Source organism: Scyliorhinus torazame, chromosome 10 (assembly GCF_047496885.1).
Source record: "Scyliorhinus torazame isolate Kashiwa2021f chromosome 10, sScyTor2.1, whole genome shotgun sequence".
Lineage (NCBI taxonomy): Eukaryota > Metazoa > Chordata > Chondrichthyes > Carcharhiniformes > Scyliorhinidae > Scyliorhinus > Scyliorhinus torazame.
The window spans coordinates 111202634-112082321 of NC_092716.1; the positions used below are offsets into that span (position 1 = coordinate 111202634).

The window sequence follows — 879688 nt, forward strand, 5'->3', positions numbered from 1 at the left end:
TCCTAAAAATAAATGATATGTGTGATCTTGCGGTGTGCATATTGGCCGTCACGTTTGCTGCATTACAACAATGACCACACTTCAAATAGTGCTTCATTGGCTGCAAAGCACTTTGCGATGTTTGGTGGTTGTAAAAAGCACTCTAGAATTGGAAGTCTTCTTTTCTTTTTCACAGAGGAATAATCTTCCAGGTGAGATATGACAGGCTGCAGCTGCCAACATTAGGCCTAGAGTATCTCCAGTAAAACATTTGAAAGACAAAAAGACTTGCATTTATATTGTTTCATTCAACATACCCCAAAGCACTTTCCAGCCAATGAAGTACTTATGAAGTGCAGTCACTGTATCGTCAGAAATGTGTTGAAATGTTCCTGTGATTTCTTTTCTTTCCTCAATGGCTGTGGAATTTGGCAGACCTGCTGGAGAGTGAGACTAAGCCGTAGAATGTGATGCGGATAATGCTATCCAGCAGTAATGAAAGTCATGTCTCCCCTTGGGCCTGCTGGTTTACACACTCAGATATTCCTGCTTTTTCTCTCTCCTGCGAGACTGGCACAATTTGAACAAGAATCTACTGCTGGTTCGTTCTTGTAGCAACAAGTCTTTTGGAACAACAAAGAATCACATGGATTTCTGTCGTGTCTTTTGTGACCTCAAGTTGTCCCAAATGCTTTACAGCTAATAAAATACCACCAAGGTGCAGTCTCTTGCAATGTGGAGAAGATGGCAGCTAATTTGCACACAGTAAAACAAACAGCAATTAAAGAGATTACTACATAATGGCGGGGTATATATTGGCTAGGACACAGGAAGAATGTTGTTTTACATTTCAACTGAAAGATGGCATTCCTGACAGTTCTGCCATCCCGGTTATATACTGCACTGTAATGCCAGCCTTGACTTTTGTACTCTAGTCTCCAGAGTGTGTCTTGAACCCACCACCTTCTGTCATCGAGTCGAGAGTTCTATTCACTGAGCCATGATTGACATATAACCTCATTTTATTTATTCTTTTATGGGAGCTGGATGTCGCTGACAAAGCCAACATTTGTAGCCCATCTCCAATTGCCAGGCTATTAGGCTATTTCAGAGGGAAGATATGATCTGAAGTCACATGTAGACCAGACCAGGCAGCGAAGGCAGATTTCCTTCCCTACTGGAGACATGAGTGAACCAGATGGGTTTTTAGAATAATCGGCAGTGGTTCCATGGTCCAATACTGTGATTAGCTTAATTTATTAATTGAATTTAAATTTCACCAACTGCCGTGATGGGATTTGAACCCCGTACCCCCAGAACATCAGTGTCGGCCTCTGGATTACAGTCCAGTGATATTACTACCACTTGTTATACCAATCACTGCAGTGTGACATTGAGTCAGTTGTAATTAACTGCATGTCGGAGACATCACAGATGAAATCCAACACAGATTTGTCAACTAACATTACTTAATTTAACATTGTCTGGATCATACTAATGCAATGTTATGCATTGAACAGTGCCTGAAATATTTGTATATATATTACATGACAGTTAAAATTATTGCAGGCACAAATGTAAAGCAACTTGGCATTAACTAGAATAAGAACAGACAATGCTGGATACACAGCTGGTCGGGAAGTATCTCTGGAGTGAAGAACAGAGTTAATATTTCAGGTCAATGAGCTTTTATCAGGTTGTCATTGACCTGAACTGTTGTATCAAAATTCGCTGTCAAAGGATTTTCTGAGGTGAATTGCAGAATCTGCAATAACTTAAAGTGAGGCTGATGGGCAGTTGAGTAGGGAAACTGATTAGTTGTTGTCAGAGATGCTCTTGTTTTTAGTTATCTTATCGAGAATAGCATTTTGCTGTCTGGCACCATACATGAAACATGTAGTTCCTATACTTTTACAGTAGATACAAAGGAAGTTGCTACAGGAAGTTGTAAAGTCATTTGAATCAAAGTACTCTTTCAATGATGAGAGTTATTTATTGCGAGCCAACCTCTCTGGCACTGAAACTTAAGTGTGGAGTCTCATTCCTTCAGTTTAAAGATTTTTTTGCCTTATCTCTTTCTAATCTTTTATTTCTCACTGTCCCTGATTTGACACTAAATTCACCCACTCTGATTTGCACTTCTTTCTCAGTCTTTGTGGTGTTATTTTGCTGATCCTTCTATGTGGTTAAGGAGATATGCCACTGCTTCCCAATACAGCCCATTTTAACACTTGAAATAATAATGCTAACATTCCAACTAACAAATTTTCTTTCCCTACTTTTCTTCGCTATGCTTTCTTCCTTCCTCTTTTCCTACTGGGCTTTATATTGAATTATACTCGTGTGTGTGTCATTTACTTCTCGCAATGCCTTGATTCCTTTAAAGAGGTTAAGAAACATTAAGGACTTCTGCCCATTTATAATTTGTGCATTGTGACCCAGCAGAGTTAGGGTCACAAGTATTTTTGGGTTTGGAACTTGTTCCATTTATGGAGCTGTTGGAATGACCAGTTCAAATTCAGGGGTAGGGAATTGACTGCAATAGCCTGCCGTAATTCAACTGCATCCAGTGATACCAACACAGCAAAAACAAAGGTTTAGTTTCGTCCAGGTGTCCAGTTCATGATCTGTAGCTTTTAATTTAAATTGACATCCCTTCTTTGCCCTCCCCGCTTCCACCTCAGGCACTTAGCAACACAGGGCACCTGAGACTTACAGATCTTTATTGATACCTTTGCTAAACTGGTAGGTGAGGGCCAACAATCCAGGACTATTCAGGCTCCAATTTTTCTCCTCCTCCTCTTGGGGAGTGTTTCTACTCAGAGCTTCAACTGAGTGCTATGAATCATGGAAGTGAACGGCACCTCTGCCCATCCTTCAGACTTGCGTTTACAGGCCGATGTGTGAATTTTAAATAGTCCAATGGGGAGAGCGAGAGAATGATTTCTACAGCTGTGTAGCAATTGGTGCCCTGGGGAAACCAAAAATTTGACTTTTTAAAGGCTATTAACGATTTGTTCCTCCTCGTTTCTACATTACAACAGTCTGTATGCAATAATATTTTCTCTCACTCAAGTTTGAATCGCGAGCCCCAGTTTGGGCACCCATGAGATGCACAGTTGCTTGCCCTGTTCACTTGACTCCAGATGCCCTGTGGCTCTTCTGTTGCTATCTTGCACAAAATATCATGGAGGTTAATCTGATAAGGACAATGCAATTCTATCTAATGACAAGCACTGTTCATTGACTTTTTACAGCAATTTCTGGGTCATTCATTCTCTTATCTTTTCCCCAGACATGTTGAAAGTTTCCAATGCTTTCTATTTTAATTTCAGATTTCCAGCATCTGATGGATTTTGTAGTTATTTAACTGGGTTTGTTTTGTAATCATATAAACTAACCAAATCAATGTACAGGATTGCAGTACGGCTTATAGTGTATTGTGTCATTAACAACTTCCAATATTGTTATTTCTCTGAGTATTAAACACACAACCTCTTTGTGCTCTGTAATTAATGTTTAGTTGAGTGATTTACCTTTCTCTGGGATGATGCCTTCAGCAAATCATTTAGTCATTGTTCTCCTGACCTAGTTAATAAACTTTGCACATATTCAATCTCTCTTTAGTGTCACTGTGATTTACATTGGATTCAGCGACATGATTAACTGCAATACGAGTTTTGCTCCTGTTCAATTGAACTCTTGACATGCATTAATCTGTCAACACTGATTCTTAGCAATAACTGTTAACAATAATTATAAAGAATCAGTGTTGACAAATTAATGCATGTCAAGAGTTAAATTGAACAGGAGCAAAACTTGTATTGCAGTTGTTAATCATGTCGTTGAAACCAAAACTGTTTCAGAAGTTCTTTATGAATTCCATAAGCTTGCTGTTCTCTCAAGATAGCTTCCCAACACTAACCTTGAAACTGTTGGTCTTGAAAACTTTGAAACAGAGCTCAGGTAAAACATGGCTTTCCATGTAAATTTTTACCAGAGGACTTAGGTATGGGAGCGAAACCAAATGAGGAGCATTAATTCTGCCAAGTCTTTTCTAAAATGTAATCAAACTGGACGGCATTTGCCAGAGGTTGAGTGCATGTCATTTTATTGTGTTGCTTCGGAGTTTCTTTACTACTCATCAGATCCACCAAGCCCATATATTGAAAGGCATTGTCAAGACCATGCTGACCCATAAATCTAATTGAGAGGATTTATTCATGGAGGCCGAGGCAGTGAATGAATACTTTGCATCTGTCTTTACTGAGGAAAATGATGTTCTCAGTCATAGTGGAAGAGGTAGTAGTTGAGACATTGGTTGGGCTACCAATTGATAAAGAGGGAATGTTAGGCTGGCTATACTTGGAGTTGATAAATCATCCTAACATTTTGTGATTCATGTACAGGACAGCCAGATCCCGTTGTATCATATAGTTCTGCAATCTCTTGCCTTTTAAATAGTATATACTGCTTTTCTATTTTTCCTGCCAAAGTGGACAAGTTCACATTTCCCCCCATTATACTCCATCTGCCAAGTTTTTGCACATTCACTTAATCCATCTATTTAAAAAAAAAGTATTTTTATTCAAATTTTTTACATATTTTCAACAAACCTTACAGAAATAAGTAAAAACAAAGAACACATAAATAAACATCTTATAGCTATGTCACGTATTCCCCCAATATACAAGCCCCCCATTAAACGATAATAAACACAGTAGTAAACACAAAGTACCCCACCCCCCCTGGATTGCTGCTGCTGCTGAACGGTTGCCACCGCCTGAAGAACGCTTGCACAGATCCTCTTAAGGCAAATTTTACCCTCTCCAATTTAATGAACCCTGCCATGTCGCTGATCCAGGCTTCCACGCTTGGGGGCCTCGCATCCTTCCAGTGTCGCAGAATCCTCTGCTGGGCTACCTGGGACGCAAAGGCCAGAATACCGGCCTCTTTCGCCTCCTGCACTCTCGGCTCGTCCGATACCCCAAATAGTGCGAGCCCCCAACTCTGCTTAACCCGGGTGTTTACCACCTCAGACACCGTCCTCGCAACGCCCCTCCAGAACTCACCCAGCGCTGGGCACGCCCAGAACATGTGGGCATGATTTGCTGAGCTCCCTGAACACCTCACACACCTGTCCTCCACTCAGCCTTGCCCCGTCATGTGCGCCCTGTGCAGAACCTTAAATTGTATCAGGCTAAGCCTGGCGCAAGAGGAGGAAGAATTTACCTTACCCTGGGCGTCCTCCCACGTACCCTCGTCTATCTCCTCCCCCAGCTCCTCCTCCCATTTACCTTTCAGCTCCTCCACCGAGGCCTCCTTTTCCTCCTGCATCTCCTGGTAGATCGCCGAGACCTTGCCTTCTCCAACCCACACCCCCGACAGCACCCTATCCTGGATCCTACGTGCTGGCAGCAGCGGAAATTCCCTCACCTGCCGTCTTACAAACGGCCTTACCTGCATGTACCTGAAGGCACTTCCAGGAGGGAGCCCACATTTTTTCTCCAACGCCCTAAGGCTCACAAACGTCCCATCGAAAACAGGTCCCCCATCCTTCTAATACCTGCCCTGTGCCAGCTCAGGAACCCCCCATCCATTCTCCCCGGGACAAACCGATGGTTCTCTCGGATTGGGGACCACACCAAAACCTCTGCCTCCCCCCTGTGGCGTCTCCACTGCCCCCAAATATTGACGGTCGTCGCCACCACTGGTCTTGTGGTGTACCTTGTCGGCGGGAGCGGCAGCGATGCCGTCACCAGCGTTCTCAGGCTCGTGCGCACACAGGACGCCATCTCCAGCCTCTCCCACACCGCCCCCTCCATTACCCACTTGCGTATCATCGCCACATTGGCAGCCCAGTAGTACCCACACAGATTAGGCAACGCTGACTTCCGGTGGCGTGGGCGAGCAGGGCGACCATAGCAACAAGAGCTGAGCCGATTCGCGGCAATTTCGGGGAAATCCCCGAGTCTTCACGTACCCCCCGACTATCGCCGGCCTTTGGGGCTGTCACGAGCAGCCAGCGGGGCCGGTTTAAAAACCAGCGAAGAACCCCGCGCGGGTGTCAGGGCTGAGGCGCTGGGCCCAGCGCAGCGTTGAGGTCAGAGCAGCAGGGGCGGAGCTACGAGGAGGTCGAGGCGGCAGGCCCGAGGCCAGGGCACTATGTAGGGAGGGTGCTCCATGTCGGATGGCTTCCACCTAGGAGGAAGAAAGAAAGCTGAAGCCTGGTCCCAGGGGAGCTCTGGGTGAATGCAGAGGAGAAAGAAAGAAGATTTAAGGGAGTTTGGTAAAAGTTATTTTTCTCTCCCCCTTTTTTGTTTTTTCAAAAAAAGAATAAGTCAGATTGATGAAGGACTGGAGGGCGAAGGGGGAGAGAGGAGAAAAGAAGATAAAAAACAATAAGCCGCTAAAGAATGCGAAGAGCAGCGTCGAAGAAAGGAGGAAACGCGGGTTCGCCGCTGAAGGAGACGATGAGCAAAAGTGTTGACAGGATGGCGGAAGCCGAACCGCATGATGGGGCCGCACTACTTACGGTGGAGAAGTTGACCGAGGTGATGGCGGTGGAGCTGGAAAAACGGTTTGCGAGGCACATGGAGGCCTTGAGGAAGGAGACGGCGGTCGCATTGAAGTCATTGGTGGAGGAGGCAATCGGCCCGATCAGGGTGGAGGTGGCAAAGGCATCGGCCGAGGTGAGAGAGCAGGGCAAGAAGATGAAGGAAGTGGAGGAGTTCATGTCATGACACAGCGACCAGGTCACCTCGATGGGGGACGAGCTGCGGAGGATGGTGGAGGTTAACAGAGGACTCCGAAAGCTGGAAGACTTGGAAAACCGCTCAAGGCAGCACAATTTGAGAATTGTGGGCTTGCCCGAAGGGACAGAGGGCACAAGGCCAACTCAATACTTCGCTAAGGTGTTGGCGGAGCTGATGGGAGAGGGTGAGAGCCCCACCCTGTACGAGCTAGACCGAGCTCATCGGTCATTAATGCCGAAGCTCAAAGTGAACGAGCAGCCAAGGGCAGTAATTATCTGCTTCCATAAGTTTTGCATGAAGGAGAAGTTATTAAGCTGGGTGAAGCAGAAGCGCGAGGTGCTGTGGGATGGTACTGCGGTTCAGATCTACCAGGACTTGACGGTGGAGTTGGCAAAAAGACGAGCGGCGTTTGGGCGAGTGAAGGCGGCTTTGTACAAGAAGGGGCTGCGATTTGGTGTGGTGTACCCGGCGAAGTTGAGAGTAACATATAACGCCAAAGACTTTTATTTTGAGACAGCGGAGGCGGCTGAGGCGTTCATGAGGGCAGAAGGCTTGGGACAGACGTGAAGAGCGGAACTGGAAGAGAGACTGTGGACTGTGTTTGAGCGGCTGGAAAATGTATAAATGTTACAACTTTCTTTTTACTGATTTGTATTACAATTTATTTCTCTTTGCATTGTTACAGAGTTCAAGTTAATGGTGTTCTGTGTTGCAATGGTTAAATGTTATGTTAGTGAATTGTAGGGGTTGGATTATTGGGTTTGTTTTGGTATTTCTTTCTCTGGGACTGGGTGGAAGGGGGCGAGAGGTCTTGGCAGGGGAGCCTCCCGCGCTAGCTAACTAAAGTCAGCTATTGAACGGGGGTGAGGTAAGAGGAGGGCTGCGGATGTTGGAGCCTGGATAGCAGGCTTCAATGGGCCTACGAGGCGAGTGAGAGGGGGGGGGAAGGGCTGGATGTTGGGGGATGTTTTTGTAGGGGGGGTTTCTTGGGAGTTCGATGTTAACAATGGACAGGGGCGGGTCAGGCTTATGGGGCAGGGCCCGGTGGTATGGTGATGGTGGATAAGAAAGGTGGGGGGGGGGGGGGGGGGGGGGTGAGACCCCCAGTAAGGATAGTCACGTGGAACGTGAGAGGGCTAGGAGGTCCGGTCAAGAGGTCAAGGGTGCTTGCGCATCTTAAAAGTTTGAAAGCCGATGTAGCAATGCTGCAGGAGACTCACTTGAGGGTGAAGAACCAGGTGAGACTTAAAAATGGCTGGGTTAGCCAGGTGTTTCACTCCGGATTTGATGGAAGGGCTCGAGGGGTCAGCAAAAGGGTACGCTTCCAGATGGAGAAGTTGGTGGCAGATCAGGGGGATAGATATGTGATTGTGGCAGGGGCGCTGGAGGGGAGATTAGTGGCGCTGTTAAGTGTATCCGGTCCCAATTGGGACGATGTGGGATTCGCGTGGAAGGTGTTTGGGGCCATTCCTGACTTGGACACGCATGAGCTGATTGTGGGGGGGGACTGGAACTTGGTGCAAGAGCCAGGGTTGGACAGATCACGGCCGCGCTCGCTGGTCCCATCAGGGGGGGCGAAGGCGCTGGCTGGGCTAATGGTGGAAATGGGAGGGGTGGACCCTTGGAGGTTCCTGCACCCGAGAGAGCGGGAGTACTCGTTTTTCTCAGCGGTCCATAAGGTCTACTCACGGATCGACTTTTTTGTGGTGGGGAAGGCTTTGCTGGCTGGAGTCAAGCAGCCGGAATACTCTGCAATTGCAGTGTCAGATCACGCTCCACATTGGGTGGATATGGTGCTGGAGAGGGGGGTAGCACAGAGACCGGGGTGGAAACTGGATGTGGGGCTTTTGGGGAACCAGGTGTTCTGTGAGAAAATTGAAAAGGTAATTAAGGAATATGTAGGTTTCAATTGTACGGGTGAGGTGTCGAAGGCAGTCGTCTGGGAGGCTCTAAAGGCGGTGGTGAGGTAATTTCGTTTAAGGCCAGGGTGGACAAAGACGAGAGGTTGGAGCGGCAGAGGGTAATAGATGAGATGTTGGAGGTAGATAGGAGGTATGCAGAAGATGGGGACCCAGCGAAGCTGGAAAAGAGGAAGGAACTACAGGCGAGCTTCGACCAACTGTCCACCAGGAAGGCGGTGCGCCAACTGAGACGAGCAAGGGGTGCAGTTTATGAAGATGGAGATAAGGTCAGCTCCGGAGGGAGGCAGCGGCAAGGGAAATTTTTCAGGTGAGGGATAGGGCAGGGAAGTTGGTGGTGGCTCCAGTGCTGATTAACAAGGTTTTTGAGGCGTTTAATGAGAGGTTGTACAAGTCAGAGCCACCCGGGGGAGACCGTGAGATGCAGGAATTTCTAGATGGGTTGGAGTACCCGGGGCTAGGGGAGGGGGACAGGGCTACATTAGAAGGAGCAATAGTGGAGTAGGAGGTAAAGGATGCGATTGGGAGGATGCAGTCGGGGAAGGTGGCAGGGCCGGATGGGTTTCCGGTGGAATATTATAAAAAATTCAAGGATAGGTTGGCACCCCTGATGGTGGGGATGTTTGAGAAGGCGATAGGGAAGGGGGTGTTGCCGCAAACCTTGGGGCAGGCATCGATTTCCCTGTTGCTAAAAAAAGATAAGGATCCGATGGAGTGTTGGTCGTATCGGCCCATATCACTTCTGAATGTGGACGCAAAAGTATTGGCGAAGGTACTGGCGGGTAGGCTGGAGGAGTGCCTCCCGAAGGTGATCGGGGAGGATCAGACGGGGTTCGTGAAAGGGAGGCAGCTGTTTTTGAACATTAGGGGGGTTTTGAACGTCGTTATGGCACCGGCGGAAGGGAAGGAAACAGAGGTAGTTGTGGCATTGGATGCAAGAAAGCGTTTGATCGGGTAGAATGGGGGTACCTGATGGCAGTGCTGGAGCGGTTTGGGATTGGACCAAGATTTGTGAACTGGGTAAAGCTATTATATAAGGAGCCGCACAAAGAATATCAGTTCGAGATACTTTTCTCTCCACCGTGGGACGAGACAGGGATGTCCTATGTCCCCCCTGCTGTTTGCACTCGCGATTGAGCCGTTGGCCATTGTTGCTCTTATTAGCCTTAGTTTATTACCTCTGATTATGTCACCTTTGCTCATGAGTCGCCAGGTATCTTTCTGATACCGCCACGTGGTTCAAGCTCGAGTTATGATTAATAAGTCAGCACACCGCTTAGTAAGATTGAAATCAACGGTCATTTATTATATACAAGTAATGCTTACACAATAATGCTACTCTCTATATAGGAACCTACCACTACTGGCCAATACTTAACTTTAGGAAGGGCCCACCAGGTCAGGGAAACGAATGGCTTATCGAATCGGATCTGGCCCGCGGGATTCAAAAGGCTGATACGGGTCGATGGCTAGGAGTCTCTATCGGGTAGCGATCGCTGGAGTCAAACTTACGCTTTCTGGTCGATGTTCTTGCGAAGGTCGCGAGCAGGCGAAGAAGGGAGAGAGAGAGAGCGATCTGAACTTTGCCCCTCACTTTATAGGGTCCCGGGGCTTCCCGCCTCTCGGGGGCGGCCCTTGACCCTGAGTTCCAAGTGACTGGACTTGTTCCCAATCACTGGGTTCGATATATCCAATAACGGGGCGATTCCTCGATCGGGGGGTGGTGGTTCACCTGTCTTTGTTTCGGCCACTGCAGGTGCCGACAGGTCTGGCCCGGCATTCAATGGCTAATATGTTGCAATTGTTCCCGGGGATAGCCGATTAAACTGCAGATGTCTGGGTTGATGTGCTGCTAATAGTCTTGAATATCGATCTGGGCCGACTTCCCCAGAGCCGAATACGCTATTCTGTCTGCAGCTGTCCGTTTGTGTCCTGTTGCCTGCTTTTCCCATCAGCCTTTTCGGTTAGCCATTTTAAATCGGGTTTTGGCCAAATTAATAGGGAATCAGCCATTTTAGGTGGCTACACCATCGCATTGAGAAGTTCGGGAGCATGGAAAGGAATAGTGCGGGGGGGGGGGGGGGGGGATAGAGCATAGGGTGTCCTTATATGCCGACGACTTGCTGCTGTATGTGTCGGAACCGAGTGCGTCGATAGGAGGAATATTGGAGGTACTGCGGGTATTTGGGTCTTTCTCGGGGTACAAGCTGAACCTGGACAAGAGTGAGTATTTTGTGGTGTCTCGGCCGGGGGTGAGGGAAGGGGTGGGGGGCTGCCATTCCATAGAGCAGGGACTCATTTTAGGTATCTGGGGGTGCAGGTTGCCCGGGAGTGGGGGAGGCTTCGCAGGTACAACATCACTAGTTTGGTGGGGAGAGTGAAAGCCGATCTGGCAAGGTGGGATGGCCTTCCTCTGTCACTGGCGGGTCGGGTACAGGCGGTTAAAATGAATGTGTTGCCGCGATTTGTTTATTTTTCAATGCCTACCGATTTTCCTGCCAAAGTCTTTTTTCAGGGAGATTGAGGGAAGGATGACCTCATTCATATGGGGAGGGAAGGTGGCCAGAGTTAGAATTGTGCTGCTACAGAGGGGAAGGCAGGCAGGGGGTTTGGGTCTCCCGAACTTGTTGTACTACTACTGGGCGGCGAATGTGGAGAAGGTGCGGAGCTGGGTCAGAGGGGTGGATTCTCAGTGGGTCAGAATGGAGGAGAGTTTGTGCAGGGGGTCGGGGCTGAAGGCACTAACAACAGCGCCACTCCCGATAGCTCCGGGGAAATACTCAGGGAGTCCGGTAATAATAGCTTCATTGAAAATCTGGAGGCAGTTTCGCCAACACTTCGGGTTGGGGGTAGGGTCAAGGGAAATGCCGATTCGGGGGAACCACAGATTTGAGCCAGGGAGGTGGGATGGAAGTTTTCGGAAATGGGAAGAGAGGGGGATTAAGACGCTAAAAGATTTGTTGCTTCGGGGTCGGTTTGCAGGATTGAGGGAGCTGGAAGCGAAGTATGGGCTGGAGCAGGGAGAAGTGTTTAGGTACATGCAGGTTCGGGATTTTGCCAGGAAGGAGATACAGAGGAACCGACCTCCACATTGCTGGAGGAGGTGCTGACGACAAGAGGACTGGAGAAGGGGGCAGTGTCAGCGGTGTACAGAGCTATTTTGGAAGAGGATAAGGCACCACTGGAAGGGGTCAAAGCAAAGTGGGAGGAAGAACTGGGAGAGGTTATAGAGGAGGGGGTGAGGGGGTCTGGTGTGAGGAGCGCCAGAGAGTGAATGCCACCACCTCATGTGCGAGGTTGGGACTGATACAGCTGAAGATGGTATATAGAGTGCACCTCACGAGGGCGAGGATGAGCCGATTTTTTGAAGGAGTAGAGGATGTGTGTGAGCGTTGTGGAGGGGGGGGGGGGGGCGCTAATCACGTTCATATGTTTTGGTCCTGTCCAAAGCTCGGGGAGTATTGGAAGGAGGTGTTTATGGTAGCTTCCAAGGTGGTGCGTGTGAAACTGGACCCGGGTCCCTGGGAGGCCATATTATTCGGGGTGTCGGACCAGCCACGGTTGGGAACGGGTGCGGAGGCAGATATCATAGCCTTCACCTCGTTGATCGCCCGAAGGCGGATCCTGCTGGGATGGAGAGCAGCCCCTCCACCCTGTGCCCTGGTGTGGCGGGGGGTCCTGTTGGAATACTTGACCTGTGAGAAGGTTAAGTTCGAACTGAGGGGTAGCTCGGAGGGGTTCTACAAGTCATGGGCACTATTTATTATGCACTTTCAAGAACTGGATAACATCGAACATTAGTTTGGGGGGTGGGGGGTGGGGGAGCTGTGTATATTAAGGGTGACTGTGGGTAATCCCGGATTCCTTTTTGTCATTTGTTTATGTAAACTTGCGGGCTGATGTTTGGGGGTTGGTGGGAGGATGGGATCGTTGTTATTATGGGGATTGACATATCTGTTGCTGATTATTGTTTATTGTTGATGGGTGTAAATGCGGGAGAAAATGTGAAAAAGGAGAATAAAAATATTTATGAAAAAAGATTAGGCAACGCTAACCCTCCTCTGTCCCTGCTCCGTTCCAGAAACACCCTTCTCACCCTCGGGGTCTTTTTCGCCAATACAAATCCTGTGATGCGCCTGCTGACCCGCTTAAAAAAGGCCTTAGGGATCAGGATGGGGAGGCACTGGAATATAAAAAGGAACCTCGGGAGCACCGCCATCTTCACCAACTGTACCATACCCGCCAGGGAGAGTGGCACCATATCCCACCTTTTAAACTCCTCCTCCATCTGCTCCACCAGCCTCGTCAAGTTGAGCTTGTGTAGGGCCCCCCAGCTCCTGGCCACCTGGATCCCTAGGTACCGAAAACTCCTTTCCGCCCTCTTCAGTGGAAGCTCGTCTATCCCCCTTCCCTGGTCCCCTGGGTGTATCACGAAGAGCTCACTCTTCCCCATGTTGAGCTTATACCCTGAAAAGTCTCCAAACTCCCTGAGGATCCGCATCACCTCCGGCATCCCCCCCACCGAGTCCGCCACATACAGTAACAGGTCGTCTGCATTCAGTGATACCCGGTGTTCCTCCAAAAGTATTCCGACCTCCTCCGATTTGTGGCCACACTCGCCACCGGGGCTTCGTACAGTAACCTAACCCAACTAACGAACCCCTCCCCGAACCCAAACCTCCTCAACACTTCCCACAGGTACCCCCACTCCACCCTATCGAAGGCCTTCTCCACATCCATAGCCGCCACTATCTCCACTTCCCCCTCCACTGCAGGCATCATAATTACATTTAGGAGCCTCCGCGCATTGGTGTTTAGCTGCCTTCCCTTCACGAAACCCGTCTGGTCCTCTTGGGTCACCCCCGGAACACAGTCCTCAATTCTGGTAGCCAACACCTTCGCTAACAGCTTTGCATCCACGTTGAGGAGCGAGATTGGCCTATACGACTCACACTGTAAAGGGTCCTTGTCCCGCTTCAAGATCAGCGCCCTGGACATCGTCGGGGTAGGGCCCCCCCTCCCTCGCCTCATTGAAAGTCCTCACCAGTAGTGGGCCCAACAGGTCCATACACTTCCCGTAAAATTCCACCGGGAACCCATCTGGCCCCGGTGCCTTCCCCGCTTGCATACTCCCCAGCCCCTTAGTCAGCTCCTGCAGCCCTACCGGTGCCCCGAGCCCAGCCACCTGCCCCTCCTCTACCCTCTGGAACCTCAGCCGGTCCAGAAAACAACGCATTCCCCGCCCCACCTCCGTCGGGGGCTCAGACCTATACAGCCCCTCATAGAAGTCTCTAAATACCCCATTTACTCCCAACGCACTCCGCATCGTCTTCCCCCCTTTATCCCTAACTCCCCCAATCTCCCTCGCCGCCTCCCGCTTCCGCAGCTGGTGTGCCAGCATCCGGCTAGCCTTCTCCCCATCCTCATACACCGCCCCTTGCGCCATCCTCCACTGCACAGCCGCCTTCTTGGTAGTCAACAGGTCGAACACAGCCTGGAGGCTTCGTCGCTCCTTGAGTAGTCCCTCCTCGGGGAGCTCTGCATACCTCCTATCTACCCTTAAAATCTCCCCCACAACATCTCCCTCTCTCTCCTCTCCTTCCCCTCCTTGTGGACCCTAGTGGAGATTAGCTCTCCCCTAATCACCGCCTTCAGCGCCTCCCAGACCACCCCTACCTGCACCTCCCCATTATCGTTCACCTCTAGGTATCTTTCAATGCACCCCCGGATCCGCCCGCTCACCTCCTCGTCCGTCAGCAAACTCACCTCCAGGTGCCACAGCGGGCGCTGGTCCCTCTCCTCCCCGAGCTCGAGCTCCACCCAGTGCGGGGCATGATCTGAGATGGCTATGGCCGGATACTCTGTGTCCTCCACCCTCGGGATCAGCGCCCTGCTCAAACCGAAGAAGTCAATCCGGGAGAAGGCTTTATGGACGTGGAAAAATAAAGAGAATTCCCTGGCCCCCGGCCTAACAAACCTCCATGGGTCCACTCCTTCCATCTGGTCCATAAACCCCTTCAACACCTTGGCCGCCGCCGGCCTCTTACCCGTCCTGGATCTAGAGCGGTCCAATGCTGGATCCAATACCGTATTAAAGTCCCCCCCCCATTATCAAGCTCCCTGCCTCCAGGTCTGGAATCCGGCCCAACATGCGCTGCATAAATCCGGCATTGTCCCAATTCGGGGCATATACATTCACCAAGACCACACGCACCCACTACAGCTTACCATTCACCATCACGTACCTACCTCCATTGTCTGGCACGATGCTCAGCGCCTCAAACGACACCACTTCCCCACCAAAATCGCCACCACTCGATTCTTTATGTCCAACCCAGAGTGGAAAACATGCCCTACCCACCCCTTTCTCAGCCTAACCTGTTCTGCCACCCTCTAATGAGTCTCCTGGAGCATGACCACATCTGCCTTCAGTCCCTTTAGGTACGCGAACACACGGGCCCTCTTGACCGGCCCGTTCAGGCCTCTCACATTCCAAGTTATCAGCTGGATCAGGGGGCTGCCCGCCGCTCCGCCCCCCCCCCCACCTCCCCGGCCAATTAGCCATCTCCCTTTCTAGGCCAGCCGCGTGCCCGCGCCTCCCGCACTCTCCATTCCCCTCAGTGGCAGCCCCAGCCCCGACTCTCTCTTCAGGCTCCAGCTCCCCTTTGGCCAATGCAGCAGCAACCCCCCCCCCCACAGGTCTCCCCTAGCAGCTTTGCTCCCCCCATAGCACTCCCGTAAGTCAGCTGACTCCTGCTGACCCCGGCCGCTCCCGCCACTCCATCGACCCCCCCAGTGTGAGAATCCTCCCCCCCTCCAGTCCATCAGCGGGCGCTCCTCTCCAGCACCACCCCTCCCCCCTGACCCCGTCCCCTTCCTTCCCTAGCGTGGGAAAAAAAAATCCGCGCTTTCCACCAAGCCGGCCCCGTCCCCTCAGGCGCAGCTCCCTTTCGCGGCCTGATCTCAGCTCCCCACCTCGGGCCTCCCCTCTCCCCTCCCCCCCCAATTGGGTCCCCTCTTCCAACAACCGACGCCCACACTCTCACCAAACCCCCACTACGAACCATTTCCCCCTACCCCACCCAGCACCCAAAAAAAACCCCAGTACCAAACAGAACAGAACATCCCCCCAAAACAATCACATCAATCCCCTCGCAACCGACCCTCAATCTGAGTCCAGCTTTTCGGCCTGGATAAAGGTCCACGCCTCCTCCGGCGTCTCGAAGAAGTGGTGGCGGTCCTTGAAAGTGACCCACAGTCGCGCCGGCTGCAGCATTCCAAATTTTACCCCCTTCCGATGCAGAGCCGCCTTAGCCCGATTGTACCCGGCCCTCTTCTTGGCCACCTCCGCGCTCCAGACCTGGTATATCCGGGCCTCTGCATTCTCCCACCTGCTGCTCCGCTCCTTCTTTGCCCACCTTAGGACACACTCCCTGTCCACAAAGCGGTGGAACCGCACCAGCACCGTCCTCGGCGGCTCGTTGGACTTGGGCCTCCTCGCCAGGACTCGGTGGGCCCCCTCCAGCTCCAGGGGCCCCGGGAAGGCCCCCGCGCCCATCAACGTGTTCAGCATCGTGACCACGTATGCTCCAACATCCGACCCCTCCACTCCCTTCGGGAGACCCAGAATCTGCAGGTTCTTCCTCCTCGACCGGTTCTCCATGTCCTCGTACTTTCTTATGCATCGCCTTGTGCGCCTCTACCTTCACCGCCAGGCCCAAGATCTCGTCCTCGTTCTCTGAGGCCTTTTGCCGCACCTCCCGGATCGCCGCCCCTTGGGCCTTCTGGGTCTTGAGCAGCTTGTCTATTGAAGCCTTCATCGGCTCCAACAGCTCTGCCTTCAATTGCGTGAAGCAGCGCTGGAGAAACTCCTGCTGTTCGTGCGACCACTGCGCCCACGCTGCCTGGTCTCCACCTGCCGCCATATTGATTTTCCTCCCTCGCACTTTTCGCTGCTCCAAAACTATTTTTTTCACCGCTCCACTCCTGGTCCAATCCATACAGTGCCGGGGAAATGTTACTATCACCTTCCCACACTGGGAACCGTCGAACAAATGCCGCTGGGGCCCTAAAAAGAGCCCAGAAGCCCGTTTCTGACGGGAGCTGCTGAACGTGCAACTTAGCTCCGCATAGCCGCAACCGGAAGTCTCCCTTAACCCATCTATAACCCATGCAGATTCCATGTCCTCTTCACAACGTTTTCTGGTCCTAATCTTCATGTCATCAGCAAATTCAGCGACCTTACATTCGGTCCCTTCATCCAAAGAATTGATATGGATTGTAAATTGTTGAGGCCCCAGCACTGATCGCTGTGGCATTCCACTAGTTACATTTTGCTAACCTGAAATTGACCCATCTATTGCTACTTTCTGGCCGTTCACACCAGCGGATCGTCTGGTCCCGTCAATGGCGCACTCCCGCCACGGGTTTCCTGATGGCAAGGGGTGCATTCACCAGGAACCCCCATTGACAATGGTGCTTGTGCTGCTGCGAAACACACGGTGGGTTGCGTGGAAAATGCTGCCCTAGGTTTCCTGTTACCTCACCAATTATTCATTGTAATATCTTACCCCCCCGCCGTGAGATCTCCTTTTGTGTAGTAACTTTAATGAGGTACCTGTTCATGATGTCAAGTACTTCTTTTTTTAAACTTATATTTTTATTATAGAGTTTCTCCATTTTAACAAATAACTCAATAAACCCTCAAAACTGGTACAGTACAGACAAAATGCTTCAGCATACACGAAGACAGGAGAACACTAACTCAGTTGGTTCAGTTCAATTATTAAACTTGGTGCCTCTGTTTATGCAAGGAAAGACGGTGAACAGATTAACTAGAGAATGAGGGAGAAGAGGTAAAAGCCGTAGAAACATGGTAAAATGGTGCACACCTTCACATGTAGTGATTTTTCATACAGCCAAACTAAACATAGGATAAGATTTTTGTGCCACGTTGGGACACGCACTGAAACGCAGCTCCCCAACTCCAATTATTCCAGAGGCACAGTGACATATTATAATGTCTTTTTCTTAGATGTGATAATTGCCTCTGTCTTTGCCAGTTAAGGATTCTTTAACCCCAAAATAAAGAAAGGAAACACTGTAAAAAATCCACAAAAACATTAGTTCACATCTTTACACAGCGAAGACCAGCAAATATTCATACAATTGGTTAAGATTCTAATCATTGTAGTCGGCGTCTCACTTCACACAATGACAGGATAAAAAGATACCACAAAGAGCAGGGGGTCTGAGGATAACAGGATAAAGCCATGAGCACAAGACCCTGTGGGGGCACGTGTCCCATCCCCTCTCGCCAGTAAGAAAAAGCTACACATTTGAAACCTAGCTCAGCCTCCCAAGGCCTCCAAGCAATAAAAAGATACTCCAAGCGAAGGAGAACAACAGGATACCGTCCTCAGTGCAAGACATGGTTTGGTAGTGTACATTCTCGTATACAGGAGCCAGAAAACCAAGGATTCTTACATCATGCCAAAACCCAACAGACCTCACTCCTCTCCAGGCAAATCAGAGGCACAACTCAAGCCCTACCGACTCTGGAAGACTTGAATCATCCTCCACTGAGGAAACCCCACCAACAAGGAGATGAAGAATTGTCAGAACACCCATCAACAAGGTGTCTGGGGAAGGGATACAACTCTCTCTCTCTCTTCCTCTCCTCTTCCCCCCCCCTCCCCCCCACCAGACACAATAAGAGAATCCCTCTGAAATTAAAAATGACAAAATCAGGAATTCTGTGGTGAGTAATATCACTTCCCAACTCCCCAAAGCCTGCCCACCATCTACAAGTTACAATTTAGAATGATGAATTACTTCACTTAGCTGGATGACTATAGCTCCAACAACATTCAAGAAGCTTGGTGCTGTACAGGACAAAGGAGTTCACTTGATTGGCAACCCAACATTCACTCCCCCATCGCCGATGCACAGTAGCAGCAATGTGTACCATATACAAGATGAACTGCAGCAATTTGTCAAGGCTCCTTCGACAGAACCTTCCAAACCCAGAAGCTCCAGCACCTCGAAAGACAGGAGAAACAGACGCATGGGGACATCACCAACTGCAAGTTCTCCTCCAAGACACACACCATCCTGACTTGGAACTATATCGCTGTCTCTGGGTCAAAATCCTGGAAATTCCCTATCAGCACTGTGGGTGTAACCCCACATGGATTGCAATGGTTCAAGAAGGCAGTTAGTTCACCACCACCTTCTCAAGAGTAATTAGGGATGGAAAACAAATGCTGGTCTTGCCAATGATGGTCACATCCCATGAAATAAAAATAATCCTACAAAAGACTGAGAACGAGCGCATCTCAAACCTTGGTTTAGTCATAATTTGATGGGGACCAGAATCAACCTCAATACCTTAACCCTTTCACAGTATCAAAATACAATGTTGACAAGAAAAACAGGACAAAAAGCAACAGAAAGGATGAGCTAATCAGAATGGCAGGCCCCAGTGAAGGAAAAGCCCATGGAATGAGGATTAAAAGAGAAGAGAAGGGCACACCACCCTCATGTCCCCATCCCAGAATCGAACTACTAATCATTAATCCAAAATCTAAACTCCAAAACTAAATAATGTAGTGCAGGGTGAACAGTCATTGTGACATGGCCAAGAAAGCTGGCTGGCTGTGTTACTCACAGAATCTTTACAGCGCAGAAGGAGGCCATTCGGCCAATTGTGTCTGCACCGGCTCTCCAAATGAGCATCATGACTAAGTGCCAATTGTCCGTAACGACTGTACCTATCTGTCAACTGTTGCTCTGTGAAATTTGGTGCATTATAATTGAAGTGACATTGATAGTATTAACACGATATGGATTTTTCCGTGTTGCAAAATTATTGATGTTATAACACTGAAGACAAGCATCATTTTATGATTCTCGTAACACGAGTGCTTTGCCAAGATTCTATTTGTGTGAATACAGTGTTACTGGGAAGAGCTTATAGATTTTCCTAAAAAAGGAACTAGCTTTTGTACTAATAAAAAAAGGCAGTTTTAAATTATTGTTTAGACAGTATGAGGGCTAACATCGTATTAAGCTCTGCTCTGTTAACAGTACCAGCTCACTATCGAGAGAAATCTTCAGCCAACAGATGATCGAACCACTTTATTTAGTTATTTAAATTATGCCACAGTTATCACAGTCTCAGCAGAGAATCATCAAATCCTCAGAACAATAGGAGGAGGCCACAGACCATTATGTTTGTGTTGGCTCTTCTGTAAGAACAAAGAACAAAGGAAAGTACAGCACAGGAACAGGCCATTCAGCCCTCCAAGCCTGCACTGACCATGCTGTCCGTCTAATCTAAAACCTATACTTCTGGGGTCCGTATCCCTCTATTCCCATCCTATTCATGTATTTGTCAAGATATCAGCAGTGCAATATTAATCCCAGTGCCCTTCATAGCAGCTAATGAAATAAGAAAAACTTGCATTTGTATAGAGCCTTTTACGATCAGCGGACATCTCAAAGCGCTTTGCAGCCAATGAAGTAGAAGTGTAGCCACTGCAGTAATGTGGGAAACGCAGCAGACAATTTTCACACAGTAAGGTCCCACACACAGTGATTTGATAATAAACAGATCATCTGTGTTTTTGTATGATCGATGGGAGTCCAGTCCCATATCAATGTGGATGACTCTGAACTTCCCTCTGACGCAAACCATAATAAATGCTGGCCCAGCCAATGATGCCCAAATGCCGAGATGAATAATAGTTATGAAAAAGGTCTAATTTCCCACACGCTTCCAAAGAAAAGCAACTGACTAAAGAAATCTCCCAAGTGCCACTAAATGCAATAACAAATCCTGGAGTGTGAATCAAGTGCTCAGACAGACATCATTTTGCCAGTTGCACTATCGCCGAGTTCTCATGGAATTTATTATTTCGATACCAATTCTATCCGATGCCTGTAGCACATCCTGGATTGATTCTGATTCTCGTGACTTCGCAACAGTAAACTTTACTATCAAAACAGTTAATACCTCCAATGATTTGCAATTTTCTTGCATGTTATCATTATACCCAGTGATTTTTCTGATTCATCTGCAATAGTCCAAAGTTTGTTCATGATTCTTGCTTCATCCAAGTGTTATTCCATCAGGCAGGAGCTGGTGCATTGAATAATCCATGTAGGATTCATTCTTCCTCTGTTTCCCTCAGACACACCGTGATGCCAGTCTCATCTACTTCCACCTCATGGACATTGAAGTTCCCCAGGCCCTGTAAGATCAGAATTCAGATCCGTTATAATCTTGCCCGCACCTAAGCAACACCAGACTAATAGCTTCCTGGAGAGAGACGGGATTCTGGTCAGGAGATGGGAAACTTGATACAAAGTCTGGTGTTACTATTGCCGATTATAAACATTTATTGAGACCCTTCTTAACCTATATGACAATTGGCTGGACAGCAGCAGGAGGTGGAGAAACACAGTTATTTGACAAAGACAGGTTTTTGTATTTACGTAACGTTTTAGAAATTTCTGAGAAACTATTTAAACAACTCCGTACGAAAGGGTTAGGAGTAGACATTACTGGAAATGAGGTGTCTCTAAATAACTGAGAACGGGTCCAGTGTCTGAGGGTCAAGAGAGCTGATAAAAGATGGAAGATGACCCTTTCCGTTAACTACATGGGAGATGCTCCCTCTGTCCTTACCTTCCAGCTCTACCCGCAATGCCCGTATGAATTCCTTTTTTAAAAATAAATTTAGAGAACCCAATTATTTTTTCCCCAATTAGGGGGCAATTTAGCATGACCAATCCTCCTACCCTGCCCATCTTTGGGTTGTGGGGGTGAGACCCACGCAGTGCTAACATCCCACATGCATTCATAGGATTCTGAGGAGGCCATTCAGCCCTTCAAGCCTGTTCCACCATTCTTAATAATAATGATCTTTATTATTGTCACAAGAAGGCTTACATTAACACTGCAATGAAATTACTGTGAAAATCCCCCAGTTGCCACACTCCGGCGCCTGTTCGGGTACACAGAGGGAGAATTCAGAATGTCCAATTCACTTAACAGCACGTCTTTCGTGACTTGAGGGAGGAAACCGGAGCACCCGGAGGAAACCCACGCAGACTCAGGGAAATCATGCCGACTCTGCACATTGACCCGAGCTGGGAATCGAACCTGGGACCCTGGAGCTGTGAAGCAACAGTCTAACCACTGTGCTATCGGGTAGCCATGTCTGTATCTTAACCATGTCTTGGTTCCATGACCATTAATTCTCTGGCTAAAGATAAAATCTATCAATCTCAGTTTTGAAATTTTAAATCGATTCTCAGTCTCGCCAGCTTTTAGGGAGAATGAAAACAGGGAATGCTGGAGTTAATACTCAGTAGGACTGGCAACATCTGTGGTAAGAGAAACAGAATTTTGAGTTCAATAAGACTGAAGAAGGATCAGTTCTGAAGAAGAGTCATATTGTGCAAACGTACATAAGACATTGAAGGCTGCAGGGCAGGTTAAGAAATAAGTTAATAAAGCACATGGTATCCGAAGTTTTATTAATAAGGGCAATGGATACAAGAGTAAGGAGGTCATGGTGAACTTCTATAAGACACTAGTTCGGCCTCACCTGGAGCACTATGTCCAGTTCTGGGCCCCATACTTGAGCGAGGATGTGAAGGCATTGGAGAGAGTACAGAGGAGATTCACAAGAATGATTTCAGGGATAAACAACTGTAGCTATTAGGATACGTAGGAGAGGGTAGGTCTTTTTCCTTGGAGAAAAGACTGACAGGGGGCTTAATAGATTGATTCAAGATTCTAAGGCACACAGACAGGGTAAACAGTGAGAAACTGTTACCACTTGGGAGTACATCAAGAACTAGAGGGCACAGATTCTTTCTGTACTGTAAACAAAAATAAAGAAATGTACAGCACAGGAACAGGCCCTTCGGCCCTCCAAGCCCATGCCGACCATGCTGCCCGACTAAACTACAATCTTCTACACTTCCTGGGTCCGTATCCCTCTATTCTCATCCTATTCATGTATTTGTCAAGATGCCCCTTAAATGTCACTATCGTCCCTGCTTCCACCACCTCCTCCGGTAGCGAGTTCCAGGCACCCACTACCCTCTGTGTAAAAAACTTGCCTCGTACATCTACTCTAAACCTTGCCCCTCTCACCTTAAACCTATGCCCCCTAGTAATTGACCCCTCTACCCCGGGGAAAATCCTCTGACTATCCACTCTGTCTATGCCCCTCATAATTTTGTAGACCTCTATCAGGTCGCCCCTCAACCTCCTTTGTTCCAGTGAGAACAAACCGAGTTTATTCAACCGCTCCTCATAGCTAATGCCCTCCATACCAGGCAACATTCTGGTAAATCTCTTCTGCACCCTCTCTAAAGCCTCCACATCCTTCTGGTAGTGTGGCGACCAGAATTGAACACTATACTCCAAGTGTGGCCTAACTAAGGTTCTATACAGCTGCAACATGACTTGCCAATTCTTATACTCAATGCCCCAGCCAATGAAGGCAAGCATGCCGTATGCCTTTTTGACTACCTTCTCCACCTGTGTTGCCCCTTTCAGTGACCTGTGGACCTGTACTCCTAGATCTCTTTGACTTTCAATACTCTTGAGGGTTCTACCATTCACTGTATATTCCCTACCTGCATTAGACCTTCCAAAATGCACTACCTCACATTTGTCCGGATTAAACTCCATCTGCCATCTCTCCACCCAAGTCTCCAAACAATCTAAATCCTGCTGTATCCTCTGACAGTCCTCATCGCTATCCGCAATTCCACCAATCTTTGTGTCGTCTGCAAACTTACTAATCAGACCAGTTACATTTTCCTCCAAATCATTTATATATACTACAAACAGCAAAGGTCCCAGCGCTGATCCCTGTGGAACACCACTGGTCACAGCCCTCCAATTAGAAAAGCATCCTTCCATTGCTACTCTCTGCCTTCTATGACCTAGCCAGTTCTGTATCCACCTTGCCAGCTCACCCCTGATCCCGTGTGACTTCACCTTTTGTACTAGTCTACCATGAGGGACCTTGTCAAAGGCCTTACTGATTCTGTGATTCTGTGATTCTATTACTGTAAAAGGTTCCGGTATTTTGGATTGTCTCAATAGCTCAGTGGGTAAAAGCATGACTGATGTGGTTCTGCACCACACAATGCCGACTATCCCAGACTATATTATGTGATCATGTCAGGATAGCAGCAGGGAGTTTGACCCCGGCTCTGGGTCACTGTCCGTGTGGAGTTTGCACATTCTCCTCGTGTTTGCGTGGGCTTCGCCCCCACAACCCAAAGATATGCAGGGTAGGTGAATTGGCAGCACTAAATTGCCCCTAATTGGAAAAAATGAATTGGGTACTCTAAATTTATAAACAAAAGGATAGCAGCAGGGACACTTGGGAAAAGGAAAAGTTGTCCAGGATTCCGTTCTTGTCACTATTTAGTACTGGAAAGTGCAACATTTCTGAATGGTCAGTTGGGGACAAGTTCAGGCTCAACTGTGATGCCACTCACAGTTGTAGAGCCTGCCAACTTGCATATGACTTGGACAAGGTGCTCGAGGGTTGTTCACATCTGTGAGCTATCCCCAGCCAGGGATGGTGCAGCCAGGAGAGGTGGCAAAAAGAAACAAAAAATGTTCTCTGTTGGGACAGTTGGGAATCTGTACGGACAGAAACGGTCACCACTCCAAGCATTCAGCAAACCAAGTTACAGAGAAATCTCCATGGGTTGGTTGTTTAGTATGGATGGTCCAGACTCTCTCTTTAGGGACATGCCCACCTTATTAAAGCTGCAGACTGAGTAGATGCCGAGGGTTTATGGAATCCTGGTTCGCACAGAGGCATTGCTGGAGTTTAACCAGTTGAAGTTTATTAGAACATGGCATTAACAAGCTTGCTCGTGCTTGGCTAGTTATCACAAGCCAAATGGGAAAATTGCTACTCCGCTGAAGTGACAGGTCTGCCACCAGGTCTCATCAGCGTGGCAGACTGACTCAGCAGTGTCCTGGCCTGACTTGGGGTATGGGATGTCACAGGGGAGAAGAGAAAAACCTACACATTAAAAGAAAATTATTAGCCAACACGGTGAATGTATCTTTATCAATGGCATTCCCCCTTAGGCGGAACGGTGGCGCAGTGGTTAGCACTGCTGCCTCATGGCGCTGAGGACCCAGGTTCGATCCTGGCCCTGGGTTACTGTCTGTGTGGAGTTTGCACATTCTCCCTGTGTCTGCGTGGATCTCACCCCCACAACCCAAAGATGTGCAGGGTAGGTGGATTGGCCACGATAAATTGTCCCTTAATTGGAAAAAAAAATGAATTGTGTACTCTAAGTTAAAAAGAAACCTGGCATTCCCAACACTGGTCACCTTGGGGTGAAATTGGTGGACTACAATGGAAAATATGGCGGGAGAGTTAATCAGGCTCTGATTTACTTGAAGCCATTTTGCACAATTGGGAAAGATTAATTACACCCTCTCCCTTATATCACACAATATCTACTACAATCATCCTGCTCAAAGTATGTGAGGGTTTAGATCACATCATGTAAACAGTCATATCAAAGTTCCTGCATTTCCAAATCCCAAGATCATAGTGTTGGGAATATATACGAACAAACGAATTAGGAGCAGGAGTAGGAAACTGGGCTGCCGAACCTGCTCCGCCATTCAATACGATCATGGCTGATCAGATTGTAACCTCAACCCCACATTCCTGCAACCCCCGATAACCTTTCACCCCTTGTTAATCAATCCAGCTCGGCCTCAAAAATATTCAAAGACTCTGCTTCCACTCACTGCCTTTTGAGGAAGAGAGTTCCAGAGACTCACAACCCTCTCGAGAAAAAATTACCCTCATCGCCATCTTAAATGAGTGACTCCTTCGGCAGGATTCTCGGTCGGTGGGATCCTCCGCTTCGCCGGCAGCGCACTCACGCCTGCGGATCCCCCGACGGCGTGAGGGTGACCACACTGGGAAACCCCATTGGCTGGCTGCCGGGACGGAGGATCCGGCTGCCGGCGGGGGCGAGCCATGCCAGAAAATGGGTGTGGCAGGATGGAGAATCCTGTCCCTTATATTTAAACATTGACCTGCAGTTCAAGATTCTTCCACAAGAGGAGACATCCTCTCCACATCCCCCCTGTCAACACCCCTCAGGATCTTAGTGGTTTTGACCAAGTTGCCTCTTACTCTTCTAAACTCTAGTGGATAAAAATGGAACCTCTCCAACCTTTCCTATTAAGACAACCCACCCTAAGAGGTCTAAAAATTGATAAATCTCCGGGCCCAGATGGACTACATCCTAGAGTTTTAAAGGAGATAGCTGAAGAAATAGTGGAGGCGTTAGTTATGATCTTTCAAAAGTCACTGGAGTCAGGGAAAGTCCCAGAGGATTGGAATATCGCTGTTGTAACCCCCCTGCTCAAGAAGGGAACAAGGAAAAAGATGGAAAATTATAGGCCAATTAGCCTAACCTCGGTTGTTGGCAAGATTCTAGAATCCATTGTTAAGGATGAGATTTCTAAATTCTTGGAAGTGCAGGGTCGGAGTAGGACAAGTCAGCATGGATTTAGTAAGGGGAGGTCGTGCCTGACAAACCTGTTAGAGTTCTTTGAAGAGATAACAAATAGGTTAGACCAAGGAGAGCCAATGGATGTTATCTATCTTGACTTCCAAAAGGCCTTTGATAAGGTGCCTCACGGGAGACTGCTGAGTAAAATAAGGGCCCATGGTATTCGAGGCAAGGTACTAACATGGATTGACGATTGGCTGTCAGGCAGAAGGCAGAGAGTTGGGATAAAAGGTTCTTTTTCGGAATGGCAACCAATGACGAGTGGTGTCCCGCAGGGTTCAGTGTTGGGGCCACAGCTGTTCTCTTTATATATTAACGATCTAGATGACGGGACTGGGGGCATTCTGGCTAAGTTTGCCGATGATACAAAGATAGGTGGAGGGGCAGGTAGTATGGAGGAGGTGGGGAGGCTGCAGAAAGATTTAGACAGTTTAGGAGAGTGGTCCAAGAAATGGCTGATGAAATTCAACGTGGGCAAGTGCAAGGTCTTGCACTTTGGAAAAAGGAATGGAGGCATGGACTATTTTATAAACGGTGACAAAATTCATAATGCTGAAGTGCAAAGGGACTTGGGAGTCCTAGTCCAGGATTCTCTAAAGGTAAACTTGCAGGTTGAGTCCGTAATTAAGAAAGCAAATGCAATGTTGCCATTCATCTCAAGAGGCTTGGAATATAAAAGCAGGGATGTACTTCTGAAGCTTTATAAAGCATTAGTTAGGCCCCATTTAGAATACCACACCATTTTGGGCCCCACACCTCAGGAAGGACATACTGGCACTGGAGCGGGTCCAGCGGAGATTCACACGGATGATCCCAGGAATGGTAGGCCTAACATACGATGAACGTCTGAGGATCCTGGGATTATATTCATTGGAGTTTAGGAGGTTGAGGGGAGATCTAATAGAAACTTACAAGATAATGAATGGCTTAGATAGGGTGGATGTAGGGAAGTTGTTTCCATTAGCAGGGGAGACTAGGACCCGGGGGCGCAGCCTTAGAATAAAAGGGAGTCACTTTAGAACAGAGATGAGGAGAAATTTCTTCAGCCAGAGAGTGGTGGGACTGTGGAATTCATTGCCACAGAGGGCGGTGGAGGCCGGGACGTTGAGTGTCTTTAAGACAGAAGTTGATAAATTCTTGATTTCTCAAGGAATTAAGGGCTATGGAGAGAGAGCGGGTAAATGGAGTTGAAATCAGCCATGATTGAATGGTGGAGTGGACTTGATGGGCCGAATGGCCTTACTTCCGCTCCTATGTCTTATGGTCTTATTCCTGGTATTACTCTAGTAAACCTTCTCTGAACTGTTTCTAACGCATTTACACCTTTCTTTCAATAAGGAGACCAATACCATACACAAGACTCCAGATGTCGTCTCAGCAGTGCCCATACAACTGAAGCATAACCTCCCTACTTTTGTAATCAATTCCCTCACAATAAATGATAACATAAGCTGTGACTGAATTCTCAAGAGGTTGAAGCAGTTTGGAGCCCTGTGGGAACAGATACAGCAACGATGCAATGTGGGAGGGACTCAGTGACAGCTGACCGTCGTACCTTACTCGCTCTCAGTATCCTCTCGATTGCCTCCTTCTGTCGAGGTTTCTTGGTCAGGAGATAAAGGAAGCCACCGCCACCCGCCCCAGCCAAACTCTGCCCGTGCACGTGGGGGCGTAGGACTGCCATTATGTGTCGGACGGCAGACGGCTCACATCCAGGAGCCATGCACTTCTTCTGCTGCCAATAGGTGTTCAGGCACTGGCCGATCCCAGAGAGGTCACCTGTCAAATACACAGATTATCCACTTTAAAGTACACACCTTCTCTCCCTCTTTGACAGGCATGCAAATAGTGAAAAGCTAGTGAAGGAAAGGTGGGGCCAATTAGGGAATTTACGTATGGAGCTGAGGGACTAAATGAATACTTTAGGGCGGGGGGGGGGGGGGGGGGTGTAAGCAGGGGAGGAGGGGGGGGGGGGGGAGTGGGGGGGGATGGCGGTCTGGGACGGGCGACGACAAGGCCAACAAGGATGGGTTGTGTGAGGGAGTGCACGGAAGGGGAAAATGGGGTTGGGGAGGGTGGCAGTGTTGTGGTCCTGGGAAGGGGAACGGAGGGCGGAGCGGGGAAATTATCCCACCATCCTGCCGGGTTGGGGGGGTGGGGCAACTAACGGTTGGCCGCGGGACGGAGAACCCCCGATGGAGTGCGGCCGCAGGAGGGTGGCAAAGACATCGTACCAAACCGGCGCCATGGTGAAGGGGTCTGTCTGCTGGCCGAGCGATGCGGAGGCACGTGTTGAGCTTAGCGGGAAACGGATACCGTGGCGGGTGGGACGGTGGATGTCTGATTGAACAGTGTGCAGGCTGCCTGGGCACCCATTCATCCAAAGAGCCCTGGCTGCCGCTTGTCAAAGCGCCCTACTAACAACCGTTCTTGCCTCTCCCTCCCATGCCAACCCCCCCCCCCCCGCCCCCCTCCCCCCGTCTTCAAGTGCATGATGTTTTCGCAGCAGCCGTCGATGTTCATGGCGGTAGCGGCAGCCATGCAGATGGCAAACCGTCGCGTGCGAGGAGGGAGGCTGATGGAGGGTGCGGCAGAGGGAGTGGCAGCGGAGGGCCCCGTGCCAGGCGCTGCTGCTACAGGCCACCATGCCCGACCAGTCCACGAGGAGGCGGAGGGTGCAGACTATCCCCACGTCGTCAGCTGGGAACAGGGCGACGACACAGATCCTGAAGCGTCACCTGGGGACGAGGACGATCAGGTGGTCGTTCCAAGGCGGCGGAGGCGTGCCATGCGTGACCGAGTGTACCAGGACCGCATCTCGTGCAAGGACATGACGGAGGTGGCATGCAGGAGCAGACTCCGGATGAGCCGTGGGACGGTTGCACATATAGACACCATCTACGCAGGATACGGCCGAGAGGCCGCACGACGGAACCGATTGAGGCAGCGGGCACGCGATGCGCTGATCAGCGCACGGTTCGCTCACTAGGGGGAGGGCATCGTTCTTCAGGGCACTGGCACCGTTGACCGCGCGCGTTGGCACCACGCAGCACCCCCCTCACACACGTCCCGCACCAACACCCAACCCTACCAGACACGGCACCACCAGCACGCCGCACCTGTGGCACCTCGTCACTGTCGGTAGGCTGATACCTCCGTAAGCGGGTGTGAACACTGCCACGCTGGATGATGACAACCCGCTCTGCGATGAGCTGTAAGCCACAAATCGCTACTGACCGTCTGGCTCATGGCCATTTCTGAACACCGCCACCTTGGTGTCCCCTCTATGCGTCAAGGACACTCCATCACATGTCCATGTGGGGCCACGGGCGTTGTCGCATGGAGGACAAGGCGTGTTTGGTGTCGGGGTGGGTTCCACTCCCGGCCTCACCCTTGCGATGATCCTCGGCCAGAACTGTCAGTGGGCACCCCCACTTCCCCCCCCACACCTCCACCCTCCCTTCCCCCCCTAACCCCCCCCACACCGCCACCCTCCCTTCCCCCCTAACCCCCCCACACCGCCACCCTCCCTTCCCCCCCTAACCCCCCCATACCGCCACCACCGCTTCCCCCCCAATCCTTCCACGCCGCCACCCCCGCTTTTCCCCCCCAAACCGCCACCCCCGCTTCCCCCAACACCGCCGCCCCCACTTCCCCCCCAACCCCCCCACACCGCCACCCCCGCTTCCCCCAACACCGCCGCCCCCACTTCCCCCCCAACCCCCCCACACCGCCACCCCCGCTTCCCCCAACCCTCCCACACCACCACCCCGCTTCCCCCCTAACACCCCCACCCTCCCTTCCCCCTAACCCCCCCACACCACCACCCTCCCTTCCCCCCTAACCCCCCCACACCACCACCCTCCCTTCCCCCCCCAACCCACCACCCTCCCTTCCCCCCAACCTCCCCACACCACCACCCTCCCTTCCCCCCCCCAACCCCCCCACACCGCCACCCCCGCTTCCCCCCCCAACACCGCCACCCCCGCTTCCCCCCCAACCCCCCACGCCCAGAAAAAGGGCAGATGCATGGAGGTTTGGAGTAGCAACATTTATTGTGACAATGCAACACACGTGCCCTAGCCCCTATAACTAATCTGTGCCCTGCACCTGTGCCAACTTACTACGTGCCTAACATTTTTGCCTTACGGGCCCTACCACTATGTCTAGGTGTTCCCCGAGATGGTACAGCAGGAGTGGATGCGGACTGCTGAGAGTCCTGCCCTTCGACTTGGCTTCCCGTCGGCGCGCGCTTCCTGGGGCGGCCCGGCCTGGATGGGCCAGGCTGCTTGGCAGGCGTGCAGGATGGCGTGGTGACACCCTCCTCTGCCCGCTGCTCACCAGATGCACCAGGGACATGACGGGGGGAGTGCCCCGGTTCCTCCCTTGCTGTGGCTACAGGGACAGGCACCGGGACCTCCTCCTCCCCCGGGGAGCCAATTGGCCCCCGGGCCTCTCTAAGGGACGGCGGTGTGTGGGGAGGCACGCCCCGTTGCACCACCGACACCTAGCGTTGCCAGTCCTGGAGGCCCGCTGTGTAATCGACCAGGCTCTGAACGTTGCCGGCTATGGAGCTGAGGGAGTGCGACATCCCTGTCAGGGCCATTGCTACCTCCCGCTGGGTCATTTCGTTTGGGTGACGCCGATGCTCTCAGCGATGGCCTGCTGAGACTGGGCCGGAGCCCGGCGCTAATGTCCATGTGGCTCTGGAGCATGGCTGCCTGTGAGAGGGCAGTCCTGTCATGAGCCACGGATGACGCGTGCGCACTAAGCCCCACGCCCTGAAGAACCTGACCCATGGCCGAAGCCGTTTCCCCCATTGCCTCCATCGCGGACGCCACCCATGTGGTGTCAGCCTGGGTTGCAGCCATGACTGGCAACACTCCTTGCTCCTGGACTCCTTCAGCTGCGTCTGCAGTTGCCGGAAGACAGCTGTCATCCCGTCGTCTGGTCCCTGGGATGCCAATTGCATCGGGTCAGTGGGTGGGCCTGGGATGGCCAGGAAAGCGGGAGCCATCTGGGCAGCAGCTGGGTGCTGGGCCTGGCCTGCCCTCCGACCATCCAGGCCCTCGGCTTCGCCTACCCTGACTTGCTGTACCGGTTTGACTGTGTGGTGCGCACCAGAAGCCTCGCCACTAACTTGCCCAACTGACGTGAGTGTATCTGTGTTGGGGGGTGTGGTCACACCTAGCAGTGCCGCGGCCGCTAGGTCTTCGTCTGTCCCCAGCTCTGTCTCCTGTGTGGAGCCGTGGCCCGCTGGGTTTCGACCACGGCCGGTGCGAGGTTCCTTCCCACCGTGCCTCGAGTGCCGCGACTTCCTCTGTGCGTCACTGTCCGGACTAGCTGTCCCCTACCCGTCCGTCAAACTTTCATATGAGTCATTGACGTCTGTCCTGACGTCTTTGACTGTCCTCTGTGCGTCAGGCCTCGGTGTGCCAGCCTCAGAGGATGGCTCTCCTGCCCGTTGTCGTCCCCGTCTGTCAGGTTGGACACTGCAGCCGGAAGAGGTTGGTGCTGCACGCCGGCCTGGTGAACGGTCGGTCCCACGGCGGTGCTCGTGTGGCCCTGGATAACACATTAAGGCAGGTCTCGTTAGTCTTGCGTCGTCGTTTGTTAGGGGTTGAGGGGTGCGTAGTGAGGGCGTTGACTGTGGGATGGTGCAGTGTTAGGTGGTGGGGTGTGAGGGGCGGGTGGGGACAGAGATGGGATGAGGGACTGCATGCATACAGTGGATTCTCACTTGGAGCTTCGCCTCCGACCTGGCACGGCGTTCCCTCCCGGCTGGTGGCTCCCCCGGCAAGGTCCAGTGCCCTCTGCTCGTATGGGGTCAGGGGGTGCAGCTGGGGAGATCCACCTCCGGTTCTTGCACGCTCCTGGAAATTGCGCGCTGTCTTGCCCTGGGGGGAGGGGGGGGGGGGGTGGAGCACGTGGTTAGACGCACATTTGCAGGACGCACGTATGAACGCAACTTTATCACACGCAAGGGACACTCCGACGCACGCCATGGCACCTGCCCACGGGGGGAGGGGGGGGTGGGGATCCACATGTGTCCCGGGTGCAGTCAGCCCCCCTGCCCCCCCCCTTCCCCCGGCGCACCCCTCTGCCCCCCCCCCCCCTCCCCCCAGGTCGCGCAGCTTCTTCCTGCACTATTCCCCCGTGCGGGGGATGTGCCCCCCAGCGCTGACTGAGGCCCCCACCTCTTGCCATCCACGCCTCACGGTGCTGCTTGACTGCCGTTTTCCTCGTCGGGGGTAGAGGATGGCCCTGCGCTCCTCCACTGCATCCAACAGTGACTCCAGGTCACTGTCCCTGAAGCGGGGTGCAGCGCGACGGGGCTCCTCCATGTTGTCCCCCGGTGTTTCCGTGGCGCGGCGTCATCGTGGTGTCACGCGATGACGGCGCCGCTCCAGCGCTCTGCACACTGCGTTCCTCACGTCGCCGTTCACAACGGCGCGGGCACTTGGTCTCCATATCGGAGAATCGCTCCCAGAGAGTGTTGATTACGGTAATACTGTTGATGTGGTATACGTGAACTTCCAAAAGGTGTTTGATAAAGTGCCACATAACAGACTTGTCAGCAAAGTTAAAGCCCATGAAATAAAAGCGATAGTTGTATGGATACAAAGTTGGCTAGTTAACAGGAATCAGAGTGTTTAGATGACACGGTTTAAGTGTGTTTGAATAGTGTTTTTTGCTTTAGCGCAGATAACGGAAGTTACCCGAATAACACTTGTCTCCATTTTCATTTTAGCTTCTGCACGTGCACCGAAAAGTCTAAGGGAATTGCACGTGCCCAGTATGTTATTTTTAAACACACCACCACATCAGTTGTTAACTCTCCAGACCCTCTCGCTCCCTCATGTCCGCCGCATCACTCGCTCCTTCTCAGCATTCCCCTCACTGCCTCGCTCGCTTCTTCTCACTTGTCACCTCTTTTCTGAAACTCTTACTCCCGACCACTCGCTGCCCCACTCCTGACCCCCTCACACCTGACCACTCGCTGCCCCACTCCTGATTCCCTCACCCCCGACCACTCGCTGCCCCACTCCTGATTCCCTCACTCCCGACCACTCGCCGCCCCACTCCTGATTCCCTCACTCCCGACCACTCACTGCCCCACTCCAACCCCCTCACTCCCGACCACTCGCTGCCCCACTCCTGATTCCCTCACCCTCGACCACTCGCTGCCCCACTCCTGACCCCCTCACCCCCGACCACTCGCTGCCCCACTCCTGACCCCCTCACACCTGCCCACTCGCTGCCCCACTCCTGATCCCCTCACAGCTGACCACTCGCTGCCCCACACCTGACCCCCTCACTCCCGACCACTCGCTGCTCCACTCCTGACCCCCTCACTCCAGACCACTCGCTGCCCCTCTCCTGACTCCTTCGCTCCCGCTCACTGCCCTTTGACCGATCCACGCCCTCCCACTCGCTGCCCCTTTCCTGACCCCCACCGGCTCATACCGGACCCCCTTGTTCGCCAGCGGACTCCTGACCTCCTGACTCCTTCCTGCTCGCCAACCCTCTCCAGCACATACCAGTCCCCCTCGCTCGCCGGCTGACTCCTGACCCCCTGGCTCCCTTGACCTCGCCGCCCCTCACTCTACCCCAGGACTTCCCAAACCCCCGGGGGTTCGTGAAGGTTCTCCAGGGGGTCCGCAGAACTGGCGGCCGCCACATGACCGACAAACGCAGGTTCGCAAGTTACTCAAAAACAATTACTGCAATAAAATAGGCTAATCTGAGCAAGGCTTCTTGAAGCACTGCCAGCCTATCAGCAACCAGTGATCCGTGAGGTTTTTCTCTGATTGTCCCATTTGATTTATACCATCTTGCTATTGGTGGGCAAAAGTTCCCGTGGGCAGCAGCGAGGATTTGTGCTGCGAATGGAGCTGGCAGCAAAAAGAGGCGACGGGAAGCAGTGAGAGGCCATGGACAGGTGTGTGAGAGAGGGCAGATATGTGGGCCTCGAAGAGGTGTGCATAGGGAGCGGGGGTGGGGTGGGGGGGAAAAGAATTCGGACCTCGCAGATGCATGCATGAGAGAAAGGGGTTCAATCCTCGGAGAAGCATGCATGAGGGGGGGGCTTTCAGCTTGGTAAGAGGAGGATGTGAGTGTGTGCAAGAGAGAGGGATGAGTGTGTTTGTGAGAGAGGGTGGTGAGTGCATGTGTGAGAGAGGGGTGAGTGTGTGTGAAAGAGAGGGGTGAATGTGTGTGTGGGAGAGGGGCAAGTGTGTGTGAGAGAGGGGCAAGTGTGTGTGAGAGAGGGGGGTGAGTGTGTGTGATGTCATGTGAGAGTACTTTTAAGAAATGGGTGTTTAAGAAATGTACCTTTAAGAAATGGGTGTTTATCAGTGATGTCAGAGTGCGGGTGGAGCTGGGCTGTCTGTCAGCTTTTTATTTCCGTTTTAGGCTGTTTGCTGCAGGGTGTGTTTTAGTTTCATTTTCAGAGCCGGATAGCTGCAGTCACAGCCAGAAGGGGTATTAGAATCTCTCTCTGTAATCTAAAAACTGCAAATCGATCCTTTGGTGATTTAAAACTAATAACTGCTCTCAGTAGTGACTTTAGCCTGATGTGTTTCTGTTAAAAGTTCTTTTTTAAGTCTTATGGATGTTAAAAGGACAGCTTAAGGATTACATGGTGTTGTAATCTTTGGGGTTGAATTAATGGTTGCTAAGATGTTCACTATGTTTTAAAAAGATTAACTTGAGTTCATAGAATAAACATTGTTTTGCTTTAAAAAATACTTTTCCATTTCTGCTGTACCACACCTGTAGAGTGGGCCGTGTGCTCCCCATCCCACAATCTATTAAAAGTTGTGGGTCAGGTGAACTCCATGAAACACTTTGAGGTTCTCTAAACCCTGGCCCATAACAGTGAGAGGGGCAAGTGTGTGTAAGAGAGGGGTGAGTATGTGAGCGAGAGAGGGGCGACTGTGTGAGTATGTGTGAGAAGGGTGTGTGTTTGTGTGAGAAGGGTATGTGTTTGTGTGAGAAGGGTGTGTGTTTGTGTGAGAAGGGTGTGTGTTTGTGTGAGAAGGGTGTGTGTTTGTGTGAGAGGTGTGTGTTTGTATGAGAGGGTGTGTGTTTGTGTGAGAGGGTGTGTGTTTGTGTGAGAAGGGTGTGTGTTTGTGTGAGAGGGTGTGTGTTTGTGTGAGAGGGTGTGTGTGTTTGTGTGAGAGGAATGTGTGTGAGTGAGGTGTGTGTGTGTTTGTATTTGTAAGAGAGAGATGTGAGTGTGTGGGTGAGGGAACAAGGTGAGAGTGTGTTTATGTGTGTGAAGGAGCGAGAAATGTGCATGTCCGATAAGAGAATCAACTTGCCAGCATCATTGCCCCCATTAAATATGATAAAAGGTAAGAATTAAGTATTTTTCTAAATAAGAGAACTTTTAAATTATTACCATGTCAAGTGGTTAATGTTAAGGGGCCATGGGAAAGTGGTTAGGCCAGGGGTTAATGTGAGGGAGCTATGTGGCTGGCAAATATATTTGGAACTGTGTGCCTCTTCCTAATTCCCAATAGATGCATAGATTGTGATGAATGTAGAAATTGTTATAAATTACATTTACTATTTGTGGCAGTAATGTTACTAAAAATTCTAGTTTAAAATATATACAGGCAGTGTGTCTACGAAAGCTGTAATATAGGAGTCATAAAAGGTGAGGTGATGATTGATTTTAACCATTTACTTGTTTACATATAAATGTCTAATGGGATATTGTTGTGATTGCTCAACATTCCTTGGAGAGGGATTGTATTTAGTCCTTGCTAAGCAGATGATGAGACATCTTAGTGGGATACAAATGATGCAATTAATGGTAGGAGCCAGTTTTGAAGTTTGCAGTTTTGTCAAATGCTATTAGGTTGAGCAGAAGAGTCTGACAAGACACAAGGATTTTCAGGTTGTTCCTGAAAAGGTCACTCTCTCCAAAGGACTGCACAGATTAGCAAGTAACTGTTTTGTTAACTTTATTTATAAGTAGCTTTTGAACTGTATTGGGTTGCTTAATTGCAATTAGTGGCAGGTGTAATTAGTAATTTTCCTTATATTTAAGAACTGTTTAACTGATACTTGCAAAGCTATTTCTTTGATGTTAATTTTGTGTTTAAATTAAAGTTTGTTTTAACATAAAAGATACCAATTGGTCAGAATCATCACTCCTGGGGTGAAGTATCCTTTCCTCATCGTTTTACACATTAAAAAAATTGTTTGGAGTTCTTGTCGGGTACCCTAACAAAACTTGGAGTCTGGTCCGGCGTCCCAATAAAATATAGGTAGAAAAGACTTGTTTACATTTGCCTTGTGTTCGCACCTATTTCACGGCAGAAACATGGCATTGAGATTATGAGATATTTGGGTTTTCTGATGCTCTTGGGAGGTCATTAGGGGTTCCGCGACTGAAAGATTTGGGAAACCCTGCTATATCCTGTTCACCTCTTTGCTCTTCTGACCCCCTCGCTCACTGCTCCTTCAATTGAGCCCCTTACTCCTTCTCGCTTGGCGCTTCCCTCTCCTTATCCCCCTGCTTGCTGCTTCCCTCTCTGTCGATTCCCTTACGCTCTCCTACCTGCTCTCCCCCTCGCTCGATTCTTCCAACTCGCTGTTTCCGCATCTCAGTTCCCTCGCTCTCTGCTCCCTTCAACTGACCTCCTCGCTCCAGTCCACTCACTATACCTCTAGCTCCTTTGCTTGCTCCTTTCCTTCTGTTTTCCGATCCCCTCTTGACTACCTCACTCATAGAACATACAGTGCAGAAGGAGGCCATTCGGCCCATCAAGTCTGCACCGACCCACTTTAACCCTCACTTCCACCCTATACCCATAACCCAAAAACCCCTCCTAACCTTTTTGGTCACTAAGGGCAAATTATCATGGTCAATCCACCTAACCTGCATGTCTTTGGACTGTGGGAGAAAACCGGAGCACCCGGAGGAAACCCACGCACACACGGGGAGAACGTGCAGATTCCACACAGACAGTGACCCAGCGGGGAATCGAACCTAGGACCCTGGCACTGTGAAGCTACAGTGCTATCCACTTGTGCTACCGTGCTGCCCCACCCCCTCCCATTTACTGCCTTTCCTGACCCTTCCAATCCATCCCGCTTAATGTTCCTTCTCCTGACCCTGTCCCAGCCCTAGCTTGCAAAACTCAAAACAAAATGTCTACTTTTAGATGTGCTTTGCGATTGGCGGCACCTGCTGAACAATCCTGAGTGCACTAATATCTACACAAGCAAAGAATTCAAGATAATCGGTGGAATCCGTAAAGTGGCTGCCTTTGTGCTGCCCCTCTCTCCCCTCACTGAGAATGCTGAGGAGAGGGGATAGTACAGTGATGCAGCGAGGTGTTTGGGAGAGGGAGTGAGGAGGCGGTGAGCAAGAGTTGGGAAGCAGCGAGTGGCTGTTAAAGCTAGAGTTAGTAAGAGGATGTTTGGGCCAGTTGGATTCAAGGCAGCCAATAGGTTTTTAATGTAAATATTATAGGTCAGGAACGTAACCCACCCTTATTACATGATTTCTTATGGGAAAGTGATTTTTGTTTAGCACTAAGCTTTGAAGGAGCACATTAGGAGCGCTAAATGAGGGATAGTTGTAGTGGTAACCGGTTGTTTGTTAGACTGGAGAAAGGTATATTCTGAAGTTCCCCAGCGTGTCGTACTAAGTCCAAAACTTTTCTTTATTCAAATTGTCCTCAAATTTGGAAGTGTTGTGAACTGTGAGAGGATAGAAATATACTTCAAGAGGATATTGACAGTCTGGTGGAGTGAGAGGACATGTGACAGATGAAATTTAATGCAGAGACATATGGAGTAATGCATATTGATGTAAGAACGTGGAGAGGCAATATAAAATAAAGGGTACAGTTCTAAAGGTGAGCAAGAGCAGAGGGATCCTGGGGGTTTATTTTACAAGTTGTGGAAGGTAGAAGGACAGGGTTAAAAAGTGGATAATAAAACATACAGGATCCTGGGTTTTATAAATAGAAGCAGAGAGCACAAAAGCAAGGAGGTGCTGGTGAACCTTTAGAAAACACTGATCAGCCTCAATGCAGTATTGTCTAGTTCTGGCCATTGCACGTTAGGAAGGCTATGAACGCATTAGAGCGGGTGCAGAAAAGATTTATGAAAAGCTTCCATGGATGAGGAACGCCAGTTTCCTGGACAGATTGGAGAAGCTGGGGTTTACCTTAGAGAGCAGTAGGTTGAGAGGATATTTACTTGAGATGTTCAAAATCATGAGAGATCTGGACAGAGTAGAGAGGGAAATATTATTCCCATTGGTAGAAGCGTCAAGCACCAAAGGACACACTGCTCCTACTGTGTGTCGGTGGTAGAGGGATGGAATGTTTGTGGACCTGGTGCCAATCAAGTGGGCTGCTTTGTCCTGGATGGTGTCAAGGTTGTTGAGTGTTGTTGGAGCTGCACTCATCCAGGCAAGTGGGAAGTATTCCATCACACTCCTGAATTGAGCATCATAGAAGGTAGACAGGCTTGGTAGACAGGCTTTGGGGAATCAGAAGTTGAGATTCAGTCTCTGGCTTGGGCGAATAACTAAGAATTACTCACCTAAGCCAGAGACTGAATCTAACCCAGTCCAGGTCAGAGATTAAAAGAGACATCCTGGCCTCTGTAACGTAGTAACACTGTGGGAAGCAACTTTATCTGCAATCTTACCTGGAACTTTCTGGTAGTACTACACAAAGTGATGCCTTTTCCACAGGGAGAGTTTGAGATAGTGCAGATGGCAGTTGGGCCTTCTACTGCAGCCTTGCTTACCTTTGATAAAAGCTTGTGCGCATTCCTCTGTGTTCCTGACCAATGCGTCAACATTCTCCACTATACTGGGCAGCCTGGCGTACCAATTCCTCAGCACATCCTACAAAACACCAAAAACAATCTCAGGAACTGGGATCAATACCAACTGTCTTAGGCCTAGAGCTGCTTACTGGCTCCTGCTGATACCACTCTCTCACATGTGATTGGAAGCTATTGGTATTCAGCCAACCTGCTTTCCAACTTCCTCTGTCTGAGAAGAATGTTCTAGTGGAACTTTCTAAGCAATATGTTTTTATTTATTCATCAGATATGGCTGACGCACACAAGCCCGGCATTTATTGCCTATCCCTAATTGCCCTTGAGAAGGTGGTGGTGAGCTGCCTTCTTGAACCATGGCAGTCCATGTTCTCTAGGTACACCCACAATGCCGTTCGGGTGGGAGTTACAAGATTTTGACCTAGTGACAGTGAAGGAACGGCGATATCTTTCCAAATAAGGGTGGTGTGTGGTTTGGAGGGGAACTTGCACGTAGTGGTGTTCTCAGGTGTCGGCAGCCCTTGTTCTTTGGGGTGACGGAGGTCAGGGAATTGGAAGGTGCTGTCAAAGGAGCCTAGGCAGTCTGATCACTCAGCTCTGTTTATAGCACACTGCTTTTGTTGTTTAGCATGCATGTTGTCCTGTGTTGTAAGCTTCATCAGGTTGGCACTATATTATTTCGTATGTCCTAATAAAGCTCGTAGTCTTCCAGTTGAAGCAAATGCTCTATTGAGTAAATTAATTCTCTCTCCAGAGCTTACACTAGATGTTACATGTGAGCTGTCTGTCTGAGTCCTGCTCACTAGCTGCAGTTCCTGTGAAGAATGAGATCCTGGATCCCGTCTATCTATTTAATACCTCTCTAGTGCTCCCTCTAGTGATTACTTAGTTCTAGTGTATTTACATTAACCCTTGAATATATATAGATGTGCAGATCACTACAGGCAGCTCATTTTTTGGTATGCCTGGTGGCATGAGGTTATATATTCTGGTTGGATACAATTCTACTGCTGATGGCCCACAGTGTCTCATGGATGCCCAGCTTTGAGCTGTTAAATCTTTTCTGAATCTATTCCAGTTAGCATGGTGTTAGTGACACACAAAACAATATAAGGCAGGCATTCCCAAACAGGGGGCCGTGCACATGCGGTGACCATGAAGGGTCTCCAGGGGGCTCCACGGCGCTGGCAGCTGCCACATGACCAGCATACACCAGTTCCAATGATCAGAGTTTAAAAATAATTAGGGAAAACAAATAGGCAATCAGAGCAAGGCCTTTCGGAGCACTGGATCCCGATAGGCTGACCCCAGCAGCGGCTGGCAAGGCAGCCCTATCAGCAGGCGAGATGGAGAGGCGGTGGCTACGAGGAGAGGCAACGAGGTGAGGACCAGAGGAGTGGTGGTGTTTGCAGTGGAGGAGTAGTGCAGGTGAGTACTATTTCGGAGTAGAGGTGTAACTGTTAAGAGGCTTGGCCAGAGTGGTTAATGTGGAGGAAGGGGGGGGGGGGGTGTCTATGGCCAGAGTGGTTAATGTGAGGGGTCTATGTATCTGACGAATGTATTTGTGATTGCGTGCCTCTTCCTAATTCCAGAGGTCACCGGCTCTGAGAGTTTCACTGTGTCTAATAGTATTGCATCACTCGCTAGTGCTAATCTAGGTGTGCTAATCACCAATGGATCGGTGGCTAAGAGGGCGACTCAAAGAAGCAGAAAGCAAGATAGATCACTGGCAAACAATCAGGGATGTACTGCTCACCGCCCACATCAACTGAAACGGTGGCAGGAAATAAGTGTCCGGAACCTAGTTTGATGCTGGGTGGTCTGTCTGGTTTATTCTTATTGTTTTTCAAAGCTATTTTGATACAATTGAATGATTTGCTGGGTCATTTCAGAGGCAGTTAAGAATTAAGCACATTACTGTGCATCTGGAGTCACATCTAGGTCAGACTGGGTAAAGATGGCAGATTTCTTTTGTGGAATCATAGAATCCCTGCAGTGCAGAAGGAGGCCATTCCACCCATCGAGTCTGCACCAGCCCTTTGGAAAGAGCACCCGACCTAGGCCCACGCCTCCACCCTACCCCATAACCCAGTAACCCCGGCCTAACCTTTTGGACACGAAGGAGCAATCTATCATAGCTAATCCACCTAACCTGCACATCTTTGGACTGTGGGAGGAAACCGGAGCACCCGGAGGAAACCCACGCAGACACGGGGAGAAGGTGCAGACTCAACACAGTGACCCAAGCCGGGAATTGAATCCGTGTCCCTGGCTACTGTGTACCTTTGGGGTTTTTCACAGGAACTTCATTGAGTGTTAATGTGACAATAATAAAGATTATTATTATACGACCAACCATGATCGTATTAAATGGCGGGGTAAGCTTGAAGAGCCTGCTGGCTCACTCTTGTTTCTATTTCTTGTATTCTTGAATACTAGTTACTAGTCTAGTATAGATTATTAGTTCAGTAACATAAGCATTATGGTACCATACCTACTGGGACAGTAGGAGGTCATTCAGCCCCTCGAGCCTATCTGTAATTCACTGGACCATACCTGATCAATATTTGAAATATGTTTACCAGTCTTGTTCCATATCCCTTGATGCTCTTACCTAATAACGAACTATCAAGAGTGTTGAATATTTCAATTCCGCCCCAGCATTCACAGCCTTTTTGGGGAAGAATATTCCACAAATAAAACAGAAACTGTCGTGTTGGGTGTTCCGATACACAAACGAACCAACACGGTTGTAGATGGTACAACTCTGTTTTATTATTCTGTGCAATAATAACTATTAACTTCTGGCTGTGGTTCGTACTTCACCAGCTAACCTGTGGACCCAGCCTTTGCACTATCTTAGTGAGGCACTCAGCACATGGTGTATGTCTGAGTGGCACGCTGTGAGCTCTGTGCTCTGAGCTATCTCCTGGTAGAATGAGCGGGAACTGTGGTGGTCCCTGTTTTATAGTGCGTGTGCTCTCACTGGTGATTGGCTGCGATGTTGTGTGTGTGTTGGTTGGTCCAACTACCTGTCCATCAGTGTGTGTGTGTGATTGCACCATGATATGTTAATGTGGATATCATGACAGAAACTGCTGGAAAATTCAGGTCCGGCAGCACTTGTGGAGGGAGAGAAGCCGAGTTAATGTTTCAAGTCTGTTTAACTCTTCTCCTGAGCTATAATGTGTTCAGTTGAAACCAACAAATATGAGCCATGGAATAAATGGAGTTTTTTTTCTGCCATACAAGTAGAATTGCTCTTGCTGTGTTGGCATCCCAGAGCCATAACACCCACATTTTCCCCCACTGGTGCAGAAAGAAAAGCTCTGAAGGAGAGTCATACAGACTGGAGACATTAACTCTGTTTATCTCCCACAGATGTTCCAGACCTGCTGTGTGTACCCAGCATTGTCTGTTAGTAGTTCAGACTTCCAGCAGCATTATTTTGCTTTCACTTTTATGGGAGCGTATTCTACAGTTTCATAGGCTTTTGTGTGGAAAAGTGCTTCCTGATTTTGGCCTACTTGGTCTGGCTCTAATTTGGGTGATGGGGGCAGCTCCCTTTTAATGATCTGCTCAGGAAGGAACCTCACCGAGTGACTCACAGGTGGTAGTTTTCCTTTCACACATATCTGACACATGGTAAGATTTGCTACCATCGCTCAAGTTCACTTACCTCAGTGTAACGGCACGGTGGCACAGTGGTTAGCACTGCTGTCTCCCAGCAGCAGGGACCAAGGGTTTAATCCCGATGTTGGGTGACTGTCTGTGTGGAGATTGCACTTTCTCTCCTTGTCTGCTTGGGTTTCCTCCGGGTGCTCTGGTTTCCTCCCACAGTCCAAAGATGTGCAGGTTAGGTGGAGTGGCCATGCTAAATTGCCCTTAGGATGGGATTTCAGGAATAGGATTGGGGATTGGGCCTATGTAGTGTGACTGTTCAAAGGGTCGGTGCAGACTCGATGGGCTGAATGGCCTCCTCCCACACTGTAGGTATTCTACGATTCTATGGTGACGTTCAACTACTGGGAGCCAGGATGACGGATGGAGGGTCACTTGAGAATTAGCTTTTTTGTAAGGAAGAGAAAAATCAGCAAAGGTACGAATCGCTGTAGGCAATTCAACGCCTTGCGCCTGTTCCTTAATTTATTCAGATCATGGCTGATCTACAACTCAACTCCACTTATCCACCTTTGTTCCCTTACTAAAGAAATCCATCGGCCTCGAGTCTTGAATTTTCATTTGACCCAGTATCCAGAACATCAATACATCATAGAATGTTTACAGCACAGGTGGCTGATGCTAGCTCTGCAAGAACAACTCACCTCGTGCCACTCTTCCACTTTTTCCCTGTAGCCCTAGCCTGCAAATACTTTCTCTTCGATAATTGTCCAATTTTTTTCCAATTAAGGGGCAATTTCGCGTGGCCAATCTATCTACTTGCGCATCTTTGAGTTTGTGAGGGTGAGACCCACGCAGATATGGGGAGAATGTGCAAACTCCACACGGACAGTGACCCGGGGCCGGGATCGAACCCGGGTCTTAGCGCCATGGGCCGCAGTGCTAACCACTGTGCCACCATGCCGTCCCATCCAATTGCCTTTTGACTGAATCTGCCTCCACCACACTCTCAGGCACTGCATTCCAGAGTCAAATCTCTTGCTTGGTAAAAGGATTTTTGTCATGTTGTCATCGCTCCTTTTGCCAATCGCCTTAAATCTGTGCCCTCTGGTTCTGCGTTCTTCCGCTAATTGAACAGTTATATCCAGACATCTCATGATTTTGAATATCTCTATCAAATCTCCTCTTAATCTTCTCTTCTCCAAGATGAAATGCCTCAGCTTCATACATCTATCCACATAACTACAGTTCTTCATCTCTGGAACCATTCTCTTGAATCTTTTCTGCACCTTCACATCTTTCTTGAACTATGACGTCCAAAACTGGACACAATGCTCCAGTTGAGGCTGAACCAGCGTTTTATGCAGGTTTATGAAACTATTTTGTTTTTGTATTTCATGCCCCTATTTATAAAGTGCATGTATTTTACACTTTTGGGAAGCATTCTCAGCTTTGAGATCTGAGTTTGAGTTCAGCCAGGATTGGGAAGAAAGTCTCTTTCTATAAGCTCTCAGAGTCCTACCAGAGTAGGTTTGGGTTGTCTCAATGTAGTTTCTAGAATATCCTCCAGAAAGGCTTTAACATTCCCTACTGAAGATCAACTAACTCAAAGAATCTTTGCTATCCATCTAAGAGAGTCTCAATTTAGTATTTCATGTGAAAGAAGGTACCTCCAACGGTGCAGTGCGAAGAGAGTAGATGATGTGCCCAAGTCTTGGGATAGGACCATCACCTTCTGATTCAAAGATGACAATGCTATCAAATGCACTCACTCAGCACAGTGTGAGGATCGTACCTGGGCCCACTGGTCTCATGGTTTAGCTCAACTTCACCAATGGGAGAGCCTTTCTCTGTGATTTTAGTTAATCCCCGAATAATAATTTTATGATTTGTATATTTCTCTGCCGGGAGTTCCCTCAGGGCAGAAGCATATTGTGCCACACCTGTTATAGCACTTGGGACCTGATAAAGTCACTTCAGGCTGCTCCTGAGGCACTAATGTTGTGTGACGAGTGGCTAACCTGTAGAAGATTACGTGCAAGGCGTGTTTTCCCCGTGTACACCAGCAGAAGGTGGTCATTCAGAGTCTTCACAAACTCTTCCGTCACTGTAATGCGCTCAACGTCTACTCGCAGGGGCAACTGGGGCTCGGACCGACCAATCTTGATACCAGGCACCAGACCTCCGACCTGATCCTGCCAGCCTCCACCTAGAAGATTACAGAATTTTAATAAGGAGAAAGACAGACGTACATGTACACAGAAACCTTTCATTTTAAAAAAATTTAGTGTACCCAATTCGTTTTTTCCAATTAAGGGGCAATTTAGCGTGGCCAATCCACCTAGCCTGCATATCTTTGGGTTGTGGGAGCGAAACCCACGCAAACACGGGGAGAATGTGCAAACTCCACACGGACAGTGACCCAGAGCCGGGATCGAACCTGGGACCTCGGCGCCGTGAGGCAGCAGTGCTATCCACTGTGCCACCGTGCTGCCTAGAAACCTTTCATAACCACAGGACATCATAGGAGTAAAGAATCCCTGCAGTGCAGAAGGAGGCCATTCGGCCCATTGGGTTCTGCACTGACCTTCTGAAAGAGCACCCTACTAGGCCCACGTGCCCACCCTATCCCCGTAACCCCACCTAACCTTTTGGACACCAAGGGACAATTTAGCATGGCCAATTCACCTACATCAGTACATCTTTGGACTGTGGGAGGAAACTGGAGCACTGGTGGAGACTCACGCAGACACTGGGAGAAGATAGACAGTCACCCAAGGCCGGCATTGAGCCCGGGTCCCTGGCACTGTGAGGCAACAGTGCCACGATGCCGCCCATCCCACCCAGCCGCAACATCCCAAAGAGCTTTACAGCTAGTGTACTATTTTTAAAGTATGGTTACTGTTCTAAAACAGGAAACCCAGGAGCTTATTTGCGCAAAGATTTCCCTCCACGACACCCTGGTCCACTTCCCTATGATTGCCCCAACATCCCCTGCACTAGCTGCAGTCAGGAGAGTGCCCCTGTTCCACTTCCTGTGGCGTCACAGGATCTTTTACAGGATTTGAGAGGGTGACCTCGGTTTAACATCTCATCTGAAAGACAATGCAGCATTTTCTCAGAACCGTACTGAGTTGTCAGCCAAATGAAGGATTCATGAGTCTTGAGTGGGGCTTTTGACTCGGGATGAGAGTGCTACCTACTGTGCCACAGCTAATAAGCTAATAAGGCCATCGGAGACTTCAATCTTCATGTTGACAGGGCATTCTCTAACATCCACATTCAATTCAACCATCTTCACAGTGAGAATCTGCTTTACCTGCCTTGGGGGAATGGTTTACTACAAGATTTATTTCTTAATTGAGAGACCTTGGTAAAGATCCAAAATGCAGGATAATATCCAGATTGAACAGGTGCAACTGGTAAGATTGCACCAAGCTTGGGTTTGAAAAGCCTGCAGATCGAGAGAGGAGGGAGTGGTTGGGAGTCCCTCAGCTTTCAGCTGCTCTGCACTGAAACAGAACACTCCTTCTAAGGCAACGGAAACGTTGACTGCCCCTATACCCCCCACCCCCCCCCAACTTCACAACAAGAACATTTCATTTGGTTAATTGCACAGTAACAATAATGGCCTGTTTTGAAAAGTCCTTCAGATATCCTGATTATATTTAAAATTATTGACCAACTCAGTAAAATACAGTTCCCTCTGACAGATATGTACACCAGAGGCTGTGCATATAGGGCACTGGCCAGTCTATTATCAAGCTGCATAGACAAGAAGATGCCTGATTTTAACTCTACTTTGTACTTATGTAAATGGTCTCTGCTCAGACAGCAAGTGAAATTACACAACTTGCCTCAGTACCCCTGGGTTAGAATGTGACGCAGGTCTGGCCCATTTCTCACTCCTGCACTGTGGCATTTCAACTGCGGGTCAAAAATGGACCACGTTCGAAGGGATGCAATGTGCAAACATCTAAATAAAGGGAAAAAAACATGCCCAACATCGCCCCAATCCTGATGGCCACCTTTGTGTGCAGTTGCATCAAGCTGAGAGTAGATCTTCGGTACGCAAAAAACAAGTGTCACTATGTGCTGAAGTTCTACCTGTCCCCCGTGTTCGAAGGATGGTCTGGCCACGTTGCCGCGAATGCTCTAAGTAGTTGGACCGTGCCGTGCCACCTCTATGCAGAGAAACACCTCTCACAACAAGTCCATCAGGCAATGGTCTGCACGTAATGTCCTAGAGGCCCTATGGGAAAAGGAGATGGCCTCCTCTCCACCCCCTCCAAAGGAGATGGCTAAACCACCTCCCCTGCCCGCCAGAAACCTGTTGGTCTTCCAGTGCAAAGAGTTGTCCTCAACTGAGTTTTGCAGACTGGCACATTCCAAAGCCCAGGACTACATGCTGAGAGATATACTAATGTTTGGAACAGCCATTGCAGAGGAGCAATGGGGGAAGGTCGCTGTCTAAGATGTTTCGGCCATAGTAAACTGAGGGGAGAGGAAATGTATAGACTCCCTCAGGCTGTATGACTTACAATGAGTGTATAGAGTGAATATTACATGTATCACAATTGTACTGAAGCACCTCAGAGTAGAACTTGATCTATGCAGACAACTTAAGTATCTTTGTAATGGCCATTTTGAAATGTCTGTAATGTTTCTTTGACTGTATTGAAGTACCTCAGAGTGCAACATGATGTATGTAGAAGACCTGAATATTATTGCACTTTGTGTGACGGCCCCTTTCAAATGTTTGTAATGTTCTTGCAGATGTTTTATGAATAAAGAATATTTTTGCAAAAACAATACCCCTTGGTTAGCATGGGATAAGATGTGCTATCCAATGCCTCCTGCTGGTTGAGAACTATATCCAATGAAGGGATTTCTAGGACTATATTACCATGGATTCAGTATTACTAATGGACAGGAAGCAGAGAATGGGAATTTAAAATTTTATTTTTTATTTTTTTTTTATAAAGAGTACCCAATTATTCTTTTCCTATTAAGGGGCAATTTAGCGTGGCCAATCCACCTACCTGCACATCTTTGGGTTATGGGGGTGAAACCCATGGAGACACGGGGAGAATGTGCAAACTCCACACAGACAGTGACCTGGGGCTGGGATCAAATCTAGGTCCTCAGTGCCTTAGGCAGCAGTGCTAACCACTGGGCCCTACAGAGAATGGGAATAAACGGACCATTATCGGGATTCCAATATTTGCTTATGATACAAAACGAGGTGGGAGAGTAAACTGTGAGGAGGACAGAAAGCCTGCCAAGCAATTTAAATCCATTAACTTCCCTTCACAACTAACTGTTCCACAACTCTCTGGATGGGTATATTCTCTAAATGATCTCCCTTTTCCTAATTGTCAACTTGTGTCTCCTGGAATTAGATTTCATCATCACTTTAAACGGCTTGCCCAGAGCAATTCCCTTGATAATCTTATTTCTGGGATGGTGCTTAGTTACCTGTCGTCAGCATTTGCTCCAGGTGAAGAACAGCATGAATCAGGGAAGAGGTGTCGCAGGATTTCCCGGCAGCTGTAGTCAGTGCTGCCATCACGGCCCCTGCCAGGATGCTGCTTGTACCTAAAATAACACCAATAAACAATCCTGAATACCACAGCAACGCTTTTGATAAGGCCTTCAAACATTAGTTATCTGCCTCATAGCAGTGTATGTTTGTAATTTACTACAAATGAGCTACAAGTACTCATATCCCTTCAGGACAAGATTCAATCTCTGCTCTGTGCCAAGTAGTGTGACTAAAGTTGGGGCAGTGGATAGACAGCACTTCAGGGCACAGCAGTTAAAGTGGTCCAAACATCAGTCAGAGTTCCAGCACTTACCAATTGACACTGATTGGAAGTGTGTTTGTGTGTGTATGTGCAAGAGTCTATGTGCATGTGTGTGAATGTGAAAGTGTATTTGTAAGTGTGTGAATGTGAATGTATATGTGACTATGTATAAGAGTGTGTGCGTTTGTGTGAGCATGTGTGCCCACAAGCATCTCTGTGCACATGTGCGTGCACAAGAGTCTGTGTGAAAGTGGTTGTGTGTGTAAGCATATGTTCATGTGTAATAGTGTGCTAGCATGTGTGTGCAAGTGTGTGCATCCACGCACATGCATGTGTGGGTGTCATTTTAATTGACAATCTCAGGTGAAGAGCCAAATTCATAGAGCAAGACATCACCAGAGTGAAAGTGAAGAAGACGAGATTAATCCCAGGAAGGAGTGATTAGACAAGCTTGGGTTTAATTTCCGTTGTAAGTCTGACAGTTAGAAGAAGGAGGGAGGTAACAGGTTGTTGCGAAAGAAGGAACGAAGAATGAGAGATGGTACGATGAGTCGCGATTTCCACAAGCAGAATTTTAAAGATGGGAGGGTGATAGTAATAATAGAGTGTAATAGAATAACTGTGGCAGAAGTGTGCCTGCTGGAGAATCAGCAGTGACTGTGTGGAAAGATGGGAATTTGGAAAGGGCAGGAACAAATTGGAATGCAAATGGTGAAGGAAGCAGAATTTATCTTTTTTAAAACCATTTCCCAATTAAGGGGCAATTTAGCGTGGCCAATCCACCTAACCTGCACATCTTTGGGTTGTGGAGTTGAAACCCACGCAGACAATGTGCAAACTCCACACAGACAGTGACCCGGGGCCGGGGCCGAACCCGGGTTCTTGGCGCCGTGAGGCAGCAGTGCTAACCACTGTGCCACCGTGCCGCCCAAGAATTAATCTTTTGACAGTAGCAGATGCTGTTATTCCCAGGTTTATCCCGTGGTTACTCACCCAGGCCAGATCCATGTGGGAGACTGGACCAAGTGTGAAGCTCAAAGCCACCATCAAACCTCGCCATTAATTGGTCCTGTAGCGATGTCTGGGAAGGATATTGGATAATTTCCGTGCAGATAAAGGCTGCTTTCAACAAGGCTCCTGTCAACAGACAGTACATTTATTAACAAATAGAACAAGACAACCAATATTATGTTCTATAACAATATACTCACTGATAGGCTTGTTTCACAAAATCTCAGAATTTTTACAGTACAGAAGGAGGCCATTCTGCCCATTGTGTCTGTACCAGCACTCCGAATGGGAAATCTACTTTGTGTCCCTCTCCTGCCTCCTCCCCACAACCCAGAACACTGTTCCGTTTCATATGAAAGTAATTTTACATACAAAGAAATCTATGTAAATCCCACTGGCTTTCAGACTCTTTCTTTCCAGCCCATTTACAGAGCAGAAATAGGCCACTGGGCCATTCTCCACCTCACATCCAGTTACCACACTGGCCCTTTTTCCTAAAGGAAGCTGCTATCAACATGCAATCTTACAGCACAGAAAGAGGCCATTCGGCCCATCACACCTGCACTGGTTCTTTGATAATTACTCTCACTCCCCTGTTCTCTCCACCATAGGGCTGAAAATATTACCTTTTTATGCACATATTCTATATCTGTGGTACAGGCTCTCTAGAGAGCAGTGAGAAACATTTTTATTGATTCAAATGTAAATTAGATTTATTTATTTCACAAAATATCATTTTAAATTACCGCGTATGATTAATTTGAAACATGGGGTGTGGCAAGTGTAGCATGTTTGGAATGGAGAGAGCAATTTGGACCTATGGTTCCCAAAGCTCTCTACCACTGGGGTTTACCATCCCTGCTTGTTGTCAATGAACCGAGGGTGGGAGGTGGTGAACCCGCTAGACCATGACCTTTCTTTCATGAGCAATCTGTAAGGAAATTTTCTTCCCTTAATCAGAGGCCGGTTTATATTCTGCTTTCTTCCACCTCACCTGTCATTAAACCAACTCAGTATGGAGTGGGGATAGACCCTGTGACCAGCCAGATCTCTGTGCAATAGGCACTCTAATGACCACCCTCGCTGTCAAAGGTACCTGGTGCACGTGGCTGCGAGTAGTCCTGCAGATCCTCCAGACTATGGCACACTATTTCCATGGCCATTCTCTGCTCTCTGCCTCCACTGTTCAGGACCAAGTGCAGTTTAGCTTCTGCGATGCGACGCACCTTTGCGCCAATTGGTTTGCGTTTGTCCACTAGAACGGCGATATCCAGTACTGCTCCCCCATGTTCGTATGTTATTGGAGGTGTGTCACTCCAGCCGCCTGTCAGGGGGAGATATATATCTTAGGCTTGTGCACTGAGTTGAGAGAGGGGTCAAGGGAAATATTTTTTTTCAAGCTTTAGAAAGGATTCCTGCAGCAAACTTGCAGGATCAGCCAACTCATAGAATCCCTACAGTGCAGAAGGAGACCATTCAGCCCATCGAGTCTGCAACTACCCTCCAAAAGAGCACTCTCCCCAGCCCTATCCCCGTAACCCCACCTAACCTATATTGGACACTAAGGGACAATTTAGCATGGCCAATCCACCTAACCTGCACGTCTTTGGACCGTGGGAGAAAACCGGAACACCCGGAGTAAACCCACGCAGACACGGGGAGAACATACAAACTCCACACAGTCACCCAAGGGGGAATTGAACGCAGATCCCTGGCATTGTGAGATAGCAGTTCTAACCACTGTGTACCTTGCCGCAGACAGATTTACTAGAAAATGTCACACTTCACCAAGCACAGTTACTCTTACAGGTTTAGAGATAGAGCGACAATGCTAGAGCCTTAAATCTCTAATCTGTGCTCCTTACAGTACGGTTCCCCACAGCAAGTGGAAATTTATTCTTCGAGCTAAATTTCTTCTGTTCTTTCCCCATATATAGGACGAGAATCCAATCTACTTGTATTGAGGGGTTGGAAAACCTTAATTGGCCAGTTGAGCAGAAAATCTGTAACTTCTGAAATCTAACATCTTAATTTCTGATGAGGGTTCTGTGTCAAATACTGACAGGGGCTATGACAAGTTAGAATTCTGCCCAACCAGTGTTAGTACTTACCCTTCACATTAACTAAAAGTCCTAATCAAATTTACTCACCCTGATCCCATATCCCTTCAATACTTTTTGCTTCATCCTTCCCCCCGAACTATTACAGAATGTTCATAGTTTCTGCCTCAGGCACTAATTGACTCAGAGTAAATCCCGCAGCCTCATAACTCTCTGCACGCAAAGTGGTTTTCCCAGCCTGTTCAGAATCTCCTAACACTCAGGGTGGGATTCTCCGCCGGCGGGATTCTCTGTTTTGCCAGCGCCCAGGGGTTTCCCAACGGCATGGGGCTGCCCCACAATGGGAACTCCACTGACTGTAACGGAGAATCCCGCCGGCGGGTCGGGGCAGAAATGTGGCGTGGCGGGGCGGAGAATCCAGCCCTCAGTCTTGTATCTATATTCTCTCATTCCTGACTCTTTAGAACCGGTAACAGTTTGCTTCTCTTTACCCTATGTTCATAATGAACATTTTTATTATAATGTTTTGTAATCCAACAAAAAAAGTTTTTTTTTCCATTTGTATTTCTTCATACCTTGACATAATCCTAGTGAGTCTGTAGCCTCTTTAATCACTCAATATTCTTCCTGTATTGGGGTTGGGTTAACAATGTAATCAATCTTAAGAGAATCCCGCTGCACAGGAAAGTTCGAACTTTACAGATTGTCCAGCTCAGTTGGCTGGTTCGTACTACCCTGTACTGGCTGAGGTTTTTCATGAAGGCCCCGCCTTTTCAGCCTTGCCTCTTGCCTGAGGTGTGCTGACCCTCAGGTTAAATCACCACCAGTCAGCTCTCTCTCAAAGGGGAGAGCAGCCTATGGTCCTCTGAGAGTGGCGACCGTTACATTTACTATTTTTCCTGGTGCTTAGAGTTCACTACCACACACGGTATTGTAACAGGTCTATTTAAGATTTTAATAGAGGTTCTCCAGTACCTCTTTCATTTTCAATACCTCAGGAAGTAAGACCTACAATTCCATGAGCGTTTTACATCCCGTTCAATCTCAGGTGCTTTCCTCATATCCTGTGATCCTATAACCTAAGCGTATCCACAGCACTGAGTCTACTGCCATTCAGGCCAAATTTCTTTAACCAAGTGCCTTTTGGAGGTTTAGGTGGAACATGATATGGTCTTTCACACAAGTGGTAGAAGGTACAGCACCAAACGTATGTGTTCATCACTCTCATCCTTGTTTTCAAATTCCTTCACGGTCTTGACTTTCCCTGTCTCTGTAACCTTTTCAAGCTCCACAACCCTCCAAGATCTCTGCATTCCTCCAATTCTGGCCTCCTGAACATTCCCGATTTCCATTGTTCCACCACTGGTGGCTTCAGTTGCCTTGGCCCTGAACCCTGGAATTCCCTCCCTAAGCCACTCTGCTTCTCTTTCCTCCTTTAAATTGCCCCTCAAAACTTCTTTTACCAAGATTTTACAGGGCTAAAGAGCTGGCTTTGAAAGCAGACCAAGGCAGGCCAGCAGCACGGTTCAATTCCCGTACCAGCCTCCCCGAACAGGTGCCGGAATGTTGCGACTAGGGGCTTTTCACAGTAACTTCATTTGAAGTCTACTTGTGACAATAAGCGATTTTCTTTTCATTTCATTTCATATTGATTAACCGTCCTATTATCTGTTAATATGACGCAGAATCTAAACATTGTCTGCTGACAGCCCCGTGAAGCACCCTGGGATGTGTTACTGCAATAAAGTGATCTTTTGGATCTTCATTGGAGAGTCAGTCTCAATTCCAAGTTTCTGGAGAGAGACTTAAATCCACAACCTTTGGAAGTGCTACCAACCAAGCTGTGCTCATGTATCCTCTCAAGCTTCTGATTAGATCGTAGCCTGACCGTAACAAATTCAGATGGAGTACAGGCAGTAAGTTCCAAAGGCGAGAGCTGCGCAATTACCTGAGATATCGATACGGGCAGGGCACTCGGCCACCACCCAGTGATTCATGGGAGGGAGCTCCACCTGTTCCATGGAGATGAACTCTCGCGCTGATGTCACGGCCCGTCGGATCAGAATCTGCTCCGCCCCCTCATAGTGACGGGCAGCCCTCACCAGAAAGTCTGGTCTGTGATACACAAGACAGAAAGTTGTATCAAAGGCTTGGCAGGTCTAAAATGAACGCATGACATTCTGCTTCAAGGTGGTTTAGTCCAGAGGATTTTGTGAGGCCCCTCAGATTTCTACCCCTCTGCAGCTCTGTACGGCATCTCCAGAGTTCTACATGAAATATTGCTTTCTATTTTGTTGCTACAAACGTATAAAACTGTAAGATTTTTAAAAAATGGCACCAGTTTTTCTGGTAGTAGCTGACACTTGGTTGGCCGTTAGGACATAGAGTCCTGAGCAGTAATTTAATATTGGCCCGCACATTGATTTAACTCACCTTTGTCAATCTTTACTTGAGCTGAAAACAGGACAATCGTTCATTAGAATAACCTCATTCCTTTATTCAACCGTCCCCTTTTTACTAGGCTAAGTCCATGTGCAGTTACAGTCTGCTGATATGTCACTCGTTTTTATGTGTGAGCCCAAGCATCAAGTACCGCCACGATATTCAAACATAGGGGCATCACAGTAAATCCAGAGTCTGTTATAATCCAGCGTGTGCACACAGACACGTACAGGCTCAGTGATACACAGACACGCACACAGGCGTGCACACAAAGATACACAACACACAGAAACACAGAGGCACATCCACAGATGCACATACAGACTCATACAAGCACACAGAGATATACACACAGAAATACAAGGCCATTCACACAGAGAATCACACATACAGGGACATATACAAACACACCCAGGCACAGTGACACACACACAGAAGGATGGACAAACACACACAGATACACACAAGGATATATGTATAACACCCCCCCGCCCCCCAGACCGACCAACTGACATACACACAGATACACACACAGACACATAGAGGCACACATCCACAGACAGACACACACATTGGGATGAATGTATGAATTTCAGATATCTATCGTATTATATGTATCTGGTGCAGTAATGGTTAAAAGCCTGGGTTCGTGAGTGTGTATCTTTTGCAGTAAGGGTTTTAAAAATCATGGTTTAGAAGACAGTCAGACACTGTGGCTACAGAAGGGGTAACTAAAGCACCGTAAAAGTAAGATCATCGTTCATTCCAATCAAGTAGTGTTTGCCTAAATAGGGCATATGGACTTTTGATTACAGAAAGGCAATTCCCTGGGATTTAGATAATTGAGGGGTTGTGGTTAGTCTTAGTAAGATGGTCATAACTCAATTAAGTGGGATAGGGATGATGTAGCTAATGGGGAGGAGCTGAGGCCGAAGCAGTCAGATTTTGAGTTTCAATTTAGATGTGGCTGCAAACAGAACAGATGCTTTAGCCAAATGCTGCAAAGTTAAACAGTTGTCTGACACAACAAGAATCTGCAGGTTGTGTCCTGAAGGGTCTCTCCAAGACATCTCTAGACAGCAAGTGTTTTCTAACTGTATTTAAAAGTGAATTTTGATTTGAGATAGGTGTTGCTTGATTTGAGATTAAAAAGGTGGCAGTTAGGAGTTAAAGTGGTTCATTTTATTGTTAAACATTGCATAACTAGTAATTTTAAGCTTTTTCCTGCATTATATTAAAGTTAGTTTAATACTGTGTTAAAAATTAAGATTGTTTTAATATACCATATCCATATTTGTGTGTGGGATCATTCTTGGGAGTGAAGTATCCTTATCTCACAGCCTTACAAATTAAATAAGATATTGGTGTTTCTGTCCGGTATTGGGGTCTGATCTGGGATCGTAATCCCACACACCCAGACAGACAGACCCCCCCCCCCACCACACACACACTCAGATGCACACACCCAGACAGGCATAGAGAGAGACACACCAAGACACGCACACACACAGATACACGCATACAGAAACACAAAGATACGCACAGAGACATGCACACACACACACATGCACAGAGAGACACACACACAGAAATATGAAAACACACACAGGTACACACAAGGATAGATAGATACACACACACCAACATATGACATGCACACAAACACACACACATATAAAGACACACACAGGCACAGACAAACACACACACACACACACACACAGATAGACATACACCCAGGCAAACAGACATCCAGACACACATATCTACCCATACAGACACAGAGCTAGACAATTAAACATCCACAGCCTGACAGACACACAGCCAGAAAGACTGACACACACACCCACCCAGACAGACACCCACACTCAGACAGGCACACGCACACCTAGACAGACATCCACTCCAGCCAACTCCACACAGAGACAGACAGATGCACACACAGCTTGACAGACAGATGCACACAGCTAAACTGCCAGTGGCATGCACACCAAGACAGACAGACAGATACACCCAGACTGACAGACACACTCAGACAGACAGACAAAGAACCCCACACACCCAGACAAACACCCAGACAGACAAAGACCCCCTCCAAGACACACAAAGACACACGCAGGCAGGCACAAAGGCACACACCCAGGCACACACACCCAGGCAGGCACACCCAAACAGGCACACCCAGGCACACACACCCAGGCACGCACACCCAGGCAGGCACACCCAAACAGGCACACCCAAACAGGCACACCCAGGCAGGCACACCCAGGCAGGCACACCCAGGCGCACACACACCCAGGCACACACACCCAGGCACACACACCCAGGCACACATACCCAGGCACACACACCCAGGCACACACACCCAGGCACACACACCCAGGCACACACACCCAGGCACACACACCCAGGCACACACACCCAGGCACACACACCCAAACAGGCACACCCAGGCAGGCACATCCAGGCAGGCACACCCAGGCAGGCACACCCAGGCAGGCACACCCAGGCAGGCACACCCAGGCAGGCACACCCAGGCAGGCACACCCAGGCAGGCACACCCAGGCAGGCACACCCAAACAGGCACATCCAGGCAGGCACAGCCAGGCAGGCAAACCCAAACAGGCACACCCAAACAGGCACACCCAAACAGGCACATCCAGGCAGGCACACCCAGGCAGGCAAACCCAAACAGGCAAACCGAAACAGGCACACCCAAACAGGCACACCCAAACAGGCACACCCAGGCAGGCACATCCAGGCAGGCACATCCAGGCAGGCACATCCAGGCAGGCACATCCAGGCAGGCACACCCAAACAGGCACACCCAGGCAGGCACACCCAGGCAGGCACACCCAGGCAGGCACACCCAAACAGGCACATCCAGGCAGGCACACCCAGGCAGGCACACCCAGGCAGGCACACCCAGGCAGGCAAACCCAAACAGGCAAACCCAAACAGGCACACCCAGGCAGGCACATCCAGGCAGGCACACCCAGGCAGGCACACCCAGGCAGGCACACCCTGGCAGGCACACCCAGGCAGGCACATCCAGGCAGGCACATCCAGGCAGGCACATCCAGGCAGGCACATCCAGGCAGGCACATCCAGGCAGGCACACCCAGACAGGCACACCCAGGCTGGCACATCCAGGCAGGCACACCCAGGCAGGCACACCCAGGCAGGCACACCCAGGCAGGCACACCCAGGCAGACACACCCAGGCAGGCACACTCAGGCAGGCACACCCAGGCAGGCACACCCAGGCAGGCACACCCAGGCAGGCACACCCAGGCAGGCACACCCAAACAGGCACATCCAGGCAGGCACACCCAGGCAGGCACACCCAGGCAGGCACATCCAGGCAGGCACATCCAGGCAGGCACATCCAGGCAGGCACATCCAGGCAGGCACACCCAGGCAGGCACACCCAGGCAGGCACACCCAGGCAGGCACACCCAGGCAGGCACATCCAGGCAGGCACATCCAGGCAGGCACACCCAGGCAGGCACACCCAGGCAGGCACACCCAGGCAGGCACACACACCCAGACAGACACATACACACACACACCCAGAGAGGCACACACATCCAGACAGATGGACTTAGACAGACGGACGCACACACACCCACACAGGTGCCCAGACACACACATCCAAACAGACTGACACACGCAGATGCATGCACACGGGCAGACAGACAGACACACACACACAGACAGAAAGAAACATAACCAGACAGGCACACCAAGACAGAGAAACACAAACTCAGACAGTCATGCAGAAATACACACACACACCCAGACAGACATAAACACACCCAGACACACGCGCGCGCACACAGCCAAACAGACACAGACACACCACGCACACTCAAGCAGACACACAGATTCGGGACAGGCAGACACTCGGGACAGAGACACATCCAGCCAGACATGCTCACACAAAAAAACCCACAAACACCCAGAAACATATCCAGGCAGGCATGCCAAGGCAGACAAACACAAACTCAGAAAGACACACACACACACACATGCATGCATGCATGCACACATAACCAGTCACACACTCTGAAGCACATAGAGACACAGATACACACACCCACAAACATGTAGACTGACATAAACATGCATGCAGGCACACAGAGGCGCACACAGACACACAAACATGCATGCACAGACACAAACTGGCAATCACTTACAGACACACACAAATAAACGGGCAGGCAGACAGTCACAGGTATCCTGGCCTATTTACTATTCCTGAGACCAAAAGCTTCCAATACTTGACCATACCCTTATCCCTGTGCCAATCTGTATTGAAGGAGCTTGTTAAACAAATTCTTACCATTGAGGTTCACATCTCAATCATTTATTTCTCTAACACTTGACAGTTTGTTATTCTCTCTCATGACTGTCCCTCCTTAAACTCTAATCTCCACTCTCATTCAGTTCCCTGTGGATAGGGGGGTTTCACTGGATCTTGGGCATTTTTGCAATGGATGAATTCGCCACATGGTAAGTCTTGTGCTGAGGTCTGAGGTAACCTATTGGGCCTAGTTTTTAGCGTGACATCCAAAATCAAAGAATTGGACACTTTAAATGAAACTACTGTCAGTTCCAGCTGTCATAATATACATCTATGTATACAATGGAGTGCAGACAGGCAGTGATTGACACACAGGATGACCAGTAAGCACACAGAACAGAGCAGCCAATCACCAGTCAGGACACAACCACGATAAAGCCAGAGGGCACCAGTTTTCCTGCTCTCTCGGGACCCAGCCTCTGAGACAGTCAGAGCTCGTGAGCTAGCCAGTGCCTACACCATGTGGTAGCTAAGTTAGTCTGGTCAGGCTGTCAGGTCTCCAGTCAAGTCAGCATAGTGTCGACCCACAGTTGAACATGTATAATAGTTTGGATGTTGATAAAACCGTGTTGCATTTTATCAAGTGTTGGAGGTCTGTCTCTCGCTACACTGCATCAAGTGCAGTTCATCTCGACCCAGCCTACCCAACACATCACCAGCAATGGTCTGCCGGGGATTTGAACTTGGCCAAGTTCAAATATATAAAGTCAGGTGAGTTGCCTGGGCATGTCTGGACCTGCCCTGTCAATCGCCCATCAGGAGATCATCACACCCTATTGATATGCACCAGTCAACTGTCCGCAGCCCAGATGGAGCCAGACTCTCGGGCACCCAGAGCTTCTGCTGTTACCTTATAAGGGAACAGATTATGTGGAAACCACACCATCAGGGAATGGACACCTGAGGTGGGCTCAGGTGTCCTGCCTGTCAAATGTTCATCAACTGGACCATTGGGTGCTGAGACTCCCTCCCGAGGTCTCATTGGCAGAAAGCCAGGGGAAATAGCAGAAGGGCGCGAAGGGAGGGGGTATAAAAAGAGGCACCCGAGGCACATCAGCAGCGAAGACACCAGGCAGAGGCAATCGAGATATCTGAGAAGGAAGAAAGAAGTTGCCAGCGAGACTCACCTTCGTGACAAAGGACCAAACGCACTCAAGAAGCGCACTCACAGTTCAATCAACCAACTTGGGTATCGCTGAATCTTGGGCGTTTCTAATATTATATATTTTGGGTTAATTTATGGGTTAATTGTGGCTTTAATAAAGATCGTTGAATTTATACTTGTGTTTGTCCTTCGTTATGAAAAGACACCGAGGTGTATGAATAGGTGAACTGGTCGGAAGTATCTGAATTAGACAGATGCAACACGTCTTATCCCACAGACACCAATATTCATGTTGTGTGTCAAAATTTAGAAGAATGTTCTAATTAGGGTGGCAGCGGGCTCATGTGGAGCATAAACATTTAACGGTTGGGGCGAGTGGACATTTTCTGCATTGTAAATTCAATGCAAATTAGCAGATTATTCAACTGTGCTGGCATCACAACAGAGCTCACAGCCCTACACTCTGGGAATGGTCAGGTACAGTGCACAGAAGCAGAAAACTCGAATGAGAGATAGCAGACAGCTGTTGACAATCATCCAGTAATTTATTAATCCAAGAAGAAGCTCTGTTCTCACCTGGTCAGCCATTTATCCCGCTCCTCCCTCAGCCTCTTCACTCCGAGCACCACATCCCCCTTTTCCAGTAACTGGAAGGCATCAGTCCATGCTGGATTGGCAGCAGGTCCACTCCGGAGCCCTCCCTGTCCTCCAGCCATGCAACCCAAGACATCAGCAACACATGCAAGGGTGCGGGCTGCAACCCCCATGTCCTCAGTGGCGGTAGCGACTGTAAACAAAGAAAACAGGTAAGCTTCAACTCGACGAAAACCCCTAGTGACTCTTCACCAGGGCTGACTTCAATTAGATGATGATGTGAAAACCGAATGAGCTGCCCAGTATACATTCACCCATTACACATCCAGCTGTCAAAGATTCACCTGTTACACAGCCCGTCACAGGTACTCACCAGTTACACACTCAGCCCCTTCCTTACATACTGGCCCCTCACACACCTCTGCCCATGCTCCTTACTGCCAGTGAAACCCCCACTTGTTATACATATCTGCCCGAAATAGGGAGATGGTAGCACTGTGGTAATGTCAGTGGACTAGGAAGCCATAGGGCCAGGCTAATGCTCTGGGGCATGGGTTGAAGTCCCACCATGGCAGCTAGAGGAATTTAAATTCAATGAATTAATCTGGAATTAAAAGCTAGCTTCAGTAAAAATGCATCTGGTTCACCAATGCCCTCCAGGGGGGGAATTCTGCCATCCTCCCATGGTCTGGCCTATATGTGACTCCAGGCCCACAGCCATCGTTAACTCTTAACTTCCCTCTGAAATGGGAAAACGTTGCTCAGTTTAAGGGCAATTAGGGGTGGGCAAGCAATGCCCACATTGCATGAAAGAATAAATAAAGCCCACCCACAGGGTCACACACACTGCCCAGCAGCGCATGTAACAGGCCTCGAATACCCTTGTTGCTCAGCCTACTGAATCGGAACAATAGTCAAAAGGCTGGCAAAAGTAATTTCTCTCACACACATGCTGATCCAGTCACATAGGTGGAGTATGGGGGCAAGGGTAGGATTGGCATCAATCCTTTCTGGTCACCCACTTGCTGTCTGGGCTCACATTATGTGGAAGAGTCACTTTAGCGGATGGTGTCTACTCCTGCACCCCTTCCCTGTGGGAGTCAGCACTTTCTGAACGGGAGGGGAAAAAAACATATACTTCTATATTTTAAAAATGAGTAGTTGTTTTGATTGATGTTTCTCCAAATTATTCCTTTATCATAACTGTGAACAATCTCTGAATAAAACAAAAAAAAATCATTGCATTGATCTGGCATCTTAATACATAACTTCAGAACATCCCAAAGAGCTTTTGATGTGCGCTGCTGTGATGTGGGAGACGCATCATCCAATTTGTACACAGAAAGATCACACAAACAGCATTGAGATAAATGACCAGATAAGCTATTCTTAGTGGTAGCGGTTGAGGGATAAGATGTTGTTCAGTCAGCAGGAAGAATACCCCTGCTTTTCTTTGGAAAGTACCATGGGATCTTTTACATCTATTTGAGAGGACAGACTGGGCTTGTCATCTAAAAGACAATACCTCTGAGAGTACAGCAATCCTTCAGCACTGTAAAGTGCCAGCCTAAATTATGGGCTCAAGTAGGGGCTGGTTTAGCACTGTGGGCTAAACAGCTGGCTTGTAAAGCAGAACAAGGCCAGCAGCACGGGTTCAATTCCCGTACCAGCCTCCCCGAACAGGTGCCGGAATGTGGCGACTAGGGGCTTTTCACAGTAACTTAATTTGAAGCCTACTCGTGACAATAAGCGATTTTCATTTCATTTCATTTTTCATTTCAAGTTCCTGTGATGGGACTTGAACCCATGACTTACCGAAAAATCAACAAGCTGCAAATCAGTTCTCAGTTATGCTGCCACTATGAAGATGGCTCTCACCTCCATCAAGTGTGTTGAGTATCTGTTGCTCATTCCCCTCACAGACAGCTGCCCTGATCAGAGGCCAGAGGCTGTTGTCTTTGTGAGCCAGCAGTGTACTCTTTACTTTACGTTGAGCCTGGCTGAGGAAGAGCTGCTGTCGCCAGGCGAGCTCGGCCTGCTGGTCCAGGCAGCTCAGGATTTCCCTTATCGACAGGCGCCAGGCCGACTGCCACTTCATCAGAAACTGTCCTCGCCCTGCTCTCAGGAACCACAGCACGTCCTCCATCCCGATGGGTTCTGTCACGTGGAAGACTGGGAAGAGCTGAGCATTGAGCAGGCACTGGTCGTCTTCAAGAATGCCAGGACCCCACACCGCCTCTTTCCTATGAAAAACAGAGGCCACTGGGTCACTGTCTTGCATTTCTCCCTTACACCCCCTTTCACATTGGCTTAGGGGAGGGGACAGTGGACACATGGCTTGGCCACTACCCTGGCTGTGAAGAAGTGGTTCCTAACATCACCCCCGAGGGGCCCAGCTCTATCTGTTCTGGAATCCCTATCTGCCCCATTGCAATACCTCAGCAAGGGATTGCACTGGTCTTAAGGCACAGTGAAATAACAGGTACCTTTCTCCAATTTTTAAAATTGAGGATAAATTACTTTAAAAAACCATTTTAGTCTCAATTGTTCATTTATCCAATAACCAGACTGGCTTCCCTCCCCCAACACCAGGCTTCCACCAAAGTCTGGCAGAATGAACCACCAGGATCTGCAGATGGGAAGCTGTAAAAATCTCTCTGATCTTTCCTCCTGCCTTGGAGAACATGCTGGACCTTCACTTTGCACTTCAGCAAGACAGCATGGTCAAGATAGGGAACTCAGTGAGGTGAAGGATTGAACCCACATTTCCATAATAGACAACCTCTCTGGAATTGAGAGGATCAAGGATATATTTAAATCAGCAAAGCAAACTGAGAATGCAAATCTGATAGATTAATACCCATCTTCTAGCCAATGCAAAGAAAATATTTTACACTAAATCAAATACATCTCCAGTCTCAATGGTTCACTTTATCAACGGGTAGCTGAGCCATAAAGAGAAGGAATGTTCGAGCCCCAGTCTGTACTCTTCTCAGCCAAGAAGCAAGAAGGGATGGACAATGGCTTCAGTGCCCCATGGTCAGTGCCTCCGTTAATCGATACCCAGTAGTTCCCAGTGGGATGAGTGTATATGTGGTGAGGGCAAGGACCAACATTGATGCCCACTATGGCCTTGGACCAAAATGGTTACTTGTGTAAAGTACCAGTGGGCACCTTCAACAGGGAAGCAATTAGTTTTCAGAATGGGAGTGGGAGAACTAAATGAAAATAAATATTTTGCCAGTGATCAGTGAATGCCTTTCCTGGCTCCTGCCAATTGGTGTCAAATTTAGACGGCAGTCTCTCTCAACGGTGGCACCTAGCTTCTTCCTTGATCGGGAATGATGGCTTCCGTAGTCAAGTCCAGTACTGAACGGGAAGGGAATAACTCAGAAATTGGGGTGTCAATCTCAGGCCTCTGACAAACCTGCAACTTATACTAACAGCACTGCATGCAGTTCTGGTCGGAATATTATAGGAAGGATGTGATTGCACTGGAGCGGGTGCAGAGGCGCTTCACCAGATATTGCCTGGAATGGAACATTTAAGTTATGAAGAGAGGTTGGATAGGCTTGGGTTGTTTTCACTGGAGCAGAGAAGACTGAGGGATGACCTGATTGAGGTGTACAAGATTATGAGGGACATGGACAGGGTGGATAGGGAACAGCTGTTCCCCTTAGTTGAAAGGTCGGTTACGAGGGCACCCAACTTCAAGGTGAGGGGTGTGAGGTTCAGGGGGGATTTGAGGAAAAGCTTTTTTACCCAGAGGATGGTAACGGTCTGAAACACGCAGCCTGGGAGGGTGGTGGAGGCGGGTTGCCTCACATCCTTTAAAAATTACCAGTATCAGCACTTGGCATTGCTTGACATTCGAGGCAATGGGCCAAACGCTGTCAAATGGGATTAGGATTAGCAGATCAGGTGCCTTTCATGCGGTCGTGCAGACTCGATGGACTGAAGGGTGTTTTCTGCACTGTATTTTTCTGTGATTTTGTAAAAGGACTAGTAGCAGGTTCTCGTGAACACCACCACCTACCAGTTCCCTTCCAATTCACACACCATCCCGACCTGAACAGATTTGACCTTTCTTTCATTGTCACTGGGACAAATCCTTGAACTCCCTCCCTCACAGCAGAGTAGAAGTACCTTCAGCTCACGGATTGTTGTGGTTCACTATGGCCTTCTCAGGGGCAGCTAGGGCAGACAATTAGCAGTGGCCTTGTTAATCAATTCCCACACACGGAGAATTAATTACACAATTAGTAGCTCTTTATCCCAATTTCTTTGATCACCGATTGTTGATTAGTTTAGGGAAAGGGAGGGCAGCATGGTGGCGCAGTGGGTTAGCCCTGCAGCCTCACAGCGCCGAGGTCCCAGGTTCGATCCCGGCTCTGGGTCACTGTCTGTGTGGAGTTTGCACATTCTCCCCGTGTTTGCGTGGGTTTCGCCCCCACAACCCAAAAATGTGCAGGGTAGGTGGATTGGCCACGCTAAATTGCCCCTTAATTGGAAAAAATGAATTGGGTACTCTAAATTTATATTTTAAAAAAGTTTAGGGAAAGGATTGTCAACAATTTCCAGCTGAAGAACCTTTTAAAAAATAGTTGTCTAAAATAAAAATAATTTGGGGCGGAAGGGGGGAGGTGAGAAACAAATGTTCAGCATTTCGAAACCAAATACTCATCAAATTGCCAAGTGTCTCAGGTAAAATGTATAATTTGCATACATAATACATGTATTCAATACACTAGAAAAAAAATTCAAATTCAAATAGACCTAACGGTGAATTACCACATTTGTTGACTTTTAAATAACTATAATTTTGTCAGTAAAGACCAACTTTCACCTACAAATTGTGGAATTAAGACAATTTTTTGGGACATAGATTCTCGTGATAAATAAATGGTCTCTAAATAGTATATTTAGAATCATTTACCATCAGTTATATTAGGAATAATAATATGGTTTACTACCATAATACCTGTTCCTTGAACAAAAGGCAACATCTATAACCATGGTGTAAATCTATCACGAACAGATTTATTTAGAGCACAATTTTTGTTAGAATAACCAGCTGAAACTGTAAAGTGTGATAAAATGATTAATCTTTTATCCCGCGATAAAAACAGACTTTTCATAACTTTTTGCTTTAGGTTTTTCTCATGTTAATGCAAAATAACTGGAACAGGTTTGGGAACTGCAAATGTGATGTGAAAGCGTGCGTGTGGCTCCGGACCAGCAGGTTGCACATCCCTGACATAAGGAGACAGATGAAGAGAGACATTTACGGGTAAGTTGAGGAACCGCTTGCGTCACTGAGGAGCACTGCACTCAGAACCCATAACCAGAAATTACGAGCGGATTGCTGAAGGTTTTCCAATGTGATCTGGTAGATCATAAGAACCCTGCCTCAACAAATCACCCCTTTATGGTAACTGGCAAAAGAACAACATGGTGGTGGTGGAGGGGGAGCGGCAGATGTGGACAAGGAGATTTTTTTGTTAAACAGTGTTCTGGAATGCATTGCTCGAGAGCCTGGAAAATTCAAATTAAACAGTAACGTTTTTAATAGAATTGGATAAATACTTGAACAGGAAATGTTAGAAGCAACATAGAGAAAGAGCAAGGCAGTGAGATTCTGTTAAAGAGAATGCAAGATGGGCCAATTGATCTCCTTCTGTGCTGAATGATTCTTAGCTTCTTTTTCTGAAACTTCATGGGCTGGATTCTCCACCCACCGACACCGAAATCGCGCCCGGCGATGGGGTGGAAAATCCGTTTTGGCGCCAAAATCGGGAGCGGCAGCGGTTTTTAAATTCTCCACCCCCCAAAAATCGGGGTACATGTGGAGTACGCAGCGCCGAGTATCCACCGCCTCAGGCCAGTGCCTCAGGCCAGCCCCGCGATGCTCTGTCCCCGACCGGACGAATTCCCGACGGCGTGGGACTCTCATGGTCCCAGCCGTATGGGAATCTCGCGAGGCGGCTGCGGACTCAATCCGGGGCTGTCACAGTCGGGGGAGGGCCGATCGGCGGGCATGGGGGGGGGGGGGGGGGGGGGGGGGACTTCATTCAGGGCTGGGGGCAATGTGAGCGGGCGGTCCGGGGAGGGCGAGCGGCCGATGCGGGGCACTACTTTGCTGGTCCAGGTCCGCGGGCTGAGTCCGCCATGGAGCACAGTTTTCCTGGCGTAAAAGAGCACGGCGTGGGAACATAGTCTCCAAAACAGAGAATCCAGCCCCATATCTTTTTTAAAAAGTGCACAGGAAGCAAGGGGTTGCAGGGGGCAGCCTTACTTTATTCCTGTCCTTCCAAAGAATTCAGCCCATGGAATGTTCAGGAAGGTCGAGGAATCATTGGCACAAGGTACCTGTTAGGAAAGAACACAAAAGGCAGTCAGCTTTGTGTCAGAAAAGGCACAATAAAGGTTTATGATGCGTCCAAAAAGTGTTAGACATGTATTGAGCAGGTTGAGTTCATACAGATGTAAAGGTGAAATATTAACAGGCACTGTGATAATTAAAGGTACAGGTCAGGACTTCCCAAACTGGGTGCCGCAAGCTCCGAGGCAACAATGGCTACCGTGGAGCTCAGATTGAATTTCAACAATTGTGAGGCTCCTTTAAAACGTCGCTTTTCTTTCTATTGGTGGGCACAGCCTAAGTGATTGATGTTTGAGGCCTGATTCCTGCTCCAATGCACCGCTCAATGACAGCCCGGGTGGCCACATAGTCTGATGGGGCGGTAATTGGTCGGGTTGGATTTGTCCTGTTTTTTGTTTACAGGACATACCTGGGGTATTTTCCACATGGCCAGATAGATACCAGTGTTGTAACTGCACTGGCACAGCTTGGCTAGGAGCGTAGCAAGTTCTGAAGCACAAGTCTTCAGTACTATTGCCAGGGCCCATAGCATTTGCTATGTCTTAATCCATTTCCTGCTTTCACGTGGAGTGAATCGAATTGGCTGAAGACTGGCATCTGTGATGCTGGAGATCTCCAGAGGAGGCCGAGATGGGTCATCAACTTGATACTTCTGGCTGATGATTGCTGCAAATGCTTCAGCTTTATATTTTGCACTGATATGCTGGGTTCCTCCATCATTGATGATGGGGATATTTGCAGCGTCTCCTCCTCATGTCAGTTGTTTAATTGTTCACCACCATTCACGGCTTGAGGTGGCAGAACTGCAGAGCTTAGATTTGATCATTTGGTTGTGAAATTGCTTAGCTCTGTTACTTGCAGTTTATGCTGTTTGGCATGCAAGTAGTCCTGCATTGAAGCTTCACCAGGCAGACACTTCATTTTTAGACATGCCTGGTTATGCTCCTAGCATGCTCTCCTGCACTCTTCACCAACAATGCGACATTTGCTGCAGCAGGGAGCAATTTCCTGAGATCGGGGATATGGCAGATTGTTAGATAGAGCAGAAGAAACTTTGCTCTGCTTCCACACGCTCTATGAAAATGGATATTATTTATAAATTCTGACATCTTTCATCCCTAAACACTGCAGAATTCTTCAAGATCCAGTTAACTGAGTAGCACATATTACACCTGCAAATCATCCTGCCGTCCTGTGATGCTGAAAATCTTCAGTTTCAGGTCCCTCAGTCTGATGTGGTGTCCCTGGACGATAACATCATGGAGCTGGTACTGGCAGAGTGCAGCTGATGACATCAAATCTACTCCCGAAAGAAGGCAACCAGAGCTCACATGAATGGATCCCTGACAAAAAAAAGAGCAAGAGCAAGGAATATCATAACTTCGACAGCAGTCTCAAACAGTATGTTTAATGCATTTGTTTCATGATTTTTGTTTTTTATTCCCCCAGTTCTTCTCCTTTAATGAAAATGAAATGAAAACCGCTTATTGTCACAAGTAGGCTTCAAATGAAGTTACTGTGAAAAGCCCCTAGTCGCCACATTCCGGCGCCTGTTCGGGGAGGCTGGTACGGGAATTGAACTGTGCTGCTTTCCCTGATGTTTTGAACCACACTATGATACTGTTCTATCTATTCTACCAGCATCCCAGCACTTCATCAACATCGTCATTCTCCATGTACAGGCTTGAGCACTGAGAGTTTCTGAAGTTTTCCAATTAAGGGGCAAGTTAGTGTGGCCAATCCACCTACCCTGCGCGTCTTTGCGTTGTGAGGGTGAGACCCACGCAGACACGGGGAGAATATGCAAACTCCAAATGGATAATGGCCCGGAGCCGGGATCGAACCCGGGTCCTTGGCGCCGGGAGGCAGCAGTGAGAGTTAACCAGCTTCCTGATCACGAGGAGAGAGGACAGAGAAGCGTGCAATTATACCTCATCCTGTCTTCACATCCTGTACCTTTAGCAGCAGTCAATAGGCAGCAGTGAGGTAAAAGGAGCCAATTGTGACACCTTTAGAAAAATTGTGGGTTCAAGCCCTGATCCAAAAATCTGAACATAAAATCTAGGCCGGCAAGTGATGCCGTCTTTCAGATGAGATGTTAAACTAAGATTCCCTTCTCATTTCGGCGTTTTGAAGATTTTGAAGAATTTCAGGGGAGTTCTCCCTGGTATGCTGACCAATGATCAGCTCTCCCACAACATCACTAAAATAGAATACCTGGTCATTATCACAACACTGTTTGTGGGAGTTTATGGTGTGAAAATTACCTGCTGCGTATCCTACATTACAACAGCATTTACATTTCAAAAGCAATTCTTTGGCTGTGAAATGCTCTGAGACATCCAGAGGTTGGGAAAGGTGCTACATAAATGCAAGTCATACGGTGCAGAAGAGACCCCTTGGCCCATCGAGCCTCCACTGACAAAACCACACTAAATCTCACTTTCCAGCACTTGGGCCATAGCCTTCAATGTTGTGGCATTTTAAGCACTCATCCAGGTACTTTTTAAATAGTTGAGGTTACCCGCCTCGACTACCCTCCCAGGCAGTGCTTTCCAGACTCCCACCACCTGCTGGGTGGAAAAGAAATCCCCTCTAAACCTCTTGCCCATCACCTTAAAATTATGCCCCCTTGTTATTGACCTTAAGGGTGCGAATTAATGGAAAGGTTTCTAAGTGCGGTAGTGACTGGGAACTGCCGCGAGGTTCCCGACGCTCGACATAGCGAGGCCGTCACCAGTGTCAAACATTAACTGGCCCATTTAACGAGGCCACACGGGCTTCACGCTGCAAATGATGGACCGTCGGCTGATTCGCTGCGACTGCGCCCGCCAGCTCCTCGCTAATAAGGGGGAGCTGCACTTAAACCGTCCTGCAGAGCAAACCCCACACAGCTCGCAGCCATGCCACCGAGGAGACCAGCCCCATGATTCGAGGATGTCAACCTGGGCCAGATTTCTGGACGTGGTCGAGTCCTGATGGGCTTCCCTATTTCCCCGATGGGCTTGGTGGGTCAGCCACAGGGCAGCCAGTGTCACCTGGAGGATGTGGCAGCGGCCATCAGCACAGGGGGTGTCACCAGGAAGACTGGAACCCAGTGCTGTAAGAAGATCAACAACCTCCACCAGGCAGCACAGGTGGGTTGGTATCGGCCCCTTGGCCTACCCCACCCAGCACCATACCGTGCCCTGGTCCACCGATGTCCAGCTAGGGTGAGATCGTGAGATTCAGATGGGGCTGTCAGCAACACTCCAGCAGGCCTATAGTCAATTGGAGGAGTTCCAGCTATGGCCATAGGTTATGACGCCGGCAATGTGAGGCCAACACTGCGAGGGTGGCGACAGCAGTGAAGAGCCCGGTGCACCACTTCAGCAGCATAATTATAATAATAATAATAATAATAATAATAATCACTTATTGTCACAAGTAGGCTTCAATGAAGTTACTGTAAAAAGCCCCTAGTCGCCACATTCCGGCGCCTGTTCGGGGAGGCCGGTACGGGAATTGAACCCGTGCTGCTGGCCTTGTTCTGTATTACAAGTCAGCTGTTTATCCCACTGTGCTAAACCAGCCCCACAGCAATTGCAGGTGATGGGTGTGAGCGAGCACTCAGCAAGCAGGCAGGAATCAGATTATGGCATAGATTGAGGAGCACCAGCGATCAGCTCACAGCGGCTTCTCAATAGTTGACAGTGCTGACACAGCCCCATCACTCTGGAGTGATGTTACACAGAGCCTGGGAGGGTGAAACAGGGCCGGGGGGGGTATGGCGGATGAAGCCACATCCAATGAAAAGCGGGCGAGGAGCATAGAACATAGAACATTACAGCGCAGTACAGGCCCTTCGGCCCTCGATGTTGCACCGACCTGTGAAACCAATCTAAAGCCCATCTACACTATTCCCTTATCATCCATATGTTTATCCAATGACCATTTGAATGCCCTTAGTGTTGGCGAATCCACTACTGTTGCAGGCAGGGCATTCCACGCCCTTACTACTCTCCCGGGTTCTCTGGGCTTGCAGCTGCCGCCTGCTCTCCATCATCTGGCTGGCCCTGTGGGCCCTTCCCAGCTCCTCCTGGTCCAGCACTTCCTTGGAGGTGGCCGCATATTCCTCCCCCTCCACCACATCTCCCCACTGCTGTGCCAGGTTGTGGAGGGCACAGCAGACCACCACAAAGCAGGCGACCCTCTGCAGTGCATCACCAGAGCAGTCTAGGCATCGAAACCGCATTTTTGGCATTCCGATGTACCGCTCAACAAAAGCCCGGGTGGCCACATGGGGTTGGTGTATCGTATCTCCACATCGGTCACCGGCCTCCGTATTGGCGTCATTAGCCAGGTCCTCAGCGGGTATCCCTTATCCCTCAAGAGTCAACAGCCCATCCTGCGGTGGTCCTCGAAGAGGCCGGAGTTGTCTGTGAGCAAAGATGGCTACTCCTCTCCTCGGCTCCCCAAAGAAGCCCTTCCGCCAGGTTCACGTTTTTCAAAAGGAGTACTAATCGGCGCCAGCGTGACCACTTGCTGGGGAGGCCGGTGAATGACGGGAAGCCATTGGATAAGATGTGGCTCCCATTAATTGTATAGAAATAGGGCTTAAGTGGAGATAACTGGTTTCTCGCCACGCTATAGCGAGATCCCGATTTCCCCAACGGGAGCAGGCCGGTTGCATGGCAAACTTTTTGGCGCCTGGCGTGGCTCTAGATTTCTGCCTCTCCCGCTATTCACCAGCCTTGTTTCGCTCGAGTGAGAACGCAACGATGCCAGAGAATCGACCTCTACGTGTGGGCTAAACCAGTGAGAAACTCCCCAAGGCCCCAAAAAAGTGACTAAGTATCATTGAATAGCGGTGGGCAACTCGCCGAAAAAACCGCCACAAATTAACTTAAAAGGAGCTTTGTGTGGAGCAGAAACATGTTAGGCCAAATGGCCTGTTGCTATGTTGTAAATTCCATGTTATTTAAATCCATACATCTAGTTCGAAAGGGAGAAGAGTAGGTCTAAGACTAGTATTTTAAACTTAAATAAAGGCAACTATATGGTCATGAAAGCTGAGCTATCTGAAGTGAACTGGGATACTAGGCTAAGGGATAGATCATTGGCAGAAACTTAAGGAATATTTTAGATTAAGTATATGCATGCTATTAAAAAAAATCTAGAGGGATTAGCCACCATCTGTGGTTAACTAAAGACGTTAAGGAAAGCTTCAAACTTAAGGAAAAAGCACATAACTGCCAAAGATGAGTGATAGGTCAGATAATTGGTGAGAATATAAAGAATGGCAGAGAATGACTAAAAGATTAATCAGGAGAAAGAAAATAGAGTATGAGTGAAAGCTAGCTAGAAATGTAAAAATGGATAGCAAGGGTTTCTACAGGTATATTTAAAAAGACAAAGAGTACGCAAAGTGAGTGTTGGTCCTCTGAGGAGTGACAATGAGGAGTCTACAAAATTATGAGGGACATGGAAGAGTGGATAGTCAGAAACTATTTCCCAGGGCGAAAACGTCAATCACTAGGGAACATAGGTTTAAGGTGGAAGGGGCAAAGTTTAGAGGAGATGTGCGAGGGAAGTTTTTTTCACAGATGGTAGTGGGTGACTGGAACTCGCTGCCCGAGGAGATGGTGGAAGCAGGTACGATAGTGATGTTTAAGGGGCGTCTTGACAAATACACGAGTAGAATGAGAATAGAGGGATACGGACCCCGGAAGTATAGAAGCTTATAGGTTAGATGGGCAGCATGGTTGGCGCAGGCTTGGAGGGCCGAAGGGCCTTTCCCATGCTGTACGTTTCCTTTGTTCTTTAATAATATATAATGAAGAAATGGCAGAATAAATTAACAAATACTTTACTTCAGCCTTCACTATAGAGGATACAAAATCATTCCAGTTATAGCTGTAAATCAAGAGGTGGAAGGGAGAGGGAACCTGGTGCAATTACAATCGCTAAGGAAGCTGTACTGATGGAGCTATGGGCTGAAAAGTCTCCAGGTCCTGATGGATTTCACCCTAGGGTTTCAAAAGAGGTGACTAATGAGGTAATAGATGTGTTGTGTTGGTTTTTCAAAATTCACCAGATTTTGGAAAGGTTCCATCAGACTGGAAAGTAGCAAATATAACCTTCTATTTAAGAAAGGAGAGAGGCAGAAAACAGGAAATTATAGGCCAGTTAGCTTGAAGTCTATCCTGGGGAAGGTGTTAGAATCGATCATTAAGGAGGTAATAGCTCGGCACTTAGAGAAATTCAAGGTAACTGGGAGGAGTCAGCACGGTTTTGTGAAATAAATCATGTTTAACCAATTTATTGGAGTTCGTTGAAGGAGTAACATGAGCTGTGGCTAAAGGGGAGCCTGTAGATGTGCTGTACCTGGATTTCCAGACAGCAATTGATATGACGCTACATCAAAGGTTATTGTGGAAAATAAAAGCTCATAGTGTAGAGGATAACACATTAGCCTGGATTGAAGATTGGTTGGTTGGCAGAAAACAGAGTATGAATAAATGGGTATTTTTCTGATTGGCTGGATGTGACAAATAGAGTCTGTGATAGGGCCTCAACCTTTTACAAATTATATCAATGACTTAGATGTGGGGGACAAAGGCATGATAGCCAAATTTTCAGATTGCACAAAGATAGGTAGGAAAGTATGTTGTGAAGATGACATAAGGAGATTGCTAAGATCCTGAATGGTATTGACAAGGTGGACGTGGGAGGATGTTTCCTCTTGTGCAGGAGTCTAGAAGTCGGGGGCATTGTTTTAAAATTAGGGGTCACCCTTTTAGGACAGAGATGAGGACATTTTGTTCTCTCAGAGGGTTATGTAACATTGGAACTCTGCCTCAGAAGGAAGTGGAGACAGGGTCATTGAATATTTTTAAGGCAGAGGTAGATAGATGGTTGCTCGGCAAGGGAGTAATTGGGAATGTGGAAATTGAAACACAAACAGATGAGCCATGAGCTAATCAAATAACGGAGCAGACTCGAGGGGCCGAATGGTCTACTGCTCCTATTTTATATTGTATATTTAAATATTTGTGAGTAAATACAGAGTGAAATCAATGGTGAGTTATAAGAGGAACATGTTTCTCTGATGGCCAAGTGAAGCCACTCAGTCACAGCCAGAGTTTTACCTGTAGGTGGCAGTGTTGGACAACACTATTTGGCTCGATTCGTATCTCCCCATCCAGCAGGCTATTGATCACAGAACAGTCCTCGTTCAACATATCGTGATGCTTAAACAAAAACCAAAGAGATCATGCAAGGTCATAAATTTCTTATATTTTTTTTGCATCAAATTGAACATGCCAGCTTTAAAGCATACAATGAATCCCAAATACAGCTTAAATTTTAGACGCACAATCAGCATCATCAACAATAAAAATTTGCATTTATACAGTGCCTTTAATAATGGAGTGAAGCATCCCAAGGCACTTCACAATAGTGTAATCCACAGGTGGAGATATTAAGTCAAATGACCAAAAGTAGAAGAGGTGATTTAAAGGGAACGTCTTCGAGGGGAAGAGAGAAGTGAAGAGGTTTTGAGAGAATTCCTGAGTTTAGGGTTTTGAAAGATGATGGCACAGCCACCAGCTGTGCTGCAGCATCAGGCCAACAATGGGGAAGTGGGGTGGGGGGGAGACTATTTGCTGCTATCTGAATGTGGAATAGCCTGGTCTCCACGGTTTCTCCCTCCTTTCTGGTGACCAGAAGAGAGAGTGAAACTGTGCCCATGAGATCCTGTCCCTGAGGTCAGCAGCCTCCAACCCAAACGGAGGGGAGGTTTTGGATTTGGATTTTGAAGCTGATACAAAAATTAAAACAAGAAGTGCTCAATTTTTTGGCTACTTAATTTCAATTTGAGGAATAAATCAGATTTTGCCATCTGTCTGAAATAACAATACTGATGTGGGACTTGTCCCCATTGGGAGCAAGAGATGATTGTGAGATTGATCACTTTAGGCTTCCTGTCAGACCACACTATCAGAGGTGCTCAGTCTATGCTTTATGTCATGGATGGCACAGCACAAACAGACTGACAGTAACATTTTGGGCTCTTGTACTCTCTAAGCGTCAGATTTTCACAGAATTGGAAAGGGTCTGCAGACTTAAAAATGGGCACGGGACCCAGATGCGGATGTTTTGTCCCCATTTCCAACAGATCCTATTTTTGTTGATAAGGGAAAGGGGCCGGAGCATTAATCAAACAGGAGGGAGACCGGGATCAGCAGGGCTTCCAGTGCTGCATTCAAATAAACCCTATTTTGGCTTTTGTATGGGCCTCAACCCACAAACGCGGGAGTCACAAGCTGAGCGAGCAGTCAGAAATGCTCTTGAAAGGTGGATCAGGTTTGTTTAACTGTCATAATCTGAAGTTTAAAAAAAAAAATCCCATGCTTGTTGAATGAAAAATGCTGGATGCAGCTGTAAGTGATTGTTCAAAAAATATTGCTGGAGTACCTTGATTGACAAGCTGGTATATCAATAAAAAAGCTAAAGTGGAAAAGATATCCAATAGATTCACATCACGCATGGAGAAGACGGAATAGTACTTCACTTAGTTAATATCTGGAACATGGTGCCTTCGAGTATGGTGATGGATGATTCAGTTGTGGTTTTGAAAAGGGAATTGGATAAGCATTCGAAAGGGAAAATTTGCAGGTCTGCGGGGTAAGGGCAGGGGAGTGGGTCTAGCTGGGTTGCTCTTGCAGAGAGCCACGTGGACACAGCAGGCTAAATGGCCTCCATTTGTGCTCTAACCATTTTATGATTCAATAAAACTTATAAAGCACTCACACAATATATATAGCACTCGCTCTTTATACTGTGGTAATTATCAATAAACTCTTCCTCCTTTATCAAATTTTCTTAAAACTATTCATTATGAATGCTTGGCTGAGTTTCAAAAGGTACAATTATGTCAGCATGGGGTTCTGAGTTCACAGTTTGATTGATAGCTTAAAAAGCTATTAAAGGATCAGGGGTATGAAAAGAGGTAAGAATTAAACAATTGAGAGGTAAAAGCTTTGATGCTTTCGTGAATGGGAATCTTTTTCCACCATCAAGTCTCTTTGGTATGCATTTGATTTTTAGAAGTTTATTTCTTTTTTTTTAACATGGCTACATCCTTACATGGCTCCTAAGGTCTGCACAAGGTGGATACTGGATGAGTTGGCACTGAGTTAGAATGGGGGTTATGAAGGACCATTAGGGGTGGGTGTAGTGCATGGAAGGTGTGAATGGTGGGTGGAGGGTGAAGACTAGAGCGCTAATGTCCAGAGAACATAGGCAGGCCTTCGATCCTGCTTCTTGGTTTAGTGGACACAACTGCATTTCGCACCTCCTCCCAACTCCAGCCCCAGGACCTAAAATCTCACAATTCTGGGCACATTTTACCATGCCGGGGGTAGGGCAAGTGAGGAAATTTCCTGATTCGTGTCACTCACCTCAGAAGCCAAAATCCGGTCCTAAATGCTCCTCCATTCATTAAGAGAGTGAGAGAGAAACAAGAAAATCACAGACATATCTGTTTAACATCAGTTGTGGGGGAATTACTGGAACGGACCATGATGTCGAGACTTGAATTTTGCGAAGGAAACGGGAGGGTTGGATATTTGTGAAAGAGAGGGGAAGCGTGACTCAGGAATGTTCCAGACCGCATGAATCCACCTGCCATATTTTATTTCCTGGAACATGGGAGCTGGATGGAGTCAGTCCACTTCCAGTGGCAACAGAGTCAGGCAGATGGTAAGGCTGGATGGTCTGCTTCAGTTTGCTGGGATGTCAGCCCAACTGTAATCAAGACTATCAGGCCCTCAAGCCCTCATCCCACTCCACACCACATGTCTCCTCCATGCCCCCTCATATCTCCCATACAAGATAAGAGGGACAATGTATGTCAAAGTGAATTTTGAATGGCTGATTTTTGTGGTTCCCCGCTCGGGACTACTGCACCCCCCTGGTTCATGACTCTTTTGAGGTGCTCGACTCCATCAAAATTGGTTTGTGGGGGAAGGGGGGGGGGGGGTTGAAATGTTCACCTCCGTAACGGAGCTGGAAAGGGCATGAGTGCTGCATGTGGGCTTGCTATCCGCACGCTAACTCTGCGCCAGCAAAAGGAAAAACAGAAATTGTGCAGGAATCTTGGAATTGGGTCCCATCCACCATTTTAAAGGTCTCCTGGCTTGGCAAACATTCTCGGCATCAGCAATTGATTAAAGAGAGTCACCATGGCTTTGTGAAGATTGCTTCTAATTAACCTTGTTGAATTATTTGAAAAGGCCATAAACATGGTGGACAGAGGCTTATGGAAAACAATCAATAAGGTTATGTACAAGAGATTATTGATCAAAAATGAAAGTGCATAAAATTGAAAGTTACCTGATGACTCGGATGGTAATTGGCGGAGAGATAGGAAACAGAAGGATATAGGGAGTTTGTCTGGCTGGTGGAATGTGGCGGTGCTCCTCTGCAATGGGGTCTCAGTTTTTCACTAGATACATTAATGACTTAGATCAAGGAATAGAGCTATATATCCAAGATCACAGATGACACAAAATTAGGAGGCACAGTTGGTGATGCAGACAGGAACAGGAAGTTACAATGGGACAAAGGCAAGATTAAGTGAGTGGGCAAAACTGTGGCAGATAGGGATCAATGCGGGAAAGGGTGTGATCACTTTGAATCCAAAAATGGCAAATCAAAATATTTTCTTAATACTGAGAGACTAGGAGCTGTGGAGGAGTAAAGCTATTTAGGGGGCTACAAAGATTAATGAATAAAAGTTAATGCACAGATACAAGTAAAGATTTAGTGGAATGTTGAAAGGGGGTGGAATGATGCTTTATTGGATCCTTGGTCAGACCTTCTGTCGGAGTAATGCATTGAGTTGTGGCACAATATTTCATAATAAATATAGATATATTGGCCTTTGAGGGATCAGAACCTCAATTCATCAGAATGCTACTGAGACTTGAAGACAGGTTACAGAAGCTTGGTTTGTATTCATAGAATCCCTACAGTGCAGAAGGAGGCCATTTGGCCCATCAAATCTGCACCGATCCTCTGAAAGAGCACCCTACCTAGGCCCACACCCCCGCCTCATTCCTGTAACCCAGTAACCCCACCTAATCGGTTTTCTTTGGACACTAAGGGGCAATTTAGCCTGGCCAATTCACCTAACCTGCACAACGTTGGATTGTTGGAGGAGACCGGAGCATCCAGAGGAAACCCATGCAGACACAGGGAGAAGGTATAAACTCCACACAGATAGTGACCCAAGGCAGGAATTGAACCTGGGTCCCTGGCGCTGTGAGACAGCAGTGCTAACCACTGTGGCACCATGCCGCCAAAAACGCATTTTCACACAAAGGGAAATGAAATGGTGAAATTGTGGATTCTAGGTCAATTTGAATTTTCATAATTAAGGTGAACAGATTTGTGTTGGTTCAAGGTATTAAGGGATATGGATCAAAATGGGGGAAGGAGAGAGTAAATGGAATTGATTTACATCAGCCATGATTTGACCGAAAGGCCTACTCCTCTTCCTGTAGCCCAGTACCACACATGGAAAGCTACTCACTAACCTGTGAAGGGGAAGAAGGATCATTGGGTTGTGTGGTTGGACAATTTACTCTATTAGAAGATACCTGCGCTGCTGCCAAAGGGTTAATTGGAAGGAGGGAAGGATATGTAGTTGTCAGGTTCTGTAGTATAAAGGCAGGTGTTACGTACAGTCAGCTCAGAATGAACAATGTGACGGGCCATTAAACAGCTCGACACGCTTCCCCTCCGTGTCAGGTTCCGTATGTGATCATCTGCCGACAAGGTCATGTAGTCATAGCAACCATCAGCTACGTAGGCTGCAAAGTACAACAAACATTACCATGTCAGCTTTAGCTCAGTTGGTTGAACCCTTGCCTCTTGAATCAGAAAGCACCAAGTTCAAGTTCTATTCAAGAAGGCTTGAGTAAATGTAGAGCTGAGCCATACAGACAAGGAGAGGTCCAGAGTGGAGCTGAACTATATACACTAAGGGAAGCCCAGAGTGGAGCTGAACCATACAGACTAGGAGGAGTCCAGAGTGGAGCTGAACCATACAGGCTAGGGAAAGCCCAGAGTGGAGCTGAACCGCACAGACGAGAAAAGACCCAAAGTGGAGCTGAACCATACAGACTAGGAGAAGCCCAGAGTGGAGCTGAGCTATACAGTCTAGGAGGTGTCCAGAGTGGAGTTGAACCACACAGGCTAGGGAAAGCCCAGAGTGGAGCTGAACCGTACAGACGAGGAAAGACCCAAAGTGGAGCTGAACCATACAGACTAGGGGAAGCCCAAAGTGGAGCCGAACTATACAGCCTAGGAGAGACCCAGAATGGAGTTGAACCATACAGGCCAGGAGAGATTCAATGTTGAGCTGAGCCGTACAGGCCAGGAGAGATACAAGGTTGAGTTGAACCATACAGACCAGGGGAGATCCAGGGTTGAGCTGAACCAAAAAGACCAGGAGAGATCCGGGGTTAAGTTGAACCTCACAGACAAGGACAGACCCAGGGTTGAGTTAAACCATACAGATCCGGAAAGACCCAGAGTGGAGTTGAACCATAGAGATATTTTTGTATTTTCGTATGTAGCTATGGAGAAGCAATACCTGAAAAGTCAAACTGTAGTGGAGCAATTATACAGTCAAATTCAAACACAAGAGGTACGAGTATAAGTGTTACTCACCCACAGAGATGGGAATCCCTCGGAGCTCCTGCCACAGCACAGCTCTGGCACTCCTCATGACGGCCATGTCACTGCTGTCAGCTCTGGTGGGCTTAGTAATGTCGTGGCTCTGCAGAACTCTACTTGCTCTATTTACAAAGACGTCTTCACGAGTGTGGCGTGCCATGCACAGCAAGATGTCAAAGAAAATGGACAGCTGTTGGGAAGAAGGATTGTATATACAAGCAATAGAGGTACAATCCATAGCTGTGCTTGCAACAAAAACCCTTTCACATTTTATGCCATGGCCCGATATGTCTGACATTTCCTCTCCTCAAAGCGCAGAGTCATGTTGGGATACAAACCTCCTGGTCATCCTCTGTCATAGTGTCCATTCTTCAACTGAGTCTAGACCCTGCAACACCGCACTGTTAACTCCCTGCAGCAATCTCAGCTATGTCTCAGTGGGCAGCACTCACACGTCTGAGGCTGAGGGACCAAATTCCACTTCAGAGACTCAAGCATGTAATCTAGGCGGGCTCTCCAGCGCAGTCTGAGGGAGTGCTGCATTATCAAAGGTGCCGACTTTCAGATGAGATACAAGTTCAGTTCACCTCGTGTATTCTAGCTTGGTGAGTCAACACTTTCACAGTGCCAAATGTGGCTGAAAGGCACTCTTCTCATTTAGTTGTTTGTAGGATGTGGGTAACATTGGCAATGCCAGCATGTATTGTCCATTTCCTGATGCCCTGAGAAGATGGTGGTGGGTTTTAATCTTGAACTGCTCCAGCTCCTGTGTTGAAAAAAGACTCACTAGGGTCCCAGGGTGTTAACAGTACCTGAACGGGGCGAGTTCCCGAATCCAAACCCATGTAGGTGCAAGAGTCCAGAGGAGGGGTGACATGTGTAGCCAGGAGTTTCTCAGCAGTCTCCCATGAGAAGAACACTATACCCGACACCTGGAGGAACATGAAGCAACCATTGACGGAGATGAGACTTTATTTTTTTCTAAATTGCAGCATCTCACAATCTGAGCAATTTATGAATGATTTAAATGTGGGGGCAGATTCCCTTCATTCTCCTGATGAGGCCTTTACTCATTCTAATGTCTGGTTCCTTAGCCACTGGTTGCTCTTCCTGCTGGTCCCAAGTGTCTCAAGGGGGAAGGCGGCCTATAGTCACCTGGGTCTATGGCGACTTTACTTTACTTACCAGAGTAAAAGGTAGGCAACAGAATACATAAATGCTGCTTCATCTCTGGCTCAAACTTGGGAACAGATTGTGAGGAAGACATTTCCAAGCTATAAAATGCAATGCAAGTGGGCAAATGTCCCTGAATAGTATATTTATTGATGGTGCACTGGTCTGCCTCCATCAGAACAAGGAGAATGCTTCAGTCTCAGTCTTGCAAGTTTCAGTTAGCCCCCACCTGCCACAGCCTTTTAGTGGGTTGATTCCAGATACCCACGACGACCCTGTACTACTTATAAAAGTATTTCTTAATTTCACTCCTAAATGACCCCATGTTTTGGATTCTCCCACCAGTGGAAACAGGAGTATGCTGTTAGAAAACAGAAGGAAACACACCACACACTTCCACTAAGGGTGTAAACATATTGTGCATACTTGTATTTCGCTGAACTGTCAAAATAAGCAGAGCTATAATGAGCTTTGTTCCCAGTAGGTACAGAATCCAAGTGCTTCAGGTTGCATCAATTTATCTTAAAAATTACTTTGGGCACATCCAATATTGGTTTTTTGATATTCACACGTCCTCTCTTCAGCAAAGACCATGGATACTAATCAGAGCAAATGCCATGCTGATTTTTCCCATTACTAATCCCAATGGTGTGCAACATCATGTCAACTGTCACTGTCAACATCATTGTCTTACCAAAAAGAGAATCTTAAATATATATATTTAAATAATTAAATCCCTAACTATCTAATAGCTCTCCCTTACTTGCATTGTATTATACTTTAACATTAAGGTGCAAAATAGGACATTTATTTGTTATACATAAGACTTAGGAGAAGTAGGCCATTCGGCCCATTGAGTCTGCTCTGCCATGCCTGATCTGATATGATAATCCTCAACTCCACTTTCCCGCCATAACCCTTGATTCCTTTACTGATTAAAAATCTGTCTATCGCAACCTTGAACATACTTAACAACCCAGCCTCCACAGTCCTCTGCGGTAAATCATTATACAGATTCACCACCCTCAGAGAAGTAATTCCTCCTCATTGTGGTGTTGGGTGCTCTGGTGCACAGATGAGCCAACACAGTTGTATGTGGTACAACTCTATTTTATTATAACTCTTATAATACAGTTCGTACTGGACACTCTGCACGTGCTGTCTCCCTGAGTGTCCCCGGCAATAGCTGTGTCCTGGTTCTCCTCTGCCGCTCTTACTGACCACACCGGGGTCGTGTCTGTGCTTTTATATCTTTCTGTCATTGATTGTGGTGTTGTGTGTTCTGATTTGTCTGTTGGTGTGTCTATCATGATGTGTGTGTTTGAATATCATGACATCCCCCCTTTTTACAAAGACAAGTGCCTACGTGGTTATAAATATAATTGTGTCATGAGTGCATCTAAGAGTGTGCGTTTGTGTTGTGTACAGCGTGTGTTTATGACGTAACTATTTACATGGGGCGATGTCGGGTGCGTCACACTAACAAGGTTGTACCATAACAAAACTTGGATGGGAGAGAAAAAAAAAACTTGAACATTGGTCCGGTCAGACGATATCTGGAACAATAAACAACAACAGGTTATAATACAGAAGTGTTTGACTTTTTGAACGTATTAACAGCGTTATAAGTCCAGTCTAATGGGTGACCGCCTCAAGAATGGGCTGGTCCTCAAGCCGGTTCAGCTGTGGAGATTTGGGGTCACACTGGTTCACCTTGGACTGTTGTGGGTGATGCTGTTGCCGAAGTCTCTACTTTACCATTTGTTGTACTTCATGCAGTGCTTGGTTTTTTTCATTCTTACAAATATAACATTCAACATCTTTGTTAGTGGTGCCCTGGCTGTGGTTTGGTTCTGGTGGCGATGGAAGGGGCATGATCCGTGGCATCTCCACGAAGTCATCCTTGGGAACCAGTGGAGGATCCGGCGTGTGCGTACGGTGCAGTTGCGAGCGTGGAAGGCGGCACAAAGCCCGCTGATTGCGCCTACGCACCAATCCATCCGCCCTGCATGCCAGGAACAAGGTGGAGTCTGTTTTCTTTTTATGTTTGTGGTGGACGGCATCTTGTAGCCGATGGATCGTTGCCATCGAAGTAGCACCATCACTAATATCATGCAAGGCGATGACTGTGCCAGATGTGGAAGTTGGCCAAGACCGTGTACGCTGGTTCCGGCCACCTGCTGTGCCGGAAGGGCGACTCCGCAGAGAAACGTCGAAGCATGTCGCCTTGGATAGAGAATTGTTGCTCGCATCAACGTCTGGCGATGGCGCGAGTTGGTGTGTCCATCTTGGACCGCCGGTGCTGGTTGCCACTGCCGACCCAGTGGGACTGCCACGCGATCCATTCCCTGTCGCCGTGGCATCTGCCGTCACCCTGAGCGTGCCATCACCGAGGTCGCGACACCGCCCGTCCGGAGCAAGGTCTGGCGTGCGCAGATCAGAGTCGGCGCTTGGCTGCTCCCCATCTGGAGTCCGGTCTGCCTTCCGTCGATGCCCCCCGTCCGGAGTCCCAACAGGTTCACTGGAGGCAGCCGAGGTTCCCTGAAGCTGCACTTCTGGAGTCGGAACATGCAGGAATGCACCAACCAGTGGAGAGGCTCGAGCCATCGAGGGTGGAGGCGGTGCGCCGCCACCGCAGCCGTCAGTGGTCCCACCGTGATCGTTGAGTGCCTCGGTACGCACTAGGCGAGGTCTGTCACCTTGCACCTTTTGCATGGGAAGTGGGATGCTGTCGTCACTCGTCTCACATCCCGTGGATAGATCGTCATTAGCAGCTTGCTGTTCACTAGGGTTGGGTAAATTGTCAGAGTTTTCATCTGGTGGTGCACACCATGTCGGTGGACTGTCATTGTCTTGCCATTGTCCTTCATTTGGGCTTTTCTTCTTTGGAACTTTAAATCTTCCCCCAGACATTGCAGAACCTTGTTTATTACCCCCAAATTCTCCCATATGTATGGTCTCGAATATAGTATCCACTGTTTCTATCGACATTGTACCATTTTCCAAAGAACATTCCGTTTCACTTTTCTTCTCAGACCATGCCTTCATGGTCTCTGGGTCTGATTTTGCTGGGACTGGCATGGTCACAGTCTCTCTTTTACTGTTCTCAATTGCCCACATTATACTCCCCATACATAACTGCTTAATCACTGGGGTTAGTGTGGTACAATGGATAATCGGGTCGACCTTATCTGCATCTTCATCATTAGTGGAAAGCACACTTGGTTCACTTGAAACTGCTGTGGGTGTTAAATTCGTTATCTGGCTACTCGATGTCGGTGTCCTCAGGATTCTTGCTCCAATGTTCTGCTCAATAATCAGTGGAGTGTGTATAGGTTCAATGCAATTAATGTTCCCCTCCAGGTTTGAAGAGTCATTACTGACTAACTGCTGGTCTCCGAAGTTGGGATTTTGCGGCATTGTGTTGAAGGGAGACATTTGTCCCTGCTGTAGATATGAGTCAGGTTGTGTTATTTCCATTACCTGAGGATCAATGTCTTGTCCATTTTTTCGATCCGTACTAAAACACTGGCAATTCTCAGTCTGCTCCTTGCAAGTTAAACATACAATTAATTTTGTTAGCAAATCCTCAGCATCCTTCTGTGGCCGTGCTGCATTATTAATCTCTGTTCGGCTATAATGATCCTGAAGGTCAGCGCATAAACCTTTTTTCTTCGGGCTTGGACGAGGCGATTCCTTTGGCTTGTCTTCAGTTGGGCTTGAACAGTCTTCAGCGCTGTGCCCTTTATTGTAGCATGAGAGACCGTCATGGTCATGCTGCTGTGTAGTGGAGCATGGTAGGCTGTTATAGCCTTCTTGCTGTTCACGGGAGCATGGCAGACTTGCATCGTCTGCCGCTGGTTGGTCAGGAGAGGTTGCTAGACCCTCATGGTCTTGTTCCTGCAAGGACTGCGCTCTGGAGTCTTGCGTTCCTTCCATCGTGGAGTCCGTCCACGAGCTCTCTGTGGAGGCTTGTGACACTGGAGTCACTTCTTGTTCGTGCAAGGACTGCGCTCTGGAGTCTTGCGTTGCTTCTATCGTGGAGGCTGTCCACGAGCTCTCTGTGGAGACTTGTGACACTGGAGTCACTTCTTGTTCGTGCAAGGACTGCGCTCTGGAGTCTTGCGTTACTTCTATCGTGGAGGCTGTCCACGAGCTTGCTGTGGAAGCTTGTGACACTGGAGTCACTTCTGGTTCATGCGAGGACTGCACTCTGGAGTCTTGCATGTCTTCTTTCATAGAGTCGGGAACGTTGAGCGGGACGTGGACCACGCTCTGTGTGGCAGCAGGGCACTCTCCGTGTGCTTGCACCGCTCCCTGTCTGGTAATGTCAGGCTGCAGCATCATCCGGTACTGATAAGTTGGAACGTCATATCTGCTGGGTTGAAGATCCTCAAATCCGAAAAATGAATCCGCATCTGCGTCGGATTCAATATGGGGGCCGCCAATGTGCAACACGAAAGGTTCGTCCGAGTCATAGTCATATAGGACCACGGAGCTATCATTGGGCTCGCGAGGTCCGGAAACACTGTAAAAATCGTCATCGAAGTATTCAAGGTCGGAATCATCGGCTTGTGCGTAGGTAACTGCTTGTCGGAGGGTTCTTCGGAGGTAAAATTCATCTCCTGGGTCAATTTGCGGCACTGCGCTGTCATTCCAGGTGAGGGAAGGTTGTTTTGCAGCTTTAACAGATTTTTGTTTTTTTGATTTGGGACGTTTCCCTTTTAAATTGGATTTGGGACATTTCCCTTTTAAATTGGTGCAGTCTTGGGCCTCTGACATCCTGACGCTCGGTATGTAGCACGTAGGAAGCGACTGCGCATGCTCAGATCGCTGTTCCTTTACCGATGGCCGTTTTCTTAACTGCGCATGCGCACCATATTGCGCATGCGCAAACGAAACTTCCGGTTCTGCGCACTTCTCGCGCAACTGTGCTAGCGTTATACCTTTAGCAAGATGGCCGCCGACCTCGACCCAGCCTTTTCTCAGGCCCGGGATTTCGGGCTCCGGGATCCCAGCCACGAGGTGAGTACTGCAGCTTTTCTTACCTTTAAGTCCCCATTGGATTGCGTATTCTTCACAGTACTTGGCGAATTTGCCCATGACTGCCTGGTAATCGTGCCTTTGCTGCCTCCTGAAGAACCTGAACCTTCTGAACATTGCTCTTGCCCTTGCACCGGCGACGATGAGGAGAAATTCAATTTTTTCCTTATCATCCAGGTCTTGGAGTTCAGCTGCTGCCAGGAACAACTCGAACATTTGCCGGAATCGCCGCCAGTTTTCGTGGAGGTCGCCGTCGCACTGGAGCGCCTGCGGAACCGGGAGCTCTTGCATTATGCCTGGGCACTGCTGGTTGTCTGTGTACACTGAGGTATGCCGGCAGGTATCGATCCACTCCTGTACCATGTGGTGTTGGGTGCTCTGGTGCACAGATGAGCCAACACAGTTGTATGTGGTACAACTCTATTTTATTATAACTCTTATAATACAGTTCGTACTGGACACTCTGCACGTGCTGTCTCCCTGAGTGTCCCCGGCAATAGCTGTGTCCTGGTTCTCCTCTGCCGCTCTTACTGACCACACTGGGGTCGTGTCTGTGCTTTTATATCTTTCTGTCATTGGTTGTGGTGTTGTGTGTTCTGATTTGTCTGTTGGTGTGTCTATCATGATGTGTGTGTTTGAATATCATGACACTCATCTCTGTTTTAAATGGCTGACTCCTTACTCTGAGATCATGCCCTCTGGTCCTAGAGAAGAGAAAACATTCTCTCAGCATTAACCTTGTCACCTGAGAATCCTATATGACTCAATAAGGTCTCCTCTCATTCTTCTAAAGTCCAAAGAGTACAGGCCCCAACCTACTCAATCTCTCCTCATAAGAAAATCCCTCCATACCTAGGATCAATCTGGTGAACCCTCTCTGCATGCCTCCAAGTATATCTTTTCTTATTTAAGGGGAGCAAAACTGTTCACTGTATTCCAGGTGTGGTCTAACAAGTGCCTTGTATAACTTTACCTAGACTTGGTTATTTTTATACTCCTCAATGTGCTAAACAACTGGCTTGTAAAGCAGAACCAGGCCAGCAGCGCGGGTTCAATTCCCGTACCAGCCTCCCCGAACTGGCGCCGGAATGTGGCGACTAGGGGCTTTTCACATTAACTTAATTTGAAGCCTACTTGCGACAATAAGCGATTTTCATTTTCATTTCATTTTTCATTCTCTTTGAAATAAAGGCCAATATTTCATTTTTGTGATTTAAGCAGGAGGACCCCCAAATCCCTCTGTACTGCAGTGCTGTTTTCTCCAGTTTTTCCCCATTGAAATAATATTCAGCTCCATTATTCTTCTGACCAAAGTGCAGAACTTCACATTTTCCTACATTATATTGCATCTGCCAAGCTTTTGCCCACTCACTTAACCGGTCTGTACCCCTCTGTAGACTTTTTGTGTATCCTCTCCACATGCTTTCCCAGCTATTTTTGTGTCATCCACACGGACAGTGACCCAGGGCTGGGATTGAACCCGGGTCCTCGACGCTGTGAGGCAGCAGTGCTAACCATTGTGCCACTGTGCCTTCCTTTCTTTCTGTGAAGTTAATGCAGCCATTTATTTCATACAGAGCCATGATCAGGCCCCACCTGGATTACAGAATTCAGTTCTCGGTACTGCACCTGAAGAAAAGATATAGTGACCTTGATGCGGCTGCAATGGAGATTCACCAAAATGATTCTGGGGTTCATAGGGTTAAATTATAAGGACAGGTTGCGTAGAGTTGGTTTCCAGTCCTCTGAGTTTAGAAGATTGAGGAGTCATCTAATCTAGTCATCTAAAGGATTCAACAAAGTAGATAGAGATAAATGATGTCCTGAGGTGAGGGAATACACAACAAGAGGTATAATCTTAACATTAGAGCTATGCTGTTTCAGAGAGGAGTGATCTAATCTCTCTCTCAAACGTCTGTTATTGCTGGGAGTCAATTGTAGCTTTTCAGATGGAGATTGATAGATATTTATTATTAAGGATATTAAAGGATCGGAGTTAAGGTGGCTAAATGCAGTTAAGGTACATATCAGCCACAATCTAACTAATGGTGGAGAAGGCTCAAGGGACTCATTGACCTGATCCTGTTCCTAATGCTCTTATTCTTTTAAACAAATGGATTTAGCCAATGATTCCCCATGACAAGTGGCTGAAGTGTGTCTACAGGCTCAGTCTTAACTAAAATCCCAGCCTGACACGTGAGGAAACATGATATTTTCTTAGCCCATTTCCACATTGACAGTTTTTTAACATAGCTATTTAATGAGGACAGACACATACCAGAAGCAAGAGTGGGGGATATGTAAGATGAAGACTTGACTAGGTCTTAAATCTATACTCTTCTTGTAAAGCTCATTGATGTAGAGATGGTAGTGCATTAAGTTGGTCCTTCCAAAACTGGAGATATCTCATTTTTATTTCTCTACCGTGCTGGGTTTTGGTGGAGACTGGAGATGATATACAGAATAATTTAGTTGTATATCAATATTTCCTCTGCAACGACCCCTAACAGATAAAGGCCACCAGTATACCGTGATGCCTATACAAATGAAAGAGCAAAGATATTGTCATGTGAGTGTACCTTTAAGAAATGGATGTTTAAGCAATGTACCTTTAAGAAAATAGTGTCAGAGTGTGGGTGGAGCTGGGCTTCAGCTCAGCCATTTTGAAGTTTTTAGTTTCAGTTTTGAGGAAAAGAGCTTGGGTGTGTCTGTGTTTGCAATGAGGTACTTTGAAAGGGAAGGAGAGAAAAAGGAGAAGACTTTAATGATTCTAACTCAAAGTGACGAACCAAATCCAGATGACTGTGAATTTGACATAAGTCAAATTAAATTGGAAAATGAGGATGTTATTAAAAAGTGGGATAAATTGTCGAGTTACCTTCCAGAGGAAAAACAAACTGACCTGAAAGAGTTATTGATATCACGTGGGCAAGTTTGTAGCGATAAACTGGGACGTACTAAAATGGCAATACATGATGTAGATGTGGGAAATGCTGTTCCAATCAAACAACATCTATACAGACAACCCTTTAAAATTGGCACAGGTTAACAAAGAGATTGAGAGTATGCTTAAGAATGGCATAATTGAAGTGCGTTGCAGCCAATGGAGCTCACCCATAGTGATGGTACCTAAACCAGACGGTACCCAACGATTGTGTGTGGACTATAGAAAGGTTAATGCAGTTACAAGATCGGACTCTTATCCTATCCCACGTTTGGAGGATTGCATTGAGAAAGTGGGACAATCAGCTTTTATTTCCAAAGTGGATTTACTTAAAGGTTACTGGCAGGTACCTTTATCCGAAAGGGCGAAGGAGATTTCAGCTTTTGTGACTCGAGAAGTATATACCAATTCAAAGTTATGCCATTTGGCATGAAAAACGCCCCAGCCACATTTCAACGGTTAACTAACAAAGTTGTTTCAGGATTACTCAATTGAGCGGTATACATCGACGATCTGGTAATTTTCAGCCAGACATGGAAAGAACGTTTGAAACATCTGATGGAGTTATTCGATTGATTTCAGGAGGCGGGTTTGGTGATAAACCTAGCCAAAAGTGAATTTGGAAAAGCCAAGTCACCTTCTTGGCCATACAATCGGCCAGGTCGAATGGTCCCTTGGGATGTGAAAACAAAGGTTATTGGGGAGTTTCCAATACCCTCGACACCACGGGAGATAATGCGGTTTCTTGGTATGAGTGGATTTTACTGGAAATTTGTGCCAAATTTTAGCAGTGTGGTCGCTCCACTGACGGAGTTGCTCAAGAAGCGTAACAAATTCCAGTGGACAGCGAAGTGTCAACAGGCATTTGACGGCCTGAAGGCTGTGTTAACCATTGCTCCTGTGTTAGCCATCCCAAATTACACAAAACCATTCAAAGTGGCGGTTGATGCGAGTGATGTGGGCGTAGGTGCGGTGCTTCTACAAGACGACGACGAAGGGCTAGAGCGGCCTGTTGGTTATTTTTCAAAGAAATTGAATTCTCACCAGAAAAAGTATTCGACGATTGAGAAGGAGAGTTTGGTGCTGGCTTTGCAACATTTTCACATTTATGTGACCAGCAATCCATCTGACACCATTATATATACTGATCATAATGCTTTGACGTTTTTGGAGCGATTCCGGAATAACAATGCAAGGCTGTTTCGCCGGAGTTTATTGTTACAGCCATTTCATTTAAAAATAGTACATGTGGCAGGACGGGAAAAGGTGATAGCCGATGCTTTGTCACGAATGTGATGAATGGAAGGATTTCGGTTTGAGGAAGAAGAACGGGAAAACTGGACTATATTATTATGCCTGATTGTGTGTGGGGTTTTTTGTGAAACAAGAAAGTATTTTTACTGTGTGCATTTCTTAGTGGATGGTGCAAAAGTGAAAAATGAAACCATCTTGATTATGATGGTTTATTTTTTTTCTTGGGGGGAGCTGTCATGTGAGAGTACCTTTAAGAAATGGATGTTTAAGCAATGTACCTTTAAGAAAATAGTGATGTCAGAGTGTGGGTGGAGCTGGGCTTCAGCTCGGCCATTTTGAAGTTTTTAGTTTCAGTTTTGAAAAATGAAATGAAATGAAAAATGAAATGAAATGAAAATCGCTTATTGTCACAAGTAGGCTTCAATGAAGTTACTGTGAAAAGCCCCTAGTCGCCACATTCCGGCGCCTGTTTGGGAGGCTGGTACGGGAATTGAACTGTGCTACTGGCCTGCCTTGGTCTGCTTTAAAAGCCAGCGATTTAGTCCAGTGTGCTATTGGGTGTGTCTGTGTTTGCAGTGAGCTGGATCTACTGCGATCTCTGCCATGAAAGACTATCTCTGGATCATTTGGGTGATTTAAACTCATAATAGTGGCCTTTAACCTGATGTGTTTCTGTTTAAAGGTGTTAAGTCTCGGATGTTTGAAGGAACAATTTGAAGGATTATTTAGTGTTGTAGTCTTTGGGGATTATCTTTGAAGTAATGGGTGTTAAGATATTCAATGTTTGTTTTTAAAAGGTTAACTTGAGTTCATAGAATAAACATTGTTTTGTTTCAAAAACCACGTGTCCATAATTGTAATACCACACCTGGGGAACAAGTCGTGTGCTTCAAAACAACAAATACATTAAAGGGGAGGTTGGTTGGACTCCAGGATACATATTAGGGTTCTGAAAACACCTCTCCCATAACAATATGCAGAGTTGGAGTATTGGCACCATTGACACCACCACTAGTTTCCTAACAAGGGAAACTAAATGCAATCCTTGCTACGATGATGGTGGGTCAGTGACGTTTCACTGCAAAATTCACTGTTGAATTTGAGCACTGGACAATTCCATAAAAAGGTGTTCAGGCTTTTATTACTGAAATTAAAAGTCTGCACCATTTCTTTGTGAATTAGGTTTCAAGATGTCTCTTTTTTTAAATGGGTCTCAATTTCCCCAGAACTTTGCATTTAGCAACTTATGTGACTCTTTCAAAGTACTACCTTGATGAGCAAGGCATACGATCACAATACCAAGTACTTATATTGCGCCTTTAATGAGGTAAAATGGCCTAAGACATTTCACAGGAGTGTAATTTGGACACTGAGCCACATAAAGAGGCATTAGGAGTGGAGACCAAAGAAGTTGGTTTTGAATAGTGCTTTAAAGCAGCAGAGAGAGGCATCCCCTCTAAACCTCCTGCCCCTTACCTTAAATCTATGCCGCCTGGTCATTGACCCGTCCACCAAGGGTAAACAATTCTTCCTGTCTAATCTATCTACGCCCTTCATAATTTTATACATCTCAATCCTGTCCCCCCTCGGTCTCCTCTACTCCAAGGAAAACAATCCAAGTCTATCCAGTCACTTTTCATGACTAAAGCTCTCCAGCCCAGGCAACATCTTGGTAAATTTCCAGTTCTATCACATACCTCACAAAATGTGGATTCCAGAACTGCACACAATACAATAGCAGTGGCCTGACCAATGTTTTATAGAGTTCCAGCATAATCTCCCTGCTCTTAAAATCTATGCCTCGGCTAATAAAGGCAAGTATACCATATGTCTTCTTAACCACTGTATTCACCTGCTCTGCTACCTTAAGGGAAGGGTGTACATGCACACCAAAGTCCCTCTGATTCTTGGTGCTTCCCAGGGTCCTGCCATTTATCATGTATTTCCTTGCCTTGTTTACCCTGTCCAGGTGCATCACCTCACACTTATCCAGATTGAATTCCATTTGCCACTGATCATCCCATCTGACCAGCCCATCTATATCCTCCTGTAATCGAAGGCGATCCTTCTTGCTGTGTACCACCCCACCAATTTTCGTATCATCCGCAAACTTACTGATCAACCCTCCTATATTCACATCCAAATCATTTATATAAGCCACAAACAGCAAGGGTCCCAACACTTATCCCTGCGGGACCCCATTGGACACTGGCCTCCAGTCAGAAAAACACCCTTCGACCATCACCTTCAGCTTCCTGTCACCTCAGCCAATTCTGGATCCAATTTGCCAAATTTCATGTGGGATCTTATCAAAAGCCTTGCTGAAATCCAAGTAGACTATGCCAAATGCATTTCCCTTATCTACACATCAGGTCACCCCTTCAAAAAACTCAATCAAGTTGGTCAGATAGGTAGGCCACTGGAATTGGCATCAGCACCCCTCCTGGAAAGAACCCAGTGTGATCAGGTGAGGATACAAGATGCAGTTTTGATGCTCTCCTAAGTTAAATATCTTGCTAACCATAGATGCCATAATTGAAGGACGGCCACTTGGCCAAGACCTGAAGGGTCATGTGTTCCCCTGGAACCACAAGCAAAGAAAAAGTCATCATTTTGCAGGAAGGAAGGCAAAAAATGTAATGCAAAAGAAAAAATCCACAATCGGAATGAGAACTATGGAGACAATATTATAGCTTTCAAAACATGACTGTATCTTTTCATTTGTTGCTTAGCCTTGTGTGTGAGGAAACTGTCCATTGCTGATGTTGTTCTTTTAGTGATGCTATTTGTCAACACGGTGACAGGTTATTCCAGGAAACTCTCAACAAAACGTGACAGAACAGCATATTGGAGTCTCATCTCTGTGACACGCTGTGTGATTTAAGAAACTGTTAATATTATAGCCTCGGTTGGGTTGTATATCTGAAAGCCTTCCACATTCCAGTTCGTATGTTTGTTCTGCAATCAGTTTGAAAATCTGTCGCTGAGTTATGGGCACAATTCAGATTGCTGAATCTCTGCGGCACCAGCTCACATTGTGGACTATAGATTAAAAAAAACAAGCATGCCTTTTAACAGAACAAAGCATAACCCCGATGTACAGCCCGTGTGAGATTAATGGAATTCTGTTTTAAGTTATTAAGTGCTAATCTTCCTTTAAGAACAATCTAAAGGAATTTACCTGCCATCTCTGCATCTTTATTAATAATAAAAATATACGAGGACCTGTAATTGAAAAATGCAAATGATCTAAAATTTTGCCCATTTTCCTTTGCTGTCTGGTATCTTGGCAATGTTCTTCATGCACCTCATCATTCTTTTTCTAGTGTGCTAGTCCTTAAACCTGTCTATGGTGTGGTTCAAAAGTGGGAAATCTTATACCTGGCAGAATCGCTAGGTTCTGTGGCTGTTTGAAGTGCTTCAGGTACATAATCATAGTGCAGTTAAACTCAGCTGTCACAACAACTTCAAATGATGAGCGTGTTACCTTTGTTATTTTCAAATCGGCAAATTAATATATGGCACGGAGTAATCTTCCACAGCTTCCCTTTGCTGTTCCCTCTTATCGTAATCACACGGAGTCCCAAAAAGGTTTGAAGCAGAATACTTTATTCCTAAGTAAAATAAAGCCACAAAGCGGCAGAGGGTACAACTATTCCCAGCCAGGACCATCCGAAGATGCTGGTTCCCTTCTGGGCCGGATTTTATTTGTGGAGATTAATGAGCCCTGCTATTAGGCCGCCGCCCCTCAGCAGGGGCGCTCTTATCCCACGAGCCCCATGGGAAGATCAATCGGGTTGTCCCGGTGGGTCTCGAGGGAGTTCCAACATCCCTCTAAACCCCGGGTGGCTACAACACTCTACTTTTTTGTCTTCCTTTTCTCTTGCCCATCTTTTTTGTTTGCTCTTTCTATTCCTCTGCTTCTGCTGCACTTCCATCTTTTAGACTTGTGAAGCCAACCGCCAACCTTTTTTTAAACGTACACTTCTCGCTAACTTTTGAGTTGAGCAACGTGAAGAGTCATCAGTGTTGTGGGAGAACACAGGTTTTCCCTCTGGCACACAGATTGAGGTGTACATTCAAAATACTGCTGTAATGCTAGGCAATGGGAGGGGGACTTGAAGTGCGATCGAAGAGAACAGTTTGTGGGAGACTTGAAATTGGGGAGAGGGTGGCAAATTGGTGGGATTTGGGGAGGAAGTTTCACAGGGCAGTGACACAAGTGGAAACTTTATAGGCAATGTGTGGATAGAATTTGCAATGCACAGCCTGATCAGGTGGTGGATACACATTCAAAAGTAACTTTCAACACAGAATTGAATAAATATTTAAAGGAGAAAATGCTGGGGAAAGGACCCATGGATTGCTCTTCAGAAGAGCTACTACAGACTTGATGAGCCAAATGGTCTCCATCTGCACTGTGCTAATCCATCCTTCCATCATGCCATTCAATCAAGATAACAAGGAGAATAAGAAGTTCTTCCCACATACCAGTGGAACTCTGCCATCCTGTAGCGCACATTCCTTTATCCTCTCTTCTGTCCCTTTGTAGATAATATCACTGACGTAACCCTGGAGAGAGAAGTGGAATCCATTACTACATATCACAGACCCAGTCACAGTCACTCATATATGGGAATTTCTCGTACCAGCACTATTTTACTTCAGATAACAGGAGATTGTGGATTAACTCTCCCACGGAGGACTGACCCTACGATCCTGAGGCAGAGAAAAGGGCGTAATGCCATGAATCAGCTCCCAGTACTGATTTTCCAGTGCAAAACCTTATTCTCTCTGACCTTGAACCTCAGGAAAGGCCACAGCGTCATCCCTTCATTGTGCTCAGCACAATGTTGAGCTCTTCTCCCTTGCCTCCTTCTGCTCCCAGGTTTGGCCAGGAATATTACTTCACACAGTGGATCATCCTGGTGTGATATCAGGCACCTCAATTTCTCTGCTCCCCTCACTCATTCTAGCCTGTTTCTGTCTGAACTTGCAGCACTCTGATTTCTCAGGTGCAACGCTAACATTGTCATTAAACGTGCTGACAAGGTTGCTGTTTGGGGAACTGACCTCTGCCTCGTGGAGGTTGAACACCAACACCCTGATACCTCCATTCAACTCTCTGGACAATGACCGCACCACCAAGCATCAAGCCATTGTATCCCACACTGTCACTGACCCGTGTTGGGTGTTCTGCTCTACAAACAGGTCAACACGGCTGGAGATGGTGTAACTCTATTTTATTTACAACTCAAATGTAATAACATATTGTAAACTTGGGTATGTGCATTACCAGCTTATCTGTGGACCCTGTCCTATCGCTATCTAGGTGAGGCACTCAGCACATGGTGAATGTCTGAGAGGCAGGCTGTGAGCTCTGTGCTCTGAGCTGGCTGCTGCTAGAAGGGCCGGGAACTCTGGTGTTCCCTGTCTTTATAGTGCGTGTGCTCTCACTGGTGATGCTAAACTGATTTCTTCCCATCTCCACTCTATTTTTTCTTCCCTTGTCCAACCTACATCTGTGACCCTGTCAATGTCCTCCGCCACTTTAACCATTGCCAGTTTCCTGACCCTACCTGTCTCCTTCTCACTGGGATGGGGGGGGGGGATAGTTAATTGGCAGTGATTAAGGGTCGGGTTTAGTCTCATTTGTGGGGTGGGTCGGGAACCATTTGGGGAAGACGGTGGGCCGAAGATGTTGGGGGGGGGGGGGGGTAGGATTGCCCTGCGAGGTGGACATGGCTGATGGTGGGGTGAGAGACCCCCCAGTCAGCATGGTAATGTGGAACGTGCGGGTGTTGGGTGGACCGATGAAGAGGGCAAGTCTTTCGCATTTAAAGAGCTTGAAAGCCAATGTGGTGCTGCTGCAGGAGACCCATCTGAGGACAAAGAACCGGTAGGCTTCGGAAGGGTTGGGTGAGTCAGTTGTTTCACTCGAGATTCGATAGCAGGGCCCGGCGGAGTAGCTGTACTGGTAGGCAAGAGAGTTTGGTTCCAAATGGAGAAGGTGGTGGCAGATCAGGGGGACAGATATGCTATAGTGTAGGATGTTTTGGAGGGGAAGCTGGTGGTGTTGGTTAGCGTGTATACCCCAAATTGGGATGATGTAGGGTTTATGAAGAGGATGTTGGTGGCCATCCCGAGCCTGGGCACGCATCAGTTAATTTTAGGGGGGGATTTAAACACGGCGTTGCATCCGAAGATGGATCAATCAAAGCCATGCTCATTGACCTCTTCGGCGGGGGGGGTTTCAATAAAAATGTGGAGGTCTCACCATCGGTGGTGAGGGAGGCGCTGAAGATGGTGGTAAAGGGCGCAATCATCTCGTTTAAGTGCATGTGGGTAGGGACGCAAGAGAGGAGTAGCAGGGGCTAGTAGACCAATTTTGGAAGTGGATGGAAAGTATGTGGAATATCCCACTCGGAAACCTTTGGCCAGTAGAAAGGAACGACAGGCTCAGTTTGACTTTTTGTCGACAAGGAAAGCGGTGTGCCTGGAGAGGCGGGTGACGGGTGTGGTGTATGATTATGGGGAGAAGAACTGGAGCATCCAAGGAGCGAGGGATCGGATGAAGTAGTCCTCACCACTGCCTGGTTTCCTGAAGCATGGTAAATCTCGCTGCCTGGAGTTAAATTTAAAATGAGGCATGCAGTCTCTTTATAACATTTAAATTGCCAATCCACCTCATGGGAGTGGTTTTAGGCTCCCGCCACCCTGCGTTCCATCCTCCCCGTCCCATCTCTGTTAAAACCGAAAATGGGGATATTGAAGCTGGGGTGGGGTCTGGATTCAGGTTTTTAACACTTCATCCTTTTGCTTGATCCAAACCAGCCCATTTTTTAGTGTTAAAATCCCCCATGTTAACTCTTGACTTGCTGAGTATTTCCAGCATCTTTTGTTTTTATTTCAGGTTTCCAGAATCTTTATTTATAAAGTGCTTTTACCGTGATAAAACATCCCAGGGCACTTCAAAGGAACATAATTAGTCAAAATTTAACACTGGTCCCATTTCCTTGATGGCATACAGATCTATAGTAACCTGCAGATCTCCAATGGGACCACAACTTTTAGCAATATACATTAATGATCTGGAAGAAGGTACTGAAGGCACTGTTGCTAAGTTTGCCGATGATACAAAGATCTGTAGCGGGACAGGTAGTATTCAAGAAGCAAGGGGGCTGCAGAAGGACTTGGACAGAGTAGATGGGTGGGCAAAGAAGTGGCAAATGGAATACAATGTGGGAAAATGTGAGGTTATGCACTTTGGAAGGAGGAATGGAGGCATAGACTATTTTCTAAATGGGGAAATGCTTAGGAAATCAGAAGCACAAAGGGACTTGGGAGTCCTTGTTCACAATTATCTTAAGGTTAACGTGCAGGTTCAATCGGCAGTTAGGAAGGCAAATGTTAGCATTCATGTCGATAGGGCTAGAAAACAAGAGCATGGATGTACTTCTGAGGCTGTATAAAGCTCTGGTCAAACCCCATTTGGCGTATTGTGAGCAGTTTTGGGCCCCGTATCTAAGGCAGGGTCTGCTGGCCTTGGAAAGGGTCCAGGAGAGGTTCACAAGAATGATCCCTGGAATGAAGAGCTTGTCTTATGAGGAACGGTTGAGGACTCTGGGTCTGTACTCGTTGGAGTTTAGAAGGATGAGGGGGGATCTTATTGAAACTTACAGGATACTGCGAGGCCTGGATAGAGTGGACATGGAGAGGATGTTTCCACTTGTAGGAAAAATTAGAACCAGAGGACACAATTTCAGACTAAAGAGACAATCCTTTAAAACAGAGATGAGGAGGAATTTCTTCCGCCAGAGGGTGGTGAATCTGTGGAACTCTTTGCCGCAGAAGTCTGTGGAGGACAAATCACTGCGTGTCTTTAAGACAGAGATAGCTAGGTTCTTAAGGGGATCAGGGGTTATGGGGAGAAGGCAGGAGAATGGGGATGATTGAATGGTGGAGCAAACTCGATGGGCCGAGTGGCCTAATTCTGATCCTATGTCTTATGGTCAATATGTCACCCAAGTAATTGTTCGTCATATGTTAAGACTTTGACATTGCTGCACAGTGGCTAGCACTGCTGACTCATAACACCAGGGACCCGGGTTCAATTCCAGCCTTGGGCGACTGTCTGTGTGGAGTTTATATGTTCTCCCCGAATTGCGTGGATTTCCTCCGGAAGCTCCGGGTTCCTCCAATAGCCCAAAGATGTGCAGGTTAGGTGGGTTAGTCATGTTGAATTGCCCCTTTGTGCCCAAAAGGTTAGGTGGGGTTACGGGATAGGTTGGGGGCATGGACCTAGGTAGGGTGCTCGTTTAGAGGGGCAATGCAAATGGCCTCCTTCTGCACTGTAAGGATTCTATGACAGTGATGGTTGGCTAGCCATTCACCATGAGGATATCATAACCATGTTTGATTCTGTCCCAAAACAGTATTGCACTTTTTTGAAGACATCACTGAATAGCATGCAGGATCACTGGCTGAGTTTGCCCCTTTACCCCTTAGCACAGTGGTTAGCACTGTTGCTTCACAGCGCCAGGGTCCCAGGTTCGATTCCCTGCTTGGGTCATTGTGCGGAGTCTGCACATTCTCCCTGAGTCTGCGTGGGTTTCCTCCGGGTGCTCCCACAAGTCCCAAAAGAGTTGCTGTTGGGTAATTTGGACATTCTGAATTCTCCCTCTGTGTACCCGAACAGGCGCCGGAATGTGGCGACAAGGGGCTTTTCACAGTAACTTCATTGCAGCGTTAATGTAAGCCTACTTGTGACAATAAAGATTAAGATTATTATTATTTATCTGGGTATACGGAGTCTGATTATATTGTTACTGAAGTCAATTTTGCTGAGATGGGTTCACTGAGCACATATGTATGGATCAAGAACTCAATAGGTTAACTCCCTAAGCATCAGGCAATTAATTTGAAATTCTTTAAAAAATATATCTTTATAAATAAAATATTTGGAGGGGACCAAGATGAAACATCAGAGAGAAGAAACAAGATGGTACAGGACTGGGAGAGAGAAACAGCATAAGAATAAAGAGTAATCCAGAAAGGAGGGATCAGGCAGGATAGAAATGAAAAATCAAAGCAGCATTTCGAATGCCTGTATGTCAGTGAGTAGAGCATAATGAAGAAGGTTGGTGAGCTGCAGGCACTCATTTAGATGTGGGATTATGATATAGTTATAATGACAGAACCATGGCTTAAACAATGGCAGGAATAGAAAATAAACATTCCCCACAACAATGTAGGAGAAATAGGGATGGACACAAAGGGAGAATGACAATATGATTAAAGATCTGCTGCAGCTTCAGAAAAGGACTAAGTGCTTGAGGGTTAAAAGACAGGGGGGTAATTAGATAAGGCTGGCAATTGGGTGAAAGAATCATGATTAATCCATGTCTATTTGTAGCGATGCAAGGAGCACGCAAACTTCATGCTGCTTGCTAATTAAAATGACAGTGGCGTGCAGCCCAGCGCTAAGAGAGTTGCTGAGTAGCTGCATACATCAGCAGGGGACCCAAATTTGTGCAAGGCTAATGCCACTTAAAGCCAGCCTGCACCGCTGAATGGTGAGATACAAGTCTTGGAGCAGAAGGAGGAGTGGGAATGTTGTATCAGGCCTTGAGATTCTCCAATGCAGCACTGGATGAGGCCTTGATGGTGCAGGAGCTGGATAGGAGTTAAATGGTCCACTCCCCTCAGGGCAGACAGACATTATGAAGACTGTGGAACACGATAGCAGTTGTGGTTGATGACTGCAGTGTTGCCCCAAAGACCTGGAGGCAGTGTGTGCTCCACTTGCTTCTCTCTATTCAGAGAGAACACAATGAACTCCCCTGTCCTGACCCAAGTTGTGCCTGTCACCTCTATGATACGATGATGTGGAGATGCCGGCGTTGGACTGGGGTGAGCACAGTACGAAGTCTTACAACATCAGGTTAAAGTCCAACAGGTTTGTTTCGATGTCACTAGCTTTCGGAGCGCTGCTCCTTCCTCAGGTGAATGAAGAGGTATGTTCCAGAAACACATATATAGCCAGATTCAAAGATGCCAAACAATGCTTGGAATGCGACCATTAGCAGGTGATTAAATCTTTACAGATCCAGATACCTCTATGATACAGCAGTGAACAGTAAAATGAGAGATCATAGAATCATATAGTTCAGCCGAGGCACCTCGGACCATAAAACGGCACTGACAATAAACTACTCTAAATCTATGCTAATACCACTTCCCAGCAATTGGCCCATAGCCTTGAATGTTATGGTGTTTCAAGTGTTCATCCAAGTACTTTATATTACATCTGTCACTTGCTCCAGCCTGTGAGGTTCCTGATATGAAGAAATTCCTTCATATCACTGGGCAGCAGGGTTCTTATCCTGCTCTAGGGCAGCAGGACTTGCTGCAAGAGGTGACAGATATCTGTGGGCGCAGACAAATACACTGCTCGTGTCTTAGATGGAGTGGTGCTGGAAGACCTTAGGTGGATAAGGCCTCCGGGCAGCCAGAAGCAGACTGACACTTTTGGGGGCCTCGCACTCACCCTCTTTGCAGGGGCCCCATGTCACGCCCCTGCTCGTGATGTGGCGGCCTGTCCCCAATGACATTGAGCCCCGCCCCCATGAAGGCTCAGGTGGCCGGGCCTCAATGATTGCGTGTGCTCCTGGCTGGCTGGCTATCTGGCCGACCTCTGCTCTCTCTCGACCTTGCCGCCCGGTCCGGTTGCTGCCAGTCCAGCTCTCTCACTCTCAGCCCTGCCTGGCTGGTCTGACTCTAGTCAAGTCGCCCCACTCCTGTTGGCCTCTTCTCCACGACTCCCCGAGACACTATGCTGGCACTTGCCTGGCCTTCTTTGCACCTACCGACTGCTGCTCTGCTCACCTCTTGCTCGGGTGGTTGGACCTCAAGCTCAACGACTGCATGTGCTTCTGGCCAGCTGCTGCAGCTGGGTATCCGGGCTGGTGGCCTCTGTTCTTTTAGGTTGGTTGTCTGCCCACCCGCTCTCCTCAGCCCTGACCTGGAGGCTGACAGTCACTGTGCTGCACCCCGTGATGGCCGTTAGCCAGCCATTGGCCAGCCTTGTGGCATTAGCCAGCCTTGCTGTAGGCTTCACAGGCTCTCACCCTGACGTTAGGTTGGCGACCTCACTTTTGCCTCAGGCTGACGGCCAGACCGAATGCCAGAGGCCTGGCTGCTGCTTTGCACCTTTAGCAATGAAAGCTCAGAAACGTCACACCAATTCAGGAGATCCGTGTCTGAATTTAGTCTTCACCACCTCTCAATGTCTGGCAAACTGTTTTCGCTCTCTAAAGGGGAATCCACCAATCAGAGCCCGATGTTGTTCTGTATTGCCTGCTGCCTATCAGCAAATTTGGAGCTACCAAGGCTCTGATTAGTGTTCCCACCACAACAAGCACCTCTCCATGTGGAGCCATCCCCCCCCCCGCCCCCCGCCAAAACCCGCATTGGCCAGGGCCCTGGGCAGCAGCTATGTGTTTCATATTGACATTCCTCCTGTGCTGCGAGCCCATCTCTTTTATCTGTGAACAGCTTCTCGGCTTCATTGTTTCTATTGCTTTATCTGTCTCCCATGTTGCAGCCCAAGCAAAATTGCAACACTGGCACCGGTGAATGGAGTAAATGGTCCGGCCAGAATGCTTGCTGTCACAACCAAGGTCGTTTCCATGTCCACCACACTCTCTGTTGACTTCACCAGCTTTAGCCAACTCTTCAAAACACCATGCGCTTTGATAAACTCAAACAGAGCCATTTGAGATTAATCAGCAGCCGACCTACAAGTTGTGGGTGAGCTTTTTAAATAACACTGGTTCCGGTGGGGTGGGGTGTTGAATTCATAGTAAGAGGGCATTCGTTGGAACATTGAGGTCGGAAAATGACAGCAATAGCATCAAATCACTGTTACTTCCTGAATGGTGCCACAGTCTGCCTACACTGCAGACTTCCAGCACATATGCCAAAGTGGCAAATGGCCTGTACGCTCCAGGGCTGGGATTTCCGATCACCAGTAGGAGGGTGAGAACATTTCTTTGAAAATAGTGCTCCTGGATGGCATGTCAGTATTCCAGTGCCTCTGCCTCCTGGCAATGCTTGACGCCACTAACATGGCATCAAGTTCACTGCCCAATTAGGGCAACTATTCCGAGCATTGTGTCAGGTAAGCAATTCAGTTGCAGCGTGGTCAGGACACTATTATTAACAGTGGGTCAGGTTCTTGACTTTGTACTGAAAATCCAACCCAGGGATGTGCGCGAGCAACATGGGTGCCATTTTTGTACTAAAGTAACACACAACGTTGAATGGGGCATTACGGAGATCAAATCTGCTGCCAGATCTTTAAATCTGTAAGTATTTAACTCAGTGATTAATAGAGTTCAGGATAGATTCCTTTATAAAATGAAAACAAGCCAGTCAGTGGTGATACACCACAGAAGAATAAAAAGATAAAGGTAATTTAAAACTAAGTCAGAAGGTATACACTGAACATATAGATAATAAAGGAGAGGGTGATAAAAGGAATACAGAGGTTAGGAAAGAACAAAAAAATTAAGAAAACAAAGCAGAACTATGGAACTAAAATCTGGATACAATAGGGCCAAATAAACCACAGGCAAGAACAGTCAAATGGCAGAAATATGAACTAATTATTTTAACTTGGTATTTACTTGGGAGGCTAACAAATTGAATACAAAATTATGAGAAGAGACTCAGAAAAGACACGAAAACATTTAAGATAAATTAACCAAATGTAGGGAGGATAACGCCTATAGTCCGAATGGATTGCACCTGCGCATATTAAAATAATTTATGGAAGAGATACCTGGGGCCTTATTACATAGACAGGTACAGTGCCTCAAATCTGGCTATCTGAAAACCGGGATTGTTTGATTGTCTGGGCATTTTTATAAGTGGGCCATACACGAATTATCAGTGCTATTAAAGGAGTGAAAAGATTTACTGGTTCTTTGGGAGGTTGATGCATCAGCGTGGTGCTGTATCGAGGCTTCACGCACCAGTCATTTCCCACCCTCTGAGTGGTTGGAGCTACCTTTGAGCCCACCCGTCCCAGCTCGGAAAGATTCGGGGAGTTGCACTTCGATCTTGAGCGCTCCAATGACCCAGAGTAAGTTTTGGCCTCATCAAAGCTTCAGTGTGGTTGCCTTAGACTTGATCGCTGTCAATCTTTACCTAATTACACGACAAGGACTGTGAAATACCTTCGGACTTTTATTCTGAAAACCAGCAAGATCCAAAATCAGGCATGGACTTGGTCCCGAGATTTCTGGTTTTGAAACAACTCACCTGTATATCAAAATTCATTCGAAAGTGGAATACTGCAGACAACTGGTTAACTGCTAATGTGTATTTAAAAAGAGAAATAGAATGAGTCCAGGGAGCTAAAGACCGGTTATCTTATCAGTAGAAGTAAAGATAATGGAAGCTTTACTTAAATATCAATAGAAAAACATTGGTATGAATACTGGACAGTACAAATCTGTTATGTTTTAAACTGTCTCCTTTAATTGAAGGCAAAATAGAGTAGTTTGAAAAGAAGAATGTGACCGATGAAATCTGTCCCGAGACAAGTCCATATGATATGATCGCCATGGGGACAGGAGCCCAGGTCATGACCTATTAAGTAAGGTGCCTGTTTTAACACCTGAACACAAAGGAGGGACACAGCTGTCTTGCAGCATACCGATTCATGGGGGTATTTTCCGGCTGTTCTCTCCAGCGGGATCTTCCAGTCCTGCTGACGGCGAACCCCCACTGCGGGTTTCCCAGTGGCGCTGCCTCCCACCACCGAGAAATACGCGTTGAGGGCACTGAAAATCCCCCTCATAGACTCTAAGCATCAGTCAGCCATAGAGCCTTGGAGAAGAAGACGCACAACAGGTGCTGCTATGCCAGGTAGAGAAAAACAGGACAGGCTAATCACCAAGCTGGTGAGGATGACGAAATTAAGCTTGTGGAGAGAGTAAGGATCATAAGGCCACAACATGTAGGAGAAGAAACAGGCCTTTTCTCCCATCGAGTCTACTCCGCCATTCAATGTGAACATGACTGATCTGTATGAAAATCCTGAACTCCACTTTCCCGCCTTATCCTCAGAACCCTTGATTCCCTTACTGATTAAAATTCTGACTATCAACCTTGAACATACTGAACAACCGAGCCTTCACAGCCCTCTGTGGTAAAGAATTCCTCAGATACAATACCCTCAGAGAAAAAATTCCTCCTCATCTGTCTTAAATGGGCGACCACTTACTCTGAGATTATGCCCGCTGGTCCTTGACTCCCCCTCCCAAGGGGAAACAACTCTAGGCCTCTACCATGTCAAGCCCCTGAGACTCCTATAAGTCTCAATAAGGTCTACTCTCTATCTTCTAAACTCCAATGAGTACAGGCCCAATCTACTCAACCTCCTCGCCTCATAAGAAATCCCTCCATACCTGAGATCAACCTAGTGAACCTGCTCTGGACTGCCTTCAATGCCAGTATATCTTTCCTTAGGTAAGGGAATCAAAACTCTGTGTTCCAGGTGTGGTCTAGCTAGTGCCGTATATAGGTTTTAGCAAGACTTTCCTATTTTTATACTCCATTCCCTTTGAAATAAAGGCCAACATTCCATTTGCTTGCATGAACTTGCATGCTAGCTTTTTGTGATTTATGCACAAGGACCTCCGAATCCCTCCGTGCTGCAGTTTTCTGCAGTCTTTCTCCATTTAAATAATATTCAGCTCCTCTATTCTTTCTACCAAAGTGCATAACTGCACATTTTCCTATATTATATTCCATCTGCCAAGATTTTGCCCACCCTCACTTAATCTGTCTGTATCCCTCTGTAGACTTTGTTCATCCTCACCACTTGCCTTCCCGTCTATCCTTCTGTCATCTGCGAATTTAGCAATAGTACCTTCACTTCCTTTGTCTAAGTCATGAATATATGTTGTAAGTAATTGTGGCCCCAGCACGGATCCCTGTGGCACTTCACTAGTTACAGATTGCTATGGTGAAAATGTCCCGTGTTGTGTATTGTGGAGTACTGACGCTAGGAAGCATTGGAGGGTCAAAATCTAACAGAGCTTTATTTACAAGGTTTGTTCATTACAGGCTGTTTCTTCACTCTGGCAGTTTCCCCACGCTGGTGACCTGCAACGTCACTTCCGGTGATGACATGCATATATTAGTACACAGTATTAATATTCTAACAGTATAGACAGATCCAATCTTTTAGTAAAGTATGGTTTCAATTCAGGTTTTAGTTCTGAGGTCTTGCTTCATAGTATCATATCCATTACTTCGGACAGCAGCAGATCACTCCGAATGTACTTCTTCACTTGTTCTGAAGTCACAGGTGTACTGTTTATCTGTTCAAAGTAGAAGATACTTCCTCTCAAGTAGTTTGACAAACTATTTGCTGATAAACTTCTTGGTAGTGGTAATTGTGAAAGTCCATCTGCATTACAATGGAGACTTGATTGTTGATACTTGATGGTATAAGTATGTGCAGACAAAAGCAATGCCCATCTCTGTATTAGAACATAGAACATAGAACAATACAGCGCAGTACAGGCCCTTCGGCCCACGATGTTGCACCGAAACAAAAGCCATCTAACCTACACTATGCCATTATCATCCATATGTTTATCCAATAAACTTTTAAATGCCCTCAATGTTGGCGAGTTCACTACTGTAGCAGGTAGGGCATTCCACGGCCTCACTACTCTTTGCGTAAAGAACCTACCTCTGACCTCTGTCCTATATCTATTACCCCTCAGTTTAAAGTTATGTCCCCTCGTGCCAGCCATATCCATCCGCGGGAGAAGGCTCTCACTGTCCACCCTATCCAACCCCCTGATCATTTTGTATGCCTCTATTAAGTCTCCTCTTAACCTTCTTCTCTCCAACGAAAAACAACCTCAAGTCCATCAGCCTTTCCTCATAAGATTTTCCCTCCATACCAGGCAACATCCTGGTAAATCTCCTCTGCACCCGCTCCAAAGCCTCCACGTCCTTCCTATAATGCGGTGACCAGAACTGTACGCAATACCCCAAATGCGGCCGTACCAGAGTTCTGGACAGCTGCAACATGACCTCCCGACTCCGGAACTCAATCCCTCTACCAATAAAGGCCAACACTCCATAGGCCTTCTTCACAACCCTATCAACCTGGGTGGCAACTTTCAGGGATCTATGTACATGGACACCTAGATCCCTCTGCTCATCCACACTTTCAAGAACTTTACCATTAGCCAAATATTCCGCATTCCTGTTATTCCTTCCAAAGTGAATCACCTCACACTTCTCTACATTAAACTCCATTTGCCACCTCTCAGCCCAGCTCTGCAGCTTATCTATATCCCTCTGTAACCTGCTACATCCTTCCACACTATCAACAACACCACCAACTTTAGTATCGTCTGCAAATTTACTCACCCACCCTTCTGCGCCTTCCTCTAGGTCATTGATAAAAATGACAAACAGCAACGGCCCCAGAACAGATCCTTGTGGTACTCCACTTGTGACTGTACTCCATTCTGAACATTTCCCATCAACCACCACCCTCTGTCTTCTTTCAGCTAGCCAATTTCTGATCCACATCTCTAAATCACCCTCAATCCCCAGCCTCCGTATTTTTGCAATAGCCTACCGTGGTAGCCTACTGCTTGCAACAAGTGACAGAATACCTGTGTGTGGCTCAATAATTGTGGTTAGTAGATGATGGTCCGTCAACATTGTGAACTTTCTTCCATTAAGGAATTGGTGGAATCTCTTTACTCCGCAGATAATCCCTAAGGTTTCTCTTTTGATTTGTGCATACTTTCAGCGTTGCTCAATGCTCAAGACGCAAAGGCAATGGGCCTTTCTTCATGATGAGGCTTACCACCGCTTCAACATCATAGGACATGCATCACACGGCAATATGTAAGGATAGAGTAGGATCGAAATGAGTAAGGACTTCAGATTTGAGCAATGCTTCTTTGGCTTTCACAGAAGCATTATTGCACTGATATGACCACTTCCACTTCTTCTTTTGGCACAACAGGCCATGCAATGGTTGTAAAATGCTTGCCAAGTTTGGAACAAATCTTCCACAGTAGTTCAACAATCCTATTTTTGAAGACACGTGGCATCGATCACATGTCCCAAATACTCAACGGAAGACTGGAAGAACTCTTCTTTGTCCTTGTGGACTCTCAATCCATAGTCTTCCAATCATTGAAGAGCGGAATCCAAATTCTGAAGATGTTCATCTTTGTCTTTTCCAGTGACTAGGATGTCATCCGGATAACACTGGACCCTGCTTAGTCCACTCAGGATCTGAACCATTGCTCTTTGAAACGATACTGGAGCTGATGTGATACCAAACGGCAATCTTTGGTACCGAAACAAACCTTTATGTGCCAAAATTGTCAGAAGCTCCCGTGACATCTGGTCTACACTCATCTGTAAGTATGCCTGGCTCAGGTTAATTTTACTAAAATGTTGGCCTCCTGCCAATCCCGCAAACAGGTCATCAATGTGGGATTGTGGGTATTGTTCCACACACAACACTGGATTAAGGGTGACTTTGAAGACCCCGCAAATCTGTACAGATTTGTCATTTTCAATGACTGGTACTATTGTGTAGCCCATTCACTAAGACTGACAAGTTCCAAGACTCCCGTCTACACCAGTCATTCCACGTCAGCCTCCAGTTTTGGCCTGATAGCATAGAGCACCGACCTTGCCATCAGGTTGACTTCGCCTCAGTTCAGTCAATTTTGTTTTAAAATTTTTTTTCCAATTAAGGGGCAATTTAGCATGGCCAACCCACCTACCCTGCATATCTTTGGGTTGTGGTGGTGAGACCCATGCAGACACGGGGAGAATGTACAAACTCCACATGGATAGTGACCTGGGGCCGGGATCGAATCCGGGTCCTTGGTGCTGTGAGGCAGCAGTGCTAATCACTGCGCCACCATGCCGCCCCCATATTCTTTCCTAACCATATTCGACCCATCAATGCTGGTTAATTGCCCTCTACTATATGTAAAGACAAATCTGCTGTTTGCCTGTTAAGTTGCACAGTTACGTCAATGCAGCCCTTCAATAGACCCACTTCACCAGTGTCTTCAACACTATTTTTGAAGGTTTCAAGGGAATGTGTCTGAGATTTACCTCATACCTCTGGCACCAGCAAGACTTCTATCCTTACTGACTGTTCACCCAGCAATGGAGTGACCCAGTATCTATTCATAGCACCAGCAATGGCTAGCACATTCAGTGATAATTTGTCTTTAGACTGAGTTGCCTTGTTTCCCTTGACCCTTTTGCATAGCATTTCTTCTTTTGTTCTGTTTACATGTTGTTTTGGTTTGCGCATGCTTATTATTTTTGTTCGTAGCTTGTTTTTTCTTCCAGCAGGCACGGTCTAGATGACCTTTTGTTCCCACAGCTTCTGCATATTATATCCTTGCACCAGCATTCCACAAATGAATGCTCTTGCTTCGCACATAGGTGACATTTATGAGTTTCTAAAGCCTTAGGTGTCAATTCAGCTGACATTTTGTGTATCTGAATATTCAAGCGCAGTTGTTGAGCTTCTTTCACAGCCAGCTCCATCGAAACAGCAATTTACGTGGCCTTTTTCAGAGTAAGGTTACTCTCAGTTCGCAACCGATTCTGTACTGCCTCACTTTGCAGACCACAGACCAATCTGTCCCAAATTGTATCATTTAGCACATCACTGAACTCTCAGTACTCTGCAAGTCTTTTTAATACAGCCATAAATTGTGCAATTGATTCCCCCTCTTTTTGATGTGTTTTGCGGAATCTGAGGCATTCTACAACCACGAATAGTTGCTTGCAGGATCTCTACAATCTTTTCATATATTTTAGTGCCTGGCTTCTCCAGTTGCACGAAACATCTGGGGCGAGATTCTCCGACCCCCCCGCCGGGTCGGAGAATCGCCGGGGGCTGGCGTGAATCCAGCCCCCGCCAGTTGCCGAATTCTCCGGCACCGGAGATACAGCGGGGGCGGGAATCGCGCCGCGCCGGTTGGCGCCCCCCCCCCCCCCCCCCCGGCGAGTCTCCGGATGGACCGAAGTCCCGCTGCTAGAATGCCTGCCCCACCAGCGTGGATTAAACCACCTACCTTACCGGCGGGACAAGGCAGCGCAGGCGGGCTCCGGTGTCCTGGGGGGGGGGGGGGGTGGGCGCGGGGCGATCGGGGCCCACCGATCCGCGGGTGGGCCTGTGCCGTGGGGGCACTCTTTTCCTTCCGCCTTCACCACGGTCTCCACCATGGCCGAGGCGGAAGAGACTCTCGCCACAGCGCATGCGCGGGGATGCCGTGAGCGGCCGCTTACGCTCCCGCACATGTGCCGCCCGGCAATGTCATTTCCGCGCCAGCTGGCGGGGCACCAAAGGCCTTTTCCGCCAGCTGGCGGGGCAGAAATCAGTCCGGCGCGGGCCTAGCCCCTCAAGGTTAGGGCTGGGCCCCCTAAGATGCAGAGGATTCCGCACCTTTGGGGCGGCGCGATGCCCGACTGATTTGCGCCGTTTTTGGCGCTGGTCGGCAGACATCGCGCCGATACCGGAGAATTTCGCCCCTGAAATTGAACGATTTTTAGGAACGTGGGGACGATAATATCTTCTGCTATTTTGTTTGTGTAATAACTTATACATGACACATCCAATTGAGGATGATTATTTCCCTGTGCTCCTTGGGAGTGCAAGCTCTGGGATAAAAGGTCAGTCAGTGTGAGGCTGACTAGAAAGGAGCGAGGACCCGGTAAGCTGTAGCCGAGCCTCACAAAATACTACAGTGCAGAAGAGGCCCTTCAGCCCATTGAGTCTGCACTGATGCATGAAAGTCCCTGACCTACCCACCTAATCCCATTTGCCAGCACCTGGCCCATAGCATGCCAAGTACTCATCCAAGTACTTTTTAAAGAATGTGAGGCATCCCGCCTCTCCCACCCTCCCAGGTAGTGCACTCCAGACTGTCGCCACTCTCTGGTAAAAAGGGTTTTCCTCAAATCACTCCTAAACCTTCCATCCCTCACTTTGCACTTGTGTCTCCTCGTAATTGACCCTTCAACTAAGGGGAACAGCTGCTCCCTACCCACCCTCTCCATGTCCCTCATAATTTTGTATACTTCAATCAGGTCACTCCTCCATCTCCTCTGCTCCAGAGAAAACACCCAAAGCCTATCCAACCTCTCTTCATAACTTAAACGTTCCATCCCAGGCAACGTTCTGGTGAATATTCTCTGCACCCCGTCCAGTGCAATTAAATCCTTTCTATAATGTGGCGACCAGAACTGCACACAGTGCTCCAGCTGTGGCCTCACCAAGTTCTATACAACTCCATCATGACCTCCCTGCTTTTGTAATCTATGCCCCGATTGATAAAAGCGAGTGTCCCATATCCTTTTGTCACCACCTTATTAACCTGCTCTTCTACCTTCAGAGCTCTATGGATAACCACGCCAAAGTCCCTTTGTTCTTCGGAACTTGCCAGTGTCAGACCTTTCATTGTAAAGTTCCTTGTTAAATTACTCCTTCCAAAGTGTATCACCGTACACCTGTCACAGTTAAATTCCATCTGCCACTTGTCCGCCCATTTGACCTTCCCATCAATATCTTCCAGTAACCCAAGACACCCAACCTCACTGTTAACCACCCGGCCAATCTTTGTGTCATCCGCAAACTTACTGATCCTATCCCATAGTCATCGATGTCATTTATATAAATGACAAACAATCGGGGGGCCAGCACGGATCCCTGTGGTACACCACTGGACACTGGCTTCCAGTCACTAAAGCAGCCGTCTATTATCGTCCTCTGTCTCCTACCGCTAAGCCAATTATGACTCCAACTTATCAAATCACCCTACATACCATGTGCATTTGTCGTCTTAATAAGTCTCCCATGTAGGACCTTGTCAAAGGCTTTGCTGAAATCCATGTAAACTACATCAACTGCACTATCCTTTTCTATACACTCAGTTACATGCTCACAAAACTCAAATTTGTCAGGCATGACCGCCCTCTGACAATGCCATGCTGACTATCCCTGATCAAACGTTGCCTCTCCAAGTGGAGATAGATTCTCTCCTTCAGAATCTTCTCCAGTAGTTTCCCAACTACTGACGTGAGTCTCACTGGTCTGCAATTCCCTGGGTTATCTCTACAATCCTTCTTAAATAGTGGGACCACATTACCTGTTCTCCAGTCCTCTGGCACCTCCCCTGTGGCTAGAGAGGAATTAAAAATTTGAGTCAGAGCCCAGGCATTCTTCTTCCACAGAGGCCTGGGACACAATTCATCTGGACCTGGAGATTTGTCCACTTTTAAGCCCACCAATACCTCCAATACCTTGTCACTCCCTGTGACAATTTGTTCAAGAGCCTCACAATCTCTCTCCTCGAGTTCTATATCCACCTCCTCATTCTCTTGGGTGAAGACAGCTGTGAAATATTTGGTCAACACCCTACCAATGTCCTCTGGCTCCACCCACAGATTTCCCCCTTGGTCTTTAATGGGCCTTTCCCTGGTCCTCTTCCCATTGATATACTTTTGAATATCTTGGGATTTCCCCAACTTTTACCAGCCAGATCTTTCTTATATCCCCTCTTTGCTCTCCTAATTGATTTCTTAAATTCCATCCTGCATTTTCTGTACTCCACTAATGCCTCTGCAGACTTGCTCCCCTTATACTTGTTAAAAGCCGCTCTTTTCCTTCTCATCGTATCCTGAATGTCTCTGGTCATCCATGCTTCTCTGGGTTTGTTAAACCTTCCTATTACCCTAGAGGGAACAGATTGGGTCTGTACCCTCCCCATTTCATCTTTAACGCCCCCCCCCCACCGCTCTTCTGTAGGATTCCCCACAAGTAACTGTTTACAGTCGACCATAGCCAGATCATTCTTTATTTTGTTAAAATCTACTCTTCCCCCAAGCCAAAACCTTTTTTTGCAACTGGTCTATTTCTTTGTCCATAACAAATTTAAATTGAACCACGTTGTGGTTGCTATCGCCAAAATGCTTCCCCACCAACACATCATGTCTGGCCTCATGAACATAATGTTGTTAATAAATGTCTCTGCAGCTCGCCTTGGACTTCTTGTGCCTTTAAGTTTATCTGCGCAAAATAAATAACGCTCAGCATAGGAGCCACATGCTTCACATTTTCATAAGTATCCCCCGGTGCCAAAAATGCCCACCATTTTCTTCCAAATGGAGGTTTCCTGTATGCACACTTTGCAACGTGTTTTCAGCAGCTACCTTGCTTTTCCCATTTAAACCCGAGCTTCAGCCTCCTTTTTAAACACCCCCAACTCTAAATTATTCTGCAGATGATCGCTACTCGCATTCACCTTGCTTATTATGTCCAAAGCACATGCGAGAGCTTTTCTTCGAACACTTCTTTCCCGACTTTCGTTAATATTCTTTCCCCTCCAGGGTAGCTACCAAGCTCCGCCGTTCAAAGTCATTGTCGCCAGTTCTTGTATTGTGTATTATGTAGAACTAATGCGAGGAAGCATGAATTGTCAAGAACAGTGCTTTATTTAAAAAGTTGCTGTTTCCCCGTGCTAGCGACCTGCGCGACCTCACTTCAGACGGCGACATACATATAGATATATTTTTTAAGTATTTTCATTCAAAATGTTTATAATTTTAACATTTAAAGCACACAACAGTACAAAGTAAAACCAACAGAAAACCCCAAACCTGCCCCTCCACCCTGACCAACCACCCCCATCTTACCCCATGCCGCCCTCCTCCCTAGCAGTTGAAGGTAACCAGCTCCTTGAAATGTAGTATAAACAAATCCCATTCCTTATGGAACACCTCACTCGCATCCCCCCCGCCCCCAGAGCAAATTTTACCTTTTCCAAGTGCAAGAATTTTAATAAATCCCCCAGCCACACCGAGTCATAGGTGGAGAGACTGACCTCGTAGGACCTGCCTGTGAGCAACCAACGAGGCAAAGGCATCATAAGACATCTGCCCCCGCTCCTGTCTGTAACTCCACAGGTCCGGTACCCCAACTATGGCCCCAGGGACTGAGCTTTAAATCTACATGCATGATCGCTGACATGATGCTGAAGAATGACCTCCAAACTTCCTCCAGCTTCAGACAGGACCAGAGCATATGTACGTGATTGGCTGGGCCCCTTCCACTTCGCTCACAAATATCTTTCATCCCCTCATACAAACAACTCACCTCGATGTCATCAGAGGCGCTCCATTTACTACCTTTAGTTGTATCAACCCCAGCCTCGCGCATGAGGTTGAAGAATTCACCCTCTGCCGCAACTAACACCACAATACCTCCTCCAGTGCCATCCCCAACCCCTCCTCCAACATGGCCTTAACCCCCTCCAGAGATGCCATATCTTCCCCAAAATCCTCCCATAGAGCGCAAGATGATCAACCCTCCAGCCCCATCACCGACAGCACCCCTTCCAACAAAAACCTCTTTTGCGAAATCCTGCACCTGCATGTACCTGGAAACCTCCCCCCCGGATCCCAAATTTCTCCCCCTGCTCCTCCAAACTTGCAAACCGCCCTTCTAAAAACAAGTCCTTCATTCCCACCACCCCTTGCTCCTCCCATCCCCGAAACCACGTATCCATCCTCGCTCGCTCAAACCCATGGTTCCCTTGGATCAGCATCAACTTCGACCTTGCCCCCAACCTAAAGTGCTGCCGAAATTCCCTCCATGTTTTCAGTGTGGCCACCACCACTGGACTCCCCAAATACTTCCCTGGGGCAAACTGGAGCAGCGCCATTGCCAGCGCCTGCAATTCCGACCCCTTACAAGAGCCTGCCCCCATCCTCACCCACATTGCCTCCATCTCCCTACTCCAGCCCCGAACCTTCTCAGTGTTCGCCGCCCAGTAATAGTATAACAGGTTTGGAAGGGCCAGGTGCCGCACTGTTACCCTGTCTGAAGTACCGCCCCCTTAATCATTGCCATCTTACCAGCCCACACAAATGATAAGACTAACCTATCCACCCCCATAATAGATGATTTTGGCAAAAGGATTCGTAGGCTCCGAAATAAAAATAAAATCCACGGCACACTGTTCACCTTAACTGCCTGCACCTGGCCTGCCAATGATAGTGGAAGGCTACCCCATGTCAGTAAATCCGCTTTGACCCTATCCACCAGACTTGTAAAGTTGAACTTACGGAGCCGAGCCCAGTCCCAAGCCACCTGCACTCCCAGATACCTAAAATGGGTAGTTGCCACTCGAAATGGTAACCACCCCCTGCCCTGGCCCGTGCCTGGAGAAGACGTGTGTGTATATTTTTTAAAAAAATAAATATATTTTATTCAAGATTTTTTGGCCAAACATAACAGTACGTAGTGTTTCTTTTAAACAACAATAAAGCAATATAAATAACAGTGGCCAGTTTTAAACAAATAAATAAATAATATATGAACAGAAACAAAAACCAAACTAAATGGCAACTGCCTGGTCAAGAATAAATACTCTCCAAAGATACAATCCAACAGTCCAATATACATTACCTAAAACAAGTGCCTATACATATACAATAACATCCCTGAGAGTCCGTCCGATTCCTCCCTCTCCCCCCCTCCCCCTCCCCCCCTCCCCCTCCCCCCCCTCTCTCCCCCCCCCCCCCCTGGGTTGCTGCTGTTGTCTTCTTCTTTTCCATTCCCTCTATCTTTCTGTGAGGTAGTCGACGAACGGTTACCACCGCCTGGTGAACCCTTGAGCCAAACCCCTTAATACGAACTTAATTCGTTCTAACTTTATAAACCCTGCCATGTCGTTTATCCAGGTCTCCACACCCGGGGGTTTGGCTTCCTTCCACATTAACAATATCCTGCGCCGGGCTACTAGGGACGCAAAGGCCAAAACATCAGCCTCTCTCGTCTCCTGCACTCCCGGCTCTTCTGCAACCCCAAATATAGCCAACCCCCAGCTTGGTTCGACCTGGACCCCCACCACCTTCGAAAGCACCTTTGCCACCCCCACCCAAAACCCCTGTAGTGCCGGGCATGACCAGAACATGTGGGTATGATTCGCTGGGCCTCTCGAGCATCTCGCACACCTATCCTCTACCACAGAAAATTTACTGAGCCGTGCTCCAGTCATATGCGCCCTGTGTAACACCTTAAATTGTATCAAGCTTAGCCTGGCACATAAGGACGATAAGTTTACCCTACGTAGGGCATCAGCCCACAGCCCCTCCTCAATCTCCTCCCCCAGCTCTTCTTCCCATTTCCCTTTCAGCTGATCTACCATGATCTCCCCCTCGTCCCTCATTTCCCTATATATGTCCGACACCTTACCATCCCCCACTCATGTCTCTGAGATCACTCTATCCTGCACCTCCTGCGTCGGGAGCTGCGGGAATTCCCTCACCTGTTGCCTCGCAAAAGCCCTCAGTTGCATATACCAAAATGCATTCCCTTGGGGCAACTCATATTTTTCCGTCAGCGCTCCCAGACTCGCAAACGTCCCATCTACGAACAGATCTCTCAATTGTGCTACCCCTGCTCTTTGCCATGCTCCAAATCCTCCATCCATTCTCCCCGGAACAAACCTATGGTTATTTCTTATCGGGGACCGCACCGAGGCTCCCGTCTTTCCCCTATGCCGTCTCCACTGCCCCCAAATTTTCAATGTAGCAACCACCACCGGGCTTGTGGTGTATTTCTTCGGTGAGAACGGCAGCGGCGCCGTCACCATAGCTTGTAGGCTAGTCCCACTGCAGGACGCCCTCTCCAATCTCTTCCACGCCGCTCCCTCCTCTTCTCCCATCCACTTACACACCATTGAAATATTGGCGGCCCAGTAGTACTCACTTAGGCTCGGTAGTGCCATCCCCCCCCTGTCCCTACTACGCTGCAAAAATCCCCTCCTCACTCTCGGGGTCTTCCCGGCCCACACAAAACTCATAATACTCTTCTCGATTCTTTTGAAAAAAGCCTTCGTGACCACCACCGGGAGGCACTGAAACACAAAAAGGAATCTCGGGAGGACCACCATTTTAACCGCCTGCACCCTCCCTGCCAGTGACAGGGACACCATGTCCCATCTCTTAAAGTCCTCCTCCATCTGTTCCACCAACCGCATTAAATTAAGCCTATGTAATGTACCCCAATTCTTGGCTATCTGGATGACGTGCGTGTATATTAATACACAGTGCTTACTACAGTGACTAAGACTCAATATAAATACATAACACCCCTCTTGTCCCAATTTTCTGTCTTCTATTAATTAGCCAATACTTTATCCATGCTAATATACTATAACCAACACCATGGGCTTGTATTGTGTTAAGTAGCCTTTTGTGCGATGCCTTATCGAACACTTCTTGAAAATCTATTATTACATCTACTAGTTCGCCTTTAGGGGCGGCACCGTGGCACAGTGGTTAGCACTGCTGCCTATGGCGCTAAGGACCCGGGTTTAATCCCAGCTCTGGGTCATTGTCCGTGTGGAGTTTGCACATTCTCCCCATGTTTGCGTGGGTCTCACACCCACAACCCAAAGATGTGCAGGGTAGGTGGATTGGCCACGCTAAATTGCCCCGTAATTGGAAAAAAAAAAAGAATTGGGCACTTTAAATTTTAAAAATACTCATTTCCCTTTATCTATGCTGATCATGAACACCTCAAAGAATTTTTTTTTTTAATAAATCAAAAAAAAAATTTAGAGTAGCCAATTCCTTTTTTCCAATTAAGGGGCAAGTTAGCATGGCCAATCCATCTAACCTGCACATCTTTGGGTTGTGGGGGCGAAACCCACGCAAACACGGGGAGAAAGTGCAAACTCCACACGGACAGTGACCCAGGGCCGGGATCGAACATGGGACCTCAGCGCCATGAAGCTGTAGTGCTACCCACTGTGCCACCATGCTGCCCTACTCAAAGAATTCTAATAAATTTGCCATGATTTCCCTTTATGAAGGCATGCTGACTCCGCTTGATTATATTACATATGTCTAAATGCTCTGCTATTACATCCTTTACAATGGACTCAGACATTTTCCCAATGACAGATGCTATGCTAACTGGTCTGTAGTTACCGGTTTCTTTTCTCTCCCTTTTTCTGAATAAGTGTGTTACATTGGCATTTTTCCAGTCCTCAGGGACATTTCCCGAATTCAATGACTCTTGAAAGATTACTACCAGTGCATCCACCATCTCTGTAGCTACTTCCTTTAATATCCTAGGATGCAACCATCAGGTCCAGGGGAACTATCGGCCTTTAGCCCCATTAGTTTCCCTAGTACTTTTTCTCTGGTGAAAATTATTCTATTTATTCCCTTCCCCCACTTTTGTCTCTTGATTATTTAGTATTTTTGGAATGCTCATCAACTGACTTTTCTAAGAAACACCTTTCCCTGTCCACTCCAGCCAACTCTGCCCCCATTTCTTTAAATTTACCCTTATTTAAGGTGAGTACAATTGTTTCTGACCAAAGTTTTTCACTCTTAAACTGAATGCTAAATTCCACCATGTTGCAGTCGCGGTTTCCTCTGAAATTACTTATTAAAACTGCCTCATTACACATTACTAGATCAAAATAGCCTGTTCCCTGGTTGGATCCACAACATCTTGTTCTCGGAAATGATCCCAAATACACTCTATGAATTCTTCCTCATGGCTACCACTTCCAATTTGATTTTCCCAATCCACATGAAGATTAAAGTGACGCATGATTTGTGTGCTGCCGTTTTTACATGTCCTCATTGTCTCCTGATTTATTCTCTGTCCTACAATATTGCTACTGTTAGGGAGCTCATAGATTACTCCCACCACTCTCTTCTTCCCCATGTAATTTCTTTCCTCCATCCATATGGATTCCACATCATCCGATCCAAGATCATTCCTTGCTATCGTACTTATTCCTTCCAGTACTAACAAAGTTACCCCACCACCCTTTCCTTCCTGCCTGCCCTTACGAAAATTGACATCCTCCTGAATATTTAGTTCCCAGCTTTGATCTCCCTGTAACCATGTTTCTGAAATTGCTATAAGATCATACCCATTAACCTCAATTTATGCCATCAATTTGTTTATTTTATGGCGCATCCTACATGCTTTTAGGTAAAGATTGATTTTGCCTTTTTACAATTTTTTCTCCTTTGACCTTATTTGCTGATGTTTTTTACATTTGCACACTCTGTACCTTCCTGTTACACTCTGGGTATCATTATCTAAATAACTGCCTTGCAATGCTGCTACATTTGTTGGCTTTTTAAGACTATGCTTCCCCTTTTCAGAACCACCCCTTCCCTGATTTAGTTTAAAGACCTTTCTTCTTCCCTACTATTGAAGTTTGTAAGAACACTGGTCCCAGCATGGTTCAGATACAGGCCGTCTCAATAATAAAGCCACCACTTGTCCCAGTACTGATGCCATGTGGACCAAAACGCAATTCTCCCACACCAGTCTTTGAGCCACATACTCATCCCTCCAAATTTATGTGTCTTCTGCCAATTTGCACACAGCTCAGGTGATAATCCAGATATTATAACCTTGGAGGTTCTGTTGTTTAATTTAGTGCCTAACTCCTTTATTAAAGACCAAGGATTGCTGAGTGTGCCTTGGCACTATAAGTCCATTCAACTATGTTCAGAAGATTGAGTGAAGAAGATTTTGTTCAAATGGACATTAGCAGATTCAACCTGACCCCAGCTGAGAAAGCAGGCAGCCACCAGAGAAATTGTACAAATCAGGGATACCAGAGGCACATTAGAAACAGAATCAGAAAAGACCAACAAAACCTTCAAGGCCTTCTACCAAGGGCTGTACACCTCAGAGCCCCCAACGGAGGAGTCCGGGATGAAATGGTTCCTTGATGGATTGGTCATACCAGTCGTGGGGGAGGGCAAAAAACGTACCTGGAAGCACCACTAGCACTGGGAGAGATCATGGACAGCATTAGCTCCATGCAGGCGGGGAAGGCGCCGGGACCAGGCGGGTTCCCAGCGGACTTCTACAAAAAATTTGCAACAGAACCTGCGGGAAATGTTCACAGACTCACCAGCTAGGGGCACACTGCCACCCACACTAGCACAGGCCTCAATCTCATTGATACCTAAGAAAGATAAAGACCCAACGGAATGTGGGTCATAAAGACCCATCTCACTGCTGAACGCAGATGCCAAAATACTGGCCAGAATCCTAGCCAAAAGACAAGAAGACTGCGTGCCAGTGGTAGTCGCAGAGGACCAGACGGGCTTTGTCAAAGGTAGGCAGCTAACCTCGAACATCAGGCGCCTGCTGAACGTGATAATGACCCCAACCGGGGAGAGATTACCAGAGGTGATCGTCTCCCTGGACGCAGAAAAGGCCTTCGACAGGGTAGAAGGGAAGTACCTCATAGAACATACAGTGCAGAAGGAGGCCATTCGACCCACTTAAGCCCTCACTTCCACCCTATCCCCGTAGCCCAATAACCCCTCCTAACCTTTTTGGTCACTAAGGGCAATTTATCATGGCCAATCCACCTAACCTGCATGTCTTTGGGCTGTGGAAGGAAACCGGAGAACCCGGAGCAAACCCACGCGGACACGGGGAGAACGTGCAGACTCCGCACAGACAGTGACCCAGCGGGGAATCGAACCTGGGACCCTGGCGCTGTGAAGCCACAGTGCTATCTACTTGTGCTACTGTGCTGCCCTAGAGGTACTGGAGCGGTTCGGGCTTGGAACAGGGTTCACCCCCTGGGAAAAGCTCCTATACAACGCTTCCATGGTGAGCATACGGGCCACCAACACCAACCCCCGATACTTCCAGCTGCACAGGGGCACCAGACAAGGATACCCACTGTCCCCGCTGCTGTTCGCTCTAGCGATCGAGCCATTAGCAATGGCTCTCAGAGCAGCAAAATGCTGGAGGGGGATCCGAAGGGGCGGCAGAGAGCACAGAGTCTCACTCTATGCAGATGACCTGCTCCTCTACATTTCGGACCCACAAAGCAGCATGGACGGAATCATTGCGCTCCTGAAAAAGTTTGGCGCCTTCTCATGCTACAAACTCAACATGAGCAAAAGCAAGATCTTCCCAGTACACCCACTGGTAGGGGGGGCAGCACTAATGGAACTGCTGTTTAAACAAGCCCGACACAAATTCCGCTACCTGGGGATCCAAATAGCCCACGACTGGAAAGGGATCCACAAATGGAACCTCACCAGTCTGACAGAGGAAGTCAAAAAGGACCTGCAAAGATGGAACACACTCCCACTCTCCCTCGCGGGGAGAGTCCAGACGATCAAAATGAACGTACTGCCCAGGTATCTCTTCCTACTTAGATCTATCCCGATTTACATCCCAAGGCCTTTTTCAAAGCACTAGACAAACTAATCATGGAGTTCATATGGGTGGGGAGGGGGGGAAGAATGCTAGGATCCCAAAGAAGGTCTTACAAAAACTAAAATCCAGGGAGGGGCTAGCCCTCCCAAACCTACAATTCTACCACAGGGCGGCGACAGCCGAGCGAATAAAGGGATGGATCAAGGAGCCAGAAGCCGAGTGGGTGCGCACGGAGGAGGCCTCCTGCAACCTCCCTCCGGGCCCTCGCCACGGCAGCACTCCCATCCCCACCCAAAGAACATTCCAGCAGCCCGGTGGTGATAACCACTCTCCAGTCCTGGAATCAACTATGGCAGCAATTTTCCTGACCAAAATGTCAGACAAAGCTCCTATCTGCAACAACCATAGGTTCACACCAGCGCTGACTGACGCCACCTTTAAAAAGTGGGGACAGGACGGAGGGACACTGACAGTTAGGGACCTATATACGGACGGCAGGATCGCAACACTGGACGAATTGACGGAGAAATTCCAGCTAGCCAGGGGAACGAGCTAAGGTACCTGCAACCCAAAAACTTCCTACGAAAGGAGACACGGATGTACCCACAACCACCATGACAGACATTACTGGAAGAGTTACTGGACGCAAACATCCTAGATAAAAGGAACTGTAGCGACATGTATGATCAACTGGTACAAGAACTCGAATGAGTAGGTTCTTCCCGGAGGTGGAGGATGTATGTGAACGGTGCCAAGGAGGCCCGGCCAACCACGCCCACATGTTCTGATCTTGCCACAGACTTGTGGGGTACTGGGCAGCCTTCTTCGAGGCAATGTCCAAAGTGGTGAGGATGAGGATGGAGCCATGCCCGAAAGTGGCAGTCTTCGGGGTACCAGACCAGCCAGATCTATTCCTGGGGAGGAGGGTGGACGCCCTTGCCTTTGCCTCCCTGATTGCCTGCCGTAGAATCCTGTTCGGCTGGTGGTCAGCAGCACCACCCAAAGCTGCAGACTGGCTGTCCAACCTCTCGGAATCTCTCCAAATGGAGAAAATCAAATTCGCCAACCGAGGGTCAGACAACGGCTTCCACAGAACATGGGTGCCATTCACCGGGCAGCACGGTAGCATTGTGGATAACACAATTACTTCACAGCTCCAGGGTCCCAGGTTCGATTCCGGCTTGGGTCACTGTCTGTGCGGAGTCTGCACATCCTCCCCATGTGTGCGTGGGTTTCCTCCGGGTGCTCCGGTTTCCTCCCACAGTCCAAAGATGTGCAGGTTAGGTGGATTGGCCATGATAAATTGCCCTTAGTGTCCAAAATTGCCCTTAGTGTTGGGTGGGGTTACTGGGTTATGGGGATAGGGTGGAGGTGTTGACCTTGGGTAGGGTGCTCTTTCCAAGAGCCGGTGCAGACTCGATGGGCCGAATGGCTTCCTTCTGCACTGTAAATTCTATGATACACCCAATTGTTCCGGGTGGGGGTTGGGGGGGGGGGGAGTGAGGGGAGGAGAACAGCTAAACCTAAGAGAAAAGAAAGGCGAACCAAAGGAGAAGGAGAAGAGGGAGGAGACAGGGAACAATAGAGGGGAACCAGATAGGGGAGGGGTGGCAAGGGAATGATAGCCGGAAGGAAAGCACGGGAAACGACAACAAACTTGCCAAATTCAGTAACAGACAGCAAGGAACATACGGGCGAAAGACGGGACGAACGGCTGAAGCAGAGGGGAACGCGTGACGACAACGACAGCGAAAACCATCCGGGAGAAGCAAGTAACAACACCAACACCAGATCTATTCTCGTATTGCCCTCTCTGTATTGGACATAACTAATGTAATTGTTTCTCCAGCACCCAAATGTATATGTACCTCCCCAGTACCCCCCCACCTAAACAGGTGCCTACTTATTTGTTAAACATAATATTGCTAACTGTACAGAGTTGCTGTTGTTGAGCTAGTGCACAATATCATATCAGTCTTTTTATTGTAATTTTTAAATGTTCTCTTCTATATATACATATATTTTATTGTGTGTGCATAACTGTAAATATACTTTGTTCAAAAACCCAATAAAAAACATTTATAAAAAAGAAGATTCAACCTGGTGGGGCAATGAGCAGAAATCCTGTTAAAACCTGGAAGAGATCGAGACTTTAAACAGAAGACAACATTTCTCTGAAAGTGGGTGAAATGCATGAACATAGCATGAGGTTTTGATTGTGCCAGTTAGTTAATGGGAAATGTCTTTGTTTCTAGCTAAAGGTATTACTTGCCTACTAAGTAATGTTGAGTCAATGTTGATTTTAGTTTGTTTGTGCAGTAAAAGTCATAACATATGAAATCTTCGTGTGTGTGATCCTTTGCGTTAATCACTGGGAAATTCACATCACTTTTAATAGAGGCACTGGAGAAGGCATGAAAAAGGTTGAAAAGGATGGTACCAGAACTATCAGGAAAGATCGAACAGGCTGGAGCTCTTCAATCTAGAAAAAAGACAGGAGGGTGACTTGATAGAGGTGTTTGAAGATAATACAAAGGTTAGATCGGGTAGATGTGGAGGAACCGTTTCTACGCGCTGTGGAGACAAAGCCTGAAGGCCATCAATATAAGATGGTTACTAATAAATCCAATAGGAATGTCAGGGGAAACTTCTTTATTCAAAGAGTAGTAAGAATGTGGAACTCTATTCCACATGAAGGGAAGCATAGATGTATTTATCGGGAAGTTAATAAATGCAAGAGTGGAAAGAATAGAAAGGTTTGCTGATGGGGTGAGCTGAAGAAGGATGGGAGAAGACTCATGTGAAGCATAAGTGCCTGCACAGACCAGTTGGGCTGAATGCCTTGTTTCTGCAGACTTGATATTTGGTTGGAGTTAAGAGTTCGGTTGTAAAATGTTATTATTCTTACAGCAGTATGCAGTGAGGATTCTTACCTCCTCGTCGATGAGGTAGACACCATGATTTCTGGCATAACTGACTGTGCCGGGGACAGACACCACTTTGACACCACTGAATCCTTCCCAGCAAATATCTAGAAAAAGAACCAGAACATTTAAGGACCATTACAATAACACACTACTGCACAAGCAATCTAAATCAAACATATTTCATCAAATGTATGCAAAACTGCCATTAAGTTTCTGCCTCAAACATTTATGATGCAGCAGCATCATAGGACATGGTACAAGCTTGGCAGGATTTAGGCCTTTACATGTCATGCACCAAGTGAGATGATCTCGGACAGGGCAGTACATGGCCAGTACAGGCCTTAGTACACCCTTGGCAGGGAGGAAATGAGACTGATGTTCACACTCCAGGGGGTGGGGGATTCTTCATTTGTTACTCAGACTCATACAACACAGAAGAAGGCCATTTTCAGGCTAACTTGCCTGTGCCAGTTCTTCTATCAGCAGAAACAGTTTCTTCCTATACACTGTTAATCCCTCAATTTTGATGGTCCAATCCGCCCTAATTTTCTCTATTCTAAGAACAATCCTAGCTTCTCCAGATAATTAAAACCTGCCATCATTCTGGTAAATTTCCACTGCATCCTCTCCACGGTCTTGACATCTTTTTTAAAACATGATGCTCAGAATTGCAATATTCAGGCTGCAAATGTGAAAGGAGATTTTGTTTTATAATACAAGGGAAATACTGCGGATGCTGGAAATCTGAAATAAACTCAGAAAATGCTGCATAGACGCAGCAGGTCTGAGCAACTGTGGAGACACAAAATTAACGTTCCAAGTCTACATAACGTATCTCACTTCCTGTAAATAATAAGATGTGACTCTGGGTAGCCTCACGGGCCTCAGTTATATCTGTCTTTTTGTGCGTTATGTGGAACATTCCTTGTTCCAGTACTCCTCAGGCCCTCTCCCACATCTTTTCTGTGTTACATCAACGACTATATTGGTGCCACTTTATTGCTCTCATCTGGGCCTGGAAACATTGATCAGTTTTGCTGAAATTTCCACCCCTCACTCATCTTCACGTGGTCTATCTCCGACACTTTCCTTCGCTTCCTTGACCTCTTTGCCTCCACTTCTGGCGATAGAAAGACCATGAACTCAAGTTAACCTTTTTAAAACATACAGTGAACATCTTAGCAACCATTAATTCAATTACAACCCACAAAGACTACAACACTAAGTAATCCTTAATAACTTCCCAAACAACATCCAGAAGACATAATAAACACCTTTTAACAGAAGCACATTAGGCTTACATTCACTACTGAGAACATTTATAATTCTGAATTCACCAAATGATCAAGAGATAGTCTTTTGATGGCAGCGAGACAGCAGTACACCTGCTTTGTCTGGCTTCAGCTCCAACACTGAAAACGAAACTAAAACACAACCTGCAGCAAACAGTCTAAAATTAAAGTAAAAAGCTGACAGACAGCCCAGCTCCACCCACACGCGACATCACTGATAAACACCCATTTCTTAAAGATACATTTCTTAAACACCCATTTCTTAAAGGTACTCTCACATGACAATATTCATTACAAACCTATCAGCTCCCCACAGCTACTGCGACTACAGCTCCTCACATTCCGCTCCCTGTAAGGACTCCAGTTTCTCTGCCTCTGCTGCATCTGTTCCAATTATGTCATTTTTGAAACAGCGCTTCTGACATGCCTGACTTTTCCATCAACCAAGATTCCACCTCCTGCACCTCTGCCCTCATACCCTTTCCTCCCAGATCCATGACAGGGTCCCTCTTTTCCTCATTTTCACCCCTCCAGCTTCCGTATTCAAAGGATTACCCTCCACCACTTCCACCAATTCCAGCATGATGCCACCACTAAACACATCTTTTCCTCAACCTCCCCAGTTAGGACGGCCGAGGCGGAGGCAAACAAACAACAGCGAAAACTAACCAGGAGAAGCAAGTAACATCAGGGTCGCCGGCCAGGCGCCCCGCCCACCTAGTTTTGTTTTGTTTGTTCTGTATGTATTTTCTTCTTTAAAAAAAACAGAAAAGAAGGGCCCCCCCATGACATGCATAACGTAATTGTCTCTCCGTTGCTTCTATGTAAATACACTTCCCCAGTTTTTATTTTCCCACCCCTTGGTTTTTTAGGCACGGAGTGTGTTCGTTATCTCTTTTTGGTTTCTCTATGTGTACATCTGTAAATATACCATGCATAAAAATCCCAATAAAAAACATTCTTTAAAAAAAATAATAAAAACCTCTTAGCATTCTGCAGGGACCACTCCCTCCATGACACCCTGACCCACTCCTCCATCACCCCCAACCCTTCAACCCCCTCTCACGGCACCTTCGCTTGCAATCACAGAAGGTGCAACCATTGCCCCTTTACCTCCTCCCTCCTCACTGTCCAAGGGCACAAACACTCCTTTCAGGTGAAGCAGCGATTCACTTGCACCTCCTTCAATTTGGTCTATCGTATTCACTGCTTCCAATACAGTCTCCTCTACATTCAGGAGGCTAAACGTGGACTGGTGACTGCTTTGAGGAAAATCTTCACTCTGTCCTCAAGTCTGACGCCAACCATCTGGTCGCTAGCCATTTCAAACTTAGACCTTGTTCTCATGCCCACATGTCCATCCATGATCTGCTACAAAGCTCCAGTGAAGCTGAAAATACAGCACCTCATCTTCTGATTAAGCAGGAATTCCGGTGGCGACATGTAAGAGGAGGTCGCACGTTGGGTAGACCCCGCCAAAGTCCTCGCTTTTTGTCTCTCTTCAACCATATTTTGGGGAGAATATGATTGGAAATTTTCCCAATTGAACGTTAGTTATGAAAAGATGTCTAAAAATCAAAGAAAGAATACGTTGAAGAAAGGTGCGAGTGCTAGTCCGCTGGCAGGGTTGAGTCCATTGAGGAGTGCGGTGGGAGGAAAGATGGCGGAGGTGAGCTCTCCAGATGGGGCCGCTCTGGTAACAACGGAAATGCTGGCGGAGGTGATGGCGACTTAGTTTGAGAAGCAATTCAGCAAGCATTTCGAGCAGCGTGGGAGGGCAATGCTGGAGAGTCTTAAGCAGTCAGTGGAAAACCCGTTGGCCCCAATGAGGGAGGCGATTGGAAGACATTAGAGATGGTGCGGGAGTATGGTGAGGTGTTGAAAGGGGTGAAGGCAGCGCTCTCGAGGCAAAGTGACCGGATCGCTTCTTTGGAAGATGAGCTCTTGAAGGTGGAGGACAGTATTGAGGGCCTGAGAGCAAAGGTTGAAGACCTGGAAAACAGGTGGCAGAACCTGCGGATCGTGGTGCTGCTTGAGGGTCCGAGGCTGATGAAGTGCTTTTCTGCAGTGGGGTGGGAGGGTGGGGGGGGAGGGAGGAGAGAGAGAGATACCTTGCTAGCAAACTGTAGTTCGCATGTAAATAGGAGTGGGAGTTGTGCGATGAGAGATGATTACATATAAGGGGTGGAGGTCGTATGGGATCGGGTTCGGCTTCCTAAGTTAAATTTTACGAGTCTGGTTGGTAGGGTTAAGGCAGACCTACAGAGGTGGGATAGCCTCCTCTGTCCTTGGTAGGCCAAGTGCCGTCAGTAAAGATGAACATTTTGCCATGTTTTCTGTTCTTATGCCAATGCTTGGGTTTTTTTTGCCAAAGAAGTTAATTGTGGGTGTGGAGAGGCTGATTCGTCCCTTATTTTGTCAGGTAAGGTTGCTAGGATTTGTCAAACGGGTCCTGCAAAGGGACTGGCTTTCGGGGGTTTGGTGTTGCCGAGCTTCATCTAATACTATTGGGCGGCGAACGCGGAGAAGGTGTTGAGTTGGTGTGGGTATCAGGAGGCAGTGTGGGTGAGGATGGAGTCGGGCTCATATAAGGGCACTGGCGCTGCTGTTCTCTCAGGGAAGCATTCGGGTAATCTGGTGGTGGTTGCGATGTGGAAAATCTGGCGTCAATTTCAGCAGCATTTTAAATTAGGTGGGATGTCAGAGCAGGTGCCGATTTGTGATAATCATATGTGTGAACTGGCAAGACTGGATGCCAGGTTTTGGGGCTGGGTGGATATGGGGGTGGATGGCATGGGGGACTTGTTTCTGGAGGAGCGGTTGTATGCCTGGAAGTTTGGGTTTTCGCGGGTGGAAAGCTTTAGATATCTGCAGGTGAGGGACTTTGCAAGGAAGGATTTCCGTTGTTTACGGTAGTGCCACCATCCTCACTGTTGGAACAGGTTCAGACGCTCGCGGGACTAGAAGAGGGGAATGCCTTGAGAATTTACAGGAGGATACTGCAACCCTGGTGGGAAGAGGAGGTGGGGGATGCGATAGAGGAGGGGTAATGCCACTGCATCGTGCGTGAGACTGGGGTAGATACAGTTGAAGGTGGTACACCAGGCGTACCGGGGCTAGGTTGAGTCGGTTGTTTGAGGGGGTGCAAGGTTAAGTGTGAACACTGTGGGAGGGGCCAGGCAAACCATGTGCTTATGTTCTGACCATGTCCTGAGCTGGTGAGATTTAGGATCTCCTTCAGCATCATATTGGAGATTTTACAGATGAATTTGGAGCCCAGTCCCCGAGCAGCCATATTTGGGTTGTCAGACGTGCCGGAGTTGTGGACGGGTGCAGGGCAGATGTCGAAGCCTTCGCCACATTGATCACTCGCAGGCGGGTTGTGTTGGAGTGGTGGTCAGCTGTTCCACCCAGTACCTCAGTGTGGCTAGGGGCTCTCATGGAGTTCTTGCATCTTGAGAAAGTTGAATACACGTTAAGGGGTGCAATTGAGGGGTTCTACAAAAGATGGCGATCTTTTATTTGTTCTTTAAAGAGCTAGTTACCGTCAGGTGTTCAGGGGAGGTTGATGCTGCTGTGTTTGGTTGCTTGTTTTGTATTATGGTTTTGTATTTATTATAAAATGCTTAATAAAAAAAACACATTTTAAAATATTCCGATTAACCACATCACCATTGAGTTCAACAACTTTAGACTGCGATTTAAACCCCTTTTATTTGATTTTAGTTTTCTTTTGCTACTCCAATACAATCCCCTGCCCTCCCCCATAGGACCATCTGTCTTTTGTTTTTCAGTTTTGCTGCCACTGAGCACTGACCTTTTTTCGCTATTAATACTTCTACTATCTTACCTTTATGCAACTATTATCACTTCTTCAGTCCTTAATGCCACCATTAACACCCCCGCCCCGCCTCGTCTTATGCCCATCTCTCCTCAGCTCCAACAAATCCCTGACCTTCTATTCGGCACTACCCTCTGTAGTGATCTGTACATCTGTACATACATGTGCACATACACCAGGCACTACAGACAGATGTAACAAGCACAGCATCACTAGAGGGCAGCATCAGAGACGGGTATAAAGGGTCCAGCCCAAGGGAGGATCCGCCTCTTTCAGAAGCGCAAGGCTGGTGAGCAGCAGCAGACAGTGACAGCTCAGCATAGGCAGTTTACCTTAGCTTCACTGGTCATACCTCTTGACTGTATTATATCTAGTTAAGCTCTGGAAACAGAACAAACCCACTGAATAAAGTATTTGTGTTAACTGGAAGTCTACAATCTTTATTCAGACTTAGAGAATAACATATGGTACCAGGTGTGATTTCAGAAAGCTAGCTAGACACCAGCAAGAGAAGAAAAACTTAAACCGGATATTCGACTGTGGAAGACTTCGCAGCAAATGGATCCTCGCGACTAACTGATTCAATGGAACTTGTTGGAAGTCCATGGCAGCTGGAAACAACCGGTAATTTAAGTTATAACTGGAAAATGTTTGAACAGCTGTTCCAAATATTTATCACAGCTAATGATTTAAGCACTGCCTCTGACGCAATGAAAATAGCCCTACTACATTCAATAGAAGGGCATGAAGCTAGAGAAATCTGCGATTACTTAGATGGTGAGGACAACACCAAACTAGAAGTAATAATCAAAAAAAAATTTGATGAACGCTGTAACAGTCAGTCTGGTGAGATGCTGGCAAGATTTAACTCTTGTCAGAGAAACGGAGGGCCAATCACTGATTTTATTACAAATCTAAAGTTAATACCACAAGGCTGTAATTATGCTGATTTCAGAGACACTATGTTAAAGGATCAATACATTTTTGGACTGTCTGATAAAAATTTGAGGGAAGAGCTTTCACAAAATAAGTATCTAATTCTAGAATTCGCTATACAAAAATGCCTTGCTTATGAACAAAAACAAAATCAATACTTTGAGTCTCTACAAACACAGAATCATCATTTAGAAAACAAAAACGGTAAAAATGGCACAAACACTCATCACGAGGTGGAGGCAGGGTTGAATCAGAGGAAGATGGAGGTTCTGAGCGGCATCCATCTAGAGAAAGGAGCCGCACATGCGCAGTTGCGAAAAGAGCGCACAGCACAGGAAACTCGGAGTGCGCATGGGCAATCGAGTCCTATGCATGAAGTCACGAGCGTCACGACGTCAGAGAACCAGGGCCATGCCCACTTAAAAGGGAAATGCGCAAAAATGAACAAAAAGAAATTTAAAGCTGCAAAACCCAATTTTCTTGCCTCAAAAGACAGAACAATGCCTGAACTTGCACCAGCAGTTGAAGATAACTTTTGCAACACCCTGGAACAAGCAGTTAGCACCGCCCTAGAAGATGATATGGTCCTTGTAGAATACGACTCAGACGAAGATTTCATCTTGGGAGATGGCTACCCCAGGACCAAATCCGAACCTTAACTAGAGGTGTTGTACTGTGAAGACCTCGATGATGAGTTCTTCGGAATGGGGAATCTTCAGCCCAGCATATATGACATCCCAACTCGTGAGTGCAGGATTATGCTGCGGCCTGACGCCAAGAAACAGAGAGCGGTCCATGCACCACGAAGGGTCCCAGCCTCCACACAAGAAGATGATTTGTTCATTGAACATGAAGAGAATGATCACAACTCCGAAACAAAAAGCGATGATTTGTCCATTGAACAATACACACAATACTCCTCAGACATGGCTGAGTTATTCGGAGATCCTGATCCACAGCATCAGCAACACGGTTGAAAAGCTCAATACGACTCTTCTCATGATAGATGAATCCAATACCATGGTGCCATGGCAGATCGCCGATACACTGGATGACAGCAATACCCAAGACGAAGACGACGCCACACAGAGAGCACTGAACGACTCCGTTGAGAGAGCACAGATCAACTCTACAGCGTGAACACTGCACGACTCCACAAAGAGAACAATGACAGACTCCACAGAGAGAGTGATGACAAACTCCACAGAGAGAGCGATGAAGGACTCCACAAAGAGAGCGACGCAAGCCTCCACAAAGAGAGCAACGCAAGCCTCCACAAACAGCTTGGTGACAGACTCAAAAATGGAAGCAAGTAAACACTCCATAGCGAATGCCATGCATGAACAAGACCATGACAGTCTACCCAGCTTATTTGAGCCACCAGGAGAAGACTATGAAAGGCTACCCAGCTCATTTAACTAACAAGAAGACACAGAATGTCTACCCACTGTATGTGAGACAAGTGACAAAGAAATCACAATTCCCATACAGGCTGTGCAGGATCACAGCGAGACTGATATATCTCAGCTAGTTTGCACAGAAGCACTCAATAATCAGACGACAGCTACTCATGAGTCCAGAGGGACCACGTCAAATGAAATCTTGAAGATTTTGACTCCAGAAGAGGAGCACCAAGAGTCCAGAGAGACCAGGTCAATAGAAATCTCGAAGATTTTGACTCCAGAAAAGGAGCACAAAGAGATCAATGATGATTCAAATTAACCTGAAATGACTCCAAAAGAGGAGCACCAAGAAATCAGTGATGATTCAAGTGAACCAGAAATGACTCTAGAAGAGGAGAATCAAGTAAGCAAAGAAGAGGAATCGAATCCACCACAAATGACTGATGTCACCAACATCAATGCAACATCAGATCATTCTCACAATTCTCAAGAAGAAACGCTCAATGTAGCAGATTCCACAAAGGACACTGACACCAATAACTGTGATAATGACTCAAATCATCCACATGGCACACTCATTGAGCGCAACAAGAACAACAAAAACCACAAGAAGCACAGCAGAAACAAGAACAACAACAGCAACAACAAAAACAACATGCAGTGCAACAAGAACGACAAAAGCAACAAGAAGCATCCCAGAAACAACAAGCACGACAAGAAAAAGAACAAGAATAAAAGCGAAAACAACGTAAACAGAATCAACAAGCGCGACAAAAAGAACAAGAATGACAACAAGAGCACCAACGAAAACAACCAAGACAGAAACGACAAAAGCAACAACAAGAACGACAATGAAAACAACAAAGAGAGAAACGACCAAAACAACAACAATGAAACAACGACCTATACAACATGGTACAACTCTGCACATGAAGGACAATGCCACAGTACACTGCGAAACAATGACAAGATTACAAACATGCCATGGCATGATAAAGAATCTCACAAATTCACATCTGCTCCAGAACAAACAAGCAAAACAGCTTTCACGAACGATGACATACTGAGTCAATACCACAAACACAGGAAAAAGCCGAGATCAGACAATGGTGCACCACAGAATCGCTACCCACAATCAAATGGAACAGGGGAAAAGGTGTCCACATCATTAAACAACTCATCAGCAAGGCAACCGAGTCACGTTCCGACATCAACCTAGCTCTGTTATCGTACCGAGCAACCCCATTAAGCTCAGGACTGTCGCCAGCGCAAATGCTCTTCGGCAGAGACATCCGGACATGCCTACCGGCAATGCAGTTCCGAGACCCCGGCAATGCACCGGTTCTCAACAAAATGCAGACACTCCACTCCAAACAAAAACGATACTACGATCAACATGCAATCCCACTTAAGCCACTGACAATAGGTGACATCGTCAGAATCAGGGATCCAGAAGGCGGATGGTCTGAGCTAGCCACGGTGATCAGACAGGAGCCACCGCGGTCCTACATTGTCAAATCATCAGCGGGAGTACTTTTGCGCCGTAACCGCAGGGATCTATTAGAGATTCGACCTATAACGCCAGTATTTCCCACACTGGACCGAGTCCATTTGTCCACAGGACGTTCCTCGCCACACAACGCCAGACAGTACTCTTGATGACATCAAACCATCATCCCTACTACCACCGTTAAGACGCTGCAGCAGAAGCCGTAAGGCACCCGACCGGCTAGATTTGTAATGACACTTCGACACACGCGCAAGACGAATATGGACATTTCTCACGATGGACTCATAACACAGTTAATTGTTTCTGTACTTTTATCATTTTCACAGTGTGCAGATTTGCATATTCTCACCACTTGTTACGTACAGTTTTCTTGAGGCCAGTCTAGAAAACATGTCAAATAAAAGGGGGGGGGGGATGTAGTGATCTGTACATCTGTACATACATCTGCACATACACCAGGCACGACAGTACAGATGTAACAGCCACAGCATCACTAGAGGGCAGCATCAGAGACGGGTATAAAGGGTCCAGCCCAAGGGAGGATCCGCCTCTTTCAGAAGCACAGGGTTAGTGAGCAGCAGCAGACAGAGACAGCTCAGCATAGGCAGTTTACCTTAGCTTCACTGGTCATACCTCTTGACTGTATTACATCTAGTTAAGCTCTGGAAACAGAACAAACCCATTTGTGTTAATTGGAAGTCTACAATCTTTATTCAGATTTAGAGAATAACATGCCCGCCTCTCCAAATATATAACTCATTACATTTCTATCCCCCTTTAGTTCTTTGCAGGGTCACATGGACTCGAAATGTTAACTCCGTTTCTCTATCCACAGATGCTGCCAGACCTGCTGAGTTTATCCAGCATTTTTTGTTTTGATTTTGTTTTATAACAGGTCTTCCCAAACTGGGGTCCACGAAGGCTCCCAGGGGTCTGTGAAGCTGGCGGCCGACACGTGACTGGCAAACATCAGTTTGAATGCGCAAAGTTTGAAAATATTTAGAGAAATCAAATAGGCCAATCAGAGCAAGGCCTCTTGGGCCACTGGATGCTGATAGACTGACAAGTGGTGGCGGGCCTCCGAACGAGTGTTGTGGCTGCAGGAGGATTGGACAGACTTTGTGAGGGGGCAAGAACATGGCAGATGGAATATAATGTGGAAAAATGTGAGGTAACCCATTTTAGTAGAAGGAACTTTCTTAAATGGGAATAAATTATAAAGTGTAGATATACAAAGGCACCTGGGTGTCCTTATCCACGAGTCACTGAAGGCTAACATGCAGGTGCAGCAAGTTATTATCAAGGCTAATGGAATATTAGCCTTTATCAGAAGAGGATTTGAGTGCAAGAGTAGTGAAGTCATAGAATTTCCAGTGCAGAAGGAGGCCATTTGGCCAATTGAGTCTGCACCGGCTGTTGGAAAGAGCACCCTACTTAACCACGCCTCCACCCAATCCCCGTAACCCAGTAACCCCACCTAAACTTTTTTGGACACTAAGAGCAATTTATCATGGCCAATCCACCTAACCTGCACATCTTTGGACTGTGGGAGGAAACCAGAGCACCCGGAGGAAACCCACGCACACACGGGCAGAACGTGCAGACTCCGCATAGACAGTGAGCAAAGCCGGGAATCGACCCTGGAGCTGTGAAGCAACTGTGCTAACCACTGTGCTACCGTGCTGCCCTAAAGTCTTGCTTCAATTGAAATGGAGCTTGATTACACTGCACCTGGAGTACAGTGTGCCATTTTAGTCCCCTTACCTCAGAAAGAATATTATTTCCATAGAGGGGATGCAATGTAGGTTTAACAGACTTGTTCCAGGATGGCAGTACTGCCTTATGATGACAGATTGTGCAAACTGGGCATGTATTTGTTGAAATTTTAAAGAATGAGAGTTGATCTCATTGAAACCTACAAAATACTTCAAGGAATAGACGGGGTAAGTGCAGCTAAAACATTTCCCTTAGTTGGGGAGTCTAGAACCAGGGAGCACAATTTCAAAATAAGGGGGATGCCACTTAGAATTGAGATGAGGAGTGATTGCTTTACACAGAGAGTTGTGAATCTTTGGAATTCTCTAGCTCAGGGGGCCATTGAAGTTCAGCCATTAAGTATGTTTAAGGTAGATTTCTGATTAACAATAATGTAAAGGGTTATGGGGATAGCGTGGGAAAAAGACATTGAAGTGTCTAATCAGCCATAATCATCTTCAATGGCCGATAAAGCTTGACAGGCTGAATGGCCTACTCCAGTTACAATGTTCCTTGCTCAAGCTTGCTAAAATGTCATATATTCATATGCAGAGACCCTCATAATAGAAATGCTATTATTTCTCCTGTAGTATAAATTGTGATCATTTAAAATTTGGCATTCTTGCCTTTGTCCTGATGAGTACAACATGAAGGGCTTCAACAGCATGTCTCGCTTTTCAGCAATTTTCAAGTATAATCAACTGGCCTTGTTGGGATAAAGTGCTAATAGTCGATTAGCATTACCATGTTAACTGTACTCCGGACAAAGTATTGTCTCAAAGAATTCAGCTTGCTCACATGATCGCTTATCACAGAGTGGCTTTATTTCTCCTCCAATCTTAACCTATCAAGCTGAAAATAACCATTCAACTTTATCTTCCTGAATTTGTTACATTGAAAAAAGCCTTGAACCTCCAGGTGCAAGGTGAGCATGGATTTCAGACCACTGTAAGTACAGGTGATTGTAAGAGGTCAGTAGTAGGAGGGCTGATGTTCCAGAGGAAAAAATGCCAGTCAGGTTACAACCCTGCTCAAGCAGGAGTTGGTTATTTTAACTATTGGTCAAGCATTGCAATTACCATAATTTGTTCTTGGTTTGATTACCTCAATAAATAATTGACATCGCCACACAGTAGGTGTCAGGGTCAGATTTATCGAACAGTGTTTCGGTGATGTCAGAGCAGGAGCATGGTGGTCACATGGGTGTCAGTCAGATGGCAAGTTCCTCCTCCTCCTCTGGTATCATCATGTTATTTATTGGCCCTTAATTGGCCCAAATTATTGCTTTGGCTTAACGATTTTCATTAACTGGACAAACACTTTGCACAAGTGTTTATTTTCGATTCAACTTTCTCCTAGATTGAGTATATGCAAATAGATGGAAAGTTTTAACCTTAAGCTTGATCAATGGTTCTCTAGATATGTTTGGAAGCAATGCATCTTTGTCTTTCAGCCTAATGATGCTGCCGTTTTGCAAGATGAATGCTGAAGCCCTTTGTCTAACTCAAAGACGAATTTCCAAGTTAAAAAGCTTGCTGACTGATCAGAAAGTATTGTAGGTGATAAACAGGCTGAAGTGTATTCTCCATTGAACAGGAGGCCAGTCATCCATCTCTCGAGGGAGCTAAGACAGACTACACTGAAACTTTCGGAGACGGCCAGATTATCACTCAGCACCTTTCATTGGATGAAACGCATCAATCTTGGTAAAGGCAAAGCAGAGCTGATTAAACAGTGGGCTGCTCTCCAGAGGATTAGACAGGAAATGGACATCATCAGAATCCTGAAACAGCTTACTGAGCTGAATGTGATCAGGGGCTTTCAATTCAGTTACAGGAAACATTCAAGCTGAGGGAGATTAAAGAGCAGAATTTGATTAGAAGGGCACCTTTATCAAATTACTGCCTGCCGTGGAAAAGCCGATAATGTACACAACTCAAACTGCTTTGTATCAAATGTCTGGTTGAGAAGATTTACTGAAGGAAAAAAAACCAATGACAGTTTGTGCCTTTGATTCCACTTTACTCTTCAGATTAGAGAGCTGTACGTCTGTGTTACTGTGATTGGAATCAAGCAGACAATGTGGATGGTTGGGAAACATGGCTTCCTCCAGGATGAGCTCAAGTGCAACTGAGGGAGCACCCCACTGTCAGTGGTGCCGTCTTTCGGATGAGATGTTAACCCAAGGCTCAGATGGAAGTGAAAGAACCCCTAGCGTTGTTTCAAAGAATCATGGACAATCTTTATCTCTTCACCAACATCTCCAAAACTGATGATTTCATTGCTGCTCATGGGATCTTACTGTGACTGGAGTGTTTCTTACATTATAATAGCGATTTAAAAAAATCCGTACACAGGGTGTAAGCATCACTGGCTGGGGCCAGCGGATTTATGGCCCATCTCTGATTAACCTTGAGAAGGTGGTGGTGAGCTGTCTTCTTGAACTGACCATGTGGTGTAGGTACACCCACAGTGCTGCTTGGGAGGGAGTTCCAGGATTTGGGGCAGCAACAGTGGAAAAAAAGTAGATATATTTCCAAGTTAGGATGGTGAGTGACTTGGAGGCTAACTACACTGAAAAACTACTTTAAAAAAATAAATTAGCAGTACCCAATTCATTTTTTTTCCAATTAAGGGGCAATTTAGTGTGGCCAATCCACCTAACCTGCACAACTTTGGGTTGTGGGGGCAAAATCCACGCAAACACGGGGAGAATGTGCAAACTCCACATGGGCAGTGACCCAGAGCCAGTATTGAACTCGAATTCTCAGTGCCGTGAGGCAGCAGGGCTAACCCACCGCGCCACCGTGCTGCCGTAGGCTTGCTACCTTTTAACACCATAGAACTCCTACAGAATGAAGCCATTGGGGCCCATCAAGTCTGCACCGACCCTCTGAAAGAGCACCCTACCTAGGCCCACTCCCCTGCCCTATCCCCGTAATCCTGTAACCCCTACCCAATCTGCACATCTTTGAACACCAAGGGGAAATTTGAAAAAAAACCTATTTATATTGAATTTTTAACATATTATAACAACAAAGTAGAAATTATTGCATAGTGCAACAAAACCCACACATAAATCATAAAGAACAAGCAGCAACAGTAATATGAACTCCAACATCTATAATATTACTCAGAATAATCACTCCCCTCACTGACCTCCCCTCTCCCGTACCCCTCCACTAACAGCTAACAGTGACCAGTTCTTTAAAGTGCAAAATGAATGGCCGGCATCTTTGATGCAACCTATCAATCGACCCTCTTATCGTAAACGTGACTTTCTCGAAGTACAGGAATTCCATTCAATCACTCAGCCACACAGCGGCAGTGGGGTGGCGTCCCCTGCCTCCAGCTCAGCAGTATTCAACGCCATGCCAACAGCATAGAAAATGCCAGAGCATCCACACCCAACCTGTCCTCAGTTCTGGTTGATGTGACACTCCAAAAATAGCGTCTAATGGGTGGGGTTCTCAGTCAAGCTTTAGGACCGCCGATATGGTGCAGAAAAAGGACCTCCAATTGCCCACAAGTTTGGGGCAGGAGCAGAACATGTGTGCATAGTGAGCAGGTCCCATTGAGCACCACTCACACTTATTCTCGACCTCCACGAAGAATCTACTCATCCTGGCCTTGGTGAGATGTGTCCTAAACACAATCAAGTTCTAACAAGCTTAGCCTCGCGCAGGATGAATGTAGCATTTATCCTAAGGAGGGACTCACTCCATAACTCTTCCTCTAAAATGAGTTGTAGCTCCTCCTCCCTTGAACTCCACTCCCCCCTTCGGAAGACTAATTACAAAATTAGATATAAATTCAGTTAATAAATTTGGAAAATAAAGCTAGTCTCAGTAGCGGTGAACAGTAATAGCAGCTATTTTTGATTGTTGTAAAAACCTATCTGGTTCGCTAATGCTCTTCAGGGAAGGAAATCGGCTATCCTTACCTGGTCTGGCCTACGAGTGACCCCAGACCCACAGCAATGCGGTTGATTCTCAACTGCTTCCTGAAATGGTCTAGCAAGCCGCACAGTTCAAGGGAACTAGGAATGGGCAACAAATGCCGGCCTTGCTGGTGGTACCCACATCCCATGAAATAAAACGAGACAAATACATTTCAACTCTTGCCTCACTATATATATTTTTTACTTTAAAAAACTTTTTAAAAATTGTTTTTTCATTTTCATACATAGCAAGGTTGATCAAGACAGTCTGAGTCTCACACAGGTGTCTCTGGGAGCGTCCAAACTTCCCAATCCCCTCTGCCTGTGACTGCGTCTACTGTAGCTCCACAAAGTGAGGAAGGAGCACCTGTCCCGTAGCAGGAGACCCGAAGCAGGCCCAAGCCCTGTAGGTTTCGGTCCTCCACAGAGCACCTGCCAAAGTGAACACAGATAACAGGATGTAGCAGGCAGCAGACTGCCTCCACCTGCTACTTGAATGAGCAGGAACATCTACCCTGCACATCTTTGGGTTGTGGGGCCGAAACCCACGCACGGGGAGAATGTGCAAACTCCACACGGACAGTGACCCAGAGCCGGGATCGAACCTGGGACCTCGGCGCAGTGAGGCCGTGCTGCCCGAGCTCCCCAATATTTGTGCGCACCATCCCACCTCAATGTTCCTGAGCTCTGACCCTTGTTGATACGTTATTTCCTGGTTCTCAAAGCTATATTGTTTATCATTAGTGACTTTGGTGTTGTCTGCATTGCACCCACAAGACTGGCATGGATATGCAGGGATGCAGTGCTGGGCTATAAGTTGTGGTCTGTGCCCCCTCACCTAAACATTCAGCAAGCTCTGTGAGGCTAATTTCATATGGTGATATGTTGGGGATCACTTGAACTATTGAGCCTGGTCTTAATATGTATACGTGAGCGACATGGGGTGACTATGCTGAAGGTGGAAATGGGATAGGAGTGAGGATGGAATTCAGCTGATCCGTGTTCTCTGTTATCAACAAAGCTGAACCTTGAGGGCTCCCTAGACCCTCTGCACTTTGGGCTAGCTAGGACCATAGCTGGCCATCAGGGGAAAATGATTGTGTCGGCGAGGAAGCATGGTCCTGTGTGGCAGGCAGGTATCTGAGGATTGTCCTCCATGCCCAGTGAAAGGTCAGGCTGACTGCAGTGTTCACCCTTGCTGAGAGTGCTGGATGTCAATGTTACAAGGACTGAATTAACACCGAGGGCTTAGTGTGATTAGCAGGTTTGAGCACTTCTGGAATGTCCTGGCCCAATTCTTGTCTCGCTTTCTCACCACTGAAGACACACAGAAGGCTTGTTCCATAGCTGGATATTGCTCTCCCTCAGTTGCCTTGTCAGACTGTATGCACACAGCTATGATCGCACTGAGGATTGTATTCCAACTCATGTCTCTTGAAGGCTACCTTAGCGACTGAGACACTGGAGAGGTGCTTGAAGAGGTTGTAACATCTGATGTGTGATACTGGGAGGCCCTCTGGCAGTTGGTACCTTATTCCAGCAAGGCAACATGCTCCTAAGGGTTCATCACCCTTCAAAGCATGAGGGCATGGTGACTCTAATGTGTAACTACTCAGTCTCAGATTGAAGTGGATGGTTGAAATAAGGAGGATAGCAATGTGGACCCAGCATGGAAGCCAGTGACCTGAAAACTTAATCACTGCATCTTGTCATTATCCTCCTGGACTCTGGTGGCTCGTGCTATTGCCTCTTCTCCTGCAGCCTCAGATTCTTCACCCTCAGCCTTCTCAATAAGCTCATTCTCAGTGGAGATGTACAGTGCCTCCATCCCATCATCTGGGAAATCCTCCCCCTTTGTAGTGCCAGGTTATGCAGGGCACAGCAAACCACAATGATCCATGAGTCATTCTGGGGAGTGTACTGGAATATGCTGCCAGACCTGCTGAGACATGGGAACAGGCCAATGGTTTGATCTCCCGTGTTCATATAGTGACACGAGCACTGCTGTACTTTTCCTCAGATGGAGTTTGTGGCCGCCTGACATATGCCATCAGCCATGTACTTTGTGGAAAGCCTTTGTCGCCCAGCAGCCAAACCTGGGTGTGGTTTGAGCTTGCAAAGAGTTTGGGAATCTGCGATTTACTCAAGATGTAGGAGTTGTGGGAGCTTCATTTATCCTGCACATAACTATACTTACAAAATACATAAAGTTCTTAATGACAGGTCTAATCTTATCCATTGGACACGCCACCAAGCACGACCTCACAACTCCGCTCAAAAGCATGTTACAAAAACGTTTGTTAATAACCTGTGGAAGAAATAAGCTACCTTGTGGCGTAAATTATAGGATTCATTCTCGTGGTTCACTCTGTCCATGCAAGTATGGGCTGCCAAAGACAACCAAAAACGATGTCCCATTTCACACTGTCTCATCTGTGACTGGTTCTGCACAATCCGAATTGGCCAAATGGTTGAGCAAATTGGCACACGCAGTTCTGAGTATTCCACATAGCAGTGATGGATTGCTTCACTTTTTTGAAGACTATGTGCGGTCTACATATCAATGAGAATGTTGTGTCCATGTGCTCGTTCGACATTGTGAACCTATTGACTATAGTATTGTTCAAGGAAGCATTAGACATTTGTGCAGTGTCACTATTTCATGGCAATATAGATGTGCTAAACTGGTATTCATTGAACTGATGAACTTAGCAACTTGCACAGTTCAATTCAGCTTTAATGACACTACATATGTCCAAATAGACGGTGTTGCCATGAGATTCCTCTCGGGCCAGCCCCCGCTAACACTTTTGTCAGTTTCCAAGAGAAATGCACTTTCCATGGAATGACCCCTGACCTCCTACCCTTGTGTATTTTCGACACGTGGATGATATGTTTGCAATATTTGAATCTACAGCTGCATAGAAGAATTTCTTTACATAACTGAATGAGCTTCAGCCCACACTCAAATTCACCTTTGAAACAAAGCAGGTTCCTCGACGTGCCAGTTGAGAAATCCGCTAACAGGTTATCTACTACCCCTACCTTCACTGGTCAATATACACGTTGGGATTTTTACAGCTTCCAGCACTACAAGATTGATCATCTCGTAAATAGGACTCTAGCAATTTGCTCACCATGCAAGCTTGGCAACAAATCAGAGTGCATCAAAGCTGTCCTGAGGGATAATGGTTACCTCGATCAGATCATTGCTCGTTTTCTATCACGCACACTGATGAATGGACCAAAGGCCACCACTTCCAGACCTCGCGACCCAGACTTCCTCATAGAATTTACAGTGCAGAGGGAGGCAATTTGGCCCATCGAATCTGTACCGACCCTTGCAAAGTGCACCCTACATAATCCCATGCCTCCACCCTATCCCCATAACCCAGTAACCCCACCTAACCTTTTTGGGCACTAAGGGGCAGTTTATGGCCAATCCACCTAACCTGCACATCTTTGAAATGTGGGAGGAAACCGGAGCACCCGGAGGAAACCCACGCAGCGTTTCCCACAGGGAAAAAGTGCAAACTCCACACAGTCACCTGAGGCCGGAATTGAACCCAGGTCCCTGGAGCTGTGAAGCAGCAGTGCGAACCACTTTGCCACCCCTGGAAAGTTAAGGTATCTTAAAAGAATTGCATAACAGTTACAGTTAGCAGTTTCATGCTGCTAACATGCAATGCAGCACAAGGGGTGTTTTCTACTAACAGGGTGCTACTGTTAAGCCAAAAGGATATTCTGCCTAACTCACAAATGACTAATGTGGTTTATGAATTTCAGTGTTGGGTGTGATGTGAACCATATGTCCCAAAGGCTGGCGGATCATATCAAAAAGCACATCTCTTCGGCTGATCACAATATTGACTGGGCCCTGTACCCAGATAGAAATGATAATTAGCTACCCTCTACACACACATTCTATCCTAGAATTAAACCTTCCCATAGCAACCAAACAACTAGGTTCGTTGTCAGGCTGAATTTGGAGTAGGGCACATGACCCCTTTTTCTATTCCATTTTACCACAAATTGAAGAGTCAATCCTAAAAGATAACAATCTTATAAAATTTGTTACCGTAACATTATGCACTGTAACCTACAATAATAACTTTATTGTCACAAGTAAGCTTACATTAACACTGCAATGAAGTCACTCGTGAAAAGCCCCTAGTCGCCACATTCCGGCGCCTGTTCGGGTACACAGAGGGAGAATTCAGAATATCCAAATCATCTAACAGCACGTCTTTCGGGACTTGTGGGAGGAAACTGGAGCACCCGGAGGATACCCACGCAGACACAGGGAGAACGTGCAGATTCTACACAGACAGTGACCCAAGCCGGGAATCGAACATGGGACCTTGGAGCTGTGAAGCCGCAGTGCTACCCACTGTGCTATCGTGCCGCACAGACCAAGAGCTGCAAAGTAGAATTAAGCTGGATGGCTACTTGCCAGTACTGTGAACTTGATGGGCCAAATGGCCTCCTTCCATGCTGTAAATTTCTATGATGCTTTCCTATCATTGATATCAAATTGACTGGCCTATAACTCCCATGTTTTGTTCATCTCCGTTTTTGCATGAAGAATAATATGGAAATTCTGACCAATATACTTCCTGAACATTTTTAAACTGGGAGAAATACAGGACACTTTTCACTGCAACATGAGGGCATAAGTAAGAAAATTAAGGTGCGGAATACTGGTGGAGATGCAATTAGACAAACGGAAAATAGGGACAACACAGCAAATGGGGCAATGCAGCTTCAAGGAAACATTTGCTCTGTATTGTTTGATAACATTTATGATGTACTTGTAAGTTGGATGTAGAAGCAATATTTTTACTCCCTCTCCTCCGAAAACAAAACTCCTCTTTCAACCACGACTGAAAGGACAGATTGTTGCTTTTCATGTTTCCTCAGGTAGCAGCAGCACAGTTGTCGCCCACAAAAATGTCTATTCTTCAGCATATGCATTATGTTCAAGAATCCAGCTTCGCTATTGTCAAATGGCCTGCCAACAAAATCCACACTCACATATGAATGACCTCACGTTGGGAGAGGTACTAGGGCAGGTGCAACAGGAGCCTGTGCCACCTCATACCTGTGGTATCTCTGTAACTTCACCATTCTCATAACTCTCCTAGAAGTCTCTGTTTTTCCAATTCTGCATCATGCCCATGCCCCACTCCTTTCATCCCACCATCGGTGGCTGTGTCTTTAGTTGGTTGGACCCCAAGCTCTGGAATTCCTTCCCTAAACTTCACAGCCTCTCTGACTTGACGACACTCCTTAAAACTATCCTAATGTCATGTCCTTTGATTCAGTGTTAGTTTCTGTCTGATTGGACTCCTTGTAAAGTGCCTTCTGATATTTTACTCGATAAAGGCACTGTATAAATGCAAACAGTTGTTAATATCGGGTAAAATACCTTAGTAAGTGCAATTAAAAACACTGAGGAGTGAGTATTTTCTGTGTAAGCGTTCCAAACACAGAAATACATGAATTAATCCTATTTGTACACAGAGTCGAATCTACTTTTAATAATTTCATCGGCTACGAAGTACAGCCCGCAACGTCCTCAGATTGGCAATCACTGTCGGATTGCCACTCTTGAAGGGTTACCCTCGCTGGAATTCTGAAGCCCCATCTTGCCCAATCTTCCTCACTCAGGCTGGGCGAGACAGGAGCAGTGAAGCGTGTCCCGGCTGTATCGGCGTCCATAGCTGTTTTTTCTGTGAAGTAGAGCTTTTCCCTCTCGGGTATAAACTGGTTTTTGTATTGCATTAAATGTTTCCTTCAACATCTTCCACTGTACTAAAGTTGGTTTACCCATTAGCATATTTTCCCAGTTTACTGTGGAAAGTCTCCATCTCATCTCAAAGTTGGCCGTACCTAAATCTAAAAGTCTAGTAGCCGATTTGTGTTTTTCACTTTCAAACGTTACATTGAACACAATCATGTTATGATCACTATTTGATAAATATTCAGGCATATTAATTAAATCCAGCTCATACAGCACCGCTCCCGACGGCCCCGGGGAGATACTCAGGGAGTCCGGTAGTAATAGCTTTGTTGAGAATTTAGAGGCAGTTTCGACAGCACTTAGGGTTGGGGGCAGGGTCAAGGGAAATACCGATCCGGGGAAACCATAGATTTGAGTCAGGGAAGTGGGATGGAAATTTTCGGAGATGGGAGGAGAAAGGAATTAGGACACTAAAAGATTTGTTTCTTGAGGGTCGTTTTGCGGGATTGAAGGAGCTGGGAGCGAAGTATGGGTTGGAGCAGGGGGAAATATTTAGATACACGCAGGTTCGAGACTTTGCCAGAAAGGAGATACAGAGTTTCCCAGTAGAACCGGCTTCCACGTTGCTGGAGGAGGTGCTGATGACAGGGGGACTGGAGAAGGGGGTAGTATCGGCGGTTTACGGGGCTATTTTGGAGGAGGAGGCGCCGCTAGAAGGGATCAAGGCAAAGTGGGAGGAAGCGTTGGGGGAGGGTATGGAGGAGGGGTTCTGGTGTGAGGTGTTCCGGAGGGTGAACGCCCCCACCTCGTGTGCGAGGTGGGGGCTGATACAGCTGAAGGTGGTGTATAAAGGTGAGGATGAGGTGGCTCTTTGATGGAGTAGAAAATGTGTGTGAACGTTGCTGGGGGGGGGGCGCAAACCACGTTCATATGTTTTGGTCCTGTCCAAAACTGGAGGATTACTGGAAGGAGGTGTTATGGGTAATCTCTAAAGTGGTGTCCGTGAAACTGGACCCGAGCCCTCGGGAGGCCATATTCACGTGTCGGATCATCCGGGGTTGGAAACGGGTGTGGAGCCAGATGTTGTAGCCTTCGCCTTGTTGATCTCCCGAGGGTGGATCCTGTTAGGGTGGAGATCAACTTCTCCACCCTGTGCCCTGGCGTGCGGGGGAACCTGCTGAAATTCTTGACGCTTGAAAAGGTCAAATTTAAACTGAGGGGAAGGATGGAGAGGTTCTACAATTCATGGGCGTTATTCCTTATGCACTTTTGAGAATTGGATCACACTGAACATTAGCGGCATTAGCGGGGGGGGGGGGGGGGAGCTGGGAGTGAGAGGGACTGTATGTGTTAATGGTGACTACGGGTGATTCCTGATTCCTTTTTGTCATTTGTTTCTGTTAACATGCGGGCTAATGTTTGGGGTTTGGTGGGAGGATGGGATCGTTGTTATTGATATGGGGATTGACATTACATTCATTATTGATTATTGTTGGGTGCAAATTTGGGAGAAAATAGAACAAAGAACTAAGAAAAGTACAACACAGGAACAGGCCCTTCGGCCCTCCAACCCGTGCCGACCATGCTGCCCGACTAAACTACAATCTTCTACACTTCCTGGGTCCGTATCCCTCTATTCCCATCCTATTCATGTATTTGTCAAGATGCCCCTTAAATGTCACTATCGTCCCTGCTTCCACCACCTCCTCCGGCAGCGAGTCCCAGGCACCCACTACCCTCTGTGTAAAAAAACTTGCCTCGTACATCTACTCTAAACATTGCCCCTCGCACCTTAAACCTATGCCCCCTAGTAATTGACCCCTCTACCCTGGGGAAAAGCCTCTGACTATCCACTCTGTCTATGCCCCTCATAATTTTGTAGACCTCTATCAGGTCGCCCCTCAACCTCTGTCGTTCCAGTGAGAACAAACTGAGTTTATTCAATCGCTCCTCATAGCTAATGCCCTCCATACTAGGCAACATCCTGGTAAATCTCTTCTGCACCCTCTCTAAAGCCTCTACATCCTTCTGGTAGTGTGGCAACCAGAATTGAACACTATACTCCAAGTATGGCCTAACTAAGGTTTTACACAGCTGCAACATGACTTGCCCACCGATAGCCCCTCAAGGTTAGGGCTCGGCCGCTCAAGATGCGGAGGATTCCGCACCTTTGGGGCGGCGCGATGCCGGACTGATTCGCGCCGTTTTTAGCGCCGGTCGACGGATATCGCGCCGATTGCAGAGAATTCCGCCCAGGAAGTCAGATATCTTGGCGTAGAACAGAACCTGCTCTACTGTCGAGGGAACAGAGAAGGTATATTTTACAAGGACCTGTGTGTGTAATAGAATTAAGAAGACAGAAAGATGAATAGAGGGAGTGCAGGGATTGAATACTGGACAAGACTGCTGCCGTATTTTCAGTTTTGACAGAAGCCAGACCACTTAAATGTGCAGGGGAACTGAATCTCTGGGGCTTCTGTGCCTCAAGGTTGTTGTGAAACTACTGAAGGAGGTTCTGCAAATATTGACCATATCGGGGGCTTTGGATAGATTAAGGCTGTTGCCAAAAGCAATTTGAGGGAATAATTTATTGAGTGGGAAAGCGAGAGGCACTCTGAACCCAAGGCAGGAGAATGTTGGGGTAGCACATGGTGCTGCACGTGAAGGGATTGGCAGGAACTTGTGGTGTGTTGTGTCGACTATTTCAAGTGCAATGCATCTTTCGATTTAAAGTATCTGTTAATTAAAGTTTGAATTATGTCGGTTTTGGTCTGTTTGCTACTGTAAATGTTTTTTAAAAGTTGTAAAAATCTTGTCCTTCGGTATTTTCTGCTGGTGTGTTGGGGATTCCTTTCTTTCAAACAATTATCGGTCTCTACATGGATCATAACAGTGGCCTGTCAAGACTGTTAAATTAGCTGGGCGGCACGGTAGCACAGTGGTTAGCACTGTTGCCTCACAGCGCCAGGGTCCTAGGTTCGATTTCCGGCTTGGGTCACTGTCTGTGTGGAGTCTGCACGTTCTCCCCTTGTCTGCGTGGGTTTCCTCCGGGTGCTCCGGTTTCCTCCCACAAGTCCCGAAAGCCGTGCTATTAGGTGAATTGGACATTCTGAATTTTCCCTCAGTGTACCCGAACAGGCACCGGACTGTGGCGACTAGGGGCTTTTCACAGTAACTTCATTGCAGTGTTAATGTAAGCCTACTTGTGACAGGAAAGATTATTATTATTTGGAAAATCCTTCCTCTAGTTTACACAATCCTCCAAAATGTGCTATAAAAACAAAATGATTAAATATCATTATTTCCTACGTTCCAGTGCTAGGTTTTGCTGAGGTTAGATGAAGTCAGTTGGTGTTGTGAGCATCCTTATGTTGGAGAATGAAAATTTAACCAGCATTTCCATTCTCACTGAGCCCTGCATGCTATGTGACAACGGCAGCTGGTGTACACTCCAGATCAAATGTACAGGCAACATGTACTGTTTAAGCTCACAGGCAGAGAATACATTGGGTGAGTGCCATTAATGTGTACAAAGTCACACCCATGTGATGCCTTATACTATAAAATGCTGCAATTACTTGTGATTCCTTTCCACAGAATCCTTGGGGTACATTACCTGGGTAGGAAGGGATAGTCAGGATCATATCGGTGCTGCAGACCCACACACCTGGTGTACAGCCTGGTCCCAACTGTAAAAGTCAAAAACAGAAAAGACTTATCAGTGATGCATCCCATACTCTACCTCACAACCTCCTTTGCACATGACCTGGACAATTGTGGTGTAACATAATCCCTTGCAGCAAACATCTTCCATTCCATCACCTCTGAACTCACTGACCTACGCTAGCTATCCAGCAACACCACAAATTTAAAATTCTCGTGCTTGTTTTCAAATCTTTCCATGTGGCCTCACCTCTTTCCATCTCTGTAACCTTCTCCTGTCCCACAACCTCTTTGCACTCCTCCAATTCTGGCCTTTTCTGCATTCTCAATTTTAATTGGACCACTATCGGCACCCGTGATTCCAGTTCCCCAGGCCTAAAGCTTGGAATTCCCTCTATAAACCTCCTCACCTCTCTCTCCTCCTCTATCTTGCTCCTTAAAATCTATCTCTTTGGCCAAGCTTTTTGTCATCTATCTAATACCCCATTTATGTTGCTCTGGATCAAATTTTCCCTAATCGCGCTCCTTGGGATGTTTTACATCAAAGGTGCTCTATAAATATAAGATGTTGTCAATTTCTTGTAGTCAATTCTTTTATCTCGAGATAAAAGTCAACGTTCCATTTGCCTTCTTAAATTATTTTGTGTATCTGTCCACTAGTCTTTCGTAATTTCTGTACAAAGGCCACATGATCTCTTTGCTCTTCCATAGTTCCTAACCTTTCAACATTTAGAAAAAACTCTAGTCTATCTTTCTTTAGTCCTTACTCTTCCCCACAACTCCCTGAGCTCACTCGTGAATAACTGACCTTGTATGTCATGGTGTGCAGCAGAACATCGATGTTACAAACAAGGGCTTCCGCTTTGCTGTCGGGGTTTTCCATTGGCAGGCAAGTAAATGAACGGCCACAGTCATCAAAGGGAAAGTCTCGGCCCTAGCCATGACAACAGAGAAGAAACAAAACTTTTTTAGCATTTATATTTTATCGCCTCTTGGAAAGCACTGTCTGTGGGCACAGCCTCCACAGATGCAGGAACCTTCATTTGTGACTCTTGACAAGGGCAGAGGCAGTGATAGGAAGTAGGGCATGAGTAGGGTGCAGGAGCGAAACAAGGGCAGAGGCAAAGGCAGGGTAAAGATGCAGGAGTGGGGCATAGATGGGAGCGTGCAGGGCAGAAGCAGGAGTAGGGTAAAAGCAGAGACATAAATGGGGACAGAAGCAGAAGGCAGCGGTAGGAGCAGGGGCTTGGACAAGGGCATGTGTCATGCACGAACAACGGCATGGAAGAGTAGGGGTATGAACGAGGGTAGAGCCAGGGACGATGCTAGCGACAGGCGCAGGGTGATATCAGTGGCAAGGGCAGGGGCAGGGCATGGATGAGTACAGATGTCGGACAGGGACAGAAGTCAATGAAATGGGCAGAAGCAACGTGGGATAGAGTCAGGGCAAGGATGAGGCCTGCAGTTAGGGAAGGGAGCACCAGAGGCTGGTTTGGTTTTCCACTTTTCACTAGTCATTCCAGGATAATCATTAGAACAGGAATTCTGGTTGACCCTTCCCCTTCCCTCAGGGTTTGGGTGGTGAAACCAATTGTGAAACCTTGGTCCCAAAGAGCATCAGCCAGTTCAGCAGAAGCTGAATCTAGAACCTTCTGTGCTGATGGTATAAGTTGTAGTTGAATGGTAGCATTTCCAAATCCGAGTCACATCACAGATTCAAATCCCATCCAAGAAACAGGAGCACAAAATCTAGGCCAACACCTCAGTGTTGTACTGAGGGAGTGCTGCACTGTCAAAGGTGTAGCCTTTCAGATGCAAAGTTAGACTGAAGCTCTGCCCGCTCAGGTAGACATTAAAAAAAATCCAATGGCACTATTTGAAAAACAGGGACATTTTCTTGATGTCCAGGCGACATTTATGTCTCAATCGACATCACTGAAACAGTTTCATTTATCTCACAGCTGTTTATGGAAGCTTGCAGCGCGCCAAATGGTTTCCATATTTTCCTACATTACAAAAATGACTACACTTCAAGTGTATTTTTTTGACTGTAATGCGCTTTGGGACATCCTGAGATTGTGAAAGGCCTGATATAAAAGCATGTTCTTTCTTTTGGTCCAGTACACTGGATAGTGGTGTCTTTATCCACTCAGCCATCAGCAAAGTTGAATTTAAATGTAATTTAAATGGCTCTAATGAGTTTTCAGAGCTAAACGATTCCGCAATGGTGAAGAGAACTGGTCACGTGGAACGTGGAGCACTCATCGTGGGGAGTGGTTGGGCTGCTTCTGATTCATTGAGCCAATAACTGACTCGAGCTGTCGGTGCAGGAGTTTGCTGACTCTCACAAGGCGTACATTTTACAGAGCCACTTTATTAAACTGGGTAACTGCCAAAAAGAAACAGCCATCGCTCAGCTTTAACGAGACGTGTACTCGACATTTACTGCATAGTGGCCAATGTGAAATATCGGTTTCTCAAATGGGTTTATAGAAATGTTTTCAAAAGTCTGTCCTAAAGGAGCAAGACAACTGTCAAATGAATAAGAGGAAGCTTATTAGCAAGCTACATTTCTTGGCTTCTTCCAATATCTCTGCGGTTAAGTATACCGTGTGTTGTGACACTGAATCATACAGACCAGGGTACACCCCAATTTCTATCCATGCCACAGAGCATGGCAGTAGGAGGGTGCTCCAATCGGCCTCAGCATTTGATGTGTTAAGTAAGTTGGTTCAACGTTGACTGCAACTGGATGCAGTGAAACTAGAAACAGGCTTCTGACACAGGAGATGGTCCAACACTGTTTTATTGAACTTCCTGATTGCCTCCTACTGGCTTGACCAGACTAACTCTCTACCTCATGGTGATAGTGCTCACTGGCTTGTGCACTCTTACTATCTCAGTAGCTGTGTCCTGTAGAGAGAGGGAGAGTCTTAATGCCCTGTGTGCTTTATAGTGGTGGTGTCCTGTGTGGTGATTGGTTGTTATGTGTCGTGTGTGTTCATTGGTTATCCTGTGTGTCAATTACTGCCTGTCTGCATCTCATTATATACATGAGTGGATATTATGACAGCATTCAGAAGCAGAGAGAAGGAAAAGGCAGTGTTTGCTGCCAATGCCATGTGCGCGCAGTTGTACCATCTTTACAGGGGACAATGTGTGACATGAACCCAGCTTATTTACTTTAAAGAACTATGGACCATGCATCAAAATAAAATGGTTTTCGGTACTTTGCGAAATAATATTTAGTTATGCAATGTCATTAATCTTTCTTAAACTGAAGAGATTTGATAATGCGACAGAATAGGCAGACATTTTAAGGCAGGATTTTGCCCCTTCACTGGACCTCTAGAATTTGTGAGCTCAGTGCAACATTATAATGGTTTTCTCTCCTGTCTTGACTGAATCTGTTGGATCACTGAATATTTAGCAACATATGTTCACAGTGTTTATAAATTGCGAGAGGACAGAAATCATTGAAGTGAGTTGAAGATTCTGGATTACCCTCGTCACTCCTCTTACAGTACTGTAACAATTTCACCAAGTGTCAATAAGATGCTTGTGAGGTAAATATTTCGAGCAACCTGCCAACTAAGTGATATGTGGGATCCATGGAATCCACAAACTACGAGTATAATGGCTGGTTTAGCACAGTGGACTAAACAGCTGGCTTGTAATGCAGAACAATGCCAGCAGCACGGGTTTAATTCCCGTACCGGCCTCCCCGGACAGGTGTCGGAATGTGGCGACTCGGGGCTTTTCACAGTAACTTCATTTGAAGTCTACTTGTGATAATAATCAATTATTATTATTATATTATTAAGTCGGCGGTGTGCTGGATAAACTGATGTATGCACATAATTGGATTTCTGCACATGTGCAGACGGGTTTTCATAGAATTTACAGTGCAGAAGGAGGCCATTCGGCCCATCGAGTCTGCACCGGCTCTTGGAAAGAGCACTCTACCCAAGGTCAACACCTCCATTCTGTCCCCATAATCCAGTAACCTCACCCAACACTAAGGCCAATTTTGGACACGAAGGGCAATTTATCATGGCCAATCAACCTAACCTGCACATCTTTGGACTGTGGGAGGAAACCGGAGCACCCGGAGGAAACCCACGCACACACGGGGAGGATGTACAGACTCCACACAGACAGTGACCCAAGCCAAAATCGAACCTGGGACACTGGAGCTGTGAAGCAATTGTGCTATTCACAATGCTACCGTGCTGCCCCTGATAGAATTGACAGTGCAGAAGGAGGTCATTCGGCCCATTGAGTCTGCACTGGCTCTTGGAAAGAGCACCCTACCCAAGCCCACCCCCCCCCACCCTATCCCCATAACCCAGTAACCCCACCCAACACTAAGGGCAATTTTGGACACTAAGGGCAATTTAGCATGGCCAATCCACCTAACCTGCACATCTTTGGATTGTGGGAGGAAACCAGAGCACCGAGGAAACCCACGCACACACGGGGAGAATGTGCAGACTCCGCACAGACAGTGACCCAAGCCGGGAATCGAACCTGGGACCCTGGAGCTGTGAAGCAATTGTGCTAACCACCATGCTACCTGGGTGTCGGTCACATGGTCATATTGCATTGGCAGGAGACACAGCGGAGGAGAAAACATCAGCCTGGAGTCCCAATGTTAATTGATCCACTACTGGAAGGTACATACAAGGTGTGAAGTTTCCCGAAGGTGAAAAGCCTGTTAACATCAGCACATAATCGAGATTGACACTCCAGTAAAGTACTGAGGGAGCACTACTGTATCTGAGGTCCCCTCTTTTGGATGAGGCAGTAATCTAAGGCCCTGCCTACCCTCTCAGGTGGCCATCAAAGATCCCTTTGCACTATTCATCAGTGCTCGTGCTTTTTATGTGGTTGGTGTTCTTGTCTGTGATTGGTTGTGGTGTTGTGTACTCTGATTTGCCTGTTAGTGTGTCCATCATGATGTGTGTGTTTGAATATCATGACATCCCCCCTTTTTACAAAGATATGTGCCTACGTGGTAATAAATATGATCGTGTCGTGAGTGCATCTAAGAGTGTGTGTGTGTCGTGTGCAGCATGTGCATATGACGGAACTATGTACATGGGGCGATGTCGGGTGCGTCACATGAACCAAGTTGTACCATAACATAACATAAATGTGAACGAGAGAAGAAGAAAAAAAAACTTGAACAGTTGTCCAGTCAGACGACATCTGGAACGATAAACAACAACAGGTTATCATGTAAAATTGTGCAACTTGTTAGACATATGAACGGTATTATAAGTCCAGTCTAATGGGCTTGCGACGAGTTCGGGTTGACCGCCTCAAGGGTGGATCAAGAACCACCGGCTGCTGTGCAGGCATGGCCATGGGTGGCGATGGAAAGGGCGTGATGTGCGGCAGCTCCACAAAGTCATCCTCGGAAGCCTGTTGAGGATCTGGCGTGTGCGTACTGTGTGGCTGTGAGCGTGGAAGTCGGCGAAGGGCGCGCCGATTGCGGCGACGCACGGAACCATCCGGCATGCGAACCAGGAACGAGCGGGGAGCCACTTGTCGGAGGACTTCGGCCGGTGCTGACCAGCCACCATACGGTTGATGGACGCGTACTTTGTCCCCGGAGGACAGGGGGGGCAGGTCCGTCGCTCGTGTGTCGTACCGACTTTTCTGGCGATCACGCTGCAGTTGCATGTTCCGAAGAACCGCCTCATGGTCTGTTGTTGGTGCCAGGATGGAAGGTACCGTCGTCCTGAGGGAGCGACCCATTAGTAGCTGCGCTGGCGAGAGACCCGTGGATAGCGGGGCCGATCGATAGGCCAGCAAGGCAAGGTTAAAGTCCGATCCGGCAGCAGCCGCCTTGCACAGGAGCCGCTTGGCGATGTGGACACCCTTTTCAGCCTTCCCGTTCGATTGTGGATGCAGAGGGCTGGATGTCACATGAGTGAAACCATATGCTGCGGCAAAGGACGACCATTCACGGCTGGCGAAACAGGGTCCATTGTCTGACATGACAGTCCTTGGAATGCCATAGCGAGCAAATGTTTCCTTGCAGGCCCCAATGACTGCGGACGACGTCAGATCATGGAGAGGCATGACTTCCGGGTAGTTTGAGAAGTAGTCTATAATAACGATGTAATCTCTGCCGAGCGCGTGAAATAGGTCAACACCCACCTTCGCCCAGGGGGACGTCACCATCTCGTGTGGTAGAAGTGTTTCCGGAGGTTGCGCCGGCTGAAACCTCTGACAGGTTGTGCAGTTGAGCACCATGTTGGCTATGTCTTCATTAATACCCTGCCAATATACCGACTCCCGGGCCCTTCGTCTGCATTTTTCGACGCCCAAGTGGCCTTCGTGTAGTTGATGAAGAATCATCTGGCGCACGCTGTGCGGAATAACGATCCTGTGTGATTTCATAAGGACCCCGTCTATGTTGGTGAGATCATCTCGCACATTATAAAACTGGGGGCACTGCCCTTTTAGCCACCCTTCCGTCATGTGGCGCATCACTCGCTGCAGAAGGGGGTCAGTCGCCGTCTCTGCGCGTATGTGGGCCAGACTAGGATCATCAGCTGGCAGATTTGCTGCTGTCAGAGTCACGTGTGCCTCAATTTGACGCACGAACCCCTCCGCATCTGGTGGTGTGCTCACTGCTCGGGAAAGAGTGTCCGCCACGATGAGCTCCTTCCCCGGAGTGTAGATCAGTTCAAAATCGTACCTCCTGAGTTTAAGTAAGATGCGCTGGAGGCGAGGAGTCATGTCGTTCAGGTCTTTGTTAATGATGTTGACCAGGGGGCGGTGGTCAGTTTCGACCGTAAATCGTGGCAGGCCATACACATAGTCGTGGAACTTGTCCAGTCCAGTTAACAAGCCCAGGCATTCTTTTTCGATTTGCGCGTAGCGCTGTTCGGTAGGGGTCATGGCTCGTGAGGCATATGCAACCGGGGCCCATGACGACGTGCTGTCTTTTTGCAGGAGTACCGCTCCAATACCAGATTGGCTGGCGTCTGTTGAGATCTTTGTAGGGCGAGTCGTGTCAAAGAAGGCCAGCACTGGTGCCGTGACCAGTTTGTGCTTGAGCTCCTCCCATTCCCGCTGATGCGATTGGTGCCAGTTGAATTCTGTCGATTTTTTTACGAGATGGCGCATATTTGTTGTATGAGAAGCCAGGTTGGGAATGAACTTCCCAAGGAAGTTGACCATGCCCAGGAATCTTAAAACAGCCTTCTTGTCAGCCGGTCGTGGCATGGCTGTGATGGCGCTAACCTTGTCTGCATCGGGACGGACCCCTGACCTTGAGATGTGGTCCCCGAGGAATTTCAGCTCCGTCTGGCCGAAGGCACACTTCGCACGGTTGAGACGCAGGCCATTTTGTCGTATGCGGGTAAAGACACGTCGTAGACGATGCATGTGTTCCTGCGGAGTGGTGGACCAAATGATGATATCGTCCACATATACACGTACCCCTTCGATGCCTTCCATCATCTGCTCCATAATGCGGTGGAAAACTTCAGATGCTGAAATGATGCCGAATGGCATCCGGTTGTAGCAGAATCTGCCAAAAGGGGTGTTGAATGTGCATAGTCTTCGGCTGGCCGGGTCCAGTTGGATCTGCCAGAATCCTTTGGACGCATCCAATTTAGTGAATATTTTGGCTCGCGCCATCTCGCTGGTGAGGTCTTCTCGTTTCGGGATGGGATAGTGTTCCCGCATGATGTTGTTATTCAGATCTTTAGGATCTATACATATACGGAGCTCGCCAGAGGGCTTCTTTACACAGACCATGGAGCTGACCCATGGCGTGGGCTCCGTGACCCTAGATAGGACCCCTTGGTCCTGAAGAATCTGCAGTTGTGCCTTGAGGCGGTCTTTGAGTGGCGCAGGAACCCTGCGAGGTGCGTGAACGACAGGGATGGCGTCCGGTCTGAGTCGAATCTTGTACGTGTATGGCAATGTCCCCATGCCTTCAAAAACCTCCTGGTTGTGAGCAAGGAGGGAATGGAGATTTGCGTGGAACTCAGCATCCGGGAAGTCGGATATCTCATCTGGAGAGAGAGACATAATGCGCTGTACCAGGTGAAGGACCTTACACGCCTGTGCGCCCAGTAACGAGTCCTTTGATGAGCCGACAACTTCGAAGGGGAGTGTGGCCGTGTACATCTTGTGAGTCACCTGTAGCTGGCAAGATCCTATGGACGGGATGACGTTCCCGTTATAGTCAACCATCTTGAGCCGGGATGGCGTGATGGGTGGTTTGACCTTCATGGCCTGGACTGCAGAGTAAGCAATCAGGTTGGCGGATGCGCTGGTGTCCAGACGGAAGGCGACGCGCGATCGGTTGACCGTCAGGGTGGCACACCACTCATCGGCTGGATTGATGGCATTGACCTTGTTGACATCAATGACGGAAACGCGGAAGGCATCCTGGTCATCTGCATCACTTAACTGGAAGTCTTGATGCGTGGGCTGGACGGTCCTGACTTGTCTGCGAGATTGTCGAGGATGCGCCGGATCCATGGGTTGAGCCGAACGACAGTGGGCTGCGTAGTGGCCCATCTTGCCACATCTGAGGCACTGTCGGTTTTTTTGCAGGACATTGCCCTTTTAAATGTAGAGCTCCACAATTGCCGCACGTCATGACGTCACGGCGTTCGTTGCGCCACTGCGCATGCGCAGTGCGATCTTGCGGTGGGCGCGCCTGCGCAGTGCGTCCCTCGTTGTGGCCGTTATTTTTGGCGCGCACCTGCGCGGGAGACCGCGAAAAGCGCGGGAAGCGGCCGCTGTCGTCCGGGCCGTGGGTCGGGAAGTAATCGACGGCCTGGATGCGTTCGACGTCGTGGGCGGCCTGGCTTGCCGATTCGACGGCTGGGGACCCCCTCCGTGCCAACTCGGACGCCTGAAATCGGGCAAAACGGCAGGTAGCATTTTCGTGGAGGACACAGGCTTCCACAGCAGACGCTAAGGTGAGGCTTTTCATTTTAAGAAGCTGCTGGCGTAGGCCACTAGAGGCAACGCCAAAAACAATCTGGTCCCTGATCATGGACTCTGTGGTGGTGCCGTAACCGCAGGACTGCACTAGAATCCGGAGGTGCGTCAAGAAGGGTTGAAAAAGCTCCTCCTTACCTTGCAGGCGTTGCTGAAAGAGGTATCTTTCAAAACTTTCATTTACTTCAACTTGAAAGTGCTGGTCCAGTTTGAGGATGACCGTGTCATATTTGGCTTGGTTTTCGCCTTCTTCGAACACCAGTGAGTTGAAGACGTCGGTGGCGTGCCGACCTGCGTAGAAGAGGAGCATTGCAATCTTCGTGTCATCCGAGGCATTCTGTTTTTCGGTGGCACGGATGTACAGGTCAAATCGCTGCCTGTAGAGCTTCCAGTTGGTACCTAGGTTCCCCGCGACTTGCATCGGCTGCGGTTTGTCGGTGTGGTCCATGTCCAGAATGGCAGGTTAGTAGGCAGGTATCGATCCACTCCTGTACCATGTGGTGTTGGGTGTTCTGACACACAGATGAGCCAACACGGTTGCATATGGTACAACGCTATTTTATTTAAACTTACTATTTACAGTTTGGTCTTTGCACTCTGCACGTGGGGGTTCCCTGCTTGTGATGTTTTAACAGCTCTTTCTTGTTCCCTTCTCCCCAGACCTACTGACCACCAGGTGTCGTGCTCGTGCTTTTTATGTGGTTGGTGTTCTTGTCTGTGATTGGTTGTGGTGTTGTGTACTCTGATTTGCCTGTTAGTGTGTCCATCATGATGTGTGTGTTTGAATATCATGACACATCAGTGTCATTATTATGGCACAGAAGAATGCCATTCAGCCCATTAAGTCTCTGATGGCTCTCTGTAGAGCAATCGAATCAGTCCCATTCCCCTATTCAATACACATAGAACTGCATGTTTATTTCTGTCCAATATTTGTGTGAAATCATTGATTCTCTCCACTTCCACCATATTCAAAGATGAGCTGGGATGTGCTCTCCAGTGTTGCGCCCAATATGGAGACATCAATCAACTTCAACAAAAGGATTATCTGGTCATTTTAACATTGTTGTTTGTGGGACATATTGGCTGCCATGTTTTTGATTTAACACACTTCAAGAGTACTTCACTGACTGTAAAGGAATTTGGGATATCTTGAAATTAGTAAAAGTAAGATCTTTCTTTCTGTCTTTAAACATTCAATGCTTGGTGCCCACAATCTCAGGATATTGACTTAAATGAACTCCCACATGTATCTCAGTTCTTGTGCAACTATATTGCACCCATGAGTCTCAAATTACATTGGATGGTTCAATGGTGACTGGATCTCAAACCTTGCGGCCTGCATGGTTCAGTGTCACACCAGCTGCTGCACTTACTCACTGAGGCATCGGAGCGGTTTAACAACCGGTTCTTTACATGCAATAACTCACATCTGTCTATTATTTAATCAGGAAGCTTTGGATGGAATGACAATTTACTCAAGCCTGAACAGCAAAAGGCCAATTCCAATGTCAAATTAGCTAAAGAACAAGGAGAGATGGCGAGAATTCTTTTTTACGCAGCAACTTGCTATGATCAAGAAAGGACGGTGGGGAGCAATTTCAACGGTAACTTTCAAAAGGGAACTGGATAAATACTTGAAAAGGAAATATTTGCCGGGAAAGAACAGGGGAGTATAAAAGAGCTATTCCAATTATTCAAAGAGCAGGCAGAGGTACAATGGGCCGAACAGCCTCCTTTTGTTGTTAAGGTTCTGTGATTCTAAATCACAGCAACCACACTTTGAGAACTTTGTGGGAATATCTGGGTAAGCAGTCTGGAATTTTAAAACGAATGGATGGAAAGTCAGTCTGCTTGGTCATGAATTTCCTGTAAAACACTCGCTTGTAAGTGTTGGTCTTCAAAGATAGCCTGTTCTTTGTAATTACAGAACTGTTTCCAGATTTAGATAATGCACTGTCAACTCGTCAACTATTATTTTAATGGCTCAAATAAGGTTTGCAACATGATATATTTAGCTGAGTGAGTTATCGGTGTGTGGCTCATTAATCTTTGTACTTAAAGGCCTCAGCCTTTCCCAGAAGCAGATCTTGAAAAATGCTTTTGTGGTCTGTTAATTGAAATCTGAGCATGTTCAATGCTCGCAATATTGTGGGTTGCAGCAGCATCATTTAATCATTCAACTTAGGGCAGCACGGTAGCACAAATGGCTAGCACTGTGGCTTCACAGCACCAGGGTCCCAGGTTTGATTCCCTGCTGGGTCACTGTCTGTGCAGAGTCTGCACGTTCTCCTCGTGACTGCGTGGGTTTCCCGGATCCGGGTGCTCCGGTTTCCTCCCACAGTCCAAAGACGTGCAGGTTAGGTGGATTCGCCATGCTAAATTGCACTTAGTGTCCAAAAAAGGTTAGGAGGGGTTACGGGGATAGGATGGAAGTGAGGGCTTAAGTGGGTCGGTGCAGACTCGATAGGCCGAATGGCCTCCTTCTGCACTGTATGTTCTGTGTGTTCTGATATTAGGGCTGGATTTTACAGTCAGTGGCAAACAAAGTTTTTAAAAAATATATATTTTATTCAAAATTTTTGGCCAACCACAACAGTACATTGTGTATCTTTTACACAGTAATATAACAATATAAATAACAATGGCCAGTTTTTTAAACAAGAAATAAATAATATATAAACAACATCAAAATTAAAAAACAAAACTAAATGGCAACTGCCTTGTCCCAAATAAATACTCTCCAAAAATACAATTCAGCGGTCCAGTATACAATTACCTATAACAACAACCTATACATATTATACTTATACACTAACATCCCTGAGAGTCCTTCTGGTTCCCCCCCCCCTCCCCACCCTGGGTTGCTGCTGCTGTCTTCTTCTTTTCCATTCACTCTATCTTTCTGTGAGGTATTCGACGAACGGTTGCCACCGCCTGGTGAACCCTTGAGCCGATCCCCTTAGGACGAACTTAATCCGTTCCAGCTTTATAAACCCTGCCATGTCATTTATCCAGGTCTCCACATCCGGGGACTTGGCTTCCTTCCACATCAACAGTATCCTGCGCCGGGCTACTAGGGACGCAAAGGCCAATACATCAGCCTCTTTCGCCTCCTGCACTCCCGGCTCTTCTGCAACCCCGAATATAGCCAACCCCCAGCTTGGTTCGACCTGGACCCCCACCACCTTCGAAAGCACCTTTGTCACCCCCACCCAAAACCCCTGTAGTGCCGGACATGACCAGAACATGTGGGTGTGATTCGCTGGGCTTCTCGAGCATCTCGCACACCTATCCTCTACTCCAAAAAATTTACTGAGCCGTGCTCCAGTCATATGCGCCCTGTGTAACACCTTAAATTGTATCAGGCTTAGCCTGGCACACGAGGACGATGAGTTTACCCTACTTAGGGCATCCGCCCACATCCCCTCCTCAATCTCCTCCCCCAGCTCATCTTCCCATTTCCCTTTCAGCTCATCTACCATAATCTCCCCCTCGTCCATCATTTCCCTATATATGTCTGATACCTTACCGTCCCCCACCCATGTCTTTGAGATCACTCTGTCCTGCACCTCCTGCGTCGGGAGCTGCGGGAATTCCCTCACCTGTTGCCTCGCAAAAGCCCTCAGTTGCATATACCGGAATGCATTCCCTTGGGGCAACCCATATTTTTCGGTCAGCGCTCCCAAACTTGCAAACGTCCCATCTACAAACAGGTCTCTCAATTGTGTTACTCCTGCTCTTTGCCATGTTCCAAATCCCCCATCCATTCTCCCCGGAGCAAACCTATGGTTATTTCTTATCGGGGACCACACCGAGGCTCCCGTCTTTCCCCTATGCCGTCTCCACTGCCCCCAAATTTTCAGAGTAGCCACCACCACCGGGCTTGTGGTGTATTTCTTCGGTGAGAACGGCAATGGCGCCGTCGCCATAGCTTGTAGGCTAGTCCCCCTGCAAGACGCCCTCTCCAATCTCTTCCACGCCGCTCCCTCCTCTTCTCCCATCCACTTACATACCATTGAGATATTGGCGGCCCAGTAGTACTCACTTAGGCTCGGTAGTGCCAGCCCCCCCCTATCTCTACTACGCTGCAAAAATCCCTTCCTCACTCTCGGGGTCTTACCGGCCCACACAAAACTCATGATACTCTTCTCAATCCTTTTGAAAAAAGCCTTCGTGATCACCACCGGGAGGCACTGAAACACAAAGAGGAATCTCGGGAGGACCACCATTTTAACCGCCTGCACCCTCCCTGCCAGTGACAGGGATACCATGTCCCATCTCTTGAAGTCCTCCTCCATCTGTTCCACCAACCGCGTTAAATTTAACCTATGCAATGTACCCCAATTCTTGGCTATCTGGATCCCCAAGTAGCGAAAGTCCCTTGTTACCTTCCTCAGTGGTAAGTCCTCTATTTCTCTGCTCTGCTCCCCTGGATGCACCACAAACAACTCACTTTTCCCCATGTTCAGTTTATATCCTGAAAATTCTCCAAACTCCCCAAGTATCCGCATTATCTCTGGCATCCCCTCCGCCGGGTCCGCCACATACAACAACAAATCGTCCGCATACAGAGATACCCGGTGTTCTTCTCCTCCCCTGAGTACTCCCCTCCACTTCCTGGAACCCCTCAATTCTATTGCCAGGGGCTCAATCGCCAGTGCAAACAATAATGGGGACAGAGGACATCCCTGCCTCGTCCCTCTATGGAGCCGAAAATACGCAGACCCCCGTCCATTCGTGACCACGCTTGCCATTGGGGCCCTCTACAGCAGCTGTACCCATCTAATATACTCATCTCCAAAGCCAAATCTCCTCAACACCTCCCACAAATAATCCCACTCCACTCTATCAAATGCTTTCTCGGCATCCATCGCCACCACTATCTCCGCTTCCCCCTCTGGTGGGGGCATCATCATTACCCCTAGCAGCCTCCGTATACTCGTATTCAGCTGTCTCCCCTTCACAAACCCAGTTTGGTCCTCATGGACCACCCCCGGGACACAATCCTCTATCCTCATTGCCATTACCTTGGCCAGAATCTTAGCGTCTACGTTCAGGAGGGAAATAGGCCTATAGGACCCGCATTGCAGCGGGTCTTTTTCCTTCTTTAGGAGAAGCGATATCGTTGCCTCTGACATAGTCGGGGGCAGCTGTCCCCTTTCCCTCGCCTCGTTAAAGGTTCTCTTCAGTAGCGGGGCGAGCAAGTCCACATATTTCCTGTAAAATTCAACTGGGAATCCATCCGGTCCCGGGGTCTTCCCCGCCTGCATGCTCCTAATTCCTTTCACTACTTCCTTCATTTCGATCTGTGCTCCCAGTCCCACCTTCTCCTGCTCCTCCACCTTAGGAAATTCCAGCTGGTCCAGAAAACACATCATTCTCTCCTTCCCATCCGGGGGCTGAGCTTCATATAATCTTTCATAGAATGCCTTGAACACTCCATTCACTCTCTCCGCTCCCCGCTCCATCTCTCCCTCCTCATCCCTCACTCCCCCTATTTCCCTCGCTGCTCCCCTTTTCCTCAATTGGTGGGCCAGCAACCTGCTCGCCTTCTCCCCATATTCGTACTGTACACCCTGTGCCTTCCTCCACTGTGCCTCTGCAGTACCCATTGTCAGCAAATCAAATTCTACGTGTAGCCTTTGCCTTTCCCTGTACAGTCCCTCCTCCGGCGCCTCCGCATATTGCCTGTCCACCCTCAGAAGTTCTTGCAGCAACCGCTCCCGTTCCCTACTCTCCTGCTTTCCTTTATGTGCCCTGATTGATATCAGCACCCCTCTAACCACTGCCTTCAGCGCCTCCCAGACCACTCCCACCTGGACCTCCCATTATCATTGAGTTCCAAGTACTTTTCAATACACCCCCTCACCCTTAGACACACCCCCTCACCCGCCATTAGTCCCATGTCCATTCTCCAGGGTGGACGCCGTTCTTTTTCCTCCCCTATCTCCAAGTCCACCCAGTGTGGAGCGTGATCCGAAATAGCTATAGCCGTATACTCCGTCCCCCTCACCTTCGGGATCAACGCCCTTCCCAAAACAAAAAAGTCTATTCGCGAATAAACTTTGTGGACATAGGAGAAAAACGAAAACTCCTTACTCCTAGGTCTGCTAAATCTCCATGGGTCTACTCCTCCCATCTGCTCCATAAAGTCTTTAAGCACCTTGGCTGCTGCCGGCCTCTTTCCAGTCCTGGACCTCGATCTGTCCAGCCCTGGTTCCAGCACCGTGTTAAAATCTCCACCCATTACCAACTTCCCCACCTCTACGTCCGGGATACGTCCTAACATGCGCCTCATAAAGTTGGCATCATCCCAGTTCGGGGCATATACGTTCACGAAGACCACCGCCTCCCCCTGTAATTTGCCACTCACCATCACGTATCTGCCCCCACTATCCGCCACTATGGTCTTTGCCTCAAACATTACCCGCTTCCCCACTAATATAGCCACCCCCCTGTTTTTCGCATCTAGCCCCGAATGAAACACCTGCCCCACCCATCCTTTGCGTAGTCTAACCTGGTCTATCAGTTTCAAATGCGTCTCCTGTAACATAACCACATCTGCCTTAAGTTTCTTAAGGTGTGCGAGTACCCGTGCCCTCTTTATCGGCCCGTTCAGCCCTCTCACATTCCACGTGATCAGCCGGGTTGGGGGGTTCTTTACCCCCCCCCCCTTGTCGATTAGCCATCCCCTTTTATTCAGCTCCTCGCCCGGTTCCCACGCAGCTGTGTCCACCCCAGGCGGTGCCCTCCCGCCCCGCCCACCCCATACCAGCTCCCCCTTCTCCCCAGCAGCAGCAACCCAGTAAATCCCCCCTCCCATCCACCCCCGCTAGATCCCCCACTAGCGTAGTTACACCCCCCATGTTGCTCCCAGAAGTCAGCAAACTCTGGCCGACCTCGGCTTCCCCCCGTGACCTCGGCTCGCACCGTGCGACGCCCCCTCCTTCCTGCTTCCCTATTCCCGCCATAATTATCATAGCGCGGGAACAAAGCCCGCGCTTCCCTTTTGGCCCCGCTCCCAATGGCCAACGCCCCCAGCTCCTCCACCTCCCTTCCTCCCTCCCCCACAACCTGTGGAAGAGAGAAAAGTTACCGGGTCGCAGGATTAACAAGATAAAAATCATCTCTCCCCCCTTTTTCCCCCCTCTTCGCCCCCCATATTCGCCCCCCATATTCGCCCCACCACTTTGTCTCAAATGTTCTTTTTTAATAACCCGCTTATTCCAATTTCTCTTCAACAATAAATGTCAACGCCTCATCCGCCGTTTCAAAGTAGTGGTGCTTCCCTTGATATGTGACCCACAGTCTTGCCGGCTGCAGCATTCCAAATTTAATCTTCTTTTTATGAAGCACCGCCTTGGCCCGATTAAAGCTCGCCCTCCTTCTCGCCACCTCCGCACTCCAGTCTTGATATACGCGGATCACCGCGTTCTCCCACCTACTGCTCCGAGTTTTCTTTGCCCATCTGAGGACCATCTCTCTGTCCTTAAAACGGAGGAATCTCACCACTATGGCTCTGGGAATTTCTCCTGCTCTCGGTCCTCGCGCCATCACTCGGTATGCTCCCTCCACCTCCAACGGACCCGTCGGGGCTTCCGCTCCCATTAACGAGTGCAGCATCGTGCTCACATATGCCCCGACGTCCGCCCCTTCTGCACCTTCAGGAAGACCAAGAATCCTTAAATTCTTCCTCCTCGCATTATTCTCCAGCACCTCCAGCCTTTCCACACATCGTTTATGGTGTGCCTCGTGCATCTCCGTCTTCACCACCAGGCCCTGTATATCGCCCTCGTTCTCGGCAGCCTTTGCCTTCACGACCCGAAGCTCCCGCTCCTGGGTCTTTTGCTCATCTTTTAGCCCTTCAATCGCCTGTAATATCGGGGCCAACAGCTCCTTCTTCATCTCCTTTTTAAGCTCTTCCACGCAGCGTTTCAAAAACTCGTGTTGTTCAGGGCCCCATATTAAACTGCCACCTTCCGACGCCATCTTGGTTTTTGCTTGCCTTCCTTGCCGCTGCTCTAAAGGATCCACCGCAATCCGGCCACTTTCCTCTCCTTTTTCCATCCGTATCCAGGGGGGATTCCCTTCTGGTTTACCGCACAGTGCTTTCAGCAGTTAAAATTGCCGTTGGGGCTCTTATTAAGAGCCCAAAAGTCCGTTCCACCGGGAGTTGCCGAAACGTGCGACCTAGCTGGTCATCGCCGCACCCGGAAGTCTCAGTGGCAAACAAAGTTGTTGTACATTAAAAAAAATTACACTTAACCAGAGACTTTCAAAGATGTGCAAAAATAGTGGCGTGCCATGATCAATTGCCCCTTACTGTCCAAAGACGTGCAGGTTAGGTGGATTGACCATGATCAATGCGCAGGATTACAGGGATAGGGCAGAGAGTGGGCCTAGGTGGAGTGCTCTTTCAGAGGGTAGGTGCAGACTCGATGGGCCCGATGGCCTCTTTCTGCACTATAGGGATTCTATGGATTTCTTTGGGATTTTGCACAGCAAATTCCTGTCAGCCACTTAAACCACAGCATTTTCTACAGTACATCTATGACCTGCGTAAAGAGAACAAGTAACTGTGCATCTTCCTAGCCAATCACACTGAAGAACTGTTAATGGGGAGCTCAGAGTTTGAACCAGAAGATGTCAGTTGTTTAATAAGGTCGCTGGAGTCCAAACCGAGTAAAAATAAGTTTTATTTACAAACAGTATATTTACACTCCCCGGTAGACCCCTATCTGGTACTTCTCTGTTTGGTGCCTCACGGGCCGACCTTATATACTCTAGGTAATTGAGATACCCCGCCCCTCATGGGGAGTTTGTACTCTGCAAAGAGCACAGGGAAAACAAGCGTTCCCACCCCGTAGGCCCCAGTTACAAGTTGGAAAAAAGACTTGCATTTAAGTAGCGCATTCCAGTACCAACGAACATCTCAAAGCATTTTACTCAATGAAGCACTTTTTGAAATGTAGTTATTGTTGTAATATAAAAATGTAGCACCAAATCTATGCACAGCAAGATCCCACAAACAGCAATGTGATAATGACTAGATCTGCTTTTGCAATGTCGACTGAGGGATATCCATTAGCCAAGGCACTGGAGATAAATTCTTCACTCTGAAGTAGTACCATGGGATATTTTATGTCCTGAGAGAACAGACAGAACTTTGGTATAATGTCTCATCCAAAAGACGGTACCTCTAACAGTACAGCACTCCCTCAGTGCTGCACTGGAGCGTCAGTATTGATCTTTGTTCTCTAGTTCAAGAGTGGGACTAGAACCCAGAACCTGTGACTCAGAGGCGAGATCACTACAGAATGTAAAATCAAGTACAGAGCATGAAATGAAGAGAAGGAAGGAATCATGAGATTAAAGCTTAGATGAGAGACAAAGGAAAAAATAATTAAACTTTTTAATTTTGAAAATCTCCAACAATAATTAAAATCTGAAGAAATGAGACTCCACATATATAAAAAAATTCAGTGCCAGGAAGGTGGTTTGGCAGTAAATAAGACATGCAGATCATTAAAGGGTGGCACGGTAGCATAGTGGTTAGCACTGTTGCTTCACAGCTCCAGGGTCCCAGGTTCGATTCCCGGCTTGTGTCTGTGCGTAGTCTGCACGTTCTCCCAGTGTGTGCGTTCCACCCTGGGAAAAAGTCGCCAACTGTTCACCCTATCTATACCCCTCATAATTTTATAAACATCTATCAGGTCACCCCTCAGCCTTCGTCTTTCTAGGGAGAACAATCCAGTTTATTCGATCTCTCCTTAGAGCTAATACCCTCCATACCAGGCAACATCCTGGTAAACCATTTCTGTACTCTCTGGTGCCCAATACCCTACCAGTTATTCTATTTTATTTTTTATTATTACTTTTTTTTTTGGGCATGTTTGAGTGTGCCCTTCTCTTCTATATATATATATATATATATATATATATATTTCTTATTCTGTGTACATAACGATAAATATACTTTATTCAAAAACCCAATAAAAATCTCTCCAAAGCCTCCACATCCTTCTAGTAGTGTGGTGACCAGGATTGGACACAGTATTCCAAATGTGGCCTAACCAACGTTCTATATAACTGTAACATACTTTGTGAGCTTTAATACTCGATACCCCGTCCTATGAAGGCAAGCATGCCATATGCTTTCTTTTTTTTTGTAAAATATTTTTATTCTCCATTTTCACATTTTCTTCAAAATTTGCACCCCACCAACAAGCAGTAAACGGTAACAAATACAAAGTCAATCCCCTTATCAACAACAACGATCTCATCCTCCCACCACCCCAAACAACGCCACACCTGACAATATAAGCATCAAATAAAACAAACCCTCCCACAGTGGGAAAAAGCAAAGGAAAGAAAAAAGAAAAAGGACTCAGGAATTGCCTATGGTCACCATTGACCTATAGAGTCCACCCCCCCTTCCCCTAACATTCAATGCCATCCAATCCCCGAAAGAGTACCGTAAATGACACCCATGAATTGTAAAAGAAAACCCTCCCCGACTCCTCCCCCCCACTTCCTCTTATAAAACTCCTCCCCCCAACCTCTGTTCCTTCCCCCCAACTTTCCCCCCCGGCTAGACACATCGGAACCTGTCCTGCCAGGCTCCGATGGCCGCAGCCCCTCCCCCCACCTCACTTCCGTTCACTGGCTGGCTTAAACCAGCCAGCGTGGAGGCCCCTGCCCGGGTCGCTTTCCCCCTTGCCTGGTCCCAGGAAAACCAAGAAATCCCCTTTAGCACACAAACCCCGCATACACACCCGAGCCCCAAAGAACCATCATTGCAAGTGAAAGTCCCATCTCTTCACTTGTCTAAATATATACAACATTGGCTCATTTAGCACATACACCAGCACGCAGTGAAAAAATACAGTTCATGAGGCTACATCGGTACATGACCATTTCTCAATTCAGCCACAGTCCTTCTGCCTTCGCAAACTACTCCGCTGCTTCCGCCGTCTCAAAATAAAAGTCCTTGGATTTGTAGGTCACCCTCAACTTAGCTGGGTATACTATGCCACACTGCACCTTGCTGATGTACAGTGCCTTCTTCACCCGGCTGAAGGCAGCCCGCCTCCTCGCCAGTTCCACTGTAAAGTCCTGATATATGCGTATACCAGCTCCAGCCCACTGCACCACCCGCTTCTGCTTTGCCCAGCACAAGACCTTCTCCTTCACACTGTACCTACGAAAACACAGTCACTACTCTTGGCGGCTCACTCTTCTTTGGTACAGGCCTCCACGGCCGATGAGCCCGATCCAGTTCATATCGGGAGGGATCATCTCCTCCCCCAATAGCTTGGTGGCAAAATACTCAGTCAGCCTCGGGCCTTCCACTCCTTCGAGGGTTCGGAAATGTACACCCCTCAGTAGAAGATTGCGAAGGTTTCATGATCTTTTCTGGCGCAGCGACTTGCCTACCACGTCTGTCTTTAACTAGAGCCATTTCCCTCGTGGCTGCCTGCTTTCTCAGCTGGTGAGCCAGCAAGCGGCTGGCTTTGTCTCCGAGTTCGCAAAACGTCCCCCGTGCCTGGTGGAGCTGGTGCACTGATTTCCCAGTGGAGAACAGGTCAAATTCCATCTGTAGCTTTTTCCTCTCCGCCAGTCGTTCCACGGTCGGGGTTGAGGAGTACCGCTGATCCACCTCCAGTATGGAGTTGACCCGCTGTTGACTTGCCACCTTGTCTTTCCTGTCTTTGTGCGCCTTGAACGCAATCATTTTCCCCCTTATCACTGCCTTCAACACCTCCCAGAACGTGGAGGGTGAGGCCTCCCCATTCTGGTTGTTGGTAACGTACCCGTCTATCGCCTGTAATATCCATTCGCAGAATACCTTATCAGCCTGGAGGGCTGTGTCCAGCCTCCATGGGGGGGGGGGAGGGGGGGGGGGGGAGGGGGGGCTGTGTGCCCAGCCTGTCTCCAGCCTCACATCCACGTACTGTCGAACGTGGTCAGAGATTATGATTGTGGAGTACTCCACTCCTACTATCCCTGGAAGCAGTCCCTTCCTCACTAGTCGATCCTGGTATAATCTGTGTACCTGAGTGAAGAACTTCTTCTCCCCTGGGTGCGTGAACCTCCATGAGTCCGCTGCCCCCATCTGTTCCATGAAAGCGTTCAATTCCTTTGCCATGTTTGATCTTTTCCCCGACTTGGGCTTTGATCTGTCAGTCCATGGGTCCTGTACGCAGTTACTGTCACCCCCGATGATGAGTCGGTGGGAGACTATGTCGGGGATTTCTGCCATGGCTACCGCTAACCATGGCGTACCGTCCCCCTTGGTCCGTAACTGTCCTCGTCACTGTAAATGCTGTCCACTTGTTGAGCAGTATGGCCATCCTCCCAGCCCTCATCCCAAAGCACGATTTGTACGTCTGTCCCACCCAGCTCTTTCTTACCATAGTTGGCCCGTCTCCCTCAGACGGGTCTCCTGGAGGAAGACTATGTCGGCTCTCCGACTTTTCAGATGGGCGAAGCCTCTGGATATTTTCACCGGGCCATTGAATCACTTGATGTTCCAGGTGACAATCCGGATGGGGGAGTTTCTGTTCCCCCCACTCCCGTGGGGTCAGCCATACGTACCTTGTGGATGTGCCCCTGCACTCCAGGGTTTCCCATTGTTTTGGGAGCCCTCCAAGAAGGATTTTTGCGGTTCTCTTGTTTCTGTTGTCGCCATGTATGATTTGTCGTAGCCAGCGTTCTACCTCGGCCCCCTCCAACCCTTGACTTTCCCTCTTGGCCCAATCCCCACTTCACATCCCTGCGGGCAGTCCTTCCCAGCTTTTCCCAGGCTGTTTTCCACCCTACTTTCCTCCCATCCAGATTCTGTCCCCCTGCCCCTGCTGCCAGGAATTCTCTCTCCATTGGGAGTTATGCCACGGCCCTCACCCCGCGAGGTCCTTGAGCTAGCTCACCTGCCAGTGTGGTGCCCCCCCCCCCAACGGAGCGATCTTTACCTTCCCCTGCCTGTTGCATTTTTCCCCCCCCCTTTTCCCCCTCCTCACCCCTCTCTGTACCTTACCATTCTCATCTCCTCCTTCCTGAGACTGATAGTCAGATCGAAGACGAGGCAGATATATCCCGCACAATTAGTCTCTTCTTTTTAAACAGATGAAACAAGAGTTTGTGTTCACTGTTGGTGTTGCTGCCTTCCCAGGACTTGCTTGCGTACAAATTAATCTGCTTCTGCCGGTGCGGTGAAATAGTCCTCCCCATCCTGGAAAGTCACCCAGAGTTTGGCGGGGTACAGCATCACAAACCGAACCTGACTTTGTCTAGGACCGCCTTGGCTGTGTTAAATTCTGCCCGGCGCTTGACCAGGTCTGCCCCAATGTTCTGGTATACACGGATCCTCCCACTTAGGAGGTCCATCCATTCATTTATCAGGGGGTAGCCCGTCGTATATCCTGGTGGCCCATCCCGTTCGGGTGCGGCCGATTCCTCATTGTGCCCTGTGATTGTCATTGCCTCAATCTTCCTCTCCAGGCTTTTGCTCATTCTACCGTCCTTCCAGCTGGGTCAATTTGTTGCCTGACATGTCGAATCATTGTGGTGGTTGGTGTTGGAAGGGGATGGAATTTCTTTTCTGGGTTTAGAGGAATATTTTTGGGCCGAAAGTTCCTAATTTCAAGTTTCCAGTAGGACAGCCACCTTTCACGTGCCCCCTCAGCGCATCTCATCACCAGAACCCGACCTCACAAGAGTATTAAAGGAACCCTGAGAAACATTCTTATTGGGCTGAAGAGCCAAACTACAAAAAAAGATTGCTTCAGTGCAAGAGGTTAAAATATACAAAAAACGAATTTATAGAAGTCTTTTCCATTTCTTTTATCAATACATTTACCATAATTAAAAAGTTATCTTGTTAAAAATGCACTCAGATTTTTTTTGGTGTCATTTTTAATGGGAGGAGTAATGCTGCTTCTTTGTTTCAATTGGGTAGTGTGCTTCTGAAATGCTGGATCTCATATTGGACACAGGCTTATCTCTCTCACCACACACCCTCATCTCTCACACACACACACCCTCATCTCTCACACACACACACCCTCATCTCTCACACACACACCCTCACCTCTCAAACACACCCTCATCTCTCAGGCACACCCACCCTCATCTCTCATGCACACACACCCTCATGTCTCACATCCACACTCATCTCTCACACACACACACTCATCTCTCACACATACACACTCATCTCTCACACACACACCCTCATCTCACACACACACACCCTCATCTCTCACACACACACCCTCACCTGTCAGACACACACATCTTCATCTCTCACACACACACTCATCTCTCACACACACCCTCATCTCTCACACACACCCTCATCTCTCACACACACCCTCATCTCTCACACACCCTCATCTCTCACACGCCCTCATCTCTCTCACACACACACACCCACCCTCATCTCTCACACACACCCTCATCTCTCACACACCCTCATCTCTCACACACCCTCATCTCTCACACGCCCTCATCTCTCTCACACACACACACCCACCCTCATCTCTCACACACCCTCATCTCTCACACACATAGACCATCATCTCTCACACTCACACACACCCTCATAAGAACTAGGAGCAGGAGTAGGCCATCTGGCCCCTCGAGCCTGCTCCATGGACCATTCAATGAGATCATGGCTGATCTTTTGTGGACTCAGCTCCACTTTCCGGCCCGAACACCATAACCCTTAATCCCTTTATTCTCCAAAAAACTATCTATCTTTGTTAAAAACATTTAATGAAGGAGCCTCTACTGCTTCACTGGGCAAGGAATTCCATAGATTCACAACCCTTTGGGTGAAGAGGTTCCTCCTAAACTCAGTCCTAAATCTACTTCCCCTTATTTTGAGGCTATGCCCCCAAGTTCTGCTTTCACCCGCCAGTGGAAACAACCTGCCCGCATTTATCCTATCTATCCCCTTCATAATTTAATATGTTCCTATAAGATCCCCCCTCATCCTTCTAAATTCCAACAAGTACAGTCCCAGTCTACTCAACCTCTTCTCGTAATCCAATCCCTTCAGCTCTGGGATTAACCTAGTGAATCTCCTCTGCACACCCTCCTGCGCCAGTACGTCCTTTCTCAAGTAAGGAGACCAAAACTGAACACAATACTCCAGATGTGGCGTCACTAACACGTTATACAATTGCAGCAAAACCTCCCTAGTCTTAAACTCCATCCCTCTAGCAATGAAGGACAAAATTCCATTTGCCTTCTTAATCACCTGTTGCACCTGTAAACCAACTTTTTGTGACTCATGCACTAGCACACCCAGGTCTCTCTGCACAGCAGCGTGTTTTAATATTTTATCATTTAAATAATAATCCCTTTTGCTGTTATTTTTACCAAAATGGTAACCTCACATTTGTCAACATTGTATTCCATCTGCCAGACCCTAGCCCATTCACTTAGCCTATCCAAATCCCTCTGCAGACTTCCAGTATCCTCTGCACTTTTTGCTTTACCACTCATCTTAGTGTCGTCTGCAAACTTGGACATATTGCCTTTGGTCCCCAACTCCAAATCATCTGTGTAAATTGTGAACAATTGTGGGCCCAACACTGATCCCTGAGGGACACAACTAGCTACTGATTGCCAACCAGAGAAACACCCAGTAATCCCCACTCTTTGCTTTCTATTAATTAACCAATCCTCTATCCATGCTACTACATTCCCCTTAATGCCATGCATCTTTGTCTTATGCAGCAACCTTTTGTGTGGCACCTTGTCAAAGGCTTTCTGGAAATCCAGATATACCACATCCATTGGCTCCCCGTTATCTACCGCACTGGTAATGTCCTCAAAATATTCCACTAAATTAGTTCGGCATGACCTGCCCTTTATGAACCCATGCTGCGTCTGCCCGATGGGATAATTTCCATCCAGATGCCTCGCTATTTCTTCCTTGATGATAAGATTCCAGCATCTTCCCTACTACCGAAGTTAAGCTCACTGGCCTATAAATACCCGCTTTCTGCCTACCTCCTTTTGCAAACAGTGGTGTCACGTTTGCCTATTTCCAATCCGCCGGGACCACCCCAGAGTCCAGTGAATTTTGGAAAATTATCACTAGTGCATTTGCAATTTCCTTAGCCATCTCTTTTAGCACTCTGGGATGCATTCCATCAGGGCCAGGAGACTTGTCTACCTTTAGCCCCATTAGCTTGCCCATCACTACCTCCTTAGTGATAACAATCCTCTCAAGGTCCTCACCTGTCATAGCCTAATTTCCATCATAAGAACATAAGAACTAGGAACAGGAGTAGGCCATCTGGCCCCTCGAGCCTGCTCCGCCATTTAATGAGATCATGGCTGATCTTTGTGGACTCAGCTCCACTCTCCGGCCCGTATCCCCGAATCCCTTTATTCTTTAGAAAGGCATCTATCTTTTTCTTAAAAACATTTAAAGAAGGAGCCTCAACTGCTTCACTGGGCAAGGAATTCCAGAGATTCACAACCCTTTGGGTGAAGAAGTTCCTCCTACACTCCATCCTAAATCTACCTCCCCTTATTTTGAGGCTATGCCCCCTAGTTCTGCTTTCCCCGACCAGTGGAAACAACCTGCCCGCATCTATCCTATATATTCCCTACATAATTTTATATGTCTCAATAACATCCCCCCACATCCTTCTAAACTCCAATGAGTACAGTCCCAGTCTACTCAACCTCTCGTCATAATCTAATCCCCTCAGCTCTGGGATCAACCTAGTGAATCTCCTCTGCACTCCCTCCAGTGCCAATATGTCCTTTCTCAGGTAAGGAGACCTCTAGCAATGAAAGACAAAACTCGATTAGCCTTCTTAATCACCTGTTGCACCTGCACACCAACTTTTTGCGACTCGTGCACCAGCACACCCAGGTCCCTCTGCATAGCAGCATGTTTTAACATCTTACTGTTTAAATAATAATCACTTGCATGTTATTTGTGTCTTTCTTGCACTGTGAAGACCGACCCAAAAAACCTGTTCTATTCCTCAGCCATTTCCTCATCCTCCATTATTAAATCTCCCTTCTCATCCTCTAAAGGACCAATATTTACCTTAGCCACTCTTTTTTGTTTTATATATTTGGAGAAACTTTTACCATCTGTTTTTATACTCTAAGCAAGTTTACTCTCATAATCTATCTTACTCTTCTTTATAGATTTTTTAGTAGCTTTCTGTTGCCCCATAAAGATTTCCCAGTCCTCTAGTCTCCCACTAATCTTTGCTACTTTGTATGCTTTTTCCTTCAATTTGATACTCTCCTTTATTTCCTTAGATATCCACGGTCGATTTTCCCTCCTTCTACCATCCTTCCTTTTTGTTGGTGTAAACCTTTGCTGCGCACTGTGAAAAATCGATTGGAAAGTTCTCCACTCTTCCTCAACTGTTTCACCATAAAGTCTTTGCTCCCAGTTTACCTTAGCTAGTTCTTCTCTCATCCCATTGTAATCTCCTTTGTTGAAGGACAAAACACTAGTGTTTGATTTTACCTTCTCACCCTCCATCTGTATTTTAAATTCCACCATATTGTGATCGCTCCTTCTGAGAGGATCCCTAACGATGAGATCCTGAATAAATCCTGTCTCATTACACAGGACCAGATCTAGGACCGCTTGTTCTCTCGTAGGTTCCATTACATACTGTTCTAGGAAACTATCGCGGATACATTCTATAAACTCCTCCTCAAGGCTGCCTTGACCGACCTGGTTAAACCAATCGACATGTAGATTAAAAACCCCCATGATAACTGCTGTACCATTTCTAATGCATCAGTTATTTCTTTGTTTATTGCCTGCCCCACCATAATGTTACTATTTGGTGGCTTATAGACTACTCCTATCAGTGACTTTTTCGCCTTACTATTCCTGATTTCCACCCAAATGGATTCAACCTTATCCTCCATAGCACCCATGTCATCCCTTACTATTGCCCGGATGTCATCCTTAATTAACAGAGCGACACCACCTCCCTTACCATCCACTCTGTCCTTCCGAATAGATTAATACCCTCGGATATTTAACTTCCAGTCGTGACCATCCTTTAACCATGTTTCAGTAATGGCCACTAAATTATAGTCATTCACGATGATTTACGCCATCAACTCATTTACCTTATTCTGCGTGGGTTTCCTCGGGGTGCTCCGGTTTCCTCCCACAGTCCAAAGACGTGCAGGGTAGGTGGATTGGCCATGATAAATTGCCCTTCGTGTCCAAAATTGCCCTTGGTGTTGGGTGGAGGTGTTGAGTTTGGGTAGGGTGCTCTTTCCAAGAGCCGGTGCAGACTCAGGGGGCCGAATGGCCTCCTTCTGCACTGTAAATTCAATGGTAATCTATGATTAATCTAGGACAAAGGTTCAGCACAACATCGTGGGCCGAAGGGCCTGTTCTGTGCTGTATTTTCTATGTTATTCCGAATACTACGAGCATTCAGGTAAAGTAAATTCTGCACTGTAAATTCTATGAAAGTACACTTATGTTGTTTTTTTTTTTACCTCTGTTCTGAATCTTAACACCTCGATCAGTAACCTCTCCTAAATTATATTTCCTCTTAACTTTTCTCCTAATTTTCCTTGTCGTTGAACCCATATCTTCATGTAACAACCTGCTGCATCGCTTACATTAATGTTTTTACTTCCAGTTTTATTCCTTTTAGTATTCCTGGTCCAACTAACTGAGCTCCCCATAGTCACTGTACCTTGTACTGTTGCCCTTTTTGATTTTTGACGATGGCTTCTCTGCCTTACACTTTCCTCCTTACTGCCTTTTGTTTCTGTCCCTGTTTTACTACCTTCCAACTTCCTGCATCGGTTCCCATCCCCCTCTCACATTAGTTTAAACTCTCCGCAACAGCTCCAGCAAACACCCCTCCTCTCACATCTCTCACACACACACACCTCATATCTCACACACACCCTCATATCTCACACACACACCCTCATATCTCACACACACTCTAATCTCTCACACACACTCTAATCTCTCACACACACACCCTCATATCTCACATAGACCCTCATCTCTCACACACACCCTCATCTCTCTCACACACAAACCCCTCATCTCACACACACACACCCTCATCTCTCTCACACACACCCTCATCATCACACAGACCCTCATCTCACACACCCTCATCTCACACACCCTCATATACACACAGACCCTCATCTCACACACATCCTCATCTCTCACACACCCTCATCTCTCACACACACACCCTCATATCTCTCACACACACACCCTCATATCTCACACACACACACCCTCATATCTCACACACACACCACCTCTCACACACACACCACCTCTCACACACACCCTCATCTCTCACACACACACCCTCAGCTCTCTCACACACACCCTCAGCTCTGACACACACACCCTCAGCTCTGACACACACCGTCATCTCTCACACACACCCTCATCTCTCTCACACCCTCATCTCTCTCACACCCTCATCTCTCTCACACACGCACACACCCTCATCTCTCACACACCCCTCATCTCACACACACACACAGAATCTCTCACACACACCTTCATCTCTCACACTCACACACCCTCATCTCACACTCACACCCTCATCTCTCAAATACACACACCCTCATCTCTCTCACACACGCACACACCCTCATCTCTCACACACCCCTCATCTCACACACACAATCTCTCTCACACACACAATCTCTCTCACACACACAATCTCTCTCACACACACAATCTCTCTCACACACACAATCTCTCTCACACACACAATCTCTCTCACACACACAATCTCTCTCACACACACAATCTCTCTCACACACACAATCTCTCTCACACACAGTCTCTCACACTCACATTCCCTCATCTCTCTCACACAAACACACCTTCATATCTCAAACACACAACCTCATCACTCACACGCCCTCATCTCTCAAACACACACAACCTCATCTCACAAACACACATAACCTCATCACTCACACGCCCTCATCTCTCAAACACACACAACCTCATCTCACAAACACACATAACCTCATCACTCACACGCCCTCATCTCTCAAACACACACAACCTCATCTCTCAAACACACAGCCTCATCTCTCTCACACACACACCCTCATATCTCACACACACACCCTCATATCTCACACACACACCCTCATCTCTCACACACCATCATCTCTCACACACACCATCATCTCTCACACACACCCTCATCTCTCACACTCACACACCCTCATCTCTCACACTCACACATCCTCATCTCTCACACTCACATACCCTCATCTCTCACACTCACACCCTCATCACTCAAATACACACACCCTCATTTCTCACACACAAACCCATCATCTCACACACACACCCTCATATCTCACACACACCCTCATCTCTCTCACACACACCCTCATCTCTCCCACACACTCATATCTCACACACACCCTCATATCTCACACACCCTCATATCTCACACGCACACCCTCATCTCTCACACGCACACCCTCATCTCTCACACGCACACCCTCATCTCTCACACGCACACCCTCATCTCTCACACGCACACCCTCATATCTCACACACACCCTCATCTTTCACCCCCCCATCTCTCACACACAGACCCTCATCTCTCACACACACACCCTCATCTCTCACACACACACCCTCATCTCTCACACACACACAGACCTTCATCTCTCACACACACTCATCTCTCACACACACAGACCTTCATCTCTCACACACACACCCTTATCACTCACACACACACCCTTATCACTCACACACACACACCCTCATCTCTCACACACACACACCTTCATCTCTCACACAGACCCTCATATATCTCACACAGACCCTCATCTCTCACACAGACCCTCATCTATCTCACACAGACCCTCATCTCTCACACACACACTCTCATCTCTCTCACACACCCCTCATCTCTCACACACACACCCTCATCTCTCACCCCCCCCTCATCTCTCACACGCACACCCTCATATCTCACACACACCCTCATCTTTCACCCCCCCATCTCTCACACACACACCCTCATCTCTCACCCCCCCCTCATCTCTCACACGCACACCCTCATATCTCACACACACCCTCATCTTTCACCCCCCCATCTCTCACACACAGACCCTCATCTCTCACACACACACACCCTCATCTCTCACACACGCACTCATCTCCCACACACACACAGACCTTCATCTCTCACACACACTCATCTCTCACACACACAGACCTTCATCTCTCACACACACACCCTTATCACTCACACACACACCCTTATCACTCACACACACACACACCCTCATCTCTCACACACACACACCCTCATCTATCTCACACAGACCCTCATCTCTCACACACAGACCCTCATATCTCACACACACCCTCATATCTCACGCACACCCTCATATCTCACGCACACCCTCATCTCTCTCACACACACACCCTCAGCTCTCACACACACTCTCATCTCTCACACACACACCCTCATCACTCTCACACACACACCCTCAGCTCTCACACCCCCCCCTCATATCTCACACACACACCCTCATATCTCACACACACACCCTCATATCTCACACACACATCCTCATCTCTCACACACACACCCTCATATCTCACACACACACCCTCATATCTCACACACACCCTCATCTTTCACCCCTCCCATCTCTCACACACAGACCCTCATCTCTCACACACAGACCTTCATCTCTCACACACACAGGCCTTCATCTCTCACACACACACCCTTATCACTCACACACACACACACACCCTTATCACTCACACACACACCCTTATCACTCACACACGCACACCCTCATCTCTCACACACAGACCCTCACCTCTCACACACAGACCCTCACCTCTCACACACAGACCCTCACCTCTCACACATCGACCCTCATCTCTCACGCACAGACCCTCATCTCTCACACACCCTCATCTCTCTCACACAGACCCTCATATCTCTCACAGACCTTCATCGCTCACACACACGCTCATTTCACACCCACAGACACCCTCATCTCTCACACAGACCCTCATCTCTCACACAAAGACCCTCATCTCACACACACTCATCTCTCACAAACACACCCTCAGCTCTGACACACACACACTGTCATCTCTCACACACACACCCTCATCTCTCACACACACACCCTCATCTCTCACACACCCTCATCTCTCACACACACACTCATCTCTCTCACACACACTCATCTCTCTCACACACACTCATCTCTCTCACACACACTCATCTCTCACCCAGACACCCTCATCTCTCACACATAGACCCTAATCTCTCTCTCACACACACACACACTCATCTCTCACACACACACACCCTCATCTCTCACACACACCCTCACCTGTCAGACACACAGATCTTCATCTCTCACACACACACTTTCATCTCTCACACACCCTCATCTCTCACACACACACTCATCTCTCACACACACACTCATCTCTCACACACACACTCATCTCTCACACACACTCATCTCTCACACACACTCATCTCTCTCACACACTCTCTCATCTCTCTCACACACTCTCATCTCTCTCACACACACTCTCATCTCTCTCACACAGACCCTCATATCTCTCACAGACCTTCATCGCTCACACACACGCTCATTTCACACCCACAGACACCCTCATCTCTCACACAGACCCTCATCTCTCACACAAAGACCCTCATCTCACACACACTCATCTCTCACAAACACACCCTCAGCTCTGACACACACACACTGTCATCTCTCACACACACACCCTCATCTCTCACACACACACCCTCATCTCTCACACACCCTCATCTCTCACACACACACTCATCTCTCTCACACACACTCATCTCTCTCACACACACTCATCTCTCTCACACACACTCATCTCTCACCCAGACACCCTCATCTCTCACACATAGACCCTAATCTCTCTCTCACACACACACACACTCATCTCTCACACACACACACCCTCATCTCTCACACACACCCTCACCTGTCAGACACACAGATCTTCATCTCTCACACACACACTTTCATCTCTCACACACCCTCATCTCTCACACACACACTCATCTCTCACACACACACTCATCTCTCACACACACTCATCTCTCACACACACTCATCTCTCTCACACACTCTCTCATCTCTCTCACACACTCTCATCTCTCTCACACACACTCTCATCTCTCTCACACACACTCATCTCTCACCCAGACACCCTCATCTCTCACACATAGACCCTCATCTCTCTCACACACACTCATCTCACACACACTCATCTCTCACACACACGCTCATCTCTCACCCACAGACACCCTCATCTCTCACACAAAGACCCTCATCTCTCACACATAGACCCTCATCTCTCACACACACACCCTTATCTCTCACACCCCCCCCCTCATATCTCACATGCACACCCTCATCTCTCACATGCACACCCTCATATCTCACACACACACCCTCATATCTCACACACACCCTCATCTTTCACCCCCCCCATCTCTCACACACAGACCCTCATCTCTCACACACACACCCTCATCTCTAACACACGCACTCATCTCCCACACACACACAGACCTTCATCTCTCACACACACTCATCTCTCACACACACAGGCCTTCATCTCTCACACACACACCCTTATCACTCACACACACACCCACCCTTATCACTCACACACACACACCCTCATCTCTCACACAGTCCCTCATCTATCTCACACAGACCCTCATCTCTCACACACAGACCCTCATATCTCACACACAGACCCTCATATCTCTCACCCACACCCTAATCTCTCTCACACACACACCTTCAGCTCTCACACACACACTCTCATCTCTCACACACACACCCTCATCTCTCACACACAGACCCTCATCTCTCTCACGCACACACACTCATTTCTCACACAAACACATACCCTCATCTCTCTCACACACACTAATCTCTCTCACACACACTCATCTCTCACACACAGACCCTCATCTCTCACACACAGACCCCCATCTCTCACACACAGACCCTCATCTGTAACACACAGACCCTCATCTCTCACACACACACCCTCATCTCTCACACACACCCTCATCTCTCACACACACATCCTCATCTCTCATACACACACTCATTTCTCACACACACACACAGACCCTCATCTCTCTCACACACACTCATCTCTCATACACACACCCTCATCTCTCTCACACACACACACTCATCTCTCTCACACACCAACTCTCATCTCACACACACACCCTCATCTCTCACACACGCACTCATCTCACACACACTCATTTATCACACTCATTTCTCACACACTCATCTCCCACACACGCACTCATTTCTCACACACACACTCATTTCTCACACACACACACACTCATCTCTCTCACACACTCATCTCTCATACACACACCCTCATCTCTCTCTCTCACACACACTCATTTCTCACACACAGACCCTCATCTCACACACACACACTCTCATCTCTCACACACACACACCCTCATCTCTCACACACAGACCCTAATCTCTCTCACACACACCCTCATCTCTCACACACAGACCATCATCTCTCACACACACAGCCTCATATCTCTCTCACACAGACCCTCATATCTCTCACCCACAGACACCCACATCTCTCACACACAGACACCCTCAGCTCTCACACACACACTCATCTCCCACACACACACAGACCTTCATCTCTCACACACACTCATCTATGACACACACAGGCCATCATCTCTCACACACACACCCTTATCACTCACACACACACACCCTCATCTCTCACACAGTCCCTCATCTATCTCACACAGACCCTCATCTCTCACACACAGACCCTCATATCTCTCACCCACACCCTCATCTCTCTCACACACACACCCTCAGCTCTCACACACACACTCTCATCTCTCACACACACACTCTCATCTCTCACATACACACCCTCATCTCTCACACACACACCCTCATCTCTCTCACGCACACACACTCATTTCTCACACAAACACATACCCTCATCTCTCTCACACACACTAATCTCTCTCACACACACTCATCTCTCACACACAGACCCTCATCTCTCACACACAGACCCTCATCTGTAACACACAGACCCTCATCTCTCACACACACACCCTCATCTCTCACACACACACCCTCATCTCTCACACACACATCCTCATCTCTCATACACACACTCATTTCTCACACACACACACAGACCCTCATCTCTCTCACACACACTCATCTCTCATACACACACCCTCATCTCTCTCACACACACAAACTCTCATCTCTCACACACACAAACTCTCATCTCTCACACACGCACTCATCTCACACTCATTTCTCACACACTCATCTCCCACACACGCACTCATTTCTCACACACACACTCATCTCTCACACAAACACACCCTCAGCTCTGACACACACACACCGTCATCTCTCACACACACACCCTCATCTCTCACACACCCTCATCTCTCACACACCCTCATCTCTCACACACAGACTCTCATCTCTCACACACACACTCATCTCTCTCACACACACTCATCTCTCTCACACACACTCATCTCTCTCACACACACTCATCTCTCACCCAGACACCCTCATCTCTCACACACACGCTCATTTCTCACCCACAGACACCCTCATCTCTCACACATAGACCCTCATCTCACACACACTCATCTCTCACACAAACACACCCATCTCTCACACACACACCCTCATCTCTAACACACCCTCATCTCTCACACACACTCATCTCTCACACACACTCATCTCTCACACACACACTCATCTCTCTCACACACACTCATCTCTCTCACAAACACTCATCTCTCTCACACACACTCATCTCTCTCACACACACTCATCTCTCTCACACACACTCATCTCTCACCCAGACACCCTCATCTCTCACACATAGACCCTCATCTCTCTCACACACACACTCATCTCTCACACACACTCATCTCTCACACACACGCTCATCTCTCACCCACAGACACCCTCATCTCTCACACAAAGACCCTCATCTCTCACACATAGACCCTCATCTCTCTCACACACACACACACACACACACACACACTCATCTCTCACACACTCTCATCTCTCTCACACACACTCATCTCTCACACAGACACCCTCATCTCTCACACAAAGACCCTCAACTCTCACACATAGACCCTCATCTCTCACACACACTCATCTCTCACACATAGACTCTCATCTCTCACACACAGACTCTCATCTCTCACACACAGACTCTCATCTCTCACACACACACTCATCTCTCACATACACGCTCATTTCTCACCCAGACACCCTCATCTCTCACACACAGACCCTCATCTCTCACACACAGACCCTCATCTCTCTCACACAGACCCTCATCTCTCACACACAGACCTTCATCTCACACACACACTCATCTCTCACACAAACACACCCTCAGCTCTGACACACACACACCGTCATCTCTCACACACACCCTCTTCTCTCTCACACACACACCCTCATCTCTCACACACAGACCCTCATCTCTCACACACACGCTCATCTCTCATCCACAGACACCCTCATCTCTCACACAGACCCTCATCTCTCACACATAGACCCTCATCTCACACACACACTCATTTCTCACACACACTCACCACTCTCCGAAGTCTGGCTCTCGCGTTCTGCCTCTCGCTCTTTTCCCGAGGCACAGCTCTTCTCTTTCCCTCACACGGCCCTGCTCTTCCTCATTTCCTCTCACGTCCGCAATCTGGCCCGCCCCCTCTCGCAGGCCCCCCTCTTCCCCGCTCCCAGTCACAGGCCCTGATCTTAACCATCACTCCGCTATCCATGCTCACCATGATCTCGTAATTGCCGTTTCATGCTGTAATCAGCTCGTCCAATCAGAGGCTGCATTCTGCAGATCAGCCTGGCCTGCACTGCGAGCCTCGCCCTGGAACCCATGGGAGCCTCGCCCTGGAACCCCTGGGAGCCTCGCCCTGGAACCCCTGGGAGCCTCGCCCTGGAACCCCTGGGAGCCTCGCTCTGGAGCCCCTGGGAGCCTCGCCCTGGAACCTCTGGGAGCCTCGCCCTGGAACCCCTGGGAGCCTCGCCCTGGAACCCCTGGGAGCCTCGCCCTGGAACCCCTGGGAGCCTCGCCCTGGAACCTCTGGGAGCCTCGCCCTGGAACCCCTGGGAGCCTCACCCTGGAACCCCTGGGAGCCTCGCCCTGGAACCCCTCGGAGCCTCGCCCTGGAATCCCTGAGAGCCTCGTGCTGGAACTCCTGGGAGCCTCGCCTTGGAACCCATGGGAGCCTCGCGTTGAACCCCTCGGAGCCTCGCCCTGGAATCCCTGAGAGCCTCGTGCTGGAACTCCTGGGAGCCTCGCCATGGAACACCTGGGAGCCTCGCCCTGGAACCCATGGGAGCCTCGCGTTGAACCCCTCGGAGCCTCGCCCTGGAATCCCTGAGAGCCTCGCCCTGGGACCACTGGGTGCCTCACCCTGGAATCCCTGGGAGCCTCGCCCTGCAACCCCTGGGAGCCTCGCCCTGGAACCCTTGGGAGCCTAGCCCTGGAACCCCTGGGAGCCTTGCCCTGGAATCCCTGAGAGCCTCGCCCTGGAACCATTGGGAGCCTCGCCCTGGAACCTCTGGGAGCCTCGCCCTGGAACCCCTGGGAGCCTCGCCCGGGAATCCCTGGGAGCCTCACCCTGGAACCCCTGGGAGCCTCGCCCTGGAACCATTGGGAGCCTCGCCCTGGAACCATTGGGAGCCTCGCCCTGGAACCTCTGGGAGCCTCGCCCTGGAACCCCTGGGAGCCTCGCCCTGGAATCCTCACCCTGGAACCCCTGGGAGCCTCGCCCTGGAACCCCTGGGAGCCTCGCCCTGGAACCCCTGGGAGCCTCGCCCTGGAACCCCTGGGAGCCTCGCCCTGGAACCCCCGGGGAGCCTCGCCCTGGAACCCCTGGGAGCCTCACCCTGGAACCTCTGGGAGCCTCACCCTGGAACCTCTGGGAGCCTCGCCCTGGAACTCCTGGGGGCCTCGCCCTGGAACTCCTGGGAGCCTCGCGTTGACCCCCTCGGAGCCTCGCCCTGGAATCCCTGAGAGCCTCGCCCTGGAACCACTGGGTGCCTCACCCTGGAATCCCTGGGAGCCTCGCCCTGCAACCCCTGGAGCCTCGCCCTGGAACCCTTGGGAGCCTAGCCCTGGAACCCCTGGGAGCCTCGCCCTGGAATCCCTGAGAGCCTCGCCCTGGAACCATTGGGAGCCTCGCCCTGGAACCCCTGGGAGCCTCGCCCGGGAACACCTGGGAGCCTCGCCCTGGAATCCCTGAGAGCCTCGCCCTGGAACCATTGGGAGCCTTGCCCTGGAACCTCTGGGAGCCTCGCCCTGGAATCCCTGGGAGCCTCGCCCTGGAACCCCTGGGAGCCTCGCCCTGGAATCCTCACCCAGGAACCTCTGGGAGCCTCGCCCTGGAACCCCTGGGAGCCTCGCCCTGGAGCCCTTGGGAGCCTCGCCCTGGAACCCCTGGGAGCCTCGCCCTGGAACCCCTGAGAGCCTCACCCAGGAACCCCTGGGACCCTTGCCCTGGAACCCCTGGGGGCCTCGCCCTGGAACCCCTGGGAGCCTCGCCCTGGAACCCCTGGGAGCCTCGCCCTGGAACCCCTGGGAGCCTCGCCCTGGAACCCCATGGAGCCTCGCCCTGGAACCCCTGGGAGCCTCGCCCTGGAACCCCTGGGAGCCTCGCCCTGGAACCCCTAGGAGCCTCACCCTGGAACCCTTGGGAGCCTCACCCTGGAACCCCTGGGGGCCTCGCCCTGGAAGCCTCACCCTGGAACCCCTGTGAGCCTCACCCTGGAACCCCTGTGAGCCTCACCCTGGAACCCTTGGGCGCCTCACCCTGGAACCCCTGGGGGCCTCGCCCTGGAAGCCTCACCCTGGAACCCCTGTGAGCCTCACCCTGGAACCCCTGTGAGCCTCGCCCTGGAACCTCTGAGAACCTCACCCTGGAACCCCTGGGAGGCTCGCCCTAGAACCCCTGGGAGTCCCGCCCTGGAACCTCTGAGACCCTCGCCCTGGAACCCCTGAGAGCTTCACCCTGGAACCTCTGGGAGCCTCGCCCTGGAACCCCTGGGAGCCTCGCCCTGGAACCCCTGGGAGGCCCCTGTGGAACTCCTGAGTTCCATGGGACCTAGATTGGGAACACTTGCTCTGGAATCTTGTACTTTCATTTTTGCCACGAATCCTTCGAACAGAGAATAATAATACAAAATCACACACAAGCATCTCTTTTAATAAAATAAAGCCCTAATGTAAGACTATAAAATGAGGGCTGAGTTTCATCAGAACTACCTGGTCTAATTGTTCCCCTATCTTCTAACCCCACTTCACCCGACGATTACATTGCTCTTTCTCTTGTTATGCGGCATCATGGAGGATTGACTGTACTGTATAATTGTAGAAAGTGAGGTGAAGAGAAAGAAAGGTTTCCTTTAACTTTTGAAAAGTTTTGTTCTCACCTTGGTGAGGTTTGTTAGCATTGGGAACTGGAACATTCTACTTTTAGCACACAAGAGCAGCACCAAGCACTCCAGCTCAGATTCATCAGAGCCTTCCAGTGTGATATCTCCGAAGCAAAGCATCCCTGCAGCTTTGTTTAATAAGATTGTCAATTGGCGCAAAGCAATACACTGCACTATGTTGATAACTTGCTCAAGTATATTGAGACTAACCCAGACTCATTTCCGTTCTGATCTCTGCGGTTAGCAGAGTTAAAACTTTCATTCATTAGTCTGGCTGGATCCTAGTCTAAGCACCAGAAACAAAAGTCTAATTTTCCAGAGACACATTAAAGTAGAATTAGAATTTAACATGTGTATGAACATTCCCCTGTATATATTGAATACTGCCATCATTCCTTGATAAAGCTTACGAGTAACAGGCAAGTGGAGACGGAGAGCAAATTACAGCATCCAGAAAATCACAGCTCGACAATGCTACCAAAGTTGAAGGATAAATGTTCACCATGACACTGGGGAGAACGTCATGAGATCTTTTACATTCATCAGAGAGGGCAGACAGGGCCTCGGTTTATCATCTCAGCGAAAGGGAGCATACAGTGCAGCACTTCCTCAGTTTTGCACTGAAGTGTTAACCTTGGTCATCACAGAATCATAAAATCCCTATAGTGCAGAAGGAGGCCATTCGCCATCGAGTCTGCACCAACCCTCCGAAAGAGCCCCCTACCTAGGCCCACTCCCCCGCACCATCCCCGTAACCCCACCTAACCTGCACATTCCTGGACACTTATGGGCAATTGATCATGGCCAATCTACCTAACGTACACAACTATGAACTGTGGGAGGAAACTCCAACGTCGGAATTGAACTCGGGTCCCTGGAGCTGTGACAGCATTGCCTAACCACTGTGCCGCCAGGGTGAGACTTGAACCCACAGCCTTCAGACTCAGAGGTACCAGAACTACTCACCAAACTATGGCTAGCACAGGAAAGTCAGTCAACATTGTCAGTCCAAACTGTACTCAGAGGGACAAATCAGTGGGTCTGCAGGCATTTGAATAGGATTGCAATGTACAGTGAAGAGCAGGCCTATGGGGAACATGCAAAATAAAACTGCATCAAAGTCAAAGGCATTTTGTTCAAAGCATTTACGGAATTCGATCATGGCTGGTTCTGAAACTTTGGTATCGTCAGCCAGCCGATCATTTATTTCACAGGGTACTTTCTAAGGACTCATACTGTGTATGAATCTCAATAAGGTTGGCGAGTGTCCAGGATTGTCCCTGAGCTTTCAGGAATTAAAGATTAGTTTCCAGGACTGCGCTGCAAACATCCAGGATGAAAAAAATCTAAGGGGCATTAAAGAAGTTATGCTTCTTTGATTTTCTTTGAACACTTGCATTTACTTGTTACAATAGCTGGAGATAAAAGGCCATTTGACTGGGTGGAGCATTGGGAGGCAGGAAAACATGTGACAAAACCTCCAGGAGTATGACCAAATGGAGGCCGCAACCCAAGGCCTTGCCCACAGCCAACAGATATCTGTGCACATCTGATTTTTCCATACCTACTGGCTGCATGCAGAACATGCATCTCATAGTTAAAAATGAAAGCACAATCACAGGCCATTGGGATTTACAGACTTTTGCGACATCTAATTGAAAATATGAAAGCAGGTAGATAGTTTTCACCAGAGGGTGGCTATATGCAATAGTGTCAACTATAATTCTTCAGCAATATTATTCCACAGAATGTGAAACCATGCAACACAGGACTAATTACAACTCCACTGATAGAAGGAACGGACAATAGGCGAAGAATAAATGTGAAATTCTCTGCCCAGTGAAGCAGTTGAGGCTCCTTCATTAAATGTTTTCAAGATAAAGTTAGATAGTTTTTTGACGAATAAAGGAATATTATGGGCCAGGGTTTAGAGAACACCAAAGTATATCATGGAGTTTACCTGACCCACTTTTAATAGATTTTGGTTATGGGGAGCACAAGGGCCCACTTTACAGGTGTGATGCAACAGAGATTTAAAGTATTTTTAAAACCAAACAGTGTTTCTTCTATGAATCCAGTAAACATTTTTTAAACCCACAGTAAACATCTTACCAACTACCAACACTGATAACCCTCAAAAAAGATACAGTACTCTATAGGTAACCCTTAATAACTTTCCTAACAACGTCCATAAGCCAAAACACTTTTTAGCAAAGACAGTAGGTTTGAATTCTCTACAGAGAACAGTTATCACTTTTAAATGATCAAGTGATCTAAACACCTTGTTTAACATACAGAGAGAGAGACCAGTATACATCTGCTTGGTTTGAATGCAGCTCTCCAACTGAAAGTGAAATTAAAACACAGAGCCGAAAACAGCTTCCAGCTCAAAACAAAATTAAAAAGCAGAATCACATTCCAGCTCCACCCACACAATGACATCACTGCAGCCATTTGTTAAAACGCACTTTTCTTAAAGGGACTCTCACATGACAGGAATAAAGGGTTGGTGTTCGGGCCGGAAAGTGGAGCTGAGTCCACAAAAGATCAGCCATGATCTCATTGAATGGCGGAGCAGGCTCGAGGGGCCAGATGGCCTACTCCTGCTCCTAGTTCTTATGGTCTTATGAAACGATCCAAGCCATTAGTGTGCAGTTCTAATGCCTTCCCACACCACTGATTGGGTTTTTACAATCTTAACAGTTCTCTCAAAGGAAAGAAAGAATGAACAAACTTTAATTTATTTCAGAACTTTCACATCCTCAGGGTGTCTCAGTGCACTTCTGTTATGTATTGTAACCAATGCGCTTCTGTATAGTATGTCATGTGATACATGGTGACATCACCAGAGGCACTTGGGAGATTTCCCCCCTCTTTCACCTAGGACTGTAAGCTCGCAATAAAGTCTGTAATAAAGTCTGACAACTGGTTAAGCAACCTAGGTGGCAACCGGGTTAGCCTTTATCCCCACTGTGAAGTAAATGTAAAACCCCTCAAAACATAGCAGTAAAGACAAAGCTGGCCACGAGGATGGTTTTCCAATAAAAATAGCCAGAAGAAAAAACTCAGACCTGGACCTCGTCAAGGATCGATTTTCAGGACACCACTCCACCATTGAGTGAAGTGCAGTAAATCTGGCTATTGCAAATGGGTTTTTAGCCTTTTGTCAAGGGTGTTCATTAATTTTTAAATTAACAGGAAGCACTCTGGGCAGTTTCTTAATTTGCTTTTGTACTCGACTGCGACCCAGGAGCATTCGGAGAGTTTGGAGGTGGGAAATGAAACAAACGTTTCTTCAGCCAGTGCATCAATGGTAATAAACGTTTGATTAAAGCAATCAATGGGCTCAAAACCTTCTAGAAAATGAGCAAAGTAAAGTAATAAAGATGTTGGCTGTAAAAAAATGAGTTACTTATCGAAGCCGAGTCTTTTTGAGCTGGACATGGCAGGCTGCAGCATTAGATCCTCGATCTCAGTGATAGAGGCCTGAAAGCAACCGCTCAGAAAGGAAAAATAACGTGACAGTAATCAAGATTAAGCAGACTTACAGTTGAAATCTTTTGATTTTAAAACAAAAAAAATTGGGGAAAAAAATTCTTAAAGCCACAGTCCAATCAAGAAAATAACATTTTTAAAGAAACAGCAAAAGAAATAATACAAATTAAATTGAAAGAGAAAGACATCAAAGGGGAGGAAAAGGTAAAGAAAGTATTACAACCTAAGAACAGGTAACTGCAATGGCGGAAAAGGTTACGCCATGGAACCATTCGATGAGAATGCAGAAGCTTGGAGCACCTACGAAGACTGATCTCAATATTACCTTGTTGCAAACAGATACCAGATGAAATTAATGTAGCAACTTTCTTGAGTGTAATAGGGCGGAAAACCTTCACCCTGTTACAAAGTCTTGTTCATCCTACAAAGCTTCACCCTGTTACAAAGTCTTGTTCATCCTACAAAGCCTGGTATAAAAACTTAGGAGAAACTAATGAAGACCCTTGAAGAACACTTCTTGTCCAGAACCATTAAACGTAGCAGAGAGATTCAGTCTATGCAGTCAATGCAGTCTAGAAGAGTGAAAATATTCCATAATTTGTAGCTGTATTATGGAGACTAGCCAAGAATTGTGACTTCGATCGATTCTTGAGGACACTGCGAGACAGAGTTTTTTGCGGATTGAGAAATGAGACTTTCCAGAGATGATTGGTGACAAAAGCTCTCTAATACTCAAACTTGTTGAAATAGCAGTGTTTATAGAATTGGCAGCAAATGAACCTTCCCAAATGGGAGTTGCCATCTAAATAAACAAGATTCGTTCTGAGAAAAGAAGATCTCTCAACACGCAAGCATGCCATTGGTGCACCCAGGTGGGGCATTCTCCAAAGGAACGTTGGCATCGCAAAAACAAATGTCGTAATTATGGCAAGAAAGGTCACTTATCAAAGGTGTTCTGGACCAAGCAAAATCCTCACACATCAAAGATGGGTAAACGCAAGAAAGCATCCCAAATCCACTGTCTACAGTATCACCAAAGGCAAGGAACATTCTGAGGAAGACACAATGGGTGGGATTCTCCCAACGGGCGGCTAAGTGCCGACGCCGGAGTAAAAACGGGAGTGTTTTACTCCGGCATCGGCCCCCTTTCCGGGACACCATTCTGCGGCCCACAGGGGGCTAGGACGGCGCTGGAGCGGCCTCTGCCGCCCAAGCTGCCGATCCCGGCCTGAACCCGGCACCGCGGGGTCCGCGCAGGCGCAATTGGGCCGGTGCCAACTAGCACATGCGCAGTGGCCTTCTTCCCCGTGGCGGCCCCGATGCCAAATGGCGCAGTGCTACAGGATCCAGCGCGGTGGAAAGGAGGCCCGGAGGGCAGAGAGGCCGTACCGCCGATTGGTGGGCCGCGATCGCCGGCCAGGCCACTAAGGAGGCCCCCCCCCCCGGGGCTGCGTCGATTCTCCGACCCGGCGGGGTGTTGGAGAATTCCGCCCAATGTCTTTGGAGATCGAAGAACTAAAACCCGGTGCAAGATGCAACACGGATGATGTCTCCAGTCCCAGGTGGATCTTTCTGAGGGACTGCGGAGCACATCCCAGTCTCAGGTGGGCATTGCTGAGGCACTCTAGAGCATGTCACAGTCACGGAGGAGCACTGCCGAGGGCATCAACATCATGGTGCAGACATTGGGGAACCGCCAGATGACGGAGGTGCGGCTGGGGCTCAATTCAGCTGCTATCCGTCCCGAGGTGAACTCCAGGGCCATGGGGCACTGACCGGGGAAACCAGAGCCACCCTACGGAGTGGAGGCCTCCCCCCCCCCCAACGGAGACAACCCCCGGAACAGCGAGGCATGTGCCGCTCAGAATACAGGCAGGAATCAGACTATAGCATAGATTGAGGAGCAGCAGCACTCAGCTCTCAAGGGGTTATCATCACCCCGTCTTGGACACTGACCCGCTGACAATGCCGCCACAGTCCCGTCATCCCTGAAGTGGTGTTACGCAAAGCTTGGGAAGGTGGAACAGGGTGGTTGGGGAACAAGGGGCTGAGATTATGGACGCAGCCACATCCTATGAGAAGCGGCAGGGATGAGAGCTTCCCTGGCACTCCGGGTATGGCGTACCCACGCCACTGTCGCCTGTCCTCCATCCTCTGGCTGGCCCTGCGGGTACTCCCCGGGCTCGTCCTCCTGCCTGTCCTGGTCCGGCGCTGGTAGCCACAGTATTTATATGGCTTGTCCAGTTCAGTTTCCTGTCAAAGGTAACCCCCACGATAATGCCGTTCAATGACAAGGGGCAATGGTTCATTGCCTGACATTTGTGTAGCACGAATGTTACTTGTCACTTGTCAGCCCAAGCCTGGATATTGTCCAGGTCTTGCTGCATTTGGATAAGAACTGCTTCAGTATCTGAGGAGTCGCGCATGATGCTGAACATTGTGCAATCATCAGCAAACATTCCTACTTTTGACCTTATGTAGGAAGGAAGGTCACTGATGAAGCAGCTGAAGATGGTTGGGCCGAGGACATTGCCCTAGGTGTGCAGGAGCTGAAATGATTGACCTCCAACAACCAAAACCATCTTCTCTCAAGCTTGCTCTCTGTGTCCCTCCTTTGCATGACGACTGTCTTGTATGCCATGCAACAGAGATTTATGCTTGAATCAGCTAAACATTTATCCTATGTTAATTATTTATGCTGATTTGAAGTGTAGACACATCTGCTAGCTGAAAGCTTTCACTCTTTTCTCTTCTGCAGTACTTCATTGAAGAGTGAGCCCAAACTCTTGACATTGAGAGTCAACAGGTTGGTCGACATTGGATGTCATTTCAGGTGACACCAATCTTGCCTTAGCCTTTGGGCATGCAGTGTGTTGGCAGGGCATCACTGGAGCCCTGACAGGTATATTTTACCTTTATCCTCCAGAGGGACTCAGGCCTATAGTAGTGGATGTGTGCTGGCACACCAGAGGAGCTAAATTTGATAATTACAGGCCATTTAGCTTACTCTTGACATGTTTGAATAAGGATAGAATTACCACAGATTACATTACATAGAATTATATGGTATTTCTAGCTCAGAAACAGGCCAATCAGCCTAACTGTTAATGTCAGTGTTTATGCTCCACATGAGACTCTGCCAATCTCTCTTCCTCTCACCCCCAATAGCATCTTCATATGTTCCCTCCCCTTGATACAGTTATCTGACTTCCCCTTAAGGAATCAACTCTCTGCGGAAGTGAGTTCCACATTGCAAGCCCTCTCCGAGTCAATTGGATTCCTATTGCATTTATTGGTGCCTATCTTATTTTCATTGTCCTTAGTTCTGGTGTGCCCTGTGAAGCATCTCCATTCTGTCTACACCAGGGTTTCCCAAACCTTTAGAGCCACGGAGCCCTTAGTAACTTCCCAAGAGCATCAGGGAACCCCAAACATTCTCATAATCTCAACATCCTTTTTTTTTTGCTACAAAATAGGTACGAACACAGATATATAAAAACAAATCTTTTCTCGCTATATCTATGCATCAATTTGAAATTAGGCACACAGTCACAAATACATTCCCCAGCTATGTGGCCCCTTCACATTAACCCCTGGAAGTAGTACCCATTTTAGGAGTGACTAACCTGGTAATAATTAAAAAGTTCTCTTGTTAAAAAGAATACTTCTTACCTTTTGTCATTTTAATAGGAGGAGTGATGCTGCAAAGTTGATTCTCATATCGGACACGCGCATCTCTCATTCACTCACCTCTCTCTCTCTATCTCCCACATACACTCATCCCTCTCTCCCATACACACTCACCCCTCTCTCCCATGCACACTCTCAACACTCTCTCCCATACACACACCCCTCTCTCCCATACACACTCTCAACCCTCTCTCCCATACACACTCACCCCTCTGTCCCATACACACTCACCCCTCTGTCCCATACACATTCACCCATATACACTCACCCCTCTCTCCCATACACACTCACTCCTATCAAATTGTACCAAATTACACATATCTGTTTAGAAGTGTATTTGCTAATTAAATGCCCATTCTACAAGACATGCTATAATGTCTTCCTGTATTTTGTCATAGTCCTCCACAGAATTTAAGACATTCAGCAACTTTGCAGTCATTGGCTAATTTAGAAATTGGACTGTCGATTCCCCTAGGTCAAATTGTTTATGTACATGGTGAACATCAGTGGTCCCAATTCCAGTCCTTGTGGAATACCACTTCTCACCTTTTGCCAGCCCAAGTCACTATCTTGAACTCCCACTCTTTGTTTACTGTTTTGTAGCCAATTTGCTACCCATTCTGCTACGGGTCCTCTGACTCCTTTTGTTCTGACCTCAGTAATGAGTCCTCCATACAGTCCTTTAGCAAATGTAGTTAAAGATAAAGGGATGCCTCAGTGAACATTGTTTCAGAATGGCCAAATACAATTGACAAACCTCTCAGAACTCTTTGAAGAGGTAACAGGCCTAGGAGGTGTAGGACATTAAGTGAGCACAGGTACCATGTGGGCTGACTCATACTGTTTTAGGTCATGACATCCAATCATTACTTTAATGATTCATGGATTTTTACCAATTCACTCAAATTGTCATGAAGAAGCACTTTTAACAGTTTGAAAATGTGACTCTTGTCCTTTGATCTGAACCACTTGAGATTACAGCTTTACTTTTTTCATCTATTGCTTTGACCAATATCCAATGTCGAATGTCCTTCAGGGAAGGAAATCTTCCGACCTTACCCGGTCTGACTTATATGTTACTCCAGATCCACACAGCAAAGTGTTTGACTCTTTTTTAAAAAAAAAAATGTTTATTCTCCTCCTTTATCACATTTTCTCCCAAATTTACACCCAACAATAAACAAATATAATGTCAATCCCCATATCAATAACAACGATCCCATCCTCCCACCAAACATTAGCCCACATGTTAAATTAAACAAATGACAGAAAGGAATCAGGAATCACCCATAGTCACCATTAACACATACAATGCGGTTGACTCTTAACTGGCCCCCACTGAAGTAGCCTAGCACGCCACTCAGTTCCAGGGCAATTAGGTATGGGCAACAAATGGTGACCCAACCCAACGGCCACATACCAAGAATGAATTTTTTTTTAAAATGCAAAGCTCGGTTTCCTGCCCTTGGAACCACATCTCAGTACCTTCAGGAAAAGTAGCGTTGAAAGTGGAGAATAAAAAAACCTGGAAAAAATTTAGATGGCTTCTTTCTGTTTGCCGTTAAAGTGATTCATTTTTCAACTGACAATTTCTTCCCAACTATAAGTCTCCTGTGAAAGCTGTGCCTGAAGCTGAGATATATAATACCAAGGGCATTAATGCCCACTATAACCTCGGGTACATCCGGAAAGTAAATTGGGACAGTTTGGTCAGCCCCCGAGTCTTGGTTGGCTATGATTTGCTGTCTTTATTTTGCTGGAAGCACTTGAGTTGCACTGCAATGATTTTCTCTGACCCCAGATATCCAGACTGCCTAGTGGTGCTGCTGACAGTATAATATTGGCATATCACTTTCCCAGTTGTTGTTTCCTAGCTGCCAATGTTTATCTTATTTTCAGTCTGTTCAAAATTTATTTTTCATAATATTCTCCCTTCCTCTCCTGGAGTTTTATATCAGTACAGCTCAACTGGCATAGCTCTGCCAGAAATACTGACGCAACCCTAATCCACCCAACTACACCCATTCTGGTCAAGATCAAATAACACAGCATAGATCAGAGAACAGGCTCCTTGCAATGAACGGATCAACATAACCCAAGACAATGTATTCTATGGTTGGATACGCTGCTTTGGGTTATGGGTCTACAGGGAAAGGTCTGTTTCTTATTTTGTCCATGTTGTCACTTACCGGCCAGGAGAGAGGATTAAGAGCAGTCCTGAGGAATCACCCATGACTCAGGGGCAACATTCTGGCCCCTGAGGCAGAAGATTGTAGATTCAAGTTTCACTTGAACACATAATTAAGGCTGACACACCAGTGCAGCGGTGATAGAATGCTGCACTGTAGGATGTGCCATATTCCAGGTGAGATGTCAAACCGAAGCCCCGTCTGCCCTCTCAGCTGGACATTAAGAATCCTAAAGCACTATTTCAAAGAAGAGCATGGAATTTTCCTCATTCCCTGGCCAATACTCAGTCAGCACCAATAAACCAGGTTATCAGCTCATTATTACACTGCAGTTTGTGGGATCTTGCTGTGCACAAATCAGCTGCTGCATTTCCCACATTACAACAGTGACTGCTCTTCAGTCGTACTTCATTGGCTGAAAAGCTCTTGAGGACATCCTCAGGTTGAGAAAGCTTTATATAATTGCAAATTATTTTTTCCCTTTCACTCTTAAAACCAATCCAAATAATTTCAACGTTAAGCCATTGTCTCATTTAATCCTCTTTCATCCATGCACCCTGCCAGTCCCATTTTTCAAAATGCTGACTATTAAGGACATTCCAGGAGAAATCATTTTTCCAGCAAGTTTATTTCTTCCAATTTATTTTCCAGTATTATTTCATTTAACTTTATTTTTCCATAAAAAGCAAATAGAGCAGAAAATAGTTTTATACTTAAATGGCCTCCAGAGTCCCTCTGGTATGCAAGGTACATGTTTTCTTTCTTTCTTTATTCATGGGATGTGGACTTTGCTGCCATAACCAGTATTCATTGCCCATCTCTAATTGCCCTTAGAAGGTGACGGTGAATCCCTTTCTTGAACCACTGCAATCCATCTGTTGTTGGTATGCCTCCAGTGTTAAGAAACAAGTTCCACTATTATGACGTTATGAAAGAACTACAATATATTTCCAAGTCGGGAAGGTGTGTGAATTGGAAGGGAACTTCAAGATGGTGGCGTTTGCAAGCAGCTGCTGCCCTGGTCCTTCTGGGTGGTAGAGGTTATTGGAGTTGTCCAGGCAAGTGGAGAGTATTTTGTCACCAACCTGCCTTGTGCCTTGCAGATAGTGGGCAGGTTTTAGGGAGTCAGAAGGTGAATTACTAACCACAAAATACTCAGCCTCTGACCTATTGCTGCAGCCACAGTATTTATTTTGCTGACCCAGTCCAGTTTCTGGTCAATGGTGATTCCCAGGATACTGGTAATGGGGGAGATTCGGCATTGATAATGCTGCTGAATGTCAAGGAGGGGTGCTTTAGCTCTGGTTGGAGATGGTCACTGTCTGACACTTGTGTGGCACAGATGTTATTTGTCATTCATCAGCCTAAGCCTCAACTGGATATGCTTCATTCAATATCTTTCTGCAAATTTGTCCTCCTTTTTTGAGCAAACACACAAACTGAGTGCACAGCAAAAGATCCAGCTTATATTATCCAGTTACAATGCCCTGCACACTCTTTAGCCACCCTGACGCTTGCGATCTCGGAGGAAAGAGAAAAGCAGATAAAAATATAGGCCAATTCAAGAGAAAGAAAACTGGAATATTCCTCTCCAATCCCCTCAGGCGATCAAATTGAGTCTAGGTCACTATGGGGTGATCTCTCCGCAGCCATAAACAGCTCCAACTCTTGTTCAGCAGATCAGCTTTCACCGCATGAGTCAGAAACCTATTCCACTGGTCCACCAGTCCCCAGTTTACTGAGCATTTACACCGGCCAATCTGAAGCAGGTTTATTTGGAGGGTAGAATCCCAGGGCACTAGCTTCCCCAGTGGTCGGTGACATCAGGTGATTGGGCTGTTGGGGTTGGGAATGGGGGTTATTATAGCAAATTGGATCCTGTCCCCACCCAACATATACTTCCCAGTAGAGAGCACTGGATATCAAACAGGTAATTTATCCCCCAGCACCCATGACTGTTAGCCCCTACAGTTGCGCCAGTTAAGATCAGCAAATTGAGTGCAGACTCCAGCCTAAGTTTGGGACCATCCCAGTCTGTGGAACATTGGGCAGTAAAACGTCTACAGCAAGCCATCAAGGCACTCTGTCCCCAGTGCTTTTATTATCAATGCTTCATTCCCGCTTAGGTGTCACTGTGGTTTAGTGCAGGGATTTTCAAGTGTGGGTCACGGGCGGGTGTCGGGAGGGTCGCAGTGCAGTTGGTTGCGCCATGTCCGCAGTGGGCCTGATTGTGGGAGAAGCGCCCAATGACAGTCACCAGATTTTACATTGAGAATGGCGGCCGTTGCCGCCTTTTAAATGAAAATAAATGAGGCTGCATGGAATCTTCTGGAAGAAGCGTCAGCACAGAGCAGCATGTACACTTGTCAAGCACCTTGTACGTGCTTTTGGCTCCAAATCACGCAACAGAGTTGCTTCCATTTTCCAGCTGCTGGCAAGCGGACTGTGACGATGGATCGTTTTCTTACAAGTAAGAGACGGCCAGAGACTCAAATAGGCAGTGTACCTATTGGACAGGATCTTACAACAGAATCTGCTGGAGAGAGATGCTCAGAAGGGACCAGGGCAGGACAGAGCAGTGCTAGTGTTAGAGCCAAGAGCAAACATTTTGTGGTCGGCATGTTGGGGAGGGGAGCCAGATTGGAGGGGTTGCCGATTCGGTTAGTGGGGACTAGTTTTCGATACTTAGGGATCCAGGTGGCTGGGGTTTGGGGACGGCTCCAGAGGTTGAATTATATGAGCTTGGTGAGTAGAGTTAAGGCAGACCTACAGGGGTGGGATAGTCTCCAATTATCTTTAGCGGGTCAGGTCCAATCAGTTAAGATGAACATCTTGCCGAGATTTTTGTTATTATTTGTGTCGACTGCCGTTCCTGTCCAAGTTTTTTTCCCGAAGGGTCGAACAGCCCATCTCAGGCTTGGGGCAGCACAGTGGTTAGCACTGCTGCCTCACAGCTCCAGGGTCCCGGGTTCAATTCCGGCCTCGGGTGACTGTCTGTGTGGTGTTTGCACTTTGTCCCCACGTCTGCATGAGTTTCCTCCAGGTGCCCGGTTTCCTCCCACAGTCCAAAGATGTGCAGGTTAGGCCATGCTAAATTGCCCCTTAGTGTCCAAAAGGTGAGGTCGGGTTACGGGGATAGGGTGGAAGCCTGGGCTTCAGTAGGGAGCTCTTTCCAAGGGCCGGTGCAGGCTAATTGGGCCAAATGGCCTCCTTCTGCACCGTAAATTCAATGGTTTATTTGGGCGGGTAAAGTCCTGAGGATTCGGAGGGGTGTCATTCAGAGGGACAGAAGGCAAGGGGTCTTGCGCTGCCAAACATGCTATTTTATTAATGGGTAGCTAATGTAGAGAAGGTGTTTGGATGGTGCGGGGATCCGGGGGCTCTCTGTGTTCAGATGGAGTCTGGATCATGAAGAGGGACAAGCTTGGGGGAATTGGTAACAGCACCACTTCCATTGTTAAAAATATGGAGGCAATTCCACCAGCATTTTGAATTGGGCCAGCTTCAAGGCTGGCACCCATTGGCGCAGCACAGTAGCATTGTGGATAGCACAATTGCTTCACAGCTCCAGGGTCCCAGGTTCGATTCCGGCTTGGGTCACTGTCTGTGCGGAGTCTGCACATCCTCCCTGTGTGTGCGAGGGTTTCCTCCGGGTGCTCCGGTTTCCTCCCACAGTCCAAAGATGTGCAGGTTAGGTGGATTGGCCATGATAAATTGCCCTTAGTGTCCAAAATTGCCCTTAGTGTTGGGTGGGGTTGCTGGGTTATGGGGATAGGGTGGAGGTGTTGACCTTGGGTAGGGTGCTCTTTCCAAGAGCCGGTGCAGACTCGATGGGCTGAATGGCCTCCTTCTGCACTGTAAATTCTATGATCTAACCGCCTGTTTGAGCCGGCAAGGCTGGATGCCACATTTGGTGCATTGAAAAAGGAAGGGCTCGTGAGAGTAAGCAATCTATTCCTGGAAGGTCGGTTTACCAGCCTGGATAAAATTGAAGGACAAATTTGGGCTGTCCCGCTTGGACATGTTTAGATAACTCTAGGTACCGAGCTTTGTTAAGAGGATGTTCCCGGAGTTCCTAGTGGTGGCGCTGTTCAGGATCGGAGGGCTGTATGTCCTGCATGTATGAATGGATCGTCGGAGAAGAGTTGAGTTCTGTGGAAGGGGTAAAGGTTAAATGGGGAGGAACTGGGGCCAATACTGGAGGAGGAGGTATGGAGTGAGGCTTTACGGAGGGTGAACATCACATCATGTGCAAGACTGAGCCGGATCCAGCTGATCGAGCTGACTAAGGTGAGCATGAGTTGGGTTTTTGAGGGGGTGGAGGATAGGTGCGAGCGCTCTTTGAGGGGGTCCACGCAATACACACACGCATACTCTGGTCCTGTTCCAAGCTGGTGGGTTTTTGAGGTCCTTTTTTAGCATCATGTTGGCGATTCTAAATATTAAGATGGAGATCTGTCCTTTGGCAGCTGTACTTGGAGTTTCAGGTGTGCAGGAGCTGCAGGCGGGGACAGATGTTCTTGCCTTCACCTCGTTGGTGGCGTGCACCTTGCAGGGCTGAAGGTTGGCGACACCACTGAGCATGTCTGCGTGGCTAAGGGATTTGATGGAGTTTTTGCACCTTGGCAAGGTCAATTACACCGTGAGGAGTTTCATTGAAGGGTTCTACTGGAGATGGCGGCCGTTTATTTTGTATTTCAAAGAGTCGGTCACGGTTAGCTGTTAGAGGGGGATAAGGGGGGTGGGGCTGGTAAGTAGGGGGCTGTTCTTGTTTCTTGGATGAAGCATAGATTTTGGGGTGTTTGAGTCTGGTTAAGGATTATACTTTGTATTTTTTGTAATTTTGTAAAACATGTTAATAAAAACATTTTTTTTAAAGAGCTCTGTACAGAGCCCCACAGTCTCTGATTAACAGCCTACAAAGGAGAAACTTAACTCGGGAACAAAAGCAGTATAAAGATGATTTCTTGAGGTATGGCTTTGTCAATTGCACCAAGCAAATAAGGAGGCAAAGTCCTTGCATGTTATATGCAAAGAAGTACTGACAAATGAGAGGAGACGTTTCAGATTTGTGATGGGTGAAAAAGTCCTTTCGACGTCGAGACCCCAGAGTCTTGTTATTAACTTAGAGCTGACTCCAAATTAAAAGACCACAATACTGTATCTGATCTGTGATAACACATTCAAAATACACCAAAAACCCATGAGACTGTCAGCATTCTGGAGTAGCATCTCCCAGAAGTATCCAGTATAGAGTAAAACAAGCATCTTGTTGCTATTGCCCTTCACAACAACCTACAAGTGCGAGATTGGATTTTCCGTTTTGATAAAGGTGAAGACGGCACAAAGTAACTGGCTGAAGTCTGCACCTGATATGCGTATTGCCCTCTCCTCCTTTGAACCTGATTGGAGTGAGATCAGGGGGACCAAGCATGCTCCCCTTTCGCATTAAAGGTAGGTGAACGTATCTTGTGTCGCAGAGGCCGGCTGGCATGGGTTGCGAAAGCCGGAGGCCGGCGTGGGTCGCCAGGCCAGATGCCGTCATGGGTCGAGAAGGTCAGCCGGCGTGGCTCTCGAAGGTCGGCCGGCGAGGGTCTCAAAGGTCGGCCGACATGGGTTGCAAAGGTCAGCCAGTGTGGGTCGCGAAAGCTGGAGGCCGGCGTGGGTCGCCAATGCCGGAGTGGGTTGCGAAGGTCAGCCGGCGTGGCTCTTGAAGGCCGGCCGGTGAGAGTTGCAAAGGTCAGCTGGCATGAGTCGCAAAGGGCGGCCGGCATGGGTTGCGAACATCGTCCGGCATGGGTTGCAAACGTCGGCCGGCGTGAGTCGCGTAGGTCGGCCGGCATGGGTTGCAAAGGTAGGCCAGTTGATAAAAGTGGGTCCCAGGAAAACAAGTTTGAAAAACACTGGTTTAATGGTAGCACTCACTGCTAAATCAGGAAGTTCTATGTTCACAGACCACTCAATAGGTCTGAGCCTATAAACCCAGGATGAAACTCTAGCGCTGAGGAGGTGAACTGGTGGAGGTACCATCTTGGCATAACACATTAAACCAAAGCCCCACATTCGCTCGAAGGTTAATGTAAAAGATCCCATGACACTATTTTAATAAGAGCAGGGGAGGTTTTCCAGTGTCGTGGCCAATATTCTTCAACCAATGCTATTAAAAGACAGATTATCTGCTCACTAACACTAACTCTTCATGGCAACTTGCTGTACTCAAATTCACTGAAGCGTTTCCCATATTATAACACTGGCTACACTTGACTGAAATTGACTGATAAACACCTTGGGTTGTTCCAAGGTTATGAAAGGTGATAAATAAATACTAAATTGGATTTTTTTTAATTGATGAGATTATGAAAGCTACAAGGAGACAGCCTTACTCAATCGGTCTCAGGGAGCTGTCACACTAATTACAGGAAGAACTGTGGGAAGCATGGAGTGAACTCAGCAAGACAGAAATATGTTCATCCTGGAGAAAGGAAGAGTGTACCTAATGACCTTCACTGAAATGTGCAGAGAGAATCTAAATGAAAGGGTTAGGGAGAGATGCATTTGGTGTTCATTTCTGCTTCCAGCCTCTAATCACAGCGAGATGTGCCTTTGTGACCCACCTCCCTCATTATGGTTATCACATTAGCTAAAGGTTGGACTCTTGGTGACTCACCATGTGCAGGATCAGTATTCTCGCTGTCTGCAGTACATCAGAGGTGACAACCTGGATAAAAGAGGGGAGACAATGTTAGGATACACGCTGCAAATGATCAGTCTCAACTTTGTTTCCTACGTTCCCTCCATCTCTCCTGAAAATGCTGGCTAATATTGTGGTGCGGTTTCCCAGCTAACTTTTCCCCCCCAGAATTCCTGTAAATTGCCATTTCTTGTGCGAGACCGGGCCGCAAGTGTTACAAGAATCCACAGTGGCGGAGCATCACATTAAAGTTTGAACCGGTCCTCATTTGACATCTACAGAATGAAATGCTGGCAAGCTTCATTGTGATTAGTAGTGGGAACATGGGCTAATTTTTCAGGATAAGGAATTAGCAATTATATTTCAAATTGTTAACAAAGCACAGGCCGGTTAGACTAATTCAGTTCTGAGGAGGAGTGGACCAGTGTATCCCCTTACTCCCCGTCAGCATTTCGTAGGGACAGTTCCCTCCGGGATACACTGGTCCACTCCTCCATCACCCCCAACACCTCACCCTCTTCCCACAGCACCTTCCCATGCAATTGCAGAAGGTGTAACACCTGCGCCTTTACCTCCTCCCTGCTCACCATCCCAAGGCCTAAACACTCTTTTCAAATGAGGCAGCGCTTCATGTGAACCTCCTTCAATTTGGTTGGATTTGCTGCTCCCAATGCGGGCTACTCGACATTTGAGAGTCTAAGCGTTTGCAGAACACGTTCAGTCCATCTGTAAGCAGGACCCATACCTTCCTGTCGCTCTCCAGTTCAACTCACCGTCCTGCTCTCATGTCCACATGTCCGTCCTTGGCCTGCTGCAAAGTTCCAGTGAAGCCCAGCACAAACTGGAGGAACAGCACCTCATCTTCTGATGAGGTACATTAGAGCCTTCCGGACTTTGTGAATTTTCTCCCCCACCTTCACCCCATCTTTATTTCTATCAATTTATTTTTATTTCTTCCACTGATCTGTTTTTCCCTCACCATTGTTCCCCGCTTCCCCCCACTCTACTTGGGCCAACTATTCCAGTTGCCCTTTAACACAGTGCTCAACTTTGTTCTGCCATTAACACATTCTGATAGATACATATATACATAGAAAATAGGAGCAGGAGGAGGCCTTTTGGCCCTTCGAACCTGCTCCGCCATTCATCACGATCAAGGCTGATCATCCAACTCAATAGCCTAATCCTGTTTCTCCCCATGGCCTTTGATCCCATTCTCCCCAAGGGCTACATCCAGCCGCCTCTTGAATATATTCAATGTTTTAGCATCAACTACTTTCTGTGGTAATGAATTCCACAGGCTCACCACTCTTTGAGTGAAGAAATGTCTCCTTATCTCTGTCCGAAATGGTTTACCCTGAATCCTCAGGCTATGATCGGTTCTGGACACACACACCATTGGTAACATCTTCCCTGCATCTACCCTGTCCAGTCCGTTAAAATTTTATAAGTCTCTATCAGATCCCCCCTCATTCTTCTGAACTTCAGCGAGAACAATCCTAACCCCGTCAATCTCTCCTCATATGACAGTCCCACCATCCTGGAATCAGTCTGGTAAACCTTCGCTGCACTCCCTCGAGAGCAAGAACATCCTTCCTCAGAGAAGGAGACCAAAACTGCACACAATACTCCAGGTGTGGCCTCAGCAAGGCCCTGTATAATTGCAGCAACGCATCCCTGCTTCTATACTCAAATTCTCTCGCAATGAAGGCCAACATACCATTAGCCTTCTTTACCGCCTGCTGCACCTGCATGCTTACCTTCAGCGACTGGTGCACAAGGACACCCAGGTCCCACTGCACACTCCCCTCTCCCAATTTACAACCATTCAGGTAGTAATCTGCCTTCCTGTTTTTGCTTCCAAAGTGAATAACCACCACACTTATCCAAATTATATTGCATCTGCCATTGATTTGCACACTCGCCCAACCTGTCAAGATCATGCTGTAGGATTCCTACATCCTCGTCACAATTCACCCTCCCACCTAACTTGGTATCATCTGCAAATGTTGAGATGTTACATTTTGTTCTCTCATCCAAATCATTAATATATATTGTGAATAGCTGGGGTCCCAGCACCGATCCCTGTGGTACCCCACTAGTTACTGCCTGCCAATTTGAAAAGGACCCATTAATCCCTACTCAGTTTCTTCTCTGCCAACCAGTTTTCTATCTACCTCAATACATTTCCCCCAATACCATGCGCTTTAATTTTGCACAATATTTCTTTATGTGCCACCATCAGCACCCTTCTTAGCCTTAATCATTCCTTGTTCTCTGTCCTCGACGTCTTTGTCAATCTCCACCTATCGCTGGCCCCCTATCCAGACCCACCGCTCTACGCCCCCCACTACGATATAAATCTGATCCCATTTCCAGTTCTCTCCAGCTTTGACAAAGAGTCACCCAGACTCGAAACGTTAGCTCCCTTCTCTCTCCACAGATGCCGTCAGACCTGCTGAGATTGTCCAGAATTTTTGTTTTTCTGTTTCAGATTCCAGTATCCGCAGTAATTTGCTTTTAATAACAAACCAGCTGAGTTTCTAATGACAATCCAAAGATTCCATGATCGATTTTGCTGGTACCAGTTATTTATTTCCAGATTTCGGTTTCTTCAAATCAAATTCAAAAAATCAGATTTGAATTCAAGGGGCGGAATGAGCGTCCCGCGATTCTCCGGTCTAGGGACAATCGGTGCCAATCGCGCGAGCGCGGCCGACGCGGCGCCCGTCGGGGGCCATTGAAAGAGGTCCCCGCGACGATTCACCAAGTGCAGCTGGCCGAGGCCACCCTGGTGGAGGGCGGGGAGATCATTCACAGGGGGAGGGGGGGGGGGGGCCTCCAGGACGGCCAGGCTATCGATCAGTGGCCACCGATCCGCGGACGTGCGCGATCTGGGGGGGGGGGGCTATCTACTTGGTGCCAGTCCGCGGTGTGGGTCGGCCATGCCTCGTGGGGCGGCTGCCGCAGGCCGCCACCGTGCGCATGTGCGGACCCCTAACCGGAAGTGCAGGTCCCTGTATCGGAGCCCTGCAAGCCCCTGCAAATCGGAGAATCACTCTGGACTTACTCCAGGCAAGTCCAGAGTGATTCACACGCAATTTTCCGCAGGCGTGGGGACAAAGCCCCATTATTGGAGAATCCCGCCCCTGGTGTCTGGTAAATTCATCCGAACTTCTGATTGACAAATTGACCAACAACCATTGCAGTATCATCAATCAAATACAAAATTCTGCAGATGCTGGAAATTGAAAATAAAACCAGGAAATGTGTTAATGATTCAGGTTCAGTTCTGATGAAAGGTCATTGGCCTGAAAAGTTAATTCTGTTTCTCTAATACAACAGGACCTGCTGAATGTTCTCAGTATTTCCTGAATTTCCAGTTGTGCCTATCTTCTATTTAAGGCTCCAGCTTAAGACCCCCGAACAAGTAGAAACGTCCTCTTCATGTTGACACTGTCATACCCCTTCAGAATTTTAAAGGCCTTTGTTAGGCCATCTCTCAGACTCTTATTTGGACAAAAGAGCTCCTGCTGGTTCTAACCTCTCAGTACTTTTCTTGTAAATTTAGAGGACCAAATTATTTATTTTCCAATTAAGGAGCAATTTAGCGTGGCCAATCCACATAACCAGCACATCTTTCGGATTGAGGGGGTGGAACCTAAACAGACACGGGGAGAAAGTGCAAACTCCACACGGACAGTGACCCAGGGCCGGGATTCGAACCTGGGACCTCAGCACCGTATGCTCAGTGCTAACCACTGCGCCACCGTGCTGCCCTTTTAACCTCTCAGTTCTTGCATTATCCTTGCAAATCATTTTTGCACCTTCTCCAGTGCTTCTACATCCCATTGATGTTAAAAAGCAGGACATTGAGGAGGATCAGTCATGGAGACTGGAGATAATGGGTTTCCTGAAAAAGTGGAGTTCAATGCAAGACAGAACATCATGAATGGATTATGGAGGAGGAGGAGGTTTGGTTGGGAGTGAGTAGCGGCACGGTAGCTGTGGTTAGCACTGTTGCTTCACAGCGCCAGTGACCTGGGTTCAATACGTGGCTTGGGTCATTGTCTGTGCGGCGTCTGCATATTCTCCCCGTGTGTGCGTGGGTTTCCTCCGTGTGCTCCGGTTTCCTCACACAAGTCCCGAAAGACGTGAAAGCTAGGTGGATTGGCCATGCTAAATTTCCCTTTAGTGTCCAAAAAGGTTAGGTGGGGTTACTGGGTTATGGGGATAGGGTAGAGGTGTCGGCTTAAGTAGAGTGCTCTTTCCAAGGGCCAGTGCAGACTCGATGGGCCGAATGGCCTCATTCTGCACTGTAAATTCTATGATTCTATGAATCTGTATGTACGCTTTCCTTAATTTTCCATCCATTAATTAATGCAGTAAGGAACATGCATTCGTAAAATTTACAAGTCAATGTCCAAGTTGAGGGGTAGCTTTGAGGTGAGGAAGGGTTTGGTGCTGTCTCTAATTTCAAGAATCATCCTTCAAAACCAATGAAGAAGAACTGACAGTGAAAAAGGGAGCTGGAGATGGGCAAGTCAGATCTCAATAGCCAAGTTGGTAGCTCACCAGGGGAATGAAGTCTCTGCTATTTATAACCATAACCCAACTGTGAGGTGGGATCAATCTGTTAGCAATTTACTTCTTGGCATCAATTACTCTATTTTCTGATTTGTTAAACTCAGTAGCTTATGTTCATTTCCTTTAATCCTTTACTTTATTAAAAATAAATTACAATTGATTAAACTCAAGACTGTGTTTGGTGCTGAATCTCAATGTAATATGTTGAACCATATCTGCATCCAATTTTGTTTGATTACCGCTATTATTTATCACCAGCCTGGATTAACATGCTGCAAGCATGAAATGGATGTGCTTAACTGTTATGAATAACCAGAATTATGATTATAACACTGGAGTGGGTTTGACTTTGCTGGTAATGGAATTTCTTGCTGACCATAAAATTCTAATGGTCACATTTAACAGCAGCTTTAATGAATGCAAAAAAGACTAAAAGTTAATAAGGCACAGTTGTGTCCAAAATACAAATGCAGAGAAAAGTTAATGTATACTGTCCACATATGTGGAGACCATCTCTGAAAAAACATCAATATTTTTATCTACATCTCTCTCCTTTGCTGAAGGTGCTGCCTCTTCAGGGACTGGACAGTGCTCCATTGCTTCACCCAAGCAGCTATTCTTTATGGTCCCAATCTAATTGAATGGCAGAGCAGGTGAATTTAGTATTACAATCCCGGACCAGATCCCAACAGTTGCTCGGATACCGGACAGAACCCGGAATATTTAATTTAATTTGTAAGACTTTGAGGAAAGAATACTTCGCTCCAGAAGTGATTCTACACACAAATAGGGATATGGTACTATAAAACAAACTTTATGACTAACACAATATTACTAACTTGAATATGATAAACACAATAGCTTACAAGTACCAGTGAAACAATACTTAATAATACAATGAAACAATGACTCCTAACTGCTACCTTTATCTCCACTCAAACACTCATCTTGGGTCAAAATCCACTTTTATATACAGTTAGCTGACTCAGGAATACTTGCTTAAAAGAGATACATTGGATACCCTTGCTTTGAGAAAGAGATTTTTGCTCTACTACTGTTTAACTTGCCAGCTTTTGAGAAACTGCTCCTGTCCTGTTCACAGGCACATCATTAACTCACTGTTTTGAGAGAAATTGCTTCTGTTCACAGATAGATCAAAACTCATGGGACGGGATTCTCCGAAATGTAGGCAGAGTGTTCGCGCCGTCGAGGTTCACGACGGCGCGAAACGGCCCCTATCCTGACCGATTCAGGGCCCGATAATGGGTTAGGAGCGGCGCCGCGTCATTTACGCGCGCCAGGCCTTGGCGCCACGTCAAGGCGGCGGCGCATACATGACGCGGCCGGCGCCGCATAACTGGCGTCACCCACGCATGCGTGGTTGCCGTCCTCTCCGAGTCCGCCCCGCAAGACGTTGTCAGACGGATCTTGCGGGGCTGCGGAAGAAAGGAGGTCCTCCTTCAGAGAGGACTGCCCGACGATCGGTGGGCACCAATCGCGGGCCACATCCCATTTGAGGCCCCCCCGGTGCAGGCCCCCCCCCCCCCTCCCCCCCCCCCCCCTCCCCCCCCCCCCTCCCACCGCAGACCGCCCCCCCCCCCCCAGCGTTCCCGCGCTGTTCCTGCCGGCAGCAACCAGGTGTGGACGGCGCCGGGGGGAACCCGCCGTTTTGGGTTGGCCGCTCGGCCCATCCGGCCTGAGAATAGCAGGGGTGCCAGAGAATTGCCATTTTGGGTGTCTCGGGTGATTCTCCAGCCTGCGCCGCGCGGAACTCGACGGGGCCGTTTCGCGACGCTTGGGAGAATCGTGGGAAGGCGTCGGACCGGCGTCGCGGGAAAATTTGGCGACCCAGGCGATTCTCCCAACCGGCGCGGGAGCGGAGAATCACGCCCACGGTCTTTAGAGGAATTGCATGTCTGTTCGCATCCCAATCTCAAATTGAATTTTAAAACTGAAAACGCATCACCCACTTCAGCCCCTGGCTCCTCCCTTACCAAACTAAACACAATGGATCGGATTCTCCGTCGGCCGATGCCAAAATCGGGAAATACGATTGGGCAGAGATTCATGCCTCAGCCGAAAATCCTGGTCAGTTCCGGTCGCCAAATGGAAAGTCATACTCCGGCCCCTCGACAGTGACGTGAATGCTCTCTACACCACATGTCGCTGTGGCCATGCAAATTCTGCAGTAAACGCCATTGGCACATCATTAATTGTCCCTCTGCAGTATTCTCTGGGCCTCCAGCAATGCTCCGCCTCCAACATGAGGAATTATCAATGGCGAAATTTACTTGTGATATATAAAATGGTGAAGCAGGCGCCGTGGCTGCTGAGGGAGAAGGTGGAGGTAGGACATGTTCCCAAAGGCTCAACCGTGGACTGCCAGTGCTGTCACTGGCTGGGGGGTGCGGCAGGGGGTCATCCGCCAGGGCTTGGGGGTGGGGGTGGGGGTACCTAGGAGTGACCAAGAGATGGGCAGTGGGGTTGAGGTGACTCCCTAGGATCGAGGTGTCCAGGCACAGACCGCCATTGCCACGGCTCACAAGGCAGCCATCTTGTTGCGCAGCCACTGATTGCCCACCGTGACCACGATTGCGAAGAGCGACACCGGCCGCATAGGTGCCCCCACCCGTCCCGCCCCCACACACACACAAAGATGCCTACCTACTGGTGGGGCATCATGCGACCCACCCAAGGAAGACTGTTGATCCCCCAGGAGGGCGCTGGCCAGGGGCTGCAGAGTGTAGGGCCAGTCCGTGGTAATCCTGCTGGCAGGGACGGGTGCCGGGGCCAGAGACTGTTCCCTTTCGGAGGAAGTTCCTTATTTGTATATACTGTAGCTCATTCCCTTTTGGGTGCTGGAGCTTGTCCGTGAGTTCCCCCAGGGTCTCCACTCATCCATCTACGTGCAAGTCCCCTACCGCCAGTACCCCTTCATCCTGTCTTCACCTTTTAAAGGAGGCGCCCATAGTCACAGGGGGGGAATCCATGGTTCTTGCAGCTGGGGGCCATTGTGGACATTGTGATTAGACCAAAGTGGTGTCTCAGTTGTTTCCATCTCCTCAACATGGTCACTACCACCGGGCTTCGTGAGTATCCGGCTGGGGTGATTGGGAGTGGGGCTGGGCCAATGCTCGGAGGAATCCCCCCGCAACACCCACAAACACCATGATTAATTTGTCTATCTTAGTGAAGAAGGCCTTGGGGATGAAGATCGGGAGGGGTCTGAACAGGAAGAGGAACCTAGGCAGTAAGTTCAATTTGATCGTCTGTACTTCCCTGGCAGGGAGAGTGGGAGCTAGTCCCACCTCCGCAGGTTCCTCTTTACCTCCTCCATTAGACTTGACAGGTTCCCCTGTGGATCCATGTCCAGTCGTGGGCTATTTGAATCCCCAGGTATCGGAGTTTGGCTTTGGCCTGTTGAATGGCAACTTCCCCAGCTCTGATACCACCTCCTGCGGGTTCAAGAGGAAGATTTTGCTCTTGCTCGGGTTAAGTTTGTAACCTGAGAATGCTCCGAGCACCCTCAGGAGTTCCATTATTCCAGCATGCTGGCTACGAGACGTAGAGGAACAAGTCATCCACGTAGAGTGAAACTCTGTGCGCCCTGCCTCTCTCTCCCCTTTGGATGCCTCTACACCCTTCACCGATCTGAGAACGATAGCCAGTGGCTCGATTGCCAGCGCAAAAAACAGCTGGGACAAAGGGCATCCCTGCCTCATGCCTCCGTGCAGCCAGAAGTATTCAGAGCTGGTGGTGTTTGTCCGTATGTTCATAGTAATTTCATGCACGAGGTGAACCCCGGCCCAAACCCAAAGCTTTCTAGTACCTCTCTTCGACTCAGTCGAAGGGCTTCTCTGCGTCCAGGGGGACGATCACGTCTGGTGTCTCCACCCCGGCTGGGGTCATAATCACGTTTAGCAGGTGTCTGATGTCCGCCATTCGCTGTTTGCCCTCGACAAAGACTGCCTGGTCCTCTGTGACTACCTCTGGCACACAACACACCAGCCGCCTTACCAGGGTCTTTGCCAGAACGTTGGCGCAGTGTTTAGGAGTGAGCTGGGTCTGTAGGACCTGCACTCTGTCAGGTCTTTGTCCTTTTTAGGGGTTAGCAATATCGAGGACTGTGCCAGTGTGGGTGGCAGGGTCCCTCTCGATAGTGAGTTGTTGAATATCTCCCGCAGGTCCCACAAAAGATCTCATGCACTATTTGAAGAAGAGCAAGGGCATTCTCCCTGTCCCATATTTATGACACAAAAAAAACCTAAGAACAGATTGTCTGATCATTGTCACATTTCTGGGAGCTTGTCGATGCTTTCTGGATTATCAAGGAGAACTCCTCTGAACTACCAAATCTCCGTAACTTTGAAAGATAATCAAAGGATAATCACCTGGAATATGAAAAGCAGTAATTCAGGGTCAAGAGTCAGAGGAATGCTTGGCCTCATCGGAACTAAATATGAGAGACCTGCCAAGATAACAAGAGACTACAACGAAATATACCCAAATCCCATTGCTACTCACTCCATCTTTTTCTGGAGGTTCCTGATTCCTGTTAGGGCACAGCTCCATGGGCAGACTTCTAGTTGTTGACCCAAGTGGCTGCCAGTGAGAGAACAGCAGGATGAGTGATGCTGTTGCTACTGGCTCCAATTAGGGAGACATCCCTGCAGCAGTCTCCTGTCAGCATTCAGACTGACACTAATGACCTGAATATAGAGCTCTGCTCGCAAACATCACTAAACAAATCCAGAATATAGCCAGTGCCATGATACATTCACTGTCTGACAGGGTCACAAACACAGAAATTAAATTTGGTACATTTTGTGGTATTTTATTCAAATTACGGATTTTGTTTGAAAGCAAAATGCAGCCAACAAGTTGGGAGAGGAATCCTCCGATACTCTGCAGCCTCCTTCCTAAATCTCACACCGCCTTCCCCTTCCCACCCCCGACAGTATCTCAAACTGTAATGGGGAGGAGGAAATTCCAGTACCGTGAGCCCCAACTTTAAATACAACTCCTCTCCACAGATCCTCACACTCAGTACCTATAATAATAATAGTCGCTTATTGTCACAAGTAGGCTTCAATGAAGTTACTGTGAAAAGCCCCTAGTCGCCACATTCCGGCACCTGTTCGAGGAGGCCAGTACGGGAATTGAACCCGCGCTGCTGGTCTTGTTCTGCATTATAAGCCAGCTGTTTAGCCCACTATGCTAAACCAGCCCCGAGGCCCAGATTTTCAGCTTAACTCCACTTTCCTGCCCGTCTCCCATAACCCTTGGCTTCCTTGTCAATCAAAAATCTATCTAACTCAGCCTTGAATAAACAGTCAATGACCCAACCTCTACTGCTCTTTGGGGAAGAGAATTCAACAAACTAATGACCCTCAGAGAAGAAATTCCTCCTCATCTTTGTATTAAATAATTGTCCTCTTACTAATAAACTGTGGCCCCCTCAAGTTCGAGACTCGCCCATGAAGGATAACAACCTCTCAGCATCTACACTGTCAAACCTCCCCAAAATCTTATGTTTCAAAAAGGTCACTTCTCATTCTTCTAAACTCCAATAAATATAGACCCAACCTGCTCAAACATTCCTCACAAGATAACTCTTTCATTCTGTTTAACCAATGTAAAGACGTTCTTTGAAGGTGTAACATGTGCTGTGCATAATGGGAACCAGTGGGTGTACTGTGTCAATAAGGGCCAACGTTACATCTGCCTTCCTAATGGCTGTACCTGCTTTTTGTGACTTGTGTACAGATTCCTCCAAACGATAGAACAGAATTCTGCAGTGTTCCGCCACTTAAATAATATTTCTATTCCTCCTGTCAAAGTGGACAAAGTCAAATTTTCCCACATTATACGCCATCTGCCAAATTATTTGCCCAGTCATTAAACCTAAGAGAAAACCAGTCAACTGGGTTTAAACCCCCACAGATCTTTGATCTGCAAGCCTTTTCTTCATATCAATGTGAAATTGAGTTTACTAGGCTGTGATTGACAGCTCCCACACACAGCCAGCTCTCTGGATTGTTTAATCTCAGGTTAAGATTCTCCTGAAAATGATTAAGTGTCATTTTGGGTGAACCGGCCAGGGTGGGGGAGGAAGATTCCCAAATGTTTTTTTGGCCACACCTGTACTCACCCACACATAAGCATTTTTGGGGGGCTTGGGGAGATTCTCACCAGCCAATCCCATATTTTGATTTTTTTTTTCTGCAGTGGGGAACTAAACTCGCTGGCCAGTACAGCTCCTCAGATGTCGGAATGCCATTTTTAAAAAGTGCCCTGTTCTCAAAGTGAGCTTCAGGGTCCCCTACCCCATCCCACCCCACCCACGGACAGTGCGACCCGCTGCAGAGGGCATCACTGCCAATGCCCCCCCTCCCCTCCTCTCTATGGGGTCGCTGAGGGCCGGCACAATGAGATCGGCGCCCCGTGGGAAAATCCTGCCCGTCATTTCCCTTCAGGCTTGAGTGGATTGCAAGTAGCCTGCAGTGAAACTATCCGCTATGTTTATAAACATAGAGTTTTAATTTTCAGCTCTTGGACCACATCCGAGACAGTTAAGTGTTTTCTGAAGAGCAATAGAGGAAGTGAGAGCACTTAACTGTCTTTGATGTTGTGAAGAGCTGTCAATCAGAGCTGGATGTTTATAAACATTGCGGTTAGCTTCACAGCTGACTACCTGAAACCCAGTTAAGTGTGAAGGGAAATGAGACCAAACAATTCAGACAGCTGGCTATGTTTGGAAGCTGTCAATAACTGCCTAGTAAACTCAATTTCACATTGATATGAATGAAAGCATTGCAGATCATAGATCTGTGGCGGTTTAAACCCAGCTGATGTAGTTTTCTTTCTAGGAATTTACAAGTGCCTTTTCCTCTGCCTGAACCAGCAGCTGTATGGCACAGGTGAGTTTTAAAGCAGTGATTGTTTTTCACGGTCTCTGACTGGACTACTCTCTAGCTTCCAGAAAGGATTCTCTGTAAGAGGGGTGGGGGAGGGTCCCTGGAGGGGGTGTGGGGGGAAGGGGTAGGGCACTCTTGTACTGTGTGGGGGTGACCCAGAAAATACCTTGGTTGGTGGGGCGCAGGGGAGAGGCATCCAGCCCGCCAGACCTCGCTATCGGTCCACCTGCTCAAAATGGCAGCCTAATAACAGGATTCATGAGGGGATCCCTCACAATCCCCGCCATGCATAAATTTGCATCGCAAGGAATAGGGAATCACCTTTGGATTTGCGCTCCCAGCGGCAATTCATCACCAGCAAGAGCACAGTCTCCCAAAGGGAGAATTCCAGCCCTGGTCTTTTCAATTATAGTTTGTCAGCTCTTGCGATGCAAAAATCTTGAAATGCAGAAAATATGGCAGCCAATGTCCAAGAGAAACAATGTCCAAGACAAAGCTTTGATAAAGAGTCTTACAAACTCAAAACGTTAGCTCCCTTCTCTCTCCACCGATGCTGTCAGACCTGCTGCGATTGTCCAGTATTTCCTGTTTTTGTAACAGATTTAAAACCAGCACTTTGGAATGTGCTGGAAATGTTGGAAGTGTGAAATGCTGCAATTGCTATGTTATACAGCAGTGTTCAAACTGAACATTGAATAATGAGTCCAGCACAGCAACACAGACATGACAAAATGGCAGCCAAAAGCTGCACTCGCATCTGCTGATGGTAGTTAAGTGGAACTCTCATTATAGCAGTCACTCATTAGAAAACATTATTTAGCAGGGTCTCAATTAGCATCTTCTAATGAGGGTGAGCTACACTGTTATGACAGGTCTGTTCTAATTGCATCTGCTACCCAAAACTTATACACAGATACCAGCGGAGCCACTAAAGGATATTTCATATCATTGGATGAATGGGTCTAATAGGACAATAATATCGATTTAGAAGCCAGTCGGCAACTTCAGCCAACTAGCACAGTTGACGATGGACTGGAATTCAGGTGGTACAAGTCACGTTGCAGAGAGTTGAACACATAATCTGCGCTGAAACTCCACTGAAGTGCTGAGAAAGTGCTGCACTGTCAAAGGTGCTGCCCAAAGGTGCTGGTTTAGCACAGTGGGCTAAATAGCTGGCTTGTAAAGCAGACCAAGGCCAGCAGCATGGGTTCAATTCCCGTACCAGCCTCCCAAAACAGGCGCCGGAATGTGGCGACTAGGGGCTTTTCACAGTAACTTCATTTGAAGCCTACTTGTGACAATAATCGATTTTCATTTCATTTCATTTCATTTTGAATGAGGTGTTAAACTAAGGCCACCTCTCCTCTCTCAGGTAGACGTACAAGATTCCAGGGCATTCATTGAAAGAAGTGTCGCGTTGGGTGTTTCGATACACAAAGAACCAACACGGTTGTAGATGGTACAACTCTGTTTTATTGTTATGTACAATAATAACTATTAACTTCTGGCTGTGGTTCGTACTTCACCAGCTAACCTGTGGACCCAGCCTTTGCACTATCTTGGTGAGGCACTCAGCACATGGTGTATGTCTGAGTGGCGCGCTGTGAGCTCTGTGCTCCGAGCTATTTCCTGGTAGAATGAGCGGGAACTGTGGTGTTCCCTGTTTTATAGTGCGTGTGCTCTCACTGGTGATTGGCTGTGATGTGTGTGTGTTGGTTGGTCCAACTACCTGTCCATCAGTGTGTGTGTGATTGCACCATGATATGTTAATGTGGATATCATGACAAGAAGGCCAGATGGGTCCTCCCCAATGGAGTGGGATTGGTGATTAGAATAAGTGAGATAACATCTAAATCCTTTTAAACATGTATTATTTATAAGGATAAGGTACATCAAAATTGGAGATGCTTTTATGCCAAAATGAATCTCACACTTCAAACAAGTGAGAATCGGTAGTTCTGAGCTGCACCAATCAATACCTCCCAGCCAGACAGAGCTCAGAACCTTCTTTGCTTGAACCCCAGTCTGAGGACAGCAGTGCCACTGCTGTGCATCTCATCATTCCAATGACTCAAATTAAATGACCTAATAATTATGGAACAGCTCTCAACTATTAGCATTTTCCCCAGAAGGACTATAGGGCAGCATGGTAACAAAGTGGTTAGCACTGTTGCTTCACAGGGCCAGGGTCCCAGGTTCGATTCCCGCTTGAGTCACTGTCTGTGCGGCGTCTGTCCGTTCTCCCCGTGTCTGCGTGGATTTCCTCCGGGTGCTCCGGTTTCCTCCCACAAGTCCCAAAAGACGTGCTGTTAGGTGAATTGGGCATTCTGAATTCTCCCTCTGTGTACCCGAACAGGCGCCCGAATGTGGCGACTAGGGGATTTTCACATTAACTCCATTGCAATGTTTGTCATAATATACACCAGTATATCATGGTGCAGACACACACACTGATGGACACACAGCAAGACCAATCAACACACACAATACCGCAGCCAATCACCAGTTAGAGCACACTCACTATAAAGACAGAGGGCATCAGTTTTCCCGCTCATTCGGGATGCAGCCTCTCAGAAGGACAGAGCTTACAGCTTAGAGCACAGATCTTCACCATGTGCTGAGTGCATAGACTGGTTAGGACAGGCATAGGTCTTTAGTTTAATCTAACATCGTGTTAACCCACAGTGAAAGTATGTTCAACAGTTTCTAGCTTAATAAAATAGTGTTGCACTATTTTAAGTGTTGGTGGCCTGTATGTGTTCCACGGACCCAGAGCACCCAACACATCAGTGTTAATAGAATCTACAGTGCAGAAGGAGGCCATTCGGCCCATCGAGTCTGCACCGGTTCTTGGAAAGAGCACCCTACCAAACCGCACACCTCCACCCTGTCCCCATAACCCAGCAACCCCGCCCAACACTAAGGGCAATTTTGAACACTAAGGGCAATTTAGCATGGCCAATCCACCTAACCGGCACATCTTTGGACTGTGGGAGGAAACCGGAGCACCCGGAGGAAACCCAAGCAGACACGGGGAGAACGTGCAGACTCTTCACAGACAGTGACCCAAGCCGGGAATCGAACCTGGGACCCTGGAGCTGTGAAGCAATTGTGCTAATCACCATGCTACCGTGCTGCCCTCCGTAAAGTTAATGTAAGCCTACTTGTGACAATAAAGATTATTTATTTATTAATGGTAGGTGTGTAGCTCTCCGATTGTTAACAGCACTCTCCAACATTCAAGAAGCATCTAATGGATTACCAATGGTCTTGCAATCTGCTGCTGGGTTAAACGCAACTGTGTATTTGTGTTACACTACTGCTTGTATTGCTCAATCATACCCTGAACTCTTGCACTCATGGTGTTGGTTCAACAGGAAAACAGCACACAGGGGTCAGTTAACCATTGTCCACCTGGCACCCTGCTAGTAAGATAACGGTGTTTTATTAAAAGGCATGAGACATGGCTTAGCTGTCGCATTCTTGGAGCGGGGACAGATTAATGGAAGGAATGCCAGAGCTACTGTAGGGACAGCTACCAATCGTGGGGTGAAGGAAATGGGGGACATGCAAGAGGCCAGAATTGGAAGATCACATAGATCTTGTGAGGGTTACAGGGCTTGAGGAGAATACAGGGAAAGCAAGGTCATGTTGGGATTTAAACACAAGTATGGGCATTTTAAAATTTAAGGTTCTTCAGGCAATTAAATAGAACTGAAATGAAGGACCCAGATCATCCCAACTGATTGCCCCAAAGACAAAAAAAGCACCGCCTTCAAAATGCGATTGCTTTGTGTACGGGTTGGTTTCTGACTGAATACTGATATTGTTTTGTGTAAGAACAGAAGTTCAAAAGGAGAAATAATATGGTGATGCAAAAGGGGAAAGATAACATTGTCTGGAACAGAAAATACTACTGTATAACCTAATATATAAGGGGGTTGGTGTGTGTGTGTGTGGGGGGGGGGGGGGTGGCAAATCAAGATCTTGAGATTAAAAGTGTGAGTACTTATATAGGCACAGACTCACAAATGTTTATTTCTTCACCCCTTGGGATAACTAACCAGGGGGAACAGCTGTAGTGTGATGGTTCATATTTTGAGCGAACATGTTTATCAAGCCTAATATGAAAGTCAACTCCCGTAGGCAAGCAGTGGTCCGAAGTATTATTTCATGCAGAGAATAATCTGGGACGGTGTGCCCCAGTTGAACAACAGATATCTGCTAATTTATACATAGGGTACAAATCGTTTCCGAGAATGATTTCAATCACAGTCATCAGGCCCACTGGTAAAAGTCTAATTTACCAAACTTGCATATTCACATGTAGGTATTTACAATTCGAGCTGTTAAAGTCAATTATCAAACAATACAACAGCTTTCCACGCATGAACAAATTAAACAGACAAACTAAAGAAGGTTCATTTCTTTCCAGTGACCAGGTGGCAGGGGCGGAGCAGGCACCTGCACCACCCCGTCCCACTGGCCCGGGATCCCGGGAGGAGCCTGAGGTGATCCCGCCCATCGATGATCCCGGTGGCAGGATCAAGACGGCCCTGGGTTGGTTGGTGGGCCGATGTCGCCCACCGCACTCAGTGTGGTCGAGGATTCGGGCCTGGAGGGTGACTGTCCGAAGGCTGTCAGCCACCCAGTGTCGGGAGCGGAGGGTGCACATGAGGCTCTCTGCAGTGGGGTGCAGAGCTCACTCGTGCCTGACACTGTGTCGCCCCTCATCCCTCTGGGGGACATCCGGAATCTGGCACATCGTAATTGAAGGTTCTTTTGTTTTTCTTGATGTAGAAAATGTTACAATTAGTCCGAGGTTTCAGTTCACTGTTTTCTGCTTTCTGTAATTGGATTCTCAAACTGAACGATGCTCTTATTCCAAGAGAGCAGGTGAGAGAACAACCTCTGTCAGTCTGTGGCAGCCATTGTTTCAATATCCAGAACTTTGCATTTTAATCACCCTTCCTTAGACAGTTATGGGTTTCGCTGGGTGTTTACATTATAGGAAATGTTTCTCTCTTAACAGTCCCCTGAACGGTGATTTGTTTGTTCCTCACCTTCACCTTGGCATGTGGTCTTACATTTTTGAGCAGTTTGTCCCAGTTCAAACTGCAAACTTTCCACTCATTTTAAAGTTGAAAAATCATATTTTCAAAAATAAAGAGCAAAAGCCTCGCTGGAGAATTGAAAATCTATTTAAAAGACAATGAAACATATACCTTACGGTGGGTTTTTGGTTTGTGTTAAAAGTTCTGTTCTGTAGTTTAAAGTAATTGTCTACAAAAATACTGCTAAGTCTGTTTGTTACAACAAATATCTTAAAATTGTGAATCTTGTGCTTCCCTTTCAGTTATGAACTGGTAGTTTGAATTTATTTTTAAATGTTATTGCTTCTACCCACCTGCCCAGGTGCTGCCCAGCACCAACCTGGACTACAAGAGGATAAGTGATGGTATCTATATCATCAATCTGAGAAGACATGGGAGAAATTGCTGTTTGCCACCCGTGCCATTGTCCTTATCGATAACCTGGCGGACATTTGCGTCATCTTCTCTAGACCGTTTCGGCAGCGGGCTGTCCTGAAGTTCGCCGCTGCACAGGCTCCAGAATGGGGCGGTGCTACTGCTGATTTGGACATTCTGAAATCTCAGTCCGTGTACCCGAACGGGCACCGGAATGTGGCGACTAGGGGATTTTTACAGCAACTTCATTGCAGTGTCAATGTAAGTCTACTTGTGACAATAAAGATTAGTATTATTACTGGTCTCCAAGGGGATTGTACCAATGGACAGAGATGGCGAAGAGTCAGGAAATTCTCAAAAGTGAGAATTTCCTGAATGACTGAAGAGATAGAGATGAAGATGAAGATGAAAAGGGAGGCATATGATAGATGTTAGGTTGATAATACATGTGAGAATTAGAGGAGAGGTGGAAAAAGGAATAAGAGAGGCAGAGAGAGTATGAGAAGAGACCAGCAGCTAATATAAAAGAGAGTTCAAAAGTCTTCCATAGGTAGAAAAGGGTGGTAATAGGAGGGATGGGGTCAAATAGGGACAAAAGGGAGCTATGCAGGAGGCAAAGGGAAAGGCTGATGCACCAAATGAGTACTTGGCATCTGTCTGTCTTCGCCAAGGAAGAAGATGCTGCCAAAGTCTTGATAAAGATGAGGGGCAGGATTTTCCACTCCCACGCCGAAGTGCACACGCCGTCGTGAATGCCGCTGAGGTTCACGACGGCGCGAAACGGCCCCTATCCCGACCGATTCAGGGCCCGATAATGGGCTAGGAGCGGGGCCGCGTCATCTACACGCGCCAGGCCTTGTCCCGCGGCGCCGCATACATGACGCGGCCAGCGTCGCATAACTGGCATCACCTGCGCATGCGCGGGTTGGCGCCGTGGTTGCCGTCCTCTCCGAGTCCGCCCCGCAAGAAGATGGCGGACGGATCTTGCAGGGCCGCGGAAGGAAGGAGGTCCTTCAGAGAGGACGGCCCGACGATCGGTGGGCACCGATCGCGGGCCATCCCACATTTGAGGTTCCCGCGCTGTTCCCGACGGCAGCGACCAGGTGTGGACGGCGCAGGGGGGAACCCGCCGTTTTGGCCTGGCCGCTCGGTCCATCCGGGCCTGAGAATAGCGGGGGTGCCGGAGAATCGCCATTTTGGGTGTCTCCGGCCTGCGGCCCGCGGAACTCGACAGGGCCGTTCCCGCCGCTTGGGAGAATCATGGGAGGGGGCGGACCGGCGGACCGGGAAATTTTGGCGGCCCAGGCGATTCTCCCAACCTGCGCCGGAGTGGAGAATCTCGCCCCAGGTGTTAGAAAGGCAGGATATTCTTAAAGTTGATAAGTCACCGAGTCCAGATAGATGCAATCAAAGGATACTGAGAGATTTAAGGATGAATTGCAGAGGCACTGGCTATAAACCTCCAATCATCCGTAGATACAGGGATAGTGCCAGAGAACTGGAGAATTGCAAATATCGCACTCTTGTTCAAAAAATGGTGGAAGGACCTCCGGTGGCGGCGATGTGCTGAGCGGACGCACGTCAGGCGGCTCTCCTCCCAAACGATCCCAATAGAGGCAATTTACCGGAAATTCCCGCTTCAAAAACCCACCAAAATCCATCCAAAGACGCAAGAAAGGAACATGCCTGGCAATAACAAACTGCGGGGCAGCGAGATATTAGGAGCAGCAGCGAAGGAAAGGGGCAGGAACTGCGGGCGTGCAGACAGGTGACCACACGAGGAGAGGTTCAGGCGAACCAGGAGGGGGAAAAGCTGGCGAACCGAACAACAGAGCAGAAGCAGGACGCGGTGCCCCCCACCTACCCCCCACCCCGGCACAGGGGAAAGAATGGAGAAGCGTGCTGAAAAAGGAGCTAAATGCCATAAAGGATGCTATCAGGATGGAGCTCCACACGATGATGAAGGAGGTGATGTCGGAGGCGACAAACACAATGCAGCGCACCATAGAAGGCCTGGGAAGGAAGGTGGAGGCACAGGAGAAAACAATCCTGGAGTTGGAGAAAGCTGCCTCGGGCCAGAGCGACAGGATCGCCGCTCTGGAAACCGAGGTGAGAAGGTTGGTGATGGCCCAGGGGAGCCCAAGAGGGAAAGTGGAGGACCAGGAAAATGGGTCCAGGTGGCAGAACGCCAGAATAGTGGGCCTGCCATAGGCGAAAGAGGGTAGGGACCCAACGGGCTACATCTCCCAAATGCTGGGCAAGCTAGTGGGGAGGGAGGACTTTCCAAACCCCCCCCGAAATGGACAGGGCACACAGGTCGCTTCGACCCAGGCCCAAAGACGGGGAGCAGCCCAGAGCAATTATCGCAAAGCTGCACCGATTCCAGGACCAAGAAAAAATCTTAAGATGGGCCCGTCAGACGAAATCATGCTCGTGAGAAGGGCATAAGATAAGGGTGTACCAGGACATTTGGGCGGACCTGGCGAAAAAGTGGGCCGAGTTCAATAGAGCAACATCAGCGCTCTATAAAAGTGGGGTACGATTTGGCCAGACTCTGGGTGACATTCAAGGGCAAGGAACTGTACTTTAACACCCCAGCAGAGGGTGTTAACAATATAATAATCTCTTATTGTCACAAGTAGGCTTCAATAAAATTACTGTGAAAAGCCCCTAGTCGTCACATTCCGGCTCCTGTTCGGGGAGGCCGGTGCGGGAATTTAACCTGTGCTGCTGGCCTTGTTCTGCATTACAAGCCAGCTATTTAGCCCACTGTGCTAAGGCAGCCTCCAAATTGGAAGAAGGGTAATCGCGACAACGATGAAAGCTGCAGGGGTGGAAAAAAAGGATTGAAACAGAGGACAGATCGCAAACAGAGACAATAATACCATGAACTCTATGCATATGTTTTTTTAAGTGGGACCGTGCTACCTTGTTTTCGGGCTTGTCTCTTCCCTCAATGTGATGGACATTAAATGCTGGCCTAGCCAACGATACCCACATCGTGTAAATAGGATTGGATTGGATTTGTTTATTGTCACGTGTACCGAGGTACAGTGAAAAGTATTTTTCAGCGAGCAGCTCAACAGATCATTAAGTACATGAGAAGAAAAGGGAATAAACGAAAATACATAATAGGGCACACAACATATACAATGTAACTACATAAGAAATAAGCATTGAGGGAACTGTGCGTTGGCAGAGATGCTTCCTTTGGATGATATATTGAATCGAGGCCCTGCCTCCACCCTTGGTTAAATGTGGAAGATTCCATGGCATTTCTTTGTATAAGACTAAAAGAGTTCTCCTGGATATCTGACAACCAGAATCACTGCCACAAATTATCTGGTCATTTTGACATTGGGATTTGTGGGATCTTGCCGTGTGCAAATTAATATAAATAATAATAATCGCTTATTGTCACAAGTAAGCTTCAATGAAGTTACTGTGAGAAGCCCCTAGTTGCCACATTCTAGCGCCTGTTCGGGAAGGCCGGTACGGGAATTGAACCCGCGCTGCTGGCCTTGTTCTGCATTACAAGCCAGCTATTTAGCCCACTGTGCTAAACCAGTCCCTAATTGGGTGCTGTGTTTCCCACAACACTGGCTACACTTGGCTATAACACATTTTGGGATGTCCTGTGGTCATGAATGGAGCTAGAAAAATTCAAGTTGTTGTTTCGTTCCAAAATGTCATTTTTTTGATAATTAGGGTGAGGTTTATTGACAGCAAAAATCACATGGGATGTATGTTCCGTCATTTCTGGAGTGGGGTGAGGAGATGAATGGGCCAATGCTTGGGATCTAAACCATTTCAACCTGCCTCACCTCCACTACCTTCCTTCTGCTGATCAAATATTCTCAATGCCTAATTGTCTTTAATTGCTCCGATGTCTCTCATTATACCTCTGTGATGAACGGTTACTGCCTTATCATCATGTAAGGTGATGTCCCCTTTAAGACCAGGCTTGGAACCTTGGGGACTCCGCCTCTGGCTCCGCCCATCTGGGAGCCATACATAAAGGCCTGCCTCATGGTCTGTATAGCAGTCAGCTCTCGTCCAAATCTGTAGCATAGTTATTAGCCTAATAAAGCCTTCTTTACTGTTTAATCTCTAAGCATCATTATTGAGGGTACCTCAATTTATTAGGCTAAACTAGATTCAGGATGGTCGCAGGCCTAAAACCAGAGAAGCTCAATCTGGAAGCACCAACGCCGGAGGCAAAGGAAATTTTTAAATACTGGCTGCGGTGCTTCGAGGCCTACCTGGACTCCGCAGAGACTCCCATCCTGGGGCCACGCAAGCTGCGTCTACTCCACGCCCGGGTGAGTCACAGAATCTCCGCCACGCTCGAAAAGGCGACGATTTATGAGGAAGCGATTGAGTTGCTCCGCAAGCGGTTTGTCAAACCCGTCAATGAGGTGCACGCCCGGCATCTGCTCTCTACCTGCCGGCAGCGCTCGGGGGAAATCGCTCGACGAGTTTGTTGAGAAACTCACCGCGCTGGCCAGGGACTGTGACCATCAGGATGTGACAGGGGAAGTCCATATGAACCTGCACATCAGAGATTCTTTTGTGTCCGGCATCCGCTCGACCTACATCCGGCAGCGACTGCTCGAAAACGGGGCAAAAGACCTCCAGGAGACGCTAATGCTCGCCTCCTCGCTGGAGGTGGCCCGACATAACTTGGGTACGTACCCCGCGGACTCTCCCAGCCCCCCCCCGGACTTCCTCAGACTCACCCGTATTACAGGCCTGTGCCACGCGGCGACCCGCTCACCATGGGGGCACACCTTGCTACTTCTGCGGGCAGGGCCAGCACCCACGCCCACGCTGCCCAGCCCGCTCCGCGATCTGCAGCGATTGCGGGAAGAAAGGGCACTTTGCGAGGGTCTGCCTGGCCAGACCCAGGGGCCAGAAAAACAAAGAACAGCCGGCCCGAAAATCAGGCTCTCAGGCCCGCAGGCCTCGCAATGCTGCTGCGCACCGACCCGACACGTCCTCTACTGACGCGTCATCAGCCTCGTGCGAATCATGGGAGCGGCCATCTGGTCGGCGGCCATCTTCTCGACCCGACACGTGCGACCAACGGCAGCGGCCATTTTACGACTCCGACTACCCGCGACTGGGTGCGATCACCCTCGATCAAACTCGGCCAAAACACCTGCAGAACTCCATGATGCAGGTCCAGGTCAACGGGCACGACACTGCATGCCTCTTCGACTCCGGGAGCACGGAGAGCGTTATCCACCCTGAAACGGTGAGGCGCTGCTCCCTACGCACCCATCCCACATCCCAAACCACAGCCCTCGCATCTGGGTCCCACTCGGTACAAATCACGGGGTACTGTATTGCGGATCTCTCGATCCAGGGTGCCAAATACACCCGTTTCAAATTTTATATCCTCCCTCACCTCTGTGCCCCCCTGCTGCTCGGACTGGATTTCCAGTGCAGCCACCGAAGCCTGACACTGAAGTTCGGCGGACCCTTGCCCCCCCCTCACGGTGTGCTGCCTTGCGACACTGAAAGTCGCACCCCCCTCGCTATTCGCTAACCTCACTCCCGACTGTAAGCCCGTCGCCACCAGGAGCCGGCGCTACAGTGCCCAAGATATGGCTTTTATCAAGTCAGAGGTCCAGCGTTTACTGGGAGAGGGGGTCATCGAGGCTAGCAACAGCCTTTGGAGAGCGCAAGTGGTGGTAGTCCGGTCTGGGGAGAAGAAACGGATGGTCGTGGATTATAGCCAGACCATAAACCGATTCACGCAGCTTGATGCGTACCCCCTTCCTCGCATCGCGGAAATGGTAAATCGGATCGCCCAATACCGAGTCTTTTCCACGGTCGACCTCAAATCTGCCTACCACCAGCTCCCCATCCGACCAAAAGACCGCCTCTATACTGCCTTCAAAGCAGCCGGCCGGCTCTTCCACTTCCTCAGGGTCCCCTTTGGTGTCACAAATGGGGTCTCCGTCTTTCAAAGGGCGATGGACCAAATGGTGGACCAGTACGGTTTGCGGGCTACATACCCGTACTTGGACAATGTCACCATCTGCGGCCATGATCAGCAGGGCCATGACACTAACCTCAAAAAGTTCCTCCAGACCGCCCGAGCCCTTAACCTGACCTATAACGAGGGCAAATGCGTTTTCCACACCACCCGGCTGGCCATCCTCGGCTATGTCGTGGAAGACGGAGTCCTAGGTCCCGACCCCGACCGCATGCGCCCCCTTAAGGAACTCCCTCTCCCCCGCAGCCTCAAGGCCCTCAAACGGTGCTTGGGGCTTTTCTCCTATTACGCCCAGTGGGTCCCCAAGTATGCGGACAAAGCCCGCCCACTCCTAAAGACCACCACTTTTCCCCTCTCGGCTGAGGCTCAATTGGCCTTCAACCGCATCAAGGCCGACATCATCAAGGCTGCCATGCACGCAGTGGACAAAACCATCCCTTTCCAGGTAGAGAGCGATGCATCAGACATCGCCCTGGCTGCTACCCTCAATCAAGGAGGCAGACCAGTAGCGTTCTTCTCCCGAACCCTCACCGCCTCCGAGATTCGACACTCTGCAGTCGAAAAGGAGGCACAAGCCATTGTGGAGGCTGTGCGGTGCTGGAGACACTACCTCGCCGGCAGGAGGTTTACCCTCGTCACCGACCAACGGTCGGTCGCCTATATGTTTGATAACACGCAACGGGGCAAAATAAAAAACGATAAAATTTTGAGGTGGAGGATCGAACTCTCCACCTACTCGTACGATATCAAGTATCGTCCAGGGGAGCTCAACGAGCCCCCAGATGCCCTGTCCCGCGGCACATGCGCCAACGCGCAGGAGGACCGCCTGCAAGCCATCCACAATGACCTCTGCCACCCGGGGGTTACCCGGCTCGTCCATTTCATCAAGTCTCGCAACCTACCTTACTCAACCAAGGAGGTCAAGGCCATGGTCAGGGCCTGCCAGGTCTGTGCGGAGTGCAAACCGCACTTCTATCGGCCAGACAAGGTTCGGCTCGTGAAGGCCTCGGGCCCCTTTGAGCGACTGAGCGTGGACTTCAAGGGGCCCCTCCCGTCCACCAACCGTTATGCCTATTTCCTCACCGTGATCGATGAGTTCTCCCGTTTCCCATTCGCCATTCCCTGCACCGACATGACCGCAGCCACGGTGATTAAGGCACTGCACAGCATCTTCACCCTGTTCGGTTTCCCTGCTTATATCCACAGCGACCGGGGTACATTGTTCATGAGCGATGAACTGCGTCAGTATCTGCTCAGCAAAGGCATCGCCTCGAGCAGAACGACCAGCTATAACCCACGGGGAAACGGGCAGGTGGAGAGGGAGAACGCGACCGTGTGGAAGGCTGTCCTTCTGGCCCTGCGGTCGAGAAATCTCCCAACCACCCGCTGGCAGGAGGTCCTACCCGATGCCCTACACTCCATTAGGTCACTCCTCTGCACGGCCACAAATGAGACCCCTCATGAGCGATTGTTTCTCTTCCCCAGGAAGTCTACCTCCGGGGTCTCGCTTCCACCTTGGCTGACGGCTCCGGGACCTGTTCCTCTCCGGAGGCACGCGAGGAGCCATAAAACGGACCCCCTAGTTGAAAAGGTCCGACTGCTCCACGCCAACCCCAGTTACGCCTACGTGGAGTACTCCAGCAGGCAAGATACGGTTTCCCTCCGGGATCTGGCACCCGCTGGATCCTCCACCACAGGCGCCCCTTCCCGCGCCGCTCCCCTGCAGGACCCGTCGCCCCCTACAACACACCCCCTTCCGGCCCTACCACCCGTTGGTGAGCTCCTACCGTGCGCCCCCCCTTTACACACCCCGCCGGCGCCGGCTCCGCTACCCCCGGCCCTGCCTAGTTCCTCTGCCCCGACCCGGACCGAAGCTCCGACCGCTGTGCTCCCGGATGTGCCCTCAACCGGGACGTCCGTGCCCGCCGCACCACCGCCCGAACTGAGGAGATCGAGGAGGACGATCCGGCCACCGAGACGGATGGACCTATGATGGCACTTCACCCCTGCCGGACTCCTTTTTAAACAGGGGGTGAATGTGATGAACGGGTATTGCCTTATCATCATGTAAGGTGATGTCCCCTTTAAGACCAGGCTTGGAACCCTGGGGACTCCGCCTCTGGCTCCGCCCATCTGGGAGCCATACATAAAGGCCTGCCTCATGGTCTGTATAGCAGTCAGCTCTCGTCCAAATCTGTATCATAGTTATTAGCCTAATAAAGCCTTCTTTACAGTTTAATCTCTAAGCATCATTATTGAGGGTACCTCAACCTCATGTTTAAATCTGACATCATTTCCACTATTTAACCATCACTTGTTTTCCATTAGCGCATTTTATTGTATTTCTCGATCAGCATTCCCTCCCCCTTCCCTTTTCTATTTCATTTGAAATGTTACCCATCTTTAAAAACCTCCATTTTCTGCAAAATGCACTTACCCAAAACATTACCTTAGCTGTTCTTTCCACAGATTCTGACCTGTGTGTATATCCAGGATTTTAAGTCTTTGAGGGACCAATGTTGGGGAATAAATAATTTCCCTATTTTTTGACACTCAATATCAGTTAACAAGCATTCACAGGATAAGACTAGCAAAGGCGATGGGTATATTTCCTCAATTTTGTCCAAAGTGCCCCACCTGGGTGGGGTTTAACCAGCAGTTAAAATGTAAGTACGCTGTAGTGGCTATAAAAACACCAGGGAGAAAACACATTTTGGAAGAATCTTCTTTTGGTGGTGACTTGTGAATTATAAATAAACTGAATTCAAGTAGACTCAGTTTAAAATTTAAGGAGATTAACTCTGTCTCAGTTTTAGCTTCACCTCTGCCAGCTTGGCGATTGAACGTGTGTGTTTGTGGAGAGTAGAACACCAACGATGATCAAATTTCTATACCCAACTGCCCAATTCATTCTCTTCTACTGGAGATACTGACTGACTATTGTTGGTGGATGGTTATACCTGTAATCACCATTACCCATGTTCACGTACAGTCTCATTGCTATTACATATATTTCCAAATCATTACTCTCCATATGTTCAGTATATAATCTCCTTCTCCTTTATAAATCATATTACTAATGTGAAATAGAAACAGAAAACACTGATCAGACAGCTACAGTGGAGAGAGTTAATGTTTCAGATAAATGACCTTTCATCAGAACCGGTATTCATAACCAGCTTCTTCAGAACCAGTATATTTCCAGCACTTTCTGTTTTTATTCCAGATTTCCAGCATCCAAAGTATTTTGCTTTTGCTACAAATGTGGCCTGATAAACACCACTAACGAGTAAATTAATAACCAAGAATAGCTCATGTCCCACACTTTGATTTATCATCCATCTATTGCTCAGACCTGGCATCTAATTAATGACCGTGTCAACCCTTTCTGGAAAGCTAAGCTCTAACTGTAAACTTTGCAGATGATTCACTATATCAATGAGCTCATTAATTCACTTTTAATTTTAGTTAAGCCCTGATTTTCAAGATTTACATTTAATGAAAGATTAATTACAGTTTGCTGAAGGATAAAGGGAACAGTATTCCTCATCGCAAACATGGCAAGTTTCAGATTGGAGACCTGAGTGAACCATTTCTTCCTCTTGATATCCGTGGGCATGATTTAACCCAAAAGTTTCTAAGTGTGATAGCGAGCGGAAGCTGCCACGAGTGTGATAGGGCGCAGGAGATGGCGTCGGCAATCCGTGGCACCGAGGCCAACACTGTTAGGGTGGCGACTGCGTTGGAGAGCCTGCACGATGTTGGCAGCAGGAGTGGAGGTGACCAAGGCGTGGCGCAGTCGGTGACGGCCATGGCTGAGGGCCTCGGCAACATGTTCGAGTCACTGGGGGATATGACCCAATACCAGGTGGACCGTGATGAGGTGCCGCACAGCGTATCGCAATCTCAGGCGGGCATTGCCGAGGTACTCCAGAGCACGTCCCAGTCGCTAGGTGTGGTCTCACAGTCCCATGTGGACACAACCGAGATGCTGTGGGACATGTCCCAGTCTCAGGTGAGCATAGCCGAGGCACTGCAGAGCATGTCTCGGTCGCTGGGGGAACGTGTCCCAGTCACAGGTGGATATTGGCGGGGTGCTTCAGAGCAAGTCCCAGTCACTGAGGAGTATTGCCAAAGGCTTTGGCACTATGCTGCAGACATTTGGGACCTGCCAGGGCTGGCAGAGCCAGAAGACGCATGGGCAGCTGGGGCTCAATCCTATTGCCCCTCCGTTCCGAGGTGAACCCCAGGGCCCAATTGGCAATAACCAGGAGGAGGTTGCGGTGTGTGCCAACCCAGAGCCACCCTATGGAGTGACGACGGCGGCCACTCGCTCCCCCGACACTCACCCCACTGACAATGGCTCCTCCCCATTGTTCCTTCGCCTCCCCACTCCCATTCACCCCCCCCCCGCCCCCCCCACCAACCACCACCACCACACTTCCCCTGCCATACGACATGCCCTGCCCACGCACCCCTGGCCCTCCGGTTGCCGAAACGTCCTCGGTGCTGGGGCCCAGCCCTTGGGTGCTCGAATGTTGGCTACTGCCTTCTGCACAGTGTCCAGGCATCACGGTCTGATTGGGATGCTAGGCAATAACTCCCGCATGCTACATGGCATGCGTACCCACGGGGGCCACTCGGGAGGTGTGAAGTGCTCACTTAACTACGATTACCAATTCCTACTGACCAATAGTTTTCAGCTGCAAGGCCAGAAGCCTCTGCGGTCAGTGGGTGTTATGGTCGGTGGGGCTGGCAGGCTGGAGTTACCCCAGTAACGGGAACACACGATCCAGGGAGTGACATGGCGGACTCACAGGCGCTGAGACATCAATCTCCCCAGCGATCTAACGGCCTCATCACGCTCTCGCTTAAATGCAACATGGCCATTAAATCGCACCCCTTGTGTGGTATCCTTAAGAATGGCTTCAGACAATGACCAAGGCGGTCAAATAGTTCTAGTAATGAAAGGCTTTTTTAGAATTATACTATTATAAGATCAATTAATTATTCAGGATGAAAGTCCAGAAATTGCTGCCAATAATATTAGGAAAGCAGAGTGGCGCAGTGGGTAGCACTACTGCCTCACAGTGCCAAGGACCAGGGTTCAATTCTGGCCTTGGGTGACTGTCTGTGTGAAGTTTGCACTTTCTCCCAGTGTGTGCGTAGGTTTCCTCCAGGTGCTCCGGTTTTCTCCCACAGTCAAAAGATGTGCAGGTTCAGTTATGGGATTACAGGGATAGGACAGGGGAAGTGGGCCTGGGTTGGGTCGGTGCAAACCGATGGGCCGAATGGTCTCCTTCTGCATTGTAGCAATTCTATGGAGATAAATACTTATGAAAATTGCTTATTGTCACATGTAGGCCTCAAATGAAGTTACTGTGAAAAGCCCCTAGTCGCCATATTCTGACGCCTGTTCGGGAAGGCTGGTACGGGAATTGAACCCGCGCTGCTAGACTTGGTCTGCTTTACAAGCCAGCTATTTAGCCCACTGTGCTAAACCAGCCCCTAATGTTATCCATGGGCCTATTTTAATGGAAGAGTTAACTCAATTAACCAGCTGACATCCATGGAAGAGCAGATTAAGTGAATTTCCTCAAAATGTAATTGTATTCAAGTCAAATATAATCAAACCAAATCTTGCTGGAGTGGGGTATCTCATGACATGCACCAGTAGACTTTTTCAAGCACCCTTCAGTTCAGAAATAAGCTGATAACAGTACAGCGGGGGCAGCCGGGTATCTGGGACCTCAGTGAATGAGGGTGCCAACAGGGTATCTATCACCTTAATAAGAATGGAGGATTGAGAAAGAAAGGCGAATGTCAACAAAGCAAGGTAAATATGAGTCAAATCGTACACATAGGATTACATAGAATTTACAGCACAGTAACAGGCCATTTACCCAATTAATCATGCTTATGCTCCACAGGAGCCTTCTCCCAACTTTCTCTTCTCACACAATCAGCAGAACCCTCTCTATTCCCTTCTTCCCCAAATATTTATCTAACATTCTTCTAAATAGAATCATAGAATCCCTGCAGTGCAGAAGGAGGCCACTTGGCCCACCGAGTCTGCACCAACTCTCTGAAAGGGCACCCTACCTAGGCCCTTTTTACCTGACATTTTACTTCTGTAATTTCTGTATACAAATACATCAAAGCAAAACTTGCATTTATATAGTGCCTTTAACATTGTAAAATATCCCAAGTTGCTTCAAAGAAACATAATCAGACAAAATATGATACTGAGTCAAAGAAAGGGACATTAGGACAGACAGCAAAAAACTTTAAGCGCTGTTTTAAAGGAGCAGCGACAGAGAGAGCGATAGAGGCTGTGGGCTTAGGAGGGGAATTCCAGGGCTTAGGGCCTAGGCAGCTGAAGGTAAAGTTCTCAATGGTGGAGCAAAGGACATCGGAGGGTGCAGAGAGACTAGACTGAGAGGGACATGGAATTCTCAGGGAGGGGGAAGGCCATGAAGCAATTTGAACACAAAAAAATTCAAGAAATAACCATAGTCTGTATTTAGTGCAGGCGACGGAGATCCCACCCGCCAGCTGGACAGCCAGTGAGATCTCCGCGCCACCTACTTTTTAAGGACCGCTGAATTAAGTGCCAACACTTGGCAGAGTGTGCCTTCTCTGCTCGCCAAGAGCTGCCAGTCAGTTAGAGGTCGACAGCCGTGCATTGTTCAGCAGCATTACCAGGTAGGAAATGGCTGCTGCCAGTATTGCCCCCCACCCAAAGTTAAGGATTGTCAGTGGATCCAGGCAACAGGGTATTGACAGGATTGAGGTCGCAGTGGTGGATCAGGGGTGTTGGCAGCAAGGGTAGGGTGTACGGCTTCTCGTGGGCCCCCTTCTCCTTCCTGATGCTGGGTCCCTCGATCAGACACCGAGTGCCTTTTAATGAGGGCTGCCTCCGGGAGCCTGCAAGCAACAGCAACAGGATTTGCTTTTTGGGTTTCCTGCACGGAGAGTCCCCCGCTGACCACTGCATGTTTACCAGTGCTGGCAGTATTAATTTTCCACAGTGGGCCTTCAATTGGCGGGTGGCTGGAAAGGCCACCCCATGATCGTTCCTTCCCCAGCCTTAATCGCACTGGATTCAATCACACTTGGCCAAACTCACCACAGGGGAAGAGCATTAAATTCCACCCGACTTTTCAACAGAAGGTGATTACATTTAACTATCCAACTATCCTTTGTATCTTTTAAATCTTATATAAAGTTTTTATTTGAAGACCTTATCCTCTCCCACATGCTTATATTAGTTGGGCTCTGCAGTGAATTTGGATCTGGCAGTATGCTTTGGGAGTGGAGGATGTGAAGACAGAGAGAGAGTAGGAAGGAAAGGTAATGGGAAGACAGAGGAGAGGAAAGGTACGGTAGCACAGTGGTTAGCACTGTTGTTTCACAGAGTCAAGGTCCCAGATTAGATTCTGGCTTGGGTCACTGTCTGTGTGGAGTCTGCACGTTCGCCCCGTGTCTGCATGGGTTTCCTCTGGGTGCTCCGGTTTCCTCCCACAAATCCCGAAAGACGTGCTTGTTAGGTAACTTGGACATTCTGAATTCTCCCTCCGTATATCTGAACAGGTGCCGCTATGTGGCGACTAGGGGCTTTTCACAATAACTTCATTGCAGTGTTAATGTAAGCCTACGTGTGACAATAAAGATTATCATTAAATGAGGAAGCAGGACGAGGGAGATAGGTCAGCAGAAAACAGGGAAGGAAGGGGAGGATAATGAAAGCATAGAGAAAGACAGATAAAAAGGAGAGAGAGGCATGGAAGCCAAGAGTTGCAACAACAGAAATCTATGTTTCAGTAAATTGGTTTTGCTTCAATAAAAAAAAAAACAGCCATTTCTGAATAGTTTAAAAAATATATAGAGGAGGGAGCTGAGGGATATCAGCAGGTGGTGAATGTGAGATATCAGTGGGAAACAGCAGGCTAGTGAATACCAAGGGCTGGTTTAACACAGTGGGCTAAACAGCTGGCTTGTAATGCAGAACAAGGCCAGCAGCGCGGGTTCAATTCCTGTACCAGCCTCCCCGAATAGGCGCCGGAATGTGGCGACTAGGGGCTTTTCAAACTTCATTGAAGCCTACTTGTGACAATAAGCTATTATTACTAGGTAGGTCCAGAGGTGCTGTCTCTGAGCTACGTGAAGATGTTGATAGACTGATGGCTTCAAGCTTACAGTTCTTTTGAATCAAAAGAACTGGGTTTATCTTTCACTTAAACAGCTCATGGAGTCACACATACATATTTTAGGAAGGGAAGACAGCCCCACAACTTTTCTATGGGGGTAGTGGGGGTTATATATATAACAGTTTAAAAATGAAGTGTAGGGGTGTGGCACTATTTTCAAACCAACTTGCTGATGCTCAGGCAGGGGAACTCACTGTGAATCACTGAGCGAGGAATGGGGGGAGAGGGGGAGGGTGTTGGAGGCAATTAAAATATCTTTTGGTTCCCATGTTTGTCCGTTACATTTTAATCTTCTTCAGGAGCTGAAGAGGATTACTTCAGCTGTCGTGGCAGGATCTCCATTAACTCTCAGAGAGGAGAAATCAAAACATTAAAAGGAGCAAGACCCTTAAAAATGGCAAAAAGATCAATTTAAAATTAAGCTTGTGCAAAAAGAAAACCTATAAAAGATGAAATAAAACTTTAAAGAAAATCCTGCCTGGAAACTGGAGAGATGGGAGTATTGGGATTTAGTCTTGAGGGGTAAAACAAAACAGTGACAGCCCCTTTCATGTCCGATCCCACTTTCTTTTCATAATAAACATTGTTAATAATCGATGACCACCAACATCCCTTCTAATTGTTTCAGTTGTGCTTGACCAGTTTGTTTAACTGTGCAGTAACTTTTAACTTTCTTGCGGTGCGTGTCCAACACGTGAGTAGACTGCAGTTGGGCCACCCTGTATGCATGCACCTTACTGGAATGATTACAACATTCAGAATTCACTAGTATTGTTATCAGTCCAGCTGATAATTTTCCTCTAACACCAGAAAATACTTGCACAAAGTTTACTGTTAAATGCATCAAATGCAACAAAGTGTCACAAATCTAAATTTCTGAGTGCACCCATCTCCCATCAAACTGCCCGAGACAAAAATTGTTGTGTGTAGTTCACACCTCTACACTGCCACTTTCCCATTGCCTCCTTCACGTCTCTTTATCTCTAGTCTTTCACTTCTTTTCCTCTCTTTAATCCACTTGTTCTTCTTCCTCCCCTTCTTCATGTCTGTTCCATTCTCTGATGTACACGAATCACTGAAATAAATGGTATGTTGGCCTACATTGGAAGAGGATTTGAGTACAGGAGCAGGGATGTCTTATTGCAGCTGTACATGGCCTAGGTGAGGCCACACTTGGAGTATTGTGTGCAGCTTTGGTCTCCTGATGGAAGAAAGGAAATACCTAATGCAGAGGGAGTGCATCGAAGTTTCATCAGACCAATTCCTGGGATGGCAGAATTGTTTTAGGAGGAGAGATTGAGTCATCTGGGTCTGTATTCACTAGAATTTGGAAGAATTTGGGCTGGAAAGACTGGATGCAGAATTGACGTTTCCTCTAGCTGGGGGTTTATAACAAAGGGGCCACAGTCTCAGGATACAGGGTAGGCCATTAAGGACCGAGATGGGGAGAAATTATTCACTCAGAGGATGATGAAACTGAAATCCTCTACCACAGGAGGCTGTGGAGGCCAAGTCACTGAATATATTTAAGAAGGAAATGGATAGATTTCTAGACTCTAAGAGTGTCAAATGGTGTGGGGAGAGCATGGGAGTATGACATTGAGATAGAGGACCAGCCATGGTCATATTGAATGGAGGAGCAGGCTCGAAGAGCGAAATTACCTACTCCTGGTTCTATTTTCTATGTTTCAACTCTTTCACCTCTTGCTCTCTTCCCCTTCTAGTTTCCTGTTACCTGTTCTGTTCTCTTCCACTTTATTTCTCACTGTAGTTCACTTTTTTTCTCTCCGCGACTCGTTTCTCACTTTCCATATCTGTTTCTCACACTCTCTCTTCACCTACTTTTTTCTCCATCTCCTCTATTCCCGTGTTCCTCCTCCTTCTAGACTTGTATTTCTCTCTCTCTCTCGTCTCCACTTCTATTTTACGTTGTCCTTTCGCTCTTTCATCCCTCCCTTCTGCTTCTCTAATCACTGTTCATCACCTTCCTCACTTCTGTCTCCTCTTTCTTCTCATTTTCCTTTATTCTTTCTGTCTTCCTTTTCCCTCTTTAAAGTGAATGGACAGTTTATCCCTCAATCAGTTGGCAAATGTAACTTTAAATGGAGCTGGGAAGCATGATATTAAAACAGATAAAGAGAAAGCTGCTGAAATACAAACCGATAAGCCGCTTGTGCTAAATCTTGGGACTTTCTCACTGAACCAAAAAAATGTTGCACCACTGCCTATTTTCCTCTGTTGCTTTCCCAAATCAACCTTCAAAGGAGGTCCAGGCTTGAAGCTTAAGATGCTTTGCTAAGGGAGTAAATAGAGAGCATGAATGCTCTCAGCTGGACATGGCTATGCCTAAGTAAAACATCCCCCTGTTCTGTTTCACCATTGGCTCTGTCCTCTGTAACATATCTGAAGAGCTGATGAATATATTTGCTTAAAAGCCCCAGGCTTAATGCAGAAAAGCCTAGATGAGCATTCTTAGGTTTACATTAATGGATCTATCAATTTCAAACTCACTAACTGCATACTTAAAATCTTTCAGAAATACATGTCTATTACTCAGAGCTTCTAAATCTCATTACATAAAAAGATGCCAGAACATAATGGACCCTGCCGTCTCAGTCAGAATTCTGGCAGCTAAAACAGAAAACCTTTCTTCCCTCCCTCTGGTCTTTGTTATTTCATCCAGTCCTCATCTTCTGGGTGGCATAGTGGCACAGTTAGCACTGCTGCCTCACAGCGCCAGGGACCCGGGTTCAATTCCGGCCTCGGTTGACTGTGTGGAGTTTGCATGTTCCCTCTGTGTCTGCGTGGATTCCTCCAGGTGCTCTGGTTTCCTTCCACAGACTAAAGATCTGCAGGTTAGGTGGAATGGCCATGCTAAATTGTCCCTGGGTGTCCAAACATATGCAGATTAGGTAGGGCAATGGGATCGAGCGGGGGAAGTGAGCCTAGAAAAGGTGCTCTTTCAGAGGGTCGGTGCAGACTTGATGGGCTGAATGGCCTGCTCCTGCACTGTAGGAATCATATGGTTCTGCTCTTGAGAGATCGGAGTTTTGCTAGGACCTGCATCCTCAATGGGTGGAAACTCTTGGACACCACATCAGAATGGTCGCTCTTTGGGAGTCTAGTCAATGGATGTTAACAGACTACTTAACACTACAGCAGGCATCACAGAACAATGCAATTCAATTTGCCATAGTGACACAGTTATGCAGTGTTATGGTGTGGTGTCAGCTGGACAGGTCTGCCCTGTCAATTTGTACTGTAGGTCAGTACTGCATTGTTGGCTGTATCACCATTTGGACTCTGCCCCTGAAATGGATCAATGTTAACCAGCATACCCGTAGCTTTTCCTTGATTCATGTGCCAGTACTGCATATCCCTCAAATGTTCCCAGTGTGTTTTTCCAAGACAGCCATCAAATCAGATTTCATTCCCCAGCTTAACCCCCATACCTTTCCATAATATGCCTCTGCAACTGAGTGTTCACTGCCCTTTGGAAAGAATTGATGGACCCTGCTTCAACAACACTCAACTTTCAAAACACCCCGGGCGCGATTCTCCACTCCCGCGCCAGTTGGGTGAATTTCCCGCCAAAATTTCCCGCGACGCCGGTCCGACGCCCTCCCGCGATTCTCCCAAGCGGCGGGAATGGCCCCGTCGAGTTCCGCGGGCCTTAGGCCGGAGAATCGCCTGAGACACCCAAAATGGCGATTCTCCGGCACCCCTGCTATTCTCAGGCCCGAATGGGCCAAGCGGCCAGCCCAAAACGGCGGGTTCCCCCCGGCGTCGTCCACACCTGGTCGCTGCCGTCAGGAACAGCGCGGGAACGCTGGGGGGGGGCGGGGGGGGGCGGCCTGCGGGGGGGGGGGGGGCTGGGGAATCCTGCACCGGGGGGTACCTCAAATGTGGGGTGGCTCGCGATCGGTGCCCACCGATTGTTGGGCCGACCTCTCTGAAGGAGGACCTCCTTTCTTCCTCAGCCCCGCAGGATCTGTCTGCCATCTTCTTGAGGGGTGGACTCGGGGAGGACGTCAACCACGCATGCACGGGTGACGCCAGTTACGCGGCGCCGGCCGCGTCATGTATGCAGCGGCGCCTTTACGCGGCGACAAGGCCTGGCACGTGTAAATGATGCGACCCCACTCCTAGCCCATTATCAGGCCCTGAATCGGTCGGGGTAGGGGCCGTTTTGCGCCGTCGTGAACCTCGACGGCGTTCACGACGGCGTGGGCACTTCGGCGCGGGAGTGGAGAATCCCGCCCTCCATCTTCCAACCACCGTGTAAAGGCATTTTTACTTACTCTTTAATAATTTTTTTTGAAGGTTAATAAATACCCTTGCAATTGTTCACTCAAGCACAGAGACTCACAACAAGGAACAATGTAGCAGGGTGGGGTCCACTCTATTTTAGGAACGTAAATATCTTACAATGACTCCATTTAGTTTTTAGCTTTCCAGCGCGACTTCATAGAGTTTTAGCTCTGACACAGTAATGTGATTTTTAAAAATGTATTCTTTCGCAGGATATGGATTAAGAATAAATAAATAAAATTCACAGATTACTCGGAGTACATCGATAGTATTGGAATCCCAGATAGAAGGTCCAGTTTTTAAACCAGCCTTGATTGGTCATGATAACTATGTACTTGAGTACGTAATAAGGAATATCTGGTCATGAAATCATAACAGCATTGGTTGAGGCCATTCAGCCCATCAAGTTCATGCCTGCTCGCTGTAGAGCAAAGCAATCAGTCCCATTTCCCCATTCTATCTCTGTAGCCCTAAGAGTTTAATTTCCCTCAAGAGCTCATCCAGTTTCCTTTTGAAATCATTCTCTCATCTCTACTCCCACCATCCTCATAGACAGCAAATTCCAGGTCATTGTCAGTCACTGTGTAAAAAACGTCTTCCGTGCATTCCCTCTTAAATCTATTTGATGGGCATCCATGGTAATTGTGACAAAGGTACACAGTAATGAAGATGGTTAACTTGTAGCCATAGAGGAAAAACCTCAAAGAGAGAAATATCTGTGTTGCCTTCAATATAAGGTTTGGCCTGAAAATCCTCTTTCACCGTTAAAACATTCACATGAGCGCTCATCAAGTTGAAACATTAACTTTATTTCTCTTTCCACAGATGCTGTCAGGCTTGCTGAGCATTTTCTGTTTTTATGATCCGAATACTCTAGCAGTTTGACTGCAACACTGTCAATGGCCAAGAGCAGGAGATGCTTCCAAGATCATAAGACCATAAGCCATAGGAGCAGAATTGGGCCATTCGGCCCATCGTGTCTACTCCGCCATTCAATCATGGCTGATATGTTTTGCATCCCCATTCTCCTGCATACTCCCCATCCTCCTAGATCACAGCAGCCACCTCTCTTCACTGATTGCATTTCAAACTGCCAGTGATTGATAGGCCCAACTCTCATTACAGACTGGATGATTTTACCCCCAGGCTTCTCCGAAGTGGACAGCATGCTCAGCAGGCCAGCAAATCACTTGTCTGCAAGCACCATGCAAAGCTTCCAGATGTCAGAAAGAATGCATGTAGCAGATGTTTCTGGACTGGTTTAAAAAACAGATGTTACCTACAATGCCTGGTTTGAATGACGCACCCGAGTTGAATGATTGGAAGAGTAGTTAGTGAGAAGGACAAATTAATTCCACTGGAAGAGGAAAGATAGAAAGAAAGGACAGAAAGACAGACTTAGATTTTTTAATGTCCGTCATGACCCCAGGACATTCCAAAAAACTTCACAGCTTTGTAGTCAGTGGCATAATATACGGAACACACAGCATGGCTTCACAAAAAATAATGAAATAGATAATCAATCTTTTTAAAATCATGTTGGGCAAGGCATAAATAGCAGACAAGACATGGAGATGAACTTTCCGGTCTCTATCAAAATAATTGATCTTTAATGTTCAACTGAGAAGGCAAATGGGGCCTCTGTTAAATTCCTTGTCAGAAGACAACACTTCAAACAGTGCATCAGCCCCTGAGAATTACAGTGGAGTATCAGCCTGGATTATAGGCTCAAGTCCCTGAAAGTGAACATTTTGTTTTCTTGTAAAAATAAATTTAGAGTACCAATTCATTTTTTTCAATTAAGGGGCAATTTAGTGTAGCCAATCCACCTAGCCTGCACATCTTTGGGTTGTGGGGTGAGACCCACGCAAACATTGGCGGGGAATGTGCAAACTCCACACAGACAGTGACCCAGGGTTAGGATCGAACCCGGGTCCTCAACGCTGTGAGGCAACAGTGCTAACCAGTGCGCCACCGTGCTGCCCTCCTGAAAGTGAACTTGACCCCACACCCTTCTGACTCGAGACGAGAGTGCTCTCAACTGAGCCACTATTGACTGCACTGAACCACATTCTGGAAAATCCTGGCACTCCCTCCCGAACAGCACTATGGGTGCACCTACAACACATGGATTGCAGCGGCTAAAAAGGTGGATCGGGGGCAGCACGGTGACTTATTGGTGAGCATTGCTGCCTCACAGCGCCGAGGTCCCAGGTTCGATCCTGGCCCTGGGTCACTGTCCGTGTGGAGTTTGCACAATCTTCCCCTGTTTGCGTGGGTTTCGTCCCCACAACCCAAAGATGTGCAGGGTAGGTAGATTGGCCACACTAAACTGCCCTATTAAAAAAAAGGTGGATCAACACCACCATCTCAAGGGCAACAAATGCTGACATTGCCTACAATGCTCAAATCCCAAGAACGAATCGCTCTAATTCAGGGTGGCAAACAGATCTAAGGGAAAGTTAATGTTTATGAGGCCTGCTTTCCAACGACATTAATTAACAGCAAAACAGATAATGTTCAGGCTTAGCCGGAGCATCTCTCTCCTTAAACAGTTCTTGTTCACCTCAGATATAAAAACATCAGCATGCTTTACAGGGAAACCGCTGAATCAATCAGTACCTTCCTCGTCAGAAACGTTTATTTACTGCAATGAAAATGAATGTAAAGAGCAGCATGTGGCACAGTGATTAACACTGGGACTGCGGCGCTGAGGACCCGGTTCGAATCCCGGCCCTGGCTCATTGTCAGTGTGGAGTTTCCACATTCTCCCCATGTCTGCGTGGGTTTCACCCCCATAAATCAAAGATGTGCAGATTAGGTGGGGTGGCCATGCTAAATTGCCCCGTAATTGGAAAAAGATAATAATTGGGTACTTTAAATTTATTTAAAAAAATAAAATGAATCCAAGCAATTGAGAGAAAACAAATCAACAGAACAGTTTATCACCATGTCACAGGCTGGTCAGTTCAGTCTCTCAACATAGGAATATGGAATTAGGAGCAGAAGTCGGCAATTCAGCCCCTCGAGCCTGCTCGACCATTCAATCAGATCATGGCTGATCTCTTCCTGGACTCAAATCCACCTCCCTACCTGTTCCCCATATCCCTTTAAGCCTATTTTAAAACCAGAAATATATCTATCTCCATCTTGAAACCAGTCAATGACTCAGATCCCTCTCAAGGGAAGCAACATTCACTGGCAATGTTTGAACTGTTGAGCTAGGATGCTTTTGGCATCAGTGGGTAGCACATAAACGAAGTAGTGGTTGAAAATGGGAGAATATACAAACTCCACACAGACAGTGACCCAAGCCAGGAAGCGAACCTGGGATCCTGGTGCTGTGAAGCTACAGTGCTAACCACTGTGCTACCATACTGCCTTGTGTGGGAACTTCCAAGAGGGATTCACTAGGACTGCTTTGGGCTACCCGCATCCCCCCCCCCCCCCCGCCCCCCGCCCCCCACCCCGAAATGCAACACCGGGGAGCTATGGCCCAAATTTGTATTCCAGCCTGGCAAGTTATCAACTGATGGGCAAAATAGAAGTAAAAAAATTATAATGAAGTCCTGCCATTAAATTCAGCAGGACCTCCACTTCATTGGTTTCGCTCTCCTCTGCGCTGACCCAGATCCTCTTCTCCTCCCTGTAAATAGGTGTCTACTCACAATATAGCCTTCTCTTTTCATTCTCACTTCCATTACTGCTGTCTCTACTTGAATTTAATGAAGTGAAACAGTCTGAATATTTATGGTGACAGCATAACAGTTCAAGATTTGTTTTGGATGGAAATTCATTCTTGCAGATTCTTCATATTTACATTTCCCATGCAATTCTTGGCATCTCATATAACAGTGATTTGTTTAATGCCAAACATGGAAAAATAAAAATTTCAGTATGGGGAGGTCATTCCACCCATTATACAAATGTCAGCTCTAACTCTTTAAGTGGAGCTATCTACTCTAATCCCATTTCCGTGCTTTTTTTTTCAAATACTGATCCAATTTTCTTTTAAACAATGTTATTGTATCTATGTTCACTATCACTTGTGGCAAGTATTCTAATAAATGTGTGAAAACATCAGATATCATTTCCTCTGTGATTATCCTCAGTCTATGTTCCCTTGTCATTCATTCACAAACCAGTAGAAACAATTTATCACTATTTACCCTCTAAAAAACCTTTTGTAATTTTGTGAACTTCTACTGGATACTCCCCTCAACCACAGCAAAAGGTTCAATTTTTACAAGCCTTTGTTCATAGCAATAATCTTATTCCTCGGTATCATTCTTGTGAACCTCCATGGAGACTCTTGCCATTTAGGTTAGTCTAGAGTGTACTACACATTTCCCAGCATTGAACTGCAAATTACCATAGCCATAGCCATAGAATTTACATTGCAGAAGGAGGCCATTCGGCCCATCGAGTCTGCACCGGCTCTTTGAAAGAGCACCCTCCACCTCCACCCTATCCCCATAACCCAGTAACCTGACCCAGCACTAAGGGCAACTGTCATAGAATCATAGATATCATAGAATTTACAGTGCAGAAGGAGGCCATTCGGCCCATCGAGTTGCACCGGTTCTTGGAAAGAGCACCCTACTCAAGGTCAACACCTCCACCCTATCCCCATAACCCAGTAACCCCACCCAACACCAAGGTCAATTTTGGACACAAATGGCAATTTAGCATGACCAATCCACCTAACCTACACATCTTTGGACTGTGGGAGGAAACCGGAGCACCCGGTGGAAACCCACGCACACACGGGGAGAACGTGCAGACTCTGCACAGACAGTGAACCAAGCTGGGAATCGAACCTGGGACCCCGGAGCTGTGAAGCAATTGTGCTAACCACCGTGCTACCGTACTGCCCAATAATAATCGCTTATTGTCACAAGTAGGCTTCAATGGAGTTACTGTGAAAAGCCCCTAGTCACCACATTCCAGCACCTGTTCAGGAAGGCTGGTACGGGAATTGAACCTACGCTGCTGACATTGTTCGGCATTACAAGCCAGCTATTTAGCCCACTGTGCTAAACCAGCCCCTAACTGGGGTATTGTTGGGTATAACTGGGTATTGTTGCTGGACTAACGATGTCACCTATCAACCCGTAATCTGCTCAACTATCAACTTCCTACATTCTCTTTATCTATAACTTCCTCAAAACATTTGTGAAATTGCAGCTAGTGCCAACTGTCCCTAATTAGCCCATACATCTCCAGGTTCTAATTTCATTCTGTATTATGAACACTAGGCATGAACCCAGACTGAGCTGAAACTAACTGGCCTATAATTTCAATGTATATTGTTTAATTTTTCCTTGGTGCCAATCTTGGCTCAGTAAGTAGCACTTTGTACGAGTCAGTAGGTGACACGTACTGTAGGCTGATACTCCAGTGTTGTACAAGGGAAGAACTGTTTTTTTGGATGAGATGTTAAGCTGAGGCGTTATCTGCCCTCTCAAGTGGATATGAAAGATCCCATGGCACTATTAGCAAGCCAGTAAGTGGGAGAGGGGGGGTTATCACCCGTGTCCGGGCCTTCAAACAACATTGGTAAGACATGATCTGGTCATAATCACTTGCTGTTCTGGGAGCTTGCAGTGTGCAAACTGGCTGCCTTGTTTGTATTATAACAGTGATGATCTCAAAAGTATTTAACTGTCTGTAAAGTGCTTTAAGATCATAAGACCATAGGTCCATAAGATATAGGAGCAGAATTAGGCCACTCGGCCCATCGAGTCTGCTCCGCCATTCAATCAAGGCTGATATTTTCTCATCCCCATTCTCCTGCCTTCTCCCCATAACCCCTGATCCCCTTATTAATCAAGAACCTATCTATCTCTGTCTTAAAGACACTGTGATTTGGCCTCCACAGACTTCTGCGGCAATGAGTTCCACAGATTCACCACCCTCTGGCTGAAGAAATTCCTCCTCATCTCTGTTTTAAAGGATTGTCCCTTTAGTCTGAGATGGTGTCCTCTGGTTCTAGTTTTTCCTACGAGTGGAAACAGCCTCTCCACGTCCATTCTATCCAGGCCTCGCAGTATCCTGTAAGTTTCAATAAAATTCCCCCTCATCCTTCTAAACTCCATCGAGTACAGACCCAGAGTCCTCAATCGTTCCTCATATGACAAGTTCTTCATTCCAGGGATCATTCTTGTGAACCTCCTCTGGACCCTTTCCAAGGCCAGCACATCATTGTTTAGATATGGGGCCCAAAACAGCTCACAATACTCCAAATACAGCCTCAGAAGTACATCCCTAGTCTTGTATTCTAGCCGTCTTGACATGAATGCTAACATTGCATTTGCCTTGAAATTCTTGAATTTGTGAAAGGTGCTATATAAATGCAAATATTTTTCTTTCTTTGTTACACAATAAATTGGCCCACATTAACTTAGTTCATACTATTTGTCAATTTAAATACTTAGACCATTTGACTGTGGGAAAGATAACCTTCAAAAATCATAGGCAGGTGCTTCTTCAAATGTTTCCCATGAAGTGTCATTCCCCTTTGTAACCATTATTGGACCTTTGGTAGCAAAATACTGTAGCCATCTGGGATGGCCATGTCCAGATTACAAAATGGACCTTTGAATTACAAAGAATGCAGGGAAAATTGGACAATGCTAAGAAACAAGCAGGTGCAAGTTCGGTCTGTTGATTAGAACCTTAAACGCTCAAAAGGGAAACATTTAGTGTCGTGGAAATCATAATAAAGACAAATTCCTTGAGGTTCGATTTAAGGAAATTTATTTACACAAATATACTTGTGGAGAGAGAGTGTTTCAGCTGCAAAGCCAAAGCACTGCACTCTGAGTTATGCAGTCAAAAACGATTATATTTATAGATTGAAATAAACAACTTTGAAGTGATAAAGCTTGGGAACATATGCAAGAGGACATATGAATGTTTTGCCCTTGGTTTAAAAACAATTCGAGTACGCATTTTGTTGTCCTTCGGAAGAACTTATCATAATAAGGCCAGTACTACATACGAAGCAGTATTTGGTTTACATTACTTGACCTCCTTATTTTCGCTCAAAAGCAGTGTTAAAATATAGTTAATATTCCCAGCATGCTTCTAAATTGGTAACTCATTAACTTCCCTTCCACATTTAGATACACAATGTTAGGACAGACTCCCCGGCGCCAGAAGAAGCTAAGACAAAGCAGACTGACAGTCATCAAGACACGCCCAGCGATCAGGGAAGCACCCCTCTATTGGAAGAAAATCGATACAGATGATTGGGAAAGACCCAATTAGTTGAGGCCAAGGTCAAGGCCCGCCCAAAAGAGCGCAAAGCCCTTTGCAGTGTAAGAGGTATCACCCAAGGGAGAAACACCCTCCTTTGGCTTTGGCTTTCACCGGAGAGACCAGCCGAGCAGCTGCATCAGACCAAGTAAGTCCCAAGTCAATGCACGCTACGAGATATACGCTCCTAGTTGCTACCCTGTAACAGCTCAACCCAGCAGCTTCAGAACCGAGCAACGGCCATTGTTCCTCTGACTGAGTGGGCGCCCAAAGCTAAGTATAGGCTTTAGTAATAGTGGTAGTTTAGTTTGTAGAGGTTATGCATGAGTAGATTTGACTGTGTGTAAATAAATGAGCATTGCTTTTGAACTTACTAACTGATGTATCTAGTCATTGATCAGTATTCGATTCTGAACCTTGTGGCAGTGTTGAAAGATACCTGGCGACTCTTGAGCAAACACGATTAAATAGAGCCAAATTAAGAACCAACCAAAAGTTAGCAACATTTACTGGCGACTCTGGTGGGACTCGACTTAGAAGTGGCCTAACCACTCCGAGAGAACCCCAAATTTGAATTGAGAATCCAATTGGGAACAGAAAAACCACAAGCGTCAAAACAGTACTGATCAAGCCTCTGAGATCCAGAAGTGTGTTAATGCATGCGTACTAACAGGGATATAAGGTAAACCTGAGAGATTTTGTTGCGTAAAACTGTCGGGAGTTTTGTAGGCCGGAAATTAGCGTAAGCCGTACCCGTGTTTACATCACCGCTTTATCACCCCCTGTTCCAAATTCGGTAGAGATCCTAGTAGAGAAAATGGCAATGAAGGCAATGGAACGCCTTATGAACCCCCAGGAATTCGAGGTCGCAACGACCAGCAGTAGAGTAGGACAATGTCCCGTTTGGGAAGAAGAGATCAGGAAATACCTCAAAGGGAAAGGATGGCCCCTTTGGAGTCAATTCTGCGATAATGAGGAAACAGGACAGAGAGTATAGGACATACTTGGCGGGAGAACCTGTCAGAGATCCACAAGAAGAGCTTGGGAAAAGCTCGCAAGCCAATGGCAATCGTGTCCTGTTTGGCACAATTGCGAGGCACAGAGGAGGTCATTAGGACGCTCCATAGAGAGATAGAGGACAGAGACAGAACCAGTGAGGTAGACGTGAGTGAGGTAGAGAAAGAGAATCGAGATCTGAAAGAGCAGTTAGCAGCAAGGGACAGAGAGGAGGATGATGCCAAGTGGCCACATCAATCTTGTCTCGCGCATTTGAACAGTTTTCAGACACAATACAAGAAGGCCTACCAGGACACGCAACGTGTGGTCTTGTTAAGACAAGAAACAGAACAGCAAGTTGAGAAATTGCAGAAACAGTGCAACGATTTAAAAGCAGCCCTACGAGCATTCCATACTTCCACAACGGAACAAAGGCAGAGCTCCGTAGACCATGCAAAGTGCCGGAAGCAAATTGCAGAATTGCAATCTCTGCTGTCCGAGCAAAATGGATTCCAGAGTACATTCGGACCCAATTAGATCAAGAAAACGGCCCCGATTGGCAGGAGTTGAACGAGACTGCCCATAGATACGTACATGGGACATGTACGCAGGAAAAAAAACAGAAAAGGAAAGCGCCCCAACCCCCAACCGAACAGGCAGAACACCCCCCCATGAATCCTGTGACCACACACCGCAGGGCCGCAGGAGAAGGAGAAGCAGATTTCCTTTACACAACCCCGTTAACCGTGACCCAATTACGGGACGCGTGTGGAAAAATTACACCGTTCCTTCCCACTTCAGACCCCCACCAATTTTTCGCGAAAGTCAAACAACAGGCTACCATGTACGGCCTGGACGAAAAGGAGCAAGTGAAACTCAGTTTTAAGCCTCGACCCTTCAGTTGCAGCAGCCCTTCCCGACCCACAGAATGTAGGAGGAGGCACACTCCAAGAGATGCACACAGCGATCCTTGATGCGATCGGCTTTAACAGAGGAGACCCCGTAGAAGGCCTAAGTAAGTGTAGGCAAAAGAAGACAATGCACCCCATTAGCGTTTGCTGGACGTTTGTGGGTTCACTTTACCGCAGTTTTTGGAGAGTTAGCCAGTGCCCATTTGTCCCCAGATAATATGTCCAAATGGACCCGAATTCTAGACTCCCACGCCACAGACGCAGGATGAAAAGCTTGTGCAAATTATGACCCCTCAGATGAGGCCCACAATGGAAAATGGGTTGTGAAGAGATCGTCCCGCGCTTGGGAGCAATCAATTGCAGGCAAAACCGCATTTATAACACCCGATGAAGAGCAGGCAGAAATTAACCCAGTTAAAGCACAGCAGAACCCCGCATGGGTAAATGAAGGCAGGAACAGCCAACGCCAGCCAAAACCTCCAGAATGTTATAATTGTGGACAGCTAGGACACTTTGCACGAGAGTGCAACGCGCCCCAGAAGCAGCAGAGAAACGAACAGACAGGCACCCTAAACAAGAATAGGGCAAAGCCGATCCATAGCGTTAGCGCCCGTTCAGAGAGTACAGACATGAACGGCACCGACGGACGGTGTTCGGGCTCCCCAACTTGGGTCTGCGACAGCCTTTGGGACACATCCGGTAGACCGGTAGTAGCAGGCAAAGTCCGGGGACAACCCATGAAATTTCGTTGGGACATAGGAGGGTCCCGCACCACACTCAATTCCTCCACGATGTTCCAGCGAGACACATGGCCCACAACAGACACCATTACACTCAGCGGCTTTACAGGCCATTTACAACATGGACACATCACAGCCCCTATAGCAATACAGATAGGGAACATCACAACCAAGCACCCCATAGGTTTAGTTGATCTGCCCCAGACAGCAGAACATATCCTTGAGATCGATTTCATGAACTCCCATAACCTTCCTTTTGATCCAGTTAATAAGTGTGTATGGAAAATGGCAAAGGCAGCACGAGCCCCTGCCACGCTCACAGTAGGAGAATACGTAAATAGGATTAGCTCAGTAGGAGACTTCTGGTTCGACCCTCAAGCCATTAGTGCAGACAAACAGGTTAGGGCAGTCCTGCAGGAACATAAAGCAGCATTTGCACAACACAAGCACGACTGTGGCAATTTGGCTGGCTTTGTGAACGTCACAGGTCCCGACCCTAAACCCCAGAAGCAGGCTGGATTTCCCCAGGAAGCAGAGGGAGAAATCTCCAAAGTAGTAGAGAGTTTGTTGGATCAAGGCGTACTCAGATCAGTAGCCTCCACAAACAACGCACCGAAATCGGATGGATCATGGCGACTGACCATTGATTACCGGGAACTGAACAAAGTAACCTCAGCAGCAGCCCCCACCATAGCCACGAGTCCTGAGACCATGCTCAAACAGGGACTCCAGTCAACATTTTTTTCAGTTTTGCACATGAGTAATGGCTTCTGGTCCATTCCATTGGCTAAAGCGTGCCAGTACAAATTCGCCTTTACATTCCAAGGGCAACAGTACACGTGGACGTGCCTTCCACAAGGCTTCCACAACTCCCCCTCCATTTTCCACCGACAGCTGGCAAATGGATTAGCAAGATTTTCCCCCCCCGATTGTCTGGTCCAGTATGTAGATGTCTTGTTACTACAGACAGACACAAAGGGAGAGCACATTTTGCTTTTCGCCGAACTCCTAAAAGAAATTGGTTGTAAAGTCAACCCCAAGAAGGCCCAGATCCTGAAAGAAAAAGTGATTTTCGTGGGAACAGTGATCACTCATGGTAAATGCGAGATCGAGCAGAAGAGAATTGACTCGATCGTCAAATTGCCCCTTCCCCACAATGTCTCAGCCCTCCGGTCATTTTTAGGACTAGTTGGTTACTGCCGAAACCATATTGACGATTTTGCCAGTAAAGCAGCGCCCCTTTCCGAACTTCTCAAGCAGCAGGCACCTTGGGAATGGCTTCCACAGCATACAGATGTCGTGGTGCATTAAAAGAGCACTCAGCACAACCCCCGCACTACAGGTCCCAGATCCACTTTCCCTATACACTATCGAGGTAGCAAGCACCGACCGAACCCTTTCGGCCGTGCTTCTCCAGGAACGCCACGACCAGTTACGCCCCGTAGCATACGCCTCACGCATGTTGGACCCCGTAGAGCAAGGATTTTCTGCCTGTGAAAGGCTCCTGCTCGCAGGTTTTTGGGCAGTACAATACTTCGCCTACATTACAGGACTCAACCCCATCACCATCCTCACAGAGCACACACCAACACAGCTATTGTTAGACGGTCGACTTAAAGATGGCACAGTCAGCCAAATTCTCGCAGCCTGTTGGACCTTCTTTTACAGGGACGGGACATCACTGTAAAGAGAACCAAACCCCACACATTCCTTGGCGATAATTTGCAGTATGCAGGCACCCCTCACGAATGTGAGATCATCACCACTAAACACAACACAGACCCATTTATTCCCAAAACACCAGGTAGTACACCCCAGGGACCCCAGCCCACAGACACGTGCGCACCCCTACGGATTTATGTGGATGGCTCATCCACAGTGTTACATGGAAAGAGAATTACCGGTTGCAGTATATATGTAGAGAAGGTGCAGGGATGCGCCCTAGATGAAATTTCCTTGAAGTTGCCAGGACACTTCGGCTCGCAGGCAGCAGAGCAAGCAGCAATTGCATATATTGTAGACCACCCAGACTCGTTCCCGACCCCAGCAGACATCTACTCAGACAGCTTGTATGTCTGTAATAGTTTGACAGCATAATTAAGGTTCGCAGCCATCACCGTTCTTCTCCCCCCCCCCCCCCCCCCCCCCCCCCCCGGGTAACGTTCCAGGCATGGTTATTTTTGGAACCCCCCCCGAAAGCACCCCAGTACACGCAGTTCAGGTCTCACCGACCAACATTCAGGATTTAGAGAAGGCCCAGAAAGAGGACGGGAAACTCAGGGAAGTTTTAAAGGGAACCTTCCCAGCACCGTACGACAAGTTTAAAAACGCAATCACCACACACGACGGTGTGATTTTAAAGGATGGCATTTATATCTTGCCCAGCCAGGACAGGAACCAGATCATTTGTCAGTTCCATGACAATCATGGACACCAAGGAATTGAACCCACCCTAGCCCACCTCAGACCGCTTTGCTGGTGGCCTGATTTAAAAATCGATGTCACACACTACGTAGAGAATTGTTTAATCTGTGCACAGAACAATCCGGACAGATATGCAAAAAAGGCTCAACTTAGCCATACTCACTCCGTTTATGGACCCTGGACAAATCTCCTGATAGATTATATAGGATCCCTACCCCCCGAGCAGAAAGGGTTACAAGTATGTGTTGGTGGTCATAGACACCTTCACAAAATGGGTGGAAGCATTTCCATCACGAATTGATACAGCCAAGACGACGGCTAAAATATTAACACACCACATCTTTACAAGATGGGGCCTCCCACGCAGTATAGAGTCCGACCAAGGCTCCCATTTCACCGGACGTGTAATGTAAAACGTCCTCACGATTTTCAGAATTAGGCAGAAGTTCCATATCGTATACCACCTCCAGTCAAGTGGTATGGTAGAACGAATGAATAAGACATTGAATGCCACCCTCAGGAAAATGGTGCAACAAAATAATAGCACCTGGGATTCAGTACTCCCATTTGCTTTGATGTTTTTAAGAAACACAGTACCTACATCCACAGGATACCCCCCCACACACCCTCATAACCGGATGCCCCATGAAAGGCACTGAGTATTTACTAGGACTGGATTTGGCCAGCCCCACAGTTACAGCCCTCATGCATGAAAATGTGGTTAAACAACTAGTACAGAACATAAAGGCAGCCCAACTCGTCGCAGCAGTGAGTCTTGGGACCAGGAAGAAACAGAGCAAGGCTTGTTTCGACAAAACAGTACACGCCACTGAGTTTACAGTAGGGCAACAAGTTATGCTTTCCCTTTACAACCCCAGTTCATTCCTCTCCCCAAATTTTCAGGACCGTACTCCATTTCGGACAAACTCAGCCCCTCAGTATACAAAATAAGCTATCCCAATGGTAAGTCTGCGTGGTTTCATATAAACCAGCTCCATGCTTACGGCTCACAGAATAACCACACACATCACATCCTGCTTGCAGCAGCAGACGAGCACGCCCAGCCCACAGATGACGAATTCCTACCCTCCCCCAACCACTCCAGCCCGTCCTCAGACACAACTTCAACTCCGCCCCCCAGAGGCACGACTCCGCCTCTCCCTTCCCTCAACCAGCAGCGACAGTGATAGCGATCAAGATGACGACAGCCACAGCACACCACATTACGACTACACCCCTGCACCAGGGTCCACTCCCAGCGAATCTGAGCACGATTCTACTGACCCATTCGCGATCACTTGTATCAAAACCCCTGATGCAGACCCACCGACCGACGATTACGGATTGAAGCATAGTAGCTCCAACCTCGACACACGATTCTGGCACCGAGACAATTCGTTCAGGCTCATCCGGAATGATGAGATGGACCCGAATTCGCCCCAAGCAGCTTTAGCACGGTTACTACAGACAAGGGTTTGGCAACTGGGAGAAGATGATGACTTAGAGTCTGACTCCCACCAAACGAATCTCTTTGCGACCCTGTTCGCTATTGAGCAGTGAGGTGCCCAGATGATGGAGAAAAAAAGGAACCGATATGAGAGATATGGTGTCCTTTCTGATGGAACCTGCACCATGTTTGTTGAATGTTTGTTCGTTAGTGTTATCGTTAAATGTTGTGTGTAAACTCGGAAAGTTTTTCGCGGCCCCATGCCACCACTCCTTTAATGCCCCCCCGGCTGTTAAAGGAACTAGTTTGTCACCAAAACCTTGTTAAAGGTACAAGTTTGTCCCAGACAATAATTCAGAGGAACTAGTCTGTCGACAGAACCCGACTCATAGTTGCTCTCCTAATTCGAGACACAGCCCCCCACGATGACCACATTCTTACCCGTTCTTGCCGGTTGCTCAGGCAGTGGAGAAACGGCATTGATCCCCGCCCTGCCTGAGGACCCCCCCTCTGGTCAGCTACGCTCGGGTAGAGCACAGACGGCATTGATCACCGTCCTATCCGGGGATTCCACCCATTTCTTACCCACCTCGGCCCATGCGCAGCCCATTTTGGCTCGTTACGTTCAAAATTCTTTTGTTTGGTTTTGGCAACTCATAGGTTGCTTCCCTTTCTATTTACGTCCTCAAACATTTGGATGGTAAATCACTCAGGCTACGAGACGGCTCGCAGTACGGTAGTATTTTTCTTAGATGTCTTGTCCAAATATTCGGTTTTTAAAAAAATGAGGGAGTCACAGATGGTGACCAATTATAAAGGGAAATTGGCAGTAAAGGACAGACAGACAGACATACGAGATCTTAAACAAGATAATAACAGAAATTATGCTTGTGTTCACAGAACTCTGGAACCCCAGCGGAAGACAAAGAAGTCCGACAAAGATGAAGACAGCCTTCGTGTTCACATGGATCTTAGCGGGATCCCTTCAGTTGTGCGCGGACACTACCCCCCTGACCCCTACCACACAAACCATAAATTACTCTCACCCCTGTAATACATGGAACCCCGAGATAACTAGCCCCGGGGCAGCTAGCAATACTCCGACCTGGTGTGATAAGTTTATCACCTGGTACACACTCTCATATGTAGTCAAAGCACTCTTAGTGCTGGCAATACTTTGCAGTGTCGTGCAAACGTTTTGAGTCAGGAAATGGCGAAACAGAGCATATCGCTCTCGCACCCTGTTATACAGATTTAGATCCCCCATTTTCGGATTTCACCAGACCCCCGAACCCATTGGGACGGATTAAATAGCATTAATTTTGTTTAATGTATTCTATGGAATAAAGAGATGTACACCTGTGTCTGACTGCCAGGCCAGAGAAATTTGTGTGCTGCTATTTTGTACAGTTTAAGATGTATAGATTATTTTTGGATTGTTTGTATTATTGGACTGTTTAAATGAGGATAGTTTATTGAGAATAGTTAGAGGTTACAGTTTTTTATTTTTCTGTAAGGCATGTATTAATGTCATAGCGCCCCATAGAATTGTATGATAATGAATGTATTTAAAATGGTTCAGGTAAAATTGTGTTGCAAAGGGTAGGACAGCGTGGAGCCTAAGCATGGGTGCCCGGGGCTCAGAGGATGAAGACACCATCGTAATGTGATCCTTCACGTTTCGCGTTGAAGATCATAAGGAGGGAATGTAGCCATCTGGGATGGCCATGTCCCGATTACAAAATGGACACCCGCAAAGAATGCAGGGAAAATTGGACAATGCTAAGAAACAAGCAGGTGCAAGCTCTGTCTGTTGATTAGAACCTTAAACGCTCAGACAGGACAGAAACTACCAAACGATTTACATACTAATGAGCCATCTCCGGGGACAAAAGGGAAACATTTAGATACACAATGTTAGGACAGGCTCCCCGGCTCCAGAAGAAGCTAAGACAAAGCAGACTGACAGTCACCAGGACACGCCAAGCGATCAGGGAACCACCCCTCTATTGGAGGAAAATCGATACAGATGATTGGGAAAGACCCAATTAGTTGAGGCCAAGTTCAAGGCCCGCCCAAAAGAGCGCAAAGCCCTTTGCAGTATAAGAGGTATCACCCAAGGAAGAAACGCCCTCCTTTGGCTTTGGCTCTCACCGGAGAGATCTGCCTAGCAGCTGCATCAGACCAAGTAAGTCCCAAGTCAACGCACGCTACGAGATAGACGCTCCTAGTTGCTACCCTGTAAACAGCTCAACCCAGCAGCCTCAGAACCGAGCAACGGCCATTGTTCCTCTGACTGAGTGGGCGCCCAAAGCTAAGTATAGGCTTTAGTAATAGTGGTAGTTTAGTTTGTAGAGTTTATGCATGAGTAGATTTGACTGTGTGTAAATAAATGAGCATTGCTTTTGAACTTACTAACTGGTGTATCGAGTCATTGATCAGTATTCGATTCTGAACCTTGTGGCGGTGTTGAAAGATACCTGGCGACTCTTGAGCAAACGCGATTAAATAGAGCCAAATTAAGAACCAACCAAAAGTTAGCAACAATGCATTACTAATTGGCGAATTGGAAGAGGGTTTGGAGCAAAGTTGCTTGCATTTATTGCAATCATATTCACTGCCAGTGCAAATTTAGAGTCGTGATTCTCAAACGCTTTCAGACTAGGCAACAAACACAATTCTCAGCCCCTCATCATCCAGTATGCCAGTAAAGAAATCTCTGAATTTTTACATTGTCAGCAGTCCAACTATAGTTTATTGCTCCTCCCTTTCCATTTCTGGTTCTCTTTCTCCCTCTCCACCTTTACTTCAATATTTTCTCTCTCCATTTCATAAGACCATAAGACATAGGAGCGGAAGAAAGGCCATTCGGCCCATCGAGTCCACTCCACCATTCAATCATGGCTGATTTCAACTCCATTTACCCGCTCTCTCTCCATAGCCCTTAATTCCTCGAGAAATCAAGAATTTATCAACTTCTGTCTTAAAGACACTCAACGTCCCGGCCTCCACCGCCCTCTGTGGCAATGAATTCCACAGACCCACCACTCTCTGGCTGAAGAAATTTCTCCTCATCTCTGTTCTAAAGTGACTCCCTTTTATTCTAAGGCTGCGCCCCCGGGTCCTAGTCTCCCCTGCTAATGGAAGCAACTTCCCTACATCCACCCTATCTAAGCCATTCATTATCTTGTAAGTTTCTATTAGATCTCCCCTCAACCTCCTAAACTCCAATGAATATAATCCCAGGATCCTCAGACGTTCATCATATGTTAGGCCTACCATTCCTGGGATCATCCGTGTGAATCTCCGCTGGACCCGCTCCAGTGCCAGTATGTCCTTCCTGAGGTGTGGGGCCCAAAATTGCTCACAGTATTCTAAATGGGGCCTAACTAATGCTTTATAAAGCTTAAGAAGTACATCCCTGCTTTTATATTCCAAGCCTCTTGAGATAAATGACAACATTGCATTTGCTTTCTTAATTACGGACTCAACCTGCAAGTTTACCTTTAGAGAATCCTGGACTAGGACTCCCAAGTCCCTTTGCACTTCAGCATTATGAATTTTGTCACCATTTAGAAAATAGTCCATGCCTCTATTCTTTTTTCCAAAGTGCAAGACCTCGCACTTGCCCACGTTGAATTTCATCAGCCATTTCTTGGACCACTCTCCTAAACTGTCTAAATCTTTCTGCAGCCTCCCCACCTCCTCCATACTACCTGCCCCTCCACCTATCTTTGTATCATCGGCAAACTTAGCCAGAATGCCCCCAGTCCCGTCATCTAGATCGTTAATATATAAAGAGAACAGCTGTGGCCCCAACACTGAATCCTGCGGGACACCACTCGTCACCGGTTGCCATTCCGAAAAATAACCTTTTATCCCAACTCTCTGCCTTCTGCCTGACAGCAAATCGTCAATCCATGTTAGTACCTTGCCTCGAATACCATGGGCCCTTATTTTACTCAGCAGTCTCCCATGAGGCACCTTATCAAAGGCCTTTTGGAAGTCAAGATAGATAACATCCATTGGCTCTCTTTGGTCTAGCCTATTTGTTATCTATTCAAAGAACTCTAAACAGGTTTGTCAGGCAAGACCTCCCCTTACTAAATCCATGCTGACTTGTCCTAATCCGACCCTGCACTTCCAAGAATTTAGAAATCTCATCCTTAACAATGGATTCTAGAATCTTGCCAACAACCGAGGTTAGGCTAATTGGCCTATAATTTTCCACCTTTTCAGCTCTGTTCTGCCTCTTCCCCATTCTATCTCTCCTTTCCATCACTGTCTCACCATACCATCTATTTGTTTCTACCTCCTCCCCTTTTCACTTGTGTTGCACTTTTCTTTGCTCCTCTGTATTACTCTTCAGTTTCTTTGAACTGTTTTTATTCCGCTATTTCATAGAGTAATCGCCACTCAGATTATAATACAAAGGCAACACAAGTCAATACACAAGCTGTCCAGTTGCTCCCTTTCTTCTATTTTACAGAATTCAAATCAAAGTGACATTACTCGAGAAGGACGCTCATTTATCCAGTCAAAATAAAAAAATAATTGCAATCATTCTCATCCCTGGATAGGGGAGAATATTCTGATTTCGATGGGTAAAAGCCACTTCTATTCTAATGAATTAATATAAAACTTATTTCAGCCCAATGGTTCTTGGAATTCAAATTATACCTACCATGTGTTGAGCCACTACGTTTTTTGGCCATTAGGTTTAGCCCATAAATGTTACCCATCAAGGAAGATATTCCAATCATTTGCAAGTAACAACTGGCTGGGAAAGTGGGATAAGAGCTGATTCTTAATAACAAATCCATCTCGAGGTAAGAGGGATTATAGGGGGTGGAGTGGTGGTTCGCAGTCAGGCCCCATGTCACAACCCACCAGAGCAGGCTACACATCCTACCAGTGGGACACAGAATATGGTTTGAGAACTAACGCCTAGAGAAGGAAGAATCTAAACCACTTCTATGATATTATTACAATAGCGAATTTATTTTATTAGGAATTTTGAGTAACAAAATACTGACTTTTCCCCCAGAAAAGGTGAAGAAGCTTTCTTATATTAAAAATTATAGGAGCGAGCATTTGGGATGGGTTAGGTACAGGGTGGAATTACGGGGGCGGGAGTTAAGTGGAGAAGATGACGTACGGTAGAGGGGATTGGAGACGTAAATCTCCGGTAAGGCTGGCAACGTGGAACGCCCAGGGACTGAATGGGCTGGTTAAAAGGTTACATGTGTTTGCGCACCTAGGGAGCTTGAAAGCGGGGGTGGTCTTTCTGCTGGAGAAGCACCTCTGTGTGAAGGACCAAGTTAGGTGGGTCGGGCAGGTTTTCCACTCGGGGTTTGATTTGAAACCAAGAGGAGTGGCGATTATAATGAGCAAAAAAAAAAAATGGGATTTGTAAGTGCGAAGGAGGTGAAGGATCCGGGTGGGAGATATGTGATTGTGAGTGGGGTATTCGAAAGGGTACCAGTGGTGTAGGTAAATATGTATGACCCAAATTGGGACGATGTGGGTTTTACGAGGGTGTTGCTGGCAGCGATCGCGGATTTGGCCACTGAGAAACTCCTCGCCAAACGTGCCCCAAAGCAAGCTGAATCGCAATCTTCATCTCACTGAGGAGGCTTCAGGTTAATCCACATTCAACAATCTGCTCTGAAAGCTCTACCCACATTTTGCCAGCTGTAACAACATTCTAAGAGTCAATTTGCCCTATTTCTCAATGTTAATGGATAATTTTTTTAAAATTCCACGATTCCAATCTATATCTTCGTCAGAAACGAGCCATTTTTTCCTTGGATTAAATCTTATCAGTGTACCAAGTTTGATTAAAATTTGTCGACCGGCTTTTGAGATATATTGTTTACAAGCAGACAAAACAACGAACAGTGACTGATTTCAGAGCTGACTCCATTAAGCCACACTGACCAGAAAAAGAAATTGTGCACATGCATGTCAAATGGCCTCGGAGAGGATCCCAGGAATGTTCGTTCTGAGTTTCTGCTTCAAGGTCACCATTTGGGGGCAGCACGGTAGCACAGTGGTTAGCACATTTGCTTCACAGCTCCAGGGTCCCAGGTTCGATTCCTGGCTTGGGCCACTGTCTGTGCGGAGTCTGCACGCCCTCCCCGTGTCTGCGTGGGTATCCTCCGGGTGCTCCGGTTTCCTCCCACAGCCCAAAGATGTGCAGGTTAGGTGGATTGGCCATGCTAAATTACCCTTAGTATCCAAAAAAGGTTAGGTGGGGTTACTGGGTTACAGGGATAGAGTGGAAGTGTGGGATTAAATAGGGTGCTCTTTCCAAGGGCTGGTGCAGACTCGATGGGCCCTCCTTCTGTACTGTAAAATTCTATGGTATTGCTGTCACAGAGAAGAGGGAGCTTATGACCCCAATTGCTGATCCCACGACCCCATTGGGGATTGGAACCCATAGTTTACAAACCCCTACTGTACACTGTGGATGATTCCTTTGACAGCAGCTTCCAAATCTGCAACCTTTGCCACCTAGAGGGACAAGGGCAGCAGATGCATTGGAACAGCACCAAGTGCAAGTAGTCCTCCAAATTACAAACCACCCTGACTTGGAAATATTTTGCTGTTTATTCACTGTTGCTGGGTGAAAATCCTGGAGCTCCCTTCCTAACAGCATTGCGGGTGTACCTACAGCACATGAACTGCAGAGGTTCGAGAAAGCAGCTCACCACCACCTTCTCAAGGGCAATTAGGGAAGCAACCCACACAGCCTATGAACAAATTTAAAAAATGATAAAACTGGTACTTCTAAAAATATATATTTTCTGTCCTTCCAATTTAGGGTGCATGTAAAAGTTCCGCAGCACTGTTCTGAGGTAGAGTAATGTAGATCCCCTTTGATGTGTTGGCTAATTTTTATTTATTCCTCAATCCACATATTTGTAACACCTCTTCAAAGTCGGAAGTTAAATGCAGGTATATTATGATGCATTTGCTCAAAGGTTTGCTTTTCAGAGTTTTTGAAATGCAAAGAACACGGGATGAAGGTGACTACACTTCAATGAATTGATTTAGAGCACGTACAACACATAGAAGTAGAGATACCAAATGGCACAACACTTAAGTTAGTCAAAGTAGGATCTGTTCTCAAGGAGTCAAAATAGTTTTTTTTTCAGAATGAAGTTTCTAGAGACTCTGGAAAACGGAACTTTTGAAGGAATGAATCAAATCTGTCCTGTTAGTAAGCCTTCAAACATGTAACAATGTAAGTGGACGGAATGAGTTCTAATTTTGCTAATTCCTCTCATTGCTTGTATGCTAGAATCAAAAATGCAGTAAAATCCTTAAATTCTTGTATAGTTTAAGAGCCTCTGAACCCAGTGCTGTCAATCACTTACGATCAAAGACACACTAGGTGTGGATTACTGTACAGAATGCTAATGACCAATTTCATGTCACCTGGGTCCTGAATACCTGCTAATGGTCCAACTGCACACATTTCAATTTGTACTAAGATCACAGTCCCTTCAACTTGATTAATCTTCCAATCAATCAATCTTGCCTGGCTCTCGCAGACAACCTGTCCCTCGTTCTCCATTTTAAACTTTAGTGAGGGAGGTTAGCTTCCATTAAAACTCGCGACAATTTAACGGATAGAAAACGTGTGCAAAATAAAAGTCCTGTTCGTCAGACTGTGGTTAATTGTCTGCTTGAACTTTCCACATTAAGTGATAGAGGTGACTGTGTTTTTTGAGAAGAGCATATTTCCCATTAGAAGTGGTTTAATATAAATAATATACCATCTGCCAATAGGCTAGATATGTAAGATCGAAAACTGGAAGGCAAGCCTGTCAACCATTATTCAATTCACAGCCAGTCAGACGAGCCATAATGCAGTTACTAAGTGCACACACACCTAGCACAAATGACATGTCCATCAGTCTCATTGCCTTCTAAATGTTGGACGGTAAGAGTGTGGGACGATATTCCACTGTGTCGCATCCCTGCAAAAAACAGAGCCTCTCTCTCGCACACACTCAAAGCAAGGGCACTTACCATAGAGCCTGAGGCAAGAACTTGCGTGTGTGAATGTGTGGGGTTGCTGTTGCCCTGCAGCTACCACATGGTTCTAGCTGACCATTCTTACTGCATGCTGTCAGCGAGATTAGGGCAAACTCAATACAGAAACAACAACTTGCATTTGCATAATACCTGTAACATAATAAACTATTCTTACTGGATTGTTATCCGACAATATCGGAAGCCAAGCCATTTAAGGGGGTCACATAGAATCATAGAAGTTACAGTGCAGAAGGAGGCCATTCGGCCCATTCGGCTCTTGGAAAGAGCACCCTACCCAAGTCCACACCTCCACCCTATCCCCATAACCCAGTAACCCCACCCAAAGCTAAGGGCAATTTTGGACACTAAGGGCAATTTAGCATGGCCAATCCACCTAACCTGCACATCTTTGGACTGTGGGAGGAAACCGGAGCACCCGGAGGAAACCCATGCACACACGGGGAGAACGTGCAGACTCCGTACAGACAGTGATCCAAGCCGGGAATCGAACCTGGGACCCTGGAGCTGTGAAGCAATTGTGCTAGTCACTATGCTACAGTGCTGGGTAGGTGACCAAAAATCCAATCGAAATGGCAGGTTTTAAGGAATTAATCTTTATTAATGTCACAAGTAGGCTTACATTAACACTGCAATAAAGTCACTGTGAAAAGCCCCTACTCACCACACTCCGGCGCCTGTTCGGGTACACCGAGGAAGAATTCAGAATGTCCAATTCACATAACAAGCATTCTTTCGGGAATTGCACGGGTCCCGCCATGGGAGGGGAGGAGAGGAGGAGGGCAGGGCAGGAGGAGGAAATATCCCCCTGGGGGTGAATGAATCTCATGGATTGGGAAGTTCCTGCCCAGGGGGTCAGAAAGTAGTCTGGGAAAGTGGGGGGCAGACAGAGTCCCATTTGGGGTCACAGGGGCCGTGGGAAGACCAGTAAGAAAACTGTGTTGGGTTTGCTAGCAGTCTTCTGCGGCAGGTTCCTCGTTCAACAGCACCCATTGCCTTTCTTCCAACCCCTTTCCCCCACCCAGCTGGCAATCCCAGTCCCGACCATGAAGAAAACGAGGAACTCCCCTCCCCCTTTGCCAGATTAAACTCCACCCCTGGTGTCAGAAGATGAATAAGTGGGGCCTTACTGAAAGATGCAAGATATTAGTAAATGGCAATCTGGAACAGTTGGGCAGCATCTCTTCGCAGTCAGGACCTGGAATGGTAAGCTATTGGAGGCGAAAGAGTCTGGAATCCAATGTAGTAAGTAGATGGATTGGGTGGAAATGGGATGGTTGCCATGTGATACCATGGACAGAGGAGTTAGTTAGGTTACATGGCCTCCCTCATTCAAACGTGGTGTTCTTGGAGCTTCTCTACTGGATCACTGGTAGTGCTGGGAATGCATTTAATGGCCTCACATGTTTGACTGGGCTACCTGGACAAAGGTCCTGTTGTCCTGTACATTAGACTACCTCTGCTCAGTGGCTGATAACTTAATTAGAAAGATCAGTAAGTTCAAGGTTTATTTGCCAGTCTAGAATTTAAAACGAATGGGACATAATCTTAGGATTATAGATTCAGCAAGATGAGGGAAAATTGAAATATGGAGCAGGCTCGAGGGGCCGGATGGTCTACTCCTGCTCCTATTTCTTATGTTCTTAGCTGATTACAAGATCTGGATGTTAAATGAGGATAGGACTCAGCTGTGGTACTTGCCCCCATCCTACGAAGGAATAGACTAACACTCGCCGCCCATTCACATACATGAAGAATTGCCATCTGAATGAAGTTTCAGAAAGCATTGGCATTGTTTGAACTCTACCCCAGCAAGACTCAACGTCTTCAATAAGGGAAGGGGAATGGAAAAGATATGTAAAACATAGGTAACAAAATGGAGCATCAGTCACACACCCCCACACCCACCACTCGTTTCGAACACCATATTCTGTTACGGATGCAAGACAATCTTTAAACGCTGGGTGATCCTGAGCTGTAGATTGAAACCGACAATAAAATTTAAATCTGCAAATTTGCCTGATGAAACAACAATGAAACTCCAAGTGACATAAGCCTGCCTTTTAAGTCTTTTTTGCAGCATTAACGCACCGGCGTAGATGCAGGAATAGTGTAGCAGCACAATAATACATTGGCTACAATCATAAGACATATCTTCTGATTTACTGTGTGTCATGTCACAGGAAATATCTACACATAAACAGAAAGATATACACACATACACAAACAAACAAACACTGTATACAAATGCAGATATACACAGCTGTTTCTATCAAGAGGCATAAGGGAGGGATGACTTAAAACAATCACAATCACGACAGAAAAAATACTTGAAAACCTGATGGGACTAAAGTTTGACAAACAGGAATGCCCTGCCTGCAACAGTAGTGGACTCGCCAACATTAAGGACATTTAAATGGTCATTGGATAAACATATGGATGATAAGGGAATAGTGTAGATGGGCTTTAGATTGGTTTCACAGGTCGGTGCTAAATCGAGGGCCTAGCCTAGCCTGCATCCTCGGGTCTTAAAAGAAGTGGCTGTCGAGATGGCAGATGCACTGATTGTAATCTGGCAACAATTGTCAGATTTTGCTAGGTACCAATTTTGCTAGATTGCCAATGCAACACCTCTGTTTAAGAAAGGACAAAGGCAGAAAGCAGGAAACTATTGGCCAGTTAGCCTAACATTTGTCATAGAAAAGAAAAATACCACAGATGCTGGAAATCTGAAATAAAAACATTTGGCATTTGGGTAAATGGTAGAGTCTGTTATTAAGGGGGTAGGGGGGAAAGCATTTAGAAAATCAACTATTAGGCAGAATCAACTTGGTTTTGTGAAAGGTAAATCGCATTTGACACATCTATTAGGATTCTTTGAAGGTGTAACAAGCATGGTGGGTAAAGAGGAACCAGAAGTTGTATTCTATTTGGATTTTCAAAAGGGGTTCAATCAGATGCCATGTAAAACGGTACTACACAAAGAGCTCATGGTGTTGCAGTTGGCATACTGGATAGAGTATTGGTTAACCAATAGGAAACAGAAAGTCAGGATAAATGGATCATTCTCAAGTTGGCAAAATGCAACTAGCGGAGTATCAAAGAGGTCGGTGTTAGGGCCATAATTATTTTCGATCATTACTTGGGTGTAGCCAATTTTGCCGATGATACAAAGATAGATAGGAAAGCAAGTTGTGAGGAGGTCACAGAGTCTGCAGCGGGATAGTTAAGTGAAACATTGGTGGATGGGTATAATGTGGGAAAATGTAAGGTTGTTTACTTTGGCAGAAAAACTTGAAAAGGTGAGTATTATTTAAATAATTAATGACTACAGAATGCTGTAGTACAGAGGGATCTGGGTCCTTGTACATGAATAACAAAGAGTTAGCATGCAGGTACAGGAAGTATTTAGAAGGCAAATGAATGTTGGCCATTATTGCAAGGGGGTGGTGTATAAAAGTAGGGAAATCTTGCTACAGCTGGACAGGGCATTAGTAAGACCACGCCTAGAGTACCACATACCTTTTTGGTCTCCTTATCGAAGGACGTATGTACTTGCATTGAAACCAGTTTACAGAAGGTTCACTTCCTGAGGTGAAGGAGCTGTTTTATGAAACTATATTCATTGGAGTTTAGCAGAATACGAGGTGAACTTGTCAAAACATACAAGATTCTGAGGGGGATTGACAGATGCTGAGTGGATGTTCTAAAAACTAGGAGAGACAATTTAAAAATAAAAGGCTGTTCATTTAAGATTGAGATGAGAAGGAATTTCCTCTCTCCTAGGGTAACTAGTCTTTGGAATTCGCTTCCCGAAAGACAATGGAGGTTGGTTCATTGAATATATTCAAGGTTGAGTTGGATAGAGTTTTGAGCGACAAGAGGGTGGAGAGTTATGGAAGGCAGGCCGGAAAGTGGAGCTAACAATCAGATCAGCTAAGTGGTGTTGATGGGCAGGGGGGATGGGTCAGAGGGAACAATAGGTGGGAGACTTGTTGGCGCCGGCGTCGAGAGTCACCAGGCTAGCTGGGTGAGCTGGTCTACGGAAGCCAGCAAAACTAAAGAGCTGGTAATTGACTTCAGGAAGCAAAGTACTGTACACACCCCTGTCAGCATCAACGGGGCCGAGGTGGAGATGGTTAGCAGTTTCAAATTCCTAGGGGTGCACATCTCCACGTCGACGTTACCACCAAGAAAGCACAACAGCGCCTATACTTCCTCAGGAAACTAAGGAAATTCGGCATGTCCACATTGCCTCTTACCAACTTTTACAGATGCACCATAGAAAGCATCCTATCGGGCTGCATCACAGCCTGGTATGGCAACTGCTCGGCCCAGACCGCAAGAAACTTCAGAGAGTCGTGAACACCGCTCAGTCCATCACATGAACCTGCCTCCCATCCACTGACTCCATCTACACCTCCCGCTGCCTGGGGAAAGCGGGCAGTATAATCAAAGATCCCTCCCACCCGGCTTACTCACTCTTCAAACTTCTTCCATCGGGCAGGAGATACAGAAGTCTGAGAACACGCACGAACAGACTCAAAAACAGCTTCTTCCCCACTGTCACCAGACTCCTAAATGACCCTCTTATGGACTGACTTCATTAACACTACACCCTGTATGCTTCATCCGATGCCAGTGCTTATGTAGTTACATTGTATATGTTGTGTTGCCCTATTATGTATGGTTGGTGGGCGGGCTGGGGGCCTCGATTAGGACCGAAGAAATATTGGGGGGCTTGAGGGCCATGCAATCTGGTAAAGCCCCGGGGCCGGGTGGGTATCCGGTGGAGTATTATAAAAAGTTCTCTGAGATAGTGGGGTCGGTGCTGGTTAGGGTTTTATGAGGCAAGAGACAGAGGGGTTTTACCCCCGACGATGTCACAGGCCACCATCTCCCTGATATTGAAACGGGACAAAGACCCGGAGGCATGTGGGTCATAGAATTTTCATAGAATTTACAGTGCAGAAGGAGGCCATTCGGCCCATCGAGTCTGCACCAGCTCTTGGAGGTCGATCTCTCTGCTCAATGTAGATGCTAAAATACTGGCCAAGCTCTTAGCTGCTAGGATTGAGGATTGTGTGCCGGACATTATTATGGAAGACCAAACCGGGTTTGTCAAGGGCAGGCAGCTGGTGGCCAACCTAAGAAGGTTGCTAAATGTGATCATGATGCCCCCGGAGAGTAGGGAGGCAGAGGTAGTTGTGGCAATGGATGCCGAGAAGGCTTTCGACCGGGTTGAGTGGGACTACTTATCGGAGGTGCTGGGATGATTTGGGTTCGGGTTAGACTGCTGCACCAGGCTCCGGAGGCTAGTGTTAGCACGAATAGGACAACGTCTGACTATTTTAGACTGTACCGAGGGACGAGGCAAGGATGCCCCCTCTCCCCACTGCTGTTTGCGCTCGCAATATAGCCGCTGGCAATTGCCTAAGAGCTTCTAGGGGTTGGAACGGGCCGGTGGGGAGGTGGTGGTGGTGGTGGGACACAGAGTTTTGTTGTACGCCGACAACCAGCCACGAATCCAGTGGCTGGGATGGATGAAATCATGGGAATCCTGAGGGAATCCGGCCGGTTCTCGGGGTATAAATTGAACATGGCAAAAAGTGAGTTGTTTGTAGTCCAGGCGAGGGGCCAGAAAGGTCGGCTGAGGGGGCTGCCGTTTAGGTTAGTAGGGGACAGTTTTAGATACTTAGGGTTACAGGTGGCGAGGGACTGTGGCCGGTTGCACAAGTTGAACTTATCTCGGTTGGTGGAACAAATGAGGGTTGAGTTCCAGAGGTGGGATGCGCTCCCACTGACACTAGCGGGGAGAGGGCAGACGGTTAAAATGACGATCCTCCCGAGATTCCTGTTCGTATTCCAGTGTCTCCCCATTTTCATTCCGCGGCCTTTTTTCAAGGTCAATAAAATGATTATGGGATTTGTGTGGGTGGGAAAGTCCCCACAGGTGAGGAGATTGATGCTCGAGAGGAACCGAAGGGAAGGGGGGCTGGCGCTGCCAAACTTTAGTAATTACTACTGGGCGGCCAACATAGCTATGATAAGGAAGTGGATAGTGGGTGCGGTGTCGGTTTGGGGGTGGATGGAGGCCGCTTCATGCAGGGGCACCAGTTTGGCAGCCCTGGTTATGGCGCCCCTGCTGCTCCCGCCGGCAGGGTACTCCACCAGCCCTATAGTGGTGGCGACCTTGCGGATCTGGGGCCAATGGAGAAGGCACATGGGGGGAGTGGGAGCATCAGTTTGGTCCCCAATTTGCGACAATCACCGGTTTGCCCCGGGGAATATGGACGGTGTGTTCCGAGCATGGCGGAGAGCTGGGATTGAGAGGATGGGGGATCGGTTCTTGGAAGGGAGCTTCCTGAGCATTAGGGCGCTAGAGGAGAAATTTGGGCTGGCGAGAGGGAATGATTTCAGGTACTTGCAGATGCGGGACTTTCTACACAGGCAGATTCCATCCTTCCCACGCCTGCCACTTAGGGGGATCCAGGACAGGGTAGGGTCCAGTGGATGGGTGGGGGAGGGAAGGGTCTCAGATAGAAACAAAGAACTTATGGGGGCAGAGGCGCTGAAGCTTAAGTGGGAAGAGGAGCTCGGAGGAGAGATAGAAGAGGGCTTATGGGCGGAGGCGTTGAGCAGGGTAAATGCGACCGGAACATGCGCGAGGCTCAGCCTGATTCAATTTAAGGTCGTCCACCGGGCCCACATGACAGTGGCCCGGATGAGTAAATTCTTTGGATTAGAGGACAGGTGCACCAGATGTTCGGGAGGACCAGCAAACCATGTCCACATGTTCTGGGAATGTCCAAAACTCAGGGGGTTATGGCAGGAATTCGCGGACGTTGTGTCCCGGGTACTGAAAACAAGGGTGGTGATGAGTCCAGAGGTGCCAATTTTGGGGGTTTCGGAGGACCCGGGAGTCCAGGAGGAGAGCGAGGCCGACATTCTGGCCTTTGCTTCCCTGGTAGCCCGGCGACGAATTCTGCTGGCATGGAGGGACTCAAAGCCCCCAAAGCCGGAGGTCTGGTTATCGGATATGGCGAGCTTTCTCGGTCTGGAGAAAATTAAGTTCGCTCTGAGAGGGTCACTGTCAGGGTTCGCCTTTTTGTCGACTTCTTCGCGGAAAATTAATCGTCAGCAGGGGGGGGGGGGGGGGGGGGGGGGTTGTTTATCAAAAAAAAACCAATCAGGTCAGCCATGGTATGGTAGAGCAGGCTTGAGGGGCCAAATGGCCTACTCTTGCCCCTATTTCTTATATTATATCCATGTAGACCCTTATGAACTATATTATCGTCAAATTATATAGAAATGCATCCTTCCAATTGGCCATGTTGGAGGATGGTTAATTAGACAGGGCAGCATTGAGTAGTCAAGTCTGTAGTTGGCAACAACAGGTATAAGAGTTTTAGTGGTGAGATAAATGTGTTCTGCAGCTAAAGTAAGCAACCTCAATTGTAGGGAGAGTACAAGGCATGAGTCTCAGCTCAAAGTCAAATAAAACATGGAGTATCTACTTACCCTTAGTGCTGAAAGAGTTAAACTTTCTTCCTATTTTGTCTCCCTCCTGAATTGCCTTTCAATTTATAATTGGGTTCCTTCAAAAATCCAGCTTTCCTGTGTAGGCTGACTACTAAGCTTGAAGCAACTAAGACGATCGCAAAAGTGGTTCTCTCTATATTTCTGTGCTGTCGTCTCGCCCCATTGATGTGCAGATGTCTCAAGCCTATAAGCACTAACTGAACACTGTCAGCATTTGATTGACAGAAAATAAATCTCCCAAACTGTCCAATGGCTCATGTGGCTGCAGACTAATATCACAACAGAAATCTGGTTGTAATCTTCTGCTTGGACCAATATCTTTGTCAATCATTTTGACAGGGCTGGCAGCCACAGCCTGCTGCCTTCATTAATATTGAATGGCCCACACACTGATGGAAAAAGAGGCAGCTCAAGACAGTCAATCATGCCTGCTACTGATTTATGACCAAAGGGTTATCTTGATAAGAGACCCAGAATAAGCACTTGTCTTGTTGGTACAGGGGGGGGAAAAAAAAGATTTTTTCCCTCTGCTAATTGCCGTCCCTGTTATCTCCTGAAGGTATTTTTAACACTGTGGCAGGATTCGACATTCTACAGCTCTCTGTACCCTATCTGAGTGGACCTTCTTCAAAGGAGCATTAGCAGATAGCGTTGGTAAGCTATTCAACTATGGATAACATCACAGTTCAGCATGGTCTTTTTTTCCCCAGATGCCCATACGCATTACCTTTTGGCAGAGATCGCTGAATAGCGATCAGTACAGGGAACCCTGGTGATTTTTCATCTCCTTAGGTCATAGGATATGGAGGTCAATTGTTGCTTGCCAATTCTTCCTGAAATAAGCTCCATCAATACACTACAAATACTTCAAGACAAATACTGATGAGGGAAATTTAAGCTAAGCAGTTCCCATAACTACCTCAGACACTCGGACTGGACCATGAATCATTCTAGAGTATTCAACTTGAAACTGTTGGTTAATTCAATTAGCCTTTTCAAAAGATCTCCCTTTTCATTTGCTTTCATGTTCTTTCTTAAGATGCTGTACTTCAATGCTGATTGATGAACAGTGCGCTAAAGCAACTTACACATTTTCCCCAGATTTTCTTTTGAGCTACAGACCCTTCTGTTGGAATTTCTGTGCTTGGCGTTCAGTTTTGTATTCCTAATGTTGCCTTTCAGATACTCTGAATGCATTTTCAGACTTGTTCAGCTGTATTTAATTTATGGTTATATTTGTAATAATCTTCCTTGGTTTTTTTCCTTTGTCTGTGCTGTGACCATCTTGGTTTAGCTCTACTCCTGTTCGACCACTTTGTGGCTGTCTTCCAAAATCTGCCATGGATAGTGTGAAGTCTGGGTCCAAGCATGGCATTCATGAAGGTTCCAATAGTTTTGCAGTTTGTTTAGTCTGGTTAATCTTATCAAGAACATGCCGATTCGGGGGAACCACAGATTTGAGCCAGGGTGGTGGGATGGAAATTGTCGAAAATGGGAGGAGAAGTGGATTAAGACACAAAGATTTGTTTCTTAGGGGTCGGTTTGCAGGATTGAAGGAGCTGGAAGCGAAGTATGGGCTGGAGCAGGGGGAAATGTTTAGATACATGCAGGTTCGAGATTTTGCCAGAAAGAAGATACAGAGTTTCCCGGTGGAGCCGGCCTCCACATTGCTGGAGGAGGTGCTGACGACGGGGGGACTGGAGAAGGGGGTAGTGTCAGCGGTTTACGGAGCTATTTTGGAAGAGGAGAAGGCACCACTGGAAGGGGTCAAAGCAAAGTGGGATGAAGAGTTGGGAGAGGATATGGAGGAGGGGTTCTGGTGTGAGGTGCTCCAGAGAGTGAATGACTCCACCTCGTGCACGAGGTTGGGGCTGATACAGCTGAAGGTGGTACACAGAGCACACCTCACGAGCCCAATTCTTTGAAGGAGTAGAAGATGTATGTGAACGTTGCCAGGGCGGGGGGCGCTAATCACAGCCATATGTTTTGGTCCTGTCCAAAGCTAGAGGATTACTGGAAGGAGGTTTTTAGGGTAATTTCTAAAGTGGTGCACGTGAAACTGGACCCGGGCCCCCGGGAGGCCATATTCTGGGTGTCGGACCAGCCAGGGTTGGAAACTGGTGCGGAGGCAGATGCTGTAGTCTTCGCCTCGTTGATCGCCTGAAGACGGATCCTGATAGGTTGGAGAGCAACCTCTCCACCCTGTGCCCTGGCGTGGCGGGGGGACCTGTTGGAATTCTTGACTCTTGAGAAGGTTAAGTTTGAACTTAGGGGAAGGATGGAGGGGTTCTACAATTCATGGGCATTATTCATTATGCACTTTCAAGAACTGGATAACATCTAACATTAGTTGGGGGGGATGGGTGGGAGGGCTGGGGGGGAGGGGGGCTGTGTGTAGTAAAGGTGACTATGGGTGATCCCTAATTCCTTTTTGTCATTTATTTGTGTGAACAAGCGGGCTAATGTTTGGGGTTTGGTGGGAGGATGGGATGGGATGGGATCGTTGTTATTTATATGGGGATTGACATATTTGTTACTGATTATTGTTTATTGTTGGTGGGTGTAAATTTGGCAGAAAATGTGAAAAAGGAGGAGAATAAAAAATATTTTTTTAAAAATCTTATCAAGACCAACTTTGCTGATTGCTGGGAGTCCACCTGGCTTCTGAGTACTGGCTGCTTTGAATTGAAACCTAAGTAGAAATTGTCAGTCATCTTGTTCTACAGTTTTAACACTGGGCTCAGCTTTCTTAACTTCGCTCAAAGCACATTTCTTTCGTTTTCATCATTTGCTTTGAGTACTGCTGCTGTCTGCTTTGCCACATCCTGTCCACCATCCACAAGGCACAAGTCAGGAGTGTGATGGAATACTCTCCACGTGCCTGGATGAGTGCATCTCAAACAACACTCAAGAAGCTCAACACCATCCAGGACAAAGCAGCCCGCTTGATTGCTCCCCCTTCCACAAACATTCAAACCCTCCTCCACCGGTGAACAGTGGCAGCCCTGTGTACCATCTACAAGATGCACTGCAGTAACTCGCCATTCAACCCACGACCACTACCATCTATAAGGACATGAACAACAGATACCTGGGAACCCCACCAGCTGGAGGTTCTCCTTCAAGTCACTCACCGCCCTGGAAATATATCGCCGTTCCTTCACTGTTCCTGGGGCAAAATCCTGGAACTCCCTAACAGCCCAGTGGGTGTACCTACACATCAGAGATAGCAGCAGTTCAAGAAGGCAACTCACCACCACCTTTTGAAGGGCAACTAGGGATGGGCAATAAATTCTGGCCTAACCAGCGAAGCCCATATCCCTTAAAAATTCCTGTCCATGCTTTATCTGCAGTTTTAGTACAAGTTGTTGTAAGCCCTCTCCAACTACCATTACTTTTTCCTCCTAAGTTTGATGGTTCACTTTTTTAAGTGAGCAAGCTGAGTGTTTAACTCTTCTGACACATTTTTAATAAGAAGATCATTCTTAGCACCTGATTGATGAAGAGTAATTTATTCCTTCAGCCTCGGCTAATGGACCGTGGTTTGACTGGGGAAGTCCCTGGAGAGTTAATGTGCTTTTGCAGCCTGCAGAGATAATTTGTTTTTTAGCTTGGGGAGAGGAGGTCATTGCTGGGTGGAGTCCAGAAAGGCGGAGAGGAGTGAGTTTGGAGAAGCTTTGAGAGAGAGAGGATCTGAGTTCTGAGCTGCCTGATTGAGTCTACAATTTATTGCAAGTCGGATAGTTTAAAACATATATATATTTTAAATCAGAGCAGTCGTGTCTGAAGACAAGGAAGAGGCCAAAACAACCCAGTTGAAGATATTCAGCCAGAGTCTGAAAGGGTTCCAACCGGAGCCAAATCTTTTTTATAAAGCAAATATTACTCTATGCCCTGCCAATTTTAAGATGGATTAAGAGCTGTATGTTTATTTTCTTGTTATTTAATGGGAAATTGAATCGTCATATTAAGTGGCAATTGTAAGCTTTTTCTTTCAGATGTGAAGTTTAAAAGATCAATATTGTATTTATAATAAAAGTTTTGTTTTAGAAATACCCAAGTCCTATTTATTTCATACAATCACTCCTAGGGAGACATTCTTTCCACACAAGTCTTAAAATAAACTAAAACATTGGGGTTTTGGTCCAGTATCCTCGCCACTGTTGGGGTCTGGTCTGGGATCCTAAAAAGATTAGAGATTCTTTACCATGAATTTAAGCATAATTCCTTGTTTGGCTTGGGGTTACTAATTTAACGACAGTCAATGTGTGTAGAACGATTGTATTCTTTCAGGTTTTGAAATTTAAATAATGAGTGACTGGAGATGGCTCTTTCAATTGCAGAAGTGTTCCTGGGTATGAAAGTGATTACTTGGGATAGTTTACAAAGGGAGACCAAAGCCAATCTTTTGGGTTTGGTGGAGAAGCTGCAGTTAACCTTATCAAAAGGGGGAGGGAGGGAGGGATATTGCAAGCCATAGCTCAATATTTAAATTTGCCAGAGACACAGCCCGAATCAATAGAATTAGCTAGAATTCAATTACAAATAAAACAATTAGAAATGGAGGAAAACGATAAACAGAACAAAATAGAAATGTCGAAATTGGAAATGAAGGAATAGGAGAGATTGACAATGGCAGAAGCAAAATAAAAAGACAGTGCAGAAAAGGAAAAAGAGAGGACTTTTCAAATGCATTAGGAGAAAATAGAGCCCTTTACATTTTCAAGCAGCAGGGAAATGGGAAGAAGTTCATGAAGTGGTATTACTGGTGGGTTATAGAAATGAGGTTTTGCGGGAAGCGCATGAGGTTCCATATAGGAGTAAGGAAAACTCAAGCAAAAATACAAAAATATTTTTATTGGCCTGGACTGCATAAGGATGAAGTTGAATTTTGCTATACTTACTCAAAATCAAGTGAGAAGATAATAAATAGAACCCGGCATCCTCAACAAAGCTAATTCCTCCTAGCATCGTAAGCATGACCATGCGGAATCAGCTCTGCTCGTCTGGACAATGTATCCGCATGCCACATAATCGGCTTCTGAATCAGATTCTCTTTTCGCAACTTAAAGATGGCGCCGGATCTCAAGGAGGACAGATAGAACGTTTTAAGGACACTCTGAAGGCCTTGTTGAAAATAGGACAAATTGACATTCGTGCAGGAGAGGAACTGGCCCTAAACCATGCCCTTTGGTCAGTACCTCATCCAACAAACCACAATAGTTGGAGGTTGGTGGCATAAAATCGGCCAAAGCGAAGCGATGAGAGCAGAATTTGGCTCGAGAACCCGGCTTCCTCGGACAACTCTTGTCCTGTCTTTCCAAACCCTGTGACTCCAGGATTGATCTGTTGAGTCACCTGAGGACACACAAATCATGAAGCCTAGCCTATGTCATCCTCATTTAGGAGGACGGACGCCAATAACAATTAATAACCTCTGGTTCCAGTTTTGTTTACCCAGCAATAAATTCTCTTGTCATGCCAGGCAGAATTCGAATTGCGTATGTTCCAGGTCACAATCATCTGCCTCCTGGGGTCTTGCAGCCATACTCTGGGCAATTAAATATTGGGGTTGGCTTCCGGTTGCGGCTATGCGGAGCTAAGTCGCACATTCGGCAGCTCCTGCAGAAACTGACTTTTGGGCTCTTTTCAGGGCTCCCAACGGAATTTTTCCGACGTTTCCCACTGTGGGAAGGAGAGTACAATAGTTCCCCGACAGTATATGGCTTTTACCAGGAGCGGGGCGACTAAAAAAGTGGTGGTGGATCCGAACAAGGTGCGAGGGAAGAAGAACAAAATGGCGGCGGGCAGCGTGGATGCAGTGGGCGCAGGAGCAACAGGAGGTTATCCAGTGCTGCTTCAGGGAGATTAAAGCAGACCTGCTTGAGCCAATGAAGGCTTCTATCGATAAGCTGCTGGAGACACAGACGGCCCAGGGGGTGGCGATCCGCGAGGCCCGACAAAAGATCTCCGACAACGAGGACGAGATCTGGCGGTAAAGGTGGAGGCGCACGAGGCGCTCCACAAGAAATGGCAGGAGCGGTTCGAGGAGATGGAGAATCGGTCGAGGCAGAAGAACTTGCGGATTCGGGGCCTCCCGGAGGGGCTGGACATGGGGGCCTATGTGGTTACCATGTTGAACTCGCTGATGGGAGCGGGCTCCTTCCAGGTGTCCCTGGAGCTGGAAGGGGCCCATAAGAGTGTTGGCGAGGAGGCCCAATGCTAACGAGCCTCTGCGGGCGGTGCTGGTGCGGTTTCATCGGTTCGCTGATCGGGAGTGTGTGCTCAGGTGGGCCATAAAGGAGAGGAGCAGCAGGTGGGAGAACGCAGAGGCTCGAATATACCAGGACTGGAGTGCGGAGGTGGTGAAGAGGAGGGCTGCGTACAATCGAGCGAAGGCGGTGCTGCACAGGAAGGGGGTGAAGTTTGGCATGTTGCAGCCGGCGCGACTGTGGGTCACCTACAAGGACTGGCACCATTATTTTGAGTGTCCGGAGGAGGCGTGGGCCTTTGTTCAGGCCGAGAAGTTGGACACAGATTGAGGGTCGGGATGGGCGTTTGGGGACTGCGGTTGATATGTTACTTTTTGAGGGGGGGGGTCCTTTGCTCTTGGTTTCTTTTTCTTTGTGTTTTTCTCTTTCTGGTCGGTGAGGGTGGTTAGGGCGGGTTGGGCACTGTTTTGGTTGGGTTGGTCGGCGGGGGGGGCTATTGGGGGGGGGTAAGCAAATGGAACAAGGGTGGATGGTCGGCAGTGAGATGGGGCCCCGCAGGGGAGGGGGTGGCGCGTGTCGGGGGTGAGGGGACTGGGCCTGTAAAAGGAGGTGCCTCAGAGGTGGCGGGGCCGGGAAGGTGGAAAGCGCGGGCTTTTTCCCGCGCTGAAGACTGGAGGGGGCGGGGCCGGGGCGGGGAAGTGAGGGTTGTTTCCCGCGCTTGGGATGGAAGGGGGAAGTGGAGAGCCTGCGGATGGGGAATGGAAGAGGTGGGTGTGTCACACAATGGGAGGAGTCGAAGGAGAGGCGGGAGTGGCCGGGGTCAGCAGGAGTCAGCTGACTTGCGGAAGTGCAATGGGGGGAGTAAAGCAGCTAGGAGAGGTCCTAGCCGGGGCGGGGGGGGGGTGTTAAATCAAGTTGCTGCTGCTATGGTCAAGGGGGAGCTGGAGCGAGTGGGGGGGGGGGGGCGCGAGACGGGGGTCTGCCGCCGTGGGGAATGGGCCGGGCTTGGGGTGCGGGCGCATGGCTAGCCGAGGAGGGGTTATGGCTAGTCGGCAGGGGAGGGGGAGGGTTAGCCCCCTGATCCGGCTGATAACCTGGAATGTAAGGGGACTGAACGGGCTGAAGGCGGGTGTGGTCATGCTCCAGGAGACACACCTGAAGGTGGCAGTCCAGGTAAGATTGAGGAAAGGGTGGGTAGGTCAGATGTTTCATTCGGGGCTGGTTGCCAAAAATCGAGGGGTGGCAATCTTGGTGGGAAAAAAGGTGTCGTTCGAGGCGTTGAGCATTGTGGCAGATAATGGCGGTAGGTACGTAATGGTAAGTGGTAAGCTGCATGGAGAGAGGGTGGTACTGGTCAATGTGCATGCTCCGAACTGGGACGATGCGGGTTTTATGCGGCACATGTTGGGTCGGATCCCAGACTTGGAAGTGGGGGGCCTGATAATGGGGGGAGACTTTAACACGGCGTTGGATCCGGCACTGGATCGCTCCAGGTCTAGGACGGGTAGGTAGCCGGCGGCGGCTAAGGTGCTGAGGGGGTTTATGGACCAGATGGAAGGGGTGGACCCTTGGAGATTTGCAAGGCCGGGGGCTAGGGAATTTTCATTCTTCTCACATGTCCATAAGGCTTATTCCCGGATCGACTTTTTTATTTTGAGCAGGGCGCTGATAGCGAGAGTAGAGGATACCGAGTACTCGGCGATAGCCATTTCGGATCAGACCCCGCATTGGGTAGACTTAGAGCTGGGGGAGGAGAGGGACCAGCGCCCGTTGTGGCGCTTGGAGGTGGGGCTGTTGGCAGACGAGGAGGTGAGTGAGCGGGTCCGAGGATGCATAGAGAGGTACCTGGAGGCCAACGATAACGGTGAGGTCCGAGTGGGGATGGTATGGGAGGAGGAGAGGGACCAGCGCTGAAGGCGGTGGTTAGGAGAGAGCTGATCTCCATTAGGGCCCACAAGGAGAGGAGGGAGCAGAGGGAGAGGGAGCGGCTGGTGGGGGAGATGGTGAGGGTAGACAGGAGGTATGCGGAGGTGCCTGAGGAAGGACTGTTGAGGAAGAGGCGCAGCCTCCAGGCCGAATTCGACCTGGTGACCACCAGGAAGGCGGAGGTGCAGTGGAGGAAGGCCCAGGGGGCGGGTCTACGAGTATGGGGAAAAGGCAAGCCGGATGCTAGCGCATCAGCTTCGGAAGCGGGACGCAGCTAGGGAGATCGGGGGAGTTAAGGACAGGGGAGGGAGTGTGGTGCGGAGTGGGTGGCATCAATGGGGTCTTCAGGGACTTTTATGAGGAATTGTATCGGTCTGAGCCCCCACTGGAGGAGGGAGGGATGGGCCGCTTTCTGGACCAAGTGAGGTTTCCGAAGGTGGAGGAGGGACTGGTGGCGGGATTGGGGGCCCCGATTGGGCTGGAGGAGCTGACCAAAGGGATAGGGAGCATGCAGGCGGGGAATGCACCGGGGCCGGACGGTTTCCCGGTCGAATTCTATAAAAAATATATGGACCTGTTGGGCCCATTGCTAGTTAGGACCTTCAATCAGGCAAGGGAGGGGGGGGGCTTTGCCCCCGACGATGTCCCGGGCACTGATCTCCTTGATCCTGAAGCGGGACAAGGATCCCCTGCAGTGTGGGTCTTACAGGCTGATTTTGTTGCTAAACGTAGATGCCAAGATGCTCGCGAAGGTCTTAGCCACGAGGATTGAGGATTGTGTGCCGCAGATCATCCACGAAGACCAGGCAGGGTTCGTGAAGGGGAGGCAGTTGAACGCGAATGTGCGGAGGCTTCTGAACGTTATCATGATGCCGGCGAGGGAGGGGGAGGCGGAGATAGTGGTGGCGATGGACGCTGAGAAGGCCTTCGATAGGGTAGAGTGGGGGTACCTTTGGGAGCTGCTGAAGAGGTTTGGGTTTGGGGAGGGGTTTGTCAGGTGGGTTAGGCTGTTGTATGAGGTCCCGATGGCGAGTGTGGCCACGAACAGGAGGAGGTCCGAGTACTTTTGGTTGCCCCGAGGGACGAGGCGGGGTGTCCCCTGTCCCCCCTGCTCTTCGCACTGGCAATTGAACCCCTGGCTATGGCACTGAGGGAGTCGAGGAACTGGAGGGGGTTGGTGCGGGGTGGGGAGGAGCATAGGATGTCGCTCTATGCGGACGACTTGCTCTGTATGTGGCGGACCCGGTGGAGGAATGCCGGAGGTAATGAGGATCCTTAGGGAATTCGGGGATTTCTCGGGGTACAAGCTCAACATGGGGAAGAGCGAGCTGTTCGTGGTTCACCCAGGGGACCAGGAGAGTGGGATTGGCGAACTCCCACTAAAAAGGGCGGATAGGAGCTTCAGGTATTTGGGGGTTCAGGTGGCCAGGAGCTGGGGGCCCTGCATAGACTTAATTTCACAAGGCTGGTGGAGCAAATGGAGGAGGAGTTCAAGAGGTGAGACGCATTGCCGCTGTCCTTGGCGGGTAGGGTGCAGTCAAAATGACGGTGCTCCCAATGTTTTTATTCGTGTTCCAGTGCCTCCCCATTCTTATCCCGAAGGCCTTCTTCAGACGGGTCAACAGGAGCATAATGGGGTTTGTGTGGGCGCGAGGGACTCCGAGGGTGAGAAGGGTGTTCCTGGAGCGGAGTAGAGATAGGGGGGGCTGGCGCTGCCCAACCTCTATGGGTACTACTGGGCCGCCAATGCGACGATGGTGCGCAAGTGGGTGATGGAGGGGAGGGGGCTGCATGGAAGAGGCTGGAGACGGCGTCTTGTGTGGGTATGAGTCTGGGGCGCTGGCAACGGCCCCGTTGCCGCTCCCTCCAATGAGGTATACCACGAGCCCGGTAGTGGCGGCTGCCCTCAAAATCTGGGGGCAGTGGAGGCGGCACAGGGGGGAAGTTGGGGCCTCGGTGTGGACCCCAATACGGGGAAACAACCGGTTCGTCCCAGGGCGAACAGATGGAGGGTTTACGGGGTGGCACAGGGCAGGGATACGAAGGTTGGGAGACCTGTTTGTGGACGGGAAGTTTGCGAGCCTGGGTGAGCTGGAGGAGAAGTATGGGCTCCCCCGGGAACACCTTTAGGTATTTACAGGTAAGGGCGTTTGCCAGGCGGCAGGTGGTAGAATTCCCGCGGCTGCTGCCACGCACAGTACAGGGCAGGGGCTCTCGGGGGAGTGGGTGGGAGTGGGAAAGATCGCGGAAACTTACCAGGTGATGCAGGAGGAGGAGGAGGAGGCCTCGGTGGTGGACGTGAAAGGTAAGTGGGAGGAGGAGTTGGGAGAGGAGATCGAGGAAGGGACGTGGGCAGATGCCCGAGGGAGGGTGAACTCTTCCTCATCGTGTTCAATTCTGGTCGCCACACTACCAGAAGGATGTGGAGGCTTTAGAGAGGGTGCAGAAGAGATTTACCAGAATGTTGCCTGGTATGGAGGGCATTAGCTATGAGGAGCGGTTGAATAAACTCGGTTTGTTCTCACTGGAACGAAGGAGGTTGAGGGGAGACCTGATAGAGGTATACAAAATTATGAGGGGCATAGACAGAGTGGATAGTCAGAGGCTTTTCCCCAGGGTAGAGGGGTCAATTACTAGGGGGCACAGGTTTAAGGTGAGAGGGGCAAGGTTTAGAGTAGATGTACGAGGCAAGTTTTTTACGCAGAGGGTAGTGGGTGCCTGGAACTCGCTACCGGAGGAGGTAGTGGAAGCAGGGACGATAGGGACATTTAAGGGGCATCTTGACAAATATATGAATAGGATGGGAATAGAAGGATACGGACCCAGGAAGTGTAGAAGATTGTAGTTTAGTCGGGCAGCATGGTCGGCACGGGCTTGGAGGGCCGAAGGGCCTGTTCCTGTGCTGTACATTTCTTTGTTCTTTGTTTTGTTCTTTGTATCGTGTGCGAGGCTCAGCCTCATACAGTTTAAGGTGCTGCACAGGGCACCCATGACCGGGACAAGGCTGAGCCAGTTCTTTGGGGGCGAGGACAGGTGTGTTAGGTGCTTGGGGAGTCCAGCGAATCACACCCATATGTTCTGGGCATGCCCAGCGCTGGAGGAATTTTGGAAGGGTGTAGCGAGGACGGTGTAGAGGGTGGTAGGTTCCAGGGTCAAGCCGGGCTGGGGGCTCGCAATATTTGGGGTGGCAGAGGAGCCGGGAGTGCAGGAGGCGAAAGAGGCTGGTACTCTGGCCTTTGCGTCCCTGGTAGCTCGGCGGAGGATTCTTCTTCAGTGAAAGGATGCGAGGCCCCCAAGCGTGGAATCCTGGATCAATGATATGGCGGGGTTTATTACGTTGGAGAGGGTGAAATTCGCCTCGAGAGGGTCGGTACAAGGGTTCTTTAGGCGGTTGCAACCGTTCTTAGACTTCCTGGCAGAACGGTAGACATTGGTCAATGGCAGCAGCAACTTGCGGGGGGGGGGGGGGGGGGCGGTTACTTTATTTTTGTTTATTTACAATGGGGGGTCTGAGGGGGTGTATATATTTGCTATGTTTGCTTTGTGTTAAGTCGGGGTGTTAATTTATTATTTATGTACAGGGGGGAGGGGGGTATGGAGGGTTGCTTTTTTGGACTGTGTTTTGTACTTAACACTGTTGGGTTCCTTTTTCATTTTGTTACTGATATTCTGTGAAAACCTTAATAAAAATTATTTTTTTTAAATTAAGAAAAATTAAATATTGGGAAGACTGAAACCATTGTCTTCTGTTACAAACAGTTACATGAGCAGCACAGTGGTACAGTGGTTAGCACTGCTATTTCACAGCTCCAGGGATCGGGTTCAATTCCGGCCTTAGGTGAGTCTGTGCGGAGATTGCACTTCCTTCCCGTGTCTGTGTGGGTTTCCTCCGGGTGCTCCAGTTTCCTCCCACAGTCCAAAGATGTGCAGGTGAGTTGGATTGGCCATGGTAAACTGCCCCTTCGTGTCCAAAAGATTAGGTGGGGTTACTGGATTTTCATAGAATTTACAGTGCAGAAGGAGGCCATTCGGCCCATCGAGTCTGCACCGGCTCTTGGAAAGAGCACCCTACCCAAGGTCAACACCTCCACCCTATCCCCATAACCCAGTAACCCAACCCAACACTAAGGGCAATTTTAGACACTAAGGGCAATTTATCATGGCCAATCCACCTAACCTGCATATCTTTGGACTGTGGGAGGAAACCGGAGCACCCGGAGGAAACCCACGCACACACGGGGAGGATGTGCAGACTCGACACAGACAGTGACTCAAGCCGGAATCGAACCTGGGACCCTGGAGCTGTGAAGCAATTGTGCTATCCACAATGCTACCGTGCTACCGTCCTATTATGGGGATAGGGTGGAGGCATGGTCTTAAGTAGGGTGCTCTTTCCAAGGGCAGGTGCAGACACGATGGGCCGAATGGCCTCTTTCTGCACTATAAATTCTATGATTCTATGTCCCACATATCAGCTAATAGGGAAACCTCAGGCAGTAATCAAACCAGCACCTTTAATATGAGGAACCTTTTACTAGGGTCCGAATTGATTGCGTGGGCCCCCTGCCTAAAACCAAAAGTGGGAATCAGTATCTGTTGACCATAATAGATGTGTCTACTGGATTTCTGGAGGCAATTCCATTAAGAACTGCTTACATTGCTGGTTCATTTTCTTTAAGGGAGGAGGTGTGACTATTGGAGGATTTTAAGAATATTGGCTTCTCAGTATTGGGCAATTTAAAGGTTATAAGACTGGGCCAGAGCGTGTCTGTTTAAAAATAATTCTGTTTTGTAGAGCCTGGGTGTTTTTAGCAGTTGAGATTGACAAGGAATGTGTTTTTCAGTCTAGGCTAATGGACTTAGGTTCCACTGGGATGTCACTGGGGAGTTAATGTGCTTTTGCAGCCTGCAGAGATAATTAGTTATTTAGCTTGGGGAGACGAGGTCATTGTTGGGTGGAGCCCAGAAAAGCAGAGAATTTGGCGAATGTTTGAGAGAGAGAGGAGCTGAGTTCTGATCTGCCTGACTGAGTCCATAATTTCTTGCAAGTAGGATAGTTAAAATAATTATATTTCAGAGCAGAACAGTCTTGTCTGAAGACAAAAAAGAGGCTGAAACAACCCAGTTGAAGCAGTTATCTGAAGATATTCAGACAGACTCGAAGGGCTCCCAACCGGAGCTAAATCTGTTTTATAAAGCAAGTAATACTTCATGCCCTGCTAGTTTTAAACTGGATTAAGAGCTGTATGTTTCTTTTCTTGTTGTTTAATGGGATGTTGAGTAGCAGTGTTAAGGGGCAATTGTAAGCTGTTCTTTTTCGGATGTGAATTTTAAAAGATCAATATTGTATTTATAATAAAATTTTGTTTAAGAAATACCAAAGCCCTATTTCTTTCATGCAATCGCTTCTGGAGTGAATCATTCTTTCTAAAATCTTGGGGTTTCAGTCCAAAATCATAGCCACTATTGGGGTCTGGTCTGGGATCGTAATATTTTTTTTCTTCGGAGTTCAAATTTTTTCATGTTTCTTTCTCTTGCTCCTCTTTCCAATTTCATCCTCTCTATTTTGAATTGCCTCTTTCCCGTTCTTTTTCTTATTTAAATGTTAACTTGAAGCTAGTTCTACTTGAGTACTATCAGGAAAAGGTTTTTTTCAATCTCCAAGTGAATCAATTATTCAATGTTTTCTGCCTTTGTAGATTCTGATTTTAAGTCCAGCTCAAATCACTGCTACTGCCTTCAAATTATTTTTGGTCAACTATTTCAAGGCACTAAGACAAGAGCAAATCCTTCCTCTGCACAAAAGGCCTACGCATCAAAAGTACTCATGTTGGTTCCCAACTTAATGCAAGATTTCACTTCTTTTATAATTGTTATTTTAAGAATCTAACTAAAATCAACATTAATTGAATATGAATTAACAGGCAAATTGAATTTAATATAACCTATAAATCACTTTAAATGGCAGGCACAAAGATAGATTTCATGGATTTACCAGCACACCTCTTAGCATTTATGGCATCAATTCCAAACACAAATGGTCCTTCACAAATCTGACATTTGAGGCTGAATTTTAGCTCCTGTTCTTCACGGTTTTAGCCACCCATTTCCATTCCACAGAAGCTTTACTTCACCCTAGTTCCGCAGGTATAATTTTAACCAAAAGGCCCGCCACTTATCCAGATGTCTCACAGTATTTCTCCCTGATCCAGCCTTTTTTGCTCATCTTTTTCCGCTGCGCAGTGACTTTATCTCTCCTCTTCTTTTACCACCGGTCACGTGGGGCCTATTTCCTCCTCACTACCAGGTCCGTTTTGTCAATGCAGATCTCTCAAAATGCATCAGGCAAAGTACAACTATACAATTTAGACAGTAAATAGGTTTTCAGTGCACCAGTCGAGGTGGCAATCAGCCGTCAACCAACAAGTGAATGAACCATCAGATATAGCACCTCTGTGACAATCATAGCAGAACATGGCTGACCCGTTCCCGTGTCAACGCCACCATCGGCCACTTCGGTCTGCAGCCCGATCTCAGCACCGGTTGTAAGCTCCGTAAGCAATGCAGCTCATCACGAGACCAAAGGTGAATCATAAAGTAGTCAAGAAGAGCAAATGTTGATGGATCAGGCTGAAATGTTAGACAAGTCAGTGATGCCAAAGGAAGAGAAAACACCAGTAATTGATGGGATTCATTATAGAATCCGGAGACTGGGATTTAAAATGGCAGAGATTATATTTCAGGCTCCTATTGAGTGTGGTTATGCTTCAGAGTACTGGAGAATGGCTAACATTGCACCTATTTCAGAAAAGACAGACTAATCCTGGTATTCGTTTGACAATTAACTAAACATCAGCCGTCGGTAAAGGTTTAAGTCAGAAATTATCAATAGTCATAGAGAAAGTAGCTGGAAATAACAAGCACAGTTTTCAAAAGGGATGATGGTATGAGACAAACCTCAGAATTCTTCGAAGAACTAAAGGACACGGTAGATGGGAAGATGCACTGGGGTAATTTGCATGGAGCAGAATTTTACAATATTTTGTCAGAATTTCAGACTCTGACTTTGTGGCGCACAAAGACTCCATGAGACAAATAGAGTGAAGTCGATGAGGCTTTATTAAGCGTGTCTGTTCCCCAGCAGCCCGATAGTAAACTGGCATGCGGGGGAAGGCACCGGCTTCTTATACTTCGCCTTCAGGGCGGAGTATGAGGTCAACGGCCAACCAGGACCCGGGATCTGTCAGCCAATGACATTAGGGCTTCCAGTCCCACATGACCCCCAATACATACTACCACAGACTTTAACCCAGTGTATAGCTTTTTAGCTGCACAGCTAGGTTTATAGTCCAGATCTTGTACCACTCTGAAAAGAAAAATCAGTGGGCATGGTTTGTGCCATCACTGTGCACGGTGGGGCCTGGTAAGAGCTGGTGATGCCGACTCCACAGAGATCAGCGTGCCATCTTAAAAGGACGCTCCAATCGACACAGAAAGAAACCCCTACTCCCACCGAATACAAGCTTCAGCATTGGGGTCCCAGCCCCATTACAAACAGAACGGGAACCCGCCCCCAATGGGGTTCCCAGGCACTGGCCCCTGTCACAGGTTACACTACCATGTTGGCACTTTGTGGGTGGGAACCTTGTTACACCATCAGCACTGGGTGTGGCAAATAGGGAAACGAGGTCTCATTTAGCAGAGCCTTTGATACATGTAATATAACTACAGAAGGATAAGGGGTATTGGTTGGAGATGAAGGAGAAATTGGATTGAAAATTGGTTAGCTGGGCGAAAACCGATTAGGAGCTAAAGTCAACTTTTCAGAGTGGTTGGAAGCAGTTGGTGGTCTCTCTCAGACTTCAATTCTGGAGCCATTTCTATTCAATGTTTGGATCAAAAATTTGCATACAGGCGTAGAGGGAGTGGTATTCAGATTTGGAGATGCCAAACTAGAAGGATTAGTTTACGCCTCAAACGACCAAAGGAAGTTACATAGGTGTACTGTTCAGGTGGTGGAATCACCCCATCTCTGTAACCTCGTACAGTTCTCAAGAGCTCTGTGTTTCTCAGATTGTGGCCTATTGCACACCCCCAATGTATTTTGCCCCACCTCAACTCTGAAATTCCCTCCCCAAAATCAACACATCTCTCTCTCCTCCTTAAAACCTATCACAAATGTCCATGTATAAGGCAACGAGTCAACCAACCTTTGAAGCCTTGAAAAATCCCTCCAAAACAGGACTGGGGTGAGGGGCTTACATGCCAAGTATAAAAGTGATCGCCGGCTTGAGTGTGGGTGGTCGTTATTTTGAAATGTCTTCAGCGTTTGACGCCAAGACTGAGTGCGTATTAAACTCCCCTGCATCTTTGTAACATAGCCCCTATGCTTGATTCCTTGGGTCCAGTTAAAAGGTACCGGTAAGTAAAACATGCATTTGTTAGGTGAAAAATGGAGGCTGTCTACTAATGCAAGTATAAAATGTTGTTGCTGAAAAAAATCATATATGCAGGGTCAAATTCCTGAACACCCTTCCTAACAGCACAGTGGGTGTACCTACACCAAATGGATTGGCAATAAATGCTGGCATTGAGAGCAACGTTAATTTCCCAAGCCCATAAGAAAAAAGGTCCCACATGGCAGAGTGGCTGGAAAATGAAAAGTTCCTGTGATCCAAGGGAAAATGGAATGTTGGATCCAAACCAGGCTCAGTGGTAGGAAGGGTAATGGTCAACTGGTGTTTTTATGATTGGAAAACTATTTCCAGTTGGGTTCCACAGGGCTCAGAACTGGGTTCTTTGTTATTCGTGGTATATATTAGTTAGACTTAAATGTTGAGGGCATGATTAAGAAGTTTGCAGGTGATACAAAAATTGACAGTATGGTTGATAATCAGGAAGATATAAATGGACTGGACAGGTGAGTAATGTAATTAGTCTGGAGAAGTGCGAGATAATGAATTTTAGGAGGACAAACAAGGGAAGACAATATACCATAAAGGCAGGATTTCGGAGAAGTGTAGAGGACCAGATATACTTGAGTGTGTGTCCACAGATCCTTAAAAGTCACTGCATTATTCAAAGGATGTGATCGCATTAGAGATGGCAGATAGGAGACAGGCGTGTATTTTGCCAGGAATGAAGAATCTTCACTCGGAGGAAAATTTGGAAAGGTGGAAATTATTTCCTTTGAAACAGGACGTGAGGGGAGATTGAATTGAGGTGAATAAAATTATGAGGATTCCAGATCAAATGGATTGGAAAGACCAATTTCCATTACCAGATAGGTCAGAGGGCATAGATTTAAAGCAATTGGTAGAAAGTCGAGACATGAATTAAGGAGCCATTTTTCCACCCATTATCTGAAAAAGGTAGTAGCTTACACGTCACATTTAAAAATCACTTGGATACACACTTGAGGTGCCGCAACCTAGAGGGCTATGACCAAGAGCTAGAGGGTGGGATTAGATTAGATAGCTCTTTTTCAACATGAACACAATGGACGTAGCCTTCAATGTCATCAATCGCCTGACTCCTATGTTCCTTTGCGGTGCCTCACCATGTTTACCTAATGAGTCATTGGGGAAGCCCTAGCAGTCTACATTTAAAAGTTTCTGTTGTATATCATTCTCTGTTATGAGTGTTCCTTTTTGTAAAGAGGAGAATTTTCTTCTAAAAGGTGTCACAAAATTACAATCTTCCATTTGGGGAAAATCAAGGTTGCCAGCTTCCCTAGGGAGTTACTGAATAAGTCGCCAGAGCATTGCACCCAGCCATATGGACCACATGATGTGCAATTCCATTGCTGATGTATAGCCCAATTTTTAACAATACATCTATATAACTGGGGATCTAATAATAGAAACACCTTGTGATCTGATTAATCTCAATTGTTCTTTGAAAGATGGGATAGCCCCACCTCCTAATTAAACCCTTTACCATACAAGTTTGACACCTGTATGCCATGTCAAGATATGTCTAAACTACAAGGCAGGGTGAAGCTCTTCTTGGCTGGTAGCACAAAACAGGCAATAATGAATAAGCAGCCCACCTTACACCTCATTCCGTTAAAATAAATCAAGAAAGAAACACTGGACATGGGGTACAAGGGCTGCCGATTCACTATTAGCCATTTTGCGCTACTGTTGAAGACCAAATTCATCCTCACACGTTTCTTTTATCCCCATTTGATCTTCAGCTTTTAAAAAAAGTGGTATTTAATGGCCGATATACATTAAAGCAATTCTCAGTGTCACACGGAGATATAAAATCACACGATGTGGCATTTAAGAAGGTCAAGCTCAGCTATCCTACCAAGCAAGGCCATATCTGCTTGCTAATTGTCCCGGTTTCTGTAGTGGTAATGGGTTTTTACAGGTTGGGGTTGCTAGCCCAGCAATTGGCCTTTGCAAACCAGGCTTGGGACTGGCTTCGGTGGAGAGATGTGTGAGACTAGCTGAACATGCATTTTGCCTCCCTCGCGTACACCCTGCCTGAGTGGCAGTAGAATGAAAACAAACAGCAATGTGATTATGTCCAGATAATCTGTTTTTAGTGATGTTGTTTGATGGACACCAAGCAGAACTCTCGTGATCTTCTTTGAAAAATGAATGGGATTTTTTATGCCCACCTGAGAAAGCTGATGGGGCTTCGTTCAACATTTCATCCACAGGATGGTACTTCTATCAGTCTCTGGAGTGAAGCACACAACCTCCTGACTAATGTTCCCACTGAGTCACGGCTGACAACAAACCACATATTTCTGTTTGGCCTGGGAAAACGGAGTTTCCTAAATCACTGCTTTCATTCAGGCATGGAGTTCTCCACCCTGGCATTATTAGGCCAGTTCAAATTTAACGTTAGTCAAAAGTCCATCTTCTAAATGAAACTTGAGCAGTTTATCAGCATCATCTCAAACCCTATGTTGTTTCGATTCTTTAAATCACATGGCACATTAGTAATTAGTGGGGCGACACGGTAGCACAGTGGTTGGCACTGTTGCTTCACACCGCCAGGGTCTCAAGTTCGATTCCCGCTTGGGTCATTGTCTGTGTGGCGCCTGCACGTTCTCCCCGTGTCTGCATGGGTTTCCTCCGGGTGCTCCAGTTTCTTCTCACAAGTCCTGAAAGATGTGCTTGTTAGGTAAATTGAACATTCTGAATTCTCCCTCTGTGTACCCGAACAGGCGCCCGAGTGTGGCGACTAGGGGATTTTCGCAGGAACTTCATTGCAGTGTTAATGTAAGCCTATTTGTGACAATAATAAAGATTATAATTATATTATTATTAATCCAGAGGCCTGGAGTAATGATTTGGAGACAGGAGTTCAAGTCCCACCAGGGTTACTAGGGGTATTTAAATTAATTTAATTGAATTGAATATGTCTAGATTGAAAATTTTGCATCAGCAATTCTCACTATGTAGCTATCATATTGTCGTAAGAAGCCATCTGGTTCAGCAACATCCTCTGGAGAAAGAAATCTGCAGACTTTACATGGTCTGGTTCATATGTGACTCCAGTTCCACAGTAATGCTTGCCCTCTGAAAATACAGAGCAAACCATTCAGTTGTCAAGAAGACAGCTCTCCATCACTTTCTCAAGGGCAAAAATACTGCCTTTGGCAGTGAGCAATTTTTTAAAAAGTGAAAGGTTCCTGGATTGTGGGTTCAAACAACTAATTCAATAAACTCTCAACAAATAAAGCATTTTGGAAGTATTGTTTTCTGCAGAAAGCATAAACGAACATTGAAAATTACAGAAAACAAATGAAACAAATATGTTAACTCAATTGGTATAATTATTTAAAAAATCCAAGTGTTATTATTTCATTAAGAAACTTTTAACCACCTTCTTCTTATTCTTCTTAAGCAGTCCCTCCGAATCAAGGGTGACTTGCTTCCACTCTGATTTGATGGCTCCTAAAATGGTTGATAACTCCAATGTGAGATCTGCAGGCTCTGTCACACGCTTGGCAGGTGGTGTTTGAACAGTTGGGTAGATGGGTTGTTTGGAGGTTTGTGTGCTCTATCTGAGCCTCAACTTCGCCTCTGTACATTCCCAAACGAGTCTTCCCCATTTTAGTTAATCATAAGCCAGTGTCTCCCTTTAGTCAGAGTATGTTGGACCTCTTCAGGAATGTTTTGAGGACATCCCTAAAGCATTCCCGTTGTCCTCCTGGGAGTCTCCTGCCGTGACTGAGTTCCGAGTAGAGCAATTCTTCAAGAGTCTGGTGTCAGGCATGTAAAAGATAAATCCCATCCAGTGGAGCTGGTCTTGTGTGATCAATGCCGCAATGCTGGGCAGGTTGGCTTGGGAGAGGACACTGCTGTTGGACCATCTTTCCTGCCACTGGATTTGGAAAATCTTACAAAAACACTGCTGGTAGAAATTCAAGTGCTTTGAGGTCCTTGTAAGTCTCCAAAGCATATAGGAGTGCAGGGATCATTGCTTGGCTGAGAAGGCTTATGGAATATCCTCCTCATATTTGATTGCTCTCAGAAGTTTGTCACCCTCCTCCAACTACTCAATGATAACAATCCACCTAACCTGCACGCCTTTGGACTGTGGAAGGAAACCGGAGCACCCAGAAGAAACCCACGCAGACACGGGGAGAACGTGCAGACTCCACACAGACAGTGTCCCAAGCCGGGAATCGAACCTGAGACCCTGGTGCTGTGAAGCCACAGTGCTAGCCAAAATAGGAACACAAGTACGACAGATGAGACTTTTATGATTTGTCCAAGGGTCAGGAAAATCAGGCCTAAAAGAGAGTCCTAAAGTTGCAATCAAAAAACTAAGTTAGGTTTGGTGGATTGGCCATCATGGAGTAGTGGGAGGATTAGTTAAATTGCCCTTAGTGTCCAAAAAGGTTAGGGGGGGTTATTGGGTTACAAGGATAGGGTGGAAGTGAGGGCTTAAGTGGGTCGGTGCAGACTCGATGGGCTGAATGGCCTCCTTCTGCACTGTATGTTCTATGCTAAGTTCTAAGAAACCATTCAACCCAAGTTGCCTTCAATTCACAACCGAAACCACGCCAACCTCAGCCGCAGAATTTTTCAACCAAGTGGGTCATCACTATCATCTTCCTTCCCAAACCTGGCCACCAGAGCCTCTATGTGGCGCACAATAAGCAAGCATACTTTAAAAACTTCGTTTTTTGATTGCAACTTTAGGACTCTCTTTTAGGCCTGATTTTCCTGACCCTTGGACAAATCATAAAAGTCTCATCTGTCGTACTTGTCTTCTTACTTTGGGTACTAAAGGAATAAGGGGATATTGTGGAAAGTTGAGGTAGAAATCAGCCATGATCTTGCTGAATGGCAGAGCAGGCTCAAATTGCCTACTTCAGCTCCAATTTCTTATGTTTGTTCTTTTGTGGAGGAACCAATCAGCAGACTGCTCACCTGATCTACAGTGCCAGAGATCCAAAACTCCAGAAGATTATGAATCTTGATTATACCACAGTATATGAGAGTTGTGTGTCATTAAATCCATGTGACAATACCACTGGTCACTGGAAAGATTCCAATTTAGATAGCTGACACACCTGCAACTATACAGAGACTTGGTCCGATTCTGAAGTTCCTTGTTCAAACAACAATTAAATTCACAAGAAAGTATAACAATGAAATTTGTGCTCACAACTTTGACATTTGTGCTCACAACTTGATGATTGTACCATGGTTAAGAGTTCCTGCTGCCTCGACATTCCCAGAATGTTTGGGTCAAGTTTTCTTTATTTTCATCGAACACGTTGGAGGTTTAATCTGAGCTTTCACCACACAACTGGTGAAATCCAGCTAAAAAAATAGAGAAGGCCAAGGGGTAACCTGATAAGAGATTTTTATGATTTTGAAAGGATTTGGTCAGGTAAATGTTGACTAAGAGAAGATTTTTACTTGTGGGTGTGACAAAATCTAGGACTATAAACATAAGACAATCACTGATAAATTCAGTAAAGAAACTTCTTTACCCAGAGAATGGTTAGAATGTGGGACCATTACAACATAGGGTAGTTGAGGTGAATAGCACAAATGCATTTAAGGAGAAGGTAGATAATAATAATCTTTATTAGTGTCACAAGTAGGCTTACATTAACACTGCAATGAAGTTACTGTGAAAATTCCCTAGTCGCCACACTCCGGCGCCTGTTCGGGTACACTGAGGGAGAATTCAGAATGTCCAATTCATCTAACAAGTACGTCCTTTTGTGGGAGGAAACCGGATCACCCAGAGGAAACCCACGCAGACACAGGGAGAAGGTGCAGACTCCACATACAGTGACGGGAATCCAAATCGGGTCCCTGGTGCTGTGAAGCAACAGTGCTAACCATTAAACATATAAGAGAGAGAAAGAATAGGAGATTATGTTGATAATATCGATGAAGATGAATGTTAGGAAGCCCATGCAAAACATAAACAGTACAACACAGAAACTGGCTATGTAATTCTCTGTTGTGCTCTGCAGATTCATGGAATGGCGGCATAAAATGGAGCAGCAAAGCTGATGTGGACTTTGTGGTGTACTCTAAAACTGCGTGTTCTAACAGTGCTGGGTAATTTCAAACAGTGTGGGATCATGTAACAATCTATGAGTTATCTGAGGGATTTATGCAATTACTTACACAGTTCAAAGTTTTACTGACCTATGCCCACTTAGTTTACTTGATGTATGTCAGCCATGGTTCAGTTGGTGGCACTCTCACCTCTGAGTCATAATGTTCTGTTCAAATGCCACTCCAGGGCTTGAGCACAAAAATCAAGGCTGTTGTTTCACGGCAGTACTGAGGGAGTGCTGCACTGTCACAGGTGCAGTTTTTCCGATCACATGTTAAACTGAGGCCCCATCTGTCGGTTTCGGTGGATTTAAAATTTCCAATGGCACAACTTGAAAGAAAAGCAGGGGAGTTCTCCCTGGTGTCATGGGCAATACTTATCCTTCAATCACCATCACAACAAAACAGATTATCTGGTTATTATCACTTGGCTGTGTGCAATTTGCTGCTATGTTTCCTACATGACAACAGTGACCACATTTCAAATTGCTTCATTGACATCCAGTAGTCACAAAAAGTGCTAAATACTTTCTCTTCTTTTTAGATAGTATTCTTAAGTCAGATTTGAGGCCTGTTATTGTAATCACAAATGTTTTGGATGTAATCACAAATGTTGTAGATGCCGTCACTCCCTCAGGTGCCCCGTTTAAGCGAGCATGTGAACTGAACGAAACTGTAGAGTGAAATTTGTTTGCCATTAAATGGGATTGGCTACAAGAACCTGTCCCGCTGTTAGGACTAAGTTATTGAATTAGTTGACATGTTGCTTACAATGTATTCTACCCCGTCAGAGAAGTTTCGCTCAGTGAAGATACAACAGGGAAACAATGTAAAGATTTACATAATCATGCTGACAGTAAAGTGGAAGGGAACAAAATTTGAGCTGTGATGCATTTTCCAAGTGAGAAGAAAAACCCTGCTGTTAAAAGCGTGGAACCTGGGGGAAAACACTACGTTAACAAGGTACTTCATGCCAGAACTACCAATGAAAATTACTGCTTACTTTCTGAGTTTTGAAGCACCTCTGGTTGCCTGCCTCTAAAGCCACAAATTTAAAGGACAATTTTAGGGTTCCTTTCTGGTCATTGTTGTTCATGGGATCTTGCTGCACACAAATTGGCATTTCCTATATTATGACAATGACTGATCTTCAATAAAAGTTCTTCATTGGTTGAAAAACACTTTCGGACACCCTGAAGTCATGTAAGGCATTACAAAAAAAAAAATGCAAATCCTTTCCTTTCTTATATGTCACTGACCATGTGGAAAGAGTGACTCTTCTTCCAAGTTTCAAGACTGCAATCTTATCTCTCATTTTAATGCATTTTACAAAATGTCTCTGATATGATGTGTCGAGCCTTTACCGACACCTGTTAAGCCCCAGGAAAATCAAGTTGATCAATATGATACACGCAGACAGGTTGAGTTCTCAGTTTGTTTCATTCTCAGCGAGTTATTTCTGTTTGTTGGTGATGAGTGTTAGAGCAGTAATGGGTGACAGTCCTTCAGCACTTATTGGAGCCTTGGCAGCTTTTAAATTACTGCCTGTTTGAAATGACCAGCAGGCTCTGTGTGTAGTATACCAGAGTGTTCTGCAATATCACTTGCCACTTCAGGAGCACAATTTCCCTTGATGCTCCCCAGTCAGTGCTGCAATTGGCCCCAGAGGACTTGATGCAGCAAGAAAGCAGCAAATCAATGATTGGAGATGGAAAGATGAACCACAGCAATGCTGCCTGCAAACACACACAGCTGGAAAGCTTCACTTCTCTGCATTAAAGAAAAACGAGGCTGCAAGTATGCAGCAGGTCTGTCCAAGAAGGAAAAAATAGGGCAATATTATGATACATTTAAAAAATAGTCTTAATGAGTCACCACCTGAAACATTGCTGTCTTTCCGTTTTCCTTTAGATGCAAAGCATATTTGTGATTTTCTAGCATCGACTGTTTCCAGTGCCCCTCCCTTCAATAATTCATTTGTGCTGCCTCCAGAGAGGAATCTTTCAACCATATCCCACTGGTGATGATAGCTGTGACATGTCTAGAATTTACCACCCTTTATTAATTGATTTTGTTCTTTTAGTGGTTTTGCAATATACCAGTGCCTCTGATTGACCAGCAGGATGTGGTTTGGAATCTGCCACTAAATGGTACGACTGACTGGGTTGTATCTGGAAATGTGCTCAAAGATAGAAGATACATTCAGGTAGGAGTTATGGCTGGTATTAGGATTCACAGCCAGGTAGTTGGGAGTCCAATACCAGAGTCTCATGGGTCATTGCTTCCATTTCAATCCAAACGTTATGAAGCCAGAGACCTAGGGTGCAATTCTCTGACCGCATTGCACCAGGAGCTGATGCCGCTATTCCCGGTGGACAGCGAGAGTCCGTAAATGGGGTTTGCGCCGGGAGCTGAACTGATCACGATGCTGCCGACCCGTGGCACCCGACACAATCATGCCCTCTCTGGGTGTGATCCAGATGAGCATATTTAAATGAGTCTTAACACTCATTTAAATATGCACAGATCATTCGAGGCCAGTGTCTCCTGGCTCCTAGGATTCACCGGCCCCACTGACACAGCGTGAAGTCAGCACTAATCAGTACTGGTCTCCATCAACGGAGGCCAGACGTGATGACCCGGCCAGTAGTGCCAATGCCAGGTTGACACTGCAAGGATGCCATAGTGCCAAAAGACCACTACCAAGATGGGGGGGGGGGGCAAGGGGTGTCATGGCCATGAAAGGAGAAGTGGGTGAAGGGGGCCATGAACGGGGTGTATAAAGTGGGGAGGGGGGTGAAGGGGTGGGGGGGAGGGGGGAGTATGAAGGATGGGTATGAGGGGGGGGTATGAAGGTTGGGGAGTGGAGGGGGGGGGGCGGAAGCAGACTCATGGGGGGGGGGCTGAAAGCAAGGTTGAGCCTAAACGTGAGTGGGCCCTCAGCGACACCATAGCAGGGTATGTTCACTTGGGAGGGATGTGCGATGACCCAATGCCAACAAGGATAGATGGGGGTGGGGCCGGGTCACTCTCATGCCTGTGTGGTGAGTTGGGGGAAGAGTGTGGTGGTGTATCACGGACATTTAGTGATAGGAGGGCCTTGCCGGTCCAGGGCCGAGGGTTGGGGGTGTGGGGTCCTTGAACTTAACTTTGAAATCTGGGCTACATTTAAAATGGGTGCCCCAAACTCGGAGGAGCCGGCCTTTAGTTTCTCTTTAGGTCTTTAGTTCCTCGCTCCAGAAAAAATTCTAAGTGTGGGATTTTTCAGTGCGAATCTCCCCCCAAAACTCCAAAATATGACGAAGTGTGGGTGAATTGCGATTTGGATCACACACAAACACCTGACGGGAAACACACCGTGGTTACTGCCCAAAATGACGCTTATCATTTTTTGGGAGAATTATGTCCCTAGTTTTTTTTGAGACAGGGTGCTAGACTTGCCATGGTGAATTGAAGTTTAAAAACAACAGACACCAGCAATGACCAAAGCTTTGCCTATAAGCTTTGCTTCAAAACCAGTTAATTTTTGCCGAGCCCAAGTTTCGCAGTGCTATCTTTCCTGAGGTGCAACAACATTTTCATTCCGATTCCTGCTACTGTTTTGCTATGGGTGAGATGCCAAAAGTTGCTTAGGGTCTGTGAGGGCCAATTGACCTTAGCACTGCTTCAGGAGAGATGGGGAAGGAGCAAACTGGACTGAAACAAAATGGTGTCTCTTCAGAAGAAGACTTTCAAGAGCTGTACCCTTGATTTTAATTTCCCCAACACTGCACCACCATCCGCCTCCATACCTAGTGAGTTTTCACCCTCTCCTGAGATTACTGACATTTTAGAATACTTTTCGCACAGAAACAGGCCACTCAGCCCAAAAGGTCCATATTATTCTTCATACAAGCCTTTGCCCAGCCCTCTTCATTAATATCAAAATTCCTCTTTCTCCCTTTCTCCTTCATGCTTACCCTTAAATGCACCCATGTTGTTCACCTCATCAACTCCTGTGGAAAATAAAAATAGAAAATTCTGGCAATATTTAGCCTCGCCGATCGGCGGAAGTCCGCACATGCACGGGAGCGTCAGCGGCTGCTGACGTCATCCCCGCGCATGCGGAGGGGGGGGTGTCACTTTCGCATCGGCCATCGCAGAGGCTCTGGCCGAGGCGGAAGGAAGAGAGTGCCCCCACGGTACAGGCCCGCCCGTGGATCGGTGGGCCCCGATCGCGGGCCAGGCCACCGTGGGGGCACCTCCCGGGGCCAGATCGCCCCGCGCCCCTCCCAGGGTTGTAGCCACCTGAGTTGGCCACTTCCCGACTTTAAAATGGAGATCTGCAAAGAATGCAGGGAAATTCAGTCAACACAGGAAAAACAAACAGGGGCAAAGTTTCATGTGTATCAGAACTTGCAGAAACCCAGACAGCACTGAAACTAACAACCGTCTGAATATTAATGAGCGATCCCCGGGAACAATTGGAAACATTTAGTAAAACAAGGTCAAGCCAGTCTCCTCGTCGCCAGCAGGAGCCAAGACAAAGAAGGCCAACGGACACTTAGCGATCAGGGAACAGCTCCAGTATTGGAGAAATCGATCCAAGTGATCGGAACGTAGTCCAATCACTTGGAACCAGGTACGGGGTCCGCCCAAAGTGGCGTGAAGCCCCTGGGGACTATAAAATAGAGTCCCCAAGTTCAATTTGTCCTTCTTGGCAGGGTCACTCAGCAGCTCGAACCAACCCTTGACAGTGACCTGCCTAGCTGCTACATCAACCAAGTAAGTCTCCAGTCAACGCACGCTACGAGATAGGTGCTCCTAGCTTCCAGTCCATACCAGCTTTGAAGCCTGCAGACTCAGAACCTGAACGAAAGGCCATTTGTTCCCCTGACCTGGTGGGCCAGTTCCAAAGCTAAGTATAGGCCTATAGTGTTAGAGATAGTCTGGTAAGTAGAGTTTTATGCATGAATAGCGATTGATTGTGTATAATAAATGTGTTTTAGTTTGAAACTTACTAATTGGTGTATTGAATTATTGATCAGTACTTGAACTTGAACCTCGTGGCGGTATCATAAAGATACCTGGCGACTCTAGAGCAAAGGTTATAGAAACAGAGCAAATTAAGCAAAGACAGAACGAGCAACATTTACTGCTTTGTCTGAGCCAAATTAAGAACCAACCAAAAGTTAGCAACATTTAGTGGCGACTCCGCCGGGACCAGACTTAGAAGTGGCCTAACCACTCCGAGAGAACCCAAAATTTGAATTGAGAATCCAATTGGGAACAGAAACAGTCACAAGTGTTCAAGCAGTTCTGATCAACCCTCATAATTTGGAAGTGTGTTAATGCATGCGTAACTAACAGGGCGATAAGGTAAAACTGATAGATTTTTGTTGCAAAAAACTGTCGGGAGTTTGTATTCCGGAAAATAGCGAACGCCGTACCTGTGTTTACAGCACCCCTCATTCCAAATTTTAAAAGAGAGCATTCAGAGAGGAAAAATGGCAATTAAGGCAATGAACGCCTCATGAACCCTCAAGAATTCGTGGTAGCAGCGACCAGAAGCAGAGTAGGTCAGTGTCCCGTTTGGGAAGAAGAGATCAGGAAATATCTCAAAGGGAAAGGATGGCCCCTTTGGAGTGAATTCTGTGATAATGAGGAAACAGGTCCCGGAAGTATAGGGTATACTTGGTGGGAGAACCTGAGCGAAATCCAAAAGAAGAGCTTCGGGAAAGCTCGCAAGCCGATGGCAATCGTGTCCTGTCTGGCACAATTGCGAGGCACAGAGGAGGTTGTCCGGACGCTCCGCAAAGAGATAGAAGAGAGACATCGAATGAGCAAGGTCGATGTTAGTGAGATCGAGAGAGAGAACATAGAGTTGAGAAGGAAGTTGGCAGCAAAGGACGGAGAGGTGGATGATGCCAAGAGCGCACACCAGTCTTGTCTAGCGCATCTGAGCAGCTTCCAAACCCAATATGAGAAGGCCTATCAGGACACGCAACGTGCAGTCCTGGTAAGAGAAGAGACAGAGAAACAGGTAGAGGCATTGCAAAGGCAGTGCAGCGATCTAAAAGCAGCGTTAAGAGCACTCCATGCTGTCACCAGGAGCACAGACAAAGCTCAGTAGATCATTCAAAATGCCGGAAGCAGATTGCGGAACTGCAGTCTTTGCAAAATGGGTTTCAAAGCACCTTTGGATCCCAATTAGATGAAGAAGACGGCCCTGATTGGCAAGAACTAAACAAAACCGCGCATAGATATGTACAGGGAACATGTGCGCAAGGAAAGCCCCAAAAGAGAAAAGCACCCCAACCCCCCACAGAGCAGATAGATCAGGCACCCATGAATCCAGTAACCACCCACCGCACAGTCACATCGGACGGAGACGCGGAATTCCTCTACAGCACCCCCATAACCGTGACCCAATTACGGGACGCGTGCAAAAAGATCACACCGTTCCTCCCCACCTCAGACCCCCACCACTTCTTTGCTAGAGTGAAGCAGCAGGCGACCATGTACGGCCTGGATGAGCGTGAGCAAGTGAAGCTCACAGTTTTAAGCTTCGACCCTTCTGTTGTAGCAGCCCTTCCCGACCCACAGAATGTAGGAGGAGGCACCCTTGCAGAGATGCACACGGCGGTCCTAGACGCGATCGGCTATAACAGAGGTGACCCAGTAGAAGGCCTGAATAAGTGCAGGCAGAAGAGGACAGAACACCCCACAGCGTTTGCTGGATGCCTGTGGATCCATTTTACAGCCGTTTTCAGCAACTTAGACCGCGCCCATTTGTCCCCAGACGATATGGCCAAATGGACCCGCACCCTTATCTCCCATGCCACAGAGGCAGGACAAAAAGCTTGTACCAATTATGACCCCTCGGAAGAAACGCACAACGAAAAGTGGGTTTTAAAAAGGTTGTCCCGCAACTGGGAGCAATCTGTCCACAACAAACCCGCAATTAGAAAACCCGAAGAACAGCAGGCAGAGGCAGATATCCAAGCAGTGAAAACGCACCAGAACCCCGCATGGGTGAACGAAGGCATGAACAGCCCCCCACAGGAACCACAGGAGTGTTACAACTGTGGACAATTAGGTCACTTTGCAGGAGAGTGCAATGCCCCACGAAAGCCACAGAGAGTCCAGCAGGCAGGCACTCCGAATAAGAACAGGACAAAGCCCATACATAGTGCAAGCACCCGTTCAGACCAGACAGACATGAATGGAACAGACTGATGGTGTTCGGGCTTCCCCACCTGGGTCTGTGACACCCTTTGGGATAGGTCCGGCCGACCAGTAGTTGCAGCAAAAATACGGGGACAGCCCATCGAACTTCTCTGGGACACAGGAGGGTCCCGCACCACAATTAATTCCTCCACCATGTTCCAAAAAGACATGCGGCCCACTACAGCCACAATCACCCTCAGCGGCTTCACAGGCCACTCACAACAGGGACACATCACAGCCACTGTACCCATTCAAATTGGCAATATTACAACAAGACACCCCATAGTTTTGGTCGATCTGCCCCACACAGCAGAACACATTTTGGGCATTGATTTCATGAACTCCCACAACCTGTCTTTTGACCCAGTAAATCAATGTGTCTGGAAAATGACAAAGTCAGCAAGAGCCCCCGCAACGCTCACAGTAGCTGAGTATGCAAATAAGATTAACGCAGTCGGCGAATTTTGGTTTGGCCCGACCACGATTAGCACAGACAAACAGGTTAGGGCAGTTCTCCAAAAGAACAGGACCGCATTTGCAAGCCATAAACATGACTGTGGCAGGATGACTGGTTCCGTTCAAATCACAGGACCTGACCCTAGACCCCAAAAGCAATATGGATTTCCCCAAGAGGCAGAGGGAGAAATCTCAAAAGTCATTGACAGCTTATTAGAACAAGGCGTACTTAGATCAGTAGCGTCTACTAATAATGCCCCGATTTGGCCAGTGAGTAAGCCCGATGGATCATGGCGACTGACCATCGATTACCGGGAACTCAACAAAGTCACCCCCGCAGCAGCCCCCACGGTAGCCACAAGTCCCGAGACCATGCTCAAACAGGGACTCAACTGACGAGATTTTACGGTTTTGGCCATCAGCAACGGATTCTGGTCCATTGCATTGGCAAAAGCATGCCAATAGAAATTTGCCTTCACTTTTAAAGGTCAGCAGTACACGTGGACATGTCTTCCAGAAGGATTCCACACCTCCCCCTCCATTTTCCACCGACAGCAGGCAAATAGTTTATCAAAATCTTCTCGCCCCGAATGCCTGGTCCAGTATGTAGACGACCTATTACTGCAGACAAACACCAAGGCAGAGCACATTGAGCTTCTGTCCGAACTCCGACAGCAAATTGGATGCAAAGTAAACCCCCAAAAAGCCAAAATTGTGGAAAACAAAGTGATATATTTGGGAACGATTATCACACATGGTAAACGAGAGATCGAGCATAAAAGAATTGACTCGATTGTCAAATTGACCCTTCCCCAGAATGTTTCTGCCCTCCGGTTGTTTTTAGGACTGGTTGGCTACTGCCAAAACCATATTGACGGTTTCGCCACCAAAGCAGCACCCCTCTCGGAACTCCTAAAGAAAGGAGCCCCTTGGGAATGGCTTCTGCAGCACACGGATGCTGTAGACATTTTAAAGCGCGCACTCATTACAGCCCCCGCACTACAGGTTCCAGACCCGCTTTCCCCCTATGCCATAGAGATAGCTAGCAGAGAGCGCACCCTTTCGGCCGTGCTCCTCCAGGAATGGCACGAACCGTTAAGACCCGTGGCTTACGCCTCCAGAGTTTTAGATCCTGTGGAGCAGGGATTTTCGGCCTGTGAAAGGCACCTGCTCGCAGTTTTCTGGGCAGTGCAATACTTTTCGTACATCACCTGACTAAACCCCATCACAATCCTCACGGACACACCCCCACCCAACTTTTACTAGGCGGACAACTTAAGGACGGTACAGTAAGCCAGATCAGAGCAGCCAGATAGACCCTTCTTTTGCAGGGACATTACTGTTAAAAGGAGCAAGACCCACACTTTCCTAACCGACAACCTTCAGTACCCAGGCACGCCCCACGAATGCAAAATCATCTCACCGCACCACAACACAGGCCCCTTTATTGCAACCCCTCCCCCCCAAAAAAGATAGGTAGTTCACCCCAGAGCCCCCAGCACAGACACGTGCTGTTGCTCTTGACTTTAGCCTTAGTTTAATTGCTCTTGTTCTATCACCTTTGCTCTTGAGTCGCCAGGTATCTTCCTGATACCGCCACGTGGTTCAAGTCCGAGTAATGATCAATAATCCAACACACCACTTAGTAAGAGTTAAATCAACGCACATTTATTATATACAGTAATCAATACTTCTGCATTAATTCTACTTCTAAGCTACTTCCTACAACTAACAGGCCAATATTTAACTTTGGAAATGCCCCACCAGGTCAGGGAAACGAATGGCCTTTCGTTTGGGTTCTGAGCCTGCGGGATTTGAAGCTGGTACAGTTCGATAGCTAGGAGGGCCTGTCTCGTAGTGAGCGTTGAAATAAGACTTACGATTTGAGCAGTTGTTGCAGAAGGCAGCAGGGGTTGCAGCAGGGTGAAGAAGGGTCGATTTGAACTTGGATTCTATTCTTATAGTCCCCAGGGGCTTCCTGCCTCTTGGGGTGGACCCTGTACCTGGTTCAAAGTGATTGGACTTCGTCCCAATCACTTTGCTCGATATTCTCCAATGCTGGAGCGATTCCTTGATCGATGGGCGGTTTTGGGGTGGTCATTCGCCTCTCTTTGTGTAGGCTCCTGTTGGCGCCGAAAAGTCTGGGTTGGCTTTGTGTGTCTAATTTGTTGCACATTGTTCCCGGGGATTGCTAATTAGTATTCAGATGGCTGGTGTTTTGTTATGCTGATGGCTGCAGGTAGCGATCCTGTCTGGCCTCCCCAGAGGCGAATACACAGTTTTACCTGCAGCTGCTTGTTTTAGTCCTGTTGGCTGATTTTCCCATCAGCCTTTTCCGTTCGCCATTTTAAATCGGGGTTAGCCACTCTAAATCGGGAGTTAGCCATTTTAACTGGCTACAGTGCGCACCCTTGAAATATATGTAGATGGTTCTTCCACCATATTAAACGGGAAGCGCATTACAGGATGCGGCATCTAGGTTGAGGACGCGCAGGGATGCGCCCTAGAAGAAATCTTGTTAAACCTGCCAGGACACCTGCGGCAGAACAAGCAGCCATTGCATACATTGTGGATCACCCAGCTTCCTTCCCCAGCCCAGCAGACATATACTTGGACAGCCTCTATGTCTGTAACAGCCTCACAGAATTCCTACCCCTGTGGAAAGCGAGAGGATTTGTTTCCGCGGACGGAAAACCCCTCCCTTCAGCCCCATTGCTCCGGCACATTTTGGACAAAGCACAGGACAGGATATTCGGCATTATTAAAGTTCGAAGTCACCACCGTTCCTCCCCCCCTGGAAATGTAAAAGCCGACACACTGGCTAAAGCAGGTTCCAGACATGGAAATTTTTGGAACCCCCCCCGCCCCCCCCCCCCGAAGGCACCCCAGTGAATGCAGTTCAGGTCTCACAGACCAATATCGAAGATTTAGTGCAGGCCCAGAAGCAAGATAGTAATCTCAGGGAGATTCTAAAAGGAAAATTTCCAGCCCCATAGGATAGGTTTAAAAATGCACTGACCACACATGACGGTGTGATCCTAAATGACACCCTTTATGTGGTTCCTGAACAGCACAGGAATCAGCTTATTTGTTTGTTCCATGATAGTCATGGGCATCAGGGAACTGACCCCACTACAGCCCACCTCAGGCAGCTCTGTTGGTGGCTGAATTTAAAAGAAGATGTCACGCACTATGTGGAAAATTGCCTTATCTGTGCCAAAACAATCTGGGCAGATACGCAAAGAAAGCTCAGCTTAGCCACACCCGCCCCATTAATGGCCCCTGGACTAACTTCCAGATCGATTTCATAGGAATGGTCACGAGTATGTCTTAGTCGTTATAGACACATTTACAAAATGGGTAGATGCATTCCCATCTAGAACGAACACGGCAAAGACTACCGCAAAGATTTTAACCCACCACATCTTTACGCAGCATTGAATCCGACCAAGGTTCCCATTTTACTGGACGTGTCATGAAGAACATCCTCACGATATTTGGCATTACCCAAAAATTCCACATCGCATACCACCCACAGTCAAGTGGTATCATGGAGCGAAGGAATCGTACCCTAAAAGCTACCCTCAGGAAAATGGTCCAACAAAACGGCACCACTTGGGATTCAGTCCCCCTTTTGCACTAATGGTTTTGCGTAACACTGTTTCGACATCCACAGGATACACCCCACACACTCTCATGACCGGACGCCCCATGAAAGGCACAGAATTTTTATTTGGACTTGACTTGACCAGCCCCGAAGTGACAGCACTCACACACGAGAACGCAGTGAAACAATTAGTGGAAAATGTAAAAACGGCTCAGCTAGCAGCCGCAGTACAATTAGGCACTAGGAAGAAACAGAGCAAGGCCTGTTTCGACAAGACAGCGCATGCGACTGAGTTTGAAGTAGGACAGCAGGTCATGCTCTCCATTTACAACCGCAGCACATTCCTGTCACCCAAGTATTCGGGTCCGTACTCCATTGCGGACAAAGTAAAATCAAGTACCCCAATGGGAAGACCGCATGGTTTCATATTAACCAGCTCAAGGCATATGGCTCGCAGTCTAACCATGCACACCACATCATGATCGATGCAGCAGACCATGCCCCACCCACAGCCAACGTATCCCTACCCTCCCCCAACACGTCCACCCCACCCACGGACTTGCCCTCGACTCCACCCCCGAACTCTAGGCTCCGCCCCGGAACGCCCACAGACAGCAGCAGCAGAGACAGCGACTGTGACACAGACGTTAGCCACAGCACGCCTCCCTACGATCCCCATGCAACAGGCCCCGCACCCAGCGAATCTGAACACAATTCGAGCGATCCCTTCCTGGTCACATTCCTGAACAAACCTCACCACAGACCACCGCCCTACGATGACGACCCCGACTCCATCCCCACAGAATTAGACACGACAATTTGGCACCGTGACAATTCATACAGGCTCGTCCGAAACAACAAGATGGACCCTAAGTCACACCATGCAGCTTTAGCCACCCTCATCCATTCACGAGTATGGCATCTGGGAGAAGATGATGACATTGAGTCTGACTCCCAAAACGAGAACCCCTTTGTGACATTGTTCGCAACTGATAACTGAGGTGTCCAGATGATGTTTAAAAAGGAACCGCTTGGGAGAAACGGTGTCCTTTCTGATGGAACCTGCACCATCTTTGTTGAATGTTTGTTTGTTACTGTTAAGTGTTGTATGTAAAATCGGAAAATTTTTCATGGCCCCACGTCACCACCCCTTTGACGCCCAAAGGTTGTTAAAGGAACAAGTTTGTCCCAGACAATAGTTCAGAGGAACTCGTCTGTCGACAGAAAATTGTTAAAGGAACAAGTTTGTCCCAGACAATAGTTCAGAGGAACTCGTCTGTTGACAGAAAATTGGTAAAGGTACAAGTTTGTCCCAGACAATAGTTCAGAGGAACTAGTCTGTAGGCAAACACCAATCATAACTACTCTCCTGATGTGAAGGTACTCACGAGAGGCAGCCCCCACAACGACCACATTCTTACCCGTTTTTGCCGGTTGCTCAGGCAGTGGAGAAACGGCATTGATCCCCGCCCTGCCTGAGGACCCCCCTCTGGTCAGCTGCGCTCGGGTACAGCACATATGGCATTGATCACCGTCCTACCCGGGGATTCCATCCAAATCCTACCCGCCGCTGCCCATATGCACCCCATTTTGGCTCAATTACTTTCAAAATTCTTTTGTTTGGTTTGGCAACCCTTAGGATTGCTTCCCCATGCTATTTACATCCTCAAACACGAGGATGGTAAATCACACAGGCTGCGAGACGGCTTGCAGTACGGCAGTATTTCTTAAATGTCTAGTCCAAATATTCGGTTTAAAAAAAAGAGGGAGTCACACATGGTGACAAATTATAAAGGGAAATTGGCACTGAAAAGACAGACATGCCAACGTACAAGATATTAAACAAGATCGTAACAGAAACAATGCTTGATCCACAGAATTCCAGAAGCTCCAGGAAGAGAGAAGAGACGAAAAGGAAGAGAAGAAAGAAGAGAACAATGAAGACATCATACGTGTTTTCCGTTATCATCATAATTTGTATTCGATTACGCGCGAACGTGAACCCCCTGACCCCGAACCCCCCCCCCCCCCCCCCCCCGCCCCTCCCCGCCCGTCAATGATACACTTCCCCATAGCACCCAGAGCCCAGTGACAAGTAACAACAGACCATCATGGTGTGATAGGTTTATAACGTGGTACTCCCTTTCATATCTAATTGCATCCCTTTTAGCATTGGCGATATTCTGCAGCATCGTGCAGACTATCCGCATGAGGAAATGGCGAAGGAGAGCCAACTGCTCTCGCACCCCGGTATACAGGATGAGATCCCCTATTTTCGGTTTTCACCAGGCCCCCGAACCCCTTGATCTACAATAAAAGGACATTCGTTTGCGTCACTTGTGAATAAAGAAAGATGGTACAACTCTGTGTTTGACCTCCAAGCCAGAGGAAAATGTGAATGCTGCTATTATTTTTGTATTGTTAGGAAGTTAGTATGATTGGATGTTTAAGTGAGTGTAGTTTATGAAAGATAGTTAGAGGTACCATTTAATGTTGTACTGCATGCCCCTGTTGTGACATAGCGCCACTTAGAATTGTCAGTTAAAATTTTCATACATAGTTATGGTCAGTGTAGAGGCCATGGAAGAGTGCTCGCTGGGTCAGGGAGTGAAGACGACGCAGTTATGTGATCCTTCACGCTTCGCGTTAGGGATCACATGGAGGGCATGTAGCCACCTGGGTTGGCCACTTCCTGACTTTAAAATGGAGATCCGCAAAGAATGCAGGGAAATTCAGTCAACACAGGAAAAACAAGCAGGGGCAAAGTTTCATGTGTATCAGAACTTGCAGAAACCCAGACAGCACTGAAACTAATAACCATCTGCATATTAATGAGCGATCCTCGGGAACAATTGGAAACATTTAGTAAAATAAGGTCAAGCCAGACTCCTCGGTGCCAGCAGGAGCCAAGACAAAGAAGGCCAACGGACACTTAGGGACCGCCCAGCGATCAGGGAACAGCTCCAGTATTGGAGAAATCGATCCAAGTGATCGGAACGTAGTCCAATCACTTGGAACCTGGTACGGGGTCCACCCAAAGTGGTGTGAAGCCCATGGGGACTATAAAATAGAGTCCCCAAGTTCAATTTGTCCTTCTTGGCAGGGTCATTCAGCAGCTCGAACCAATCCTTGACAGTGACCTGCCTAGCTGCTACATCAACCAAGTAAGTCTCCAGTCAACGCTCGCTACGAGATAGGCGCTCCTAGCTACCAGTCTATACCAGCTTTGAAGCCTGCAGATTCAGAACCTGAACGAAAGGCCATTTGTTCCCCATACCTGGTGGGCCAGTTCCAAAGCTAAGTATAGGCCTATACTGGTTTAGCTCACTGGGCTAAATCGCTGGCTTTTAAAGCAGACCAAGGCAGGCCAGCAGCACGGCAGCCGGCGGGGGCGGGATTCGCGCTGCCCCCAGGCGATTCTCCGACCCGGCAGGGGGTATAGGAAGGCTGGTTGATTTTTCCTCTCCTTTGCAAGAATAACCTGGTAGTGCTGACCATGAGCAAAGTAGACTTCAAAGAGATCCCATTCTATTATGTTAGCAGTAAACTTTACTTCAAGCTCAAACCAATAACAAGCAGCCAGAACAGTCACACATTTATCTGTGCTGCAAATTCAACATCAATCACTTGAAGCGGATTAAATTGTATGGAGATTACTGCAATGGCTCTCTCTTTAAAGGCTGGAGTCGGTTATCTTCGTTCTTCGAGCTCTGGCATGTTAAAAAGGTCAGAAGTTCTCAGTACAACTGTTTCTTATCCCAAACCAAAGGGATTCTTATAGTGAATCAAAGTCGATTTTATCCAAAGATGTTTAGAGTGTTATGGAAATAGGTTTGTGAAATGTTTGGCCTTAAATTGTTACTCTTGAAGTGCAATTAAAACAATGCATTATATAAAAAAGGGATTGAATAATGGGGACTGAATTACTTTGACATGTGCTGATCCACTGATCTTTAGCTTTACCTCACCCAACGTCTACATTTTGTAAAATCCCCATGAGCAACACCACAGGAGATGAGTTAACGTAGATTAATTTTTTTTAAAAAAACTTCAGTATGTGGTCATTTCCTGAGCCAAAGATATTTTATGTTTTTGAGTTAACTTTGCCAATTATAAGTTTCCATGTATGGATTTATAATGACTTTGGCAGTGTAAATTCATTACCAATAATTGCACAATCTGACCACAGGATGGTACTTCCTCACAAATCACCCAAAAGTAATTGGATACAGGGTAAAAGATGAGGTGAGGAACATTGAAGCATTAAAAATTCAAAATGTCATATCAAATTAGAATGAGGTGAGACTGTTGTGGCCGTGTTTCTCTCTGTCACTCAAAGATATTAGTAAGTATCTCTCTCTCACAGTTGTTCCCATTTATCTTTTTAACTGAAAAACAGAGGTGAACAAAAGAGCTTCTTTTTTGAGAGTTGAACATCCTCTCTAAAAAGATATTGAATATCATGGAGTGAATGAATTTAATGTTTTTTTAAATTTTTTAATGTTTTAGTTTAAACTAAGCAGCATTTTGGACATCATAAATTTTATGAAGTGGGGATGGGGGCAGTGTGGTGTGAGCCGTGAGTCGAACCGTGAAATGAAACATCCTCCAAGTGCTTTTGAGTGATTTGCAGGAAAGTGTCACACAGTGGTAAGGAGACAACCCTTTTTATTTTGCTCACCGTTAAGGAGACAAAGGCAGAAGGGAATTGGTGGGAAAACCGCAACAAAAAGACAGCATGTAGAAAGAAAAAATGTGTTTTCCAACTGAACAACAGTGCCACAGGAGATTGACTCGCGAATTTTAAAATCGCTAATCACACATCAGGAAGTTTCTGCTTTGATTCATAATCTTTGCCAAGTCAGCGGGAATCACAAGAACATGGATAAGAGGGGGAAATCACAGGAAGAAAAACAGTTTTTAAAAAGATTACGGCAGTATGAGAGAAAACCTGTCATCATCTTGGGCTACCTCAAAAAAGCATTTGCTGACACGATGAAAGGTTGCAATTTTATGCCGCTGTACAGGTTTTTTTGAACACAAAATTCAAAACAAATCTTTAAAAACTTACTATTTCACAGAGTGTTTAATATTTCATGTTCCAAGGTCTATGTTATATTTCATTCTATTTTAAACCTTATTGATCAGTCTTGATGTTCGGTGTAACATCTTTTATAACCAGTTTCAACAGAAAGTTATTTGAAGAATGTCCCGCTTCTGACAACACAGACATATCAAAATCCCATGGGATTCTGGTACTATTTTTCATGAGCCATTTTATTTCCAATTTACTCACAATTTCCCCCCTAATTCCAGGGCTGACTCTTGCTGAGGTTCAGAGATATTGGAAGCTTTCTGTAGTGTTGCTCAACTAGCCATTCTTTAGACATGAAAGCGAGTATCACTGTGCTATTCTACTAAAAAGACCACGACAGTTGGCATACACCTAACCTGGCCTAATCCTTTGCCCATCTCATGAACACTTTAACATTCCACCCACGGCCTAGACATCTAGTTTCCGTTTCCACAGAAATAAAGAAGGACCATGCTGTGACTGGAAACACTGTAGAAAAATCCCTGCTAACAGGAAAGAAATTTGACTGAATTAAGCACCAACATTAGCCACAGAGTCAGTTTTACAGCACAGAAAGAGCGTGGCCAATTCACCTACCCTGCACATCTTTTTGTGTTGTGGGGGTGAGACCCGCACAGACATGGGGAGAATGTGCAAACTCCACATGGACAGCGAGCCGAGGCCGGGATCGAACCTGGGTCCTCAATGCCGTGAGCCAGCAGTGCCCCATGGACATTAAATCTATGCTCCCGGGTGACTGACCCCTCCACCCTGTGAAAGAGTGCCTGTCCATCCATTCTATCCATGCCTCTCATAATCTTGTAGACATCTATCAGGTCACCCCTTCAGTATACATGTTCTAATATATGTGGTTGGGACAAAGTGTGGAACTGGATCTATGCACTTCAGGAGGTGGAAACGTATGTGGGAGAATCTGCTGTAACAATCTTTGTTATAATATTGCTGGTATTGCTGAGTCTCATTTATTTCTCAAATCAATTAAAGAACACCCATGGAGATTACACCATTTCATTGATATCCATTCAAAATAGCTCTTCTATCCTGCAGTATTTAAGAACTGTTTTACAGACACCTGGGGCGGAATTCTCTGATAATGGGGCTATGTCCCCATGCCGGCGAGCAAACGGGAACGAATCACTCTGGACTTTCCTGGAGAAAGTCCAGAGTGATTCTCCATTTTGAAGGGGGGCAGCAGGCCCCTGGAGTAGTCCACGCAGCTCCGGCCGCCGATACGGGCCCTGCATTTCCGGCCGCAGGTCCGCGCATGCACGCAGACCCACACAGCGGGCCAGCCCCGACAATATAGGCCCCCCCAGATCGTGTGCGGACCCCGATCATGAACCTGGCCGTCCTGGACGCCCCCCCCCTCCCATGATGGATCCCCCCCGCCCTCCACCAGGGCGGCCGCGGCTCCGAGCCCCCGTCGGGTGGAACCATGAATGAACCACCCCAGCGGGTGGTTTCAATATGTTATCTTGAAAGTAGAATAAAGGGCTGGGTGCGCTTAACCTTTAATTATATTTTATCCCCTTTGCGTCAATTAATTCCTGTGACTATAGTCTGGATGTTCGCCTCCAAGGAGGGTAGCCTGAACTCTGAACTTCCAAATTCGGCAGAACCACCTCACTATAAAGTACACCATCACACACAATTTTTCTTCTGGGGAGGTGGGGGCAGGTTCAAGTCAGGCTGCTTTGTTTCCTACATTACAATGGGAAGTACTTCATTAGTTATAAAGTGCTTTGGGACATTTTGAAGTCTTGAAACGTTCTGTAAAAATGCAAGTCTTCTTTTTCTTTCTCAATTTATCCTTTCACTATTCCAAAAGTACTGTGGCCAACCATAGTATCGTAAATGACACTCTACTCTGGCCAAGATCAGCTCACATAAATAAATAAATAAACAAATAATATTTTTCTTGTCACAAGTAGGCTTACATTAACACTGCAATGAAGTTATGTGAAAAGCGCCTAGTCGCCACATTCCAGCGGCGCCTGTTCGGGTACACAAGACGGAGAATTCAGAATTCTCAGCCGATACAGGAATTGAACTCGCGCTACTGGCCTTGTTCTGCATTACAAACCAGCTGTCTAGCCCACTGAGCTAAACCAGCCCCATACAACAGACCAGGAGTTGAGACTGGGTTCCGGTTTACGCAGCTGAACACCACATTGTTCAATGCTTTAAACACTGGGCCACTGGGGAAACTAACAGTTTAATCACAGTGGTCAAAATTATAAAGGGACTTTGAAAGAGCAAATAAGAGAAGGTTTTTCCACTCGGAGGAGGGTTGGTAATCAGAGGACACTGATGTAGGATAATTGGCAAAAGAAGCAGATGGGGGATGAGCAGAAATGTTTTTCCTGATCTAGAATGCAGTGCTGAAAGTGTGGTGGACACAGATTCAATAATAACTTTTAAAAGGGAATTGGACATATATTTTAAGGGAAAAATTGCCAGGCTTATGAGGAAAGAATAGGAGGAGTCAGACTAATTGGATAGCTTTTTCAAAAAACTGGTACAAATGGTGTTGTAAGGTTCTGTGATTCCATAAGCTACAACCTGCCATCACCACAAAAGCAACTGTGTGTACCGTATATCCAGCCTTGGCACTGAGGTGTTCTGCAGCTACCAGCAATGCATTGAGGGTGGCACCACCACTACCAACACGAATTTCTGGATCCTCAACGGTGAGTAGGACTACGCCAGGGGCAATGGATCCTTTGTGTTGGCGGATCTCAAGTTCTGGAGAAAAATAATAGATGATTATCAAGTGAGAATATTGGATTGGAAAAGCCAATGATAGTAACAAATGATAGTAACAAAAACATTCTTTATCTGGTGTTAAGAGTATTGGCTTTCATTCACTGAATTTTTCCCTATCATCGTTTGTGAATTCTCATTGAGTGACTCATATCCAACTACTCAAAGCCTGATCACCACCTAGAAGGCAGAAGTTATTAGTGTGACGAAATATTCTCCATTTCCATGTGTGAATGCAGCTGCAACACTCAAGGAGCTCGACATTATTCAGGACAGAATGGTCTGCTCGATTGGCACATCATAGAAACATAGAAGATAGGAGCAGGAGGAGGCCATTTGGCCCTTTGAGCCTGCTCCACCATTCGTCATGATCATGCTTTCTCCCCATAACCCTTGACCACATTCGCCTCAAGTGCCATATCTAGCCACTTCTTGAATGTATTCAATGTCTTAGCCTCAACAACCACCTGTGGTAATGAATTCCACAGGTTCATCACTCTTTGGCTGAAGAAATGTCTCCTCATCTCTCTCCTAAATGGTCTACTGCAAATCCTCAGACAGTGACCCTGGTTCTGGACACACCCACCATCGGGAACATACTCCCTGCAGCCACCCTATCTAGTCCTATGAGATCTCTATGAGAGTCCCCTCCTCTTCATCTGAACTCCAGTGAAAACAATCCTAACCTAGTCAATCTCTCCTCATACGTCAGTCCCGTCACCCCCGGAATCAGCCTGGTAAACCTTCGCTGCACACCCTCGAGAGCAAGAACATTCTTCCTCAGAAAAGGAGCCCAATACTGCACACAATATTCTAGGTGTGGCCTCACCAAGGCCCTGTATAATGGCAAAAATACATCCCTGCCCCTGTACTCAACCCTCTCGCAATGAAAACCAACATACCATTTGCCTTCTTTACCACCTGCTGCACCTGCATGCTTACCTTCAGAAACTTGTGCACAGACACCCAGGTCCCACTGCACACTCCCCTCTCCCAATTTACAGCCATTCAGGTAGTAATCTGCCTTCTTGTTTTTGCTTCCAAAGTGAATAACCTCAGATTATTCCAAATTATACTGCCATTGATTTGCCCACTCACCCAACCTGTGCAGATCATGCTGACGGATCTCGGCATCCTCGTCACAGTTCACCCTCCCACCTAACTTGGTATCATCTGCAAACTTTGATATGTTACATTTTGTTCTCTCATCCAAATCATTAATATATTTTGTGAATAGCTGGGGTCCCAGCACCGATCCCTGTGGCACCCCACTGGTTACTGCCTGTCAATTTGAAAAGGACCCGTTAATTCATACTCTTTGTTTCCTTTCTGCCAACCAGTTTTCTATCCATCTCAATACACTTCCCCCAATCCCATGCACCTTCTCCACCAGCTTGGCTGCAGTGTGTACCATCTGCTAGGTGCATTGTAGTAAGACTGCTTTGACAGCATTTTCTAAACCCATGAGCTCTTGAATGATAAGGGTAGCAAGTTCCTGGGAACAGCACCGCCTCCACGTTCTCCTCCAAGTCACACATTAACCCTATGTTGGACATTTATTGCCTTCACTCTTCATCACTGGGTCAAGATCTTGGTTCTTCTAACCAAATAGTGCACCAGAACTATCTTCACCACACTGATTGCAGCGATTCAAAAATAATTGCTTCGCAAGGGAAACTAGAGATGGAGAGTAATTACTGTCTCGTTAACAATGCTCGCATTACAAGAATTCATTTTTTAAAATTTGAATGAAAATCTCCTGCAAAACAAAGTAACCAAGCAGTATACTGGAAATAAACAGCTTTGAAATAATAGATCTTTAACATATATTAGGGTGGCACGGTAGCCAATTGGTTCGCACTGTTACTTCACAGCGCCAGGGCCCCAGGTTCGATTCCCGGCTTGGATCACTGTCTGTGCGGAGTCTGCACGTTCTCCCCGTGTCTGCATGGCTTTCCTCCGGGTGCTCCGGTTTCCTTCCGCAAGTCCCAAAAGACGTGCTGTTAGGTGAATTGGCCATTCTGATTCTCCCTCAGTGTACCTGACCAGGTGCCGGAATGTGGGTGGAATGGGCTTTTCACAGTAACCTAATTGCAGTGTTAATGTAAGCCTACTTGTGACAATAAAGATTATTATTAGTGTTGGTACCAATAGCTTATTAAAGAGTATAATTATAGGAATAAATACCAATTGGTGACAAAAATGCAGTAACTTTGTCCATGATGGATTTTCTTTTAACATAGAACATAGAATTTATAGTGCAGAAGGAGGCCATTTGGCCCATCGAGTCTGCACCAACCCTTGGAAAGACTACCCCACTTAAGCCCACACTTCCACCCTATCGCCGCAACTCCTCCTAACCTTTTTGGACACTAAGGGCAATTAAACATGGCCAATCCATCCAATCTGCACATCTTTGCACTGTGGTGGAAACCGGAGCACCCGGAGGAAATCCACGCAGACACGGGGAGAACATGCAGACTCCGCACAGATAGTGACCCAAGCCGGGAATTGAACCTGGGACCCTGGAGCTGTGAAGCCACAGTGCTAACCATTGTGCTACCGTGCCGTCATATTAAATTCTTGCATATTTATTACATATATATTCAATAGTTACATATTGAATTCTTTCCTGTCAGTAAGCTGATTTTTCAAACTAGAAGGAATGCACATTACAATCAAGTAGTTCAGTTGGAGCACTCTTGCCTCTGATTCAGAAGGCCATGAGTTCATGTTTCACTCCAGAGACCTCAATGCGAAAACTGAGCTGACATTCCAGTGCAGCATATAATGGAAACTGATTCGAACGAAGTGGTTTAAGCTGCAAATGCAAGGCAAAGGTAAAGGATGTGGAACCGTAACTCAGTCAAACTGGAAGAGAAAGAATCTCTTCAGCATCTCCTCACCTCCTGACTCCCCAAGCCTGTCCACCAACTGCAAGCCACGGGTATGATGGAATACTCCCCTGTTTAGCACAGGGCTAAATCGCTGGCTTTGAAAGCAGACCCAGGCAGGCCAGCAGCACGGTTCAATTCCCATTACAGCCTCCCCGAACAGGCGCCGGAATGTGGTGACTAGGGGCTTTTCACAGTAACTTCATTTGAAGCCTACTTGTGACAATAAGTGATTTTCATTTCATTTCATTCATTTCACTTGCCTGCACAGTGCAGGTTCAATCAACACAATCCAGGGCAAAGCAGCCTGCTTCATTGATATTCCATCTACCACCTTAAACATGCACCCCCTCCACCACTGAAGCATTATGGAAGCAGTGTGTACCATCTACAAGATGCGCTGCAATTACTCACCAAGGTTCTTTCAACAACACCTTCCAAACACTCAACATCTACCATCTAGAAAGGCAAGGAAAGCAAATGGGAACACAAGTACTTGTGCATTCCTCTCCAAGCGACCAACATTCAAACTTTGAACAATGTCACTGATCCTTCATTGTCACTGAGCCACAATCCTGGAACTCCTTCACAGTACTGTGGGTGTACCTAACACCAGATGGACTGCAGTGGTTCAAGAAGGTGGTTTGCCAACCATCGTCTTAACGGCAATTAGGATGGGCTATAAATCCTGGCCTTGCCAATGACTTTCGTATCCCATGAAAGAAATTAAAAAGTCTGTGTTACGAGACTGAATTCTTGAAACAATTCTAGGCAATATTAGAGTTTGGTTGTCTGATCAGGAGTGAAAAATACTCGAGTGTCAAACATTTCATGGCCTTTCGAGACTGGGAAATCAGTCCATCCACACTTTCCAAGTAATAGGTTTATTAGAATGTTTAGCTGTGTATCATGATCTTTATAAGTAAAGCTGGGCCGAAAACAGTCCAGCTAATCAAATTTTTGTGGTGTTGGCCGAATGGTAGTGGAACGAATGTTGGCTAAAATATCTCACACAGGGCCATGAGAATTTTCTTTTGCACCTACCCTATATGTCAGACTAGACATTGAACTAATTTCTCCTGTAAACAACCATTCCAGCATTCCCCCAGGATTATACCGAATTGCAGTGCAGATTATATGATCCAGACTTGAACCAGGCTTCTCCCCCTCAACTCTTTCCCGCCAACCCCAAACCCCTTCGCTCGTGCACGCTCTCACCACCCAACCCCTTCGCTCGTGCACGCTCTCTCCACCCAACCCCTTCGCTCGCGCACGATCTCTCCACCCAACCCCTTCGCTCGTGCACGATCTCTCCAACCTACCCCTTCGCTCGTGCCCAATCTCTTTCTCCACAACTCCTTTGCTCATGCGAGCTCTCTTCACCCTACCCCTCGTGTATACAGGCTTTCTTTCTCCCACTCCCACACTCTGTCTCAACCACACTCGCTCTTTCTCCACTCCCCAGTCTTTCCACCCCCACTCCCCACACTCTTTCCACCCTCCCTCCCTCCTCCCCACACCCCCCACTTTCTCCTCCCCCACACATCCACTTTCTCCTCCCCCACACATCCACTTTCTCCTGCCCCACACATCCACTTTCTCCTCCCCCACACATCCACTTTCTCCACCCCCCACTTTCCTCCTCCACCCCCAGCACTCTCTCCTCCCCCACCTTCCGCACACTCTCCTCCCCCACCCTCCGTACTCTCTCCGCCCCCACCCTCCGCACTCTCTCCTCCCACTCTCCCCTCCCCCACCCCTCGCACTCTCTCCTCCTCCACCCCTCGCACTCTCTCCTCCTCCACCCCCCGCAATCTCTCCTTCCCTCACCCCCAACACACTCTCTTCCCTCACACCCTACACTCTCTGCCACCCCCCACCCCCATCACACTCTTACTCTTCCCCCACACTCTCTCTTTGAGGCAATAACAAGCACTATGGATAAGGGGGAGCCTGTGGACGTGCTGAACTTCGATTTCCACAAGGCATTTGATAAGGGATGTTTTGCAATCAGAGCATATCTAGGGTATTGTGCACAGTTTCAGTCTCCTTTTATAAGGGTATAAACGCATTAGAAGCAGTTCAGAGGAAGTTCACTAAACTGATGCCTAGGATGAGGTGGGGGGGGGGGGGGGGTGGTTATCTTGGAGTTATCTTATAAAGAAAAGTTGGATAGATTGGGCCTGTATCCATTGGGGTTTAGCAGACTGAGAGGTGGTCTCATCGAAACATTAGGGCGCGATTTAACTAAATGGATACAAAGTCGCATAGCGAGCGTGTTAAGCCGCGTATTTCCCGGTGTTCGCAGCGCCAAGAAACAACGCTATCTAACGTCACTCGGATTAGATTAGGGACCTCAATGGGAAATGCTCGGCCGAGGCCGCACATAGTCTCGTTTTCTGCATTGAGGAGCTCTGCCCTCCGGAACTCCTCAGTGTAGAGAGAGATCAGGTGCCAATTTTTAAATGGCATCCCGATCTCTGGAGGTCCGAAGCGACCCTCAACCCCAACTCACTATGGGAGGATCCCGCCCTCTCCGGTACCTCCCTCGGGTACCTCCGGAAAAAGCATTTCAAAGTGAGACTAGCTGTCTTGTTCTAATATGCAGATTTGCCAAAAGGTGATCCTGCCCACAATGGGCGGGATTCACATCGCAACATCTTGCAAGATCGCCTTAGATTTTGCGAGTCAGGCAGACCTCGGGAGCAGGGTCTCGCGGCTTCTATTGGCCACGTTGCGCCGCTTTTCAGGCGGAACGTGCCGTTTGATTGCACCCAAGATCTTGAGGAAGTTGAAAGAGTGGATGCTGAAATTATATTTCCCCCTGTGAAGAGATTAGAAATAGGGGACACAGTTTAGAAATAAAGGGACTCCCATTTAAGACAGATGAGAAGAAAATGTTTTCTCTAAAGGGTTATGCATCTTTGGAACCCGCTCTTCCTGAGAGAGTGGTGGAGGTGGCGTCAATTTATATTTTTCAGGCTGAAGTAGATAGATTCTTGACTGATAAGAGAGTCAAAGGTTATCGGCAGTAGGTAGAATGTGGAGTTCAGGCCACAATCAGATCAGCCATGTTACTGAATGGTGGAACACGCTCAGGGAGTCCAAAGACCTACTCTTGTTCCTGGGGCGGCACGGTAGCGCAGTGGTTAGCACTGTTGTTTCACAGCATCAGGGACCCGGATTCGATTCCTGGCTTGGATCACTGTCTGTATGAGTCTGCAAGTTCTCCCTGTGCCTGCGTGTGTTTCCTACAGGTGCTCCGGTTTCCTCCCTCAATCCAAAGATGTGCGGGTTAGGTGGATTGGTCACGCTAAATTGTCCCATAGTATCTAAATGTGAGGTGGGGTTGCTGGGTTACAAGTTAGGGTGGAGATGTGGACTTGGGTAGGTTGACTCGATGGCCGAAAGGCCTCCTTCAACACTGTAAATTCTATGATTCTGTGAAACCATAAGTCTGTCTGTATGCAAAAAATGATCATGGAGTTTATTTTCCATATTTCTGAATTTCTATAGTTTCAACCATCCTAAAACTGAGTTAACTTTAGAAATATCAGATAGTGTCCAATTCTGGTAACCACACTACCAGAAGGACGTGGAGGCTGGTTACCACACTACCAGAAGGACTGCACCCTTCTTATTCCTTATTTTCTTTTCTTTGAGGCTTTGGAGAGAGTACAGAAAAGGTTTAAGAGGATGTTGCCTGGTATGGAGGGTACTGGCTATGACGAGAGATTGAATAAACTGGGATTGTTCTCCCCAGAGAGACGGAGGCTGAGGGGCGACCTGATGGAAGTTTATAAAATTATTAGAGGTATAGATCGGGTGAACAGTTGGAAGGCTTTTTCCAGGGTGGAAATGACAATTACAAGGGGGCACAAGTTCAAGGTGAGGGGGGAAAAGGTTCAGTGGAAATGTGCGGAGGGTGGTGGCCTCGAAAGCACTGCCAAGTGAGGTGGTTGAGGCAGATACATTATCGACCTTTAAGACCTACCTGGATAAGCACATGAACAGGCAGGGTATGAAGGTTACAGGCAGTTGGTCCAGATAGGACACGTGATCGGCGCAGGCCTGGAGTGCCAAAGGGCTTGTTCCTGCGCTGTATTGTTCTTTGTTTTGTTCTTTGTTGTTTTAACAGAAATGTTGTGATAAGCAAGCTTTATGTTTTCCTTCATAACTTACTAGTGCAGCATACCCCTGCCACCCCCCTCCCCCCACCCCCACCCCACCCCACCACCTCCGCATTGTGACACCTTTCTCCCCCACCATCTTCCCCAGAGCAATGAGGTTGCCATGCCTCCCACCTCAAAATTTCTGGACCATCACTTGGTTAGGGCTGGAAGGGAAGTATGCCTATGGATGGTGGGTCTGATTCTTGGTACGGTACTGAACCAGCTCAGAACCTCTAGCAGAGAAAAGGGTGCTGCCCACAAACTGAAGGACCATCACATGTAGGTCTCTTCTTGCTCATCGCTGTAGAAAAGGGTTGTGGGGCCCAGAAGCTTTCTACCTGCTGCTTTTTGTCAGCTTAGGGGTCCACAGCCCTAGAACCCCAGCCATTCTTCATGCTTAAATATAAGGGCCAGCCGAGAGGAAATTGAGGCTTAGGGCAACGAATTGAAACCGAAACCACAGCTCAGAATCCTGGTACTTGAAGCAGAAAACCAGCTATAATGTTTTCAGGGACATTTACAGAGGCATAATGATGCATTTAATATAATACATACTATTTTATGGCTGGTTTTCACTCACCTTTATTGCAAAGATGTGAGAGAAATTTGCAAGTGGTTTCCGACAGCAATTGCTGTAAACTGCGTTACGCTAAGGACAACTCAATGACTGGATAATAAATGGATTGGGACCATGAATGGTAAATTTATTTTACATCTTCTGAAACAATCCTGGCTTTTGGACATACCTCTTGACCCTTGGCGGTATTTCAACTTATAATAATTCTACCCCAGCAGCTCGCCACACTTCATTCCTAAAATTGCTTTCAATCTAACTTGGATGCCCAACATCCATGAGTTCTTTGTAGCTTCACAGCAGACTCATAAGGGCGGGAAACCATGTCATGAGTCTGTTACTGGTGTATGGCAAACAGATTCAAAAATACAAATTATAGAATCCAGATCACGGAACACTGGCCTACCAAATCCAAATTAATTTGGTTGGGTGACCTTAAGGAGTGTTAATTGTCAGAGATACCTTCTTTCAGATAGGTTGTTAATCTAAGGCCTATCTGCCTTCTCAATGTGGGCATTAATAATAAGAATAATAATATTCTTTATGGTCAAAAGTAGGCTTACATTAATGCTGCAAAGAAGTTACTGTGAAAAGCCCCTAGTCGCCACATTCCGTCGCCTGCTGTTCGGGTACACAGAGGGAGAATTCTGAATGTTCACATTATCTAACAGCACGTCTTTCTGGACTTGTGGGAGGAACCCGGAGGAAACCCACACAGACACAGGGAGAATGTGCAGACTCCAGACAGACAGTGACCCAAAGCAGGGAATCGAACCTGGGACCCTGGCGCGTAGAGGCATGCTAACCACTGTGCTACCAGGCCACCCATTAAAGACCCTATGACATTATTTTGAAGAACACCAAGGGAGTTCTCCAGTCAAAAGAGATGATTTGTTCATTATCATAGTGCTGGCCGTGGGAGCTGGTGTGTGCAATTAGCTGCCATGCTTTCTACACTACCACAGTACACACTTCGAAAGTACCTTACTGGCTCAGAAGCTCTTTGGATGTTCTGAGGTTGTGAAAGGTTACATATAAATGCAAGTCCTTCTTTCCTAATAAGTCTCCAGTTAATAATGGGACGTGATCTCCTGAGCAAGCTATTAATTTTCATGGATGTCAATCTGCAAAAATTTGGAAACGAATACTTTTGGGCATTCGTGTTTTTTCCACAAAAGAAAAAAGCATTTTCATCTGATTGTCAAATGTTTTTGATGGGATATGATGGCTGTGTCTTGACACATCAGTCTCCCGATCAGTCACATCAACTGCCAACACGTAATTGGACTCGACAGTAAAATATACCATATCCCTGTTGTGACTTCCTTTCTCACAATCCTCCCCACCGATGCTCAGCTTTAATGTTGGTATGCTGCAGTGTAGCATATGGCAAGGACAGATTGATATTTTCTCATCATAGTTGGAATGGGAGCTCAGAACCTCATGAATTATCATGCCAAGCTAGAAATGCATAAGATGTTCAATCAATTAAAAATAAAACAAAAACAACCGATGATTTTCAGAATACAGTACATTCCAAACTGTCCTCAAATATATTATTAGGCATATATGGGCGGCATAGTGGCACAGTCAGTGGCGCACTGCTGCTTCATGATGCCGAGGACCCGGGTTTGATCCCGGGCCCCGGTCACTGTCCGTGTGGAGTTTGCACATTCTCCCCATGTGTGCGTGGATCTAACCCCCCACAACCCAAAGATGTGCAGGGTAGATGGATTGGCCACGCTAAATTGCCCCTGAATTGGAATTTTAAAAAAAATTATTAATAGGCATATATAATGTCGGCCTGTCTCTGCAGCCAGTTCAGCGGAAATGGCATTCTGGGAAGAGACCTAAGGTGTGTCTAACCCAAGGTTAGAAAGAGAAACTGCACTGTTGTGATATCTAACACTACTCTAAAATTTCAGAAACAGTGGCGATCACTTACATAATATTCAATATTTAACTACACGAGATTGTTTAACCTGGGGTTGAAAGTAAATGTTGCAGTTTGAACTGGATATTTGAGCTCTTTACCCTGTGTGCTTCTTTGGAAGGTGAACTAAGAAACGATTGGCAAGATGAGATCAGACACAAATTGTTAAGTATTTATTTCACAGCGCGTGAACATACAGGGCAATAATTTTGATCACTCAGTTCAATCAGCATAATTTGTCTTCACGCAATATTACAGAATAATGACACACAACACTCCACAAACCACTGGGTCACGTTCCAGGATTAAACAAAGTATCTCCAATCTATTCTCCTGCATTCCAACTTTCCTTCAGCCTTTCAAGCAGATTGGGCCATATCCATTGGCGTTTAGAAGAATGAGAGGTGATATTATTGAAACATACAAGCGCCTTTGGGGACTCGACAGAGTGGATGCTGAGAGGATCATTCCTCTTGTGGGAGAGTGTGGGATTAGGCAGCATAGTTTAAAAGTTTGGGACCTCGCATTTAAGACCAAAATTAGGAGAATTTGTTTCTCTCAGAAGGCCGTAATTATGTGGAATCCTCTACCCCAGTGGAAGAAGGGTCATTGAATATATTTAAGACAGTGTTAGGCTGACTTGTGATCAACAAGGAAGTCAAGGGTTATGGAATACAGGCAGCAAAGTGAAGTTGAGGCCACAATCAGGTAATCCATGGTCTTCACAAATTGCAGAGTGGGATCGAGGGGTCGAATAGCCTACTCTCGTTGCTAATTATTATGTTCTTTGTTGGATCTGACTGTATTCACAAAATTCTGTTTTGAAAATGCTAGTCTGACCTTCAGCCCTTGTTACATTTACCTGTCTTTGACTCTGTTGGTCTTGGCTCAGAGGTAACATACTCACCTCTGTGCCAGAAGGTTGTGGATTAAAGTCCAATTGCAAGAGGTGCACAAGAGTGGTCCTGAATAGCTTGCCGTCCGAACTTCCAACCAACTTTGTGACGAAGGAGGTTAGGGTGTACACAACACCAGCTTTCTGCCTCTCCAAAGATTTATTGCAGAAATCTGGAAACTCATCTTGTGGGGATAATGGACACAACACCACAAAACAATGCCGATAATTTGCTGTGATCCTATATTCTTCTGCTGTTGATAACGAGTCTTCATCCAAAACATTAACCTATGTTTTGCTTTGTCGGGATTGCGTTTGTATTTTTTGTTTCTTTGTTCATTCCACTTTGTTTGTAACGGAAAATTGTTTTAATCCTCCAAAGTGGGGGATCTGTAACGCACTGACAAACACTTCAATCTGCTCAATGTATTGAGTCTGCAACCAGACTCCCCTGAAAACCATGTCATTGGAACAAACACTTATATGAACATTATACTGCTGTTATTATCTGCCCTCTGCTAATTTTCCTTCTTGTCTTCAATGTTCGAGGGGAACTGAGAACCTACTGTTAGGCTCCTCCTTCTCTACAGTCAGCTACCAGAAAGTTTGGAAGAGGAGCTTGATGGCAGATCTGATCCCGATTTTCCCTTCCCGTCAGTGGGCACAGCTTCCAGACTCCCTCCGTTGACATGAGCGAAATCAGGGCCATGTGGAAAACAACTGCTTGCGTCCCACTGCTTAACATCACAATGCATTCATTTCCAATTAAACAAGAACATTCAACTCTTCCTGCTCAGTCCCCAAACTTCCACTAAGCATTGGAGTAATTCACTGAGCTGGCAGTTGGAGCAGCATCTCATCTAGTTATGTACTGCTGAGTCTGAACCGGGAAAAATCCTTGGTCCTGGTCCATTGGCAGTGGCTGGTAGGCATATCAACACTACAATCTGACGTGGGTCATATATCAAGCAGCTGGAGCATACTCTACCGATCAAACAACAGACATCACACAATGAGAAGCCCAATAGCTTGCAACTAAAGAACAAGAACAGTTTAAAAGAACAGGATGGACTTTTCTTTGTATTCTTATTGGTTTTCAATACAGATCTTACAATCAGCAGATTTTAGTTTTTAATCACTGAAGTTGCTATAACCAATACCCACACTTTCTAGGAATGTCTTGGCTGACACAGAATATGAGAACAACCCAGCAGACAGCACAAGAGCAGCATTCCAACACGACTGAGCAAACGTGGCCCCATTGGAGCAAGAATGCAAGGTTTTGTTTCCTTGTGGCGCAGTCCTGTAGTGGTATATTCATATCCATACTTTACTGTGATTAGCTCAGTTGTGCAAATATAGGAAAATAAACACTGCGCACCAAGATATAAGGCAGCAATTCAACTGAGCGGTTTTGATGGACAGCTGAGGAATGGCCACAAGCTCAGAGATTTAACTCTTTGCATCTCCATTTTTTTCTCTTCAGACTCAGATATTTAAAAACATACAAAAAGTCAGGAGAAAATCATCTATTCCATTGGACTATTTTGGTAAGCAATAGTATAAGCAATATGGCACCAAGGTGTTAAATGAAGTTGAGGGGCAAATCAGCCATAATCTAATTGAATAGTTAAGAAAAACACCAATTCTAGAATTCTTTTAGCTGTTGCAGAATGAGAATTATCAATCAGACAATTCAGAAATATGAGCAGAGGTAAGCCATTCAACCCCTCGAGCCTGCTCCATCAGTCAATAATAATAATAATAATAATAATAATCGTTTATTGTCACAAGTAGGCTTCAATACTGTGAAAAGCCCCTAGTCGCCATATTCCGGCACCTGTTCTGGGCGGCTGGTACGGGAATTGAACTTGCGCTGCTGGCCTTATTCTGCTTTACAAATCAGCTGTAGATCATAGCTGATCGGATGTGATCTTTACTACTTTCCTGACTGGCCCCCATAACCCTCAACTCCCTTACAAATATCTGTCTTACTTAGTCTTGAATATATTCAATGATCCAACCCCCACTGCTCGCTGGGGGAGAGAATTTCAAACACTGATGACCTTCAGCGAATAAATTCTTCAACTTGGGTCTGAAATGTGAGTTAATATTAATTGAATTTAATTATGAGCATGGTGTGAGCATTAACTGGGGATTCACTTGTGCCTCTAAAAATAGGAAGATATTTAATGTTGAGCTACGAGGGGCATATGTGCATTGTGCATCATTGTAAATAGATGCTCATAAGCGTAGGCTTCAGTTCTATCCTTCACTACCTGGCTTTCTGGAATACAAGACAATATTCCGACATGTTTGAATACCTGCTGCCTCAGTAAAGTAAGAATGGGAGATTTTAATTTTTAAAAATTGAATATCAATTTAATTTGGTTTAATTCAATGTCAGAACAGTGTCTTGTGGCTAGTGGTCCCATGGCTATTCTTCAGCCAGTTAAGAGCCATTGGGTGATCCTACGGTTGTGTTCCTTGCACAGTGCCATGGATAAGGACATCACCTTGTGGCTGGAGACAAACTTAAGAGTGGGAGGGGGAGGATCCAATTGTTGTGGCCCAGAGAGGAAGCAATGGCATAGGAGAACACAATTGCTAGTTCTACTTAAAACAGTCTGAGGAGTTAGGATGCTAACCTCTGGATTGTTATCTGAGTCACTCGCCAATTGGCATGGGGTCAAGCAGATTAGAGAATTAAACACGTAGCTCAGAGTGTTGTGGGAAGAAGGTGTTTTCAATGCTGGATCACCAGGATGAGCACTCAGGAAAGAGGGACTGTATTGTTCCACTTAAGCCGGGCTGGGACCATTGTCCTGGCGAATCATATAACGAGGGATGTGGATAAGACTTTAAATTAACAGGGGTGGGGAGGGGTAGGGAGAAGTAGAAATCCAAAGAGAAATGTCGATGCAATGGAACAGTGTAGTGATGTGGGTAAAGAAAAACAGAGAGGGATACGGAGTTTAACAATAGTTACGACACCCTGGACCAGTGCGGTCAATTTCAGCCCCACAGGCCCCAGAGTCCCAACACAAGTGAATTTAACAATAATTCGTATAAAGTTTCCGAGTTCTTTAGCCCTTGACTGTTCCAGTGGCTCAGGCACCAGGTTTGGAAGTGAAACACAGCAACTCTTAATTTAGAGATAAGGCCTGCAATAATCACGGCTCGCTCATCTACTACTCCACCCTTTTACCGTCCCACTCTCTACCTAAACACATAATACACAAGACATACACACGCAGAAGGAGGGGGAGGGAAAAAATAAAAGACGATTAATGTAAGATGGAAGATGAGTGTCCTGACTTCGGATGTTGAAGTTGTTCTTTTAGCTGACTCTCCTTCCAGGACGAGGAGTGATTGAGAACCACTGGTTGGATGGCTAACGAGGGTCTTCTGGCTGTCACACTCAGTCTAAATCCCCAGACTGTAGGATTTCCTCTGGGGAGTCACTTCCCTTTTATTAACCTGGGCCATCCCTCTGAAGATCCACCTCAGGCCTGTGTAATTCTTATTTGTTTCTAACTCCACCAGAATGTCCCCTAGCTTTCCTGAGGAAAAACAGAGTTTCCCTTAAAAAGATTTTAAACAACTGGCCTGCCTGCAGATGTTGCTGGACTTGACTTCCTTGCAGATCAAAGAATCATTGGACTCAACATTTGCTCTTTTCTCTCCCTACAGATGCTGCCAAACCTGCTGAGATTTTCCAGCATTTTCTTTTTTGTTTCAGATTCCAGCATCTGCACTAATTTGCTTTTATTCCTTTCAAATCAATCTGACTGCAGAGAGAGAAAGAGTCCAACAGTAAGAGAGACAATAATAGTACATGAGTGAGTAAGGTTCATGCAGAGAAGAATAGTGATAAAAAATTAAAGCTCTTTATCTGAATACACAAAGCATCCACCACAAAATAGATGAACTCGTGGCACAAATAGAAATCAAATGTTTCGCACCCGCTGGAGAGCATGGAGAGAATCGTGGGCCTGTTAGGGAATTTTGGGGCGTTCTCGGGATATCAGCTAAATGTAGGGAAAAATGAAATATTCTCTGTAAAATAGGTGGGTTGGCAAACCACCCTATGGGGTTGCCGTTCAAGATGGCCAGAGACAGGTTTAGATACCTCGAGATTCGAGGTGACGAGGGACTGGGCGATGCTACATAAATGGAATCTAACAAAGCAGGTGGAGAAGGTTAGGGAGAATCTGAAGAGGTGGGACACTGCACCTGACTTTGGCAGGGAGGGTCCAAGTGGTGAAGATGAACATTCTGCCGAGGTTCCTGTTCATATTCCAGACACTTCCGATCTTTGTACCGAAGACCTTCTTTCAAAAACTGGATATGATTATCTCAGACGTTGTATGGGCAGGGAAGATGCCAAGGGTTAAGAGGACCCTGTTACAGAGGCAGAGGCAGAAGGGAGGGTTGGCGTTGCCGAACCTGCTAAACTATTACTGGGTGGCGAACTTGGAGAAGGTGAGGCGGTTGTGGGAAGGAGAGGGGGCAGAAAGCGTTAGGATGGAGGAATAATTCTGTAGGGGGCCAGCTTGAGGGTAATGGTGACGGTGGCATTGACAATGGCACAAAGCAAATACGCGGAGAGCTCGTGGTGCAGTTCACAGTAAAGGCCTGGAACCAGCTGAGGAGGCATTTCAGGATAGAAGGGATGTCGGTGCTGGCGCCGCTGTGCGAAAACTACGGACTCGAGCTGGGGCGATAGATGGTATGTATAGGAAGTGGAAAGAAGTGGGGCTGGTTAAGGTGAGGGGTCTGTACCTGGAAGAGGAGTTTGCCAGTACAGAGGAACTGAAAGAGAGGGTGGAGTTCCCGAGAGGAAGTGAGTTTAGGTACCTGCAGGTAAGGTACTTCGGCGGATGGTTTGGAAGAGCTCCCCAGGTTGCCAAGGTACATCCTGTTGGAGCGACTGCTGCTTCTGGATGTGGAAGGGGAGAGCAGGATCAGAGACATATATGGGTGGCTGGGAGAGCAGGGAGGTGAAGATTAAGAGAAATGGGAAGTGGAGCTGGGAGGGGAGATAAATTGGGGAGCATGTGTAGAAGCCAAGTATTTCAAATACAACTAGTATAGGTAAAAGATAGCTGTTTAAGCATAAATGTTGAGCCCCAGTTTTAAATACCCATTTATACAGCATAATTCACTTTTACTGAGGTCCGTTGTTCTGGCAAATGCATATTTTCAAAGACAGTGTGACATTAAAACAGCAAGATAATTTGACACTGTTTGTGCTAATTGTCAAGGACAGGGACTGAATACACAGCAACATTGTTCACAATGCAGATAACAGCTGGGTCAGAAAAGCTGATGTTGCACATTGAAAATGGACGGCTTGCCATCAAATCAAATGTGTTTGAGTCTAACCCAAACCAATTAGGATTATATTGGGGTGTAATTAGACGACTTAAGACAGATATGAAAGTGTATAACTGAAAAGTTTCTCCCCGCCATTTTAGGTTTTGTTGTCTTTGAAAGTGTATCGTCTTTGAAAGTGTGTTGTCTTTGGGTGTATTGTCTTTGGGGGTGTGTGTTGTGCGAAGATGTCTTTGTGTTGTCTTTCTGTTAGTTTAGTCAGTTTTGTCCTTTATAGTCTCCCTTTTAGAGATGTCTTTTGGGGGTTCTGTCAGTTTAACAGTCTGTGTCAGTGATGTTAGTCCACTTTTGACTTTGAGTTTGAGTTTAGCTGAAGATTAGCTTTCTCTCTCTCTTCATGTTTCATTGCCAGACTTTGACCTTTTAAAAGTTACTTTCGAGCTGTCTGCCTAAGCAAAGAAAGATAATGTCTGTAATTCTCTGAAAGCTTCGAATTGTCTACGAATTGCCTTTTAAATGACTTTCAAATTGTAATCAAGCGACTACAAATAAAACAATTCTTTTTGGCACCTGAGAAGTTTATACTGCAAATTTCTGCTGAGTTCCAGTATTCGCAAAGTGCTACTGATAACCGAATAGCAGAGATGATATAAATTCCTTCAACTATACACAGTCGAATAATACAAGGAATCGAACAACTTAACACAGTCTACAAATAGTACAAATCTTACAACTTGTCGTATTGCGCCAGGACTTGATTAATCAACTAAGCTTCCCCCAAACTTGGCGTAGTTCGACAGGTTAAGATCCTTATAAAGTAAAGATTCCTTTAGCATGGAGCGAGGCGCTACGAATGGCAAATGTGACCTCCTCGTGTGCAAGGATGAGCATGATCCAGTTCAACGTTGTACATAGGGTACATATGATTTGGGCAAGAATGAGTGGGTTCATCCAGGGAGTGGAAGATGAGTGTGAGAAGTGTGGGCGGGGACCAGTGAATCATCCACATAAGTTCTGGGGCTGCGAAAATTTGGAGAGATTCTGGGCGTGAGTGTTTGCGGTGCTAACAAGGATAGTGGGAGAGGAGGTTGGGCTGGACCCTTTGGTGGCGATAATTGGGATATCGGAGAAGCTGGAGGGGAGGAAGGCCGGCATCGTGGCCTTCGACTCTCTGGTTGCCCGGTGAAGAATTCTGTTGGAGTGGCGGTCAGCAACGCCACCGGGGGTGGCGGCTTGGCTGGGGGACTTAAATGACTTTCTTCGGCTGGAAAAGGTCAAGTATGAATTAAGGGGTTCAGCGGAGAGGTTCGAGGCAAGGTGGGGGACGTTCATGGCCGTGTTTGAGGAGCTGTTCGTCGCGGAAAAGGGGTAGGAAGTGGGTGAAAAAGGGAAAAATTTGTACAATCTGTATAGTTGTGTGTTTGTGAGTTTGCTCCCTGAATTGTTTATGTTTTGTAACCTTTTATGAAGGTATGGAATAAAATACTTTTTTTAAAAATAACGTTGCAAAAAAGAGTATTAAGTCAGAGAGTTGGAAATGTTTTAGAAACCAGCAAAGGGTCACATAAAGTGGATTAAAAAAAAAGGAAAAAACAGAATGAGAGTAAACAAGCCAGGAACACAAAAACAGATAAGACGCTTTAGAATTATACAAAAAGGAAGAGGGCAGCACAGTGGTTAGCACTTCTGCCTCACGCCACCGAGGACCAGGGTTCGATCCCAGCCCAGGTCACTGTCCGTGTGGAGTTTGCACATTCTCCCCGTGTTTGCGCGGGTCTCAGCCCCCATAACCCAAAAAGGTGAACTGGCCATGCTAAATTGCCCCTTAATTGGAAAACAAAGAATTGGGTACTCTAATTTGTAAAACAAAAAAGGAAGAGGGTAGCTAAGGTAACCATTGGTCTCAGAAGCAGAGACAGGCAAAATCCTCATGGGGAATGAGAAAATTGCAGAGACATTCATCAAATATTGTGTGTCTGTCTTTGTCCCCTATGATGCATTCCCCTGTTTTGGTCTTCACCAATCATTTTCTGTTCACGTACCTATAGAAATCTTTACAGTCGGTTTTTATGTTCCCGATAAGATTACTCTCGTACTCTATTTTCCCCCTTCTTAATCAATCTCTTGGTCCTTCTTGACTGAATTCTAAACTGCTCCCAATCATAGAATTTACAGTGCAGAGGAGGTCATTCGGCCCATCGAGTCTGCACCATCTCTTGGAAAGAGCACCCTACTTAAGCTCAGGCGTCCACTCTATCCCCGTAATCCAGTACCACCTAACCTTTTAGGACACGGAGGGCAATTTATCATGGCCAATCCACCTAACCTGCACATCTTTGGACTGTGGGAGGAAACCGGAGCATCCGGAGGAAACCCACGCAGACACTGGGAGAACGTGCAGACTCCGTACAGATAGTGACCCAAGCCGGGAATCGAACCTGGCACCCTGAAGCTGTGAAGCAACTGTGCTAACCACTGTGCTACCATGCTGCCCTCAAACCTGTTGTTTCTCTTGGCCAATTTGTATGCTTCTTTGGATTGAATACTATCTCCAATTTCCCTTGTAAGTCACAGGTTGGCCACCTTTCCTGTTTCACTTTTGTGCCAGACAGGAATAAACAATTGTTGCAGTTCCCCCATGCACACCTTGAATGTTTGGCATTGCCTATCCACTTCATCCCTTTAATAATATTCCCCAATCGATCATAGCCAATTCACGCCTCACATCATTCTAGTTTCCTTTATTAAGATTCAGGACATAGAGAAAAGACAGGTGTAATGGGGACATGAGGAACAACTTTGTTTTTAAATGCAAAGGGTAGTGGGTGTCTGGAAGTCGCTGCCCGAGTTGGTGGTGGAGGCAGAGACCCTAAACGCTTTTTAAAAAGTACCTGAATCTACACCAGTGCTGTAAGCTACAGGGTTATGGGCCGGTGCAGGAATGTGGGATTAGAAAGGGCACCTGGATGTCCTCGGGCTGGCATGGAGAAGATGGGCTAAATGGCCTCCTTCTGTGCTATAACTTTTCTTAAAATCAATATCTTAAAACATGATTGAAGTGCAATTCCCCTCTGGATTTCCTATTTTTGATCAGGTACCAGAGGACAGAATGATCCATAGAATATCGCTTTTGTAAAGTAATCATTTAACCTTCAGTGTGTATGATCAGATTAATAGCTGCAATCACTGGCGCCTCATGTCCAAGCCAAAATATTGTCACCTTTTCAGATACTGAACAACTTCTGTGCATTTTGATTATTTTGGGGGTTTTTATTGCAAGAAATATGAGGTAAATATATAATAGGTTGTGATTCATGATCATTTGGGACAGTTTGTTAATTTCCTGCCTTACCGACCTGCATTGAACAGCTCACTTGAGTCTGGTTGGTTCCTATGGTTTGGAGGGAGGCTCATTGCTGAAGGAGAATCAGACTGAAGCATATATAGGTTCACAAGTTTAGCATCAGCTCAGGTGTCAGATGAATCATCCAAAATTTTATCTTGAATGAGCTAATTTTCCTCTAGTAAAACAAGAAGAAGAAAATATCCGCTACAAATTCTATTTCCAACTATTTCATCCCCACACCATGCACTGTCCTAAATGGACCGGTTTGTCATCTCGGTATGCTCGTTGATCCTGAGCCAAGTCTCTGACCCCATACCTGTACAAAGAGCAGCTATAATAATAATAATAATCTTTATTGTCACAAACAGGCTTAAATTAACACTGCAATGAAGCTACTTCAACATCCATACATTATTCTTGTATACTCCTGGATATCTGCTGTCTGATATCGTGCACATCTTTGGACTGTGGGAGGAAACCAGAGCACCCAGAGGAAACCCATGCAGACACAGGGAGAATGTGCAGACTCTGCCCAGACAGTGACCCAACCAGGAATCGAACCTGGGACCCTGGAGCTGTGAAGCGGCAGTGCTACCGTGTCACCTGCCTGTCACAGACAGGAGGAGGGTCAATTTAAACTGCCTTGATTTCTCCGCTCACTGCCCATCCGTAACCAGAAATATGTTTCTTTAAATTCTGATTTCCCCCTTAACTTGAGATAAAATAAAATAAAAAGGGTTGGATTATATTTGCACACAAACACGCAAGAGGAGTCCTGCGACGTTCACCCCTTATACACTCACACAATAAATGGGGGATAAGGAAAAAGGAAGAGGGTTCAGGACAGGATCACAATAAAATACATGACCCCAGAGTACAGAATGAAAAATCAAATGCAATGTTAATTTAGGGAGGATGTTGGCTGACTTGTAGAGTGATCCCATCTTTCCAGAAGCGAGACTTCCATGATAGCAAAACGCATGTAGAGCAAGTTAGTCCTGCAGGCATAAGTTCCAAGGTTCCAGCAGTTTGCATTTTTGATGGGGGCCAGAGTTCTTTCTGTTGCCACCTGCTTGTTGATAGGCAGCATAGACCATTTCCCAGAGTCCTGTTATTGTTGGAGGTCAAACAGTAACTGACTATAAGGTTCAAACACTGTATAATTAAAGAAGTTCAGATAGCCCAAGTCTTAGTCATGAGATACTAGTTTTGGGTTGTTAAACAAGCCCCTTTTTGTTGAAACCATAAAGTTAGCACAGTTAGCGCTTAGGCCATTAGCACCATTTTGGAGATTAGATCTTGCGAACAGCTGTCTTTGTTCATAACTGGCTAGACCAGACAAACCATCTGCAAAACCATTGTGTTGGCTTGGCTGGAATGTTTAGGTGTGTTACATTCCAGGAATTTTGAGGCATTAGCTTTCGTTCACTTTGAAACGGCTCAGAAACCTCCAGAAGCCAGCATGTGACCAGCTGGAGCCATCTTGTCAACTCAGCAATTGTTTATTTTGAAAAAAACACAAAAAGACTTTCTAAATGTGATGATATGCATAAGCAATCATGTATTTAATGATGTACATGACCTCTGACCAGCAGGTGGCAGTGTAAATCTAGCATGTGACTATACCTTGAGGAGTTGGGAGTTAGTAGTGTTGGTGGATATTCATACTTGAAGTAGCTCTAGGATAATTTATTAGTAGTTTGTAAAATATTTCTTCTAGTTATCTTTACGACGCGTTTGTTTTATAATAAATTACTTTTTCTTGTCAAGAAATAGATGTTCTATTGTGCATCATTCCTACCGGCCATAGCACAAGAACATGACATTAAAGTAGTCTAACTGGCGAATCTATATATTTTCCTTCACAATCGACCCTGTCATGCCTCAATAAATATAAAATCTAATACTGGTGTCCAGCATAATGCATTATGGGAGCAATAGCTCATCATCAAACTCACCTCAGACCAAGAACACAGTCACAAAACACTCAATGAGAAATGACCAGTCACATAAAACATTTCAAAGAAAAACAGAAAATACTGGACAATTTCATCAGGTCTGACAGCATCTGTGGAGAGAGAGCAAAGCTAATGTTTTAAGTCTGGTGATGTTTTGTCAAAGCTAGAGAAAACTGGAAATAGGATGAGATTTATGCAGTTGTTGGGGTGAGGGGTGAGGAGTGGTGGGGCTGGATAGAGGGCCAGTTGTTAGATGGAGATTGACAAAAATGTCGTGGACAAAATGACAAAGGGAATGTAAATGGTGGTGGTAATGACTGAGAAGGGTGCTGATAGTGGCACATTAAGAGATCAGATTAGTTTCATGGCAGAACAGAGGTAAACAGTGTATCGAAAGACAGCTTGGAACAAGGGACAGATGGCATGAGTGGGGTGGAGTGGGGAGAGGGGGATAATGGTGAGGGAAAAATGGATGGGTGGAAAAAATAAAAATGAATTAATGGAAATAAAAGCAGGGTGAAGGTGGAGGAGAGAGTTCACAGTCTGAAGTTGTTGAACTCAAATGTTAATTCCGGAAGGCTGTAAAGTGTTTACATGGAAGACGAGGTACTGTTCCTCCAGTTTGCGCTGGGCTCCACTGGAACATTGCAGCAGGTCAAGGACGGACATATGGATATGAGAGCAGGATGGTGAGTTAAATTGGAGAGTGACTGGAAGGTCTGGGTCCTGCTTGCAGACGGATGGAAGAACTTCTACAAAGCGGTCACCCAGTCTGCGTTAGTCTCTCCAAGGTAGAGTAGTCTGCATTGGAGCAGCGAATGCAATAGACCCGATTGAAGTAGGCGCACATGAACAATTCAGCTTACTTAACCTCTGTGACTTGCGAGTGTTTATTACTGCAAAAATTATACCTGCTGCTTTCCCAGGTTTTCTTTATTTTTATACTTGGTCATTCCAACTTGAAGTGTATAATAAATTCAGAAAGTCTTTCCTTCCTCTTCATCCAAAAGAATTGACTTTTCTCTGGTTGACCATGGTTCTTTATTATCTCACAAAGGGGCCATTCCTCACATGAGAGTCTAGACAAGTGAGTACTGGTAAGCTTTCAACCATAGTGGCCATCACAGCAATTCCTGTGCCACCTTCACCAGATGTCCATGCGTGCAAACTCAAACAGGGTTCATGAATATTATAGCAGAGCAGAAGCCTTGAATGGTATTTCTTTTTCTTCAATCCATGGTCAGTCATCATTTGTAACTTAGCACAGAATGGGGACCTCATCTGGGACTTTCAATCTGTGTGGTACATTATCCCAGTGTATTTACCAATGAACTATGAGTAGAGTTAGAAAGCATTTTGAAGATCATGTTAAGGGACATATGCTTGTGTCCAGATTACCCACCCAATGTTGTTGTGTTACTGATCACAGCTGCATCTTCTAGAATATACACCAAGGAAACCATTGACTTCCTCTGTAAGTCCTTAAATCCAACCAACTCTGCACCAATCCCAACCATATTGTTCTCCCTGACCTTGCTATTGCCTTCAGTTTGGTTGACACCTCCTTCCCTCTCTTAGGTGGTCTAATGCCATAAAAAGGGTGCATTCCGATAGAGGTTTATAAGATGATCAGGGGAATAGATAGAGTAGACAGTCAGAGACTTTTTCCCCGGGTGGAACAAACCATTACAAGGGGACATAAATTTAAGGTGAAAGGTGGAAGATATAGGAGGGATATCAGAGGTAGGTTCTTTACCCAGAGAGTAGTGGGGGCATGGAATGCACTGCCTGTGGAAGTAGTTGAGTCGGAAACATTAGTGACCTTCAAGCAGCTATTGGATAGGTACATGGATTACGGTAAAATGATATAGTGTAGATTTATTTGTTCTCAAGGGCAGCACGGTAGCATTGTGGATAGCACAATTGCTTCACAGCTCCAGGGTCCCAGGTTCGATTCCGGCTTGGGTCACTGTCTGTGCGGAGTCTGCACGTCCTCCCCGTGTCTGCGTGGGTTTCCTCCGGGTGCTCCGGTTTCCTCCCACAGTCCAAAGATGCGGGTTAGGTGAATTGGCCAATGATAAATTGCCCTTAATGTCCAAATTGCCCTTGGTGTTGGGTGGAGGTGTTGAGTTTGGGTAGGGTGCTCTTTCCAAGAGCCGGTGCAGACTCAAAGGGCCGAATGGCCTCCTTCTGCACTGTAAATTCAATGATAATCTATGATAAATCTAGGACAAAGGTTCGGCACAACATCGTGGGCCGAATGGCCTGTTCTGTGCTGTATTTTCTATGTTCTATGTCACAATCTCGTCATTTACACTGGCAGCATTTCCCCTACATTCATAATGGCTAGCTCAAAATTTGCTCAATGCTCCCCTGCCACCCCACAAAAATACATTATCTATCACATAGGGTCAGCTCCCTTATGCATTCTTACACAACCCAACTTTACCTCTCCGCAATCTCTCTCGGTTTTGCTATCCAATTGCCTGTCTTACAAAACTTTGTGAATAAGCCAGAACTTGCTCCAAGGAAACCTCATCATTCTGTTTTTATTTCAGGTTTCCAGTTTCTGCAGTATTTTGCTTTTGTACCACCATTGGAATACTGAAAATGACTTGCTGCCAGCTAGTGTAAATTCACTTTCAGCTCATCAGAGAGGGCCACAATCACAAAGCAATTGTTAATGGATTATGAATATATTTTAGAAGCCTCATATCTGTCCTGTCAAGCTTCAACATTTTGGTTCAAGTTAATGCGGTAACATCATTAGAAACTGTCTGCAAGCAGTTATTGGCCTTCAGTAAGATGGAGATGAATTGACAAATGTGGTTGGAATTAATCAAGATGGTCATTATTAAAAATACGTGGAGTCTCCTGTTCCCTGCCCCAATTTCACCCCTTTTCTCCAGGAAGTGCAAGGTCTTATTGCATATGATTATACAATCAATCAGTTGCCAGCTTCTCGATAATACAATTATTCTTCATGGATGAGATAAGAGCATGAAAGCTGCCAGGCTCGTCAGCACAAAGACGGAGTGCAATCCTGTTCTCATTAGACTCGAGTGCTTGTACTTTCTCAGCACTACATCCCTCCACGATCTCAGTGCTCCTCTAATTATGGTCTCTTGCATAACACTCCATCACTCCATGGATGGGTGGAAAAAATAAAAATGAATTAATGGAAATAAAAGCAGGGTGAAGGTGGAGGAGAGAGTTTTCATCACTCCATCTTCAGAGTGTATTCAGCTGCATAGGTCATAAGTTCTGAAATTCCCTCCCTAAACCCCTCTTCCCCTTTTATTAAAAAAAACTATTCATGGGATGTTGACATCGCTGGCGAGGCCAGCATTTATTGCCCATCCCTAATTTTGTGGATGGGGTGCCAATAAAGTGAGTTGCTTTGTCTTGGATGGTGTCGGTCTTCTTGAATGTTGTTGGAGCTGGACTCATCCAGGCTAGTGGAGAGAATTCCACCACACTCCAGACTTGTGCCTTGTACATGGTAGACAGGCTTTGGAGAGTCAGGTGGTGTTACTCACTGCAGGATTCCGACACTCTGATTTGCTCTTATAGCCACAGTACTTGTATGCCTCATGCAGATCAGTTTCTGGTCAATGGTAATCTCCAGTATGTTGATAGCGGGGATTCAGCGATGGTAATGCCATTAAATATCAAGGGGCAATGGCTAGATTCTCCCTTGTTGTAGATGGTCATCACGTGGCACTTGTGTAGTGTGAATGTTACTTGCCACTTGACAGCCCAAGTCTGGATATTGTCCAGGTCTTGCTGCATTTAGACATACTTAAAATGAAGTTGTCAATCTGGTCAAGCTGCAACACAGGACTATTTGCATGCCAAACAGCATTTGATAGATAAAACCACATCATCCCAGTACCATTGGATCAGATCCAAGCTCCACAGTCCTGCCGCATCTAGTTGTGAATATTGTTGAATAATTAAACAACCCCACCAGGAGAATGAGGCTCCACAAATATTCCCATCCTCAATAATGGGGGTGTATAATGCCTACAATATATGGACTGCAGTGGTTCAAGGCAGTACACCGCCATCTTCTCAATGGCTGTTCAGGATGGGCAATAAATGCTGGCTCAGCCAGTGATGTCCACATCCCATGAACGATTCTAAAAAATAGGACTCCATTCCATTCTCACAGTTCCTCCATCTCTGTTTCATCTGTTTTGATGATCCAATCTCCCACAGCTGCATTTATGAGATGTCTACTTTTCCCTCAACCGAGGATTGGCAGGACCCTTGAACGTGTGACCGCCGCATTTCCCACACTTCTGTTCGTGTCCCTTCCTCCCAGAACTATGATATGATTCCCCTTGTCCTGGCCTTCCATCCAACCAGCCTCCATATTCAAAGGACCATGTCTGCCACCTTCAGCGTAATGTCACTATCATCTTTCCTTCCCTCCCATTCCAAAGGAAGTTCCCTATGAGATACCTTGGTCCAATCCTCAGTCACCCCCAAAACCCCATCCCCTTCCCACAGCTCATTTCCATGCAACACACAGGATGTAACACCTGCCCTTTTACCTCCTCTCTGCTCACCATCCAAGGCCCTAAACACTCCTTCCAAATGAAGCATCAATTTAAGTGCACTTCTCGAAATCTAGTCTACTGTATATGCGGCTCACAATGTGCTCTCTTCTACATTGGTGAGACCAAATGCAGATTGGTGACTGCTTTCTGGAACACCTCCATTCTGACCACAAACAAGCCTTTGAGCTTCTGGTGACCTGGCATTTTAATTTACCCCTTTCCTCCCACACTGACATCTCGGTCTTTGGCCGACTGCACTGTTCTAGTGAGATGCTATGTAAGCTTCAGGAACAGGACCTCAACTTTTTTGTTTTTTATAAATATTTTTATTCTCCATTTTAACATTTTCTTCAGAATTTACACCCCACCAACAAACAGTAAACAGTAACGAATACAATGTCAATCCCCTTATCATAGAATTTACAGTGCAGAAGGAGGCCATTCAGCCCATCGAGTCTGCACCGGCTCTTGGAAAGAGCACCCTACCCAAGGTCAACACCTCCACCCTATCCCCATAACCCAGTAACCTCACCCAACACTAAGGGCAATTTTGGACACTAAGGGCAATTTATCATGGCCAATCCACCTAACCTGCACATCTTTGGACTGTGGGAGGAAACCGGAGCACCCGGAGGAAACCCACGCACACACGGGGAGGATGTGCAGACTCCGCACAGACAGTGACCCAAGCCGGAATCGAACCTGGGACCCTGGAGCTGTGAAGCAATTGTGCTATCCACAATGCTACCGTGCTGCCCCGTGAGATGCTATGTAAGCTTCAGGAACAGGACCTCAACTTTTTTGTTTTTTATAAATATTTTTATTCTCCATTTTAACATTTTCTTCAGAATTTACACCCCACCAACAAACAGTAAACATTAACGAATACAATGTCAATCCCCTTATCAACAACAATGATCCCATCCTCCCACCACCCCCCAAACAACAGCCCATCTGACAATATAAGCATCAAATAAAACAAACCCTCCCAAGGTGGAAAAAAAAAGGAAAAAGGAAAAAAGAATCAGGAATTGCCCCTGGTCACCATTGACACAAATAGTCCACCCTCCAACCCACCCCCTAATATTCAATGTCATCCAATCCCCGAAAGAGTACCGTGAATGACACCCATGAATTGTAGACACCCCGCCCCCCCCCCCCTGCCAGACTCCTCCCTTCCACTTCCTCTTGTAACCTCCTCCCCCAACCTCTGTTCCTTCCCCCAACTTTCCACCCCGGCTAGACTCATCAGAACCTGTTCTGCCAGGCTCCGATGGCCGCAGCCCCTCCCCCCACCTCACTCCCGTTCACTGGCCGGCTTAAACCGGCCAGCGTGGAGGCCCCTGCCCGGGTCTTCTTCCCCTTGCCCGGTCCCAGGAAAACTAAGAAATCGCCTTTAACACACAACCACCGAATACACACCCAAGCCCCAAAGAACCATCATTGCAAATGAAAGTCCCAACTCTTCCCTTGTCCAAACATATACAGCGTTGACTCATTTAGTACAGACACCAACACGCAGAGAAAAAAATAAAGTTACGAGGCTACATCGGTACATGACCACTTCTCAATTCTGCCACAGCCCTTCTACCTTCGCAAACTCCTCTGCTGCTTCCGCCGTCCCAAAATAAAAGTCCTTGAATTTGTAGGTCACCCTCAACTTAGCTGGATATACTATGCCGCACTGCACCTTGCTGATGTACAGTGCCTTCTTCACCCGGCTGAAGGCAGCCCGCCTCCTCGCCAGCTCCACTGTAAAGTCCTGGTATATGCGTATACCAGCTCCAGCCCACTGCACCACCCGCTTCTGCTTTGCCAAGCACAGGACTTTCTCCTTCACGCTATACCTATGGAAACACAGAGTTACTACTCTTGGCGGCTCATTCGCCTATGGTATGTCAAAGTCAATATTTTCCTGCTTCTGTAGTAGAAAGATTCAACATGCTCGTTAAGACAGAATAACGAGCTATATTTTCGAAAACAACTGCATACAGTAATGGCTGAAACTTGAAGTAAGAGAGCCGTCAACAAAACTGCTGAGTCTTTCACAAGTTCCGCGCTTTCGCGGAGAATTAGCTCAATATTTATACATTATCTTTATCAAGATTATGTGACAACAGTATGGTCAGGAGTTTGATCGGAAATACAAACGGAAGCAAAGACCAGACCATGTTTGATCATATCACTCATACCATTATTTAGTCCTCGGAGGGAACATTGAAAGGTCGGAATAGACTTGTTTCTCCCTGAAGTTATCTTTGTTTTAAATTCCTACGGCCCTGGGTTATGACGAGTTAGTTTTATCAGGAGTTGCCGAGGTCCGGTGTTTTGGAATGGCTCGACCTTCGCTGATCTTTTCAGACTTCAAGTTATGCAGAGTTGGCCTACGGCCATACTAGTCTGAAAATGGTTAGGGCAGCATTCTTTACCTGGGCCTGGTGAGCTGGAATGAGTAGTTTCAGTCTTTCTTATATTGTATCAAATCTTTTGACCAGTCTTCCCATTGACCAGTTTTCCCATCATGCAATTACTTAATTCGTACCATATCACAGGTATAGGCCTCCACGACCGATGAGCCCGATCCAGTTCATAGCGGGAGGGATCGTCTCCCTCCCCCAATAGCTTCGCCAAAATCATGGCAAAATACTCCGTCAGCCTCGGGCCTTCCACCCCTTCTGGCAGACCCACAATCCTCAGATTCTGTCGCCTTGATCTGTTTTCCAGGTCTTCCATTTTGGCTCGAAGACCCTTGTTGGTCTCTATCACCCTCCACAACATCTTCCCCATCGAGGTGAGTTGATCACTGTGCTGCGATAATGCCTCTTCACTTCTTTCAGTGTCTCACCTTGCTCTCACACCTCCGCCATTGCGCTTGATTCCGCCACCCTCACCAGGGCAATCGCCTCCTCCACCAGCACTTTCAATACTGCCCCCATCTCCTTCCTCATCGCCTCCATGTGTTTTGTGAACTGTTTTTCAAGTTCCACAGCCATCACCTTGGTCATTTCTTCTGCTGTGAGCGATGTGGCCGCCCCCTGGTGCTCCAGCCTCCACTTTCCTTACAGTTCCTGCGCTGACTACTCCACGGTGTACTTCCGTTAACTCCCCTTTTCACGGCAGTTTTTGTCCCAAACTTGGACATTTCTCCTCCCTATGCCTTCTTACATCCTCTCCTCCGTTGCCCCTGGGACAGGGCGTTAAAACTCCAAAGTTCCTATTCCCGAGCGGGAGCCCTCCAGTGTAGTGTGCAGCTGCTTCCCGTCCACTGTCACCGGAAGTGTCAGGACCTCAACTTTTGATTCGACACTTAGCAGCCTTCTGGATTCAACACTGAGTTTAACAATTTTAAACCATGAACTCGGTCCCCCATTTTGTTTTCTTTTCTCTGCTTGTTTCATTTATTTCCTTTCAATTAGCAGCACACCTGTTCTAGGCATATATTTGTCTTTTGCTCCTTTTCTTGCACCATCACCATTCCCTTTGATCCTGGAGGATTAATTTTTCTGTCATTTAATGAAATGAATGAATGAAATGAAAATGAAATGCAAATCGCTTATTGTCACAAGTAGGCTTCAATGAAGTTACTGTGAAAAGCCCCTAGTTGCCACATTCCGGCGCCTGTTCGGGGAGGCTGGTACAGGATCTCTCCACATTTTCATCTATCACAGTTTGTCCTGGTCCCTGCTTGCTCAAAACCCACTGCATCTCCTAACTTTTCCCAGTTCTGATGAACGGTCATTGGTCTGAAACGCTAACTGTGTTTATCCCTCTACACAAATGCTACTTAAGCTGCTGCTTTTTCTGGAGTTCTTTGCTTTTATTTGAAAGAGAGAATAGTAGATGTAACATATTTAGATTTCAAAAGGCTTTCAATAAAATACTATATCATAGATTGATGAATAGGGTCAATGCATGTAGAATCAAGTAGCAGCAAGAGAGCATAAGCAAAAGGTGAGACATGGGGCCCAAAAGGATCAGTGCTGGAACCCCTATTTTCCACAATTTATATTAATGATTTGGGAATCAAAAACACAATTTGTAAATTTGCAGACAACAAACTTGGAGGGTTAGTTAACATTGAAGAGGCCTGCAACAAATTGCAAGAAGCCATAAAATAATATATATGAGGTATTGGGCATGATTCTCCTCAAAAATGACTACGTGTCATTTTTGGGCATGTTTGACAGGGGTTTTCCTGCAGGCCTGTTAGGCGATATCTGGACTTGGATTCACCCACACTTAAGATGTTTCTTTGGGCCTTGGGGAGTTTCTGCCAGGTCTAAGCCACACTTAGAAATATTTTCATCAGTGGGGAGCTGAACTCGCTGGCAAGACCAGCTCCTCAGAGATTGGGGCCATTTTGAAAGGGTGTCCCGATCTCTCAGTGAGCTTGAGGGTCCCCCACACCCCCAATACTCCCACTCTTTGGGAAGGTTTTTCTCCATTAACCATCTACTGCAAACATGATTCTTGAAAGTCTTGCTACTGCTTAGTTTACTAGAGTGGGAAATTGTTCAGATCCCATATAACTGATGGGATAAAGAGGCACACTTCCAACGGTTTAACTGCACTGTGGGTCTTATTTTTTTTGCAGGCAACTCTTTATTCCATCGGCTTTACGGGTTCTGAACATGTCCCACACAAGTAACCTACTGTCGCTTCGGTACTCTTCCTGATCATCAGTATGTGGTATTTACTATTAGAAAAACTGATGATTTTGCAAGCTGTGAAAATGGTAATGATTCCAGCTGGGAATGCATCCTGCCCTCAACTTGCTGACTCACTTCCAGTGAAGCAGAACCAAGACAACATTTATACCATATAATTTGATCCATTCCAAGCCGAGACAGACAAAGCTTTAAGAGAATTCCAAATTATTAAGGATGCGCAACCCACGAATGCTCCTGGATGATCAAAGAACAAAGAACTAAGAAAAGTATAGCACAGGAACAGGCCCTTCGGCCCTCCAAGCCCATGCCGACCATGCTGCCCGACTAAACTAAAATCTTCTACACTTCCTGGGTCCGTATCCCTCTATTCCCAACCTATTCATGTATTTGTCAAGATGCCCCTTAAATATCACTATCGTCCCTGCTTCCACCACCTCCTCTGGCAGCGAGTTCCAGGCACCCACTACCCTCTGTGTAAAGAAACCTGCCTCGTACATCTCCTCTAAATCTTGCCCCTCGCACCTTAAACCTATGCCCCCAAGTAATTGACCCCTCTACCCTGGGAAAAAGCCTTTGACTATCCACTCTGTCCACGCCCCTCATAATTTTGTAGACCTCTATCAGGTCGCCCCTCAACCTCCGTCGTTCCAGTGAGAACAAACCGAGTATATTCAACCGCTCCTCATAGCTAATGCCCTCCATACCAGGCAACATTCTGGTAAATCTCTTCTGCACCCTCGCTAAAGCCTCCACATCCTTCTGGTAGTGTGGCAACCAGAATTGAACACTATACTCCAAGTGTGGCCTAACTAAGGTTCTATACAGCTGCAATATGACTTGCCAATTCTTATACTCAATCCCCGGCCAATGAAGGCAAGCATGCTGTATGCCTTCTTGACTACCTTCTCCACCTGTGTTGCCCCTTTCAGTGACCTGTGGACCTGTACACCTAGATCTCTCTGATGTTCAATGCTTTTGAGGGTTCTACTGTATATTCCCTACCTGCATTAGACCTTCCAAAATGCATTACCTCACATTTCTCTGGATTAAACTCCATCTGCCATCTCTCTGCCTATGTCTCCAAACGATCTAAATCCTGCTGTATCCTCGGACAGTCCTCATCGCTATCCGCAATTCCACCAACCTTTGTGTCATTTGCAAACTTACTAATCAGACCAGTTACATTTTCCTCCAAATCATTTATATATACTACGAACAGCAAAGGTCCCAGCACTGATCCCTGCGGAACCCCACTAGTCACGGCCCTCCAATTAGAAAAGCACCCTTCCATTGCTACTCTCTGCCTTCTATGACCTAGCCAGTTCTGTATCCACCTTGCCAGCTCATCCCTGATCCCGTGTGACTTCACCTTATGTACCAGGTTACCATGAGGGACCTTGTCAAAGGCCTTACTGAAGTCCGTATAGACAACATCCACTGCCCTACCTGCATCAATCATCTTTGTGACCTCTTCGAAAAACTCTTATCAAGTTAGTGAGACAGGACCTCCCCTTCACAAAACCATGCTGCGTCTCACTAATACGTTCATTTGCTTCCAAATGGGAGCAGTTCCTCTCTCGAAGAATTCTCTCCAGTAATTTCCTTACCACTGACGCAAGGCTCACCGGCTTGTAGTTCCCTGGATTATCCTTGCTACCCTTCTTAAACAAAGGAACAACACTGGCTATTCTCCAGTCATCCAGGACATCACCTGAAGACAGCGAGGATCCAAAGATTTCTGTCAAGGCCTCAGCAATTTCCTCTCTAGCCTCCTTCAGTGTTCTGGGGTAGATCCCAGCTGACCCTGGGGTCTTATCCACCTTAATATTTTTAAAGACGCCCAACACCTCGTCTTTTTGGATCTCAATGTGATCCAGGCTATCTACACACCCTTCTCCAGACTCAACATTCACCAATTCCTTCTCTTTGGTGAATACGGATGCAAAGTATTCATTTAGTACCTCGCCCATTTCCTCTGGCTCCATACATAGATTCCCTTGCCTATCCTTCAGTGGGCCAACCCTTTCTCTGGCTACACTCTTGCTTTTTATGTACGTGTAAAAAGCCTTGGGATTTTCCTGAACTCTATTTACCAAAGACGTTTTGTGACCACTTCTAGCCCTCCTGACTCCTTGTTTAAGTTCCTTCCTACTTTCCTTATATTCCACACAGGCTTCGTCTGTTCCCAGCCTTCTAGCCCTGACAAATGCCTCCTTTTTCTTTTTGACGAGGCCGACAATATCTCTCGTTATCCAAGGTTCCCGAAATTTGCTGTATTTATTCTTCTTCCGCACAGGAACATGCCGGTCCTGAATTCCTTTCAACTGACATTTGAAAGCCTCCCACATGTCAGATGTTGATTTACCCTCAAACATCCGCCCCCAATCTAGGTTCTTCAGTTCCTGCCTAATATTGTTATAATTAGCCTTCCCCCAATTTAGCACATTCACCATAGGACCACTCTTATCCTTGTCCACCAGCACTTGAAAACTTACTGAATTGTGGTCACTGTTCCCAAAATGCTCCCCTACGGAAACTTCTACCACCTGGCCAGGCTCATTCCCCAATACCAGGTCCAGTACAGCCCCTTCCCTAGTTGGACTGCTTACATATTGTTTTAAGAAGCCCTCCTAGGGCTTCCGGGTGCGGCGATGACCAGCTAAGTCGCACGTTTCGGCACCTCCCGTTGAAACGGGCTCTTATTAGGAGCCCCAACGGCAATTTTTAACGGCCAAAATCATTGTGCGGTGAAATAGGAGGGAATCCCCCCGGATAAATATGGATAAAGGAGAGGATAGCGGCTGGATTGCAGTGGATCCACTGGAGCAGCGGCAATGAAGGGAAGCTCGAAGCAAGATGGCGTTGGAAGGTGGCTGTTTGGTATGGGGCCCGGAGCAACAAGAGTTCCTGCGGCGCTGTGTGGAAGAGCTGAAGAAGGAGGTGTTGGCCCCGATGCTACAGGCGATTGAAGGGCTAAAGGAGGCGCAGAGGACCCAGGAGTTGGAGCTTCGGGTCGTGAAGGCTAAGGCTGCGGAGAAAGAGGATGAAATATAGGGCCTGGTGGGAAGGACAGAGACACACGAGGCACAGCACAAAAGGTGTGTGGAGAGGTTGGAAGCCCTGGAGAATAACTCGAGGAGGAAGAATTTAAGAGTCTTGGGTCTTCCCAAAGGCACAGAGGGGGCGGATGTCGGGGCATATGTGAGCACGATGCTTCACTCGCTAATGGGATCGGAGGCCCCGATGGGCCCTTTGGAGGTGGAGGGAGCTTATCGAGTTCTGGCGCGAAGACCAAAGGCAGGAGAAATACCTCGAGCCATAGTGGTGAGATTTCACCCCTACAATGACAGAGAGATGGTTCTAAGATGGGCGAAGAAAACTCGGAGCTGCAGGTGGGAGAACGCGGTGATCCGCGTGTACCAGGATTGGAGTGCGGAGGTGGCGAGAAGGAGGGTAAGTTTCAACCGGGCCAAGGCGGTGCTCCACAAAAAGGTTACATTTGGAATGTTGCAGCCGGCGAGACTGTGGGTCACACACACCAAGGGAAGCACCACTACTTTGAGACGGCAGAAGAGGCGTGGACATTCATTGTGGACGAGAAGCTGGAATAGTCTGGCGAGAGAAAAAGCTTCTGTAATAAAGTGGTGGGGTGATTATGTGGGACGAGGAAGGGGAAGGGGGGGGGGGAATTTTTAAAATTTTGTAACTTTTCTATTTTCCCCTCGTGGGGGGGGGGGGTATGGGGAACTGTGGGCGCCGGTAGGAAGGAAAGGGGAAGGAGAAGGGAACTGCGCCATCAGGGGCGGGGCCGAGTGGGCAACGCGGGCTTTGCTCCCGCGCTATGGTAATTGTGGCGGGAACGGGGACGCAGGAAGGAGGGTGCCTCGCACAATGAGGGGCTGAGGACAAACGGGGGAAGCTGAGGTCAGCCAGAGTTTGCTGACTTCTGGGAGCAACGTGGGGGGTGCAACTACGCTAGAAAGGCACCTAGCGGAGGGGGGTGGGGGAGTTAACTGGGTTGCTGCTGCTAAGGGGAAGGGGGAGCTGTTATGGGGCGGGGTGGTCGGGACGGGAGAGCACCGTCGGTGGGATATACGGGTACGTGGGAACCAGGTGAGGAGCTGGGTTAGAAAAGGGGATGGCTAGTCGACATGGGGGGGGGGGGGTAAAGAGCCCCCCAACCCGGTTGATCACGTGGAACGTGAGAGGGCTGAATGGGCCGATTAAAAGGGCACGGGTACTCGCACACCTAAAGAACTTAAAGGCAGATGTGGTCATGTTGCAGGAGACGCACCTGAAACTGGCAGATCAGGTCAGACTACGTAAAGGATGGGTGGGGGAGGTGTTCCATTCGGGCTTAGATGCGAAGAATAGGGGGGTGGCTATGTTAGTGGGGAAACGGGTACTGTTTGAGGCAAAGACCATAGTGGCGGACAGTGGGGGTAGATACGTGATGGTGAGTGGCAGATTGCAAGGGCAGGCAGTGGTTCTGGTGAACGTATACGCCCCGAACTGGGATTATGTAAACTTCATGAAGCGTATGTTGGGGCGTATCCCGGACCTGGAGGCGGGAAAGCTGGTAATGGGGGGAGACTTCAATACGGTGCTTGATCCAGGGCTGGGCCGGTCTAGGTCTAAGACCGGGAGGAGGTCGGCAGCGGCCAAGGTGCTTAAGGACTTCATGGAGCAGATGGGAGGAGTAGACCCCTGGAGATTTATTAGGCCTAGGAGTAAGGAGTTTTCATTTTTCTCCCATGTTCACAAGGTGTATTCACGGACAGACTTTTTTGTCCTGGGAAGGGCACTGATTCCGAAGGTGACAGGGACGGAGTACATGGCCATAGCCATTTCGGACCACGCTCCACATTGGGTAGATCTGGAGGTAGGAGAGGAAAAGGAGCAGCACCCACTCTGGAGATTGGATATGGGTTGTTGGGGGATGAGGGGGTATGTCTAAGGGTGAGGGGGTGTATCAAAAGGTACCTGGAGCTTAATGATAACGGAGAGGTCAGGTGGGAGTGGTCTGGGAGGTGCTGAAGGCGGTGGTCAGAGGGGAACTGATATCCATAAGGGCCCATAAAGGGAAGCAAGAGAGCAAAGAAAGGGAGCGACTGTTGAGAGAACTTCTGAGGGTAGACAGGCAATATGCAGAGGCTCCGGAGGAGGGACTATACAGGGAAAGACAAAGGCTACATATGGAATTTGACCTGCTGACCACGGGCAATGCAGCAGCACAGTGGAGGAGGGCACAGGGAGTACAATATGAGTATGGAGAGAAGGCAAGCCGGTTACTGGCCCAACAACTGAGGAAGGGGGGAGCGGCGAGGGAGATAGGCGGGGTGAGGGATGAGGAAGGTGAGATGGAACGGGGAGCGGAGAGGGTGAACGGGGTGTTTAAGGCATTCTATGAGAGGCTGTATAAGGCTCAGCCCCCGGAAGGGAAGGAGGGAATGATGCATTTGCTAGATCGGCTGGAATTCCCGAAGGTGGAGGAGCAGGAGAGGACGGGACTGGGAGCACGGATTGAGGTGGAGGAGGTGGCAAGGGGATTGGGAGCATGCAGGCGGGGAAGGCCCCGGGACCGGACGGGTTCCCGGTGGAATTTTATAGGAAATACATGGACCTACTGGCCCCTCTTTTGACGAGAACCTTTAATGAGGCCAGGGAAAGGGGGTAGTTGCCCCGCTGCAGTGAGGGTCTTACAGGCCTATTTCCCTCCTGAACGTGGATGCTAAGCTCCTGGCCAAGGTGATGGCGACAAGGATAGAGGATTATGTCCCGGGGGTGGTCCACGAGGATCAAACTGGGTTTGTTCAGGGGAGACAGCTGAACACGAATATACGGAGGCTGCTAGGGGTGATGATGATGCCCCCACCGTAGGGGGAGGCGGAGATAGTGGTGGCGATGGACGCTGAGGAAGCATTTGACAGAGTGGAGTGGGACTACCTATGGGAAGTGTTGAAGAGATTTGCTTTTGGAGAGGGGTTTATTGGATGGGTACAGCTGCTATATAGGGCCCCGGTGGCAAGTGTGATCACGAACAGGCAGAGGTCCGACTACTTCCGTCTTTATAGAGGGACAAGACAGGGGTGTTCCCTGTCTCCGTTACTGTTTGCATTGGCAATTGAGCCACTGGCCATAGCACTGAGGGGCTCTAGGAAGTGGAGGGGAGTACACAGGGGAGGAGAAGAACACCGGGTATCATTGTATGCAGATGATCTATTGCTGAATGTTGCGGACCCACTGGAGGGGATGCCTGAGATAATGTGGACACTCAGGGAGTTTGGGGAATTTTCGGGGTACAAATTGAATATGGGGAAGAGTGAGTTGTTTGTGGTGCATCCGGGGGAGCAGCACAGGGGAATAGATGATTTACCGCTGAGGAGGGTAACAAGAGATTTCCGGTACTTAGGGATCCAGATAGCCAGGAACTGGGGAACCCTACATAGGCTTAATTTAACACGATTGGTGGAACAAATGGAGAAGGATTTTAAGAGATGGGCCATGGTGTCCCTGTCACTGGTGGGCAGGGTGCAGGCGGTCAAAATGGTAGTCCTCCCGAGATTTCTTTTTGTGTTCCAGTGCCTCCCGGTGATGGTTACGAGGGCTCTTTTCAAAAAAATTGAGAAGAGCGTTATGAGCTTTGTGGGGGCTGGGAAGACCCCGAGAGTGAGGAGGGTTTTTTTGCAGCGTAGCAGGGATAGGGGGGGGGACTGGCACTGCCGAGCTTAAGTGATTATTATTGGGCCGGCAATATCTGAATGGTGTGTAAGTGGATGGGAGAAGGGGAGGGAGCGGCGTGGAAGAGACTGGAAATGGCGTCCTGTAAAGGAACCAGCCTCCAAGCATTGGCGACGGCGCCGTTGCCGTTCTCCCCGAAGAAATACACCACAAGTCCAGTGGTGGTGGCAACGCTGAAAATTTGGGGGCAGTGGAGACGGCATAAGGGAATGACGGGTGCCTCGGTGCGGTCCCCGATAAGGAATAATCATAGGTTTGTCCCGGGGAGAATAGATGGGGGATTTAGAACATGGCAGAGAGCAGGGATTGTGCAACTGAGGGATCTGTTCCTAGACGGGACGTTTGCGAGTCTGGGAGCGCTGACGGAAAAATGCGGGTTGCCCCAGGGGAATTCATTTCGGTATATGCAATTGAGGGATTTTGTGAGGCAACAGGTGTGGGAATTTCCGCAGCTCCCGACGCAGGAGATTCAGGATAGAGTGATTTTGGGGACATGGGTGGGGGATGGTAGGGTGTCAGATATATAAAGGGAAATGAGAGACGAGGGGGAGATCATGGTGGATGAGCTGAAGGGAAAATGGGAAGAAGAGCTGGGGGAAGAGATCGAAGAGGGGCTGTGGGCAGATGCCCTACGCAGGGTAAACTCTTCGTCCTCGTGTGCCAGGCTTAGCCTGATACAATTCAAGGTCTTGCACATGGCGCACATGACCGGAGCAAGGCTCAGTAAATTTTTCGGGGTAGAGGATAGGTGCAGGAGATGCGCGAGAAGCCCAGCGAACCATACCCACATGTTTTGGTCATGCTCGGCACTGCATGGGTTCTGGGTGGGGGTGGCAAATGTGCTTTCGAAGGTGGTGGGGGTCCGGGTCGAGCCAAGCTGGGGGTTGGCTATATTCGGGGTTGCAGAAGAGCCGGGAGTGCAGGAGGCGAGAGAGGCTGATGTTTTGGCCTTTGCGTCCCTAGTAGCCCGGCGAAGGATATTGTTAATGCGGAAGGAAGCTAAACCCCCGGGCGTGGAGGCCTGGATAAACGACATGGCAGGGTTTATAAAACTGGAACGGATAAAGTTTGCACGAAGAGGTTCGGCTCAAGGGTTCACCAGGCGGTGGCAACCGTTCGTTGACTATCTCGCAGAACGATAAAGCAACTGGGAAAGTAGCAGCAGCAACCCGGGGGGGGGGGGGGGGGGGGGGGCTCGGGTGGGTCCTCAGGGATGTTTTTGTATGGATATTTTTACTTGGATATGTATATTGGCTTGTTTGACTTTATTATTTGGGAGAGTTAATATTTTGTTATGGCAGTTGCCATTTAGTTTATATATTATTTATTTATTTGTTAAAAACGGTCACTATTATTTATATTGTTTTATTGTTGTAAAAGGGAAAAATTTTTGTACTGTTTTGTTTGGCCGAAAAAAAATTTGAATAAAATATATATATATTTTTTAAAAAGCCCTCCTAGATGCTCCTTACAAACTCTGCCCCGTCTAAGCCTGTAGCACTAAGTGAGTCCCAGTCAATATTGGGGAAGTTGAAGTCTCCCTTCACAACAACCCTGTTGTTTTTACTGCTTTATAAAATCTGTCTACCTATCTGCTCCTCTATCTCCCGCTGGCTGTTGGGAGGCCTGTAGTAAACACTACAGTCCTGTAGTGACTGCACCCTTCTTATTCCTGATCTCGATCCATATAGCCTCGCTGCCCTCTGAGGTGTCCTCCCGTAGTACAGTTGTGATATTCTCCCTAACCAGTAGCGCAACTCCGCCACTCGTTTTACATCCCCCTCTATCCCGCCTGAAACATCTAAATCCTGGAACAGTGAGCTGCCAATCCTGTCCTTCCCTCAACCAGGTCTCTGTAATGGCAACAACATCATAGTTCCAAGTACTAATCCAAGCTCTAAGTTCATCTGCCTTACCCGGAATACTTCTTGCATTAAAACATATGCACTTCAGGCCAGCAGACCCACTGTGTTCAGCAACATCTCCCTGTCTGCTCTGCCTCAGAGCCATACTGGCCCTATTCCCTAGTTCTCCCTCAATGAACATAAGAACTAGGAGCAGGAGTAGGCCATCTGGCCCCTCGAGCCTGCTCCACCATTCAATGAGATCATGGCTGATCTTTTGTGGACTCAGCTCCACTTTCCGGCCCGAACACCATAACCCTTAATCCCTTTATTCTTCAAAAAACTATCTCTCTTTATCTTAAAAACATTTAATGAAGGAGCCTCTACTGCTTCACTGGGCAAGGAAGTCCCTCCTAATCTCAGTCCTAAATCTACTTCCCCTTATTTTGAAGCTATGCCCCCTAGTTCTGCTTTCACCCGCCAGTAGAAACAACCTGCCCGCATCTATCCTATCTATTCCCTTCATAATCTTATATGTTTCTATAAGATCCCCCCTCATCCTTCTAAATTCCAACGAGTACAGTCCCAGTCTACTCAACCTCTCCTCGCAATCCAACCCCTTCAACTCTGGGATTAACCTAGTGAATCTCCTCTGCACACCCTCCAGTGCCAGTACGTCCTTTCTCAAGTAAGGAGACCAAAACTGAACACAATACTCCAGGTGTGCCCTCACTAACACCTTATACAATTGCAGCAGAACCTCTCTAGTCTTAAACTCCATCCCTCTAGCAATGAAGGACAGAATTCCATTTGCCTTCTTAATCACCTGTTGCACCTGAAAACCAACTTTTTGCGACTCATGCACTAGCACACCCAGGTCTCTCTGCACAGCAGCATGTTTTAATATTTTATCATTTAAATAATAATCCCTTTTGCTGTTATTCTTACCAAAATGGATAACCTCACATTTGTCAACATTGTATTCCATCTGCCAGACCCTAGCCCATTCACTTAGCCTATCCAAATCCCTCTGCAGACTTCCAGTTTCCTCTGCACTTTTTGCTTTGCCACTCATCTTAGTGTCGTCTGCAAACTTGGACACATTGCCCTTGGTCCCCAACTCCAAATCATCTATGTAAATTGTGAACAGTTGTGGGCCCAACACTGATCCCCGAGGGACACCACTAGCTACTGATTGCCAACCAGAGAAACACCCATTAATCCCCACTCTTTGCTTTCGATTTATTAACCAATCCTCTATCCATGCTACTACTTTCCCCTTAATGCCATGCATCTTTATCTTATGCAACAACCTTTTGTGTGGCACCTTGTCAAAGGCTTTCTGGAAATCCAGATATACCAAATCCATTGGCTCCCCATTATCTACCGCACTGTTAATGTCCTCAAAAAATTCCACTAAATTAGTTAGGCACAACCTGCCCTTTATGAACCCATGCTGTGTCTGCCCAATGGGACAATTTCCATCCAGATGCCTCGCTATTTCTTCCTTGATGATAGATTCCAGCATCTTCCCTACTACCGAAGTTAAGCTCACTGGACTATAATTACCCGCTTTCTGCCTACCTCCTTTTTTAAACAGTGGTGTCACGATTGCTAATTTCCAATCCGCCGGGACCACCCCAGAGTCTAGTGAATTTTGGTAAATTATCACTAGTGCATTTGCAATTTCCCATGCCATCTCTTTTAGCACTCTGGGATGCATTCCATCAGGTCCAGGAGACTTGTCTACCTTTAGCCCCATTAGCTTGCCCATCACTACCTCCTTGGTGATAACAATCCTCTCAAGGTCCTCACCTGTCATAGCCTCATTTCCATCAGTCACTGGCATGTTATTTGTGTCCTCCACTGTGAAGACCTACCCAAAAAACCTGTTCAGTTCCTCAGCCATTTCCTCATCTCCCATTATTAAATCTCCCTTCTCATCCTCTAAAGGACCAATATTTACCTTAGCCACTCTTTTTTGTTTTATGTATTTGTAGAAACTTTTACTGTCTGTTTTTATATTCTGAGCAAGTTTACTCTCATAATCTATCTTACTCTTCTTTATAGCTTTTTTAGTAGCTTTCTGTTGCCCCCTAAAAATTTCCCAGTCCTCTAGTCTCCCACTGATCTTTGCTACTTTGTATGTTTTGTTCCTTCAATTTGATACTCTCCCTTATTTCCTTAGATATCCACGGTCGATTTTCCCTCTTTTTACCGTCCTTCCTTTTTGTTGGTATAAACCTTTGCTGAGCACTGTGAAAAATCACTTGGAAGGTTCTCCACTGTTCCTCAACTGTTTCACTATAAAGTCTTTGCTCCCAGTCTACCTTAGCTAGTTCTTCTCTCATCCCATTGTAATCTCCTTTGTTTAAGCACAAAACACTAGTGCTTGATTTTACCTTCTCACCCTCAATCTGTATTTTAAATTCCACCATATTGTGATCGCTCCTTCAGAGAGGGTCCCTAACTATGTGATCCTGAATCAATCCTGTCTCATTACACAAGACCAGATCTAGGACCGCTTGTTCCCCCGTAGGTTCCATTACATACTGTTCTAGTGCTTTCACCTTCTGACCTATTGCTCCAGTGCTCACCCCCCTGCCATACTAGTTTAAACTCTCCCGTGTGACACTAGCAAACCTCGCGGCCAGGATATTTATGCCTCTCTAGTTTAGATGCAACCCGTCCTTCTTATACAGGTCAACACCTGCCCTGGAAGAGCTCCCAGTGGTCCAGATAACGGAAACCCTCCCTCCTACACCAGCTGTTTAGCCACGTGTTTAGCTGCTCTATCTTTCTATTTCTAGCCTCACTGGCACGTGGCACAGGGAGTAATCCTGAGATTACAACCCTAGAGGTCCTGTCTTTTAACTTTCTGCCTAGCTCCCTGAACTCCTGCTGCAGGAACTCATGCTCCTTCCTGCCTATGTCGTTAGTATCAATATGTACAACGACCTCTGCCTGTTTGCCCTCCCCCTTCAGGATGCCCGCTATCCGTTTGGAGACATCCTGGACCCTGGCACCAGGGAGGAAACATACCATCCTGGAGTCTCTTTCACGTCCACAGAAGCGCCTATCTGTGCCCCTGACTATAAAGTCCCCTATGACTATTGCTCTTCTGCGCTTTGACCCTCCCTGCTGAACATCAGAGCCAGCCGTGGTGCCACTGCTCTGGTTCCTGCTGTTTTCCCCTGTTAGGCTATCCCCCCGACAGTATCCAAAGGGGATTCCTGCACTGACTGCACCCCTCTAATTGACGTTGTGTCAATTAATTAGTAAATTAAATTTAAAATTTAAAAGAACGTTACTGTTAACTATATGTTTCCTAGCACTAGATTTCTACCTTAAATGTGAAAGCTAAATACAATACTCTCCGATCTCTGGTTTAGATACCCCTCTAAATTATAATTAAGTAATTATGTTTAATGAAATAATTAGATTAACAATGAAGTTAATTTTTTTAATTTAGTGTAGATTCCAAACCAGCCTATCAGGTCACAACTGAAGTGATATCACTTGAGTTACCCACCCACACAATTTGAAAAGATAATAAAAATAAATAAAAATCACTTACCTTCCCAGGTTCTCAGATGCTCTCTGGTTCTCTCCCTGCAGATTAAAAGTTACAGGCCAGAAGAAAGAGAGAGAACAAAACAGTGGGGAAGAAGCACCTTCTCCCACTCTGCACCGAATTATCACACTGCACCAAATTACCAAGTTCCAATTCCCACACTGGATGTGTCTCACTCAGGCTGTGTCCCCTTGACCTGCGCAGAGCTTACTGAGTGCTCTTTCTGTCTGTCTTTTATACAGATCTCAGCTAACCATGATGACTCACACTACTTAAGGTTCAAAGAGAAGACTACAATGTGCACCTTTGTGCCACTAAACAGGCCTCAGGTGACTGACAGATAACTGCCTCTCAGCAATTAGGGTGGGGCAGCTTCAGCCAATCAGACGCTACTCTACACACTGCACTTCTAACTGAAAAACAGCAGAAGTGGACTTACCACTTATCTTTCCTGATTACCTCACTGCACCAAATTACCAAGTTCCAATTCCCACTCTGGATGTGTCTCACCCAGGCTGTGTCTCCTTGACCTGCGCAGAGCTTACTGAGTGCGCTTTCTGTCTGTCTTGTTGGTTGAGAATTCTACTTGCAGGTTGTGCTCACCTGGATCAGATACAAACTGTCCAAGGGCAGAGGGGGGACAGACATGGAATGTGAAGGGTTACTAGTGTTCATACTGTTAAAGTTGTTTTTTTCTCCCTCTGTACCTTTCCATCACGAGCTATGGGTGTTTTTCTGTGCGTATGGGACAAATGTGATCATATAAAAGGAATACTTCACAATAAGCTGCTGTATTAATAACTCTGCTGTAACTGATGACATTTGGGAGACTTCTCCGCATGCTTGTAAAAAATATTTTTTGACTTCAGCTTACTTCAAACTCCAAGTGGCTTTTGTTCCCCAACAAACCTCTGAGAGGAGTACAAGGCGGCATGGTGGCACAGTGGTGAGCACTGCTGCCTCACAGCCACAGGTACCTGGGTTTGTTTCAAGCCTCGGGTGACTGTGTGGAGTTTGCACGTTCTCCCAGTGTCTGCATGGGTTTCCTCCGGGTGCTCCGGTTTCCTCCCACAGTCCAAAGATGTGCAGGTTAGGTGGATTGGCCATGTTAAATTGCAATTTAGTGTGCAAAGATGTGCAGGTTAGGTGGCGTAATGGGGATAGGAGGAGCAGTGGGCCTAGATAGAGTGTTCTTTCAGAGAGTCGTGCAGACTCGATGGGCAAATGGCCTCCTTCTGCACTGTAGAGATTCTATGGATTCTTATCCTAAACATGTATTTTTGAGCTGAAAGATTCAGCAGATTCCTAATGAGAGTACAGCCCTAAACATAAGGTGAACAAATATGGGGGAGTCAATTTATATGCTGAGCAGAGGCCTAAATTTGCCTTTTGGCACCAAAAAATGTGGCCCACTTATATGCCAGGTTGATTTACAATGGTAAATTGGCACCATCATCACTTACTGTAGGGAGAAAGTGTAGAAGATTCAGTAGTAAGCAAAATCAACAGGAATACATTACTACAACAGATGTGGCTTTTACAGATGGTGCAGACTATAAGACTAATAACATATTATTAGGTTTCTCTGCGCATGGTAAATCAGAAGTAATGTCATGGCACAACAAAGGGTGTTCACATCACAGGAGATCGACACAGCCCATTCATCACCTTTGCTCCACTAAAGTGTACACCCTGTGTATTGGGCAGCACGGTAGCACAAGTGGATAGCACTGTGGCTTCACAGCGCCAGGGTCTCAGATTCGATTCCCGGCTTGGGACACTGTCTGTGTGGAGTCTGAACGTTCTCCCCGTGTCTGCGCGGGTTTCTTCTGGGTGCTCCGGTTTCCTCCCACAGTCCAAAGACGTGCAGGCTAGGTGGATTGGCCATGATAAATTGCCCTTAGTGACCAAAAAGGTAAGGAGGGGTTATTGGGTTACGGGGATAGGGTGGAAGTGAGGGCTTATGTGCTTCAGTGCAGACTCGATGGGCTGAATGGCCTCCTTCTGCACTGTATGTTCTATCGACTGGGTGCACTGCAGAAACATGCCAAGGTGTCTTTGACAGCTATCTCTGAACACACACCTTCTATCACCAGAAACAGGGGCAACATGGATAGATTATCACCTCCAAATTCATCTCCAAATCGTGCTCCACCATGACTTGCTCACATATCGCGGTTTCTTTGTTGCTGCTGGGCCAAAAGCTGGAACTGCCTAAATAACAACACTGTGGGAACATCTTTACCACAGGCACTTCAGAGATATGAGAAGGATCCCCACCACCATCTTCTCAGGGTAACCCTGGGTGTGTAATCAATGCAACCTTGCTAGTGATGCGTATATCTCGAGAATGAATAAAATAAATTAGGAGCATAGATTTACAGGGATTAAATAAGTCAAAACCTGAACAGTTGATTCTTAATGCTCACTGAACAGGCTTTTGCCCATCACCTTCTCAGGGCAACTAGAGATAGGCAATTGGTGAAGATTTGTCCATCCCAAAAACAATTCTTTTTAAATCCTAAAGAAAAACATTTCAGTCTTTCAGCTAACCAAATGCCTCCAGTGAAATTAAGTACACAGCATATTCACAGTTCTGAGCAAAAATATCAAATTTATGTCTAGACCAGGCTGATGCCTTTAGAGTAACATAAGAAATTTTAACAGTAGGAATATGAATGTAAAAATGTGTAATAATTATAAATTTTCTTTGTTCAATGTCTTAGTCTGGACAATAGGGGCGCGATCTTCCAGTTCTCACGCTGGCAGGATCTTCCAGTCTGCCGATGGCACACCCCTGCCACTGGCCTTCCCAATAGGAATTCCCACTGACAACAGCGGGACCAGATGATCTCGCCACCCGCCAACAGTGGACCGTCTTCCGCTGCCAAGAAACATGCCGCGGGGAGGCCAGGGAATCTCACCCTAGATATTTTAGGTGCTAAGAAAACATTTAAGTTATTTTTTTCCTCGCTGATTGTGGGGAAAAGATAACACAGTGTCAGTAACCTGACAAACTGTAGTTACAGGTAAACATAATGTTTTAACAATAAAAATCTTACAACACAGCCTCCTATGGCTATGTGCCCTGCACAATACTCTAAAATATATACATAGAGAGAAAGCATAATGATTTGACCAACTTGGTGGTCAATTGAAATTTCAAAACTGACATTAATAATTTTTTATTAGGCAAGGGTTATGGAATTGATTGGCGGCAAGGTACAGGCTGGCCACAATTTAACTGAATGGCAGAGCAGGCTCAAAGACCATAATGGTCTAATCTTTTGCTATGCTCTCCTATAGGCCGCCTCAACATGACTAATTTCAAACAGTTCTATCTCTCATTTGTCATATTCCCTTCCTAGGCTGATAGAGCAGTCAAAATTGCAAGTAAGTTACAGGGTAGGCTTACCAGTGGTGCACTGTACAAAATCTAAAAAGGCAGAAAATGATATTGCCCTTGACAAGGTACAGAGTCAAACATAATGTCAGTGTTCAAAATTTAAACGTTAAGTTTTTTCTTGAGGAGACTAAAGACAGATTTTGAAATGACTCCCTCAAGTAGGACAAATTTGACACTGGCAACCATTCATAAGGTTGTGGAGTTTAAGTTAAGGAAAAAAAATATTTCATGGAATGCAGGTGTCGCATTTATTGCCCATCCCCAAGGGCATTTAAGAGTTAACCATATTTCTGTGGATCTGGTGTCACATGTGGGCCAGACCAGGTAAGGATGGCAGATTTCCTTCCCTAAAGGACATTAGTGAACCAGATAGGTTGTTACGACAATCGACAATGGTTTCATGGTCAGATTTTTTACTGAATTCAAATTTTGTCATCTGCCATGGTGGGATTTGAACCCAGGTCCCCAGAGCATTACCCTGGGTCTCTGGGGTACTAGTACAGAAACCGTACCACAATGCCACTGCCTCACCCTAAATACTCAAGGACAAAAATCAGCAATTAGGAATTAAGAAAATGGAAATCAAGAAAAATAATAATCTTTATCAGGGTCACAAGTGGCCTTGCATTAACACTGCAATGAAGTTACTGTGAAACATTTAACAGATGTAGAATAGGTAAACATGGAAGGTCTTTTGAAATGAACATTGCTGTTGATTTTCAGCAGCAAGAAAGATTGGAGCACTATGGTGCAGAGGCCAGCCGATAGAGTTAAGCTATGGGAAAAGGACTTAATGAATGTTTTCTGTTTCAAAACATACATCTGCAAACAGTATATTTCTACTTACAAATCCTAACATGCGGTTTGCTTTGGGAATTCCGGACATGCCACAAATCAGACAATGTTTAGACAACTTGCAAGCCTAAATTTTATGTACCGCACAAAATGATCTTCTTGCGTGATCGTGCAATCGTTCTTAATTCAAAGCATTAGCAGTGCTGACCAACAGTAAAATTCTGATAATCTTTTCCCCAATTTTCTCTTCTACCCTGAAGGTACTCTCTTCTAGGGTACAGTTCCATGAACAGATTTCCAGTACCTCGTGAACAAAAACTTGACATATGCACAAGCCTAAATGTTGGTACTTGACCTTGGGCGAATAGAAAACTTCGAGCCAAACACAATACTATCCTCACTTGACAAACATTTCTAGCAGGGATTGCTGGATAGTGATAAGGATTGGGAACTCTGGCTGCTTTTTCGCTTCAATTGTTCTCCCAAGTAGCTCTGCAAATACCTACTGGCAATGAATAAAATGAACAACTGCACTCTGAAGTCACAGGAATGGACACTTTTGCTGCATTTCTCCTCTGTGCTGTGTATGATTTTTTTCCAAACGTGAAAATTTAGACTACCCTCATCCAAAACCACATAACATATCCACAAGAATTCCAATCCATTTGCCAAGTATGACCTCCCTTTCAGAAACACATTCTGCCTTAGATTTACTGTTTCGAGTTGCCAAATTCTCCAGAATGTATTTATTTTTAATAGGTTCTCATCATTTCTCACACTGCAAATATCAAGAGGTCCCAAGATTACCCTAGAATGTAATTTTTTTTCTGTCACTTCAGTATTTGCATTGGCTACTTTCAGTCCCCTGGTTCCATCCATCTGTTTAATTGTAGTTTGCAAAAGATTTGCCAATATCTCCCTTATTCACTAATTTCTTCCATGCTTCCCATTATCACCATCAAGTGATTAGTTTGCTAATGGCCACTTCAGGGTTAACCACCATTTGCTCGATATATCTCCTATCATTTCATTCACTACACGTGACTGCAAATCATTTATTTGTAACACTGGAGGTTTATTTTTTATACTTTTGTATAAATATCGTCAAGGGAAGGACACAAACTAACCTAAAATAAAATGCAGAGTGTTTGCACCATGTCTTGTCCAAAGTCATCAGTGTTAGTGCTGTGCTTTATTTGATCTGGTAGTGTTTCTATGCCCTGTCTGAACAGACGAGTGTCAGTGATGTGCTATTCTGATGCACTGTTGCCTACCTGATGATGGTTCGTGCAAATTACACATCAAATTTAGCAAATTAGAACAATGGCTTTCAAACATTTTTAAATGAAGGGCTCCTTTTCAAATGAATCAGGAATCATAGACTTCTGCCCCCCACCCCCATCTAAATTATAACATATTCATAATAGGGGCTGGTTTAGCACACTGGGCTAAATAGCTGGCTTTTAAAGCAGACCAAGGCAGGCCAGCAGCACGGTTCAATTCCTGTACCAGCCTCCCCGAACAGGCGCCTAGGGGCTTTTCACAGTAACTTCATTGAAGCCTACTTGTGACAATAAGCGATTTGCATTTTTTCATTTCATTCATAATATGAAGCTGCTGCATGTAGAGTGTATTTTAACAAAGTTTTTAAGAAAACGGGTATTTGCTTACAGATATTAGTGAAATGGGTGCTCCTGGTTCTCACTGTAGAATCTGTTTATTCTTGGTATAGTGTCTGTGCTACCCAACCCCAGCTTGCACCAAACATGCCTCTGGCCATGGCTCATCTGCTTACTCTTGTCCATGGAGCCCTTGGCAATCATTCATCTGTGACGCCAGCCCTGCTTCGTAAGCACTTCCACAGTACTTACTGTCCCCAAAAATCCCGCATGGTCTGCAAAGACTCCCAGGGGTACATGTTCCCAGTTTACGAACCGCTGATGCAGTTACTGTGAGTCTACAACATGACTGACCAAACTAGATTCCAGGCAGGCGTTGGGTAATTATTGTTCTCCCATTTCCTGGTGACACAACAAGTCTTCCTTCATTTCACTGGGCAATGTCACTAAATGCAGCTGAACAATCTACAAATCTGCAAGCGGCCCACACAGCTAAAATGTAGACTTTGGTTCTGGACCACAAATGTTAGCTCAATAATGAAACAAGTCATTTGGCACATTGTTAATAACAGATTGGAAATAGCCCAATTATAACTGGGCAATATATTTCATGCCTTTGTCTGAACAGGTGGCCAAATATCAAACAATTAAAGTTAACTCTCCATCTGGTTTATTTGGTAATCTCATTGAATGCGGTGTTGAGGCACGCAGACTAGAAATAGCCAAGTTCGATTTCTTACATTACAATAGTGGCTAGACTTCATAGGATTCTTCATTGGTTGCAAAGTACTTTGAGGCATGTAAATGCAAGTCTTTCTTTTTATTACTGGCCTGTATGGGGACACCTTATCTCGGTCAGGGCAACATTTGGGTCTTACAGTTGGTATCAGCACCCTGGCAGTGAGAAAGCAAAGTCAGTTAAGGATCCCACTCCTGATCGCTCTTGGATGACTTGTTCAGGATTGTGCGTTGCTGGGCACTGGATGACTAAAACAAAATACTTGCATTTACATAGAACTTTTCTCGAGCACTGTACACCTCAATGCACTTTACAGTCATTGTTGTAATGTAGGAACTGGGTTAGGATTGGCGGTGATGTCCTCAGAGGTTGAATAGCCCATAGACACCAACTAGGTTTACATAAGAAATAATAATAATAATCTTTATTGCCACAAGTAGGCTTACATTAACACTGCAATGAAGTTACTGTGAAAAGCCCCTTTACAAATATATACTTTATAAAGTTTAAGGGCAGGGGAGAAAATTGTCAGAAGTTGGAATCAACAGTGAGTTGAACTTCATGATGTGAAATAGATAAATCTAGTCAGTGAATCATTCTCATCATTCTCCAGGGCTCAAAGTAAAATGAACTGTGCAGATTCCAAGCACAACAGCTACTTACTGTAATAAGCCATGACTTAATGGGGCCAAGGACTTCCTGGGTATTAAGAATCTCAGCATAAAACATTATGGAACTGAGTCTCTGTTAGATTCCAACATATTCGGCTGAAAAAGCACGACCTTTTACATTAGTTTAAGATTCAATTTCGATATGGCTTCGCCCATAAACCTGGCTGCTCCCACAAATAACATTGCGAGCTGTTGTTGATGGGCAAGTTCAGAAAAGCTCTTCAAAGGATGCTAATTCTCCTGGGCACAAATGTAGGCACATTTTCAAAAAGCATCTAATTTACAAAGAAACTGAGCAGTGTTACACCACTAAATTAAGTAAACGGTTCAGAATAGTTTTTCAAGTATTTTTCAGTGAATTAAAATCAGCTTACTCACAAATGTGAAGGACCAGACACTGGTTAAAAATGTACATTTATGAATAAAACTGCGACAAGGTTACCTACCGCCAGTCATAAATGCAAAACATATTACGTTAATAGCAACAAAATGCTTGTTTTACTCAGCACTGGAACTCCTGGGAGATGCTACTCCAGAATATGGGCCGCCTCATGGGCTTTTGGCATGTTTTTAATATAAAACAGGTCATTGACCACAGGTCACAGGCTAACAACTAAGGTAAAAAGAAAAGGGATGAGGTCCTGAAAGCAAAATTGAGTTAGGAAGTCGGACTTCAAAGGTAATGATCTCAGGATACTACCAGTGCCATGTGCAAGTCAGAGTAGATATAGTAGGATGTTTTGGATGATTACTTTTTTAAAAAAAAATTTAGAGTACCCAATTCATTTTTTCCAATTAAGGAGCAATTTAGCATGGCCAATCAACCTATCCTGCACATCTCTGGGTTGTGGGGGTGAAACCCACGGAAACATGGGGAAAATGTGCAAACTCCACACGGACAGTGACCCAGAGCCGGGATCGAACCTGGGACCTCGACGCCGTGAGGCAGCTGTGCTAATCACTGTGCCATCGTGCTGCCCTTTTTGGATGATTACATGGCTGAAGAGATGGTGTGAGGGGGAGGGTTTCAGATTCCTGGGGCATTGGAACCGGTTCTGGGGGGGGAACGGGGACGGACCTGTACAAAGTGGACGGATTATGCCTGGGCTGGATGGGGAAGGGTGGGGGGGGGGGGAAAGTCAGAAAGGAGAATAAGAAAAGTGATAGGCAAAGAAATCAAGGGCCTGTATCAGATAATAACGCAGTAAAAAATAGTAGGGACGAGACAAGGTACGTTAAAAGGATTAGCCTTCAGGTTAATGCGTGGAGCATTCAAAATAAAAAGGATGGATTTGTTGCGCAGATAGATATAATAATATAATAATAATCATTTTATTTTTGTCACAAGTCGGCTTACATTAACACTGCAATGAAGTTACTGTGAAAATCCCCTAGTCGCCACATTCCGGCGCCTGTTCGGTACAGAGACAGAGAATTCAGAATGTCCAATTCACCTAACAAGCATGTTGTTCGGGACTTGTGGGAGGAATATGGAGCACCCAGAGGAAACCCACTCAGACACGGGGAGAGCGTGCAGACTCCGCACAGACAGTGACCCAAACTGGGAATCCGAATAGCCTCCTCCTATTCCACGGTGGCACAGTGGTTAGCACTGCTGCTTCACAGCTCCAGGGACCCGGGTTCAATTCCGGTGACTGTCTTTGTGGAATTTACACTTTCTCCCCGTGTCTACGCGAGTTTCCTCCGGGTGCTCCGGATTCCTCCCACAGTCCAAAGATGTGCAGGACAGGTGGATTGACCATGCTAAATTGACCATTAGTGTGCAAAAGGTTAGATGGGGATAATGGGTTAGATTGGAGGAGCGGGCTTAAATAGGGGGCTCTTTCCAAGGGCTGGTGCAGACTCGATGGGCCAAATGGCTTCCTTCTGCACTGTAGAGATTCTATGATTTTCTGTTTCTATGTCACAGATAAATGACAACAAAATCCAACATTGACTCCAATGCGCCAGTGAAATCTTCGGATGCCTGAGGAACATAGTATTCGAAGACCGAGACCTCAAACCCAGCAACATACTCATGGTCTACAGCGCAGCCGTGGTTCCCACTCTCCTGTATGCATCAGAAACATGGACAATGTGCAGCCGACACCTCAAACCCTTGGAGAGATATCACCAATGCTGCCTCCACAAAATCCTGCAAATCCACTGGCAGGATAGGTGTACCAATGTGAGTGCCCTCTCCCAGGCCAATATAGAGGCACTGGTCACATTCGACCAGCTGCGATGGGTGGGCCATACTGCCCACCTGCCTGAATAAAAACTCCCAACATAAGTGCTCTACTCCGAGCACCGCAATGGCAAACGATCACCAGGAGGAGAGAGGAAACGTTACAAGGCAACTTTGAAAGCCTCGCTAAGTAAATGCAACATCCCCATGTGGAAATTGCTTGCCTTAGAATGCAAAAGCTGGAGAAAAAGCATCTGCAAGGCGTCAATCACCTCGAGCATCGTAGGGTAGAGCACATGGAGGCCACGCGTAAACAGCGGAAGAAGAGCACAGAATCCAGAGCGACCCACACATCCTCCTCATCAAGCACCACTGCCAAACCCGTGGCAGTGTCTGTGGATCCAGGATTGGACTTTTCAGGAACCGCAGAAGCCACCTCTCCGGAGTGGAAGGAAGTCATCCTCGATGCTGAGGGATTGCCCAAGAAGATCAGACGTCAGCTACAGCAGTGTAGTCTTTTAATTGGGAGTCAGCTGTAAATTGCTGAATCTGGGGTCTCAATCTCTAAAGGAATTTTTCATCCATATCATGAGAATGTCACTTTAAGAAATGTTTGTCTGCTCATGTTACTGCAGTGATCATAGAATCATAGAAAATACAGCACAGAACAGGCCCTTCGGCCCACGATGTTGTGCCGAACCTTTGTCCTAGATTAATCATAGATTATCATTGAATTTACAGTGCAGAAGGAGGCCATTCGGCCCTTTGAGTCTGCACCGGCTCCTGGAAAGAGCACCCTACCCAAACTCAACACCTCCGCCCAACACCAAGGGCAATTTTGGACATTAAGGGCAATTTATCATTGGCCAATTCACCTAACCTGCACATCTTTGGACTGTGGGAGGAAACCGGAGCACCCGGAGGAAACCCACGCAGACACGGGGATAACGTGCAGACTCCGCACAGACAGTGACCCAAGCCGGAATCGGACCTGGGACCCTGGAGCTGTGAAGCAATTGTGCTATCCACAATGCTACCGTGCTGCCCTTAAGAACAAATAAATCTACACTATATAATTTTACCGTAATCCATGTACCTATCCAATAGCTGCTTGAAGGTCCCTAATGTTTCCGACTCAACTACTTCCACAGGCAGTGCATTCCATGCCCCCACTACTCTCTGGGTAAAGAACCTACCTCTGATATCCCTCCTATATCTTCCACCTTTCACCTTAAATTTATGTCCCCTTGTAATGGTTTGTTCCACCCGGGGAAAAAGTCTCTGACTGTCTATTCCCCTGATCATCTTATAAACCTCTATCAAGTCGCCCCTCATCCTTCTCCGTTCTAATGAGAAAAGGCCTAGCACCCTCAACCTTTCCTCGTAAGACCTACTCTCCATTCCAGGTAACATCCTGGTAAATCTTCTTTGCACCTTTTCCAAAGCTTCCACATCCTTCCTAAAATGAGGCGACCAGAACTGTACACAGGACTCCAAATGTGGCCTTACCAAAGTTTTGTACAGCTGCATCATCACCTCACGGCTCTTAAATTCAATCCCTCTGTTAATGAACGCGAGCACACCGTAGGCCTTCTTCACAGCTCTATCCACTTGAGTGGCAACTTTCAAAGATGTATGAACATAGACCCCAAGATCTCTCTGCTCCTCCACATTGCCAAGAACTCTACCGTTAACCCTGTATTCCGCATTCATATTTGTCCTTCCAAAATGGACAACCTCACACTTTTCAGGGTTAAACTCCATCTGCCGCTTCTCAGCCCAGCTCTGCATCCTATCTATGTTTCTTTGCAGCCGACAACAGCCTTCCTCACTATCCACAACTCCACCAATCTTCGTATCGTCTGCAAATTTACTGACCCACCCTTCAACTCCCTCATCCAAGTCATTAATGAAAATCACAAACAGCAGAGGACCCAGAACTGATCCCTGCGGTACGCCACTGGTAACTGGGATCCAGGCTGAATATTTGCCATCCACCACCACTCTCTGACTTCTATCGGTTAGCCAGTTCGTTATCCAACTGGCCAAATTTGCCACTATCCCATGCCTCCTTACTTTCTGCATAAGCCTACCATGGGGAACCTTATCAAATGCCTTACTAAAATCCATGTACACTACATCCACTGCTTTACCTTCATCCACATGCTTGGTCCAAACGTTTGAAGCTCTCAGAGAAATTATACCTTTGGAGGAGTTTAAAAATTCAATTCCTGATGTAGTGAGAACCCATGTGGAAGAGCAGAGGGTTAAAAATGGCAGATGATTATGAATTAGTTCATGAATCAAAGATTGGTTTCAGACATCAGTTTCAGCCGGTGAGGGATAGAAACTGGGGACATGAGAAATACTCAAGTGGTAAAGGTAAAGGTGATCTGATGGGAGACAATAAAGAGAGTGTACCTCAGATTAAAAAAGAAATCCAGGAGGTGGAAAAGAAATGAAAAGTTTCAAATGTTTTCACTCTAATAAACTAGGCCATGTAAAGTCACAGTGTTGGTGGTTGAAGAAAAGCACTGGGAAGGCTGATGTGGTAAAACAGGATAAGACAGTGGGGTTTGTCAAAGTGGTAAAGGAAAGCCCAAGTGAAGCGGAGGAGGTGCAAAAGATTGTCCAGTCTGATCAAGAGGTGATTGATAAGAAGGTGCCAGATGTCTTTAAAGAATTTACTTGTGTGGTAAAATTTACTCATGTGTATCAGGATTACGTAAAGAAGTCACAATTTTAAGAGATATGGGAGCTAGTCAATCTTTAATGGCAAGAGATGAGGAGTTATGTAGTTTGGGAAGAATATTGCCAGAAAAGGTGGTAATATGTGGAATTCAGGGTGAGAGGAGTAGTGTTCCATTATATAAGGTTTGAAAGTCCAGTGATGAGTGGTGAAGTGGTAGTAGGCAGGGATGCCCTCTGTCCCCATTATTGTTTGCACTGGCGATTGAGCCCCTGGCAATAGCATTGAGGGGTTCCAAGAAGTGGAGGGGAGTACTTAGAGGAGGAGAAGAACACCGGGTATCTCTGTATGCGGATGATTTGTTGTTATATGTAGCGGACCCGGCGGAGGGGATGCCAGAGATAATGCGGACACTTCGGGAGTTTGGAGAATTCTCAGGATATAAACTGAACATGGGGAAAAGTGAGTTGTTTGTGGTGCATCCAGGGGAGCAGAGCAGAGAAATAGAGGACTTTCCGCTGAGGAAGGTAACAAGGGACTTTCGTTACTTGGGGATCCAGATAGCCAAGAATTGGGGTACATTGCATAGGTTAAATTTAACGCGATTGGTGGAACAAATGGAGGAGGACTTCAAGAGATGGGACATGGTATCCCTGTCACTGGCAGGGAGGGTGCAGGCGGTTAAAATGGTAGTCCTCCCGAGATTCCTCTTTGTGTTTCAGTGCCTCCCGGTGGTGATTACGAAGGCTTTTTTCAAAAGGATCGAAAAGAGTATCATGAGTTTTGTGTGGGCCGGGAAGACCCCGAGAGTGAGGAAGAGATTGGAGAGGGCGTCCTGTAGGGGGACTAGCCTACAAGCTATGGTGACGGCCCCATTGCCGTTCTCACCGAAGAAATACACCACAAGCCCGGTGGTGGTGGCGACTTTGAAAATTTGGGGACAGTGGAGACGGCATAGGGGAAAGACGGGAGCCTTGGTGGGGTCCCCGATAAGAAATAACCATAGGTTTGTCCCGGGGAGAATGGATGGGGGATTTGGAATATGGCAAAGAGCAGGAGTAACGCAACTGAAAGATCTGTTTGTGGATGGGAAGTTCGCAAGTCTGGGAGCGCTGACCGAGAAATATGGGTTGCCCCAAGGGAATGCATTCCGGTATATGCAACGGAGGGCTTTTGCGAGGCAACAGGTGAGGGAATTCCCGCAGCTCCCGACGCAGGAGGTGCAGGACAGAGTGATCTCAAAGACATGGGTGGGGGACGGTAAGGTGTCAGATATATATAGGGAAATGAGGGACGAGGGGGAGATTATGGTAGATGAGCTGAAAGGGAAATGGGAAGAAGAGCTGGGGGAGGAGATTGAGGAGGGGCTGTGGGCGGATGCCCTAAGTAGGGTAAACTCATCGTCCTCGTGTGCCAGGCTAAGCCTGATTCAATTTAAGGTGTTACACAGGGCGCATATGACTGGAGCACGGCTCAGTAAATTTTTTGGGGTAGAGGATAAGTGTGCGAGATTCTCGAGAAGCCCAGCGAATCACACCCACATGTTCTGGTCATGTCCGGCACTACAGGGGTTCTAGGTGGGGGTGACAAAGTGCTTTCGAAAGTAGTGGGGGTCCAGGTCGAACCAAGCTGGGGGTTGGCTATATTTGGGGTTGCACAAGAGCCGGGAGTGCAGGAGGCGAGAGAGGCCGATGTTTTGGCCTTTGCGTCCCTAGTAGCCCGGCGCAGGATACTGTTGATGTGGAAGGAAGCCAAGCCCCCGGGGGTGGAGACCTGGATAAATGACATGGCAGGGTTTATAAAACTGGAACGGATTAAGTTCGTCCTAAGGGGATCGGCTCAAGGGTTCACCAGGCGGTGGCAACCGTTCGTCGAATACCTCACAGAAAGATAGAGGGAATGGAAAAGAAGAAGGCAGCAGCAGCAGCCCAGGGGGGGAGGGGGGGTGGGGAGGAACCAGAAGGACTCTCAGGGTTGTTAATATATATGTATAATATGTATAGGTCGTTGCTATAAATAATTGTATATTGGACTGTTAAATCATACTTTTGGAGTGTTTATCTGAGACAAGGCAGTTGCCATTTAGTTTTAGTTTTCGTTTTTGTTATGTATTATTTATTCTTTGTTTATAAAACAGGTCATTGTTATTTATACTGTTATATTATTGTGTAAAGGATACACAATGTACTGTGATGGTTGACCAAAAATTTTCAATAAAATATTTAAAAAAAAAAAAAACGCCAGATAGAAGGAAGACTCACCAAGTGTGTCATGTGAATATGCTTAAAAGGTACTTTGAAAGGGAAGGAGAGAAAAAGGAGGTTTTAATGACTCTAACTCAAAGTGACGAACCAAATCCAGATGACTGAAATGAAAATGAAAATGAAAATCGCTTATTGTCACAAGTAGGCTTCAAATTAAGTTACTGTGAAACGCCCCTAGTCGCCACATTCCGGCGCCTGTTCAGGGAGGCTGTTACTGGAATCGAACCGTGCTGTTGGCCTGCCTTGGTCTGCTATCAAAGCCAGCGATTTAGCCCTGTGCTAAACAGCCCCAGAGACTGTGAATTTGACATACCTCAAATTAAATTGGAAAACGAGGATGTTCTTAAAAATTGGGATAAATTGTTGAGTTACCTTCCAGAGGAAAAACAAACTGACCTGAAAGACTTATTGATATCACATGGGCAAGTTTGTAGAGATAAATTGGGAAGTACTAAAATAGCTATACATGATGTAGATGTGGGAAATATTGTTCCAATCAAACAACATCCATCTAGACTTAACGCTTTAAAATTGGCACAGGTTAACAAAGAGTTTGAGAGTATGCTTTAAAATGGCATAATTGAAGTGGGTTGCAGCCAATGGAGCTCACCCATAGTGATGGTACCTAAACCAGACGGTACCCAATGGTTGTGTGTGGACTATAGAAAGGTTAATGCAGTTACAAGATCGGACTCATATCCTATCCCATGTTTGGAGGATTGCATTGAGAAAGTGGTAAACGTTATTGGCAGGTACCTTTATCCGCAAGGGCGAAGGAGATTTCAGCCTTTGTGACTCCAGATGGTATATACCAATTCAAAGTTATGCCATTTGGCATGAAAAACGCTCCAGCCACATTTTAACAGTTAACTAACAAAGTCGTTTCGGGATTACCCAATTGTGTGGTATATATCGACGATCCAGTAATTTTCAGCCAGACTTGGAAAGAACATTTAAAACATCTGATGGAGTTATTCGATTGACTTCAGGAGGCGGGTTTGGTGATAAACCTCGCCAAATGTGAATTTGGAAAAGCCCAAGTCACTTTCCTTGGCCATACAATTGGACAGGGTCGAATGGTCCCACGGGATGTGAAAACAAAAGTTATTGGAGAGTTTCCGATACCCTCGACACCACGGGAAATAATGCGATTTCTTGGTATGAGTGGATTTTACCGGAAATTTGTACCAAATTTTAGCAGTGTGGTCGCTCCACTGACGGACTTGCTCAAGAAGCGTAACAATTTCAGTGGACAGCGGAGTGTCAACAGGCATTTGACAGCCTGAAAGCTGTGATAACCAATGCTCCTGTGTTGGAGAATTACAAGGGACTTGATGATCAGATTGAACTAAAGTATCTGACTTTAAAGAGACATGCCGAGGTGTAGAGAAATGGATGGATCATGCAGAGACCTTCCTGTTCATAGAGACTGTCTATCGAGAGGGATTCCAGTTGGAGGAAGAACAAAAATGGACTATATTATTACACCTTGTTGCGTGTGTTGTTTTTTGAAACAAAAATATATTCACTGTGCGCATTTCTTAAAGGAGTGTGAAAAGGTGAAAAATGAAACCATCTTGAAGTTAATGGCTTTTTTTTTCTTGGGGGGAGATGTCATGAGAATGTCACTTTAATAAATGTTTGTCTGCTCATGTTACTGCAGTGATGTCAGAGTGTGGGTGGAGCTGAGCTCTGGCTCTGTTTTTTTGTTTCGCTTTGAGAAAAGCTTGGGTGTGTCTGTGTTTTTGGTTTTGCTTTAGTGTTGGAACTACAGTCAGCCACAAAGATGTATTGCTATTCTTTCTGCCATGTAAAGACTATCTCTTGATCATTTGGTGAATTCCGAGTGATAAATGTTCTCAGTAGTGAATTTAAACCTGATGTGCTTCTGTTAAAATTGTTTAAAAGTCTTATGGATGTTAAAAGGAAAGCTTAAGGATTACTTTGTGTTGTATTCTTTGGAGGTTGTATTTGAATTAATGGTTGCTAAGATGTTCACTGTATGTTTTAAAAAGATTAACTTGAGTTCATAGAATAAACGTTGTTTTGCTTAAAAAAATACTTTTCCATTTCTGCTGTACCACACCTGTAGAGTGGGCCGTGTGCTCCCCATACCACAATCTAGTAAAAGTCGTGGGTCAGGCGAACTCCATGATACATTTTGGGGTTCTCTAACCCCTAGCCCATAACACCCACCTCTTCTCTTTCAAAATCTGAAACTTCTGCTTTCATTTGTCACTTCTCTGCATATAATACACGTGGGATTTGCATTGGTACAATTGACAAAAACCATAGAAATCATGTTTATACTGCTTTGTTCCTGAGTCAAGTTCACCAGAGGCCCTGGAGCTCCGTACAGATCTAGCAGTGGCACTGTTCTGTCCTGCCCTGCATTCCCCCGAGCAGCTCTCTCCAGCAGATTCTGTTGTGATATCCTGTCCAGTAAGTACACTGACTATTTGAGTCTCTGGCCATCTCTTTGAATCCATCTTCACAGTCCTCTTGTCAGCAGCTGGAAAATGGAAGCAGCTCTGCTCTGTGATTTGGTGCCAAAATAAAGTACATGGAAGTTGCTTGCCATCAAGTGAACGCGCAGGGCGTGACCTGCTCACTGCTGCCGCTTCTGGCTGGAAGACTGCATACAGCCTCATTTATTTTCATTTAAAAGGCGGCAGCGGCCGGCATTCATAATTTAAAAGCTGGTAGCTGCCGTTGGCCACTTCTCCCGCAATTGGAATCACTGCAGGAATAGTGTGACCGATCGCTCCATGACCCTCCCTGAACACACCTACAGGTCATGACCCACACTTTGAAATACTTTGAGGTAGGGCCGTGTAAGGCTTTGTAAACAAGGATGAGAATTGTGAAACTCAAACCTTTCCGTAACCAGGAGGCAATGTAGGCCAGCAAACACAGGGGTGATGAGTAAACAGGACTGGCTTCAAGCTAGGACATGGGCAGCAGTGTTTTGGATGAGTTCAAGTTTACAGGGATAGAATGTGGGAGCTCTGTCAAGAGTGCATTAAAAGACTCAGGTGTACTGAGAAAAACATGGATGAGGGTTTCAGCAACTGATGAGCTCAGGCAGTGGCAGAGTCAGGTGATATTATCAATGTTGAAATTGGCAATCCTAATGATGGCATGGATATGTTGTTACAACCTGATCTCCGAAACAAAGAATTACAGCATCATGCCTGTGCTGGTCCTCTGAAGTGGTAATTCACCTAATGACACTCCCCTGTTTTTTCCTGTCAGGTTCAAACACCACGAGTGGCACAGTGGTTAACACTGCTGCCTCACAGCACCAGGGACCCGGGTTCAATTCCTGTCTTGGGGACTTTGCGGAGTTTGTACGTTCTTCCTGTGTCTGAGTGGGTTTCCTCCGGGTGCTCTGGTTTCCTCCCACAGATGTGGTTAGGTGGACTGGCCGTGCCAAGTTGCCCCTTAGTGTACAAAGGATGTGAAGGTGAGGTTACGGGTATGGGGCAGTGGAGTGGGCCTAAGTAGGGTTCTCCTTCAGAGGGTCGGCGCAGACATGATGGTCCGAATGGCCTCCTTCTGCACTGTAGGAATTCTATGGTTCTATGGTACACCAATTTTCTAGCTGACTGGTTCAACCTGCAGCAGTTTTCAAGGTGAAGGATAGAGTTGCTGGCTAGGGAACAAAGTTAATGATGAAGATGGCTTGATCTTTTCACTATTTAGTTGAAGGAAATTTCTGCTCATCCAGCACTAGATGTCGGTCAAGTGGTCTTACAATTTAGGAAATAGAGAGAAGTCAAACGAGCAATAGTGTGCTAGGAACATTCAGTGTAATTGTGGAAACTGGTGCTGTGTGTCCTGGCTGTGGGAACCTGGTGCTGGCGACAAGGGCTTTTCACAGTAACTTCATTGCAGTGTTAATGTAAGCCAACTAATGACAATAAAGGTTACTATTATTATTTATTTATGGTGTTGTTTTGCAGATAATGCCGCTGACAGGCAGTATGAGAAATAAGGGGGTATCAAGGATCCTGGGAGGCACCAGAGATAAAGATGCGTGGGAGGGAAGAGAAGCCACTACATACAGTTCTCTGGCTTTGTTTGGATTGTGCTGGTTCCTGAAAGATTTCACATTCGTGATCGTGCAGAAACTCTATTTCAGCAGAAACAAGAACAATTTAGCTTCAACTTTCTGATTGCATACAAAGCAGGAATTCTACTAACTTTCTGTTCTTTTAGGAATTGGAAAGCAGAGCAATAGCTTGAGGCTACATTCACACTGCGGTACTCAGTTTATACAACTTCAAGCAGGAGAACATCTACATACAGAAATCAAAGGTACTAGGCCAACAAATATTTTGATTTAAAAGGACCTGGGATGGCTTTTGGCAGCTCTAATCTGGTGCAGTCTATAGTTTCAGCAGAAATAGCTCAGAAGGGCATTATTTGAAAGGGAAAAGGTAGTTCTTGATCCGCAGCCGAACACATTTCATAATGCTTAACCCAATCTCTTATCTCCTCCCTGCTTCTGAGAACCTTCCACAGGAAATGCAATATATTGAAAGTAGCTCCCAAAATGCTCATGTCAGACCACATGGGACCAAAATACTTTATCCACTGTAGTTAGCAGTAGTTCCACGCATCAGTATTTATCCTAAGGGTCAGACTTGGTAACCTTTGACTCAGAAGGTTTTGGGTTCAAGCACCATTCCAGGGATATATTCCAGTACTGACTATGTGCTTCGGAGATGCTGTCTTTCCAATGAGACATGAGCCTTGTTTGCCCTCTTACATGGATAAAGAAGCTACTATGGCACCATTTTGAAGCAAAAGGGAGTTCTCCTGATATACTGGTCAATATGTATCCCTCAAGCACCAGGTCTAAAAGATTATCTGGTTAGTGTCCCATTTATGTGTGCACAGACTGTCGCTTTTCCTTACACTAAGCAGCACTTACACTGCAAAGATATCTTATTGGCTGTACTTAGGGACATCTTGAGGTCATCAACTGCAGCCTTTCTTTCACTATAGTCCAAATTTCAGCAGATTTATATTTAAAATGATCCACTGACTCAATGCAAATATTATTGAAGTACATGCTCTTCATAGTAACAGTTCATTTTGAAGGTTTTATTTATCTTATTTCAGCAAACTCTGGAAACAGAATTAAAACGGTACCAGCTAAAACTGCATTAAATTGAAAGATTTCCTCTGATATATACATCTGAAAGCTTTGATTTTCAATAATAACAAAAAATCATGTTCTGCAGCTGTAATCCTCTCAAAGCCTTCACTGAATTCCATTTGTTTAATGAATTCTTCTTTCATAGAGTATTGATCAGACGGATGGAAAACAACAATGAAAAGCTAAATATAGGACTTTAGCAACAGGAAAAACATAAATGCTGAAAGTTTGAAATAATAGACAGGAAATATTGGAAACACAAAATTAGTCAGCATCTGAAATGCGAGAGCAGTTTCCACATTCACCAAAGGATTCTTCGACAGCACCTGCCAAACCTGCAACCTCTGCCACCTAGAAGGACAAGTGCAGCCGATGCATGCGGACACCGCCACTTTCAAGTTCCCCTCCAAGTCACACACCACCCCGACTTGGAACTATATCGCCATTCCAGCCTCTAGGTCAAAACCCTAGAACTCCCTCCCTCACGGCATTGTGGGTGTTTCCATAGCACACGGACTACAACAGTTCAAGTAGGCAGCTCACCACCACCTTTCTCAAGGGCAATAAATGCTGACCTAGCCAGTGACACCGTCATCCCATGAAAAAAATAACAAAAAAACCATGGGGCGGGGGCATTGAAATATTAACCTATAGTATCTCCTTCAGAAGCTGATGAGCCTGCTGTGCTATACTAGCACTTTCTTTTATTATTTTTAACAGGCTTCTGACGTCCTAGGGACATGCAAGCTGTACAGAGCAGGGACCAAAGCTCACAGGAGCCCAATCTATCGACATTCACAATCTTACGTCTGCATGTGTTTCCTGCATGCACAACTCAACCTCTGGTGGGACTGTGCAATTGCAGCATGGCAATATTACATAGGTGTTAGGTATCTCAGCCAGAATCAGCAGGTTATGGATCCAAACCCCACACTTGAGGACATAATCTAGGATGGAACTTCAATATGGTGCTGAGGGTGTGATGTAGTGTCAGAGCTATCAATTTTTGAATGAAGTATTTAATTTAAACCTCATCTGCCCAGGTGGGCACAAATGATTCCTTGCCATTACTTTGAGATGTTCTAAGATTATGAAGGGCAATATACACCTGCAAGTTTTTCTTTTTCTTGTTATATTTATAATGTCAACTAAAGAGAACGTGCAAGACTTTAAAATGGGGACTGAATTATGACTATGTGCCCTCCCAACCCGAATCTCCTAAACACTACTATTGATTGCGACTTCCCAGGTTTGTGCCACAGGAAATCAATTGGAAATAAGCCAAGATATTACCATACGTAAGAGCTTGATAACTTTATTGAAACAGAGAATTATATAGGGCGCATCGAATCAAATGGGAACTATGTCCTATAGCTGGATTTGGGCAGCACGGTAGCACAAGTGGATAGCACTGTGACTTCACAGCACCAGGATCCCAGGTTCTATTCCCCGCTGGGTCACGGTCTGTACGGAGTCTGAACGTTCTCCCCGTGTCTGCGTGGGTTTACTCCGGGTGCTCCAGATTCCTCCCACAGTCCAAAGACGTGCAGTTAGGTGTATTGGCCATTTTAAATTGCCCTTAGTGACCAAAAAGGTTGGGAGGGGTTATTGGGTTGTGCGGGTGGGGTGGAAGTGGGCGCTTAAGTGGGCCAGTGCAGACTCGATGGGCCAGGTGGCCTCCTTCTGCACTGTATGTTCTATGTTCTATTTAGCCGCGTGTTTCCTGGCAATCGCAGCGGTGAGAAACACAATGCTATCTAACGCGACTCTGGTTAGATATGGGGTCTCAGCAGGGAATGCTCAGCAAAGGGAACACTTAGTCCTGTTTAGTGCATTGAGGAGCCCCGCTCGCGGAAACTCCTCAGTGCAGGGAGAGATCGTGACACCATTTTTAAATGGACCCCTGATCTCTTAACCTCCAACTCACCTAGAAGGGTGTACTCGCTCGCCCCCCCCTTTCTCCGACACCCCACCTCACATTCACAGGGCACCCCTGGGCCCGGTCACCGTTGTGCAAAAAGTGAAAGGTTGGCACCGTCAGCCTGGCACCCTGGCAGTGCCCTGCAAGTTAGCAGTGCCCCATGGGCACATTGGCAGTGCCAGGTTTTCCCAGGGTGGCACCCTGGCAAGAGGGCAACCCCCAGGGAAACCCCCATAAGTGCCATTCTGTCTGGTCCCAGTTTTTGGTGACCAGCACTGAACGGCGCTCGCCCAAGGTCTCCAAGGTGAAAGGGATAGATCCTACCACCTTGGTTACCTCAGGGAACTGCATAATAAAGTGAGACTAGCTGTCACGCTCTAATATGCAGATTTGCCAAAAAGGCATCCTGACCACAATGGGCGGGCTTCACATCACAACGCCTCGCGAGATCGTGTCAGATCTCACGAGGGATGGCAAGGCAGGTAGATCCCGGGAGCATGGTCTCCCGGCATTTCCCAGCCACGTGCCATGGTGTGTTGCTTTTCGGGTGCAGCGTGGCCGGTATATCGCGCCCACAGTGTTTACAGCACAGAAACAAGAATAATGCCCAATTGGTCTATGCCAGTGTTTATGATCCACAAAACCATTCTTCATCCACCTCTCTGTATATTTATTTATTTTTCCCTCATAAGCTTATCTAGCTTTCTGTTAAAGGCATCTGTGCTATTTTCCTCAACTATTTTACATGGCACGAGTTCCACATTCTAACCACTCACGGGTAAAGACATTTCTCCTGAATTTCCTTGTGGATTTTTTAGTAACTACCTTATATTTCTGGCCATTAGTTTTGTCCTTGCCCACAAGTGGAAACACTTCACTATGTCTCCTTGATAAAACCCTTTCATAATCTTAAAAACCTCAATTTAGTCACCTCTTATTCTTTTGTCAGTGACATATTTTCAGAGATTGTTTACCCTATATATGTTTTTTTTTCAAATATTCTCCCTGGAGTTTCTATTTCTTAAATTTGGAGTGCTTTCTGGCCTGGAACGAAGGTTAATTTTTTGTGATAAATAGCTTTCTGTCGTTTTTCAATAATGATGTTTAAAACAGCCTTTCATTCAATCAACTTCATATTTGCATTTAAAGATCTAGCAGCAGATGTCACATATCTGAATGTTCTACAGAATTATGAGAAAAATACGTACGCATCAAATCAAGATTAATGGGAAGAATTTGTGGCATTTAGGAACACAGGATCAGGAGACCATTTAGCCCTTCAAAGCCGCTCTGTCAATCATGGCTGATCTGTGATCTAGCCCCATAATGCCCAGCTTTGCCCCTCTCTCATCAATATGATTGGTCAACGAAAGTTTATCAATGTCAGTTATAAATTATCAATTGATCTCGTGTCATTGGCCTTTATAGAAGAGACTAAGCTTCTGCTAGTTTTTGCATTTAAAACCGGTTCCAAACTGCACTCATGAATTGGCCATCTGCCCTAATACAACCTAATATGGCTTGGTGTCCAATTTTGCTTCCTAAAGCTTTTGTGAAGCACCTTGAGAAGTTTTATTATATTAAAAGCTCCAAATGAAACATGTTGTTTAAAGGTTAGACTCCTAATTTTTATACTTTGTCATCTACTCCACAAGCAGTGGAAATGGCTCTATCACCTTGTGTTCTCATAGAAACATCGAAAATAGGAATAGGAGACAGCCATTCATCCTTTCGAGCATGCTCCGTGATCGTGGCTGATCACGCAACTTGAAGTGGGAAATGGTTCAGAAGGGCACTTGGCACAGAAGATGGTTGCATGACACACAAGATGGAGACACAGAGAATAAAGCAGACATAACTGATGCCTGGAACCCAGCAGGGTGCCAGTGGGACAGATAGGAACAGATCCAGGACAAAGGGAGCCAGACAGGAAGATTAAAAAATACATAAATGCGGGACACCACTTGAATAAAGCTGACTTCAGCCAAGGTGTACACAATGATATGCTAATACGAATGTCTTGGGCCATTTCCTAAAACAAAGGGACAATCGATACTGCTTTCCTGCTGCTACCTGTAACCTGTAAAACCTCTTTAACTATAACCATGTGTAAATGGCAAAACACTTACAAATAGCGATGTACAATCTATAAAATGTTTAAAGATAATAAGGTGATAATTGTTTTGTATCTGCGCTCATTGTGAACCCAAAGTATAAAATGAATGACTGCCATTCGAACCACGAGAAAGGCTGGCTACTGTACCGCGGGGTACGTACGCTTTCTCCCGAAGCTTCGTGTAACAATAAAACTGCACGGATTTGAACACAGCAAGTCTGACTCCTGAAGTGGTTGATTTTTCCCACAACAAACTCAACAGCCTAATTCTGTCTTCCCTACCATATCCTTTGATCCCCTTCAACCCAAATGTGATATCTACCTGCTTCTTGAAAACATGCAATGTTTTGGCCTCAACTACATCCCATGGTAACAAATTCCACAGGCGCATCATTCTCTGGGTAAAGAGATTTCGCCTCATTTCTGTCCTAAATAGTCTACCCTATATCCTCAGACTGTGACCCCTGGTCTGGATACCCCCACTATCAGGACCATCCTTCTTGCATCTACCCTGTCTCACCCTGTTAGAATTTTATAGGTTTCTATGAGATCCCCCTGAAGGTGGGTGTCCTGAGATGAGACCCTTTAAAATCGGATAGCTAGGATAACATAAGAATAGTTCTACATAAGTTAGTTTATTGCAGGCTGAAACTAATCATAGAAAGTATACCCAGTAATCATTATTAATCATTAAACACGTATTCTCAGAACATAGCAGTACCAAGCATTTAAACTCTTGCTAAAAGCAGTGGCCGCAATGTATGATGGGATTTAAGCTAGCTAACTTGCCCATGTTCTTAACACAAACAGAATCAGACAGAAATAATGTGGTCAGCAATAATATTGCCAGCACAATAAGCAGTTCTTATCAGTAGCCCCAACATCCTGCACCCAGACAGACAATGACACAGGCAGGAACCACAGAGATAAGGGAAGATGAGGGTAGGAAAGAACAAGAGGTAGCGGATACAAGAATCTTGGAAAACAACAGAAGGCCAGCGAACAGGATGGAGTTAAATCATGAGCTGATCATGCAGTCACCATGCTGCCTAAAGTAAAATTCATTGGTCAAGGTAAAATTGACAGCTACATGGATTGGATCGAGTCCAACTGCGGTGGTTTTACTGCTATTTAAAAATTGTATAACTGTTGTACCTGAAACAATGTAATGTCGAGTGGGTTTGGCATCTATCCAAATCACTCTCCCTCATATGCTGACCATACTTGGAAAATAAAGCCATCTTAACCAGAGTTGATGTATCTGCAGGTTTTTGTGTTCAGCTGAGCCTAACTAAGAGGGAGGACCCCCACATAAAAGCCAGCTCAATACTCAGCCCCTGAAAATGCTCCTATAGCCCCCTCATTCTTCTGAATTCCAGCAAATCCAATCCTAACCAACTCAATCTTTCATCATAGGTCAGTCCCGCCATTCCAGGAATCAGTCTGGTAAACCTTCGCTGCACTCCCTCTCGAGCAAGAATATCCTTTTTCAGATAAGGAGACCAAAACTGCACACAATATTTCAGGTATGGCCTCACCAAGGTCCTGTACAATTGTAGCAAGACATCCTTGCTCTTGTGCTCAAATCCTTTCGCTATGAAGGCCAACATACCTTCTTTACCACCTGCTGTACCTGCATGCTTACCTTCAATAACTGGTATATGACACCCAGGTCTCGTTGCAAATTCCCCCCATCTCATTTATGGCCATTCAGATAATAGTCTGCCTTCCTGTTTTTGCTACCAAAGTGGATAACCCGCTTTTATCCAAATTATACTGCATCTGCCATTCATTTCCCTATTCACTCAACTTGTTCAAATCAAACTGAAAGATCTCTGCATCCTCCTCACAACTCACGCCGCCTTCCAACTTTGTCATCCCCAAATTTGGAGATATTACAATTTGTTCCCTCATCTAAACTATTAATATATATTGTGACTATTTGGGGTCCCAGCACTGATCCCTGCGGTACCCCACTAGTCACTGTCTGCCAATTTGAAAAAGACCGGTTCATTCCGACTTTTTATTTCCTGTCGGATACCATTTTTCTATGCACTACCCCTAATCCCATGTGCTTTAATTTTACAGGTTAGTCTCTTACGTGGGACTTTGTCAAAAGCCTTCTCAAAGTCCAAATAAACCACATCCACTGGTCCCCCCTCATCAACTCGACTAGTTGCATCCTCAAAGAATTCCAGTAGATTTGTCAAGCATGATTTCCCCTTCATAAATCCATGCTGACACTATCCGATCCTGCCACTGTTTTCCAAGTGCTCTGCTATAAAATCTTTGATAATGGATTCTAGAATTTTCCCCACTACCGACATCAAGCTTTCTGGTCTATATTTCCCTGTTTTCTCTCTACCTCCCTTTTTTAAATAGTGGAGTTACATTAACTACCCACCAATTTGTAGGAACTGTTCCAGAGGCTCCAGAATCCTGGAAGATGACCACTAATGCATCCACTATTTCTAGGGCCACTTCCTCAAGTACTCTGGGATGTAGATCATCAGGCCCTGGGGATTTATCAGCCTTCAATCCTATCAATTTCCCCAACACCATTGCTCGATTAATATTGATCTCCTTCAGTTCCTTCCTCACCCTAAACCCTGCGTTCCCCACCATTTCTGGTATCTTCCCCTTACTGTCTTGAATTCCCCTTACTATCTTGAAAACCTAGATCAAATCACCCCTTAACCTTCTAAGTTCCAGGAGGTACAGTTTTAATTTCTATATTTTCTCCTCAGAATTTAACCCTGAAAGTGTCCAGGGCTTGTGGGTAGGGTCACAGATTTGTTGAGATGGAACAGCTTCACCCATCATTGGCAGGTCGGCTGCAGGTGGTAAAGATGAATAAATTGCCGTTTTTATTTTTATTCCTGTGCTTACCGGTCTTTTTGCTGAAGGCGTTTTTTATGCGGCTGGAACAATTGATTTTGTCATTTGTATGGGCGGTGGCAATGATTCAGAAGATGGTGCTTCAGAGAGGGCGACAGTCGGGGTTTTTGGCTCTTCCGAATTTGAGGGATTACCAATGGCTGGTGAACGGCGAGAAGATGTGGGGCTGGGGTAGGGAGCCGGAGACAAAGTGGGTGAGGATGGAAGCAGGCTCTTGTAGTGGGTTGGGATTTAGGAATTGGCAACGGCGCCGCTCCCATTTGCTCCAAAGAAATATTCAGGTAGTTCGGTGGTGGTGGCCACGCTGAAGATATGGAGGCAATTTCGGCAGTATTTTAAGTTAGGGGCGAAGTCAAAGTGAATGCCAGCGAGACTGGATGCTAGGTTTTGGGGATGGGAGGAGTGTGTGTGTGGGTGGGGGTGTTGATGGAAATGTAGGACTTATGTTTGGAAGGGCGGTTTGCGAGTGTGGCAGAGAAGATTGGGATTCTGCGGGCGAGGCCTTTAGGAATATGCAGGTGCGGGACTTTGCAAGGAAGGGTTTCCCAACATTTCTGGTGACACCTCCGTTCTCGTTGTTGGAGGTGATGTTGTCGGTGAGGAGGCTGGGAGGAGGGGGGGTCATCTCGGCGATTTATAGGAAGGTTTTGATGGAGGATATGGCATCGCTGGTGGGGGTTAAAGTGAAGTGGGCGGAGGAATTGGGAGTGGCATTGGAAGAAGTGTTGTGGTGTGAGGTGTTGCAGAGGGTGAATGCCTCAAACACATGTGCGAGGCTGGGGTTAATACAGTTAAAGGTGGTGCTCAGAGCACACCTGACGAGATTGACGATTAGCCAGTTGTTTGAGGAGGTGGAAGGCACTTGCAAGCGATGTGGAATAGGTCTGGCGAACCATGGGAACTCCATGTATATCCCAAAATGGTGGACTAATCCTGCATCCAGAAGTCCCACCGCCATTTGGAACAGATCCCATTTTCATTGGTAGGGGAAAGAGGGCATGGCATGATTCACACAAGGTCAATCCAAATTTAAGAGGGTCATTTGAACTTAATGCTAAATGCAAGCAGACCTCATTTTTACAGTAACAAGGGTCTTATCCCACTGTGTGAGAGTTACAATTTTTAAAAGTAGTTGCAAATGATGTTGAAGGGTGGACAACCTCTCTAGAACTGTCAAGTTGTGAAGTTATTTAAATCCGCAGCTCTCTTAAAAACAATAGGCTGCCTGTGTAAGTTAGTTAAAAAAATCTGTTCTAGCAGTTACAAAAACTGTCTGTCGAGATGATCCCAAAGGCTATCATTACGTCATTATTAATGTGTGGCTGTTTTCCACAACCCATCATTACCCCAGTAGGGGATCCTAAATTCACAGTTTGATTGGCAGTTCAAAGAGGTTATTAAAGAATTAACTGTCCTTGATGTTGGGCTATTAATATAAGTCTGTTTGCTTTAATAAGAGATTAAGTGTTGAAGAGGATTGAAATACTTTGAATGGGCTGTTTTCATTTTAATATAGTGAGAGCGTAAAAGATAATTGGAACTTAATTTTTTAAAATCTCAACATGGCTAAATACTGGGTGAGTTATGCAATGGCAAAGAGTGGTGTGTGGGTTTGAATGAGTTGGCATTAATTTGACATAGGAGATATAAAGGTCCATGGGAGTGAGTTGGAATGGAGGATATGAGGGGCCATTGGGGTTAGGTGGTGGGCATGGAAGTGGGTGGGGGGGGCTGAAGAGATGAGGCATGGAGGGCTTAAAATCTAATACAAGAACTGGAGTCCAGAGAACTGAGGTGGGCCAGTTAAACAGCTACCGTGGCTGCCTCCAATCTGTGTTTGTAGGCGGTGGGCTTGACTCAATGCCACACCATCCTGAAGCGAAGATCCCGCCAATAGGATGAGTTTTTTCCAGAGGTGAGTCCGGTAAGCCGGGAAATTTTCTGACTCAGGAGCAAACCTCCAGGCACAAGTATCATTCTGCATACTTTCCAAGCCCATGGACCTTCCCAAGGTGTCAGGCACAGAACTGCTCACAGAACTTCATGTGTTATCTAACCAGGATTTGTGGAACTGAAGGATAACTTATACGCCAACCCCCATTTGTACTGCAACATTCCACTAGATTGTTTTCTATAACTGTCCATGACATATTAATTGCTCTAGGAACCTGGAACACAACCTCCTGTTCCCCAAAGTCCCCAACATCTCACCATTTGGATCCTCCTATGTTCAATTATCTTTAGCTGCGAAGTGGATGACCTCATTTTCCTACACTGAAATCCATTTACTACAGTTTTGCCTATTCGCTTTCTCCATGGAATACGTCTTTGCAATTTGTCGCAAATATTAAAACCAGAAAGTGACAGAGCAATCCGAAATCAACAATCAGTTGACAAGAACAAAGCTCATAAACGTTGGCCACAGTCGGCTAATGATATCCAGTTTCATTTTGGTGGGGTTAATCGACACAACATGAACTATTTTGCTAAATCTATTCCAATCAAATTGCGCTCTAAGGAAAAAAAAACATCACTAATCTTGCTTGTGACTTGCCAATTTTGCACACACATTCTCTAACTCCGTCATCGCAATTTAAGCTAAACAATCTTATGATGCCATTCAACACTTTAAAGACGGCACAGTCCCATCCGTTTAATGACTAAGGATATCTTTTCTCCAACATTCAAATGATAAAACATGTTATCCCTGCCAAACCCGGGATGAGCTAAATATGACGGTGACCCCTTGGATTAGATAAAATTCTGAGACTATATTTGGGAATAATTTCAGGATAAAGAAGTACTTAAACCACATCACAGATTAAACATGGCTGCCCAAGTTACCAGAACCTGAAGCTTCCTCTAGTTATGACCAATACTAGAGATCTGGAGTTTTTCATATCATAAAATGAGCACAGCACACACCGAAGGTCGCCATTTGACCTGTCACGTTTGTGTCGACTCGAACAGCAATTCAGCTTGTCACACCATCCCACATTTCCTATATCAGCGCAATTTATTTTCTCTTCACAATTAACCAATTCAGTTTTCTTTCTGCAAGTTTTAAATCAACTCCCATAGACGGAAAAGGAGTTTGAACCATTCTGCAGTTGAAGTTTCAAGTTCTGTGCTCTTGTTGAATAAGTACTTTAGTTGCCGATTTGATCCGTTCAGCAAAGAGTAATCAAAATCAGCAGGCTAGCCACTCAGGAATCCAGTTCTGATTGCCACACATCTCTATTGGGACTGAGGCTAAGGACTAAATCCCAGAAATCTGGGAAGAAATGGAAAACTTTAGTAATATCATAAAACACAAAGTCATGACTCAGAACTTGGCACAAAGCAACAAAATGCAGGAAGTTGCAATGTCTTGTCTTTTTATGATGTGGAGATGCCAGCGTTGGACTGGGGTGAGCACAGTAAGAAGTTTTACAACACCAGGTTAAAGTCCAACAGGTTTGTTTCGATGTCACTAGCTTTCGGAGCGCTGTTCCTTCCTCAGGTGAATGAAGAGGTATGTTCCAGAAACATATATATAGACAGATTCAAAGATGCCAGGCAATGCTTGGAATGCCAGAATTGAACCTGGGATCCTGGAGCTGTGAAGTAACAGTGCTAACCACTGTGCTACCGTGCCACCCACTATGGTGGGTAGTAAAAGTCAATAAAACCCAACATTATGTAGACCTGCATGACATACACAGCTTCTTCAAAGCAACCAAGAACACATATGGATCAAAGACAAAATGGTCCCTCCTCAATGAGCTGAAGTGGCAATACTCTTCTCAAAGACCATGCAGCTGAGTTTGCTGGAAGGAGCACTTCCGGAACCTTCTCAATCGGGAGGCAACAGTATCAGACAAAACCGTCAACACAATCTGTCAACAGCTTGAGAGATCAAATTTAGATATGCTGCCGGCACATGCTGAGATACAAAAGGCTATCCTACCCAACAGATGAAAAATAATTAGGTGTGTGATCTGGCCAACATTCCTGCAGAGATCTATTAAGCTGGTGGACATGAACTCACACTCAGCCTCAGACCTTGTTACAAAAATCTGAGAAGAGGAAGTACTACCTCACAAGGCCATTAGAGGTCAATAATGGCCAGCCAGTTATGATGGGATTTCTCATTTCTCTATAATGATTTCATTCAGAGTCAAAATGCTCAAGAACAAAAACTAACCATCAGAAGAATGAACAAGGGCAGCACGGTGGCGCAGTGGGTTAGCACTGCTGCCTCATGGCGCCGAGATCCCAGGTTCGATCCCGGCTCTGGGTCACTGTCCGTGTCGAGTTTGCACATTCTCTCCGTGTTTGTGTGGGTTTTGCCCCCACAACCCAAAGATGGGCAGGGTAGGTGGATTGGCCACACTAAATTGCCCCTTAATTGGAAAAAATGAATTGCGTACTCTAAATGTTTTAAAAAAATAATTAAAAAACAAACAAGAATGAACATCATTCACTACTAAACATTATTCTGTTCAGAATTGGAAAGCACACATAGGAGATCCACTCTGACAATAGAAAATGAAAGGCTGAACAAAAGACAGAGCTTTAATTAAGTCCACAAAACCAGACATTAGTTACTCGGGTAACTAATGCTTTGATTTTACAATAGAATTGGATGTTTAGTCAGGCTCCTATTGGAGTACTCCATCACATTGATACTCCACAGATGTGTACTGCCGCATCCATCTTGCTGATTCACAAGGAGCCAATGGGTATGCAAAATGTCAGAACTTATTCAAGGTGTTACGTAGGAAAATAAAGTACGAAAGGCCACAGGATCAATAAATCACAATCCTGCCATTAGAACACAAAGTAGACTAAATATAGTACAAATGCTGAACAGGGGAGATGGTGGGGTACTGATATTGTCGCTGGACTAGTAATCCAGAGACCCAGGATAATGATCTGGGGACCCAGGTGCGGGCAGGTGGGAGAATTTAAACTCAGTAAAATATCTGGAATTAAAAGTCTAATGATGACCGTGAAACCATTGCCAATTGTCGTAAAAACCCATCTGGTCCACTCATGTCCTTTAGGGAAGGAAATCGGTCAACCTTACCTGGTCTGGCCTACACGCGACTCCAGACCCACAGCAAATGCCCTCTTAAATGGCCTAGCAAGCCATTCAGTTATATTCAACCACTACGAAAACACCAAAAAGATATAAACCGGATGGACTACACGACATCGACCCAGGCATCAGAAACAACAATGGCAAACCCAGCCCTGTCGACCTTGCAAAGCCCTCCTGACTAACATCTGGGGCTTGTGCCAAAGTTGGGAGAGTTCATGGCTTCATGATAAACATGGGCAAGGAAACCTCCTGTTGATTACAAAGTACCGTCCACCATCAGCTGATGAATCGGTGCTCCACCATGTTGAACACCACTTGGAGCAAGCAACGGTGCGGAATATGCTCTGGGTTCTGCTTTCCCCGACCAGTGGAAACAACCTGCCCGCATCTATCCTATCTATTCCCTTCATAATTTCATATGTTTCAATAAGATCCCCCCGCACCCTTCTAAACTCCAATGAGTACAGTCCCAGTCTACTCAACCACTCGTCATAATCTAATCCCCTCAACTCTGGGATCAACCTAGTGAATCTCCTCTGCACTCCCTCCAGTGCCAATATGTCCTTTCTCAGGTAAGGAGACCAAAACTGAACACAATACTCCAGATGTGGCCTCACCAACACCCTATACAATTGCAGCATTACCTCCCTAGTCTTGAACTCCATCCCTCTAGCAACGAAAGACAAAACTCGATTAGCCTTCTTAATCACCTGTTGCACCTGCACACCAACGTTTTGCGACTCGTGCACCAGCACACCCAGGTCCCTTTGCACAGCAGCATGTTTTAACATCTTACCGTTTAAATGATAATCCATTCTGCTGTTATTCCTCCCAAAATGGATAGCCTCACACTTGGCAACATTGAATTCCATCTGCCAGACCCTAGCCCATTCACCTAGCCTATTCAAATCCTTCTGCAGACTTCCGGTATCCTCTGCACTTTTTGCTTTACCACTCATCTTAGTGTCGTCTGCAAACTTTGCCACATTGCACTTGGTCCCCAACTCCAAATCGTCTATGTAAATTGTGAACAACTGCGGGCACAACACTGATCCTTGAGGGACCCCACTAGTTACAGGTTGCCAACCAGAGAAACACCCATTTATCCCCACTCTCTGCTTTCTGTTAGTTAACCAATCCTCTACCCATGCTACCACTTTACCCTCAATGCCATGCATCTTTAGTTTATGCAGCAACCTTTTGTGTGGCACCTTGTCAAAAGCTTTCTGGAAATCCAGATATACCACATCCATTGGCTCCCCGTTATCTACTGCACTGGTAACGTCCTCAAAAAATTCTACCAAATTAGTCAGACACGACCTACCCTTTGTGAACCCATGCTGCGTCTGCCCAATGGGACAATTTCCCTCCAGGTGCCCCGCTATTTCCTCCTTAATGATAGATTCCAGCATTTTCCCTACAACCGAATTTAAGCTTACCGGCCTATAATTACCCGCTTTCTGCCGACCTCCTTTTTTAAACAGTGGTGTCACGTTTGCTACTTTCCAATCCTCTGGGACCACCCCAGAGTCTAGTGAATTTTGATAAATTATCACTAGTGCGCATACAATTTCCCTAGCCATCTCTTTTAACACTCTGGGATGCATCCCATCAGGGCCAGGAGACTTGTCTACCTTTAGCCCCATTAGCTTGCCCAATACTGCCTCCTTAGTGATTACAATCATCTCAAGGTCCTCACCTATCATATCTTTATTTCCATCAGTCACTGCCATGTTATTTGTGTCCTCCACTGTGAAGACTGACCCAAATAACCTGTTCAGCTCCTCAGCCATTTCCCCGTCTCCTATTATTAAATCTCCCTTCTCATCTTCCAAAGGACCAATATGTACCTTTGCCACTCTTTTTTGTCTTATATATTTGTAGAAGCTTTTACTATCTGCTTTTATGTTCTGAGCCAGTTTACTTTCATAGTCTACCTTACTCTTCTTTATAGCTTTCTTAGTAGCTTTCTGTTGTCCCCTTAAAGACTTCCCAGTCCTCTAATCGCCCACTAATTTTTGCCACTTTGTATGTTTTTTCCTTCAATTTGATACTCTCCCTCACCTCCTTAGATATCCACGATCGATTTTTCCCCTTTCTACCATCTTTCTTTTTTGATGGTATGAACCTTTTCTGAACACTGTGAAAGATTGCTCGGAAGGTTCTCCACTGTTCCTCAACTGCTTCACCATGAAGTCTTTGCTCCCAGTCTACCTTAGCTAGTTCTTCTCTCATCCCATTGTAATCGCCTTTGTTTAAGCACAAAACGCTAGTGTTTGATTTTACCTGGTCATCCTCCAACTGTGTTTTAAATTCCACCATATTGTGGTCGCTCCTTCCAAGAGGATCCCGAACTATGAGATCATTAATCAATCCTGCCTCAGTACACAGGACCAGATCTGGGGCAGCACGGTAGCATTGTGGATAGCACAATTGCTTCACAGCTCCTGGGTCCCAGGTTCAATTCCGGCTTGGGTCACTGTCTGTGCGGAGTCTGCACATCCCCCCCGTGTGCGCGTGGGTTTCCTCCGGGTGCTCCGGTTTCCTCCCACAGTCCAAAGATGTGCAGGTTAGGTGGATTGACCATGAGAAATTGCCCTTAGTGTTGGGTGGGGTTACTGGGTTATGGGGATAGGGGGGAGGTGTTGCCCTTGGTTAGGGTGCTCTTTCCAAGAGCTGGTGCAGACTCGATGGGCCGAATGGCCTCCTTCTGCCCTGTAAATTCTATGATAATCTAGGACCACTTGTTCCCTTGTAGGTTCGATTACATACTGTTCCAGGAAATTATCCCGGGCACATTCTATAAACTCCTCCTCAAGGCTGCCTTTACCAACCTGGTTAAACCAATCGATATGCAGATTAACCATGATAACCGCCGTACCATTTCTACATGCGTCCGTTATTTCTTTACTTATTGCCTGCCCTACCATCCTGTTACTATTTGGTGGCCTATAGACTACTCCTATCAGTGACCTTTTCACCTTACTATTCCTGATTTCCACCCAAATTGATTCAACCTTGTCCTCCATAGCACCAATATCATCCCTTACTATTGCCCGGATGCCATCCTTAAACAACAAAGCTACACCACCGCCCTTACCGTCCATTCTATCCTTTCGTATAGTCTGATACCCTTGGATATTTAACTCTCAGTCGTGACCATCTTTTAACCATGTTTCAGTCATGGCCACTAAATCATAGTCATTCACGATGATTTGCGCCATCAACTCGTTCACCTTATTCCGTATACTACGAGCATTCAAGTAAAGTACACTTATGCTGTTTTTTATGTCTTTGCTATGAATCCTAACACCTTAGAACGTAGAATGATACAGCGCAGTACAGGCCCTTCGGCCCACGATGTTGCACCGACATGGGAAGTCAAAAAACAAAAGCCATCTAACCTACACTATGCCATTATCATCCATATGCTTATCCAATAAACTTTTGAATGCCCTCAATGTTGGCGAGTTCACTACTGTTGCAGGTAGGGCATTCCACGGCCTCACCACTCTTTGCGTAAAGAACCTACCTCTGACCTCTGTCCTATATCTATTACCCCTCAGTTTAAGGCTATGGCCCTTCGTGCTAGCCATTTCCATCCGCGGGAGAAGGCTCTCACTGTCCACCCGATCTAACCCTCTGATCATTTTGTATGCCTCTATTAAGTCTCCTCTTAACCTTCTTCTCTCTAACAAAAACAACCTCAAGTCCATCAGCCTTTCCTCATAAATCTCCTCTGCACCCATTCCAAAGCTTCCACGTCCTTCCTGTAATGAGGTGACCAGAACTGTACGCAATACTCCAAATGCAGCCGTACCAGAGTTTTGTACAGCTGCAACATGACCTCATGACTCCGGAACTCAATCCCTCTACCAATAAAGGCCAACACACCATAGGCCTTCTTCACAACCCTATCAACCTGGGTGGCAACTTTCAGGGATCTATGTACATGGACACCGAGATCCCTCTGCTCATCCACACTTCCAAGAATTTTACCATTAGCCAAATATTCCGCATTCCGGAATCCTTGATCAGTAACATTTCGCAAATTATTTTTCCTCTTACCCTTTCTCCTAATTTTCCTGGTCTTTGAACCCATATCTCTACATAATAACCTGTCACGTAACCTGCTGCCTTGATCTCCATTAACCATTATACTGTCCATAGCTTTACACTTCCCTTCCCCCCAACTTGCTAGTTTAAAGTCCTTGTGACCAACCTATTTATCCTATTCGCTATAACACTGGTCCCAGAATGGTTCAGGTGAAGACTGTCCCAACGGTACAGGTCCCTCCTGCCCCAGTACTGATGCCAATGCCCCATGAAATGGAATCCCTCTTTCCCGCACCACTCCTTTACCCACATGTTAACTTCCCTAATTTTCTCAACCCTATGCCAATTGGCACGTGGCTCGGGTAGTAATCCAGAGATTATAACCCTGGAGGACCTGTTCTTTAATTTAGTCCCTAGTGTTTGATAATCCCCAAACAGGTCCTCTTTCCTAGTCTTACCTATGTTGTTAGTCCCAACGTGGGCCACAACAATTGGATCCTCCCCCTCCCTCTCCAAAATCCTTTCAAGCCGATCAGAGATGTCCCTCACCCTGGCACCGGGCAGGCAACATAGCATGCGGGACTCTCGATCTGGCTTACAAAGGATGCCATCAATCCCCCTAATTATAGAATCCCCTACAACTACCACTTGTCTTTTTGCTCCCCCCTCTTGAATGGCTTCCTGTACCACGGTGCAGTGGTCAGTCAACGCATCCTCCCTACAGCCCTCTTCCTCATCCACACAGGAAGCAAGTACCTCATACCTGTTGGACAAGGTCAAGGGCTGAGGCTCCTCAACTCCTAAACTCAGGTTCCCCCTACCTGCCTCCCTTGCACTCACAACACTCTGTCCCTGACCACTGTCTGAATTAACAGTACTTATTCTACCGGGTGTGACTGCCTCCTGAAACAAAGCGTCCAGGTAATTTTCCCCCTCCCTGATGTGCCGCAGTGTGTGCAGCTCGGTCTCCAGCTCATCAATTCTGAGCCGATGTTCCTCGAGCAGCCAACACTTGTTGCAGATATGGTCACTGACGGTCTCAATGGGATCCACCAGTTCCATCATCATACAGCAACAGCACATCACCTGTCCAGCCATATTCAACTAGTTAATTAATTTAAATAATAATTTTTATTTTTATATAACCTCAAGGATAAACCCGAACACAAACAAAAACACAGCCCTCTCTCGCCACTCACCCGAACTCAGTCACTTACCTAAACTCAGATGCACTCTGTTCCAATCAGCACTCACCTAAACTCAGATGCACTCTGTTCCAATCAGCACTCCGTGTCTAAAGGCACACCTGCCACACCTTTCGTGCACTCACCTCTCCCAGCACTGTCCCAGCTCTCTCCTCCCGCACTTTTTAAATCTCCCGACTCTCTCCTCCCGGCGCTGTTTTCGCTGTCCCGGATCTCTCTCCTCTCGCGCTGTTTTCGCTGTCCCGGCTCTCCCCTCCCGCGCTTTTAAAATCTCCCGGCTCTCTCCTCCCACGCTGTTTTCGCTGTCCCAGCTCTCTCTGCTCTCGCGCTGTTTTCGCTGTCCCAGCTCTCGCGCTGTTTTCGCTGTCCTGGCTCTCTCCTCCCGCGCTTTTTAAATCTCCCAGCTCTCTCCTCCCGTGCTGTTTTCGCTGTCCCGGCTCTCTCTCCTCTCGCGCTGTTTTCGCTGTCCCGGCTCTCTCCTCCCGCGCATTTTAAATCTCCCAGCTCTCTCCTCCCGCGCGGTTTTCGCTGTCCCGGCTCTCTCTCCTCTCGCGCTGTTTTCGCTAACAGGGATATAAGGTAAACCTGAGAAATTTTGTTGCGTAAAACTGTCGGGAGTTTTGTAGGCTGGACATTAGCGGAAGCCGTACCCGTGTCTACATTACCACTTTATCACCCCCTGTTCCAAATTCAGTAGAGAACCTAGATAGAGAAAATGGCAATGAAGGCAATGGAATGCCTAATGAACCCCCAGGAATTCGAGGTCGCAGCGACCAGTAGAGTAGGACAGCATGTCGTTTAGGAAGATGAGATCAGGAAATATCTCAAAGGGAAAGGATGGCCCCTTTGGATTGAATTTTGCGATAATGAGGAAACAGGTCCCGGGAGTATAGGACATACCTGGTGGGAGAATATGTCAGAGATACACAAGAAGAGCTTAGGGAAAGCTTGCAAGCCGATGGCAATCGTGTCCTGTTTGGCACAATTGCGAGGCACAGAGGAGATCATTAGGACGCTCCGTAGAGAGATAGAGGAGAGAGACAGAAGTAGTGATGTAGACGTGAGCGAGGTACAGAAGGAGAATAGAGATTTAAAAGAGCAGTTTGCGACAAGGGACAGAGAGGTGGATAATGCCAAGTGGGCACATCAGTCTTGTCTCGCGCATTTGAACAGTTTTCAGACGCAATATGATACGGCCTACCAGGACACGCAACGTGCGGTCTTGGTAAAACAAGAGACAGAACAGCAAGTGGAGAAATTGCAGAAACAGTGCAATGATCTGAAAGCAGCCCTACGAGCACTCCATACTTCCACGACGGAACAAAGGCAGAGCTCCGTAGACCACGCAAAGTGCCGGAAGCAAATTGCAGAATTGCAATTTCTGCTTTCCGTTCAAAATGGGTTTCAAAGCACATTTGGACCACAATTAGATGAGGAAAACGGCCCCGACTGGCAGGAATTGAACGAGACTGCCCATAAAACCCCAGAAAAGGAGAGCGCCCCAACCCCTAACCGAACAGGCAGAACACACCCCCATGAACCCTGCAGCCACACACTGCAGGGCCACAGCAGAAGGAGAAGCAGATTTCCTTTATATAACCCCGTTAACCGTGACCCAATTACGGGACGCGTGTGGAAAAAGTACACCGTTCCTTTCCACATCAGACCCCCACCAATTTTTCACGAAAGTCAAACAGCAGGCAACCATGTACGGCCTGGACGAAAAGGAGCAAGTGAAGCTCACCGTTTTCAGCCTCAACCCTTCAGTCGTGGCAGCCCTTCCTGACCCACAGAATGTAGGAGGAGGCACACTCCAAGAGATGCACACAGCGATCCTTGATGCGATCGGCTTTAACAGAGGAGACCCCGTAGAAGGCCTAAATATGTGTAGGCAAAAGACAGAGCACCCCACAGCGTTTGCTGGACGCTTGTGGATTCACTTCACAGCAGTTTTTGGAGAGTTAGCCCGCACCTATTTGTCCAGAGTTAATATGGCTAAATGGACCCGAATTCTAGTCTCCCACACCACAGACGCAGGACGAAAAGCTTGCGCAAATTATGACCCCTCAGATGAGGCCCACAATGGAAAATGGGCTTTGAAGAGATTGTCCCGCTATTGGGAGCAATCAATTGCAGGCAAATCCGCATTTATACCACCCAATGAAGAGCAGGCAGAGATGAACCCAGTTAATGCGCACCAGAACCCCGCATGGGTAAATGAAGGCAGGAAGAGCCCACCCCAGCCCAAAGCTCAAGAATGTTACGATTGTGGACAGTTAGGACACTTTGCACGAGAGTGCAACGCTCCCCAAAAGCAGCCGAGAAACCAACAGAAAGGCACCCTAAACAGGAATAGGGCAAAGCCGATCCATAGCGTTAGCGCCCGTTCAGAGAATGCAGACATGAACGGCACCGACTGACGGTGTTCGGGCTCCCCAACTTGGGTCTGCGACAGCCTTTGGGACAAGTCCGGTAGACCGGTAGTGGCAGGCAAAGTTCGGGGACACCCCGCAGAATTCCTTTGGGACACAGGTGGGTCCCGCACCACACTCAATTCCTCCATGCTGATTCAGCGAGACACGTGGCCCACAACAGACACCATCACACTCAGAGGTTTTACAGGCGATTTACAACAGGGACACATCACAGCCCCTGTAGCAAAACAAATAGGTAACATCACAGCTAAGCACCCCATAGTTTTGGTTGATCTGCCCCAGACAGCAGAACATATCCTTGGGATCGATTTCATGAGCTCCCATGAACTTTCTTTTGACCCAGTTAACAAGTGTGTTTGGAAAATGGCAAAGGCAGCACGAGCCCTCGCCATGCTCACAGTAGGAGTATGTAAACAGCATTAGCTCAGTAAGAGACTTCTGGTTCGACCCACGAGCCATTAGTGCAGACAAACAGGTTAGGGCAGTCCTGCAGGAACATAAAGCAGCATTTGCACAGCACAAGCACAACTGTGGCAAATTGGCTGGCTTTGTGAACATTACAGGTCCCGACCCCAAACCCCAGAAGCAGGCTGGATTTCCCCAGGAAGCAGAGGGAGAAATCTCCAAAGTAATAGAGAGCTTATTGGATCAAGGCGTACTCAGATCAGTAGCCTCCACAAATAACACACCAATTTGACCCGTCAGGAAACCCGATGGATCATGGCGACTGACCACTGATTACCGGGAACTGAACAAAGTAACCCCAGCAGCAGCCCCCACCATAGCCACGAGTCCCGAGACCATGCTCAAACAGGGACTCCAGTCAACATTTTTTTCAGTTTTGGACATTTGTAATGGCTTTTGGTCCATTCCATTGGCTAAAGCTTGCCAATACAAATTCGCCTTTACATTCCAAGGGCAACAGTACACGTGGACGTGCCTTCCACAACTCTCCCTCCATTTTCCACCGACAGCTGGCAAGTGGATTAGCAAAATTTTCCCGCCCCGATTGTCTGGTCCAGTATGTAGACGACTTGTTACTACAGACAGACACAAAGGGAGAGCACAATTCGCTTCTCGCCGAACTCCTAGAAATCCTGAAAGAAATTGGTTGTAAAGTCAACCCCAGGAAGGCACAGATTTTGAAAGAAATTTGATTTACTTGGGAACAGTGATCACTCATGGTAAATGCGAGATCGAGCAGAAGAGAATTGACTCGATCGTCAAATTGCCCCTTCCCCACAATGTCTCATCCCTCCGGTCATTTTTAGGACTGGTTGGCGAGGGCAGAAACCATATTGATGGTTTCGTCACTAAAGCAGCGCCCCTATCTGAACTTCTCAAGAAGCAGGCACCTTGGGAATGGCTTCCATAGCCGTGGACGCTTTAAAAAGAGCACTCAGCACAGCACGACAGGTCCCAGATCCACTTTCGCCGTACGCTATCGAAGTAGCAAACACCGAACGAACCCTTTCGGCCAACTCCTCCAGGAACGCCATGACCAATTATGCCCCATAGCATACGCCTCACGCGTGCTAGACCCTGTGGAGCAAGGATTTTCTGCCTGTGAAAGGCACCTGCTCGCAGTTTTTTGGGCAGTACAATACTTCGCCTAGATTACAGGACTCAACCCCATCACCATCCTCACAGAACACAGAACACAGCTATTGTTAGACGGCCGACTTAAAGATGGCAGTCACCCAAATCCGCCCAGCCCGTTGGACCCTTCTTTTACAGGGACGGGATATCACAGTAAAACGAACCAAGACCCACACCTTACTTGCCGACAATTTGCAGTATGCAGGCACCCCTCATGAGTGTGAGATCATCACCACAAAACAGAACACAGGCCCATTTACCTCCCAGGAAAACAGGTAGTACACCCCAGAGACCCCAGCCCACAGACACGTGCGCGCACCTGAAGATTTATGTGGATGGCTCCTCCACAGTGTTACATGGAAAGAGAATTACCGGTTGTGGTATTTACATAGAGGACGCGCAGGGATACGCACTAGATGAGATTGCATTAAAGTTGCCAGGACACTTAGGCTCGCAGGCAGCAGAGATGGCAGCGATTGCTTATATTGTAGACCACACCGACTCGTTCCCGACCCCAGCAGATATCTATTCGGACAGCTTGTATGTCTGCAATAGTTTGACGGAATTCCTACACCTCTGGGAAACGAGAGAATTTGTTTCTGCGGACGGTAAACCCCTACCCTCAGCCCCATTACTCCGCCATATCTTAGAGACAGCGAAGGATAGGAAATACGGAATAATTAAGGTTCGCAGTCATCACCGTTCTTCCCCCCCGGTAACGTTAAAGCAGACGCCCTAGCGAAGGCAGGCTCCAGGCATGGTTATTTTTAGAACCCCCCCCGAAAGCACCCCAGTACACGCAGTTCAGGTCTCACAGACCAATATTCAGGATCTAGCGCAGGCACAGAAAGAGGACGAGAAACTCAGGGAATTTAAAAAAGGGTACCTTCCCAGCCCCGTATGATAAATACAAGAATGCAATAACCACACATGACGGTGTGATTTTAAAGGATGGCATTTATATAGTTCCCAGCCAGGATAACCACACACACTACATCCTGCTCGCAGCAGCAGATGATCACACCCCGCCCACAGATGATGTTTTCCTCCCCTCCCCCAACCAGTCCAGCCCGCCCTCAGACACGACTTCAACTACACCCCCAGAGGCACGACTCCGCCTCCCCCTTCCCTCAACCAGCAGCGACAGTGATAACGATCACGATGACGATAGCCACAGCACACCACGTTATGACTATACCCCTGTACCAGGCCCCACTCCCAGCGATTCCGTGCATGATTCCACTGACCCCTTTGAGATTACATATATCAAAGCCCTGACCCAGACCCACCGCCCGACCAATACGGATTGAAACCTAGTTGCTCCAACTTCGACACACGATTCTGGCACCGAGACAATTCGTTCAGGCTCATCCGGAACGATGAGATGGACCCCAATTCGCCCCAAGCAGCTTTAGCACGGTTACTACAGTCAAGAGTTTGGCAGCCGGGAGAAGATGATGACATAGAGTCTGACTCCCACCAAACAAATCCCTTTGCGACCTTGTTCGTTATTGAGCAGTGAGGTGACCAGATGATGGAGAAAAAAGTAACCGATGGAGAAATACGGTGTCCTTTCTGATGGAACCCGCACCATGTTTGTTGTATGTTTGTTTGTTAGTGCTAATGTTATGTGCTGTTCGTAAACTCGAAAGTTTTCACGGCCCCACGTCACCACTCCTTTGACTCCCAATGCCTGTTATTGGAACAAGTTTGTCCCCAGCCAACAGTTCAGAGGAACTAGTTTGTCAACAGAAACCAGTCTAGAGGTACAAGTTTGTCGCCAGACAACCGTTCAAAGGAACTAGTTTGCGACAGACACGACTCATAGCTACTCTCCTAATTCGAAAGGCAGCCCCCCACGACGACCACATTCTTACCCGTTCTTGCCGGTTGCTCAGGCAGTGGAGAAACGGCATTGCTCCCCGCCCTGCCTGAAGACCCCCCCTCTGGTCAGCTACGCTCGGATAGAGCACATACGGCATTGATCATTGTCCTACCCGGAGATTCCACCCATTTCTTACCCATACGCACCCCATTTTGGCTCGTTACGTTCAAAATTCTTTTGTTTGGTTTTGGCAACCCTTGGGTTGCTTCCGTATGCTATTTACATCCTCAAACACTGGGATGGTAAATCACACAGGCTGCGAGACGGCTCGCAGTATGTCAGTAATTTTCTCAGATGTCTTGTCCCAAATATTTGGTTTTAAAAATATAAAATGATGGAGTCACAGATGGTGACCAATTATAAAGGGAAATTGGCAACAAAGGACCGACAGACAGACATATGAGATCTGAAGCAAGATAATAACAGATGTTATGCTTGTGTTCACAGAACTCTGGAACCCAGGAACCCCAGAGGAAGACAAAGAAGTAGACCGACAAAGATCAAGACAGCCTTCGTGTTCACATGGATCTTAGCGGGATCCCTTCAGTTGCGCGTGGACGCTACCCCCCTGACCCCTACCACACAAACCGTAAATGATTCTCACCCCTGTAATACACGGAATCCCGAGATAACTAGCCTCGTGACAGCAAGCAATACCCCGACCTGGTGTGATAAGTTTATCACCTGGTACACACTCTCATATGTAGTCGAAGCACTCTTAGTGCTGGCAATACTTTGCAGTGTCGTGCAAACATTTAGTTAGAAAATGGCGACAGAGAGCATATCTCTCTCACACCCCGGTATACAGGTTTAGGTCACCCATTTTCGGATTTCACCAGACCCCCGAACCCCTTGGGACGGATTAAAGTGCATCCATTTTTCTTTATGTATTCTGTGGAATAAAGAGATGTAAACCTCTGTGTCTGACTGCCAGGCCAGAGAAATTTGTGTGCTGCTATTTTGTACCGGTTAAGATGTATAGATTATTTTTGGATTGTTTGAATTTTTGGATTGTTTGAATGAGGATAGTTTATTGAGATTAGTTAGAGGTTCCAGTTTTTTTATTTTTCTGTAATGCATGTATTAATGTCATAGCGCCCCGTAGAGTTTTATGATAATGAATGTATTTAAAATGGTTTAGGTAAAATTGTGTTGCATAGGATAGGACAGTGTAGAGCCTAAGTATGGGTGCCCCATTTGGTCAGCGGATGAAGACGACGTAGTCATGTGATCCTTCACGCTTCGCATTGAGGATCACTAGGAGGGAGTGTAGCCATCTGGGATGGCTACGTCCCGATTACAAATTGGACACTTGCAAAGAATGCAGGGAAAATTGGACAATACTGAAAAGCAAGCAGGCGCAAGGTCTGTCTGTTGATTAGAGCAGTGGCTCTCAGACAGAACCGGTACTGCTAAGCCATCTACATACTAATGAGCCATCTCCAGGGACAAAAGGGAAATATTTAGATAAACAATGTTAAGGCAGACACCCCGGCGCCAGAGGAAACTCAAACACAGCAAACCAACGGCCACCTAGGACATGCCCAGCAACCAGGGAACCCACCCCTCTATTGGAGGAAGGTCGATAAGAATGATTGGGAAAGCCCCAATTAATTGAGGCCAAATTTAAGGCCCGCCCAAAAGTGCGCAAAGCCCTTTCGGGTATAAAAAGTATTCCCCAAGAGAGAATCTTTCTTCTTTGGCCTTGGTTCTCAGCGAAGAGAGATCAGCCTAGCAGCTACGCCAGACCAAATAAGTTCCAAGTCAACGCACGCTACGAGATAAGACGCTCCTAGTTGCTATCCTGTAAACAGCTCAACCCAGCAGCCTCAGAACCGAGCAACGGCCATTGTTCCTCTGACTGAGTGGGCACCCGAAGCTAAGTATAGGCTTTAGTAATAGTGATAGTTTAGTTTGTAGAGTTTTATGCATGAGTAGGTTTGACTGTTTGTAAATAAATGAGCATTGCTTTTGAACTTACTAACTGGTGTATCGAGTCCTTGATCAGTATTCGGTTTTAAACCTTGTAGCAGTGTCGAAAGGTACCTGGCGACTCTTGAGCAAATGTAATTAAACAGAGCCAAATTAAGAGACAACATCAAGTTAGCAACAATAGACAGAGCTAAGCGATTCCACAACAAAGACATCAGATCTGAGCTCTGCAGTCCTACCACAGCCAGCCATGAATGGTGGTGGACAATTAAACAACTCACTGGAGGAAGTGGCTCCACAAATATCCCCATCCTCAATGATGGAGGAGCACAACACAATATGTTCAAAGGACAAAGCGGAGGCATTCGCAACAATCTTCAGCCAGAAGAGCCAAGTGGATGATACATCTTGGTCTCCTCCGGAGACCACAGCATCACAGATGTCAATCTTACATTAACTTCACTTGACGTGGGCAGCACGGTAGCACAGTGATTAGCACTGTTGCTTCACAGCACCATGGTCCCAGATTAGATTCCCGGCTTGGGTCACTGTCTGGGCGGAGTCTGCACATTCTCCCTGTGTCTGCATGGGTTTCCTCCAGGTGCTCCGGTTTCCTCCCACAAACCCTGAAAAACGTGATGTTAGGCAACTTGGACAGTCTGAATTCTCCCTCGGTGTACCTGAACAGGCGCCGGAATGTGGCGACTAGGGGATTTTCACAGTAACATCATTAATGTAAGCCTACTTGTGACAATAATAAAGATTACTGTCAAGAAATGCCTGAAGACATTGGATACTGCAAAGGCCCTGACAATATTCTAGCAATAGTACTGAAGACTTGTGCTCCAGAACTTGCCGCATCCCTGGCTGAGCTATTCCAGTACAGCTGCAACTGGCATCTACCAGCAATGTGGAATATTGCCTAGGTGTGTCCTGTACAGGAAAAATCCAACATAGTCAATTACTACCCTATCAGTTTACTCGCCATCATCAGCAAAGTGATGGAAGGAGTCATCAACAGTGCTATCAAGCGCCATTTACTCAGCAATAACCTGCTCACAGACGCTCAGTTTGGGTTCTGCCAGGGTCACTCAACTCCTCACCTCATTACAGCCTTGGTTCAAACATGGATAAAAGAGCTGAATGCCAGAGGCGAGGTGAGAGTGACTACCCTTGATTGCCCCCCCCTTCCACAAACATTCAAACCCTCCACCAGCGATGAACAGTGCCAGCCATGTGTGCCATCTACAAGATGCACTACAGTAACTCACCAAGGTTCTTGAGACAGCACCTTCCAAACCCACGACCACTACCATCTGGAGGGACAAGGGCAGCCGAAAACTGGGACCCCACCACCTGGAGGTTCCCCTCCAAGTCACTCACCACCCTGACCTAGAAATATATCACCGTTCCTTCACTGTCGCTGGGGAAAAATCCTGCAACTCCTTCCCTAACAGCACAGTGGGTATACCTACACCCCAGGGACTGCAACAGTTCAAGAAAGCAACTCACCTTCATTTTCTGAAGGGCAACTAGGGATGGGCAATAAATGCTGGCCTAACCAGCGACACCCACATCCTGTAAAAGATTTTTTTTTTTTTAAAATAGATTGAACAAATCTCAGAAATGTGAGGCGATCTAACCAAGAAAAGTACTCCACGGAACCATACAAATGAGAATTCATGGAATAGCAAGGGATACAGCAAACTATGAGTATTTTACTGTGCACCATAACATTGTGTACTGCAATGAACAGTTCACACAATGCTACCTAGATCTGAAAATGACCATACCAGTGCAAATGCAGGCTGAGTCCTCTGGTTCTACTATTCTAGGCAAGGTAAAGTAGCTTGTCATGGTGTACATTATCTTATACTCTCAGAATCCTAAAAACAGCAATCCTATTGCTTCTCAACCTTCCTTTTTGAGAACAAGCCCAATTTATATCGTTGCTCCATATAATCCAGTCTAAATATAATCCAGTCTCAATATTCTGGTTGCTTTCTTCTGTATCCTTTCAATTGCTGGAATATCCTTTCTGTACTGCAACCACCAGAACTGTACATGGTATTCTAAGCACGGATACACCAATGATTTAGAAAGTGGCAGGATTAACTTGCTATTTCAGCTCAATATTGACCTTTCAATACATCCTAACTGTCTGATTTGCCTTATTCACTTGTGCAAAGCATTGCTGTAATAGCTTCGATCTATTGTTAATTGATTTTGATATGTTATACATGGGAAAGAATGGAAAAAAACCACCAACTGTGAACGTTCATTGAATATGGGTGTGCCTGTGACTTGAGCTGTCGACAAATCCCAAATCCCAGTGAGATAATTCCAGTTGACAGTCCTATACCTGAGACGCCAACTCAGTCTAAAAACAAAAGAAACAGAAAGGAGACAATTTGGCCCTAGTAGTGAAACCCATCATTCAAACAATCATGCCTACTTATTAAATCAACTCCACACTCCCCCCCCATCCCTCTCTTATCTGACATTAAAGATCTATCGATTCCCTACTTCAACATATGCAGTGACTGATCATCTACAACCCTCTGGTTTAGAGAACCCCAAAGATTCACCACATTCTGAAATTAAGAAATTCCTCACCTCAACTTAAATGACAGATCCCCTTTCCTGCAACTGTGTCCCTTTAGTCTTTAGAGATTCCCGAGCCAGGGGAAACATCCTGCCAGTGTCTACGCAGTCCAGCCCCTTAGGAATTTTATATGGTTCAATGAGATCACCCCTCATTCTTCCAACCTCTAGAGAGTGTAGACCTGGTCTGCTCAATCTTTCCTCATAGTACAATGTCCCCACACCAGGAGTCAATCCAGTGAACGTTCATTGCACTCTTCCCAAGGCAAATATATCCTTCATTGGCAGGGATAATAAAACTGCTGAGAGTACGCCAGGTGTCATCGTACCAAAGTCCTGTATAATTGCAGTAGGACTTCCTCCTTCCTATACTCAATTCCTTCATAAAATAGGCTAAAGTAACAGTTCTTTCCTAATTGTTTGCTGTACCTTCAAGTTAACTTTCTGTGATTTGTGTACAAGGATGCCCTTCAGACTTCGGATAAGAACAGGGGAGTTATCACTGATGTCCTGGCTAGTATTTATCCCTCAACCAACACCACAGAACAAATTACCTTGTCATTATCATGTTGCTGTTTGTGGGATCTTGCTGTGTACAAATTAGCTTCCACATTAGGGGCGGCAGTGTGGGCACATTGGTTAGCACTGTTGCCTCACAGCTCCAGGATCCAGGTTCAATTCCGACCTCGGGTTACTGGCTGTGTGGAGTGTGCACTTTCTCCCCACGTCTGCGTGGGTTTCCTCCAGGTGCTCCGCTTTCCTCCCACAGTCCAAACGTGTGCAGGTTACGTGGACTGGCCATGCTAAATTGCCCCTTTGTGTCCAAAAGGTTAGGTGGGATTACTGAGTTGTGGGGATAGGGTAGAGGAGTGGGCTTAAGTAGGGTGCTCTTTCCAAGGACCAGTGCAGATTTGATGGGCCGAATGGCCTGATTCTCCACTGTAAATTCTGTGGCTCTATGATGATAAAGATGATTACACTTTACAAGTAGTTAACAGGCACAAAAGCACTTAGGGACATCCTGAAGTCATGAAGGCTCTCAAGTCTTTTAATTTTAGTACTCTTTGTTTACTAATATAATGTTTAAATTTCTCATTCTCACTAGACTGTAGGTTCCCCACTTTTTCTGGAATGATTTTTGCATCTTCTACCATGAAAACAGATGCAAAGGACGGAAGTTTCTTGGTTTTTAAAAATTGTATTTTGTTACAAACATGTGTTAAAAAAAAACATAACCCATACAACACACTCCACAGCCTCACAATCCAGTCCAATTTTACCCTTTTTTACCCCCTCCCTGCCCCCTCCCCATTCCCCGCAACGTACAGTCCTCAAACATTGTCATGAACAACCCCACCGTGCTCAAAGCCCTCCGCTGACCCCCTCAACTCAAATTTGATATTTTCCAACTGGAGAAAGACATACAGGTCCCGCAGCTGGCCATCACCCCAGTGATGTATCTGACCTCCAATTCAGACAGATCCTTCGCCGTGCAATGAGAGAGGCGAAGGCCACAACATCGGCTCCTTTCCCCCTCAGCAGCGCATTTCCGATATCCCAAAGAGCATCACTATTGGGTCCACCCTATAATGTTAAACAAAGTCCCAAACACAGCTTCCCAGTACCTCTCCAGCATCTCGCAACCATAGAACATGTGTGCATGTTTCGCCGGTCCTCGCCCACACTTCGCGCACTTGTCGGCCACCCCTTGAAAGGACCCACTCATCCTCGCCCAGATCATATGCACTACCTTGAAATGAATCAAGCGCATCCTCGCGCAAGAGGAGGTTGAATTCACCCTACCCATTGCCTCACACCAAAGACCCCTTCGGCACCTTCCACACCCATACAAACTCTGATATCATCGTCTCCAATTTACCAAAAGAAGGCCTTCAGGAGAAAGATTGGGAGGGTCTGGAAAGCAAACAGAAACCATGGCAGCACATTTATTTTTACAACGTGCACCCTCCCTGCCAGCGTCAGGTGTAGTGTGTCCAATGTCTTAAAATCCTCCCCCTCATCTCCTCCACCAACGTTGTCAAATTCGACCTGTGCACTGCAGCCCATTCCCTTGTCACCTGAATCCCCAAATACCTGAACCTTTCTCTAGCTACCTTAAAAGGCAACATCCCGAAGTTGGCCCCCGCCTCGTGGCATGCATCGGAAACATGTCGCCCCTTCCAACATTCAACTTATACCCAGAGAAGGCCTAAAACATAGAACATAGATCATACAGTGCAGAAGGAGGCCATTCGGCCCATCGAGTCTGCACCGACCCACTTAAGCCCTCACCTCCACCCCATCCCCGTAACCCAATAACCCCTCCCAACATTCTTTGGTCACTAAGGGCAATTTAACATGGCCAATCCACCTAACCTGCACGTCTTTGGACTGTGGGAGGAAACCGGAGCACCCGGAGGAAATCACGCAGACACGGGGAGAACGTGCAGACACCACACAGACAGTGACACAGCAGAGAATGGGACCCTGGCGCTGTGAAGCCACAGTGCTAATCACTTGTGCTACCGTGCTGCCCATGTAGAAAAGTAGAAAATGTTTCAAACACGCAAGTCTGTGAAGTCCAGGCTTTACATAATGGATAAGTGACATTCTAACAGAGAAAGAATGCTCTTTTGTATCTCATCAACACAGTCAGTGTTTGAATTATACCAAGTGTACGCGCAATCACTGCTGCTGGGTTGCAATGACTTCAGGGACATTCATTGTTAATCACCATTGTCTGAGATCATTGAAACTGCTCCCAATTCAAATCTGCACTTTAATTACTCATTTATATCTGAACAGAAAAGCATAATTGCACAATTGAAAATATTATGCTCAAATCCAACAAAGTTTATGCTTCCCACATCCACCTCTTTAAATTCCCAAACATCACTCAGCATTTCCAGACTTTCCTAAGGGAAGATGGTCTGCTCCCACACCTCCCCCAATGGTGGCTCCATTGTATCCGTAATGTCAGAGCAAACGGCTGTCAATCCTGGTTGGAGAAATTCCCGGAGGCATCATCACATGACTTACTGCCTCAAACCGCCCTGTCCCCACATTCCTGCTAAAGCTAACTCAACATACGTCTGTCTATCCTCACAGTGCAACACCTCCCACACCAAATGGGAAGCATTTCACAACCCGCTTGGAGGACTCGTCATTGTCAAACAAGCCATTTTTCCCGTGGTCAATACTTTTATAACTCGTAAACAAAGATGCTTGAAGAAAACTTATCCCCCCACAATTTTCCTGTGGGTTCCTCTAATAGCTCAGGAGACCCGGGAAGGTGATTCAAACTGTGGTTCATTTACAACTAAAAGAAAAGGCTGCAACGTGTCATACAGCCTATAGGTCCCAACTGGGCTACCGCTCAAGATGAACCCAATCCGGTCCGGCTTTTGAAGGTTGATTCTATGAGCCCCAGTTGATGGGGAGATCAATCGTATCATCCCAGTGGGTCTCCCCACCCAGAGGGCCGCAGGTCCCTCTTGTCGTGTTGGGTGTTCCAATACACAAACGAACCAACACGGATGTAGATGGTACAACTCTGTTTTATTATTCTGTGCAATAATAACTATTAACTTCTGGCTGTGGTTCGTACTTCACCAGCTAACCTGTGGACCCAGCCCTAGCACTATCTTAGTGAGGCACTCAGCACATGGTGTATGTCTGAGTGGCACGCTGTGAGCTCTGTGCTCCGAGCTATCTCCTGGTAGAATGAGCGGGAACTGTGGTGTTCCCTGTTTTATAGTGCGTGTGCTCTCACTGGTGATTGGCTGTGATGTTGTGTGTGTGTTGGTTGGTCCAACTACCTGTCCATCAGTGCGTGTGTGTGATTGCACCATGATATGTTAATGTGGATATCATGACACCTCTGTTGCTGGGTGTAAAGGAGGCCCTCTGCACTGGCTGTGGTTGTCTGTGGGGCTGGGCCGGGAGGTGTATACCATGTCGGAAGCGGTGCTTTCAAGCCGACCATTGGAGGAGTCCTGTCGGAGATCCGCTGGCCATACTGCCTTCTGAAAGTATTGAGGATTCCACATCCATATCTAATGCAGAGTTGTCCATCTCATGCAAACCTGGGCCCTGGTCTTTGGAGAGTTGTGCTTTCTGGTGCACAGATGGTAGGCAAGGGGGCAGAGTGACTGATTCATCTGGCGGGGCTACCTCTGGTGCAGGCTCCCTGTCTGGGGGCAACTGTTGGTGCCATAATGCAATTTAGCAGCATGCAATCAACTTCATCGGGTTGGGCAAATATATAAATATAGAGCCCTGGTTTGGGGTAGTTATGTGACCTGACCAGGGCGACATTCGCTGTCGATTCTGGTGACCCCGGCCCTCAAGGTTCCTGCTACCGCAAGTTCAGCATCATGGCGAGTCTTCTTCATGGATCTCAGAGGAGATGTCTCGCTGCTACTTCTAAAACAAAACTTTATTATAAATACAATATTAAACTTTTAACTTCACACCCAAAAAGAACAGTTTGCAATTACCAACTATACAATTTCCCATTGAACAACAAGAAAATAAACATACAGCTCTTAATTCAGCTTAAAATTAGCAGAGCAGAGAGTAATTCTTGCATTATAACACAGATTTGGCTCAGGTTGGAACCCCTTCAGACTCTGGCTGAATATCTGCAAACAGTTGCTTCAACTGGGTTGTTTCAGCCTCTTCCTAGTCTTCAGACAAGACTGCTCTGCTGTAAAATGTTCTTCTTCTTTATAAAGCTATCCTCCTTGGAAAGAATTGTGGATTCTGAGTCAGGCAAATCAGAATTCAGCTCCTCTTTCTCTCAAAGTTTTTCCAAACACACTGCCTCTCTCAGCTCCACCCAGTAACGACCTCACCTTCCCAAGCGGAAATCAATATTATCTCTGCAGGCTGCAAAAGCACATTAACCGCCCTGGTCAGGTGACTACCCCGATCCTGGGCTCTATATATTGCCCAGCCCAGTCAAATTACAGTCCATTAACCTAGACTGAAAAACACATTCCTTGTCAATTTCTCATGCTGTTTCCCAGAAGCAAAACAAAAGTTTTTAAAACCATTACCACTGCATGCACACACACTATACCCCCAGACATTTAACTCTTAACATGTCCCAATGTTTAGAAATCAATGTTCCTAAAATCCTCCAATCGTTGCAGTTGCATGGGCCCTGCTCTTAAGGGGGGCGGGGGGGGGGGGGGGCGTTACTAACCGGAATAAGAGGGGGGGGGGACCAGCCAATGCTATGTACATCAAAATCCATGGTATCCTGAAACTCCTGCACCCCCTGTGCCTTCACGAGAACGATAATTCTAGGGCACGTTTTAGATCCAAGGACAGTTCCTGTGACAAGATAGAACAACAAAGAACAAAGAAAAGTACAGCACAGGAACAGGCCGTTCGGCCCTCCAAGCCCGTGCCGACCATGCTGCCTGACTAAACTACAATCTTCTACACTTCCTGGGTCCGTATCCCTCTATTCCCATCCTATTCATGTATTTGTCAACATGCCCCTTAAATGTCACTATCGTCCCTGCTTCCACCACGTCCTCCGGTAGCGAGTTCCAGGCACCCACTACCCTCTGTGTAAAACACTTGCCTCGTACATCTCCTCTAAACCTTGCCCCTCGCACCTTAAACCTATGCCCCCTAGTAATTGTTGGGTTGCCATGTTATTAATGCCACACACACACTAGCCGGTCACGGTCCAGGAGGGGTGGGCCATAGTCACAATGCTCAGCCAGCTTGTGAAGGCACATCAGAAATTCTGTGACCGATTCTTCGAGATTACCTCGGCCATTTTGAACCGGTATCTCTGCACGATCACTGACCCTAAACGGGTCATAATGGTGTGCAACAAATTCTATAAAGATCTTCGACTCTGGGGCTGCCAGGGCTACCTTTTGCCGGTCACCTCCTACAATATCATTCGCCTAAAAGAAATACTGCGTCCGTTCGGTATACTGGGCCCAATCTTCCACACCTGCTTCATAGGCCTCTAGCTTTCCAAAAAGTGACATTTTAAAATACTTTCCAATCTTGCTCTCATGCTGAGGAATTCAAGTGCGGTCTGGACGTCCAGAATTGCAGCAGTAGAGTTTCCTCATGGGCAGTATAAAAGCTCAGGAGATCCGATTCAAACGGAGGTTCCTTTATAACCAAAACAAAGGGCCGCAATGTGGCGTACAGCACAAAAGTCCCAACCGGGACTACCGATCATGCCGGTCCCAATCCGGGCCGGCTTTTAAGGGTTGATTCTATTAGCCCCCGCTGATAGGCCTCTGCCCATCGGCGGGGGTGTTCTTATTCCATGAGCCCCATGGGAGATCAATCGGGTCATCCCCGTGGGTGCCGTGAGGTATCCTGAAGATAATTCTTCAATGCCTGGAGACACCTGGGTAATCCTGGAGGTTTGGAAACACTGGGTGAGAAGCCTGAGTTTTGCCTTCCTGCATTGTACCACTGGGTCTCCACTTTGTGTCTTCCTGCTGCTCATAGGAATGGGAAATCAATGTTGTAGAATGATGTACATAACTACCAACTGACAGGTTGGGACAGCAACCCTGTGAGTTAAATAGAAAGCTTGCACATCTGGCCCACTAATGTTTACGTTAACATAATTCTGGCCGTTACACGACCATATAATTGCAACAAAAACCCCATCCGACTCTACCCCAAATCACAGAATCACAGAAGCCTGACCGTGCAGAAGGAGGCCAATCGGTCCATCGAGTCTGCACCAATGATCCGAAAGAGCACCCTACCTAGGCCAACTCCCCAACCCTTTCCCCATTACCTCGTAACCCCACCTAATCTTTGGACACTAATGGGCAATTTAGCATGGCCAATCCACCGAACCTGCACGTCTTTGGACAAATGGAACTCACAAAATACACGTTTCAGTTTTCTCCCTGCATTAATGTTACTAAAGTTCAGATTTTATGTGGCATTCTCAAGGGTGTGATGCACTTAAAGATTTACCATTCTGCTCTGCTTTTTCAACCAGTACAGCAAGAGGCCATTTGGCCCATCAAGTCAACACCAACCCTCTGAACGAGCACACTACCTAGGCCCACTCCCCTGCCCTATCCCTGTAATCCCATAGCCCCACCTAACCCTAACATTTGGACACTAAGGGTTGATTTAGCTTGGCCAGTACACCTAACCTGCATATCTTTGGACTGTGGGAGGAAACCAGACCACCAGGAGGAAACCCATGAAGACACGGGGAGGACGTGCAAACTCCACACAGACAGTCACCCAAGGACTGAATTAAACCCGGATCCCTGGCGCTGTGAAGCAGCAGAGCTAACCACTGTGTCACCGTGTCTTAGTCCAATGTCCTTAGCTAACAAAGGGAAAGCAATTAAAGGTTTAGGCCCTTGAAGATAGGGTTGCCAATTGTCCAAAAACTTGAGTCGAGCCAGTATTTAAAGAGCTCATTCAAAAATATTATAATTGGGACCAGCTACTAGAAGTATAATTTTGAAATCAACATTTGCTTCTTTTTTCCTTTTTCTCAGCAAATCATACAGTGTAGGAGATGGCAAATTGGCCAATCAAGCCTGCATAATTCCTTGAAAGAGCAATATATTTATCCCTGCTCCTCCTCTTTCCCCACGACCCTACAAATATTTTATTTTTCAAGTATGTATCCAATTCCACTCTTGATAGTAGGCATTGAATCAAAGCTTAGTACTGAATCAACTTTACCACCCTTTCAGGTAGTGAATGTTTACTTCTGTGAAGCGTGATGTGGAGCCATTAACTATCAAATTCAATACATTTTCATTCCCAAGAAAGCAGACAATGGAACTCAAGTAATGATCTCAGTCCCTGCACTTATTGTACTCATTTTCCTGTCCGGTTTTGGAAAGATAAAATGTGACAATGACAACTTTATTTATAGGTAACAAGACATAATTTTTAAAAGTGGCAGGGATAACTCTAGTGATTGGAAGGGGTGGTATCTAATACCTGTCCTGACTTAAATGCACAATTTATTCCATTTGTTATTTATTGCCAGTGGCAGGTCTTCAGCCTGTAGTCATCAGCCCAGGGTTCGGGAGTGCAATTTCCTTTGGGTTAAGTGTGCTGAGATTTTATCTACACAGACATCCGCTAAAGGGTTGTCCACTTCAGTTTTGAGAAGGATACTACTGTCAAGATGTACCTGTTGGTAATAATCTTGTTCTGCAAGTGTTATTACTCAGTTAGCATTTTTTTTCCTTTCCTGTTCCCTGTGTCTTGGTTTATATTTCATTTTCCAGAATTAGATTGTTTAATTGCATCGGATAAATTCAGAGCCATTAAAGAGAATTGAGCTTCACTTGAAATTTGAGGTAATCGGATTCTGAGGTTACTGTTTCTAACTCATTCTACCAACCAAAACGTTTATGAAAAATCAGCATCTGTACTTTTTCATTTTTGGGTTTTAAACTAGATATTCCTTACATTCGACCTTGCGTACCCTATAATCTGGAAGCACATTCATTTGCTCAATATGTAGATAAAGACGATTGAGACCCAGAGAACCATTACCAATTGCGTCTGCTTATCGGAATGCACATGTCACATGCTCTCTCATGATTCATCTTGTGGTCTGAATAAACACTGCATCAGACTGAGTGTGGGCTGGAAACCAATGAACCATTTGTTTAACACAAGCAGATCTACAGTGGGATTGCTCAGAGAGTCAGAGGATAGTTTTAGAACAATATGGGTGTTTATGTCCCATAACATCAGGGGATAACTGCAGAGCCACTGAGTTACAAGCAGGGAATTACAAACACAGAGTAAATAACATTGCATTTTGAATAAATGGTTTTCTGTGATTCCTACTGGAATTTTGGGAGTTTAAATGGTACAATTTTACGCATTTATTTTGCAAAACATAAATGCATCTTGGCATTCATTTATGATGCAATCTATATTTCTAGTCTTCACAATGTGGTCTTCAACATCTACAAACACGAGATTCACATGTGTTCCGACAACATTCAGTTTTACCCCTGCTCCATCTTTCTCAACCCCTTCCCCGACTCTTTTTTGAGTCTTGGATGAACTGTAATTTATTTCAGTTAAACACTGTAAGGCGTCCTCTTTGCTGCCCACCTCAAACTCCCCATCCAGAACGTCAGGCTAAACAAGATTGTTCTCAACTTTGAGCCAAGCTTCCAATCAACCATATTCTTCATCAAAGATCACCTTTCTTCTCCATAACAAAATCTTACTCCACTCTTACAGCTGAAATCCTCATCCCTGCCGTGGTGACTCCTGGCGTGATCATTCAATGCTCTCTTGGTCAGCCTCCTATCCTCCAACCTCAAATTCCAGGACATTCAAAACTTTGCTACTCTACCCTATCCCTTAGGAGATCTCTGGCCTTGTTGGCCTACCATGACTTCTGGTTCCATAAAGTCTCAAAAGTAAAATTCTCAATGTTTTCTCTTCTTCCCACCTCTAATATTGTACCTTTCAACCAGTTATCGACTTATGTCAAGGTACCTAGAAATGAGCTGAATTGCAAATTTCAAGGGAAGAACAGAGACTTGTCACACATGAGCAGTGCAATGAATGCGTTCCAGTTGAAACTGGGCCTGTGGTCCTTTTAGTTAAAGAACTAATTACTGAGCACTTCTCAAATTTAGAGAAATCCAAGAACAGGTCAAACAAAAAGCATTCCATACAAACAAATTCTGTGACCACCTGAACAAATTGGAAAAGGAATTCAACAGACGATCTCAGGAGTTAGACAAGATGGAACAAATCACTATGTTTGTCTCCAATACTTTTTTCTTCAAGTGGACTTCGGAGAACTGACTTCACAATTTCAGCAGACTGAACAAAGCATTGGGCTTGGAATGGAAATCATCACCCATGCAAAATGACAGGTCTGGTGACAAAGACTTGTGGGACTTGTAGACAGAGAGAAGTATCCTATTGGGTGGCAAGGTGGCACAGTGGTTAGCACTGCTGCATCACAGCACCAGAGATCCGGGTTCAATTCCGGCCTTGGGTGACTCTGTGGAGTTGGCACCTTTTCCCTGTCTGCGTGGGTTTCCTCCGGGTACTCCGGTTTCCTCCCACAGTCCAAAGATGTGCAGGTTAGGTGGAATGGCCAAGCTAAATTGCCCCTTAGTGTCCAAGATGTACAAGTTAGTTCATGGGGTTACGGGTATAGGGCAGAGTGGATAGGTGCAAACACGATGGGCCAAATGGCCTCCTTCTGCACTGCAGGGATTCTATGATTCTATTTTAACATCCTGCGCACTCAAGGGAAAGACCTACTTTGGTTCCACATAACTCTGTGAAATAGCATTTTACCCATATGAAAATCATCAAGTCCCAAGTATCGCACTAGTTTCACAAAAGCCCATCTGATGGACTGTGTGAGAAGGCTATCTCAAACTACGACACAGACTTCACAGCGCTCATAGGCAAGGTGTGACACCGATGGGTGTCACACACAGAGTAAGTGACATATGCATAGCGTGCATCTTTGGGGTTTTAGTAAAGTCGAATTTTTAAGAGACGATCTTGTGCTGCATTTAAGATTCTAAAAGTAATCTAATGCTTAAACAAACTGAAGATCACGGATTTAGAGAAAGGATTGCTCTCCCATCTTTGCCCCACCAATGATGGCCAAGCCACCTAGACTCTAGGTTCTGGAGTTTCCCCCTCAAACTCCTTTGCCTCTCCATTTCGCTCTGCTTCTTTATAGCATTCCTTAAAGCCTACATCTTCAAGCAAGCTTTTGTTCACCTGTCCTAGTGTGCGTCTTGGTGACCAATGTTACTTGATAATGAAGCACCTAGAAGAGTGTAATATTTAAAGACATTATATAAATGTGATATCTTGTTGCCAACATTGAGGGCATTTAAAAGTTTATTGGATAAACATATGGATGATAATGGCATAGTGTAGGTTAGATGGCTATGTTCTATGAGTGGCAGAATACCCATCAAATAGTCACCCTATCACTGAATAACACTCAAAGGAAATGAGGTCCAAATCTGTATTGGCAGAGACCGGCTGTAAGGACTTAAGTTGATTTCTTCCCACTTTGCTGCTATTATTGCTGCTTGCAATGTTTTCTGGCTTTAGAAGGTGCTGCAATTTTTTTTTTGATGCAGGTATCTTTGCATAAATCTGCTTTTCACGTTTCTTGGAGACTGCATTTCCCCTCTGCATGAAGCGAGCGCAGTTTTTTTTCTGTCAGGTTGGGACTCTCAGAAGTGGCATTATCTGTTGGTCACGAGCACAGAGTTGCTCTGAGGCCCACACCACCAGCCGTTCGCCCGCTTTGTGGCTGAATTCCTGAATGTGACAAAACACAAGATATGCCTCCACCTCTTTTCAAAGGAAGATGTAACAACTAAAGCTGCTCTGAATCAGATTCGTGGCCGTCTCTGGTTTCTCAATGATTTCTTTGAAGATCATTTTGCAACCCACTGTTCTGTATTGCCACTGAACATTGCACTTTTTAAGATTCAATCCATGGATGTTCTTCATGCTCGAAAGAACAGGTCACTGAACACTATTCAGTATAAGAGTGTAATTACAGTAATTTACAAATTATTCTTCACAATACATCAAAACATATACTTCCCGAGATATCTCAATATAAAATTGAAATTTGCAGGATTTACACGAGGTATCCCAACATATGCTGCCATTATCTAGTGAAACTACAAAATTCCTGTGTGCATACTGGTTATTGAATTGCCACCCAATAGGGATTGCTATGTGCTTTCAAGGGTATTTAAGGGTGGTGGACTGAAAGCACTCCTGCAGGCATAGCACTATTATAAGTCAACAAATATAACTATTTGAACAAACAACACCATTTCTGCAATGAAACCCAACGATTTCCTCTCGATCCTCTTCCTCAAAATAAAAATGTAACTCTGCTGTTGTTCCGAGTGAAAACTCACTTACAAGCCAACTTTCTGGATCTGTCTGTAGTTAAGAGCAATGCCCAAGGATTGGTCTCTTTGACTCCGAAAATTCTCTCCTGCCCAAGTGTGATATGGACAAAAGCATTTTCTGACACAGGAAGGGTCTTCCATTAACAGTGACTGAAAACAAAGACCATCTATACTGATAGCTTACAATGTAAATCCTGGAATCTTCCCAAGGTTGTAGAGCAATAACATTCAAAAACACCACCAGAAGGTGATCAGTGGCAGTACTCTTGCCCGAGTCAATAGGTCATAGGTTCACGCCCCATTCCCGTGACTGGAGCACATAAGGGCAGCACGGTAGCATTGTGGATAGCACAATTGCTTCACAGCTCCAGGGTCCCAGGTTCGATTCCCGGCTTGGGTCACTGTCTGTGCGGAGTCTGCACATCCTCCCCGTGTGTGCGTGGGTTTCCTCCAGGTGCTCCGGTTTCCTCCCACAGTCCAAAGATGTGCGGGTTAGGTGGATTGGCCATGCTAAATTGCCCATAGTGTCCAAAATTTCCCTTAGCGTTGGGTGGGGTTACTGAGTTATGGGGATTGGGTGGAGGTGTTGACCTTGGGTAGGGTGCTCTTTCCAAGAGCTGGTGCAGACTCAATGGGCCGAATGGCCTCCTTTTGCACTGTAAATTCTATGATAAATAATATAGGCCAACACTTTAGGGCATCAGTGAGAAAGTATTGCACCATCGGAGGTTCTATTTTTAAAAAGCAACTGAAACGTTAACTGTTTCCCTCTCCACATGTGCTGCCTGAACTATTTCCAACATTTTGTAATTTTCTATTTTATTTTTGTTAAACAGAGTAATCGCACGCAATCACATCCTGTATGTATTTTGGCGATCAGAACCGCACACAATACTCTAGTTACATCCTAACGAGCGTTTTACAAAGCTCCGTAATAACCTCCCTGCTCTTACATTCTGTGCCTCGGCTAATAAAGGCCTTCTTAACCATCTGATCTAATTTAGAGTACCCAATTATTTTTTTTCCAATTGAGGGTCAATTTAGCGTGCCAATGCACCTAACCTGCACATCTTTGGGTCATGGAGGTGAAACCCATGCAGACATGAGGAGAATGTGCAAACTCCACACGGACAGTGACCCAGGGCGGGGATTCGAGCCCGGGGCCTCAGCGCCACAGTCCCAGTGCTAACCACTGCGCCACATGCCGCCCCGGCTGATCTACCTTTCCTGCTGCCTTCAGGAATCTTTGGACATGCACCACAGGATCTCTTTGGTCCTCGGTACTTCTTAATATCCTACAATTCATTGTGGATTTCCTTGCTTTGTTAATCCTTCCAAAATACATCACCTCAGACTTTCAGGGGTAAATTCTATTTGCCCCTGTTCTGCCCATCTGACCAGCCTGTCTATATCATCCTGTAATCTAAGGCTTTCCTCGTTATTTACCACGCCACTGATTTGTTTCATCTGCGAACTTACTGATCATATCTACCACATTCACATCTTATTACTACGAACAGCAAGGGTTTCAACAACGATGCCTGTGGTACACTACTGGGCACAGACTTCTGTAGCCATCTGGGATGGCTACATCCCGATTACAAAATTGCCACTTGCAAAGAATGCAGGGAAAATTGGACAATACTGAAAAAGCAAGCAGGTGCAAGGTCTGTCTGTTGATTAGAGCAGTGGCTCTCAGACAGGACCGGTACTGCTAAGCCATCTACATACAAATGAGTCATCACCGGGGACAAAAGGGAAACATTTAGATAAACAATGTTAAGGCAGACACCCCTGCGCCAGAGGAGACTCAAACAAAGCAAACCATCGGCCACCTTGGACACGCCCAGTGTAATTGATAATATAGAAAGATGTGTCATTTGATACATGGAAGTCTGGCAATATCTCGTCTGAGAGAAACATGAGAGGATAGAGGGAAAGATCCCACAAGGGGTTAACAGCAGCTACAAAGAGCAGGATTGTAAAATGCAGATATCCTTGATCAAGCAGGCTTCGCAAACACAGGATTTTGAATGAAACTAAAAACAATGGCTCACACCTTCATTGAAAGTAACTATCTTAGTAAGCATCTGGAAAAGCATGGATGATAGTTTCAGCTGAGCTAGGTGATAAATGTAAACCTTTGAAGTTATAACCAAGTGGACTTTTAGCATACAGCTAAAAGCAATGTTTCACACCTTCATTGAAATTAACTATCTTAGTAAGCAGCTGGAAAGGAAAGGATAAGGTTCAGTTGAATTTGGTGATAATTCTAGGTATGAAATTTTGCTAATACCAGGTAAATTAAAGAAAATTGGAGACTATCAGTCTGCGAGAAACATAATTTAAAGCCAAAATCAAAGTCAAAATTATGAGCTGAGGACACAATTGGAAAATAAAACTATAGAAATGACAGGCACCAAACCAAAATTCACACCTCTATTGAAACCAAAGCATTTTTGAATATCTCAAAGGAACTTTGAACATCACAAAGAAAACAATGTAATCAGAGACCTGAGAGGTGAGGTCATGTCAAAATGAATACTTAGTTGTATTAGAATGTTTAGATTAAAGATACTTTTTACAATCAAAGTGAAAATGTTACTTTACAATAAAGTCATAAAAACATAATAACTGTTAGAAAAATATATAAACCCAGAGACCAGAGCAGGAACTACCAGAACTCAAGCGAGAAGCAGAGAGGCGGAGAAGCAGAGAAGGAACAAGCAGCTCAGAGTCAGATTACAGTCAGCTCGGCCATGGGAAAGGGACAGGGTAAAGCAGCCGAGCTAAAATAGCAAATACATCCAAGGAAGACTAGAATTTAAAGAGGAGGCAGCGTCAGCTCAGAGACAGCCAGCAGAGTCAGTTCTCATAGCTCGGTACATGGGAAAGATAGAACATAGCAACCGAGCAGAACATGTGAATACATCTAAAGAAGACCAAACTTTAAAGAAGATTGATTGTCAAGTTGGGCCTGAAGGTCCCTTCAACCAACCAGAAGGATCCAGAAGCAAGATCGTTTTACCTTTCTGTAAAGACAGTAATTGCAGCTTTTAAAAGAAAAAATATAATAATAAAATAACTTAATTTAACCTGAAACAGTGGTTATTCCAAAGTCTACTTTACTTACTTAGCAATGCGGGACCCAGGATCGATGCTACTAAGTGGCAAGTAGATGAAACCTTCGGTGAAGGTATGGGTTATACCGGGGGATAACTTGAAAATATAGTCTTGACCTCAATAGTACCCACTGAAGCCTGCATCGGAATCGGGGAGTGAGAATCCCTGTTCACCATTTAGAATATCAGCCCTTTTTGGTATAGGGGGACTTCTAAGAAGAGTGGTGTGTTTTCAACAACATGGCACCCAATGTTTAATTAAAACCATGTTAATTATGCCTAGCGGGTTGCTTTATTTTCTACATGGCACCCGACGTGTTAACACCATGTTAATTACGCCCAGCCGGTTGTTTTGCTTTCTCCATGGCACCCAGTGTGGAGACCTGGAATGTTAGAAGTTTCTAGCTGAGCAGAATGGGGGCTAGAGTGGGGGCTAAAATATTAGAAGTTTCTAGTTCCCAAGAAATTGTTGGAATATTAGAAGTTTCTAACCGGCACAAAGGCTAGAATATTAGAAGTTTCTGGTCTATGTGTGAGTCAGACTTTACCTGCCGAGTTTAGTCTGGAAAGTCACGTGTGATTGACTTTTGTAAGGATATTCTGTGGATCGAGGGGACATAAAACTCAGGTTGGGAGCGAAAATCAGCAGACTAGAAGATGCTGACCCTGAGAAAAAGTCTGCAAGACATCTTGGTGACAGCACTAAAAATCTTGCATCCATTAATGTTAAAAGGAGGCCAAATAATAAATCATCCTTCGAGTAAGGCAGATTGTGAGGGAACATCCTGGAGAAATAGGGACGCCTAGAACCTTTAGAGACCAATAACCAGTCGACCCTTAACTAAAACAGGAAGATAGTGCTTTAGTTACCCTTGGATAGGGCCCAGAAAGGATACATATCCTTAATTTCAGAGTGCAACTGAAAGGGACAACCAGGAACAGAACTTAGAATTCCAAAAAATGGCAATTAGAATAATCCTCTTGCTCTGAAACACGGTCAAGAGAGTTGAAACAATGAAACAAGAGTGGAAGAAATTAACAGAGGCAAAAAACTCCTGCATAGGTGAGACTTATCATCACGGAGGGGTCTTGATTTTTGTGAAGAGTAACTAAAACCCTACTGAATAGAGGTCCAAGATCTCAGTCGATGAATGTGTGTGTGTTTAATAAGGATTTGTGAAATCCTACAAAGTAGAGATCCAAGATCTGAGTGGATGAATGAGTGTGTGTATGTTTAATAAGGGTTTGTGAATTTCCTTTGGTGTTTGTATTTTTTTAAAATGTTGTATTTTGCAAAACCGAGTTTCACATCAATTGGAAGTTATAAATGGCAGGTAGAAATGTGATCAGTATTATGAGGTGGTAAATCAGTATGTTCAAAGCTAAATTGATCTCAGAATAAACAGATAAAAGAGTTTGTACTGGGCAGCAGTCAGCTGTGTGCAGGAAATCACTTTGATACTGGTGCGTTGAAATTGACACTGCATAGCTCCGCAGACTCCTAGTGCCCGATGTACACGAGATTGTCACTAGGAAAAATAATGATGCTTAGAATAGAACATAGAACTGTACAGCACAGTACAGGCACTTCAGCCCACGATGTTGTGCCAAACTAGTCTGAAACTAAGATCAAATCAACCTACTCCCAATCATTCTAGTGCACTCCATATGCCTATCCAAGAACCGCTTGAAAGTTCCTAAACTGTCCGACTCCACAACCACAGCTGGGAGTCGTTCCACGCCCCAACCACTCTCGGAGTAAAGAACTTGCGGGCGATTCTTCGGGCCCTACGCCGGGACGGAGAATCGCCGCCACCGCGCCACAACACCCTGACGCCGGCGCGCGATTCTCCGAGGTGCGGCAAATCGGCTAATACATTGAAGATGAACCACTGGTTGCAGCTATGCCGAGGTAGGTTGCACGTTCGGCAGCTCCCGCCGGGAACGGATTTTTGGGCTCTTCAGAGGGGCCCCAATGGCAATTGTTCGACGGCTTCCAGTGTGGGAAGGGGACAGCACGGTACCCCCGACATTATATGGATTGGACCAGGAGTGGAGCGGTTAAAAAAGTGATCCTTGTGCAGCGAAAGGTGCGAGAGAGGAAAAGCAAGATGGCGGCGGGTGGAGACCAAGTAGCGTGGGCGCAGTGGGCGCAGGAGCAGCAGGTGTTTCTTAAACGCTGCTTTGAGAAGCTGAGGACAGAAATGCTGGCGCCAATGAAGGCGGCGATTGAGAAGCTTGTGGAGACCCAGAAGGCCCAAGGGGCGGCGATCCGAGAGGTGCGGCAAAAAGCCTCGGAGAATGAGGATGAGATCTTGGGCCTGGCGGTGAAGGTGGAGGCGCACGAGGCGCTGCACAAGAGGTGGGCGGAAAAATTCGAGGACCTGGAGAATAGGTCGAGGAGGAAAAATCTTCGGATTCTGGGTCTCCCTGAAGGAGTGGAGGGGCCCGATGCCGGGCGATATATGAGCACGATGCTCAATTCGTTGATGGGCGCGGGAGCTTTCCCGAGGCCCCTGAAGCTGGATGGGGCTGATCGGCTCCTGGCAAGGAGACCCAAAGCTAACGAGCCGCCATGGGCTGTAGTGGTGAGGTTCCACCGCTTTATGGACGAAGAGTGTGTCCTGAGATGGGCGAAAAAAAGAGCGGAGCAGCAGGTGGGAGAACACAGAGATCCGAATTTACCAAGACTGGAGTGCGGAGGTGGCTAAGAAGAGGGCTGGTTTCAACCGGGCTAAGGCGGTGCTCCATCGGAAGGGGGTGAAGTTCGGGATGCTGCAGCCAGCGCGATTGTGGGTCACGTTCCAAGATCGGCACCACTATTTTGAAACGCCTGATGAGGCATGGAACTTTATACAGACTGAAAAGTTGGACTCAATTTAAGGGTTTGTTGCGGGGGGGGGGGATGTTTACTGTGTTTACTGCGTTTGGGGATTGTTCGGTTTGTTTGACTGCTGGGTGGGGATGGGTGAATGGATTTGATGTGGGGGCTGTGGGAGAGTGTGGGCATCAGTGTTGGAGGGGCAGGGCCCCACAGAGGAAGAGGGGGGTGGAGACCCGGGGATGGGGAGTTGGGGTAAGGACGCAAAAAGGAGCTGCGCCAGACGGGAGGGGGGTGGCTCAGGAAAGCGCCGGCTTTTCCCGCGTTAAGCAAAGGATGGGGGTGGGGGAAGGGTGGTGCTGGAGGGGGGCGCATACTGACTGCCAAGGGGTGGGGGGGGGATTCTCACACTGGGGGGTCGATGGAAAGGTGGGAGAGGCCGGGGTCAGCAGGAGTCAGCTGACTCACGAGAGTGTCATGGGGGGAGCAAAATGGCGAGATGAGGATCTAGCGGGAGGGGGGGGGGGGGGGGAGAACTGGGTTGCTGCTGCATTGGCCAAAGGGGAGTTGGAAGTAGGAAAGGTAGTCGGGGCGGGGGTACGCCGCTTGGGGGACTGGAGGATGCGGGAGGCACGGGCACGTGGCTGGCCTAGAATAGGAGACGGCTAGTCGGCAGGGGGGCAGGAAGCGAGTCGTCCCCCGATCCGGCTGATAACTTGGAATGTGAGGGGCCTGAACGGGCCGGTCAAGAGGGCCAGGGTGTTCACGCACTTAAAGGGGCTGAAGGCAGACGTGGTTATGCTCCAGGAGACACATCTGAAGGTGGCAGATCAGGTTAGGCTGAGAAAGGGATGGGTAGGGCAGGTCTTTCATTCGGGGCTGGATGCGAAGAACAGAGGGGTTGCAATACTGGTGGGGAAGCGGGTGTCGTTCGAGGCACTGGTCTAGGTCCAGGACGGGTAAGAGGCCGGCTGGGACCAAGGTGCTCAGGGGGTTTATGGACCAGATAGGGGGAGTGGATCCATGTAGGTTTGCCAGGCCGCTGGCCAGGGAATTGTCCTTCTTTTCCCATGTCCATGGAGCCTACTCCCGGATAGATTTTTTCATTTTGAGTAGGGCGCTAATCCCTAAAGTGGAGGGAACGGAATATTCGTCCATAGCCATCTCGGACCACGCCCCGCATTGGGTGGAGCTGGAGTTGGGGGAGAAGAGGGACCAGCGCCCGCTGTGGCGCCTGGATGTGGAACTGGATGAGGGGGTGTGCGGGCGGGTGCAGGGGTGTATTGAAAGAAAAATGGAGGCCAACAACAACGGGGAGGTGCAGGTGGGGGTAGTCTGGGAGGCGTTGAAGGCGGTGGTCAGGGGAGAGCTAATCTCCATTAGGGCCCACAGGAAGAAGAGAGAGGGGAGGGAGAGGTTGGTGGGGGAGATTTTAAGGGTGGACAGGAGGTATGCAGAGGCCCCCCGAGGAGGGGCTACTTAGGGAGCGACGGAACCTCCAAACGGAATACGACCTGTTGACCATGGGGAAAGCAGAGGCACAGTGGAGGAAAGCGCAGGGGGCGACATATAAGTATGGTTCCGGCATGTGGGATTCCGAACAGAACAGGGTGATTTCGGGTGTATGGGTTGGGGAAGGCAAGGTTTTGGCGAACTGCAGGAAGAGGAGGAGGCCTCGGTGGAGGAATTAAAGGGCAAGTGGGAGGAGGAGCTTGGGGAGGAGATAGATGAGGGTCTGTGGGCTGATGCCCCGAGTAGGGTTAATTCTTCCTCCTCTTGCGCCAGGCTCAGCCTAATACAGTTCAAGGTTACTTACAGAGCGCATATGACAGGGGCGAGGTAGAGTAGGTTCTTTGGAGTGGAGGACAGATGTGGGAGGTGCTTGGGGAGCCCGGCAAATCACGTCCATATGTTCTGGTCGTGCCCGGCACTGGATGGGTTTTGGAGGGGTTTTGCGAGGACTATGTCCAAGGTGGTGAATGCCCGGGTCAAGCCGAGCTGGGGGTTGGCATTATTTGGGGTATTGGACGAGCCGGGAGTGCAGGAGGAGAAAAAGGCCTGTATTCTGGCCTTTGTATCCCTGGTAGCCCGGCGGAGGATTTTGCTACTATGGAAGGATGCAAAGCCCCCTAGTGTGGAAGCTTGGATCAATGACATGGCAGGGTTCATCAAGCTGGAGAGGATAAAGTTTGCCTTGCGAGGGTCTGTGCAGGGGTTCCTCAGGCGGTGGCAACCGTTCCTAGACTATCTCGCGGAGTGTTAGGAGGAGGTCAGCACAGGGGCGGGAAGGGGGGGTTTCTCTTGGGGGAGGGGGGGGGGGATGTTTGGGTCAAGGTTTTTTTTCCACACCCTATTTGTGTTGTTTACTGTTAAAAGGGGGGTTACTGTACATGGGGAAATCCAATGTATAATTTCTACTTGTTGTGTTCTTGTTGCTTTCTTTTTGTTGGGGGGAGGGGGGGGGTTTGTTGAAAATCTTGAATAAATTTCTATATTTTTAAAAAATACATTGAAGATGGAGCTTTAGAGAATAAAGATATTGGATCAAAAGTTAGATTAAGAGAATTACTAGCAGTATCAGGAAATCAGAATTTGATGGCAGGAAAAGATTTGATAAATGTAGATGCAGGTAGTAAAATTAAGATATTAAAACCAATTGATAACACAGAGGAAGTCCGGGTGAAGCTATCAACTAAGACTTCAGGAAAAATAATCAGTGAAGCTGTAAAATGTAAAGACAAGATCATTCAGAATGTGGGTAAACATACAGTTGAATTAGAAAAGCATGGTGTCTGGAGCAAAAGAAATTGTATCACAATTAAAACACATGATTCAATTGGTCGGAAGACAGTGAATTAAAACCCGTTAGCAGCATTGATTGGACAGATGATGAAGTTAAAATGTCATGTTTGGAACTTACCTTCATAAAAATCCGGTCGTAATCAAAATAAAGTAATTAAAGTAAATGCAGTAGCAATATCAGGAACGTATCAGGGTAAGGTTTCGACCAGATTGGATCACTGAGTGAGCAAAAGAGGAGGAGTTTGAGATTCTTCGAATTTCACTCAGGGGTGCAATGACAGAAGGAGGAGGCTTAACAAGCCTTAATTGTAAGATGTATATCAATGATAAGGAAAATGAACCAGTTCAAAAAGAAAAAAGAAAGAAATGGTGGCAAAAGAAATCCGGAAGTCCTGAAGAGGGCACTTCTGGGGTACCCAAACGAAAATAGAAAGTACAAATTAAAGAATAGGGCCCTCTCCACCCTTGACCTGTTCATTTGATTTTTCAGATGTAAAAAATAAATTACAGATAAACCAGTTCACAAGAAGTAAGAGAACTGCACTCCAAAGAAGAATGTTTTAGACAGAGATTTGGGGAAACTAATGATACAATTGGCTACATATTTGAGGGAATTGAATGACAGAGCCCGGAGGAAAACTTTACGGGTTAGAAACAAATCAAAATATCAAATTATTACTGAACAGTGAAACTTCCGGTCAGACATCTCGAACTGGATATCAGCTGATGGATGATCTGTGGTCTCCACGGGGTATGTACTATGTGGTGGAGTTATTAAGGGTCTCGGCAGACAACAGCAACTGACGAGGAATCCCAATATGATAAATGACAATAGTTTAAGAATTTTTGTAGCTTGATGCCACGGCGGGAAAATTGTTACCAATGCAGCAAACAGTATTGCATTGACGAGCTGTAAACATTATTAAGGAAGAAACGTCATGTAAATTGGTAGGCACTGTTATGTATGTATGATAATGGGGGTATGTGTGCCGTTCGAGAACTTGATCAGCATTTCTAAGTTGTGTGAATGTTTTAATAGAGGGGGAATAGTGGTAGTTTAGTGTGTTTTCTTGATTTAACTGCATAGAACATTACGAATAATATTGATGTTGTTAACACGCCATATTTAGTATGTAATGACTATTGGTCCCAAAGCTACAAAGGGATGTGTCGATATTGTACTTTATTTTTAGTATTGAAATTGTGATAACAGTTGAAAATATGTAAAGTTGTAACACACGGTCTATTTGTGTGATTAGGTGATGAGTAATGTGTTAAGATTTAATTTTTTTCTATTTTTTACTGTGCATTTAACAATAGGGAAAGTTTATTTGGAAAAAGTGACAGTTCGATGTGGTTTCGCGAATACTGTTGGCATATTATATTGCAAATGTTGGAATGGAAAATATACACTTTCATGTTGTAAGAGAAATGATAACAGAGGAAAGGGATTCGAAGGAAATTTGTCAGAAAGATATTCTCTCATGTACACCAGGGGCTGGCAGATATACATGGTTCAGGACAATGTTAGACATTGATGTGAGGAAGTTAGGGATAGAAGCAGGATCGATTGAACCTTTTGAATTAATGGAGCAAGGGAATCAGTGGGTGGTACATGATATCATAATTTACCATTCCAATGAGAAACGGAAAGCAATTTGGATGACGGAAAAATGGGACACAAGACAGCCAGTGATGGACAAATGACCTTTTTGGTTACTGATGCACTGAGTTGTGTGCTGTGTCTAAGGGACATGAGGAAGCTTCTATGGTGCTGCTATTCCAAGGAAGTAAAATGCTTTGGGGGTAGTGGAACACACGGATATAGCTATTGTGTTACCTTCCTGAGCAACTGCGGCTATGGTTCACGGTAATTGGACTTGAGGGAAGAACGAAAAAAGACCCTTATTGACACTGGTCTATAATATGGATACATTTATGAATTGATTTTGGTGCACAATTTAAAATCACAAAACATGTACATACAAATGAGAAAGATCGGGGATATATGTTAGTTAGAACAATTAGATGGGGGGGGGGGGGATAATTGACCAAATGATATAGTTATGTTTCAAATGTCAAAACGGGGTGTAATTGATAATATGGAAAGATGTGCCATTTGAAACATGGAAGTCTGGCAATATCTGGTTTGAGAGAAACATGAGAGGATACAGGGAAAGATCCCACAAAGGGTTAACAGCAGCTGCAAAGAGCAGGATTGTAAAATTCAGATATCTTTAGTCAAGCAGGCTTAGCAAACACAGGATTTTGAATGAAGCCAAAAACAATGGCTCACACCTTCATTGAAAGTAACTATCTTAGTGAGCATCTGGAAAAGCATGGATGATAGTTTCAGTTGAGCTCGGTGATGAATGTAAACCTTTGAAGTTATAACCAAGTGGACTTTTAGCATACAGCTAAAAGCAATGTTTCACACCTTCGTTGAAATTAACTATCTTAGTAAGCAGCTGGAAAGGAAAGGATGAGGTTCAGTTGAATTTGGTGACAATTCTAGGTGTGAAAGTTTGCTAATACCAGGTAAATTAAAGAAAACTGGAGACTATCAGTCTACGAGAAACATAATTTAAAGCCAAAATCAAAGCCAAATTATGAGCTGAGGACACAATTGGAAAATAAAACTATAGAAATGAAAGGCACCAAACCAAAATTCACACCTCTATTGAAACCAAAGCATTTTTGAATATCACAAAGGAACTTTGAACATCATAAAGGAAACAATGTAATCAGAGACCTGAGAGGTGAGGTCATGTCAAAATGAATACTTAGTTGTATTAGAATGTTTAAATCAAAGATACCTTTTACGAGGGCTTCCGGGTGCGGTGATGACCAGCTAAGTCGCACGTTTCGGCACCTCCCGTTGAAACGGACTTTTGGGCTCTTATTAGGAGCCCCAACGGCAATTTATAACGGTCAAAATCATTGTGCGGTGAAATAGGAGGGAATCCCCCCGGATAAATATGGATAAAGGAGAGGATAGCGGCCGGATTGCAGTGGATCCACTGGAGCAGCGGCAAGGAAGGGAAGCTCGAAGCAAGATGGCATTGGAAGGTGGCAGTTTGGTATGGGGCCCGGAGCAACAAGAGTTCCTGCGGCGCTGTGTGGAAGAGCTGAAGAAGGAGGTGTTGGCCCCGATGCTACAGGCGATTGAAGGGCTAAAGGAGGCGCAGAGGACCCAGGAGTTGGAGCTTCGGGTCGTGAAGGCAAAGGCTGCGGAGAATGAGGATGAAATACAGGGCCTGGTGGGAAGGACAGAGACGCACGAGGCACAGCACAAAAGAGGTGGAGAGGGGTGTGGAGAGGTTGGAAGCCCTGGAGAATAACTCGAGGAGGAAGAATTTAAGAGTCTTGGGTCTTCCCAAAGGCACAGAGGAGCGGATGTCGGGGCATATGTGAGCACGATGCTTCACTCGCTAATGGGATCGGAGGCCCCGACGGGCCCTTTGGAGGTGGAGGGAGCTTATCGAGTTCTGGCGCGAAGACCAAAGGCAGGAGAAATACCTCGAGCCATAGTGGTGAGCTTTCACCACTACAATGAGAGAGAGAGATGGCTCTAAGATGGGCGAAGAAAACTCGGAGCTGCAGGTGGGAGAACGCGGTGATCCGCGTGTACCAGGATTGGAGTGCGGAGGTGGCGAGAAGGAGGGCAAGTTTCAACCGGGCCAAGGTGGTGCTCCACAAAAAGGTTAAATTTGGAATGTTGCAGCCGGCGAGACTGTGGGTCACACACCAAGGGAAGCACCACTACTTTGAGACGGCAGAAAAGGCGTGGACATTCATTGTGGATGAGAAGCTGGAATAGTCTGGCTAGAGAAAAAGCTTCTGTAATAAAGTGGTGGGGTGATTATGTGGGACGAGGAATGGGAAGGGGGAGGGAATTTTTTCAATTTTGTAACTTTTCTCTTTTCCCCTCGTGGGGGGGGGGGGGGGAGAATGAGGAACTGTGGGCGCCGGTGGGAAGGAAAGGGGAAGGAGAAGGGAACTGCGCCATCAGGGGCAGGGCCGATTAGCCATCCGGGGTTTGCTCCCGCACTATGGTAATTGTGGCGGGAACGGGGACGCAGGAAGGCGGGGGCCTCGGCCGAGGACAAACGGGGGAAGCTGAGGTCAGCCAGAGTTTGCTGACTTCTGGGAGCAACATGGGGGGTGCAGCTACGCTAGAAAGGGATCTAGCGTGGGGGAGGGGGGGAGGGGGAGGGGGGGGGAGTTAACTGGGTTGCTGCTGCTAAGGGGAAGGGGGAGCTGTTATGGGGCAGGGTGGTCGGGACGGGAGAGCACCGTCGGTGGGATATACGGGTACGTGGGAACGGGGCGAGGAGCTGGGTTAGAAAAGGGGATGGCTAGTTGACATGGGGTGGGGGGATAAAGAGCCCCCCAACCTGGTTGATCACGTGGAACGTGAGAGGGCTGAATGGGCCGATTAAAAGGGCACGGGTACTCGCACACCTAAAGAACTTAAAGGCAGATGTGGTCATGTTACAGGAGACGCACCTGAAACTGGCAGATCAGGTTAGACTACGTAAAGGATGGGTGGGGCAGGTGTTCCATTCGGGCTTAGATGCGAAGAATAGGGGGGTGGCTATTTTAGTGGGGAAACGGGTACTGTTTGAGGCAAAGACCATAGTGGCGGACAGTGGGGGTAGATACGTGATGGTGAGTGGCAGATTGCAAGGGGAGGCGGTGGTTCTGGTGAACATATACGCCCCGAACTGGGATGATGTAAACTTCATGAAGCGTATGCTGGGGCGTATCCCGGACCTGGAGGCGGGAAAGCTGGTAATGGGGGAAAGACTTCAATACGGTGCTTGATCCAGGGCTGGACCGGTCTAGGTCTAAGATCGGGAGGAGGCCGGCAGCGGCCAAGGTGCTTAAGGACTTCATGGAGCAGGTGGGAGGAGTAGACCCCTGGCGATTTATTAGGCCTAGGAGTAAGGAGTTTTCATTTTTCTCCCATGTACACAAGGTGTATTCACGGACAGACTTTTTTGTCCTGGGAAGGGCACTGATTCCGAAGGTAACAGGGACGGAGTACATGGCCATAGCCATTTCTGACCACACTCCACATTGGGTAGATCTGGAGGTAGGAGAGGAAAAGGAGCAGCACCCACTCTGGAGATTGGATATGGGGTTGTTGGCGGATGAGGGGGTATGTCTAAGGGTGAGGGGGTGTATCAAAAGGTACCTGCAGCTTAATGATAACGGAGAGGTCCAGGTGGGAGTGGTCTGGGAGGCACTGAAGGCGGTGGTCAGAGGGGAACTGATATCCATAAGGGCCCATAAAGGGACGCAAGAGAGCAAAGAAAGGGAGCGACTGTTGAGAGAACTTCTGAGGGTAGACAGGCAATATGCAGAGGCTCCGGAGGAGGGACTGTACAGGGAAAGACAAAGGCTACATATGGAATTTGACCTGCTGACCACGGGCAAGGCAGAAGCACAGTGGAGGAGGGCACAGGGAGTACAGTATGAGTATGGAGAGAAGGCGAGCCGGTTACTAGCCCAACAACTGAGGAAGAGGGGAGTGGCGAGGGAGATAGGTGGGGTGAGGGATGAGGAAGGCGAGATGGAACGGGGAGCGGAGAGGGTGAACGGGGTGTTTAAGGCATTCTACGAGAGGCTGTATAAGGCTCAGCCCCCGGAAGGGAAGGAGGGAATGATGCATTTCCTAGATCGGCTAGAATTCCCGAAGGTGGAGGAGCAGGAGAGGGCGGGACTGGGAGCACGGATTGAGGTGGAGGAGCTGGTAAAGGGGATTGGGAGCATGCAGGCTGGGAAGGCCCCGGGACCGGATGGGTTCCCGGTGGAATTTTATAGGAAATACATGGACCTACTGGCCCCGCTTTTGACGAGAACCTTTACTGAGGCCAGGGAAAGGGGGAAGTTGCCCCTGACTATGTCGGAGGCGACGATATCGTTACTCTTAAAGAAGGAAAAAGACCCGCTGCAGTGCGGGTCTTACAGGCCTATTTCCCTCCTGAACGTGGATGCTAAGCTCCTGGCCAAGGTGATGGCTACAAGGATAGAGGATTGTGTCCTGGGGGTGGTCCACGAGGATCAAACTGGGTTCGTTAAGGGGAGACAGCTGAACACGAATATACGGAGGCTGCTAGGGGTGATGATGATGCCCCCACCAGAGGGGGAGGCGGAGATAGTGGTGGCGATGGACGCTGAGAAAGCATTTGACAGAGTGGAGTGGGACTACCTATGGGAAGTGTTGAAGAGATTTGGTTTTGGAGAGGGGATTATTGGATGGGTATAGCTGCTATATAGGGCCCCGGTGGCAAGTGTGATCACGAACAGGCACAGGTCCGACTACTTCTGTCCTTATAGAGGGACAAGACAGGGGTGTCCCCTGTCTCTGTTACTGTTTGCATTGGCAATTGAGCCGCTGGCCATAGCACTGAGGGGCTCTAGGAAGTGGAGGGGAGTACTCAGGGGAGGAGAAGAACACCTGGTATCATTGTATGCAGATGATCTATTGCTGTATGTTGCGGACCCAGTGGAAGGGATGCCTGAGATAATGTGGACACTCAGGGAGTTTGGGGAATTTTCGGGGTACAAATTGAATATGGGGAAGAGTGAGTTGTTTGTGGTGCATCCGGGGGAGCAGCGCAGGGGAATAGATGATTTACCGCTGAGGAGGGTAACAAGAGATTTCCGGTACTTAGGGATCCAGATAGCCAGGAACTGGGGAACCCTACATAGGCTTAATTTAACACGATTGGTGGAACAGATGGAGAAGGATTTTAAGAGATGGGCCATGGTGTCCCTGTCACTGGTGGGCAGGGTGCAGGCGGTCAAAATGGTAGTCCTCCCGAGATTTCTTTTTGTGTTCCAGTGCCTCCCGGTGATGGTTACGAGGGCTTTTTTCAAAAAAATTGAGAAGAGTGTTATGAGCTTTGTGTGGGCTGGGAAGACCCCGAGAGTGAGGAGGGGTTTTTTGCAGCGTAGCAGGGATAGGGGGGGGGACTGGCACTGCCGAGCTGAAGTGATTATTATTGGGCCGTCAATATCTCAATGGTGTGTAAGTGGATGGGAGAAGGGGAGGGAGCGGCGTGTAAGAGACTGGAAATGGCGTCCTGTAAAGGAACCAGCCTACAAGCATTGGCGACGGCGCCGTTGCCGTTCTCCCCGAAGAAATACACCACAAGTCCAGTGGTGGTGGCAACGCTGAAAATTTGGGGGCAGTGGAGATGGCATAAGGGAATGACGGGTGCCTCGGTGCGGTCCCCGATAAGGAATAATCATAGGTTTGTCCCGGGGAGAATAGATGGGGGATTTAGAACATGGCAGAGAGCAGGGATTGTGCAATTGAGGGATCTGTTCCTAGACGGGACGTTTGCGAGTCTGGGAGCGCTGACGGAAAAATATGGGTTGCCCCAGGGGAATGCATTTTGGTATATGCAATTGAGGGCTTTTGTGAGGCAACAGGTGAGGGAATTTCCGCAGCTCCCGACGCAGGAGATTCAGGATAGAGTGATTTCGGGGACATGGGTGGGGGATGGTAGGGTGTCAGATATATACAGGGAAATGAGAGACGAGGGGGAGATCATGGTGGATGACCTGAAGGGAAAATGGGAAGAAGAGCTGGGGGAAGAGATCGAAGAGGGGCTGTGGGCAGATGCCCTACGCAGGGTATACTCTTCGTCCTCGTGTGCCAGGCTTAGCCTGATACAATTCAAGGTTTTGCACATGACCGGAGCAAGGCTCAGTAAATTTTTCGGGGTAGAGGATAGGTGCAGGAGATGCGCGAGAAGCCCAGCGAACCATACCCACATGTTTTGGTCATGCTCGGCACTGCATGGGTTCTGGGTGGGGGTGGCAAATGTGCTTTCGAAGGTGGTGGGGGTCCGGGTCGAGCCAAGCTGGGGATAGGCTATATTCGGGGTTGCAGAAGAGCCGGGAGTGCAGGAGGCGAGAGAGGCTGATGTTTTGGCCTTTACGTCCCTAGTAGCCCGGCGAAGGATATTGTTAATGTGGAAGGAAGCTAAACCCCCGGGCGTGGAGGCCTGGATAAACGACATGGCAGGGTTTATAAAACTGGAACGGATAAAGTTCGCACTAAGAGGTTCGGCTCAAGGGTTCACCAGGCAGTGGCAACCGTTCATTGACTATCTCGCAGAACGATAAAGGAACTGGGAAAGTAGCAGCAGCAACCCGGGGGCGGGGGGGGGGGGGGGGCTCGGGTGGGTCCTCAGGGGTGTTTTTGTATGGATATTTTTACTTGGATATGTATATTGGCTTGTTTGACTTTATTATTTGGGAGAGTTAATATTTTGTTATGGCAGTTGCCATTTAGTTTATATATTATTTATTTATTTGTTAAAAACGGTCACTATTATTTATATTGTTTTATTGTTGTAAAAGCGAAAAATTTTTGTACTGTTTTGTTTGGCCGAAAAAACATTTGAATAATATATATATTTTTTTAAAAACAGATACCTTTTACAATCAAAGTGAAAAAAGTTACTTTACAATAAAGTCATAAAAACATAATAACTGTTCGAAAAATATATTAACCCAGAGACCAGAGCAGGAACTACCAGAACTCAAGCGAGAAGCAGAGAGGCGGAGAAGCAGAGAAGGAACAAGCAGCTCAGAGTCAGATTACAGTCAGCTCGGTCCTGGGAAAGGGACAGGGCAAAGCAGACGAGCTAAAATAACTAATACATCCAAGGAAGACTAGAATTTAAAGAGGAGGCAGCGTCAGCTCAGAGACAGCCAGCAGAGTCAGCTCTCACAGCTCGGTACATGGGAAAGATAGAACATAGCAACCGAGCAGAACAGTGAATACATCTAAAGAAGACCAGACTTTAACGAAGATTGATTGTCAAGTTGGGCCTGAAGGTCCCTTCAACCAACCAGAAGGATCCAGAAGCAAGATCTTTTTACCTTTCTGTAAAGACAGTAATTGCAGCTTTTAAAAGAAAAAATATAATAATAAAATAACTTAATTTAACCTGAAACAGTGGTTATTCCAAAGTCTACTTTACTTACTTAGCAATGCGGGACCCAGGATCGATGCTACTAAGTGGTAAGTAGATGAAATCTTCGGTGAAGGTATGGGTTATACCGGGGGATAACCTGAAAATATAGTTTGACCTGAACAGCACCTACTGAAGCCTGTATCAGAGTTGGGGAGTGAGAATCCCTGTTCACCATTTAGAATGTCGGCCCTTTTTGGTATAGGGGGACTTCTAAGAATAGTGGTGAGATTTCAACAACACCAGCAACCAGGGAACGCACCCCTCTATTGGAGGAAGATCGATAAGAATGATTGGGAAAGGCCCAATTAATTGAGGCCAAGTTCAAGGCCCGCCCAAAAGCGCGCAAAGCCCTTGCGGGTATAAAAAATATTCCCCAAGAGAGAATCTTTCTTCTTTGGCCTTGGCTCTCAGCGAAGAGACACCAGCCTAGCAGCTATGCCAGACCACGTAAGTTCCAGGTCAACGCACATTACGAGATAGACGCTCCTAGTTGCTATCTTGTAAACAGCTCAACCCAGCAGCCTCAGAATGGAGCAACAGCCATTGTTCTCTGACTGAGTGGGCACCCGAAGCTAAGTATAGGCTTTTAGCAATAGTAATAGTTTAGGTTGTAGACGTTTATGCAGGAGTAGATTTGACTGTGTGTAAATAAATGAGCATTGCTTTTGAACTTACTAACTGGCATATCGAGTCTTTGATCAGTATTCGGTTTTGAACCTTGTGGCAGTGTCGAAAGATTTCATAGAGTTTACAGTGCAGTAGGAGGCCATTCAGCCCATCGAGTCTGTAACGGCTCTTTTTGAAAGGGCTCTTTTTTGAAAGAGCACCCTACCTAAGCCCACATCTCCACCCTATCCCCATAACCCAGTAACCCGACCCAACACTGAGGGCAATTTTGAACACTAAGGGCAATTTAGAATAGCCAATCCACCTAACCTGCACATCTTTGGACTGTGGGAGGAAACCGGAGCACCCGGAGGAAACCCCCGCACACATAGGGAGAACGTGCAGACTCCGCACAGCCAGTGAACCAAGCCAGGAATCGAACCTGGGACCCTGGAGCTGTGAAGCAATTGTGCTAACCACCATGCTACCATGCTGCCCCACGATACCTGCCGACTCTTGAGCAAACGTGATTAAACAGAGCCAAATTAAGAGACAAAACAAGTTAGCAACACTTCCAAACACAAAAGCAATGTTCAACCATCTGTCTGCTGCCATTAAGCAAATTTTCGATCCAATATGCCAAATTGCCTTGTATCCCATGGACTCTTGTTCTTCATCAGTCTCTCATACAGGACCATTTCATAAACTTTATTGAAATCCATGTAGACTACATCAACTATATTGCCCTCACCTACACGTCTAGTTACCTCCTTGAAAGATTCAATCAAATTTGTTTGACATGATCTCCCTTGACAAAGTCATGCTGACTACCCTTGCCTCTCCAAGTGGAGATTAGTTCTGTCCCTAGAACTTTTTCCAATAATTTCTCTACCAATGATGATAGGCCAACTGGCCTGTAATTACCGTTTTTTAAATCACTTCCCTTCTTGAATAATGGTACCTCATTAGCTGTCCTCCAGTCCTCTGGCATCTCACCTGTGATCAGAGTGGATTTGAAAGTTAGCATCAGAGCCCCTGCAATCTCCTTCCTTGCCTCACACAGCCGCCTAGGATAAATCTCATTTGGCCTGGGAATTTATTCACTTTTAAGCCCACTAAAACTGCCAACACCTCCTCTCTCTCAATGCTAATCTATTCAATTATATCCCAATCCCCTCCCTGCTTTCTATATCTACGTCATCCATCTCCATAGTGATCAGAGAAGCAAAGTTTTCATTTAATACTTTATCTACATCGTTCAGTTCCACGCAGATTACCACCTTGGTCCCTAATGGATTTTACTCTTTCCCTGGTTACCCTCTTGTGCTTAATATATTTAAAAAAACACCTAGGATTTTCCTTTAATGTCTGTCAATGTTTTTTCATGCCCCCTCTTGGCAGTCATAAATTATTTTTAAACTAGCCCCCTGCACTCTTATTTTCTTTTTTTTCTAAAACAATGTTCCTACTCAGATGGACGCAAATGATGCTACAATAGATTTGAAGAGTAGGAAGTTGTGTGTGCGATTATATCTCATAACCAACATAACTAAAGTAGATCATCATTTTTGTGCATAAATTGCCTGTTGCGTTTCCAACAACACAACCCAACCAATACTTCAAAAGTACTTCGTTGGCTGTAAAACACTTTGGGATGTGCTGAGGGCCTGAAAGGTGCTACAATAACGCACGTTTGGCTTTCTTGCTTTACCATTAACTCATGTAAATCGGCAGCTTCATGATTAACTAGTGGGTGGAGATTCAAGTCAAAATAGTGCTGAATCCTATCGAATAAGCTGACTATCCTATTGCCATATAGATAAAACTCTTCAAATGTTATATTTGAATGTGTTTGTTCACATATGTGGCAAAGCACTACCACGGTGTCCAACTAGCCCAGTTTTTTCGCTAACTCTGCAGATATATTTAACCACATAAATATCATTCCCAAACACTTTGACAATGTACGAGGCCCATTACAAAAGAAACTGCACGCTGCTTAGCTGGATTAAATGTTGTCGATGATACAAAACTTCTGCCCCCCCCCACCCAAGTAAAAACAGAGAGAGTTAGAACATTTAGAGAGTTAGAACATTTAGAGAGTAAGAACACTGTCAATTAGAAGAACTCAATACCTTTATAGTCCCTAAACATTAGCCTATGAAATTGGCCTACTATTTCAACAGTAACCATTACCAATTGATGACATAATGTCCCCATTTGGACAACCTACGTAAACTTTCAGCTGCTCATCTTGGAGAGGCCAAGCCAATTTCAGGGTAATGGACCCAGGTTTTACTTCAACAGCATTACATCATAACCATTGCTCCCATTTTCTTTAGACAGCATGTGCTGGTAATAATTATGATGTTGCCACTCACACTTACTCTAAACCCATCTTTTGTTTTGTTACGAGATTCATTACTACTCTTTTTTACCTTGTATCATCATCCAGTTTCTCATCTAATCCTTCCTGGCCTTCATCCGATCATATATGCTTCAAGTGGTCCTTTCCTTCCTCATCTAACCCCCATCCCAGCTCTCTCTTCTCCCCTGGCTCTGCAAATCTTTAAAACCTGTTAAATCTCTAAAATCTTCCAGTTATGATGAAAGGTCATCAACCTAAATTCTGAACTTAGTTTCTCTCTCCATAGATGTTGCTAGGGTGCTGTGTCCAACATTTACTATTTTTAATCTTATGTTTACTGCGGCAAAAATAAAATAAATTATAAGCCATATAAACAAAGAGGTGCCATTGTTGTTGCAACTACTGTTGTGAATATTAAATGGTAACAACATGCCAGCAAAGAGTTGAGTTAAAGTCGATCATCTTAACAATCTTAATAATAATAATATTTCTGTCACAAGTAGGCTTACATTAACACTGTAATGAAGTTACTATGAAAATCTCCTTGCCGCCACATTCCGGCGCCTGTTCGGGTACACAGAGGGAAAATTCAGGATATCCAAATGACCTAACAGCACGTCTTTTGGGACTTTTGGGAGGAAACCAGAGCACCCGGAGGAAACCCACGCAGACACGGGGAGAACGTGCAGACTCCACACGGACAGTGATCCAAGCCGGGAATCGAATCTGGAACCCTGCCGCTGTGAAGCCATACCACTTTGCTACTGTGATGCCCCACGGGCATTGTTAACATTAACATTGATCCTTTGATTAATGAATTAAGTTAACAGTTTGTTTTAATAAATAGGAAGATTTTAGTTGCTATCACTAGTCAAGGCTGTGTTAACTGAGGTCAATCAGAACAAAAACTGCCAGGATATTCTTTGCACCGGATGGCATCGATGTGTGGAACTTACAAAGCATAGGATGGCCTCTATGATCAAATAACCTAATGACCATCACTATGAGGTCTCACATGTGCTTTGGTGTGGGACCACATAGTTATCACCCATCACTTGTGGGATGGAATAGGAATAGGCTGACCTTCAGGAGGGGAGAAGTGATTTGTTCAAATAGGGGATAAAAATGGCAACTACAAACTTCAGTGGTTGGGAAACTTCTGGAAACTATAGTTCAAGCCAAAATCAATAATTTACCACAAGCACAGCATAATAAGGAAACCCAGCATAGATTCATTCAGGGGAAATTATTGCTGGAGTTTTTAAACATTAAAACATTCTTTCATGGGATGTGGGCATCGCTGGGAAGGCCAGCATTTGTTATAATCCCTAATTGCCCCTTGAACATAATGACTTGCTTGGCCATTGTAGAAGGCAGTTAAGAGACAAATACATTGCTGTGTACATAGAACATAGAAAAATACAGCACAGAACTGGCCCTTCGGCCCACGATGTTGTGCCGAACCTTTGTCCTAGATTAATCATAGATTAACATTGAATTTACAGTGCAGAAGGAGGCCATTCGGCCCTTTGAGTCTGCACCGGCTCTTGGAAAGAGCACCCTACCCAAACTCAACACTTCCACCCAACACCAAGGGCAATTTGGACATTAAGGGCAATTTATCATTGGCCAATTCACCTAACCCGCACATCTTTGGACTGTGAGAGGAAACCGGAGCACCCGGAGGAAACCCACCCAGACACGGGGAGGACGTGCAGACTCCGCACAGACAGTGACCCAAGCCGGAATCGAACCTGGGACCCTGGAGCTGTGAAGCAATTGTGCTATCCACAATGCTACCGTGCTGCCCTTGAGAACAAATAAATCTACACTATCATTTTACTGTAATCCATATACCTATCCAATAGCTGCTTGAAGGTCCCTAATGTTTCCGACTCAACTACTTCCACAGGCAGTGCATTCCATGCCCCCACTACTCTCTGGGTAAAGAACCTACCTCTGATATCCCTCCTATATCTTCCACCTTTCACCTTAAATTTATGTCCCCTTGTAATGGTTTGTTCTACCCGGGGAAAAAGTCTCTGACTGTCTACTCTATCTATTCCCCTGATCATCTTATAAACCTCTATCAAGTCGCCCCTCATCCTTCTCCGTTCTAATGAGAAAAGGCCTAGCACCCTCAACCTTTCCTCGTAAGACCTACTCTCCATTCCAGGCAACATCCTGGTAAATCTTCTTTGCACCTTTTCCAAAGCTTCCACATCCTTCCTAAAATGAGGCGACCAGAACTGTACACAGTACTCCAAATGTGGCCTTACCAAAGTTTTGTACAGCTGCATCATCACCTCACGGCTCTTAAATTCAATCCCTCTGTTAATGAACGCGAGCACACCATAGGCCTTCTTCACAGCTCTATCCACTTGAGTGGCAACTTTCAAAGATGTATGAACATAGACCCCAAGATCTCTCTGCTCCTCCACATTGCCAAGAACTCTACCGTTAACCCTGTATTCCGCATTCATATTTGTCCTTCCAAAATGGACAACCTCACACTTTTCAGGGTTAAACTCCATCTGCCACTTCTCAGCCCAGCTCTGCATCCTATCTATGTCTCTTTGCAGCCGACAACAGCCCTCCTTACTATCCACAACTCCACCAATCTTCGTATCGTCTGCAAATTTACTGACCCACCCTTCAACTCCCTCATCCAAGTCATTAATGAAAATCACAAACAGCAGAGGACCCAGAACTGATCCCTGCGGTACGCCACTGGTAACTGGGATCCAGGCTGAATATTTGCCATCCACCACCACTCTCTGACTTCTATCGGTTAGCCAGTTCGTTATCCAACTGGCCAAATTTCCCACTATCCCATGCCTCCTTACTTTCTGCATAAGCCTACCATGGGGAACTTTATCAAATGCCTTACTAAAATCCATGTACACTACATCCACTGCTTTACCTTCATCCACATGCTTGGTCACCTCCTCAAAGAATTCAATAAGATTTGTAAGGCAAGACCTACCCCTCACAAATCCGTGCTGACTATCCCTAATCAAGCAGTGTCTTTCCAGATGCTCAGAAATCCTATCCTTCAGTACCCTTTCCATTACTTTGCTACCACCGAAGTAAGACTAACTGGCCTGTAATTCCCAGGGTTATCCCTAGCCCCTTTTTTGAACAGGGGCACAACATTCGCCACTCTCCAATCCCCTGGTACCACCCCTGTTGACAGTGAGGACGAAAAGGTAATTGCCAACGGCTCTGCAATTTCATCTCTTGCTTCCCATAGAATCCTTGGATATATCCCGTCAGGCCCGGGGGACTTGTCTATCCTCAAGTTTTTCAAAATGCCCAACACATCTTCCTTCCTAACAAGTATTTCCTCGAGCTTACCAATCTGTTTCACACTGTCCTCTCCAACAATATCGCCCCTCTCATTTGTGAATACAGAAGAAAAGTACTCGTTCAAGACCTCTCCTATCTCTTCAGACTCAATACACAATCTCCCGCTACTGTCCTTGATCGGACCTACCCTCGCTCTAGTCATTCTCATATTTCTCACATATGTGTAAAAGGCCTTGGGGTTTTCCTTGATCCTACCCGCCAAAGATTGTTCATGCCCTCTCTTAGCTCTCCTAATCCCTTTCTTCAGTTCCCTCCTGGCTATCTTGTATCCCTCCAATTCCCTGTCTGAACCTTGTTTCCTCAGCCTTACATAAGTCACCTTTTTCCTCTTAACAAGACATTCAACCTCTCTTGTCAACCATGGTTCCCTCACTCGACCATCTCTTCCCTGCCTGACAGGGACATACATATCAAGGACACGTAGCACCTGTTCCTTGAACAAGTTCCACATTTCACTTGTGTCCTTCCCTGCCAGCCTATGTTCCCAACTTATGCACTTCAATTCTTGTCTGACAACATCGTATTTACCCTTCCCCCAATTGTAAACCTTGCCCTGTTGCACGTACCTATCCCTCTCCATTACTAAAGTGAAAGTCACAGAATTGTGGTCACTATCTCCAAAATGCTCCCCCACTAACAAATTTATCACTTGCCCTGGCTCATTACCCAGTACTAAATCCAATATTGCCCCTCCTCTGGTCGGACAATCTACATACTGTGTTAGAAAAGCTTCCTGGACACACTGCACAAACACCACCCAATCCAAACTATTTGATCTGAAGAGTTTCCACTCAATATTTGGGAAGTTAAAGTCACCCATGACTACTACCCTATGACTTCTGCACCTTTCCAAAATCTGTTTCCCAATCTGTTCCTCCACATCTCTGCTACTATTGGGGGGCCTATAGAAAACTCCTAACAAGGTGACTGCTCCTTTCCTATTTCTGACTTCAACCCATACTACCTCAATAGGGTGATACTCCTCGAACTGCCTTTCTGCAGCTGTTATACTATCTCTAATTAATAATGCCACCCCCCCCCCACCTCTTTTACCACCCTCCCTAATCTTATTGAAACATCTATAACCAGGGACCTCCAACAACCATTTCTGCCCCTCTTCTATCCAAGTTTCCGTGATGGCCACCACATCGTAGTCCCAAGTACCGATCCATGCCTTAAGTTCACCCACCTTATTCCTGATGCTTCTTGCGTTGAAGTATACACACTTCAACCCATCTCCGTGCCTGCAAGTACTCTCCTTTGTCAGTGTTCCCTTCCCCACTGCCTCATTACACGCTTTGGCGTCCTGAATATCGGCTACCTTAGTTGCTGGACTACAAATCCGGTTCCCATTCCCCTGCCAAATTAGTTTAAACCCTCCCGAAGAGTACCCTCCCAGGATATTGGTGCCCCTCTGGTTCAGATGCAACCCGTCCTGCTTGTACAAGTCCCACCTTCCCCAGAATGCGCTCCAATTATCCAAATACCTGAAGCCCTCCCTCCTACATCATTCCTGCAGCCACGTGTTCAACTGCACTCTCTCCCTATTCCTAGCCTTGGTATCACGTGGCACCGGCAACAAACCAGAGATGACAACTCTGTCTGTCCTGGCTTTTAACTTCCAGCCTAACTCCCTAAACTTGTTTATTGTGTAGGCCAGACCAGGTAAGGATGACAGATTTCCTTTCCTAAAGGACATTAATGAACCAGATGGGCTTTTACAACAATTGATGATAGTTTCATGGTCACCATTACTGAGATTAGCCTTTAATTCCAGGTTTATAAATTCCACCTGTTGCTGTGGTGGGATTTGAACCCATGTCTCCAGAGCTGATCCAGTGATATTACTACTACACCACCATCTTCCCTGTAAAAAGAATTAATAGAGAAAGTTGTTAAGGACAATGCTGTTGATGTGGTGCATATGGATTTCCAAAAGGCATTCGATACAGTGCCAAACAGGCTTGTGAGCATAATTCTAGCTCATGGAATAAAAGGGAAAGTAGACACTTGGTTAAATAATTGGCTGAGTGACAAAGGAGTGTAGCAATGAATGGTTGTTTTTCAGCTTGGAGGAAGATTTGTAGTGGAGTCCCTCAGGGGTTAGTGATTTTTATGATATATATTAATGACCTAAACTATGGCGTTCAGGGCATGAATTCAAAATTTGCAGATGATACGAAAATTGGAAATGTCAAATGCAATGAGGAAAGTCTTGAACTTCAAAAGGATTTGTACATGTTGGTGGATTGGGCAGACAAGTAAAGTGGCAGATGAAATTCAGTGCAGAGAAGTGTGAGGTGAATCATTTTGGCAGAAAGTATATGGATTGCCACCATAAAATAAAGGGAGAAACTCTAAAGGAGATATAGGAACAGAGATACCTCGGTGTATCCGTACATAAGTCATTGAAGATGTCAGGGCAGGTTGAGAGAGCAGTTAATAAAGCATATAGTATTTTAGGCTTTATTAATAGCGACATTGAGTACAAGAAAGGAGCTCATGTTGAACTAGTATAAGACACTAGTTCGGTCTCATCTGGAGTACTGTGTCCAGTTCTGGGCACCATACTTGAAGGAAAGATGTAACGGCTTGGAGATAGTACAGAGGAGATTCATAAGAATAATTCCAGGGATAAACAATTCTGGTTATGAAGATAGATTGGAGAGCTTGGGACGGTTTTCTTTGAAGAAAATAAAATGGAGAGGAGGCTTGATAAGAAATATTCAGGATCCTGAAGAATATATAAATAATGAGAAACAGTTCCTACTCAAAATCTAGAGGGCAGGGATTTAATTCGTAAAAGGAGTAAAGATTATGTGAGGAAAAAAAAATTCATCCAGAGGTTGGTGGAATCTGGAACTAACTTCCTGTGTGGGTGGTGGAGGCAGGTTCAATCAAAGTATTCAAAAGAGAATGGGATTGCTATCTGTGCAATGTTCACACATTATGGGGATAAGGCAGGGGAGTGGGATAAGGTAGAATGCTCTTCAGAGAGTCAGTGCAGACTTGATGGGTTGAATGGCTTCCTTCTGCATTGCAAAGATTCTGTGACCCCAAGAAAAAAACTTCTATCCATCAGAACCTCAAAGCAGTAATTTGTAGAGATGGTGGCTGTTTATTTTTTAAACAAACAATTTTATTGAGGTATTTTTTGGCATTGTAAACAGTTACAGATTACAGAAATATGCAAACATCAACAAAAAACCAACACTTCAACCAAACCATAATGCACGTACCCGCTTCTCTCCCATAGACACTACCCGCCTATTTATCCCTCCTACTCTACTCTAATCTCCCCCCTTCCCCCCATCCCTTCCTGCTGACGTTCACTCTCCTGCGAAGAAGTCGATGAATGGTTGCCACCTTCGGGCAAACCCCAATATAGATCCCCTCAAGGCGAACTTGATTTTTTCCATACACAGAAAACTTGACATGTCCGAAAGCCATAGTCCGGTCTTTGGGGGTTTTGAGTCCCTCCATGCCAGCAGTATTCGCCGCCGGGCTATTAGGGAAGCAAAGGCCAGAACATCTGCCTCTTTCTCCCCCTAGACTCCCGGGTCTTCCGAAACCCCGAAAATTGCCACCCCTGGACTCATCACTACCCTTGTTTTCAGCACCCAGGACATGACATCCGCAAATCCCTCCCAGTACCCCCTAAGCCTAGGGCATGCCCAAAACATGTGAACGTGGTTCGCTGGTCCTCCTGCGCATCTAGCGCACTTGTCCTCTCCCACAAAGAATTTGCTCATCCGAGCCTGGCACATGTTGCAGTTGAGTTTACCCTACTCAGAGCTTCCGCCCACAGCCCGTCCTCCATCTCCCCGCCAAACTCCTCCTCTCATTTGAGTTTCAGTTCCTCCGTCTGGGACTCTTCCCCCTTCATGAGCACCTTGTAGATATCCGAAACTCTACCCTCTCCTCCTTCTCCTCCAGAGACTATTCGGTCCTGGATCCCTATTGGCGGGAGGCGTGGGAAGGATGGGACCTGTCTGCGTACAAAGTCCCGCATTTGTAAGTACCTAAAGTCATTTCCCCTTACCAGCCCAAATTTCTCCCCCAAGCCCCTCAAACTCGCAAAGCTCCCCTCCAGGAACATATCGCCCACCCTCACCCGCCGCCAGGTTCGAAACCCTCCATCCATGTTCCCGGGGGCGAATCGATGGTTATCACATACTGGAGCCCAGACAGACTCACCCACCCCCCTACATGCCTCCTCCACTGGCCCCATATCCGCAGGGTCGCCCCCACTACCGGGCTGGTGGAGTACCTGGCCGGCGACAGCGGTAGGGGAGCCGTGACCAGGGCTGCCAAACTGGTGCCCCTGCACGAAGCCGCCTCCACTTGCTCCCAGATAGACCCCGTACCCACCATCCACTTCCTTATCATGGCTACGTTAGCTGCCAAGTAGTAGTTGATCAGACTCGGCAATGCCAGTCCCCCCTCGCTGCGGCTCCTTTCAAGCATCGCCTTCTTCACCCACAGGGATTTTCCCGTCCAGGCAAAGCTCATGATGATTTTGCCAGTCCTTTTGAAGAAGGACCATGGGATAAAGATCGTGAGGCACTGGAAGATGAACAGAAATCTAGGGAAGATTGTCATCTTTACAGTCTGTACCCTCCCCACCAGTGACAGCGGGAGTGCATCCCATCGCCGAAACTCCCTCTTCATTTGTTCCACCACTCTAGTCAAATTTAACTTTTTCAACCTGCCCCAGTCTCGTGCCACCTGTATCCCCAAGTACCGGAAACTTTCCTCCACCAGCCTAAATGGCAGCTCCTTCAGACTATTCTCCTGGCCCCTTGCCTGCACCACAAACATCCCACTCTTGGCCATATTTAATTTGTACCCTGAAAACCAGCCGAACTTCCTCAATATTTCCAGTATATTTTCCATTGTAGGCACCTGAGTTGGCCACTTCCCGACTTAAAATGGAGAACTGAAAAGGCTGAAGGGAAATTCAGCCAACACAGGCAGAAACTAGCAGGTGCAAGGTTACTGTGTATTAGACTCTGCAGAAACCCAGGCAGCATCGATACAAGCAGCCATCTACATAGTAATAAGCGATCCCCGGGAACAATCGAAACATTTTGAGGTAAACAAGGCCAAGCCAGACTCCTTGGCGCCAGCAGGAGCCAACACAAAAGAGGTTAACGGACACTTAAAGACCGCCCAACGATCAGGGAACAGCTCCAGTATTGGAGAAATCGAACCAAGCGATTGGAACGAAGTTCAATCACTTGAAACCAGATACGGGGTGCGCCCCGAAGGGCGGGAAGCCCCTGGGGTCTATAAAGTAAAGCCCCCAAGTTCAAACCGTCCTTCTTGACAGGCTCACTGTGAACTGTCCAGCAGCCTCCAAGAAAGTAAGTCTCAAGTCAATGCTCGCTACGAGATAGACGCTCCTAGCTACCAGTCCATACCAGCTTTTGAATCCCGCAGACTCAGAACCCGAACGAAAGCCATTTGTTCCCCTGACCTGGTGGGCCAGTCTGAAGCTAAGTATAGGCCTGTCAGTGATAGAAATAGCCTAGAAAGTAGAGTTTATGCATGAGTAGCGATTTACTGTGTAAAATAAATGTGTATTGATTTGAATCTTACTAATTGGTGTGTTGAGTTTTTGATTATTACTTGAACTTGAACCTCGTGGCGGTATCATAAAGATACCTGGCGACTCTAGAGCAAAGGTTATAAAACAGAGCCAATTGAACCAACCAAAAGTTAGCAACATATTACTGGCGACATCTTGCAGGACCCGATCTAGAAGTGGCTTAACCACTCCGGGAGAACCCAAAATTTGAATTCAAAATCCAATTGGGAACAGAAAAACCACAAGTGTTCAAGCAGTTCTGATCAATCCTCATAATTCGGAAGTGTGTTAATGCATGCATAACTAACAGGGGGATAAGGTAATACTGATAGATTTTTTGTTGCAACAAAACTGTCGGGAGTTTGTATTCCGGAAAATAGCGAAAGCCGTACACGTAATTACAGCACCGCCTTAATACCCCTTGTTCCAAATTTCAAGAGAAGCATTCAGATAAGAAAGATGGCAATGCAGGCAATGCAATGTCTCATGAACCCCGAAGAATTAGTGGTCGCAGCGATCAGCAGTAGAGTAGGACAGTGTCCTGTTTGGGAAGAGGAAATCAGAAAGTACCTCAAAGGCAAAGGATGGCCCCTTTGGAGCGAATTCTGTGAAAATTGGGAAACTGGTCCTGGGAGTATAGGACATAATTGGTGGGAGAACCTGAGCGAGATTCACAAGAAGAGCTTAGGAAAAACTCGCAAGCCGATGGCAATCGTGTCCTGTTTGGCACAATTGCGAGGCACAGAGGAGGTTGTTTGGATGCTCCGTAAAGAGATAGAAGGCATACATTGAATGAGCAAGGTCGATGTCAAATTAAGGAGGAAGTTAGCAGCAAAGGACAGAGAGGTGGATGATGCCAAGCGGGCACACCAGTCTTGTCTGGCGCACCTAAGCAGCTTCCAATCCCAGTACGAAAAGGCCTATCAGGACACGCAACGTGCAGTCCTGGTTCGAGAGGAAACAGAGAAGCAGGTAGAGGCATTGCAAAGGCAGTGTAGCGACCTGAAGGCAGCGTTAAGAGCATTCCATACTACCACCAAGGAGCAAAGACAAAGCTCATTAGACCACGCAAAGTGGCGGAAGCAGATTGCAGAACTGCAATCTCTGCTTTCAGTTAAAAAAGGATTCCAGGAAACCTTTGGATCACAGCTAGATGAGGAAGACGGCCCTGATTGGGAAGAATTGAGTGAGACACGCAGAGATATGTTCAGGGAACATGTGCGCAGGAAAAGCCCCAGAAGAGAAAAACGCCCCAACCCCCCACAGAGCAGGTAGTTCAGGCTCCAATAAACCCAGTCACCACCCACCGCACAGCCACATCGGACGACGCGGAATTTCCGTACACCACCCCCTTAACAGTGACCCAATTACGGGACGCGTGCAATAAAATCAAACCGTTCCTCCCCACCTCAGGCCCCACCACTTCTTTGCCAGGGTAAAACTGCAGGCTACCATGTACGGCCTGGATGAGCGAGAGCAAGTAAAGATCACAGTTTTGAGTTTAGACCCTTCGGTCGTAGCAGCCCTTCCCGACCCACAGAATGTAGGAGGAGGCACCCTTGCAGAAATGCATACCGCAATCCTAGACGCGATCGGGCATAACAGGGGTGACCCCGTAGAAGGCCTCAATAAGTGCAGGCAAAAGAAAACCGAGCACCCTACAGTGTTTGCTGGACGCTTGTGGATCCATTTCGCAGCAGTTTTCGGAGACTTAGACCGCGCCCATTTGTCCCCAGACAACATGGCCAAATGGACCCGCACCCTTATTTCCCATGCCACAGAAACAGGACAAAAAGCTTGTGCCAATTATGATCCCTCAGAGGAGGCTCAGAATGAGAAATGGGTTGTAAAAAGATTGTCCCGCGCCTGGGAGCAATCTGTTCAAAACAAACCTATGAACAAAAATCCCGAAGAACAGCAGACAGAAGCAGACATACACACAGTTAAGGCTCACCAGAACCCCGCATGGGTAAATGAAGGCAGGAACAGCCCCCCACAAAAGCCACAGGGGTGTTACAACTGTGGATAGTTGGGACACTTTGCACGAGAGTGCAATGCCCCACAAAAGCAACCGAGAGCCCAGCAGACAGGCACTCTAAATAAAACCAGGACAAAGCCAATACATAGCGTTAGCACCCGTTCAGATCGGACGGACCTGAACGGAACGGACAGACGGTGTTCGGGCTACCCCAGTTGGGTCTGCGACACCCTTTGGGATAGGTCCGGCCGACCAGTAGTTGCAGCAAAAATACGGGGAGCTCATATTCTGCAAGGTCCACAGGAAAGTTAATTGTTCCCATCCCGTAAGATACTTGTGGGTTATAAGTTATTTAGCGCTAAAATCCCTCAATTTTTAAATATATATTTTTTTACTCTCCTCCTTTTTCACATTTTCTCCCAAATTTACACCCACCAGCAATAAACAATAATCAGTAACAAATATGTCAATCCCATATCAATAACAACGATCCCATCCTCCCACCAATCCCCAAACATTAGCCCGCATGTTCACACAAACAAATGACAAAAAGGAATTAGGGATCACCCATAGTCGCAATTATCACACAGCCCCCCTCCCCCCAACCCCCCACCCACCTGCCCCAACTAATGTTCGATGTTATACAGATCTTGAAAGTGCATAATGAATAATGCCCATGAATTGTCAAACCCCTCCATTATTCCCCTCAGTTCAAATTTAACTTTCTCAGGAGTCAAAAATTCCAACAGATCCCCCCGCCACGCCAGGGCACAGGGTGGAGAGGCTGCTCTCCATCCCAACAGGATCTGCCTTCGGACGATCAACGAGGCGAAGGTTACAACATCTGCTTCTGCACCCGTTTCCAACCCTGGCTGGTCCGACACCCCGAATATGGCCTCCCGGGGGCCCGGATCAGTTTCATGTGCACCACTTTAGAAATTACCCCAAAAACCTCCTTCCAGTAATCCTCCAGCTTTGGACAGGTCCAAAACATATGAACGTGATTGCAACGTTCACACACATCTTCTATTCCTTCAAAGAATCGGCTCATCCTCGCCCTCATGAGGTGTGCTCTGTATACCACCTTCAGCTGTATCAGCCCCAACCTCTCGCACGAGGTGGAGGCATTCATTCTCCGGAGCATCTCACACCAGAACCCGTCCTCCATATCCTCTCCCAAATCTTCCTCCCACTTTGCTTTGATCCCTTCCAGTGGTGCCTTCTCCTCTTCCAAAATAGCTCCGTAAACCGCCGACACTATCCCCTTCTCCAGTCCCCCTGTCGTCAGCACCTCCTCCAGCAATGTGAAGGCCGGCTCCACCGGGAAGCTCTGTATCTCCTTTCTGGCAAAATCTCAAACCTGCATGTATCTAAACATTTCCCTCTGCTCCAGCCCATACTTCGCTTCCAGCTCCTTCAATCCTGCAAACCGACCCCTAAGAAACAAATCTTTTAGGGTCTTAATCCCCTTCTCCTCCCATTTCTGGAAATTTCCATCCCACTTCCCTGGCTCAAATGTGTGGTTCCCCCGAATCGGCATTTCTCTTGACCCTACCCCCAACCCGAAGTGTTGGCGAAACTGCCTCCAAATTCTCAATGAAGCTATTATTACCGGACTCCCTGAGTATTTCCCCGGGGCCATCGGGAGCGGCGCTGTTGCTAGTGCTTTCAATCCTGACCCCCTGCACAAACTCTCCTCCATTCTGACCCACTGGGAATCAACCCCTCTGACCCAGCTCCGCACCTTCTCCACATTCACCGCCCAGTAGTAATACATCAGGTTTGGAAGACCCAAACCCCCTGCCTGCCTTCCCCTCTGTAGCAGCACCTTTCTCACTCTGGCCACCTTCCCTCCCCATATCAACAAAGTAATCCTTCCCTCAATCTCTCTGAAAAAAGCCTTTGGCAGGAAAATCTGCAGGCATTGAAAAATAAACCAAAATCGCGGCAACATGTTCATTTTAACCGCCTGTACCCGACCTGCCAGTGACAGAGGGAGACCATCCCACCTTGCCAGATCAGCTTTCACTCTCCCCAGCTAAAATCCATCAATTGATTGCGGCTGTTAGATGGGATCCCGCTCGGTGGTCGGTACTCCCAATTTTATGGTTTGGGAGGATTGCCCTAATTAAAATGAACTGATTGCCCAGATTGCTATGTCCCTTACAAATACTGCTTATTCTGTTGTCGGCTAGAGTCATTGAAGAAATTAATGGAATGATCAGTACATTTATTTGGAACGTAAAGAAACCTCGCATTAAGTTGGTTAAGCTCCATTATTAGCTGCTGTGTGGGGGGGTAGGGGGGCGGGCTGAGTTTCCCGAATAGTTGGCTATATCAACTGGCTTCTCATCTAGGATTCATCAAAGACTGGGTTAGGATGGATCCTGTGTTCATCTAGCTCAATATTGAAGCAGAGCAGTCAATCTTACCTCTACATATCTTGTTGTTTTATGGTGACATTTACGCAGGCACTGCTAAGTGTTGGTCTGCCAATTAGAAGGGGGATCTAAGCTGACTCCCGCTCTCTCTCCTACCCAGGGCAGTCCAGACTTCCCGCCCGGTCTATTCGACTATGGATTCAGCACCTGGAGAGTTAGAGGCGTTTGCAGACTGGGAGACATGTTCAGAGATGCCTCCTTGTCATCCTTTGAGCAGCTATGTCAGCTTCCCAGGGCAATCCTTCTTTAAGTAGTTACAGCTTAAAGACTTTATCCTTAATAAGAATTTCTTACGCCTGGATTCTTCAATTTCCTCGGTGGAGAGAATCCGGAATTCTTTGGAGCTTAAACAATTGATTAGTAAGTTTTATGATGCTCTGAACTCCAGGGCCTGCATCCCATGCTGAGTGTCCTGCAGGCATAGGGAAAAGACGTGGCTATCAAGACTGATGAGCAAACACAGGGTAGCAGATGGGACTATGTCAGTAAAATTTTAGTTTGCAATAAGATGAAGGAGACTCGGTTCAAGATACTACACCGTACTAATATTATGCCAAGTCTTAGACACAGGTTTGATCCTGCCTTAACCCTGATGTGCTTCAAGTGCCAGGTAGTCGAGAGCGATTATATACATTTTGTATGGCCGTAGCTCCCAACCTTTTCAGTAACACATACACTTCAATGGGACAAACAATTGCATGGCATACCCATTGTTTTGAGCTGGATTGATTGCTCATAAAGATTACATTTACTTAGGTTATGGTCTTATTCGTGGTTTTCAACCGGTGTGCTGTGGCCTGCTACATGATTGTGTCAGTGAGTGCAGTACTTATGTCTGTGTTGATCTGTCAGCTTATAGCCGCTCATACAAGCGTCTGTGAGGGATAATGCTACCTTCATGCTTGGCCGATTGCGGGCCGATGTCCCCCTGCCGCCGCCCTTTGGAGACTCTCTCCGTAATATGGCTGTACAAACTGAAGGGCAGTGGAGGGCAGGCAAGTGAGAACAAGCCTTGCCTGGGAGCCCCGCCTCGGACACCCAGTGGGACTGACTTCATTGTCGCTGGGGTAAAATACTGGAACTCCTCCCGAACAGCACAGTGGGTGTACATACACCTCAAGGACTGCAGCAGTTCAAGAAGGCAACTCACTACCACCTTCTCTGAAGGCAACTAGGGATGGGCAATCAACGCTGGCCTAACCAGCAACGCCCACATCCCATAAATGAATAAAAGAAGATACACCGAGTAAAAGCAAGAGACTTCTAGATGAGGAAACCGATTGATCCAAGTGCATGGAAGCAACGCAACTCAAACACGTACTGCAAAGTTTGTCTTTGCCAGGGAGTAGGGTGTGGCACAGTGGCTAGCACTGCTGCCTCACAGTGCCAGGGACCCGGGTTGGAATCTGACCTTGGGTGACTGTGCACATTCTCCCCGTGTCTGTATGGGTTTCCTCCGGGTGCTCGAGCAGGTTAGGCGTGTTGGCCAAGCTAAATTGCCTCTTAAGTGTCTAAAAGCTTAGGTGGGGTTATGGGATTACTTATTTTACACTTTTTTTCTTTAGAGGCACATGTGGATCTTTTGGCAGCACCAGACACGCCGGTCAGCACTCACCAGTAAATGTAGCATTATCTCTCACAGCCATTTGTATGAGCAGCTATAAGCTGACACATCAACACATTCAAGTACTGCACTCACTGAAACATTCCCGCAGCAGGTCACGGCATACTTGCACGGTTCTCACAGCACATCAGTGCACACCGAATGAAAATCACTGGTCTATGGGCCTGTGTCAAGATCTGGTCAGGGAACTGGAGAGGATTTTTGAGAGAGCCTTAGAGTCTAATCCCGTATTCTTGATTCTGGGACTCCCAGATGGGAGAATTATAGATTCTAATGAAAAAAGGCTATACAACATTCTGACCTTAGCTGCTTGTAAGAATATGCTACCCTCCTGCGCTAGTAACAAATATTCCCCTATCCAAAACTGGCATAGGCCGATTATGAAATGCAACCCCATGGAAGTTTTGTCATCTATTCTATGTTCTAAATCCGATGCATTCCGTAAAGTATGGGACCCCTATTTTAAATTTATACACTCCACTTGGGCCAACTTAATTTTGCTAGGCTTTCCCTGAGTTAATTCATCTTAATTCAACTCAATTTAATCCATTTCAAGTAGTTAGTCAGAATTGCTATACTTTGGAGGGGGGTTGGGGGGCACAAATAAAACAGGAATAAAGTCAGAATTGGTTTTGATTATGATATCCGACCCCATCCCACCAACAATACTGCCAACATCAAAGAAAGATGAATTTCAGGACTGAATATATTGTACTGTAAATGTGGGCAGGTTTAAATTTTTAAATAAACTCGTGTAATATTAACTTTAAGCTGTGTAAAGATTGAACACAGAGATCATAGCCTACAAGGCAAGTAGAGATAGGGAAGAGAGGGTGGCCAGGCAACAGCTAGTGGACTCCATTCTGGAAGTCGATAGAAAATACTCCGAGGCCCCGACCGTGGAGCTGCTGGCGGAGAGGAAAAAACTGCAAATGGACTTTAACCTGCTATCCACTAGGAAAGCAATGTACCAACCACGCCATTCACAGGGGACCTTCTACGAACACGAAGACAAGGTTGGGCGCCTATTGGCTCACCAGCTGAGAAAGCAGGCAGCCACGAGGGAAATAGCGCAGGTTAAGGATAGCAGAGGCAGACTGGTAACAGAGCCAAAAGGAGGTCAATCGGGCATGAGACATTCTACCGGAGACTGTACACCTCTGAGCCCACTAACGGGGATGCGGGAATGAAACAGTTCCTAGACAGACTGGAACTGCCAGTGGTGGGGGAAGACAGACAGGGGGAGCTGGAAGCACCAATAGACCTGGGAGAAATCATGGAGAGCATCAGCTCCATGCAGGCGGGGAAGGCACCGGGACCCGATGGGTTCCCGGCGGACTTCTACAAAAAAGTTGCACCTGTCCTTGCCCCACACCTAAGGGACATGTTCGCGGACTCACTGGCAGGGGGCACCCTGCCCCCAACGCCAGTGCAGGCCACAATCTCACTAATACCCAAAACAGATAAAGACCTGACGGAATGTGGATCGTACAGACCCATTTCACTGCTTAACGTGGATGCGAAAATACTCACAAAGGTCCTGGCCAAAAGGCTGGAGGGCTGCGTACAAGAGGTGGTCGCAGAGGACCAAACTGGCTTTGTCAAGGGTAGGCAGCTCACAGCGAACGTCAGGCGGCTGCTGAATGTGATAATGACCCTCCCCAGGTAGAGAACACCAGAGGTGATCGTCTCCCAGGATGCAGAAAAGGCCTTTGGCAGAGTCGAATGGAGCTACCTACTCGAGGTACTGGAACGGTTTGGGCTAGGAGCGGGATTCACCGCCTGGGTGAGGCTCCTGTACAACGCTCCCAAAGCAAGTGTCCGACCCAACACCGCCAGCTCTGAATACTTCCAGCTACAGAGAGGAACAAGACAGGGCTGCCCCCGTCCCCACTCTTGTTCGCGCTAGCGAACAAACCCCTGCCGATAGCCCTGCGGGACGCAAAAAGCTGAAAGGGAATCCGGAGAGGAGACAGAGAGCACAGAGTCTCACTCTATGCAGATGACCTGCTCCTCTATGTCTCGAAGCCACAGGAGGGACTGAAGGCAATGCTGCAAATACTGAAAGTGTTTGGAACCTTCTCGGGCTACAAACTAAACCTGGGCAAAATCGAGACATTCCCAGTGAACCCAAACTGGGGAGGGAGAGAGCTGGAGGGGCTCCCATTCAAAACAGCCCAGAACAGATTCCGTTACCTGGGGATCCAAATAGCCAGAGACTGGACACAGATCCACAAGTGGAACCCGACCAGCCTGGTGGAGGAAGTAAGAAAAGACCTTCAACGGTGGGGCTCACTCCCACTCTCCCTGGCGGGAAGAGTGCAGACGATCAAGATGAACGTACTGCCAAGGTTCCTCTTCCTGTTTAGATCCATCCCGAACTTCATCCCCAAGGCCTTTTTCCAAAACATAGACAGGCTAATCATGGCGTTTGTGTGGGTGGGCAAGAACCCGAGAATTTCCAAATCGACACTGCAAAGAGGGAAAGTCAGAGGGGGCCTGGCTCTACTGAACCTACAATACTACCACTGGGCAGCAACGGCAGAATAAGTGAGGGGATGGGTACAAGAACCCGACACAGATTGGGTACAAATGGAGGAGGCATCCTGTAAAGGAACAACCCTCCGGGCCCTGGCCACAGCAGCACTCCCATCCTCCTCAACAAGGTACACAACGAGCCCAGTGGTAGCGGCCACGCTGAGAACGTGGACCCAGTTGAAACAGCACTTCGGGATAACCAAAATGTCCCTTATGGCCCCCATCTGCGGCAATCACAGATTCCCCCCAGCCATGGTAGATACCATCTTCAAAAGATGGAGGCAGGACGGGGGCACACTGACGGTCGGGGACTTCCACGTAAGGCGCAGACTGGCGATACTGGACAAACTGACGAGGAAGTGGAAACTAGCAAGAGGACAGGAATTAAGACACCTCCAAATAAAGCACTTCCTCCGCAAAGAGACAGCAGGGTACCCCCAGAAAGCATACTACTAGAGGACCTGATAGGCACAAGCAGCGAGAAGGGGGGCTATGTGGGAAAATATACGGACAGCTACTGGACAGAGCCCGAACAGCACTGGACGGGACCAGACAAAAATGGGAGGACGAACTGGGAACAGAGGTAGGATGGGGACTCTGGAGCGAAGCACTGAGCTGGGTGAGCTCCATCTCCTCCTGCGCAAGGCTAAGCTTAATCCAGCTCAAAGTGGTGCGCAGAGCACACCTGACCAGAACTCGAATGAGCAGGTTCTTCCCGGAGGTGGAGGACAAATGTGAGCGGTGCCAGAGAGGCCCGGCCAACCACACCCACATGTTTTGGGCTTGCCCCAAGCTTGCTGGGTTCTGGACAGCCTCCTCCGAGGCAATGTCCAAGGTTGTGGGGGTGAGGGTGAAGCCATGCCCAATAGTGGAAATCTTCGAGGTATCGGAGCAGCCAGAGTTACACATGGGGAAGGGGGCCAACGCCCTTGCTTTCGCTTCCCTAATCACACGTCGAAGAATCCTGCTCGGCTGGCGATCGGCAGCACCACCCAAAGCTGCAGACTGGCTCGCTGACCTCTCAGAATTTCTTCACCTGGAGAAGATTAAGTACGCCATCCGAGGGTCAGAGGAAGGTTTCCTGGATACTTGGGGGCTGTTCGTCGGCCTGTTACAAAACCTGTTTGAGGCCAGCAGCGAGGAGTAAGCCAGGGAAAAAAAAAAAGATAAAAAACCAAAGGACTGCAAAATCCGGGGGGTGGGGGGGGACCACAAAAGAAGAGGAAGGGTGCTGAAACCAATCGGGGGTGGGGGGGGGGGATATCATAGACCGATCCAGAGGGCAGCAAAATGTACGTACTGTTGGTCAAATGAAGGACAAAACAAACCTCTGTAAAATAAAGCAAATTAGGGCGGGCAAGAAAAATGTAATGTATATAAGTAACAACTGTTCATAAATGAGGAAAGCCAATAAAAAGATTTTTTTAAAAAGATTGAACACATAGGCTTTTAAAACAGACTTTTCATCACATCAGGATGTATTGCAAGAGAAGGCGATTGCTGCAATATGTAAGACAATATGTAGCTATCGAGCCCACATCAAAGGGATCTGTACAACCAGGCTACGGCTCAGGGGAAAAGCATTGATAGCAAGCACCTATATCGTATGAAAAGGCAGAAGGCTTCTCATCTGTTTGGCAATTTGTTTGAAGTGAGTGGTCATTGAAGCACCAGGTGGTTTTGTATCCAACAGAAAATTGACCATAATGAAAATGGTAAAAAGGATACAATGTTTTTTCTCAGCTAGAAAAAGAGTCTGCTACATGATGGCATGGAGAAGCCATTTTCATGGCTCCTCATTAAATCCTATGCGCGAATATTAGACAGAAGGTAATGCTTTCTCAATAATAAGTGTAACAAATGATCAAACATATTACCGCCTCTAGCTTTTAGAATGTGTTAAAAGGAAGGAAGGAATTATCCAATTGAAATCTGACAAAGAGTAGAAATCGAAAGTGCTGGAAATACTTAGAATATTGAGTAATATCTATGGAGAGAGAAATGGTTAACATTTAAGGTCTGTGGCTTTTCATCAGAAACAGAAAAAGATAAAATGTAACAGTTCTGAGCAAGTCTAAGAGGAGGGGTAGGTGAGAAAAAAACCAAAGGGAAGGTCTGTGACTGAAGGACAGCAGTGATTAATGACAAAAGGAGAAGAGACAAATGGGTCACCCAATGGAGAGAAGAACAAAACTTCTTCAACTTCTTCTGGAAGAGAGGTGGTAGTGAATTAAACACTAATATGAAAATAAAATGTTGCAAATGCTATAAATCTAAATAAAAGCTGCAAATATTCAGTGGGTCTAACAGCACCTTTAGAGTTGACGTTACAGGTCAAGACCTGGTAAGGAAGTCAGCTTTATCTAATGCAATGTATGATGCAAAATTACTGAAACCAGAGACCACAAGCAGGATAGGCTTTATCTGCAACATGCCATGCAATTGAAAGGTCATTGACCTAAAAAACGTTAGCACTGCTTTTCTTTCCACAGACCCTGTCTGACCCGAGTGCCGAGTGTTTCCAGCATTTTGTTTTTATTTCAGATTCCAGCAGCTGCAGTTTTTTGCAATATTCCATCACAAAATCTAGCAGGGCTAAATTTTCTTGAGCACAAATATTGCTGATGGATACATGAGAGTTTTCTTAATAGCTCCAGTTCTTCCATTCTTTTGTTTACTCAGCATAACTGGAATGGGATTAGTCCAGTTTCTGAAAACTTCCAACTGAAGAGATGTTGACATTCTTTTTTAAAATAGACTAAACAGGTAATATTAAGGCCTAGATTATTTCCCCACAGGATCTAATAAGTTGCCTGGCACAGTACTCAACATGACACACTACTGGTTTGATTTGTGTCAAAAATGTCCATACTATCTGCAATGAATCTTTCATTACTCATTTCTCACATGAGAAGAATAGTGTCAACAGCAGACATCAGTTCCAGTTATAAGCCAAATGGCAAAGATGAGAACTGCACTGGGACTAAGCAAGCTGTTTGTGATTAAACAAAATGTTAATAAAACTGTAGCCAGAGGCAACCTGTCAAATGTGCTTGGTCATGCCACCAAACTTACAATTAATTAACAATTAATATGTTAGCTGCTCTACTGTATGACAACATTATTTAGTATCTGGAAAAGATACACAGGCCAATGCTTCAGGTTGAGTGAATGACCAGCCTGAAGAGCCTGCACTGAAAACACAAATCAATAGTTTATTTCAGGTTTTGACTAACCTCCACCATTTTCTGTTTTCACGCTTGTATTCTTTTTCTCTCTCTTCCCAGATCATTTGATTTCTCTCACCAAGGTTACAAACAGCTTCCCTCATTGCTCTGCCCATTAAGAGAGAGGCAGATAGTTTTTGTGTCATGTTCTAAATGTTGAATTTATCTCCAACCTTACAACCTTATCACAGCTTTTCCTAATGTGTCAAAGATTTTCACATACAATGAATTAATTGCTGAGTACAGGGATTGTTAGGTAGGCAAGCATGAAACAGGTATTTTTGCACAAAGCAAGATTCCTCAAACAGCAGAGAGATGAAAGACTAGTTACTTGCTTTTGATCCCTGGAGAACTTTCTGCTCTTCCTCAAGCATTGTCATGGAATTTTTAATATTCACTTGAACTTTGAGCTTGGACAAGCAGGCTTTTGCTTAAAATATTGTCTCGAGGCAAGTGCCAGCAACACTGCAGCACTCGATGAATACTGCACTGATGCATCAACTTAAGTTACAGCTATCCCTTGTTTTGCACTCCTAATGAGTCCCAAAACAAAGTATGCTAAACAAAAATCAATTTCCCTTAAGAAACAATGTAATACTATGGGCTGATTACTGACCTGTAATTTTGACATTAAAAAACCTACTAACTGGCCCACAAATCCTCTTACAAACATGTACCTCCTGCTCACCATTTCCTACCTTCAACTGGACTCTTCCTGCTTGCTGACCCCCCTTCCCTATTCTATTGCTTGCCGACGCCCCCCCCCCCTCCCCAGTCTAATCTGAAACTGGGTATGGGGTTCATACCATAATCTTAGTCAGAGGCAGAAGTGCCAAGCACAAAGTCAAATCTTCAAATACACATGCATTTGATTTTTATACAAAACCATGTTGGACTCCACAAAGGGTTAAAGGACATTTAAAGTGTAATTATAGCAACCATCCACCACAAAATCTGACTGCCATTAATACTCACAAGGGAGCAGCCAGCTACATGGTGCAAAGATCTCAAACCCCTTTAGCCCAGGGATATGCCAGAAACAGGCCACTCTCCTCTCACGATTAATCACAGCAAAATCTATTAAATAAGGATGTTTTCTGCATGGCCACACTGACAATACCATGCAGCAAGAATGGCAGCAATTCAAATTTCCATGGAAACTGCCTGGTCTTCTGAAGTGAAGGCGCCTGTTCTAAATAACCTCTCCTATCTCTCAAGTTCATTATGCCTCATTTCCAATCTGTGAAGAGCCCTAGAGGGGCAAGTGATGTACTATAACTGGCCTGAGTAGAAATCTATTTAACAAACTAAAACACTGAACCAGATGTAGTACTGCAGAACTTGCCAGAATAGGTATAAGAACTATGAATATGGCCTAAATACAGAGACAGTCATCCTGAATGAAAATAATATATCGTAAGTCACAGTGCATTACACAATCCATCTGATGGCATTTTGCCAATCAATGCTTTGAACTAAGTAGCACCCCTGCGAAAGAGGTTAAATGGGTGGCATACATCGGCCTAAAGACAATTAAAACTATTTCTTCGAAGTGAGAAATCAAGATGAAGGACCACCTATCAGAGCATGCAGATCTATCCATTCTCATTCGTTTTGAATGTTTGAGTCATTTTGGATTAAAGAGGCCACTTACTGTTCTGCATCATGCTGTTTAAAAATTCAGCTCCACATTACATTTAAATGACTTAATTTCTCACTGCTTAAAAAGTTTCATTGCTAACATTTGCCAAATGTCACACAGTTCTGAGGGCACCACCAAGGCTGAAATGTAAAATTAGAGGAGCGAAAACAAGAGCTGGAGAGAAGAAAGTAAAAACTGCATCCCGACTTGAGCGCTAATCTGACATTTGAGTACATAATCGAGGCTGACTGGAGTGCTGCACTGACAGAGCTATCATCTTTCATGTGAAACGATAAACCAATGTCCCTTCTACCTTTTCAGGTGAACTACAGGTTCCAAGATGAGCAGTAGAGTTCTCCCCTATGACCTGCTAAAGCTCATCTGTCAACCAACACAAAAAAAATTAATTGCTGATTGTGGGAACTTGCTCTGCGCACAAATTGATTGCTTCATGTACTATATTACAACTGTAATTACACTGCAAAAAAAAAGTATTGATTGGCTGTAAAATCCTTTGGGGCACTCCCAGTTTGTGAAAGGAACTACATAGATACATGTTTTTTTCTTTCTCTGAATCTCAGCACGGTGCAAGAGGGGTGTTGAATTGTTAGAAATATTGCCCTTGATGAGATGTCAAACACAGATCCTGTCTACCCGCCGCACTGGTTGCAGAAATATCTCTTCGCACTGTTCAAAAGAGATAATTCTCCAATTTAAAATAAAAACAGAAAATGCTGGAAATACTCAGCAGGTCAGGTTGCATTTGAGGAGAGGAACTGAGTTAATGTTTCAGGTCGAGAAGACCTTTCAGGACTTCCGGGTGCGGCGATGACCAGCTGAGTCGCACGTTTCGGCAGCTCCCGGTGAAACGGACTTTTTGGCTCTTGATCGGAGCCCCAACGGCAATTTTGACGGCTAAAAACACTGTGCGGTAAACCAGAAGGGAATCCCCCCTGGATACGGATGAAAAAAGGAGGAGAAAGTGGCCGGATTGCAGTGGATCCTTTAGAACAGCGGCAAGGAAGGCAAGCAAAAACCAAGATGGCGTTGGAAGGTGGCAGTTTAACATGGGGCCCTGAACAACAAGAGTTCTTGAAATGCTGTGTGGAAGAGCTCAAAAAGGAAATGAAGAAAGAGCTGTTGGCCCCGATACTACAGGCGCTCGAAGGGCTAAAGGAGGAACAAAAGACCCAGGAGCGGGAGCTTCGGGTCGTGAAAGCAAAGGCAGCCGAGAATGAGGACGACATACAGGGCCTGGTGGTGAAGACGGAGACGCATGAGGCACATCAGAAACGATGTGTGGAAAGGTTGGCGGCACTGGAGAACAACGCAAGGAGGAACAACCTGAGGATTCTTGGTCTTCCTGAAGGTGCGGAGGGAGCGGACGTCGGAGCATATGTGAGCACGATGCTGCACTCGTTAATGGGAGCGGAGGCCCCGGCGGGTCCGTTGGAGGTGGAGGGAGCATACCAAGTGATGGCGCGAGGACCGAGAGCAGGAGAAATTCCCAGAGCCATAGTGGTGAGATTCCTCCGTTTTAAGGATAGAGAAATGGTCCTTAGATGGGCAAAGAAAACTCGGAGCAGTAAATGGGAGAACGCGGTGATCCGCGTTTATCAAGACTGGAGTGCGGAGGTGGCGAGAAGGAGGGCGAGCTTTAATCGAGCCAAGGCGGTGCTTCATAAAAAGAAGATAAAATTTGGAATGCTGCAACCGGCAAGACTGTGGGTCACATATCGAGGGAGGCACCACTACTTTGAGACGGCGGATGAAGCGTGGACTTTTATTGTGGAAGAAAAACTGGAATGAGCGGGTTATTAAAAAGAACGTTTGAACAAAGTGGTGGGGCGAATGTGGGGGGCGAAGAGGGGGGTTAAAAAGGGGGGAAAGAGGAGTTTTATGTACTAATCCTGCGATGTGGTAACTTTTCTCTCTTCCACAGGTGGTGCTGGGGGGAGGAGGGGAGGTGGAGGAGATGGGGCGTTGGCCATTGGGGGCAGGGCCAAGGGAGAAGCGCGGGCTTGGTTCCCGCGCTATGATAATCATGGCGGGAATAGAGAAGCAGGAAGGAGGGGGCGTCGCACGGTGCAAGCCGAGGTCACGGGGGGAAGCCGAGGTCGGCCAGAGTTTGCTGACTTCTGGGAGCAACATGGGGGGAGTAATTACGCTAGCGGGGGATCTAGCGGGGGGGGGGGGGGGTGGGAGGGGGGAATTACTGGGTTGCTGCTGCTGGGGAGAGGGGGGAGCTGGTATGGGAGGGGATGGGCGGGGGGGCACCGCCTGGGGGAGATCCAGCTGCGTGGGAACCGGGTGAGGAGCTGGAAAAAGGGGATGGCTAATCGACAAGGGGGGGGGGGTAGAAAGCCCCCCAACCCGGCTGATCACGTGGAACGTGAGAGGGCTGAACGGGCCGATAAAGAGGGCACGGGTACTCGCACACCTTAAGAAACTTAAGGCAGATGTGGTTATGTTACAGGAAACGCACCTGAAACTGATAGACCAGGTTAGGCTACGCAAAGGATGGGTGGGGCAGGTGTTCCATTCGGGGCTAGATGTGAAAAACAGGGGGGTGGCTATATTAGTGGGGAAGCGGGTAATGTTCGAGGCAAAGACTATAGTGGCGGATAACGGGGGCAGATACGTGATGGTGAGTGGCAAACTACAGGGGGAGACGGTGGTTTTGGTAAAGGTATATGCCCCGAACTGGGATGATGCCAATTTTATGAGGCGGATGCTAGGACGCATTCCGGACCTAGAGATGGGAAAGCTGATAATGGGGGGAGATTTTAATACGGTGTTGGAACCAGGGCTGGATAGGTCGAAGTCCAGGACTGGAAGGAGGCCAGCATCAGCCAAGGTACTTAAAGATTTTATGGAGCAGATGGGAGGTGTAGACCCGTGGAGATTTAGCAGACCTAGGAGTAAGGAGTTCTCGTTTTTCTCCTATGTCCATAAAGTCTACTCGCGAATAGACTTTTTTGTGCTGGGAAGGGCGTTGATCCCGAAGGTGAGGGGAACGGAGTATACGGCTATAGCCATTTCGGATCACGCTCCACACTGGGTAGACTTGGAGATAGGGGAGGAAACAGGAGGGCGCCCACCCTGGAGAATGGACATGGGACTAATGGCAGATGAGGGTGTGTGTCTAAGGGTGAGGGGGTGCATTGAAAAGTACTTGGAACTCATTGATAATGGGGAGGTCCAGGTGGGAGTGGTCTGGGAGGCGTTGAAGGCGGTGGTTAGAGGGGAGCTGATATCAATAAGGGCACATAAAGGGAAGCAGGAGAGTAAGGAACGGGAGCGGTTGCTGCAAGAACTTTTGAGGGTGGACAAACAATATGCGGAAGCACCGGAGGAGGGACTGTACAGGGAAAGGCAAAGGCTACATGTAGAATTTGACTTGCTGACTACGGGCACTGCAGAGGCACAATGGAGGAAGGCACAGGGTGTACAGTACGAATATGGGGAGAAGGCGAGCAGGTTGCTGGCACACCAATTGAGGAAAAGGGGAGCAGCGAGGGAAATAGGGGGAGTGAGGGATGAGGAAGGAGAGATGGAGCGGGAAGCGGAGAGAGTGAATGGAGTGTTCAAGACATTTTATAAAAAATTATATGAAGCTCAACCCCCGGATGGGAGGGAGAGAATGATGGGCTTCTTGGATCGGCTGGAATTTCCCAAGGTGGAAGAGCAGGAAAGGGTGGGACTGGGAGCACAGATCGAGGTAGAAGAAGTGGTGAAAGGAATTAGGAGCATGCAGGCGGGAAAGGCCCCGGGACCGGATGGATTCCCAGTCGAATTCTATAGAAAATATGTGGACTTGCTCGCCCCGGTATTGATGCCAGAAATAATGCGGATACTTGGGGAGTTTGGGGATTTTTCAGGGTATAAATTGAACATGGGGAAAAGTGAGTTGTTTGTGGTGCATCCAGGGGAGCAAAGTAGAGAAATAGAGGACCTACCGTTGAGGAAGGTAACAAGGGACTTTCGTTACCTGGGGATCCAGATAGCCAAGAATTGGGGCACATTGCATAGATTAAATTTAACGCGGTTGGTGGAACAAATGGAGGAGGATTTCAAGAGATGGGATATGGTATCCCTGTCACTGGCAGGGAGGGTGCAGGCGGTTAAGATGGTGGTCCTCCCGAGATTCCTCTTTGTGTTTCAGTGCCTCCCGGTGGTGATCACGAAGGCTTTTTTTAAAAGGATTGAAAAGAGCATCATGGGCTTTGTGTGGGCCGAGAAGACCCCGAGAGTGAGGAAAGGATTCTTACAGCGTAGCAGGGATAGGGGGGGCTGGCACTACCGAGCCTAAGTGAGTATTATTGGGCCGCTAATATTTCAATGGTGAGTAAGTGGATGGGAGAGGAGGAGGGAGCGGCGTGGAAGAGATTAGAGAGGGCGTCCTGTAGGGGGACTAGCCTACAGGCTATGGTGACAGCCCCATTGCCGTTCTCACCGAGGAATTACACCACAAGCCCGGTGGTGGTGGCTACACCGAAGATTTGGGGACAGTGGAGACGGCATAGGGGAAAGACTGGAGCCTTGGGGGGGTCCCCGATAAGAAACAACCATAGGTTTGCCCCGGGGGGAATGGATGGGGGATATGGAATGTGGCAAAGAGCAGGAATAACGCAACTGAAAGATCTGTTTGTGGATGGGAAGTTCGCGAGTCTGGGAGCGCTGACCGAGAAATATGGGTTGCCCCAAGGGAATGCATTCAGGTATATGCAACTGAGGGCTTTTGCGAGGCAACAGGTGAGGGAATTCCCGCAGCTCCCGACACAAGAGGTGCAGGACAGAGTGATCTCAAAGACATGGGTGGGGGATGGTAAGGTGTCAGATATATATAGGGAAATGAGGGACGAGGGGGAGACTATGGTAGATGAACTAAAAGGGAAATGGGAAGAAGAGCTGGGGGAGGAGATCGAGGAGGGGCTGTGGGCAGATGCCCTAAGCAGGGTAAACTCGTCGTCCTCGTGTGCCAGGCTAAGCCTGATTCAGTTTAAGGTATTACACAGGGCGCATATGACTGGAGCACGGCTCAGTAAATTTTTTGGAGTGGAGGATAGGTGTGCGAGGTGCTCGAGAAGCCCAGCGAATCATACCCATATGTTTTGGTCATGCCCGGCACTACAGGGGTTTTGGATGGGGGTGACAAAGGTGCTTTCAAAAGTAGTGGGGGTCCGGGTCGAACCAAGCTGGGGGTTGGCTATATTTGGGGTTGCACAAGAGCCGGGAGTGCAGGAGGCGAGAGAGGCCGATGTTTTGGCCTTTGCGTCCCTAGTAGCCCAGCGCAGGATATTGTTAATGTGGAAAGAAGCCAAGCCCCCGGGGGTGGAGACCTGGATAAATGACATGGCAGGGTTTATAAAGCTAGAGCGGATTAAGTTCGTTCTAAGGGGGTCGGCTCAAGGGTTCACCAGGCGGTGGCAACCGTTCGTCGAATACCTCGCAGAAAGATAGATGGAATGGAAAAAAGAAGGCAGCAGCAGCAGCCCAGGATCGGGGGGGGGGGGGGGGGGAAAGAGGGAAGGGGGGGGGGGGAGCGGGGACGACGACCAGAAGGACTCTCAGGGTTGTTAATATATACTGTATAAGATGTATAGGTCGTTGCGACAGATAATTATATATTGGACTGTTAAATTATATTTTTGGAGAGTGTTACTTGTGATAAGACAGTTGCCAATTAGGGTTAGTTTTCATTTTTGTTATTTATTATTTATTCATTTTTTGTTTATAAAATAGGTCATTGTTATTTGTGTTGTTATAATATTGTGTAAAGGATGCACAATGTACTGTGTTGGTTGACCAAAAATTTTCAATAAAATATTTATTAAAAAAAAGAGAAGACCTTTCATTAGAATCCAGTCATAGGAGGGCAGCACGGTGGCACATGTTAAGTAATGGGTTAAGAGACATTGCAATTAGTTGTCTCATTTATGTTAAGTATCCATTAATTGACACTGATGTGTAAAGGGGCTTCAGGTGGCCTCTGGCAGGTGATGTATAGTGAGAGTTTTGTGCAAAGGCTGTTGGAATGAAATAAGTGTGTGTTTGTGAAAAAGGAACGGAACTTTAGACTCTTCATATCACAGCAACTAAAACGTCTAACAATTGGTAGCAGAGGATGATTGCTGTGTAAATGTGCAGGGTTGAAAGATACAACTTTTCCAGATCAAACCAAGGAGTGAGTGAGAAAAGAAAAAAAAAAAAAGGGATATATGGCTGAACCGAGGATAAAAATGGCTGGATATGACTATCCTCCCTTATTTTCTGAAAGGGAATCGTACGACCAATGGAGAAGTGCAGTAGGTATGTGGACTAAGGTAACTGCTTTGGGAAAGAGAAAACAAGGTATGGCATTGGCTCTTTCTCTACCATATGGCAGCAAAATCCGAAACAAAGTGCTTTCTGAGCTGGAATTGGAAGAGTTAGACTCAGAAGAAGGTCTGGAGACTTTATTACATTATATGGATAAGATTTATAAGAAAGATGGCTTGTTAAGTGCGAATGAAGCATGGTCGGATTTTGATAAGTTCCGGAAAATGGAGGATATCTCCATGGAAGACTATATAATGGAATTTGGCAGACTATATAAAAGGCTGCAGAAACACAATCTGAAATTTCCACAGTCTGTGTTGGCCTTTAAATTACTTGACTGTGCTAGAGTGAGCAACATGGATAGGCTCCTGGTTTTGACAGGAGTTCAGTTTACTGATAAGGATACCTTATTCGAACAGATGACAAAAGCTTTACAAAAGTTTCTGGGGAAACATTTGATTCCGATGGCTCTGATGACCCAAATAGGTCAGCCTGCAATAAGGCAGAATATGGAAGATACACTACTAACAGGATGGCAAAATTGTATGGCTACGGACAGGGCTCAAGACTATAGAAGGAGACTGAGACAAGGAAATTATGAAGACAGAAACACAGTTAGAACCTACAATAGGAAGATGAACCCCAGAAATGCACGGGGCATGATAAATCGATGTTTTTGATGTGACTCTCAATACCATTATGCTTTCAACTGTCCAAAACGTTATGATAGAGTGTTTGAAGCGACACATGATACGGAAGAGTCAGAAGAGGAAAAAGATATTGACAAGCAGTTTTACGCCGGTAATGAGGGTGTTGGTTGCAGAATCCTTCAACTGTGCCGTATTGGACAGTGGCTGCACATCTACTGTGTGTGGAATTGACTGGTTAAAATGTTACCTGGACTCTTTGAATGCTGAAATCGTAACAAGGTTAAGGAGTTTGAAAGTTCCACAAGTTTCAGGTTTGGGGATGATAATACTCTGAAGTCGCTGAAAAGAGTGGTGATCCCTTGCAATATTGCCGGAGTGAATCATTTCATTAGCATGGATGTTGTATCAAGTGAGATACCTTTGCTTCTGAGCAGACCGTCGATGAAGAAAGCACACTTGAAACTGGATATGGAACAGGATAAGGCAAAAGTTTTTGGAAAGATGGTGGACTTACAATTTACACAGTCGGGACACTATTGTATTCCATTACTGACAAATAATATTTCAAGTAGAGTGGTTAAGGATGTGTTAATGCAGTTGAAAATGGGACTTTAGCTGATAAAAAGCTTGTGGTATTAAAACTGCATAGGCAATTTACACATCCGTCTCCTCGGAGGCTGAAAATTTTATTAAAGGATGCAGGGGTAAGGGATGACGACTATACTAAACTGATAGAACAGGTTCGTGACCGCTGTGAAGTTTGTAGTTAGTACAGAAGGACACCAGCACAACCGATAGTAACCCTACCTTTGGCCAGGGATTTTAACGACATTGTGGCCATGGACCTTAAGATCTGGGATAAAGGAAATATTATATTTATTTTGCATTTTGTAGATTTAGCAACCAGATTTAGTCAATCAACAATTGTACGAAGTAAAGAAAAGAGAGTAATTCTGGATCAAAACGTGGAAAAATGGATAGGGACAGGAATGGGTCCACCGGCAAAATTCCTTAGGACAATGGGGGAGAATTTGCTAATGACGAGTTTAGGGATATGTGTGAAAACATGAATATCAGAGTTATGAATACGGCTGCAGAAAGCCCATTTAGTAATGGTGTCTGTGAAAGAAATCATGCTGTCATCGATGACATGCTTCGGAAAATTTTGGCAGATCGACCAAATTGCAGGCTAAATTCAGCTTTAGCATGGGCAGCACATGCAAAAAATTTATTGCAGATGGTTGGGGGCTATAGTCCTTACCAATTAGTGTTTTGTAGAAATCCTAAAATTCCATCCATTTTGGATGACCAGCCTCCAGCTTGGGAGGGGACTACAATTAGTTCTGGTTTTGCTGAACATTTGAATGCATTACAAAGCAGTAGAAAAGCTTTTTTGGAAGCAGAAGTCTCTGAAAGAATTCGCAGAGCTTTAAAACATAACGTACGGACATCAGATGCAGTTTTTCAGCAAGGAGGCATGGTATACTATAAGAGACACAATTCTAATGAATGGAAAGGCCCAGGGAAGATCATAGGCATAGATGGCAAAACAATTATTTTGCAACATGGTAATCAAACTGTTAGGGTACATTCATCAAGGATAATGGGTACAGATTACAAATTTTCAAATTTAGACAGAGCAGACAGACATGACGAGGAACCAGAGTCATCTGGTACGCATGTGTTACAGAACAATGAGGACCAATTAAATGATATAGACAGGGTTCCTGTGGAGGAACACAACACTTCTAATGAATTAGAACAGGCCATTTTTCCGAAAGGGCAACTACCAAAAGTTGGTACAAAAGTGACATACTTGCCTGAAGGGTCTAGTCAATGGAAGGATGCAACTGTTATTAGTAGAGCAGGGAAGGCCACTGGAAAGTATAAACATTGTTTGAATGTACAGCATTCAGAGGAAGGAGTCAAGACAATGGATTGGGAAAACGAAGTTCAAAAATGGAGGGCACAGAAACGCAGTGCCAGTTCAGATAGTACATCGGATAGTGAACAGCTCCGCAGGAAAAGGTCGAGAACTATTTAAAGAACATTCCACGGCAGAAGGGAAAGATCAAGCAGTAGCAGTACAGAACGAGATACCAGGCGGGAGAAGGGACGTAGTTTATCAAGATCTCGGAACATGAGTAAGACTACGAATACTAATAGGAGTAGAAGCCCACATGCACGTGAGATTTTGGTGGCTTCAAATAAATTAGATGAAAAAGTTATCAAAGAAGCTAAACAGCAAGAATTGCATAGTTGGAGTGAATTTGGGGTATACACGGAAGTACCGGATAGGGGACAAAGAGCTCTATCCCACAGATGGATTTACATGGAAAACGTTCTTCCGGATGGAACTTAGAAGGCAAAGGCCAGGCTTGTGGCAAGGGGATTTGAAGAAAACTTAGAAGATCAGGATTTAAGGGTAGATTCACCTACAGCAGGAAAGGTTATTTTAAAGATCTTCTTGGCTCTATTAGCCACAAAGGCATGGGAATGCAAATCTATAGATATAAAAGCTGCCTTTTTGCAGGGGCATCAGCTCCAGAGAGACATTTTTCTCCGTCCTCCTAAAGAAGCAGCTAACACAGAAGGGGTACTCTGGAAGTTGAACAAATGTGTATATGGATTAAATGATGCATCTAGAGTCTGGTATTTTTCGATAAGGTCAGTTTTGTTAAAGTTAGGCTGTCGCCAGTTGAAAGCAGGTCCTGCAATGTTTTACTGGCACTATAAAGGAAATCTTTCTGGCATTTTTATGATGCATGTCGATGATTTTTTATGGGATAGGACTAGTGATTTTGAAGCTATTGTAATCTCTGGTTTGAGGAAAGAATTCAGGGTTGGAAGTCATGCTTCTGGTGCATTTAAATATATTGGACTGGAAATTGGACAGACTAAGTTAGGGGCAACTTTACGTCAGCAATCTTATTTGGAAAGCATCAGCTCAATAGCAATTAGTCGTGGCCGAGTTTCACAAAAACACGCAATGGTTTCAAAGATAGAAAAAGAGCAACTGCGAAGTTTAATTGGGCAACTGAACTGGTTAGGTAGACAGACTAGACCGGACGTGAGTTTTCATGTCATAGAGTTGAGTACAAAAATGAATGATCCCAAAGTGGAAGACATAATAAGAGCAAATAAAGCGTTGGCCAAACTAAAAATGCAGGAGTGTGTTTTGAAGTTTCCGGTTTTAGGTGACCTTAGGCACTTGAAACTCATAGTTTATAGTGATGCGTCCTACGCAAATTTATGTGATAGATTATTATAGAATTTACAGTGCAGAAGGAGGCCATTCGGCCCATCGAGTCTGCACTGGCTCTTGGAAAGAGCACCCTACCCAAGGTCAGCACCCCCACCCGATCCCCATAACCCAGTAACCCCACCCAACACTAAGGGCAATTTTGGACACTCAGGGCAATTTATCATGGCCAATCCACCTAACCTGCACATCTTTGGACTGTGGGAGTAAACCGGAGCACCCGGAGGAAACCCACGCACACACTGGGAGGATGTGCAGACTCCGCACAGACAGTGACCCAAGCCAGAATCGAACCTGGGACGCTGGAGCTGTGAAGCAATTGTGCTATCCACAATGCTACCGTGCTGCCCTTCAAGCGCAGGAGGTTTTATAATTTTCCTTTTGGGGAACAATGGTAAATGTTGCCCGCTTGTGTGGGAAACAAAGAAAATAAGGAGAGTGGTAAAAAGCACTTTGGCTGCTGAGACGTTAAGCCTTGTAGAGGCGGTGGATATGGCCTTTTATACAAGTATGATATTGACAGAAATTTTGGGATTCGGGGATTTGGGTAATATACCTATTGACTGTCACATTGACAATAAATCCCTGTGGGAAAATGTGCACTCTGCAAAAAGTGTCAACGAAAAGAGGTTCCGGATAGACATCGCAAGTTTGAAGCAGATGTTGGAGAGAGGGGTCGACAGGAGCTATCAACTGTCAGACTGTTTTACGAAAAGAGGGGCGAGTTCACAGAAACTTCTGGATATTGTTAATGAAGAGTGCTTGTTTCTGTGACTGTTTTTTTTTTCTCGTCCAAACAAAAATAAAAAGGGGGGAAAATCATGTGTGTGTTTTTGAGTTTCTTGAAATTTTGTTTTCACCTAATTATTTTTTTTCTCCAAGGAAGGGGAGACTGTTAAGTAATGGGTGAAGAGACATTGCAATTGGGGACTTCCGGTGACGGCGGGCGGGAGGCGGCCGCACAATGGAGGGCTCCCGTTCGGCAACGGCATTTTCGGGGCTTTAAGCCCGGTCACAGGGTCCACTGAGGCGGCAGAAGCAGGGAGAAGGCACGGAGGAGGCACAGTGAACATAGAACATAGAACATAGAAAATACAGCACAGAACAGGCCCTTCGGCCCACGATGTTGTGCCGAACCTTTGTCCTAGATTAATCATAGATTATCATTGAATTTACAGTGCAGAAGGAGGCCACCCGGCCCAGCGAGTCTGCACCGGCCCCCGGAAAGAGCACCCCACCCAAACTCAACACCTCCACCCAACATCAAGGGCAACCCTGGACACCAAGGGCAACCCATCATGGCCAATCCACCTACCCTGCACATCCCCGGACCGCGGGAGGAAACCGGAGACACAGGAGGAAAAAAAGAACAAAGAAAAATGTTGAGAGTGAGCAAGAAAACGGCCGGAAAAAAAAACAGCTGAAGGTCCGTCGGGGAGTGGAAAGGTCACCGCGGGGTCACCAAGGAAAATGGAGGCTGGAGCACCAGGGAAGGCCGCACTGCTTACGGCTGAAGAAATAACTAAGGTGATGGCTGCGGAATTTGAAAAGCAGTTGGCGCAGATTGCGAAATGCATGGTGACGGTGAGGAAGGAGGTGAGGGAGGTTTTGAGTGTGCTGGTGGAGGAGGCGGTTTCCCCGGTGAGGACGGAGGTGGCGAGCGCAGTGGCGGAGGTGCGAGAGCAAGGGAAGGCGCTGAAGGAAGTGGAGGAGACGTTATTGCAGCAAGGTGATCAACTTGCCTCGATGGGGAAAGAGATGCGAAAGGTGATGGATACTAACAAGGATCTGCGAGGAAAAATGGAAGACCTGGAAAACAGATCCAGGCGACAGAATTTGAGGATTGTGGGGCTGCCCGAAGGAGTTGAAGGACCGAAGCCGACTGAGTATTTTGCTGCGATGTTGGCAAAACTATTGGGGGAGGGGGAGGATCCCTCCAGATATGAATTGGATCGGGCTCATCGGTCGTGGAGGCCTGTACCAAAGGCGAGTGAGCCGCCAAGGGCAGTGACTCTATGCTTCCGTAGGTACAGTGTGAAGGAGAAGGTCCTGAGCTGGGCCAAGCAGAAGCAGGTGGTGCAGTGGGCTGGAGCTGGTATACGTGTATACCAGGACTTTACGGTAGAGCTGGCAAGGAGGCGGGCTGCCTTCAACCGGGTGAAGAGGGCACTGTACATTAGCAAGGTGCGGTGCGGCATTGTATATCCAGCGAAGCTGAGAGTGACTTACAAGCTCAGGGACTTTTATTTTGGAACGGCGGAAGCAGCGGAGGAGTTTGCGAAAGCAGAAGGACTGTGGCAGAACTGACAAATTGAGGAATGGCCATGTGCCGATGTAACCTCATGACTATATTTTCTTCTTTTTTGTATCACTGCGCGCGGGTGTAGAGACTAAAGGAGTCAATGTGGTATATATTTGGACAAGGGAAGGGACGGGACCTTCACTCGAAATGAGGGTTCTTTGGGGTGTAGGTGGATATGCGGGGTTTGTGTGCTAAAAGGGGATCTTTGGGCTTTCCTAGGGCCGGGCAAGTGGGAAAGGGACCCGGGCGGGGGCCTCCACGCTGGCCGGTTTAAGCCGGCCAGTGAACGGGAGTGAGGTGGGGGGAGGGGCTGCGGCCATCGGAGCCTGGCAGAACAGGATCCGAGTGGTCTAGCCGGGGTGGAAAGTTGGGGGGAAGGAACCGAGGTTGGGAGGAGGAGTTTTACAAGAGGCAGTGGACGGGAGGAGCTGGAGACCGGGGGGGGGGGGGGGGGGGGGGGGGGGGGGGGAGAAGCTGTGTAAGATTAAGGGTGACTACGGGTAATCCCTGATTCCTTTTTGTCATTTGTTTATGTAAACATGCGGGTTGAGGTTTGGGGGTTGGTGGGTAGATGGGATCGTTGTCATTATGGGGACTGACATATCTTGCTGATTATTGTTTATTGTTGATGGATGTAAATGTGGGAGAAAATGTGAAAAAGGAGGAGAATAATTTTTTTTTTTTTAAAGAGAGACATTGCAATTAGTTGTCTCATTTATGTTAAGTATCCATTAATTGACACTGATCTGTAAAGGGGCTTCAGGTGGCCTCTGGCAGGTGATGTATAGTGAGAGTTTTGTGCAAAGGCTGTTGGAATGAAATAAATGTGTGTTTGTGAAAAAGGAACGGAACTTTAGACTCTTCATAATCACAGCAACTAAAACGTCTAACAGCACATTGGTTAGCACTGCTGCTTCACTGCGCCGAGGTCCCAGGTTCGATCCCGGCACTGGGTTACAGTCTGTGTGGAGTTTGCACATTCTCCCGGTGTTTGCGTGGGTTTCGCCCCCACAACCCAAAGATGTGCAAGTTAGGTGGATTGCCCACACTAAAATTGCCCTTAATTGGAAAAAATGAATTGGGTACTCTAAATTTATTATTTAAAAAGAAAAAAAAAGAATCCAGTCATAGAAACAGTAGTTCACCGATGCCCTGACCTGCATTCGCCCTCAATCAAAACCACCCAAACCGCCCCCCCCTCTCCCCCCCCCAGATTAACCCACTGCTCATCTCATGTAATTAACAGCAGAAAATGTTGGAAAATCTCTGGCAGCATTTGCAAAGAGAGAGACTAAGTTAACATTCAGGCTGAAGACCTTCCATCAGAAATGATGACTGTACAAAATTCAATATTATGAGAAAATTGGACAGACCTACCTACAGCAACTCAAGTATTTAAGAGAATGTGAAAATCACAGGCCAAATAACCCTACAAAGTCCTCACTCACATCCAGACAATACATAACTATATCAAATTCCACACAGCCAGCACCAGCCAAAGGAGAAAATATATGAAATACACTGGGATATATATATGAAATCAGCTGGGAGTGGCCTTTCACTTTAAACATTGACTCTGGACCCCTTGAACATTACAACTTGGAGCAGCTTCGGTCATATGTTATAATGTGGCACCAATCTGGTGAAGCTGCATTCTAAACATCAATAGCAATGTGTTAGAGACTGAGTCAATAGAACAGAGTTCCAGGGTCGTCATTGATTAAAAATTGAATTGGACCGGCTGGAAGAGGACAGCATCTGGTTATTCTGCTGTGAGTGACTCAAGACCTGGCCCCCTCATTGCCTTTCCACCATTTACAAAGCTTAAGTCAGGAGTGGGAGAGGATACTCATCAGCTTATTGGACTGATGCAACCTCAACTCAAGAAACTCAACACACCCCAGGAATGAACTAGTCTGCTACAGGAGTCAACATTCATTCTTTTCAACACTGACTCACAAATGGCTGCAGCTGGTAGAATCTTGTACAGGGGAGGCAGTGGCGTTGTGGTATTGTCGCTGGATTAGTAATCCGGAGACACTGGGTAATGCTCTGGGGACCCGGGTTCGAATCCAGGTTCGCCTCCCACCATAACAAAATCTGGAATTACAAGTCGAATGATGACCATGAAACCAAAGTTGACTATCGTAAAAACCCACCTAGTTCCCTAATGCCTTTTAGAAAAGGATATCTGCCATCCTTACCTGGTCTGGCCTACATGTGACTTCAGAGCCACAGCAATGTGGGTGACTCTCAAATGCTCTCAGGGATGGGCAATAAATGCTGGCCCAGCCAGCGACACCCATATCCAATGAATTTTAAAAAAATCTTCAGCATTAACTGTAGCAACTCACCAAGAGTACTTGCTTCGAACCTCCTGCCCCTGCAATCAGTTCCACCAAACAGAAATATTGTGGGGATACCATCACTTCTAAGCCACACACTAACTATTGAAAAGGAGATGAGCAATGTTGTTTGAACACCATCAACTCCAAATAAAATACCATCCTGATTTGAGGATATACTGCTATTCCTTCATCATCAATGAACAATGCCCTGTAATTCCCTAGCTGGTACCTTTGTGGAAACACCACCATTAAGATTGCAGTGGTTCAAGGGCAGGACCCACCACTATTTTGAGGGAAACTAGAAATAAGCAATAAATGCGGCTTTGCCGCCATCGCATATACCCAATGAATGATTTTTTTAAAAAGCGGCACTTAAAAAACTTATACTTACACGAGAAATGAAGACTATGAGTGATAAACAAGTTTCAGTCTGTCATGTATAACAACATATTTTATGCGAGTGAATCTTCCAAAGTATTGGCTATTGGCAAGTCAGAAAACTATCCCTTTTTAAAAAAAACCCGTCCATGGTCTTCATTTTCCTTTTGCCCTCAGTTTGTTTCACTCCCTCTCTACTTCCCTTTGTTTTCATCTCCCCAACTCTTTTTGCATTTTAATCTAATATTATTTGTCATCATGTTCCTTTTTGGATGAAGGTGGTGGTTGACATGGTATTTACGAGACGGGGAAAAAAAGTTGCTGAAAGTTTTGGCTTGTGGTAACAACAGCCGCTAATTTTGCCCAAAGCCGGCACTTGTTCCCTTCAAATGATCTCCCCATTCATTCGTTTTCCTTGTCCTCTCACTTCCTCTTTTAATAATCTGTTGCACTGTACTCTCCCTCCCATCAGAGCCACTTAACTCCCTTTAACCCTCTATCCATTGCCCATCATTCCTGCATAAGATTGGGTGAGCTCAGTAAGTGGCTTTAGCTCTTATTCTCAACTGGTTTTCCATCTCCCCTCCTCCCAATCCCTACATTAACTTTTAATTCTCAACTTACTTATCTTTTTAAATAACTTTTTAAATAACGGAAACAGTGTCCATCTGTTGTGCCTCTCCTTTCACAAGTGCCACTAATTCGGGACTGTTCACTTCAAATGTGTTTCTTGAACATTGAACTCAATTTAGGATGAAGAAAGACACACTTCACAGTGGAAATCCAATATATGAAGCGCACACTTCAATAAATGTTTTGCAATTTATACTGATGTTGCTGTATCTTTAGAAATTTATTTAATGTCTTATTTCCAGAACATCAGATATAATTTTTCAAAAACCTTGAGAGATTTGTGGGAAAATGTTATGACTACATCACCGGGTGTTGTGCCATGTAATCTTATATGACCAATAGCATAATGTAACATTGGAATTCCTGTTATAGTGCTACCTAGGAGTGTTACAGCTAACAGCTACAGATAAATATTTAAGGGATGATGTTTTAACATTGTAACAGTCATAGAAAACAATTTTTATTAATTTACTGGTTAATAATTATGTTGAGGGGACTTCCAGTGCGGCACTTTAGGTGGCTCCCACGCAGGTCACGCCACTTCCGTTTATTTTGCCCTTTTTTGAGGAATTTCCGGGCTCTAGTCTGACAGCTCAGCAGAGGCCAACATCGAAGAGAGGCGGAGGAGGGAAGTCACAAGCACCAAGCACAACTAAAAATTCGGCAAAGGTGGTGGGGGAAACGGCTACGTTCATCACCGTGGACATGATGGCGGGGGTGATGCCAAAGCAATTGGAAAAGTTCGGTGGGGAGATGGACGAGCTATTTAAGCCGGAATGTGGCAAGTAGGGGCTTTTCACAGTAACTTCATTTGAAGCCTACTTGTGACAATAAGCGATTTTCATTTCATTTCAAGAGGCATGGCCAGGAAATGAGGGTGTCATTTAAAGCTATGGGGGAGGCGGCTTTGGGCCCGATTTGGGAGCAGCTTGGCAAAAAGGTTAAGGCGGTAGGCGAGCAGGCTGAGAAGTTGGAAAGTGTGGAGAAGGCCTCATCTCAGCATGAGGACCGACTCGAGTCATTGGAAGCCAAAATCGTGGTCGTTGACAATAGGAATAAGAGCCTCAAGACAAAACTAGATGACATGGAGAACAGGTCCAGGCGCATGAACCCGAGATTGGTGCGTCTGCCGGAGGGAGTCGAGGGCTCAAGGCCCACCAAGTACTTCTCTGCAAAGTTTTCTCAGCTGATGAGTGAGGATGAGGTGCTTGCTGTGCCAGAGCTGGACAGGGCGCATTGGGCCTTGAGGTAGAACCCGAGACCAAAGCATGCGGTTCCCCAGTTTCCAAAGGAAAGAGTGGGTCCTGGAGTGGGCCTAGAAATGCCAGATCATTGATTAGGATGGTAATATGGTAAGAATTTAACAAGATATCCGCACAGACCTGGTGAGGCAACGGGTGGTCTTTAATAAGGTGAAGATGGTCCTGTCCAATCAAGGAGTTGATTTGCGGTGGTGTACCCAGCAAAGCTGAAGTGTCACGATTGACACAAAGGACTTTTACTTCGGAACTCCAGGCAGGCAGAAATCTTCATCAGAGATGATGGAGTGGACGTGGTTTGAGGGGTGCGGGTGGGCTGTTTGGTGATGGAGTTTTACCTGTACATGTTGACTTGAGTTGGATTGAGGTAATGGTAGAGATGGTCAGATAGGCGGTATAACCTCTGTTCTGCTTTCATGTTTCTTCTCTTTTTCGGGCTCAGTAGTCATTGGGATGGGGTTGGGGGAGGGGTTTCTTCCCTTGGCATAGGTTTTTGTTTGATATGGTTGGGGATGAGTATTATGGGAAGGGGTGAGCCTGGGCAGGAGCAAAGGTGTTGGTTAAGGAATGTTAGGACCTGGGGTGGTCGCCATCTTAGGTGGGCCTGTGAGCTGGGAATCGTCGGTAAAGGTATGGCCTATCACGGTGGTAATGGCTGACTCAAGGTTGAAGGGGGTGAGACCCCGGGAAGGGTGGTCACCTGGAATATGCGTGGCCGGGGTGGCAGTCAAACGAGCATGGGTTTTTGCTTATTTAAAGGGTCTGGGGGCCGATGTGATGTTTCTCCAGGAGACCCATATGCGCAAGCGGGATCAAATGAGTATTCCGAAGGCTTGGGTGAGCCAAGTCTTCCACTCAGGGTTCGACAGCAGGGCCCCGAGGGTCACAATTCTCACTAATAAAAGGGTCCGTTTTTGTTAGAAGGTAATAGCAGACGTGGGTGGGTGGTGTGTCATACTCACGGGGGTATTAGAAGGCAAATACATGGTGTTGTTGAATGTATTGGGCCGATACAATGCTCATGAATTGTTGTTGGCAGTGATACCAGATCAAGATACCCAACAAATTATTATCGGTGGGGATATGATCTGCATACTAGACCCAAGGGTGGGCCGCTCTAAGCCAAGGCCATTGTCCCTGGGGTATGGCGAAGACGTTAATTCCATTAATGGTAGAAATGGGGGGAGGGGGGCAGTCCCTTGGGAGGTTCGGGCACCTGCATGGAGAAAATGCAGTTTGATGTGATGTGTTCTCCACATCACAGTTGAGGCGAGCTAAAGGGGAAATTTACGAGTATGGAGAGAAGGCAAGTCGGCTCCTGGCACATCAGCGGAGGAAATGGGAGGTTGAGAGGGAGATGGTCCAGATTAGAGCGCGGGCTGGTTTTGGCTCAGGAGAAGGTGAATGGGAAATCATGAGCCTTCTATGAGGAGTTATACAACTCCGAACCGCCTCGAGATGAGAGGGGTATGGGGAATTGTTGGGGGAGTTGGAGCTTTCCAAGGTGGGGGAGGAGTTGCGGGAGGAACTAGACGCTCTGTTGGCGTTGGAGTAGATCAAGGAAGTGCTGAAGCTGATGCAGTTGGGGAAGGCACCGGGGCCCGGTGGAATTTTATAAACAGTTCATAGAGCAGCTGGGCCCTCTCTTGTTGGGAATGTTCAGGTATTCCTTTCAGAGAGGTGCCTTGCCATGGTTGCGAAGGCAGGCATGAATTTCTCTGCTCCTGAAGAAGGACAAAGATCCGACAGACTGTGGGTTACATGGTCCAACCTCTCTGTTAAACGTGGATGCGAAACTTCCAGCTAAAGTGTTGGCATTAAAACTGTAGCCTAGTCTCCTGGAAGGGGGTTACCGTACGGGTTAGCAGTAAGTAACTTTCGATATCTGGAACTCCAGATAACAAAGGACTAGGGGAAACTCCGGAGATTGAGCTGTACAAATCTGATGAAGGAGGTCAGGGCAGATCTGCAAAGACTGGACGGTCTACCACTATCCTTGGCGGGCTGAGTACAATTGGTTAAGTTGAATATCTTGCTGAGAATTTTATTTTTATTCCAGTGCCTCCTGCCCAAGGCCTTTTTCAAGGAGATTGACCGGCTGGTGACTGGGTTTATTTGGGCGGGTAAGGGCCCAAGGATCAGGAGGATCCAAAGGAAAAGACAAGCTGGAGGCTTGACCTTCCCAAACTTTCAATATTACTATTGGGCGACTAATGCTGAAAAGGTGCTGGAGTGGTGGGGGGACACAGAAGAGCAGTGGGTCAGGGTGGAAGCAGAGTCTGTGATGGGGGCCAGCCTGGGGGCATTGGTAACGGTTCCTTCCACTCCCGGTGGCGCCAGAGAAACACTCACTATCTGGTGATAGTAGCCACGTTACAAATTTGGATATAGCTCACATCAACATTTCAGTTTGAAGCTGCCTCAAGGTTTGCTCCCATCTGTGCAAACCAGTTAATCGAGCCTGCTAGCCTGGATGCAAGGTTTAGGGAGTAGAAGGAGAAGGGGTTGGAGAAGGCGAGAGTTTTATTTTTCGAAGGTTGGTTCGCTAGCCAAAGGGGCTAAAGGAGAAATATGGGCTTACGGATTCGGATGGGTCAGGTATCTTCAGGGGCATGGCTAGGTCAACAAGTACTTTCCAGCCTTCCAGGTGAAGCAGCCTTCTACCTTGTTCGAGCGGATTTTATCCTGCTCGGAGTTAGAGGTGGCCAGCATGATGATACGCAAAAGGCAAGTTGTACATAATGTTATGCACGACCTATGACCACTAGGTGACCCAACACGTGACCCTGTGGTCTGGGAGTTGGGAGTAGGTTGTGCTGGAAGATAGACTTATTTTGCAGCAGTTCCATAATAGTTAATTAGTGTTAGTAGTTTGTTATTTTATTTATCAGAGTTATCTTACCACGCTGTTGTTCTACAATAAATTAATTTTCGATTCCAGCCCCGGGTCACGTCCGTGTGGAGTTTGCACATTCTCCCCGTGCCTGCGTGGGTTTCACTCCCACAACCCAAAGATGTGCAGGTTAGGTGGATTGGCCACGCTAAATTGCCCCTTAATTGGAAAAAAGTATATTTAAAACATTTTGAAAAAGATAAATTCTGCTTCCTTCGCCATTTGCATTCCACTTTGTTCCTGCCCTTTCCAAATTCCCGCCTTTCCACACAGTCACTGCTGATTCTCCAGCAGGCACACTTCTGCCACTGTATTATACTCTATTATTATCACCCTCCCATCTTTAAAATTCTGCTTGTTGAAATCAAGACTCATCGTACCATCTCTCATTCTTCATTCCGTCTTTTGCAACAACCTGTTACCTCTTTTAACTGTCAGACTTGCAAACCCCGAGCTTGTCATCTAATCACTGCTTCCTGATTAATCTGGTCTTTTTCTTACCATTCACTCTGGTGATGTCTTTTTCTCTAAACTGGCACTTCACCTGAGATTGTCAATTAAAATGACACACACGCACAAATGTGCGTGGATGGACCAATGAACGCGCACACACATGCTTGCACACACATACATATGAACATATGCTTGTGTGAAGGGTTAATTATTACATCTCTGTGTAAACCAAACACTAAATGGCACTACCACTTCTCTGTACTTAAGTCAGACCCTGAGGGAATTCTGGGAGTAGCATAAGGAGAAAGCATGGTGACAGCAGGAGAAGATTAGATTAGACAGAGTTAACAGGAGGTTAGATCATAGTGTAGTAGTTAGTGATTATTTAGATCATTGAGCACTGCTAGACAGATTCAATATTACTTAATTGTCTATATTATCATCTGTAGCTCAGTACAATGTGCAAACTTTATTTAATTAGTATTATAATAAATTAGTTTTGTTTCAATCTTTTGATTGGTGGATTCTTTGTCAACAACACATCTGATCATTCTGGCAGAAAAGACAAAGAACGCAACATATTACCATGAATGGTAATGTAATATAACATGGTACCAGGTGACTGCTGAAGCTAGTTAGATAGTTTAGTAAGGATTTAGTCAGAAAAACTAACACGCAATTCAAATTTTGAACAACAGACCTGTTACTAAGGGACATCGAAGAATCCAGGACTGATGGAGAAAGCTCACGCTCCACGACAACTCCGGATCATCGGTAAACTTGATGTTAACTGGCGAGTGTTCAAACAGCAGTTTCAATTATATCGGTCAGCTCCTGATTTAAATGATGCGAGTCATGATTGTAAATTAGCTTTATTTCTAACAATGGCTGCTCCACAAGCCATAGAACTGTATAACTCATTTCAATTTGCTGCAGATTAAGAGAAGACTAAATATGATCTAGTTATAGCAAAGTTCAATCTTCACTGCAAGATCCAGATTAATGAAACTTTTGAGCGTTTTGTCTTCAAAAGAAGAATGCAAAATAATGAGGAATCGATTGATTGCTTCGTGACTGATCTCAAACTCTTAGCTCAAACATGTAATTTCTCCATTTTAACTGATTCAATGCTCAGGGATTAAATTGTATTTGGAATAATTGATGATAAGTTCAGGGAACGTTTGCTGAGACAGAAAGATCTCCAGCTTGAAAACGCAATCGAAATGTGCTGAATGCATCAATTATCCAAATGTCAGTATAATGAAATACTTCTGCAAGAAAAGGGAGCGAAAACGAACCTCGAGGTAGAATGCGTTAGGGCTATGTCGCAGCTCAGAAAGATGCATGTTTTGGACGGCAGCCATCTTGCGCACGCGCATTCTAAGCCTACACATGCACACTTAGCAAGAAGATGCGAGACGGAAGACCAATCTGTGCATGCGCGAAGAAGCTGTATGCGTGACGACGTGAACGTCATGATGTGTGGACGCTGTGGACACGCCTACCCTCAAAACAAATGTCCAGCACGAGGAAAGATTTGCTCACAATGTGGCAAACACAACCACTTTGCTGCTCAGTGCAGATCCACTTTTAAATTTAAACCTTTGAATTTAAATTCACACCAGATGAATGTTAGAAGTGTGGACACAAAGGAAGAAGCTTCTCAAGAAGAATATTTTTCCAATGATCTTGATGCTTATTCTTTAGAAGACTCATTCTTCGTAGGCATCATTGAGAGGTGTGATGAAACTTTAGAAGTCTCATCTCCTCTTAAGGTAGTTCATTCTATCAACACAGATACGGAATGGAGCACAGTACTTTGCGTTAATGATTCTAAAATTAAATTTAAACTTGACACTGGAGCTTCTGCAAACTTGCTCAATTGGCTTGACCTTTCAAAGCTGAAGCAAACTCAGAGATCAAGAAATCAACTTGCCAATTGTACCACTACAATGGCAAGGCCATCACCTCTGTGGGATCTTGCTATTTGTTGGTTACCAATCATGACATGTATATCTCTAAGACTTGAGATTGGTGATTCAAACAAATCATCACTCTTAGGTGCGCAAGCCTTTAAGGATCCACACCAAATTCAGAGGATTTATAGTGCGGGTTTATCTCATCCACTTATTCAAAAAGACATACAACGAATTCTGGATTGTTTTCCGCACATCTTCGAAGGCATGGGTACTCTTCCCTACCAATATAAAATTCAGTTACAGCCAGATGCCAAACCAGTGGTACACCCGCCGAGAAGTGTTCCTGCACCGCTTCAGGAAAGATTGAAGCTTGAACTTGCTAGGATGCAAAATCTAGGCATATCTAAAATTACAAACGACTGACTGGGTCAGTTCCATGGTGTGTGTAAAAAAAAAAAACCTTTCAGGGAATTAAGGATATGCATCGATCCTAAAGATCTTAATAAAAATATTAAGAGAGAGCACTATCCTATACCCAAGAGAGAAGAAATCACCAGTGAGATGGCGAATGCTATACTTTTTTCCAAACTGGATGCCTCCAGAGGATTTTGGCAAATGCAGTTGGATGACTCCAGCAAAAAGTTGTGTACGTTCAACACACCGTTTGGTAGGTACTGTTTCAACAGGATGCCATTTGGAATTATCTCAGCATCAGAGATTTTTCATTGAGTGATGGAACAGATGACTGAACGTATTAAAGGTGTACGAGTGTATGTGGATGATATAATTGTATGGTCATCTACAAGAGAAGAACACAATTCAAGGTTGTTACAAGTATTTTAAAGAGTACATAAATTTGGTTTGAAATTGAACAGAAGCAAATGTAGTTTTGGTATCTCGACTCTGAAGTTCCTTGGAGACCAAATTTTGGCACATGGTGTGTGACGTGACAACGACAAGATTGCTGCCATACAAAAAATGAATGTCCCAGAGGACAAGAAAGCAGTTTTGAAATTTTTAGGTGTGAATTTTCTAGGAAAGTTCACTCCCAACCTCTCGTCCAGAACTACTGCTGTCAGAAATCTCATCAAAAAGTCTACCATGTTTGAATGGACTGACACTCATCAAAAAGAATGGACCTATTTAAAGGCTCAGCTGACTACTGCACCTCTTCTTTCTTTCTTTGACCCCGACAGAGAAACAAAAATCTCAACAGATGCAAGTCGAAGTGGAATTGGAGCAGTTCTGTTACAGAAAGATGACAATTCGTTATGGTTACCAGAGCAATGACGCCAACTGAGCAACGGTACGCACAAAGAGAAGTAATGCTTGGGTTTACTGACGGGTGTTCTAATGTTTCACGATTATGTTTATGATCTTCCTACCTTTACAGTCGAAACAGACCAGACTACTTGTCCATATCATTCATAAGGATTCAAATGATATGACACCAAGATTACAGCGAATCCTGATGGAGCTTCGTAGATGCTACTTTCGATTTGTATATACTCCAGGCAAGGAATTAATAATTGCTGACGCATTATCACGTTCTGTTAATTCAGAAGAGCAACCACCTGAATTTATACAGTACATAGAAGCTCAATGGCAGCTCCGGGCTGAAACTCTGCTTGCATCAAATATCAAACTGAAACTCGTCCGTGAAGAAACCAAGAAAGATTCAACGTTACTACGAGTCATAGATCATCTAAACAATGGTTGGCCAAAAGGGCATTGTTCCAAGTTAAGGAATATACAAGCTGAACAGTTATGGATGGATTTTACTTCGACTTGATTGAATAGTAATACCTATGTCACTCCGACCCATGATTCTGAACCAGATACATGAAGGTCACCATGGCACTGAAAAATGCAAAAGAGCAAGAGTAGCTGTGTATTGGCCAGGTATCAACCGAGATATCACTAATTTGATACTTGAATTCGCAACATGTCAAAAATTCCAACCTGCACAATGCAAAGAAAAACTTCTACCGCATGCATTGGCGAAATCTACATGGTCGAAAGTAGGAATTGATTTGTTTCATTTCAATGGTTGTGATTGTGTGTTAATCATATACTATTTTCCGAATTATCCTGAAGTAATCAAGTTGTCTGATATAACTTCCAGATCTGTAATAAAAGCTACGAAAGAAATCTTTGCTAGACATGGTATTCCAGACACTAATGTCGAACAACGGACCGTGCTTTGATAGTCCTGAATGGGCTGAATTCACCAGAGAATACCATTTCGCTCACATCACATCAAGTCTGCACTATCCTCAATCAAATGGAAAAGTTGAGAAAGGGGTTCACATCATGAAGCAACTTTTTCACAAATCCTTTGATTCTCATGCTGACATGAATCTCGCTTGACTCAACTACAGAGCAACTCCACTTGCCACGGGTTTATTACCAGCACAATTGTTGATGAACCGGGAGTTAAGGACTTCTCTTCCGTCAATTAGACTACCTGATCCAGATCATCTACCCATAATAAAAAAGATGCAACATAAACAAGATAAACAACAACAATACTACAATCAACATGCAACTACACTGGAAACACTGGATCCAGGAGATCAAGTCAGGATCAAAATCCTGATGGAGGATGGTCTGCCCCTGCAAAAGTTATTCGTCAAGCAGAACCATGCTCCTATGTCATTCAAACAAATGAAGGATCAATTGTCCGATGTAAATCGCCGAGCACTTTTGAAACTCAGTCTAACAAAATCTTTCCAGATCTACAACTCCGTGAAAGTATTTTCAATGATGCGATGACATCTTCCAAAGTTAGTGAAGATTCACAGAAGACATTCAAAACTCATAATCTTGTAGATCTCTATCGGGTCACCCCTCAACCTCCATCTTTCGAATGAAATCAGTCCGAGTTTATTCAGCCTCTCCACATAGCTAACTCCCTCCAGACCAGGCAACATCCTGGTAAACCACCTCTGCACCCTCTCCAAAGCCTCCCTATCCTTCTGGCAGTGTGGCGACCAGAATTGTGCACAATATTAGAAGTGCAGCCTCACCAAAGTTCGATACAACCGTAGCATGACTTGCCAGTTTTTATACTCGATGCCCCGTCCAACGAAGGCAAGCATTCCATATGCTTTCTTGACTACCGTGACAACTTGTGTTGCCACTTTCAAATATCTGTGGACCTGCAAGCCCAGATCTCTCTGACTTTCTATATTCCTAAGAGTTTTGCCATTTACTGTATATTTCCCCTTTATGTTAGACCTTCCAAAATGCATAACCTCATATTTGTCCGGATTAAACTCCATTTGCCATTTCTCTGCCCAAGTCTCCAACCTACCAATGTCTTATTGTATCCTCTGACAATCCTCAACACGATTTGCCACTCCACCAACCTTGGTGTCATCCGCGAACTTACTAATCAGACCAGCTACATTTTCCTCCAAATCGTTTATGTATAATACAAACAACAGAGGCTCCAGCGCCAATCCCTGTGGAACACCACTAGTCACAACCTTCCATTCAGAAAAACACCCTTCTACTGCTACCCTCTGCCTTTTGTGACCGAGCCAGTTCTGTATTCATCCTGCCACCTCTGATGCAGTGTAAATTCACATTTTGTACCAGTCTGTCATGTCACCTTGTCAAAGGCTTTACTGAAGTCCATGTAAACAACATCAACTACCCTTCCCACATCAATCATCTTTGTCACCTCCTCAAAAACCTTGATCAAGTTAGTGAGGCAAAACCATGCTAATTAGTCCATTTGTTTCCAAGTGGATATAAATCCTGTCCCTGAGAATTCTCTCCAATAATTTACCTACTACTGACGTGAGGCTCACCGGCCTATAGTTTCCTGGATTATCCCTGGTACTTTTCTTAAACAGCGGTACCACATTACCTATTCTCCAGTCCTCTGGGACCTCACCTGTACCCAATGAGGATACAAAGGTGTCAGTCAAGTCCCCAGCAATTTCTTCCCTTGCTTCCCTCAGTATTCTGGGGTAAATTCCATCAGGCCCAGGAGACTTATCTACCTGAACGTTTTTTAAAACACCCAATACCCCTCTTTTTTGATGTCAACGTGACCCAGACTGTGCACAAACCCTACCAAGAATCATCTTCCACAAAGTCCTTTTCTTTAGTGAACACTGATGCAAAGTACTTATTTAGTACCTCGCTCATTTCCTCTGGCTCAATACATAGATTCCTCCCACTGTCCTTAAGTGGTCTAATCCTTTCCCTGGCCACCCTGTTGCTTTTTACATATGAATAAAAAGCTTTGAGATTCACCTTGATCCTACTTGCCAAAGACTTTTCATGACCCCCTCCTAGCCGTCCTAATTTCCCGCTTAAGTACCTTCCTACTTTCTTTATACTCAAGGGTTTTGACTGTCCCCATCCTTCTAGACCGTACAAAAGCCTCCTTTTTCTTTTTGACGAGATTTGCAATATTGCTTGTTATCCAAGGCTCCCTAAACTTCCCGTACTTATCCTTCGTTCTCTCAGGAACTTGACTTTCCTGAATCCTAACCAATTGTCGCTTGAAAGACTCCCACGTGTCCGATGTTGATTTACCCTCCAACAGACGCACCCAATCCAAATCTTCAATTCCTATTGAAAACCCCTACCACAACAACCCGGTTACTTTTGCACCGATCCAAAATCTCACTATCTATCTGCTCCTCTATCTCTCACTGACAGTTGGGGGGGGGCCTGTGATAATCCCCCAACATTGTGATTGCTCCCTTCCTGTTCCTGAGCTCTGCCCAGATTGCCTCATTGTATGAGCCCTCCGAGGTGTCCTCCCGCAGTACGGCTGTAATATTCTCCTTAACCAGTAATGCAACTCCCCCACCCCTTTTACATCCCCCTACACCTCTCCTGAAGCATCTAATATCCTTCAACGTCCAGCTGCCAATCCTGCCTTCCTTTAACCACGGTTCTGTGAATGAACAGTTCCAAGTACTAATCAGTTCTCTCAGTTCATCTGCCTTACCTGCTAGACTTCTGGAGTTGAAGCAAATACACTTCAGACCACTGCGTTTGATTGTGTTGTTCTTATTTTTGTTCTCTATTTTGAAAGGCCTGATTTCATGCTGTACACCTCCATGACTATGACCCTTCAGTTATTACACCTTCCAAGTTAACACTCTGCTTCCCACCCACCTGCCATATTAGTTTAAATCCTCCCGAGTGACTCGAGCAAACCTCCTAGCCATGATATTGGTGCTCCTCCAGTTTATATGCAAGGTCTTGTAGAGGTCCCACCAACCCCGGACAAGATCCCAATGATCCTGAAATCTAAAACGCTCCCTCCTACACCACTGGTTTAGCCATGTATTTACCTGCAGTATCCTCTTATTTCTAGCCTCACTGACATGTGGCACGGGGAGTAATCCTGAGATTACAACCCTCAAGGTCCTGCTTTTTAGCTTACTGCCTAACTCCCTGAACTCCTTCTGCAGGACCTCATCGCTCTTCCTGCCTATGTCGTTAGTACATATTTGTACTACGGCTCTGGTTGTTCACCGTCCCTCTTCAGGATGTCTTGTGTTCGTTCAGAGACATCCTTGACCCTGGCACCAGGGAGGCAACATACTATCCTGGAGTCTCTTATCACGTCCACAGAAGCGCCTATCTGTGCCCCTTATTGTAGAGTCCCCTGTGACTATCGCTCCCCAGTACTTTGTCCTCCCCTGCTGAGCAACAGAGCCAGTTGTAAGAACATAAGAACTAGGAGCAGGAGTAGGCCATCTGGCCCCTCGAGCCTGCTCCGCCATTCCATGACATCATGGATGATCTTTGTGGACTCAGCTCCACTTTCCGGCCCGAACACCTGATTTACCTTAATCCCTTTATTCTTCAAAAAACGATCTATCTTTATCTTACAAACATTTAATGAAGGAGCCTCAACTGCTTCTCTGGGCAAGGAATTCCATAGATTCACAACCCTTTGGGTGAAGAAGTTCCTCCTAGGCTCAGTCCTTAATCTACTTCCCCTTATTTTGAGGCTATGCCCCCTAGTTCTGCTTTCACCCGCCAGTGGTGCCACTGTTTTGGCTGCTGTTGTTTTCCCCTGATAGGCTATCCCCCCAACAGTATCCAAAACAGTATACCTGTTAGAGAGGGGGACAGCCACAGGGGATTCCTGCGCTGACTGCCTGCCCCTTCTAGTGGTCACCCATCTATCTGCCTGCGATTTAGGTGTGACCATGTCGCTAAAACCCCTATCCATGACGCTCTCCGCTGCCTGCATACTTCTAAATGCATCCAACTCCTTATCCAACCGATCCATGCGGTCTGTGAGGAGCTGCAATTGGGTGCACTTCAAGCAGATGTAGTTGTTCAGTATGCCTGTGGCATCACGAATCTCCCACATCTCGCAATTGAAGCACTGCAACCCACTAAACCCCATTTCTAGCTCTAATTAATTGATTAATTATTGACTAACCAGTAATTTAACACATTCAAATTTAACACATACACAGATTCAAATTTAGCAGATTCCCTCTTAGCCAATCAGATCACATAATTTACAGTGCAGAAGGAGGCCATTCAGCCCATCGAGTCTGCACCGGCTATTGGTAAGAGCACCCCACTTAATCCCATGCTTCCACCCTATCCCTGTAACCCAGTAACCCCACCTAACCTTTTTTTTTGGACTCCCAAGAGCAATTTATCATGGCCAATCCACCTAACCTGCACATCTTTGGACTGTGGGAGGAAACCGGAGCACCCAGAGGAAACCCACGCAGGCATGGGGAGAGCGTGCAGACTCTGCAAAGACAGTGACCCAAGCCGGGAATCGAACCTGGGACCCTGGAGCTGTGAAGCAACTGGGCTAATCACTGTGCTACCGTGCTGCCCCTTCACAGCCTTCCTGTGACATCACTTTTCAGTCCCCCCCTCCCACAATTCCCTCTGCGGGTCCCTGAGTTTTTATATCTCACCTACCTTACCCAGAATGCTCTTGGTTTGCTCCGCTCAACACCGCACCTGAAAAGGTTAGCATGGATCTTTTCCATTTAAATGGGAAGGAGTACCTTCTGGTTAAAGACTGTTTCTCGAACTACCCAGAGATCGCGCAGTTGTCAAACGGCAGTTGTCAAATTCTACGGCAAGAAATCTTTGCCGTATTCCAAATGTGGTCATGAGCGATAATAGTCCGGGCTTATTGACTACCATGAGTGAACAGAATTTGCGCTGCAGTATGATTTCCAACATGTGACTTCTAGCCTGCATTACTCTCAGTCGAATGTCAAGGCTGAAGAGGGAGTGCATATCGTCAAACAGCTCCGAAAGAAAGTACTTGACAGTCGCGATGACACATATCTTGCACTCCTCAGCTATCGTTCGACACTGCTGGTCAATGGCCTCTCGCCTCCTCAAATGTTGATGAAGAGGCAAATACGAACGACTGTATCTACGTTTCCTCATGAGCCTGTGAACCATTTGTTAGCAAGACAAATGACCTCAGAAAAGGCGGCAGAAGGGATTCTATGATAGATCTACCAAAAGACTTCAATCTCTGCAGCCAGAAGATACGGTGAGAGTAGAAGACTCCAAAGGAAATGGATGGTCTAAAGAGGCGAAGGTACTGTGACAAGCAGGTCCAAACTCATATCTTATTATGGATGAGGACGTTGTCTTGAGGAGGAACAGAAGAGCTTTGCTCAAAGTACGGCAACCGTTTGTGATGCAACCACTAGAAGAAGCATCAGCAGTCCTAAAACCTCTGAAGAACATACAGAACAAATACATTAAGAGGATGACACATCATTACAAGAAGAGAATCAGACTCAAGCAACAAACACTAAAGAACATGAAGAACCTTAGCCAGTTCAGCAGACAGTGAGAATGTCTACAAGAATAAGGCACAAGCCAGAAAGACTGAACTTGTGAAAGACTGCAAAAAAAAAATTTTGAACATGTATATAGTTACGTATATGATGAAATCAAAAAGTAATTTAATGCATGTAAATAATTTCACTTTTACAAAGGAAAGGGGATGTGGTGATCTGCATAAGACAAGCTTGTACATAATGTTATGCATGACCTCTGAACACTAGGTGGCAGTGTAAATCCATCACATGACCCTGTGGTCTGGGAGTTGGGAGTGCTGGAGGATAGATGTATTTTGCAGTAGTTTCATCATAGTTAATTAGTGTTAGTAGTTTGTTATTTTATTTATCTTAGTTATCTTACCACACAGTTGTTCTACAATAAATTATTTAAACCATATGTTCTGTAGTTCATCATTCACGTCGGCCAGTCTACAGAACATAGAATTTACAGTGCAGGAGGCCATTCGGCCCATCGAGTCTGCACCAGCTCCTGGAAAGAGCACCCTAACCAAGATCCACATCTCCACCCTATCCCCACAACCCAGCAACCCCACCCAACACTAAGGGCAATTTTGGACACAATGGGCAATTTAGCATGGCCAATCCATCTAACCTGCACATCTTTGGACTGTGGGAGGAAACCGGAGCATCCGGAGGCAACCCACGCACACACAGGGAGAATGTGCAGACACCGCACAGACAGTGACCCAAGCCGGGAATCGAACCTGGGACCCTGGAGCTGTGAAGCAATTTGTGCTATCCACAATGCTACCGTGCAGTCAGTACGTCAAGCATATACCAGCGGATAGTGGAGGAGGAGATGGGCTCAGCTGAGGGAGTGAAGGCCAAGTGAGTAGATGAGCTAGGGCCTATTTTGGAGGAGGAGGTTTGGACCAAGGCACTGAGGAGGATGAATGCGACCTTGTCCTGTATGAGGCTGAGTCTCATTCAGATAAAAGTAGTGCTTTGAGCTCACCTCATGAAGGTCAGAATGAGTCAATTTTACGATGGGTTAGAGGATAGACGTGATCAGGATTCCAGGGGTCCGGCATACCAAGCACACATGTTCTGGTCGTGCTCAAAAAGATGGGCTTCTGGAGGTCCTTTTTTGGGTTGGGTTGGAACCGTGCCCAATGATGACGATTCCTAGGGTCTCGGATGTACCGGAGCTCCAGACGGGGTAAGAGCAGACGTTCTAGCCTTTGCCTCGCTTTTAGCAAGGAGGCGGATCCTCTTAGGCTGGAGGTTAACTACACTGTCAAGTACCTTGGCGTGGCTGGATGACTTGATGGAGTTTTTGCACCTTGAGAACGTCAGATTCATCGTGAGAGAGTCGGTGGATGGGGTTTACCGTAGATCGTGGCTGTGTATAATATAATTTAAAGAGTTGATCGCTGTTAGATGTTTTGGGGGGGGGGGTGGAGGATTTGGTATATAGTGGTATGGGGGAGGTGGGGTTATTACTCTTATTATGTGTTGTGTGGTTTTTGTAAAATTTGTATAAAAATTGTTAACATTTCAATAAAAATATTTCCAATAAAGAAAATAATTATATTGAGAGGTGGCGGTTAGCTCAGTTGACAGCGTGTAGATGGGAGTAATGTCATTAACATGGGGTTTGATCGCCATTCAGGCTGAGTAAGACTGGGGATCTTTCTTATTACTCTACCTGTAGTAAAAATATCATGTGGTTCGGTGAATGATTGCCAAGAACTTGTCTTTGGGCAGAGAAAACAAATATATTAAGTGTTCAACAGCAGCATGCACTGAACTCTCACTTCAAACTCTGCACAGGTACAGATCCAAGACAATCTTAAATCTTTGGGTGTTTTTGACCTACATCTTTAATCTGTAGCCTGAACGAGGCAAGTACATTCCCTGACCAAACAACAATTAAACTCAGTGACCTGGACTGGATTTAAAAAACTACAATTATATTTTAGAAAAATATAAGCACTGCTGAGAAGTAATTTATTTTCTCATTTTCCAAGCATTTCTTGCTATGATGTGTGCTGAAGAATAAATCTGCAAAACGTGCTTTTACATTAAAAGGACACTCTCATAATTCAAAGACCATCTTGCGCTCCCCAACTCTAACCTTCAATTAGGTTATTATGGAATTGGAACTCCACAAAACGGCCTCACATCCAACAGAGATTATAGCAGGAACAATTTGTTCAGAGAGGCAGCAAGAATTTCAGATTGTCACTTCTTGTTTTCAGTCCGAGCAGTTCAGTGCATGTTTCTGCATTGTCTTTTTATATGTGTATCAATTCATATTCAATGGAATCTGACCAAGCAGCTTATTCTGCAGACACTAATTTCAGAGGCACGTTGGAGGTGAAGTTTGTCTTCAGCAAGATGCAAAATGGGCAATGCTGAATTGGCAGCCTTTTTTCCAACCCACCCTTCTGTCTTTTCAACTGCAATCAATGGAAGAAAAAAAAAAATCAGGCGCAGTGTAAAAAGGTTTGTTACTTTGTTATTGGTTGTTTTGTGCTATAGCCAAAGACCAATTTTGCTCCCATTACTTACAACTTCTGAGGTGCTGGAAGAACAGGGTGGGATCGGACACGTTCTCAACTAAGAGTTATGGTAGTTGGGAATCTATACACTAATCAGGAATGCTACTTATGCTCAAATCGGATGTTGCAGTGCGCCCAAATGGGCTCCGATGAGATCTGTCATACTTGAACTTGGGCTGATCCAACTACCTTTATACAGGAGTGTTCTGCCCTGTTCATGACAGAGAACATGAATGCAGCTTAAGGAAATTTAAGGCAGTGTAGCTCTGAACACAAACTCCAAACAGTAACAAATGAACTAGCCTTTTTTGGAGAGTCGGGCAAGAATGAACTTTAGGATATGGCGGAACAATGAGCCTTAATTTCAAACCAAAGGGAATACAGGGAGTAGGAAAATTCATGATAGCGATGTCAATTAAAAAATATATATTTTTATTAATACCATATTGATTTCATTAAAACAACGGGTGGCACAGACCCACTGTTACATGTACCAGGTAACGTAGCAAATTAGTTCTCTTATCTTTACAAAACTCAGATGGTCGAAAAGCACAATTACAATCTAATAAAAAGTGGTTTACATTAATTTTACAACACAGAAACCAGCCACCGGGCGCATTTAGTCTTTGCCAGTATTTATACTTCACGGGTTTCCTCCCACCCAACTTCATCTAATCTATCCACATTTCGCTCTCTCATATTTATCTAGGTTCCCCATGAATGCATCAATACCAGTCATCTCAACCACACCCCCTGTGGCAGTGAGTTCCATATTTCATCATGGTCTGGGCAAGGGAAACTTCTCTTGAATTCTCCACTGGAGTTATTACTGACTATCTTATATTTATGACCCTAGATATCGATTCCCCATAAATGAAATAATTTTTGCTATGCTGACTCAATCTAACAGCTTCTGATTAGGTCACCCTTCTTTTTTCCCCCTCTAGAAAAGAGGAAGCGGAGTCCCAGCCTGAGCAGTATTTCCTGGTGGTTATAACCAGGAAGAGAAGCTGGGATTGTACTATTGGTTAGGAAAACATTACTATCAAATTTCTCATTCCTGATTACTATCTTACGTTTGAAAATACACTTACGAATAGCAAATAGGGACAAACCCTGTGAGTGGCTGAAGTGACTCCCAAAAATACCCCACCAGCACTCATTGACAAGGTCACTTGTGCAAGTTATCACAAGATCACCGGGGGGGGATTCTACTCTACACTGCACATGGGTCACTACCTTTGTAGCCATCTGGGGTGGCCACTTACAAAGGGAAGTATGGCCACTTGCAAAGAATCACGGGAAATATGGCCAATGCAGGACCCAGACGAACTCGGAGCTTAAGTGTTTATTTGCCACTAGATAACCAGACTCGACGAAACCCCCAGCCAATTTGCATTCTAATGGCCCATTTCCCCAGAACAAAAGACTTGTACTCCGGTATCAGATACAGATACAGACTCATCGGCGCCACTCCCTTCACCCAGGAGGCCCAAACAGCCACAGTCAATGACCGCTCAGGACACGCCCAGCCATCAAGGCACCCTCCCCTTTATTGGCTAAAATCAAAGGCAGTAATCGAAGCCTGCCGAATTATTGGGTCCAAAGCTGACCGCCCAAAAGAGCGCGAAACCCCCAAAGGATAAAAAGAGGCACTGCCATGCGTTCGATCTCTATTGGCCCCGGCGCACCGGCACTCTCTTGGCTCCAGCTTACGCCTAACACCAATTTCAGCATCACGACCAGAAGCAAGTTCAAGACCAACGATCGCTACCAGACGGATGAGCCCAGCAGAAACTAAGTCATTTCTCCAGACCCAGCCACGCAAGATCCGAATAAAGGCCTTGTTCCTCTGCATAAAGCCGGGTGCCTGAAGATAAGTACAGGTTGTTGTAGTGTTAGGTGTAATTTAGCATGTAGTGTTTAATGTTGCATTTCGAAGTAATTCTTGCGTGTAAATAAACTATCATTGAACTTGAACTAACTAACTGGTTGTTTGGTCTTTGATCGATATCCGCTAAAACCTTGTGATGGTATCATTTGATACCTAGCGACTTTGAAAAGCAGTATCATCATTAATAACTGCCATATCTAGTTAATTTTGCAACATTATTGGTGACGCTGGTGGGATAGCATTCCACTTATTAAAAAAATAACATTAGTGGCGTCTCTGGTGCAAATTGGCAACACCTTCTGCAGTGACAGGGAGAAAATGAGAGGTAAAATGAGAGAAGGAAATTGTGGCCCAGATCATGTGGGCAGTAAATAGAGAAGATCTACAACTTCCCCGGAGCCCACCTACGCTCAAATCGGAAGTTGCAGTATGTCCAATTGGGCTCCGATGGGATCCGTCATGCTTGACCTTCAGCTGATCCACAGGTTTTTAACGTGGATTTATTTAGAGCTTCGCCTAGCTGGCACAGTGTCAACACCAGTGTGAATATGCTCCAGCAATACTCCCTCCAGCAATAGGCTGCACCACTAATGATCTTCAGTCAGTTTTTTGTTTGGTTCATACTGCAATGGGGAGATCAAGACACCACTGCAGCTTAGGAGCAAGGTAGGGTCATCATTTGTCATGTATTTGGTGACAAACACCTCCCAGTTTTGCTGCTGATAAAATCCGTGCCTATATTTCATACAATTGATGAAGACACTTCAGAGTTTCACTTCCTTCCTTGTCACTGAAATCTATATCTATAAAGGTCCAAGGGAACATGCATACATCTATAGATAGAGAATTCTGGCTTAGCCAACTTCTCCACCAGCCCCAGGCTCTCCTACATGTGTGCAGTGTTCCTGGATTTGATCCAATTTTCCCAATTTGGTCCAATTTAAGTGCCTCAGAGTACTCCCTAACCCTGGTGTACCACCTTTAACATTTGATTTCCAGTTGAATCGCAAAGCAGTTAGAAACAGGGGTCAATATCATCCCTCTCCATATTGCTATGTTAATTTATTTTAAAATCAGTGGACCCACTTCCAAAGGAAATGTCCAAATTGTTAGTGTTGCTTTCCCAGTGGCAGTACCGGCCCGTGACAGGAGGGGGTCAGCTAGAGAGAGACCAGGTGAGTGAAAATGATGAAGACATATTGAATTAAAATATAATACAGATTAGCTGCGAGAGGGAAGATTCATATCAAAATTCTGATATATTGGGACAGTCTTGCTGATGTTAGCCTTGGTTCCATGGTGGTCCTCTCATTTGCTCACAAGTTGTGGGTTCAAACCTCACTGCAGAGATTTCAGTACATAATCTCGGTTGAAACTTTAATGCAGGACTGAGTACACTGTTGAGATCTCACCTTTGAAACATTAAGTTAAACTGCGGTACTATCTGTTCTCCCAGGTGAATATACAAGGTTCCACAACATTATGTGATTTAAACAGCATTGGAGTGCTTCCACCATTCAGACAAATAATTATTCCATGAGCAAAACAAACATGACACGACTATAACCATTATTTATATAGCAAAAGGTAGTAAAAAGTCTCAAGACATTTCACAAGAGCTTTATCAAATACATTTTAACACCAATCACATTAGCAGACATTAAGACAGATGACCAAATGTTTAATCAAAGGGGTAGGTTTTATGGAACATCTTTAAAGGATGTTGAAAGAGATAGAGAGGACATAAGGTTTAGGAAGGGAATTCCAAAGCTTAGGTGCCTTGGCAACTGAAGGCATGACCACTAATGATGTGAGTGATTAAATCAGGGATACTCAAAAAGCCAGAATTAGAGGAGTGCAGCTTTCTGAGGGATATACCCCTGGAGGAGATTACTTAGCTTGGGAGGGGCAAAGCCATGGAGGGTTTGGAAAACAAGGACAAACATTTTAAATTGAAGGGTTGTTGAACTGGGAGCTGATGTGGACCAGTGAAGACCACAGTGAGCTTTGAATAGATTTGATAGAAGTTAGGACAAGGTCAGCAAAGGTTTGAATGACCTCCAAGTTTGAATCGCAGCAGAAAACAGAACATAAGGATTCTGAGGGAACGGAGCAGAAAGAAAATCTACAATTGTTACTGCGGCACTTCTTTTGGAAGTTTTCAGCAAGGAGAATTTTGATTCACTGCCAGTAGTGGATTGAGCTCATCGCTCTTTGGCTTTGCAGTCACAGCTTGGCAAGCCCCCAAGGACAATAATACTAAGACTGCATAACTATAGAGTGAAGAAGAAAATTATGCGTATGTCTAGAGAAAAGGATCAACTATACTTTTGTGGAAGCAAAATATCATCTACCCTGACCTCTGTGGATTTATCTTGGCATCATGGAGAATACAAATCTGTTAAAGTCCAACTTCATGAAGCCAGACTTAAATATGTCTCCTCCACCCTGCTCGTCTGCATGTAACTTTCAACAGAATCAATAAGATTTTTAACACACTGCAAGAAGCTTCAGCCTTTTTCAAGAACACAATTGTACTATCTCTTGATAAGTCAGATCAAGACGTCACCCAGGTCAAATCTGCACTCAATACGGGGCAGCACGGTGGCACAGTGGTTAGCAATGCTGCCTCACAGCGTCAGGGACCTGGGTGACTGTCTGTGTGGAGTTTGCGCTTTACCCTCATGTTGCGTGGGTTTCCTCCGGGTGCTCCAGTTTCTTCCCACAGTCCGAAGATGTGCCAGTTAGGTGGATTGGCCATGCTAAATTGCCCCTTAGTGCCGAAAGGTCAGGTGGGGTTACAGGGTTAGAGCGGGGATTGGGCCCGTAGGGTCGTCGCAGACTCGATTGGCTGAATGGCGTCCTTCTGCACTGTAGGGATTCTATGATAATTAGGTAATTATGCATGATTACATTAATTGCAGGAAATTTTACAAAAACTCTTTTTTTTTTTTTAAACCTTTCACCACACGTGCAAATTAATTCTTTGCGTGAAAACTCTTTGGGTGGGATTCTCCGACCCCCCCATCGGGTCGAGAATCGCCAGGGGGTGGCGTGAATCCCGCCCCCACCGGCTGCCGAATTCTCCGGCGCCGGGGATTTGGCGGGGGCGGGAATCACGCTGCGCCGGTTGCCGGCCGTTGGCAGCGGCCCCCCCCCCGCCGATTCTCCGGCCCACGATGGGCCGAGTGGCCGCCCGTTTTCGGCCGGCGTATGTTACAACGGGTACTTACAGGTGGGACCTGGCTCTGAGGGCGGCCTCCGGGGTTCTCGGAGGGGCGCGGGGGGGATCTGGCCCCAGGGGGTGCCCCCATGGTGGCCTGGCCCGCGATCGGGGCCCACCGATCCGCGGGCGGGCCTGTGCCGTGGGGGCACTCTATTCCTCCGCGCCAGCCACTGTAACAGTCCGCGATGACCGGCGCGGAGATGAACCCCCCTTGTGCATGTGTTGGGATAACGCCAGTACACGCTGGCGTTCCCACGCATGCGCCAACTTGCACCAGCCAGCGGAGGCCCTTCGGCGCCGGTTGGCGTGGCGCCAAGCCCCTTCCGCGCCGGCCGGCGTGGCGCAAACCACTCCAGCGCCGGCCTAGCCCCAGAAGGTGCGGAGGATTCCGCACCTTTGGGGCGGCCCGTTGCCGGAGTGGTTCACGCCACTCCTTGGCGCCGGAGTGGCCCACCCCACTGGTTCATTGGGAATCCCGCCCTTTATATTTCTGCTCTCTTGTGGAGTACTATATTACAAAGCTGTTACTTCTGGATAGATTTTGCACCTTGTTTGGAAATGCTGTGCTTTACCATATTTTTGTTTGAGATATTTGATTGCATATTGCTTTAATGTGGGTGGCTTTTTCACAAAACACTGGCAAGATAGGTATGCATAGTACACTGCTGTGAGGGGCAGCATTCACCTCATTTGGGGAAGTGATGTTCGCTTTTTTTCCCCTTCTTACTTTTTCTCCTTTTCCAAATGCGCACATATACTTTCCTTTTGGTCAGCTTTTCACAGTCGTCAAGTGGATGAGTTCTGGTTCAAAAATATTTCATCCTCGATTTTTTTTTTAAACAGTTAAGCTGAGGTGACCATATGCTTGGATAGATTTTATCATGATGTCCACCAATATTAATGCCTCACAGGGTGGTGTCCAATCCATCTTATAACCTGGAATGTGAAAGGTCTAAACCATCCAATTAAAAGAAATAAAGTCCTCTTTCATTTACCTCATTTGAAAAGGTGTGTACTGCCTTCCTGCAGGAAACTCACTTAAGTACATCTGATCATTTTCAAACGCGGAATGGTTGAGTTGGGCAGATGTTTCATTTTAATTTTCATAGTGAAGCGAGAGGTGCAGCAATTCTAATCAGTAAAAGCATTCCCTTTGTTCACGCTCAGGTTATAGCTGACCGCAATGGCGTTAATAAACAAACAGAAAACATATACTTAGATCACAATGTACATTCTGTGAACATGATGAAAGAACTGGTAGACTCCTGGGTCACCAGCTTCGCTAGTCTACTTCCTCTAAATGTATTACTGAAAGCACCACTCCATCACCGATCATCTGGAGATTAATGATCAGTATAAACTCTTTTTATTCCACTCTTCATACCTCAGGCTCCCTTTCAGATCCTGGTTTATTTCACAATTATTTGACAATATTGCCATCCCGTCTCTAAAGTCTGACTCTATAAAATGTATTAGAAGTGCCCATTTCCCAAGATGAATTACGAAAGGCAATTAAATCTATTCACTGCAATAAAGCACCAGGACCTGATGAATTTCCAGTAGAAATTTTGTAAAAACTTCTCATCACACCTTTCTCCGTCGTTATTAACTCTGTTGTTGGAATGCTTTCTCTTTAAAAAGCTCTCCCCTAAACTCTGCAAGGCATTTTTGTCTTTTCTTCGAAGTGGGATCAGGATCCTCGGCATCACAGTTCATACTGACTTATTTCCCTTTTAAATGTAGATGTCAAGATACTAGCTAAAACCTTAGCCCACTGCCTTGAACCTGTCCTTCGATCTATTATCTCTTCTGACCAGATACGTTTTATACAGGACAAGCAATCCTTCTCTAATTTAAGGTGCTTTTTCAATATTATTTATACGCATTAAATTATTCCTCTTCCTGAGGTTCTTATAACCATGAACACAGAAAAGGCTTTTGATAAGTGTGGAGTACAATTACCTTTTTTTCACTCTTCAAAAATTTTGATTTGAACCCATTTGGATAAAATGGATGAAACTATGATATCCCTTCCCAATTACTTTAATACGTACAAATAATACCCACTTTAAACTCTTTGACCTCCATCGAGATACCTGACAGGATTGTCCCCTTCAACCCCTATTTTCCACTATTGCTATTGGGCCCCTGGCAAATTCACTGTGAGCAGGGTGATATACAGGGCGGAGTTGAGCAAAACATTCCCTTTGTGCTGATGAGCTGCTTCTTTATATCTCGGACCCGGCGTCAACTCTCCCACATATTTTCTCTCTTCTTGAGAAATTTGGTCAAATTTCAGGTTTTTAAATTAAATTGCAAGAGTGATATTTTTCCATTTTACTCTATTGCCAAGAGTTACTTTATTTCACCCCACCTCGTCAAGGTCTCAGTACACAGTTTTAAATATTTAGATATTTTAATTACGCAATCCCTTTGTTGGAACACATGAAGCAGGACGCAGCACGGTCGTCTAATTTACCCCTTTCTTTAGCTGACTGCATAAACTCTGTAAAAGGTGAATATTTAGCAAATATTTCCTATACTTATTTCAGTGAAATCCATTGTTTATCCCAAAGCATTTTTTTTGCAATAGACCTTTTTCAACCAATCACTTTTCTTCAAACCCGATGGTTAGGCAGTCACCCCAGTTCAGAACACACTTTGGGCTACAATCTCTCCCTTATGCAGCCCTACGATGCACATCATTTATTTCTGCCTTCATTAAAAGATTCTGCCTTTCAAGACTGGCATACGCGAGATGCCAAAACACTTGCTAACTTATATATTGATAATATTTTTGCTTCATTTGACTCCCTCACTCAGAAAAGATCTGCCCTGCACACAAAACCTGTTTAGTTTATTTTATTGCCCCCGAAATCACCACTGGATATTACATCAGAACTAAATCCTTTTGTAAGGGAGTTTATTTCAAAATTGTATTCTCTAATCTTTTCACTACACCACCCTTTACTTTCAACCTCAAAAACTCTATGGGAGCAAGATTCTGATTCAGACTTATTAGAAAACAACTGGAAGTCTATTCTCACTCATGTACGTTCTTCATCTGTATGTGCAAGACATGGGTTACCACAATTTAAAATCTTACATCGTATCCATCTATCCAAAGTTAAATTATCTAAGATTTATCAAAATTTTGATCTAATCTGTGATAAATGTCATACTGACCCAGCCTCTAACTCATATGTACTAATCTGGCTTTGTTTTAGATGAAACAATTGATATCACTCATACATATTTTTAGTAGTAACATTGAACCTTCTCTTACAGCACTCTTTGGAGTGGAACCAAATACCAACCCAGTGACAAAAATTCAGACTGATACTCACCTTTCAGACTCACCTTTTCAGCATTATTGGCTGGATGCATTATCCAATCAAATTGGAAGCAGCTTGGCCTCTTTTATTAATCAGATACGTGATCTGAAACAGAATCTCAATGCACACTAGAAGAGGCTCCAGTGATGGATTTTTTGTTGTTTGGCAACTTTTCCTTGATTATTTTGAGGAACTGCAGCTCTCTAATTTCATATAGGGGGGAGGTGGTAGCATAGTAATATTGTCACTGCACTAGTGATCCAGAAATCCAGAGCAAGTTCTGGGACCTGTGTTCAAATCCCAGTATGGCAGATGGTGAAATTTGAATTCAATTAAAAAATCTGGAAGTAAAAGTCTGATGGAAAAATCCATCTTTATGAAGGAAATCTGCCATGCTTAAAAGCGGGAATAGTGATATCAATTAAATGCCTGGCATATGCCCCACTCCACCATTACCACCAGCGAGGGGATCAACCCAGGTCCAATGAAGAATGCAGGAAAGTATGACAGATGTAACACCAGGCTTACTGTTGAAGCTACAACACAGGATTACTTAGGTCCCAAACTGCATAAGTAGTAAGTAATAGACAAAGCTGAGCAATTCCACAGCCAACGGATCAGATCTAAGATCTGCAGACCTATCACACCCAGTCGGAAATCCAATCCCAATTCTCTTCCCGCAGCTAGGGTTGCACTACTGCAGACTTTCATCGGTTGTCATAGCTAGTAATTCCTGGAACAGGTTAGTAGTCTGTCACCAGAGACTAATTAGTTTCAGAGGCACCACTCGGCATCAAGTGCGGCTGACCAAGAGTTTCCCCCGCACTTACCCCCAGCTATTGGCATGCTGGGGAGATTTGCAGGTTGACACTCAAGCCATCTACAACAAGAGAGAATCTACCCATTGTCCCTTTACATTCAAACCTGGAACACTTGTGAACAGTTTTGGTCCCCTTATCTAAGAAAGAAATACCGGCGTTGTGGCAGTCCAGAGAGGGTTCATTAGGTTGATCCTGGAAGGATATCCTTAGGAGGAGAGGTCGAGTAGATTGGTCCTGTACTCATTAGAGTTTTGAAGAACGAAAGGCGACCTTATTGAGACACATAGGATTCCCAGGGGGCTTGGTAGGGTAGATGCTGAGAGGTTTTTTCCCCTTGTGGGAGAGTCTAGGTCTAGAGGGCATAATCTCAGAGTAAGGGGTCTCCCACATAAGACAGAGTTGGGGGGAATTTCTTCTCTCAGAGGGTAGTGAATCTGTGGAATTCTTTACCGCAGAAGGTTGTAGAGGTTGGCTCATTAGGTATTTTCAAGGCCGAGATAGGCAGATTTTTAATTCCTAAGGGAATCAAGGGCTATGAGGATAAGGCAAGAGAGTGGAGTTGAGAATTATCAGATCAGTCAAGATTTCATTGAATAGCAGAGCAGACTCGATGGGCCGAATGAACTACATCTGCTCCGACCTCTTGTGGTATTACCATTACTGAATCCCCCGCTATCAACATCCTGGGGATTACCATTGACCAGAAGCTGAACGCTCTTCCAGAACCGGCATTTTATGCCAAATCAATTATTTTAAATCTAAGATTGAAAGATTTTTTATTAACCAAAGATATTGAGGGAAATGGGGCAACAGCGAGTATATAGAGTTGGGTCATAGATCAGCCACGATCTTAATGGATGGCAGAACAGACTTGAAAGACTACTATGTTCCTATGTTCAACTGAAGGAAATTACTGTCCATCCAGTACTAGATGTTGCATCAGCAGTTTGATAATTTGCAAACAGTGAAGAGGTGACGGTCAGGGCCACTTTAGAGCTGGCTGTCAATAGTGTGCATGTGGAAACAAGCACTATGTTTTAAGATAATACCACTGTGAGGCAACATGTAGATGGATACATTCTTGAAGGATACAGGATGGAAAGGTGCTAGAAGAAGCCATTGTAGTTGATTGTCTCTAACAAGGGCTGGATGTACAAGAACAAAAGTAGGTGCAGGCAGATCCAGCCAGTTGGGCAACCGAGGCGAGGCGTTACAACAGGTCAGTGTTGTCAACCTTGTCAAAGGGTGCCGATAGGTCGAGAAGAGCCAGGAGGGATAGTTTACTTTTGCTATAATGACACTTCGATAAAAGCTGGTTTAGTTCTGTGGCGGGGTCGGAAACATGGTGGAAGAACTCAAACATGGAGTTCTGAGGAAGATGAACATTTCATGGGAACCAACAACACCACAATGTTATTGGAAAGGAAAACAAGGCTTCTGCTCTGCACAACATGGCTGTCTCATTTCCCTACATTATCACAATGACAACAGTTAGTTGTGAAGCAATTAACGATGTCCGCGGAAAGTGACAGGTACTTTATGCAAGCTTCTTCATTTATTACCCATGCTATACTTTATTATAACAATGGCTGCAAAGTAAGTGAGAAAAAAAATCCATTCTTCAGCAAGATACAGCATTTCCACATGCTGCAGAAAAATAATTCTCAATTCACAGTTGCAAGTCAAGATGACAAAAAGTACCTTGATCACAATTCTAATAATCTTGAAATACTATTACAGGATGGATACAGTTCTCAATGAATAGGCTACGATAATATCTGATGGCCAGATAATCTGCTCATGCCTAGATTTTTCACTGTCAGCCTTGACCCACGTACCTCTTTGGAAGGCATAAATGCTATCCTTGTATTGGCAGGTGAGGGCAATGACAGTCCAGTCCACTCCTTTGGGTTGGTTGCCATGGTTCTGCTGCTCTGTTGCCAAAGTCTCAGCATGTTGTCTGTCAGTCACGCTTGCCATTTCTTTAGATCTCTTCAACTTATACCATATGGTTGTTTTTCAAAGACACCACTGTTTCCTAGAAACAAAGTAACTTCATTATTGTCTGTTGATCTTTGGTATCACATTGAGAAACGGTGCTCAAAACTATTTTGGTCGATAAAACCTTTTCAAAAATGGATTATTAATCCCCCACAGACCCCTCCAACAAAATTTTGATACGATACCATATGCATAATATGAAAGTGCTACATAAGTAGAATGCTCTAAGGAACTGGTAATTATGTACAGATCCCAGTGAAATGGGTGCAAGTGCTTCTCACTGCAGAGCACTTCTCTATCCTTGCATGCTCCCTTCATAGGGGAGATAGCCATCCCACACTGAGCTGTACATGGAGCAGCCGCATTCCACTCCAACTCTCATTATTTCATGGAATGCCTGAAAGATCTCTACGGACCCCCAGTTTGCGAACCACTAACACAATAAATGTCAGGACCCAAGTGTAATGTTCAACTGAAATGGAGTTGAGAGAGAAAAGAATAACAGGCTAAGAACATGTAACTCAGTCCAGCATTTTAACGTCATATATTCGGGTCTTAAATTCTTAGGTCCATGTTGATGATGGAATTTTCCTGCATAAACTTGTCATGCTATAATTTTAACCTTCTGCCAGTGACAGCACTGCAGCACACTCACTGGAGTAAGAGTATAAGTGTGATAAGTTTTCACAGGCAATTTTCACTACAAATGTGGACATATCCTCTCGGGCGTACGGATTTTAACAAAAAATTCAATGACCAGCCTCTACTGCTTTTTGGGAAAGAGAATTGCACATAATAACCACTCTCAGAAATAAATACTCCTCATCACCATCTTCAAAGAGCGATAGATCCCTTATTCTTAAACTGTGTCTCCCACATAAGAATCAGTCTGCCATGTTATTGCAAACACGAATCAAGAACAAACGTAACCTTCAGATGAAGTGAAGTTAGAGTGTGGGTTTAACTTGACCAATGTAACGAAATGCAATTCAGCCCCATTTTATCCTTTTTCAATTTCCATTACAAATTCCAAGTACTACAAATGGAATGGAAACATGTAAACACACTGATGCACGATCAATTAAACTCAAAGACGAGGTTGTAACATAACTGAAGGCTTTAACAGACTAGATCTGTTCCCCAGCAGCTTCGGTACAGAATGAGGGCTGCTGGGACGGCACCGGTTCTTATACCCCGCCTGTCAGGGCGGAGCTACATACCAAACAGCCAATGGTAAACACCTAGGTTTACCCAATGGTCTACAGCCTCTCGGGTACTGCAATACCTGATAATACCACACACACCAGATTATATTTCTAACCCCCACCCCCTTCGTATTCCCCTCTTCCTCGATGTTCTTCACCACCGTCCCTCCAAAACTCTCTCTCCTTTTCTCTCTGTCTCTACCTTTCCTTCCCCACTCGATGCTTTTCTTTTCCCTTCTCTTTCAGTCTGTTTCCTTCAAATTTAATTATTTTTAAAAATAAATCAAATTAGTTTAAAGTCTTTCTTAATTTGTGTGCCTCACTGTATCTCGCTCTCCTCAATCTCATGCATTAGAAATTAGGAAATATGTCCCCTGCAGGTGTAAGCCATAAGCACTGAACCATCGTAATTTGTCAACAAAATACAAGTTGAGATAATTTATTGGCTTTAAAATTCAACTATTTTGAAAACTGAACATTAAGATCAAACACACATGACATTCTCACCACACACATCCACAGAACTTGATTCATTCATGATTGTTATTGATCATGGAATTGAATTAGAGTTATTGTCACGTGTACCGAAGTACAGTGAAAAGTATTGTTCTGCATATAATCCAGACAGATCGTTCCATACATGAAAAAAACATAGCAGTACGGATATGAGAGATATAGGAAGAAGATCTGTGAGAGAGAGCTCGTAAAGAGTCGCCACCCACCGGCGCCATCTTGAGATTTCAAACCTTCAGAACTGTTTTAATGCTGGCAATTTAAAAGGAGCACATACCCATGTGAAATAAAAACAGAAAATGCTGGAAACACTCAGCATTGCAGACTACATCGGTGGAGAGAGAAACAGAGATTTGGAGTTAATATTTGAGGTTGATGGCCTTTTATCAGAACTGGACCTGAAATATGAGCCCAAGTTTTGCTGTAATTATAACTCGAGCCCATCAGCGCTCACCATTTTTATGGGTTAGATAAGACAGCAGCTTCTAGCCTTCACACATGTATAGTTAAATGCACAAGGCAAGAGGTTGTTGATGGAGATCCCTTTCCCTCCGCAGCATGCATTGTTCCAATCCTAGACGATAGGCTCACATTTAAATGACTAAACCTGGTGTCCACTACTTCAACACTAAAAGTAGCTGAAAAGGTTAGGGCTGATGCATTCAAGTTTTTACTGCGGAATATCCTCTCCCACCCAGAGTGTCCTCCCTTCAGACAGAAATTAGTGTTGAGATTTTTCAAAAAATCAGAATACTTCCTTTTTACTTTTTCTGTTGATCTTTTATCTCTCTTCATTAATCCCATCTGTAATTCCCAATCTTCATTTGAATTTCTACACAAATTTAAAAATAATTTATATTCCCTGCTTACAACTGCATAGCTGAAGGGGTTCTGTTAACTTGGTCGACTTTTTGGAGAGATTGATGAAATACATGTGTAAAAAGACACATCTGTTTTGATGTTACCCTCATGATTCCAGCTAGATATAGGACAATGTGGGTCAACTCACATAAAAGGACACTCGGTCCTTATGAAGAGACTGGTGCCACGAAGCCAAAAACACACCAATAACTGACCTCCATTTGTATTCAAATTAACTCCTGAAGATAGTAGAGCACAAGGCACTAATGACATCAGTGCCCCTGGATCTGTTGGGATGGGGATTGGAAATCAGGCAGGTTTCCTGTTCCTAATCTTTTGGCCAGTGGCCCTGTGAATCAAAACAGTCAAAGTAACATTAATTGTGTTTAAATTTGCTTCTCTCCCAACAAAGACAACAATTGGAACCATGTCTAACCCAGCATGAGGGAGGCAACCAGTGACATTCATTCATGCATCACTTTTGTGATGCACCAAACCATATTATCCTCTGGCTGGGTTTTTCACCCCCCCCCCCCCCCCCCCCCCCCCCGATTAAACTTTCAGTTCAGGGTCTGGACCGGACTCTGTTGAACTCAACATGACAAACTGAACACAACCAACATGAACAGCTTTTATAATGGTTGAATTTTATTTCGAAATTGGTCTGTTTTGAAGGCCATTCTTCAATGATTAATAACCATTCTTGCTCTTCCAGTTACTGGCATTGATAGGAGCCACTGTTAAGCTATCATTGTCCAACTGCTAGGGCATCAGTCTTTCATTAGAAGATTTTTCATTAGAAGATTTAATTAACTCTTATTTTAATTCACAAGGTCAACACTTATTGTCCTTCCCCAATTACCCTTGAGAAGGTGGCATGTCTTCTTGAATTGCTGCAGTCTGCACGGTGAAGATGTTCCTGCAGTACTGTTAGAAACAGAGTTCTAGCATTTTGCCAGTGAAGGTGATAAATTTCCAAGTCAGGATGGTGTGAGACAGAGGGGGAACTTGAAGGTGATGTGTTTTTCCTCAATTTCATGCTCCCCTTGTTCTTCCAGGTAGAGGTCATGATTTTGCAAATTGTACAATGTATCTCACAGACAGTTCACACTGCAGTCACAATGTACTAATTCGGAGGGAGTGAATTTTTATGGTGGCAGTTGGGGTGCCAATTAAATTAACTGCTTCAATTTACATTAGCAAGCTTCTGGAGAGTTGTTGGAATTGCACTTGTGCAGGAAACTGGAGAGTATTCCATCACACTTCAGACATATGCCGTGAAGTTGGTGGAAAAGATTTGGGCCGTCTTAACATAACTCACTCACTGCAGAATATGGAGCCCTTAGGCTGCTTTTATAGCCACAATATCCCAAGAGTGCAGCTCAAGGCTCTGGGATTTTAGTAATTGAAGAAATTTGGTACAGTAAGGGAGGAGGTACTGTTTTGGCCTTTTACAAAAAGGAGTGATCCAATAGAAGGGGTTGGAGACAGCAAGACCCAAGGCCTGAAAGCCCGTAGGCATTCATTAGGTGAGCAGGTAGACAATCATGAGTTTTAGTGCCCCCCTCCCCTCCCCTTCAAAATGAGGGTATAGTTTAAACTGATACTTGGGGATACAGGTACTACATTAAATTCATAGCACAACTAGTTAAGCTCCATATCACAACTACAATCATTGGGCATATTTCTAAACTTGAAACCTAATTAGTTAAATAAAACACAAAGATGTGTGATTCACAGGAACCACATCTGCAGTAAATGCCTGCAACTTGAGGAACTTTGGCTTAGAGCGGTCATCGGAGCTTCAGACACTGATGCATGAGGGAGGGGAGAAATTACCTGGGTACTATGTTCCAGGAGGAACATAGATTAAGTACTTCAGTCTTGGTCATTGTCCGGGACAGGAGGGTGTGACTGTGAGAGAGGCATGCATGGGGATCCAGAAGTCAGCAATGGAAGAGCCTCAGCCCTTGAAATTGCCGTCAGGTTCGATATTCTTACAACTTGTGTGGAGGAGAGCAGGGAATGCAGGATGCTCAGCAAACTGACCACAGCACCCTGATGCAGGGGGACATTCAAGTGGGGTACGTAAAGGAAAAATGTAAGGAACAATACACTTAGAATGATAGATACAGTTCTCAGCAGCCAAAAGCACAAGTCCCAAAGGCTACGCTGCCTGCCCGGTGGCAGGGTTAAGAATATCATCTCCAGATTCCGTTCTTGTGGGCACCATGGGTACCGATGGCAAGAGGCTCTGGTAAGGGAGTATGAGCAGCTAGGTGGTTCAAAGATTGGTGTGGGAGAAATGGGTTTCGATTCATGGAGCACTGGTGCCAGTGCTGAGGGAGGAGGGAGCTGTACCATTGGAATGACCTTCATCTGAACTGCATGGGGATCAGCAAGTTAGGGCTGTAGAGTGGGCAATGGTTGGGTGGCGGGCTCATGTGAGGGGAGCTATGTAAAGTTAGAGAGAGAGAACAAGGCAATGATATGCAGCGATTGGAGAATTGGTAATCAGTGGGATTATACTCAGCTGGAGCTTATGTAGTTATCCTGCAAAGACAATTTTAAACTCTCCCTTTTTCATCCACCATTCACAGGGCCTTCTATTTCCAGGCCTCTGCTTCCATTTTTTGAAGTTTTGGTGACATTTCAGAATAACTTCATAAGATAAGCTCTTATTATCTCTCCTGGGGAAACCAGTACCTCCATGTGATAGCCCATTTGAAATTGAGAACTTGGTCTCTACGTGGGTGTGCCCACTTCTTTCATTATGTCAAACCAATTCACTTACATAGAGAACTCTATTACATTGCGTGTGATCATTGATTTGATATTGCAAAATCATAGATGGCTGTACTAAAAGGAAAATGCTTTGAAATGTATACCGATGGACCACCTTCTGAAGTATGCCAACTCTTTTTCTTTGGAAAATTGTCAGAGTAGCTAATTGACACTGTACAAATAAGGCGGCGCATGACACAGTGGTTAGCACTTCCTCCTATGGCACTGAGAACCCGGGTTCGAATCCCAGCCCTGGGTCAGTCCGTGTTGAGTTTGCACATTCTCCCTGTGTCTGCGTGGATTTCACCCCCACAACCCAAAGATGCGCAGGTTAGATGGATTGGCCACACTAAATTGCCCCTTAATTGAAACCTCCTGCTAATTACCATGTACCGGCCACCATCAGCTGATGAATCAGTACTCCTCCAGGTTAAACATCACTTGGAGGAAACACCGAGGGTGATAAGGGCGCAGAATATGCTCTGGGAAGTGGTCTTTAATGTCATCACCAAGAGTGGCTCAGTAGTACCACCACAGACAGAGCTCGCCGGGTCCTAAAGGACATAACTGCTAGACTGTGACTGCAGCAGATGGTGAGGAAACCAACAAGAGGGGAAAAACATCCTCACCAACCTGTCTGTTGCAGATGCATCTGTCCATGACAGTATTGGTAGAAGTGACCACCACACAGTCCTTGTAGAGACAAAGTCTTGTCTTCGCATTGAGGATATCCTATATCTGATATGTTATATGGCACGACCACTCTACCATTACCATCAAGCTAGGGGATCAACCCTGGTTCAATGAAGAGTGCAGGAGACCATGCCAGATGCAACATCAGGCACACCGAAAAATGTGTTGACCTGGTGAAGCTACAACATAGGACGACTTGTGTGCCAACAGCATAAGCAGCAAGTCATAGACAGAGCTAACCAATTCCACAACAAAGGCATCAGATCCAAGGTCTGCAGTCCTGCCACATCAGGCCATGAATGATGGTGGACTCTTAAACAACTCACTGGAGGAGGAGGCTCCACAAATATTCCCATCCTCAATGATGGAGGAGCTCAGCACATATGTGCAAAAGACAAGGTTGAGGCATTCGCAAAAATCTTCAGCCAGAAGTGCCAAGTGGATGATTCATCTCGGTCTCCTCTGGAGGTCCCCAGCATCACAGATGTCAGCCTTCAGCCAATATGAATCATTCCACGTGATATCAAGAAATGGCTGAAGACACTGAATACTGCAAAGATTATGGGCCCTGATAATATTCAGGCAACAGTACTGAAGACTTGTGTCCCAGAACTTGCTGCACCCCTAGCCAAGCTGTTCCAGTACAGCTACAACACTGGCATCTACCCAGTCATGTGAAAAATTGCCCAGATGTGTCCTGTACACAGGAAACAGGACAAATCCAACCAAGCCAATTACTGCCCTATCAGTCTACTCTCCATCATCAGCAAAGAGATGGAAGGAGTCATTAACAGTTTTATCAAGCGGCACTTACTCAGCAATAACCTACTCACGGACGCACAGTTTTGGTTTGGCGGGGTGTTGCAGCTCCTGACCTCATTTCAACCTTTGTTTAAACATGAACAAAAGAGCTGAATGCCAGAGGTGAGGTGAGAGCGACTGCCCTTGACATCAAGGCAGTATTTGACCGAGTATGGCATCAAGGAGCCCAAGCTAAACTGGAGTCAGTAGGAATCAGGGGGAAAACTCTCCACAAGTCGCAGTCCAACCTGGCACAAAGGAAGATGGTTGTGGTGGTTGGAGGCCAATCATCTCAGTTCCAGGACATCACTGCAGGAGTTTTGTCCTGGGCCCAACCATCTTCAGCTGCTTCATCAATGACCTCCCTTGCATCAAAAGGTCAGAAGTGGGGATGTTCGCAGATGCCTGCACAAAGATGTTCGCAGATGACTGCACAATCTTCAGCAACATTCGCGACTCCTCAGATAATGAAGCAGTCCATGTCCAAATGCAGCAAGACCTGGACAATATCTGGACTTGGGCTGACATAGAAACATAGAAAATAGGTGCAGGAGTAGGCCATTCGGCCATGCCCACACCACCATTCAATATGATCATGACTGATTATGCAAATTCAGTATCCCACTCCCGCTTTCTCTCCACAAGTAGCAATTACACAAGTGCCAGGCAATGCCCATCTCCTACAAGAGAGGATATAACCATTGCCCCTTTATATTCAATGTCATTACCATCGCTGAATTCCCCACAATCAACATCCTGGGGATTACCACTGATCAGACACTGAACTGAACTAGCCATACTACGACTTTGAAAACAGCGCGGGAGCTGAGTGAGCCGGGACAGTGAAAACAGCGCGGGAGCTGATTGAGCCAGGACAGTGAAAACAGCGCGGGAGCTGAGGGAGCCGGGACAGTGAAAACAGCGCGGGAGCTGAGTGAGCCGGGACAGTGAAAACAGCGCAGGAGGAGAGACAGCCGGGACAGTGAAAACAGCGCGGGAGCTGAGTGAGCCGGGACTTTGAAAACAGCGCGGGAGCTGAGTGAGCCGGGACTTTGAAAACAGCGCGGGAGCTGAGTGAGCCGGGACATTGAAAACAGCGCGGGAGATTTAAAAAGCGCTGGAGCTGCGAGTCGGAGCGGAGATTTTAAAAGATCGCGGCCTAGTTTCGGGAGCCATTCGGAGGAGGAGGAGCAGTCTCTGTCAGGGAGAGAACCTGAGAACATCTAAGACACTCAGAAGGTAAGAAGGTAAGTAAGTGATTTTTACTCATTTTTACTTTTATACCTTTTTCAAATTGTGTGTGTCAGGGGGAAACTGAAGTGACATCACAGAAAAGCTGTGGCCTGAGTGGCTGGTTGGGAATCTACACTAAATAAAAAATATTAAGCATTGGTAACTAATTAAACATAATTACTGAATTATAATTTAGAGGGGTATCTAAGCCAGAGATCGGAGAGTACTATATTTAGCTTTCGCATTTCTATTAGAAATCTAGTGCTAGGAAACAGATAGTTAACAGTAACTTTGAAAAAATTTTAAAAATATATTAAAACATTTTTTTTTTTTTTTAATTTTAATTTTAATTAATTGATGCAATGTCAGTTAGAGGGGTGCAGTGCTCTGACTATGAGATGTGGCAGGTCCGGGAGGCTTCCAGCGTCCCGGATGGCTTCATCTGCAGAAAGTGCACCCAACTGGAGCTCCTTACAGACCGCATGGTTCGGTTGGAGCAGCAATTGGATGCACTTAGGAGCATGCAGGTGGCGGAAAGCGTCATAGATCGCAGTTATGTAAATGTGGTCACACCCAAGGTGCAGGCAGAGAAATGGGTGACCACCAGAAAGGGCAGGCAGTCAGTGCAGGAATCCCGTGTGGTTGTCCCCCTCTCTAACAGGTATACCCCTTTGGATACTGTCGGGGGGGATAGCCTATCAGGGGAAAACAGCAGCAGCCAGAGCAGTGGCACCACGGCTGGCTCTGATGTTCAGAAGGGAGGGTCAAAGCGCAGAAGAGTAATAGTAATAGGGGACTCTATAGTCAGGGGCACAGATAGGCGCTTCTGTGGACGTGAAAGAGACTCCAGGATGGTGTGTTGCCTCCCTGGTGCCAGGGTCCAGGATGTCTCCGAACGGGTAGAGGGCATCCTGAAGGGGGAGGGCAAACAGGCAGAGGTCGTTGTACATATTGGTACTAACGACATAGGCAGGAAGGGGCATGAGGTCCTGCAGCAGGAGTTCAGGGAGCTAGGCAGAAAGTTAAAAGACAGGACCTCGAGGGTTGCAATCTCGGGATTACTCCCTGTGCCACGTACCAGTGAGGCTAGAAATAGGAAGATAGAGCAGCTAAACATGTGGCTAAACAGCTGGTGTAGGAGGGAGGGTTTCCGTTATCTGGACCACTGGGAGCTCTTCCGGGGCAGGTGTGACCTATATAAGGACTGGTTGCATCTAAACCGGAGAGGCATAAATATCCTGGCCGCGAGGTTTGCTAGTGTCACACGGGAGGGTTTAAACAAGTATGGCAGGGGGGTGGGCATGGGAGCAATAGGTCAGAAGGTGAGAGCATTGAGGGAGAACTAGGTAATAGGGACAGTGGGGCTCTGAGGCAGAGCAGGCAGGGAGAAGTTGCTGAACACAGCGGGTCTGGTGGCCTGAAGTGCATATGTTTTAATACAAGAAGTATTACGGGTAAGGCAGATGAACTTAGAGCTTCGATTACTACTTGGAACTATGATGTTGTTGCCACTACAGAGACCTGGTTGAGGGAAGGGCAGGATTGGCAGCTAAACGTTCCAGGATTTAGATGTTTCAGGCGGGATAGAGGGAGATGTAAAAGGGGAGGCGGAGTTGCGCTACTGGTTCGGGAGAATATCACATCTGTACTGCGGGAGGACACCTCAGAGGGCAGTGAGGCTATATGGGTAGAGATCAGGAATAAGAAGGGTGCAGTCACAATGTTGGGGGTTTACTACAGGCCTCCCAACAGCCAGCGGGAGATAGAGGAGCAGATAGGGAGACAGATTTTGGAAAATAGTAAAAACAACAGGGTTGTGGTGATGGGAGACTTCAACTTCCCCAATATTGACTGGGACTCACTTAGTGCCAGGGGCTTAGACGGGGCGGAGTTTGTAAGGAGCATCCAGGAGGGCTTCTTAAAACAATATGTAGACAGTCCAACTAGGGAAGGGGCGGTACTGGACCTGGTATTGGGGAAGGAGCCCGGCCAGGTGGTAGATGTTTCAGTAGGGGAGCATTTCGGTAACAGTGACCACAATTCAGTAAGTTTTAAAGTACTGGTGGACAAGGATAAGAGTGGTCCTAGGATGAATGTGCTAAACTGGGGGAAGGCTAATTATAACAATATTAGGCGGGAACTGAAGAACATAGATTGGGGGCGGATGTTTGAGGGCAAATCAACATCTGACATGTGGGAGGCTTTCAAGTGTCAGTTGAAAGGAATTCAGGACCGGCGTGTTCCTGTGAGGAAGAAGATAAATACGGCAATTTTCGGGAACCTTGGATAACGAGAGATATTGTAGGCCTCGTCAAAAAGAAAAAGGAGGCATTTGTCAGGGCTAAAAGGCTGGGAACAGACGAAGCCTGCGTGGAATATAAGGAAAGTAGGAAGGAACTTAAGCAAGGAGTCAGGAGGGCTAGAAGGGGTCACAAAACGTCATTGGCAAATAGGGTTAAGGAAAATCCCAAGGCTTTTTACACGTACATAAAAAACAAGAGGGTAGCCAGGGAAAGGGTTGGCCCACTGAAGGATAGGCAAGTGAATCTGTGTGTGGAGCCAGAGGAAATGGGCGAGGTACTAAATGAATACTTTGCATCAGTATTCACCAAAGAGAAGAAATTGGTAGATGTTGAGACTGGAGAAGGGTGTGTAGATAGCCTGGGTCACATTGAGATCCAAAAAGGCGAGGTGTTGGGTGTCTTAAAAAATATTAAGGTAGATAAGTCCCCAGGGCCTGATGGGATCTACCCCAGAATACTGAAGGAGGCTGGAGAGGAAATTGCTGAGGCCTTGACAGAAATCTTTGGATCCTCACTGCTTTCAGATGATGTCCCAGAGGACTGGAGAATAGCCAATGTTGTTCCTTTGTTTAAGAAGGGTAGCAAAGATAATGCAGGGAATTACAGGCCGGTGAGCCTTAAGTCAGTGGGCGGGAAATTACGGGAGAGTATTCTTCGAGACTAGATCTACTCCCATTGGGAAGCAAATGGACGTATTAGTGAGAGGCAGCACGGTTTTGTGAAGGGAAGGTCGTGTCTCACTAACTTGATAGAGTTTTTCGAGGAGGTCACTAAGATGATTGATGCAGGTAGGGCAGTGGATGTTGTCTATATGGACTTCAGTAAGGCCTTTGACAAGGTCCCTCATGGTAGACTAGTACAAAAGGTGAAGTCACACGGGATCAGGGGTGAGCTGGCAAGGTGGATACAGAACTGGCTAGGTCATAGAAGGCAGAGAGTAGCAATGAAAGGATGCTTTTCTAATTGGAGGGCTGTGACCAGTAGTGTTCCACAGGGATCAGTGCTGGGACCTTTGCTATTTGTAGTATATATAAATGATTTGGAGGAAAATGTAACTGGTCTGATTAGTAAGTTTGCAGACGACACAAAGGTTGGTGGAATTGCGGATAGCGATGAGGACTGTCAGAGGATACAGCAGGATTTAGATCGTTTGGAGACTTGGGCAAAGAGATGGCAGATGGAGTTTAATCCGGACAAATGTGAGATAATGCATTTTGGAAGGTCTAATGCAGGTAGGGAATATACAGTGAATGGTAGAACCCTCAAGAGTATTGAAAGTCAAAGAGATCTAGGAGTACAGGTCCACAGGTCATTGAAAGGGGCAACACAGGTGGAGAAGGTAGTCAAGAAGGCATACGGCATGCTTGCCTTCATTGGCCGGGGCATTGAGTATAAGAATTGGCAAGTCATGTTGCAGCTGTATAGAATCTTAGTTAGGCCACACTTGGAGTATAGTGTTCAATTCTGGTTGCCACACTACCAGAAGGATGTGGAGGCTTTAGAGAGGGTGCAGAAGAGATTTACCAGAATGTTGCCTGGTGTGGAGGGCATTAGCTATGAGGAGCGGTTGAATAAACTCGGTTTGTTCTCACTGGAACGAAGGAGGTTGAGGGGAGAGCTGATAGAGGTCTACAAAATTATGAGGGGCATAGACAGAGTGGATAGTCAGAGGCTTTTCCCCGGGGTAGAGGAGTCAATTACTAGGGGGCATAGGTTTAAGGTGAGAGGGGCAAGGTTTAGAGGAGATGTACGAGGCAAGTTTCTTTACGCAGAGGGTAGTGGGTGCCTGGAACTCACTACCGGAGGAGGTGGTGGAAGCAGGGGCGATAGTGACATTTAAGGGACATCTTGACAAATACATGAATAGGATGGGAATAGAGGGATACGGGCCCAGGAAGTGTAGAAGATTGTAGTTTAGTCGAGCAGCATGGTCGGCACGGGTTGGAGGGCCAAAGGGCCTGTTCCTGTGCTGTACATTTCTTTGTTCTTTGTTCTTTATATTAATCGTGGCTACGTCAAAAGATAGGAATCCTAGGGTGAGTAATTCACCTCCTGTGCTCCCAAAGCATGTCCACTATCTACAAGGCACAAGTCAGGAGTGTCATGGGATATTCTCCACTTGCCTGGATGAGTGCAGCTCCAACAACACTCCAGAACTCGACACCACCCGGGACAAAGCAGCCTACTTGATTGCTCCCCTTCCACAAATATTGAAACCCCCCACCACCGCCGAATAGTGTCAGCCGTGTGTACCATCTACAAGATGCACTGCAGTAACTTGCCAAGGTTCCTTAGACAGCACCTTCCAAACCCACAGCCATCATCATCTAGAAGGATAAGAGCAGCAGATATATGGAACCCCGCCACCTGCAGGTTCCCCTCCAAGTCACTCACCATCCTGACTTGGAAAAATATTGCCGTTACTTCACCATCGCTGGGTCAAAATCCTGGCACTCCTTCCCTAACAGCACAGTGAGTGTACCTACACCTCAGGGACTGCAGCGGTTCAAGAAGGCAACTCACCACCACCTTCTGAAGGGCAACCAGGGATAGGCAATAAATGCTGGGCTAACCCGCAACACCTATATCCCTTCTAGGTGGGGCGGCACAGTAGCACAGTGGTTAGCACTGTTGCTTCACAGGAGTCAGGAACCCGGGTTCGATTCCTGGCTTGGGTCACTGCCTGTGCAGAATCTGCACCTTCTCCCAGTGTCTGTGTGGGTTTCCAGCTGGTGCTCCGGGTTCCTCCCACAAGTCCCGAAAGAAGTGTTTGTTAGGTGAATTGGACATTCTGAATTCTCCCTCAATGTACCCAAACAGGCGCCCAAAAGTGGCACCTAGGGGATTTTCACAGTAACTTCATTGCAGAGTTAATGTAAGCTTACTTGTGATGCTAATAAAGATTATTAAATTCATTTTTTTTTTTAAACTGTCACTTAGTTTCTGCAAGTTTTTTCCCCTTGCTGAATGAGAAGATGAGGAAAAATAAAATCAAGATTAATTTTATGATAAGGGTCGTCATCTTAAAATATCAAGTGCCAGGTCCATGACAACATGCTAACCCTGAATCACATCTAAAACATTCCGTTTCACTTAAAAATGTTCAACGTTGCTATCAGATTGATGCAAGTAGAGATGAGAGTGGAGACTAGGCAGCTGCGTGGTACAGTAAAACCTTGGAAGCTAGAACTTGGAAATATCGTTTTCAGTAAAAGAAAGGTTTGCATTTGTACAGCATCTCATTACCAAATACTTCACATACAACCAATTACTTGGAAGTGGAGTGTACAGCAGCATCTCACAAACAGCAATGAGATTAACAAGCAATAATTGTGTTTGTGGTCGTGCTGGTTGGAGGTGGCCAGGACATCGGGATAAAATGGACACACAGAATTTCTCTTCTTAATCATAAATATTCTGAAATAAAAAGGTCAAAGATCTCATGGACAGGTGGCCCTTATTATGACTTCGATTTCTAAAATGCCTCTAGCTCTTTGCTCAAAGAATCACTCAACTCTTTTTAAACAGGGTTGGGGAAGCGAATTCGGACCCTGATTAACTTGAGATATGTTTGTATTCGGGATGCAGAATTGTCCAATATTTTGTGTTTCATGTCAGCATCCAGCACGTTGTCAGAAATATTATGCTTTGATGTAAAGCATCTGCTGTGCGCCAGCTTACTGCGTCAGAGAAGCATTCCCCACTGTAATTCCACAGAATTTCCATTTCACACAGCAGCAATCTTCTGAATGAGATCACCAATTTAATGCTGAACACTGGAGAGCTCTGTACTGTAAATTTACACCCATAAGAAATTGGGTTCATATGGTATTGCTACAAACTCATCTTTGAAGGAGCTTAAATTCATAATACCTTATAATACTTGACAAAACTTCAATCAATTCAAAGATATTGAATTCAAAAATCCCAGATTTGAACTGACTGGTAATCAGTTAAAAGCTAGATTCCTCCAATCTACCTTTTCCCTTTTCCAAAGTATGAAACCAGAGGCACCAGTACTACTGAATTACTTTGCTCAAATATCTATTCTTTAGAATCAAATGTAGCTGGTGAAAGTCAGTTCTGGATGTGGCTCAGTGGGCTTGAGTCATATAGTTATAAGTTCAAGTCCCACTTCAGGACATGATTTATATATTTATTTTCTTCAGTCATGGATGTGGGCATTGCTGGCAGTATTTATTGCTCATCCCTAATTGCCCTTGAACTGAATGGCTTGCTAGGCCATTTCAGAGGGTATTTAAGAGTCAACCACATTGCTGTGGATCACATGTAGGCCAGACCAGGTAAGGATGGCAGATCTTCTTCCCTTAAGGACATTAATGAACCAGATAGGTCTTTACAACAATGGTTTCATGCTCATCATCAGATTGTAATCCCAGATTTTAACTGAATTCAAGTTTCACCATCTGCCACGGCAGGATTTGAACCCAGGTCCCCAGAGCATTACCCTGGATCTCTGGATTATTAGTCCAGTGACAATACCACTGCTCCACTGCCTCCCCGGAGCACACAATTCTCAGCTCACACTCAGTGCATTACTGAGGGAGTACAGGGAGAACATCTGGAGGACGTTCCCTGGAAGATTCGTCCTTCAGTCAAGAATGTCTAACCTGTGACCTTGCTCAATGAGACACGCAAATTAACTAGTCTCCCACTAATACCAGTAGTTACAACTGACCTTGGAGCCCTTCAGAAAAGGACTCAGTACTCAGCACTACCCAAAGATGTGCTCATCATTGCAAGTGTTTGGATATCAACTAAAACTTAGAATAAAACTCGTCAGTGATTTGCACCAAGTGATTAGTCCGATGATGTGACTGTCTATAACGCACAGACACCAGAAGAATTTCTGATGTGCCTACATGATTCACAGAAATAGAGTCCCTTGGACATTCCTCAACAAGCTGACCTTCATTTTCAAATAACTGAGTACCACCGGTGTGACAATTTGGTTTTAAGAAAATAGACAATAAACTCAAACATTCATAATTGTATTACAAGCATCACTTGGGGACATTCAAATGAACTGTGTAGAACGTGGAGTCAACACATTCAGGAGGGAGGAAGAACATAGATTGATAATAAATAGGAGATCCTTTTTGGTTTGCCTTGTGCACGTCATATAAAATCTATGATATTGGCAATCTGAGCTCCCACATCTATATCATCCACATAAAGCCCTCAACATTAGCTGCCCCACCCTGTACTTTCTACATGTGTCCTTTGACAGTCTACAAAATTATGAGAGGAATAGACAGGGTGAACAGTCAGAAGCTTTTTCCCAGGGAGCAAGACTCAATTAAAAGGGGGCACAGGTTCAAGACAAGAGGGGACGGTTTAGGGGAGATAGAACAAAAAAGAACAAAGAAAGGTACAGCACAGGAACAGGCCCTTCAGCCCTCCAAGCATGTGTCGACCATGCTGCCAGTCTAACCCAAAACCTTCTACACATCTGGGGTCCTTATCCCTCTATTCCAATCCTATTCATGTATTAATCAAGACGTCCCTTACTCATCACTGTCGTACCTGGTTCCTCCACCTTCTCCAGCAGTGAGTTCCAGGCACCCACTACCCTGTGTTAAAAACCTTCCCTCGCACATCTCCTCTAAACTTTGCCCTGTCACCTTAAACCTACGTCCCCCAGGAATTGACTCTTCCAACCTGGGGAAAAAGCTTCTGACTATCCACTCTGTCCATGCCCCTCATAGTTTTGTAGACTTCTATCATGTCACCCCTCAACCTCCATCATTCCAGTGAAAACAAACTGAGTTGATCCAACCTCTCCCCAGGGCTAATGCCCTCCATAACAGGCAACATCCTGGTAAACCTCTTCTGGACCCTCTCCAAAGCTTCCACATCCTTCTGATAGTATGGCAAGTATGGCAACCAGAATATTCCAAGTGTAGCCTAACTAAGATTCTATACAGCTGCAGCATGACTTGCCATTTTTTTATACTCAATGCCCCGGCCGATGAAGGCAAGCATGCCTTCTTGACTATCTTCTCCACCTGCGCTGCCACTTTCAATGACCTGTGGAACCTGTACACCTAGATCCCTCTGCCTGACAATACTCTTAAGGGTTCTGCCATTTACTGTACATTTCCCACCTGTATTATACCTTCCAAAATGCATTACCTCACATTTGTTCGGATTAAACTCCATCTGCCATCTCTCCGCCCAAGTCTCCAACCGATCGATATTGTGTTGTATCCTCTGATAGCTCTAATTACTATCCGCAATTCCACCAACATTTGTGTCGTCCGCAAATTTACTAATCAGACCAGCCTACCCTGCACTTCCCATGTACACTCCTGGTACTATCCTGTGCACTCCAAACACACATCAATATTAGCAATTCCAGTTAGTCTACCTTATATTATCCATTTTCTTACACTGGTTGAAATACTAGGGGAATTTTTTCACATGCACCAGGAGAAACAAAGTGCAAAATCCCCATGCCAGAATCTTCAAGCGACTGAGAAAGTTGTTTGTGCAAATTATGGGCGGGATTCTCCGAAATGGAGGCAGAGTGTTCGCGCCATCGTGAACGCCGTCGCATTTCACGACAGCGCGAAACGTGAACGGGCACTACGGATTCTGGCATGCGCAGTTGGGCCGCGCCAACCCGCGCATGTGCAGTAGGGCCGCATCGACCCGCGAATGCGCAGGGGACTTCCTCAACGCGCCGGCCCCAAAGCAACATGGCCTGGGGGTTCAGGGTCCGGCCGCGTAATAAAATAGGGCCGGGGCTGGAGAGGCCGGCCCGCCGATCGGTGGGACACAATCGCAGGCAAGACCCCATTGGAGGCCCCCCCCCGGTGGAAGAGCCCCTCTCCCTCCCCCCCACAGGCTGCCCCCCAACCCTACGCTCAGAGTTCCCACTGGCTGCGAGCAGGTGTGAACGGCACCGGCGGGACTCTGCCATTTCCGCTCGGCCCATCTAGGCCAGAGAATAGGCAGCCCGGCCGCGGACAGCGGCCCGCGACCGGCGCAGCGCCAAATGCGCCGGCGCATGGCACCGATTCACTGCTCCTCAGAGAATCGCATGCCGGCGTCGGACCAGCGCCGCAGGAAAAAATGGCGCGAATGGCCATTCTCCCATACGGCACGGCATGGGAGAATCCCGCCCTATGTTTCTGATTGCCTCGGTGCATGTCAATCATGGTTGCTGATACAGAGGTTGAAACATTAAACAATCTTTTCTCTTGTATGTAAACAGGTCAGTTAAATATTTCTGACTTTGATTTCACATACCCAACATTTATGTTTCTTTCACCTGTTAACAAGCTACCAGCTAAAGAGTGTGGGGGAATACAACTGAAGAATGCTGAATTATCAGACATACCAGAAGATGCTATGTTAAATGTCTTCTTACCTACAATAGCTAAACTGCTTTCAGCAAGGATATTCATTCAGATGCAGACCTATATTCAGTAGGAGGGAATTATGGGCCACGGTTCCTACCCCCAACCACCGTTGAGTGACTTCTACCACAAGGTATATATGTTTCAAGGGAGGCCTAGATCAGGCTCAATTTTGAACCCTCCACATCACCGTTCCCTCTACTCCCACATAAATAACAGCCACTCTGCGGAAAGCACACACAAAATTGAGATGCAGCTTAAGTCACTGACTTGTGCAAGAAACCAAACAGCCAATAAGGCAGCATATTCATGAGAATATTGTTCCTGTGTAATGGTGAAAAGAGATTTTGCCAGATTCAAAATAAAAATGAAAGTAGTGTTAAAATAAATCACTGGCACTAGAACAAACATTATTCAGCATTCTTCTAACTCTCCAAAGGCTAGGCTTGCCATATATTTTATCACATGAAGATATTGACCCTTTGAAGGAACCAATTTAAGTTTCATTTGCAGGTCACATACACTTGCAAACCTCCCACTTAACTAATACTCAACTTGAAGGTACTTGCATGATTAGATTTTTGGCTCCTGTTTTACACAGACACATCAATCAATAAGGTGTCCACATTCTCTTAATTTGTTTCCTTGTCTCTTGGGAGGATGTGCATTTTTATTGATCCCAAATGCTTAGTGCTTTACAGAGCCAGCTTTAACTGCTTCTACGCTCAGTGACGAGCACACTTTCTGCCTCCAAGCTACACACAGCTGTTAAAGGCAATTTAGCTACATGTAGTCTATAATAAAGAGCTTTTAAGTCATTTCGTGGAAGGGTCTAATGCATCCTAAAGGTTCCCCCCCCGTCGCAGTAAATTACAATCGTTCTGACCTTACCTGTCTCTCACTCTAATGTAAATACAAAGTCAACCAGACATACTTCAGTTTATCTTCCCAGCACAACACTGACCTTTCACCTTCCCGGATAACACTGTCATCATCGCGCTTGCGCTCTGGGCCGCACACACTGGTTGGAGTTGGCGGAGGGAGCAGACCGCGCATGTGTAAGATGAGTTCCAAAGGGTTCAGGCGCAAGCGGGAGGCGAGTACTGCGCAGGTGCAGTGCTCTCGAGTGATTTTCTGGAGTCAGGCGCCCGGAACGGATTTCCACCCGTTAAGCGGTTCGAGCCGCCCTGGGCTCCTGTGGAGGAACGGCAGCCGCCTCATTTAGCCATCCCGTCAAATGTCAAGACCTGAGACAGTCTCCTTTTAATTCTAAAGGAATTTTCGTCCTCTTCCAAACAATAAATTGAACTTACCCTTCTCTCCCCTCCCAGTCTCCACATAGAAAGGAGAATAGCTTTAGTGTGCCTGAAAACCAAAGCATTTATTTCCTAAGTGACAGACTAGTGTCTTCCTTGCACGATATCTGGAGTAAGATGTGTTTGTTATATGTCTGCTTCGTAGTAAAGCTACAAAATAAAGAGAGGTTATTACATTTTCCTCCAAAAACAAGAGATTGTAAACCCATAAAAAGATTCGTAAAAAGCTGCTAGGGAGACAGGATAGTGAAAGGCTTCCCGGCCACTGCGCGCGCGCTGACCACGCTAGGCCCACCGGGGGTTGTAGTTCCTGAGAAGCGGCGAATCCGCTGAGGGGGAATTGAAGAGCCAGCGGCTGGGAACTACAACCCCCAGGAACCTCTGCGGCTCATTCAAACTGCTGTGTGGATGTGTGTTGGTGTGAGCCCCCCTTTTTGCTCTGGTGATGATGACAGGGGTTGTGGTTCAGGGGGTAGTAGAGCCAGACCGTTACGAGAGACAGAGAGAGATTCAGCTTCATCAGACTGCCAGGGAACTAGCAGCAGGATAACCAGGGAGAGAAAGAGTGAACGAAGGAAGGCGCCACTCTCCCCGCCCCTCATCCCTCACCATGGAGTCTTATCACAACCATCATCCCCACTACTAACAGGCAGCAGTGATCAGAAAGAGAGTCAGGCTGCAGAAATCGCCGAGACCAGCTGCAACAACAATACCACCATCCTCGAACTCAGTGACACATTGCACATTTGGCTTTGTTACTGAAGCATTCTAGAAGGGTAAGTGCTGATGTATGGGCTCAGTCATAAGAACTGTTGAGTTTCTCTTCAATACTGGGCAGACCTTAGCATCGAGATGTTGCTACGTTCGTGGGTTGTAGTTTCTTCATTAAATAAGCATTTTTAAAAATAGTTTCTGCCTATGACATAAGGGATTGAGATTTACAAATGCAATCCGGATTCCACCATTTATTGTATATATCTATCTATATATATATATATGGCCTGCTTATCATACCGTAAATGTTCAACTTTAGCGCTTGACATTCTGTCGGATGAGATTTTCCTCTCCGTACGGTTTTTTTGTAGACTACACATATAATGAATTGGCATTAACTAAAATAAACTCCGAGCAGCATCAACTTTCTCCCACTCCCCATCATCTGCAAAATAAAGCAAGCCTGGTCGGTTAATCTTTGACAACAGCTGCCTTCAGACACTAACGTCAGACGCGTACAAAGGAAACGATGTACCATACTTTTTGCATACATGTGATCATTTTAACGTCTTAAGTAATAACCTGCTCGATAAAATTGCAACAAACTGGAGGTACAGCATTTATAGCCTTCAGATAGAATCTCAAGTTTACCATTGCAGCAGATCTTTATCGTAGGGCTGTCGAGTTTTCCATAAATCTTTTATATAATAAGTTTAGATATTGGAATTTTTAATATAAAGAATTAATAAAGTGAGCAAAATTAATTTGGACGTTCATTTTAAAATGATTTTGCATATTAAGAAAATTAACTGTCATGCTTCCCAGTAAAAGGAACATTAATAACGACTTTTTGATATATGAAAGTAGGTGGTAAACCAGCAGCTATGATAGAATTACTGTATGGTCCCCCCTCCCCTCCCCCCTCCCCCCCCCCCCCCCCCCCCCCCACACACACCTCCTCGAACATTTTTCTACTGAAATCTTCTGTGTACATAATCTAAAATCTTATATTCATGTTTAATTTCTCGTAACTTTTCAAATCTGCTTCATCAAGGTGGTGAACCAAACATTAGGAGTGCCTTTACAATTGCAGATGTGAATTCTGCAGTGTCTTACTGAACATTAGTGATTTGGGCTCTGCCAAACTGCTCAAATTCACAGATTTAAAATAAACTCGGAGAGGAAGTTCAATCTTAAAAGGCAGCTTAGGAACGAGAAACTGATCTGCACGAAACATACAGTAGAAAGATCAATATAGGTTACATTTAATTTACTGAAGTGATACACTTAGGAACAATCAGCAAAGCATAAAAAATTTTGAACACTGGAGCACATGTCACAGAAGGTCATGTTGAAACTATGGAGCACTCCATGCAAGTGAAAAAGTGATTTACTTCTATTTTGCAGCTCATGGTCTGTGTTATATTACCCTTGGTGGTAATATGTCGTTCTTTGCCTTTTGATCCAGAATGGTCCCTTGAGTTGATGACAAAGAAACCACCAATGATTAGATTGAAACAAAACTAATTTATTGGATAATGATTAATTCAATGAAGTTCGCACACGCTACTGAGCTACAGTTAATAATAAAGTAATGTTGGTTTCAGAGATGGCAGAAGGCAGGAATTGAGAGGATGGGGGATATGTTTATAGAAGGGAGCTTTCCTAGCTTGATGGTGCTGGAGGAGAAATTTGGTTTGGTGAGGGGAAAGAAATTTAGGTACCTGCAGGTGCGGGACTTCCTACGTAGACAGGTCTCAACCTTCCCACTCCTACCACCAAGGGAGATTCAGGATAGGATAGTTTCCAGAGTTCCAGAGTGTGGGTGGGAGAAGGGAAGGTCTCTGACATCTATAAGGAGCTTATGGGGTCAGAGGCCACGCAGACTGAGGCGCAAGTGGGAGGAGCAGTTAGGAGGAGAGATAGAGGATGGTCTCTGGGTGGAGGCGTTGAGTAGAGTCAACACGTCCACAACATGCGCTCGGCCCAGCCTGATACAGTTCATGGGTTTGTGGGGGGGTGGGTGTGGGGGTGGGTGGGGGTGTGGGTGGGGGGGGTGGGTGTGTGTGGGGTGTGTGTGGGGGGGGTGGGGGTGTGTATGGGGGGGTGGGTGTGTGTGTGGGGGGTGTGTGTATGTGGGGGGTGGGGGGGTGTGGGGTGTGTGGGGTGGGTGTGGGGGGGTGGTGGGTGGGGGGGGTGGGGGGGGTGTGGGTGGGGGGGTGGTGGGGGGGTGGTGTGGGGGGTGGGGGGGTTGGGTGGGGGGGTGTGGGTGGGTGGGGGGTGGTGGGGTTGGGTGGGGGGGTGTGGGTGGGTGGGGGTGTGGAGGGGGGTGTGGGTGGGTGCGGGGGTGTGGAGGGGGGTGTGGGTGGGTGCGGGGGGTGGAGGGTGTGGGTGGGGTGTGTGGGTGCGGGGGGTGGAGGGTGTGGGTGGGGTGTGTGGGTGTGGGGGGGTAGGGGGGTGGAGGGAGGGGTGGGGTGGGGGGAGGAGGGGGGAGGGGGGTGGAGGGAGGGGTGGGGTGGGGGAGGAGGGGGGTGGGGGGGTGGGGGGAGGAGGGGGGAGGGGGGTGGGGGGGAGAGGGGGGTGGGAGGGGGGGGAGGTAGGGGAGGGAGGGGGGGAGGTGGGGAGGGAGGGGGGGAGGTAGGGGGGGAGGGGGGGGAGGTAGGGGGGGTAGGGGAGGGGGGAGGTAGGGGGAGGGGGAGGTAGGGGGGAGGGGGTGGGAGGGGGTGTGGGGATGGGGGGTGGGAGTGAGTGGGGGGGAGGGTGGGAGTGGGGGGGAGGGTGGGAGTGGGGGGGGAGGGTGGGGGGGGGTGGGAGTGGGGGAGGGAGGGGGGAGGGTGGGAGTGGGGGAGGGAGGGTGGGAGTGGGGGAGGGAGGGGGGGTCGTGGGGGGGAGGGGAGGGGTGGAGGGGTGGTGGTGGGGGGGGGAGGGGAGGGGTTGGGGGGGGAGGGGAGGGGTGGAGGGGAGGGGTGGTGGGGGGGGGTGGAGGGGTGGAGGGGAGGGGTGGTGGGGGGGGAGGGGTGGGTGGGGAGGGGGGGTGGAGGGGTGGGGTGGGGAGGGAGGGGTGGGGGTGGATGGGTGGGGTGGGGGGAGGGTTGGTGGGTGGGTGGGGGGAGGGGTGGGGAGGGGTGGGGGGGGAGGGAGGGGTGGGGAGGGGTGGGGGGGGAGGGAGGGGTGGGGAGGGGTGGGGGGGAGGGAGGGGTGGGGGTTGGTGGGTGGGTGGGTGGGTGGGATGGGGGGGAGGGCAGCGAACCATGTCCACATGTTTTGGACATGCCCAAAGCTCAGTGGTTTCTGGCAGGGGTTTGCACACGTCATGGAACAAAAGAACAAAGAAATGTACAGCACAGGAACAGGCCCTTCAGCCATCCAAGCCTGTGCCGACCATGCTGCCCGTCTAAACTAAAATCTTCTACACTTCCTGGGTCCGTATCCCTCTATTCCCATCCTATTCATGTATTTGTCAAGATGCCCCTTAAATATCACTATCGTCCCTGCTTCCACCACCTCCTGCGGCAGCGAGTTCCAGGCACCCACTACCCTCTGTGTAAAAAAACTTGCCTCGTACATCTCCTCTAAATCTTGCCCTTCGCACCTTAAACCCATGCCCCCGAGTAATTGACCCCTCTACCCTGGGGAAAAGCCTCTGACTATCCACTCTGTCTATGCCCCTCATAATTTTGTAGACCTCTATCAGGTCGCCCCTCAACCTCCGTTGTTCCAGTGAGAACAAACCGAGTTTATTCAACCGCTCCTCATAGTTAATGCCCTCCATACCAGGCAACATCTGGTAAATCTCTTCTGCACCCTCTCTAAAGCCTCCACATCCTTCTGGTAGTGTGGCGACCAGAATTGAACTCTATACTCCAAGTGTGGCCGAACTAAGGTTCTATACAGTTGCAACATGACTTGCCAATTCTTATACTCAATGCCCCTGCCAATGAAGGCAAGCATGCCATATACCTTCTTGACTACCTTCTCCACCTGTGTTGCCCCTTTCAGTGACGTGTGGACCTGTACACCTAGATCTCTCTGACTATCAATACTCTTGAGGGTTCTACCATTCATTGTATATTCCCTGCCTGCATTAGACCTTCCAAAATGCATTACCTCACAAAGAAAAGTGCAGCATCGGAACAGGCCCTTCGGCCATCTGGATTTGGCCATCATCCATTTGTCTGGATTAAACTCAATCTGCCATCTCTCCGCCCAAGTCTCTAAATGATCTAAATCCTGCTGTATCCTCTGACAGTCCTCATCGCTATCCGCAATTCCACCAACCCTTGTGTCGTCTGCAAACTTACTAATCAGACCAGTTACATTTTCCTCCAAATCATTTATATATACTACGAACAACAAAGATCCCTGGGGAACACCACTAGTCACAGGCCTCCAATTAGAAAAGCACCCTTCCATTGCTACTCTCTGCCTTCTATGACCTAGCCAGTTCTGTATCCACTTTGCCAGCTCACCCCTGATCCCGTGAGACTTCACCTTTTGTACCAGTCTACCATGAGGGACCTTGTCAAAGGCCTTACTGAAGTCCATATCGACAACATCCACTGCCCTACCTGCATCAATCATCTTTGTGACCTCTTCGAAAAACTCTATCAAGTTAGTGAGACACGACCTCCCCTTCACAAAACCATGCTGCCTCTCACTAATATGTCCATTTGCTTCCCAATGAGAGTAGATCTAGTCTCGAAGAATTCTCTCCCGTAATTTCCCGCCCACTGACTTAAGGCTCACGGGCCTGTAATTCCCTGCATTATCCTTGCTACCCTTCTTAAACAAAGGAACAGCATTGGCTATTCTCCAGTCCTCTGGGACATCACCTGAAAGCAGTGAGGATCCAAAGATTTCTGTCAAGGCCTCAGCAATTTCCTCTCTAGCCTCCTTCAGTATTCTGGGGTAGATCCCATCCGGCCCTGGGGACTTATCTACCCTAATATTTTTCAAGATGCCCAACACCTCATCTTTTTGGATCTCAATGTGACCCAGGCTATCTACACACCCTTCTCCAGACTCAACATCCACCAATTCCTTCTCTTTGGTGAATACTGATGCAAAGTATTCATTTAGTACCTCGCCCATTTCCTCTGGCTCCACACATAGATTCCCTTGCCTATCCTTCAGTGGGCCAACCCTTTTCCTGGCTACCCTCTTGCTTTTTATACATGTGTAAAAAGCCTTGCGATTTTCCTTAACTCTATTTGCAATGACTTTTCATGACCTCTTCTAGCCCTCATGACTCCTTGCTTATGTCCACGGTGTTAAAAACAAGGGTGGCACCGAGTCCGGAGGTGGCGTATTTTCAGGGTGTCGGAAGGTCCGGGAATCCAGGAGGGGAAAGAGGCAGACGTTCTGGCCTTTTCTTCCTTGATGGCCTGGAGATGGATATTATTAGCTTAGAGGGACTCAAAGCCCCCGAAGTCGGAGAGCTGGCTATCTGACATGGCTAGCTTTCTCTGTTTGGAGAAAATCAAGTTCGCCTTGAGAGGGTCACTGTTAGGGTTCACCCGGAGGTGGCAGCCGTTCGTCAACTTCTTTGCAGAAAATTAATCGTCAGCAGAAGGGGGGCGCGGGGGGGGTGGGGGTTAGTTTAGTTTAGAGTAGGGGGTTAATAAAGGTGGGATCTGTAAGGGAGGAAGCAAGCTTTTTGCACTATGTTTTGTTATGGGTCAGGGTTTAGAGAACCCCAAAGTGTATCATGGAGTTCACCTGACCCACAACATTTAATAGATTGTGGTATGGGGAGCACACGGCCCACTCTACAAGTGTGGTACTTCAGAAAGGGAAAGGTTCTTTTTTAAAGCAAAACAATGTTTATTCTATGAGCGCAAGTTAACCTTTTTTAATACAAACAGTGAACATCTAAGCAACCATTAATTCAAATACAACCCCAAAGACTGCAACCCTAAGTAACTCTAAGCTGTCCTTTTAACATCCAAAAGACTTAACAAACCTTCAAAAAGGAGCACATTAGGTTTACATTCAATACTGAGACCTTTTACAATTCTGGGTTCACCAAATGATCCATAGGTAGCCTTTGGATGGCAGAGATCAACAGTACAGCCCTTTGTTTTAACTCCAGATGCAGCTCACTGAAAAACACAAAGACACACCCAAGCTTTTCTCAAACTGAAACTAAAAAGCAGAAGTAGAACTCAGCTCCACCCACACTCTGACATCACTCCAGTAACATGAGCAGCTCCATTTCTTAAAGGTACATTTCTTAAAGGTACTCTTACATGACAGTTTATAGACTTATGTATATTGTTTATTTTGTTGTTGTTGTAAAACCAAAAAAAACCTCAATAAAATGTTTATTTAAAAAAATAATAAATTACTGTTGAATCTGTCTAGCAGTCATCAATAATCTAGTAATCACGAATAATTTCCTCGTGCTAACTCTCTCTAATCTAATGTACTCGTGCTGTTCTCAGGCTTTCTCCTTTGCTAACTACCCAGCATTCCCTGAGGTCTGATTTATATACCGAGAACCTGTGGTGTCCTCTGGTGTTTGAATTACAGATGTAATAATTAACCCTTCACTAGCTTGCCTATATACATACGATGCGGAGATGCCGGCGTTGGACTGGGGTGAGCACAGTACGAAGTCTTACAACACCAGGTTAAAGTCCAACAGGTTTGTTTCGATGTCACTAGCTTTCGGAGCGCTGCTCCTTAAGGAGCAGCGCTCCGAAAGCTAGTGACATCGAAACAAACCTGTTGGACTTTAACCTGGTGTTGTAAGACTTCATATTATATACATACCATTACAGTCTGCTCTACATTGGGTAGACATAAAGCAGATTGGGAGATAACAACATTACACGCCACCATTCAATCCGCAAGTGTCACCCTGAGCTTTCTGACGCTGTCATTTTAATTTTCCAACCATATACCCCCACCCCCTGGTCTCCCTATCCTTGATCCCTGATATTGTTCTGCCAAAGCTCATCACAAGCTTGAGAAATTAACCTAATCTTTTGACTCAACAGTGAGTTCAACAACTTTAGATCTTTACAACTCCTCCTCATTTTTTCAGACTGCAGCTATTGCCAATGATTCTGCTTTGCCTTTATTTCTTTATTTGATCATTACGTTCTCCTTTTGCCTTGCACCAACATCCCATTTTCATTCAATCTTACTTGCCTTACACTTTGTCATAGTTCTTTGCTTTTTTTCTAAGCTTGCCTCCCTCCTCTTTCCCTGCTTCTAAACTTGCTTAAAACCTGTTACATCTCTATCTTCTTCCTGTTTTAATGTAAGTCATTGAACTGAAATGTTAACCTTGTTTCTCTCTCCACCAATGCTGTCTGACCTGCTGAGTATTTCCAGCATTTTCTGTTTTTTTCAGATTTCCAACATCCGCAGTAGTTTACCTTTATGTCAAACAATAAATTGCTTTAGTCAGACTTAACCTTTTCTGATCACCAAAATCCAAGGGTCTTAATAATGTCCATTTCTGTTCATCAAGTCCCAAGATATTATTGTCATGTGGAAAGGACGAGATTGACCCGAGAACCAGGGGACTGAATTTTGAAGAAAGGGATAGGAACTCTGAGCTTTGAAGTTTAGACAAGTCAACAAGGAGGTTGTCTTATGAAGTGTAGAAAGTAATAAATAGTGTAGAAAAGGTAGATGTCAAATTGTGCTTCAAAATCACTGCAATAGAGCAAGAAAGCACACTGATTAAAAGTAGTAAAAGGAATACGCTGGGACATTTTTCTCCAGGAGGTACCAGCATTTCAAATGAGTTTCCGGTTGGAGTATTGGGGTAAAATGTTTTTGTTTAAGAAGCATGTCGTGATTAGGGAACTCTTTCTGAATGGATAAGGCAAGATGGGTAGGCAGGGCTAAATCGCTGGCTTTGAAAGCAGACGAAGGCAGGCCAGCAGCATGGTTCAATTCCCGTACCAGCCTCCCCGAACAGGCACCGGAATGTGGCGACTAGGGGCTTTTCACAGAAACTTCATTTGTAGCCTACTTGTGACAATAAGCGATTTTCATTTCATAGAAATCTGAAACTCTATTCTCCCAAAAGCTGGTGAGGCTGGGTTAGTTGAAAATTTTGAAACTGAGAGTATCGGTGGTTAAGGTGGGTAGATGGAGTTAAGGTCTGGATCAGTCATGACTTAATTGAATGGTGAAATCGGCTCGAGAAGTTGAATGGCCAATTCCTATTTGTGCCTTCTGAATTATTAAACAAAGTGAATTTCTATATATATTCAGAACTTTAAATCAGAGGAGATTACTGTTAAAATTAAGTTTATTAACAACTTATTTAGCACACGACCATCCAATCAGTAGATGATACTTAGGAACAGAATGGAAAGAAAGGAAGATGTTTGTGATGATGACTGGGGGAATCAATGAATTCTGATGCGATAGCAGCAGGCTGAAAATAGGATTCGGTGGTGCCCATTTTCAAAAGGTTGCAAATCAGATACACGCCAATGTATTTCTCTAACTTTAATCTTGTGTAAAATACTGCAATCAATTATCCAGAGCAAAGTGGAACATTATATATGCAATGATTACCTATTAATTGGATGTCAACCTGGATTCAGAAATGGAAGATCTTGCCTGACCAACCTTTTTGACTTTTGTGGGAACATCATATGTGCAGTTAAACACGGAGCTGTGGGAATTCCGAATACGTCTTTGGAATCCTCTTGAGGGTGGAAATTCCAGAGCGATATTAGGAGCAGTGCTATTTCTATATTATTTGAACAAATTGGATTCAGAAACTTGTTACAAATTGGTCAAATTTGCATAGTAGGAAAGGGGTTTGATTCTGAAGATAAAAAGCCAATTGAAGAAAATGTGTAAGTGGGGAGAGCAATGTCAAGTGAAGGGAAATCGTAAAGTGCTGTGTGCATACTAACAAAGATTTGTAAAGGGTAAATTTAGGGGTGATGTCTGGAAGATAGTTACACAAACTGCGTTTAATGTTAATGTATGAGATGGACTTCAGCAGAGTATTAGAGGTGAAAACCTTGGAATCATTTATGAAAAAATCAGATGTTGTAACAGAAGAATGTACAGGGCTTTTGGGATGGATGAACATTGGTGAGCTAAATGGTATTCTCATTTGTATTTGTTTTACTGGAACCCATATTTATTTTGTTCATTTACTTCTGAATTTGAAAATAAATTCCCTTGGTTCATTCTCCCCTTTTTGTTCCACAAGTTAGAACAGATTATGTATTCTTTTCATAACTCCGCGATCTATAAAATATCCATGTTGCCATTATTTGAATCTATCATTTTTTTTTTTTTTTATTTAAAATATAAATTTAGAGTACCCAATTCATTTTTTCCAATTAAGAGGCAATTTAGCATGCCAATCTACCTACCCTGTATATCTTTCGGTTGTGGGGGCAAAACCCACGCAAACACGGGGAGAATTTGCAAACTCCACACGGACAGTGACCCAGAGCCGGGATCGAACTTGGGACCTCCGTGCCGTGAGGCAGCAGACCTAACCACTGTGCCACCGTGCTGCCCTTATCATATTGAAGTTTCTGCCGGTGGTTTAAAGATTAGGTGATGGGTATTTAAGGCACCTATGTTTCATGATAAATTAACTATTATGCAGATGGAAATATTCAGGTGAGGCCAGATTTCTTTGTTAATACACAGAAGATTAACATTTTTCTTCAGCTTGTCATCATTTCTGGGAGGAACATTAACATGGCTACATTGCCCTGGTCCAGCTGATCTCCTGGAATGCTGAGATACTCGGCCACGCAAACCTAAAAATGCTTGTTTCCAAATGTAAGGGTTTGAAGAGGTTGTGCATTATGTCACAGCAAATAGCAAATTAGTTTGCATATAAAATATTTGAATATTTACAATTTAGATGCCAATCTCTTTGCATCAAATAAAATTTTGATTTTGTGAGGTGGATTAGAAAACCTAACTGCTTATAACCTTTGTCCAAAATTCGTTCATAAACTATTTTATTAAATCTCCTACAGTATTCACATCAATTCTAACCAAGTCAGTTGTCTAATTCGTTCATAAACTATTTTATTAAATCTCCTACAGTATTCACATCAATTCTAACCAAGTCAGTTGTCTCACTAGTAGTTTGCTCTTAATCTCAGCAACAAATTATTAGCACTTCCATCAGGCAGTATAAACTAACTCATAAATGATCAACTCACTATTCAGTCCAGGTTCCATTAGCTTCACTTCATTCTAAACAGACATTTCTGCAGGGTGCTAACCTGAATAGCCCTTTGCTCTTCTGACATGGGTAACCTATTAGCATTATTAACAAACACAAACTTAAACATTCTACAAACTCTTAATTTTTTTCACTATTCATTCAATTGGATTTAAGCTATCTACAATGACATCAAATTTAATTGTATCTTAAAAGTTAAACCCAGTTTAATAACACCTGGACTGATATGGTAAAATTCAAACCACAAACACAAGAACTAATAAATACATAAAACCAAGAAGTCTTACATGGAATTGTAATCAAGGGCACCAATTATTCCATACTCCATACCCTAAATCCTTGGCTAAGAACCATATTGGAAAGCATTTACAATGCCTGAGTAATACAAGGTGACAGAATGTGGCTTTGTTGAACTGACTTGCATCAACTAGTTCAAATTTCTGACAATTACACGACCAACCTATGATTAATCCACATAAACTGGTCATTGGACCCAAACTGTCCATTTTGGTATTTATCCTCCGCAGGAACAGTTGTATTAAGTTGATGTACTTGTCCTGTTGCCATATCCCTTCATCTCCTTTCCTTTCACCAGCTATCTAACATATTCGTACACATTGATAGGGTGACTCCACAGCCTAATCATTGTTTGTGTTAAGATAGCTTACTAGCCCTTGTATATCATTTTATATTGGTTTTCTTCCCCAAATCATCAAAGTGCAAGTCAAACTGTGAAGCCATGAAATAAAATGTATTTTGTTAATATGCATCATAAGGTTGCAACGGCTGTTCAACTATTACACAGTAACTTAAGTTCAAAATTGACACAGTCAGCAAGATTGTTTTAGTTCATGTTATTTGTATACCCAACAAGGTACAGATTTGAATAGTCAGTCAACTGGATATATTAAAAGCCTGTAGTAGGGTTAGTGTTCTCAGTTCCCTTTTGAGCACATCTCTGAGACATCACCCAGGTGAACCTTCATCTCTCATTATAATTTAGACTTCTGACTTCTGTTCTTGTTTGCATTAAATTTATTTCTGTTTTCAGGAGCTACATTTTGAACATAAAGCAATAGTGCTGAAATAAATCTGAAATCTGTGGCTAACAATAGTTCTCAACCTTCTCGGAACTTGTGTGAGCTGTTTCTCACCCACTCAAAACCCTTCTGTGTTTTTGAAAGTTTAATGGTGTTTGTTCTTAAGCCAAGAAGCATAGATCATAGATCATAGAATTTACAGTGCAGAAGGAGGCCATTCGGCCCATCGTGTCTGCACCGGCTCTTGGAAAGAGCACCCTACCCAAGATCCACACCTCCACCCTATCCCCATAACCCAGTAACCCCACCCAACACTAAGGGCAATTTTGGACACTATGGGCAATTTAGTATGGCCAATCCACCTAACCTGCACATCTTTGGACTGTGGGAGGAAACCGGAGCACCCGGAGGAAACCCACGTGCACACGGGGAGGATGTGCAGACTCCGCACAGACAGTGACCCAAGTCAGGAATCGAACCTGGGACCCTGGAGCTGTGAAGCAGAGAAATACTCTTTTCCTTACATATTCATATCCTCACCAACTGAAGTGATCCTTCTGGAAAGATTTCCCTTAGCTGGTGTCTTTCATTTGCTGTGCCTCCATTCTCAACCCTTACTTTCACCTTAAAACAAAGTTCTCTTTGTCGTTACCCTCTGCCTCACCAGCCTGCTCATTCACCAGATCAAAAACACCATTTCTGCCACTTACAATATGATCCTGCCAGCGAACACACCTCGTTCTCCCCTCTCTGCTTCTGGATACACTTGCGTGAACTCAAAGCCACCTGCCAACCCTATCCCATATTGCTTGATATTCAAATTCCATCATTCTCTGCCTTGGATATACTCAGTGACTGCACATCTACAGCCCAGTACGGTGTAGAATTCTAAACACAATACTTTGAAAGAAGAAATTGCTCCTCACTTTAGTCCTGAATCTCTTGTTCAGAGATTATGACCCCAAGTTGTAGGTCCCCAGATAGGACAAATTTGACATGTTTCAATAAGATCATCTCTCATTCTTCTAAACCCTGTGTAAAAATCCACTCAATCTCTCCCTTTAGGCCAATTCCCCTCCCAATCCCAGGAATCAGTCTAGTGAACATGCATTGCATTCCTCCAGGCTGGTATTTCCTTTTTGGAGCAAGGAAACCAAAACTGTGCATGGCACTTCAGATGTGGCCTCACCAATGCTCTATAGAATTGTGAAAAGACTTCCTCTAGTTCTCTAATCCTTTTGTAACCATTTGCTTTCCTAATTGTTTGCTGTTCCTACATGTTAACTTTCTGTGATGAACGTACAAGGTTACCCAGGCCTCTCTGAATCGCAACATAACCCAGTTACCTTTGTGCTCTGCATCCATCTAAGAAATGTAGAGTCTGTAGTTAAAGGTGAGAGTGTCTGTCAGTGTTTCTTATTGATTAAGTGTGTGTATTTTTCTCCTTTCTAATTACTCTGTATTTGCTACCTCACCAATTATATTACATAAAGTATTTCCACATAAAAGATACTTCCCGTTACGTTCCGCCAAAAAAACTTCCCAATCACATGAAAAAAAAAAGATTCTGAGATGCAGCTAAATATGAAAGGTCCTCGTTGATACTGTGACAATTGGAGGATTTCAGGAATATTTACTTCTAAATATTGGGACAAGTTAAGAGTTAAAAGCCTGGGGGTACAGTGTGTTGGCCACAATGGTCATGTTTTTAAAAAGGACTTTATTTTGCTTCTCGTAAAAAAAAAAGGTGAAATTGACAGGGATGTGTTTTTCAATCTGGGCCAATGGACTGTGATTTGACTGGGGAGGTCCCTAATGAGTTCATGTGCTTTTGCAGCCTGCAGAGATAATTTGTTTTCCAACTTGGGGAGATGAGGTCATTGCTAGGTGGAGCTCAGAGAAGCAAAGTTCGGAGAAGCTTTGAGAAAGAGAGGAACTGAGTTCTGATCTGCCTGACCCTGACTCCACAGTTATTTCCAAGTAGGATAGTTCAGGGGAAAAAAAGAATAAGATTTGAAAGCAGAGCAGTCTTGTCTGAAGACAAGAGGCTGAAAGAACCCAATTGAAGCAGCTGTTTGAAGTTATTCAGCCAGAGTCTGAGGAGGTTCTAACCAGAGCCAGGATCTGTCCTGTACAAGTATTACTCTATGCCCTACTGATTTTTAAGATGGATTAAGAGCTGTATGTTTCTTTTATTGTTTAATGGGAAATTGTACAGTTGTGTAAGGTGTTCTTTTTCAGGTGTGAAGTTTAAAAATTTAATATTGTTTTATAATAAAGTTTTATTTTACAATACTGAAGCCCTTTATTTTTTCATGCAAACACTCCTGGAGAGAACCATTATTTCCGCACAGTCTTAAACTAAAATATTGCTGTTTCGGTCCAGTGTCCGAGCCACTGTTGGGGTCTGGACTGGGATTGTAATATACAACAATTTATATTTAAATAGAGCCTTTAACATGATAAAACGATCCAAGGGACACTTTGTCAAAAAGTGGCACTCGTGCCACATAACGTGATGTTAGAGCAGATGGCCAAGGTTTGGTAAATGAAGTAAGGTCTAACAGGCCTCTTAAAAGAGGAATGAGAGGTAGAGAGCATAATCTTAGATAAGTTAGCTGATAATTTAGCAAGAGTTGGGGCGTCTAGAAAGTTGTCAGGGACATCACTCTGTATGTATCAGAATACATGTGAAAACTAACACTGCTTTTGGATTATATCACCAAGGGTCAGCATGTGGATGAGAAATAGGAGGGGCCAATAGATCCTTAGGGCTGGCGCACCAGTGATAATGGTGCAGGAGTGGGAAAACAAGCCATTGCAAGTGATACTCTGACTACTATTTGATAGATAAGAGTGGAAGCAGGTAAGAGCAGTCTCACCCAGCTGGACAATGGAGAGGGATAGTGTGGTCAACTGGGTCAAAGGCTGCAGCCAAATTGAGAAGGACAAGGAGGGATCATTTAACTGTCAGCCAGGCAGGATGTCATTATTGACTTTGTTAAGAGCAGTTTCAATACTCTGGTGGGGAGGAAAACTGATTGGAAGGATCCAAACATGGAATTCCAGGAAAGATAGACATGGATTTGGGAGGTGACAACACACTCAAAGTATTTGGAGAAAAAAGGGAGATTGGAGATTCTGTGGCAGTTTTCAAGGACAATGAGGTTTTTTTGTTCAGGAGAGGGATGATGTTGGAAGAGTTAAAGGAGCAAACAGTACCTGGAGAGAGAAAGAACCATTAACATCAGCTATTGTGGTGACAGGAAGGGAAATTGGGTGGTTATTAGTTTAGTAGAAATAAGGTCAAGCGAGCATGAACTGGGTTTCAATTACTCATCAGCTCAGGGAGGGCATAAAGGGTGACTGGGTGACTAGAAAATATGCAAATTCAAGACTAGGGTGGGGGAACTTTAGAGGAAGCTGGGCCTAGTGGAAAGTAGCAGAGACAGCTGGTGGCATGGTCTCAGACCTTGTGCCAAATAAATAGAAGAACTCTTGGAGGAAGAGTGGAGGAGAGAGAGATTTAAGAAACTGATTTGCAGTGGAGAAAAAAAGCCAGTGGTTATCTTTACATTCCAGGATGATCCTGGAATAGTGAGAAGTTTTAGAAGAGGAGAACCTCAAAGTGTTTTATATAGTCCAGCCATATCTGGCAATGAGAGGCTAAACCATGAGCCTGCCTTCTCCTTTCAAATCCCATTAAAAAAAGTATTTCTAACCTAATAAATTGATTTAAAAATTAAATACTTCTGGAAATAAAATCACAAACTTATTCAGATCAGCAAACCCAATTTTCTTACAGTTTCAACCATAATTCACCGATCAATCCTCATTATCGTTAATTAATTTGGGTGCAATTTCCTCCAATCATTTATAATAATAATCTTTTTATTATTGTCACAAGTAGGCTTACATTAACACTGCAATGAAGTTACTGTGAAAATCCCCAAGTTCCACACTCCAGCGCCTGTACGGGTACACTAGTAGGAGGAAACTGGAGCACCCGGATGTGTTGGGATCTAGCCCCTTCGCCTCGGAGACCTCAGGCGAGCCCCATTCAGTACTGGTCTCCACAAACGGGGACAAGACGGAACAGCACTCGTGGGGGTCTTCCAGGGGGTTAGAGGGCCCAAGTGCTTGCCCTCTGGACAGAGTGGTACCCTGGCACTCCCAAGGTGCCCAGGCAGCACTGTCAGCTTGCAGGGGCACTACCAGGGTACCAGGTTAGCACTGCCAAGGTGCCAAGCTGGCATTTTTGGTGCGGCGGCGATCATGCCAGTGGCATCACTCAGGCATAAGATTGCCTAGTGCAGGACAGTAGGGTGGCATGTGCCTCATCACCCTGAACCAGGAGAAGGGCTTGATAGAATATCACACATCTACATGATGGATGTGCTCGCCAAAATGGGGTTTGGGGAGGGAATCTGCAATTGGATCCAACTGCTCTACACAAACATCAGTAGCGCATTTTCAATCGATGGGTGGGAATCAGAAAGCTTTCAGATCAAATTTGGAGTCAGGCAGGGCTGCCCCCTCTCCTATGTCCTGTTTGTGTGTTGCATAGAACCTTTTGCCGAGTCCATCAGGAAGGATCTGGGCATAAGAGGAGTAACAATCCCAGCATCGGTGGCATTCAGGTCAAAACCTTCCTGTATATGGACGGCTTTGCCGTCTTCTGCTCAGGTCCCATGATGGTGCACAGGCTCTAGAATGCCTGCGACCAGTTCAAATTGACCTTGAGAGCCAAGGTGAACCATGGCAAGAGCGAGGCCATGTTCTTTGGGAACTGGGCTGACTGGTCCTTTGTCAGATTACCTGAAGGTGCTGGGGATATGGTTTGGAGCGGCTGGGGCAAGCGCCAAAAACTGGGAGGAGCGTATCGCCAAGGTTAGACATAAACTGGGCATGTGGGAGCGTTGGGCATGTGGGAGCAACGCTCCCTCTCCATCACAGGCACAAATCTGGTAATCAGGTGTGAGGAACTCTCGGTGTTGCTGTACGTGGTTTACGTCTGGTCCATACCCTGGCCCAGTGCCTTAGCAATCACCCGAGCCATCTTCAAGTTCAGCTGGATCCAAAGATGGATCATGTCTGAAGGGACACCATGCACAAATCTCAGGATAAGGGGGGTAAAAACGTACCCAATGCCACCCTCATCCTGATGACCACCTTTGTGTGCGGCTGCATCAAGGTGTGCTTTGACCGCCGGTATGCAAACACGAAGTGTCACTATGTGTTGAGGATCTACCTGATCCCCCGGTGTTGTGATGGATGAATCTTCCTCGTTGCCATGCAATGCTCCAAGTAGTTGGATCGTGCAGTATCACATGTCCCTCATGGAACAATTTGTTAAGAAAAACAACTTTGACCACAAGGCGATCAAGAAGTGGTCTGCACGTCGTGTCCTTGAGGCCTTTAAGGAAAAGGAGACAGTGGATCACGTTAGATGGTTCCCTGAGCAGATTGTCAGAGTCATCTAGCAAACGCCTCATCACCAGAGCTTTCAAAAAAGCACCAGGGCCTAACTTGGCTGATGGTGAGAAGGGCCCTCCCCATCAGATCATCCATCCACATCCGAAGCCTCAGTGCTGCCCTCGAAGCGGCTGCGGGGGGGAATGAACCAGCCACATACCTCCTTGTGGAATGTGCCTTTGCAAATAAGGCCTGGAGAGAGATGGAGTGGTATTTGTCAAGGTTCATCCCGAGCAGCTCTGTGACACAGGACTCTGTGCTCTTCAGGCTTTTCCCAGTATACACACCGCGACAAGCATCAACTGCTGCTGGAGAATCATCAACTCGGTGAAAGATGCCTGAAACCTGTTGATCTTCCAGTGCAAAGAATTGTCCTTGACCGAGTGTTGCAGTTTGGCACATTCCAAGGTCCAGGTCTACATGCTGAGGGACGCACTCAAGCTTGGGGCAGCGCCGCCGAGGCACAATGGGGAATGGCCACCGCGTAAGGCCTTTCAGAAAATGTACGCTGAGGGGCTGATAACCATGTAAAACCCCTCGGTCTGTGTGATTAATACCAAATATTTGTAACCCTACAGAAGCACCGCAGGGTGCAACATGACCAATGTAAATAGTTTGAAAAGATTTGTAATGAAAATATTGAAATGTATGTAATGTTCTCATTATTGAATTGAAGCACCTCGGAGTCCAACTGGACCTCTGAAGAAAATTTAAGTACTATCGTACTTTACTGCTATGACAGTCTGAAATGCATTTGTAAATGTTTTTTCTTTTGAGATTTTGTGATTGAAATATATTTTTGAAATTATAAAAACTGATCTCCACAAATGGGAACCAGACAGAATCGCACTCATGGGGGTGTCCGAGAGAATTGGAGGCCCCAGGTACTTGCCGTCTGAGCAGCGTGGCACCCTGTCACCGCTGGTGCCACCCAGGCACCCTGGCACTGCCAGCCTGGCACTGTTAAGATGTGCCCAGATGGCACTGCCAGCTGGCAGGGACACTGCCAGGGTACGAGGTTGGCACTGCCAAGGTGCCAAGCTAGCATTTTTCACACAACAGTGATGGCTGCCGTGCGCGGATGTTGGGGGGACGTACGGGAGTGTATGGGACCCCTTCCTGGGGGATGTTGGGGGATGCGTCCAGAGATCGGGACGTCATTTTGAAATGTACACATCTCTCGTTACACTGAGGTGTTCCGGCGAGCAGAGCTCCTCAGTGCAGAAAATGGGGCTATGTGTGGCCTGGGCCGCGCCGGGAAACACATGGCTAAATGCTCTCGCTATGGGACTTTGTTCCCATTTGGCTAAATTACGCCATGGATACTTGTGGTTGGGTAATGTGTATTTGCCTAACTTTTATAATGATTATCACTCACCCTGCCAAAACAGTCTCCCAGAATCTATCCTCTGCCTCAAGTTCTTGGGCTGGACACTCGCCCACTTTGAGGGCACTCCTGTAAAATTCTCAATCGTTTCAATTCAAAAATGTTAATTGAAATAAATAAACCGTAAATAAATCAGTGGATTTAAATTGCCTATGCCTTGGTGAACTGCCCCATCTGTCAAAGTGTCTTCCTGGAGTGGGACGAATTTGAACCTGATGATTGAAATGTGAAAGTGCTCTGCTGTGAGCCAAAGCATTCTATTCATCAGTGGCAGCTAGTCTGACTGTGTATGCCTCCACTATGTCCTCACAGCGCTTCATGCAGATTAGCCCATGTGTGGCATACCGGCGCTGTGGTCACATCTATTGTACAAGCATCATTTAAATTTGTAGAGAAGCTTGTTTATTTAGCATGTTGGTCCCAAAGCATCTCTAAAAATTGTATTGAAGTCAATATGTTTCAACTTTGGAATACCTTTCTTTCAATATTCATAGTTCAGCATGCCCAATTGTTCCCAACTCTACCAGTGACATACCAGGATTATAGCTTTTTTTTATAAATGTATTTTATTCCAAACATATGTGAAAAGTTACAACATGTAACCAATTTGAGAAACAAACTTCCCAACACACGACTATATAGTTTGTACAAATGTTTCCCCTTTTTCGCGCCACCCCCGGCAATGAACAACTCAAACAAAGTCACAAATATTCCCCACCTTGCCTCAAAACCCTCCGCTGAACTCCTTAACTCGTATTTGATCTTTTAAAGCGGAAGAAAGTCATATAAGTCACGAAGCCAGACTGCTACTCCCGGTGGCGTTGCTGATCCCCACTCCAATAAGATTTGTTGCTGGGCAATCAGAGAGGCGAAGGCCACAACGTTGGCATTCCTCTACTTCATCAGCTCTGGCTTCTCCAATATCCCAAATATCGCCACTAAAGAGTTTAGCTCAAACTCCTCCCCCACTATCCTTGCCAGTGCCGTGAACACTCTCGCCCAGAATGTCTCCAACTTTTCGCAGCACCAGAACATATGTGTGTGATTTGCTGGTCCCCGCCCACACATTTCACACTCATCTGCCACCCCCTGAAAGAACCCACTCATTCTTGCCCGAGTCATATGCACCCTGTGTATGACCTTGAATTGTATCAGGCTCATCCTTGAGCACGAGGAGATCGCATTCACCCTCCGTTGCGCCTCACTCCATTCTCCTCAGTTTATCTCCCCACCCAACTCCCCCTGCCACTTTTCCTTAATCTTCACCACCTGCTCAAGTCCCTGCTCTCCCAGCCACATGTTACTGATCCTGCCCTCCCCTTCCACATCCAGAATCAACAGTCGTTCCAGCAGGGTGTACCTCGGCAACCTGGGGAAATCTTTCCAAACCTTCCGTGCGAAGTTCCTTACCTGCAGGTACCTAAACTCACTTCCCCTCGGGAGCACTACGCTCTCCTTCAATTCATCTATACTGGTAAACCCTTCCGCCAAATACAAATGCCTCACCTCAACCAGCCCACTTCTTTCCACTTCCTTTACATGCTATCTATCTCCCCGGCTCAAAACCGTGGTTTTCACACAACGGCGTTAACAACGACATCCCCTCTATCCTAAAGTTCCTCCTCAGCTGGTTCCAGATCTTCACCGTGGACTGCACCACCGGGCTTCCTGAGTATCTGCTCGGCACCATTTGCAACGCTGCCATCATCATAGCCCTTAAGCTGGACCCCTTCCAGGGTTCTCTGCCATTCTAAACCATTCTACCCCCTCTCTTTCCCACTATCGCCTCACCTTCTCCACGTTCGCCGTCCAATAGTAATGAAGCAGATTCGGTAACGCTAACCCTCCCTGCTGCCTCTGCCTCCGTAACAGGGTCCTCTTCACCCTTGGCACCTTCCCTGCCCATACAAAGTCTGAGATAATCATATCCAGTTTTTGAAAAATTCCTTCGGGAGTGTCTGGAATATGAACAGGAGCCTCGGCAGAATGTTCATCTTCTCCACTTGGACCCTCCCTGCCAAAGTCAAGTGCAGCGTGTCCCACCTCTAGAGGTCCTCCCTAACCTCCTCCACCAGTTTTGTTAAATTCCATTTGTGAAGCATCACCCATTTCCTCGCTATCTGAATGCCCAGGCATCTAAACTTGTCTCCAGCTACCTTAAATGGCATCCCCTTAAATTAGCTCGCCAACCCAACTCATTCACCGGGATCACTTCACTTTTCCCCACATTTAACTTGTATCCCGAGAACGCCCCAAACTTCCCCAGCAGACCCATGATCCTCTCCATGGTCTCCAGCGGGTCCGAAACATACAATAGTAGGTCATCGGCACAGAGCAACACCCTATGCTACCTTCGTCACTTTGTAATCCCTTGCCACTCTGCTGACCCCTAAGAGCCATTGCCAGAGGCTCTATATGAGCGCAAACAGGATCAGCGACAGTGGGCACCCCTGCCTTGTCCCCCTATGTAGTTCAAAGTTCCATGAACCCATGTCATAGGTCCGCACACTGACACTCGGTGCCACATATAACAAGTGCAGCCATGCCACAAACTTCGGCCCAACCCAAACCTTCCAGGACCACCCTATCCTCCAGGTGTGGGGATAGGCTGGAGGTACAGGGTTAGGTAGGGTGCTCTTTCCAAGGGCCGGTGCAGACTCGGTGGGCTGAATGGCCTTCTTCTGCACTGTAAATTCAATGATTCTTCAGCTTTTCTGTCAAAGTTACACTGAATTTAGGGTAAAAAGAGCTCTTTCTACACCTTCAAGCAAGAGCTGTCCTATGTGCGACCACTCACACCATGGCTGCCACTGGAAGTCCAGGATTGTAGCTGATACAAAAATGCCTTGCATTGAACGTGCAGCATAGTCCCACCACTTTCTTGAGCTCTCTAAAGTTTTCCCCAGTAAAATCAAAGTTTGGAAGGCCCAAATTGCCATTTGTATTGCTGGATGTTTTTCAGACTTGAAGTGAAAATAGGGATTTCATTGAAATCCATTTTCTGCATTCTTTTTAACTAAAGCTATTTACTTTTATAGAGAGTTTGCTTAAAATGTATCCAGTTCACATATTCGCTCCTAAGTCAGACTGATGCATTTTCAGATTTGATGCTCACCATCATTGTAAAGTATAGATGTGAATGATCTGGTGAGTTGATTGCACGCTTGCTACCTGATAAATGCAAATAAAATACACTATTGGTGATATTGCTCAGCTTATTAGGAGTACAGTTACACAGAGGAAAAAAAGACATCAGCTAACACACATCAATGTTGACCAAATTATTCTTTCATCTTTATTCACCACCTTAAACTCTTCTCATGTCTATGATCACTTGTGATAGATCTACAACCTCCAGTACTTTGAATATTTTGTGCCATGCAATGATAGTGAAACACTAAGTTTATCACAGTTGATTGTAATGGTAGTCGAACTTGGTTTCTGGATTAAGAAGTATACCACATCAAAGTACATTGGCTTAAATCATTTCTTTTCGCTTGTTATGTTATACCATCCTATAGTTGCACCACTGAGTGTTCAGAATGCAAAATCTGGATTACAACTTTATCACTCAATTAGGAACTATTTCACCCACAGTTGTAATAACCGAGTTCCTTTTATCTTTAAAGCTTTGTTTCTCCTTCTCCTTATTATCATTTGATGATCCATGTACTCGTTGAGGGAGAGGGGAAAACAAATTATACTCATGCTTTTGCTAATATGACTTTTTGATTGTTCCAAGGTGTTTGGTTACTGAATTATCTCCCCACAGATAAATGCTACCAACTGAGCTAACTTACCACCTATTTGATCTGGATTTTGAGTCCATTTAGTATTAATAAATATCATTAGTAGTTAGGCTATGGCATAGCTTGAGAATCCAGTGAAGCAAGAGTACCCTTCTCCAATAGAAAGGTTGACAGAGTTTCATTTACAGTTCAAATAGCACATCAATTCCTCTGTAGTGCTGAGCTTTACAGGTTCAAACCCTGCTCAATTCATCTGTCCAACTGAGGTGATGAATGGGGGTTCTAGTTGACTTCTGCCTCCGAATTGGCGAATAGAAGATTAATTACTATGGCCAGCCGAGATTGTAATCTAATAATTATTCAAGATTAGGTCTGCATCGCGAGGGCAGGACTCTGCATGGCTGTGAATCCTTCCATTATTGAATAGATCACTGCCATATACTGGTCAGCTCACACTTGAACAACAGCCATTTACACATGGTGTGGAAACTTCTGAGAATCCATAGCCCAGGAATGAATCTCATTCAAATTCAGCAGAGGAGAAAATTGATGAAAAATGGCAGGATGTTTGGATGCCTGTATCCTATCTTACTGCTGCCCACAGCTTGTACCTATCTCTTATCAAATCCCAACACCTGAGATATTAAATTCTTACCAGTGTATTTAAACCTCTCCATGGCCTTGCCTTCCCTATCTCTGTAGCTTCCTTCAACGTTAACCATTCTCCAACTCCCAGCCTTCACCTGGACCCTGCATTTCTGTGACTGGTCTATTATGCACCGTCCACCCTTCAGTGGAAAGCATTTTTCGCATTCTTTCCAACCTTCCAAAACAGAAGTCACCTCTGACCAGGTTTTTGCTCCCTGATTTACTCTTTGTTCATTTTATTCCAATGCTTCTGTAAAAATGCTATAGAAATGAATATTTCTGCTGATACTTCCAACGGTCACTATTTATGAAGAGTGGCCATCTGAATGAGATACCTGGCTAAATGAAGCCAAGAGTCACTGCTCCAGAACATAGCTGTAAGGATTTCTCAAGGTACCATCCTTGACCTACCGATTTTTAGCTGCTTCACCAAAGACCTTCCCTCCATCATAAATGTAAGAATGGACCTGCTGTCTGATAATTCTGGTGTTCAGCTCTCGGCAAAATCTTCCTATTGTTCATTAGCACCAGCAGTTCAGAGCTCCTTAAGACGTTCCCGCCATCTACAAGGCTCAATCATGAGTGTGATGAAATACTTCTCATTTGCCTGAATGTTGTTGCAGTTCCACCCAGTGAGGAAGCTTTATCAGGACATTATCCGGGACAGAACAGAATACTTCAACTGCGGCCCAACATTTGCCTTGCCACTCCATCATTGACAATATCGACAACCTATAGATTGCACCGCGGCAACTCATCAAGATAACTTTGACAGCAAAATTCCCATGCAACCTCAATCACCAAGAAGGAAAGAGTAGAGCATTTGTGAGAATGCATCACCTTCAAATTCCCATTATTCTAACTTGGGCATATTTTCCTTTTAACTTAATACTCTGGAATTCCCTACTTAACGCGAAGGTAGGAGCACATCAACAGCAGAACGGTGATCATTCAATAAGACCCGCTACCAAACTGTTGGCAAAAATTCTGGCCACCAGAATAGAGGACTGTGTCCTGGGAGTGATTGGGGAGGACCAGACGGGTTTCATTAAGGGCAGGCAGCTGAACATGAATGTGAGGAGGCTCCTGAATATTATCATGATGCTCTCGGAGAGGGGGATGCGGAAGTGGTGGCTGCAATGGACGCGGAGAAGGCCTTTGACAGGGTAGAGTGGGAGTATTTGTGGGAGGCGCTAGGCAGGTTTGGATTCGGGGAGGGATTCATAGGGTGGGTCAAGCTGCTGTATCAGGCCCCTGTGGCGAGTGTGTCCACAAACCGGATAAGGTCGGAGTATTTCAGGCTGCACCGGGGGTCGAGGCAGGGGTGTTTCCCCAGTCCCCATTGCTGTTTGCCCTGGCAATTGAGCCGTTGGCCATTGCGCTCAGGACTTCAAGGGATTGGAGGGGGCTGGTGCGCAGGGGGGGAGGAACACCGGGTCTCCTTCTACGCGGATGACATGTTGTTGTACATTTCGGACCCGCTAGAGGGGATGGGGGAGGTCACGTGGATCCTGAGGGACTTTGGGAGCTTCTCGGGGTATAAATTGAACGTGGGGAAGAGTGAGCAGTTCGTGGTCCACGCTAGGGGCCAGGAGGAGAGACTGAGGGTGCTCCCGCTCAAGATAGTGGAGAGGAGCCTTCGGTACTTGGGGATACAAGTGGCCAGGAACTGGGATGCCCTGCACAGGCTCAACTTAACCCGGCTCGTGGAGCAGATGGAGGGAGAGTTTAAAAGATGGGATATGCTCCCGCTTTCCCTGGCGGGGCGGGTGCAGACTGTGAAGGTGACGGTTCTCCCCAGGTTCCCCTTCATCTTTCAGTGCCTCCCCATTTTCATCCCCAAGTCCTTTTTTAAGCGGGTGACTAGGATTGTTACAGGGTTTGAAATGAAATGAATGAAAATCGCTTATTGTCACAAGTAGGCTTCAAATGAAGTTACTGTGAAAAGCCCCTAGTCGCCACATTCCGGTGCCAGTTCGGGGAGGCTGGTACGGGAATTGAACCGTGCTGCTGGCTTGCCTTGGTCTGCTTTCAAAGCCAGCTCTTTAGCCCTGTGCTAAACAGCCCCTGCTGTTTGTGTGGGTGAATAAAACCCCTCGAGTTAAAAGGGCATTCTTGGAGCGTAGCCCGGGGGGTGGGGGGAGGGGGGGGGGTGGAGGACTGGCTCTGCCGAACTTCTGCAGCTATTATTGGGCAGCCAATGTGGCCATGATTAGGAAGTGGATGATGGAGGAGGGAGCGGCATGGGTGCGGCTGAAGGCAGCGTCATGCAAAGGCACCAGCCTAGGGGCACTAGTCACGGCTCCGCTGCCGTTCTCACTGGCGCGATACACCTCCAGTCCGGTGGTGGCGGCGCACTGAGGATTTGGGGGCAGTGGAGGAGACATAGGCAGGAGGAGGGGGCCTCTGTGTGGACCCCGATACGGAATAACCATAGACTTGCTCCAGGTAGGATGGATGAGGGGTTCCAAGGTTGGTATAGGGCAGGTATTAGGAGGATGGGGGACCTGTTTATAGACGGGACTTTCCCTAGCATGCAGGCTCTGGAGGAGAAGTTCAGCCTGCCCCCGGGGAATGCGTTTAGGTACCTCCAGGTTCGGGACTTTCTTAGAAAACAGATGGGGACATTTCCGCTGCTGCCCCCGCGTAGGATCCAGGACAGGGTGGTGTCTGGCATCTGGGTAGGGGAGGGGAAGGTGTCGGACATATATCAGGAGCTGCAGGAGGTGGAGGAAGCCTCAGTGGAGGAGTTGAAGGGCAAGTGGGAGGAGGAGCTGGGTGAGGAGCTGGATGAGGGCCTGTGGGCCGACGCCCTGGGCAGGGTGAACTCTTCCTCATCATGTGCCAGGCTCAGCTTAATTCAGTTTAAGGTGGTGCATCGGGTGCATATAACGGCGGCAAGAATGAGTAAGTTTTTTGGGGTGGAGGACAGGTGCCCGAGATGTGCAGGGAATCCGGCGAACTATGCCCATATGTTTTGGGCATGCCCGGCGCTTAAAGAATTCTGGCAGGAGTTTACAAGGGTGATGTCTAGGAGTTTGGACACTCGGGTGAAGGTGAGTCCAACAGTAGCGATATTTGGGGTGTCGGAGGATCCGGGAGTGCAGGAAGCGAAAGAGGCCGAGGTACTGGCCTTTGCCTCCCTGGTAGCCAGATCTTGTTAATGTGGACAGACTCGAAACCCCCGAGTGTAGAGACCTGGGTTAGCGACATGGCGAGGTTCCTCAGCCTGGAGCGAATAAAGTTTGCCTTGAGAGGGTCCTTGATGGGGTTCTCCCGGCGGTGGCAACCTTTCCTTGACTTTCTAGGGGAGCAGTAAAGTGTCAGCAGCAGCATCCTGGGGTGGGGGGGGGGGGGGGGGGAGCTCAGGTGGGGGGGAGGGAACTGTTGATATAATGTAAGTTTTATAGGAAGACAACACCCACCTTGTTTTGTTTAATAATTCTTGTTTATTTTTATTATTATTTGTACTTCTATTTTTGTTATGTAAAAACGTTGGTTGGAAAAGCGTTAAAAAAACATTTATTGAAAAAAAAATAAGACCCACTACCAGTTTCTCAGAGAATCTGGGGATGGGCAATAAATGCAGCCTTGCCAGTGACACCCATATCCCAAACACGTTTTAAAAAGACAGCTGATGGTTGCCATATCCTAATAGGTCATAATGCTTGGATCAAAGAAGCACTGTTGAGATGAGATGACAACATTATTTGGAGAGAGCAAACATTGAAGCAGCTTTCCTTGTCATCTTAGATTTCTACAAGCCTCACTGGTAAAGAGTTGAACTGTATAACTTTGTTGGGAAAATAAACTTCTGTCGTTGCTAATTAGGCGCATCCATAAGCAGTTCTTATGACATTTGTTTATCACAGAGTTTCTTCTTTACCATAACATTGCGGTAGAATATTTTTAACTTCAAGAACATTCATACTTTGTATGTGGTAATATTCATGTCAGAAGTCCCAAGAGATTTTGGTCGGTAGTCAAGCGATGAAACAGGAAAATAATTTTAATCCTACTGTCCCCCCCACCCCCCCGGTAATCATTCATTGTGGGGGCCCCACCTGTCCCCGACATAATCATCCAAGGCTCCCCCACCATTACCACCACAAATGTATTGCTGGCGTTCCCCCCCTCAATGCCCACTACCCATTTCTTTCCCCCTCCCATGCCTGCAAATGTTCCCGTCACTGCCCGCTCTATCCCCCCACCATGAATAACTGGACCCCCTGTCCCAGCACTGCCCATTGCGCTACCAGGATGGCACTGTAAAAACCTGGCAGTGCTGACCTCTGCCAGGGGGCAGTGCCCACATGTACCTCGCCCCCCTGGGGGCCATATTTACCCTTAGATCCCCAGAGCAATTCCCTCGATTGAATCTCATTTTTAAAAGCTGTTATAAAGTCACCTCAGCGATAATTTAATATTCTATGAAGGGGGATCATGTAGCGGGGGAGGGGGACGTTGCTGGGTAATGATTTTAAAATGTATTCAAATCTAATAAAATGAGCTTCTCAACCTTTGTGGGTGTGAACCTAATGATGTCACCAGCGAGGGGCGGATAAAATCAGAAAATGTGTGGCGGGATTCTCCCATCCCGCGGCAGAGTCCCCGTGCCGTCGTAAACGGCATCGCATTTTACGACGGCGTCAGGGGCCCGATCCGACGACGTATTCTGGCCCGCAAAAAGTGCCAGCACGGGCGGGTCGCGAAATGCGGAGGGGTGTGGCACCATAAAATGCGCGCGAGCGCCGCAAAGTCCCGAAACCGGAGAGATGGACGCCCCCCCCCCCCGCTGTGCCACCCTGAAGCTCTGTGACCACGACCTCGAGACGCTGCTGGATGCGGTGGAAGATCGGAGGGCGATCATGTGCGGTCGACGTGGCCACCGGCACCCTGCCAGCACAGTGCAGAGGAATTGGCGTGAGGTGGGCGTTGCGGTAAGCGTGGTGGGGCAAACCCCACGGACGGACGGCCAAGCAGTGCAGCAAGAAGATGCACGACCTGACGAGGGCAGCCAGGGTGAGTACACCAATTCGTGCCCCTGGCACCACCCAACCCTTTTCAGCCACACAACCCCAGGAGTGTTGCCAAACCCCCCACTTGACCCTCATGGGCTGCACACTCTTGAGAGCCGCAGTGGCCGGGTGCCCAGTGCTCCCATTACATCATCTAGGCGGTACCTGTGCGGGATGCTGTGTACCGACTAACTCTGATGCTTTGTTGCCCCCCCCCCCCAGGAGAAGATCGCCCACAACCACAGGGAGCATGCGAGGACTGGAGGGAGGGCACCTGTACCGCACCCCCTCATAGTACACGAGCAGAGGGCACTGGACCTCGTTGGTGGTGACCGGGAGGTTGCGCCTTGCCAGATCGGTGGTGCACCAGCAAGTGAGAGTCCCCTGCCTGCCTAAAACCCCCTCCCCCACCAGCACGCACACTCCCTCACCCCAGTCCGTGTGTGTAATGATATATGCTGCATTGTGTGTTGCAGGACCTGCCGCAGATCGTCCCGGACCGTCTGGCGCTGTTCGGACCACACAAGGCCAGGTCCAGAAGCCCCAGGGGCGGATGCCACGGCGGAGAGGGTAGACGGCAACGAAGGCCTTCCTCCGTCACTATGAGTCAGCAGTCGGACGCACAGAGGACTGAGACCCAAGACCGTGATGAACAGAGGACAGACACACAGGACAGCGACAGCCCCGAAATGGGGACGATGGACACTGACACGCACAACAGCCAAGACTGTGACGCACAGAGGACGTCAAGCCAGGACAGTGACACACAGATGACGGACAGACCAGACAGTGCCCCTGAGATGGGGGTGAAAGAAGGAACAACGGCCCAGGGGTCGACGCAGGAACCACGTGACTCTGGGACCGATGACTACCCTGACTTGGCGTCACTGCACTCACCCACACCCCGCACCATCGCAGAGACTCGCACCTCAGTTGCCACTTTAGTGATGAGGCTTCTGGGACACACACTGGTGCGCACCACACAGCCGTACCGGTACAGCAGGTGGAGGTAGGAGCAGCCGAGGAGCCGGATGGCCAGAGGGAAGCCCAGCCCCAGCAACCAGCTGCTGCCCAGACGGTTCCCGGGTTCCTGGACTTTCCAGTCCCCACCCATAGACCCGATGCAGTTACAAATCCAGGGACTAGACGATGGGATGACGGCCAGCCTCCAGCAACTGCAGACGCAGGTGGAGGAGTCCACCCGCGTCCAGGAGCAGGGAGTGGTGCCGGTCATGGCTGTCACCCAGGCTGACACCACACGGGTGGCGTCCGCGGTGGAAGCAATGGGTGCAATGGTTTCGGCTATGGGTCAGGTAATGCAAGGCGTGGGGCTTCATGTGCATGCGTCATCCGTGGCCCAGGACAGGGCCGCCCTCTCACAGGCAGCCGTGCCAGAGCCAACTGGACATCTCATTCGGCCTACGGGGTCTGGCCGTGTCTCAGCAGGCCATCGCTGAGAGCATCGGCGGCCTCGCCCAGATGCTGGATGGCGTCGCTCCCAGACAGGAATGGCCCACTCCCTGAGCTCCATCGCTGCTAACATTCAGACCCTGGTCGATACCGCAGTGGGCCTCCAGGACTGGCAGCACCAGGTGTCGGGGGTGTCTCGAGGCCTGTCTCCGCTTGCACCTCCATCCCATAGAGAGGCCCGGGGGCCACTGGGCACCCCGAAGGAGAAGGAGGTTCCGGGGCCCGTCCCGGGGACTCCTGCAAAGGAGGTCCCGGAACACCGCAGATCCTCGGACTCCTCCCGTCCCGTCCCTGGCGCATCTGGTGGGCAGTGGGCAGAACAGGGTGGCACCCAGCCATCCAGCACGCCCATGGAGCAGCCTGGCCTGTCCAAGCTGGGCTTCCCCAGGAAATGCACGCCATTGGGGCGCCAAGTCGCAGGGCCGGATTTTCAGCAGTCCGCCTCCACTCCTGCTGTACCGTCTGGGTAAACACCTAGACGTAGTGTTAGGGCCCGTGCGGCCAAGAAGTTTGACACCGAGTAAGTTGGCATGGGTGCAGGACACAGTATAGTTTTTGGGGCTAGGGCACTAGTATGTCACTGTTACAATTAAACTCACTGTTACACCAATGCAAGGTGCCTCTGCCCTATGTCCGGTGGCTGCGTGGTCGTGAATGGAACTGATTGGCACTGTGTTCGAAGGTCGGTGGAACGGTGAGCCCAGGTGGGTGTAAAGATTTACCCCCACCGTACTCGGCACCCCGTCGCCAGCTGCCCAACATGTCCATGGGAGTGTCCGGTACGTGTACAGGGACCACCCACGTGGAGGGTGTAGCTTTGGCCATGAGTCAGACATTGGTTAATGATTTGGAACTCACAGCTCATCGCAGAGCGGGTTGTCATCATCCTGCATGGCATTGAACACACCCGCTTCCACAGGCAATTGTGTGACAACATCCCGTTGTGCCACAGTTGGAGGGTGGTGTGCATGTGGTGGTGTGGAAGGTAAGGTAGTCGGGTGGTGTGGGAGGTGAGGGGGCTGGGTGGTGAGGTGTGTCGGTACGGTGTTGCCAGTGCCCCTGCTCAGAGAGACCCTACCCCCTTAGTTGTTGAAACGTGCGTCTATTAACGCCTCGCGTGCGCGCTGCCCAAGCCTGTGGCGTCGTGCAGCCTCCCGTCCATAACCCGCCCTCATGTCGCATCTGTTGCCTCCCTCGTCCCCATCCTCCTCATCTGGAGAGGCGTCCCCTCCCGCGGTCTCCTCCTCCTCCTCCTCCAGCACATCGCCCCTCTGCTGGGCAATATTGTGGAGGACGCAGCAGACATCGACGATGCGGCCGACCCTCTCCGAAGGGTACTGGAGGGCCCCTCCAGAGCGGTCCAATCATCTGAAGCGCATCTTCAGCAGCCCAAAGCACCTCTTGATCACCCCCCTGGTTGCTGCATGGGCCTCATTGTAGCGGGTCTTCGCGTCGGTCTGTGGCCTCCGTATAGGCGTCATCAGCCACGACCGCAACGGGTAACCCTTGTCACCCAGCAACCAGCCCATTGAATATGGCGGGGTGAACGATTGTGCTATTATGAACGCATCATGTACACTGCCGGGGTACTGCGCGCAGACATGCATTATCTTCATGCGGTGGTCACAGACCACCTGAATGTTCATTGAGTAGGACCCCTTTCGGTTCATGAAGGCGCCTCTGTTCTCCGCAGGAGGCCACATGCCGCGTGCACCCCATTGATCGCCCGCTGCACCATGGGTATCCCTGCCATGGCAATGAATCCCGCTGCCCGGTCATTCTGGTGGGTGAGGTCAACTGGGAATTTAATGTAGCGGTCTGCGATGTTGTAAAGGGCGTCAGTCACCGCATGGATGCACCTGTGCAACGATGGCTGCGAGATACCGGAGAGGTCCCCACTCGGCGACTGGAACGACCCTGTCGCATAGAAATTGAGGACCACCTTCACCTTGACGGCCACCGGGAGAGCATGTCCTCGCCCCGTCCCACGCGGTGCCAGGTGTGCCAGAAGGTGGCAAATATGTACGACTGTTTCCCGACTCATCCTGAGTCTCCTCCTGCATGCCCGGTCCGGCAGGTCCTCGAACGACATGCGGCGCCGGTAAACATGTGGCCTCATGTGGCGCCTCCACCGCCTTAGTGCCACTACCACCTCCTTCCCCTGCTCCTCCTCCACGTCGGTGTCGTCATCCTGAGCAAGCCCCACGTTGATCTGGTCGACGTCCGCCTCGGCCTCCACCTGCGCCAGCCGGGCAGGCGGCCCTGCAGCCTCAGCGGGCCTGCTGCAGCCCATCCCTCTGCTGCAGCCGCTGCTGCCGCAGCCACTCTAAGCTGCATGCGTCGACGCTCAAACAGGGCCGCATGCAGGGCAGCTACTCCCGCCACGGTGGCCAATATCGCTGGCTGGTGCCCAAACATTGTGATCTGCAGGGGGTGGGGGTATACAACATGTTTAAGTATGGCGTGTGGTCCCCTCTACAGCCAGGTGCCCTGGGGTACATGTCTGCCCTGGCTTGCTGAATGCGCTACATGCACCCAAACCCCTGGCCACATCCTCCGTCCTCCGCCCAGTACTGCCCGTCCCTCATGGTAGCGCCATCGTTGGGCTATGCACTCACTGAGGGATGCCAGGGTGCGGACCCTCCCCTTGCCGCCGATGTATGTCGGCAGATGGGATGTCTGGCCCTGTGGGGGTGCCGCACCCATGTGCAAGACCAGGGGCCGTGAGGGCGGACAGCGCCCGGGGACGGTGCCCATTATTCTAGCGGCCGTTCTGGTGGCAGTGGCTCTGGCAATGCCCTGTGATGACATGGCGGCATGCATGTCGTCCACACGCCACCCCGCGACCCCTCCTCCCGAACATGGAGGCCCCTTCCCGCCAGCATAGAGGCCCCTCCCTGCCAATGTAGAGGCCAGCCCGCCCCCCCCCCCAGCATCGAGGCCCGGCCCCCCCCCCCCGCAAGATGGAGGCCCTGCCCCACCAAATTAGAGGCCCGCCCCCCCCCCACAAGATGGAGGCCCATCCCTGCCAACGTAGAGGCCCGCCCCCCCCCAGCATAGAGGCCCCGCCCCGCCCCGCCAACGTAGAGGCCCCCCCCCCCCCAGCATAGAGGCCCCCCCCGTCCGCATCCCCTTCCGTTCTGTCCCAAGAGTGTCACGAGTGCAATACACCGTCCACTCACCTCCTCTCCTTTCGACTGGCTGACGATTTTTATTTGCGGGCCGCAGAATCAACGGGACACCGGAGAACCGTGGGACTTGCTCCCTCAGCCGATTCTCCGGGCGGCGCGTTTTTCCCAATTCTCTCCGGACTTTCTGCCCGGGACATAGTTCTCTCTGATAGCGAACACTGGCTGAAAATGGCCCCCAACAATTTCTATCATATCTCATGATTGATTTACTTCTTTCAAGTGCTAAACAACATTTCTTGTATTACAGAGTTCCATATAAGCTCTCATCAGTCGTACACTGAAGACCATTATTATTTTCAGTGCTCTTTATCTAGAAAAGTAATTAACGTTGTAGGTCTGACATATTTTGACTGCTTAATAAGACCTGATGCAATCCCATTATTTGTCCACTTTCTTTGGAAGCTTTTCCAATGACTGGGTAGATTACCCATTTTTTCTAGTTCAGCTGAGAATGGTACATTTTGATTAATGTATTTGAACATTAACTAATCACCATCCTGTTTGTTAAAATAAACATTATCATTTTTGATGTGAGAAATGTGAAACTGCATATAATCTTGCAAAAATAATACAGGGTCTGACTATTTTCAGTTTCTATATTTAGCTGAAAGTATATGGTGCCTATGAAAACATTATCATGGTTTCAAATATATTTATTTCTGCATCTGCTTCAAAACGTTCTGATGAAGCAAGAGTTATTTCCATTCTGATACCATGTGCCGTTTATTATGTGATAGTAGGTGTGAAAATGGAGTTGAGGTTAAAGATCAGCCATAATCTTACTACATAATAGCGCAGGATTGGGGGATTACATGGCCTACCCAAGCTGTTATTCCTTGTGTTCTTATTATACTCGGGTAGTAATAACCCTCCTTCAGATAAGACATTAAACCAAAACTCTGTCTCCTCTATTAGGTAAAAGTAACAGATACTCTTACATTATACAAAGAAAACCAGGGTGTCACAGCAAATATTTATCACTCATCCAACCCTAAACAGTTTTTTTTAATGGAATGCGGGTGTCGCTGACTAGACCAGCATTTATTGCCCATCCCTAATTACCCTTGAGGAGATTGTGGTGAGATGTCTACTTGAACTGCTGCTGTCCTTGTGGTGTAGGTCCACCAACAGTGCTGTTAGGGATGGAATTCCAGGGTTTTGACCCAGCAACAGTGAAGGAATGGCAATTATATTTCCAAGGCAGGATGACGTGTGGCTTGGAGGGGAACTTTACGGTGGTGATGTTCCCACATATCTGTGGCCCTTGTCCTAGGTGGCAGAGATTGGGTTTGGAAGGTGCTGTCGAAAGAGCCTTGGCAAGTCGTTGCAGTGCACCTTGTAAATGGTACACATTACTGCCACTGTGCATTGCTGGTGGAGGGAGGGAACGTTGAAGTCGTGGATAGGGTACCAGTCAAGTGATCTGCTTTGTCCTGGATGGTGTTCAGAGTCTTCAGTGTTGTTGGAGCTGCACTTATTCAGGCAAGTGGCAGTATTCCATCACATTCCTGACTTGTAGATGGTGGACAACCTTTGGGGAGTCAGGAAGTGAATCAGTCTCCGCATAATTCCCAGCCTCTAACCTGCTAATGTAGCTACAGTATTTATATGGATGGTCCAGTTCCGTTTCTGGTAAATGGAACCCCCCAGGATATTGCTGACGAGTGCTTCAGGAGTGAACGTGACATTCTTTTTTGTTGAAGGTGGTCATTGCCTGGCACTTGCCTCTTGCTACTTGGTCAGTTAGCCATTGCCTGGTGAATGTTACTTGCTACTGTAAGAGTCCTTCCTGTCTATATCCTTTGTACCCATTTATTTTATTGTCTTTGACCATGGATCAATAATTGGGATGCGCATTTAAGTAGTGAGAGTAAAGCAGAAGACAACAGCCTGCTTGCCAGGATACTGTATTTGTAGGCTTTGTGTTTGGGAGAAGGAGAAGCCAGACTCTTTGACACCAAGTAGATGGGAGAAACTGGATTTGGAGGGAATGGGTTTTATTGGTTAACTGGCAACTAATGCATTGGCCAGGGCCAGTGTTCTACCTGACAACAATCCGTGATTGATTCCTGCTGGGTGATGTTTCTGAGAGAACCTTCCAGAAGTGATCAGACCTCAGAAATGAAGAGAGCTTCTCTGCTGCCTGCAGGTGGAAGCTGAAGATCTTTTAAGTGTATCAAAAAACATCAGCTTGTTACTCTCGGGCTGAAGGAAAAGAACAGATCTATTGTATTGAAAGCAGTGAGCGCCTAGCACTCACTTTTCTGTGAACCTGAAATGTTGCTGAGTCTGCAGGGAAGGTAGAAAACCTTTCCTGAGAAGATCATATCAAACCTAGAGGGATGAAGTACCAAATCGGAAGCCTGAACTTCAGAAAGATGTTGGCTGGAATCAAAGATCCCTATCCTTTTATTTTATCAATATTTTCTTTCCCTTTCTACCACTCTTTCCCTCTATGTGGTTTGGCTGTGTAAGTGTAAAGTGGGGGGGGGGGTTATAAAATGGGTAGTAGATAGCCAGCTACATTTTCTGCCATCTTAAAAATCATAGTATTTACAGCGCTGAAGAAGGCCATTCGGACCACCGAGTCTGCACCGGCCATTGGAAAGAGCACCCTACCCAAGCCCACACTTCCACCCTATCCGTGGGCAGCACGGTCGCATTGTGGATAGCACAATTGCTTCACAGCTCCAGGGTCCCAGGTTCGATTCCGGCTTGGATCACTGTCTGTGCGGAGTCTGCACATCCTCCCCGTGTGTGCGTGGGTTTCCTCCGGGTGCTCCGGTTTCCTCCCACAGTCCAAAGATGTGCAGGTTAGGTGGATTGGCCATGATAAATTGCCCTTGGTGTCCAAAATTGCCCTTAGCTTTGTGTGGGGTTATGGGGATAGGGTGGAGGTGTTGACCTTGGGTAGGGTGCTCTTTCCAAGAACCGGTGCAGACTTGATGGGCCGAATGGCCATCTTCTGCACTGTAAATTCTATGATAATCCCCGTAACCCAGTAACCCCACTTAACCTTTTTGGACACTATGGGAAATTTAGCATGGCCAATCCGCCTAACTTGCACATCTTTGGACTGTGGGAGGAAACTGGAGCACCCAGAGGAAACCTACGCACACAATGAGAGAACGTGCAGTCTCCGCACAGACAGTGACCCAAGCCGGGAATCGAACCTGGGAATCTGGAGCTGTGAAGCAACTGTGCTAACCACTATGCTACCATGCTGCCCAAATTAAAGATACTGTTCATAACAAAAGGACACTTATGTTTAAAGTTACAAATCTGGTGACTGTAGTTTATTGGACTCCAATCAAAGACCTTGGGTACTTAAATAAATCTAATGTCACTGGTGTTGCGTCTGCAGGTCAAGAGGGGCTGGAATTGACTGTGCACTAGCCCAAGGAGTCATAACACTGCTTATCAGACCAACCCTGAATATTTCCAGAACAAGGACTACCTCAGTATCTGAGGAATCATGAATGGTGTTTGAACATTGTGCAATCATCAGTGAATGCCCCCAATTCTGACCTTGTGATGGGAGGAGGTCATTGATGAAACAGCTGAAGATGGTTGTACCTCGTCACATCCCTGAGGACCTCCTGCAGTGAGTTGGAATGACTGACCTCTAACAATCATAACCATCTTCCTTTGTGCGAGGTATGGCTACAACCAGTGCAACATTTTCCCCCAATTTGCGAATGACTTATGTTTTGCTAAGCCTCCTTGAAGCCACACTTGGTCAAATGTGGCCTTGATGTCAAGGATTGTCACTCTCATCTCATCTCTTATGCTTAGCTGTTTTGCCCATATTTGAACCAAGGCCGTAATGAGGTCAGGAGCTGAATGGCCCTGACAAAACCCAAACTGAACATCAGTGGGCAGGTTATTGTCGAGTAAGTGCTGCTTGATAGCACTGAAAACAAGACCTTCCATCATTTTGCTGACTATTGAGAGTACACTGATGGGGCTGTACTTGACTGAGTTGGATTGGTCCTGCTTTTTGTGGACAGGACGTACTTGGACAATTTTCCACATTGCCAGATAGTTGGCATTGTTGATGTTCTACTGGAACAGTTTAGCTAAGGTCATAACTACTTCTGGAATGCAAGTCTTCAGTACTGTTGCAGGAATATTGTCAAGGCCAATAGCCTTTGCAGTATTCAGTGCTTTCAGCCGTTGCTTGATATCAAATGGAGTGAAGTTAATTGGCTGTTAACCAGCATCTATGTTAGGAACCTGAGGAGAATGCCAAGATAGATCATCCATTTGATACTCCTGGCCAAAGGTGGATGAAAGTGCCTTACCTTTTGCACTGATGTGATGGACTCCCTCATCATTAAAGCTTGGGAACATTTGTGGAACTTCCTTCACATGATAGTTGTTTAACCATTCACGACTGGATCCATTGGTTGTGGGATTGCTTAGCTTTGTCTATCGCATGCTACTTCCGCTGTTTGGCATGCAAGTAACCCTGAATTGTAGCTTCACCAGGGTGACACCTTGGGCGTGATTCAGTGGCTTTGTCGCGCCCAACTTGGTGTTGGGACGAGGCCGTTAATACTTGCGAGAGGCCATCCGCAAGGTTTGCGACGTTAGAAACATCTCGAGATTCAACAGAATCTCGAGATGCCGTGATCTGGATCCTGCCCTCACTGAGCGTGGTCCAGATCAACAGTATTGCTCATTCAAATATAATTCCGCCAGATTCACCTGGCACCAAGGACTCCGGCTATGCCTGGGAAACCTCACTAGGTTAACGTAAAGTACTGGTCCACAGAAATGTGGACCGTGACAGCACCTGGGGGGGGGGGGGGGGGGGAGGATCTCCCAGACCATTGGAGGGGCGGGGGGGGGGTTCTCCCAGGTCATTGGAGACTGCCAGAGGTTGGGGATAGGATAGGGTGGCACCCTGGGCGCAATTCTCCCATTGGGAGACTAAGTGCCGACGCCGGAGTGAAAACTGGAGTGTTTCACTCCAGCGTCGGAGGCTGCTCCCAGCCCCCTATTCTCCCACCCCCAGGGGGCGAGGAGCGGCGCCGCGTAATTTACGCGCGCCGGGCCTTGGCGCCACGTAAAAGCAGCGCCGTGTAAATTACGTCACCCGCGCATGCACAGGTTGACCGGCGGCAACCCGCGCATGCGCGGTTGCCGTCCTCCCCGCCGCCGCCCCGCAAGAAGATGTCGGATGGATCTTGCGGGGCGGCGGAGGAAAGGAGGTCCTCCTTCAGAGAGGACGGCCCGCCGAATGGTGGGCACCGATCGCGGGCCAGACCCCTTTTGAGGCCCCCTCCCCGGTGCAGGAACCCCCCCCAGCGTTCCCGCGCTGTTCCCGCCGGCAGCGACCAGGTGTGGGTGGCGCCGGCGGGAACCTGTCATGTTGGGCAGGTCACTCGGCCCATCCAGCCCGGAGAATCGCCGCTCGCCCGTTACAAACGGCGAGTGGCGATTCTCCCAGCGGCCAGCCGTGATTCTCGCCGCGCCGGTTTGGGGGCGGTGGGAGAATTGCGTGTGTGTGTCGGGGTGGCGTGGCGGGACTCGCGCGGCGCCCCAGCAATTCTCCCACCCGGTGTGGGGGGGGGGAGAATTCTGCCCCCTGTCTCTCACTCTGGCACCTTGATGCTACCAAGCTAACAGGGGTACTTCCAGGGTACCAGGCTGGCTTGCCAGGATGCCTGGGTGCATGCTGCCAAGCTAACAGGGGTACTTCCAGGGTACCAGGCTGGCTTGCCAGGATGCCTGGGTGCAAGGTTGACATTGCTGGGTGGGGGGGTCAGGGTGCTTACCAGATAGAGGCGCAGGGGTGGGATGAGGCGCATTCCCAAGGGCCTCTCCAAGGTTAGGGGACTGTTGGAGAGACCTGAAAGGGGAGGGGAAAATATCGGGGCAGCCTTCCAAAATGGTGCTCCAACCTGCGAGGAGCCTTACCTGCTGGCGAGCTTCATCTTGTGTCACCGAGAAACACTCCGCTAAACACGCCAGTCAGCTGACTTTAAATCAAGTCCGCTGAAATACATCCCTTATTTTTAGGTATGCCTGGTGCTGAATTTAGTTTCCACAAGGACTAAAGTGGTCAATCATATGAATACTGTCATGGACAGATGCATCTGTGAAAAGTAGATTGGTGAGGACAAGGTCAAATAGGTTTTTTCTTTTGTTGGTTCTCTCACCACCTGAAATGAAAGTAAATGAAATGAAATGAAAAATGAAATGAAAATCGCTTATTGTCACAAGTAGGCTTCAAATAAAGTTACTGTGAAAAGCCCCTAGTCGCCACATTCCGGCACCTGTTCGGGGAGGCTGTTACGGGAATTGAACCGTGCTGCTGGCCTGCCTTGGTCTGCTTTCAAAGCCAGCGATTTAGCCCTGTGCTAAACAGCCTCTCCGAACAGGCGCAGACCTGGTCTAGCAGCTATATCCTTTATGACTCAGCCAGCTTAGCCAATAATGGTGCTACCGAACCACTCTTGGCGATAGACTTTATATGGTCATTAGCTCATTGCTATTTGCAGGTTCTGACTGTTCACAAATTGGTTGTATGTTCCTTACATTACAACCATGATTTCATTTCAGAAGTGCTCAATTGGCTGTTAATTGGTTTGGGACGTATGGAGTTTTTAATAGCAAGTTTTTATAAGGTTGCTATAAAAATGCAAGTGTAATAGTTTGGTACCGGAGACACAAATATCTGAGCTGGGCAGTTGAGTATTCAGAAGTAAATTTAAGGTAGTTTATTAAAAATTAACTGTTTGTATATAATGCATTAGCTAAGTGGACAGAAAAAGTGAAATCAAAGTTGTCTAGTCCCTGTTAGGATACTGGACCAGACCCCAACCTTTATTAGGATACCGGTAAGAATCCCAAACAATTGTTTTTTTATCAGTAAAACTGTGAGGAAAGGATACGTCACCTCAGGAGTGATGACTCTGACCAATGGGTATCTTTTATGTTAAAACAAACTTTAATTTAAACACAGAATTAACCACATTAAATAACTTTACAATTATCAGTTAAATAGTTCTTAAACACAAGGAAAAACTTAAACTTACTACGCGAAATTTAGCGGCTGTTCACGCCGGTGGGATATTCCGGTCCCAACGACGGCGCAAGGGTTTCCCGATGACGAGGGATGCAGTCAACAGGAAATCCCATTGCGGGCTGCCTCTACCGCTGAAAAACATGCAGCGGGTTGGTTGGTAAATCCCACACACTATCTATACCTGCTCCTATACCTGCAATTAAGCAACCCAATACAGTTCAAATGCCACTTATAAATAAAGTTAACAGACTACTTGCTTAGTTGTATCGGGACATTTGGACAGAGACCCTTTCAGGAGCCGATTCAGTACCCTTCTGCTCAACCTAGCAGCATTTGGCAAAACTGCTGTTCAACTTAAAATCCTATGGAAAACTGCAAAACTATAGACAGACCTGGTTGCTCCCATTAATTACATCATTATAACCCACAAAGATGTCACATGACTTGCTTAACTCGGACAAATACAGCCCCTCAGAAATTATCTACCTTCCAGGGATTCTCCAGCAATCATAACAATATCCCATTAGTCCTTGATATGTAAACATGTAAATGGTTAGACTCAATCATAATCTTTTATGACTTCTTAACTACACACAGTCTGGATACCTAAACTAAAGTTCTTAAGTAATGTTACTTCAAGCCTTAACCCAGAGCTTTTAATAACATTACTGCCACAAATAGAAAATTTAACATATAGCAATTTCTATATTCAACACAGTCTCAGAAGGCTGTTCTCTTTTGAGAGAGAGCTGACTGGTGGCGATTTAACTCAGACGAGGGGCAAGGTTGAGAAGGCGGGACCTTCATAGATAACCTCAATCAGTACACAAATTGAACCCGTGCTGTTAGCGTCGCTTTGCATCACAAACCAGCCCTCCAGCCACTTGAACTAACCAAACAGGTTAGGGGCTGGTTTAGCACAGGGCTAAAGAGCTGGCTTTTAAAGCAGACCAAGGCAGGCCAGCAGCACGGTTCAATTCCCGAACAGGTGACGGAATGTGGCGACTAGGGGCTTTTCACAGTAACTTCATTTGAAGCCTACTTATGACAATAAGGGATTTTCGTTTTTATTTTTTTCATTTCACAGGAAAGTACACAACGTATATCATTTAAGAGTGGTTCACTGATCCCCCGAAGACAAATGGCCAAGTGACAGAGAGTGTATTGATCTGAGTAGCTTGTGATAGCAGCGTCCTGCTCTCCAGTCGTAGTGTGAGGGAACTCTTCCTTATTCTTTCTCCACATTCCCTGGTCCAACTGCCACCTGACGAAGACATGTTAATGTATTATTTTAGCAGCTTATAGCTTAGCCAGTGCCAATCACCTGTTCAAACCCTTTTGACCAATGGATATAGGACTGGTACCCAAGATGTTAGGGTGGTCACCACCTCCTGCTCATCGCGCTGGCTTGAGGTCGCAGGGGTACGTGGGGCACCTGGAGGCTTTCTGCTATTGATTCAGCAATGTTTGTAGAGTCTAGTGACCTCAATGTGGGGAGTGCAATTGGACCTTTATCTCTACTTTTTCTTGGTCCCTGATTTCTTAGAATTGTTTTTTTTTTCAGATTGAGAGAGGGGGGAATTAAATGCTGTGCCAGCCAGTTCCATGCGAGTTCTATACAATTCTAAAAAATACCATTTCTTAAAGGTCCCTATATCTTAGCATTCCCCCCATTTGAGAAAGAAATACCCAAAATGACTTCTCAGGACTAATTTTTAGCTAACCTAGATATTTCTAAAGTATGAGCTCATTTCACTAATTTCTTATTCTTTAGCAAGGGTGTTGTTAATGTCTTGTCTATTAGAGAGCAACAGATTATACATGGGCAAGGTTCTCCAGCTCTCTTTGCACCTGTATCCATCTGGTGGATAATTCTTATTCATCATTATTTCTCCTTAGCCTTCAATTATCTGAACCCAAAATTACTTTTACTTCAATTTTGCTCTCTGACCATTACCATCTTAATTGTCTAACAGTCAGTTTCTCAATGGAGTAAGTGCCTTGATCACTTAAATTGTTCTCTTACTCTTCATGTCGCACTGTTTGTCAGGTAGCTGAGCATGTCTGGACCCCACCCTTTAGGGCAGCTTTACCATGCACTACTGTATATTAATTACTTCACATGTAACAAATCACTTCTGTGCACTCCCATCTGTGTCTCAATGGTTTTCTTTAACCCTTTGTTGGAAATTATTTCCCAGAGAAGTTGTGCATATCACATGCTCCATCCAATAATCTTCCTGACTTTCAGGGCAATCTCAAAAAATCAAAAGGAGGTCTCTACCTCAAAGATTTTTGCTCTTTGTCCCCTGCACGGTGCCAGTGTGGTGGTGGTGGCCAGACTATCAAATCCAGTTATCTCAGAAGTTCATAGAAAAATACCTTCAAGAGACAGTTGTAAACCTATTAGTCTACACTTTCCTTTCAATAGAATATATCAATACCAATAGTACTGATAGTTTCTTAATGTTCAAATGATATCATCCCAAAATAAACTTTGGACGCGATCTAATGGCTGCGTCGCGCCGGACGAGAATCCATACGAGCCCTGATCAGATTGCGAGAGATGCCGAAATCAGGAACTACGCCCGGCACCGATTCGTTTCCAATTTAACCCGGCCACTCCTGTTGACGAGATCTGGATCCCACCACGGTGTGGCGAGAAACCAATAATCACTAATTAAGGTCAATTTCTATCCCATTAACGGGAAGGACCTCCTAGCGACATGATCTAACTGACCCCCCAGCGAGTGGTCAGGCGGGCAACGTTTATTATACTTATGTAAAAATGTGAATCTAGCGAACTGGCTGCTGTGGGGACTGGATGAGGTGAGTAGCCATCTTGATAAACGAGCAGTCAGCCGGGGGGGGGGGGGGGTGCGGGGGGAGATGAGAGTGGGGTTCGGCCACAATCAGTGAGAGTTTGCTCCTGGACTGCCAGTGGTCTGGGATGCGTGTGCAGGGTGTGTTCAATGGCACCATGGGGAATGTCCAACAGGTTTGTTTCGATGTCACTAGCTTTTGGAGCGCTGCTCCTTCCTCAGGTGAATGAAGAGGTATGCTCCAGAAACATATATATAGACAAATTCAAAGACGCCAGATTTTTACAGATCTTTACAGATTTAATCACCTGCTAATGTTCACATTCCAAGCATTGTCTGGCGTCTTTGAATTTGTCTATATATATGTTTCTGGAGCATACCTCTTCATTCACCTGAGGAAGGAGCAGCGCTCCGAAAGCTAGTGACATCGAAACAAACCTGTTGGATTTTAACCTGGTGTTATAAAACTTCTCACTGTGCTCACCCCAGTCCAACGCTGGCATCTCCACATCATGGCTACCATGGGGAATTGCAGTGTATGTGAGGGTGGAGAGGCATGAGGGTCCCGCGGGACGTGGAAGTCATAACTGATTGTCTGTCGCCTTCTCCAATTCTTTACAGATATCACATTATGGATGATATTGTGGTCCCTGCTGAAGCTGCCCTCACAGTGGCGTTGCCAGTCCAGGCTCCCAGACGCCAGTATAGGCAACGGCAGCAGCGTCGACAGAGGGTCAGGGTGGCGGCCCATGTGCAGGGGCCCGCACCACACACTGAGAACCTGGCCGCCCATCAGACCAGGGAGGGACCCAGAATGGGGAGGCCGGTGGCATCCCAAGATGTACAGGACAATATGTGCCATAGGAACTCCGTCTCAAAAAGCAGATGGCGCGGCATCTGTGCCATGGCCTTGTACACTTGTATCTTCTGGAAGAGGAGGATACCCACTTTCAGTGGCCATAAAGGTCACCGCAGACCTGAACTTTTAGGCCTCAGATTTATTTTAGGGTTTGAGCGGGGACCTGTGTGGCATTTCCCAACCAACGGCCCAGAAGTGCATCCATGAAGTCATGGATGCTCTGTTTCCCAGGGCAACCGACTATTTAAACTTTGACCTGAATCAAGCCCAACAGGATGCCTCTGCAGCAGGATTCTCCGGCATCGCCCGGATGCCTCACGTCCAGGGGGTAATAGATGGCACACTTGTCGCCTTGTATGTGATCTGGGAGCGCCCTTCATTCACTCCCTGAATGTCCAACTTGTGTGCGACCAGTGCCTGAAGATCATGCACATGTGTGCAATCTTTTCAGGGGGTGTACACGACAGCTACATCTTGGGGTAGTCAGAGACCCCCGGTATCTTTGAGGGACACCCCAGGATGGTGGTTCTCTCTTGGGATGCTCTTGGGACAGTTGTCTGTGCAGAGTTTGCACATTCTCCCTGTGTCTGCATGTGTTTCCTCCCACAAGTCCCGAAAGATGTGCTGTTGGGTAATTTGGACATTCTGAATTCTCCTTCTGTGTACCAGAACATGGCGACTAGGGACTTTTCACAGTAACTTCATTACAGTGTTAATGCAGCCTACTTGTGACAATAAAGATTATTATTATTAAGATAAGGGGTACCCGCTGAGCTCCTGGCTAATGATGCCAGTACGGAGCCCGGAGAACGAAGCAGTGACCCGATACAATAAAGCCATGTGGCCACATGGGCTGCCATTGAGCGGTGCATCAGACTGCTTATAATGTGGTTCCGATGCCTTGACTGCTCTGGTGGTGCATTGCAGAACCCCCCCCCCTTCCAGAGGGTCACCCACTTTGTGGTGGTCTGCTGTACCCTCAACAACCTAACACAGCAGCGGGCTCACATGGTGGAGGAGAAGGAACATGTGGCTTCATCTGACGAGGAGGACAAGGAGGAGAAAGACCAGCCAGAGACTGGAGGGCAAACCTGGGGCGGACTCGAGGGACCAGCTGGAGAATGGAGAGCAGGAGCGGCAGTGGCAGCGAGGGTCTGGCTTGCCCGTTGGGCGAGGGAGACCCTCATCCTCGCCTGCTTCTCATAGGACGTGGCTTCATCCCTCCCCCTCTCCCCTTCCTACACATTGTTCTCCCCTCCACCATCACACTGCTCCATCCTCCTAGGGTCGATGTTACATTACTCCAGGGTGATGGGTCTGTGTTGGCACTGTCCACTGTTCAATATAGAAGGCAGGAGGGTGATGATAACCCTCCACAAACTATGCCATTGTCTGACTTATCTGTCTGCTGACAGGGCGGAATAACGTGACAGAGGTACATGTCTCAGGTGTAACGTTCTTTAAGGTTATATAATCGTCACCCCAATTGTCTTTCACCCCTGATGGTGCCGCCTCCCTCTCACCCCCCCCCCAACCTCCCAGTACTCTCTCAGTGATCCTTGGTCTGCTTAGCCTTCTGTGCTCTACTGCTATGTCTAGATGTGTCCCCAAGATGCACACCAGAGATGGAGGCAGCCTGCCGCTTACTGCATCCTGTGGCCTTGATGCCCCTGGCGGACGTCCTCTAGGGGCTCTGGGGCCAGAGGTCCCCGCCTGACTGGTCGGTGTCACTGGTTGGCCGGGCCACCCTGTTCCGCATGCTGACTCCGAGATGTGCCATTGTCCGGGAGGGGGGTGGAGGGTGCGGGATGGGAAGAGCAGGTGCCCACCGTCGTCTTACTGCAGGTTGGCTCCGGATTGGCCTCTAGCACTCCTTCCTCCCGGTCAGTGCCCATAGGGCCCTGGGGGTCACCTTGCGCCAAAAGGGCAGCATGATGAGCTCCAGATGCCCCAGCTTTATCTGGCTGTACCAACCCTGGCAGGCGGGACAGGTACAAGGGGGCCGATGCCAACTCGTCCGTGCAGCACGGTGGATGTTGATTAGCTTCTTTCAGCACTGGGTGACAGTGTCCCTGGTTACACTTTGAGCACTGACGGTCGCTGCCACTGCGTCCCAGGTGACACTGGCTGCCTTGTAGCTGACTCTCCGACCCCGTCCTGTCTGAACTCCACTGCATCTATCAGTCTGATCAGGTCGGCATCCCCGAATCGAGGCACTGGTCCACACGGTGGCATGACTGGAATTTGCTCCGTGCTATCTGGTTAAAAGCTGCTCCCCCTCATTAGTGGGGAGCTGCCGAGCGTGGTCTCGGCGAATCAGCTGGCAGGACAGTCTTTTCCTGCGTGAAGCCCACGGGGCATGATTAAGTGACGTAATTAATGTTAGATACTGGTAACGACCTCGCCGGGTCAGCCGTCGGGAAGCACCCGGCCATTCCCACTCACTACCACACTTGAAACCTTTACGTTAGATCGCGCCCTTTCTTTCGGTACCAGGAAACCATCTAGCTTGTTTTTACATCAGCTTGCTTTTTGAAAACCAAAATTTGTTTATCCCTTAAACTTTAGGTAAATTTACCTTTGAATGCTTGAAATAGCAACTGATAACAACTTATTTGATCAGTTTAAACAATTATGCACAGGCTTGGTGGTTTAAAATGGTGTTTTTACATCAAAATTCAGATGTGTTTGCAATCAGGTTTTCGGGGACTTCAATATCTCCTGTTCTCAAACACTTTGTCTTGAAGATAACAAATAGTGACTAATGTGCAATGTTTAATTCTCAAAACTGCTGTATTCGCGTGGTGCTGAAAGCATCATCACTTGTTTCAAAAGAAAATCCATTGTCAGTTTGGCCAAGAGCCCAATGGTTAATATGTCCAATCACATCTGTAAATTTAGGAACTTAAAAGCTAAAAATGGCTAAAAATATACATTTAGCAATACGAAAGTGGTGTCATAAATGAAAAAGAACAACTGCCAGCAGATAGCTGTCAGGTGTCTACTGCTTGTTTGGGAGGAGAAAAATTGGTATGCAATTGCATCACTTTATGTATTTTTTTTAATGTCCCTGATGAAAAAAATCTCAATTTTGAACCTGCTTTGTTAAATCTTTTAACACTTTGTTAACCCTATTTTCTCTCTCTCTCTAAAGAGAGAGAGAGAGATGCTGCCAGACCTACTGAGTTTATCCAGCATTCCCTGTTCTTGTTTCAGATTCCAACATCTGCAGTCTTTTGCTGATTAAATCATTTGTTATCTTCTCTTCAACATTGCCCAAGTTTTCGATTAAATTCCAATTGTTCAATGCCCTTTTAGTGTTTTGTCAGATGTTTCTCACCCAAGATGGCTTTTTGGCACAACCAGGATTCTAACACCAAAAGAATTAAAGAGGAACTTTTTAAAAAGCCAACTCTGTAACCAAACTAACTGTAGAAAAGGAACAGAATCCATCCCAAATCGCTTGTGTTTATCTTTTTCTCCTTTAAGATAATTTTCAACGAGCCAAATGGCCTCCTTCTGCACTGTAGGAATTCTATGGTTCTTCTTCTATGGTATAACTGAAGTGACACCCAAGGTAAAGCGAGGGCAAGCGAAGTGAGGTGTGTGCTGATTGCTCACAATATTAACTGAGAGCCGTGCACTCCCTCCATATCCAAACAAGCATAAATATTTATTTTGTTTTTACCACTTGAAGTTGAGGACAGTTCTATTAATATATAAACGATTAAGCATTTTCTCTAACTCGTTATGAAATATTTGGTATGTATTAAATTTGTTCAATCTTATTCATGGGGTCATAGTTAGTGGACAAGCCCGATTTCCACCTTGCAGCCCACTGAAATGAAGAAGAGACACTCATGTGGCCTACTCACTAGCCTAGGTTACCCAACATTGCACCAGACTCTACAAACATTCCTGTCGATTTAGTTAATGCGTTATCATAGAATTATGTCTAAACTGTTAATTTTTAATAAAGTTAATAAACTAGCTTAAAAGTTCTTACAAATGCTCACCTGCTTACATCAGGCATCAACATAAAATCTTCCAGATTAGTGTCAAAAATGTGATCCACAGTAGCTGAAGTGTCATTGGCTTGAAATTTGAGAAGCAACAGTCTTAGGTTGTTTTTAAACATCATCCTTATCTTTATTAGTGTCACAAGTAGACTTACATTATTAACACTGCAATGAAGTTACTTTCAAAATCCCCTAGTCGCCACACACTCTGTTCGGGTACACAGAGGGAGAATTCAGGATGTCCAATTCACTTAACAGCACGTCTTTCGGGACTTGTGAGAGGAAACCGGAGCACCCGGAAGAAATCCACGCAGACACAGGGAGAACGTGCAGACTCTGCACAGACAGTGACCCAAGCGGGAATCGAACCTAGGATCCTGGCCCTGTGAAGCTACCGTGCTCCCCATGGAGTAGCTATTAACTGAAGCTAGGAGTCAAATGGCATTGGTATATGTTGGGGAACGACTAATAGATAATCCAACTGAGAAAACAAGTGCGCATAGAGTGAGAGATATCCTGGGATATGTAGAAGAGTGCGGTGCAGATTACAAGTGTACATTTGATAAGCTTTCTAGGAAATGTAAGAGCGGTTCACTGATCTGAGGGGTGAACAAACAGTTGGCACCGAGTGTGTTGGCCTCAGTAACATGTGATAGCAGCATTCTGCTCACTAGTCACAACACTAAGGAACTGTTCCCTGGTCTTCCTCATCATTCTGGGCTCATCTTCCATCCGAAGAAGATGGCGAGTACCTATTCATGTACTTTACTTCTTGGGGCTGATAGCTTACCCAGTGCCACTCACCTGTTCAACCCCTTCTGACCAATAGATACATGACAGGTACCCAGAATGTCAGGGTGGTCGCAATACTTCTATTTGCCATCTTGGCTTGAGGCCACTGGAGTACGCAGGGCACCAGTAGGATTTCTGCTATTGGTTTGGGAATATATGTAGACTGTTCTGACCTCAGTGTGAGAAGTGCAATCTTTGTAATCTTTATTACCTTGTTTGGGTCTCGGACTCCTTAGAATTGCTTATGCTTTTTTCAGAGATAGAGAATTAAATGTACTAGCTCCATGAGAGTTCTATACAATTCTAAAAAATGCTATTTCTTAAAGGTTCCTATTTCTTACACAAGTCTTTCATTTCTTTCAAATTAGAAAAGACTACAAACCTTCACAAATTAGGAGCCTGGAATGGCTTGAGGGGGTCTCGCATCAAAACAGCTTTCAGCTGTCAACCATACAAAGATTTACAAGTGAGAGAGAAACTTCCAGGGAATTTCCTGTACTTAGTTCTGGGCGCTGCAATGCAATATTGTTACGATCCTGATGGGGACCTGTAAACCAAAATAACCAAATTTACTGAAAAAAACCCAAATGAAGAGATTGCCAGCAAGATTTCACTTTTTTGTAACTTTTACTTCAACATGAATTAGAATGAACATAAATTAGACATGAATTAACATGCAAATTAAACCTGAAATAAAAAGTTAAATTTCACTTTAAATAGTTACTGTAACAAAGATACATCTAATAAACCTCAAGGACCTTATCATTCTCCCACACACTTGTCACTTTCTCTAATTCGGCCTCCAATATGTAGGATCTCTCACCATCCCACTTGATCACTTTACTCCCTCCAGTCAAGTTCACCAGGAGCCATATTCCATCCAAGATCCTGGGTACAGTTTACACAGCCAAGACACGCTTCTACAAACCTTTGGATCACACATCAGATTTTCAAAATTCTTTTTCAACTGACCAACCAATAACACCCAGTTTATAATCTTTTTAAAAATTAATTACGGGATGTGGGCATCACTGGCTAGACCAGCATTTATTGCCCATCCCTCATTGCTCTCGAGAACCACTGCAGATCAGTGGTGTAGGTGCACTCACTGTGCTATTAGGGAGGGAGTTCCAAGATGTTGACCCAGCGACAGTGAAGGAACAGCGATGTACTTCCAAGTTAGAATTGTGAGTGACTTGGAGGGGAACTTCCAGATGTTGGTGTTCCCATTTGTGTGCTGCCCTTGGCCTTCTAGATAACAGTGGTCATGGGTTTGTAAGGAGCAGCCTAAGGAGCCTCAGTGGGTTTCTGCAGTGCATCTTTGTAGATGGTGCACACGGCTGCAACTGTGCATCGGCGGTGGAGGGAGTGAATGTTTGTGGAAGGGGTACCAATCAAACAGGCTGCCTTGTACTGGATGGTGTTGAGCTTCTTGAGTGTTGTTGGGATTGTACTCATCCAGGCAAGTGGTGAGTATTCCATGACACTCCTACTTGTAGAACATTGCCTGCTTCTCCTCACAAATTCTGTGTTCTTCCTTTTGTCTTTGAGTCCCAAGGTCTCCAAATTTCAACTTTATTCCTGTTGGTACTGCTTCCAAATCTAGGGCTACCAGCCTCATGGACCAGTATTTATGATCTAAAATTATAATTAATCCAAGCAATACAAGTGTTACAAACCCTTAAAATGACTTTTCAAACATTTCTAGAAACTATTACAAATTAACCACAGATTTTTGAAGTAATTACAAATGTCCTTTACTGTTATTACTTCTAGGTCAAATATCATGACACTTCAATTGGTTTTCTGTTTGAGTTTCTCTCTCCATGGCAACTAGATCACATGGGCATGACTCCAAACTGAGATGTTAGTCTTGAATTTTTTGTTTAATTTGAGTTAAAAGTACATTTCCAAACATAACCATCTCATAAAGTTCGGCATTCATGCCAGAAGTGACATATTATTCTCAGCTGCGGCTACTGCTGTGCAGCTCATCCAAATGTTCTTGGGTTGAAAAGGGGAATATTTAGGCAAGTTTCCTGTTTCTGATTGCGGTCTAGCTATTTGCATGAGAAACCATGCGGGTGCGCTGAGGACTGAATGTGGCTCAGAGGTGATGCCATCCCAGTCAAAGACCCTTGTTACTTACTGTCTAGGCTTACTTATAAAAATAGATATTTGGTTGAGACATTATAGAATTGCCCGTGTTCTTTGCTGTGTATCCCAATGAGACATTAGTGGCTTCAGATGAAGAGAGGAAGGTAGGACGAAAAAAAAGCCTCCTTTTATCTAGTTGGTTTTTGCTTCCAGCTTAAATATGTTTTTTCAATTGTACTGCATTGGCTACTAAGAGAGGCCTTCCAAGTTCATTTACTACATGGGTATGGATTATAAATGTCTGGTGGCTCATTATGCCTCATTATACTTGGATAAGGAGGAGGCTATATAACAATTGTATTTGAATACTCAACTTCCAACATAATTATTTTGCAATCACAAGCCACAGTTACGAGGAGTGGTTCTTTAGAAAGGTTATCTCTGTGGTCTACTTATCGTCTTTTCAATCTCTATTCAATAACTCATGCTTTCTAAATTCTGACTTCTTATGCTTGAGTGCCCAAGTCTGTTGGCCTGATCTTCATTTAAATTTTTGGTATGCTGATCCCTTTGCCAAATGATACAACTATAATCCGTTTGATGATGAGTCTAACCACAACTTTATTTCACTCTGATGGTGTGCATATTTGTTTAGTATCCTCCCTCGATCATCTTTTAGCTTCAGTAAATCTGATCAAGGATGATCATTTTAAGTGACCAGTTTTGAGGTTAATGGCTCCATTCAAAGAGTTTTTGTTTATCCTCTTAAAATTCAGTTAATATTTTACATACTTCATGCAGTAATGGTCCATTTGCAAGCCAGTAGCTGAAAATGAATCCTCAAGAGCTTTGTAAATTTAAGAATAAATATTCCAGGCTCAAATGTTTTGAGTTTTATCAGATTAGATGTTTTCCTTTGCATAAATGTTGTTAAATGTAGCTAGCTCACCTGACTGCTTTAGTTTGAAAAACATTGAGGAGTTCCACTATACTAACTGGCAAAATTCCAGGGTGGTCCCTGCATTGTGCTGAGTTAACTGATCATGTCTAGAGCACTTGCTATCCCTCGGCAACACTCAGTTTGGGAGGGGAAATTATTTCAGTGACTTTATAGAAATTAGTTTGTCTGTGGATGTTGGCTGAGAATAGGGTGGGCATTAGTCTGTTTGATTCAGATCAAAGTGAGTGTCAGCTGTAATGCCACAATTTCAACCTGGGACATTTTGAGCTGTAAGGCACATGGAAAATATTTACAAAATAAAAACATTGAATTTGAACTGAATTGTAGAAAGAAATTCAGTTAACTTTGCTTGTCCCAGGAGATGTATTTAGTGACTGTGTCCATTCCCTTCAAATTACAAAGGATAGTGATAATTGCTGAAGCACTTAGGTGGTGACTTGACTTGAATTGTACAGAAGCAGAATTGATTGTGATTTGAGGAGGTAGCAGTTTAGCTTGATGCAAAATGGTTTCTTTGTGCCAGTGTCATTTCAGGGACATCTGGAGCAGATGGAATCTAATTTGGATGAGTGATTATTTTGTGGTACTTGTCCACAGAGCTTTTCAAAGTCATTAAAAGAGTTTAAAACTCCATTTGCTAATGGACTATTATCATCAAGTTTATTTAGTGCGTTGGTACCAATACACTGTAGAAAAGATGACAGAAAGCTGTATGTGGAATATGGTTCCATGGATTCTCATGGATAATTATTAATGAATATAATTAAATTGGGGGGAATGCCTATGTACCAGTTGGTCTTTCCCTGCATGTCAATTTTGTATGATCTTCGATCCAGCCATCACCAATGACAGACCCAAGTTCCGTCATTCTCTGGCACAGTATCAGAATGGTTATGTTACTAGACTAATAAGCCAGAGGATTGGATTAATGATCTGGCAAATTGAGTTCAAAACCCCCACAGTGACATGTTGTTATGTTGCTGTTTCTCTTCCCACACCTAGTGGTGCGCAAGGCAGAGTTTTATCTGTTTCTATAGCGTTTTTTCCCCTGGAATAACCTGCTAGCCTGTCCCCACAGGCTTATAGCTTGAGAAGTGCCAGTCCACATCAAGCATGGCCAACCAGGAGTCTTTCTTGCTCTTACCACCTGCCATTAGTGTGTGTTGGAAGGATTTTGCAGGTTGATATTCAACTTGTTTGGCTGCATTATGAACGCATCTTCCATGGCTATCAAGTCCTGGAGTGGGACTTGAACCCGAAGGTTCAGGCAGAGGCAGGCACGCTACCCATTGCACCACAAGACCTCCACAATGACCGTATTATTGATAGGAGTGACCACATCACAATATTTGTGGAGACTCATCGCACTTCACACTGAAAAGATCTCTATTGTGTTGCATGGCATTATCATTGTGTTAAATGAGATTCAGATCAGATCATCAAGTCTAGGCATCCATGAGCCAGTGTGGTCCATCAACAACAGCAGAATTGTATTCCACTGCAATCTATAACATGACCATTCTCAGTGATGGTGTGGCTCAGAATGCGACTGTGAACGGCAAAGCTGAAGCACTTCCAATTATTTTCAGCCAAAGTGCCGAGTGGATCATCCATCTTGGCCTCCTCCTGAGGCCCCCAGCATCACAGATGCACTGGTTGCAGCAAAGGCTATGAACCCTGGCAACATCCCTGCTGGGGAGGCGGTGGCACAGTGGTATTGTTGCTGGAGTAGGAATCTATAATATCCCACATGGAACCTATGGAATGTGAATGCTTGTCTTCCCCGTGCTCCTTGTGGAGTACAAGTTCCCCCACTAGGGGCACGGTAGTTCAGTTAACCCATGTACATAAGGTCAGCCAGTAAGGTGCCAACCCGGAGCCCGCTGGGGACCTATCAGGTAGTGTACATATTGTTTATGTAAATAAATCTTTGTTTCTTATTTTACTCGGTGTGGACTCTCCGTGTCCTTATCAAACTGGCGACGAGGAGTAAACTGGTTTGCTGTCGACACTGCGGACTACTCAGCTGAGCCCCCTCCCCGATTTACTGGACCCAGGTTTAGATTTCTTTGATTTGCCATGCCTCTGATTGGGTGGTTAGATGCATTTGATGCCAGTGTTGAAGACTGGAACCAATACGCCGAATTAATGATTATTTCTTCCGGGCCAACCATATCACCGAGAACGAACGGCAGGTGATCATACTGTTGACGGCCTGTGGACCGCATACGTTCGGGGTGATCCGGAGTCTTACGTACCCATGACACCGGATATGGAATAATTTGACCAGTTAGTGATGCATGTGGCACAACAATTTAACCCAACCCCGTCGATAATCATTCAAAGATATCAGTTCAGTACGGCGGAGAGGTCCACCGGTGAGTCCGTCACCGAGTTTGTATGTCAGCTAAGGAAGGTAGCCATGTTTTGTGAGTATGGAACTGTTTTGTCTGATACGCTTTGCGATCGTTTGGTCTGCGGTATTAATAATATGGAGATTCAGAAAAAACGTTTGGAGAATTCTCCCTAACTTTTCAACAGACGCTACAGGTCTCACTGTCCCAAGAAAGTGTGGAACGTGGCAGCCAAGAGATACAAGGGATGGAGGTGAACGTCTTGGGGAGTATCATATGATATCTCTGTAGCCTGGGCCGATCGCCGTTGCGACTCTGGGCGAGGTACCAGCCACCAGATCATGTGACATCACCGGACTCAGCTGAATGCGATTCCGGCCTGTGTGCGACATGTGGTCGCCAATCCAGGTGTACCCGCAGGTAGCAGGAGCGCCAGCACTCCAGGTGCCTCGGACAAAGTAGGTTTCAAACCCGAGCTGGGCCCAGAAGAGGCAGAGGATGAGGCTGAGATGCAGCGGAACTGTTTGGCAGCGCCCGGCATGGCCCCTATTTGCAATCTGATACAAGTGAATGGTATTATGCTCCAAATTGAACTGGATACAGGAGCACTTTTGATCTTATCAAACAAGGAATGCATACTTTGTCTTTGGCTGACATGGTGGCTTGTTTGACCACTTATACAGAGGAACATCTAAATGCCGTGGGGTCAACCCTCACTCCGGTGGTTTATAAGTGCCAATCAGTGTGCCTTCCCCTCATTGTTGTGCAAGGAATCGTCTCTAGCCAGTTGGGCCATGATTGGCTACACTAGCTGCGCTTAGATTGGTAACATATCCTCCCAAGTGGGATCTGACAGTCTGTGTACAGTACTAAGCAAATTCCCAGAGGTTTTCCAGCCTGGGTTGGGTACCATTAAAGGGGCCGTGCAAAAATCCAGATCGACTGAGAAGCCCAGCCCTGATACTTTTGTGCTCGGTCAGTTTCCTACAATCCTACATTCACAAAATTGGACATAAGCGATGCTTATCTACAGCTGGAGCTTGATAAATCCTCCCGGAGGTACGTCATCATTGATACGCACAAGGGCCTCTATAAGTACACGCGGCTCCTGTTTGGTGTATCCTTGGCATACGCAGTCTTCTAGGGCATCATGGAGAACATCATGTGTGGTTTGCCCAGTGTTCCACTTTACATAGACGATGTGTTAGTCACAGGGTCCATGGAACAAGAACACTTGCAGAAGCTTGAGGCGGTGTTGAAGTGGTTTTCCGAATTTGGGATGCTTTCACGCAAAATAATTGTTATATTTGGGATGTCGGGTGGACCAAGATGGCCAACATCCAATCGCGGAAGTGGCATGGGAGATCAAAATGGCCCCCGCGCCACAGAATGCCACAAACTTTGCTCTTTTTTTGGACTAGGCAATTACTGTGGCCGATTTATTACAAATTCGAAGAAGGGCCAGCCTTGGGCTTGGGGCCAGGCCCAGGATGCGGCATTTAAAAAGGTGAAGCGGCGGTTGTCCACTTCGGTGGTATCGACACATTTAGACTCTTCAAGTCCATTGTGTGTCACATGCGATGCTTCACCGTATGGCATTGGGGCAGTTCTGTCCCATCGGATGAACGCCAGCTCTAACCGGCCGATCGCTTTTGCCTCCCGGACGCTGGCTGTGGTCGAGAGAAAATATGCCCAGATTGAAAAGGAAGTTCATATTCGGTGTAAAACGGTTTAATCTTTATGGCCGCCATTTCTTTATTGTCACCGATCACAAGGATTGCTCGGTCTCTTCCATAAAGACAAGTCGATCCGGTCTGTGAGGATCCAGCCCTGGGTTTTGTTATTGGCTGCTTACGAATACTCTTTTGAGCAGCGCCCAGGGACCCAGATTACGTACGCAAATTCGTTGAGCCATCTTCACCTGCAGGTTGAATCCACGAACACCGAACACTCCGGCGGTGGACAAATTACTATCCTGAATTTCATGGACTCCTTGCCCATCACTGCCTCATGTGTTCGTGACTGGGCGCAAACCGACTCTGTACTTGTCAAGGTGTGGCATCTGGTGCTATATCAGCTGCCAGGAGAGTATAAAGCTTTCTCCCAAAATTGTCGGAGCTCACCATGGTTGAAGGTATCCTCCTGTGGGGCACGAGGTTTATTGTTCCAGCCAAGGACCAGGCAATCGTGTTGAAGGACCTTCACAACGGACATGCCGGATGCTTGTGCGAAGCTACGGCAGGTTTGGACACGGCTATCGAGACATTAACTCAGCAGTGTTCCATCTGTCAATAGCACCAGAAGCTTCCCGCAGCGACAGGGTTACACCCTTTGGAGTGGCTGAGGTGCCCTTGGACTCATGTACTTGCCGATTTTGGGAGTCCTTTCTTTGGTTTGAAGTTTCTCATCCTGGTAGACGCCCACTCAAAGTAGCTGGAGGTCCACAAGATGGCGTTGATAACTTCTCAGGCAACCATCAAGCAATTGCTCATTTCTTTTTCCACCCACTGAATCCCTGAGGTACTCATGACTGATAATGGGGGCTCTTTTATGAGTGAAAAATTTGCCGCTTTTGCGAAAAGCAACGGGATTCGCCATGTCCGCACCACTCCATAGCATCCGGTACCGAGTGGTTTGGCAGAGAAGGCCGTGCTGACGGTTAAAGGGGGGCTAAAGCAACAGACATCTAGCCCGATAAACACAAGACTGGCCGCACACAGTATCTGGGGTAGCCCCCACTGAAACGTTAATGGGCCGTAGGCTTCATTCACGATTGAATTTGATTCTAACGAACATCGGTGCAAAGGTGCACCATAACCAAGATTTGCAAGGGCATTGCCCTGTTTGACATGACCTCTTTGACGCTTCACACCTGACAACGCAGTGTTCATTCATAATTTCAATGATGGTGCTAGACGGCTCTCTGATTGTCGTCTGTCAAACGGGCCCGGTCTCTTATCAAGTCCGGATCCGGGACAACTTATGAGACGGCACCTGGATCACATTCACTCACGGAGGTTGGTCCCTCGTGAAATACCTTGGAAACCTGAAACCTGTCCCGGATGCTCCAACTCCATTGTCAAACCAGCCTGCTGTGACGCCTCCAGCCTCTCTCGACACCGACATGACTGACGTGGTATCTTCCGATTCAGAATTGGAGACGCAGACCTCTGAGGTCTCGGACACAGACACCGTAGACCAGCCCCATGCTGACGATCGTCACCATGGCGTTCCTGCCGCAGACAACGTTCACCAGCAAGGCACATGCAGACTGATCTGGCGCATCAGCTCCATGGTGAATTGCCAGAGCCAAAGAGAGTCTGATGTGCTCCGCCTGCTCTTCCTCCTCCACCTCATCCCTTATCGTGGGGTCTTCAGACTTTGCAGGGAAGGAATGTTAAATCCATGTAATATCCCGCATGGAATCTAGGGATGGGAATGCTCGTCTTCCACATGCTCCTCGGAGTACCATCTCCTCCACTAGGGGCAGGATATCTCAATTAACCCATGTATATAAGGTTGGCCAGTGAGTGACCGACCTCAGCAGGAACCCAGTACATAAAACTTATTTTACTCGATGTGGACTCCCCGTGTCCTTATTAAATAATCCAGGGTAATACTCTGGGGATCCACGTTTGAATCCCACTACAGACGATGGTGGTATTTAAACTCAAACAACACCTCCGGTGGCCGACAGCGAAATCGGGCGCAGAATAGCTCCCGACGCCAGAATCGCAGCAGGTGTAGTTGCAACCGCGTTCGCACCTCATTTGCGGGCCCACCCGCGATGCTCGGCGGCCTACGTGTGCTCTCAACAGTTGTGGCTGCGGAAAGAGAGAGAAGGCGAACGGACAATGTCCAGCACCGCCATACTTTGCCAACAGTCGTGCTGCTGGCCGGGAGGCTTCTGCCAGGGCTGGGGTTAGTAATGGAGGGTGGCCAGGAGGTGGGCTGTGGGGTTGGGACGGGGACGCAGCCCAGCACAAGCAGTGCCATCTTCCCGTCTGCAATCGGTGTGTGTGTGTGGAGGGTGTATAGTCTACACGCGGCAGCAGCCACCACGGACCCAACGATTCCCGCACCGTTTTTGTGTGTTCTGTGGGTATTCTACACGGCACCGGTGCTAGCCCCTCACCGGTAGCAGAATCAGTGCGGGTGTGACGCCGATTTTTCTGACGTGGAACCCCACAGATCCTCCATTGGCATCAGCACTTTGACTCAGGAATGTAGAATTCAGCCCAGGAATTTTTAAAAAGGTCAGAATTTCACGCTGTTCACGCTGACAGGATTTTCTGGTCCTGTTGGAGAGCACCCCCTCCTGCAGGTTTCCTGGCCGCATTGGGGGGGGGCTTCAATTGGAATTCCTTTTAACAGCGGGAGCAGAGAACCCCGCCGCCATCCAACATTGCATTGCCTCCAGCTGCCGACAAACATGGGGTTGGGAGGCCGGAGAATCCTGCCCAAAGTCTAATGATGACCATTAAACCATTGTTGATTGTCTTAAAAAGCCCACCAGGTTCACTAACGTCCTTTAGGGAAGGAAATTGCGGTTGACTCTTACATGCCTTCTGAAATTGCCAAGCAAACAACTCAAGTTGTATTCAATCGCTACAAAAGGAATGAAACCAGATGGGCCACTCGGCACCAAGCTAGGCACTGGAAACCAGAACAGGAAATCCAGCCCTGTCGACATTGCAAAGTTATCCTTCCTAACATCTTGGGGCTTGTGCCAAAATTCAGACAACTGTCTCACCGATTTGTCAAGCAAAGCCTGATATAGTCACATTCATGGTATCATACCTTACAAATAATGTCCCTTACACCACCATCACCATTCCTGCCGGTGGACAGGACATACACAGCAGAGCTGGCGGCACAGTGGTATACAGTCTGGAGGAAGTTGCCCTGGGAGTCCTCAACATCAACTCTGGACCCCATGAAGTCTCATGGCACCGGGTCAAACATGGACAAGCAAAACTCCTGTTGATTACTACTTACTGTCCCCCTTTGGCTGATGAATTAGTAATCCTCCATGATGAACACCATTTGGAGAAAGCACTGAGGGTGGAAAGAACTCCGAATGTACTCCAGGTGAGGGACTTCACCACCAAGTGTGGCTCGGTAGTACCACTAAAGACCGAGCTGGACTGGGACTGCGGCAGTGGTGAAGGAACCAAAACAGGGAAAAACATACTTGACCTCATCCTCACCAACCTGCCTGCTGCAGATGCATCTGTTCGTGGCAGTATCGGTCGGAGTGATCATCACACAATCGTTGTGGAGACAAAGTCCTAAAAACGTTCTCAATGGCCGATGAGGTGGAGAAGGAGGAGCAAGTGGAAGATGTCGGACCCTCTTCGGCTCCAGTGAAATGATGAGCCCCCGAAGTGCCTAATCAGGTGGCGTACACCTTGAAGGTAAATGCCTTCTGTGGCAGGAACACCGTGGTGGACAATCAGCAGGAGGAGCCGAACCATTAAAACTCCATGTAGGACCTCAGACATCTGCATCTCTATGTCTGAATCCAAATATACAACGTCGGGCATGTCGTCGTTGACACAGACTGGAGATGTCATAGAGGGCTGGTTTGGCAATGGAGTTGGAGGATCCAGGACAGGATTCTTCTGAGGAACCTCACTAAGGACCAATCTCCGTGAGTGAATATGATCCAAATGCCGTTGCATCAGTTGCCCTTGGACCCAAACCTGGTAAGATACTGGTCCCGTTTGATGGACGACAACCCTAGGGAGCCAGCGACCACCGTTGGTGAAGTTATGACCGCAAAGCATCGGATAGAGCGACATCGACCTGGCAATGCCCTTGCACCTCCTGGTTATGGTGCATCTTCCCGCCTATGTCTGGGAGGAGCAAACTAAGTTGGGTATGAAGCCAACGACCCATCAGCAACCCAGCGGGGACCACCCTAGTTACTGCGTGCGAAGTGATCCTGTACGAGAACACAAACGTGCCAGCCTGGTGTTCATCAAGCCTGAAGACTGCTTCTTCAGCCCTCGCTTGCCTCTCTCTGCCAAGCCATTTGATGTTGAATGGTATGGGGCAGTGCGGCCACGCCGATTCCCTTTGCCCTTCATGCAAGTAGCAAATTCTTCATTTGTGAAAGAGGCCCCATTATCTGTCACGAGCACCTCTGAAATTCCATGGGTTGAAAAAGAAATGCGCAATTGCTCGATGGTTGCCCAGGAGGTGATCATCGCCATCTTGTGGACCTGCCATCAGACATAACTTCTCGTCGACATGTTCACTTTGGACACTCCTGAGTGCCCGTTGTGGAGGTCCTTTCACACAATTTCCTGGCCCTTCGCCGGAACAACAACCTTCCTGCCGCAAAGGAGGATGAAGCGTCTAAGGTCAGCTCAGAGATCTTTGAGCTTTCAGTGCGCCTGATAGCCTTGATGCTGGCCACCGTATAGCACCGAATGCTGCACCTTGACAAGGATGGGGTCTGTTTGCATCCAGTCACAATTACATGATGCAGTGACAGGCAAGAAGTCCATAAAATTCAGGAAAACAACCACCTCGAACACCATAGGGGGGTTTGTAGGCTTGGTCTTCAGATGAAGATGGCTCAACGCATCGGCATGTGCAATCTGGGTCCCTGGACGGTGCTCAAAAGAGTACTCGTAAGCAGCCAATAATTAGGACTAAGGCTGAATCCTTGCAGACGTACTGGTGGAATCTCTTCACCCCAAATACGACCACCAGACCTTTTCTATTTGTGCATACTTGCGCTCAGCCGCAGGCAGCGTCCAAGAGGCAAAGGCGATCGGATGTTCAGAGCCATCGCGCATCCGATGAGACAGGACTGCCCAAATTCCATACGGCGATGCATCACATGTGACTAATAATGGCTTCAAAGAATCACAATGCATCAACACCCCCAAAGAGGACAAACACCGTTTCACTTTTTAAAACGCTCCTCCTGGGCCTTGCTCCACACCCAAGGCTGGGGCTCCTTAAGGAACAAATGAAGGCTGGTTGCCAAATTTAAATGAATCTGCCATAATAATTGACCAATCCAAATAAAGACCAAAGCTCCATGGCATCTCGCAGGGCAGAGGCCAATTGGATAGCTCTCACACGGTAGCTCAGTGGTTAGAACATAGAACAATACAGCGCAGTACAGGCCCTTCGGCCCACGATGTTGCACCGAAACAAAAGCCATCTAACCTACACTATGCCATTATCATCCATATGTTTATCCAATAAACTTTTAAATGCCCTCAATGTTGGCGAGTTCACTACTGTAGCAGGTAGGGCATTCCACGGCCTCACTACTCTTTGCGTAAAGAACCTACCTCTGACCTCTGTCCTATATCTATTACCCCTCAGTTTAAAGTTATGTCCCCTCGTGCCAGCCATATCCATCCGCGGGAGAAGGCTCTCACTGTCCACCCTATCCAACCCCCTGATCATTTTGTATGCCTCTATTAAGTCTCCTCTTAACCTTCTTCTCTCCAACGAAAAACAACCTCAAGTCCATCAGCCTTTCCTCATAAGATTTTCCCTCCATACCAGGCAACATCCTGGTAAATCTCCTCTGCACCCGCTCCAAAGCCTCCACGTCCTTCCTATAATGCGGTGACCAGAACTGTACGCAATACCCCAAATGCGGCCGTACCAGAGTTCTGTACAGCTGCAACATGACCTCCCGACTCCGGAACTCAATCCCTCTACCAATAAAGGCCAACACTCCATAGGCCTTCTTCACAACCCTATCAACCTGGGTGGCAACTTTCAGGGATCTATGTACATGGACACCTAGATCCCTCTGCTCATCCACACTTTCAAGAACTTTACCATTAGCCAAATATTCCGCATTCCTGTTATTCCTTCCAAAGTGAATCACCTCACACTTCTCTACATTAAACTCCATTTGCCACCTCTCAGCCCAGCTCTGCAGCTTATCTATATCCCTCTGTAACCTGCTACATCCTTCCACACTATCAACAACACCACCGACTTTAGTATCGTCTGCAAATTTACTCACCCACCCTTCTGCGCCTTCCTCTAGGTCATTGATAAAAATGACAAACAGCAACGGCCCCAGAACAGATCCTTGTGGTACTCCACTTGTGACTGTACTCCATTCTGAACATTTCCCATCAACCACCACCCTCTGTCTTCTTTCAGCTAGCCAATTTCTGATCCACATCTCTAAATCACCCTCAATCCCCAGCCTCCGTATTTTTGCAATAGCCTACCGTGGTAGCCTACTGCTTGCAACAAGTGACAGAATACCTGTGTGTGGCTCAATAATTGTGGTTAGTAGATGATGGTCCGTCAACATTGTGAACTTTCTTCCATTAAGGAATTGGTGGAATCTCTTTACTCCGCAGATAATCCCTAAGGTTAGCACTGTTGCTTCACAGCGCCAGGGACCTGGGTTCGATTCCCGGCTTGGGTCATTCAGATGCAATGCCAGGCCCCAGGGCTGACGCCTACCTTGATCGAGGTGACTGGAGCACTACCCCAAAACATGTACCTCCATCCCTTGTATTTCTTGTACGCCTCATTCCAATGTATCTCGGGACAAAGAGATCTGTACCACCTGTTGAAAACTAAGGGAGGTTTTGCCCAAGTCTTTTTGGGTTTCCACATTATTTCTACTGCAGACGAAACTATCGCGGAGCATGTCAGATAAAGCAGTTCCATACTCACAAAACTCGGCTATCCTCCGCAGCCGTAATATGAACTTGGTGACAAACTCACCGGGGGTCCTCTCCGCCGTATTAAAACGATACCTTTGAACAATCACTGATGGGGTCGCGTTAAAACGTTGAGCCACAAGTGCCTCAGGTTGGTTGAATAAGTGTATCTGCCGCCTCTGGGTACATAAGACTCCTGATCACTCTGAACGTGTGCAGCCCACAGGCCATCAACAATATGACCGTCCGCTGCCTGTTCTCTGTGATTTTGGTCTGGAAGAAGTAGTGCATCCTTTCTGCGTATTTATTCCAGTCTTCAACACCGGTATCAAATGCATCCAATCGCCCAGACAGGCATGACAAAATACTTGGTTCCAACCTGGGTCCAAAAAATCGGGGAGGTGGCTCAGCCAAGTAGGTTGTAACGTCGACGGTAAAGCAGTTTACTCCTCGTTGCCAGTTTAATAAAGACACGGGGATTCCACACCGAGTAAGAATAACAAACATTGATTTATTTATAATTAAGTTAAATACAACTCCTGGAAGATCCCTACCAAGTCTCTTCTTGGTCAGTGCCTTACTGGCTGACCTTTTATACATAGTTGAATAGACTTCCACCGCCCTTCAGCGGGGGAGCTCATACTCCGCGAGAACCATGGAGAGGATAACCACTCCATCCACCACCTTATGCATTCATTCTCTATATTACTGACATTCACTGGCAGCAGTGTGTACTATCTACACGACACAAAACAGTAACCTGCCAAAGTTTTTCAGACAGCACCTTTCAAACATGCAAACCTCTACTTCCTAGACGAACAGTAACAAGAAGAACAAAAAAGAACAAAGAACAATACAGCACAGGAACAGGCCCTTCGGCCCTCCAAGCCTGTACCATTCATGATTTTGGGAATGGAAACACCACCATCTCCAAATTCTACTCCGAGTCACACACCATATTGATTTGGAATTATATCAATATCCCTTCACCGTGACTGGTCGACATCCTGGATCGCCCCTCTAACAGCACTGCGGGTGTACCGACAGCACATGGACTGCAGGAGTTCAAGAAGGCGGCTCACCACCAACTTCTCAAGGAATGGGCAATAAATGTAACACCCACATCCCATGAACAATTTAAAAATTGGGTTCTATGACTCAAAATACTTGCCAGATACACATCACGTTTGAAAGTTGCAAGATTTATTATTGTAAATCTCAGTGTTTTTCACAGTTAATGTCGAGATATCAGAACTTCACAGCATGCTGTTTTATAACCGGTTCACTGCCTCAAGAAACTACCTCATTGCTCTTCTTTCTCATTCAAGAATCAAGCTGTTATGGTGAATTATGATTTTGCATCTTTTTAAACAAATAATATGGTTGAATGGGAGCTAAATGTTGGTAACAAAATTAGACAACTAGCAGGGAATTACTAAACCCAACAATGTGGATGCATAGGTACAGCTATCTTGACACGCTTTCTTTGTTTTTTGGGATTTTGGAATTGTCTCATAGATTGTACCCCAATGGTACAGTTTTTAAAATTACCGTCAATTATGGAATTGCGAGGTACAAATCAGGAAGATCCCAAAAACAACACCAATTTGTGTTGATCTCACTGAGACAGAATTGAGTCACTACTATTAACCTTAGCAGTTCTGGACTAGGGAATGAAAGTCAATCAGGGTTCTAGTTTCTTATCAGTATACATGTGGATATTAGGTAAGAGTTCATGGCGTCCAGAAAACATTTAAAAAATGCCTTTCTGGCTTTTAGGAGTGAACTAGCTATTTTTACCCCCCCTCCAACCATATTAAAACTTGACAGTAATAAGAAAGCCATGCTTTGCTGCCGTTCTTTGATTCTGGAGTGAAAGAAACCACCGTGAGTTGTGATCCCAGTCTCCAGAGGCATGTTGAGGTACCCTCAATAATGATGCTTAGAGATTAAACAGTAAAGAAGGCTTTATTAGGCTAATAACTATGCTACAGATTTGGACGAGAGCTGACTGCTATACAGACCATGAGGCAGGCCTTTATGTATGGCTCCCAGATGGGCGGAGCCAGAGGCGGAGTCCCCAGGGTTCCAAGCCTGGTCTTAAAGGGGACATCACCTTACAGGGTGATAAGGCAGTAACCGTTCATCACATTCACCCCTTGTTTAAAAAGGAGTCCGGCGGGGGTGAAGTGCCATCATAGGTCCATCCGTCTCGGCGGCCGGAGCGTCCTCCTCGATCTCCTCAATTCGGGCGGTGGTGCGGCGGGCACGGACGTCCCGGTTGAGGGCACATCCGGGAGCACAGCGGTCGGAGCTTCGGTCCGGGTCGGGGCAGAGGAACTAGGCAGGGCCGGGCGTAGCGGAGCCGGCGCCGGTGGGGTGTGTAAAGGGGGGGCGCACGGTAGGAGCTCACCAACGGGTGGTAGGGCCGAAAGGGGGTGTGTTGTAGGGGGCGACGGGTCCTGCAGGGGAGCGGCGCGGGAAGGGGCGTCTGTGGTGGAGGATCCAGTGGGCGCCAGATCCCGGAGGGAAACCGTATCTTGCCTGCCGTCGGAGTACTCCACGTAGGCGTAACTGGGGTTGGCGTGGAGCAGTCGGACCTTTTCAACTAGGGGGTCCATTTTATGGCTCCTCGCGTGCCTCCAGAGAAGAACAGGTCCCGGAGCCGTCAGCCAAGGTGGAAGCGTGACCCCGGAGGTAGACCTCCTGGGGAAGAGAAACAATCGGTCATGAGGGGTCTCATTTGTGGCCGTGCAGAGGAGTGACCTAATGGAGTGTAGGGCATCGGGTAGGACCTCCTGCCAGCGGGTGGTTGGGAGATTTCTCGACCGCAGGGCCAGAAGGACAGCCTTCCACACGGTCGCGTTCTCCCTCTCCACCTGCCCGTTTCCCCGTGGGTTATAGCTGGTCGTTCTGCTCAAGGCGATGCCTTTGCTGAGCAGATACTGACGCAGTTCATCGCTCATGAACGATGTACCCCGGTCGCTGTGGATATAAGCAGGGAAACCGAACAGGGTGAAGATGCTGTGCAGTGCCTTAATCACCGTGGCTAAGTTCATGTCGGTGCAGGGAATGGCGAATGGGAAACGGGAGAACTCATCGATCACGGTGAGGGAATAGGCATAACGGTTGGTGGACGGGAGGGGCCCCTTGAAGTCCATGCTCAGTCGCTCAAAGGGGCCCGAAGCCTTCACGAGCCGAACCTTGTCTGGCCGATAGAAGTGCGGTTTGCACTCCGCACAGACCTGGCAGGCCCTCGACTTGATATCGTACGAGTAGGTGGAGAGTTCGATCCTCCACCTCAAAATTTTATCGTTTTTTATTTTGCCCCGTTGCGTGTTATCGAACATATAGGCGACCGACCGTTGGTCGGTGACGAGGGTAAACCTCCTACCGGCGAGGTAGTGTCTCCAGCACCGCACAGCCTCCACAATGGCTTGTGCCTCCTTTTCGACTGCAGAGTGTCGAATCTCGGAGGCGGTGAGGGTTCGGGAGAAGAACACTACTGGTCTGCCTCCTTGATTGAGGGTAGCAGCCAGGGCGATGTCTGATGCATCGCTCTCTACCTGGAAAGGGATGGTTTCGTCCACCGCGTGCATGGCGGCCTTGATGATGTCGGCCTTGATGCCGTTGAAGGCCAATTGAGCCTCAGCCGAGAGGGGAAAAGTGGTGGTCTTTAGGAGTGGGCGGGCTTTGTCCGCATACTTGGGGACCCACAGGGCGTAATAGGAGAAAAGCTCCAAGCACCGTTTGAGGGCCTTGAGGCTGCGGGGGAGAGGGAGTTCCTTAAGGGGTCGGGACCTAGGACCCCGTCTTCCACGACATAGCCGAGGATGGCCAGCCGGGTGGTGTGGAAAACGCATTTACCCTCGTTATAGGTCAGGTTAAGGGCTCGGGCGGTCTGGAGGAACTTTTTGAGGTTAGCGTCATGGTCCTGCTGATCATGGCCGCAGATGGTGACATTGTCCAAGTACGGGTATGTAGCCCGCAAACCGTACTGGTCCACCATTTGGTCCATCGCCCTTTGAAAGACGGAGACCCCATTTGTGACACCAAAGGGGACCCTGAGGAAGTGGAAGAGCCGGCCGGCTGCTTCGAAGGCAGTATAGAGGCGGTCTTTTGGTCGGATGGGGAGCTGGTGGTAGGCAGATTTGAGGTCGACCATGGAAAAGACTCGGTATTGGGCGATCCGATTTACCATTTCCGCGATGCGAGGAAGGGGGTACGCATCAAGCTGCGTGAATCGGTTTATGGTCTGGCTATAATCCACGACCATCCGTTTCTTCTCCCCGGACCGGACTACCACCACTTGCGCTCTCCAAGGGCTGTTGCTAGCCTCGATGACCCCCTCTCCCAGTAAACGCTGGACCTCTGACTTGATAAAAGCCATATCTTGGGCACTGTAGCGCCGGCTCCTGGTGGCGACGGGCTTACAGTCGGGAGTGAGGTTAGCGAATAGCGAGGGGTGTGCGACTTTCAGTGTCGCAAGGCAGCACACCGTGAGGGGGGGCAAGGGTCCGCCGAACTTCAGTGTCAGGCTTCGGTGGCTGCACTGGAAATCCAGTCCGAGCAGCAGGGGGGCACAGAGGTGAGGGAGGATATAAAATTTGAAACGGGTGTATTTGGCACCCTGGATCGAGAGATCCGCAATACAGTACCCCGTGATTTGTACCGAGTGGGACCCAGATGCGAGGGCTATGGTTTGGGATGTGGGATGGGTGCGTAGGGAGCAGCGCCTTACCGTTTCAGGGTGGATAAAGCTCTCCGTGCTCCCGGAGTCGAAGAGGCATGCAGTGTCGTGCCCGTTGACCTGGACCTGCATCATGGAGTTCTGCAGGTGTTTTGGCCGAGTTTGATCGAGGGAGATCGCACCCAGTCGCGGGTAGTCGGAGTCGTAAAATGGCCGCTGCACGTGTCGGGTCGAGAAGATGGCTGCCGACCAGATGGCCGCTCCCATGATTCGCACGAGGCTGATGACGCGTCAGAAGAGGACGTGTCAGGTCGGTGCTCAGCAGCATTGCGAGGTCTGCGGGCCTGAGAGCCTGATTTTCGGGCTGGCTGTTCTTTGTTTTTCTGGCCCCTGGGTCTGGCCAGGCAGACCCTCGCAAAGTGCCCTTTCTTCCCGCAGTCGCTGCAGATCGCGGAGCGGGCTGGGCAGCGTGGGCGTGGGTGCTGGCCCTGCCCGCAGAAGTAGCAAGGTGTGCCCCCATGGTGAGCGGGTCGCCGCGTGGCGCAGGCCTGTAATACGGGCGAGTCTGAGGAAGTCCGGGGGGGGCTGGCAGAGTCCGCGGGGTACGTACCCAAGTTACGTCGGGCCACCTCCAGCGAGGAGGCGAGCGTTAGCGTCTCCTGGAGGTCTTTTGCCCCATTTTCGAGCAGTCGCTGCCGGATGTAGGTCGAGCGGATGCCGGACACGAAAGAATCTCTGATGTGCAGGTTCATATGGACTTCCCCTGTCACATCCTGATGGTCACAATCCCTGGCCAGCGCGGTGAGTTTCTCAACAAACTCGTCGAGCGATTTCCCCCGAGCGCTGCCGGCAGGTATGGAGCAGATGCCGGGCGTGCACCTCATTGACGGGTTTGACAAACCGCTTGTGGAGCAACTCAATCGCTTCCTCAAAAGTCGTCGCCTTTTCGAGCGTGGCGGAGATTCTGTGACTCACCCGGGCGTGGAGTAGACGCAGCTTGCGTGGCCCCACTTTGATCTCCATTGTCCACTTCAACCATTGGCAGAATATCCCATTCCCTAACATAAACAGCATTGTGACTAACTTTCTGTAGAAGTAATGGGATGAATGAGAGTTCTTGCCTTGCTTCCATATTTTGAGTTGTATTTGGGATCAGCATTTTGATCAACGTAAGACGGATCTGAAATGCTAGCTTCAGGTAACTATGAATGAAGTATATCATAGATAGCATTAAAGCTATGTTGATTGCAACAACATAGATAGGACTGACGGAGGAAGTTGGAAGTGGCAAGCACAGAATGGTCAGCATGACATGAAAAACAATTGGAAGTGTCATTGACAGTGATTATCCAATCTGTGTTACCATCTCCACATTATAATGGGGCCTGTGCTTTGACCAGCAAATATGTCAGAGGATGTACATTCTTTTCATGCATAAAACATTTGTAGTAATCGCAGGTCCAAACTCCTATCTTCATCATGTGATGACACATCAGCTCATTTTAGTTTTGCCATATTCCACAAAAAGACAATGATCACAGTGTGTTGATACAGTAAGTGTGACTTTAATGATGTAGGTGACTAGAGGTCTATGGCATGGATTGAGTCTTGGGTGGATCCTTGGGACTTGATTTTGTATCTTTTACATAAGCTAACAAAATAAATCCAGACTCTGGAATTCCCCCAAAAACCTGATGAAGGAGCTGTGCTCCGAAAGCTAATGATTCCAAATAAACCTGTTGGACTTTAACCTGGTGTTGTAAGACTTCTTACTGTGCCCAAAAAAGAGAGCTTGGCTTGGACATAGAAGGTTTGTAAACTCATTTATTATGATGTATACACAAACCATTAAAATCCTGAAACTTACTTTGAATCCAATAAGCTTTATTTCATTCTATTTTTCTGAAAATATTCCTGCAAATTGCGGGTTGTCACTTTATAAAAGTAAAATGTGATTATCTTTGCATAGTTTTGCACTTCTGGTGTCAGGTGTTCAAATGTGAAAATTGCATGTCTCATTCAAACTGTTTTTCCAATACTAATGGCCTTTGAGTCTGTACATTGTTGTGTGGTATGTTCATTTTGCTAGACGTGGGGCCAAAATGGAAAGGAACCTGGTACATCTGCAGCCCTGAAAAATAGTGAGGCGGGAGAGACAATGAATTACAGGTACATATATATGTAGGCAAGAAATTCTCATTGAGATTTTGATCTGGGATGAGCATGTGAATGACCCAGAACAGACTTGTGCATGAGAGTTTTCCCATCTCACCACCTTCATCAACCAACTGCCTTATCTGAATAAGCTTACAATAACAGCCCACTTGGTCCAATTCACCAGTCCAGCCTTGTCAATCACACTATGACTATCCAGCCCTGTCAATCACATTGTGATGGTACAGCCCGGTCAATCACCCTGTGACTGTCCAACGCTGTCAATCATACTATGACTATTCAGCCCTGTCAATCACACTATGATGGTCCAGCCCGGTCAATCTCACTGGGGTGAGGGAGTTGAACTGGCAACAGGGTGGAGGTTGAACCAGCGAAGGGGTGGGAGTTGAACCGGCAAAGCGGCAAATGGTGAGGAAGTTGAACTGGTGAAGGAATGAGTGGGTTGAACCAGTGAAGGGGCAATGGGTGATGGAGTTGAACTGCAAAGCAGCAAGGGTTGAAAGGATTGAACTGGCAAAGGGTGAGGAGGTTGAACCGGTGAAAGGGCAAAGGGCGAGGGAGTTAAACTAGCCAAAGGGCAAAGGGTTAGCTGGTTGAACTGACAAAGGGGTAAGGGGTTCAACTGGCAAAGGAGCAAGGGATGAGGGGGTTGAACTGGCGACGGCGGAGTGAGGAATGAGGTAGGATGAAGTGGCGATGGAGGGACGGAGCCTGTGGAACTGGCTATCATTCTTCTGTTCCATCGAGAGGAGAGAAGATTTCACCAGAGGCATCCAGCTGTCTAGAGTGAGGAGGATGACCCTGAGGAGGAAGGGGTATCAGGACCTGCTCCGCTACCACGGAAAGGACCCCAGAGAGCAGTCACTCTTCGGGGCCTTCCACAGCCCAGGGTGTACAGATAACAGCTGACCTTCATGCAGATGAGCAAAAACCAGTGTCAGCAAAGACTTTGCGTGTCCAAGGACATGGTGGCTCAATTTGCAACCTTCTGCAGGATTTGGTGCCGCAGGGACCTGGAGAGTTTATACTGCCTGTGGCGAGTCGTCCTCGATTTTTACGCAACTGGCTCCTTCCAGGACTCCACAGGTAACCTTTGCGACATCTCTCAAGCCTCTGCACATAGGTGCATCAAGCAGGTGACGGGCGCATTCTTTTCAAGGGCTCACATCTATTTCAGCTTTGACTGGGATCAAGACAAGAGAACCATGGTTTGGCCCAGATTGCAAGCTTTCCACACGTGCAGGGTGGCATCGACTACACCCAGGTGGCCCTCCGATCCACATGGTATCAAGGAATGCAGTTCATCAACCGCAAGGGCTTCCACTGCCTCAATGTTCAGCTGGTCTACAACCGCACAAACGCATCCTCCAGGCCTGTTCTAGGTTCCTGGAATGAACACGACTCTAATTTCTCTGCCGTTTTTGAGGGTCCACAGTGGCTATGGGGTTGGCTCTTTGGGGACAGGGTACCCACTGAGGTTGTTGTGGAGCACCAGTTTGTTGCCCCGAAGCCTCTCTTCTACTGAGTCCCACAGAGGTGTGTGTCTCTGCGCTGGTGAAGGTATGGGTGAAAGCTCTGATGGTTCTTCAGTCTCCATGTTTGAGAACTCGGCTGACCTGGACTCTTGGACCTGGCTGATGGGGGCCTTGGGCTGCACCCCTGGTGTGCCTGCAAGAGAAGGGAAATTTCATTAGTGCACGACAGGGCCTTCAGATAGAGGAAACATAGAAACATGGAAAATGGAAGCAGGAATAGGCTATTCGGCCCTTCGGGCCTGCTCCACCATTCATTATGATCATGGCTGACCTTCCAACTCAGTAACCTGTTGCTGCTTTCCCGCATATCCTTTGATCTCTTTAGCCCCAAGATCTATATCTAACCCCTTCTTGAAAACATATAATGTTTTGGCCTCAACTGCTTTCTGTGGTAGCGAATGCCACAGGCTCACCACTCTCTGGGTGATGAAAGTTCTCCTGATCTCAGTCCTAAATGGTTTACTCTGCATCCTTAGACTGTGACCCCTGGTTCTGTACTCCACCGCCATTAGAAACATCCTTACTGCATCTACCCTGTCTAGTCCTATTATGATGTGGAGATGCCGGCGTTGGACTGGGGGGAGCACAGTAAGAAGTCTTACAACACCAGGTTAAAGTCCAACAGGTTTGTTTCAAACACTAGCTTTCTGAGCACTGATCCTTCCTCAGGTGAGCTGAGGTGACTTTCACCTGAGGAAGGAGCAGCGCTCCGAAAGCTAGTGTTTGAAACAAACCTGTTGGAGTTTAACCTGGTGTTGTAAGACTTATTACTGTAGTCCTGTTAGAATTATATAGGTTTCTTTGATGCCCCTGAATCCTGCCACTGTTTTTCAAATGCTCTGCTATTAAATCTTTTTGACCTCTAGCATTTGCCCACTACCGTACATCAGGCTGACTGACCTATAATTCCTAGTTTTCCCTATACCTCCCTTTTTAAATAGTGGGGTTACATTAGCTACCTTCCAATCTATAGGAACTGTTCCAGAGTTTATAGAATCTTGGAAGGTGACCACCAATGCATTCACTATTTCTAGGGCCACATCCTTAAGTGGGACGTAGATTATTAGGCCCTGGGGATTTATCATCCTTCAATCCCATAAATTTCCCAATACCATTTCCCTAGGGATACTGATTTCCTTCAGTTTATCCCTCTCACTAAATCCTGTGTGCCTCAATATTTCTGGTCCGTTATTTGTGTTCTCTTTTGTGAAGACAGAACCAAAGTATGTATTTCTTAATTTCCCACTATAAATTCCCCTGTTTCTGACTGTAAGGAACCTACATTTTTCTTCCCCTTTCTTTTTCCCGTCACATACCAATAGAAACTTTTACTGTCATATGTTCACTGCAAGCTTACTCTTGTACTCTATTTTCCCCTTCTTAATCATTCCCTTGGTCCACCTTTGGTGAATTCTAAACTGCTCCCAATTCTCAGGTCTGCTGTTTTCTTGTGGCCAATTTCTATGCCTCTTCCTTGGATCTAATAATATCTCTAATTTCCCTTGTAAGCCATGGTTTGACCACCTTTCCCATTTTATTTTTTGTACCAGACCAGATTGAACAATTGTTGCAATTCATCGAGGCGTTGTTTGAATGTTTGTCATTGCCTATCCAATGTCATCCACTTAAGTTAAAGTTCCCCAATCCAAAATAGCCAACTTACATTTTTAATTTAGATTTAGGACCTTAGTCTCAGAATTAAATACATCACTCTCCATCTTGATGAAGAATTTTATCCTATTATGTTTGGATCCTCACTTGGTTTATTGCCGCCCACATCGCCTTTGGTGCAGGAGCGCTCCAGTTTCTCCCCGACCAGGTGGAGGGCTCTCTTCTTGAATTCAGAGAGGGCTTTCAACTCGGGTATTCTTCCGCCCATCTGGGATCTCTCCCTCTTACCGTGAGCCAACTTGTCCTGCATGAAAACAGATGGAGAGAGTGTAAGTAGGATAACATGCCAGGGCAGATGGTAAGGATGCCTAGCATGTGTGGACAGTGAGTGGCAGCAGGGAGGTGATGAGGAATCAATGTGCGGGGGGGGGGGGGGATGAAAATGAGTGTGGGAGAGCTAGTGGTGGTGACCCTTGAGCTGGATGTGTGAGCTCCCGGCGAATGTGTGATGGGTGCGTGACTCACTGTGGCAGAAACAAGGAGATCATTCATCCTTTCCTGGCACTGGGTGCCTGTTCTCCTCTGCAGGAAGTTGTTGCTGACCACTGCTGCCACCGCCTCCTTCGCCGGGTTGATATCCTGGCTTTGATGGTCTTCATCCTGTGTGTGGATAAAGAACGTCACGACGTACCTCCACGGCATCCAGCAGTCTGTTGAGAGAGGTTTCGGAAAACCTTGGAGTTGACTTCTTAGCAGTCCTGAGTATCCTTGGAGAAGGAGGAAGTAGCTGGTCAGCGCTGGGATGACCTTTAAATAGACGTCGTGCGGATTGATGTGCTCAGCTGATGGGGGAGTGGGCAAATCAGAGGCTGCCCACCTCAGCGGCAGCGTGAAACCTGTGCTGAAATGTTTTTTTTCCCAGACCCTAAAAACAGGGTATGAAAACCTACCACCGCGTTGGCGCACTCTACTAAATCCTGAGAAAATTCCACCCATTGTAACTAAAACGGACGCAGCAGCCACAACAGCAGTCTGAGAGCACCAGCTTTGTTGAATCTAACAGCTGAGGGTCATGGCTGCGGGAAACACTGGGAACTCTACGCTCAGGCTTCTCAAACAGACACATGCCCCTGATAAAGGAGGCTGGAACCATTTCAAACACATGCCTCTATTGTAGGTATGTTTTACTCAAATTATTGTAAAGTTAGTTTTTAAAAAAATATCTTGCAGCTGCTGTAATAAACGTAAAACACATTACAGCATCTAAAGAGTCTATTTTTAAAAATTTGTGTTGTTGAAATGTTTTTCACATGCTGTAAACTGCTGGCATTTCGTTTCATCAAACAAAGTACATTCTTTAATTTGTATTTGATATTTTGCACAAAAGCTAACTCCAATTTTTTTCATTATTCCAAAGCTGGCTTTCTGTGACTCAATCCATAAAATGGTGTTATGGGGGGTTTTAGTCTCAATAATTTTCCATTGGCAGGGTTGTGCGTAAAAGCAGTAAATCTCAACACAACCTTTCAATTTTTCTGTCATAAAGGACTGGATTTTCTCAGAGACAGAAAAAGTCTGTGGTCGTTTATAAATGGCAGGCGGCTGGGATCCAGATACAGAAGACATGTTCCATTTCCTAAAGATCCAATTTTTGTTGGCAGGGGAAAGGTGGCAGGGATGCATGGGAGAAAAGCTCAAACTGAGCAGGTTGTTTTAAACTCAGTGCTGAGTTCAAACAGACCTCATTCTGGCAGTTCCAAGGGCCTTAACGCTCATTGGGGGAATCACGAATTGACAGTAAATATAAACACTCTTTAAGGGTGAATAAGGTCTATTAGGTTTGAAAAACATTATCTTCTGTCTCTGCAGCGTCAATTAGAGTTGTATGTTCAAATTTCCTAAGGGCTTTTCTGTCATTAGAAATGCTTGGCTGAGTTTCAAATATAACAATGATCCCATCGGGAGTTCTGAGTGCACAGTTTAATTGACAGATTAAAGAGACTACTAAAGGATTAGCTGACTTTGATATGGGGTCTGAATACAAGGTTGTTTGTTTTATGAGAGATTGGCTATTTGATGAGACTTCAAAACTTTTAATGGTATCGTGAATGGAATTTGGTTTGACTATCAGTGTGCATGAGTGAGAGCTGTATTAGATGTTTAAAGATTATTTAAAATCCATCTCTATCAGCTCCTGAGGTGTCTCCATGGCGGATACTGTGTAAATGGCAATGGAAATGGCTTGGGTTCTGAGTAGCCATTGGGATAAGAGGAGGCATGGAGGTGGGTGGGAGGTCATGAGTTGGCATGGAGGGTCCATGGTGGGTATAAGGTATCTTGGGGGTGGGCATGGTCATGAATGGATATGGAGGGTCCATGGGGACTATGAGGGCCATGTGAAATATGGGGGGGGCATGGAGATTCCATAGAGGTAGGAGAAAGTAGGGGTTGGTAGAAGGCATGAGTTGACATGAGAGAACCATGGGCAGTGGGTGTTGGGCCAAGGGCTGGAGAGTCTAACAGCTTCTAAAACAACTCGGACGGAGTCCCAGAGAACCGAGGCGGGCCTTTTAACCAGCCTCCGTTCACACTCGCCCATCTCCCCCCCCCCCGGCTATTTATGATCGGCTGTAGCTCCCTGTTGTTTATATGAAAACTGACCAGCAACATCCGGTGACTGCACATGCACAGTGAAATGTGGAATTACAGATAATAGTGTCCAAGATTGTCTTCTGCCAAAAACTGCATGCAAATGGCATTTCTCCGTCTGACCATTCAATCGTGTTGAACAGTTGGTAGTCTAATTAGGTAAAGACTCTATTTTCAAAATTATCAAGGCAGAGAGCACTGCCCCTTTTAAAGGAAAACTGGATAAATGCTTGAAACTTGACATTGACTGTGGGAAAGGAGCAAAAGCAGTGGGATTCGTTTTGGCTTGATTCAACAAAGAGCTGGCACAGACATGATGGGCTGAATGACCTTCTGTGGACCCAATTGCAATGATTGACTGAGCTTTGGTGGCCATTTGGAATAATGCATTTAATATTCTATTAGCCCTTTGCTTGAAAAAAGGTCTCCCTGACATCTTTTTACTTTTATCACCAGATCTTTGCTTCCTTGTCACCCATTTAATGTGGGAATAATGTTTCACTATTTCCACTCAAATTGTGACAGAACTTTGAGCATTTCTATCTGATCCCTGCTTCACCTTCTGTGCTGCAATTTATCCTATTTTCTGTTATCGTAACTTTATCTTTTAATTTAATCGACAATGCATCTTTTCCATTGGTTCAATATTTCCAAACCAGAATGTCACAAAGTGAAAAAGAAGATCCACCTGTGACCCTATCAATACCTTGCACAGATTATCATCACCTTCTTGCTGTTCTTTTTAGTGAATCCTAAATATAAGACCTATAATTCATTTTTCCCATTTCCCATCTAGAAAAATAAAAGAAATGTAACTTGAGATCTTTTAATCCTTCACTCCTTTGAAGATGTTATCATTCTTTTCTACTCTCTGACCTTTTCCCCCCCCCCAAAATGTAACACAGTGGAATCTGTCTGGGAGTAATGACTATGTCATGCAGATATAATCTTATGTTAAACCCTGTTTCCCGAAACCCATGAGAATTAAACCTGCAGGTTATCCAGAAATTGTGGTTGATTATCATCTGCTGGTTTTCTGTGGTATTGTGTTGATCTGCTATACACTGACTAAGATTCCAAACAGACAATCAGCTGCACTTTGACAAGCTGTTCTTTTGTGGATGACATTGTAGATGATGAGCCCAAACTTCCTGTTCTGATAAGATGTCCACATGTGCACTTCCCCGATGGAATCAGTGTATTGCGATCAGGAACTCTGACTTATTTTTTTCCACTTACCGCACTAGTCCAGAGCCACTGAAGTTAATATTTGCCCTGACTGAGGTCAGATAAATTAGTATGTCAGCCATGGCTCAGTGGGTATTACACTCGCCTCTGAATCACAGGTTCCAGGCCCGAGTCCCACTCGATGGCTTGAATTTTTTAAGCATCGAGAGCGTGCACTCAGCGGGCTCGGAAGCAGGCACAAATGCGGTTCCAGCCGCGGTCGAGTCTGGAAACCTATTTCATACTTGCTGGCCAATGGCAGCCGGCATGAAATACACTGGGAAAGGCTCAGTGCTGCGAGGGAGGGTGGGAAGAGGGCGGATGTCAAGAGGGTGCGGGCTGGTGCTTCTAATGTGCTCCCTGAGGGGTACAACCTCCGGGAGCAGCTGACCTGTAATAAAAATGCATTGCAATGGAAAAACTATGTAAAGACACAAACCTCGGTCCCCAGACACCTTTTTGAATTTGATTTCAACCCTGACATTTCATACCACCCTAGATCATAGTTGCAGCTAAAATGTAAAGACTGCCTGACCATCACCCGGCCCGCCGACTCTAAAAGCAAACAGGCCAGATAAAGTTGCTTCCACTTGGTTCCTTAATGGGCAAAATTGCCTGCTTGATTGACAGTGGGCATGCTCCCGACTCTTGCACAGGCCCACACACCAAAATATTGCGTGAGTGCTCAATGATGTCGCACGCCCAACATCATCTCTCACAATTTCACATGCTTTCAGGTAGGGTTTCTACCCACCCAAGGAATGTAAATTTCTGGCCCAGGACTTCTGTGCAAAACTCAAATTTGACATTTCAGTGAAGTATTGCATGCTCCCGACTCTTGCACAGGCCCACAAACCAAAACATTGCGTGAGTGCTCAATGATGTCGCACGCCCAACATCTTCTCTCACAATTTCACATGCTTTCGGGTAGGGTTTCTACCCACCCAAGGAATGTAAATTACTGGCCCAGGACTTCTGTGCAAAACTCAAATTTGACATTCCAGTGAAGTATTGAGGCAGTACTGCACTGTCGGAGGTACTATCTTTCAGATGAGACATTAAACTGAGGCCCAGTCTGCCTGCTTGCACAGATGTAAAAGATTTTATTTTGAAGTAGAGAAAGGAAATTACTCTGACCAATTTTTTTCCCTCCAACATCACAAAAAAAAGATTATCTGAGTATTATCACATTGCTATTTGTTGGAGCTTTCTGCGTGCGTCTTGGCTGCCACGTTTCCTACAATATAACAGTCTCTACACTTCAAAATGTACTCATTGGCAGTAAAGCACTTTGAGAACTGTGCTGTCTAACTAAATGCAAGTCTTTTTAAATCAACACATACCAGGGATTGAGATGAGTTCTTATGGGCTGTAGATTTCAGTACTGCCATGCAATTTATATTACATGGCTGGGTTTCTCAGTCTTGAGAAAGTAAAGTTTTCCTTAAGAGGGTCAATGTTGGGGTTCTCTCAGAGCTGGCAGCCGTTCGTCAACTTTCTCGGAAAAAGTTAAAATGTCAGCAGAAGCAGCGTTCCAAGGGGGGGCGGGCGGAGAGGTGTTAGATGGTTGAGGTGTGTGAGGATCGGGTTGGGTGGGGAAATGTTTATTTTACCATGTTAATGTTATTGTTTTTGTTATTGTTATAAAAATTTTGCAAATACCTCAATAAAAATATTTTTTTTACAAAAGGACAATATCAGGACATTAATGAAAGATGATCTTAAGTCGAAGGATCAAGATATAGAATCAGTTTGGGTGGCGCGAAGAAACAGTAAGTGGCAGCAAATGTTGGATGGGAGTTGTTTACAGGCCACTAAACTGTAGCAGTAATATTGGGCACAGTAGAAACCGGGAAATTAGAGCTGTATGTAACTCTTTTCTTCTTTATTCTTTCATTGGATGTGGGTATCAGCATTTATTGATCATCTCTAACTGACCTTGAATTGAGTGACTCGCTGGGTCATTTCAGAGGGCAGTTAAGAGTCAACCATTTCTGTGGACTCGGAGTCATATATGGGCCAGATCAGATAAGAATGACAGATTTCCTTCCTTAAAGGACATTAGTGAACCAACTTGGTTTTTACAACAATCAGTGATGGTTTAATGGTTACCATTCATGTGATTAGCTTTTAATTTTCTTAATTGAATTTAAATTCCACAGCTGACATGGTGATGATTTGACGGCATAAATATAGCTAAATGGTTATGATTTAATTCCCATTACAGAGATGGGTGTTACAGGATGATCAGGACCCTGAATATTTAGAGATATTTGTCATTTAAGAATGGGGGAAAGGAGATGCAGTATCACAGTTAACAAGGGAATTAAATCATAACCATTTAGCTATATTTAAGCCGTCAAATCATCTACCTCATGGCGTGCATTCAGAGGACATGCCCTTAACTTTGTCCTTTTTATTCCACATTCTGATTTTATTTGATGCTTGCCTTTGTTTTGTCTGTCTTCTAATTCTGTTTACTTCTTGTTACTAGTTTTGCTTCCCTCCAATCTGAGCTCCCTCTCCGGTCCTGAACCCCCTGCCAATCTAATGTAAACCTTCCCTAACAACACCAGCAAATCACCTTGCGAGGATATTATTCCAGGTACTGCAGAGGTGCAACCCCTCCATCTTGTCCAGGTCTCACCTGCTCCACAACGAGTCCCAATGCCTCAGAAATCTGATGCCCTCCCTCCTACACCAATTCTCATTCTTCCTGTTCCGATGCTCACTGATTTTTTTTTAATTTAGAGTACCCACTTTTTTTTTCTCCAATTAAGGGGCAATTTAGCATAGCCAATCTACCTAACCTGCACATCTTTGGATTGTGGGGGTGAAACCCACGCAGACACAGGGAGAATGTGCAAACTCCACACGGACAGTGACCCAGGGCCAGGATTCGAACCCGGGTCCTCAGCGCCACAGTCCCAGTGCTAGCCACTGCACCACATGCCGCCTCTTGATGCTCATTAATAATAACAATAATAATAACAATAATCTTTATTGTCACAAGTAGGCTTATATTAACACTGCAATGAAGTTACTGTGGAAAGCCCCCAGTCGCCCCATTCCGGTGTCTGTTCGGGTACACAGAGGGAGAATTCCGAATGTCCAATTCACCTAACAACACATCTTTCGGGACTTGTGGGAGGAAACCGGAGCACCCAGAGGAACCCACGTAGACACAGGGAGAATGTGCAGACACCGCACAGACAGTGATCCAAGCAGCAATCGAACCTGGGACCCTTGTGCTGTGAAGCAACAGTGCTAACCACGGTGCTGCCGTGCCGCCCATGTGACACTAGCATGTGGCACTGGGAGTGATCCTGAGATTATTGTTCTTGTGGCCATTACTTTAACTTTTTTGCCATCTCCCTAAAACCTGCTATCAGGACCTCACCCTCTTCTTACCAATGTCATTAGTACCAGCATGGACCATGACTTCCGACTGTTCATCCTCCCCCAGAAGAATTTTCTGCAGCTGATCTGTGATATCTTTGACCCTGGCACCAGGAAGGCAACATGCCACCCTGGAGTCACATCCATGGCTGCAGAAACGTCTGTCAGTTCCTCTAACTAATGAATGTTCTATCACTAATGCTCTTCTTTCTACCCTCCTGAGCCACATCTGATGCCATAGACTTGGCTATTCTGAAGAATATTCTGAGGGGCCAGCGTAGTTGCCAGATTGGGGAGGAACTTCCCGTAATAGTTTACGAGACCGAGAAAAGAATGAAGATGCGAAGTGTCAGTCGGGGCGGGGGCATGTTGAATTGCACGCACCTTCTCTGCGACGGGGTGCAGACCTTCGCGGTCCACCCGATAACCTAGGTAGACGACTTCCTTTGCCTGAAATACAAACTTTGTGCGACGTAAACGGACTCCAGCCTCCGAAAGGCGTCTAAGGACAGCCTCCAGATTTTCCAAATGTTCCTGCTCCGACGTCCCTGTAATCAAAACGTCATCTAGGTAGACAGCCACACATGGTAAACCTCTCAAAATGCCCTCCATAACACGTTGAAAAATTGCGCAGGCAGAGGATACTCCAAAGGGCAAACGTGTATATTCATACAGGCCCCAGTGTGTATTAATCGTTACATATGATCGGGAGGCAGGGTCCAGCTCCAACTGCAGGTAGGCGTGACTCATATCTAATTTTGTGAACGAGAGTCCACCTGCAAGTTTCGCGTAGAGATCCTCTATGCGAGGCATTGGGTATCGGTCGAGTCGGGAAACCGTATTCACTGTAAGTTTATAGTCGCCACACAAGCGAACTGTGGCATCTGGCTTCATTACAGGTACAATTGGTGCTGCCCAGTCAGCAAAACGGATGGGCCTGATAATACCCAAACTCTCCAAACGAGTGAGCTCCCCTTCTACCTTCTCGAGCAAGGCGTAAGGCACTGGGCGCGCCCGGAAATAGCGCGGCGTGGCTCCTGGTTCAACTTGGATACGGGCTACGGCCCCTTTTATTTTCCCCAAACCAGGCTGGAATACATCTGGGTATCGTCCTAGCACCTCAGTCAACCCTTCAGAAACTGTTTGGAGGATGTGCTGCCATTGCAACCGCAAATGGCGCAACCAGACCCGACCCAACAGGCTGGGCCCATGGCCGCGCACCACGATAAGTGGGAAACGCCCCTCCTGGGGTCCATAGACAACAGGGGTCATTGTAGTTCCTGCAATGTCCAGTGGTTCCCCCGTGTAGGTGGCCAACCTGGCCTGTGAGTCGGTTAATGTAAGGGTCTGTATACCCTGCTTGATGCGGTCGAATGTCCTCTGGGCGATCACGGAGACCGCTGCGCCAGTATCCAACTCCATCTCAAGCGGGTGGCCATTGACCCGTACTGTCACCTTAATGGGGGCCACACGGGGAGCTGCCACACAATGCAGCTGCAGGCAGTCGTCCTCCGTCTCCACGTACTCAGGAGTAGTCGCCGCAGGTTCATCCACATGGAAGGTACGGCCTCTGGGCTGGTCCCAGTTACGGCCCCTGGGCTGGTCCCAGTTTTGGTCAGAACGACGGTGCCTCTGGCGCCCCCAGGACCGCCGTCCGCGACGGGGTCAGCGCCTACAAGTCTGACACGGACATGGCTCCTCATCCATTGGCTCTGGAGAAGGCTCCCTTCGGGTAGGAATGTCCGACGGCCACTGGCGTCGGTCCGGACGTTGCCTCGCCCAAGGTACCGCAGGAGTGCAGGGGGACGTTTTCGGACAGAAGGGGTTGCGCCCCAAGACATGCACTTCCATTCCCTGTAGCTCCTGTACTCCTTGCTCTCTGCTCTCTCGGGACAATACTATTTGAATGGCCTGTTGAAAAGTCAATGTTGGCTCCGCTAACAACTTTCTCTGGGTGGCCGCATTGTTAATACAGCAAACCAAACGGTCGCGTAACATTTCTGACAAGGTCTCACCATAGTCACAGTACTCCGCAATCCTGCGTAGCCTGGATAGAAAATGGGCAAGGGATTCTCCAGGGGTCCTCTCAGCGGTATTAAACCGGTAACGCTGGACTATCATGGACCGGGTTGGGTTAAAATGTTGCCCCACTATATTCACAAGTTCATCAAACGTTTTGGTGTCCGGCGCAGCTGGGTACGTAAGGCTCCTAATCACCCCAAACATATGCGGGCCGCAGGTGGTGAGCAATATGACCACCTGGCGCTCGTTTTCGGTGATATTGTTTGCCCGGAAATAGTAACGCATCCGTTGTGTGTACTGGTTCCAACTTTCCAGCGCAGCATCAAAAACATCCAAACGTCCGTACAGAGGCATGGTATAATAGAAAACAACTTCAAACCTGTATCCAACAAAAATCCAGGGAGGTGGCTTCAGCAGTGTAGACAGCTATTCACTTTAACCTTCGTCGCCAGTTTTGTAAGGGCCACGAAGAATCCAGCACGAGTTTTAAGGATACAAAGTAATAACATTTATTTACTATAACATATATACATAACAGTAGCAGTAACTTCCCTTGCTACATACTCCTTCCTGCTAGTTCCAGAACTGGCCAGCTTTATTTATACTGGGAGTTTACTAGTGGTTTCTCCGCCCCCCTCATTGGGGAAGCTCATACTCCCACAGGATTGTGGGATAGTCATTAGTCCCCAGCCAATGGTAGGTAGGCAGGTTATAACACTGTCTTAGTCTTGTTTTCCCTGATATTGGCGGGAAAGTACACCGCAGCCAGGAGCAGCAAGGGTATTGCCCAGATAGACGAAATCCGACCCAACTGTTTGTACCAGGTGACACAGTCTATGTTCGCAACTTTGCAGACAGCAGATCTCAGGGACAATCTTCTGTATCATATCAAATTCAGGCACAGGGTTGCTTCACGAAAAGACACGTCAATCATATGAGGTCCAGGAGACCAGTCTTACGAACAATTCCAATGCCAGTAGAGGCTACAGCATCAACCGAAGAGGGTCAAGACAGCGAAATGAGAGATCGTGGATACGGATTCTGACATGGAGACCCAGGCGTCAGAAGTCTCCAACATGGAGCAAGCAGTGCAGCAGCCTCAGACAGTACCTCCACCATGGCGCTCCGAATGCAAGCAACGTTCGCTGTCTAGTTACTTGCCGCCTGATCAAGCCTCGCACTGCAAGATGCATAGCAGCGAGGAGAGTCCATGCTGCAGTCGTCAGAGAGCCGTCGGACCTTAGGGGGAGGGATGTTATAACCTGCACGAGACCTAAGGGGTTAGAGAAATCAGTCTCCCCGTGAGTCTCACCAAGTACGAGCTCCCCGCTAAAGGGGCGGGGAGCCTGAGAACATTCATGGTTGAGTTGTATATCAAGTGGGGCAGGTATGGAACCGAAAGTGCAGACCCAGCTGGGATCTGATGTATATTGTAAATATAATTGCTTCACAATAAACATAGTTTTCTTTCACCTCCTTGATTCAGACTCGTCTGTGGCCGACGTGCTGGGCTCAACAATGTGGACACCACTCTCCAGATAATTCATCTTAGAAGGGGTGGCCTTGCCTTCTGCATGGATGGTTACAGAATCCCCATGCAGACCTTCCATGGGAACTATCTCCGGGCAAACAACATTAAAGATGGTCAGTACAAGGACACCCTAAAACAATAGTCGTACAAACTTCTGTACTGCAGACCATCTCTCTTGGGAAAACATGCAGCCAAATGGCTCACGTAGATGCAATCACTGAAATTTATCTTGCCTTGTTTTGAGAACTATCCAGACAAAGCTTGCAACATCAGACGTGCCCAGAGGAAGGCCAGACGTAGCACAGCTTCAGAGGTTCCCAATAGCACCAGTATTAACACAATAAACTGCCAGTTCTGTGGAAGCCTGTATCACTTCCAAATCTGAATCTTCATCATGAAATGACCAATGGAAGATGATTAAATCACTTGTAGGTTGGACATGCTCAAACAATGAGAAATTTACCACTAATTTCATCCATTCTCTAAAGTGTGAGCATCAATCAACTTGGGGAGGCAGTACTGTAGTGATATTGTTACTGAATTAGTTATCCAGAGACCCAGAGTAATGCTCTGGGGACCCAGGTTCACATCCCACCACGGCTGATGGTGAAACTTGAATTCAATAAAAACCTGGAATCTGATGACTATGAAACCATTGTTGATTGTCGGAAAAATCCATCTGGTTCACTAATGTCCTTTAAGGAAGGAAATCTGTCATCTTTACCCCTGTCTGGCCTACATGTGACTCCAGACCCACAGCAATGTGGTTGACTCTTAACTGCCCTCTGAAATGGCCTAGCAAGCCACTCAGTTGTATTAAATCACTAAAATTCATTAAAAAGGAAAGAAACCGGACAGACAACCCGGTATCAATCCTGGCACTGGGAATGACAACAGGAGACCCCGCCATGTCGACCGTGCAAATTCCCCCTTACTAACATCTGGAGGCTTGTGCCAAAATCGGGAGAGCTGTCTCACAGACTAGTCAAGCAACAGCTTGACATAGTCATACTCTGGAATCATATCTCATAGATAAAGTCCCAGACAACACTGTCACCATTCTTAGGTATGCCCTGTCCCACTGGCAGGAAAGACTCAGCAGCGGTGGCGGCACTGTGGTATGCAGTCAGGAGGGAGTTGCCCTGGGTGTCCGCAACAACAACTCTGACAAATCAAATTTCTTTACCCGTCAGTCTGGCCTCAATAAAAGTCGAGATGGATTTGCAGGTACAGCATTAGTTATTTTATTTGGCTTGCAAGCCCAATTCATTTCACAGAGGCATAAGACACATCCAGTCTCCTACACCCCGGAAAGCGAATGAACAAAGAGACAAAGGGATTTCTGCAAATCAATTCAAATGGTATCAAGTTTCACATACACGATTCCCATAGGTCATCCTATACCCCTCCTGACCTGGTCATACATTCTGATTGGCTCACTTCTCATCCCTTCCTCTGGCCCCCTTATTACCCAGCATCCTTTTCTCCTCCTTTGGTGGACACACCTCCTCCTTGCTTTGCCATGCGGTCTGAAATCCTTTGTCTGTGAACTCACCAGAATGAGACTGGCCTATCTCTACATTACAGTAACTAATATCTCTGAAGTAACTATTTTATATCACATTCGTCAACTCCAGATCCCATGAAGTCTCATGGCTTCAGGTTAAACATGGACAAGGAAACCTCCTGCTGATTACCACGTACTGTCCACCATCAGCTGATTAATCAGTATTCCTTCAGGTTGAATGCCATTTGCAGAAACCACTGAGGGTGACAGGGGCACAGAATGTACTCTGGGTGGGGCACTTCAATGTCCATCACCAAGAATGGCTTGGTAGCACCACTACTGATCAAACTGGCTGAGTCCTAAAGGACATAACTGCATGACTGGGTCTGCGACAGGTGGTGAGGGAGCCAACAAGAGGGAAAAGCATTCTAGACCTCATCCTCATCAACCTGCCTGCCACAGATGCATCTGTCCATGACAGTGTCAGTGGGAGTGACCAGCGCACAAAGTCCTTGTGGAAACAAAGTCCTGACTTCACATTGAGGATACCCTCCAATGTGTTGTGTGGCACTATCATCATTGGATTTGTTTTATTGTCAAGTGTGCCGAGGTACAGTGAAAAGTATGGTTCTGCATACAGTCCAGACAGATCGTTCCATACATGAAAAAACAGAGGCCATACATAAATACACAATGCAGCTACATAGGCACAGGCAACGGGTGAGCATATGGAATGCAGTGCTTCAGGGCCATTCAGGGGTCTGGTAACAGTGGGGAAGAAGCTGTTTTTGAACCTGCTAGTGCGTGTTCTCAGACTTTTATATCTCCTGTCCGATGGAAGAAGTTAGAAGAGAGAATAACGTGTGTGAGAGGGGTCTTTGATTATACTGCCCACTTTCCCAAGGCAGCGGGAGGTGTAGATAGAGTCAATGGATGGGAGGCGGGTTTGTGTGATGGACTGGACTGTGTTCACGATTCTCTGTAGTTTCTTACGGTCTTGGGCTGAGTAGTTGCCACACCAGGCTGTGATGCAGCCAGTTAGGATGCTTTCTATGGTGCATCTGTAAAGGTTGGTAAGAGTCAATGTGGACATGCCGAATTTCCTTGATTTCCTGAGGCAGTATCGGCACTGTTGTGCTTTCTTGGTTGTAGCGTCGTTGTGGGTGGACCAGGACAGATTGTTGGTAATGTGCATGTAAATTTCAAGCTGTCAACTATCTCCGCCTCGGCACCATTCATGCAGACAAGGGTGTGGAAGATACTTTGCTTCCTGAAGTCAATGACCAGCTCTTTAGTTTTGTTGATGTTGAGGGAGAGATTGTTGTCGTTGCACCATGTCACTAGGTTCTCTATCTCCCTCCTGTACTCTGACTCATTGCTGTTTGAGGTTCGGCCCACTACGGTGTACCATCAGCAAACTTGTAGATACAGTTGTAGCCAAATTTTGCACACAGTTGTGTGTGTATAGGGAATACAGTAGGAGCTGAGTACGCAGCCTTGCATGACCCCGGTTATTGGGGACTATCGTGGAAGAGGTGAGTTGTTTATCCTTACTGATTGTGGTCTATGGATCAGGAAGTCGAGGATCCAGTTTCAGTGGGAGGTTTTGGAGTCCTAGGTTTTGGAGTTTTAATATGAGCTTGGCTGGGATTATGGTGTTGAAGGTGGGGCTGTAGTCAATGAATAGGAGTCTGAAGTAGGAGTCCTTGTTGTCGAGATGCTCCAAAATGAGTATAGGGCCAGGGAAGTGGCGTCTGCTGTGGACCAGTTGTTGCGGTTTGCAAACTACAGAGGATAAATGCATTCTGGGAAAATGGAGTTGATGTGTTTCATGACTGTGGTGGTATGTATTAGGGGTAATACGGTACACCATGAATGCCGAGGAGCTATTGGAGGACAGATGCTGGATCCCGATTGGATCCGCTGCCTACTGGGCTCCACCCAGGGGTATAAGAACCTGGGTTTAATCCCCGCAGCTGCATTCTGTGACTGAGCTGCTGGGGGAACGAGTCTGAACAAGTCTGCTCAATAAAGCCTCGATTGAAGTTCTTTACGTCTCGCCTCGTGTGTGATCGATGGTGCTACAATTTATTGAGCAGACATAAAAAAGGAATATGGAGCTCCGGATCACCCCGGAGTGCCTGCGAATCAGCCCCCACGCAGCAAACGCAACATCGGCGTTTAAACACTGGCTGGTGTGCTTTGAGGGATACCTCCGAACGGCCCCCGGCAGACCAACAGAAGACCACAAGATACAGGTCCTGCATTCCAGGGTGAGTCCCGAAATTTACTCTCTCATCGAGGACGCGGAAGAATTCCCAGCGGCGCTCAACTTGCTGAAGGAGATCTACATTAAGCCAGTCAACCAGGTCTACGCACGCTACCAGCTCGCGACGAGACGACAAATCCCCGGGGAATCGCTAGACGATTTCTTCAATGCTCTAACGATCCTGGGACGAAACTGCAACTGCCCAGCGGTAACGGCGAATGAACATACGGACCTCCTGATCAGAGACGCTTACGTAGCAGGTTTGGCATCGTCGCAAATTCGCCAGAGACTTTTAGAGAAAGACTCTCTCGGACTTACAGAGGTACGGGCCCTTGCAGCCTCCCTCGACGTGGCCTCCCAAAACGCCCGCGCCTATGCCCCCGACCGCGCTGCAGCCCCTTGGGCTCCGTGGACCCCCGCCGCGACCGGCCCCCGGGCAACCCCAACCCTTCCGCAAGCGTGCGCAGCCAGAATCCCAGACCACCCGGGGGGCCCCCGCTGCTACTTTTGCGGGCAGTCAAAACACCCCCGCCAGCGCTGCCCGGCCCGCTCGGCCACCTGCAAAAGCTGCGGTAAAAAGGGGCACTACCATGGGGTCGCCGCTATCTCCGGGGAACAAATGGGACCACGGGCTCAACCCCCCCCAGCGACCCACGGGCGGCCAACGGGCGCCGACATTTTGGACCCCGGACACCACGAGGGGGGGACGGGCGCCGCCATCTTCCTACCCACAGGCCGCGTGCGATCTATGGGAGCGGCCATTTTGTCCACCCCCCGGCCGCGTGCGACTTATGGGAGCGGCCATTTTGTCCACCCCCGACTGCGTGCGATCCATGGACGCCGCCATCTTGGCTGACAGGCAAGGACCCCGGCGTGGACGGCTCCACACTGCCTGAAGACAACGATCTGATACACCAACCACGTTTAGCATCAGTGACCCTCGACCAGTCGCGGCCCGGTCGCTCCAGCCGACAACGACAAAGGTACTGGTGAACGGCCACGAGACGCCGTGTTTGATCGACTCGGGGAGCACGGAGAGTTTTATTCACCCGGACACGGTAAGACGCTGTTCCCTTGTAATTCGGCCAAGCACCCAAAAACTTTTCCTGGCGGCGGGGTCCCACTCCGTTGAAATCAAAGGGTTCTGCATCGCAAACCTAACGGTGCAGGGGAGAGAGTTCAAAAATTACCGGCTGTACGTCCTTCCCCACCTCTGCGCTCCCACCCTCCTGGGGTTGGACTTCCAATGCAACCTCCAGAGCTTAACATTCAAATTTGGCGGCCCTATACCCCCACTGACTATCTGCGGCCTCGCGACACTCCAGGTCGAACCGCCCTCCCTGTTTGCGAACCTCACCCCGGATTGCAACCCGTCGCCACTAGGAGCAGACGGTACAGCACCCAGGACCGGACGTTTATCAGGTCCGAAGTCCAGCGGCTGCTGAAGGAAGGCATAATCCAGGCCAGCAATAGTCCCTGGAGAGCCCAGGTGGTAGTAGTGAAGACAGGGGAGAAGCAAAGGATGGTCGTAGACTACAGTCAGACCATCAACAGGTACACGCAGTTAGATGCGTACCCTCTTCCCCGCATATCCGACATGGTCAATCGGATTGCACAGTACAAGGTCTTCTCCACCGTGGACCTTAAGTCCGCCTACCACCAGCTCCCCATTCGCCCCGGTGACCGCAAGTACACTGCCTTCGAAGCAGACGGGCGGCTATACCACTTCTTAAGGGTTCCATTCGGCGTCACGAACGGAGTCTCGGTCTTCCAACGAGAGATGGACCGAATGGTCGACCAGCACGGTTTACGGGCCGCGTTCCCGTACCTCGACAAGGTCACCATCTGCGGCCACGACCAGCAGGACCACGACGCCAACCTCCGCAAATTCCTCCAGACCGCTAACGCCCTCAACCTCACCTACAACGAGGAAAAATGCGTGTTTAGCACCGACCATCTAGCCATCCCTGGCTACGTAGTGCGTAATGGAGTGATAGGCCCCGACCCCGAACGCATGCGCCCCCTCATGGAGTTCCCTCTCCCCCACTGTACCAAAGCCCTGAAACGCTGCCTGGGCTTCTTTTCTTATTTCGCCCAGTGGGTCCCCCAGTACGCAGACACGGCCCGCCCACTAATCCAGTCCACTACTTTTCCCCTGTCGACAGAGGCCCGCCGGATATCGCAAAGGCCACGATGCGCGCCATCGAAGAGTCCCTCCCCTTCCAAGTCGAGAGCGACGCGTCCGACGTAGCTCTGGCGGCCACGCTCAACCAAGCAGGCAGACCCGTGGCCTTTTTCTCCCGGACCCGCCATGCTTCAGAAATCCGCCACTCCTCAGTGGAAAAGGAAGCCCAAGCCATAGTAGAAGCTGTGCGGCATTGGAGGCATTACCTGGCCGGCAGGAGATTCACTCTCCTCACTGACCAACGGTCAGTAGCCTTTATGTTTGATAATGCACAGCTGGGCAAAATCAAGAACGACAAGATCTTGAGGTGGAGGATCGAGCTCTCCACCTATAACTATGAGATCTTGTATCGTCCCGGAAAGCGGAACGAGCCGTCCGATGCCCTATCCCGCGGCACATGTGCCAACGCACAAGTAGACCGTCTCCAAGCCCTCCACGAGGACCTCTGCCACCCGGGGGTCACTCGGTTCTACCATTTTGTGAAGTCCTGCAACCTCCCCTACTCTGTTGAGGAGGTCCGAACAGCCACCAGCAACTGCCAAATCTGCGCAGAGTGCAAGCCGCACTTTTTCAGGCCAGATAGAGTGCACCTGATAAAGGCTTCCCGACCCTTGGAGCGCCTCAGTCTGGATTTCAAAGGCCCCCTCCCCTCCACCGACCGCAACACGGACTTCCTAAACGTGGTGGACGAATACTCCCGTTTCCCTTTCGCCATCCCCTGCCCCGACATGACTGTGGCCACGGTCATTAAAGCCCTCTGAACCATCTTTACCCTGTTCGGTTTCCCCGCATACATCCATAGCGATAGGGGGTCCTCCTTCATGAGCGACGAACTGCGTCAATTCCTGCTCAGCAAGGGCATTGCCTCGAGCAGGACGACCAGTTACAACCCCCGGGGGAATGGTCAGGGAGAGAGGGAGAACGGTACGGTCTGGAAGACCGTCCTACTGGCCCTACGGTCCAGAGGTCTCCCAGTTTCCCGTTGGCAGGAAGTCCTCCCGGATGCCCTCCACTCCATCCGGTCGCTGCTGTGTACCACAACTAATCAAACGTCTCACGAGCGCCTCCTTGTCTTCCGTAGGAAGTCCTCCTCCGGAACGTCACTTCCGACCTGGCTGGAAGCCCCAGGACCCATCATGCTCCGAAAGCATGTGCGGACGCACAAATCGGACCCGTTGGTCGAGAGGGTTCATCTTCTCCATGCGAACCCTCAATACGCCTACGTGGCATACCCCGACGGCCAACAGGACACGGTCTCCCTGTGGGACCTGGCGCCCGCTGGAACTCCCCACACCCCCCCCCCCCAACACCAATCACCCCTTCCCTCCGGCAGGCGCACCCCACGGCCACTCCCTTCCCGGGTGGATCGGTCCTCCTCCCGTGCCCGCCCAGGAGTAGTGAAACAGGAACAAACGCTCCCAGAGACGACAGTGCCCAAGCCAGCACCTGCACCACCACCGGGGCTGAGACGATCGACAAGGACGACCAGGGCACCCACTCGACTCGTTGAATCCGCGTGACAAAGCAAAATCTGTAAATAATTCAATAGCCCAGTAAAGCGGCAGTGTAAATAGTTAACCGTTGATATCAATGCATAGCGACTGTGTTAAGGGAATTCCAATACCAGCTTTGTAAACCCCTACCACCATGCGACCCACCACCCCGCCGGGTTCTTTTTTAACAAGGGGTGAATGTGGTGGTACGTATTAGGGGTAGTACGGTACCCTGTGATGCCGAGAGGCTATTGGTAGACAGACACTGGGTCCTGATTGGATCTGCCGCCTGCTGGCTCCACCCAGTAAGGCGGAGTATAAGAACCCGGGTTCTCCCAGCAGCCGCATTCTGTAACTTAGCTGCTGGGGAACAAGTCTGCTTAATAAAGCCTTCGATTGACTTCATCTCTTCTCGTCTCGTGAGTAATTGATTGTGCTACATGCACCCAGGTCGCTGGACATATTTGCACATCTGTTCATTCCCCTGTGCCCGATTCTGTGTATTGAAACGCTGCAATTATTTGCCACGCCCAGGCAATTGTGGCAGTCAACATACATGCTGAAAGTGAAATGGCACTTGGATGGCCTGGCCTAAGCCAGGAGTGAATGCTGGAAACAAGTCTCTTTTAAAACCTTTTGAAAACCTCCATGACTTCAGCTGGCTATCCACAGAATAAAACGAGCATAATCATATAAGGATGCTCTGCTGCTTTAAAGCAGCTTAGAAGTAAAGGCAATTTCCTGGCCTGAATGAGCATTGAATGCTTTGGATGCTGCTCATTGTTGAAGTAATCGATGAAAAGTGACTTATTGTCATTGTAAGAATACTAAAGTGACTACTAAAATACCACAAAAAGGTTTGGAATAATGAAGATATCTCACCTCTCATTCTCACTGAATCCTTTCCTTTTGTGTCCCTTTAGGCTCAGTGAGAACATGTACTGCCCAATGCGAATTAGCAAGCCAAGCCAATAATGTATCATATTTATGTAGTGTCTTTAAAATAGGGATTCCCAGGGCAATGTAGCAAATTGAACTGATATTCTGCTCTAAAATATGTTGATTAGAAATTGCAAGTTTCACAAGTTGGGATGTTGAGTGCAATTACTGCTCGAGTTTACTGTTAACTTTTGGCTTGTGAGGCTGATAGGTGCCTGCCTCAGACCAACAGAAACCTTAAAGGAGATGCTGTGTCTAGAAGACAAAACTAAATGTTTAGTGTGCTCTATTTCTACATCTTCCTGAATGCCACTTTTATTATTAATTTAACTTTTGCCATTTTGTCTTCAACATAAAATAAAAGCTTTTAATCACTTAATGACAGTAGCAATTAATGATTTATTACTGAATTTATTGGCTGAATCCTGGGAGAGACTCAAATCGTGCTCCGTGCCGGCTAAATCCCGGGAGAGCCCCAAATCGGGCTCTGTGCCGGGCGCTGGGCCAATTGCGAGTCCACCGACTCCCTGCACCCAGTGCAATCTGGATCTAGCCTTTGCTGGGCGAGATCCAGATCTACATATTTAAATGAGCCATTAGGCTCAGTTAAATATCCAGACACCAGATACAACTACCGTCTGGAAGTCAGTGGCCACGCCTTATGAGACTTTGTCAGGGCACCGTTTAGTACTGGTCTACACAAATGTGGACCAGGCATAATAGCACCTCGGGGAGGGGGGTGGGGGGGTCTCACTGGGCATTGGTGACTTCCCAGGTTGTCAGGGACAGGGCAGGGCGGTTTCCTGGCACTCCCCCAGCACTGCCAGCCTGGCAGCTTGACAGTGCCAGGGTGTCCACGTGCCATGTTGGCATTACAGGGGTCGGGCCGTGTGTGAGGGGGGGAAGGGGCTCGGGGAGGGCTCCCCAGGGCCTCAAAAAGGTTAGAGGGTTAAAAGAGGCAGAAAGCGGGGAGGGGGTCCTGAAAGGGGGCAGGGAGTAGATTGAGGCTGCTGCTCAAAATGACGCCCCGATCTGCGAACAGTTCGCCAGCAGGAAATCTCTCTTAAGTGTGGCCTCAGTGGAAAGAAATTCCTCGAGGCCCAAAACATTCACAAAGTGCAGTTTAATAGCGGGTGCATCTCGGCGCTACAGTCAGCCAAGAAACACCCTGCCAAAAGCGCCAACGGTTGAATCGCAGCCATTATATACAATTGAAACCAGGATAATAATAGTGGGCTAATTACAGGAGGTGCTGGAAAGCCTCAGCAGAACTGGCAGCACTCTTTGAATAGAGGCCGGAATTCCCCGTCCGTTCCCTGGCAGTGGGATTCTCTGGTCCTGATGGCAGTGCACCAATGCCCCTGGGTTTCCCGGCAGCGGGGGCGGCTTCAATGGGAATTCCATTGACACCGGCGGCAGCAGCGAATCCCTCCCAGTGAACGGCACGCCGCCTCTCCCGGCTGGGAGGTCTGAGAAGCCGCCCAGAGCTAACACTTTAGGTCATTATCTCTGGTTCTACTCCTCAAGATGCTACCAGACTTGCTGAGTATATCCACAATTTCCTGTTTATTCTTCGAATTCCCAACACCCACAATGGAATCATGAAATGTTTACTGCATAGAGGGAGGCGATTCACCCCCTTGTGTTCATGCCATCTCTCCGCAGGAGCAACATAGCTAGTCCACCCTTTCTCTATCAAGTGCTTATCCAATTTCTTCTTAATAAAACCGCCACACACTAAGGCAGTGCATTCCAGATCCTAACCACTCACTGCATAAGAAAGCTTTTTTTCATTTCACCATTATCTCTTTTAAAAACAGAAAATATTTGCAGGAGAAAACCATGCATCCTGTCGAAAAGAAAATGCTGGGAAATCTCAGCAGATCTGGCAGCATCTGTATGGAGAGGAAAGAGTTAACGTTTCGAGTCCCTTTGACAAAGCTTTGACAAAGGGTCATCTGGAATCAAAATGTTAGCTCTTTTCTCTCCTTACAGATGCTGCCAGACCTACTGAGATTTTCCAGTATTTTCTCTTTTGGTTTCAGATTCCAGCATCCGCAGTAATTTGCTTTTATTTTATGCATCCTGTCGAGCTTGCTCCGCCATTTCACATCATCATAACTGATCTTGAGCTTCAACTCCATTTTCCTGCCTGCTCCCCATATCCTTTTATCCCCTGAGAGATAAAACATCTCTCTATCACAGCCTTAAATATATTTAGTGTTGGCACATTTACAACCTTCTTAGGGTAGTGAATTCCAGAGATTCTCAACCCTTTGAGTGAAAAGATTTCTCCTGATCATCTCAGCCTATTGGGCCATGACCTTGAGGAGACAGGGTTAACATTGCAGGCAGTTTTAAATTTGTACAATGTGTTTTAAATTAAGCTGCAGTAACTTTGTATCTTTGGAAATCTTCCATTGTTCCTCCTCGTGTTTTTGCAGACCTGCAAAATGGTTATCTTTCGGAAGGAGCCCACAGACTACTTAAGTGCTGCACTGCTGAGTTTTAGGGTCAAGTCCAATGTAAGAACAAAATGCAAATAAAATGAGAGCCAAGACTTATAAGTCTCCCACTGCTGACATCAATGAATGTAAGTGTGTTAGCCTGGACAGTAGAATAATTTTCTATAAATGGCAGTGAAAGTGTTGAAGGAAGTGTGGGTGTGGTTAGAGGGCCTATTATTTTTAATACTGCACAATGAATCTGTGTAACTCTTTGCCGCAGAAGGCTGTGGAGGCCAAATCACTGAGTGTCTTTAAAACAGAGATAGATAGGTTTTTGATCAATAAGGGGATCATGGGTAATGGGGAGAAGGCAGGAGAATGGAGATGAGAAAAATATCAGCCATGGTTGAATGGCGGAGCAGACGCAACGGACCGAGTGGGCTAATTCTGCTCCTATGTCTTATGGTCTTATGGTTAAATGGTGTAATATCCTCTTGAAGGTGTAAGAATAATGTAAGCTTTAATACACACAAGGAAAAAAATAACCTTAAACTAAGGTCATTGCAAGAAAAATTAAGTCTCAACAAGTTACAACCATGTTGGGCTAATGCATGTATCCCAGAGCACTGGTATCTCAATAGGACTATGCAGAAAAGGTTTGAAATATGATTTAACAAGGAAAGGCCAGATGACCAGAATCCTGCAGCTAGTAAGTCTGGAAATAATATCGCCAATTTTGCAAAACTCAAGTATGGAATTCCACGGACCTGATGTATTTAAAATATTCATACTTCAGTAAGGTGTATGACACCACACCAAACAAATGATTAGCTTACTTGGTAGAAAGGCATGGAATAGGGGATGAACTTCGATGAAAAATTGTCATGCCCTATTTCACCCCCACAGTTAAAAGCTGTGCTTTCAACCAACTGAGTCCCAAGGATTAAAAAAAATATATATATATTTATTCAAATTTTCCAACAAATTTTCAACAAAATCCCCCCCCAACAAAAAGAGAGAAACAACAATCAGAAATTATACATTGAATTTCCCCCATATACAATAACCCCCCATATAACATTTAAAAACACAAATAGGGAAACCCCCCCCACCTTCACCCAAATGCCACCCCAAAAGCCCCCCCCACCCCCACCCCAACCCCGTCCTTGGGCTGCTGCTGCTGACCTCCTCCTAACACTCCGCGAGATAGTCTAGGAACGGTTGCCACCGCCTGAGGAACCCCTGCACAGACCCTCGCAAGGCAAACTTTATCCTCTCCAGCTTGATGAACCCTGCCATGTCATTGATCCAAGCTTCCACACAAGGGGGCTTCGCATCTTTCCATAGTAGCAAAATCCTCCGCCGGGCTACCAGGGATGTAAAGGCCAGAATACCGGCCTCTTTCGCCTCCTGCACTCCCGGCTCGTCCGATACCCCAAATAATGCCAATCCCCAGCTTGGCTTGACCCGGGTGTTCACCATCTTGGACATAGTCCTCGCAAAACCCCCCCAAAACTCATCCAGCGCCGGGCACGACCAGAACATATGGACGTGATTTGCCGGGCTCCCCGAGCACCTGCCACATCTGTCCTCCACCCCAAAGAACCTACTCAACCTCGCCCCTGTCATATGCGCTCTATGAGTAACTTTGAACTGTATTAGGCTGAGCATGGAGCAAGAGGAGGAAAAATTAACCCTACTCAGGGCATCAGCCCACAGACCCTCATGTATCTCCTCCCCAAGCTCCTCCTCCCACTTGCCCTTTAACTCCTCCACCGAGCCCTCCTCCTCTTCCTTCAGCTCCTGGTAAATCGCCGAAACCTTGCCTTCTCCAACCCATACACCCGAAATCACCCTGTCCTGAATCCCACGTGCCGGAAGCAGCAGGAATTCCCTCACCTGCTGCCTCACAAACGCCTTCACTTGCATGTACCTGAAAGCGTTTCCCGGGGGTAGCCCAAACTTCTCCTCCAGCGCCCCTAGGCTCGCAAACGTCCCATCGATGAACAGGTCCCCCATTCTTCTAATCCCTGCCCGATGCCAGCTCCGAAACCCCCCATCCATCCTTCCCGGGACAAACCGATGATCCTCCCGAATCGGGGACCAAACCGAGGCTCCCACCTCGCCCCTGTGTCGCCTCCACTGCCCCCAGATCTTCAGCGTCGCCGCCACCACCGGACTCGTGGTGTACCTTCTCGGCGAGAGCGGCAGCGGTGCCGTCACCAGCGCCCTCAGGCTCGTGCCCACACAGGACGCTATCTCTAGCCTCTTCCACGCCGCCCCCTCTCCCTCCATTACCCACTTACGGATCATCGCCACATTGGCTGCCCAATAATAGCCACACAAATTCGGCAGCACCAGCCCCCCCCCCGCTGTCCCTGCTATGCTCCAGAAACACTCTCTTCACCCTCGGGGTCTTATTCGCCTACACAAATGCCATGATGCTCCTGCTTACCCGTTTGAAAAAGGCCTTGGGGATCATAATAGGAAGGCACTGGAACACAAAGAGAAACCTCGGGAGGACTGTCATTTTGACCGACTGCACCCTACCCGCTAGTGAGAGTGGCAGCATATCCCATCTTTTAAAATCCTCCTCCATCTGCTCCACCAACCGCGTCAAATTGAGCTTGTGCAGGGCCCCCCAACTCCTAGCTACTTGGATCCCTAGGTACCGAAAGCTCCTTTCCGCCCTCTTCAGTGGTAGCTCGTCGATCCCCCTTCCCTGGTTCCCTGAATGCACCACAAAGAGCTCACTCTTCCCTATGTTGATACCCCGAAAAGTCCCCAAACTCCCTAAGGATCCGCATGACCTCCGCCATCCCCTCCACTGGATCCGCCACATACAACAATAGGTCGTCGGCATACAACGACACCCGGTGTTCCTCTCCCCCCCAGACCAGTCCCCTCCATTTCCTGGACTCCCTCAGTACCATGGCCAACGGCTCAATTGCCAGTGCAAACAACAAGGGGGATAAGGGGCACCCGTGCCTCCCCGGTACAGCGGAAAGTACTCCGACCTCCGCCGGTTCGTAGCCACACTCGCCACTGGGGCTCTATATAGCAGCCTGACCCAACTGATAAACCCCTCCCCGAACCCAAACCTCCACAACACTTCCCAAAGATACTCCCACTCCACCCGATCAAAGGCCTTCTCCGCGTCCGTAGCTGCCACTACCTCCGCTTCCCACTCCACCGAGGGCATCATAATCACATTGAGGAGCCTCCGCACATTTGTATTTAGCTGCCTACCCGTCACAAATCCCGTCTGGTCCTCATGAATCACCCCCGGGACACAGTCCTCAATTCTCGTAGCCTGCACCTTCGCCAGCAACTTAGCGTCAACATTGAGGAGCGAGATCTGTCTATACGACCCACATTGCAATGGATCCTTGTCCCACTTCAAGATCAAAGAAATCAGCGCCCTGGACATTGTCGGGGGCAAGGTCCCCCCCCTCCCTCGCCTTATTAAAAGTCCTCACTAGCAACGCGCCCAGCAGGTCCACGTATTTCCTGTAGAATTCAACTGGGAACCCATCCGGCCCCGGGGCCTTCTCCACCTGCATGCTCCCCAATCTTTTAACCAGCCCCTCCAGCCCAATTGGCGCCCCCAAACCAGCCACCTCCTCCTCCTCCACCCTCGGGAACCTCTGCTGATCTAGCAATCGTCGCATCCCCTCCTCCCCCGCTGGGGGCTCAGACCTGTACAGATCCCCATAAAAGTCCTTAAATACCTCGTTTATTCTCACTGCACTCCGCACCGTATTCCCCCCTCTATCCTTAACATCACCAATCTCCCTCGCTGCCTCCCTCTTACGAAGCTGATGTGCCAGCATCCGACTCACCTTCTCCCCATACTCATACGTCGCCCCCTGCGCTTTCCTCCACTGTGCCTCTGCTTTTCCCGTGGTCAACAGGTCGAATTCCGTCTGGAGGTTCCGTCGCTCCCTATGTAGCCCCTCCTCGGGGGCCTCTGCATACCTCTTGTCCACCCTTAAAATCTCCCCCACCAACCTCTCCCTCTCCCTCCCCTCTCTCTTCTCCCTGTGGGCCCTAATGGAGATTAGCTCTCGACTGACCACCGCCTTCAGCGCCTCCCAGACCACCCCCACATGCACCTCCCCATTGTCGTTGGCCTCCAAATATCTTTCAATACACTCCCGCACACACCCGCACACCCCCTCATCCGCCAACAGCCCCACATCAAGGGGCCACAACGGGCGCTGGTCCCTCTCCTCCCCAACTCCAGCTCCACCCAATGCGTGGCGTGGTCCGAGATGGCTATGGCCGAATATTCCGTTCCCTCAACTTTCGAGATTAGCGCCCGACTCAAAATGAAAAAATCTATCCGGGAGTAGGCTCTATGGACATGGGAGAAGAAGAAAAATTCCCTGGCCAGCGGCCTGGCAAACCTCCATGGATCCACTCCCCCCATTGGTCCATAAACCCCCTGAGCACCTTGGCAGCAGCCGGCCTCTTACCCGTCCTGGACCTAGAACGGTCCAGTGCTGGGTCCAGCACCGTGTTGAAGTCCCCCCCCCATTATCAAGCTTACTACCTCCAGATCCGGAATCCGACCCAGCATGCGTTTCATAAATCCGGCATCATCCCAATTCGGGGCATATACGTTCACCAGTAGCACCCGCACCCCCTGCAACCTACCACTCACCATCACATATCGACCTCCATTATCCACTCCAATATTCAGTTCCTCGAACGACACCCGCTTCCCCATCAGTATTGCAACCCCTCTGTTCTTCGCATCCAGCCCTGAATGAAAGACCTGCCCGATCCATTCCTTTCTCAGCCTAACCTGATCTGCCACCTTCAGATGTGTCTCCTGGAGCATAACCACATCTGCCTTCAGTCCATTTAAATGCGCGAACACCCGCACCCTCTTGACCGGCCCATTCAGGCCCCTCACATTCCAAGTTATCAGCCGGATCGGGGGGCTACTCGCCCCCCTCCCCCCGCCGACTAGCCATCTCATTTTCTAGGCCAGCCACATGCCCGCGCCTCCCGCACCCTCCAGTCCCTCAGGCGGCGGAGCCCCGCCCCGACTACCTCTTCTACTTCCAGCTCCCCTTTGGCCAATGCAGCAGCAACCCAGTTCTCCCCCGCCTTCCCCCCTCGCTAGATCCTCATCTAGCCATTTTGCTCCCCCCATGACACTCCCGTAAGTCAGCTGACTCCTGCTGACCCCAGCCTCTCCCGCCATTCCATCGACCCCCAGTGTGAGAATCCCCCCACCCCTTGGCAGTCAGTGCGCGCTCCTCTCCAGCACCGCCCTTGCCCCCGCCCCCATCCTTCCCTAACGCGGGAAAAAGCCCGCGCTTTCCTGAGCCGCCCCTGCCCCCTCTGGCACAGCTCCTTTTTGCGGCCTTACCCCAACTCCCCATCCCCGGGCCTCTTCCTCCGTGGGGCCCTGCCCCTCCAACACCGACGCCCACACTCTCCCACAGCCCCCACATCAAATCCATTCACCCATCCCCACCCAGCACTCAAACAAAAAGAACATTCCCCAAACACAGTAAACATCCCCACACGACAAACCCTCAATTTGAGTCCAACTTTTCAGTCTGTATAAAGTTCCATGCCTCATCAGGCGTTTCAAAATAGTGGTGCCGATCTTGGAACGTGGCCCACAATCGCGCTGGCTGCAGCATCCCGAACTTCACCCCCTTCCGATGGAGCACCGCCTTAGCCCGGTTGAAACCAGCCCTCTTCTTAGCCACCTCCGTACTCCAGTCCTGGTAAATTCGGATCTCTGTGTTCTCCCACCTGCTGCTCCGCTCTTTTTTTCGCCCATCTCAGGACACACTCTTCGTCCATAAAGCGGTGGAACCTCACCACTACAGCCCTTGGCGGCTCGTTGGCTTTGGGTCTCCTTGCCAGGACCCGATGAGCCCCATTCTGCTCCAGGGGCCTCGGGAAAGCTCCCGCGCCCATCAGCGAATTGAGCATCGTGCTCATATAGGCCCCGGCATCGGGCCCCACCACTCCTTCAGGGAGACCCAGAATCCGAAGATTCTTCCTCCTCGACCTATTCTCCAGGTCCTCGAATTTTTCCGCCCACCTCTTGTGCAGCGCCTCGTGCGCCTCCACCTTCACCGCCAGGCCCAAGATCTCGTCCTCGTTCTCCGAGGCTTTTTTCCGCACCTCCCGGATCGTCGCCCCTTGGGCCTTCTGGGTCTCCACAAGCTTCTCAATCGCCACCTTCATTGGCGGCAGCAGTTTTGTCCTCAACTCCTGCTGCTCCTGCGACCACTGCACCAACGCTGCTTGGTCTCCACCCGCCGCCATCTTGCTTTTCCTCCCTCGCACTTTTCGCTGCATCAGGATCGCTTTTTTCACCGCTCCACCCCTGGCCCAATCCATATAATGTCGGGGGGACCTTGCTGTCACCTTCCCACACTGGAAGCCATCGAACAATGTCTGAAAAGCCCAAAAGTCCGTTCCCGGCGGGAGCAGCCAAACGTGCGACCTACCTACGCATAGCCGCAACCGGAAGTCCAGTCCCAAGGATTTCTATCAAGTGCCACAGACTTCATTGGTGAGGGCATTGTGCTTAGGTGGAGGCAGAAATGAGCATGTGTAAGGCAAATAGTGGGACAAATAAAAGGGAATTGAATGTGAGTTAAAAGTGTCTACTAGTTAGTCTGACTAAATAGACCACTGTGCCTTTTCTATATTTTCATTTTCCTGGTTTTCTATCATAGCTCGTTTCTGCCAGTTTCAGGCTTCAATTTTCATGTGACAAACAGACACAATGAATGATTCAGGTAAAAAATTAGGACTGGATTGGTACTATACTTCAATAATCCTCACCTCAAAAAAGCAGAATTTTAGAAAATCTGCATTGTCAAGCGAGACAGTGAGTCTCACTATAATGTGCAGATTCTCAAGGTACCCGAGGAGTTGGGATCTATCCCTTTCATATCGGAAACCTTGGGCGAGCATCATTCTGCATGGATCCCTACAAACCGGGACTAGATGGAACAGCACTCGTGGGGGTCTCCCAGGGGATCGGAGGCCCCCGGTACATGCCCTTTGGGCAGGGTGGTACCCTGGCATTGCTGGTGCCACCTGGACACCATGGCACTGTCAATTGGGTGGCATCCTAGCACTGCCAGGTTGGCACTGCCGTGGTGTCAAGCTGGAATTTTTTGTGTGCTGGCGATCAGGCCGGGGCTGCCTTGCGTGGGTGTTTTTGGGGGGAGGGGGTGTGGGGACCCTCCCATAGTGCGCTGGGGCTTGGAGTGGGGTCAGGGGTCAATTTGGGGGCCTTGGAGATCAGGATGCCATTTAAAAATGGGGTCCCATTCTCTCGCTACACTGAAGAGTTCCAGCGAGCGGAGCTTCTCGATGTAGAAAACGGCTATGTGCGGCCTCGGCCGTGCATTACCCATTGAGGCCCCTTATTTAACGCGAGTGGTGTTGTACAGCCATGAGCGCCGGGAAACATGAGGCGCAACGCTGCTATGGGACTTTGTTCCCATTTAGTTGAATCATACCCACAATGTAGAACATTTAAACGTTCTTTAAGAAGCACTGAAGCTTTCATGCATAAAGCAGTCCCAGCAAGAATATAAAACAATTCTGTCCTCAATCCTGAATTTGCAGATTCTTACTGGTGTGGAATTTCACAAGCATTGTCAATTTTCTGGTATTTCATAAAAATTGTTATCTTTCATTTTGAATCAAGGCCGTAAATGTTGATTAAGTGTTTGATTGGGAAGAGCTAGTACTCACCCAGTGTTCACATATGTGACTCGATAGTGATTAGGATAAGGCATGGGAACCATGAACCAGGAGCACTGATGTAATTTGGGGCACTTTTCGACTATCTCATTCATTAAGTGGCCATACTCCTCCCTCCTTTTCCTATCCTCATGTGACTTGAACAAGATAATCTCCTCTTGGACCACTGCCTTCATTGCCTCACAAAATGTGGCCACCGACACCTCCCCATTCTAGTTCCGCTCTCCATAGTCTTTAATTATCGACCGCACTTTATCACAGAACCCTCTATCTGCCAACAACCCCAAATCAAACCTCTGTCCCAGCCTCTGCTCCTGTCCCGATCTAAGCCGAATCTCCAGCCAGTGGGGCGCATGGTCCAACATTACTATCCCCACGTACTCTGCCCCCTCCACCCCTACCAACATCTCACGGCTCACCACATAAAAGTTGTTTCTGGAGTATACCCTGTAAACATATGAGGACGTTCCCCCTGCGTTCTTAAGCGCCACAGGTCCACCATGCCCATCTTTCCATGAACTCTCCCAGCTCTTTTGCCACCCGTATCCTTCCCATTGACCTGGGGCTCGACCTGTCCACCCTCAGCTCTAGAATACAATTACAGTCTCCTCCCATGATCAACTGGTGTGTGGCCAAGTCCGGGATCGCTGCCAGCAGCCCCCTCATAAACCCTACATATTCCCAATTTGGCACGTTTACATTCACCAACACCACCAGCGTCCCCTCCAATACCCCACTCACCATCACATATCTAAACCCCACCCCCACCCCCCCAACCCGGTCCCTCACTATTTCGCACTTACAAACCCCATCATCTTGCTCATCAAGATGGCCACCCCCGCGACTTTGAGTCAAACCCCACAAGTGAAATACCTGACCTACTCATCCCTTACTCAACCTAACCTGGTCTTTCACACACAGGTGCGTCTCCTGCAGAAAGGCCGCCTCCGCCTTCAAACTCCTGAGATGCGCGAAAACCTGAGATCTGTTCACCGGTCCATTGAGCCCTCGCACGTTCCATGTTATAAGCCTTACCCCCAGGGGCTTACTCCTCCATTCCCCACTACCATCCGTCATCCTGTCCTTTTGGCTCTGCCCCTTCTAATTGCGCCCCATACCGTGCCCATCCAAGACGCCCTCTTCTCCAGCTCTTACCACGCTTCTTCTCCAACCCAGCCAAGTCGCAGACATGGGGAAATGTGCAAACTCCACACACAGTGACTCGGGCCTAGTTCGATCCCGGGTCCTCAGCGCCATAGTTAGCAGTGCTAACCCCTGCGCCACTGTGCCGTCCTCTTGTCCATCTCTTGTGGCCATCTCCCCACCTCACTTCCGTTCGCCAGCATTACCTACCAGTCTGACAACTCCTGCCCAAAAGGCTCCTCCTACTGAAACCGCCACCCCTCCCACACCCTGACCTCTTTGTTCTGTGTAGAAGGCATCCCGCCTACCACCCCTCCCCCACCCAAATAAAGACACATTTCAGATAACATTCCCCTCCCCAAAGACAAACAAAAAAGATAAACACCACCACAGTCAGCAGGAGGGGGATGGTCACCCCTTACAAACTTTTCACCCCTGCTGTCCATTGTTGACCCAATGAGAAAACAGAATAAGGCCAATTTTATAACATGTGGAACTGTTAAGAATCCCAATGCATGTATTGACCAGTGAAGATAGGCTTGAGGTAGAACGAGGCAGCTTTCTCAACTAGTACTTCAAGGAAGGGGAGTTAATGTGACTGCTCCATTTCAAAGGTTAAATTGACCGCTGATTGGAGCCCAAGGAAATTGTTACATGCAGCTACGGATTTAATTTAGCAAACATATAATACACATATCAAAAATATGCAGGGGGTAAGAGGTTGGATATCATTCTATCAAAGACATATTTCTCATGGAACCCAACAAAAATGTTTGTGAGAGCTAGACCTAGAGGGGATCCCATTGCAGTACCATCTATTTGAGTATGTGTGGTGTCATTAAAACTGAATTCAACTGAGCAAGTTGCCGAGTTCATAGGCTCAATGAATAATGATTCATCCAATGGTGAGTCTAGATCAATGGTGCTGCGCCACAAATATGTATCACTTCCTTAAGTGGAATATTGGTGAATAGGCTAGCAATGTCAAATGAGCATATGGACACAACATTGGTAGATTTAGATTTATTGTCACGTGTACTGAGGTACGTGAAAAGTATTGTTCTGCGTACAGTACAGTCAGATCGTATCATACATGAAAAATAAAGGACATACAATAGATACGCAATGTAAATACATAGACATAGACATTGGGTAAAGCATACGGAGTGTCGCGCTACGCAGTAGAGAAGATGTTTGGAGAGATCCGTTCAGTCCATAAGAGGGCCATTCAAGAGTCTGGTAACAGTAGGGAAGAAGCTGATTTTGAATCTGTTCATACGTGTTCTCAGACTTTTGTGTATTCTGCCTCATGGAAGAGGTTGAAAGAGAGAATACCCCGGATGGGAGGGGCCTTTGATTATTCTGCCTGCTTTCCCGAGGCAGCGGGAGATAAAGACAGAGTCAATGGATGGGAGGCGGGTTTGCGTGATGGACTGGGCTGTGTTTGTTGCTCTTTTTACAGTCTTGGGCCGAGCAATTGCCATACCAGGCTCTGCTGCAGCCAGATAGGATGCTTTCTATGATGTAGAAATTGGTAAGATTCAATGTGTACATGCCGAATTTCCTTAGTTTCCTGGGGAAGTAAAGGTGTTGTAGTGCTTTCTTGGTCGTAGCGCCGACGTGGGTGGACCAGGACAGATTGTTGGTGAAGTGTACACATAAGAATTTGAGCTGTCAACGATCTCCACCTCGGCACCATTGATGCAGACAGGGGTGTGTACGACACACCGCTTCCTGAAGTCAATGACCAGCTCTTTAGTTTTGCTGACATTGAGGAAGAGATTGTACTTTCTGACTCACCGTTGTTCGAGTTCTGACCCACTATGATCGTGTCATCAGCAAATGTCGAGAGGGCATTGGACCTGAATTGTCTATCATTATGAAGTGCTTCACGAGGTTGGTGATGAGGTCGTGTCTGTATAGGGAGTATAGTAGGGGCTAAGTACGTAGCCTTACAGGCCCCGGTGTTGAGGACTATTGTGAAAGAGGTGTCATTGTTTATCTTTACTAATTGTGGTCTGTGGGTCAGGAGTTTGAGGATTCAGCTACTGAGGGAGGAGCCAATACCTAGGTTTTGGAGTTTAAATATGAGCTTGGCTGGGATTATGGTGTTTAAGACGGAACTGAAGTCAATAAATAGGAGTCTGACGTAGGAGTCATTGTTGTCAAGATGCTCCAGGGATGAGTGTGGGGCCAGGGAGATAGAGTCTGCTATGGACTGGTTGTGGCAGTATGTGAATTGCAGTGGATCAAAGCATTCTGGGAGTATGGAGGTGATGTGTCTCATAGAACATACAGTGCAGAAGGACGTCATTCGGCCCTTCGAGTCTGCACCGACCCACTTAAGCCCTCACTTCCGCCCTATCCCCGTAACCCAATAACCCCACCTAATCTTTTTTGGACGCTAAGTGCTATTTAGCATGGCCAATCCACCTAAGCTGCACGTCTTTGGACTGTGGGAGGAAACTGGAGCACCCGGAGGAAACCCACGCAGACATGGGGAGAACGTGCAGACTCTGCACAGACAGTGACCCAGCGGGGAATCAAACCTGGGACCCTGACACTGTGAAGCCACAGTGCTAGCCACTTGTGCTACCGTGCTGCCCAACCTCATCACCAACCTCGTGAAGCACTTCATAATGATAGATTTCAAGGCCACTGGACGGAAGCTGTTGAGGCACGTTGCTTGCTATCAATGTTCAAGTCCTGTATGTTGTTTGAAATTGTGAAGGAATCCTTCACTGTACATGTGGAAAATGTGCCCAAATCTGGTTGTAATAATTCACCCAACCATTTGGCCAAATTCATGCTGTGCAGAACCAGCCATAAGTGCATAAAGGGACATCACAGGAAGAGGTGCTGGGAGGGAAGGTGGGGGCCGATACATGAGCAGGGCTTAAAATAACACATATGGCGCATATGACAGTAGCAAGATTCTTTAATGTGGAGATGCTGGCATTGGACTGGGGTGAGCACAGTAAGACGTCTTGCAACACCAGGTTAAAGTCCAACAGGTGTGTTTCGAATCACTAGCTTTCGGAGCACTGCTCCTTCACTGCCTCTTCATTCACCTGAGGAAGATGCAGTGTTCTATAAGGGGGCAGCATTGTGGATAGCAGTACTTCAAATGCCCATGTGTCTTGTAGTGAAGGTCCTGAGAAACAGAATGTGAATATATCAAGGCTGGATAGTTTTAAAGTGAGTGATCATGACGGAGCAATTACATCCACAGGCTAATTGCCCAGAGTGGGGCTGAAGCGACATATGGTCCAGAACGGTCCAATGAAAAAGGGATGCAACAATTATGGGATGTGCCAGAAAAGCTACTGACAAATTTAAATATTGGCTGAATGTTCAGGCTGATGGCCAAGATTGAGGTCCATGGTTTTGCAAAATGTAGCAAAGGAAAGCACAATGCAAGTTCTGGTAGTGATGTGAAAGTAACTTTTGTGTCAGAAAATTATTATGTACTGGAGGAAGTGCCTCCTTGAGTGCAGGAGGAAAATGTTGCAGTGGTAGTCCTGGCAGACATAAAAGTATAAGTAGAGGTTACAGCTTGAATAGATTACATAATGAAATAAATGCCACAGAACAGGCTCATAACAGAACTAAAAGCAGAAGTCCTCATGATTTTGTAATTGCCATGGCTGCCAATAAACTTGGAGATAAAGTAGTTTTGATGTTTTGGAGTTAAGTGCTATGATGAAACACCCCCGAGAATGTTTTATAGGTAAATAAAACATCAAAAACATTAAAACCGGGATAAATGCATACTTAATGAAAGTCGCCACAGTCCCAGAGGACCAAACGCTGCCCTCCCCCTTTGGCAGAGAGCTGATTGGTGGTGATTTAACCTGGTTTGACCTATCTCTGGCAACGGGCAAGGCTGAGAAGATGGGGCCTTCATAAATAACCTTAGTCGGTATGGGAATTGAACGCTGCATCACAAATCAGCCGTCCAGCCAACTGAGCCATGACCCCCATACATACTTAAGCTGCCAGCTAATTCATGCTGTGCTTATTCTTAATGATGGGTCCAAATTCGTATCCATTGACCTGCCGGTCAACATGACCAGAGACCAGATAGTCTTGCTCGAAAGCAAGAAGAAAAAAAACACTTGCTGGACTTGTATAAGGGCAATGAGCTGCAGCATGATATACATGACAGGGACTGTCCTCATGGCTCACTGTATGTCTCCTTATCTCAAGAAAGATATACTGGCAATGGAGGCAGTCCAGAGAAGGTTAACTAGGAAGATCCTGAGTTTGGTGGAATTTTCTTATGAAGAGAGGAGATAGAGTAGATTGGGCATGTACTCATTGGTGTTAAGAAGAATGAGAGGTGACCTTATTGAGACATATAGGGTTCTCAGGGTGGATGTTGAAAGATTGTTTCCCCTTGTGGGAGAGTCTAGCTCCAGAGGACATAATCTCAGAGTAAGGGGTCTCCCATTTAAGACAGGTGAGGAGGAATTTCTTCCCTCAGAGGGTAGTGGATCTGTGGGATTCCTTACTGCAGAGAGCGGTAGAGGCTGGGTCATTAAGTGTGTTCAAGGCTAAGATAGTCAGATTTTTAATCAGAAAGGGAATCAAGGGTTATGGGATAAGGAGGGAAAGTGGAGTTGAGGATGATCAGATCAGTCATGACCTATCTCATTGAACGGTGGAGCAGACTTGATGGGCTAAATAGCCACATCTGCTGCTGCATCTTATGGTCTTGTCCGCCCAATCCAACAATATGTCGATGTCCTTTTGATGTTCAAAACTAACCTCATCCTAGTTGGCAACACTTCCAATCTTCGAATCATTTGCAAATTTCGAAACCATGCCCTGAACATCACAGTCTACAGTAATATATATCAGGGAAAATAAGGGTCCCGATACTGGCCCCTGGGGAATTCCACTGCAAGTCTTCCTCCAATTGAAAAGCAGCTCTCTGTTTCCTCTCACTCAGGCAATTTCTTATGCAAGTGCCTACTTTCCCATTTATTCCATGAGCTAGAATTTTGCTCACAAGTCTGTTGTGTGGGAATAGATTAGCAAAAGTGAACCTGTCTTGTTAGAGGCACAGACAGGTGAATTGTAAATGGAGAATAGGAAATGTCAGAGGCTTTAAAAACTAATATTTAGAGCTGTATTTTATTTCCCCTCTCCCAACAGGGCTGAATGTTGTGGGGTGAACAGTAGAATGCTTTGGGCACCACGCCCGTCATCTACTCACCCACCCCTTCTGCAATTTAACCAGTAGGAGAGCCCCATGCCAAGCATCCAAGTCCAGCAGCTTTTACTGCACTGGCACATAAAAAAAACTCCTTGACATGTTCCTTAGGCCCACTGGTAGGCCATGCCAAGATCTTCCTCACCCCACCTCCGCAACCCAATTCCCTTCCTCTACTGATCTGTTCCTCCCAGCCTCTCCATAGCCCTCGCAAAGCACCTCTATGCGGCCCAACCCTCTCCCCCCACCCTTTACCTTTCACTCCAGCTCCATGCCTCCACACCATGGGGGGGGGGGGGGGGGGGGGGGGGCAACCTTGGGGGGGGGGGGGGGGGGGGGGGGGGCAACCTTCCAGAGAGATAGTGGGCTCATCTCTCATGTTTTCACCAGTGGTGCAGGGACACTGGTGCACTGTTCAATCCAGTCCTTAGTATGCAGATGGTGGACATTAAAGGGGTCTTCACTGTGCTCCTATAAATAGGAACAGACTTAAACTGTGATTGTTGGATTAGGAAGTGCATGTTTGTAATGCTTATAAGACCACAAAAAGACTGGTTCCAGTTCGATCCTTCATCATCTATTTTTTGGGGATTAGAACATGGCAGCAGAGAATGTTGCCTCAAGATGAAGGTTGGATCCTTGATGCCACTGTGTAAAATGGCAAAAGTAAGTTTAAATTATTGAGGTAGATTTCCCTCTGATAGTGTCAAAGTCTGGTCTAATTGAACCCTAAAAAAAGTGGATATGTTGACACATTTTCATTTTCATTTTATATTATGCCCCGCCAAAAAGAAATCAAGACATGGTCATGGTGTTGTCCCTTATTATATAAAAGCAAAGTATTTTGTGAGACAGATATTGGTCACTTAGACAGTGATGAAGATTTGGAAAATGCCAGTCATGCCTTAGTTGGTAGCACTGTCACTTCTGAATCAGAAGTTTCTGTGCTCATGTCCAACTTCAGGACTTGAGCACAGAGATCAAGGTTGACACTCCAGTGTAATGCTAAGGGAGCCCTGTGCTGCCAGAGGTGCTGACCTTTGGATGAGACATTAAACAAAGGTTCTGTTTGCTTTCCAAAGTGCAAGTATAAGAACATAGAAGATCCCATAACGTTATCCCTCACTGTGAGGGATCTGTCTTTGGTAGGGACATAATTTGTATCCACAAAACCACTTCATTCTTCTAGTGTTCATTTCCGTCAGGCTTCAACAACATTTGAATGTCCATTCCTCAATCAACATTGCAAAAAACTAGACAATCTGGTCATTGTCACGTTGCTTGTTGTGGGAGCTTGCAGTGTGCAAACTGGCTGTTGCATTTCCTACATTACAATGGTGACTTCACTTCATAAATACTTCAAATGGGTGTAAAGCCCTATGAGGTATCTGGGGTTGTGTAAGATGATATATAAATGCAAGTCTTTATTTTCCTTTTTCTATTAGCATTTTTGGATAAGCTCTATAAGAAAGATAATCTGTTGAAGGTCAATGAGACATTGTCAGAAGTTGATACTTTGTTTTTTTCAGAAAACATATGGTCATTCCATGGAAGATATATCATGGACTTTACCAGATTGTATAAAAGATTGACAAAGTTCGCTTTGGGATCACTTGGTCAGTCCTAGCTTTTCAGTTACTGGATTGTGTTAAGGTGTCTCGTGTAGATAGGCAACTGGTTCTAACTGGTGTTCGGTTTGTGGAGGAGACACTTATGGACCAAATGTCTGCTGACTCAAAAATATTCCTGGAGAAACAATCGTTTCCTTTAGTCTAAATGGAACAAATTCTGCAGTGGCATGAAGAATAAAAGACTCAATAATTGCCAGATTTCAAAGTAGTCCGGATTCTGGACGTGGCAGTCAATACAATGGAATGCCGAAAGATAAGGCAGAATGCAGAAAAAAATCCCTTTTAGCAGATCTGGCTATTATAGCAGAAAACAGAACTGGATCAACAATATTATGTGAATGAATCCCAGAAATGCCCAAGGAAGAGTTAATAAGTGCTTCAGATGTGACTCAGAGTCATTTTGCAATGAAATGCCACAAGCAAAGAGGTAGGATCATCACACATGAGGATTCATTTAAAAATATATATTTTTATTCAAATGTTTTCCATTTATACATAACACCAGAACAAAATACACCAAACAACACCAGAACCCCCCCCCCCCCCAACTGAACAAACAAACCCCACTGCCCCTCCCCTTCCCGGTAAGCAACATTTAACAATCGCCACACATTAGATGACAATTCCCGACCCTTAACAAAACCCATCTAATCGTTCCAGATAACATGAGGGAGACATTGTTCCAGCCTCAGTGCCAGCATCTTGGCCAATTTCTTAGCATCCACATTTAGTAGGAAAATTTGGCAGTATGACCCACACTCCACCGGGTCCTTGTCCTTTGTTAAGTGAAGCCAAAATGGACACTTGCATAAATGTCTCAGGCAAGGAGCACCGTCTTATCGAGTCCTCGTACATCTCCACCAGTACCAACTCTCCTGCAAACCTTTTTCTAAAATCCCACCAGGATCCCGTCAGGCCCCAGGATCTTACCCAGTCTGCTTTCGCCAAATAGCTGTCGGGCCCTCCTCTGTCCTCAAAGGCTCTTCCAATCTTCCGCTCTTTTTCCTCCACATTGGGACACTCAAAGCCCTGCGAAAAACTTCACCATCTTCCACCACTCCCCAGGCAGCTCCGATCTTTAAAGGTTCTTCTAGAACGCTTCAAACACCCCATTGTGTTTATCTGCGTGGACACCAATCTGCCACCTGAGATTTGAACCTGAAGAATAGGCCACCTGCCGCCTCAATTGGCAAGCCAAGAGACGGACTGGCCTTCTCCCCATATTCGTACATAAGCCCCCTCGAACGCTGCAGCTGGCACCCTGCCTTATCTGTGAACAGTAAATCAAACTGCATCTGCAGCTTCTTCCTGCTAGCCACGAGCTCTGTGGTGGGATCACTTGAGCACGGCAGCACAGTGGTTAGCACAGCTGCTTCACAGCTCCAGGGCCCTAGTTCAATTTCTGGCTTGGGTCACTGTCTGTGTGGAGTCTGCACATTCTCCCTGTTTCCTCCGGGTGCTCCGGTTTCCTCTCACAAGTCCAAAGTCCCTCCAAAGACTGTTAGGTGAATTGGATATTCTGAATTCTCCCTCTGTGTACCTGAACAGGCGCTGGAGTGTGGCGACTAGGGGCTTCTCACAGTAACTTCATTGCAGTGTTAATGTAAGCCTACTTATGACAATAAACATTATTATTATCTACCTCCAGGAACTCAATAATCAACCTTTGGCGTTCCTCCCTTGCCTTCCCATCTATCTGCACCTTATGTGAGATTATCTCCCCTCTCACCACCGCCTTCAGGGTCTCCCACAGAACCAATGGTGAAACATCCCCATTCTTGTTAAACCCACATACTCAGCGATATACTTACGCTAAATCCCAGATCTGTGAACATCCCCACATCCAGCCTCCATGCCGGTCACTGAACCGGCCCAGTCTCCAGTACCATACCTACCTGATGTGGAGCATCAAAATAACTATCGCAGAATATTCTGCTTTACTCACCCCTTGCAGCAGAGACATTTCTTTCTATCATGAAGAAGTCAATCTGCGAATATACTTTATGCACTGAAGAAAAGAAGGAGAATTCCCTAACTCCCGGGTGTAGAAACCGCCATGGATCCGCTCCCCCACCTCCTTCATAAATACTGTCAATACCTTTGTTACTCCGGAAGAGCCCAACAACTTTGGCTTAGACCAATGTAGCTTTGGATTCAAAGCACAGTTCAAATCCCCCCTCCCCCGCAAGATCAACTGGTGCGTGTCCAAGTATGGTATGGCGGCCAACATCCTCTCTATAAATGCTACGTGTCCCAGTCTGGTGCGTACACATTTACCAACATCACTGACTTGCCTTCCAAAATCCCAGTAACTATTATGCACCTACCTCCCTGATCCCCCACAACCCCCTCCCCCCGCCCCCCCCCCCCCCCACCTGAATTAATTAATTAATTAAAATTGCCACCGCCTGGGCCCTGCTCAAAGCCCAAGTGAAACACCTGGCTCACCCAATCCTTCCGAAGCTTAATTTGGTTCATCAGCCATAGGTGGGTGTTCTGCAAAAGCACCATTTGGGCCCTTAAACTCTTCATTGAGAGAAAACTCCCGCTCACTTCACTGGGCCCCAAACTCCGAACAATCCACGTGAACAGTCTAATCGGGGGTCTCTCACCATCTCTCCTCCTCAAGTCAGCCATTTCCACCGTGAGGACCCATATCCAATAGGTCAAGAAATGAACCAAAACACCCTCACCCCCTCCCTCTCCAAACCCTTGAACATCCCCATCCTCCATTTTGGGCTACACAGTAAACACGAGGATTCTGAGGAAGAGGATGAAAATAATTATGAGTCTGAACAAATTATATTGATTGCAAGGAGCTATAGTCCTATGATGAGTGTGTTAGTCACAGATTCCTATAACTGTACAGTACTAACGACTGCTTGTACTTCAATAGTATGTGGGACAGGTTCATAAAGTAGGAAGGACTGATGCAAGGTTTAGGAACATAAAAGTATTACTTAGTGATGACAACATATTGAGTTCACTTAAGAGAGTTGTAATTCCAAGTAAAATAGCTCGAGTAAGTCATTTTAAAAGTACTGATGCACTCTCTAGCGAGATACAATGCTGTTGAGTAAATCTTCTCTGAAACAGACACAAATGACACGAGACAAGGAGCATGAAAAGGCAATTATTTCGGGGTACTTAGTTAATCTGCAGTTTATGCTGCCAATCATTCATGTAACCTTCGACAAAACAAATGTTTCTCATCAGAGTGTTTTAGAAGTATTAATGGCATCAAGTAATATGAATCAGAGGGAAATAAATTGTCTTCAAGTTATGTAGCAAATGTGATCATCCTACTTAACAACAGCTAAAAATCCTGCTAAAAGCTGCAACTGCGGCTGATGAAGAGTATACGGTACTGTTAGAAGAGATTAGTGAGAAGCATGAAATCTGGAAGAAGTAATGAAGAATGCTGCCACATTCAATGGTACGCCATTTGTTGGTATGCCACTGTAACAAGGTAGTTGCCATGGATGTAACGGTGTGGGACAAAGTCAGAGAAATGGGGTGGCCCGGTAGCACAGTGGTTAGTATTGTTCCTTCACACCGCCTGGGTCCCAGGTTCGCTTCCCGGCTTGGATCACTGTCTGTGCGGAGTCTGCACGTTCTCCCGGTGTCTGCGTGGGTTTCCTCCGGGTGCTCCGGTTTCCTCCCACAAGTCCCGAAAGATGTGCTGTTAGGTAATTTGGACATTCTGAATTCTCCCTCTGTGTACCCAAACAGGCTCCGGAACGTGGCGACTAGGAGCTTTTCACAGTCACTTCATTGCAGTGTTAATGTAAGCCTACTTGTGACAATAAAGATCATGATTAAAGATTATTATTATTCATTCTACATTTTATAGACTTAGCAACCAGATTTAGTCATTTGTCATGTGAGAGTACCTATAAGAAATGGATGTTTAAGCAATGTATCTTTAAGAAATGGAGCTGATCATATTACTGAAGTGATGTCAGAGGGTGGGGGGAGCTGAGCTCACTTCTGCTTTTTGAGTTTCAGTTTGAGAAGGCAGCTGGGAGTGTCTGTGTTTTGCTGTGAGCTGCAGGAAGAAACACAGAGCTGGTCTGTTGATTTCTGCAATTCAAAACTTCTAAAGATATTGAATGTAACCTAATGTGCTCCTACATTTGAAGGTTTGAAGTCTTTTCGATGTTTAAAGGAACAGTTTGAGGAATTATTTAGTGTTGTAGTCTTTTGGGGTTATCTTTGAAGTAATGGGTGTTAAGATATTCAATGTTTGTTTTAAAAGAGTTAACTTGAGTTCATCGAATAAACATTGTTTTGTTTTAAAAACCACTTGTCCATTTCTGCTGTATCACACCTGGAGAGTGCGCCGTGTGCTTCCCACACCACAATCTATTACAAATTGTGGGTCGGTTGAACTCCATGAAACAATTTGGGGTTCTGTAAACCCGGACCCATAACACATTCTACAATGATACATGGTAAGACCAAAAGGATTAATATTGATCCGTGTTCTTCAAACTTTTTTTCCGGGGACCCATTTTTACCAAGCGGCCAACCTTCGGGACCCAACCTGGCCGACTTTTGGGACCCAACCCAGCCGGCCTTCGCGAACTACGCCGGCCGACCTTTGCGACCCACGCCGGTCGACCTGAGCGACCCACCATTTTCTCTTACCTTGTTTGCTGCTGATAAAAATGGAGGAAATGGTTTTGGGTCCCTTTGGCCTTCGTACCTGCTCCTCCAATGGAACCTGTTGGATGAAAGTAAAGCCTTCCGGTGTCGGAAAGTATGGAGTCTCCATCTGTCCAAAGTTCTGCATTTTTTTCTGTAGACCTTTATTAAATAAAACCCCCCCCGAACTTGTAAAAATAAATGAAAAAAAATTAAATGAATAAAATAAATGAATGAAATGAATTTAAAAACCCTGAACTTGTAAAACAAAAAACTGCGACCGATTTATAAAAAAAAAAAATGGCGGCCACACTGCGCATGCGCGCCCGATCATTGGCCCGCATGCGCAATGCGGCCGAATTTTTACATGTTCGCGGCCATTTTAACGGCCGCTTGCAGCCGGCATTATTAAAAGCCAGCTGCTGTGCGGGGATTTGCGTGATCGGGAGCGCCGCGAAGGACGGCTCCACGACCCTCCCGACACTCGCCCACGACCAACCCGCGGGTCGTGCCCCTGATTTTGAAGAACACTGATATAGATAACGGAGGAAGATTTGCCAGTGTCGACTTCAGAGATGTATTATGATCCTTTGCCAGGTCCCGGGACGTTGGATGTTTATGGTAAATAAAGGTTGAGATTTAAGACACCTGGGGCGGAATTCTCCCAGCCCTGGGCCGGGCTGGAGAGTCCGTGCGACCGGGCCATGCCGCCCCGAAGCCGGCACACGATTCTCCACAGAGCAGAGAATCGCCGCCATTGGCGCCTGCATAGTTGGGGCGGTGCCGGTCGTGGGCCGCTCTACGTGGCCGGCCCGCCGATTCTCCGGCTCGGATGGGCCGAGCGGCCGTAAGAAAGAAACCAAGTCCCGCCAGCGGCGTTCTAACCTGCTCTTAGCCAGCGGGCCCTCAGCGTTGAAGGGTCAGTGGCGGCCTGTGGGGGGGAAGGGGGGTCCCATCCCAGGGGAGGCCTCCGATGTGGCATGGCCCGCTATCGGGGCCCACTGATCGGCGGGCCGGCCTCTCTGGCTGGGAGCCTCCTTTCCTACGTGCCAGACCCTGCAGTACTGCGCCATGTTGCGTTGGGGCCGTCGCGTTGAAGGAGGTCACTGCGCATGCGCACGTTGGCGCCGGCGCCACTGCGCATGTGTGCGTTGGCCCCGGCGCCACTGCGCACACGTGGATCCCGCGGCGCCCAGTTTGCACCGGGATCGGCAGCTGGAGCAGCGCAAACCGCTCCAGCACCGTGCTGGCCCCAGTAGAGGCCAGAATTAGTCCTGGCAGCGACACGTTCACACCGTCGTAAAACTCGATGGCGTTTACGACGGTGTGGACACTCTGCCGCGGGATTAGAGAATCCCGCCCCTGCTTTTGGAACGAGAATATTCAATGGGTTTTGAACAAACAAAAGCAAACTTTATTGTATAAGTTAAGAAAGATAAAGCGATTTACAAATCTGTCTTATACTCTATTTTATACATTTTAAAACATTTTACGAGTAAGGGGCAATTTAGCATGGACAGTCCACCTACCCTGCACATCTTTGTGTTGTGGGGGCAAGATCCATGCAGACACGGGGAGAATGTGCAAACTCCGGATCTGATGTGCCGTGAGACAGCAGTGCTAACCGCTGCGTCACCATGCCACCCCCTGGCTTACATTCTTTACATTCAGGGTCAGTATGAAGCCCAATTTTATGGGTTTCTCAACACCACCTGGACGTTAGTCGCACTGTGAGTCAACCAATCTCACTGAAACCTCAGGCTGGAATCTCCGCTACCGATAGTCCCTGATGCAGAATCCAACGTTGGCTAAAAAACAGGATTGATGCATCATGCTCCGGTTCCCTGCTGGTGGCAACATCATGGTTCGTGCTCTGCACCAGATTGATTCATTTGCATCTTATTAACAGACTAGGCACCGGATTCTCCAAGCCCACGTGTGTTTCCAATCCTCTGGGCCAGGATTCACGTTGGCGAGAATGGGTGCAGGTATTTCCAAGCGTGGCCCTGGCATGGTGAAGTCATTTAGAACATAGAACATAGAACATAACAGCGCAGTACAGGCCCTTCGGCCCTCAATGTTGCACCGACCTGTGAAACCACTCGAAAGCCCATCTACACTATTCCCTTATCATCCATATGTCTATCCAATGACCATTTGAATGCCCTTAGTGTTGGCGAGTCCACTACTGTTGCAGGCAGGGCATTCCATGCCCTTACCACTCTCTGAGTAAAGAACTTACCTCTGATATCTGTCCTATATCTATCTCCCCTCAATTTAAAGATATGTCCCCTCGTGCTAGACATCACCATCCGAGGAAAAAGGCTCTCACTGTCCACCCTATCCAATCCTCTGATGATCTTGTATGCCTCAATTAAGTCACCTCTTAACCTTCTTCTCTCTAATGCAAACAGCCTCAAGTCCCTCAGCCTTTCCTCATAAGATCTTCCCTCCATACCAGGCAACATTCTGGTAAATCTCCTCTGCTACCCTTTCCAATGCTTCCACATCCTTGCTATAATGCGGCGACCAGAATTGCACGCAATACTCCAAATGCGGCTGCACCAGAGTTTTGTACAGCTGCAACATGACCTCATGGCTCCGAAACTCAATCCCTCTACCAATAAAAGCTAACACACCACACGCCTTCTTAACAACCATCTCAACCTGGGTGGCAACTTTCAGGGATCTATGTACATGGACACAGAGATCTCTCTGCTCATCCACACTGCCAAGAATCTTACCATTAGCCCAATACTCTGTCTTCCTGTTATTCCTTCCAAAATGAATCACCTCACACTTTTCTGCATTAAACTCCATTTGCCACCTCTCAGCCCAGCGCTGCAGCTTATCTCTGTCCCTCTTTAACTTGTAACATCCTTCCGCACTGTCCACAACTCCACCGACTTTAGTGCCATCTGCAAATTTACTCACCCATCCTTCTACGCCCTCCTCCAGGTCATTTATAAAAATGACAAAAGCAGTGGCCCCAAAACAGATCCTTGTGGTACACCACTAGTAACTGGACTCCAGTCTGAACATTTCCCATCAACCACCACCCTTTGTCTTCTTCCAGCTAGCCACTTTCTGATCCAAACTGCTAAATCACCCTGAATCCCATGCCTCCGTATTTTCTGCAGTAGCCTACCGTGGGGAACCTTATCAAACGCTTTACTGAAATCCATATACACCACATCAACTGCTTTACCCTCATCCACCTGTTTGGCCACCTTCTCAAAGAACTCAATAAGGTTTGTGAGGCACGACCTACTCTTCACAAAACCGTGTTGACTATCTCTAATCAAATTATTCCTTTCCAGATGATTATACATCCTATCTCTTATAAACCTTTCCAAGATTTTGCCCACAACAGAAGTAAGGCTCACTGGTCTATAGTTAGCGGGGTTGTCTCTACTCCCCTTCTTGAACAAGGGGACAACATTTGCTATCCTCCAGTCTTCTGGCACTATTCCTGCAGACAAAGATGACTTAAAGATCAAAGCCAAAGGCTCCGCAATCTCCTCCCTAGCTTCCCAGAGAATCCTAGGATAAATCCCATCCGACCCAAGGGACTTATCTATTTTCACACTTTCCAGAATTGCTAACACCTCCTCCTTATGAGCCTCAACCCCTTCTAGTGTTGTAGCTTGAATCTCAGTATTCTCCTCAACAACATTATCTTTTTCCTGTGTGAATACTGACGAAAAATATTCATTTAGCGCCTCTCCTATCTCGTCGGACTCCACGCACAACTTCCCACTACTGTCCTTGACTGGCCCTACTCTTACCCTAGTCATTCTTTTATTCCTGACATATCTATAGAAAGCTTTAGGGTTATCCTTGATCCTACCTGCCAAAGACTTCTCATGTTCCCTCCTGGCTCTTCTTAGCTCCTTCTTTAGGTCCTTCCTAGCTAACTTGTAACTCTCGAGCGCCCTAACTGAACCTTCATGTCTCATCTTTACATAAGCCGCCTTCTTCCTCTTGACAAGTGTTTTGACTGCTTTAGTAAACCACGGTTGCCTCGCTCGACCACTTCCTCCCTGCCTGACAGGTACATACTTATCAAGGACACGCAGTAGCTGTTCCTTGAACAAGCTCCACATTTCCATTGTGCCCATCCCCTGCAGTTTTCTTCTCCATCCGATGCATCCTAAGTCTTGCCTCATCGCATCATAATTGCCTTTCCCCCAGATATAACTCTTGCTCTGCGGTATATACCTATCCTTTTCCATCACTAAAGTAAACGTAATCGAATTGTGGCCACTATCACCAAAGTGCTCACCTACCTCCAAATCTAACACCTGTCCTGGTTCATTACCCAGTACCAAATCCAATACGGCCTCGCCTCTCGTTGGCCTATCTACATACTGTGTCAGGAAACCCTCCTGCACACATTGGACAAAAACTGACCCATCTAAAGCACTCGAACTATAGCGTTTCCAGTCAATATTTGGAAAATTAAAGTCCCCCATAACAACTACCCTGTTGCTTTCGCTTCTATCCAGAAGCATCTTTGCAATCCTTTCCTCTACATCTCTGGAACTTTTCGGAGGCCTATAGAAAACCCCTAACAGGGTGACCTCTCCTTTCCTGTTTCTAACCTCAGCCCATACTACCTCAGTAGACGAGTCCTCATCAAACATCCTTTCTGCCACCGTAATACTGTCCTTGACTAACAATGCCACCCCTCCCCCTCTTTTACCACCTTCCCTGAGCTTACTGAAATATCTAAACCCCGGCACCTGCAACAACCATTCCTGTCTCCGGAATGGCCACAACATCGAAGTCCCATGTACAAACCCATGCCGCAAGTTCACCCACCTTATTCCGGATGCTCCTGGCATTGAAGAAGACACACTTTAAACCACCTTCCTGCCTGCCGGTACACTCCTGCAACTTTGAAACCTTACTCATGACCTCACTACTCTCAACCTCCTGTATACTGGAGCTACAATTCAGGTTCCCAAGCCCCTGCTGAACTAGTTTAAACCCTCCTGAAGAGCATTAGCAAATTTCCCCCCCAGGATATTGGTACCCCTCTGGTCCAGGTGTAGACCATCCCATTTGTAGAGGTCCCACCGACTCCAGAATGAGCCTCAATTATCCAGAAATCTGAAACCCTCCCTCCTGCACCATCCCTCTAGCCACATGTTCAACTCCTCTCTCTCCCTATTCCTCGCCTCGCTATCACGTGGCACGGGAAACAACCCAGAGATAATAACTCTGTTTGTCCTAGATCTAAGTTTCCACCCTAGCTCCCTGAATTCCTGCCTTACATCCCTATCCCTTTTCCTACCTATGTCGTTGGTACCTATGTGGACCACGACTTGGGGCTCATCCCCCTCCCCTTAAGGAACCCGAAAACACGATTTAGGCAGTTTACCCCAAAATCTATCGGAGGCCTACCCACCCACCCCCACCAGAGATCCCCCCCATAAGAGAGATCCCCATTACAGAGTCTCCCCCCCATTATAGAGACCCCTGCCTGGAAGTTAGGGAGCAGTCCAGACAGAAACAGTGAAAAAAAAACACTGCATCAAAACTCATCATGCTCACTCAGGCAAAGGAAGCAGCACCTGGAAATTCCGAGGAAGAGAAAAACACATCAGGTTGGTTCAAGCCCCGATAGATCTTTGATCTGCAAGTCTTTAATTCATATCAGACTGAAATTGGTTTTACTAGGCTGTGATTGACAGCTTGCACACTGCCAGCTCTCTGGATTGTTTAATCTAATTTCCCTTCACACTTGAGTAGATTTCAGGTAGCCAGCTGTGAAACTAACCATAATGTTTATTAACATCTAGCTTGGATCACCAGTTCTTGGACCACATCAAAGACAGTTAAGTGCTCTCAGTGCCTCCTTTTTCCCTCCAGAAAACACTTAACTGCCTTTGATGTGGTCCAAGAGCTGTCAATCAGAAATGAAGGGCACGATTCAACCAAAACTGCCCTGACCCCGACCATCCAGTGTGGGGGGGGGGGGGGGGGCTCCAAGGCTCCAATGGCGTCCAAGACCCCCAAGTGACCATCACAATTGGTTTCTGCTTGTGGAGACTACTATTAAACGGCACCTGGTTGAGACCACACCAGTGCAGCCGGTGATTCCTCACTGGGTACAATGCGGTGGCTGAATCCGCCAGAGATTAAGCAATCCAGACAGTTGTGGTCAATCACAGCCTAGTAAAACCAATTTCACATCGATATTGTCTGGACTTCTCTCTAGCTTCAGGGCAGGAATCCCTGTATTGAGGGGCTTCTTGGAAGGGATCTCTGTTGTGGGGGGGGGGGGCTTCCAGGCAAGGGTATCTCCATGGGGGAGTCTCTGTTGGGGGAGGGTCCTCTGTAATGGGGGGGGTTCTTGTGGGGGTCTCTATAAAGTGGGTTGACTCACCTTGGATAAGCCCAAAACATACATACATGGCTAGTCGTGCAAAGGTGCCCAGGTGGCATTTTGCCCATGCCGGGGATTGGGCCTGGGGGTATCCTGCCCTTATGAGGTGGAGTGCAAGGGGGCTCAGGATTTCCCCCCCTACAAGTGAGTTAGGAGAGTCGGCGGGGTTGAAAGATCGCAGGAAAGGCGACTGAGTGCAGCTTCGGGGGACATTCTGTGCTGCAGCCCGAAAAAATAACACCAGAGTGCCATTCGATAGCGGGGTCTTTCCTGGCACTACAAGCACCGGGGTTGACCCCGTCCATACTTGGTGGGGTGATGACCCAGAAAATCCCATGGGGCGGAATTGCGTTGTAGAGTTGTTGGGGGGGGGGGGTGGAAGAGGGGCCCCAACCACTGGATCTTGCTCTTGGGCAGCCCATTGAAAATGGCAGCGCAATAGCGGGAATCACAAAAGATCCCACCGTGCATAAATTTGTATGGCAAGGGATAGTGAATTGCCTCTGATCTCAGCATGAGCACAAATCAGTTGTGATTCAACTCCTGCAGGAGAACATAGCCTCCAAAATTGAGAATTCCGGCCATCATCTTTCTCACGAGGGTTTCTAATCTCGGCCTTTGAAGATCTCTCCTTGGAATACTCTCCAAAGGTCACTCCCACGCAGACAGTTTTAACAATGGTCCACCTCATAGGCTTTCAATCTCGCTTTCCTATATTCCTTCCACCTGGATTCCTAAATGCATTCAAACACTAGCTCACAAGCACTCTTGCAGATCTATGGCTGTGCCAAGCACAAGACCTTTGTCCCAATGGCCCTCTTTACTTAAAGTCTGCCCCCTGCAGCCCTCTCTCTAACTTTTTTACTCAACTGAACTGGGACCTCTGCCTGTCCCGTCAGACTCCCCAAATTTAACTGCCTCTGGAAGATCTGTTCAGTGACCCTTGAACTAATCTGGTGCCCTATCAAAACATTCCAAAGGGTCCCATAGGGCATAAACCAATGTAACAAGCATTGGTAAATCCTGACCTTAAATGTTACAACCTCCACAGACTGCTAATTTAACACCAAAAGACACACAGATCAATGGATTACATGACACATGTCAAAATATGTTAATAAATATGACAGCAGAAAGTGCTTTCAGAAATGGACTTTCTGAAAGGAACCAAATGAAGTGTTGCATAAAATTTTAGCTGGTTAACCACACTGCAAGTTGTCAACCACCTTGGCATGAGCTGTTCATGCATAAAATTCCATTCAGATGGTTGAAGTGTATCGTCCACATCAATTATTCCATGGTCAAAATCCCAAATGCCTTCTGTTCAAGGCATCTCCAAGGAAAACACACCAACCTCTCTAATCTATCCTCAGCTGCAGTTGTTTATCCCTGGAATAATTCTTGTGAATCTCCCCTGTTCTCTCTCCAGCCCTTCCCAACCTGGCACTGCCACTCTGGCAATTCCAGTGTGCCCAGGTGGCACTGCCAGGGTGTCAGGCTTGCAGTGCCAATGTGCCTGGGTGCCAGAAGGAGTGCTAGGGTGCCTTACTGCCCTATCCTAACCACCCGGGGGTCTCTAATGGCTTGGGAGCCCCCCCCCCCCCCCCCCCAACCACCGCATGCCATTACAACTGGTCAACGTTTGTGGAAACAAGTACTAAACGGTACCCTGGCAGAATCTGCCAGGCACGGCTATTCGGCGCAGGGTGCCGGGAGAATCCCACAAAGAGGCCTCTCGCAAGTTTCAACAGCCCTGTCCTGACACCAAGACGAGCACGGGGCCGTTAAATCGCGCCCGTACTTTCTAACTTGACTGAATCACCTTCTGCAGAGATTGTGAGTCTGCAGGAATGTGGATTTGTAGCAGTGTGATGTGCCTGCAAGCATTGTGAGTCTGTAGGTGTGTGACGTGCCAGAAGGGATTGAAAGTCAATCAGAGTGTGTGTTAACTCCAATATTGTATGAGGTGAAAGAATGAGTCTATAGCTAGTCTTGTATCATAGGCAGCTTTATTCTTCAGAGAATTCAGCATGCTGACAAACTCTTCCAGTTCCTGCCAACCACCACTGTTCCAGCTGTGTCCAATTATAGCCACGCCAATGCTTATCACTGGTCTTTAACAATGTAATTGCTAATACATTGACAGATTCCCCTCTTTCTTTTTAAATTAAAGCTTCAGAAAAATTCAAAGACATTCTTTTCAACCCAAACAAAAAGAAACCAAAGTACTGCATTTTCATAATATAGATCCCATTTTCCTTTTACCACATAGATATAATTAATCACAAGTCAAAAGAAACATTTTGGTTTTCTATTTCATTATTAAAATATTATAACATAAGATGCTCCTCCTCCAATAGATTTAGTAATTTCCTGGAGCAGGCATTTATTTTCACAAAACAGTCTGATAATTGGTGACTTGTGTCAACCCATTGTACCTTAGAGACCTCGGGCGTGATCTGAGGAAAAATAAATCAGAGTCTTATTCTATGCGGAATTAGCGGGGTCAACCCCGGTGCTTGTAGTGTCAGGAAAGACCCTACTATCGAATGGCAGTCTGGTGTTAGGGGCTGCAGCGCGGAATGCCCCCCCCGAGGCTGCACTCAGTCGCATTTCCTGTGATCTTTCGACCCCGCCGACTCCCCTAACTCACATGTTGCGGGGAGTCCTTGAGCCCCCCTGCACTCCACCTCAGGGGCAGGGCACCCCCGAGCCCAATCCTCGGCATAGACAAAATGCCACCGGGGCACCTTGGCACCGTCAGCCATGTACATATGTTATGGGTTTATCCGAGGTTGAGGGGGTTTTGGAAAGGGTTTTCAGACGTAATGTCAAAGATTTGGGGGTAGAGTTAGCTCCGGGTCCACAGGTGGCGATATTTGGAGTGTCGGAGGATCTGGGAGTACAGGGTGGGGGGGAGAGAAACTGACATCTTGGTCTTTGCCACCCTGATGGCCCGGAGATGGATTTTGTTGTGTTGGTGGGACTCAATGCCACCGAAGATTGGGACGGGTGAGTGATTTGGCAGAGTTCCTGAATTTGGAAAAGATCAAGTTCGCCATTCGAGGAGTGGAGGAGGGGTCACCTTGAGGTGGAAGCTGTTTATCGACTTCCTTAAGGGGGCATTGAGACATCAGCGGGGGGAGGGGGGTTGTTTTATATTTTGTTTTGTGTGGGGGGGGGGGGGGGGGTGCAAAAAGTTGGAAAAGGGAGGTGGGTGCCAGGGTGGCAGCGAGTTGAGTACAGGGTGCTGGTTGGGGGAGGTGCAAGGAGGGTGTGTTTTTTTTTTTTACCTGTTGCCGCGATTAGCTTTTATACTTTTGTGATTATGTATATGTTTAAAATGCCTTCAATAAAATGTTTAAAAGAAAAGAAATGTCACTCTGAGATTCTTGGATTAATCAAACGGAAGTACCAAGCAAGAATGACCAAGACACAGTCTTACTACCCGATGACGTACATGATGCTGATATAAATTATACATCTGGCAAAACGTTACCAAGAAGATAAACTAGATACCATCAAGCAAAACATACACTGCAGGTGGAACTAGAGAGATGAAGAACCACTGGTGGGAGGACAAGGCTGCAGAACTTCAGGAAGCTGCTAATGGGCACCATCTGAAGACTTTCCATGAAGGTCTTCAATCTGCCGATGGCTCCATAGCCAACTGTAATAACCCCCAGAAGGCCCACGGGTAAACCATAATTGATTTTCCTGTGGGGTTCGTGGAATACAGACTTCTCCACTAGAGGGCAGAGGCCCACCCAGCTGGAATCGAGGTTAAGAATCAGGCATTGATATGGGGATTGACATTGCATTCGTTACTGATTGTTGTTTATTGTTGGGTGTAAATTTGGGAGAAAATGTGAAAAAGGAGGAGAATAAAAATATTTTTTAAAAAAAGGAATCAGGCATAAAAGCTGGCCCGAATAGGGCATAGTTCAGCCTGCAGTCACAACGGGACTAGCAGGGCCACGCCGACAGCCAGAGCCGCGGGACACACGCCGGGGCTCTGCTAGCACCCTGGAAAACGGAGAATCACCCCAGACCTTCAACGAAAAAGTCCGGAGTGATTCTCCCCCGTTTTCCAGAGGGCATGGGGACTTAGTCCCCAGAAGGGAGACTCCCGCCCCTTATGTTACATTGATTAAAATCTATGTTCTTCCTACCACTAGCCTCCTGGGTCATAATACCAACAATATGATACCCAACCTTTCAGCAATCTGCAATCAGCTCCAAACAAGCATAAGATTCTTACTGGGCAGAACACTTAAACAGTCTCTTGAAGCAAGAACCTACAGTGTGTGAAAATGCCATTGAATCAAAAATCACAGTGTGCTTTCATGCTGGACTAGGAATAATCAGCACGAACTTTGTGGCGTGTCAAATTCATGAAATATCCCACTAACAGAACAGGGACCTCTACGTGGTATTTGTTGACCTGACCAAGGCCTTTGACACAGTGATACATGATCAATAACTACTAAAACGAGGTTGTAGCACAACTGAAGGCTTTAATAGACTGGAACTGTTCCCCAGCAGCTCAGGTACAGAATGAGGGCTGCTGGGACGGCACTGACTCTTATACCCCGCCTATCAGGGCGGAGCTATACTATACAGCCAATGGTAAACCCCCAGGTTTAACCAATGGAACTTCAGCCTCTCGGGTACTGCAATACCTGATAATACCACACACAGTAAACCATGAAGGCTTGAAAAGATGATGAGGGTCATCCACTAATTTCATGAAGGCCAGTTTAATGTACCTGTCACCAATGGCACCAAAAAAGGATGCCAAGGGCGCAGTTCTGTTTGCCATGCCCTCATATGCATTCAAATATTTTGACAGAGGAGTTAACATTTAGTTCAGCAAAGATAATTATCTCATCAATATGTGAAGACTCAGTGCTCATACAAAGATCACAGAGCAGCTACTAAGTGAATTCTTGGTTTGTCAACAACTGTGCTGTCAAAACTCCGGAGGGCATCCAGCTTTTTGTTGACTGCTTTGCCTAAATCTCAGAATGCTTCAGCCTTCCAATAACCCTGAAGAAGACAGAATTCGTAACAATATGACTCTGGCCACACACTCCAATAGTCAGAGTCAACAATGCACCACTCAATTCAGTTCAGGTGTTCTATTACTTTTGCCACATCCTCGCCATCAAGAACAACATTGGGCGATGAAATTGCCCAATGCTTAGTAAATTAAAGCACAGCATTCAGCGGGCTCATCCATTAGCTTTGGCGAGAGCATGGAGTTTGTCCCAAAACAAAGATCAAATTTTACCAGGCAATGGTTCTCACATCACCTCCCTCTGGCTGTGAGGTGCAGACCACCTACCCATGTCACATAAAGCATTCCATCTTAGTTGCATAAGATCTATCTGCAGCATCAAGTAGCAGGACAAAACTGACACTGAATTTCTTTCGAGCTTCATTGGGTTGGATAAGTGGTTTGCATGGAGAATTCCCACATACCAAAGACAGTGTTGTACAACCAGCTGAGCACTGAACACACACCATAGGACATCCCAAACGAGAGGTAGAAAGACATTCTGAAAGCCAATCTCAGAGTCGTTAAGTTGAATCCCAGTACAGAAAAAAAAAAAAACCCTGGACAGATTAAAATCACTGTCACCAAGCAATCTCTATATTTGAGGAGAACAGAGTCAGCTCCTTACAGGACAAGGGAGCATCCTGCAACACCAGTGTCTTCACCCACTCGTCCAACAGGGACTTCATATGTCATATTTGTAATCAAAATTTGGCTCAACTTCACACATGACACAACACCACCCCAGGTGGTGAACAACTGATCTCCTTGGTGGATTCTCATCCATCAAAGCAACAAGAGAATTTATCATCACATTTATATAACCAAGTTCTTCACCTAACAAACTGTTTGGTAACTGAACACATTGATAGTTACAAAAGCTGAAAGGCACCAGAAGCTGTTCAACCTTAACTGGAACTATCAGCTATCTATATAACCTGTGGAGTAGACTCTCAAGTGAGCTACAAGCTGCCGTTCTCTTTCATACCTGTGTAATTATTGTTACATCTGTATATTAGATCATTATGGTAAAGCAAAGTTGCAGAACAAACAATATCAAATGGTGAAATTAATGGACCTTTATCTTACTGAACGGCTATTACTTCTTTATCATCTCCGAACATTACTTTCACATTGTAGGATTACTTTAAAAAGCAATTGCATTGATGATTTCTCCATACACTTCGTTCCCACGATTGGGCATTATCCTTCAAGAATATATTTGAACTATAAACTTCTTCAATGGATAATTAAGGCACATGACCAACCAATTAACAAGGGAATGGAATGATGCTTGTGTCCCTCCACAACATCAGCTTGTTGCCTCATCACTTAGTGTTGATTTCTAGCCATCATAAAAAATCTCCTGCATCACTATGGGTTGGAAAGCTGGATAGAGTGGGAGCAGCCATGCTGCCTCACACTCACTCACACTACGATACTTGATGCCAGTGCATTATTTATTCCAAAGGGGCAATTAAACTGCTAATATTATGCACCCTGATGGTGCATAGGTCAGACTTTTGTCTATTTATGTAGCTAATTATTCATAGAACAGGTCGCTAGTCTGTTGCCGGGGCTTATAGCTTGAGGTTCATTACACCACATCAAGCATAGCTGCACTCACACTCAGGCAAACTAAGGGGCAATTTAGCATGGCCAATCCACCGAACATAGAACAGTACAGCACAGTACAGGCCATTCAGCCCACGATGTTGTACCGACCATTTATCCTAATCTAAGATCAACCTAACCTACACCCCTTCAATTTACTGCTGTCCGTGTGCCTGTCTAAGAGTCGTTTAAATGTCCCGAATGACTCTGACTCCACCACCTCTGCTGGCAGTGCATTCCACACACCCACCACTCTCTGTGTAAAGAACCTTCCTCTGACATCTCCCCTATACATTCCTCCAATCACCTTAAAATTATGTCCCCTCGTGACAGCCATTTCCACTCTGTGGAAAAGTCTCTGGCTATCCACTCTATCCATGCCTCTCATCACCTTGTACACCTCTATCAAGTCACCTCTCTGCCTTCTTCGCTCCAGTGAGAAAAGCCCTAGCTCCCTCACCTTTTCTTCATAAGACATGCCCCCCAGTCCAGACAGCATCCTGGTAAATCTCCTCTGTACCCTCTCCAAAACATCCACATCCTTCCTATATTGAGGCAACCATAACTGGACACAATATTCCAAGTGTGGTCTAACTAGGGTTTTATAAAGCTGCAACAAAACCTCACGGCTCTTAAACTCAACCCCTCTGTTCATGAAAGCCAACTCACCATATGCCTTCTTAACAACTCTATCAACCTGGGTGGCAACTTTGAGGGATCTATGTATGTGGACTCCAAGATCCCTCTGTTCCTCCACACTTCCAAGAATCCTGCCTTTAACCCTGTATTCAGCATTCAAATTCGACCTACCAAAATTAATCACTTCACATTTATCAAGGTTGAACTCCATCTGCCACTTCTCAGCCCAGCTCTGCATCCTGTCAATGTCCTGTTGTAACCTGCAACAACCCTCAACACTATCTACAACTCCCCCAACCTTTGTGTCATCGGCAAACTTACTAACCCACCCTTCCACTTCCTCATCCAAGTCATTTATAAAAACCACAAAGAGCAGAGGTCCCTGAACAGATCCTTGCAGGACACCACTGGTCACCGACCTCCAGGTGGGATACTTTCCATCCACTACCACTCGCTGTCTTCTTTCGGCAGCCAATTCTGTATCCACACAGCCAAATTTCCCTGTATCCCATGTCTCCTAACTTTCTGAATGAGCCTACTATGAGGAACCTTATCAAATGCCTTACTGAAATCCATATACACCACATCCACTGCCCGACCTTCATCAATGTGTCTCGTCACATCCTCAAAGAATTCAATGAGGCTTGTGAGGCATGACTACGCCAGTGGAGAGTGAGGACGCAAAGATCATCGCCAATGGCGCAGCAATCTCCTCCCTTGCTTCCTGTAGTAACCTTGGGTATATCCCATCAGGCCCAGGGAACTTATCTATCCTGATGCTTTTCAAAATTTCCAGCACATCCTCCTTCTTAATATCAACCTGTTTGAGTCTATTGACCTGGTTCACACGGTTCTCATGAGCAACAAGATCCCTCTCTCTCGTGAATACTGAAGCAAAATATTCATTTAGGGCCTCCCCTACTTCCTCAGACTCTAGGCACAAGTTCCCTCCACTATCCCTGATCGGCCCTACTCTCACTCTGATCATCCTCTTATTTCTCACATAAGTGTAGAATGCCTTGGGGTTTTCCCTAATCCTTCCCGCCAGGGCTTTTTCATGCCCCCTTCTAGCTCTCCTCAGTCCATTTTTGAGTTCCTTCCTGGCTACCTGCACGTCTTTGGATTGTGGGAGGAAACTGAAGCACCCGGAGGAAACCCACACAGGCGCAGGGAGAATGTGCAAACTCCGCACAGACAGTCACTCCAGGCCGGAATTGAATCCAGGTCTCTGGTGCTGTGATGCAGCAGAGCAAACCACCATGCCACCCTATCTTAAACATACATCAATATAAAATTGAAAAAATCTGCCTTGTGATACACTTTCATTCTACATCTAATTTACTCTTGTAGCCACACTTTCATTCTAAATCCAGCAGTGCATTTAAAACACTCATTAGATGCAAAACCTCTTTTTACCCTCCTTCTTTACATGTTGATTTTTGTCTGGCTACATTTCCATAATGCTGATCACACCCTCTTCCTCGAATCACAAAATAGTTACAATGCAGAAAGAGACCATTCAGTCCTCCGTGCCTGTGCTGGCCCTCCAAAGGAGCTATTTACCTAATCCCACGCACCTGCTTTTGCCCTCTAGTCCTGCAAATCTTTCATTTTCAGAGAATGATCCAATTCCCTTTTGAAAACTTCAATTGAACTTGTCTCCACCACACTCTCAGGTAGCGCATTCCAGATCCTAACCACTAACTGTAGCGATAAGATTTTCCTCATGTTGCCATTACTTTCGCCAATTACCTTATATCTGTGCCCTTTAGTTCTTGATCTTTACAACAATGGGAACAGTTTCTTCCTATCCATGCTGTCCAGACCCCCCATGATTTTGAATACCTCCATCAAATCTCCTCTCACCCTCCTCTTCAAGTCCTAGCTTCTCCAGTCAATCTACGCAATTGAACTCTTATCACATATCTAACCATTAGACATGTGGCATTCCAGACAGTATAGGTGCGATACAACGGCCACGCTGCACCCGAGAAGCAACTCGCCTCAGTGCAGCCTGGCCGCTGAAAGCCAGGAGACCCGGCTCCCGGGATCTACCCGGCTTGCAATGCCTCGCAAGAGTCAATGCCTCGGTCACGCATTCCCCGTTCAGGCCCCTTATTCAATGCTAGTCTCATTGAATAGCCATGCGTTTCTCAGCATTGCGAGCGCTGGGAAACAAGTGGCTAAACGCGCTGACTAGGGGACTTTGTTCCCTTTTGGGAGAATCGCGCCCTAAATGTTGTAAGGCTATTCACCAAATGTAGCACCCAACTGCTGCCTGGTTGACTTTAGTTAACTTCACCATATACTGGCGGTCCTCAAATCTGTGTGACTTGTATCAGGTTGGGTGTTATCGATAACATTTGTCATTTATATATCACAATTTGTAAAATCTGCCAAGGTACTTCATAAGAGGATAATCAGACAAAAGAAGTGATTCAGAGCCAAAGAAGGTGACTTTAGGATACATTGTCAAAAGCTTGGTCAAAGGAGGAGAGAGCAGGACAGAGAGGAGAAAGAAAGAGAGATAGAGAAAAGAACAGTACAGCACAGGAATAAACCTTTCGCCCCTCCAAGCCTGCGCCGATCATGTGTCCTACAGAGGGAATTCCAGACTTTAGGCCTAGACAGCGAAAGGCATGGTCACCAATGGTGGTGCAAAGAAAGCAGGGGGATGCATACGGGATCAATATTGGAGGAATACTGACTTCTCAGAGTGTTATCACAGAATCATGGAAAGTTTACAGCACAGAAAGAGGTCGCTTGGCTCATGAAGTTTATGTAAGCCGATTAAAAACTAACCACCCATGGTAATCCCACTTTCCAGCATTTTGTCTGTAGCCCTACAGGTTCGGGCACTGAGGTTTTATGTCTGGGGGAGTTTACAGAAATAGTGAGGATTGTGGCCATGGAGGAATTTGAACAGAAGGACGATATTCTAAATTCAAGGTGTTGCAAGACTGTGAGCAAATCTTGGCTAATAAGTAGTGGGCTGATGGGTGAATAGGATTTAATTTGAGTTGGAATGAGAAAAGCAGTGTTTTAGAACATAGAACATAGAACAATACAGCGCAGTACAGGCCCTTCGGCCCACGATGTTGCACCGAAACAAAAGCCATCTAACCTACACTATGCCATTATCATCCATATGTTTATCCAATAAACTTTTAAATGCCCTCAATGTTGGCGAGTTCACTACTGTAGCAGGTAGGGCATTCCACGGCCTCACTACTCTTTGCGTAAAGAACCTACCTCTGACCTCTGTCCTATATCTATTACCCCTCAGTTTAAAGTTATGTCCCCTTGTGCCAGCCATATCCATCCGCGGGAGAAGGCTCTCACTGTCCACCCTATCCAACCCCCTGATCATTTTGTATGCCTCTATTAAGTCTCCTCTTAACCTTCTTCTCTCCAACGAAAACAACCTCAAGTCCATCAGCCTTTCCTCATAAGATTTTCCCTCCATACCAGGCAACATCCTGGTAAATCTCCTCTGCACCCGCTCCAAAGCCTCCACGTCCTTCCTATAATGCGGTGACCAGAACTGTACGCAATACTCCAAATGCGGCCGTACCAGAGTTCTGTACAGCTGCAACATGACCTCCCGACTCCGGAACTCAATCCCTCTACCAATAAAGGCCAACACTCCATAGGCCTTCTTCACAACCCTATCAACCTGGGTGGCAACTTTCAGGGATCTATGTACATGGACACCTAGATCCCTCTGCTCATCCACACTTTCAAGAACTTTACCATTCGCCAAATATTCCGCATTCCTGTTATTCCTTCCAAAGTGAATCACCTCACACTTCTCCAGATTAAACTCCATTTGCCACCTCTCAGCCCAGCTCTGCAGCTTATCTATATCCCTCTGTAACCTGCTACATCCTTCCACACTATTGACAACACCACCGACTTTAGTATCGTCTGCAAATTTACTCACCCACCCTTCTGCGCCTTCCTCTAGGTCATTGATAAAAATGACAAACAGCAACGGCCCCAGAACAGATCCTTGTGGTACTCCACTTGTGACTGTACTCCATTCTGAACATTTCCCATCAACCACCACCCTCTGTCTTCTTTCAGCTAGCCAATTTCTGATCCACATCTCTAAATCACCCTCAATCCCCAGCCTCCGTATTTTTTGCAATAGCCTACCGTGGGGAACCTTATCAAACGCTTTGCTGAAATCCATATACACCACATCAACTGCTCTACCCTCGTCTACCTGTTCAGTCACCTTCTCAAAGAACTCAATAAGGTTTGTGAGGCATGACCTACCCTTCACAAAGCCATGCTGACTATCCCTGATCATATTATTCCTATCTAGATGATTATAAATCTTGTCTCTTATAATCCCCTCCAAGACTTTACCCACTACAGACGTGAGGCTCACCGGTCTATAGTTGCCGGGGTTGTCTCTGCTCCCCTTTTTGAACAAAGGGACCACATTTGCTGTCCTCCAGTCCTCTGGCACTATTCCTGTAGCCAATGATGACATAAAAATCAAAGCCAAAGGTCCAGCAATCTCTTCCCTGGCCTCCCATAGAATCCTAGGATAAATCCCATCAGGTCCCGGGGACTTATCTATTTTCAGCCTGTCCAGAATTGCCAACACCTCTTCCCTACGTACCTCAATGCCATCTATTCTATTAGCCTGGGGCTCAGCATTCTCCTCCACAACATTATCTTTTTCCTGAGTGAATACTGACGAAAAATATTCATTTAGTATCTCGCCTATCTCTTCAGACTCCACACACAATTTCCCATCCCTGTCCTTGACTGGTCCTACTCTTTCCCTAGTCATTCGCTTATTCCTGACATACCTATAGAAAGCTTTTGGGTTTTCCTTGATCCTTCCTGCCAAATACTTCTCATGTCCCCTCCTTGCTCGTGGATAAGCATAAGTTAATTGAGGATGGTAAATGGTGTTAAATGCAATTGTATTTCATTGTATGCATGAGTGGACATTAACTGACAATTCACTTGTGTTCCTATAAATAAGTGGCGAGGTGAGGAGGTCCATAGTTGTAATGTAACACCATAAATAAATGCTTACAAAAGTTTAAAGATTGGGTTCAGTTCCATCCTTCACCACCTGGCTTTATGGAGTAACACAAATGGGAAAGCATTGAATTAGATAAATATAGAGGCAACAACACCATGGATTCAGGCATTACCAGCAGACAGGGTGAGGCAAGACGTTGATAATCACCTTTATTAGTGTCACAAGTAAGCTTACATAATAGCAATCTTTATTGTCACAAGTAGGCTTACATTAACACTGCAATGAAGTTATTGTGAAAAGCCCATAGTCGCCACATTCCGGCACCTGTTCAGGTCACAGAGGGAGAATTCAGAATGTCCAAATCAGCACGTCTTTCGGAACTTATGAGAGGAAACCGGAGCACCCGGAGGAAACCCAGGCAGACACAGAGAGAACGTGCAGACTCCGCACAGACAGTGAGCCAAGTCAGGAATCGAACCTGGGACCCTGGCACTGTGAAGCCATGGTGCTAGCCACTAAGCTACCGTGCTGCCCATAACACTGCAGTGAAGTTACTGTGAAAATCCCCTAGTCGCCACACTCTGGCGCTGCTCAGGTATACAGAGGGAGAATTCAGAATGTCCAATTCACCTAACAAGCACGTCTTCTACCAGATAGTTGATATTAAACGGGTGTGTGCAGTCTTTGTAATTGTTGCTCTTATTAGCCTTAGTTTTATTAGCTCTAATTCTGTTACCTTTGCTCACGAGTCGCCAGGTATCTTTCTGATTCCGCCACGTGGTTCAAGCTCAAGTAATGATTAATAATGCAGCACACTGCTTAGTAAAAGTTAAATCAACGATCATTTATTATATACAGCAATAAATACTTATACAATAATCCTACTTCTCGACTACTACCTACCACTAAAGGCCAATACTTAACTTTGGAGATGGCCTTCCAGGTCAGGGAAACGAATGGTCTGTCGAATTGGGTCTGGCCTGCGGGATTCAAAAGGCTGGTACGAGTCGATAGTCAGGAGCGCCTATCGGGTAGCGATCGCTGGAGTAACACTTACAGTTGTCTTTGTCGAAGGGTCTCGAAGGTTTCGAGCAGGAGAAGAAGGGTCGATCTGAACTTGGCCCCTATTTTTATAGTCCCTAGGGGCTTCCCGCCTCTCGGGGCGGACCTTGACCCTGGTTCCAAGTGATTGGACTTGGTCCCAATCACTTGGTTCGATATGCTCCAATAATGGGGCGATATTGATCGGGGGGTGGTCGTCCACCGTTCTTTGTCTCAGCCACTGCTGGCGCCGAAAAGTCTGGATCGGCTTTATGTTGCTAATGTGTAGCAATTGTTCCCGGGGATGGCTGCTTACTATGCAGATGGCTGGGTTGTTGTGATGTTAATGGCTGCTTGTATCGGTCTGGGCCGACTTCCCCAGAGCCGAATACACTGTTTTGCCTGCAGCTGTCCGTTTGAGACCTGTTGGCTGATTTTCCCATCAGCCTCTTTCGTTCGCCATTTTAGATCGGGGTTTGACCATTCTAATCGGGAATCAGCCATTTTAGGTGGCTACATAATGGAGAGGAGAGGATGATGGAATGTCAGTTCCTAGTGAAATAGGATATGTACTAGTGCTGCGAGCAGCATAAGAACATATAAGAACATAAGAACTAGGAGCAGGAGTAGGCCATCTGGCCCCTCGAGCCTGCTCCGCCATTCAATGAGATCATGGCTGATCTTTTGTGGACTCAGCTCCACTTTCCGGCCCGAACACCAGAACCCTTAATCCCTTTATTCTTCAAAAAACTATCTATCTTTATCTTAAAAACATTTAATGAAGGAGCCTCTACTGCTTCACTGGGCAAGGAATTCCATAGATTCACAACCCTTTGGGTGAAGAAGTTCCTCCTAAACTCAGTCCTAAATCTACTTCCCCTTATTTTGAGGCTATGCCCCCTAGTTCTGCTTTCACCCGCCAGTGGAAACAACCTGCCCGCATCTATCCTATCGATTCCCTTCATTATTTTATATGTTTCTATAAGATCCCCCCTCATCCTTCTAAATTCCAACGAGTGCAGTCCCAGTCTACTCAACCTCTCCTCGTAATCCAACCCCTTCAGCTCTGGGATTCACCTCGTGAATCTCCTCTGCACACCCTCCAGTGCCAGTACGTCCTTTCTCAAGTAAGGAGACCAAAACTGAACACAATACTCCAGGTGTGGCCTCACTAACACCTTATACAATTGCAGCATAACCTCCCTAGTCTTAAACTCCATCCCTCTAGCAATGAAGGACAAAATTCCATTTGCCTTCTTAATCACCTGTTGCACCTGAAAACCAACTTTCTGCGACTCATGCACGAGCACACCCAGGTCTCTCTGCACAGCAGCATGTTTTAATATTTTATCATTTAAATAATAATCCCTTTTGCCGTTATTCTTACCAAAATGGATAACCTCACATTTGTCAACATTGTATTCCATCTGCCAGACCCTAGCCCATTCACTTAGCCTGTCCAAATCCCTCTGCAGACTTCCAGTATCCTCTGCACTTTTTGCTTTACCACTTATCTTAGTGTCGTCTGCAAACTTGGACACATTGCCCTTGGTCCCCAACTCCAAATCATCTATGTAAATTGTGAACAGTTGTGGGCCCAACACTGACCCCTGAGGGACACCACTAGCTACTGATTGCCAACCAGAGAAACACCCATTAATCCCCACTCTTTGCTTTCTATTAATTAACCAATCCTCTATCCATGCTCCTACTTTCCCCTTAATGCCATGCATCTTTATCTTATGCAACAACCTTTTGTGTGGCACCTTGTCAAAGGCTTTCTGGAAATCCAGATATACTACATCCATTGGCTCCCCGTTATCTACCGCACTGTTAATGTCCTCAAAAAATTCCACTAAATTAGTTAGGCACGACCTGCCCTTTATGAACCCATGCTGCGTCTGTCCAATGGGACAATTTCCATCCAGATGCCTCGCTATTTCTTCCTTGATGATAGATTCCAGCATCTTCCCTACTACCGAAGTTAAGCTCACTGGCCGAAAATTACCCACTTTCTGCCTACCTCCTTTTTTAAACAGTGGTGTCACGTTTGCTAATTTCCAATCCGCCGGGACCACCCCAGAGTCTAGTGAATTTTGGTAAATTATCACTAGTGCATTTGCAATTTCCCTAGCCACCTCTTTTAGCACTCTGGGATGCATTCCATCAGGGCCAGGAGACTTGTCTACCTTTAGCCCCATTAGCTTGCCCATCACTACCTCCTTGGTGATATCAATCCTCTCAAGGTCCTCACCTGTCATAGCCTCATTTCCATCAGTCACTGGCATGTTATTTGTGTCTTCCACTGTGAAGACCGACCCAAAAAACCTGTTCAGTTCCTCAGCCATTTCCTCATCTCCCATTATTAAATCTCCCTTCTCATCCTCTAAAGGACCAATATTTACCTTAGCCACTCTTTTTTGTTTTATGTATTTGTAGAAACTTTTACTATCTGTTTTTATATTCTGAGCAAGTTTACTCTCATAATCTATCTTACTCTTCTTTATAGCTTTTTTAGTAGCTTTCTGTTGCCCCCTAAAGATTTCCCAGTCCTCTAGTCTCCCACTGATCTTTGCTACTTTGTATGTTTTTTCCTTCAATTTGATACTCTCCCTTATTTCCTTAGATATCCACGGTCGATTGTCCCTCTTTTTACCGTCCTTCCTTTTTGTTGGTATAAACCTTTGCTGGGCACTGTGAAAAATCACTTGGAAGGTTCTCCACTGTTCCTCAACTGTTTCACCATAAAGTCTTTGCTCCCAGTCTACCTTAGCTAGTTCTTCTCTCATCCCATTGTAATCTCCTTTAGCATGAATCAATCTCAGACTGTGATCAGTGAAGTGGGATGAAACATCAATAGCAAAGGAACAGATTTCTTGGCAGGAACTAATGACAATCGGCGGGATTCTCCGGTCCCCCAACCACGTGTTTCTCAGTGGCGCACTGTTCGCTTCGGCCGAGATTCTATCTTGCCACCACTTGTCAATGGGATTTCCCAATGAAACCATCCATGCTGTCGGGAAACCTGCAGCTGGGAGTGCACTTCCCGTGGGAATCGGGAATCGCAACGACCGGAGAATTCCAGCCAATGGCTTTGGTCTAATGTTTAATTGGAGGAAAAGCAAAATTCTATGGATGCTGTAAATCCAAAATGAAAACAAAATTCTGGAAATACTCAGCTGGCCTGGCAACATCATTGATGGAAAGAGGAACTGAAGCCCAAATTTCTGCTCCCAAGGCAGGTGCACAAGGTTGCAAAATGTCCTTACTCCCCGAGCCTAACTTGGAAGAATCTTCCTTGAACAGCCAGATTTTATATTGTAAAGCAGGAATGCTGGGTTCAGGCCCACCGATCTTGAAAAGTGTAGAAGCATCCACAGCTGCTGTCGAGAACCAAGACAAGCTTTTTGAAAGACCTGCCCCAATGCTGTGGGACCTCACCTCAGTTGTAATAAAAGTAGTTGGGCCTTCACCACCAATCCCCTTCACACATTCCCATTCATGCCAACTCATGCCACATCATGCTTCCCACCCACACTCCCTATGGCCCCTCATACCCTGCATGCCAACCTATGCACCTCTACCTACTCTCCATGGCACATGATCGCTCCTATGTCAACTGAATACTAACTTATACCAACCCATGCTCCCACCCATTTCCCTTATACCCTCAATGTTCAGACCTCAGTAGTCATCTTAAGATTTAAAATAAAGAACTTAAGAAAATTAAGAAATAAAATAAAGTACTAAGTATCTGTTAAAGACGTCATTATACATATATATGTATATAAAAAAACACTCATTGAGCCCATTCAATTCATTTCAATCCCTCCAAGTATGCAATCCCTTATAATAACAAACATTTGTATTCATATTGTTATGGGCCAGGATTTAGAAAACTCCAAAGTATATCATGGAGTTCACCTGACCTACAACTGTTTATTGATTTTGGTTATGATGAGCACAAGGGCCTGCCTGTCAGCTGTTATTCAACAGAGACCGTCAGCACTTTTAATCAAAAACAAGCTTTATTCTACGAATTTAGTTAACATTTTTATAAACACACACAGTAAGCATTTTTATCAACTACCAACATAAATACCCCACACAGCTACAGTAATCTATGTATCACTCTTAATAAATTCCGCCTTTTAACTGTTCCAATTTAAGAACAATTTCCCATAAACCAGAAACCCCTTATCAAAGGTGTGGCCCAGCACACAGCACTCAAGACCTGATACGGATGCTCTTGTTTACTTTCCAAACCAGCAGGTTTGAATTCCTTCCAGAAAGCAATTATTTATTTTAAGTTATCAAGTAATCTGGAAACAGCTTTTAAACTGAAGATGTGGAGACAGCCCAGATGCTTCTCTTTCTGAGTACAGCAGCCAAATGTGAAAACAAAAGCAAAAACTCAGAGCCACAATCAAGCCCCAAACCAAAGCAAAAGTAAAACCAACTCCCAGAGCCACAGCCCAGCTCCACCACACAATAACATCACTGAAGCCATGTGATAAGACAAAAACGTTTCTTAAAGGGACACTCCCAAGACAATAGCCCCACATCAAAGACAGCTAAGTCTTAATAACCCCTTCGGGCTGTGAGTCAAACTGTTATCTTACAAGGCCCACTGTAATATTGATTGGTTGTGGAAACAGTCAAGCAGTAAAAATAGTATAATGATAACCCTCAGTCTTATGTCAACAAACAGCTACTGAATTTGCAAACCACCAATTTCTTTTCCAACTGAGAGGCTCAGCAGGCTAGGTTTTTGTTAAAATTTAAAGACAGGAAATCTAAATAATTTGACATCTTGAAAGTTCCACAGACCTTATCCACCTTTTGCGCACATTAATGTCTACTCTTAAAAATCTCAAAAGGGTACCTGACCTCGCCAAAGAACTCCAGTAGGTTCATACCTTTTCTTCAATTTTGTAAATCCCATGAGTCGTATTTCATAAACCTCGGTGACAAAAGTTGCTTCTGAGCGAAGGCAGCTGCATTTTTAAATGTACCACTGCCTCCTTGAACAACACATGTGCAAAATACTATTGGAAATGGTAGATGCTGGATATGGAGGCAAGACTTCCTGATTTAGGGCTCCAGTGGTATTTTGATTAAGGTGCAGAGCCCCATCATTTCCGCAAAAAATTTGGGCCAGAGTTAAAGCTTCAGGTTGTGATGAAAAGTGACAACCTGAAACGTTAACTCTGTTTCCCCTTCCACAGATGCTACCAGACCTGCTGCATTTTCCAGCATTTTCTGTTTTTATTTAATTGATAGAAATTCAGCAAGGACTAGATGTTGGACATTTTGAAACATAGAGGAGTGAGAGGATCAAGAATGGCCATAAGATGCAGCAGGGTGTTGTCAGCCTACATGCAGTAACTAACAATGCCTTTGCTCACTGACCCATCGAAGAGCTTGGTGGAATATATTTCTGTGCTAAATTTATTATCTTTATTTTGATTGAACCCAAAATTTGAAGTCTCCCCTCTGCAGAAAGACATTCACGAGGTTCACAAGATAGACTGGTGACTGTGACCAGACTGTGGTTTTGAATAGGACGTGGCGGAGCCAGGGATATCAGTATTGGCTATGTGTGCAGCAGCCGTAATGTTATCAAAGACACTATTATTTTACTACTGCATTTTGCAAATGAGACGTTGTCTCTTCCAGGAGCAGTTTGCATCACATCAGGATTTTTGTCCATCTCAATGAATGCCAGTTGTTGCATATTTTAATATCTATTTAGAAGCACCAACTTATGTTGCATGTTAGACGTTTTAGTTGCTGTGAAATTAAGAGTCTAAAGTTCTTGTTCCTTTTCACCAAACACCATTTATTTCACTTCCACAGCCTCTACACAAAACTCTTAGCAACACACCACCTGACAGAGGCCACCTGAAGCCCCTTTACATATCAGTGTCAATTAATGGATACTTAACATAAATGAGACAACTAATTGCAATGTCTCTTAACCCATTACTTAACAGTCTCCCCTTCCTTGGAGAAAAAAATTATTAGGTGAAAACAAAATTTCAAGAATCTCAAAAACACACACATGATGTCCCCCATTTTTTTTTGTTTGGACGAGAAAGAAAAAAACCCCACAGAAACAAGCGCCCTTCATTAACAATATCCAAAAGTTTCTGTGAACTCGCCCCTCTTTTCATAAAACAGTCTGACAGTTGATAGCTCCTGTCGACCCATTTAATTTTTGTTATTTCCCCTCTGTCCAACATCTGCTTCAAACTTGCGATGTCTATCCGTAACCTCTTTTCATTGACACATTTTGTAGAGTGCACATTTTCACACAGGGATTTATTGTCAATGTGACAGTCAATAGGTATATTTCCCAAATCCCCTAATCCCCAAATTTCTGTCAATATCATACCTATATAAAAAGCCATATCCACTGCCTCTACTAGGCTTAATGTCTCAGCAGCCAAAGTGCTTTTTACCACTCTCCTTATTTTCTTCGTTTCCCACACAAGTGGGCAACATTTACCATTGTTCCCCAAGAGGAAAATTATAAAACCTCCTGTGCTTGAAACCCCATCACATAAATTTGCGTAGGATGCATCACTATAAACTATGTGTTTCAAGTGCTTAAGGTCACCTAAAACCAGGAACTTCAAAACACACTCCTGCATTTTTAGTTTGGCCAACATTTTATTATGTCTTCCACTTTGGGATCATTCATTTTTGTACTCAACTCTAAAACATCAAAACTCACGTCCGGTCTAGTCTGTCTACCTAACCAGTTCAGTTGCCCAATTAAACTTCGCAGTTGCTCTTTTTCTATCTTTGAAACCATTGCGTCTTTTTGTGAAACTCGGCCACGACTAATTGCTATTGGGGTGATGCTTTCCAAATAAGATTGCTGACGTAAAGTTGCCCCTAACTTAGTCTGTCCAATTTCCAGTCCAATATATTTAAATGCACCGGAAGCCTGACTTCCAACCCTGAATTCTTTCCTCAAACTAGAGATTACAATAGCTTCAAAATCACTAGTCCCACCCCACAAAAAATCATCGACATGCATCATACAAATGCCAGTAAAACATTGCAGGATCTGCTTTCAACTGGCAACAGCCTAACTTTAACAAAACTGACCTTACCGAAAAATACCAGACTCTAGATGCATCATTTAATCCATAATCACATTTGTTCAACTTCCAGGGTACCCCTTCTGTGTTAGCTGCTTCTTTAGGAGGACGGAGAAAAATGTCTCTCTGGAGCTGATGCCACTGCAAAAAGGCAGGTTTTATATCTATAGATTTGCATTCCCATGCCTTCGTGGCTAATAGAGCCAAGAAGATCTTAAAAATAACCTTTCCTGCTGTAGGTGAATCTACCCTTAAATCCTGATCTTCTAAGTTTTCTTCAAATCCCCTTGCCACAAGCCTGGCCTTTGCCTTATAAGTTCCATCCGGAAGAACCTTTTACGTGCAAATCCAGCTGTGGGATAGAGCTCTTTGTCCCCTATCCGGTACTTCCGTGTATACCCCAAATTCACTCCAATTATGCAATTCTTGCTGTTTAGCTTCTTTAATAACTTTTTCATCTAATTTATTTGAAGCCACCAAAATCTCACGTGCATGTGGGCTTCTACTCCTATTAGTATTCGTAGTCTTACTCATGTTCCAAGATCTTGACAAACTACGTCCCCTCTCCCGCCTGGTATCTCGTTCTGTACTGCTACTGCTTGATCTTTCCCTTCTGCTGTGGGATGTCCACATAACTACTGCACTTCTCCATTGGTCGTACGATTCCCTTTCAGAAAATAAGGGCGGATAGTCATATCCAGCCATCTTTATCCTGGGTTCAGCCATGTATCTTTTTTTTCCTTCTCACTCAATCCTTGGTTTGATCAGGAAAAATTGTATCTTTCAAACCATCACATTTGCACAGCAACCATCCTCTGCTACCATTGTTAGACGTTTTAGTTGCTGTGAAATGAAGAGTCTAAAGTTCTTGTTCCTTTTCACCAAACACCATTTATTTCACTTCCACAGCCTCTGCACAAAACTCTTAACAACACACCACCTGACAGAGGCCACCTGAAGCCCCTTTACATATCAGTGTCAATTAATGGATACTTAACATAAATGAGACAACTAATTGCAATGTCTCTTAACCCATTACTTAACATTGCAAAGCATTTACTTACATCACATGTTGCTAACCATAATATGTGTAAGTTAACAAAGTCATTTATATTCTTACTAATCATAAATTGTTTAAAATTGGTTTTACATACCTGGGCTAGGGCGCGGTCAATTCCAACCCCCCTTGACCCGGAGTCGTAACTTAAATGAATTAACGAATAATTCTTATAAAGTTTTCGAGATCTTTAACCCTAGACTGCTCCAATGACTTGCTGGCAACAGATTTGTAAATAAAGCGCAAAAACGATTTATTTATAAGAAGAAAATAGTTGAAACATGCAATAATTAAACCAGAATAACGGCCTGCTAATCTATTACTTTCCCCTTTGACCGTCCCACTCTCTACCCAAACGCACACAAGACAGGTGCAGACAGAGGAAGAGAAAGGGGTAAAATCATAGGGGATTAAAATATGGAAGTAAGAGAGATGTGTTCTAATTGCTGATGTTGAAGTCTTTGTAGTCGGCTATCTTTTCATGATGGGGAGTGTTGAAAACCACCAGTTGGATTGGATCTTCTGGTGTATGCATTCAGTCAGAACTCGCAATTATCAGTCTCACTGAGTTAAGACCAGAGTTCTCCAGTTATCAGATTTTTAAAGGAGATTTTCAAATAAGCCAGCCCGCCTGCAGCTTGTGTTGGTCTGAATCTTCCTGCAGGTTTAACTGGCTGTGGAAAGAGAAAGGCCTTTTCTTCAGGACCTTGAAGAGGTCATTAAGAGGGAGAGAGAAATGAGAACTGCGGCACTCCAAGCCTCTTAATCAAAAGTGAACTTCACTCTACAAAATGGAGCCTGTCTGAGTTTGGCAGAACATTCCGGAACATCAGCACCAAACATCATCGCGAGCCAATCAAATCCCGGGAAATCAAAGTAACCGATTGGCTTACAGCCAAGTCCATCAAAATATATCTTCGCTGGGCCAGACCAAATAGCACTGGTACCGGGGGTCTCCATAGGCCAAACCAAACAGCACATCTTCCGTGGGGGGGATGGGGGGTTGGAGTGGGAGGTTTCAGTAATCATTCAGATACTGCCAAGATAACAAAAAAAGGAAATACACAAGGAAAATGATCTTCAAATAGGAGGATCCTTACACATACCACTTAATTCCTTCTTTGTATAGTTGTAGAGGACTTTCTTTCTGTGACCTCAGTATCACACATCTCATTGCCTTTCTAGATAAAATTTTCTTTGCTTTTTTCTCTACTCTCCTTCACTTCCTCATCAATTTTTGTTTCTTTAGCCTGCACGGGCAAATGGTCTTGAGATCAATTATATTGCTGCTCTATCTCAGATCATGTGCACATCGGAATAAAATCTACAACATTTGTAGTTATATGTGATTTACTACCACACCAAACAGTGTGCTTATTCAGATGGGGAAGTTGACAAGGTCATTTATATTCTTACTAACCATAAATTGTTTAAAATTGGTTTTACATACAATTGTTAAAAATGTGAATGGTTCCCCAATAGCCACAATAGCATGAGTGTTCCAGTTATGTTGAGTGTTCCAGTTATGCTTAACCACTTTTTGTGTTTTTTAGACCAAAAGGTATCTGTAGTGTGATCCTACAGCTCCAGAACTGGCAACGGCTGATTTCTATATGGATTTATACTACTTTTTAATGGGTAGGCAGGTTTTCAGTGTAAGCAGCAGGGAGACACAGAACAGGAAAAACCAAGGTTCAAAATTTAGTTGATCTCAGCCAGTAAGGCAGTAAATGTATGACAGTTGATGTGGTTTCTGTCGGGCAACATCAGCCAGCTTCTCTCTTCTGCTGATGTTCCCCACCACCATCCACCTTTCCTTCAGCACACCCGGCACATAGAATACAAATAGTCCAAACCTTTCAGTTAATTTCCAATGTGTAGAATTTCAATTGAACAAAATGCCTCCCAAGCCTAAATGTGTTCCCCAAATAATGTCTGTTTAGCATTGGGAACATTGTGCTTCCTGCATATTGTATACATGGGCATGACAATTTATTTTCAAATAATCTTGGGTGCGATCCAATGGGCTGCACCATGTGGCGCAGCGTGGCAGATAAAAGCCGGGAGATCACGCTCCCAGGAACTACCTGGTTCGCAACGCCTCACAAAATCATGTTGGATCTTGCAAGACCTCACGACGTAAATTCTGCCCATTGTTGGCGGAATCACATTTTGGCAAATCTGCCTTTTAGAGCGAGACAGTTGGTCTCGTTCTAATGTGCAGATTCCTGAGGTACCCGAGGCTTTGGGATTCATCCCCTTTGCCTTGGAGATCTCGGGCGAGCGCTGTTCAGCACTGGTCCCCACAAATGGGGACCAGGCGGAATGGTACTCATGGGGGTCTGCCAGGGGATCATAGCCCCACCAGCTGCATGCCCATTGGGTAGGGTGATGCCTTGGCACTGTCCTGTGCCACCTGGACACCCTGGCAGTGCTAGACTGACACCCTGGCAATGCCACCTGGGTGCCAGCCTGACACTGCCAAGATGCCAAGCTGACATTTTGTGAGCGCAAGATTGGGCTGTCGAATTGAATCTTAATTTTTCACTTCCTAGTGTCATCAGCATCAGTTTGCTTGAATTTTGCACCTCTCAACCAAATGTAGAGTGCCTCCTGGCTACCCAATTCAACATCAACTCATGAAGTTTTACGGCATCAGATCAAACATGGTTAAGGAAATTTCCTGCTGATTACCACCAACTGCCCACACCTTCCCCTCCCGCAAGGCAACTCCCTCTCAACTGTAAACAACAATGCCACCATCTGTAATGGGTCTGTCCTGATGGTGGGACAGAACATACCCAGGGATGGTGATAGTGGTGTCTGGGACATTGCCTGTAAGGTGTGATTCTATGAGTGTAACTATGCCAGATTGTTGCTTGACTAGTCTGGGTCAGCTCTTCCAATTTTGGCACAAGCCCCCAGATGTTAGTAAGGAGAACTTTGCAAGGTCGATAAGACTTGGCTTGCCACTGTCATTTCCAATGCATAGGCATACGCAAGGTTTTTAAAAAATAAATTTCCAATTAAGGGGCAATTTCATGTGGCCAATCCACCTACCTTGCACATCTTTTGGGTTCTGGGGGTGAGATCCACGCAGACACAAGGAGAATGTGCAAACTGCACACGGACAGTGACTCGGGGCCAGGATCGAACCCGGGTCCTCGGCGCCAGGAGGCAACTGTGTTAATCACGGCGTCATTATGCCACCTGCACTCAAAGCTGATTATGACAAGGAACCCTGGCACATTTCCTCTCTTTCTCCTCAATATCAGGGAAACAGATCAAATATAGTGTCCCAATTGTTATCGTAACAATCCAGCTAACTCAGCAGAGACCAGAATCCAACCATAGAATATTGAAGCGCAGAAGAACTCATCTGTTTTGTGCCAGCTCTTTTCTAAAGTAATCCAAAATTAATTCTATTGTCCTAACTGTTTTTCCACCAACCCTCAAACCACTACCTTCATCCTATACTGTACTGTGATAGTAGTACTGCACTTTGAGGGACTGCACTGTGTGGTACCTTTATCAACCTGGCCACTTTGGGAAGCAAAGTTCAAAGGTTCTAACATAGATATATGCTGCTGGGGGTGGAAAAGAGCTAAATATGCTATTCCGCAAAAATGTGGTGATGTCTGGGCAGCTGGTTGGCCGCCTATTGAGCTACCTGAAGGGTACACAATGGGAATACTTTAAATGAAACAAGTTTCACTTATTTAGTCAACATTTTCTAACACCTTCAGAACGGTCCAAACTGTTGACAATGAAATGCCTTTCAAAAGTTGTCTCTGATGGTCTGCCATGTTTCCCTGGATAATATTTGTGCACGGCAAGATCCCACAAGTGATTGTTTTCGGTGTGTTTGTTGATAAAGGAATGATGGATGATCAGCCATTGGAAAGCTCCATGCTTCTCACTAAGTAGTGGTATGAGGTCTTTTGCATCCATCTCCAAATCTGTCTTGCTCCAGGCTATTTGTTGAATTGTGTATAAGCCGCAATGTGTGTGATTATAAATGGCGTTCCATAGTTATTGAGTCTATAGCTGGCTGCAAGTGTAGATTGCCCTAATATTAAGGGCCGGTGTAGACTCGATGGGCCGAATGGCCTCCTTCTGCCCTGTAAATTCTATGATTCTATGATTGACATGTGCGCATCTAGTTTCCTCTTTAAAGCATCTATGCTATTTGCATCAACTACACCATGTGGCATTGTTCAATTCTTTTGCAATGACTATAACCATCGACCTGAACAGGACACTTAAGGGGTACAGTAATCAGCAATGGAAAGAGTGGTGTGGGCAGATGGATAAACCAGTACTTTTAAAAATTCTGTCATGGGATGTGGGCATTACTGGCTAGACCATCATTTATTACCCACCCCTAACTGCCTTGAGAAGGTGGTGGTGAATTGCCTTATTGAACCACTGCAAATACTGATGGCAGCTGGAAGATGTGTATATTACAACTTTTATTAATACTTGAAGTTTATTCAAGGTCCGATGTACCTTCTGTTTAATTCCCCTTAACTTCAGTCAGAGGAAGCTAGACCCAAGGATGCACAACTAGGTTATGAGCCCTGCTCGACCTCTAAATGAAGGATTGAAATCAACTAAAATTTTTAATTTCTCCTTGAGAGACTTACTGCAACTATTCCTTAAATAGCTTGTAAATTCCCAGATATTGTAAGTGTCAGGATGATACTCCTCAGGAAATGTTCTCTCACCATGAGAGAACTGGAATGCGGGTTTGTGAATCTTTGAAACAGAAGTCTAAGCGAGAAAATGAATGTTTTAAGCACCCACAAATATATTATAATAAGAAATCATGCAATTGTGGTTCTTATACAAAAGATATAAATCACAGGCTAGATAAATCCAGAAAGAAAAGGTACCTAAAAAAACCTATGTTCAGACTTTGCTTCTTATGGACATAGTATTTTAAAAGAAAGTAAGGATATCCGTCAAATATTAAAGTAATATTACCTTAATCACCAAGTATGTGAGATTCACAAGGTCCAGAACAGGTCTGATGTCAACCTACAAGAATCTAATGAATGTGAAGATTTGATTTTGGGTTGAGATATTTATAACAAGCGAAATTTTACAGTCACTTTGTAGCGGGACATGGATAAAATGCGGTGAGCGGTTCCAAACTCCATTGACTTTGGGAGGAACAAAAGACCCTCATGGTGTGAGGGGCTGTAAAATTCCACCCCAATGCATTTTTGGGTTGTAATAGTTACATGGAAGATGCTCATTTGCTCAATAATATTCTACTTAATATCCTACATTTAATGAAAGGACCACCTATTATAGTGAAGATACCCGATTTCTACAAAAGGTTATTCTGACTATATTCCTGAAAACTGGATTTCATGGATTTCATGTAATAGTCATTGTTTTTTTGTTTGTTTTTTAAATATATTTTATTCAAATTTTTCGGCCAAACAAAACAATACAAAGGTTTTCCTTTTTACAACAATAAAACAATATAAATAACAGTGACCATTTTAACAAATAAATAAATAATATGTAAACTAAATGGCAACTGCCATAACAAAAATAATAACTCTCCAAAAATAAAATCAAACAATCCAATATACATAACCTAGTACAAATATCTATACAAAAACACCCCTGAGGACCCACCCGAGCCCTCCCCCCCCTCTCCCCCCTGGGTTGCTGCTGTTGCCTTCCCATTTCCTTTATCGTTCTGCGAGGTAGTCAATGAACGGTTGCCACCGCCTGGTGAACCCTTGAGCCGAACCCCTTAGTGCGAACTTTATCCGTTCTAGTTTTATAAACCCTGCCATGTCATTTATCCAGGTCTCCACGCCCGGGGGTTTGGCTTCCTTCCACATAAGCAATATCCTTCGTCGTGCTACTAGGGACGCAAAGGCTAAGACATCAGCCTCTTTCGCCTCCTGCACTCCCGGCTCTTCTGCAACCCCGAATATAGCCAACCCCCAGCCTGGCTCGACCCGGACCCCCACCACCTTCGAAAGCACCTTTGCCACCCCCACCCAGAACCCCTGCAGTGCCGGGCATGACCAAAACATGTGGGTGTGGTTTGCTGGGCTTCTCGAGCATCTCCCATACCTATCCTCTACCCCAAAAAATCTACTGAGCCTTGCTCCGGTCATATGCGCCCTGTGCAAAACCTTGAATTGTATCAGGCTTAGCCTGGCGCACGAGGACGACGAGTTTACCCTACGTAGGGCACCAGCCCACAGCCTCTCCTCAATCTCTTCCCCCAATTCTTCCCATTTCCCCTTCAGCTCATCCACCATGATCTCCCCCTCGTCCCTCATTTCCCTGTATATATCCGACACCCTACCATCCCCCACCCATGTCCCTGAGATCACTCTATCTTGAATCTCCTGCGTCGGGAGCTGCGGGAATTCCCTCATCTGTTGCCTCGCAAAAGCCCTCAGTTGCATGTACCGAAATGCATTCCCTTGGGGCAACCCATATTTTTCCGTCAGCGCTCCCAGACTCGCAAACGTCCCGTCTACGAACAGATCTCTCAGTTGCACAACCCCAGCTCTCTGCCATGCTCCAAATCCCCCATCTATTCTCCCCGGGACAAACCAATGATTATTTCTTATCGGGGACCGCACCAAGGCTCCCGTCCTTCCCCTATGTCGTCTCCACTGCCCCCAAATTTTTAGCGTTGCCACCAGCACTGGACTTGTGTATTTCTTCGGGGAGAACGGCAACGGCGCCGTCACCAGTGCTTGTAGGCTGGTTCCTTTGCAGGACGCCATCTCCAATCTCTTCCACGCCGCTCCCTCCCCTTCTCCCATCCACTTACACACCATTGAGATATTGGCGGCCCAGTAGTATTCACTTAGGCTCGGTAGTGCCAGCCCCCCCCTATCCCTGCTACGCTGCAAGAACCCCCTCCTCACTCTCGGGGTCTTCCCGGCCCACACAAAACTCATGACACTTTTCTCAATTTTCTTGAAAAAAGCCTTCGTGACCATCGCCGGAAGGCACTGAAACACAAAAAGGAATCTCGGGAGGACTACCATTTTGAACGCCTGCACCCTACCCACCAGTGACAGGGGCACCATGTCCCATCTCTTAAAATCCTCCTCCATCTGTTCCACCAATCTTGTTAAATTAAGCCTATGTAAGGTTCCCCAACTCCTGGCTATCTGAACCCCTACCGGAAATCTCTTGTTACCTTCCTCAGCGGTAAATCATCTATTCCCCTGCTCTGCTCCCCCGGATGCACCACAAACAACTCACTCTTCCCCATATTCAATTTGTACCCCGAAAATTCCCCAAACTCCTTGAGTGTCTGCATTATCTCAGGCATCCCCTCCATTGGGTCCGCAACATACAGCAATAAATCATCTGCATACAAATATACCCGGTGTTCTTCTCCTCCCCTGAGTACTCCCCTCCATTTCCTGGAGCCCCTCAGTGCTATGGCCAGGGGCTCAATTGCCAATGCAAACAGTAACGGAGACAGGGGACATCCCTGCCTCGTCCCTCTATGAAGACGGAAGTAGTCAGACCTCTGCCTGTTCGTGACCACACTCGCCTCCGGGGCCCTATACAGTAGCTGTACTCATCCAATAAACCCTTCTCCAAAACCAAACCTCCTCAGCACCTCCCACAGATAATCTCACTCCACTCTGTCGAATGCTTTCTCGGCGTCCATCGCCACCACTATCTCCGCATCCCCCTCTGGTGGGGCGTCATCATTATCCCTAGCAACCTCCGTATGTTTGTGTTCAGCTGTCTCCCCTTAACAAACCCAGTTTGATCCTCGTGGACCACCCCCGGGACACAGTCCTCTATCCTCGTCGCCATCACCTTGGCCAGGAGCTTAGCATCTACATTTAAAAGGGAAATGGGCCTGTAGGACCCACACTGCAGCGGGTCTTTTTCCTTCTTCAAAAGGAGCGATATCGTCGCCTCCGACATAGTCGGAGGCAACTGCCCCCTTTCCCTGGCCTCATTAAAGGTTCTCGTCAAAAGCGGGGCCAGTAGGTCCATATATTTCCTATAAAATTCCACCGGGAATCCGTCCGATCCCGGGGCCTTCCCCGCCTGCATGCTCCCAATCCCTTTTACCACCTCCTCCATCTCAATCTGTGCTCCCAGTCCCGCCCTCTCCTGCTCCTCCACCTTCGGGAATTCCAGCTGATCCAGGAAACACATCATTCCCTCCTTCCCTTCCGGGGGCTGAGCCTTATATAACCTCTCATAGAATGCCTTGAACACCCCGTTCACTCTCTCCGCTCCCCGTTCCATCTCTCCCTCATCTCTCACCCCACCTATCTCCCTCGCTGCTCCCCTCTTCCTCAATTGGTGGGCCAGTAGCCGACTCGCCTTCTCTCCATACTCATACTGTACACCCTGTGCCCTCCTCCACTGTGCCTCTGCCTTACCCGTGGTCAGCAGGTCAAATTCCACATGTAGCCTTTGTCTTTCCCTGTACATTCCCTCCTCCGGTGCCTCCGCATATTGCCTGTCCACCCTCAAAAGTTCTTTCAACAATCGCTCCCTTTCTTTACCCTCTTGCTTCCCTTTGTGTGCCCTTATGGATATCAGTTCCCCTCTGACCACCGCCTTCAACGCCTCCCAGACCACTCCCACCTGAACCTCTCCATTATCATTAAGCTTCAAGTACCTTTTGATACACCCCCTCACCCTTATACATACCCCCTCATCCGCCAATAAGCCCATATCCATTCTCCAGAGTGGGTGCTGTTCTTTTTCCTCTCCTACCTCCAGGTCTACCCAATGTGGAGCGTGGTCCGAAATGGCTATGGCTGTATACTCCGTCCCTGTCACCTTCGGAATCAGTGCCCTTCCCAAGACAAAAAATTCTATCCGTGAGTATACTTTGTGAACATGGGAGAAAAATGAGAACTCCTTACTCCTAGGCCGACTAAATCTCCAGGGGTCTACCCGTCCCATCTGCTCCATGAAGTCCTTGAGCACCCTGGCCGCTGCCGGCCTCCTCCCGGTCCTGGACCTCGACCGGTCCAGCCCTGGATCAAGCACCGTATTGAAGTCTCCCCCCATTACCAACTTTCCCGCCTCCAGGTCCGGGATACGTCCCAACATACGCCTCATAAAATTTGCATCATCCCAGTTCGGGGCGTATACGTTCACCAGAACCACCGCCTCCCCTTGCAATCTGCCACTCACCATCACATATCTACCCCCACTATCCGCCACTATGGTCTTTGCCTCAAACAGTACCCGTTTCCCCACTAAGATAGACACCCCCCTATTCTTCGCATCTAAACCCGAATGAAACACCTGCCCCACCCATCCTTTACGTAGTCTGACCTGGTCTATCAGTTTCAGATGCGTCTCCTGCAACATAACCACATCTGCCTTTAATTTCTATAGGTGTGCGAGTACCCGTGCCCTTTTAATCGGCCCGTTCAGCCCTCTCACGTTCCATGTGGTCAGCCGGGTTGGGGGGGCTCTTTACCCCCCCCCCTTGTCGACTAGCCATCCCCTTTTTTAACCCAGCTCCTCACCCGGTTCCCACGTACCCGTATATCCCCCCGACGGTGCCCTCCCGCCTCGACCACCCCATCCCATAACAGCTCCCCCTTCTCCTGAGCAGCAGCAACCCAGTTAACCCCCCCCCTCCGCTAGATCCCCCTCTAGCGTAGTTGCACCCCCCATGTTGCTCCCAGAAGTCAGCGAACTCTGGCTGACCTTGGCTTCCCCCCTTGTCCTCGGCCCCCACTGTGCGAGGCCCCCTCCTTCCTGCGTCCCTGTTCCCGCCATAATTACCATAGCGCGGGAACAAAGCCCACGTTTTCTACTCTGCCCCTCCCCTAATGGCCGGCGCCCACAGTTCCTCATACTCTTCCCCCCCCCCCCCAACATGGGGAAGAGAGAAAAGTTACAGGATCGCAAAATTAACAAATTGAAAAATCATCTCTCCCCCCCCCTCCCCCTTCCCCTTCCTCGCCCCACCACTTTGTCCCAAAAGCTCTTTCTCTCGCCAGACTATTCCAGCTTCTCGTCCACAATGAATGTCCACGCCTCTTCTGCCGTCTCAAAGTAGTGGTGCTTCCCTTGGTGTGTGACCCACAATCTCGCCGGTTGCAACATTCCAAACTGGACCTTCTTTTTGTGAAGCACCGCCTTAGCCCGATTGAAACTTGCCCTCCTTCTCGCCACCTCCGCACTCCAATCCTGGTATAAGCGGATCACCGCGTTCTCCCACCTACAGCTCCGAGTTTTCTTCGCCCATCTGAGGACCGTCTCTCTGTCATTGTAGCGGAGAAACCTCACCACTATAGCTCAAGGTATTTCTCCAGCCTTTGGTCTTCGCGCCAGAACTCGATAAGCTACCTCCACCTCCAAAGGGCCCGTCGGGGCCTCCGATCCCATTAGCGAGTGAAGCATCGTGCTCACATATGTCCCGACGTCCGCCCCTTCTGCACCTTCGGGAAGACCCAGGACTCTTAAATTCTTCCTCCTCGAATTATTCTCCAGTACTTCCAACCTCTCCACACACCTTTTGTGCTGTGCCTCGTGTGTTTCTGCCTTCACCACCAGGCCCTATATTTCATCTTTGTTTTCAGCAGTCTTTGCCTTCACGACCCGAAGCTCCAGCTCTTGGGTCCTCTGCTCCTCCTTTAGCCCTTCAATCGCCTGTAATATCGGGGCCAACAGTTCCTTCTTCAACTCCTTCTTCAGCTCTTCCACACAGCGCCGCAGGAACTCTTGTTGCTCCGGGCCCCATAACAAACGGCCACCTTCCGACGCCATCGTGCTTTGAGCTTGCCTTCCTTGCTGCTGCTCCAGAGGATCCTCCGCAATCCGGCCGCTATCCTCTCCCTTTTCCATGCGTGTCCGGGGGGATTCCCTTCTGGTTTACCGCACAGTGTTTTTGGCCGTTTAAATTGCCGTTGGGGCTCCTATTAAGAGCCCAAAAGTCCATTCCAACGGGAGCTGCCGAAACGTGCGACTTAGGTGGTCATCGCCGCACCTGGAAGTCGTAATAGTCATTGTTACAGCGAGGTGAGGAGGAATGGACAGGTTGCCCCCTAATCAACTTCCACGGTTGGTCACAACAAAGGCTTTTAAAACTTATTTTCCACATTGGATGCCTTTTGCAAAAATAAATGTCTTTTTACTATTTTAGCAGTTAACAATAAGGAACCAATCAAACAAAAAAACAAACAATTGAGACAATGAAGAAGCCACTAATTGCGAGGAAAAATAATATAAATGCAACATCACACACACAGATATCAGAAGTAAGGAAAGTTAGAATCCAAATAAAAAGTTAGAAGAATGTGCCATTAGATCGCCTTTGCTTGGCCTTGAGGCTTAGTTTGTTAAATGTTGTGGCTGAGTTAGTTAGTTGGTTGCTTGAATGTGATCAGATGTAGAAGGTGTTGAAATTTGTGTAAGATCCCGATTTGTTAGTAGATTTTCGTATGCTCATTTCTTGAACCAATGACTGCACATATTTCAAGAGAGAAAGAGAGAGAGACTTCTTCAGCCTGTTCCTTCTGTTGAAATCTTTTTCAAAAAATCTCTTCGATGATGATCTCAGCATCTAGTTTGGCAAACCAGTTTTTCAAGTCCTTCTGGCTGTATATTCCAGAGGAATTCAATTTCCATGTCTGCTGCATCATTGTGCTGTAGCAGAATTTCTCAAACAAGGTTCTGCAGACCCCTGAAGATCTATGGGACTCGTCCAGTGGTTCTACGGTAGGTCCAACCATTTTAAATTTGTCCTTCCATCTTGTCCAATCAAAGGCAGTTTTCACACTGTGTTGGCTACTGATAGACACACTCGTCAACATACATAGAAACATACAAAGAAAATAGAAGCAGGAGGAGGCTATTCGGCCCTTCAAGCCATTCATTATGATCATGGCTGATCATCAAGTTCACTACCTTGATCCCCCTTCCCCCCCCCCCCCATATACCTTGATCCCCAAGAGCTAAATCTGTAGAAGCCAGCCTCTGATTGGATGAGTTGGAAATAGTGGTAAAATCAGTCCGCAGCAAAATCAGGGCAAGAGCAAAGGCAACTGGGCGGCAGAGTGGGTGGTGCAGCGTGGTAGGCCGCAGCCACAGGGCGGAGGGGAGGCTGACTCGGGGCAAGGAATGGGGAGCGGATGACTGAGAGCGAAGGCAGGAGAATGGGGAGGAAAGGCCAGGGAAAGGGGTGTCGTGGAGCGGGGAAAGAGGGCCAGAGAGTGGGGGCCAAGGAATAAGAGAGAGAGGTGGGAGTGTGGGTTGAAGAGAGAGAGGGAGGTGATAGTGTGGATGTGTGTGACAGAGAGAGGTGGATATTGTGGTGTTGGGCGTTCTGACACACAGATGAGCCAACACGGTTGTATATGGTACAACGCTATTTTATTTAAACTTTATATGTACAGTTTTGTCTTGATACTCTGCACGTGGGGATTCCCTGTTTGTGATGTTGAAACAGGTCGTGTCCGTGTCCTTGTCCCCAGACCTACTGTCCACTAGGTGTCGTGTTCGTGCTTTTATGTGGTTCCTGTCTTTGTGTGTGATTGGTTGTGGTGTTGTGTGCTCTGAATTGTCTGTTGGTGTGTCCATCATGATGTGTGTGTTTGAATATCATGACATCCCCCCTTTTTACAAAGGTATGTGCCTACGTGGTAATAAATATAATCGTGTCGTGAGTGCATCTAAGAGTGTGTGTGTGTTGTGTACAGCATGTGCATATGACGTAACTATTTACATGGGGCAATGTCGGGTGCGTCACATGAAAAAGGTTGTACCATAACAGAACATGAATGCGAATGAGAAAAAAAAACTTGAACAGTGGTCCAGTCAGACGATATCTGGAACGATAAACAACAACAGGTTATCATACAGAATTGTGTAACTTGTTAGACATATGAACCGTGTTATAAGTCCAGTCTAATGGGCTTGCGACGAGTTCGGGTTGACCGCCTCAAGGGTGGGTCAAGAACCACCGGCTGATGTGCAAGCATGGCCATGGGTGACGATGGAGAGGGCATAATCTGCAGCAGCTCCACAAAATCATCCTCGGAAGCCTGTTGAGGATCTGGCTTGTACGTACTGTGTGGCTGCGAGCGTGGAAGTCGGCGAAGGGCGCGCCGATTGCGGCGACGCACTGAACCATCCGGCATGCGAACCAGGAACGAGCGGGGAGCCACACGTCGGAGGACTTCGGCCGGTGCTGACCAGCCACCATACGGTTGATGGACGCGTGCTTTGTCTCCGGAGGACAGGGGGGGCAGATCCGTCGCTCGTGTGTCGTACTGACTTTTCTGGCGATCACGCTGCATTTGCACGTTCCGAAGAACCGTCTCATGGTCCGTTGTTGGTGCCAGGATGGATGGTACCGTCGTCCTGAGGGAGCGACCCATTAGGAGCTGCGCTGGCGAGAGACCCGTGGATAGCGGGGCCGATCGATAGGCCAGCAAGGCGAGGTTAAAGTCCGATCCGACAGCAGCCGCCTTGCACAGGAGCCGCTTGGCAATGTGGGCCCTTTTCAGCCTTCCCGTTCGACTGTGGATGTAGAGCCCTGGATGTCACATGAGTGAAACCATATGCTGCGGCAAAGGACGACCATTCACAGCTGGCGAAGCAGGGTCCATTGTCTGACATGACAGTCCTTGGAATGCCATGGCGAGCAAATGTTTCCTTGCAGGCCCCAATGACTGCGGACGACGTCAGATCATGTAGAGGCATGACTTCCGTGTAGTTTGAGAAGTAATCTATAATAACAATGTGATCTCTGCCGAGCGCGTGAAATAGGTCAACACCCACCTTCGCCCAGGGTGACGTCACCAACTCGTGTGGTAGAAGCGTCTCCGGAGGTTGCGCCGGCTGAAACCTCTGACAGGTTGTGCAATTGAGCACCATGTTGGCTATGTCTTCATTAATACCCGGCCAATATACCGCCTCTCGGGCCCTTCGTCTGCATTTTTCGACGCCCAAGTGGCCTTCGTGTAGTTGATTAAGAATCATCTGGCGCATGCTGTGCGGAATAACAATCCTGTCTAATTTCATAAGGACCCCGTCTATGTTGGTAAGGTCATCTCGCACATTATAAAACTGGGGGCACTGCCCTTTGAGCCACCCTTCCGCCATGTGGCGCATCACCCGCTGTGGAAGGGGGTCAGTCGCCGTCTCTGCGCGTATGTGGGCCAGACTTGGGTCATCAGCTGGCAGATTTGCTGCTGTCAGAGTCACGTGTGCCTCAATTTGACGCACGAACCCCTCCGCATCTGGTGGTGTGCTCACTGCTCGGGAGAGCGTGTCCGCCACGATGAGATCCTTCCCCGGAGTGTAGATCAGTTCGAAATCATACCTCCTGAGTTTAAGTAAGATGCGTTGAAGGCGAGGGGTCATGTCGTTCAGGTCTTTGTTAATGATGTTGACCAGGGGGCAGTGGTCAGTTTCAACCGTAAATCGTGGCAGACCATACACATAGTCGTGGAACTTGTCCAGTCCAGTTAACAAGCCCAGGCATTCTTTTTCCATTTGCGCGTAGCGCTGTTCGGTAGGGGTCATGGCTCGTGAGGCATATGCAACCGGGGCCCATGACGACGTGCTGTCTTTTTGCAGGAGTACCGCTCCAATACCAGATTGGCTGGCATCTGTTGAGATCTTTGTCGGGCGAGTCGTGTCAAAGAACGCCAGCACTGGTGCCGTGACCAGTTTGTGCTTGAGCTCCTCCCATTCCAGCTGATGCGATTGCTGCCAGTGGAATTCTGTTGATTTTTTCACGAGATGGCGCATATTCGTTATATGAGAAGCCAGGTTGGGAATGAACTTCCCAAGGAAGTTGACCATGCCCAAGAACCTTAGGACAGCCTTCTTGTCAGCCAGCCGTGGCATGGCTGTGATGGCGCTAACTTTGTCTGCATCGGGACGGACCCCTGATCGTGAGATGTGGTCCCTGAGGAATTTCAGCTCCGTCTGGCCGAAGGCACACTTGGCGCGGTTGAGACGCAGGCCATTTTGTCGTATGCGGGTGAAGACACGTCGTAGACGATGCATGTGTTCCTGCGGAGTGGTGGACAAAATGATGATATCGTCCACATATACACGTACCCCTTCGATGCCTTCCATCATCTGCTCCATAATGCGGTGGAAAACTTCAGATGCTGAAATGATGCCGAATGGCATCCGGTTGTAGCAGAATCTGCCAAAAGGGGTGTTGAACGTGCATAGCCTTCAGCTGGCCGGGTCCAATTGGATCTGCCAAAATCCTTTGGACGCATCCAATTTGGTAAATATTTTGGCTTGCGCCATCTCGCTGGTGAGTTCCTCTTGTTTCGGGATGGGATAGTGTTCCCGCATGATGTTGTTATTCAGATCTTTAAGATCTACACATATGCGGAGCTCGCCAGAGGACTTCTTTACACAGACCATGGAGCTGACCCATGGCGTGGGCTCCGTGACCCTGGATAGGACCCCTTGGTCCTGAAGAGCCTGCAGCTGCAATTTGAGGCGGTCTTTGAGTGGCGCAGGAACCCTGCGAGGTGCGTGAACGACAGGGATGGCGTCCGGTTTGAGTCGAATCTTGTACGTGTATGGCAATGTCCCCATGCCTTCAAAAACCTCCTGGTTGTGAGCAAGGAGGGAATGGAGATTTGCGTGGAACTCAGCATCCGGGAAGTCGGATATCTCATCTGGAGAGAGAGACATAATGCGCTGTACCAGGTGAAGGACCTTACACGCCTGTGCGCCCAGTAACAAGTCTTTTGATGAGCCGACAACTTCGAAGGGGAGTGTGGCCGTGTGCATCTTGTGAGTTATCTGTAGCTGGCAAGTTCCTCTGGACGGGATGACGTTCCCGTTATAGTCAACCATCTTGAGCCGGGATGGCGTGATGGGTGGTTTGACCTTCATGGCCTGGACTGCAGAATATACAATCAGGTTGGCGGATGCGCCGGTGTCCAGACGGAAGGTGACGCGCGATCGGTTGACCGTCAGGGTGGCACACCACTCATCGGCTGGATTGATGGCATTGACCTTGTTGACATCGATGACGGAAACGCGGAAGGCATCCTGGTCATCTGCATCACTTAACTGGAAGTCTTGATGCGTGGGCTGGACGGTCCTGACTTGTCTGCGAGATTGTCGGGATGTGCAGGATCCATGGGTTGAGTAGCACGACAGTGGGCAGCATAGTGGCCCATCTTGCCACATCTGACGCACTGTCGGTTTTTAGCAGGACATTGCCCTTTTAAGGGTACAGCTCCACAATTGCCGCACGTCATGACGTCACGGCGTTCGTTGCGCCACTGCGCATGCGCAGTGCGATCTTGCGGTGGGCGCGCCTGCGCAGTGCGTTCCTCGATGTGGCCGTTATTTTTGGCGCGCACCAGCGTGGGAGACCGCGAAAAGCGCGGGAAGCAGCCGCTGTCGTCGGGGCCGCGGGTCGGGAAGTAATCGACGGCCTGGATGCGTTCAGCGTCGTGGGCGGCCTGGCTTGCCGATTCGACGGCTGGGGATCCCCTCCGTGCCAACTCGGACGCCTGAAATCGGGCAAAACGGCTGGTTGCATTCTCGTGGAGGACACAGGCTTCCACAGCAGACGCTAAGATGAGGCTTTTTATTTTAAGAAGCTGCTGGCGTAGGCCACTGGAAGCAACGCCAAAAACAATCTGGTCCCTGATCATGGACTCTGTGGTGCTGCCGTAACCGCAGGACTGCGCTAGAATTCGGAGGTGCGTCATAAAGGGTTGAAAAAGCTCCTCCTTACCTTGCAGGCGTTGCTGAAAGAGGTATCTTTCAAAACTTTCATTCTCTTCAACATTAAAGTGCTGGTCCAGTTTGAGGATGACCGTGTCATACTTGGATTGGTTTTCCCCTTCTTCGAACACCAGTGAGTTGAAGACGTCGAGGGCGTGCTGCCCTGCGTAGAAGAGGAGCATTGCAATCTTCGTTTCATCCGAGGCACTCTGTTTCTCGTTAGCTCGGATGTACAGGCCAAATCGCTGCCTGAAGAGCTTCCAATTGTTACCTAGGTTCCCCGCGACTTGCAACGGCTGCGGTTTGTCAGTGCGGTCCATGTCCAGAATGGCAGGTTAGTTGGCAGGTATCGATCCACTCCTGTACCATGTGGTGTTGGGCGTTCTGACACACAGATGAGCCAACACGGTTGTATATGGTACAACGCTATTTTATTTAAACTTTATATGTACAGTTTTGTCTTGATACTCTGCACGTGGGGATTCCCTGTTTGTGATGTTGAAACAGGTCGTGTCCGTGTCCTTGTCCCCAGACCTACTGTCCACTAGGTGTCGTGTTCGTGCTTTTATGTGGTTCCTGTCTTTGTGTGTGATTGGTTGTGGTGTTGTGTGCTCTGATTTGTCTGTTGGTGTGTCCATCATGATGTGTGTGTTTGAATATCATGACAGATATGTGAGACAGAGTTGTGAGTGTGAGAGACAGAGAGAGGTGGGTAAATGTGAGAGAGAGAAGGATGGAAGTGAAAATGAAATGAAATGAAATGAAAATCGCTTATTGTCACAAGTAGGCTTCAAATTAAGTTACTGTGAAAAGCCCCTAGTCGCCACATTCCGGCGCCTGTTCGGGGAGGCTGTTACGGGAATTGAACCATGCTGCTGGCCTGCCTTGGTTTGCTTTCAAAGCCAGCGATTTAGCCCTGTGCTAACAGCACCAAGTGTGAGTGTGTGAGTTTGTCTGCTTCAGGGGGAGAGGTGAGTGTGTGTGTGAGAGATAGGGAAATAGAGTGAGTGTGCGTTTTTAGGTGTGAGTCTGTGCATATCTAATATGGGAATCCAGTTCTCCAGCAACACTCTTCATATTAAACAATTTGTGAGAAAAAGAACCAGCATCACTTTTCCTATTATTCCTGGGGAGCTGAGAAGGTAGCAGGAGGTTACTGGTTCCATGCTGGAGATAGTTAAGGCTCAGAAATAGCCCTGGGAGTCACTTAAAACTTGGTGCAGCAAGGAGACGAGTTCAGAGAAACCCAGGGGCAGTGCCAGCTTAATGAAGCTAGCGAAAGAAATGGAATTGGGCTTGTAATTAGAGATGGGAGTGCAGCTGCGTGAATCCCACGGACTGCAGTCTCGGGGGGGAGGGGGGTTGAGGAAAACCTTTTTTATCTAGAGAGCGGGGACCGTCTGGAATGCACTACCTGGGAGGGTGGTCGAGGCGGAATGCCTCACATGCTTCCAAAAGTGCCTGGGTGAGTACTTGGCATGTTATAATATTCAAGGCTGTGATGAACGTATTATAATAACCATTCACCACTGTACTACATTGTACACGCTGTTACCCATGTGGGCTCCACCTATGGACCATTGTACTGTACTGCACTGATTGTATCATGTTGGTGCCCTTATGGGCTCCGCCCCCGGCTCCGCCCCCTTGAGGGGATGTATAAAGAGCAGCTGCCCTGTAGGCGGCTCTCAGTGCAGAGCAGTCGCAGGCGGGCACTGTTCTAGTTGATTAAAGCCACTGTTCACTTCAACTCTCTGTCTCGTGTGAATTGATGGTTGCATCAATTTAATCAACTACAACATCGCGATGGAAGCAGCCCTTAAACCTGACCGACTGAAACTCGACCCACAGGCCGCGGAGGCCAAAGGATTTTTTCACACTGGCTCCGATGTTTCGAGGCCCACCTCGCCGCCTCCTCCTCACCGACGAACAGAAGCTGAGCCTTCTCCATGCCCGGGTGAGCCATTGAATTTCCGTGCAACTCGAGGAAGCGACCACATACGCAGACACCCTCGCGATGCTGAAGCGCCTATACGTGAGGCCGGTGAACGAAGTGTACGCGCGGCATCTCCTCGCCGCCAACGCCCCGGGGAATCGCTGGAGGAGTACCTATGCGACTCAAAGTCCTCGCGCGAAGCTGCAACTACAAGGCCATCACGGCCTCCCAACACATGGAACTCGCCGTCCAGGATGCCTACGTGGCTGGGGTCTTGTCAAACTACATCAGACAGCGCCTGCTCGAGAAGGGCGCCCTCGACCTAGAATGGACAGTAAAACTAGCCACCTGTCTAGAAGTAGCGTTTCAAAGCCTCAACGCTTTCCCTTCCGATCACGCGACCCCCCTCGTGGACCCCTGACCAGAGAGTACCCCAGGCCTGTGCCGCGCGGCTGCCCGCCCAACCTGGGGGGCTACCCTGCTATTTCTGCAACCAGCACCAGCACCCCAGGCAGCGTTGCCTGGCTCAAAACGCGAACTGTAATGACTGCGGCAAGAAAGGACACTATGCCAAAGTTTGGCTGACCAGGTCCAAGTCCTCCAAACCACAGGCCCAACTCTCAGATTCACAGGCCCGCAGACCCCGCAGCATGGCTGTGTGCCTGCCGGCTCCGCCCCCTTCGGACGCGTCAACTGCCTCGTGCTGTCCGTGGGGGCAGCCATCTTCGACTCCGCACAACACATGCGACTCACTGGGGCCACCATCTTGGCCACCGTCTCCCACGCGGCCCGACATGTGCGACTCATGGGGGCCGCCATCTCGGTCGCCATCTTCCTCGTCGCCCGACACGTGCGACCGACGGGGGCCGCCATCATGGGATCACACCACTACCTCTGACCACGCTGGCTACCTGCAACTCGGCACGGTCACCCTCGACCAGTCACGCCCAAAGAACCTCCGGAACATCATGATGACCGTCTGGGCCAATGGACAAGAAACGCCTTGCCTGTTTGACCCCGGGAGCACAGAGAGCTTCATTCACCCAGACACGGTAAGGCGCTGTTCACTCCAAATCTCCCCCGCACTTCAAACAATCTCCCTCGCTTCCGGATCGCACTCAGTGCAGATCCGGGGGTACACTGTCATGAACCTCGTGATACAAGGCGTTGAATACGCAAACTTTGCGCTCCTCTTCTGTTGGGACTGGACTTCCAGTGCAATCTCAGGAGCCTGACCCTGAAGTTCGACGGGCCCCTACCCCCTCTCACCGTATGTAGCCTCGCGACCCTGAAGGTCGACCCTCCCCCGCTCTTCGCAAATCCCACCGCCGACTGTAAACCCGTCGCCACCAGGAGCAGGTGGTACAGTATCCAGGACAGGACTTTTATCAGGTCGAGGTCCAGCGACTCTTGCGGGAAGGGATCATCAAGGCCAATAATAGCCCCTGGAGAGCTCAGGTGGTGGTCGTCAGGACCGGGGAAAAGAACCGGATGGTTGTAGACTACAGCCAAACCATAAACCGGTACACGCACCTTGATGCGTACCCCCTTCCCCGGATAGGGGACATGGTTAATCAGATCGCACACTACCGGGTGTTCTCCACGGTGGATCTGAAGTCCGCATACCAACAGCTCCCAATCTGCCCGGAGGACCGCCACTACATGGCCTTTGAGGCAGATGGCCGCCTCTTCCACTTCCTCCGGGTCCCCTTCGGCGTTACCAAAGTCTCGGTCTTTCAAAGAACGATGGACCGAATGGTGGACCAGTACGGGCTGCGGGCCACATTTCCGTATCTGGACAACATCACCATCTGCGGCCATGATCAGCAGGACCACAACGCTACCCTCCAGAAGTTTCTCCAAACCGCCCAAGCCCTCAACCTCACTTATAACAAGGAGAAATGTGTTTTCTGCACAACCAGCACCGGGCCCGACCCCGACCGTATGCGTCCTGAAACTCCCACTACCCAAGGCCCTGAAAAGGTGCCTCAGGTTCTTTTCGTATTACGCCCAGTGGGTCCCCAACTATGCGGACAAAGCCCGCCCACTGATCAAAGCTACCATCTTCCCATTGGCGGCTGAGGCCCGCCAGGCCTTCAGCCGCATCAAGGCAGATATTGCCAAGGCCGCGATGCGTGTGGTGGACCAGTCCGTCCCCTTCCAGGTGGAGAGCGACACGTCAGAGGTCGCCCTCGTCGCTACCCTTAACCAGGCGGGCAGGCCAGGAGCATTCTTTTACCATACCCTCAACGCCTCCAAAATTTGACACTCCTCAGTCGAAAAAGAATCTCAAGCCATCGTGGAAGCTGTATGGCACTGGAGGCACTACCTCGCTGGTAGGAGGTTTACCCTCGTCACCGACTAACGATCGGTAGCCTTCATGTTCGACAATACACAGCGGGGCAAGATCAAGAACGATAAGATCTTGAGGTGGAGGATCGAACTCTCCACCTATAATTACAATATAGTGTATCATCCTGGGAAGCTCAACGAGCCTCCAGATGCCCTGTCCCGCGGCACATGCGCGCAAGATGACCGACTCCAGGCCATCCACGATGACCTCTGCCACCCGGGGGTCACCCGGCTTCTCCACTACATCAAGGCCCGCAACCTGCCCTACTCCACCGAGGAAGTCAGGGCCATGACCAGGGACTGCCAAATCTCCGCTGAGTGAAAGCCGCACTTCTATCGACCAGATAAGGCCCACCTGGTAAAGGCATCCCGGCCCTTTGAGCGCCTCAGTATCGACTTCAAAGGGCCCCTCCTCTCTGCCAACCGCAACACGTATTTCCTCAACGTCGTTGATGAGTTCTCCTGCTTCCCCTTTGCAATCCCTTGCCCCGACATGACCGCGGCCACTGTCATTAAGGCCCTACATAGGATCTTCACCTTGTTCGGTTTCCTCACTTACGTCCACAGTGACCGGGGCTCCTCGTTTATGAGCGACGAACTGCATCAGTACCTGCTCAGGAAGGGCAACGCCTCGAGCAGGACTACCAGTTACAACCCCCGGGGAAACGGACAGGTGGAGAGGGACAACCCGACGGTATGGAAGCGGTCCGCCTGGCCGTACAGTCTAGGAATCTCCCAGTTTCCCACTGGCAGGAGGTCCTCCCCGACGTGTTCAACTCCATTAGGTCCCTCCTTTGCACAGCCACGAGACCGCCTGATTGTTTTCCCTAGGAAATCCACCTCCGGGGTCTCGATTCCGTCCTGGCTGACGACACCGGTGCCTGTCCTACTCCACAAACACGTAAGGAGCCATAGGTCGAACCCCCTGGTCGAGAGGGTCCAGCTCCTTCACAGCAACCCCCAGTACGCATACGTAGAGCACCCCGATGGCCGACAGGATACGGTCTCCCTCCGGGGCCTGGCACCTGGAGGATCCCCTACCATCACCCCAACCTACCTCCCCCAACCTACACCGAACAGCACCCCATCCTATACCCCCTTCCCCCTTCACCGACCTACAGGAATGAAGCTCCTGAAGACACGTTCCCGGAGTCCACACCCGTGCCCGCATCGACGAGTTCACCACCCATGCCCGCACCGACGAGTTCGACACCCGTGCCCGCTGCGAAACCAGAGCTCCGGCGATCGCAGCGCACGATCAGGGCGCCGGACAGACTGAACCTGTGAGCCCTTCACCCCCGCCGGACTTCAATTTTTTAACAGGGGGTGAGTGTGGTGAACATATTACAGTAACCATTCATCACTGTACTACATTGTACCACGCTGTTACCCATGTGAGCTCCACCTATGGACCATTGTACTGTACTGCACTGATTGTATCATGTTGATGCCCTTGTGGGCTCCGCCCCTGGCTCTGCCCCCTTGAGGGGAGGTATAAAGAGCAGCTCCCCTGTAGGTGGCTCTCATTGCAGAGCAGTCGCAGGCAGGCACTGTTCCAGTTGATTAAAGCCACTGTTCACTTCAACTCTCTGTCTCATGTGAATTGATGGTCGCATCAAAGGCTCTCGGACAAGTGCTGGCAAGTGGGATTAGGCGAGCAGGTCAGGGCCTTTCATGCGTCGGTGCAGACTCGATGGGCTGAAGGGCCTCTTCTCCATTGTAGTATTTTGTCATTCTGAGACAAGAGTGAACCACCAGGAGGTGAGGCAATCGACTTTTGAGAGACTTTTGAGGGACTTCAGAGGCTTGGGGTGCGACCTTAAAAAATTGCAGCAGAGTCCCGTGACGAGCATGTTTAGCCGGGTATTTCCCTGCGCTTGCAGCGCCGATAAAAACCATGCTAATTATCTGGACTTTGTTGCAATCTGGGACTGTCGTGTTAAGCACAGTAAGATAACACGGGCTGCAACTGGATGCAGCTTTATCTGAGAGATACTCCACACCTTGAGTTGGTTCAATATGATTTATTGAAACTGTCACAGTTAGCTCAATCCTCTGTGAGTTCGACTCTCTGCTAACCTAGTGCGATTAATCTGTCTGACTGAACCAGACTAGCTCTTAGCCACGTGCTGTAGGAGTTATATGATATGTACACCCTGACTCACACTGTAGATGTCACCAGTGGAAAGAGGCGGTGTGTGAGTGCCTCATGCCTTTTATAGTGGGAAACCACCCCCAAGTGTTCTGCCTGCTGATTGGTTATGTCCTGTTCTCTGTATTCATTAGCTGCCTTTTTGTATCTCATTATGTGCATGTCTGCATATCATGACATCTCCCCTTTTGAAATGTTTTTCTATGGTCTATGTGAAAGTATTTACATGTGTAGGCCGAAAAACTAACTTTTTCATACAGTAGCACGTGGGAACATATGCACATGTAAAAACAGGTGTCTACGGTCTGAAAACAGAACATAGCAAACAAAACAAGTGTTCATAAGTCCAGTCTCTGGGGCTTGCGTCTGATCCTGGTCGACCGCCGGAGAGGTGGTGGTGGGGACAACAGCGCTTTGATAGGTGGGATTGAAGCCTGACCGGTGGCCTCGTGGTTCGAGGTATCAGGAGGTGGCACAATAATGGATAGAAACAATGAAGAGTGTGGTTGCGGGTGGGCATCTGTGCGCAGCGCCCGTCTGTTGCGCCGCACAACAGAGCCATCAGTCATACGCACAACATACGATCGGGGAGCAGCCTGTCGACCAACAACAGCTGGAGCTGACCAGCCTCCCTCAGGTAGCTTGATCCGAAGACCATCCTCCGGGTGTAGCACGGGCAAATCAGTGGCATGAGCATCATAGCTCTGCTTTTGCCGGTCCCCGAGTTGCTGCACCTTATGCAGAACCGGGAGGTGATCCAGGTCAGGCAAGTGTATGGCTGGAAAAGTCATCCATAGGTCCCTGTTCATCAGGAGTTGAGCCAGTGACATACCGGTGGACAGAGGGGTTGCCCTGTACGCAAGCAGCGCAAGGTTGAAGTCAGAAGCAGAATCCGCAGCCTTGCGGATGAGCTGCTTCACGACGTGCACCCCTTTCTCAACCTTCCCGTTGGACTGCGGGTAATGCGGGCTGGAGGTGACGTGATGAAACTGATATACCTGGGCAAATCTTGACCACTCTTGGCTGGTGAAGCAAGGACCGTTGTCACTCATGACAGTGAGTGGAATACCATGCCTGGAGAACGTCTCCTTATAGGCCTTCATGACAGTCTTGGATGTGAGGTCCGAGAGCTTCACAACGTTTGGGTAGTTAGAAAAATAATCAATGATTTTTATTTTTTTTAAAAATAATTTTTATTAAGGTTTTCATAAAATATCAGTAACAAAATGAAAAAGGAACCCAACAGGGTTAAATACAAAACACAGTCCAAAAAACCCAACCCTCCATACCCCCCTCCCCCTGTACATAAATAATAAATTAACATTAACACCCCGACTTAGCACAACAAATATATACACCCCCTCAGTGCAAATAAACAAAAACAAAAATAAACTAAACCCCCCCCCCCCCCCCCCCCCCCCCTCCGAGTTGCAGCTGCCATTGACCAATGTCTACCGTTCTGCCAGGAAATCTAAGAACGGTTGTCACTGCCTAAAGAACCCTTGTACCGACCCTCTCAAGGCGAATTTCACCCTCTCCAACTGAATAAACTCTGCCATATCGTTGATCCATGATTCCACGCTTGGGGGCCTCGCATCTTTCCACTGAAGAAGAATCCTTCACCGGGCTACCAGGGACGCAAAGGCCAGAATACCGGCCTCTTTCGCCTCCTGCACTCCCGGCTCCTCTGCCACCCCAAATATTGCGAGCCCCAGCCCGGCTTGACGCTGGAACCTACCAACTCGACACTGTCCTCGCTACACCCGTCCAAAATTCCTCCAGCGCTGGGCATGCCCAGAACATATGGGTGATATTCTCTGGGCTCCCCAAGCACCTAACACACTTGTCCTCGCCCCCAAAGAACCGGCTCATCCTTGTCCCGGTCATGTGTGCCCTGTGCAGCACCTTAAACTGTATGAGGCTGAGCCTCGCGCACAATGAGGAAGAGTTCACCCTCCCTAGGGCATCTGCCCACGTCCCTTCCTCGATCTCCTCTTCTCCTCTCCCAACTCCTCCTCCCACTTGCCTTTCACCTCCACCACCGAGGCCTCCTCCTCCTCCTCCTCCTGCATCACCTGGTAAGTTTCCGAGATCTTCCCCACTCCCCCCGCCCCCCCCCCCCCCCCCCCCCCCCCCCGAGAGCACCCTGTCCTGTACTGTGCGTAGCAGCAGCCGCGGGAATTCCACCACCTGCCGCCTGGCAAACGCCCTTACCTGTAAGTACCTGAAGGTGTTCCCCCGGGGGGAGCCCATACTTCTTCTCCAGCTCACCCAGGCTCGCGAACTTCCCGTCCACAAACAGGTCTCCCAACCTTCGTATACCTGCCCTGTGCCACCCCGAAAACCCTCCATCTGTTCTCCCTGGGACGAACCGGTGGTTCCTCTGTATTGGGGTCCACACTGAGGCCCCAACTCCCCCATGTGCCGCCTCCACTGCCCCCAGATTTTGAGGGCAGCCGCCACTACCGGGCTCGTGGTATACCTCCTTGGAGGGAGCGGCAGCGACGCCGTTGCCACCGCCCCCAGACCCGTACCCACACAAGACGCCGTCTCCAGCCTCTTCAATGCAGCCCTCCCTCTCCATCACCCACTTGCACACCAACGACGTATTGGCGGCCCAGTAGTACCCACAGAGGTTGGGCAACGCCAGCCCCCCCCCTATCTCTACTCCGCTCCAGGATCACCCTTCTCACCCTCGGAGTCCCTCGTGCCCACACAAACCCCGTTATGCTCCTGTTGACCTGCCTAAAAAAGGCCTTCGGGATAAACACGGGGAGGCACTGGAACAGGAACAAAAACCTTGGGAGCACCGTCATTTTGATTGACTGCACCCTACCCGCCAAGGACAGCGGCAACACGTCCCACCTCTTGAACTCCTCCTCCATTTGATCCACCAGCCTTGTGAAATTAAGCCTATGCAGGGCCCCCCAGCTCCTGGCCACCTGGACCCCCAAATACCTGAAACTCCTCTCCGCCCTTTTTAGTGGGAGCTCGCCAATCCCCCTCTCCTGGTCCCCTGGGTGAACCACGAACAGCTCACTCTTCCCCATGTTGAGCTTGTACCCCGAGAAATCCCCGAATTCCCTGAGGATCCTCATTACCTCCGGCATTCCCCCCACCGGGTCCGCCACATATAGCAGCAAGTCGTCCGCATAGTGCGACATCCTATGCTCCTCCCCACCCCGCACCAACCCCCTCCAGTTCCTCGACTCTCTCAGTGCCATAGCCAGGGGTTCAATCGCCAGTGCGAAGAGCAGGGGGGACAGGGGACACCCTTGCCTCGTCCCTCGGTGCAACCGAAAGTACTCAGACCTCCTCCTGTTCGTGGCCACACTTGCCATCTTGACCTCATACAACAGCCTAACCCACCTGACAAACCCCTCCCCAAACCCAAATCTCTTCAGCACCTCCCACAGATACCCCCACTCTACCCTATCGAAAGCTTTCTCAGCGTCCATCGCCACCACTATCTCCTCCTCCCCCTCCCTCGCCGGCATCATGATAACGTTCAGAAGCCTCCGCACATTCGCGTTCAACTGCCTCCCCTTCACGAACCCCATCTGGTCTTTGTGGATGACCTGCGGCACACAATCCTCAGTTCTCGTGGCTAAGACCTTCGCCAGCACCTTGGCATCTACGTTCAGCAACAAAATCGGCCTGTAAGATCCACACTGCAGGGGATCCTTGTCCCGCTTCAGGATCAAGGAGATCAGTGCCCGGGACATCGTCGGGGGCAAAGCCCCCCCCTGCCTTGCCTCATTGAAGGTCCTAACTAGCAACGGGCCCAACAGGTCCATATATTTTTTATAGAATTCGACCGGGAAACAAAGAACAAAGAAATGTACAGCACAGGAACAGGCCCTTCGGCCCTCCAAGCCCGTGCCGACCATGCTGCCCGACTAAACTACAATCTTCTACACTTCCTGGGTCCGTATCCCTCTATTCCCATCCTATTCATGTATTTGTCAAGATGCCCCTTAAATGTCACTATCGTCCCTGCTTCCACCACCTCCTCCGGTAGCGAGTTCCAGGCACCCACTACCCTCTGTGTAAAAAACTTGCCTCGTACATCTACTCTAAACCTATGCCCCCTAGTAATTGACCCCTCTACCCTGGGGAAAAGCCTCTGACTATCCATTCTGTCTATGCCCCTCATAATTTTGTAGACCTCTATCAGGCCGCCCCTCAACCTCCGTTGTTCCAGTGAGAACAAACCAAATTTATTCAACCGCTCCTCATAGCTAATGCCCTCCATACCAGGCAACATTCTGGTAAATCTCTTCTGCACCCTCTCTAAAGCCTCCACATCCTTCTGGTAGTGTGGCGACCAGAATTGAACACTATACTCCAAGAGTGGCCTAACTAAGGTTCTATACAGCGCAACATGACTTGCCAATTCTTATACTCAATGCCCCGGCTAATGAAGGCAAGCATGCCGTATGCCTTCTTGACTACCTTCTCCACCTGTGTTGCCCCTTTCAGTGACCTGTGGACCTGTACTCCTAGATCTCTCTGACTTTCAATACTCTTGAGTGTTCTACCATTCACTGTATATTCCCTACCTGCATTAGACCTTCCAAAATGCATTACCTCACATTTGTCCAGATTAAACTCCATCTGCCATCTCTCCGCCCAAGTCTCCAAACAATCTAAATCCTGCTGTATCCTCTGAGTCCTCATCGCTATCTGCAATCCCACCAACCTTTGTGTCGTCTGCAAACGTACTAATCAGACCAGTCTGGCACCGATGCCATCCCCGCCTGCATGCTCCCTATCCCTTTGGTCAGCTCCTCCAGCCCAATCGGGGCCCCCAATCCCGCCACCAGTCCCTCCTCCACCTTCCGAAACCTCAATTGGTCCAGAAAGCGGCCCATCCCTCCCTCCTCCAGTGGGGGCTCGGACCGATACAATTCCTCATAAAAGTCCCTGCAGACCCCATTAATGCCAACCCCACTCCTCACCACACTCCCTCCCCTATCCTTAACTCCCCCGATCTCCCTAGCTGTGTCCCGCTTCCGAAGCTGATGCGCCAGCATCCGGCTTGTCTTTTCCCCATACTTGTAAATCGCACCCTGGGCCTTCCTCCACTGCACCTCTGCCTTCTTGGTGGTCACCAGGTCGAATTCGGCCTGGAGGCTGCACCTCTTCCTCAACAGTCCTTCCTCAGGCACCTCCGCATACTTCCTGTCTACCCTCACCATCTCCCCCACTAGCCTCTTCCTCTCCCTCTACTCCCTCTTCTCCTTGTGGTTCCTAATGAGATCAGCTCTCCCCTAACCACCGCCTTCAGCGCCTCCCATACGATCCCCACTCGGACCTCCCCGTTATCGTTGGCCTCCAGGTACCTCTCTATGCTTCCTCGGACCCGCTCACTCACCTCCTCGTCTGCCAACAGCCCCACCTCCAAGCGCCACAACGGGCACTGGTCCCTCTCCTCCCCCAGCTCTAAGTCCACCCAATGCGGGGCGTGATCCGAAATGGCTATCGCCGAGTACTCGGTATCTTCTACTCTCGCTATCAGCGCACTGCTCAAAATAAAAAAGTCGACCCGGGAATAAGCCTTATGGACATGTGAGAAGAATGAAAATTCCCTAGCCCCCGGCCTTGCAAATCTCCAAGGGTCCACCCCTCCCATCTGGTCCATAAGCCCCCTCAGCACCTTAGCCGCCGCCGGCTTCCTACCCGTCCTAGACCTGGAGCGATCCAGTGCAGGATCCAACACCGTGTTAAAGTCTCCCCCCATTATCAGGCCCCCCACTTCCAAGTCTGGGATCCGACCCAACATGTGCCGCATAAAACCCGCAACGTCCCAGTTCGGGGAATACACATTGACCAGTACCACCCTCTCTCCCTGCAGCGTACCACTTACCATTATGTACCTACCGCCATTGTCTGCCACAATGCTCGACGCCTCGAATAACACCTTCTTTCCCACCAAGATCGCGACCCCTCGATTTTTGGCATCCAGCCCCGAATGAAACACCTGACCTACCCACCCTTTCCTCAATCTTACCTGGTCTGCCACCTTCAGGTGTATCTCCTGGAGCATGACCACATCCGCCTTCAGCCCCTTCAGGTGCGCAAACACGCGGGCCCGCTTGACCGGCCCATTCAGTCCCCTTATATTCCAGATTATCAGCCGGATCAGGGGGCTACCCGCCCCCCTCCCCCGCCAACTAGCCGTAACACCTCCTCGGACAGCCACGCGCCCGCACCCCATGCCCAGCCCGTTCCCCACGGCGGCAGACCCCCGTCTCGACCCCCCTCCCCACTCGCTCCAGCCTCCCCCTTGACCATAGCAGCAGCAACTCGATTCGGCCCCCCCCGCCGGCTAGGACCCGTCCGAGCTGCTTTATTCCCCCATTGCACTTCCACAAGTCAGCTGACTCCTGCTGACCCCGCCCAGTCTTCGGCGCGGGAAAAAGCCCACGCTTTCCACCTACCCGGCCCTGCCACCTCTGATGCAGCTCCTTTCACAGGCCCAGTCCCCTCACCCCCGACTCGGGCCTCCCCTCTCCCCCGCGGGGCCCCATCTCACTGCCAGCCATCCACCCCTGTTCCATTTGCTTACCCCCCTCCAAGAGCCCTCCCGACCAACCCAACCAAGACAGTGCCCAACCCGCCCTAACCACCCTCACCGAACCAGAAAGAGAAAGAACAAGAGCAAAGGAACCCCCCTCAAAAAGTAACATATCAACCGCAATCCACAAACGCCCATCCCGACCCTCAATCTGTGTCCAACTTCTTGGCCTGAATAAAGGCCCACGCCTCCTCCGGAGACTCAAAATAATGGTGCCGGTCCTTGTAGGTGACCCACAGTCGCGCCGGCTGCAACATGCCAAACTTCACCCCCTTCCTGTGCAGCAACGCCTTCGCTCGATTATACCCGGCCCTCCTCTTTGTCACCTCCGCACTCCAGTACTGGTATATTCGAACCTCCGTGTTCTCCCACCTGCTGCTCTCCTTCTTGGCCCACCTGAGCACACACTCCCGATCAGCGAACCGATGAAACCGCACCAGCACTGCTCGCGGAGGCTCGTTAGCCTTGGGCCTCCTCACCAGCACTCTATGAGCCCCTTCCAGCTCCAGGGGCCCCTGGAAGGACCCCGCTCCCATCAGCGAGTTCAGCATGGTGACCACATAGGCCCCCACGTCTGGCCCCTCCAGCCCCTCCGGGAGGCCCAGAATCCGCCTCGACCAATTCTCCATCTTCTTGAACCGCTCCTGCCATTTCTTGTGGAGCGCCCAGTGCGCCTCCACCTTTACCGCCAGGCCTAAGATCTTGTCCTCGTTGTCGGAGATCTTTTGTCGGGCCTCGCAGATCGCCACCCCCTGGGCCGTCTGTGTCTCCAAAAGCTTATCAATAGAAGCCTTCATCGGCTCAAGCAGGTTCGCTTTAATCTCTCTGAAGCAGCGCTGGATATGTATACTACCCGGTAGATCCCTATCTGGTTCCTGCTCTGTCAGTGCCTTACTGCCAACCTTATATAAATGGGTTAATTGAGATATCCCGCCCCTAGCGGCGGAGCTCAAACGGGGAAGACAACCATTCCCACCCTGTAGGCTCTGTGCAGGATATTACATTCCTCCCCCACAAAATCCGAAGAACCTCCCGATGGCAATGAGCCAGAGAAGGAGGATGAGCCAGATCAGTCAGCGTATACCTTGCTGGTGAACATCGCCTGCGGCAGGAACGTCATGGTGGACGATCATCAGGAGGCAGCTGAACTACGGAGTCTGTGTCTGAGACCTCATAATAATAATCTTTATTAGTGTCACAAATAGGCTTACATTAACACTGCAATGAAGTTATGTGAAAATCCCCCAGTCGCCACACTGTGGCACCTGTTCGGATACACGGAGGGAGAATTCAGAATGTCCAATTCACCTACGAAGCACGTCTTTCGGGATGTGTGGGAGGAAACCGGAGCACCCGGAGGAAAACCACGCAGACACGGGGAGAACGTGCTGACTCCACACAGACAGTGACCCAAGCCGGGAATCAAACCCGGAATCCCGGAGCTGTGAAGCAACAGTGCTAACCACTGTGCTACCATGCCATCCGCAGAGGTCTGCATCTCCATTTCGGAGTCATAAGACACAATGTTGGACATGTCGGTGTCGGGAGAGACTGGAGGCGTCACAGCAGCCTGGTTTGGCAATGGAGCCGGAATATCTAGGACAGGCTTCTTCCAAGGTATTTCACGAGGGACCAATCTCCGTGAGCGAATGTGATCCAGGTGCCTTCTCATGAGTTGCTCTGGATCCGAACTTGGTAAGAGACTGGTCCTGTTTGACAGACGTTCAATCCCAGAGAGTCAGAACAACATCGTTGAAGTTATGAACAAATGCCGGGTAGTCAGTTGCGAAGCATTAAAGAGATCGAACTGGGTAACGCCCTTGCAAACCTTGGTTATGGCGGACTTTTGCGCTGATGTCCGGTAGAATGAAACTCCGTCATGTACGAAGCCTACGACCAATTAACATCTTAGCAGGGCCTACCCCAGTTACTGTGTGCAGCGTGGTCCTGTGCGAGAATACAAATCTTGCCAGTCTTGTGTCCATCAAGCTGTTCGTTTCTTGAGCCCCCATTTAACCATCTGCACGGCCCTCACTGCCAAACCAATCTTGCCAGATGTTATGGAGTTGTGCGGACATGTCAAATTCTTCACTCATGAAATGGGCTGCGTTATGGGTCACAAGTACATCAGAGATTCTGTGGGTGTAAAAAGAAATGCGCAATCACTGGATGCTCGCCCATGAAGTGCTCAATGCCATTTTGTGGACCTCCAGCCACTTTGAGTGCGCGTCCACCGGGTGAGAAATATCAAAACCAAGAAGGCACCGGCGAAGTTGGCATGTACATGAACCCAAGGGTGACTTGGCCATTCCCAAGGGCGTACGAGTGCCGCTGCGGGGAGCTCGGAGAGGGACCACAAGGTAAGGGCGATCAAAATGGCACCCGTTCCACGAGATGCGACAGACCTTCGCTCTTTTCTTGGTCTAGTTAATTACTATGGCCAATTTATTCCAAATTTGGCTACCGTCCTAGCCCCCCTCCAATTCTTTCACGTGACACACGCACTTTGCCTGGCGGTCTCCATATTCGGAAAACCATTTCAACACCACAGCGAGGTTTTGGAAATGTTCTTGTTCCGTGGTCCCTATGACTAACACGACGTCTAAGTAAACCTCAGTATGTTCCCCATGATGAGCTGGAATAATGCGCATACCGAAGATATTCAGCACGGGAGCGGAGGGTACTCATAGAGTCCTTTGTGTGTATTAATTGTGACATATTTCCAGGTGGATTTATGTTGCTCCAGTTGTAGATAAGCATTGCTCATGTCCAATTTTGTGAATGAATAGCTACCGCCCAATGCTATATACAAATCCTCAAAGCTCGGTAAAGAAGAATGGTCCAATCTCGAAACTGTGTTCACTGTCAATTTATAGTCTCTGCAGAGGCGGACTGTCTTATCCAGCTGCATTACGGGGACCACTGGCACAACCCAATCAGTGAAGCACACTGGCTGATTGATGATCAATCTTTCTGATCATCGAAGTTCTGTCTCAACCTTGTCTGCTATAGCATAGGGAACCGGGCGAGCACAAAAATATCGGGGCTAGGCCGGATCCACTTTGATCTTGGCCAGGGCCCCTTTAATGGTACCCAAACCAGGCTCAAAACATTGGGTAACTTGCTCAGATCCCATTTGGAGGATGTGCTGCCAATCCAAGTGCAGCTGGTGTAGCCAATCGTGGCCCAACTGGCTAGGGCCATTTCCTTGCACAACAAAGCCACCTAGATTGGTACATATAAACCACTGGAGTGAGGGTTGACCCCACCAATATTTAGGCATTGCTCTGTGTCAGAACATGAATAAGGCCCAAACAGTTCAGCTGCACCTCAGCCTCATCCTCTGCTGCTTCTGGGTCATCCAGATGCAAGGCCCAGCCCCGGGGCTGACACCTACCTCGACCAGGTCGCCTAGAGAGGTGGCCCTCCTGCTGCCTGCGGGTACACCTGGAATGGCTTCACACGTTGCGCACAGGCCAGAATCGCTTTCAGAGAAGTCGGGTGACGTCACACATCCTGGCGGCCTACTCTTCGACCAGGAGCCAGAGTCGCAGCGGTGTTGGTCCAAGCCACAGGAATACCACGTGAGGGGCAATGCCCTAGGACATTCAACTCCATCCCTTGTCTGTCTTGGACGCCATGTTTTGAACTTTCTTGGAACAAGGAGATCTGTAATGCTTCTGAAAAGTTAGGGAGATGTCACCCAAAAGATTTTTCCGAGTTTCCATATTATTAATTACTAGGATCATAGAACATATCAGAAAAAACAGCTCTATAGTCACTCAGCTATCTTCCGTAGCTGAGATATGAACTCGGTGATTGACTCACTAGAGGTCCTCTCCGCTGTATTAAACCAATATCTTTGAACGACTATCAATGGGGTTGGTTAAAGTGTTGCGCCACAAGTGTCACGAGCTGGTCGAATGTTTGCATATCCGGTGTCGCCGAGTATATGAAACTCCGGATCACCCCGAACGTATGCGATCCGCAGGCCGTCAACAGTATGACCATCTGTAGTTTGTTCCCAGTGGTATTGTTGGCCTGGAAGAAATAATGCATTCATTCAGTGTATTTGTTCCAATCTGCAAAACCGGCTTCAAATGCAACTAACTACCCAAACAGAGGCATGGCGAATCAAAGAAATCTAAACCTGGGTCCAGGAAATTGGGAAGTGGCTCAGCTGAGTAGGCTGCAACATTGACAGCAAACCAGTTTACTCCTCGTCGCCAGTTTAACACAGGATGTCCACACCAAGTAAAATAAGAAATCAAGTTTTATTTCCACAAACGATATGTATACTACCGGGTTCCTACACTGCCGGTATCTTACTGGGTTGACCTTATATACATGGGTTAATTGAGATATCCTGCCGATAGCAGGTGAGCTCGTACTCCACTAGGGATATTACAGATTATTGATTCGCAGTAGGCAGTTCAGGCCCTCAAATCTATTGTATCATTAAATAATTAGATCACAGTTGATCTGCATCTCAAGTCTTGTTGGACTGCATTTGTTCCTTATCACCTAACCACACCTCTGTGCAGAGTAACAATCAACAAAGCCAAGACATTGCTTTACTGTTGTCAAACTACTTGAACTTAAAGTCTGAGGCAGTCATGGTCAAGTTACATTGTGCTGCAGTCAGGCTACAACTTGTCCAGGTTATTTTGTCCAGTTCTATGAATGAAGGGGAAATATTAAAGTTTGGAAATGGTACAAAGAAGGGTCACAAACATGATTCTTGATTGAAAAATTAGTAACTCTAGAATTCTTTATCCTTGATGAGAGTCAAACAGGAATTGGGATACATGAGATGCAAACTGAAATTTTAAAAATGATATATTCTCAATTTGAACTCGATTGTAGATAAGGGCATAATTGACCAAATTCAAGATTGATGTTAGGAGCACTTCTGGAGTAGGTTTGTGGATGAAAGAATTCTGGAATCATTCAGGAAGCAGTTAAATGCTATACCAGGGGAATGGGTGTTTTTATTGAGGAGGTTGACCCCTGCTAGGATTCAACTTCTTGAGTTTCAGCAGCCCTCCTACACGACAGTACACAATTTAAAATATACAATATGCACCTGGTCACTTACGTGTACCATTCCCAAATGTTCATTCTTCATGATTAAGTTTTATATGGTGAGAGTTGGTGGACTATTCAAATTTAGAGGACTTCAGAGTTGGACCTGGTGCTGCCCCCACACAACATGCATGGCACAACACTCAGCCACTGTGCCAGGGAGGGAAAGAAACAAAGCATAAATCCCACTCTTGATCACAAACTAATGAGGTCTATTGGAAGATGCACTGTGGGTGTCAATTGAAAACAATTTAGGCAGAATTGAATTTGGTTTTATACTACGCATCATAGAATTTACCGTGCAGAAGGAGGCCATTCGGCCCACCGAATCTGCCCGGCCCTTGGAAAGGGCATCTTACTCAAGCCCACACATCCACCCTATCCCACAACCCAATAATCCCACCCAACCTTTTATGACACTAAGGGTAATTTAGCAAGTCCAATCCACCTAACCTGCACAACTTTGGACTGTGAGAGGAAACCAGAGCACCCGGAAGAAACCCCCACACACACGGGGAGAACATGCAGTCTCCGCACAGACAGTGACCCAAGCCGGGAATCGAACCTGGGACCCTGGAGCTGTGAAGCAACTGTGCTAACCACCATGCTACCGTGCTGCCCCATATGCAAATAGCTTGTCAATAGTCCATTGCTTAGGCTCCCACGTGGCAAGTCAGATGAGGGCAATTGTGCATTTTTGGCTGTGTTGCATGCTGCTGCAGAGCTCTGTGACTGAATTGACTGGCTCATTTTCAAGAAGGTGATTTGCCTCAAAGGATATTTTTAGAAGCCTAGTCTCGAGAGAATGTACCAGTAAATACTTGTATGAACCATCTACAAGATGCAATGCAGCAATTTGCCAAGGCCATTACAACAGTACTTCCAAAACCTGTGACCTCAACCACCGAGAAGAACAAGAGCTGTGAATTTGGGACCACCAGAATCTGCAAGCTCTCCCCCCAGTCACCATCCTGACTTGGAACTATATTGTCATTCTATCACTGTTACTAGATAAAATACTGGAACTGCCTCCCTAATGTCACTCAGCATCGATTCAAGAAGGTGACTCACCACTGCCTTCTCAAGGACAATCGGGGATTGGCAATAACTGCTGGCTTTTCCAATGATGTTCACGTCCTAAGAATGAATCAAACAAAATTGTGTATAGAATTTCTCTACATACAGGCTACATTCTCACTGAAAATTAATAATAACCTTCATAATGTCCATACTAAAACTTAATGCTTTAGAGGTGCAGCCTATAGTTCAGTAAATACAGTCATTTATCAAAAGTGCAATAATCCCAGGAAATTATTGAGGCAGGAACAGCACGGTTGCATTGTGGGTTAGCACTATGGCTTCACAACGCCATGGTCCCAGGTTAGATTCCCGTCTTCGGTCACTATTTGTGCAGAGTCTGCATGTTCTCCCCGTATCTGTGTGGGTTTCCTCCGAGTGCTCCAGTTTCCTCCCACAACTCCCGAAGATGTGATGTTCAATAATTTGGACATTCTGAATTCTCCCGCCGTGTACCCGAACAGGTGTCGGAATGTGGCGACTAGGGGCTTTTCACAGTAACTTCATTGCAATGTTAATGTATGTCCACTTGTGACAATAAGGATTATTCTTATATTATTATTATTATTAGTTTGCATCTTCCAAAACTATTGGTTCAAATTTTTCCACTTTAATTAGTAGCATTCTGAGGAATTGAAACTGTTAAGCTTTGATTCAATTTTATCTAACGTTTCGATCATAAGCCAAGTATCACAACAGGTAAAGCAGGTTTTACAGTGTTCTCCCTCTCATTTGAGTTTCAGTATATTTCTACCCAGGTTTCACTTGGAAAAAAAATACCAAAGTGTGGGTGGAACATAAAAGTTTGTAAATATTTTGACTGAAGGCACTCGCAAAATAAGATCTTTAGCAGTTCCCACTGTCTAATTTAGCAGAGTGAAAAATGTTGGATGTTTGAAATCTTAAAAATGGATAATGCTGGAAATACTCAGCAGGTACATGGTGTAGCCACCTAAATTGGCCAACTCCCGATTTAAAATGGCGAACGGCAAAGGCTGAAGGGAAATTCAGCCAACACAAGCAGAAACCAGCAGGTGCAGGTTTACTGTGTATTTAACTCTGCAAAGCCCAGACAGCATCGATACCAGGGACCATCAGCATAATAATGTAGCAGCCATCTACATACTAATGAGCAATCCCCGGGAACAATAGCAACATTTGGGACACACAAAACTAAGCCAAACTTCCCAGTGCCAGCAGGAGCCAACACAAAAGAGGTTAACGAACACCTCAAGACCGCCCATCGATCAGGGAACCGCTCTAGTATTGGAGAAATCGAACCAAGCAATTGGAACAAAGTCCAATCACCTAGAACCAGGTACAGGGTCCGCCCCGAAAGGCGGGAAGTCCCTGGGGACTATAAAGTTAAGCCCCCAAGTTCAACTCGCTCTCTTCGTCCTGCCTGGGTCACCCAGCAACGTGAACCAACCTTGACCGTGACCGATGCAGTGACGACCGAAAGAAGTAAGTCTTAATTCAACGCTCGCTACGAGATAGGCGCTCCTAGCTACCAATCCGTACCGACTTCGAATCCCGCAGACTCAGAACCCGAACGAAAGGCCATTTGTTCCCCTGACCTGGTGGGCCAGTCCGAAGTTAAGTATAGGCCTGTTAGTTGTAGAAGTAGCTTAGACGTAGAATTTGTGCATGAGTAGCGATTACTATGTATAATAAATGTGCTTTGGTTTGAATCTTACTAATCGGTGTATTGAGTTATTGATCATTACTTGGACTTGAACCTCGTGGCGGTATCATAAAGATACCTGGCGACTCGAGAGCAAAGGTAATAAAACAGAGCAATTGAACCAACCGGAAAGTTAGCAACAATAGAATTTACAGTGCAGAAGGAGGCCATTTGGCCCGTCAGGTCTGAACTGACCCTTGGTAAGAGCACCCCACCCATGGCAGCATCTTTGAAAAGAGACAACAAAGTAATTGGGTTATTTTTTTTATCTCCACAAATGCTGCACAGTTTGCTGAGTATTTCCAGCATTTATTGTGTTGAATAGCTTCCAGATATCATAACCATCGAGCTCCTTTATCAGATTTCAGTGAACAATGGCCTCAATTGTTTGGGCCCATTTACCACCGGAACAAATCCCGCAATGGCCGCTAAGTATTGCAAGAGGCCCAAAATAGAATTTGTTCTGAACGCAATGTTCCCGGGCCCTCCTGACTGATGTAAATCGATTATTGAGTGGTTGGGGGGGGGAGGTTGGCCCTCTGTGTTGGAGGGTTGGGGGTGTTTCCTTTTTCTGCATTGGGTCCCAATATCCAGCGAGAGTGTGAACCTGATTACTATGAATTTAAACAAATTTAAATATTCATAAATGGCTTAGTGCCATTGCATCCAGGGTCGTCAGATGTTCCACCCTGCTGGTGTGACTTAATGCCAATGGGAATCACTACTAATTTCCAGAAGTGGAAGCCAATCTTGATGACTACATTGGGGGATCGGAGTTGAGTATAGCCCCTGGGTGGTGAGGGACGTGATCCGGCAGTGCACTGTCACAGCCCCCTGGCAATGTCAACCTGGGCCTCGAGGGGCCACCAGTGGGGGGTGGAGGCGGGGGGGGGGGAGGAGCTTCCCATTATGTGGGGTTGCTGGAGAAGGTGGTGGAATGGGAGGCGGTACAATGCCCTGATGTTGGCAATGGTGGAGAAAACTTCCATTTGATTTTTTTCCCCCTCCTCTTCTGAGGTTGGTGATGTCATGGGAGAACAAGAAAATAAATCGCCCAGCTTGAGAGTTACTCAGTAATTCGTACTGGCAATTTTGTGCCTAATGCAGAGTGAGGGCAGGAACAAACTTGGGTATAATGCGTCCCACAGTCAGATAGGCTACCAACAATACAAGCTGAGCATGGGCTCTTGGCTCGGGTTCTAGATCAGTGGTTCCCAGTCTGTGGACCACTGCTAGTCCCCAAGAGTACTACAGGTGGTCCGTCGAAAAGAAACAATTATGTGTATCATAATCGATGTAATTGCTTCTCAAACATTCTTGTATAATATATTCCGCAATATATTTGTGAATGCATCATCAACTATTTGAAAAGCTGTTTTTTAATACCAGTTGAGATATAAGTTTGACTCCCCTCAGCTGTAAACTATGTAAAAAATAATATTTAAAACAGCTTGCGTATGTTCAAGTCCGCAAAAGCTTTTGATGACGATCTGTGGTCTGCATAAAGGAAAAGGTTGGGAAACATTGTATCCAGCAGCAAAGGAATCAAACAACAGTCATAATCCATCCCTTCAGAAATGAGAGCAGTTGAGAAAAGTGGCAAAAACAAAGTGTGAAAGGTAGTGTGACGAAGGCAGCGCTACAGGAAGAATAGGAATCAGGGCCTCTAATTTATTTTGTTTCTACCATTAACAATAGTATTCAGTGAAGGAGCTCAGTATACCTAAACTAAAGGTGACTATACACCCCAGTTATTGGCAAAACTTCATTTGTGCTTTAGCGAGCAGCAAGTGAAAGAGGAGAGAGTGGGAGGAGCAAGATTATTTCTAATTCAATATGGTTTCAAAAAGAACCAGTGGAGTTCAATATTTCCCCTTACTCTGACACTAAATAGCCCTGTAATTAGTTGCAGATGTACTCTAGATGTACTCTGACATAAATCTAGTCAGCTTGCAAAAAACTCTTTTTAAGACCAATTGTAACTTGATTTGTTCTGGATCAGAGCTCGCTGGAACTTTCTTCCTCCCCAAAACTATATTTTCCGGAATGCTGATTCTTGTTCTTGATCCTGTCAGAGTGGCAAATCTTCCACGCTGTAGGTTTGAATCAGTTTCTCAATTAATGTTTTATTAAAATCAAAAGGAATGGCCCTCCTCTGTTGGCATAGACAATGAGGTGAGAAAGTTAACCCTGGATTCAGCTCCCACATGGTGCTGAGATAGCTGATGACAGCCAGTGCCGTGGAGATGAGTTATAATCGAATGCAGTGCTCCTGAGAAAAGGAGGGAAAACCTCAGCCAGTTTTCTTACTCCTGACTGAAAGTTCAGTGTGTGCTGTAGAAAAGTGCATTAATGTCAGGTTAGGAAATGATTGAGCTTGGCTGCTCCGATGCCTCAGTCAAATAGCCAGCCAACCCGATGAGGTAAAGGAATCTGTCAGCACCAATGGAACATAACCCTGCATAAACCAATAGAGAAGGGGTGGGTGTAGAAAACAAAATAAATTGATATGAAAACAGAAACGCAGGTTATTATAAATCCTCCTGTTGCCCAGGGAAGTATTGACAATCTTGATTGATTCTTGAGGCAGTTCTCATGTAACATAAGACATTCTTCTGATTTACCTGCAGGTTCCGGATGCCAGAAAGGTTGGACATGTTGCAGGAGAAGCAAAAGATCATTAGCTGACCGGTATGTTTGCAAATTAGTTTTAAAATACAGATTTCAACTAAGGGAGCACTGTGCTTTTGTTTCACCTTGAACTATCAGTGAAATGCATTTTTAATGTGAACCTGTGCTTGAAATTAGACCAATAAATGCTCCCATTCTAATTTATTTTTACCATTGGAATAACGTAGGTACAACATAGGCACATAGACTTATGCAAAAGTCCTTCATACTAATTCTATAAGAAAGAGTGAGAGTTTCAAAATGGAGTAGCCTTCTCTGTTTTTATTAAATCATCGGCAACAAGGGATATAATTGTTATTATCATTGCTATCAACATTCTGGGGTTACCATTGACCAGAAATTGAAATGGAGCAGACGCATTCATTCGGTGACTACAAGAGCAGGTCAAAGGCTGAGGATTCTGCAGCGAGTAACTCGTCTCCAGTCTCCGCAAAGCCTGTCCACCACCTACAAGGCACAAGTCAAGAGTGTGATGGAATACTCTCCACTTGCTTGGATGAGTAAAACTGCAACAACATTCAGGAAGTTCAACAAGATAAAAGCTTAGGAGGCCCGAGAAGGTAAGTTAAACAGTATTTAATAAACCAACACAAAGGCGGCAACACGGTTAAAGTCCAAAGGTCTTAACCGGGACTACCGATCACGCCAGCCCCAGTTTGGCCCAGCTTTTATTAGGTGGATTTACGAGCTCCAACTGGGCGGGCCTCCACTAGTGAGGTATCATGTATTCCACAAGTCCAACAGGGAGATCAATTGAGGTCCTTGTCACATCCAGGGGCTTCCAAGAAGCTCTGGGAGAAGGCCGCTGAAGGGCGGAACAACCTAGGACTTCAGTATAAAGCCAGCCAGCTCAGAACCGGCCGGCACTCACTCGGGTGAGTAGCCCTGTCTAGGGCTGTGCTGTACAATGCAATAAATCTACTGTTTAAGCCTGCAACTCGGTGTGGACACCTTCCTTGTGGCAGTCATAATACTGGCGTTGAGGATGGGATTCAGACCCATTCAAGTATAGCATAATGGATTAGTCCGCGCGAAAATATGTCACCATCAATATGCAGTGCATGCTGTATGAATATACCTGGTTGCCTTTTCGGTTTTGTCCGCTTGTGCGATATTTAAATGTGTAATGAGGGCATTTTGCACAGCGTACCGCAGGTCATGGTATATCTTGATGATGTCTTGGTCACAGACGCAACAGAGCAGGATCATTTGTAGAATCTGGAGGCAGTGCTCCGACAGTATTCAGAGTTTGGTATCAGCCTGCGGCAAGCAAAATGTGTATTTCACTTCAAGGAGGTCGTCTACCTAGGCTACCGCGTGGACCGTGCCGGGTTGCACTCAATGGAAGACAAGGGGCAGGATTCTCCCCTACCCGGCGGGGCGTCCCGGCGGGATGGAGTGGCGTGAACCACTCCGGCATCGGGCCGCCCCAAAAGGTGCGGAGAAATCCGCACCTTTAGGGGCCAAGCCCTCACCTTTAGGGGCTAGGCCCGCGCCGGAGTGGTTGCCGTCCCGTCGGCTGGCGTGGAAAGTCTTTGGCGCCATGCCAGCCGGGGCCGAAGGGACTCCGTCGGCCGGCGGAAGGCCGCGCATGCGCGGGAGCGTCAGCAGCTGCTGACGTCATCCCCGTGCATGCGCAGGGGGGGTCACCTCCCTGTCGGCCATCGCGGAATCTATGGGCAACGTGGAGGGAAAAGAGTGCCCCCACGGCACAGGCCCGCCCGTGGATCGCTGGGCCCCGATCGCGGGCCAAGCCACCGTGGGGGCATCCCCCGGGGCCAAACCGTCCCGCGCCCCCTCAGGACCCCGGAGCCCGCTTGCGCCGCCTGGTCCCGCCAGTAAGGGAGGTGGTTTGATTCACGCCGGCGGGACAGGCATTGCAGCAGCGGGACTTCGGCCCATCGCGGGCCAGGGAATCGCCGGGGGGGGGGGGGGGGGGGGGGTGGGTGGAGAGAGCCGCCAACCGGCGCGGCGCGATTCCCACCCCCGCCAAATCTCTGGTGCTGGAGAATTTGGCGGCCGGCGGGGGCAGGATTCACGCCGCCCCCCCGGTGATTCTCCGACCCGGCAGGGATCGGAGAATCCCGCCCGTGGTGTGCACCATAGAGTTGCCCCTGCACCGACTGACAGGATGGGACTCACCTCATTTCTAGGCTTGGTGAATTAGTACGGCAAGTTCGTTCTGAACCTGGTGGCGGTACTGGCCCCTCTGCACGTCCTGAAAAAACATCAGGACTAACTCTAGTACGCGGCCCAGGAGGCGGCTTTTCATCGAATCAAACGGCATTTACCCTCATCTGACCTTGTGACCCACTGTGCCCCAGGTAAGCCCTGATAGTCACGATGCATCGCCTTAGGGGATCGGGCCGTCCCCGCTAAAACGTTCCACCAGTCTGTTTTTGGTTGCCATTTTATTCTTGTTATGGACTACAAACCCTTCCTGAGTCTTTTTCGCGAAGATAAGGCGATTCCGCCCATAGTGTCAGCACCCATCCAGTGGTGGGCTGTTCTGCTCACCGTTTGCAAGTATTCTTTGGGGCACCAGCCGGGGACTCAGAGAGCACATGCAAATGCACTGAGCCGACTGCCCTTACTGGTCACAGCCTCACCTCCCACTCCAGTGGACGGAATAATGGCCGTGTTAAATTTTATGTACTCCTTACCAGTCAGCGTGTCTCGTATCCTCGATTGGACCCGGACGGATCCCATCCTTGCCTGGATGCGACACCTCGTTCTCATAGGTGGTAAGTATCAACAGTTGCCCGGGGAGCTACAGGCTTTTTCTACCCGGATGTCCGAACTTAGTATCGAAGACGGGGTCTTGCTGAGGGGCACATGGGTTGTGATCCCTGCTAAGAGCCAGGCGTTCATGCTACGGGACCTGCACAACCGGCATCCAGGTGTGACCATGATGAAGATGCTGGCCTGAAGTTATGTATGATGGCTGGGACACAATGCCGACATTGAGATGTTAACACAGCAATGCCCCGTCTGCCAGGTACACCAGTGCCTTCCCACCGACACACCTCTCCACAGTTGAGAGTGACCGGGCCACACATGGGCCAGGGTCCAGGGGGGCTTCGCTGGCCTGTTCATGGGCTTGATGTTTCTATTATTAGTGGGTGCCCATTCCAAATTGTTACAGGTCCATTGGACGATGACCATAACCTCTTACGCGACGGTGTAGAAGATGCGTCTCTCTTTCTCCACATATGTCATCCCTGAGGTCCTTGGAACAGACAATAGGTCGTCCTTCACTTGTGCAGACGTTTTGACATTTCTTAGGTCAAACGACGTCCAGCATGGGAGCACAGCCCCCTATCACCCAGCAGGTTGGCTGAAAGAGTCATCCAAACCTTCAAGCAGGGCATCCGCAAGCAGACGACAGGCTCCTTGGACAAATACTTGGCCAGATTATTGTTTAAGTACAGGACCACACCGCATACTGTGACCAGAGTGGCTCTGACAGTGCTACTCATGGGCTGACAACTCCGGACCTGCTTGGGTTCCTACTCACGGATGTTGGGGCAAAGATGCGCTGTGCCCAGGATCAGCAGCCACGAGACCCTGCTCCTTATCGTCCGCCTGTCGTTTTGCTCCGAGAGATGAGGTTTTTGTTCGGAATTTCGTCTTCGGTGCCCGTTGGCTCTCTGGGACTGTACTTCGGCAGACTGGTCCAGTGTCCTATCAGGCTCAGGTAGGGGCCCAACCATCACGGTGACATTTAGATCATCTACTGGCATGCCGGCTGCCTTTATGCCCATACCAGATGGCACGTCCCATTTCAGATGATGCAAGGCCAGGGACCAGCAGGCCTATGGGACCGCCATGCACCCGCTCCCCAGACCACCCGCCAGTGATGGCCTTTTCAGATTCCGAGATGAAATCCGAGCCTCCTGGGGTGTCCGGTGGGGTGCCGGATGAATAAGGGCACAACGTTGTCAACAGCTGCTCGACAGTCCTTCGGATTTTTGGGGTGGGGGATCCTTGCTAGGGGATTCCCCGGAAAGTATTTGCTTTTGCCCAAGTTCAATTTATATCCCAAAAAGGAGCCCAAACTCCTAAGCAGTTTCATTATCATTTCTATACTTGAGAGAGGATCCGTTATATATAACAGTAAATTATCCAGGTACAAAAACACTCTATGCTCCCTCCCTCCCCTGTTCTTTCCCCTACATCTTGTTGATGACCTCAATGCTTTGACCAGAGGCTCAATTGCCCAGGCAAACAATAGCAGGGACAATGGACAACTTTGTCTCATACCTCTCTCTAACTGGAAATATTTTGAGCTCAGGGCATTCATATGAACGCTTGCGCTGGAGACTCTATATAAAAGCTGGATCCAAGATATAAATCTAGGTCCAAAAGCAAACCCTCCAAGGATCTCGACCAGATACCCCCACTCAAACGCCTTTCAGCATCCACTGAAATAATTACATCTGGCTCAGGAACTAGAAGGGGACAGAATAACATTAAACAATTGCTACATGTTGGTCGACAGCTGCCTGCCCTTAACAAACCCAGTCTGTTCCTCCAATATAACCTCTGGAAGGCAGGGCTCCAAGCGCATTGCCAAAACCTTCGCCAACAACTTTGCATCCGCATTCAATAACAAAATAGGGCGATATGACCCATACTCTGTTGGATCCTTAACCTTCTTTAAAACCAAGGAAATCAACACCTGTGCCAATGTGGCCAGCAACATTCCCTAGCACATGGAATTGTTGAACATCTCTGACAACAATGAGACCAGCTGACCTGCAAATTTCTGACAAACTTCGATCAGGAATCTGTCCAGGCCCGGAGCCTTACTCGACTGCATCAATCCCATGTATTTCATGACCTCCTCCGGGCTCAATGGGGACTCTAACCCGTTCCTTCTCTCTCGTTCTACCACTGGGATAGACAAGCCATCCAAAAATTCTGTCATAGACAGCCCTTCCTCCGGGGGCTTCACTTTATAAAGCCTCGAAAGTCTCATTGACCTTACCTGGGCGGAGACCAATCTGCCACTCTAGTGCTTCACCTCCACTATTTGCCGAGGAACCACTTGCCACCTCAGCTGGTGTGATAACAGGCTACTGGCCATCTCCCCATGCTCATAAAATGCCACACCTGAGCGTTGCGGCTAGTGCACCCGCCCTGCCCATCGAAAGCAGCCCCAATTTTGTTTCTAATTTTTTTTTTTTAATTCCAATTAAGGGACAATACGAGTGGCCAATCCACCTACTCTGCACAGCCTTGGATTGTGGTGGTGAGACCCATGCAGACACGGGTAGAATGTGCAAATTCCACACGGACTGTGGCCCGGGGCCGGGATCAGTGCAGTGAGGCAGCAGTGCGAACCACTGTGTCACCGTGCCACACTTAAAGCAGCCCAAATTCCAACTGCAATTTCTTCCTGCTTGCCAACAACTCTGGCATTGGGGCAAGTGAGTATTGGCGATCCGCCGAAAGGATGGAATCCACCAACCTCTGCCTCTCCACCCTTTCACCCTGCTCTTTATGTTCCCTATAAGAGACTATCTCCCCCTAATGACCTCCTTCAGGGCCTCCCACAACGTGAAGGTGAAATTTCTTCATTCCTATTCCAATGCGGAGGAAACCCTCTCACAGAATCCCTTATCCACCAACAGCGTCGTCTGCAACCTCCATGGGGGGCGCTGAGAGGAGCCCGATCCCAACATCAAATCCACAAAATATTGAGCATGAACCAAAATAACTGTTGCCGAATACCCTGCCCCCACCACTCCCGGAAGCTGAGACCTACCCACCACAACAAAGTTGACCCGAGAGTAGACCTGATGCCCCTGAGAGAAAAAAGAAATGTTTGTCTCATTTGGATGTAGAAATCTCCACGGGTCTGACCCCTGCATCCGCTCCATAAAGGCCAAATGTACCTTTGCCACCCCTGAAGGACTCAAAGGCTTAGGCCTCGATCAATCCAGCCGATTAGCTGAATTAGCAGAATTAGCTGGTGCAAGTCCAGATGGGGAATAGAAGCCAGCAACTTCTTGACAAAAGCTGTGTCATCTCAGTTCGGTGCATATAAATTAACTAAGACCACCAGGGTACCAGCCAGCTATCTACTGACCACTACATACCTCCTCTTTGGATCTATCAAAATCTTAAGCTATCAAATAAGATATTCTCTTGTTAATCAAAATTGCAGCCTCCGGTCCTACTGTCAAATCCAGAATGAAATACTTGCCCCACCCACACAGCCTTACCCGTAACCTTGTCCGATCTCTAATCCACAAATGGGTCTCCTGCAACAGCACTACATCAGCATTCAAACACCTACGGTGTGCAAACATCCTTGATCTTTTTACCAGCCATTCAACCCCCTCATATTTCAAGTGACAAGCTGAATAACAGGTCATTTGAGAACCCGCCCCCCAATCTTCCACCACCCCCACCCGCCAGACCCAGAGTCAGCCATTCCCATGCTGTGGGGCAGTCCAACATCTACTCAAAGAGTGCTGATACCAGGCCGACCCAAAATGTTTACCAAATCCCCCAACAAAACAGAACAAAGAAGTCAGAGAACTGACCCCACCTGCCTCCTATCCATACCACGCCCAAATAGCCCACCAAACAACAAGGCAAATAAAGACTCCCTACCCTCCTCAAACAAAAATCCTGAGATCATGCTTAAAAATCCCCCACAAAATGAGCTCCAGATACGCCCGTCCCTCTGCTCCCGTTAACTAACTATACAGCGAGAGGACTGCCCCCACACAGAGTAATAAACATACAAAGAAACGTAATACCAACTAACCCCCTGCTCAAATTCAACTTTAATCATTCCAGGAAAGAAAGTAAAAACAAGACAACAGCCATCCCACAAAACTCTCAGTAAATATCCAAGTATAAAACTCCAGAACGCCCAATAAACACCTCACCAAATCCCCAAAATCACACTCCCATCCTCAGACAGACATCTCCCAACCAATATAATTCACAGTTATCTCAATCTCAGTCCATGTTTCTGCATAAAAGCCTCTGCTGCCTCCGGAGCCTCAAAGTAATAGGCTGGGATTCACCGATATTGCGGGCAAGTGTTGACGCCGGCGTCAAAACCAGCACAAGTGACCCTGGCGTCAACAGGCCTCCAGGCCCAGTAATTCTCCTCTTCTTCGGGGGCTAGAATGGCGCCGGAGTGCTGTGCGCTGCTCCGGCGCCAAAAGCCGGCCCTACACGGCCGGGGTGGGTCCGCGCATGTGCGCCACAGCCGTCTCCGTGCCGGTGCATGCACGTGGTTGCCGTCTCCACGCCGGCGCAGTGCAACATGTCGGCGGCCGAACAGCTGGCTCTCGCGTCAGGAGGTAGGCCCCCTCCAGATCACGGCCGCCCACCGTTCGGAAGCCTCTGACTGTGGGCCTCGACCCCATGGAAGCCACCCCCAGAGTCAGATCCCCCCCCACCAGGACGTCCACGTCGGTCCGGGCTCCCGCCGGGTGGTACCAGGTCTGAACCACGCCGGCGGACCTCGGCGGGAGTTCCGCCAGTCGGTCGTGGAGAATCGCCACGGGGGCCTATTTTAGTGGCCCCCCGACCGGCGCCCGGTACCGGAGCAGCGTGGCAGGATTCTCGCGCCCCCCCCCCCCCCCCCCACCGTGATCCCGGCCATAATTTTTCAAATCATAAGTCATTCGGTGGCGCGCAGGGTAAACCACGCCAAATCGAACATTGTTCCCATGCTATATGGCCTTGGTCTTTTTGAATGCTACACGCCTCTTGGCCAGCTCTGCTCCTACATCCTGGTAGATCCTCACAATGTGGCCCTCCCATCTTGAACCCCGATGATCTTTTGCCCAAGAAAACGCACGGTGATTGCATGAGGTGGCTCACCAGCACGGGGCTTCTGCCTCAATGACGTGGGCCCGATAGAACTCGGGACGGGATACCATTTTCCCCATACCCACCATCTTCCCAAACATTTGTGACATATACTTTGTTCGATTCGGACCCTCTGGCAACCCAGCAACTCAACAACCCACTGTCTTCTGGAATGATTTTCCAAATCGTCAACCTTGGCCCTTACTGCCTTGCTACCACCATTCTTAACCCATGAAGTTGACCAGATTCTACCCCAAATCTCCTCTGAAACCCTGGCAAAAAGGGATTGAATCAAAGTTCTCTGCCGGGAGCCACTTCGTGTGCATCTGCTCTCTACATGTCGCCACCGAAATGGTCCCGAAATGTCGTTAATTCTCATTGAACAGAGAGCCTCAACGGTGAATGACAAACAGTGAGATGTTGCAAATCCCTCTGGATCCAGCCTGGAAGCAACCAGATGCTTAAATGTTCATGGATACAGTCACCTCCATATTAACAGCGTGGTCCATGTACATTTTTAAGGTTGCAGTTATGGCTGCAACAAGTGGCAGATTTCAGTGAGGATATTCTCACTGAAGCTGAGGCATTACACATATTGGGCGGAATTGTCCGACCCCCCCATTGGGTCAGAGAATCGGCGCCGCGCTAATCGTGCCACGTGGCCCCGGCGCCGGGATGCAATTCTCCGCAGTGCGGAGAATCGTCGCCATCGGTGCCGGCATGGTCGGTGCGCCGCCGGTCGGAGTATGCGGCGACTCTCCGGCCCGGGCCGGCACGCCGATTCTCCGGCCCAAATGGGCCGAGTGGCCGTCAACAAAAAGCCTAGTCCCGCCGGCGCCGTTCTAACATCCTCTGAGCCGGCGGGACCTCGGCGTTGAAGGGCCCGGGGTCAGCTTGGTGGGGGGGGGGGGGGGCGGTTCCGACCCCAGGGGGGGCCTCCGTAGTGCTTCTCTGCCCCCCGGCCTCCTTTCCTCCACGCCGGCTCCTGTAGCCCTGCGCCATTTGGCGCTGGGCCAACTGCGCATGCGCGGACACCACGGCACCGGGTTCAGGACAGGATCGGCAACTGGAGCGGCATAGGCTGCTCCAGCACCGTCCTAGCCCCCTGTGGGCCGCAGAATGTGGTCTCAGAACGGGCGCCGACACCGGAGTAAAACACTCCCGTTTTTACTCCGGCGTCGGCACTTAGCCACCCGTTGGGAGAATTCTGCCCCTTATTTCTCACTGAGGTTTAGGTAGGAGAATTGCTTCCTGAACCAGGTGGTTATGGCCTCCTGTTGAGAGTCCCCTTCCTATTCTTGCTCATTTGTCTTCCAACATGTCCTGCTGTGTGTGGTTTCTGTATTTTCTCTCCCAGTCATGCTTTATTCCATGGGAAATGACTTCTAGTGCACCATGTCTGGGAGCAACTTGTTTGTGCAGATGCTGTGAAGTCAACAAAAGCACCATGAACACCTGTCATTTATGGATTATGGCAACACTATAGAAGGGACCAAATACTTGTTGAATTGAAGAAACAGAAGGAATCAACCAGAAACTAACTCTTTAAGTACCGCTAGTGTGGAGTCCTTCCTGCTGCTGAACACATTTTCAGCAGTGTGAGATTAGGAGAGGTTGCTTGCTCGCAGGAGTGTTGAGCCCTAAATGGTACCATTGGCATCAAATCAATGTTGCAAGCTAATTTGTGTCATGATCAGCTGCCATGTACACTTCCAATGACCATTCACCTGTACATACATACACTACAGACAACATTTTGGCACGAAAAGGCACCTGTAGCACCCAACTAATGGGCTCAGCCGATCTGAATTTCCCACTGATTATCTGCAGTGAAAACAAATGTAATATTTCCAAACATAAGACCATTATCACATGCATGTAGCAATAATAGGTCAATGCCCAATAAATTCAAACCTAGGCAGCAGAATAATAACTGTCACAATTGGATCCAGATGGTGAAACGAGTGCTGACAGAATTGACTGGACAGGGTCAGAGAAGTGAGCAATGTACTGAGTACAGAAAGGTGCAAAATGTGCAAAATTTTTGGCAGGCTGTTTATAAGGGGACACATAGGCATTCAGATGGCTGCAATGAGGAGCACTGTGTAAATGCGGAGGCCACTGCTTGCACATTTGTTCATTAAGGCATTGCAGTGAGGATTTGCAGAAGGTGTACTCACTCAGGAGTTTGCAAAACCAGATAACACATTTAATGATAAATTGCATAATAAATAGGAACAGGAATAGGCCTTATGGCCTCTTAAGCCTGCTCCATCATTCAATAAGATTATGACTGATTTTCGACCTTAGTTCCACTTTCCTGATGATCCCCATATTCCTTTATTCCCCAGAGTTTCAAAAACCTATAAAGCCATGGCCCATTGTGCAATCAATTCCAGTTGTGAGAAAACATTTTTTTCACTAATCAGTTCAAGTGCTGGGAGAATGAAAATTTAATCCACCTACTCTCTTGAGCGAAACGACATGATGATCAAATGGAGTGGCGCGTTGCAGATCACTCAGGGTGCCCAGGTGGCTGTGGCAACATTCATTTTTATAGTATGGAGCTGAGGGTAGTGATGGGAGAGGTTCCAATTTTTCTTCTATCATATGGTCGACTAGAAATCTCGCCCACTCTTACAGTCTGCCTTTGGTTTGTTTTGGAAGAATTTTCAGGTGATAATCGACCTGTTTGGCCACTTTATGAATGCACCTCCTTTGGCCATCAGGCCTTGCGGGGGAGACTCAAACCTGGGGCTTCTGAGTCAGAGGCAGGGAACTTACTCATTTTGCCTGGTTTCCTGATTGACACAAAGCTTGCTACAACAAATCACATACGTTGTGAAATGATGTTAATGACTAAAAAAAGAACTAGTGATCTTAGCTTTCATTCCATTTTACCAATCATTTTGGAAAGTAATGGAAGTCTGGTCAGTAAGCTTTGGTTGCAAGGAGGTAAGTGTGTAAATCTGCATTCCGATTTGTGAACTGTTTCTGGAACCATTGCACAAATAAAAGGTAGATTTGTACCACAATCTTTGATTTAGCTGTAATATATAATTAAAATTAATTTATCTACACATTCTGCTCCACAGCTACAATATCACAGCAAACCTTTTTGTGGGCATCAATGGCTAGAGCAGAATTTTTATTTGCCATCCCTGATTGTTCTTGGAAAGGTGGGGATGAACCGCCTTCTTGAACCACTGCAGTCCATGTGGTGTAGGTGCACCCATTATGCTGTTAAGGAGAGATTGACTACTTGGAATGAAAGCTAGGATCACTATTTTTTTTCCTGTCATTAACATCATTTCAAAACATATATTATTTGCAACAAAGCAATCGGGAGGAAAATTGTATCTGAAAAAATAAAGTTATGAAGTTAAAAACACAAATATCACGATAAATGAAAAAATCCAGATTGCAAATGCGAATTTTAACTTCATACAACGTGTATACTGACCTAGTGACAGTGAAGGAATGGTGATATATTTCCAAGTCAGGATGGTGTGTGACTTGGAGGGGAACTTCCACTTGGTGGCGTTCCCATATATCTGCTGCCCTTCTTCTTCGAGAAGGTAGAGATCGTGGGTTTAGGAGGTTGTGTCAAAGGAAGCTTGGTGAGTTGCTGCAGTGCATCTTGTAGATGGTACACATTGCTGCCACTGTGCTGGGGACATGGATGCTGAAGCTGGTGGATGGGATGCCAGTCAAGTGGGATACTTTATTTTGTATGGTGTCGAGCTTCTTGAATGTTGTTGTAGCTGCACTCATCCAGGCAAGTGCAGAGTATTCCATCACACTCTTGACTTGTGTCTTGTATACAGTGGAAAAGCTTTTGGAAATTGGTAGGTGAGTTACGCTCCACAAAATTCCCAGCTTTTCACCTGCTCTTGCAGCTACAGTATGGGGAGATGATGGTGTAGTGGTTTGTGGAGACGTTGATGTAGTGGTATTGTCATTGGGCTAGTGCTAGGAATTCAGAGACCCAGGTTAATGCTTGGAGGACCCTGGTTTGAATCCCAACGTGGTAGATGGTGAAGCTTGAATTCAATAAAATAAGTTTGTAATTAAAAGTCTAATGATGATCATGAAACCATTGCCGATTGTCATAAAAATCTGTCTTGTTCATTAATGTCTTTTCGGGAAGGAAACTGCCACGTTTATTTCTTCTTGCCTACTGATCTATCACAATGTCGCTCAATTTTTTAGAAATTTAAATTGCCCAATTATGCAACTATCAGGTCATTGATGAAACAACTGAAGATAATTGGACACTACCCTGGGTTACTCCTGCAATGATATCCTGGGACTGAGTTGATTGACCTCCAGCAACCACAACTGTCTTCCTTCATAACTCCAACCATTGGAGAGATTTCCTCTGATTCTCATTGATTCCAGTTTTGCCAGAGCTCCTTGATGCCACACTCACTCAAATGCTGCCTTGTAGCCAAAGGCAGTCGCTTTCATCTTACCTCCTGCGTTCAGCTCTTCATTTTCCATGTTTGGACTCAGGTTGTAAGGAGGTCAGGAGGTTAGAGGCCCTGATGGAACCCAAACAGAGCATCACTGAGCAGGTTATTACTCAGTAAGTGCCACTTGGTAACACTGTCGATGACCCCATCCATCATTTTGCTGATAATTGAGATAGACAGCAGATTGATGGGATGGTAATTGGCCGGATTGGATTTCTCCTGCTTTTTCTGGAGACGATAAACCTGAGCAGCCTTCCACATTGCCAGGTAGATGCTAGTGTTGTAGCTGTATTGGAATAGCTTAGCTAAAGGCACTGCTAGTACTGGAGTACACGTCTCCAGTACTATGTTGTCAGGGCCCAGAGCCTTTGCAGTCTCCAGTGCTTTCAGCCATGTTTGATATCATGTGGAGTGAATTGGCTGAAGACAGGCATATTTGATCCTGGAAACCTCAGGAGGAGACCGAGATGGACCATCCACTCGGCATTTCTGGTTGACAATTGTTGCAAATGGTTCAGCCTTTTTTCACTGATGCGCTGAGCTCCCCCATACAAAGAACAAAGAACAAAGAAATGTACAGCACAGGAACAGGCCCTTCGGCCCTCCAAGCCCGTGCCGACCATGCTGCCCGACTAAACTACAATCTTCTACACTTCCTGGGTCCGTATCCCTCTATTCCCATCCTATTCATGTATTTGTCAAGATGCCCCTTAAATGTCACTATCGTCCCTGCTTCCACCACCTCCTCCGGTAGCGAGTTCCAGGCACCCACTACCCTCTGCGTAAAAAACTTGCCTCGTACATCTACTCTAAACCTTGCCCCTCTCACCTTAAACCTGACATAATTGAGGATCGGGATTTTGAGAAGCCTCTGCCTTGTGGTCAACTATGTCAGAGGCTATAGAAAGGTTGAAAAGAATGAGGAGTGATAATTTACCTTTGTCACAGTGATAGACACTGTCATTTGTGACTTTGATAAGAACTGTTTCATTGTTGCGGCAAGGGTGGAATCTGATTGAAGTGATTCAAACATTGAGTTCTGGGAGAGATGGGCATGGATTTAAGAGGCGAGAGCACAATCAAGGCACAGGGTGGAGGGCCCTTTACCTTCCTGATTCCCGCTGATTAAATCAAGGTTGGCCATTCCCTAACCCCCCCCCCCCGCCACCTCCACTCCCCCAAGTCGAATTGAGACAATTAGTGGCCAATTAAGGATCACAATTGGACCCCATCCTGCCACCAGTGGTAGAATACCAGCAAGCGTAATCTTTGAGGAGGCTTCTGAAAAAGAAGGGAGAGAGGTAGCAAGTGATGAGTTAAAGTAGAGTGTTCTAGAATGTAGGGTTACTTTGTCTAAATGTTCTAGAATTGAGTAGATTCATATATAATCAGAGTTAGAAGAGCTGGGATAGAAGGAGAGTGAGTGTGGGACAAACCTATAGAATTTAGTATGCTACTGAGGAAACTGTTGGGAGTAGAAAGGCCTGGAGTTGAGGAAGCCTGAGATGACAATTTCTCCAGCAACGGGTAGTGAGGTAAAATCAAATAATCCTCATAAAATGATTTTGTGAAGATGGAAATTAACATCAGTTGGTGGTCTAGGTTTATAGTTCAAAGCTGAGCTAAAGTCTATTTTTAGTGATGTGGTAACTGTCACTCAAAATTAGGAAGAGTCAACATTGTTCTATGAAAGGAAGATCATGTTTGACAAGTGTATTCCAGTTTTACAAGAGTGTCACTAGCAGTGTAGATGGGGCTGTATGAAATCAACAGATACTGCATACTTGGATTTTCAAAAGGCATTTAATAAGTTGTCATTACACAATATTAGGACTCATGGGATTGGTGGTTATATATTCGCATCGATTGAAAACCGGTCAACTGACAGAAAACAGAGTAGGAAGCAACAAGTCATTTTCTGGTTGGTGGCACTTAGCTAGTGGCATTCACAGAATTAGCAATGGGGCCTTGGATATTTACAATAACTTTGATTAGAGGAGCAAACGTAATGTATCAGTGTTTACTCACGGTATAAAGCTAGATTGGAAACTGTGGGAACACAAAAAGGCTGCAAAGGTTTGTAGACAGGTTAAATCTGTTGTCAAGTGTAATTGCCCCCACAAGGCCCAAAGAGATATCCTGACTAATCTCCCTGTGGGACTCACGGAATATGAACTTCCCTGCTCATGGGCGGAGGCCAGCCCAACTGGACTCATAAGAACATAGTCGAAAGTCCAGCCCGGACAGGGACTGGCATGTGGCTTGTCCCAACTTTAACTCCGATTCTGGACATCCCAGCCATTCCGAGATACTGCCGCGCAGCAACGTGTTGGACAGACTTTTGGAAAATGCTGCTCTAAAAAAAATAGAATCATAGAATAGAACCCCTACGGTGGAGAAGAATGCCATTTGGCCCATCGAATCTGCACCGACCTACCGAAGGAGCACAGGTCCCACCCCCAGCTCACCCCACCCAATCCCCATAATCCCACCTGCACCCCTGGACACTAAGGGGCAATTTAGCATGGCCAATCCACCTAACCTGCACATTTCTGGACCATGGGAAGAAACCGGAGCACCCGGAAGAAACCCATGCAGATGGGGGAGAATGTGCGAACTCCACACAGACAGTCATCTGAGGCCACAATTGAACCTGGGTTCCTGGCACTGTAAGGCAGCAGTGCTAATTACTGTGCCACCATGCCACCTTCCTCAGGTGTCTTCCTCCTCAGATGGGCCAACGTGCAAGGCCCTGGCTCAAGGCAACCTCATCTGCTGAGTCTGGCGGCCTTGGTTGCCGCGTGTTCTTTTTTTAAATAGATGTTTTATTCCAAATATAAACAATGACAACAACACATTCCAACTTAACAGTTTGTACATTTTTCCCCTTTTAGTTCTTCCCCCCACGATGAACAGCACCTCAAATATCATCATGAACGGCCTCCACCGTACCCCAAAGCTCACTTTTGACCCTCTCATGGCAAACGTAATCTTTTCAAACTGGAGAAACTCGTACAGGTTCCCCAGTCAGGCCGCAAAGTTGCCACGTGTACTAACCGCAGGCTAGGCAATGTTGCCGAAACCCCTCCTCATCCTCTGGGGTTGTGTTCTGCTGGTTCACGGTGTCCTTCGATCGTTGAGTTATAACGCTGGTTGTAGTTTCAGTTGTGATCTGGCTATTTGAGCACTGCCCTGGGAAACTGCTAGATTTCAGTATAGGGGTTGAGCAACACTGTGGACACTGTGGTCCATGGAACCTTGGATTTTCTGAAACCCTTTCTCCGCATTTTCACAGGACAGCTCTAGCCCAATGGCTCTCTTCAAATCAAGAATAGGCTCCGCCAACAGCTTCCTCTGTGTGACTATGTTACACCAGCCGGCCCCTCAACGTGTCAGAAAGAGATACACAAACTTGCTATGCTCAGCCAGCCTTCGGAGTCGAGTCACAAAATCCGTAACTGACTCCCCCAGAGTCTACCCAGCAGTATTGAATCAGTACTGTTGATTACAGATGGTTTTGTGTCGTAATGGTTAGACAACAACTCAACCAATTCATCAAAAGATTTTGGGCTGGATTCTCCATAGGCGGGATCCTCCACTTCACCAGCAGCGCACTCACGCCCGCGGATTTCCCGATGGCCCCTCAAACAACCGGCTCATTATCAACCTCAGGTGTGCCCTGTGCATCACCTTTAACTGTATTCACCCCCGAGGTTGAGACATTCACCCTCCGCAACACCTCACACCACATCCCCTCCTCCAATGGCAGCCCCCCAGCTCCTCCTCCCACTTAGCCTTAACCTTCTCCAGTGATGCCATATTCTCCTCCAAAATCTTCCCATAAATTGCCGAGATGACCCCCCCCCCCCCCCCCCCCCCCCCAACCCCATCACTGACAACACTCCCTCCAACAACAAGGAAGGAGATGTCACCAGAAATGTGGGGAAAGGGACTTCCGGAGACGGCGGGCGAGAGGCAGCCGCGCGTTGGAGGGCTCCCGATCGGGAACGGTATTGTCGGGGGTTAACGCCCGGTCCTAGGGCCAGCGAAGGCAGTAAAAGTCAGGAAACAGCACAGAGGAGGGAAATGTCGAAGACCAGCAAAAAAACGACCGTGAAAAAAGCGTCTGAAAGTCCGTTGGGGAGTGGAAAGGTCACCGCGGGGTCAGTAAAGAAAATGGAGGCTGGAGCACCAGGGGAGGCCGCATTGCTTACGGCTGAAGAAATAACTAAGGTGATGGCTGCGGAATTCGAAAGGCAGTTTGCAAAATGCATGGAGACGGTGAGGAAGGAGATGAGGGAGGTTTTGAGTGCGCTGGTGGAGGAGGCGATTTCCCCGGTGATGACGGCGGTGGCGAGCGCAGTGGCGGAGGTGCGAGAGCAAGGGGAAGCGCTGAAGGAAGTGGAGGAGACGTTATTGCAGCACGGTGATCAACTTGCCTCGATGGGGAAGGAGATGCGGAAGGTGATGGACATTAACAAGGATCTGCGAGGAAAAATGGAAGACCTGGAAAACAGATGCAGGCGACAGAATTTGAGGATTGTGGGGCTGTCCGAAGGAGTTGAAGGACCGAAGCCGACTGAGTATTTTGCCGTGATGCTGGCACAAAACTATTGGGGGAGGGGGAGGATCCCTCCCGATATGAACTGGATCGGGCTCATCGGTCGTGGAGGCCTGTACCAAAGGTGAGTGAGCCGCCAAGGGCAGTGACCCTGTGCTTCCGTAGGTACAGTGTGAAGGAGAAGGTCCTGAGCTGGGCCAAGCAGAAGCGGGTGGTGCAGTGGGCTGGAGCTGGTATACGTGTATACCAGGACTTTACGGTGCAGCTGGCAAGGAGGCGGGCTGCCTTCAACCGGGTGAAGAGGGCACTGTACATTAGCAAGGTGCAGTGCGGCATAGTATACCCAGCGAAGCTGAGGGTGACTTATAAGCTCAGGGACTTTTATTTTGGAACGGCGGAAACAGCGGGGGAGTTTGCAAAGGCAGAAGGACTGTGGCAGAACTGACAAATTGAGAAATGGCCATGTGCCGATGTAACCTCATAATTGTATTTTCTTCTTTTTTGTTTCACTGCGCGCGGGTGTAGGGGCTAAAGGAGCCAATGTTGTATATATTTGGACAAGGGAAGGGATGGGACTTTCACTCGAAATGAGGACTCTTTGGGGTGTAGGTGGATATGCGGGGTTTGTGTGCTAAAAGGTGATCTTTGGGCTTTCCTAGGGCCGGGCAAGAGGGAAAGGGACCCGGGCGGGGGCCTCCACGCTGGCCGGTTTAAGCCGACCAGTGAACGGGAGTGAGGTGGGGGGGAGGGACTGCAGCCATCGGAGCCTGGCACAACAGGGTCCGAGTGGTTTAGCCGGGGTGGAAAGTTGGGGGGGAGGAACCAAGGTTGGGAGGAGGGGTTTTACAAGAGGCAGTGGACGGGAGGAGCTGGAGACTTGGGGGGCGGGGCGGGGGGGGTACAACTCTTGGGTATCATGTACAGTACTCTTTCAGAGGCTGGATGGCATTGTGTAGGGGGGGGAGTGGACTCTATAGGTCAATGGTGACCATGGGCGGTCCCGGACCCCTTTTTCTTTTTCTCCTTTGTTTTTAGTTTCCACCGTGGGAGGGTTTGGTTTATTGGATGCATATATTGACAGGTGCGCCGTTGTTTGGGGTGGTGGGAGGATGGGATCATTGGTATTGTTAAGGGGATTGATTTTGTATTTGTTACCATTTACTGCTTGTGGGTGGGGTGTAAATTTTTGAAGGAAAATGTGAAAATGTAGAATAGAAAAATATTTTTTTAAAAAGAAATGTCGGGAAAACCTTCCTTGCAAAATCCTGCACCTGCATATATATATAAAGGTCTCCCCCCGCGGAATCCCAATCTTCACTCCCAACTCCACCAGATTCGCAAACCGCCCTTCCAAAAATAAACCCTTCATTTCCTCGCTTCTCCCATCCCCGAAATCTAGCATCTCGTCTCGCCGGCTCAAACAAATGGTTCTCTCGAACCAGCATCAGCTATAACCCTACCTCTAACTTAAAATGCTGCCGAAATTGCCTCCATGTCTTCAGCATGGCTACCACCACTGGACTATCCGAGTATTTCCCTGGGACAAACGAGATTGGCACCATTGCCAGAGACCAAACCCTGCCCCCCTACAAGAGCCTGCCTCCATCCTCACCCACATCACTTCCGCACCTTCTCGTCATTCGCCGCCCAATGGTAATATATCAGATTCGGAAGAGCCAAACCTCCCAACTGTCGCCCTCTCTGAAGCACCATCTTTCGAATCCTCGCCACCGTACCCACCCATATAAATGACGAAATCAACTGTTCCACCCCCATAAAAAACTCCTTCAGCAAAAAGACCGGTAGGCACTGGAATAAAAATAAAAACTGTGACAAAATATTCACCTCCTGCACCCGGCCTTCCAGTGACAGGGGGAGGCTGTCCCACCTCAACACACCTGCCTTGACCCTACCCACCAGGCTCGTAAAATTCAATTTATGGAGCTGGGCCCAGTCCCGAGCCATCTGTACCCCAGGTACTGGAAGTGAGTAGTCGCCACACAAAACAGCAATCCCCCCAAGCCAGCTCCCACCCTCGGAGATGAAACCAAAAAGCACTCACTCTTCTCCAAAATCTCCAAATTCAATTTGTATCCCAAAAATGCCCCAAATCGCCTGAGCAGCCCCATTATATCTCCCACCATGGGACACGGGTTAAAAATGTACAACAAAAGGTCGTCAGTATTCAGGGACACTTTGTGCTCCCCCCTCCCCCCACTTATCCACACCCCTCAGCGTAATGGCCAGGGGCTCTGTCGTCAGCGCAAATAAAATGGGGGACATGGGGCAACCCAGTGTCTTTCCCCAATGCAGCTGAAAATATTCTGAGTTCTCCTCATTTGTACGATTCCTTATGTAACAATTTGACCCACGACACACACTTCGGCCCAATCCCAAAACGTTTCAACATCGCAAACAAATAACTTCAATCTACTCGATCAAACGCCTTCTCTGCATCCGGCACCGCCACCACCTCAACCTCCCCGCCTTCTGATGTGGAGAACACCACATTTAACAAGCGCTGCCTATCCTTTACAAACCCATCTGATCTTCCTCAATCACCTACGGAAGGCACTCCTCCAACCTAAGTGCCAACACTTCGGCAAGAATATTGGCATCCACAATCAACAGAAACAGTGGCTGATACGACCTACACTTCACAGGGACCTTATCCTTTTGTAACAACAATGAAATAGATGCCTGTCCCATCGTCTTTGGGAGCGCACTCTGAGCCACCGAGTCCTCAAACATCTCCATCAACAGCGGTGCCTGCCTATCCAAAAACCTCCGGGAACCCATTTTGTCCAGTGCTTTACCCGTTTGCATCTTCTCTCTCGCCGTCTGAACCTCCTCAATCCCCACTGGCTCCTCCAACCCTGCCCTTTCCTCCTCTCCTACATTAGGACACTGCAGCCCTTACAAGAACTCCCTCATATCCAACACATCCCCTGGAGGCTCTGACCTATCCAACCTCAAATGCCATGTTCACCTTCTCCGGCGTCACCACTAGCCCCCTTGCCACATCCTGGACCTGAACAGTCTCTCGCAAGGCCGCCAGCAACGGAGCTGTCCTGCCAGAAAGCGACTGGCCTTCTCCCCGTACTTGCACACCACACCTTTCGTCTGCATCAACTGGCGTATACTTTCCCTGTGGACAAAAAGTCAAACTGTGTCTGGAGTTCCTTTCTACTGACCAAAAGCTCCCGAGTGGGATCTTCTGCATACTTCCCATCCACTTCGAAGATTTCATCTACCAGCTGCTGCCGCTCCTTTCTTGCCTCCCTATCCATCTGCGCCTTATATGAGATGATCTTGCCCCTTTCCACCACCTTTAGCGCCTCCCAAACCACCGACAGCGAGACCACCCCATTCTTATTAAATCCCACATAGGCGTCAATCACCTTTCCATCCTCACACAAAAACTCAGATCCACAAACAGCCCCACATTCAACCTTCACACTGGCCTCTTCTCCAGAACCACATCCACCAAATGCAGAGCATTATCCTGAGGATTCTTTTGCAGCCAGTCCGGATGAAATGATCAGTCGAACACCTCGTTACTTTAACATGTTTTATTTCTCGGCCGGGGCTAAAACCACTGTATCTCTTGAGAGTTACACCAGCAAGCCAAAGCCAATACATCTAATAGCAGTTCTTATACAGTTTCTGGCTCATTTCTGAGGGCAGCTCCCTCGCATTCAATCTGTGCCTTTTAGCTAATTTATGATTATTTTCAAGCCTAGCGCAACCCTTCCCAAGGCTGTCTGCAATTTGTCTGGTACTAAAACAACCTTGTTATCAGCATCCTTTGAAAGCCTGTCTTGACATTTCTTCACACAAAGCTTTACCTAACATTTTGTTTTTCCCATAAAGTTCCAATCCCATCTTGAGCCAAACTCTCAAAAACTCTCAATCCAAAATGACAATCGCCGAGTATTCCGTTTTATAAACTCTACATCATTCCAATTCGGGGCATACATACTAACCAACACCACTAACCTCCCCTCCAAAGCACCCATTACTATAACATATCTGCCCCTCTGATCTGCCACTACCTTCTCCACCTGAAACCTAACTCTCTTACCTACTAGTACCGCCGCTACCTCCCCCCCAAATGGGCCACCAGATTCACCCAACCCTTCCGAAACCTAACCTGGTCCTTCACCCTCAAATGGGTCTCCTGCAACAACATCATATAGGGCCGGTTTAGCTCAGTGGGCTAGACAGCTGGTTAGTAATGCAGAACAAGGCCAGCAGCGCGGGTTCAATTCCTATACCGGCTTACCCGAACAGGCGCCGGAATGTGGCGACTAGGGGCTTTTCACAGTAACTTCATACTTGTGACAATAAAAGATTATTATATCGGCTCTCAAGCTCTTCAACTGCAAGAAGGTTCTCACCCGCTTCACCTGTCCACCCAACCCCCGCGCGTTCCATGTTACCATTCGGACTAGGGGTCTCACACCCGTCCCCCTATCCCTCCTATCAGTCATGACCATGACCCCTAGCCCCACCCCATGAGTGGGACCAAGCCCTCGTCACTGTTAGCCAGCTACCCTTCCCCCCACTTCCCTCTTTCCCAGAAACCCCTCAACCATTTCCTCTCAAAGATAAAAGCAAATTACTGCGGATGTTAGAATCTGAAAAAAGCCCAGAAAACACTGGACAATCTCAGCAGGTCTGACAGCATCGGTGGAGAGAAAAGGGAGCTAACGCTTCCAGTCTGGATGACCCAAACTCGAAATGTTAGCTCCCTTTTCTCTCTACAGATGCTGTCAGACTTGCTCTCAAAGCCGCTTCTCTCTGCATACTCCCCATCCCCCCACCATTCACACCTCCATGGCCTATCAAAACCTGTCCATAAAGGCTCAGCCGACCATGATCCCTCCCCCCACCTCGCTCCCATTCACCAGCCAGCTTAGGTTTGCTAGCGAGGTGGCCCCCACCTGAGCCCCCTCTCCCTACAAACCTAGCACAAAAAACAAAAGAAGCCACCCCCCACCCCCAGCCCTTCTAAACCAACCAACCATCATGAACCCCAAACAAAGGGGGAGGAACCCCAGCACATTATCCCACTACCTCCAAACCATTCCCTCCCACCACAACATAAGAAAACAAAGTCCAAACTCAATTCAGTCCCAATCCTTCAGCCCTACAAATGCTTCCGCCTTCTCTGCCATCTCAAAGTAATAATCCTTGGAGTTTTGAGTTACTCTCAACTTCGCCGGGTAGACCACTCCGAACTGCACATTACTCTTATAAAGCGCTGCCTTCGACCTGTTAAAGGTTGCCCGCCGTCTTGCCAGCTCCACCGTGACGTCCTGGAATATACAAACACCACTACCTTCCCACCTCACCTCCCGGTTCTGCTTGGCCCATCTCAGAACCTTCTCCTTCATCTGATAGCTGTGAAAACAGACTATCACAGCTCCAGGTGGTTCATTCGCCTTTGGCTTCGGCTGGAGCGACCATTGAACCCTATCCGCTCAAAGAGGGAGGTGTTCGTCTTCTCCCCCAACAACTTGGCGAACATCTCCAAAACGTATTTTTCCTCTCAGCCTTTTATCATTTCCTTCCACCTTCCGCAGCTCCTCTCCCATGGAGGCGAGCTGGTCGCTGTGCCTCGTCCACTCCTTTCAACACCTCTCCTTGCTCCTGCACCGCTGTTAACGTCTTTCCAAGAGCCTCCTTTATCGGGGCCAGCGTATCATCCATCAACTGTTTGAGCATTCCCATCATCTCCTTTCCATGACGCTCAAAATGCTTACATAACTGCTGCTCAAACTCCACCACCATCACCTCGGCCAGTGTGACCACCGTAATGGAAGCAGTCGCACCCGATGAGCTTGCTCCCGCCATCTTTCCTCCTACAGAACTCCGTACCTAACCTGAGCTCTCAAGCAAACTAGCGCTCGTTCCTTTCCGTGCCGTATTCTTCCGTTGGGTTTTCAACATCCTCTAATTGCCATGACTTTACTGGAGACTGTCCTTATAAAATTTCCTTCTGAAACTGGGTGAAAAGGGCCAAAGAACGAAAGCTCTAGTGGGAGCGACCGAACATGCGACCTCCACCTACATGTTGCCACCGGAAGTCCCCTATTCTATGATTATGTCTGATGCAGTTAAACTACATCACCGCCCCTAAAGTGGCGGCAATTCAAGTTAAACTACAGGTAAATGGACACCCCCTAGTAATGGAGATAGATACAGTGGCTGCGGTCTCCATCATCGGTCAGCAGACATTCTGCTGGCTTTGCACGGGAATCCTGCCATTAAACAAGCGCGACACTGAGGCAAGATTGGCGACGTATACAGAGGAACCACCGTGACCTTGGTGACCCACGGGCAACAAACGGTCAGGCTGCCCTTAATAGTGGTGGCCGGGACACAACTTGTTGAATTGTGATTGGCAGAGAACACTAAGCTTTGATTGGCATCAAATTTTTCAGATGGGCATTGGAAACATGTATGAAGCCTTTTGAAAGTATCCGGAGGTATTCCAGGAGGACCTGGGCAAAATAAAAGCAGCCAAGACATGCATTAATGTCGACCTGGAGGCCGAGCCCAGATATTTCAGAGCACAACCGGTCCCCCATGCCTTGCTCACAAAGGGGGATAGTGAGTTGCTGCACTCAGAGAGTTTGGGCATCATGCGCCGTGTGCGATTTGCAGAATGGGCCGTGATAAAACCGGATTAGTCAGTTTGTCTCTCCGGGGATTATAAACTGACTGTAAACAGGGCATCCCACTTGGACCTTTACCCCATGCCGTATGTGGAGGATTTATACACAAAACTGGCTGGGGCTGTTTGTTCACAAAACTGAATCTTCAGTTAGAATTAGATGCTGCAGCGCGGAAGAAAGTGGCCATAAATACCCATAGTGGGCTATTTGAATACACTCCCCTTCCCTTCTGCCTGGGCAATTTTTCAGAGGGCGATGGAAACCATCCTCGATGGGCTGCCCAAAGTGGTGGAATACCTGGATAACAATTACCACAGAGACCACTGAAAAAGAATACCCGGACAATTTAGAAGAGATCCTCCTGAAGTATGTAAATGCTTCTTTCAAGCAAAGGCTGTAACATATTTGGGTTATCGGGTAAATTAAAGACAGCTTGCACCCTGTGGAGGAAAAAGTCCTGGCCATAAAAGGTGTCTTGACACCACAATAGGCCATGGAATTGATGAGACTCATTTATGAGACTCGTGAATTATTACAAAAAGCTTATTCCAAATTTGGCCATCCTGTTGGCACCTCTTCATGTCTTGTTGAAAAAGAACCAGAAGTGGGCTTGCGGAGCTCCACAAGAGGAAGCATTCACAGGAGTGAAGAGACAGCTGTCATCCTCCCAGCCTCCGGCTCACTATGATCCCACGCGTGATGCCTCTCCATATGGCATCTGGGTGATGCTATCCCATCGATCGGACGATGGTGCAGAGGCCCCCATCGCATATGCTTCCAGAAACCTGGCAGATGCGAAACGCCACTAAACCCAGTTTGAAAAAGAAGGCTTTGCCGTGATATATGTGATAAAAAAATTCCACCAATATGTTTATGGACGGCATTATTTCATTATCACAGACGATAAGCCGCTGCTGAGTCTTTTTAAGGAGGACAAGGGGATTCCTCCCTTAGCCTCAGCCCGGTTTCAGTACTGGGCTTTATTACTGGGGGTGTAAGAATACACCTTTCAACATCCCCTAGGGGTCCAAATCGCACATGCCGCCACCCTCAGCTTTCTTCCGCTGCCTGTGAGCATCCCCTAGCTACCAATGTGGCAACTTTAAATTTCATGCATACTCTGCCAGTAACACGTGGACACAGGGAGTTCCCACATTGGTGAAGCTTCACCACACTTTACTGCACGGTGGATTACGGGGTCCCCCTGGAAGCCCTTTGTTTTGAAACAGCAGGAGCTGAGCATAGAAGGCGGCATCTGCCTGTGGGGAACTTGTGTGGTCATCCCGTAGCCAGGCCTGGAATTGATCGTGCAGGGTCTGCATAGTGGTCACCCAAATGGTCACAAGATGAAGATGTTTGCAAGGAGCTATGTCTGGTGGCCAGGAATCTATGGCGGCATCGAGAAAAGAGTGAAAAGATGCACGTTGAATCGAGAACACCAAAAACTCCCACCTTCGGCCTCTCTTCACCCATGGGATTCCAGAGGTGCTATTTACTGATAATGGGACCCTATTTACGAGCAAGGAGTTCTCCACGTTTGTAGCACAAATTGGATAATAGACATCCAGACTACCACATACCACCTGCGGATGGTACAAACATTCAAGCGGAGCATGCGCAAACAGACTTCGGGCTCCCTGGACACACGACTGGCGAGATTCCTTTTTCATTACAGGACCATGCTGCATGTCACGACGGTGTTAACACTGGCACAACAGTGGCCGACGCACCCAAACTTGTTTAAGTCTGACTTTACCAAGTTTACCGAGTAGACTTTACCAAGCTGCAACAAGACATGCAAAGGACGTAGCATGGCCACAGGAACCTGGAGAGAGGTTTTCAACCTCTCTGTCAGGAAATTTGGAGACCATGCCCTTTGGCTCCCGCAGACTGTCAGGGCCAGTGTCTTATAAGGTCAAGACCCAAGGGAAGACATCGACCATCTTAAAAGATGAGAGCCCGGTGGAGCAAATGAGGGTGGAGTTTTGGACGTGCGATACGCTCCCACTGTCACTAGCGGGGCGAGTGCAGACGGTGAAAATGGCGATCCTCCCGAGATTCCTGTTCGTATTTCAGTGTCTCCCCATTTTCATTCCGCGGTCCTTTTTTAAGAGTGTCAATAAAATGATTATGGGATTTGTGTGGGCGGGAAAGTCCCCACGGGTGAAGAGGGTGATACTCGAGAGGAACCAAGGGGAAGGGGGGCTGGCGCTGCCAAATTTAAGTGATTACGACTGGGCGGCCAACATAGCTATGATAAGGAAGTGGATAGTGGGTGCGGGGTCGGTTTGGGGGCAGATGGAGGCCGCTTCGTGCAGGGGCACCAGTTTGGCAGCCCTGGTTACGGCGCCCCTGCCACTCCTGCCGGCACGGTACTCCACCAGCCCTATAGTGGTGGCGGCTTTGCAGATCTGGGGCCAATGGAGGAGGCACATGGGGGAAGTGAGAGCATCGGTTTGGTCCCCAATTTGCGATAATCACCGGTTTACCCCGGTGAATATGGACGGTGGGTTCCGAATATGACAGAGGGCTGGGATTGAGAGGATGGGGGATCTGTTCTTAGAAGGGTGCTTCCCGTGCGTGAGGGCGCTGGAGGAGAACTTTGGGCTGGCGAGAGGGAATAATTTCAGGTACTTGTAGGTGCGGGACTTTCTACGGAGACAGATTCCATCTTTCCCACGTCTGCCACTTAGGGGGATCCAGGACAGGGTAGTGTCCAGTGGATGGGTGGGGGAGGGGAGGGTCTCGGATATATAAAGAATTTATGGGAGCAGAGGAGACGCAGACCGAGGAGCTGAAGCTTAAGTGGGAAGAGGAGCTCAGAGGGGAGATAGAAGAGGGCTTATGGGCGGAGGCGTTGAGTAGGGTAAACGTGACCGCAACTTGCGCTAGGCTCAGCCTGATCCAATTCAAGGTCGTCCACCGGGCCCACATGATAGTGGCTCGGATGAGTAAATTCTTTGGATTGGAGGACAGGTGCGCCAGATCATAGATTATCATAGAATTTACAGTGCTGAAGGAGGCCATTCGGCCCATCGAGTCTGCACCGGCTCTTGGAAAGAGCACCCTACCCAAGGTCAACATCTCCACCCTATCCCCATAACCCAGTGACCCCACCCAACATTAAGGGCAATTATGGTTACTAAGGGCAATTTATCATGGCCAATCCACCTAACCTGCACATCTTTGGACTGTGGGAGGAAACCGGAGCACCCGGAGGAAACCCACGCACACACAGGGAGGATGTGCAGACTCCGCACAGACAGTGACCCAAGCTGGAATCGAACCTGGGACCCTGGAGCTGTGAAGCAATTGTGCTATCCACAATGCTACCGTGCTGCGGGATGTGCGGGAGGACCAGCGAACCATGTCCACATGTTCTGGGCATGTCCAAAACTCAGGGGGTACTGGCAGAGATTCGTGGACGTTATGTCCCGGGTACTGAAAACAAGGGTGGTGATGAGTCCAGAGGTGGCAATTTTGGGGATTTCGGAGGACCTGGGAGTCCAGGAGGAGAGAGAGGCCGACGTTCTAGCCTTTGCTTCCCTGGTAGCCCAGCGACGAATACTGCTGGCATGGAGGGACTCAAAACCCTGAAGTCGGAGGCCTGGCTATCGGACATGGTGAGCTTTCTCGATCTGGAGAAAATTACGTTCGCTCTGAGAGGGTCACTGTCAGGGTCCTCCCGGAGGTGGCAACCATTTATCGACTTCTTCACGGAAAATTAATCGTCCGGGGGGGGGGGGGGGGGGGGGGGAGCGGGGGGGGGGGGGGGTTAGGGTAATGTAAATTAGGGGGTTAATTAGGGGGTCCTTGTGGGATGGGAGCCGGTGTTTGCACTATGTTTATTGTTCTTTGCACACTGTTCTGTACTGTTGCTGGTTACTATGCCAAAACTGCCTCAATAAAATTGTTTATTCAAAAAAAATGAGAGCCCACCTCAGAGGTCGCCTGGCCATCAGTACCTCCACCGCCTCATGGACCACTCCTTAGTCAAGGCATGCAACCCGCCGTGGTCCATAGCCCAGACCGTCAAGGTGATGACGATGGTTTTGGTTGTCCCAACAGGATTGTACTCTGTAAGCATAGACTTTTTGCGATCATAAATAAATTGGCGTTCACCTTACCACTTGGCTTCCTGGGTCTTAATAGCAAAAATGTGGCATATGGAGGAAAGTGGAAAAATGTGGAATTATTCGCTTTGGCAGTAAGGATGGGAAAATACAATTTTTGGCACCTAAAAGGATGTTTTTAAGCTTGTACTCAATCTCCTTTTTTCTAAAAAAAAGTTTAGGCATATACTCCCATTAGGAATTGACCTCACATTTTTAGCTGAGAGATACATGTTTAGGTATGTACTTGCTTGGTAGGTTAGTATATGGGATTAGTAGGCAATATGGGCCTCGTTCTGCACACTATGCTGTGCATGACTGTCATGGATGAGTAGGCCTTCTCCCTCCCTGGATTGGAACCAGGACATGCGTGCCAGGCACAGCCTTGTAGCATGGCATGCACTGCCCGAGGACTGCCATAGTTTTCCAGCCCCAAATAAATGCTGCACGCAGCCCCAGGACTGCCTCAGACCTACAGCCATCTTCCTTTCAGTCTCTGTCTACCCCTTTCCCCCTGTGCTCCAGGCACCACCCTGTCCTCTGTCACCCCCCCCCCCCCCCACACACACAGTCATGTGTCGCCATAGAATAGAATCCGTAGAATCCCTACAGTGCAGAAGGAGGCCATTCAGCCCATCAAGTCTGCACTGACCCTCTGAAAGAACATCTTACCCAGACCCACTCTGCCACCCTATCCCTGTAGCCCCACCGAACCTGCACATCTTTGGACTGTGGGAGGAAACCGGAGCACCCGGAGGAAACCCATGCAGACACGGGGAGAAAGGACAAACTCCACACAGTCACCCAAGGCTGGAATGGAACCCTGGTACCTGGTGCTGTGTTGCAGCAGTGCTAACCACTGTGCCACCATGCTGTCTCTGTTTACCAATTTCCTCCTAAGCTCAAGCAACCCATCAACCACCCTGTAGTGATATTCAGATATCGATATACATGATCAATGTATGTAACTGTAGTACAGTCATTTCAACACTAGATGGCTCACAGTCAGATACGAAAGAACTGGATTCCCGCCTTTTCTAAGTCAGATGATCATGATGATGTGATTCAGTCCAATGAACAAGCAAGACATAGAATAGCTAGAGTGAGAGAAGTTAGAACTAGTTTGTTATAATAGTGTATAGTTATATAGTTATCTGTATTGTACTTTATTTCTTGATTGTTAGTTTATGTGTAAAAGAACTCACAGTTTATTATTTTATTACTCATTAAATAGTTCATCTTTCAACAAGAACACTATTGGTCATTTTATCATCCTGGTGGATTCAAGAGTAATATATATATTTTAGATAAGTCATTATTTAAAATGTAACACACCCCAACCCTGACCCAAGTCTTCCAGCCCCTTCCCTTCCATTCCTCCTGGTCTTGCCTCAGCAGCCTTGGCACAGAGACAGAGCAACCAGAAACACAGTGCAGTGAAAGTTAGGCGACCGCTGCGTGTGCAGTGCAGTTAGCCAGGTGAATGTCAGTTATACTCGTTTTGAGCAAATCAAAAAACAAAGTGGTCAAAGGTAACAGATTAACAAATTAAGGGGTGTCATGTGAGAGTACCCTGTTAGAAATGAATGTTTAAGAAATGTACCTTTAGAGGACTTCTGGGTGAGGCGATGACCAGCTAAGTCGCACGTTTCGGCAGCTCCCGGTGGAACGGACTTTTGGGCTCTTAATAGGAGCCCCATCGGCAATTTTAACGGCAAATAACACTGTGCGGTAATCCAGAAGGGAATCCCCCCTGGACACGGATGGAAAAAAGAGAGGAAAGTAGCCGGATTGCGGTGGATCCTCAAGAACAGCGGCCAGGAAGGCAGGCACAAAGCAAGATGGCGTCGGAAGGAGGCAGTTTAATATGGGGCCCTGACCAACAAGAGTTCCTGCGGCGTTGCGTAGATGAACTCAAAAAGGAGATGAAGAAGGAGCTGTTGGCCCCGATATTACAAGCGATTGAGGGGCTAAAGGAGGAGCAAAAGACCCAGGAACAGGAGCTTCGGGTCGTGAAGGCAAAGGCTGCTGAGAATGAGGACGACATACAGGGCCTGGTGGTGAAAACGGAGATCCACGAGGCACAACACAAAAGATGTGTGGAAAGGCTGGAGGTGCTGGAGAATAATGCGAGGAGGAAGAACTTAAGGATTCTTGGTCTTCCCGAAGGTGCAGAAGGGGCGGACGTCGGGGCATATGTGAGCACGATGCTGCATTCGTTAATGGGATTGGAGGCCCCGACGGGTCCGCTGGAGGTGGAGGGAGCCTATTGGGTTATGGCGCGAAGACCGAGGGCTGGAGAAATTCCTCGAGCAATAGTTGTGAGATTTCTCCGATACAAGGACAGAGAGATGGTCCTCAGATGGGCCAAGAAAACTCGGAACAGTAGGTGGGAGAATGCGGTGATCCGCGTATATCAAGATTGGAGTGCGGAGGTGGCGAGAAGGAGGGCAAGCTTTAATCGTGCCAAGGCGGTGTTGCATAAAAGGAAGGTCAAATTCGGAATGTTGCAACCGGCAAGACTGTGGGTCACACATCTAGGGAAACACCACTATTTCGAAACGGCAGACGAGGCGTGGACATTTATTGTCGAGGAGAAGCTGGAGTGAGCGGGCCAGAAAAGTTTGGGACAAAAGTGGGGGGGTGAATTTGTGGGATGAGGGGGGGAAAAGGGGGAAGAGAGGACTTCCCAGGTTGTTAAACCTGCGACCCTGTAACTTCTCTCTCTTCCCCATGTCGTGGGGGAGGGGGTGAGGGAGGATGAGGAGCTGAGGGCGCCGGCCATTGGGGGCGGGGCCAAAAGTGGAAGCGCGGGCTTTGTTCCCGCGCTATGGTAATCATGGCGGGAACAGGGAAGCAGGAAGGAGGGGGCCTCGCACAGTGGGAGCCGAGGTCACGGGGGGAAGCCGAGGTCGGCCAGAGTTTGCTGACGTCTGGGAGCAACATGGGGGGTGCAATTACGCTAGCTTGGGATCTAGCGGGGGGGGGGGGTTAACTGGGTTGCTGCTGCTGGGGAGAAGGGGGAGCTGGTATGGGGTGGGGTGGTCGGGGCGGGAGGGCGCCGCCTGGGGGGGATACAGCTACGTGGGAACCGGGTGAGGAGCTGGATTGAAAAAGGAAATGGCTAGTCGTCAAGGGGGGGGGAGGTAAAGAGCCCCCCAACCCGGTTGATCACGTGGAATGTGAGAGGGCTGAACGGGCCGATAAAGAGGGCACGGGTACTCGCACACCTAAAGAAACTTAAGGCAGATGTGGTTATGCTTCAGGAGACGCATCTGAAGCTGATAGACCAGGTTAGACTTCGCAAAGGGTGGGTGGGGCAGGTGTTTCATTCGGGGCTAGATGCAAAAAACAGGGGGGTGGCCATACTAGTGGGGAAGCGGGTAATGTTTGAGGCAAAGACTATAGTGGCGGATAGTGGGGGCAGATACGTGATGGTGAGTGGTAAATTGCAAGGGGAGGCGGTGGTATTAGTGAACGTGTATGCCCCGAACTGGGATGATGCCAATTTTATGAGGCCTATGTTAAGACGAATCCCGGACTTAGAAGTGGGGAAGTGGTAATGGGTGGGGACTTTAATACGGTGCTGGACCCAGGGCTGGACAGATCGAGGTCCAGGACCGGAAGGAGGCCGGCTGCAGCTAGGGTGCTTAAGGATTTTATGGTGCAGATGGGAGGAGTAGATCCCTGGAGATTTAGTAGACCGAGGAGTTTTCGTTTTTCTCCTATGTACATAAAGTATTTTCACGAATAGATTTTTTTGTTTTGGGAAGGGCACTGATCCCAAAGGTGACGGGGACGGAGTACACGGCTATAGCCATCTCGGATCATGCTCCACACTGGGTGGACCTGGAGATAGGGTAAGAAAAACAACAGCTTCCACCCTGGAGAATGGACATGGGATTATTGGCAGATGAGGGGGTGTGTTTAAGGGTGAGGGGGTGTATTGAAAGGTACTTGGAACTTAATGATAATGGGGAGGTACTGGTGGGAGTGGTCTGGGAGGCACTGAAGGCAGTGGTTAGAGGGGAGCTGATATCTATTAGGGCACATAAAGGAAAGCAGGAGGGTAGGGAAAGGGAGCGGTTGTTGAAAGAACTTCTGAGGGTGGACAGACAATACGCGGAGGCACCGGAGGAGGGACTATACAGGGAAAGGCAAAGGCTACATGTAGAATTTGACTTGTTGACTACGGGTAAGGCAGAGGCACATTGGAGGAAGGCACAGGGTGTACAGTACGAATATGGGGAGAAGGCGAGTAGGTTGTTGGCCCACCAACTGAGGAAAAGGGGAGCAGCGAGGGAGATAGGGGGGGTGAGAGATGAGGAGGGAGAGATGGAGCGGGGAGCGGAGAGAGTGAATGGAGTGTTCAAGGCATTTTATGAAAGATTATATGAAGCGCAGGCCCCGGACGGGAAGGAGAGAATGATGTGCTTTCTGGATCAGCTGGAATTTCCTAAGGTGGAGGAACAGGAGAGAATGGGGCTGGGAGCACAGATTGAGACGGAGGAAGTAGTGAAAGGGATTGGAAGCATGCAGGCGGGGAAGGCCCCGGGACCAGACGGATTCCCAGTTGAATTCTATAAGAAATATTTGGACTTGCTGGCCCCGCTACTGATGAGAACCTTTAATGAGGCGAGGGAAAGGGGGCAGCTGCCCCCGACTATGTCAGAGGCAACGATATCGCTCCTCCTAAAGAAGGAAAAAGACCCGCTGCAATGTGGGTCATACAGGCCCATTTCCCTCCTGAATGTGGATGCTAAGATTCTGGCCAAGGTAATGGCAATGAGGATAGAGGATTGTGTCCCGGGGGTGGTCCATGAGGACCAAACTGGGTTTGTGAAGGGGAGACAGCTAAATACAAATATACGGAGGCTGCTAGGGGTAATGATGATGCCCCCACCAGAGGGGGAAGCGGAGATAGTGGTGGCGATGGATGCCGAGAAAGCATTTGATAGAGTGGAGTGGGATTATTTGTGGGAGGTGTTGAGGAGATTTGGCTTTGGGGACGGGTATATCAGGTGGGTACAGTTGCTGTATAGGGCCCCGATGGCGAGCGTGGTCACGAATGGACGGGGGTCTGACTATTTTCGGCTCCATAGAGGGACGAGGCAGGGATGTCCTCTGTCCCCGTTATTGTTTGCATTGGCGATTGAACCCCTGGCCATGGCACTGAGGGGTTCCAGGAAGTGGAGGGGAGTACTTAGGGGGGGAGAATAACACCGGGTATCTCTGTATGCGGATGATTTGTTGCTATATGTGGCGGACCCGGCGGAGGGGATGCCAGAGATAATGCGGATACTTGGGGAGTTTGGGGACTTTTCAGGGTATAAACTGAACATGGGGAAAAGTGAGTTATTTGTGGTGCACCCGGGGGAGCAGAGCAGAGAGATAGAGGATTTACCGTTGAGGAAGGTAACAAGGGACTTCCGGTACCTGGGGATCCAGATAGCCAAGAATTGGGGTACATTACATAGGCTTAATTTAACACGGTTGGTGGAACAGATGGAGGAGGATTTCAAGAGATGGGACATGGTGTCCCTGTCATTGGCAGGTAGGGTGCAGGCGGTTAAAATGGTGGTCCTCCCGAGATTCCTTTTTGTGCTCCAGTGCCTCCCGGTGGTGATCACAAAGGCTTTTTTCAGAAGAATTGAGAAGAGCATTATGAGTTTTGTGTGGGCTGGGAAGACCCCGAGAGTGAGGCGGGGATTCTTGCAGCGTAGTAGGGACGGGGGGGGGGGCTGGCACTACCGAGCCTAAGTGAGTACTACTGGGCCGCCAATGTTTCAATGGTGTGTAAGTGGATGGGAGAAGGGGAGGGAGCGGCGTGGAAGAGATTGGAGAGGGCGTCCTGCAGGGGGACTAGCCTGCAAGCTATGGTGACGGCGCCATTGCCGTTCTCACCAAAGAAATACACCACAAGCCTGGTGGTGGTGGCTACGTTGAAAATTTGGGGGCAGTGGAGACGGCATAGGGGAGGGACGGGGGCTTCGGTGCGGTCCCCGATAAGAAACAATCATAGGTTCATTCCGGGGAGAATGGATGGGGGATTTGGAGCATGGCAAAGAGCTGGGGTAGTACAATTAAGAGATCTATTTGTAGATGGGACGTTTGTGAGTCTGGGAGCGCTGATGGAGAAATATGGGTTGCCCCAAGGGAATGCATTTCGGTATATGCAATTGAGGGCTTTTGCGAGGCAACAGGTGAGGGAATTCCCGCAGCTCCCGACGCAGGAAGTGCAGGATAGAGTGATCTCAGAGACATGGGTGGGGGACGGTAAGGTGGTGGACATATACAGGGAGATGAGGGACGAGGGGGCGATCATGGTAGATGAGCTGAAAGGGAAATGGGAAGAAGAACTGGGGGAGGAGATTGAGGAGGGGCTGTGGGCTGATGCCCTACGTAGGGTAAACCCATCATCCTCGTGTGCCAGGCTAAGCCTGATACAATTTAAGGTGCTACACAGGGCGCATATGACTAGAGCACGGCTTAGTAAATTTTTTTGGGTAGAGGATAGGTGTGCGAGATGCTCGAGAGGCCCAGCGAATCACACCCACATGTTCTGGTCATGCCCGGCACTACAGGGGTTCTGGGTGGGGGTGGCAAAGGTGCTTTCGAAGGTGGTGGGGATCCGGGTCGAACCAAGCTGGGGGTTGGCTATATTTGGGGTTGCAGAAGAGCCGGGAGTGCAGGAGGCGAGAGAGGCTGACGTGTTGGCCTTTGCGCCCCTTGTAGCCCGGCGCAGGATATTGTTAATGTGGAAGGAAGCCAAACCCCCGGGTGTGAAGACCTGGATAAACGATATGGCTGGGTTCATAAAGTTAGAACGGATTAAGTTCGTGTTAAGGGGTTCGGCTCAGGGGTTCACCAGGCGGTGGCAACCGTTCGTCGACTACCTCACAGAAAGATAGAGGAATGGAAAAGAAGTAGATAACAGCAGCAACCCAGGGTGGAGGGTGGGGGGGGGGGGGGAGGGTGGGGGGGAGGAATCGGACGGACTCTCAGGGATGTTATTGTATATGTATATGGTATTTGTTATATGTAATTGTATATTGGATTGTTGGGTTGTATTTTTGGAGAGTATTTATTTTGGACAAGGCAGTTGCCATTTAGTTTTGTCTTTTGTTTTTGTTTATATATTACTTATTTATTTGTTTAAAACTGGCCACGGTTATTTATATTGCTTTATTGTTGTGTTAAAGAAACACTACGTATTGTTATGTTTGGCCAAAAAACTTGAATAAAATATATTTTTAAAAAAAGAAATGTACCTTTAAGAGATGGAGCTGCTCATGTTACTGGAGTGATGTCAGGGTGTGGGTGGAGCTGAGCTCCACTTCTGCTTTTTTAGTTTCAGTTTGAGAAAAGCTTGGGTGTGTCTGTGAGCTGCACTGTTGTTGATCTCTGCCATGAAGGACTATCTCTGAATCACTTGGTGAATTCGGAAGAAGTATAAATGTTTTCAGTCTTGAATGAAAACCCTGATGTGCTCCTGTTTGGAGGTTTGTTAAGTCTTTTGGATGTTAAAAGGACAGCATACAGGTTATTTAGTGTTGTATTCTTTGGGGTGTATTTGATTTACTGGTTGCTAAGTTGTTCACTGTTTGTTTTAGAGAGGTTAACTTGAGTTCATAGAATAAACATTGTTTTGTTTTAGAAACCACCGGTCCATTTTCTGCTGTACCATATCTGTAGAGTAAGCCGTCTATTAGAAGTTGTGGGTCAGGTGAACTCCATGATATCTTTGGGGTTCTCTAAACCCTGGCCCATAACAGGGGCACTGTAACAAGAAATAAAAATCTCAAATGAAACATACAAAACTTTAAAACTCTATTCTGTCGATCAGTAATACACCCCAGACCCACTGGTCATGGAAGAGAGGCAGAGAATAACTGACCGCATGTCAGTTATATAAAATCATAGAATTTACAGTGCAGAAGGAGGCCATTCGGCCCATCAAGTCTTTTTTTTGGGGGGGTCTTTTGTTTTTGTTTTGTTTATTGTCTGTGTACCGTCTGCGAGCAGCTCAACAGATTGGATTGGATTTTGTTTATTGTCACATGTATCGAGGTACAGTGAAAAGTATTTTTCTGCGAGCAGCTCAGCAGATCATTAGGTACATGAAAAGAAAAGAAAAGAAAATACATAGTAGGGCAACACAAGGTAAACAATGTAACTACATGAACACTGGCATCGGGTGAAGCATACAGGGGTGTAGTGTTAATCAGGTCAGTCCATAAAAGTGTCGTTTAGGAGTCTGGTAAAAGCGGGGCAGAAGCTGTTTTTGAATCTGTTCATGCGTGGTCAGACTTTTGTATCTGCTGCCCGATGGAAGAAGTTGGAAGAGTAAGTAGGTGGGATGAGTCTTTGATTATTATTGAGTCTGCACCGGCCCTTAGAAACAGCACCCTACTTATGTCCAAGCCTTAACTCTATCCCCGTAACCCAGTAACCCCACCTAAACATTTGGACACTCGGGGCAATTTAGCACGGCCAATCCACCTCACCTGCACGTCTTTGGACTGTGGGAGAAAACCGGAGCACCCGGAAGCCCACATAGACACGGAGAGCAACTGCAAATTCCACACGGTCCACCGAGGCCGGAATTGAACCCAGGTCCTTGGAGCGGTGAGGCAGCAGTGCTAACCACTGTGCCACTGTGCTGCCCATTTCTGGTCATAATTCCCACCTGTCTAATTAGCCGCCAGCATGTCTATTTGATCTGGAGTGGGAGCGTGAATCCAGCAAGTTGATTTTTAATGAACATTCATGAGATGCAAAGACATGCTAATGCAGTTCCCGACATGGCGTTGCGTGCATCCCAAACCCCCATGGAACTCAATTAGTAAGGTTCTTGTTAGGCAAGGGAATCAAAGGTTAGCAGGGATAGATGGGAATGTGGAACTTGAACCACAAACAGATTGCCATGAACTTATCAAATGGCGGGTCAGGCTCAAAGGGGCCGAATGGCCTGCTTTAAAAATAAATATTCATTTTTACAGGATGTGGGCTTCACTGACTAGGCCATCATTTGTTGCTCATCCCTAATACCCCTTGAAAAGATGATGGGAGCTGCATTCTTGACTCACCGCAGTCATGCGGTGTAGTACACCCACTGTGCTATTAGGGAGGGAGTTCCGGAATTTTGACTCAGTGACAGTAAAGGAACGGCGAAATATTTCCAAGATGCTGAGTGACTGGGAGAGGAACTTCCAGGTGGTGATGTTCACATGTATCTGCTGCCCTTGTCCTTCTAAAGTGGTTGCAGTCCTGGGTTTGGAAGGTGCTGTCTGAGGAACCTTGGTGAGTTACTGCAGTGCATCTTGTAGATGGTACACACGGCTGCAACGGTATGCCGGTATTGAAGGAACCGAATATTTGTGAAAGGGTGCCAATCAAGCGGGCTGCTTTGTCCTAGATGGTGTTGAACTTCTTGAGTGTTGCTGGAGCTGCACTCATCCACGCAAGTGGGAGTATTCAATTACATTCCTGACTTGTGCCTTGTAGATGGTGGACAGGCTTTGGGAAGTCAGGAGGTGAGTTATTTGCCACAGGATTCATAGCCTCTGACCTGCTCTTTTAGTTATTATATTTATACGGCTAGTCCGGCTCAGTCTCTGGTCAATGTAATCCCCAGGATGTTGACAATAGGGGATTCAGTGATGGTAATGCCATTCAATGTCAAGGGTCATGACTTGATTCTCTCTTATTGGAGATGGCGGCAATTGCTTGGCACTTGTGTGGCGCGAATGTAACTTGCCACTTGCCAGTCCAATCTGGATATTGTCCAGGCCTTGCTGCATTTTTACGTGGACTGCTTCAGTGTCTGAGTCATCGTGAATGGCGCTCAACTTTGTGCAATCATCAGCAAACATCCACACATCTGACCTTATGATGGAAGGAAGATCATTGATGAAGCAGCTGAAGATGGTTGGGCCTAGGACACTACCTTGAGGAACACCTGCAGTGATGTGCTGGAGCTGAGATGATTGACCTCCAACATTAGGGGCGGCATGGTTACACAGTGGTTAGCATTGCTGCCTCACAGTGCCAGGGACCCGGTTCAATTCCAGCCTTGGGTGATTGTCCTGTCATAATATCCACTCATGTATATAATGAGATGCAGACAGGCAGTGATTGACACATAGGATGACCAGTAAGCATACAACACAGAACAGCTAATCAGCAGACAGGACACTACCACTATAAAGTCAGAGGTCACTAGGTTTCCCGCTCCCTCAGGACCCAGCTACTGAGACAGTCAGAGTCCACGAGCTAGCAAGCACAAACACCATGCGGTAGCTAGTAAGTCTGGTCAGGCTACTACAAAGTCACTAGTCAGATCAGTATAGTGTCGACTATGTACAGCAGTTCATCTAGTTGAATAAAACAATGTTGGGTTTTCTCCTGTGTTAGACGTCTGTTTCTAACTTCCCTGCATCGAGTGCAGTCCACATCGAACCAACCTACCTAACACATCATGTCCATCTTAAAAAAAACTTTCCATACACTCGCAATGTAAGAAGTACCTGTGTGCTATATGACATTTCTCATTCAAGTATTTATTCTTTGGTCAATTAAGATCATCAAAGCACTGAATGCTGCACAATTATTTACCAGTTTTAGTGCCAAGTATTAGGAGAATTGTTGCACTTTTACAATTGGATCACTTTTTATTTCAAATTCATTTGGTATGCCTTGTTTAATTTTGAATTACTGAATGAATGATACTGGGCTGTGGGATAATGATTAGGAAATGAGCCATTTTTATTTGCATTTCAGAAACTAAGCAGAAAGAACATTTCTTGGCAAACTAGCATTATTTTGTCAGAATTGGGGCACATGTTGGAGGGGAAATGCGAGAATGGACTTTTCAGAAGGTTTTGTTTGATTCTCCAGTCTCAAAGTGCTGGCAGTATAGTTGATGTAGTTGAGTAAATTTAAGATCAAATCTCTAATGCAATTGAACCCTGGGCCAATAATTAGCATTTTTAACTCTGCTGAAGGCAGCATTGCATTTTAAATAAGCATCTGAAAGTCAAGTATTCAGTATTGAATAATAGGAACAGGAAAATCATTAGGAATATGAAAAGATTATTGGATCCAGCTTTGCTGCCCCAGATTAAATTTAGCTGTAATTTCCATACAGCCAATACTTACTGTTGAGGCTCAGACATAAAGAATGACATCTGAGACACCCCTGGGACTTGTCTATGGGCTAATAGCAAGAAAAGGGGAGAACAAGTGAGGCCGTGGAATGCCCTACCTGCTACAGTGGTGAACTCGCCAACATTGAGGGCATTTAAAAGTCTATTGGATAAACATATGGATGATAATGGCATAGTGTAGGTTGGATGGCTTTTGTTTCGGTGCAACATCGTGGGCCGAAGGGCCTGTACTGCGCTGTATTGTTCTATGTTCTATGTTCTATAACAAATGATTTTCCCTTTTTGATAATCAACCTCACCATATTCCTCAGGCTCCAGAAGCCACTTCCTCCTGGCTGATTCCTGATGAAAGCAGGAAAGCTACCGCAGCATGGTAGCACAGTGGTTAGCACAGTTGCTTCACAGCTCCAGGGTCCCAGGTTCGATTCCCGGCTTGGGTCACTGTCTGCGCGGAGTCTGCACATTCTCCCCGTGTGCGCGTGGGTTTCCTTCGGTTTCCTCCCTCAAGTCCAAAGGTCAGGTGGATTGTCCATGATAAATTGCCCCTTAGTGCCCAAAAAGGTTAGGTGGAGTTACTGGGTTATGGGGAAAGGATGGAGGCGTAGGCTTAAGTGGGGTGCTCTTTCCAAGGGCCGGTGCAGACTCGATGGGCCGAATGGCCTCCTTCTGCATTGTAAATTCTATGATTCTATGAGTTATTGGGCCAAGTGCTGGCAGTCCAAAAGAGAAAATGCTGGAAAATCTCAGCAGGTCTGACAGCATCTGTAGAGAGAGAAAAGAGCTAACATTTCGAGTCCAGATGACCCTTTGTGAAAGCTGGACATTCAGGCTCTTCTATCACGGCGGAACAGCATCATACACAGAGCTTGTGCCCCTGTTTACCTGGGGCCGATACATCTTCTGGGCCTGAGAAAACCTAATTTGTGCACATTCGCGGCTCATCAATTGCACACCTGACCCATGTGGAACTTCACACACCATTTTTATCTTTTCACATGGGTCGGTTCAAAGTGTAGTTTACAAGCCATAGACCAGAGCAGATGAATGTAGGTGTGGAGGTGCGCCTGTTAGAAGGCCTACCTTGGTTTCCCAACACAGTATCCCATCTCCTAACAGTCTCCTCTGCTCCAAAGAAAACAGCTCTAGTCTATCCAATCTTTCTTCTTAACCAACATTCTCCAGCATAGGCAACATCATGGTTAATCGTCTCTGCATCCTTTTAGTGCTATCACATCCCTCCTATAATGTGGATTCCAGAACTGCACACAATACTCTAGCACTGCCTAACCACCATGATGCACAGTCCCAGCATAACCTCTTAAATTCCATGCCTCAGCTAATAAAGGCAAGTGTACAATATGCCTTCTGAACCACTTTAACCACCTGCCCTGCTACCTTAAGGAACTGGTGTTCATGCACACCAAGGTCCCTCTGCTCCTCGGTGCCATTCACCATGTATTCCCTTGCCTTGTTTGTCCTGCCCAAGTGCATCACTTCACACTTATCTGATTGAATTCCATTTGTCACTGACCAGCCTGTCTATATCCTCCTATAATCTAAGGCTATCCTCCTCACTATTTACCACCCACCAATTTTCATATCTCCACAAATGTACTGATCAACCCCCCTACATTCAAGTCTAAATCATTTATATAAACCATAAACAGCAAATGTCCCAACACTGGTCCCTGTTGGACCCCACTGGACACAGGCTTCCAGTCAGAGAAACACCCCTCAACCATCACCCTCAGCTTGTTGGATCCAATTCTCAGGCAACTCAGCCAATTCTGAATCCAATTTGCCAAATTTCCTTGGATCCCATGGGCTCTTACCATTGCTATCAGTCTCCCATGTGGGACCTTATCAAAAGCCTTGCTGAAGTCAAAGTAGACGACTGCAAATGCATTGTCCTCGTCTACACACCTGGTCACCTCATCGAAAAATTCAATCAAGTTGGTCGGATATTACCTCCCAATGCTGAAACGATTTGTAAGAATGGTTCCAAGGATGAAGAACTTCAGTTAGGTAGATAGATTGGAGAGATTTGGACTGTTTTCCTTGGGGAAAAGAGGATTGAGAGAAAGTTGATTGAGACATTCAAAAATCATGATGGGTCTGGGCAGAGGAGATAGGGAATAACTGGTCCCATAGGAAATATATAAACGATGTGATTACCCTCATGAGGACCAATCCCTGATTGATGGGCGGCACAGTGGTTAGCACTGCTGCCTCACAGCACCAGGGACCCGGGTTCAATTCCGACATTTGGCGACTGTCTGTGTAACGTTTGCACATTCTCCCTGTGTCTGCGTGGGTTTCCTCTGGGTGCTCCTGTTTCCTCCCACAGTCCTAAAATGTGCAGGTGTGATGGATTGTCCACGCTAAATTTAAGTTAGGTGGGTTTAGGGGATAAGGCAGGGGAGTGGGCCGAGGTAGGGTACTCTTTTAGAGTGTCGGTGCAGACTCAATGGGCCGAATGGCCTCCTTCTGCACTGTAGGAATTCTGTGGATTCTATGATCTTCTTGTGGGCTTCAGTACAATACGAGTTCCTGTGGTAAGCCGGCAGAGACCCGCCAAGCTGGGGCTCGTTAGCGAGACCATTAAATGTAGTCCCTTGGCGTTGACCAGCAGTTTCTGATAGTCCTGGGCTGGGACATTTGTTTTGTGGGCTGCGGTAGCGGCTTTATTTTCAGTTTAAAATAAACCAGTTTGGCCTTTCACTCCGTGCCTCCTGAACTTATTACAGAGAGCAAACCTTCAAGCTAATTGACAAAAGAAGCAATGGCAACAGAAGGGGAAACCTTTTCACACAACAAGTGGGTAGGATCTGAAATGCACTGTCTGCGAGTGATGGAGGTAGGGTCAATTGAGGCACTCAAAAGAGAATTCGATTATTATCTGAAAAGGAAAAATGTGCAAGGCTACAGTGCAGAGGTAGGTCAAGGAGAATTGCTCCTTCAGAGAGCCAGTACAGACACAATGGGCCAAATGGCCTCCTTCTGTGCTGTAACCATTCTGATGATTCTGTGCCCTTGATACATTTTTCATTGCATTATGGTGTATTTTTTCATTGGAAAAGTGCGTGAACAAATACACAAGGCATGTCAATGTAAGGCCCATTTATACCTTTAGAAAACAGATCCCTATGATGGATCACTACATTAAAAATCTATCTACATTTCAATACAACACCTAATAGTGACAACTGGGCAGGCCTCCGCCCTCTAGTGGAGAAGTTTGCATTGTATGAATCCCACAGGGAGACCGATCGATGTCCCTGTGGGTCCTGAGAGGGTTATTATATCCCCCCCCCCTCCCCCAAGTCCGAAGGTTCCCCTGCAATGGGTTGTTGAGGGGTTCTCCTTCGCTGTTTCATCTGTGGCTGTGCTTCTGCCAACTGTTGGGCCCATCGGGCCTGAGGGAGCGTATATCATGTCGGGGAGATCCTTTTTCACGCAGAAAGACAAAGGGACAATGTTGGGGGCCCGTCTCCTACGAGAATACTGAGGATTCCGTGTCCATATCCAAGGCCGGTTTTGTAAGGGCCACGAAGAATCCAGCACGAGTTTTAAGGATACAAAGTAATAACATTTATTTACTATAACATATATACATAACAGTAGCAGTAATTTCCCTTGCTACATACTCCTTCCTGCCGGTTCCTGAACTGGCCAGCTTTATTTATACTAGGAGTTTACTAGTGGTTTCTCCGCCCCCATCATTGGGGAAGCTCATACTCCCACAGGATTGTGGGATAGTCATTAGTCCCCAGCCAATGGTAAGCAGGCAGGTTATAACATCCCTCCCCCCCAAAGTCCAAGGAATCCACCGAAGACCCTGGCGAAGGAGGGTGTCGGACTCGTTTGGCCGCAGGCCGGATACCATTTGCACGCGGCGCTGGATCAGGCGGCGTGTAACGAGACGGAGACCGGCGCTTCCGTGATGAACGGCGCGGTTGTACATCCACGGCCCGTGGACCCGAGGATTCCCCCTCTGATGCATCCTGTGTCTCCATCTCGGAGTCAGAGTCTGCTGCCTCCGTCATGTCAGCGTCTCTATCTCCATTCGGTCCCGTAACGACCTGCGCAGGCTTCGAGTGTGGCACCAGTGGAAGATTGTGAGGACTACCTTCCCTTGTTTCTGTTCTCTGCGGCTGTTGAAATGAGCTCCGGGGGCGGGGAATCTTTTGAGGGGATGGTCTTCTGGACCGAACGTGGTCTACATGTTTTCGCTGGAGACGACCCTGGGCTTGCACTTGGTAAGATATAGGGCCCGTTTGGCGAAAGATTTCACCAGGAACCCATTGGGCACCACCAGCAAAATTCCGAACGAACACTGGGTCACCGGGCGCAAACTGCCGAATCGGCCGATGCCGAGAAAATCCCTGTCCCTGCCGTTCTTGTGTGCGGCGTACTTTTGCGCCAATGTCCGGGAAAACCATACGAAGGCGGGTGCGAAGTCTCCGGCCCATTAGGAGTTCTGCGGGAGCTACCCCAGTCACTGCATGGGGGGTGGTCCTGTACGTAAACAAAAAGCGAGCCAGTCTTGTGTCCATTGATCCGGAAGACTGCTTCTTTAGGCCTCTTTTGAATGTCTGCACTGCGCGCTCTGCCAACCTATTTGAAGCCGGGTGGTAAGGGCCAGTGCGGATATGGCGGATGCCGTTCACCTTCGTGAACCTCGCAAACTCCTCACTCGTGAATGGAGTGCCGTTATCCGTGACCAGCACCTCGGGGAGGCCATGCGTACTAAACGATAAAAGCATCTTTTCAATTGTTGCGCAGGACGTTGTCCCCTGCATCATATGCACCTTTAGCCATTTGGACTGGGCGTCAATTAGTAGAAGGAACATGGATCCTTGAAAAGGGCCTGCGAAATCTGCATGCAAGCGTGCCCAAGGCTGCCCTGGCCATTCCCAGTGATGTAGGGGCACGGCCGGCGGAAGCTTCTGATGCTCCTGGCAAATGGAGCAGTTTTGGGCCACCTTCTCAATGTCGTTGTCGAGGCCTGGCCACCAGACATAACTCTGGGCCAACATTTTCATTTTGGTCACGCCTGGATACCCATTGTGCAAGTCTGATAGTATCAGCTCCTGGCCTTTTTCCGGGACAATCACACGCGTCCCCCACAAGAGGGGGACCGTCTTCCACGCTGAATTCTGACAGCTTGGAGGAAAATGCCCGCAACTCGCGTGGGAGCTGTCTATGCTGCCCACCATACAGGACTATGTGCCGAACCTTTGACAGGACTGGCTCCGTCTGGGTCCACTCACGGTTCTGTGATGCCGTGACAGGCAAGGTGTCCATAAAATTTAGGGTTGCAACCACCTCACCGGTCGTGGGGGTCGACATGGGGCCGGTCGATAAAGGCAATCGGCTCAGTGCGTCGGCATTTGCTATCTGCGTACCTGGTTTGTGCTCCAGAGAATACTCGTATGCAGCAAGCAACAAAACCCAGCGCTGGATCCGTGCAGAAGCAATGGGCGGTGTTGGCTTATCCTCTCTGAAAAGTCCCAGCAGGGGCTTATGATCAGTCACGATAGTGAAATGGCGGCCGTACACGTACTGGTGGAAGCGTTTCACCGCAAAAACCACTGCCAGGCCCTCCTTCTCGATCTGCGCGTACTTTTTCTCCGCTGCAGTCAATGTGCGGGAGGTGAAAGCTATCGGTCGTTCGGCCCCGTTCTCCATCTTGTGGGACAGGACGGCCCCAATACCATACGGGGATGCATCACATGTGACGAGCAAAGGCTTTCCAGGATCATAGTGGGTTAGTAACCCAGATGACGACAATTGCTTTACCCGCCGGAAAGCGGTTTCTTGCGGCTGACCCAAAACCCAGGTGTGATTTTTCTTTAGCAGAAGGTGCAAAGGGGCCAGCGTGGTTGCCAGATTGGGGAGGAACTTCCCGTAATAGTTTACGAGAGCGAGAAAAGAACAAAGATGCAAAGTGTCAGTCGGGGCGGGGGCATGTTGAATTGCACGCACCTTCTCTGCGACGGGTTGCAGACCTTCGCGGTCCACCCGATAACCTAGGTCGACTACTTCCTTTGCCTGAAATACGCACTTTGTTCGACGTAAACGGACTCCAGCCTCCGAAAGGCGTCTAAGGACAGCCTCCAGATTTTCAAAATGTTCCTGCTCCGACGTCCCTGTAATCAAAACGTCATCTAGGTAGACAGCCACACGTGGTAAACCTCTCAAAATGCCCTCCATAACACGTTGAAAAATTGCACGGGCAGAGGATGCTCCAAAGGGCAACCGTGTATATTCATACAGGCCCCGGTGCGTATTAATCGTTACATATGGTCGGGAGGCAGGGTCCAGCTCCAACTGCAGGTAGGCGTGACTCATATCTAATTTTGTGAACGAGAGTCCACGTGCAAGTTTCGCGTAGAGATCCTCTATGCGAGGCATTGGATATCGGTCGAGTCGGGAAACCGTATTCACTGTAAGTTTATAGTCGCCACACAAGCGAACTGTGGCATCTGGCTTCATTACAGGTACAATTGGTGCTGCCCAGTCAGCAAAACGGACGGGCCTGATAATACCCAAACTCTCCAAACGAGTGAGCTCCCCTTCTACCTTCTCGAGCAAGACGTAAGGCACTGGGCGCGCCCGGAAATAGCGCGGCGTGGCTCCTGGTTCAACTTGGATACGGGCTACGGCCCCTTTTATTTTCCCCAAACCAGGCTGGAATACATCTGGGTATCGTCCTAGCACCTCAGTCAACCCTTCAGAAACTGTTTGGAGGATTTGCTGCCATTGCAACCGCAAATGGCGCAACCAGTCCCAACCCAACAGGCTGGGCCCATGGCCGCGCACCACGATAAGTGGGAAACGCCCCTCCTGGCGTCCATAGACAACAGGGGTCATTGTAGTTCCTGCAATGTCCAGTGGTTCCCCCGTGTAGGTGGCCAACCTGGCCTGTGAGTCGGTTAATGTAAGGGTCTGTATACCCTGCTTGATGCGGTCGAATGTCCTCTGGGCGATCACGGAGACTGCTGCGCCAGTATCCAACTCCATCTCAAGCGGGTGGCCATTGACCCGTACTGTCACCTTAATGGGGGCCACACGGGGAGCTGCCACACAATGCAGCTGCAGGCAGTCGTCCTCCGTCTCCACGTCCTCAGGAGTAGTCGCCGCAGGTTCATCCACATGGAAGGTACGGCCTCTGGGCTGGTCCCAGTTATGGCCCCTGGGCTGGTCCCAGTTTCGGTCGGAACGACGGCGCCTCTGGCGCCCCCAGGACCGCTGTCCGCGACGGGGTCGGCGCCTACAAGTCTGACACGGACATGGCTCCTCATCCATTGGCTCTGGAGAAGGCACCCTTCGGGGAGGAATGTCCGACAATCCGCAATCCTGCGTAGCCTGGATAGAAAATCAGCAAGGGATTCTCCACGGGTCCTCTCAGCGGTATTAAACCGGTAACGCTGGACTATCGTGGACGGGGTTGGGTTAAAATGTTGCCCCACTATATTCACAAGTTCATCAAACGTTTTGGTGTCCGGTGCAGCTGGGTACGTAAGGCTGCTAATCACCCCAAATGTATGAGGGCCGCAGGCGGTGAGCAATATGACCACCTGGCACTCGTTTTCGGTGATATTGTTTGCCCGGAAATAGTAACGCATCCGTTGTGTGTACTGGTTCCAGCTTTCCAGCGCAGCATCAAAAACATCCAAACGTCCGTACAGAGGCATGGTATAATAGAAAACAACTTCCAACCTGTATCCAACAAAAATCCAGGGAGGTGGCTTCAGCAGTGTAGACAGCAATTCACTTTAACCTTCGTCGCCAGTTTTGTGAGGGCCACGAAGAATCCAGCGCGAGTTTTAAGGATACAAAGTAATAACATTTATTTACTATAACATATATACATAACAGTAGCAGTAATTTCCCTTGCTACATACTCCTTCCTGCCGGTTCCTGAACTGGCCAGCTTTATTTATACTAGGAGTTTACTCAAGGTTTCTCCGCCCCCCTCATTGGGGAAGTTCATACTCCCACAGGATTGTGGGATAGTCATTAGTCCCCAGCCAATGGTAAGTAGGCAGGTTATAACAGCCGGGTCATTTACATCCTGCTGGTCTGGGCATAGGACCCTGGTGGGAAGTGCTTCGTGACCAAAGGATGGCACACAGGGTGGTTGAGACATAGATTCATCCAGAGTTGCTTCTTCTGGGCAGATTGAGGTAGTCTACGTGTCTCTGTACAGTCCATTGCATAGTCCTGACCATGTACAAAACTAGCCCTGTTTTCTCTACTATCCTCCCTGGGACCTATTGGACACTATCCCTGAAATTCCAAACATTCTCCTGATTTAAAAACTCTTTCACGTGTTTGGTGATCATGATACCTCTTCTGGAGACCCTGCTTCAATTCTACCATCCCGCCAAGGCTCAGCACCGTTAAACCCGGGCGGGGCCAGAGGCATCAGCCCACTAGCAATTCTGCCGGCGCTACCCCAGTTGTGATGTGCAGCGTTATTCGGTACAAAGAACAAAGAACAAAGAAATGTACAGCACAGGAACAGGCCCTTCGGCCCTCCAAGCCCGTGCCGACCATACTGCCCGACTAAACTACAATCTTCTACACTTCCTGGGTCCGTATCCTTCTATTCCCATCCTATTCATATATTTGTCAAGATGCCCCTTAAATGTCCCTATCGTCCCTGCCTCCACTACCTCCTCCGGTAGTGAGTTCCAGGCACCCACTACCCTCTGCGTAAAAAACTTGCCTCGTACATCTACTCTAAACCTTGCCCCTCTCACCTTAAACCTATGCCCCCTAGTAATTGACCCCTCTACCCTGGGGAAAAGCCTCTGACTATCCACTCTGTCTATGCCCCTCACAATTTTGTATACCTCTATCAGGTCGCCCCTCAACCTCCTTCGTTCCAGTGAGAACAAACCGAGTTTATTCAATCGCTCCTCATAGCTTATGCCCTCCATACCAGGCAACATTCTGGTAAATCTCTTCTGCACCCTCTCTAAAGCCTCCACATCCTTCTGGTAGTGTGGCGACCAGAATTGAACACTATACTCCAAGTGTGGCCTAACTAAGGTTCTATACAGCTGCAACATGACTTGCCAATTCTTATACTCAATGCCCCGGCCAATGAAGGCAAGCATGCTGTATGCCTTCTTGACTACCTTCTCCACCTGTGTAGCCCCTTTCAGTGATCTGTGGACCTGTACTCCTAGATCTCTTTGACTTTCAATACTCTTGAGGGTTCTACCATTCACTGTATATTCCCTACCTGCATTAGCCCTTCCAAAATGCATTACCTCACATTTGTCCAGGTTAAACTCCATCTGCCATCTCTCCGCCCAAGTCTCCAGACAATCTAAATCCTGCTGTATCCTCAGACAGTCCTCATCGCTATCCGCAATTCCACCAACCTTTGTGTCGTCTGCAAACTTACTAATCAGACCAGTTACATTTTCCTCCAAATCATTTATATATACTACAAAGAGCAAAGGTCCCAGCACTGATCCCTGTGGAACACCACTGGTCACAGCCCTCCAATTAGAAAAGCATCCCTCCATTGCTACCCTCTGCCTTCTATGGCCTAGCCAGTTCTGTATCCACCTTGCCAGTTCACCCCTGATCCCGTGTGACTTCACCTTTTGTACTAGTCTACCATGAGGGACCTTGTCAAAGGCCTTACTGAAGTCCATATAGACAACATCTACTGCCCTACCTGCATCAATCATCTTAGTGACCTCCTCGAAAAACTCTATCAAGTTAGTGAGACACGACCTCCCCTTCACAAAACCGTGCTGCCTCTCACTAATACGTCCATTTGCTTCCAAATGGGAGTAGATCCTGTCTCGAAGAATTCTCTCCAGTAATTTCCCTACCACTGAAGTAAGGCTCACCGGCCTGTAGTTCCCGGGATTATCCCTGCCACCCTTCTTAAACAGAGGAACAACATTGGCTATTCTCCAGTCCTCCGGGACATCCCCTGAAGACAGCGAGGATCCAAAGATTTCTGTCAAGGCCTCAGCAATTTCCTCTCCAGCCTCCTTCAGTATTCTGGGGTAGATCCCATCCGGCCCTGGGGACTTATCTACCTTAATATTTTTTAAGACACCCAACACCTCGTCTTTTTGGATCACAATGTGACCCAGGCTATCTACACCCCCTTCTCCAGACTCAACATCTACCAATTCCTTCTCTTTGGTGAATACTGATGCAAAGTATTCATTTAGTACCTCGCCCATTTCCTCTGGCTCCACACATAGATTCCCTTGCCTATCCTTCAGTGGGCCAACCCTTTCCCTGGCTACCCTCTTGCTTTTTATGTAAGTGTAAAAAGCCTTGGTAGTTGAATAAAAATCAGACCAGCTTGGTTTCAAGGGAGCCCATGTTCTGTTTCCTCATATCCTGTTCAAACATCCTGGACTACCTGCCCAGCCAAACCATTTGAGGATGGATGGTATGGAGCGGTTCAGACGTGTCTCCCCCCCCATTGGCACGCATAAATGCCTGGAACTCTTTGCTGGTCACTGTGGTACCGAAGATGGTCAATGGTTCCCCGGTTATCAGAGAATCATAGAATTTACAGCGCAGAAGGAGGCTATTTGGCCCATCGAGTCTGCACCGGCTCTTGGAAAGAGCACCCTACCCAAGCCCACACCTCCACCCTAGCCCCGTAACCCAGTAACCCCACCCCACCTTTTTGGACACAAAGGGCAATTTAGCTGGGAACATGGCGAGACTGTGCAAAAGTGCAGCACTGTTGTGGGTGCTCCTCATTGTCCTCTGGTGAGATGTCCCATCGGACCCCAGATGGGCAGAGTTCCCCAAACGGACCCCATGGAATGTTTGTTGGCCGATAATTGTACCAGCAGCCCCTGAGTCGATTTTCAGGTCCAGGGGGTGACCGTTGACTTGAATCTTTATCCTAATTGGGGCTACTTTGTGTGCCATGATGCAATTTAGCTGCATCAGATCTTCTTCCATGGACGGGGCATTGTGCAACGCTCTAATAATAATAATCTTTATTGTCACAAGTAGGCTTACATTAACATTGCAGTGGAGTTACTGTTACCCCAGTCGCCACATTCCGGTGTATGTTCAGGTATACAGAGGGAGAATTCAGAATGTCCAATTCACCTAACAGCACGTCTATCGAGACTTGTGGGAGGAAACCGGGGCACCCGGAGGAAATCCATGCAGACACGGGGAGAACATGCAGACTCCATACAGACAGTGACCCAAGCCGGAATTGAACCTGGGACCCTGGAGCTGTGAAGCAACAGTGCTAACCACTGTGCTACTGCACGCCCTAGCTCAGGGCGCCTGTGTCACCTGGCTAGGGCGACACGTTCACTGTCGAATCTGGTAGCTTCGGCCACCACAGGTCCTGTGACCGCAAGTGCAGCACTGTTTGTTTTTAATTCATTTTTTCCAATTAAGAGGCAATTTAGCATGACCAATCCACCTACCTTGCACATCTTTGGGTTGTAGGGCGATACCCATGCAAACACGGGGCGAATGTGCAAAAGTGCAGCACTGTTGTGGGTACTCCTCATTGTCCTCCGGTGAGATGTCCCATCGGACCCCAGAGGCCCTTGGCCATTGGATCTGACTGCGATGTTGTTTTGGTGGTGACTGGCTCACGCAAGAACTATCCTTGAGGGTGCCGCTTTTGTGAATAGGGGCCTCCCATTACTGTGTATGCAGTAATCAACAGAACCCTGGAGCCCCTGGACCCATTTTCCACATTCTTCCAGGAGAGAGACAATTACATGACCCTTTTCAGGTCCCAGGCCAGCTCTGCTAATAGATTTCTCTATTACATAAAAAGCAAAAGGGTAGCCAGGGAAAGGGTTGGCCCACTGAAGGGTAGGCAAGGGAATCTATGTGTGGAGCCAGAGGAAACGGGCGAGGTACTAAATGAATACTTTGCATCAGTATTCACCAAAGAGAAGGAATTGGTAGATGTTGAGTCTGGAGAAGGGTGTGTAGATAGCCTGGGTCACATTGAGATCCAAAAAGAAGAGGTGTTGGGTGTCTTAAAAAATATTAAGGTAGATAAGTCCCCAGGGCCTGATGTGATCTACCCCAGAATACTGAAGGAGGCTGGAGAGGAAATTGCTGAGGCCTTGACGGAAATCTTTGGATCCTCGCTGTCTTCGGAGGATGTCCCGGAGGACTGGAGAATAGCCAATGTTGTTCCTCTGTTTAAGAAGGGTAGCAAGGATAATCCCGGGAACTACAGGCCGGTGAGCCTTACTTCAGTGGTAGGGAGGTTACTGGAGGGAATTCTTCGAGACAGGATCTACTCCCATTTGGAAGCAAATGGACGTATTAGTGAGAGGCAGCACGGTTTTGTGAAGGGGAGGTCGTGTCTCACTGACTTGATAGAGTTTTTCGAGGAGGTCACTAAGATGATTGATGCAGGTGGGGCAGTGGATGTTGTCTCTATGGACTTCAGTAAGGCCTTTGACAAGGTCCCTCATGGTAGACTAGTACAAAAGGTGAAGTCACACGGGATCAGAGGTGAGCTGGCAAGGTGGATACAGAACTGGCTAGGCCATAGAAGGCAGAGAGTAGCAATGGAAGGATGCTTTTCTAATTGGAGGGCTGTGACCAGTGGTGTTCCACAGGGATCAGTGCTGGGGCCTTTGCTCTTTGTAGTATATATAAATGATTTGGAGGAAAATGTAACTGGTCTGATTAGTAAGTTTGCAGACGACACAAAGGTTGGTGGAATTGCGGATAGCGATGAGGACTGTCGGAGGATACAGCAGGATTTAGATTGTTTGGAGACTTGGGCGGAGAGATGGCAGATGAAGTTTAATCCGGACAAATGTGAGGTAATGCATTTTGGAAGGTCTAATGCAGGTAGGGAATATACGGTGAATGGTAGAACCCTCAAGAGTATTGAAAGTCAAAGAGATCTAGGAGTACAGGTCCACAGGTCACTGAAAGGGGCAACACAGGTGGAGAAGGTAGTCAAGAAGGCATACGGCATGCTTGCCTTCATTGGCCGGGGCATTGAGTATAAGAATTGGCAAGTCATGTTGCAGCTGTATAGAACCTTAGTTAGGCCACACTTGGAGTATAGTGTTCAATTCTGGTCGCCACACTACTAGAAGGATGTGGAGGCTTTAGAGAGGGTGCAGAAGAGATTTACCAGAATGTTGCCTGGTATGGAGGGCATTAGCTATGAGGAGCGGTTGAATAAACTCGGTTTGTTCCCACTGGAACGAAGGAGGTTGAGGGGAGACCTGATAGAGGTCTACAAAATTATGAGGGGCATAGACAGAGTGGATAGTCAGAGGCTTTTCCCCAGGGTAGATGGGTTAATTACTAGGGAGCATAGGTTTAAGGTGAGAGGGGCAAGGTTTAGAGTAGATGTACGAGGCAAGTTTTTTTACGCAGAGGGTAGTGGGTGCCTGGAACTCGCTACCGGAGGAGGTGGTGGAAGCAGGGACGATAGTGACATTTAAGGGGCATCTTGACAAATACATGAATAAGATGGGAATAGAGGGATACGGACCCAGGAAGTGTAGAAGATTGTAGTTTAGTCGGGCAGCATGGTCGGCACGGGCTTGGAGGGCCAAAGGGCCTGTTCCTTTGCTGTACATTTCTTTGTTTTTTGGGTCGCCATACTGTTGATTCCACAAACCAAACCATATCTTAACATAGATCATAGATCATAGAATTTACAGTGCAGATGGAGGCCATTCGGCCCATCGAGTCTGCACCGGCTCTTGGAAAGAGCACCCTACCCAAGGTCAACACCGCCACCCTATCACCATAACCCAGTAACCCCACCCAACACTAAAGGCAATTTTGGACACTAAGGGTAATTTAGCGTGGCCAATCCACCTAACCTGCACATCTTTGGACTGTGGGAGGAAACTGGAGCACCCGGAGGAAACCCACGCAGACACGGGGAGGATGTGCAGACTCCGCACAGACAGTGACCCAAGCCGGAATCGAACCTGGGACCCTGGAGCTGTGAAGCAATTGTGCTATCCACAAGGCTACCGTGCTGCCCGGAAGCCTCATCTCAGAAAGGGAAGAACCAAAGTCACAATGTTCTGCTAACTTACGACGGCGCGCCAGAAAGGGGTCAGGAATGCAGAGGAAAATCAGATTTACTCTAAAAGAACTGTGTGGCCCTTCAATAATTGAAATGAGCCTCCAACCCTTGTCAAATATTCAGGCCCCCTTATATTCATATGAATGCACTTCCAGCAGAGATAATTGGGATAGCAGAGAATAGCAGAAATTCGAGCTAATTTTACTTCCCTTTTCCTCAATAAAAATAAAACAAACAGAACTCCGATATTCACAAATAAAAATGCTCGACAATAGGATGCTGTTTAGGCAAGAATTTGGTGGTGGTTTTTTTTCACCCCTTTTCTTAAAAATACTGGGCGGGATTTTCCGAGCGCGCCGGGTCGGAGAATCAGCGGGGTGGGGGGGGGGCGCGAATCCCGCCACGCCGCTCCAGTGCCGGAGAATCGGCGCCAATGTGGCGGCATGGTCGCTGCGGCGCCGGACGGGAGCCATTGAAAGCAGTCCCCGCGGCGATTCTCCGTGCTCGACGGGCCAAGGTCCCGCCAAGTCGTTTGCGTATGGTCCTATCCTGGGGGGGGGGGGGGGGGGGGGGGGGGCAGGCCCGCGACCGGGGACTACCGATCAACGGACATGCTCATTCCGGGGGGGGGCCTATGTTCCTCCGCGCCGGGTCCCTGTAGTGCTCTGCCATATTGCCCACGGGCCGGCGCGGAGACGGCCGTGGCGCCACATGCGTGGACCTGCGCCACATGCGTGGACCTGCGCCACATGCGTGGACCTGCGCCAGCCGTGTAGGGGCGGCTTTCGGCGCCGGAGCAGCGCACAGCACTGCGGCGCCGTTCTAGCCCCCGAGCAAGGGTTGAATGACTGGATCTGGAGGGACGTTGACGCCGGCGTCGCTTGCGCCGGCTTTGACGCCGTCGTCCACACTCAACACTGTTTCCAAAAAGACAGAAAGAGACCATTGTCTTGCCAGACCCATGCCAGGTGTTACAATTGGCAATTACTCACAGGAGTAAACAGTGGTCTGAACAATGGGGATGCCACTTGCATACAGAGGATGGACTTTCTGGCTTCTGCCATGTGCTGCATTAGACTGGAGGTGGAATGTTCTCCGGAAGTAGAAGGCACCAACTTCCTCTGAGACTGCACCGGTCAACCATTAAACAATGGCTACCAGGACCTAACAGGCATTTAATTGGGGAAATTGGCAGTGAATATTTTGGGATTAAACAAAATGCTTCTCGCATTTCAATCTAATGTCCATGCACCTTCCCATTTATTAGCATATTTTAGGCCACCAAGTCTGCCTACTGGGAAATGATGACATGTCAGAGTGAATTCTTGAGCAAGGTTCCCCCCCTTGTGTCAGCTCTAGATCCACAACAAGACCAGCAGGAGACAGGCAGATAATGCGTATCTTTTTTCAACAACAGCTTCAACATTTTTAAATATAGTGAAGTTTGCATTGAAAGATTTCCTCTACTTTTACATCCAAGTCCTTTAAATTCAAAACAGGAAAGCGAGGTGTGAAGTTGAAACTTTCAGCTCGAAAGAGGAGGTCATTCTGGTCAAACTTACAATGCATTGCAATTCAAATACAAGATTTGAGCTGCTCAATTCTTACCTTGCATTAATATAAGGAAAGTGATTTAAATGTTAAATGTAGTACAGTCATTGAGCATTTGTTTGATTATATCAAACGAGGACACGGAGGTATGAGTTGATCAATAATAAATTGATGAAAGTGACCTTTCGTTTGGCAAAAAAGGTCAGTGGGTAAAAGGATAAATCAGCATTTTCATTTTCCAGCTATTTTACCTCTGTCAGTTTCCTTTTAAGAATAATTTACACTTTATTGCAATGATCTAATTCCTGGTGATTTAACTTTTAGTAACAGAGATAACAGGTTTATCAATTTTGATGTAAAAACTGAAATTAGCAATTGGGTTACAACAAAACAATAACAAATTGCATTTAAATGCATCATTGCACTACAAAAATGAGTCAAAGTGCTTAATTGAAGCATAATGAAAAATGTGGGTGTGATTCAATGTCCTCGTCGCGCCCGACATGGTGTCGGGAAGAGGCAGTTCCTCGTTAGTATAGTGGTTAGAATCCCTGCCTGTCAATCAGGAGACCGGGTTCAATTCCCCTGACGGGAGCTTTGTAACTGTCCAGAAGCTTCATTGCCACGGCTTTGGGCGGCATGAAAGCACAGCGGTGTTGCTCTTTTTAACTGGATACTGATATGACAATTATTAATGATGATATTGCTTTTCAAAGTCGCTAGGTATCAAATGATACCACCGCAAGGTTTTACCAGGTATCGATCAAAGACCAAACAACCAGTTAGTTCGTTCAAGTTCAATGACACACAAGAATTACTTCGACATGCAACATAAAACACTACAAGCTAAATTACACCTAACACTACAACAACCTGTACTTAACTTCAGGCACCCGGCTTTATGCAGAGGAACAAGGCCTTTGTTCGGATCTTGCATGGCTGGGTCTGGAGAAGTGACTTTGTTTATGCTGGGCTCATCTGTCCGGTAGCGATCGTTGGTCTTGAACTTGTCTTCTGGTCGTGATGCTACACTTGATTTTAGGCGTAGGTCGGGGCCAAAAGAGACCGAGCGCCGGGGCCAAGAGAGACTGAATACATGGCAGTGTCTCTCTTTATCCTTCTGGGGTTTTGCGCTCTTTTGGGCGGTCCTTAGCTTTGGACACAATAATTCGGCAAGCTTCGATTACTGCCTTCGATTTTGGCCAATAAAGGGGCGGTGCCTTGATGGCGGGGCGTGTCCTGAGTGGTCATTGACCTTGGCCTTTTGGGCTCCCTGAGCAAGGGCGTGGTGCCGATGAGTCTGTTTCTGTATCTGTTACCTGAGTACAGGTCTTTTGTTCTGGGGAAATGGGCCATTAGAATGCAAAGTAGCTGGGGGTTTTGATAGCGTCTAGTAATCGGAGTTGCCAATATACACAAGCTCTGAGCGTCTGAGTCCTGGGTTGACCATATTTCCCATGGTCCTTTGCAGGTGGCCATATTTCCCGGGATACTTTGTAATTGGCCATCCCAGGTGGCCCCAGTGGTTAGTCCTGTTGCTTCACAGTGCCAGGGTTCCAGGTTCGATTCCCGGCTTAGGTCACTATCTGTGCGGAGTCTGCACATTCTCCCCTTGTCTGCGTGGGTTTCCTCCGGGTGCTCCGGTTTTCTCCCTCTGTGTATCCGAACAGCCACCGGTATGTGGCGACTGGGGCTTTTCATAGTACGTTCATTGCAGTGTTAATGTAAGCCTACTGGTGACAATAAAGATTATAAAATAAAGGTTTCTTGCAAGAGGCTTGCATCGAGATTCATGAGACTCGAAACATCTTGCGAGATTCAACGGAATCTCTTGGCACGTCTGGATCTAGCTCTCACTGGGCGATGAGTCATTTAAATATGCGTTTGGCCAATTCACCCGGGGCCTGGGATTCACTGACCTCGCCAGTGAGGCTTCAAACGGGCGCTGTTTTGTACTGGTTCACCAGTCGTGATGGCACTTCGGGGGGAGGGGGGGTCTCGCTGGGGAGTCAAGGTCCCTGGGTAGTCAGGGGGAGGGCAGGGTGCCACCCTGGCACACCTCTGGCATCTGGATACCTTGGCACTGCCAGGCTGACACCCTGACAGTATCATCCTGGCACTGCAAGGGTGCCCAGGTGACACTGCCAATGTACTAGGCTGACAGTGCCTGGGTGCCAGGTTGTCCATGCCAAGATTTGGGCTTGCGGGTGTCGTTGCCCAAAAGAAGTGGGGTGAGGTGGGCTCAAGGACCCCGAAAGAGGTAAGTTAGGTGAAGTGTGGGGGGGGGGGGGCGCAAAGGAGTGTCAAAAGATCGGGCTGTCTTTAAAAATTATTTTTCAAGGAAAATTATTCCACGCTTTGAGAACTTTCTGCATAAAGAGATTATTCTGAACTCTTTTCTTTAATCTTACAGTAACAATTTTAAATTGATTATCCTAGTCACTACTTAACCACATGAAGCCATGGTTCATTGGTAGTAAAGATAAAGTCCGAGATGAACATAGGCTGCTTTCCCCTTTGAGGGGGAGAGCTGTCTGCTGGTGATTTAACCTGAGAGTCACCACACCTCAGGCGAGAGACAAGTTTGAGAAGTTTCATGAATAACCTCAGCCGGTACAGGAATTGAACCCGCGCTGCTGGTCTCGCTCTGCATCACAAACCAGCTGTCTAGCCCACTGAGCTTACTTTGAGACAAGACGGTTGTAGGTTCAAGTATTTACTCCAGAGACTTGAGCACTGCACAAAACTAAACTAATATTTCACTGCAAACTGAAGAAATCCTGCAGTAATGGTGACTTCTGGATGAAATATTAAACTAGGCCCTGACTCCTCTCATGTGAAAGTGAGAGACCCCATGGCATAATTCAAAGGCGATTAGGGGAAGTCTTTCCGGTGTTCTGATCTATATTTATCCGTCAAGTAGCATCAATAAAACTAATTATCTCACCAATATCATATTGCTGTTCGTGGGAACTTACTTTGTGCAAATTGGCTGCTGTGTTTCCTACATTACAACAGCGACTACCAATGTTTCCTGTAAGCACAATTGTGCAGTGATCTTTGTAAGCGCTGCACAAGTGGGCCTCTTTAAGTCACCATGCACGCATGACGTTGGCTGTGTAAAAAACTCAAAGGGTCCATGCACTTAAATCGTCAACTACACACTGCCAAAAAAAAGATAGAGGGCGGGATTCTCCGATCCTGGGGCTAAGAGTTGACGCCGTCGTAAACGCTGGAGCGTTTTATGATGGCGTCATCTGGCCCCCCTAGGATCAGCGATCCTGCACCACACAGGGGGGCCAACACAGCACTGGAGAGCCTCACGCTGCTCCAGCGGCCAATACGGGCGTCAGCAAGGGCGCCGCGGGTCCACACATGCGCGCCACGGCCTGCGCGAGTTCGCGCATGTGTGTGAGTTGCCATCTCCGCGCCGACCCTGACGCAACATGCTGGAGGACCCACAGGGGCCCGGCACAGAGGAACATAGGCCCCCACCGGGATAAGCCCGCCCGCCGATCGGTAGGCCCCGATCGCGGGCCAGGCCACCTTGGAGGCCCCCCCCTCGGGGTCGGATACCCCCTCCCCCCTCACCAGGGCCGCCCCCCACAACATGAACGTTGAGGTCCTGCCAGGTAGCACCACACGAGAACGACGCCGGTGGGACGCGGCCTAACTCGGCGGGCACTCGGCCCATCGTGTGGGGGAGAATCGCCCAGGGGATGTTGGTGACTACACTGCAAAAGTACTTCATGGTCTGTGTAGCACTTTGGACTGTGAAAGGAGCCATGTGAATGCAAGTTTTTATTTTTGTTTCTTTTTTGTTCTCCCCCCCCCCCCCCCCCCCCCCCACTTTGTTCCTCCCTATTCCCAGTATCATCTCGCTCTAATGTTAAAAACACTAACACTAGGAAAGAGGACCTGTTTGGGGATTATCAAACACTAGGGACTAAATTAAAGAACAGGTCCTCCAGGGTTATAATCTCTGGATTACTACCCGAGCCACGTGCCAATTGGCATAGGGTTGAGAAAATTAGGGAAGTTAACACATGGCTAAAGGAGTGGTGCGGGAAAGAGGGCTTCCATTTCATGGGGCATTGGCATCAGTACTGGGGCAGGAGGGACCTGTACCGTTGGGACGGTCTTCACCTGAACCATTCTGGGACCAGTGTTCTAGCGATAGGATAAATAGGTTGGTCACAAGGACTTTAAACTAGCAAGTTGGGGGGAAGGGAAGGGTAAAGCTATGGACAGTATAATGGTTAATGGAGAGCAAGGCAGCAGGTTACGTGACAGGTTATTATGTAGAGATATGGGTTCAAAGACAAGGAAAATTAGGAGAAAGGGTAAGAGGTAAAATAATTTGCGCAAAGTTACTGATCAAGGTGTTAGGATTCATAACAAAGACATAAAAAACAGCATAAGTGTACTTTACCTGAATGCTCGTAGTATACGGAATAAGGTGAATGAGTTGATACAAAGTGGCAAAAATTCGTGGGAGACTAGAGGACTGGGAAGTCTTTAGGGGTCAACAGAAAGCTACTAAAAAAGCTATAAAGAAGAGTAAGGTAGACTATGAAAGTAAACTGGCTCAGAACATAAAAGCAGATAGTAAAAGCTCCTACAAATATATAAGACAAAAAAGAGTGGCTAAGGTAAATATTGGTCCTTTGGAAGATGAGAAGGGAGATTTAATAATAGGAGTCGGGGAAATGGCTGAGGAGCTGAACAGGTTTTTTGGGTCAGTCGTCACAGTGGAGGACACAAATAACATGCCAGTGACTGATGGAAATAAAGATGTGATAGGTGAGGACCTTGAGATGATTGTAATCACTAAGGAGGCAGTATTGGGCAAGCTAATGGGGATAAAGGTAGACAAGTCTCCTGGCCCTGATGGGATGCATCCCAGAGTGTTAAAAGAGATGGCTAGGGAAATTGTAAACGCACTAGTGATAATTTATCAAAATTCACTAGACTCTGGGGTGGTCCCAGAGGATTGGAAAGTAGCAAACGTGACACCACTGTTTAAAAAAGGAGGTCGGCAGAAAGCGGGTAATTATAGGCCGGTAAGCTTAACTTCGGTTGTAGGGAAAATGCTGGAATCTATCATTAAGGAGGAAATAGCGGGGCACTTGGAGGGAAATTGTCCCATTGGGCAGACGCAGCATGGGTTCACAAAGGGTAGGGTCGTGTCTAACTAATTTGGTAGAATTTTTTGAGGACGTTACCAGTGCAGTAGATAACGGGGAGCCAATGGATGTGGTATATCTGGATTTCCAGAAAGCTTTTGACAAGGTGCCACACAAAAGGTTGCTGCATAAACTAAAGATGCATGGCATTGAGGGTAAAGTGGTAGCATGGGTAGAGGATTGGTTAACTAACAGAAAGCAGAGAGTGGGGATAAATGGGTGTTTCTCTGGTTGGCAACCTGTAACTAGTGGGGGTCCCTCAAGGATCAGTGTTGGGCCCGCAGTTGTTTCACAATTTACATAGATGATTTGGAGTTGGGGACTAAGTGCAATGTGGCAAAGTTTGCAGACGACACTAAGATGAGTGGTAAAGCAAAAAGTGCAGAGGGTACCGGAAGTCTGCAGAAGGATTTGGATAGGTTAGGTGAATGGGCTCGGGTCTGGCAGATGGAATTCAATGTTGCCAAGTGTGAGGCTTTCCATTTTGGGAGGAATAACAGCAGAATGGATTATTATTTAAACGGTAAGATGTTAAAACATGCTGCTGTGCAGAGGGACCTGGGTGTGCTGGTGCACGAGTCGCAAAACGTTGGTGTGCAGGTGCAACAGGTGATTAAGAAGGCTAATCGAGTTTTGTCTTTCATTACTAGAGGGATGGAGTTCAAGACGAGGGAGGTTATGCTGCAATTGTATAAGGTGTTGGTGAGGCCACAGCTGGAGTATTGTGTTCAGTTTTGGTCTCCTTACCTGAGAAAGGACATATTGGCACTGGACGGAGTGCAGAGGAGATTCACTAGGTTGATCCCAGAGTTGAGGGGATTAGATTATGACGAGAGGTTGAGTAGACTGGGACTGTACTCATTGGAGTTTAGAAGGATGCGGGGGGATCTTATTGAAACATATAAAATTATGAAGGGAATAGATAGGATAAATGCGACCGAGTGTAGGAGGAACGTCTTCACCCAAAGGGTTGTGAATCTCTGGAATTCCTTGCTCAGTGAAGCAGTTGAGGCTCCTTCTTTAAACGTTTTTAAGAAAAAGATAGATACCTTTCTAAAGAATAAAGGGATTTGGGGATATGGTGTACAGGCCGGAGAGTGGAGCTGAGTCCACAAAGATCAGCCATGATCTCATTGAATGGCGGAGCAGGCTCGAGGGGCCAGATGGCCTACTCCTGTTCCTAGTTCTTATGTTCTTATGTTCTAATTAAATTGCTCCTTAGCCTTTTTTGCTGTAGTGGGAATAATCCTTGTATTTCAAGTCTCTGCTTCAAAATGTATTATTATCTTGCTGATTGCACATTGTATAATGCATGTTTTGGCTTTAAAGTCCTTTGTATAAAAGAACACCCAAGACCTGCATCTAAAAGTCCAACCAACATTTAATACAAATGTATCCTAATTTCCTTACTATTTATCAAAGCTAGAAAGTTGTCTATCTCAATGGTTTTATCTGAAGTCAATGAACATCCACCCCAGGCTTCTCCTGCACACTCTTCAGTGTCTTTCAACACTTCTATTCGTTTTTTTCCTTCCCAAATTCCATCATTTCACAGGCCTTTGCAGTCAGTTGCAGTTTACTGCCTTTGCCCATTTCATTCAATGACCTATGCTCTCCTGAAGATTTTATAGTTCTTCTCATTGTTTTCCTACTTTTTCCTATTTTTACGTCATCAGTACAGTTCAAATCATGCTCCGGAACCTGAGTCTCTTCCATCTCTCCTTCTTGTCTGTCTTGCTCTTACGCAAAACAAAGACTTAGGGAACAGGTATATTTATCACAGAACATGGAATAGAGTGCATCTTTTAAATTTTCATCTTCTTCCGAAGGCTCATTGAAAAAGTCCATTATATGATACAGTATTGGGCCATTTAGAAATATTAACATTTCCCCCAGAATTATGTCTTTGACCTTGTTATAGTGAAGTGACTAAGAGCCATGGATTGGCCAAAGAACAGTTTGCAAAGAAAGAGACAAGTATTTAGTTCATTTCAGCTTGTATTTGACCTGTTTTTACAGCTTGGCTGTTGGTATATAATGGATATGGATTTTATAATGAGCTTTAACAAAAGCAACATTCATCCAAGACACTCAATGCAACTTGGATAAGCTGCTGCTGATGGCACTCTGTAATGAAGCTATGCTGGGATGAAGAGATGCTGTTCCTTCCATTTATGCCACATTGCATTGTCATAGAAAACAAGACTGGAACACTGCATTTCAACTGACCTTGCTTGAGGCTGCTTAGTTTCTTTTTTAGTTCAATTGTTGGAAGTCAACTCCATCATAAAGCAAGTTAATGCTGTTTGTGGGTCAGTGAAAAGATCTACAGCAATATTTTCTGTTTGAGAGACTAAGTGCTGACGCCGGGACTGAATCACATCAGCAGGATGTGAGGGGTGGGCTGGGCTGGGAGGCCGCTGTTTGGGGGGGGGCGGTCATCGGAGGTGGGTACAGCGCATGTGTGGGGAGTTGGTAGGTGCAGGGAGGATGGCAGGTGCAGTGGTAATGGGGGGGGGGGGGGGGTGCAGGGAGGGTGAGCAGGGTTTTTTGGACAGGAGGGCATGATGTGGGGGGAGTGGGACGGGATGGTAGGGCTACCGGTGGATAGGTCCCCTCGTCAGTGAACCTGGAGACGATTAAATTGTCCTGTGCACGTTGGCCCAGATGCACATGTTGTGCGGCCTTCTGTGGCTGCCCGGGCCCATGACTTGGCCATCTTGGCCCTCTGCGGCATCCTCATAGAACAAGGCTTGGCATTCATCCTCTTCCTCCAGCATGCCGCCCCTCTGCTCGCAATGTTGTGGAGGATGCAGCAGGCCACCACAATGTGGGAAACTCACCTAGCGGTGTACTGGAAGGTCCCTCCAGAGCGGTCCAGGCACCTGGGGCTGGATTCTCCGCAATCGGCGCGATGTTCCGCCAACCGGCGGCAAAAACGACGCGAATCAGTCCAGCATCGCGCCGCCCCAAAGGTGCGGAATCCTCCGAATCTTGAGGTGCCGAGCCCTCACCTTGAGGGGCTAGGCCCGTGCCGGACTGATTTCCGCCCCGCCAGCTGGCGGGAAAGGCATTTGGTGCCTCGCCAGCTGGCGCGGAAATGACTTTGCCGTGCGGCGCATACCCGGGAGCGTCAGTGGCCGCTCACAGCATACCCGCGCATGCGCAGTGGAGGGGGTCTCTTCCGCCTCCGCCATAGTGGAGACCATGGCGAAGGCGGAAGGAAAAGAGTGCCCCCACACCACAGGCCCGCCCGCGGATTGGTGGGCCCCGATCGCGGGCCAGGCCACCGTGGAGGCACCCCCCCCCCCCCCCCCCCCCCCCCGGGGCCAAATCGCCCCGTGCCCCCCTCAGGACCCCGGAGCCTGCCCGCGCCGCCTTGTCCCGCTGGTAAGATAGGTGGTTTGATTCTCGCCGGCGGGACAGGCATTCCAGCAGCGGGACTTCGGCCCATCGTGGGCCAGAGAATCGCCAGGGGGGGGGCCCGCCTACCGGCGCGCCGCGATTCCCACCCCCGCCGAATATCCGGGGCCAGAGAATTCGGCAACCGGCGGGGGCGGGATTCACGGCAGCTCCCGGCGATTCTCCGACCCGGCGGGGGGTCGGAGAATCCCGCCCCTGAACTCAATCGTGAGCAAGCTGATGAACCTATCGATAACACCCCAGGTCGCTGCATGGATGTCGTTGGAGCAGGTCTCTGCATTGGTCTCTGGCCTCCGGATAGGCATCATTAGCCAAGATCACAGGGGATAACTCCTGTCACCCAGGAGCCAATCCCTCACCCGGGGGTGCGCCTCGAATGTGTCGGGAACCATCGACTGTGCCTGCATGAAGGCGTTGCGCACACTGCCCAGGTATCGAGCGCAGACACGCTTGATTATAATAATAATCTTTATAATAATAATCTTTATTGTCACAAGTAGGCTTACGTTAACACTGCAATGAAGTTACTGTGAAAAGCCCCTAGTCGCCACACTCCGGCACCTGTTCAGAGACACAGAGGGGGAATTCAGAATGTCCAAATTACCTAACAACACGTCTTCTGGGACTTGTGGGAGGAAACCGGAGCGTCCGGAGGAAACCCATGCATTTACAGGGAGAACATGCACACTCCGCACAAACAGTGACCCAAGCCGGGAATCGAACATGGGACCCTGGTGCTGTGAAGCAGCAGTGCGAACCACTGTGCTACCATGCATCTCGTGGTCACACACCAGTGGACAACCCCCTCATGCGCCAGTGTTTGAACGGAGACAGACGACCTGTCGATCACTCCTTGGACCTGGGGCATGCTGGCGATGATGGTGAATCCCGCTGCCCAAGCAACCGGCTGGGTTCTATCCATGCCGAACGTAATGTACTGTGCCAACCAGTTATACAGGACCTCCATTATGGCAGGGATGCACCTGTGCACCGAGGTCTGCGAGATCCGGGACAGGTCCCCAGTCGGTGCCTGGAAGGACCCCGTGGCATAAATGTTCAGGGCGACCGTCACCCTGAGAGCCACTGGGATCAGGTGTGCTCCCCCATACCCCCACGGTGCAAAATGCGCTATGATCTGGCAGTGATATCGCATGGTCCTCCTGCTCATGGCAACACGTTTGTTCCGACAGGTCCTCGAATGATGGGCGCTGCCGATATACACAAGGTGTGATGCAGCACCTCCCCCCCGAGCAGCTCCTGCTCGTACAACCTCAGTGCGTCTGCCAGGGCAGCGGCGGCTGGAATGATGGCAACCATGCCTGGTTGGATACTAAAATCCATTGTCTGAAGGGGACATGTTAACAATGGGCTACACGATGGCCCTGGCCTGCATTGCAGCTCCTGCCCCAGCTTATCCCCCTCCCACCCTCCCCTCCCGTCACACCACTATAAACTCTGCGGCCTCTGTCCGGCGCCCTCCTGTAGGATCAGTTGTGGATGTTCTCCTTGAGTGTGCTGCCTCACGCCCTGCTAGTAGGAGGTATGGTCGGGGGGCGGAGTATGGGCACCCATATGGCTGGTGTCGCTCTGCACATCCACAGGCCACTGTCTTGCAGACTGCAGCAATGACAGTCCTTGCTTGGACACCCCGGTCCCAGGGGGGTCACCCCGACCCCACGGCCCATCCCCTGGTCACCCCTTGCTGCTTCCCCGGCCCTGGCAGAAGCCTCCCAGCCTGCAGCAGGACCGGCAGCTCATGGTTCCGCCTTTGGGAACATGTCCTACCTCCTCCCTCCCCCTCAGCAACCACGGAGCCTGCTTCCCCATTTAATATACCGCAAGTGAATCTCGCCTTCGGTAATTCCTCCTGGCAGAGGTGGAGCATCGCTGGAGGACCGGAAAATATCGGGACGGGCCTGTTAATGATATGCCAATGGTTTACTGTACAATTTGCATGGACATGGCAACATGCGGCGTAGAACGCGTTCATGCCACTGTCGAGGAGCTGGAGTATGGCCTTTGACAAGGTGCCGCGTGGAGATTGTTAAATAATTTAAGAGCCCATGGTGTTGAGGGTAAGATCCTGGCATGGATAGAGGATTGGCTGACTGGCAGAAGGATAAAGGGGTCTTTTTCAGGATAGCAGCCGGTGAGTAGTGGTGTGCCTCAGGGGTTTGTGCTGGGACCACAACTTTTCACAATATACATTAATGATCTGGAGGAAGGAACTGGAGGCACTGTTGCTAAGTTTGCAGATGATACAAAGATCTGTAGAGGGATAGGTAATATTGAGGAAACAGGCAGGCTGCAGAAGGACTTGGACAGGCTAGGAGAGTGGCAAAGAAGTGGTAGATGGAATACAATGTGGAAAAGTGTGAGTTTATGCACCTTGGAAGGAGAAATGGAGGCATAGACTATTTTCTATATGGGGAAGCACAAAGGGACTTGGGAGTCCTTGGGCGGGATTCTCCGCAATCGGTGCGATGTCCGCCGACCGACGCCAAAAACGGCGCGAATCTGTCCGGCATCGCGCCGCCCCAAAGGTGCGGAATTCTCCGCATCTTGAGGGGCCGAGCCCTCACCTTGAGGGGCTAGGCCCGCGCCGGACTGATTTCCGCCCCGCCAGCTGGCGGGAAAGGCCTTTGGTGCCCCGCCAGCTGGCGCGGAAATGACTTTGCCGTGCGGCACATGCACGGGAGCGTGAGTGGCCGCTCACGGCATCCCCGCGCATGCGCAGTGGAGGGGGTCTCTTCCGCCTCCGCCATAGTGGAGACCATGGCGAAGGCGGAAGGAAAAGAGTATCCCCACGGCACAGGCCCGCCCGCGGATTGGTGGGCCCCGATCGCGGGCCAGGCCACCGTGGGGGCACCCCCCCGGGGCCAGATCGCCCCGCGCCCCCCCCCCCAGGACCCCAGAGCCCACCCGCGCCGCCTTGTCCCGCCGGTAAGAGAGGTGGTTTGATTCTTGCCGGCGGGACAGGCATTCCAGCAGCGGGACTTCGGCCCATCACTGGCCGGAGAATCGCCGGGGGGGCCCGCCAACCGGCGCGGCGCGATTCCCACCCCCGCCGAATATCCGGTGCCGGAGAATTCGGCAACCAGCGGGGGCGGGATTCACGCCAGCCTCCGGCGATTCTCCGACCCGGCGGGGGGTCGGAAAATCCCGCCCCTGGTTCATGATTCTCTTAAGGTTAACGTGCAGGTTCAGTCAACAGTTCGGAAGGCAAATGCAATGTTAGCATTCATGTCGAGAGGGCTAGAATACAAGACCAGGGATGTACTTCTGAGGCTATATAAGGCTCTGGTCAGACCCCATTTGGAGTATTGTGAGCAGTTTGGGGCCCAGTATCTAAGGAAGGATGTGCTGGCCTTGGAAAGGGTCCAGAGGAGGTTCACAAGAATGATCCCTGGAATGAAGAGCCTGTCGTGTGAGGAACAGTTGGGTCTGTACTCGTCGGAATTTAGAAGGATGAATGGGGATCTTATTGAAACTTACAGGATACTGCGAGGCCTGGATAGAGTGGGCGTGGAGAGGATTTTTCCACTTTTTTGGAAAAACTAGAACCAGAGGACACCATCTCAGACTAAAGGGACGATCCTTTAAAACAGAGATGAGGAGGAATTTCTTCAGCCAGAGGGTGGTGAATTTGTGGAACTCTTTGCTGCAGAAGGCTGTGGATGCCAAATCACTGGGTGTCTTTAAGACAGAGATAGATAGGTTCTTGATCAATAAGGGGATCAGGGATTATGGGGAGAAGGCAGGAGAATGGGGATGAGAAAAATATCAGCCATGTTTGAATGGCGGAGCAGACTCGATGGGCCGAGTGGCCTAATTCTGCTCCTGTGTCTTATGGTCTTATTCCATTTGGCGCTTGGCGCCGGCCACGATTTTTGGCTGATGTGTGATTATCCACCCAATCATGTTTCCCGAATCCGGTGTCGGCCGACGGAGAATCCCGCCACACGTGTTTCTATTATTTAACTTCCTGCTATCTGCCATTTTATAGGTTGTAACTATTGAATACTAAGCTGTCAAAGCACACTTCAGAATATTCTGAAACTTTCAGGTAACATTTACAATTTAGTAATCTATACTGCTAAAGTACAATTCGTGAATCATGTTCGTGCTATTGGGAGGAGTTGAAACTAATTCGGCAGCGGGAGGGGATGCAGAATAGAGACACAGCATAACAGAGAAAAGCAATCAAGTCAGAGGGAATATAGAGGTAGTAAGTTCAAGGGAGTAAGACATTAATTGGGATAGTCACTGTGTTAAGGGCTTAGATGGAGTGGAGTTCTTAAAATGTATACAGGAGAACGTTTTAGTTCAATATGTAGAGGATCCAACAATGGACGGTGAAGTGCTGGACCTAATTCTGGGGAATGAAGCTGGACAGGTAGTTGATATGTTGGTGGGGGAGTATTTTGGTGATAGCGACCACAACATGGTACAATTTAAGTTTGTTATGCACAAAGAAATGGACAAATTGCAAAAAAAGGTTTTTAGATCGGGGGAAGAGCGTATTTTACAAGGCAGGATCTGACCAGGGTAGACTGGAAAGAGTTATTTGCGGGGAAATCTACAGAAGAGCGGTGGGGGTGTTCAAAAAAGAAATGGGGAGGGTACAGACCCAACATGTTCCCTCTAGGGTAATTGAATGGGGTAACAAGCCAGAGAACCATGGATGACCAGAGACATTCAGATTCAATGAGAAGGAAAACAGAGGCTTTCAGGGAAGCATCAATGAAGTACAGAAAATGCAGGATGGAGCTTAAGAAATCAATTCGGAGATCAAAGAGGGGATCCGAGAAAGCTCTGGCTGGTAAAAGTAGGGAAAATCCCAAGATATTTATAAGTATGTCAATGGGAAGAGGATAACCAGGGAACGAGTAGGGCCCAATTGGAGACCAACAGGAAAGGAGCAGAGGACATTGGTAGGTGTTGAACGAATACTTATATCTTTCTTCACCCAAGAGAACGAGGAGATAGAAATAGAACTCGGAGAGAGAGGCTGTAAGGATCTTGAGCAGATTGTCATAGGGAGTGACAAGGCATTGGAGGTTTTGGCACGCTTAAAAGTGGACAAATTTCCAGATTTGGATGAATTATATCCCAGGATTCTGCGGGAAGCAAAGGAGGAGATTGCAGAGGCTCTGACCCTAATTTTTAATCCCTCTCTGGCCAGAGGGGAGGTTCCAGAGGACTGGAGAACAGCGAATGTGGTTCCACTATTTAAGTAGAGACAAACCAGGGAACTACAGACCAGTGAGTCTCACGTCAGTGATAGGGAAACTATTGGAGAAAATTCTGAAGGAGAGAATCTACCTCCACTTGGGCCATAAACCTCTTGAGCCGAGGCTTAATCGATTTAAGTCAGGTGTTATAACCCGCCGACATTACACATTGGAGGAGAAACCAACACATTCCAGTTTACAAAAACTCCCATTAACATGGGTTTAAAAAGCCAAAACCTAAGCCTCCAAATGGGGAGCCACCTTGTGTGTGGCCGATCAACTCATGGCCACCACCGGATATGTTAGGGGCCTCTTTATAGAGAGGCCTGTGGGGGAGGGGGGGTCTCCATATTTAGGGGGCCTTTGTGGGGAGCCTCTTTATTTAGGCGATCTCTGTGGGTGGGTCCCTTTATTTAGGGGATCTCTATGGGGTCTCTAGTTTGGGGGTCTTTGTGGGGGTGGTCTCTTTATACGGGGTCTCTGGGTGTCTCCTTATTTAGGGGGTCTCGTGGAGTCTCCTTATTTTGGGGGTCTCTATGGAGGCCTCTGTATTTGGGGGGTCTTTTATTTTGGGGATCTCGGGGGGGGAGGGGCAGAAAACCTATACTGGGGGGGCCAGAAAATCCTGGAGTGGGAGGCTGAATTACGATGCCCGGGGTGGGGTGGTGGGGGGGAGGGGGGGGTTGTTGGCTAGCCGCGGGACCTCTCTATTGGGCCGCCCCCTCAAAATGACAGCCCGATAGTGGGATTCCCTTGAGAATACCTTGCAATCCTCATCATGCATAAATGTGCTTCTGCTGGGTGCGCAAATCACATCAATTCAGTTCCAGCGGGAGAGCACGGTACAGGATCTACTGGTCTGCAGCGCGACACAATACAGCCGGTAGATGCCGGGAGACTCCACTTCCGATGTGAATCCCACCCATTGTGGGCAGGATCACTTTCTGGCAAATCTGCATATTAGAGTGAGATAGCCAGTCTCAGTCTAATGTGCGTTCCTGAGATCTAACCAAGGCGTAAATGTTACAGCAAATTTACCCACAGCAACGTGGTCATGACTAAAATTTTTTTGTTGTGATATTGATTGAGGGCAAAATATTAGCCAGGACACTACAAATAACCTGTCTGCACTTCTCTGAAATCATGGGACCTTTTATGCCACCTCTGAGGAAAGATGGGGCTTCAATCTAAAGTCTCTTCCAAAAGACAGCTCAGCACTCCCTCAGTCTTGCAATGGAGTGTCAATTTTGACCTTTGTGCTCAGGTCTCTGGCGTGTGACTTGAACCGCAACCCTCTGACTCAAAGACAAGAGAGCTTCCAACTAAACTATGGCTGACATCTAAACCAATTAATTATATCATCATTTTTCCAAGTTCAGCTGGTGCACGATTGCTAAAATTGAAGCTGCCTTTTAACCCCATATGCAACTGAATTAATTCAGTCAACGTAAAACTAAATGATTGAAATGCTTTGCAGGTGAACCATATGGGAATAAGGGGCGGGATTCTCCGCCCCCTCCCCCCCCCCCAGCCGGGGCGGAGAATCGCTGGGGGGCGGCATGATTCCCGCCCCCGCCGGCTGCCGAATTCTCCGGCGCCGGGGTTTTGACGGGGGTGGGAATCGCGCCGTGCAGGTCGGGGGTCGTTGGCAGTGGCCTCCCCGGCGATTCTCTGGCCCGCGATAGGCCGAGTGGCCGCCTGTTTTCGGCCGGGGTCCTCGGGGGGTGCCCCCATGGTGGCCTGGCCCGCGATCGGTGTCCACCGATCCGCGGGCGGGCCTGTGCCTTGGTGGCACTCTATTCCTCCGTGCCAGCCGCTGTAATGATCCGCGGTGGCCGGTGCGGAGATGAATCCCCCCCCGCGCATGCGCCAACTCGCGCCAGCCGGCGGAGGCCCTTCGGCGCCGGTTGGCGTGGTGCCAAGCCCCTTCCGTGCCGGCCGGCGCGGCGCAAACCACTCAGGCGCTGGCCTAGCTCCTGAAGGTGCGGAGGATTCTGCACCTTCGGGGCGGCCCGACGCCGGAGTGGTTCACGCCACTCCTTCGCGGCGGAGTTGCCCGCCCCGCCGGTTTCCGAAGAATCCCACCCAAGGTCTTTGACATATTTCCCTTCACGTAGCCCCCAACTTTCTCACCTGCCCTCTCCAAAACTGTAGTTGTCTAGGTAAAGACAACCTGTGGTATATTCCGCAAGTAATGTTTGATATATAAATTAATGATATAATATGTAATACAATATATAAATTCATATTATAGCATCAAAATTACTTCCAACATCTCTGTATCATTGCTGTAACTAACACTGTGATTCAGAAAGCACATTGACTTCAAAAGAAAGTCTGGTCCATAGGGAACAGAATTCTCTTTCAGCACTCCCACGGCTTACCACTGAGGCTTTATTTTGTGTTAAGGTTGGCAAAGTCCTGACTATTTATTTTACAGGGCCCATGTGATCAGGAGTGTCTGACAGCAGCACAATTATAGTACGTGGATAATTGCGCATATAATGTATAGGTCATAGAAATTACAGTGCAGAAGGAGGACATTCGGTCCATCGAGTCTGCACCAGCCCTTGGAAAGAGCACGCCACTTAAGCCCACACTTCCACCCTATCCCCGTTACCCAGTAACCCCACCTACCCTTATTGGACAGTAAGGGCAATTTAGCATGTCCAATCCACCTAACCTGCACATCTTTGGACTGTGGGAGCACCCGGAGGAAACCCACGCAGACATGGGGAGAATGTGCAGACTCCGCACAGACAGTGACCCAAGCCGGGAATCGACCCTGGGACCCTGGAGCTGTGAAGCAACTGTGCTAACCACAGTTAAGAAGCAGCAAAGCCCTTTTGCGGGATTTGTGCCTTGAGCCTGTTGACATAGCAACCCTGGGCAGTGCATAACACAGCAGGTTTGTCACTTGGTGAATACAGTATGCAAAGTACAGAGCAGAAGTACTTTTGTTCCGCATTCCATATTGAGTAAGTTAACCTTAGGGCAGCAGCAGTGTGATAGATATATTTCACATTCAGGATCACAAATGTACAGGATCAACTTCTTTCATTTTTTTAATGGTGGTTATTTAGCAGAGCTGTAGCTCATTCTTTAAAAGCCACAGGGAGAAAGAAAACATTTCAGTGCAGACAGGGGTTGACAAGCTGTTCTCCTGAACCTCAGTACGTATTTGTTTGTGGTGTGGTTTCCCAGCCAATGTCAGTTTACTCCTCAGACTGACCACCTGCAGTTTAATGATCTCTGTAGAATGCAGAATCACAGCAGGGGCGAGACCTCTAAACAAAACCAGATGGTGGCAAAGCCTGGCTGACATGGCATGAAATGTAAAGAAGAATCACACTGCGCAGAAATGTTAGGGTGTGAGTGAACTTGACCCAAGAGGAACTGGATTGTGTTTCGAGGCAAAGACTTGGGCTCGGATTCTCCGTTTAGAAGACTAAGGGCTGGAATCTCCGATTTTGAGGCTATGTCCCTAGCATGTGTCTAGTGTTAGGACCATAAAGTTGGCGGTGCCCCCGCACCAATGCTCTGCCCCGTTGGGGGGGCTAGCAGCTGCGCCACATAAAGCCCCCCTTTACCTGCCGATACGGATGGAGAATTGCTGAGTCCGTGGCCGCGCATGCACACAGCGACGTCCTGCGGCAGCCACACCGTACAACATGGCGCGGCCGCGCGCGGACCCGTCCTGCCAGATAGTGCCTCCCTGTATCCCCACTCGCCACCCCTGGACTACCCTCCACCGGTCCCCCTTGCCCCCGCCGAAGCCCCCCCCCCGCCAACAAAACGGCTATCCCCTCCCACCCCCCCCTCCCTGACTGTGGCCACGCGAGGTCCCTGAAAAATTGTGAGCACACACGACCCATGCAGTTGGGAATTCGGCCCATCGGGGGGCGGAGCATCAGGGGAGGGCCTCAAGTGACGTCCTGAGGCCGTCCCAACGGCATACGACGTACTCAGCAATTATGCAGTTTTTGAGGGGGAGGAACATCCAAAAAATGGCACTGGCCCGTTTCCAGCGTAAAAACGGATTCTCCAGCCAATCACCGAACGCATTTCGCCATTGGCAATCAGAGAATCCATCCGTAAGTGTTGATGGTGGCACTGAATCGATGGTGTTCTACACCCCGAAGGCTAAGCCGATCCTGGAGCAATTCAGGATTCGTTAATGGGCTAGCACCCACGCCACATGGAACTAGTGCAAATCCAATGTATAATGGTGGCCGATTCGCCTGCGTCGAGATTGACTCTCGAGAGCCTTCCAAGCTGCAGCAACATATAAGAACTAGGAGCAGGAGTAGGCCATCTCGCCCTCGAGCCTGCTCCGCCATTCAATGAGATCATGGCTGATCTTTTGTAGACTCAGCTCCACTTTCTGGCCCGAACACCATAACCCTTAACCCCTTTATTCTTCAAAAAACTATCTATCTTTATCTTAAAATCATTTAATGAAGGCGCCTCAACTGCTTCACTGGGCAAGGAATTCCATGGATTCACAACCCTTTGGGTGAAGAAGTTCCTCCTAAGCTCAGTCCTAAATCCATTTCCCCTTATTTTGAGACTATGCCCCCTAGTTCTGCTTTCACCCGCCAGTGGAAACAACCTGCCCGCCTCTATCCTATCTATTCCCTTCATAATTTTATATGTTTCTATAAGATCCCCCCGCATCCTTCTAAATTCCAACGAGTACAGTCCCAGTCTACTCAACCTCTCCTCGTAATCCAACCTCTTTAGCTCTGGGATTAACCTAGTGAATCTCCTCTGCACACCCTCCAGTGCCAGTACTTCCTTTCTCAGGTAAGGAGACCAAACCTGAACACAATACTCCAGGTGTGGCTTCACTAACACCTTACACAATTTCAGCATAACCTCCCTAGTCTTAAACTCCATCCCTCTAGCAATGAAGGACAAAACTCCATTCGGCTTCTTAATCACCAACGTTTTGCGATTCATGCACTAGCATACCCAGGTCTCTCTGCACAGCAGCACGTTTTAATATTTTATCATTTAATTAATTATCCCTTTTGCTGTTATTCCTACCAAAATGGATGACCTCACATTTGTCAACATTGTATTCCATCTGCCAGACCCTAGCCCATTCACTTAGCCTATCCAAATCCCTCTGCAGACTTCCGGAATCCTCTGCACTTGCTGTACCACTCATCTTAGTGTCATCTGCAAACTTGGACACATTGCACTTGGTCCCCAACTCCAAATCATATATGTAAATTGTGAATAATTGTGGGTCCAACACTGATCCCTGAGGGACACCTCTAGCTACTGATTGCCAACCAGAGAAACACCCATTAATCCCTGTCATAATATGCACCTATGTACATCATGAGGTAAAAGCAGGCAGTGACAGAACCAGTCAATATACAGAGCAGAACACGACCAATCACAAGATGGGACACCAGAGGGGGGCTTCTACCGATAAAACACATGAGGCATCAGCACTCTGCCTATCAGGCTGCATCACAGCCTGGTATGGCAACTGCTCGGCCCAGGACCGCAAGAAATTTCAGAGAGTCGTGAACACAGCCCAGTCCATCACACGAACCTGCCTCCCATCCAAGGGGCTGGTTTAGCTCACTGGGCTAAATCGCTGGCTTTTAAAGCACACCAAGGCAGGCCAGCAGCACGGTTCGATTCCCGTACCAGCCTCCCCGAACAGGCGCTGGAATGTGGCGACTAGGGGCTTTTCACAGTAACTTCATTGAAGCCTACTCGTGACAATAAGCGATTTTCATTTTCATTTCATTTCATTGACTCCATCTACACCTCCCGCTGCCTGGGGAAAGCGGGTTGTATAATCAAAGATCCCTCCCACCCGGCTCACTCACTCTTCCAACTTCTTCCATCGGGCAGGGGATACAGAAGTCTGATAACACGCACGAACAGACTCAAAAACAGCTTCTTCCCCACTGTCACCAGACTCCTAAATGACCCTCTTATGGACTGATTTCATTAACACTACACCCTGTATGCTTCATCCGATGCCAGTGCTTTTGTAGTTACATTGTATATGTTGTGTTGCCCTATTATGTATTTTCTTTTATTCCCTTTTCTTCTCATGTACTTAATGATCTGTTGAGCTGCTCGCAGAAAAATACTTTTCACTGTACCTCGGTACACGTGACAATAAACAAATCCAATCCAATCCAATCCAATCCAATCTTTCCACTGGTGATAGCTGTAGTGACAGTACAAATCATTCAACACCTCCTACACGTGGATCAGAGCTAGCCTGGTCTCGATAGCTTACTATAGTTTAGTAAGAGGTCTTACAACACCAGGTTAAAGTCCAACAGGTTTGTTTCAATGTCACTAGCTTTCGGAGCGCTGCTCCTTCCTCAGGTGAATGAAGAGGTATGTTCCAGAAACATATACATAGACAGATTCAAAGATGCCAGACAATGCTTGGAATGCGAGCATTAGCAGGTGATTAAATCTTTACAGATCCAGAGATGGGGTAACCCCAGGTTAAAGAGGTGTGAATTGTGTCAAGCCAGGACAGTTGGTAGGATTTCGCAGGCCAGATGGTGGGGGATGAATGTAATGCGACATGAATCCCAGGTCCCGGTTGAGGCCGCACTCATGTGTGCGGAACTTGGCTATAAGCTTCTGCTCGGCGATTCTGCGTTGTCGCGCGTCCTGAAGGCCGCCTTGGAGAACGCTTACCCGGAGATCACTGGCTGAATGCCCTTGACTGCTGAAGTGTTCCCCGACTGGAAGGGAACATTCCTGCCTGGTGATTGTCGCGCGATGTCCGTTCATTCGTTGTCGCAGCGTCTGCATGGTCTCGCCAATGTACCACGCTTCGGGACATCCTTTCCTGCAGCGTATGAGGTAGACAATGTTGGCCGAGTCGCACGAGTATGTACCGAGTACCTGGTGGGTGACAGAACACGACCAATCACCAGACAGAACACCAGAGGGGGGCTTCCACCTATAAAACACATGAGGCATCAGCACTCTGCCTCTTTCCACTGGTGATAACTGTAGTGACAGTCAGGGTGTACACATCATTCAACACCTCCTACACATGGATCAGTGCTAGCCTGGTCTAGATAGCTTACTTTAATTTACTTAGAGTAGTAGAGAGTCAATCCACAGGCAGTTGTGTGCTTCGTTACTGAGTTCAATAAAACTTATATTGAACCACCGCTCACGTTTGGTGAATACATGATCAGGTAATTGCATCACGTGCAATCTGTGTTACCCCAGGGTGAAAAACACGACAATCCCCACTCTTTGCTTTCTATTAATTAATCAATCCTCTATCCATGCTACTACTTTCCCCTTAATGCCATGCATCTTTATCTTATGCAGCAACCTTTTGTCTGGCACTTTGTCAAAAGTTTTCTGGAAATCCAGATATACCACATCCATTGGCTCCCCGTTATCTACCGCACTGGTAATGTCCTCAAAAAATTCCACTAAATTAGTTAGGCACGACCTGCCCTTTATGAACTCATGCTGCGTCTGCCCAATGGGACAATTTCCATCCAGATGCCTCGCTATTTCTTCCTTGATGATAGATTCCAGCATCTTCCCTATTACCGAAGTTAAGCTAACTGGCCTATAATTACCCACTTTCTGCCTACCTCCTTTTTTAAACAGTGAAAGCGGGATTGGGAAGCAATGCAAGCCCTCAAACACCAGCCCCTGACACCCCAGAAACCAGCCCGGGGACAACACCGACCTTCTGCCCCAGCTGCCTCCAAAACCCTCCACCATCCCAGAGACGTTCACCTTGGTTGGGCATTATAATGGAGAGATTCCTGCGGCACTATCTGGTGTGCACCACACACCTGCAGCAGTACATCAGATGGAGGGAGGGATCCCTGAAGGGGCAGATGGTCAGAGGGTGGCCCAACCCCAGAGACTAACTGCCGTCCAGACGAATCTCGGGCTTCTGGAAAGGGCGGTCCCATCGATGCTGGAGCTGCAGACACAGAGCCAGAGACTACAGGAGGGGTCAGCGCCTGCAAGTGCAGTTGGAGGAATCCATCCGCCTGAAGGGGCAGGAGGTGGTGCCGACCATGCGTGCTACCCAGACCAACACTGGTGGCTTCCGCGGTAGAGGACTTGAGGGCGAAGGTCACGGCCATGGGTCAAGATGTACAATGCCTGGACACTCTGTGCAGCCGGTGGCTGAGGCACATACAGGGCGGCCCTGTCGCAGGCAGCCAAGTACCAGGGCCACCTGGACCTTGCAGTAGCGCTCCTTAGCTAGGCCCAGTCACAACGGGTCATGGTGCGGCCATCGGTGGTATTGCTCGGGCGCTGGCTGACCTGAGCCTGTCACAGAGGCAATTGGCACAGTCTCAGAGGGATGTGGCCAAGTCCCTGTGCTCCTTGGCCGCAAGCATTGAGACCCTGTTCAAGAAGAGAGCAGGCCTCTGGGACTGGCAGCCCCAGGGAGGAGGAGGTGATGGGACCCGTGCCAATGAGCCCTGTAGGGGTGGTACCGGAACACCATAGTGCCTCAGACCCCCGTCTCCCCCCCCGTCCCCGTCCCTGGTGCATCCGATGGGCAGCGGGAAAAACAGGGTGGCACTACTCCACCTGGGACACCCAAGAGACAGCCCACTTGCTCCAGAGGGGCAGCACAGTAGTTAGCACTGTAGCCTCACAGCTCCAAGGACCTGGGTTCGATTTTACCTCGGATCACTATCTGTGTGGAGTTTGTACGTTCTCTCTGTGTCTGCGTGGATTTCCTCTGGGTGCTCCGGTTTCCTCCCACAGTCGAAAGATGTGCAGGTTAGGTGAATTGGCCATGCTAAATTGCCCATTAGTGTCCAAAGATTAGGTGTGGGATTGGGTTACAGGATTAGGTGAGGGATTGGGCCTAGGTAGGGTGCTTTATCGGTGCAGGGGGCAGTGAAGACTCGATGGGCCGAAAGGCCTCCTTCTGCATTGTAGGGATTCTATGAAGGACGTCCACCAAAGAGGACCCAGGTCACAGAGTGGGAATCGCAGCAAGCCACCTCTACCCCTGAAGTACTGCCTGGGGAACCACCTAGACGGAGTGTTAGGACCCGCAAGGTCAGAAAGATAGACACCAGTTAAGTTGGCGCAAGTGCAGTACATAGGGGACAAACCTGCAGCAATGTGTTCACCTGTTCACAATAAACACCTGTTCACAAACATTCCAACCTGCCTCGGTGCTCTGTCAGAAGAGTGTGAGGGGTGGCTGAGCTGACTGGCTACAGAGGGGCACTGGGGAGGGCGAGCGCATGTTGGAGGTTGGCATCGGCCAGGGCCCCCCAAGTCAGCCACCACACTCGCCCTGGTACCCGACCACGCCACCCCCCAACCCCATCCGCACCTCCGCCACCCCAAGGGTTCGATGTGATGAAATGTCCAGCTCGCACCTAGGCGAAAAGATGAAAGTGCTACCGTGGGCAGGAGTCAGACATTGTTGATTTATGCAGAGTGGGTCAGCATCACCTTCCATTCCATGGGCCAGACCTGCTGTTACTGCCAACCCAGGGTCCGCACCAAGTGGTGAGACAGGTAGGAATCACAGAAGGGGGTGCAGATGCAGGGCAGGGAAGGGGTGCCTGGACACAGGAGGGGAGTGGTTGGCCAGGGAGGGGTTGTGGGTGTGGGATGGGATGTTCGTGCCACTGACGACTAGGTCCTGTAGTCAGTCAGCCTGGAGGCGACTACAGCATCCCACGCGTGGCAGCCCTGGCGCACATGTTGTGCTACCTGCTGTGGCTGCCCGGGCCACATGCCCTGCCCATTCTGGCCCTCGTCCTCATCAGACGAGGCCAGGCATTAATCCCCCTACTGCAGCATGTTGCCCCTCTTGTGCACTATGTTGTGAAGGGTGCAGCATGCCACCATGATGTGGGAGACTCTCCTAGCGCTATACTGGAGGACCCCTCCAGAGGAGTCCAGGCACCTGAAGCACAACATCAGGACACCGATGCACTGCTCGACCGTGGCCCTGGTCACGACATGGACGTCGTTGTAGTGGGTCTCCGCACCGGTCTTTGGCCCCTGGATAGGTGTCATCAGCTACGACTGCAGCGGATAACCCCTGGCGCCCAAGAGCCAACCCCTCACCCGGGGGTATGCCTTGTTGGTGTCAGGAATGGTCAAGTGTGCCAGAATGAAGGCATCATGTACGCATCCTAGGTATCGGGTGCAGACGTGCATGATGTGCATCTCGTAGTCACACAGCAGCTGAAGATTCATGGAGTGGTACCCCTGTCGGTTTGTGAAGGCCAGCCTCTCATGTACCGATGCTCGTAGGGGCACAGAGGTCCCATTGATCACCCCCTGGATTTGGGGCACCCAGCGATGCTGGTGAATCCTGCTGCCCGGGCAACCTAATGGGGTCGGTACACATTGAATTTGATATATTGTGCCAACCGGACATATAGAGCACCCATGGCGGCATGGATACACCTGTGCACCAAGGTCTACAAGATTCCAGACAGGTCCCCATTCGGCGCCTGGAAGGACCCCGTGGCGAAAAGGTTCAGGGTGACTTTGACAGCCACTGAAAGCGGGCGTCCTCCCCCATACCGCATTTGCGCCATGATCCGTCAGATATGCCACATGGTTTCCGTGCTCAGAAGGAGTCTTCGACGACACGCCTGGTCTGGCAGGTCCTCGAATCGCAGGTCCTGCCGGTACACACGAGATCTGTTGCAGCGCCTCCTTCCCACCTCCTCAGCCTGTTGGGTAGCCGGCTCTCCATCCTCACCTGTTGGCGCCTGTTCCTCTGGGGAAAGCTCTGTTACTGCAGTGTCCTCCTCGAGCAGCTCAAACAGACCCAATTTTTCTGGAGCAGGATCTATTTCCTGCAGTGGGTGAATTATGATATTAAGAACAGACATGAATGTGCATAAAAGGTGGATAGGGTCTGTGGAACAGTCAATTTATTTAAATCCACTGCTGTTTAAATTTTGAAAAAACATCCTTCTGTGTCTCTGAGTTGAAAAGTTAGTGCTTGCAACTTCAACAGTTGTTTCCTAACATAGATTTAGGACTATCATCACAGTATTAGTACTGCTTATCATTATCGCAGTGTTCACAGTTTGACTGACAGCTTCCAAGTGGTTATTAAATGATTTGCTGCCTTTGATGTGGAACTATGAATACAAATGTTTGTTTTGTAAAGAATTGAGTACTTGAAGAGATTTAAATGTATTAAATGGGTTTTATCAATGAGAGATTTTTTCATATTGTGAAGTCTGAATTGAATTCTTAAAACTTTATTTCATCTCAGCATTGCTCCTCTTGTCTGCCCATGGAGTTGTAGAGGGTATAAAGGCAAAGGGTGGTGGGTGGGGACATTGGTTGGCATGAGTTGGCACTAAATTAGAATAGGGGCTATAAAGAACAATGGGGATGGTTGAGGGGTCATGGATTGTCATGAGCTTGTCGTAAGTAGGCATAGGAACTATAAGGGGCTCTGGGGAATGGGTAGAGGGTCAGAGGTTAAAATGGGAGGGTATAAAGTGCCATGGGGCTAGATGAGGGGCATAAGTTGGCATGAATGGGAAAAGGGCATGTGTGAGGGCTACAGGACCTAACAACATTTGTTGCAAATGGGACCTAGAGCTGGATACTCCATTCCCCAGCCACATGTTTCTCGGTGGCGCACCGTTCTCTGATGGCGGGATTCTCTATTCCCTGCATTTTTCAATGGGATTTCCCATTTAAGCCACCATGTAATCATGGGCGGGGTGCACTGCAGGCGGGAACAAAGAATCCCAACGGCTGGAGAATTCCGGCCAAAGTCACAGAGCGCCAAGTCGGGTCTTTTTAAGATCTTGGCCTCAGATCTTGGCAGCCCCTGTGGCTACCTCAAATAGTTTCTGACCCAAACACCAGCACTCACCCCATTCCCAGAACAGAAATCCAGCCATTTGGGCAGTTTCTAATGAGGCAATTTTCCCAATTATGTGCACTCGCCTCGAGATCGATAATACAAGCCTTAGTTATGCAATTGAATTAACTTTGACTGTTTTCCCCCTTTTGCCAATATTTACTAACAAACTAAAGTGTGAAGAACAAATTTTAAAAATGAAAATGTTGTTTAATCCCCTTATGATTTTTTTCCTTGGGTTTTTGCAGCAGTGTTCTGAAGATGCCTTTTTCCCCTTCTGCCAATCTTCACTGCCTTTCCTTGTAGTTCCAACTTTTGCTGAACTCTTGTTCTTTGGGCTGTGACTTCTGGTACTAGATTTGTACCATCTATGTGACTATTGAGTGCTGACATCTATTCAACCATAAAGGGCTTGGCAGTCAAACCCGATTCCTCACAGTATATGCAGGTATGTACATTGTAGGGTCAAAGGAAAGTGTGAGGCAATTAGAATCCTAGATGATATCTGTGTTGAGGCCAATTGTAGCCATGTACCAGCTGGCACAGTACGGATTGATTGTGGCCAAACACACTCACATCAAAGGAGTCAGAATACTGTTTCAATCATCACAGTTTTCATGCACAATAATGTGAGAGGAAGATGTCCTTACATCCTGATCGCAGTTTAGGCAGGAATTATATCAACAGTTGCAGTGATGACGAATAGAGTGTAGCAAAATGTACACAAGTACACCAAGGGCACAATCTAATGGGAGAAGCACTAAGTGCGGTAGTGAGCGCGACTTGCTGGGTGCTTCCCGACGGCTGACGTCAATTAGGGGCCGGTAATGATCCCCCACGGACTTCACGGTGGCAATGGCTGCCAGCCAATTTGCCTGGACAACGCCCGGCAACTCACCGCTAATGAGAGGGAGCAGCACATAAATCTCTCCCACCGAGCAAGCTCCAGAGAGCAGGCAGCCATGCCACCGCGCAGACCAGCTCCATGTTTCGGAGACATGGACCTGGCCCGACTGTTGGATGCGGTAAGGTCAAGATGGGCACCTTGTTCCCTAAAGAGTGTTGGAGGGTCAGCCATAGCGCTGGAAGGCAGTGGCAGCAGCTGTCAGCTTGGGAAGCATTTCGAGGAGGACCACAGTCCAGTGTCGTAAGAAGTTCAATGACCTCCACCGGACTGCACAAGTGAGTTGGCATCGGCCCCGCATGCGAGGTTATGTAGCACAAAGCGGGAAACCCTCTGGGGGGTTTACTGCAGTGCACGATTAAAGTGGTCGACACATCGGAACTCCATTTTGAACAGTCCGATGCACTGCTCAATAACAGCATGAGTGGCAACTTGGGCCTCGTTATACCGGATTTCTGCATCGGTTTCCAGCCTCCATACTGACATCATTAGCCAGGACCTCAACGGGTACCCCTTATTCTGCAAGAGCCAACCTGTCATCCTGGGGTGGTTCTCCCAGGTTGTAACTGTTGTACCCCTGGAGAGCATGCACACAAGTGCATGATCTGGAGTAGGTGATTGCACGCAAGTTAAACATTCAGGGAGTGCAACCACTTCCTGTTAATGAAGGACATTCCCTGTTGTCCAAGTGTGTGCAAGGCAACATACGTGCCACCAATTACCCCTCTGGACCTGGGGCATCCCGTCGATGGTGGAGAATCTTGCTGCCTGTCATCCTGAAGGGCTTGGTCCAGCTTGGAGCTTATATAGTCCGATATCAGGGCAAACAGGGCATCCGTGACTTCACGGATGCACTTGTGAGCTGTAGTTTGGGAAATGCAGCACACGTCCCAGGTCGAGCCCTGGAACCCGAAACATAGACGTTAAGGAGGGCTGCAGTGACCTTGACGGCCACCTAATGCAGCTATCCTGTACATGGCGCCAAGCCGCAAGGACTTGGCACAGGTGTTACACCATCCCCTTGTTGAGAAGGAGCTTCCTGCGGCAAATGCTGTCAGACATCTCCTTAAACTACCAACGGCGCTTCTACACCTTGGGCTATCGCTGGCCTCCCCCTTTGCGTCCCTCCCCGGCACGTTGGGTGGTCCAATCCTCAGGGTGTGTGGTGGGCCCCTGCACATGGGTTGCCACCTCGAGCCTGCGTCGATGCTGCCGCCAACGCTTCTCCGGCGTCTTGGCGGCTGGACTGCCAACAGCACGCGAGGGCAGCTGCTGCAGGGTCCACAATACTGTCCATAATGTGAAATCTGTGAGGAATTAGAGAGGGTGAGAGACCGACAATCAGTTATGACTTCCACCCCGGTGAACTCAAGTCCCCCAAGCCTCTCCCACCCTTACGTTCCCCGCATTCTCTCAGGATGCCGTCCAACGTGCCGGTTGTGCTGGGGGACTCCACCCTGCACATGCACCTTTGGCCACAGCAGGGGTCCTGGTCACCGGACTCCAAACCCTGGACCCCAAACCCCTGCCAGGAACATTACTTGGACCGGACTCAGAGTCCCTCACTGATCCACACACACACGCACCGTCTGATCGTGGAAATAGCCCAGTGCTGAAGTCCAGCTCTAAGGCTGCTGGTGCTTCCTCCATGGTGTTGACACATCCAGGGTTCAGGCAAAAGTGCCCAGGCCTAACAGTTTGATTGAGATGCTAGGTAATAACAATCGCCTAAGACGTGGCACGTGTACCCACGGGATTCCACTCGAGAGCAATGAAGTACCCATGTAACAACAATGCCAATTCCCTATTGGCAATAGCCTTCAGCTGTGCAACTAGAGGCTGCTCACAGTCAGGGGACATTAAAGTGACCATCATCATATTACCACGGACAGGACTCTGTCCTGGGGTGTTTAGTGGGATGGACAGGCAGCGGCTTAAGTTGCCTCTATTATGGGTATACACAATCAGGGAGGGGCAACCCGGAGGACCAGTGGGCGCTATGCCCCTCATTCCTCACCAATGGGACCCATCCCCCGACCAGGCCCGCCCCCCCAACAGAGGCTCTTATCCCAAGCACCCCCCCCCCCCCCCCCCCCCCACACACACACACCCTCCGAGCATTGGTGTGCAGCTCCAGAACCTCTGGGCTACATGCCCGTTTTCAAAGATGACTGCGCGCCTCCTCCAATCCCCTCAGCAGCCATTTTGTCAGGTTCCATTTTCAAACAGGAGTGCTAAAGCCGCCCGGGGGACCTCCTGCTGGGAACCCGGTTAGATTGTCGGAGGCCATTAGATAGGGCGCCTGTCCCATTAACGATATGGAGATTGCCTTCAATTGATGTTAATTGGAACCTCGCCATGTCTAGGTGGGATCCAAAATCCGCCAATGGGAGTGGGCCGGTGAGATCGGAAACCGATTGGCGCCCGACCCAGATCCCGATTTCAGCCTCTCCTAACTGGCTCGCACGGATCCACGCCGATGCTTTGCTGCTGTTTGATCGTGTCCCAAGTCTGTGTGATGTACACAACAAATCAAAGTTACCATCTAGTGCAATGTCCTGGATTGGCCAGAATAATCCAGTGCAGAGCAGCATCTGTAACACATCAGTTTTAAATGGTTTTCTGCAATTGCCAGTGGGAATGGTACTATACCACTGAATTGTTTGCATACCTCTCGATCAGTGTTGTCCAATGCATTTGACTTGAGCCACATGTGGCTAATTGGAAATCCAGATGTGGCTAATTCCATTTACGATTCGTAAATAAAAATTGAGTATTAGGCATCATCATTAGACATATGCATTCAGTTGTATGCGTGTGACCTTTAATCTTTTTTGTGCATGTCTTGGCAAAATGAAAAGGAGGATAGTGTGTGTGTTTTGACCGTTGTAAGCGCTTAACTCCCTAGAGTTAATGGAAGTAGAGGATTGTTGAACAAATAAACATGTGGAGTACGATTACTTGTATAGTGTGAGTGTTTGAAAGGCATTTTCTATTAAAATTAGTGCATGTGGTTAAAATGTTGTCAGATCTACATTTTTTTATTCACTCATGAGATGGGAGCCTTTGCTGGCTTGGTCAGCATTTATTGTCTATCTCTAATTTCCCCTTGGAAGGTGGTGGTGGGCTTCCTTCCTGAATCACAGCAGACAATGCGTTGTCGGTACACCCACGGTTCTGTTAGGAAGGCAGTTCGAGGATTTTCACCCATCAACAGTAAAGGAATAGCAAGGGGTGGAATTTTACCACAAAGTGGCAAAGTGTCAGGATCTGACAGAAAACCGGTGTGTTCCCCCCCACCCCCGTGCATGGAAACATACAGCGAACCCGGAAGCAACAGCATAAAGCCGTTTTGAATATTAACATCCATGCAAATGAATGGTAATTCGGTTGAAGCGCTCGCTGGGCATAGACCTAATTATGACGCTGGTGGGGGCCAGGGAAGATCTCAAATCTCAAAGTGAGATCTGCCTGGTGCAAATCACGTTATGGCCCTCTTGTGAGAGTTAGCAGCCACAACGGCATTTGTGTCTGTGGCAAATAGTGCCGGTAAATCTCCCCAATATATTTCCGAGTCAGGGTGGTGTGTGGATTGGAGGGAAATTTGAAGGTGTTGGCGTTCCATTCCACCTACTACCCTTGTCCTTCTTGCTGGCAGAAGTTATGGGTTTGGAAGGTGTTATCGAAGACATCTGTGGCTAGTCAGCAATTTATATTGCATAACATTCTCTGGCTGCTCTTTGATAAACTATCTAACTGGAAAAACATCATGGCTGGGAATCTCCGATATCGCGGCCAAGTGTTGATGCTGGAGTCAAAACCGGCGCGAGCGACGCCGGCATCAACGAGCCTCCAAGCCCAGTAGTTCTCCTGTTCTTCGGGGGCTAGAATGGCGCCGGAGTGCTAAGCGCTGCTCCGTCGCCGAAAGCCGGCCCTGCACAGCCATCGCAGGTCCCCACATGCGCGCAACGGCCGTCTTCACGCCGGCACTTGCGCATGGTTGCCATCACCGTGTCGGCTCCCATGCAACATGGAGGAGCCCTACAGGGGCCCGGCACGGAGGAACATAGGACCCCCCAGAATGAGCGCGCCCGCTGATCGGGAGTCCCCGATCGCGGGCCTGGCCACCGTGGAGGCCCCCTGTGGAATCGGATCCCCTGACCCCCCACCAGGACGGCCCCCGCAGCCAAAACATTGAGGTCCCACTGGGTGGGACCATATGTAAACCACGCCGGCGGGATTCGGCAGATTTCGGCGGGCACTCGGCCCGTCGAGCGCGGAGAATCGCCGCGGGGTCACTGACCGGCGTCGCGGCAACCACGTCGGAGCGGCATGGCGGAATTCTTGCGCACCCCCCCCCCCCGACAGTTCTCCGACCCGGCACTGGCTCGGAGAATCCCGGCCAATGTGTCTTTCATCACATGAACCCACTCATATGCTTAGGTATATTTGAAAAAAATTCCCATGTTGTTATTGTGTACCTGTTGGGATTTTATATTTTTGTGTCAGTGTGCACCTCACCCAGCAGTGTTCATTGACTTCCCAGAAGGTGATGTATAAGGAAGCTCAATAATTATAAACAACTATAACCAGATACCTCCTCTGTAATCTTACTAATGTGGAATTTTACACTGATATACCAGTCCTTAGTTTCCAAGTTATAATTTGCAAAAGGCACTGAACATACCATCCAATCTAAATTTGGAATAAGCAGTGGATGTCCATGAGTTATTACAGAGCAGTAATCTCATCAAGGATGCTCAGGTCAAGTGATAATCTGTAAGTATGCTTGCTTAGGCAGTTTGTAATTATCACCTAAAACCTGAGATGAAATTGCCCTTCTTAAAATGGGTTATTTATCGACAAATAGGTATCTTCAATCTAAGTGTTGATAAATTTGATTCCCATTTTTTAATAGATTATCATAGAATTTACAGAGCAGAAGGAGGCCATTCGGCCCATCGAGTCTGCACCGGCTCTTGGAAAGAGCACCCCCTACCCAAGGTCAACACCGCCACCCTATCCCCATAACCCAGTAACCCCACCCAACACTAAGGGCAATTTTGGACACTAAGGGCAATTTATCATGGCCAATCCACCTAACCCGCACATCTTTGGACTGTGGGGGGAAACCGGAGCACCCGAAGGAAACCCACGCACACACGGGGAGGATGTGCAGACTCCGCACAGACAGTGACCCAAGCCAGAATCGAACCTGGGACCCTGGAGCTGTGAAGCAATTGTGCTATCCACAAGGATGCTGCAATTTTGTTTGATGTCATTGCAAACATTGGTCAGGTGCTCTACATAGTTCCTAATATTTAGATATTTGTTTTCAATTTGGATATACATACTCATTATGATGATGCCTTGACTTTATTTTACTTAATCCTGCTTTTGGAAATATTTAAGAAAAATGATTCGACTTGTAAAAGATTATGGGCTGGATTCTCCGATTTGAAGATTAAGTGCTGACGCCGGCGTAAGAACAGTGGTATTTTACGCCCGAAAAAAACGGCACAAAAGCTGCACCGATCCTCCATCTGGTGGGGGGTTAGCAGGAATGCAGCATAAAGCCCCAGGCTTTAACAGCGGATACGGACGGAGATTCGCCGGGTCTGTGGCTGTGCATGCGCACGGCAGCGGCCGCGCCGTGCAACATGGCGCCAACCGCGCGCGGAGCCAGCCTGCCAAAAACTGCGCCCCTTTGATCAGGCTCGCCTCCCCCGGACCACCCTCCACCAGTGCCCCCAGCTCCCACCATAGCGCCCCCCCCCCCAGCCCGCAGAACAGCCCCCCCCCCCCACCCAGCCCGCAGAACGGCTCCCATCCGACTGTGACGGCACTGGACCCAGTCCGCAGCTGCCACACCGGATTCATGAAAATAAATAGGATAAATGTTCCACACCGTCGGGAATTCGGCCTATCGGGGGCAAAGCATTGGGGGAGGGCCTCAGGTGACGTCCTGTGGCTATCCCGATGGCGTGCTGCATAATCTGCGAGTACCCTGTTTCCGAGGGGATGGAGCATCACAAAAGCGGCGCCACCCCCAATTTCGGCGCAAACAGAGATTCTCCAGCCGATCGCCAATGCTGTTTTGGCATCAGAGACCGGAGAATCCCGCCCAATGAGTACTTAAAACCCCAGTCACATGGTATGTTACAATATTCTGTGTGCTAACAGATCCTTCGGCTCAATACTTGGATGCTCAGACATCTGTCTCTAATTCAAACTAGTCAGTTCCTGTACACTGTTAACCTCCTCAGCTATATTCCTTGTCACTACAACCTGAATTTGTGTGTTGGGGGGCTGGAGGAGACGGGTAGGGGTGATACAAGCAGACAGATTAGACAATGAAAGAATGATCAGATTGATATTCCTACAAGTTGTTTTTTTTAAGTTTTAATGCACTACAGAGAAAACTACTTTCAAACAGTGTGGTACTAATTATCCGGACACAAAGTAACAGGTTTAATCCCTTCTTCATGCTGTGTTTTCTTCTCTCATATGGGCTGCAGTTGCCTTGTATTGGAAAGCAAAATAAATGTTTTGGGTTGCTGTAAATGTTCTAAAATCTGGGCAAGGGTTTGTTTGATTAATTAGCTGCTGTATTCACATGGACAATGCAGAATGAAGGTATGGAATTATTCATTTGCAGAGGCACATTGGTAAAACATTATTGACCGAGGAAACATTATGTGCCTTAGTACGTCGGGAACCAAAGCTCCATGTACGAAACCAGTGATCAAAGAGTGGCGTCAGCGAGCATTGGAATGCTGACCAGGCAGCCAAAGTGCTGATTCAATGTGTAGTGGTTGCCATTTATTTGTTTGTTCATACTTTCTTTGAAGAGGATAGCTCCTTGTATTTATATTAAAAAATGAGCTGTGTTTAGGGAAAATGAAAGAAGAATAGTGCTCGGGTGAGCAGTTTTGTTTTGCAATGCTCATATATTGAACAGTGTGTCCGTGTTACATAGAATTCCTACGGTGCAGAAGGAGGCCATTTGGCCCAATCGAGTCTGCACTGACCCTCTGAAAAAGCACTCTACCTAGGCCCGCTCCCCCACCCTATCCCTGTAACCCAATAATCCCACCTAACCTTTGGACACTATGGGCAATTTAGCATGGCCAGTCCACCTAACTGGCACTCTTTGGACTGTGGGAGGAAACCAGAGCACCCGGTGGAAACCTACACAGACACAGGGAGAACATGCAAACTCCCCACAGTCACCTGAGGCCAGATTGGAACCCGGGTCCCTGGTGCTATGAGGTAGCAATGCTAACCACTGTGCCATTACAATTATATTTTGTTTGATAGTTTTGCTTCAAGCCAAAAATTTAATGACCAAACTTTCTCTTTCGGGTATTGACCTGCATGTTTAGTTTCGGATGTTGAGTTGGGCTTAAAGGTAGATTTGAAGGCTGGTCAGAGGAATTCTTCATTTCATGCTGTATTTAGGGCTAGGTCCTGAATATGAATCTGGTCCCATTCATTTTGGACAGGGCAATGTTATGGTCAACATTGGCAGAAAGAATTATTTGACTGTTTCTTGGATTGGATTTGTTCATTGTCACGTGTACCGAGGTACAGTGAAAAGTATTTTTCTGCGAGCAGCTCAACAGTAATTAAGTACATGAGAAGAAAAGGGAATAAAAGAAAATACATAATAGGGCAACACAACATATACAATGTAACTACATAAGCACTGGCATCAGATGAAGCATACAGAGTGTAGTGTTAATGAAATCAGTCCATAGGAGGGTCATTAAGGAGTCTGGTAACAGTGGGGAAGAAGCTGCTTTTGAGTCTGTTCGTGCGTGTTTTCAGACTTCTGTATCTCCTGCCCGATGGAAGAAGTTGGAAGAGTGAGTAAGCCGGGTGGGAGGGATCTTTGATTATACTGCCCACTTTCCCCAGGCAGCAGGAGGTGTAGATGGAGTCAATGGATGGGAGGCAGGTTTGTGTGAGGGACTGGGCGGTGTTCACGACTCTCTGAAGTTTCTTGCGGTCCTGGGCCGAACAGTTGCCATACCAGGCTGTGATGCAGCCTGATAGGATGCTTTCTATGGTGCATCTGTAAAAGTTGGTAAGAGACAATGTGGACATGCCGAATTCCCTTAGTTTCCTGAGGAAGTATAGGCGCTGTTGTGCTTTCTTGGTGGTAGCGTCGACGTGGGTGGACCAGAACAGATTTTTGGAGATGTGCACCCCTAGGAATTTGTAACTGCTAACCATCTCCACCTCGGCCCCGTTGATGCTGACAGGGGTGTGTACAGTACTTTGCTTCCTGAAGTCTTTTGACCGGTGGCTACAAAAGCAGCCTCAAATAAAGCTTAATTTGAATTGTGGCCTTACATCTGGCATGTTTTAAGACACACAGTCCTGTTCCAGGGGCAGGGCAAACACCAATTCATTATCTATCTGATAACTAGAGAATGAAGAGAAGGTTTTGCTTCGTAGATTTTACAGCTTATTCCATCAGATCTTCTATCCAGTCTGGTTTTTGGATAGTACAAAAATGCAACCTCCATTAAATGGTAAACACAGCTTCCCTTCATTCAGCTACAGCACAAATAATATCATTGGATAGAGCTTTACTGTTTCACATCACTGGGAGTTTTTGGCAGTGTCTGGACCTGCAGTTCAAAAACATTGTTCAATAAGAGAGATCCTGATAAATGTCTGCCTATCAAGATTTACAACATTTAAAATTTACGAGACTGTTATAACCTGCCTGCTTACCATTGGCTGGGGTCTAATGACAATCCCACAATCCTGTGGAAGTATGAGCTTCCCCAATGAGGGGGGCGGAGAAACAATTAGTAAACTCCAAGTATAAATAAAGCTGGCCAGTTTAGGAACCAGCAGGAAGATGTGTGCAGCAAGGGAAGTTGCTGCTGCTGCTGCTGTGTTATTGTAAATAAATGTTATTACTTTGTATCCTTAAAACTCGTGCTGGATTCTTCGTAGCCCTCACAAAACTGGCGACGAGGGTTAAAGTGAATAGCTGTCTACACTGCTGAAGCCATCTCCCTGGATTTTTGTTGGATACAGGTTGGAAGTTGTTTTCTGTTATACCATGCCTCTGTACGGACATTTGGATGTTTTTGATACTGCGCTGGAAAGCTGGAACCAGTACACACAACGGATGCGTTACTATTTCCGGGCAAACAATATCACCGAAAATGAGCGCCAGGTGGTCATATTGCTCACCGCCTGCGGCCCGCATACGTTTGGGGTGATTAGGAGCCTTACGTACGCAGCCGGACACCAAAATGTTTGATGAACTTGTGAATATAGTGGGGCAACATTTTAACCCAACCCCGTCCACGATAGTCCAGCGTTACCGGTTTAATACCGCTGAGAGGACCCCTGGAGAATCCCTTGCCGATTTTCTATCCAGGCTACGCAGGATTGCGGAGTACTGTGACTATGGTGAGACCTTGTCATAAATGTTACGCAACCATTTGATTTGCGGTATTAACAATGCGGCCACCCAGAGAAAGTTGTTAGCTAAGCCAACATTGACTTTTCAACAGGCAATTCAAATAGTATTGTCCCGAGAGAGCGCAGAACGAGGAGTGCAGGAGCTACAGGGAATGGAAGTGCATGCCTTGGGACGCAACCCCTTCCGTCCGAAAACGTCCCCCCGCACTCCTGCGGTACCTAGGGCGAGGCGACGTCCGGACCGACGCCAGTGGCCGTCGGACATTCCTCCCCGAAGGGAGCCTTCTCCAGAACTAATGGATGAGGCGCCATGTCCGTGTCAAACTTATAGGCGCCGACCCCGTCGCGGACGCCGATCCTAGGGGCGCCAGAGGCGCCGTCGTTACGACCGAAACTGGGACCAGCCCAGGGGCCGTAACTGGGACCAGCCCAGGGGCCGTACCTTCCATGTGGATGAACCTGCGGCGACTACTCCTGAGGACGTGGAGACGGAGGACGACTGCCTGCAGCTGCATTGTGTGGCAGCTCCCTGTGTGGCCCCCATTAAGGTGACAGTACGGGTCAATGGTCACCCGCTTGAGATGGAGTTGGACACCGGCGCAGCGGTCTCCGTGATTGCGCAGCGGACATTCAACCGCATCAACAGGGTATACAGACCCTTACATTAACCGACTCACAGGCCAGGTTGGCCACCTACACGGGGGAACCACTGGACATTGCAGGAACTACAATGACCCCTGTTGTTTATGGACGCCAGGAGGGGCGTTTCCCACTTATCGTGGTGCGCGGCCATGGGCCCAGCCTGTTGGGTCGGGACTGTATTCCAGCCTGGTTTGGGGAAAATAAAAGGGTCCGCAGCCCGTATCCAAGTCGAACCAGGAGCCACGCCGCGCTATTTCCGGGCGCGCCCGGTGCCTTACGCGTTGATCGAGAAGGTAGAAGGGGAGCTCACTCGTTTGGAGAGTTTGGGTATTATCAGGCCCGTCCGTTTTGCTGACTGGGCAGCACCAATTATACCTGTAATGAAGCCAGATGCCACAGTTCGCTTGTGTGGCGACTAAAAAATTACAGTGAATACGGCTTCCCGACTCGACCGATATCCAATGCCTCGCATAGAGGATCTCTACGCGAAGCTTGCAGGTGGACTCTCCTTCACAAAATTAGATATGAGTCACGCCTACCTACAGTTGGAGCTGGACCTTGCCTCCCGACCATATGTAACGATTAATACACACCGGGGCCTGTATGAATATACACGGTTGCCCTTTGGAGTATCCTCTGCCTGCGTTATTTTTCAACGTGTTATGGAGGGCATTTTGAGAGGTTTACCACGTGTTGCTGTCTACTTAAATGACTTTTGATTACAGGGACGTCGGAGCAGGAACATTTTGAAAATCTGGAGGCTGTCCTTAGACGCTTTTCGGAGGCTGGAGTCCGTTTACGTCGCACAAAGTGCGTATTTCAGGCAAAGGAAGTAGTCTACCTAGGTTATCGGGTGGTCCGCGAGGGTCTGCACCCCGTCGCAGAGAAGGTGCGTGCAATTCAACATGCCCCCACCCCGACTGACACTTCGCATCTTCGTTCTTTTCTCGGTCTCGTAAACTATTACGGGAAGTTCCTCCCCAATCTGGCAACTACGCTGGCCCCGTTGCACCTTCTGCTGAAGAAAATTCACACCTGGGTTTGGGGTCAGCCGCAAGAAACCGCTTTCCGGCGAGTAAAGCAACAATTGTCGTCGTCTGGGTTACTAACCCACTATGATCCTGGAAAGCCTTTGCTCGTCACATGTGATGCATCACCGTATGGTATTGGGGCCGTCCTGTCCCACAAGATGGAGAACGGGGCCGAGCGACCGATAGCTTTCGCCTCCTGCACATTGACTGCAGCGGTGAAAAAGTACCCGCAGATCGAGAAGGAGGGCCTGGCAGTGGTTTTTGCGGTGAAACGCTTCCACCAGTACATGTATGGCCACCATTTCACTATCGTGACTGATCATAAGCCCCTGCTGGGACTTTTCAGAGAGGATAAGCCAATACCGCCCATTGCTTCCGCACGGACCCAGCGCTGGGCTTTGTTGCTCGCTGCATACGAGTATTCTCTGGAGCACAAACCAGGAACGCAGATAGCAAATGCCGACGCACTGAGTCGATTGCCTTTATCGACCGGCCCCATGTCGACCCCCACGACCGGTGAGGTGGTTGCAACCCTAAATTTTATGGACACCTTGCCTGTCACGGCATCACAGATCCTTGAGTGGACCCAGACGGAGCCAGTCCTGTCAGAAGGTTCGGCACATAGTCCTGTATGGTGGGCAGCATAGACAGCTCCCAAGCGAGTTGCGGGCATTTTCCTCCAAGCTGTCAGAATTCAGCGTGGAAGACGGCATCCCCTTGTGGGGGACGCGTGTGATTGTCCCGGAAAAAGGCCAGGAGCTGATACTAAGTGACTTGCACAATGGGCATCCAGGTGTGACCAAAATGAAAATGTTGGCCCGGAGTTATGTCTGGTGGCCAGGCCTCGACACCGACATTGAGAAGGTGGCCCAAAACTGCTTCATTTGCCAGGAGCATCAGAAGCTTCCGCCGGCCTCTCCCCTACATCACTGGGAATGGCCAGGGCAGTCTTGGTCACGCTTGCATGCAGATTTTGCAGGCCCTTTTCAAGGATCCATGTTCCTTCTATTAATCGATGCCCAGTCTAAATGGCTAGAGGTGCACAAGATGCAGGGGACAACGTCCTGCGCAACAATTGAAAAGATACGTTTGTCCTTTAGCACGCAGTGGTAACGAGGTGCTGGTCACGGATAACGGCACTCCATTCACGAGTGAGGAGTTTGCGAGGTTCATGAAGATGAACGGCATACGCCATATCCGCACTGCCCCTTACCACCCGGCTTCAAATGGGTTGGCAGAGCGCGCAGTGCAGACATTCAAAAGAGGACTAAAGAAGCAGTCTTGCGGATCAGTGGACACGAGACTGGCTCGCTTTTTGTTTATGTATAGGACCACCCCCATGCAGTGACTGGGGTAGCTCCCGCAGAACTCCTAATGGGCCGGAGACCACGCACCTGCCTTAGTATGGTTTTCCCGGACATTGGCACAAATGTACGCTGCACACAAGAACGGCAGGGACAGGGTTTTTCTCGGCATCGGCCGATTCGGCAGTTTACGCCCGGTGACCCAGTGTTCGTTCGGAATTTTGCTGTTTGTGCCCAGTGGGTTCCTGGTGTAATCTTTCGCCAAACGGGCCCTATATCTTACCAGATGCAAGCCCAGGGTCGTCTCCAGCGCAAACATGTAGACCACATTCGGTCTAGAAGACTATCCCCTCCAAAGATTCCCCTCCCCCGGAGCTCATTTCAACAGCCGCAGAGACCAGAGACAATGGAAGGTAGTCCTCACAATCTTCCACTGGTGCCTCACTCAAAGCCTGCGCAGGTCGTTACAGAACCGAATGGAGATAGACACGCTGACATGACAGAGGCAGCAGACTCTGACTCCGAGATGGAGACACAGGACGCATCAGAGGGGGAATCCTCGGGTCCACGGGCCGTGGATGTACAACCGTTACGCCGTTCATCACAGAAGCGCCGGTCTCCGTCTCGTTACACGCCGCCTGATCCAGCGTGCAAATGGTGCCCGGCCTGCAGCAAAACGAGTCCAACGCCCTCCTTCGCCAGGGTCTTCGGTGGATTCCTTGGACTTTGGGGGGATGGATGTTATAACCTGCCTGCTTACCATTGGCTGGTGACTAATGACAATCCCACTGTGGGAGTATGAGCTTCCCCAATGAGGGGGGGGGCGGAGAAACCACTAGTAAACTCCTAGTATAAATAAAGCTGGCCAGTTTAGGAACCAGCAGGAAGGAGTGTGCAGCAAGGGAAGTTGCTGCTGCTGTTTTATATATATATATATATATATATATATATATAATATATATATATGTGTGTTATTGTAAATAAATGTTATTACTTTGTATCCTTAAAACTCATGCTGGATTCTTCGTGGCCCTCACAAAAGAGACAAAGGGAAAGATTAATTTTAATAGTGGCAGTGGATTGTGGTAACCACTCAGGTGAGTAGGATATTTAACTGGTCCTGAAATTTTGCAGGCTACAAATGTTCTGCTTTGGGAAACCACAAGATACCACTCTTCCCACCTATACACCATTCCCCAACCCCAGGGAAATGGTGAGAAGAGCTGTTTTGAGTCTTTTACCTTGTGCTGATGGTAAGTTGATGCAATGTGTCATATGTGTGACATAGTGGGTGATTTATAGTGGCAAGTCTACTTGGCGGCTCTTGCTTTCAGCTCTCATCGCTGCCTATTGCAAGAAGAGAATCGAGTGCGTTAGCCTCTACCATCGAGTACATTAGCATCATCAGCAAGCCCCAAGGCAACATATTAAAGCTGGGCACCTCATGGATCCAGATTAAGTTGCAGGGGACTTGGAGGAGGCTCCCAGGCACCTGGCATACAGGCCCATGGCGTGAGGTTATGCCTTAGTGCCCACGAACTAGACGCCCGGCTATTGGTAAATAGCCCCACTGCCTTGTGGGTATCTCAGGGGAGAAGGAGGGTAAGGGAGAAAACCTTGACAAAAAATCCAGAGTGGAATCCTGGGCAGCACGGTAGCATAGTGGTTAGCACTGTTGCTTTACAGCTCCAGGGTCCCAGGTTCGATTCCCGGCTGGGTCACTGTCTGTGCGGAGTCTGCACGTTCTCCGCATATCTGCGTGGGTTTCCTCCGGGTGCTCCGGTTTCCTCCCACAGTCCAAAGATGTGCGGGTTAGGTGGATTGGCCATGCTAAATTGCCCTTAGTGTCCAAAAAAGATTAAATGGGGGTTACTGGTTACGGGGATAGGGTAGATACGTAGGCTTGAATAGGGTGCTCTTTGTAAGGGCTGGTGCAGACTTGATGGGCCGAATGGCCTCCTTCTGCACTGTAAATTTTATGAGACTGTCGGCATTAAGCAGTCACCTATCAGGCTGCTTTCTGGCACCTCGTGGAGCAAAGCTGGTACCAAACAGTACCAGTTTCATCCTTCCCTTTGGATAATACTAGCAAAATCAAGAGGGTTCCTGATGCTTGGGCAACTCAGGATTCCCATACTATATGCCCAGGCCTGTGCCCTGGAGAGAACATTCCAGCTTCATGGTTTACATTGACACAGCACAGAAAGCGGCAGATACCGGTTATAAGCTCTCACTTGTCTGGCGAAGAACTCAAGCATCAAGGTGGAAGAGATCATTGCATCATATTGGATAGCTACTTCCCACCTCAGGCTGGGCAGCCCCAGTCAGTTAGGTGCTGTTCCATCATAGCCTACTTGAGCTTAAAGTTATCTCTCAACAGGCGGGTTGCTAATCTATGCACAAGGCAAGACAAACAAAACAAGAAAGATATCAGTATTTCACATCGTAAGCTGGAACTTAAAGGCCATGTGTCCTGTCCTTACTGACAACTTTCTGCAGGTTGATAATGCATGGAAGACAACTGTGATTGATGAAGCATTTACCAGGCTCAGTGTGGCCATTGATGGTGTGCACTGTGCAGGATACTAGGCTCCCTCAAAGTGAATTCCTTAAAGAGAAGGATTCTAAGCATTCTTCTGGCAGGGGAAATCCCAAGAGGCAACCTATGAGCATGAAGTGGGTTTTGCAATAAAAATCACTCTACTAGCAATGGCTGAATCCATCACAAAAAGCTGAATGAGACCTCTTACTCTTCGCTTGTCAACAAGTATTGACCTGTTTATCCTCACACGGGCATCAATGCCCCAACACTCACCTCCACCCCAAATGTCAAGGATGAATTTTTTTTTTAATAACCAATTTTATTGAGGTATTTTGGGCATTGTAAACAGTTACAGTGTATAGTAATGTGCAAATATCAACACAAAGCAGAAACATAGTGCAAAAGACCAGTCCTCTCTCATAAACAGTACCCGCCTATTTATCCCTCCCACTCTACACAAACCGCCCCGCCCCCCCCCCCCCCCGCCCCCCCCCCTGCAGACGCTCACTCTCCCGCGAAGAAGTCGATGAATGGTTGCCACCTTTGGGCGAACCCTAATACAGATCCTCTCAAGGCAAACTTAATTTTTTCCAGCCCTAAAAGGCTCGACATGTCCGAGAGCCATGCTTCGGTCTTTGGGGGCTTTGAGTCCCTCCATGCCAGCAGTATCCGTCGCCGGGCTACCAGGGAAGCAAAGGCCAAGATGTCAGCCTCCCTCTCCTCCTGGACCCCCGGGTCTTCCGAGACCCCAAAAATTGCCACCACTGGACTCAACACCACCCTAGTTTTCAGTACCTGGGACATGACGTCCGCAAATCCCTCCCAGTATCTCCTAAGTTTTGGGCATGCCCAGAACATGTGGACGTGACTCGCTGTCCCTCCCGCACACCTAGCGCATTTATCCTCCACCCAAAAAAATTTACTCATCCGGGCCACCGGGCCCGGTGGACGACCTTGAACTGAATCAGGCTGAGCCTAGCACATGTTAGAATCATAGAATCATAGAAGTTTACAGCATGGAAACAGGCCCTTCGGCCCAACCAGTCCATGCCGCCCAGTTTTTTACCATTAAGCTAGTCCCAGTTGCCCGCACTTGGCCCATAACCCTCTATACCCATCTTACCCATGTAACCATCTAAATGCTTTTTGAAAGACACAATTGTACCCGCTTCTACTACTACCTCTGGCAGCCCATTCCAGACACTCACTACCCTCTGAGTGAAGAAATTGCCCCTCTGGGCCCTTCTGAATCTCTCCCCTCTCACCTTAAACCTATGCCCTCTAGTTTTAGACTCCCCTACCTTTGGGAAAAGATGTTGACTATCTACCTTATCTCTGCCCCTCATTATTTTATAGACCTCTATAAGATCACCCCTAAGCCTCCTACGCTCCAGGGAAAAAAGTCCCAGTCTATCCAGCCTCTCCTTATAACTCAAACCATCAAGTCCCGGCAACATCCTAGTAAATCTTTTCTGCACTCTTTCTAGTTTAATAATATCCTTTCTATAATAGGGTGACCAGAACTGCACACAGTATTCCAAGTGTGGCCGTACCAATGTCTTGTACAACTTCAACAAGACGTCCCAACTCCTATATTCAATGTTCTGACCAATGAAACCAAGCATGCCGAATGCCTTCTTCACCACCCTGTCCACCTGCGACTCCACCTTCAAGGAGCTATGAACCTGTACTCCTAGATCTCTTTGTTCTATAACTCTCCCCAACGCCATACCATTAACTGAGTAGGTCCTGGCCTGATTCGATCTGCCAAAATGCATCACCTCACATTTATCTAAATTAAACTCCATCTGCCATTCGTCGGCCCACTGGCCTAATTGATCAAGATCCCGTTGCAATCCTAGATAACCTTCTTCACTATCCACTATGCCACCAATCTTGGTGTCATCTGCAAACTTACTAACCATGCCTCCTAAATTCTCATCCAAATCATTAATATAAATCACAAATAACAGTGGACCCAGCACCGATCCCTGAGGCACACCACTGGTCACAGGCCTCCAGTTTGAAAAACAACCCTCTACAACCACCCTCTGCCTTCTGTCGTCCAGCCAATTTTGAATCCAATTGGCAACCTCACCCTGGATCCCGTGAGCTTTAACCTTCTGCAACAACCTACCATGCGGTACCTTGTCAAAGGCTTTGCTAAAGTCCATGTAGACAACGTCTACTGCACTACCCTCATCTACCTTCTTGGTCACTCCCTCAAAAAACTCAATCAAATTTGTGAGACATGATTTTCCACGCACAAAGCCATGCTGACTGCCCCGAATCAGTCCTTGCCTCTCTAAATGCTTGTAGATCCTGTCTCTCAGAATACCTTCTAGCAACTTACCTACTACAGACGTTAGGCTCACCGGTCTGTAGTTCCCAGGCTTTTCCCTGCTGCCCTTCTTAAACAAGGGCACAACATTCGCCACTCTCCAATCTTCAGGCACCTCACCTGTGGCTGCCGATGATTCAAATATCTCGGTTAGGGGACCCGCAATTTCCTCCCTAGCCTCCCACAACATCCTGGGATACATTTCATCAGGTCCCGGGGATTTATCTACCTTGATGCGCTTTAAGACTTCCAGCACCTCCTCCTCTGTAATATGCACACTTCTCAAGACATCACTATTTATTTCCCTTAGTTTCCTAACATCCATGCCTTTCTCCACCGTGAATACCGATGAGAAATATTCATTCAGGATCTCACCCAACTCTTGTGGCTCTGCACATAGATGCCCTTGTTGATCCTTAAGAGGCCCTACTCTGTCCCTAGTTACTCTTTTCCCCTTTATGTATCTGTAGAATCTCTTTGGATTCTCCCTTGCATTATTTGCCAAAGCAATTTCATGTCCCCTTTTTGCCCTCCTGATTTCCCTCTTAACTCTATTTCGACAATCTCTATACTCTTCAAGGGATCTACTTGATCCCAGTTGCTTATGTACATCATATGCCTCCTTCTTCTTTTTGACCAGAGTCTCAATATCTCGAGTCATCCAGGGTTCCCTACTTCTACCAGCCTTGCCCTTCACTCTAAAGGGAATGTGCTTACCCTGCACCCTGGTTAACACATTTTTAAAAGCCTCCCATTTACCAGCCGTCCCTTTGTCTGCCAATAGTCTCCCCCAATCTACCTCTGCAAGTTCCTGTCTGATACCATCAAAATTGGCCTTGCCCCAATTAAGAATTTTAACTCTTGGGCCAGACCTATCATTCTCCATAGCTATCTTAAAACTAATGGAATTATGGTCACTTGTCCCAAAGTGATCCCTCACTAGCACTTCTATCACTTGCCCTTCCTTATTTCCCAAGACGAGGTCAAGTTTTGCCCCCTCTCTAGTCGGTCCATCCACATACTGAATGAGAAATTCCTCCTGAATACACTCAACAAATTTCCCTCCATCCAAGCCCCTAATGCTATGACTGTCCCAGTCAATGTTGGGAAAGTTAAAGTCCCCTACTACTACCACCCTATTATTCTTGCAGCTATCTGTAATCTCCTTACATATTTGCTCCTCAATTTCCCGCTGACTATTTGGGGGCCTGTAGTACAGTCCTACCAAGGTGATCTCTCCCTTCTTATTTTTCAGTTCCACCCATATAGACTCAGTGGGCGAACCCTCGGATATATCCCCTCTAAGTACTGCCGTGATGTTCTCCCTAATCAAAAACGCCACTCCCCCTCCTCTCTTACCTCCTGTTCTATCCTTTCTATAGCATCTGTAGCCCGGAACATTGAGCTGCCAGTCCTGCCCCTCCCTTAGCCATGTTTCAGTCATAGCTATAATATCCCAGTCCCATGTGCCCGTCCATGCCCTGAGTTCATCCGCTTTGCCCGTCAGGCCCCTTGCATTGAAATAAATGCAGTTTAATGTAGACCTTCCTTGCTCTCTGCCCTGCTTTCTCTGGTCATGCTTTACACACTCTCCCTTCCTGCCTTTTGTTTCTGTCCCCACTGACTTCCTACATCGGTTCCCATCCCCCTGGCACATTAGTTTAAACCCTCCCCAACTGCACTAGCAAACACCCCCCCGAGAACATTGGTTCCGGTCCCACCCAGATGCAGACCGTCCGATTTGTACAGGTCCCACCTCCCCCAGAATCGGTCCCAATGTCCCAGGAATTTGAAACCCTCCCTCTTGCACCATCTCTCAAGCCACGTATTCATCCTAGCTATCCTGTCATTCCTACTCTGACTATCACGTGGCACTGGTAGCAATCCTGAGATTACTACCTTTGAGGTCCTACTTTTTAGTTTAACTCCTAACTCCCTAAATTCAGCTTGTAGGACCTCATCCCGTTTTTTACCTATATCGTTGGTGCCTATATGCACCACGACAGCTGGCTGTTCACCCTCCCCCTCCAGAATGCCCTGCAGCCGCTCCGAGACATCCTTGACCCTTGCACCAGGGAGGCAACATACCAACCTGGATTCTCGTTTGCGGTTGAATTTACCCTATTCAGGGCTTCCGCCCATACCCCCTCCTCCATCTCCTCGCCGAGTTCCTCCTCCCACTTGAGCTTCAGTTCCTCTGTCTGGGACTCCTCCTCTTTCATAAGTTCACGGTAAATATCCAAGACTTTCCCCTCTCCTACCTCTCCCCTAGACACTACTCTGTCCTGGATCCCATTTGACGGGAGGCGTGGGAAGGATGGGACCTGTCTACGTATGAAGTCACGCGCTTGCAAGTACCGAAAGTCATTCCCTCTGGCTAGTCCGAATTTCTCCTCCAAGGCCCTCATGCTCGAGAAGCTCCCCCCCAAGAACATACTCCCCCCCCCAAGAACATACCCCCCCTTCCCACACCCGCCTGCCGCCACGCTCGGAATCCACCGTCCATACTCCCAGGGGCGAATCGTTGGTTGTCGCATATTGGAGACCAGACCGATGCTCCCACCTCCCCTACATGCTTCCTTCACTGGCCCCAGATCCACATGGCTGCCACCACCACAGTGCTGGTGGAGTACCTGGCCGGCGGGAGCGGTAGGGGGGCCGTGACCAGGGCTGCCAAACTGGTGCCCCTGCACAAAGCTGCCTCCACTCGCCCCCAAATAGACCCCGTACCCACCATCCAACTCCTTACCATGGCTATGTTGGCCGCCCAGTAGCAGTTGCTGAGGTTCGGCAGTGCCAGCCCCCCCTCGCTACGGTTCCTCTCAAGCATCGCTTTCTTCACCCGCGGGGACTTCCCCGCCCAGACAAAGCCCATAATAATCTTGTTGACCCTTTTGAAGAAGGACCGCGGGATGAAAATCGGGAGGCACTGAAAAATAAACATGAATCTTGGGAGGATTGTCACCTTTACTGTCTGCACTCTCCCCGCAAGTGATAGCGGGAGTGCATCCCATCTCCTGTACTCGCTCTTCATTTGTTCCACCACTCTAGTCAAATTTAGCTTATGCAGCCTGCCCCAGTCTCGTGCCACCTGTATCCCTAAGTATCGGAAACTTTCTCCGACCATCCTAATTGGCAGCCCCTTCAACCTGTTCTCCTGGCCCCTCGCCTGCACTACAAACATCTCACTCTTAGCCATGCTCAGTTTGTACCCTGAAAACCTGCCAAATTCTCTCAATATTCCTAGTATACTGTCCATCCCAGCCAGCGGGTCCGATACGTACAGGAGCAGGTTGTCCACGTACAGCGATGCCCTGTGTTCCACCCCTCCCCTAATCATTCCCTTCCACCCCCTCGCAGCTCTCAGGGCAATCACCAGCGGATCTATGGCCAGTGCAAACAGCAACAGGGAGAGTGGGCATCCCTGTCTGGTGCCCCGGTGTAGTCTAAAGTACTCTGATGTTGTCCTATTCATCCTCACGCTAGCTTTTGGGGCCTGATACAATATTCTAACCCAGTCAACAAGGCCCTCCCCAAACCCAAACCGTCCGAATACCTCCCACAAATAGTCCCACTCCACCCGGTCAAAGGCCTTCTCAGCAACCATTGCCACCACTGCCCCTACCTCTCTGCCCTCCGGGGGCATCATGATCACATTGAGCAGTCTTCTCAAGTTGGCTACCAGCTGTCTGCCTTTCACAAACCCTGTTTACTCTTCCCCGATCACCTCCGGGACACAGTCGTCAATTCTAAGCGCCAAGACCTTAGCCAGGAACTTGGCGTCGACATTGATCAGGGAGATTGGTCTATATGACCCACACGCTTCCGGGTCTTTATCCCGTTTTAATATCAGCGAAATGGTAGCATGTGACATCGCCGGGGGTAGCGTCCCTCTGTCCCTCGCCTCGTTAAATACCCTAGTCAGCACCGGCCCCACTATCTCCGAGAACTTTTTGTAGAACTCCACTGGGTATCCATCCGGCCACGGGGATTTACCCGACTGCATGGCCTTCAAGCCCCCAGTACTTCCTCAGCTCTGATCGGGGTCCCCAGTCCGTCTACCAGCCCCCATACTCACTTTTGGGAATGTCAGTCCATATGAAACTCTTCATCTCCTCCGGCTCCCCAGGGGGTTCCGAGGTATAGACCTTGCTGTAAAACTCCCGAAACACCCTGTTCAGTCCTGACAGGTCATCCACTCTGTTCCCCATACCGTCCACTACCCTGCCTATTTCTCTGGCCGCCTCCTTCCTCCTGAGTTGCTGCGCAAGCATTCTACTAGCTTTCTCCCTATGCTCGTAGACCACACCCTTTGCCTTCCTGAGTTGTTCCACTGCCTTGCTCGTGGACAACACTCCCAACTCGGCCTGCAGTCTCTGTCTATCTCTAAGTAGGTCCTCCCTCGGGGCCTCTGCGAATTCCCTATCTGTCCGGTGGATCTCCTTGTCCAGTCTGTCCATCTCCGCTCTGTCCGTTCTATCTCTGTGGGCCCGAATTGAAATCAGCTCCCCCCTTACCACCGCCTTCAGCGCCTCCCACAGGGTCGCTGCTGAGACTTCATCTGTGTCATTAACCTGCAGGTAATCCTGCATGCACTTCCGCAGTCTCTCGCACACCACCTCCTCCGCTAGCAATCCTACGTCCAACCTCCATTGCGGGCGCTGGTAGCTCCCTTTGCAGACCTGCAGATCAACCCAGTGTGGGGCATGATCCGAGATGGTGATCGCCGAGTACTCCGTATTTTGTACCCCGCCTACACAGTCCCTGCTCATGATGAAAAAAATCGATTCTAGAGTATACTTTATGAACATGCGAGTAGAACGAATATTCCCTTCCCGTCGGCAGTCTGGCTCTCCATAGGTCTACCCCCCCTATCTGCTCCATGAACCCCCTCAGTTCCCTTGCCATCGCTGGGAGCCTACCCGTTCTGGAGCATGACCTGTCTAGTCTGGGGCCGAGGACCGTGTTGAAGTCCCCACCCATGATCAGCTTGCGTGAATCTAAGTCTGGGATTTTTCAAGGATGAATTTTATGAAGGACCTGCACTGCCATCAGCAGAATTCCCAGCGCCAAGGGTACCCTTCTAGGGTACTTCAGCACAAGGGCAGTTACCAACTACACAGCTTGGCCACTGGCGACAGTTAGATTTCAGGATCACCAGACATGCCACCCTCAGCAGTGTCCCTATCTCTCGTAGCTATCACAGCGCTAACTGCAACACTGACCATTCCCTGGTGTGTAGCAAAGTCAGGCTTTAGCCAAGGAAACCCCAAGAAGAAGAATCATCCTCGGATCTACTTGCCATTCCACTGACTCAGAAAGAACCCAGGAGATCCTCAACATCCCCGATCAGACTCTTTCGGGCAACATCACCCCAAGGCATGAGTGCGGTATCAAAGTGGGATTATCTGCGTCAGCCCACCTGTAACTCTGCACTCTTTGCATATGGGAAAAGAGATCAGAGTAAAGCTGACTGGTTTGAGGCGAACTGCACTGAAATGGAGACAGTTACTGAAACCCAAAAGGAGAGCCCTCATGAACTACAAGCAAGTCCCCAACAAACAAAATCCAGATGTTCTCAGAGCTGCCAGAATCAAGCCTCAGTCCAGAATTACCCAATCAATATTGTTTGAAACTCTGCAACAGCAAACAATCATTGCTGAAACCTTCAATGCCACAGGAATGTATGAAGGAGCCAAGAAAGCAACAGGCCCAGCAGCATTCAAATCAGTCCCATTGAAGACAAAAACAGGCTTGATCATCACTGAGCCTGGCAAGAAGATGGAAAAGTGGGTGGAGCACTATCTCGAATACTATGCAATGGAGAACATTGTCACTGAAGATGCTCTCAGTGCCATTTCAAACTTGCCAGTCATAGAGGAACTGGACAGTAAACCCACCGTAGTTGAGCTGAACAAAGCCATTTACCATCTTGCCTGAGGTACAGCCCCAGGAAAGGATTACTTCCACCTGAAATCATCAAAATTGGAAAACCATCACTGCTGCAGCATTTCATCACACTTTTGTGTTTCTGCTGGAAGGAAAGATTTGTGCCTCAATATTAAGTATTGTGGGGAAGTGCGGGAGAGAGTGAATGCCTCCATCTCGTGCGCGAGGTTGAGGCTGATACAGCTGAAGGTGGTATACAGAGCACATCTCACGAGGGCGAGGATGAGCCGATTCTTTGAAGGAGTAGAAGATGTGTGTGAACGTTGCGGGGGGGGGGGGGGGTCGCTAATCATGTTCATATGTTTTGGTCCTGTTCAAAACTAGAGGATTACTGGAAGGTTTTTAGGGTAATTTCTAAAGTGGTGCACGTGAAACTGGACCCGGGCCCCCGGGAGGCCATAGTCGGGGTGTCGGACCAGCCAGGGTTGGAAACGGGTGCGGAGGCAGATGTTGTAGCCTTCGCCTCGTTGATCGCCCAAAGGCGGATCCTGATGGGTTGGAGAGCAACCTCCCCACCCTGTGCCCTGGCGTGGCGGGGGACCTGTTGGAATTCTTGACTCTTGAGAAGGTTAAGTTTGAACTGAGGGGAAGGATGGAGGGGTTCTACAATTAATTGGCATTATTCATTATGCACTTTCAAGAACTGGATAACATCGAACATTAGTTGGGGCGTGTGGATAGGAGGGTACGGGGGAGGGGGGCCTTGTGCTTTTAATGGAGACTATGGGTGATCCCTAATTCCTTTTTGTCATTTATTTGTGTGAACATGCCGGCTAATGTTTGGGGTTTGGTGGGAGGATGGAATAGTTGTTATTGATATGGGGATTGACATATTTGTTACTGATTATTGTTTATTGTTGGTGGGTGTAAATTTGGGGAAAAATGTGAAAAAGGAGGAGAATAAAAAAATATTTAAAGAAAAAGGATTTTGGGGAAAGTCTTTGCTCACATTACCTCTGACCAGATTGCAGACCATGACTTCATGCAGCAGATTGAACGAAGTTATGGGTCAGGACAGAGACTCCACTATTCATCAATATTGACAAACTCAATCTGGGGGTGGTCGACAGCTCCACATAACTTGAATTAATGATTACCTACAATCGGTCTCTTGATGCCAAACTCAGCATCAAGATTTTTTAAAAATTCATCCTTGGGATGTGGGCATCATTGGCTAGTTTAGCATTTATTATCCATCTCTAATTGCCCTTGACAAGGTGGTGGTGAGGTCCTTTCTTGAACCACTGTAGTCCATGTGGTGTAAATACACCCACAGTGCGTTTTGGGAGGGAGTTCCAGGATTGCCAAGGCTGCAGATGTCACGTCGAAGTTGAGAAGTGGTGTTGGGCCAACAGCAAACTAACCGAAAATACAAAGCTCCGTGTGTACCAGGCGTGTGTTCTCAGCACCCTCCTTTGCAGTCCCGAGATGTGGGCAGCTTATGCTAATCAAAAACAACTTCCTCCTGTGCTGCCTTTACTGCATCCTGTTGTATGCCATTTTAACTCAGCACTTTGCTCTCATACCCACATGTCTGTCCTTGACGTGTCGCAATGCCCTAAAGAAGACATGCGCAAACTGGAGGAGCAGCATCTCATCTCCTGGTTGGGCATGTTGCAGCCCTCAAGACTTAACATTGAGTTTGGCAGCTTTAGATTGTGACACTTCTCCGTCTTAAACCCCCCCCTTTCTTCCCTTTTCTTTTTATATTGTATGCATGTATTTCCTCAATGCAACCCTCCAACCCCAACCAGGCGATCTGTCTTTTGTTCGTAAAGTTGCTACTTTTTGTTGCAGTTTCTTTTGCTCTAACATTCTTCCTCCTTTTAGTTCTGACCAAGGCTCCAGCTCAAAATGTTTAATCTGTTTTTCTCCTGATAGTTGCTGGCAGACCTGCTGAGTTTTTCTGGCTCCCTCTGTTCTTGTTTCAGATTCCAGCAGACGCAGAATTTTGCTTATTGCTCCCAACATGGATTAATATTTAACACTATGGGCGGAATGTTTTGATTTTTTTTCTCAAAGTGTCATAGATTCATGGTTTTACAGCACAGAAGAAGGCCCTTCGGCCCATCGTGCTTGCTTCGGGCATCAAGCACCTAGGTATTCTAATCCCATTTTCCAGCACTTGGTCCATGACCTTGTATGTTGTGGCATTTCAAGTGCTCATCTAAATGCTTCTTGAATGTTGTGAGGGCCTTCGGCAGGAGAAGCGGAAGTGGGTTTCCCCACAGTAACTTTGAATACATCGAGGAAAAAAATGGAAAGGGGCGGCTCCCACTTCATCCTGCTGGCGGGGTGGACTCTGAATGGGACCACCCTGCCAACAAATCTTTGTTCCTACCAGATGGAAGGGCACTCTGATCTGAAAAAAATTAAAAAAAGAAACCCTACCCGCCATGGATACAGGATCCCACCCCATCCCAAAAGAAAATAGTACTTCAGTGGCGACCTTCTGACTCAGGGAATCTCTCCCTGAACCTCCCCAACAAAGGCCCTATCCCCTCCAACACTGCCTCGTGCCCCCAAGGGAACCTCCATGGTACTGCGCAGGCATGATCCTCTCTCTCCTGGGGGCTACCTACCTGTGCACCCCCAACGTTTCCTGCTGCCAGGTCCCCATTTGTCAAGACTTGTTGTAAATCCCACCAACGTAACGTCATACCAGAGTAGGATGTGAAATCCCTATGTGAGAGCATGATACAGCGGGAGGCCCGCTAATGTCTCCACATAAATGTAAGCTAATGGAGTTCCTGACCTTTCATGGCGGGAACCTCATTACCTCATTGGCATGGGTGTGGACAATCTCAACAACCAATCCTGCTGGTATGAAAGTCATTTTGGGGCTCCCATTGGATTCTTCCCTGTTGAAAACGGAGGCGGAACCCCCTCCCCCGGTATATTTAAAAACCCTCAAAGCTTGGCTTCCTATCTTGAATTCCGTTCCTGTCTTACCTATAACAAATTGCTCAATTTCCACAGAACCTCCCCATCGAAATTGATCAATGTACATCAGTACATCATTAAAATGCTAGCGTCACTTATAGATCCACAATGGGAACTCACACTGCATTTCCTAGTTTTCCACATTTTCACCTCATTTTACCGGTTCTTAGATCTCTTGTCCAACGTCTTGAATATTTACCTACTGTATGATTTTGTCTGTGACTTAACCTGCCCTCTCTTAATTAGTCACACCTCTCCATTCACTGGCCCCTTCTGATATGCAAGTTACCCTAGTGCTGACTTTCGGTCATTGTCCTTTGGAATATATAGCCCTACTTTGTGCATCGGCATCATTTTTTCTATCATCACACAGCCCCTTATCTACCATATTCTGCCCCTCATTACTGTTAAATATTTGAGATGTAAAGTGCAGGATGCCTCAAACATTCTATTAATTGCTCAGATTCTGCAAGTTAATTATCAATCCCGATGGACTTAAATAATCTTTTATTGTCACAAGTAGGCTGACATTAACACTGCAATGAAGTTACTGTGGAACGCCCCTAGTCTCCACATTCCGGTGCCTGTTCAGGTACACAGAGGGAGAATTCAGAATTCTCAGCCGGTACGGGAATTGAACCCGCGCTGCTGGCCTTGTGCATTAGAAACCAGCTGTCTAGCCCACTGAGCTAAACCAGCCCTAATGAATGTACCGTGATAGTTTGACCGCTATATTAGCCAATTACTATCTTCCTATCACACCCTATCACTTTACCCAGACCTTTCCACTCTTTTTGACAGGTTGAATGGCCTTCTGCAACAATTCTGTGATAATAGGACTCTCAATCCTACGATCATGGGGCGGGATTCTCTCAGCCCACGCCGGGCTGGAGAATCGCCGGGCCGGGCGCGAATCGCGCAACGACGCCCCGACGCCGGTACGCTGATTCTCCGGTGGATACCTCCATTTGAGGCCGGTATCGGCAGCTGGAGTGGCGTTCTGGCCTACTGAGGGGCTCGGAATCACTGCCCCTGGGGGCCTGTTGGCGCGGTCGTGAAACGCGACGGCGTTTATGACAGCGTCAACACTTAGCCTCAGAATCAGAGAATCCCGCCCATGGTTTGAGCCCCACATTGGATGGTGATTTCTTTTCTTAAGTATTTATTTTATTGATTTTACCCATGATGAAACTCCACTAATTGGTTGCTGGGGAAAAATATCTCTACCTGTCACTCCCAGGAATCCTGTATTCACTACTTGAATAATTATTTGAAACTATTTGAACAGACATTAAAATGTTTGGTCTTTGAGTAGTTGCAATTTTTCCATGAACTGATTTTGTTGTGACAGTATAAGACACCAGCTTACAAACGATGCACAATTCAGTGAGAGAAAGCAGAGCTGCACTTAAAAACATCTCACACTTTAAACAATCGCAGGCTGACACTGCATCTGTACATGTGCAGGGAGTGTTGCCACTAATCTTACTACACAAATAAATGCAACCTTTTCGCCGGCCCATTAGAGGGACAATGAGCGGCAGTCTGCCTATTGCAGTTAATTGGAAGCTGTTATTTCCCACATGGGGAACAGCTCAGTGATGCAAATTGTGACTAACTGTCCAGTGTTGAACTGACCTATCTGATTTAACTAGGCAGCTGCATCTTCATTTTGTGAATCGAAACGAGGAGAAATGAGATTTTTGTTGTAACGGGAGGTGTATATTAAGACCATAAGACCATAAGACATAGGAGTGGAAGTAAGGCCATTCGGCCCATCAAGTCCACTCCACCATTCAATCATGGCTGATTTCAACTCCATTTACCCGCTCTCTCTCCATAGCCCTTAATTCCTCGAGAAATCAAGAATTTATCAACTTCTGTCTTAAAGACACTCAACGTCCCGGCCTCCACCGCCCCCTGTGGCAATGAATTCCACAGACCCACCACTCTCTGGCTGAAGAAATTTCTCCTCATCTCTGTTCTAAAGTGACTCCCTTTTATTCTAAGGCTGTGCCCCCGGGTCCTAGTCTCCCCTGTTAATGGAAACAACTTCCCTACATCCACCCTATCTAAACCATTCATTATCTTGTAAGTTTCTATTAGATCTCCCCTCAACCTCCTAAACTCCAATGAATATAATCCCAGGATCCTCAGACGTTCATCGTATGTTAGGCCTACCATTCCTGGGATCATCCGTGTGAATCTCCGCTGGACCCGCTCCAGTGCCAGTATGTCCTTCCTGAGGTGTGGGGCCCAAAATTGCTCACAGTATTCTAAATGGGGCCTAACTAATGCTTTATAAAGCTTCAGAAGTACATCCCTGCTTTTATATTCCAAGCCTCTTGAGATGAATGACAACATTGCATTTGCTTTCTTAATTACGGACTCAACCTGCAAGTTTACCTTTAGAGAATCCTGGACTAGGACTCCCAAGTCGCTTTGCACTTCAGCATTATGAATTTTGTCGTTTAGAAAATAGTCCACACCTCTATTCTTTTTTCCAAAGTGCAAGACCTCGCACTTGCCCACATTGAATTTCATCAACCATTTCTTGGACCACTCTCCTAAACTGTCTACATCTTTCTTCAGCCTCCCCACCTCCTCCATACTACCTGCCCCTCCACCTATCTTTGTATCATCGGCAAACTTAGCCAGAATGCCCTCAGTCCCGTCATCTAGATCGTTAATATATAAAGAGAACAGCTGTAGCCCCAACACTGAACCCTGTGGGATACCACTCGTCACCGGTTGCCATTCCGAAAAAGAACCTTTTATCCCAACTCTCTGCCTTCTACCTGACAGCCAGTCGTCAATCCATGTTAGTACCTTGCCTCGAATACCATGGGCCCTTATTTTACTCAGCAGTCTCCCGTGAGGCACCTTATCAAAGGCCTTTTGGAAGTCAAGATAGATAACATCCATTGGCTCTCCTTGGTCTAACCTATTTGTTATCTCTTCAAAGAACTCTAACAGGTTTGTCAGGCAAGACCTCCCCTTACTAAATCCATGCTGACTTGTCCTAATCCGACCCTGCACTTCCAAGAATTTAGAAATCTCATCCTTAACAATGGATTCTAGAATCTTGCCAACAACCGAGGTTAGGCTAATTGGCCTATAATTTTCCATCTTTTTCCTTGTTCCCTTCTTGAACAGGGGGGTTACAACAGCGATTTTCCAATCCTCTGGTACTTTCCCTGACTCCAGTGACTTTTGAAACATCATCACCAACGCCTCCACTATTTCTTCAGCTATCTCCTGTGGAACTCTAGGATGTAGCCCATCTGGGCCCGGAGATTTATCAATTTTTAGACCTCTTAGTTTCTCTAGCATCTTCTCCTTTGTGATGGCTACCATATTCAACTCTGTCCCCTGACTCTCCGGAATTGTTGGGATATTACTCATGTCTTCTACTGTGAAGACTGAGGCAAAGTACTTATTCAGTTCCTCGGCTATTTCCTTGTCTCCCATCACAAAATTACCAGCGTCATTTTGGAGCGGCCCAATGTCAACTTTTGCCTCCCGTTTGTTTTTAATGTATTTAAAGAAACTTTTACTATCATTCCTAATGTTACTGGCTAGCCTACCTTCAAATTTGATCCTCTCTTTCCTTATCTCTCTCTTTGTTATCCTCTGTTTGTTTTTGGAGCCTTCCCAATCTTCTGACTTCCCACTACTCTTTGCCACATTATAGGCTTTCTCTTTTGCTTTGATGCATTCCCTAACTTCCTTTGTCAGCCATGGCTGCCTAATCCCCCCTCTGATAACCTTTCTTTTCTTTGGGATGAACCTCTGTACTGTGTCCTCAATTACTCCCAGAAACTCCTGCCATTGCTGTTCTACTGTCTTTCCCACTAGGCTCTGCTCCCAGTCGATTTTCGTCAGTTCCTCCCTCCTGCTCCTGTAGTTACCTTTATTTAACTGTAACACCTTTACATCTGATTCTACCTTCTTTCTTTCAAATTGGAGATTGAATTCGACCATATTATGATCACTGCCTCCTAAGTGCTCCCTTACTTTAAGATCTTTAATCAAGTCTGGCTCATTACATAGCACTAAGTCCAGAATGGCCTGTCCCCTCGTGTGCTCCATCACAAGCTGTTCCAAAAAGCCCTCCTGTAAACATTCAATGAATTCCCTTTCCTTGGGTCCACTGGCAGTATTATTTACCCAGTCCACCTGAATATTAAAGTCCCCCATGATCACTGTGACCTTGCCTTTCTGACATGCACTTTCTATTTTGTGGTGCATCTTGTGCCCCTGGTCCTGACCACTGTTAGGAGGCCTGTACATAACTCCCATTATGGTTTTTTTGCCTTTGTGGTTCCTCAACTCTACCCACACAGACTCCACATCATCCGACCCCATGTCGTTTAGTGCTATTGATTTAATTTCATTCCTAATTAACAAGCCAACCCCGCCCCCTCTGCCCACCTCACTGTCTTTTCGATAGGTTGTGAATCCCTGGATGTTTAAATGCCAGTCCTGAACCCCCTGCAACCATGTCTCTGTGATGCCTACCACATCATACCTGCCAGTCACAATCTGGGCCACAAGCTCATCTACCTTGTTCCGTACACTGCGCGCATTTAAATATAGCACCTTTAATTCTCTATTGACCGTCCCTTTTTGTTTTCTTAGTGTGGTGGACCTTGGTTTACTGAGCCTTTCCATACACTGTGTCATATTTTGTGGGATGGGGACTATTGTAACCTCTCCTGAGTTCTGTCTTTTCGTGCTTTTTTGTATTCCTAAGCAGCTACGCTTCCCACTGATTACTTCACCTCTTGGTTCCCTGACTTTCCCTTCCCCCCCAATCTTTAGTTTAAAGTCCTATTGACCACCCTATTTACTCTTTTCGCCAGATCACTGGTCCCAGCTCGGTTCAGGTGGAGACCATCCCAACGGTATAGGTCCCCCCTGTCCCAAAACTGATGCCAGTGTCCCATGAAAAGGAACCCCTCATTCCCACACCACTCTTTCAGCCACGTGTTAACTTCCCTTATTCTTGCCTCCCTAAGCCAATTTGCACGTGGCTCGGGCAGTAATCCGGAGATTCTGACCCTTGAGGACCTGTTTTTAAATTTGAATCCTAGCTCTTTATAATCTCTAAACAGGTCCTCTTTCCTAGACTTGCCTATGTTGTTGGTACCGACATGGACCACAACAACTGGATCCTCCCCCTCCCTCACCAGTATCCTTTCAAGCCGGTCAGAGATGTCCCGCACCCTAGCACTGGGCAGGCAACATACCATGCGGGACTCTTTATCCTGCTCACAAAGGATACTATCTATCCCCCTGATAATAGAATCCCCTACAACTACAACTTGCCTATTTACTCCCTCCCCTTGAATGGCCTGCTGAACCATGGTGCCTTGGTCAGCTGACTCATCCTTCCTGCAACCCTGTTCGCCATCCACACAGGGAGCAAGTGCCTCATACCTGTTGGACAGAGTCAAGGGCTGAGGCTCCTGAGTTCCTGACTGCTGGTTCCCTTTACCTGCCTGACTTGCAGTCACACCCTGCTGTCCCTGGCCACTAGCAGGATTTAAACTACTTACTCTGACAGGTGTGACTGCCTCCTGAAACACAGTGTCCAGCTAAGTCACCCCCTCCCGGATGTGCCTCAGTGTTTGAAGCTCAGACTGCAGCTCATCAACTCTGAGCCGGAGCTCTTCGAGCAGCCAACACTTACTGCAGATGTGGTCGCTGCTGCTCTCAATGGGATCTGCCAGCTCCCACATCAAGCAGCTCAAGCACATCACCTGACCAGCCATCACTAATTAATTAATTTAATTTAAGTTTATGGTGGGGGCAGCTTCAGCCAATCAGACACTACCCTGCACTTTTAACTGAAAAACAGCACAATTAGATTAACCACTTACCTTTCCTGGTTACCTCACTGCACCAAACTAGCAAATTCTCACTGTCTGTATCTCTCTCACTCCGTGCGTGTACCACGATTTGTGCGTGTACCAAGAAAGTTTGAGTTAAGAGGAATGAATTGTACAGACTTTTTTTGTTTTAACCACGGCACAGCTGGGTGGTGGATAGGAGGAGGGTGGGGGAAGACAACACAGACTTAACAACATGACAGCCACCCATGAATAATATTGCTGGAAAACTATGGAACATCACAGTGCATAAGCAGGAATTTAATAATAGTCAAATTTATAAATTCAAATGTTCCTGGCCACTAAATTTGTTTTTAAGAAAATACAATGGGCGGGATTCTCCATCATCTGGTGCGGCACGCTCCCGGGATTCTCTGTCTTGCCAGCCGGCCAATGGGGTTTCCCATTGTGGGCAGCGCCATGCCGTCGGGAAATCCACGGGCTGCCGGTGCAATGGAGAATCCGGACAGCGGAGAATCTAGCCCAATGTATATTTTTGTGCCACCTATAATGTAATAAAACACCCTAAGATGCTTCCCAAAGGGCTAACCAGACAAAAGTAGCAACTAAGTAAGGGATCGACATATTAAGGGACATGTCTAAAAGCATAATCAAAGAGATGGGTTTTAAGGAAGGCATTGAAAATAAGAGGGGATGGCCTGGTGCACATTTAATCGGAATTCCAGAATGTAGGGCCTAAACAGCACAGCAGCCAATTGTAGGGCAAAGGGACTGGGCATAATGTATGTTTAAAATCAGATTGTAAAACATTGGAGGATCCATATGATCATTTAGTGATTGAAAACTTGAAAAGTCTGCGATTCCAGCATTAGAAATGTTTAAATTTAACTGAACTGTTGATGTTACTGCCAATAGATCAAATAGTTTTATCCTGGTAAATGACCTGAGAATGTAGGGGCACTGTAGGTTTCAACCTATGGAGCCAGACGGTCATGGATTCAAGTCCTACTCTAGTGACTTGAAACCAAAAGGCAGGATTTGCTAGACGTTCCTGCTGGCGGGACCGTCCAGTCTCACGAGGGCGAACTCCCACTTGCAGGGTGCGAGCAACAGGAAAACACATTTACAGCGGTGGGGCCGGAAGTTCCCACTGCTGGTCAGTGGCAGGCGACCGCGGGCGCTGCAAAAAACGACATGGGGGAAAATCCTGCCCATAATAAGAACATAAGAACATAAGAACTAGGAGCAGGAGTAGGCCATCTGGCCCCTCGAGCCTGCTCCACCATTCAATGAGATCATGGCTGATCTTTTGTGGACTCAGCTCCACTTTCCGGCCCGAACACCATAACCCTTAATCCCTTTATTCTTCAAAAAACTATCTATCTTTATCTTAAAAACATTTAATGAAGGAGCCTCTACTGCTTCACTGGGCAAGGAATTCCATAGATTCACAACCCTTTGGGTGAAGAAGTTCCTCCTAAACTCAGTCCTAAATCTGCTTCCCCTTATTTTGAGGCTATGCCCCCTAGTTCTGCTTTTACCCGCCAGTGGAAACAACCTGCCCGCATCTATCCTATCTATTCCCTTCATAATCTTATATGTTTCTATAAGATCCCCCCTCATCCTTCTAAATTCCAACGAGTACAGTCCCAGTCTACTCAACCTCTCCTCGTAATCCAACCCCTTCAGCTCTGGGATTAACCTAGTGAATCTCCTCTGCACACCCTCCAGTGCCAGTACGTCCTTTCTGAAGTAAGGAGACCAAAACTGAACACAATACTCCAGGTGTGGCCTCACTAACACCTTATACAATTGCAGCATAACCTCCCTAGTCTTAAACTCCATCCCTCTAGCAATGAAGGACAAAATTTCATTTGCCTTCTTAATCACCTGTTGCACCTGAAAACCAACTTTCTGCGACTCATGCACTAGCACACCCAGGTCTCTCTGCACAGCAGCATGTTTTAATATTTTATCATTTAAATAATAGTCCCTTTTGCTGTTATTCCTACCAAAATGGATAACCTCACATTTGTCAACATTGTATTCCATCTGCCAGACCCTAGCCCATTCACTTAGCCTATCCAAATCCCTCTGCAGACTTCCAGTATCCTCTGCACTTTTTGCTTTACCACTTATCTTAGTGTCGTCTGCAAACTTGGACACATTGCCCTTGGTCCCCAACTCCAAATCATCTATGTAAATTGTGAACAGTTGTGGGCCCAACACTGATCCCTGAGGGACACCACTAGCTACTGCTTTACTCTCTTTACAAGCTTTAGTCTCATAATTGCTGCTTTCAAATGATACAATAAGCCAAGGTCCAGCCTGCTCACCCGGGTAGCTTACGTGATTTCACAGTGCATTTCGTAAAATTGTTCTGGTCAACATTTAATCCTGACCAACATCACTAAAACGGATTACCTAGTCATTTATTTCACCGCTGAGACCTTGTGTGTACAAATTGGCTGTTAGATATTGCAACAATGGCTACTCTTTAAAAACATTTGATTTGCTGTTAATTACTTTGGGACATTCTGAGGCCATGAGGGCCACTATATGTATGTTTTTTATTCCTTATTTTCCATCCAGAGCTTTACCACGCTACCATCGGGCTATCGTTTTGTAATAATTCAAGGAAACACGGAGTGAAAGGCCAAACTGGTTTATTTTAAACTGAAAATAAAGCCGCTACCACAGCACACAAAACAAACGTCCCAGCCCAGGACTATCAGGATCTGCGGACTGGGTCTGGGTGCTACATTCAAAGGCCCCGCTAATGAGCCCCAGCTCGGCGAGTCTCCGCCCGCTCACCACGGGAACTCATATTCTACAAAGCCCTTAGGGAGATCAATCGGCGAACCTCATGAGGGTTCTCACATCCATCCCCCCTTAAGTCTCGATCATCTCCCTCACTCATGCGGTGATAAGACCTCGAGTCGGCACAGATGGAGCTGGATCAGGGAGCGTGAAGTGGACTGGGGATCGTCGCTTCCTTGTTGAACAGAAAAGGTCACAAACGGCTCGTCTTCAGTTCTGAGCTCCGGTGGAGGATCAATCTCGTTAGTTTTCCTTGTGGACTACAAGTCTGTATTGTCAGGGGGACTAGCTCTTCGGGCCCTCCGTACGCTGAGTCCCCTTGCCGGAGGTAGTCACAACGGGCGTCAAGGACATGATCTCAAGGGCAGCATGGTGTGCACTGTTTAACACTGCTGCCTCATGGCACCCAGGACCCGGGTTCAATCCCAGCCCCAGATCACTGTATGTGTGGAGTTTGCACATTCTCCCCGTGTCTGCATGGGTCTCACCCCCACAACCCAAAGATGTGCAGGGTAGGTGGATTGGCCACGCTAAATTGTCCCTTAATTGGAAAAAAAGAATTGGGTACTCTAAATTTATGGGGGAAAAAGGTTGTGATCTCTGCTGAAATTCGCTGGAGTGGATTCCCTGCTTCTCAGGTGGTCTGGGTGTTTTTTCACGGCTTTTCCTTGGACTTTAACTTTGTAAGAAACTGGACCAGTCTTATCCAGCACGACTCCTGAGATCCATTGGGAGCCATCTCCAAAGTTCCGCACATAGACGGCATCTCTTGCTCTGAAGATCCTTTCGGGTCAGCTGGTGGCGTAGTTCCTTTTCGAGTCTCCTGTATTGGAAAGTGAACATACACAGAAACCATATGTCATGTGAGAGTACCTTTGAGAAATGGGTATTTATCGAATAGCTGTAGTGGGCGTACCTTTAAGAAATGGTGTTTATTAGATAGCTGCAGTGATGTCAGAGAGTGGGTGGAGCTAAGCTGTCTGCTTTTACTTTCGCTTTGGACTTGCAGCTACAGGGTGTGTTTAGTTTTGTTTTGCAGATTGGAAGCTGCGTCCAGCAAAACCAGGTGTAATTCTGATTTCTTTCTGCATGAAAGGAATGTCTTCAAATCATTTGTTAGTTTAAAAGTGATAACTGCTCTCAGTAGTGAATTTAAACCTGGGGCGGGATTCTCCCTTACCCAACCGGGGGGGGGGGGGGGGGGGGGTCTCGGCGGGATGGAGTGGCGGGAACCACTCCTGCGTCGGGCTGCCCCAAAGGTGCGGATTTCTCCACACCTTTAGGGGGCCAAGCCCTCAAATGAGGGGCTAGGCCCTAGCCAGATTAGGCGGGAAAGGCCTTTGGCGCCACGCCAGCCGGGGCCGAAGGGACTCCGCCGGCCGGCGGAAGTCCGCGCATGCGCGGGAGCGTCAGTGGCTGCTGACGTCATCCCGACACATGCGCGGGGGGGGGTCACTTCCACGCCGGCCATGGAGGAGGCTATGGCCGGGGCGGAGGGAAAAGAGTGCCTCCACGGCACAGGCCCGTCCGCGGATCGGTGGGCCCCGATCGCGGGCCAGGCATCGTGGGGGCACTCCCCGGGGCCAGATCGCCCCGTGCCCACCCCAGGACCCCGGCAAGGTATTGAGGAAGTTCATGGTCATGATGACCTCTTCCAATGCCGGCAGAGGGGTCAAGCTTGTGGGCAGTGGGAAGCGACTCAGGGCAATGTATGTACCTAGGCAGTGCTCGAGAGAGAGTATTCGAGGGCCACTAACAATAATGCCCGACGTTGGTTCCGAGCCAAGTCAATGGGGGCAATTGCTTCATCCTCTATGAAAAAGCCCAGTGGGGGTTTATGGTCTGTCAGGAGTGTGAAATGTTGGCCAGAGACAAAAGGGTGGAATTTCTTCTCCCCAAAAATAACAGCCAATCCTTCTTTTTTGATCTGAGAATAGCGTCTTTCAACATCCACCAAAATTCTGGATGCATATGCTATAGATCTCTCTGCCCCATTGTCCCATCGATCGGAAAGATCTATCCCTACTTCATATGGAGAGACATCACATATTAATACCAGTTCTCTCTTGGTGTTGTAATGATCCAGGATAGTACCTGCTGTTTCACCTTCGCGAAGAAGGTGAAGACTTCATCCTGCAGCACCTGCCACGAGACCACTTCTCATGTTTATTTAACAGTGTGTGCAGGGGTGACAATAAAGCCGTCGAGCTTTCACGAGACCTCGGAAAGATTTTAATTCTGTGGTATTTTGTGGAATCCAGTCCTTTTTGATGGCCTGAACATTATTCTCCACGGGGTGTAGGCCTTTCTTATCGACTCAGTACCCTAGGTAAATCACTTTGCCTGCCTGGAATACATCTTTCTCATTTGAGGTGGACACCTGCATCAGAAAATCATCTCAAACCTCTTTCAGGTTTGCTAGGTGCTTTTGTTCCGTGGCTCCTGTGATTAGTATGTTGTCTAAGTATATTGCCAACTTAGGTAATCCTTGCAGAATGTTCTCCACCACACGTTGAAAAATGGCGCATGCCGACGAGACTCCGAAGGGCAGGCATGTATATTCGTATCAACCCTTATGGGTGTTAATCGTCATGTACTTCCTGGATGTCTGGTCTAATTCTGTCTGGAGGTAGGCGTGGTTCCTGGGGTTGCTTCAATGGGAAATCCCATTGACACATGGCTGGAGTAGAGAATCCTGCCGCTGAGATACACACGGCTGAGGGATCAACGAATCCTCCAAGAGGTTTGGAAAGTGCTGCCAATGGAGGCTGGGTGAGTTGTTACAGTGTGTTTTGTTAGTCGTACACACTGCTACCACTGTGCTACCACTAGTGGAGGGGATGAAAATGTATGTTTGTGGATGGGTGCTAATCAAGCAGGATGCTTTGTGCTGAATGGTGTCAAGCTATTTGAGTGTTGTTTGAGCCACAATCATCAAGGCAAGTGGAAGCTATTCAGTCACATTCCTAATTTATGTCTTGTAGATGGTGGACAGGCTTTGGGGAGCCAGGAGGTGTTACCCAGCCTTGACCTGTTCATGTAACCACATATGACCGGTCTAGTTCAGTGTTTGGTCGATGGTAACCCCCAGGATGTTGATAATGGGGGATTCAGTGATTGTAATGCCATTGACTGTCGAGGAGAGATGGCTGGATTCCATCTTCTTGGAAGTGGTCATTGCCTGCACTTTTGTGCCGCAAATGTTGCTTGTCACTTATCAGCGCAAGCTTGAATGTTGTCCAGATATTGCTGCATATGGACACAATCTGCTTCAGTGTCTGAGGAGTTGCAAATTGTGCTGAACATTGTACAATCATCTGCGAACATCCTCACACCTGACCTAATGGTGGAGTGAAGGCCATTGAAGCTGCTGAAGATGGTAGGGCCGAGGACACTATCCAGATGAATTCATGCACTGATATCCTAGGACTGAGATGACTAGCCGCCAACAAATTTCAGTCTTTCTCTGTGTCAGGTATGACTCCAACCAACAGAGTGTTTTCCCCCTGATTTGCAAAGACTCTAATTTTGCTCTGGCTCCTTGATACCATACTAACTCAAATCCTGCCTTTGTGTCAAGGACAGTCACTCTCACCTCAACTCTTGTGTTCAGCTATTCTCCTCATGTTTGGACCAAAGGTAATGAGGTCAGGAGCCGAGTGGCCATGGCTGAAGCAAAACTGATCATCAGTGGGCTGATTATTGTTGAGTAAGTGCCGCTTGATTGCACTGTTGATGACATCTTCCACTGCTTTGTTGATAATTGAGAGGAGACTGATGGGGGCCAAAATTGACTGCGTTGGGTCTTTCTCCCTTTTTGTGGACAGGACATAACTGGGAAATTTTCCACATTGTCGGGTAGATGTGAGCATTGTAGCTGTACTGGAATAGCTTGGTTAAGGGCCCAGCTAGTTCTGGAGCGCAAACGTCAGTACTACGGCTAGGATGTTGTTGAGGCCTATAGCCTTCACTGTATCCAGTGTCTTTAGTCATTTCTTGATATCATGTGGAGTAAATTTATATGGCTCAAAACTGCACCTCCAACTTTTGTTCTTTTAACATGTTAGAGATCAGGGGCGAGATTCTCCGACGCCCCGCCGGGTCGGAGAATCACCGGGGGCTGCCGTGAATCACGCCCCCGCCGGTTGCCGAATTCTCCAGCACCGGAGATTCAGCGGGGGCGGGAATCGCGGCGCGCCGGTTGGCGGGCCCCCCCCCGCGATTCTCATGCCCGGATGGGCCGAAGTCCCGCTGCTAGAATGCTGTCCCGCCGGCGTGGATTGAACCACCTACCTTACCAGCGGGACAAGGCGGCGCGGGCGGGCCGTGGGGGCACTCTTTTCCTTCCGCCTTCGCCACGGTCTCCACCATGGCGGAGGCGGAAGAGACTCCCTCCACAGCGCATGCGCAGGGATGCCGTGAGCGGCCGTTAACGCTCCCGCGCATGTGCCGCCCGGTGATGTCATTTCCGCGCCAGCTGGCGGGGCAACAAAGGCCTTGTGATGTCATTTCCGCGCCAGCTGGCGGGGCAACAAAGGCCTTTTCCGCCAGCTGGCGGGGCGGAAATTAGTCCGGCGTGGGCCTAGCCCCTCAAGGTTGGGGCTCGGCCGCCCAAGATGCGGAGGATTCCGCACCTTTGATTTGCACCGTTTTTGGCACCGGTCGGCGGACATCGCGCCGATACCGGAGAATAGCGGAGAGCTTTGTCTGGATGGAGATTGGGGGTTGGAAGGGCAGCATGAGCAGGAATCCATGAGAAAGTTAACATTCTCAGCATACAGTGTACTACGATGGTCAAATTACTGCTCACAACTGCTAGACAAAATCCTCAAAACTACAAGAAGGTCTAATGTGTCTCCAGAACTCCAACCTTCGGTGAATGAAAATGTATAAAAGTTTCCCAGTGAATGGTGGTAGATGTTTTTAAGTGCATTTACCTTTAATGTGTGGGAGGTGTTTTTGACTAGAGTTAGTGCAAGTGGCTAAAACAATGTCATGAAAGCCACATGTGTGGCAAGTCAGTGATTTATCTTGGGCATTATTGACCTAGATATTGGGCAGTTAAAAGTGCACTGTAAATCATAGGAGAAGCAATATCTGTCACTGGAGTGGCTGGTGCTGCTGAACCTGAGAAAATAATCAATGTAAAAAATCAAAACCGTGAGAATACTCCTCATTCTGTAAATAGGTAAAATCATCAAGAGTGATGGATAAAATATGGTTTATCCATTTGGATAAACTAGAGTAACAGCGAGAACAAACGACATACCTCTCATTCCATATTTTGTGCATGGACAGTAGACCAAAAGAATAACATATTGCAGGGAAAGAGACCCTTCGGCCCATCATGCCCACGCCAGCCATCAAGCACCTATCTACTCTAATCCCATTTTCCAGCACATGGTTTCTTCACAAAAAAAGCTTTTGGCATTGCCTATGAAATACTTTGAACTTGTTTCTTTCAAGTTTTTAATGGTCTGTTGAATCCTGAATAACTTAAGAAGCAAAATATACCATTTGGTTACAAAAAAGGGAACAAGCTTGCACTTATAGGACATCTGGAAATTTCCCCATCAAGTTTTGTATTCACTTTGCAAGATAGCTTCATATTCGTGTCATATCCAAAATGTGACAACGCAACACTTCCTCGTAATAGGGGGTATAATTGTTATGTTTCTGGATGAGTGATTCAGAAATGTGAGTTCAAATCCCACCATGCAAACTGGGGAATTTAAATTCAGTCAATAAAATGAAATAGGAATAAAAATCTTGGGGGTGTTCTCCGTCTCGGCAGCCGGCCAATGGGGCTTCCCATTTTGGGCAGCCCCACGCCATCGGGAAATCCCCAGGCTGCTAGCGCAATGGAGAATCCCGCCAACGGAGAATCCAGCCTCTGGTGTTCGTAATGGTAATCATGAAACTATCGATTGTCATAAAAGCAAATCTAGTTCATTAACATTTCTGAGGAAAAAAAATCTACTTTTGTTATCCAGATGCACAGTAATGTGATTTGACTCTTAACTGTCTTCTCAAATGGTCTTGTATCAAAACACAACAAAAAACCTACTCTATATAGACTACCATGGTATAATAAGGCAACCTACCAACCCCTCAAGGACAATTCGGGCTGGGCAATAAATGCAGGCCTTTCCCACACCTCAGAAACAAATAAAAGCCTGAAATAGACATTCTGGTACTTATTAGATGGGCATATCCACAAACACAGGGAATGACAGTGCTGCTTATAGAGCTAACCTGACATTTCATATCAAAGTTACTTGTTTGTTGAATAGAGCCATGGCATGTACCAGCACAGAAACAGGCTATCCTGCTCATCTCATCTGCTCTGGTGCTTATCTTCAATAAGATCAGCCATGATATCACGAGACGTTGCCACCTGGGTCCCGCCCACAATGGGTGGGATCCAGACTCGCGTAATTAGAAGAGTTTAAAAGCACTTTTAATTATGCTCGGGCCAGAAGCAATGGCCACCAGGCATCTATTGGCCTCGCTGAGGAGACGGCAGCCGAGTGCCGTTCAGTAGTGGTCCCCACAAACGGGGACAAGGCAGAACGGCATGTGGGGGTCTCACAGGCGATCAGAGGCTCCTGGGTGGTCGGCCACCAGGCAGGGTGATACCCTAACACTGTTGGTGCCACTCGGGCACCTTGGCTCTGCCAGCCTGGCAACCTCACAGTGCCAGCCTTGCACTTTTAGGCTGCCAGGTGACACTGCAAGGCTGGCAGAGCCAAGGTGCCAGGCTGTCATTTTGCCCATTTCGGAAGTGGCCTTGTGTGTGCCCTGCCCCTGGGTGGGGTGCGGGAGGCCTCAAAAATCCCCCAACAGGTGAGTTGGGGCATTGGGGGGGGTTGAGAGATTGGGCGCCATTTTTCCCCAATCTCTTCCTGCACTCATTGGAGCTCCTCAGTGCAGGCAATGATGCTAAGTGTGGACTCGGGGGCGTTCCCCACCGACAGCCAAAATGGCAGCAAAGTGTCATAGCGCTGTGGACAACCCCACTAATCCCATCCAGAACAGACTCTGATTATTTTTGGTTAGATCGCGCTCACAGTGTTTTGGCCTCAACTACTTTCTGTGGTAGTGAATTCCACAGGCTCACCACTCTCTGGGTGAGGGAATGTCTCCTCATATATGTCCTAAATGGTTTACCCCGTATACTCAGCCAGTGAGCCCTCGTTCTGGACTCCCCCGACATCGGGAAAATCCTTCCTACATCTACCCTGTCTAGTCCTGTTAGAATTTTATAGGTTTCTATGAGATTCCCTCCTCATTCTTCTGAACTCCAGCGAATACAATCCTAACCGACTTATTTTCTCATCGTACATCAGTCCCGCCATTCCAGGAATCAGTCTGGTAAACCTTCTCTGCACTCCCTCTGTAGAACGAACATGCTTCCTCAGATAAGGAGACCAAAACTGCACACGATATTCCAGGTGTGACCTCACCTAGGCCCTATATAATTGCAACAAGACATATCTGCTCCTGTACTGAAATCCTTTTGCTCTGAAGGCTAACATACCATTTGCCTTCTTTACTGCCTGCTACACCTGCATGCTTATTTTTAGCGACTGGTGTACAAGGACATCCAGGTCTCGTTATACATTCCCCTCTCTCACTCTTTAGCCATTCAGATAATAATCTGCCTTCCTGTTTTTGCTACCAAAGTAGATAACCTCACATTTATCCACAGCATACTGTATCTGCCAAGCATTTTCCCACTCATTCAGCTTGTCCAAATCACATTGAAGGATCTCTGAATCCTCCTCACAGCTCACCCAGCTTTGTGTTATCTGCAAATTTGAAGATATTATATTTAGTTCCCTCATCTAAATCAATATATATTGCAAATAGCTGGGGTCCTATCACTGATCCCTACATTACCCCACTAGTCACTCACTGCCTGCCATTTGGAAAAAGACTTGTTTTTCCCGAATCTTTGTTTTCTGTCTGCCACCCAGTTTTCTGTCCACCTCAATACACTACCCCCGATCCCATGCGCATTAATTTTGCATGCTAATCTCTTATGTGAGACTTTGTAGGAAGCCTCCTGAAAGTCCAAATAAACCACATCCACTGGCTCCCCCTTCTCAACTCAACCAATTACATCCTTGAAGAATTCCAGTAGATTTGTTCCCTTTCGCAAATCCATGCGATTCTGTCCGATCCTGCCGCTGTTTTCCAAGTGCTCTGCTATTAAACCTTTTATAATGGACTCAAGCATTTTACCCACTATCAATGTCAGGCTGGCTAGTCTATAGTTCCCTGTTTTCACTCTACCCCCCTTTTAAATAGTGGGGTTACATTAGCTACCCTCCAATCTGTAGAAACTGGTCCAGAGTCTATAGTTTGTTGGAAGATGACTACCAATGCATCCAGTATTTCTGGAGCCACTTCTTTAAGTACGCTTGGATGTAGATTATCAGGCCCTGGTGACTTATTGGCCTTCAATCCCATCAATTTCCCCCAAACCATTTCCCTATTAATATTGATTTCCTTCAGTTCCTCCTTCTCACTAAATCTGTGTTCCCCAACATTTCTGGTACATTATTTGTGTCCTCATTTGTGAAGACTGGACCAAAGTATGTATTTAGTTGGTCAGCCATTTCTTTGTTCCCATTATAAATTCCCCTGTTTCTTACTATAAGGGATCTACATTTGTCTTCACCAATCCTTTTGTCTTCACATACCTAAAGAAGCTTCTCCAGTCAGTTTTTATGTCCCCCCACACACCCCCAAACTTACTCTTGTACTCTATTTTCCTCTTTCTAATCAGTCCCTTTGACCTCCTTTGCTGAATTCTAAACTGCTCCCAATCCTCAGGTCTGTTGTTTTTCTTGGCCAATGTGTATGCGTCTTCCTTGGATCGAATACTATCTCTAATTTCCCTTGTAAGGTATGGTTTGGCAACCTTTCCCGTTTTATTTCTGCACCAGACAGGAATGATCAGTTGTTGCTGTTCACCCATGTACTCTTTGAATGTTTGCCATTGCCTATCCACCGTCAGCCTTTTAAGTAACCCTTCCCAATCATTGAGCAATTACTCCCCCAGGACATGAATTCCCTTCCTGCCCAGCTGTAACCCATCCAGTTTGTACTGGTCCAACCGCCCAATCCATCATAGCTAATTCGTGCCTCATACTATCATTATTTCCTTTATTTTGATTGAGGACCCTTGTAACAGAATTAACTATGACACTCTCCATCAAGAAGAATTCTTTCATATAATGGCTGCTCATCCCGAAGGGGCCTCGCACAATTGGATTACCAATTATTCCTTTCTCACTACAAAATACCCAGTCCAGGATGTCCTGTCCCCTAATTGGTCCGTCAATGTATTGATCCAGTAAACCATCCCATATACACTTCAGGAATCCGTTTTCTACAGTATTGTTGCTAATTTGATTTGCCCAATTTATATATAAAGTCGCCCACCATTACAGATGTTCCTTTATCGCATGCGTCTCCAATTTCCTGTTTAATGCTATTCCCAACATCACCACTGCAGTTTAGTGTTTTTATACAACCCCCACTAACATTTTTTGTCCCTTGGTGTTTCTCAGCTCGACCCATACAGATTCCACATTGTTGGAGCTAATATCCTTCCTCACTATTACGTTATTTTCCTCTTGAACCAGCAATGCAACCCCACTACCTTTTCCTTCCAGTCCTTCCTAAATACTGAATACCCCTGGATGTTCAATTCCCATCCTTAGTCACCCTGCAGCCATGTCTTCATAATCCTGTCGAGATCATACCCATTTACCTCTATTTGTGTGATTAATTGGATTTTGTTTATTCTCACGTGTACCAAGGTACAGTGAAAAGTATTTTTCTGCGAGCAGCTCAACAGATCATTAAGTACATGAAAAGAAAAGGAAAGAAAAGAAAATACATAATAGGGCAACACAAGGTACACAATGTAACTACATAACACCGGCATCAGGTGAAGCATACAGGGGTGTAGTGTTACTCAGGTCATTCCATAAGAGGGTCGTTTAGGAGTCTGGTAACAGCGGGGAAGAAGCTGTTTTTGAGTCTGCTCGTGCGTGTTCTCAGACATTTGTATCTCCTGCCGGATGAAAGAAGTTGGAAGAGTGAGTAAGCCGGGTGGGAGGGGTCTTTGATTAGGCTGCCCGCTTTCCCCAGGCAGCAGGAGGTGCAGATGGAGTCAATGGATGGACTGTGATGGACTGGGCTGTGTTCACGACTCTCTGTAGTTTCTTGCGGTCTTGGGCCGAGCAGTTGCCATACCAGGCTGTGATGCAGCCAGACAGGATGCTTTTTATGGTGTATCTGTAAAAATTGGTAAGTGTTAATGTGGACATGCCAAATTTCCTTAGTTTCCGGAGGAAGTATAGGCGCTGTTGTGCTTTCTTGGTGGTAGTGTCGATGTGGATGGACCAGGACAGATTTTTGGAGATGTGTACCCCTAGGAATTTGAAACTGCTAACCATCTCCACCTCGACCCCGTTGATGCTGACAGAGATGTGCACAGTACTTTGCTTTCTGAAGTCAATGACCAGCTCTTTAGTTTTGCTGGCATTGAGGGATAGACTGTTGTCGCTGCACCACTCCACTAGGTTCTCAATCTCCCTCCTGTATTCTGACTTGTCATTATTCGAGATCCAGCCCACTATGGTCGTGTCGTCACCAAACTTGTAGATGGAGTTGGAACCAAATTTTGTCCCACAATCGTGTGTGTACAGGGATATAGTATGGGGCTAAGTATGCAATCTTGCGGGGTATTGTTGTTTATTCTTACTGATTGTGGTCTGTGGGTTAGAAAGTCGAGGATACAGTTGCTGAGGGAGGAGCCACGTCCTAGGTTTTGGAGCTTTGATATGAGCTTGGCTGGGATTATGGTGTTGAAGGCGGAGCTGTAGTCAATAAATAGGAGTTTGATATAGGAGTCCTTGTTGTTGAGATACTCTTGGGATGAGTGTAGGGCTAGTGAGATGGCGTCTGCTGTGGACCGGTTGCGATGGTATGCGAATTGCAGTGGATCAAGGCGTTCTGGGAGTATGGAGGTGACACGCTTCATGACCAACCTCGCAAAGCTCTTCATTACGACTGAAGTCAGGACCACCGGACGGTAGTCATTGAGCCACATTACCTGGTTTTTCTGTATGATGGTGGTCTTCTTGAAGCAGGTGGGGACCTCGGCGTGGAAAGATGTCTGCGAACACATCTGCCAGCTGGTCCGCATAGGCTCTTCGTGCACGACCAGGGATCCCGTCCGGACCCGTTGCCTTCGAGGGTTCACTTTCAGGAAAGCCGATCTGACTTCAGAAGCTGTGATGGTGGGTATGGGTGTGTTATGGGCTGCTGGGGCCCTCAACAGCATTGGTTTCCTCCTCGAACTGAGCATATAATACATTGAGTTCATTCACTTTATTGCGAATGTTCTGCGTTTTAAGACACAAAGCCTAAGGCTTGTCTTTTTAACATTCCTTTTCCCAAACCCATTATTTTTCTATGTGCCCCGTTTGATTCTGGTCCATGATTACGGTCAGCACGGTAGCATAGTGATTAGCACAATTGCTTCACAGCTCCAGGGTCCCAGGTTCGATTCCCGGCTTGGGTCACTGTCTGTGTGGAGTCTGCACGTTCTCCCCGTGTGTGTGTGGGTTTCCTCCGGGTGCTCCGGTTTCCTCCCACAGTCCAAAGATGTGCAGGTTAGGTGGACTGGCCATGCTAAATTGCCCTTTCGTGTCCAAAATTGCCCTTAGTGTTGGGTGGTGTTACTGGGTTATGAGGATAAGGTGGAGGTGTGTGGTTGGGTAGGGTGCTCTTTCCAAGAGCTGGTGCAGACTTGATGGGCCGAATGTCCTCCTTCTGCACTGTAAATACTATGAATGATTTATCTGCCTATCATTTTTCTTATTCCTCCTTGTTCTTGTCTGTGTTTGCCCCTCATCTGACTCCTTGCATAATCCCATTCTCCCTGCCACTTTAGTTTAACCCCTCTCCAATCACTCGAGCAAATACTCCCCCAGGACATGAGTCTCGGTACTGCCGAGGTGTAACCCATCCACTTTGTACTGGTCCCACCTGCCCCAGAACTGGCCCCAATACCCCAGAAACCTGAAACCCTCCCCCTCGCACCATCTCTTCAGCTACATATTCATCCGATATATCACACTATTTCTGCTCTGACGAGCATGTGGCACTGATAGTGATACTGAGATCACTACCTTTGAGGTTCTACTCTTCAACTTACTTCCTAACTCCCAACGTTCAGCTTTTAGTACCTCATCCCTTTTTTTAAACCTATGTCATTTGTACCAATATGTGCCACGGCCATTGGCTGTTCACCCCCCCCCCCCCCCCCCCCCCCCCCAGAATGTCCAGTAGCCACTCTGAGACATCCTTGACCTTAGCCCTTAGCACCAGGGAGGCATCCTGGAGTCTCATTTGTGGCCACAGAAACGCCTATCTATTCCCCTTACAATTGAATCCCCTATAAATATTGCATTCCCACACTTTCTACTTCTCCCCTGTGCAGCAGAGCCAACCCTGGTGCAACAAATTTGGCTGTTGCTGCTTTACCCTGAGAGGCCAGTCCCCCAACAGTATCCAAAGTGGTATATCTGTTTTGCAGGGGAATGGCCACATGAGATTCCTAGTCCTCTTGCTCTGCCTGGTGGTCACCCATTTCTTTCCTGCCTGTGGCATCTTAACCTGTGGGTGTGACCACATCTCAATACATGCTATCCACGATACTCTCGGATGCTCCACAGTGTCCCCAGTCGCTACTCCAGCTCTGAAACACGGGCTTCCAGGAGATGCAGCTGGAGACGCTTTCTGCACACATGCTGACCCAGGGCACTGGGAATGTTCCTGGCTTCTCACATAGAGCAGGAGGAGCATATCATGGCTTTGAGCTCTCCTGCCATGAATTACCTCTTTAAATTAGACATTTTGGATGATACTTAAAATCAAATAATATTTATTACTCGAGGGCCCCTCTTCCCTGAATATAGCCCTTACAAACTATAGACCACGAAATAGAGACCTTAAAAACCATAAACGATAAAAGTAGCAAATACTTACCTGACCGTACTCACCCAATCAGCTGCTTCCACTTATTCCAAGTCACTTTTGAATCCGGATGTCACCACAGGAACTCCAAACTCCAAGCTAACACTTCGCGAGGTTAGATCATAGAATTTACAGTGCAGAAGGAGGCCATTCGGCCCATCGAGTCTGCACCGGCTCTTGGAAAGAGCACCCTACCCAAAGTCAACACCTCCACCCTATCCCCATAACCCAGTAACCCCACTAAGGGCAATTTTGGACACTAAGGGCAATTTATCATGGCCAATCTACCTAACCCGCACATCTTTGGACTGTGGGAGGAAACCGGAGCACCCGGAGGAAACCCACGCACACACGGGGAGGATGTGCAGACTCCGCACAGACAGTGACCCAAGCCGGAATCGAACCTGGGACCCTGGAGCTGTGAAGCAATTGTGCTATCCACAATGCTACCATGCTGCCCTTGGTTGGGACTGGTCTTCTTGGAGAGAAGAAGGCAGTGAGGATATTTGACAGAGATGTTCAAAATCATAAAACTAAAAGCAAATTACTGCGGATGCTGGAATCGGAAACGAAAACAGAAAATACTGGACAATTTCAGCAGTCATGACAGCATCTGTGGAGAGAGAAAGGGGCTAATGTTTTGAGTCTGGGTGACTCTTTGTCAAAGCTGGAGAGAACCCGAAATAAGATCCAATTTATACTGCTGTGGCTGGGGTGGGGGGGGGGGGTGGAACAATGGGGTTGGATAGAGGGCGGCCAGCGATAGGTGGAGATTGACAAGAAGACAAAGGGAATGTAAATCAGGGTGACAATTACTAAGAAAGGTGCAGTTTGTGGCACATTAAAAGATTAGAATGTGTTAATGGCAGAACAAAAGTGAGCAGTGTGTCAAAGGACAACTTGACCCATTGCCGATACCTTCGCCCCCAAGGCCTCCCCCGTGGACACCACCTGTGACACATATAGTTTGTACCACCTCCCTGCAGACTTTTTGACTCCTGATAGTGGGCACCAGATAGTGTCCCAGAAACCTCTTCACTAAAGTGCCAACTAAGCGGAATGTCTCTGGGATGGTGGAGGATGTTGGAGACAGCTGTGGTGGAAAGTCGGTGTCAGTGTTAGGCAGTCAGACGCAGGCAGAGCAGGGGGTGGGCAGCTGGTGGCCTTTGGTGAACAGGGCACTCGGCCATGGCAGGCGGTATGGGTGCTTGCATGTGGTTAAAGCAGATTGCCGGCGGGTGGGGTACGGGCGCCTCGGTGGGGATGAGTGATTACAGGTATATGGGACGGGGGGGGGGGGTTTCCAGGGGCATGGTGCTGGTTACTTACCCTGGCCGCCCTGAGGAAATTGTGCAGTTTTTTCTGGCACTGCTGGCTGGTCTGAGCGGTGGGGCCCATGGCGCTCATGACCTGCGGTCAGGCCCAGTGTACGCCAGCAGATGGCAGCATCCTTCCCACCCCAGGGAACAGGGTGCTCCATCTCGCCTCCATGGTGCCCAGCAGGGTCTCGAGCTCCGCAGCTGCAAACAGGGGTGTCATCTTGTTGGCTGACATGTGTGTGTGTGGGGGGAGTGGAGTGCTTTAAATATTTTTTATTCTCCTTTTTCACATTTTCTCCCAAATTTACACCCACCAACAATAAACAATAATCAGTGACAAATATGTCAATCCCCATATCAATAACAATGATCCCATCCTCCCACCAAACCCTAAACATTTGTCCGCATTATCACACAAACAAATGACAAAAAGGAATTAGGGATCACCTATAGTCGCCATTAACACACACAGCCCCCCCTCCCCCCAGCCCTCCCACCCACCCGCCCCAACTAATGTTCGATGTTATCCAGTTCTTGAAAGTGCATAATGAATAATGCCCATGAATTGTAGAACCCCTCCATCCTTCCTCTCAGTTCAAACTTAACCTTCTCAGAGTTAAGAATTCCAACAGGTCCCCTAGCCACGCCAGGGCACAGGGTGGAGAGGTTGCTCTCCAACCCATCAGGATCCGCCTTCGGGCGATCAACGAGGCGAAGGCTACAACATCTGCCTCCGCACCCGTTTCCAACCCTGGCTGGTCCGACACCCCGAATATGGCCTTCCGGGGGCCCGGGTCCAGTTTCACGTGCACCACTTTAGAAATTACCTTAAAAACCTCCTTCCAGTAATCGTCTAGCTTTGGACAGGACCAAAACATATGAACGTGATTAGTGCCCCCCCCCCCCTCCACAACGCTCACACACATCCTCTACTCCTTCAAAAAATCGGCTCATCCTCGCCCTCGTGAGGTGCACTCTATATACCCCCTTCAGCTGTATCAGCCCCAACCTCGCGCACGAGGTGGAGGCATTCACTCTCCAGAGCACCTCACACCAGAACCCCTCCTCCACATCCTCTCCCAACTCTTCCTCCCTCTTTTCTTTGATCCCTTCCAGTGGTGCATTCTCCTCTTCTAAAATAGCTCCGTAGACCGCCGACACTACCCCCTTCTCCAGTCCCCCTGTCTTCAGCACCTCCTCCAGCAATGTGGAGGCCGGCTCCACCGTGAAGCTCTGTATCTCCTTTCTGACAAAATCTCAAACCTGCATGTATCTAAACATTTCCCCCTGCTCAAGTCCATACTTCGCTTCCAGCTCCTTCAATCCTGCAAACCGACCTCTAAGAAACAAATCTTTTAGTATCTTAATCCCCTTCTCCTCCCATTTCCGAAAGTTTCCATCCCACTTCCCTGGCTCAAATCTGTGGTTCCCCCGGCTCAAATCTATGGTTCCAGGGGGAGTGGAGTGCTTCTATGCAGCTGCAGCTTGTTAGCCTCTTGAGTGCCAATCCTGACCCCAACGAATCAGACACTGTTTTTTATTGGAATTGCTTGAGTTCCACGTTGTCCCGGTGCTAGCCCATCAACACATCCTGAATTGCTCCGGGACCAGCGCCGCTTCCATGGTCATAGAACACCACCGATTCAGTCCTGGCATCAGCATTTAGTCTCTGAAACAGAGAACCTGGCCCGTGACATTTTATAGTCTTTGAAACACATTCTAAGATTATTTGACATGTTTCCACATCATTTTTGTTAAGTTGCAACTGGTTAATTATAGGCTGTTATACAATAATTACATTGCCCTGACAGTACTTAAAAGTGAGTGAATGTAATGTGGCATCTTGAGAATCAGCCTTATGCAATAGTGAAAATGCTGACCTTGGAGACTGATTCTGGGGCATGATATTAGTATCTAAGTGCGTTCTTGTATTATATATACCTCAGGATCATAGTTTCAGTACATGATCCAACCACTTTGGAAGATGAGTTTGGTTGTGCAAGTAGTCCTGTCGATCCTGTATTAGGGGCCTTGTGAGTTCCTTGTAGAGGCCTGGGATCTACAAGTTCCCGTAACAGCCTCCCCGAACAGGCGCCGGAATGTGGCAACTAGGGGCTTTTCACAGTAACATCATTTGAAGCCTACTTGTGACAATAAGCGATTTTCATTTCATTTGATTTTCATCACTGATTTATGGTACTGACTATGTAATATCTCAGTGCGGATCATATCCTGCTGTTTCGTTTTGTTCCTGGAAAGCTGCTGTGCTGTTCCTGAAATGGATTCCACTGAGGATTCTCAGCTGAAATTCTTGGTCTAAGATTCTACTTTTGGCAAGAAATTGTCCCAGATTGTGCTGAAATGCAGTCAGTATGGGACATTTAACCCTTCCCATTCCAGAACATATATGGAGTTTTTGTTTAGGTTTTCAAGCTTTTAAAGAAAATTTTAAATAAAATGGCTTTCTCAGCAAGAACTTAGGCACAATTCGCACACTCATTCTTTGCCCATTTAGAGCAGCACTAGAAATGTTACAATGGTACTCAATGCTCCTGAACTGACAGCCTGACTGCCATTTAGTGACCCCTGTTGGGAAAGCACAAGGGATTCAAAAGAAAATTGCCAGAAATCCTCTTTTGAGAGAGTATGTTCTCCCACCTGAGATGAATCGTAACTGATTTATGCTTGCGCTAGGAGCTAACTGTCTTTGATGTGGTCCAGGAGCTGTCAATTATAGCTAGATGTTTAAAAAAATACATTGGGGGTTAGTTTCATAGCTAACTACTGGAAAGCCACTCAAGCATGAAAGGAGATGAATGAAACAATCCAGGCAGCTGGGTGTGTGTGGAAGCTGTCTATCACAGACTAGTTAAAGTAGTTTCACATAGATGTGAATTAAACATTTGCAGACCAAAGATCTGAGGGGATTTAAACCCAGCTGACTGGTTTTCTTTTTCCAGGAATTTACAGATGTTGCTTCCTCTGCCTGAGCCAGCAGGTGTATTGCACAGGTGACTCTTTAAAGCAGTGACTCTTTCAGTGCCTCTGTCCGTGCTGCTCCCTAGCTTCCAGGCAGGGGTCTCTCTTATGGGGTCTTCCAGGCAGGGGTCTCTCTTTTGGGGTGGTCACTGGTGGAGGGGGTCTCTCTCATGGGGGTTCTCTGGTGGTAGTCTCTATCATGGGGATTCTCTGGTGGGATTCTCTGTAATTGGGGAGGTCTCTGCTTGGGTTCTCTCTCAAGGGGGTTCTTGAGTGGGGGGGTTGGGTTTGGTGTGGATGGGGTCAGCAGGATTTGCATTATGGGGGTGGAGGGTGGCCCTCCGAGCAACTTTAGGGGCAACTCCCTTGGTACACTGCGAGGTCCATCACGTCAGGGCCACATTTATAAATATCTGCACCAATTCTCACCCACATGAATCCAAGCCCAGAGGACCGGAGAATTACGTGGGCTTTGAGACTATGATGCCCGGCCCGTTATTTGATGCAAATGGGTCAAATGGATTCATTTGCATCCTCCCGCTAATGCGGGGCACTAACCTTGATGTCGCTGCCAGCGGGGGACCGGAGCATCGGAACAGACGCTGATCCCGTTTTATGCCCAACGCTGGATTCTCCACCACATCGACAACTCCGTGACCGATGGCAGGCGGTGGAGAATCCAGTCCATTAATATGTCATTTTTATAACACCTTCCATGCTCACAGGTTATCGCAAAGTACTTTATAGGTCATGAGTACTTTTGAAGTATAGTTACTGTTGTAATGTAGAAAAAGTGGCAGCCAATTTGCACAAAGCAAGATATCATACAAAGCAACTTGATTATGACCAGATAGACTATTTTAGTCATATTGGTTGACGGTTAAATATATTCCAGGACACCATGGAGAACTTCCCTGCTCTCCTTCGGGTATTAGCTCAAACCTGGGCATCCATGAAGTGCTGTAGGTCATCAGCAGCAGAATTGTATTCAACCAAAGCTTGAAACCTCCTTGATAGACAGAAATGTAATTCCTCAGATACTGAAGCAGTCTATACTCAAATGCAGCAAGATCTGGACAACATTCAGACTTGCACTATAAATGACAAGTGCCATTTGTGTTACAGAAATGCAGACAATGACCTTTTTGTGACAAATGCAGGATTTTCTTTTATTAATTTAGAGTGCCCAATTCATTTTTTTCCAATTAAGGGGCAATTTAAAGTGGCCAATCCACCTACGCTGCACATCTTTGGATTGTGGGGCGAAACCCACGCAAACACGGGGAGAATGTGCAAACTCCACATGGACAGTGCCGGGATTGAACCTGGGACCTCGGTGCCGTGAGATAGCAGTGCTAACCACTGCACCACCGTGCTGCCCCCCAAATGCAGGATTTTAGCTATATTGGATTATAAACATTTGGCAATTTCAGTTAAAAACCTGGGTTCGAGTGTGTTTGACTGTAGCAATCGTGTTTCTGCATGTATCTGCAGCAAAAGCTGCGAGATTCACACCGGGTCCTTGCTGGCTTCCTGCAGGGCTATGAATTCATTGAACTTATTTGCAGGAATTTCTGGAGTAAAACTCCACCACTTTTACGCCGACGTGGGGACATAGTCACATTTTGGGAGTATCCAGTCCCATGTGTTTTCAGCCTTGGCTAATGTTGGTTGACTAGCGGGAGTCCCTGGGGAGTTAATATATTTTCAGCCAAGAAAGTTCATTTGTTTTCAACTTGGGAAGATTATGTCATTGCTGGATGGAGCTAAGGTATAAAGACATTTTGAGAAAGCTTTTTGAGTTGAGTTCTGATCTGACTAACCCTTTAGACCCCAAGTAAGGGGGGGGATTCTCCCTTCTGGGGACTAAGTCCCCACACCCGGGAAAACTGGCGGCAACCACTCTGGCGTCAACAGCCCCCGGAATTGAGGAATTCTCCAAATTTTAGGGGGCTAGGCTGACGCTGGAGTGGCTGGTGCCGCTCCAGCCGGCGGCGAAGGGCCGGCGCGAGTTCGCGGATGTGCGGAACAGCCGGCATGATCTCGCGCATGCGCGGACCAGCCGGTGTATTTCCGCTCCAGCCCCCGGCAATATGGCGGAGACCTACAGGGGCCCGGCGCGGAGGAAAGAATGCCCCCACGGAAACAGCCCGCCTGCAGGATCGGTAGGCCCCAATCGCGGGCAAGACCACCGTGGGGCTCCCCCCTGGGGACGGATCCCCCCGCGCCCCCCCAGGGCCGCCCCCGCACACTTACCTGCCAGGTCCCACCATGCGCAAAGTGAATAATTCACTCCAGCGGTACTGGCCAAAACTGGACGGCCATTCGGCCCATCGGGGCCCAAAGAATCACCGGGGGGCTGCTGTCAGCAGCCCCCGACCGGCATGGCGGGAATCCCGCCGGCCCCCGAAAAACGGCGCCAGAGAATAGGGCAGCCGGCGTCAGGGCAGCGGGGTGGGATTCGCGCCTTTCCCCGGGGATTCTCCGACCCGGCGGGGGGGTCGGGGAATCCCGGCCAAGGTCTTTTGCTCCCAGTAAGTTTATTAAAAAACAGTAATAGTATTTTAAGCAAAGCAGACTTTTCTGGAAACAAGAAAGAGGCTGAAACAGCTTTTTGGAAGACATCCAGACAGAAGCTGAAGGGGTTCTAACAGGAGCCAAATCTATTCCAGAAATCAAGTATTAATCTGTGCCATTGGGATGGATTGAGTGTTGTGTGTTTATCCTTTCTTATTGTTTAGTTGGGATTAGAGATAGCAATTAAGGATATAGTATAAAAGCAAATTACTGCGGATGCTGGAATCTGAAACAAAAAAGAAAATATGCCGAAAATCTCAGTAAGTCTGGCAGCATCTGTCGGGAGAGAAAAGAGCTAACGTTTTGACTCTTTGTCAAAGCTGATATGGTAGTTACTGTATTGAGTACTATTGTTTAAGGGGTAATTGTAAGGTATTTTTGCATGTGTTATTAAAGAATTTAATATTGTGCTAAAAAAGTTTTGTTTGAAAATACCAAATCCCTATTTTTTCGTGTAATCACTCCTGGAGCAAAGTCTTACAAAATAAAATAAAATATTGGGGTTTCGGTCCAGTATCCAGGATCCTGTTGAGGTCTGGTCTGGGATCATAATTTCTAACAAGGGAGAACCTAAACTTCCCCTCTTCATGTTCAATAGCATTACCAGTGCTGACTCCACTGCATCAACATTGAAAGAGTCACCATTGATCAGAAACTGAACTCGATCAGTCATATAACTACTGTGGACAAAGCAACAGATCAGTGGCTGGGAATTCTGTGATGAGTAACCCACCTCCTGACTCCCCAAAGGCTGTCTAGCATCTGCAAGGTGCAAGTCAGGAGTCTAATCGAATGCTCTCCTCTTGCCTAGATGAGTACAACTCCAACATCACTCAAGAAGCTCAACACTATCCAAGACAAAACAGCCCCTTTAATCTGCAACCCATTTACTATTCTACTATACTACCCATTTATCCATTCCCTCCGCCACCAACAAACAGTGGTAACAATATGTACCATATCCAAGATGCACTGTAGCAGCTCACCAAGCCTCCTTTGACAGCACTTTTTAATCCCATGCCCTCTGCCACCTAAAATAACAAGGACAAAAAGCTTATGAGAACACCGTCACCTGCAAGTTCCATTCCAAGGTTATACGCTATCTTTACTTGGAACTATACTGCCATTGTTTCACCACTGCTTGGTCAAAATCATCAACTCCAATCCTAACAGCATTATAGGTGTACCACATCACATGGACAGCAACAGCTCAAGAAGACAGCTCACCACCACATTATCAGGGACAATTAGCGATGGGTAATAAAATGCTGGTCTTGCTAGCGATGCTCACATCACGCACGACCCTTCCATTCCAAGCTATGCTCCCTATCCACCCCACTCCATGTGGTCTCATCATGCACTCTTGGCTGAGAGCCCAGACATCTATTGGACTCTTGAATTAGCTACAGCCTAACAAAAGCATTGCTTGATTGACTGACAGATCTGTTATGTCAATTGCATAATTTTTATTTACACAAAATAAAAGAGGTTTTGAGTGCTTGCAGTTTCAACTATTGATATTTTAAAGGATTTGGATTATTGACACTTTTATAGGGCTGATATGAAACGATCTTTTTTTAAAGAAAGTCAGAATTATTTTTTTAGCAAAAGTTTTTTCACGTCTCTATTGATACCACAAGGTTCATTAGTTCTGCACAGAGTGTAGTGTGGGTGTATTGGCATGGAACTGTCATGGAGACCATGAGGAGTCATGAGGGTTGAATGGGAGTGTGTATCTTGGCATGGCGGACATGAGGGGCCATGGAGGGGCAACATGATGTGACAGATGTTGTCATGGATAGGACTTAGGGAGTATGTGGGCGTTAAGGGGATATGAGGGGTGAGTGTTAGAGGGCTGTCCTTTGTTTTGCTGCCGTTGTTACAACTGGGGAAATGTGTCAGAGCACCGAGGTGGGTCTTTTTAGCAGCCTATCTCGGCACCTGACAGCCTCTGTGACTGCCTCTGCAAAGTTTCTGGGGCCAGTGTTACCAGCTCCAGTTAGTACCCACTCCCCGGAACAAATGTCTCTTCCTTACAAGCTGTTTTTCCAAGAATGGGAAGGCCAAGCTGTGGAATTTTGCCATTCCCGCTACCCGCCGTTAGGATGAAACTTCATTATCTGTAAGGAATATCCCTGCACTTTAAAAAAAATATATTTTTATTAGGGTATTTGCAAGTTTTTATAATAATAACAATAACAGCGGCATAAACATGGTACAATAAACATTTCCACCTCCATCACAATCTTCACACACCCCAAGCATAAAACAACAATCCGGCCCTCTCCCCCCGCCTTTGGAACTCTGCTTCTGCTGACATTTTAATTTTCCCCGAGAAAGTCAACGAACGGCTGCCACCTCCGGGTGAACCCAACCATTTACCCTCTTAAAGCAAACTTTATTTTCTCGAGACTGAAAAACCCAGCCATGTCACTAACCCAGGTCTCTACACTCGGGGGCTTCGAGTCATCCACATTAATAAGATCCGTCTCTGGGCTACCAGGGAGGTAAAGGCCAAGATGTCGGCCTCTTTCGCCCCCTGAACTCCCGGCTCTTCCGACACTCCAAAGATCGCCACCTCCGGACTCGGCACCACCCGTGTTTTGAGTACTGTGGACATTGCCTTAGAAAAACCCTGCCAAAACCCTCTAAGCTTCAGGCATGCCCAAAACATGTGGTCATGATTTGCTGGGCTTCCCGCGCACCTCGCACACCTGTCCTATACCCCGAAAACCTTGCTCATCCGGGTCACCATCATGTGTGCCCGGTGGACTACCTTGAATTGTATCAGGCTAAGCCTGGCACATGATGATGATGTATTAACTCTGCTTAGGGCATCCGCCCACAGACCCGCCTCTATCTCTCCTCCTAGCTCATCTTCCCACTTGTCCTTAAGCTCCTTCACTGGAGTTTCCTCCAATTCCAACAGTTCCTGATAAATATCTGATACCTTCCCCTTTCCCACCCAGGTACTGGAGACTACTCTGTCCTGTATCCCCCATGGCGGCAGCAGTGGGAAGGCCAGAACCTGCCTTCTCAAAAAGTCTCCTTCCTGCAAATACCTAAACCCATTCCCTGCTGGCAATTCAAATCTATCCTCCAAGGCTTTCAAGCTGAGGAAGCTCCCGTCTATAAATAGATCCCCCATCCTCTTAATCCCTGCCCTTTGCCATCTCCGGAACCCACCATCCAGCCTACCCGGTACAAACCAATGATTATTATAAATCGGGGTCCAAACCGATGCTCCCTCCACTCTCTTAAATCTCCTCCACTGCCCCTAGATTCTCAGATACCCCACTGGACTTGTGGGGTATCGGGCCGGCGAGAACAGAAGAGGTGCCGTTATCAGTGCTCCCAAACTTGTGTCTTTACATGATGCCGCCTCCATCCGCTCCCACACCGACCCCTCCCCCACTACCCACTTTCTAATCATGGCTATATTATCCGCCCAGTAGTTATTGCAAAAGTTCAACAGCGCCAACCCACCCTCCCCCCCCCCGAGTACGCTCCAGCAACACTTTCTTCACTCGCGGGGTTTGATCTGCCAACACAAAGCCCAAAATAACCTTATTTACCCGCTTGAAAAAGGCCCTCGAGACGAAGATGGGGAGGCACTGAAAGACAAACAGAAATCTAGGAGGACCGTCATTTTCACAGTCTGTACCCTCCCCGCCAGTGATAGCGGGAGCATGTCCCATCTCTTAAAGTCGCCTTTCATTTGTTATACGAGCCGGGATAGGTTTAACTTGTGCAGTGCCTCCATTCCCGGGCCACCTGGATTCCCAGATATCGAAAGTTCCTTCCTACCATTCTAAATGGCAGCTCTCCCAGTCTCTTCTGCCCTCTTGCCAGGATTGCAAACATCTCGCTTTTCACCATGTTCAATTTATACCCCGAAAATTACCAAATTCCCCGAGGATCCGCATAACTTCTCCCATCCCCTCCAACGGGTCTGAAATATACAAGAGCAGGTCATCTGCGTAAAGCGAGACCCGGTGCTCCACCCCCCACCGAACCAGCCCTTTCCAGTTCCTAGAGGCTGTTAACGCCATGGCCAATGGCTCTATGGCAAGAGCAAACAGTAACGGGGAGAGGGGGCACCCTTGCCTCGTCCCGCGGTGTAGTTTAAAGTACCCCGACCTCAGCCGATTCGTATGCACACTCGCTACTGGTGCCTGATAGAGCAACCGCACCCAGTCAATAAAGCCCTCACCAAACCTAAACCTTCCCAGCACCTCCCACAGGTAATCCCACTCTACCCGATCAAAAGCCTTCTCCGCGGACTTCCGGTTGCGGCGATGCGGAGCTAAGCCGCGCGTTTCGGCAGCTCCTGCGGAAACAAACTTTCGGGCTCTCCAGAGGAGCCCCAACGGAGCTTTGTTTTGACTGATCCCGTGTGGGAAGGAGCAGTGAGGTCCCCCCCCACAATATTTGGCAGGGAGCAGCGGTGGAGCAACGAGGAAAGAGGCCATGGAGCAAAGAACACAACGAGGAGAAGAAGGCAAGAAGGCGGAGGGCGGAGTGCAAGCAGAGTGGGGGCCAGACCAGCAGGAGTTCTTCATGAGATGTGTGGAGGTGCTGAAAAAGGAGGTGCTGGCGCCGATGCTGTTGGCGATCGAGGGGCTGAAGGAGACCCAGGCGGTGGAGCTTCGTGAGGTGAACGATAAGGTGAACACCAACGAGGACGATATCCAGGGCCTGGCGGTAAAAATGGAGGCGCACGAGGCGGTGCACAGGAGGTGGGCCGAGAGAATTGAGGTCCTGGAGAACAGGTCGAGGAGGAAGAACCTCCGGATTCTGGGTCTTCCCGAAGGAGTGGAGGGAGCTGATGCTGGGGCGTACGTGAGCACGATGCTCCATTCGCTGATGGGTGCGGAGGCCTCTCCGACCCCCCTGGAGCTGGAAGGGGCTCACCGGGTCCTGGCGAGGAGACCCAAGGCAGATGAGGCGCGAGCACGGGACTGGCCTAAGATAGGAGATGGCTAGTCGGGGGGGTAACCCCCCAATCCGGCTGATCACGTGGAATGTGAGAGGCCTAAATGGGCCGGTTAAGAGGGCCCGAGTGTTTGCGCACCGAAAGGGACTGAAGGCAGACGTGGCCATGCTTCAGGAGACACATCTGAAGGTGGCAGATCAGGTCAGGTTAAGGAAGGGATGGGTGGGACAGGTGTTCCATTCGGGGCTGGATGCGAAGAATAGAGGGGTGGCAATACTGGTGGGAAAGCGGGTGTCGTTTGAGCCCAAGAACATAGTAGCGGACAAGGGAGGCCGATACGTGATGGTGAGTGGTAGGTTGCAGGGGACGGAGGTGGTACTGGTGAATGTATATGCCCCAAACTGGGACGATGCTGGATTCATGAAACGGATGTTGGGGCGTATTCCGGACCTGGAGGTAGGGAGCTTGATAATGGGTGGGGATTTTAACACCGTGCTGGACCCAGCATTAGATCGTTCCAGATCTAGGACGGGGAGGAGGCCGGCTGCGGCCAAGGTGCTTAGGGGGTTTATGGATCAGATGGGGGGAGTAGATCCGTGGAGATTTGCCAGACCTTTGGCCAGAGAATTTTCTTTTTTCTCCCACGTACATAAGGCCTACTCCCGGATAGATTTTTTTGTTTTGGGCAGGGCACTGATCCCGAAAGTGGAGGGAACGGAGTATTCGGCCCTAGCCATTTCAGACCATGCCCCGCACTGGGTGGAACTGGAGCTGGGGGAGGAGAGGGACCAACGCCCATTGTGGAGGTTGGATGTGGGACTGCTGGCAGACGAGGAAGTGTGCGGGAGGGTGCGGGGGTGTATTGAAAGATATCTGGAGGCTAACGACAACGGGGAGGTGCAGGTGGGAGTAGTATGGGAGGTGCTGAAGGCGGTGGTCAGGGGAGAGTTAATCTCCATCAGGGCTCACAGGGTGAAGAGCGAGGGCAGGGAAAGGGAGAGGTTAGTGGAGGAGATTTGAAGGGTGGACAGGAGCTATACAGAGGCTCCGGATGAGGGACTACTCAGGGAGAGACGAAGTCTCCAGACGGAGTTCGACCTGTTGACCACAGGGAAGGCAGAGGCACAGTGGAGGAAGGCACAGGGGGTGATATATGAATATGGGGAGAAGGCGAGCCGGATGCTGGCACACCAGCTCCGTAAAAGGATGGCAGCGAGGGAAATAGGTGGAGTCAAAGATGGCAGGGGAACTACGGTGCGGAATGCTGGGAAAGTGAATGAGGCTTTTAAGGCCTTTTACGAGGAACTGTATAGGTCCCAGCCCCTAGGGGGAAAAGAGGGGATGCGGCGATTCTTGGATCAGTTGAGGTTCCCAAGGGTGGAGGTGCAGGAGGTGGCTGGTCTGGGGGCGCCAATTGGGGTGGAGGAGCTGGTTAAAGGACTGGAGAGCATGCAGGCAGGGAAGGCCCCGGGGCCGGATGGGTTCCCGGTGGAGTTCTACAGGAAGTATGTAGACCTGTTAGCCCCGTTGCTGGTAAGGACCTTCAATGAATCAAGGGAGGGGGGGACCCTGCCCCCGACAATGTCGGAGGCGATGATCTCTTTGATCTTAAAGCGGGATAAGGACCCACTGCAATGTGGGTCATATAGACCGATCTCGCTCCTTAACGTAGATGCTAAGTTGCTGGCAAAAATGTTGGCCATGAGGATTGAGGACTGTGTTCCGGGGGTGATTCACGAGGACCAGACGGGATTCGTAAAGGGTAGGCAGTTAAACACTAATGTGCGACGGCTCTTAAATGTGATAATGATGCCATCGGTGGAGGGGGAAGCGGAGATAGTGACAGCCATGGACGCGGAGAAAGCCTTTGATCGGGTAGAGTGGGAGTATCTCTGGGAAGTGTTGAGGAGGTTTGGGTTCGGGGGAGGGTTTATTAGTTGGGTTAAGCTCCTGTAGAAAGCCCCGGTGGCGAGTGTGGTCACGAACCGGCGGAGGCCGGAGTATTTCCAGCTGTATCCAGGGATGAGGCAGGGGTGCCCCCTGTCCCCTCTGCTGTTCGTATTAGCAATTGAACCTTTGGCCATGGCGTTAAGGGAGTCGGGGAAATGGAAGGGGGTGGTTCGAGGGGGAGAGGAACATCGAGTTTAGCTGTACGCAGACGACCTGTTGCTGTATGTGACGGATCCAGTGGAGGGGATGGTTGAGGTTATGCAGCTCCTCAGGGAGTTTGGAGACTTTTCGGGCTATAAGCTCAATGTGGGAAAGAGCGAGCTCTTTGTGATCCATCCGGGGGATCAGGGAAGAGGGATAGAGGACCTACCGTTGAGGAGGGCGGAAAGGAGCTTTCGATACTTGGGGATTCAGGTAGCTAGGAGCTGGGGGGCACTGTACAAACTTAATTTGTCGCGGTTGGTGGAACAGATGGAGGAGGATTTTAAAAGGTGGGACATGTTGCCACTCTCGCTGGCGGGTAGGGTATAGTCGGTTAAAATGGTGGTCCACCCGAGATTTCGTTTTGTATTCCAATGCCTCCCAATTGTGATCACTAAGTCCTTTTTTAAGAGGGTAAGCAGGAGCATTACAGGATTTGTCTGGGCGAGCAAGACCCCGCGGGTAAGGAGGGGGTTCTTGGAGCGTAGCAGAGATAGAGGAGGGTTGGCATTGCCGAATCTGGGTGGTTATTATTGGGCAGCCAACGTGGCAATGATCCGTAAGTGGGTGATGGAGGGAGAGGGGGCGGCGTGGAAGAGGTTGGAGATGGCGTCCTGCAAAGGAACGAGCCTGGGGGCGCTGGTGACGGCACCGCTGCCGCTCTCGCTGACAAGGTATACCACGAGCCCGGTGGTGGCAGCAACGCTAAAGATCTGGGGGCAGTGGAGACGGCACAGGGGTGCGACGGGAGCCTCGGTGTGGTCCCCGATCAGAGACAACCATCGGTTTGTCCCAGGAAGGATGGACGGGGGATTTCAGAGCTGGCATCGGGTAGGGATTAGAAGAATAGGGGACCTGTTCATTGACGGGACGTTTGCGAGCTTAGGGGCGCTGGAGGAGAAGTTTGGGCTACCCCCGGGAAACGCTTTCAGGTACATACAAGTGAGGGCGTTTGTGAGGCGGCAGGTGAGGGAATTTCCGCTACTCCCGGCACAGGGGATTCAAGATAGGGTGATCTCGGGCGTATGGGTCGGGGAGGGCAAGGTGTCGGCGATATACCACGAGATGAAAGAAGAGGGGGAGGCTTTGGTAGAGGAGCTGAAGGGTAAATGGGAGGAGGAGTTGGGGGAGGAGATTGAGGAGGGGCTATGGGCTGATGCCCTAAGTAGGGTTAATTCCTCTTCCTCGTGTGCCAGGCTTAGCCTGATACAATTTAAGGTGGTTCATAGAGCGCATATGATGGGGGCGAGGCTGAGTAGGTTCTTTGGGGTGGAGGACAGATGTGGGAGGTGCTCAGGAAGTCCGGCGAACCATGTCCATATGTTTTGGTCATGCCCGGCACTGGAGGGGTTCTGGAGGGGAGTTGCAGGAACAGTATCTAAGGTGGTGAAAGTCCGGGTCAAGCCAAGCTGGGGGCTAGCTATATTTGGAGTAGTGGACGAGCCGGGGGTGCAGGAGGCGAAAGAGGCCGGCATTCTCGCCTTTGCGTCCCTAGTAGCCCGGCGAAGGGATCTTGCTAATGTGGAAGGAGGCGAGGCCCCCCCAGCGTGGAGGCCTGGATAAATGATATGGCTGGGTTTATCAAGTTGGAAAGGATAAAGTTTGCCTTGAGAGGGTCTGCGCAGAGGTTCTACAGGCGGTGGCAACCGTTCCTAGACCATCTCGCGGAGCGTTAGATGAAGGTCGGACAGCAGCAGCAGCAACCCAGGGGCGGTGGGGGGGAGATCGTTCGTTTGGGGGGGAGGGTGGGGGGGGGGGGGGGGGGAGAGGGCGGGAGTGAGAGGGGGGGGTGGTTCCTGTGGGGGGCATGTGAGCAAGAAAGCACATGAATGATCCGGAAACTGACATGTACGAGAAGAATCCAATGTACAAAGTTCTGTATTTTATTGACTTGCCATGTTCATGTCTATTTTTTTTTTAAAAGCCTTCTGCGCAGCCATTACTACCACCACCTCCATCCCCCCTCCTTCTGAGGGCATCATAATAACATTTAAAAGCCTTCAAACATTGGCCGTAAGTTGCCTGCCCTTTACAAATCCCGTGTGGTCTTCCCCTATCTCTCCCGGGACACAATCCTCTATCCTTGTGGCCAGTATCTTAGCCAGCAGTTTGGCATCCACATTCAGTAGAGAAATTGGCCTGTGTGACCCGCATTGCTCCGGATCCTTCTCCCGTTTCAGGATCAATGAAATCGAGGCCTGCGACATTGTTGGGGGGAGAAATCCCTTCTCTTTTGCTTCATTAAATGTCCTTACCAGCTGTGGGCTCAATATCTCTGAAAACTTATAGAATTCCACCGGGTAGCGGTCCGGCCCTGGGACCATGCCCGACTGCATGTCCTCCAGCCCCTCAGTTATTTCCTCAATTTCAATTGGGGCCCCCAGCCCTTCCACCAGATCCTCATCCACCCTTGGGAACCCCAACTGACCCCAAAACTGCCTCATCCCCTCCACCCCAGCCGGGGGTTCTGACTCATATTATTTGCTGTAAAAGTCCTTAAACACCTCATTCACCCGCACTGGGTCCAGGACTGTAGTCCCACCTCTCCTCTTTACTCTTCCCATTTCCCTGGCCGCCTCCCTTTTTCTGAGCTGGTGAGCTAACATTCTGCTAGCCTTTTCCCCATACTCATAAATCATCCCCCCTTGCCTTCCTCAGCTGTTCCACCTCTTTCCCTGCAGTCAACAGCCCAAACCCGGTCTGTAACCTCCGCCGCTCCCTCAGTCCGGGGCCTCCGAGTATCTCCTGTCCATCTGGAGTATCTCCTCAACTAACCTATTCCTCTCAGCCCATTCCGCCTTTTCTCTGTGGGCCCGTATTGAGATTAATTCCCCTCTGACCACTGCCTTCAAAGCTTCCCAAACCGTTGCTGCAGAGACCTCCCCCGTATCATTTGTTTCCAGGTAGTTTTGGATGGACTTGTTCACCCACCCACAGATCGCTTCATCCACTAACAACCCCACATCCAGCCTCCATTGCGGGCGTTGTCCTCTCTCCAAACTAACCCGTAGATCCACCCAATGTGGGGCATGATCCGACACTGCGATTGCCGAGTACTCAGTATCCACCATCCCGGGTATTAGAGCCCTGCTCAGAACAAAAAAGTCGATGTGAGAGTATACCTTGTGGACATGTGAGAAAAAAGAAAACTCCCTCGCCCTTGGCCATGCAAACTTCCATGGGTCTACTCCCCCCATCTGTTCCATAAACCCCTTCAATTCCTTTGCCAAGGCTGGCACCCTCCCTATTCTGGATTTTGACCGGTCCAATTCCAGATCAATGACTGTATTAAAATCTCCTCCCATGATCAAGTTATGCGACTCTAAGTCTGGGAACTTACCTAACATCCGCCTCATGAATTCCACATCATCTCAATTCGGAGCATATACGTTCATGAGTACCACCCGCACCCCCTCCAGCTTCCCACTCACCATTATGTACCTCCCCACCGTGTCTGACACGATTCTCCCTGCCTCGAATGCCACTTGTTTATTGATCAAGATCGCTACCCCCCTGGTCTTTGAGTCCAGACCTGAGTGGGATACTTGGCCAACCCACCCCTTTCTCAATCTAGTCTGGTCTATAGCCTTTAGGTGTGTCTCTTGTAACATTGCCACGGCTGCCTTCAGCCCCCTCAAATGCGCAAACACACGAGCCCTCTTGACCTGCCCATTCAACCCTCTAACGTTCCATGTAATCAGCCTGGTCTGGGGGCTTCCTGCCCCCCCCCCCCCCCGCCGTCTGACCATCACCCTTTTTAGGCTAGCCTCCAGCTCGCGCCCCCGGCCTCCTCGAGTCCCCCCTCGGGCATTTGCCGTCCCCGACCTCCCATTTGTCCCCTAGTAACAGTTCCTCCCGTCAGCAAAGCAGCTCCCGCTCCCTCCCCCCCTGGTAACAGCACCAGAAACCCAAATCCCCATATCAAGCTCCAGCCTAACACCTGATCATCCCCCACTGTGCTTCCGTGTGTCAGCTGACCAAGTTGACTTGATAGCTCCCACCCAAGGCACCAAATAGCCTGTTTCCCCATTGTTCTCTCCCCTCTCCCCCCACTTGGACAAACATATTCAAAGCATCACATTCCCCAGTAAACAAACATCAGAAAAAACAGTGAAAAAAAACAATCACAGAAACCATCCCCCCTCCAACCAGCTCCCAGTAAGACGAGGGGCGGGATTCTCCCCTACCCGGCGGGGCGGGGGGTCCCCTGACACGATTCTCCCTGCCTCGAATGCCACTTATTTATTGATCAAGATCGCTACCCCCCTGGTCTCCCCTACCCGGCGGGCGTGATAGAGTGGCGGGAACCACTCCGGCGATGGGCCGCCCCTAAAGGTGCGGAGACACCGCACCTTTAGGGGCCAAACCCTCACCTTGAGGGGCTAGGCCCGCGCCGGAGCAGTTTCCGCTCCACCGGTTGGCGGGAAAGGCCTTTGGCGCCACGCCAGCCGGGGCCTAAAGGTCTTCGCCGAGCGACGCGGGTCTGCGCATGCGCGGGAGCGTCAGCGGATGCTGACGTCATCCCTGCGCAGGGGAGGGGGTCTCTTCCGCCTCTGCCATAGTGAAGACCATGGCAAAGGCGGAAGAAACCACCCGTGGATCGGTGGGCCCCGATCGCGAGCCAGGCCACCGTGGGGGCACCCCCTGGGGCCAGATCGCCCCGCGCCCCCCCCAGGACCCTGGAGCCCGCCCGCGCCGCCTTGTCCCGCCGTTCAAAAGGTGGTTTGATTCACGCCGGCGGGATAGGCATTCCAGCAGTGCGACTTCGGCCCATCGCGGGCCGGAGAATCGGCGGGGGTGGGCCCGCCGACCAGCGCGGCGCTATTCCCGCCCCCGCCGACCGGTGTGGCGCGATTCCCGCCCCCGCCGAATCTCTGGTGGCGGAGACTTCTGGACACGGCGGGGGCAAGATTCACGCCTGCCCCCGGTGATTCTCCGACCCAGCGGGGGGGTCGGAGAATCCCGCCCAAAGTTAATTTTAGCCATCAACACAGCCCTTTATTGCATGTAACACTACTTATTCAAACCAGCACAAAAGTGATTTTCAACAAATCGCCACCACAATACTCTGCAAGGATTCAGTGTCTTTTGTTCACATCCAGTCTTTTTTCCTTAATGAAAGTCAATACATCGTCTTGTGTTTCGAAGTAAAAATCCCGTTCCTCATATGTGACCCACAGACGGCTGCGTACAACATCCCAAACTTCACCCCTTCTTAAAGAGGGCTGTATTTGCCAGATTGAACCCAGCTCGCTGGGTTCTTGGCCAAATCCACACCCAGGTCTTGATCAATGCGCAGCTCACAATTCTCCCACCTGCTGCTCCGTTCTTTCTTGGCCCACCGCAGAATATGTTCCTTGTCCAGGAATCGGTGCAAATGTACCTACATCGCCCTCGGCGGCTCGTTCGCTCTTTACCGATTTATCCAACAAAATCCAGAATAAAACTGGAGAAAAAGGTCCAAAAGTCCGTAACAGGCGGGAGCTATCAAATGTGCGACCTACTCCTCCATGGCCACCACCGGAAGACATCCCTGCACTTTTCAAGCAGGAAGTGAGTAGAAGAATTTGATCTAAGCCCTGAGCTCAAGGTCAACCAATGCAGATTCTCATTAATCTTGGGGGCTTGGAGAAGACAGAGACGAGCACCTAACTGGCCTGACCTAATTCATAATGTACCACAAAAAAAATTTGGAGAATTGCTGAGAAAAGTAAATGAAAATCAGTGCAAGGAGGGTAATTCGCAGGCTGCCACAGTTAGAGTGTGTAACACAGGGGCAATAACACATAGAATGCAGTGGCCCGGAGGCCTGCTATGGGACTAGCAACTTAGTGTTTGTAAATTTTGTTGTGGGAAAAATCAACCACTTCGGGAGTCAGACTTGCTGTGTTCAAATCAGTGCAGTTTTATTGTTACACGAAGCTTCGAGAGAAAGCGTACGTACCCCGCGGTACGGTAGCCAGCCTTTCTCGTGGTTTGAATGGCAGTCATTCATTTTATACTTTGGGTTCACAATGAGCCCCGATACAAAACAATTATCACCTTGTTATCTTTAAACATTTTATAGACTGTACATCGATATTTGTAAGCGTTTTGCCATTTACACATGGTTATACTTAAAGAGGTTTTACAGGTTACAGGTAGCAGCAGGAAAGCAGTATCGATTGTCCCTTTGTTTTAGGAAATGGCCCAAGACATTCGTATTAGCATATCATTGTGTACACCTTGGCTGAAGTCAGCTTTATTCAAGTGGTGTCCCGCATTTATGTATTTTTTAATCTTCTGTCTGGCTCCCTTTGTCCTGGATCTGTTCCTATCTGTCCCACTGGCACCCCGCTGGACTCCAGGCATCAGTTATGTCTGCTTTATTCTCTGTGTCTCCATCTTGTGTGTCAGGCAGCCATCTTCTGTGCAAAGTGCCCTTCTGAACCATTTCCCACTTCAGTTTAAACCTCACCATGCCAATTTAGGAAATTGAATTTAGTCAATCTGGTAATTTGTGGACTGACATTGGATTCGATAACTACAGATGACTTTCAATAATGTCCTTCAGGGAAGAATCCGCCACCCCTAACTGGCCTGACCTAATTCATAATGACCTCAGAATAATTGGTGTGCAAAAATTAACTGGAGAATGTTACAGGCACAGAACTTTAATGTTGGAGTCAGTTACAGAAGAGGTAAAGCAAAGGCTGGGGTGTATTTTGTAAGAGCAACAAAGAGCCACACCAGGGACGGGATTCTGCGATCCCCCACCGGGTCGGAGAATCGCTGGGGACTGGCGTGAATCCCGCCCCCGCCGGTTGCCGAATTCTCCGGCACCGGATATTTGGCGGGGGTGGGAATCGCGCCGGTTGGCGGGCCCCCCCCCCCGGCGATTCTCCGGCCCATGATGGGCCGAAGTTCCGCTGCTGGAATGCCTGTCCCACCGGCGAGAATCAAACCACCTATCTTACCGGCGGGACAAGGCGGCGCGGGCGGGCTCCGGGGTCCCGGGGAGGGGCGCGGGGGAATCTGGCCCCGGGGGGTGCCCCCACAGTGGGCTGGCCCGCGATTGGGGCCCACCGATCCGCGGGCGGGCCTGTGCCGTGGGGGCACTCTTTTCCTTCCGCCTTCGCCATGGTCTCCACTATGGCGGAGGCGGAAGAGACCCCCTCCACTGTGCATGCGTGGGGATGCCGTGAGCGGCCGCTGACGCTCCCGCGCATGCGCCGCACGGCAAAGTCATTTCCGCGCCAGCTGGCGGGGCACCAAAGGCCTTTCCCGCCAGCTGGCGGGGCGGAAATCAGTCCGGCGTGGGCCTAGCCCCTCAAGGTGAGGGCTCGGCCCCTCAAGATGCGGAGAATTCCCCACCTTTGGGGCGGCGCGATGCCAGACTGATTCGCGCCGTTTTTGGTGCCGGTCGGCGGACATCGCGCCGATTGCGGAGAATCCGCCCCTGGTTTGTAGAGGAAATGAAACTTACTTTATTTAACACTTAAACTATTATCTACAGCTGCAGTAGTTCCCTATTGGGCCTTCTCTAGGTGGTGCCTTACTGGTCGACTCTATTTATACAACCTCAAGTGAACCTTGTTAAGGGTGCCCTGCCCCCTAATCGTGGGAGCTCATATTCCGCATGCTCCTCGGGGTAGTGAATCACCCCTACCCCATGAGACCCGTGAGGGTTCAAATATCCGCCCCCTCCCCCCCCCTCCCCCCGCAAGTCTGAAGCATCCTCCTATGACTGTGGTGAAGGAGGGTACCGGACTCTCTTGACCTTTGGCTGGGCATCGGACAGCGTGTACCTCGAGGGTGATGTGGATGTTGCCTCTTTTGGGGCAGTCGAAAATGAGAGGTCATAGTTTTAGGATAATGGGTAGAAGATTTAAAACAGCGATGAGAAGAAATTACTTCTCTCAAAGGGTTATGAATCTGTGGAATTCACTACCCCAGAGTGCAGTGGATGCTGGGACATTGAGTAAATTTAAGGAGGAGATAGACAGATTTTTAATTAGTAATGGGTTGAAGGGTTATGGAGAACAGGATCATGTTGAATTGTGGAGCAGGTTCGAGGGACTGAATTGCTTACTCCTGCTCCTAGTTCTTATGTTCTTATGGGTGTTAGGGCAGTGGCTTACAGGGGGATGAGTGGGGGATGAGGGAGGTGCAGTGGTAGATGATTTTAGCTGAGCAACCAGACTGCACATTGACAATTACTCTGACATGGGTGGTTCAAGCAATTAATTCACTTCAGGCAGTTGTAAGGTACAGTCACTATCAACTAGTTTATGGAGTAAAATTGCCTTCTATGCTCTGTGATTGCCCTTCTGCGCCAGACCATAGAACATAGAACATACAGTGCAGAAGGAAGCCATTCGGCCTATCAAGTCTGCACCGACCCACTTAAGCCCTCACTTCCACCCTATCCCCGTAACCCAATAACCCCATCGAACCTTTTCGGCCACTAAGGGCAATTTATCACGGCCAATCCACCTAACCTGCACGTCGTTGGACTGGGGGAGGAAACCGGAGCACCCGGAGGAAACCCTCGCAGACACGGGAAGAACGTGCAGACTCCACACAGACAGTGACCCAGCGGGGAATCGAGCCTGGGGCCCTGCCGCTGTGAAGCCACAGTGCTATCCACTCGTGCTACCATGCTGCCCTCATACTACAATTAGTTGTAGCTTTCTGCACATTTGATTGCTTTACATGCAGGCAGACAAGACTAAAGCCTCTAAGAAAATTCAGGAGTTCTGAGACATATAAAACAATCTGAGACCAATTTAACTCAGGAGCTTTTGTGTATTATAAAGGTCAGGATCATAGGGAATGGAAAGTCTCAGGTTAGCTGATAGGTCATGATGATAAGATAGTAATTAACAAATATGACAATCAAACTGTTAAGGTTCATTCTTCATGATTAAATAGAATTAATTACAATATCTGGAATTCTGAGGACTTGATAGAAATAAATGATGCACCTTGTATCCCAAATACCAATATGGGGCCAATGTGTTTTGTGATGCTTAGAAGACCCTGAGGAACAGAATATTGTAGAACAGGGGCTGGATGGTGGTAGGCTGCATGATCATGAAACACAGGGCAGAGTTATCATATCCACAGATTAGGATTGCTGAGGAAAAAAAGGCAATGGGTCACCTCGGGAGGCAGAGGTGGTTATAGATAGAAGCTTCAGGGATGTAGTTACTCCGAAGAATAAAGATAGATGGGTGACGGTGAGAGGGACTGGGAGGAAGCAGTCAGTACAGGGATCCCTATGATCGTTTCCCTTAGTAACAAGTATACCGCTTTGGATACTGTTGGGGGGGGGACTTACCAGGGGCAAGCCATGGGGTACAGGTCTCTGGCACAGAGTCTGTCCCTGTTGCTCAGAAGGGAAGGGGGGGAGAGGAGTAGAGCATTAGTCATTGGAGACTCCATAGTTAGGGGGATAGATAGGAGATTCTGTGGGAACGAGAGAGACTTGCAGTTGGTGTGTTGCCTCCCAGGTGCCAGGGTCCATGATGTCTCGGATCGTGTTTTCGGGATCCTTAAGGGGGAGGGGGAGCAGCCCCAAGTCATGGTCCACATAGGTACCAACGACATAGGTAGGAATAGGGATAGGGATGTAAGGCAGGAATTCAGGGAGCTAGGGTGGAAACTTAGATCTAGGACAAACAGAGTTATTATTTCTGAGTTGTTACCCGTGCCACGTGCTAGCGAAATGAGGAATAGGGAGAGAGAGGAGTTGAACACGTGGCTACAGGGATGGTGCAGGAGGGAGGGTTTCAGATTTCTGGATAATTGGGACTCATTCTGGGGTCGGTGGGACCTCTACAAACGGGATGGTCTACACCTGGACCAGAGGGGTACCAATATCCTGGGGGGGGGGGAAATTTGCTAATGCTCTTCGGGAGGGTTTAAACTAGTTCAGCAGGGGATTGGGAACCTGAATTGTAGCTCCAGTATACAGGAGGTTGAGAGTAGTGAGGTCATGAGTAAGGTTTCAAAGTTGCAGGAGTGTACCGGCAGGCAGGAAGGTGGTTTAAAGTGTGTCTTCTTCAATGCCAGGAGCATCCGGAATAAGGTGGGTGAACTTGCGGCATGGGTTGGTACCTGGGACTTCGATGTTGTGGTCATTTCGGAGACATGGATAGAGCAGGGACAAGAATGGTTGTCGCAGGTGCCAGGGTTTAGATATTTCAGTAAGCTCAGGGAAGGTGGTAAAAGAGGGAGGGGGTGGCATTGTTAGTCAAGGACAGTATTACAGAACGCCCTTTGGCAGAAAGGGCGTTTGGTGAGGACTCGTCTACTGAGGTAGTATGGGCTGAGGTTAGAAACAGGAAAGGAGAGGTCACCCTGTTTGGGGTTTTCTATAGGCCTCCGAAAAGTTCCAGAGATGTAGAGGAAAGGATTGCAAAGATGCTTCTGGATAGGAGCGAAAGCAACAGGGTAGTTGTTATGGGGGACTTTAACTTTCCAAATACTGACTGGAAACGCTATAGTTCGAGTACTTTAGATGGGTCCGTTTTTGTCCAATGTGTGCAGGAGGGTTTCCTGACGCAGTATGTAGATAGGCCAACGAGAGGCGAGACCATATTGGATTTGGTACTGGGTAATGAACCAGGACAGGTGTTAGATTTGGAGGTAGGTGAGCACTTTGGTGATAGTGACCACAATTCGATTACGTTTACTTTAGTGATGGAAAAGGATAGGTATATACCGCAGAGCAAGAGTTATATCTGGGGGAAAGGCAATTATGATGCGATGAGGCAAGACTTAGGATGCATCAGATGGAGAGGAAAATTGCAGGGGATGGGCACAATGGAAATGTGGAGCTTGTTCAAGGAACAGCTACTGCGTGTCCTTGATAAGTATGTACCTGTCAGGCAGGTAGGAAGTGGTCGAGCGAGGGAACTGTGGTTTACTAAAGCAGTCAAAACACTTGTCAAGAGGAAGAAGGAGGGTTATGTAAAGATGAGACATGAAGGTTCAGTTAGGGCGCTCGAGAGTTACAAGCTAGAAAGGACCTAAAGAAGGAGCTAAGAAGAGCCAGGAGGGAACATGAGAAGTCTTTGGCAGGTAGGATCAAGGATAACCCTAAAGCTTTCTCTAGATATGTCAGGAATAAAAGAATGACTAGGGTAAGAGTAGGGCCAGTCAAGGACAGTAGTGGGAAGTTGTGCGTGGAGTCCGAGGAGATAGGAGAGGTGCTAAATTAATATTTTTCGTCAGTATTCACACAGGAAAAAGACGATGTTGTCGAGGAGAATACTGAGCTTCAGGCTACTAGATTAGAAGGGCTTGAGGTTCATAAGGAGGAGGTGTTAGCAATTCTGGAAAGTGTGAAAATAGATAAGTCCCCTGGGCCGGATGGGATTTATCCTAGGATTCTCTGGGAAGCTAGGGAGGAGATTTCTAAGCCTTCGGCTTTGATCTTTAAGTCAGCTTTGTCTACAGGAATAGTGCCAGAAGACTGGAGGATAGCAAATGTTGTCCCCTTGTTCAAGAAGGGGAGTAGAGACAACCCCAGTAACTATAGACCAGTGAGTCTTACTTCTATTGTGTGCAAAGTCTTGGAAAGGTTTATAAGAGATAGGATGTATAATCATCTGGAAAGGAATAATTTGATTAGAGATAGTCAACACGATTTTGTGAAGTGTAAGTCGTGCCTCACAAACCTTATTGAGTTCTTTGAGAAGGTGACCAAACGGTGGATGAGGGTAAAGCAGTTGATGTGGTGTATATGGATTTCAGTAAAGCGTTTGATAAGGTTCCCCACGGTAGGATACTGCAAAAAATATGGAGGCATGGGATTCAGGGTGATTTAGCAATTTGGATCAGAAATTGGCTAGCTGGAAGAAGACAAAGGATGGTGGTTGATGGGAAATGTTCAGACTGGAGTCCAGTTACTAGTGGTGTACCACAAGGATCTGTTTTGGGTCCACTGCTGTTTGTCATTTTTATAAATGACCTGGAGGAGGGCGTAGAAGGATGGGCGAGTAAATTTGCAGATGACACTAAAGTCGGTGGAGTTGTGGACATGCGGAAGGATGTTACAAGTTACAGAGGGACATAGATAAGCTGCAGCGCTGGGCTGAGAGGTGGCAAATGGAGTTTAATGCAGAAAAGTGTGAGGTGATTCATTTTGGAAGGAATAACAGGAAGACAGAGTACTGGGCTAATGGTAAGATTCTTGGCAGTATGGATGAGCAGAGAGATCTCGGTGTCCATGTACATAGATCCCTGAAAATTGCCACCCAGGTTGAGAGGGTTGTTAAGAAGGCGTACGGTCTGTTAGCTTTTATTGGTAGAGGGATTGAGTTTCGGAGCCATGAGGTCATGTTGCAGTTGTACAGAACTCTGGTGCGGCCGCATTTGGAGTATTGCGTGCAATTCTGGTCGCCGCATTATAGGAAGGATGTGGAAGCATTGGAAAGGGTGCAGAGGAAATTTACCAGCACGTTGCCTGGTATGGAGGTGTTGTTGCTAACTTTAGGCTTAGTTTAATTGCTCTGTTCTATCACCTTTGCTCTTGAGTCGCCAGGTATCTTTCTGATACTGCCACGTGGTTCAAGTCCGAGTAATGATCAATAATCCAATCCACCGCTTAGTAAGAATTAAATCAAAGCACATTTATTATATACAGTAATCAATACTCATGCATAAATCCTATGTCTAAGCTACTTCCTACAACTAACAGGCCAATACTTAACTTGGAAATGGCCCACCAGGTCAGGGAAACGAATGGCCTTTCGTTCGGGTTCTGAGCCTGCGGGATTCGAAGCTGGTACAGATTAATAGCTAGGAGCGCCTATCTCGTTGCGAGCGTTGAAGTAAGACTTACGGGATGTTTTGCGATGGCTGGACCGGTCACTGTCAAGGGTTGGTCTGTGTTGCTGAGTGACTCGGTCAGAAGAAGAAGCAGAAGGGTGCAGGAGGATGCAGAAGGGGTAGCAGAGGGTCGATTTGAACTTGGACTCTATTCTTATAGTCCCCAGGGGCTTCCCGCCTTTCGGGGCGGACTCTGCACCTGGTTCTAAGTGATTGGACTTTGTCCCAATCACTTGGTTCGATATTCTCCAATGCTGGAGCGATTCCTTGATCGATGGGCGGTCTTGAGGTGATCATTCACCTCCCTTTGTGTAGGCTTCTGTTGGCGCCGATGAGTTTGGGTTGGCTTTGTGTCTAAAATGTTGCACATTGTTCCCGGGGATTGCTCATTAGTATGCAGATGGCTGGTGTTTTGTTGTGCTGATGGTTCCTGGTATCGATTTTGTCTGGCCTTCCCAGAGGTGAATACACAGTCTACCTGTAGCTGCTTGTTTTAATCCTGTTGGCTGATTTTCCCATCAGCCTTTGCCGTTCGCCATTTTAAATCGGGGTTTGCCATTCTAAATCGGGAGTTAGCCATTTTAACTGGCCACAGAGGGAAGATCTTATGAGGGTTGGCTGAGGGACTTGAGGCTGTTTTCATTAGAGAGAAGAAGGTTAAGAGGTGACTTAATTGAGGCATACAAGATGATCAGAGGATTAGATAGGGTGGACAGTGAGAGCCTTTTTCCTCGGATGGTGATGTCTAGCACGAGGGGACATAGCTTTAAATTGAGGGGAGATAGATATAGGACAGATGTCAGAGGTAGGTTCTTTACTCAGAGAGTAGTAAGGGCGTGGAATGCCCTGCCTGCAACAGTAGTGGAGTCGCCAACACTAAGGGCATTCAAATGGTCATTGGATAGACATATGGACGATAAGGGAATAGTGTAGATGGGCTTTAGAGTGGTTTCACAGGTCGGCGCAACATCGAGGGCCGAAGGGCCTGTACTGCGCTATAATGTTCTATGTTCTAAAAGGCAGAGAAAAAGCAGGGAGGCAGTGCAGGTGTCCCCTGCGGTCATACAATTTTGGATACTGTTGGGGGAGATGGCTCACCAGGGGAAGGCAGCAGTAGCCAGGTTCATGGCACCATGGCTGGCTCTGCTGTACAGAAGAGCAAAAAGAGCGGAAGGGCTATAGTCACAGGGGATTCAATTGTAAGGGGAGTAGATAGGCGGTTCTGTGGTCGAAAACGAGACTCTCGAATGGTATGTTGCCTCCCAGGTGCACGGATCAGGGATGTCTCAGATCGGCTGCAGAACATTCTGAAGGGGGAGGGTAAACAGCCAGTTGTCGTGGTGCATATAAGCATCAATGATATAGCTAAAAAAATAGGATGAGGTCCTACAAACAGAAGTTAGGAGCCAAGTTAAAAAGTCGGACCTCAGAGGTAGTAATCTCAGGATTGCTACCAGTGCCACGTGGTAGTCAGAGTAGAAATGAAAGAATAGGCAGGATGAATGTGTGGCTTGACAGATGGTGCAGGAGGGAAGGGTTCAGATTTTTGGGACATTGGGACCGGTTCTGGGGGAGGTGGGACTACTACAAATTGGACGGTCTACACCTGGGCCGGACTGGAACCAATGTCCTTGGGGGAGCAGAGGGATACAGATCCTTAGAAAATAGGCGACAGTTTTAGATAGAGCATCTGGATCGGCGCAGGCTTGGAGGGCCGAAGGGCCTGTTCCTGTCCTGTAATTTTTCTTTGTTCTTTCTTTTTCTTTGTATCCAAATGCCAATTGCAGCAGCCAAGTTTTCAGCAGTGCCAATGTGGTGATATTTTTTTCACTCAGCTTTTGAGTACCAGCACCCTTATTCCAAATTTGAGTTTTTCATCTAATTGATGTTGGATGGCACTCACAGATTGTAAATATAAGTTGAAGTAAATCAGGAAGTTGTACAATGTAGAAAAATGACATTTTCTCCTGTCTTTCTCTATAGGATCATACGGATGGTTAGTCCCTGATTAACCCAATGACAGCTCCGAGCCACCTATCTAGTGGTGTGACAGTGATTGAGTGTGGAGCATCACAGGGCGGTTTGCTGCATTCTGAAAAGTGGGAGATCACACAGGTAAAACTGCAGACATTTAATGTGTGTACAATATTACATTAGGAGGGATAAGAGGTGCAGCACATTGGGTCACATGCCATTCAGGTATTCGATAGAAATGGCAGAACATAGAGGAGCTGAGTTCTCAGTAACTCACCTTCAGTTGGAGTTGTTGATTATTCATGGTGTCGTGGAAATAATAATAGAGACAGAGGCTTCGAGCTTCGTTTCAGGAATTTTATTTAGCACAATATCGTGGAGATACTGCAGTAGGCTAAATAGCCATTGCACAGTACTCTGAATTATACAGCCGAAAACCATTATTCTTTATTGTCTGAAATACATAAAGAAGTAAACAAGCAGCTGGCTGGGCAATTGTTTATATTAAACAAATCTTGGAAAGCACATAAGATGAAATACATAGTACGTATGTTCTTGCCTTGGCTAAAAACGACTCTAGTACGCATTTTGTTGTCCTTCGGAAGAACAACTTGTTATCTTAATAAGGCCGAGTCCAAAATACTAAGTAGATTTTGTTTACGTTACCTGACCTTCTAAGTTTTATTCAAAAGCAGTATTAAAATATAGTCAAGCATACCCAGCATGCTTTAGCAAGTGCTTTTTCTTTAATAGCAACTAATATTAATGCATTCTCTAAGTGGGCAACTAATCCTCACATTAACTTCCCTTCCACACATGGCAATTAATCTTCATTAGTTATTGTACAACAAACACAGGCAGGTTGTATAATACTCTATCTTTATGATGTTCTTAACTCATCTGCGGAAATTGCTTCATTTCCACTTCCTGCAGCCGATATAAGAACATGACATAAGAACTAGGAGCAGGAGTAGGTCATCTGGCCCCTCGAGCCGGCTCCATCCATAGATTCACAACCCTTTGGGTGAAGAAGTTCCTCCTAAACTCAGTCCTAAATCTACTTCCCCTTATTTTGAGGCTATGCCTCCTAGTTCTGCTTTCACCCACCATTGGAAATAACCTGCCCGCATCTATCCTATCTATTCCCTTCATAATTTTATATGTTTCTATAAGATCCCCCCTCATCCTTCTAAATTCCAACGAGTACAGTCCCAGTCTACTCAACCTCTCCTCGTAATCCAGCCGCTTCAGCTCTGGGATTAACCTAGTGAATCTCCTCTGAACACCCTCCAGTGCCAGTACGTCCTTTCTCAAGTATGGAGACCAAAACTGAACACAATACTCCAGGTGTGGCGTCACTAACACCTTACACAATTGCAGCATAACCTCCCTCGTCTTAAACTCCATCCCTCTAGCAATGAAGGACAAAATTCCATTCGCCTTCTTAATCACCTGTTGCACCTGTAAACCAACTTTTTGCGACTCATGCACTAGCACACCCAGGTCTCTCTGCACAGCAGCATGTTTTAATATTTTATCATTTAAATAATAATCCCTTTTGCTGTTATTCCTACCAAAATGGATAACCTCACATTTGGCAACATTGTATTCCATCTGCCAGACCCTAGCCCATTCACTTAGCCTATCCAAATCCCTCTGCAGACTTCCAGTATCCTCTGCACTTTTTGCTTTACCACTCATCTTAGTGTCGTCTGCAAACTTGGACACATTGCCCTTGGTCCCCAACTCCAAATCATCTATGTAAATTGTGAACAATTGTGGGCCCAACACTGATTCCTGAGGGACACTACTAGCTACTGATTGCCAACCAGAGAAACACCCATTGATCCCCACTCTTTGCTTTCTATTAATTAACCAATCCTCTATCCATGCTACTACTTTCCCCTTAATGCCATGCATCTTTGTCTTATGCAGCAACCTTTTGTGTGGCACCTTGTCAAAGGCTTTCTGGAAATCCAGATATACCACATCCATTGGCTCCCCGTTATCTACTGCACTGGTAATGGCCTCAAAAAATTCCACCAAATTAGTTAGGCACAACGTGCCCTTTATGAACCCATGCTGCGTCTGCCCAATGGGACAATTTCCATCCAGATGCCTCGTTATTTCTTCCTTGATCATAGATTCCAGCATCTTCCCTACTACCGAAGTTAAGCTCACTGGCCTATAATTACCCACTTTCTGCCTACCTGCTTTTTAAAATAGTGGTGTCACGTTTGCTAATTTCCAATCCGCCGGGACCACCCCAGAGCCTAGTGAATTTTGGTAAATTATCACTAGTGCATTTGCAATTTCCCTAGCCATCTCTTTTAGCACTCTGGGATGCATTCCATCAGGGCCAGGAGATTGTCTACCTTTAGCCCCATTAGCTTGCCCATCACTACCTCCTTAGTGATAATAATCCTCTCAAGGTCCTCATCTGTCTTATCCTCATTTCTATCAGTCACTGGCATGTTATTTGTGTCTTCCACTGTGAAGACCGACCCAAAAAACCTGTTCAGTTCCTCAGCCATTTCCTCATCTCCCATTGTTAAATCTCCCTTCTCATCCTCTAAAGGACCAATATTTACCTGAGCCACTCTTTTTTGTTTTATATATTTGGAGAAACTTTTACTATCTGTTTTCATATTCTGAGCAAGTTTACTCTCATAATCTATCTTACTCTTCTTTATAGCTTTTTTAGTAGCTTTCTTTTGGCCCCTCAAGATTTCCCAGTCCTCTAGTCTCCCACTAATATTTACCACTTTGTCTGCTTTTTCCTTCAATTTGATACTCTCCCTTATTTCCTGAGATATCCACGGTCGATTTTCTCTCTTTCTACCGTCCTTTCTTTTTGTTGGTATAAACCTTTGCTGAGCACTGTGAAAAACCGCTTGGAAGGTTCTCCACTGTTCCTCAACTGTTTCACCATAAAGTCTTTGCTCCCAGTCTACCTTAGCTAGTTCTTCTCTCATCCCATTGTAATCGCCTTTGTTCAAGCACAAAACACTGATGTTTGATTTTACCTTCTCACCCTTAAATTCCACCATATTGTGATCGCTCCTTCCGAGAGGTTCCCTAACTATGAGATCATGAATCAATCCTGTCTCATTACACAGGACCAGACCTAGGACCGCTTGTTCCCTTGTAGCTTCCATTACATACTGTTCTAGGAAACTGTCGCAGATACATTCTATAAACTCCTCCTCAAGGCTGCCTTGACCGACCTGGTTAAACCAATCGACATGTAGATTAAAATCCCCCATGATAACTGCTGTACCATTTCTACATGCATCCATTATTTCTTTGTTTATTGCCTGCCCCACCATAATGTTACTATTTGGTGGCCTATCGACTATTCCTATCAGTGGCTTTTTCACCTTCCTATTCCTGATTTCCACCCAAATTGATTCAACCTTATCCTCCATAGCACCATTGTCATCCCTTACTATTGCCCGGATGTCATCCTTAAATAACAGAGCTACACCACCTCCCTTACCATCCACTCTGTCCTTCCGAATAGTTTGATACCCTTGGATATTTAACTCCCAGTCGTGACCATCCTTTAACCATGTTTCAGTAATGGCCACTAAATCATCGTCATTCACGATGATTTGCGCCATTTACCTTATTCCGAATACTGCAAGCATTCAGGTAAAGTACACTTATGTTGGCTTTTTTACCTCTGTTCTGAATCTTAACACCTCGATCAGTAACCTCTCCTGAGTTTTATTTCCTCTTAACTTTTCTCCTAATTTTCCTTGTCGTTGAACCCATATCTTCATGTAACAACTTGCCACCTCGCTTACCATTAAAGTTTTTACTTCCCATTTTATTCCTTTTAGTATTACTGGTCCTATTCACTGAGCTTTGCTCAGTCACTGTACCTTGTACTGTCGCCCTTTTTGATTTTTGACTATGGCTTCTCTGCCTTACACTTTCCCCCTTACTGCCTTTTGTTTCTGTCCCTGTTTTACTACCTTCCAACTTCCAGCATCGGTTCCCATCCCCCTGCCACAATAGTTTAAACCCTCCTCAACAGCTCTAGCAAACACATCGGTTCCAGTCCTGCCCAGGTGCAGACCATCCGGTTTGTACTGGTCCCACCTCCCCCAGAACCGGTTCCAATGCCCCAGGAATTTGAATCCCTCCCTCTTGCACCATCTCTCAAGCCATGCATTCATCCTATCTATCCTGACATTCCTACTCTGACTAGCTCGTGGCACTGGTAGCAATCCTGAGATTACTACCTTTGAGGTCCTACTTTTTAGTTTAACTCCTAACTCCCTGAATTCAGCTTGTAGGCCCTCGTCCCGTTTTTTACCTATATCGTTGGTGCCAACATAGAGGGCCGAAGGGCCTGTTCTGTGCTGTACTGTTCTATGTTCTATGTTCTCTATATGCACCACAACAGCTGGCTGTTCATCCTCTCCCCCACCCCCCCCAGAATGTCCTGCAGCCGTTCCGAGACATCCTTGACCCTTGCACCAGGGAGGCAACATACCATCCTGGAGTCTCAATTGCGTCCGCAGAACCGCCTGTCTATTCCCCTTACGATTGAGTCCCCTATCACTATCGTCCTGCCAGTCTTCTTCCTGCCCAGCTGCGCAGCAGAGCCAGCCACGGTGCCATGAACCTGGCTGCTGCTGCCTTCCCCTGGTGAGCCATCTCCCTCAACAGTATCCAAAGCGGTATATCTGTTTTGCAGGGAGATGACCGCAGGGGACACCTGCACTGCCTTCCTACTCGTGCTCTGTCTTTTGGTCACCCATTTTCTATCTCCCTCAGTACCTTTCACCTGCGGTGTGACCAACTCGCTAAACGTGCTATCCACGACTTCCTCAGCATTGCAAATGCTCCAAAGTGAGTCCATCCGCAGCTCCAGAGCCGTCAAGCGGTCTAACAGGAGCTGCAACTGGACACACTTCTTGCACGTGAAGGACCCAGGGACAGTGGATATGTCCCTGAGCTCCCACATCGCACACGAGGAGCATGACACGGGTCTGGTATCTCCTGCCATGTCTTAAATCTTAGGTGACTTATACAACTACAATTCCAAAAAACAAAGGAAAAAATAAATACATTAGACAATGAAAAGAATAACTACTTACCAGTCACTTACCAGGGATAAAAAGCACCTCCTCCCCACCCAGCTTCGAATTCCCACCTAGCTTCAAATTTACAAACTCACTCTTTGCTGTCTCACTCTGGCTGTGCATTCTCAGGCTCATTGGGAGAACTCACTCATTCAATTCTTATGCGGTTCCAAATATTCTTCCCAATAACTTAAGTCAGTGGTTACCAATGTTGCTTCACAGCGCCAGGGTCCCAGGTTCGATTGCTGGCTTGGGTCTCTGTCTGTGCAGAGTCTGCACATTCTCCCTGTGTCTGCGTGGGTTTCCTCCGGGTGCTCCGTTTCTTCCCACAAGTCCCGAAAGACATGCTGATAGGTAATTCAGACATTCTCAATTCTCCCTCAGTGTACCCGAAGGGTTTGGCGACCAGGGGATTTTCACAGTAATTTCATTGCAGTGTTAATGTAAGCCTACTTGTGACAATAATAAAGATTATTATTATAAGTCTGGAACATAAAGTTCTGTACTTTTATTACATCTTGGAGTTGCCTACCACCACCTTTTAATTCCTTACTTCATGGAACATTGGAACCATGAGATATATTACTTTACTTAAAACGTTAGTTTTGAAATGATCTCTCTTCTATTTCATCAGAGGTGTCAACCCATTTATTTTAAATTCTTACTGTCTCCATTAAAATAGTGGAGAAAGGAGTTTGAGATTATCACATTAAGTGGAAAATACATAAAGCTGTGTTATTAAGATGTCTACGACCCGAAGATCACTTTCTGTATTTCAATTATAGGTTACAAAATCTATAATTGTACCTCTGGGTATTTTTCTGTATCCAAGCATCATTTGTGTACTTGTAACAGCATCTCAGCCCTAAATTCCTGGGACTGAAGAGAGCGGAACAGTTTAATTCTGCCCGAAGAGAAACGTCCAGAATATGGGCCAGAATTCCTCAGTCGTGTTTTCCCTAGCTATTTAGATTCCAAATGTACTGCCATCCAGTCCCATCCTCCCACCTCATTCCCACCTCCAGCATCAAAGGAATATGTTGGGAATCCTATCCTTTGAAATGCCTCAGCTGGATTCACGTCATCCCTTGAGGCCCCAAACTTTTAATCGGTTGACACAATTAATCCCAGAGTGTACCTTCCCTGGAAGCCATAATGTGGAGGTGCCAGCGTTGGACTGGGGTGAGCACAGTAAAAAGTCTTACAACACCAGGTTAAAGTCCAACAGGTTTGTTTCAAATCACTAGCTTTCGGAGCACTGCTCCTTCCTCAGGTGAATGAAGAGGCATGTTTCCGGAACAGTTGAGTAGTTGAGTAAACAGTCATTTATTCACGGTCAAAGTACACGGCTGCTATAAGTCCCAGTCGGGACTACCAGTATGCTGGACCCTGATCAGCTTTTATACAGTCTAATTATGAGCCCCGCTGGGCCAGCTAGTGGGGAAGTTCATATTCCACGGGTCCCATGGGAGATCGATTAGGGTATCCCTCTGGGCCTCGTGAGGATTATTACATGGGTGAAAAATAATAATTTATTTTCCAGTCTTGTTGGGTTAAGGTCTTCAGGCTGCTGTGCCTTCCAGGAGTGGAAGCCACTGACACAATGCTTTCAGGCCACAACTGTGGGATTTAGGGTAGGTCTCTGGTTCTCTGTGTGAGAGAGCTAGGGTTCCAGACAGTTACACTTGCAACAGTGGGTCAGATTCCAGGAGCCTATTGCTTTGGTATTGGGATACAATGTATGTATCTGCACATATTTATCTGTATTTTGTATTATCGCTGTAGAGTATATATTATATCTCTGTCAGTTTATCGTAGTTATTGGTGCATTTTGTCAGTTTCTGCACAATATACCTGTATCATTGTATTGTATAGGCATCAGCAGGGAGCTGTGATGAAGCCTTCTATTTTACAATTTCATAAAATATTTTTTGTGGAAGAGAGCAGACAAAGAGCTGGTTCGTGCCGACGATAGATCGATACTCATGAATTTTACTTAAATGATCCACATGACATCCAATGGTAAACTATCTGCAGTAAACATGTTAGACGGAATCTCACTTATACATTTGACAAATAGAATCATATATCCACTGCCTCCACAATGGCTAGTGTTGCAACAGCTGAAGCATTTTCAACAAACTTCTTTATTTTCATAACGTGCCAGGCTAAAGAATTACATTTCCCATTTTCACCCATAATAAAATTATGAAGCCAGCGCACCAGGAACTTAGGAGCAGGAGTAGACCATTCAACCCAATGAACCTGCTCCATCATTCAGTAAGATCATAGCTGATCATCTACTTCAATGCCTTTTCCCCACACTATCCCCATTTTCCTTTATGTCATTGGTAGTTCAAAATCTGTCCGTCCCTGCTTTAAACATACTCAATGACCGAGCTTCCTCTGGGATAGAGAATTCCAAAGATTCACAACCCTCTGAGTAAACAACATTCTCCTCATCTCGGTCTTATGTGGCTTTCTCCTTATTTTAAAACTGCGTCTCCTGGTTCTAGAATCAGGGGAAACATCTGTCCTGTCTATCCCTTTAAGGTTTCCATGTGATCACCTATCATTCTTCGACACTCTAGAGAATTCAAGCCCAGTTTCCCCACTCTCTCTTCACAGGACATTTCCACCATCCTGGAAACAAGTCTGATGAACCTTAATTGCACTTGCTCTATGGCAAGAATAGCCATCAGGCAGATCAGCATGTTAAACATTGTGGAAAAGTTACCAATTTCATGTTCTTTGAGCCACCCAAGGTTGGGAACATATTATGCATTTCTCCAAGGTTCAACTTTTAGACCTAGATTTTGGCCCATGCAGCCATAGAACCATAGAATCCCTGCAATGCAGAAGGAGACCATTTGGCCCATCGAGTCTGCACCGACCCTCCGATAAAGCACCCAGGCACACGGCCCCACCCTATCTCTGTAACCCCATCTAACCTTTTGGACACTAAGGGGCAGTATAGCATGGCAAATCCACCTAACGTGCACATCTTTGGACTGTGGGAGGAGATAGGAGCACCCAGAGGAAGTCCACACAGACCTGGGGAGAACATACAAACTCCACACAGTCGCCCAAGGTCAGATCGAACCTGGGTCCCTGGCGCTGAGAGGCAGCAATGCTAGCCACCATGCCACCGTGCCGCACTGGTTGGACAGTCGTGAGAAATCCCGATTCTGCAAACCCAATTTCTAAAAAGGCCTGACCAAGTTTCAGATTTTCATTCTGGGATGGTGGGGCTCCCTGGGAGTTCGACTGTGTGACCCTGCAATGAGAGCGGAGGTACAGAGGCGGGCTGGGCAGCGGGCGGGGGGGCTGCATTGTGCTCCAGCACTGTGTTGAAATTGAACTAAAAAACAGAAAAACATAAAATTGCCCTCACCTCTCAGACCCCACAAACTCCCCATGTCCCATCCATGGCAATACATGCCCCACCCACCACACCCCATGGCTCCTAATACTCGCCATGCCAACTCATGCCCATCTGCCCATCCCTATGCCCCATCGTACACCCCATGTTAACATATGCCCTCCTGCCCACCCAATGACCTTTTATAATCTCTTTGCCAACTTAGTATTAACATATGCCCCCACCCACAATCCTTTGCCCTTACATCTACCATGCTAACCCATGCTGTATCCACCATGAGAAACCCTTAAAACCCATTCTGGGATTAAATAAAATACAGTTCCGAGGGCAGAATTTTCCAGCCCATCACAGCAGGGGCGGGGCTGGAAAATGCAGCGAGCTATTCAAAACTCCAATGACTTCAGCGGGACCGGAAGATCCCTCCAGTGGGAGGAGCTATAAAATCTTATTCCAAGTGTCTATTACAGATCTTATTTTTAAAATAAACACTCTCATTCATAAAAAAATCATTTATATATGCATTCCTTTAATTACACTATCCCTTACAACAAGAGACATTTCATTCAATTACATACTTTCAAATAAAAGCAAGTACTGAGATTCATAGTCCCTCTTCAATGAGTCCATAACCACTCGGAGCTGTCAGACAGTGAAATGGCAGGCAACCTACTGTGACAATGGATAGTTGTGAAATCAGTTATGCAGCACTAACCCAGCAACAGAAACTCTAAGGCTTTTGGCAACAGGGAGAGTGAAATTTAAGCAAATCCGCCTTGACCCTACCAACAGGCTAATGAAATTCAATTTACGAGGCTGGGCTCAGTCTTGAGCCGCCAGCTCCCACCCCCTGGCGAAGACACCAGAAAGCATTCACACTTTTTCAGATTTAGCTTAGAACCTGAAAAATCCCCGAATCTCCAGAGCAGCCCCATTCTATCCCCCACTGTGGAACCTGGGTTAGAGATGTACATCAACATATCATCAGCATACAAAGACACCCAATTCTCCACACGCCCCCTCACTATCCCCTTCCACTGGTTTAGCTCAGTGGGCTAGACAGCTGGTGTGTGATGCAGAACAAGGCCAGCAACGCGGGTTCATTTCCCGTACCAGCTGAGAATTCTGTATTCTCCCTCTGTGTACCCGGACAGGCGCCGGAATATGGCGACGAAGGGCTTTTCATTGCAGTGTTAATGTAAGCCTACTTGTGACAACAAAGGATCTTTATCTTTATCTTTATCCGAGCACCTTAGCGCAATGGCCATGGGTTCTATCGCCAGCACAAACAGGGGGGGGGGGGGGGGGGCCTGGGGCCTCATTCACCCAAATTCACCTCATTCGTGTGCACACTCGCCTTCAGTTCCCTATATAATAATTTGACCCATGCCACAAACTAAGGCCCAATACCAAACCTCTCCAACACCGCAAACAAGTAACTCCACACTACACGGTCAAATGCCTTCTCCATGTCCAGCGCCGCCACCACTTCCGGCTTCCTCTCTTTTGGTGGCGAGAGCACCACATTAAATAAACGCCGCATATCCTTTACAAACCCTGTCTGATCTTCCCCAATCACCTGGGGGAGGCATTCTTGGTATCCATATTTAGCAGAGATATTGGCCTATACGATCCACACTCTATCGGGTCCTTATCCTTTTTTAGCAACAGCGAAATAAATGCCTGTCCCATTGTCTCCGGGGCTGCCACTTAGCCATCTTATCCTCAAATATCTCCACCAACATCGGTGTCAGCCTATCCAAAAACCTTTGATAAAATTCCACCCAGAACCCATCCTGCCCTGGTGCCTTTCCCATTTGCATCTTCCCTATCGTTGCTTGAACCTCCTCAATCCCCACTGGCTCCTCCAGCCCTGCCCTCTCCTCCTCACCTACTCTAGGACACTCAAACCACACAAGAAATCCCTGATATCTGACTCGGGAGCTCCGACCTGTACAACCTTTTATAAAATTCCTCAAATGCTTTGTTCACCTATCCCGTCCCGGACCCAAATAATCTCTCGCTTGGCCGCCTGCAGGCAGAGCTGGCCCACCAACAAGCGACCTGCCTTTTCCCCATACTCATAAACTACCATCTTCACCCGCCTTAACTGCCGTGCCACTTTCCCTGTAGACAAAAGGTCAGACCGTGTCTGCAGTTCCTTTCTACTCACCTGAAGTTCCAGAGTGGGATCCTCCGCATACAAGATGATCTCGCCTCTTACCACCACCTTCAGCACCTCCCAAACCACTAATGACATGATCCCACCGTTCCTATTGAACCCCACATAGTCATCAATCACCTTCCCCATCTTTACGCAAAAATTCAGATCCACCAGCAGCCCCACATCCAACCTCCATGCTGGCCTCTGTGCAGGCCTCTTCTCCGGGACCAAATGCGGAACATGATCCGAAATAACAATCACCGAGTATTCAACTTTCCTCACCCCTGACACCAACGACTTCCCCATAATAAAGAAGTCAATCCTTGAGTACACATTATGCTCTGGCGAAAAAAAGGAGTACACCCCACCCCAGGATGCAAAAACCGCCATAGATCCACTCCCCTTATCTCCTTCTTAAACCCAGCCAACAACCTCACTGTCTCATTCCACCCCACCTCCAACGTAGCCAGTGAGTGCGGATTTGACCGATCCACCTTCGGATTCAACACTGTATTTAAGTCCCCACCTAGAATTAACTGAGGCGTATCCAAATTCGATATGGTAGCCACCATCCTCTTCATTTATCCGACATCATCACTGGTCCACCCAACCCCCCCATGTTCCACATTACCACTTAGACCAGTGGCCTCTCACCCCCTTCCTCCTGTCAATCATGTTCATCGCCCCCGACACTGCCCCGCAAGCGGGACTCAATCCGGCCCCTAATCACTGTCAACCAGTTACCCCTACCCACTGAGAAACCCCCCAGCCACTTAGTCTTGAAACAATTTCTCTCTGCGTACTCCTTATCCTCCTAACATTGACACCTCCCAGGCCCATCAAATCCTGTCCACGCAGGCTCCAACGGCTGCAGCCACCCCCCCCACCTCGCTCCCGTTCACTACCCAACTTGCATTTGCCAGCGAGGTGGCCCCTGTCAGAGCCCCCTCCTCCCCACATGCCCAATACAGAAAAACAACATAAAAGCTCACCCACATCCAGTCCTTCCAAACAATCCAACATAATAGACCCCAAACCAAGAAAACAAACCCCAACATGTTACCCCAGCATCCCAGAACCATCCCCTCACAACCACAACATAAGAAAAACCAGAGTCCAAACTCAGTTCAGTCCCAGTCCTTCAGCCTCAGGAACGTCTCTGCCTCCTCCGCCGTTTTAAAGTAATAGCCCCTGGAGTTGTGCGTAACTCTCAAATTCACCAGATAGACCACTCCAAACTGCGCGTTACTCTTGTGCACCGCTACCTTTGCCCTATTGAAGGCCGCCTGCCATGTAGCCTTTAGCTTTGGTTGGAACGACCAGAGGTCATCATCTTCTTCCCAAGCCGCTCAAAATGCTTTGCAAACTGCCGCTCAAACTCCATCGCCATCACCTCAGCCAGCTTGTCCACTGTAATGGGCACAGCCCCACCCGAGCTTGTTCCCGCCATCTTTTTACCAACGGAACTCCGCACCGAACCCGAGCTCTCAAGTGGACTATCACTCGCTCCTTTTCATCTAGTATTTTTCCATTGGGTTTTCGACATCCTTTAGTTACCACAACTTTTCTGGAGGTCAATCATATAAAATTTCCCCCCAAATCTGGGTGAAGAGGGCCATACAACGAAAGCTCTAGCAGAAGCCACTCAACGTGTAACCTCTACCTACATGTCGCCACCGGAAGCCACTCGAGGTCCATCTCTAAAGGGTGACCATTGACTCACACGGTGATCCGGGTGAGGGTCACTCTGGATGCTGCAGTGCAATTTAACTGCATACAATCCTCATCCTGCTGGTCAATGTGGGAAGTATGGGCCCTGGGCTTCACCTACCTCTGTTGGGGCAGCGTGCCACCTGGTTTCTTTGGGATTTGCATTCACTACCATTCCACACATGTACGTGTCCCGCATGCCACAATGCCTGAACTGCCCTTCTACTGTCTCTGGGGCAGTATCACGCCTTGCTGCCTCGGTCCTCGGCTATCGGATCAGGCCCCTAAGGTTACGGGTCCAGGGTAAGGTTTCCGTCCCGGGAGGTGCTGCACACTGGGAGAGTGTGCGTCCAGAAAAGTTCACCTCCATAAACTTGAGTTCCTGCGTCCCCTTTTCAGCACGTTCCCTTGATAACAAAATCTGCACAGCCTGTTGTAAGTATAAAGATGGCTCGATCAACAATTTCCTTTGGGTTGCCTCTCCCCCCCCCCCCCCGCCCTGGACTTCGACCGGTCCAGTTCGGGGTCAATGTGTTAAAGTCTCCCCCTATGATCAGGTTGTGAGACTCTAAGTCCGTGATTTTGCCTAGCATGCGTCTTATTAATTCCACATCATCCCAATTCGGAGCGTAGATGTTCACAAACACCACCCGGACCCCCTCCAGCTTTCCACTCACCATTATATACGTGCCCCCCTTATCTGCCACAATTCTCCCAGCTCACATGCCACAGCCTTACTGATCAGAATTGCTACCCCCCTGGTCTTCGAATCCAGCCCTGAATGAAACACCTGGCCTACCCATCCCTTTCTCAATCTCGTGTGATCTACGAGCTTTAAATGTGTCTCCTGAAGCATTGCTTTGTCTGCCTTTAACCCCTTTAAATGCGCGAACACACGCGCTCTTTTGACCGGCCCATTCAAACTCCTCACATTCCACGGTGATCAGCCTGGACGGGGGGCTAACGCCACCCCCCCCCCCACCCCCCCCACCCCCCACCCCCACACTGCCGACTAGACATCACCCTTTTTTGGCTAACCTCGAGACCGTGCCCCTCGCTTTCTCGAGCATCCCCACAGGGAGCCACCGCCCCCGACCATCAATTGGTTCCCCGAAATTGATACCTCCTCTGTCAGAAAAGCAGCATCCACCCCCTCCCCTTTCCCCCCCAACAGCGACCCAAAATCCCCCAATCAAGCACCAGCTAAGCTATTGCTCACCCCCCACTACGCTCCCGAGAGTCAGCTGACCTCTGCTGACCCCAGTAGCTCCCGCTCCTGGCGCCGATCAAACTGTCGCCTCATTATCCGGACCCCTCTCCCCTTATGAAAAAAACAATTTAGCTACTTCTCCAGCCCCAGTGAATAAATAGTAATACGAAAAGAAAAACAAACAAAAGACACTCACATAGCCCCGTGAGGAGACACTGAACCAAGGCTCCAACTTCCCGAAAAATCACACTCAGTACAGGGCCCCCTCCCCCCTCCGTATCTCAACTTTGCCGAAAACACAGCACCCTCCAGCCACCGCCACAGCCCTTACACGCACCCAACATTGTATGCAATCTTATATTAAAACGGTACCGTGTTACCCAGCTCCACCACCGCATTCCACCAAAGCTTAACTGTCCTTTAATTCGAGTTCAGCTTTTCTTGTTTAACAAATGTCCACGCCTCGTCCAGCGTCTCAAAATAGTAATGTCGTTCCTTGTGCGTGACCCATAGCCTCACTGGGTGTAGCATCCCAAATTTCACCCCCTTCTGAAGAGGGTCGCCTTCACCCGGTTGAATCCAGCACGTCTCTTGGCCAGCTTCGCACCCAGGTCCTGGTAGATGCGTATCACGCTGTTCTCCCACCTATTGCTCCGTTCTTTTTTAGCCCACCACAAGACAAGTTCCTTGTCTGAGAAGTGATGAAATCTCACAACCATGGCCCTCGGCGGTTCATTCGCCTTGGGCTTCCTTGCGAGGGCTCTGTGCGCCCCGTCCAGCTCCAGGGGCCGAGGGAATACCCCCATTCCCATCTGCGTCTCCAGCATTTTGGACCCTTCCACACCTTCAGGGAGGCCCACAACTCTCAGGTTCTGCCTCCTGGAGCTGTTTTCTAGGTCCTCCAGCCTCTCCTGCCTCTTCTTGTGGAGGTCATCCTGCACCTCCACCTTAAGGGCCAGTACGACCAACTCATCCTCATGGTCGGATATCTTTTTCTCCATCTCCTTTATCGCTTTCCCTTGTGTCGTCTGAGTTGCGATCATTTGGTCTATTGATGCCTTCATCGGGGCCAGCATGTCCTTTTTAAGATCAGCAAAGCAGCCCCTAAGGAACTCCTGATGCTCCTGTGACCACTGTGCTCACGCTCCCTGGTCTATACCGGCTGCCATGCTGTGCTTTGGCACCCGCTCCGCACGCTTCTGTCTGTCGGGACTTAAACGCTTCACCCGGCCACTCCTGGTCCAGCTATCCATACAACAGAGAGGGAATCCTTTTTGGCAATGTTCGCTTCACCAATCTGTCCCAAAAAGTCAGTGAAAACGCCTGAAAAAAGGTCCGAGAGTCCGTTCCAGGCAGGAGCTACCGAATGCGCGACCTACTCCTCCATGGCCACTACCGGAAGTCTCGGGTTGCCGTATTATTGATACCATAGACCAGGCAGTCTCGTAGCATCTCCAAGAGTGGAGTGCCATACTCACAAAAAATGGATAGTTTTCTCAAACATGTTTGGAACCCGGTCACGGACTCTCCTGGGCTCCTCTCCGTCATGTTAAAATGGTATCTCTGCACAATGACTGACAGCCTGGGGTTATAATGCTGTGTAACCAGTAACAAGTTCTTCAAAATTCTTGGTTTCTGGGTTGCGAGATGCGTCAGACTTTTATCACCTCATAAGTGTGGACCCCACAGGCAGTTAAAAGGATTACCGTTTGTCGGTCTTCACCGGTGATAGCATTCACTCGAAAAAAAGTAACGTGCACATTCAGCGTATTGCTTCCGATCCTCAATGCCCGCATCAGGTGTGTCCAATCTTCCGACTAATAGCATCTTGGAAAAATAAATTCCAACCTTAATCTTGTATTACCGATTATTAGAGTGTCCATGGGCACTCGAGTTCCCCTAGTGGGAACTCAACGAGGCTCATGGGGAGGCTAACTGCTTTTACCCTGTAGGTCTAGTGCGGGTTATTGCAGGTAGCCATCAAAGTTCACGATCAATCGGATTTCTGCTTCTAATTTGTTCAGGGGCTGTTCTTTGGCCTTTATTTTATTATTTAATCTATTCAAGCTAAGAACCCTTTTTACACTTTCATGTCTATCAGGACAACTCCCATTTGCATTATTGATGGGTCTTTCTGTGGTGGGGTAATTGTTTTCTGATGCAATAGTCACTTCTGGAACAATCAATACCTGTACTGTGCTTCTTTATACTGCACTCTTTCACCCCATTCTGCCAGGTCTTGGACTTCACTTATTGGCCATCATACTAAACATTCAACTGATACCAACTTACCAGTAGCTTTCCCTGCATGTCCCATAATTGTTGCATTCCTCCAATCACTAGAGTGCTCCAGAATAGAGTACCTACTCTGGGCTATTAGCCTGTGGATGTGATAGCACTGTCCTGTGTGTCATGACCACTCATATTGTCACTATACGCCCCTGTATTCTGTCCCTTGGAATCTTGATCACATGAACGCCTAAGGTACAAGACATTTTGTTTGCTTCTATCAGCTGTTGAGAGTCCCAGATTTTGTAATCAATTCTGATTAATTGTAAGGAATTCTTGCATGTCCAATAAGTGCTCTTCTATCATGACTTTACCTTACTGGGGGTTTTCCGTTGCTGATAATCCTCTCCTTTTTAATACACCAAATTTCCAGGATGGTTTTATATAATGCCTCAAAGCAGTAAGTTCTAGAGCAGGAGGACTGTAACACAATACAGAATGCAATTTTAGATTTCACCCTTAAGCCAGAATTTAACAGCCCTTGGAGGTGGCATGGCAGTTGATGGAGGATAGAACTGGAGCCAATCTTTACACAATTGTATATTTATTTACAATGTTACATAGTACATGGATACACTTCCCAACCCAACTCCTACAGTTTTTCCCTGTGTCTATTTAAAAAAATATATATTTCTTTATTCTCCTCCTTTTTCACATTTTCTCCCAAATTTACACCCACCAACAATAAACAATAATCAGTATACAAATATGTCAAACCCCATATCAATAACAACGATCCCATCCTCCCACCAAACCCCAAACATTCGCCCTCATGTTCACATAAACAAATGACAAAAAGGAATCAGGAATCACTCATAGCCACCATTAACACCCATCGCCCCTCCCCCCAACCCTCCCACCCACCCCCCCCAACTAATGTTCGATGTTATCCAGTTATTGAAAGTGCATAATGAATAATGCCCATGAATTGTAGAACCCTTCTATCCTTCCCCTCAGTTCAAACTTAACCTTCAAGAGTCAAGAATTCCAACAGATCCCCCCCGCCACACCAGGGCACAGGGTGGAGAGGCTGATCTCCATCCCAGCAGGATCCGCCTTCGGGCGATCAACGAGGCGAAGGCTACAACATTTGCTTCCGCACCCGTTTCCAACTCTGGCTGGTCCGACACCCCGAATGTGGCCTCCCGGGGGCCCGGGTCCAGTTTCACGTGCACCACTTTAGAAATTACCCTAAAAACCTCCCTCCAGTAATCCTCAAGCTTCGGACAGGACCAAAACATATAAACGTGATTAGCGGGGTGTTCCCCCCCCCCCCACCCCCACCCCACCCCCCACCCCCCCCCCCACCCCCACAACGTTCACACATCCTCTACTCCTTCAAAGAATCGGCTCACCCTCGCCCTCATGAGGTGTGCTCTGTGTACCACCTTCAGCTGTATCAACACCAATCTCGCACACGAGGTGGAGGCATTCACGCTCCGGAGCACCTCACACCAGAACCCCTCCTCCATATCCTCTCCCAACTCTTCCTCCCAATTTGCTTTGATCCCTTCCAGTGGTGCCCTCGCCTCTTCCAAAATAGCTCCGTAGACAGCTGACACTACCCCCTTCTCCAGTCCCCCTGTCGTCAGCACCTCCTCCAGAAATGTGGAGGCTGGCTCCTCAGGGAAGTTCTGTATCTCCTTTCTGGCAAAATCTCGAACCTGCATGTATCTAAACATTTCTCCGTGCTCCAGCCCATACTTCGCTTCCAGCTCCTTCAATCCTGCAAACCGACCCCTAAGAAACAAATCTTTCAATGTCTTAACCCCATTCTCTTCCCATTTCCGAAAATTTCCATTCCACCTCCCTGGCTCAAATCTGTGGTTCCCCCGAATCGGCATTTCCCTTGACCCTGCCCCCAACCCGAAATGTTGGCGAAATTGCCTCCAAATTCTCAATGAAGCTATTATTACCGGGCTAGCACAGGGCTAAATCGCTGGCTTTGAAAGCAGACCAAGGCAGGCCCAGCTCCGCACCTTCTCCACATTCACCGCCCAGTAGTAATACATCAGGTTTGGAAGACCCAACCCCCCTGCCTGCCTTCCCCTCTGTAGTAGCACCTTTCTAACTCTGCCCTGTGTCTATTTTCATAGGGCTCAATTGAATACCCAGTTAATAACCACCACCTACATCACAATATACAATATACATCACAATATAGTCACAATATACAATTGAAGCATTTCACCCATGATATAATTGAATGTTGGAACTGAATGAAGGGGATGAATCATCTACTCCTGTTCCCAGATTCCTACTCTTAGTTTCACGATGTGTTTTGAACTCAATAGTGCTTCTGTTCCAAATGCTCCTCTCTAAATATCTGTTTTGTCATCACATGAGACACATTGTTGCAATGGAACTGAATCTGAGTACGGAATGAGGACGTTAAAGCCTTATAGCATCAGGATGGATGAATTGAAGCCCAGATAGAAGAGCACTTTACACTTTCATGAGCTCTTCTTTTTTGCAGTGAAGCAAAAACACCAAACAGAATGAGTAATCATGATGTTAGGAAAACAAAAGTAGTTTTAAGGGAATTAGATTTGTATTGGCAAACATTAGAAATAAGGTATAGTTTTAAGCGTGTTTAATTTAATGTTTCTGTGCTTGCAAGGGTGAGATCTATAGCTCAATCTATGCTAGACAAAGGTATTTGTATGTGTGGGGGTTGATTAAATTCCAACTGTGTTTCTATTATGCTTAGAGAGGGCTAAGGTATGAAAAATACGTCAAAGGCATAAGCATGTGAGTGTTGTTTAGCTTGTAAAGTAGAGAAACTTTAAAGTTTTAATTTAGCTAATTTGATTGAAGTTATAATATTGGAGATAGATAGTGAGCGAGCAGGTAGCTCTCACAGCTCTGCTAGAAGCAGTTGGTTTTAGAAGACCAAAGAGGGAAAATGTCTCTCAGTCTTGCTAGAAGAAAAGACATACTATGGAGTAATGGTTAAGAAAACAGATGCCTGGAATCTAAAGTCCAGCTAGTTAAGGAAATGAAGAGGTGTCCAAGAAGTCTTGAGTTAAATGAACATGTTCAGAAGAATTCAAGGAAAAGTAAACAAAGTGTTCTGAGTTAAAGAGACAATTGCAGGAACCCGATTTAAAGTGGGACAAAGCTTTCAAAGGGAAAACAAATGTCTGATGCCATTTAATACAGTCTGGAAATCGAGGATTGAAGCAATTGTGAGCAGTGTGCACAGCAGTCAAGACAAAGAAATTGTAAAGGGGTCGGTGTGAAATCCTGGGCTGGATACGCCGTTAAAAGTGAAACGGAAGCGTGGTTTAAAAAGTGTCATATGGAAAACCTGGCCTGGATTTCAGAATGCAAAAAGCTAAGGGAAAGCAGTATTGTGAGAGAAGATTTTAAAGTGTGTTTTGGGGAATGGAGTTTGGAAACTCTCACGTGAAAATCGTCTGGGAGGATTCTCGGGAGACATCCACAAACATTCAGAGTGGAGAGTGTATTTACCCACAGTCATTCTGTTTGTTTAAAAGGGGCTTTGTGTCAATCAGACCATTGTAGATTAAGGGTTACTTTGTAATCCATATTAATCCTAAAATGTTCATGGTTAATAAATGCTTATTTCTTGTTGTTAAATCTAATTAGTGGTCCTGTGACTGTGTTCCTTCATGTTTTATAAAGAAAACAGTACCAGTCTATTGAGCCATGGTTCCATTCTGGGAACTTCCCATCCGGTTAGAATATTAACTGGGGTTGTAACAATGATGAAAGTTAAAAATACTACTGGTGCATTTCAGATTGGAACCATTGGATCATTAAGTTACTGAAAACTTACAAAATATACTGACAAAGACAGTAAATGAGTTTTGGGCTGCTTGGCTTTTCCAATTAGGTAAAGATTGATCGGTAACCTCCTTTTCAGTCTTCGCGCAATCATCTGTCCATGTGTGACTGATCAAACTGTGTTGAGTTTGAAAGTCCCCGAGTAACAAAGCAGTGCACATGCTCCAGTGCTTCAGGGAGCATGGGAAAGGTAAAAACATTAAATCGATGTTGCAATTAAGAAGTACAAGGTTTTTCTCAGAAGGCGCCTCCTGAACCGAACACTTTGACAATGACAACTGTCATTAGTGTGACATTTTCCAGAAAAACACAATGTAACCGCTTCATGCTCTCCAGTTCATAAACATTTTTAAATTTAGATTGTCCATTGTATGGATGGAAATTGATACATGGTTGATTTGTTAGATTTAGTATAGGTTGTTGGCAAAAAGGCAGATAACTCTTTGTGTGTTTAAATGTATGCAGTATTTCTCTGATCGCATATTAAGTTTCCATTGATAGAGGAGACTTTGATCAAAATCACACTCTTCTATTTTGAAATTTATTTAAATATCTTAGATATTTTCCTTGTGATAAAAGACAAACACTGTTTGTGTAAGTGGGGTCACATTCTCTGAGCGGTAGTGTGTGCTTTCCATATCTATACAAAATTAGTGAGTCCATGTGTTGCACAGAAACCCTTGTCATTGTATTTGACTTACTGGTTATATATAACATGTACACTTACCTGTGGCTGGATCTTTGTCCCAACGCAAGGCAAACCTATACCAAGAGGGTGAAAGAACAGGGGGGCGGGTTCCATATACAAAGTCGCACCCCCATTCCCATTGTTAGCAATTTTGAACAGCTGAAGAAATGGGCTGAGTCTTAAACCCACACATTGCAGTCCCGACTTTACCGGTTCCACTGTGGAGTGGACAATGTTGACCCCCCCACAATTTTAATGGATTTGGGCCGGCTTCTGTTGTCAGAAGTTCTGCGAGCCATGGGGGAACCCATAGCCTCGGTTTATAAACCTTTTGACAGGTCAGTTCAAAACATGTTGCCAATAATTTATATTATTCATTTATGGGATGTGGGCATCGCTGACTAGGCCAGCTTTTATTGCCCATCCCTAATTGCCCTTGAGAAGGTGGTGTGAGCTGCCTTCTTGCTGCAGTCCACGTGGTGTTGAAACACCTACAATGCTGTAAGGGTGGGAGTTACAGGATTTTGATCCAGTGACAGTGAAGAAAATGTGATATATTTCCAAATCAGGGTGGTGAATTATTTGGAGGAAAACTTCCAGGTGGTGGTATTCCCAGGTGTCTACTACCCTTACCCTTCTAGATGGGAGTGATCATGGGTTTGGAAGGTGCTGCCTAAGGATTGTTGGTGGGTTCTTGCAGTGTTTCTTGTAGATGGCGCACACTGCTGCCATTACATTATCGTGTAATGCTGTATCATAAGTCAAATATGTTTTTAGTGCATTCAAGATGATAGGGCTTGGTTCTTAATGATAACTTAAAAAATGATCATTAAATTTACCAGCATTATGAAAGTGGTAGAGTCTTCAGTCTCATTTGTGTACTTTATACAATGGATAATGTACTCTTTTGCATTGAACAATAATGATATTCATATTTAACTGTCAATTTTCCCTTTGATTTTAATTGAATGATAGCTCAAACATATATTCTACTGCTTTAAAGCTTTTATAGGTGGCTGAGCTCTTTTATTGACACCTCAGCCATTTGTTACACTGCTTACAAGCATGAGCAGATGGCTAAACTATTTCAATCACTTCAGAAGCTTTAATGTATTCTGTTTTGGATGTTCTGTTGACACAGTGTATAATGCAATCCCTTTATGAATGCTTGACTTAGTTCAAAGCCCCACTAATTAATTTAACACAGCTGAGGTTGTTGATATAGACATTCAGCAGAATCTCTTTCAGAATGCTTGACTGAGCTCCAATTTCACTAATGGATTCAATTTAGTAGCCGCTGTTGATCCAACTGTCATGGGGACTGTGAATTTGTTTATCTTGACAGTTTTATGACCTTCTAATAGGGTAATGTATTTAATTGGTTTTTGAATGACTATTTATCTTGTTAGTTTTGACTCTAATGTCATTGTAAGGCTGAAGAGTTGTGCACATAGCGGAGATGTGTCCATTCCAAGTATTAGCCTAGTAAACCTTCTCTGAATTGCTTCTCATGGAATTTTATAGAATATACAGTGCAGAAGGAGGCTATTTGGCCCATCGAGTCTGCACCGGCTCTTAGAAAGAGCACCCTACTTAAGCCCACACCTCCACCCTATTCCCGTAACCCAGTAACCCCAGCTAACATTTTTTGGACTAAGGGCAATTTAGCATGGCCAATCCACCTAACCTGCACATCTTTGGACTTCTAACACAACTACATCCTTGCTTAAAAAAGGAGACCAAAATTGTACACAGTGCTCCAGATGTGGGGCGTCATTCTCCGACCCCCCAGAGGGTCGGAGAATGGCCGTTGGCCGCCGTGAATCCCGCCCCCCGCCGGTTGCCGAAGGGAGAAAAGTCGGCGGGGCGTTAATGTCGCCGCTGCCGCGGAGAATGTCACGGGTCTGCGCAAGGCAGCCGATTTTCGGCCTGCCGATATTCTCCCTTCCGGATGGGCCGAAGTCCCGTCGACGTGATGACCGTTCACGTCGACGTAAATTAAACCTCCTTTTCATCGGCGTGACCCGGTGCTCCAGGCTCACGCCGACCAGCGTGGAGGTGAGTGACGGCCTGGGGGGTTGGCTCTGGGCAGGCAATGGCGTGGCCGCAGTCTGAATGCGTGAGGGAGAGGTGTGTCTCGGGTTGTGTGTGTGTGTGTGCGGCGGGGGTGGGGGGGGGGTGGGTGCTGGTTAGAGTAGGCTGGGCTCCGGTGGAGTGCCGGGAGGGGGTCTGTGCCGGGGAGGTGGATGGGGGGTCCGTGCCGGGGTGGAGGTTGGGGGGGGGTCTGTGCCGGGGTGGAGGTTGGGGGGGGGGGGTCCGTGCCGGGGTGGAGGTTGGGGGGGGGTCCGTGCCGGGGTGGAGGTTGGGGGGGGGGGTCCGTGCTGGGGTGGAGGTTGGGTGGGGGGGGGGTCCGTGCCGGGGTGGAGGTTGGGGGGGGGTCCGTGCTGGGTGTGGAGGTTGGGGGGGGGGTCCGTGCTGGGGTGGAGGTTGGGGGGGGGGGTCCGTGCCGGGGTGGAGGTTGGGGGGGGTCCGTGCCGGGGTGGAGGTTGGGGG

General features: G+C 47.5%; 1 protein-coding gene and 2 long non-coding RNA genes across 6 annotated transcripts; 2 read left to right on the forward strand and 1 right to left on the reverse strand.

Moving 5' to 3' along the window:
• Nucleotides 1-18349: 18349 nt before the first annotated feature.
• Nucleotides 18350-515917, reverse strand: fcsk (fucose kinase). 4 transcript variants are annotated; one of them, XM_072518608.1, is made up of 25 exons: nt 515838-515916; nt 499963-500096; nt 497006-497205; nt 308121-308272; nt 201563-201613; nt 147738-147863; nt 146883-146955; nt 122853-122950; nt 94086-94166; nt 79993-80112; nt 79175-79370; nt 78185-78312; nt 73585-73686; nt 67627-67797; nt 66368-66441; nt 61951-62315; nt 60055-60265; nt 53515-53681; nt 50603-50830; nt 49489-49632; nt 48167-48286; nt 44710-44897; nt 39032-39131; nt 27804-28027; nt 18350-20907 (listed from the first exon to the last, which is right to left on the reverse strand). In XM_072518608.1, the coding sequence occupies exons 3-25, from the start codon at nt 497145-497147 to the stop codon at nt 20824-20826; spliced, it is 3345 nt and encodes a 1114-aa protein (XP_072374709.1). In that variant the 5' UTR covers nt 497148-497205; nt 499963-500096; nt 515838-515916; the 3' UTR covers nt 18350-20823. The 4 variants fall into 4 exon arrangements, with proteins under 4 accessions (XP_072374709.1, XP_072374708.1, XP_072374711.1 ...); XM_072518607.1 differs by lacking the exon at nt 499963-500096 and having other exon boundaries at nt 515838-515917; XM_072518610.1 differs by lacking the exon at nt 308121-308272.
• Nucleotides 217628-222665, forward strand: LOC140430853 (uncharacterized). Its single transcript, XR_011949569.1, has 2 exons — nt 217628-217866; nt 218506-222665. It is a non-coding gene; the product is annotated as an uncharacterized lncRNA (long non-coding RNA).
• Nucleotides 515918-516653: 736 nt separating the features above from the next.
• Nucleotides 516654-856931, forward strand: LOC140384855 (uncharacterized). Its single transcript, XR_011933175.1, has 3 exons — nt 516654-517038; nt 698971-699031; nt 856799-856931. It is a non-coding gene; the product is annotated as an uncharacterized lncRNA (long non-coding RNA).
• The last annotated feature ends 22757 nt before the right edge of the window (nt 856932-879688 follow it).

Bases quoted from the DNA above. Each gene is read 5' to 3' on its own strand.
- fcsk (XM_072518607.1), bottom strand. From the start codon at position 497,147: ATGGCAAGCGTGACTGACAGACAACATGCTGAGACTTTGGCAACAGAG. The intron at 80,113-94,085 runs GTATGTGGGAAG...ATGTTCCTCCAG, and splicing joins AGGATGGCAGAGTTCCACTG to GTGTCGGGTATAGTGTTCTT. The intron at 39,132-44,709 runs GTTAGCCACTCG...GGTGTTTTGTAG, and splicing joins TTGCACGTAATCTTCTACAG to GATGTGCTGAGGAATTGGTA.